Below are 1,153,433 nucleotides of genomic sequence, written 5' to 3' on the forward strand. Positions count from 1 at the left end.
CTTTAAAAAAAAAAAATGCCTGTCTTGCAAATACATATCTGACTTGAATGAAATTTTCAGGGTTTAAGTTTGAATTGTGTTTTAAAATAATAGAGACACATTAAAAACTGAGTTGGCAAGGAGGGGCCAACATGGCAGAATAGTCAGATACTTCCTGTGGTCCCTCTTACAACAAAGACCCGAAAAAACAAGTGAACCGATTGTATGTGACAATCTAGGAGCCCTAAGCATCAAAGACAAAGTTGAGGAGTCAGGCTGACCAGCAGGGGGTGGGAGAGACAGTTCAGAAGCAGTGAGAATTTGCCTGACCTGACCTGGTCAGCACTCTGCAGGCTGGATTGGCTGATGCATGTGGGCTGAGGCAAGCAGTCGTGCCCAGGGTGCATTTTCCACACTGGGAGAAACCAAGCAGCAGAATGTCTACACAAGCCTTGGAGCCAGAGGGAAACAGCACAGGATCTGCAAAAGTTAAGTGCAAGCCCACACGGGATCAACATAACCCTTTTCTCTCTGGGAAGTACCTCTCTCCCCTTTACCTGCCCCCTCCCCACTCTGCTCCAATCCCAGTCCAGCTTCACCGATTGCTGCAACCCCTGGGCTAGAAGTGAGACCCATTGCACACCCTGACCCATGCTCCTAGCTTTGGAGAGGGAACTAATTAACAAGCAAATAACAAATAGAAAAAAATAATCTGACAGCTCCTCTAAGCCAGAACCTCAGGGCAGGCAAAGCCCCTTTGCATAGGCATCGGCATAAGGGGTTCATGGACTTTGAATGCTTTTCAACCCTGCCTGGACCTGTGTGGGCCCATTTCAAAAGCAGCATAGGCTTGCATTAGCATAGTACAAGAGGCTATATACCTAAAGGCTATTTTCAGTTGCAACAGCTAAGGGGGAGTGACAGATTTGTGACATTTGACACCAACCTGCCCATTAAGCAGGGTCCTCACCTACCCACATCAGGGCCCTGAGGACCAGAGGCTCCGCCTACTCCACCTAGCTACCCATAGCAGGGGTCTGAGAATAAGTGGTGCCTCCCAGTCCTTGCAACCAACAGCACTGGGTGCCCAAAGTCTGGCTCCAAAACCCATTCACCTATGCACTCTATGGAACAGGGACTTGCCTTCCACCCAGCCACTCAGAGATAGCCATCAGCCCTCCACCTTGCTCAGCACATAACCCTCTACTGCACAGGATACCTGTGCCTGCTCCAGTCACCCCTATGTAGCCCCATCCATCTAGGGCTGAAGATGAAGCCTGCACCACATACTAGGTAAGCAATGACCTGGATGCCTGAGCTGAATCCACACAAGAAAACTAAATGGACTCCTGGGCTCACATACCTCGTAGCAGCTCTAACCCCTTGATTACTGGATGTGAGAGCTTCAAAGATGCCGATAATCAAAGTAGCTCACGTGACCAGCTTATTGGGGCACAATAAAACAGAACAAAATAAGCTAGGACAGTGACCAAACATAAAATAAATAAATATAATAAGTTATTGATGGATCAGAGACAACAGTCAATACCAAATCGCATGAAGAGGCAGACCATGATGGCTTCAGCAAATGACCAAAACAAAGAGCCAGGAAACCTTGGAATTACCAGAGGTAGAATTCAGAAGATTAACATACAGAGCTCTTAAAAAGATCAGGAAGGAGATCAGGCAAAAAGCAGACCAGACCAAGGAACGCACAGACAAAGCAAAAGAAGAAATTAAGAAGGTTATACAAAAGCAAAATGACAGATTTAACAGGCTGCAAGAATCCACAGAGAGATAGCAAATAAAAATCAAAAAGATTAACAATAAAATTTCAGAATTAGACAACTCAATAGTATGTCATAGGAGCAGAATTGAGGCGATGGAAGTCAGAATTAGTGAGACTGAAGATAAACCACTTGACACCAAATTATTTGATGAAAAATCAGATACAAGAATTTTAAAAAATGAAGCAACTCTAAGAATTATGTGGGACTATATCGAAAAGAATAACTTATCAGTGACTGCAGTAAGTGACTGCAGTACTAGAACAGGGGTGCATAACAGAAAATACAGAGAAAATTTTTGAAGATTTGTTGGCAGAAAACTTCCCTGATATTGTAAAAGACAGGAAAACATTTATCCAAGAAATTCAATGAACCCCACAAAGGGTAAATTCCAAAAGAAAGTCACAAGACACAATCAAACTTGCCAAAACCAAAGATAAAGAGAGAATTTTAAGAGCAGCTAGGGATAAAAGAAAAGCCATCTACAAAGGAGAGTCAATAAGACTAAACTCTGACTACTTAGCAGGAATCGTGCAGACAAGAAGGCAATGCGATGACATATATAAAACCTTGAAGAAAAAAAAACTGCTAGCCAAAAATTATATATCCAGCAAAACTGTCTCTCAAAAATGATGGTGAAGTTAGGGCACTTCCAGATAGACAGAAGTTAAGGGAATTTGTAAAAACCGAACCAAAATTATAAGAAATACTAAAGAGAATCCTCCAGTTAGAAAATTAATAACATCAGATAACAACTGAATACTAGAATATAGGACAGAACAACCAGATATCAACCCAGATAGAGAGGTCACAAAAATAAATCAAAGCTAAAACCCTGAACATAGGGAAAGAGAGACATCAACATGTAAAAGATGACAACATTAAAACAAGAGAGGGACTAGATAATATAGTCATGGAACTTTCACAGCGAGAGGAAGTCAAGGCAATATCAAGAAATAAAAGGTTGGTTTAAATTTAGAAAAATAGAGGTAAATATTAAGATAACCACAAAGAAAACTAACAATCCTATACATCAAAATAAAAAAAGAAGAAAAACATAAAGACTCAGCAAATACAAAATCAACAGCAATAAAAAAGATGAAAAGAAAATACATAAAGTAAAACGACTCAGCACAAAAAAATTAAGTGGAACAAAGAAACTGTCAACAACACCCAAAAAAAGTATATCAAAATGACAGCACTAAACTCATACCTATCAAAAAAAAAAAAAAAAGTTACACTAAATGTAAATGGACACACAGAGAGTGGCAAAATGGATTTAAAAAAACCAAGGTCCATCTAGATGCTGCGTACAAGAGACACACCGTAGACTCAAAGGCACAAACTAAAACTAAAAGGATGGAAAAAATATATCTAGCAAATAACAATCAAAGAGCAGGAGTGACAATATTAATCTCTGACAAAATAGACTTTAAAGCAAAATCCATCACAAAGTATAAGGAAGGACACTATATAATGATTAAAGGGTCAATACCCTAGGGAGGACATAACCATAATAAATATTTACGTACCCAAGGACAGGGCTCCGAAATACATAAGACAGAAAAATAAAGAGAAACAGGCAGCTCCACAATAACAGTAGGAGACTTTAACATACCACTTTTGGTGAAGCACAGAACATCTCAAAAGAAGCTCAATAAGACACCCAAATCAAAACCAAACCCAGTGTTGTCAAGTCAATTCCGACTCATAGTGACCCTATAGGACAGAGTAGAACTGCCCTGTAGAGTTTCCAAAGAGCACCTGGTGGATTTGAACTGCCGACCCTTGGGTTAGCAGCTGTAGCACTTAACCGCTATGCCACCAGGGTTTCCCAATAAGACACAGAAGATCTAAAGGCCACAATCAACATATGCAAAATATTCCACTCAACAGCAGCCAAGTATACTTTCTTTTCCAGCGCACATGGAACATTCTCCAGAATAGACAACATATTAAGCCACAAAGCAAGCTGTAACACAATCCAAAGCATCGAAATATTATAAAGCATCTTTTCTAATGATAAAGCCATAAAAGTAGAGATCAATAACAGAAAAAGGAAGGAAAACAAACAAACAAACAAATAGATGGAAACTGAACACCTTGCTCAAAAACTACCGGGTTATAGAAGAAACCAAGGGTGGAATAAAGAAATTCATAGACTCAAATGAGAACAAAAACACATCCTACCAGGACCTTTGAGACACAGCAAAAGCAGTGCTCAGAGGCCAATTTATAGCAGTAAATGCATACCTCCAAAAAGAAGAAAGGGCCAAAGTCAAAACATTAACCCTACAACTCAAAGAACTAGAAAGGAAGCAGCAAAAGAAGCCCTCAGGCATGAAAAGAAAGGAAATAATAAAAATTAGAGTAGAAATAAATGAAATAGAGAATAGAAAAACAACTGAAAGAGTTAACAAGACCAAAAACTGGTTCTTTGAAAAGATCAACAAAGTCAATAAACCATTTGCCAAACTGACAAAAGGAAAACAGGGGAGGAAGCAAATAACCAGAATAAGAAATGAGATGGGTGATATCGTAACAGACTCAACTGAGATTAAAAGCATCATAACAGAATACTATGGAAAACTGTACTCCAACAAATTTGAAAACCTAGAGGAAATGGATAAATTTCTAGAAACACACTACCTACCTAAATTAATACAAACAGAGGTAGAAAAACTAAATAAACCTATAACAAAGGAAGAGACTGAAGAGGTAATTCAAACCCCCCCCCCCAAAAAAAGCCCTGGCCCTGACAGCTTCACTGAAGAATTCTACCAAACTTTCAGAGAAGAGTTAACACCACCACTACTAAAGGTATTTCCCATCATAGAAAAGAAAGAAATATTCCTAAACTCATTCTATGAAGCCAGCATAACCCTGATACCAAAACCAGATAAACACACCATAAAAAAGAAAACTAGAGACCTATATCCCTCATGAACTTAGACACAAAAATCCTCAACAAAATTCTAGCCAAATAGAATTCAACAGCATACCAAAAAAATAATTCACCATGACCAGGTGGGATTCATACCAGGTATGTAGGGATGGTTCAACATTAGAAAACAATCAATGTAATCCATCACATAAATAAAACAAAAGAAAAAAACCACACAATCTTATCAATTGATGCAGAAAAAGCATTTGACAAAGTCCAACACCCATTCACGATAAAAACTCTCATTAAAATAGGAATAGAAGGAAATTCCTCAACATAATAAAGGGCATTTATACAAAGCCAACAGCCAACATCATCCTAAATGGAGAGAGTCTGAAAGCATTCACCTTGAGAATGGGAACCAGACAAGGATGCCCTTTATCACCACTCTTATTCAACATTGTGCTGGAGGTCCTAACCAGAGCAGCAAGGCAAGAAAAAGAAATAAAGTCATCCAAATTGGTAAGAAAGAAGTAAAAATATCCCTATTTGCAGATGATATGATCTTATACACAGAAAACCCCAAAGAATCCACAAGAAAACAACCAGGACTAATAGAAGATTTCAGCAAACTATCAGGATACAAGAAAAAAATACAAAAATCAGTTGGATTCCTTTACACCAACAAAGAGAACTTTGAAGAGGAAATCACCAAATCAATACTATTTACGATAGCCCCCAAGAAGCTAAAATACTTAGGAATAAATCTAACCAGAGATGTAAAAAACCTATACAAAGAAAACTATAAGACACTACTGCATAAAACTAAAAGAGACCTACATAAGTGGAAAAACACAACTTGCTCAAGAATAGGAAGACTCAACATTGCGTGAAAGTGCCTATTCTGCCCACAGGGATCTACAGATACAATACAATCCCGATCCAAGTTCCAATGACATTTTTTAACAAGATGGAGAAACAAATCACCAACTTCATATAGAAAGGGAGGAGGCTCTGGATAAGTAAAGCATTACTAAAGAACAACAAAGTGAGAGGCCTCACGCTACCTGATTTTAGAACCTATTATATTGCCACAGTAGTCAAAACAACCTGCTACAACAACACATACACAGACCAATGGAACAGAACTTAGAATCCATTTGTAAATTTACCCACCTATGAGCAGCTGATATTTGACGAAGTCCCAATGTCCATTAAATGCGGAAAGGACAGTTTTTCTAATAAATGGTGCTGGCATAACTGGATATCCATTTGCAAAAAAAATGAAACAAGACCCATACCTCACACCATGCATAAAAACTAACTCACAATGGATCAAAGGCCTAAATATAAAATCTAAAACAAAAAAGATCATAGAAGAAAAAATAGGGTCAACACTAGGAGCCCTAATACATGGCATAAACAGAATAAAATCATAACTAACAATACACAGATACACAAAGTGGAGAAGGACATCATGCTTGGTAAAGTACAAGGTCAGAGAAAAAGAGGAAGACCCTCAACAAGATGGACTGACACAGAGGGTGCAAAGATAGGCTCAAACGTAACAACAGCTGTGAGCATGACGCAGGACCAGGCAGTTTCATTCTGTAGCACATAGGGTCACTATGAGCCGGAAATGACTCGACAGCACCTAACAACAACAATCCACAAACAACAGAAGAGAAACTATACAACTGGGAACTCCTAAAAATCAAACACTTATGCTCATCAAAAGACTTCACACCAAGAGAGTAAAAAGACAACTTACAGCCTGGGAAAAAAAAAAAATTGGCTGTGACATATCTGATTAGGGTCTAATCTCTAAAATCTGCAAGACACTGCAAAACCTCAACGACAAAAAGATAAATAACCCAATTTAAAAATGGGCAAAGGATACGAACAGACACTTCGCCAAAGAAGACATTCACATGGCTAACAGATACATGAGGAAATGCTCACAATCATTAGCCCTTAAAGAAATGCAAATCAAAACTACAATGAGATTCCATTTCACTCCAGCAATGCTGGCACTAATCCAAAAAACACAAAATAATAAATGTTGGAGAGGTCATGGAGAGACTGGAACACTTCTACACTGCTGGTGGGAATGTAAAATGGTACAACCATTTTGGAAATCGATTTGGTGCTTCCTTAAAAAGCTAGAAATAGAACTACCATGCAATCCAGCAATCCCACTTCTTGGAACATATCCTAGAGAAATAAGAACTGTCACAGGAATACATATATGCACACCCATGTTCACTGAAGGACTGTTCACAATAGAAAAAGATGGAAACAACCTAGGAAACAACAGATTAATGAAAAAATAAATTATGGTATATACACACAGTGGAATACTACATAATGACAAAAAACAATGATGAATCTGCAAAACATCTCACAACATGGATGAATCTAGAAGGCATTATGCTGAGTGAAATTAGTCAGTTGCAAAGGGACAAATATTGTATGAGTCCACTGTTATAAGAAAAGATTTAAACACAGAAGAAAACATTCTTTGATGGTTACGAGGGCAGGTAGAGAGGGACAGGGGAATTCACTAATAGTACACAAGAATTATCTTAGGTGAAGGGAAGGACAACACACAATATAGGAGAAGTCAGCACAACTAGACTAAATCAAAAGCAAGAAGTTTCCTGAACACAACCAAACACTTCGAGGGCCTGAGTAGCAGAGGCAGGGGTCTGGGGCCATGGTTTCAAGGGACATCTAGGTCAACTGGCATAACAAAGTTTATTAAAAAAATGTTTTGCATCCCACTTTGGTGAGTGGCATCTGGGGGTCTTAAAAGCTAGTGAGCGTCCACCTAAGAAGCATCAATTGGTTCCAACCCACCTGGAGCAAAGGAAAATGAATAACGCCAAAGACACAAGGAAGATATTAGTCCAAGAAACAAAAAGGACCCCCAAAACCAGAGACTCCATCAGCCTGAGACCAGAAGAACAAGACGGTACCTGGCTACCACTAATGGCTGCCCTGACAGGGAACATAACAAAGTCCCTGATGGAGCGGAGAAAATCGTGGTGCAGAACTCAAACTCAAAGTAAAAAAGACTAGATTAATGGTCTGATTGAGACTGGAGGACGTGGCCCCTGGACGCTCTGTTAACCCAGAACTAAAACCATTCAAGAAGCCAACTCATCAAAGATTAGACTGGAATATAAAACATGAAATAGTACTCAAGAGAAGCGTGCTTCTTAGTTCAAGCAGATATACGAGACTAAATGAGCAGCTCCTGTCCAGAGGCAGGATGAGAAGACAGAAAGGGAAAAGAGCTGGTTGGATAAAAAGATAGGGGAAACTCAGGGTAGAAAGGGGGAGGGTGCTGTCACATTATGGGGATTGCAACTGGTGTCACATAACAATATGTGTATAAATTTTTGTATAAGAAGTTAACTTCAGCTGTAAACTTTCATCTCAACCACAAAAAAAAAGTGAGTTCGTAAAATTCATTGACTTCAATGAAGTCATTTACAAGGTCAAAGCTCTGAAAGCTAGGAAAGGGAAGTTCTGATTTAGTTGAGATGTTCACTAAGTGCCAAAATGCTTGTGTATTTGTTCCTGTTTATTTTTACGGTATCTCATTTATGAATATAATTTCATATGCATTTGTCTGCAACTTCTACCTTATTTGTGTTGTTATTGATTATGCAAACCTAATCCGTTAATGTATCTCATACAACAGTAAAGTTTGATGTTAAAATGAACATAATTTTGATGTAGTTTTTGCTATAAATTCTATTGCTTTTTAGCAAATTTTCACTTTAACCACAGGAAACTATGTAAGTGTAAATACATTTAGGCTGTGCATATGACGTAATTTAAAGGTATAATTTTAATTTTGCTAGTTGTTTATGTCACTACTATTGCCGTTACCTTCAGTGATATATGGGAATTACAATTTATGAGTAACATTAGTACAAAAAACATTACTATTCTGTATAGTCTGGTACAGGAGGAAGTCCATGGGGGAGGGGGTAATAACATCATGAGTTCCTGCACTGGGAGATACCAACCCTAGTGATGCCACCGTACAGCAGGTTTGCTTGGTTGGATATTATTTCATTTTTTTCTCTAGAGAATATGATGCAGGTTTGGGAATCACTCATCATTAAGTACAATTTCTATCCAACAATTTGTGATTCTACTACCAGTAGAGCTTCAAATCTTACTGGTCTTAGGGATAAATGCTAATTATTAAAGCTCACGCACTAAGTTAACCTGATTTAGATTGCCCTGAGTTATCTTCACCACCACCACCCAGCGCCGTCGAGTCAATTCCGACTCATAGTGGCCCTACAGGACAGAGTAGAACTGCCCCATAGAATTTCCAAGGAGCGCCTGGCAGATTCGAACTGCCAACTCTTTGGTTAGCAGCCATAGCACTTAACCACTACTCCACCTGAGTTATCTGGGTGGGCCCAATATCATCACAAGTTTCTTAAAATCCAAGAATTTTTGCCAGCTGTGGTTAGAGGGAGATACGACAAGTGAAAAGAGAACCAGAGAGATGGCAACATGAGAATGGCTACGACCACCATTGTTGTCTTTGTCTTTGCAAATGGAGGAATGGGACCGTGAGTCAAGTAATGTGGATGGCCTCTAGAAAAGAGGAAAGACAAAGAAAGGGATTCTCTTGTAGATCCCCCAATACTTTGGACATGTTATCAGGAAGGGCCAGTTCCTGGAGAAGGACATCATGCTTAGCAGAGGGTCAGCAAAAAAGAGGAAGACCCTCAACGAGATGGACTGACGGAGTGGCTGCAACAATGGGCTCAAACATAGTAATGATTATGAGGATGGCACAGGACTGGGCAGCGTTTCAATCTGTTGTACATAGGGTCACTATGAGTCAGAACCAACTCAAAGGCACTTAACAGCAACATTCATTTGCTATGGGACCCATTCACCTGAGGGCAGAAGTCTAATAAACAGAAGGTATTTAAAGATAAAAGATGAGAGAGAAAAAAAAACATTTTATGATAGCTTGTTGACGAGAAGGAGGAAATGGATTATGGATTACTTCTGTACCACATACTCTTTTTGTTGACGAGAAGGAGGAAATGGATTATGGATTACTTCTGTACCACATACTCTAGTCCCTGAGGAGAGAAGTGTGGTGGTCAGAAGACTTGCTTAAGAAATGGTAAAGGAACTAACAAGTCTTAATTGGGAATTTAATCTCTTAGAAAGCAAAAGGATCCAAGAGGATGATGGTTCTCAACTGAAGTAATTTTGCCTCCAACGGGACACACGGCAACGTCTGGAGACTTTAACACAACTGACCCAGGGCCGTCGAGTCGATTCCAACTTTAACGTAACTGAGGGGGCTGTTATTGCCATCTAGTGGATAGAAGCCATTGATGCTACTAAATATCTTCCCATGGACAGGACAGTCCCCCAATAAAACATCAATTATGCCCCATTAAAAAGTGACCTACATCAGACTAATTATAAAGAATTCCTAAGAAGGCAAACAGATGTGCTATGAAGAAAATAAGAAGACTTTGCCATTTTCAGTACTTGGTATTGGAATGAAAATACAGTATGCATGTTTGGATTCCTGTGTGATGTCAATTAACCTATGCACTGGAATAGAACTTGCCATTACTGTCAAATGAAGTCAGACCAGATGAGGGTGTTAATTTATTTGAGAGGATATTTGTCACATTGCTTTGAAAGGCAAAAACAAAAAATCATAGGACATCATCACAAAGGCAAGAGAAAACATTGGCTATGGCTTCAATGGAAATGGCTGACATTTTCATTCCAAAGCATCTCAAAGCAAAGGAAACTCAATCTGCGAAGCCAGGAGGTGTAGAAAAGAAAGCCCCTGTTAGCAGCTCACAGAACTAGGATTACAGGGAATTGAAGGTTAAAAACAAGGGTGATTACATCCCCTGACATAATTTTAAACTTTCAGTGTAACTGCCTGGATATCAAATTTGATGAAATTAATTAATTCACTCATTTATTCCTTCCTGTCCTCATTCAACAAATTTCCCTGAATGTTTACCACATGTCAGGCACAGTGACAACTGCTGGAGATAAAAAGATAAATGAAATTCAGCCCTCACATCGTGGCTTTATAGTCTGTTAGAAGACACATAAATCTCTACCAACATTTTGCAATGAAGCATAATATATGCTATAAGAATCAAATCTATTAGGAAAATGGTGATGATGGAGGGAGGGATAAACAGATTAATGGAGTAAGGAGAGGGTTTACAACGGAAAAGGCAGCACGAAATCAGCCATTAATAATCTCAGAAAGTTGGTCTGAGTATTATAGAAATCTCTGCTTGGAAAAGAAGAGCCGAGTAGACATTTGACCAGTTACTGGAATATTATGTGTTAATGTGTAAGTGAGTTTCTATTCTCTACCCCCACCCCCAATTTTCCCTAGAGAGTTATATAAATAAGAAACAATGATATAACAAATTAGAATAACAATGTATCATGATCCTCAAATCCCCCAAATCTGGCTCCAATCCTATTTAAGAGTATGACTTCTCCCATTGTACAGAAACATGGATTGCAGCTAAACATTTGAATAGATAGCACAGAAGGAAAGAGACAAGGGAATCATGGTCAGATCCACCCCTGGGGTGGATCCTCTTAGCACTCAGACCACATGGAAGGCAAAACACAGGCGATCCAGCTATATCTATGCACACTAATCACAGCCATGCAAAAATCAGACCAATTCGTAGCAACTGTTTCTTGTGCTGTCTGTGAGGCAACAAGGACAGGTGCAAAACTAGAGGATATTCCTGGAAATCCTTCCCCCAAGAACACCAACCAACAGAAGGATGACATTCTAAAGAAGTTGTCACTTGAGAATGCAACTTGAAAATAAATTCACTTTCCCTTTGTCCTCCAATATACTTGCACATTACAGTCGACAGTGGAAACACAAGGATTCTCCATTTATTTCTCTGAAATAGTAGTTCCTGGTCTTTTGCTACTCATAGACCACAATTTATTTTATTTTATTTTTATGACAACTAACATAAGTTGTCTGCTTTTGAAATTTTCTCAGGTAAGAGTGTTAGTAAGACAACAGCAATGCCAACAATATCAACCTTTACCAAATACCATCACAATATTTCATAAAAGAATAATTTTAAAACCAAAAAAGTAGAAATATTAAATATTAAAATGAATACCAGCATTATGAAGAACTAATAACATTTTCACTTTATTACAGACCATTGAAAGTGGCACCATAGACTTACACTGGTTCAAGGATGGACACGTGGGGAAAACTGCTACATAAACTTCATATCCCCTACTTCACATTCATATTCTCCAAAAGCGTCTGCTTAAAAAATTTGAAAATTGCCGTGTCCTAATCTCCTGGACATAGGAGACACTGGCATCTCATCATCTCTTTGATGGAGGGAACTGCTTATTAAAAGCCACTACTGTCATTCAAATTCTATTGGAAATATTTCTTGAACTGATAGGTTTACCTATCCTCATCTAAGTCTCCTTAATCTGTTCAAACCTTACCTCCCCAGGTAAAGGGGATTCAGACGGAGTGGTTGGCAGGCAAGGACACTGACTTAGTGTCTAAGGGAAGTTGGTGATAGTGTGCTTTCCTTCAGGGCCCTTTAGCATCATCTCAGTCATGAGGGCTTATATTGTTTCTGTCAATAATGGAATATCATCCATGAGAAGCGAATGCTGACTGTCACATTCCCCAAAATAGCTAAAAAAAAAAATAGGATTTTTCCTGAATAATAAACCTGAAAACAATTTCATTTTTTATATTATAGATGTGTGGTACAAGACTGTCAACTCATTTAAGAAAAGAAAAAAAAAAGTTGCTCTAGGAAAGATTCATAGCAAATTGCATAATTTGAAGCAATGCTCTCCAGATCCAGGGGTCCCAGAGAAGTTGTTAGCTGCAGTAGTTCTCTAGTCAGAGCTTCTGCTAGGAATTCACTTCATCTGCATGATTTTATGTATAATTAAAACAAGGCAGCTTATGAACAACCACTTAAAGAAAGAGTCTAGTGATACTTTAGGAGTTTAAGGGCCTCAACCAGGAGGGCATTGCCTCTGAGCATCTAATCGATGCTGTTGCAAGGCTGGTATTTATGCAGAATTTTATGGACAAAGCCGATGCTATTTCACAAATATTTCTCTTTTAAAAAATATAGGGGTCCCTTTAGAGAAGTCCCTGTCACACATCATTCTCTTCAAGCTAAGTTCTAAATATATTTTCTGGCTCCAAAAAGGGACTAACTAGATTTTAGCCACTCGGCACAACATTATGGCCCTAGTCACACAACGCTGACTTGGTATAAAGAGTTAACAAAGTCTCATTTGGATTTAAAACTTGAAATTACTGTCCATCACTTGAAATTAAATATGGCTTGATTGAGTTACAGATAATAGTTCCATCCTTCATGCTCAGTATGTGTGTATTAAAGAGTCTTCCTTCTTTATAATGGACCTTCTGAATTCTTTGTCCCAGTTTTTAATGGACAGGTGAATTATAGAAACAGGTAAGGTCTAAATGCCTACTGTGTATGCCTAGAAATTGCTAAGTTCTGCATTTACATGGTACCTTTTCTTTACCCTCAAAAGCAACATTTATTATGTCATTTCAACCTGTTACAATCATTAACTAGTAGTCATAAACCCCACACTTTATATTCAAAAGACTTGAACAACCTGTCCACACAGAATGTTTCTTGGGACCTCTGACTCACTGATGAAGCAGTCATGCTTCCCTTCTGGAAGTAAGGTCTTTGAAAGAATGTATAGTATCTACAAACAACACCACTCCTTTCACATTCGTCTCATACCATCTGATGGAGTGAACCATTTTTCATCATCATTCCTGTCCATCTAATCTTGGGGACATTGGCTTAGACTTCTTTGAATCCCTGATGTAGGCTACCCTACACTGGGTTTGAAGGGGTAAAGAATATCAGTTCTGCCAAGTGTTGCCTATCTAATGCTGTGAGGCTGGTAACTGCCTGACTGGGGGGAGGAGGGGGACTGCAAAATAGGATTCTATTTTTAGTTAAGATCCAAAATAGAAAGTGACTCTTCCCTTGAAAGGGACCAGAAGAAAACACTCTTCTTTTCTCCAGGGTATATACTGCCTCATCATAGACAGTCATACTGCAGCGCTGCTCTAAGATCTCTTTTACATAAATACCTAGATAGAATGGAATCTAGTTGACTGAAAGAAGAAAGACACACAAGAATAGGTACTATATGATACTTGTACACTATGTATACCAAAACCAAACCAAACCCATTGCCATCGAGTCAATTCCGACTCGTAGCAACCCTATAGGACAGAGTAGAACTGCCCCATAGAGTTTCCAAAGAGCACCTGGTGGATTCAAACTGCTGACCTTTTGGTTAGCAGCCATAGCTCTTAACTATTACGCCACCTGGGTTTCCATACTAAGTATACAAAGTTGAAAATGAGTAAACTAATCTATAGTGCCTGAAATCAGGATGGTCATTGCCTTTGGAGGGAAAGTACAGGACAGTGACTGGAAGATGACACAAAGCAAGAGTTGGGGAGGGCTCCTAGAATGCCAACAATGTTATGTCTCTTAATCTACATGGTGGCTACATGGGAGTTTTCATTTTGTGATAATTCATCAAGTTCTACACTTATAGTTTGTGACTTCTGTTTGTGCAGGTTAAAAATTTATATTAAAAATATACACAAATACCTAAGTCCATCTCCAACTAATTAAATCAGAATCTCTTCGGGGTACAGCCCAAGCAGTGGTTTTTTTTTTTTTTTTTTTCAAAACTATGAGTGCTGATTATGCTTCATTTGTTTTTTCACCCGCATTTATTCTCTGCCCTGATTTACATGATGGGAGGTGGATAACTAAAAGCTGCTTCACCCCAGATCCATTATGCTCTGCCTTCCCACTGGATTCGACCAAAGAGGAAAACCAATGGAAGAAGAAAGAGAGGGATATTGGAGTATTCGTTCCTCTCACCCTGCGTAGCTGAGGTTCTAAGAGTGGTGGTGTTTCCTCGGTGGCCACTGCCATGGCCATGACTTTCACCGGGCTCCAGTAGCACTGGTCCCTCCTTTCGCCTCTTCTGGCCTGCGGTAGTAATGGATTCTTGCTGCTAATGTTGCTGAATACTTGACCATCTTTTTTTTTTTTTTTCTTGGTGCCTCCATAACCCTACCACACTTCTTTAAATAGTAACTTTATTAAATTATCTGCCGTTATTCCTGTTGAATAGGCCATCTGTCCTGAGAAACTGAAGGATACACTACCTAAATTGTTCTAATATGCAGATGGTGTTAAACACCACTGATATTAAAAACTCATAGGCCATTGTAAGGAATAAACACTTGACCTTCTAGGGGAATGATTTCATAATGAACTTCTCTCTCTCTCTTTTTTTTTCTTTCTAGTTCATATCTCTTTGAGAAAATACTGCTCTTGCACTCTCAGTAAATGTGTTTTAGGTGATGCTGATATCACTCGTGGGTTCCAGGCTGAACAAATGACACAGATCTGATTAATCAGTATACTCCATACAATGGGCCACGGTGATTAATTCAAGGACGGGCAAGAGGCCAGTGAGAGGAATTTCCCAGTACTTTGACTGTTGCTATACAGAAAGAGACCTATGAGATCATGTTAGTGCAGAGCTGCCAGTGGCCTTCTTTATTACTACATGTAAAGGACCTGCCTAAACAGAAAACAACCGTGAGGAAAACAGACCCAAGACCTGGAGAGAAACCATGTCACAATGATACCATCAGAGCTACAGTGAGCTGTACCCTATCATTGCCAGGTATGGGAGCCAATACACAACCTCTACGCTTAAACTAATTTGTGTTCTTGATGCTTGCAAACAACATAGTCCTGATATATGCAACCAGTGTGACAAAGAGATTTAGATTTTAGAGCAGCAGTTCTCAAACAATAGCACGCATCAGAAGCACCTGGAAGGCTTAATAAAACACAGATTTCTGCCCCTCCCCCCAAAGTTTCTTATTCAGTAGATTTGGGGTGCAGCCTGAGAATTTTCATTTCTAACGAGTTCATAGGTGATGCTGAGGCTCCACACTTGGAAAACCACTGTTTTAGAGAGATGATTTAGGCACCAGTGTGGCAGATGGAGTAATTCTAGTAAGGAGAATTGGGAATTATATTACATTTGTTGTTCCTTTCAGTTCTAAAATTACAACTGATTCAATAATAATGTTATTTGGTTTCCAGCATCTGATAAGTGCTTCTCTTTTTTCAATGATGTCCAAAACTAAACCGGGTCCCAACTCTAGGGCTTCATCTACTTTCCATGTAAATGACTAGATCTGCAGGTTGTTTTCTCAGTATCAGACATCATTTGCACACCTCTTTTAGAGTAGCACTTCATTCCTAATAGACTAATGAAATTTTCCATAGCAGAATTCAAGCTGCAACAAATCCCTTGAGCCTAAAGCAATTTATTATTACATCAACAGAGAAAAAAATAAAAGTAATCATATGCTACCTATTCATGCTTGATGGATCAATTTTGACACCAGGCCCTCACCCATGACATCTCTCATGTGAAATTATTCCTACAGGGATATTCATTTGGAAGGAAACCTCCCTTGGACCTTAATAAGTTTGAAGTGCTTGGTCAGTCAGTGAATGCCTTTCTGGATTCAAGGCTTAGAGGCTGTCGGGAGTAAGAGAATGGAAATGGCTACAACTGCAGATTCTTATAGGCTTAACACTCTGTCGGTCTAAGGTCTAGGGTACATGATACTGGCCTAAGATCCAAAGACAGAGTTTCAGTCTTGGTTTTGGCATTTGTTATGAATTGAATTGTGCTCCCCCCAAAATATGTACTGAAATAATGCCCCCTACAACACCTGTGGATGTGATCCTACTTGGAAATAAGATTTTCTTTCATTACGTTAATGAGATCATAACAGAGCAGGGAAGGTTCTAAACTACTTAATTACGAAACAGAATAAAAAATCAAAAACCAAACTCACTGCCATTGAGTCGATTCCAACTCACAGCGACACTATAGGACAGAGTGGAGCTGCCTCACAGGGTTTCCAAGGAGTGGCTGGTAGATTCGACTAGCTGACCTTTCAGTTAGCAGCTGAGCTTTTAGCCATTGCGCTATGAAGGAAACTTCCTAGTTATAAAAAGAACAGAAAAGTCACAGAGAAAAACACAGGGAAAGATAACATATGAAGACAGACACACACTGCAGATACATCTACAAGCCCAGAAACTCCAAGAATTGCTGGTTACTAGAAGCTAATACAGACAAAGGAGGATCTCCCCTAGAACCACACCCTGAATTCAGACTTCTAGCTTCCTGAACTGTGAGAAATAAATTTGTGTTCTTTAACACCACCCACTTGTATTTTTGTTACAGAAGTATGAGGTAACTAAGACAGCACTACTGGGCTGAATAACCTTCTAAAATTACTTAACTTATCTGAGTTTATCTGTAAAGCAATGGATGAACTTACTTGAACTCTATTTTTTTTCAGCTCCCAGTCTTCCACCCATGTATGGTTTTGATTCTAGTTGGGGAGGTGACATTCTGACTCAGAATTCCATTAAATAGAAGGCGAGCAGGATGAGAGAGTTCAGAGAATACCAGCTTTGGATGTTGACACAACTGGATATGAATGCTGGCTCCGCCATATCATAGCTGTATAGCCCTAGATAGATTTACTAAATCACTCTGAATTACAAATATTTCATCAGTAAAATTGGAGTAAAAATACTTACCTTGAGGGTTCTTATGAGGATTAGAGATAATATATGCAAAGCACCGTGCATCAGTTCTCAATCAAGGGTATAAATCGCTTGATATCTTAAAGAATTTCTGGAAGTAGGAGCTTCTGAATGTGGAACAGATGAAAGTAACAAATATGAACAAAAGCGAGTAGCAGCAGGGCCCAGCCCTGCAGAGTTCTACCTCAGCCCTGCTTCTTGCTCTCAGTGAAACATCAGATGTTTGCTGGGCTTTGACCTCACTGGCTTTCTAGCTTCTGCTTCCGTATTTTCCTGAATTACTCTTTAATTCTGGCTTTACCTTGGTTTACCTTGGTTTGGTTCCTGCTTCCCTGCTCTGGCACCTCTCCTAGCTTCTCATTCTATTTTATGCAGTTTCACACTTCCTCAAGTAAGTACTGTGCTGGCTTATGACACGATTCATATATCCATGGATTCTATCTGTGCCTTAGTTCCTACATGTATATACAAATAAGGGATTATACAACTAGTGTTTCCAATACACCACCATCCATCTGTCAGTTTTGCCATACCATGGTGGCCTGCATGTTGTTATTATGCTGGAAGCTATGCCACTGTTATTTCAAATACCAGCAGGATCACCCACGGTGGACAGGTTCCAGTGGAGCTTCCAAACTAAGAGAGACTAAAAAAAAGCCCTGGGTATCTACTTCCAAAAATTAGCAAATGAAAACCCTATGGATCACAGCATAATATTGTTCAATATAGTACTAAAAGATGAGCCCCCTAGGTTGGAAGTTACTCTAAATACACATGGGCCACAACAATGGACTTGAGCATACCCACAATCATGAAGATGGCACAGGAGCAGGTAATGTTTTGTTATGTTGGATGTGGGACACCATGTGTCAGAGCCAACTCAACAGCAGCTAACAATAACAACAATTATAATAAAAATGAACAAAATTAAAACATTATGTTTGCAGCTTACTCATTCTTTGATAACATGATGAATATAAAAGAGCAAAAACACCAGCATGAGAGCAGAAGCAGATAATTGAAATAATTAGAAAAATCAAAGCAAAACTGAATGAAGCTTTAAAGCAAAGGCACTGGGATCAACACAGGGCAGCATTGTGGGAAATTCTCCATTTCTAAATTTAATGGTGAGAGAGAGACATAGATCTCAGGGAAAAAGATTATCTCTTGCAATAAATAACAAAGGACTGGCATTCCCACACCCTAATAACCAAGACAAGGACAGATTCTGCAAACTAACAATAAGCTGGTAAGGCTGTGAACATCTCAGTGTGGCAGGCACTCTGGAATCACCAAACCTAATGTTGCATTCCTGATGGCTATAAACAAGTTAGATTTATTCAGCAGGGCAGTCCAAATGTCTGAGCCACTCCTAAGTGGGCCTAGAGGTAGGAAGATGATCTTAATGATGTATGACAAGACTTGCATTACAAAATAATTTCAATTACTGGAGGCATTAAAAAGCCACTTTACAGCTGTTAGAAAAATTTACAAATAGACTTTAAATACATCTAATGCAAAACAGGCTTTAACCTTCCTGTTCCAATTCTCGTTTCATTCTAACCCGTGGAAACAGGCTGGGGAACATATCCAGCAATGAGGACAGGATACCACCAGGCAAAATGGGATGAAATGAAGCAAAGCAAACCTTTTTTCCAACTAGAAGATGCTTCCTCATCTGAGTGGCACCATGAACCCAAAAGAAGATCCCTCATTACTTAGGTTATTTCAAATTACATGAAAATTCTGACCCAACTTAAAAACCTCACTATATGGGCATCTAGAAGCTTGCCATAAAGATCCCTCCAGGGAATTCTCAGCAGGTTTCTCAGTCTGGTGTTCTAAGCTTGCCATAAATTAGCTTCACTTTACATGTGTGACCTTCGAAAGCACCAGCGCTGCAGTAGGACATGTGGTGGGTTTTGCTCGACACTGTATCACCGTCTTGCTGTGGAACTTGGGCAAGTTACATAACTGCACAAAACTTCAATTTCCTCAACCGTAAATGGAAATAAGACTTTCTAAAGTAGGCTCACTATGAGTTGAAATTGACTGGACGGCAACTGGCTTGGTTCTTTTTTTGTTTTGTTTTTAATGTAGGTTTATGTTAAGTTTTGGCAAAATCACATTCTTAAAATGATGTTTGTCACATTATAATAAAAATAACTCCTATTATTAAGGAATACCCTCAAATCTAATCACATTTGCTTCATTATTCTCCAAAGGCACCCAAGTTTTGCTGTTTGCCCCCTACATAAACAGTCTCTAGAATCTTCTCCACCTACACAAATCCTACCTATCCTCTGAAGTCTAATTCAAGCCTGAAATCTCCACGATTCCTTCCATAGCCACCCCAAACCACAGTCATTTATCCTATTTCTGAACTATCATAAAGGTCTCTTGCCACTCCACTGCTTCCCATAAGCAATCCTGTATAGCCAGTCAGAAAAGAAAGTTTAGGATAACAGGACCTGGTTTTTAAGCCTCTTTGTTACTCCCTTCAAAACCTAGGGTCATGATTTCCACAAAGTAGTATGCAAAGATAATTCTGAACAATGGATCATTATTTAATAAGTCTATGTTCAGTATTTTTAAAAATATAAACCGTGACACGCTCACACTATCCTAAAGACTACCATAAGACCATAAATACAACTTAGAAATTAACCTAAGCCAACATATATTGTGGTATGAAAAAGAGCAAGATAATCTGTTTTATTTGATTCTAATTTTCAAAGAAAAAAAGAGAGGATGACAACAATAATAAAAAGAAAACAGAAAAAAAAATGAACCCCTAAATTAAGTATTTCAGGAGGAAGCCATTCAGCAACAAATAACAGAAAACATGACTCAAAGTGGAAACACGTCAGGTTCCCATAACTAAAAAGACTCTGGGTGGGGCTGGCTGCATATCTTGGCCTGATTTCTCTCTGTCCTTTAGGCCTGCTCAGCTGTATTCTCATACTCAGGATTAGCGAGGGAGCAGCTCCAGGCCTACACTTTCTTATGATAAAGGAAGAAAAAACAATAAAGAAACCAGCAATTTCCCAATAAAAGGCTCATTTAATTTTACCGATTCTGGTTAGCTAAGTTGCCTCTCACCAAAGGATTTACTACAACCAGGAGCATGTAATGCTCTGATAGCCCAGGCTAAGAACCATGCCTTCTCCTGGAGCTTCAGGCTTAGCCAACTCCAAGAAAACCTAAAAACTGAAGGTAAGATGATTGAATTGTTCCCTAGAGGAAAGCTGAAATGCAATTATCAGAGGAACAGCTTCTGGGCAATAGAAAAAAACATATGTTTCTGCTATAGGTAGAAAATGACTATTTGGTTGATATTTAAATTGATAGATATGGAAATCATCCAACCCTTCTGCCTTATACACACTTTTTTTTAATTTCTGAAGGAAACATCCAGAAGTACACTGTGTAAAATTAAGAACAATTTTTTGGAGAACTTTGGTTCTCTGTCTGAGTTTCCCTGTGTGGCTTATAGACTTTCCCAGATCACTCAGTGCTGATTGAAATTCTCAGAGTCCATCCACCTAGGCTATATGTAGGGCCAGATAAGAGATAAAAGGACAAAGTATAGGCTTGGTTTCAGTCTTCCCCAAAGTAACATGCTTCAGAGCTTTGCAAATTTATAGATAAGTAAGAATAAAGATAATCTGCCTGTATACAAAGTTCTTTTTCATAAGATGTAAACCAAGATCCTATGATCTTTACAGATTCTCTTCCCATCCTCATTTTCTCAAAAGCAGATTTATCCCACTTTGGTTAATTACATTCTGCCTCCTAAAATATTCAGTTTAGGGTTCAGTTTCCTCCTGGTTTTATTTTCAATTGCACTTATGTATTGTGTCTTAATTACTATAATTCAAATCCAATTAGATGCTGCTCTTTATTCATTTAAAAAACAATGAAATAAACAAACCCACACTCTACAAAATGTCACTGACATTGTGCAAAAACAGCAATAACAAATATTTATTGAGCTCATACCAAGACAGATACTGTTTTAGTCTCAAGGGATAAGTGCTCCACAGATGATGAAAATGGGGCAGCGTGATAGAAAGGGACTGGATGATCAATCAGGGGAGACTTCTTTCAGAAGGTAACTATAAAGCTGAGATCTGAATGGCACGTAAACAAACAAACGGAAAACCAAACTCCCATTGCTGTTGGCCCTATAGGACAGAGTAGAATTGCCCCACAGGGTTTCCAAGGAGCAACTGGTGGATTCAAACTGCCACCCTTCTGTTTAGCAGCCGAGCTCTTAACCACTGCACCACCGGGGCTCCTGGCAAGAAAAGTAGGCAGGGAGAATAAAGGGGGAATGCTATTGCAGAACACCTACTACAGAGACCCTGAGGTGTGAGCAAGCGTGTGTGTTAGGGAACAGAAAGAAACGTTGTGGTGTGGGTAAGTGTTATGCTTTGTTTTTATTGATTCCAATAAACTCAGAGAAGACAGGTACAGAATGAGTTCAGAGAACTGGTCAGAGGCCTGATCATGCAGAACTTTGTAAACTAGAGTAAGGAGTTAGGTTAAAATCCAAAGTTCCACTGGAGGGTTTTATTTTCAGTGAGGGTGGTGGCTAAGTTTTCTGCCTCAAGTTTTTAAGAGATTTCACAGAAACTATATGAACAAAGAGTTATACTAAAAAAAAAAAAAAAAAGAAAGAAAGCAAAGAGTTTATTGAAGAAGTTCAGGTACAACAGGATGGAGATTTGGATGAGAACAGTAATAATAGAGAAGTGAGTGCACATTTGACATGTTTTGGAAGTAGAGTAAAAATAATTTGATAATAAATTTTATATGGAAAGAGGAAGGAAAGATAAGATTAAAGATTGGTCTTATATCCTTGACTTAAGCAGCTGAGTGGGTGGTTTTGCCATTTACTGGAGTACAGGAGAAGCAGAATAAGGATAGGTCACAATTAATAACTCTAGCTTAGATCTATTAAGTTTGAGAAGTCCACTAGAAGTCCAAGCACTATTGTAAATTTTCAGTTATATATACTGGTATAAAGTTATGGGAAGATGTCTTGTTGTGAGCAGTGCATTTGAAGGTGAAAGGCAGATAAATGGCATTTATACCCAGGAGGCTGAGTAGTTAGGAAGAGAAGGAGGTGACAGGCTGAATCATAGGACAATGCAGCGTTTAAAAGGTGATCAGAAAAGGAGTTAGAAAAGTAGGGCAAGAATGAGTGGCATTGGAGGAGAAGCAAAGCTAGAACAGTACACTGTCACTGAAACCAAGAGAAGAGAGTTTGAATTGTCACAGAATAGTCAGCCACAGAGTATGCTTTCAGGAGTTAGATAAGAACAGAGAAGGGTTCATTGGTTTAGCAGCATGGATGCTACTGATAACTTTGGGCAGGAGTGGTCTCAGTGGAGTGGCAGGCATGGAAGCATAATTTTATCAGGTTGATAAGAGAGTGAGAAATAACAAGCAAAAACAGCAACCATAAACCACACTTTTAAGAATCTGGTAGAAGAAAAAGGTAGGGTATTGGCTGGAGGAAGCTGGAATTTATTTTAAGAGAGGAAATAATAGGACATGCTTTTGTAGTGATAGGGAAGTATTCAACACAGAGGAACAAAACTGGTGATGCTGGAGAGAATGAATACTGTAGGAGTGAGCTCTTGAGCTAGAAAGAGGGTAGCTTCTGGACTCAATATTCAGGACACAGCCTTGTTTAGGTAGGAGCAAGAGCACATTCAGCCATTGGAGGGCACTCAGAGAGAGAGTATAACTGCAGGTTAGCTGGTAAATTTCATATTGTAAAAATGAAGAAGTATCTCTCAATTGTTTCTAATATCTCAATGAATTATGAGGCAAACAAGGTTTGATCAAACGAGGTTATCAGCTGAGGGTAAGAGATTTATGAAATGGAGGACACATGAGGAAAGAAAATAAGGTCTTCAACAGTCATTTGGAGAGTAGAAAAACATACATTACAAGTATAGTAGGGTTGCAGACATTTGAGATGGAGTGTAAACTTGAAGTAAACAAAATCACTATGATTATTCTGTAGCAATTCTTAACATTTGCGTGTAAGCAGAAAAAAAAAGCAATACTTTGAGGAAAGTCCATTATTTTCTTATCATACAGATATTAACCATAAACAAAGGAGCAAAAGACACAAAAGATGTAAGCACTGATCATACAGGCCCAGAAGACATTGACAAGGGAACACAGAACATTCAGAACAGAGAGAGGTAGAAGTTGGATTGTACACTTAGAGCATAGCCTTTCCCCAATTAGTAAGTAGTAATAGGCAGGACTAAAAAAAAAAAAAAAAAATTTTTATTTATTTTTTTTTTAATAGGCAGGACTACATATTAATATGCTAAAGTGGGGCAAAGCCTTCTTGCAATTCTGACAGATGACACTTGTACCAGCAGAAAACAACTTTTGAGATGTCTACCTAACCTATAAGGTCCCTCCACAAGGTCGTAATTTCCCCTCCCCTGTTCATTCCAAGGAATGGGCCTTGCACCCTGTTTGACCTAACGATCCTCACCCCATGGCCATAGCTGACTGGTGTAGAGATGAACATCTCAATGAAGTTGATCAACACACTTTGGCATCAGGATTAATTGATGATCCTCAGCCTTTGCTGGTCATTTGAACTAGACCTGTAAACTCTAGAGCTGGAGAATGGCCATCTGAATGAATTAGGAGAAATAAAGTGAAGTGACGAAATTATGTCTGGAAAGGGAGATTTTCTTTGATCCTGCTTTGATTCCTGAGAGCTTTAGAGCCAAAGGTTTCAGACCTCTCTGAGATTTGACTGTACTTCCCAAACTAGAGTACTGGCAGAATGGCCTTTATCCTTGTAATAAAGTCCATTTTGTGGTCTACACACATTCTGAGTGGTATTTTGTAATTTGTAACCAAAGAGGTTCCCAAGGCTGAAACTAAACTTTGAAAAAGTGTAAACAAAAGCAAGAATTTTCTGAAAATCATAAGATGATAACATCAAGAACTAGTATCTCGGGGCGGAGCCAAGATGGCGGACTAGGCAGACGCTACCTCGGATCCCTCTTACAACAAAGACACGGAAAAACAAGTGAATCGATCACATACATAACAATCTACGAACCCTGAACAACAAACACAGATTTAGAGACGGAGAACGAACTAATACGGGGAAGCAGCGATTGTTTCCAGAGCCTGGAGCCAGCATACCAGTCAGGTACGGCACAAGCACAGAGACCTGCTCCACCCCCCTGAACTAACCCCGGGAGGGGGACTAGCCGGTTCCACGGGCGGCGTGGGACGCAGCCGGTGGGAGAAGTCCCCGGGAGGCAGTGACTGATCTTGGAGCAGAAAGAGCAGCATCCGAGCCGGGGAACCGTCCCACAGGGATTTGGACTGCACGCAGGTACGCCATAAACACGGAGAGTTGCTCCACCCCCTGAACTAACCCCGGGAAGGTGACCATCCGGGTCGCGCGGGCGGCGTGGGACGCAGCCGGTAGGAGAAGTCCCCGGGAGGCAGCGACTGGTATTGGAGCGGGGAGAACAGCGTTCCAGCCGGGACACTCGGTCGCGGCACAAGCACGGGGAGCTACTCCACCCATCTGAACTAACCCCGGGAGGGGGCCCACCTGGTTCACGGGGGCGGCACGGCCACGCGGCTGGAGGGACGAGAAGTCCCCGGGAGGCAGCGACTGATTTTGGAGTCGAGAGTGCACCGTCCCAGTAGGGGAGCCTTGACGCTGGGCGTGGGGCTGGAAGCGGAGGATCTGACCGTGACTCCAGCGGGCCAGACCCCCCGGGGGCAATCTCCACACAGACAGCACACATAGGCGACGCGCCCGCAGGAATCTCACATATAATAGTCATTCCAAGCAAGACAAGCAACTCTGGCTATATTCTGAGGTGCTACTCTCCTATCTCTCTGTTCCCTCCCCCACCCTCCCCAGGCGGCTTCATTAACATCTGAATAGCCTGAGCCAGAGGGAGAACTCTGATAGGGATCTGACTGCAGTTTTTTTTTAGCGGATTTTCTGGAAAAACTAGTTTCCCAGTGATGGCTCGGAGACAACAATCCATATCAAACCACTTAAAGAAGCAGACCGTGACAGCTTCTCCAACTCCCCAAACAAAAGAATCAAAATCTTTCCCAAATGAAGATACAATTTTGGAATTATCAGATACAGAATATAAAAAACTAATTTACAGAATGCTTAATGATATCACAAATGAAATTAGGATATCTGCAGAAAAAGCCAAGGAACACACTGATAAAACTGTTGAAGAACTCAAAAAGATTATTCAAGAACATACTGGAAAAATTAATAAGTTGCAAGAATCCATAGAGAGACAACATGTAGAAATCCAAAAGATTAACAATAAAATAACAGAATTAGACAACACACTAGGAAGTCAGAGGAGCAGACTCGAGCAATTAGAATGCAGACTGGGACATCTGGAGGACCAGGGAATCAACACCAACATAGCTGAAAAAAAATCAGATAAAAGAATTAAAAAAAATGAAGAAACCCTAAGAATTATGTGGGACTCTATCAAGAAGGATAACCTGCGGGTGATTGGAGTCCCAGAACAGGGAGGGGGGACAGAAAACACAGAGAAAATAGTTGAAGAACTTCTGACAGAAAACTTCCCTGACATCATGAAAGACGAAAGGATATCTATCCAAGATGCTCATCGAACCCCATTTAAGATTGATCCAAAAAGAAAAACACCAAGACATATTATCATCAAACTCACCAAAACCAAAGATAAACAGAAAATTTTAAAAGCAGCCAGGGAGAAAAGAAAGGTTTCCTTCAAGGGAGAATCAATAAGAATATGTTCTGACTACTCAGCAGAAACCATGCAGGCAAGAAGGGAATGGGACGACATATACAGAACACTGAAGGAGAAAAACTGCCAGCCAAGGATCATATATCCAGCAAAACTCTCTCTGAAATATGAAGGCGAAATTAAGATATTTACAGACAAACACAAGTTTAGAGAATTTGCAAAAACCAAACCAAAGCTACAAGAAATACTAAAGGATATTGTTTGGTCAGAGAACCAATAATATCAGATATCAGCATAACACAAGGTCACAAAACAGAACGTCCCGATATCAACTCAAATAGGGAAATCACAAAAACAAACAAATTAAGATTAATTAAAAAAAAAATACACATAACAGGGAATCATGGAAGTCAATAGGCAAAAGATCACAATAATCAAAAAGAGGGACTAAATACAGGAGGCATTGAACTGCCATATGGAGAGTGATACAAGGCGATATAGAACAATACAAGTTAGGTTTTTACTTAGAAAAATAGGGGTATATAATGAGGTAACCACAAAAAGGTATAACAACTCTATAACTCAAGACAAAAACCAAGAAAAACGTAACGACTCAACTAACATAAAGTCAAACACTATGAAAGTGAGGATCTCACAATTTACTAAGAAAAACGCCTCAGCACAAAAAAGTATGTGGAAAAATGAAATTGTCAACAACACACATAAAAAGGCATCAAAATGACAGCACTAAAAACTTATTTATCTATAATTACCCTGAATGTAAATGGACTAAATGCACCAATAAAGAGACAGAGAGTCACAGACTGGATAAAGAAACACGATCCATCTATATGCTGCCTACAAGAGACACACCTTAGACTTAGAGACACAAACAAACTAAAACTCAAAGGATGGAAAAAAGTATATCAAGCAAACAATAAGCAAAAAAGAAGAGGAGTAGCAATATTAATTTCTGACAAAATAGACTTTAGACTTAAATCCACCACAAAGGATAAAGAAGGACACTATATAATGATAAAAGGGACAATTGATCAGGAAGACATAACCATATTAAATATTTACGCACCCAATGACAGGGCTGCAAGATACATAAATCAAATTTTAACAGAACTGAAAAGCGAGATAGATACCTCCACAATTATAGTAGGAGACTTCAACACACCCCTTTCGGAGAAGGACAGGACATCCAGTAAGAAGCTCAACAGAGACACGGAAGATCTAATTACAACAATCAACCAACTTGACCTCATTGACTTATACAGAACTCTCCACCCAACTGCTGCAAAATATACTTTTTTTTCTAGCGCACATGGAACATTCTCTAGAATAGACCACATATTAGGTCATAAAACAAACCTTTGCAGAGTCCAAAACATCGAAATATTACAAAGCATCTTCTCAGACCACAAGGCAATAAAACTAGAGATCAATAACAGAAGAACGAGGGAAAAGAAATCAAATACTTGGAAAATGAACAATACCCTCCTGAAAAAAGACTGGGTTATAGAAGACATCAAGGAGGGAATAAGGAAATTCATAGAAAGCAACGAGAATGAAAATACTTCCTATCAAAACCTCTGGGACACAGCAAAAGCAGTGCTCAGAGGTCAATTTATATCAATAAATGCACACATACAAAAAGAAGAAAGAGCCAAAATCAGAGAACTGTCCCTACAACTTGAACAAATAGAAAGTGAGCAACAAAAGAATCCATCAGGCACCAGAAGAAAACAAATAATAAAAATTAGAGCTGAACTAAATGAATTAGAGAACAGAAAAACAATTGAAAGAATTAACAAAGCCAAAAGCTGGTTCTTTGAAAAAATTAACAAAATTGATAAACCATTGGCTAGACTGACTAAAGAAATACAGGAAAGGAAACAAATAACCCGAATAAGAAATGAGAAGGACCACATCACAACAGAACCAAATGAAATTAAAAGAATCATTTCAGATTATTATGAAAAATTGTACTCTAACAAATTTGAAAACCTAGAAGAAATGGATGAATTCCTTGAAAAACACTACCTACCTAAACTAACACATTCAGAAGCAGAACAACTAAATAGACCCATAACAAAAAAAGAGATTGAAACGGTAATCAAAAAACTCCCAACAAAAAAAAGTCCTGGCCCGGACGGCTTCACTGCAGAGTTCTACCAAATTTTCAGAGAAGAGTTAACACCACTACTACTAAAGGTATTCCAAAGCATAGAAAATGACGGAATACTACCCAACTCATTCTATGAAGCCACCATCTCCCTGATACCAAAACCAGGTAAAGACATTACAAAAAAAGAAAATTATAGACCTATATCCCTCATGAACATTGATGCAAAAATCCTCAACAAAATTCTAGCCAATAGAATCCAACAACACATCAAAAAAATAATTCACCCTGATCAAGTGGGATTTATACCAGGTATGCAAGGCTGGTTTAATATCAGAAAAACCATTAATGTAATCCATCACATAAATAAAACAAAAGACAAAAACCACATGATCTTATCAATTGATGCAGAAAAGGCATTTGACAAAGTCCAACACCCATTTATGATAAAAACTCTTACCAAAATAGGAATTGAAGGAAAATTCCTCAACATAATAAAGGGCATCTATGCAAAGCCAACAGCCAATATCACTCTAAATGGAGAGAACCTGAAAGCATTTCCCTTGAGAACGGGAACCAGACAAGGATGCCCTTTATCACCGCTCTTATTCAACATCGTGTTGGAAGTCTTAGCCAGGGCAATCAGGCTAGACAAAGAAATAAAAGGTATCCGGATTGGCAAGGAAGAAGTAAAGTTATCACTATTTGCAGATGACATGATTATATACACAGAAAACCCTAAGGAATCCTCCAGAAAACTACTGAAACTAATCGAAGAGTTTGGCAGAGTCTCAGGTTATAAAATAAACATACAAAAATCACTTGGATTCCTCTACATCAACAAAAAGAACACCGAAGAGGAAATAACCAAATCAATACCATTCACGGTAGCCCCCAAGAAGATAAGATACTTAGGAATAAATCTTACCAAGGATGTAAAAGACCTATACAAAGAAAACTACAAAGCTCTACTACAAGAAATTCAAAAGGACATACTTAAGTGGAAAAACATACCTTGCTCATGGATAGGAAGACTTAACATAGTAAAAATGTCTATTCTACCAAAAGCCATCTATACATTTAACGCACTTCCGATCCAAATTCCAATGTCATATTTTAAGGGGATAGAGAAACAAATCACCAATTTCATATGGAAGGGAAAGAAGCCCCGGATAAGCAAAGCACTACTGAAAAAGAAGAAGAAAGTGGGAGGCCTCACCTTACCTGACTTCAGAACCTATTATACAGCCACAGTAGTCAAAACAGCCTGGTATTGGTACAACAACAGACACATAGACCAATGGAACAGAATTGAGAACCCAGACATAGATCCATCCACGTATGAGCAGCTGATATTTGACAAAGGACCAGTGTCAATTAACTGGGGAAAAGACAGCCTTTTTAACAAATGGTGCTGGCATAACTGGATATCCATTTGCAAAAAAATGAAACAGGACCCATACCTCACACCATGCACAAAAACTAACTCCAAGTGGATCAAAGACCTAAACATAAAGACTAAAACGATAAAGATCATGGAAGAAAAAATTGGGACAACCCTAGGAGCCCTAATACAAGGTATAAACACAATACAAAACATTACCAAAAATGATGAAGAGAAACCCGATAACTGGGAGCTCCTAAAAATCAAACACCTATGCTCATCTAAAGACTTCACCAAAAGAGTAAAAAGACCACCTACAGATTGGGAAAGAATTTTCAGCTATGACATCTCCGACCAGCGCCTGATCTCTAAAATCTACATGATTCTGTCAAAACTCAACCACAAAAAGACAAACAACCCAATCAAGAAGTGGGCAAAGGATATGAACACACATTTCTCTAAAGAAGATATTCAGGCAGCCAACAGATACATGAGAAAATGCTCTCGATCATTAGCCATTAGAGAAATGCAAATTAAAACTACGATGAGATTCCATCTCACACCAGCAAGGCTGGCATTAATCCAAAAAACACAAAATAATAAATGTTGGAGAGGCTGCGGAGAGATTGGAACTCTCATACACTGCTGGTGGGAATGTAAAATGGTACAACCACTTTGGAAATCTATCTGGCGTTATCTTAAACAGTTAGAAATAGAACTACCATACAACCCAGAAATCCCACTCCTCGGAATATACCCTAGAGATACAAGAGCCTTCATACAAACAGATATATGCACACCCATGTTTATTGCAGCTCTGTTTACAATAGCAAAAAGTTGGAAGCAACCAAGGTGTCCATCAACGGATGAATGGGTAAATAAATTGTGGTATATTCACACAATGGAATACTACGCATCGATAAAGAACAGTGACGAATCTGTGAAACATTTCATAACATGGAGGAACCTGGAAGGCATTATGCTGAGCGAAATGAGTCAGAGGCAAAAGGACAAATATTGTATAAGACCACTATTATAAGATCTTGAGAAATAGTAAACCTGAGAAGAACACATACTTTTGTGGTTACGAGGGGGGGAGGGAGGGAGGGTGGGAGAGGGTTTTTTTATTGATTAATCAGTAGATAAGAACTGCTTTAGGTGAAGGGAAAGACAACACTCAATACATGGAAGGTCAGCTCAATTGGACTGGACCAAAAGCAAAGAAGTTTCCGGGATAAAATGAATGCTTCAAAGCTCAGCGGAGCAAGCGCGGGGGTCTGGGGAACATGGTTTGCGGGGACTTCTAAGTCAATTGGCAAAATAATTCTATTATGAAATCATTCTGCATCCCACTTTGAAATGTGGCGTCTGGGGTCTTAAATGCTAACAAGCAGCCATCTAAGATGCAGCAATTGGTCTCAACCCACCTGGAGCAAAGGAAAATGAAGAACACCAAGCCCACATGACAACTAAGAGCCCAAGAGACAGAAAGGGCCACATGAACCAGAGACCTACATCATCCTGAGACCAGAAGAACTAGTTGGTGCCCGGCCACAATCGATGACTGCCCTGACAGGGAGCTCAGCAGAGGACCCCTGAGGGAGCAGGAGAGCAGTGGGATGCAGACCCCAAATTCTCATAAGAAGACCAAACTTAATGGTCTGACTGAGACTGGAGGAATCCCGGCGGTCATGCTCTCCAGACCTTCTGTTGACACAGGACAGGAACCATCCCTGAAGACAACTCATCAGACATGAAAGGGACTGGTCAGCGGGTGGGAGAGAGACGCTGATGAAGAGTGAGCTAATTATATCAGGTGTACACTTGAGATTGTGTTGGCAACTCTTGTCTGGAGGGGGGATGGGAGGATAGAGAGAGAGGGAAGCCGGCAAAATTGTCAAGAAAGGAGAGACTGAAAGGGCTGACTCAAGACGGGGAGAGTAAGTGGGAGTAGGGAGTGAGATGTATGTAAACTTATATGTGACAGACTGATTGGATTTGTAAACGTTCACTTGAAGCTTAATAAAAGTTATTATAAAAAGAAAAAAAAAAAAAAATACAGACAAAACCCTGAAAAAAAAAAAAAAAAAAAAAGAACTAGTATCTCAATGTGGACTGCCATGTGCTGAGAATATCATAGGATATAACGGAGAAAATAAGCAGAAATTCAGGGTCTATCAAAACAGGCTCTACACATAGTTGAACCCAGCTAAAATATTTCACCAGATCCCTTAGTTTTTTTTTTTTTTTTTTTCCGTAGGGAGAACTAAAAATGTACTTATTCCCTAGTATGGGTTTATTGTCTCGATGTTTTTTATTCTCATAAAATTCTGAACCAAAGATCCCTCCTTACTAATGTTAAACATAACTAAATTGAACTGACATACTCTACCTGAATGCTCTAGAGACAATTCTGGTGCCCAAGAACTGGTCAAACAAGGTAAGCAACACATCTGAAAAAAATGTCTCTTTAACTATACATATGGCAATTTTGGATGCATTACAAGTTTCACTGCAATTAAATATCATGATGAATCCTGGGGAGAAAAGTGAGGGAGGCAGGAGAACAAAGTCATTGTCATTGCTGCAGAGATCTACTATTAGCTGAATCTTGCTCTTCAATGTCAGGGTGTATACAAATAGCATTGCATATAGATCCACAAGTATTTCTATTAATAGAACTCAATGGCCCCATAATCCTATCTTCCCAAGAGAGAACAAAAGACGGACTCATAGAAAAACCCCAGAATATGAATCAGCAAAATAGAATATTTTATTCCAACACTGCCAATACTCTACTTTTTGGCTGTAGTCTGCTAAAACTCTGTAAGGACTCTGGGAATTCTGTTAGTTTTTCTTACTTTATTCATCTCTAACTAGACTTTTTACCACTCGTCTGTCATTTTTCACACTGTGGTAGCTTATGTGTTGCTGGTATTTCAAATACCAGCAGGGTCACCCATGGTGGGTAGGTTTCATCAGAGCTTCCAGGCTATTATTCAAATTTACATACCAATCATTAATGCCAAAGATGAAGAAATTGAAGATTTTTACCAACTTCTGCAGTCTGAAATTGATCAAACATGCAATCAAGATGCATTGATAATTACTGGTGATAGGAATGCAAAAGTTGGAAACAAAGAAGAAGGATCAGTAGTTGGAAAATATGGCCTTGGTGATAGAAATGATGCTGGAAGTTGCATAACAGAATTTTGCAAGACCAATGATCTATTCATTGGAAATACCTTTTTCTCAACAACGTAAACAGCAACTACATATGTGGACCTCACTAGATGGAACCCAGGAATCAAATTGACTACATCTGTGGAAAGAGACCATGGAGAAAGAAGCTCAATATCATCAGTGAGAAGGTAGCCAGGGGCCGGGTGTGGAACAGATCGCCAACTGCTCATATGCAAGTTCAAGTCGAAGCTGAAGAAAATTAAAACAAGTCCATGAGAATCAAAGTATAACCTTGAGTACATCACACCTTAATTTAGAGACTATCTCAAGAATAGATTTGATGCGTTGAATACTAATGATCGAAGACCAGATGGGTTGTAGGATGACATCAAGGACATCAAACACGAAGAAAGCAAAGGTCATTAAAAAGACAGGAAAGAAAGAAAAGACCAAAATTGATGTCAAAAGAGACTCCGAAACTTGGTCTCGAATGTAAACTAGCTAAAGTGAATGGAAGAAATGATAAAATAAAAGAGCTGAACATAAGATTTCAAACGGCTGCTAGACAAGACAAAGTAAAGTATTATAATGAAACATGCAAAGACCTGAATTTAGAAAACCAAAAAGGAAAGAACATGTGAGGCATTTCTCAAGCTAAGAGAACTGAAAAAAAATTTAAGCCTTGAGTTGCAATTTTGAAGGATTCTATACACAAAACATTGAATGCTGCAGGAAGCATCAAAAGAAAATGGAAGGAATACACAGAGTCATTGTACCAGAAAGAACTGGTTGATGTCTAACCATTTCAGAAGGCAGCATACGATCAATAGGATCGAGGGCTCGTGGTACTGAAGGAAGAAGTCCAACTTGTACCAAAAGCATTTGTGAAAGACAAGGAGGCAGGAATTGATGGAATACCAACTGAGACGTTTTGACAAACAGATGGAATGCTAGAAGTGCTCACTCATCTATGCTAAGAAATTTGGAAGACAGCTACCTGGCCAAATGACTGGAAGAGATCCATATGTGTGCTCAGTCCAAAGAAAAGTAATCCAACAGAATGCAGAAATTATCAAACAATATCAATGATATCATAAAAAAAATAGGCAAGTATAATTTTGCTGAAGATCATTCAAAAACGGTTACAGCAGTACATCAACAGGGAACTGCCAGAAATTCAAGCTGGATTCAGAAAAGGATGTGGAATGAGGGATATCATTGCTCATATAGGATGGATTATAAATGAAAGCAGAGAATATCAAAAAGATGTTTACCTTTGTTTTATTGGCTATGCAAAGGCATTGGACTGTGTGGATCATAACAATTATGGATAACGCTGCAAAGAATGGAAATTCCAGAACACTTAATTGTGCTTGTGCAAAACCTATACATAGACCAAGAGGCAGATGTTTGAAAAGAACAAGGAGACAATGCGTGGTTTAAAATCAGAAAAGGTGTGTGTCAAGATTGGATTCTTTCACCATACTTATTCAATCTATATGCTTAGCAAATAATCTGAGACACTGGACTATATGAAGAACAGTACATAAGGACTGGAGGAAGACTCATTAACAACCTGTGATATACAGAGGACACAAGCTTGCTTGCTGAAAGTGAATAAGACTTGAAGCACTTACTCATGAAGACCAAAGACTACAGTCTTCAGTATGAATAAAACCTTAACATAAAGAAAACAAAAATCCTCACAACTGGACGAATAAGCAAAATTTACTTGGTAAGCAAGTAAATTTTGAAGTTGTCAAGGATTTCATTTTACTTAGATCGACAATCAATGCCCACAGAAGCAGCAGTCAAAAAATCAAAGTGTATTGCATTGGGCAAATTTGCTGCAAAAGACCTCTTTAAAGTGTTGAAAAGCAAAGATATCAGTTTGAGGACTAAGGTGTGCCTGATTCAAGCCATGATGTTTTCAATTGCCTCACATGCATGCGAAAGCTGGACAATGAATAAGGAAGACTGAAGAAGAATTGATGGTTCTGAATTATGGTACCGGCGAAGAATATCAAATATACCATGGGCTGCCAGAAGAACAAATAAATCTGTCTTGGAAGAAGTACAGCCAGAATACTCTTTAGAAGCAAGGATGGCAAGACTTCATCTCATGTACATTGGACGTGTTATCAGAAGAGACCAGTTCCTGGAAAAGGACATCAGGTTTGGGAAAGTAGAAGTGAAAAAGTAGAAGTAGAAGTGAAAAAGAGGAAGAACCTCAATGAGATGGACTGACACAGTGGCTGCAACAATGGGCTCCAACAGCAACGATTGTAAGGATGGTGCAGGACTAGCAGTGTTTCGTTCTTTTGTACACGGGGTCACTAAGAGTGGTAACCAACTCGAAGGTGCCTAACAACAAGTAGACTTGGCTAGTTAATCTCTAATATTCACTTGTGTTTTTAGAGTTTACATATTAAAATCAATGTAGATTTTAAATTACCTTAACTCAAAGTTGAGAATAAAAACACATGCTCCACACCTACCTAAGGTTGCTGCTACATGTGATAGCTACCAGGGTGAACTTTAGAAGCAAGGGTGAGCATTGAACTGAAAGCAGAGAACTAGACCTATTATTTCTATTTTAACTACTTTATGGTTTTGTATATGCCAGCAAATATGGCCTGGTTAATCTTTTATTCAATTTAAAAATCTATAGAAGGGGGGCGGAGCCAAGATGGCGGACTAGGCAGACGCTACCTCGGATCCCTCTTACAACAAAGACATGGAAAAACAAGTGAATCGATCACATACATAACAATCTACGAACCCTGAAAAACAAACACAGATTTAGAGATGGAGAACGAACTAATACGGAGAAGCAGCGATTGTTTTCAGAGCCTGGAGCCAGCGTACCAGTCAGGTACAGCACAAGCACAGAGAGCTGCTCCAGCCCCCTGAACTAACCCCGGGAGGGGGCCCAGTTGGGTCGCGTGGGCGGCGTGGGACGCAGCCGGTAGGAGAAGTCCCCGGGAGGCAGCGAGTGGTATTGGAGCAGGGTGAACAGAGTCCCAACCAGGACACTCGGTCATGGCACAAGCACAGGGAGCTGCTCCACCCACCTGAACTAATCCCGGAAGGCGGCCCAACTGGTTCGCGGAGGCGGCACGGCAACGCGGCTGGAGGAACGAGAAGTCCCCGGGAGGCAGAGACTGATTTTGGAGTTGAGAGTGCACCGTCCCAGTAGGGGAGCCTTGACGCTGGGTGTGGGGCTGGAAGCGGAGGATCTGACCTTGACTCCAGCGGGCCAGACCCCCCGGGGGCAATCTCCACACAGCCAGCACACACAGGCGACGCACCCGCGGGAATCTCAGATATAATAGTCATTCCAAGCAAGACAAGCAACTCTGGCTATATTCTGAGGTGCTACTCTCCTACCTCTCTGTTCCCTCCCCCACCCTCCCCAGGCGGCTTCATTAACATCCGAATAGCCTGAGCCAGAGGGAGAACTCTGATAGGGATCTGAATGCATTTTTTTTTAGCGGATTTTCTGGAAAAACTAGTTTCCCAGTGATGGCTCGGAGACAACAATCCATATCAAACCACTTAAAGAAGCAGACCATGACAGCTTCTCCAAGCCCCCAAACAAAAGAATCAAAATCTTTCCCAAATGAAGATACAATCCTGGAATTATCAGATACAGAATATAAAAAACTAATTTACAGAATGCTTCAAGACATCACAAATGAAATAAGGCAAACTGCAGAAAAAGCCAAGGAACACACTGATAAAACTGTTGAAGAACTCAAAAAGATTATTCAAGAACATAGTGGAAAAATTAACAAGTTGCAAGAATCCATAGAGAGACAGCATGTAGAAATCCAAAAGATTAACAATAAAATTACAGAATTAGACAATGCAATAGGAAGTCAGAGGAGCAAACTCGAGCAATTAGAATGCAGACTGGGACATCTGGAGGACCAGGGAATCAACACCAACATAGCTGAAAAAAAATCAGATAAAAGAATTAAAAAAAATGAAGAAACCCTAAGAATCATGTGGGACTCTATCAAGAAGGATAACCTGCGGGTGATTGGAGTCCCAGAACAGGGAGGGGGGACAGAAAACACAGAGAAAATAGTTGAAGAACTCCTGACAGAAAACTTCCCTGACATCATGAAAGACGAAAGGATATCTATCCAAGATGCTCATCGAACCCCATTTAAGACTGATCCAAAAAGAAAAACACCAAGACATATTATCATCAAACTCACCAAAACCAAAGACAAACAGAAAATTTTAAAAGCAGCCAGGGAGAAAAGAAAGGTTTCCTTCAAGGGAGAATCAATAAGAATAAGTTCAGACTACTCAGCAGAAACCATGCAGGCAAGAAGGGAATGGGACGACATATACAGAACACTGAAGGAGAAAAACTGCCAGCCAAGGATCATGTACCCAGCAAAACTCTCTCTGAAATATGAAGGCGAAATTAAGATATTTACAGATAAACACAAGTTTAGAGAATTTGCAAAAACCAAACCAAAGCTACAAGAAATGCTAAAGGATATTGTTTGGTCAGAGAACCAATAATATCAGATATCAGCACAACACAAGGTCACAAAACAGAACGTCCTGATATCAACTCAAATAAGGAAATCACAAAAACAAACAAATTAAGATTAATTAAAAAAAAATACACATAACAGGGAATCACGGAAGTCAATAGGTAAAAGATCACAATAATCAAAAAGAGGGACTAAATACAGGAGGCATTGAACTGCCATATGGAGAGTGATACAAGGTGATATAGAACAATACAAGTTAGGTTTTTACTTAGAAAAATAGCGGTAAATAATAAGGTAACCACAAAAAGGTATAACAACTCTATAACTCAAGATAAAAGCCAAGAAAAACGTAACGACTCAACTAACATAAAGTCAAACACTATGAAAATGAGGATCTCACAATTTACTAAGAAAAACGCCTCAGCACAAAAAAGTATGCGGAAAAATGAAATTGTCAACAACACACCTAAAAAGGCATCAAAATGACAGCACTAAAAACTTATTTATCCATAATTACCCTGAATGTAAATGGACTAAATGCACCAATAAAGAGACAGAGAGTCACAGACTGGATAAAGAAACACCATCTATATGCTGCCTACAAGAGACACACCTTAGACTTAGAGACACAAACAAACTAAAACTCAAAGGATGGAAAAAAATATATCAAGCAAACAATAAGCAAAAAAGAAGAGGAGTAGCAATATTAATTTCTGACAAAATAGACTTTAGACTTAAATCCACCACAAAGGATAAAGAAGGACACTATATAATGATAAAAGGGACAATTGATCAGGAAGACATAACCATATTAAATATTTATGCACCCAATGACAGGGCTGCAAGATACATAAATCAAATTTTAACAGAATTGAAAAGTGAGATAGATACCTCCACAATTATAGTAGGAGACTTCAACACACCACTTTCGGAGAAGGACAGGACATCCAGTAAGAAGCTCAATAGAGACATGGAAGATCTAATTACGACAAGCAACCAACTTGACCTCATTGACTTATACAGAACTCTCCACCCAACTGCTGCAAAATATACTTTTTTTTCTAGCGCACATGGAACATTCTCTAGAATAGACCACATATTAGGTCATAAAACAAACCTTTGCAGAGTCCAAAACATCGAAATATTACAAAGCATCTTCTCAGACCACAAGGCAATAAAACTAGAGATCAACAACAGAAAAACTTGGGAAAAGAAATCAAATACTTGGAAAATGAACAATACCCTCCTGAAAAAAGACTGGGTTATAGAAGACATCAAGGAGGGAATAAGGAAATTCTTAGAAAGCAACGAGAATGAAAATACTTCCTATCAAAACCTCTGGGACACAGCAAAAGCAGTGCTCAGAGGCCAATTTATATCAATAAATGCACACATACAAAAGGAAGAAAGAGCCAAAATCAGAGAACTGTCCCTACAACTTGAACAAATAGAAAGTGAGCAACAAAAGAACCCATCAGGCACCAGAAGAAAACAAATAATAAAAATTAGAGCTGAACTAAATGAATTAGAGAACAGAAAAACAATTGAAAGAATTAACAAAGCCAAAAGCTGGTTCTTTGAAAAAATTAACAAAATTGATAAACCATTGGCTAGACTGACTAAAGAAATACAGGAAAGGAAACAAATAACCCAAATAAGAAACGAGAAGGACCACATCACAACAGAACCAAATGAAATTAAAAGAATCATTTCAGATTATTATGAAAAATTGTACTCTAACAAATTTGAAAACCTAGAAGAAATGGATGAATTCCTGGAAAAACACTACCTGCCTAAACTAACACATTCAGAAGTAGAACAACTAAATAGACCCATAACAAAAAAAGAGATTGAAACAGTAATCAAAAAACTCCCAATAAAAAAAAGCCCTGGCCCGGATGGCTTCACTGCAGAGTTCTACCAAACTTTCAGAGAAGAGTTAACACCACTACTTCTGAAGGTATTCCAAAGCATAGAAAATGACGGAATACTACCCAACTCATTCTATGAAGCCACCATCTCCCTGATACCAAAACCAGGTAAAGACATTACAAAAAAAGAAAATTATAGACCTATATCCCTCATGAACATAGATGCAAAAATCCTCAACAAAATTCTAGCCAATAGAATCCAACAACACATCAAAAAAATAATTCACCCTGATCAAGTGGGATTTATACCAGGTATGCAAGGCTGGTTTAATATCAGAAAAACCATTAATGTAATCCATCACATAAATAAAACAAAAGACAAAAACCACATGATCTTATCAATTGATGCAGAAAAGGCATTTGACAAAGTCCAACACCCATTTATGATAAAAACTCTTACCAAAATAGGAATTGAAGGAAAATTCCTCAACATAATAAAGGGCATCTATGCAAAGCCAACAGCCAATATCACTCTAAATGGAGAGAACCTGAAAGCATTTCCCTTGAGAACGGGAACTAGACAAGGATGCCCTTTATCACCGCTCTTATTCAACATCGTGCTGGAAGTCCTAGCCAGGGCAATTAGGCTAGACAAAGAAATAAAAGGTATCAGGATTGGCAAGGAAGAAGTAAAGTTATCACTATTTGCAGATGACATGATTACATACACAGAAAACCCTAAGGAATCCTCCAGAAAACCACTGAAACTAATAGAAGAGTTTGGCAGAGTCTCAGGTTATAAAATAAACATACAAAAATCACTTGGATTCCTCTACATCAACAAAAAGAACACCGAAGAGGAAATAACCAAATCAATACCATTCACAGTAGCCCCCAAGAAGATAAGCTACTTAGGAATAAATCTTACCAAGGATGTCAAAGACCTATACAAAGAAAACTACAAAGCTCTACTACAAGAAATTCAAAAGGACATACTTAAGTGGAAAAACATACCTTGCTCATGGATAGGAAGACTTAACATAGTAAAAATGTCTATTCTACCAAAAGCCATCTATACATTTAACACACTTCCGATCCAAATTCCAATGTCATATTTTAAGGGGATAGAGAAACAAATCACCAATTTCATATGGAAGGGAAAGAAGCCCCGGATAAGCAAAGCACTACTGAAAAAGAAGAAGAAAGTGGGAGGCCTCACTTTACCTGATTTCAGAACCTATTATACAGCCACAGTAGTCAAAACAGCCTGGTACTGGTACAACAACAGGCACATAGACCAATGGAACAGAATTGAGAACCCAGACATAGATCCATCCACGTATGAGCAGCTGATATTTGACAAAGGACCAGTGTCAATTAATTGGGGAAAAGAAAGCCTTTTTAACAAATGGTGCTGGCATAACTGGATATTCATTTGCAAAAAAATGAAACAGGACCCATACCTTACACCATGCACAAAAACTAACTCCAAGTGGATCAAAGGCCTAAACATAAAGACTAAAACGATAAAGATCATGGAAGAAAAAATTGGGACAACCCTAGGAGCCCTAGTACAAGGCATAAACAGAATACAAAACATTACCAAAAATGATGAAGAGAAACCCGATAACTGGGAGCTCCTAAAAATCAAACACCTATGCTCATCTAAAGACTTCACCAAAAGAGTAAAAAGATCACCTACAGACTGGGAAAGAATATTCAGCTATGACATTTCCGACCAGCGCCTGATCTCTAAAATCTACATGATTCTGTCAAAACTCAACCACAAAAAGACAAACAACCCAATCAAGAAGTGGGCAAAGGATATGAACACACATTTCACTAAAGAAGATATTCAGGCAGCCAACAGATACATGAGAAAATGCTCCCGATCATTAGCCATTAGAGAAATGCAAATTAAAACTACGATGAGATTCCATCTCACACCAGCAAGGCTGGCATTAATCCAAAAAACACAAAATAATAAATGTTGGAGAGGCTGTGGAGAGATTAGAACTCTTATACACTGCTGGTGGGAATGTAAAATGGTACAACCACTTTGGAAATCTATCTGGCGTTATCTTAAACAGTTAGAAATAGAACTACCATACAACCCAGAAATCCCACTCCTCGGAATATACCCTAGAGATACAAGAGCCTTCATACAAACAGATACATGCACACCCATGTTTATTGCAGCTCTGTTTACAATAGCAAAAAGTTGGAAGCAACCAAGGTGTCCATCAACGGATGAATGGGTAAATAAATTGTGGTATATTCACACAATGGAATACTACGCATCGATAAAGAACAGTGACAAATCTGTGAAACATTTCATAACATGGAGGAACCTGGAAGGCATTATGCTGAGCGAAATTAGCCAGAGGCAAAAGGACAAATATTGTATAAGACCACTATTATAAGATCTTGAGTAATAGTAAACCTGAGAAGAACACATACTTTTGTGGTTACGATGGGGGGAGGGAGGTAGGGTGGGAGAGGGTTTTTTATTGATTAATCAGTAGATAAGAAATGCTTTAGGTGAAGGGAAAGACAACACTCAATACATGGAAGATCAGCTCAATCGGACTGGACCAAAAGCAAAGAAGTTTCCGGGATAAAATGAATGCTTCAGAGGTCAGTGGAGCAAGGGCGGGGGTCTGGGGAACATGGTTTGCGGGGACTTCTAAGTCAATTGGCAAAATAATCCTATTATGAAATCATTCTGCATCCCACTTTGAAATGTGGCATCTGGGGTCTTAAATGCTAACAAGCGACCATCTAAGATGCATCAATTGGTCTCAGCCCACCTGGAGCAAAGGAAAATGAAGAACACCAAGGCCACACGACAACTAAGAGCCCAAGAGACAGAAAGGGCCACATGAACCAGAGACCTACATCATCCTGAGACCAGAAGAACTAGTTGGTGCCCGGCCACAATCGATGACTGCCCTGACAGGGAGCACAGCAGAGGACCCCTGAGGGAGCAGGAGATCAGTGGGATACAGACCCCAAATTCTCATAAAAAGACCAAACTTAATGGTCTGACTGAGACTAGAGGAATCCCGGCGGCCATGATCCCCAGACCTTCTGTTGGCACAGGACAGGAACCATCCCCGAAGACAACTCATCAGACACGAAAGGGACTGGTCAGCGGGTGGGAGAGAGACGCTGATGAAGAGTGAGCTAATTATATCAGGTGGACACTTGAGATTGTGTTGGCAACTCTTGTCTGGAGGGGGGATGGGAGGATAGAGAGAGAGAGAAGCCGGCAAAATGGTCATGAAAGGAGAGACTGAAAGGGCTGACTCAAGAGGGGGAGAGCAAGTGGGAGTAGGGAGTGAGATGTATGTAAACTTATATGTGACAGACTGATTGGATTTGTAAACGTTCACTTGAAGCTTAATAAAAGTTAATAAAAAAAAATCTATAGAAGGAAACGCATAATAAATGTGAGGGGCACTGTATTGACTCAATTCCTTTGGCAAACATTTATTAATTATTATATGCTGAGCTATGCAATAGTTACAGGCTGTGTAACATGGTCCCAGATCTCGAGGTGTTCACCACAGTGAGTAATCCAAATAAACAAACCAGTACACTAATATACGGATGGGTGTCTGTATCGTGTGCCTTTTTAGGTGATGATGAAGAATGGTAAAAAGTCATTAGATAATGGGCAGAGAGGGTAGATATTCTAGCTGAGTTAGACAGGTAGGAATTCTCTGAGGAGGCGGCATTCTAAAAAGTAGTAAATGAAGGGAGGGGGGATAAGCAATATGAAGATGTAGGGGCATAGTGCTCCAGGCAGCAGTCTAACACGCTGTGAGGGGGAAACAAGCATGGCACGCTCAGTGGACCATGAGAAGGCCAGTGTGGCTAAAGTAACATGAATGAGGAGGAGGATGAGACGAGAGGAAGTTCAGAGAGGTAACAAGTGACCAATAGGAAAAAGCCTTGTTCACTCACATGAATCCCTGGTTGGCACAAATGGTCAAACTCACCCAGGAGTGCCTTGGAAGAAAGGTCTGGCAGTCAGTACCAACTTGATGGCCACTGGTTTTGTTCAATCATGGTGAGGATTTTATTTGGAATGTGATAGAAAACCACTGGACAGTTCCGAGCAGATGAGTGACATGACCTATGTTTTTAACAGGTTACCCTGGCTTTTGCATATAAAAGTGACTTAAGGAGGGCCAGAGCTAAAACAAGGAGACTAGATCAGAGGCCAGCATATGACACTAAGTCAGAGGCGATATCAGCTTAGATTAGAGTGGTAACAGTACAAGTGATCAAATTGGCCATATGTTCTGAAAATAAAGCTTATTTAGACACGAGGTATGAAGGAGGGAGAAGAAAGATGATTTATTGTGTTTTTTGTTCTGAGCAATTCATTGAAAGGTAGTGCTTACAACTTAAGGGCATGAGGGGAATTGTAAAATAATAAATGGTGGGGTTTATTTGTAGGGATGCATCAGAAGCTCCGCTTAAGGAGTGTTACTTTTGAGATACCTATTCGGCATCCATTATGTGTCAAGCAGACAATTGGATTTTCATGTTTAGGGTTCTGGGGAGAAGTTAAGGTTAGAGATTAAACTGGGGAGCCATCAGCAAAGAGATGGTATTAAAGCCACTAGACTGAATGAAATCAGCCAGCGAGACAGTGTAGAATGAAAATAAAGAATAATGAGTAATGAAGATTCATTGACAACATATACGTAAAGCAGGGCTTGGGAGAGCTCAGGCAATGATGATTTTAGGAGTCTTGGCAAAAACAAAATTATGACCCATAAGTTTTAATAAAATTAGAAATGACAGGAGACACATACATGCACGTCAACACGCACATCAAAAACTCCCAGTAACTTCATCATTATCACAATTTGTATGGTCCTTCGCTGTCTTCTTTCACATGCCTTTATCATTTTTGCAGAATTATAATAACCCTTTATATAACTTTATATTGCTCAATGGCATGTCAGAAGTACTTGCTAGACAACAGCAAATGTGGTCTACTCTGAGTGAGGGAAGTGAGAGAAAGGATCACCTAAGAGTGATGGGAACGACCGCAGAGAAAGACTCAATGAGTATTTGCTGAATGAAGTAGTGATGAATGAATGTATTCCAGTCCAGACTCCATGTCAGAAATTATATTTAGGAATCACTAGGTTAAAGGTCAGTGGTGACCTTATGCTTATTCCAGCGCTTTAGAGAGTATTATTGGCATTTTACCTCCTCCTTCCTTGGGCAAATGATCTTCCAGTGTTACACAAGGACAAAGAAGCCTGTACGTTTTCCCACCACGTACCTCTTGACTGACCACACTTAAATAGAGCATCGCATTGCAACGGGACTTCTCCAATCTTTCACTCCTTGATACTGAATATGCAAAAATTAGTTCCAGTGTTAGCTAGTCATAGATAATAAGAATGTGCTTTCCTTGTATTTGTTGTTCTTTTTAAAAAGGATCATTCTTCAAAAGTAATAAAAAAACCTGAAGGATTTAAAAGGGAAATATTGACACTTACTCATTGGTGTTAATGGTAGTTTCCCTGCTGACAAAATTCTAATTTATCCACAAGCTGCTTCCATTCCCTTTTCTTCTTCCTGCTGGAAAACAGCTATACCGCACACAAGGATCTTCCTAACTATAACTAGCAAAGCCCAACAGAGATTCCCTTTAATGAAAACGATAGCTGCCATTTCATGAGTGCCTATGTGCTAGGAGTACAGCAGCCTCTTGATTCAGCATTCATTTAATTCTCATAGCAACCTTATAATGTAGGCAATTTATTATCTCTTTTTTAAATATATATTTTTGTGTTCACAGTCATAAAAGTCAGAAGCGGCAAAGTTAAGATTTGTTTAATGCCAAAGTCACAATCTTAAGGAAAATGCTATACAGAAGAAGCGGGAGGTTTCCTGTAGCAGCCTCTGGCATAGGCAGTGATGTGGAATAATCTGGATGGGTTTCAGAATCAAATAGTCCTTGACTCAAATACCAAATATTAAACCTCAGTGAGCCTTTCTTTGCTCATGTGTAAAAACTGAAATAATAATTTATTTCTTTTAGGACTATTCTGAGGATTATGTGAGAAAATTTATCCAAAGTCACATAGGACTGTACCTGGAACTACCAAATTCCAATCACTTTGAAAAATCTGTATTTTATTTGTGATCCAAGCCCTAGCACTGTATTTGTGGAAACAGCTAATACATTCTGTTGAATGAATGGCACACGGGAGGCACTCCTATATAATAGCTGCCTTATTTGTCTTGGAATTCAGCCAAATAGAGTTGGTGGGTTCTCTCTAAGCCTTGGAAGAAAGAAGGGAACTAAGGAAGGTAAGAGAGAGTTCACTGTTTAGACCCTGAAAGAACAAGCCTCCTATGCTGGATATGAGTTTTGCATCCAACTTTGCTTCCTAAGGAAATCATAAGTGCCCCAGAACAGTGGAGATCAGCCCAGTTTAGCTTAAAGCATTTTCTGGGCAGAAATAATATACCTGGCACAGAGCCCCACTTAACGTTGCTTATGGTAAATTGCTTTTACTAGGGCAAACTAAACAGGACTGTCCTAACTATTTTAGACAAATATTACCCTGAGCCATGGGAAAACTTAAAGAAGCCTATGGTGCTGACATTGATGTCATTCCATTTTGACAGCAGATAATTTTCTCAAAGAAGCCAGAGTAGAAGGGCTGTGTGTATGTGTATGTCTATATGTGTGTACGTAACAGCTGGTACAAACAACAAGAATGAGAGCCAAAGATGACAATGACAATACTCTGCTGGCTTCCCAATTTGGTGGAACCCCAGAGCTCATGTTAATCTCCAACAAATTAGGGGAATCATAGGGATGCCCACTGAGTATAGCTAAGTAAGCAATGAAGCAGAACACTAATGAACATAATGAGAGGACTTACTGCTCCCAATATCTATTGGGAGAGGTGCTATTCACAGACGCGATAGAAGCAAGGATGGTAAACCTTCATCTTGCTTACTTTGGACATGTCATCAGGAGGGACTACTTTCTAGAAAAGGACATCATGTGTGGTAAAGCAGAGGTTCAGTGAGAAAGGAAATCCTCAGTGAGATGGATTGGGTTGACACAGCAGCTGCAACAATGGGCTCAAACATAGCAACAATTTTGAGGATGGACAGAACCAGGCAAAGTTTGGTTCTATTTTACATATGGTGGCTATGAGTCAGAGCCAACTTGATAGCACCTGACAACAATAGCCATATATATTACATAGTACATTTGATAAATATTAAACCTTCCATGTTTTCTTTCCTTCGAGATAGTTGGACAGATTTTTATTTATACATGAAAAGTTAAACAACAAAATATGAGTTCAATGACAATTCAAGAGAATGCACACAACAGCACTACATACTGTACCCCTGCTACATGCCAGGTCTTTTGCAAAGCACTGGGGATATTGAAAACAGCCAGATAATAAATATATGATTAAGGGCCATGCTCAATGCAAAGAAGGAGAGATCACTGCGTGCTGAAGTGGTCAGGGACAGTTTCATAACACAAAATTAAACTTAAGCTAGGCACTGAAGAAAAAAATTTGAATAGGAAATAACCTAGAGAAAGAAAGGGCAGAAGCAAAATTTTGGAAGCCAAAATATCTGTAAGGCTTATCATTTGGATAAATAAACTGTTCACAGAAAACAGACAATTGATTTCCTCACCACCACCACGGAAATTCTTCTTTATAACCTTGCAATGAATCCCAGTGCATAAACCTGATATAAACAGATACTGTGGTTGAAGTTGGGGAAGGAGGTCCAGAGATCTGCCCACTCAACCCTCTTCTTGCTCCCAGGCATATACAGAGATTTCCCTAGCACTGTTTGCAGTAAAATATAAAGCAAAGCAAAATTAATTAATTAATTAAAAAGCACCCTGAAGAGAGTAGCAGGAGTTTGAAAACTCAGCTAGGAACCACCTTAGGAGAATTTCAAATACAGGGATAATTAGCAAGACTGTATACAACGAAAATGGGATGAAAAATTTGAGTAAGAAAATAATGTAATGAATATTATATGTTGAGGACAAAGAATCTGACTTACATGAACAGTCTGATTTGGAGGACTAACATATTGCTTACAACGTAATTAAATTGATATTACTACCACCTAGTTTTAATACCCCCCAAAATTCTTGCAGAGAAATCAACATGGTCTAAACTGCAATAAGAGTTTAAACACGTGTCTGTCAGTTTGTCGTACTGTGGGGGCTTGTGTGTTGCTGTGATGCTGGAAGCTATGCCACCACTATTCAGATTCCAGCAGGGTCACCCATGGAGGACAGGTTTCAGCTGAGCTTCCAGACTAAGACAGACTAGGAAGAAGGTCCTGGCAGTCTACTTCTGAAAACCATTAGCAAGTGAAAACCTTATGAATAGCAGCAGAACATTGTCTGATATAGTGCTGGAAGATGAGCCCCTCAGGTTGGAAGGGACTCAAAGGTTGACTGGGGAAGAGCTGCCTCCTCAAAGTAGAGTTGATCTTAATGACATGGATGGAGTAAAGCTTTCAGGACCTTCATTTGCTGATGTGGCGTGACTCAAAATGAGAAGAAACAGCTGCAAACATCCATTAATAATCGGAACCTGGAATGTACGAAGTATGAATCTAGGAAAATTGGAAATCTTCAAAAATGAAATGGAATGCATAAACATCGATATTCTAGGCATTAGTGAGCTAAAATGGACTGGTATTGGCCATTTTGAATTGGACAATCATATAGTCTACTATGCTGGGAATGACAACTCGAAGAGGAATGGTGTTGCATTCATCATCAAAAAGAACGTTTCAATATCTTTCCTGAAGTACAACGCTGTCAGTGATAGGATAATATCCATACGCCTGTGTTACAAGGAAGACCAGTTAATACAACTATTATTGAAATTTATGCACCAACCACCAGAGTCAAAGACAAAGAAATAGAAGATTTTTATCAGCTGCTGCAGTCTGAAATTGATCTAACATGCAATCAAGATGCATTGATAATTACTGGTGATTGTAATGCGAAAGTTGGAAACAAAGAAGGACTGGTAGTTGGAAAATATGACCTTGGTGATAGAAACAATCCCAGAGATTGAAAGATAGAATTTTGCAAGACCAACGACTTCTTCACTGAAAATACCTTCTTTCACCAACATAAACTGACTGTACACATGGATCTCGCCAGATGGAACACACAGAAATCAAATTGACTACACCTGTGGAAAGAGACGATGGAAAAGGTCAATATCATCCATCAGAACAAGGCCAGGGGCCAACTGTGGAACAGACCATCAATTGCTCATATGCAAGTTCAAGCTGAAACTGAAGAAAATCAGAGCAAGTTCATGAAAGCCAGAATATGACCTTGAGTATATCCCACCTGAATTTAGAGACCATCTGAAGAAAAGATTTGATGCATTGAACACTAGTGAACAAAGACCAGACAAGTTGTGGAATGACATCAAGGACATCATACATGAAGAAAGCAAGAGGTCATTGAAAAGACAGGAAAGAAAGAAAAGACCAAGGTGGATGTCAGAGCACACTCTGAAACTTGCTCTTGAACGTTGTGCAGCTAAATCAAAAGGAAGAATTGATGAAGTAAAAGAACTGAACAGAAGATTTTAAAGGGCGCCTTGAGAAGACAAAGTAAAGTATTATATTGACATGTGCAAAGAGCTGAGATGGAAAACCAAAAGAGAAGAACACGCTTGGTGTTTCTCAAGCTGAAAGAACTGAAGAAAAAATTCAAGCCTCGAGTTGTAATAGTGAAGGATTCCATAGGGAAAATACTAAACAACGCAGGAAACATCAAAAGAAGATGGAAGGAATACATAGAGTCATTATACCAAAAAGAATTAGTCAATGTTCAACCATTTCAAGAAGTAGCATATGATCAGGAACCAGTGGTACTAAAGGAAGAAGTCCAAGCTGCTCTGAAGTCATGGGAGAAAAGCAAGGCTCCAGGAATTGATGGAATATCAATTGAGATGTTTTAGCAAGCAGACGCATCGCCGGAGGCGCTCACTCGTCTATGCCAACAAATATGGAAGACAGCTTCCTGGCCAACTGACTGGAAGAGATCCATATTTCTGCCTATTCCCAAGAAAGGTGATCCAACTGAATGTGGAAATTATAGAACAATATCATTAATACCTCACGCAAGCAAAATTTTTCTGAAGATCATTCAAAAATGGCTGCAGCTGTATATCAACAAGGGACTGCCAGAAATTCAGGCCGGTTTCAGAAGAGGACATGGAACCAGGGATATCATTGTTGATGTCAGCTGGATCCTGGCTGTAAGCAGAAAATACCAGAAGGATGTTTACCTGTGTTTTATTGACTATGCAAAGGCATTCAACTGTGGGGATCATAACAAACTATGGACAACACTGTGAAGAATGGGGATTCCAGAACACTTAATTGTGCTCATGAGGAACCTTCACAAAGATCAAGAGGCAGTTGTTCAGACAGAACAAGGGGATACTTATTGGTTTAAAGTCAGGAAAGGTGTGCGCCAGGGTTGTATTCTTTCACCATACCTATTTAATCTGTATGCTGAACAAATAATCTGAGAAGCTGGACTATATGAAGAAGAACGGGGCATCAGGATTGGAGGAAGACTCATTAACAACCTGCGTCATGCAGATGACACAACCTTGCTTGCTGAAAGTGAAGAGGACTTGAAGCACTTGCTAATGAAGATCAAAGACCACAGCCTTCAGTATGGATTCCACCTCAACATAAAGAAAACAAAAATTCTCACAACTGGAGCAATGAACAACGTCATGATAAATGGAGAAAAGATTGAAGTTGTCAAGGTTTTCATTTTGCTTGGATCCACTATCAAGAGCCATGGAAACAGTAGTCAAGAAATCAAAAGACTCATTGCTTTGAGTAAATCTGCTGCAAAGGACCTCTTCAAAGTGTTGAAGAGCAAAAATGTCACCCTGAAGACTAAGGTGAGCCTGACCCAAGCCATGGTATTTTCAATCACATTATATGCATGTGAAAGCTGGACAATGAATTAGGAAGACCAAAGAAGAACTGACACCTTTGAATTGTGGTGTTGGCGAAGAATATTGAATGTACCATGGACTACCAAAAGAACAAACTAATCTGTCTTAGAAGAAGTACAACCAGAATGCTCCTTAGAGGCAAGGATGGTGAGACTGTGCCTTATATACTTTGGACATGTTGTCAGGAGGAATCAGTCCCTGGAGAAGGACATCGTGTGGCAGAGTACAGGGTCAGTGGAAGAGAGGAAGACCCTCAAGCAGGTGGATTGACACGGTGGCTGCAACAATGAGCTCAAGCATAACAGCGATTGTAAGGATGGCTCAGGACAGGGCGGTGTTTCATTCTGTTGTGCATAGGGTCACTATGAGTCGGAACCGACTCGATGGCACCTAACAACAACAACAACATAAGTGATCCTTTCCAAAAGAAAAGAAAATGGCTCCCTGCTGCCTTCTATCAATTCTGGAAGTGTGAACGCTTTTGTGTCCAAAGTCGAACTCATAAGTCTATTCTTGATCAGCGATTTCCCCAGCTTCATGACAAGGTGAACCTATGTCAGTAGTCTATATCTTTACCCATAATCCAGAATCCCAGACACAGACAAAGTCATATTCAGTTAAATAAACATTTGATTCAAAACATGTCTCACTGAATAACTTCAATATTATGTTGCTCTAGATTAATGGTGCTGATAAACTTACTGTATGAGGAATCATGCCCAAATAAGCCTCTAAAATGTTTTCCCAACTCATTTCCACTCTCTGTATGGACCACATGGTGGGCAGAAGAATTGTCCCCTCCAGAGATGTCCATATCCTAATCCCTGGAACCTGTGAATATGTTACCTTACATAACAAAAGGGACTTTGACCATATCATTAAGTTAAGGATCTTGCAATGGGGAGAGCATCCTGTATTATCCAGGTGGGTCCAATGTCATCACAAGGGTCTTTATAAGTGAAAGAGTAAGGCAGGGAAGTCAGAGTCAGAAAAAGAGATGTGATGATGGAAGTCAAAATCAGAGTGATATATGACAAGGACTCAACCAGCCATTGCTGCTTTTGAAGATGAAGGCGAGTCGTGAGGCAAAGAACACAGGCAACCTCTAGAAGATGGAAAAGGAAAAGAAGCAGATGCACTTTTAGAGCCCACAGAAGGAATACAACCCTGCCAACATCTTGATTTTAGCCTACTGAAACCCATTTTATTCTTCTGACTTCCAGAACTATTAGATAATAAATTTGTGTTGTCGTAATTTATTACTGCAACAATAGGAAAATAATATCAACCAGCACATGTCTTTATAACTAATTTTAAAATTCAAAAAAAATTCATTTGGTTCTAGAGGAGTCCCTGGGTAGTACAAACAGTTAACATGCTTGGTTGCTAACTGAAAGGTTGGAGGCTTGAGTCCACCCAGAGGTGCCTTCTAAGAAAGTCCTGCTAATCTGCTTCTGAATAATCAGCCGTTGAAAACCCTGTGGAGCACAGTTCTACTCTGACACACATGGCGTCCTGTGAGTTGGAACCTACTCAAGGGCAACTAGTTAGAGGCGGTATGGCCAAGCAAACACATTGGCCAAAATTCCAACAAGGATGCCCCAAAATGATGAGCAACAGTAATGACTTAGAAGACAGGGAAGTGTAGAGAGCACTGACCCATTCACAGGGTCACTTCTTGTAACATTTCTCTGCTGGTCACCCTGCTTCTCTTAAAATGCTTCAGTGTCTATCTATGCCCTCAGGGTTTCAAATCATCTTGAAAACCCTACTCTAAGACACGAATCAGTTCTGAGTCCATGGGAAGTTAATGATTATCTCTAGGTCTCAGTTTCAATTTCTGTTAAACACCTATTTCATAGTAGTTTGGAAGGGGTATAGTTTTTTTTTTTTTTTTTTATAGTTAGGCTTCAACAACTGTACACATTTTAATACATTCATTCATTCTGATTTTTTCTAGAAAAAACATACATAAAATTGCTTTTGAGAGTTATGCTACACTCTCAAAGTAAACAATACAAACATGGCCCCTGCCTTTAATGAGCGTACACACTGTAGGTGCTCAGTAAATGTTGACTCTCCTATGTTGGCACATAGTAATTGCACAGTGATGATGGCATATGGTCAGTTGTTATGGTTGTCTTACAGCAAATGTCAGTAAATAGTTACCAGTATTTCTCCCAAAGTTATGTTTAGCCAATTAAAGATATGGTGGGACACTTTAAACAAGATTAGAGATCTCGTACAGAAGGCAGAGGGGGACAGGAGCTGGCTGAATGCACATGTGGAATACAGGATAGAGAGGAGGAGTGAGCTGTCTCATTAGGGAGAGAGCAGCTAGCAGTACATAGCAAGGTGTATATAAGTTTTTATATGAGAGACTGACTTGATTTGTAAATTTTCACTTAAAGCACAAAAAAAAAAAAAAAAGATCTCCTACACATGCAAGGTTGGTATTTAAATATTTCCCAATAACTACAGATAGCTCAGTAGACTGATGACTGGAATTTTGCTACAACGTGGCCCGTGCCATATGTCAGCTGATAGATGAGTCTTGGCATGCTGGTAGTTCTGTGCCTAGATCCCTTTGGAAGAACTCCTATGTGGTCAAGGTATACTGTGAATTCACCACGTCTTTTCTGGTCCATGATGGTACAGAAAAGTCCGAACATATAATCAATCCACTAATGCTCCAGCTAATGAGCTATGGTAGCTTGCTCTCTCTCTCTGTCAATTTGACATGGGCGTTTAGCACAAGCAATGGGTTTTCCAAGCATATGGCAGACTCCTTACCTTACTTGCCTCTGATGTTTTCCAATCCTCACATCTCCCCAGCAACAGTGGCACGCATTCCTTCGAACCTGCCAAAGAAAAACAGGAATAGAAATAGAATGGTACACTGTCACTTAAGTAAATCACACGCAGCCTTGAAGCCTGGGGAAGATGGCAGGGCAAGCTGGACTTTCTTGAAGACAAGATTAAAGTGCAGTTCAGGGAAAAGTCGCTGAAACGAATACTTCATATTCGAAGGCATCATATATTTATAGAAAATGAAATCTTGGTTAAAATGTTTTTGAATCATGTCTAAGTGTTCACTATAAACTGGAAAGATTTTGCTTGATTTACCCGGTTCAATGTCTAGGGTCCCCTCCCCAACCCTGTGCTAATGGCAAGCTATCAATCGTCAAAGCTGTAATCAGATTTTGCAGAAGGCCACCAGCATCATTTTCAATCATTTAAACTTTACCAGCCTGCCTCCCTCCTTTATGAATCGCAGAGATGAATGTGAAAGGATCTTTAAATGCATTTTAGAAAAATTAGCAAATTATGATCATTTCTTCTTTAACTCACAGCTCACCAGTTTTCCAGTCTTTATGCATTGTCTCTATGGTGGCTGCTAATGGCTTTAGTGCTCTGAGGAAGAAAAATAGTGAAAGCATCCTATCCGTAACACTGGGATGGCTCTTCAGACAGATAATGCATATATTCAAAGCAGGAAGCTTTAGAGAGAGGTGTTTCGTGGATACATCTGTTTTATACCTATTTTTCCCCAGTGATTTTCCCAGAGTAGTATCTCCCAAACTAAGCTACAGCTCAGACATAAAAAATACAGATGACAAAAACTTTATTTCCAGCCTAGCTACCTTTTGAGATTCTTCTCAGCATCTTCAGGTATGAGAGTTCTGCCTCAGTTTGACCAAAAATATTTTTGGGTTTTCAAACATAAAATTTACTATCTTTTAAAATTTTTTCCACCTTGTTTAAATTAGATTTATCACTTTCCCCTGTTTATATAAATAATGCATGGTCATTTTTTTAAAAACTCAAATACCAGAACAAAGTTTAGGAAAGAAATTAAAAATTATCTATAATCCCACCAATCAGAGGCAGTAACCATTAATTTTTAAGACAATTTCCACATATATGCAGATTTGTTTTAATGCTTTCCTTCTTCATTCCTTTAATCATTTTCATTCCTTTTTTTTTTTTTCTTATGTCTTCTCCCTTTCTCTTCACACTCCAATCCCCTTAACCATCCTGTCCTTCCTCCCCAACATCAAAGTTAAAACCAAACCCATTGCCGTCGAGTGGATTTTGATCCATAGCAACCCTAAAGGACAGAGTAGAACTGCCTCATAGGGTTTCCAAAGAGCAGCTGGTGGATTTGAACTGCTGACCTTTGGTTAGCAGCCATATTACTCAACCATTGGGCCACCAGATTAGTAACTTAGTATTCCTCCATATTTTTCTTCATACTTATATAAAATATACACATGACCATATAAAACATACATATACCTATACACACACACAGAGAAAACTATGTTTGTGGGTTTTTTTTTTTTTAGCTTATTTAAGATACATTCAGCTGCAAAACAGAAAATTCTGAATGAGCTATCTAAAACAAAATAGTAAATTAATCCTTTCAGTTAACAAGAAGTAAGGAGATAATGTGGTCTCAGAGCTGATTAACCCAGAACCCACATTCTTTTGTCTGCTACCTTCAATGTGTAGACTTAATCTCATTTATGGTCATAAAATGCTTGTACAATTCAAATGGCACAGACATACATACAGCAACCTGCAGGGAAAAAAAATAATATTTTTTCTTCACATGTATATTTCTCTCTCTTTTTAATTGAGAAAACTTTTTCCAAGAAGTGTCAGGAGACTTCTCTTTATTTCCACTTCACCAATCACTGGCTAAATGGATGGAACCATCATTTAGCCTAAATCGATTATGAGGTATTCTTTGGGTTTGAGATGGAGCTATCTTCTCTAATGTTATGACCATGCAGAGATGGATGGATACCTGAACAAAACCATGGTAACTTTAGAAAGAAGAAGTGTGTGTGTGGGTTGGGTAGGAGGGGTATGAATGGTTATTTGGTGTTGTTGTTAGGTGCCATTGAGTTGGTTCTCACACACAGTAACCCCCTATGTACAACCGAATGAAACGCTGCTCAGTTCTGCACTGTCCTCACAATCCTTGCTATGTTTCAGCCCATCGTTGCAGCCACTGTGTCAATTCATCTTCTTGAGGGTCTTCTTTTTTGCTGGCCCTCTACTTTACCAAGCGTGATGTCCTTCTCCAGGGACTTGTCCCTCCTGATAACATGTCCAAAGTACATGAGATGAAGTCTCACTATCCTTGCTTCTAAGGAGCATTCTGATCGTACTTCTTCCAAGACAGATTTGTTCTTTCTTCTGCCAGTCCATGGTATATTCAATATTCTTCACCAACACCATAATTCAAAGGCATCAACTCTTCTTGGGTCTTCCTTATTCATTGTCCAGCTTTCCCATGCATATGAAGTGATTGAAAATACCATGGCTTGAGCCAGGCACACCTTAGTCCTCAAAGTGACATCCTTGCTTTTTAACACTTTAAAGAGGTCTTTTGCAGATTTGTTGTTGGCTAGATAACTAAAAATGTCTGCTCCATTTGCCATTGTTTGTTTCCAAAACTGGATAGTATTATAGTCTAAAAATAAACTCTAGTCTTTTTTTTTCCCCCACTTAAGGATACATCACCATTAGGACCACCATTAGCTACTCTGTGCATTCGAACGGTAAGCCCCTTTCTCAACACACTTCACTTCTATCATTCAGAAATTATGTAGATTCTTAAGTACTAAGTCTATACTTTTTTCCCCCTATATCTTGGCAGGAATGTAACCATCCTACCTTATGGAACACAGTCCCTCCTTGTCCAGTTAGCAAAATCTTTGCTACTCTTGGCTGCTTTCTACTCTTTCCTTTTGGAATTCTAGCAAAACTTTCTCTGGATCTTTTGCCATGCTTCAATTGACATTGGTGCTATATTTCTTTCTTTCAGTGGATCGATTTGCATGCATAAGCAAGAAAAATTATAACATAACAACTAATTTTATGCAACTTTGCCAATTGGCTTTCATTCTGAAAAAGATTTTTATCCATCTGTTATTACTTAATCTAGTAGTTTATCATCATCAAAGACCCAGGTTCTTTCCCTTTAATCCCACTCCTTGAATTGCGTGTGTATATAACATTTTTTTTTTAGTCAAAATCAGTGACTGATTGCTTAGTAACGATGGTTGTAATGAAAAAATAGCAAAGCAAGCCACTGTTCAAAAATATTAAAACGTGGTTCAGTCTCATAAAACAAAGACACAAACATTAACTGTAGCCTTGCTAAATCCCATGGATTATTTTAACACTGTGCCTTTATTCATGATACCACCCTACTCTACTTCCTCACTAGATATGTTGTCCTCCAAGCCCAGTTTACTCCCCTTCTGCTTCAAGAAGCTTTTTCTGTTTCACATTTTCTCTCCTGATGATAAGCCCAATCAGTACCACGTATTAAAGCCACCAATTACATTTCACATATTTTGACTTTATCTTCCCATCAGGTTTCCTGTTTCTGAAGAGTGGGAACCATATAACATACTTCCCACAGGAAAACCATGGTGTTGAGCACATAGCAAGAAACAGCAATGCTAACTGAATTTTCATTCATTCGTTCATTCATGAATTTATCATTGAGTATCTAATACGTAATGAACATCGTACTAAGGATATGGCTGTAAACAAGACTCCTACAGTATGACAGAAAGAGCAAATAGTAAACAAAAAGTATATCTACAATTATTGTATGTGTTAGGAAGAAGAAATGAGACCATATGGATGGCTCTAACCGGAGAAGCCATCTTAGCCTGCCTGGCTAATCTTTAAATTTGCTAGGGGCAGGAATGTGGAAGTATATATGAAGCAAATTAGGAGATTGGGAGATAAGAGTCCTCTGTCCTTAGGACTCTGATGATCAAGTCCATTTTAACTGGCTGAAGGAACTAAACTTTCTCAGAACGTAACAATAGTTCAGTGACCACAGCTCTTAGGATGTCAAAATCAGAATGGGGCTAGTGCCTATCCCTTATCGACATTCTAGAGGTTCCCTGGTATAAGTGGCCTGTTGAAGACACTGTGTAAGAGCCAGAGTTATTTGTTCAGCATTCCTAATTGAATCAAATGGTTAGGTAGTTTCTATTTTTGAATCTGTCATAACAAATTAGCATTTTTCACCTCTCGTGCAGGAACAGAGAGGTCCAGTTACTTTTAGTTCTCTTCTTATCTGGTCAAACTTTCTGCTTCTGCTGAGCAGAGTACTTACCTCTTCCCCACAGCTCTTCAAAACTTTACTCCTTTTTGTTTTTAGCTTTTTGGTGGTATGCTATGCTGTCCAGTGCCTGCCACAGAAGAACTCCCAGTCTAAATGCTCTTCACATTGAACGTGGTGAGTCCAGGCATGGATGACATTTGTAGAAACAGAAAAATCATTCCTTACTACCAGCACCCTGTTCTTCCCACTCTCTGAAGATATTCTGCCCCCCAAAGTTGCCAGGATAATGGATTTCTTTCCCCACACCACAAAAACCAAAACCAAACCAGTTGCTGTTGAGTCGATTCTGACTCATGGCAACCCCAAGTGTGTCAGAGTGGAACTACGCTTCACAGGGTTTTCAATGGTTGATTTTTTGGAAGTAGATGGCCAATCCTTCCTTCAAGGCACCTTTGGGTGGACTCAAACTTCCAACTTTTGAGTTAGCAGTCAAATGCATTAACCATTTATACCGCCCAGGGACTCCTCTTCTAAAAACAATCTCTCTTACAAGGAGGAAAATGCATAGTCCTTATTCATATTTTAGCCAGCTGGTTCCTGGCCCGTACTTGTGTTGTCATGACTTATAGCCTCCCTAGATTTGCAGAGCTGTCTCCTGAAGTACTATTCTTGAGGGCCATGACTTTAACTTGTTGGCAAAATTTCTGCAGAACAGCTAGACGAGCATTGTGTACTTGAGGGTCTTTGATTTATTATTCTTCCAGTTTCAAGGGGCTTCTCAAAAAAAAAAAATCAAAAGACCTTTTAAATTTGGTGTTAGAATGAAGTGTGCCTTTGGAAAAGTAACTTTTATACACAGATGTATCATTTGTCCTCCTTCTGAAGCAACACTGCATAAGCATAAAATAATCTTCACTGAATTCTATTAGAATATATAACATTCTGGACAACTGAAAAGAGTTTCCTGGAATTAGATATGGAACACTGCAGAACATTCCTGGCTTTCTTTTGTTGCAGGGGTACATTATGTGCTAAGGCCATGCTTTTATGGCCCAAGAAAGTCATGATTTGAATCATCAGGAGTTCAGAAAGTTGTTTAAACATTTCAGAGAAGAAATAAATTGTAGACAAAATGCAGTGTAAAGGTTAGTATGCAGGAGCTTATCTAAGACAGTGATAGTCTCCAATGCTCATTTGTTTTAAAGATAAATCTATATTACAAATAGAAATTCAATGCTTTTAACAGAGTAAATGCTGACAGTTTAAGACTAAGTAGAACGAACCACCTCCAATAAATTCATCAGTCAATGATCACTATTCTTTCATTTTATCATCATATTCCCAGAAATACAGTTGAATTTAATTCATGGAACAGCAGGAATCTGCTATTATCAGAATAAGAGCTGCAAGAACCAGTTTCTACAAGGTATACTAGTGACCATCCTAAAATGATCAGTTGTTCAATGCCCAAACTTTGAACGTGCGCTTTGAACTAGGCACTTGAGGAAATGAAAAAGAAAAAAAAGGAGGAATAGTCTCTTTGTTCAAATGTTTACTATTTTAACATAAAAAAAGAGAAAATGTTGACAAATTATTTAAAATACTGTTGTGGGGGGCAGATTTTAAAATTAGGTGTTGCATTTTGAAAAGCTGGGATCCAGATGGTTGAAGTTTTGGAGTCATGAACAATTCCCGTGTGTGCGACATCGAGTTGATTTCAACTCATAGCAACCCCCTGTGACAGAGCAGAACTGCTCCACAGGGTCTTCTTAGCTGTGATCTGTACAGAAGCAGATCGCCAGGTTTTTCTCCTGTGGAGCTGCTAGTGCTTTCGAACCACCAGCTAAGTGCATAAAACCATTGGGTTACTAGGATTCCTTTGAAAAATTCTTACCTTCTTCTTAATCTGGAAAGGCTGACCATAAAGGAGTGTATTTTAGATGGGCTTTAGAGATCATATGTGGTTGGACCAGAAGAATTTTTTTTTAGCATGTCTACTATGTTCATAAATTGCCACATTCTCTTAAAATAGTTAACTCCAAATAAGTTAATTCTTACCCTTTAAAATGTACTCCCCAAATGAAAGTGTTAGTTTATCTGAAAAGCACAATTCTTAAAAAAAAAAAAAAAATGAGTTCATTAGAGGGTCAAATCTTTGGTAATCTACCCAACCTCATTCTAATCTAGAGTCAGAAATGAGTCCTCAATGTCATTCATCTAATCCCTTCATTTTGCACGAGGAAGCTAAGACCTACATGCCCTTGCAAAGTCAGAAAGTTAGTTGATGATCTAACTGGAATGGAAAACTTGGTTACAATAGGACTCTTTCTATCCCAAAACAGTTGCTCTTTAACTAGAATAAGACCAGAAAGAGAAATTCCATGCTGAGCCTTCTATTCCAAATTGTCCAGCCTCAGGCTTGATCCGGTCTTGAAAACTACCCTGTTTGGAGAGATTTTCATAAGCAAGCCAAGGTAGAAACAGATTAAGCAACTTTGTCTTAATGCCATACTTCACATTTTTCCTAAAGCTTGATCTTTATTTTTATCACCATTGTATTCAAAAAGGGTTGACATAATTTTCAGAAATTGTTTTGAAGATCTTCTGTACCTAGTCAATATTGTCATGGCTTAGATTCTGAAAACCCAGGAGAACAGGCTGTTTTGGGTAACCTGATCTCTCATATCATCATTTTATTTACATATCTCATACCATGAATACAAAGGAAAAAAAATACTCAGAATGAATTTGTCGATATACCGAAGAAGACCTAAACCCTCTGCGTAACATATCAGTGCATGGTTGGGGGTGGTGGGGTGGGATCAGATATACCACGACATTAGAAATATTCACAGACATACTTAAATATTCTTAGGAAAAATGTGCTTTACCACTGTCTCACTCACTTTGGACATATCAGGAGGGACCAGTCCTTGGAGAAGGACATCATGCTTGGTAAAGTGGAGGGTCATCAAAAAAGAGGAAGACCCTCAACGAGATGGACTGAAACAGTGGTTGCAACTATGGGCTCAAACATAGCAATGCTTGTGAGGATGGCAGAGGACCAGGCAATGTTTAGTACTGTTGTACATAGAGTTGCTATGCATCAACCAACTTGATGGCTCATAACAACATTCTTTTTCATACAATGCTTAATTCTGTTGATTGCCTACTGAAAGAAAGTACAACATGAGAGGAAAGGGTCAGCTATAGAGTACTCTTGAGAGAATGAAACCTATAGAAAGTTTTTAATAGGAATGAGCTAACATGACATCCCTACTCTAGAAAAGCAACAGGGGTGTTTTCTCAATGATCTCTCATCTAAATTTTGCCAATAGCTTCTGAGTTTAAGTAGAATTTTATAATTTGTTCCTTCCCTGGACTTTAATAGAAGTCTACTGCCTAAATTTTGAATCCACAACCAGAATTTGGAATATACAGATGTGGTCCTTATTTTAAGTTAATATGGCGAAATTTAATTTGAATATAGCAGTATCCCAATGACTGTCCTTCATTCTTCAATATTAAAGTATAGACATATCCTTGCCACTATACAGCTGATAGTGGCTGATTAATTCATTAAAATCAACAAATGTGTATTGAGTCTCTGCCATGCCCCAGGCATTGTTCTTCCCATATTCTAGTGGGAAGAGACAAAAAATAATTAAACGTATATATCATATGTCAGGTTGTGGTACGTGAGAAGAAAAAATAAACTAGGGAAAAGGTATGAAGAGTGAGGCATCACATGGGTATATTTAATAAAAAGTGTTAGGGAAAAACCAATAAAGTGATTATTTGAGCAGAGATCTGATAGAAATAAGAGAGTGAGTCATGCATATGCGTGAAGGAAAAATAAAAAATAATCTAGGCAAGAAAATAGGAAGTGCAAAGGCCCTGAGATGGAAGCATATTTGGCATGTTAGAGAAAAAACAAAGATGTCTAGGGTAGCTAAAGAGGAATGATTCAGAGTACAAGTGGCAAGGGATGAAGTCAGAGAGACAGTAGGGGTTAGATCATGTAGGTCCTTGGCTTTTGAGTAAAATAGGAAGTCACTGAATGATTTTGAGCATAGGGTTAACAAAGACTGCCTTCTGTATAGAGAATGGACCTTAGGGGATAAAACGGAAAAAAGGGAGGCCATTTTTGAGAAATATCGCAATGGGGACCAGCTAACGAATGCATGTTCTATTCTTTCTCAGTGCTTGGGTCTGCTCAATCGGTCTTCCTTAACCTAATAGATTCAATCTGTTCAAGCTGCCTTCCTTCCACTGAATCTGGCATCAACAGCTTTTGGAGCCTACCACATTCTCTTTTTAGTCTCTTACCTAGGCTACCACCACTACCACCTCAAGCACTGTTGCAGATCTGCAGACTCTCAACTTCATATTCAAATATATAGAGGCCTAGGGAAGCTCAAGAGTGCAAGCAACTAAATCCTATTTCTTCTCACTGTGCAACATTCCTCTCCCTTTAACTTCATTTGATTCTCATATTATTAGATGGAGAAGCCATGCAGAGAGGCTTCTGCCACAGTGGTAACCTGTGGAATAAAGTACCTGTGCTGCTGGTTTTCATACGTTGTGTCTTTTTAGCTTCAGAAGGAGATAAAATACCTGTACAAGCATCACTCTTCCTACTGCTCCTCTTCCCTTCCTTTCTTGTAATCTCCTCTGGGTTAAAGAAAAAAACATTTTTTGTTTTGTTTTTCCTTAAACTCCCTTTGTGGCACCATATTTGAATATTTAGCAGCAAGATTTCACCTAGCTGTAATAAGTAACCATCACCTGCCTGTCAGTTTGTCTTACTGTGGCGACTTGTGCATTGCTAGGATGCTGGAAGCTATACCACCAGCATCTCAAATCCAATAGGGTCACCCATGGTGGACAGGTTTCAGCAGAACTTGCAGATTAAAAAAGACTAGAAAAAAGGCCTGGCAATCTACTTCTGAAAATGAGCCATTGAAAGGACCAGGCAACATTTCAGTCTGTTATACACAAGGTCATTATGAATCAGAGCCGACTCAATAGCACCTAACAACAACAGTAACAGGTAAAAGGATATATTTTCTCTAACACGGGAGAAATTCAGAAATTTGAGTTTTTATTATCATTTTTTTCCATTGAAGTGAAATTCATATAACATAAAATTAACCATTTTAAAGTATAAGATTCAGTGGCATTTTATACTTTTATGTTGTACAACCATAATGTCTAACCTAGTTCTGAAATATTTTCATTACCCCCAAGGAAACCCTATTAAGCAATCACTCCTCGTTCCATTCTTCACCTTGCCCCTAGCAACCACTAATCTATTTTCTGTTTTTATGGCTTTACCAGCAGAACTCACATTGTTATTAAGTGTACACGGTACATTCTTCAGCAAAGACAATGTGTAGGTCATTAAACGAGTCTCAATAAACTCAAAATAACTGAATCACACAAAGTATATTCTCTGGCCACTATGAAATGAAATTAGAAAAGAATGGCAGAATAAAATTTAGAAAAACCTAAAAATGTGGAAATCAAACAATACACCCCTAAATAACTAATGGATAGAAGAAGAAATCACAATGAAATTAGAAAATATTTTGTGATAAGTAAAAACAAAATAAAAACACAAATATTAAAACTTATTGGAGGCAGTGAAAGCAGTTTATAAGAGGAAACATATTGCTGTAAACGCCACATTAAAAAACAGGAAAGATCTCGAATCAATAACCTATTCATCTACTGTAACTAGAAAAAGAAGACTGGACTAAATCCAAAGCAACCAGACCAAAAAAAAAAAAAAACTAAACCCAGTGCCATCGAGTCGATTCCAACTCATAGCAACCCTATAGGAGAGAGGAGAACTGCCTTACAGAGTTTCCAGGGAAAGAAACCAGATAGTCAGAAATAATATCAATTGGCTAGGAAATAAATGAAATAGAGAATAGGAAAAATATAAAGGAAATCATTAAAACCAAAAATTGCTTCTTTGAAAAGATAAACAACAACCTTTAGGTAGATGACTGAGATAAAAAGAGAGAAGACCCAAATTACCTAAAATCAGAAAGGAAAGTGAAGACACAGTACTAATATCTTACAGAAATAAAAAGGATTAAAAAGGAATTACTATGAACAATTTTATACCAACAAAACCTACATGAAATGTAAAAATTTCAAGAAATACATAAATTACAAAAACTGAGTCAAAATCAATAGAAAATGAAAATAGGCAAATTAACGAGAGGCTGAATTAATAATCAAAAAACTTCCCACAAAGAAAAATTCAGGACCAGATGGCTTCACTGGCAAAGTCTATCATATATTTAAAGAAGAATTAAACCAATTAAAGAATTAATCTAATCTTTCATATGTCCACATCAAAACTTGTACACACATGTTCACCACAGCACTATTTATAATAGTCAAAAAGTAGAAACACCCCAAATATCAATCAATTGACAAAAGGATAAACATAATGTGGTTATATCCACACGATGAATAAAAAACCTTTTTTCAGCTGTAAAAAAGAAAGAAATACTGATTCACACTACAGTACAAATGGACCTCAAAAATATTATGCTAAGTGAAGAAACCAGATACAAAGGGCCACCCATATGATGTATGATTCCATTTATATGAAATGTTCAGAAGAGGCAACTATATAGAGGCAAAAAGTAGATTAGTGGTAGCCAGAAGCTAGGATTTTGGAGTGACTGCTAATGGGTACAGTGCTGCTTGCGGTGATAAAAATGTTCTGGAATTAGATAGAGGTGGTTTGTGAATACGCTAAAAAACACTAAATTGTACACTTTCAAAGCATACAATTTAAAAGGGTGAATTTTATGGTATGTGAATTACTCAAAAAAAGAGCTCTGTCTGAATCAACATAACCATATAGTTGAAACCACTGCTTTGGAAACTATGGTTGTGATAAGCTAGTGGGTGGTGCAATTAGTTTAGTGGATCTAACCAGCATTCTGGAGCCCTGGTGGTGCAGCGGTTCAGAAATATGGCTGCTAACCAAAAGGATGGCAGTTCAAACCCACCAGCTGCTCCTTGGAAACCCTATGGGGCAGTTCTACTTCATCCTGTAGGGTCACTGTGAGTCAGAATCGACTCGATGGCAACGGGTTAACCAGCATTTTTTACAAATAAATAGAATAGAAAACATTGGAGTGCATCATCTATAAAACTAGGTACTAATGCCTGAATAAGTGGGAACTTATTTCCAGAAATGGAAACCCTGGTGGCATAGTGGTTAAGTGCTATGGCTGCTAATCAAGAGCTCGGCAGTTCAAATCCACCAGGTGATCCTTGGAAACTCTATGGGGCAGTTCTACTCTGTCCTATAGGGTCGCTATGAGTTGGAATCGACTCGACAGCAATGGGTTTGGGTCTCATTTTGGTTTTTATTTCCAGAGATATGTTTCAATTTCTCTCACATACCTATTTACATATATGTGGTCTTAATAGGTATCGCCGTCAATTTTTTTATATTATTTTTGAAACAATGATTTAAATCATGACTGAGGAGTGACGGCCACCTGGTAGAGGTATATCAAAATTCCAAAATAAGTTATTTTATATAAAGGGAAAAAAGCCATGCCTGGGGCTCTAAGTTCCTGTAAGTACTTGATAAGATTCAACCTAGATGTGCTGGTCCAAATGGAATTATTTGTAAAATTATTTTTTTTCATATTGCTATCATCTTGCAGTTCTAAAAATGTTTTATTAATTTTTCTAAAGTTATTACCCAGACGAAGTAGGTAGAAAATAAAATTTGTAGTATCCAAATAAATATATGAAGATATTAATCAAATTACATTATTAAGTGTGGCCAAAACAACAGAAAAGTTATGATTGGCCAGAGAAAGCAATGGAATAATGGCATGCTAACAGCCTGGACCATCTGTAAGCAGTAATGCAAACCCTTCCCTTTACCAACCAATGTGCCTAATTGAATTCTGCAGGATGTGGGCTGCAACCCTCCTTCAAGCCACTGATTAGAAATATATTGTATCATTGTCCTGCTTTAAAGATCAAGCCACCTGCCTTGAGCTCTAACAAGACAAATAAATTATCAAGCCCCAGAAGCCTGACTTCTGTAATGCAGTCCTTTGTTACTTTTTTTCTAAAGGGATCCTTGGGAAGTACAGAATGGGAAACAATACTTTCACTGATGAGAAATGAAGATTACTCTCTATTTGCTATGATGAAAATTTATGAGAACAAATAGCAAAAAAGGAATAGCATAATGTCAATGTGTGATCATGAGAGTAGGTCAGAACTCAACAGAAAATTTTATCCCCCCCCACCCCCTGCCGACAAAGTTTGGTTTCTGGTTGGAACGAATCAAAGTTCTCTCTTTTCATAAATCTCACTGTCAAGTCAGAAGACTGTAACATTGCTGCAGATTTAAATTACCATTTCCTAATTGCATGATTCAGGTAAGCAAATGCCAGGTAGGATAATTTGTTAGCGTAACAGCCCCCAGGAGTTTTCTATTGCTGCATAACAAATTATTACAAACTTAGTGGTGTCAAACAAAACATATTTGTTTTCTTACAGTTTCAGTGGGTCTGAAGCCCCTGCATGGCTGAGCACCATCTTCTGCTTCTCACAAAGCTGGAACCAACACATCAGCTGGGCTGCATTTTTATCTGGAGGCTCGACTGGGAAAAATCAGCTTCCATGCTCATTTAGGTTGTTGACAGAATTCACTTCCTTGTGGTATGGCTGACAGGCCCAAGAGTTTTGCTCTCGGCTGGAGGCCACTCTCACTTCTTAGAGGCCACTTACAGTTCCTTGCTACTTGGGCTTCTTCAACATGGCCACTTCATGAAGCTTACAGTAGGAACCTCAATCTGCTAAGATAGGGTCATACATAACATACCATAAAAATGGTAGTATCAGTCCATCATTTTTGCCATATAACATAAGCTAATCAAGGGGGTGAAGTCTCTTCACTTTTGTCATAGTCTACTGGTTAGAAGAAAGTCTATACTTAAACACCGAGTGTCATAAAAGAGTGTAAACACCAGAAGGCAGGAACAACTGGAGGCCACCTTAGGGTCTGTCTACTACACTGCTCTTTGGCCATTCCCACACTCAGAAAAACTCATTCCAAAGTCCATTTTTAACCCATATTCAAAATAAGGCATTTTCTGGGACTTGTTCCGTGGTGTACCAATTAATGGGCAATGCTTCTCTTAGGAATATCACTACAATACCAACTATTTAATTGGTCCTGAAATCCTAGAACTTTGACAAATAGTTCTTCACCAACTCCACCCTGGTTATGTCTATGACTCTTACATTAAAAGGCCCTGCAACAGGAATATAAATATAACCACCAGACAAGGGCCCATTTAAAAGATAGCAACCACAAACTGCATTGCAATCTCCCACGGAAGGAGGTTATGTGCATCCTTATGCCTTTGTATTCTGGGCACAACTTGCTTTTGTTGCTAAAACTGGTAGGTTCAGCCTTCTGTGCCTTGAGGAACCAATTAATCAAAGGCCAGAATAGAACATTCCCTCTCACTTTCTTTTTTTTAAAACTGCAATTATCTGAGGCTGAAAACACATGCACCTGTGATCTCCTGGGAATGAGTGGAACAATACCTGTCACCTGTGCATATCTGTAAGGAGGCAAAAGTCCAGAAATTCCCCCAGGTGTTTGACTCACTTCAAAAATAAATATTTTGTTCTCTTTCATTCTGAGAGATAAATTATGCATCTGGTCTCCCACTAATGATAACAACTGATGATAGAATGATTCAAAAGCAAAGCATTCATTGCCGCTTTTGACCTAGCACTGAAAAAGTTCCAAAACCAACTTTCGATTCTGGCAAAAGTGATAAATTCTCAGGAAATAAATCATGAAGGTCTATGGCAGAATAAAGGCAGCCATGGACTGAGGGGAAACACAGAGTGGGTTGCCAGCAACAGGTGAAATGATCCTTAAGTACTCATTTTCCCTTTTAATCTTTGAAGCTACTTTCTGTGAGGTGCTCAGAAGACATGCTCAAAGAGATGATTCCTGCTAAAATCTAAGATCCAGAGAATCAATTGCTTTCGTAACAGGAAACATTTTTACGGGAGATTTTAAAGCTCCTTTACTAATTGAGAAGATAAATAGGACAGTAGAACCATGTTAAAAACAGCTCACAACCCACCCACCCCCATCCCAAACCCCCCCCCCCCGGCAGCTTTCAGAGGTGAACTCACTCCATTAGGCATTTTCATTAAAGACAGAATGTTTAAAAACTTAGTGAAAAAAAAAAAAATCATTCCAGCAAAAAAAAAAGCATCTTCCAGCTTGGGTGAGGGCTGGAGTGCGGTAAGGGGAGGAAATGGCTAGAATTAAGAGGCCAGAGTGATATATTTCCAATGGTGTCAATGGGTTGAATTTAAAAAGAAAGCCCATGCAATGGTTCTCAATCTGCCTGTACATTCGAATCACCTGGGGAACTCTAAAAAATGCTATCAAAAACAAATCTATTGCCATCTAGTCAATTCTGATCGGTAGGGATCCTATAGTACAGAGTAGAATTGCCCCCCACAGGGTTTCCAAGGCTGTAATCTTTATGGAGACAGACTGTCACGTCTTTCTTCCGAGGAGCAGCTAGTGGGTGCGAACTGCTGATCCTTCAGTTAGCAACCAAGGGCTTAACAATTGCACCACCAGGGTTCCACAATGCTGACACCAGAGGCCTTAGCCAGACTAATTAAATCGGCATCTCTAAAGATGAGGCCCTGGCATGGGCTTAATTTGAAAGCACCCAGGTGATTGTAATAGTCAGGGAATAGTTGGAGACTTCTGCCTAAAGCTACGAAATAGCAATTTTATATGAGCACAAATAACCCCTCGATGACAAACTTCCGGGGCTACTTATGAGAATTCTCGGACAGGACCGAAATCAGCATCAAACCCTCTGGGCTGGTGCTCTGAAATCTTTTATTTATTTAAGCTCCCAAGTGATTATGGACAGCCCTTTTGGCTGATTCATGGTCCATTGGCTTTTGCAAACCACTGTTCTAGACTGGTGACTTTGCTTCTTTTTTCTTGTTGGCCACTAACCGTTGTAGGCTCAGGCAGCTTTTTTGTATCTAGGAAAAAGTGTTCAACTTTTACTAGACTCACAAATATTTATAGCCCATCTGCCTGCTTTGGGCACACATATACAAAGGTGCATAATACCTGGTCCTTGTCCACGTATTGCTGACAGTCTGGAAAGACTCCCATTTATTAGTGTGAGTTATTGCTTGAGGAGTTCAGAAAAAGGAGGAAATCACAGAGTGCTCGTGAAGGCAGAGAAACCTTCATGGAGCTCGTAGAAATTGAGCTGGTCCATTAAGTGTTGCCAGGATTACAACTACCAGTGGAAGAAGTAAGTGTGCAGAGAGGTATTTCTAGAACTGACGTAAATATGATACGCAGGCAAAAAATCTTAGGGACTATTTAATAAATAATAGTCATGGTACATGCTGAGGAAGAGTATTAGATGATATTGAAAATGGAGGTCAAGAGAGGAATGAATGCCACTATTTACTGTTTTATCCCAGCGGCAACAGATCATGGTGTTAGAAAACAAACTGATGAACATATTTCTTAAAGCGGACAACAACAGCAACTCTAATAACAAATATGCACATTTTGTGATCAATGACTGATGGAGAAATCAGTGGGAGATGAAATGAATTATCTATAGACTCAGTGATGAATAAACTTGACATTTCGTCAGAGTTCAGGTTTTGTCCATATACCAGCATTTCCCATCTGCCGCCTGTCATGTTTTTGCAAAGCAAATACACACATAGACATATACACACCCTTGTGAACACACAAGCAAACACTCAGATACTTATTCATTTTTAGGTGAAAACAAAAATGTTCTTTCTCCATGCTACCTGTTCGCACAATACAGACATTAAGATTTAAGGGAAAGATGGCTAGGATTTTAGTTTCTTTCTACTACTAATCAGCAGTGTGACCTTGAGAAAATTGCTTCCAAGTATAGGGATAAATTGAGAAAGAGAGAGAGAAAATAAGTTCTTACTATTTTCAGAATTATATAGCATAAACCATGTTTTTATTAATTTGTAGACGTAATTGGACATTTTTCAATGAATAAACTTTACCTTCTGCCAACAATACTGGTAATAAAACATCTATTTTCAAGTGAATTACTAGGACACATTTGGGATCTCTGGCTGACAACATTATTCATAGTTTGTCTTTGCTCTCACTTTGGCCAATTTATCTCTAATAACTTTACAGAATATTTACAAGTGAAGGAAAACGAGAAAGAAAAAATAACCACCCACCAGTCATAACTGGCCTTCGCATATTCCTGTATACTGCAAGTCACACCCCCTTCTTTCCAAATTAAAAGACCAAGCTATTTTCATAATATTAGTGGCTTCTAATAGATTTACTTTGAGGTTAAGAAGCAGTTTCTATTCTCTTTCAAAAATTGTATTAAAAAAGTAGTTTAAAGATAATTGCTTAGCACAGTGAAAATTTTCAGAGAAAAGGACTTTTATCCCACATACAGAAAAATATATACAGACACACATCTAAAGCAAAGGCAAATAGAGAAAGTCAAAAGAAACCAAAAAGGATTAATGTTTGTTTTGCGGGGGAGGGGGAAAGATCATTTAAAGCTCATTTGACAAAATAAAAGCTGTTTTTGCTCCATTTCCCTGAACTATTAGATGAATTTAGGAGTTGGGCAGTAGACCAGTGCTCTGGATGACTTTGAGACAAAAATGTCTTCAATACAATGGTTCAGACCTAGTCAAATCAAACATTTTTCAGAGGTCAACCTTCTCCTACAGGAGCTTTGGTGGTGTAATGGTTAAGCTGCTAATCGAAAGGTTGACGGTTCGAACCTACCAGCCTTTCTGTGGTAGAACGATGTGGCAGTCTGCTTTTGTAAAGATTATGGCCTTGGAAACCCTATGTGGCAGTTCTACTCTGTCGTATAGGGCTGCTATGGCAACGGGTTTGGTGTTTTGGCTTGGAACCTTCTCTTTGCTCTGAGAAATCATCCTAAATGTGAGCAATACATTTCTTTCTAGACATCCAAAACAATCTAGGACACAAATTTCCTCAATATCTCATAGAGTTAAGAATCAAACTCAAGACATAGTTGCAATTACTAACACGTGCCTAATCTTGTTTCAGTAGGCCTTCCACTTCAGTGTGTGTATGTAGCTCATAGCTCATATCTTTTCATGATTGATAATGTCCCACTGCAAGGATATATCATGGTTTTCTTGTTTGGTTTTGTTTTTTAATCCATTCACCATTGATGGTCATCTTGGTTGCTTCCAGTTTTTGGCAGTTTTGAAGAAAATTGTTACAAACATTCATGTGCAGGCTTTTGTGTGCATATAAGTTTACAAAACAGTTTGCTAAATACTTGGGAGCATAATTGCTGGATCATACGAGAAGACTATGTTTATCTTTGTAAGAAAGTGCCAAAATGCCTTACAAAATATCTATAACACGCATGTGAGTTCCTGGCTTCACATCCTTGCCAGCAATTGTCCCTCTTTTTTTTTTTTTTTCGATTCGCCTTTATTCTATTGTTGTTTTTGAGAATATACACAGCAAAACATGAACCAATTCAAGTTTCCACACGTACAATTCAGTGACATTGATTACATTCTTCAAATTATTCAGCCATTCTCACCCTCCTCCTCCATTAACATATACTCACTAACCCCTTGGGTAACTAATCTTTCGAGTTCCTCTTAACTGTCCCTTAATCTATAAGTTTCTCTCCCCACTTTTTCTTTCTGTCAGTTTATCTGTTGAAGAAACTGAACTTTTGTTCTCTAGAATTTTCTACTTTGGGGATTTTTCTGGTTGTTTCCCATGTTCCTCTGTAATCTATACTGTTTGGAACTCGAAGTCAGATCCAGAGATGTGACCAGATTTAGGTTTGATTGTTTGGCAGAAACCTTCACAGGTTTGGTATATTACCTATTGCATCCAATTCCAGGGACACATAATTTGTGGTTGTCTTTCTTTTGATTATCTCTCTCTTTGTGACCTTAAGGATAATCAGTAAGACTAGGTGTGGTCAGCCTGATGTATCCTTTGTAATGGTCCCTTTATAACGGTCCCTATAAATGTGTGTTCTAATGGAATTAGCATCCATTGTCTAGACCCATAGTTAGGAGTTTTCTCCCACTTTTAACTGGTGCACATACATGAAAATTACTATCTCTTCTGTATTTCCCCACCTGTTCTTAGGATGTGTTTTTTTTCTCTTGCTGATAAGTTGATAAGTTTTTTTTTTATCTCAACCCCAATACTTCCCTGAGCTTTTTTGCCACCATAACCATTTTTAAGTGTAAAATTCAGTGACAGTATTTACATTTATCATATTGTGCTTTCATCACCATTATCCATTTCCAAAAATTCTACATCATCCAAAACAGAAACTCAGTACCCCTTCAGCAATAACTCTTCCCCTCAACCCTGTAACCGCTAATAAAGTTTTATCACTATGTGTTTGCCTATTCCAGATACTTCGTATAAGTAGGATCATACAATGTTTGTCCTTTTGTGTCTGACATTTCACTGAGCCTAATGTTTTCAAAGCTGGATTCGGAAGAGGACATAGAACGAAGGGCATCACTGCTGCTGTTAGATGGATCTTGGCTGAAAGCAGAGAATACCAGAAAGATGTTTACCTGTGTTTTACTGACTACACGAAGGCATTCAACAGTTTGGATCATAACAAATTATGGATAAAATTGTGAAGAATGGCAATTTCTGAACACTTAATTGTGTTCATGAGGAACCTATACTTAGACTAAGAAGCAGTCATTCGAGCAGAACAAGGGGATACTGCATGGTTTAATGTCAAGGAGGGTGTGCGTCAGGGTTGTATCCTTTCACGATACTTAATCAATCTGTATGCTCAGCAAATAATCCAAGAAGCTGGACTATATGAAAAAGAATGGGGCATCAGGATTGGAGGATGACTCAGTAACAACCTGTGATGTACACATGACACACTTTGCTGGCTAAAAGTGAAAAGGACTTGAAGCACTTACTGACGCAGATCAAAGACCACAGCCTTCAGTATGGATAACTTAATACAAAGAAAATGAAAATCTCACAACTGGACCAATAAGCAACATCATGATAAATGGAGAAAATTTTGAAGTTATTAAGGATTTCATTTTACTTGGATTCACAAGAAATCAAACCATGCATTGCATTCGATAAATTTGCTGCAAAAGACCATTTTCAAGTGTTAAAAAGCAAAGGTGTCATCCTGAGGACTAAGGCGTGCCTGACCCAAGTCATGGTATTTTCAATCACCTCATATGCTTTCAAAGTTGGACAATGAATAAGGAAGACCAAAGAAGAACTGATGCCTTTGAATTATGGTGTTGGTGAAGAATATTGAATATACCATGGACTTGCAGAAGAATGATCAAGTCTGTCAGGGAAGAAGTACGGCCAGAATGTTCCTTAGAAGCAAGGATGACGAAACTTCGTCTCAAGTACTTTGGACATGTTATCAGGAGGTATCAGGGCCCGGAGAATGACATTATGCTTGATAAAGTAGAGGGCCAGCACAAAAGAGAAAGATCCTTAATGAGATGGACCAACACAGTGGCTACAACAATCAGCTGAAACATAGCAAAATGAATGTGAGGATGATGCAGGATCAGGTAATGTTTCGTTCTATTGTACACATGGTCTCTATGAGTTGGAACCAACTCAACGGCACCTAACAAAAATGTTTTCAAAGTTCATCAATGTAATAGTATGTATGAGAATTTCATTTCTCATAATGGCTAAAATTATATGGGGCAGTTCCACTTTGTCCTGCAGGGTCAGTAGGAGTCGGATGGTTATATATATATTTATAAAGGACATAAAATGACAATACATATTTATTATTGACACATAAAACAACACAATCACATATATATGTATACAGATACACACACACATACATATAGAAAACGACATTTTCTTTATCTACTCACCTGTTGATAGACATTTGTTTTTTTTCTACCTTTTGTTTACTGTGAATAATGCTGCAATGAACATAGATGTTGACAAGTATTAATTTGTAAAACCAAATATTCATTTTCAAACTATAGGCACCTCATTAAATTCGGACATAACTCCCTAGGGGGATTTTTTTATGCCCCACCATCCCACAGCAATTCAGCTCCTTCCACCAATTTTACCTGTACTATACTCCTGAAGTAATTGTGTCATTTATGTCCTTACTTTATAACTTCTTGAATACGTTTTTGCCTAACACAACCCTGTATACACTCCATCTCAAATCATAAATCAGTACCCAAAGCTCTTTAATCGTACTCTTCTAATGTATCGCTGATTTATCCATTTGGCATCTTTTGGGCAATGTGTAATCCAGAACCAAAGCCATGTTGCAAAGAGACAATTAGAACTGACATCTGTCTCAAAAGGTTACTTTAAGGACACACAGGAAATAACGTACATAAAGTTCCTATCACAGATTCAACATATGGCAAACATTTAAACATTATTTGCCTTTAACTCCCCCAATTTTATGTCCTAACCCAGGGAAATTTCATTGGTATGTATTAAAACTCCTTTCTTTTCAAAAGTTTGATTAATGCTGTATTGCATTTTCATTATAGAAAATTTGGAAGAATCAGTATAAAAAACAAATCACTCATAATCCTAACACGCAATAACTATTGTTACAATCTTAACATATCAGCTTTACTTTTTTATGCATATTGTTTACTTGGTTGGGTACATGCTTATATAAAATTTTGCATTTTTGTCTTTTCATTTAATATATAATTTATAATGTCATTTAAAATTGCTAGTGAATAGCATGCTTAATGCTAGACTATCTTTCATTCAATACTTTTCACACAATTCTTTCTCAATTGCAGTTCTTTAGGTCTCTGATTCTATTTCACCTCTCCCACCCAAATCCCTGTTGTTGTTGTTGTTACCTACTGTTGAGTCGATTTCAACTCATAGTGATCACATGTGACACAGCACAACTGCCCCATAGGGGTTTCTAGGCTGTAATCGTTACAACAAAGGAGCCCTGGTAGTGCAATGGTTAAGTGCTCAGTATCTATAACCAAAAAGGTCAGTGGTTCAAACCCACCAGCTGATCTGTGGGAAAAAGATGTGGCAGTCTGCTTCTGTAAATATTACAGCCTCGGAATCCTATGGGGCAGTTCTACTCTGTCCTACAGGGTCACTATGAATTGGAAGCGACTTGATGACAACAGGAAACCCTGGTGGCGTACTGACTAAATGCTACGGCTGCTGACCGTAGGGTTGGCAGTTCAAAACCTCCAGGTGCTCCTTGGAAACTCTATGGGGCAGCTCTGCTCTGTCCTATAGGGTCACTATGGGTCAGAATCGATGTGGCAATGGGTTTTTTTTTTTTTTTGGTTTGATGGCAACGAGTGCAGGGTACAATCTTTACAAAAGCAAATCACCAGGCTTTCTCCCGCTGAGCCAGTGGGTGAGTTCAATCTTTCGATTAGCAGCTAAGTTGTATCACCAGGTCCCTAACTCAAACCCTTGACTCCCATCAATATAACTCTTATCCTTCCAAACATAAAAACCTCTTTCCCTTCTATAATCAAATATGATTAAAGCAGCCTCTCTTATGGATAAAATACACCCTAAAACACGGAAATCTTTTTTTTTTTTTTAATTTCTCTTTAAAAATACAGGGGAAAACAAAACACCCAAGAGCTTCTTGGACAAAAATACAGCATGTGGAACTAAATTAAAGTCCTGGTCCCAAATTCTTAGTGTTAGTATTAGCTACTAGATCATTTTACTTCCAAATTCTATCACCTTCCTGTTTCTCTTTGGGGGAAAAGAAAAATATATAAGGGCAAAATGGCCATTGTATGCTGGTCTCATGGCATGTGTTACTGTCTAATGTTTTTCATTCCTCTAAAGGGATAAGTTTCTAGCAACAAAACGGTCTCTCTGAGACCTCAAATGAGTTATTAAAATTCAGCTTCACTTTAAACCCAAATGAATCAGAATAGTCTACTTTCCCCCAAACTAGATGTTTTGCTGTTGATTTTTTACTATTTGAGACCACAACTAGTTTTCAACCCACAAGGTACTACTCATTTTCCAGAAAATTTGAATTGATGTAAGTTTCATTGGAGACTATCACATACAATAAAATAAAAACATTATTACAATCACTGCCTTTCCACAGTCCATTAATTTGGTAATCCTATCCAAAAGATATTAAATTCCATCTGTCACAATTTTTTTCTTTATAAACCAACTCTATCTATTGTTCATAATTTTGTTACCTTTGAGAGGTTTTCACAAATTCTTCTTTTTAATAGTTGTCCCATTATTGAAGGATTTAAGTTACATTCACTGAACCATAATTACCGTGATAGCTGTTCTTTCTATCTTGAAAAATTGATACAATGTTGGCATTCAATCCTGTCATTTCCCAGTTCTCAGTAAATTTTCATATAAACATCAGCAGTGATTCAGTAAGTTTTTCAACGAAATCCATTAACACCTTAGATGGTAGATCGTTCAGACCTTGCACGCTTATTTTGCCCAAGTGTACCCTTACCTGTTTTTAATTAACAGCTATTTGTGAAAGTATTATATTACATTGAAATCCTACAGTGAAGATAATGATTTTGTGTGAAGTAATTTCTTAGCTTGAAATATAATTCCCATACTCACACTGTACAATAAGAGTGACAATATTCTGCAGAGATACGCATATGGGTTGGTAACACAGGGTGAGGTCTGTGTTTAGAGGTTACCTCTTCCCTACCATGAGTGTTCCATCTTGCATCTTTTCCTCTTATTTGTGTGTCAGATACCATGTTCATGGTACCTGACTCCAGAGCCTATGACCATGGCCTTGTTTGGAAAAAACGATCTTTTCAGGTACAATTAAGTCACAGATTTTAAGATAAGATCATCCTGGATTAGGATGGGCCCTAAAGCCACAGATGGGTGTTCTTATAACAGAAATGAACAGGTAGATTTGAGACACAGAGACACACGGAGGTGAAGACTATGTGAACAGGGGAGCAGAGATTGGAATTATACAGCTCAAGTCAAGGAATGCCAAGGATTGCCCGCAGCCATCAGAAGCTAGGAAAAAGGCAAGGAACAAATTCTACTTCAGTGACTCCAAAAATAACTAGCCTTGCTGACACCTTGATTTCAGACTTCTGGCCTCCAAAACTATGAGACAATAAATTTCTGCTTGTTTTTAGTCACCCAGTTTGTGGTATTTTGTTACAGCAGCTCTAAGAAACTGAGGCAAACACTCTCAAAGGAAATGGTAAAACCGTGGTCAACAATATTTAATATAAAAATCCTTTACTTTTCACCCTTTTCTAAGTTATGTTCATTGCATTCAAACAAAAGGTAAATGTGAAATTCTCTCTTAGCTAGAATCTGCACAAAACTGGTATTGGTGATGATAGTTTCTAATTTCTTTCAAAGTCATACTCCTACATCTATGATCCAGTAGATTTACCAAGAGGGTGAAGTGGAAAGGTGGATATTTCTCCAGAGCTGGGTAACATTATGGATGCCCAGAGTCAATTACTTTAACCATAGGAAAGTAAGACTGGGGAGGGATTTACAACTTTAGCTATTTGTAGTCCCCTCTGGATATTGGCACAATTCCGATTCCTCGTCTGTAGACTTTAATAGGGATTGACTGCAAATGAAGGAAATACTTGTAAAACCTGAAAAGTAATTTGTTGGGGAAAAAAATGAAGGTATCAGTTAAATGTACTTGCCCTATGAAGAAACTAAAATATTCATAGGTCATGAGGTGCATGTGTTTTACTACAGAGTCATAAAGCAACTCATCCAAAGCCATTCTTCTAGGTCTTTAAAACATGGTTGATACAATCCCTTCAAAGCTGTGTCCTTGATTTATCACAGTTCATTTGGAGCACCATGACAGGTAAAGTCATCTAAAGTCAAGGCAGTTCCTCTGGGCAAAGTCTTCCTTTTCTCACTTATGGGTGAGGAATATCTAGAATACTATGTGCAAATGAATGCAGAATCCTAAACAAAACAAAAATGATAATATCCAGTGATGTCAAGGGAACAAAGAAACAAGCACTCCAGACAGTATATAAACAGGGACTCCTATTCTAGGGAAAAATTTGGTAATATAACACAAGTTTGAAAATCTTCATACTTTTAGACCCCATAATTTCACTTTTAGGAGCTTATTCGACAGAAATATTTGGGTATACTTACCAAAACATATAGACAAATGTGTAAATTTATAATACATATAGATTAGACCCATAATCTAAAAGTAACAGAATGGTTTATGAAAAACTATTGGACTAAAAGAGATAGAATATTCCAAAACTATTTTTTGCCTTAGTGTGTATCAAGCTTGTCTAGACCTATAGGTATCTGAGCTCTTAACACTCAGCTAGAGCCTTTTATGCCAAACATACACTTATGTATCAAAAACAAATTAGAAGAATCCAAATAAATCCTAATGGTGGACACCCTTTGGTGGTAAAATTTGGGAATGTAATATTCCTGTACGCTTTTACTTTAAACAACACAACACAACCTATGAGTACTTAGAATCAAATGCTCAGTGTTTTGTCTTATAGACAAACAGCTTTTGTGATTTCAGCGAGTCTGCAATTAAGCTCTAAACGGGACTAAGATTAAACTGTCTTGGTTAGTTTAGTTCTATTTGTTCTATTTGAGATTTAATAATACTGTTAATTTTTTTTTTTTTCCTACACAAAGCTCAAGTTATAGGATAAATGATCGAGCTCTTGAATTGAACTCAATACCCATATCTGCAACTGTATTTTCTCCAACTCTGATTCATGGAGAGAGTCAGGCTCTTTGGTGGACCCATGCCTAGTGGAATTTTGTCATATGTGGCAAAAAGTCGGTATGTAACATTCCATTCCTGACTTGATTTCCTAAAGCATGATGACTATCCTCTGAGAAACACTAAAGGAAGAAGAAATGATTACAAGAAAAGAGAGAGTGTAATTCTGAAGCCAATGAGAAAGAGAAAGTAAGAGATGAAAAAAAGAGTACCTCAAGGGTACAAAAACAATTGTATCTTGAAGTGGCTTGGGTGGACCTAGTGGAGTGGAGCAGGGATCTAATTGTTTGGCAGCAGGGCCCTAAGAAGGTGGCTAAATCTCAGAATGGCTGACTGCAGGGCTTTGAAAGAGAGAGACAATCTTTTCTCTGCCTTGGAAAACATTTCCAGTGGTCAAAACCCACTAGTCACTCTATGGGAGAAAGATGTGGCAGTCGACTTCCATACAATTTATAGCCTTGGAAACCCTATGGGGCAGTTCTGCTCTGTCCTATAGGGTCTCTATGAGTTGGAATAGACTTGACAGCAACGGGTGTGGTTTGGTTTTTTATGTGTGTCAGGAACGTGAGAGTTGGGTCTTCAAGAAATCACAACTTTCTTGGACATAGAAGTTTTCAGGAGTGACCAGTATGGGCAGTAGACTGGAGACCTTCCCTCCATTTTCCAAGGACCAACTAAGCCTTCTGCATTCTGATTCTGAGAGGAATAGGTAGGTACTCACTGACAACAGAGAACTGAATTTTCCCTAGCTAGGTAGGGTGGGAGTTTCAATTCAAATTTCAATTAAATAATTTTAAATAATAAAGTAATGGTTATTCTCTGCATCACACAAGAATGGAAGTCTATGACAGCAGGGTCTCTGTCTCTTTAGTTACGATTACATTTTTAATATCTGGTGCTTGTGAAAGGGGCAGCTTGAGAAAGAGATTGTAGATTGTAGGGGCCTAGTCCTGGGTATTGTAACAGTGTTCCTACATGGCTTCCATAGTTAGCTTTTGCATACCCTGGTGATTTTGAGATTTGTGGTTTGTTTCCTCCTTTCCCTCTCCCATTCGCCATGGTTCTACGAAGTTTAAAATTAACCTATGTTCCTCTTGGACAAGCGGAACAGTAATCAATAAGATCTGGGATGAGACAACTAGATAATGGGGACCCATCTTGTGACCGAAACCAGGATGGCATCAGAGGACCTCTAAGAATATCCACAGAAGATCAACATGCCCCCTCAAAGGAGAACTGACAATCTCCAGATTCTTCAATCCTAAACCCTAACCCTGTAAAACCCTCAGTTGGTCTCTGAGAGACAGACAGATTTTGGAGGAGCCCATTCCTCTCTGTCTCTTGTCCCTGTTTACAATAAAGTCCTCTTGCTGCTTACCTCACCCATGTTTCAGTATTGGCTTTCCAGCAGGTGGCTGGAATCCATGTTTTGTGGTAACACTTGCATATAGTTTCAACTAAAATATTTCTTGACTTCAAAAATGCTTAAAATACATGCCAGTTTAGTTGGTTTCCCACATACTTAACTTATTTGTTTTTAACCTCTGAACCAACTCTACTGATGTCATAGAACTAGCTTAAAAGGCTAAGTTAGAAGGAGGACCTCAAGAGGGAGTCTTCTTATGATGAACTTGATGTTTCCCCACTTTGAAACCAGGGTCAAAAAAGAATAATATGAAGAACACATGTTTATAACAGAAAGATCTAGATGTGGGTTCAGTATCTCTCCCTGCCACTTACTGGTTATGGAAATTTAACCAAGCTACTTAAACTCTCTGAACTCCGGGTTCTTCATCTCTGTAATGAGCCAAATGCCACCTGCCTTGAAGGGGTTTTTGAGGACGAAATGCAATAATATGTGCATAATACCTGGCCCGTGGGTAAAACCTGTGAGTCCCTTTTTTCCAAAGTAGTATAATGAACCTCATGAAGCAGATTAAAATTTTGTCCGTATTTGTCTCCATCTGATGTGAAAATATTCTCTTATGTTTCATAGTCTAAAACAGACTTCTGAAATTATGTTCCATGAAGAACACCAAAGGCACAAGGTAAATATAAGCCCAAGAGACAGAAAGGGCCACATAAACCAGAGACTACATCATCCTGAGACCAGAAGAACTAGATAGTGCCTGGCTACTGCCAATGACTGCCTTGACAGGGAACACAAGAGAGAATCCCTGATGGAGCAGGAGAACACTGGGACGCAGAACTCAAATTCTTGTAAAAAGACCAGACTTAATGGTCTGACTGAGACTAGAGGGACCCTGGAGGTCATGGTCCCTGGACTCTCTGTTAGCCCAAGACTGGAACCATTCCTGAAGCCAACTCTTCAAACAGGGATTGGACTGGACTGTAAGACAGAAAATGACACTGATCAGGAGTGAGCTTCTTGGCTCAAGTGAACACATGAGACTATGTGGGCAGTTTCTGTCTGAGGTGAGATGAGAAGGCAGAGGGGGACAGGAACTGGTTGAATATACATAGGGAGTAAAGGGTGGAGAGGAGGAGCGTGCTGTCTCACTAGGGGGAGAGCAGCTAGGAGTACATAGCAAGGTGTGTATAAGTTTTCATATGAGAGACTGACTTGATGTGTAAACTTTCACTTAAAGCACAATAAATAAAAAAATAATGTTCCGAAGTCTTGTATACTGAAAAGTTCCTTCATTTTTTTAATAAAAAACTTACGATTATGAACAATTCAATTTCAGTTGAGATAATACATCTACCAAGGAATAAAAGAAATCTGCCATTCACAATGAGAGATCAAATCTCTCCAAGGTGTGGTGAGAATGATACCACTGTGGGCCAGCTTAATAAATATCTCAGCCCTTTCATGTAAAAATCAATTTCTTTTTGGAATAACACGAGAGGTAAGGGACATAGATTTTGGCTTTGAAAAGCTTGCTTCCATATATTGCTTGATCTGGCACCACAAACAGTAATACCCACTTATATTTGAATATTGTTTTTATAGTTTGCAATAAGCTGTTACATTCATTGTTTAATTTGATTAAGGATTTCTTGTTAATGGCTGGAGAGCTCCTGTCTTAGAGAGAAAGTTAAAAACAAATAAGAGTAAAAATAGAAATTTCCTTTTTTTTTTTTTTCCTGGAACTAGAACACAAACCACCCTGTTTTACTGTCCAAATAGGACTGTCAATAAGTACAAAAACTGGACGTATTTTGAGGAAGAAAAGTTCTAGAGTACAGTCATATCACAAAAATGTATTCTCCAAAAATAAAACATTTTAAATACAGAGCAACCTGAGAACATTAGGGGCTGGGGATGTAACAGGCCACAGGAATATCCCTGAGTCTCTCTGCCACCGTCAAGCATCAGAGGAGATGGAAAGGAGAAAAAAAAACATAGCATCTTTGGTCAAAGTAGCTGACTTAAAGACAACAATCTCCACTGAAAGATAAACAACAACTAGAAAGTGACCAGCGCAGTACCTGAATGAAGCTATTATTAGAAAGAGGAAAGGAATATGAAAATGAAAGGCAGCCAAAAACTCTACATGGGAAAAAAAGAAAAAGCACCTTAAAAATGTGGCTAATGCTTGTTGATTTTTGTAATGGTCATCCTAAAATAAGAGCTCAAAGAAGAGATAAGAGTGCTCAAGAAAATAAGATAATGGAAGAGATGAAAAGTGAGATGGCATTGCTAAAGACAGAAAGAGAAGAAAAAAATTAAATGTTACAAAAACGAAAGTCATATTAGGGGCAGAAAAATCATCACCGATAACCATAATGAGGAAAAAACTTTTCTGAAATATAAGACCTTAACCTATTGATTTAAAGAGAACACCATGCCATGGGTAAGACACAGAGGAATAAATTACATAAGAGCAAAAATTCAAGTTTTTTAAAAGCTCACTAAATTCAGCTAGTTCCCTGAACAACTTAGTAAACTAAGATCTAGCAAGACAGTAAGAAATAAAGTTAGGAGACACAAACACAAAAGTAAACAATATGTGGAATGTAAAACCATTGCTAGAGATAAAGTAGATATTTAAGAATAGTAAAATAATATATGAATTATTTTAATCCAATAAATCAGTAAATTTAGATAAAAATGGTGTTTGTTATATAAAAAGTGGTACTAACATTATTTTAAGAAATTAAAATGAAATGTAACCTAACCAGTACGCCTAGAAGCCCTGATGGTGTAGTAGTTAAAAGCTTGTCCACTAACCAAAAGGTCAGCAGTTCAAATCCACCAGCAGCTCCTTGGAAACCCTAGGGAGCAAATCTACTCTGACCTAGAGGGTCACTATGAGTCAGAATCAACTTGATGGCAATAGGTTGGTTGTACTGGTAACCAACATGCCTTAATTTTGTTAAATCTTTGGATAAACCCCATGCCCCCAAAAAGGTAAGAAAACACATTGCCTGGGTAGTTCTATAGATAAGTTTAGTATGCCCAAGCCCAGTGCCGTCGAGTTGATTCTGACTCATAGCAACCCTATAATTAATATTTCTTTTATGAAATATTTTTAAAATATATAAAAAGAAGGAAATTGGTCCAAATCATCTTAAAAAGCTATGAAAAAAAAACAAATACAGTATAAGAAAAGAAACTTGTAACCCAGTCCAACCAATGGATACAGGGCAAAACCCTAATTTAAATACTAGTAAATTAAATCCTGCGTTACAATACCACAAAGAAAATTTCTATTACAACCAATTAGAGTTTATACCAGAAATGAAAAGAAATTCAACATAAGAAAATTTTTTGATGAATATGACACATGAGCATATTAAAAAAGAAAAACCATAGAATCATTTTAATAGATACAGGAAAATAATTCAACAAAAGTAAATACTAATTCTTAAGAGAAAGAAAAAAGAAGGAAAGGAGGGAAGGAAGGAAAAGAGGGAGGAAGGGAGAGAAAAAGGAAGGAAGAAAGATAAGTAGGAACAAAGATATAAAAGAAGGGAGGAAAAGAAGGAATATGTAATACATTAAGAAGGAAAAGTAACTTCCTTAAACTGATAAAATTTATGTATCCTAAAAATCAATAGTCAACACCATACTTATTCTCAATATTAAAATTTTAGGAGCACTTTCAGTAAAGTCAAGAATAACCAAGATGGCTTTTATCACTGCTATTGTTTCTTCTTTAAAGCATCCCTAGACAATGCGGTAGGTAAGAAAAAGAAATAAAGATATAAAGTTTATCATTACTTGGACACAACATATCTTTCTACATGGAAAATACAAGAGAATCTATACATAAAATATTAAAACAAAGTACAGCAAACGTAGTAGCTATCACCATCAGCACTATATATCAACAATAATGAATTAGAAAATGAACCAAAAAAGGAAATTCTCATTCCTAATAACAACGCAGTGCATAATACCTTGGAACAAATCTAATTAAAAATGTGTAATATGCTTTAGAGAAATTTAAAGGTATTGAAACATTTGGAGCCCTGGTGGGACACTGGTTAAGAGTTTGTCTCCTAACCAAAAGGTAGGCAGTTCGAATCCACCAGCCACTCCTTGGAAACTCTATGGGGCACTTCTACTCTGTCCTATGGGGTCACTATGAGTTGGAACTGACTCCACAGCAAAGGGTTTTTTTTTTTTTTTTGGCTTACTAAAGCATTTCCAAGATACGCTAAATAAATGGCAAGATAGTGCATGTTCAGGGTGTGAATATGATTATTTAATGATGTTAATTATATTCCATTGAAGTTGATAATACTAAATTTCATATTTAAAAAAAAGTTGCTGTCAAGTTGATTCTGACTCATAGCGACCCCATAGGACAGAGTAGAATTGCCCCCATAGGGTTTCCAAAGAGCAGCTGATGGATTTGAACGGCCAACTCTTTGGTTAGCAGCCATAGCTGTTAACCACTGCGCCCAAAATTTCGTATAGAAACATCGAAAACCAAGAATAGCCAAGTCATATTGAAAAAAAATTGACCCAGGAATGGGGTGGTTACTTGCCTTACCAGATATCAAGACTTACTATTAAAGTTATAAAAAGCCTAGCTAGTGTCAGTACTAGATGTGGCAGTAGTAATAGTATTTTCAGAAATAGTAATAATATCTAATATTTATGAAGCATTTACAGTGGGCCCAGTACTATTCTAAAAGCTTTACATGTCTTTTAAGAACTTAACTCTTAGAACAACCCTTGAAAAATTTAGTATTATCACTAATTTAATATCACTGGTAGGTCACTAACTTAAAAGTCTGAGAGACACAGGGCTTGCCAAGGTCACAAAGATTAAACGCAAGCACTGTAGTTCAAGAGTCTATATTCTTAATCATGAAATAATAGACAACAGACCAGAGGAACAGAACAGAGAGAAAAAGATCTATATATATCAAGACACTTGGTTTATGACAGAAATGACATTATAAATCATGGGGTGAGGGGAGGAATAGTCACTGAATGCTGCTGGAAATTTAGATACCAATAAGAAAAAGAAATAGGATTCTTTCCTCTCACCATGCACAAAAATAGATTTTGGATGGATTACAGATAGAAATATGAAAAGCAAAATTTTAAACATTTGGAAGAAATTTTAGGAGACTGTTCTAATGTTTTTAGAGCCGGAAAAGATTTTTTTTCTATGCCTTTTTTTTTTTAGTTTATTTGAGAATGCCAAATGTCTTTAAAATATATATATATATATATACACACACACACTTTATATTCCCTGTCCCCTGCATGCAATTTCTCCTATTATTAACATATTTTATTAGTCCATACATTTGTTACATGGATGAAACAATATTGATACATTATTATTATTAACTAAATTCTACAGTTTACATTATGGTTCATTCTTTGTGCTGTACAGTCCTATAGGTTTGACAAAAGCCTACTGTCACATATTCACCATTACAGTATCATACAGAATAGTTTCACTGTCCTTAAAATGCCTTGTGCTTCACCTATTCATTCTTCCCCATCCCCCTGAGCCCCTGGCAACCACTGACCTTTTTGTTATCTCTGTAGTTTGCTTTTTAAGAGATAAAAGTTAAAAGAAAGATCTTTTAAACAAAACTCAAAAAGAAAATATTGACAAACTTAACGGCACTAAAATTGTTTAAATCAACAAGAAAACATAAAAACAGTGCTAGACAAAATATATACTAGCAGGAATACGTTTAAGAATAAAATTAAATGGCTGGTATCCAAAATATATCAGAAACTCATACAAATCAATAAGAAAACAACACAATCCAATGGAAAATTGGGCAAAAGATATGGGTGGACATTTCAGAGAAAAGGAAATGGGAAGGGAAAACAAATGCTCGACTTTGTTATTAATCAGGGAAAATAAAAATGAAACACATTTTACATTTAGCCATTTACAAAGATTAAAGACCCTTAGTAATACTAAGAGTCAGCAACAGTGTATAAAATAAGAACACTCATACATTGCCGTGGGAAATACATAAACTAAATCACCTACTTTAGGGAATAATGTTCCAATGCCAATATCTGGCATTTCCATCTCTGTATACTAGTACAAGAATGTTTTCAACATTGTTAGTAAAGATGACATAAAAAGAATCTAAATGTCCTTCAACTAAAACCCAGGTGCACTCAAGATGCAACACTGTGCTTTATTTCAAATGAACAGGTTAACAAGTCGACATTGATAACTCTCTAGAACATGAATTTGAGTGAATACATCAAGTAGCGTAAAGATAACTACAAAATTATACAGTCTACAATGGGCCCAATACTATTTTAAAAGCTTTACATATTTTTCTCTTAAGAACTTAACTCTTAGAACAACCCATGAGAAATTTACTATTATCACTAATTTAATATCACTGATAGGTCACTAATTTAAAAGTGTGAGAGATACAGAGCTTACCAAGGTCACAAAGATTAAACACAAGCACTGAAGTTCAAGAGTCCACATTCTTAATCATGAAATAATAGACAACAGACCAGAGGAACAGAACAGAGAGGCAAAGACACTTCCTTTATGTCAGAAATGACATTATACATCATGGGGTGATTTGTTTAGAAATAAAAGTATCAGATGTGGCTCATGGTTACATAAAAAAAAAGAAAAAAAAATTTTTTTTTTTTTAAAAAAGCTATGAAAATAACTGCAAGAAGATTATACATAAAAACTTCGATAACTATTACCTCTGAAAGGAAGGGAGGGGAGTGTATTGCAGTTGTTGATAGGTGCTTTTGAGTCAATCCCACTCATAGCAAACCCACGGGACAGAGCAGAACTGCCCCACAGGATTTTCTAGCCTGCAGTCTTTACAGGAGTAGATCTACAGGTCTTCCTCTCTCAGAGCCAGTGGGTGTGTTCCAACTGCCAACCTTTGAGGTAGCAACAAAGTGCTTAACATTTTCACCACTAGGGCTCCTTAGAATAAATTGGGAGGTACTAAAATGAGGGTCTCCAAAGCATCTTTATCATTTCAAATCTTTAAAAAATAATATTTTTTAAATATTGCAATTATTAAATATTGGTGATAGGTACACATGAATGGAATAAATCATTTTTTAAGAAATTCTAGATTGGACTACAAAATAGAACAAAAAAATTCTGAGTGAAATAAATAAATTTATAACATATTGGACCCCAGAAGATCTGAAGTAAAAAAATGATCAAAGACACAAATGCAAGCAAAAAGAAAGCAGACATTATGACGTTATAACTAGACAAAACTAATTCAAGAATTACACAAAAATGTTAACTGATTAAACTGGGTCTCTTCGATGGGGTTCAGATTTACTTGTTATTGTGTGTACTTTTCAACTGTTTGCATACATTAGCACATACATCTATTTCAATACAAAATGAAACATAAAATGAAGAGGTCATTGTATTTGAAATTGGAATAAAAGCTAAAATAAGAATTACAAAATCTTGCAGATACCTACACATGACAAGTTCTACATATTTGAAACTCAGCTTTCCACAGGCCCCTCTCTGCCTGCAATCCAAACTCAGGTCCTGATAACCCAAAAAAAGCAAGAGAAAAGAAAGGATCAACCTAAGTAAAATGTTCTAAAATTGCATGTGGCCACCGACAAATGTAAAATGGTTGCCCTTGGTTGGATAAGGTCAAGGGAAGAGCCTTGGAAGCATTTGTGGAAGAAGAAAATCGATGGTTCTGTGTATTTAATGTCTCCTCTGCAAGCAAAGTCATGGAAGAAAAACAATGGCACTTTGTATGTAGTGCTCTACAGTCAGGAGATAAATCCTTTCAAATGATCTGAGTTGGAGGTGTACATTATCTGAGAATTGGCAATTTAGCACGAGCCGATATATCATTTCACTTGACCTAAAAATGTGTAGGGAAGATGTGATAAAATGGCACCCGGTGCACGCTCTCTTGACATGCATATTTTACATGGATGACGGATGCCTTTTTTTCACTCTTTCTCTGTAACATAAATTTAATGTAATATTTCAGATATGGGGATCATATGTCTTTTATTCATAATTCAACCACATTGAAAATCATAAATGTCAGCAAGCTGCTGTTGTTGCTTTTCTTTTCATCTGGTGACAGCAATGCACTTCCAACGTGGCTGTCACACATTCAGGTAATGTTCACGCACACCTACTCAATGACTTACTTTTTACCATGCAAGTGGAGATTTAAATTATTTCTGCCAAAATTCTCATTCACAAACTCATTTATAATCTCCCATCACAAAAGGACTCACATTTATGCTGAGTCACCTTTACATTCCAACTCTTGCCATCTTAGTCCAGGTCCTAGGTATTCTTGTCTTTTCATAAGAGTAGCCCTGTGAGACTCGTTTCTAGTCTATTCTCTTTCAACTCCAACTTGGATATAAATGTCAGATATTTCTTCTTGAAACACTGTTCTACTAATACCATTCCCTCTTCAATATTAATTGATGATTCTCTATTATTTTCTCACTGAATGCTCCTTAGAAGCTAGGATGGTGAGATTTTGACTCACTTAATTTGAAACACATCATCAGGAAAGAAGAATCACTAAAAAAGGACATCACGGTTGGTAATGTAGAGGGTCAGTGAAAATGAGGAAAACCCTCAAAGAGATGGACTGAGGTACTAGTCAAAAAAATGGACTGGAAGATTATGGAGATGATGCAGTACTAGGCACTTTTGTTCTGCTGTACATAAGGTCAGTATGAGTAGGAGCCAACAGGATGGCAATTACCAAAACAACAATGACTTGCTTAATCAATTCTAAACTCAAAGCATAGCATTCGAAACCCTCTACAATCTGGCCCAAGCCTGTCCCGTGCACATATTCTAAATCCACTCACACTGGTCTCCTGAACATAAATTGGTGCATTTGCATATGTGACTGTTATATCTGAAAGGTTCTCTCCTTTGTAATTACGTCCATATCTACTTCCATCCTTCTTATTCCTTAAGGTTAATTTCAAATGCATCTTCCCCCATAAAGCCTGCTTTAATCGTTTCCCAGATAAAAGTGATCTTCCAAGTCCGGAAATTTCCATAATACTGCACAGAATTTGAGTCTTCTCCTTACTAACTACAAAGGGCACAATCTCCGTCTTAGAGTCTAGAGAGTATTTCGTCTATACCTGGTACTTGGAAAGTATTCAATAAACACCTACTGAATGATGGGTTATGGAAACACGCAGGGTCCACCCCAGATTTACAATCTATACGATTCCTTCCCTAACATGTAAAATGCTTCCATTTGATACCCATATTGTTGTTTTAACCACTTTCCTCTCTCAGAAAACCCAGTTTAAAATACACATATCTCAGGTAGGGGTGGGGGCAGCTAAGGCATTAGGTTCTTGACATTTTATGTTTATAGATTCCTGTATTTTGAAAAAAATTGAGGGTACTGTAACAGAAAAGATCTTAGAGAGGTGTAGGAAGGAGACCACAGGTGAAATGGAAGGTAGACCCTGAAAACTAATGTCTCTCAGCTTCACTACTAGTAATAGTTGTGGTGAGCAAGAACACGTAGACATTATATAAGCTGAATGAGGAGATCTAGGGAAGGGTAGAATATTTATCCAGGAATTATCCTTTCAGTAATAGTAGAGGGACCATAAAGAAAGCATCATGACAATAATTACTGATGAGCCCTTAAAACACCACCTGTCTGTCAATGAAAGCTTGCACATCACTATGATACTGAACAGTTTTCAGCAGAGATTTCAGATGTACTAGGAAGAAAAGCAGTGTCACATGCAGTTGGCCTTGCCGTTGTGTGAGCCAGTGTGCATGGGGATGCCATGAGTCAGACCAACTAGAAGGCAGCCAACAGCAACAAAAAACCTAGAGCAGACATTAGTAGTTGATCACAGTGCTCTCTGAGCCCAGATTCTGCATCCTTCCCAACACAGTGATCTGGGATGCCACTACAAATCAGAGTTCTTCCTAAGCTGGAACTTATTGGACATTCCCAATACCAGTCACTTTTCTGGAAGCAATGAAATGAGCAGTGGGATCTTTCTGAGTTTCTTTTTGAGCTATATCAACAATGACAACTAGTCGACCATACAAACTTCCAAACTCATTTATTTCTAAATAGCAACTTAATCATTTCCTATATGGACATCCAGAGAAATATACTATGAAGGCAAAATTTTCTTACACACATCCTGGCTTCAAACCTGCTTGACTATCAAACTCTGTGTTGTTGCTGTTGGTATTAGGTGTCGTTGAGTCAATTCTGACTTAAGAGAAGCCATATTAGTAATCATTACACATAATACTGACCAATAGTAATCATTACCAATTATTATTTAGCACATTCTAAGCACTAAGCACTGTGTTAGACTTTTAAAATAAACCATGCTTAATTAAATTGAGTAAGTCTGTTTGCAACATTTGCCACTTTCTGATTTCCAGATCACCAGCGTTGACTTGGCACATCGTTCTAATTAAAAAGTGTTCCATTTCTCCCCGATTGATCTCTGTGTATTCTCTTTCAAATATGCTCACTTGTTTGGAAAACAGAGACTTTCAAAATGAAGAATAGTCTTTGGTCAAAGGTAAACATTACCCACTGAATTTCCATATAGGCTCCATGAGACTGATGATAACTATTACAGAACGAATGGAGACAGAGATGTGATAAGATCCAAGAATGCGGAAGAGAAGATTCAAGAGGGCAGGAGCATATCAACTTTACTAACTCTTATATAAATCCAGTACCATTTACAATGTCTAAAACCAGTACTATTCACAATGTCAAAATCTTCAGTAAATAATGTTGAATGGTGTGGAGAAATTCATAAATATTTTTATACTTATAAAACATTACAATGGGTATTTATTCTTCTTTTTCAACTAACTTTTAAATTTATTTTCCATGTACCTATGGAACCACAAGAATAATTCTGCAGTAGCTAAATACTCTGGCTTTGGTTAGGTTTTTCCTTTATTTCACTTCTTTCAACAGAACTAATATCTTCATGGACCTTGCTTGTGATTTTTCAGAGAGAGATTGTTTCTATAAATCTAAGCTGATGATTAAGGTAAAAAGGAATTGCCCTCAAAATGTCAATCAAGCAGAGGAAGCCTATTCTCCTGTTTGACTTTCCACATCCTCTTTGAGACTAACAGCTTTCTGAAATAGCACTGATAATTACTTTTGTGGTTACCGATGTTGTGAGCTGGTATAGAAGCAATTTTTAAATGTTAATGGTTCATCAGCATTTCATCTTTCTGTTGCCAAGGTTATCAAATCCCTCTAATTGAGCAGCCTTTTCAGGAGAATGAGTCCATCCAATTCATCATTAGACTACTGTCTCAGAGACATCAAAAAGAAAAGTGAAAAAGACAAGGCAGCACAGGCCCTATTGTAGGCCTTTCCCCTATTGCATTATACACATCAGAGATCAAAAATTTTAAAAATAAAAGTAGGTGTTGTCTTAAAGATTTTGAACCCAAATTGAAATTATGTTTCTGCCTGTCCTGGTCTCTGAGTTTGGCTGGACAGCTGGGGACTTTATAGCATAATCCAGATTTTTTAATAACTGCAGCAGTTCCAGTTCCTAAGTCCTAACAGCACTGAATTACTTTCACAGGCCCACGCACTTTGAAGAAAGCTCCCCATTCAGTACTGGAGACTTAAAATCCAGAAGTCTACTTCTTTCTAGGGAGCAGGAGAAATGTAGGCTCTTTTACAAAATAAAGTGTGATTATAGCTATATTCCGCAAATTTGTTCCCTTATAAACTCATAGTAGGCAGTAATATTCTACTCTTCTAAATCCCTAATGCTAGGGCACCCCCAAGAAACTTATCAAGTAAATGTATCCTCGAACCACCTATGATTCTAAATTGAGTTCTGATTTCTTAGAGAAAAAGACAGTATCCCAGTTATCATTGCAAAATAATTCAAAGTTAATCTACTGTCTATAAAGAGATCATGAGAAGTCAACTAACAAGTTGAGATTACAAAAACAAAAAACAAACCCATTGCTGTCCAGTCAATTCCAACTCAGAGCGACCCTATAGGACAGAGCAGAACTGCCCTGTAGGGTTTCCAAGGAGCAGCTGGTGGATTCGAACTGCCATCCTTTTGGTTAGCAGCCATAGCTCTTAACCATTGTGCAACCGGGGCTCTAACAAGTTGAGATAGGTGGGTACAATGATTACTTCTTATTTCAATTAGTTTATGAAATAGTTCCTTGACAAAGTTAATATGTCAGATGTCAGATGGAAGATCTGGAATGAAATATCACTTTCTGCTTCCCAGGTATCAGTATCTTGAGCCACGAATGCCTCTGAATGACTCACAATTACTGTATTTCTTCAGTCATTCTCTAATAAATATTTATCAAGCACCACACATATGCCTGAGATGGGGTGTGTGCAAGTGCTCTGTCATAAGATGTTACTAGTTCACATTCAAAGTATCTCTATCTTGTGGAACCCATCATTAGGAAAGACTGAGCAAAGGCCCCTCCCTGTGCAGAGTGAATAGAGTATCAGCTGATCTATGATATTAATCCAACCTTTAGCACCAGCTAAGGTAGGACGTTCCTGTGAGTAGGCAACCCAAGTGGAGCTGAAGGGCTCTTGATAGGGAGCAGAGTTGAAACTAGGTGTTCACACTCATATGAGTTACAGGTAAGATGAACAACTGCCAAACATTTATGTGACAGTGAACAAGGCAGAGCCCCATGAGTAGGACCCTTGTGAGCAGGGAAATCGTTTGCTGGGAGAGAAAGAAATCCAGGAACGGCCCTGTGAAGCCATTATTCATTTATACACACAAAGCCTAGATTGCATTTAGCGTAGAGGCAGGACCTTGTGCTGCATAAATTTAACTAACTGTATGACTCTTTTGCTTTATTTTCTTCATATTTCTGCTTAATATTTAAAAGAATTCTTTTTGAAAATGCTAGCTTTTCATGGATGTGCTAGTAGAAGCAGAGCAAAGAGGCTGGGTATGAGGATATAATAGCAATCAAAGGGAGGGAAACCCTGTACCTATCTGGGTGGCTTATCACAAATTCATATTTCTGGGCCTCCCCTCCAGATCCGGTAAATCCGAATTCCTGGAGTACAGAATTCAGAAATTGTTGTTTTTAACAAGCATGCCAAGCCATGCCTGAGATCACTAAGATTTGATCAGCCCGAGGGGAAGTTAAAAACTCAGAAGAGCTGCCTTTGTTAGCTTCCCTTTTTGTCCAGAATCTCATTAAGGATCCCCCTCTGCCAAACACTCTAGGCTCAATGTTTTGTGTACACAACTAGATTTTTTTCTCTTGCAAGTTTTTTCAATGGATTTTAATTTTACATTTTCCCTTACGCAGTAAAGAGGGTATTTCTAAGCCTCAAGAAAGCCACCCCAAGTAAATGTATACAACTTTTCATCTAGCCTACACCCACTTGTTTTTAAGACTCAGTTCAGGTATCAACTTTTCCTAGAATCTTTCTTTTATCTCCTCTCTCCCGATTTCCCCCTAAACTGTCTTTCACTTATGCTCCTAAACGAACCCCATTACTCACTACTAAGACACTGCAGTGAAATCATCTGTTTACTTGTCTATTTCCTAAACTTAAGCTCCTTCAAAGCAGCTTTTGTGTTACTTGTCATTCATATGTTTACCTCCAGCGCCTCAACCAGTACCTGGAACATGATAAGTGCTCAATAAATGTTGGTTGGAAACATATATGCACACATGAATAGACACATGCAAACATGGTTCCGAAAAGAACATTGAATGAAATGAGCCTGAAGGTGCAATTTTAGGACCTAGAGTTTCATTTCCTAGTTGACACTTAAGGACACTGGCAGACTTATCTGGAAAACAGTTCAGATTATCTGCATTGTAGGACCTCAAGGAAATGAAACCTAATAGTAGTTATCTTACTACAACATCTATTTCCCAGAACAACTGAAGGGAGCAGCCAAACCTATTATTTTTTGCTGTGCTTCCAAGGTGACTAATGTCTAGTGTTTTACCAACAACATCAACTGACAGATGTTTTCTCACTAAATGGGTTTTCTATTTGCCATGCAATATACAGACTGGAAAATAAAATTAACCAACTTGGAAACTATAAAGTAATGAAAGAAAAACCCAAGACACTAGGAAAAGTGAATTTCTTCTACGGGCCTCTTGTGCTCTTTGGCACAGTGTCTTGCCAAATAAGACAGAGAAGAATTTTCTCATTAAGGAGAAACAGATCTCATAACCATATACTTATCTACTGCAGCAGTACATTTAGCTTTATACAGCATAGACATTAAGGAAAACAACGTATTTGCTACAGCGATAAGGTTTTTTCTTTGTTTTTATGCGGCATGGTGTTAGATTGTGCTGTGAGAGGAAGTTTGCGATGGGAATAATTTCCTCAGCTCATTTCCAAAGGGTGGCCTCAGAGTCAACAGCTCAGCCGCTAATGAACTCTGGTCAAGTTGCCTTCCCACAAACCACCAGTTAAAGGTGGCCTCTCTTTGGTCTAGATACAGCAACAGAAAACAAAACAGATTTCCAAATAGAGGTATGGTGAAAGTAAGTGGTAAGTGAAGGCTTTCTTACAAGGATCAAGATGAGAAAAATGATCAAAGCTAGTCACTTAGCTGAAGACATGTCCTTTAGGGACTTTAATTTTCCTGCTCTTATTTAATGCTACCAAAAAATATATATATATATTAGAAGTTTATCCACAGCATAATTTAAACACCTTTAAACTCCTCATGACTGGATCCGATTTTGCTAGAAGGTGGTTTAATCAAAACAAACCAAGGATTAAGTGGATCTCCTTTTTACGGACATTCTAGTTTGGAGGACCAAAACATGTTGTTATGGATTGAATTGTGCTCCCCCTGCCCCAAAATATGTGTTGTAAATCCTAACCCTTATACCTGTGGATGTAATCCTATCTGAAAATAAGATTTTCTTTGTTATGATAATGAGATCATATTGGTATAGGATGTGTTCTAAGTTAATCAGTTTTGAGATATAAAAGAGCAGATTAGGCACAAGAGAAAGCAGACACAGGGGAAAGACCACACTATCTGAAGACTACAGTGGCAGGCTAGTCTACCAGCCCAGGAACTACAACAATGGCTGGCTAGGGAAAACTGAGACAAGGATTTTCCCCCAGAGGTGACAGAGGGAGGCATTTCCTTAGAGCTGGTGCCCTGAATTTGAACTTTAGCCTTTAAACTGTGAGAAAACAAATTTCTGTTTGTTAAAGCCACCCATTTGTGGTATTTGTTATACCAGCACTACAGACGTATAACGCATGTATTCCGTCTCTGGAATTTCCCCCTTAAACTGAATACTTTTAGTCAAACATGAAATGGAATTACAGCTCCCCATAGGAGACATCCTGCAAACCTTGGGAGGTTTAGTGGAGAACCTTGGGAGCACCTAGAGACCCATTCTCCAAACTCCTTATACCCTAATACCATGAAAATGGGTGCTCTGCCTTGACTGCAGGTCCTTGGAAGACTAGGAAGCCATGGAGAAAAGCTAAGATCTACCATTCATGTAAACCTCACCAACAAAGTACAGTTAATCTTACCCCGAATGCCAATGCCCAGGCCAGGCGTGGTAGCTAAGTGACAGACATAGCATCATGTATAATTCCAGTGCTCCAGACTTCCATAGTCACTTTTCATCCATTCAATAGTTACAATGAAAGACAAAAGAGACTTTCTCTAGTAATAATAGTCAAGATCATCATCAGTGTTTTGAACGCCTTTTTAATTATCGAGCACAATACTGACTTTTATATATTATCTCATTAACCACAGCCTATGGCACTAGTTTTATGGGACAGGGACTACAGTATTTTCACTCTTTTTTTTATTGTATTGTAAAAAAGTAATATATGCAAATGATAAAATTTCAAATAGAACAAAAGGGAACAGAGTAAAAAAGAAACCCTTTGTGATCTGTGTTCTCCCAGAACCTTTCCATAAAAGAATCATTATAATCAATTTTTTTGGTCATTCTTCCAGAAATAACCTGTTTATACATAAATATAAGGGCAAATATATCATTTTTATGCAAATAGAAGCACACTAGGCACTGTCTTCTGCAGCTTGTTTTTTTATACTTAACAGTTGACATTGAAGAGCCCACCTTATTGACAATGAAGCTCTCTACTAGATTCTTTTTAATGGCGGCATAGGTTAGACGTACCATAATATATTCAATCATTTTCTCTTGATGGATGCTGAGCACAGTGACCACATAAGAATGGAATCAACCTAAGTGTCTTGCATATTAGCAAATTTAATCTTCATAACAAGCCAATGAGACAGGTACTATTATTTACTTCAATTTATACATGAGGAAGTAGAGCCCTAAGAGAAGTAGGTAATTTGTCCAAGGTTACAGAACCTGTGAACTTAACCCTGACGTCTGCCAATCCTTCCTTTGTTGTTATTGTTCTATTTATTTTGTCTCTGTCTCTCCTCTTTCTCTTTTCATCACTTTTCCTTACTCCCCCACCTCTACCCTCCTACACACACACACATGCTCCTAGTTCTTTTTCTCTTCTGCTGATTAGGTGGGTGTGCTTGCAAAACCTAGTTACAGAGTGAATGAGTTCATAAACCCAAGCGAGAGCCCCATCTTCTCAAATGCCCCATCTCCTAGCTAAAGTCTACTCATCATTTCAGAATCACCTCTGATATTACTTCCTCCAGAATGTGTTAATAAAGTTAAGGCCTTCCTTAAGGCCTGCTATAAGCCCTTCTCACAGTGTTACTGACTCTGGTATCTCTGGGTGTCTGTGTCCTTTACTCACCCATGAGCATCTTGAGGACAAAGATCACATTGTCTTCATCACTGGATCCCAGGTGGCCTGAGCTCAGCATGAGGTCAGTGCTAAATAACTTGTCACAATACCAGACGGAATGTAAGCTGAATGTAAGCTCCAGCATTTCTGAATAATCATGAATGAATTTATCTTCAAAAGAGTAAAAGGTACAACTAGTAGTCTAATTAAGAGAATCAAGGGGCGACTTGACTCCAGTTTTAGATTTAGCCGAGGCAAATTGGACAATAGGAAAAAAAATGCAGGGATACTTTATACCAGCTAATTTCAAACTTTTCTGTGCATCAAATTTAGATTCCTCATTTAGTAGATCTGGGAATGGACCGAGAAATCTGTAGTTTTAATAAACATCGAGAATGATTCTTACGAATGCTATAAGAACCTGAGAAACATCACTAGCGGTCTTCCAATAGAATCAAAAACAACAACAAAACTCACAACTACTGGCTTCTTTTTCCCCATTTTCAAGGTGTCATGTTATAACTAACACAAGAGCAGGCTGTAACCCACCTGCATTTTTCTTTGTAAAGAACCTGCTTAAATCATTTCTCCTTCTTCTAATTCCATACAGACCCCTCCCTAAAAATCTGAATTTCATTTCCTAATTGCATGTCAGAGAACTTGGACTGAGAAATTCATCCAAGATCACTTTACTATGTCTTTTTGAAATAATCATTGCAAATGAAAGCAATGAGTTTGTGAAAAATCAGGTAATGTCAACTGATACTTCTAAATAGGTGCATAAAACTTTCTTTCTCGAAGATGATTGTAGCAAAGATTTTTTAATGTAAATTTGTTCTGCTTCAATAGGAAAAAAAAAAAAAACAGCAGACATGGAACATTTGTTCAGGTGGTATCACCTCAAAAAAGGAATCCTGACCTTGTGCTGGCCAACACTGCCTGAGTTCCTGTACCTCAAGTGTTCTACAAACTCTCTAGCTTTAAAGGGTGCTAAAATCATACAATCTATTCCCTGGATGAAAAATATTTCAATAAAGTGAAACTGCTGTGAGGAATCTCAGAATCCCAGAAGGCTACCCTGCCTCCTGTGGTTTACTAGTTATATCGTATTAACAGATCATCTAGTACTTGCTTTAGGTAAGTGACATTGTCTGAGAGGAATTTCATATCCAGAGAATTAGGAGCTATAACACCCTCTCTGGCTGTATGTCCGAAGTAAAATGAGTAATCGTTCAGGAACTAAAAAGGTCTTTAGAAATAAATATAATCCCAATGAAAGATTAAAACCTATCAAAAGAACACGTTGGCTCTCTACATAAATACTTCACAACTACTTCAAGAATTTTGGCAAACTATACTGCAGCAAGCTGGCTCTTCTCACTCTCTCGAAGTGGTATATTTCTCTCTTTATATAGAATTCTAGAGAGCTCTTCACAGTGGATTTGTGGATTTCTATCCACTTAAGGCTGAACTGTCATCAAGATTGTTAAGACTTATACCTTGATGATTTGAGTAGTTCTAAGAAGAGAATGCTACCTATAAGAAACAAAAATCAAAGAGAGAAAAATGTGAGATATCTGAGTGTAGGGAACAAAAGACTTCTCAGTAATAAACTAAATTAACAGAGGAGTTTAATGATATTTAAGAATTATTTCATTGGGCAAATCTGCTGCAAAAATCTCTTTAAAGGGTTAAAAAGCAAAGCTGTAGAAACATTAGGGGGCGGGAAGAACTTACAAGAGGATGAGAATGGTTGCACAAAACTAGAAGAATGTAATCAGTGTCACTCAATGATACATGCAGAAACTTTTGAATTGGTGTATGTTTTGCCGTGTATATTCTCAACAACAAGAACAAAATTTTAAAAAAAGCAGAGATGTCGCTTTGAGGACTGAGGTACACCTGACCCAAGCCATGGTATTTTCAATCCCCTCATATACATGTGAAAGCTGGACAATGACTAAGGAAACTGAAGAAGAATTGATGCCTTTGAATCATGGTGTTGGGGAAGAATATTGAATATACTATGGACTGCCAGAAGAATGAACAACTCTTTCGTGGAAGAAGTACAGTCAGAATGCTCCTTAGAAGTGAGGATGGTGGGACTTCATCTCATGTACTTTGGACACGTTGTCAGGAGGGGACCAGTCCCTGGAGAAAGACATCATGCTTGGTAAAGCAGAGGGTCAAAGAAAAAGAGGAAGACCCTGTACCCACCTCTGATGGGTGCCCTCTATCCTCACACATCCTTCACCATTGTCTTTGTTACCTACTGCAGGAACACCACAAGTGAGTAGCTTTAAAGAACAGAACCTTATTTTCTCACAGTTCTGGAGGATAAGAGTCCAAATTAGGGTCTCAGTGATGTTGACTTCTTCCTCGTAGGTAGTCCAAGACTTCTTTGATTCCTTCGCAGTCACTAGTACGACCTCATTAACATAACGAAGCAATCCCAATTTCCAAACAGAATTATATCCACACATATGCCTGTTGCCTTCAAGTTGATCCAATAGGACAGAGTAGAACTGGCCCATTGGGTTTCCAAGGCTATAGTGTTGTTATGAGTCTGAATCAGCCTCATGGCAATGGATTTGTTTTTGCTTTTTTATTTATTTTTTTCTTTACAGAACAAACTGCCACATCTTTCTCCTGTGAAGCAGCTGGTAGGTTCAAACTGCCAACCTTTCAGTTAGCAGCCAAGCACTTAACCACTGCACCACTGGGGTTAGGATTCTAACACATAGTTTGGGGGGGGGAGCACAATTCAATCCATAACAACCATTTAAAAAAATGGAAAACTAGGCCTGGTAATGATGATGTTTTTGATGCAAGTTGCAAAATGGGTCCACTCTGTATGCAAAGGGGCTTGAATAGGCTTGAGTTAGGAAGGCAGAGGGAGGGTGCGGGGCAGGGGGAAAGAGAGAAGAAAGTAAACTGTGCCAAAGTCAATATGAGCTGTTTGGAGGTTTAAAATAATTTTCCCTCTCTGAGCTTTCCGTTGCCTCCTATCTTCAGAGCATTATCTATAGTTCTTAGTTTTGACAGAAACCGGATGAGCCAAAATTCTGTTGGAGCAGCTGTCTTGAGGCATTTCTGGATTGACTGGAATGTGAGGCGCTGAACATGCGGTCTTCGTGAGTGGTGAGAATGCAGGCTGGTTGGTGTTTAAAACCACCAGTGATAGTTTGTCAAAATGTATCAGTTTGATACCTGCGGATGGCATATTTCTAAGATATTTAAATTTGTTTTCTTGAATTAAAATTCACCCACAGCCTGTCTCAAGTTCTAATAGTGGCTACTGACTTTTTGAAATATAGTACAAAAAATAGTAAATATTTGTTACCATCATCACGTGAGCCAAAAGAGTGCTAATACTCCCGCATTCCAGACCAATGGACGCGTTTGTTAAGCTGTAACTCTCTCCATTGGACATGTGGTGTGGGCCTATGACTGTAAAATCAAAAGGTTTTTCTGACCATTTTTGGTTAGTGGGTAAATGAAATTCAGGGCTTGCTGATATAGATCAGATTTTTTGTTTGTTTTGTTTTTTCCAAATTCTAATCTTAGCTGCAGACATTTTAGGAATCCCTGGGTGGCTGCAAACTGCTAACACACTCGGCTGCTAACCAAAAAGTTGGCAGTTCTAGTCCAGTCCACCCAGAGGTGCCTTGGAAAAAGGCTTGGCAATCTACTTCCAAAAAACCAGCCATCAAAAACACTATGGAGCACTTTTTAGTCTGATATAAATGGGGTTTCCCTGAGTCAGCATCAGTTCAGCATCAACTGGTTTTTCTTTTTTTATAGGCACCTTAAGATTCTTTTTGAGTATTTATTTTAGTTAATGATTATATTAATGAACGAATAATTGTATTTGTCCATTTCATTTTTTTGTGAATTATTTGCATTTATACTAAGGTGCAATTACATTTATGCCCATTGTCCTGTTTCTGTCAAACATGTCTTCCTTCACGCCAGAATCTCTCGAAATTAATAGCTGCAGGATTGTGACATAGGAGAGATTCCACATTTACAGGCAGACTGCCACTTCCCTTCAGTATACTTGGATAGACTAAATGATAATTTTAAGACTTAAAGATGTATCTACTTAAGAGGTTTTCAAATCACGTTCAATGAAATTCTAGTTGTTTTGTGGACCGGCCTCAAGGAAAAGCCAACTTGCTGAGAGAGGCAGAAGGAAAAGATGGAAAGAACCTGAATCCTTAACGATGTCACTGAGTCTGCCCTAGGACCACTCCATCTCTGCACTCCTTGTTCATTTTGAGTTGTGCCTTCTATGATCATGCCAAAGGCATCTTAACTGATATACCCTCTAAACATGTACTGTCCACGATGTGAATAAGGAATGTTGGCACAACTGAACACCCACTTTAACCTAAACCAAAAGAGCTCCACTCATCCCTGACATGAAGCAATGCATCCAAACACACACACACACACACACACCACACACGCCACAAGGTGGATTTCTTTGAGGGGTTAACTCAAAGTTTAAAAGGCAAGATACTAATTTTCATTTGGTTTCTGAAATTGAATATGACAATCGATTTAAAAAAATAAATAAATCTGAAGTAACATAAAGTTTTCTCCAACTACTCTTAAAAAAAAAAAAAACCCACTACGGTCGAGTTGATTCTGACTCACAGCAACCCTATAGGACAGAGTAGAACTGCCCCATAGAGTTTCCAAGGATTCAAACTGCCAGCCTTTTGGTTAGCAGCTGTAGCACTTAACCACTATACCACCAGGGCTTCCAACTACTCCTTAGGCTGAGAAAAGGATAGGCCATTAGTTCTCCTAACCTGCAACCTGAGGTCAAAATGCTACAGTGTCTTGCGTGTGAGTGTGGCGGGGTGCAGGGGGTGCCCTTTCTTTTCCCTAGATCTGTAACGCAGTCTTTTTTTGTGGAGTTTCTATTATAAATCTGGGGAAAACTGGTGCTTTTCATATGCATTTTTTGGACTTTATATCTAAGAATATAAACATGCTTGAACTCTCAGTGAAGTCACAGAAATTTATGAGGAGCCTAGTTCTTCTACGGCTATACTTTAACCAGTAATTCTATGAAATAATCTGATATATTGGTCATTAATACTGTATCAATATTGGTTCATCAACTGTAACAAATGTACCACATTAATGCAAGACGTTACTTACAGGAAAAGCTGTGTGTGAGGGGGTGGGGGACTAAAGAAGCTCTCTACTTGCTGTGCAACTTGTCTGTAAATCTAAAACTGCTCCAAAAAATAAACTCTCTTAAAATGCAAACACATATGATATCTGCACACTAAGTTGTATCAGGTTGACAGGTGAGCCTCAACCATTACCTTGTACCTACCCAACATTTTAATGTGTCCTTCCCCTAGATTTTCAATATAATAAAGTACAAAAGGAAAAATGTGGCTTTTATAAACATTATCGAACCATCAAAAGGATATTTGCTACATCAGGGTTTAGCAGGTCTTCTGCAGTATATGATTTTCATCAACATGGTATATTAAAACGAAGCACAAATATGACTATCATCTCATACAGATACCCACCACCATTATACCTACATATTAGAGGGATATGCAATACTCCGCCTGGTTTTATCAGGCTATGCCTTTGGGCTACCATCAGACAAAGCATTCCGGGAAAATAAAGGCAGTCCAAAGATACATTTTTTTCCTTAATATAGTTTTCCCTGTGTAGAAGAAAAAAAAAGTGTAGAAGAGATAAGCAATAACTTAATAATCCGTTACAAAAGAAAGCACTTTCATGGCCGTCACCTCCTTTCAATTTGTATTCTTTCTGGCTAATCAGAAACAATTTCTGAAAAGTATACGTGAGTTCACTGAGCAATTGTGGGAGCTCCACAATTCTTTTGAAATTGGGGTAGGAGAATTACGGCAGTGGTGAAGCCTAGGAGGTCTCAGTGGGTGATAATCATGAACTAGCTAAAGTTGGCAAAGCCCTCTACAGTTTATACTTAAGATCCATTTACACATGTGAGTCTAAAGTCCTATCTAAGGGACATAGTGGGACCTGGACAAAAATAATCCTTGATTTCTGCTACTTACCATTTTCAAGGCAAACCTCAGATATAACAGCACATTATTTAGTTTGAAATTTTACTACTGTCCAATGTATTACTGATTTTGTTCCTACAATTTTCTAAACCAGATTTTTTTTCTGCTTTCGCAACCAATTTTGAGGGCAAGGCACAACTCTGAGGCACTTGGTCCATTTCTCAGTTCTAGTGAAGAGTGATCCTACTCCCGTATCCTCCCTAAAAGATCAATTTTCATCTAAGTCTCTGCAGCATCAGGGCCTCCTAACTGTTACGGTCTTATTACATAGATGGAATTAGTCTCTTACATTTTAGAAACAAAGAACATCAAAATGCATTATCAAAACTCAGATAAACGCTGCCCAACTCTTTTAATTGAATCAACAGAGTGAATTAATCCTTGGGTGTCCTGTAGATCTAGCTTCACTATGTAAAATTGATCCAATAAGATATTACTTATTGTCGTTGATATACAGGGTGACTTCACACTCATTTTAAAACTGTGGAGGCCTAAGATCAGTGTTCAAACAAGAGGTCCTGAGTCACAATATAACCATTTCCTTCTCCATAACTGCTTATTTATCACTGCTACCCTCAGCAGCAGCACCTGGGGAAACCTGGACAAGTCATTTAACCTTTTGGAGTCTATTTCCTCATCCACAAAATGACTAGATCATTGGATTCACTAATTTCAAAGGCCTCTTCCACCTCTAAAATCTCATGATTGGATGATTAAATGGGCAACAGTATTTTTGGCTACCAATCAAATGAAGCAAAAATGAGTCTTACAAATGGTCCCAGACATAGTTCAAAACAGTGAGGAAAAACAAAATATCAAAATATATCCTCAGGGGCTGACTCAATAGGGGGAGAGCACGTGGGAGAAGGGAGTAAGATGTATGTAAACCTACATGTGACAGACTGATTGGAATGGTAAATGTTCACTTGAAGCTTAATAAAAATTAAAAAAAAAAACTGGAGGGTCCTTTCACCCTTGGGCAATATGTGGAGTCAACTGTCTTCTGTGAACTCTGTACAATTGAACCTGCTACTCCAGGGGAAATGTGTGGAAAAGTACATGCTTTTGCCCAAATGAGAAATGCTTTGATTTTGGAATGGAAGTGAATACTGTTTTCTTGCCACATGAGTATATGGTGACATGGGGAAAAGGTAATTACTTAGAGGACATAACTTCTTATTTCCAACTAAGAAAAGATGATTGGAGAGATCACTTTAATTTTTCTGAGCCTCAGTTTGTTCTTGTGTAAAATGATTTTTAATATGTCAAACACACAAAAATAAAAAGAACTTTGAAATGAAAAAAAAAATATATATATATATATATCCTCAGGAGAGTCTCTTTAGTTGGCATTCTGAGTCCCCAGAGACTAAAATTACTTAAAGACATACACTGAAGACAGAAAGTGCAATAACTTTTACAGACATTGTTATAGCATTATCAAGTACTTCTATGTCTTTTATCTTGATGGAGTCTCAAATAAGCTTGGAAGGTAGAGGGTTGTTATCCCCATTTTACATACGGCTCAGCAACAGTAAATAATTCTATTCGTTTGGCTCAGCCAGGATAAATAATTGACTCAGACCATGAAGCTAGTAACTTGAAACCAGTAGTCAGGATTTTTCTATTTCAGCACATTCATAACATCAAGATTTGCCCTTACCTCATCGTCATAGTGAAGACTATGCACGATTTCCTCTGTTCCAAGCTCCAATGTTTCTCTGAACCTCTCTTTTGAAGAGTATTATGATACATTACAACATAACCCCTTCATTCATTTTTTATGTGTTTATGTGATATTTCTTTAATTTCTGTCTGCAAAACTAGAATTATATAACATATACAACTGTATTTTCCTATATTTACTAACAAGATTTTGAGGGTCATTTTCCCCATACCATTTAGATGTGATTTTAATGGCTGCATATTTCAACATACGGATATATCAAAACTTAATAGCTAAAGTGGTTGAATGGTAGCCCCCAAGAGATATGTCTACATTTTAATTCCTAAAATCTGTGTACGTTACCTTATATGGGAAAATGTTCTTCGCAGATGTAATTAAGTTAAGGAACCTGGGATCAGGCAATCATTTTGGATTATCAGAGTGGACCTTAAATCCAACAGTCAGAGTCCTCATAAGACACAAATGGAGGAGACAGAAAGAGAAGTAGAAGAGGCAGTGTGACTACAAAGGCAGAGATTGGAATGATGTGGTCACAAGTCAAAAAATGCCAATAGTCACCAAAAGATAGAAGATTCAAATAACAGACTCTTCCCTAAAGCCTCCTAAGGGAGTATTGTCCTATTGACACCTTGATTTTAGACTTCAGGCTTCCATCACTGTGAAAGAATATGTAACTGTTGTTTTAAGCCACCAAGTTTGTGATTATCCTGGATTACTTGAGTGGGTTCAATGTAATTACATGAGCCCTTAAAAGCAGAACAGGAAGGCAGAAGACTCAGTCAGAGAGATGTGGTAGAAAAGAAAAGGAGAGATACAGAGCATGACAGGGACTTGAACCACCACTACTGCAGGAAGTCCACTTGGAAATCATGAGCAGGCATTCAAGCAGCCTCTAATGGCACAGATCAGGACCCAGCTGAGAGTCAGCAAGGAAAGAGTCTTACAACCCCAAGGAATGAAATCTGGCCAGAACCCAGAATATGCTTAGAAGTGAATTCATCCCCTGAGCCTTCAGAAAGAAACACTACCCTGCCAAAAACACCTAGATTTTGGCCTTACGAGAGCCTAAGCAGAGTATCTAGCTGAGCAATGCTGTGCACAGACTTCTGGCCTACAGAACTCGGAGATGAGAAATGAATGTTTTAAGCCACTGAATTTGCAGCAATTTGTTCTGGCAGTAATAGGGAACTAATACATCACACCATTTTTACACTGCTTCCTTCTCCCAGTGTATTCAACTTTCTAAAGCTGGGATACCATCTCCATCCTTCCCTTGCCTCTCCACTATCTGCTCAAATCCTATCCTTCCTTCAAGGCCCATCTCATACAGACAAGTTCATAGTCTTTATGAAACTATCAACTTCCTCCTCTGCTATGATTTCTCTCCCCAGAACACTCCATACCTCTCCCATGAAATTTATTCTATTTACTGAATAGTCAGTTGTTTGAGAACATACTACTATTTATCTTCTAGATTAAAACTTACAGAGAGCAAACTTAATTTCTAAGTCAGTTTATGTTGTGTAGCAGACAACTCCAATAAATCAGTGGCTCATAACAAAAGCGTTTATTCTCCTGCTCATGGGTTTGTTGGTTAACCACAGATTAGCTGATCTAGTCTTTTAATTCTGCTGGGCAGCCATGCTTCAGGATGCCAATCCAGCTATTCTTTGATATAGGCTAAGGACTGGGCTCAGGTTTGCATATGTTCCTTCTAGGGACCAGGAAGAAGGACAGAACTCAGGTAACCCACTTAACGTAGAACATCAAAGAGCATGAGAGGGCAAGTACAACAATGCATGCACCTTTCAAGCTTCTGCTCCCCTTACACTCACTAAACTCATTCACCAAAGGAAGTCACATAGGTAATAACAAAGTAAAGGGAAATACATCCACCTACCATTTTTTTTTTTTTTTTTACCATAGACCATGGCAAGAGTGTGGATGTAACCTTTTTACGAAGATGGTGCTAAAAGCAAAGAAGCCAGTCCATGGCTCTTCCAAAACTGAAGCCAAAGCAAAGATGCTGAAGGCCAAGAAGACAGTGCTGAAACATGTCCAGAGCCACAAAAAAAGAAGATTCGCACATCACCCACCTCCCGGTAGCCCAAGACCCTCAGGTTCCAAACACAACACAAATATCCTCAGAAAAGCGCCCTCAGGAGAACAAGCTTGACCACTACCATCATCAAGTTCTCCCTGACCAATGAGTCAGCCATTAAGAAAATAGAAGATAACAACACACTTGTGTTCATTGTGGATGTCAAGGCCAACAAGCACAACATCAAACAGACTGTGAAGAAGCTCTATGACATTGATGTGGCCAAGGTAAACACCTTGATCAGGCCTGATAGACAGAAGAAGGCATATGTTTGTCTGGCTCCTGACTATGATGCTTCGGGTGTTGCCAACAAGATTGGGATCATCTAAACTGAGCCCAGTTGGCTAATTCTAAATATAAAAATTTTCACCATGAACAAGAACGTAGATGTATAATTCTATTACAGGAAAGTGAAAAATTGGACCCTTAATTCAATTTACCTGGGAAGTCCTCATAATGATACTTTTTTCTTACTCGTCTACCACCCAATACAAATAAGATCTTTAGCACATTGCCTTCTGTATGTTCGACAGTCAGGACAGAATTGATTGAGTTTCCTCCCTTGATCATACTTTGTTCTTCTAGGACATGTTGTCTTCCTGACCATTCAAAACACCTGTTCTCTTTATCTTCCATACATGTGCACTTGCCTATATTCAGTTTAGCTCAGGGTTCATTTATTTATTTTTTTTAATTATTTCCATCATATATATTTTCCTCCTAGATATGTCATGAGTTCCTAAAGGGCAAAGCCTGCTTCATTTACTTATTCTGAGGCTCCCACAAGTGTGTAGCCAAGGGCTAAATAAAGTAGGTATTCAACAAATACCCAGCGACTGCAATTTTCCATTAAAAATTATGAGTCTTCTTCTCCAGGATTTTCAGAATGTGTTACCTGTCTTCCAGTACAGAAAACATCAGTGGTGCTCATCTCATTACAAACCTGAGTGCCAGCTTTGGCTGTATTTTATTTAAAGGTGAATAATGACACATAAAAGCTTTCAGAAAGTCTTGAGAAGCTGATGTGTGACATTCCCTGTCACTCTGGGCTTGTTTTGTCAGAGTAACTGACACTATTCTTGAAATTCCTGCTGATAGAGAGAGCACACCTGTGCTACTGAGAAATTAAAGGATTCCTTTCTTGCTAAGATTGATAAGAAGTTATTGGTGATAATATCATGCCACTATTTGGTTGTTGGACACTGGTGTTGAGTTGTTGAGGGATGGCAGGGCAGCAAGGAGGCTTTGGGGGTGGGGCAGGCTTGTTGCATTTCATCATATTCTATAGGATGAACTTGAGGTCAGGAAAATTCTAGAACACACTCTTCAAGTTGTCTCTTCGACTTCATTATTATTCCCAGATAAGTCTCTGGCATGTTAATAAAGCATTGCAAAAAGGCTTCAGGCCTATAGTTCATGTTGTTAAGAAGATACATGACACTACAAATTAGGCTGAACACATTTCTCAAGGATCTCCAGCTGGTGACCTACTCTGGCTTCATCACAAGATAATGTGACCAGAGCCATTAGCAAATAATCACGTTGGCATGTGTAGGAAAACAAGTGTCTTCCATAACCAGAGGAGCAGGATCGTATGGGGCCAATGCTCTCAGCCATATAGCAAGTGCTCATGCTCAAACTGAGTTGAGTAAACTCTAATGCAATAATAGTATTATACAGTCCTGCTGCTCAGAGAGACAGAAGATTGAGTGCTTTAATGAATGCCTGCCTGCCAACTTTGCAGCTTCAACAAAACTTGAAACTCTATAAACACCTTTATGTTTTGAGGGATTCTATAAATCATGGTAGAAAGTATATTGGACTTCAGTCACAAACACTATACTCAAGTCATGGTGATACTACTTATTATCTACATGACTTTGGGCAAGTCATTTGATCTCTCTGGGCCCCCGTTGTCTCATCCATAAAATGGAAAATAATCTTACCTGCCCTCTCTGCCTCCAAGAGTTGTTGGAAAGGTCCCGTGAAATCATATTTTAAAATGGTTCTGGAAACCAAAATTAATCAAATAAAGATTGGTGGTTAATATTTTCCATTTTATAGGAGAAGCAACTCAGGTTCAGAGAAACTGACTTTCCCAATGCAAAGACTTAATTATTGTTATTTGTGGATACTTACTGGTTACAGTTAATAATCATAGCAATAAATGTTAAGACTTAGGGGAAACTTCTTCCATGACACTCTTCTAAGTATTCTATGACATATTAATATATTGAATCCTCTTAACCAATAACAAACTATGAAGTATGTACTGCTATTAGCTTACTTTCCAAATGCTAAATCTGAGACAGAGAGTTTTAAGTATTGTGTCCAAGAGTGTACCCCTAGCAAATGGTGGAGCCAGTATTTGAATCAGGAAGTCTTCACGGTCTACCTGCAGGACAAATAATAACATTGTTTTATTTCATATGTGCAAAATGGGCATTCAATTAATTTTTAAGAGAGTCAGAATCAACTTAACAGCAATGGATTTGATTATGAATGTTAATAATTTCTACTTTCTTGAAACCTCATAAATAAATGCATCTTTTTTCTAGGTTAATTGTTCTTCCTTGTCTAGATCTCCCTTTAGAGATTTATTGTTGGTGGTGGTACTTTGTTTTGTTGCTTTCCTTTGTTTTGTTTTATTTTACTCATGGCTCTGTTAATTAGTTGGCTGGGTATCACACCTGATCCCTGGTCCTGCGCCTCATAAGCAAGGATGGCCAGACTTCGTCTCAAATACTTTAGACAAGTTATCAGGCAGGACCAGTCCCTGGAGAAGGCCATCATGCTTGGTAAAATAAAGCGTCAGCAAAACAGAGGAAGACCCTCAACAAGATAGATTAACACAGTGGCTGCAACAACGGGCTCAAACATAGCAACAATTGTGATGATGAGGCAGGTTATAACTGACTCAGTGGTACCTAACAACAACAGCAGTGTACCCCGTTCTTTGAAATAATGTGTATTATAACAACTTCATCGTAGGAGAAAAGACTGTGAAAAACTCAGCCCCACCCATTTGAACATCACTGTGATGCCCTTATTACGGAAATAGCTAACAAAGAGTTTGTTGAGGACACTCAACTAACGAAAGGTCAAAATCGTTTTTAAAGAAAATAATCATACTTGACTTAAAATACCTATAAATTCCCCCATTAAGATCTCAAAAGTACATTACGCATTCCTATTTTTCTCCTAGAACATGACTCCGTTGTTCCTAGTTTGTAATTGATCATCTCTTGTGTCTCTTTTATGGAGTCCTTTCATGAACAGCAATTCTGCCTCTCCTAATATCACTTCCTTTATGAAGCACATCATTTCCATTTACCTGCTCATGGACTGAGTGTTAAATCCAACTAAATCAATTTTAACAAGCCCTTCTTCAACTGTGAATAGCCAATTCGCACCCACTGATGTCACCAAATTCCCATAATTGTGAAGCAAATATCCTCCATCTTTCCTCACAGGTTTTAAAATTCTGACAATTTGGCATTGTTACTGATCCATTCTCAAATGGAATTTAATTTGTCTTAAAAAAAAAAAAAAGTAGTCCCATTTCCCCTAAATTATCTGAATTATATAAGAAAAGGAAATAATCCTCATGTCTGGAAATATCTACTTCTGACATTTATGACATTCATGCCTCATAGGTATTCTCTATTCAGGATAGAGGCCAATTTATAAGAGAATATAGCATCCAGGTGACCTGAATTCTCTCTCCTTCTTTCATATTCCACCCTGATCAGTCTGCCTATGAATGGAATCTTTTCAAGAGTTTCTTTTTGGTTTTCTGGTTCCTTAATTCTGGCCTCATTACATTATGCTAATCCTCATCTTGCTGAATTTGTTGCCTATTAGACCACATGCTGAAATAATCAAACCCCCTTGTGCTTCTCAGTCACTGTCTTTTCATCTTCCTCTTTACTGAATCCCTCCTGTATCGTTTCAGGCCATAAGTCTTTCCAATGACTGGAAATCACCCTTCCCATCACAGCCTCTCCTATATCAAACGCAGTAAGAATGATGGGGAGCTCTTTGAAACCTTGGTCCCTTTGATTATTTAAAAGATATCTGTCACAAAGTTCCCTCTTTTTTGGAGAAGTAACAAAGATAGTTTCAATTTGGGAATGGATTTCAGGTTGTCTCAATTCCATACCCAAGAAAAATGACCCATGATACAAGAACAGGCCCCTATGTTTATATACACTCTCACCGGAAGTTTCTCTTTTTAATCACTCGATGGCACTGTTTTTTTGTTTTCCTCACTGGAAGTTTCTCTTTTTAATCACAGATAAATAGCAATATACCTCGGCTTTTTATTTCCATTTTTAAAAGAAGGAAAACACTCTATCCTTCAAAAAACAGCAATAAAAATATTTTTAATGCTTCTTATCCTTAAAAGAGAATTGTGTCTCCCTCAAAATATGCTGTTGTCCTAACCCCAGGTAACTGTGAAGGCGACTTGTTTTGAAATAGGGTCTTTGAAGATATTATCAGTTAAGCTTACATGAGGTCATACGGAAGCAGACTGGGTTCTTATCCAATCTGAGTGGTGTCCTATAAAAGAGGAGAAGAAACACAATGAGACAGAGGAAAGACAGCCATGTGAAAATGCATCTACATGTCAAAGATTACCTGGGGCTACCAGAAGCCAGGGTAGACAAGAAAGGATCTTCTCCTAGAGGCTTCAAAAAGAGATGACCTGGCAAACGCTCTGATTTCAGACTTTTAGCTCTATAACTGTGAGACAGTAAATTTCTCTTCTTATAAGCCACCTACTTTATGGTATTTTATTACAGCAGCCCAAGGAAGCTAGATTGTTGGCTACTGAGCACTTATTGTCAGGTAAAAACTGAAAGACAGAAGGGGAGGTAAAGAAACACAAACAAGGTCACTAATAATCCATCAGGAAAAAAATATAAATTTTTAGGAATAATTGATACGAGGTAGGAAATGGTCAGAGCGTAAAAAGAATCTTAAGATATGGAGGAAGATAAGTTCACGCATATGGGGAGATGGTGAGTCTTCAAGGAGAGGGGCATTTAATTAGGGCCCTGAAAGATTGGCAGTATTTAGCTTATACAAAAGGGGTGGCAGGTGGTAGCAGAGTGCATTCTAGGAAAAAGAATAGGCAACTGTATGCTATGTTTAATCCTTTCCAATCCAATATTGGGCTTTTCTTGTATATGGTTATTGAAATATCTGAGTTTCTAAGTTATTTCTGTCAATGAGTTAACAGAATTACAGTGAGGATAAGACCATAGATGCTGGGTTCTATCTATGTTTGAATCCAGACTTCATCTATCAAAGGTACGTTAATTTGTTAAATGGGGATGATAAGGTTGGCTGTTTGAACTCATCCAGAGTCACATCAAAAGACAGGCCAGGTGACCAGCTTCCAAAAGGTCATGGCCTTGAAAACCATATGGAGCAGTTCTACTCTACACACATGGAGTTTCTATGAGTTGGAATCAACTCGAAGGCAACCAACAACAACAAAAAATATAAGATGAGGATGCCTGCAAATGGTGGTGTTGAGACAATTTACCAAAATATAGATATATGTCTAATTGTACTTTGTAAACAATTTATAATGAACAAGTTATTTCCATGCCACCTATTTAGAATATCTAAGAAGCTGTCAATAAGTTTGAGAGCAGCATTAGCTGTGATAAATAATTAAGTGAATTATCTGTCACTGGAAAATATAAAACTGAAATGAAATCAATGTCTCCAAGTTCCTAATATAGGAATCCAAACATTCTTATCTCTGCTTCACCAAGTATCAAGCATCTTCCTTAGAATTTGGAATCATCAGTGAAAAATATTTTCTATATCTGACTTGTGACCCTATGACCTTTATTTCTGTGTACGGACTATTTGCATTTTCTGCCTAGCAACAGCTTGGAGGAAACACTGATACAGAGCAGTTCTCTTGATAAACCTTATAATGTTTAGAGATGCTTTGAATGAAGTAATGAATGAATGACAAGGGCAGATAGACTGTGAACTGGATCCTGAGAAAGTTGGTCTGTATGTTTAAGGTTGGCCAAGTCTTACAATATCTTCCCTCCACAATACCTGAATTTGTTCATTTATTCTCAAACATCTGAAATCCATTAATTAAAAATAAACTCTGGATTAAATAAAATAGTCTTTGAAAAATAGAAAGGCCTCTCAGAGTGTTATCATACTATCTATAGCTGTAAATTAGTAAAAATTAGCTCGGTTCATTTTTCTTTTATAAATAGATAAGACCAGATGTACCGAGAAGAGAAAGGAGAGGGGAAAAAATTCTCTTGGAGTATGGAGTAGCTTGGGGTGGGAGATCAACAAAGGTGGGACTTTGGGGATATATAGATCACTGGGTATCACAAATAGTTTGCACTCGGCTACTACCCTAAAGGTTGGCAGCTCAAATGACCCAGTGGTGCCAAGGAAGAAAGACCTGAAGAACTGCTTCTGTAAAGATTACAGCTAAGAAAACCCTATGGGTCACCATGAGTCAGAATCAGATTGAAGGCAACAGGTTTTGGTGGTGTTGTTGTTAGGTGCCATTGAGTCAATTCCAACTCATAGCGACCCTACGTACAACCGAACAAAACACTGCTTGGTCCTGCACCATCTTCAGGATCATTGCTATGTTTGAGCCCATTGTTGCAGCCACTGTGTCAATCCATCTCATTGAGAGCCTTCCTCTTTTTCACTGACCCTCTACTTTACAAAGCATGGCGTCCTTCTCCCAGGACTAATCCCTCCTCATAACATGTCCAAAGTATGTGAGATACAGTCTCACCATCCTTGCTTCTAAGGAGCATTCTGGTTGTACTTATTCCAAGACAGATTTGTTCATTCTTCTGGCAGTCCGTGTTATATTCAATATTCTTCGCCAACACCACAATTCAAAAGCATCAATTCTCCAGTCTTCCTTATTCATCATACAGCTTTCTCATGCATAAGGCAATTGAAAACACCCTAGCTTGAGTCAGGTGCACCTTAGTCTTCAAGGTGGCATTTTTGCTTTCAAACACTTTAAAGAAAACTTTTGCACCAGATTTGCCAATGCAATGCATCTTTTGATTCCTTGACTGCTGTTTCCATGTGTGTTGATAGTGAATTCAAGTAAAATGAAATCTTTGAAAACTTCAGTATTTTCTCTATTTGTCATGATGTTGCTCACCGGTCCAGTTGTCAGGATTTTTGTTTTCTTTATGTCGAGGTGTAATCCATACTGAAGGCTGTGGTCTTTGATCTTCATCAGTAAGTGCTTCAAGGTTCTTTACTCTCAGCAAGCAAAGTTGTATTATCACATATTGCAGGTTGTTAATGAGTCTTCCTTCAGGAAGCTTTAGGGATGTATAAAAGTCTAGAGTAACAAGTAAAAGGTCAGAAAGAGGTAGAGAAAGAAACAAAGGAGGCTTCCAGAAAAATCTTATTCAAAGTTTGTTTGCCTAGGGTCAGCCCTCTGCCCTGAAATAGGGGAGGATACATTTCTTGCTTACTGTTATCTCTCTTTCTATCCTTTCTCTTTATTCTCTTCCATGTTCTTTCTCATTCACTTTTGCCTCTGTCTCTCCTCTTTCTCCTCCTCTTCTCTCTTTCTTTCCCTTTCTTGGTTCCTTGATTCAAAGATTCAACCATCAAACCAGTATGATGACTTGCATTTTAAGTTAAAACTCTCTTCGGGTCCTGATTTGATCAAGGAACTATCACTCTAAAGAAAATGTGTTATGAATTTGTAGTAACCCAGTTATAATCACTTTTTGGAAGAGCAAAAACAAACAAAAAAAGTGTGTAAATTAGATCCAGAATCCTTTGGCATACTAAGGTACACGTTATGCATTCTCTGGTTATGCAGATCCTGACTGACTGATTTTCCCACATGTACCTGACTCTGGATAGCATGAGACTGATTGGTGCCCCAGCTCCATAGCAAACGTGTTAGGACATGATAGAAATACAGACAATAAAACATACTTTTTTCCTTCCCAAAATTATCACAGCTCTGACTATGCTTCTGTCGATTATATCCATTCAGAAGTATCACTGTATCATAAATGCTTCCTTGTTTTCATTTTATTTAATTTTCTTGGAATACATCCAAAATGCTTTCTATTCTTGATCACTTCACTAAAACCACAAAAGAACACATTCAGGGTTTAAACATTCTGCGTTGAGATTTTTATGTGTGAATATTATGGCCCCACGGGCTCGCTAGAGGTGATGGAAATAGACCTGCCCCTTACAAAGAAACTAGATTAGTAGAATTTTTTTTTCCCCCCTTTCTGAACATAACATTTCCACGTGGGGTTGGTTACCTCATAGCCTTGTGGCTATTATGGAGCTTACCAATGATGTTGGTTACATCAGAACTGAATGACTACCTTAGAGCTTACCAAGGTTTGAATTCAGTACTAGAAACCAAAGGAGCCTTAGTGGTGCAATGGTTAAGTGCTTGGCTGCTAACCTGAAGGTTGAAGGTTTGAACCCGGCCAGTGGCTCCATAGGAGAAAGACCTGACAATCTGCACCTGTAAAGATTACAGCCAAGAAAGTCCTATGGGGCAGTTCTACTCTGCAACATGAGGTCACTATGAGTCAGAATTAACTCAGTGGCACCCAACATCAACACAAGACACCAAGGAATAAAATGCCAAAAATTTCTCCAGAGCTAGAGAAATGTTCTATACACTAGTGGTTTGATAGATGATAATGGGTGTGGATCCCTTCCACAGAGCTACCTTCTCTATTACAAATGCACCCATTTGGCCAAATTCTGATGCTAGTTGCTTGTTTCCTTTTGTCCTCATTCAGTCTTTCCCACTGTCATTGTGTTTCATTTATAATCACAAAGCAGAACTATGTAAATCCATGACTTCATTTGGATCATTCCATAGTTGACTCTTCAGATTCCCGTATGAGACCAGCATTATATGAAAAAGTATACAAAACAAGATGCAATTATTCTGAAAGAGGTACTGACACACCAGAGAATAATAGAATGATGTCTATGGTTTATTCAAAGCAGTAAATTTTAATGGTGACTTAAATAAGATCAAAAATAAATGAACTATCATTTAAGAAGAAAGTCAGGTCTCAAAGGAGCTAGCAGGTAATCAAGTTTGGATTTAGAGTTCTTAGCATTATCTTGTTGCTTCTTCTATGACCTATATGGTACCCTCTCACTTCCTGATTTGGGTGCACAAAATAAATCCAACCCAGAAGATACTTTTGGAAGCACTGCCTCAGGGGACAGCATGAATGCTGACAAATCTATGGGTCATCTGACTTCTGGTACAGAATCTGCTTCTAACCTTGGCTACAAAGGTCTATTTACATTTAGTCTCTCTCAGTCTGATCACTAGGATTTGCCTGTGGTAGGATCCCATAAAGCTGTACTCTGTTTCTAGCAAACTTCAATGCCGTAACAGCCCCTCTCCTTTAGGGCTGTACCTCTGGAATGTTCTTTCTGTTTCACTCCTACTCTTTCAGTTGAGTTTAAATGTCCTTTCTCAGACTATTTCAAGTCCACTCTATGATGAACTCTCGCCACATCCTCTGTTTCCCTGGTAACACCCATGCACATTGTAATTATTTGAGTTTATATAACAGTATGATGGGTTCAGAGACAAGATGCTGTTAGGCTGTCTTCTAGAATTAGACAAGTGCCCTCAGAGGTCCCCTGGGTTCCTGAGAACACCATCTGCCAGATGGCATTATCATTGAACATGCTATGGCTATTATGAAATTCCTCAAACATTCTATGACAGATTTCCAGGCATGACCTTTGATTGGCCCGTAACCATGGAAAACTGTGGGAAAATAACTTAATTCCAAATTGGATTTAAGTTTCAGGGTGGTCCAGGTATTCTAAAGAAGCTCAGCCTTGAACGAGAGAGAGAAAAAAAAATTCGATGTATAAAGTCACCATTCTGGCTGAATTGAACCAGGTCGAATAACACATCCAGAACGTGACAGCAATTCCATATTTTGTGTGAGACGGTGCCTTACCATCTCCTTACCCTGGCTCTGCTTCTATTATTTTGAGACCCCCCTCTGGAAATACACTTCTTGGTGATGTGATTTGTTCCTTCCCCAGGACTAGCCTTCATTCATAATTTATACTAAACCTTAGGGGAAGACAATAAATATATTATCAGATTTGTCAAAAAGGGCTGCCATTTTTGCTCTCTGTCATATTTGGTATCATCTCCTAGGTACCAATTCAAATATTGCTTTTGTTCCTGTTTTTTAGGAACCTACAGGCCACTAAATAATAAGGCCAACTCCAGCTAGCAGTTTAACCAGTAAGCAAGGTATGCATGGGCTTACAGTAAGCAAGGTGATGGGGTAAAACCCAAGTGAAATTGTGCACTATAAGCTAATAAGTAAGCACAATTAAGCCGGTGCACACTTTGCTTGTTGGGTAATCCATCCCTGGGTCAACCATCCTGTTGTCCTGAAGCTCATGGAATCATGGTACCAGGAGACAACAGCCCTGGATTCCTTTAGCTGGTATTCATCTTATTCTTGGTCTACCTGGCTTTCCTTTTGATTGTTAAAAAATTATTTCTAGTTCTGAGCATCTTGTTACTTCCTTTTCAACTATTATTCCAAGGAGTTAAATTCCCAGTCAGGTCTCCAAATCCCATAATTATATATGGATTAATCTTATGGTATCACTATACAGCAGTATTGCTTAAGATGGAAACCCTGGTAGCTCCTTGGAAACTCCATCAGGCAGTTCTACTCTGTCCTATAGGGTTGCTATGAGTCAGAATCGACTCAACGGCAGTGGGTTTTTACTGCTTAAGAAAAGGCGACTTGATTCCATTAAGATCATAACCAAGAATATTCTATGGAGCAGCTCTACTCTGTAATACATGGGATCACCTTAAGTTGGAATTAACTCAAAAGCAACTGACAGCAACAACATACGTCATTTTTTTTTCTTTTTTCTTTTTTAGGAATCCTTATCCTTCAAATTGGAGCCCTGGTGTTGCTGTGGTTAAGAGCTATGGCTGCTGTCCAAAAAGTCAGCAGTTTAAATCTACCAGACGCTCTTTGGAAACCCTATGGGACAGTTCTATTCTATCCTATACGGTCAGAGTGAGTTGGAATCAACTCTACAGCAAAGGATTTAGTCTTTTTTTATTTCTCTCCAAATAATAGCCAGCATACATGGGTCTTTTAGTATGGATCCAGTACCACTTTAGGCACTTTATATGTATTCACTCATTTAATCCTTATAACGACTCTACAAGGGAAGATACCCTTTGACTCACTATACTGATGAAGAAACACAGGTACAGATGAAGCTAATAAATGGCAGACTAGGTTTCAAACACCAACAGTCTAGTTTCAGAGCCCAAACTCCTAGCCACATCATTTTAATACAATTCAAGTATTATTTATGGGGTTAAGTAAATTCTAGTTCTATCAATACTTACAGCAAAATAACACTTCAAATGAAGCTAAGCTAATATAAAATTTTCTGTCAAAATCACTTAATTAGCAATTTAAACTTCTGAAACATAAATTGCATTATAAAAGATCTCAATGGGAGACCTTGGAACAATAATTGTAGTAACCAATGGATGTCGCCTAGAAGAGAAAAACCAGAAGCACAAAGTTCTATTGATGGCTGGTGTTCTGCAACACTTAATACAGCAGTCACTGGTAATTACAGTGAAACAGAAGACCTTAACACTAAGGCCTTCCATTTTATTAAAATTAAAACTGTTGTAGTTAGCAGATATCTTCCAAGGAGTAAATGACAAATATGAAGTAAATTTAGTTTTACTTTGTTTAATATTCGAGATCTAATTGTGATGTTGCAATGGGTAAATCTGCTGCAACAGACCTCTTTAAAGTGTTGTAAAGCAAAGATGTCACTTTGAGGATTCAGGTGCCCCTGACCCAACCCATGGTATTTTCAATCACCTCATATGTATGCAAAAGTTGGACAATGAATAAGGAAGACCGAAGAAGATTGATACCTTTGAATTATGGTTTTGGAGAAGAATATTAAATATACCACGGAATGCCAGAAGAACAAACAAATCTTGTTTTGGAAGAAGTACAGCTAGAATGCTCCTTAGAAGCAAGGATGGTAAAACTTCGTCTCACATACTTTGGACATGTTATCAGAAGGGACCAGTTCCTGGAGAAGGGCATCATGGTAGAGGGTCAGGAATAAAGAGGAAGACCCTCACTGGGATAGACTGACATAGTGGCTGCAACAATGGGCTCAAGCATAACAAGGATGGTACAGGACTGGGCAATATTTCGTTCTATTGTACATAGGGTTGCTGTGAGTCGGAATCAACTCAATGGCACCTAGCAACAACAAAAACTGTGATGGAACTCAGGCTAATTGACTCAGCACTATTCAGAGTTCTCAACCACAGATGTTCTATTGGAGATCTACCATACAGCCCCCCTTATACACTACCCTACTTATACAGTTACATACTACATTTGCCCACTGGTAAACTCCTATAGAAGGAACCCTGGTGGTGCCATTGTGCTTACTCACCTGCTAACAGATACATTGGTGGTTCACATCCACTCAGCAACTCCATGGGAGAAAGACCTGGTGATCTGCTTCCATAAAGATTACAGCCTAGAAAACCCTATAATGTAATTCTACTCTGTGACAAGGGGTCACTAAACCAAAAAAAAAAAAAAAGCCAAACCCGTTATGGTCAAGTCGATTCTGGCTCATAAGACACAGTACAACTGCCCCATAGTGTTTCCAAGGAATGGCTGGTGGATTTGAACTGACAAATTTCTGTTTAGCTGGCAAGCTCTTTACCACTATACCACCAGGGCTCCACAAGCGGTCACTAGGAGTCAAAAATCAACTCGACTGCACTCTACAATGAAAACAACAAATTCTTATGTATCTCTTTGACCCAGCTTAAGAGTCTATTTTCCACTGAATCTCAACATAGCCACCAGAGTCTCTTCAACACACCATCTTAATTTCACTTGAAAATCTCTACTATATCAATTTCCTCTACTATATTTTCCAGTTTCTGTTGACAGATACTGTGTACTATTCAACACCTATCCCAAGCATCCTGCTCAGGGTAAGGCAAACAACAGGCAAATGGTAAATTTTTTCATTGGTCATATAAGGCCCCTTGAGACATCCATATAGTCAAAGCAGGTAGTTGGAAGCACCTATTATTGAATTGTCATGCGTAAATGGCCTTTCTTATGTTCTAGACCTCAAAACACTGGAAGTTTCAACTGAATAGTTAGCCAGAAAAAATTTAACTCATTCTTTTGATTCTACTATTCCTTTATTTAATTATGGATTTTTTTTTTTTATGAATAGAATACAAATATCACACTACACATGTGATATTCCAAAGCATGTGAATCTCTTTAAAGGATATAGGGCACCTGAGACACTCATTAGATACATGCACCGCAACTTGACTATGCTCCTTTCCTTGCCTAACATCTGACCCAGAGCTTAGGACAATACCATCCAATTATTAGGTCTTCTGTTTCTCCACTGACTTATGATAGAATGTGTTAAGGTAACCACTATTTTATTCAAAGACTATTTCTATATCTTTTGAAGGGCTATAGGTAATGAAATTATTACATAATGAATTTTACCACCACGTATCTGTCTTTTTTTTTTATCTGTCAGTTTTTCATACTGTGGGGGCTTGTGTGTTGCTGTGGTGCTGGAAGCTATGCCACCAGTATTCAGATACCAGCAGGGTCACCCATGGCGGACAGGTTTCAACTGAGCTTCCAGACTAAGACAGACTAGGAAGAAGGACCTGGCAGTCTACTTCTGAAAAGAATTAACCAGTGAAAACCTTATGAATAGCAGCAGAACACTGTCTGATATGGTGCTAGAAGATGAGCCCCCTAGGTTGGAAAGCATTCAAAAGATGACTGGGGAAGAGCTGCCTCCTCAAAGAAGAATCAACCTTACTGACGTGGATGGAGTAAAGCTTTCGGGACCTTCATTTGCTGATGTGGCAGGACTCAAAATAAGGACTGCAAACATCCATTAATAACCGGAACCTGCAATGTATGAAGTATGAATCTAGGAAAATTGGGAATCGTCAAAAATGAACTGGAACACATAAACATTGATATCCTAGGCATTAGTGAGCTGAAATGGACTGGTATCGGCCATTCTGAATTGGACAACCATACAGTCTACTATGCCAGGCATGACAACTTGAAAAGGAATGGTGTTGCATTCATAGTCAAAAAGACCGTTTCAAGATCTATCCTGTCACTGATAGGATAATATCCATAGGCCTACAAAGAAAACCAGTTAATACGATTATTATTCAAATTTATGCACCAACCACTAAGGCCAAAGATGAAGAAACTGAAGACTTTTAACAGCTGCTACAGGCTGAAATTGATTGAACATGTAATTAGGATGTGTTGATAATTACTGGTGATTGGAATGCAAAAGTTGGAAATGAAGAAGGATCGGTAATTGGAAAATATAACCTTGGTGATAGAAACAATACCAGAGATACAAAACTGGACATCGAATGACAGAATTTTGCAAGACCAACGACTTCTTCATTGCAAATACCTTCTCTCACCAACATAAATGTCAACTATTTTTTTTTTTTTATACACATGGACCTTGCCAGATGGAACACACAGGAATCAAAACAGCTACATCTGTGGAAAGAGACAATAGAAAAGCTCAACATCTTCAGTCAGAACAAGGCCAGAGGCCAAATGTGGAAAAGACCATCAATTGCTCAGATCCAAGTTCAAGCTGAAACTGAAGAAAATCAGAGCAAGTCCATGAGAACCAGAATATGACCTTCAGTATACACCACCTGAATTCAGAGACCATCTCAAGAGTAGATTTGACATGTTGAACACTAGTGAACAAAGACCAGAGTAGTTGTGGAATGACATCAAAGACATCATACATGACGAAAGCAAGAGTCTGTTGAAAAGACAGGAGAGAAAGAAAAGACCAAGATGGATATCAGAGGAGACTCAAACTTGGTCACGAACGTCAAGCAACTAAAGTAAAAGAAAGAAATGATAAAGTAAAAGAACCGAACAGAAGATTTCAAAGAGCAGCTTGGGAAGACAAAGTATTATAATGACATGTGCAAAGAGCTGGAGATAGAAAACCAAAAGGGAAGAACACGCTCAACATTACTCAAGCTGAAAGAACTGAAGAAAAAATTCAAGCCTCGAGTTGCAATAGTGAAGGATTCTATGAGGAAAATATTAAACAATGCAGGAAGCATCAAAAAAAGATGGAAGGATTACACAGTCATTATACCAAAAAGAATTAGTCCACGTTCAACCATTTCAAGAGGTAGCATATGATCAGGAACCGATGGTGCTAAGGGAGGAAGTCCAAGCTGCACTGAAGGCAGTGGCATAGGACAAGGCTCCAGGAATTGACAGAATATCAATTGAGATGTTTCAACAAATGGATGCAGCGCTGGAGATGCTCACTTATCTATGCTGAGAAATATGGAAGACAGCTTCCTGGCCAACCAACTGGAAGAGATCCGTATTTATGCCTATTTCCAAGAAAGGTGATCCAACTGAATGTGGAAATTATAGAACAATATCATTAATATCTCACGTAAGCAAAATTTTTCTGAAGATCATTCAAAAATGGCTGCAGCTGTATATCAAGGAACTGCCAGAACAATATCATTAATGTCACACGCAAGCAAAATTTTGTTGAAGATCATTCAAAAACAGCTGCAGCAATATATCGACAGGTTAATACCAGAAATTCAGGCCAGTTTCAGAAGAGGACGTGGAACCAGGGATATCATTGCTGATGTCAGATGGATCCTGGCTGAAAGCAGAGAATACCAGAAGGATGTTTAAAAAAAAAAAAAAAAAAAGCCATCCTGTGTTTTATTAACTATTCAAAGGCATTCCACTGTGTGGATCGGAACAAATTATAGATAACATTGCGAAGTACGGGAATTCCAGAACACTTAATTGTGCTCATGAGGAACCTGTACATAGGTCAAGAGGCAGTCGTTCTAACAGAACGAGGGGATACTGAGTCGTTTAAAGTCAGGAAAATTGTGTGTCAGGGTTGTATTCTTTCACCGTGCCTATTCAATCTGTACGCTGAACAAATAACCCGAGAAGCTGGACTATATGAAGAAGAACGGGGCATCAGGATTGGAGGAAGACTCATTAAGAACCTGCATTATGCAGACGACACAACCTTGCTTGCTGAAAGTGAAGGACTTGAAGATCAAAGACCATGGCCTTCAGTATGGATTATACCTCAACAGAACTGGACACAACTGGACCAATAAGCCACATCATGACAAACGGAGAAAAGACTGAAGTTGTCAAGGATTTCATTTTACTTGGATCCACAATCAACACCCATGGAAGCAGCAGTCGAGAAATCAAAAGACCCATTGCGCTGGGCAAATCTGCTGCAAAAGACCTCTTTAAAGTGTTGAAGAGCAAAGGTGTCACCTTGAAGACTAAGGTGCACCTGACCCAAGCATAGTATCTTCAATCGCATCATATGCATGTGAAAGCTGGACAATGAATAAGGAAGACGGAAGAAGATTTGACACCTTTGAATTGTGGTCTTGGCGAAGAATGTTGAATATACTATGAACTGCCAAAAGAATGAACAAATCTGTCTTGGAAGAAGTACAACCAGAATGCTCCTTAGAAGCAAAGATGGCGAGACTGTGTCTTACATACTTTGGACATGTTATCAGAAGGGATCAGTCCCTGGAGAAGGACTTCATGCTTGGTAAAGTACAGGGTCAGTGGAAAAGAGGAAGACCCTCAACGAGATGGACTGACACAGTGGCTGCAATAATGGGCTCAAGCATAACAATGATTGTAAGGATGGTAGTGCTTCATTCTGTGGTACATAGGGTCGCTATATGTTGGAAACGACTCGATGGCACCTAACGACAACAACAAAACATTTTGAAAGCTGGTAGACTTTAGACATTATTTGTGTGTGCCTGCCATACAAAACTCATATTCCAATAACAGCACCTTGATTTTCCAGTGGGGAATGATATCACTTCTACTATCATTCTGTTTTGACAAATGACCAATGGCTGACCAATTAGATGTATTTTGTGCAATCCAATTAGAATAACTGCTTCAGAAAAGGGCCAGAGACCCAAGCCAATGAAATGAAGGTGTGAGAATTTGCAGGACGCAACAGGGAGATGCCTCTCTACTGCTTCTGCTCAGCTGATAAGATAAAAGATTGAAGGTATCCATACATCACAAGCAGGCAGCCTACCTAAGAATACAGACCAAGAGGGGGACAGAACTGATACATAGAGAAAAACAGAGTAAGCTCTAATCACATGTTTTGAGGCCTCGGATGCAGGTAAGCCAGTTCCAACACTGGGCTTTTCAGTGAGATAGAGGCCAGGAAATTATCTTATGCTTAAGCTCCTTCGAGTTGGGATGTGGACAACTATAGGGCAGAGAACACTGAGTGATATAAGGAATTAAGGATGAATTTTTAAATTTCAATAAAGGGTCAAAATATGAGGAGATAATGTTAGCCCCATGCAAAGATAGAAATATTCAAAGAGAGATTTGTATTTATACAGTACTGCTGCCACCCTGGTAGTACAATGGTTAAACGCTTAGCTGCTAAGGTCAGTGGTTCAAACTCACCAACTGCTCTGCAGGAGAAAGATGTGGCAGTCTGCTCCTGTGAAGATTAAAAAACACACACAAAAAAAACCTTGGTAATCCTATGGGGCAGTTCTACTCTGTCATATAGGGTCGCTATGAGTCATAATTGACTTGACAGTAATGGGTTTGGTTTTTTGTGGGGGCCTGCAACCAGCACCTGGCATGTGGCGGTACAGTCTGCTTTTATAACATGCCTATGAAAGACAAGAACATCTTTAGTTCTGTGAGTCATCAACACTAGACTGATACTGTTTGCACTGATAAAAACCCTCTTAGGGACCCTGGTTGCTTTGTTTTGTTTCAGGTATAGGCTTTTTCCCCTTTCCCCCTGCAATTTCTCTGATTTTCATTGACATGCCAGTGGTGTGTTAGAGATGGATTGGTGTGATTCCATTCATCGGTAACTTCTAAAATGAAAGCTGCCACATAATAATTACTGGTGAGAAGACGCCTGGTTGTGGGGTTGCTTGTTGCAACAGAATAGAGACGGTTTTTATTTAATCTCTCTCTTCAGCAGGCTATTTGTCTATTCATAGAATCTGGCAACTACTTTTTTTTTTTTTTAAGGGAATATGATAAAGACACAGTTAAGTAAGCATGTGCATACTCTGAGTGATGGTAGAATTCAAAACTGTTACTGAACTGGAGATCCAGCAGAAATTAACGATACTGGTAAAAAAAATGAGGGAAGAAGATAATGGAAGGTATTTGTAACTATCAAATAGGTTTCATTTCCTGATAATGAATCCTCTGGGGGAAGTATACAAGTACATTTAGCAACCAACACAGTCTAGTTAATTTTCAGTTAAACAATTGTTTATTTTTATAGTTACTAAAAAAAAAAAAAATTTTTTTTTTTTTTAGTTCTACAGCCACTATTAGAGATAAATTGGTGCAAGGCATGGTTGTTGTAGGTTGCAGAATAATTGTGCATTATCCATTTGAAGGATGAGCTTTCAAAGGGGCCAGAGAAGGAAGAATTAAGCATAATTGCAGAAAAAAAAAAAAGATTATACCAGCATTAGCTTCATTATTACAATTCAGAAATGTGCTCAGGGTTAATATAAAAATTCTAAATAAAAATACAAGTTGAATTTATTCCAATACTGATTACTAAATAATTGTGTAAAACTGATTGTATGTAGGAGAAATTGGAGAAAAAAGGGGATAACAGGTATAAACCAAGTTCAAAACCCAGCAGAACAATTTACATTAGCTCTGAAGTCTTGAAAATAACCCTCTGTTCTCTAACACCATCTGGGCAATGGCCCCACCCTCCACACTCTGGGTGTTGGCCACACCCTCTGGATTCTGGGTGGAGGACCCTTAGCCCTGGGCTCCAGCTCTGCCTTCCAGGCCCACTGGGAAGCCAACTCTGTTCCCTTGGCTTTGGGTGGCCCCATTCTCCCAGTCCATCTGAGTGGTGATTCCAATCCCTCAGCCCCTGCAGGCCCCATTCTTGTCTTGGGCATGGCAGCTCCACTCCCTCAGCTTTGGGCAGTAGTCAGTCCCATACCCCTGGAACTTGTGAATGCCAGCTCCACGCTCTGGAACCAAGATGGCAAAGATCTGACTCTTTAAAATCTAGGAAGCTGTGGCCCCCACCCTTTGAGGTCTATGAGACCATAGCCCCACCCTTTGAAACCAAGAAAGCCCTGCTTTCCATGCTCCTTCCAGCAGTTCTGCTGATCTCCAAGCTGCTCCAGGGATGGTCCTTTCCTTTTCTTGGAGGACAACAGGTGTAGTAGCTCCTCAGGCCTGTTTCTTGCCTATACAATGTCAAGAGGCAGACAGCATTCTTTCCTTTCTTTCTTTCTCTGTCCTCTTCAGTCTAAGCTGATGGGTTTTCTGCTGCAGCAATTGGTTAGATCCATCAGACACAAACTTAAATCTCTTTAAAAAAAAGATTCTGTAGCCATGCCCTTGGTGAACATTCTAGGACACATGTCTTTAGTTTGTACAACAGAATTTTCCAAATCTTTAAGTTTTGCTTTCATTTTGCACAGTTTATTTCTAATTCCATTTCTTTCCTCTTGCATTTTACTATAAGTGGCAAGGAGAAATCACATGGCCCCTTTAAGGTCTTGCTTAGAAATCTGCTCAGCCAGATATCCAACTTCCTCATTTACAAGTTCTACCTTCCACCGAACATTTGAACATACTTTAGACAAGTTCTTTGCCACTGCATACAAAGCATCACCCTTTCTCCATTGTCCAATCATATGTTCACCATTTTCTTTTAAAACCTCACTAGAACACACATAACATCCACAATTCTAGCAACGTTCTGTTGCTGGTGCCATAAGTATCACCTAAGATGATAGAGACTTCCTCTATAGCTCTCCTCACTTCCTTTTGAGTCCTTACCAGAATTGCCTTTGATGTCCATAATTCTACCAACAGCCTCTTCAAGGCAATCTAGACTTTTAGTGTTAGGCAGCTTAAAACTCTTTCACCCCCTACCCATTACCCAACTCCAAAACCACTTCTATATTGTAGGTACTTGTTAGAGCAGTACGCCACTCTCAGTACCAAATTACTAGTTATATAGTGCTGCTATAACAGATCAACTTGACAGCAATGGGTTTTTTATAACAGAAATACTACAAGTGGGTAGCTTTAACAAACAGAAATTTATTTTCTTACAGTTTAGGAGGCTAGAAGTCCAAATTCAGGGTGCTAGTTCTAGGGAAAGACTTTATCTCTCTGACGGATCTGGAGGAAGGTCCTTGTGTCTTCTGAGCTTCTGCCCTGGGCAATCTTCATGTAGCTTTGCATCTTTCTTCCCTCATCTCTGCCACTTTACTTGCTTGTTTAATCTCTTTTATATCTCAAAAGAGATTGACTTAAGACATACCCTACACTAATCTTGTCTCATTAACATAACACAGACAACTCATTCACAAATGGGATTATAACTATAGGCATACCTGTTGTCATTGAGTCAATTCTGATTCATAGTGACCCTTTGGACAGAATAAAACTGCCCCATAGGATTTCCAAGGAGGGGCTGGTGGATTTGAACAGCTGAGCGTTTGCCTAGCAGCTGCACTCTTAACAACTGTGCCACCAAGGCGCCAGCTACAGGTATAGAGGTTAGGATTTAAAACATGTATTTTAGGGGACACAATTCAATCCATAACAACCACCATTCTTGAAGTCGATTGGGTTTTAAAAAAAAAAGAAGTCTTTAATTCATGTTTCTCATTACCTCTTCCTTTCCTGTAATCATTTTGCTAAGCATTATCACTTCTCTTCTGCTGTGTCATTCGTATATATTTTCCATTATTTACAATCTTATGTCTCACTTCAGGAGTTTCCTAACTCATCTATACCTTTTTAGGACAATACATCATGAAGATATAACCATAATAAATATCTATGCACCCAATGACGGGGCTCCAAAATACATAAAACAAACTCTAACAGCATTGAAAAGAGAACTTGACAGTTCCACAATAGAAGCAGGAGACTTCAACACGTCACTCTTGGTAAAGGACAAAACATCTAGAAAGAAACTCAACAAAGATATAGAAGATTTAAAGGACACAAATCAGCCAACTTGAACTCATAGACATATATAGAACACTCCACCCAACAGCTGCAAAGTGCATATTCTTTTCCAACCGACATGGAACGTTCTCCAGAAGAGACCACACCTTAGGCCACAAAGCAACCCTCAACAAAATCCAAAACACTGAAATAATACAAAGTATCTTCTCTGACCACAGTGCTCTCAAAGTAGAAATTAACAATAGGAGTAACAAAGAAAAAAAAATCACCTATCCCTTTTTAGTGTCTTCTATTATAAATGGTAAACACAACACACTTAAAGGAATAGGGTTGTGCAAATAATCACCTCCAGAAACTTTCCCTGGTTTCCAATTCCCACCAAAAATTACTCCAATCTCCTCCAAACTTCTCTCATATCTACAGTGCTTCTTACAGGACCTTTGGCCCATGCTAGCATTAGACTACATCACTGATAAATCCACTATAAAAAACAAAAGCCTGTTGCCACCAAGTTGATTCAGACTCATGGTGACCCCATGTATTACACAATAGAATTGTGCCATAGGATTTTCTTGGCTGTAATCTTTAGGAAAGCAGATCACCAGGCCTTTCTTCTGTGGCACTGTTGGACAGATCTAAACTGCCAAACTTTAATTTAGTATTTGAGCACAAACCACTTGCACCATCCAGGGACCTTGAATCCACTATATTACCTAGGAAAAGGTGCAAAGAGCTGTATAGGTTTTATGTACATTTTCACATTTTAATATTTTATGATGTATTGCTTTGGCTTCTTCAAATTTTTGGTGTCCATTCTTCTGGAGTAAATAAAAAATTACATCAAATGTATCAACCATAAAATGAGAAAACAGGAAAACAATAACTAGTTTACTATGAAAAACAGATCTGCTCAAAGAAGCGTTAAGTAAAACTCTGTCCTAAATAAGGACAGCTAAGTTGAAAAAAATTTTACTCTTCCATCTAGGCGTATAGCTGGAATAGTTTGATGATTTCTAGGAATGAATCAAGCTTCATGTATAATCAAGTACATTGTTTGTTGTTAGGTGTCGTTGAGTCGTTTCCGACTCATAGTGACCCTATGCACAACAGAATGAAATGCTGCCTAGTCCTGAGCCATTCTTACAATCATTGTTATGCTTGAGCTCATCGTTGCAGCCACTGTGTCAATCCACCTTCTTGAGGGTCTTCCTCTCTTCCGCTGACCCTGTACTCTGCCAAGCATGATGTCCTTCTGCAGGGACTGATCCTTCCTGACAACATGTCCAAAGTATGTAAGACACAGTCTCGCCATCCTTGCTTCTAAGGAGCATTCTGGTTGTACTTATTCCAAGATAGATTTGTTTGTTCTTTTGGCACTCCATGGTATATTCAATATTCTTTGCCAACACCACAATTCAAAGGCGTCAATTCTTCTTCAGTCTTCCTTATTCATTGTCCGGCTTTCATATGCATATGATGCAACTGAAAATACCATGGCTTGGGTCAGGCACTCCTTAGTCTTCAAGGTGACATCTTTGCTCTTCAACGCTTTAAAGAGGTCCTTTGCAGCAGATTTACCCAATACAACGCGTCTTTTGACTTCTTGACTGTTGCTTCCACAGCTGTTGATTGTGGATCCAAGTCAAATGAAATCCTTGACAACTTCAATCTTTTCTGTTTATCATGATGTTGCTCATTGGTCCAGTTGTGAGGATTTTTGTTTTCTTTATGTTGAGTTGCAATCCATACTGAAAGCCGTGGTCTTTCATCTTCATTAGTAAGTGCTTCAAGTCCTCTTCACTTTCAGCAAGCAAGAGTGTTTCATCTGCATAACGAAGGTTGTTAATGAGTCTTCCTCCAATCCTGATGCCCCATTCTTCTTCATATAGTCCAGCTTCTTGGATTATTTGCTCAGCATACAGATTGAATAGGTATGGTGAAAGAATACAACCCCGACGCACACTTTTCCTGACTTTAAACCAATCAGCATCCCTTTGTTCTTTCCAAACAACTGCCTCTTGATCTATGTAAAGGTTCCTCATGAGCACAATTAAGTGTTCTGGAATCCCCATTCTTTGCAATGTTATCCATAATTTGTTATGATCCACACAGTCAAGTGCCTTTGCATAGTCAATAAAACACAGGTAAACATCCTTCTGGTATTCTCTGCTTTCAGCCAGGATCCATCTGACATCAGCAGTGATATCCCTGGTTCCATGTCTTCTTCTGAAACCGGCCTGAATTTCTGGCAGTTCTCTGTCAATATACTGCTGCAGCTGTTTTTGAATGATCTTCAGCAAAATTTTGCTTGCATGTGATATGAATGATATATATCCTTTGTCATTTGCCTTGTTGAGATCAAATCTTGGACCAACAGGAAAAGAAGAGGTAGTAGGATATCTCAGCACAGAAATTTGCTCATGGACTTGACGTTTAGTTAATTTCTTAAAATACAGGTTCCAGTTTGGTTGTGATTAACCCTCACATTTCCAGCTTCCATCAAGGCAGCTTTTCTCTGAATGCCTCTACTAAAAAAAAAACGTTGCCATCGATTCCAACTCATAGCAACCCTATAGGACAGAGTAGAACTGCTCCATAGGGTTTCCAAAGAATGCTTGGTAGATCTGAATTTACAAACTTTTGGTCGGCAGACGAACTCTTAACCAGTATGCCACCAGGGTTTCCGTACTTACACTAGACAAGGACAAATTGAATCTACCATGAATCAGCCACCTCTTCAACAAAGTCATCTCCTACTTGAGAATCTACTAGTCTCAAGTAATGATACCACCATTTGGAAAACCCTGGATCTAGATTTCTTCTATAGTTTCTTCCCATTCAATCATCCTATACTTCTTAATGGCTTTGAATGTATCAATTACTCTTGAATCAATGCCCTTCTTTATATTTCTGCTATCATCATGATAGTTAAGATTCTTATAACTTCTTAGCTGGAAGGCTTAACTGAGCTCAAGGTTTCCTATCTTTCCTTGAAACCATTGAACAGTCCACTGCCATGTTGCCAGGTTCATGGGCCTTGCCTTTGCTCAAAACCTACTGTAGGATCAAGAGCAAGGTGGTAGCATCAGCACTCCCACAGTCTCATTCCCCAGCAAACATACACACACACACAAAGCAAAAACAGGGAAGCCCAACTTTATCAGAACTACAGAACTCGGTAAAGGATTACAGCAACTAAGCAAAACTGAACCTAGAAAAAGGTGACACCAAAACAATAGGAAAGCTTTGGTTTTCTATGTACTGTTCCCTACCCCCTCCCAGGCTCAGTGCCATCATAAAGCTATGGTTGTCCACATTTTCAGGGAAGTAGCCTGATCTCTGCCTCAGAGTAGACTTTATTTGTAAATTATTATATATGCATGTTTTAATCCATCTGGGGGTTGCATGAAGGTCTGAAGCAAGGCACTCATCTCAGCCCATCTTAAAGCAGAGGCATGGTAGGCAAATACAAAGACCAGTTTTATTGTGTTTTTGGTCCATAATTCTACTTGTTATGTCCTACATAATTTAAAAATACAAATGCATAAAAATAATTAAAAATTTATGTTATTGAACACACAATGTACAAAGATGTAATTTGTGACAACAACAAAATAGAGAGTTGTAGAGTGGTATAGGAGCAGAGTTGTGTTATTAAAGTTAAGCTGGTACTAAAACTGAGCTGCAATAAAATTAAGTGCTAAATGTAATCTCTATCATAACTACAAAGAAAATATCTAAAAATACACATAACAGGAACAATAAGAGAATCAAAATGGTTCACTACAAAAAATCAACTAAGCACAAAAGAAAGCACTAATGGACAAAATGAGAGACAAAAAAATATAAGACATACAGAAAACAAATCCCAAATGGCAGAAGTAAGTCCTTCCTTATCAATTATTACTTTAAATATAAATGGATTAAACTTGCCAATCAAAATATAGAGATTGTCAGAATGGATAAGAAAACACAATCCAACTGTATGCTGTCTAAAAGACAGCTACTTTAGATCCAAAGACACAAATAGTTTAAATGTGAAAAAATATTCCATGCAAACAGTAACCAAAAGAGAGATGGACTAAATATGCTAATATGAGACAGACTTTAGATCAAAACTGCACAAGATAGAAATAAGGGCATTACATAAAGATAAAAGGATCAATTATAAATATATATGCACTTAACAAACCAAACCCACCGTCATCGAGTCGATTTCGACTCACAGTGACCCTATAGGACAGGATAGAACTGCCCAATTGGGTTTCCAAGGCTGTAAATCTTTACAGAAGCAGATTGCCACATCTTTCTCCTGCAGAGCAGCTGATGGGTTCACATTGCCAACCTTTTGGTTAGCACCCAAGTGCTTAACCACTGCACCACCATGTTCCTACACTCAACAACAGAGCCCCAAAATACATGAAGCAAAATGTGACAGAATTGAAGGAAAAAAAATCGACAAGTCTACAATAGAAGTTGGAGACTTCAATAAACCACTTTCAGTATGGATAAAACATCAAGATAGAAATTCAATAAGGAAATAGAAGACTTAGACAACACTATAAATCAATTAGATTTAAGAGACATATAAAGAACACCCCTCTCAACAGCAGCATAATACACATTTTTCTCCAGTGCACGTGGATCATTCTCCAGTATAGACCATATGTTAGGTCACAAAACAAACCTTCAATAAATTTTAAAAGACTGAAATCATACAAAGTATCTTCTCCAACCACAATGGACTGAAACTATAAATCAATAAGAGAAGGAAAAATGGAAAACTCACAAATATGTGCCATTTGTTACTGCCAGACGCATGTTGTTTATGTGCAAAATAGTCAGACAGATTTTTTTACTATTGTCATAAATGTGAAATGTTGGATAATGACATGGTCAAAAAGTAAGGAGTAGGTGTATTTGAATTTTCATGCGAAGTCAGAACCATGGTCTTTCGACTTAAGTATCACTATTTTTTAGGGTATTCTTATTTAGAGGCTATCTTAGTTTCTTAGTGCTGCTATAACACAAATACCACAAGTGGGTAGATGGCTTTAAAGAAACAAACAGAACTTTATTTTCTCACAGTTCTGGAGATTAAAAGTCCAAATCAGAACTCAGCCAGAATCTCTATCTCCACAGGTACAAAGGCCAGAAATCCAACATTTATTTTGGCAAGATACGATTCAATCTATAACAAAGGTGAAGAACCTGTATATCAGATAGGCTAAATGATATCCCCATATTTTTATACAGCAATGAGCAGCATGCAAGCCAGGTTTTGAAGCCAGATGTTTTCTATTCTAAAGTTAATGCTCTGTTGTTGTTGTTGTTGTTAGGTGCCATCGAGTTGGCTGCAATTCATAGCGACCCTACACACAACAGAATGAAACACTGCCCAGTCCTGGGCCATCCTTACAATCGTTGTTATGCTTGACCCCGCTGTTGCAGCCACCGTGTCAATCCACCTCGTTTCTGCTGACCCTGTGCTTTACCAAGCATGATGTTCTTCTCCAGGCACCGATCCCTCCTGACATATCCAAAGTATGTAAGACACAGTCTCGCCATCCCTGCTTCTAAGGTGCATTCTGGTTGTACTTCTTCCAAGGTAGATTTGTTCGTTCTTTTGGTACTCCGTGGTATATTCAATATTCTTTGCCAACACCACAATTCAAAGGTGTCATTTCTTCTTCAGTCTTCCTTATTCATTGTCCAGCTTTCACATGCATATGATGCAATTGAAAATACCATGGTTTGGGTTAGGCACACTTTAGTCTTCAAGGTGACATCTTTGCTTTTCAACACTTTAAAGAGGTCCTTTGCAGCAGATTTGCCCAATGCAATGTGTCTTTTGATTTCTTAACTGCTGCTTCCATGGCTGTTGATTGTGGATCCAAGTCAAACGAAATCCTTGACAACTTCAATCTTTTCTCCATTTATCATGATGTGGCTTATTGGACCAGTTGTGAGGATTTTTCTTTTCTTTTTGTGGAGGTGTAATCCATACTGAAGGCTGTGGTCTTTGATCTTCATTGGTAAGTGCTTCAAGTCCTCTTCACTTTCAGCAAGGAAGGTTGTGTCTTCTATATAATGCAGGTTGTTAATGAGTTTTCCTCCAATCCTCATGCCCCATTCTTCATATAGTCCAGCGTTTTGGATTATTTACTCTGCATACAGATTGACTAGGTATGGTGAAAGGATACTACCCTGATGCACACCTTTCCTGACTTTAAACCACTCAGTATCCCCTTGTTCTGTCCATACAACTGCTTCTTGATTTATGTATAGGTTCTGATTGGTATATTTTTCTGTCAACACACAGAAGGTGTTAGTTTATTATTTATTTATTTATTGCCAGACTCTTGAGACTAAAATCGAGGATTAATGCTAATCCACATCTTTAGTTTCAGGCCAAATCTGGCTTGCTGCTTGTTAGAAACAAAGTTTTTTGGGAACACAGCCACACCTATTTATTTAAGTATTTAATTTTACTATTTATTATTATTTTATATAAGTATTGGCTGCTTTCACAGCAGAGCTGAGTATTTGCAACAGAGACTATGGGACTCATACAGTCTAACGTATTTCCCATCTGGCCCTTTATTTAAAAAGTCTGCCAAGCTCTGATACATGTTAGTGATTGTCAACTCTGGTGCGTGTAGAATCATCTATCTTGGGGTCCCTGAGGTCCAATCCCTAGGAATTCTTATTAAATATATATGGACACTTGGGCATCAGTGTTTTTTAAAAACCTCTCAGATGATTCTAACGTGAAGTCAGGCTCAAAAATCACTGGCTAGAAAATGCCTTTACAGATTGGTGGTGATGACATTTGAAGCCACTGGATAAAAATTAGAAAATATGACCAAATCACAATTCAGAATTTTATAATATGCCTGGTTGGTAGAGACACTGGCATGATTTACTCAGCGATTGCATGAGGTTTGCAATGTATAAGTACTAATTTTCTGGCTCTGATAACAAAGCCATTGGAAAGAAGAGAGAAGCCTGATAAATGCTGGGACGATTCTAACACCGACTTCATTTCCCTAAACCAAACTACATTTTATTCCAGAAGATCAGAAAAAAGGCAGTTAATTAGAAGATCATTTGTGCCTTGATCAGAAGCCTTACTTGCTGAAAAACAGAGAATACCACTTATATTAAACACAATTGAAACAAGTGGAACACAACTTCAGTGTACTTGTGTCGTCAATTATCTACGTAATTGGCTTACAGTTGTAGCCACTGTTGTCATGTCTGTCTCATAACTAAGAATGACTTTTTAATAGCCACCCCCTCACACACACACACACACACACTCACACACCCTCTAGGCCACATTTTGTAGACAGGTTTATAAATGACACAGTCAACACAATTTTTTGGCTCTCTGTGTGTGTGTTCCTGCTTCTACGCATGAGCGAGAGAAAACTACATAAACACTACAAAGATTAACTTCTGTAGTTTATGTCCTAATTCTAGAACAATTGTGGTAGTCTCCATGAATTATGAAAAGGGGTTCAAGGAGAGATCAATCTTTGAAGAGGAATTCTCTGAAGTTCCCACACTCTCCCAGCTCACTAAAGACATTTCCACCCAATCCTTCCTGCAGGGTTTGGGGAGTTCCTAAGTAGACTTCTAGAAGGAATTTCCAGCATACTGAACAGCTAGAGTTTGGGGCGTACAGTCTGCTGTCATTAGGGATGGGCAACAAAAGTTTCCTAGTTTGCGCTTGAATACTGATCTAAAGGTTGGCAGTTCAAACCCACCCAGCAGCACTGAGGCAAAAGGGTGTGGCTGTTTTGTAAAAATCACAGCCAAGAAAACCTCACAGAGCACAGTTCTCCTCTGACACATCTGGGGTCTCCATGGGTTGAAACTGACTCAACGGCAACACAGAAACTGACGTTTTTATGTAGTCAAAAGGGAACACAGTAAAGCTCCCACCACTGCTCCACTACACACTCTGTAAACATATTGGCAGTCGTCTAGGCCACTAAGCCTCAAGACCCTCATGGAAAGCAGAGTCCTGTGTCACCCAAGAGAGATGAGGCTGCAATGATAATGGGGAAAATAACGTTAATAGAAATAGTTACAGAAGATACCTTTTTCTCTTTTTTTCCAATTCCCGCTGGCTTGTATATGAGTAATTTCTATTTTTCAGAGGTAATGGGGAGAAAGAATCTACCCTTTCTTCCCTCTCTTACTTCTCCCCATTTATCTAATTGGTGAGAATGCTAAAGTGCAGCAACCATTGGTTCTTATTTCTCTTTGGAAGATGACTAATATTTTAAACATTTTAATTTGCCACCTGCCTTCTCTGTCCTTCCTTATAATCTTGGCATTTGTACACTCGATAAGGTGTGAAGTTGGACACTATCTTCCACATGACCAGCTGAGTGTCTGTTCTGCACATCCAGTCTCTCACTTAAGCTTTAGACTTGGAGTTCATATTCTCGCTATATTCTCCAATAAAAATGGACAGAAACTACATGGCCTCATTGACCAGAATTTGGAGGACAGATGCATGTGATTAACTAGCAGCTTCAAACCACTAAAAACAGTATCTGGCTTGTATATCACACGTGAGAAGATTCAAAGTACTGGCCCTTCATAATAACCCTGCAAGGTCACTGAAACAGGTACTTGTTTCAGCTCTCTTTTGAAAGTCTGTTATCTTCGCATCTGTTAAAGAATCTATTGTAGTTTATTATTCCTCTGTGTATCCTTCTACTCCAGCTTAACCAAATTTGCCTCTTTTGGCAAAACACTGGATTACCCCCAAACTTTGGTGTTCCTACCCAACGGGCTTCACCAGGCAGCCTGGTATCACTCCTGAAAAGTTTTCAGTCCTTTACTTCAGGGCTGAAAAGCCTGTGAAGACACAGACCTATTGGTATGGTCACATCTAGATGTAGAGAGGAGAAGGGAATAGGGTTTCCACTCTCATTTTCTTCATAAAAACGACTGAGCACTGGAGATACAAAAGCAAAAAATCAGCCCACTCTACTTATTACAGTGGCTAAAGTTTAGAAGTACATTACCTTGATGAACTATGGGATCTCAATAAAGCCCCACTTTCATGCTTTTGTTTCTCAGTATTTGGTGTTGCCCCAGGGCTGTGCATTTAGCACCAGAGAAAGAAGAATATGTTCATAAAATTACAACTTCAGGGAAGAAATACAAGAGCTATGAAAAGCTATTTGGGCAACCATCACCGAAGAATCTATTTCTCATTTCTATTCTTTTTGGCTTTATTTTAAACAAGGATATGGAGGGGATTATGTGAAATTTGATCCTCTTCTTTCCCAAATCACAAAGCTGGAAAACTACCCATCACAGATGACAAAGCAGCCCATTCATCCCCATGGCAACTCATGATAAAAATGAAAGAATTTATAACTTCAGGTGGGAATAGTGTAGTAGGAGTTGATGAACTTTTAAAAGCAAAAATTATGTTTCCATTCAACTGTCTTATGGAAGTTTTTTTTTTTAATATGAAGAATATAAGTAAGACTGGATATAGTAAATAGCCAGAGATGTTTCAAAATATCATGAACACTTTTTAGAGATGGGCCTGAAGCATCAAAGGCTCTTTAAGATGCAGCAATCAAATAACATAATTTGCACAACACTCTGCATTATTATTAGTTCAGTAATGAGGAGCATTTTTCAGAGATTGGTTCTGCATTAACAAACTGGAAGGCAGATGGTCATCATAATTTTAAGAACATCATGCGTTAATCTTGGCCTCAGCTCCCTTCAGACGTTACAAATCACACATCTTTAAAATCTGCCAGTTTGAGTGTAAATTGTATCTTTTTATGTTCTTTTCCTAAAAAATAAGTCAGAAAATTTCCTCCTTGAAAGAATCCATCAATCTCTCCAAGTTGGGAGAGACAGAAGGGAATCTGGAAGAAGTCTGCTCAGTTTGGGTTTCAACATTATAATGACTATTGCTAACTTAGTCATAATCATTGATCTGATTTTTGAAATGAACACTGTAAACAAGAAGTCAATCATCAAATCACTCAGGCCAGGGTATGTTGGCATGTTAACAATACATGAGTAAAATTTTCATATTTTTGGAGGCTGTTTCCTGTATATAACTATCCCTATGATCCCCTTCTTAGCTTTTAAAAAACATCAAAATCAGCAATAACTGATATGCCTGAAAGAACACACGCACAAAAAGGAGAATCTATTTTGAAATCTTAACCATGTCATTTCTCCGCTGACTGTCCTTGGAAAAGTTACTTAACATCTCTGATGATTTCCCATATATAAAATAAGAATAATGTTACCTACCTAAAATTTTAGCCTAAAGGAATAAAGGAATTTTATAATATCGGTCCCCATCTCCGTAAACAACCCACATTGAGCCAGTAGTAGCAGTAATTTTCATATTCATCTTTTACCCAGTTACTCTTCTCTGCTACGTGTGTTAGTCCTTATATAAAGAAAGGTAACTTTTCTCAAAGGTATTGGACCCTGAAAAAATGTTAGAAACCAAATTATTCACGGTTCTCCCATGAGCTCAGACTTTAGACTTGAGATATGAGTTTTGGCACTGGTATGGGGGTGGTTAATGGCTGCCAAGAAATGCTGTTGGCCTCTAAATACATCACCATTTGCCTATGTGAATTATCTCCTCATGTTTGCTGAGAGAACAGTGCTTACCTGAAACACTGCAGTATCATAAAATCATTCTTCAATAATACATTCTGCATGAAGGGGGATATATCAGTGAGACAAGGACTCTCGGGCCTTAAGATTTAAGTCATCAAATCAAGTAATCAATGGGTTTTATAGCTTATAATGGATGAATTCATCTTTCACTTAAATAACCTGAGTAGCTAAAAGCTTTTGATAATTTTCTCATTATAAGATTCAGTTGTTTAAAGACAAACTGTTTTCTAAAATCGATCAAGGATATTCGATAAATCACAGTTCTGGCACCTTGCTCTTACAACCCCATACACATATCTGCCTTTCTGAAGCAGATTTTGGATTCATAGAGCATTCGTTTGTGTTCCTGGACACTCCATCTAACAAACAAACAAAACTAAACTTTGCATAATTAAACAGAATATACTATTCTGCCTCTCCATTTGCATAATAAAGCAGACCTATACCGTGAGTCCTTGACAACATTTAACAAGTTGGACCTTATACCTGGCTCTCAATTTCTATATTAAAATAGTTTTAAAGGCAGGCATAGTTTGCACAATTATAAAATTGCAGATAGATCTTCAAGAATATGTGTACCAGTTTAATATGAAAATCGCATATGTGATGTCAAAGCAAAAAACTCTATCAATTACAGAGTTTGGATTTTGACCCAATACGCAATAACCGATATACTACTTTTCAGACTGAACACTGTGTTAGGGCACTATAGACATAGTGTTTGTCACAGGTCAGATGCAAGTATCAGTAATAGTATGACGCTGCTTACATCACCCTGCATTTCCGGCGATGCCTGTTTTGATAAGACGATATTAACATATGCTATCCTCAATGGAGGTACAGACCAAGAGAACTAGACTCAAGTCATAAAAACATTCACCTACCATTAAATGTGCAAATAATTAAAATATTAAAACTGAAAGTAACAATGATCCAAATTTGATCCCCATTTTGTTCATAATTAACCGTTAAATGGATAATATATGAAAAAATATTATTCAGGGCATCTGTGACACTACAACTGAAATTTACATGCAGAAATTTGTCCACGATAAAGGATATATTGAATATAAAATCCATGCCCTAGTCATGATACACCTATATATTAAGGTGGGGGCTTCCAATTTGGAAGCTAAACTGCATTTCTTAAAGGTTTCAGGTTTGTTTGGTCACGTCTGAAGATAGGTGTGACGGGCCCTCCGAAAGCCCATTTTATATAGTAGATCTAGTAGCCTTCTGAGAAATAACTGATTTCAAGAGACAAGAGAGTTGACAGTCACTCGGTTGCTTCGAGAACAAAGAATAATGCTGAAAAGGAAAGGCAGTCTTGAATAGAGGCCAGTATTGGCCACTCACAGCTTTATCATCCAGCTGTCCGTGAATTTAGATCTGAAGGTTGAATAGAATGGAGCAGAAAAGAAACAAAAACAAAACCAATGAAATAGCATCCGCACATAAGACGCCACCTAGAGACTTCTATAATGATTTGGATTGAACTTTTTCCCTGATTTTGTAAGTAATACAGGAACCAAGCCTAACCCAACCAAACCTATGGCTGTGTTGACTCTGACTCATAGTAACCATATAGGACAGAGTGGAACTGCCACATAGGGTTTCCAAGGCTGTAATCTATCCAGAAGCAGACTGTCACATCTTTCTCGCACAGACTGGCTGATGGGTTAAAACAACTGACCTTTCAGTTACCAGCCAAACCTTAATACATGAACAGTGTGGGGAAAAAAGTCACAAATTCCAGCAAATATAATTCACTCGGGATCTCATCAAATCAGGAAAAATTTGAGGGAAATGGATTTTTGTAGGGGAACAAAACAAACAACAATAATAACCACAACAAAACTCTGTTACTGCAATCCCCTGTTTATTCCTGACTGGGGTAGCCCTAAAAATCTCATACATGCATATAAGCATATTATTGAAACTCTATGCCTTATGACTTCTCCTTTAAATAAGTCATTTTTCCCTAATCATTTAGATAACAGCTTTTCATGTCATTTCTGTATTTTCAAATCTAGGCAAAGACATCCCTAGAAAGACTGAGTTGTAAGATCAATAAAATATCTAGACAGCCACACATGTATTTGTTCTTCTCTCAGTTGAGTTCTGCTTATTCTTGGCTTACTTGCTTCTTTCTTACATTCCTTTTATAACTACTAAAGCAGACTCCTTCTTCCTGAGGAAATCAACACAGTGATTAATGCTGACCCTTCTGATACATTTTTATGTCATTACCAGAAACCAACGGGAGTAGCAAAATGATGCATATTTTAAGCTTCTCAGTTCAGCTCCATTTCTATGGTTTTTAATATGCTATTATAACTGAAGTCTTGTCATTTTCTTAGAAAACTGACTGTTTTGGGATGATACTGGGTCCATTTATGGTCGCCTTAACTATATCACTATATCAGACAATGTTCTGCTGCTATTCATAAGGTTTTCACTGGCCATTTTTTTAAAAGTAGATTGACAGGTCCTTCTTCCTGGTCTGTCTTAGTCTGGAAGCTCCACTGAAACCTGCCCACCATGGATGACCCTGCTGGTATTTGAAATACCAGTGGCATAGCTTCCAGCACCACAGCAAGACCCAAGCCACCACAGTACAAGAAACTGACAGACTAGTGGTGGTAACAATTACAACTGAAGTCTTGTCATCTTCTTAGGAAATTGACTATTTTGGGATGACACTGGGTCTATTTATTGTTGCTTTAAATAATACTCATGTCCACAATGTTATTAGACAGGACCAAAAAAGTTGCAGCATGACAGTATAGCACAACAGAAAACACTTGGTTGCATAGTATTAAAGGCCTACACAATCTCAAAACATTTCAAAAGGAAAGGTCCTGTGTTCCAAATTTTAGAGACAAAATTAATTAGGGATTTGGGCTGAATATTTTGAAGTGGAGTGTTTCAGTTCCAGAGCCCTAATCAGGTTCTTAGTATTTAAAAAAAAAAAAAGCCCCGTAAATTGCATATTGCCTAACACATGGCAATATGTTCAAAAAATATGTATTGAATAAATGAATGATCAATCTTTCAATTTTAAGACTACAAAATGAATAATTTCTTTTATAAAGATCAGCCCAAAGCTGGTTCCTATGAGGCAGAGGTTAAAGATGTCCCAAATGCCCGACTTTTCCAAACTGGTGTACCTCTCCCTTATCTCTAACATCAACTACTCCCTCTCCCCTCAGTACTCTCCCTCCAGTGTTTGGATTCAGTAATTCACTGCGATGTCTCACAGAACTCATGGACCATACTAACAGTTAAGTGCTTTATTAGGGAAATAACAGGGTATAACCCAGGATCAAGAATAACTCAGAAATAACAGGAACATTGTTTGTTTGTTTTTTTTAACAGGAACAACTCAGGATACAGTTCTTGATTAGGACTGTTTCTTCTCACCCTTTGCTGCTGGGCTCTGCTTGGGGCCTTTTTAAGCAAGTGTCAAGGCTTTTAGCTCCATGGGTCAGCAAGCCCCACCACAGTCATCTCATATAGGTTTCCTGGTCCCTGCCACCTCATGCCACTATTGCTTTTCTACTGCTGCACTGCTGTCTCTCACTGTCTTTCACGTTACACTTCTTCTGTCTCCTAGGTCTAGGAGCTTCTCAGCGCAGGACTCTGGGTCCCACGGACACAATCTGCTCCTGACTCTTCTTTCTTGATGGTAGTGAGGTCCCCCCTTCACTTTTCAGATTGGCTCCCTTTAAGCCTAGCAAGATGGCAATACTGACCAATTCCCTTGTTAGGGCTTCATACACCTTTTTTGCATGGTCCCATCCCCACAATCAAATGACACATTACATTGGGCAAATCTGCTGCAAAAGCTCTCTTTAAAGTGTTAAAAAGTAAATATCTCACTTTAAGGACTAAGGTATGCCTCACCCAAGCCATAGTGTTTTCAGTCACCTCATACGCATGTGAAAACTGGACAATGAATAAAAAAGACTGAAGAAAAATTGATGCCTTTGAATTATAGTGTTGGTGAAGAATATTGAATACACTATGCACTGCCAAAAGAACGAACATACCTGTCTTGGATGAAGTACAGCCAGGATACTCATTAGAAGGAAGGATAGTGAGACTTTGTCACACATACTTTGGACATGTTATCAGGAGGGACCAGTCCCTGGAGAAGCACATCATGCTTGGTAAAGTAGAGGGTCAGTGAGAAAGACGAAGACCCTCAATGAGATGGACTGATACAGTGGCTACAACAATGGGATCAGGCATGAACAATTGCAAGGTTGGTGCGGGACTGGGCAGCATTTCATTCTGTTGTACACAGTGTCATTATCAATTGGAACTGACTCAATGGCACCTGACAACAACCTCCACAAGGGTTGCACAGACCTTATCTGCATTATTAGCAAGCTGTCCAATCCCTTTGGTCACCCACAAACACCTTATTTGCATAGTAACACCCAATCATTGTGTGGGAGTCATAAAGACCATGACTAGAAAGGCCATATGAAATAATTCACTGCATTACAACTGCAATAGAGTTGCTAATATCCACTTTCATTAGACATATTAGCCTTTGTAGAATAGACCATGGATTGTGGAGTCAGATTTCTAGAAGTTATCATGTCACTGCTCAATTGATCACACCAGTGACATCAGACGAGTTGGTCTTCCTGTTCATTCTGCAACTCTCTGTCCAACTTCCATACTTAAACTTTGCTTCCACCATCTCAATCATCTGTCGAAAGTTATTCATTCTTTGATGCAACAGCTCTGGATTTCTATCCTGACTTTCAAGGTTTTCTGTGTTCAGAGATTCTGTGACCTAGTGAACCTCATTTCCCATCAAACTATTCTTTCAAGCCTTATTGATCCACCAACACAAAATAACCGTTTCTACTTCTGCGATTTATGTCATCAAGTTCTCCATGCTGCAAATATTTTTTGCCTCCTTCAACCTTTTCAAATCCCACTCACTCTTAATACCTAGTTCCTCTGCTAAGTCTTGTAGAACTATTGATCTCTCATTCCTTCACCACATATTATCTGCTGACATGCAAAGTTGACAGCTGCCAGAGAAGTAAATATTAGTATGACACAGGTCCAGGTTTTAAGGTTCCTACATTCTAGCTGGAAGAAAAACATGTACACAAATAATTACAATGTACAGAGATAAGCACAAACTTGAGTGTGTATTGCTCTGGGAGTACTTTTATAACTCTTAGTCTTTATCATTTTCTGTTTTATAATTCTTAAGTCCTTGTTGTTTTCTGTTGCTTCACATGCATTCAGCTTGGTTTTCAACTGAGAATAAACATCTTGAGGACAAGAACAATGTTTAATTGTATTGTATTTATGTGTTCTCCCCACTGTGACTAGCATTGAGAAAACATGGTTACTCGTGAATCCTTATTAGTTGATTTTTCCTTTCCCCATGGATGTCTAGATTTACAGGGAAAAAAAAAAAAGATTTATTACAGGTTTTAAGACATAATTCTTGAATGATTCTTGTTTAAAAATTCCCTGTGCAAAGGAATATGTAGGTAATTCATCCAAGGAGAATACATTTAGAAGCTACAGGTATGAAAAGACATTCAACTGAAGTGATTCCTAAAACTAGGTAAAATAAACTCCAGTTGTTATGCCATTTTATACCAATTAAATAAATACTGAATATTCTGGGTTTTATGAACTGACTAAGAAAGTTCAAAAGAACAGTAATACAACCACAAGGAATCCTCAAATTTATTTGTTGAGCTCTATCTTCAATGGGGAAAAAAAAAGGAAACATCTTTAGTATCTCACAATAATAAAATGGCTAATAAATTATGGTACACCAAGATGATATTTTGTGCAGCCAGTTATTGATAAATGCAAAGATTGTGTATAAATCTAGACATATGCTTATAATATGTTAAATATAAATTATTATAATATGATATATATGCAGTGTGACTATGTTGTTGTTAGGTGCTGTTGAGTCAGTTCCTACTCATAGTGACCTTATCTATAGCAGAACCAAACATTGTCTGGTCCTGCGCCATACTCACAATTGTTCCTATGTTTGAGCTTGTTGCAACCACTGTGTCAATCCATTTCATTGAGGGTCTTGCCATTGTTTCTGATCCTGTACTTTACCAAAATGATGCCCTTCTCCAGGGAATATGGCTATGTAAAAATTATGCATATATGTAATGAGAAAATGAAAGTGGGCTAGCCATAATGTTGATATTGGAATTTATTTATTTATTTATTTTTCTCCTTGTAGAGTTCTGATACTGTTCCATTAGTAATTATCCACTTTTGAACTGGCCTTTAAAAATGCATTGAATATAGATTCTTTGCACAGGAAGCCTCTACAGTGACTCCATTTGAGTCTATACTAAGGCATTTGGAATTGAAGGACAAGGACGTTGGATTTAATTTTGAGATTTGTTTTCTATTCATTGTTTTTGAGGTTGCAAAAGTAAGGCTCTTTAGGGAAGGTGAGTCAGAAGCAGATGGGCTACTTAACTTTCATATGCGTGTGTACAGTTAGTTTAGTTGAGAAATATCTTGCTGTGCCATCTTGTTGCTTCTTAGTCATAATGCTGATACCCGTATTCTCTATTGTCACTATTTCATATAAAATAACACAAATAGCCATTCATCCAGCCCCTCCTACTATTTGTACGACCTTTAGGAAGAGCTCACAAGTGGATAATTCCAATTCACTTGAAATAAAAAAATGATCACGTAGCTTCCATCAATGAAGCCTAAGTTTCAGAAAGCAAATTGAGTCCCTCTCCTGTATTGCTGTCTTTCTCATAGTTGAAGACACTTAACCATATTTATCTTAGGTTTGTTCTCTGACAGTTTAAACATATTCTATTACTTCAAATAGTTCTTATTAGACATTAATGTATATGACATTAATTACCTCATCTATTTCTTTGTATTTTCCAAAGTACTTTCATTTATATAAATTATATGTGCCTTTAACCAATAGAACACCAAGGTAAAGTCATTTAAATAATAATGAATAAGAGTTCATTAATATCACATTATAAGAAATGTAAAGGTAGGTATAGCAACTGAAAAATGTCATCAAAGATTCATTCATTAGTTTGTCTGTCTGGGGATTCAACAGTGAGCAGAGGAGTCACTGTTCTCTTGAACTTTTTATTCCAGTATACATTTATCGGTAGAGGTAAGAGATAAACATTTGTATATACATATATTCATATGTATATTTATATACATCATATGCATGTTAGGGCAGGTAGTGTTAACAATTTCAAAGAACAAAAGAAAGGTAAGAGAGATAGAGAGTTTGGAATTGATCTCACAGTTTTTATCTTTCTACTCTGCCATATTGATTGGCAATGTCACTCTCACGTTCGCAAGATGGCTACAGTCATATCACATGCTGAATTATCTCTATTATGGATTTAATTGTGCCCTCTCAAAATATGTATTGAAGCACTAGCCCAGTGTACCTGTGGATGTGATCACATTTGGAAACAACAGAATCTTTTGTTATGTTAATAAGGTCATACCCCAATACTGTGGGTCATAAACCTGATCACTTCTGACTTATGAAAAGAACAGAACAGACACAGAACAGACATCATGAGAGGACCTATCTATCAGCAAAGGAATGTTAAGGATTATCAGCAGACACCAGGAACTAGGAGAGAAGGCACAGAAGGAACTGATATGCCTGAGGCCCTGATTTGGACTTTTAGGTTCCAGAACTCTGAGAAAATAAATTTCTGTTCTTTAAAGCCACCCACTTGTCATATTTCTGTTAGAGCAGCACTAGATAACTAATATAATCTCTAAGAGCCTAGAGGACAAGAACAATCTATTTCTTAATATTTTATACCCTGCACACTGCCGAGTGTAAACTAAATATATGTTAAGCTAATGAATAAATACATGAACAAATACAGTGCTTTCTGTTGGCCCCTGTCAAAGAGAAAGAATACTCTGTTAATGAAAAAGGAAATTTATTCTGGGTAATACAATTCCTAAACTGGGGAAGCACAGGGCAGAGTGGAATCTACCATGTGCTCCGAAGCATGAAGGGAGAGGTGTGCTTTTATAGTAAATATGGGCAAAGGGAGAGTGTGATGGTCACATGGTCACAAGGTGAGTATGTCAATAGCAACTGTATTTTCAACTACCTTCTTCCTGGAACATCTTGAGTATACCTTTTCTCCTACAATCACATTCCTGATCCCCACTTACTTACTAAGAGTGTCTAAACCACATTCCTGATCCCTACTCTTATTTATTTAAGAATGGCTTGGGGCAATAGCCAGGCTGATTAAACAAGATGATTGATAGGGGTCCAGGGTCTCCTGGTCCCACCCAGCCAAAGGCCCAAGTCCATATGCATATGAATGAGAAGAAGCTAAGGTTACATTCTCAGGAATGCAGGGGCAAAGGCTTGTAACAAAATTGAGTTTTGATTCAGACCTCATGTGAGCCACTTTATTACGTCAAGTGCCTCAATTTTAGAGGTGTGGTAGCACATGCCCCCCCTTTTGTTCAAGCCTCTGCTAGAGGGTGCTAAACACCCACAATGGAGTCACTTTTCTTCTGCAAGGACTTCTTGGGTATGTCCCAAGTTATGTCACAGGCCTAAATATCAAGAGTTTCAGACCTCAAGGTCATTGGGTTAATTTTCTTCTTTCCTTTGCCACGTCAGTAGATCTCATCTTCAGGGTGAGTTGACTTTTGTCAGGGTCAAGGCTACAAACAGAGCTGAATTTGTAAGAATAACTTGGCAATAAAAAATGCTAACTTAAGATGTGAAATCAGTTACTCAATTTCTCCTATAAACTTGGTTTCTTCCAAATACATGATTCTTTGCTTTACGAGGGTAGTTGCAGTGGAACATTTTTCTTAATACATTTGATAAGACCTGTAATGATTACAAAAAAACAATTAAAATAATCAGTCCAGTATGTAACGCAGGATGCAGCTAAAAACCAATACCATTGGGTAACCATCTAAAAATATTTTTAAAAAAAGAAGAAGGCTACTTCCCAGATGCATTAACCTATGAGCAGCAAGACGTATTGGCAATAGCACAAACCCTTTCTTGTTGGGCTAATAAAAAGTCCAGAGCTTATTCTATTATCAAGGATACCTTAGCAAGGGACTCTCAAGATTTTTGTTGAGCTGCCATTCCATCAGCAATATTATCAGCAATCTGAGATATTGCTGCAAATACATTGCAAATAGACTTTCCAAAAAAGTATAGTATACCGTAAATAGGAAAAAATACTTGAAGAAATGACCAGCCCAACCGAGTCTATCAGAAATGGGCTATTCAGGAGGATAACTTACGTATAATTAATTTTAGTTCAGTACTCGAGTATCTCTCACATGTCTGTCAGTTTGTCAAACTGAGGGGGCTTATGTGTTGCTGTGATGCTGGAAGAAGTGCTACAGAGATTCAAATACCAGCATGCTCACCCATGGCAGACAGGTTTCAGCTGAGATTCCAAACTAAAGACAGACTAGGAAGAAGGACCCAGCAGTTTTACTTCTGAAAAGAATTAGCCAGTAAAAACCTTATAAGTAGCAGCAGAACATTGTCTGATACAGTGCCAGAAGGCGAGGTCCTCACATTGGAAGGCCATCAAAAGACAACTGGAAGAGCTGCCTCCTCAAAGTACTGTCAACCTTAATGATGTGGATGGAGTCAAGCTCTCGGGACCTTCATTTGCTGAGGTGGCATTACTCAAAAATGAGAAAAAAACAGCTATAAACATCCATTAGTAATTGGAACACGGAATGTACGAAGTTTTGGAAAGTCTCACTATAGAGTCTCTGCTGCTGCCATTTCTCTGCTGCTGCCATTTGCTGCTGTGTCTCACCATCTGTGCTGTCTCCAGAGTAACAGCTCTCCTTGCTTCCTTCTGAATCCTCACGAGAATTGTCTTTGTTGTCCATAATTCCACCAACAGCTTTTACTATTAAGCACTTTAAACACTTCCGGCCTTTACCCATTCAGAGTTTCAAAACTGCTTCCACATTTTAGGTATTTGTTAGAGCAACACCCCTCTCCTGGTCCCAAGTTCTGTCTTAGTCATCTAGTGCTGCTATAACAAAAATACCACATGGGGATGGCTTTAACAAACAGTTTTTTTCTCACACAGTCTAGTAAGTTAGAAGTCTGAATTCAGGGCACCAGCTCCAAGGGAAGGCTTTCTCTCTTTGTCAGCTCTGGGGGAAGGTCCTTGTCATCAAACTTCCCCAGTCAAAGAGCTTCTCAGTGCAGGAATCCTGGGTCCAAAGGATGCACTATTCTCCTGGCTCTTGTTTCTTGGTGGTATGAGGTTCCTATGTCTCTCTGATCACTTCTTTCTTTTATATCTCAAAAGAGGTTGATATAAAATACAATCTAATCTTGCAGGTTGAGTCTTGCCTAATTAACATAATTACTTCTAACCTTGCCTCGTTAACATCATAAAGGTAGGATTTACAACACATAGGAAAATCATATCAGATGGCAAAATGGAGGACAATCACACAATACTAGAAATCATGGGCCAGCCAAGTTGAAACATATTTTGGGGGAACACAATCCAATCCATGACAGGAATGATTTGGTTGACTTGCATAAACCAATTGTCTGTTAGGGAATTATTACAAATGGTCAATCACCCTAATCCTAATGTTTCTGGGCTTCAGCTGTTAATATAAGATATGCTTCCAAATATACCCTGGCATTTAGTTATCTTGCCTAAATGATATTTCTCCAAAACCTAGGGGGACACAGATATTAGACATACATTTCATGCCACATAAGCATCATTAATAAGAATAGCTGCTATTATGAAGCAAAATCCACAACACTCAGCAAGATTCATGGTCTTGTTCCATGATCTTGGGATCAGCTTTCTACCTCAGATATCCTCTGCTTCTGGCTACTTGGGTGTTTTAGTCTTCTCCATAAGTTTGATATAGTCTATTTTTGCTGAAATATTTTAATCAAGTGTTTTCAGTGATTCGGTAAAGAAAAACTTATCTGCAGACAGCAAAACTTGATATGGACATTGTCTCAGTTATCTAGTGCTGCTATAACAGAAAAAATGACAAGTGGATGGCTTTAACAAACAGAAATTTATTCTCTCACAATCTAGGAGGCTAGAAGTCTGAATTCAGGGTGCCAGCTCCCAGGGAAAGCTTTCTCTCTCTGTCAGTTCTGGAGAAAGTCCTTGTCATCAATCTTCTCCTGATCTAGGAGCTTCTCAGCTCAGGGAACCCAGGGCAAAGGATACACTCTGCTCCTGGCACTTCTTTCTTGGTGTATGAGGTCCCTCTCTTCTTTGTTTGATTCTCTCTTTTGCATCCTTTGAAAGTGAGGCAGCTCTGCTTCTTGTGCTCCTTGTCTCTTCAGCTTCTGCTACCTGGTTCTTTAGATTTTTGGCCTCTTGGACCTTCTTGGGCTGGCCTGGCATTTGCCCTACTCGGGCAAAAGTTTCAAAGCTTTTTAGCTCTGCCTATAAGTGCCTGGAGGCACACAACTCTGCTAGTAAATCTTGGCCAGAAGGCACTCAGCTCTCTTGCTCCATGGGTTGGCAAGCCTAGAGCCACTGATAAGTGCTTGGAGGCACCCCACTCTGCCAGGAACCCTCCTCCTCGAGGGCACTCAGCTGTCTTGTTCCATGGGTTGGCTTTCACACGGTCTTGTACCAGTCTCCTGGTTCTGCAGCTGCCTTTTTCTGCTGCTGCTTCTCGCCATCTGTGCTGTCTCCAGTGTTACAGCTTTCCTCACTTCCTTCTGAGTCTTCACCAAAATTTTCTTTCATGTCCATGATTTTACCAACAGCTCTTCAAGCAATTTAGGCTTTTACTATTAGGCACTTTAAAATTCTTCCTGCCTCTGCTTGTTGCTCAATTTCAAAACTACTTCTGAATTACAGGTATCTGTTAGAGCAGCACCCCACTGCCAGTACCAAATTGTCTCTTAATTATCCAGTGCTGTTATAACAGAAATTCTACAAGTGAATGGCTTGAATAAACAGAAATTTATTCTCACAGTCTTGAAGGCTAGCAGTCCAAATTCAGGGTGCTAGCTCCAGAGAAAGGCTTTCTCTCTCTCTTGGCTCTAAGGGAAGGTTCTTGTCATCAAACTTCCCCTGGTCTAGGTGGTTCTCAGTGCAGGGACCTCAGGTCCAAACAACCCACTCTGCTCCCATCTCTTCTTTCTTGGTGGTAGGCAATCCCTTCCCTCTCTACTTGATTCTCTTGTATATCTCAAAAGAGCCTGGCTCAAGTTACAATAAATCCTGTAGATTTAGCCCTGCCTCATCAACATAACTACTTCTAATCCTGCCTCATTAGCATCATAAAGGTTAGGATTTACAACACATAGGATAATCATATCAGATCACAAAATAGTAAACAACTACCCAATACTGGGAAGTATGGCCTAGTCAAGTTGACAAGTTGACATCTTGAAAGTTGGCAGGACTCAGGAGCCAACATGGTGCTGTAGACAGAAGTACCACATTGTCCCACCACAGCAAAGACCCAAAAAACTAAGTAAAACAGAAACAAACATCAGTCCTGGAACCCTAAGCATCAAGTGAAGAGATAAAGAACTCAGCCAAGTACTGAAAGGAATAAGAAACTAACAGAGAGCGAGGAGAGGTATGTGCAGAGGTCCCCTATCAGGTAATGCAGCACAGATTCACCATCTTGGACTCCTTTGGAGATCAGCAGGCAGGGAATACAGGAAAGCAGCTTCACAGAGCTCCCACCAGGAGACAGAACACCTGGTAACCAGTGATATACATTCCCCCCTCCCCCCCGCCCGCATCCTTCTCCCCCTGCTGCTTGGCCTCCACTGCTTCCTAGCTAGCTGCAGTCACTCAGCTAGCCAGGAAAAGCAGGGTTCATGCCCCCCCTACATCAGAGATCTGCAGAGAGGGAATATGAGAAAGCAGCTTCATGGAGCTCCCAACAGGAGATAGAGCACCTAGTAACCAGCAATATATACTTTCCCACCCCACCCCCCCCCCCCAGCTTTATTCCCCACCACTGGGTCGCTGCTGCTTCCTACCAGCTGCAGTCTCTTGGCCAGGAGGCAGCAGATCCAGCCCCATGCTGCTTGGATTTGCCCACCCACACTAGCCAGCTCCATCAATGCCATTTGTTTGTTTCTGATGTTGCTTTTTTCTGCTTCTTTTGGTTTCCTCCCTGCCTCTCATCACCTACCCCTCCTTTCTTTCAAACACCTGGCTCTGTGTGCCAGCTTTGCCTCTTCTTGAAAGGCTGTGAAGTACCACTCGGCTGGAGAACTGCTTCTCGGTCAGCACCGCCATGCTGGTGGGATCCCTGGGCCTTTTTGTTTTGTTCTGTTGGTTGGTTTGTATTCTTTTTCTTTTCGTGGCTTGGGAGCACCTTCTAGCCAGGCTGTACTGCCAAGCTTGGAAGGCACTTCCCTAGTCTTTGCAGCCACACTGGTGGGATCCCTGTGGGATTTGCTTTTCTTTTTTTCTAATTTTTATTTATTATTATTTTCTTCTTTTTGTTTTTCACCATATCTTGATTTCTCATCTCTCCACTCCAATAGCAAGCTTCCTTAGCACTTTTTTGTTTTTTGTTTCCTTTTTGTTTGTTCTTAGCTCCTGTTTCTCTCTCTTCTTTCCCATACCCATCTTAGCTTCACATATCACAACCTCCCCACTCCTTCCTGCCTACCTGCATCATGCACTGAACATCACAGCCTCGAGCAGCACAGGCACAGCCTACCAGAATCTGCCCTGCGCTGATTCCTGGTCTGCTCTCTCAGCCCTAGTACATGCCACAAATAACCCATCCATCCTAGCCCCTCCCCTTCAGCTGCACCTGCCCTGCTGCACCATAGCTGATCAACTGGCCCTGCCCATTGGAAAAGGGGGTGAAAATTATCGTGCCCACAGAAGAGCAAACAACAAAGAACGTACAGCCCACCTGCTCAGACATAACAAAATGAAACAAAAAGTTACGACGAAACAAACAAATCTACAATCAATAAATGAAAAAAATACCTACCAAATGTCCCAAAGACAGCAGACAATATCAAAACATTCAAATAAACAGGACAGGATGGATCCAGAAGGCATCAAAAATAAAATATCAGATGACTTTCCAGTAGAAGAAATGGCACTAGAACTACCTCATAGGAAATTAAAATGTAATATTTAGAGCTATCCAAGAGTTGAAACAAAAAGCAGACAAAAATGATGAAAAAATAGAAAAATTCATGGAAAAGGCAGACATATTTATGGAAAATAGAGGGGAAAAAAGAATTCAGGAAAATAATACAGGGGCAAAATGCCAAAATAAATTCACAACTAGAAATCCAAAAGATAAATAACAAAATTTCAGAAATGGACAGTGTCATAGAAAGGCTGAGGAACAGGTTAAAAAAAAAAATGAAGGGCAGTAGCAGCAAAAATGAAGACAAACACTTGGATATAACTAGATAACTGGTATCTTCTAAAAATTAAACACTTATGCTCATCAAAAGACTTCATCAAAAGAGTAAAAAGAGAACGTAAAGACTGGCAAAATTTTTTGGCTATTACAAATCAGACAAAGGTCTAATTTCTAAAATCTATAGGAAAATCCAATACCTCCACAACAAAACGACAAATAATCCAATTAAAAAATGTGCAAAGGAAATGAACAGACACTTCACCAAAGAAGGCATTCAAGCAGTCAACAGACACACGAAGAAGTGCTTGCAATCACTAGGTATTAGAGAAATGCAAATCAAAACCACAGTGAGATACCATCTACCCCAGCATCAGTGGCATGAATCAAAAAAACAGGAAATAATAAATGTTGGAGAGGCTGTGGGGAGATCAGAACTCTTGTGGACTCCTGTTGGGAATGCAAAATGATACAACCATTTTGGAAAATAATATGGTGCTTCCTTAGAAAGCTAGAAATAGAAATACTATATGATCCAGCAATTCCACTACTAGGAATATATCCTAGAAAAATAAGAGTCATCACATGAATAGACACACGCATACCCATATTCACTGCAGCATTGTTCACAATAGCAAAAATGTGGAAACAACCTAGACGCCCATCAACAGATGAATGGATAAATTAACTGTGGTACACACACACAATGGAGTATTATGCAATGAAAACAAAGATGACTCTTCGAAATATCTCATAACATGGGTGAATCTGGAGGGCATTATGCTGAGTGAAATAAGTCAATCACAAAAGGACAACTACTGTAAAAACTCATGAAAAGGTTTACACACAGAAGGAAACAATCTTTGGTGGTTACAAGGGAAGGGAGGTGTGGGGATGGAAAAACACTAAATAGACAATAGATAACTGGTACCTTTGGTGAAAGGTAAAACAGTGCACAGTACTGAGGAAGCCTGCACAACTTGTACAAGGCAAGGTCATGGAAGCTCCATAGATATATCCAAACTCCCTGAGGGGCCAAATTGCTGGGCCCAGGGCTGTGGCAACCATGGCCTCAGGGAACATCTAACTAAATTGACATAACACAATTTACAAAGAAAATTTTCTATATTCTACTTTGGTGAATAGTGTCTGGGGTCTTAAAAACCTGTGAGTGGCCATCTAAGATTCTCCCCTGGTCTCACCCCTCGGGAGCAAGGAAGATTGAAGAAAACTAAAGATTCAAGGGAAAGACCAGTCCAAAGGACGAATGGACCACATCTACCATAGCCTCCGCTAGACTGAGTTCGGTACAGCCAGATGGTGCCCAACTACCACCACTGACTGTCCTGACAGAGATCATAATAGAGGGTCCCAGACAGAGCTGGAGAAAAATGTAGAACAAAATTCTAACTCACAAAAAAAGACCAGACTTACTGGCTTGACAGAGACTGGAGAAACCCCGAGAGTATGACCCCTGGGCACCCTTTTAGCTCAGTAGTGAAGTCATTCCCGAGGTTCACACTTCAGCCAAAGATTAGATAGGCCCATCAAACAAAACTAGGCTAACGGAGCACAACAACCCAGGGGCAAGGACTAGAAGGCAGGAGGGGACAGGAAAGCTGGTAATAGGGAACCCAAGGTCGAGAAGGGAGAGTGTTGACATGTTGTGGGGTTGTTAACCAATGTCATAAAACAATATGTGTACTGCTTAATGAGACACTAGTTTATTCTGTAAATCTTCAAATAAAGTAAAATTAAAAAAATAAAAAGAAGGTAGTTGGCAGGACTCAAATGAGAAAGTACAGCAGCAATCACCCATTAATAGTAATAATAATTTAAAAAAAAAACCCAAACCAATTGGTATGGAGTCAATTATGACTCATAGAGACCCTATAGAACAGAGTGCAACTGCCCCATAGGGTTTCCAAGGAGCAGGTGGTGGATTCAACTGCCATCCTTTTGATTAGCAGCCAAGCTCTTAACCACTGTGCCACCAGAGGAACATGAAATGTACGAAGTATGAATCTAAGAAAATTGGTCCTTCTAGCCATGATCTTTGTGACTCACACACAGCAACTGAGTGGGACTACACAAATGAGGTATAAGAAACTTGTGATGTTCGGGGTTATGTGTCAACTTGGCTGGGCCATGATTCCCAATATTGTATGTTTGTCTTCCATTTTATGTATTATGGATCCTGACCTCCACACATTGATAAGGCAGGATTTGTGTAGGGTGCATCTTGGGTCACAGCCTTACAGGAGGGCATGAATCAAGTTCCACTCTTACTAAAGTTACACCCTTCCCTGGGGTGTGGCCTGCATCTAAGATATATGTGTTTCTCCTGGCAAAGTTCTCTTTCTCTGTATCTGGATCTCACATTCAGTTCATGATCAATTTACCTCTGGTTCTTGGGACTCAAGCCAGAGGCCTGCTGTCTGACCTGCCAATTCTGGGATTCGCCAGCCTCCACAGCCTCTTGGGCCAGCAGCCTATTGTGTGACTGGGTTCACCAGCTTCCACAGCCTTATTTGCCAGCAGCCTGTGGTCTGAACTGTCAGGATTCGTCAGCCCCTGCAGGCAAATGGGTCAGGAGAAGTCTATGCCTGACCCATGAATTTGGGACTTAGTAGCCTCCACATAGGTGTGAGCCATTTCCTTATATGGTTCCTGAGTTCTGTGAAACATTGCAGTGAATTAGGAAACCCAAAGACAGGAGGGGGATTACTGAGAGGAGAGGGAGTAGTTGATGTTAGAGATAACTGAGTGGTACAACATCTTGGAAAAGTTAGACATTTGGGACATTGTTAACCTCCACCTCATAGGAACCAGCTTTGTGCTGATACTTAAAAAAGAAATTATTCATTTAATTTCCCATAATTTCTCCAATCTAACTTTAGCCCCTTAAGATTTTATCAACTGGATTTGAAAATCACCAAGTCTATTCTTGGACCAACCAATTCATTGATGTGGATATAACCTTAAATCTCTGGCTAGGGGTAGAAACATTTCACCAGGCCATTTCACGTGTGTGTCATTGTGATTTCTATCTTTTGGCTTCTTAAAACTCCTCTACATCAGAGAGCACTTGTTTACAATTATTTTATGATGAGGATCTACCCAATTTCTGATAACTATACTAAGACAGCATTTTCCTCACATATTTTGACATGTTGTCAGATGGGATCAGTCCCAGAGAAGGACATCATGCTTGGTAAAGTAGATGGTCAGAGAAAAAGTGGAAGACGCTCAATGAGATGGATTGACACAGCAGCTACAACAATGGGCTTAAGCATAACAACGATGGTGAGGATTGTGCAGGACCAGGCAGTGTTTTGTTCTGTTGTACACAGGGTTGCTATGAGTTGGAACCAACTCGATGGCACCTAACAACAACAACAACAATTTAACAATACCACCAAAGGTAGGAAATTGTTACATTTTTATAACCCTATCTCTTGCATGCTTTATAGGATCCTTTAGGGAAGAAATTTAGAATAATTTTTAACTTTTTAAGGCCTTGTTATACCAAAAATAAACTATGCACCTTTTTTTTTTGTAAGTGCTCTTTCAAATAGACCAATTTATATCAAAGTTTCTCAGAATAACTACTAAATCCCAGATCATAAGACAGGTGCGAGAAGCAATTTTTCTTTAAGGGGAAAATAACTGAGATTTTAGACAGCCCTATGTAGTGGGGTGGGGTTATGAGAAACACCAGCCATGGCCTTCAACTTGATACAAGACAGAAAGTCAGACGTCATTCCCTAGACTAGAGGCAAACAAGACAGAAAACTACATAAGCTCATCTGTCTGTGAGGCCAGCTCAAAGCCCAGGCTTACACATTACCACATGACATAAACAACCCAGTTTCTTAAAATGTATACAGCAATTCCTTGGTAACATCAACCCAATGCAACAGAAAAAAACAGGCCCTGGATAAAACTTATTAACTTGTCAGAGCCTAAGATGGAGGGGTCTCAGACTCTCCAACAACCCTAAGCATCAAACAAAAGTTTCCCAAAGAGGAAGGAAAAAGACAACACAAATGGGAGCTTATTTTCCTTAAAGTGGAAAGAAACAAACAAAAGACAGCAGATGGGAACTCATTTTCCCAAAGTGATCATTGAAATGTAAATTACTTCTAGTATATTCAGCTTATAGTGTCTTTGAACATGAATCCCAAACCAGTGTTCTGGTAGAGGGAAATCTAGGCTCTTTTATCAAGGGTTTTAAGAATAGGTTGAAACTTTGGTCTCCCAGAGTCAAAATTCCTAGGAGAGTTGGGAATGGCTTTCCAGTCCAGTCTGTAATGTTTGATTAGCTCAGATAATTCTGGGTGAAGTCCATTTAGGAATATGGAGTTGAAAGCTATTTCAGTTCTACACTCTATTAGATTTACACCGAAGTGTTCAGCAAAAAGTTTGCTCAAGTGGTCCCTATAATTATAAACATTCTCATCCTTTTCTTGTTTACAAACTTAGCCTTTGACCCAACCTATTTTCCAAGGGGGGGGGGAACTTTGGGAATAGAATCTATAACATAGTTCTGTGCCAAAGGCATTGGCTTTTACAGCCAATGACCTGCCTGGGTATTTTCAGACAGGCTTTTCCATCCATCTCAAAGCATCTCCTGGTCCTACTAGCATATTTATTAACTGATAGAGGTCTGATGAAGCAGGTTCATATGTTTCCATCAGACTTCTAAATTCCTGGGCAAAATTTTGAGGGTTTTCATGAGGGCTAAGAAATTCCTTTACAATTGGGCAGAGTTCCGCTTTAGACCAAAGAGTAAATGAAACCTGTGGAGGTTTATTAGTTTCCTGTGGGTATATTATTTTAAAAGGCATTTCTGTGACTACATCAGTAACTGGTTTCTCTAGCCGTTTTTTGTTTGTTTAAGCAGGTTCCTTGGTGTAGAAACAGAGTCCAAAAATAGTAGTAGAGAGAAAGATATAGAGTCAGCTGGAGGAGAGGCAGGAGGAACAAGGGTAGGAAAAATAGGGGCAGGAGCCTGACATTGTAATTTCTTTAGTTGTTTGGTTAATTTAGAAATGTCCTGCATAGAGGCAGTTTTACTTTCCAGACATCTTTTTCAGACTTCTAAATACCAATCAAAACAGGCATCCCATTGTGGTTGCTGAATTCAGGAGCCTTGCTTTTCCAATTTACTACACAGAAATGCTAATTTATTCAGCTCAAAAGAGTTCCATGCTGGCCACTGATTCTCTATCTTTAGTAAAAGCATGCCAGCATTCCCAAAAGAGGCAAGTACAAGGTTCATACAAGCAGCAGGGGTGCCTGAGAGTGGCCCTGCCAAGTCTTTAGTACTAGCATTCCCCATTCTACTAAAAGAGTGAATTCACACATGTTACTAAAACCTAATGGTGCACTTAGACCTGAAATGAGTGCTCAAAAGAAAACAAAGAGTAAGTTCAAGCTTAATGGGCTAAGATTTTGGTCCTTACAAAGTCAAACTAGAGTCATAACAGACCTGGGAGTACCACTGTAATAGCTCTACCAGACTTAATCTAGCAATGAACGTCAAGATGTTTAGAACGTAAACTGAAAATAAAAGAGTCCAACAATAAACTTCAAAGAGCATCAACACACGTAGCAGAGCTTAGATTCAAGAGACTGTTTACCTTGGATGACTCCCAGGAATCTGGGGAAGTGGCAAGCCCAAGTGGCTCTGCTGGTGACAGAAGGCCAAGTGTTTGACATACCGGGGGCCACTGATGGCAGTGTGTCTTCTAAATCCCACTTTTGACACCAAGAAATGTCAAACAGTAAGAATGATCACTCTGTTAAAGTAAAAGCAAAGACATTTATTGAGGCTAAAACAATTTTCAAAATGGGGTAACACAAAGCAGAGGGGACTCTACCAAGTGTTCCAAAACATGAAGCAAGAGGTATGTTTACAGTAAATATGGGGAAGGGGAACACATGATGGTCACGTAGTCACAAGGTGGGTACATCATGAACACTGTTTTCAACTACCTTCTTCCTGGAACATCTTGAGTAAGCTTGTTCTCCTATAATCACATTCCTGACCCACACCCTTACTTACTAAGAGCTGCTAAACCACATTCCCTGATCTCCACCCTTATTTACTTAAGAGTGGCTTGGGCAAGAGCCAGGCCAGTTAAACAAGATGATTGATAGGGAGCCAAGGTCTACTGTTTCCACCCAGTCAGAGGCCCAAGGCCATATGCATATCAATAAGAAGAAGCCAGGGTTACATTCTGAGGAATGCAAAAGCAGGAGCTTGTAACAAAACTGAGTTTTGATTCAGACCTCATGTCAGCCATTTTATTATGCCATGTGCCTCAGTTTTAAATGTCTGCTACCAAACCCCATATAAAGGTATGATGAATAGGTAAATTAAAAATGTTATGGGCTAGTGATTCTAAAACCATGGCTTCTGACTTACTATTAATTTGACAAATTGCATAGAAAGCTCAAGGAGCCTTGGTGGTACAATGGTTAAGTGGTCAGCTGCTAACCAAAAGGTTGGCAGTTCAAACCCAATCATCAGTTTCCTGGGAGAAAGACCTGGCAATCTGCTCCCATAAACATCACAGCTTAGAAAACCCTATGGGGCAGTTCTACTCTGTTACATGTGGTCACTGTGAATTGAAATTGACTCAATGGCACCTAATAGCAGCAACAACATAAAAAGCTCTAAGAAAATAATTTTTTTTTCATTAAGACTAAAACAGAGAGAAATAAAATAGTACGAGGGATTTTTACTCAATTTGCAAAGACTAAGGGATCCTTGATACAAGATTCAAAGAAATTTTCTCCTACAATCCCTTGGGAAATTTTAGATAGGAAACTATTGGATTTATCCAGGTGTTCGACATTAGGTCCAATGTGGAAAAGAGGAAGGACACTGACCTGGTATTCGTCTCGTATGTTAACCTAGAAGAATAAAAATTATTTTCAAAAAGAGTAATGCTTTTGATGTTGGTATTAGTTAAATTGCCTTCACAAGGCAGACGTTTAGTACAGGGGCCCAGAGGGTGACATTTACCATTCAATTATCTCCAGGGAAGATATATAAGGTATATATTTGCATGGGTTTGAAATGCCAGCCTAAAGGAAATAAACTGAGAGCTTTCAGCTTGTGAACAATGGGCTTCTTTTCATGGGTTTGTTCTAGTGGACAATGGACTTTATTCACTTTTCCATTCTAGTCCCCATGGCACACTGGGTCATAAGTGAAAACAGGTCACTGGCATAAAAAAAAAAAAAATATAGAAAACATTTAATGTACGGTAGAAGGAGCCCTGGTGGCACAACATTTAAGCATTCAGCTGCCAAATGAAAGGTTGGCAGTTCAAATCCACCCAGCTGCTCCCTGGGACAAAGACCTGGCCATCTGCTTCTGTAAATACTAAACCCAAGAAAGCCCTATAGGCAGTCCTACTCTGTCACATGGGGCCACTATGAGTCAAAAAATGACCCAATGGCATTAAACAGCATCTAATCTAACCTTTTGGAGCAGTCCTATTGAAACTTGACTTAAACTATTCTCGTTTTGCAGATAATGAAATGCAGGCTCAGACATTACATAGTTTTGGCATCAAACAGACCTGGGTTTAATTACGGCTTTTCCAGTTTCTGGAACCCTGGTGGTGCAGTGGTTAAGATCTTGGCTGCTAACCAAAAGGTCAGCAGTTCGAATCCACCAGCCGCTTACCTGGAAACCCTATGGGGCAGTTCTACTCTGTCCTATAGGGTCACTATGAGTTGGAATTGACTCAACAGTAAGGGTTTTTTGTTTATTTGCTTTCCAGTTTTCACTACGAGTTGGAATCCAATCAGTGGCTATGGGCTTTTTTTAACTATATATCCTTGGGCAAAATTCATTATCTTTCTATGATACCATAGTAAGTCCACTCGTCCCTCCAACAGGCAGCTAACTTCAATAGTAGCTCAAATTTTGTGGAACTTGCACATCCATGATCTGATCTTTAAGATTGGGCACCGTACAAGCTGTACAAGCTGAACTGTCATCAGCACTGAGCTGGCAGCAGTTTACTCCAGTCACATGGGGATGCATATCCTAGCTCTCACATTGTTAGTGCCAAAGGAATTTAGAGCTGTTGTTCTGCTCATGAGAAGCTGAGTTACAAGCCAGGAAACTCTTTCAACTGTTCATAAATCATTTGTCATTTTTATGAAATTTCAGAAAAAACTGAAGGGAAGCTATCTCTACAGGGCACCTTGGGTAGATCACAGTCCAATATCACAGAAACTTTTTTTCCCCAATCTTTTCAGATAGTCAAGATAAATAATGAATCTGAAGTTTCCTGACGTCTTTCCTGCCATGAGGTTTAAATTAGACATAGTCTCCCTTGAGTACTGTTCAAACAAGTTCTAATGGCAGTGTAAAAATATTGAAAAGAAGCTAAATGAGATTCTTTTATTTAAATATACATAACTTCACTTCATTGGAATGAAAAGGAAAGAGCTAACTTCAATGTTAATATTTTCTCACTGCTTGACTTTATATATAAATGCCAATAATTCTGAGGTTTTTCAAGATGGATATTTATAATTACTGCAGATTTCATTAGCTAAAAAGCCAGCATTCAAAGGTAAAAATTAGATTTTAATGAACAATTCTTTGGAAGGATTTCATGAATTGGTATCTGGAGGATACAATCATGACTTAAAAATCAAGCTGATTAAGTGAGTCCAGGAAAGGGCTAAACAGAATAAAGATTAAAATAACCCCAAAGACAGGTCTTTCCCACTTCCCCGGGGTGGGGGTGGGGGTGGGGGTTCAAGTAGAAAGAAAAGAAATAAGAAAGAATGAGAAATGTGTGTTTTAAAATGTAATTTGTGTTTTAAAGCTTTATAGTTGATGGGGGAAATGTGGGTTGACAATTTTTACCATTGTGATCTAGCACAGCAAATTAAAGTCTTCAGCAGCAAATAAATAGATTTTTAGGGGCTGAAATCAAGGCTTCAAACCAGTTCAGTCCAGTTGGAAGCCCTGCTGACAATTTGCATTTCTAACAAGTTCCCTACTGAGAATTTACATTTCCACCCCAGATAAACTGAATCAGAACCTACATTTTAACAAGAACCGGAATGAACAGGTTCCAAGCCCTGGCTGAAATACAATGGCCTCCCATGGGTTTTTGTCCAAAGGTCTGCCTTTTCAGACTTCATGAATCCAGCACAATCTCAGGTGAGGCTGATGACCAAGATAAATAGGAAGGTATGGGTTTTCCAGTGCATCTTTGGAGGAGATCTTGTGCAGCTGATGACTGGAATAATAACTAGTATCGTTATCACAGCCAAATGCATAGACCAGTTCTCTATGGCATGCACTGTGCTAAACACTCTAAATGAAATTCTTTACTTGAATAGATGATTTAACAAGGAGATTTAAGAGCCCAAACACAGGTGAACCTCACCTTACAGTCTTTATTTTTTTAAGTAATAATAACCTCACATCAGTTGAACTTGAAATTTTTTTTATATTAAAATAATAAGGACAATAATTTTTAAAAAAAGAAGAAAAGTAAAACAACCACAACAGTCTACTTTTTAGTAATCATTAGCTCAGCTGCAAACCAAAAAGTTGGAGGTTCAAGTCCACCCAGAGGCACCTCAGAGGAATTGCCTGGTGATCTACCTCTGAAAAACCAGCCACTGTTCCACTCTGACACAGGATGGGGCCACCGTGAGTCAGAATCGACTCCTCCACAGCAACCGGCTTACTGTAAGGCCAAACCTAATCAACTCCTACCCACAGCGACCCTATTAAAAAGCTTAAACCAAACCCATTGGCATCTAGTCAAACCCATTCTGACTCACAGAAACCCTATAGGACAGAACAGAACTGCCCCACAGGGTTTCCAAGGAGCGCCTGGTGGATTCCAACTGCTGACCTTTTGGTTAGCAGCCATAGCTCTTAACCACTGCACCCCCAGAGTTTCCAGCGACCCTACAGAGACATATGCGAAGCTTGCAAGGTAGATATTACTATTTTACTTATTTTACAAGTAATGAATCAGAGGCTCAGTGAAGTACAGCTATTTGCCCAAGGTCAGGGCTGGGGTCGGGGCCAAACCCAGGGCTATCTGGCTCCAAAGCCAGTGTTTTACCCACCACTTTGACCTACCGTCTGCTGTCCTCCTTCCTGGGTTCTCCCACACAGTATTTTTCCACATCCTGAGGAAGCATGAAAGAGGTTGATTTTGGTTCTACTTTACATACGATGAATTCAAGCACAGTGATAAATGTAAAAGGCCTCTCCAAGACCTGACACCTTAACGTAATCAAAAAGAAACCTAAGGCTAATCAGTCAGAGGCCGCCAATTCACCTAACCTTCCAGAATTCTGTTTTTTTTTTTTTCCAGAATTCGCTCCCAGGTCCAAATAAAGTCCACCCTCGGTTCCAACCAATCAACTGTTAGCTTGCTTCGCTTCCACCCTTGCTGGGTAAAAGCTCGGCTGGCTTTCCTGGGCTGAGGGAGATCCTGGCCGCTTTCCTTTGGCATTGCTGCCACATTCGTGGATCTTTGCGTGTGTGCGAACAAAATCACCAACATTTTATTAAATACTCAATTTTTCTCCTAACAATAGGTAGGCCCACAGGGAAAAACACGACAGAGGTAAGGAGCATAATCCTGGAACACATGCAGACATTGCTTCGTTTTAGTAATATTATATAAAATTAATCAGGAAAACATAACAGAACACTTTTCCCCATCTTTACGAGGGGCCTCTCTCTCTGAGTCCCCTGAGTGAGACCAAAGCCTTGGAAGACACGACTTTTCAATTGCTGATGCTTAGCTCTATCGTGGAAACCTATGTTTTTAAAAATGTAACAAGCCCTTTCTCTAATGAGGCAGAGAAACCGCATTTCCGTGAATGTTTCAAAGCAGTGAGGGTATAGCAAGCAAAGGAAAACTCTATAACAATGTATGAATAGTCGATTAAGTATTCATTACGCATCCTTATTAGGATACATAACAATCATATTTTCATAATTTCACTAAGAATAATTTTGCAGTTGCTTGTTCATTTTCGTTCAGAGTTTCATTGAGCTCCTTGGAGTCAAGCTACTTCTGTTGGCTAGATCGTCTGTAATGTTAGTAGGAATGGTACTTTATGACTTCCACTGGGAAGGAAAGTTCCTTTTTTTCACGTTCTGATAATCTTTTTTCGATTTCCAGGAAGCCAAGTGTTCAGCATAATGCTTCACCTTCAGAACAAATTGGCCGCCCTGACATGCTGTCTTCTCTCTTTCTCTCTCTGGAAAATAGGAAAAACCAAAACCAATCAAACCCATTGCCATCCCGTGGATTCTGACTCAGAGGCCCTACAGGATAGAGTAGAACTGCCCCACAGGGTTTCCAAGGAGCAGCTGGTGGATTCCAACTCCTGACCTTTTGGTTAGCAGCCAAACACTTAACCCCTGGGTCACCAGGGCTCTGAAAAATAGGAAGGCAAACCACGAATTGCTATATTAATTGTCAGGTAGCTTTGATATCCAGTTATCAAATTGTCTTTGCTGGATTAATTCATGATATTTTTCATGGAACAATATTAAATGTAGATGAGTTGGGCGCTGTTTCGGGGAAAAAAAAAGAATTGGATGGAAATCTCATAGAGTCTAATTTCCCCAAGCCCCAGAATTAAATACACAGAGTTCGTGGGCTCTTCAGTGTGATGGGCATTACACTGTGGCAGTCACTAAAAAAGTTCACTAAAATCATTTTCCAACTTATGGGCTGTTGCTCAAAAAAAGGAGAAAAATGTACCTCAAACTCTTTGCATTTGTTCTAATTTCCATGCTTGCTAAGTTCCAAGTAGGCATAAAAGCTAACAAAACCCTAATAAGTAACATAAAAAAGCCCATTGCAGTGGAGTCGATTCTGACTCATAGTGACCCTGTAGGACAGAGTAGAACTGCCCCATAGGATTTCCAAGGAGCAGGTGGTGGATTCCAACTGCTGACCTTTTGGTTAGCAGCCAAGCTCTTAACCACTATGCCATCAGGGCTCTGAGTAACAGATAGAAGTAACATAGAGGATGAATTCCTAGGTGGCAATTTCAATTATAGTGAGTACTGATAGCCATATGATCCCTGGTTGCACAGTGGTTAAAGTGCTCAGCTGCTAACCGAAAGTCATCGGTTTGAATCCACCAGCTACTCCACAGGAAGAAAGATGTGGCAGTCTGCTTCTGTAAAGATTTACGGGCTTGGAAACACTCTGGGGGCAGTTCTACTCCATACTGTAGGGTCGTATGAATCAGGATTGACTGAACAGCAATGGAGTATTAACAGCCATAAAGCGAAATAAGCAAATGGCCAGGCTCTGGGCTTTATTGGAATTCACCTTACTCTTATTTAGATTTTACCAACTCATTCTATAGCAATTGAAGATGTCACACTCCCTGTAGTGTAAAATTAGCAATCCCTATAAATAAGGAATAATCAAGTTCAGCTGTTTTAATACTAAACTGTCACTATGTTGTTTTTAATCTATGTGTACAAAATAATTTATCATTTACATAGCACCCATCCTTTGAATATGTCAACACATCAATCTTTCTTTCTGCCTCTTGCAAGTTCTCAATCATCTCTACAAGAGCAAACAGTCACATTGTAAGGGAAGCAAACATCCTAATATATTCATGCCATTATTGTTCCTTGGAAAAGATCCAGAGCCTCAATAAGTCAGTGATTGGAAATGCACAAAGTATTTTAACACCCTAATTATTTTGATTTAACTTCCTCTAATAGTTTAAATTGATACTGAATTTATTTAGAACCCATTAGAGTTTTTTTTTTTTTTTCCCAACAGATCATAAACACAGAAGGAACTTCATCTCAAGACAAAATTAATTATTCATGCTCCAAATTGCCGATACACTCTTCCAAAAACCTGCCACCCCCTTCTACATTCAGGGTTTTATTTTCATTCCCATTCCATTTTAGGAAAGTAATTACCGGCAATGTATATGTCAGTCTGAAGAGCAGCGAGGCCTTTTACCCACTGATCTGAACACAAAACAGATACTCGGAGCTCCAGGGAGAGAAGTAGGTTCCTGTCATCAGTTCAATGCCACCAGCACAAGTTAAAAAAAAAAAAAAAAAATTTTTTTTTTTTTTACCATCCCCTTAAAGCTGAGTTGCCAAAGTGAAAAGGAAGAAAAAAAAAGTTACAAAAATCGTCTCTCCTGCATTAGTAACAGGAAAGTTCATCACGAAATTGTCTCTCAGACAATATAGAAAACTCAAGGCTGTGTCCTAAATGAATACAATGCAGTTCTTTGAAAGTTAAAGCTCAGCTTGTAGTGGTTCTGCTGGATTCAAGAAGTTGCTTTCAACAGGACCGGGTTTTTGATTAAATGGAAACATTACATATTCCGGCTTGTTACTATGCAAACTTGACTATGTAAGATCAGTTGACTCTTATTTTCCCAAACCTGAGTTCAATCAATCGGATGCGGACTCTTGCCACAAAGCATGCTGTTTCGCATAAACCTTTAACTCTCACAAGAATCATGTAAGATAAATTCTATTACTATTTATATTTTATAGGTTTCTTTTTTAAGACCAAGAATTAGAAAGGTTAAACAACTTGCCCGAGATCCCATAACTGATAACAGAGCCAGGTCTGCTACCTCATTACCGAATATTCTTAACCGCCATCATGCTACATCTCCTCTTCAGTGACACATGTGTATCTAGGAGGCCAACTTTGTGTGCTCCAACACTCCCCAAAAAACCCACTGCCATTGAGTTAATTCTGACTCATAATGACTCTGTAAAACTGCCTCATATGGTTGCCAAAGCTGTAATCTTTATAGAAGCAGATTGCCATATCTTTCTCCCATTGAGCAGCTGGTGGATTTGAACTGCTGACCTTTTGGTTGGCAGTCTAGCATGTAACCACTACACTACTACGGTTCCTTCTATGTGTGTTGGAGGCTGTGAAAGGCCCGAAGATGGTTAACACATGGCCTCAGCTCAAGAATCTCGCAATAGGGCAGAAATACTTAACAAGTACACACTGTGATTGTAAGGACTGACAATGGCAATTTGGGAGAAATTTTCCTTAAAATAAGAGTTATCTAGGAATGCAAATAGAAGAAAATCGATAGCAACGGCACATGCAACACCATCAAGTTTCACCCAGAAGAATCTAGACGATCTGTAGCCCAGCTTCAGTTCTGTCACTAATATCTGCATTGGCTTGACAAAATCTTTGTCTTCTTTTCTTCCAGCTCCCTTATCTGTGAAGAGGTGGATGGATTTCCAAATCAAATTTAAAAATAACGTATACCTAAAACCACTTAGAAAAAGAATAAAGTGCTACTCAAATGTAAAATGGTCCCTCTAGTTTCAGCTATACCACTGGTTCATCTCTGTCTTCTATGGTCGAGTACGAGAATTATTTTTTAAAAGCAACAAAGTCATTTTTTTTGGTTAGGGAGCCTCTTTATTGGACAAAAGCCCCCCCCCCTTTTTTTTAATTTGTCTCTTTCTTCACTCCAGTCTGTTTTCCTTAAGTGGAGAGGGCATAACCGGCGATGTTAGCCAGAGTCTAGGGCAGAAGAAATTATGGAGTAAAAACAAATAAGAGCAGGAATAAACATGCTTATCTTCTCTTGCTCTAGCTGAAATAACAGATGGAGAGTACTTCCCTAAGTCATCTGTCCTGATATGGATGTAATCTAATTCTCTGCTTCCCCATCATAGTCTTCCAACCAAGCACCCTGTTGAGCCCTGCTATAGCATACTACCAGCTGCCAATTGTATGATCTCCATAGTCTGATTTAAGCATCGATTACAAGTTTCCTAAAACATGGAGTATCTTGCCTCTTCTCTATTGTATTCCTTCCAGTGATTTGCCCTTCTTGTCCATCCTCATCTACTCCAATTACAAATCATCTTTGCTTCACTGCCACTCCTTCCATACAACCTTTCTTGGTGAAAAGTTTGGGCTGTTTAGTTAAAATCCCTGAAATTGACTTCCAGCTCCAGTACTTCATAGCTGTGTGTTTTGGTAATTTCCTTAAACTTACTAAGTTTTAGTACTCTTGTCTTTATAAGGGAGAAAATATGTTCCAGTGTTACAAAATGAGTCCCTGGGTGATGCCAATGGTTAATACACTCAGCTGCTAACCAAAAGGTTGGAGGTTCAAGTCCGCACGGGGGTGCCTCAGAAGAAAGACCTGGTCATCTGTTGTTGTTGTTAGGTGCCGTGGAGTTGGTTCCAACTCATAGCAACCCTATGCACAACAGAACGAAACACTGTCTGGTCCTGTAAAAAATCCTTAAAATCGTTGTTATGCTTGCGCTCATTGTCATAGCTACTGTGTCAATCCACCTCGTTGAGGGTCCTCCCCTTTTCTGCTGACCCTGTACTCTGCCAAGCATGATGTCCTTCTCCAGGGACTGATCCTTCCTGACAACATGTCCAAAGTGTTTAAGACACAGTCTCGCCATCCTTGCTTCTAAAGAGCATTCTGGTTGTACTTCCTCCAAGACAGATTTGTTCGTTCTTTTGGCAGTCCATGGTATATTCATTATTCTTTGACAACATCACAATTCAAAGGCATCAATTCTTCTTCGGTCTTCCTTATTCATTGTCTAGCTTTCATGTGCCTGTGATGTGATTGAAAATACCATGGCTTGGGTCAGGCACACCTTAGTCTTCAAGGTGACATCTTTGCTCTTCAACACTTTAAAGAGGTCCTTTGCAGCAAATTTACCTAATGCAATGCGTCTTTTGATTTCTTGACTGCTTCCATGCTGAAGGCTGAAGAAACCTGGTCATCTACTTCCGGAAAATCAGCCACTGAAAATCCTAGGGATCATAGTTCTACTCTGACACACACGGGGACACCATGAGTCGGAGTTGACTCAACAGGAACTTGTTTTAATGTACGTAATACCTTTAGCACCGTGCTTGGCACATAATAAGTGAATAAGAAATATCATGTATCATTGGCACTTGTAATACTCAAAGCCCCAATGAACTCCTTCTCTATGCAGAAATTATACAACAATTTTTGCTTATGCCTCTCATTTAGTTGTTAGCATAACCTTTTTTCTGACTATTTTTGAGAGCTTTTCTTCTAGATTTTTTTTCCAGGTGTGTCTTTCTAATCCAAGTACGAGGACAAGAATATAGGAGTTATAGAGAACTTACCTATCATCTAGCAGAGTGCATTCATATAATGCATGCTCAATAATATTTGTTGTGTGAATTAATGAATAAATGGGTGACATACTTGGCTCCTGGAGTGTGGTCTCTGGCAAGCTTCCTCTGAATATTTTACACATTGATTCCTCTGCCCTCATGAGAGTCTGATATTTGCATTACCTTCCAGCCTGTGGACAGCTTCTTCCCTTTTCACATCCCACTGCATGTGTGAGTGGCCAGTATTCAGCTCCATGTGCCACTGTGATTCATTACGAAAGGACCAAACTCACACTGGCTGTGTGGAAAGCAGATAGGCTCCTGGGTACGTAAGCAAATCAGAAGTCCGGACATTTGATTGACTGACAAGAAAACACATAAAAATTTCAGGAGCAGCTTCGAAGTCAAGAGTGCAAAATATACTTACCAAATATTCAAGATGTCTTTTCTAGAGAAAGCAACAGTTTTCTCTTGAATATAGTCCCTGCTGTTTCCGAGGAGCCGCTGGTGTCTGAGACAAAGGGATGTCATGGAAGACATTCTGGGCTCAGTGAAAGCGGGAAGTACCAGCATGCCTATCAGTCACTTTCTATGTGAGCTTGGGTTAGTAACATCTCTCTGGACCTGTTTCCTTTGTGCATAAGAGGGTGGACTAGATGTCCTCCCAGATTCTTTCGAAATGGGACAGTTACATAAATACACGATGTGTAATAGAGAATAATACATAGGTTAATAAACTAGACTCAACATAAAGAAGGAGGTGAATAAAAATACAGCAAAACCCATGAAAACTGCTATCTGTATAAGGCGAAAACCTGTCAGAGAAAGGAAACTCAAATATTTTCCACTAATAGTGATAGAAAAGTGGTAAGACTGCACCCTGTCAAAGACATAAAACTTGCGAGATCCGGAAAAAACAAGCAGTCCCATTGCGTTCCAGCTTTCACAAGTTTCACTGTAAGAAGCATCTTGATGTCCATATTAGGGAAAAAAAAAAAAAGTCTCATTTCAGTGCATCAAGTTCATACAATTCAGCCAAGATTTGAAATTAACAGAGTCGTTGGCGTTGAAGCCAGAGTGTGAAGACTGTGAAAGAGGGTGTGTTTCTTACAACACAACTCAGCTATTTCAGGTTAGCGCATAGCATAAAGGAAAAGCAAAAGTTAACTTTTTCTTGTTTTTAAAAGGTTTGCCTTAAACCACAGCTTGTTATTAGAGAACAAACACACGTTTTTTCCTGTCTTTCTTTTTTTAATTTCATTACTTAAGGAGTGTGAACTGGGTGACAGAATGCCTGTACAATGTTGTTCTTACAAATTCTTGGAGACAATGGGTTATGGAAACAGGCTGATTTTTTTGTAATCTTTCCCTTCCCAAGGAATATGAGTTCAACATTAGAGTCTGAATTTAAGCAGTTCCTATTGTTTCAAATCCAGCAGCTGAGAAACCTGCAAAAGAAATGCAGATTAGAAACAACCAGAAATTGTGTACAGTTACCCCAGGTGGTATCTGATCTTCTGATACCTATCAGCCTATCCCGCCACCCCTAGTTCCAGTATCAGTGTCTCTCCCAGAGGAGATGCTGGGGGGCAGGAGATGAGATAGAGGAGCAGAGGTGGAGGTGGTGGTAGAGAAAGATGTATGCCATTTGTAACTATTTCCCAACAACCTGTAAACGTTCCAAGTTGCTTGGCAGTGTACTACACATGAAATTAAATCTGAAGTGCTAATTTGGCACAATTTTTTATTCATAACATCAATTCTCAACATTAATTTTGACATGTTCTTTTTTTTTCTTAAGATCTCCAACTGGAACTGAAAAATGATTTGGTGAAAGCAGTATTTGGTGAGAAATATGACGGAGTCCCTACTTCTGGCTGTAGGTGAGCATTGTTGCCTGTCCCTTCGGGGGAGGGGAGAGCTATTTACCTGTTAGGCCCAGGAGCCAGCTCTTCCTCCAATTCTGAGCCATGGACTTAGAGGGCTAATAAATGGCACTTATTTCGTACTCATGACCTAGTCTATAAGTTCATAAATCACTGCAGACTCCTTGAAACCCATTCGCTGGAGCCGCGTCTTGTTAACCCACTGAGTTAGTTACCTGAGAGAGGTCAGGAGATTAGTTCAGAGATCAACGCTCCACTCGTGGAGCCCATTAGGTTCACAAGGAAGTCATTTCAGTCATTAATACACTGGCCAGCCAGAAGGTTTGCCATTGAAAGTGTATGTGTGTGTGTATCCATGGTTGTAGCCAAGGGGGATCCTGTTTGTGTTTGTGGAGGTGGATATATATATATGAGAGAGGAGAGACATAGATTGGTAGCTTTGTAACATAACACTGAAACCCAGAGAGCATAATTTTAAGTAATAAATCTTGCCAGCAAGCGACTTAAAGTAGCTTCCTTTACCCCACAAAATCAGGTATTCCCACACCACGTTTATGATTTTTGCCACATCCATGTGTCTCATATAATATTAAAATTTATACTTACATCTTTTTATGTTTAACTCCACAGCCACCTTAACATTTATCTTTAAAATTATTATCTATGAAATTATTAGGTTGATGTTTCGCTCATGTATTCTATAATGCATATTAAACACTGAACTATCAGTGATATCAAAGGCCAGGACAGTAGTGAAAAAAAAAAAAATTCTTGATGAGAAAGCTTTGCCTATTGCACCTCTAGAACCAATCCAAGCACCCATGGGGGATATGTTGCAGAATTCAGATTTGTAAATGGTCTCAGAAACATAGAATAAAGTCTACCTCTGAAACAATTAAGTACACATGAAACAACTGGAAATATGTTAGTTAATCCAAGAGAAAATGCTTTATGATTACAAAGGCAACGTACCAAAGCAGACAAATGTGATCAGTTAATGGTTTTAGACTGTTGAGAGGACTGAGTTTAACTGAAGTCCTTTCCACTTTGGGCAAAAGAGAGACTTAAAGTTATCATCACTACTGCCAGCAAATATCAGAACAAAACTGGATTGTGAAGGGCTTTTTAGTAAACCACACTACATTCACTTTACTTAATTAATTGCGAAAGGTATTACTTAGATTTTTAATGGTGGAAAAGGCTTGAATGACCTTCACAGACCAGAGGAGCAGGAAGGATCAGACCCGGTCTTTATGTTTTAGAGCTAGGTGTATGTATTGAGTACTGTGGCTTTTTTGGTCTCAAGAGCTCCAAAGCTCTAGGTATTCACTCTACTGTTTGTACTGGACTCAGAGGTAGACCAAAGTCCTGAGCTTGAATTCTGATGGAACCTTGACCTTGTTCCACCAGCCTAGATCATAAGCAGCCCTGTGTAGATGGGAGCTCTGCCACAGGCTGAGCAGAGTGTGCAGTGTAGATGGCTTAGTCTAATCCAGCTTTAATCCTGGGAGAAGTCAGAACTTTTGCTCTAAGGCCACAGGGGAAAAAGAAACATCTTTATTCCTGAAAGACACAGAGGCCACAAGACCATGTGACAATTTTTACTGCAATCACTTGGATGGGCTTTGGCTGCTTAGAAGCAGAACATTTCTGACCACATCTTTTTGTTCTTTAAACCAGGTTTTGTTTTGTTTTGATTTTTGTAAGTTAACTTTATTGAAATGTAAATTACATACAATACACTATTCAAGTGTATACCAGAAGAGTTCTGTCAGGGGTATATACACTTGAATAACCAACACCACAATCAAGATCAAGAACATTTTCATCACATTGACAAGTTTACTCTCTAGTCCCTTTACCAGGTCCCAGGTAATCACGGTTGTGTTTCTGTCTCTATAGATTAAATTTGTCTTTTCTAGAGTTTTATGTAAATGGGTCATACAGAATCTCTTTTATGCCTGAGGTCTGTCCATAGTATCATTAGTCCATTTGTTTATATTGCTGTGTAGACTCCCCTTGAATGAATATACTATGATTTGTTTATTCAGTCACTTTTTGATAGGCATTTATATTATTTCCAGTTGGAGGCTATTATGAATAAATCTGTTATGAACTTTCATGTATCATGAAAGTTGGACTGTCAACTTTCTGCATCTTCTATAATATAAAACACTAAATTTTGTATTTAAGTCATGCGAAGTAGCTAGTAAATCATAATCTTTACCTTTTCCAAGGACAAAGAGAAATGTCAATGTTAAAACAGAATAAAGGGGATATTGAAATTAATCCTTGCGTAATGTCTGAATGATCTCTGGATCAAAAAAACATTTGCATAGCTAGTCTTCAGCAAACCAAAGTCATGTCCTTCTATAGGTTCGAACTGCAAGTATGCTTTAATACTGCCCCAGACTGGGAAGAATATAGAACTCATTCCATTTATAGGCACTCCACCCAGTTATAGGCATGGTCTACTCTACTTACAGGTTTCCAGAGCCTCTCATATCTTGGAACATTAAAGCGATGGGGGGAGGGTTGAGGGAGATTATGTATGTTGGATAAATCAGTGGAGACTTAGCATAATTTAAATCACAGATGAAAATCACTCTTGATGGGTGGTCAGATCATGACATAACAGTTAATGTGCTCCCAAAATGCTCCTTAAAGCAGATAACGGAAGATGATCATGCATCTAGAGACATCATAGTCTGTGGTTACCAAGTCAAAACCCAGGCTGGGGTGATGTTTCAGGAGTAGAGTTAGAGCAGTTTCTGTTGACTTGTCTCAGGTCTGTCTGTGACCTCCAGGTCTGATCTCTAAACCCTGCATCCCACTGCCCTCTTCCCATTTTCTTTTCCCCTTTCTCTCTCACTGTCCCAAAACAAACAAAAAATCTAGGTTCAGAATCCTGAAGTTTTTTCTTGTAATCATCTTGTATTCTTTCCCCCCAAATCTCTCTTCTATGCTAAATTCTTCTTGTCCCTGGAGGAACCTTATTGCTTCTATTTTTCTGTGCTATCTCTTACCTTAGTTAATGATACAGAATGCATACCTAATTGAATGGGGAGAAAGGTCAAAAGGTAGAAGGGAATGTCATGCCTACAATCAAAAATATACAGGACTCGTGTAACAAAAGTAGTTGAAGTATTAAGCAACAAATGGAGATCTCTTCCAGAACTCATAAGGATGTTTTCATTCTGTTGACTCCAGTGCTATATCTTGCCATCAATAATATGTCTTATTTGAAGGCTTGGTTGAGAGCTCTGTTGAGTAGGAGACAGAGGAAAAAAAAGGAGGTGTCAGGACCATGATGGGGGCTCTAGAAATGAGGCTATGATGTAACCATCAGCCTGGGGCAGCCATGTCTTCAGAACCTAAAATATAGACTCTACGGTTGACACTACAGTGGTCAGGGTTTCAGGGAATTTTACATTTGATTAAAATCAACACCTTGAATTGAACTTGGAAGCTGACTCAGAACCAGCGTGATTTCAAAAGGTAACTCCCTTAGCTGGAAGTCTACGGACTGGCTCCAGAAGAAGCTATGTACTAAAAAAAAAAAAAAAAAAAGACTCAGGTAAAAGAAAGCTTCCAAGTCATTGACAAGTTGAGCCATCCTGTGTGAGGCTAATGTTGCTGTGAGCAGCCTGGAGATCACTGAGTAGGGCCATATGATACTACACACCAGGATCCTGTACTCATATGAGTAGACTCCATTGAGTATGACAGTACAGGTCCATTTCCCCCTCATTTGGTTAGGGCAATCTGATTTTCATTTTGGGAATTACCAATCTTAGTCTGTGTGGTTTAGATGGGGCTGAACCACCCCAAAACTAGGCTGGACAATGACCCAGGGCTTGTCAATCAGAGAATTTCTCCTACAAGCCACAGAGATGTATTTAGAAATTGCACATAACCCAAGTCAGGCTTACTCTAGACTCAAATTTTCTGGAATTATTGAGAAACATACTCCTTCAGCTTCAGTTACAAAGCTAATGGAATATAAGCCTAGATATTCTAGAAGCCATTCAGGCCACCACCCAGCAGATTCTGCCTAATAATGAAGTAGACACAGAGTAAAGGAGAACTAAGACACAGAGGTAGTTTCCATAAAAGAGTTTTGGACCCCTGGATCTTTGGCTGTGCTAATAAATTCCCCCTTTGTGCCTAAGTCAGTTTGAGCTGGTATCATGTCATTTACAACTGAAAGAGCTCTGAAAGTAATAATATACCAAACTAGATAAATCCAAAGATGTTTTCCCCTCACTCAGTATATTATCTATGTATCATGTCTCCACCTGGTTTGTAACTTCCCAGAGGGCTGGTGGAGGGACTTAATCTTCTTTGATACTTAATCACAGCACATAGCTCAATCCATGGAACATAAGAGGTGCTCAGCAAATAATCAGCGGTTAAGCCCTGTCTCCCTTGAAAATTCTGGCCAACTGCATCATTTCTAAGTTTGGGAGTCCAAGGTTCTAAATGTGGAGCACATGCTAGTAGTGGTATCTGAGTGCTTTTTGCCCAGGACCTGATTCCCCAGCTTCTGCAGCCCCATGGGCCAGCAGCCTGTTGGGCTTTGTTAGCCCCTGCAACCACATGAGTCAGGAGAAGCCTCCAGCCTGATGCCTGATGCCTAACACATGAATTTGGGACTTGCCAGCCTCCACAACTACGTGAGCCATTTCCTTGAGATACACACACAGACGCACACACACTTCACTGGTTTTGCTTCCTAGAGAACCCAGCCTAAGACACTCTGATAGCAAAGTACTGTTTCCTAAGACTCAGAGAAAGCCATAGATTCTTTTCATTTTGTTTGAGCACCAATGACCAGTGGGATAGGTTGGAAAATGAGCAGCTGATTTAAGCATGATAGTTCCTCCATCAGTGCCCACTCTGCGGCTGCCAACAAACTAGGAACGAACCTGCACCACTCTGGAACCAGACTTGCTCACTCCTGGGCACCAGTGTTAGATTATTGTGGTGGAGCTTCGCTGCTGGGACTCATCTTCTTACCAACACACTGCAAAGGAATCAATCTTTGCCTTTTCCCAGATTGATGGCACCAGTAACACTGCCTCTTCTGATGGCCCTAAAATGTTTACTTTCCTCTTCTATGTCCCTCCACGGCAAGGCCTGCATTCCCATTTCTCCACTGTTCCCTTTTCTGTTTTACTAAATAATGAAAAGAGGATTTAAGGCTTATGTGGGAGAAAGCATACTCTAGAGCACTGATGTTCAGATTTACCCTAAATTTTGGCCATTAAAAAAAAAAAAGAAAAAATAATTCCTGCAAGTCTCTTGGAATACATCTCATATCCTGATATGAGAAGCCTCCGTTGAAAGGGAAAAGTAAGGCACATTGGAGCTGTCTAGTTCAACCTAGTTCTGTTCATTATTCGGCCTGTAGCATTAGGAGAATGATTAGCTTCCTTGAGCCTCAAATTCCTGATTTGTAAAATGGGGGTAATAATGGAAACCATCCCTGGTGGCGTAGTGGTTAAGTGCTACGGCTGCTAAGCAAGAGGTCGGCAGTTCGAATCCGCCAGGCGCTCCTTGGAAACTCTATGGGGCAGTTCTACTCTGTCTTATAGGGTTGCTATGAGTTGGAATCGACTTGACAGCACTGGGTTTTTTTTTTTTTTTTTTTTTTTTTATTCCAGAGGATGGCTATGGTGACCACGTATGGCAACATGGGAAGGACCTGTGGCTTGCTAGGCAAACAACAATTGTCTTTTCCTCCCCTCCCCCTACCTATTCCTTCATTTGAACAAAAAAAAGTGGTAATTTACCTGAGAATAAATTACATTCATTTCACATTCTGCATTCCATCTTAGGATTCCCCCCAAATCCTAAATGATATTTTGAATTTGCATATGTTAAGGTCTATTCTTCATGCTGTAAAGTTTAATGGGTTTTGAAAATGCATAATGACGTGTATTCACAATTTCAGTATCTTACAGAATAGTTTCACCACCCTAAAAAAAAAAAAATCTCGTGTTTCACCTATTCAACTCTTCTTTCCACCCAAGCCCCTGGCAATCAGGGGTTGAAAGCTGCACATGGTATCAGGTAATAGGAGCTGACTTAATATGCTCTAGTGTAAGGTCTTACATTAATATGGCAAGGAGTTGGACTGTGTTTAATGTTTGCTGTAGCTGTAGATGCCAGAGGCTTAAAATTCCTCTAGTGCCCTTGGATTTGTGTCTTCTGTTGTCTTTGGGCTTCTCTAAGAACTCCGCCTTAGAGTCTGTATCTTGCAGCCCTTGAACTGTGATCCACTGTTATTATTCTGGAGCCCTATTGGTATAGAGGAGCCCTGGTGGTCCAATGGTTAAGTGCCTGGCTGCTAACCAAAAGGTTAGCAGTTCTGAGCCCACTAGCTACTCAGCAGGAGAAAAGAACTGGTGATCTGCTCCAGTAAAGATTACAGCCTAGGAAACTCTACAGGCAATTCTACTCTGTCCTATAGGGTCAATATGAGTCAGAATCAACTCAGTGGCACACAACAACAACAATTGGTATGGTGGTGAGTTGTACGAGGGGGAAGACTTCTGTAATCTTACGATTACGTCTCAATCTTAGAGTGGACCTGTGCCCCTGTGCTGTGACCTTTTCAAGTGTTTGCTAGGTTTTTGGCTTTGTGTGTGTGTGTGTGTGTGGAAACCCTGGTGGCATAGTGGTTAAGTGCTACAGCTGCTATCCAAAAGGTTGGCAGTTCGAATCCACCAGGTGCTCCTTGGAAACTCTATGGGGCAGTTCTACTCTGTCCTATGGGGTTGCTCTGAGTCAGAATCGACTTGATGGCAGTGGGTTTGGTTTTAGATGAGCAGAGTCATATGATTTAATCATTCACTTGCCCCTTTGGCAGATATTTATTGTGTTCCCAGCGTCAGACACTGTTCTAGATGCTGTGCTATAGCAGTGAGCAAAAGAGACAAAACCCCCTGCCCTCATGGGGCTCACATTCTACCAAAGGAAGAAACGTGATACATTTTACTTATCTTCTTTTGTTGTTAGGGTGGTGGTGGTTATTGTCATCTAGGTAGTTACAAGTGCTAAGAAAAAGAAAGCATGGATGGATTTTAGGAAAAAATTTTGGAAGAATTTGAAATGGGCAAAAGATTATTTGGTATTCATCCAGTGGAATGCTAGGTGTTTTCTAGTGGATCCTCCAGGGATTGGAGTCCTTGGATGGTGCAAACAGACAACATGCTCAGCTGCTAACTGAAAGGTTGGCTGTCTGAGTTCACTTAGAGGTGCCTTGGAAGAAAGGTTTGGTGATCTACTTCTGAAAAATCAGCCATTGAAAACCTATGGAGCACAGTTCTACTTGGATACACATGGGGTCACCAAGAATTGAAATTGACTTGATAGCAACTGTTTGTTGTTGTTGTTTTAGTAGGGATTTGATCCTTTGATTGACTTTGGGTGGTGTGACAGACAGAATCTAAGGTGAAACCCAATGATACCCACCTTCTGGAATTCATGCCTTTTTATAATCCCCTCCACTTGCATGTGGGTAAGATCTGTGACTTGTTTCTAAGAAACAGAATATGGCAAGGTGATGGTACATAATTTCTGTGATTATGTTATGTAAGTCTCTGTCTTGCTAGCAGACACACTCTAGAGACTCTCCTTCATGGCTTGTTGAAGTAAGTGGCCATATTGTTGAAACCCATGTTGCAAAGAACTGTGGTCACCATCCAGGAAGTGCAGCTGGCTTCTCTGAGCCAAGGATGACTTCCAGTTGACAACTAGAAAGAAATCAGGGCCCTCAGTCCTACAACCACAGGAAATGAATTCTGCCAACTATCTGAGTAAGCTTAGAAGTGGATTCTTCGCCAGTTGAGACTCCATATGGTAACCCAGTCCTGACCAATGCCTTGATTGGACACTTGTGAGACACATATCAGAGGATCCAGTTAAGCCATGTGTGATGGTTAAAGTTATATATCGATCTTGGCTAGGCCATGATTCCCAGTATTATGTAATTGTCCTCCATTTTGTGGTATTGTATAATAATCCTCCATTTTGTGTTATAAACCTCTATATGTTAATGAGGCCGAATTAATGAGGGGTGTATGTTACTAAGGGCTGTGACTCAAGATACCACCTTACTCAAGTCATAGCCTTAATCAAGTCATTGCCTTTCTCAAGCATCTGATCTAAGAGGAATTTCCTTGAGGGTGTGACATACATCTAATATATATGGACAGTCTGGTAAAGCTCAGCTATAGCTCTGGATCCTGTATCTGGCTCATCATCATCTGACCTCTGGTTATTGGGACTTGAGCCAGCAGCCTGCCGTCTGACCTGCTGATTCTGAGATTTGCAAGCCTGCACAGCTCATGGGCCGTCAGTTTGTTTTCTGACTTGCTGATTTGGGATCGTCAGCCCCTGAAACCACGTGAGTCAAGGGAGGCCTCCAGCTCAACACCTGACCCATGGATTTGGGACTTGCCAGCCTGCACAACCGTGTGAGCCATTTTCTTGAGATAAATATATATGCTTCACTGGTTTTGTTTCTACAGAGAACCCAGCTTATGACACAATGCTTGGAATCCTTACCCACAGGAACTGTAAGTTTGATTCTTATTAGAATCTGTTTTAATATCTTATTGGTCCACCCATTAATTAGGTAAATAAAATATTTGATACTTGTTTATTAGATTTTATATGAGACTTAAGATTTTTTTTTTCAAGTATGCTTTAACCACAGGGATAGGAAGTATCAGCAGTGGGGAAGTGTTGAAATTTCAAAAGGCCCCCCTGAGAAATACATGAGAGGGTGAGTTCAGTAAAAAAACTAGGGAAGGGACATTCCAGGGAGACATGTCCATGAATGCTTAGGTCCCAATGTATGTCCCAATGTATGAGTGCATTTCTCTGAGGAACAGGGACGAGGCCAGCGTGGTTGGAGCAGGGAGAGCATGAGAGAGGAGCAAAAGTCGAGGACAGAGAGGTATGGGGAGTCTGCTCATAAACCACTGAAAGGACATCAGTATTTTTTGTTGTTGTTGTTGTACTTTAGATAAAGGTTTACAGAACTAGTTTCTCATCAAACAGTTAGTACACACATTGTTCTATGACATTGGTTAACAACCCCATGACTTGTCAACACTCTTCCTTCTCAACCTGGGTTCCTATTACCACCTTTCCTGTTCCCTCCTGCCTTCCAGTCCCTGCCCCAGGGCTGATGCACACCTTTAGTCTATTTTTGTTCTGTGGGCCTGTTCAACCTCAGGAGTGACCTCATTACTGAGCTGAAACAGTATCCGGGGACCATACTCTCAGGGTTTCTCCAGTCTCTGCCAGGCCAGCAAGTCTGGTCTTTATTTTTGAGTTAGCATTTTGTGCTACATTTTTCTCCAGCTCTGTCCAGAACCCTGTATTATGATCCCTGTTACAGCAGTCAGTGGTGGTAGCCAGGCACCATCTAGTTGTGCCGGACTCAGTCTGGTGGAGGCCATGGTAGATGTGGTCTATTAGTCCTTTGGACTAATCTTTCCATTGTATCTTTAGTTTTCTTCATTCAGAGTAAAATGGCAAGCCATTTCATGGCATGCACAGAGAAATAACATGAGTTAATTTTGCAATAGGACTTCATTGATATTATTTCAATTATCCTAAAAAGTAGAAAGGCGTGCACTATTTCACACGTTACTGATATCATTTGAACTGAAGTTCAAAGCATTTCAGTGAATTGTCAAAGGTCATAAATGAAGGAACCAAATCTGATTCTCTTTCCCTCACATAATATGCTGAAGTCCAGGCCACTCTGCCCCTTCATGTGACCTGGAGGGCCTACAGGTCATTATTTGGTGATTTGTAGTCATGATTACTAGGGCCACCATTTAGAATTCCCAGTAAGAAGAGTTGGACTAGTCCAAACAGGAAAAATTCCTCCACCTGTTTTCTTTCTGTGAGCTCAGGATAGAATTTATATGCAGCGATGGAAGCCATCTCTACATCCTATTAATGTTCTTCTTGCTTAAAAATGCCAGCTTGTTCATTATCCCAGATTTCAATCTACTCAGAGATATAAAGAAACATGTTTTTTTTTTTTTTTTCCTTTCTTTCCTCCAGTCAGGAGGGTAAGAAATATTTTCCTCGTTGGTGCTATTATAATATTCAACAGCAGCTCCCTGGAGAGAAAGGATAATTCAAATTCTTAAATAAGATATTCAATTTGAGATTAGTTAAGTGGTTATTTGGCTGAAAGGGATTTGACAAACAAGAAGCACTTCTATATCTTCAGGTAAAGGAAATATTCAGTTGGATTTAATTAGCAGTGGGAATTTTCTGGCACCTCTCCATTATGAACCTTCCAGCATTCAAATGATAATTAAAATATCTGCAGGTTAATAATCGCAATAAAGTTTCATATTTAAAAAAAAAAAAAATGAGGATTCTAAGCTCAACTGCAAAATCCTGGTGTGGGATTCCCAAGAGTATTTCCACAAAGATCATAGTTAATATACAGACTGTAGTCATGCACTTTATTAACAGTCGTGACCTTGATCAATTTGCTTTAAAATCACAGAGCTTTCAAGTCTGGTGATTTTAGGCTTGGAAGAACACACATCATGAGTGAATGTTTGCACTGAGATTCTTTGAAACTTTGCAGTAAGCACGTTGTGTTCTGGCACAGAAGAAATTCTTATGGGTTACAAGAAAAGCTTATCTTTATAGGGATTTCTTCGTGGGAATGAGTGTCTCAGGCTCATCATCAGAGCTGACCAAAATCACAATCACGATGAAATGCAAATGTCCAGGTAGTGGGAGGTATGGTAGCTAGTCTTTAACTATGAAGTCCCATTTTACATATTCTAAGCATGGGAAACCTTGGTGGCATGGGAAACCTTGGTGGCATAGAGGTTAAGAGCTACGGCTGCCAACCAGAAATGTTGGCAGTTCAAACCCACCAGGTGCTCCTTGGAAACTCAAACTCTATGGGGCAGTTCTGCTCTATCCTATAGGATTACTATGAGTCAGAATGGACTTAATGCCAATGGATTTGGTTTTGGTTTGCTTTTTAAGCATGGGAATATATGATTCTCCTTCCCCCTTTGTCCCTTTCTTCCTCCCATTCTTATCCCTGGGGTGGAGGGAGGCTTTAAGCATGTTGTTGTTAGTTGCCATAGAATTGATTCTGATTCATGGTGACCCCAGGTGTTATGGAGTAGAACTGCTCATAGGTTTTTTTTTGGCTATAATCTTAATGGAAGCAGATCACCAGGCCTTTTCTTCCACAGTACCACTGGGTGTGTTTGAACTGCCAACATTTAGGTTGGCAGTCAAACACAAACCATTTGCAACACTTAGCACCTTGATTTAAGCATAACATACCAAAATACTGCTATGAAAGATGATGGATAGCAGAAAATAAGAGGTTTGCTTGTTTTGTAGGTAATCCATCTATGAAGAATGTGAACATTCATAGCCAAAGTTCCTACTAGAAAAATTTAACTGCTATAAGGTGAGGTCCCCTCAAGTTGGAAACCCTGGTGGCATAGTGTTTAAGAGCTATGGCTGCTAGCCAAAAGGTCAGCAATTCGAATCCACCAGGCACTCCTTGGAAACTCTACAGGGCAGTTCTACTCTGTCCTAGAGGGTCACTACGAGTTGGAATCAACTCGATGGCAATGGGTTTTTTTTTTTTTTTTAAGGTGAAGTCAGTGGTTAAGGGCTCCACTGCTAACCAAAAAGACGGCAGTTCGAATTCATCAGCTGCTCCTTGGAAACCCTATGGGGCCGTTCTACTCTGTCCTATAGGGTCGCTACGAGTCAGAACCGACTTGACTCGACGGCAACTGGCAACCGGTTTGATTTGTTTTTTGGTTTTAAGGTGAAGTCAGCCTTAGGAAAGAGTGATAGAAAGGGATGGAGGAAGACAGACTAAGGGAAAGGTGAATTTCCGGGGCCCATGTGGGTGACACTGACACTGACTTGGAAGGAGCCAGAGGAGAAAGCAAAGAAGATTTCCCCTGTTCTCTGAGGAGGATTATTGGAAACTTTCTGGAGAGGATATCAGGTCTTTTCCCTTTGTAGGGCATAAGAGTGAGCGTACAATAAATGCTTTCTATCCACTTCCTTTCAGTTCTTTCAGTGATGTGCTGCAGTCAGCTCATACCAGCTTGTGACAAACAATTCCTACTTTCTTGGCATCTTGCAAGGCAGTTGTGAAAATAACTGGTAGTTTGAAAATTGGCCGTTACGGACATGTTTGCACCTCGGGAATCAGTGAATACTACGTCAGGATGTGTCACCTCTACTCCCAATTCCAATAGTTAAACATTTTCCAGCACACCAATTTCTTTCCACTCACTACTCAACTCCATACCATGTGGCTGTTGCCTTACTCCTCATTCTACTGATAACCCTTCTTGAGATGTTGTTGTTGCTAGGTGCCATTCAGTCGATTTTCAACTCGTAGTGACCCCATGTGACAGAGTAGAACTGCTCCATAGGGTTATCTTGGCTGTAACCTTTTGGGAGCAGATCACCAGGTCTTTCTTCTGCTGCATGGCTGAGGGGGTTCTAACTGCCAACTTTTCAGTTAGCAGCTGAGCACATATCTGGTGTGCAACCAGGGCTCTTTCTATGAGATGTTACTGATGGCACAATTTCCCAATCCATTTATCCCCACACAGCCCACATACTTCTGACCTCTTGTAGCATTTGTAAAGACAGTGAAATCTTGAGAGTCAAACTCCGTGGGACTGCTTTGTTTATCTGGGTCTTGCTAGTTTTCCACCTTTGACAGAGTGTAGTCTTACCACTTTTCTTTCACTTGTTTTAGTGGGAAATATTTGAGTTTTCCTTCTCTGACATGTTCCCACCTTACACAGGTTCCAGTTTTCACAAGTTTTACTCCATAAACTGAGCCTGCCTTCTTAAAAATCTTTCTTTTCTTCCTGCAATACTGTTATTTCTTGGGTCCCTTGCAATTCTGAACTCTCTTCTTGGTCAGTTTCAAAAGTTCTATTTATCCCCTCCTTCCCTTTTTTTTTTTTTTTTCCTTAAACATTGCTGCTTCGCAGTCCTCTAGATTGAGCCTCCTTTACTCTTCTTCCCTTGGCCAATCTATTCATTGCCTGGTTTATAGTACTGTTTAGTGCAGATGATGACCATAGCAGCCCACATTTCCCAGACTCATGGTTCAGTTTCAGGACAGTATTTCAATAGTCTGCTTAGGTGACTGATTACACATGGTAGTCCCACTGATCTCCCAAACTCAACATTTCCAAATGCAAACACATTATCTCCCCAGCTTACCAATGACATCATCATCTGACCAGTCTGATAATCACAGCTAATTGATGACTAAGAATGTTTTAGTAATCCTCAACTTTTTCTTCCTTACTATTTACATCTAATTTAAGGCAATTTTTGCTAAAAATCTACATTAATGGTGTATCTCATATATGTCACCTCTCACATTCCTCCTACCGCCCACCATGCAGCATTAGTTAAGGTCTGATTGTTTGGTTTTCTCAAACTAGACTAGGCTAGACTGCACTAGACTTCTAATTTGTTTTGGTGTCTTGAATACCTGTTGGGATACAAGGCATCGGCTGTAAGGTAGAAAACCCCTAGAATATACCAACACCAAATCATCTATTCTGGTTGTAATTTACATCCTTAAATTTTTTGATATTTCTCCCTTCAAGAGTTGGAGCCTAATTACCACTAACAGAAAGGTTGGCTGTTCAGATCCACCCAGAGGCATCTCAAAAGAAAGGCCTGATGCTCTACTTCAGAAAGATCACAACCGTTGAAAATCCTACATAGTGCAGTTCTACTCTGAAAAACATGGAGTTGACATGATTCAGAATTGACTCAATAGAAACTTTTATTAATTTTTTTTTTTTAATGTAGGCTAGATTTAATGACACCTTTCTAATGAGTAGAATAAACCGGCAATGATAGCGTGGAACTTCAGAGACGATTCCTCCTCGCTCACTTTTTCTGGGATCATTCACTTTTGGAGAAGCCAGCTGCTATGTCAGGAAGACATTCAGGCAGCTGTGTAGAAAGGCCCCTGTGATGAGGAGCTAAAGAGTCTGGTGAACAGCCATGAGAATGATCTATCCTGGTGGATCCTTCAGCCCAGTCAAGCTCTCAGATGACTGTAGTTCTGGCCAACAGCATAATGGCAACCTCATGAGAGACTCTGGGCCAGAACCACCCAGCTAAGCCACTCCTGGATTCCCGACCCTTGAAAATGGTATAATAAATGTTTTAAGCTGCTATGTTTTAGAGTAATATCTTATACAACAATAGATAACTAATACACCACCCATTTTATACCCTGCTCCAAAGTAGACTTCGAAGTGCTTAGAGTTCTGATCATGCCACTTCAATGCTAAAAATATCCAAAGGCTTTGGAATTGAATTTTTTACTAAATAAAGTCCTTTTTAGTCTAGAATTCAAAGCCCTCTACAATATATAATCAACCTGTTTCTTCAACTTTATATCCCAGAATACTCTCTATTGCAGCAGAGGTACCAGACAATCTGAAAGATTTTGCATTCAATAATATGATTCTGTATTTCATATTCCTTGTCCTTAACAACCTATGCAGGTCCAAATATCAACCGTACTTCAAGGTCTAGCTCAAAATGCCACCCCCTCCAGAAAGCCTGCTCCCTTTTATCTCCATCAGCTCTTCCTCTCAACATTTGTAATTTGTACCTTTGTAATTTGTTTTTTCTTGAGGACCAAAATGTACCCTTTTCACTTTTTTATTCCACCACGACAGCTTGGCAAAATAACCTGAAAGTCAGTGTGATAAAGAGAGAGAACACTAGACTTAGGTTTCTCAATTGCAATGATGAATGCATGGGTTTGGCTAGACCCCTCAAACTCCCTGAATCACATCTATGAAAGGGAAAACAGAAGACCATCATCAGGGGCTACCCTACAGGTTTTGTGGGAGGGTTGTATAAGCTATAATTTGCATATACCTTCTAAAATTAAAAAAAAAAAGAAGTGCTATATAGGCTGAAATATGACTATTTTTCATAGTGGGCAGGCAGTATGTATTGAAGAAATGATGTGTGATCCATTTTAAAAGATTAATTTTCAACTTTTCAAATGAGCTATTTTATAATCAGAAGCTCACTTCTATAATAAGGGTAGCCTGAATGAGAAAGAGAAATATAGCAACTTTATCATGGTGATAACAGAGACTTTTAGCTCCACCATCCTTTCAAAGACTCTTCCTTAAGGAAATCCAGACATTAACGCTGGACAGCAAAAGGAAAGAGACTTAGGATGAAGGTGAGGATAGGAATATGCTTCAGGTTACCTGGTCTTTCTCCAGGTAAGGGCACTGGAATAACTCCATTTTGGTTGGTCCAGAGTATACCTCTGTCCTCTTTGCTCTTACCCTCTATTGTCTTTGCCTTGGGCCCCGTTCCTCTAGAGCTATGGCTGTCTGGACTACTCAGCCTGAATGTCCAACACAGAGACAAAAGCCAGCTATTCAATCTGTATTCTAAGCAAATAATCTGAGAAGCTGGACTATATGAAGAACTCAGCATCAGGGTTGGAGGAAGACTCATTAATAACCTGCAATATGCAGATGACACAACCTTGGTTGCAGAAAGTAAACAGGACTTGAAGTACTTACTGATGAAGATCAAAGATTACACTTCAACATAAAACAAAAATCCTCACAACAGAACCAATAAGCAGCATCATGATAAATGGAGAAAATATTGACCTTGTCAAGGATTTCATTTTACTTGGATCACAATCAACACCCATGAAAGTGGCAGTCAAAAAGTACAATGGCTCATTGCATTGGGTGAATCTGCTGCACAAGATTTGAATTCAAAATTTGAATTATGATGTTGGTGAAGAATATTGAATATACCATGGACTGCCAGGACAATGAACAAATCTGTCTCAGAAAAAGTACAGCCATAATTCTCCTTAGGCATGAGGATAGCGAGGCTTCATCTTGCTTACTATGGACATGTTATCAGCAGGGACAAATCCCTGGAGAAGGACATCATGTTTGATAGAGGGTCAGTGAAAAAGAGGAAGACTCTCAACAAGATAGACTGACACAGGAGCTGCAACAATGGGCTTAAACATACCTACTCTTATGAGGATAGCTAGGATCGGGCAAGTTTCATTCTGTTATACATATGAGTCAGAACTGACTTGATGGCACCTAACAACACCAACATAACTATATACCAGGCCCTTCACCAAGTAGTGTATAATAGGTTATATTTTTAAATCATACATTAACCATTTGAAGTTGCTATAGATTTTCTATTATAGAACTGGGTTTAAGGCAAAAAGGAAAAGATAAAGAGGAGAAGAAAGGAAAGGAAAGGCAAAGAAAGAAAAATGGAAAAGGAAAAGAAGAACTTGCTCAGGCCCACACAGTCCGTAAGGAAGGAAGACCCAGGACGTTAATCCGTATCTAAATCCAGAAAGTCCCATTTATACCAGTATACTAATTTTAGGTGCAGAAAATCCCATTAAAGTAACTTGTAAATAGAGGTTTCAATATTAGGGAGTCCAAGCACATTGACTGGAATTCAGTTTAGTAATCCTGTTGTTGTTAGGTGCTGTCCAGTTGGCTCTGACTCATAGCGACCCTATGTACAATAGAATGAAACACTGCCCGGTCCTGTGACATCCTCACAATCGTTGTTATGCTTGAGCCCATTGCTGCAGTCACTGTGTCAATCCATCTCAATGAGGTTCTTTTTCTTTTTCACTAACCCTCTAGTAATCCTATTAGTAACCCTATTTACTAGCATTACTAGGGCAATTTTTAAGTAGCTGGCCCCAATAAGAAAAGTCAAACCTGAACTCACTTTAAAAGGACAACTGGTTATTATCAAAATGTAGTCTACAAATCAGGCTTCCATATTTGCCTACTTCTTTAAAATAAGTGAAATATAGAAGGGTAACCCCTTTTAGTCAATTTACATGGAGTCACTGGGCATTTTTTTTTTTCTTTTTAAAATAACTGAGCCTTATCACTTTAAAAGACAAACTTTAGGAAAAAAAAAAAACATTGTCAATGGATCTTTCTAAAATACAATACACTGCTTGCCCCAAACAAAAGACACCAGCATAATTCAAATGCATCTTCCTGAAGAAGGATCACCATTATGACCATACACCTTTCTTCATAAAGATGCCTTCCAGAACTACTGATGTATTAAGAACTTGTTTTCCCCTGCAATAAAGAGCCCTAGATACTTGAGATTTTATCTTTTCATCTGCTTCTTATAATGTTCCAATTTTCTTATACTATTTTTTTTTTTAATCAGCTGATACCTCTCACCACTACTGTCAGTGGGTCCTCATTGCCTCTCATATGCAGTGTATCTAAATCTGGAATCAGTATCTTTGTCAAGATCCATTTTCTCAAAAAGCATTATTATTCTCCAGTCCTCAAATCTCACATTACTGTTTAACTCTTTTTTTCTTTTTCTCATGTTTAACATGGTGTTAAATTGTTAAATTTTATTGATTGTTAAATAGTATACTTCTTATTAATTCTTATGTAACTTATTAATACACATAATTTTCAGACAAGATTTATTAAAGTGTTCTCCTCATCCCTCTAAAAGAAGTCTTTTGGAATGCAAAATCAGGTGAATGTGTAGAGATCCAGCCAGAGACTGGATTTAAGTAGCAATCCAACTTTTAAAAAAAAAAAAATTTTTTTTTTTTTTCTAAGTTGAGTTACACACAAACCCAGGGAAGGGGGTACAGACAGGCACAAGTGAAGGACAAAAGAAAAATCCAGAGTTCGGGTTTGGATGTGACAGGCTCCCAAGCAGTTGTGAGCATGAGAAAACTGGGAAGCGTAAAGGTGCTTTTGAGAATTGTTACTGGAGTTTTGAGTCACACTCCTAATAATATTCCTTGAAAATGCAAGTTTAAGTTTCTTCTTTTTCTTCTTTTTTTATTACTAGTTGTTGTGGATTGAATTGTGTTCCTCAAAAATCTATGTTGGAATCCTAACCCCGTATACCTGTGGATGTAGCTTCATCTGGGAATAGGAATTCTTTGTTATGTTAATGAGGTCATACTCCAGTAGGCTGTGTCTTAAACCTAATCCGTTTGGAGATAATAGGGCAGACTGGACACCGAGACAAGGAAGCACAAAGAGGGAAAGATAGATGCCATGTGGAGATTGCCAAGAAGCCAAGAAAGCAGAGAAGAATGCTAGAGAAATAGAGACAAAGCTTTTCCCTCAGAGTGGACAGGGAGAGAGCCTTCCCTTAAAGTCAGTACCCTGAATTGAGACTCTAGCCTCCTAAACTGTGAGAAAATAAATTTCTGTTCATTAACACCATTCACTTGTGGTATTTCTGTTACAGCAGCACTAAGAAACTAAGATATTAGTTGATGACGAGGCTGCGTCTTTAAAAGTTACATACTCCAGAGACCATCTTGTGGTTCAGTAGTTATTCAGATGGTGTTTGTTGCACGAATGAATGAATACATAAATGAATAAACAAATGCCCTATTTTTCATGACTTGAGGGCCACCCCATGCCTTCAAAATGGGTTTTCAGGCAGCTTCTTTTCTCACTGCTCCTGGATCCTTTTCTATATAGTTCCAGAATCTTGACTGTGTTCTACAGAGGTGGGAAAAGGACAAGCATCACAGTGAAAAGGACATAGACTAGCAACATTGTAGGAAAGAGGATATAATCTCAATGCACGAGACCCTGCTCTGTTGTTAGCTCACCATGTGTCCACGAGAGAATAGCTGAACCTGGGTCATATGAGGTGATGGGCCAAGTTCACGGTCTAGCTTGATGCCTGGCACATAGTTGGCACTCAAGAAATACTTAGAGAATGATTTCTAATTTCCCTGCCAGCTGTAGAGTTCTGTGAGTCTGTGATTCTAGCAAAGCAGTTTTGGTAGACTTGATTCTTAATTGAGGTATCCCATGAGCTCTGAAAATTTGGGCTCCCGCTGAGTTGCTTTCTGCCTCTGCTTCCCACAAGGGCATGGCAGTCCCATTTATAATGTCTCTGAAATTATGCGGAGTGGGCCACTGTAACATGCTCAGTAAAGCATCCTGGCATTGCTTTTGTTTTGTTCTTAGACACTGCCGACCACACATTATACCAAAAAGAGCATATCTGCATATACACGGACCTAATGGTTCACTAAAATGTTTTGCCTGCAAAAGAGTTTAAGGTGAGTTGGTTATGTGCCCATTTACTGGATTTATTTGTTGTCACTTAATTCTATACGTAGCTAGGACCCAGGTCAGTGCGAATGCCAAAGGTAGAGGAATAGCGTGGAGAACTCAGACAAAAACCTATCTGAATCGGATAATAAGGGGGCAGTTTTTTTTTTTTTTTTTTTTATTTAGTTGGCTCTCTCTTCATGTCACTTTCTGACAGACTGTCAAACTCTAGACTTAGCAGATAATCCATTGCCAGGCGATTTGGAGGAAGGAGAATCCATAGTGTTCCTGAATCAATGCAACCAGGGCCAGAAATGTATACTGGGAGTCACCATCTCCCCTGACGGTAAGGTCTGGAAGAAGCTGGAATGCTGTGGGCTATTTGCCCGTTGAGTCTGGGGCTATCTCTGGGCACTTAGGTTTTCCCTGAATTTCAGCTAGTCTCTTGTCTCCAGCACATGGCTCAGATCTGGGCACTTGGGCTTTGCCTAAGTTTTTTGCTTAGCCTCTCACCCCTGCTCTGTCCTGACTCAGCCTGCTTCACTGGAACCCAGATGTCCTGGATTATTTCTGCCATCCCCTGTCCTGAAGGGTCAGGGCTTGCCTGCCTTCCCACCCCCATCCCTCAAACCAAAACCAAACCAAACCTAGTGCTGTCGAGTCGATTCCGACTCATAGCCACCCTATAGGACAGAGTAGAACTGCCCCGTAGAGCAAGGAGCGCCTGGCGGATTCGAACTGCCAACTCTTTGGTCAGCAGGCATAGCACTTAACCACTACGCCACCAGGGTTTGCAACCCCCATCCCTCAGTAGTGCCTTATTGATAAGAGACTGACACTGATTATTGAGGATACCCAGGGGCTACCTGGATTAGGGCCACCAGCTCAACTTCAGACATACTCATTGACTGGAATCTTGAGGTGGTCACATGCTCCACCTATGCAACTGGGCCTAAAGCAATCTAAGTTTTTATGCCTCTTTGGACACTACATTTCATTGCTGAATACCTGCTGCAAGGAGCAGCTACTCACCTGAGTCAGTCCTGCCACATTATTTTTTTTCCAGTCCTGGTTTTATCTTCCTTCCCATTTAAGTGGCCCTTGATGCCTCGTGATGCAACAGAACATCCCAAACCAGTTCTTTCCTGTTTGCGGCTTCTCAACAGTTCAAACAAAGTTGGTCAAATGTTGCTCTATTATGTATAAGTCACGAGACTTCATTCTGAGATAAAACAAGAAACTGTTCACTCCATGGATCAATAGGGAAGGTCTTGCTCCACATTGAGGCTGCTGAAGAAAAACCTCATGGAGGAATATATGAACTGCATCAAGGAATCCAAACTCTAATGGATTAATCCATGCCTATTATCTATGTGTTTTATATGGAGCACTCTTAGTGCTGTATGAGGTGCTGGGTCTTGGATTACTTAGCGTTGGTATTTGGAAAACACTCTACATCCACTTGTTTACTGAAGTTAGTAGCAAATACCAGTTCTTTCCTCTGGGAGAGCTTAGATGGACTATCTTCCTTGTGTACAATATCAAATAAGGTCAAAAGGAGGAAGTCTTTATTTGTGTAACTCAATAGTAAGGGCTAAGACAGAATTTGGTGTGTGCTTTCAGAAGAATAACTCTTTTCCTTGTGTAAGCTGTTTCCAAAAATCATATTCAGAGCTGACTACTGTCTGACCCTGTAACTGTCTTGTTTTGAATCATATTCGTGGTTTACCTGTAGCAGGACTGAAATGGAGATGGGGTGGGCAGGTGGCAGAGTAGAAAGAGGAGTGGTTATGTCTACTGAGAGTCCTGGGTTCAAATTCTGGTTTTACTGTCTATGTGACCTTGGACAAATAACTTACACTTCCCGGACTGAGGTTTCCACATTATTAGATAACCTATATATCTTAAGGAGCCCTGGTGGCGCAAAGGCTAAGCACTCAGCTGCTAACTAAAAGGTTGGCAGTTTGAACCCAGCTGGTGGCTCTGCAGGAGAAAGACCTAGTGATCTCCTTGCATAAAGATTACAGACAAGAATATCCTAGGAGGCAGTTCTACTCTGTCACATGGAGTTGCTATGAGTCAGAAATTGACCTGACAACACCAAGCAACAACATATATACCTTAATGTATTTCCATGTGCTAAGTCATTTATTCCTCACAACATATCAAACATACCATCCATAACCAGACATCATCAACTTTTTTTCTTTTCCTTCCTTATAGCTTATCATCACCTACTTATATCAAGATCCTTTGTATCTTCCTGTCCCATAGCCCCAACTCCCTTTGAATATGTTTGTGTGAATTCGGGAGGCTAAAAAGAAAACATACTATCTATGGTACTTTTGGAAATACATTGATCATTGGATTTGATGTGCTAGGCCAACCAAACAACTTTCTAATCATCTGTCTTGTTATGTTAAAAAAAAAAAATCAGCAATCACCTGTCTTTCCAGATTTTCTGGGAGCATTATTAGATCATTTCTATGGAAACAACCCCTCTCATGTTAATTATTATCCTTGTGCTTGCTAGTTAAGCAAACTAACCAAAGTTTTTAAAAAATAAGACAGACATTTTACTAACTTGTATTCACCCTCCTTCCCTGAATGCCCAGAAAATATGCTTCCATGAATCTTCAGGGACTTTTACTGAAATCCCAACCAGGAGAGAAGCTCTGCAGAGCAAGGAGGAAGAATTCAATCTTTTCTGGGCATCCTTCCAGACAGAAACTTGGCCAGGCATATCACTAAGGACAACTGTATCTGCCTTGCTTTTGAGCCATCTGAAGTACGGTACACTGAAAGGTTGGAGAACAGGCCAGATTACATGGGGCAGCTTTCTGTTGTTTAATCCAGCATAAGAAATTGACGTGGAACAGAGCAAGGGGCTCCCCAAGCCCCAGGCCCATCTTGTTTTTGTGCCTTGACCCTTTCGCTGAGTAAGCCTGACCTGTCAATTAACCATGTACCTACTAACCATAAATATGAGACTAAAACAATGCTCATCTTTAGGAATACAGCACAGCAGGAAAACAAAATGTTTTGGTGTCAAACAGAACTGCTACTTTGTGATCAGGGGCGTCACTTTGCTTCTCTGAGTCCCAGTTTTGCCGAATATAAAAACAGAAAAGAAAAAAATTGCTACTTTGGGAACTTGTGAGGATTAAATGCGGCAGTGGGCTGGCACATAAGTGATGTTCAAAAATGGCAGCTGTCCTCATTATTTTTATTATCATTAATATGCTTTCCATTCACAACTCCCTCAATGTGTACATTTGCTTCGTTCACCTCTTTTATTTCTCTGAACTTTTGGCTTAGGGATTAAAATTGTGGTACCTGTCTTTGGCCTTTTGGACTTAGCGTTCACATATGGTCTCACCAGTGTTTGGAGCTGGACTTTGCACTCGGAATTTTGGTTTGCTTATACCTTTGGTTGTCATCATTCCCTGTGTCCTAGGCTTGGGCAATGAGAACTGCATACCCCAAGTTATTCAGCTGGCACTTGGTTCTACCTACACTTATTAGCTATATCTGTCCCAGCCATTTGTCAAGTATGTATATGTTTGTGTGCGTGTGAGGTAGTCACAGCTGGGTATTCACAGCTGGTGCTACTAGTAGGTAATGTTGGCATCCTTCTTCTTGTAGGTAGGAGGAGGCAGGGAAAGTGAGCAGCTACTGGTTGAGCAATTGACAAGATTACTACACAGAGGGTTTTCTCCAGCAGCCTCTGTACCTTCTCCCCTAGAAACTACTTTTCTGTACACACCACCATGGATGCTGACCATGATTACCAATGACTAACAAAATCTTCAGACAGCACTGCTTGAGGTACTCATCATTCAGTCTGAGCAATGGTGTAGACCCATTAATAGGACATCTTTTTGTCTGTTTGTGGTCACATAACTACCCATCACTGCCTCATTATTATGTGTGACTTCTATGTGTATATGCACATTATCTAAATAATGCATAAACATGCCTATGTACACATTTATTTTACATTTACATTATACATTTTTGTTAATCGTGTGTGTATGTACACATACATGGTTAACAAAGTTACACAGTTTAAAATTTTTAAACATCTGAAACTTAATGATTTACATTCCAAGTGCCATAACAGCAATATCGTGATTTCATCTCAATATGAGTTTAAATTGATAAAAATGAAATTAAAATTACCTTTTCATCTAAAGGCTATTTTTTAATTTATTAAAGGAACTTAGGTATATATTGTCAATAATTGTAAACTTTCTTATAAATTTTATATATTAAATGTAATATTATTTATAATATTTATACAGGAAACATACTAATTTATCTCTTATGAATTTTAATTTGTAATAGCATTTTTCTGATCATATGACTGATATATGTACATTGTGGAAAAAATTCAAAAGATAAAAAAAGAATAAAAACTGTTATTTTGCCCCTTAAAAACAATGTGTTAACATTGGTTTGCCTCTCTTTCTGAACCTATATATTTTCCCTCAAATTGTTATCACAATATGTAAAGTCTTAAATACTGCTTTCTCTTAGTATCACAAGATAATGTTCTCATGCCATTAAATATTCTTTAGAAAAATGGTCTTAATGGAAGCTAGTTTTATTATATGGGTATATGTATAGTTTATAAATACAAATACTATTTACTGAATCCCATTCCTTATCTATAAGCTATTATTAATATTTTCATAGGCAGAAAGATTTTGTGAAGATATGTATGTATTGAAATATCTTAACTGATATTGTTCACAAAGTTGTTTATTACCTATACAACTTATCTTTAAATGTATCAAAGCTTTATCTGTTTGTCTTTCATATAAAACTTTATACAGTTTTTACACTAACTTCTTAAACAGAGTCTTTTGACTGTGATTTAACATACATTTTCTGGGGCAAAATCATGTTTCTGAATATTAGTTATTGGGTTGGGGTTGATGGAAACTGAATGATGCTTTAAGATGTATGGAAGTGGGTAGGGCTGCTGATGCCCACACCAAGAGGCTTCAGGCTGGAATGATGGTGACAATAATGAGGACTGGCACCTATTTTCTCTCTCTGCTGTTAAATAGGAAGTCTTTCTTCTACGAGTATACCTGAATTACTTCTAAACTACAACCTAAATTACAATTGTTTCTGCTATGACAGTGTTTTTGAAAACGTAAACGTGTCTCAACATGATTGATAAATATCAAGGAAGAATCTGAGCATAATGCAAATTTTGTGTTTCCTTATTGTGTGATTTTGTTTGTGAAAACCACCAGGTGAATGCAGAAAACTGTCTTCAACTGAACCCAGCTATGTAAAACACACACACACACACACACACACTCTACCAGCTATCTCAGTCCACCTCATCAGCCACACCATCCACACATGGCATGACAAATACGTCTGGTTTCAGATAACCCTCCTTCCACCACTTCACAATGTCTCACAAGCTGCAACCCTTCCAGTACCCACTTTCACAAGGAAACCAGGTATTTTTCAAGGTAAAGTGCCTCATTAATGTACTTCTTAACCTTTTAACATGTGTGTGTAAAACCATGTTACCATTTTTACCAGGTTCATGGCTTTTTTAAAAAAATCAGTCACTGACACTTTTCACATTATATGGACACATGACAAAGTTTTTGAATGTTGTGTCCCAGCCCCATGTTTTCCTATAAGCCCCATGGTATTATTCTATCTGCTATTTTGCATGGCAAGGGGTTTTTAGGAAGCCATAAGTCACCTAATAGTAGAACTGAATATATATATGTTTCCTTGGGAAAACGTATAAGGACAGTGCCTTACTGCTCCTAAAATGTGCATGTACTTTTAAGAGCTATCTTCCCTTAACTTCTAATTGTTGTTTAGGTCCAAGAGATTGTTTTGTGGTGGAGGTTGTTCTGTGATTGACTTTGAACAAGGTGGAGCAATTATGTATCTTTACATGACTGATTCCTTCTCAGCCTTCAGGTCTCAGAGACAGCATCTAGGTATTTTTACTTCCAGGACCAACTCTTTCTTCCATCCATCCTTGTTACTCTGTTCCTTGCCATGTTTTATTTCATTTTTACACTTTAACGTCTGAAAATTATCTTATATGTTATAGCATTATATATACTATATCAAATTATGTTATTTGCTCATTGTACCTTTTAGAACACATGCTTCATGAAGGGAGATAGCTTACCTGCTTTGTTCACAGCTGTACTGATACCACCTAAAACAATGTGTCCTGTCTATGAATTAATAAATACCTGTGTTCTGTAAACCAGAGATCCCTTCACCTGCGTTTAACATGAACACTCTATAGCAGTCGTTTCCTTTCATCTGTCTACCTGGAATTATTTTGGGATTCTTCCGCTGCGAAAGCTTCAGCCTAACATGCATTTTCAAAACACTACTAACTCCTGAGGAAATAAGTAAATAAATTACATAATGATTTGAAGGCAAACTTAGGCCTTTTTTTCTTATGATACTTTATAGCCAGCTTTTTTTTTTTTTTAACTGCAATTATTTCACTTAAAATTAATGTCTAAGAATAGCTCCCTGAATAGAGCAGTTTAAGTGGTAACAGAGAGGAAGGGCAAGGATGTGTTGATTCTTGATAAACATCAACTGAAAATGTAATTAAAGGTACTAGCTGGGTAAGGAGAATCAGACCAAGAATCCACCTCAGAAATCATTGGTAAAGAAAACGGACTTGCTCACAGCACTGAGCTGAAAATCAAGGTTTCAGTTTCAGCAAACAGTTATCTCATGCCTCCTAATTGCAATGCCCAGTGCTAGATGCTAAAGGAATGAAAGAATAAAATAAAGATCCTCCCTTAGATGAGCGTAGAATCCAGAGAGAAAGGCATGACATGCCACACATAGACATAATGACGAGCTCTAAATACGTGCAGTTAAGAGCAAAATATGTGAAAAATGACACAGGGAAAGGAGCACCTACTATGTATTTAGCACCTTAGAGTTGGGGGAGATTTGTTGGACTTGATGGGGTGACCTTTAAAGGGGTGCTGTGCCAGTCACCAGCCTGGGTTTCTCAAGTTCAATCATTATAACTTCCCTGCTCAGCTCTATATTTCAGGCAACAACTACATTTCCCAGGCTCCAGTGCCCAACAACTTGTGGTTGGGTTTGGCTAGCTGGAAGCACTGGCAGGATCAGAGAAGACCAGAGCAAGTGAAAAGCCAAGCTACCTCTTCGGCTCTCCTCTGCTTGGGCAACATCGCTGGCAGTGGCCACATCTCCTCTACGGCTCCACCTCCTGCCAGACATGTCCTCTATGACTTCAGCTTTAACCTGGTGTTCCTGGCTTCTGGGTTCTGGTAATAATTGTGTCCCTCCAGCCCATGGAATGTAGAGGCATCCTGTTGGTACTAAAATCTCAGCTCTTTACTCAACCAACCAATCAACCGGTTGTCATTGAGTTGACCCTGACTCACGGTGACCCATGTGTGTAAGAGTAGAACTGCTCTCCATAGGGTTTACAATGGCTGTTTTATTTTTTTCCAGAAGTAGATTGCTGGGCCTTACTTCCAAAGTGCCTCTGGGTAGACTTGAACTTCCAACTTTTCAGTTGGTTGCCTGCACAAACGTTTCAATCAAATATAATGACAAAATGGTACCCAGAGAGATTCCAGTTATGTAGGGCAACTGTGTAAGAGCTGGATCCCACCAAACGGATTTGGCTCCAGTCCACTTGTTTATTTTCTATCAGTTATTGGGTGCTCTGGGGAATGACTTACCCCTCAGGGAGCCAAAAGTTGTCTTCTTCTTCCAAATTATATGGATGAGGGTGCTTAAGCTTTTGTAGGATAATGTGATTTGCTCAAGGTCACACAGCTGGCAAAGCTGGAATCTGGAGAACTTCAATTTCCTGAGTCCAGGTCCAAAGCTGATTTTACTCTGCATCCGAGCCTTTAAGTTTCAGTTCACCAGGTGCAGCTTTGGTCTTTTAGTAACCACAAGGTTCTGAACAAATCTAGGTTTGTTCCCCATTAATAATTTTAAAAATTGAACTAATAATCAGCATGCCATTCATTCCAGAGTAAACATTCTGGAGTGAGCTTTAAATAAAATGAAATAATTAAATAAAGAGATTTTTATATCTAATTGAAATGCAGGTAGAATTCATATAGTCAAATATACTCTGTTAGAAAAACCTTGAGCCTGTGTTTACTGGATTTTTCATGCAACTAACTCTTATTAAATCTTACAGATAGACCACTTCTATATCCAGACTTAACACCAAAGTTTGGGATAAAATAAACACCCTGAGGCACAAGTTTTAGAGACATTATCTGTTTAATAAATATGATTGTAAAAGCAATAAACAAGAGCATTATACATTACACTACATAGTATTTAACAAAAAAATACATCAAAAAAGTCATTTGAAAATTAGAAGTAGTCCCAATACTATAAGAAAACTTTTTTTTTTTTTTTTTTGAATTGGCTTCCTATAAAAATAAGTTGGCAAATGAGGGATTTTAATGCTCAGTTGGAATCCTGGAAAACACAGAACAGATGCCAAGCACCCCAGTGCTCTCAAAGTTGCTATTTGGAACTTATGAAACAAAGCAAGGCAAATCAATGCATTTTGGACAGGGAGCCCAATTAGGAATGGGCAAGGGAGAAAATGTTGGTTGGTTAGTTCAGGGTAGAACATGCACAGTTTGCCTTTAGGAATTTGAGAAAACCTTGCCATATCAGACTTTTAGCTTGCCATGAATCTTACCTTCCACATACATCTCTCCCCACCCATCCCTCTGGCCTTAAGCCCACCAAATTCCTCACTGTGTTTGTACCTGCCGTTAGGGAGTAGGTAGGCACTGTGTCCTTCCCATTTGTAGGCTCTAATTACTGCCTTCTCTTTGAGATTGAGCTAGAATGGCCTGGTACTGTGGTTCTCAAACTTTAGCATGCACAACAGATCCATCTGGAAAGCATGTTGAAACAGATTGCAGGTCTCCACCCCTAGCATTTCAGATTCAGTAGGTCTGGGGTGGGGATCCAGAATTTACATTTCCAACATGTCAGACGTGATGCTGATACTACTGGTCTGGGTACCACACTTTCAGAATCACTGGCCTAGGTCAAAAGAACAATGAGGTACCCTCTGAGAAGTACCTTGCCTCACTAATCTCCTATAGGTGGGATGGAGCTTCGAGGAGAGGCACATGAGGAAACTGGAGATGCAGAACCTATAGCTGTCCACTTCTGGTCACTTCCCCAAACGCCAGGCATCTCCTGTTTACCTCCATCTTAAATTAGGGCTTACAAGTCAATTCTTCTCTATACCCTTTCACATAAACATTCATTTATTTCTTCAACAAATAATTTTCTTAATACCTACTCTATTAAGCAAGGCACTGTGCTAAATTGAATGTTATTCCCATTTTCATAAATTCCCAGTGAATGTTATTTGAATGGCAACTCTGAGGGTTCCCTGTGCTATTCTGAGGGAGCCCCTTTTGTCTTCCAGATTAAATTTGGGATGTTCCAACTGAAGAGGATCAAAGAGGGTGTTTTGTATAGGATAGGAAGCCTGGCAGATTGGGGATCAACTGGGTGGCTGCTCCAGGCATAATCCATTTCCCAGATTCATACTGGGTGTCCTCAACCATAAAACCTGCTTGATTAACATCTAACAGTGGCTTTGCTACTATTCCCCTGCCTGAGCTACATAAGGGCAGGGGTCATCAGGATCTTTAGGGTACCCACATTAGTACCAGGTCCTGTTATACCCTGTTTTGGCTTGGGTACAGAGCCAAGAAGGAGGCTTTGCTTTCCATGTAGTTTAGCAGAACTGTTTTCTCCCATATTTTCAAATGAGTTCTGGTCTTGCTCAATCTATTATATTTAAGGGCATTTTGCTGGACACACTTTTTTTTTTTTTTTCTAGGCCTTTTATGATCACTCTGGGAAAACTGGAATTTCTTCATGTTTTGAAGACAATATACTTTGCTGCAGTCAGCTAACTGCCTTCTTTTATAGTCATTTATCTTCCTTTCATTGATGCTATGATGCTCGGGAATCAGACCATATGCATGTGAAATAGCAGGGATCATCCTAAATAATCGAAACATTATCTCAGTGTAAGACAAGAACCTCCACATACTCTCTGAGAGTCTTTGATACTCTCAGATGTTAAATCCATTAACCCGCTTCTTTCTGTTTAAAATCAGTTTTATTTCACAAATATTTTCACTCTATTGTGAGAGAGGAAATATTGGGTAACAGCAACCATCACAGGAGGAAATTGCCCTTTCACACAGTAACAGGTTCAAAACACCTCTTGCAAGAATCTTCTGGAATCTGACTGGATGAGATTTTTGTTAAGGTGTTGAGAACACCACTATTCACTTGCATGCTTTCTTTTCCAAGGTACATGGCCGGATCTGAAGTCCTTTGCATGTATCAACTCTTTCACACATTTGATATGTTTCCAGGAGGGAAAGGCAGGGATATTTGAATGGGACAGGTTCAGGAGGAAGAAACAGGGATGCATGGAGCTGAACCTTGCTGGGCAGGTTGCAGCTTGGTCAGTGTGCGTGGAAGCTGGCATGCTTGCAAGTGTACAAAGCTGATGAAGAGATGGTGAACTTGTGAGAATGCAGGGGCAGGGTTGGTGGAGGTTAGGCCAGTATTTACGAAATTTCAGAATTAATGTCCAGAATGTAAAAACATGTTTGGGGAAGAAAAAGTGGGAGCAGTTGGGTAATTTGGGGATCGGAAGAAAGAGATTCAAAGACATCAACAGATCATGACCACACATGGATGGCAATCAAATGGAATAGCAAGACAATAAGTAACAGGATTCCATTTTCTACCTAGGTTGGGACAGGTGTAGGGAAAGCTGCAAGGGGAAGCAGCCACAGTGGGAAGAGATGAGAAGGTAGGAAAGGTCCATTTCTGACATGCTTGCCTCCCTGCCTGCCTTTGTTTCTTCCCTGTTCTACCTGCAGACATGGATTTCCACCTCACTTCTTTGTCCCTGTGGCGGCACAAAATGAAGAAAGTAGCCTGTGGCCACTCCTGAACCAACAGAGCTACCCCAGTCAACTGAGAAGGGAAATGGCAATAGGGAAATTAGACCAGAGAAACAGCTCAGGGTTTCAAACTCCTGTGCATGTCTTTGTGTCTTATGAAATGGGCTGGGGTGGCTAATCCACCCATCAGCCAGTAGTGCTAAAATAGCTGTTAAACCTAGAGCCAAGAATACTTCCAAAAATACATGCAGATCTCCTTGGCCTATATATGTTATGAATTTTCTACAAACACGACCGATCAGAAAAAAAGAGAGAAGAAGAAGAAAGGGGGAGGGGAGTGTTTTCCATTAAAATAGAGCACCTGTACACTGCCCCTCCCAACATGTTCTCAAATTATTGTCCACATGCACAGGCTTAAAGCTAAAAACCCTTGTTGTCTGTGTCTGAAGCATTAAAAAGTCCCGATGCAGTGCGTGTTTGTTTGTTTGTTTTTGGATTTTGATTGTTTTTATTTATTTATTTATTTTGTTTGTTTTTTACTGGCGTCCTCCATTCAAACATTTACATAGGTAGGGATTTCTTTTGTGCTTTGATTCTCAGCAACTATGGAAATATTTCCTGGCAAAATAGGAAACAGAACAACAAAGGAAAGAAAAAAAAAAAATAAAGTTAGTGGTCATGAAGGATGATGCACTCGACAAGAGGGAAATTCTCTCCTGATCAGCAGGTCGCCTGTAGTCTTTGGGGGCTTTCCTTAAATTGCAAAGTGTGCCCCTGTAGATCCCTGCTTTGGCGTTGAAGGCGGAGTGGCGTGTCTTGCTCTTTGCAATCGGAGAGATGAGTCACCCGGTTGAGTAGAAGGGGAGGGAGGGGAGGGTAAAGCTACTCTCCTAAGAGAAAACGTGTAACACTTACTCATTTAATGACACTGGAAATGGAAAGGTGTCAGAGACTTTGCAGTGTGCTGCGAGATCTTCCTGGTGAAGGAGGGATTGCTACATTAATAAAGTCAACAGCGGCTGTACTTTATGCCCCATGGAAATGGATTGAGAACCAGATGACCCAAAAAGATGCACTTAGAAGCTTTAGAAGTGAATAGCCAGGGTGAACGCTTCTCTGGACCCAAAGACAGAAAAGCCTTTTTCTGTTTCACCTGAAGCAATTATGCATTTGTCACCCTGTCTACCCAAATAAAAGAAAGCGTGCTGCGAAAATCGGACACCAGATGTGGCTGCAGTTGTTATTATTACCTATGATACGAGCCAGTCATTGCATTTAAATTTCCCCTTAATACAGCCACAGACCTTTCCCATATCCATTTAAAGAGAGGGTAATATTTCCATTTAGGTACTCATTTTTTCTCCCAAGTAACAGATTAAAAATCTTATGTAAGGGCCTTTTAGGTGGTTGGCATTATCACATTAGAATGAAGCATGAATGATTACATACAAATCTATCATTGTAGTCGGCAATGCAGGGTCTGAAAAAACCAAAACCAAACTCACTGCTGTCGAGTCGATTCTGACTCATAGTGACCCTACAGGACAGAGTAGAACTGCCCCATAGAGTTTCCAAGGAGCACCTGGTGGATTCGAACTGCCAACCTCTTGGTTAGCAGCCATAGCACTTAACCACTACACCACCAGGGTTTCCATGCAGGGTCTAGATGAGAATATTTACAGCTTCAACTCCTGATGCCACAGACAGGAGGAACCAAAGAGAGAAAATGATCAGCAATGGTGGCTCCATGAACTTGTCTAACTTTCTGGAAAATGTCCTTTGTAACAAAAGGTAGGACTTGGCAATTAAACCTCAGACTCTCCATACCTAGTTGTTGGATTCTCATGCTTACTTCACAGGCAGAGAGTGAGCTCTATTTTTATTTCTGATAAGGGATGGGCAAAAAAGAAGAAAACATTTGCCAATCTGCCCTGTAACAGACTGACCCTCCAATGGTCTCTCTCAGGGCGTTTTACTCCCTGGGTGTTTGGCAAACTTTGTCTCTTGTGCTCAAATTCTCAGGTTCCATGTTTCCAGGGGGACAGTTTCTAGACTACTGCTAGATTAAAAAAAGAAAATTCTGAGGGTCATCAGGCTGGCCACTCTCATAATATTACTTCTCGTCTGGGTCCTGGAGCAATGTGCCCTCTGTAGAACTGTCTCAATTTGTGGCCACCATGTCTTGTTTTGACCATTACGAACCTGTTGCTCACATCCTGCCCGACCCTCGGGTCTACCAGCTCCAGCCTTTGAGGCCTCTCCTTCTCGCATATTGTTAGAGCAAATACATTGCTCTTTGCCAACGAACATTCGAAGCTCAATGGTTTAGCAAGGGTTTTTGCCAAAGGAGGAATAAACTAATGACAAAGGAGCAAGAAGGGTTTTTTTTTGTTTGTTTGTTTTCTTTCCAGTGGAAGGAAGCAGGGAAAGAGGCATCTTAGCAGTTTCTCTCAGGGGTGTTAGAGCAGAAGAAAGTGGTTACATTAAGCCAGAAAGGGGTTAGAGAGAGATTCAGCCAGTGACTACTACTGAAGCTGAACAGCTTACAGCTACCGGGAATCATTTACCTATGTGCTGGGATTCCACCTTCTCATCTAAGAGCTGGCCAGGCCTCCTTAGTTGAGTCTGAGGGGTATTGGGCCTGCTTTCAGTGTGACTGAATGGACTGATCATCTCTTGTTCTTTCTCATTCTGCATCTGGGCATAAACATTAATGCCCGGGATCTTCCTAAAACATTAACAGAAACCGTCACTACGGTGCACAGAAGAGGCACGTCACTGTGACGTGTGCTTCTGCACCTGTCAGGGAGCAGCAGGGGAGCTGTGGGCAGGGGGGAGGGGGAGGCACGCACCTTTTGAACTTGTAGATTACGAACACTGCCAGCCCCACAAACACCACTGAGAGCAGCATCAGCATGGCTGATCCACTGTGGGTTGGAGTGAGGTCCACCAGCGGGGCTAGGGGAAAAAACAAGGCAAGGTCATGAGCAGAGACTCTGGCAGGTGAGACTCCAGGAGGGGACCACACTGCTTACACACAGGCATGGTGAATCCCAGGGACCTGTCTGGGGATGTACATGCAAGATCATGTCACATGGGGGATGTGTGCATATACCCAAGCCTGTCCCACTCCCTGGAATGCTCCATCACACTATTCAAGCAGTACAGCGGAGAAACTGAAGCACAGACCTTGGAGTCAGACTGAGTGGATTCAAGCCCTGCTCTACCACTTGCTGGCTGTGGGACCCCAGGCACGTTGCTTGACCATAACTTGTCGCCATCGAGTCAATTCTGACTCGTAGTGACCCTATATGACAGAGTAGAACTGCCCCATAGGGTTTCCAAGGCTGTAAACCTTTATGGAAGTAGACCGCCACACCTTTCTCCCATGGAGTGGCTGGTGGGTTCAAATCCCTGACCTTCTGGTTAGAAGCCAAGAGCTTAACCACTGTACTACCAGGGCTCCTTTCTTGACCATAATGTGCCTTAATGCGGTGCAATGAAAAGAATAATACCATATACCTTATTGGGTTGTTATGAGGATTAAATGAGGTAACGCATGTGAAACAATGAGAACAGTGCTCAGCTGCTAACCAGAAAGTCAGTGGTTGGAACTCACCAGTCACTTCATGGAAGAAAGATGATGTTGCAGCCTGCTTCTGTAAAGATTTTTAGCCTTGGAAATCCTGTGGGGCAGTCCTACCCTGTCCTATACGGTTGCTATGAGTCAGGATCGACTCGATGACAATGGGTTTATAAGTATTAGCTTTAATTGTTACTGCTTGTATTACTGGAGCCCTGGTGGTGCAGTAGTTAAGAGCTTGGTTATTATTAATCAACATTTACAATAATATTTATATTAATAATATGTACAATATGTATATTTATATTTGTTAATTTAATATTTATAATACCTACATTTATATTTTTATAATAATAATATAGTACTTATTATTATTATTAAACGTTCCCATACTCTGAGGGCAAACTCTTCCCACTAAGCAATGCAGATAATCAATAAAACCGCCACTGAGAATTTTTTAAAGAATTATCTTATCCATTCTCCCTCACTATTACCCCAGCAATCCTCACGTGAGAGAAAGAACTGGAGAGTGATGGAACTTGTTTGTCTTTGCACACAAGAAACCGATGGCTACGTGAATACTTTAAAAGGGAAGTCACTTCTCTGATGCTGGAGGGGTGTGTGTAACTGGAGCTGTCTCTGGGCTCCTTGTCAGTAAGCTCTGACCTCTCCGATACAGCGAGTTCTCCTCAGCAAGCTCTCATCTCCTCAGACTGAGAGACCTGGGCCGTCATAGAGTCTCCATCCCTGACTTCCCCCTCAGAATGCAGCTCTGGAGAATGTGTCTTTCCACCTCTAACCTTCCCTGATATCAGGGTCAAACCTGTTGTGCTTGTAATGATTTTTTTTGCAATTAATTTCCACCCTCTTGAAAACTGACATTTTCCAAATAGAGCATAGCTCAAGCATAAAAGACCAGCCACCTGTACCTCTAGGAAGCTTGGATGCTGACCTTTACCATCCATCAATTTAAGCAAAGCCTGATACCCAGAGATGTGGATGACCTTTGAGTACCATTTCCTGTGGCCTTTCTTTGCTGAAAGCTAAGAGGGCAACATTCTCGTCACCCGGGTACAAAAGTTCAAAAATAAGCAACTATAATACTGATGGTCTCAGACAAGACTCACAGCTGCTTCTGCTCCATCTGGCTTCTGGAGGATGACATCCCACGTGGTAACCACTACTGGGAAGCATAGTCCCTATAACCACATACATTTGGCGAAAAACAAAAATCAAGCCTTCTCTCTCAGCAAATAAGCTTAGTCATTTTAGTTGAATCAGCTTTTGGAAGGTGCTGACATTAAAGACCCCCTGCTCTTCTCTCTCTCTCTGTAAGCCAGGCAGCTCTGAAGCTGTGAAGTGCAAGCATAAGAGTCTGTGTGAGACGAATTCCACTGCAGTGGAATACCCAGGGCAAATTTGCTTCCGGTTGAAATTAGAAAATAAAGGTCGCTTTCACTTACTTAGGCAAACACAACACCATCGACCCAGGAGTCCAGAAGTACCTCACAACTCATTCATGTTGTATTTGGTAAGATGTCATTGGGGGAAAGAGAACATCTTCTGTTTGTCACAGGCTTTATTGCAATTGATTTTCACAAACGTAAGGCAGGGACTATGAACCCCAATGAACAGATACAAACAGTGAAATTCTGATTGCTTAATGACAGTCTAAAGGTCTCAGAACTAATAAACAGAAAACTAGGACTTCAGTCCAAGTCATCTTTCCCTTTCTCTCTTACACATATACACACACACACCCCACACCCACACTTTCTGCATACTTAATCCTGGGCTAATTTTGGCGGGAGATATCAATATTTCAAGAGCAATTCCTGAGGCTGGGATTAGGGCTAAGACTATAGCACAAGAAAGCAAGTGACAAGTGACACAAGTTGAACCACTAAGTTTTAAAAGGAGCAGTTAGAATCACGGCTCGCACACTCTTAAACTTGGATGATGTGTACCTATATCTATGTGTGTGTATAAATATGTATACATAGACACCATATATAAAAAAAAAAAAAAAAAAGATGTGAAAATATCTAGAGAAATGGACCCTTGGGCACCCATCACTCAGCTTCAACAACCATCAACTCATGGCCAATGTTATTTTGCCTCTACCACTACTCCATCTCTCCCGTCTCCAACTGCCACCACTGGCCTATTTTGGAGAAAATATTACATATCATTTCATCTGTAACTCTAAAAGGTTTAAAGCATCTCTTTCTTAACATTATTATAATACCATTATCACACCTAAATAAATAATAATGAAATGTATTTTGAAGGTTATCTTCTAAACCCTTAATTTCACAGGGAACAAATTGAGGCCCAGAGAGATTCGGTCAGAGACAGGAATAAAGCCAAACATCTAACTACTAACTAAATGTTTTTAGAATACCAGCGCTACAGAGAAACCAAGAATACTGAGCTTGCTTGAAAGGGCTGGCATTTGAAATAAATGCAAAAACTAAAAGAGAGGAAATTGCAGTGGCTAGGTTCTTAGTAACAGGGAAAGCAACCCCCACCCTACCACCACCACCCACAGGCCAACCTCCAATCCTCCCACCTACACAAATGGACTATCTTTCCCTTCTCTCCCCTGCTTCCTCTCCTCTCTCTCCATATCACAAGGTAAACCTACCTTTCAGTTCTACATCATTTACACTTGAATCACTATTCCTAAACAAGCACTTTAATACTGTTAAATACTTGGCATAATATTTTGGGAAAATAAGCTTCCATATTCCAAGTTCCAAATGTGTGTTATTTGTCCCCCTCCAAATGTGTGTTATTCGTCCCCCTCCCCGGCCTTTCATCTGTCAGTCACTTCTCGGAGTCCCACAAGCTGGCAGGCAGGAAGCAGCAAGCCAGCAGGGGCATGAGATTGAGCAACACTGCCCTCTGTGTCCCTTAGGTGGCTTTGGCTTACGATCTGTGCCTGAATATAAACGGATCTATTGTTGCTCCACACAACAGCAGCTGCACATCTTAGTTTGCCCAACATTTAGGTGTGTTTGTGTGTGTTTTGCTGAGGAATGGAAACTTGTGATAAATGGGCTTTCGCTTGTTGTATGGAATTAGCATAAATTAATCCCTCTCCAATTTCAGCCTAAACAAGGAAGACGTGTGGGGAAAAGTGCTGAGCAGTTTATTTGCCATTATTCATGCACAGAGGAAAACGTGAATACACGCAGTACTCCAAGTGACTCGACATATCTAATCTTGGGCGCTGGTACACATAGTTTCTAAAGTCTTATGAGAAACTCAGAAATGCATAGAATTATAATGTAATATAATTATATTATATAATTATAATATATGGTTACAGTAATAATAGCAGTCTGCTTGTAAAAAGTACCTTATATGTTATTGTTAGTTGCCAGTTATTGTTGTTAGTAGCTACTGAGTCTATATATAAACCCACTGCCATCAAGTCGATTCTGACTCATAGCGACCCTATAGGACAGAGTAGAACTGCCCATAGGGTTTCCAAGGAGTTGCTGGTGGATTCGAACTATGGACCCTTTGATTAGCAGTTGAATGCTTCACTACTGCATGCTCACAGGTTGTGTGTATGGGCCAATAAACATCATGATAAATGGAGAAAAAAATTGAATTTGTCAACAACTTCATTCTATTTGGATCAAAATCAACATCCGTAGAAGCAGCAGTCAAGAAATCAAATGACTTATTTGAGCGGGCAAATCTGTTGCAAAAGACCTCTAATGTTTTAAATAGCAAAGATGTCACTCTGACTACTAAGGTGCACCTTACCCAAACCATGGTCTTTTCAGTTGTCTCATATGCATGCAAAAGCTGATAATTAAAAAAAAAAAAAAAAGAGAGAGAGAGAAATAATTGATGCATTCGAAGTATCGTGTTGGTGAAGAATATTGAATATATTGTGGACTGCCAAAAGAATGAACAAATCAGACTTAGAAGAAATACAACGAGGACGCTCCTTAGAAGTGAGTATGGTGAGACTTCAACTTGCTTACTTTGGACACATCATCAAGAAAGACTAGTCACTAGAGAAGGACATCATATCTGGAAAAGCTGAGGGCCAACAAAACGAGAGAAACCTTCAGTGAGATGAGCTGACACAACAGTCACAACAATGAAATAAAAAAAATACTAACGATACTGAAGACGGTGCTAAACCAGGCAACATTTTGTCCTGTTATACATAAGGTTACCACGAGTCAGAGCTGACTTGATGGCAGCTAACAACAGGTTGTGTGTATGAAGACAACTTTAAAATCTATATTTGGGATTAAGTAACTGATATGGTTCCATTTTAGAATCCGATCCTGACTCTGACACTTACGGGATAAGTGACTTAAACTGAACATCAATTTCCTCATCTGCAAAATGGAGATAAAACTAGTGCTTGTCTTAGAAAGCTGTGAGAATAAAATGAGATGGAGTTTGTAAGGCCTTGGTATAGAATCTGGCATATAGTCCATGCCCAATAAATTCAGCATTGTCAGTGTTATTGCTACCATATGTCTGAAACGGTTTTCTATAGAAAATAAGTCCTGAGAGATGACAAAAGAGTTCCATGGTCAAATAATTTTGGGGAGCAGTACTCGCTGCATTTCGATCTTGAAGATTCACATGCACACTAGTACATTATAGGTTCACAGAAGTTCTGCAGGAAAGAAACACATTTAACTTTACCACAGAATTCCATAAACTTACTTGACCACAGATTCTTTGCAGAACTAGGTCCCACACAATAAGCTTTAGCAAACGGTTCACCCTGAGCAATACGTTCCTGCCACTTTGCCCCTTTGCTTGGTTTATTTCCAAGTTCTAAAGTCAATAACATGGTGACATCATCTGGTAATGCCCTGCAGAAAGCCCTTTTTGCTGTCTTATGTCTACTCTTATTCTACTGAAGGGTCTCTCTTAAAGAGCTTCTGGTTGCACTATGACACTGAAACTTGAAGTCTCCTTCCTACATTTTTCATCCACACGTTAGTGCTGTCAGGAAGTTGCAGAAGCAAGTTCGCTATACCTGGATTTTTTTTTTTCCCCTCTCCTGATTCCAAAACAGATCTATGATAGGCTCTAGTTACATGCCCTGAATATCTGAATATCCTGAAACCCATATAGTCTGAAGTCTTTTTTTGTGGAGATTAAGTAATACGGGAATAGCAGAGAGAGAGAGCTTACCTAGGGTACAGAAAGAATAAGTGGATGGAAAGACTTTCATTTATAGAGCACCTTCACTTGGCCAATGAGTCTTCCCTCCGGTTCAAATTCAGACTCAATTAGGAGAGCCCTAAGGAGCACTCTTCCTCACGGAGATAAAGCCACGATCTTAAAGGCCAGGTGGGGTGAGAATTCCCAGGGAAGGCTCTGATGACTAGCATTAAATCCTGCTGCTGGATTTAAAGTGAGGATGAGTCTTGAGGAACATCCAGCCACAGGGAGTTCAGGTTGGGCTGCCAAGTAGAGACAACAATGGATACCTCAAAGACTAAACTCTATCACAGTATTTGATAGTATTTGATAGAGAAGGATGCCTTTTGATTTACAGGGTTTAAAAGACAAGAGGGATCCTGGTTACTATGCAAAGTATTTCTCAAAACTCAGTAACAGAATACCTGCATCAGAATTACCTGGAGCACTGTGAAAATGTTGTTACCTAGGCTTCACTCCAGAAATAATACATTAGTCTCCAAGACCTGGTCCCAGAAATTTGTATATTTAACAAGCTACACAGGTGATTATTATGCACACTAGTCTGAGAATACTACATGATAGGCCCCACCTGCTCTCACTCACATGCCATCCAGTCCTTATCTTTAGGGTGTGCCTGAACTTTCTTGATTTTCTCCTGTTTACTAAAACAAAACAAAGCAGAAAAAGCAAAACTAAAAACACACTTCTTGGTCCCTTTTATGAGCCCAGGGAATCGTAAATAAAATGGTGAAGAAATAATCTGTTAGATGTTAAAGAACAACCTCATTGCTGGCCACTGGTAGATTTATAGAAGTACCACATTCTTTTAATCACATCGTGGGGCGGGATTATGTTTAGCTCTCTCTCAGCACCTGTTATTACTTATTGTTAACACCATAGTGACTTAATAACTATCAAAAGTCTGCGTATCTGTGAAATAACCTAATTACAGAGGGGAAAAAAATATTTTGGGAAAAAATAGAGGGAAGGAAAAATACCGCCAGCATGACTTTACTCACAAAAGATTTGTAAACGACGACTGTGTAGATAATAAGGCAACCAGGCACTAAAGAGACAGAAAAATGTATTGGCTGTGGAAGAATTTCACTAGTACTAATTTCATTCCTAAGTGGAAAATGTTATTGCAACAATTTATTTCACTTTACAGTTCAGAGCTCCACATTGTCTGTTTGCCATCTGCATCTATAATGCGTGGCTTAGATTATATTGTCTTTTCTAAAGCTTCTTGACTAATGCTAATTTAGCCTTCAAGTGGAAAGTGTCTTTCTTCACATAAAATTGTAGGGTAGAATTCATGATGTATTCATGACCTAGGCTGAGTTCTAAGTTCCTTATTCCTTCCCACATTCACTCAAAAAAATATTCAACTGAAGCCTGGAAATATTCACTCTCCAATAGCTCTGTGGATAATACTTGTTTTATTACACCTGCAAAAGTAATTGAACCAGTCAGCCACAACCATAGGGACCAAGATAACACAAGGTAGCAGTTTTATGAAAAACTCACCCATACCCTTGACAAAGAACAGTCTTCCTAAACTTAGCAATTTGAACAAGACAACTGCTAGACGGATGGAGAAGGTGGGAGAGGGGTGGCTGTGTTAGGTATTTACTTATTTATTTTGACTTCACTGAGATTTTATCTTCCTTTGAGAAATATTAACATTTCACATGTTTTATCATTTCTTATTGTTGTTAGTGGCCATCGAGTCGAATCAGACTCGTGGCGACCCATGTGTGCAGAGTAAAAAATGCTTCATAGGGTTTCTAAGGCTGCGACCTGTCAAAAGCAGATTGCCAGGCTTGTCTTCTAACATGCCTCTAGGTAGGTTCGAACTGCCAACGTTTCAGCTAGTAGTCTAGCATTTAACCATTAGTGACACTCAGGGACTCTGTTTTATCATATGTCTCCAAAATTCTAAAAGAACAGTGACCCAGTGGAGGAGCTAAGTAGAACAGCATCTTGATTCTGAAATATGTGCAGAAATTCAGTGAGATGTGGATGGATCATTCTCTGCTCATAGTAGCATATTAATAGCATCTACATAACAGCATTTGTTTAACTTTCAGAAAACTCATAGTTATTCAATTACATCTGCCACTAAGATTCCAGTTCACTTTAATAATTTTTCATCAGCTTCATGGCCTCAGCTCTTGGCTAGCCTTTGCCATTCATCCAGATTATGGATATAGTAGATCCCGAATTCAGAGGCATGCTTCATTTTTTCCCTTTACTCCCACTGCTGTCTACCCATTCTGTCAATTAGGTTAGCTCCAAATATGCGGAGAAATTAGATTTTAATGTTTATTACTAATTTCCTCCTACACTTAATATCACAGGCCCTTCTGATTTAATTCATGCCTCTGTTTTTGTGGATGCCTTGAGTTGTAAATCAGTTTTATTGCTGGAGATAGGCATGCACCTCTCCTTGTTATGCAGATGGGTTTCTATCTGTGGAGTGCTTCAAAACAGTGGTTGTTGAGACTGAAGGGGCTGGCTATCTAGCATTGTTCTGAGAACTTGTTAAAAATACAGATTCCCGGATATCACCCCGGAGATTCGGAACCAGGACGTATGCAGTGAAGCCTTAAAGATCTGTAGTTCAAAAAGCTTCTTAGTTAACTGCAATAAAGGGTCAGGTTTAAGAATAACTGCTTTATAGCAAGGATCTTCTACACGGAACTGGGGAGAGTTATTCAACTACAGAGTAGGGTTTCACTTATCTCCAATGGTTTGATGGAACCAATCGCCCCTAGGTCTTTTAGTCCATCTGTGCAGAAGTCCTACCGTCCAAGTTTCAGTTCATTTATCCAGTAAATAACTCTTAAGAACTGCAAATAATCCCTAAAGAGTTGTTTGTAATTTATTATGGGTTAATCTGGAGTGCCTGGGTGTTGCAAATGATTAACGTGTTCTTGGCTGCTAACTGAAACGCTGGCAGTTCTAGTTCACCCAGAGATGCCTCAAAGAAAAGATGGGTGATATACTCATGCAAAATCAGCCATCGAAAACCCTATGGAGGACAAAACAGTTCTACTACTCTGACACACATGGATCTCCACAAGTCAGAATCGACTCAACAGCAACTTGTTTTGGGATTAATCTAGTTAGGCTTTTATGCTGTCAAATAAAATGATGGTGTTGCTCCTTACTTTCTCAGTCTGTAACGTCTATTTTCATGTAGTCCCTAATCTAGTCTACCATAGTAGAATCAAATTTTTAAGCTGCTCTCCCTAATTCCCCCAAATGTAACAATTAAATTTATGATCATGGGTGTTCATATGAGCAAAGGTATGGAGTTTGATGGAGCTTGGGAGATTTGTACCAGCAAGTAGGGCTTTAATTTACCACCTGCTGGCTGGTTCCCCTCATCTCTCTTTATACTGTACCCAGTTGCTTTTCCTCTCTCTCAGCTTCTGCAATCAGCTCCATGCCTAGGATACATCATAGTTTAATATAGTCTGTTTCTGCTCTTCTCACTTGAGCTTCAATTCCTAGACAACTTCCTGATGGGATTTTCCCTTACATATTTTATGACGTCAGACTCAACACAAGCCACAAAACTGATGGTCTCTGACAACCAAGAAAGAGGCTCCCCCTCATAGGTCTCCATCTCCATCAAATAAATTGTTATCTCTTGCCACTTGTGTTGAAAACTTGTGTATAAATGCTTTGTTAAAAAATAGAAAGGATTATTGACTGTCCCCCAAACCTGTTATTTAAAAATTCCTTTGCTCAGACCCTTCTTCCCTTTCCCATGTTTATTATACTTTTAAATCCCAGACCAGCATTAATAAACATTTCCTCACTAGCATGCATGGATGGTGGACAGCAAAGATTATAATATACTGGCATGCTTTCTTTCTCTGAATTTTATCCATCTCTTTCTGTTCATAATTTTATTTTTCATTAAATATACCAAGACAGGAATATTTGAGGGCACATCTCTAGGTGAGGCATCACTTTGCACGTAGACCACACACAGTCACCTTGTTGCACCTTTGCTTGACACAGCCCCTCAATCTAGCATGCTTATTTTCTTGCTTTTTAGTGAACTCCTTTCTATTTAACATTAAGGTTCATCTTTTATTGAGCTTTCTGCATGAAATATATTTTTTTATTCTCTTCATTTAGAATTAACAAAGGGTTGTGAAGCTAGCATTTGCTCCTCCAGTCTAGCCAGAATGGAGTAAGGGTCCTAATTCATCTCCTTCCACTTGATGAACCATAGTTTTAAAGAAATAATCGCAAAGTGAGGCATACAGTTGAGTAGTAAGGAGATAAATCTGAAATGTCCTTGCTTTTCAGTAAATTCCAAGTTGCTGGGTCAATGGGAAAACTGTGGGATTTTAGGGATATTTTCTGAATGACTTACATTTGCCTTTCTACAGTTATCTATAGAGATTTAATGGTCTGCATTCTGATTCTAAGCTTTCCTGTTTGCCTGGCTGGGAAAACTCTCTCTAAAATGATGTCATAGCTATTAAAATATCTGAGACAGAAGGCCAGGGTAAAAGCGTGGTTGAGAAGGAAGGCCAGGGAAAGGAGACCCTCTGGCTGACATCACAAAAGCTATGAAGAAGGTCTGGGCAGTTTGATAAAGTGAGTGAGGATGGCACAACCTAAGGTGTGTGACCCTGAGCTCCACCAGGAGTGAGGCTGATCTCTGATACTAAAAACACTCTTGAAAGTGAGCCAAATAGTAAAATAGTACCTAATAAGTTATACTTGCTTCAGTCTATTTCAGTAACAATCATCTTTGCAGTCCTAACAGCAGTGGAGACAATATAAAAATACGATTAGCCCTGCCCTCAAGAAGTTAAATCGGAGAGATGATGATGATTCTCATCATACCAAACAGATGAAGATTTAAAAATCCTTAGAGTTCACATGAGAGCAAGATGGTATCCAGACAAGGGTCTTTGGAAAGACTTCATGCTAATGTTGGGCATAGAAAAAAAAAAAAAAAAAAATGTTGGGCATAGAGCTGAGCCTTAAAGCCCAAACAGACTCGGGAGATGGAGAGAGGTGTAAAAGGGGGGAGAAATACTCCAATCAGGAATAGCATGAGCAAAGGTACACGTCAGTCAAAACACCAGTGCTTCCAATCCAATGGCCAACTGCCTTTTCCAACTCTCTGGGTTGTTTTGCAATATCATAGCCTGTGTGTGCTACACGTGGAGGCCAGATGAGGTCCTAAGAGCCAAAGGGAGCCACCTTCAACTTTCTCGATAACATGCCTCTCAGTCTCTATTAATATGCTATTTCAAATACCTTCCTTCCACAAAGAGAATTTCAAAATGATAGCTGTCAGAAGTGTTAGGTCTACAAGTGGAATTGCACAGAAACCAAGAAGCACAGAAATGGCTGAGAACAAACCAATAACTCTGTTCAAAGTTTAGGTCAGCTTAGATACCAAAGATAATTTCCAAACAGAACATGTGGTGGGAAACACACTAAATCCAGTCTCTAGTGACTTCCAGGTATCTGGAAATGCTTACCTTAAGATCACACAAAAGCAAACAGGGAATGGAATTTGAAAACCAAAATAAGAACAGTAAATTCCTAAATGGAGACAGTAGCTTTTTCCTTGGAGACAAACCAAATTATGCATTGCCTCTCTCGCCAGCAACATACTCTGGCTCAAACATTTTTAAAAGAAGGCTGCTGAACATCTGCTGAGCAATTAATGGAATGCAGCAGTGTGCCATAATGGTCCCAGGGAAGATATTAGCAATCCTGCTTATGAGACATGAAATGTTGCAAACAGTGGTCCTTTGTTTTTTGTTTTCTTTTTTTTTTTTTCCCTCCTGCCTGCAGGGAGGATGAGAGGAAAGGAAAGGAAGTTGAGGTAGAAGCTTTGCATCAAATACTCTTCCTCACTGTTTATTCTTTTCCACAGGTGTTCTCCTCCCCACCTTCCTGGCCACCCAAATATGTATGCATTAATATTAACTTAGTAAAAGCAATTGTGGCAAGTGTTTCAAATCACCTATCCCCCACCCAAAGTGCCAAGTTTTCTATATGTGAAAGGAGAAACCCCCTCCACTGTCTTTGAAAGACATAGAATCTTCTACCCTGTTAAAAGGGTTTTTTAAAAAATCCCATATCATATAAGAAAAAAAAAAAAAAATCCATTGCCATTGAGTCGATTCTGACTCATAGCAACCCTATAGATAGGGCTAATTTAGAAGCAATCTCCAACTTAAAACTGATCCCTCATATTTTTTACTTCCTCATCAGAATCACTGGAGACCTCCAGTCTTGACATATACACCTTGTCTTTTGTATCTGAAAGTCATTCTGGCCCAGACTGGCCTTACCCTTGTGGACACTACCAGTTCTAACTCTATTATGACAAACATGACCAAGATCAATACAGCAAAGGTTCCTAAGACTCGGTTGTTGTGTTGTTAGCCCTTGATATTCTCTTCCTTCACACTTCACATTGGAGCCAATTAGTCATATATAAGTCTACATCTACTCCAGTTGCTATGCCAGTTGATCAAGTTTAGAATTGTATCAACAAAAAGCTCTACTATAAGATCTAACAGGGAAGAACCCTGAACAGACACAAAGATTTGAAGCCAAAGCATTCTCTCACTTTTTCCATATTGGCCCAGTCTAAGATCGGGTTTTTGGCTGGTCCTGCATTTTGTTGTCTTCTTGGTAACATGGCATCAAACATATCTATGTCGTGGGAACTCTCCTTCAAATCCCAGTGTGCTTATCTGGGCTCCCAGCAACATATCTCCTTTTGCTAGCCCTTCTTCCCAAGGACCTGAGTTCTGCTGCCCAAGTTTCCAACCTTGGAAGGGACTATGAGCATGAACGTTATTTTTTCAGGTCTTCCTAACTTTGCAGTATTCCTTGCCTTCTGGAGTTTACAGCTGTGGGATTAACTTCTCATGGTTATTGGGAATGGACCTTTCTGCCCACATGGGACTATGGATCCCGTGACTGCCCTTACTTTGTCAGTTCTCCTGGCTGAGCCACTGGTTAGTTTCAGCTAATTACCCACTTTGTTGGTCCTTGTCTTTCAGCTTGGAGACCTGTGGGCACAGCGGTTAAGAGCTCAGCTGCTAACCAAAAGGGTGGCATTTCTAATCCACCAGTCACTCCTTGGAAACCATATGTGGCAGTTCTACTCTATCCTATAGGGTTGCTATGAGTTGGAATTGACTCATGGATTTGGTGTTTTGGTATTTTTCAGCTTAGTCCTGGCACTAAACCAGTTGCCATTATCTCAACAATCACTCTCTTTGCTCTTACACTTCCTCATTTTCTTCATATTACTTTCGTCAACAATACAATTCAGGAAGTAGTGTCTGTTATATTGCTTCCGGCTTAGCTTTCCCACAGCGACGGAAGCTTTATAAAGTCAAGGATCCTGTCCCCGGTGCTAAGGACAGTCCTGGATCTGGGTAGGCAGGCCCTCAATAAATGTCTGTTCAATGGATGAATTAGAACAACAAGCTTCTGAATGGTACATCAGCTCTACTGAGTCCTACTTGGTCTTGAGAGTCATCTTCTCAAGTGACACTCTGAATTGATCACCCAAAATTCACTGCTGTCAAGTTGATTCTGACTCACGGTCACCCTTAGGACAGAGTAGAACTGTACCATAGGATTTCAGAGGCTGTAGTCATTACAGAAGCAGACTGCGACATCTTTCTCCCATAGAGTAGCTGGTGGGTTCAAACAGCTGACCTTTTTGTTAGCAGCCAAGTGCTTTACCACTGTGCCACCAGGGCTCCTTGAATCAGTCACAGCTCTGCTCAAATGTCTAGATGGCTTCCCAGAGACAACTAAACTCACCCTGGCATATTCCCACACTTCCCCTTCATACCCCATGCTCAGGAACAGTAACTTAAATATTTATTTAAGGCAGTGGGATCTTCGTAAATAAAATCTATGAAACTCCAATGAAGTAAAAAGATAAAGTACGAGTAGAACAGAGGCCATCAGCCAGCCTACTGGGTGTTCCTCTAGACAAAGGGACACCCCCAGGAGTCCCCAGGAATCCAGAGAGTAGAGCTAGAAACTGCTGCTCATTGTCCCCACTGAATCAGCGTTCCCAGAGCCATTGGGGCTTTCCAGTTCAGTCCTGGTGCTTTGATTCTTGGAACAATCTCCTGAGCTCATTCCTATCCACGCTTTGAGGTCCATCCCAAAGACTATCTACTCCATGAAGTCTTCCTGTATCATTTTAACTGTATACAAGTTCTTTCTGCTTTAACTTTCTTATACAACTTTATTAGTAATAAAAACAGTAAAAATATATATATAGTAGCTTACTGTGTGTCAGGCACTATTCAAAGGGCTTTACCTAAATTAACTCAATCCTCAAAAAATCCCATTGGCATAGGAGCTATTGCCATCTCTGAAAGGAGCCCTGGTGGTGCAGTGGACAAGCACTTGACTACTAACCAAAAGTCAGTGGTCTGAACTCACTAGCCGCTCCAGGGTAGAAAGATGTGACAGTCTGCTTCCATAAAGATTAAAAAACAATAAAGCCTTGGAAACCCTATGAGGTAGCTGTACTCTGTCCTGTAGGGTGCTATAAGTTAGAAGCTACTTGAGGGCAATGGGTGGATTGCCATCTATATTTTCCAGATGAGGAAATGGAGGCACACAGAAGTCAAGTCTCTTCTCTAGGTTTATAGGATGAGTAAGTGATGAAGTTAACATTGAAATCAATGGTCTGGCTGCAAAATCCAAGGGCTTAAATACTGTGTCGCCTCTCTATGCAAGCATTTATGCATCTTACTTACTGACTGAGTCACACTGTTCCCCCAACTGTTCATTCCTCTTCCCCACCCGCACACAGAGGACAATCACAACTGTGTTACTGCTAAACTTCCCTATACTGCAACCAGATTACAAACTCTTTGAGGGCAAAGGGTATTTCTCACTGGCCTCTGTACTCCATGCAACACCTAGCACCATATATGCTGCAAAAATAAGTACTTGAAAAATACTTACTGCTAAATTAATTTTTAATGTGCCATGATAATATCTACTTGTACATGTTTGGAATGACCTTCATTATCATTGAAGCCTCACCATAACCTTAGAGGATTTTTACCTGCCTTTTACAGGTGAAGAGACAGAAAAATCAGTTGAGATTAAGAAATTTGCAGGATTTTGAACAATTTGAAGATCAGCTCCTGGCTATGGCCCTGAGTAACTCCTAAATCCTTGCTATTTCCACTGCAGTACTTTATCTTAAATAATACTTGGTAACAAATTCCAAGAACATGAATGATTTGAAAACAGGGCTTTGTAGAAAGACCTGAAAAAAATATATAAGGTTAACTTTTTTCAAGATCTCTGTTGTGATGAAAGAAGCTATCACTCAGTCATTTGAACAACATATATTTAGGTGATTCACTGATGGTTTTTACCAAGGACTAAGTGAGAAAGTCACCTTATTCTGTTTCCTATGTGGGTTCTCATTAAGGGAGAGATGGCAACCAAGGGGACCTCCAAGAACTGATGCCTGATTTCCGATTAGCAATGGCACTATCTAGCCTTGCTTATCTGGAAGTAAACAGGAATTTGGATCTCCCTTTGCCAGAGACATGAGCCAGAACCCAGGCACGTGGAAACTGACCTGCTGTTAAGTGAGCTGCGTGGACAAGGACTTGGACCCCGGGCTTCAGCTCAAAGTGCACCGAGTTTTGGTTGAGTTTGTGGACCAGTAGTTCTGATATCTGAAAAAAAGAGGTGTCATATTTAGTGCCACCAATACTGTCATCCATATCTGTGAATGTGCTGAGACATATTTCTGTGATTACCAAGGTATCCCAGTATTATAGCTGTGGATGGTATAAATGAGTTTTACGTGATTTTGAAGATTTTTTATTCCAAAATATGCAGATATGATTATTTTAAAGCATGACCAGTCTTTACATCCTAACTGATACAAAATAGGATATACTGTTAGTAAATCAAATAATTTCTACTCTTTTCATAAAATTACCCTGTATATCTCAGAAAAGTCGCCTCTAGTTTTTTTGAGAAAGCATTGGTTATACATAAGGATTTAAAAGAACTAGGTATATACATTTCATATATACTGATGGAGTCACATACATTCCTTTTACTTCTCTTTTTAATTGTTGAGAATATACACAACAAAATATATACCAATTCAACAATTTCTATCTTTTACTTAATAGTAAAAGAAAAAAAAAAAAGCCAGTTGTGTTAAGTCATTTCCAACTCAAGGCAACCCCATGTGTGTCAGAGTCAATCTATGCTTCATAGGATTTTCAATGGCTGATTTTTCGGAAGTAGATTGCCAAGTCTTTCCTCCTAGGTGACTCTGGGTGGACACTCGAACTGCCAACCTTTCAGTTATCATAGGGGTGTTGAACCAATCGTGCCATTCAGGGACAGTTAATAGCAGCCTCCATCTTGTTCCTCTTTGTGCTGCCCTTCCCTCCCTTAAACTATGCCTGTGGCTTTCACAAAATAGGTATTTCATGAATATTTTTGAATGGCAAATATAGTTCTGCTAAAATTATAATTTATGATAAAATAGCTGAAGCAAAATACAACCTCAACTTAAGTAATGAATTGGCTAATTTTTGTTTTAATGCTTATGGACATTAGCTAAACTGATCTTCAGGCTGACATATGTGTGCGGGACAGACCCATAGAACTCTGGGTCACAGAATACTTAACCCCAAACATGGGGCCAAGAACCTTGTTTGGATAGTAAATGTGTAAAGTTAAGGTTTTACAGACAAGGAAAACTGTTCACTTGTTTAAAGTAGAAAACAAAGCCCAGTGTGCTCTGTTTTGTTTATATTTCTGAGGAATTTCTGAAAATCTATGAGGAAAACCACACTCCTATTATTTTTATCTTGTCTCCTTGATTTATCTTTAATAGTCTAGTCATCAATTGAATATATAAGTGTTATTTAAGTCTAATTATCTGCTTTCTGACATTATTCACCTGATTAAAATTCACAATTCTTTTCCTTTCTATTTAAGCCAAATGACATATTTGACCCCTTCATCAATGAAGCAGGGGCTGATGGCTTGTTCTGAAGCTGACAGTCTCTTGCAGAAGCCCCTGATTGGTAATGGAATGGAACTGCCCTGGAGATGAACTTCTTTGCTGAACAACAGGAACCTGGCATGACCAGCAGTGACCCATGCTCGAACACCTGGAATCCAGTGCGAGCTCAGCCTCTCAAATGCTGTCATTTGGCAAGCGATGCAGGAAAAAATGAGACTGATGAAACTCTGTTGAAAATAACTTTATTCTCTATCTTAGTCTACTCTTTTTCATAGGTACTGGGAATCTCCCAGGGGAGTTTCAAAGTGCTCTACAGAGCTCATTACCATCAAAATGGCTCCGGTTTACAAGAAGTGTGAATTTCCAACACAGACTGTGTAAAATAGTTTTCCTCTGTGTGTACTAAAGTGTCACAATGCTTTACCTTATTTTATCTTACTCTTATCATTCAGTTGGTAGGGTCTTTATAGAAATCTGAGAGTAGATTCTTTTTAGTAGAAGTCAATTGAAAAGTTTTTGGCTATGAAATAGACAGGCACACATACCATATATACATGTATACACATTAAACATGAATATATATGTAAAATATATATGTAATTATATATAATACACTGTACACGTAAAATGCATACATATATATGTATTTACTTGTGTGTATATACGTGTGTGTGTGTATGCACATATATATATAGAAAACCCACCGCCGTCGAGTCAATTCTGACTCATAGCAACCCTATAGGACAGAGTGGAACTGCCCAATAGGGTTTCCAAGGAGCGCCTGGTAGATTTGAACTGCCCAGCTTTTGGTTAGTAGCCAATCTTTTAACCACAACACCAGCAGGGTTTCCATATATATATATGTTTTCATATATATATATGGAAACCCTGGTGGCATGGTGGTTAAGTGCTACAGCTGCTAATGAAAAGGTGGGCAGTTTGAATCCACTAGCTGCTCCTTGAAAACCCTATGGGGCAGCTCTTTCCATCCTATAGGGTCCCTATGAGTCAGACCTGACTCAACAGCAATGGGTTTGGTTTTTGGGTTTTTATTTGCGAAAAATAGTTTTACTCAGAATGAAAAACCTGTCTTGCCAGAAGCAATTAAGGAATTGTCCTGTTCAGCAAAGTTCATCATGTGGACAAAATGGAAGAATGAATTTGCCAGAGAGAAATTCCCTTTTTCACCCAGTTAAAGTGATATTTATTTCTTGTCCGAGAATATTTTTTCCTCAACTGAGAGATGCAAATAACTAAACCAGAAACAGAGTTCATCAAAACCACACACTTCTAATTTATAATCTCCAGGAGAGTCCCCTGTGAAAATAATTAACTTCCCAGATTTGTTTTGGTTTATAACATTGCTTCACTGGCTTTATCTGTATCATTTACAAAATTAGGCAGGCTATGCAAAAATAATCTGGTAATATAAAATATTTTTCATGTATTTAGCTTGCATCAAAGGACATGCAATGAAGAACATGTACTTTGTGGGAAAGAAATTATATACAAGAAAGAAAACTAAATGAAATTTACATTGCAAACAAGATTAATTTCAATCAGAACCATGTACTTCCCTACGCAAATAAATGAGTATGAGATTGTGTTGACAGATTTTGACAATATTCTAATTGTTTTCCATGCCACTTGAAGGGTTTATCCAGGATTATTTTCATCAGACTATGAGTTGTTACATATATTTGTAAGAACATTATACATGCACTGAATACTTTAATTGGTAGAGTTACTTATTTCTTACTGTTTTTTCCAACAAAGCATGTCTTAGGTGTTAGTGCTGCTCTCTCCATGGAAGTGAACATGGTGCTTCAAGGCGACATACCTAAGTTTACTTAGTTTGCCAATATTTGAACAGTTGAGACTAGACTTTAGCTTTGTTTCACTCCTAATCCTAGGACATTCTCATTAAAAACACGTTCCTTTATCCAGTTCACAAAAAGAGAGAGCAAAAGATATGTGGTCTAGTTCAGTAGGGTAGAAGATGAAAAAAAAAAAAAAAGTAGCATTCATTAATTATGCCGGTATCTCTTGTTCATCTGTGAAGGACACAGATTATAATGCCAGCCACGTGTCAGCTAATCAATATAAATTACAGGAACAGGCAATTCCTAACACAATCCCCAGGATTACCAAATTTTGTTCACCAGAATTTGTAATGTTTGGGAGGGTCTTTATGTAACTAAGAGAGGTGTAGGATAAAGGGCAATCTATAGAAAAAGTGTGCTAACAGCCCACATGAGAAGAACACAGACTCGCCTGATAAAGACTCCAGTGAAATGTGTGATTACTGGGACATTTAAACTACTGAAACAAGTAGATTTTATTTATTTTTCTGTTTCATTCCAGTGAAGAGTGCGTTGTCTCGACAAATATCATTTATCCTTTGTACTCAACATCCCTCATCTGCTGCACTCCTACACAGTCCATTTTCTATTCTCCTTCAGCTAAATAAAGGAGCCCTGGTGGCACAGTAGGGCCCTGGTTGCACTGTGGTTAAAGAGCTTGGCTGCTAACTAAAAGGTTGGCAGTTCGAATCCACCAGGTGCTCCCTGGAAACCCTATGGGGCAGTTCTACTTTGTCCTATAGGGTCCCTATGAGTTGGAATCAACTCGATGGCAACGAGTTTGGTTTGTTTTGGTTTTGGTGGCACAGCGATTAAGAGCTCTGCTGCTAATTGAAAGTTCCTGCCCACTGGCTGCTCCACAGGAGAAAGATGTGGTAGTCTGCTTCTGTAAAGATTTACAGTCTTGAAAATCATACGGGGCAGTTCTACTATGTCCTATGGGGTCACTACGAGTTGAAGCAACTCAATGGTAACAGGTCAGCTAAATAATCATGACCAAAGAAACAATATACTATTCTTGGCATCTGTCTATTCAGTCAAATACACCTGTGATTTCAATGCAATCCACACTTCATTTAAAAACAGAAAGTGGGGACTCATTAAAAACATCAGAAAAACTACTATCAAAAGTACATGGTATGTGGAACCTACCATGGGGAAAACAGTAATTTTCCTCATATTCTTCTTCTGAAAGATGAAGATTAAAGGCCACAGTCAAGAAAAGACTAGGTTATGATGAGGTAACAATATTAAAAATCTCAGGGACTTAAAATAATTAAAGTCTATTTCTTATTCATACTTCACATTCACTGCAGGTAGACAGTGATATGCATCATGGCCACCTGAAGACACAGACTGGTGGGGTAGCCAGTGCCTCAAATATTTCCATTCATTACGCCACTGAAGGAGAAGGAAGCTTTTACGTTTCTTCAACTGGCATTTAAGTACTCCAGCTTGGAAGTGACACAGATTTATTCTTCTTACAACTCCCTGGCCAGAACTGCTCACCTGGCTCTGCCCCACCAGACAAAGTTCATGGGTGCAACCCTACTGTGTGCTCAGAAGGAAGCGGGTTGAAATATTTAATAGCAGTGATACACAGAGAACACACCCAACATCTAAACATTTTTTAATGGAGTCAGAAGGGGAAAACACTGTGTTTGTTAGAATGTAAGCGTCAAGCATCAAAAGATGAGGAAAAAGAAGTTTAAAGACAACAAAGCAGTTGGCAAGTTTATGATACATGTAACCCAAAGGGTGGTACAAGTAGAAAATACAGGTTGAAAATGGGTTCCAATAAATTTATCAATGACAAATTTACACTGGGCCAAAATGCTGATGCTTGTCCTTGAAGTTGGTAGGGGGGATGCAAGCCCTGCCGAACAAAGACAGCATTCTGGTGCTCTGTTTAAGAGGGAGCCCCTGCCTGGGATGATCATGGTTAATCTTGATCCTGTTGCATTATTGGGATCCCTTCAAAAAGCAGTTGTGGAATCTTTCTTTTGGTTTCAATACAGAAAGTGATTTTTGCCAATTCACATAAACCAATTTCTACATTAAATCATCAGGAAGGCCATGGAGCCAAAAACTTAAGTTCTAAGGAACACTTGCTCACTCAATCTCATTCTTTCTAAGCACCGCCCCCGCCCCCCCCCCAAAAAAACAGCTTGATTAAAATGCACAAAAGAGTCAGCAGGATGATGGGGCACAGTAAATGAAGAAAGAAATTGTCTGTAAATACTTCTCTTTCTTAGGTTCCCCATCTCCAGCTCTAATCTCCATCTCCTTGTGCCACCCACATTCCTTTGGTTGTATTCTTACCCACTGTCATGGATTGAATTGTGTCCCCCACAAAATATGTGTCGACTTGATTAGGCCATAATTCCCAGTGTTGTGCGGTTGTCCTTCATTTTGAAATTGTAATTTTATATTAAAGAGGATTAGGGTGGGATTATAACACCCTTACCCAGGTCACATCCCTGATCCAATGTAAAGGGAGTTTCCCTGGGGTGTTACCTGTGCCGCCTTTTACCTCTCAAGAAATAAAAGGGAAAGGGAAACAAGCAGAGAGGGGGACCTCATGCAACCAAGAAAGCAGTGCTAGGAGCAGAGTGTTTCTTTTGGACCCAGGGTTGCTGCACGGAGAAGCTCCTAGTCTGGGAGAAGATTGATAGAGGGAGAAAGCCTTCCCCTGGAGCTGACATCCTGAACTTGGACTTCTAGCCTTTAAGACTGTGAGTGAATAAACTTGTTCGTTGAAGACATCTACTTGTGGTATCAGCACTAGATGACTAAAAAAAAAAAAAATTTTTTTTTTTATATAAGATACCCATTATACTTTCAGCTATATATCCTGCTTTAATGACTTACTTGTGAACTTGAGTATTATTATAATTAAATGTCCCACGTTAAAAATTCTTGACTGAGAGGGCAGACAATGTAAGAGGTATACAGAAAAGTTTGAGGTTATTACATTACATAATAAATATTTTAATTTATTTAAATGCTGCCACTAGACTTCCATTGCAGAAGTGCCTTCCCTATTCCTGAATTTTGGATTCTTCATTTGCCATATACACATGGAAACATGAGCAACTGAGGAGGAAATTCTTTTTTTTTTTTCTTTTTTGTAGTTGACATTTTTTCCACAGCCTTTTTTTCCCCCTTTTAAATGTCCCATGCCCTTTAAGGATTATGAAAGATAACATGTATAAGCTTCCATCTCCCTGCCACAGCATCCAATAGCCTAGACAGAATGGTCTTTCCTCTTCTAAGTGAGCCAGGTATGGACTTACAAAGAAGGAAGAGAGTATAGCAGTGGAGGGGTGAGGTTGCTCCATACTTGAGCAGGTGGCCTCTGGGGATGCGCTATCCTTGATGAGGCCAGCTAAGGGCAAGCAAGCCCTTTCTCATTCTCCAGAGATCTGAAATGAAGACTGGGGAAACCCTTCCAGACAGAGGTCACTTGATTAACCCAAACCGTGTCATCCTGATAACAAGGTCAAGTACTTCTCACAAGAGGAATTTTCAATTTATTTCACAGACAAGAGAGCTCCAGTCAAGCCAACTTTCCTGCTCCCCTGGGAATGCTGTCAGAGGAGGAGAGCCAAGAGCTCTCTCTGCTTAAGCCTTGCGCTTGCATTCTTCAGGGCCCATTGGCTGGCATCCTACTTCTCCCTTTGCTGGGGGTTCTGTGTTTTATCTTTACAAGAAAGGGGCCAGACCATTAAGAGAAGGGATAAGGCCAGCCTTTCCCAAGGTCCATCTCAGACTCAGCATGCAACCTTCAAGGGAGGGAGTACCTTTCTGTGGTTTGGTTTTGCTTTGCATTTGTCTTCAATGTCTGTGTAATGTATTACAGCAGCAGTCAGTTGGGGCTCTTGCTGGAACTATCAGGGGATAAGCATTATCTTCTAGATGGGCTTGATAAGCTAAGTGGAAAGGGGCTTCCTGTGGCCATCCTTGCTCTCCTATGTGTTGACTTTACTCTCAGGCATGCATCCCATGTGGTAGCAAAGAAAAGAGGTGGAGAGACGAAGAGGGACAAAGAACACAGGGGAGGAATTTAGTTATACTTTTGAGTGGCTCTAAATTACTCCATGCTTGAACTGTATTCCTGGACTTCCCACTTAAATGAGCTCATAAATTTACTTTTTTTTCTTTAAACATGCATGAACTGGATATCTGTCAATTGCATCAGCAATCAAACACACACACACACACCCCCTCAAAATAAAACAAAACAAAGCAAAAACATTAATGTCATTTCTTATACAACAACCTTGGTATTTTCAGACCCACAGAAGGTAGTGTACAACTATGTTGGCAGCATGGCACAATGGAAAGGTCGCCAGGCTTTAAGTTAGTTACAGAAACAGAACCAGAGCCAGATTCTCCTAAAGAGTTGTGTTACCTCAAGCAGGACACTACTCCAGGCTAGGGCCTGAATTCTTTCACTTTACAATGAATCAGTGAAAAAGAAGGATCGAAGGATGACTCCTACATGGAACACTACAAGTTTCCCAGGACCAGTCCCTATTTCACAGGGTCTCCATTTCTGGCTCGTTTATCAGTTGATTCCATTACTCTACTTTTAAATCAGGGTGATAATATTACCTATAACTAAGATGCTAATTTCTTATGTACTTGCTTTGGCTTTTATCTGGTCACTGTGTTTACTTTGGTTTAAGTCCCGGAATAGGCTGATACATGTCAATTTCTTTAAGAGAGTTATGATCTAGTTTGGTTTTCGTTTTGCTTTAATGCCACAGACTACAGGATAACTTAGGTGGGCCCATCCTTACTCTAGTACGTAGTCATTCATATATGTCCTTTCTTTTTCTTGTTGTCCTTCTTCTCTTCTCCATTTTGAATAATTTTATGCATTAATTTTTTTCTTATCCCCAACATTCTCTCTATCAATATATGCCCTTGACTATAACATTCTTCTTCATATGGACCATCTTTTCATATTATTTGCTCTGCATACAGATTCAATAAGTATAGTGAAAGAACACAACCCTGATACACACGTTTGGTGATTTTGAGTCATGTAGTAACCCTTTGTTCTATTTGAACAACTGCCTCTTGGTCTATGTACGGGTTCCTCATAAGCACAATTAAGTGTTCTGAATTCCCATTCTTTGAAATGTTATCCATTATTTGTTATGTTCCACACAGTTGAATGTCTTTGAATAGTCAATAAAACAGAGGTAAACATCTTTCTGGTATTCTCTGCTTTCAGCCAAGATCCATCTGACATCAGCAATGATATCCCTCGTTCCAAGTTCTCTTCTGCATCTGGCTTGAATTTCTGACAGTTCCCTGTCGATGTCTTGCTACAACCCCTTTTGAATTATCTTCAGCAAAATTTTACTTGTGTGTGATAATTCTAATAGTGTTTGATTATTTCCCCATTCTGCTGGATCGCTTTTCTTTGGCATGGGCATAAATACAGACCTGTTCCAGTCAGTTGACCAAGTAGCTATCTTCCAAATTTCTTGGCATAGATGATCCATTTGTGGAAACATCTCGATTGGTATTCCATTAATTCCTGGAGCCTTGTTTTTTGCCAATGCCTTCAGTGCAGCTTGGACTTCTTCCTTCAATACTATTGGTTCTTGATCATATGCTACCTCCTGAAATGGTTGAAACTTAACCAGTTCTTTTTTGGTACAGTGACTCTTTGTATTCCTTCTATCTTCTTTTGATGCTTTCTGGATTGTTCAATATTTTTCCCATAGAATCCTTCAATGTTACAACTTGAGGCTTCCATTTTTCTTCAGTTCTTTCAGCTTGAGAAATACTTAGTGTGTTCATCCATTTTGGTTTTTTAGCTCCAGGTCTTTGCAAATTTCATTATAATATTTTACTTTGTCTTCTTGAGCCTCCCTTTGGTATCTTCTGTTTAGCTCTTTTACTTCATCATTTTTTTCCATTCGCTTTAGCTGATCTACATTCAAGAGCAAGTTTCAAGTCTCTTCTGACATAAAGTTGGTCTTTTACTTCTTTACTGTTTTTTTTTTAATGACCTCTTGCTTTCTTCACGTATGATATCCTTGATGTCATCCCATAACTCATCTGGTCTTCGGTCATTAATGCTCAATGTGACAAATCTACTCTTGAGATGGTCTCTAAATTCAGGTGGGATATACTCATGATCATATTTTGGCTCTTGTGGACTTGTTTTAATTTTTTTCAGCTTCAACTTGAACTTGCATAGGAGCAATTGATGGTGTGTTCTGCAGTCAGCCTGGGCCTTGTTCTGACTGATGATATCGAGCTTCTCCATCGTCTCTTTCCATAGATACAGTCAATCTGATTCCTGTGTTTTCCATCTGGTGAGGTCCATGTGTATAGTTGCCATTTATGTTGTTGAAAAAAGGTATTTGCAATGAATAAATTGTTGCTCTTGAAAAATTCTATCATGTGATCTCCAGTATCATTTCTATCACCATGCCCATATTTTCCAACTACCGATCATTCTTCGTTTCCAACTTCTGCATTCCCAAGAGCCACCAAACAAAATGCGTTGCCGTCAAGTGGATTCCGACTCATAGCGACCTTATAGGACAGAGTAGCACTGCTCCACAGAGTTTCCAAGGAGTGCCGGGTGGATATGAACTGCTGACCTTTTGGTTCCAAAAAAACCAGACCCACTGCTGTCAAGTCGATTCTGACTCACAGCAACCATAGAGGACAGAGTAAAACTGTCCCATAGAGTTTTCAAGCAGCACCTGGCAGATCTGAACTGCCAACTTTTTGGTTAGCAGCTGTTGCACTTAACCACTATGCCACCAGGGTTTTCGACCTTTTGGTTAGCAGTTAATAATCACCAGTAATTATCAACACATCTTGATTGCATGTTTGAGCACTTTCTTACTGCAGATGTTGGTAAAAATCTTCAATTTCTTCATCTCTGGCATTTGTGGTTTGTGTGTAAATTTGAATAATAGTCCTATTAACTGGTTTTCCTCGTAAGCGTATAGATATTATCCAATCACTGTGTTGTACTTCAGGATAGATCTTGAAATGTTTATTTTGACGATGAATGCAACGTCATTCCTCTTTAGTTTGCTATTCCCAACAGAGTAGACCATATGATTGTCTGATTTAAAATGGCCAATAGCAGTCTTTTTCAGCTCACTAATGCCTACAATATCGATCTTTATGCAATTCCATTTCATTTTTGACAACTTCCAATTTTCCTAAATTCAAACCTCGTACACTCTATGTCCCGATTATTAATGGATGTTTGCAGCTGTTTATTTTCATTTTGAGTCATTCCACATCAGCAAATGAAGATCCTGAAAGCTTGACTCCATCCCTATCATTAAGATCGACTCTACTTTGAGGAGGCAGCTCTTCCACAGTCGTATTTTGAGTGCCTTCCAACCTGAGGGGCTAATCTTCCAGTACTATATCAGACAATGTTCTGCTGCTGTTCATAAGATTTTCACTGGTCAATTTTTTCAGAAGTAGGCCACCAGTTCCCTCTTCCTAGTCTGCCTTAGTCTAGAAACTCCACTGAAACCTGTTTACCATGGGTAAACCTGCTGGTATTTGAAACACCAGTTGCATAGCTTCTAGCATCACAGCAACATGCCACCACAGTACGACAAACTGACAGATGAGTGGTGGATATCTAAAATAGAAGCAATGAATAGCAGAGGTGAATCTGGAAACCTGGTCTATATTTCCTCAAACCTGTGTTCTTTCTGTTGAAATGGCTTGAGTCATATAGCCTTCAAACAAGCCACCTACCTTCAGATCTCTGATTAAATGGTTTATCAATGACTGATACTAGGCTGGATCGAGGACAATTGCTCAGCTGTCTGAGTATGCCTTTGAAGGAGGCACCCAGAAGAGATAGAGAAGAAAGGGCAACAAGTTCAGAGAGAATGACAGTCAAAGGTAAGATACACCCCTTCACAATCAAAGTTTCATAGAGCAGACCTCTCTTCCACGTTTCGCCTCAGGGAAATATCTAGAATACATTACACTTATTGGAAAGTATGCTAAATAAGGATGCATAGACAACGTGACGCCTAGGAAAGTAGCTGGTTCCAAATCTGAACCCTCTTCCATACTTGAAAAGATTATAATGTGGATTTCATGGAAAAACTAGTAAGATTTACAGAGGAGAAATAACTGTAAATGTTCATAACCAAAGGCCTGGTATAAGGATCTACTTCTCTGGGTCCTAAGCAGTGCTGTGATAAGATACAACCAATTTTTCTCCTGCTAAATTGCAGGTGCAGATAATAATTTGTAGACAATGATAGAAAACTGAATGCCAGGGGTGAGCAAGGTGAGATGCAAATCTGGTGGGTTACCTCCTGCCTGCCCTTCAATTGCAGTTCACTAGGAAATGGGGTTCAACAGGGCTTTCCTTGACAGCTCTATTCTTCATTATTTGCACACAGAGAAAATTATAGAGGTGAATCTTCTGCCAAGTGAGAAACTGGCAGTTGAAAGAAGGGTGTATGCTAGGAGGTGGGCTATGGTATAATTTGGGGTTGCTGTTAATTCCCAAATCATCTTGGAAGGCTAAAGATCATGGGACTAGATTATAGGTTTATCCAAAGTAAACTGAAAAGCTCCCAGTACTGGAGAAGAAAAAGCCAATAATTTCTTTAGTGGCTGAGAGGAACCCTATTTTTAAACTATCTAATATGAAAGAATTCAGAAACCTGAATCATGGGGTTTCTACCAGGGCAACCAGGCCAAGACCAATCATTTTAACTGAATGAACAAAGGAGAACAAGAATAACATAATAATCCCCGTTACAGAGATGGGACAATCTTTTGAAGCTAAAAGGAGAAGAAAAAAAAACTAAAGGGGCCATGTGAGGGGAGAAACACACACACTCTAACATTCCAGAAGATGGTAGAGATGGGAGAAAGATGATCACCACATAGACAATAGAGGTACTCCGAAGTCAGTATTTACTATGAACCAAATCAGTCCATCTTAGTATGATGATGATAAAAAGATTAATAACCCAAAACCAAACCGAGTATTGTTGAGTCAATTCTGTATCATAGAGACCCTACAAGACAGAGTAGAACTGACCCATGGAGTTTCCAAGGAATGGCTGGTGGATTCAAACCACTGACCTTTTGGTTAGCAGCTATAGCTCTTAACCACTAAGCAACCAGGGTCTAAAAGGACTAATACTTTGTGCAAAATGTATACCTTTCTGAAAACAGAAAATGCATATCCTGTCATTTGATTCTCATGCACTCTTGTGACGGAAGTTCTAGTGATGCTGTGATGACACTCTTGTGCTCAGTCTCTCTGTATTGTTCAACTGTCTTGGACAGTTGTTCATGTTAGTACCTGCAGAAATATCTAACTCAGTGTAAACAATGTATGTCCATAGGGCTGACATACTGATTAATTTCATTCCCTACAATAAACTCTCTTTTATGTGTTTCTTTGTGAGGCTGCAGTTTACAAATAAGAAACTAAGGACCAAAAAGTCAAAGACCCAACAAACAGCTAGTGCCCTCCCTCTCAACCCAGATCTCACAGAAACCCCTCTGCTGCTGTCCTGGTGGTCAGGTACCAGCAGGAGATATGGCTCAGACTGCAGGAAGAAGCAGAAATGTCTCTTGGGGACTCACCTGCTCCAGGTCTTCGGCTGACCTTCTGCTTTCTCCTGTCGGGTCCTGATAGGGTAAGACAAAGAGTTCAGCAGCAGTGGGAAGACCAGGAAGCACCGCGACCAAGATGTGCTGGGCTGGGACCCCGGTGGCCTGGGAGAGAGACAGAGAGGCTCATGTAATTCCTGAAGGTATAAAAACAAAGTGGGGAGCAGGATGATGAGAAGGGACCAGGTATTTGTCAGGGCGTGAGAGGATGCAAGGAGGAGGGCTAGGAGGTGAAAGCAGGGCCCTGTGCACAGTAGCAGGAAGGTGCTGTCAAAGGTAACAATGGGGCTGGAATGTGGCTCTGGAATCAGACTCTGAAGTTTATCTTCAGCTCCATTATTGTGAGGCCTTATGCAAGTTACTTCTTTCCTCTGCGTCTATGTTCCCTCAAATAAAAAATGGGGATAAGAGTCCTTGCCTCTTAAAAGGGTGATTTTGAGAATTAAATGAGTTACATGTGAAGCATTTGTTAACAATGCCCAGTACATAGTGAGGATTTCAACGTTAGTTCTTCTTACTACAGAGCATCTGTAGACTGGAGGCCTAGAGGAGACCAGTGCTTACCTCCAAGGCTTTATCATCTGCCTCTCGTGCTGTCACTCTTTCTAATCTAGTTTTCTTTTTTCACTACACTAGAGTTACTCCACAAATCCACCTGTCACATCCTAATCCCCTAACCTAGTAAGGTTTCCACCCACTCCACAACCCTTAGGCAGCTCTTGACCACTCTGCAATATCAAATCCTGATAACCAGGCCCCGTTTCATGAAGCACTCTAAGCCCTTCAATCACCAACTTGACTCTTCCAGTTACCCTCCCACCTCTCAGGCTGCTACACCTCTGTCTCACTGTCCAGCCCTTTCACTGTTAAAATATAGATGTCATTCAAGGACATCCTCCTTGTCTTTGTTCACTTGTTCTCTATTATATCTCAAGGTTTACCCTGAGCCCTCTCTCTAAATGGTTCTAGAATCATTAGGTACCATCTCAGCTTCTTTCTTGAGCAGTTAATCAGACTTTGCCACTTGGTTGTTTCACCAGGACTTCCAATAAAGATGTCAAAAACCCAAACAAAAATTTATTTTAACACCAAAAACCTTCATTCTACATTTGGGGGAGTAGAAGCTGTCCTTTCCCAGGTACCCAAGCTTGAATCCTCCGGCCCACACTCTTCTTTTCCTTGCCATTTTTAATATCTTGATGAGTTGACATCTACATTACATAATCATTCTATTGGTTCTTTTTTAGACACCCACTGGTAATAGCCCAATACTACTACTATACCTTCATCTCTGAGGTCTAACCATAACCTTCTAATTTTCAGGAGACAGGCTCCTACTTCCAGATGTATCTTCCTACAGCTCAACTCAGTCAAAATTCTTGCAATATTTCCCTTTACTAAATGGATTAAATATATTTTCAAAGCCTTTTGCAATGTGATCCCACACTTTCTCTCTAGTCTAATTACACACAACTCACACAGGTATCCTGTGTTCCAGCCAAATGGAATAATGCACAATATCTCGGTAGTTCAACATTTCCTTCATGTGTTTTTGCACGTGCCATCTCTATCCAGAGTACCCTTCCTCTCCATTTGCTGATGGAACGCTGTTTATGCTTTATGAGCCTTCTTAAAATCTACCTATTTCAGTACACTTTTCATAATTTCCCAGCTAGGTATTTGTTTGTCTTTGAAATCCACAGCTTGTACCTTTTTAGAAGTAGTAGCAAGAAAGTCCATGTATTGGGTCTTTATCTGTGCCAGGCTTTGTGCTAAGCAACTAAGCAATACTATTTTATGGAATTACCACAACAACTCTTTGAAATACGTATTGTTATGTCTCACTTTGTAGGTGAAGACGTTTCACAGGTTGGGGTCCTCAGGAAGTAGACACTGCATTAATGTGAGGGTATTTCTTAAGGAGTGCTCTTGAGATCAACAGCTACGGGAGTGAAGGGGAAGCAGGAGTGGGTAGAGGGAGAAGGTGAGTTACCGTGTAGGCCAAAGACAGTCTCAAGAGCTACCCACGGGGAGCTCCTGAGCCCTTCAGCGTTATCTCAAGCTGTTCCTGTCCATCATTGGGCATGAGCCACCCTGGAAAGGGGCATAACCTGGGGCAAAGTATTTCACTGCAGCTGAAGCAACTCCTGAAGGGGCTGTAACTGAAGCCTCTGCCCACTCACTCCCGGCAGCTAGAACAAGTCCCTCCGTGAATGGGGATCTGGATGCATCTCTGTTCCCAACACAGGACACACAGATAGAGGAAGGTAAAACAGTTGGCCATCCAGATAGTGAGTGGTAAGGCTGAGTTTGGAACCTTGGTCTGACTATGAAGTCTGTTTTCTTAACCACCATTCTGTTGCTTCCTTCTCCAGATGCTTATCACACACCAGCTCCTATGACAACTAATCTCGTGCTAACTTATGCTCCTACTAGATTTTAAACTCAGAGACTATGTCTGAATCATCTTCATTATACTGAAAGGCCTCAAGAAACATTTACTGAATGACATTCAGTGAAGATTTGTTTGTGAAATGTCAATACAAAAGCTCCTTTGTTGAGGAAAAGGCAACCGATTTTGTACCAAATTCTGTTGCATAATATGTAGGAAGAAAACCAGAAATATGGAGACTCAAAGTTGTACCTCCTGTAGGGTTTATTAGGGTACACTTGGCAATTTGGTACCTGGGGACTTAAGGAAGTGGCAGTGCATTGAAATCCAAAAGTAATTACTGATCTCAAAGACAGGATGGGAGGCTAGGAACCAAGGGCTGGGTCAGCTGTCTCTTGGGATTTGGTAACCAGGGAGCCTTGGTAACTGGAAGGCGTTAATCTCACCACTATCCTGTGGTGGAGAAGTGGTGAGCCAATCCATTTATTCTACATTTAGCTGGTTTTGCTATGCAGCAGCTGAGAAATATTGATGAGCAGTGATTTCTAGACTACTGGAAAGCTGGTGAAAAGGTGAAGACTCAGAGAATCTGATCCCTGAATAATAAATGTGGAGGGAAATCAGCTTGGAAATCTACTTCTTGCTGAGCTAGTGCCTGTTTGATAAATCACCTGGGAGAGCTGGAATGTCAACTGGGAGATCTATAAGGACGTGAGTCTCCAGCATGCTGTGCACTGAAGGAGGCTGGCTGTGGGTTCACCAATGGCTATAAGTCATCTCAGTTGGACAAAAGAGGAGAAAAACCAGCTGTCACACTCAGGACAGACAATTTCAAGGGCAGAAGGGCTTATTCCAGTTGGAAGTGTAGTCTGACAGCTATGTCCCCTGATAGTTACAATGTTTAGCCACCAATCACATCAAGGATGCTGAGAGCGCCATGCAGACAGTGAGATGTCAGTTACCCAGATACACATGAAGACACCCTTTCTCTACCCCAGTGTTTTTCCACCCATCCCTGTTACTCCATGTAACACAACAAAGGATGGCTACAGGGTGGAGTGGTTTGGAAAACCCCGAGTCAAGGTTCGAACCTAGGAAGTCTGAGTACAGAGCCTGGTTTTTAACTGTATGACCTTGGGCATGCAATCTAATGTCTCTAAGTGCAGATGCCTCACCTGTGAAGTGGGAATAATCATAGTATCAACATCATAAGCTTATTTGGGGGATTAAATGTGTTAAAGTTGCAAAGCACTGAGCAGAATGCCTGGAATATAAGTGCTAAATCCATGCCAACGAAGGTGATGGCAACAGTTATGAAGATGGGAAAGACCAGCCCTTTGCTAAAAGGCTGGATTGGGAACATAGTTTCTGAGCAGGAGTTACCTGAACACTTTTATCTCCTCATTTCTTGTTGTCATGTTGTACCATATACTGGGTGAAAGCAGGGGAAAGAATATATGAAAAACTCTAAATTGAATTCCCTTCTGGGCTAAAAAAAATACCCTGGGGAGATGTAGCTTATCTATGATTTTTTTTTTTTTTTTTTAGTTTCGTGCAATTAATCCAAAAAGCCCCATGGGTAGCTGCCCCATTCCTTTGCTCACTCATGAAAGTGGAGTATACTGGGGGGAGATTTGCCCGAAAGAAAATGCCTTCTCAAACTCTCAGTGACATTTTCTCAGAGAGGGGCAAACCATATCTCCTTGATACTCTCCCAGAAATCTTAGGAGGCTCTGTTGCATGTATAAAAACCCAGACATTGAGCTCAGACTTCAAAGTTGTAGATTCTCCACCTATAAGCTGCAAGACTTTGAGCAACTTATTTAGGTTCCCTAGTTCTCGGTTTTCTCCTCTGTAATACAAGGATAATGGGAACTTCCTCTATGAGCTGTTGTAGGAAAGAGATGTCATTAAAAGAACTGGGACATAGAAATATGACTGACCACATGCACTGAGTGACTCTCTGTGATGCTTGCAGGTTTGTGGTGTTGGAACCCACTGTTGCTCTTACTAACAGTACTCAGCCCCGAAGACTCTTACAAGGTGTGTCCCTTCATTACTACATGCAATAGCTGATGCCACACTTACTAATGACCCGATCGTGGGCTTTGCTATGTAACTGTCATAAATGTCAATGTTCTTCTCCTTACTCTCCAAGCAGAATAAGCTTCACAGGGAGCAAGGACCATGTGCTTGTGTCATGTTTGCACGTCCACCATGGCGTCTATATGTCTGCATGTGTGGGGCTCAGCAATAAAGATATCAGACCAATTAGCTAAAACTCCATGGGTTTCAGCCCTTCCTTGTCATTTCTTTGCACAGGGGTCCCTCACTATGAAGCTCTGTGAGGACAGAAGGGAAACCTGCCTGGCCAGGAGAAGGAATTGTTTGCACTCACTTCCACCAGGGATCTTTTGATGACTCGGCTGATGTCCCGCCTCCACTCAGGGATTTCTGGGTTGTAGTCATCCAGGTTTGGAGAAAAGGACAGGCGAAGGGACCGGAATTCCTCTGGGGATACAACAGACGGGGGATTACCACGAGTTAAACAGTTCTTCCCAAAAGTCTATCCTAAAGAGGGATTCCTTTCATTCGCAGTCTCTGGAAAGACTTCTGGAGCACAAATCCATGACTTTGTCCCTGTGATCTCTCTAGCTCCTTACTTTCTAAACCACAGGACTTACTGGGCATCCCAGGCTCTGGCCCACATCTACCTCTGCAGCACTTGCCTCATCCTCAGTTCTTGCCTCTAAGTGATCTGGACTGCTCTGCGTGCATCACAGGTTTATGACTCTATGTCTTTCCGCACATTGACTCTCTGACTAGAATACCACCTTTAACCCACCGTCCATGTACAAAATTGTTCAACTCTCGCTCAAGCCTTTCCTGACTGACTACCTACCCCATGTGTTAATTTTCTCTTTTATGGCACTATTGTATTTGGCATATCCCTTTATTATTATTGTATGATTTTATAATACTTATTATGTGACTATATAATAATTATTATCACACTTGCTCTATTTTTTTGTTTGTATGGCAGTTTCCTTTAATGGACTTTGAGCTCCTTAATTTGAGGATTTTATTAGTTGACTTGGGAGTCCCTGTACTAGTCCAGGTCCTCTGAGTAGTTTCCAAGACAGGATTAAATGAGCAAGAGTGTTATGAGAGAACTGCCTCTGAGAAAATGGGGAGGAGGCCATAGGTGGTTCCACCAGACCATGATGCTGATATAACACTAAGTGAAAGTGAGGGGAAGAACGCTGGGTGAAATGTTCTTGACTACTATGCAGTCTCAGGAAAGCACAGCAAGACTGTCAGTGGGCCCTTGAGTCAAAGTCACCAGCAGCGGAGTCCCTTGTTTCCCAGCAATGTGTTGGCCTTAAAATCTCTGCCAGAATCACTCACTGGCTGGAAGGAGCCCATGAAAGCATGGCCTTGGCACTAGATTGGTGATGGGTCTCGGAGTACAGCACCTTGGCAATTACACTGTCTGTAGCTGAAGGTCTAGAACTAGCTGCTGCTGAGTTGATCCTGCGTCATGGTGGCCTCACGTTCATCAGAGTAGAACTGTGCTCTATAGGTTTGCAATGGCTGATTTTTTGGAAATAGATTACCAGACCTTTCTTTGGAGGCACTTCTGGGTAGACTTAAACCTCCAGCCTTTCGGTTAGCAGCTGAGGTGTTAACTGCACCACCCAGGGACTTGCTGGAGGGCTTCAAGGTGCACTCTCCTGGCCTCTACTCCCCCTGTCCCAGCACAGTGTTTGACACATGATACTCTGATCACTCCACTCCCCTAAAGCCTGCTAGTGGCTCCACAGCATTTAGAATAAAATCCAGATTCTTACCACTGCCTTCACAGTCCCACATGACCTCATGCCCACCTCCTCGCCTTTCTCATGTCCTCCGAGGCTTCCCTGCACTCTCTCTGCTCCAGAACGCTGTCCTTCCTCACATCGCTTAACCATGTTGTGCTCCTTCCCATCTCAGTGGACATCTACCCCCAGATCACAGCATGTGGGGCTTCTTCTCATCACTCTCTCTCCTCGGAGGGGTTCTTCCGACTACTAACATCAGGTAGCCTTTCTTCCCCTCTCCCCTACCCTGGACTCGTTCCATCATATGACCCTATTTGTTTCCTCATACTTGTCACTGTTTTTTAATTATTTTGTTTCTGCATTTACCTGACATATAACAGATGATAAGGTCCAGGACAGGAGAGATGCTGTGTTCCTGGCACTTGGGGCAGTGTGTGGCACATAGTAGGTATCCAATTAATCTGTGATTTATTTAACTAGTGCATGCATTTATTAAGTAAATAAATGCATCAACTGCACTGCAGACTCTCAGGAATTCATGCATTTACTTATTCAACAAACATGTATTTTTTGTTTTAAAACCCACAGTGGAAAGCATGCCCTTGTGTTTCAGAAGGGCTAGGTGGCAGCAGCAATGCCCATTATACATTCAGGAAGCATAAAAGGCCACTTGTGTATTTCCTAACAATACTAAAATGTTATCAGACACATGCTTTGATGATTCTTACGTTACGACATGTAGATTTGAGGCAGTTACCCTATTCCAAAGATGTATTTTTCAAAGCTTGACTATTTTATGAGTCACTGGTCACCTATGTGAATATCACCGCCTCAGCTCTGACGGAGAATAATGAAATGTATATTAATTAGTAGTGTAGTAAATGGCAACCACTGAGGAGCCAACCACTGAGCCCTAACTTTTTGCTTTGAAGATATAAGTTTATGTCATTGTCCTATTTCCTGCACTTCTTACCAAACAGCCGAAGCTCCATCTACAACTCTGGGAAGACATTTGTCTCAGTAAAAGGACACAAATGAGAAAAATGATGCCGATCTCTCTGTAATTACTTAGCACAACTAAACAGCAAGGTAAGGAGGGAGAATGTCAGAGAGATGTATACTTAAGTTTATTCAACAAATAGGGGATGCATGGGGGAAGACTGGAAAGGGTAAATACCAGTAATACAGACCTTGCAACTCCTTAAAGAAATGAATTCCACCATTTACATTTTTTTTTTTTTATATTTAAAAGCAAATCTGTGCCCTGAAGCAAATTAGGGAAAAACAAATGGTTTGAGTCCAACCAGAGGCACTTTAAAAAAAAGGCCTAGTGATCTACTTTCAAAAAAGCAGCCACTGAAAACCCTGTGGAGCACAGTTCTACTCGGACACACATGGGGTTGCCATGAATTGGGGTTGACTCAGCGGTAACTGGTTTGGTGTTTAATCACAAACGCTCGACAAACTCATCTGAAAAGACAAATTAAGGATGCTTGATGGTTGAGAAATTCGGCTAGGCTGGGGGTGGAGTGGGGTTATTTCCCCTGCTTTTAACGAAAGGAAGGATGATAGCCTGTTTGAGGAAGGGCAACCCACCCTTGGATAATCCCTTTAAAGACACTGTCTGAGGTGGAAGGCAATTAGGAACATCCCCTCTGGATCCAGAATTCTTAAGCTGTTTGTTTGATAGACTTACCTTGTATTTTCTCATCTGTAAAACAGGGATAATTATAGAATGTTTCTCATAACTCTGTTTTGAAGATTAATGAAACAGACTGCATATGTCAAGTGCTTAGAAAAGGCTGCATCAATGTTAATTACTACCACCACCACCATCGCTATTATTACTGCATCTGTCACTACAGAGCAGAATGGTTTAAGCCAGTAATTTCTCATGTCTGGACCACAGTTTCTTTTCTGTTAAATGATGGGGCTGGAGCAGATAAGCTCAAAGACCTTCCACTTTTAAAATTCTCTCTGAGGGTCTAATGAGGAGGTTGCCAATATGCTTAATGAAGAGGCGAGCTATGGGGCTAATGGGTCAGTGCACACTAGTACCACCAGTGAAGTCCAGGAGAGGAAGGAAAGAGAGCACTGGACAGAAAAGAAATGAAAGCCAATTAAGCAGGGTAATTTCAGAGCATAGACCCTGGGCCTAGGTGGGCTGGGCTGGAAGCCCTGCTCCACAACTTACTAGCTGGGGCAACCTCTTTACTTCTATGAATAACGGGGATAATACTACCATGGGCCGTATACTAGGAGTGGTTTGAGGATTAAAAGCATTTTCTAGCACACGGAAAGGAGACAGAGAGGGAAATAGCACCAAAAGCTCTCTCTTGTACACAGTCGCTGGCTGGGCTCCTGGCTGAGAGCCACCTCCCAGAAGAGAACTTGTTAGAAAAACCACAGCCCTATTTACTTCCATTCACTACTTGGGGCCAGTAAAGTCTCCACAGGAGGGAGAAAGGGAACGTTATGAAATCGAATACCCAGCCATACAAGGAACTGTGTCCTTCAGGCCTTCTGACTCTCCAACATGTCCAAATTTGCTTACCAAGCATTTTCTGAATTTGAAGGTCAAGTCGGCAAGGTGAAAAATGAAAAACAGGATGGGCTTCCCCACAGGAAAATCTAGTCCTAACTCATTTCATTGGGATCAATTAATTATGAAACTGAGGCAATGAATATAATTTGGACCATAAGCTAGTTCGTCTCTCTCTTTCACTCTCTCTCCACAGCATTTGCTTTCCCCATATATTCATTTTTAAACTCTAGTCTGATGTTTAAATTTCAGTCTTTCACAATCTATATGTACTAAAAAAAAAAAAAGTATTAATGAGAAAAGGACACATTTTTATCATCCACTAGTGACACTGAGTTCATATCCATCTGAATATTTTTTCTCTGCACAAAAATTTATCAAAATGAGATCTGTATAAACTGTTTATTAATCTTCCACTTTTCCATCAACGATTTTCATCTTTCCATTTCAGTTAACTTGCATTCCATCTAATATTCTGACCATATTCAAATTTCCCCAATTGACCACAAAATTGTTCTGTATAGCCATTTGCTCAAACCCATATCCAATCTATAACTAGGCATTGCATTTGGTTGTTATGACCCATCCATTGCTTTTAATTTAGCAGAGTTTATTTTTTAATAATATTCATTTTCATAAGAGATTTTTTAGAGTAGACATTTGTGGGCTCCTCTTAATAATCAAGAATTTTTAAGTTGAATTAGAAAAAAATCTTCAATATTAACTGTTTGCTGTCATAACAGGTTTTGGCTGTTCAAATACTACTAGAACTCCAAAGGGAGTTAGCTTGCTTTACACTTGATAAAACCTTCTCTACCCTACCAAGGTGTGTGAGAAAAAGTCGTTCTACATGCACCAGAGCCAATTAAAGGAACCAAAACAATAAATACCTTTGGGGTATTATGTCCACGGCAGAACAATGACTTTGCTGGTGAACCAGATCTTTATTAAAGGGGAAGACCAGACTTTACTCAGCTCTTTGTCAACTGTGGCCCTTTCTTCTCTAGGTAAAAGTTATAGGCTGGATGGCCTCCAGCACCCTGGTACTTGACAACCTTATCTGAGCACAAGGGTGCTGACAGCTCAGCAAGGAGGAGCACTCACCATACACTGCAATGGTCTTCGTGTCCTGCAGGATGGCATTCCCAGCTGAGACCTGCACTGTGATGGTGTTCATCCCTTCAGAAAGAAACTTAATCGATATGCTTCCCTCCAAGGTGATCAAAGGCTAAGACAAACATAGCACAGATGGAAGGAAATCTGTTTAGTTACAGATGAGACAGCTGCCACTCTGAACCACCAACAAGCTGTTTAACTCAGCAAGGGCTCTTCCTGGTGTACTCCAGTGGAAGTGACTCCATCCATGCTTCGCTCATCTGTCCAGCCCAGAAAGAGGCCACTGGGGCAATGCACCCAAGTGATTCTATTACCTGTGAATTCGACACCTCTCTTGTGGTATCATCCTGATTCAGTGCTGGGGAGATTGATAAGATTGATAGGTCTTGTTTGCTGCTCGAGTAGACGTCTCTCTTTATGGATATCCTACATATATCAGGCAGATCTCTTAATCCAAGGAGACATTCAGGCAAGACCAGAATAGAGAGCTCATATTAATCCATATTTAAGTAGCCACCATTGAAAATCTATAAACTGCCAGCTGTTCCCCTCTAGAGTGCACTATTTATATAAAATGAGAATGGAGCACGGCAGCCATGGACACCGAAACTACACTAGTTAGACAGTAGTGGCTTTGTGTGCCTTGGCTTACTCTGAAAAGCTCTATCAGCAGTTTCCCGGAAGTAGCTGCTCAGGAACAAGTACTAATTGGATAGTGGTTTAGGGACTCAAAAAAAAAAAAAAAGGCTGGGAGTAGTGCCTGTTAATATAATCAGAGGCCAGGGTCCTGGAGGAAAAGATTGTTAGCCTACTGACCTTCCTTGACTCACTCCCCACAAACAATTCTTTCCTGTCTTTTCTTAATTAATTGTAAAATCAAAATTCATTTAGCTCCCTGTTTGGCAGAGGGAAGACTAAAGCTCAGCATAAGAAATCTACTCAATAAGGTCAGCCGAGAATTTTGGTTTTAAAGGAAAATAAATAAATAAATAAAAGAAGACACAGAAGAAAGTTGTTTAGTATTTTCACCCTCTAGCTCTGGCTATCAACTAATGACGTAGATTCCTCCTTTTCCACTGTGAGCAGTGGATCCAAATGGGGCCATATTTATACGCATAGTTTAAGAAGAAATCATTTTTAAAAGGATTTCTTTTCAGCTTAGTTATATCAGCAGGAGAGGTAAGAAATTCCTTCCATCACTGGGTTGGTAGCAGGTCTAGATTCAGTAGACCTGGGTTTGTGCAAAACTACGTCTTCAGGTAAAGTCAAAATTCAGCTCTGGGGTAGAGAAGATTTTTATTAAAATACGATGCACTACATTCAAAGAGCAAAGTAACCAAGTGAAAGCAACTCTGCTGGAAGAAGATCAAGCATTCCAATTCAATCCAGGGCAGTTCATCCCTGAGCCCTTCAGGGAAGGATACTTTGGGGCCTAAGTATCACTGCCTACATTACGTTTGCAAGCATTTTAATTTCTGAGAGTGGAGCAAGTTCAAAACTGAAACAAGGGCTACAGCCTAGCGTGATGGCAAGAACAATTAATGGAGACATCAGAAGGCCTTGAATTTAGCCTCTGCGTGAAGCAGCTGAAGGAGTGGGGCAAGCCACTTCATCTGCCTCATTCTCACTTTTCTTACCTGCGCAATGAAAGTCTTAGCATAAATAAGGTTAAAAGTTTCTACTAGTTTTAAAATTGTTGCTAACTTTTGATCAATTTTGGGAAAACATAAAGAGTAAAACTGGCCTAAAGAAATGGCCATGTCTGATTTCTCATGAGGAGGCCATTTAGGGGGTAGAGGTGTACTGGAAATCTGTTTCTTTTGGTTGTCCAGAATCTGTTTGCCTCTTTTTCCCTTTGGGAACCACTTCTCACATACTCTCTGTCCATGTGGCTCCAAGGAGGCTGACTCCAACATCTCCCTCTCTGCCTGGCCAGTAAGACTTCTGTGAGAACTTTCTTTGTTGAGCTGTGAGGGTTGGGTTGCTAAGGGTCACTTCAAAAAAAAAAAAGTCTAAACTGAGAATAATGCCAACATCCCTAGAGGATGGTAGACATAAGATGGAGGGGGTGGAGAGGAGAGAGAAACAGAGAGGGAAGAAGACAGAAAGAGAGAGAGACTGAGAATGAACACGCTGATGACATAATTTGAGAACCGAATTCTTGCTGTTCCTGAAGCTACAACTACGCCTAGACTCTTGAGTTACATGAGCCAACTCATTTCTTCTTTGCTTCGGCAAGTTTGAGTTGAGCTTTTGTCACCAGACCACATGCAGAAGGCCGACCCACCTCCGTATTGTTTCCTTTCCACCACACGTATGTGAGGGTACCCACTTGGCTGGGCCACAGCACCGCGGTTGCGTTGACTTCTTTGTTCTTTGTGGTGACAAACGGAAGAGATAGGTGCACATGTTCCAGAGGACCTGAGGTACAAGAGAAAAAGGGACCGTAGAGAAGGCAGGGTTTTCTCTGCGAGAGCACATATTCATTCTGGAAGCCTCTACAACACTGCAGCTGTATCCCCTGCTCAGGTGCTTTCCCTACTTGGGAGAAAAGGACTACTGTGAACAATTGCATCTCAACATTTTTCATTTACAGACCTTTCTACCAGTCTAAACCCTGAGATTTTCATGTTTAAAAGTTAAAAAAATTATAAGTAATCTATGAAGTCCTTGACTAAACAGGCATAATTCTAGATTTCACAGGGAGATTCAAAGTCTTTCCAAGAGGTGATTTCCTTGGTGGTAGACCAGGCTGGTGAAAACCTTATAGACTCCGTGTTTGAAGAGAGAGAGAGAGAAAAAAAAAAAAATCCTCAAACCATTCTTACTCTTTACTATTTATTGTGTTTTGAAAAATCGTGTGAATGTGTGTATGCGTGTGCAAGTTTGTTTTTACATGTGAGTGTGTGTAAAGCCATCTGATTAGGTAAGCAAGAAACAAACTCTGGTGTTGAGTTAAGCTTGTCCTGAACAAAGGCATCCGTGAGTGGGTACAGAGATTTTCAAGATGTGCTAAACTAAAAAACAGAGTGCTTCCACCTATGGAAGCTCATACAAACCATAAACCTTAACCAGGTGTACAAACTCCACAAAAATATAAATGCTACCTTCATAGGGAACTACGAGGGCCTTTACTATGACACTCAATCTGCTCACTGTTTCCCAGTAAATTGCAGCTGTGTTTGAAGAGAACACGAAGCAAATACACCATCGATACCATTTTCCAGAAGTTGGAGAAGACTGGTACCTCAGGCCTTTCCATCGTGGAATTAAAACTGTCTCTTCTTCTGCTTACTCTTTAAATATGTTTCCCAGGGATCTGTCTTTAGCCTTCTTCTCTCCGTCACCTACACTTCTGTGGTGCAATATCACCCATACCCTGATCATCAACTATAAAATAACGTCAAGAACTCCAAAGTCACCTTGGTGGCTCCAGAGCCAATCAGTAGGGCTGGATCCTATTATTTTCCCCGTTCCCTATTTTCTGTATCTCAGTGAACAACACTAGTACTCATCCAAGGGCTCAATCCAGAAGTAAAAAGTCAATTAGACTTTCTTTCTTGCCACCCACATCCATTTTGGAAACCACTGATATGGTTTCATAAATATCTCTTAACTTAGAGCTACTTCTTGCCCTCCCCAATCTGGTGCCCTGGTTCATTCACTCAGAACCTCTCTCAGCTGGGCCAATACAGCTCTTACAAATTTTCCTGCCTCTAACCTTTTCCAACTCTAATTCATCCTCCAAATTGTTGCAAAAGTGATTTTTCTAGAAGGTCAAGCTGATCACATTATTCCCTTATTCAAAATTCAGTTTCCCATTACTTAATTATAACGATTGTTAACACATATCGATCTAATATTTGTGAGACAGAGGACAGAGGCTTCAAACTTCTTAATGGTAATAATGCTTCATATTTATCTTTATATACAAAGACTAGCACAGTTCCTGGCACGTAGCCGATATTCAGGTGTGAACTGGGCAAATGAACAAATGAAGTAATTTCCTCCTTCTGCCTTTGTTCATGCTACTCTGTCTATAGACAGAGGCCTGGTGATCAGCATGCAGAATAGAACTGATTTTCTGGCTTACAAACCATGTTAGAAAGTAGTTTTTTATAAGTCAGGATGGCTTGATAAAATAATAAGGGTGATAAGGATGACACCGATTGAGTGATAACTATATGCTATGTATTCTGCATTCTGCATGGACTCTTTTTTTTCCCCCCTCATTTAATCCTCACAACAACCTTATGAAGTAGACACTACTAGCATCCCCACTTCGAGGTGAAAAAATAGAGGGAGATGACTAACCCCAGGTCACACAGCTAAGAAACACCACTGACTCCTTAAATATGTCCCAGGCATTGGGGGAAGCACCTAACATGTGCTCTGATTTATTGCACAGCTCTCACTGGTCCCCCGGGACATATTTTATTCCAACAGGCCATGCCTTGTCCTGTCCTGGGGCCTTTGCTTACATACTTTTCTTATACACCTGTCAGTCTTCAAGTCTCAGTTCCAGTGTCCCCTCCTCTGAGATGCTCTCTCTGACTCCCTCATCTGAGTGAAGTCAATCAGAACGCAAGGACTAGATAAGCTTTGCTAGAAATGCTAGTCCTGTTCCAGGGGATTGATTTTCTTTTGTCTCTCCCACATACGAATACTTATATATATTTTTTTCAAGTCAGAACATCAAAGTTAGGACAATGACTATGTTTGATAACTTGACAAAAATTGAATCATGTTAGTGAAATATAGTCATGCATTCATTGAATGGTCTTTTAGTGCTATTATGTGCCAGGCATTGTTCTGGGTGCTGAAGACACCTGGCACTTAGGGAGGGAGGTAGGCAGTAAACATGTACAGAGGGCAAGTGAGAGAACGAGGGGCAGGCACCATATATGACAGAATGGTCAAGGAAGGCCTCTCTGAGGAAATGACATTTGACCTGCATGAAGTAAGGCATGTGTCAAACATCCATTTGGGATTCTCCAGAGTGAGCGTGAGCACATGCAAAGACATGGAGGGGGACACGTGCTCACCATGTGTGAGGCATATCAAGACGGTCAGAATGACTGCAGTAGAGATGAAGGGAAAGAGGTGAAACCAATGAGAGCTTAGAGGTAGTCAATATCCATGGCAGGTCAGCCCTGTAGGCCCTGAAATATGTATATGTGTGTTTGCATGAGTTCATTCTTGTATGCATACATATTATTTTTTTAAAAATATATTTCCACCAAGTTGATTCTTACTCATGGCTACCCCATGTGCTTCAGAGTAGAACACTGCTTTAGGGTAGGACTGTGCTCAGTGGTTGTAATCTTACGGAAGTGAACAGCCAGGTTTTCCTTCCACAGCACCCCTGTGTGGATTCAAGTTGTTAACCTTTCAGTTAGTACCTGAGCCCAAAATGTTTGCGCCACCCAGGGACCTTGTATACGCATTATACATGCATGTAAGTGTGTGTGAAATTTATTTTTTGAGATTTCCACAAACTCTTGTATTCATTTCATTTTCACAGGTTTAATACAGTTGATTCCTGCTTCCCAAAGCCTATCTTTTTAAGTTTCTCTGTTACGCACAGAGGGTGCAGTGTGCCCTAACAGAGCTGACTGGCTGCACTGAGAAAGCTGGCAGGTGCTGCATCATACAGGTGCCTGCGATACACAAAAGAGACAGTAGGTGGCAATGCATCACTTCATATGAATCTTCCTGGCAAGGCAGTTGAAAGAACTGGGGAAATAAACACTTGTGTGAATTGGGTTTCCCTCTGCCTTCTTGTGTAGTTCTGCTAGAGGAAAAAGCTGACTTCTTTGAGACTAAACTTCGTGTGTGTGTGTGTGTGTGTGTATGTATGTGTGAGAGAGAGAAAGACAGAGAGAGAGAGAGACCCCCTTCCAGGAATTCCAATTCAGCAAGTCTGGAATGGGGCCCAGAACACTGCATTTTTATCATGTAATTCTGGGGCAGGTGGCTAATTAACCACAACTTACAAAACATGGATGGACTTCTGCAGACCAATATATAAAGCCATGTGAGTAGTTGCAAAACAACACAGATTTCCAAGAAACTGATCACTTTACCCTAAAATGAAGGCTAGGAAGACATATGGAAATGGCTCTTTACCACCAACTGTGTGCAACAGTGTGCCCTAAGAAGAGGGCTTGGCAGGGTCTGGAATATCTATCCGCCTCATCTTTTTTCACCTCTCATTCTGCATGTTTGCCCAGGCTTCAGTGATTTTCTTCTGCAAGACTGGCTGAGACAGGGCAGCTTTGGTAGCAGAAATCTGCATGCCCTCTAAATCCTCTGCCCCCATCAGGCTGAAGGCAACACTGGCTGCACCACGTGTCTCCTTAGTTTGCAAACTAGCAGTGCCCAGTGAATACTCTCTCCAAAGGAATTCCTCACTGTTAGGCTACAAGATTACCCAGTGAGAGCCCTGCCAGAGACCTTACAGCAGGAATGCTGTCTCCGTTTGTCTCTGATGACCTTTGCAAACCCATATTAAAAAACCTGACTTGGAATCAAATCACCTTTCTGCACTGGAGAGAGAAGGGAGTGTGTGTAAGCCAGGCCATGGGCTACCTGAGATCTCAGGGAAGGGGCGGCTGGGGGTCCAGAGGGCCAGTGGGCCATCTTGGCAACCTGAGCTGAGAGTCACTGTTAATTTTGTCTAGTTCAGAACGCACTGCATCCAAAAGCATGTGCTACTTTGGGATGTTGGCAAAATCAAGTCTTAACGGTTGGCAGGGCACGGAAGACTTTGCTTCGAGCGACCTTTGGGAAGCAGATGTACATTCCACCTTCGACAGGCGAAAATCTGGGGCTCAGAGAGACGGGGTGAGTTGGCGAGGGGTGTGGGCCAGCTCCTGGACTGAACCACATTGCCCAACTAAGTCCAGTGCTTGCTTTCTTTTCTTTCTTTCTTTCTTTTTTTTTTCCCTACAAAGCCATTCCTCCCTCCCTCTATATGCTGGCACTTTGCACCAGAAGTTGGTCATGACACCCCTCAGGTTAAGACAGCTAGGAGTGTGATTCAATCAGGGTCTTGTTCTACCTCCCACTTGGTATAAAATGGTATCAAAGTCACAGTACTTCTCCAATCTTTGTTTTCTCCACTTGAAAGAAAGGGCCAATGTTGCCTACTATGGTAGAAATGTCAGGGTGAGCAAGTAGGTTTAAGTTCACAGTAAAGCACAATGTTCCTACAGAAGAAAGGTGCTAAGCAAGTATGTCAGAACCTGTGGAAATTGCTTATGAAGCGATATTTGGAGGCATGTGCCTTAGCAAACAGCTTAAACATAATCGTGATTTAATACAGTTAGTACAAAAAAGTTAAATCTTTTCTCCAAGGCCAGGCTAGAAAGGGGTCCCATTATATGAGACATGCTTACCCCAAGATGTGCCTACAAAATTAAAATTAGAACACAAAAGTAACAACTACAAAAATCACAAATAATCTTTCACTAGGGTTAAGGTCAAGGTCAAATCTTTTACCCACTCAACTATCCTAATGTAATTAAAACATTAGAATTTCTTTAAAAAATCCTGGCTTCAGTAGCCTTTAATCTTGAGCTCAGGCAAGGCCTAAATTGTTTTCCTTCTCAGGATTTAGTAAATGGGGGAGGGATCTGGGGAGATGGAACCCCTCAAGTGATATGATGACATTTAGGGGCGAGAAAGGATCCACAGGACAAGCTATAGAAGACTCAATGGGAGACCCTAAAAATTTAGATAAAAATGGCTACTGAATTTTAAGTCAGTATTTCTACATGGTTGGAGTATGGTAGGTGTTTAATAAACACATGGGCTATGGAATACAATTACTGTAATTCTTACAGAAGGTTATTCTCTAAAAATCCTGCTTATAGAGCAAGCTGGGGGCAAAGATAAACTGTTGTGCGGGCAGACATTCGCAGCAAATGTAACATCTTTTGTGTTGCAGATAATTCTTAATACTAAAAATCAAAGTTTATAACATACTTTCAACTTTTTAAGATTGTTCTTATAATATCACTCCCCTGAGTACTGATATGTAGGGTGGAATTATGTCTTCATAACAACCCTATAAGACAAAGTAGAACTGCCCCATATGGTTTCCAAGGCTGCAAATCTTCACAGAAGCAGACTGCCACACCCTTTCTCCCACGGTGCAGCTGGTGGGTTCGAAACATCAAACTTTCAGTCAGCAGCCAAGCACTTAACCATTGCACCACCAGGGATCCTTATAGGGTCGCAGTGAGTTGGAATCACTTGATGGCAGCGGGTTTTATCATGTCTTAGTAAAGGGCAACTCCAGAAAGTCTATCCAGAAAGTCTACACAGGATGGATTTAGGGGCTGCAGTCAGCTATAAAAGGGCCTCTGAAATGTCTTGAACCTATGTTGTTGTATAGCAAATACACTGCTTCTAATCTAAACGTTCATGGCCTTGTGAGATGATCAGCAAAGACGTGAAGAGGGAGTGGGGCTGATGAAGATTTAATCCTTCCAACCCCGAGACATACCTGGCACTGACACTAACCCTAGGGATCAAGAGCTAGAATTCCTGACGCTGGTAGGCCTGAGTCTAAAAACTGGCTGTGTCAGATAGCAGGAATGCACCTTCAAAGGAGCTACTCAAGCTCTCTGTACCTCAATCTTCTATAAAGTAGGGTTTCTAGTAGTATCTACTTCATAGAGTTGTTTTAAGAAGTGAGATCTTGTTTAATCTGGAATACAGTAATAGCTTCATAAACTTTAGCTGTGAGGGGGGAGGCAGAGCTGGCACACTGGAATCACGTGTAATCCTATTTCTACCTGATGGGAGTGTATGTTTCTTTGAAGCACCTCTGTCATGAGTGTCATAGGAGATAAAAAAAATCAAGAATTGCTGACATAGTAGGAATCCTTAGCAACCAGTATCTCGGGAACCCCTATGGAGTCCTGTCTTCCCATTGCCACCACAGAAGCCCTTATAAAAAAATAGTTGTTGCTTCCTCTGCTCAGTTTAACCAGATGTGCAAGGTACTGGGAGAGGCATAGAGCAACACCTGTTCTTAATACTCTGGACTTAGCCCCTGAGATCAGTTTGAACAAGGCCATTCATATAAAGGAGGTACTTTCATTTTAAAGTAACCTATTTCTCTAGAAACCCAAATAACTCCTATGACTGTTTGGGGGACACCCACATACCTAACAGAAGAGGCATTTATGACACACATTTTCATCAAACATAACTTCAGAATTATCATTATCTCATCATATTCAGTCACAACTTCAGATCCCTCAGTGGGGAAAAGCTGACGCATGTCTTGGAAATGTTGCCTAGTATAGCTTCCTTAACATTGCTGACACACTTTGCCCTACACTAACTCATAGTGGCCCTATAGGACACAGCAAAACTGCCCCACAGGGTTTCTAAGGAGCTGCTGGTGGATCCAGACTGCCAACCTTTTGGCTAGCCGCCAAGCTCTTAACCACCGTGCCACCAGGGCTCCTTGTCCTATGCTACCTCCTTCCTAATACCAAATCATCCACAAGATAGAAGCCCAGGGAACACATTAAAAAAGAAAACAAAAAACCCAGAGATGTATAAGTCTAAAAGGATTAATAATAGCAGGCGTAGCATGGGAAGAGAAAACAATTAGATGAAGAAGAACTTAATTTACTTAATGCTAATTCTTAATGTATTACATGAAGCCAGAAATGTGGATTGTTTTCAACAATTTGTGACCAATTAAAAAAAAGATAAATTCAACAAAATAACCCTGTGACTTTCTCACGTTGAGACCCCAGACAAAGGTCTTATACCTTGGAAGCCTCTGAAGGGGGTATAGTCAGTATAACAAGAACAATCTAAAGCAAATGAGAGACCAAGATTATTCAAATCCCCCTCACTGCCTTTTCTTCTTATTTTCTTCCCACTTTTCCTCTTATTCTCACATTCCCCCTTTTCCCTTTTGTTAAAGTGAGTTTCTTCTAGATAGATAGGAAATTTGGGTTTGATTTTAATAGCACACAATAGTTACGATATATCATAAACCAACAACAGTAATAACATACAAGTTACATGTAAGTACAGGACGGCGCTGTCAGACCCCAGACTGTTGTCCACCTGCACGGTCACTCGGAAAATGCCCACGTTCTGGTAGACGTGTTTGATCCCATCTTCCATGGAGCTGAGGTTGACATAAGACACTGCGATGCCATCACCAAAGTCCACTTGGATAAGCGTCCTCTGCACGTCACCCTGAAAAACATGGCCCAGCATCAGGCAGAAGGGAGGGAACATCAGAGTGTTTGGAAGCTTCTGCTCTGGATGTACAGAGGGCGGGGCTTGTCCTGGTCCCTGGCTCAGGGATAGCAGCAGCCCTGACACCGTCCTCCAGCTGGGAGCAGCTGTCTTTATTTGACAGAATTCCCGTGACATCTCCTGGCAGCCAGGACTTTGCTAAGACAGATGCACTCCAAATCTGAAGGGCACTGACTACCAAAAGTTTCAAGGTTCTGAAAATTAATGGTGTTCCATTACCAGTTCCAATGTGATACTTAGTTCTTCTGAAGGTTTTGATAATATGCATATGATAATAACTATATAATAAAAGGTGCATCCACACAGTTTTTAAAACACAACCTACCTGAAAGAGTCATGGCACCGCCAGGAACCCTGAATCCCCCTCTCCGCTTGTGGCCCTAGCTGTGTTGGACAAAGGATGGGAGACAGCTCACCTTACACCTGACATGGCTTTGAAGTCAGCCCTATTGTTATTCAAGATAATAATGGCTAATTATTTGATCTTTCTGCATTTTTTTACCTATCAAAATGTTATCAAACACCTTATCTTTGGTTCTTTACAACATCTTCATCTGGAAAGAAGAACAAGCAATGTTTTTCCATTTTATAGATGAGGAAGCTGGAATTGAGGAAGGCTTAATTGTTTGCTCAAGGTTAATATAGCTAGTTAGCATTCCTGAGATTTCCACCCATTTCTCTGGACTTACAGTTCATTCATTCTAGGTGGAACCCAGTGCTGTGGGAGAAGCTTTGAAAGCATCTCCAGGCTTGAATCCTAGTGCATCATTAAGAAAATGGGTGACTTCATGCAAGTCTTTATACCTCCCTGAGTCTCAGTTATCTAATCTGTGAAATGAACATAAGAACATCTTACCATCTTGACTCAAGGGGTTGTTATAAAAGAAACATGGGTAACTCGTAATCTATAACATGCAGACTAACATAAATAACTCTAAAAACAATGCAGCTGTAAAAGACCCACTATTTTCCTTTAAAATCTAGATTGGAATTCTAAATTTTCCCATGGTAGGCAAAAATCACAACCAAACCCGTTACAGTTGAGTCAATTCTGACTCATAGCGACCCCGTGTGTTACAGAGTAGAACTGCTCCATAGAGTTTTTGTGGCTGTAATCTCTAAGGAAGCAGATCACCAGGCCTTTCTTCCAACCACCAATCCTTAGGTTAGTAGTCGAGCACAAACCCAGGGGAAGATAAAGTTGGCTTTGAAAGATTCCCAGAGAAAGATGTGGCTTCCATGAAGATTTACAGTCTTGGACACCCTATGAGGCTGTTCTACTCCATTCTGTAGGCTTGCTACTAGTCGGAATTGACTCAATGGTGAAGCGGTTTTTGATTTGTAAAGGTTCAGACCTGGAATAATAGTTGAGATTCTCAAGGAACAAAGTTGCCTAGACCCAACTGACAAAAACAAATTAGACAGGTCAATAAAACAAACAAACAAAAATAACACACATGAGGAACGTGCTTCTTAGTTCAATCAAATACATAAGACCAAATGGGCAATTCCTATCCAAAAGCAAGACTAGAAGGCAGGAAGGGACAAGAACTGGATGAAAGGACACAGGGAACCTGGGGTGGAAAGCGGGAGAGTGCTAGCACATTGTAGGGATTACAACCAATGTCACAATATGTGTATAAATTTTTGAATGAGAAATTAACTTGAGCTGTAAATTTTCACCTAAAGCACAATAAAATTAAAACAAACAGATTTTCTTATACAGGCCCATCTTCTGGGGGAAAGGGGAGGGAGGGACCTTTGAACTAGGAGTGTATTTTTGATTAAGTAAGGTTCATATGCTATTATATTTTTTGAAAACGCCAAGTTTAAAATGGTGACATTTAAAAAGATTAATTCACAAGAGAAGGAAAAGCAGTTGAAATCCTATGAATGTATGTGACCTGCTCCTCTGATCTATGCCCGGCCAAGCATCGTGTGTGAGGCACATAGCAGCTCACTCTCAGTAAGCACGTGGGTAAAAACTCTCCCCTTGGGTGGAAACAGGAACTCTGTTCAAAACTACAAGACATGTCCGCAAGCCCAGGCATTGTGTAATTATTTGAATTCCCCTTCCACTCATAAATATAAATGTCAACCATCCCTGCTGACTTGCCCTTCATCTGGACAACCAAAGTAGACTGATCAATTTCTCATTTTGTTTCTGGCCAGTTTCCACTCCCAGGTTTACTGGCTTTTAAACAGAGATGTTGCTAAGCCAGCCCTAGGTGTGGGCATGGGGGTAGAGCCCACTTTTTAATCTACTCACAGATCAGTTAAAACAAGTGCCAGCTGGTGAAAGAGAAGTATCAGGGGTAGCTGGGACTTACAGGTTAACCACAGAATAAAACAAGCAATACAGCTTCAACCAGAGAGAAATGGATGAACAAAGGGCTGGAGGGAGAGAGGAGGGGAAAGAGAGAGAGAGAAAACCGTGGGGAAAGAGTAGACATCAGGCAAGCAGGGGTCATCACTTGTAAGAGGACAAAGGGAGATGAAACTTTTCATCCAATTCTACAGCCTCCATTGAGAGAGAGTAGCTATACACATGACAGACAAATACAGCTTTGGCTTCTATAGCTTGATTCTACTTTGCCTATCTGTTTGGCTTCATCAGCTTTATTTTATGGGCTTGGACTTAGACCTCCTATCAGTCATATCAGGACCACCTCCCACATTCTGTCTATCTGGGCTTCTATTGTTTGTCATGCTGTTCCTTTGGACTGATCACAAAATCCCAAACCCACTGCCGTTGAGTCAACTTCAACTCACAGCAATCCTATAGAACAGAGTAGAACTGCCCCATATGGTTTCCAAGGCTGTAAATCTTTTTGGAAGCAGACTGCCACATCTTTCTCCCATGGAGTGACTATGAGTTCAAACCTTCCATTTAGCAGCCTAGTGCTTTAATCACTGTGCCACTAGGGCTCTTTTGGGCTGACAGAATTCTTAATTCTTCACTGTCAATGTCCTCTATGTATTCCAGGTGAAAGAAGACAGCTACACAGTGTTTCTACTAGTGCATCAGTAAGGCCATTACAGACCAAAAAAACCAAACTCATTGTCATCAAGTTGATTCCAACTCATAGCAACCCTACAGGACAGAGTAGAACTGCCTCATAGACTTTTCAAGGAGCTGCTGGTGAATTCTAACTGCTGGCCTTTTGGTTAGCAGCCAAGCTCTTAAACACTGTGCCATCAGGGCTCCTAAGACATGCCACAAAAGCATCCTCATCTTAGCTGGATCCCATACTTTTGCCTTCAGGGGTTCTCAGGTGCCTGGTAAGCCTATTATAACTGTACCACTCTAGGGCTAGTCTCTCTTCAGCCTCTGGTTTCCTTGGACTCATCATCTGAGAAAACAGGAATGTCAATCCCTTTCAGAGAACAAGAAAACAAGCGAAGAAAGCCTCACTCCTGTATCACCATTTGATGAGGGATGCAGATGATACAACCCTGCCTGCTGAAAGTGAAGAGGACCTGAAGCACTTAGTGATGAAGATCAAAGGTTACAGTCTGCAGTATAGACTGCACCTCAACATAAAGAAAACAAAAATCCGTACAACTGGACCAATAAGTAACATCATGGTAAATGCAGAAAATATTGAAGTCATCAAGGACTTCATTTTACTTGGATCCACAATCAATGCCCATGGAAGCAGCAGTCAAGACATCAAACCATGTATTGGATTGGGCAAATCTGCTGCAAAAGACCTCTTTAAAGTGTTGGAAAGCAAAGGTATCACTTTGAGGATTAAGGTGCACCTGACCCAAGCCATGGTATTTTCAATTGCCTGATTTGCATGTGAAAGCTGGACAATGAATAAGGAAGATGGATGAAGAATTGATGCCTTTGAATTATAGTGCTGGTGAAGGGTACTGAATATACCATGGACTGTCAGAAGGACCAACAAATCTGTCTTAGAAGAAGTACAGCCAGAATGCTCCCTAGAAGGGAGGATGGCAATACTTCGTCTTTTGTACTTTGGACATGTTATCAGGAGGGAGCAATCCCTGGAGAAGGACCATCAGGCTTGGTAGAGGTTCAGAGAAAAAGAGGAAGACCCTCAATAAGATGGAATGACATAGTGGCTGCAACGATGGGCTCAAACACAGCAACGAATGTGAGAATGGCGCGGGAGTGGGCAAGTTTCATTCTGTTGTACACAGAGTTGCTATGAGTTGGAACCAACTCGACAGCACCTAACAAAGCCTCTCCTGCTTTAACTGGCTCTCTGGTCATTCATTCATTCCTCAATCAATTGTCTGATATTTATTGTGTCTATCCACGTGTTAGGCACTGATGGCACACTGGTGAGTAAGTAATAACCAGCCAAACAAAAACAGATGTGGTCCCAGCTTTCACGAGCTTACAGACTACTAGTAAGGGATATGGACTTTAATTAAAAAATCATACAAATAAATAAAAGACAGGGGGTGATATGAAGGATAGATGCAAAGCATTCTAAGATTGTATAACAGGGAGAGCTGGAGATGTGGTCTGATTGGGAACTTCGTGGAAGGCTTCCCTGAGGAAGTGGTGACTGAGCTGAGAAGACCTGAAGAAAGAACAGGAATTAACCAGACAAAGGTAATGAGTGAGTGGGGTGGTGGTAAGGAAGTCCAGGAAGTGGGAACAGAGTAAATTGGATGTACAAAGCTCCTATAACAGAAAAGAGATGGTACAGTCTAGGAAGTTAAAGGAACCTGAATAGTGATGGCAGGAACATGTTACGAAATGAGGCTAGAGAGGAGAAAAACCTTTTGGGACTTGTGGACCAAGGTCTGGATTTTTTCTTTCTCCTAAGGGCAACAGGATGCCATTCAAGTGTTTTGAACAGGTGTGTGTGTGTGCTGGGGGGCGGGGGGGCGGGGGGGGTGACGGCATGATGATACTTTGTAAAAAGATCACTCTGGTTATAATATGGAGAATGAACTGGAAGAGAAACCAATCAGTAAGCAACCAGTGGAGACGGTGGTAGATTGAGCTGCAGCGAGAATCCACGTGAGCCTTCCTGTCAAAATTAATACCCATGGATATTGCTTTTGAAAGGTCAAATTAGTGAATCTCAGTCTCTGCTATCAGCATGTCTTACAAAAATTAAAAAGAAAAAAAAAATGTGGATGTCCAACTCGAGATGTCCAACCTGAGGTCGACCTCCTAGATCTGGGCTTCTGGCGAGAGGGTGCAGAAGGTGCACAGCTGATGCTGAGCTCTGCCAAAGGTTGAGGCTCTCTGCTTCAAATGACTGAATGTTAGCTTTTCTTGTGACTGGATTCATCTAAATATGAATACAGTACAGAAAAGCCAATGCTATTCTTATTCCATTTGACCATGGCGGTAACACTTCACCAACATGTTTTAGGATTCCAAATGCTAAGGCTGCATTAACAAAGCTGGGAATGGAAGAACTCAGTTCATTGTGAGTGGACTGGAACACAATCACAAACAAGAGTTCCATGAGGTATGCACTCAAGATCAGCCCACTTCTCTAGGAAAAGGAGCTGCTGGGTGATAGTGGGGTAGTTTGTGTCAACATATGAGGGGTCCGGGTGATTCTTTTTCATTGCTACATCCTCAGTACCCAATACACAATGCCTGTGGATTATTCTTTAGCATTCAAAAAATTTTCAATATTGTACACTTGTAATGTGGTTATTTGTCAAAATATATTTCCTCATTTGCTGTTAGGAGGCCTGGGAGACGGAAAGGGCAGATGTTATCTCTATTTGATATACCAGCAGTACTGGAGCACAGAAAGGTTAAATAACATGCCTGAAGTCACACAACTAATTACAGACTTACTGCCCCCCAAAACTAAACTAAATCCATTGCCACTGAGTCAATTCTGACCTATAGGACAGAGTAGAACTGCCTCATAGGGTTTCCAAGGCTGTAAATCTTTACGGAAGCAGACTGCCATGTTAAAAAAGGGATTAATATTATCAGTGGTTTAAGTTATCTACGTAGATCAGCCCTTGTTGAGCTTCTTTAATTGAAAGTTACTTGTAATACCTTTCGGAGTGAAAGGTGGTAACAAAGATAAGGCATTTTCTTTTCCTGCTGGATTCTTTTCCTGGTTTTGACTCCATTTCCCTTTCTGACAACATTTTTCTCAGAAGTGAAAGATGGGCTGGCATGGCCTACATACTCCACTTCTCTGCCTACCCTCTGGTAAAACAGAATCATCTGTGAGGCAGAAAAAAGGTAGAAACTATGAGAAACAATAGGTATTCATAACCAGGAGTAAGGAACACCTTGTGTACAATCAAGTTGCTTCAATCTAGTAAATGAAAAGTCATCATTCTTGAAACTGAACCCAGGCTGGCACACATCTTATCAATTCTATAGATTTAATGGTCTTCAGTCACATGGCCTAATAGAGACACAGAACTGAGGATCCTAGCTCAAAAGAAGTACCTGAGAAAGACACAAATGCCACATGAAATCCACAGGGGGATTCTCAGAGGGCATCAATGACTTCTGTAATGGAAAAACAAATATATCGAATGGCCACAATGAAGTCAAGATTAACCTGAGGAATGAAAGGTGCGTGAACCTATCAGGTCCTGTAACATGGCTTTGGAGAAGAATAGGAGAATAAATGCTATAGTGGCTCAACACTGACAGCCTTAGCCCAGAAAATGAGACTCCAAGGTGTCACTAAAGGCATTAAAGACTCACTGTAGAAGGAAACCAGGCACATGTCTGAGCCTGGTCCATACAAAGCTCGACAGTGGGCCTGACTCAGGCTTCACCGGAATTTAGTCTTGGAAGGTACCTTAAAGATCATGCAGCAAAGAGTACATTGTAGAAGAATGACTATAGTATGACTCGTTTTTATTAAAACAAACAAACAAAAACTTTTAAAGAGCAAGGAAGAACATAGTATAACCCTGGTGGCAAAGTGGTTAAATGCTACAGCTGCTAACCAAAAGGTCCGCAGTTCAAATCCACTAGGTGCTCCTTGGAAACTCTATGGGGCAGTTCTACCCTGTCCTGTAGGGTCACTATGAGTTGGAACCAACTTGATGCAATGGTTTGGGTTTTTTTGGGTATGTACTATATGTTTGTATATCTTTGTATGGGTATACAGAAAGCGGCTGGAAAACATATCCCAGCCAGTTAATTCTGGGGTGGGCTGAAATGGGGGCGGAGGAACAACAGAGGCAGTAAATGACAGGAAAAAATTCACCAAATTTAAAAAGGAGATGGGTAAGGTGTAACATAACATTGGAAAATACAACACTCTATCTTTGTTATTACTGTGATATGCAAATGTTGATTAAACATATGGGAAATAATCAGAGGGTAGCAAAGATACTGGAAACCCTGGTGGCATACTGGTTAAGAGCTGTGGCTGGTAACTAAAAGGTCAGCAGTTTGAATCTACCAGGTGCTCCTTGGAAACCCTACAGGGCAGCTCTGCTCTGTCCTATAGGGTCGCTATGAGTCGGAATTGACTGCATAATGGAAGAACACAGAGTCAGTCTTCTCCCCTTTCCTGTTCAGGGATGGTTTTCTAAAGCACAGGTGTCTCTCCAAATGTGCAGAGCCCCTGGGCCTCTCTGCAAGTGATGGTACCAATGAACATGAACGCTCTGGCCTACAGCGTGAACACTCACCACTCAAAGGAGGACTGTGCACGGACTTTTACGACCCGATTTAGCCAGAGAATCAGGTCTGTCAAGTTCACTGATGCTGAGAAGACCGGACTATGGACCTACCAAAGCATGTGACCAGATATCTGGCATTTACCCCTCTTTGCAGCAAAATGCAGATGGCTGGATTTTTGGGCTTTTCTTTGAGGATTCTGATCCTTAGAACACGCCTAACTAAATATCCAAATAGTTCTGGCTCTAACGCCCAGTCCAAGGGCTTCCAATCGGAACATCACAAGATGGTTTACTCCTTCATTTACAAATGGGCTATGGTACCATGTGTTTCACTGAACAGCGTAATTCCAAAATTCCTTCTCATGTCTTCTGTAATGGATGTCTAGCTTAAAATGGAACAGAATTCTATAAGGCAGGAGGGACGCTTGGCTTGTATAAGCAGATAAGCAACTATAAACTGGATTTTCTTTACTCCATCTAGACACTGTGGTCTATAGAGGCTTGGAAACTTTGACCACTGTGCTTTGGAAACAATTTTTTTAGGTGATAAAAGATATTGTTATACTGTTACCTTTGAATGGTGGCTTCAGGAATTACTTCTGCAGGACGTGATAGGAAAATAACAGGGCTGCCAAATGACATATATCTTATAAGTGTTTTTAAATGACTTCTTTTAATCCCTCTAAAAGTAAAACATTCAGCTGTGTAATAAGAACAAAATTATATTTTTTAAAGAGCGTAAGGAAGATCTCTTAAGGAATAAACCTATGCAAGTAGTTTTCCTTAGTATTAAAGTATGTAATAAAAATGTGTTAGGAGAAAAAATATATATTTATTGGAAAAATTTAGAAAATATATGAAATGATGGAAAAGAAAATGTAAATCACCTATAGTGTTACTACCCAGAGATTACACTTTTAATAGATTGGCAGATACCATTTTAATCAATGAGCACACACGGACACCACCACCACACACACATGCAAAACAACAATCATTATAGCATTGGAATCATTATATAGTTTTGGCATTATGCTGTCAACATTTTAAAATAGCTTTCAAATCAACAGATGTATGGATAGCCAAAACGTGCTACATATATACAATGGACTATTACTCAGCCATAAAGAGAAATAAATTCATGATACATACATGTCATAACATGGATGAACCTTGAAAATATTACACTGACTGAAATAAGTCAGTCACAAAAAGACAAATTTTCGGTTATCTCGCTTACATGAGCTATCTAGAAGAGCAAGTGTATAGAGACCAAAGTTTATCAGTGGTCACCAGGGGTGGGTGGGTAGGAGTGGGAAAGGAAGACAATGCTTAGGGGACACTGAGATTCTGTTAATAGAGATAGAAAAATCTGGGAACTGATAAGGGTGATGGCTAAAGAAGATGATGAACGTAAGCTACTGTCACTCTGAACTGCACAGGTGAAGAATGTTAAAATGGCAAATGTTTTGTTACATAGATATTTAACATACACATACATACACAAAAAACAATCGGAAAAAAAATAATTACTACATCTAGCATCACTTGCAGGACTTCTAGGAAATGGAATGATTTCTTACCCTGGGCATTACTTCATCCCTTTTCCAAATGAATAGATTATTGTGAAATCTAAGTAAGTTGACCAAGATCTACCAAGGGGCTCCAGGAGGAAGAGATGCCTTATAAAAGCCAGCTGGCAACCTGGGAATTAGGAGACACAGTTAAATGCCCTTTGAAAAGTATGTTGCCCATTTGGACCTCAATTTCTTTACCTGTAAATTAAAGAGGGGTAGACCAGATAACGGTCATTTCCAGCTCAGAAAATCCGTGATTTTTCTAATGCTATTATTCTTGTTGACATATACCTTATAAATGTTTTTACTGAAGATACACGTACATTCTGACATCCCTTCAGGCCACTGAATGACCTCAGGTGAAGATATAGAACCCATTCAAGTGCTGTTGTCATATGGTGGAGACCTAACATTGCGCATTAATGGCGGATTAGGTTGAGGACTGAGGTGCTGAGGCAAAATCATGGAATAATGAGTGGTAAAATACAAATCCAGAAGCCAAGGGAAGTTACACACTCTAGCCAGAATTGTGTGATATGGTATAGCTCTGACTCTGGGGTGCTGGCCACCCATGTGGATAAAGCGGAACATCAGTGTTACAGGACCTAAGGTAGCCAGGCCAGGAGACTGAAAGTCCAAACTGAAGACTATTTTGCATGACCTCAGCCCTTGGGATGTTCACTGAACCCATACTCTCAATAATGAACCAGGTATCTCTCCTTGCATGTCAAGGCAGACAACATCTTTACAAACTTGTTTTCTCTGAGACCCTAAACAACAGCGATCCCCCAAATGTATGTGGATGTGTGTTGAGGAGAGAGAGAAACAAAGTCTTAGAAAGAGTTGCTAACCAATCCAACCTGAACTTTAGACACTAGGCCTCTGGCTAATGTCAACCTGTATTGCCCACCTCATTTCCTTCTTCCTTTCTTAACCTTAAGCAGCAAGGGAGAAGAAATGAAGTGGCTCAATTACTTGCTAGAGTCAAAGAGAATAAAGCCGAATGGAGTAAGGAATAATACATGAGAAAGCCTCTTAAATCTCCATGGCTCATTGAAAGCAGCTCTGGCTCCTTTGTGGGGAAGGAGAAAACAGCATCAGATCTGAGCTGGCTTAGGAACTGATACCTGCTGCAACTGAACACTGCCTGCTAACTCTTTGTGCCACCTCAAAAAGCCCCGAATATTCTTCTCTCTAGATGAAAAAGTAGGTCAAGTACTTTGAGGAATTCAGACACAGGAGCGTCTCACAGAAAATTCTATCAAGACCCACCTTCTCTACCAGGCGGTGGCTGGCAGCACCCTGCAATATTTATAGAGAATTATTACACTGTGGTTACTTTTGTGCTATCATCTGTATTTTGATGTATGTGAAATTAGGGATTGCTGTAACCCATCTAACGAGGACACAGCCTCACAGTTTGGAGTTAAATATCACAGAAGAAGTTATAATCATGAATTTTCCTTATTAAGTTCCAGTCTTTGTATGTAAATTGAAGTATTAAAACAATGAAATACAGATCAAAGTTTTAATTTTAGTCCCTTGCCTCAGATTGAATTTAAAAGTCTTAAATTACACAGTGAATTGCAACTCTTTATTCTTACAGCTGTTTAAACGGATTTAATTATCTTCCGTACCATGCAGACACTACTTGTGCCTAGCAGGCCTCTTAAATGAATGCCTTCCAAATCAGTTTTGTTGAGTTCTTAAGACTGATGATTAGGCCCTTCTCCATCCATCCAATGCCTTCAGGTCCTCTCCCTGGATTTCTCCAGTTAGTGGAGTTATTGTGTGGAAAGTCTATAGGCTCATTAGCTGCTCATTAGTGGGCCAGAGGACATCCATCTTGTGCGAGTCCCCAGACAGAGGGATGCCCCCTCTCATTGGATACCTGGGTCTCAGTGCAAACTACCTTCGATCGGCTTCCTAAAATGCAGGCATTAAAAAAAAAAAAATGCAGGCATAGTCGGAAAATATTCTGTTTCTTAGGCACAATTTCACAGACTCCTCCTCTTCCCTCTTAGATCAATTGTTGTCTGTCCTTATACCAAGAAATCAAACCAAACCTGTTACTATCGAGTTGATTCCGACTAATAGCGACCCTACAGGACAGAACAGAACTGCCCCCATAGAGTTTCCAAGGAGTACCTAGTGGATTTGTACATGTTCACCTTTTGGTTAGCAGCCATAGGTCTTAACCACTATACCACCAGGGTAACCCTCCTTAAGTTAACAGTAATGCACACATTAGAAAGAAAAGTCTGGCAATCTACTGCTGAAAAATCAGCCAATAATAACCCTGTGGATCACAATGGTCTGATCCAGTTGTTCACAGAGTCACTATAAGCCAAGGGCCAATTCAATGACTGAATAGCAGCAACTCACACGTGCATAATGTGTGTGTGTGTCCTTCTCAGATCTGCCACAATGAGTCTGGGATGGAGCCAAGACTGGCCCCTTGCCTTACTGTTTCTAACAAAGGTTCTTTCTTTAGAGTATACTTGGAGAGAGCTCTGAAAGCAGAAGAGATAGAATTCCTGACAACGAGATTTTTCATCCACTTCAGCAGAATTATATAGTTCCCTTAGTAACACATCAGGTGAGCCAAGCTGTGGGATTCTGGAGATGCAGTGCTATATATGTCACCTAGATTCAGAGGGTGGTCTCATATGCTATTTGCAGGAAGCCATTCCATTTCTTGCACATGTCAAATCTACAAAGTTCTGGCTCAGGTACACTACTGTACGTACGTGGAGTTACAAGCCAGTCTCAATGTGCCTAGCCTCTGAATACCTTCGATCAATAAATTCGCTCTGGTTCTAACAATGGTTTCATTGATATTTTTATGTTGCAATTAGGATGTGCACTAGTACAGGATAAAGGAAGGGATTTAGATTTCAGATGAAGACTTTAACATGTGTTAGATGTTATGCAAATTTTAAGAGTCTTTTCCTTTTACTTTTGGGCTTTATCTCTACACTCCTTGGGGAAAAGCCTACCCAAATCTATTCACATTTATTGGGCGCTTATCCATATGTTAAACGTGGTGAGCAGAGGAGCTAGAGCTGCAACCAGGAACACCCGATACCTGCTTAATGGTATTTATAACTTAACAGGGGGATGTCCAAAGAATTTTTTACAATATTTTTTTTCTTATAGTTTTGAATAACTAGAAAGCATTTAGCACTCTCTACTTCATGTAGTTAGGTTATTATTTAGAACTCGATATAGCAGAGGTCGTAGTTAATCCAAAACCTGTATTAAGACAAACTATGTCTACACCTGGATGAAAAAATGCATTACATAAAATAAGCACTTAGGAAAATGTTTGTTGAAGAATGAATACACAAACACACATGTCTAAGCACTCGGTGCAGCATGTCACACTCCTCAGGTTTCTAATGCTTTATTTGATATGATAGGAGATAGGAGCTCCATGGAGGGGCTTTGTGTGCAAGTACCTAGAGACAAAGAAAGAAGGGCTGCATTAGTCCTGAGTCCAGCCTAGTCTCACAGATGGAAGACAAAACTCTAGTAGAAAATTTAACCATGTGTAAACCAAGAGACACAGAGGCATGAGCTTCATCGGCCAAAATAACAATTGGATAGCCAGTTGGGGAGGAGAGGGTCTTCTGCCCATGTCTGCATTAATCACACTAGGGTGTAAGATCAAGGAGTAGCGGGGACCCCTGTGTCTCTTTGGCACCTGAAGGACTCACAGCTTTAGGGTCATCAGAAGTATCCCAAGGCACCAGAGAAAATCACAGTGTTTTCAAGGTGATTCAGAAGCCTCAAATTCAAACAGGAAGTGGACTCAGAGGCTTTGAGGCAAGTTGGAGACCCCATGTATCACACATATCAGGTTGTTTTGTTTGTTTCTGTTTTGGATTTAATTTAAAAATTAGTAATAGCCTAATTCATACCCAAGCCTCTGGACATTTTTGGTTTATATGGATTCCTAAGTCCTAGAGTGCTGCGTGCATTCCTATGTTTCCCGATATTCTTTAGAGTGAACAGAACAATGCCAGACACACAGCAGGCATTCAGTAAAGGCACGTGTTGCAAGGAGGGAGAAGACCCAAGGCAGTATTAGGAATCTCTCTTTGCTAAAACTATTTCCCACAAACTTATCCCAAGCTGTGGATACTCTCAGAAAAGCTCAGAGGAAAATCTGGTTGACTTATTGACTGGTGTGGAGGAAGACGCCAATAAGCAGAATACAGGGGCAAACATAGGCCAGACCTGTTTGAGCACAGGTGATTTTCTCCTCCTTGATCTCTGTTACCACCCTGCCCCCAGCCAACGGTTTCTGGTAGCCTCAGGAATTATCTGAGCTTCTTTTCCCAGAAACTGGTTCCTTCTGACACAGAGAAGCAATGGAAAGGCAAGATACCAGACAGCCTGGATTTGACTCCTGCTTTATACTACTTAGGAAACCCTGGTGGTGTAGTGGTTAAGAGCTGTGGCTGTTAACCAAAAGGTCGGCAGTTTGCATCCACCAGGTGCTCCTTTGAAACCCTAGCAGGCAGTTCTACCCTATCCTGTAGGGTCACTATGAGTTGAAATTGACTTGATGGCAACAGGTTTTTTTTTTTTTTTTTTGTATACCACTTAGGAGGAGCAGTGGTTAAGCACTCAGCTGCTAAACAAAAGGTTGGTAGTTCGAACCCACCAGCTGCTCCATGGGAGAGAGATGTGGCAGTCTGCCCCCATAAAGATTATAGCCTTGGAAACTGTATGGGGCAGTTCTACCACATCCTATAGGGTCTCTTTGAGGTGGAACTGACTCAACGGCAATGAGTTTATACTACTTAGTAGTTTTTTTTTTTAGTAGTTGTCTGATCTTAGGTAAATTACTTTGCCTTTCTGTATGTCAGCTGCATCATCTATAAAACAACAATGATAGCACCTACCCCTATAGGACTGCTGTGATATCTAAATGAGATAATCCACGTAAGGCATTCATAAACAAGAACATCGTCAGTGCTCAGTAATGTTGGAATCTGAATTGTTGTCAACATTATGTCAAATTTCAATGCTTTCCCTCTTTTTGGAGCTCAAGCAGCTTTTCTTAATTCTGCATTGCTCATCTCACCCAATATCCATTTGTATGTATCTAATCCAGAAATTAATTAATGGAGAAACTTTTTGCAAGAATATATATCATTAGCACAGAGTCCCACATTCAAAGTTGAGGTCCCTAGGGCCTCCTGATGGGAGGATAGGCCTCTGGGCTTGGTGCTCTGCACCAGGAGACAAGAGCATCCAGGGGCCAGGTCTGACAGCTGAAGGCAGCAGATTTCAGCTCTGCTGTGCTAGTTTTGCCCACTCAAGTGGAACGAACTGACTTGCTATATTTTTTCCTTCTTGTTCCCAGAAGGCATGAATTCACACATCTTAGAACTAGATTCTCCAATCTGTTCCCACATCACTCAGCTTGTTTGATGTGCCTGATGATATTTGTTACATGGAAAGCAAAGTTGAACAGATGAGAGCGTAGCCCCTGGCCCTGAAGTGTGTTCTCCATCATTGGTTCCGAGGTCAGCGCTGACCAGGAGTGAGAGTTCATGTTTCCGATCTTGGTATCTTGTTGTCCAAATTCTGAAACCTGCCCCAGCACAGATATCCCCTGCTTAAAAAGATGTTGCTCTTCTGGCCATCATAACTGGGTTTCTTATGTCTCTGGGGAAGGTACCTTTATATTCACCATGAAGGTAAGGGGCAGAAGATTTGCCAGGAAAATGAACCCTTCTCTATGAATCCCCAAAAGGTTTACTTTCTTTTTCTTACCTTTTTTCAAAGATCTAAACACAAAGTACTATATCTTACTTAAATTTCCAAAATAATCTTTATGTAAACTTGTTGATGAAGTATAACATATCTACAGAAAAACAGGCCCACCATTAAATGTACAGGTTAAGTTTCACATAGTGAATATACCCAGTAACCACCACACAGATCAGGAAAAAGAACATTTCCAGCACTTCAAAAATCCCCAATTACATTTCCCTGACTCACTACCCCACAAAGGTAACAATGACTCTCAATTCTACCACCATAAATTAGTTTTTGCTTATTTTTCAATTTAATTAAATGGAATCATAAAATATATGTTCTTTTCATTCTGACCTCTTTAGCTTATTGGATGTGACACTCATCTTTGCATGTAGCCATAGTTTTTTTTCCTTTTTCATGGCTGTGTGGTATTCCATTCTGTGACTATACTATATTTTCCTATTCTACTGTTGATAAAATTTTGAGTTGTTTTCAATTTGGAGCTCTTATGAATACTGCTGCCGTGCACATAACTTTGGTACATATTTGTAGGCATTTTTGATGAGTATATACTTAGGCATGGAAATGTTGGGCCATAGAGTATCCCAAAGAAAAACTTACAAGATGATCATGATTGCAGGTTAGGTATAAACCAAACCAAATCTGCTGCTGTTTGAGTCGTTTTCAACTCATGACGACCCTATAGGACAGGGTAGAGCTGCCCCATAGGGTTTCTAATTCTGTAAATCTTTAAGGAAGAAGACTGCCACGTATCGATCCTGCAGAGTGACTGGTGGGTTCGAACTTCTGACCCTTTGGTTAGCAGCCAAGTGCTTTAACCACTGTGCCACCAAGGCTCCTTAGGTTAAGTATAGACTTCTTAACTAGGACACAGAAATCACAAATTATGTAATTATGATAATATTTGGGTTTATATTTACCATTTTAGTCATTAGTCAGCTGTCTTATGTTCTCTTCTCTCCTTTTTCTTTCCTTATTTTGGATTAATCAAGCTTTATAAAAAGTTATTTCATTTCCCTATCAATAGTACCTTTGAGCTGATTCAGACTCATAATGACACTATACGACAGAGTAGAACTAGCTCCATAGGGTTTCCTAGGCTGTCGGTGTCTGGGAGCAGATTACCAGGTCTTTTCTCCTGGTGGGTTTGAGCCATAAACCTTTCCATTAGCAGCTAAACTTTCTGCCATTATGCCATTGGGGCTACTTAGACCAACTTTAACTCCATCTAATTCCCTCCCACATACTGTGCTATTGTTTTCATGTACTTTAGTTCCTCATAATTTTAAATTCCACAGCTGATCGTTATTTTTGCTCTGCATAGTTTTCATTCACTTCAATTTACCCATGTATGCACCCTCTCCATTGCTCCCTCATCCTTTTCATCATTTTTGTGGTTCTGTCTGTGGTCAATTTCTATCTGAAGAATTATCTTTAGTATTTTTCTTTATAGAAATCTTCTGATATGACTCATCTGTTTTAGTTAGTCTGAAAAAAATGCTTTTATTTTACCTTCATGGCTTTTTGTTTTTTCCCTAGCACATCAAAGATGTCATTCCACTTTTTTTGTTGTTGTTGGTGGCTTTTGAAATTCTCTCTTTACCTTTAGATTTCAGTAGTTTGAATCTGAAGCACCTAAGACTGTAATTACCATTCCTGGAGTTTTCTGATCCTTCTGAATCCGGGAGTTGATGCATTTCATCGGTTTTGATATCTTTCATCAGTTATCTTAAAGGTCATTTTTAATAAAGCCTGTATCTCAGACAACTGTTGATCTTGTTTCTATTACTTTCCCCCCTTCTTTACCCTGTTTCTTGATACTCCTGAATGTTTTTAATGAAATACCAAACACTGTATATTTAAAAAAAAAAAAAAAAAAGGTAAAGCCTCTAGTTTATTTTATTTTCCTCCAAAGAAGATTTATTTTCACTTCTAATAGATATTTAGAGTAGGGGAAAATCACTTTAACCCATTAAGGGACTGAGCTGACATGAGTATGGATTTCAGGTTTAGAGGGCCTCATCTAATTCTGGCTTGCCCTTATTCCTAGGGTAGGACTTTCCAGGAGTCCCAAGGACTGAGTTAAATTGTATACCAGGGCTCTCCCCCTTGATATCCCTGAACTCAATTTTTTTTTTTTTTGTTTCTCCAAGAATGTAATACTTCTAAAAAGTTTGCTTAACTTCTTATCCTCTTGGTGACTACCTTCTATTTCACTTGCATCATTTAGGAATTGGCAAATACCTCAAAGAGAAAAACAGTATGTGGTGCTATTTCTCCATGCTTCCCTTCTGAGATTTGACTTCCTGAGACCCAATTGTCTTGTGAGCCCTGAAGTCCAATGTTCATCATCCCAGGCCTTTGAGTGTAACAACAGCTACTTAGGCAGCACTTTCTACCTTGCCTTCTACTGGGAATCTGAACATCTTATCCAGTGTGGTATATGAACTGGCAGAGTTCTAAGGCGGAAATATAGCATCGAATGTTGGACTCATCACAACAAACTTCCCATCTCTCAAGGAAAGAATTCTGACCACTCAAATTGTCTTAGGAGTTCTCCCATGCTCCTTGCCCTCCTCATCTCTCTCTCTCCCACTCTTGTTCTCTCTTTCTCTCTCTCTGTTGTTTGCTCTCTGTCTCTTCCATTCTCACTCTAAATATATGCATATATATTTGGTCTGCTGGAAGCTACTCTGTCATGGCCTCAGGCAGAAGTTCCCACGATTTCATTTATGTGAAATGTGAGCAATTCCAATTGGCCTAAATCGGCCCATATCTTTCTAGTTCCAACTGAAGAATTTGGGGAAACTTAGTATTTAGAAGATTGGGTATGGCTGAAAGATACTCACCACGGAAACAAAAGAATGAAGTATTAGGTTAGAGCAGTGGTTCTCAAAGTGTGGTCCTCAGACCAGAAACATCGGCATCATCCGACCCTGAGTTTCAGACTCATTATTTCACAATTATTTTTCCTACAGACATTACAGTACTAATGGTTTTGATTAAACTTTACAAAGTAGTTCTAGTCGCTTTATCTTTTCCACTTTAAGTCATACTCCAGAGCCTCTGAGACTTCCCTAACCCCCTTGGCCTTGACTTTGTATTTTTTTCTTCTTGAAACACAATACATAACCTGTGAGCTTATTAGAAATGCATATTCTTGGGCTCCCCCGCCACAACCTACTGAATTAGAATCTTTTGGGATGGGGACTAGGACACTGCTTTAGCAGGCTCTCTAGGAGACTCCCATGCATGTTAATGACTGAGAGCCACTGGGCTGTCCCAGAGGCAGCTAGAAGCCATTGCAGTATATCATATTCCTGACATCATTATTAGCTTGTTAAATCCCTTTGTCTTCATGGGGTCTAGCACCATACCAAAAAAACAAAACAAAACAAAACAACAAACTTGTTGCAGTTGAGGGATTTCGATAAATAGCAACCCTAAAAAAAAGAGTGGAACTGCCCCAGAGAGTTTCCACGGAGCGCCTGGTGGATTAGAACTGCCGACCTTTTGGTTAGCAGCCACAGCTCTTAACCGCTACACCACCAGGCCATCTTTTAGGTACCCAGATAATGTGGCTGAAGGTAAGACTATCTGGTTTAATAACTGAGATCACTTAATGAAAGTGCTTATCCTTCAGTGCCATCCTCCTCGTTTACAAGATGACAAAACATGCCTGTGCACATTCTAAAAGGCATAGAATAAATGTTATCCTATGCAGCATCTAAATAGTCAGAAATTTCAGACAACTGTAATTTGGCAAATAATAATGGCGGCTCATAATGGTATCTACGAGGTGCTACAAAAATATGAACTCTCAATTGCCAAAGAAATTATGTTCCAATTAGCCTTAGTGCTCTGTACATGACCAGCATGACAGCTCTGAAAAAGAACATCCAAGATTTCAGGCTCAAAGAGGGAGAAAATTTAGCATCTTATTAGGTTGGTTGTGTACGTGTGTGTAACTTATTTCAGGAATATCATTAATATATTCTAAGAAATATTTTGTTAAACATGCTAATAATACAAACTTAAATCTAAACCGAAGTCCAAGAGGTGAGATACTAAGTAACAGTGAAGAACAATTTGAAACGAAAAGAAAATAATGGAAGAAATATGTCAGGGAATTTGAAATAATAACATGAACAACAACAATAAAGAGAAAATAAAAGTAGAATTTAAAAAAATGCATAGCATTTAACATTGAGAACATTAAGAATAATATGTAAATGAAACCATGATTTCTTAGGGAAAACCACAGGCCCCAAGAGGCAAGGGGAGACCAGAATCAGTCCTACCTCCTCCAGTTGCACCACGAGAGTAACATTGTGCCCTTGTTCAGCGGTCAGCTTTCCATCAGCGGTGACAATCCGGAGCCCCCGTGGGGCCTTCCCTGGACACTTTTGGGGTTTGGCAGTGTACTGTTCTCTTACTCCATCAGTGCAGTTATTGGAAACCACCTTCCTATACCTAAACGGAGAAAATCTGAAGTCACAGCCTGGTTCATTATAATTCATATCACTCCTACGTTTTTTAAGCTGGACTTACTGTCTAACCCTCAGGGTCATCAATAACCACCTTTCATGTGGCCGTGAGGATCAGAGCCAATTCATGTCAAGCACCCAACAGACAGACAAGCTTACTGTAACAAATTGTCAATATTATTAACAATTTAATTCACTTGTTCTTTGAATTGGTGAATCATTTCTTCATTTGAGGGCTGTGGAAAATACACATAGTAAATGACATGGTCCCTGCCCTCAATGAGTTTATAATTTATTTGAAGGCACATACAAAGATAATCCAGGAGATAATTCAAAGGCTATATAATTGGATATAATTAACAGCTAGAATGAGTAATACACATTAAAGGAACACTTGTAATTCAGATAATGGAGAGATTTTGGTGATATTATTCAACATTAAATTTCAAAAAAGTGCTAGTAATAGTGAAGTACAGAAAAACTTGGCTAAATCTAGTAGTTTCTACCCAATATTTCATGAGGGGTTATACTGGCTAACCTAATGGAACCTTAGGTCTAGGAGCACGCAGTCTTTGTAGATTGAATAAATCCTTCCTACTGTTTTGCTTATCTTTTCTTGTGTTTAGCTTCAATAGGAAAAAAAAAAAAAAAAAAAGGAATACCCTACAAATTTATCAGATTTATAGTTAATTAGAACCTGTGGTTTTAGGATGACCAACCTGTAAGACTTTTGAGGTTTAATGTTACTTATTCATCACATTTTGTGTGGGGTCCACAGAAACGGCTTTATTTATTCACATATTGATTTCCCAGGTCCACTCGCCTACAGTTAGTGGTAGAACTCAAATTGGAAGCAATCAAAGCCCAAGCAAGGTCTTTCCACTCTTCTAGATTAGTCAGCAAACTTCTTCTACAAAGTGCCACATAGTAAATATTTCAGGCTTTGTGGACCATTTGGTTTTTGTTACAACTCTAAACTCTCTGATTGGAGCATGAAGTGCTCATGGAAGATACACAAAAGAATAAATGCAGCTAGATTACAATTAAATGTTATTTACAATAACCAGAGGTGAGCCAGATTTTGCCTGCAGGTTCTAGTTTTCCAACCGCTTCAAGTCTAGTAAATGTACTTTCCTCTGTTGCTGAGTCTAAGCATTAAATACCTGAAAGCGTTTTTGAGAAATTCAAATGAGATGCTATCTGGAAAAGTGCTTTAAATACTATAGATCACACCAAGGTCAATTATTTATGTTTAACAACTTCCTACCTAGTCCTCTCCTCTTCCAATCCATTTTACATACAAGTACCAAGTCAGTATTCCTAAAATTCCAATTTAACATTCAACCCTTCTACCTCCCAAGCTGTGTGACCTTGTACAAGTTACTCTGAGCAGTTTCCTGATCTAAAAATGAAAATAATAATAGTACTTACCTCATAGGGTGGTTGCAAGGATTAAACGGACTAATGTACACAGAGTTTTTAAAACTACACTGGGAACTGACACATGTTCATGGAATGTTAGCAATTATTATTATATTTAATATTAATAGTTGTCTTCCCTGCTTGAAACCTTCATGGCTTCCAAATATTTTTAGGATAAGCTGCAAATCTTTTTTTTGTACATGAAGCCCCCCACAAGCTAATTTCTTTCTACTTTTCTTGACACTTTCCCCCACGAGCTCATTCTGCTCTAGTCAAACCTCTTTTTAATCCTTCTTGAAAGCACTTCCTCTTTACTCTTCCTGCTTCTATGTCCTCGTCCATGCTCCATTAGCTGCTTACCCACTATTAAAGGTACAGTTCGTGTCCTGCCTCCTCTAAGACAATTCCCTTGACTATGACAGTAACACAGTTATGAAGTTCGTGTTTAGAGAGTGCTTACTGTTTTCTTGTCATTGTATTCAGCTCTCTGCATGACTTATCTCATTTACCTTCAAAATGCCTCTAATGAGGTAGATATTGTTATTATTCCCAGCATACAGATGAAAAAATTAAGATTCATAAATGTTAAATGTTGTTGCCATTGTTGTTGGTAGGTGCCATCGAGCCATTTCCAACTCATAGCAACCCTATGCACAACAGAACAAAACATTGCCCAGTCCTGCGCCATCCTCACAACAGTTGTGCTTGAAGCCATTGTTGCAGCCACTGTGTCAATCCATCTTGTTGAGAGTCTTCCTCTTTTTAGCTGGCCCTCTACTTTACCACACACCATGTCCTTCTCCAAGGACTGATACCTCATGATAACATATCCAAAGTATGTGAGATGTAATCTCGTCACCTTTGCTTCTAAGAGCATTCTGGTTGTACTTATTCCAAGACAGATTTGTTCCTTCTTGTGGCAGTCCCTGGTATATTCGATATTCTTTGCCAAAACCACAATTCAAAGGCATCAATTCTTCTTTGGTCTTCCTCATTCACTGTTCAGCTTTCACATGCACGTGAGGCAATTGAAAACACCATGGCTTGGGTCAGGCGCACCTTAGTCCTCAAGGTGACATCTTTGCTTTTCGACATTTTAAAGAGGTCTTTTGCAGCACATTTGCCCAATGCAATGTGTCTTCCTGACTGCTGCTTCTATGAGTGTTGACTGTGGATCCAAGTAAAACGAAATCCTTGACAACTTCAGTCTTTTCTCCATTTATCATGACGTGGCTTATTTGTCCAGTTGTGAAGATTTTTGTTTTCTTTATGTTGAGGCATAATCCATGCTGAAGACTGTAGTCTTTGATCTTCATCAGTAAGTGCTTCAACTCCTCTTCACTTTCAGGAAGCAAAGTTGTGTCATCTGCATAACGCAGGTTGTTAATGAGACTTCCTCCAATCCTGATGCCCCATTCTTCTTCATATAGCCAGCTTTTTGGGTTATTTGCTCAGCATACAGATTGAATAGGTATGGTGAAAGGATACAACCCTGATGCACACCTTTCCTCACTTTAAACACGCAGTATCCCCTTGGTCTATCTGAACAACTGCCTCTTGACCTATGTACAGGTTCCTCATGAGCACAATTAAGTGTTCTGGAATTCCCATTCTTTGCAATGTCATCCATATTTGTTATGATCCACACAGTCGGATGCCTTTGCATAGTCAATAAAACACACGTAAACATCTTTCTGGTTTTCTCTGCTTTCAGCAGAATCCATCTGACATCAGCAATGATATTCCTGGTTCCACATCCTCTTCTGAATCCAGCTTGAATTTCTGGCAGTTCTGTGTCTATACACTGCTGCAGCCACTTTTGAATGATCTTCAGCAAAATTTTACTTGTGTGTGATATTAACGATACTGTTCTATAATTTCCGCATTTGGTTGGATCACCTTTCTTGAAAATAGGCATAAAGATGGATCTGTTCCAGTCAGTTGGCCAGGTAGCTTCTTCCAAATTTCTTGGCATAGACAAGTGAGCACTTCCAATGCTGCATCCATTTGCTGAAAAATCTCAGTTGGTATTCTGTCAATTCCTGGAGCCTAGATGTTAAATAGTTCTTTCAAGATTGCAGAGCCAGGACCCCAGACAATGTCTCTGGAATACATATTCTCTAACCATTATACTGCACTGCTGCTCTAAATGAATTAAATTTGTCCCTCTGTCAAATAGTGTCACTATGAGTCAGAATCTACTCCATAGCACACAACAATAACAAGTCCCTCATTTAAACTCTTAAAGAAGTCCTTATGACTTATTTGATAGGAACCTTCTATGCCTTGTATGGTTTTCTTCTTCTGTATGTTTTCCTGGACTTTAAGCTCCTTGAGGACCTCTTTCTGCCCCAGGACTGGTAATCAGGAGTTTCACACTTGTATGGCTGTACTAGTTTAAATGCTGAAATACCAGCAAAGCAGTTGGTTACTACTACTGTCTTGAGACCTCCAAGCACCTTGCCCACCAACCCAGCTTTGCTGACCCCTATTCTTGGAGCCCCTGGTCCTTATCACAATGTAGCAACTAAAGGGTTAACATCCAGCATGGCATGGGGACCTCAAAGTCCCTGCTTCTGCTCTAAGACCTCTGCCCATTCGGAGAGGTCATTGTAGTGTCTGAGTATTTTGAGCATCACCCCATCCGATTTTTTTTTTAAATCCATGGTAGGTATTTATGAGTATATGCTGATTAAAAGGAAAAATAAGGCCAGCTGAAAAAAGAAGAAAAAAAAATGCTGCAGATATTGCAGAATGGTAGCAAGAAAATAACCAGCAATGCCACACAGTCGTGATGGTATCCCAGGGAGTTTAGCTGTGCCTTGGAAGCTCCCCGCATGTTTCAGAGGCGAGGCACTATGCAAACTAAAGCCAGGTTATGGTTTTTAATCACTTAGCATCCAAGTACACCTGTGACTTTGTCTTGGCGAGCTGCTACAGAGGCCTAGGCTCAGCCAGCACCACTGGCATCATCAGCTAGGGAACGTCCCTTTTGTTTGTCGCTGTTCTGACCAATCGACACCGCAGGCTTTCCCCAATCCTGCAGCAACAGGGGTTCTGCTTAAACCCAAAGCACAAACCCATCCCCTGGGATTCTGCCACAGAGAAGACTGCTGGTAATTTTTTAAAAACTGCTCATTAAAAACCATTCTGAAACTATTTTATTTCCTGGACGAAGATGGCATCCCATTAACCTACCAGACCGGTCCCTGAAATTTAGAAGAAAATTGTGCAGATATACAGAGTTCATTTACTCAAGTAAACACACACCTGCTTTTTGCATTATGGAATGGTTCTATTTTCATCCCAGCAGCTGTCCCTGGGTCTGAGTTACATAAATGAATAATGCATTTAATATGTTATTAAATGGGGCTGCTACCTCCATAATAACAAGGCAACTTATGATTATGTTGGACCTAAGCTCTGAGTATTACTGGGATGCACTTAGCTGGGAAAGCATTCTTCAATCTGCCAAGAAGAAAAGTGCTTTGTAATGGCAAGGGAGTCTTTGTACAATTACTGAAAAGGAAACATTCTGCAAATGTGCCTTTGATATTGCCGACGGCTCATCAGTAGATAGTGTCTTATTACTTCAACAACCCCGATTTCAAGGATTCTCTTCCTTCCTATCTCAATACGCCTCTGTCACCTTTTCCTTTTTACCACTACCCTCTTTGATTTCGCTTCTCTGCTGCCTTCTGGTCTTAAAGATGAAGGCCATAGTTTGTCTTTGTGAGAGAGAATAAAACTAGAAAAAGGCAATGAAAGCCTGCATATTCTCTGATTTTATTCTGTAGGATTTTTTTCTGGTGGTATTTGGAGGGAGGATACAGAAGTTTATGACTATTCAATGTATACTGAGGTGATGGTATAGGCTAGCTCAGTGGATCTCAAGCCTGTCTGTCACTTAAGAGTCACTTGGGGCACTTTTAAAATATATGGATGACCAGACCAGGGTGCACCTGCAGGGATTCTGATTTGAGGGTTCTGGCCATCAGTATTTTTTTAAAGTTCCCCCAAGCAATTCTCATGTGCAGCCAGGATTAAAGACCACTGCCCTAGCGGTTAAAAGTAGTACTGTGGAATCAAATTGCCTGAGTTTAAATTTAAGCTCTCATTTACTGTATGAATTTAGGCAAGTTACTCAACTTCCCTCTAATCTTTAGGCTCTTTATGTGTAAAATGGGATGATTACAAATTATTTTTATAAAGTTCTTGGGAGGATTAAATGAGATGATACCTGCAAAAAGGTTAAGCACAGTATCTAGCACATTGTAAGAATTTAATAAAAATAGAAATGTTAGTAAAAAAAAAAAGTTATTTAAAGTAATTTGCTATTTGGTATAAATTTGCCTGGAAATAGGAGTCACACTCTTATTGCCAAGATCACCTTAAGTTCATACCCAGTCATGTCAATTTGTTCCTTAAATAATTCAGAGACTTCCTAAGGGCTTATTCATCAAGGGTAACATTCAGGTTTAAAGATGAGGTCCACGACTGGACTCAACCCCTTTTTGAAGCTTCCATTCTAGTTTTTTTTTTTTTTATTATTCTTTCTACTGCCCCCTACATTTCCTGAGTGCAGGCCATTCTGAACACTACATGCCATTCTTTTGTCCGAGCTGCTCCTCCTTCCTGTCAACCTTCTACTCATCTTTTAAAGACCAATTTAGAAACCATGCTTTTCTGTGAAGTTGTTTCTTCCCTTGTTTCACAGTTGATATCACATATAATGACAAAAGTAGAGCTGAAACTCAAGGTTTTCTTGTGCCCAAGGGTCACTGAGTCAGAATTGACTCGATGACAACAGGTCTGGTTTTTTTGGTTAAAAAAAAAGTTAAGGTAGGTCTTATTGCTACTGAACTATGGCGATTCTCATTTGTATTCACAATGAGAGGAGTTGAAACAGCTAAATTTCTTGGATTGCACTATGTGCCTTTGCTTTCAAGGGAAAACCTACCTTGTTACAATGACATTCCACTTCATAAAACCGGAAATGGAGTAAGCCTTGGGGATAGAGAAAGGGGCTAGTTCTGGGTATACTGTCTGGATAAGACTTAAGGTCTTCCTAGACCCACCACTTTTACAAGGCAGGTGTGCCACTCTGTACCATGGGACAAACAGCTATGTCAGTGTGCACAAATTAAAAGAGCTAAATAACTACAAATCTCTGACCCTGGGGACCCACGTCTACAGTGGCATGACTTAACAAATGGGGCAGAGACAGATACCTCCAACCCTGCACCCAGAGAAACTGCTTCTGGGAAAGCAGTGGTGATGATGGCCAGTCAGCAGAGATTGTGCCCAACTTCGAGGCTGATGCGCTCAATGGTGGCTATAAATAAATCATTGTTGACCTGTCAGCAGTAGACACATATAGTTCAAAGATGGCAGATTAAGATTTAATACGGACAAGGACTGTTGGCAACATGTCCCGTAGTCATAACATCAACATTCAGAAAGACTGGGATTCCGAGGTTCACTAAACAGGTTTTTCAAGTTTTTCTCCTCAAGGCAACAGACCTCAGGACTGATCACTTAAATTGGATAAGCAGCATTTGGGATTAGGAGGCTATCTTCAGATAGAAGGCCAGGTAGAGGGGGAAAAAGTCTTTTTTGCATTAAGCACAACGGAAACACAGTATCATTTAATTTAAATAGTAAATGGAATGTGACTTCATTTTAAACTCCAACTTGATGAAATGGGACATATGGCTATACTTAACTAAACGACTTAATATCAAGAATCACGAGAACGGCTCATGGAGTTCACTGTCTGAGCTAACTAGTTGTACAAATAAGTTATATAAAGGATTCTTCCCTTCTTTGGAGCACTTGCAGTCTAAGGAATCCTAATACTGAATCATTTAGTCATGGAATACCAGAGCTTAAAGGGATTACAAAGATCTTTCAATTCAACCCCTCTGTCTTGCACAAAACAAAATGGAGACACGGCTTAGAGTGTTTCCCAAAATCACACAGGGGACTAGTGGCCATGCTGGACGTCTGGACTGAATCTGGTTTTCTCTATTATGTCATGTCACCTGGATGTGAATCGCCAATGTCACTGCTGCTGTTGTTAGGAAATAGCTCTCATTGAATAGTGACATTGACCACTTTCTTCATTTTACAGCTCCATTGCTACTCCATGAAAAGAGAGGGAAGCCACATCTGAGAAAGTTCTTACTCTGAAGAGTCAACTTTGTACCAACAAACAATTACTGAGTGTCTTCTGTGAGTCTGCATGGTTCTTTGCTTGAAAATAGCTACACAGGCCCCTGCAGCATTGAGTTTGTAAATAACGCAAGTGACTTTTTTCCTGTGGGCTTTAAATACACGTACCACTTTTACGACCAATTAGCCTCCTTGATACACACTGACAAATCTCACTGAGTGGAGATCAGATGGAACATCAAAATCGCTATGGGGCTCCAGGAATGGGGTCACTCGAGAAGCGACCATGACCCTCAAAGATTGTGGGAATAGCAAATCCAGGGCTACAACAGGTTAGGCAACATCTAAGTATTTCTGTGACTGGTGTAGAAGGGAACAGATTTATGGAAAGGGTTTTAAAAATGTTTCCAAATGTATGTTGACAGTATGGCGATTATGATTTTGCTAAAACTTACGTCTGTTTTTTGTTTTTTTCTTAGACCCATTAAATATTCATATATAGATACTAAATTTATTTTAAACTCATTTTCAGCTTCTTGAGCAAATATCTTCATTGTGTATTGAGAAACTAGCCCGAGGAGCAGTCAGAGTTGTCTTTGCACATATTTCCATGAGGGATTAATGGTTCCTCTAAAGAAACTCTGCAGACAGAAATTTCTATACACACTTTTTTTTTTTTAAACACATCTAGAAATATCTCTAGCTTAATAGCAAGAAGAAATGTGCCCCTTGAGAAGATTATCTTGGTTACTTAGAATAAACCAGCCCAATGCCCACTTTATTTTATACTTACAGAATCTTTTATGGTTGGCATGAAACAAGATATGTCCTAGGTAATTTAACAACTTAAATTTGCAGCATGTTCCCTGGTTTCAAAACAGTATAAACAAGATTTAACCATACGTGAGTACATCTAAATGTGCTTGTGTTTGTGTGTATGCAAACTGAGATCTTCACAGACGTCAACGGAAAAAGGAAGAGAAAAAAAAGGGGAATGAATGTGGGGTTATTTCAGCACTAACATGCAATAAAATATACAAATAAATATGGATTCCATTTTATTTGAGGAAAAGGAACTTAGTAATCAGGTAAGGGAGTTGTTTGGCTTGTGTAGCTAGAGGGAGAGACGTGTGTTTTGGTGTACAGTGGTTCCATCACTTCCTAATTCTGTGACTTTATGAGCCTATGGAAGTTATTTCTGTTTTATAGATGAGAAAACACGAGTTTAGATTAAATATGTTCTAAATCTCAGTATTGCAGTGACTATTAAGCATTGAATACATGTTTGGACTATAGGTAGCAATAAAAGGAAGTTTTTAATCCCCTCATTTTAGAGAAGCCCATAAATAATGACTACCGGTGCTGGTAGCTGCACTTTGTAAAGCACCTACTATGTGCTAGGCATGTGCTACATGCTTTGCCTGCAGTATCACATTTAAGTCTTCCACAAACCCTGAAGGCCAATAGCAAGGTGTTATAGGCTAGGAAACTAAGGCTCAAAGTCACTTGCTAAGACAGCAGTGAATGCCAGAGTCAGGATTCAAATCCGCATCTGTTTCATTCTCAAATCCCTCTCTTTTTACCAATCCAGACGTCTTCCATTTTATTTCACTCTCTTTTTTTTTTTTTAGGTATAACCAGCTGAGGCCCCAGTACCAGTCTCCTTGCTTTCTATCTGGATGTGAAATGGCTTGTAAAAGTTGTGGGGGCAGAGGGTGAAAAGAGGCCGGGAGCTGACCGTGGAGAACACAGCAGGGCTCTGCTCACATGTTGTTCCACGGCTGCTTCAATAGTACATTAGAGACCCTGACACCAATGGACCGAGGAGCAAGAACTGGTGGTTACAACCACCTACAGGGACATGATAGACCCATTTCGGCTTTTATTCCAAATATCTCTTCTTAGTTCTAACCAACAAGTAATTGCACAACTGTTTACTTCTACACAGTGAAATGGATAAAAACCTGGGCATCTCCTCAAAACAGCATTCCTACTGGGCATACTAATAACCGATGCTAGACTTTCTCTGCCATGGGGAGGTGGTAGACCTAAGAACAATGCTGTATTTTCAGGGTAATTAGCTGATTGTGAAAGCAACCATTAACTATTACAAAGTGAGCATTTTTTTTTTTTAAATGTTCCAACTGCATGCTTCCAGCAAACTCTCAGAAAGGTGGTGCTGGGAGGCTTTCTCCTTAAACTTGACTGACAAGAGATGATCGTTTGGTAGACCCCATTCAACCGCATGTCTGCGTGGTGTGCTGTGCTGTAAGACATAGGGTCGGTGAGGCACAGGAGGCACCTAGAGAGCAAAATTTAAGCAAGTGCTGGCTCTGAGGCTGACCTTGCACTTGGGATTCATCTGCATTTCATTTCAATCTTGAAGCTAAGACAGAGTCTGTACTGACTGAGCACTAGGCTGCCATGGATAGGTTACAACACCTTTGGAGAGACTTAGATTCCTTGGTGGCTCCTTAATTCTAGAGGCTTCTAGACACTGATATCCAGGATTGCCCTTCAACAAAATTACTAGGGTGGCCCTTTGAACTGGGTTATCTCTTACGACTCTTTCTGCCTGAAATGTTCTTCCCCACCTTGTTAACTTGGCAAAATACTCATTATTATCTTTGCATTCAGCTTCCCCTTGTGGGATCCATTGGTATTTGCATTTTAAAGGGGGATGGCGGTTGATATAAATGAATCTCTAATTTGTGGGACTCACAGGCAGAGTGTGAGCAGGAACCTAGTGTTTTAACCACTGTAGGGAAGATATTTGTCAATGCCTGATAGTGAAGTCTAAGAAATAAATGGTTGGCTATGAGGAATTTGCTTTACCAGACTGCAGAACACCTGTGATTGCCAAAGGAGGCTCTAATTGTCTTTGTGCGGTTTTAATAATAATGTTAATGGTATGTGAATGTTAACTGCACCATTGTTTATAGTGTTTCCAGAAAATAGGAAAGAACCTCAATGTCCATGAAAGGTGATAACTAAATAATCGCAGCTGCTTCATTATTATGGAATGCCACGCCAACTTGAGAGACATGTGATGGAAGGCAGCCCTACATGTATTGACTTGGAAAGATGTCTAAGATGTATTTTTTGAGTGAAAAGCAAGTAGCAGACCAATATCTATGGTAGGAAATGACATATAAAAAACCACCCCTCAAATTAATTTTACATATTTTCCCATGGCACAATTATTTGCTTGTGAGCATGAAGAAAAGGTTTAGAAGCACATACATCAAACAGATCACAGTTGTGTGGGAAGAGGCCAGGAAGAGGGTGATGAACTAAAGTAACTTTTTAAACATATAAAACATACGTATACATTTCCTTATAATTTAAGTAGTTTTTAAATGAAAATCTAAACATTATTTATGGCAGTATTTTGGTAGCTATAAGATTAAGTACTGGATTTGTGTTTATAAAATGCCACAGAATCAACATAAGGCCAAGTGACATCTGGGGTGGGAGTCTGGAGTGGCACTAAAAAAGGTGGTATGATATTTTTTAATTCCATCGACACTTTATTTTTTGCCATCTTTTGAGTTGGCTACAGACTTGCAAAGGGGAATCCAATAGCGTGAAGCCTTCTTTGAAGATTTCAAGCCCGTGTTCCAGCTAACGGTGATCCCCGGGAGGTACAAATGGTTAAGCACTTACTGCTAACCAAAAGGTTGGTGGTTCGAACACACTCAGAGGTGCCTCGAAAGTAAGGCCTGGTGATCGCGTTCTGAAAAATCAGCTACTGAAAACCCTACGGCATACAGTTCCTCTCTGACACACTCAGTATTGCCACGTGTCAGAATCGACTCGTCAGCAATTGGTTTGACTTTCGCGTTTTTGGTTCCGGCTAGGAGTCTTCTTGTTTCAAACGTAAGATGTGTGGTTTAGACAATATGCTGATCAACAGAGCTTACCTCTGACTGCTCTGCTAGCCCATAGGCCCTAAGTGGGCACCCACTCCTCTACCTGTGAGGACCTTCCTTCTGAGGGCAGGATGTTTGTCATACCTGGTATTTATCATATGTTCTCTTGACACATGCTTACACACTGACGATTTTTCTGCAAAAGGGCTGAATGGGACAGATGAAGCCAGCAGATGTGGTAACTCGATAATATCCTTTTGGTCAGATGTTATTATGCACTACCCACTGATATGAACAAAACCGTTAAAGAGTGTTGGCCGAGCCCTAGGAGCTAATATTTGATATTTTGTATTAGGGATATGTTTAGGTTTACTAAATGTAATAACTGCATTGACACAAATTATTGATCTAATGGTGAATCACATTTTTAATTTAAATTGTAATTTTGATTCTATATGGCACAGTTGATAAATCCTTAGGAATATAAAAGCATTATTTAATCATCTTTGATATTTTATTTTATATGAGTCTGGATTTATTTGTATTTCACATATTGAGTTTGCCTAAGGAATGGGTAAAATCTATTTATGGATACCTTAAAAAATATGAGTGTAGTTAAGGTTCATCCCTTATGTTGAGTGAAATAAGTCAGTCGCAAAAGGATAAATATTGCATGATCTCACTTATATATTTAGAATAGGCAAGTGTATAGAGATCAAAGTTTATCAGTAGTTACCAGGGGTGATCAAGAGGGAGGGGAGAGGGCGACTCAATGCTAGGGGATGCTAATTTTCTGTTTAGGGTGATGGAAAAAAATTGGGAGTGGATAAGGGTCATGGCGGTTAAGTTCTCAGCTGCTAAGCAAAAGGTCAGCAGTTCAAATCCCCCAACTACTCCTTGGAAACCCTATGGCTCATTGTACTCTGTCCTATAGAATCGACTCAATGACAACAGGGTTTTTTTTTTCTTTCCTAAATTGTACATGTGAAGATTTTTGGGATGGTAAATGTTTTATTACATATATATTTATCACAAGAAAAACAATAAAAAATAAAATGACTGCATAGTGTGCATGTGTGTGTATGTGTGTATTCTCAATAAACTAAAAAGTAGGGGTCATGGGCCTCCATAGTCCATCTTCTTTCACTGATTTGAGTACCATCTCAAACACATTTTGATACAATTGAATACATTTCAGCCTCCTCTCATCACCGCGAAAGGGAGAAAAACGTAACTTCCTTGACTGACTGAGTTGGTGAAAAAAAATCGATCCCAAAATTAGCTTTAGGGGTTTCCAATGCCCTTTACAATATCTAAGCATGCTGGTACATGCCAGCAATCAACTTCCCATCTTTGGTATTTCTTCACCATTAAGTTTAGTTACTTCATCAAGCCTTTTCTACACCGCCCCCACATACTGATACACTGATACTGAAGACCTCACTGATCCATTGCTATAAAACCATTGCTATAAAAAGCTCTTTGTACTTTACTCAGATTTTGTTCTGTGGTATAAATAAATCAACTATTCCTTCATTCAAAGGGTCTATGAACCACTGACATCAAAGAAGGAATATTTGCATTCCACCTCTGCCTCTTCCCTCCTTTAAAATAATAATATATGTTATTTTGCTATTTTTATTTAATTAAAAGACTTTAAAAACTCAAATGTGGAAGTGCATAAACAGAAATGTGGATGTGCTGCCCCCTGCAGTGGAGTCTTGGAACTGCAGCCGGCAGGGAAAAGAGAAGAGGTGGGGTCAAGTAGAACCCGCCTCTTGATGAAGCCCCTACCTCCATTTTTCTTTCTTTCTTTTTTTTTTTTTACTTCTTGAAATCAGAATTTTCAAACTTCACAGAAGAGATAAATAGCATTACAACCTCCCATTCTCCAATTAACTCATCTTTGGAAATTATCAATATCTACACCCCCCTCTTTTTTTTGACACTTAAAACAAATCTCATACATCCTACATCTCTGACAGAGAAGGCTTTTTTGTATTTAGCCAATTCACAACTCCATCACCACACCTACGTATACAATTCTGTACTATCGCTGAATGCTCATTCCCTGTTCCATTTTCTCCAAACATTGAAAAAAAGTTTTTTGTAGATTATCTGCTTGAATCAGAATCCAAATGAGGTTCACAAACTAATGTCATTTTTTAAGACTATAAGTAATGAAATATTTTCCCTTCTATGTTTTTTATAAATAATATGTGGCAAGTTCCGTGACACGGAACATGAAAAACAAAATTTCAGAATCTAACTCCAAGTTTATAAAGATCAGAATGCTGGCCTTAGATGTGTCATGGCTGGACACAGGAGGAAAGTGAAGTACGTTCCTGCTAACACTAGTGTACTCTTGAGAAGTCAACCAGTGTCTTTTCTAAAATCCGGTTCCCCCATCTAAAGACAGGAAATGCACATAGGAAGTATTTGATCTTCCTCAGGAGGATGAAGTGAGGGTAAAGGGTAGTCTTGCATGTTTAAATCATTCAGAAAGAAAGCATTAAAAAACTATACATACATACATGCCTACACATATGTATGTGTACATATATGCACGTGCGTGCGCACACACACACACACACACACACACACACCCCGTCTTTATCTTCATTTTCATCCAAGGAATTCGGTCTCTTTTCTTTATTTGCAACTGGGGTCTTATTATTCTCAGACGAAACATGTACCGTTAATGCAAAGCTGTGTGGCACATATCAAGGTGTACAAAATCAACGTTTCCTGTAATGAAACAAACCTGGTTTTTGACAGATGTAATTCTCTAGGTTTAATACATGCTGAAAAGCAGGAAAAGTTAGCCTCACAAGGTCCTCGCTTAGGAACACTCACCCGGTACTATTGAGGTAACTCTGCCCCAAGCTGCAATCCTTTGACAGGGAAGACGGATTGAACCAAAATGCTGGCAGGCACTGACCATTGCTGTGTCGCTCATAACCATAGTCACTGTTGGGGAAAGAGCCAAGAGAAACCTTTCAGCAGGTGGCAAAATCATCAAGGACAACTTTGTGTTAGTTCACAGCCAACTTTTACTCTAATCAGTCAGTCAAAAAAACAGGCATTTGCCGAATGAATGCCTTCTCAAAATGGAGTCTTTTTTTTTTTTTTTTCCTTTCCTCTGCAGTATTATCAACCCATGAAAATATTCTGCAGAACCCACTTCGGGAAATGCTGACTCAGAGGCAACAGAGATGTCTGGTGTAGAGATGAAGGCTCACTGTCCAGTAATTCAAACTAAATATCTTTAAGAGGAGAAAGTAGATGATGTCCTCATCAGAAAGATACACAATACTGACTGTTGCCGGCCCAGAGAAGCTGTAGTTAGAAAACAGGAAGTGGTGAAAGCCCAACCGTCAGTGTCAAACTCCAGCACAGGGTGTTACACAGTCACATGGGGCACAATCCTCAGTACTAGTGATGCCTTTGGGTTGTTCTTCCAAGACATCTGGATCTACCGAGTGGAGCTGAGCCAGGTCCCTCTGTGCACATGCCATATGCTTCAAAGTCACCGCAGAAAAGGAAATGTCCTTCAGGAGTATCTGGAGCATCCCCCCAAGGAAAAGCTCTGTGCTAGGCAGTTAGTGCTGCCAGTTGGGACTACCTGCTTCAAACCCTCTCCCTACTTTGAAAATAGTCAAAGACTTCTGTTTCTGTCTCCTCTCATTCTTGACTCCAGGCGCTATTGAGTGGCTTGATATTCTTGGCTTCCAGAGTAGGAACTCAGGCACATAGGATGACAACAAATTGCACCCCCACGTGCACAGACAAATCACATGCAGCAATCAGCGGGCGTTAGTAAGAATTGGCCCATCTGTGGAATGGAGGTAAGATGCTGGCACTTGAGGGTTGGGAAGCAGAAACAGGATTAGCTAAGGGGCCTGCCACCAGGCAGTTGGCACTTAGAATTCTCCACATACCAGGCAGATTTGATGCCAGTTCAACACAGCAGGGGAAGGAAGACTTCAGAATTGCTGCCTACAGGACACCCAGTATTCACTTCAGGGAGTTGGTTTACAAATGTTTGAGAATGACAGGCAAAGTCATCCGGGGGACTGTCGCTGGGAAGAGCCAAGAGGGAACACGCAGCGCCAATCACCTTTTATTATGCTATAGGCAAATGGACCCACTGAAGCACCAGCTGCTGGGAGAAGCCCAACAAGGTTTGGGTGAGCCTTCCAAAATATTTTCAGATATCATGCAGTTATAAAAATCTCATTTGACCAGAAAACCATACAATCATCTGATTCATGATTCACTTCTTAGAATGCACTTTATCTAGTGGGATGAGTAGCAGATTCCAAACCCAAATGAACCCAAGTAATTGGGCCACGACTGAGAAGAGTGATGGGTAGAGGAAAAACCTAACTGCTTTCCTTACCTTGTGTTCTCTTCACTCTAGACTAGCTTACAATTGTAAAAGAAAAACAGCAACAACAAAGACCGACTTATTTTGGGACTTGGAAGAAGAGATTCCTATAGAATTGTTTCCAGGAGAAATTAGGGAATTAGAACATCTCATCTCATTTTTTCTCTTGGGTTTTCTAACAGAGAATAAATTTGCTCTCTGTAAACGAGTGGCTATTTGGTAAGGCCAAAGCTCAACCACTAATGTAAAATGTGGACTTTCTTTACAAACCCTCCTTGAATAGGGTGGATGAAAGGAAGGCAGTCAAGGCTTCAAGAAAAGGGACGTGAGGAATGACTTAGAATCCCATGGAAGTTTACCCTGTGAATATATTTCAGAGTGTTAATTGTGGAGGACAGGACTGAGATAAGATATTTTTGACATCCTAATAATGTTGTACTAGCTAAAACAGAAGTATCGGTTTGGGGAGGCCACTGCAGAATTCTTTGCAAATTCCCATACAGCTGAAGCTCTTTCACCCTTTTGCTGAGCCTAGAGAGATACAGCATTGGCTTCTTTTTGTTTTGTTTTCTCACTTGCCTTGTCTACCAACAAGAGGGAGCTGCCTTGGGTCATTGGTCTAACTACTGGCGGCCAATTTTGCCAAGCCTGTCCAGTACTATTTATTCAGGGCCAGTTTTCATGGGTCTACCGTGACAGAAGAATTACTTTTTCTAAGCTATGCAGTATGTGTTTGTATAAGCATCTCATCCCTGTCACTGATAAGTTCATGACCAGATATTTGACCTGAGCGAGCTACACTGTTAGAAATAAAGTGTCACATTGTTAAAGGAATGACTTTGGTCCTTACAGAGGTCAAGTTTCAATTGTTTTACATTTACATACGTATGTAGCAACTGCTTTTCTCTAAACTAAAAATACCCCCCACCCCAGTATATAAGTAAAATAAATAAATAAAGAAGAAAGAAGGGGGGTAAGGAAGAGGAAATTAGATGGAAACAACCAAGGGAGTTACTACCTATTTAAAAATAAAAATTAAAAAATACAAACTTGTTGCTGTTGAGTCAATTACAACTCACAGCAACCCTATAGGACAGAGCAGGACTGCCCTATTGAGTTTCCAAGTGGTGACTGGTGGATTCGAACTGCAGACCTTTTGGATAACAGCTGTAGCTCTCAACCACTATGCCTCCAGGGCTTCCTAGTACCTATTCGTCCTCAATAATTTGTTAACCTCACTGGAAGCCTAAAAACTGACCAAGAATAAGGCATGGGTATCATAAGCCCTACAAGCCAGGTTTCTGCTTAGCAAATGCTACAGGAAGAACACTATGGCACCCTTGAGTTTCAGGAAGAGCATTATGGCTCTCTTGAGCTTAGTTAAACCTCCTTAGTCCTGGTGGAGGGTGAAATCCCCTTCACCACTAGACTCGCCGTCATAGATTCACAAGGCCATTGAATCCCTCCTGGCAGTGAACTCAGAAATGTCTTCCACATGTTTCACGAACAGGAATCAGCTAATCACTGCTTAAAAACTCTCAGCAACACAAAACCTGCTGCCTTACAAGGCTACTGTGCCACTGCTGGGTGTCCTGGTTTCTAGAAAGTTTTTATCTTGAGCACAAACACGTTGGCTTCATGAAATGTCTACTTATTGTTTTCAGGGTTGCCATCTGAAACAACACAGAGTGGATGTGGCCTCTTTTTTTTTCCCTGAGACGTCAGCAAATGTGTGACGATAATTACCAGCCACAACTCCTGGTTTCCCCACATACACACGCACATAGCTGGTAAACCTGGATGTTCTCAAAAAGCAGTTTTGCAAAAACAAACAAACAAAAAAAGAGGTTTGTGTCACAGCTCTCTACATATCACTGTTATTTTCAAATCTAAGTTTTCATTAGGGCCCGTGTGGACTGGATATACTGAACAACTCAAGGGTTAATTGTGCAAACTCACCAGTCAAAATCGGCCTCTGTGCAGACGCAGGGTTCAGATTCCATAGCGCCTGCGTATTTTCCTTGCATACATTTCCGCTCTGATTTCCGCTTCTTGTATATCCTTTTTGCTCCCATGATGCATGCCTCCCCCTGTAAGGAGACAAGGATCACACACAATTGGGCAGACATTTTGGGCTTTCCCTGCTCTACATCAACCTTCAGGAAGATGTTCTTAAACCTCAGTGTCATCTAGACATTTGCAGTCTGCTTTGTGCTAACAGCATTTTCTTTTGACCTCTGGAGACTTATTATAGAAGGTGACTATATAGAAAATCCTAAACATCACCGAGTGTGTGTCCAAAAAAGTCCTAAACTCCTATGCGTTCACCCAACCTTTGTTTGCGAAGTTGTTAGGCACAGTGCTGGGAGGGACATACAGACAAGTAAGAGGTAGTCTGTAACAATGTGCACTGTCAACAAATCTATAGTAATTAAGTTAAATTCTCCTGTAGTAAAGGACTTAGACATTCAGTCATTTATGATCATATGAAAGAAGAGTGCAGCTAAGAAATATGAAGATCCATTTTGCCCTCAGTAATTATGCCTCTGCCCACACAACTTTGCAGCACTGATTTTATGCTCATCTACCAGCCATTCCAGGGAACTAAATTCAGTGTTTCTCCACAAAATGAATAAAAGCTTCAAATATCACAATGCTTGTGTGTCCCAAAGGGGGGAATATCAGCAATGTAAATGAGCAATCACTTTATCGTGGAGCCGCTGAACAGAGTGGGCGTTTCTAGCTGATGTAGCCCTACTATCAAACACAGCATCTTTTGTGTGCTGGAAGGACCAGGGCAGAGTTTGTTTTATCTACTTTAAACTGTCTGCCTTGAGCACCTCACTCTAACTGGTTCCATAACACATTTGCACGTAAATATATTACTTAGTCTAGGTTCAGGGTATGTGATATTTCACTGCCTGAATATGGTGGTGGCTTTGCAGAAAGAACCTCTGCCGTGTCCTTTGAGAGGCCTGCAGGATGACTTCTGCCTGAGGAAATCAAAGGAGAGATGCTTTCAAGGCAGGATTTTGATATGAGCTGAACAGCTGAGGGGCCAGGGGGAGGGACAGTTTCCTATGAATACTTCTGCATTCTCATACCACGAGTACCCTGGAAGGAGGCCAGGAAGCACTACCTAAGCCCAGGGACTCATGGCAGCGAGGAAGATGGGTTACTTCAGCACGGCTCACCTGGCATAATTTTGCTATTTTATGCCTCTGCACCGCTAGATAAAACTGAGGATCCTTTCCTCACCCCCGCCCCCATCCTCCAACCATATGACATGCTCCGATGAATTATGTTTGGATCTCGGTGCTGAGTTGGTATTTCATTCTGAGTTGTAAGTCTAAGCCAAGCACATTTGAATTTTCTCTCATTATATCCTAGCACAATAAAAACAGAAATGACTTCAAAACAAGCTATAAATGTTGAGCTGGTTCACTCCTACAGAACACAAAACACGTCAGGAAACACCACATGGGCATTTTGGTCTAGAAAACCCTAATTCCTGTATCTTAATAAAATTCTTCCCCTCAAACCCCCAAGCCTCGCACCCAGAGCTCAACCCCAGGTCTCCTCCTACCTGGCTGTGCAGCTGCCAGGATCTGTAGTCCTCCTCGGCACACCGTCTATCGAAAATGGACTTGTAGTCCACTTTGACCAGCTGCCATTCAGAGCGATGGCTGAAGTGTCCAAACACTCTGCAGAGCCCACGATGATAAATATAATCACAATAATAACAACCAACAGTAATAACAAGAGCTAACCCTTGCTGAGTATTTACTGTGAGCATGGCACAAGGCTAAGCACAATACATGAATCACATGATTTAATCCTTCAAACAAACTTATGAGGTAGGTACTATTATTGGCTCCACTTCACAGATGGGAAACTTGAGGCTTAAAGAGAATTTTGCTAACATGCAAAAACCAAAGTCAAGTCACTAATAACTCATGAAGTCAGATCCCACGCAGTTAAAGGCCACTACTATAAAAAAAAACAAAAACAAAAACGAATGGTTCAGAAAAAATGATAAATGCTGCGTTCTACGTGGCCCAGGATTACACTTCTAAGGTTCTATTGCTAATGGACATGGTTGCCATAGTTTCCATGATGTTTTACTTCCCACCAGTTCCGAGGGAATGCAGGCAACTCCGCTAAGTATAGTCATTTCTTACACTTTGCATTCTACTCTCCTTACAGAGAGACTTAAGTAATTCATGGGTGGTTGAAATCACTAATTGTAGGTGTGGATAAAAGCCACAAAGTAGCCCTTTTGGTTAGCTCTTTTTTTAAGCTGTGTTTTGTAAATATAAAAATTGGATAAATCCAAATTCTGGAAGAAATTACCATCTAGCTCTGGCTATGTTAACCATGAGCAAAAGTAGCTATTAAGTGTATTAATTTTTGTTGTTGTTTTCTACCATTTAAAAAATGGTAAAGGAGAAATAAAGAAAAACAATAGAAAATGCGTCAACTATCCATTTTGATTTTGAAATTTTCATTGATGACAGGATCAAGTACTTTAAAACCTTCCCTTCCTTGTTTTCCACATCCAATTTCCCAGGGGCAGGAAAATCAGAGTTTTATATTTCAAATACACGGGCCATATTCTGAAACCCAGAGGCAACAGAGTCATTAATCGAGTCTTTCACAAATTAATGATCATCACTTTCCAGACAAGAACGAGCACAAATTCAATTTTGCAAGAACAGATTGTTCTGTGGTTTTCCTAATATGCCTCACAATTGGGTTAGGTAAAGAGCCAGGGAAAAAGAAAATCTTTTGTGTGCTTTTGATCAAGCTCTGTGTCCTGCCTTAAAGTGAAATCATCCTTACATGTCTGCGATGTTACGTATATCCAGATTGTTCATTATTAAGATTTTAAATTTATAGCATTATTTTGTTTTTAAAAGATCACTTCTAATTTCCCCAAGACTATTTAGTTAAGAAATAAAAGGGTTTTACCCTTCTGCTAACAACCCTCAATTTGGGTCTCCTAATAACTAACAAGGAGTCCCTGGATGGCTCAAACAGTTAACACACTTGGCTGCTAACCAAAAGGTTGGTGGTTTGAGTCCACCCAGTGACACCTTAGGAGAAAGGCCTACTTCCAAAACCACAGCCATTGAAAACCCTCTGGAGCACAGTTCTACTTTGATACACACAAGGCCGCCATGAGATGGAGTCAACGCGATGACAATTTGTTTCCTTTTTTTTTTTTTTTTAATAACAAGCAAAGAGCCAAGAAAATGGCCATCCATACATTTCCTCTTTGCTGGAGAATCTTGCTGTCAGATGCACTGACTTTGCTAACAAATTCAAATCTAACAGCAGGAAATCAAACAGCCTTAGCTACAAGACATCTTTCTGGGTTTACTCTCATGTATAAAAAAAAAAAAAAATTTTTTTTTTTTTTTTTTAGATATCATAGCTTTCCACTTACGTCATGATTAGAGTCTCTTCCCCAGGCTCACCCAGAACCCCATCCACAAAAAGTGGAATAGATGTGAAACTGTATTTGCTCCAAGATCTCCCTTCATCAAAACTCAACCTAATGACAGAAAAAATAACAGTCACTGAATCTCAAAAGGGGGAAAAAAAACCCTTTCAAAGGACAGACACTATCACCCAGGAGAGACTACGTTTTGAAAGCACCGGGGGCATTGTTCAAAGTGAGTCTCTCATATGAGTAAGCGTTCCTCATTATATCACAAGGCGAAGTACAGTTAGCCAAGCAATGTGGGACCCCAGTGTGTTAAAGCAGCAATAAGGGGACAGCTCCGTGAAACGAAACTAACACTAAGCCTGAGATAGAATTTTTTTTTTTTTAATTTGGATATTTTCTCAGATCATAAATCCCAATGTGACCCTTTCCAAAATCTCAATCTAGCAGTAAGCCTTACAGGTGCTCCTGAAGAGCAATGTCCTTACGAGGTTTACTTAGATCTGCTGCATTCAGACTACCTCTAAGTGACCAAATCCTAAGCAGCATCCTTCTGACATTGTTACAAATCCTGGTTGGCCTCACTCAATGGGTGGGTGCAGAAGGACACACTCTTGAGAGCAAGAGGAGGGAAGTCTGCAAAGCTGATGGTCATACGGGCATCTCCCTTTGCTCTGTCTTTCTCTTTGGATGCCGTCCCCCAAGCTAAGTCTTTGTTTCTCTTACTTCTGCATTCCATTTCTTAAACTGACGTTACGACGCCCTAGCTGCAGCTTTGCAGAAATCCATCGCTGAAGTAACTAACAGTGGGAGGAACACCAGGTGTTTGACTTTGAACAAGCCAGCTCATGGAGAGGGCCCCTTTCAAAAACAGGTGTAGGTGCCTATTGGAAACCCCTCTGGAAGGTAGGCTTTGCATGACTACCTGTGAAAGACTGATAGGCAGACCTGCAGAAATGACACCCCAACAGAGATAGGATCAGGAGAAATGAGATAGGAGCAGAAGTGTCAGGAACTGCTACCTTTGGGTGGAATGCACAAAACAAATGCAAATATTAAACCCCAGGAGATGTTATTTGGAAAGGTGACTGCAAGAAGTTAAGCTGATCAGAGACTACGCCTCAAAGTACACATATTCATCCATGAGGGTGCTGGAAGAACGGGGCTTTTGGGAGGGAATTGTCATATTTGAAAACTGTAATGCAATTTCTCTCCGATGAGCAGAGGTTTTAATTCGTTTTTAATTTTATGTAGTTCTCTCTCTCTGTATTTCTCTCTCTCTCTCCTTTGTAAAACTGCAGGCAACAATCTCATTTTAACAGAGCAAAGGTGTGAATTATGTTTGGTAGACCTTGACATTTTACTACAAACAGTCACATTTTGTCTGCGGAAGCCTGACTCCTAGATTGGTCTGAGCAGTGTGGGACCTTAGGTGTATAACTGATGGGCAGCAGGTTCCATTACCAGAGATGTCGAATCGGGAGAGATGTGTGTTTCATCGCAACCAGGACTCCACCTTGATCTAGGTACAAAACGCTGTGCTCTTCTTCAAATATCTGGAACAGGAAAACACATACATGCAGACATACATCCATACCCACACACAGCCAGATTTCAGAGGATTAGTCCCATATAAGATGAAAACTCCTTCCCACGGTAGAAATAACCACCCATTGCCATCTAGTCCATTCTGACTCATAGTGACTCTATAGAACTATAGAACAGAGTTAAACTGCCCTATAGGGTGTCTGAGGCTATAAATCTTTGCAGAAGCAGACTGCCACATCTTTCTCCTGGTGGGTTTGAACCGCTGACCTTTTGGTTAGCAGCCAAGCACCACCAGGGCTCCTTACAGTAGCAACGGGTTTCCCTAAACTTTGAGAAAACACGGTTTTATGACAATGCTTCCCAAGGTACATGATTCATTGGCGTTAGGTAACATGATCCATGCGTGACATAAAGGAAATTTGAAATAAATTAGGACTTATGTATACATGTTTACATTCCTTTCTTTTCAAGTTAAGTTCTAGTAGTTACTGGCTTCTGATGATTTCAGGATATTGGATATATTTAGATGGGAAGAACCTTATAGATAATTTACTCCAATGCTCTCATCTCTACAGATGAGAAAACTAAGGTTTAGACAGATGTGGTGACTTGCCTCAGACAATGTACGTAGTAACTGAGGGAGCTGAGACTTGTACCATTAGAGTGTTCTTTCCAGGTCTAATTATTTTAAAATATTTCCAAGTGTCATCAAACTACAGTGTCCTTGTTCAATTCAGAGATGCTCTAGTTATAAGGTAGTTCTGACCAAAATGGAATCCTTATCTTTTAGCAAACGTATCCTTGGATCTTTCTCCAAATGTGGAGAAGCCACCTTGAAGTTAATTGGAGACAAGCTGGAAACAATCTTTAAATTCTCTCCAATAAGATGCACACAATTTTCTCACACTCACGCTGCTAGTACACCCTTATCTGGAGTCACACTACAGATGTAATTGTCTTCCCCTGTGTTTATTTAAGTTGTATACCAAGGGTACACCCGAGGATTACAGAAGTAGAGACTTTCAGAGTCTTTGCCTTGTTTGGGGTGCCGGGAGGAAGAAAAAGCGGTCCTGGCTCTCTAAGTATTCTCCAGAGGAAGTTTGCTTCGAATAGTCCATGTTCCTATGTACCCTCAAGATCAACTGCTCTGAGGCTTCTTAAGCCAGTTTCTTCCCTATCCTGTTACCCTTAAAACATAAGAATTTCAGTAAGAATCCAAGAAGGGCCTGAAACCAGGCAATGGCAACTGGACCATAACATGGGACATCTCTGTCTAAAATTTAAAGCAGAGTGTTCTCGTTGCTAAGTGTGATTACCTGTGCATTAGGTTTCAATTTATAGTGCTACTTATTGTATGATAATTAAACGTCAGTGGGTTATTAAAACATATTTATTGAAGTGTAACAACCATGCATCAGGTACGTATCTGTTATGATTGCTAAACCTCATCAAGTGCCTGTTTTATAAGCCATGGGTATCTAATTTTCATTCAGAAGAAAGACAAGAGGCATTTCAGCTAAACACATTGGTTTAAAGCGATTTCATTTCTATTTTCCCTAACATATGTATCCTGATGGTTATTACTCTGCCTTTTGCACATGAGATTTAAAAATCTAAGAACACCACCTGGGTAATGGCTAACTCAGTATCATTGCATTCCTCTCCATTCTGACTTTAAGGCAAGGGGAATTTATGGAGGCAACTCAGCATTAGGTATACAATCTACCCTTCAGGCTCCACGTTCCCTATATGAAAAACCTATTGGATTTCTGATTTTCCTTTATGAGAAAAATTCAGCCAGAGTTAGTTTGGTTTCCTTGTCACATATAAACTTTCTTATATATAGTTTCTAAATATGGGATATCTTTATTAAAAATAAAATGCATAAATATCTGCTCAACTCAAAGACTTAAGACTTTCGTAAAAGCGGAAACTAAACATGTTTGCAGGCTTTAGGATTTATGTGTAGTGTTGCTGAATAATTCCTCGCTATTGAACCAAGTTGGGCAATTATTCTGCCACTTAAGCTGTAGCAACTTGGCCTGGTACTTTCCTACCTGCCTCCAAGTATTTCCTGCATCTGAAGAGACGAACATGCTGATGTCGCTGTCTGACAATTCAGAGCCTATGTTACCTAAAAAAGAATACATCACCATTAGTGAGGGGAACTTTCTGCAAAAGCTGGACTATATTGAAGTCTGTGTTTCCTGAGATGGAGTTAGACTGCAAACATATCTTAGCAGGGGTTTTCAGCATATTTGCTTCTGGGTCAATAGTTTAGGTGTCTTTCAGAAATAATTTTAGCTTGCTCGTTAAGTTCTAAGCACAGATACCTAGCTTCTTAAAATAAACACCATTTACAGCAGCAAGCAAACCAGCAAGCTTCTTACCCGAAGCCACTATGATGCTTGGAGCTGTGTCTCGACTGGCAATGATCCCTGATGTGTACGGATTCTCAGAGACTTTCAGGTGAAGGTGTAGCGAGCAGTAGGGCTGAGAAGAGGAGAAATGAGTACCATAAAAAGAAAAACTCTTAACATTGAAAGCCCAGATTCAGAGCATCCATCCATTTATCCAACCATTGCATCCATCCACTCATCCACCCATCCATTCATCCTCATTCCCCAAACATCTGGTTTCCTCTAAGTGTAAGACAACTACCAAGTAGGTAAAAGAGAAAGCACCTTCATTTAAGGTCTAATCTATTGACTTAATTGTCATTTAGTCATTCAACAAACATTTAGAACCTTTTCCGTAAAACTCACATAGATAAGTTTTATGTAGCTTATGGAAAAGTTTCACTGACTAAAATGCAGTCTCTGCTATTATTGAGTTTACAATCCAAGTAGAGGACATTAGATATTTCTACTGAGCACCATAAAACAAGAATATTTTAGCAGCCATAAGACTGGTGCAGACAAAACATTATGCCATTCTAGAGGGTGAAGAGACAATGTCCAACTCTGGATCAGGGAAGACTTCAAGGAGAAAGTGGTGCCTGAGCCAAAAATTGTTAACGTATGAAACACAGATGAGCTGTTCAGGAGGCTAAAGGGTGTTTCAGACCTGGGGAATATGCAGAGCAGAGAAAAAGCAGCAGAAGGGTTGAGCAGTACAGAATATACAGGTGAGAGTGAAGAGGAGAAATGAGAGATGGGGTCAGGAAAGAAGGTTGGGTCAGGCTGAGAGGACTTTGAAGAAGTCCGCTGGTGTCTGAGTCACCCTCCATTATGAGACCTTGGTAGTGTCAGTTGTAGAGAAGAAGCTGTATGACACATGAAACTGTCCTAATGTTTACTCAACAATACACGTCGTGTCTGTACCAGGATACTGTCAATGCCAGCATTATTCAATATAAAAGTCATCCTTGTAGGCAAAATGCAGTAGTAATAATAATTTAAATGAAAATGTAAGGGACTTGTTTACTTGTGTGTAAAAACCTTGATCAAATTCTCTGATTAAGAAATCAACAGTTTTAGAAAAAAATCTTAAACAAATTTGCTTTAAAACAGTTTTTGTACTGTGCTGTCAAAAAATACGAGTTTGTGTTTGAACCCACATTTTTTTTTTTCATCTCTCAGGAAGATTACTTTCTAATCTTATCGACTTGGGTTTTTGGAATCACCAATGTATCTCTGTTATTACTTTTATTCTGCTCTGTAAGTCTCAGCCGGCAGATACAATGATTAAATTTATGTGGGATAGAGTAAATGACAAACTAAAAAATGAAACTCAGGAATAAAAGCAGCCAAAACACTGGTGAAATAAAATGGCAGATCACAATAGGGCCTTTTCCTCACTGCCAACATAGCGAGTAAGCCTTTCCTGGAACAAGAATAGTAATAAAATTTCAGGTAAAGCTTTCAGAAAAGGTATTTTCACTTAATAATATTCTGGAACAGTAAGGGAGACAGCTCCTATAATGAGAAAGAATCAGACTCAAACACTCGCCTTCCTCTTGCCCGAGAGAAAGGCTAGAATGGCTATTGTTTTATGTTGCATAGGTCCCAGGAGAGTGTTGCATAACACTTAGATGGATGTTAAGACATAATGAAGCAGAAGTGCCGAAACGTTTCTCCATGACAATTTTCTAAACAACTCCAGGATATCAGGATTGCTCTTTCTTTCTCTGCTCTATCACAAGTCGTTACACCATGTATAAGCCTATATTATCTATTTCAGGTATGCGCAGTTTTATCCCAAGTGCTTTGCTCTATAAAGAAAACACACCAAGTACCACTTTTGCATCTTCTGTGTAACCTGATACAGAATCTAAAAAAGACAATAAACATTTGCAATACCAGGTAATTTTGTTGTTGTTAGGACATGAAATGATTGCTTTACTATTCTGCTCAGAGCAATGTCAGAGTTGTTACTATTGTTGTGAGATGCTGTCCAGTCGGTTCCAACTCATAGCAACCCTGTGTACAACAGAACAAAACACTGCCGGGTCCTGTGCCATCCTCACAATCCTTGCTATGTTTGATCTCATTGCTGCAGCCACTATCTCAATTCATCTTGTTGAGTGTCTTCCTCTTTTTCAATGGCCCTCTACTTTACCAAGCATGATGCCCTTGTCTAGGGATTGGTCCCCCCTGATTACATGTCCAAAGTACCTGAAACGATGTCTCTCAGGAGCATTCTGGTTGTACTTCTTCTGAAACAGATTTCCAAGGCATCATTCTTCTGGCAGTCCATGGTCTATTCAATATTCCTCAACAACACTATCATTCAAAGCCATCAGTTTTTCTTCGGTCTTCCTTAACCATTGTCCAGTTTTTGCATGCATATGAAGCAGTTGAAAATACCATGGCTTGGTTCAGGTGCACATTAGTCCTTAAAGTGACATCTTCTCTTTTTAACACTTTAAAGAGGTCTTTTGAAGCGGATTTGCCCACTGCGATGTGTTATACGTGTATAGTCACCATTTATGTTGTTGAAAAAGGTATTTGCAAGGAATAAGTCTTATTGGTCTTGCAAAATTCTATCATGAAATCTCTGGTATCAGTTCTCTACTAAGGCCGTATTTTCCAACTACTGATCCTTCTTTGCTTCTTATATTAGCATTTCAATCACCAGTAATTATCAGTGCATCTTAACTACATGTTTGGTCAGTTTCAGACTACAGAAGTTGGTAATAATCTTATTTTCTTCATCTTAGGCATTAGTGGTTGGTAAGTAAATTTGAGTAATAGTCGTATTAACTGGTCTTCCTTGTCAGCATATGGATGTTATTCTGTCATTGACAGCATTGTACTTCAGGACAAATCTTGAAATGTTCTTTTTTACAATGAATATGACACCATTCGTCTTCAATTTGTCATTCCCGGCATAGCAGGCCATATGAATGTCCAATTCAAAACAGCCAAAAACAGTACATTTCAGCTTACTAATGCCTAGGATATCGATCTTTACGAGTTCCATTTCATTTCTGACGACTTCCAATTTTCCTAGATTCACACTTCATACATTCTACATTGCAGTTATTAACAACGCTTGCAGCTTCTCATTTTGAGTCATGTACCTCAGCAAATAAAGGTCCCAAAAGCTTGACTCCATTCACGTCATTAAAATCAACTCTACTCTGAGGAGGCAGCTCTTCCCCAGTTGTATTGAGTGTTTTCCAACCTGAGGGGCTCATCTTCCGGCACTATATCAGACAATGTTCCACTGCGATTCATAAAGTTTTCACAGGTTAATTTTTTCAGAAGTAGACCTCCAGGTCCTTCTTCCTAGTTTGTCTTAGTCTGGAAGCTCTGCTGAAACCTGTCTGCCATGGGCGACCCTGCCCGTATTTGAAACACCAGTGGTATAGCTTGTAACATCACAGCAACATGTGAGCCCCCTCAGTACGACAAACTGACAGATAAGTGGTGGAATGCCAGCGTATGCGGGCCCAATTATAAACCACATAATCAGAGTAATGCTGTGAGTGTTCCCATGACATTCCTAAGAAACACATTATCGCTTGGGGGTTAACCATTGACATACAGGCTTAATGGAGGGCCTTTGGCACCACCGGACAAAGCAGAATATCCCTGGCCAAGGGAACACCCAGCTTGTGATCATGACTGGCTACTGGCCACAGAGGCTTCATCACCCAGCAGTCTGGAAGACTGTGAGTCTCAGTTGCCACCTAACCTAAGGATTCTTTGGTATGGGGGACCTGCCATTAAAACAGAAAAAGGATGCTTTCTACTGGCCACTGCAGTTCTGCACTGTTGCCATGGCTTTCTGGGGACCAAGATAAACTAAAATTTGAGAAGAAAAGATACCAGCTCACACAGTGGCGGCAACGTTAGAAATAATCTTTCTAGTACACTTTTTTCTCTGCTTTCACATTTGTAGTACTGGATTGCCCCCAGCTGGTACAAGGAGAAAATTCTGTAGCTTTTTTTTTTTTTTCTTTCATTTCTTCAAGGAAGTTATACAGTCCACATGAATGTTTGAAGACCAAGGATGTTAACTGATTCAACTTCACTTTTTTAACTTTAAGCTTTTTTTTTTTGACCTGCAGTTTTGGAAATTCGTCAAGGCGAAATCACCAAAAATTCATAGAGAGGTTTATGGTAATGGCTCTCAAGCCACTGCAAGGGATCGTACTCTAATTTTTTTGCACAGTTTGACCAGGCAGGAAAACTTTATAAACCTCTCTTTTCCTTCCTGTCTTCTTTCCTTCTTTTAGCAAACATGTATTAAGTGCCTACCACAAGCTTGTAGTCATAGCTGTTTGCTTTTACCTTTGCAGAGTTATCTGCAGCTTAACAGAGTCAGTGAAGAGCCTCTTCTGGAGGCCGTTCTCTTTTTCCCTTCCCCTTTCCCTATTAGGAAGATACAGGACTAAATATTGAAACTATGCATGCCCTAGCAGCTGACTCACAGAGAATGGAGGAAGCAGCATTCATGTCTTAAAGCTGCCCCTTTTTTCCTTAGTTAGACACAGTCATAGGACACAGCATATGATGAACTCATCAATTATAGCAGCAACTAGATCCTTAGTCTTTAATCTTTTCAGAGTCAAGTACAAAGTTTGAGATTCTAATATAAGTTAAAGAAGACTCTTTCCCAAGAAAAAGCAGGCAAAAGCAAGTATACACAGAGTTTTCCGTTTAATTTCTGGGAGTTCACAAACCTCAAGACCTGTCAACAGACTTGGAGATCCTAAGTACCTCTCTCTTGCCTTATTCTTTCATCTAACAAAATCCGTTGGCCATTGTGAGCGTTCAAGAAATGATGGGTTTAATTGAACCATTAACTAGCAACTATGTTCCTAATACTATGGATGGCAAATAGGAATTACTAAGTGATGGTAGACATGCCCCCTTCATGCAGGAAGGAAATCTTTTTAAAATGTCAGGTTATTTGAGAGTTAACTAGTTCTAATACCACTTCCTCTTTCCTCCCAAACTTTCTATCAAGTTCCCATATCTCATCTTTATGGTACCTTATTCCCAGGGCTCTTAATCTGAGCACTGAAAAGCCAGGCCGGAGCTTTCATAAGTAACACGGCAGCAGCTAAGTTTCCAAATAGTATCCCCAACAACCCTTCATTATTGCTGTTCCTAACAGTAAATTAGAGGTAGGAATGTATTACATCTTTTAGTATAAGATTTAATGGCAAATAAGAGGAAGACCTTGGACCAATGAGCTGGTATGGAACATTTGGCCCCTCTCCGAGCCACCACACACAGCCAGTTACAGCCAGTGCAAGGGGGCAGGAAAGTAGAGCCAAGAATCTCCTGGGGCAACTAGATGTTTTGCTCTGGTAGAAAACTGCCAACTGAATTCATAAAGAAGTCGGGGCTTCTCTTCAGGCAACACTGTGCTTTCCCTAGAGACCCAGGGATTTGTCACAGACTCAGCTCAGCTCACATCTTGCCTCTTGGGAGCCAAATCCCGAGGCTTTGGTGGCAGGTAGACCCTGACCTGTAATACCCCCATCTAATTATACAATGCAGTCTTCAGAGAAAAGAAATCCCAGCTGAGCCCTGCAGGCAATCAATCTGAAAGTCCTAAAAATACAGCCCCAAATTACCCTGGATATCTTATTTCTATAGAATACATTTTACCAGGAATATTCTATTTGGGGCTGTAATTCTGAACTTGTTCCACATTTGTAACAGCCCTGCTGGAAAATCTCTTTTCTAATCACTAGTCTGTGCTTTCGATGACACTGTCACTTTCTAAGCACTCACAATCTAAAATCACTTTTTACCTCTTCTCTGCCATCAGCTTCCAACCTAAAGAAGGTTTTTAACAGTCTGGGTCTCCCGTAAGTCAAAGACTTTCTTTGCTATTTTGTGCCTTTAGCAGATATTTATGAAGTGATTTTGGTCTCTCCTCCCTACGCCTCTTTGTCATTTTCCCCTCCTCACCCTGCAGCCTGTTTTCTAAAGCTTAGATTGGAACTACACTAAGCAACAGGGTTAATGACGGAGGAAGGCCAGAAGACTCCTGGGTACCATACATCTATATTCCATTAATTCTTCTCCAATCTTAATGAGCCTAGTGACTTGGTTAACTTTGTGGCCAACCTGAGCCCATGAGCTTCACAAGGTGGATATGATGATAAATCCTTTAGTGTGACTATCAGTGGGAAGGAAAGGCTTCCACTAGAGTTCAAATGTGAAACTCAAACACCACCTGTCAATGGAGTGCCTACTCCAAACAAACATGACACCCATAACAACAACAGGTGTGTTGCACCTACCACCTGCCACATATGATTAGTGGAGCTGGCCATACAGCAGCCAAAAAGACAGCCACTGTCCATATGCTCATGGAGTTTACATTCTATCAGAGAAGATGTAGAAGAGGGTCTACAAACACACGCGATGATTTCAGAGAGTGATAAGGGTCACGAAGCAAAAAGAGTTGGGGAAAGGACAACTTCAGAGGAAGGTCAAAGAAAGCTCTTTGAGGATGAGGTAGTCAAACAAGGATCTGAATGTCAAGAAAATGCCAGAGGGGGCAAAACATCTTAAGAGGAACAGTAGCAAATTCAAAGACCTTGAGGCATTAATGTGCATGGTGAGGTCCCGATGTATAATGAGGGTTGCCCCACGTGGTTTATGCACAAGGAAGGAAGGAGAGAAGCTGGAGAGGAGGCAGAAGTAGACAGGGGTCAGATCACATGGCAACTTGCAGGCCAAGGTAAAAAGATCTGAATGTTAGTCTACCTGAGTTATAAATTCATAAGAAGATTTAAGTGAGGCACATGATCCGATTTTTTTTTTTTCAAGCCCATTTACACAAAATTTTAGCAAAGGGAAAACAAATCTACAGTGAAGGAAGGCAGACCAGTGATTGGGCAGGGCTATGAATATGGGTACGGACTGCAAACAGGCAAAAGGACATTTTTTAGGGTGATGGAAGTGTTATCTTTTGACTCTTATGGTGGTTACACTGGTATATATATTTATCAAAATTCATCAAATACTCTTAAAATGTGTACATTTTGTGCATGTTTCACCTCAATAACATTGATTTAAAAGACAGGTCCCACTGGCTGATGTGTAGAGAATGGATTGCCAGGAGGTAGGCTTTTTTTAGGCATAGAGACAGGAAGATCAGTTAAGAACCCATTGTTAAAGGGCAAGTGAGAAATGATGGTGACTTGAATCAGGATGGTCACAGTGAAGATGTGGAGGTAAGCTGATATACCATTTCTATTTTGGAGGTACAGCAATAATACTTCCTGACCCAGGGTGGGGCTAGAGCAGGAAATACCTTGCTAAGTACTTTGAGCAAGAGTCATTTCTAATGGTCTGTTTTCTACGTCAGGGTGCCCAGGCAAATCTCTTCAGGCGGCATGGTTAATCCTCTCTCCTAGGCATTTAATCTCCACAGTGCATGCTGGGAACCAAGGACCACACTAAGGCACTGATGCATCCTATGTACCTTTGGCTAACTACCACGATGCTCCAACTAGGGATAGCTAAACTAAGACGGCGGCCGTTTTTAAAATGTCACGGAATTGTGACTTGCATAGGTAGGTATTCAAGAAATAACTGCTACTCTTACTTATTCTGTCACCGGCTCCATGCGCTTACTATAATGACTGGCTTTTCCCTATGGAAGTTGCCAGTAGTCAGGATAGAAGCTGAGTGGGAGGCTGAATTTTAGACTGCTTTCCTGATGCACTATGACAATTGCGATATCCTCTGCAACTAATAAGGTCAGGCTATGGCTGCTGGCAGCTTCTCGAGTAGGCAGGTGAACTGCCTACAGCTGTGAGAGATGAACCTGCAAAATGACTGTCCAGACCTCATGGGACAGAAGGTGGCAAGCTGTGTGTGGATAACATCAAGGTCTGAATTGTATGAAGGGTGTGAACATCGATATATGTATATATACATACCAAGTCTTTTTTGCCAAAACTAGGATGTCTCCCCTTCAGGTTTACATACTTGTCTCTCCTTTCTTCGAATTTAAACATAAGTTCTCAATTGTTTTACAGTAATTTTTTTTTTTTGTAATCAATCTTATCCTCCCTTCCTTTGACATTCACTATCTCTTCCTGTGTCAGGTACTGGAGTAGGCACCAAAGCTACAGAGTAGTAAGATGTAACCCTACAATCTGACATGTATCATCAATCTAGTCTCAGTCAAGTAGACAGCAAACTCCTTGAAGGCAAGAACCACCTTTGATACCTCTCTTGGGCCTCATCATGTGGTCAAATATATAAATAAATTTCTGTTGAATCTACTTATTGCCCAAAAGACCTACTTTATAGCAGTCATCAGGAAACTTTTTTTGTAAAGGGCCAGAAAATAAATATGCTAGGCTTTGTGAATCGTATGGTCTCTGTCACGACTACTCAACTCTGCCATTGGAGCAGGAAAGCAGCCATGAGCAGTGCATGAATGAATGTGACTGTTCCAATGATACTTAGAAGAAGTAGACCTGATGTGCCCCACAGGTCATAGTTTGCTGGCCACTGGTTTGTAGGATGAGACATAAATGAAGGGGATTATTATAAACAGCACCAATAGAAGTTTAGATCAGTGGTTCTTATCCCTTTTTGAGTCATGATCTCCTCTAAAAATGTAATTAGATGTCTCCATTGGAAAACATACCTACCCAATTCTGCATTCAGTTCATCGACTCTGCAGCTAGATTTAAGTATCATTAGATCTGTAACAGGTTACTTATGGGAAAGTAAAGGTGTTTGGGGTGTAACTTTACCATACCTGGAAACTACTATATTCTCCATCGGACTACCACTTGAGGTCCTTATCAGAGCTTGGGCTGGAATTGAGGATCCTGGAAGTGAGTGAGGAGCTTACTCATGTTCTCTTATCTCTTTGACCCATTCTAAAAAGCAGAGCCAAGACTCTACATCACACTCTGCCCCTATGTCATCCCCCCGCCCCCTTCTGTTCAAGAATCTCCCGAGTAATCTTCATCTGCTTATTTAACACCCACTTTCCAGCCTTCTACTGCACTGAGGTGTTCCGTTCTATATGAAGGCTTACCAGAAAGCAGTGCACGGGGTCCCCCCTTAGGTCTGTGTCTGGCGCCTGCAGCAAACGCCAGTCTCTGCCTTTGTTATATGTGATGAAAGTCTTCACTTGGTTGTCAATCTTCTTGTTAGCCAAGAACATTCCCTTTATGCCTGCTACCTGGGAAAAATTGACATGGCTGAAAAATACATCAATTTGAGAATGGACATGTTTGTTTACCTTAAAACAAAATAAAAAACCAACAGGGTGTCAAATTCAGCTGAGAGTACTTGCCTTGGAGGAAAGAAAGGATGAGAATGGGGAAATAGAAGGTAATGCTTAGGTATAATGATTCTCTGGGCTGTGGGATAGAAAGCAAGAGATTGGTGTCCTGAGGTTATAGAGGTAGGGAGGTCATAATAGGTTTAATAGGGGCTTCCTGTTTCCCTAGGAGTCCTGGTGGCACAGAGGTTAAGAGCTACGGCTACTAACTAAAAGCTCAGCGGTTGGAATTCACCAGCTGTTCCTTGAAAAACCTATGGGGCAGTTCTCCTCTGTCCTATAGGGTTGCTATGAGTCAGAGTCAACTCAAAGGCAATGGGTTTGGTTTCCGTTTTGGTATTTTCCCTAAGGAAGTAGTCTGTAGTTGCCCCTCAATAAACTATAGTGGTTTCAGTTCTGTTGTACAACAATCTATCCAAAAAACTGATTGCCATCAAGTTGATTCTGACTCACAGTGACCCTACAGGACAGAGGAGAACTACCCTCAAAGGGTTTCCAAGGCTGTAATCTTTATAAAAGCAGACTTTCACAAAGCCGTATCTTCCTCCCAGGAGAAGCTGGTGGGTTTGAACCGCTGACCTTTTGGCTAGTACCCGAGCCCTTAACTGCTGCACCACCAGGACTCCTTAGTGTAAAGCTATGAGAAACAGTAAACATCCTGATCCAATTACTAAGGCCTTTTTTCCTGTAAAAGATAGCTCTATTCAGCCACCAAAGTACACTGAACATAAGAGAAAAGCTTTTAAACTTAAAGTGGTTTGCCTCAACTGTCAAATAACCCCCACTCCATTCTTATAGCCCCACTGTCCCCACCAAAACAGTCCTTACTAATTATTTGGCTCTGAAAATAGAGTCACCTCCTCTCTTCTGTATGTAAGGAAAGAGGTGATAACTGGCAAGTTGTCAAAATCATGCAATAACAAATCAATAGCTGTGCATTATATTTTCCAGGTGTTTCAGTGTTTATCAAACAATTCATGAATATTTGAGCCTGCTTGGAATTATTATAGCCCAGGGAAACTGGGGAGCAGAGCGGAAAGGGCCTGAGGTATGCTGAGTACTGCATTCTAGAACTCCATGTACACTATCTTGCTTAATTCTCGTGATAACCATGAGATATGGGTATCATTAGGCCATTTTGAGGATGAGGAAGTGGAAAGTTAGATTAAGCTGCTTTCTGGAACACACAGAGCAGATAAATGAAACGCCAGCAAGCATATTTAAATCTGTTTGATTTAACATAGGCCCTTTATATATCCAATAAAAAAACAAAACCAAACCCAGTGCCGTCGAGTTGATTTATGTATCAGAGCATGAAAATTGTTAAGCCGAAGAGTAGAGTAATAGCTGTGACCTTTTCAGTCCTTGCCATGGCCAAGCATTGTTTCCAGTAATTAAAAACAAGTATTATCCCCTTTACATGGATGAGGAAACTGAGGAAGAGACAAAATTTAACTCATTAAGGTCATAGAGAGTGAGAATTCATAATTAAATGTCTGGTTTCCAACATTCTTTTAACAAAAAGCTCTGAATTTGTTAATTCAAGTAAGGGGGTTTCAATTAATAGAATGAGCATATCTTGCCTTTGCTTTTGACATAGTCAGACCTCATTAGTTTGTACCTGCTGATTTGGCATCTGGGATAATTTAGAGTTGGGCCAGCTTTATACACTATTGGAACGAAAAGTTTGTTAGGCAAATAAATGGTATAAATGAATTTCCGGGAGAAATACTTTGAACTACTTAGGAAAACAAGCCACATCTGGGCAATTAACAGCAGCCAGAACAGTTTCTTGTACATTGTCAATTCTCAACAAATGTGTAAGGCATAAACTCTAGGAGCATTCTACCTCCCTACAATGGTGTGTTAATTACAAATAATATTTAGTTATTCACTATATGTGCTCTGTATAAGGGAGCATCACAGAACCCCACGTTGATTTTGCATATGTTGGAGAAGCTGTTATGTACCTCAAAACAACTAACCTGCCAGTTGTTTAAAAATTGAATTTCACATATCAGAATATTCACAAAGTCCTACCAGCCTTCCCTCCAACACATCTGAACAAATGAAGGCTTGCCATACTCAGAAAGGAGAGATGACTTGGTCTTAGCCATTCACCACTCTAGAGGGTTAGAATATGTTGAGAAGGAATCAAAGAGTTACCTATTTAGGAAGTTGCATTGCTCACTTTCCTTCCTGCCCTCTTCCTTTTTGGCAAGGGTGTCGGAGCAGGGTGATGTGTGTTTACGAGCTGGTTCATGTGATTTGCAGAAGTGGTGACTTTATTGGCCTCCGACTGCCTGGCATTATCAAATGCCACTTGAGCAGAAAGCTGCGCTTTGTAATTCATCTCTGGCAGCTTGGCCTTTGGGTTTATCTCGAGGAATAAAAACTTGGCAAAGTAGAAGGAATGTGTAACAACAGGCAACAGAGCTGGAGAGGGCCTGCTTATTCTCCTCCGGCAGCCAAGGCACTTTATCAATGTGAAAATCCCATATAAGGTGCTTTAATTTCCCCTCCTGGTCTACCAAGATGGTCACTCTGTTCTCGGGCTCTTGTGCCATTCACTGTTCCTCTTACTCTGAGCCTGAGAAACTCATCTTTGAGTCTCACTGCAATCACACGGCAGGGGGCTGTCAAGGGCTCTTGTAAGGTCTCATCATAGATTACTTGGAGCTTCCGCCCTCTCGTTGTAGGACTTCAGCTATCAAGGGGCAGCGTTAGTGCCTAAAAATAGATATGTGAGTGTATATGCATGTGCCTACGCATATGCGTACAAGTACGTGTACATTGATGATTCAGTGGTAGGATTCTCTCTTTCCACGTGGGAGAGCCAGGTTAGACTCCCAGCCAACGCATCTCACACGTAACCACCACCTGTCAGTGGAGGCTTGTGTGCTATGCTGATCAGGTTTCAGCGAAGCTTCCAGACTAAGATGGACTAACAAGAAAGGTCTGGAAAATTTACTTCTGAAAGTCAGCCAGTGTAAACCCTACGGATCACAATGGACTAATCTGAAACTGATCATGGGGTTGGCTCAGGACCAGGCAGTGTTTTGTTCTATTGTGCATGAGTCAGGACGAGACTCGACAGGAGCTATTAACAACAATACGTAAATGTATTTGTGTGTGTGTGCGTGAGCATGTGTTTGTGTAAGGTCTGGAGTTTCACTGAGGACAGGTGGGCATGTTTATGTTGCCAAACAATTTCTGTTTCTTGTATGTGCATATTTGTGGAGTGGGGTGGGTCTGGGATGGGATGGGGAAAAACAGTATTCTCTATGGAAGACACGGAAACCCTGGTGGTGTAGAGGTTACCAGCTACGGCTGGTAACCAAAGGGTCAGCAGTTCAAATCTGCCAGGCGCTCCTTGGAAACTCTATGGGGCAGTTCTACTCTGTCCTATACGGTCGCTGTGGGTCGGAATTGACTCGACGGCACTGGGTTTGGTTTTTTTTTTTTTTTTGCCTTCACACAAACACAGAGTTTCCAGGGACAGATATTCCTATGGGAATGATGCATCCCACTGTTGAGAGGTTGTCTTCCTACAGGGAAGACTATTACCATGCCTGCCTTCTGAATTCTGCAGAAAGATTGGTCAGAATGCTAAGTGTGTTGAGAAGCCACTTTTATATGAAGCACATCAGCACACATACTGTGCCCCAGCATGGTAGTTTCAAAGCACTACCTTCCCTTTCCTTATATTGCTCTCTTTGTTCATATAGGCCAGTCCTGCCCCTTAGACAACCTCCTGACTTGTCTGGGCCTATTTACCCATCAAGGCTCAGCTCAATAAACCTCTTCCAGAAACACGAATCTCTTTTCATCCTAACTTTCCCTAACACTTCTTCTCTGTCCTCCAGTTTGTCTCTCATATAGACAGCACCTACATCCTACCTATCAACAGCAGTGTAAGCTTCTTTAGGACATCAATCTTCATAGAAATGTCTCTAGTGCCCTTACACTCCTTATCACAAGTTAATTCATCACGTCTTTCTCTGTGATCTCTCTGAAATTATGGTCTATTCTAATGTAACCCTTGAGTTGTCATTCCATTCACCATATTGTTTCTTTAAAATTAATAACAGGAAATTCACTTTGCACAAGATACCCCTGCTTTGTTTTTTTATAAAATAGGTAGTAAGAGTTAGATAGCAACAGTAATAACGACAGTTTATTGAGTGCTTACAAAGCGTGAGGCATCGCACGAAGGGCTCTGAGTGCATTAATCTGGCCACACACTCTAAGTGATAAAGTCAATATTATATTCATTTAGCAGATGAGAAGGTCGAAGTTCGGATGAGGTCAACCACTTATCTAAGTCTATACCACTAAAAAACTTAGAGGGGACATCGAGTTAGCCTGCCTAACTTCAGAGCCCACTCTCAACCCTGTGACTATGCTGTTTCTTCAGGCTTCTCTCCTCTTAGAGCATCTGGCAAGAAATACCACATCTACAGAATACTGCATTTTATTCATTTTTCAGCACATCTATAAAAACCCATTCAATAAATATTCATTGAGCTTCTACTATGTATCATACACCCTTCTAAGCACTGGAGATATAGTGCCCGGAATATCTAAACAACTATACATTCATTCAACTAACGTTTTTTTGAGAATTCACTAGGGACTGGGAATTTAGATTTCTCTGGTGATTTAAGGGAAGAGCCCCAGATATCTTCCTTGTTTTCTGATGTTTACTCTCTAAGGAGGTCTCTCCAGAGCCAATCTTTTATATGTTCTATGTGGAGGCTAAGTTGAGAGCACCCTTGCCCAGGAGTTTTTGCTTATTTCTGCCTCTGTTGCTGATTGAAAAACAACTTTTCCCTCTTCCTCTCTCAGATTTAAATTACAAATCCGAAGTGCCAAGACTTGAAAATAAAAAAATATAAGACAACAAGGGTGGCAAGAAAGAGAACATTTGTGTGGCCATGATTTCTTTGGGGGTACAGTATTTTCCTTTTTAAAGAAGGGATCCCAGCCAGGAGACACATACTCAGCAGCGATCAGAGGTGCCTCTATAATCAAGGAACCCATTTGCCAAAAAATGCCTAAGTGTTCTTTTCTTTCCTGTTACGCTGATTAGGTGGCACTCTCCTTCCAGGGAGACGGCAGCCTTGAATAATTGGGTGATACTTTCTATACCCTGTAATAAATGTGTCCTAGATGGGTGAGTATTTTTCTTCTCTACCTGTACCTCCTACTCCAGGCTGTTAGGGGCAATCTTCCCCCCAGGAAACCCAGGTGTAAGCCACGTTTACATCTCTGTTTCACCTTCTCTTTTAAAGAGAGGATGCTCGGTGTGCAGAAGACACTACGTGTGTGTGATGAAGCATGCACTGGTCTCTAGTTATGAGGTACTTTTCATGATGTCCTTTGCAGCTCACTCATGTACATACACAAATTGTGCATTGTCGGCCAGGTGGCTTCACTCTCAACACAACCCTTTCTATTCAGATGGGGTGAGCTGTCATTGTCCATTATGCCAAAGTGCTCTTCGTCATCATTAATTAATATTCTCTTCCCAGAGGAGAGAAGATATTGTCCAAAGCTGTCATACCCCCTCTCATCATCCACACCACACAAATACACTAGGAATCATGCGTCTCAGACACACTCGTCACATCGCTTTTCCTTCAGCCGCCATCAGGCAGGAGGGCGGCCCACTCTTACCCATTCCTCATGGTGCCACTGGAGCATTTGCACTATTTAGAAATGCCAAGAGTTTTAGGACCTATTTCTGGGCTTCTCTTACCCAAATGCACCCACCAAATGACACTGGGAACCATACACAGACACTGTCTGAACTGGTCTTTAACTGCAGGCTTAGGACATGGTTCAGAAAGTGGTGAATAAGTCCAGAGCTATCAACTGCTGCTTCTGTCTGCAGTGAATTTCTCCCAGACCATTTTCTTCTTCCAGTGTGGTTTCTTCCACTATTAGGCAAAGGCTAACACTATTTATCCTCCATTTCAATGCCCTTCAATTTTGGTGCTATTACTTGGCTACAACAAATTCAAGTGCCAATACTGTTTTTTCTGGGGAGACGTGATATTTTGTAGTTGAGAGTTTACATACTTTAAGATTTGGATCCTAACTCTGCCACTTACTAGCTTTGTAATCTTGCAAGAGGGACGGCACTCCCTCTGCCTCCATTTACCTAGGCTTGCAATGGGAGTGATTATAGTTCCCATGCCCTGAAGTTAATATAAGGACTGAATGAGATAATCATGCAAAGGTCTTTCCACAGTGCCTAACACATAATGACACAACAAGTTCGCTATTTTTATTATGAACTTTCATCAACAAAAATAATTTTCTAGCATCTTTGTTCTGTAGCCAACTTTACTCTCTCTCATATCTCTTGACTCTTTTGAATGGGGTCCATGTTCAATGGCCAGCTTACATCAAGGGAAAATTTCAATAACTAAACCACATGAGGTCCCTGGGACTTTGCCTCCCAATACTTCCCTATTCCATTACATATACAATTTGGGTTCTAGCATTGAGAGTGCAGCACTTGTAGCCAGGTTCCAGTGTGTGTGTGAACAAAAGGACTTATTTTAATGAGAACTGTGCTTCCTTCTGCATTTCTCACAAAGATGCATCAACAATACAGATTCTTGATACACAGACCCATCCATACACACATACGTTACAGAGCTTGCTTTTGGTAAAATAGCTTAAAGAGCGCACGGTACAGGAACAGCAGGTAATTGGCATGCACAGACATACAAAGAACACCATCCTCCCATCACCCTCAAATCCGAGCAGATGTGCACTCCACATATTCTATCCCAGTCACCCCCACCCCATGTGCTCCTTATCTCTGCTTCTTATTAATTCATTTATGGATTTTCTTACTTTTCATTTATCTCTAAGCACTCATCATTCATTGCAATTCTACTGGGAAATTCACGCTGGATGGCTTTCAGCTTCCTGCTAGCCAGAACAATCAGATTTAAGGGAACATTTGTGCCAGGTTCCGTGTCAGCCAATATTCTTTCTATCTAGGTAATCAGCAGATACGGCACTGTCGGTCTGATCACATCAATTTCAATTCAAGTTGCTGTGAACTGTCAGGCTAATAAAACAAAGACTCTTCTTCCCCGGCCCTAGGATGCAAGACACCTTTACACAATGCGTCACACCACTGCTCAAAGTGATGATAATAGGAGCCAGCAGTTTCTCTACAGATGGTCAACCACAAAAGAGACACAAAGAAGAAACACAAAGATTAGCAAAAAAAAATGTTTTGCTGTGTCCAGGAGTTACCTGGTTTCCTCTTCTCATTCTGTACCAGTCACCTTCTTGGATTTAGAAACCCATTCATGAAAATGGTTACAGATAATCAAACCCCAAACCAAACCCACTGGTGTCCAGGTGATTCTGACTCATAGTGACCCTATAGCACAGAGTAGAACTGCTCCATAATGTCTCCAAGGCGGTAACTCTTTATGGAAACGGACTGCTACATTTTTCTCCCACAGAGCAGCTGGTGTGTTCAAACCGCTGACCTTTTTTTGGTTAGCAGCAGAGCACTTTCATCACTGCACCACTAGGGCTCCTTCTGTTGCAAATAATAGGATAATGCAAAGCCATGCATGTCCAAACCTGTCATCTTTTCCATCACCAAGAGACCAATTCAGATGGTCTCTGTTTCTGGCAGAAAACAAAATTTATCCAGATAAACCATTCCATACTGATTTGAAAAGAGAGAACAATATAATCAGGACAGGCAAAAATGCAACCGGAAGATAAGAAAATGGTTTAGGGGGCCCCAGTACAGAAACCAAGCCCAGGAAAGAAAACTGTATGAGTAAGCTGGGGCAGTTGCTTTGATTTCACACTAAACAGACCATGAGAGCATGATATTTCCATCGTAAGTGTGATGGATCAAGACACAAAAACGCATGGCGTTTCAACACCTGTGTAACGTTTAAATGTTTATAAGACATTTACAAATGCAGGAAAAAATGTGAAACTTTACACTTGTTTATAAGAAGAAAACTAGTTGGTGTTAGAGAATGTCATACGGCCAAGCTAAATGCAATATGGGAAAAGGTAGAAATCCAAGATGGTGGGACTGTATTGGACATTTAACAACATGAGTAGATTTTAAGACTTAAGAACAGAAAATTGTATTGGTGCTTAAGCACATCACAACATAATATTAATGATGCCATCTACAATTTGTAGAGCTTGCTGTATTTCAGGTCCTATACTCAGCACTTTACAAGGATTAGCTCATTTAATTCTCAAAGAAATCCTATCAAGTAGGCTCCATGTTTATCCTCATTTTTTAAACAAGCAAACTGAGGCTCAGAAATTAGTGGATTTTTCTCATGGATACACATAAAGTGGCATTGCTAGGCTTTGAGCCCAGGTGGTTGAATTCTAAAATCTATACTCTAAATCATAATTTTATTGAGCACAAATTTGAAACCAAATCACCCTCATATGTAAATGTTTTCTGGGACACATGTTCAGTTTGAGGCTGAGATATATTACAGATGCTATATTTATCTGAAACTTGGGTGGGAGAGGAAGCGAAGAAAACTTGTGAGTGTGTGAAAAAGTTTGCACCACAGTTTTCTAAATATGTAATATTTATGCTAGTCTGCTATGATTTCCATTACAAATACTGGGGCTCTAAATTGGGCATACAGTTTACTAACATGCTGCTATACATACAGGGATGTTTAGATACTAGGAGAAAATTCCCGAAAGCTCTTAAAGGAAAAGAAAGGTAGATACCATTAGAAGGAATTACAGTAAGAGGTTAAAATTTCTTAAGGGAACTTGGTTTCCTTCTCTGACATATACAATTACTTTGCTTCTCATTATACAAACAATCTCGACTCCCTGAACTTCTTCCCAACCAAACCATCACATCATTATGGCTGTGCCTATTTGAATCAGTTTTACATTTTTTTTTTTTCAGATGGAATATAGGTATATAATTGCACTTCTCCAAATTCTGAATATGGTTTCTAATGGCTCATGATAACCCATTATAAATTCTTCACAACACAGAATAAGGCTGACAAATGGCTAAAATCCATCCCAAAACAGCAGCTTGCTTTCTATATTAACTGTGCCCGAAACAGCAATTAAAGCGTTGGTATTTCTGATGCAATCTGACTGATCTAACATACATGACTTTATTTTGAATCTTAGTTCTTTTGAGTAACAAAGGGCCATAGTAGACTTAGGGAAGCCTGATAAGCTCTGATATTTTCCTGATTTAGGAAAGAAAGACATATTAATTTTCTCTCACTAACTGGCAGTGAGCCAGGGGGAAGTTATCTAGTTAGAAAAGTCTTCAGGTCTTAAGGGGAGTGTCTTCTGATGTAATGCAAGGATGTCCCTTTCATTCTCTCCTCAGAGGGAGATAAGGCAGTGCTGCCTACCACCCTGTTGGCCCTTCAAGACTATTGTGAAATTCCTCAGCTCAAACTCTGTAAGTGTTTGACTGACTCCCCAGATACTCTCCATATCCTCCAGGGCTTCACAGCCAAAAAATAATCCCCCCAGGAATATTCTGTGATTACAATTAACGAATACATACGCTCTGCAAATGCCTCTGTCTCACAAGTGTCATGAGGCTACATAGGAAGCACTATTAGAATAATCCAGGAATCAACCATGGCCAGATCTTCACTGGCCAGTCCAGGCATTGCTGCTGTTCAGGACCACAAATCCCTCGGTGACATACCTCATAAAGGTCTATCATGACATTGCCCTCAGGGCCTCTGCTGCTTTGGACATTTTCCAAAGCCAGGGTGAAGTAGACGCCACGGGTATCTGAGATATAGAGGTTGTACGTGTCATTCTGGTTCCATTCTTGGACAGCTGCAAACACTTGATTCTCATCTGTGCTGATGACATGCATGTCCTGAAGAAAGACACGAAAAAGGGAAGAGTGAAGAAGATTTTTATAAGTTACCCAGCAGGTGCCCAGAGTATGGAATCTAAGGAGAAATACACCAGAATAGACACTGTAACAGAAGATAGAGGTCTTCCTTTTACACATGTGCAAAATAATAATTGCTTACATGTTAATCATACATTGCCTTTGTTATTTGTGGATTTAGGCAGAATGGTAACGAGAAAATAAGACAGAGGGGTGCTTGGTGGCTCAGTTATAATTTAATTGTCTCATTAGATAATTTAAAGAACACTTTCTTGAATATACATGACTTTGGAAAATCTATCATCCTGATATATTTGCCAAACACAAACATGGCACTTGCTCAGAAGGTTTATATGGAGTAAATATGAGGAACAGATGAAAAGGGACTGAGAAAAGAAATGAGTCTTCAATCTCTCGGTGTGGTCCATGGGCCAGCAGCATGGGCATCACCTGGAAGCTTGGTAGACATGCAGAGCCTCAGGCCCCACCTACTGAATCAAAATCTACATTTTAATAAGCTCTTTGGTGATTAATATATACATTACAGTTTGAGAAGCACTGTCCTAAGGCTCAGCAGCCCCAGGTCCACGAAGACAACATTCACCTGAGAATACCAAAGCACCAAGCTCTACGTTAATGAGAGTGCAGGGACTTGGCTTTTTATCTCAACCTTTGCTCTGAGAGGTTTTGCAGGAAACCTTAAGTGGAAGAAGGAAGAAAATAGTCTGAATAATTGATGATGTTTTCAGACCCTGGTTGTCTAAGGCAAAGGCAATACGGAGGCAGTGAGCAGTAACGGGAATTCCAAAGCCTTCCTTCCCCCATTCAGTACTCTAGAGAGTTTGGATACAGTGAGGAGGCTGAGGTAGACCAAGGCTTACTGTCTCCTTCAGGAGACACCTGTTCACATGCTCTTGGCAGCCTTTCACCCTAGCCAGGGCAGTGGACATGGTACAGCTTCCAGAAAAACAAGTACCAAACAAAGAAAAAAAACAAAAGAAAGAAACAATTGCACATAAGCACAAATGTAGAAGAGCAAGAAAAGATTCTTGGCCTTTGTACAGGTCGGTACTCAAATCTTCCAAGATGGACCATACTCTATCTATGAAAAGCTCCAGGAGATCTGTCAATCTTCCTTAAGAGCAGTTTTAGTGCTGGAAAATTCTACCTAACTTCTAACTGAACTTTTCACTGTAATATATATGTCCATGCTCTCTCAATCAATCAGCAATTAAGCCCAACTCTGCACTAGACATGTAGGAACAAGACTACCCCTTCTCGAGCCTTGTAAATTCATATGAAAAAATAAGTCCTTATCCAAAGGGCTTCATATTCCTGCACCCTCCTTGGGCATCACATGACATACTCTAAGCACTGGTAATCTTTTGCAGAAAGAATCCAGTAAGAGGAAGCGAAAAAAAGAAAATAGTCCATAAATTTGAAGTGGTTAATTATGCAAAGGTTTGGCATACAAGTTAGCTATTGTTTATGTCATCCATTGTCTTTTTTTTTATATATATAATTTTTATTGAGCTTTAAGTGAACGTTTACAAATCAAGTCAGTCTGTCACATATAAGCTTATATACACCTTACTCCATACTCCCACTTACTCTCCCCCTAATGAGTCAGCCCTTCCAGTCTCTCCGTTCGTGAATATTGTGCCAGCTTCCAAAACTCTCTACCCTCCTATCTCCCCTCCAGACAGGAGATGCCAACACAGTCTCAAGTGTCCTCCTGATACAAGCAGCTCACTCTTCGCCAGCATCTGTCTCCAACCCATTGTCCAGTCCCTTCCATGTCTGATGAGTTGTCTTCGGGAATGGTTCCTGTCCTGGGCCAACAGAAGGTTTGGGGACCATGACCGCCGGGATTCCTCTAGTCTCAGTCAGACCATTAAGTCTGGTCTTTTTATGAGAATTTGTGGTCTGCATCCCACTGATTTCCTGCTCCCTCAGGAGTTCTCTGTTGTGCTCCCTGTCAGGGCAGTCATCGGTTGTGGCCGGGCACCATCTAGTTCTTCTGGTCTCAGGATGATGTAAGTCTCTGGTTCATGTGGCCCTTTCCGTCTCTTGGGCTCTTAGTTATCATGTGACCTTGGTGTTCTTCATTCTCCTTTGATCCAGGTGGGTTGAGACCAATTGATGCATCTTAGAAAGCCGCTTGTTAGCATTTAAGACCCCAGATGCCACATTTCAAAGTGGGATGCAGAATGTTTTCATAATAGAATTATTTTGCCAATTGACTTAGAAGTCCCCTTAAGCCATAGTCCCCAAACCCTGGCCCTTGCTCCGTTGACCTTTGAAGCATTTATTTTATCCCAGCAACTTCTTTGCTTTTGGTCCAGTCCAGTTGGGCTGACCTTCCCTGTATTGAGTATTGTCCTTCCCTTCACCTAAAGTAGTTCTTATCTACTAACTAATCAGTAAATAACCCTCTCCCACCCTCCCTTCCTCCCCACCTCGTAACCACAAAAGTATGTGTTCTTCTCAATTTATACTATTTCTCAAGATCTTATAATAGTGGTCTTATACAATATTTGTCCTTTTGCCTCTGAATAATTTCACTCAGCATAATGCCTTCCAGGTTCCTCCATGTTATGAAATCTTTCACAGATTCGTCACTGTTCTTTACTGATGTGTAGTATTCCATTGCGTGAATAAACCACAATTTATTTAACCATTCATCCATTGATGGACACCTTGGTTGCTTCCAGCTTTTTGCTATTGTAAACAGAGCTGCAATAAACATGGGTGTGCATATATCTGTTTGTGTGAAGGCTCCTATTTCTTTAGGGTATATTCCGAGGAATGGGATTTCTGGGGTTGTATGGCAGTTCTAACTTCTTAAGAAAACGCCAGATAGATTTCCAAGTGGTTGTACCATTTTACATTCCCACCAGCAGTGTATAAGAGTTCCAATCTCTCCGCAGCCTCTCCAACATTTATTATTTTGTGTTTTTTGGATTAATGCCAGCCTTGTTGGAGTGAGATGGAATCTCATCGTAGTTTTAATTTGCATTTCTCTAATGGCTAATGATCGAGAGCATTTTCTCATGTATCTGTTAGCTGCCTGAATATCTTCTTTAGTGAAGTGCGTGTTCATATCCTTTGCCCACTTTTTGATTGGGTTGTTTGTCTTTTTGTGGTTGAGTTTTAACAGAATCATATAGATTTTAGAGATCAGGAGCTGGTCGGAGATGTCATAGCTGAAAATTCTTTCCCAATCTGTAGGTGGTCTTTTTACTCTTTTGGTGAAGTCTTTAGATGAGCATAGGTGATTGATTTTTAGGAGCTTCCAGTTATCTGGTTTCTCTTCGTCATTTTTGGTAATGTTTTGTATTCTGTTTATGCCTTGTATTAGGGCTCCTAAGGTTGTCCCTATCTTTTTTTCCATGATCTTTATCGTTTTAGTCTTTATGTTTAGGTCTCTGATCCCTTTGGAGTTAGTTTTTGTGCATGGTGTAAGGTATGGGTCCTGTTTCATTTTTTTGCAAATGGATATCCAGTTATGCCAGCACCATTTGTTAAAAAGACTATCTTTTCCCCAATTAACTGACACTAGGCCTTTGTCAAATATCAGCTGCTAATATGTGGATGGATTTATATCTGGATTCTCAATTCTGTTCCATTGGTCTATGTGCCTGTTGTTGTACCACTACCAGGCTGTTTTGACTACTGTGGCTGTATAATAGCTTCTGAAATCAGGCAGAGTGAGGCCTCCCACTTTCTTCTTCTTTTTCAGTATTGCTTTACTTATCCGAGGCTTCTTTCCCTTCCATATGAAGTTGGTGATTTGTTTCTCCATCACATAAAAAATGTCATTGGAATTTGGATCGGAAGTGCATTGTATGTATAGACAGCTTTTGGTAGAATAGACATTTTTACTATGTTAAGTCTTCCTATCCATGAGCAAGGTATGTTTTTCCACTTAAGTAGGTCCTTTTTAGTTTCTTGTAGTAGTACTTTGTAGTTTTCTTTATATAGGCCTTTTACATCTTTGGTAAGATTTATTCCTAAGTATTTTATCTTCTTGGGGGCTACTGTGAATGGTATTGATTTGGTGATTTCCTCTTCAATGTTCTTTTTGTTGATGTAGAGGAATCCAAGTGATTTTTGTATGTTTATCTTATAACCTGAGACTCTGTCAAACTCTTCTATTAGTTTTAGTAGTTTTCTGGAGAATTCCTTAGGGTTTTCTGTGTATAAGATCATGTCATCTGCAAATAGAGATAATTTTACTTCCTCCTTGCCAATCCGGATGCCCTTTAATTCTTTGTCTAGCCTAATTGCTCTGGCTAGGACCTCTAGCACAATGTTGAATAAGCGTGGTGATAAAGGGCATCCTTGTCTGGTTCCCGTTCTCAAGGGAAATGCTTTCAGGCTCTCTCCATTTAGAGTGATGTTGGCTGTTCGCTTTGTATAGATGCCCTTTATTATGCTGAGGAATTTTCCTTCAATTCCTATTTTGCTGACAGTTTTTAATTATAAATGGGTGTTGGACTTTGTCAAATGCCTTTCCTGCATCAATTGATAAGATCATGTGGTTTTTGTCTTTTGTTTTATTTATATGGTGGATTACATCAATGGTTTTTCTAATATTAAACCAGCGTTGCATACCTGGTATAAATCCCACTTGGTCGTGGTGCATTATTTTTTTGAGATGTTGTTGAACTCTATTGGCTAGAATTTTGTCGAGGATTTTTGCATCTATGTTCATGAGGGATATAGGTCTGTAATTTTCTTTTTTTGTGATGTCTTTACCTGGTTTTGGTATCAGGGAGATGGTGGCTTCATAGAATGAGTTAGGTAGTTTTCCGTCATTTTCTATGCTCTGAAATACCTTTAGTAGTAGTGGTGTTAACTCTTCTCTGAAAGTTTGGTAGAACTCTGCAGTAAAACCATCCAGGCCAGGGCTTTTTTTTGTTGGGAGTTTTTCGATTACTGTTTCAATCTCTTTTTTTGTTATGGGTCTATTTAGTTGTTTTACTTCTGATTGTGTTAGTTTAGGTAGGTAGTGTTTTTCTAAGAATAGGTAGGTAGTGTTTTTCTAAGAATTCATCCATTTCTTCAAGGTTTGGAAATGTGTTAGAATACAATTTTTCATAATAATCTGATATGATTCTTTGAATTTCAGTTGGGTCTATTGTGATGTGGCCCATCTCGTTTCTTATTCAGGTTATTTGTTTCCTTTCCTGTGTTTCTTTAGTCAGTCTGGCCAATGGTTTATCAATTTTGTTAATTTTTTCAAAAAACCAGCTTTTGGCTTTGTTAATTCTTTCAATTGTTTTTCTGTTCTCTAATTCATTTAGTTCAGCTCTAATTTTTTTTATTTGTTTTCTTCTGGTGCCTGATAGATTCTTTTGTTGCTCACTTTCTATTTGTTCAAGTTGTAGGGACAGTTCTCTGATTTTGGCTCTTTCTTCTTTTTGTATGTGTGCATTTATCGATATAAATTGACCTCTGAGCACTGCTTTTGCTGTGTCTGGAGGTTTTGATAGGAAGTGTTTTCATTCTCATTGCATTCTATGAATTCCTTTATTCCCTCCTTAATGTCTTCTGTAACCCAGTCTTTTTTCAGCAGGGTATTGTTCAGTTTCCAAATATTTGATTTCTTTTTCCTAATTTTTCTGTTACTGATTTCCACTTTTATAGCCTTATGGTCTGAGAAGATGCTTTGTAGTATTTCGATGTTTTGGATTCTGCAAAGGTTTGTTTTATGACCTAATATGTGGTCTACTCTAGAGAACGTTCCATGTGTGCTAGAAAAAAAAGTATACTTTGCAGCAGTTGGGTGGAGAGTTCTGTATAAGTCAATGAGGTCAAGTTGGTTGATTGTAGCAATTAGGTCTTCCATGTCTCTATTGAGCTTCTTACTGGATGTCCTGTCCTTCTCTGAAAGTGGTGTGTTGAAGTCTCCTACTATAACTGTGGAGGTGTCTATCTCACTTTTCAGTTTTGTTAAAATTTGATTTATGTATCTTGCAGCCCTGTCATTGGGTGCATAAATATTTAATATGGTTATATCTTCCTGGTCAATTGTCCCTTTAATCATTATGTAGTGTCCTTCTTTATCCTTTGTGGTGGATTTAAGTTTAAAGTCTACTTTGTCAGAAATTAATATTGCTACCCCTGCTCTTTTTTGCTTGTTGTTTGCTTGATATATTTTTCTTCCATCCTTTGAGTTTTAGTTTGTTTGTGTCTCTAAGTCTAAGGTGTGTCTCTTGTAGGCAGTATATAGACGGATTGTGTTTCTTTATCCAGTCTGAGACTGTCTGTCTCTTTATTGGTGCATTTAGTCCATTTACATTCAGCGTAATTATAGAGAAGTATGTGTTTAGTGGTGTCATTTTGGTGCCTTTTTATGTGTGTTGTTGACAATTTCATTTTTCCATTTACTTTTTTGTGCTGAGACATTTTTCTTTGTAAATTGTGTGTTCCTCATTTTCATAGTATTTGACTTTATGTTTGCTGAGTCGTTATGTTTTTTTTGGTTTTTATTTTGAGTTATAGAGTTGTCATACTTCTTTGTGGTTACCTTAATATTTGCCCCTATTTTTCTAAGTAAAAACCTAACTTGTATTGTCCTATATCACCTTGTATCCCTCTCCATATGGCAGTTGTATGCCACCTGTATTTAGTCCCTCTTTTTGATTACTGTGATCTTTTACATACTGACTTCAATGATTCTCTGTTTTGAGAGATTTTTTTTTTTTTTTAAATTAATCTTAATTTGTTTTCGTGATTTCCCTATTTGAGTTGGTATCAGGATGTTCTGTTCTGTGACCTTGTGTTGTGCTGGTATCTGATATTATTGGTTTTTTGACCAATTTCCTTTAGAATTTCTTGTAGCTTTGGTTTGGTTTTTGCAAATTCTTTAAGCTTGTGTTTATCTGTAAATGTTTTAATTTTGCCTTCATATTTGAGAGAGAGTTTTGCTGGATATATGATCCTTGGCTGGCAGTTTTTCTCCTTCAGTGCTCTATATATGTCATCCCATTGCCTTCTTGACTGTATGGTTTCTGCTGAATAGTCTGAACTTATTCTTATTGATTCTTCTTTGCAGGAGAACTTTCTTTTATCCCTGGCTGCTTTTAAAATTTTCTCTTTATCTTTGGTTTTGGCAAGTTTGATGATAAATGTCTTGGTGATTTTCTTTTTGGATCAATCTTAAATGGGGTTCGATGAGCATCTTGGATAGATATCCTTTCGTCTTTCATGATGTCAGGGAAGTTTTCTGCCAACAGATCTTCAACTATTCTGTCTGTGTTTTCTGTTATCCCTCCCTGTTCTGGGACTCCAATCACATGCAAGTTACTCTTCTTGATAGAGTCCCACATGATTCTCAGGGTTTCTTCATTTTTTTTTTTTAATTCTTTTATCTGATTTTTTTTTCAGCTATATTGGTGTCAATTCCCTGGTCTTCCAGATCTCCCACCCTGCATTCGAATTGCTTGAGTCTGCTCCTCTGACTTCCTACTGCGTTGTCTATTTCTGTAATTTTATCGTCAACCTTTTGGATTTCTGAATGCTGTCTCTCTATGGATTCTTGCAACTTATTAATTTTTCCACTATGTTCTTGAATAATCTTTTTTAGTTCTTCAACTGCTTTATCAGTGTGTTCCTTGGCTTTTTCTGTAGATTGCCTTATTTCATTTCTGAGGTCATCCCTGATGTCTTGAAGCATTCTGTAAATTAGTTTTTTATATTCTGCATCTGGTAATTCCGGGATTGTATCTTCATTTGGGAAAGACTTTGATTCTTTAGTTTGGGGAGTTGTAGAAGCAATCATGGTCTGCTTCTTTACGTGGTTTCATATTGACTGCTGTTTCCAAGCCATCACTAAGATATTGTAGTGATTTATTCTATGTTTGCACACTGAGTCTTATTTTCCTTTCTTTCAATATACATAGATGGGCTACTAGATTGCGCTGTCTTGATTGTTGTAGCCCTTGAATCACTTATGTCCTATTACCAGCTGGTTTGGGCTGTTACCAGATATATAAGCCTAAGAGTCCATTTTTAGGCTTGAGTAGAATCTGATTTTGGGTCATCAAGTGTGTGGTGCAGATTGTCACCTATCTACCTAGAGAAGTAGTGGTGATAGTTGTGTGCACCAGATTCTAGTAGCAGCTGAGGTTCACACTCCAGGTGGGGCAGGATGCTGACAGGCTTCCCCCAAGTGCCAGTGAGGTAGGTGTGTCTCTATTCCTAAAGCACTTTGGTGGGTGGGCTCTGCAGCTGTACCTTAGGTCCCCAATGCCAGTACCTCTACAGATTGGTAGGTGTCACCCTCCTTAGACCCCTAAGGCAGTCAGATCCCTATCAGAAGTGCCTTTGCATTATAATAGCCACCTTGTTCCCTGTAGGGATGAAAGCCCAAGACTGTGGATCACATATGCTTGGCTGGAGCTGGTACTGTGTTTTTAATCCAATTAGGGAAGGATTTTTGGTCCCTGGGATTTTTGTAGCTGCTTCTCTCAGGCCAGGAGAATGGGTTAGGAAAAGACCAAAAAAAAAAGAAAGAAAGAAAGAAAAACCTCAGCGCAGCTCACTCTCTTGCTCAGGAAATTCGAATGTTAATGAAGCCGCCTGGGAAGGGGAGGGGATGGTTCAGATAAATAGGAGAGAGTAGCACCCCGGAATATAGACAAAGTTACTTATTTTGCTTGGGATGACTGTTTTATCTGAGATTCCCGAGGGGTGCGTCGCCTGTGTGCGCTGGCTGGGTAGAGATTGCCCCCGAGGGTCAGGCCCGCGTCCCGTGCTTGCGCTGTCTCAGAAGCTGTGGTTAGTTCGTCCTCTCCCAGTCCAAAGCCCAGCGCGCCAAGGTTTCCCGGCTGGGACGCCACACTCCCAGCTCCAAAACCAGTCGCTGCCTTCCGGTGACTTCTCTTCCTGTCAGCTGCATCACTGCACTGTCTACGTGCACTGGCTGGGCTTCCCCCGAGGTCACTTCTGGGGGGTAGGGCTGCATCCCGTGTTTGCGCCGTCTCAGGATGCCGTGCTCAGCTGCCCTGCACCCAGTCCAAAGCCCGGCGCCAAGGTTTCCTGAGCGGGACGCTGGCTCCAGGCTCTGAAAACAGTCGCTGCTTCCCCGTGGTTGTTCGTTCTCAGTCTCTGTCACTCAGGTCAACTCTTTAGATCTATGTTTGATGGTCAGGGTTCGTAGATTGTCATGTATGTAATCGATTCACTTGTTTTTCCGAGTCTTTGTTGCAAGAGGGATGCGAGGTAGCTTCTACCCAGTCAGCAATCTTGGCCCCGCCCCACCCATTGTCTTTTTACTTTTCTTCTGGTAAGTAGAGTTTGGTATTCTTTGAAAAACAATCTCACCACTACTCTCAGAACAATTTCTTCCCTCTTCTCAACTTTCTTCCATCACTAGCACTGGAGGTGGGCTTGTACCCCAGACCTAGCATTCAGAATAGTCCAATACCCTGATGAAAGTGATTGAGTCAGGGATGGGCATGTGTTCCAAGCAGTAAGATACAATTCTAGAATTTGTGTTGAGTTATTAGAAGGGAGAAAAGTTTCTTACCATTGAGTCTGCAAGTATATAAATAAAAACATTTAGATTTGCTGTAGACGTAATCTTGGAGCCAGGGACTGAAACCAATTCTGAATAAAACAGGGTCAAGATATGGAGAGAGAGAGGCCAAATTCTCCAACATTCTTTTAGCCCTTGGATGTGGACATCCTAAAAGCAGCCCCACTTCTAGACTTTTCAGTTAGAGAGGACATCTAATAAAATGGTTAAGAAATGGACTTGGGAGTAATATCCCAGTTCATATCCTGACCCTGTAATATACCTGTGTAAACTTAACACCATCCCTCACAATTTCTGCCTATAAAAAGAGATACAACAACATTATGCACACCATGGAGTTGTGAGGGTTATATTGGTTAATAAGTGTTAAGCACTTAAAAAATAATGCCTGGCACTTAGCATGTGCTCTATGCATGCTAGCTATTTTCAGTTAAGTGAGCCCCTAAATTCCATTGTTAAAGAATGTTGATTTAGCCTTTCTGCCTATTACATCTGTTGGAATCCTAGCTAACATATTCAGGAAGAAAGGGTGGTTCATTTCAGTGTTTTGTTTCTTGCTAATGGAGAATATCAGCTGTGAAATTAGACAGAGGCCATTGAACATTAAGGGACACAACCTTCCATGGCTCCCCATTTCCTACAGGACAAAGACCATGATCCTCACCCTAGCATTTAGATTTGCCAAACAACTGGTCCTAAATTATGTTTCCTTCTTGTCAGCAAGATACAGTATGCTGAGTTCAAGTTAAAATATCTCAGTACTAACCAGGCCCCCTCTGCCCATAGCAAATTCTCACCTCTGTGCCTTTGAGGTACATTTGTACACTGTTGAGCCTCTGAGTTCTCCACAATAGACATTTCATTAAATGATCCTAAACGGCTAAGGAGCCTTGTGGCACAGCAGTTAAAGAGCTATGGCTGCAGTTCAAATCTACCAGCCACTCCTTGGAAACCCTATGGGGCAGTTCTACTCTGTCCTCTAGGGTTATTCTGAGTTCAAATCAACTCGACAGCAATGGGTTTGGTGTCTTGGGGGGTTTAGGGAGCCAAGTCCATCACTTTGTACCATACCATCTCACTCAAACCTCTTTATTTTGTAGATGCAGAACTGAGGACACAGATACATCAAGTGTCTTGCTCCAGGCCACTTAGAGAGCTACTCACATAGCTGTAACAGATTAAAACACCTGCTTCCGGATACGGGCCAAGATTAAGTTCCCCTTTCTCGCAATATAATCTTATTACACTAACATGGCATTCTTTAAAATGATGTTGGTTTATAATATTTTCATGAAAGAAAGGCCTGACATATTTAAATGCCATCATTCTTTTTTCTTCTTCTAACTTTCCTCTTCTTCTATCAGGAAAATTTGCTCTTTCTCCCAAAGTGGCACCTTATGCTGAATATTTTCAGGGAATCACAGAATTTTAAACCAAGAAGGTATCTTACAAGGCTTCTGTTGAAGCGCTTCCCAAAGTCTGTTCTGGAGAGTACCAGCATTGTTGGATTTTAATAGATAAAGTAATACTTATTCGGTCAAATGTTTTGATTCATGCTGAATTAAACAGCTTTCTTGCTATCAGGACCTCCTGGTGACTTCAACATGCCAGTGAGCACTGTCACTCTCTCAGCAAGGACCATAGAATGGAATTTTATCTGTTTCTTTTTTTATTTGATCCCAGTTTTCACGAAGCATCTCGAGTGACATTTTATCGTAACACATTTGGGGAAATACTGTTGTGAATCTAAGCTTCTCATTTAAAAGATAAAAAAAAAAAAAAGGAAAAGAGAAATTGATAAACCAGCTCAAGGTTTCAAAGCAAGTTAGTGACAGATCCAGGCCTGGACTGCTGGTCTCCTGCTGTGTGTCAGCAGCCTTCTGCCACCCGCATCCCAGCCCACATCGATCTTCTACTACAGAGACAAGTAGATCCATACTAATAATAATATTACCTTGCTTTTATAGAGTATCTGTCCTCCAAAATGCTCAAAGCACTTTCATATGTATTGCCTCATTTATCTTACTTGAGTAGCTCCGAATGAGCTCCAAGTAAGTTAAGGGAAGAAAGGCTGTCACTCTGTCACCCCATCTGGACGGCCACATGTGCTTAACAGCAACAGTGACATTAAAATCTCTCCAACCCCTTCTCTGGTCGTTCCTTAACATTATTATTAAGTTTCTTTCCCTGTATTATTATTCTTTTTTGACAGAGCTCTGGGTAACCACAGCCTTTCAAGGGCTGATACAATCACAGTGGATGACTGAAGAAAATTTGAGCATAAAAGTGCTGGTTTGTCTCCCTTCCTCTGGTTGGCGTGAAGCTTTGTTCATTTCCAGTACCTGCAGCCCTAGCTTTGATAGAAGGCCATGAAACATATGCATCTTTGCTGCAGATCACTCCATCCAAGCTGGGGCTTCTTTTTGAAGGTGCAATAGGGTTGTTATGAAGCATCTCATTGCCTTCAATGATAAACATCCACTTGGACCAAATAATACATTCGTTTGCTGTACTGACTCCTATATTTCTGGGAACAAGCTAAATTAACCACTGTATTCTATCCTCAGACCTCAAATGAGGCTGAGTAATGAAATATACTCATGTGGGAGAATAGAGGGAGGGGGGAAGGAAGCTGATTCTGGTTCAAAGCAAACTTTCCTTCTAGATTGACAGGTTGTCACTGGGGGCAACTGTCAGCAGTGATCTGTGGGATGGCTATGAACAACCAATGGAAAGTATCTATTTCCTAACACTGCAGTAATGGATCCACAAATGTTCCTTTGATTTTAAACTATCATTTCTGGGTCTCCTTAGGCTAAGGGGACTTTTTCTCTTGATGCCCCTGATGGTATATCTAATCTTTTTTGGGGGTGGGTGTTATATTTTAATAATAGAAGCTGTTAATTTAGTTTCATAGAAGAAAAGTATAATACATAGGACAATATAGGTTTGCTATGAGTTGGCATCGACTTGGCAGCAATGGTACAGGACAATAGCTTGGGAGTCAGGAAAGGCTTCAGTTCTAGCCTCGATTCTTCTGCAAATAGCATGTACTTTTTGGCTAAGATTTATCCCACTAAAGAGCATATTCCCCAAGGTGAGCATGAGATAGATGGCTCTACTCTGCTGTTAACTGATTTGGTCTCAATTCCCACATGCCTATTGAACAAGATCATCTCAATGTATTAACTATAAGCCTTGTTTTTAAAGTTATACATCTTGCAAGCCAAATACTTCACTGTTGGTCAATCAAAGGAATGTCAATTTATTTCAATGAGCAAGACATAATGTTGGACATAATGAAGTCACGCCCATCTTCTTAATCGACATTCCTAAGTGATTATCAAAGGTAATTTTGACAATACGGTTTTCCTTTTACACACTGACTTTATCCAATTCTCATCTAAGACACAACTCAAATGTTGTAGGCTCTTGTCTTACCGCAGCAAACCCTAAACCACATCATGAACAAGAAGCACATAAACATACAAAAACACAGATATACAGCTCTGGACAATTGCCAAAACCAAAAAAAAAAAAAACCAAACCCATTGCTGCCAAGTCTATTCCAACTCACAGTAACCCTATAGGACAGAGTAGAACTGCCCCAGGGGGTTTCTAAGGAGCTACTGGTGGATTCAAACTGCTGACCTGTTCGTTAGCTGTTGAGTTCTTAACCACTGCACTACAGGGCTCTGGACAATTGCCACTATCATTAAATCCCTTATCAGCTGAAAATAAGACCTGCTAACATGAATTTTTTTTTAATACTGGAAAACTGTTGGCATAGTAGTTAAGAGCTACAGCTGCTAACCAAAAGGTTGGCAGTTCGAATCTACCAGACGCTCCTTGGAAACCCTATGGTGCAGTTCTACTCTGTCCTATAGGGTTGCTATGAGTTGGAATCGACTCAGTGGCAATGGGTTTTTTGTTTGTTTGTTTGAACATGATTATAGTTCTTTGGAGTTAATAATTTATATTATTTCCTCAAATGGGCTGAGGTTTAAACCACTTTCACTATGTGGGGGCTAGGGGTAGAGTGGTGGTGAAGAAATAGAATTCTACCTGGAGAACCCAAAGTGATCTGCCCTTATGTTGTGCCTGTAACATGATTACCAGTGCAGCTAGCTGGCGTTGGTCCAAGACAAAAAAAAAAATAAGCTTGTTGCTGTGGATTCGATTCAGATTCATTGTGACCTTACTGGAGAGAGTAGAACTGCCCCGTAGTGTTTCCAAGGAACAGCTGGTGGATTTGAACTGCCGACCTTTTGATTAGCAGCTGAGCTCCAAGATAAAAAAAAAAAAAAAAATTTTTTTTTTTTTTTTTGCATACTGCAAAGTCATGGATGAAAAGTACAAGAGCAAGAGATGTGCAAACTCAAACAGAGATCTCCACTTTCTTTGTTCAACCAAAAGGCCTCAAAGCAGAGCTATCAACCTGTTTAAATCTACACAGTCCTCTTTTTACAGATATACACACCTCCCCTGCTATCAGACCAAGACAATAAATTAATAGTCTCTGGCCACTTAAAATACATCACAATGGCAGCAAGACCGCAAATTGACAGTTTGAGCTCCCAAGTCAGCTTGACCTCCACTAGGTGGCGCTCCATATCAACGCAGTTCTTCAGTGTTTCTGGAAAGATAGCTAGGGGATGTCAGCAGGTGAGGGTCTCTAATCTTCCCACGTCAATATTTTGAAAGGGGTATGTCTTTGAAGAAATCTACGAAATTAAATGGATCTCAAAACTCTAAACAAAACCAGTCTCAGAAGTTCCATTGAGAGAAAAAGCAAAGGTGGGATGCCATCTAGCTGTATCACCTCCCAATAAAACAACTGATAACAATAAAATGGGACAGTCATGTACCGTACTTGTTGCACAGATTCAGGAAAAAAAAAAAAATCTGTGCTGGTAGAAAATCAAGACATACTGCTTGAGATCTTCACTATTAAAAAGCAAAAGGAACTCAATTACCTATTTATTCTGAAGTTCCTACAGCAAGAATTCCACAGAGAGATGAAGAGAAAAAGAAGGGTAAAGTACATAAGATAAAACTGATAACACAAAGCAATGCAGAGTGAACTTGACTGGGAGACGGGAGAGGAAAAGAAGCCAATGACAAGGAAAGACTGAGAAGGTCCTCTGGAAACGGGGCGGAGGCAGGAACTGTGAATCAGAAGATGCCGAAATGAAGAATGCAATTCAGGCCATACCTTGGGCAAAGCGTATTTGGGCAGCTTCATCTGGGCAAACGCATTCCTTCTGTAGGACACGTAGTAATGTGGCCGTCCTCCTGATGTCAGCTGGATCACAAACACACAGGTTATAGGAGGAGCTACTATAACACATACAGAAGACAGTGGAACAGCCACCTAAATGGAAGAGGGTGGCTGCCAACATACGGTGTGAATAACTATCGTGGACAAGCGTAAAGAATTGGCATCCAGTTCCAAAAACAAGTTATGTTATGTGTGTGAGTTGGTCAGAGGCCCAAACTGAACCTGAGCCTATTGGACAAAAACACAATTCTTCAATGGCATTGTGGCTCAGAAGCCAGGAATCATTTTCAGTTTACTATTTTTAAATAAGTTTCAGGGAATATTGGCTTAATATCCATTAGCATCCCAGCTACCTAGCTCCAAGTCTGGGGCCATACGACAGGTTCCTCACGCTGTATCAGGGGGAACGGGTCAGGTCAAACGGTGGCAGAATTAGAGCCTCACATCTCTGGGCACCGAAGTCCAGCTTGATGTTGTCTCGGTGACGACTGCGGGCATGTCCCACAGACAGGAGGGCTGACATCTTAAGACAGAAAGCTGAGCAAGGGTTGCAGTCCACAGTCAGGCTAGACCTCAGTCTCCCAGAAGGAAACCGTGAGCTACTACCCCAATTTTGTCCAGGACATACAGTCCAATGAATACCAATAGGCGGAATGAAGGGTGAGAAAAAAAAAAAAAAAACCATTTCAGTGTCACTTAATGGTGTGATTCTGAAGTTATCAGAGTGCTCATTTCCCTAGAAGAAAAATAAAACGCTGTGTGTGTTTGTGTGTGCATGTGTAGGTACTGTGTATGCGTGTATGTGTGTACATGTGTATGTAGGTATATGCGTATGTGTGTACCTATATGTGTGTATACGTGTGTATATATGTATGTATATATGTTTGCGTGTAAGTATATTTGTATGTGCTTGTGTTTGTGTGTGTATAATCTGTTGTGAATCATGTAAAAACTACACAGGCTGGTGTTGAGCATTTTGAAAATTTGCTTTCTCAAAGCATAAGATTAAATATTCTAAATCATGATTTCCTGTCCAAATAAATACCTTAGTGTCTCAATGGTAGTGAAATTATATATGTCAGCTATTTAGCAATTGCACCGTTATCATTTTTAACACGGAAAGCAATAACTGAATTTTTAAGTGCGTTGTCCAAAGAAGTCTACAATTTCCCCTTAAATGGTGAAAAGGAGCAAAGCAGACTTGCTCCCTCTCTCTTCTAACCGCGGCATGAAGCCTCAACTTCTCAAACTGTTTCCCCCTCTCTTTGGAGGTGAAAAAACTGGCTGAATACATCTCCTCTAAATTCTCTTTATCCTAACTAATCACAGTCAGGGCATGACAATAACGGCTGATTACCCTCCACCTCCGCTCTCCCTCTCACCACCTCTAGCCACCCACAGCTTCCCCTTTCCATTCCTGTTTCTCTATTTTTCAGGTGGGCAGAGTGGGGCGAGGGTCTGATTGGCTGACCCTTCTCCTGATAGGAAGAGACTGACAGATCTGCTCATTTCTGTTGATAACTTGCAGTTCCTTCACAATGCAGATGTGGGGGATTGAAGGGAACTGTGTCATCCTGGAGACAATGTTAGTGCTCCCCACAATGTCTCTGTGGCCCTGTGTGGATAAGGTCCTCCAGACACTGCCCAAAGGAACTAACTAATATTCCACTGGTACAGAACCTTCCACAGTTCTTTTTGTTGGAAAGATTTTTTTGTTTTTTCTTTCTTTCCTTTTTCCTCCTCATGCTCTTATTTATTTTTTTAAAGGATTGCAAGCAGGCAGAAGGGGCTGCAACAGGGACAGACATAGGGAACAGAAATGTCTTTAAGACAATCAATAGAAGTGGATCTTTCACACCTGAACAAACACGTAATCATCCTGGACAATCAAAGAGTCTGGGTCAATGTAGCCCGAGAAAGGTTTATTTCTGTTGGCCTCTGTGCAGTTCTGCATTCGGCAAGTTAGGTACTGGGAATCTGAAAAAAAAAAAACAAAATGGAGGTCAGGGGTGATACACACAGAACGTTAGAGTCAAAGTACACATTTTTCTATTTTCCTTGCTATCTCTGAGTTCTTACTAAGCCTTGCATTCTTTGTTAAATACATTTTTAGTGTTATCATTATTGTTAAAATTACTATCATTATTGTTGTACTCACTGGCTACCATCACCACCAGCACCTTTTCTACTTGCCTCCACCAACTCTTGCCATCTTAAAATACTAAATTCTTGTTAATTAATTTTTTCTTCCCAAACAAAAATGAAATATTAAAAACAAAAACTGCTGGCAATAGTACTTGTGATTTCTGAGTTATTTTTTCCTCTTAATAAGTCACCTCCAGCCATTGTTCTTCCACTGACAAATGAGAAAGGAAACACATAAATGCAGTCACAATCACCTCTTGTTAGTAGTGCTGCTGTTATAAATGATACGACTCTGTTGAGATAAAGGTTTTCTTCTTCCACTACTCAGAAGTGAAACAGAATAGGAGGCAGATCTTGAATCAAATACTTTGCTCTCATTTTCTAGGTAAGTAAACTGAATCTCACCTGAGACTGTACTATAGATGATAAACATGAAACCAGCAATGACCATTCTTACATAGATTTGATCCTTATTCCTGGAATTATATTACATCAGGTAGGCTGTCTCCCTGTTTCTCAGTTAGTCTGAGATTATACAGAGAGCTGTATAATCATATTGTGTCCCTCTCCTACTTAAAGCTCTTTTTGCCTCATTTCATTTAGAATAAATTCAAACCCTCCTCCCCCTTATACTTGACTGCTCAGTCCCATGCTAATCTCTTCTTCTGTCCCTATGCTTCTAATCTGGCCTATTTTATGTTCAAGAAACTGACCAACCTGTCTACCACTTTAGAGACTTTTCCTGTGTTATTCCCTCTGCTTAAAATACTTCCTCCCAGGCTTGTCCCAAAGAAGGTACCAGATTTCAGCTGTTACTTCTTAGAATCTTCCATGATTACACTGTATCACAAATCATCTGTTAATTCCCTTCCTGGAATTTGTCACAGTCTAAAATGACCTTGTTCACTGTTTATTTCTGCTCCCTCTCCCCACCATGAGAATTTAATCTCAGTGACAAGGGAGACTTCTTTGTTTTGTTCACTGTGGTAATAACCCCAGGCCCCAACGCAGTTCCTGCTACATGTCCCCATAGTAGGCGATCAATAAATATTTGTGAGAACACGCCTTTTCAATAAGACATATTTCTTTGAGTAAACAAGAAAGTTATTTTTCATTATTTTTGATGCTTAATGGATCGGTGCATTTGGTTTTCAGATATCATAGACATATGCAGAAATTTACTTTTCCAAATTTATAAAATAGGAGATGATTATTTACACAAAAGGAGGTAAGCAACTGTAAGTCCAGATGGGTATACAAATTCACTAAAGACTTCCCTTAAGGAAATTAAGCAGGCAGAACTTTCCAGGACAACATTTACTTGAAGAACTTTGGTATACTTGTATTCTCCAAGGATAGTCACTAGGGGGCGGCATGCACATTTGCTCTACCTGAATAATGAGAAAAACTAAAATTGACGTAGCTGCTGATTAGCTCTCAGGAGACTGGTGGAAGAGAACTTTACCCACAATCTTCCTTCATCCCTACACCCTCTGTGCAGATGTGGATAGCTTTCAATTACTTTAACTCATCTAGTCATGGTGAAACCACCTCCCAAAGCTAAACTCGAGCCCTGTGCTTGCCTTCCCCCCTCTCCTTTTCCAAACATTCTCATACCTACATTTGGGCACATCTCAAGATCATTCTCCTCAAAGGCAATTTCTAGGATATGTCTAGATATCATAGACATATGTGAAAATCCACTCTTCCAAATTAAAAAAATCAGGAGATGATCATTTACGTAAAAAGGGAGTGGGCAACAGTATGTCCAGATGGATACACGAACGGGTCTTTCTTGTATCCAATTCTTACAGCACACACAGTCTTTATCACCTGATTTCACACTCTAGCAGGCACTTTTACAGCTTTTAACTGACTTTGGTTTTTACAGAGGAAGCTTGGGGTCATACAAACAACATGAGATTTCCAACTATGAGGCCTGGGTTTGAATTCAGATGTTGTCACTAACTAGCTGGTTGGCTCAGAGGAAATCACGTCATTGTCCTCTGTCTTGTTTTCCTAATCTGTTAGGTGGGGATGCCAATTCTTAGAGCCACACTATTTAGTAACAATATAGATGCTGTTTTGATACTCTAAAGAGCTTGAATAAGTGTCAGTTGTTATTACCACTAATGATGAGATGATATTCCTGTTTTCTATATTGCTGCCTTTCACAGTTTGGGGCACAGAGTAGGTCCTTAAAAAGGCTGGTTGCATTGGAGTACTACAATTATATTTCTGTAACAGATGCTGCTGATGGTCTACCCAACACCTGTTCTTCTCTGCTTCTTTGCTAGAAGAGCCAACATGGGATTTGTTTGCTCATCCTTCCTCCATGTGATTCAGAAGTCCCCAGGTCCAAGGATGAATCCTGTTGAGTCTAAGACCATTCAAGATCTTCCTACTCCTCTTACCATTGCTTGGTTTAGGAGAGGACATAACAATCAAGTTCTGGCAAATGAGAAGTAAGGAAAGGTCTTTTAAGGTGCTTCAAGAAGATAAAACAGAATATCCTCTTCTGCTTCTTAACATAACTGTGTCTCAGTGTGATGCCTGGATCTGCTCTAGCCTCTTGTTGCATGAAGAATCCCATCAAGCTGATGTAACGAGTATGACAAAGAGATGGAAAGACTCTTGTTCCCTGATGACATCATTGAGCTACTGACTCTGTTGAGCCTAGAGCTGTCCTACCTCTGTGCTTCTTGTTAAGTGAGATAATGAACAAAAAGTATCAAACCAAATTGAGTCAAAAGTTCTTGATTAGGAGGCCTTGGGTTTCAAATTACAAATAAAATTTCCAATTAAAATTTTTAGGACTGACACCTAATAAAGACTTTCTGATAGATACACACAGCTTGTCTCCTAGTGAAGCCTTTTATTAGTAATAACGTCTAATGTTTTCTTTCCTAAGACCTTAACCTCCTCTTAAAGAATCACTGAACAGGCATAAGACGGAAAATATAAAGAAAGACACACTTTTCATATTTATAATTCATCTATATAGAAATTATAGATCTGAGGGATTTTGGAGGAAAATAAAAAGGAAGAAAAGAAACTAACATTTATTGGGTACCTATTTTTATGGTTATGAATCAGAATCGACTTGACTGCAACTTTTTTTTTTTTAATGTGGGAGGCACTCTAAGGTATGTTTACATATATTTTAGTATATTTAAAACTTTACAATACTATAAAGTAGAATACATTAATATATGTTAAAGTATAATATACTACTTGATTTTACAGACTTTGAAGATGAAGCTCAAAGAGAGAAGTAATCCAAAAAAACAGCAGTATGGGGTTTCAAACTTGCTTGGCGTGACTCCAGGCCTGGTTTATTTCCACTACATTATGCTGCATGAAAAACGCACAGCATGTTTTGGGATGATTTTTGTTAAATATATTTTGGCTTCATCAATAAATACATTTATATATAGAGGTAAAAGACTTGTAAATAAATATTGTTTTTTGTGGAGCAATTTGGCAATATGGATCAAGCTCCTTAAAAATGGTATCTTTGACCTCAGGTTTATTTCTGAAAATTCTACCTAAGGGAATAATTAAGGATCTATTCAAAGATTTAGCCACTTGGATATTCATCAGAATATTGTTTATAACAGAAATATTAGAAAAATCAAAATGACCCACAGAAGAGGAATAACTTGATAACTTATGGAACATTCAAAATTTGCTATTAAAATCATGCTTCTAAAGACTCTGTAAGAATTGACAGAAACAATACATTTTATGTTTTAAAAATTGGTGGTGCTGGTGGTGGTTGTTGCTAGCTGCCACTGAGGTGGCCTCCAACTCATGATGACCCCACACATGAAAGAATGAAACACTGCCTGCTCCTGTGCTATTTCCATGATAAATTGGGGGCTGGAGTGTTGTAATCCAGAGGGTTTTCACTGGCTGATGTTCATCAATTAATAATATTGGACCAATGTTAATTCTTTAGTTTTGGCAAGTGTATCATGGTTATGTAAGACGTTATTAACATCGTGACTGCCCTGACGGTGAACACAACAGAGAACCCCTGAGGGAGCAGGAGAGCAAGCCTCAAATTCTCATAAAAAGACCAGACTTAATGGTCTAACTGAGACTAGAAGGACCCCAGAGGTCATGGTCTGCAGACCTTCTGTTAGCCCAAGACAGGAACCATTCCCAAAGCCAACTCTTCAGACAGGGATTGGACTGGACTATGGGGTAGAAAATGATACTGGTGAGGAATGAGCTTCTTGGATCAAGTACGTACATGAGACTATGTGGGCAGCTCCTGTATGGAGAAGAGATGAGAGGGTAGAGGGGGTCAGAAGCTCGCCGAATGGACACGAAAAGAGAGAGTGGAGGGAAGGAGTGTGCTGTCCCATTAGAGGGAGAGCAACTAGGAGTATATAGCAAGGTATATATAAATTTCTATATGAGAGACTGATTTGATCTGTAAACCTTCACTTAAAGCACAATAAAAAAAAAAAGATGTTAACATCAGGAGTGAATGAGACACGTAAATGATAGTATCTTTGCAACTTTTCTGCATACCTAAAATTATTCTAAAATACAAGTTTTAAAAAAGTAGGTTACCAGAGTGCGTGCATTATGGACCCACTTTTGCACAAGGTATAGATACAGATACCTATATATGTATGATTAAAAAAAAAAATTTTTTTTTCATGGGAAAAAAAAGAATAAAAGACATATAGGTGATGTCAATGATGGTTAAAGGAAGTAATGTGAGAGGCGAGGCAGCCTGTATACAAATTCCTGGTCTAGCACTTCCTGACTGGGTGAGTAGGAAAGAGTCATGGAGGGCTCCTGAGTTCAACAGCCCCGAATCCCTCCGCTTGTTCTATTGTCCTCCACTCCCCATGCCACCACATCCCAAAGTTTAACTGGGCAGTCAGTCCGTTTTTGGGTTGAGGATTACAAAATGTACGCATGGGTGACACAAGAAAAGCCCCAGAAGAAGGTCGTGCAACCAATTCTTGCTCAGAGTGGCTCAAAGTGAAATTTGCAAGCTGAAGGGAAAATGTTCAATTTTGAGTTGCCCACCCTGGGTAAAGTGCTCCTGGCTTGTTCCCTTTCTCCTCCTAATGGAAGCAGAGAGAAATTGGCTGCACTTCATAATGAGGGACCAATCACTCCTATTCCCCTTGGGGCTTGCTGTAATCACATTAAGTAGGATGAACTCTTTCCATATTCAATTTTGGTGAGTGTATGATGTGATTCCATAGGAAGTGTCTTGTAATTTGGCATTAATTAACGTCAATTAATGTATGCAACTGCTAGGCTTTAGAATTAATTTCATTACTTTTCCTACACAGATGTCTTCCTTGCCATAGGTAATTAGGACACTGTGCTTCTGTTTTCAAGCATTCTCACACTCTGCAACAGCTGCTGTTTGGAATAATGTAGTCCCCATCCCCCCCAAATCTGAGCTGATCAGGAGAAGGGAAGCTGCCTTTAAAGGCCAGACACGGAGCGGAGGAAGAGGGGTATAATGCAGCCTCAAGGCCTGCCGGCTTGGTGAACCCAGGCACATCACTCAACCTCTTTAAACTCTGATCTCTAAAATAGGGATAAATGATACCTATCTTGCTAGTGGTTGTGACGATTGAAGACCTGAATCACGAAATGTGTTTAGCACAGTGCCTGCATGGAGTACAGTCAGTCAGTAAACTAGCTGAGGTGGTTGTCTAAAATCTCCCAGTTTAATCATCAGTACTGCATGCTGTCTCAAAGTATCCAATTGTAAAGTACTACTGACATTTCTGAGACTTTCTTAATATTCAAATTTGGATTTGGATTCAAGCAAAAAAAAAAAAAAAGGTAATTTTTAAAATACCAGGAAAGATCTCCTCCCCGTGTAACTAAGAGAAGAGACGTCCTGCGTAGACTGTGTGAGGTGTGGTCAGTGAGCAGATCTGCATGACAACTAGGGGGACCCTGGATGGTGCAAATGGTTAAGTGCTTGGCTACGAACAGAAAGTTTGGTGGTTTGGGGTCATCCAGAGGCACCTCAGAAGAAAGTTTTGGCAACTGACTTTTGAGAGATTACAGCCATTGCAAACCCTGTGGAGTGCGGTTCTACTCTGAAACACACGGGGTCACCATGAGTCCAAATCGACTCAACAGAAGCTGGTTTGGTTTTTGATCTAAGAGACATGGAATCACCTTCCCATCCAGTGTCCAGCATTCAGGGCCCGGCAGCCTTCAGCCACATTGTCTTATAGGTGACTTCTGTTTCTGACAGGGTGATGTTCTAGGTCCTACCTCTATCTCCAACATGCTGTGAAGGTCATTGACCAAGCTAGGCCTCAGACTTGTTACACAGTAATGGTTACTAAATTTTAAAGCTGAAAGGAGTGTTAAAAATCAGACAATTGCTTTAAAGATCCGACAGGTCTTTCTTTACCACACTTTACCCATTTCCTGTTTCCCACTGCTGTCAAAACACAAGGCTCTGCGATGTTCCCTGGCAAGTGTGCGTCCTCAGGGCATTTGCTATTTCTACACAGCATGCTCATTCAGTGGCTGACACCCTGTGTTCATTTAGATGGTTCCCCTGGTTTGAACTGCCTTTCCCTTTCTTGTTCCCCATCCAGATACTTCCAGAACCTTCCTCGGTGGAGTCTTTCCTGAGGCTCACTCAGACCTCTCCCTTCACAGAATGTCTCACTGATAACAACAGCAGCAGCATAAACCACCAAAACAACCAGAGCAACTTCTCTGCGTCAGGAACTGCGCCAGGTATATCACCTGCTTTTTCTCTTCTATACTTGGTGAAAAATCCAGGGTGAGATACTCTTTTACAAGCGAGCCTGATGGATAAGAATTGTGTAAATTCCTATGCTAGTAGATGACAGAGCAAAAAAAATCTACCACAGGTCTCTAAGAATCCATCCCTTCATCCCATTACTCCACAAATATCCATTTCACACCAAATACCTTAATATACCTTAATATTATAGAAGTTTAATTTTAAACAGAGCCATAAACAATGGAGGCAAACATAAATATTCTAAAATTCTCTCCCATCCTCCATTAATCTTCAGCTGTACAGCAGAATAGTTTTAAAGCCCATCTCTATATAATTGCTTTTTGTTCTATTATTCTAGTTACATGTTTAGATCCTTGCTGTTATGTGTTCCCAATCATTTCTCTCTTTCTTCTTTCTTTCTGTCTCTCTTTCTCTCATAAACACAGAGACAAATGTGGGTGCACATTGGCATTCATATATCCTTCATTTTTATCAGGTTTCTAGAAGCCTCTACCAATCAGCAATTCAGATCTTCAAAAGTGAGACTCTGGCACTGGCCCCTTTCTTGCATAAAAATCATGAAATTTCTGGGGAAATTAGACACCAGGATCGTAATGTTCTCCTCTGACATTATGAGCTTGCGACTTGGCATTGCTTTCTCTTATAAAACCTCTTGATTTCTTCCAGTGTAACTGAGTAAATGTCTTCCATTCTTGGTCTTTGAGCATTCAGTAGACCATGACGACTACAGGGAAAATTCTGAGATCATAACAGTTTTTTTTGCTAATCATGGGGCTATGCACTGGGGATATGAGAGAGAACGAGGCCATAGTAATTTAACAGAACTACAGAAAAACTGGTAAGCAATTACAATGCAGTGTGGTGACTGTATCCCAGGTGACATGCAGGTATTGTGGAACTAGAGATGAGGGGCCTCCAGCCCAGCCTTTGTACCCCTCCACAGATGGCCACCCCTGTGCCAGGAATTTCAAAATCTTCTCCTGAGTCAGCTTGTATTTTACTCTGCATCACAAAATTGCGGACATGTTACCCCCCCCACCCCCCCCCCCAGCCTATAGTACTCGTGAAGATAGAGGCTATTTTACTAATGCCTGTTATTTCACAGAAGGAGCAATTACCTTGCGGGGGTGGGCAGGGACACCCAGGAAAGGCTGCATGGGGGAGCTGAGAAAAGCCAGGAGAGATGACTGGTATGGTGACATGGAGAAGTCACTGCTCCAGAAAGAAGGAACACTGGGCAAGGCCACAGAGGCGAGAGAGAAGGCATGATATGCTTGGGGAAGATAAGCTGTCTATTTTGCAGGAAAGGCGCACTAGAAGCCCAGAATAGGTTGAAAAAAGACACAAAGTTATCCATAAGGTCACACCCACTCATGAAAACCGAGAAGCCCATTTGTTCACATAACTTTCCAAATAGAGTTTACAAAGAAAAGACGGGGGCCAGAAGGAAAGGAGGAGGAGAAGAGGAGTTGGAGGAAAAGAGAAAGAGAGAAGGAAAGAAGGAAGGGCATTAAGAGGGAAGGAAAGTGGGAAGGAGAGAAGAAAAGAATAAAGGAAGGAAGGGATGGAGAGAGGGAGGGAGGGAAACAATTCAGTTCCTGAAAAAGAGAATCTAAAATTTCTTCTCCAGATATTTTTTGGGGAGGGCATTACTTGTTTACATATGCACATATGTTATATGAGTAATTCCAGGAGAGAAGAACAATTCATGGAACTGCCTTTCAATCAAATGAATGCATTCATTCAACTACTTCTTAATCATTTTTATCAACCTCAATACTGAGTATCATACTTACAACATAGTAGATGCTTAATACAGATTAACAAGGCCAATCCCTGTCTTCCAGAGGGAAATAGCCCAAGACAGACGGCACATTTGCCTGTACCCTTCCAGATTCCAACCACACTCGCCTTTCTGCTATGCCTCCACCATGTCAAGCATAGCTTGTACTTCATATGTACAGTCTAGGATGCTCTTCCACCAGACAGACACACAGTTCTCTCTCTAATTTCCATTACCAAAAACACCCATTGCTGTCGAGTTGATTCCAACTCACAGAGGACTCCATTAAATATCAAATGTCACCTTATCGCAGGTTTTTCCTTAACATGCCCCCATCACCCTCTATTCTCCCTACTCTGCTTTGTTTTTCTTCCTATTGCTTAGTAATGCTTGGCATTACAAATTCATCTTCTCTTCCCCTTACTACAAGGTGAACTGCATGAGAGCAGGGCCTTTGTGACACTCCCTGCCATATCTTGTATTTAGAAGTGTACCTAGAATAACTTGGTGGCTAACAATATTTGTTGAATGAATGAGTAATAGGTCTGGAGTGAACCAGATCTGGTTTCAAATGCTAGTTCTGAAACAATGTTGAAGACACTTAATCTTTGTAAGCTTCATTTTCCTCACCTTTGAAAAGAGGAAAATCATAAAAGTATCTATCTCCAGCAATTACTGTATAAAGTACGGCTGAAAAGTACCTAGCATCACAGCACCAGGTATATCATAGGAATATAATGCGTGATACTAGTATTATTGTTGCTTGAGAACCTAGAGGAAAAAGGAAGGAAATGTACGTGCAAGTGCCAAGATTTTACTGATGCTTTTTTTTTTTTTTAAACAGGAGTCAGACACATTAGGAATTTTTCAACCACTTGGCTATTTCCACAAATGCCCATTATAGGGATGGGTGCTTCTTGCATCAGAAGAATTCTGAGGGCGCGTTAGAAACCTATACCTTTGTCCTATAGTTTGGGCCTGGGAATGACAAGTTGTTTTTTGGTGTGTTTGCGTGCGCGTGTACACGCCGGATGGGAGATAAGGGTGTGGAACTCCTCATGCGTGGGTACACACATAAGAAGCAGAGGAAGTAGCACATGATGGCTACAAAGAACCAATATGAAAGCTGCCCAGCTAAGCCTGTTGTTGCACCGTCCCTATCAGGTTTTTCACGGCTGTGTGGGGCGGTCCGTATTATATTGTTTCATGCTTTTCTGGTTGGTTTTCAGAGATGTCTTTAGGCTACTAAATCAGAGAGGCCGAGTTGAAATAACTAGTAACTGGGGTCAAGAGTCTTTTGCAATATGAGAAATGGGGTCAGAATGACATTGCTAGAAAGAAAAGCATAGTGCTAGGTACCACTATTATCTAAACTTTGGTGCTTGATTTGGGGACACGGGAACAGAGGTGAGATTGTATTTGCCCAGGGTGTTGGGAAGTGAAGCTGACACAAAATGGAAGCTTCCGACCTCTTCTAGGCTCTCCCCTAGATGCTATTAATAAACTGATTGAATGAAAGAGAAGGTGAACTAATGCTCAGAAATTTGGGGTCTAATAATGCCAATCACTGTGCTGGTGCTGGGATTTTGGCTGGAGGGGGGGTGGCAAGTTTAATTTTTTTTAGATTTATATATAAATGTTGAGTGATAATCTTTTCTAAAATATTTAAGAGATTTGATATCTTTTGCAGGTTCATGAAAGAGAAAATACAAATAGCCAAGAAAAACAGATCAATATCCTCAATCTGACTCCTAATTAAATAAATGAAAATTAAAACCGAAAAGACATGCCCTGTTTTTTGCTCATCTGATGGGTTATGTTTAAAAATCTTTGACAATGTCCTGGCCTGTTCAGGGCTTGCAAACACAGGCATTCTCACATGGAGGGAGTATGCAACTATTTTAGAAGGCAATGTGACAATGTCTATAAAAATTTAAAATGTACTCTCTGACCAAGGAATTTCTCTTTCAGGACTGCTTGCTGCTTGTGCAAGTTTGAATAATTTACTCGATGCTGCTATAGTTTCTTAGTGCAGCTGTAACAGAAATACCAGGAGTGAGTGGCTTTAACAAAAAGATTTATCTTCTCAAAGTTTCTGAGGCTAGAAGTCTGAATTCAGGGTGCCAGCTCTAGGGGAAGGTATGCGCTCTCTTGGCTCTAAGGGAAGGTCCTTGTTTCTTTTCAGCTTCTGTTCCTGAGTTCCTTGGTGATTGTCATGAATTGAACTGTGTTCCCCAAAAATATGTGTCAACTTGGTTAGGCCATGATTCCCAGTACTGTGTGGTTGTCCTCCATTTTGTGATTGTAATTTTATGTTAAAGAGGATTCGGGTGGGATTTTAACACCCTTACGAAGGTCACATCCCTGATCCAATGTAAAGGAAGTTTCCTTGGAGTGTGGCCTGCACCACCTTTTATTTTACAAGAGATGAAAGGGAAGCAAGCAGGGAGGAGGGATCTCATACTACCAAGAAAGTACTGCCAGGAGCAGAGTACATCCTTTGGACCTGGGGTTTCTGAGTGGAAAAGCTCCTAGTCCAGGGGAAGACTGATGACAAGGACCTTCCTCCAGAGCTGACAGAGAGAAAAAGCCTTCCCCTAGAGCTGATGCCCTGAATTTGGACTTCTAGCCTACTAAAAAAACTAGACTGTGAAAAAATAAATTTCTCTTTATTAAAGCCATCCGCTTGTGGTATTTCTGTTATAGCTGCACTACATAACTAAGAGGAAACCCTGGTGGTGTAGTGGTTAAGTGCTACGGCTGCTAACCAAATGGTTGGCAGTTTGAATCCGTCAGGCGCTCCTTGGAAACTCTATGGGGCAGTTCTACTCTGTCTATAGGGTCGCCATGAGTCGGAATCGACTGGACAGCACTGGGTTAGATAACTAAGATAGTGATCTTCTTGTGGTGTGTTATCTTTCCCTTCTGTGCCTATTGTTAGGTGCTGTTGAGTCAATTTTGACTTATAGTGAACCCCTCCCCCGCAATGTGATGGAGTAGAACTGCCCGATAGGGTTTTCTAGGCTGTAATCTTTATGGGATATAGGTCACCAGGTTTTGTCTCCCACAGAGCCATTGGGTGAGTTTGAACAGCCAACCTTTTCTGGCTAGTAGCTGAGCGCTTAACCATTGTACCGCCAGGGCTCCTTCTTCTGTGCCTAATCTGTTCTTTTTATATCTCAAAAGTGACTGGCTAAAGACATATTTTATACTGCTACAGGCTCATTAACATAGCAAAGAAACCCTATTTCCAAACGGGATTGCATTCACAGGTGTAAGGATTAAGATTGACAATGTTTTTTATTGGGGGACACAATTCAATCCATAACACTAATCAAATAAATATATGTATAAAGGGTCACGATAAGTCAGAATCGACTTGATGGCAATGGCTTTTCATATGCGTAGCATCAGTGCAGTTTGAAACAGCCAATCAGCTATACACCTATTAATAAAATAGCAATTAACTACATTACAGCTGACTCTACAATGGATTCTATGTAGTGATTAGCCAAGAAATGGCTAAATTTAAATGTGGTTGATTTGGAGAGATTTTTAACTTACTATTTTTCACCAACACTATATCCTGCATAACAGTATTACAGCATGATCTTTTGTTTTTATGTGTATGTATTTGTATATGCGGACATATTCAACTGTATAAGCCTAAACAATTTCTGGAAGACTGACTACAACAGAAATATTAAAAAATATATTATTTCTTAGGAATAAAATGAAAGTCAGGAAGTGAATTTTACTTCTCACTTGATACTGTTTACACTTTTTTATTGTTGTTGTTATATTTGTCAGTATAAAATAATCTATGTTCACAGTAAAAACTGAAACACCCCATGGACAAAATGTTGAGGATTTTTGAGAACTGAGGGCTCTATCACATTCCTAGAATATTTCAGCAGAGCTGGCTCTATCTAGGCATTGATACACAGCCTTTTATTCTGGAAAACGGATTGGAGGGCTGGAGGTGAGAAGTAAAAAGGAGGCTTTCAGATCTCACCAAAGACAGAATTAGTGGGATGAACACTTATATGAAGTTGTGGCAGTGTCTTTTTGTTTTGTTTTTCTACCTTGTAAAATGCTAGCATGAGGTTCATTCCACAAAGAGTTTTGGGCATTTTCACAGTTGGTTAAAGAGCCAAGGTTATATTTTACCAACGAAGGATATTAGACCTTGGGAAACTTGATGCAAGGTTGTTTACTCATGCAAATAGACACTGAGGCCAGTAATTGTCCCCTGTCCCTGTCCGTGCTGGCATGGATCGCCACCAGTACAGAACATTCAGGTCATCGGCTGGGCCATTCATTTCACAAGTAAATGGGAGAAGCAATAATGGCCAGGGTAGGCACTGCCAGTTCTCTTATGAGATACCTGTTTACAGATGAGCATAAATATATACATCCATGTGTAATTGCCAAATTAAGAATTCTAATAAAATTATGGCTGTTCATTTCTTCCAAAATTACACCCATATAGTATCTGACTCGCAATTTCTGGAATTTATTAAGATTCTTGAGCTCATCATAAGCCCTATAGAACTCACAAAGCATATGGTAAAAGACCTCTCTTTAAGAAGATATACCCATACTATGCACACACACATTTACTGGTTCAACTAACATTAAATGTGTCAGGCTCTGAGCTGTGTTTTGGACATAGAACCAAGAGTAAATAAGATACAGCTTTTCACGAAACTTCAATCCAACAGCTTGGTCAACATTTTCTCTATATATCTACTACACACACATATACATAAATGCACCTATGTTAGGTCAATCAGTAGAATGTAGGATTCCTTTTACTATGATCTGCAGCTTAAATATATTGTGTACATACAACGCACACACACACACACACACACACACACAGACAGGTGCATGCATCAGGATCTGTCAATTTGTCCTCGGTTGAATGCAGGGGCCAATAACAAGTGCCACATCCAATAAATATGTTCAGAATTTTCCAATAATACTCGCTGTGATTGATTGTAATTGAGGTTCCTCTCTTTTGCGAGCCTCCCAAGGCAGAGAAGTGTACAAGAAAGGATAACATTGCTGTCACAGTTGTAAACTACAAGACATCCACATTTCAGAGCACAGTTTTCAAGAAATGCCTGTACCAGTCATGGGTCCTCATAGAACAAAAGCTTTCCAGAGCTCCTCTTCCCCCAGATATGGGGACTTCAATTGAAACAAATTCATTGTGAAATGTATCTAGGTGCATCTGAAATGAGACTAAAACTGAATTCTGAATAACAAGCTCAAATAAGCACTTGCAACCCACCTCCTGGGCATGAGCCAACTACACAAGTCAGAGATATTTTTCTGGGTCTAATGCCTCAGTGTCTTGGCTGCAAAGTTCCTGAACACATTAAACTCAGAAAAATTTTCTTGTTCAAAGTCAAAGATTTTATTTTAACACAAACTGTATGAGGTATGGCTCAACCAACCCATTGCCATCGATCGGTTCCGACTCATAGCAACTCTATAGGACAGAGTAGAACTGCTCCACAGAGTTTCCAGGGAGCGCTTGGTGGATTCAAACTGCCGACCTTTTGGTTAGCAGCTGTAGCACTTAACTACACCCCAGGGTTTCCCTATGAGATGTATTACTTAGAATATAAGCAATCAGGTCCATGTTTTTAAATTTTCTAGTAAATAGTAAAGAAGGGATAGAGAAACAAGAGGAGGATGTCAATCAGGGAAGAGAGAGACAGAGATTTCATATAGATACTGGAATTCTTGGAGCAACTGACCAGGCTGGAGCCTGATTTTGATAAATACACTCTCAAACCTTGCCAGCTACATTTGCTGACACCTTGCTATTCTGACCTCACTGCTCTTTCTCTCCCTCCTCCTCTCTCTCTTTCTTTCACCTGGAGCCATGGTTGCTGACTTTCTGGAGAGAGAAAGAGAAAGAGGGAGAGGGAGAAAGAGATAGATACTACATCTTTTACACTCAGGTCAGGCGTTATGCTCAGCTCCTTTATTTCAACTGGTAGTTTTTTTTTTTGTTTTTTTTTTTTCTGTTTTGTTTTGGCAGGGATAACTTTTCAAATTAAATCTCTTTATTGAATTTTCATCCTTGGATACTTTCTGAAGATGCTGCCTTTGCAAAAAGTAAAATGAAATAAAAAAAATTGGAACTGATATATTTCATGCCTTGTGAAAGCCGAGCCTGAGATGACAGTTTGGCACTACCAACCTCCATGCCTTTGGGGAGCACGGGAACGATCCTATGTGTAAGAACACGTGCACATTGAGGACAGCGATGGCCTTGTGGGTTTTAGGATATGGGAATACATTCATCAGATGTCACAAGCTAGAAAGCAGCATTGTCCCCCAAAGCTGGAAAATGAAAGCAATCTAGGATGCCACCAACTCTACTCAGAGCTTTCTAAACAAGAGGTGTAGTCATGGGAGACATACCTTAAAGCTCTTTTATTAGTTTTCGCTTGTGGGACCTTGTACCCAGTGTCTTCCACTGGACAGCAGCATCGGTACCACCTGGGGCTTGTTTGGAATGCAGAATCTCAGCCTCCTATTGAATCCACATCTTAACAAGATCCCTAGGTGGCTCATAGGCACATTAAAGTTCGAGATACACTGTTCTAAAATGTTTAGGCCACCTGATAAGTGAGGTTAGGTAGCCAGCTGGTGACTCTGATGATGGTCAAAAACATCGTCATTCATTCAGTAAATATTTATTAACCTCCACCTACACGTGGACACTGTGGCATGTACTAGAGATAGAATACGGAACAAAGATAGACATGCTCCCTACTCTCATAGAACTTACAGACTGGCCTGGAGGTAAGGTTAAAAAAAAAAAAAAGGTTGCAATCAAATAATTATGCAAACTGGATGTATAATTTTAAACTGAGATGAGTGCAATAAAGTAAAATAACAGAGTTCAATAATAGCAACCAACCAAACAAAACTAATATGGATTGGGGGTTCAAGAAATTCTTCCCTAAGAAATTGATGCTTAACCTGAGGTCTGACTCATCCACAATGATTACCAAAAAAAAAAAACCAAACCCATCGCCGTCAATTCCAACTCTTAGCAACCCTATAGAACAGAGTAGAACTGCCCCATAGAGTTTCCAAAGAGCACCTGGTAGATTCAAACTGCAAACCTTTTGGTTAGCAACCGTAGTGCTTAACCACTACGCCACCAGGGTTTCCCTATAGTGATTAATTTCACTAAATCGTCCAGGGAAGGGGGAAGAAGGAAGGGTATTCCAGGCTGAGGAAACAGCAGGTATCTGAGTCTTGCAGCAGGACACAGAACTCTGCATGTTCTAAGAGGTGAAGGGAAGCCCAATGGCCTGCAGGCAAGGAGTGAGGAGAAGAGATAATGAGATTAGGCTAAAGGAACAGGCAGGCAACAGATTATGCTGGAGGTATAGGGCAAGGTGAGACTTTATGTCCTTATCATCAAAGCAATGGGAAGTACACATAAGTTTTAAACAGGTGATAGGATTACTTTTGCCTCTAGGAAAAGACTGTTCTGGCTGTTGGAATCCAGGATAACATCATCTTCTCCAGGGCCACGGAAGGGATAGTGCCAGAGAGACCCTATGGAAGACGTGGGAGAAAGGCACTAAACTGTTGAGCTTATTCTGTGTCAGCCAAGAGCTGGCAGCCAGGCCCGGGTTTACACAGGAGGAAGGTGATGGTCAGCTTGAACCCTGATCTGTCCCCACTGACTGTGCCAAAGAATATATTCATTCCCCAAAGGTGAAGTAAAATCCCTAGAGATAAAAAACCTCAAGGTGTTTGCGGTGATGGAGTATATGGGGTTTCTGGAGTATCTGGGTTACAGGCATGACCTGCTTTTTTTTGGCTTTAAGCTGGTAAGTGCAGCTATGTGCTTGCCTTTGCATTCAGGAGAGCTGAGAGCATGTGCAGAGATACAAGTTGTAGTGATGTTTTTGAATTGCAAGGGATACTGTGACAACAGGGATGTCTCAGGAATTCGGTTACACTCTCCGGCTCTGGTTCAGCACTGGGTAGCCAACAAGAGCCTCACTGCTCTATGGTGATTGTGGGCAGTCCATTCTCTTCCTTTCCGCTACACTTGAATCTCTTTCTTCTTCCTTGTCTTTTGTCCCCTTCATGCCTTCTTCCATTTGCTTTCCCCTTTTCTCATTTTCTTTTACCTCTCTCTGTAATGCCCTCTCTTAGGTCTAATTGTACCTCCTAGCTGCCTAGCCCTTTTGAGGATTCTCGCGATCAAAGAAGGAAAAGGATTGTCATTGTTTAAATATTTTACAGGTCAGGCACTGTATGCAGTGTTTAAAACGCATTAGTTTATCTAATCCCCACGTGGATGGACCTTGTGAGGTAGACATTGCCCTCTACTTATTTACCAGGTAACCTTTAAACCTGTTGCTTATATCTTCGCCTTGGTTTCCTCATCTGCATGGGAATAACAGCCTACAAAGCAGTCATGAGGAATAATGTACATAAAGTGCTGATCACAATGCTGGAACAGTAAATGTGAGCTACTATATTAATTATTATTATTTATTTATTTAATTAACAAATGAAGAAACTCAGGTGTCAAGAGTTGAAGTCGCTTTTTCAAGGTCCAAAGATCAGCAAGTGGGCTGCTGAGTCGATTAGATGTGGGTCTGAATTCTGGATCTGGGACTTACTTTCCTCTATATCATGTATCTAAAGTCACAATCTCCATGATACCTAGGCCTTCATTGTAGCCCACCTAAGACTGTCAAGAACTACCAAAGACCAAGGGTCAAGAAAGTGACTCAACTGACCTTCCCCTCCTGCTGCTTACAACAGAAGACACACAGGAGGGTACCCTTTTCTCCTGTTCTTTCAAAGTATTTTGTGAAATCCCAATCAGGACACTGAGGCAATGCCCCGATGCTATCTGATAAAGTAAGGAGACTGAAAAACCAAACTCAAACAAAACAAGAGCAATACCAACAACAATAAAACTCTTCAGGAATCAGGGATTTTGAAATTCTGTCTTTATCCGAAATGAAAAACACCTTGATTGGATGTCATCAGGATCTAAACACACATGGTCAGTTCTCACTCTTTGCGATAGTTATAGTCTATAAAACTCTCTGCAAACACTGAATTAGTGAATACTGGACCAGCCTTGCTCAAACTCACCAACTGAGTTGGGAATGTGCATACCAGGCATCTAATTTTTTGCTGCTCATGCATGCACAGGTCCACTAACGGCCGTCAAAGTGCTGTATAAGTATTGATTTTGCACTTATAAATACATTTTTTAACAAGTAACCAAATTTGCAAATACAGAAGCCATGAATGAGGACCGTTTGTATGTGTGTGCGCATGTATTTAGCTTAAATCAAACTATAGACATCATTAAGACCATTCTGAATTGTTGAGGATAGGAAAAAGTCTTCATGCCCAAACAATTTAGATTATTGCCACTGTGATTGCCCCAAACACAAACTTGGTTCACGTCAGATGGATAGACCCGATATTACCATGAAATCCTGGCACAGGTGATTTACTTACGGCCATCCACGGTTCTGGCCTCAAGGTGTACAAGGTCTGGTTCCTTGTGCGACCCCATCACAGACCTAAAAAATGGAGAAACACAAAAAGGAATGTTTATGCGCCCATGAACTATTAACATCCATGGGATTCTTTATTTTTTTTGGTCTGGAGTTATTTTTATTTTTTATTGTGCTTTAGGTGAAAGTTTACAGCTCATATTAATTTCTCATTCAAAAATTTATACACGTATCGTTTTGTGACATTGGTTGCATTTCCCACAATGTGACAGCATGTCCCCTCCTTTCCACCCTAGGTTCCCTGTGTCCATTCATTCAGTTGCTGTCCCTTCCAGTCTTCTCGTCTTGCTTTTGGACAGGAGTAACCCATTTGGTCTCATGTATATGATTGAACTAAGAAGCACGTTTCTCACGTGTGTCATTTTTTGTTTTATAGGCCTATCTAATCTTCATCTCGAAAAGTGAGCTTCGAGAATGGCTTCAGCTCTGGGTTAGCAGAGTGTCCAGGGGCCATAGCTTCAAGGGTTCCTCCAGTCTCTGTCAGACCAGTAAGCCTGGTCTTCTTTCATGAATTTGAATTCTGTTCTACGTTTTGCTCCCGTGTCCACAGAATTCTAAAACCACAACCTTGGAATATACCCACTGTATTTATTTATTTATGTAGTGTAACAATAAGATTTACACTTCAAACAAAAATGACATTGAAATCTTTTTTTGATGATGGTCAGGCATAACTCGGGCAAGACTATTGTGTGCAATTACCTCAGTCTTGCAAATAAGTCCTACCTGTCACTTTTGTGGCCTCCTGCAACAATCGCAGACACTATATTTCACTTTCAAGACTTATCAGGCAGATGCCAGGCATGTTGCTTAGCTGGGTGACCTGAGCAGTAATTTACAGAGCAGATTGATCTAATTAACTTTTCCGTTTGGTATTTGCAGAACCGCCCACTACTAACCCATAGCAAACGATGTGATACAACCAGTATATCAGTAAATACAGCACCGAGCGGCCATTCTCTGTTTCGGTGAAACAGAGAGGGGGAAAATGTAGGTATGTCTCATTTCATGATGTGTGCCTTATGTGTAAATAAAACAAAATCCCCTTTAAATTGCGTTGGAGTCACATATTATTTAGTGTAATCTTGCAGTGAGCCACAATAAACAGAAAATAATTATTCTGTTACACAAATATCATGGGCAATCAAACTCTATTTCCAGGATTTTTATACAGCAAGATTAATTGAACTCAGACCAACTGTACTTTTTTTTTTGTTTGTTTTTACTTCATCAGGATTTGCACAACTCTCATTTAATTGGATCCATTTCTATATGGAAAATAGTCATTATGCCTCCAAACTTGTCCCTTTGCCTGCCCGAGCCACTCTGCACAGCCATCAAATCTATGCTAGAATACACAGATGTTAAAAATGCTCATCACCTTCAGGACTTAGTGTGATAGCCAAGACCCTACAATGACAGGCTCCTTTGTGCTTTTCCTGCCTAATCTCCTGCCACTGCCACTAGAGCCTATGTCTCAGCCACATGGAAAAATTTGCTATTTCTCAAAAGTGCTATATGCATTTTCTCACCGGTCTGTAAGTCTCTGCAAGCTGTGTCTTCGGCTTGAAATGCTCTTCTCTAGCTTTACCTAATCCTCTTTTACGCCTATGTTAAGAAACAACTGAAAAGTCACTTCCTCTGTTAAGTATTGCCCATTTATACTAGGTAAAACGCTCTCTTCCTACCAACAAAGATGTGGGAAGGTGGAGCTCTTTCATCCCTGGACTAGCAGTTGCTAAAGTACTTAAATAAATGATGGTGGGAGTGTCACTGTCTGCCTGTATTCAAGCAGACTCCAGTGACTAAATTCATGTCCCTGTGTATTTACCAGGTGCTCCCTGGAAACCCTATGAGGCAGTTCTACTCTGTCCTATAGGGTTGCTATGAGTCGGAATCGACTCAATGACAATGGGTTTCGGTTTTGGGTTTTTTTTTTTCTATTTGGAGAAATTATAAAACCCTTTTTAGGAGATTCCTTCTTGCTTGGAGGAGAAGAAAGCAGGATTTAATGTTCTGAGGGTAGACTCTGAATTTCAGGCCATATATCAATCACGTAAAATACTTACTGACAGTGATAATAGGGCCTTAAGGAGACTTCTTATCTAAAGACAAAAAGAGACTAAGCCAGCAGGCTCCAAACTCTTAGACTTGGGAAATCAAGTTCGAATACAAAGAGCTCTAGGAATGAACGCTCCTAGGAAAATGCTTAATTTACTTATTTCAAAGAACTTCCAGGCTTTCATGCTTTGCTTCCTTTCTTACTTCCTTCTCTTTTTGCTTCTTTCTTTCAACATTTATTCTGTCTATGATATGCCAGGAACCATGATAGGAATATGAAGAGTTGAAGACAAAGCTCCTCCAGTAGTCCCCAGTTTGATGAGTCTTTGTGAAGGTGTGTGTGGGTGGGTGGGTGTGTGCATACTACACCTGGGGGAGGGGTCGCTTGCTTTCACATTGGGCAAAACACAAAAATAATTATTTATACCTTCCCACACCAAAGTGGTGCCAGACTGGATTCAGAGGTGATTCTCCTGTCAATATCACAGTTACGGGCATTAAGAAAAAAAAGTGCTGCCTGACAAGCCTCAAAATAGAACGTTCAGCAGCTAACTAATTATCTCAAAGTATTAATGGGTAGTTACATGCTGTTCAACTGCCTGTCTGGCCTGTTGCTCAGAGTGTCTTCCGGGAAATGGCTCAGACCTTTTATTCCCAGTAGAAGGCTGGCCTCCCAGAAACACAATGGTAACAACTAGCTTGTGTACTTCATCAGCATGGTTTATGGTTAATGTCAGTGGAAGGTAAAATAATGACCCTGGGTCCAGTTGCATCTTTCTGTGTGCTCATAGCCCCAAATCGACATAGCAGTTGTCTTTTAAGATCTTTGATTACTTCTAATGGCAAGAGCTCTTGTTTCAAGAGACATTTTTTTCCTTGTTGTATCCTGTCCCATCGATTCCGACTCATAGTGACCCTATACGACAGCGCAGAATGCCTCCTAAAGTTTCCTAGGCTGTAATCTTTTTTACGGAAGCAGGCTGCCACATCTTTCTCCCACAGACACTCCAGTGTGTTCGAACCACCAACCTTTCACTAAGCAGTCAAGCGCTTAATCATTGCACCACCAGGGCTCCTTAAAGAGGCAAGGGTCAAACAGTTCTTTGTTTTTACAAGATACTCTATGGCTAACCAATTTCCTGGTCCCTGTCTAAAATCATTTCCATATATTGTAAAACAAGAACAACAAAAATTAATTTTAAATATTAAATTGAAAGCCTTATATTTCCCAGAAAATTTGTTTGCTGATGTGCTCATTCTTTTTCTTGGTCTAGTAATACCTCTGGCAGTTGCAGATTGTAAAGAATTATTGCTGCTTTCACTTTGTGGCACTGGTGTATGGTTAAGAGCTGAAGCCAAACAATGTTAAATGTCTGTCTGCAGAGGTGCTGGTTTTAACGGTACTGTCATTGACCAGACACCTTGGGGAGTACATCATGGCAGCAGATCCACATGGCATCATTACTCCAGCCCATTTATATGCTTACATTTTAGTAGGAAATACAGATTTAAGTGATTTTCATGTGCATTAATACCAACTACTGTGTTAGAAGTAAAGAGAAACAGCATTTAGAATTGAATCCAAAATGTTCTCTTAATGGCCTTATTTGCAGAATGACATACCAAGACCAACTTCAAGAATCTCCATCCAAATACGGAACTAAATCTGACTTCTGGTATTAAGCACAGGAGGTTGGGTATCTTTGCTTTATGTTTCTATACTACCCTATTCACATCCCTGTCATGGTTCTTATCAAGGTCTTCTGGATCTCTATGCAAAGATGTTTCTCTCACTAGATTGGGCTCCCAGAAGGAAGGGGCTGTCTTTTATCACTGAATTCTCTGTGCTTGCCAAAGCATAAAGAAGTATGTTTCCCCAGTAAATACATAGATAACATGTTTACACTGGTCAACACTTACCATTCTACCTAATATATTGGGTTAGTCATATCTGGGTCTCGAAAGAATCTATTATTATGAGATGAGAAATTCTGGTGTGGGGTCCTTTACTTATAGGAAAGGCAATAAATAGGTGGATATATTGTTATCTTTATATCACTTTTAAGTCTAGCTGAGAAAATAAATTCCATTATTGAACTGAATTTCATAGAAGGGAAGAGGAGTCTTAATGCCTTGCAAATACTAGTGTCTCTGCCAAGAATTCCCTCTCACCTTCTCTTCTGCCTTCTTAGTATATCATCTATGGCTCAGTTGTAAAAGACTGAAGTTGAAAATAGGTTTTCCAGTAAGGATGCCACTTAACTAAGTTGGTTTTCCCTTCAGACGCTCTTCCAAAACCATACACATACTTTTGCACAGCATAAATTAGGCCATTTTGCAATTGGTGACTCACTTGTCCATCTTCTTTATGGATTGACAAGCTAGAACCTCTCTTTATCTCTGTGTAGGCACCACGAATGCTATGTGTGTATGTTCAGTAAATGTCTACTGAATTCTTTTGGATAAAGGAGAAGCACATAAGGCAGCTGCATCAGCATTTATTAATTCACCTCTATGTATGACATTTGGCAAGTCACTTAACATTCCTAAAATATATATGTTAAAGCAGCTAGCAAATTTCTGGTGTACAAGGGCCAGAAAATGCAGCTGACTTTTTTCTCCTCTTCCTCCTCCTCATTTCAGGAGATAGGTGGCAAATATTATTAATCACCCCCAAAATTAAAATTAATGTTGGTAATAAAAACTTCTTGGGATATAATGGGTATTCCACTAATACAAACGATTTATCAAAACAAATTATTATTATAAGTCAACAAACAAGAAAAAGAGTCAAGGGCCCAGAGATGAACTATCTGAATAAATAAATGTGTTATTTATTCAATTAAACATTTCAAACCCCCACCATGTGTTACGAACAAGACCATGTATGCCCTGCCCTTAAGAGCTTTAGAGCTCTAAAGAGAAAGCAATCCAATGAAACAAGGGCCCTAAAATTCAAGATGCTCTTTGAAGACATAGGAGGGATGACTTTTCACTTAAAGGAAGAGATCCTGGGGAACAGAAAGGCAGCCTGGGAAGGCTTTAGAGTAATTGGATTGAATCTTCAAGGATATGCAATAATATGACTGATGGACAGAGGAGTGGAAAATCATTCCATTTAGAGGGGATGGTAGGTAAAAAGGTTCTAGGTCAGAGAGAGGATGGCCCATATAGCATCTACTAGTAAGTCAATAGGCTGGATCTAATATTTGTAGAGTGGGGCAGTAATAGAGGAAGAGGTCCAATCATGAAGCACCTTGTGCATCATGCTAAGGCATTTGGATTTGATCTTAAGAGCTATAGGATGTCACTGAAGAAATTCAAGTGTCACAGTTTATAAACAGTTGAAAAGAAGAACTTCAGTTTCCATTGTTAAAAAAATAATCAAAACACAAAGAAATTAAAGCATAGGGTTTATTCCAGCAGTTATTCTATACGCATATAAGGAGACAATTCTATTTCTAAAAGAAAAAAATGAACAAACAAACAAAAAACCAAATGACTCAATGTAGGCTAGTTAAAATGAAGCTTTTAGAGAGAGAAGGAAGTAGAAAAGAAAATCAGCTATTGGCTAATCTTAACACAACTGAATCACTCCCTCCCTACCCTTAATGAGATCAGCTAGCATCAGGTTACTAGGTGGTCTCTGGACTGGTTGGAGACTTTAAAATGATAAAAGGTACCTCAATTATTCAGAGAATTCCAAGGGTTATCTCTCAGGCAGCAAGGAAAACTACCTAAACTACATTCTTTGCATTAGATAATTGTGGTTAACAAATGAGTTGGTCACAAAGGGGGGCTTTAAAGGGGGGGTTAATCACTGTGTCAAACTGGGTCTCATTTTCCTTATTGTTAACACCATCTATGTCTATACTCACAACTGGACCAATGAGCAACATCGTGATAAACGGAGAAAAGATTGAAGTTGTCAAGGATTTCATTTTACTTGGATCCACAATCAACAGCCATGGAAGCGGCAGTCAAGAAATCAAAAGACAATATTGCACTGGGTAAATCTGCTGCAAAGGACCTCTTCAAAGTGTGGAAAAGCAAAGATGTCACCCTGAAGACTAAGGTTCGCCTGACCCAAGCCATGGTATTTTCAACTGGATCATACGCATGTGAAAGCTGGACAGTGAATAAGGAAGACCGAAGAAGAACTGATGCCTTTGAATTGTGGTGTTGGCAAAGAATATTGAATATACCATGGACTGCCAAAAGAACGAACAAATCTGTCTTAGAAGTACAGCCAGAATGCTCCTTAGAGGCAAGAATGACGAGACTGCGTCTTACATACTTTGGACATGTTGTCAGGAGGGATCAGTCCTTGGAGAAGGACATCATGCTTGCCAGAGTACAGGGTCAGCAGAAAAGAGGGAGACCCTCAACGAGGTGGATTGACACAGTGGCTGCAACAATGAGCTCAAGCATAACAATGATTCTAAGGATGGCTCAGGACCGGGCAGTGTTTCGTTCTGCTGTGCATAGGGTCGCTATGAGTTGGAACCGACTCGACGGCACCTAACAACAACATGTCTATCTTGGAAACCCTGGTGGTGTAGTGGTTAAGAACTATGACTCCTAAGCTAACCAAAAGGTCAGCAGTTCAGATCCACCAGGTGCTCCTTGGAAACTCTATGGGGCAGTTTTACTCTGCCCTAAAGGGTCACTGTGAGTTGGAATTGACTTGACGGCAGTGAGGTTTTTTTTTTGTTTGTTTTTTATGCCTGTCTAAGGAAGGTATGAGTCAGAATCAACTTGAGGGCAGTGGGTTTGGTTTTTGGTTTTAAGGAAGGTATGAGGTCAAGGCCCACAGGCCATGCTAGATTCAACTCTGTTGATAAAAGCACAACAAAGCTCCTACAGCCTCATGCTTCTTTGCTTCCAGGATCTTAAGCTGGTGTTCACATTTAGGAGCCATTGTGGAATAAAATCTAAGGATTACCAAAGTCACGAATACAAATAAAGAAATCACACGCTGATACAGTGCACTGGTGGTGATGTTAGCCGTACAACGTCAGCCTTCTGAAATACAACCAGCCAAATGCAGCTTCTGTAGACATTTCTTAGAGAGAAACTCAGCAATGTTGGTAGTTTATCATTCTTCTGGCATTTTGTCTGCGTTTATAGCAGTTTATAAATGCTGATGTTAGATAACCACAGAGCAAGTATTCAAAAAATAAACACCGTGACAGGATAGCACCTATTTATTCACATTTAGAATTGCAAGTTAATGGCAAATGGAGGAATGAGGCAGGATCTACAGAGGAACAGGGGCTGATGGATGGAGACACTTGTCTTTCTCTTTGTTTTAGATGAAGCATTCATGTTCCCACAGACTCACAGAAGCAAGTAGTCCTGTTTGCTACCCAGAGAAAAAACAAAGTGCCTGGTAGGTGCTGGCAGCTGGGTACCTTCATTTCTTCTTTTATAGTCAAGGGCTTGCCTCTCTCCTACCACCAAAATTAGGCTCTCAAGAGAAACATTTCCAAAAAGCCCTGGTCAAAGCCACAATTTTTATTATTGAGCAAAGCAGCTTACCCTGAATTCTCATCTCCTGCCCATCCAGGAGAAATGGGCTAAACAAAATAAAAGGCAGCCAAAAGACATCATTTTTACCTCCTTCAAGCTTAAGAAACAAAGCTGCTTTGTGCTTCTGTTCTTCAGGCCCCTACACTGGCCCACTGCTTTCCCAGAACCAAAGGTTCTACTACAATTGACAAATATACAGATGATATATAGACCAACAGAAAGACAGACAGACCAAGAAAAAATGATGCTTAAGCCCCTGAAAGCACAATGGTCCAGTGAAAACTGGCATATCCAGCATCCTTAAGCCCACCAAAAAAAAAAAAAAAAACCCAAATGCACTGCTGTTGAGTCTATTTCAACTCATAGAAACCCTATAGGGCAGAGTAAAACTACCCCATAGAGTTTCCAAGGAGCTCCTGGCAGATTTGAACTGCTGACCTCTTGGTTAGCAGCTGTAGCTCTTAACCACTGCGCCACCAGGGTCTCCTAAGCCCACCAGATTCTACATTTAGTCAACCTTACACCCCCGGCCAGAAGCCCTACTGCTTACTTGGTGTGTGTGTGTGTGTCTGTGTAGCCCTACTGCTTACTTGGTGTGTGTGTGTGTGTAGGGGAGCACAGTGATGAGGGAGGTGTTTGACCCAGAATGAAAGAACACATAAAGTTCAGGAGGATGGGAGGAAGAAAGGATCTTTGTTGCACGAACTGCTTGGTAGAAATAAAGCTGACAGTAGAAATAGCAATGCTTAGAAACAAACAATGTGTCCCTTGAGACATCAAAATGACCAGCTCTAAATAGGTTAAGGCAAACCATTCTGCCACAGTTCACTCTTCCCCTCCCCACTTTCCATTTTTCTAATTTAATGAGTTTACTTTTTCCACAAATGTGCCAGTGGGATAAAGAGACACATATTTAAAATGACCAGGGAGTTTGGGGTTGAGGTAAAGTATGACCTTACAATACTTTAAAATAAGGTTTCTTTTTTTGTCTTTTTAAATATTAAAGGTATCCTAACCCCACTGCAATGGAGTTGATTCTGACTCATAGCAACCCTTTAGAACAGAGTAGAACTGCCCCACAGGGTCTCTAAGGCTGTAAATCTTCAGGGAAGCAGAGAGCCACATCTTTCTTCCACAGAGCAGCTGGTGGGTTCAAACCACCAATATTTTAGTTAGCTGCCGAGTGCTTAACCACTGAACCACCAGGGAGCCTTCTAAAGGTATCATACTGTATGTATTTTTAGAAATTTGTTCATATCACTCAATAATATATGTCCCAGGTGATTCCGTGACAGGACATAAAATTTTTAAAAAATGTTAAGGTCTGTTTTATTGCATATTAATATGGAAATACCAGATTTATTTAACCATTGTCTATTGACGGACCCAAAGCAAAAACGTATATAAATGGAGGGGGAACAAAAAAGCACATACAAGATTCAAAATAGTAGTCGCCTCTGAGAAGAGTTCTGGATTGTGGGCCCAAGAGAGCCTTACCCTTTCTTAGTAATTTTTGAATTTTTATAATTAAGATGTATTTACTTATTACTCTTGTAATTAATATTAATGAATCTGTAGTGTTAAAAATAACTTCTTCATTCTGGGAAGCAAACTATAAGAGGGGACATAGTCAATGTGTCTAGATCACAAAGAGGTAAAGAGAAAGGCTGAGTGAGTTTTGCATGGGGAGGAGACCTGGAAGCATCTCACAATCTGGAACACCAACAGCACTGCCAGCATCCCATTTTGAGTGGCAGGAAGGCTAAAGCTGTGAAAAAGTTGTGGCCAGCAAAACAATGCTAAAGACAACCATGAGGAGTGTATGCGCGTTGGTGTCAGAGTGAAAGGCCTACGGTCAGTGTGGAGATCCTGCTGGGGACTGGAGGGTCTGAGTTGGCAGTTCACGGTATATTCAATGTTCTTTGCCAACACCATAATTCAAAAGCATCAATTCTTCTTCAGTCCATCACATGCATACGAGATGACTGAAAATATCATGGCTACCATGGCTTGGGTCAGGTGCACCTTAGTCCTCAAACTGACATCTTTGCTTTTTAACACTTTAAAGAGGTCTTTTGCAGGGCCAAGCAAATATGAGTTTAAATATGAGGTTCAAAAACCTGAGCATTTTGTTGCTGGAGAAGATCTGACTCAGGGAAATCATATCCCACAAGAGAATGCTGGGAACAGTGACCCAATGTTTTCGTTTGAACACCTCAAACAAGGAAAAAAAAAAAAAAAGCACCCCGAGTAAATGATAGTCTGTTAGTTATAAGTTACAGAAATGCACTAGAGCACTTATATATTAACTTCAGAAAATATACATAAAATAGAAACTAAAATAGGAGAAAAAAAAATAGAAGTTCTAACATCATTTTCCCACACCTCAATTCACTCAAGTAACTCACCGCGGAGGCTGCTACTCCAGATTGACAATACCTGAGGTATCCTTAACACTTAGGATCAGGCACGGCAGGTGGTTGATACTCAAATTTTTTTAACTAATGAATAAATAATTTAATTCAACAGAACAGTTATCAAATGCCTACAATGTGCCCACTATATTTCTAGGCACTAGGGGTTATAAGTGAATAAAACAGAAAAAATTTCTACTCCCCACGAAGCTTATATTTCAATAGGGAAGTCAGGGAAATTGCAAATAAATACAGACATATAATCCCTCTTTGATGTGATAAAAATATCTTTCGAAAGACTTGCGGGGAAAAAAATTAAATATAAGAGGTTTAACTGCATCAACATGACTGCTGTGTTATGGTGTTGATCGCCGTCTGATGCCAGTCTAGAAAGTGTGGGATTGATGTCACCAAGGACTCTGAGGCTGTGCCCTTGTCAGTGTGCTGCTCGTCATCCTTATCAGCCACTTGGATAAGGATGCACATTGTGTGTCTAGAAAATTCACATGTGACACAAACTCTGGAAAAATAATGATGAGATAAAAGAAAGGCAGTATTAGTGCTGAGAGCAATTTACTTGTCTGAGTATACTGCTAATAAAAGGTACAATCAGATTTGAACCTAGGCTTTCTAATTTCTCTAAGGCTCCATGCCCCATCTGTAAAAGCGATGATAATCATAGTAAATCATAGTACTTCATAATGAGTCTGTTGTGAGGAGTAAAAGGAAGAATATACACAGCTACTGCTACTGTATGAATAAAGGAATCCTTTGGAGATGAAAACTCAGAGATTATCTACCAAAGCCCTCCTACCACAGTTAAGGACACTAAAGCCTCCAGAGAGCAAATGTCTTGTCCAAGTGACACCACTCAAATTGTAGCAAGGTTGGGACTTCTAACTAGGTTACCCTGCCTTGCCACAGTGATCCTTCTCATGAATGAATAAATGAATGAATACATGAGTAAACACATACATAAATAAACTTTTTTTTCTTCTTGACTCAGGAAAGACAATGTTAACTCAAAAGATAATGTGTATACCCTACACTTACAAAGCAGGAAAGAAGGATGGGAAAACATTTTGACATTCTGCAAGGGTTATGTGTGTTGGGGATTAGGGTGGGATGGGCCTAATGACAGGCTGGTTAGGATAACCGCCTTTCTAATAATTCCTCCATACTTAGTCAGCCTTGCTTTATTGCTAGGCTTTGGCACTTCCGAAAAAAATGTCCTCCTAAGAGGCCACTGCTCACAAGACCTTCCTTTGAGAAGGAAGGTGATTCAGTAATGGTCACGGGGAAGCAAGAATAGCAGAGAACCGGGTTAGATATATGAAGAAATACATGAAGAAATTAGATTCATCTTCACTGCAGAGACAAAAAATCCTGGGGTGTCAAACAGCAGCTGTTCTCTCTACTGCCTTGTTTATTTACAAAGAATTTCTGGAGTTCTGAGGAGAAGGTGTGAAGGGATTTGGAACTGGGCAAAGAGAGGAATACTATTCTGTGAAAATACTCTGAAGGCTGTGCCAGTTTGTCTTTGAACTTATATCAACAGCTTGGCCAAGGAATCCAGTGTGATGACGGAAATGAAAAACACACCTTCTAATTTATTGTTTTTAATCAGTACTCCACTACGGATGCAAGTTCTTAAAGTTATTGCTGAAAAAGTATCAGTGAGGCAGAAAAAGGGGAAGAGAGAGCCACGGGGAGGAAAGATGAGGAGAGGAGAAGAAAGAAATGTAGACTGGAAGGTAGGCAGGGAATGGGGAGAGGGGAAGAGAGGCCAGCAAGGGAGGGAAAGATGGAATGAGGGAGAATGAGAAGGGCAGACAGGGGGGTAAGAGACATAAGGAGGAGGAAAAGAGGAAGAAGAGAAGAGATTTGAGTCTCGTGACTATTGCACAGTACTCACAGTAGTACCTTTCCGCTTTGAGCCAGTCATGGTTGTGCTTTTGGTTTCCTGCTTATGTTATTCCCCCACCAATCCCCAGCCCACCCCCTGCTCCAGGAGATAAGGTTAACTGCTTTATTATTACACTTGGTGTATCAAAACCCATTGCTGTTGAGTTGATTCTGATTCGTAGTGACCCTTACAGGACAGAGGAGAACTGCCACATAGAGCTTCCAAGGTTGTAAATCTTTATGGAAGCAGGCTGCCACATCTTTCTCCCACAAAGTGGCTGGTGGGTTCAAGCCATCGACCTTCTAGTTAGTAACCAAGTGCCTAACCACTGCACCACTAGGGCTCCTTATACTCGGTATAATTTATTTAAATAATACTATTTTTTACATAACTGTAAATGTAATATAAACAAAACCAAACCAGTTGTCTTCAAGTCAATTCCGACTCATACTAGCCCTATAAGACAGAAGAGAATTGCCCCATAGGATTTCCAAGGAGCTACTGGCGGATTCGAACTGCTGACCTTTTGGTCAGTAAGCTTGTAACCACTGTGCCACCAGGGCTCCATAAATTTAATATAGATTCATTTAAAATACAGTAAAAAGTTTACCAAAGTATAAAAAGAAGAAGAAAAATTACACATAATCCTTTTATCTGGCAATAACCAATTTTAACATTTTGTCATTGATCCTTTAGTACATTTTTGGTTTTTATGGGTATTTTTTTTTCCATAATTGGGATCACACTATTATATTGCATTGTATTATACTATATTACATTATTTTCTGTTATACTATGTTACATTATTTTATGTTATGCTATACAGTATAGAAAAAAATTTTTTTTTTCTATACTGTATATCATATATTTGAGTTTTTTTTCCTAATTGTACACTATTCTAAATTTACTTAGCTGGTTTTCTGATTACAGGGTATTGGTAGTGTCTAACATCTTACTCGTATATATGATGCTGAGCTGATTATCTCTGTACATACAATTTTACATATACCTGTCATTTTTCAATTAGGTTATTAAAAGAGGGAATACTGGCTCAAAGACTAGGAACATTTGCTTAATACTCCTGATAGATATTGTCCAACTGTCCTCCAGAAAGTTTATACAAATTACACTCCCACGAACAGTGTAGAAGAGTGTCCATTTCTCAAATCTTCTCAAGGCTAAGTATTCTCTTCTCAAAAAATTCCATTCATTTTATAGGTAAAAACTGCCATCTTCTTTTAGTTTTAATTTTTATTTCCTAATGGTGAGATTAAATATTTTTATGTTAATTTCCACCTTTTTTTCTTCTATATATTTTTTGTTCATGTTCTTGGCTCTTATATCTATAGAGAAGTTTTTATTAAAGCTATTGATTTATAAGGTTGTGTTATCTGCATGTCACAAGTTATTAGTTTTCCTCCAATCATGACAGCAATGTTCTTCGTCATATAGTCTAGCTTTCTCGGATTATATGTTTGGCATACAGACTGAGTAAGTGTGGTGAAAGGTTATAAGCCTGGAGCACACCATTCCTATTTTAAACCATGCAGTATCCCCTTGTTCTGTTAGAACAACTGCCTCTTGATCTATGTACAGGTTCCGCATGAGCACAATTAAGTGCTCTAGAATCCCCATTCTTCACAATGTTACCCATAATTTGTTACGATCCACACAGTTGAATGCCTTTGCATAGTCAATAAAACACAGGTAAACATAGTGCTTGCTGAAAGTGAAGAGGATTTGAAGCACTTACTGATGAAGATCAAAGAATTCAACCTTCAGTGTAGATTACACCTCAACATAAAGAAAACAAAAATCATCACAACTGGACCAATAAATAACATCATGATAAATGGAGAAAAGACTGAAGTGGCCAAGGATTTCATTTTGCTTGGATCCACAATCAATGCCCAGGGAAACAGCAGTCAAGAAATCAAATGACATATTACATTGGGAAAATCTGCTGCAAAAGGCCTCTTTGATGTGTTAAAAAGTAAAAATGTCACTTTGAGGACTTAAGACCTGTCTGATCCCCAAGCCATGGTATTTTCAATCATCTCTTTTTCATGTACATGCAAAAGCTGTACAATGAATAAGGGACACCCAAAAAAAACTGATGCTTTTGAATTATGATATTGGCAAAGAATATTGAATATGCCACGGACTGACAGAAGAAAGAACAAATCTGTCTTGGAAGAAGCGCAGACAAAATAATCCTTTTTAGCGAGGATGGTGAGACTATGTCTTACTTACTCTGAACATGTTATCAGGAGGGGCCAGTCCCTAGAGAATGACATCATGCTTGGTAAAGTAGAGGGTGAGCAAAAATGAGGAAGACCCGCAATGAGATGGACTGACACAGTGACTGCAAAAATGTGCTGAAACGTAGCAATGATTGTGAGGATGCGCAGGACCAGGCAATGTTTTGATCTTGATCTGTTCTACACAGGGTCACTAGGAGTTGGAACCTACTCGACAACACCTAACAACAACAACGATTTATAAAAGTGCTCCATGTTTAGGTTATTGACCCACTTCCTGTACGAATTTTTTCCCATATTTTTCAGCTGGCCAATCTTGGAACTTACATTCTTGGTTTTGGTAACAAAAATTACTATTAACAACGCAGGGCAACACACTTCCTACAGTTTGTTTTGTTTTTTGGGAGCAGCAAGTCTTGCTTTTTTTCTTGGCCAGGACAGAGGAGAGGAGAAAGAGCAAATAAACTGTGTGTGTGTGTGAGTGTGAGCAAATAAACTGTGTGTGTGTGTGTGTGTTTGTGTGTGTGTAATGGGGATTACCCCCATGCCACCCTCCTTGTGGTGAGAGTTTTGTGTGGTGTCCAACTGAACAAACCAGGGGAGGCCCCAGGACTACTGGGGTAAAAACCCCATGTTTCATGGCCCAACAAGCAAATCCGTCAAAGGAAAAAGGTATTTCCCTTCTGAGGTTCTCCAGCCTAAAATGTCTCTTAAAAAAAAGCTTTATTAGCGAAAGAGTCTTGCCCTTAATTAGCAAGCGGCACTTTAAGGCCCAACCCACCCAGCAGGGATTAATTGGTGCCAGCTGAGAGACTGGGAGAGCACTATCTGAGGAAGAAACACTAGTAAAGAGAGAGTCAGAACATGATCTAGAATTGGGCTTTTTCAACCTCTTTTCTGGTCACCCCATTGGCTCAGCAACTAAATAATGGCACAAGTAAGTAAATGGTTGAGAAACATTCCAATTGATAAATGTGGAAGAAAGGATGGATAGAAAATTACCATTAGGACATTACAGTAATAATTACTGCAGGTAAAACCTACTAATAAGTGCTAAAATTGGTGGACAAAACACATAGACTGAAAGTATCTCTCCCAAAATGTTTATGGATTATTGTAGTGATTTTAATATAAATTCACAATTTTTTTTTTTTTTAAATACTCCTCCCTCCAGGAGTTGGAGCTTAATCATCCTTCTCTTTAGTGAGAGCGGAGCCCTGGTAGCTCAGTGGTTAAAAACTTGGCTACTAACGAAAAGGTCGGCATTTTGAACCCACCAGCCACTCTTTGGAAAACCTGTAGGGCAGTTCTACTCTGCCCTATAGGATCCCTATGAGTCACAACCGACTTGACCACCGCAGGTAGCTTTGGTTTAGTGAGAGCAGGATTTATGACTCACTTCTAACAAAAAGAGTGTGGAAAAGGATAAAGAGTAACTTTGCAATGGAAAAATCTGGCCAAGGGATAGGGTGATCAAGGTTAATGATCACTAATAAACCAAGTTATCATCACCATTAAAACATATTGTTATCACGTGCTTCTTGATGTGATGTAATGGGAAGGACACATAGTTTTTGTGATATTTTTCCAAAAAACTTTAACTTTGTAATCGTGGTAAAATATCAGACAAATGCAGATTGGGGGACATTCTACAAAATACCTGACCAGTACTCTTCAAAAGAGTCAAGGCCATGAGAGACAAGGAATATCTGAGGAGCTGTCACAGAGTGAAGGAGACTAAAAAAGACATGACAACTAAATATAATATAGGATTCTGGAATGGATCTTGGAAGACAAAAAAGAACAGCAGTAGAAAAACTGGGGGAATCCAGAGTATCCAGTTTAGTTGACAGTACTACACTAATTTCTTAGTTTTTATTTATTTTTTATTGAATTTTAGATGAAGGTTTACAGAACAAACTAGTTTCTCATCAAACAGTATACACATTATTGTATGACATTGGTTAACAACCTCATGACACGTCAACGCTCTCCCTTCTCAACCCTGGGTTCCCTATTACCAGCTTTCCTGTTCCCTTCTGCCTTCCAGTCCCTCCCGCAGGGCATGGGCCTGTTCAATCTCTGGCTCAGGGATGAACCTCAGGAGTGACCTCATGACTGAGCTGAAGGGGTGTCCAGGTAATCTTAGTTTTGAGCATTGTATATAAAAAAAAATCACATAAGATGTTAAAATTAGGGAAAACTGGTGAAAATTATACAGGAACTCTGTAGTACATTTGCAATTTTCTGTAATTCTAAAATCAGCTCAAAGTAAAAAGTTTTAAACTATACCCAACTCTCGTAAGTATATACTCAATTATACCAGGGTACTTATAAACTGGAAATTCAAGTCAATGTTATTAGGTGGAATAGATTGGTCATGTTGTCACTTTATCATCCAAAGCAGGTGAAAATACTGTATATTTGTCAGAATTTTATGATGTATGGTTTCCAACAATCACCAAAAAAAATAAAGTCACCTTATTTTTCCAAAAAAATGATAAGGATGGAATAGCGGTCCCTATTACTGGGATGTTCTCACTCTCTATTAGTTCAGATGTAGAAAACAATGCTGACAGCCAGAGTTCTTATTTATTCTACGGGTGCCCTGGTTATGATGGGAAGGGGTTGATTTCAGCTGACAACAGAAATATGTTGGGCCCAGGAGCTGTTGAAATGTGAGGTCAAATGTGAAGCTGCGTCTAACGTGGCTATGTGCTGTGTCTATTTTGGATTCCTCTCTTTTACGCATCTTGCTTTCCTTGGCTACTGAATCGCTCAGGAAGACTAACTGCTCATAGGAGGCACAGGGAAGAGCTAGTTTGTTCTCTCGGATGGTAATGCAGAAGCCATGCCAGGCACATAAATATTCTAACTAGTTTCATCTTGTCACAATAGAGTCATAAAGTTGCTCTGTTCAGCACATGATAATGGCTTTGTAATTCAATTATTGGTAGTATTTGTCTTCTGGGATTTATCTGCCTTAAACTTCAGCACTCATGTAAAACCCTTTACCATAAATCTCGTAAATGCTGCAGCAAGTACTGTCCCCCACCCCAGGCTGCATCTTGCCATGCCTGTGAAAACCTTGACAGCTTTCTCTAAATTATGGGACTGCTCTGTTTAGAGGTGTTGATGTTTTAAGTGCCAGAGCCAACAATAAAAAACAGTGGGCAAGGTCCATTTCCTCTGGTTATTCTCCTTAGAAAATGACAGGCCCTGATGGACAGATAAACAAAGTTCCATTCTAAATTCAAAAAGCTATTTTCAGCCTTTTATCCAGCACTTTGTAGAAGGGAATCCTGCAGGCCATAGGAGGTCAGATGGGATGACTTCTAAGATATTCAGGAATCCTGAGATTCTGATGTATAATACATGAGGGCTGGTCACAAACGTGGATTCACTAGTCTTGCAGCTGGTTTTAGAATCTCTCTCTCTCCACACTGCATTCTTACTAGTCTAATGAGCCAACCCTCAGTTTCTGGGTCTTCGCTACCCTCCTGTCTAGAATTTTCCCCTCCACATCTTCAGAGTTATCTACTAAGATAACACTATCTCACCTTTGATTTAAAAAGCAAATATTTGTGGCTACTTCATTCCCAATATTCATTCCTTCTTTTCTTCATTAATTAAATAAATATTTACTAAGCACCAATTTCATCAATTCCAAAATGTTCAATTCCCCCACCCACCCGCCCCCACCACCCCTCACTTTAGCTTCTCTTAAATCAGGATGTGATTTTAAGTCAATGAAACATCATAGTTTAATTGACAGTATTTCTTTGAGGGGTACATAAAATAATGATGCCTCTTCATATGATGAAATTCTAGATTTGCTTGTATGTCATATATGCTAGACATTGTTCTAGGCACTTCACTGTCCAAATTCTTTGTACAATTACATCTGTTTTTGGACCTAGCAACAGACAAAGCCCTCTCCCTACGAAAATTTCCTAGAATCCCCTTCCCACAATCATATTTTTTTCTCCTATATTTCCCTGCTTTTCAACATAAGATGCATAATAGTTATTTGTTACATCTCAGTATTTAGGTTATAGGACATTGAAAGGGGAAGTATGACTCAGCTAGAAGAGGAATACCACCCAAAGACAGATAACGTGACATATGGAAATACGTCTCATCATTTAGGAGAGATATTTATTATATTGTACCAGGGATATTTACTCCATGTTTGGTGGAAGCATGATTCTGTTCTTGTTTTTATTTGAGGTTATGCACAGTTTTAAAAAAGCATAATTGCCAAGTTTATAAGGGTTGAACTCTGGCGATTTTGTACTGAATCAACTTGGTGAAGTTGGAACTACATTTCCCAGACCCTGTATGTTTTCAGAGAGTCCCTGGGTGGTACAAATACTTATGCACTTAACTACTAACTGAAACGTTGGTAGTTTGAACCCACCCAGAGGCACCTTGAAAGAAAGGGCTAACAATCTGCTTCCAAAATGTCACAGCCCTGGAAGCCCATAGAGCACAGTTCTACTCTGAAACACATGGGGTTGCCATGAGTAGGAGCTGACTAGACAGCAAATGGCTTGGTTTTTGGTTTGGTATGTTTTTAAGTTGGAACTGAGCAAATGGAAATACGTGTGAGATTTGGAAGGCAGCAGAGGCAGCAGCTCTCTTACTCGGAAGGTCGTAGTGGTTAGAGCTAACGAGAAGCAGATTCAGAAGTACTGGTAGGTTCATTTATCCTTGCTCTTCCCTTCCCAATTCCATGTTCAACTTCTTTTCTAGACTACCACCAGCCTTGTGGCCTTGGGTGCACAGCCAGATGCCTGGCTGCGCACTCAGAAAGCAGGATCTATGTAGGGGCAACATCCATCCATGTACTTCTACATCAACCCCCTTTGCAGTCCCACCTCAGCAGCTGCAACCCCCTTGAAGGCAGGGACTGTGTTTCCTCTATCTTCTTGGTCAAATTTATCTCTGAAAATTATGCAATTGCTATTTGGTGAATTGGGTAACGCACTCTTCTCAAATGTTTTAGGAGCTACAAAATAAAAACAGGAAGCTGACTTTTCTGACTCAGGGATAACAAAATAAATAAATAAATAAATAAAAGGCATGCTCGTATTGAAAATATAAATTTTAAAACTGACTACCAACATGAGATTGCCACATTCACATTCAGAAACTCATTAATACCCAACATTTCTCCAATCCCTGTTCTTAAAAATCATTAGCAATATTTAATAGTTAACATCATTCATTACACATTATATGTGTTTAGAGTTTGCCTGAATTATCTCATTTTAATCCTTACAGAAGCATATGGGGAAGATACTGTTGTGATGACCATTTTGTACAAGAAGACTGCTAGGCTTAAAGAAGTTTATTAAATAGCTGAATGGCACACCCTTTGTAAGTAGAATTCTAACAAAGACAATCTCACTGTAGAAATCTCACTCTTAAACACTAAACAATACCCTTTCTTATTGACTGAGGCAACATTCAAAGGTGATCTCTGATTGAATGAGCAAGAGTAATCACAGACAGCCAACTAGACACTGTACAAATCCAGAGACACTTGAATTTGAAGGGTAAGTGAGGTCTATTCACTAAGGCATAAGCCAATTTCTTTTAATATAACTCTAAATTAGGAAGTCATAATTATAAGGATTCTCCATCTCTTTTCTCAGTCACTGTCATCTCATGCACTCTGCCATCATAAGAGATCTTAGTGGAAATCCAGAGCAGTGGCCAAGTTTCATTTGTTCAGAGATAGGAGAGCCACAGCCCGTGGGGACAGGAAATCATCAAGATAAGAACAGAAATCAGCGGTGGCCATTAGTCAATGAAGGTCAGGTGAAAATTGATGGGCTCACGATCAATTTTCAGTAGTGGAAACTGAACTTAATTTGTAGAGAAAATCTGCTAATCACAGGAAGAAATTAAGAAGTGGAGGAAGGTGCAAGAGGGTGGGAAAATAGAATCCATGTGTAAATCATTAACAGAGGAAAAACCAAAATGGATAAAACATGAGGTCTCTCAAGAAAAATGGAAATTCTCTTATCTAGCACTTCTAATACAGAGAAATGCCCCAGGTCACCTCTTGGGATACGAGCTCTCGAACAGTTTCCTGCCTCCCTGCTCCTCACCCTAACTGCACATCATTCAGAGGAGAGCCACTCAGAACCAGGTGAGACTGGGTGAATGAGGAAGAATATAAGAGGAAACAAAGCTCATACGCCAAAGAAAGTAGGGTTCTGAGTTCTTCTCCTGAATCTGATATTCTAAAAATGTAAAGTATTTGTCAATATCATCAGTCTAAGGCAGGCCTCCCTGGGACAGCAGTCTAGGATGCAGTAGTTCTGCCTTTGCTTGAATTTCTGTGCTTACGTGGATCTCATCACTCCTTGAAACAGTCTGTTGGATGAATAAATAGTCCAGTACATAGAAGAGCGTTCCTTTTAATAATCCAGAATCTTTCTCTCTTCAATGGCTTAGAATTCTAACCTTTTCATGCTGGAAGGAAGGACAGACATCATCTATTACAACTCCCTAGTTTAACAAGTGAAGTCCACTCTAGATGTGCTTCAATCTGCATATGTTTGTGGGTTTACACATGTGCACGCACATGTACGTCTGCAGTCAATGGATTTCAGTGCCATATGCGTGTATGGTTGTTACAAAGAAATCCCAGAGTCTTTAAGCCATGAAAATATATGGGCATGGGTCAAGAATCTTAGATGCCCTTATGGTGCTCACCACCAACAGAAGGCCACCCATTAAAGGATAGGCTAAGACATAAGATGGGCCAGAGCACTAGGCTGCCCACCAACCACAAGAAAACTCTCATGCAAGCAGGCACACTGTGTAACTGACCAAAACCCCACAGTAGGTTCCCTGCTAGGAATTTCATTTGACTCTGGGAAACCAAAATTTCAACTCAAAAAACAAAAAAAAAGAGAATAAAATTCTTAACATCCTTAATAAATGAGCCTGGATTTCCCCCCTACCTGGATGCTGTTTTGATATTCCTATTCAAGAAGGACATAAGCTGAATGTAGTTGAAGTAATTTAGAATTTCAGTGATCACTTCAGGAAAATGAGTTCCCATTTGCTTTTTGTTTGTTTTTGAGACTTTTGTTTAATGCTCAGTTTTAGTTAAAGGGTCTGAATAAAATACCTCCATCTGAAACTCTGAAAACTTAATGAGTTTATCTAGAACATGTTTTTCTTCTGAATTGAGTGGATCTCATCCAAGAATTTTGTATGCATTTTAATAAACTGGGTTCTTAAATATATTTGTCTTGTGTGGTGTTGAGTATAAGCCTTGGTTTTGAGTTGGCCTCACAGACCAGTGAATTTATGTGGTTTTTCTGTCTTGTTTTGTGCCTGAGTTCTGTCTTGTCTCAGGAATCCATGACTGGCAATTGCTAGGTTTTTGTTTTTTCTCATGACGCAGTATCTTAAGTCTTAGTTTTTTCTCTTCCAAGAAAAGCTGCTTCTTTTTTTTTTTTTCATTGTGCTTTAAGTGAAAGTTTACAGCTCAAGTTAATGTCTCATTCAAATATTTATACATATACTGTTTTGTGACATTAGTTGCAATCCCCACAATGTGACAGTACACTCCTCCTTTCCAACCTGGGATCCCTGTGTCCATTTGACCAGTTCCTATCCCTTCCTGCCTTCTCATCCTGCTTTTGGACAGAAACTGCCCATTTGGTCTCATATCTGATTGAACTAAGAAGCACATTCCTCAAGTGTATTATTTTTTGTTTTACAGTCCAGTCCAATCTTCGTCTGAAGAGTGGACTTAGGGAATGGTGTCAGTTCTGGGTTAACAGTGCGTATGGGGGCCATAGTTTTGGGGGTTCCTTCAGTCTGTCAGACCATTAAGTCTGGTCTTTTTACATAAATTTGAGTTCCATTCTACATTTTTCTCCTGCTCTGTCCAAGACTCTCTGTTGTGTTCCCTGTCAGGGCGGTCGTTGGTTGTAGCTGGGCACCATCTAGTTCTTCTGGTCTCAGGCTGGTGGAGCCTCTAGTTCATTTGGTCCTATAGTCCTTCGGGCTAGTATTTTCCTTGTGCCTTTGGTTTTCTTCCTTCTCCTTTGCCCCCAGTGGAATGGGACCAATTGATGTATCTCAGATGGCTGCTCACAAGATTTTTAACACCCTAGATGCCCCTCATCAAAGTGGGATGTAGAACATTTTCTTTATAAATTATATTATGCCAACTGACCTATATGTTCCCCAGAACTGTGGTTCCCAGGACCCAGCCCTGGTTACTCTGTCCCTCAGAGTGTTTGAGTGTATCCACGAAACTTCTTTGCTTTTGCTTTGGTCTAGTTGTGCTGACTTCTCTATTGTGTGGAAAAACTGCTTCTTGTACCTGTCTTATGAGTTGGGTTTTCAGTAGCTACATTGAGAAAAATTTGGTATAAACTGGTCTATTTGAAAGGTACACTGAAAAAGATAGCTTGTTTATTTTGATTGGTTAAAAAATGACAAATTATTCTAAATTGCTTCTCTAAAGGATCCAATTATGCAAAAAGATAGGGTTATGAAAATGTAATAATTTCCTACCTCCAGATTGTATTATTAAATTAGATTATAATATTCCTTCAAAGAACTTACTCTTATTGGTTTAATGATAAATAAGTGCTTAGGTCAAAGTTCTTATTTACTGTAGCTTAAAGTTTGATGGATTAATTTATGAGGATTTTTAAGAGCTTTAATACCAAATAGCACATGAAGTAAAGGATTGGGTTTCTTGCTGTTAAGATAACAAAATTTTCTTTGATTACAGGGTTGAAGAGTTAATTCTTGGTGCAATCTGCTCAAAGGCAAGGGTCCAAGAGAATCAACCCCTCAGTTGAAAACCAAGTCACATGGGTTCGGAAAAAGCCAAGGTTTTTACCTTTAAGATCTCTGGTTAAATATACAAGAATTATTTCTCGATGACCTGTGATAAACTCCTGACAACTGTGACACTTCATGGAAAGCCACAAAAGATTTGTTTCTGTTGGATAAAGAGAAAAGTGCTAAAAAAAGTAGTTTACTTAATATGTTATGAGTTAGCTGAAACATGCTGTCAAATCAAGAGAGGAACAAAAATTTCTTTGAACTAAATTTTATGTGTTAGTAAATGTTTGCCTGATATTAAACAGCAAGTATATAATATTATGTCATAATTTTATTATTTCAATTGCTAACCTGGTTGCAACTTTGCTTCCTTTGAATCTAGCATCATCAAAGGCAATGGTTTTAACTGGGGAATTCACATAGTTTACTCAGAGTTTTTATTACTATTCAGATGTTTAGAGACTTGATAATCTTGGCATATTTTTGGTATGTCCTGATTATTTAATATTATGTCTCAAGATTATTATGTGTTCTATCAGAAGCTCTTAGAAAATAAGGGTATTCATTATGTTCAGAGATATTTTTGTCAAGTTTTTTTTTATTGACTTTATTTGGCTTTGCATTACTTTTGTAATTAATTCCCATCAGATCTTCCACTTATAAGTATTATTTTAAGTTAACCATGGCCATTTTTAAGTTGTCATCTGCAGAGAAGTTTTAATTTGCTGATTCACTGAAAATGCTTGACCAAAATATTTGAACAAAAATGGCCTATATCAAACTTAAGAAGAGGGCTACAATATTTCAAACATGGATATTATTGGACTACATCAAGACTTCTAAAGCTCTGACATAGAAGCAGATGTGATTTTCAGACTGCTGTTGATCCAAGATTGCATGGAACCACAGTTAACTACATTAAAAAAACCCAGTGCCGTTGAATAAATACATAGGACTGAGTAAAGTAAAAGAATTCCTATAAAGTTTATACAAGAATATTGCTGACATTCAATGTTCTATTTTCAAGAGACAAACTTTTTTTTCCATTTTCCTCTTTTAATATAAGAATCAGCTATTTCGGTAACTAATAACACTATGCTGGCTACGGAATATCCTGTGGTAAGGGTTTTTCTCATCTCCTGATTCTTACTATTTGACCAGCTGAAACAGCACACATCCTGGTTCTGTGGCTCTAAACTTTGGCCTTGGCTCCAACCTGGATGGATTAGCAGATGTACTATAGGATTGAGCTGGACCCAAGGATGAATATTAACTGACTTACCTCTTCCAGCTGCCATCCCCCTTTTAAGAGATCATTAGTCCAGATGTGTTTTAATGGTATAATAATTTAAGTTCTATTTTTGTACATCAAATAGGATTAGAAAATATTATGGCATATGCCAAAGTTCTGACTGAATATATTCAGAGTTTTTTTTTTTTTTTTTTTTTTTAATGATTCCCCCCATAGACTCCAAGAAATGAGTACTGAAATGACTACAATGACAGAAGTAGTTCTTCAAAACTGAACGGCCCTCAGCATCCTTAGTACTGTACAAAGAGTCACCTGTGCCATTATTAAAACTGATTGTTGTGTTTATATTCCTGACAATAGTGCTAATCTTACACTCCATTTTAATCATATGCAACATGTAGTATCTCACCTTAACAATCAGGTTTCCTACTTAACAAATTATAAGTAATTGGTTTTCCTCTTGGGATTGATGGTGGGAAAAACTGCTACTTTATTTTGGACTTTTTATATTCTCCCTCATTTCTATTATTGCAATTATAAAATGCTGCTTTCCTTGAGTTCAATACACTTTATTCATGAAGCACTGCACTTCAAAACCATTTGATCATTCACATAAAATCATGCTGGTTTCACAGGATTTCACCAACGATTGTGTTCTTTAATCATCTCCCCTTTGTCTCCTTTGGGTATGCTTCATCTTGACCTCTATCATTCTGTCCTGGCTGAGAAATGTTCCTTGAATGTGGCCTTGTCTGTTAAGATGTTCCTCATAAAACCTACTCACCCTGAAGATGAGGTCTATTAGCTCAGCAAGGTGAAGAAAATAAATTTTATTAACCAAAGCTCCTCAAGAAAACAAAGTCCCTTGAAGAAGAAAGGCTATGCCATTGTGGGTGATCAGCACCCCCTAGTGGAGGCTTTATCAAAAGGGGGAAATGTAAATCGAAAAGTTTCAAACTAGAGTCACTTGTGTCAGAAGTAAGAATGAGGGTGCCAACATGCCTTCCTAGGAAACAAAAGATCAAGATGTAAATCATGTGGGAAGAATGTGTCAAGATGCAAACAATTAGTTCCCCCCAAAAATGTTTTCATGACTACAATCATGCATAACTGACTGCAATCATGAACAACTGAAACAGCTGATGCCTCTTACCTAAGTGGTAACTCACTCCTTCCTACCAAGTGGCTGATCTTTACATTTCAAAGGATTTCAATCTCAAGCTCATCTTATTAACAATCAATCGTTAACCCCCTACCTTTTCTTTGTTCTCTATGTATACAGACCCCTTTCTCTGCTTGGAGTGCTCTGTATTTCTATCTAGCACTGCTCAGCTCGAGCTGTTCCATTCCTCAATAAAACTCCTTTTCTTTCATTCCTAACAGAGTACAAGATTTTCTTCTTTGACACTATTTAAGGGCGTATTGTGCTACGAAGTATTTTATGAGATGCCGTACGTATGTAAACAAATTTTGAAAGCAATCTGAACTCCTAGGAAGAAAGTTTATATTTGCTTAAAATTTTTTGGTAGACTAACAGGACAAGCTTTTATATTCTATAGTTATTTTATAATTGTCATCAATTACTTCCATTATTATTGCCCTCCCCCTAAATACAGATATTCCTCAAATGTGCTAGGTGATGAAGAAATGATATGAATTCCTCTTCATTTCTTCCCCATGGAAATCCATGTTATCAGCCAGGGTCACTTAATACTTCAATTTAGCACTAGAGAAGTACTCCTTATTCCCCTCCATACAGCTGGGCTCCAAAGAGATCTGGTTAAAAGGGATTTCTTTTAAGTTTGCTGAATAATCCTAGATAGCCCATGGCTTCTGTGTATCTTGAAGATAATGGTTTCCAAGGGTGAGATTATTATATTGCTTTGATTGATGCCTTTTCTACAAGCCTCAGGAAGTTGCTCAGAGTCAAAAAATACAGAATCATATGGGCAGAAACCAAAAGATTTACATCAACAGCCGCGGCAACGTGCAATTCACAAGGCCTCAGGACTTTTCCAGGGAAGAAGAAAACAAAAAAGCTTAAAGGACCCCTGGGAGCCATTTGCCAAGCCCAGTTGGAGAGATACACATGTAGGCACAGTGCCCAAAGAGCTTTGGGTTTTCTCCACTCATTTGCCTCTGTGGGTTGGATTTCCAGGGCTTGCAGTCCCAGCCCAGAAAAGAATGCCAAGAGGCAGAGGCAAGAGAGTAGGCTGATTGAATAGTGCATGGATTTTAGAGTCAAACCTGCCTTCACCTGAATCCTTGCTCTGCCACTTTCCAGCTATGTGACTGTGGACAAGTTACTTAACCTTGCTGTGTTATAGGCTCTTCATCTGTTAATGACAATGATTAAAGTGCTTACCTCATAAGGTGGTTACGAGGATTAAATAGTTTAAGAGTTGACTGATGCTTATCATAGTGTTGGGACTGAAACCAGGAAGATGTCCTTCCCTGTCAACAGAGTTGAGGGTGGGGGCTATTTGTTTTACTGAACAGACAGATTAATTAGAATTCACAGAAATCACGAATAGTGTTTTCTTTATAAGAACATTTCTAACTTAGTAGGCACAGTTCCAAGGGTTTTGATAACTAGGGCTTTCAGAGAGGGCCTTCCACTCCGAAGGAATAGATAAGAATTGGTGATGAGGTCTGTTTACCTACAACGGTGCTGTGTGCAAATAAGACCTCTAGTGTGCTAGAAAACATTGTGCACTGCCTACATGGCAAATATTTCCACCTCAGCTCTTTTCTCTTGTCCATCCTTTTAGTCAATGCTTTTCTTTTTCCGGATGGTTGGAATATCCAGTCCTTTGTGAATTGCTACTTTCCACCATCTACTGCTGGCTGCCACGTGCAGATATATACAATCAGATGAAAGCAGGGCATGAAGAAAGATTTGTCCCTTTCTCATTGACAAAGCATTAACTCCATTTCCAAGATAAGCCAGCAGAACCACATTCGCTTATTTCAGTTACTCGTTTGTTATTTTCTGAGGCATTTCTATGTGCATATGTTATTGTTGTTAGCTGGCCCTGGTCGGCCCTGGACTCATGGCAACCCATGTGTTACAGTGTAAAACTGTTCCATAGAGCTTTCTTGACTGTAATCTTTGTGGAAGCAAATTTCCAGGCCTTTTCTTCTACAGAGCTGCTGGGTAGGTTCAAACCGCCTACCTTTTGGTTAGCAGCCGATCACAAACAACTTGTGCAACTCAGGCTCGCATGTGCATGAAGAACTAGAGAGAAGGTTTTTTTTAATAAAAGAAAGAGACATGGATCTGCCTTCCAAAATCTTACTTTATAATTTATAGACAAAACACAGGTGCAAGATGTCTCACGAATATGGGACAAAACAAGGAAGTCTGGAAGAGAAAAAATGCAGATCAGAGAAGGAAGGCTCATTTAAAGCCAGAGATAAATTCCTGGAGAATGGAGAAGCCAATTTTGACTCTGAAAGCAAGGCTCAAGCCAACCCTGAGAAAGAACAGCAGTGGGAAAGAGGTGACTAAACTATGCAACAAAAACCCTCCTTAGTTAAAAATGTGTATTCATGACTAAAAAAAAAGTTTAAAAAAGCATCATTCCATATAGAAGTCTGTCTGTGTTATCTTTGAGCCAGTTTGTTTGCAAATGGTTTGTCTTTCAGTTTTCCAGGCAGTTTTGCTAGCTTTTTAAGAGATTTCTCTAATGTAGTTCTCTCGCTTCCAACTCCCATTGGGGTTTTAGGCCAGTGTTTGAAAATGAGAAAGATAAAAATGCATTCCTCTTAGAAGTTCATATAAAAGTGGGAGAAGTGTGTGTATAGGAGGGGTGTGTATTAGATGCTTTGGTGATTGGTTCCATGTGTAAGTCCAGAGGGTGATGTGAGGCCATGTCATGTCAGGGGCAAGGGGAAGACATCTTTTATTGGCGCACTTGAGGGAGCTCATTGGCTTTTAAGAGGTCATGCCCCTATTATTCTGAATGATGTGAACAAGGAATATTTAAACTTTTGTCTCAGTAAATACCTTGTAGCACTCTTTATAGCAGTAAAAGTCTGGAAAACAACCTAAATGTCCTTTTCATAGGCATCTGACAAGATAAATTAGAGTAAGATAGAGTCACACCTTTCAGGAGAAGTTAAATTGTAAAATCAAAAGGGATTGGCAAGTAATGTCAAAATTATACTGGAAAGTTCTATACTTTGCTCTTATGTTGGCAGAATCTAGGCCCGTGGAAACTCAAAAGCAAAAATTAACTTCTGTAAATTCTCTTTGCTTCAACCCCATCTAGTTTAATCAAGGGGATAGGGTTAAGGTGGTTAAAAACAAAAGAATATTATTTTCTGTGTCTCTTATCTCTCCCCTCTTACCCTCTATCTTCATATTGCCCTTTCCCCAAGCACACATCTCATCAGCGTATACAGCTTATTTTTGTATGTTAAATATGCCTAAGATTCACCTCTAATCTACATCCTTAGAGTGAAATGCTATGTAGCCATTTAAAAATGATGACATATGCATTGTTAACTGTATCCCCTCCAAAAAAAAAGAGGCATAGAACACATTACAACCTGGGCCTAACAGCGTGCGTAAACTGAAATTTACTCAATGAACATACACATATATGTGTTTGGTAATTCATAGAACATTTCTGGAAGGATAAGAAGGAATATTGGACGTGTCCCATGTGATGAGGAGAGGGTCTGGAAGACATGAAATCAGAAATGAGAGAGAAACCTACCTTTAGAATAAATAAGACCTACTTATACTGAAAATCTTTTACTGAACATGTATGTGTGTATAATGATTTTAATAATAAACATCACTATTATAATTTTTTTAAATGTCTGTCTTGCAGGTCCCCTCAAATGTAACAAAGTAACACTTACAAAGCACCTGATGTTCACTAATCTCAATTATTTCTTTTGAGTTTACAAAGAAATTTGTGACACAGCTTTAGTATTCCCTTAAAATGATTGTTACTCCAACGTCACATTCTTTCCTATTGGCATGTGGCACGTCCAGTAAGAACAGACATCATGTACAAGATCAAGGTGGGAACAAGATTTCAATGCTCATCTACCAGGTGACGTGTTAACACGCTACAAAATACAGTGTGACTTACCAGTAAAACCTGTTTGGTACGACCCCTTCCTGGATAAGCTGCCACCTCCTCCCAAATTCAGCAGAGCTGTACAACTGCAGAGAACAGAAATTATTCAGCACCACGATCTATCACATATTCAATACACAAACATCAGTTCATTTAATCAACAGTAATAATGATGATAATAGCTTTCATTTATTGAGAACCTGCTATAGATTACAGATGAGAGCTCCACATATATCATCTCTACTCTTCACATAAATTCTGAAAGGTAGATACTAATACCTCCATTTTACGGTTGTGGAAACTGAGGCTCAGAAAGATTAACTGACTTGTTGGAGATCATATACCAAGTAAGTAGTGGAACTAGCACACTTAACCAGTTCCGCCTGGTGACAAAGTTAGCTCTACCACTTAACCTAGCACGTACAAAGCATTATGGGGGATGTAAACAACTGCAAAATCTAGACTTGACTCTCGAAGAGCACGTATTACAACCTGGACCTAACTAAAACAAGAAAGAATACATGAAGCAGCCAGTGAAAAAGAAATGCAGAGGAAGAAGACTCAAGCGTCAACCAAGGATGCTTCACAGATGTTGGGGAGATGCAGTTGGGACCAAGGAAGAATGACAGCACTCAAATTGACAAAAATGGGAAAGGTATTACTCCCATGGATCAAAGTGGAGAGATATCTAGGGACAGGGTATGAATAAGCCTAGCTAAAGCTAAGGGCCCATATTTGTAGAAGTGAAATAAATTTGGATGAATAGGTTGAGGGCAACTGGGGAAAGGCCATGAATGCAAATCAAATAAGGAAGCTAGAATTGATCCTGTAAACAGAAGAATATCAAAGTATAATAATGGCAGGTGACATTGAATAAGCTCCTAATATGATCAGTTGATTCATTTAATCCACACACCATCCCTGGGATACAGGACCTTTTATTATGGCCATTTACAGATGGTTACACAGCTGGTAAGATTTCAAATCTACCTGCTATACTCCTTCAGTATACTCTCCAAGGGCAATTCCAGAAAGTCACTGCTCATGAAATGGGGACTGACCTTCCACATACCCACACTTCTTTTAAATCCTGTTCTTCCTTGCTCCCTTGTTATCACTGCCGCTCTCTGATAATCTTTTCAGCACCATGGAGCCCTCTTCTGCCTCTAGACGTCTCCTCTAATGCAGCCCACAGATTCCTCCTGCTACGTGTACTCTGGCTCCCATGGGCATATGACCACTGGTTTAAAAAGTATCATTTGGAACATTTCCTTCTTCAGTGTGCCTGGTCTGTAACCCACTTGCACCCCTATCTTCCACCAACTCACTGCCAATTCCCAGAATGATTGGATGGTGAGTCACACTGCTCTGCATACCACAACTGCCCAGCCTTCTCCACTCTCCCCGAGCCCAGCACTCAGTGAGAGGTCAAATGACTCACCAAGTGACTCACTCAGGCTGCAGATGCACCAGGCGTGTCCAAGGAACAACAGAGTTCAAGTTGAGTATTTACTGACCCTTGAAAGAGACTGCTACATCATTTTGTCTCTGGGATCAAAACACATCCTGAAACCAAAAAAGGCTGAAATATACGGCTACTAAATCCAGCAGCCTGAATGATTCCAACTACACAGTATATGGGCATCCAGCCAAGGAGAATCTGTGGCTATTTCTAAGTCTCTTTTTTTTTTAAGACTTTAATTTTAGAGCAGTTTTAGGTTTATAGAAAAACTGCAGAAAGTAGAGTTCCCCACTGCACACTGTTTCTCCTATTACTAACATTTTGCATTCAGGTGGTATATGCGTTACAATTGGGGAAACAATATTGATGTACTATTATTAGATAAAGTACATAGTTACATCAGGGTGAAACACAAATGCACAATGTCATGTGTCCACAATTACAGGCTAATACAGAACAGTTTCACTGCCCTGAAGATGCCCTGTGGTCCACCTATTCACCCCTTCTCAGTCCCCTGCCCTCTGACAACCACTGATGTTTTTGCCGTCTCTATAGTTTTGCCTTTTCCAGAATGTCATATAGTTGGAATCATACTATATAGCTTCTTTGGACTGGCTTCTTCCACCTATTAGGTGCTTTCAGGTTGGTTCTGACTCATAGCGACCTTATGTACAAGAGAATGCATTTGAGATTCCTCTATGCCTTTTGAAACTTAAGAGCTTATTTCTGTTTAGCACTGAATAACATTCTTCTAAGTCTTCATTTTTTTTTTTTTTGAGGGCATTGGTGGTTCAGTGGCAGAATTATTTCCTTCCATGTGGGAGGCCGGGGTTTGATTCCCAGCCAATGTACCTCATGTGCAGCTACCACCCATCTGTCACTGGAAGCTTAAATGTTGGTATGATACTAAACAGGTTTCAGCAGAGCTTTCAGGCTAAGACAGACTAGGAAGAAATTCCTAGTGATCTACTTCTGAAAATCAGCCAATGAAAACCCTGTGGATCACAACAGTCTGATTTGCAACTGACCACGGGGATGGTGCGGGACCGGGCAGCATTTTATTCCATTGTGCGTGGGGTCACCATGAATCAGAGGCTGACTTGACAGCAGCTAACAACAACAAAGTCTTTTCTTTTTTACTATTTTTTTTTTCCCTTCCCTAGCACGCTCTGCTGCAACTGCCTAGGTACATCCTACACCTCAATTCATTTAAAGAAGAGATTGGGAAACAGCTCCTGTCAGAGAGTTACCTGGGGTGGGAAAATCACACCCTCTGAATTCGGAACCCAGGCAACCACTGTACATATGCCTTGCATGGCGCAGGGCTTCAAATTGGTTCTTCTTGGTTCAATCTTGGCTGAGGAAATGTCACTGGAACAGACCCAACTTTTCAAAATTTGGGTGAACAGGAATGATATCCGGAACAGGAAAATTACAGGCTGAAGCCCTGCTAGAAACAATCTTCCTCTAGAAAACAAGGGCAGTGTACATGTTGCATAGTAACCAAATCTCTTCCCTGTTGGGTTTTGAGCAGAATGGAAGACACGGGTGCCCTGTTCAAAGATGGCAGTCGACCGCTTTGCTTTGAATGTGTGTTGCTCTCCACAGTCCTGGAATATCACACACTGGGCTCCTGAAAGGGTTCACTGTGCCTCTTCTGAGTCTTCCATTCCAGGGCTTCAAACAGTAATTTTTCCCATTCTGGGTACTGTGCCAAATTACCCAAATTGTAAAAATTTAGGTCTCTTCTGGTTTCATTTCATGGGCCATGACAGAATCAGTTCAAACCAGTTTGAAGCCCGGCTTGCTTCTTGCTCCCCAGCATGTCCTGAACATCCCTCATTTTAATGCATAGGCTTGTGGAACAGCAGCAAGGCCCCAGTCTGGAAGTGTCTGTTTCTCTCTCTCCCCTCACTCTCTTTCTGAACTCGGAGCTTTTTTCATGGGCTTAAGGGGAACACAGTTCATGCTTTTGTGTACCTATGACAATCTATAAATGTACATTTATATCTATATTTATACATGAAGGTTATGCAAATGTAACAGAATCAAGACTGTTCAAAATCTGAACAGGTCTGTGCATGAAGGGTGGGTTTGCCTGTATCCCAGAGGAGTCCTATATGAACTCTGAGAACTCATATGGCTACACTCAGGGATTACCACCCTTGTTCCAACACAGAATTCATATCCATGAGGAACTGTTATGTGCTAATATCTTTTTTTTTTTTTTTACCTCTCTTTTCTCTATGTCCTTTTAAATTGATTCCCTAGGCTCAAGTTTGGAGCCTGTGGACCAGTCAGGTATCTCCCATGATATTTGTTTATATCCTCTTCATGGATGTTATTTGTGAGCACCCAGAGGCCCTTTAAGCAGTGGGCATACCAAAGGATCCAATAAACCAAGTGTCTCATATTATGAAGGAACGGTGGGGGCACGTACACGGTGAGAGTAGTAAAGTAAGACACCCAGCCCACCATTCCTTCATAATGAAACAGAGGTGGCTTCAAGACTTGTCCACCCCAACCCCAGTTTTCTTTTTAGGCATGGATCAAAGGCTACCTCCTCTGAGAATTTTCTTTGCCCATTGTTTTATCTCCAAAGAATTATGGTACAGCAACAAATGCTATCAAACTATAGGCCACACTTTTATATTTAACTTTCTTAGTAGTCTTTTGAGAGTGGCTTCATAATCTTTTTAATGACTTTGCTAAGTGTTTAGATATCAGGAATCCTATCCTTCTATGTCTATACAGTTGGCTTGCACATAACAGATGATCAAGAAAAAGATGTCTTGATTTTGTAGCATGTAAGTCTCCTAGTGATGAATCTGAATCTACCTAGTAAGAAACCAAACAAGGTTTCCCAATGAATGATGGACTAAGCTATTTTATCAGAGGGTTATGTTTTGCTTCCATGGATCCATAGCTAGAGGTCTGTATCTAAAAAAAAAAGTTCTATAAATATCAGTACATTTTACAGTCTCAAGGTTCGCAAGCAGTGTCTCTATACATATCCATCCTTAGACAAAGCTGCTCTGTATATGCCACCTACTCCTTCAAACTTTTTCTCTCTAAGAAATTAATTGTCCAGGCTGGTGTAATACCAAGAAATGAAGAAGACAACAACTCACAGCCATTCAAGCTAAAGTGTTACTTAAACCTATGGAATCTGACAGCAAAGTTCTCCTTGACAGAGAAGGAGACGGTATCAAAGGATTTTACCCAATGACTCTGTTTCTGTCACCAGTGGAAGGGTTTTTGTGTCAAAAGAGTCAGTGTGCTCTAATGAAATTCGTAGTGCTGGCAGCCCCTAAGTAAGATTTATTCCCCTCACTGTCTGTCTGTGGGTCCAAGGTTTCTTTTGGCCGTCAGAACAGAGAACTGAGAACTATCGTTACTATCTGTCACATCAGAGAAAGCAGCAGCGGCTTTCTTCGCCGATGTTGAGCTTGGAGAAAGCAAGAGGAAGATTAGGAAGAAGAAGAAAAGGAATATCAACTAATGTCAGGAGGGCGATGTTTACCTACTAACCGTCTATCATGCATTCAAAAATGCCATTCTTCGAGGATTTTTGTTTTTGTTTTCCTAAGATTGGTACTGGAAACCCTGGTGGCGTAGTGGTTAAGAGCTACGCCTGCTAACCAAAAAGTCAGCAGTTCGAATCCACCAGGTGCTCCTTGGGAACTCCATGGGGCAGTTCTACTCTGTCTTATAGGGTCGCTATGAGTCGGTATCGACTTGATGGCAACAGTTTTTGGTTTAAGATTGGTACCAGGTATTAGAAACAATTGGAAGGAGCACCAACTTTAATAAGGGAACAAGGGAAGGATCTCGGTTAACTAAGAATGCAGGGCAAAAATTTCTTCCTGCCTACAATCATTCTAAAATACCCGAGACCACTTTCCCAACTTTGTAAATACAACATAACGAGCACAGACCCACATCGTGTCTAGGTCAGGATCTATTAGCAGCCTTGGGGCCTAACCTTCTACACCGTCCTTATGCTGGTCTGGGGCTGTCAACACACCTTTTTGCTATGCTACTCTCCTGACCAAAGGGTCGGCAGTTTCAATTCGCTGGCACTGGGGTTTTTTACTCTCCTGAAGGTCTTTTTTTTTTTTTTTTTAAGACATCTCTCACGTTGGCTCATTGGCTTGTTTTCTTGCCATCTGCCTTTGTCTTCTGTAAGAAGACTATAGATAAAAATACACTTAATTGTGAAGGATGCCATTGCAAGGGTTAGTTTTGTTGTGAGCTTTTAACCAACTGCTTGGGCATCTCTGGTGATAACTCAAGAGTGCTAAAGAGCTGCTAGTTGAATGATAGGCACTGGACCAAGGGAGAATGAAGGGGCATACCAGAGGGAGAGAAAATGCCTTGGGGGTGGACAAGAGTGGGATCCACTGACTTTGCCCAGGATTCCTCATCTACAGAAGACTAAGATGAGGTGAAAGAAGGGGACTATGAGAACAGTGATTTCCAACTTTCATTTTCCATCTTCTTACCAGTCACATTTTAGATGAATTCTTAGAATAGCAGTATCTCCTTTTGAAGTGAAATTCAACTTCCTTATATTGGTACAAAAATTTGCAATTGTGACTGTCCCTGGCAAGCCTTGTCAATATTCCTAAATTGGATCAATGCGGCCCTTCTTTTCAAATTGTTAGACAAATACACATTAGGAATTTTCTTTAAAAGTTAGGAAATTAGCCCAAGAACACAATGCCAAAGATGTTAAGAGTCACAATAATATGCTTTAGGTCTTTGGCTGATGGGATCTGGTACTGTTCCCCACAAAGCTTCCCATGGCTATGTTCCCAGGCAGGAGAAAATTTCCTGGGTCTCCTCCACACAGGCTTTTAGAAAGGGATCCACATTGGCAGAACACTTCCTGCTGTCGGCTCTTTTCAAGGTTGCCTGCTCACTCCTCTCTGCTTCTCTGCCCTTAAAGTTTTGGAGGCAGGGGGCCTGCAAATTGCATTTCTGAAAAGGCTGACAGAAAGACTTGCCAGTTCTGTTTTATTTGCCTTGTCCTAATGCTACCCTGGGGATGGCCTGGGTACAAAGCACTCATCCACCTCATGATTCTCCAGCTCTCACAGCTGTTCTTGCATTCTTTTTAGTCAGAAAGAGACGGTACCTTGAGGACTTCAAATAAATTCCTAATGCCAGGCCTGAGGCCTTGCAAATATCAGGCTCCTTCCTCCACCAGCCTCAGCAGGAAGAAAGACAATCAGTCCAGAGAAACCCACAGTCTTCAGAAGTATGCTCTGATGTTTTTGGTTTTACAGTACAGGAGGGGGTCAGAGCTCACTCTAAGGGGAAACCACAATCAACGATACCGAAGATGATTCCACAAAGCTTCACCAAGTGCTGACAGGAGTCTATCTTGGCTGGTTGTTATAGGTGCTAGATATTGAGAGAGCCTATGATGATTCCTCTCCCTGCCAACAGATTATGAGTTCTCAAAGGAAAAAGCTAGCTTATTAGGGGGTATAAGAGACTATGTATCGTAATGTGCAATGTTTTGTTTAGAGTGCTTCGGTGGCCTATTTAGGAGAGGATGGGCTGGGAGTTTGCAAAAGCATCTGAGGTGGGCTTTGGAGTACAATGAACACTTCTTAATATGAAGACATGGAGAAAGAGCGTTTCTGAGAGAATGGGTCAATCTAAGCAAAGAAAAAGCAGCAGTAAAACTTAGAGTGGTGTCTGTGGTCTCATTTTGTCAATAACAGCAAGGGATACAGAAAGAGAAGTGAAGCGGAAGCTGAGGCTACCAACAGAGGCTGAGACCAGATTGGATGGACTCAGTCCTACTAAAACATTTGCAGAGCTAACATAGATTGGATCCAAATATCACCAAGGTCAACAGACAAGAGCACGAAGGCTGAGTGCTCAGGCTGTGCTGATGAAGAGCGGAAAGGAACAATGACATGTGGCTGGCCCATCAATCTCTCCCACGGCTGGATTTATCAAACCTGTCACTGGCCATTCCCCAACTGTCACTGAAGTCTGTCACATGCCATGCAGTTTGGCGTGGTGCTCTGAGGCATGGGGGATTAAACATATGGAATAGGGGCTGGCTGAGAAGGAAGGGTCAATACGTACTGTGGGCCGGTTTGGTTTATGGACACTCCTTGTACACCCAGGGCTGGAGGTGCACATGCAAAGGATAAGATAAAATCTTGGTCTTAAAGGTTCTCCAATACAAATGGAGAAATAAACATAAGATAAATAATTAGAAGCTCAGCTAAGGGTCTGTATCATAAATCCCTCAATATGAAGACATTGATTAAAAAAATAATAAATAGCCCTCAATAACCATCTAATCATACCATTATTTAAATGTATAGATGATGAGACCCAGCAGTAGTGACAGAAGTAAATGGAAGGAGAAAATTGTCACTTGGAACATAATTGGAGCTGTGCCTCAGAAAGATGGTCCATTAGCAGTGTGAGATGGAACAGAGCGGGGAGAGGGCAGTTAGAAGGTGACTGCCACGGTGCACAGAAGAGATAATGAGTGCCTGGATTAGTCAGGGCCGGTGGGTGTAACAAGGAAGGAAAGAAGGAAGCAGTATTTTAAGAAAGCAAAAATAAAACAGAAAAAGACTTGATCAGATGTGTGGTATAAGAAAGGATCATACCTGCAAGTCCCCGTGGTTTTGCCTGGGCAGGAAGAGGTTTTACTCACAAAAACCAGGGAATAGAGTTGGCGTGAGGGTGAAGAGAAAACAACGGAGGGGTCAAAATACCTGGTTTCTCACAGTGTCAGAAACAGATCCGATGAATTCCACGGGGCTACTAGGTAACCCCGGGTCAGCCAGGGACAGTCCCCTTTGCCCACTAGGCCCGCCCTCCCCCTTTTACTCCTGTGTGATCTTCTTCAAACAATCATCTTCTCTCTGCTGTGAACCTTGACCCCAGAAATAGGTACTGTAGCTTCTGGCAGTGGGAAGGGATCTCATGGTAGATTAGACAGGGAGGAGATAATTGATACAAATTTAAAAAATTGGCAATTTAAAAAAGAGGAAAACAAAATCAATGGATTTTCTAGGAAGGCCAGTTTTTTGATGCAATAGAGATTGAGTTTGGACATAGTCAAACTTGGGTTAGGATCCTGGGCTCTACCAATCACTTCATATGGTTCCTTGGGGGATTTTCTTAACCTGACTCTCTCAGCCTCAGTTTCTTCATATGCAAACAGACATAATGATGCATCTAATGCTTGATATAGGAATTAAGTGAGATAATAGATACAAAATGCCTATCAGTGTGCTTGCTACACGGTTGCTGTCACTGTGGTTAGTAGTTTCTGACAAGTTGACTCCAACTCATGGCAACCTTATGTATAACAGAACGAAACACTGGCCTGTCCTGTGCCACCTTCATGATCGTTGGTATGTTTGAGTCCAATGTTGTGGCTATCGTGTCTTTCCATCGCATTGAGGGTTTCCCTTGTTTTCGCTGACCCTCTACCAAACGCTATGTCTTTTTCTCGCAATTTTTCTTTTTTGATGACATGTCCAAAGTAAGTAAGACAAAGTCTTGTCACCCTGGCATCTTAGAAGCATTCTGCAGTAAATGGTCAAGAGCAATTCTCTCTCCTTCTTTCCTTTCTGCCACCAACTGTTGCCTTCAGCCTTAGCTGTCCACATATTCTAAGGAAAGGAGGACTTGCAGGGAGAAGCTGATGTCAAGTTTTATTTTTTCTCCTAGACTTTCAGAAGCAAGGAAAGATCCTAGACAGTGTGTTCATGTCCCCAGCCACAGAGCTTGAGTATGGCTTGCCTGGCCTTCCCTGGAGCAGCTGATACTGTTTGGCTTCAGATCACAAGTCTTCTTGTTCTGGGATATTTTCTCTCATGCTCATAGTTAGAGGAACCTAGCAGGCATTAGAGTTAAGCAAGTCAGGAGAGTGAGAGTATTCAGGCCTTTTTATTTCATGAAATTTTATAAACAAGCATGTAGCTTGGTAAAGGAGCCTGGCACTGTAAGGGCTGAGTTCTGGTTTCTCTTCCTCATGCCAGCTATGAGATCTGGATCTCTTGGAACACCAGATGTGCCATCTGTAATTTGGAGTTAAAAATATCATATCATACTAAAGATAGGCTGGACAAAATATTTTTAACAGTTTTTTTAAAGGGTATAAAAACCATAGCGTCATAAAATCACAAGATGTGAATATTCACAGGGTCAAGACTTTCCCTCTCCCTAAACCACTCCCCCTCTTGACAACATGCTTAATTGTAACCACTTTTGGCCAGAAAAAATGCAGAAAAATCTAGCATTACTAGAGTTCTACTCTAGTAATGGGCTTTTTTTTTTTTTTAATGGGCAAGTTATTATCTAGGCACTCCTTGAGCTCACTTAAGAAAAAGATCTATGCTCTCTTAGGAGATCAAATGTCCTTCAAAGTTACCTGCTAGTGTCTGGATTTAAGAGGCATCTAGAATCCATTCAGATGAGTGTTGGTGGCATGGAACAGATCCAACAAGCTGGCAATAAAATAGCACAAGAAAAGATAGGCCTCTATTTCAAAGCTCAAACAGCTACCAAGTATAACTGTGACTGTTCACAAACCTTGTTCTTGTTGTGTTATCGTTAGGTGCCATCGAGTCAGTTCCGACTCATACTGACCTTACGCACAACAGAACAAAATACTGCCTGGTCCTGTGCCATCCTTACAATCATTGTTATGCTTGAGTTCATTATTACAGCCACTGTGTCAATGCACCTCGTTGAGGGTCTTCCTCTTTTCTGTTGACCCTGTACTCTGCCAAGCATGATGTCCTTCTCCAGGGACTGATCCCTCCTGACAACATGTCCAGAGTATGTAAGACGCAGTCTCGCTATCCTTGCCTCTAAGGAGCATTCTGGCTGCACTTCCTCCAAGACAGATTTATTCGTTCTTTTGGCAGTCCATGGTGTATTCAATATTCTTCACCAACACCACAATTCAAAGGCGTCTACACTTCTTCGGTCTTCCTTATTCATTGTCCAGCTTTCACATGCATATGATGTGATTGAAAATACCATGGCTTGGATCAGGTGCACCTTAGTCTTCAGGGTGACACCTTTGCTCTTCAACACTTTGAAGAGGTTCTTTGCAGCAGATTTACTCAATGCAATGCGTCTTTTGATTTCTTGACTGCTGCTTCCATGGCTGTTGATTGTGGATCCAAGTAAAATGAAATCCCTGACAACTTCAATCTTTTCTCTGTTTATCACGATGTTGCTCATTGGTCCAGTTGTGAGGATTTTTGTTTTCTTTAGGTTGAGGTGTAACCCATACTGAAGGCTGTGGTCTTTGATCTTCATTAGTAAGTGCTTCAAGTCCTCTTCACTTTGAGCAAGCAAGGTTATGTCATCTGCATAACGCAGGTTGTTAATGAGTCTTCCTCCAATCCCGATGCCCCGTTCTTCTTCATATAGTTCAGCTTCTTGTATTATTTGTTCAGCATACATATTAAATAGGTATGGTGAAAAAATACAACCCTGACGCACACCTTTCCTGACTTTAAACCAATCAGTATCCCCTTGTTCTGTCCAAACAACTGCCTCTTGATCCATGTAAAGGTTCCTCATGACCACAATTAAGTGTTCTGGAATTCCCATTCTTCGCAGTGTTATCCGTAGTTATGATCCACACAGTCGAACGCCTTTGCACAGTCAATAAAACACAGGTAAACATCCTTCTGGTATTCTCTGCTTTCAGCCAGGATCCATCTGACATCAGCAATGATATCCCTGGTTCCACGTCCTCTTCTGAAACTGGCCTGAAATTCTGGCAGTTCAAGTCGATATACTGCTGCAGCCGTTTTTGAATGATCTTCAGCAAAGTTTTGCTTGTGTGTGATATTAATGATACCGTTCTATAATCTTCACATTTGGTTGGATCGCCTTTTTGGGAATAGACATAAATATGGATCTCTTCCCCATGTGTCTGGCAGTTTGTCGTACTGTGGGGGCTTGTGTGCTGCTGCGATGCTGGAAGCTATGACACCGGTATTCAGATACCAGCAGGGTCACCCATGGAGGACAGGTTTCAGCTGAGCTTCCAGACTAAGACAGACTAGGAAGAAGAACCCGGCAGTCTACTTCTGAAAAGCATTAGCCAGTGAAAACCTTATGAATACCAGTGGAACATTGTCACAAACCTTAATCCTGACCATTTGTTTCAAAATGTCCAATTCTCCTTATTCTTGCAGTCCATTTCTTAAAAATGATTTGGAACAGGTAGATCAAGCTGTTTTAGGTAGCAATCGGAAAGTAATGATGATGCAACCTGGGGTAAACATGCTATCTACAGTGAATGCAAGTATTCCTTGTTTGCACAGGATGGCATTTCAGCTTGAGAATTTGTTTTATAAACAAGCGCTGGGGCTGACATTTAGCAAGATCCCTGGTTTCCACTCTAATTTCCAGTTCTGTACTCGGATACTTAAATTATTTACATATTTATGACATTAGAAATCAGCTCTGACATTGGGAAATTTCAAGCACATGGAAATCCTCCAAACCAGCATGGTATATAAATATGCTCAACATATTTCTTATAAATAACTGAGTGCCTTTTTACTTAATGCAGTGCCTTGGGGAAGCATGAAGGCATCAGGTAGATAACAGATTCCTAAGTGTTTGTGCTTGTGCAAAATCATTTGAATATCCCCAGGGGGTTGAATTTCAAGGATCCATTTGTCTGTTACTTCAGTCTTGCCCTTCTGACACTAAGGGGTTACTAGGTCTATTCAAAAACAAATAGAGCTACTGTGAAGATACAAACTTTTTAATATTTAATGGTTTACTGTTATTATAATCAATAACATATTCTGAGCACCAATATACAGTTCTTACAGCTCCATTTATTCTGGTCCCACAACACCTTTTAGAAACTGACTAAGGTGTCACTCAACATTGACCAAAGTGGCTATAGCTCCAGGTACTGGAAAGACTAGTACTAAGCAACCTTGTGTCTAATTCCAGCTACAACACGCCAGCTCTGCTATTTCACAGGACTCTGAATATAATACCATTGGCTAGTGTGTATGCAATGCCTGCTGTATACCAGGCTCTGTGCTGTGTTTTACTGTATTATCTCAGCATCCTCAAACAGTTCTATCAGACAGGTACTAGTATTATTATTCCCACTATACAGATGGAGAAACTACAAAGCTAAGTGGCTGATTGATGATCACACAGCTAGTGGCAAAGCCTGAAAGTACAGGGCTGATGCTCTTACCCGGCTTCCCTATTATCTGCCAGTACACATGAGATTTTGAAAAAGGTTACATCTACTTTCTTATCAAATAGTCACTCTTTTCCAGGGAATACCCAGCACTCAAAGCAGCCATGATAAGCAATGCCCTTCTGTAAGGGTAAAGTGAGAAAAAGAAAAAAAAGATTTGAAAATAAGGGAAAGAAATTTTTGAAAGAATACATATGAAACTGATTAAATAAAACTGCAGGACTGGTAGAGAGAAAGAACTAGAAATAGTACTTCATTGTGTATTATTTACTTTTATACAAGTCACTAAATGTCTGTCTTTGGCTAGCAAACACAATACCAGTACATTTTACCTTTTCTATCAATATATATATTTTTTAATCAATATATGATTTTAACTCAACGTAAGCCTTCACAATTTATGCAAGGAATGTTGACTGTAAATATTTGGTTTTTTTAAATTATTTGTGAGGAGAACCTCCCTCATGGAAACCTCTTTTTTCCCCTCTAACACCCGTGTTTTGCTTTTGCCAGTATGTCACGCATATATGCCAAAATGTTGAAGGTGAGGCCAATATGCAGGCTGTAGGAATTCTTATTTATTTCATAAGCTGTAATTCTTTGGAATTTAAAGGAGATCAAGAATGAGGCAGGTTTCCCACATGGTATTACCTGAATTGCTGATTCGTGGACTTCCAGAGTAAATGCAACAATATCAACTTGTGAATGTCCCACCCTTCTAGAACTGCCATAAAGTGGAGGGTGACCCACCAAACTGTTCTCCCTCCACAGAACTGATCACTTATTTGGATTTTTCCTTAAAAGCATAACAAAGTTTAACACCCACCCCCCAAAATGGCAGGAGGTCCATGAATAGAAGGAAAACAAAGGTAATAGGAAAGAAAGAAGAGAAAAAAAAGAAAAAAAGGAGACAGAGGGATAGTAAAAGGAAGGAAAGAAAAGAGGAAGGAAGGAAGGACATGGTAAAGGTAGCTCAAGAAAGCTGACTAATTCCTAAGAGCTAAATTTTCCCGTCATCAGTGGTCAAAAAGATGTTTACTTGCACTGCACAGGTTTTTTTTCTTTTGTTCTAGTTTGCTTGCTTACTTGTTTTAATTTTTGAATTAGTTGTTAACACTTAAAAATAAGAAAATATCACATTTCCACAAAAGTAGAATTATTTCTCTCAAAAAATCTGAAGGTCTAGCAACACTGCGCCCACCATTCCCCATGCCAAGAAGAGCATGCTGGAACTTAACAACAACCCCCCCACCCCTTCTGAATGAACACCTGCTCTTCAGTTTGCACAGCCTGGACCCAGCTTGCTTATTTCAGTTATATGCCTTGCCTATCTGTATGGGTACTGAGTTCATGGCCTATGATGGACCAGACCAAACAGAAGGGTACAGAGAAAACTGCACATGGCTGGAGAAAAGAGTCCCCCACTTGCTTATGGCCATAGCAGCGCCCCTTCTCTGATGAGGAGCCCCTGTGACCATGGCCACCAGAACAAGGGGCCTCTCCTCTAGGCCTATGCAGCAGTCTGAGGCCAGAAGTTCTCATGTTGGTTTCACAATATCTCTGACTCTCCCTTTTATAAATGACTCCTCCAGAGCAACTGTTTTGGAGTCGGGCCTCCAATTCATGGTAACCTCATTACTGGCTGCAAATTAGATCACTGGGATCGACAGGGCTTTCACTGGCTAGTTTTCAGAAGCAGATCACTAGGTCTTTCTTCCTAGTCCGTCTTAGTCTAGAAGCTCCACTGAAATGTGTTCAGCATCATAGCAACACCAATACTTCCACAGACAGATGGGTAGTGGCTCCTCACGAGGTGCATTAGCTGTGAATCAAATCCGGGTCTCATGCACAGAAGGTGAGAATTTTTTCCACTGAACTACCAGTACCCCCAGTGGAAAGGCCAAAATCACAGGGCCTCAGGACAGCTGACAAAGCTGAGATATATGCATAGCGTATTTTTATGCTTTTCTCCTGATTTCTCCTTCAGTCACATCTGCTCTTTGTTTTCTCTCATTTCCAATGTTTCCTAACACATCATGTTTAGTGAGGTGTTTAAGGCAGACTGAGAGATGCCGTTGCAGGCAATGTTTTATAGCACAGTTTGTACACTAGTTTATTGCCAAATTAAAATAAAGATGTAGTCTGGCAGACTCAGCCTGCTGCTAAACCTTTCTTGGGTGGTTTCCTGTATTGAGGCAAAAAAGTAGCAGAAAACTAGCCACAAAATAAAAGACTCTATTCTCCTTTCTTCTACCTGCCCACCTTCCAAGTGCAACAAAAAGAATGCAAAGAAACACAAAGAATGAGCACGATAGTTTGCTTACTACTCAAACTACCAAAAAAAACAGCAAACCCAGTGCCATCGAGTTGATTCCCACTCATAGCAACCCTACGGGACAGAGTAGAACTGCCCCACAGAGTTTCCAAGGAGCGCCTGGTGGATTCAAACTACCAATCCTTTGCTTAGCAGCTGTAGCACTTAACCACTGCACTGCCAGGGTTTCCACTCAAACTACAGACATTAAAAAAAAAGGAAAGCAAGATATTGTTGCTTCTGTAAAAAATGCTGTGGAATTCTTCATAGCGTCCAATCCAGAAGTGATCCACTGCTGCTTTGGAAGAAGTCTAAGCAGTGTGACTTTACATGTCTACTAACCCTTTGTCAATTTGCAACAGAATTTCCACAATGGCTATAACATTTATTTTTCTAGAAATTCATGGACTTCTCCTCTCACAAGGGCATAGGGCTGCATAGACCCTTCAGAGGCCAAAGTATCTAGCTCCTATTTCTATCCTGGTTAAGTCCGGGGTCAGGACTACCTAAGTAGCTAGGCTACTTCTTCAAGAGCTTCAAACTGAAAAAAGGCTCCACACCTTTTCCCTTAGTCATGCATTCTAGTCATGTCTGGGTAGATACATGCCCATTCAAGAGAGCTTTTACCTCTTAGCAAACACACAGGTGTTGAATATCACAAATAAATTTCTCCCTCTAAGAAAAAAGACTAAAAAATCAAAACATCTTGATTTTGTGGATTCTGAGGGCATGTGGCCATAGATATTTCTTCCTATTTAAATTTTTTTTTTTTTTTAATCTGGCTTTCCATAGAACTGATGGCCGGTAAAATCCTATCCTGGGCCAGAAATGACAATCTGCTCAGCAAAACTCTCTGAGTCCTTTAAACACTCACATTAAAAAGCCTCCACTGGGTGTTTAGGTATCCAAGATAAAATGGGGTCAGGGGAGAGCACTACAGCCCACATGCGTTCTACCCAGAGTCTGTCTTCAGGGCCTTCATTCCTCGAAGGGGAAAGGGGCAATGTCATGACTCTGAGTCAAATTCCTAGGTGGTGTAATTGGTTAAGCCAAAAGGTTCGTGGTTCAAACCCACCAAGAGGCGCCTTTGGAAGACAGACCTTGAAAATAGTATGGAGCAGTTGTATTCTGCACACATGGGATCCCCGTGAGTTGGAGTCAACTCAGTGGCAACTAACAACAACAACAAGTCCAAAAAAAGGAGATTATGCCTGAAAAGACAAAGATGGCAAACAAGCAGAGAGACAAAGAGGATTCAACTTTCTTCTCAGGTGAGTTCAGAATGAGTTGCCACTTCAACAAGGTACTTTCTAACAGACAGTACCTTTTGCCTGAGGATTCTGTTCGCCAGAATTTGATGTAAAACAATACCCCCCACAGTGAATCCTAGCACTGGCGCTAGGATCTTAGCTGGGAGTTCTGCAGCAGCGGCAGCAATAGCAGCTGTCACAGAAAAATTGATGAGTAGTGCTTAGGTATATGGGAGAATAAATGTTTCCTTTCCCTGGGCAAATGCAGTCACTGCTCTGCCAGCAGCAGCAAGGGCCTCCTTGATGCCCAGAACTGCATCTCATCAGTGCTCAAGGCTCCATGATTCATGGGTGATTGCCAGCTATTATTTCCATATCACTGACCCACCTGAGTAGCCACAGCTCCTCTTAACTTCCAGCCAATGCTATCAGTGAACGGCTCATCTGATGGCTGGTACCCACTCCCTCCCTAGCTTATGCCCCACTCTTCATTCTGTTATTCAAGGTCTTATATGGAGCTCTTCTTTGACCCATACTCATATTAGCAGGTTATCCACAATTTTTCCCCCAGGGTGGTTTCTCCTTCATTCTCTCCTAGAGAAAAGAGAGGCCAGCAAAAAGGCTGGCTTCTGCCCACCTGTTAATCTCAAGATACCACCCCAAAGAGTGACAGATGTACTAAATTTCATGAAGGCTTTAGTCCATTCACAGAATTTCCACATTCAGTAGAAGTTAGTGATTTTTCTTTGGGAAAACTGAATAACCTCTCAGAGTTTTGGTTCCTTAACTACGGAAAAAAGACTGTTAAAGGTCTCTTCTAGACCTAAAATGATAGGATTTATTGGAGCTATGGTCACATAGGAGCCCTGGTGGTGCAGTGTTAAAGCACTCAGTTGCTAACCAAAACGTCACTGGTTCAAACCCACCAGCTGCTGTGGGAGAAAGATGCGACAGTCTGCTTCCATAAAGACTACAGCCTTAGAAACCATATGGGGCAGTTCTATCGTGTCCTATAGTGTCACTATTGAGTTGGAATTGGCTCCACAGCAATGGGTTTTAGTCACAAAAGATACTCTTTGGTCCAAACCCTCAGCCAGGACTACTGGAACGTCATCCTAACTGGTGTTCTTACTTTTGACCTTGTATCACTACAGTTCATCCTTATATTACCACCAGACCAACCCTTGTAATCTACAGCTCTGGGCACATCACTCCCCAGTTCAAAATTTGCAAAAGATTCCTATTTAAGAAAACAAAAATGTTCTTGCCTAGAATTTAAAGCAGCTAAGAGTAGGTTCCAAAGGCCTCACCTCCACTCTAATTAGCTTTAACAAATTTCAGGTTCAGCCAAATAGACAATTTTTTTTAACTTTATGTGATTGTTTATATGATTGCTTTTCTGTAAAATGGGTCACACCCTAACAGAAATCCTACATATTCTTTAAGGTTTGGGTGAAATCATGTCATTACATCTTCAGAGTAAATAGAGTGCTAGATCTTCATCTCCTGAACTTTGTGCTCCAACGTCACATAATTCCTCCAGCCAACTGTGATTGGGTATCCATTAGGTATCACTGCCTTCTCAGCCTCTCTTAGAATGCTGGTGAACTCAAATGCATTAATCTTCTTTCCTCAGATGGACTGAAAGCTTTTTGATAAAGTTATTTTATGCCAACAGTGTACCATGCAAAGTGTCTTACACAGAAGTGAAGTCTAATATTTGATTTTGCCCAATCTCATTGGTAGTACAGCTACAATTATCATCATTCATACAAAAGCATCTCCAAGGCAAAGGAAGACAACATTAAGTACTGTTCACTGTTATTGGCTGAGTTGGGGCTACGGCCTAGACGTCTTAATTCCTCAGGGTTGCCTTCTTTGCCACAGCGATTATGGGAGGCACTGTTTGATGTGCTGGGACGTGAAGGGTTACATTTCTGGGCATCTCCTGAACAGAACTGCAAAGATGCATAGTTACACTTCGTCTGGTAAATCTGGGCCTTATCGTGCCTCTAGCATCAGAGCGAAAAATGAACCCACTGTCGAATAAAATACAACAACCCTGTGGTTTAAATGACTAATACTCTGTGCCCTGAGCCGCTCAGCCCTTGCCTCTGCTAAGGGCACCAACCATCCTGGACCAGATGCATAGGCCTGACTCCAGGAATAAAATTATACATTCTGCTGAGAGGGTAGCCAGGCTGCTCAAGGGGAAAAAATACTAATTGTAAATCCCTTCTATTTTTAGGCTTAATGTGCATTTTATTTGGCAGTAAGGGCAGTATGAATAAAACTCTAATCCTGAGAGTTTTAATTTGCTTCTTCCAAACTGTTCATGTCAGTGGAGATTTTGGGAAGTTGCTCACACCATTCTCTCGCCCTGTGGAAGGACCCATGCATCCACACCAGCCCAGGCAGATAAAACCCCCAAGAGGGGAACTGACTACCCCAAGAAGGCAACATAGGAGCGGAGTATACCCTTTGGACCTGTGATCCCTGCACTGAGACCCTTCTAGACCCAGGATACAGACAGAGAAAGAGCTGTTACATGGAAGATGGCAAGATAGTGAGAAGTAGCAGCAGAGAAATGGTGGCAGCAGAGGCAGCAGAACCGGGGACTGGCAGAAGATGGCACATTGCTGCTGAATCAATTCCGACTCATGGTGACCCTACTTCCACACAGAATTTTCAATCTGCTGATTTTGCAGTCCCCAACTCCTGATCTAACCTAAAAGTGTGCCCTGTTCAGTTGCAGGATTTGGACTTAAATCCAAATCTTGGCCTTTTCTACTCCAGTCCTCGCCTGCCTTTGTACAAGACCTGCTGCTGAAGTCCTAAGGGACAAGGGAGTGTATGTGTGTCAAAAAGATACACATAATATGTAAGTCTGTCGTGGTTCATGCAGCCCCATTCACAAAAAGCACTCATGATGCCCTGTGTGCAAAGAATTAATTCCAGTGGACTCATGATATGTGGGTGTTCAGTGTGAATCAAAGCAAGTACAAGAACGGTCAATTCCCTGTCAGAAGTAAGGTGATTAGAGAACAATTTCCCCATGCGACTTCTAGTTTTAATACATGCTTCATGAACAAAACGTCCTATAGTCAAAAGAGTTTGGAAAACACTACCTCATCTTGCAAATTCATACCCCTCACAAACATATTCAAGTGGCAGAATACTCCTGAGACATCTGTCAGTTCCAGATAAAATGAAAGGTAATAGTGCTACAGATACAGAAAAATCACATAAATAAAAAGCATTCCTTAACTCCTAACATCTCCAATAAGTCAAGGCAAGAATTTTGTTCAAAGTTAAAAAAAAAAAAACCTCAAATAGCCTCCTCACTTATGTAAGCTCAGTATTTCTTTAAATATATGTAACGTTAAACACATGATTCCTCTGAGGAAAACTCTCAGAATGACTTGACTGAATGATACATTTCATAAAAAGCATTCTAATATTTCACATATTTCCCCTTTTGGCTTTTATGGCTAGAGCCTCTCTTCCTTTTGCCTATGTATATTTTGTCTCTCCTTAAAAAAAAAAAATTGCTAATTCTAGTTTTATATTATACTTCACAAGGTTAAAGTTTCTTAAAGGTAGGGACTATATATATGTTATAGTATAGTTCTTGTTGTTGTTAGGTGCTGTCAAGTCAGTTTTGCCTCACAGCAACTCTGTGTACGACAGAATGAAAGGCTGCCCAGTCCTACATCATCTTCACAATCTTTGCTATGTTTGAGCCCACCGTTGCAGCCACTGGGTCAATCCATCTCATTGAGGGTCTTCCTCTTTTTTGCTGACACCTTACTTTACAAAGCATGATGTCCTTCTCCAGGGACTGGTCCCTTCTGATAACATGCCCAAAATATGTGAGATGAAGTCTTACCACCTTTGCTTCTAATGAGCATTCTGGCTCTTCTTCGAAGACAGATTTATTTATTCTTCACCAACACTATAATTCAAAGTCAACAATTCTTCTTTCGTCTTCCTTATTCATTGCACAGCTTCCACATGTATATGAGGCAACTGCAAATACCATGGCTTGGGTCAGGTGCACCTTACTTCTCAAAGAGACATCTTATATTTTTATACCTAAATAGGTTTTCTGCAGCAGATTTACCCAATGTAATACATCATTTGATTTCTTAACTGCTGCTTCCATGGGCTCTGTGGGTCCAAGTAAAATGAAATCTTTGACAACTTCAATATTTTCTGTTTATCATGATGTTGGTTTATTGGCCTGGTTGTGAGGATTTTTCTTTATGTTGAGGTGTAATCCATACTGAAGGCTGTAGTCTTTGATCTCCCTCAGCAAGTGCTTCAAGTCCTCTTTGCTTTCAGCAAGCAAGGTTGTGTCATCAGCATAACACAGGTTGGTAATGAGTCTTCCACCTATCTGATGCCACATTCTTCTTCTTATAGTGCAGCTATAAGATTACTTCCTCAGCATAAAGACTGAATAAGTATGGTGGAACGATGCAATCCTGTCACACAACTTTCCTGATTTTAAGCTACACAGTATCCCCTTGTTCTGTTTGAATAACTGCCTCTTGGTCTATGTACAGGTTCCTCATGAGCACAATTAAGTGTTCTGGAATTCCCCATTCTTCACAATGTTATCTATAATTTGTTATGATCCACACAGTTGAATGCCTTTACATAGTCAATAAAACACAGGTAAATATTTTTCTGGTATTATTTGCTTTCAGCCAAAATCCACCTGCCATCAGCAATGCTATCTCTCATTACATGTCCTCTTCGAAATCCAGCTTAAATTTCTGCCAGTTCCCTGTTGATATACTGCTACATATATTTTTGAATGATTTTCAGCAAAATTTTACTTGTGTGTAATACTAATGATAAAAAAAATACTGTTTGATAATTTCCACATTCTGTCAATCATCTTTCTTTGGAATGGACACAAATACTGATCTCTCTTAGCTGATCAGGTAGCTGTCTTTCAAATTTTTTGACATAGATGAGTGAATGTTTCCAGCATTGCATCCATTTGTTGAAACATCTCAATTGGTATTCTGCCAATTACTAGAGCCTTGTTTTTGCTAATGCCTTCAGTGCAGCTTGGACTTCTTCCTTTGATACCATCAGTTCTTAATCATATGCTACCTCTGAAATGGTTGAACATCGGCCAATTCTTTTTGGTACAGTGACTCTGTGTATTCATTCCATCTTCTTTTGATGCTTCCTGCATCATTCAATATTTTGCCCATAGAATCCTTCAATGCTGCAGCTCAAGGCTTGAATTTTTTCTTCAGTTCTTTCAGCTTGAGGAATCCCAAGCGTGTTCTTACCTTTTGATTTTCTAACTCTGGGTCTTTGCACATTTCACTATAATAGTTTACTCTGTCTTCTCGTACCGCCCTTTGAAACTTGCTGTTTAGCTCTTTCACTTCATCATTTCTTCCATCCGCTTTAGCTACTTGATGTTCAACAGCAAGTTTCAGAGTCTCTTCTGACATCCTTTTTGTCTTTTCTTTCTTTCCTATATTTTTAATGACTTCTTGCTTTCTTCATGTATGTCTTTGATGTCATTATACAACTTGTCTGGTCTTCCATCATTAGTGTTCACCGTGTCAAATCTATTCTTGGTATGGTCTCTAAATTCAGATGGGATATACTCATGGTCATACTTTGGCTCTCATGGCTTTGTTTTGATTGTCTTCACCTTCAGCTTGAACTTGCATAAGAGCAATTAATGGTCTGTTGCATGGTCGGCCCCTGGCCTTATTCTGATTAATAATATTGAGCTTCTCCATTGTCTCTTTCCACAGATGCAGTCCATTTGATTTCTGTGTGTTCAAACTGGCAAGTCCCATGTGTATAGTCACCATTCTATGTTGTTAAAAAATGTATTTGCAATGAAAAAGTCATTTGTTCCTACTACCAAGGCCACATTTTTCAACTACTGAACGTTCTTTGTTTTTCACATTCCAATGACCAGTAATTACCAGTGCATCTTGATTGCACATCTGATCAATTTCAGACTGCAGAATTTGGTAAAATCTTCAATTTTTTCATCTTTGGCATTAGTGGTTGGTGAGTAAATTTAAATAATAGTTCTATGGCTATTACTCTATAATAAAATACAGCACTGTATTTTAGAGACACTGTAAACTAATGCCTAGGCTATCTACCTTCAAGCCTCCCACTTCATTTTTGACATCTTCTGATTTTCCTGGATTCACGCTTTGTGTATTTCATGCTCTGATTATTAATAGGTGTTTGCAGCTATTCCTTCTCATTTTAAATTGTGCCACATCAGCAAACGAAGGTCCCCAAATCTATACTCCATCCACAAAAATTAAGGCTGACTCTACTTTAAGGAGGCAGCCCTTCCTCAATCATATTTTGATTGTTTTCCAACCTAAGGGGCTCATATTCCAGCACTATTATCAGACAACATTGTGCTGCTATTCACAAGGTTTTCACTGGCCAATTTTTTTAGAAGTAGATCACCAGGTCCTTCTTCCTAGTCTGTCTGGAAGCTCTGCTGAAACCTGTCGACTATGGGTAACCCTGTTGGTATTTGAAATACCAGTGGCATAGCTTCCAGCATCTCAGCAACACACCAGCCACAAGAGTAGAACAAACTGACAGACAAGGGTATGCATGTAGTATATGGTATATAATAAAGTTTACAGTATGGCATTTTATAGAATACGTGTATTTCATAGCATTACCTCACTTAATGCTTCTTGAGAAGAGAGCTTTGAGAACTTCAATCCAACCATCAAGAGAAGAAAAGTTCTGAGACAACTTGTATAAATATTACATATGCTCATTATTATAGAGCCCTGGTGGCGCAGTGGTTAAAGCACTGGGCTGCTAATTGAATGGTCAGCAATCTGAACCCACCAGCCACTCCATGGGAGAAAGATATGGTAGTCTGCTTCCATAAAGCTTATAGCCCGGGAAACCCTATAAGACAGTTTACTCTGACCTATAGGGTTGCTATGAGTTAGAATCGACTCTAGGGCAGTAGCTTTGGTTTTGGTTTATGTACATTATTATTACCGTATTTTTAGGCAGATAACGCGCCCCTTCTACATTTGTTTGCCAACCACTCTCTCCTCCTGTGAGGTATTTTCGTAAGAGCCCTATGCTAATTTATTTTTACAGCAACATGTAAAAAAAACTTGGCATAGAGGCACTTATGAAAATACCTTGGTGGGGGAGGAAGCGCTGGCAAACAAATGTAGAAAGTGTATGTTATTTGCGTAAAAATACAGTATTTCTCTGGCCATTTCCTCACTGTTTAGCAAATCTCTAGTTAGTGTTGTTAACCTTTTTGGGATCATGCTTTCCTTTGAGGATTTGAGAAAAGCTATGGTCCTTTAACAGAAAAATTATCACCTGTACGCATACACAAAACTCTGTCTTGAATTCTGTGGGAGAAGAAAAGGGAGCCCTGGTTGTCTGAAGCATCTAGATTAAGAACTACTTTCTCTACAGTGTCTCCCCTTGTCTAACTTTTATTTCTTACACTGTTTCAGACATTTACATAGCTCAATCCAGCAACCCATGATCTTGTTTGGTGCTCAACATCTCTCCCCTGCACACTTGGCATAGAATTCAGGCTAATGCACAGAAAAAAAAAAAAAAATGATCACTGAGAAGAAATGTAGAGATGATTAATGAACAGTATTGGAATCAACTCGATAGCAATGGAATTGGTTTTGGTTTGGTTTTATTTCCCCCTTGAGAACCAGGGCATGCTGTCTCAAACAAGGTGAGCATGCTCACCTTCTGGTCTTGACTGTAGGCCAGAATCCAGTCCTCTTGTTTGGGGTGGAAAAGCAAGCTCTGGATGTAGAAGTTCAGCCGGTACTTTTGATAGGTTGCTCCTTCATCTGAGCTGATCAATAAGCTGCTCTCAATCTCCGGATCTGTGAGTAACATAATCTGTAGCAAAAAATTGTGGGGGGGGGGGGGGGCGGGGAGAAAAACCATGGAAAGTTAAGTTTACGAATTTACAAAACTTGAAAATGAGCTAAAATTTTGACGACAGGGTCAAAGGGCAGGCAAAGAATGCATGGTTAAACAAGGACCTGTCCCCTTTACTTTCTTACCTTGACCCAATGCCATGAAACCATTTTCACTAAGAAATGAAAGGAGAAAAGGTGGAGAGGAAAGGGGAAGAAGTAGAGGCCTGCTTTCTATTCTCTTCTGGAGGACTCCTTGTTTCATTCCAAGGTGATTTCCTTAATCTGGAACATTTTCCACTATTTCCTTAGCTCAATCCTCCTTCCTACGAGGCTTGGTCTTCTCTCCATTTTGAAAAGATAAAAGAGCAAGACTTGTCACAGTCTGTATGGGTATGGTAGAAATACAGAGAAGATGAAGTTCATTTGTTTTTCTCTTCTACCTCAAGCTCTTTTGTTCCAAGTCAACAATATCCCATGCCATCCTGCCCTGAGCCTGATTTTCTGACTCTTGAGTCAAAGGCTGGGCTCTCAAAAGGTTTCCCTGGTAACTGTCTCAAAGCTTATTCATGTTGGGAGTTATCTCTCTCCAATTCAAGAGCAATCACCCTATTCTGCTCTATTTTTTTCTCTACTGCCTATATCACCTGCTAACCTACTATACAATTTAGTTTCTTGTCTGTAATTCCCCTTCACAAGCTCCGGGAGAATAGGGATATTTCTGTTTTGTTCACAGGTGTATTTCCAGTGCTAGACTAAAGCCCAGCATGTATTATGTACTCAATAAATACTAGTGAATATCAAGTAAATGAATGTTTGAACAAATGAATGGGAAGAAAAGTCTGCGGAGTAGTCACGTGGTCTTAGAAGGATGTTGAGAACAGTCTGAGGACTTACGAATGGGCGTTACATAGAGAGAGAAGAAGTACACCCTTTTCAAATCTCTAGCCTATGGACAAGGGAACACGTGTTTATTGTTGTTGATTTCAACTCATGGCAACAACATGTGACAGAGTAGAACTATTCCATAGGGCTTTCTTTATGGAATGAGCCCTGGTGGTATAGTGGTTAAGCACAAGCCTGCTAACCGAAAGATCTGCGGTTCGAATCCACTAGCCACTTCGTGGGAGAAAGATGTGGCAGTCTGCTTCCTTAATGATTATAGCCTTGGAAACCCTATGGGCAGTTTTACTCTGTCAGAGTCACTAAGAGTCAGAATTGACTCAACAGCAGTGAGTCTGGTTTGGTTTAATCTTTACAGGGCAGATTACCAGGTCTTTCTCTTGTGGAGACATATAAAAATTCACAGCTTCAGATGCTCTCCCTACTCACTTGGATGACTAATCTTTGCCAGAGCAGTGTGAATGACCCACAATAGGCGCGAGATGGAGAAGCAACGCTGAAAACTGTTTTTATTCTCTCGCTTTATGACTCTACGAATGCGTGATAAAGTACCTCATTCCCGAGTCTCTGCAGCTCTCCTTTCTTTCTGTCAAAGTGCGCACCTAATGTCTCCAGGCAGGTGGCCTTAATGCTACCCATTGCCTTTTCCCCCATCTACTTATTAATTGGCACTCTCAGAGTTTGGTTCAGAGAAGCATGAAAGATGTGCTTAATGTGTGGGTGTATGAAGAGAAATCACTGCAGCCCGGGGTTTAAAGATTACTGGCCAAGGACATGCCAGTTCCAGGAAAAGGAGAGAGAGCGAGAGGGGAGAAGAAAAAAAAAAAGAGCCATGTCATAAAAGAGCAAAGTGCCTGGCATACACACAGAGCTGTCTCAGGCATTTGGAGGCAATCATATTAAAATCTTTGAATAGTTAGTGTCATCTTTGAAAATGGTGTCCTGTCACTGCAGATGCCACGTGAGCATCTGTACAAGACACATCTAGCCTGAACTGTGTTTACGTTACCCAGGATGAATTCAAGGTCCCTTGCCATTCTTTCACAGGGGACGCTGTGGCTGCCAATCAAAGTCTGGATAAGATGGAAAGTGCACACAAAATTGGAGACTAATTGCCTCTCATGCCAGGTCCCAATGAAGCTACTATCCACCAACTGTAAATTCTGACAAAGTTGTGGGTTTCTCTGCCTCGTTTTCACAAAGCAGATAGCGTTCTCTCATTGGATGGCTGAGGACGGAGCCATCAGGTAATCTGCCAAGTACTATAAACTCACATGGCTTCATTAAAATCTATTGTATGCAGTAAGCAAGGACATTTAGATGGCTCCTAAATTCACAGGACTATTTCTAGGTGATTTCATATTTACTTGCACATAAAAACTATTATTTTTGAATAACAAATAAGCCACAAATGATCATATTGCTTTGTGTCTCCAGCCACAATTAACAATCATGTATAACCACCTTTTTGCACTACAGCCAAAAAGTAATTTCCATGATAATGCGAAGAGACTCAATTTTATAAAGCATCTATTTTCTCAGGCAGGGTGTTCTTCTACCTCTGATTTTCTATTTCCCTGTTTCCCAGAACATGTTTTCCTCTCTTTCCATGAGTACAGATCTCACCACCTGCTTCTACTGGCAGACTGCTTCATCAAAATAAAAACATTGGGCCTACAGAATACCTGCAAACCGAGGGGATTATTATTTTTGGCATGCTCCACATATTTCTGATACTCATTTCTATTCTAGGTGATTGGATTGTACCTACGAGACATTCTGCTTCCAGGTAATATTGGAGGGGTAGGGGTGGAAGAATAATCCAAATATTTTCAACAATATAGATACTTAATATTGCATAAATAAAACTCCTGGCTTCTTTGACTCTTGCACGTACTGAGAATATGCAGACCCAAATCCCCCCTTCTTTATAAAACTCTCATCTGAAATCCTCCATTTGGGCATCTGGCATTTGGAAAATAATGAAAGATAGGAGAAAACTTCCCCTGTAAGATTTATAGGTGAGTCTGAACTATACAAACCTTCCAGTGGTTCCTCCCTCAAATCTCCTCTCAAATCCACTCAAAACGAACACGTCAGTTTGGATCCATTTTTGTTTAGCCATTTTTTATTGCACAAACAACTTTGTAAGGCCGAAAAATAAATTGCTCATGACCCCGTCGCTCCAGTGTGTTAAACTGTGTTTGCTCTTCCTTTGACTTCTGTCTCCTATCTATATATCATATCATGAATTGAGATTTGTATTACACTTCTTTCACTTAACATTATGGCCTATGTACATCTTCAACAGAACCATAAGTGCACACACGCTAACATGCACCACTGTGTACAATGCGTTCCAATTACTCAATCACAACCTTCACATTTAATTGGTTTATGACTCGTACAGTAGTTGAAATGTAATGCGCACTTAACGCTGATTAACTGAATAAGTGAAGCCTTATTATTTCAGTCTGAAAAATTCAAATTCTTTAGCAATTTTACCTCAAATGGGTTAAAGTGTGTCCTGTTATTTTGCACCTTAAAACAGGTAAAAACATTAATAAATAATTTAAGCAAGGTCTAACTAGAAAAAGTATGTATACAGTAATGAGATCTAGATCTAGGTCATTTACAAACAGATGGATGCTGTTTATAAACGAAAAAGTCCTTCGTTCTCAAGCAGTTATTCCACTGGAAAATATTTTTAAAATATTAAGTTTCAGTTAGTGAATACCCTTCAAAAATAATAGACTTGCATTCCCTAAACACGTCCAATAATCCCTACTTGCTGTTAGGTTAGACTGGCTCCCTAGCCCCTCTGACACTTCAAATGACTTTGAATAAGTGGTGTTTTGCTGTGTTTACTCCTCTGCATTCCCAGTATGATTGGAGTAACAGAATTTAAGGAGGATTTTGTAAAAGCCTGAGTCCAAGCTTTGCACAGTTCCTGAAGTAACCTCCCTAAAAAGAGAAGTCATTGTTTCCCTGGCACAAAGCTTGGTCCATAGCAGGTCCATACATCTTTGTAAATTAATAAATGAATGAATGAGTGAATGAGTGAGTCCTTTTCATCCCTCCCTTCTGCTGAAGGCAATACACAAGCCCCTGCAACATTCAGAGTCCTAGACCTCTGGAACAAATATTTGCTGTTCAACTTGGAGGCAAGGAGGGTGAAGGTGAGGGGAATTCTGCCTTTAACAGGAGAGTAATTATTCTCTGTTCAGATGAGCCCAAGAATGATTAGAACCAGTTTACTTATGCCTTGCACGGTGTGCGAACAGTGCACTGAGTGCAGTTACAGGTGAATTGTTTTCCATAGAAAGTCAATAATGGCGACAGACTCCTGCCACCCAACTCTAAGTGGTCATCTATCATCCACTTCAAGGGGAGGAAGAAACTTTATTTGCTTTCCCTAGAAGTGACAAATGAACATAAAATGCAATTTATAGATTTCAAATACGTCACTTCTCCCCTTTTGGGGAATTAGTCCTTCTGACAGCTCAGTGTCTTCAAGAATTAAATACATCTTCATTCTCTTTGACTTGTTCCAGATTTAGCATATGGCTACTGGTGTAATTCTACTAAAGGTTGGCAGACAGCTTTTTGATCCTTCCACAAGTCCACTGAGGACATTCTTCCCAGAATAAGGGTGCTATTATCTCATCTCTCAGATTCTCTTCCTTTCCCAGATTCTCCTCCTAGGTGTGTTCTTGGAATTCCACCATTGCATGTTTAGAAAAAGTGGAGTTTGTAAGGGGCAGCTTCACCACCTTTGGGCATATACTTTCTTCCAATCATTTCTTTATTCCTAACGCAAAAGTATTTCATGTGTTGTTCATTATTTGTTTGATCACATGTCTACCCTTTGGCATTCATGGGCTGGAACGAAGCAGAGGTAATGTGTTGTGGATATCTCTCCGCTTTGCTCAAGGGGTAACTCAGCTCCAGATGCTGATATCACAGGTGCATAATAAGTGGTTTTCATAATGATAATAATGACAGTGACAAAGAAAAACAGCAAAAGCAGCGATTGGGCACTCCAGTTATCTACCCATTTTATTCAAACAACAAAAGTACTTCTATGCATAAACAATATAAGAGGCTATTTGCAAACCGCTGGCCTCAAAATTAAAAATGAATTAAGCAAGATATAATCAGAGCTTGTAAGCAATTTGCTGACCAATGTGGGTGGAAAAGCTGCCTATTCCCAGAGTAGGCTGAGCATTAATTCATCCCAGATGAGTTTAGGGTGAGAGCAATAAGTGCTGACCAATTGGCAACTCTTTGGAGTGCAGAATTAGGGAAAGTTACACAGTATCCAAGAATGACCCATAAAAAGGAAATCACTTAAGTACAAATGACAGCGAGAGAAGGAGAGGGAGGTGGCTAAATAGAAAACGGAACAATCAAGTATACACTGATGGAAATGGGTCTGTGGAAAGATGGACCCGGTGCAACCACTTGTCCTAAATTCCACCCCTCCTGCAAACTCAGTGAAGCTCACCTAAGGTACCACCCATGTTCATTAACACAAAGTAGGGTCAGTCAATACTAGGAAACCGAGAGACCATTTGTTTAACAGACCACCTACATGTGACCTGAAAGGTGATTCAGTGAAAGTGCTGGGAAACGTTGACGTTGTATTTGAAAGAGTTTATGCTATGGGTGTGCTTTTAAGGAGAAAAAAAGCTTTCAAGGAGCATGTAATACAATTTCTGCCCTTCACATGGCTCTTAATAGCCTCTCAGGAGACACTGTCCATTAATTATTATTTGGAAAAATAATAATAATTCATTCAATACTATTTTTGCCCAATCCTATATAGTGCACAGGAGAAAAGTAAGGCTCACCAGGAATGACAACTTACAGATGCCCTGGGTTACGTTCCTTGGAAGACAATTCAAAAAAGAAAATTTATAGAAGATCTCATTTCTTTTAGAACTTCTGAACACAAGCCTTTCATTTGAGACAAGTTAGAGAATCTCAAACTTCAAACCATTGTGAGTGGCGTTGATCCTCCACAAAGGAAACATACGCTTTTGTATGGACAGGTTCTTCTTCAGGGCAGAGCATGAGCCTGGTGGTGTGGATGTATTTTCCATAAGAAGAGCCATGGCCAAATTCCAAACCTGACCCTAGGCAATGTCTTTATGAATGTGTGCCCTTCCATACAAAAGAGAAAGGATGAGTGTGTGTTTAACGAAGGCTATTCATGCCATGAGAAGGATAAACAAGGTCCTAGACATATGCTTCACCACACATCTGTCAGTTTGTTGCATTACGGTGGCTTACATGTTGCTATGATGCTGGAAGCTATGCTGGTATTTCAAATACCTGCTGGGTCACCCATGGTGGACAGTTTTCAGTGGAGTTTCCAGACTAAGACAGACTAGGCAGAAAGACCTGCCAATCTACTTCTGAAAATTAGCCAGTAAAAACCCTGTGATCGGTCTCAACCCACCTAGAGCAAAGGAGAATGAAGAACACCAAGGTCACACGACAACTAAGAGCCCAAGAGACAGAAAGGGCCACATGAACCAGAGACCTACATCATCCTGAGACTAGAAGAACTAGTTGGTGCCCGGCCACAATCGATGACTGCCCTGACAGGGAGCACAACAGAGAACCCCTGAGGGAGCAGGAGATCAGTGGGATGCAGACCCCAAATTCGCATAAAAAGACTATACTTAATGGTCTGACTGAGACTAGAGGAATCCCGGCGGTCATGGTCCCCATACCTTCTGTTGGCACAGGACAGGAACCATCCCCGAAGACAACTCATCAGACATGAAAGGGACTGGACAGTGGGTAGGAGAGAGATGCTGATGAAGAGTGAACTAATTATATCAGGTGGACACTTGAGACTGTGTTGGCATCTCCTGTCTGGAGGGGGGATGGGAGGATGAAGAGAGTTGGAAGGTGGCAAAATTGTCATGAAAGGAGAGACTGGAAGGGCTGACTCATTAGGGGGAGAGCAAGTGGGAGTACAGAGTAAGATGTATATAAACTTATATGTGACAGACTGACTTGATTTGTAAACGTTCACTTGAAGCTCAATACAAGTTAGTAAAAAAAAAAAAACAAAACCCTATGATCACAACAGAACACTGTTCTATATAGTGCTGGAAATGAGCCCCCTAGGTTGGAAGACACCCAAAATACACAGTTACTGTAATAATGGACTCCAGCATACCAATGATAGTGAAGATAGAGCAGGACCAGGCAATATTTCATTCTGTTGTACATGGGGTCACCATGAGTTAGTTGACTTGAATGCAACTAACAACAATGACAAACATAAGCTACACTCACAGGAAGTAGCATGGCCTGAGTCCAATGATTTGGATTTCAGTTTCTTCTCTGCCATGTATCAGTTTTGCCACTTTGAACAGCTCATAGATCATTTAATGCTTTTTTCTGAACCTTAGTTTCAATCTCAGTTTCCTCATTGAGGGTAGTGATAAAAAAAAAAAAAAAAAAAAAAAACCTTCAAGTACATATCATTATGTCTGTTTGTCAGATAAGGAAACTGAGGCTTAGAGAAGTGAGATGATTTGCTCAAGGTCACAGAGCTAGTCAGTGGTTGTTGTTATTGTTAGGAGCTATTGAGTCAATTGAGACTCATAGTGACCTCATGTGACAGAGAACTGCCATAGGGTTTTCTAGGCTGTAAACCAGACCTCCAGGTAGCAGACAGCCAGGTCTTTCTCCCACAGAGTCGCTGGATGGGTTTGAACTGCCAACCTCTGGGTTAGCAGCCAAGGAGTAAACTGTTTTGCCACCAGGGATCCTTTAGTCAGTGGTAAAGCTACTTACATCATGTACTACCTAGGTTTGTGTGATCAAATAAGGTCATCTGTGCAAAAGCAATCTGCTTAAATTTTGTACAAATATTACCGTTATTACTTGACAAAGGATGGTACATTTAGTACTGTATGTTCTGCTAAAATGTGATAGCTGAGTTCTAAAAAAACAAAAGAAATCAATCTTGCATTGCAAATCTCATGTAAATGTTGCCTGGATGGGAAAACGGGAGCAATCAGGAAGTAGGAACTGGAGAATGGAGACTTCCAGTAACAAGATGATTAGTAGGATATTCTTGAAGAAACAAAGACTATTTTTATAGCTTTAAATATAAAGCTGTGGAGTTGGTGAAGAATACTTAACACACCACAGACTGTCAAAAGAGCAAGAAAACCTGTCTTGGAAAAAATACAGCCAGAGCCAGAATGCTCCTTAGAAACGAGGGTGGTGCGACTTCATCTTGCTTACTTTGGACATGTCACCAGGAGGGACCAATCACTGGAGAAAGACATCACGCTTGGTAAGGTAGAAGGTCAGTGAAAAAGAGGAAGGCCCTCAATGAGACGGACTGACACAGTGGCTACAACAATGGGCTCAAATAGCAATGATCTTGAGGATGGTGGAGGGCTGGGCAATGTTTCGTTTTGTTTTACATAAGGTTGCTAAGAGTCAGAGCCAACTTGACGGCATCTAAGAACATAGAAAATCAAAACACCCAGCCCTGGTTCACACCCAGATTTTTCACAGTAGTCCTGGTTTCACTTTCCTTGTCCTTTCAGTATTACTCTTCCATAAGACTGGTTTCCTACAAAATGGGTAAGAAAAGGATGACAGAAATAACCAAAAGCTTTGTCCCAATGGTAGTACTGGTGGTGAAACAAACCTTTTCCTCCACGATCGCTCCTGAAGAAGTTTATACTAAAAACCAATAAGAATAATTACAATGTAACTGTGTTTCATAATAAATGCATCCTATTATATCTAATTGGCATCTACACAATAAATTCATTCTGTAAGATAAATAGCTGTTATCGTCCTTATATGTATGCAGGGACTATGGAATATCTATTAATGCTTAGCATTGACTCATCTGGTTTAAAAACCTAAAGATGTTTTTTAGAGGAGAAGAGTGATGTACAAATTCAAGTGATATTTTTATTTATTGCAGTCACTATTGATTAAATACCTTGAGAAAGTTTGACCCACCTTAAAAATCCCAGCATTATCTCACAGCTTCCCGTCAAATGCAATCAGAACTCACTTCCCCGGTCATTACAAGTCCCAGGGCAACTTCTCTCCTAAATCCCCAGAGATCTATAAATGCCAAAAGGTTACAGCATTTTAAAATGTTAGCTGTATCAGATGAAGCTGGGCTGCTGGGAGAAACGGACATTCATCTTCTTTGCTCATGGGAAACTTTACAAGAAACGATGTTCATTTAATGATAAGACATCTCTTTATTCCATCAGAAATGATAAAGGAGAGGAGGTGGGGAGGGAGAGAGAGCAAGAAAAAGAAGCTATCAGTATATTTTAACATTGATTTAGATGAGGGACATGACATTTTTGGTAAAATCTCTCAGTTGTGAATTTAGTTTTAGAGCTTGAATAAATGTCAAGTTCAAAGTCAGGAGAATGAAAGGGCCACTAGGAATGAGTCAGTTCTAAAAACTAGTGAGCAGAATGTACTCACATTCTTCCTCCCTTGCTCCACTTTTATCATCATACTGACAAGTGTATTTTAGTTTTACTTACTTATATTAATGCTTCATGGTAAACTGGCAAATATACCAGGGTGTATTGGGGAAGATTAATGAAGCCTCAGCCGCCTGAGACCTTAATAATGTATTTGGCTATTAAAGCTTCCCTGAGAAAACTATGGAGACCACCAGGGGTTTCTCTCAAACAGGATTTGCAGATTATTGGAGTGAGAACTGCCCTTGCAGCTCCACTGCAGAGCTCTCAGGAAGATGGGGCTGGGGAGGGTCATCCAGGCAGAAGTGCTTCATGTTAGCAAGGAGATCTAGCTCATGCAAAACTCTGCCTCCTTTCTTCAATTATTTAATGACAGACATTGATCATCTCAAATTGTTTTTAAGAGGCAGAAAAGGGTCAATGTGCTTAATTGAGATGCCCCAAGCATAATTACATTAACTGCTACTTTCCCTTTTTTTATTTCCTTCCCTTCCTTCAGTCAGAGTAGGCAATATAGTAGTGCAGTTTCCACGAAGATGAATTATTTTTCATGGTTGTGTTTTCTAGGCAGTTCTGTATCTTTTACTAATCCCTTCTCAAAGTAAATCCCAGAAGCAGCAGAACCGGTCGTGTACATTAAAAAGACAAGAACCTCTGTTCCATTTATTCATTGTTGTACTTTTTTTTTTTTTGTACAACAAACTACCCTCAAACAGTGGCTGAAAACAACCATTTTATTTTGCTCATGATCTTGTGGGTCACGAAATCAGGAAGAGCTCAGCAGGGTAGTTAGTCTCAGACTCACATGATTCAACAGGGTGGCTGGAGCTGCAAGTTCCACGTTAAGACGGTTTCTTCACCTATCTTTCTGGTCCCTTGGTGATTTTTGTCCTTCCTCTCTCCAGATGGTACTCCATCCTCTAGGATCTCTCCATGAACTTCGCACAGCATGGCTATCTCATGGTAGTTGGATTTCTTAAATTGTGCTTGGCTTCCTCCAGTGTGAATGTCCCAAGGGCAAGCATTCTAAGAGGCTCCAGTGGAAACTGCAAGACTTCTTATGACTTAGCCTCAGAACCCCAGGATATCTGTTCTGCTGTATTCTCTTGGTTGATTAAATCACCAATGTCAGTCCAGATTTAAAGAGAGGAGAAAGAGAGACCTCACCTCTCAATAGGGAGATGGCATATACACACAAAACACCAAACCAAACCGTTGCTGTGGAGTTGATTCCAATTCATAGTGACCTAGAACTTCCCCAAAGGGTTTCCAAGGCTGTAATCTTTATAGAAGCAGGACTGCCACATCCTTTTCCCAAGGAGTGGCTGGTGGGTAAAACACTGACCTTTCAGTTACCAGCTGAGTGCTTAACCACTGTGATACCAGGGTACTTTTTATACATACACAAGGAGGGCAAGAATTGATGGCAAGCATCTTGGACACATGCAACCATAACTTTTTCTGTACAATTTGTCACTTATAATTAAAAGATGGAGGACATGTTCAAAAGCTATTATTATGTTCAATATGAATAACAAGGTCATCTCAAAATCATAACGTATCTGGGATATAGATATCTTGAGGTTTTAAGATTTTTTCACTGGGATTCAGCTATTCCATTACCTTAAACTTTCTAAGGCTACACATTCCTAACCTGGTGTCAAATCAAGATGAATATTTACTGAATTCTACATGAATTTCATGATTAGTCCCACAGACATCAGCAGACACAAGGTCACAGAATTTCAGTGTGTGGACTTTCAGGAGGCACAAATTACCTAGATTAAATTAGAAGAGGTAGGTCTGTTAGAGGTTCATTAAAGTGACCATAACTAATTTGGTAATATAAGGCCTATTTCTAGGCATTCCAATCCTATCATTTAATAAAGGGTCTGAAGCAGCTCTCTGTTTTGATACTATAAAAAGTGGGTTTAAGAACAAAATTGTCCCTGTTACCTTGTGTTCAAACAAAAACACCAATATTAATTATAACATAACCTAGCAACTGCAAACAGGATATGTATTCTTTTCTTAGTCTGAAGAGTGGGTCTGAAAATAAACCTTCTGACTTTTGGCCCACCTTGGACCAACAAAAATAAATAAGTGAAAAGTCATTTGGATCTGAGGGTGAACGATAAATGTGTCCCAGAAACATACAGCAAGTTCAATTTTTCTCATCTCGGGCTCATGCAAAATTTTTTATTTTATGTTTTTTATTTTATTTGCATCCTGCTACATAGCTCAACTCCTACTGCTACCATGCCAACCCTATAAAACATCTGTCTGCTCCAAGTTATTACCACCAGGGAATCCATACTTTCAGAAAATAACCACAAAAATAGCTCTCTTGACTTCAGTGGTACTTCTCAGCACCTTGACCAAAATATTTGAATTAAAAAACAAAACCAAAAAGTTTGCCTCCATTGAACCTTGGCAAGGAACCAGATCTTTTACATATCTGGGTTTGGGCTAATATCTCTCATGTATCTGGTCACCACAATTGCTCAACAGTTGGGATCCTTGAAAATCAGGATGAACCCTAATCAAGGTGCTATCATGCAATCCAATAATAAAAGTGCTGATTCTATTCTGTGACTGTTCAACAGCATATTCAGACGAAAGACGACATTCATGATGGACTATTTAAGCCCATAAAGATAATTATCGTTTACAAACTTGACTAATCTTGATTCAGGAGCTGCTTTGAATATATGAAAGACACTTCGCAGACATTTTGGCTTTCTTTGAATTGGGTGAACATATGTTTTATTATTCCCTGAAGAGTTGGGTTTATTCCTGTTCCACCATCTTAAATACCATTATTGATGTTCAACTGTTTATGGTTTGGGCCATGAATTATGGTAATCGTAGTAATGGGAAGATTTCATCATCTGGTACCATCAGAGAGTTTCTACTAAAAGTGAATTTTCCAGATAACTGAGAAAATTGAAATGACAGTAATAACAATAAAAATGTTTTATGAAAGAAAAATTCCTCAAACTCATTGGCAGATCATCTTTTTTAATAGAATATACCAAATATTATTTGTTGTTAGGTACTGTCAAGCCTATGTACAACAGAATGAAACAGTGCCTGGTCCTGCGCCATCCTCAGAATCGTTGCTATGCTTGAGCCCACTGTTGCAGCCACCTTGTCCATCTATTTTGTTCACTGTCTTCTTTTTTGCTAATTTACCAAGCATGATGTCCTTTTCCAGTGACTAGTCCCTCCTAATAACATGTCCAAAGTACATGAGATGAAGTCTCACCATCCTTGCTTCCATGGAGCACTCTGGCTGTACTTCTTCCAAGACAAACTTGTTCCTTCTTCTGGTAGTCCATGATATATTTAATATTCTCTGCCAACACCATAATTCAAAGGCATCAGTTCTTCTCCAGTCTTCCTTATTCATCGTCCAGTTTTTGAACGCATATGAGATGACTGAAAATATCATGGCTTAGATCAGGCACACCTTAGTTCTCAAAGTGACATCTTTGCTTTCCAACGCTTCAAAGAGGTCTTTTTCAGCAAATTTGCCCAATGCAATATGTCATTTGATTTTTTGACTGCTGCTTCTGTGAGTTTTGATTGTGGATCCAAGTAAAACAAAATCCTTGACAACTTCAATACTTTCTATGTTTATCATGATGTTACTTATTGGTGCAGTTGTGAGGATTTTTGTTTTCTTTATATTGAGGTATAATCCATACTGAATGTTGTAGTTTTTGATCTTCATCAGTAAGCGCTTCAAGTCCTTTTCACTTTCAGCAAGCAAAGTTGTGTCATCTGCACATTTCAGGTTGTTAATGAGTCTTCCACCGATCCTGATGTTGTGTTTTTTTTCATATACTCCAGCTTCTTGGATTATTTGGTAAGCATACAGATTGAATAAATGTGATGAAAAGATACAACCCTGACACGCACCTTTCCTGATTTTAAACCATGCAGTATCCCCTTGTGCTCAAATGACTGTCTCTTGGTCAATGTACAGGTTCCTCATGAGCACAATTAAGTGTTCTGGAATTCTACTTGAATTTCTGGCAGTTTCTCATCGATGTACTGCTGCAACAGTTTCTGAATTATCTTCAGCAAAATTTTACTTGCATGTGATATTAATGATATTTATTGTTCGATAATTTTCACATTCTGTTAGATCACCTTTCTTTGGAATGGGTACAAATATGGATCTCTTCCAGTGGGTTGGCCAGGTTGCTATCTTCCAAATTTCTTGGCATAGACAAGTGAGTACCTCCAGCACTGTTTGCTCAAACATATCAGCATTCCGTCAATTCCTGGAGCCTTGTTTTTTGCCAATAACTTTGGTGCAGTTTGGACTTCTTCCTTCAATACTATCAGCTTTTGATCATATATTATCTCCTAAAATGGTTGATTGTTGACCAATTTGCTTTGGTACACTAACTCTGCTTATTTTTTACATCTTCTTTTGATGCTCTCCGCGTCGTTTAATATCTTCCCCACAAACCCATTGCCCTGTCGATTCTGATTCATAGAGACCCTATAGGACAGGGTAGAACTGCCCCTATAGGATTTCCAAGGATCGGCTGGTGGACTCTAACTGCCAACTTTTTGGTTAGGAGCCGTAACTCTTAACCACTACACCACCAGGGTTCCTATTTTCCCCATAGAATCCTTCAATATTGCAACTCGAGGCTTGAGTTTTTTCTTCAGTTCTTTCATCTTGAGAAATGCTCAGCATGTTCTTCCCTTTTGGTTTTCTAACTCCAAGTCTTTGCCCATTTTATTATAATTCTTTACTTTGTCTTCGCCAGCTACCCTTTGAAATCTTCTGTTCAGGTTTTTTACTTCATCATTTCTTCCATTTGCTTTACCTACTTGACATTCAAGAGCAAGTTGCAGGGTTTTCTTCTGACATACTTTTTGGTCTTTTCTCTCTTTTCTTTCTAATGACCATTTGCTTTCTTCACGTATGATGTCCTTGATGTCATCCCACAACTATTCTGGCCTTTGGTCATTAGTGTTTAATGTATCAAACCCATTCTTGAGATGGCCTCTAAATTCAGGTGGGATATATTCAGGGTTATACTTTGGCTACCATGGACTAGTTTGATTGCACGCTTGATAAATTTCAAACTGCAGAAGTTGGTGAAAAACTTCAATTTCCCCAGCTTTGGCATTAGTGCTTGGTGTCTAGATTTGAATTACAATCATATTAACTTGTCTTCCTTATAGGCGTATGGATATTATCCTATCAGTGTTTTACTTCAGCATAGATCTTGAGATGTTCTTTTAGTCATTCCTGGCATAGCAAACCATGTAACTGTCTGATTCAAAATGGCCAATACCTGTTTATTTCAGCTCACTAATGCCCAGGGTATCGAACTTTATGCATTTCATTTCATTTCTGGCAACTTCTGATTTTCCTAGATTCATATTTCATACATTCCACATTCCGATTATTAATGGACATTTGCAGCTGTTTCTTCTCATTTTGAGTGGTGCCACATCAGCAAATGGAGGTCCCTGCGATAGTTAAGGCTATGTGTCAACTTGGCTGGGCCATGATTCTCAGAGTTTATATGTGATCTCTCCCATGATGGAATCTGCTGTGAGTAGCCAATCAGTTGAAAGGGATTTTCCTTGGGGGTGTGGCCTGCATCTGAACATAAGCAGAGGTTTTGGCTTTTTGCTTGCTCTGGGTCCTGTGGCTGCCTCATGTTCATCTGACCTCTGGTTCTTGGGACTTGAGCTATCAGCTTATCTACTGATCTTGGGATTCACAGATCTTCACACCTTATGAGCAGGAGCCCTGCTCTCCGACCTGCCAATCTCGGGTTCACCAGCCCCTGAAGCTATGTGAATCAGGAGAAGCCTTGCAGTCTTGTCTGGCAGTCTTAGGGTTTGTCGATCTTCACAGCCTATGAGCAAGAGCCCTGGTCTCCAACCTGCTGATCGTGGGTTTGCCAGCCCCTGTGCTATGGGAATTGGGAAAAGCCTCTATCCTGGTCCACAGCCTCTACAATCACATGAGCCGTTTCCTTGAGATAAATCTCTCTCCATATATGTTTATACGCTTTACTGGTTTTGCTTCTCTAGAAAACCCAGCCTAAGACAGTCCCAACATCTTTACTCCATCCATGTCATTAAGGTTGACTCTACTTTGAAGAGGCAGCTCTTCTTCGGTCATATTTTGAGTGCCTTAGAACCGGAGGGGCTCATATTACGGCATTGTATCAGACAATGTTTGCTGCTATTCATAAGGTTTTCACTGGCAAATTTTTTCCGAAGTAGGCTGCCAGTTCCTTCTTCCCAGTCTGTCTTAGACTGGAAGCTCCACTGAAATCTGTCCACCATGGGTGACCCTGCTGATATTTGAAATGCCAGTGGCATCACTTCCAGTATCATAGCAATATGCAAACCACTACAATATGACAAAATGACAGTGGGGATAGCATTTACCTTTCCTTAAAAGCCAGGGTTATGAAAATACATCTCAACGAATTCATTTTAATACAGTTTAGTGAGGCTGTCAAGGATTATTGAAGTGTGCTGAACTCTCTCCTCCACCTAAATAATATTTTGAGTTGAAATGATTTTCTTTACCCCAGCTCCCACCATTATGACTTCCCACTGACAGACTCCTACTAACATTAATCAAAATTTCTTTTCCATCTTCAGTCTAAATAACTCTGATAACTTATTTTATGAAATAAAGAATACACTTTCAAAAACAAAACCTGTCTTAGCACCAATTTACATTTTTCTAGAAACCACACTTAAATATCTTGATAATCAAACAGAGTCTTGCCAGAAAAGAACATGTGGTGGCTGTTTCCCTGTCCCTAGACCTTCTTGATTTTCACTCGTGTGGAGAAGCCTAGACTGGCAAGTCCCTCCTTAGAGCTCCAATCAACCACGCCCTTTGTCTCTGACAACCATACTTTAACTGTGGCAGGCTGCAGCTTAGTCCTACTACTGGGGAGCCCTCAAACCCTGCCCTTCCCCAAGTCACAAATATCTGTTACTAGACCTGCTTCCCTTAATTCAGAGCACAGAGATGAAGGCAAAGAGTGCTCCTAGTGGTAAATTCTTGTCTTACAGGTTTTTAGGCTATGTGCCAGGGGTCTAAAAAAAAAAAAAAAAAGCTGTTGCCTTCCAGTTGATTCTGAATTACAGAGATCCTATAAGACAGAGTAGAAGTACCCCATAGGATTTTCAAGGAGCAGCTGGTGGACTTGAACTGCCAACCTCTTGGTTAGTAGCCTGGGCTCTTAACCACTGCACCACCAGGGCTCTGCCAGGCCCCTAGCTTTTGCTAAAAAGCTAGATGATACAATCATCTTTCTGCCTTTAATGTATCATTGTATTTGCATACAAAATTAGTAATTTTGTTCAAATATGAGCAAGAATTAACATGCATTCATTAGAGAAAACTGTGAAAACTATCCCCCAAAAGTAATAAGAATAAACAAAAGAAAAATCACTCAAACTTCATGATGTAAATATAATTATCACTAACATTTTGAAGTTTGTTTTCCCAATATTTGTTTCTATGCGTGCACATACACACATGGGTATGTAAGACAGAGAGTGAATATGCAATATGGTGCAAGGAAGTATTATATGACGCTTTTTGTTTCTTAATCTGCTTCCTGCACTTTAAAACTAAAAAAAAAATAATAAACTACACTGCTATAATTTCTCTCTCGTATAATTTTTTTATTGGCTACATAGAATTTGATTCTATGGCTACATCATTAATTATTCCCTTATTAGAAGGTTTCCAGTTCTGTAATCTTATGACCCAATGAACAACTTTGTAGACTATTACTTTTGTACATCAATTATTATTTATCTAATTTCCTAGAAGGGGGATTTCTGAATCAATGACTGTGAATTCTGTAACTGCTTTTGACACATATCACCAAATGTCTTCCAGAAAAAAGAGAATATTACATACTCCCTTCTCTGGGACCTTGGAAGTGTCTGTCACAAATATTATCTCTCATTATAAGGCTTTCTAAGCTTTCTAAGCTGACTATCCTAGGCATTAGTGAGCTGAAATGGACTGCTATTGGCTATCTTGAATCAGATAATCATATATAGTCTACTATGCTAGGAATGACAACTCGAAGAGGAATGGTGTCGCATTCATCGTCAAAAAGAACGTTTTAAGATCTATCCTGAAGTACAACGCTCTCAGTGATAGGATAATACCCATACGCCTACAAGAAAGACCAGCTAATACGACTATTATTCAAATTTACGCACCAACCACCAGGGCCAAAGATGAAGAAATAGGAGATTTTTATCAACTGCTGCAGTCTGAAATTGATCGAACATGCAATCAAGATGCATTGATAATTACTGGTGATTGGAATGCGAAAGTTGGAAACAAAGAAGCAGGATCAGTAGTTGGAAAATATGGCCTTGGTGATAAAAACAATGCTGGAGATCAAATGATAGAATTTTGCAAGACCAAGGACTTCTTCATTGCAAATACCTTCTTTCACCAACATAAATGGTGACTATACACATGGACCTCGCCAGATGGAACACACAGAAATCAAATTGACTACATCTGTGGAAAGAGACGACGGAAAAACTCAATATCATCAGTCAGAACAAGGCCAGGGGCCGACTGTGGAACAGACCATCAACTGCTCATATGCAAGTTCAAGCTGAAACTGAAGAAAATCAGAGCAAGTCCACGAAAGCCAAAATATGACCTTGAGTATATCCCACCTGAATTTAGAGACCATCTGAAGAATAGATTTGATGCACTGACCACTGGTGACCGAAGACCAAACGAGTTGTGGAATGACATCAAGGACGTTATCCATGAAGAAAGCAAGAGGCCACTGAAAAGACAGGAAAGAAAAAAAGGACCAAGATGGATGCCAGAGGAGACTCTGAAACTTGCTCTGGAGCATCGAGCAGCTAAAGCAAAAGGAAAAATTGATGAAGTAAAAGAACTGAACAGAAGATTTCAAATGGTGTCTCGAGAAGACAAAGTAAAATATTATAGTGACATGTGCAAAGAGCTGGAGACGGAAAACCAAAAGGGAAGAACACGCACGGCATTTCTCAAGCTGAAAGAACTGAAGGAAAAAAAAATCAAGCCTCAAGTTTCAATAGTGAAGGATTCCATGGGGAAGATATTAAACGACACAGGAAGCATCAAAAGAAGGTGGAAGGAATACAGAGAGTCATTATACCGAAAAGAATTAGTCGATGTTCAGCCATTTCAAGAGGTGGCATATGATCAGGAACTGATGGTACTGAAAGAAGAAGTACAAGCTGCTCTGAAGGCACTGGCGAAAAACAAAGCTTCAGGAACTGATGGAATATCAACTGAGATGTTTCAACAAACAGATGCAGCACTGGAGGTGCTCACTCGTCTATGCCAAGAAATATGGAAGACAGCTTCCTGGCCAACTGACTAGAAGAGATCCATGTTTATGCCTACTCCCAAGAAAGGTGATCCAACCGGATGTGGAAATTATAGAACAATATCATTAATATCTCACGCAAGCAAAATTTTGCTGAAGATCATTCAAAAATGGCTGCAGCAGTATACAGGGAACTGCCAGAAATTCAGGCCAGTTTCAGAAGAGGACATGGAACCAGGGATATCATTGCTGATGTCAGATGGATCCTGGCTGAAAGCAGAGAATACCAGAAGGATGCTTACCTGTGTTTTATTGACTATGCAAAAGCATTCAACTGTGTGGATCATAACAAGCTATGGATAACACTGCGAAGAATGGGAATTCCAGAACACTTAATTGTGCTCATGAGGAACCTTTACATAGACAAAGAGGTGGTTGTTCGGACAGAACAAGGGGATACTGATTGGTTTAAAGTCAGGAAAGGTGTGTGTCAGGGTTGTATTCTTCCACCATACCTATTCAACCTGTATGCTGAGCAAATAATACAAGAAGTTTGACTACATGAAGAAGAATGGGGCATCAGGATTGGAGGAAGACTCATTAACAACCTGCATTATGCAGATGACACAACCTTGGTTGCTGAAAGTGAAGAGGACTTGAAGCACTTACTAAAGAAGATCAAAGACCACAGCCTTCAGTGTGGATTGCACCTCAACATAAAGAAAAAAAAATCCTTACTACTGGGCCAATGATCAACATCATAATAAATGGAGAAAAGATTGAAGTTGTCAAGGATTTCCTTTTACTTGGATCCACAATCAACAGCCATGGAAGCAGTAGTCAAGAAATCAAAAGACACACTGCATTGGGTAAATCTGCTGCAAAGGACCTCTTTAAAGTGTTGAAGAGCAAAGATGTCATCCTGAAGACAGGTGCGCTGATCCAAGCCATGGTATTTTCAATCACATCATATGCATGTGAGAGCTGGACAATGAATCAGGAAAACTGAAGAAGAGTTGACACCTTTGAACTGTGGTGTTAGCGAAGAATATTGAATATACCATGGACTGCCAAAAGAATGAACAAATCTGTCTTGGAAGAAGTGCAGCCAGAATGCTCCTTAGAGGCAAAGATGGTGAGGAATCAGTCCCTGGAGAAGGGCATCATGCTCGGCAGAGTACAGGGTCAGCAGGAAAGAGGAAGACCCTCAACACGGTGGATTGACACAGTGGCTGCAACAATAAGCTTAAGCATAGCAACGATTGTGAGGATGGCGCAGGACCGGGCAGTGTTTCGTTCAGTTGTGCATAGCGTCGCTATGAGTTGGAGTCAACTCATGGGCACCTAACAACAACAACAAAGCAACCTGACTGGGGAAAATGGTGTATTTTGCGTCAATCTACATTGCCTTCATAACTAACGATAGTGAATTTTTCCTTCCTTCCTATCTTCCTTTTCTCATGCATGCTTAGTCATTTGAATATCTTCATTTGGTGGACTGCCAGTTCATATTCATTCTCCATTTTAAATTATGGTTGGTTTTCTTTTCTTTATGATTTTTATAAATGGCCGTTCTTACTTTATAATCTATTTATAACTGCCTATGTGCATTTTTCTACCTTCATCTAAGTTTCTGGAAAAGCCAATAAACTACCACCCTGCACATGTTATACACACATACACGTACATGACCCCAGGTCAATATTTCAGGTTTGAAGATAATTAAGAGATTAGAAACTAAGCTGCACAACATTTCATTAATTGGTTGTATTCCCGGCATACAGTAAAAAAAAAAAAAACAGTAGCTGCATGTAAACATTATTTCCCCACTTTTGACTATGTCATCAATTCACAGTCAAACTTCTCTTGTCGCCAATTTATAGTAAATTGTAAGATATTTTAAAAAAAAAATCATGCACTGTACAAAGGAAACTACAGTTTAAGAACATATACTTACACGATATTGTCATTTAAGCATTACATAGCACTTTACAAATATTAATTAAGTTATCCCAACTGGACACTGCAGCAAATCTCAAGTGAGCAAAATGAGGCATGGAGGGACACAACAATTTCTCCAAGGTAATTCCAGAGAATCTTGGGCCCTTCTATGGCACACACCCAAGAACCTGGTCACCCAGGCCTGCATTCCTAATCAATAGAACACATACTAAGCAGGGCTTCTAACCAATGAGCACAGCCTTGGGATAGGTATTAACCAGTACTTTTTGTCTAAAACACATAAGAAAAAATAAACCTAATAATTTTCATTCTTTGAAGCAATTTACCTTCAATTCATAAATGAGGCATTGAATGAAACCTTATAAATTGCTTTATCTACAAGATATTTTAATTAAAAAAAAAAAAAGAAATACTCTCAAAAACTGAAATTCCTGGAATCCCCCTACAGGCATTTCAAGAACAAATTGGAACATGGACGTTTTGGAACACAGAGGGTGCTTTGAGAGGATATTTTTCACTCCTCGTGGGATGGTCAGATGTTCACCATTTAATCACTTATTTCTTCTTTCTTTTGCTCTTTAATTTATTTAAGTAGTATTGAGCACCATGTGGCGCCTTGGTGGTGTACTGGTTAAGAGCTACGGCTGCTAACCAAGAGGTCAGCAGTTTGAATCTACCAGTTGCTCCTTGGAAACCCTTAACACAGGGGATTAAACAATTAACGAAACACTGAAAGTCCTATTAAACTGAATCCCTTTGTGCCAGTCATTGACACAAAAAATAATACATACAATAGAAATGAAGAGCTACTGATACACACAAAGTACTGTGAGAACAAAGTACTTTTTTTTTTTTTTTCCTGTTCATGGAATGAGAGAAGAAGCTATAAAACACTAAACCTGGGGTTGTTTCTTTTTTGTCTATTTTTTTTTTAGTGTGCTTTAGATGAAGGTTTACACAGCAAATTAGTTTCTCATTAAACAATTAATACACATATCATGACATTAGTTGCCAACCCCACGACATGTCAACTCTCCCCTTCTTGACCTTGGGTTCCCCATTACCAGTTTTCCGGTCCCCTTCTGCCTTCTCATCCTTGCCCCTGGGTTGGTGTGCCCATTTAGTCTCATTTTACTAAGCCAGGTTTTGAAGGATGAGTAGGTGTTTGATAGAATGGGTGCGAAGGACTTCCTGGCAGAAGATTCAACATATGGAAGGATAGAGAAGAGTGAACATGTGTTGTATGATCAGGTAATGGCAAGTTTCTCAGTATGGCAGAAGAAAAGGTAGGAAAAACAGGTTACAGTCCAGTTTAAGGAGCTTCTCAAACCATGCAAAGAGGCTTTGACTTAAAAAGCAATTTAAAAAAAAGTTGCCATCAAGTCAACGTCAGCTCATGGTGACTCCACGTGCGTCAGAGTAGAACTGTGTTCCGTAGGATTTTTCAGTGACTGATTTTTCAGAAGTAGATCACCAAGTCTTTCTTCTAAGGTACCTCTGGGTAGACTCAAGCCTCCAACCTTTCAGCTGGTCACTGAGCACAGTAACTATTTGTACCATCCAGGAAAGAAGTGCCCACAAAATCAAGATTTTAAAAAAAGGGAATAGAAAGACTATAACTCGTTTAGAATGATCACTTTAGAGGTAATGTAGAGGTCGAATTAAAGAGAAGAGAATATAGGGGCAGGGAGGTTCAATTAAGAGGTTAATGCAATGGTTTAAGTGGGAGAAGAGTTTCTGGCACACACAAGGACATTCTTAGACAAAAAAAAAAAAAGCTCAAGTAGAGCAGATGATCAGTTAAACATTACCTAAAATTATACTCTACTAGGCCTCTAACCATACTCTGTAGCTATTTCCAGCCAAATTGATAAGTTCTGGAGATGATGAGACAGATATTTCAGAACCACAACACCTGGGAGATTACAGCTGAATCTGGTAACCAGCATTCTTCAAGGATCTAACAGAAAGGGAGAATAAAGAAAACATATGTCTCCCCAATTTAACACTTGCCAACATAAATGAGCACATGTGCCTTTTCAATGTTCAACAAATTCCTTAAGCCACAGAATGTGAGCTGAGATAAAGGAAACCATCAGGCTAAAAAGAGTCGTTTCCGGGAATGACGTTTTTCCTTAGCAAGTAGAACAGTGAAATGCAGGGGTTGAAACACCGTGATCCACAGGCTGACTGACCAGCACCCAAGTTCTATTTGAGATAACGTTAACCAAATGAGTACTGCTTGGCAGTAGATCTTCCAATAACATCCAGACATTTTTTGCTGTTAGGTGCCGTCGAGTCGGTTCCAACACTCAGCAACCCAATGTACCGCAGAACAGAACACTGCCCAGTCCAGTCCTGCACCATCCTCTCAATCGTTATGCTTGGGCTCACCATTGCAACTGCTGTGTCAGTCCATCTCATCGAGCGTCTTCCTCTTTTACGCTGGCCCTCTACTTTGCCAAGCATGACATCTTTCTCTAGGGACTGGTCCCTCCTGATAACATGCCCAAAGTAAGTGAGGTGCTTCTAAGGACCATTCTGGCTGTACTTCTCCCAAGACAGATTTGTTCATTCTTCTGGAAGTCCATGGTATAGTCAATATTCTTTGACAACACCATAATTCATGGCATCAATTCTTCTCCGGTCTCCCTTATTCATTGTTTAGATTTTGCATGCATATGAAACAATTGAAAATATCATGGCTTGGGTCAGGCGCACCTTAGTCCTCAAACTGACATCTTTGCTTTTTAATGCTTGAAAGAGGTCTTTCGTAGCAGGTTTACCCAATGCAATACATGGTTTAATTTCTTGATTGCTGCTTCCCAGATATACCGGGACTCCATCCTTATGTGCCCAAAATCAACAAGAGCTCTAGAGTGCCTAACCCCTATAAAGGGGAGTGGACACTTGCTTTCCAGTTGACCAGTTCATACCATCCCCAATTACCTCCTAGCCATAAAAGCAGGTATCAACTGGCATTTGTCACAGCTATAAATCTATACTACAGTATAGTTACTATAAGAAAAGTCACTTAACCTCTCTGAGTCCGATTTGTTTTTTCATCTTAAAAGCTGGGTTGGAACAAAAAGAAGAGTCTCCAGTTCAAAGATTACATGCTATTCCTTGGGTGAAAGATACACCTTGGTGAGGTTACGGGCAAATCAAATTTTGGTGAATCAAATCTTATATACCTACAAATAATATTAACTTTTTCAATAATATTCTTCTTCATCTTTAACTGATCTCGTAGCACTGGATCCTGCCATTTGAGCCTTAAGCTTTGCCCTTTATTTAGGAGAACGCACAAGAGGCCTTTGCTATTCACTTGAAGACTGTGCTGTCGGATTTTGTAAAAGGAAAAATTTCTTAATTTACACGTTGGAAGTTCAGATTTGCTGAAATCAAGGTAAACCTATGGTAACATAAACATAGCAGACAGAAAATCTGTGCTAAAGAGATGCTATAAATTACAGAAACTTCAGCATGACTCTAAGATCACAAATCTTCAAGAAGATGCAGATCTTCTCAACGTACAGTGTTACTCACCAGTCGCTTTATCAAATTTGTTTTTTCTGTGAAGGTAAACTCCCCTAGTGCTATATTACACTCCTAAGTCCAATTCCACCAAGGCTCAAATGCCAATGATACCTCTAAGATTATATTTGCTTCTTTAAGCTAAAATGTAAAAGTCACTTTATTAAGGCTCAGCCTTGAGGCAAAATCTTTTTTTGTACTTTTCCTGGTTGGGAGACGGGGGTGGGGGTTTGGGAAATAGAAACTTTTACTGAGTAATTGTTCTGAAACTTAGTTCCCTGGATTCTAACCAAATTTAATTTGGCTCTTCCATAGTTGAACTAAAGTTTTCACTTTCAAGCAATAATAAATCTCACTTAAAGAGAAATTCCCTTTCTCTAAGAGGATGCCAATCACCTTCTCACTGATCTATCTTCTTTACTCCAAAAGACTCAGTAAGATTATTTACTGGGGAAACCGTGCCATTTTTATCTGGATTTTCTTGTCTGTATCTAGTGCTTCAAACACCTTCAAGCATTTTGGAATTCACAGCAATGGGATCCAACACAAATTTCCATTTTCCAAATATATTACTTGGCTAAAGGATGTTTTGCTCTAAGACTGACTGAAAAGTAAACTGCATGAAGCTGCTTTCAGGAATCTTGACCCGAAAAATACCCCAGCTTTTCCATTCACAGCACCTACACTTCGGTGATTTTCATGAAAACTGAACAGATTTTCTCCTGAGCACTGAATATAGCCCTTTTCCGATCTCGCCTCTTGCTGAGGAGATTTTTGGCCATGCCAGGATATGTGAAAAACAGAGGGTAGGAACAAACAACCAGGTGCATCCATGAATTTTTAAACCAGGTCTGCTAAACAACATGCAAAACAAAACCCCTCCAACCACCCTTGGAGTAAGACATCAATCTGAGTATTAGCTAGTGTCATCTCTGTTATATGACTACATGAGCCCCAGACAGACGGCCAGTCGGCTTTTACCGCCTTCATCCCCATGCAGCCAGCCACTCCCAGCTGAGCTTTTGCAGACTATGCCACAGATGGAGTGTTTTGGGCACCCAGTGAGCAGCACATCCCCAGAGTGGGACGATGATGTAGAAATTAAAAAAAAAAGGAATAGTCCACAAATGGGACCAAAAGTAAAGCTCTCTGACACCAAAAGTTTACTTGAACCTTTTCTTGAAATATGAGGTGCCATTTCTAAGGATCCTAATGGCACAATGGCATTCTGTCACTTTATTGTCCAATTCCTACAAGGAAACCTAGGATTCTTAGATTCAGCCTAGGGTCTCGATGTCTGAAATAAGAATTATTACATGTATTCCCCCAAATGTACCATTTGGCCAAAAGGTCAAGCAGGCCATATTAGAGGGAATCAACATCATGTTCCCATCCTATTTAGATGAAACAGAGATTGGGCTTCTCATTTTGATGCTCCATTGCAGCTGGATACGCTGTCTCATTTGTGATCTATCTAGAGTTGGTGATGTCTTCTGACACTTTAGCTCTAACTTATGGTTCCAATTTCTGAAGCAAGAAATTGATATTTATAAATTAATACATACTTAAATGCTCCAGTAGGACTCACACACCATTATAAACTAATTGCTCACACGATGAATGCTTTTGAAAAAAAAAAAAAAGTATTCCTTAAATGATGATTATATAAAGCCATTGAAAATAAACAGGAAGTCCTCCTTGCCCTTAGCAGACTATGTTAGGTGGCATTCCCTCGTCCTTCAAAAGTACCCTGGGTATAATGCTATCCCAGAACCAATTACTGTATATTGTTGTTGTTGCTTAATTAGTTTATCTCTTCTCTCAGACTAGAATATAGACAACAGACACTGAATCCTTTTTTTTTTTTTTTAATTTTTATTTTACTTGAGATGAAGGTTTACAGAACTAGTTCCTCATCAAACAGTGCACACATTGTTTTATGACATTGGTTAACAACCCCACAACATGTCACCACTCTCCCTTCTTGACCCTGGGTTCCCTATTATCAGCTTTCCTGTTCCCTCCTGCCTTCCAGTCCCTGCCCCAGGGCCGGTGCACCCCTTTAGTCTTTTTTTGTTCCATGGGCCTGTTCAATCTTTGGCTGAAGGGTGAACCTCAGGAGTGACCTCATTACCGAGCTGAAAGGGTGTTCAAGGGCCATACTCTCAGGCTTTCTCCAGTCTCTGTCAGGCCAGCAAGTCTGGTCTTCTTTTTGAGTTAGATTTTGTTCTATATTTTTCTCCAGCTCTGTCCAGGACCCTCTATTGTGATCCCTGTCAGAGCAGTCAGTGGTGGTAGCCAGGCACCATCTAGTTTTACTGGACTCAGTCTGGTGGAGGCCATGGGAGATGTGGTCCATTAGTAGACAATGAATCTTTTATCGTTGGTTTATCAACACCTACCTTAAGTGCCTTCTACACGGTAAATTGTTAATCAATGTTTGATGATAGAATAGATGAAAAAAGAAGCTTTTTTAGCATTTTAAAGTAATATATTCATAAATTCACTCATTAAGTGTTTATATGAATACTGTTAATATTAACGTATTAGTACATTACATAATACTATATGCCATTGTTCATAATTTTAAGGAGAACAGGAGAGGTAAAAGGAGAGAGGGAAGGAGTAAAAGGAAGAAGGAAGAAGAAAAGGGAAGAGAGGAAAGAGAAGGAGAAAGGGATAAAGTCTCCCAATATCCTATTTTTGGACCTTAAGCTATATCTCTAATATATGTCTTATATATTAGCCAAAATTACTTTTTAGAATAGTCTATAATTTTGATATTTTACTAATTCATAAAATATCATGCTAATAGCAAACACTAGTAGGTCTTGTTCTACATATGCTTTATGTATGTTAACTCACAGAAGCCTATAATTGTTTCAGGTAGTTACTACTAGCACCATCATTTTGTAGATTAATACACTGAGGCACAGAAAGGTTGAGTGACTGGCCCCAGATCATGTAAATACTAAGTGGCCAAATCAAGATTTGGATGTAAGTAGCCGAACTCAAAGGAGCCTTGGTGGTGCAATGGTTAAGCACTTGGCTGCTAAACAAAAGGCTGGCGGTTCGAATCCACCAGCAGTTCCATGGGAGAAAGATGTAGCAATCTGATTCTATAAAGATTATAGTCTTAGAAACTCTACAGGGGAGTTCTGCTCTGTCCTATAGTGTTGCTATGAGTCGAAATTGACTCAATGGCATGGGTTTGGGTTTTTTGTCTTTTTTTGTTTTTAGCCTAACTCAAGTATCTATGTTTTCAACCATTATGCTATATAGCATGGTTTTGAATCCACAGCATTTATTAAACACTTATAAAGGTCACGTCACTCCGTCAAGCATGAGTAATATACATGTCTCAGCTACTGACTTATCCTGTCTTATACTATCAGCTCCCTTAGTGACTTGCCTTAGTCATCTAGTGCTGCTAATAACAGAAATACCACAAGCGGATGGCTTTAACAAAGAGAAGTTGATTTTCTCACAGTAAAGTACACTAAAAGTCCAAACTCGGAGTGTCTGCTGAAGGATTTCTCTCTCTGTTGCCTTCTCATTCATCATTCCCCAGACTAGGAACTTCTCTGCTCAGGGACCCAGAGTCCAAAGGACATATTCTGCTCCCAGCACTGCTTTCTCAGTCACATGAGGTCCTCCTGTGTCTCTGCTTGCTTCACTCTATTATATCTCAAGAGATTGCCTCAAGACACAATCAGACCTTGTAGGTTGAGTCCTGCCTCACTAACACAACCGCCCCCCATCCTCCCTCATTAACATCATAGAGGCGGGACTTACAACATGCAGGAAAATCATATAATACTGGGAATCATGGCCCACCCAAATGATACATACATTTTTGGGGGGACATAATTCAATCCATGACATGAGTACACGTTGAATCTTCTAAAATAGAAAGTAAAACGTCTTGAAGGTAATGACAAAGTCTCAAACATGGGACAGAGACTGTAGAAATACACAGTTAGAAGAAACAATTGAAGATTACAGGAAGTATTATGAGGGGGATAAGTTTAGCTTGGCTTCAGGTAGAATTTTCCTGTGAAAAAGGGAGGAAAAGCATGCCCGATATCACGGAGGCTTAGCAAAATCTAACTTGATAGGATTAGAAAAAAAAAAAAAAAAAACTGCAGTGAAATTCTGGTTTGAATGCATGTAATGGCAGGGATAAGGGACCATCCTTCATTCAGGATGATCTTCTTCCTCCTTCTGGTTAGGGAAGACTGTGCTACTTCTCTTTTCACCTGATCATGGATCTGCAACATATGTCAGAACCAATCTACAGAACACACCTTGGGCTAAGCTTTCAAGATTTATAAGAAGATGATTAACTAACGTGGTAATAGATGGACTCAGGGTTTAAGAATAAGGGTAGAATTCTTGAAGAAACAGAATTATCACAATACAATCATTCCTCTAAATGTCCATGTCCTTAAAAAAGGAGTATATTTTATATTTAAAAGGAGTATATACTTGTTTGGAAAATATTGAATAGTGGAGAAAATATGCAATATCTGGGCACAGTCACCTATATTAGTATATTTATTTTAAGAAGTTGGTTTTGGACCAATAACCTTTGACCTATATACACAAACATACACAATCTTTTTGATGCCCAACACTGTTTTTCACTCTCACAATCCTTTGTATGCCTGAGCTGTTAACTGCTGTCCTCTTGAGAGTATGGCTGAAGGTTAGTCAGGATCCAAGCTGTTCTGGGTACAGCAACGCTCAGCATCTCCTCACCAACATCTATCAGCTCTTTAGGCCTCGTTATCTCAGTGACACATCTTGGCCTCTCTCCAGCTTGTATATTGTTTACTGACTGATGTGAAAGAGGAAGGGAGAGTAGAACATTCTCTGAAAGTTACTTAGAGCTGATAAAAAGAGGTTTTGAACGTAGTGCCTGTCTGAATCGTAACAGCCAAGGGATACAACCAGATAGATTACTGTACATCCTCTCCCTTACTCCCAAACTAGGCTTGCAGCAGAGAATTGCTTGGGCAAGTTTCCTATTACAGCTGATTTCTACAAGGACATTTTTCATATCAAAATCTCCAAACATCTACTGTATAGATGACTTGAGTGAGTGAAACTGACATGCGACCATTTAACAATCAGCCTATCTTACAAGTTAAGTTTGAGAAGGATCCGGAGTCAATTTGTGGCGGTAGCATAAAAAAAAAAGGAGGGTATTTAGGAACGTTAAGTGTTCCATTAGAAAGACGAAGTCAGTTGAGCAAGGCACAGGTAACAAAATAAATTCATGGGAGAGAGAGTGTGGATAAGGCACTCATCATAAATGTTGCATCAAAGAAAATCTCCTCTTATTCAAAAGAAGGGAGAGAGTGCCTGGGGACTAATTCGGCTAGTTGCCATATCAGCTGCAGTTGGGGAACATAATTAACAACTGTGCAGACGGAAATAATTAATCTCGTGCTCTTGGGGAAAATTTATAGTGAAATGTTTTTTAGAACAGACAATGGAAGGTTATGTTTTAGAATCTGGACATCTGGAAACATTGCCTGAGAAGGTGAAACTTCTAGGTCAGTGAAGTCAAGGGTAGTTAAGAGGGGTGATCATCTCTGGACGGCAAACATCAATGTGGGAATTCTTGAAATTTTCCAGGGTGCAGATTCCACTGACCTCTTAGCCTGTTACACCAGGAATTTACTAACATAATTGGTAAATTCATTCCTGGTTTTCCTGAACCTCAAGTCTTACAAATTTCAATATGCCTGGAATTCTACTTTTTGTTCAACATCCTCATTCCAATCACGTGACTTCCATTACAGGTACTTCTTCTTGCCTCATCTGTGGTAGATGATACAAACTTAGTGTTTCTACTAGGTAGTGGGTTACAGTTTCCAATTACCTTCTTGCAATTTTGGTTGCTTGGAAGACAGGAATAAAACCTGTGTTTCAGAGGTTGCTGTATCAGGCTCCTAAATACATGTACTGCCTCCACTTGTGCCCCTCTCTGACTCTTCAAATTGGAAGTCTGATCATGTTTATTCCATGCCGAAAATTTTCAGCATATCACCATCCTTTCAGCAAAATATTCAAACTACTCAGCATGGTATATAAACCGTCTGGTCTGCCTTCCACCTCCCTCTTTAGCCTCTCATCATCTATCTCCCCCTCCACAACTCTAAGTGGCTCTCATGAACCATCTGCAAGTCCAGGAATATACTTTCTCATTGCTGTTTGCTCAGCCAGACCCACTTGCCTCTCCCCTTCTAAAAGTAAGCTAATTTCTATTCATTTTCTTAATTCCATTTTAGACATCACTTCCTCTGAAATGGAAACCCTGGTGGCATAGTGGTCAAGTGCTACAGCTGCTAACCAAAGGGTTAGCAGTTCAAATCCACCAGGCGCTCCTTGGAAACTCTATGGGGCATTTCTACTCTGTTCTGTAGGGTTGCTATGAGTCGGAATCGACTCGACGGCACTGGGTTTGGTTTCTGGTTTTCCTCTGAAATGCCTTTCCTGATTCTCTGCCTACCTTAAAGCTTGGTTTGGTGCCCCTCTTGTGGGCTTTGGAGGAAACCCACCTCTTACCTGTCATCACTCTTAGAAATTAACCATTTATTATACAATTTAATGGAGTCCCTGGGTGGCACAACAGTTAAGCACTTGGCTACTAAGTGAAAGGCTGGTGGTTTGAATCCACCCAGAGACACCCCAAAATAAAGTCCTGGCGATCTTCTTCCCAAAGATCACAGCCACTGAGCACACTATCAAGTGCAGCTCTATCCTAAAACATATGGAGCCACTGTGAGTCAGAATCAACTCAATGGAAGCTGGCTTTTTTTTTTTTTTTTTCTGGTACATAATTTAGCATGTGTTTTTAGTAGATTGCAAACCATAGAGAAGATGTAGCCTGTCCAACATATCACATACCTAGAACATTGCCTCATATATCGTAAACACTCAACAAGTGTTGGTTGAACCAATTAAAGAACGTAGCCTTCTCGGTGGCAGAGCCAGGGCTTAGCGCAAGACCATAAACTTTTGGCAAATATACTTGAGCGGTCAGAAGGGTCAATATGGAACTTCAAATATAGACAACATCCTAGAAGTTTTAACAAATAATTGATGAGGGGTCAGGATGAGAAAAGATCACTTTAAATGAAAGTGTTATGAGGCTGGACTCAGCAGGCAGGGAAAATTTACGTCATTTAATAACAATGGGCCTCGTTGTTACAGGCTAATGTGGGAGCCATCGATTTTGGGGTCCATAGAAGTTCTTTAGTTGAATTAGAGGCCAATGCAAAATAGAACTGTCTCAAGTATTCTTAAGTTTCACTTGTTTCTCATTTCAAAGTTGAAAACTCCTTGTTAAAAGTAGCAAAATGAAAACCTTCACAGCGTAGCTATAATAAAGTATTTATCCAAAGGTAAATTCCATTCTTTTCTATATGACAAACACGATCACAGAAGCAAGAAATATAGAACACTTTAAGTGTAATCACTCAAATAAAGAAAATTTATACCATTCATATACTTAGTCAGGGCAAAAAGCAGTAAAATAAAGTTCATATAATGAAGGAAAGGCCAAATATAAAAAGTTTGCTTAATAAGGAAGGTAAGAAGACAGCAAAATTTTGACTTTTTTTTTTAAGTATAAAAGGGGGTAGCTATTGTCTTCTAAGGAAACACTGGTGGTGCAGTTCTTACATCCTATGGCGGCTAACCAAAAGGTTGGCAGTTCGAATCTACCAGGTGCTCCTTGGAAACCCTACGGAGCAGTTCTACTCTGTCCTAAAGGGTCGCTATGAGTTGGAATCGACTCCACGGCAACAGGCTTGGTTTTTTTTTTTTGTTGTTGTTGTTGGTTTTATTGTCTTCTAAAAGTAAGCTTCAGTTATCTAGAAAATTCATTTAGATAGAGCACTGAAATTCCCCAGCATTGTAAACCTACAAGCTATATTAAAATACATGGATCTTTTAATGAACATATATTACAGCAACCCTCAGCCCAGAGGTGTACTAAGAATTAAAGCTGGTGGTCTTAGAAAGACTATCACTGTCTCCAAAGACAGATTACCCATTAAATTGGATATTAAGTACACTAAAAAGGGTATTCATTTACATTTACTTTTGCAAACTAACTCCTGGTTATTCAGTATTTCCAGAATGACCTTCCACTGATGTTCTAAGATTATGCGCAAAGTATAAATATGAGAAATGAAACTTCAAAACCATTTGTACCAACCTTAGGATCCAATTGTCATAACTTTTTAAGCCTTCCGGAGCACTACAGATTCACCACTCCCTAGGTCTTCCAAAGGACTTGAAAAGGTATTTTATCTCAATATACAGCACTTAAGTTTGTTCACTATAATCACTTACCAATAGATATCATAGCTACAAATTAGACTAAAATGGTGTTTAGAGATAACAAATCAATTAGTTAGATTAGAGGATATTATGAAGCAAGTATCAGAAAGCCTGATAAGGATGATAATTAACTAACAAGGGAGATCTGAAAGGAGTAATTTACTCCTTAAAGTGGTACCTCTGGATCCTGTAAGGCTTGGAATCTACCACCTTCAGGGCTGGCCCCAAGTGGAAAGCCAGCAGCTGCAAATTATGACTTAATATTACAAAGTAAAGGTCAGGTGAAGAGAGCAGATTGCAGTAGACATCAAAAGAACCAGAATATGTTAAGTAGAAAGGACCCCATGGTATTTATGAGATCTTAAGGTTACTATTCATTTATTCATTAAAAAAAAAAAAAATCTATGATACTAAGTATTTAATTCCCACATGTCAGGAGATCAGACAAGTTGCCCAAGGCCATTCAGCCTGCTGACTGGCTTGTCTTTCAGAGTTCCCAATATTATACTCAGTGCTCATGTCATCAGAGAACTGATTTATACGCCCATGTGCCTGCCATCTGAGTATGGCATGGAATTTATCACTTTTTCTGGATATAGATATATGCATACATACATATATATAATCAACGATATAAAGGAAATAGAGAAAAGAGTGCTTCATGGAGCAATCTGTACCCTTGGGTATTCAGAGCAATGCTGAATCTACAAATTAGACAGCAACCAACGTCCTTTGGGACACGAGCCCATCTGATGGAAGAAAAAGCCTTTCATATAAAGAAGAAAACTCCACCTTCCCTATTACCCATGACAAATGCGTAACTGCTTGGCTGTTTTCAACATCCTGTCCCACTCACTTACTATCACATGATAAGTGGAGCTGAGATTCTGAGTTTTAATTTCCATCGTCCTGAACAGAATATCAATAAAGAAATGGGAGAAAAGCATCTGTTTACCATCCTACTTCTCTTGGCAACTTAGTGCAATGAGATTAGCTCAGGGGAACCCAGCTATTTTTCCCTTTCTTTCTCATCTTTCTCTTTAGATTACTGCTGTAGCTGTTTAACTTGTATTGCAATGTAGGTCAATGACACTATCACACGGCTTTCTGCTCACACGAAGATCTGCTTGGAGAAAGAAGGAAGAAAGGGAGGGAGGGAGGGAGGAATTCCATCAGTTAGGAGGATGCAGGGGCCGCGGATACAGAGCTTTCTCCTTCTAATGTTTGCGTCTGGATAGAAACCAAGTAGCAACACTGAATGAGCGGCTACCTCTCTTGAAAATATAAATTTATGTTTAAATGACACTTAAGACACCATATAACAAACTGTTTCACTGACTAAGCACTGGGGCTCTGCCTTCCAGTTCTCCTCCAAGAGCTTGAAGGCCCTATTGGACTGTCTCCCCCTTTTGAGCTCAGATGTTGTATTTGCCACCCATGTAAGAAAAGTCATTTCTCCTGGCTGGTGATTTCTGGCTGTGGTTTTTGCAGGCTTTCCAGTGAGATGTAAAAACGGATGTCCTTACCACTCAGGGTCATTAAGGCTCCCTGGAAACTTTCTGCAACATAGTGATATTAACAGCAATTACCCTGGCCAGATTCCATTCTAAGTAATGGCATTCCACCAGGCAGTTTGTAACAAAAAGCCTCTTCCCATGCTGTCCTCTTGGGCTCCTCTACCAGTAATATACCAGCTGCTGAGCTCCAACTACCTTTAGGTCAAAACAGGGTTTCTGAGGCTAAGTGATCTGGAGAATATGTACAGTGAGCCCCAATCGCTGTAGCTTTCTGTGCCATCTGCAATAATTCCCCCTACTGGCTTGCGATGGCAAAGCATTCCTGAAGTCTTCTGATTTTCCAAGGCCCGCCTCAAACCTCATCTCTTCTAAAGAACACTTCAAAAACCTATCCTTTTATGAGTGATCACTACCTCTCCCAAATTTCCTCTATGCTGTGTTAGTACAGTTTTAAAATTTTTATTTCTCGACACATATGCATACCTTTGTATTTGTCAGGTCCTGGTCCTTTCTCCCGTGCAATGAGTTAAGTGGATACAGGTTATGATGCCCATTCACAGATGAAGAAAGAGAGGTATCCACAGCTGTGTGGGCCTGCTGGTATATCCAAAGCCAAAAACCAGTAGCCACGGGGTCAACTCCAACTCATGGCAACCATGTGTGTGTCAGAGTAAAACTGTGCTCTGTAGAGTTTTCAACGGCTGATTTTTCAGGAGTAGGTCACCAGGTCTTTCTTGTAAGGTGACTCTGGGTGGACTTGAACTGCTAATTTTTGGATTATCAATGAAGCGCTTAACTGCTTGAGTCACTCGGGGAGCTCTTTGTTAGCTGATGTGGAGATTAAAATCAGAAGACTCTGCTGGCTACATCCTAGCTAAGGACTTCTGCTCTTTTTCTGAAATTCCCTCTGTTCTACAGGTGGCACTTTTCTTTCACATGTTTGGAGAAATCAAGTCAAATTAATGACTGCAAGGTGTATGAGCCTCCAGGACTCTGCTTCCTATAGCTTTCATTTTTTTTTCCCACCCACACGCTTCCCAAATCTCAACAAATGCCTCTTCCACATAAAGACACACCTATTCCCCTTGGTGTATTTTTCAAAGGGTTTTATTGAAAATAATTAGAATAACATAGATTCTGTACAGCTGAACACTGATCTGAAGATTGTTTTTCAAATCATGAAGTGGTTTTTCATGTGTGACTGCATTTTACTCTTTTAATAAACCTGATAGGTAGGCAGGAGAAGAATACTTTCTCCATTTTCCAGGTGGAATGAGGAGTTCAGGATTCTACTGCTGGTTCTAAAACGCATCAGCCTACTCTGCATCTCAGAACAAACAGGTTAAATCCCCTCTGGGGTCTGCTTTCTCTAAAACAGGCCCCATAATCCATACTCCCCTAAAACAGAACCAATTTCCCCTTTAAGCAAAAGCCCCCTGAAACTGCGGGTGTAGACCATCTTCCATGAGAGAAAAAAAGGACTGGGGGGTAGGGGGAGAAATTTCCCTCCTTTGTAATTGCACTTTGAATTTTCTCTTCAAAAGGTGCATCGGAATAAAAACATCGAAATGATTTTGAGTTCAGAAAAGGCAAACCATGTATTAGATAAAATCTCAGTGCCTAGTGCATTGTTAGTACTCAGGGATATTAACCATGCATGTTGCTCTGTGCATGTCATCTTTCACACACCCTATCCTCCATTGCAGAAAGAAGCCCATTCTCAAGATCACACATTGATAAGTGTCACTGATGGCTGGGATTTGAGTGGATACGGGCTGTCACACTCTTAACCACCCTTGTACGTGGATTGCTCAAGTGCAGGCAGGACGGAGTTACCATGTCCCCTGATTCATTCAGTTCCTTCCTTCTGCCACATGCAGTGGTCCCACTGCTTCTTCTTTTTTCCCTGCAAAATTTTAGAGATAAACCAGAAGAGTAAAAGGAAATAAAAAAGACACTGAACTTGTTCAGGGAAAGGCTGAGTGGGTCTCGAAGCAGTTGTCCATTTTACTGCCAGTTGTAAAGAAAACAAGATGTGGGAGTTGAGCCAAGTCATCAGACTCAGATTTAGTCTTTGGATGATTTTCTTTTATTCCAGAGATGGTATTCTCCCTTTTTCCTTCTTTTTTTTGGGGGGGGGGGGGGGGGGCGGGGCAGGCGGGGACTATGTAGGTATACGATTTTTCAAAAAAGAAATAGAAGAAACTCCGAAAGAGGCTCCTCCAAGTTCATGGATGTCAGGAATGAGTTTGACCTCAGGATAGGCAGTGTGTTTTTTTGTACAAAGACCGAAGGTGCTGGGGATGGAACAACTCACTTCTCTCTTGGCTGAGATGCTCTGCAGCCAGGCTGCCCCTCTGAGAAGACAGCATGATCTGATCTGCACTGGTCTCCCAGCAAGGCTGTCTTATAGTTCCAGAACCCCCCTGCTAGCCCTGTTCATTTCCACTGTCACTGCAGGAACCTGAAAGACATGAAGTCAAACTACAAACTGGAGATGACTAGCTTTGGCAACACTAGGGCAGAGGAAGGCTAAGCTGCTGCATACAGAGGAAGGAGCTAAAATGGGAGCAAATGGTGGTATCCAAACTATTTCTTCATCTGTTATTTGTACGGCCTTCATAGACCCTCCTTCAATATGAACAAAAACTCCAAAATCTCTTCAGTAGGCTCATAGGAGCACGTGGCTCCCTATTATAAAGTAGGGATATTAGCCTGTGTGCATTCATGTTTGTCTCTTCAAATACAAGTCCTTTTCTTTTGTTTTTTGTTATTTCACCTTAAGGTACAGTTAATGTTTGCTGGCAGGGAAATGGAGGCATTATGATAGTAAACTAAAAGGTATCCATGTTTAGTCAGTTTGTCATAGTGTAGTGTTTTACGTGTAGCTCTGATGCTGGAAGCCATGCCACCGATAATTCAAATACCAGAAGGATCACCCAGGGAGGAGAGGTTTCAGCAGGGCTTCTAGAATAAGACAGACCAGGAAGATGGACTTGGCAGTCTAGTTCTGAAAAAACTGGCCAGTGAAAATCTTGTGAATAGCAGGAGAACACTGTATGGTATAGTGCCAGAAGATAAGCCCCTCAGGTTGGAAGGCACTCAAAATAAGACCGGGGAAGAGCTGCCTCCTCAAAGGAGAGGCAACCTTAATGACGTGGATGAAGTCAAGCTTCTGGGACCTTCATTTGCTGACATGGCAAGACTCAAAATGAGAAGGAACAGCTACAAACATCCATTAATAATCAAAATGTGGAATGCTCAAAGTATGAATCTAGGAAAACTGGAAGTCATCAAAAACGAAATGGAATGAATAAAGATTGATATCCTAGGCATTAGTGAGCTGAAATGGACTGGTACTGACCAATTTTAATTGGACAACCATATGGTTTGCTATGCCAAGAATGAAAAATTGAAGAGGAACGGTGTTGCATTCATCGTCAAAATAAACATTTCAAGATTTATCGTGAAGTACAATGCTGTCAGTGATAGGATAATAGCCATATGCCTATAAGGAAGACCAGTTAATAGGACTATTACTCAAACTTACACACCAACCACTAAGGCCAAAGATGAAGAAATTAAAGATTTTTATCAACTTCTGCAGTCTGAAATTGATTGAACATGTAATTAAGACGCACTGATAATTACTGGTGATTTGAATGAGAAAGGTAGACACAAAGAAGAAGGATTGGTAGTTGGAAAATATGGCCTTGGTGACAGAAATGAAGCAGGAGATCACATGACGGAATTTTGCAAGACTAACAATTTCTTCACTGCAAATACGTTTTTTCAATAACAAAAATGGTGACTGTACACATGGACCTCACCAGACAGAATACACAGGAATCAAATCGACTACATCTGTGGAAAAAGACTATGGGAAAGCTCAAAAGCCAGGGGCCAACTGCGGAACAGAACATCAATTGCTCATATGCAAGTTCAAGTTGAAGCTGAAGAAGATTAGAACAAGTCCACAAGAGCCAAAATATGACCTTGAGTATACCCCACCTGAATTGAGGCCATTTCAAGAAAAGATTTGACACGTTGAACACTAATGACCAAAGACCAGACAAGCTGCAGAATGACATCAAAGACATCATATGTGAAGAAAGCAAGAAGTCATTAAAAATACAGGAAAGAGAGAAAAGACCAAAAAGGATGTCAGAAGAGACTCTGTAACTTGCTCTTGAAGGTAGAGTAGATACAGAGAAAGGAAGAAATGATGAAGTAAAAGAGATGAACAGAAGTTTCAAAGGGTAGCTCCAGAAGGCAAAGAAAAGTATTATAATGAAATGTGCAAAGACCTGGAATTAGAAAACCAAAAGGGAAGAACACGCAAGGCATTTCTCAGGCTGAAAGAAACAGAGAAAAAAAACTAAGCCTCAAGTTACATTACTGAAGGATCCTTTGAGGAAAATATTAGATGACACAGGAAGCATCAAAAGAAGATGGAAGGAATATACACAGTCACTGTACCAAAAAGAATCGGTTAATGTCCAACCATTTTAGGAGGTAGCATATGATCAAGAACCAATGGTAATGATGTAAGTTGTTGAAGGTGCACTGAAGGCCCTGGTGAAAAACAAGGCTCCAGGAATCGATGGAATACCAATTACGAATACCAACAAACAGATGCAACGCTGGAAGTACTCACTCATCTACACCAAGACCATTAGAAAACAACTGCCTGGCCAACTGACTGGAAGAGATCCATATCTGTGCCCATTCCAAAGAAAGGTGATCCAACAGAATGTGGAAATTATTGAACAATATCATTAATACCACACGCAAGTAAAATTTTGCTGAAGATCATTCCAAAGCAGTTGTAGCAGTATATTGAAAGGGAACTGCCAGAAGTTCAAGCTGAATTCGGAAGGGAATAAAGGATGCCACTGCTGATGTCAGATGGATCTTGGGTGAAAGCAGAGAATACCAGAAAGATGTTTATCTGTGTTTTCTTGACTATGCAAAGGCATCCGATTGTGTGGATCACAACAAACTATGGATAACACTGCAAAGAATGTGAATTCCAGAACAACTAATTTTGCTCACGAGGAACATGTACACATACCAAGAGGCAGTAGTTCAAACAGAACAAGGGGATACTGAGTGGTTCAAAGTCAGGAATGATGTGTGTCAGGATTGTACCCTTTCATCATACTTATTCAATTTGTATGCTGAGCAAATAATCTGAGAAGCAGGACTATATGAAGAAGAATGAAGAATCAAGACTGGAGGAAGACTTATTCACAACCTGCTATATCCAGATGACACAACTTTGCTGAAAGCAAAGAGGACTTAAAGCACTTACTGATGAAGATCAGAGACTGCAGCCTTCAGTATGGATTGCACCTCAACATAAAGAAAACAAAAATCCTCACAACTGAACCAATAAGCAACATCATGATAAAGACACAAAATATTGAAGTCGTCAAGGATTTCATTTTACCTGGTTCCACAATCAACGTACATGGAAGCAGTGGTCAAGTCAAATGATGGATTGCATTGGGTAAATCTGCTGCAAAAGATGTATTTAAAGCGTTAAAAAGCAAAGTTGTCAGTTTAAGGACTAATGTGTGCCTGATCCAAACCATGGTGTTTTCAGTAACCTCATATGCATGAGAAAGCTGGACAATGAATAAGAAAGACTGAAGAACTGATGCCTTGGAATTGTGGTGCTGGCAAAGTACATTGAATATATGATGCATTGCCAGAAAAACGAAAAATCTGTCTTGAAACAAGTACAGCCACAATGCTCCTTTGAGGCAAGAATAGTGAGACTTTGTCTCACATACTTTGGACATGTTATTAGGAGGGACCAGTGCCTAGAGAAGGACATCACGCTTGGTAAATACAGGGTCAGAGGAAAACCCTCAACACAATGGACTGACACAGTGCCTCCAGCTATGGGTTCAAGCAAAACAATGATTATGAGGATAGCGCAGGACTGGGCAGTGTCTTGTTCTGTTGTACATAGCATTGCTATGAGTCAGAAACAACTCAACGACACAAACAACAACAACATCTTTAGTACCATCTGACAACAATAACATGTTTAGTAACATCTGTCTTTTGGGAGGATTTAAATTCAGTGATAGGCTAGAGGTCATTCATTCAAGCTCCTTAAAACTACCTTTTCATTAGTCCAAACTCAAAGCAATGATACTCCCTTCCATTTTCTCATCTTGCAAACATTGACACATGGCCTTAGGATTTATTCCAAAAAATGCTTTAAAAAAAGAAAGTATTTTTTTCCCACCAAATTTACTCTAATGAACTCTTTGAGTAGCAGTCTGCATCTAATAACCCTACATGGGCTACCTGTATTTCATACCAAGACAGAGCCACTTGCTGTGCAAAGGAGTGAAGTTAGAACCCTGGAATAATGGAGTGGAACTATTTAAAAAAAAAATTCCAACAAGGCCTCCTCCTTGAGCTTAACAATGTCTTTGAAAATACCATAATAGTTGCTTCCCACAGCTCTGCAAATCAAAATTGCTAGTAAGCAGCTCAATGCCATGAAGTGACTAAGAATTATTAATTCCAGCCCCTATTACTTTGGTTATAGGTGTAAGAGCAGAGGAGCAACGGGCTGTCTATACTTGTGCTTTCTAATCCACCCCCTCAAAGGCCATGGCTACCCATTTCTTTCCATTGTACAGATGGTGCTGTAGTTTCTTAGTGATGTTATAACAGAAATAAAACAAGTAGGTGGCTTTAACAAACAGAAATTTATCTTCTCACAGTTTAGGAGGCCAGAAGTTCAGATTCCTGCACCAGCTCCAGGGGGAAAGCTTTCTCTCTATCTGTGGGCTCTGGAGAAGGTCCTTATCTCTTTTCAGCTTTTGTTCCTTGGCTCCTGGGGAGATCTTCATGCGTTGTATACCTTCCCCTCCATTTGTGCTTCCTTCTGCTTGCCTAATCTGCTCTTTTTATATCTCAAAGATGACTGGCTCAAGACACACTCTACACTGATAACGGTCTCATTAACATAACAAAGAAAGTTCTATTCCCAAATGAGATTACATCCACAGGTATATAGGGGTTTAGGATTTAAACTCATATTTTCAGGTGACACAACTCAATCCATAACAGATGCCTTAAGAGAGTTTGCGTGCTCTCTGAAAGTTATCCCATTCAGCAGTCAAATGCACAATACAGTTGTCTTTCCGAGAAAGGAGGAATAATGGACCTCTTTTTTGTCTTTCTGTCAAATGGTCAAATGGACAGAAAACGCTGAATTTCAAATAAAATCTTCTGCTGTCCAGCAGAGGGCAGCTAGTTCCAATATAAGTTAACTGTATTATAGTTGGGGAACCAACACCCAGAGCCTTACTCATTTATTTTAGTTTTATAAAGAGGAACGCAGTGTAGATGTTCAGGGTAAAACGTTATCTCGCCGTAAGTCTAGCTCACCTCTGTTCAGTAGAGTACGCAGTCCTCGGTTTACTTGCAACAGAGTTGTGGGAAGATGGGGGTTGGCATATGCTCATTAAAATGCAGATTCTGGACCTATTTTCAAAGCTACTGACCCAGACTTTCAGAGAAACAGGCCTAGGAATCTACACCCTCTAGATGATTCTTACGCTGAGGTTTAAGAGCCTCAATACTAATTTGCCCACATCATTCCACTAATTCTTAGAAGGCAGCTGGATCTATCTTTAGGATTTTTATGCATATCAAGAAAATCTAAAGATACTAAAACATTAAATCTACAGCCCTCTTCCATAAATGTCTTTAAGAAAACAGAATTACTGTTACTACTTGCTTCACTGAGCTTACAGATGCTATTATCTCCTATTCATCCTTATCAGAAACAACTGTACCCCAGGGAGATCATACTCTTTAGTTAGTATGTAAGGAAGGTTAATGTTAACCAAGAAGCCAGGAAAATCTCCATGTTGCTAATTCCTTGGGCAGTTACCAGCTACTAACCTGTGACAACACACTCTCTGGCCTTTGTTTTCTCAAGTTTAAAATGGAGTTTATAATACTCACCCTGATGAGTTCAGAGTTTTGTTGTTGATTTAGTATTAGTTTTTATCAATCTATCTTTTTTATCATCATGTATGAACCCTGGTGGCACAGTGGTTAAGAGATCGGCTGCTAAAGAAGTCCGCAGTTCGAATCTACCAGGTGCTCCTTGGAAACCCTGTGGGGCAGTTCTACTCTGTCCTATAGGGTCACTATGAGTCAGAATCGACTTGATGGCAATGGGCTTGGTTTTTTTGGTTATCTTCATGCATGAGAATGTTCTCAGTACTTTTAGATATGCATGTCTTACAGGATGGTTTTCATTATAATCACTGGTTTGAGATGCAGGAGTCACTGCTGTTGTATTTCCTCTCTGAAAAGTGTGAGTCTGGGCTACTTCAAACACTGGTTAGCTTAAGGCAAAGAGAGATTTTTAATCCCAATTTAGGTCGGGTTGTAAAGAACTTCCTTTCTGTGACTCCTCTTTATATTTCTGCCTCCCCTAGTTCTAATAGTTTCCTTTATTCATTTGATATAGAAAAAAAGAAGGGGAAAAAAGGGGGAGGGAGAAGTTTACTGACTAGGGCTCACAAGTCTAATCTTTAAATGTAATATAAATGTAGTATCTTTTTTTTTTTCCAACTTCTGCTATAGAGGAAAATTGCTTAGAAGAAGATGGTCTCTCTTGGAAGGAACTGAGAGTGAGTGATATCCGCTGCAGTTGTTAAGAGTTCCAGCTGCTAACCAAAAGGTAGGCAGTTTGAATCCACCAGCTGCTCCTTGGAAACTCAATGGGGCAGTTCTAGTCCGTCCTATATGATGGTTATGAGTCAGAATTGACTCGATGGCAATGAGTTTGGTTTTTTTTTTTTTTGGTTATAGAAAAAGCAAGTGCCTACAGATTTAGTAATAAAAATATTTCAAGATCAAAAATACTGGTGGAGTCATAAGGTCTAATTAGGGGCTCATGAATAAAGCCAAACAAGGGGAAGAACCAGTTCTGCCCAACATGCACATGGTACAATGAAAGAACCATTTCTCAGTTGTGATTTTTCCAATAAGCATGATTCAAGACAATGGATTCTACCTCTAAGCAGATCCATCAACCAAACCCTGGACCAGCTGTCTTGCTCCTCATGCCACTGACAACAGGTACGATGAGTAGCATCGTATTCCCTCTAGTGGCAAAAACAATTCAGGTTATGTGAGTATATATTGTGAGTAGACAGAGTCAGCCCACAGGAAATGTTAAACTATGATTGAACAAACAATGGACCAGAAATGCAAAGACCTGTGTTGTAATTAAAGACCACAAGTCACTAACCTGGTTCCAGGTATAAAATCGTAATGTGGAAACCTCACCTATTCACCTCACAGTGTTAGGATGAAATGATTATGCCTACATACATATGCATTTTTATAACTGCTTCAAAAATATACTGTTATAAATATATAAATTGGTCTTGTTACTCTCTCCACTGTGGCATCAGGAAAGCTCAGAGCCCAGACAAAGAATAGTGTCCAGTTATAGGAATGTCTGCTATTCATAAGGTTTTCACTGGCTAATGCTTTTCAGAAGTAGACTGCCGGGTCCTTCTTCTTAGTCTGTCTTAGTTTGGAAGCTCAGCTGAAACCTGTCCTCCATGGGCGACTCTGCTGGTATCTGAATACCGGTGGCATAGCTTCCAGCATCACAGCAACACACAAGCCCCCGCAGTACAACAAACTGAAATCAAATTGACTACATCTGTGAAAAGAGACGATGGGAAAACTCAATATCATCAGTCAGAACAAGGCCAGGGGCCGACTGTGGAACAGACCATCAACTGCTCATATGCAAGTTCAAGCTGAAACTGAAGAAAATCAGAGCAAGTCCACGAAAGCCAAAATATGACCTTGAGTATATCCCACCTGAATTTAGAGACCATCTGAAGAATAGATTTGATGCATTCAACACTAGTGACTGCAGATGAGACAAGTTGTGGAATGACATCAAGGATATCATCCATGAAGAAAGCAAGAAGTCACTGAAAAGACAGGAAAGAAAGAAAAGACCAAGATGGATGTCAGAGGAGACTCTGAAACTTGCTCTGTAGCATCGAGCAGCTAAAGCAAAAGGAAAAATTGATGAAGTAAAAGAACTGAACGGAAGATTTCAAAGGGCCTCTTGAGAAAACAAAGTAAAGTATTATAATGACATGTGCAAAGAGCTGGAGATGGACAACCAAAAGGGAAAAACACACTCTGCGTTTCTCAAGCTGAAAGAACTGAAGAAAAAATTCAAGCCTCGAGTTGCAATAGTGGAGGATTCCATGGGGAAAATATTAAATGATGCAGGAAGCATCAGAAAAAGATGGAAGGAATACACAGAGTCATTATACCAAGAAGAATGAGTCGATATTCAATCACTTCAAGAGGTGCCATATGATCAGGAACCGATGCTACTGAAGGAAGAAGTCCAAGCTGCTCTGAAGGCATTGGTGAAAAACAAGGCTCCAGGAATTGATGGAATATCAATTGAGATGTTCTAACAAACAGATGCAGTGCTGGAGGTGCCCACTTGTCTATGCCAAGAAATACGGAAGACAGCTTCCTGGCCAACTGACTGGAAGAGATCCATATTTATGCCTATTCCCAAGAAAGGTGATCCAACCGAATGTGGAAATTATAGAACAATATTATTAATACCACAAGCAAGCAAAATTTTGCTGAAGATCATTCAAAAACGGCTGCAGCAGTATACAGGGAACTGCCAGAAATTCAGGCTGGTTTCAGAAGAGGACATGGAACCAGGGATATCACTGCTGATATCAGATGGATCCTGGCTGAAAGCAGAGAATACCAGAAGGATGTTTACCTGTGTTTTATTGACTATGCAAAGACATTCAACTGTGTGGACCATAACAAGCTATGGAAAACACTGTGAAGAATGGGAATTCCAGAACACTTAATCGTGCTTGTATAAAATGTAAAAGCAAACCATATGTGCGTTTTAAGACTGCTTGTATAAAATCATTTTGCCTCCTGCTTAAGGAGGCAAAATGATTTTATACAAGCAGTCTTAAAACGCACATATGGTTTGCTTTTACATTTTCTCTGTGCTTTGCATTTTATCTGAGATTATGAGGAACCTTTACCTGGATCAAGAGGCAGTTGTTTGGACAGAACAAGGGGATACTGATTGGTTTAAAGTCAGGAAAGGTGTGCATCGGAGTTGTATTCTTTCACCATACCTATTTAATATGTATGCTGAACAAATAATCCGAGAAGCTGGACTATATGAAGAAGAATGGGGCATCAGGATTGGAGGAAGACTCATTAACAACCTGTGTTATAAAGATGACATAACCTTGCTTGCTGAAAGTGAAGAGGACTTGAAGCACTTACTAATGAAGTTCAAAGACCACAGCCTTCAGTACGGATTACATCTCAACATAAAGAAAACAAAAATCCTCACAAGTGGACCAATGAGCAACATCATGATAAACGTAGAAAAGATTGAGGTTGTCAAGGATTTCATTTTACTTGGATCCACAATCAACAGCCATGGAAGCAGCAGTCATGAAATCAAAAGACGCATTGCATTGGGCAAATCTGCTGCAAAGGACCTCTTCAAAATGTTAAAGAGCAAAGATGTCACCCTGAAGACTAAGGGGCACCTGACCCAAGCCATGGTATTTTCAATCACATCATATGCATGTGAAAGCTGGACAATGAATAAGGAAGACCGAAGAAGAGTTGACGCCTTTGAATTGTGGTGTTGGTGAAGAATATTGACTATACCATGGACTGCCAAAAGAACGAACAAATCTGTCTTGGAAGAAGTGCGGCCAGAATGCTCCTTAGAGGCAAGAATGACGAGACTGCGTCTTACATACTTTGCACATGTTGTCAGGAGGGATCAGTCCCTGGAGAAGGACATCATGCTTGGCAGAGTACAGGGTTAGCAGAAAAGAGGAAGACCCTCAACGAGGTGGATTGACACAGTGGCTGCAACAATGAGCTCAAGCATAACAATTGTAAGGATGGCACAGGACCGGGCAGTGTTTCGTTCTGTTGTGCACAGGGTCGCTATGATCCAGAACCGACTCGATGGCACCTAACAATAACAACAACATAGGAATGGCGTGACAGAGCCAGAAAGGATTATGAGGGTCATTTCCTCTATTCTCTTGCCACAGCAAATCTATCCTGATTATTGCTGGCAACACTAATGTTACAAATATTGAGGAAGAAAATACTCATGAACTTTAGAAAATTTATTTATTCATGTATCCATCCACTCATTTATTAACAAATATTTATTGCATTAAGGAACCCTGGTGGCACAATGGTTAAGTGCTTCGCTGATAAATGAAAAGTCGGCAGTTGGAACTCACCCGGCCACTCCTCGTAAGAAAGACCTGGCAATTCGCTCCAGTAAAAATTACAGCCTAGAAAACCCTATGGGACGGATGTACTCCGTCACATAGGGTGTCACTTTGAGTCAAAAATCGACTTGATGAAACCTAACAACAACAATTTATTGAGTTCTTCCTAAGCATCAGCACTGGGGCCTGGGGTTCAAGTGAGCTTTCTTTGGGACCCTCTATGCTGAGTCCTTTGCAGATTTTTAAAGCATGAGGCTTATCTTGCAAAGCTGTCAAGACTGGTATCATGAAATGATAAGCAGGAGGCAAAATGATTTTATACAAGCAGTCTTAAAACGCACATATGGTTTGCTTTTACATTTTCTCTGTGCTTTGCATTTTATCTGAGATTATATAATCCACATTTAAGGCATAAAATTTATTGAAAGTGTATAGAGGAGCTGGCACTTGGTCCCCAAGAACACTAGTAAAAAGTAACATTACAAGAAAAGAATAAAAAAACTGGAGCAATATTTGGAAAACGGTAAACTATGAACTAAAGAACAATGGACTGGTAATGCAAAGACCTGTGTTCTAGTTAAAGACCATAAGTCGCTAACTTGGCTTCAGGTATAAAACAGCAATGTGAAAACCTCCCCTACCCACCTAACAGTATTACTATAAGAATGAGATGATTATACCTACACATATATACATTTTTGTAATTGCTTTGAAAATATACTGTTACATAAGTTGGTCTTGTCACTCTATCACATAAATGACCTTTGTGAAGAAAGTAGGGAGAAGGGAAGGAAGGAAAGAAGGAAGGAGAAAGGGAGGGAGGAAGGGAGCAAGAGAGGGAAGAAGGGGAAGAGAGGGAAGAAGGGAGGGAGAAAGGGAGGCCAGAAGAAAGGAAGGAAAGAAATAAAAGAAGAAACAAACTAAGCAGTTGTAGACAGGTAATATCCAATTTAACATTGTTCTCTCCCACGTATTTATTTCAGAGTTCTTTGTAATTCCCCTGAGTTGGGTTTGTATAGGAGGAACATAATGAACCATGGGCGAGACTTTGTATTTGTAATAAATGGAGCCAAATGGTTTGGGTTTGATAATCTTCTGAGGTTTATCATATGAGCTTAGCCAGTTTCCATTGGTTTCTGGGTAACGGAATGCTGACACGGATCTCCAGGGAGCCAGGTGGCTTCGCGTTCACCTTGTTATACTCCCAGTCGGTCCCAAGGCCCACCAGGGAGGGAAAAGCGAAATGTTGTAGCCCTTGGGAAATTTTAAGCCCTCATACAAATATAACCTCCACAAGTGTATGAAATTTCAAATGGTAAAGAGGGAGGAAAATAGAGCACAATATACCTGCAGAAACCTTTTTCTCTGCAGATTAAGGAATTAATTGCCTTCTCTCAGTTTCGTTGTTAGCACCAGCAGAGCAGGGAGAAGGTGGGAGGAAGAGGCTATTTCTATAAGAAGAGGACACTGCTTTCTTTCGATTAAACCAAACAAGGAAAGGGAAACTTCAAGCTCCATTTACTTTCAGCAAATTGGGACTTCTTGTCTCAATCTGAACGTAGGCAAACTTGTTCCTGGTCGTCATGTTGACACTGTGGCCGTTTCTACCAAAATAACTGGGTAGGTAGAATTTAGCTTTAAAGTCCATTAAAATGCCAGTATCTTCATACCCCCAGCACAACAGAAGTTGTGGGAAGTAGAGGAAAAGTGTGGAAAGAGTTAGAAAGGGGATGATACAGCTTTGACCACACTGCCATGTTTGTTTCCCTAAACTAGCACATCCTAAAGCTCCTGGTCTATCAGAAACACTGATCTCCCAAAGATAAGCATCTGTGATTCTAGAAAAATCGTTTCTAGTTCTTAACGTTCCGATCCCAAGTTTGACTATAGAAATGAGCTTAAGTTTACCTAAAAGGCTGCCATCCTAGCAGAGTGCTGGGGCCTCTGACATAATGTGACAGGTAGAGGGCTCAGTGCCTGATTTCCCACCATCAGGGAATTTGGTCTCTCTGTCAGCTTGCCATAGAGTAGGCCCAGCTAAGCCTGGAGCGGAACAGCCTTGCAATTAGCAGCAAATCACCATGGTGGAGTAACTGGAGAGCTTGCTGATCTGTGAGTCTGGGATAAACCTTCAGGCAGTGTCCCAATTTTTGAATATTATTTATTTAGGCTTTTCCTTTGCATCGACATAAAAGGTGATTTAACTGACAACTATGGCTCATTCTGGTGATCTGCCACTTCTTCCTCCAAAGACAGTGTACATTTTCATTTGTAGATCACGCTTTCGTTTTGGGAAGAAAAACAAGGCGGCAAAGGAAGAAGGCATCTCACCAGTTACACTGGGCATGGAGCCAGGAATACAACAAGCACTGCAGGGGTAAGAAGTAATGGATTTTAATTGGTGCCTAGGGGTAAAGGTCAGCTCTCTTGGAACAATGGGCATTCTCTGGTGGTAACTGACTGAGTCTTCTCTGGGAGTTTGTAAATGTCAGGAATGCACTTCCAAATGGAAACACAAAGGACTTGGGTCTGAGGAACAAAGAAAGCATTAGACAGTCGAGAAAAAATGTAAATCTACTGGTGAAATAATGCATAAATAAAGTCTAAGGGTTTTGTGTCCACACACAAATATGCCACATAAAATAGATTCAAAGGAAAAGTAGACTGCTTCCATTATCAGACAAGTGCCTTCCTGAGATCCAACATCTCTTTCCCCAGCACAAGTTGGGCTCTTATCCTGGACAGCCTCTGAAATTCAAACACTGTAATTGTTTTAGTCAAGTTGAATGAATTTAGCTTCCAATAACAACTACAACGATCCCAGTGAAAAGTGAATTTGCTGAAGGTGAAAGCATTTGTTGAAAATTTCTAGCTATTCACTCTTCCAAGAGAATTTGGGCTCACTGAGAAAGCAGTGAAGAAAGAGATGGACTACCAGTCATCAGAACACCAGAGGACCATCCCGAACCCCCACAAATGCTTCTCTTACTGCCATGTTTCAGTCCATCATCGCCATGGAACAAAGACCTGGGGATCTGTTTCCACAAAGATAACAGCCAAGATAATCCTGTGGGAAGTTGTACCCTGTCACGTGGGATCACTACGAGTCAAAATCGACTCAATGGCACCCAACAACATCTACTAACCTAAAGTTTGGCAGTTTGAAACAACCCAGCAGCACTGCAAAGGAAAGGCCCAATAATCTGCTTCCATAAAGATTATTGCCAAGAAAACCCCATGGAGCAGTTCTACTCTAATACTTGGGGTCACCATTAGTCAGAATCGACTTGATGACGATGGGTTTATATTTTCTAAATCAACAATTAAGATATATCATCTGTCAAAAGAGTACTTCATAAACTTTTGAGTGCAGAAGAGCAGGATGTATAATATGGATTATCAAAAGATTAAGATTTTTGGAAAGAAAAGGTATAGTGCCTGTACCAATGTGAACTCCACGTTCATTTCTACCTACATACCTCTCCCTTCAATCTGTGAGCCCTCTGAGGACAGGGCCCTGTGCTAGACATACTTGTATCTCCACTGCCTGTCATTCCATAAATGTTGATTCAAATAAATTATCTTTTTTCTGTTGTGAATGTCATGACCCATGTCATACCAGACTGCTACATTGGACAACTTAAGCTGTCTCATGCTGCCTTCCTGACTATTCCAGGCTATGGTCTTCTCCAAACTCTCAGGGCCTTTGTCATCTGTACTTTGCAATCCATCATCTTTCTTGCAGTGTCCCTTAATTGCATCCTTGCAGGAGGATGGTAAGCGCCATAAGGACAATGCACAAGGTTCAAGCTTTTTTATATTCACCATAGTACTTACAAAGCACTGGGCACAAGCCAGGCATTCAATTAGATGGGTGTCAATTGATTTCTCCTTAAAATTGCACCTCTCAATCCTATCAATAGCCCTGACTGACCATTAGTTACTAAAGGCAAATGCTGAATATATCAAATTTATAATAAGGTAAATTTTACTTCCATTAATTCAATCTTAATAATGTCACCACCGTCCATTTATTAACTTCACAAGGAAGACAGGAAAAAAGTTTAGAATAACTGAACATAAATTGCTTTATTAGGTTAAAAATTGTAATTCAAATAGGTCACGGAGACTTTGTTTTTTTGGTCTAATTAGTTCATTAAAATCTAATGGAATTAGCATGTCTTAATAGTCAAAACAGGTATGCTTATTCATTTAATTATTTCCATATCACACAAAGCTATGCACTGTACTCTCTGAACACCTGTTTCTCACAGTACGCATGCTGAAAGACAGTTTTCATTTTCTCTTCCGACAAATATTTGCTGTTCTGTAAAGGCTTGCTTGAGTCCACAAAGATTGAGTTCTATGTACATAGCTATTATGATACATATAGCTCTGCTATAATTGATTGTTTATCCATTCATCTTCTCTAGAAGACTGCACAATCCTTAAGAGCAAGGACAATGTCTTGTATCTCTAGTCTCCTTCCTAATTCTTAAAAAAAAAAAAAGGCGCAAAATAGGCATTTGATAAATTTTGGTTGAATTGATAAATGACAGCATAAGGCATAGCCATATAATTTGAAACAGATAATAATTATAACAATGAGGCTAACATTTATTGAGCACTCTCTATGTGCCCAGGCAATGTTCTGCTTTATTTTCACTCTTCATTTGATTTGTTACAACCATTTATATTTTATTTTAGAGATGAGGAAACTGTATTTTGGAGAGGTTAATAAACAAACCAAGAGATAAAGCCCTGTCTAAGGACATACAGTGGCAAAGAGCTACAGCTACTAATTAAAAGGTCAGCCGTTTGAATTCACCAGCTGCTCCTTGGAAACTCTATGGGGTCCTATAGAGTCGCTACGAGTCGGGATCAACTTGAGGGCAATGAGTTTTTATTTTGTTTTGTTTAAGGGCACACAACTAGTATGTGGCGTACTTGGAATTTAAAGCCAGGCAATCTGACTCCAGGGTCCATCATACTAACATTACACCACAACTAATGACTCCACCAAGTAAATATTCACATGACCATCTTTCTACAGCAAAGTGTAGCTCTCTAGAGGCTGGAAATAGGTGTTCAGTTGATACAGCTGATGAGTGTTGAAGATACCAGGTACACACATAAATAAAAGAAAGAGGCCACCACACAGAGGGATGGAGGAGTAGGTAGGAGAAAAAAAAAATTATTATTATTTTTTTTTTTTTAGGTAGGAGAGGCAGCATTAAAAGGACAAAAGTCCATTAAGTTCCACCCGAGCAATAGTATTTGAATCTGTCCCTGGGGAGCTGAGGAGCCTAGCTCTAGGTCTGCCACACCCCCACACTTGAGTCATAATTGTGTTTTCCTTCCTGGCAAAACCAATTTCAGCCACAGCCATCAACATCTTTTACCCCTTTGAAACCACTCAGGAAGAACAGATGATAAGGGTAAATGGTACTCCCTCAGAAAGTCTTAATAAGTTCCTGGTAAATCAGCCCTCCTCTCTGTGAGAGATCTCAAGAGGAGCTTAAACTCCTACTGCTGAAAACATTTATGATTTTATTATATCTTTTTCTTTCACCCTTTCACTGTGCTCTTTGTGTTAGCTTTCTCTCATCACTATTCTGTTAAAGTCTATGTAGTCACCTCTACCATCTTCCCTCTTGGTTAAAATCCACGCCTTTCCTCCTATGTCTTTCCATCTCTTATCTGTGATAGGCTGTGTATTTAGGGTTCTTTTTTTTTTTCTAGTCTTTGTTTTTTTGATTCATCTATATTGTCTTTTTCTCCACTACAGACAAGCTCATTTCCTGGTGGCAGATGCTGTCAATCATGGCAACATTTGGTATAAACACATACAGCCCCAAGCATCAGTAGAACAGAGACTGTTTCTCCCCATCATCAAACTGTATATTCCATACAGCCAAGTCTTTCTACCTATAAGGATCTAAGCCAAGCTTGTTTGCCTACAAGCTGTAGTTTTTTGTTCCACAAAACTTATCATGGTACTTGACTTGAACGAAGGGTTTTGAAATGAGAAATATACCAGAGGTTAAAAAAAAAAGAGGACCAACCAAACCCATTGCTGTTGAGTCAATACTTACTCACAGCAACCCTATAGGACAGAGTAGAACTGCTTCACAGGGTTTCCGAGGTGCAGCTCGTGGATTTGAACTGCCAACCTTTTGGTTAGCAGCCGAGCTCTTAACCACTGTGCTACCAGGGCCCCATTAGAGGTTAGGGACCCAGTAAAAGATGGAGGTATATGCCTAGAGGGAAAGAAGATTAAAACCATCAAAAGACAATTTGGTCCACAAAGGTCAGGTCGGAAGAACGAATGCTTAATTGGAAATTATTTAACCCCTGAGGCTGGTGGTGATCTCTTAATTTCTCCAGGGAAGAAAAAGTGGCTTTATTAAAGATTCATTGACATTGACTTTGTTTTCCTGACAGCACCAAGAGAAAGCCTGGGGCAAGTCTGATATACTGAAGTGAAACATGCCCACCGTAGTAAATATGGCACATTTCTTGTAGCAGCCAGCATTCATCTCCATCCATCATGAGAGCAGCACGGGCTGTTCACTAGAAACAAATGTTCTAGATACAGTACGTCAAACACCGGATGATGGAAACCTCTGAGAAACCACAGGGAGTATGCTGGAAGCAAACAGACCAGAATGTTGAAAAGACCTCTGACTATTTTCCACAGCTGAGCAGAACTAGGAACCAACCTAAAAGAACGCATTTGACCTTCATAAAAGGGTAACGGATGGACACTTAACATTAGGCCAGCCAGATGTCAGGGAATACAAGCTCTAATAAAGACTGATGATGAGGGAAAAATAAATATGTAGACAGATATACACAGGTAAGTAAATAATCTGTTTCTCAAATAGGGTTAAGAAGACAGCCTCTTAGATAATCAACCACTGTGAAACAGTCAACAAGATAAGATACATGCAGTTTCCAGATCAAACTTACTTCATATCTTCCAGAGACTAATTTAGGCCACCTCTATGTCGATTAACTTCCTTTGTTGCTGCTGTTCTTAAAAAGTAACAAAGTCAAAAGATAAAGTTCTATTTTTTTTTTTTTGGTAGAGAACCACCACGTGAACTCAATTAGGAGGCCTTATCCAAACTTAGGAAAAATCAATTTATAGAGCTATCTATCACCTATCTATCTATTTTATGTAACTAGCTAGCCATCTTTGTTTTTAAAATATAACTAATAAAACTCTAAATTAAAACATCAATGTCTTTATACAGTATGAAGAGAAACATGGTCTTCATATAGATATATCTTATTGGTTTTTTTTTTCAAATCAGCAAGCCATAATTAATATTTAATGTACTAGATGCTTATTATATACGATAGGCACATCTTACAAATGAGAAATAATAAATATGTAATTTTAATTATGCAAGAAGCTTCCTTCCCACAACAACAACAACAACAAAATTTTAGCAAATTAATGCTGCATGAAATAGTATAACCTGACAGGTTCTGAGAACTCAGGCAGACTGGAATACATTGGGGATGGGGAGAGACAGATGCAAGGGAGAAGTAACTAGTTTTTGGAATCTATGCAGTGATCATAATTAATTGGCTGACTCTGCAATACCTGTTTTTTTTTTTTTTTTTTTTGGCAGCATTAGTACCAGAGATGCACAGATAAGATTTAATAAAAATCAACTGGGTACCTGCTATATAGTGGACTGTACTATGTTATGATACGTTCTCTGATTTCTACAAAGCTGTACAGGTACACAGCTGTTTCCCTGACCAAATGAAACAACCATGTTACACATGGTAGCTCAGTAACCAGAAAGGGGAATGGGCTAGACCAGGTTTTTGGCTTTCTTTTTCTTTCCCTAAGTATGGTATCAGGAGCCCAGGAGTTGCAGAGGGATTCTCGAGGGCAACCTTGGGGCAAGGAGGAGGTTGCCTAGTGGGCACTGCTCCTGGTACTGTGCCCCTGCTGCAAACAGAACACTCTGTACTTATTCTGTAGCTTGTTTGAAAACCAGGGGCTTGGATGTCTGCTGGAAAATCACCCTGAAAAAAATGTACATGTGGAGTGCTGTCTTGGATTTTTTTTTTTAATGTTCAGGAATAGAACTAAACCATACTTGATGGCCTGACACAGTATAAACATTCAGCTGTACTTAGGAAGGATCAAAGCAGAACATCTTCCCCTTTAGCCATTGTTGCCCAGGTTAAGTGTAGGGAAGCAAGCATTTGTTCACTAAAAAAGTCACTTTTATTGAACTTTGGGAAATGCCACTTCTACTATGTCTCCAAGTTCACGCATTTCACTTCTTTGTGAATAAAACACTCATTCTTTTTAAAAGATTAGAGGCAAATGGATGATCTTGTGTACAAAGGGACAGATAAAAGAGCTAGGGTGGAATGAGCAAGTGTTGAGTGTCCGCCAAGGGAAATGTCATGCACCCCCTTTGATGTATTATACAATACGCTAGTTCCCCTTGGCCCTGCCAGATAACGTGGAGTGAGTGTGATGCAAAGTCCTGGCATTTTAAATATTAATCATGTTCTTCCAGGCTAGAAAAAATAAAATTATACATTATAGCCTAGAAAGGACTGAAACCTACAGGGGTTATTTTTACTTTTTTTTTTACTATCCTTGTTTATTTACTTGAAAGAATTAATTTTTGCAATTAGAGAAAATAAATGACTCAAAGCTGGTTTCACAGGACTCCCTTTTCAAGTTCCAGCCTAGGAGTCCAACACCCTCAGCCATGTGTTAAACACTTACTGTATACTAAGACCTTGTGCTAGGCATGTTAGGGATTACAAAGCTGATCAAGGCACTTTATGCCATCTAGGAGCTTATATTCTAAAAGGAAAATAAGACTTGGTCTACCAGTTAACACTGAGTTGACTCCAACTTATGGTGACTTCATATGCATTACATTAGAACTGTGTTCCATAGGGTTTCAATGGCTGTTTTTTTGTTTTTTTTTTTTTTGGAAATAGATTACCAGGTAGGTCTTTCTTCTAAGGTGCCTCAGGATGGACTCGAACCCCCAACCTACTGGTTAGCAGCCAAGTGCTTTAACTACACCACCAAGGACTCAGATGTGGTCTAACAACTAGAATCCAAAGTGAGAAAAAAGTGCCTAAAAGAGACACAGACGCCTTGGAGATGAAAGAGAATGAGAAAATCTCATTAGCGGAACTGATGAGATTTTATGGGACAGGTGGTGTTTGAAGGGTGTTTTAAAGCCCTAATGATCGTAGCTTTTCTTTTACTAGTTGCATATACCTCAGGCAAATCACTAAACTCTCCAGGATTTAGTTTCCTTATTTTTAGATTTAACAGTAGAATCTGAATATCCCCAAAATATTTTTGGTTATGATTCAACGATTCAAAACATCTTCTTCAGAGAAGTTGGTGATCCCTATTAACCACACCTCTTCCCTTGACCCCAAAGTCACATATGTGGTCTAGACCACCCAACGAAATGACAAAGGAATTAAGCATAGCCAGGATACAAAGAGAAGTGAGGAGTCAATAATCAAACCCTTATTGAGAAAGTGCCACATACAGTACAGTAATTAAATCTAAACATCTGGAGAAAACACAAACAGTGTTTAAGGTTGGCACGTACCAAGAGACCCACAGGAATGATCAATGTGCTGTGAGGAGCTAGAGTCCTATTTATAGGATGAAAGTCTTGGAAGACTGTCTCAGCAGGAATGACATTAATTAAGTGGTGATAACACAGAAATGAGAAGGAACTGGGATGTAAAGGGGGCACAGGAAACACAGAGAACAATACTCTCTAGGTTTCTTCTTGGCTGGGAATGTGGTGCGCAGAGCACCGAGTTGTAACTACTGAATGAACTGGCTGCTCCAAGTTAAAACACAACACAGTTTTTCTTTCTTTCCCCAATGAATTGCACTTTGGTTTTATATTCTTTAATCCTTGAAAACGTTACACAACACCTAGCGAAGGGTGAAGAGCTCAGGCTGGTTGGGAGGGCGATGTGGGAAGCTATTGCTGATAGATGCACACAGAGTATAAAGTTTTCTTTGTAGGCAGAATACAAATAAATTCAGTGAGAATTTAAGGGTGAGACCAACACTTCTGCATTGATTTTTTTTTTTTTTTCTTTCCTACATTTGTATTACTTCTGCCCATCACCCTCTCCATCCCAGCTGTTTCTTTCAGGGACAGGTTAAATCGTCTTTTCTCATAGCAGACTGTATGTATGGAGCCAATAAACCACTGCTGACACCAACGAGTCTTGGGATTTATCATGAACTGGAGGTGGTGGGAATGCTCTCCCCTGGTGACATGATGACAGATAGCTACCCTGTCTTTCCTCTGGCACTGGAGCCTACTCAGCCTTGTTCTTCTGGGCCTAACTCATACATCAGATGCCGGATGTAGGGTTTGTTCCAAAAGAGAGAGTATGAATGAGTTAAGATATACCTGAGAGCAGACTTTCTATGTCTCGTAGTTATTCAAGATTCCCCAGACTGACATATGATAAGATTACAGTTTTTACCGTAACAGGCGTATCCAAGGAAAGCTGCTATAATTTACAGCAGGCTCGCAGAGAACCTGCCAATGGATGATCATCAACTTAAACTGTAAATAATGGCTTGCTTTGTTCTGGACTCTGATCTCACTAATACCCCTAACAAGCTGCCTGCAAAGCCAGGGCATGATGCCCACTCTCAGATACACGTTGACTGAAGAACTGTGCTTGTCCTCATGATGCAGTAAAAATAGCAGTAAGAAGGGGGAGGCACAGAGGGGTTTCTGGGGAATGCAGGACAGCTGCCCTCATGTTGTCAGTTTTATCCCAGTTGTTCCCAATGATGTGAGAAGCAGAGGGAAGTATTTGGTACAAAAGATGTTAACTTGCAAGAAAACACTCTAGAGTCCTGAAAGAATTAATACAATGCTTTAAAGGTGCCTGCCCTTTTCACTGGAGGATAGCAAGCAAGTCCTGGGAGAACTGGAGTGAACATGAGTGCCTTTGTCCTGCGTAATTTATACAGTTTTATTTTCTTTCTTCTTCTTCTTTTTTAGATAGTATTTTATTGATTGAGGGAAATATAGTCACACTTTAAAATGCTATGCAGGTAGTATCTCTTTGGTTCAAGTATGTCCCTTTGCGGGGGAAAGTACATACTTCACGGTGATAAACTGACCTACTATACACAAATATACTGCTATGTCAACTTTATGGATTTTTGCACCATCGTAAAGACCTTCATCGTCTTCCAATATTTCTTAAATCTATCAGCATCTCAGAAAGTGACCCTGAAGGCCTCATTTATCTGTAGAGGAAAAGATCCTTTTGCTTAGGTTCCCCCATAAACATTGTGATTTAAACAGTGTAGGACCACCTCTGCTTCTATGACAGTAACTGGCTCAGAGTCAGCTATGCTCTCATAATCATGGGTAGTGACTCCTCTTTTCCTGGAACTAGGGTCTGCCAAGCCTTAAGATCAGCTAACTGCACTTGGCTAAATGTCTTTCTTAAAGTCCTACAGATAATCATACAGCCTGATAAACGTGGTGCAAAGGGTTAAGCACTTGACTTCTAGATGAAAGGTTGGTGATTCAAATACACCCAGCTGAGCCTAGAAGACAGGCCTGGCGATCTGCCTTCCAAAAGGTCACAGCCTTGAAAACCTTATGGAGCAGTTCTACTCTACACACATAGGGTTGCCATCACTCAGAATCTACTCAACTGAACTGAGTGGATTCTCTGGCAGGGCTCTTTGCTGTATTCCATCTAATCATTGCTGCCAATCTTAGGAGCTACATCTAGACTTGAGAGCCTTATCCTTCATGTCTAGCTCCTGAAAACAACCTTCAAGTCTCCAGACCATCATCGCGCTATTCTGCAGCTACAGGAAAGCCTTCACTTACAGTCAACACCTAGCATCTTATTATTATTATTGATGTTATTTTAGCATGTAAATGCCTTTTTTTTTTTTTTTTTTTGCCTATGTCACTTTACAAATGGGGAATACTAGGTTTGGAAATCTTAAATGACTCACCCAAGGTCACCTGCTAGATAGAAGCAGAGTCAACACAGGAACTTGCATTCCTAAATCTTAGTTGAGGGATTTTCGATTACGAATAGTTATATTGCATTTCCTACAAGAATGCAGGACATTTCAGGGTGGGACATTGGCTTATTGCTCTTTGTGTCCTACAGTGCATAGCACATTGCCTAATATACGGTTTATTGTTAAATAGTTCTAAAAAATTGGTAGGGATTACAAAAATCTATCCAAACCCAGCAAATATAATGAAATTTCATTGTAAAAATAAAGAATATAAATTCAGTGCCTCAATTTGGATCATTAGAGATCATAATCGTTTAGATATAATTGTTGATGATAGACTCATAAGCAGCCAGTAAAGGGAAGACAAGAATGTTCAGGATATAGCTCTAAACTTGAGGTTGGCATTATGGAACTCTCCTGTCCAGTACTATGGCCACTAGCCCCATGTGGCTATTTAAATCCACACTAAAATTAAATAAAATTTAAGATGCAGTTTCTCAGTCACATGAGCCATATTCCAAATGCTTAATAGCCACAAGTGGTTAGTGGCTTTGGTATCATACAACTTAGAGGACCATTTTCATCATCACAGATACTGCCATTTACAGAGGATAATCACTGTTATTACTTCCAATAATTATATGAAGGAGGAGGAGAAAGACAAGAAAAGGAGATAAATGTAGAGGAGAGAAAACATTGACTGAGCCTTTTCTATTTTGTGCTAAGCACTTGAAGTGCTATATTTCATGTAATCCTTACAACTTCCCTGATGAGGTAGGTACTATAATTATCCCCATTTTAAATGTGATGACATAGTACTTGGAGAGATTAAGTAAATCACCATAGTTATACAAGTGCATGGCTGGGTTTTTCATTCTAGCCAACTGCCTCCAGAGTCCACGCCGAACTGATAAGTTATGCTGATTCTATTGGAGAACTTGAAATGTTTAGAGCCAGAGGGAACATTACATTTAACTGCAGTGGCTATTAATCTAGATGCACATATTAAAAAAAAAAAAAAATCTGGGGCATTTTCTCCAGATACAGTCACTAGAGCTTTTCTCCAGAGCAACAGGGATAGGGCCAGGGCACACGCATTTAGGGACCACCAAGTGCTGTTGATGTACAGCCAGAGTTGAGGATGACTGCTTTAGAGATGTTTAAGTCCATCTTCTGCAGTTCCAGGTGAGGAAATGAATAACCTACCCAGATCTAAGATAAGAATCTAGATACTGGTGTTACCATCAAAACAGAATACTGCAAGGGGCATACTAATGAACAGTGCTTTTCTATTTCTTGATGGATATGTTTAGTTCATGTAACCCAGGTTATACTTTGAAATAATAAGTCAGAGCTCAGAATTTGATAATTCAAGCTTATAAACAAACGGAAGGATGTAGTACCACTTTCCACCTGAAAAAAAATAGGTCTTTCTCATATAAAGCAAACGTTTTTCTTCTTGGAAAATAATTTCTCTGAAGAGTAGATAAGCTTTCCTAATAGCAGCAGTACGATCTGGTGTAAACTGTACTGGCTGCCAACAAAGACTCCTGGATTTTAGTGCCAACTGTGCCCATAACTCTGTGATGGGATGTGAGTAAACCATCTCTTTTCTCTGAACCTTAGTTTGCTTATATGGAAAATTAGGGTGTTTGTAAAGGTGACCTCCAGGGCCCCTTCCAGCTAAGATCCATTCTCAAGAGGTACCAATCATACACTCTTTCCAAGGAACCGTCATCTTCTGCCAAATGTGGTGTCTCTACCTGATATTTGTGTCCAGGCTGAACGAACACTAGAATGAAAACTCCAACTTGCCCCAGGTCACTGCATTCACTTTAACTGTAGTTAAACTATTTACTCAATGTCAGGGGAGCTTGGGGGACTCAAGGAGGAATCTGACAGAAGGTCCATCTTTTCTGCTGCCTTATCAATGTTCCTCTGATTCCTGTGACTGATTGGTCAGAGCTATTATGAAAGAGACAGCAGCATCCACTCAACAAAACTCATCGCTGTAGCTGCCTTTCAGGAATGGTAATGATCCACCTACCCCTTGCCCTCCTACATTCACAGCTGCTGATCTGAAAACTATGATGTGTCAGACTTTTTTCTCACCTTAACATCCATCAAGTCATCTTTATGTCTCTAATTCCAGCTTAACTGTAATGAATTTTAGGTAGCTTAAGAGGTTTTTTTTTTTTTTTTTTTAAAGAGGTTAGCCAACTAAGACAGAATCATGAATAAGTAGCATTCTGACTATACACTTCTTACCTTTCGCTTGTTGGTAGGACACACGTACAGATAGCTCAGAATTGTCTTCAACCCAACTTTATCATTCAGCTTCTCATAGGTTGTCCCATAATCGGTTGACCTATAATTCAAAAGGAGCATTAATGAGGACAGAAGTATACGTCATTTGGCTGCTTGTCCGGATAATGCATGTTTTACATAGCAGAATGGCTCTCTGGAGGTTTCTGAATGATTCATGTAGTATATAATGATGCTTAATTATGTACACAGTAGCATCGTTTGAGTGGTTAACATTTGCATTTAAATTGAATTGGTAAAAATTAAAACTCCATCACTTTACTGCTCCTTAATGTATGCACACTGCATAAAGAATGTAGTTAATTTTAAAAGATTAAGAGATGAGGGTGTCCCTAGGATTTGACCAAAGAAATAAAGTGTTTTTAGTTGGATTCGACATCTCCAAACTTTAGCTTTATCACAGTGAAAAAGAAGGTTCTCCTGATTTATCTACAAATTGTGTTTTCTTCCATGAGTCACAGAATATATGGTAGGTCAGTCTCTTCAAAGGTCATTCAGTCTTTTCCTATTATAGTCATGCATCACTTAACATCCACGATATGTTCTGTGAAATAGGACATTATATGATTCGGATGCTGTGCAAACATGGGATTGGATGCTGCTGCCTACGAGTCGAAGCATACACTGTTACACGGTAAACTTTTTATTTGTAAGTAGGGAAAGTTCACATTAAAATAATGATAAAAAGTACAGTACAGAACATACATAAGCCAGTAACACAGAGTTTTATTACGACTATCAAGACATACGTATTATAGGCTATATATGTTCTGTTTCATTATACACCTGGCAGTGCCATCACTTTGTGTAGAAGAGGCATGAGATACACATGTTGTGTGTCGGAAGCTGTTGCATTTGCTATGTGCGGTTATGTCTGTTACTCGTTATCCAATCGGAATTTCTGAACGCTATTATAATGTTATGGAAACATGGATGTGTATGCAATCAGACATTACCTGAACAGATGTTATTTGGTGCATGCCTGCATTTAAAATTAAGAAAATGTCTTAATAAGTGAAATTTCACAATCTTACTCATTGGCCTTTTCCACCAACCCAGAGTTGTGAGGACGTTACCTTGGAACTCCCTTTGTTGTTCCTGCAGATTCTCTCCTCTTTATCTAGCCACCAGTCAGTAACTGAATAAACAGGTTTTAATCGCCTTCTCTATGAACATCTGCTATGTATTTCAGGATCATCATCTTATTAGATCATTACAGCCATATATAGTAGGGAATAGGTGAGAGATGTTAAATGACCTGTTAAAGTCACACAGCTGATAAGTGGGCCAGTTGGAATCTGAATCCAGGTACACTGGCCTTATTAGCCATGTGCTTCTTTCAGTATTGTCTTAGTCACCTAGTGCTGCCATAAAAGAAATACCACAAGTGGATGGCTTTAACAAGGGTAAATTTATTTTCTCACAGTTGAGTAGGTTACAAGTCCAAATTCAGGACGTCAGCTCCAGGGGAAGGCTTTCTCTCTCTGTCGGCTCTGGAGAAAGGTCCTTGTCCTCAATCTTCCCATGGTCGAGGAGCTTCTCAGGCACAGCGGCCCTGGGTCCAAACGACGTGCTCTGCTCCCTGTGCTGCTTTCTTGATAGTATAAGGTCCCCAACTCTCTGCTCACTTCCTTTTCCTTTTATCTCTTGAGAGATAAAAGGTGGCGCAGGCCACACCCCAGGGAAACTCCTTTTACCTTGGATCAAGGAGGTGACCTGAGTATCGGTGGTGTTCCAATCCCACCCTAATCCTCTCAACATAAAATTACAACCACAAAACGGAGGACAACCATACAATACTGAGAATCATGGCCTAACCAAGTTGATACACATTTTTGAGACACACAATTCAATCCGTGACAAGTATACTAACAGCTTGGTTTTTTAATACTTAAAGAAGAGAGACACGAAATTTCTTTTGTCATGTAGGAGAGCCCAATTCAAGCCAGTCATTTATTCATTCAAATTTATACAGCTCCTAAAATATACTAGGTACTGTGTTAAATAATGGGATACAACATATAAGCCCTACTCACAATGATCTATCACTTTGCATAACCTCTAATCTCAAGAATCTAACAGTTTTGTTTGAGAGAGACAGAAACATCCACACAGTTACAATGTGTTAAATGCAATGATGGAGATGTGAATTATAATGCTTTGAAAAAAAAGTTGGTCTAATTAGAAAATACATGCAATAATATAATCATTTAAATTCTTTTCTGATACTGAAAAAGATACAAATACCCACAGGTCATAAAAACCAAATATAAAAAGTTTATGTTAACAACCTCACTAGCATTCATTAAGATGCTACACTGCAGCAAGAAAGATGTGCAATCTGTGGTTCTGGAATTAAGAATTTGTTATGGCTAGGGATTCAAAATATTCTTTCCTGAAATAAATACTGACGTTAAATCAGTACATGATAACTACCAGAGTCAATACTTTAAACAATGTAGACGACATTACAAATCCCAGGAGATTAGTGTATTATTTAAGGAATCCTGGAAGACGTAAGGGCTTGGAAAATGGATAGGATTTTACAAAAGGGAGGTAGGAAAAACATCTTGGACCAAAAGGTACCTGTGTAACCCAAAAAAATTATTGGCTTTCTTCAGGACCAGTCTCTGAACTACTCAAACAAGCCTCAGCTCGATAACCAGGAATATTTGAAAAGCATTCCAAAACTATTTCACAGGAAAGCGTACTCATGAACCAAAACTTCTCAAAATCCGCCTTCCATATCCATTATTGTCTCTTCCAACTCACGGCTGACATGAGGATATTTATTCCTATGCTCTAAGAAACATCTGACACCTTTCCTCAACCAGTGTCATGGACTGAATTGTGGCACCCCAAAATATGTGTCAACTTGGCTAGGCCATGATTGCCTGTACTGAGTGACTGTCCAATCCTTTTGTCATCTGACATGATTTTCCTATGCATCGTAAATCCTACCTCTACAAAGTTAACGAGGCAGGATTAGAGGCAGTTGCATTAATGAGGCAGGACTCAATCTACAAGATTAGGTTTTATTTTAAGTCAATCTCTTTTGAGGTATAAAAGAGAGAAGCCAGCAGGGGGCATGGGGACCTCATGCCACCAAGAAACAAGAGCCAGGAGAATAGCACATCCTTTGGACCTGGGGTCCCTGTGCTGAGAACCTCCTCAACCAGGGAAGATTGATGAAAAGGACAGAGAGAAAGCCTTCTCCTGGAACCAGCACCCTGATTCAAACTTCTAGCCTCCTCAACTGTGACAGAACAAATTTCTCTTTGTTAAAGCCATCCACTTGTGGTATTTGTTATAGCAGCACTAGATGACTAAGACACCTAGTCTACTTTTGGTGTTTGATATTTTCCCTACTCTTAACCTGGCCTTTCTGGGTCAACGTTCTCCTCTATCTAACAATTCTACTCTGCACACACGGAGTCACCACAAATTGGAATTGACTCAATAGCAAGTAACAACAAGAACAGTATTTGTCTCTAAAATTTCACAAGCGTGTCTGACTCCTTTTATTGTGTAGCTTATTCTATTTGTTTTTCTAGACAATAATTAAAAGGTTGAAAACCACACAAGAAGATGCAAAATTTATCTTTGGGGGATGGGAATAGGGTGAAATGTATAAATACTCCATTAATAAATTTTGCCTAGGGAAAGGTGGAAATAAGTAGGACTACATTGTCCATGAGATAATAGTTCGATTTTCCTAGTGCAATAATGGGAATGGAGGCTAGGGAAGCAGGAACCAAGCTATGGAGACTGTGATAATGAGTTTCTTTTAACTCTTATTAACTGGATCTCTGAGCTATTCAATGAATATTTTTGTATTCAAAAAACATACTCTACAAAGGCAAATGAAGATGATTCTTTAGGGATTCTATGTGGAATTATCCTTGTGTGTGTGTGTGTGTGTGTGTGTGTGTGTGTGTGTGTGTATAACTGAAATCCCAGTGTGACAAGGTGATAATGGAGTGACTAGTTCAGATTTACATTAGCAGTTTTCCTTTAGGAGAGATTATATTATGTTATTGGGCACTTTTCTCTTATTATAAAACCACCTATCCACTAATCCAGCTCCCTCAAGGTATGTGTCATTATTTTTGTGCCATCTCTGGCCCCCTGGTTTTGAAAGATCAAAAACTAAACCAAAACTTCCTGAGATAATACTCAATTACAGCAGATGTAAAGGGTTAAACATTATGGCATTGTAATATATTGGATAGAAAGAAAAAAATTGTGCACTTTTACATGTCCAAATGGTATAGACTAGTGATTCTCCAAGGGTGCCATAAGAGTAGATAAGCCCATATTGGAGTTAGAGTGTGAAGAGGTGTCATGTGCAGAACTGACAATCAACTGACATATACCGCTACAATGGTATAGCAATACTGGGCGTGAAAATACTTGTAAACCAATTGGTAAGTAATCACAGTCCCAAATTCCTTGAGTGGCTGCTCTTCCCACCCTCACCACCATGGCCTCTCCCTTGAAGACCTCCTAGATCTCTGCAACCAAAAGATGGAGGGCTGGCACAGCAGGGGTCCCCAAGAAACTTGCTCCAATGCTAAGACCAACATCTGTTCTGATTGATCAGTGCATATGCCAATCAGCCTGAGCCTCAGTGGGGAAGACAGGGACCTAGAGAGTAGCACTGCACCCTGGAAAAAAATTCCCAGTGCCCATATGCATTCTCCACTTCACAGCTAACAGATCATCCAGGTATCCTCACATGTTGAATTATGAGAATTGAAGTCGCCTAGACACCTGGGCAACAGGGGAGAGCAGACAGGGAGAGCAGTGGGCTGGCTGGTGAGCCAGTATACTGGTTGTTAAATATTTTAATTATCATCCCTGGGTATGGCGGTGGGTGTTTTCCAAGGTCAGAGCTGATTTGGTCAAATTTAATGTTCCTTTACTTAGAGCTTTTCATGGATTTTAATATTCTAAATGTGAAACTCTTAAACGTCTATTTCATGCAGTATTTTCCAAGTATATTTCCATTCTTGAGGGGAGTCTAATGAAATTACTGTTCTGAGCAACATACTTAGGGAAATACAACATAAACAACAATGACAACAAAAGATATGGATCTTGACTTTAAAAGAAACGGGAACTAATAAAGATATTTTTAAAAAATAAATTTGCAAACAGACGCGCCAGAGTATGCTAACCATAAAGTGACTGTTAAAAAAAAAAAATAAGGAAGTGATATTTTTAAAAATATGCTTCATAGATAGACATGTTTAAGATGTAATATCCAGAAACCAAACCCACTGCTGTTGAATCGATTCCAACCCATGGAGACTCTGTAGCACAGAGTAGAACTGCCTTGTGGGGTTTTTAAGGCTCTAATCTTTACGGAAGCAGACAATAACATCGTTCTCCTGAGGAGCAACTGCTGAGTTCGAACCGCCAACCTTTCAGTTAGCAGCCTAGTGCTTAACCACTGTGCCACCACAGCTCCTTGATACAACATAAAAAAAAAAAATTTTTTTAATTCTCAACATGTACCATTTTTTTTTAAACACCCCAAAGCAAGCATTATTTTTTCTTCAGACTTTGTTTACAGGTTGACTTATCACAGATGAAAAACAGGGCTTCTGTCAACACTTAACATTGTGCTAGAGGAAGCAGTCCGGGAAAATGAATATGCAAGTGTTTCCATCCAGGCTCGCCTGCTTTTGCTTTTGATCCTTAATCCTTCCCTTACCCTTTTAAGAACAGTATCTTAAATAGTGACTCTCAGAACATCTGAAAGGATCTACTCTTCTAAGCATTCGTTGAACATGCTTTCATTTAAGTGTTTATTAGATGCATAGAGATGAGATGAGTTGCTCTGAGGGGTGGGTAAACCATGTCCGAGGCATGACACCTGCTTCTAAGAACTTATGATCTCTCTGAGATGGCAAAGCTCCATCACACTTGAAGCAGGAATCAATACAGAGTATGGCGAATTTCCACTAGGAGTGGCAGAAATAAAATAAACGATTGGATTTCCTCTGCTAGAATCTTATACCATCAAATGGGATAATAAGCACGGAATCATTCATAAACTAAGTGAATTAATCCATAAAAAATGCTTAATAGCATGACTGGCACATAATAAGCAAACCATATAGCACAGCTTCTGTTATCCCCTTTATAACTCTTTTCTTGATTTTTCTTGGTGCTTTTTGCCTACAATTTACTAAAAGCCATAACATAGGCAGGCCCTTAAGGCAAATCTCAATCACTGAAAATTGCTTCAATTGAGTTTTCTCCTAAGAGAAGACACTCGGCGTTTTACCTTTTTCAAACGTGTCTGAATTTATTCTCTCATATTTTGAAAGACAGGTGATGGGAGTTTTCTGTGGGATCTGAATTAGAGAGTAAAAGAACTGGAATTTGAGAGTTAAAGAGTCTACTTTCTGCTTCTGTAACAACCGCACCCAGATTCCATTGCTGAACAGACTATTATGCTGAAGAATGCTAACAGATAAGATAATAAAAACGAAGGTTTAGTGGGTGCTTACAATGCCATCTACGCTCTTCAAGTGCAGAATCCTACCCAGCGGATATTGATATTAATCACATATTGCAGATAAGGAGGGCTTAGAAGTATAACCAACCTGCTTGAGGCCACAAACTTGGAAGGGGCCACTCCTGAGCCTGCAACCTCAATACCATGCTTCGCTGCCTCCTTCAAATGACACAAGAAGCAATTCGCAGGAGGAAAAGAAGATGTATTTACAAAATCAAATTTACATTTCCTAGTAAAAGGAATATGAAGTAAAAGTGTTTGAGGTTTTAAATGGTGTAGACCACAGTGTGGCTTGTCTTCACACACAGTGAAAGGGCAGAGGCACCAACGGGGAGAATCAATTTGAAGAAAAGTGTCAGCAGAAACCCTCACAACAATTCAAGGAAAAGCAGGTACTTCTATTACCTGGTCCATATTGGCTCCTGTCGAGGCTAGAAATATGGATAAAATAAGTGGGGTCACTCTGTTCGTGATCAGTGGCTGCCTCATAAAGCGTAGCAGAAAAGAGCAATCCCTTGAAGTCAAACAGACCTGTTCTCAGGTACTCACTAGCTGGTCTCCTCAACCAAGAAGCTTTTTTTTTTTTTTTTTTTCAGTTCTCCAGGCTTGTTATATCCACTTCACACTGCACTTTTCTATCTAATAGGTCTGCAATATAAGATGCCTAGATCTTAATTCCCCTGCTTTTTTGGCCTCCTCCCAACCCCCTACCCACTTTAGCCTTGCTATGCCCTTTACTTGGAAAGTGCTTTCACCAGATAACCTGATAAATGGTACCCTGACTTTTTTCTGGGCAATGTTCATGCTATATAAAATAGCAATCCCTGTGGTTCAGTGGTAGTATGTTTGCCTTCCATTCAGTAGACCTGGGTCCAATTACAGGCCAATGTACCTCACGCATAGCCACCACCTGTCTACTAATGGAAACACACATGTTGCTATGAAGCTGGACAGCTTTCAGGGGTGCTTACAGACTAAAACAGACAAGAAAGACAGGCCTGGTGATCTACTTCAAAAAATCAGCCAATGTAAACCCAATAGATCACAAATCTGCAACCAATCATGGGGATGGCTTAGGACCTGACAGTGTTTAGATCAGTTGTTCATGAGGTCCCCATGAGTTGGGGGCCAACTAGGCAGTAGCTAGCAACAACTCACTTCCCCACAGTATTTATTCCCATCTGATAGATTATTACTTGTTAGTGTCTGTCCTCCCCGACCAGAATATGAGCTCCCTGAGAGCTGGGACTTGTCTATTTTGTTCCATGCTGACTTCCTAGCACCCAGAACAGTACCTAGAATAGGCACTATTTATTTTTGACTAACTGACTCCTTGAATGCTTGGTCTTCTTGTCTTGTGTGGTCCACTTGACTTCTGTGATTTTAAAATTAAGCATCTCACATGGCCTGGCAAGGACTTTTGGATATTGTGGCCTCTGCTATTCACAGATACCATCAGCTGTGTGGAATGAAGCTGGACTATGGTGGTGAACATGTTCTAGATCCCTCTACTTGTTACTTAGAAGCCTCTGCCTGGTATGCATTTGGTTACCTTTCTAAGTGCTGTGAGTGCAATGAACAAATCCCTGGTACCTAGGGCAGTGCTTGGCACACAGCAGGGGTGTTCTCCATACACAGGGTGAATGAATACATGAAGCCTAACGGACACACTCTTTGAATCAGGGATGAGCCAAGCTACTCCTTCAAAAAGGCCTTAGAACATACTGAAATAACCTGACCACCCCTTCTCAACCCTAAGGCCCCAGAGAAGGTAGATGCCCTGTGCAGACATACCAGGCCATATTGCCAAGGTCAGACAGCAAAGACTCAGGCTGTAGAGAGAAGCTGGGGACAGGAAACATCGGGGCATTACTCAAATCGACACCAAGGAGATGTCCCGAAAGCAGAACAGCGTTCACCTCTAAATCAAGTAGCTGCGGCTTCTGTGTTTTCTTTCTTTCCTAAAATCATTAAGACCGGCCACCTTCATTACTCCTGGTGCATTTGGCGGCATAAAAATAGCTTCCAAAGCCAAAGGCGCATTGGCTGCACCACAGGCTCTGCTGCTTAGTAACTTAGAATGCATGAGGTTAAAGCAGTGAGAATAATTTAGGGTTTGGAAAATGTTTGCAGTGAGTCGACATTCAAATAACTTCATTATCATTCATTGACAGATTTTTCTTTTTTTTTTGTTTGACTTGTCAGTGCAATTGATATTTCTATTACCATGTTATAACAAACCCCTGCACATTTTAAATACAGTCACTGGATTCCATTCGTCTACCCACTGTCAAGAAAATATCTCCGGATCCATTTTTCATAATACCTTGAGAATAAAACAGGCAAACTACATCAAATGATGACGTGGAGCTGAAGGAAACTGTCTCCTGCTTTCTAAGGTTCTGCCCTGAAATACGTTTGTCTGTCAGCCTAAACACAGAATTTAAATGTGCTGCTTTTTTTTTTTTTTTTTTTTTTGCTGAGACCTTAGCTGGACAAGCTTCCCTGTTTCCTGGATTCCCTGAGCTTTTCAGGTTAACTTGCAGAATTAACCAAAGGGGCTAAAGAGTAGGTTTAGGGGGGAGGTGTGTCAGTGTGATATAAAATATGTCCACCCTGCCATATGTCCCAGAATTTGTGATATCATCTAAAAGAGCATTTTTCTTTAATGGAAGGGGTGGATACCCATGTATTAGTAAGTTATAAAAATCTCTCTCATCTTTCTGTGCCATTTTTCTTCTTGAATCATTAGGCTGTGTTCCTGATGTTTTGAGTCATATAAGCCAGCTGAGATAAAAAACTTGAATGCATTTGTTTACAAATGTGTGCAAACTGCTCCCAGGAAAAGGTGACAATATGGTACACAACACACTGGCACACACGTGCTATATATTTCTGCTGTAGATAAAACTGTTTTTCTATAAAACAGAGAACATTCAAGATAGGTGTTACCCTTACCTCCGACACATCTGCTACTTTATTTCTGAGGATAAAAATAACCAGTGTTGTCACTGACAGCCGATCTCTGACAAGTTTGCTTAATAAAGGGAAAGGAAATTAATTTAAGCAGAGGTCTACGTGGCTTTTTCAGAAGCAGCACAGGGAGGTGTTATCCTTACCTACCTGATATGCACAGCCTCCTCCTTACACACACAAACACACGTACACGATACCCTGTCCCCAGTGTTCCTGATTTGTACCCTCCACTCCCGTTCCAATGACATCCCCATTAGTCCCTCTCATAATGCGAACTCTCACATTCCTCTATGTCTTGCAAACGCAGAGAAGCTGGCAGTGGTGGGGAGGGCAGATGGTCTGCATTCCTTCTCATCTTTCCCATTTCACTTCATTGCCACCACCTTCCCTGGGGTGCCTGTGCTGGTGATGCCAGTCAATTGGTGGTCCTTGTTCTTTCTTCTGTGAAACCCAGGCCTCTCTACACTGTATTGTCATTGTCAATATTCACATTTGTCTGCATTAACAGCATGTGTTCTCCAAAAGCTGGGCTAGTTCATATTTATTCTTCTTTCTACCTATCAAAGTTCCTATACATATTTCAAGGCTGGATTGAAATATCCCTTCTTTCACTGAACTTAGCCCTATCCTTCCACTATATGGAATGACTCTCTCCTTTACACTCCCATGTAACTCATTAGAACCTCTCCTATATGGCTTCCTATATTATTGCCACGTATTACACTTGTATAGGTCCTAATTCCCTTACTGGGTGTCACGTACTAGAAAGCAAGGTGCATTTATCCTTACTCCTGTGTCCCTCTCTCCACCACTGTCGCTGCTTCTGACACCCACCCAGACTGCTCAAACTATGTTGTTGAATTGACTTGAACACACTGCTCTGGAAGGCTCACTTATATTATCAGGAATCTAATTTCAGAAATTTCACAAGGTATTTTGCATTTCTTTTTAAACAGTAAACAGAAGGGGCACAAAAAACCTTCAGGGCACCTTGCTAAGTTTACGCAGGCAGGGGTAATTTTGATAAATATGTGGGATATTAGAGACTTACTAAGGAAGAACTCACACAAATATACATGTACTTCATATATTAAATATGTTACGCAGTACCCCAGTGCCATCCAGTCGCTTATGTTACAATATTTTATATAATTATAGCTACGGACAACATAATATGTATTTATCAGTAACATAGGTAAAGTTGGGTTTGGAAAGGGAAGCATATACCTGCCCAGCTTTATAAAATTCTTTCTCTTTTCACATGACCCTCCCTAATCCCCAGGCATGTCTGATCTGACAGCTAAAGTGTTTATCACCTTGCCGAGGTCATACCTCCATAGGCTCCATTACCCTACACTCACAGCAGACTGGACTGAGTAGTTCATGAATAATAAGAGTGAATTCTATTGAATGCGTAAAATGCCCTGCACTCTGGGCTAAGCCCTTTGCAAGGACTACCACATTTAATTCTCATAACACCTAGTGAGTTAAGGACTAGTATGATCCACATTTAACAGATGAAGAAATTCAGGCTTAAAAAAGATGACCAACTAGCCCAATGCCACACACCAATAATGGGCAGGGCCTAGATTCAAGCCCAGTCAGTTAGTCTCCCAAGTCTGAGTGCTTAACACAGTGCCTCATCCACTCAGGTGGTCTGCTGCTTACAGAAAAATAGAATATGTTGTCTGGACAAAAAATGGTACTCCCAGTGGAGCTCCCAGTGTAACCTCAACAGAATGTAAATCACCTGCCTCCAAAAAAATGAATCACATCTGCTAATAACATCTACCAGTTATCAGCCTAAAAGCAGTTTCCCACTAGAAAGTTGACACCTAGCCCAAGCATCTAGTAAACCAAGATTTCAAAGGTAACAACGGTACCAGAATTATTATAGCCTTTGCCTCACTTGTGAAGAACACACCATTAAAAAAAAAAAAAGCTATTGCCAATCTTCTATTTACTGGCCAAGGGCTTAACCACTGTGTCACCAAGTCTCCTTAAACACACTATACCATCCATGAAATGGCATACATATATATATATATATATATATATATATATATATATATTCCTAAGGAGACTTGGTGGTACAGTGGCTTAAGAACTCGGCCGCTAACTCAAAGGTCAGCAGTTTGAACCCACCAGCTGCTCTGTGGGACAAAGATGTGGCAGTCTGCTTTCCTAAAGATTTATAGCTTTGGAAACCCTAAGGGGCAGTCCTACAGGCTCGCTTTGAGTTGGAATCAACTTGAAAGCAGTGAGTTTTGGTGGGTTTGGGCTATATATTCCTTATCTTAGAATCTTTCTCAGAAATGAATTGGAGCAGCAACTGCCCATTGTTACGAGCCGTTTCTGCCTCAGTGCCTCCCTCTCCTCTCACATGGCACTCCAGTTGGCTGAAGGCACAGTGTGATGTACCCTCCCCTGGGAATATGCAAAAAGAATATAGTTTTCAAACAAAGCCAATGTCACTCAGTCCTCTTAACCTTTCAACCAGAACATACATATGCAAATCATGAAAAATATATTCTGAAAGCATTAGCCACTACACCTTTAGCAATGATAATCGAATTTACTCGATTCCTTGATATTAAAATGATGATTCCAATGTCCTTGACTATGGAAGTTGTTCTCTGGGTGTCATGGTCTAACGTAAACTTGTTAGGCTCTTTCCATAAGTGGTAGGGGTCCCAGCTTTACATGATGGGTTCTTAACTGAGGTTTGGGTACCTGTAGTTTTCTAAAGGGTAAGTGAAGGGGCAGGTGAGTGAATTACTCTCTCATCAATAATTGAAGAAGACTGAACCAACTGATCTCTAGCCTTGAGTAACATTCCAGAATTCCCGTAGCATGGGGCATCTGGGGGAAGTCTGCATCTACAGATGAAGTATACAAAACACTTCTGAGAAATCAGGCTTACAGATAAACATCATCCCCAAATCACCAGGGATCAGAGAGTCAAGATAGAGGTACGTCCTCTTTGTCTCACCCTCTCGAAGAATGGATCTGTGTTAAGAATGAACTCAGAAAGAAGCCCTTACAAAAGATCAATTTGTATCATCACTAAAATCAGAATATTTCACCCTTATTAAGTGCTTATTCTGTTCCAGGCACTGATCTAAGCAATTCATATTTGTTAACTTATATAATGTATACAGTAAACTTACAAAGAAGGTTACTGTTATTATTATCATTTATCAGATGAAGAAATTAAGATCCAAAACTTTTAAATGTCTTGCCCAAAGTCACTAATAATTGGAGAAGCCTGGGTGTGGAACTACTTAGTACCCACATGATCTCCCATTCTTTCTTCTTAAGTCCCACTTCCCCTTGCCGAAAAACACAACAACAAACAAAATAAATATGCAAGTAAAGTCCTACAAATCCAGGTTAAATGAAGTGGCAAATGAGTGAAATACTCCCTAATCTAACTGGAAAGGCCAGATGGTCTCTAGTCTTGACTGACATTCTAGAATTCCAGTACAGGGACTATTTGGGGGAACTCGACATTCATAGTGAATCCTACAACACACTTCCGATAACCTAGGCTTACAGGTATTACCCCAAAGTCACAGGAGACAACCAAAGTTTGGAGAATCAGGATGGAGGTACATCTTTGTTATATCACATCCTTTCTGTACTTAGCTTCCTTTTTTTTTTTTTTTAATTGTGCTTTAAGTGAAAGTTTATATTTCAAGTCAGTCTCTCATACAAAAACTTATGCATACTTTGTTATATGACCCTAGTTGTTCTCCCTATGATGTGACAACACACTCCTTCTCTCCACCCTGTATTTCCCGTGTCCATTCAATCAGCTCCTGTTCCCCTCTGCCTTCTCATCTCATCTCCAGACAGGAGCTGCCCACATAGTCTCATGTGTTTATTTGAGTCAAGAAGCTCATTCTTCCCCAGTATCATTTTCTGTCTTATAGTCCAGTCCAATCCTGTTGGAAGAGTTGGCTCTGGGAATGGTTCCAGTCTTGGACTAACAGAGGGTCCGGGAGCCAGGACCTCTGGGGTCCCTCCAGTCTCAGTCAGACCATTAAGCCTGGTCTTTCTATGAGAATTTGAGTTCTGCATCCCACTGTTCTCCTGCTCTATCAGGGATTCTCCATTGTGTTCCCTGTCAGGGCAGTCATCAGTGGTAGCCAGGTACCTTCTAGCTCTTCTGGTCTCTTATAGAGTCTCTGATTTATGTGGCCCTTTCTGTCTCCTGGGCTCATATTTACCTTGTGTCTTTGGTGTTCTTCATTCTCCTTTGCTCCAGGCAGGTTGAGATCAATTGATGCATCTTAGGTGGCCACTTGCTAGCATTTAAGATCCCAGATGCCACTCACCAAAGCGGGATGCAGAATGTTGTCTTAGCACATTTTGTTATGCCAATTGACCTAGATGTCCCCTGAAATCATGGTCCCCAGACCTCTGCCCTACTACTCTGGCCTTTGAAGCTTTTGCTTGCGTTCAGGAAACTTCTTAGCTTTTGGTTTAGTCCAGTTGTGCTGACTTCTCCTGTATTGTGTGTTGTCTTTTCCCTCACCTAAAAGTTATCTTCTATCGAATTAGTGAAAAGCCTCTCCCTCCTTCCCCACCCACGTTAACTTTTCTTGAGTTTTTATAATAGTGGTCTCATAGAATATTTGTCCCTTAGCAACTAATTTCACTCAGCATAATGCCTTCCAGATTCCTCCATGTTATGAGACGTTTCACGGATTCATCTTTGTTCTTAATCATTGCGTAGTATTCCATGATGTCAATATACCATATTTATCCATTCATCTGTTGATAGGCACCTTGGTTGCTTCCATCTTTTTGCTATTGTAAACAGTGCTGCAATGAACATGGTGTGCATATATCTGTTCGGGTAAGGGCTCTTATTTCTCCAAGGAGTGGGACTGCTCGACTGTATGGTAGTTCTATTTCTAGCTTTTTAAGGAAGCGCCAAATCAATTTCTAAAGTGGTTGTATCATTTTACATTCCCACCGCAGTGTTTAAGTGTTCCGGTCTCTCCATAACCTCTCCAACATTTATTATTTTGTGTTTTTTGGATTAATGCCAGCCTTGTTGGGGTGAAATGGTATCTCATTGTAGTTTGGATTTCCATTTCTCTGATGGCTAATGATCGTGAGCATTCCTCACATATCTGTTAGCCACATGAATGTCTTCCTTGGTGAAGTGCCTGTTCAAATCCTTAACCCATTTTTTAATTGGGTTATTTGTCTTTCTGTTGTTGAGTTTTTGCAGTATCATGTAGATTTTAGAGATTAGACGCTGATCAGATTTGTCATAGCCAAAAGCTTTTTCCCATTCTGTAGGTAGTCTTTTTACTATTTTAGTGAAGTCTTTGGATGAGGATAAGTGTTTGACTTTTAGAAGCTCCGAGTTATCTAATTTCTCTTCAGATATTTGTGCACTGTTAGTAATGTTTTGTATACTGTTTATGCTATGTATTAGGGCTCCCAGCATTGTCCCTATTTTTTCTTCCATGATCTTTATCGTTTTAGATTTTATATTTAGGTCTCTGATCCACTTTGAGTTAGTTTTGTGCATGGTGTGAGGTATGGGTCTTGTTTCATTTTTTTACAGATGGATATCCAGTTGTGCCAGAACCATTTGTTAAAGAAACTGTCTTTTCCCCATTTAACAGACTTTGGACCTTTATCAAGTATCAGCTGCTCGTATGTGGATGGATTTATGTCTAGATTCTCAATTCTGTTCCATGGGTCTATGTAACTGTTGTTGTACCAGTACCAGGGTGTTTTGACTATGTGGCAGTATAATAGGTTCTAAAATCAGGTAATGTGAGGCCTCCCACTTTGTTCTTCTTTTTCAGTAATGCTTTACTTCTCCGGGGCCTCTTCCCCTTCCATATGAAGTCAGTGATTTGTTTCTCCATCTCATTAAAAAAAGTCACTGAAATTTGGATCAGGATTGCATTGTATCTATAGATCACTTTGGGTAGAACAGACATCTTCACAATGTTGATTCTTCCTATCCATGAGCAAGGTATGTTTTTCCACTTATGTAGGTCTTTTTTTTTTTTTTTTTTTTTGGTTTCCTGCAGTGGTGTCTTGCAGTTTTATTTGTATAGGTCTTTTACATCTCTGGTTATATTTATTCCTAAGTATTTTATCTTCTTGGGGAATACTGTCAATGGTACTGATCTGGTAATTTCCTCTTTGAAGTTCTCTTTGTTGATATAGAGGAATGCAATTGATTTTTGTATGTTTATCTTATATCTTGATATCTGTTGAATTCTTCTATTAGTTTTGGTAGTTTTCTTGCGGATTCTTTAGGGTTTTCTGTGTATAAGATCATGACATCTGCAAACAGAGATACTTTTACTTCTTCCTTACCAATTTGGATGCCCATTATTTCTTTATCTAGCCTAATTGCTCTGGCTAGGACCTCCAGCACAGTGTTGAATAAGAGTCGTGATAAAGGGTAGCCTTGTCTGGTTCCCATTCTCAAGTGGAATGCTTTCAGACTCTGCCCATTTAGGATGATGTTGGCTGTTGGCTTTGTATAAATGCCCTTTATTATGTTGAGGAATTTCCCTTCTATTCCTATTTTGCTGAGAGTTTTTATCATGAATCGGTGCTGGACTTTGTCAAATGGCTTTTCTGCATGAATTGATAAGATCATGTAGTTCTTGTTTTTTGCTTTTGTACTTAGCTTTTTATGTGTGAAGTGATTGAGCCTAGTTAGAAAATATAGCCTATCCACGTATTATATTTTCCATAACTTATAATATCACCATTTTGTGTCCCTATCTATTATTTTGAGGAAAGCTAAACATTCTAGAATGTTAGAGCTTCAGAAGAGTCTTAGATAGGGTTCTGTTCAAAAATTTTCAGTTTTTGCTTAGCTTTTAAATGGTGGTACAGTTTAAGCTCAAGTGTAACTCTATATTAGAAAAATACAGAGTTATCTTCATTGAAATACCTGCCTCCCCTGCCACCACACACACACACGTATACTAGTTTCCTTCTCTTTGAAAACCTGCTGCCATCAAGTTGATTCTAACTTATGATAACGTCATGTTGCAGAGTATAAATGCTCTGTAGGGTCTTCTTGGCTATAATCTTTACAGAAGCAGATCAGGTCTTTCTTCCACATTGCTGGGGCGGGTGGGTTTGAACCACCAACCTTTAGGGTAGCAGTCAAGTGTAAACCAACCAAGGACCTTTCCCTCCCTTACCAACTCTTTAATTCTTTAAAACGTTCTCTTGGAATCAATAGAGCGCAGTTTACACATAACAGAATAAGCCCAACCTTCTGATTCTAGAGATGATGAAATTGAGACCCAAGTAATGAAGAGAACCCAAGATTTCAGATTCTCATAGTAAGCCTTTTCTGAGAATCATAGACCTTAATAATAATAACAGTAAGAGGCTGAGATGTACAACTGTGTACAGTTTTACTTTGAAATTACATTAAATGTGGTTACATTTTGTAAAGGACCAAGACTGGGATAGGTAGTCAATTAATGGGGATGCTAAAATAAAAAATTACATACAGTGCTTGTTGTTATTATTGTTAGGTGCTGTTGAGTCAATTTCAGCTCGTAGCCACCCCATGTGACAAAGTAGAACTGCTTCATAGGATTTTCTAGGAATTTCTCCCAGGTGGATTTGATCCTTTAACCTTTTGGTTGATCACTTAACCGTTGTGCCACCAGAGCTCCTTATGTCATGCTTACAGGAATGTATTAAAGCATCTCTCATGTAATCCAGATGAAAGTGTTTTAAAAGCTCAGAAACACCCCAGTCACTGATCTGTACCTAGTAGTTAGTTATTTCTCATCTCAGAACCACCTACATTAATTCTCTACATACATTCCTGCTTTCCACATTGCTATTTTTCAAAAGACTTATCTTCTATTCTTCAAAACAATAATATGCCCTCTAATTCACCTATATCAAGCAGCATTTTCAATTTGAATACCTGGTTCCAGTTTCTAATTGTACCAATAACTCCTTCAACTCAAGGCCGTTACACTGCTCTCACTCCAGAACATTGAGTGTTTATATGCCTACTTTACAAGAAAAGCGATTAGGGGTCACCCTTCCAAGAGGAGTCAGTGCCAGGGCTTGTCACAGTAATGGGCTCTGAAGTCGCCAATGCAGACTTTGCCAATGACCTGCTGAGGGACCTTGGGCAGGTTGCCCAACCTCTCTGGGCTGTGCTTTAATAATCAGATTGACCTTACAAGGTTGCTGAGAGAAATCACTAATCAACTTGATTGTGAAACACTTAGTCAATATAGAGCGCTTTATAAATATTTACTAATAAACAATGAGCTCACCACATCTGAGAGCCAAGAGATTTGCATAACCACAGCAAACTGTGCCTGGGCCTCAGAGTAAGGGTAACACTGGGCCTGAAATGGTTCTTTTCTCTTGAAATTTAAGGATGCTGGCATTCTGGGATGGTTTAGGTTTCTTGTTCTATGTGAAGGGAATTAATCAGTGAAGTTTTAGAGTTGCCTAATAGACTTAAAAAAAAAAGTTCTAGCCAATAATAGTGGTAAAATCGTATGCAGAAGCAAAAATATTATTACGCCTATAACAGAGCATACGTACAACTGAGCTTATTCACTCAACAAAACCAGATGGATTGAGGACTATATATGGCAGACACTACTTAGTACTGGGGATAAAATATTAAATAAAACAAGCAAGGATCCTACTTTTAAGGAGACTGCATTTTAGGCTAAGAGACAATCAATCCCTCCAATATGACTCTCTGATATTTTCTGGTTTACATAATTATTTAGATGAAAACAGAACAGCGTTGCAGTACGAAGTGACAACATGACAGCTAATTAAGACTGGATGATCCTGGAAGACCTCCTTGAACAGATGACATAAACTGGAAAGGGATGTTGGGGTGCATTTCAAGCAGTGGGAATTCTAAGTGCAAAGGCCTTAAGGCGGATTTAGAAATGAAAAGAAGAGTTAGGGCTGGGTGCTTAAAGCTTATAAGGTGATGAATAGAGAGAGGTAGGCAAGGGATAGATCAGGTGAGGTTTTCCTGGAGTGTAGGATATGTAGTTCGGATTTTACTATGAAATGGGAAGGCATCAGATGATTAAAGGCATGCCAGGAACTCAGGCCATTTTAAAGGATCATTTTCGCTGCTGTATATAGAATAAACTAGAAAGTCGCAAAAGTGAAGCCAGAAACCAGTTTAAACCAAAAACGTTGCCATCGAGTCGATTCCAACTCATAATGACCCTATAGGACAGAGCGGAATTGCCCCATACAGTTTCCAAGGAGTGTCCGGTAGATTCGAACTGTCTACCTTTGGGTTAGCAGCCGTAGCTCTTAACCACTACAGCCACCAGGGTTTCCAGAAACCATTTAGGTGATAAGAATGGCTTGGACTAGGCACTTACACCTGGAGTCATTTCTGGGCCTGATTTTTCTGTTAGGAACCCTTGTAAGCTATCACCAAGCTGTCATTTGCAACGAAACACAGCAATTTAGCTTTTCCTCAACTTAAACTCTTCTTTAGCATAATCCTGATTCAATGCCAAATATTTTTCCTTTAAAACTAGGCAATTTCTGAGAAATTCTGGTTAAAGATACACTCTCAGGAATGGCTTCTCTGACATTCAGGGTTCAGTTTTTATAATCAACATGAATAATTCAGCAGTGTATTTGCTGTGCTTTATTATTATCATTATGATCCTTTACTTGAGAATTATGGACTTTTTTTTTTTTTTTTAATCAGCAGTAGCTCATCCATCACCCTGTAACCAGGATCTACCAGGTTATAAAGTTTTCTATTTATAGCAACAATTGTGACACAAAATGAGAGCACAATATTTTGTTTCCCTGACATCTAACCTTAGGTCATGCACAGGCTCTATGGATGAGTTTTTACAGGACGTAGCATAAAAACACATAGCTGGAGATTAATACTGGTCCAGGTGCTCAAGGGAATGTGCTGTATGGCTGCTTCCCAGGAGAAAAACGGTCAGTAACAAGCATTGTGTGACAAAGCTACACAGAGGGGTGGCAGAGGAATGACAGACAGGGTGCTCCAGTGTGCTGGCATCAGGGCACATGAGCCTAATTTTGTCAAAATGAGTTATGCTGGCATCAGGGCACATGAGCCTAATTTTGTCAAAATGAGTTATGGTCTTCCAAAGACCTGTTCAGAGACTGCCTTGGGCAAGTAGTCTCCAGGACTCATTACTTAATTCATTCCATCTTCAGCTCTCTATGGACAATCACTTGTGTCCTTGGAATTCCTGGGAGGTGTGAAGTGTTAACGCACTCGACTACTAACCAAAAGGTTGGTGGTTCGAGTCCATGAAGAGGTGCCTCAGTAGAAAGGTTTGGTGATCTACTTCTGAACAATTAACCATTGAAAACCCTACAGAGCACAGTTGTACTCTGACACACATACGGCCACCACAAGTCAGAATCGACTGGAGGGCAACTGGTTTTATGTGGTCAGCTCAGCTCTGAAGTCCTCACCCATGTTACAATGCAAACCACCACATGTACCAAAACACCAGCTAACGTCAAGTTAATTCCGACTCATGGTGAACCCATGTATTTCAGGGTAGAACTGTGCTCCACAAGGTTTTCGATGGCTATGATCTTTCAGAAGCAGACTGCCAAGGCTTTCTTCTGAGGCACCTCTGTGCAGCCTCAAACTACCAACCTTTTGGTTAGTAGCCAAGCACTTAAGTATTTGAGCCACCCAGGGACTCCAGTCTTCCCATCTTGTACTTGGACGTGTGCTATTTTCATATCCTTAAGATGCTTTTCTAGAGTGAGCTTCCTGTGGGCAAAGACTGCGCCTGTACAGTTTCCTTTCTATGGTGCCTAGGATAAGTAATTAAACATTTACTTAATGTTTCCAATAATGATAAGGCTAATGAGAACCAGTAGCCATTTTCATACCTCTGGTGGCATTTCAACTTTTGTTTGTTCTAAAATGTGTTTGAAAATCCTTAAGGAGATCTTTTCTTTAGTCACAGCTGGATCTTTATACAAATAATAAATAATAACCAATCTGCCTTAAAAACCAGTGAACAAAACCCAGGTTTCTTAATGGGCTTTATGGGAAAATTCAGGCATCATTCTACATTAGAAGAGGTAGAACTCTATTCACAAAGGAGGTATGACCCACGGTAAAAAACATAGGCAATGTCTGGTAAGCAGTGAGCAATTAAATAACTATTTGATCTCTACATCATGCTAGCCTTCCAGGACCTGTTGGGTTAGAACTCTGGAGGAGGACCCAGGAATATGCAGGTCCTGGAAGGGTACAGGCTCTCCAAGAAGCCACCTAACAGCACAGCTTCAGTGAGCACCCTCCCCTAGAGAAGAATCATCTATGACATGCATAGCCCTGCTCTGGTACTCAGGTGCAGACAGAAGAGAAGCAATGGGAGGAGGCATGCCTGAAACAGCAGGAGGCTTCTAGAATGCCTAGAAGGTATTCTTACATCTCTGTTTTGCAAGGATGAAAGTCTGGTTCAAAGAATGGAGAGGTCTTCTCTGTGCTCATACAACTGAAAGAGTCAGATTCCAAGAGTAGCTCTGTCTGACTCCAATGTCCGTACTCAGAACCTCTACCTCAGCAAAAAAAAAAGGAAGAAAGAAACCAAAACCCTTTGCCATGGAGTCAGTTCTGACTCATAGAGACCTTATAGGACTGGGTAGAACCGCCCCATAGGGTTTCCAAAGAGTGGCTAGTGGATGTGAACTGTAAACCTTTTGGTTAGCTGCTGAGCTCTTAACCACTGCGTCACCAAGGCTTTCTCCCCAAAATATTACCCCAGCTGAAACTGAACATATAGCTGGATTAATCAATAACCCACATGAGCACAGAAGTGGTTTCTTCTCCAGCGCTTCCATGTGGGAGCCCAGACTTGATTTCGGCCTTGTAAAACCCTAAGCGGCAAACCCAGCTGAGTTCACCCAGACTTCTGACCTAAAGAACTGTCAGATTATATATGTGTGTCATTTTAAGCTGCTACATTTGTAGTAACTTGTTACACAGAAATAGAAAACAAATATAGTGAGTTTTTTTGTTTTTGTTTTAATCTGTGAGTTTCGCATGGGACATTAGCTGTAATGAGGCTGAGAAGGACTGTACTAGGCACTTGCTGGTAAGGTAGCTGAAATGGAAACTACTCTCAACATTTGGGACCTGGGACAGATATTGATTAAGAGTCAATACTAGTACAAGACGAAGTCTGTTTACTAGAGTGCCATTTTACTTTAGGCTGGAAGGCTTAAAAAAAATATTGTACCTTATCTAGATATAGTTAAAAATACTAGGAAATAAAGACAAGTCTTGGGCTCAAAGGACTATAAAATAATCTTTTGTGTAAAAGAAGAAAAAATAAATCTCTACAAATAGACTTAGAAACACAACATTTCTCACTGAGAAGTTCTGAAATCTTATTTCATTGTAGGGCCTTAAAACAAAAATACAGAAAAGCTTAAAGGGTCCATTTTCTAAAGGGCAGTCTGCCTGAGAATTATGGAGGGGGTGTGGAGGGAGCCTGTTAAATATTCATATTCCTAGGTTCCTTCTTCAAAGCTACTAATCCAACTGGTCTTAAAGTGCTCCAGAAACTTTAACAAGCTTTCTAGAATTAGGACAATCTAAAAAGGGTTGTTGTTGTTGTGTTCCATTAAGTCAATTCCGACTCATAGCGACCCTATATGACATAGGATACCCCACAGGTTTTCCTAGGCTGAAATCTTTATGGAAGCACATCGTCATGTCTTTTATTCAATGGAGCTACTGGTGGGTTCAAACCTCTGACCTTTTGGTTAGCAGCTGATCACTTAATGTGTGCGCCACCTTTAAAAACGTTTCAGTAAGGGAATTACATAAAGGGTGTTTGAATCTCTATGAGATGAACTAACAGTAGGGCTAAAAAACAAAAAATAGTCAATAAAAGAATAAAAATATCCAAATTCCTCTCTGTGTGACTGTACACAATCAGCTGCTACCCTAAGTGGCCCCACTTCTAAAAGCAGAGTTAATCTTCTAAAAATATACAAGAAAAAGGATCAATTGCTTTCAAACAGAGAGGTCATATGGTCCAACGGAAAGACCTTGAGCTTTGGGGGCAGCTAGACCTTCATTCCTGTGGGTGTTGCAAACAGTTAACACACTCAGCTGCTAACCAAAAGGCTGGTGGTTCCAGTCCACTGCCACATCAGAGTAAACTCAATGGCAACTAGTTTTAGGCCTTCATTGATGTCCTGGCTTGGTCACTTACAAAGTAACTGTGGGTAATTTCTCCATCTTTTCTAAGTTTTAGTGTTTTTCTCTGCAAAAGGGGATCAAGAGAACTTAACACTTAGGGCTGCTGTAAGGATTTATAAAAGGGCTATTACGAGTTTGGAACACTACTGTTATTTAACAAATATCTCTTCATCTCACTGCTCTCTGTAAGAAAGAAAGAAAAAAAAAAGCTTTGAGGGTGATAAATATATTCTAAGTTGACTAATCCAGTCCCTGGTCTTTAACCTTTTCAAGAAGAAGAGCTTGCATCCCATTATTTTTAAAGGCCAGAAAAGGAAATTCATTAACATCTCTTAGTCATTTGTTCCAGTAACTTCATTTATATCAGAAATGTCTTCTTCAAATCCCACCTAATAAAATTTAAGCAACACATATTCATGGAGAAGAGAAGAAATTAAAATGAGTCAGCTAAGGCAGAGACCAAAGGCAGAGACCAATAAGTTTAACAGCAAGAGCTGAGAAGATTAAAATTTGCTCCCATCCTACTAACCCAAACACTCTCAGAATACATATCTTATCCGGTATCTTATCTACTCCCAGGGAATTAGTAATAATTATGGGGCCGTTATTGTACGCCACAGGTCTTATAAATACCATAGGCAGAGAAGAAAACAAATTGACCCTTTGCGCTTCATCTTTGAGGGCAAATTCATATAAAACGAACCCTAAGTTACTGCTTTTTTCAGACGTTTAATGCAGGCAATGAATACCTAAATTCTCTCTGTATTTACTGCAGTTGCTCCTGGGTTGTCAATGAAACATTTTCATCTTCATGTAGAATGGATTACAATTGACGTACTTCTACTTCTACTTGCTGACTTTGGACATACTGTTGGGAATATGGTTTAGATCAAGGTCTGGATTTTTTTTTTTCCCTGTAAAGGGCCAGACGCTAAATATGTTTGGCTTCGTGGACCAAACGGTCTCTGCTGCAATTACTCAAATCTGCTATCGTAGTCTAAAAGCAGCCATAGACCATACATAACACGTGGGTGTCGCTGTGTTCCAGTAGTTGCGTATATGAAAAGGAGTGGTGGGCAGAATTTGGCGGAAGTGTATTGACCCTGGTCTAGATCTTTAGACTAGAAATCCCAGTTGCTGACTTTTCTTTTTTCTTACCCTGGAATTTTACACACATACACACACACACAATGTGATTAAAAAAAAAAAAAAAAAAAAAAACTTGTCCTCCTAACATAGGGCTTTCCTAGAGAATTTTAATAAGACAATCAGTTCCACTGGAAGGAGGTATAGTGCATGGCTGCATTCGGGGCGCTGTACTAAATGAACTCCTGGTGACCATTGAAGTAGAAAATTGAATGACTCAATTAAAAACAAAAACAGCAAATCCTTCATAGAATGAAGATCCACTCTGAATATACTGAACAACTGTCCCGACATGTACATCAGAATTTATATCACTCTGCCCATAAAACTCAAATGATATGCAGGGATAACTGCTGAAAGAACCAGAAGAGTTTGACACAAGCTACCCCAAGCCTGCTTGGGAGGTCTTCGCCCGCCCTGCTCCCTTGCCATTTGTAGAAAGTCATTGACATTTCAGAGTTAGCAGATGTCTTCCCAATTGATTTGATTTTAGAAGAGCCATTTGCAGCCAACCTGAGTTATGTGCCCCATCTCCATAAGCATGTTTTAAGTTGTAAAAATACCTGTGAATGAGGGGAGCGGTTTAGAAGTTTAGAAAATATTATCAGTAATGTTAATAATATCTTCACATTTTATTTCCTTTACCCTTTAGAAGAGTCTTCTTGTCTCTTTCATCACGCTGCTTCTATACCATGCTCAAAGACCGAATGGGGAACACAGGAGCTAATGTGTACAATCATAAAAAATACTTAGCACAGCTATTAACCAATAACCCTGCCGTATCTGTTGCCAGCTCCTCTTACTTCTTTGATTTCAGCTTCCCTGGCTCAGCAGGCAAAGAAAACAATACTGTTTCTGATCTTGCCTGGATAAGGCGACCTTTCCTATAGTTTGGCAGCACAAAGGCTTCTTCACTCTGTGCTTATATGTTGGCATCTGTAATCAAAGCACAAAGTCTTGCTCAAACTTCATAGTATACCCAGAGCTGGGGCTCTGAGCCAATAAATTGTTATTTTCCCTGCTGAGAACATCAGTCATTTTTCTGGTAAAACACATCTCTGCAACAATACTTCTTCTCCCTAATTCTGTGAGTTACTTAACATCTAACAAAGTTGGGGAAACTTCCTGCTTCCTCCCTTCCTTCCTCTCTGTCTCCTTTTTTTCTTTTTATCATTCTAAACACATATACAGCATTCCTGCTACGCGCTATGTGATCTGGGGCTCTTGGAGTCCAGTGACACAAAAAAATAAGAATTCAAACCTTTTGTACAAGATTTTGAATAGTCTGTGGAAAAGACAATTCCCCTTCCCTTGAATAGAGTGCCCAGACAATATAAGATTATCGAAGCTATACGTGCCTTTCCCTGGGAGTATCAAAGATACTATCTTGTCTTAAATTCTGGGAAAGGTTTCCCACTCAGTGGATGAGGGAGGCACTTGAACCTTCGTACCCTTTTTTTTTTCTTTTCCCTTTTTTAAATTTATGGACACCATTTAGGAAGATTTCAATTCCCATTAATAATATATGCAATTGCTCTACATTTAAGAGAATTTAATCACGTCTTGGTGACAAAGCTAGCTTAAAGCAGAGGTTCGGTTAGGATTTCCAAGTAAATTTCTGTTGAAAAGGTCAATTTCTAACATTTGTCAGTTAATGCCCACACCAAATTCAATTTTCCTCCACTTCTCTAGAGCACAAACACTTTCAACACTGAATATCTCCAAGTGGTTGTCAGTTAGGAAATCCACCCAAAACAACAATAGAGATTCAGAACCTTTTTTTTTTTTTTAAGAAGACCTGAATATTTATTTATTCAAGAGTTAGGATTTTCTCCGTGCTGAAAAGCTATGGTAATAGAAAAACAAAACATTACCTTACCGGACAATTAAAATCAGTTCAATGCCACAAGCATTTGAACATCTATTATTAAGGAAAGAAGTGGCGGGAGGTTTAAAAACTTGCTGAAGCTTCTGAGTCTCATTGGAGATGCAAAGACAATTGGAAATTAACCTGCAATCATCATCAAGGACAAAGTTTGATAAAATCATGGTCCCCATATTATGCCGAAGGCAGTATGTGTTTTAGATAGGAGAAAAATCTATGTTACTTTGGATTTCTGGGGAAAGCTTCATGACCACAAGTCAACTGACAGACAGGTAAAACAACAGCGCTAATAGACATGGATATAAACCAAAAGGATGACAGTAGTTAAATCCGGCAGTCACATTATGGTAGTTTATTTTTCTTTTTCTCTTCTATGCTACCTCATTTTCTACAGTGTACATGAATTACTTTATTAAAAATGTAAAAGTTAAAGAGACAGTGCATGTGTGCACTTGCAAAAAAGAGAGAACTTTTTTTTTTTTTTCCCCAGTTTCCTCCAGTCAGCCTCAGATCAAACAGGAGTGGATGTCCTAGTTTCTCTGCTTTTTGGCCCTCAGTTATTAAATGGCTCATACTTCACTCTCAATAAAATGACTCACCACCAAACATCTACGAATTATTTTTGCATACAAAGTCTGCAGCAAAGGACAGAGATTGGTGGATATCACAAAAAGACAGCTTTAACTGTCCCAGCAATGGGACATGAAGCCATAAAGAGGCTATCTTAGATCACCTCTGGTGGAACGAAGTGATAAAAGAGATGGCCCTAATATAGGCAAAGCAAGGATGCCATCTGCATCTTTTACACGCATTTCTTCTCATTTAAATGAAGAAGAAGAGGTGGTGGCAGCCACGAGACTTTTTTTTTTTTTCTTTCCTTAGAAATTTCTGCAATCAAACATACACACCCTACCCCCCATCCTGGGTTGAGCTGCACACTAACTGAGCTGTCCCCAGATTATAGAGGAGGCTGTCTTTTCCAAGCACCCTCTGATTACTATCGATCTGTTCAGCTCATTGCAACTCTACCTTACCAGCCTGTTCATGAAAGAAGGATGGATGTTATTAAAGATCCTGAGTGGCTGCTCTGCAGGTATCATTCATTAAAAGTAAACTAAGTGCACTGACTTTCAAGCATAGAGAAAGATTATGTGGCAGATCCATTCTCTTTTAAGAAGCTTGCATCTCTAGTATCAGAAAGTTCAGACAGGTTTGGAAGGAAGCATCTACTCTTAACATGTAACCAGGAAGCTCAATTTCATTATTAGATGGTATAAATAACTGAGCAAAGCAAGGATGAGGAAAGTTGGGTTTAAAAGTCAGCAGTTACTTGTTAAGCTATCATGTGTCTGGGCAATGCATACTAAACAGAGAATGTTTAGGAATCGATGACCAGAGACATCAGAGAGGTCTACTACCCTGAAAACAGTGCTTCACATAGATAAGAGACTCAAAGGCATCTGCAAAGCAAGTAGAAATATCAGTTACAACTGGCTTTACAAACAGATTCATAAGTACCAATGGAGTTCTGAGCTCCACATATTGATCACAGGAGACAGCAAATCAATCTTAACAACAACAAATGTTGATTAACATGTGGCCATGACTGCAGGATTTCAATAAACTGATCAAAACCATGGAAATGTTGACAAGATAAAATAAAATCAGAAAAGTGTTAATTCACAGTATTTGGAAACAACATCACTCTTTGATCTCAGTGATAATTAACATCATCTTTATAGTAGTTTGGGTTAAAAAAAATAGTGATCAAGATGGCAAAATCACACATGACTTTCGGTAATCTTAGATAAGTTAGAAGGCTATAGAAAAATGAAAAATGTTATTACTGTGGCCCAGAGTCATAAGAACATAAATTTAAATACCACCTCCCGATAAAGAGGGAGATACAAAGCACTTAGCACACAGTAAGCTTTCAGTAAGTGGTAACTATAATTTGTAGGACAAAGAGTCAGCTTACAAAATACTCACCCCCGCAATAGTTAGAAAACCACTCTAAGGGAAAAAAAAACAGGATGTAAATGTTGAACACTTCTGAGATTTGCTTTCTTAAGTTACATTCCATAATGTTTAAATGGCTGTAATTTTCATCACAAATGTATTGTTTCCTAAAGCATCTGGGCAATTTATTGAAATGTCCTGTATTTTTGTGTTCTCTGCCCCCATATACAGGTACAATATATCCAAAGATGGAGTGGCTATATAGAAAAAGCCACAAACTACATGTTCACCAGGACAAGTTTCTACTTTCTTTCCATTACTGCCTTTCATGTGACATGAAGAAAATTCCAGACTCTCTGGGCCTTGGTTTTATCAACCATAAATGGGGACAGTGCTGGCTCCTCCCTTTCATCCATGGTGTCACAGGGATAAGTAATAACCTGTGAATATTCTTTGAATTCTTGGATGAAAACACATGGAACACAAAGTACTTTTCCATTCTTCAGAAGCTGGTCTGAAGTAGTATCTATCTTATAGAATAGATGTGAAAGAAAGAATAAAAGATGCAGTGGTCTGATATAGAGGCCAAGACTCCTCCCTTCTAACTCCATAAAAACCCATGGCCATCCAGTAGATTCGGCCTCATAGTGACCCTACAGGGGGACAGAGTAGAACTTCCCTATAGGGTTTCCAAGGCTGTTATCTTTTACGAAAGCAGACTGCCACATCTTTTTCCCAAGGAGCAGCTGGTGGGTTCAAACCACTGACCTTTGGGTTAGCAACTGAGCATTTAACCACTGCACCACCAGGGCTTCTTCTCTAACTCCACAGTCTCTTTAATAAGATCCACCAAGGTCTGCTCAACAATTAGAAGGTAGATGGGGGCTGGTGTATTTTCATTATGGCAGTAAGAGCCTTTTTGTTTGTTTCCTGGTAGAAATAGAACTAAAAATTCAGAAGATCAAGATCATACGAACGTAATGGAAGAACCAAAACTACCCTGTTTACTCTACATGTAGTGCTAGGGTTTTGCTGAGTACCTAGGAATGGTAGATAGCCAATAAATATTTGTTCAATCAAGGTTTTCAATTTTGGTTTAATTCTTGGGAAATCAATTACCCTTGGTTACATTACATAAAATGGGGGTAGTAATATGTTGCCCTGTTGGCCTCACAGGTTTTCATTCCATGACCAGCTCAAGTCTCATTGCAATGACCATCTCACATGGAACTAATCTCCTCTCACTAAACTACATACCCTATTTGTATTGAGAGAGAGAGAGAGAAAACAGCAATATAAATCACTGAATGATGCCTTATCTCCTCAAATAGATTGGCAGCTCTTGGTGAGAGAAAAACTCATGTCCTAGACATTGCTCCAAGCACTGAGCCAGGCACTGCAGGAATGGAACAGGGCTAATGTTCAATGAAGAATTAACCAAAGATGTAAGAAGATTTGGAAAATTTAGAAATATTAAAAAGTACAATGTGAACAAGAACTACTGGAGAAGGGTTATTTGCAAGACATCAAGGTTAGCTCAATACACCCTTGCTTTCAACGTGAGGTAGATTAAAAAAGAATGTCTTTGTACTATGCATTCAGAAATAAGTTATAATTCTTCTATGACTTCAGAGAAATGTGGGAAAAGTCAAGATGTTACTTTCTGAGAGACATCTAGTTGGCTGAGGCATTCTGGGACCAGTACTTGTTCTCTGGTAGGTTCCCCAGGCAGCTCAGACATTGGCAGAATGCCTGAGCTCCTCAATTTACAGTGTTTAGAAGTTCTAATGGACAGACACGCTGGCTGCCCCTCCCAGCTCTCCTTTCAGCATAGCACCAGGGAACCATGGCTAGGTTCTTTTCTTTTTTTTAATTTTTATTGTGCTTTAAGTGTAAGTTTACAAATCAAGTCAGTCTCTCACACAAAAACTTATATACACCTTGCTACATACTCCCAATTGCTCTCCCCCTAATGAGACAGCCAGCTCCCTTCCCTCCACTCTCTCTTTTTGTGTCCATTTCACCAGCTTCTAAACCCCTCTATTCTCTCATCTCCCCTCCAGGCAGGAGATGCCAACATAGTCTCAAGCGTTCACCTGATCCAAGAAGCTCACTCCTCACCAGCATCCCTCTCCATCCCATTGTCCAGTCCAATCCCTGTCTGAAGAGTTGGCTTTGGGAATGGTTCCTGTCCTGGGACAACATAAGGCCTGGGGGCCATGACCACAGGGGTCCTTCTAGTCTCAGTTAGACCATTGAGTCTGGTCTTTTTACGAGAACTTGGGGTCTGCATCCCACTGCTCTCCTACTCCCTCAGGGGTTCTCTGTTGTGTTCCCTGTCAGGGCACTCATTGATTATAACATGGCTAGGTTCTAACCACACAAACCTATGCTCTAAGGCCTTGCCATCCACAGTGAAGTCCACTGACCAGTAGCAATAGCATCACCTAAGAACATGTTAAAACCAAACCCCTTGCTGTCGAGTCCCAACTTATAGTGACCCTATAGAACACAGCAGAGCTGCCCCATAGGGTTTCCAAGACTGTAAATCTTTATGGAAGCAGACTGCCATATCTTTCTGCCAAGGAGCGGCTGGTGGGTTCAAACCACTGGCTGTTTAGTTAGCAGCCAAGTGCTTTAACCACTGTACCACCAGGGCTCCTGAGAACACATTAGGACTACAGGATCTTATTTCCACTCTATACCTACTGGAAAAGGAAAAAAATAGCTCCACATGGTTTGTATGCATCGTAAAAACATAACCAGTACTCTCCTAGTCCTTGCTTGATATTAGGACACCCAGCTCTTCCATGACTTTATATTAATGTTTTGTCAAGTGTGGTCTGTAATAGGTTGCCTTATTCAGAATCACTGGAGTGTTGGTAAAATACAGATTCCTGGGCTCCACCACACACTTATTGATGTTACTAGGGTGGGGAGCAGCAATATGCACGTTTAATAATCACTCTAGGTGATTCTGATACACACTAAATTCTGGAGACTACTACCCTATTCTTCAGTGTTGGCCATGCTCTGAAGACCCTGGGCTACATTCCCTCTCTAACTTGAAACACTGACATCTCAGATTGTCTTTTTCTCCCCTATTTATACAGATTGAACTTTTTTTCTGTCTCTAAATCATCTGGTGATTGTTTTCCTCTAATAAAATGGCTACAGTCCTGATTAAGGAATGTGATAAACCTGCTGTCAATTACCTTAATTGATCTGACAACCTGATTAGACCCAGAAAGGGGAAGATGTCCTCAGTGGAGCCTTACTAAAAAGAAGAAAACAAAACAAAGGCCCATGTAATTAAAATGTGATCACTGGTGATAAGTATGTAAAATCAGCCCTGAGAGGTATTAGTGATGGGAAAACTTCTCTAAATGACATCTTAGGAACACAAAGGAACACAAGAGAGGTGGCCATATAAAACAGGGAGGTTCTGGGGGAAATCTCGGAACAGAAACATAAGGGACTTTCTCAATTCTTACCTGACTAGCAGTCTTGAATAGCAAAATCCATTCTTATGATAGGGACAGCCCAGATAGAATGCTAGTCATGGGCCCTATCCATGGCAATATGAACTCAAGCAGAATGCCAGTTCCTGGCACCACTTGTGACTACATAAGTGATATTTTTTTTCCTCTATAACCATAGTGAAAACAAGGAGCCCTGGGGGGTACAAAGGGCTTCCCTGGTGGTGCAAAGGAGTCCTGGTGGTACAGTGGTTAAGAGTTTGGATGCTAACCAAAAAGTCGGCAGTTTGAATCTACCAGCCGCTCCTTGGAAACCCTACGGGGCAGTTCTACTCTGTCTTATAGGGTCACTACGGTTAGAATTGACTCAACAGCAACGGGTTTGATTTTGGGTTTGGTGGTGCAAAGGTTAAGTGGCTCAGCTGATAACCACAATGTTGGCAGTTCAAACCCACCTAGTGGATGCAGGGGACAAAGACCTGGTGATCTGCTTCCATAAAGATTACAGCCTAGAAAACCCTATGGGCCAGTTCTACTCTCTTACGTGGGATCACTATGAGTCAGAATCTTTGCAACAGCACCCAAGGATAACATTCTGAAAATAGAATCTTGGGTCCATATCTCAATAGGAATTGAACAAGCTGTCCTGTGGAACAGAGGTCAGAATATTGACTCATCATAATAACCATGACTGCCCCAGCAGAATGGCCAGCCCTCAGCAGGTGTGCTAGACCCAAGGATCATTCCTTTTGTATTATTTATGTTTTCTTCTCTGACTCATTCTCAGAGAAACACATCTACTGAACTTATCCCACATCTGGGTAGTCCCTAGGTTTTCAAGACTAGAAAGACAAAACAGAGATTGTTGTGTCATATAACAAAAATATGTAGGTCCCAAGGGTACTGAGAAATAGAGTATTATTAGCTAATTAGGATGAACTGTCACACTGGAGTGTCTGATTAAATTAATTAATCAAGACGATGATTGGTCTGGAGGGGGTAGGAAACTGATTTTACAGTGCACCTGGTAAATTGTGGTGCTATTAACTGGTGGCCCCTTAGAAATTAAAAAAAAAAAAAAAGGTATTTTTGGATGAGAGATAAACAAGTTAGCATAAAGCTGATGGAAAGAGTGAGCAAAAGGAAAGATGCTGCTTTGTGTATAGTTGATACCAAATAAATGAACGAGTAGAGTGATTTGAGTTTAGCATATCCTTGATCTATATCAATATACCAAAGCACTCCAGAGTTTTGACGGGATCTCCTGTACACTGAGTAGCATGATTTATCTTTCTGACAAATACACAAAACAACTAGATTTAAACAGGCCAAAAAGGAATCAACATTCCAGAGTTTGTCTTAATTTAGGGCTTCAACTAAACCAATCCATCCATTCTAAGAACATAAAAGGGAATTAAAAAGACCTCTAGCTTTATTTGACGATACACTCCTATGTCTAACTCAATAAATGTATTGTTCTTTCATCTCCTTTCAGGTAGGAGATAAACCATTCCTTTACCTACAGCCTTCTCAATTTGGTAAGCAACAGTACCATCTTAACTCTGACTGATTCACTCCAGATCTAACATTCTACGACAGACCCCCTTTGCAAGTAACCCTGAATATGCTTGACACAAAGCTTTCTCAATATCTGAAATCAAATGCTTCTGGCATTTTAATCCACGCAAATTTGCTTCTAGGCTAATCCGGAGATGTGAAATTGACTAAAATGGATCAAGATTTCCCCTGTAGTCAAACGTCAAAAAGAAAAAAAAAAGTCAACTAGGACACTTGTCAATAGGTCACCAACACTGCTTGGTGACCCTAGAGTTAAACACCACTTGAATAGGATCGCAACTGCACGTTATTTCTCTGATTTGAAAAACCGTTTTATTCGGACTTAAGAGTTTGACTTACACAGAATATGGCTATGTCTATCCACTGCCAAGAGCTCCTGGACTATGCCCTCTATCACAGAACACTAGTAACTATCAAAGTTCAGAGACTGTGTCATCCCTATGCTCTACAGAACACCTAGGACATTTTGCTACTCTGTGCAAGTGCTTACCAAGGTGATTTCAAAATGTAAAAGCCTTTAATCCTGAGTAAAAATGGCTGTAGGTATTTATGTTATCAAGGCCCAAGAGTCGGCCATTCATTTACTCATTCACTGAAACTCTCCCACAATCTAACATGGAGTCTCCCCTTTAGGCAAGACAGGTTCAGTAGGTAATCAAATAAGGATAGCCCTTGCTCATCCAGAGTTCATAGTGTGTCATATCAACATTCAAAAGGGCTCTAGATGAATTAAACTCCATTGGACAACATGGATTATCTGTGCAAATCCACATTCCAATTGAAAAAAAAAATTCACTGTCTTTTTTATAGTTTCTAAAACTCCAATAAAATCACAGAAAAAAGACGCAATTCAAAACTTTATCAGCTGCCACTCCCCTACTCTTGCCCAAGAATTTGTAATCAGATACCAAATTAGGTCAAATCAGGGGCTGTTAGTTTGTTGTACTGTGGTGGTTTGCATGTTGTTGTGATGATGGAAGCTATGCCACCAGTATTTCAAATACCAGCAGGGTTACCCATGGTAGACAGGTTTTAGTGGAGCTTCCAGACTAAGATAGACTAGAAAGAAGAACCTGGAGTCTACTTCTGGAAAAAAAAAAAAAAAAAATTGGGCCAGTGGAAACCATAGCAGCAGAGCATTGTCTGATATAGTGGCAGAAGATGAGCCCTTCAGGCTGGAAGTCACTCAAAATACAAGCTGCCTCCTCAAAGTAGAGTCGACCTTAATGACGTGGATGGAGTAAAGCTTTCAGGACCTTCATTTGCTGATGTGGCATGACTCAAAATGAGAAGTGACAGCTGTAAACATCCATTAATGATTGGAATGTAAAATGTACTAAGTATGAATCTAGGAAAATTAGAAGTTGTTGAAAATGAAATGGAACGCATAAAGATCGATATCCTAGACATAAGTGAGCTGAAATGGTCTGGTATTGGCCATTTTGAATTGGATAATCATATGATTTACTATGCTGGGAATGACAAATTGAAGAGGAATGGTGTCACATTCATCATCAAAAAGAACATTTCAAGATCTATCCTGAAGTACAATGCTGTCAGTGATAGGATAATATCCACATGCCTACATGGAAGACCAGTTAATATGACTATTATTCAAATTTACGCACAAACCACTAAAGCCAAAGTTGAAGAAATTGAAGTCCAAGATTGATCAAACATGCAATCAAGATGCATTGATAATTATTGGTGATTGGAATGTGAAAGTTGGAAACAAAGGAGGAGTAAAATGATATACAATTCCTCAATGGTCTGGATTAAATAAAAAACAAAACAAAATTAAAATGGATGACATCACAAAATGAATGAGAAGCACTTCCTTTGATCTAAAATATTTAGTTTTCTACAGACTGTGTAATGATATAGTCATTTAATGCTATTTATCTAAGTTTTCTTTTTTTTCCCTATTAGGCTAAATGCTCCATGAGGGCAGAGATTCTGCTACTTCTGACCACTAAGCTATTATCTGCAAATAGCACAATGTATGTCATATACTGCACTCAATATTCATTAAATGCATGAAATGAATGCAATGCACTAATGTAATATAATTTTACATGCCCAAAGTGATGGACATCCCTAAGCAGCCTTCAAATTGAAAGATCCTGTTGTCACATGCTGCATCCAATCTAGTGAAAAAGAAGTAGAAGATTACTGCAGATAATTGCAGAGGGACAGGGAATGTAATTGTTTTTTTTTTTTCCTTCTGGAAAATTCACAGAAAAAAAAAGGGATGAGAGGAAAAGAACAGGAGATGAAAAAGTGAAGGAAAAGTTCATCCAAATGACAAACTAAACACTGGTTCAATACTTTATAGCCTTCCAAAATGAGTCATTATCTCTCCAACTCTGAGGTTGAATACATCATCAGCTCTGATATAAAACATGAGTTTGCAAGTAAACAGGAAGTTTATCTCATAAAATGGAGCTCTCTATTTGCATAGGAAGTTCTTCATTAATAACAGAAATGGCCTTGCAGCTACTTATTACAGCTGTGGCTCTCTCTCTACATGTGGAGTTTCTTGCATTAAAAAAAAGAAAAATACAAATCGGGGGGATTTTCAGCAAATTTAATTGCTTTTATCTTCCAGAGGGTGGGGGAAGCAACAGGTGGCCAATTCATTTTTATCTAATAACATTTGATCACGTGACGTATTTTTATTTCCACAGTTGGTGTAACTTAATGAACAGCAAATTGGGATAATGTGTCAGCAGGTGGGGAGTTAGTGGGGTGTGTGTGTGTGCACGTGTATGTGTGTGCGCGCACTTGTGTGTAGGGAGAAGAGGAAGGCTTTAGTGGTGGAGATGAAGGAAGAGGAAAGTTGCTGGTATGTGTACTGTGCAGAATACAGTTTCGTTCAAGGCACTAGTTCCAATCCATGTTGACAGCAGTCTCAAGCAATTGTAAGAGCTGGGGAGACCATCTTTATTAAATGAGATGTGGTGATCGCAAGCCAGATCCTTAAAGAAGTGGACTTACAAAAATAAAGTCCAAGAGTGACAGCAGCAAGGCTGGAGCCCTCCAAGGTGGGATTAAAAAGGCTGTAAATCCATGCAGCCTCAGAAGGAAGGACAGGAAATGAGGGAGCTGTCGATCCGATGGTTTCCACCAAGAAAATTAGTTGCTCAAGAGTTTCAAAGTTACATCTAGTTTCAGATAAATATGAGCAAACCAAAACTTTCTAAATAGGTAAAATAAAAAAGGACCTTGTTGTTTCGTGAAATTACGGACATTATCCAGGATCCCAGATTCTGGAAGAAGAGCTGGGAGCTCTAGCTGGATTCAGAAACTCTCTTTGTGTAATCTTGGGCAAATTTTCCCTCATAAGCCTCAGCTTCCTCAATTGATTAAAAAATAAAAATGTTCTTCAATTTACCTCAACTCATGGGGACTCCGCATGTGTCACAGTAGAACTGTGGTACGTAGGGTTTTCAATGGCTGATATTTTTAGAAACAGACTGCCAGATCTTTCTCCCAAGGTGCCTCTGAGTGGACTTGAACCTCCAACCCTTTGCTTAGCAGTTCAGTGTGTTAATCATTTACACCACCCAGTAACTCCTCCTCAACTCATGGAAGGAGGGTAATTGGAATATGTGCTTCATATGGATGTGGGAAGGTTACAATAGTCTTTTCTATAAGAATTCCAACTTACTACCTTTTCTAATAATAGACGTAATCCAGATGCCTGCTGGGGGCATTCTCGATGGGAACACCCAGGTAACCTTGGCCTAGTCAAGCTTTTCAACTGTACTCAACATTATTTCATTTATCACTTCAATGTTACCAAAAAAAAAAAAAACACTCATTGCTGTCAAGGTCAAGTCGATTCTGACTAGGACAGAGTAGAACTGTGTCCTAGTGGATTCAAACTGGCAACCCTTTGGTTAATAGCCATAGCACTTAACCACTGTGCCACCAGGGTTTCTAGTGCAATGTTAAGGACCCAAAATTAGATGTTTTCCCGCTCACCTTCCTCAAGTCCCCCTTGTACTTTCTCTGATCCGTTTCTTTGCAGCAGGGGTTTTGAAACCTCTCAATCTCTCAGGACATAATGTGAAACCTCTGTTTTAGGGGGTTCCACCTACCCCCAAATATCCACTAATTCCTCTGCACATGGTCTCTGCTTTTTAGGTAGTGTATTATTTTTAAAGATGAAAAATAAGGTTTGCAGACATACCAGATTTACCTCCTCCAGAAAGGCTTTCCCAACTAAGCCACCCATAACAGATTCAAGTATTTTAAATATGAGAGCGGGACCTCAGTGTTCTTGTACTTAATGGAGTAAGGTGAAAGGACTCAAGATCACAGGAGCAGCTGTTCTGATACCCTACCCCCTTTATTTTCATGCTTCAGGCTCCAAAAAGTGTTCATTTGTATGCCTGAGCCTAGAAATGACAAAAGATTTTGAGAATTGTGGTTGCCTATGGTCGATCCTTTGTTGCCTTTCATGATCTTCTTTCTATCCTTGGTTTACCCTTAACCTGTGTCCTACAGAACAAAGAAATCACTCTTCCTATCCACTTCCTATTGGCCTGGAATATTAATATTTCACAACTCCATTGTAAAAAGTCAGCTTTCATCTCTGGGCTTTTCCACCATTTGGTTATAGTGCTGGAAATTTGTCTTCTTGTGAAAGTATGTGTGTATGTGTGTGTCCCCATATCTATCCAAATTTCCTCTTAGGGAAAACCTTTCTACCACTGAGAAGGGCTGTGCATTGGTAAGGTAAAATGAGGTGTCTGTTTCTCTCTGTGGAATTCAAATTGGTCAGAATTCCTTTCCCTCCATTCTGTAGCACTACAGGGTGAGCCTAGAACCAAGGCTTAGCCAATGGGACACAGTAGCCCAGGAGTTTGGACTTAAAGTGAGAAATGTAAGAATGAAATAAACAGTGGAGTTTGGACATTTGCAAGCAGAATCCTGGCCTCATGGTTATTGAGGTCCCTGCTTTCTAGTTGTCTTGTGCAGCCTTGGCCACTGGTCATTTCTAAGCTGGTACTTTACTCCTGCCAATTCTGTGAGTATTAGTTATCCTGGAAATACATTTGCTTTCAACGAAATTAGCCAAAGTTGGTTCTGGTTCCTTGCAATCAGAAAGCATCACCTGATGATGTCTATTTGCACCATTCCTTGAAAGAACAATGCTGCGGCCCCCAATTCAACAAGCTCTGAGAACAATGTAAGAGCCTCTCACATCCTTGGTTCTTCATGAAAAGGTTTTGAAAATGTCTCCGTTCTCCTACTTCCAGTCTTGTCATTTTGTTGTTCATATTTCTTTAAATGCATGCTGATTGGCTGCTGTTCTGCCCAGCGATGTCCCAAACACTATTAAAATAAACCCACCTACAGCACTGAGTCTGCTAATCATCCTCCCACCTAATTAGATGTCTGACAGCCAAGTTCTTCAGCAGGGTTTCTGTCCTTCTGTTGGCCTTTCCATGCAAGAGTATTACAGGTAGATTCGGAACTAGTTAGCCACCCACATCCATAATCTTCTTCCTCTATTTATCCCTGAAAGGGCAACCACTCCAAAATGAGCATGGCCCAGAAAGCCACCCTCCCACTGTCAAAGAAATGGCCACTGCCACTGCTCAGAAGATGAAGTTTTGCATGAAAGAGCAGGGGGTGGCTGCCAGGGTGCAGATCTAGGTTAACTGCTGAGAAGATGTAGGTGGTGTGGCTGACAGGAGATGAAGCCAGACTTGTGGGGGAGTGGAAGACACATGGGGGCTGCTAGCCTGATTACATCATTCTTCTTATTAGCTCTTTGTTTTTTCTTTCATATTATTTCCAAAGAACTAGCTCCTGATTTTATCAATTCTGACGGTTCCTTTCTCGGCTCTAAACCATCCACTGCTGTTTTCATCTTTATTATCATTTTTTCCACAAAACTCAGAAAGTCCAATTATTTATACTCTGTCCCCTGTTCATAAGTACTGCCTGGCTTTGATGTCTCTTGTCAGAGTTGGCCTGGTCTGTGACCTATCTCTTTCCCTTAGTTTTAGGTGATCGCTCTTACATTTGCATGGTCCTTAAATGTTCACCAGGGATATTCTTACTGATCATATCATTCATTTCTCATAACAATCCTTCAAAGTGGTGAAGGGTTCACTCCAAGGCCCTATTGCTAGGAAATACTGCTGATGCATCTAGAACATAAGACCAACTCATGCTTTTCTGGTAATAGCTATGAACCAAACTTATCTTAACCCTTTGGCTTTCTTTCCTATCTACACATGAGCCCATAGAGCAGTCAGGAAGTTCCCTCTAGATTCCCCCACTGGACTCTGCAGATTTCACAATATGAGGATGGCAAGAAAAGCAAAATATGCTCTATTTAGACTGAAGACCCCACTAGGCACTAAGAGGGGAGGGAAAGGAATGGTGGATACCAAAGAAATACGTGTAAGTAACATGCTGCCCTATTATATTTCACAGTCCCATCTCCCCTAAGGTGTTTCTCTCTCTCTCTAGCATTCATACTGATAAGTGGCATAGCCATCCAGACAGTTACCTTGTCTGAAATCCTAGAAGCATTCAGGACTGCTCCAACTCACTCATCTTATTTCCCAACCCTCAGAGCTCACAAAACATCCCCTTTATTCCACCCATTTCCTGTAACTTAAATCCATTCTGCCACCAGGGCTTACCACTTTTTGCCAATATTTCTACAGTAGCCTCTGAACTGGTCTTGCTACTTCCAGTTTCACATGTCTACAGAAGTGTTTTCCAAACAGCACTCAGAGAGCTCTCTGTGTAAAGTCTTTCAGTAGCTCCTCAAGGCTTTCAAGAGAGGGCCAAAACCCCTTAACTTCCTTTAAAAGATCTTCTATGACCTGGCACAAGCTTGGGTCTCATGGCTCAACAATCTCAATTTGACCAAATTAACTCTTCCTTCTTTTTTTTTTTCCAGGTATATAGAAGTACTTGTAAATCCCAGAATAAGACATCTTTTTTCACTATGCCATACTTTTGGTCATCATACATTTTCTCTCTGAGATTTCTCTCTCTTCTTTCTTTGCAAGGCTCATAAGTCAAAACGCAGCTCAAGGGATGCTTCCTCTGGGACCACTGCCCAAAGCATACACTAACTACACAGACATGGATTCTCCTCTTAGGAATTCTCATGGCTGCTCCTCCTATGAATTTTGATTACACCCTCCTTTTGGATTTTGATAGTACTTATCACACTGTTCGTTGGCTTACTGGTCCGTAATGTCTAGATTGTGAGCTGCCTGAGTTCAGAGGCCATCCCTATTAGTGTCTTTCACAGCGTGTGTCAACAATGTATACTGAACAGAACTGAAGTTATGCTGCTTGTTTTTGAGACAGAGCAGGACGAACATAGTGATGCTCAGGTTTAGGCTGTCCATGTCTTTTTAGTCTCTCTGGTATTGCATCAGTAGCAAAGCTGTCGGTGCACCGTCCAGATCTCCTTGGCCTCACCACTATAATGAATTAATAGCCCTACTTCCAACTTCCAACTGTCTGAGTCCTTTCTTTGGCTGTAGGACCTCCCCTCCCCCATGAGTGCAGCGACACACAGCACTTGCAGAGAACTAACACCCACCCACACAGCCCTCAATCAATGACAGACAAGAGTTGGTATATAAATATTCCAATTCCCTCACCTCCTGTACAGAATAATGCAGAGATGTTGTGTTCTACAGTGGCTCTCACGGTTCCCTCCAGTGAGATTAGAGCTCTACTCACCCACAGCGTAAGTGGCTTGATAACTCCCCTTTTATTGCTGACTTCCTATCTGCTCTCCAAACCTTGTTTCTGAGGATCATTTCGGAATTAAATAGCTTGCATTAGAATTCTACTCTCAATCTGTTTCTGCGAGAGCTCAACTAAGATGTTACCCAACACTATTTTTTAAACTTAAAAATTAGCTACATAACTCTATGAAGTAGGAACTTTTTTGTTCTTACTATACCCATGAGGAAACTGAGGCACAGGAAAGCTGAACTTCTGTAAGTTTAGTGATTACACTGAAGGGAAAATATACCATAAATAAGACTACATGAGTTCTCCCCACTCCCCATCTCTCATCCCCATCAGCTTAGTTCTCCCACTGAATTTTTTTTGCATTCTTAATAGAAAAACATATCAATTGCTGGTGGTGCCCTTGATTCAAACGGCAGCCCTCTGGAGAAAGTTTGTAACCTAGCACCTAAAATAGTTGATCTGGCAACCCAGTAAAGTTGCAAGCTGAACTCTCTACAAGAGAACCCAAGGCCCTAACAGAGATCACTCAAGAGAGTCTCAGGAACAGTACTGCAATGATGCGGACCACTCAGGATATGAGAGATTCATTCACCATCATTACATAACAGCACAGATAAATAAGACAAAGCAAAATACATTCTGTAGATATTTTTCATGAAAGACAGAAAGGATAGGAATACATATAAGAGACAGAAATTTATCTACAACTTGAAAGGCGGACAGAACATATTAAAGTGCTCAGTGTCACAAGCAATCAAGATATACAAAGCTTTCAAAATGACATTCTACTGTTCTATCACAAAATCATCAAAAATTAAAATACGGTAATGGACAAGGATTGTACAATTCTAGTAAAATAGGCACTCTGGTATAATTAATGGGAGAATACACTGGTAAATCCTGTTTGGCATTTTATAATAGAAGTCTTAAAACAGTTCCTAAATTTGACCCAGTTATTTTTAAAACAGAGAAGCCCTGGTGGTGTATTGGTTAGGAGCTCGGCTACTAACCAAAAGGCTGGCAGTTCAAATCCACCAGGCGTTCCTTGGAAACCCTATGGGGCGGTTCTACACTGTCCTATAGGGTCGCTATGAGTCAGAATCGGCTTGACAGCACTTAACAACAACAACTTTGATCCAATATTTTTCCCCCTATGGAGTTAAGAATATAATTCACACCCACACATAAATACACGCAAACACGTGTCCTAAAAACTATCACAGTATTATTTATAACAGCCAATTAAAAAGTGTCACCTATTACCACAAGAAGAAAAATAAACTACTATTCAACCATATGTTAGAATACTTAAAATAAACAGATTTTGAAAAGCTACAAAATAGCTTAAAAAGATGTAGGGCTTAAAACTGTATATTTTGTGTGAACTTAATTTTTTATGTTAAATCTCAAAAAAAGACAGGAAGAAAAACATATCAAGTGATTAATAATGATAATAACTGGTGGTTGAATTACATGTGACTTATTTTTTATTTATATTCATGAAATTTCCAAATGTTCTATATTAGATGTATTTTTTTATATTTATGTGAAATTATTTTAAAATATGATTGGCTATAACTGAGAAGAACATGATATTGAGTCAAGAATAAAAAGGAAATGAAATTAACAAAATTATTTATGTAGCGCTCCCTCTGCCTAACTCATCATCCAAATCTAGGTGGTCCCTTCCTCCCTTCTCCTTCTACTTTGATACTTTCAACCACAACTTCCACTTGCATTGGAGAAGTCCTGTGGTTGATAAAAAAAAAAAAAAAATTTTGTGTGGTTGATGGGCATGTGCTAATTTTAAGGGCTCATGGACTCTTACGCAGACATTTGTTTTTGCAGCTTAAATTAGGGTGGCAATTGACAAGGTTAAAAAGCAGCAAAGTCAAGGCCATACATCTGGTAATGAATTCCTTTCCTGAAATGAAAAAAATGAGGTTCATTGTGAGTGTCAGTTGCTTCCTGTCTCCTCTAAGAGTTGCAACAGAAAAAAAAAAAAAAAAAGTTATAAAATATAAAAACACAGCCCAAGACAATCCTAATGTAACTTGGCTCTGTGCTGCCTTCCCACACCATCATCTCTTAGCAATTTTGTCCAAACTTCTGTAAATCAATGAACATTGTTTGTTTTGAAAGATCAAACTGACTCAGCAGGACTTACTCAGAAAGAAGTAGAGGATATTTTGAAGGGAAAGCAACAACCCAACCAAATGTATTTTTAATTACCTTTAAGTTACATTAATAAAAACATTCTCAGTGGGACAAAGGGATCAATTCCTTCTAAATATGAGATTTCTCATTAGCATGGGAAAAGGTTTCCTATCTTTTTTTTGTTGGATTTGTTTGAGGTAGCCGACTGTGGATATTTGCAAATCTCAAAATTTATGTACATGGTTCTACACGTAGGACTAGATAGTTTTATTTGCCTCTTTACTGTGGTTGCTCTGAGACAAGCGATGGGTTGCATCATTACCACTGTTTGCCTTGTAATGATTCAGAAAAATCACCCCTCTTCTCCCAGCACTGACTCAGAGTCCAGAAATCAGAACTCTTGTGTCTAGAGAAACACAGCTTCTTTTTGCTTCTACATGAAACAGAAAAAAAGGTAACTGACTTTACTTAAATTCACATAGTTGCTATTGGAATCATGGCTATAACCCAGCCTCTTTAAATTTCTTTCCAGAATATTTTCAATAGTCAATACCAGGGAAACCCTCCATCCAGTAAAAACATGGCTCTGTATATCACCACCAGTCTTATAGGTCGCCATGGAACTCCCCAAGCCAAGCAAATGTACATCAAGCTACATTTAATATTTAAACTTGGCCTACCACATTTAGTCAACAAACATTTATCCACCACTGTCAGTTTGTCATACTGTGGTGGCTTGAACGTTGCTATGATACTTGAAGCTATGCCCCTGTTATTTTAAATACCAGCAGGTAGACAGGTTTTGGCAGAGTTTCCAGACTAACTACACTGGGAGGAAAAGACTGGTGACCTACTTCCAAAAATTAGCCAATGGAAATCCTATAGTTCACAACAGAAGATTGCTCAGTATGGTGCCGGAAGATGAGCTACTGAGGTTGGAAGGCACTCAAAATACAGAGTGGCCACAACAATGGACTCCAGTATACCAATGATTGTGAAGATGGCGCAGGACCTGGCAATGTTTCGCTCTGTCATGTATGGGGTCACCAAAAGTTGGACCCAACTTCACAGCAACCAACAACAATATTATGCACATGGTATATGCTCAACTCTATAGTGAGACATATAAGAACCCAGGATGGCCTTCTAGGAGCTCATTTTCTAATGGAGAAGATGAGACACACACATCTATGGTTCTACCCCAGGAAATGGAAAAGAACGCATCTAAGTACAACAGGAGTGTTGTAGAGAAATGAATCACATCCCTATGCTTGTGGGGAGTGAGGGACTATGAAGAGGTGGTAATTTGAGGATTAAATAGTAACTTGAACTAGATCATGAACTGCTTCCAACAAAACTTTGGGGTTTTAATGGCACCAGATCTACCTCCACTTCCTTATTCGCAGATTCCCTCCACACCATAAAATCGCAGAGAGATACACAGCCATGAGAAACAGGACAGTATGATTACAACTAAACTGTGCCACGTTTAGAAAAATCTTACCCAATTAACTCACCAATAGATACAACTGACAGGCCACTATTGGCCAACTTGTGTTTAGTTACCTGGTCTGGAGTAAGAAGAAATTTTGGGACTCGTGACTTCTGTACTAAAGCACATTATTAGCTAGTCTTAAGAAATAAAGTTAGAAAATTAAAATTTTAAGTAAAAACAAAGATTTCATTAAGAAATCAAAAACACTGTACTAAAAAAATATTGAGTCAAAGTGGAAATCAAAATTATAATTACGGACTAATTACAAAATAATGAAAATGCAAATATAACTATTAAAACAGATATACACCAGAACTCTACTGTGCAGATAAAAATACATGTTTAAATTTAAATATTTTCATAATTAGATAGGAAAAATGAAAGTAAACAAAGTATATTATTAAATTTAAAAAGTAGAAAAATGACCACAATCCTAATAAAAGCAGGAGGGAAGAAATAAAGGCAGAAAAGAAGGAAAAAAAAATTAAATTTCTTAATAAATCCAGGAGTTGTTACTCTGGGAAAATAATTAGTATATTAATTTTAAACATTAATATAGGAATATGTTAAATTTATTAATAGAAAAAGATAAAAATGTTAAAAGAAGAAAACCAGTAGAGGAAGAGATAAGTGCAGAAAGTTAAAACAATATATAAATCCCTCTATTCAATTTGATATTGACATATTTGAAAATCTAGATGAAATACAATTCTAAAAAATACATGTGTATATATATGCATACATATACATAGAATCAAAAGGTAATAAAGAAAACTCTGAAAACCTTAAGAGAATTCTATGTTAACATCATTAAAAGTTAACAAACGATCATGCTCCCTTCCTCTCTCCCTTTTTTTAAAAAGATCTAAAGTGTGAAATATTTCACTACTGCTACTACCTACTGCTGTTGAGTCGATTTTGACTCATAGCAACCCTATAGGACAGGGTGGAACTGCCCCATAGAGTTTCCAAGGCTGTAAATCTTTATGGAAGCAGGCTACCACATCTTTCTCCTGTGGAGGGAGTGGTGGGCTCTAACTGCACACCTTTTGGTTAGCAGCTGAGTGCTTAACCACTGCACCACCAGGGTTCCTTAGATATTTTACTAGTGATCTAAAAAAAAGGAAAATATTACTTTTATTTAAGTAATTTTACAATTAAAATGGTCGGTTTTCATGGAAAGGAGCATACATGCTAATGGGCAAGGAGGTTAGGGTTTTTTTGTTTTGTTTTTTTCAATAACTCATCATATGACTTCAGACAAATTATTCCACTTCTCTGAATCTCCCCTTCTTCCCCTGTAATATAACGATTGGGTGCATATGTGCATAAATATGTGTGTGTGTGCCCGAGAGAGAGAGAGAGAGCAAATGAGGGAAAGAGATAGTGGATTATATTCTATCCAATGTCTGCCAACTCTCTATTAACCATTGAAACACTGAATATTAGAGCTAAGAAGCTCTGAAACGTTTTAAAATAATCCCACAATTTATTATGAGCTTCCCTTACAATCTATTGCAAACTCTGATTTGTAGTATCTCCAAGGTTTTGCTAACTCAATTTCTGTTGTCTTATAACCTCAGTCTCCTCTACCTCATACAACACCTTTCTCTCCTTAGCAGAAACATTTAGGCTCCACAACTATGAGTCATAGTGACAGGTGAGTCTGGTTTAAAAACAAACCTGAGAGTCCAGAGCTAGAAAATTCAATGTTCTGCTTGGATTCCAAGGCATTGCTAATCAATACAGCGTGAAATGCTAAGCGACAACACTAGTGGGGTGGGGGTGGGGGGTCCTCCATGGAGGGAGAGGCCAAGTGACTAACCTGTTATAATATAAAAGAATCAGCCTCCAGGCACTGTAAAGGTCATATAGGACAATGACAAATGCTATCTCCTCATCCCTCTCTTCCAAGCTAACAGATTTACAAAGATTGAGAAACAATGAAAATATCCATTGCTACCAAGTGTGTTTTTTCACACTCTACCAAGTGTGTGAGGAAACAGGCACTCAAATACCTTGCTAGTGAGTGTATATTCACGACAACTCTTTGGAAGAGCAACTGTAACACCACTTTACATGTATCTTTGCAAGATTTCCTCATTATTTCCTAGCAATGGAATTGCTAGGTCAAAGTGTTTTATCTCAGCATTACATGTAATAATAAACATTACATATAATAGAAGATATACATGCGGTCACCATGAATTGGAATCACTGAACAGCAACTAACAACAATAATAACAACAATGCCCAAAAATGCGGGAATTGGTAAATATTTTATGACATACTCATTAAGTGAATATTGTCACATACTAAGATAATAATACAGATTGATGTTGGTTGACATGGAATTCTGGTTAGTACATACTGGTATGAGAAAAATAAAGAATACAGATAAAAAATAACTCATGATGAAACCAGCTATCTATATGTGTCTACACATACAGAAAAAAAGAAGTATATATACTCTAATGTCAACAGTTAGTACCTTAGGGTACTAGGATAAGAGTTGATTTTATATACATTAATTTTACTAAGATTTAAAAACTCTTCTAATCAGTCAAGTAATAAAGATACTTCCATCTTGATCTGTGAACAAGTTTCATGAGTATCCAAAAAGGAAGTTAAAGAAGACAATGATATGTATACAGAGAAAATCTACTGATCCTGGAAGCACAGCCCTGATCCCATATTTCCTAAGAAATTTTAATCATCGGCCACAGTCCACTGCCCTTTCTTTGAAGTGAGCCTCTGTTCATCATTAGCCTCTTAGTATATGCTGTTTGGGTTCTCGTTAAACCTTTTACTGTGGGTACTGTCTTCTGTAGAAATCAAGAATCATGATTTATCTGTATCGTATCCTTGCCCCTACCCCATCTCCAGCACCTATGTCCTAAACCCCAACAGTCTTGGAAATGTCTAAAGTATGGAGCAAGTGTTTTTACCACTGAATTGTACTAAGAAGTTTCATGAACACACAAGTATTTAAAATACAAATTTCAAACCAGAAGCTAATGCGGCTTATCAACACAGAAGGCTCCCAGGAGTCATTGAGGATCTTTTATTCCAATAGCCATGTTATGTCCTTTCCCTGGACTGGTACGGATGGCTTGGGGAGTGCTTCAGCTGCATAGCCTCCCAGTGGTCCGGAATTTCACTGCTTGAGTGAATTTGTTCTCTCCAAAGTCCAAACTGGATGCATCTTCAGTGGGATACACACTCCATTCTTTTCCAAGGGCCCACTAGCCCTTACACATAGCATACCCTGAAAACTGGAGAAACCCTGAAATAGAATTGTTCTCTTTGAGGAAATGGAAACCATTCTAGGTGAGCAGGCTCCTTTTCTCAGTCAGCTTCTAGACAGTTCCTTTATGACTTCAAGAAACATCCCAACCTGCATCTGTGGAAACCATTAAACTCTGCTCTAGGAAACTTCAGGCTCTGCCATCTAACTCTTGTGCTCCAACACTCAACTCCTGTCCTTCCAACCATCTTTAAACATTCAATTTACTCCAGTTTTTGTCTTAGTGGTACTTATATCCTCCCTGTCTTTCTTGCTCCATTGGGTGCTTTGGAAGAAACGTATGCCCCAGCTTTGAGTCAACTTTATCCTGAAATGTACATCTCAGCTACACATAAACAGCAGTCACTGGCAAGTGGTGCCTTGCCTCCCCACTCCATTCCTGGATGTAGTATCATAGCCCCCTTGGGGTTTGGAAGGGAGACTCTGACACTGCCTTTTGAAAATTTACAGAACATGGTCTTTGAAGACAGCATTCAATTTTATGCTGGCTGCCTGGCTACCTTGCTTGCCCTCAATCCAATGTTCTCACACTAAGGACCTTGCTGATTTCACTGGGGTGAAAATAATACAATTTCTTTTGTCAGAAGTCACCATCTTTTCCTTGCAAAAAGGCTGGTATAGAGTAGAAGGTGAATACAAAATGTCAGCAAGAGAGGGAGAGAGACAAGAAAGTCAGAAATAGAAACTGAAAGAGAGAAATGCAGACTCACCCACATTCATACAGGTAGAGAGAAAGAAATTCTTCAGCCCCAGAGCAGGGTATCAGATCAGCCCTGAAAGCCACGTACTCGTCTCCCTACTTTACCTCTGCCAAACAACACATGGTAGCCTCTTCTAGCTACTACTCATCACTGTATAAAGGTGGGGTGGGGTGGGGATATGGTGTGGTGTGCTTATCTATCCCAATTAACAGCTCAATTCCTTTATTCCAGATCCTTCCAAGATTTTTCCCATTTCCCAGAACATTTAATTTTCTATATTACTTCTAGCTCCAAGCTAGTTTCTCTACCTGTCCTTCATATCACGTCCAGTGGCTGTTCCCTTTGCTCTGGTCCATGAAGTTCTGCCCCCTTTCCTTGATATCTCTACATACACACCACACACACACAACAACACACACATTATCTATACACAAACCAAGTAATACCTATTCACAAAAGATATTTACAGGTATTGCTGTGCTTGTGGATTTGTGGGGAGGGTTGAGTCTCCAGAGTGTGGAGCAGTGGGGAGTAACACATGTTGTATATCACGGAAGGGAAAATGGCTGTAATAGTTCTCAGGCAATTTTAACTCACTTCTACCTACTTGTGTCTTTTGTTCCCCCCTCCACACCTTTCTGCTCTAGCCAACAAAACACCTTCTCCAAATACATTCTGGAGAACACTTCCGTTCTCTGTAGTCCCTACCTCCAAACTCAGGTCTGATTCTGCTCCTATTTATATATGCAAAGAATCCTTAAATGCCACTGAGGCAGAAGAAAGTAGTCGAGAATCTACTCTGGATTCAAGGAGCCTAATTTCACCTCTATTCCACTACTCGCTAGTGTGAAATTTTGGGTAAGCTACTTAACATCTGTGTGCCTCAACCTCCTCATATAAAACGGGACTGAAGACAGTCATGAATCATGGGATTGCATGTGGTTTAAACGAGATGACACAGGAAAGGTAGTCATTGTATGCCTGGCACAGATTAAACCCTCTTAACTATTCACTATTACATTCTTCTCTAGACAGAGGGTCACACATGAAGTCTCATCTCATTTCCCTCTCCCAATACTCTCTGTAAGAGTGTGCAATATACCTATACCTCTATATAAAATTCCCAATGATATCAATTAATATAACCATCTGAGGAAGGCAAAAGCAGCTCTAGAAAGTTGTTTTTAAACAGCACAATTTTTCTCCACTTAACATATCAAATAACTATTGTAAATTGAACATATATACACAAACAGTGATGGCATGAACCGGACCCATATTTCCCCAAAGCTGGTCATGTGTGTGCCACTGCCAACATTCTATCACATCTACAGCAATGACATGTGTTATTATTCACTTCACATGATTTTTTTTAAGTCAACTCACTATTTTTCTTAGTTCTGTCCCAAGTAACAATAGCCATGCCATCATAAATCTGATATTGCTGTTAAATGCACATAAAATGCTTAAATGTGTACAAAATGAGTTGTAATAATGACCATTCTAAGTATACCCATCCATGTTCCAACTATATAAATTACCTGGAGAAAACAGTATTCTAAGTGGAATCATAAGACTTGAATTATTGTCCAGGGCTGATGTATCAAAGGTTTGAACCCACCAGCTACTCCACAAAAAAAGGAAGTGGCAGTCTACTTCCCTAAAGATTACAGCCTTGGAAACCTTAGGGGCAGTTCTACTTTGTCCTGTAGGGTTGCTATGAGTGAGAATCGACTTGACAGCAATGGGTGGTTATAGGCCCCTGGATAAGTTACTTAAATTCTCTAAGCCCAACTTGCCTCAATTGGTCCAGCTTGCAGATCTCTTGTAAGACTCAAGGGGAAAAATGTGCAGTAAAGTGTCTTATAAACTGTAAAGCCCTGTTCAGGTGGAAGGCGTTCATTTTCAGTAGATGTCCAAAAGCTATTTATTGCTGCTGCTGCTGTCTGCAGATTAGCTTCCGTGAATGAGAAACTAGCTTTCTACAGAGAAGTTGGTTTCCCTCACTCAGAACTCCCTGGTTGAAGTGTCACCTAGCATACCACAATGGGATATGCCACTAGCCAGTGGCACACTGACAACTGCTACAGGATCACTGATTGTACTGGTAATTACATTACCCTCAGAGTCCAAAGATGAAAACAAAACCTCCAATGTCTTTTTCTTGACTTTTTTTCAGTCACACAAACCCCTCTTTCCCTCAGCCCTATACTCTCGGATTAACTTCATACCATCATTACCGGGGACCAGGATAGGAAGCCCGTGTTGGGCAGCGTGGTCCCCACAGACAGAAGGCCTGACCTCACTCAGTGCCCAACACTTGCTACTTCTCTGTCACCCTGAGGACTCCCGTACCTTTGAGCATCTTTAGGCCAAAAAGTGTTTCCTTTAAGTCAATTCTGACTCATATCAACCCTACAGGACAGAGAAGAACTGCCCGATAGGGTTTCCAAGGAATGGCTGGTGCACTTGAGCTGCCAACATTTTGGTTAGCAGTCGAGCTCTTAACCATGGCGCCAGCAGGGGCTCCAGTGTCTATCAATTTTGGTTGCACACCAGATTCACACGGGGACATTTTTTTTTAAATACCAATGTCTGTGCCCCATTTCATACCAGCTGAATGCGGATCTCTTGTTGGAGATGGGGGCTCGGGCAACAGTTTATATTAAAAGTTCCGCCAATGTAAAGCCTTGTCTGGGAATCACTGCTTCAGGTTAACAGTGGCCACATTGTAAGGCTGCACCTACTTAGCATGGGGAGAAGTAGAAACAAAATCCAAATACTGTGTTTAATGTGGCCAATTCCTGTAAGTCACAATAACCAGACAAGCAATACACAAAAGCAACAACCCCAACAGTCTGCCTGCACCACTTTTTCTCTCAAGGTGATCTTTTCCTTTGTTGCACAGGAAGACTGGTAAAAGGTAGATTTCTAGTCCTCACATCCAACCTCCAAATTTCAGGATGTCTGGGGACCAGAGAATTCTCATTTTTACAGGCTCCCCATAGCGCCTCTGCTCTCCACGTGATTACATTAATTAGAGACCTATGCAATCTCTCTTCTTTGTTTGGCAGTATGAGCCTTTTGGAGTTTTCAACCCTGGTTGCACAAGAACACCTGAATTCTTCCAGCTTTAAAATGCCATCTCTAGCCTCTAGGTGTGGCGCCTGCATTGCTGAGTGTTTCTAAAGCTTCACATATGATTCTGAAAGACAGTCAGATTGTGTGATCTCTACTATAATGGCCCTGGTGGTGCAATGGTTAAGCGCTCGGCTGCTAACCTAAAGGTTGGCAGTTCAAACTCACCAGCAGCTCCGTAGGAGAAAAGACCCTCTGATTTACTCCCATAAAGATTAAAAAAAAAAAAAAACCCAAGCCCACTGCAGTTACGTCTATTCCGATTCACAGCGACTTTATGGGATGGGGTAGAACTGCCCCATACATAGGGTTTCCAAGGCTGTAATCTTTACAGAAGCTGACTGCCACATCTTCCTTTTGCGGATCAGCTGGTGGGCTGAAACCACTGATCTTTTGGTTAGCTCTTAACCAGTGCACTACCAGGGCTCCTTCCCATAAAGATTACTGTTTAGGAAACCCTGTGGGTGGTTCTACTCTGTCATAAAGGGTCGCTATGAGTCAAAAATGATTGGATGGCACACAACAACAACTGTAACAGCTATCTTGCTAGCTGGTAAAAAAAAATGCAAGAAAGATCTTGCTAGTGTCTTTAGCCAGGTGCCCTTATCAAAACAAACTTCTTTACATTGCTTCTCTTTAGAATGACAAAAAGAAAGTCTCCTTCCTGTCAATTTGCCTTTTGCACAGAAGGGGACACAAATCTAGACAGTATTTAAAGCAGTGGGCATTCCGAATGTTCATTATTCAGTGCAGGAACCAACGGCTCCCCAGGCATTGTTACACAAATTGATGAATGCTGTGGCTAGATTTAGAAGGAGGAAAAATGGTGCTGGAAATGAAATCCTCCGATTCTTCATCTAAAGGTCTTGTAAGTAAAGACCCAGGAACTGACTTCATGGATTTTCATGTAGAGAGGATAGTATTTACATCTCAAAAGCCCACTTCTCATGCCTTCTCAGTCAAGCTGGTTGGGGATTCAGAGAATGAGCACAAGATAAAATGCAACTTAATTCTGTGGATTAAGGAGACGGGTCTCACAGCTAACCCGCTGGGTGCCGTGCATGGGGAGACAGCTATTATGGCCTGAACAAATGCAAACCCAAGCCAATTACTGCTTCAGCGCATGGTTTGCTTTTCAGTAAGTATGTGAGATGGGGTACTGGTTCTTGTCTGAGCTCGTGACTTAACACAGAAGGATAATTTTTCCTGTAAATGTTGAAGGCCGGGTGAAACCCCGGAGCAGGGCACTATTCCCACTCAGCGGGGGCTGCCAGAACTGAGAATTTACAGGACAGAAGACTAAGAAGTTTCCTTTAGTCAGAACCACACTCTTTTAGGTGCCAAAAGAGGGGAAAAACCACCTGCTGCTCACAAAGACAGGAAATGCTGGTTGAATCCTTGCTCTCCTTGCAAGTCCTCCTTAAACCAACCAACATACACATTCAGCCAGCAGGGAGACAGCAAGGAAGTCTCTCTCTCTCCCGTCTGTGATTGGCTTCAAAACGCTATCATCAATCACCCTAATAAGCACTTAGAAAGTAAATCAAAGGCTATTAAAACACTTCTGACATTGAGTTTACTTCCTCAAGCAAACCATAAAAGGCTAGAATTTACAACATTTGCTAGGGGGAGGGAGGAGATGCTGGGTTTTAAAAACAAATTTATTAGCTTGTTTCTCGTGCTATGTTTTATTTTCCCCCTTCCTCCCCTTGGGACAGTGATAAACTAAAACTGCAGGATGCTGTAACGGACTGCTAAATTCATAGTTAAGGTTCATATCATTATCTGAGCTATTCTGGATTTCAGAGAATTATTTATAAGTGTATGTTAACAAAAAGCCACAAAACCCTTTCTCCTTTAACTAAAGGGGCCTAGGGCTATTTGATCAACACCCATGCTCAAAGTGCCAGTCAGTGAAATAATATTGTATGTCACTCCCATCACATTCAAAATCCGAGGGGATGGAGTCAAGTAAGACCTTGAAATAAACTGGGATAAATGGCAGCCAAGCTCAGTCATTAATATGCTAGCTGACCTTGAATAAGTCACTAATCCTTGCTGGACCTCAGTTTCCTCAACTATAAAAGTCACAGGTTAATCTAGATAACTTTAAAGTTTCCTTTCAAAGCTATAATCCTAACATCCAATTAGTTCATTAGCCTGTACAGTATTAATTATCTCCTTCATGGCTTATGTGAATGGTTAATGCGGGACCCCAATTCTCTTCTCTCCAAATTATGTGGTGGGGACAGGGAGGAAAACTATTTTAAGCACTCTAACTCTTCACTGTCTTTCTTCCTCTAAACACATGCTCATCTTTGAGCTTGGATTTATCCTCTCTTTGGCTCTTAGCTTGATTACAGATTAGTGGTGCTGTCAGCTCAGAGGGGTAGGCTGAACCCATTCTCAAGCCTGCAGATTAACAGAGATGGGACTGTGATTAGGGGCCAGATGCCAGGCTCTGCAGAAGGAAGAGTGTCAGCTTTTAATTAAGCAGAAGCATGGTGGCTGCTCATCTTTAGCCCAGACCTCTTCTCTGAGTTTCAGACTTGTATTTGATAACTCCTCTTGGATGTCCTAACCCGTTGCCTTTGAGAAAATTTGGACTATAGAACAGAGTAGAACTGCCCCATAGGGTTTCCAAGGAGTGGCTGGAAGATTCGAATTGCCAACCTTTTGGTTAGCAGCCGTAGCTCTTAACCACTATGCCACCAGGGTTCAGGATGTCCTAAAGGTACTTCAAAGTCAACTTTTCTAAACCTAAACTTGTGTTCTTCTTCCCCAAACGGGACTTGTTCCTGAGTTTCCTATCTCAGTGAATGGTGCTCTTATCCATCCTGGTACTTAGAAGTCATCCTTGATACCCCCTGTCTTAGTTATCCAGTGCTGCTATAACAGAAATACCACAGATGGGTGGCTTTAACAAACAGAAACTTATTTTCTCACAGTTTAGGAGACTAGATATCCAAATTCAGGGTGCCGGCTCTGGGAAAAGGCTTTTTCTCTGTAGGCTCTGGAGGAAGGTCCTTGTCTCTTCTGAGCTTCTCCTCCTGGGCAATCTTCATATGCCTTGGCATCTGTTTCCCCATCTCTACTTTTTCAATGCTGGTTTAATCTCTTTTACATCTCAAGAGATGGACTCAAGACACACCCTACACTAATCCTACCTTATTAACATAGCAAAGGAAACCCAAATGAGATTATCACCACAGGCACAGAGGTCAGGAATTACAACACATATTTTGGGGGACACAATTCAATCCCTAATACCTCCCCCCTCCTTAACTGGTTTATCCCCAAGTCCAATGTTTTACCTGCCAAGTGTTTCCAAATATGAACAATATCACTGCATTCCCACCAGCGCCAGCAGTATCCCTCGCCTGAATCTCTGCAAAATCTTCCCATGTGATTTTGCAGTTATATGATGTGCACAACACTTAAAAACTTCCAACCCTTCAACCATTTCTAGTTTTATAAAAATTAAAATCCTTAACATGACCTATAAGGCCCTGCATAACACAACTCCTCCTTATGAGTCTGGCTTCCTCTCGCATTCTGCTACCCATTACCTGTCTCCACTCCAGTCATGCTGGAGCTTTTCTAGTCCCTGTTGCTTGCCATACTTCTTCCCACCAAATGCTGACACTTCTGTACCCTTCCTTCCCAACCCCTTCATTTCTACACACCTCTTGGTTATCACTTCCTCGGAAAAGTCTTCCCTGTCACTCCTGTGACAGATAGGTTCCTCTAATCATAGGCTTTTGTTAGGACAACATCCTTCCAACCAAGGACTTCAAACTGGTTCATTCCAGTTCTGCCCCCTGCTGAGAATTTGCCTTTCCACCCCAGATATACTAAATCACAATCTACATTTTAACAAGATCCCCAAGAGATTCTTATGTATAACAAGATTATACTTGTCATTAAGATGTCACTTTGCTCAGGTGCTCTTCTGACTGGCAGAAGGCCTCGCAACAAAACAAGTACAGATTCTTACCCCTTAGGAGAACAGAGCAAACAGAAAGATTAAAAAAAAAAACTTACAATGATAAAAACCTAATGGCAAATTCAGAGAACAGTAAACAAGACAAATGGTGGTGCGACTGTTAAGTGCAATGGACTGCTAACCAAAAGGTCAGCGGTTCGAACTCACCAGATACTGTGGGAGAAAGATGTGTGTGCCAGTCTGCTCCTGTAAAGATTTACAGCCTTCGAAATCCTATGGGGCTGGTCTACTAAGTCCTATAGGGTGGCTATGAGTCAGAATCAACTTGAAGGCAGTGAGTAGTGTTCCAAGGAGGTTCAAAATGAGCTGCCCCTATTGAGAAAACAATTACTAAGGAAGAAGTTAGCATAGGCTCCTAATAAGTTGTACATAAGAATCACCTGGGATACATAAGAATCACAAAGAGGGTCTTGTTAAAATGTAGATTTCATTCAGTATATCAGGATGGAAATGCAAATCCTCACCAAGGGGTCAAACTGGAATGAACTGGTGGAAGCCCTATTTCCAATCCAGTACTTAACACTGCGAATATTTTAATTGTTTTCTTTTTTAGTAGAGTGTCTCCTACTAAAATTTAAATTTCCTGGGAGCTGAGACCATGTCTGATTTTACTCACCAATATATGTCCAGGGTCTAGCACATCAAAGGCACTCAAATGTATTTACTGAGTGAATGAATTAGGAAGTTGATGACGGCAATTTTTTTTTTTTTTTTCACCCCAACACACCATCGGTTATTGCAGGATTAATTCCTTGCTTCTAATAGTATAGTTTTTTCCCTAGATGCCAGTAGTGCCCTTTCCCAGGTGTCACAACCAAAAATGTCTCCAGATATTGCCAAATGTTGTCTATGGACAACACTGTATGTGTACACACACACACACAACACACACCCCTCCAACTCAGCTGAGAACCACTAGGTTAAAAACTTAATTCAATAAATGTTGATTAATGGACTGCAACCTGGATTGACATTCAAAATCTCTGGTCTCTACAGAGTTCCTCCAGCTCTTAGAAGTGTTGTTCCATTATAGCCAAGGAAGAGAACAAATTTCAAAATATCTGACAGCTCCTATGAGTGGTACTCAGGTTAAGTGCCACAACTCCGCAGCCAAGTTGGCTGGGAGCCTATGCTAACTTCTTCCTTACTAATTGTTTTCGCAATAGTTGCAGCTCATTTTGAAATTCCTTGGAACACCAGGTGAATTTCTATCTTGTTTACAATTCTCTGAACTTGCCAATTAAGTTTTCATCATTGTAACTTTTTTTTTTTTTTAATCTTCCAGTCCGCTCCATCCTCCTGAGCAGTAAAAATCTGCACCTGTTTTATTATGGGGCCTTCTGCCAGAGAGATGAGCACCTGAGCAAAGTGGCATCTTAATAACAAGTATTGAGGCTGAACTTTGCCATCTGATATACACTTCCACATACATTATCTCATCAAACAGTTGCAGGAGAGACAAACAGGAAAAAATTGTGCATCCATTCGGCTAAGATCTGTGACCAGCAGTGAAAAACAAGCAATTATCTCCCACCAGAATGTCCAACATCTGGGCTCAGGTCGAGATTGAAAGAGGCGAGGCTGAAAAATTTTGTACTTAATTTTTGTCGTAGATGAAAACAACTAGGAAGAGCCTTCACAATGACTGCCTTTAAAATATATAGCATATAGAAGATGGCTGACTACGTAGAAGCTACCTCGGATCCCTCTTGCAACAAAGACTCGGAAAAACAAGTGAATTGATCTCATACATGACAATCTACGAACCCTGACCTGTCAAACACAGATCTAAACAGTTGACCTGAGTGACAGAGGCTCAGCCAGAGCAAGAAGGTGGCACCCTGACGTGGCTAACGAGAGAAAGAGCAACCACGGGGAAGCAGCGACTGTTTTTAGAGCCTGGAGCCAGCATCCCAGTCAGAAAACCTTGGCGCCGGACTTTGGATTGGGTGCAGGGTAGCTGAGCACGGCATCCTGAGATGGCGGAAACACAGGACACAGCCATAGCCCCCAGAAGTGACCTCGGGGGAGCCCAGCCAGTGCACGCAGGCAGTGCAGTGACGCGGCTGAAAGGAGGAGAAGTCACCAGAAGGCAGTGACTGGTTCTGGAGTCTGGAGTGCGGCATCCCAGCAGGGGAACATTGGCGCTGGGCTTTACACTGGGAGCGGAGGAACTGACCACAGCTTCTGAGACAGCACAAGCACAGGACGCGGGCCTGACCCTCGGGGGCAATCTCGACCAAGCCAACCCACACAGGCTACCTCAGATAAAACAGTCCTCATCAAGCAAGATAAGTAACTTTGTCTATATTCCTGGGTGCTTACTCTCTCCTATCTATCTGATCCCTCCCCTCCCCTTCCCAGGTGGCTTCATTAACATTGGAATTTCCTGGGCCAGAGAGTGAAGTGCTTTGCGGGTTTTTTTTGTTTTGTTTTATTGTTTTTGTCTTTTCCTAACCCATTCTCCTGGCCTGAGAGAAGCAGCTACAAAAAAACCCAGGGACCAAAAATCCCTCCCTGACTTCCCGAAATTGGACTAAAAATACAGAACCAGCTCCAGCCAAGCATATGAGATCCACAGTCTTGGGCTTTCATCTCTACAGGGAACAAGGTGGCCATTAAAATGCAAAGGCAATTCCGATAGTGATCTGACTATAATTGTAATTTACTACTGGAAAAACAAGTTTCCCAGGTCTGATATCCCTACCTATCAAACAGAGCCCTCACTGACCCATAATGGGGAACTGAGGGCTGAACCTTCACCCAAACCGCCTAGCCTCCTGCCATAGGGGTCTGAGGACAGTGACAACTAACAATCTGTAGAGGTACATGCATTGGGTGACTAAGGTACAGCTGCAGAGCCCACCCACCAAAGTGCTTTACGAATAGAGACACACCTACCTCACTGGCACTTGGGGGAAGCCTGTCAGCATCCTGCCCTCCTTAGAGTGTGACCCCCTGCTGCTACTAGAATCTGGTGCACACAACTATCACCACTACTCCTCTAAGTGAATAGGTGACAGTCTACACCACACACTTGGTGACTGAAAATCAGATTCTACTCAAGAATAGTGAATGGACCATTAGGCTTATATATCTGGTAACAGCCCAAACCAGCTGGTAATAGGACATAACTGATTCAAGGGCCACAACAATCAAGACAGCACAATCTAGTAGCCCATCTACGCACATTGAAAGAAAAAAAAAACACAAGCTAAGACTCGGTGAGCAAATATAAAATAAATCATTACAATATCTTATAGATGGCTCAGAGACAGCAGTCGATAACAAACCACATAAAGAAGCAGACCGTGATTGCTTCAACAACTCCCCAGATTAAAGATTCAAAATCTTTCCCAAATGAAGATACAATCCTGGAAGTGTCAGATGCAGAATATAAAAAACTAATTTACAGAATGCTTCAAGACATCAGGGATGACCTCAAAAATGAAATAGGGCACTCTACAGAAAAAGCCAAGGAACACATTGATAAAGCAGTTGAAGAAATCAAAAAGATTATTCAAGAACATAGTGGAAAAATTAATAAGCTGCAAGAATCCATAGAGAGACAGCATTCAGAAATCAAAAAGATTAACAGTAAAATTACAGAATTAGACAACTCAACAGGAAGTCAGAGGAACAGAATCGAGCAACTGGAATGCAGAGTGGGGGAGTCAGAGGATAAGGCAATTGACACGAATATAGTTGAAGAAAAATCAGATAAAAGAAATAAAAAAAAAATGAAGAAACCCTAAGAATCATGTGGGACTCTACCAAGAAGAATAGCTTGCATGTGATTGGAGTTCCAGAACAGGGAGGGATAATACAAAATACAGAGAGAACAGTTGAAGATCCGTTGGCAGAAAACTTCCCTGACATCATGAAAGACGAAAGGATATCTATCCAAGATCCTCATCGAACCCCATTTAAGATTGATTCAAAAAGAAAATCACCAAGACATATTATCATCAAACTTGCCAAAACCAAAGATAAAGTGAAAATGTTAAAAGCACTCAGGGATAAAAGAAAGGTCTCCTACAAAGGAGAATCAATAAGAATAAGTTCAGACTACTCAGCAGAAGCCATGCAGTCAAGAAGACAATGGGATGACATATACAGAGCACTGAAGGAGAAAAACTGCCAGCCAAAGATCATATATCCAGCAAAACTCTCTCTCAAATATGAAAGTGAAATTAAAACATTTACAGATAAACACAAGCTTAGAGAATTTGCAAAAACCAAACCAAAGCTACAAGAATTACTAAAACTGTTTGGTCAGAAAATCAATAATATCAAATACCAACACAACACAAGGTCACAGAACAGAACATCCTGATATCAACTCAAATAGGGAAATCACAAAAACAAATTAAGATTAATTTGAAAAAAAAAAAATGCCCAAAACAGGGAGTCAATGAAGTCAGTATGTAAAAGATCACAATAATCAAAAAGAGGGACTAAATGCAGGAAGCACAGATCTTTCATATGCAGAATAAAACAAGACGATATAGGATGATACAAGTTAGGTTTTTAATTAGAAAACTAGGGCTAAATATTAACGTAACCACAAAGAAGTCTAACAATTCCATAACTCAAAATAAAAACTAAGAAGAACATAACGACTCAGCAAACTTAAGTTCAACTACTATGAAAATAAGGAACACACAATTTACAAAGAAAAACTTCTCAGCACAAAAAAGTAAGTGGAAAAATGAAATTGTCAACAACACACACAAAAAGGAATCAAAGTGACAGCACTAAACACATACTTATCTACAATCACACTAAATGTAAATGGACTAAATGCACCAATAAAGAGACAGAGAATCTCAGACTAGATAAAGAAACACGATCCGTCTATATGCAGCCTACAAGAGACACACCCCAGACTTAGAGACATAAACAAACACAAAGGATGGAAAAAAAAAATAAGCAAAAAACAATCAAAAAAGAGCAGGAGTAGCAATACTAATTTCTGACAAAATAGACTTTAAAGTTAAATCCGCCACAAACGATAAAGAAGGACATTACATAATGATTAAAGGGACAATTAACCAGGAAGATATAACCATATTAAATATTTATGTACCCAATGACAGGGCTGCAAGATACATAAAACAAACTTTAACAGAACTGAAAAGTGAGATAGACACCTCCACAATTATAGTAGGAGACTTCAACACACCACTTTTGGAGAAGGATGGGACTTACAGCAAGAAGCTCAACAGAGACATGGAAGACCTAATTGCTACGATCAACCAACTTGACCTCATTGACTTATACAGAACACTCCACCCAACAGCTGCAAAGTATACTTATTTTTCTAGTGCACATGGAACATTCTCTAGAATAGACCACGTATTAGATCATAAAACAAACCTTTGCAGAATCCAAAACATCCAAATATAACAAAGCATCTTCTCAGACCATAAGGCCAGAAAAGTGGAAATAGACAACAGAAAAATCAGGGAAAAGAAATCAAATACTTGGAAACTGAACAATACTCTGCTCAAAAAAGACTGGGTTATAGAAGACATTAAGGAGGGAATAAAGGAATTCATAGAATGCAACGAGAATGAAAAGACTTCCTATCAAAACCTCTGGGGCACAGCAAAAGCAGTGCTCAGAGGTCAATTTATATCGATAAATGCACACATATAAAAAGAAGAAAGAGCCAAAATCAGAGAACTGTCCCTACAACTTGAACAAATAGAAAACGAGCAACAAAAGAATCCATCAGGCACCAGAAGAAAACAAATAATAAAAATTAGAGCTGAACTAAATGAATTAGAGAACAGAAAAACAATTGAAAGAATTAACAAAGCCAAAAGCTGGTTCTTTGAAAAAACTAACAAAATTGATAAACCATTGGCCAGACTCACTGAAGAAATACAGGAAAGGAAACAAATAACCCAAATAAGAAACGAGATGGGCCATATCACAACAGACCCAACTGAAATTAAAAGAATCATATCAGATTATTACGAAAAATCGTACTCTAACAAATTTGCAAACCTAGAAGAAATGGATGAATTCCTAGAGAAACACTACCTACCTAAACTAACACAATCAGAAGTAGAACAACTAAATAGACCCATAACAAAAAAAGAGATTGAAAAGGTAATCAAAAAACTCCCCCCCCCCCCCCCAAAAAAAAGCCCTGGCCCGGACAGCTTCACTGCAGAGTTCTACCAAACTTTCAGAGAAGAGTTAACACAACTACTACTAAAGGTATTTCAAAGCATAGAAAAGGACGGAATACTACCTAACTCATTCTATGAAGCCACCATATCCCTGATACCAAAACCACGTAAAAGACACCACAAAAAAAGAAAATTACAGACCTATATCCCTCATAAACATAGATGCAAAAATCCTCAACAAAATTCTAGCCAATAGAATTCAACAACATATTCAAAAAATAATCCACCATGATCAAGTGGGATTTATAACAGGTATGCAAAAATGCAAGGTTGGTTTAATATTAGAAAAACCATTAATGTAATCCACCATACAAATAAAAGACAAAAACCACATGATCTTATCAACTAATGCACAAAAGGCATTTAACAAAGTCCAACACCCATTCATGATAAAAACTCTCAGCAAAATAGGAATTGAAGGAAAATTCCTCAACATAATAAAGGGCATCTATACAAAGCCAACAGACAACATCATTCTAAATGGAGAGAGCCTGAAAGCATTTCCCTTGAGAACAGGAACCAGACAAGGATGCCCTTTATCACCGCTCTTATTCAACATTGTGCTAGAGGTCCTAGCCAGAGCAATTAGGCTAGACAAAGAAATAAAGGGCATTCAGATTGGCAAGGAAGAAGTAAAATTATCTCTATTTGCAGATGACATGATCTTATACACAGAAAACCCTAAGCAATCCTCCAGAAAACTACTGAAACTAATAGAAGAGTTTGACAGACTCTCAAGTTAGAAGATAAACATACAAAAATCACTTGGATTCCTCTACATCAACAAAAAGAACATTGAAGAGGAAATCACCAAATCAATACCATTCACAGTAGCGCCCAAGAAGATAAAATACTTAGGAATAAATATTATCAAAGATGTAGAAGACCTATACAAAGAAAACTACAAAGTACTAGTGCAAGAAAGTAAAAGGGACCTACATAAGTGGAAAAACACACCTGGCTCATGGATAGGAAGACTTAACATAATAAAAATGTCTCTTCTACCAAAAGCCATCTATACATACAATGCACTTCCGATCCAAATTCCGATGACATTTTTTAATGTGATGGAGAAACAAATCACCAACTTCATATGGAAGGGAAAGAAGCCCCGGATAAGTAAAGCATTACTGAAAAAGAAGAAGAAAGTGGGAGGCCTCACTCTACCTGATTTCAGAAGCTATTATACAGCCACAGTAGTCAAAACAGCCTGGTACTGGTACAACAACAGGCACATAGACCAATGGAACAGAATTGAGAACCCAGATATAAATCCATCCACATATGAGCAGCTGATATTTGACAAAGGACCAGTGTCAGTTAATTGGGGAAAAGATAGTTTTTTTAACAAACGTTGCTGGCATAACTGGATATCCATTTGCAAAAGAATGAAACAGGACCCATACCTCACACCATGCACAAAAACTAACTCCAAGTGGATCAAAGACTAAAACGATAAAGATCATGGAAGAAAAAATAGGGACAACATTAGGAGCCCTAATACAAGGCATAAACAGAATACAAAACATTACCAAAAATGACGAAGAGAAACCAGATAACTGGGAGCTCCTAAAAATCAAACACCTATGCTCATCTAAAGACTTCACCAAAACAGTAAAAAGATCACCCACAGAGTGGGAAAAAATTTTCAGCTATGACATCTCCGACCAGCACCTGATCTCTAAAATCTATATGATTCTGTTAAAATTCAACCACAAAAAGACAAACAACCCAATCAAAAAGTGGGCAAAGGATAAGAACACGCACTTCACTAAAGAAGATATTCAGGCACCTAACATACGTGAGAAAATGCTCTTGATCATTAGCCATTAGAGAAATGCAAATTAAAACTATGATGAGATTCCATCTCACTCCAACAAGGCTGGCATTAATCCAAAAAACACAAAAGAATAAATGTTGGAGAGGCTGCCGAGAGACTGGAACTCTTATACACTGCTGGTGGGAATGTCAAATGGTACAACCACTTTGGAAATCTATCTGGCGTTTTCTTAAAAAGTTAGAAATAGAACTACCATACAACCCAGAAATCCCACTCCTCGGAATATACCCTAGAGAAATAAGAGCCTTTACAGGAACAGATATATGCACACCCATGTTTATTGCAGCACTGTTTACAATAGCAAAAATCTGGAAGCAACCAAGGTGTCCATCAACGGATGAATGGGTAAATAAATTATGGTATATTTACACAATGGAATACTACGCATCAATAAAGAACAGTGACGAATCTGTGAAACATTTCATAATATGGAGGAATTTGGAAGGCATTATGCTGAGTGAAATTAGTCAGAGGCAAAAGGACAAATATTGTATAAGACCACTATTGTAAGATCTTGAGAAACAGTATAAACTGAGAAGGACACATTCTTTTGTGGTTACGAGAGGGGGGAGGGAGGGAGGGTGGGAGAGGGTTATTTACTGATTAGTTAGCAGATTAGAACTACTTTAGGTGAAGGGAAGGACAACACTCAATACAGGGAAGGTCAGCTCAACTGGACTGGACCAAAAGCAAAGAAGTTTCTGGGATAAACTGAATGCTTCGAAGGTCAGCGGAGCAAGGGTGGGGGTTTGAGGACTATGGCTTAAGGGGACTTCTAAGTCAATTGGCAAAATAAATTCTATTATGAACATTCTGCATCCCACTTTGAAGTGTGGTGTCTGGGGTCTTAAATGCTAACAAGCAGCCATCTAAGATGCATCAATCAGTCTCAACGCACCAGGATCAAAGGAGAATGAAGAACACCAAGGTCAGACGATAACTAGGAGCCCAAGAGACAGAAAGGGCCACATGAACTAGAGAGTTGCATCATCCTGTGACCAGAAGAACTAGATGGTGCCCGGCCACAACCGATGACTGCCCTGACAGGGAGCACAACAGTGAACCCCTGACGGAGCAGGAGAACAGTGGGATGCAGACCCCAAATTCTCATAAAAAAACCAGACTTAATGGTCTGACTGAGACTAGAAGAATCCCGGCAGTCGTGGTCCCCAAACCTTCTGTTGGCCCAGGATAGGAACCATTCCTGAAGACAACTCATCAGACATGGAAGGGACTGGACAATGGGTTGGAGAGAGATGCTGACGAAGAGTGAGCTACTTGTATCAGGTGGACACTTGAGACTGTGTTGGCATCTCCTGTCTGGAGGGGAGATGGGAGGGTAGAGAGGGTTAGAAACTGGCAAAACGTTTATGAAACGAGAGACTAGAAGGAGGGAGCGGACTGACTCATTAGGGGGAGAGTAAATGGGAGTATGTAGTAAGGTGTATATAAGATTATATGGGACAGACTGACTTGATTTGTAAACTTTCACTTAAAGCACAATAAAAATTATTAAAAAGAAATATATAGCATATAGTTTAATTTCCTTTATAAAAACCAAAAATCAAACCCGTTGTCATCAAGTCCATTCCAATTCACAGCAACCCTATAGGACAGGGTAGAACTTCCCCCACAGTGTTTCCAAGGAGTGGCTGATGGATTCCAGCTGCTGACCTTTTGGTTAGCAGCTGAACCTTAACCACTGCACCACCAGGGCTCCAGTTTCCTCTGTGCTACTGATTAATTAAACACCTCTTTATAAAGAGGTGATGATAATATGATAGCTATGCCCATTTCACTGGAAGAAATAGAGGCTAAAGGAAGTTAAATATTTGTGAAATCTACATAGTGAGCGGCACTGTTAGGAACTCAAATCCAGTTCTTCTGATTTTAAATCATATGTTGTTTCTATCTACTCTATACCACTAACTCTAAGAAGGAACACACGTATTACTACTGCCCTCTGCCCCCAAGTCCTATCCCACCAGAGCAGTCATTTTTTTCTCTGTTACTCTTGGACGTGGTCTGCCTGGGAATAAAATCCCCACTAGGACCTGTGTCTGGGAACATTTAAGGAGTCCTGGCTGAAATACACATTGCTTCAGATTCTGAAACCTTGGTTTAAGTGCCTTGCCTGGATTCTGATACGTGTCTGTGTAACCCACAATATCATCTAGCATGAAGTGAATAAACAGTAAATTCCCTGAGCTATTTGGTCAAGGGGATGCTTAATGTTACTACATAGTAAATGCCACGAGGCTGCACAGATGCAGGGTATGTTTTCAGCTCCTGCTCCTGGCAAAAAAACACAACTCTGTCTTCCACAGGTTTGGGGCAGCACAATATGGGTGTGGTGATCACATATATCCTGGTTTGCTCAGGAAAACCTGGTTTATTCCTGTTGTTCCAACATAGTTATTCCTAGCACCCTCGCTCCACAGAGGCCCAGTTTAGAAGATAAATTATAGAGTCACCTTCAAGTTTCACAATGTGTGTGATTTGTTTAGTGTACCATCACATTTCACATTTCATCACATTTTAAATGGTTGTGTGTTTCCTCCCTATGGGAGGAAACATGATCATAATATTAGATAAGGTTACAGGGAGTGGGTAGAGTCCCTGGGTGGTGCAAATGTTTAATGCACTTGGCTGCTAACTGAAAGGCTGGAGGTTCGAGTCCAGCTAAAAGTGCCTCGGAAGAAAATCCTGGTGACCTACTTCAGAAAAATCAGTCATTAACAACTCTACAGAGCACAGTGCTACCCTGACACACACAGGGTTGCCATGAGGCTGAATCAGCTGGGTGGCAACTGGTACTGTTCTAGGGAGCAAATGGGAAATTATTTTCTCCATTCCCAGGCTACATTGTTACTTCCCAAAGAAAGGAGTTTTACACTCCCACCATGGTTACCCTGAATAACCACTGTGTGCCAGAGAAGAGACACTACAAGAAGGAGAGCAGACATCTAGCACAAGCTGCAGAAACCGTAGCCAGTGCACCAAGACCCAGTACTGACATCTATACTTGCACCCAGGATGCTCAACGAGCATGGCTAGTGACATAGAAAACATAGTTTTGTTTCTATCTCCCTTTAAACTTTGTTCTTTGGGGCAGGCAATCTTCCCCTATTCCTGGATGAAATCTCTGGCAGGTCCCTTGACATTCTGTTTATTTTTATTTAATAGTCACAAGGTCACTTTAAATCACATCAAACCAAACCAAACCTGTTGCCATCAAGTCAATTCCAACTCATAGTGACCCTATAGGATAGCGTAGAACTGGCCCCTAGGGTTTCCAAGAAGCAGCTGGTGGATTTGAACTGCTGACTTTTTGGTTAGCAGCTGAACTCTTAACCACTGCATGGATCAGCGTTCCATTTAAATCACATACACCATCTTAATTCAGTAAATAAAATGTCAGGTTGTTGATAGTAATCGAAACCTGTTTTTGATCATACTACCCTCCCACCTCCCAATGTATGTACTCCCCCATCCCTTTCAGGCTAATACCTGCACTGTGGAAGACGCTTGGGAATGTGGCCTTTTGTTCTCTAAGCAATCTAGAAAAGCTCCTGCTCACCCTATTCCACCTCTGGGAGGGCAGGAGAGGGAAGATGGGTAAGAAGTTAAAGGAGTTAGGATCTACAACTGTTCTTATATAGCTGGTGGCTTCCTGTACTCTGTCCTTAAAATAAAAAAGCCACTGCCATCGAGTAGATTCTGACTTATAGCAATCCCACAGGGTTTCCAAGGCTGAAAATCTCTACAGATGCAGACTGCCACATCTTTTTCCCATGGAGCTGCTGGCAGTTTCAAACCACCAACCTTTCTGTTAGCGATCAATCGCTTTAACCACTGTGCCTAAAGTTATTCCTTCTTTGTTGGGCTCCTCACATTCCCCGGTGGGCCCTTCAGCTGAAGGTCTCTTGACCTGGAAGGACGCATCTCCAGTCCAAGTAACACCTGGAGACCCCCTTCCTGCTGCTGAGCACCTGACAGTATAGCGCCAGCCCTTTCTGCTGAGGTCTGCTCACCCTTCAGACAGACATACAGAACAGGACTCGTGACAACCCCAGCAACACTTTCTCTTATGTGATCCTTGGAAAACACTCTCTTCCCTCATTCACCCCAACACATTCTCTGAGTGCTGGCCTGTCCAAAAACAGGGGTGCCCTCCTTGACCCACCATCCCTGACCCACAATTTAGCAGGTGATCAGCTCTTGTTTCTCCCTCTACATTTTTCAGACAGAAGTCAAAACTTCAGTATTCTCAAAGAAAAGTCAGGAACCACTCTTTGTATCACCAAATCTAGGAGGATACAGATGAAGCTCTCTTAAAGCTTAAAGTAACGGAGAGACCGCTCCCCCCAGCCTCACATGGTGGGGATAGGCGATAGCACAGCACCCTGACAGCTCTCCTCATAGGCAAGTCCTGTGAAACCGGCCCTTGGCAGGCTTGGCTGACCTGATGGGCACCAGCCTCCAGAAGGAGGGGAGGTGGGCTTCAGAGTATCAAATTTTCTGGAGATACTCCCCTGAAAAAATGCTCTCACCTTCTCCCCTCCTGACCTGTCTTTATATCCCCTGACTGCTCTATCTGACTAAAGGGTTGCCAAGTCCTAAACATGTTCAAGAATCATCTCCTTTGTAATCAATGCATAGGAATCAGGGATGGGGGAGGCAGGAGCGTCCATCTTACACCTGCCTTGGAATCTTGACATCTATCAAATGGAAACCTCAGTAGAAATGATAAGGGGCAAACCCTCTGTGAGTATTAAGATCAATGTTAAGGGTTGGGAGCCCAGAAAAACAAGACCAGGTAGGAAGACCCCTCTTTCACCCATTATAAATTCGATCTAAATAATGCTCATTTCTTTCCTATGTTGCCTGGATTTCCAGAACAGCTCTCCCTAAGGTTCTACCCCATACAAGCCAAGCACCTTACTCCGCCCAAGGGAAATCTAAGAAATTGCTTTCCTAAGTGCTGTATCTCATACTTAGTTGAGAAATCCCCTCTGATCTGCTGAACTTTCGAAGTCCCAGAAGTGAAAAACACTAAGAAATATATAAAAAGGTCAAGAATCTAAAATGCCACTTGCAAATGGCCAGTCTTAGTGAAGAGACAGGTCTCCTTGAGTGATGAACAAAGCTTACTTTAGGGCTTAAGGAAGATGAAGGGAATCAGTTTCTCGTGGCACTTTAATTTTGAGCCAAGAACAGAGTTTTTATTTCCTCTGGCTGGTTCCATGAGCCATGTGCTACGCACACAACCTTCACTGAGCACTAACGTAGAACTTCGACAGAGTAAGAAATGACAGGGCTGCCCTTCCACGGATGTGGAGAACAAGAAGAGTCCTTCAGCTCAGCATGAGGACTACAATGGGCTCTGTCACCTGAAGAGACCCAGAGTTCTCTCTCTGAAGGGTTCACAACTGCAGACCAACAACACAGACAGACAAAGCTCGTGATCAGAAAGTCAAAACACTGGGATTATCAAATACTGGAAACTTTCAAAGACTTTTTTAAGTGATCATCTACGTTTTAATCAAAAGCAACTTGCTCTAGTGAGCGATGCATGACAATGAAAGGGTATAATGAATTGCTTGATGATTGAAAGGAATATTGTAGTCCACTGAGTATGAGAAAACTGCTCAATATCGTAAAAACACACACGTAAAAAAAAAAAAAAACTCCGACATTTACTCTATGAAAATTTCATAAATTTTTTAAACATATACATACATACATATATACATATACTAAAAAGAAAAAAAAACCCAAACCTGTTGCCGTCGAGTCCATTCCAACTCATAGCGACCCTGTAGGACACACAAACATATATACATACACACACACATCTATATACACACACACGAGGAGCTCTGGTGGGGCAGTGGTTAAAGTGCTTGGCTGCCAACCAAAAGGTCAAACCCACTCAGCGGGAGAAGGCTGCGGCAGTCTGCTTCCATAAAGATTTACCGCCTTGGAAACCCTATGGGGCAGTTCTAACTCTGTCCCAATTGACTTAACAGCAGTGAATTTGGTTTTTGTTTTTCACACACACCTATTTATATACACGGAAACTGTGGTAGTATGGTGGTTAAGAGCTACAGCTGCTAACCAAAAGGTCGGCAGTTCCAATCCACCAAGCGCTCCTTGGAAACCCTATGGGACAGTTCTACTCTGTCCTTTAGGGTCACTATGAGTTGGAATCAACTCAACAATTTTTTTCTAATATACATACACATATATATACATACAGATATATAGATATAGTGAAGAGGACTTGAAGCACTTCCTGAAGAAGATCAAAGACCACAGCCTTCAGTAAGGATTACACCTCAACATAAAGAAAACACAAATCCTCACAACTGCACCAGTAAGCAACATCATGATAAATGGAGAAAAGATTGAAGTTGTCAAGGATTTCATTTTACTCAGATCCATAGTCAATGCCCACGGAAGCAGCAGTTGAAAAATCAAGGGATATGTTGCATTAGGCAAATCTGCTATAAAAGACCTCATTCAAGTGTTAAAAAGCAAAGATATCACTTTGAGGACTAAAGGGCCCCTGACCCAAGCCATGGTATTTTCAATCACCTCATATACATGTGAAAGCTAGACAATGAATAAGGGAGACTGAAGAAGAATTGATGCAATTGTATCATGGTGTTGAGAGGAATACTGAATATATCATAGGCTGCCAAAAGAACAAACAAATCAGTCTCTAAAGAAGTAGAGCCACAATGCTCCTTAGAAGTGAGAATGGCAAGATTTCATCTCAAATACTTTGGGTATGTTATCACGAGGGATCAGTTTCTGGAGAAGGACATCATGCTTGGTAGGACAGAGGGTCAGCAAAAGAGAGTAAGACCCTTGACAAGATGGATTGACACAGTGGCTACAACAATGGGTTCAAACATAGCAATGATTGTGAGGATGGGGTAGGACTGGGCAGTGTTTTGTTCTGTTGTACACAGAGTTGCTATGAGCTGGAACAAACTTGACAGCACCTAACAATAACATATATTCTGCTACTGGGCAGAAACTATTCCATAAGATATGGGGATAAAATAAGAATTTGAAAAAAAAAAACAAGAAAACAGGCGGCACAGAAGGACTTGTGAAAAGAATTGCCCACCATGTTCTCTTCCTATTTCTGCAAATGTTAGCGCTCCTAATAGATATCCCCTGAGAAACAAATGAACAAGAATCCCCTAGTCATTAAAAAAAAAAAAACTGCATGTGTTTTGTTTTATTATTTTGCATTTTGAAGTAACATGATTATAGTATGAATTCACATTTTTCCCTGCAAGAACAGATAGCAAAATGTATTTCCTTATATAAGTTTCATAAGTATCTGGGTTTTACCATTTTTTTGGTCTGTTTTCAATAAACTTCAGATGTGATTTATGCAAAATGATGACAATTAGTACATTCTCTTGCTCACTCATGAGATGTATTTATATTAAAGATAAACACACTTTCTAAAACATATCTACTTCAAAAATTATTTTAATATTGTGCCTTTTTTTTCATTCTATATCATGTATCATATCAAAGGCACAGAAGAAATCCTTTTGCAATCATTGTCACCCTGCAAATTAAAATACCAAAACTCTGGCGGTATTGTTCATTTGGAACAGGTGAGGCCCCACAAGCCCAGGTAAATGATTGTGTTCGTTATTTTTTTGGTTCAGCACAAAGGCCCCTTCCCCTAGCCTGTCTTTCTCTGCCACCAGAGCAGCCCCTGATGTATCCCAGTGCCTGTTCCTAGCAGTCACTCACCGTTCGCGTTCTACACAGTACGCACTTCAGGCTTTTGGACTCCTAGATGGGCCACCAGGACACTTAACTGGCAGTCCCTGCGGCAGAAGCCTAACACCCAAATTACACTGGCTCCCTGCTTAGCATGAAATTGGCTTGAAATTATAAGCAGCCCCTCCCGATGGCCTCAAGCTTTTTGTTACTGATGTGTAACCGTTTTACACCCCAAGACAAGAGCCAGAGTCTCTCCAACTCTGCTAGCAATTTCCCCCTCACTAATAAAAATTTAAAAAATAAATTTTTTTTTTTTTTATTCCCTCCACGGAAGCACTGGTGGCATAGTGGTTATGTGCTATGGCTGCTAACCAAAGGGTCCGCAGTTCGAATCTGCCAGGCACTCCTGAGAAACTCTGTGGCGCGGTTCTACACTATCCTTTAGGGTCACTATGAGTCGCAATCGACTCAACGGCACTGGGTTTGGTTTGGTTTTGTGTATTCCCTCCATTTGACAATCGCTTGAAAGTGGAAGTAAGAACGAGTCAGCCCAAACAATTACTTTTTCCTTTGTGTCTAGATAACCTGAAATTTGTTCATGCAGCATTTTACATGTAATTGCTTCAAGTCTATTACTGTGTCTTTACGATGCCATCCTTCCTTTCCTACAAAATGGCACAATAGAAAACAATTGCCCTATCTCTTTGGGGGTAATACTAGAGCCCAAGGGAAGGTACATGCCATGGAGAGGTGAAGCCAGAGATTTTGTGAAGATTCTCTTGATGGAGGAAAGGAGCTGCAGTTACAGGTGTATCAGGCTGTCTCAAATCATTATGCTCCTGGAAAACTGTGCATAAACCTAATGTTTTACATAACCACATTACCAGAGCTTCTAAAATGAAACAAGGAAGGTGGAAAACAATGTTTTATTTTAAAACACAATAAGTTCCTAATTGGTAAACCTCAAGACTCATTGAGTTTTCTTAAAGTAGGACATTATCCATCTATGCAGAAAATAGGAATAGATCTAGATAGAGCAGATTCATTTAACTCCAGTTAAAGTATATAATTATATGTATACTAACAGTTATGTTCATCATAGTCTTCTTCATAGAAATGAAAAATAGATACAATCTAAACGTTAAGTGAGGGATTTAATATTTTTATTAATTTTAAGACAAAAACATTTTTAAAATAAAAATATTAAGTAGATGCACACAATGAACTATTATGCATCCATTAAGAATTTGTATTTTTAAAATAATTTATGTGCCTTGAAGAAAAAAACTCTAGAAACTTTCTACTTACCAGCCATTTAATACTGAAATAGTCACTTTACCTTTCTGGGCCTATTTTTCTTATGTGAAAGGTGGGGATTACAAAGAGTAACTACCTGAGTGAGTTGTCGTGAGAATTAAATGAGATTTCCTGTGTGAACTGCTCAGGCAGGACATGATGAAGTTACCCTTTATTGAGCACTTACTATTATTATTAGATTGAACCATATGAAATTAACTTTTTTTCCAGTTAAAAATGATTGAATACTGACAATTTCATATGGTTAAAGCAAACATAATAAAATGTTAAGAGAGAAAACTGGATTAAAAAAACAGACTGTAAAATCTCATCCAGAGGTCAAAAAAAACGTAGGCGCAAATATAACAGCTGTTAACTCTGAAGCAATAGAATTATTCATGGATTTTGGTGGTATTAAGGTTATATTAGATCAAGAGTCTCAAATGTAGATATTCTCCCCCAGAAAATTTCTAAAGGAGATGTATACCCAAGAGACAACGGCAAATACCTAGGTCAGTCATAACATCAGTTTATCCATCCAGCTATGAGGAGCGAAACATAGAAAAAAAAAAAATGGCATAAAGTTGGGGCTAGGTTCTTCCTAGCTAGGTACATAGATGGGAGAGGGAGGCAGTTTCAGGACCCTGACCTGACCAGACCATGGGCCTCTTTTGCAGTACTCCACATGGAGGCCTGAGGAAGCAGGAGCTGCATCTAGGTGTGTGACCTGGCATCCCCTAGGGAGAATAGAAAGGCTGTTCCATTCTTCTAGAAGGAAGCCAAGAGAGGCTGGGGAAAAGGAAGGCTGTCCCAGAGTGGGGCGGTAAGTTAACAGCTTCCGCCTACATTCCAATGTCTGCTTTTCTGACTTTTGCCTTTTTTCTTAGCTCATAAACTTTCTATATTTTTCAAATGTGTCTCTACAGTAAGCACATACAATTTTACAGAAAAAAAGGACAAACTGTTTTTTTTTAAATTGTAGTTACACCCGATTAAAAAATACTATTAAAGAATACTAATGGTGAGATGCATTACAGCATCCATAAGAAGTGCACCAGCTCTTACCGGCAAGAAAACAGTGGCTCCTTCTTTGTCACGTGGTCGCCTTCAATGGCTAAATATCCTTCAATGGTTAAAAGCTGCTTCATGTTCAAAGCTGGCTTAGCCTTAGGGGAAAAGGACTTAGAATGGGATTATATCCACAGATGAGGAGAGAATGAATTTTTCCAGAACAAATGATTTCTAAAATCCTTAGTAGATATGTGTGCTCATCCTTTTCCGTCTCCTTACCTCTATACATTATATGGAGGTCTCCCCGTAGCAGCTTAAAAAAAATCCAAATCATAAAAGGAAAGAAGGGGAGGAAAAAAAGCCTGGGATATTAGACTAGAAAAGGATGAGAATGGGCCCATTAGAGATAATGGAGACACACAGATTTGGCTTGTGTTTTCTCTCCCTCCCTATTAATATCATCTTTTGATAAAAAGAAATGCACTGTCTCTTTCTCCCTTTTTCCCTATCTCTAATAATGAAGCCACACCCGGCTTAGAGTCTCAATCAGCTCCTGGAAAGGCAGATCACCCAAGAAAGACCACATTGCAGGCTTTCAGGATTATTTTCCCTCCATCGTTTTATTACCCTGAATACAGAAAATCAAACTTTGTCACTTAAGCTGCTGTTCTTGGCTGAATTTTGGAGAAATCAGCAAGGTTCCTATAACAAACAAATGACCATGCACACTCACGAGTGGGCACACACACACACATACACACACACACGCAGTATAAATCAGAGCACTCAGCTGCTGAGATGTCAGCAAGGCTGCAAGAAAGATGAGGATAAACGTTGTATGGTCATTAAAATCCCAAACTAATAACTTTGAGTACTGAGCAAAATGAATGATGCTAAGGGAGAAGGGATGGGAGGGCCCTCTTTGCTTAAGAAAGTTAATTAATTAAAGGGTTAAGACTGATTGGTTAGAAAATCACCAGGAAAGGTCACTCCTAACAGAGTCATTATGCTCGGAGTAAACAGTCATCAGCTTACCCTGCAAAGTAAGTGGCAGAGCTGCTGTATATCTGAAAACAAATGATTGCAGAACACTCTGCTAGCCTCGCCTCATTTTGCCATGGGGAATATGCAGAAGCAGGCATGTATACGTTCACGTGTGCATGTGTGCATCTCATTATAAACTACTGTCTTGGTATTAAGGAAAACAACCAGTCCACAGGCATGGCACCAGTTCAGGAGAGCTCTGTCTGTAGCTTAAGTTCCTGGATCAGGTGCATTTTGTTTGGTTTTGTTTTCTCTCAATAGAATCTGGGAAGACAAGATAGTTTCTAGCAGTCTGGACTCTTTTTTTAAAATCATATGATTAGATGGATAAGGCTCCCAAGTGAAATTTCTATCAAAAGTCTAGGAAACCTATTGTCCTGATGCTTCCCTATAGCATCCTCCTGACGCTACACCTGCTCAAAAGCCTTCTAAACCAAGGACAGACATGGGGGAATTTACCAAGGTAGTTCCAGCATTTCTCAATGGAGCTTTGCAATCGAAATGCCCTAGGCTCAATCTGTGGTGGAATGGACTATGAAGTGTACCAATGCAGATATACTGTGACCTTATTACCCCACGGGAAACCCTGGTGGCGTAGTGGTTAAGAGCTATGGCTGCTAACCAAAAGGTTGGCAGTTCAAATCCACCAGGTGCTCCCTGGAAACTCTATGGGGCAGTTCTACTCTGTCCTATAGGGTTGCTATGAGTCGGAATCAACTTGAGGGAATGGGTTTGGTTTTTGGTTTTCTTACCCCAAGAAACTACAGATATGTGATTTTGGAAAAGCCATATCTTGTGGAGTGGAATCATGGGAAAATACATACTGACTGTTTAATATCTTTCCTAATTTTGAGAAGACTCAGGGAAATCTTTGTGCTGCTCTGCTCTCCTGGTAGGCTCTCAAGCTTCAATAACATTTGGGCGGAGGAGAAAGGAACTTAGACCCCACCTAGAGAACTCCAGAAATACTGTCTCAGGTCTTCATTCATTCATTTATTCAAATAATTTTAATGAGCTTACTTAATGGACTAGGTACCCTAGTAGGCAATCTGTTTACTCATCAAGGGGTTTACAGTAGCTACAAGGCAAAAGAGTAGAGAAATATAGTCAACATAATGGAGCTAAAAGCAGCTGGGTCTCAGAACTCAGTGGGGATAGCACGGAAGAGGGTAGGGAAAACACTTGGTAATAAGGGCAGAAAACTGTCCCACCATGCTGGGTTCCAGTGTAAAATTCCTTCTCTGAAAGTTGGCAGTCTCCCTAAGTATGCAAATACAGATCTGTGCTTGTTCCTAATGCCTGAACCCAAGAGCCACCAGCTCAGAGGCATCATCACAGGACAGCCTCCTACAGTTTTCATGCATGGTGCCTTACGAATAATGGAAACTTTCAAGAATAATTTTGGTTTAAGAACAGGGATAAGTCCTTCTTGTGGGGCTGTGCATGTCAGCACTCTGCCCTGCTAAATTATCTGCAGACAGCATAGTCTATCACTTCTTCCTACCTGCCATGCTGTTTATTAACTACCGCCTATTATTTGTAAAAACAATTCTAGATTCAAAGATGAGAGTGAAAGGAGAAACAAAGGGGTGACAGTTGCTAAATGCACCACAAATCCAGGTCTCATGACCCAATGAGATCAGGAAAACTTCTGGGGCGGGGGGGACTTACAGATTCTTCCCAAACAGCAGGAATAATCACAGGCTTGGGGATGTACAGAAGGCTCAGGGACATGCAGAGCTTGGGAGCACTGACTGTTATGCTCTGGGGGCGTTCTTACAGGGAAATGATGTGTCAGGCAGATCAGCTGTCCATTTGTTCCCTGTTTATGGAGCAGTGACATGTGAATTTTCACCCACCTCCATAAAAATACTCACTGCTAAAAGCACACTATGGTATAAAAATACCCCACGAGTATATTATTACCTTTGAGAATTGCATGGCGTTCTTTGAAATACCTAGAGATACTCTGAGGTTTTTAAAAAAGAATAGAAATCACTGCCTTGAGTCAAATAACTTCACATTTGGTTGCTGATAGCTCCCCTGACACTATTCATTTGGCATCTAATCATCCTTCCCCGAAGCCCCTCACAGCACTCCTGTCACCCCGTGTTATTACTGGAATCCTGAGTTGTTATTTAATTTCGTCACTGGGTACCAAAGCAAAGGTATGTATTGTTGCCATAGCGTGACAGCGACTTCCATCCCCAGCCCCCACCATATGTGTACATGCCTGTTGAAGGCATGACTGACATTTACTTCTTGACGTAAAAGGACACCTTTGTGGTACTCAGGAACCAAAGACAAATGAAAATGTTAACCGTCTAAAAAATCAAAGCAATATAATTCCAAAGAATCCAGAAAGGTTTTGCTCTAAGGATGCCCTTGACAAACACAGAATATAAGCCTGTCTACTCTGTTCTTCACAGAATCAGAAGTGCCTTCAAGGAGAGCACCACCTCATTGGCAACGGCAATTTCTAGGAGATTTGCGCAAACGCGGTTGCAAGCCAAACACTAAAATAGAAAGTAGCCTCTGATTGCAACCACCTTCCAGGCACTGCCTCCTCACAAAAGCACGTTACAGAGCGATTACCAATAGCTGTGCTTCTGAAGCCAGTGTGAGACCCAGGCCTCTGCTATTTAGAGCACGCCAGTCATCTGCGTCAACATTAATTTTCCCCATCCTGGCTTACGTGTTTTCTTTCACGCTATAAAAGGATCTAAATTTATGACTTACATGGACAGCACGACTGTTTCAGGACTAGATGCAAAAGAGATCACATTCTTAACGTGAATGATAAATTTGCATCCTTGTTAACGGCAGAATATTTTGGCCATGACAAATGGGAAGATGGGAAAACATGTTCACTGCAACTCAGAAGCCCAGAAGTAAGTAACTGCCAACATTAGTGAGCAGCCCAGTCAAGCAAAACCCAGGAAAATGATGGGCCCAGAGTTCAGTGATTCATCTACGGCAGTGCCTCTTCACACGTCAGAAATATCTGGGAGCTTTGTAACTATGTATGTCCAGGACCCATTTTATCTTCGCGTGGAACCAAAACTATAAAATGTTTAAAAGCTCCCCAGGAGATGTGCCCAGTATTGACAGTCAGTGAGTTTGAAATGTGCTTAGCATAATTCCAGGCACATAATATATAATCAATACAACAATACCTACAAAACAGGTGACTTATTAATTCACTGATTCAGTAAAGATATGCTGAGTACTCATCTAGTGACAGGTACTGTTCTCAGCTATGGTGAAGAAGTTGCAAACCCAACACTTACTCTCAAGAGATCCAATATCTCGTGAACTACAATAATACTCAGACAGTTATATTGGGGGTGCTCCATGCTTATGTTGGAGGGAAGCACAGGTATGGGAGTCAGTTTTTACCTGTTCCAGTTCTCCACTAAGGATAATTAGTGTCTGCAAAGTACTTTACAAACTTACAGAGAATACAGATAAGCATTAACTTATTGTTTACAGCTACCCTCACTAAGGAAAGTATTTCTGGAACACCCATTATACAAACGAGGAAACTGGGGGTCACAGAGGCTTTGCAGTAAGTGGTATTTAGCTCTCTTCCTGCTTTTCCTTTTTTTCAATCAGAAGACCTGAGTTTCAATTACATTTCTACCTCTTGATAATTTACAATGTGCCAGGCAAGTTTTTTAAAATTTTATTTATTCACCATAATAACCTGATTGATGGAATTATTATTATCCCCAATACATGATATACAAATCAAGGTTCAAAGACATAAGGTAACTTCGTTTAGTCACACTCAACCATTTTAACTTGGAATATGGATTGTCTAATTTAGTGGGCATGAAATACCAGTCTTTCTACCTGTAAAACTATAATGAATTTACCTGCCTCTATCTCCCTCCATAGTTGCTAATCGAAAGGTCAGTGGTTCAAACTCATCACCCACTCTGCAGGAGAAAGATGTGACAGTCTGCTTCCATAAAGATTCATAGCCTTGGAAACCCTATGGGGCAGTTCTACTCTGTCCTTTAGGCTCGCTGTGAGTCAGAATCAACTTGACAGCAGTGGGTTTGGTTTGTTTTTAATCTCCTTACAATCAGCTATTAATTATCATCAATGTAAATATCGTTCTTGAACTTAACGTAAGCCCCAACTCTTAAGCATTGCGGTAACCAAAGTAGTCGACATCTCAGTTAAGACAGTGCACTGTTCTTCAGAGACAGAAGCACTAACAGTTCTATTGTTAGTTCTCATAAGTTTCTGTTGTTGTTGTTAGGTGCAGTCGAGTCAGTTCTGACTCACAGTGACCCTATGTAAACAGAACAAAACACTGTCCAGTCCTGCACCATCCTCACAATCATTGCTATGCTTGAGCCCATCGTTGCAACCACTGTACCAGTAAGTTCCTATCCCGGAATAATACAACAACAATTTAGTCTGATATTAAATTAGGTATTATGTGTGTTCTCATCAATCTGAAATGCTAGTTATCAGCAGACCCATTTATCAGGTGAGGAAAATAAGGCCCGGAGAGAGTAAAATTAATCAAGGATTGGATAGATTAACCATCTCAATTCTATCCTCCATAAAGACAGAAAACCCACAAGGAAAGAAATGTCAACATTATTTCCAACAGGGTTAGGGATTGGATGGACGTAAATCCAAAAGATACAGTTTCTTTCTCTTCTAGCGCACAAGGCGTTTCAGAAGCTTAATGCACACACCCATCAGCTTGAAGTTTGTCACTATAAACTAGCTTGGTACCTGTACTTTGCCCTTTGCCCTAGGACAACAGCCCTTGGAATAAGAGAAATGGCCTTAATTTTCAGTCCCAAGATGTCCTGCAGAGTTAACTGGAAAGGACGAGGAACACAGATGAATTAGTCTCCAAGAGCAGAGCTGGCAAACTGATGAACCTTAGGCCACCAAGAAAGCAAGAATGGTGAGACTCCGGACATATTATCAGGAGGGACGAGTCCCTGGAGAAGGACATCATGCTTGGTAAAGTAGAGGGTCAGAAAAAAAGAGGAAGACCCTACACGAGATGGATTGACACAGTAGCTGCAACAAAGGGCTCAAATACAGCAACAATTATAAAGATGGTACAGGACTGGGCGATATTTTGTTCTGTTATACACAGGGTCACTATGGGTCAGAACTGACTCAACAGCACCTAACAACTAACAACAACAGGTTGCCATGTCAGCTAGTAAAGCTAAACTAATCAGAGCTGTCATGGAAGCTGCCATCCTCAGTTGCCCCCTCTTATCTCCATCCAGATAGTAGCTAACTTCCTCACTGTCCTCCTCCAACCCTCATGCTTTCTGGTGATTGGAGGGGTGATTATATCATGTGCTTGGACTGCCCAGTGAATAAGTAACCAGGGGACACTTTGAGTAAAAGTCTTCAAGTTTTACAGATCCTATAAAACCAACCCAAACATAGGTAGAGGTATAGGCAGAGACTAGAGACTCATATATCTTCTCAGCACCACCTCAGAGTACCAGCCTATGACCCCTGGAGAGCTGCCAAGAAGAGGAGCTCAGAGGCCAGACCCCTAACAACAGTGGAGCATTAACAGAAGCATTTGATGTCACCGGAACTCTGAGACATTACCAAGGCTACTACTACAGGTTAGGACCCACTGCTGCCTGGAAAAAGCATAGCCTCCACGTTGAAACATTCATTTGTTAAGTTTTGAAGAGCCAGGTGGCTGGGATTGCTTTCTATAACCCATAAAGAGAAAATGTCCCATGTATTCTAGAGGGAAGTGGATAGTTTAAATTCTGACACTCCTCTAGGTTGACATGATAGATTCTCAACTAGAAGAAGGGCAGTAACAAATCGAGAAAGGATAATACAGGAAGTTGGGGAAGGGTTGCAAAATAAGCGAGGAAACTGATATATTAATTACCAAGTTATGACACCAATCAAATTCCAGGGGTTTCCAGACAAAAACTTTCCTTGCCCCACCGAAGAGAACTAATTCATCGAGCTGTATCCATAGCTAATTCAAGCCCCCAATTATTTCAAAGGGTATGTGTTTCACAGACTGCAATGAGTATAAATTTCCCAATTAATTTGTTTTCAGGTTGGGGTGGGAAAAGTGGACTTATGAAATCAATTTATGTCTTTCAAACTCAAAGAGTTAAAGCTAAGTTCACATTGGCCAAGACTCAATGCCCTCATTTAAAAGGGTGGATGAAGCAAGACATTCAAAGATAAATTCCTTTCAAAAAGCTCTTTTAAGTCTTGATGCCCAGAAATGCTGGCAGAAATAAATATACATTTTTTAAAAGAAAAAAAAAGCCCTATGCCTTTCATGAATTGCTTGCATCTCCTGCTTCTGCAAGCTAAGAAGTCATAATCCTCTGCGATCACAGATTGTTTGAAGCCAGTAAACCAAAGGTGATGACCTTGCTAATACATCCCAGCAGGGGAGAGAAATAGGGCCGTGCTGAGGAATAACTCTTCCGCACACCATTTCCCTTTGGGAAGAGAACAGGCGCTGAAAAGTGCTCTGGCTTGATTTATGGATGAACAGTATTTCAGAAACTTCACCGGAAATAAGAAGTTTCTCTAAAGTCCTGCAGTAACACTGCATTCACGTCCCTTGTCTTTTGTTACACACGGCAAAGCACCCTGTGCCTGGATGCCAGCTTCACTGCCACACTCCCTCCCCTGGGCTTTGCTCGAAGCTGAGTCAAGTGGATACTGGTGTTCCACACTCCCCTCCTTAAATTCTTGGGTGACAGCACAGTGTGCAAGGCTTGGGATTAGGGATTCAAACAGTGCCGATATTACATTTGTAGTTAAGCAACCCTATAAAGCTAATAGAAGGAAAGTGGGGGACACTGAAAGGAACAAACCTACATCCACTTTACCATCATGCCTGCTTCCAGTATTCATGGCAACATCATCGTAAACATGCAACCTAACAGTGTCAATCTACCTGCTGAGATTACATTAGTATTTGTTACCTCCTTCATGTGCAATGACAACCAATTAGAGCAAGACCTGACATTTGAGTAACCTACATTCTGTTAACCTTTGATCACCTGTGATACACAGCACGGGACAGGCTTAACCTCAGTTAATTAATCCAATGCTAACTTTTTTTATTTAAATTCTTTCCCCAAGAAATTACTCTGCTGCTCCTTTTTTACCCAGCATTTATTATTAGCCCAGAGCTATGCTTGGTGCTGGGGGTACAAAAGTGAAAAACCTAACACCCAATCTTCAAACTATTCTCAGTTGGGGATAAATGCACATGAAGTACTTATAATTCAAATTATTATATTCAAAAAGAAAAAATACCTACAACCGAAAGAGTTAGCACTGAGCAGTAATTTACTCTGTCTGCAGACTACAATAATACTCAGCGGGAGAAGGGTCACACAAGAGAGGGTCGCTGCGGGGTTAAAAGCATGGTCTCTGGGGCCAGACACCCTGAATTCAAATCTCTCCTCTACTGCTTAATATCCTTGTGAAAGCGTGTCTGTTACCGTTCTCTGACTCATTTTCCTCATCTATAAAATGGGTGTAATATAGTACACTAACTCATAGGGTTATTGTGAGGATTCATTTAGTTAATCCATATAAAGCATTCAGAGGGGTGTCCAGTAAACGATAAATGATCGGTATCATTGGCTATATTATTATTTACTAGGCAAATCAAATCAACAAAAGGGGAAAGGTATTTTGGGCAAAGAAGACTACAGGCATACAAGATTCAGAGTTTGTGTTTGTTTTGTAATATTTACAGTGTGTTTAGGTGATATACATGTAACGTAACGTGTCATCATAAACCTAGTAGATAAATACTATTATAGCCCATTTTCCAGAAGAGGAAATGAAGCCGAGAGACCTCCCTGCAGTCTCAGAGCTGGTAACTGGACAGAGTCTGGATTCACGCCCAGGCAGTCCAATGCCAGAGCCCCAGTGCCGACCTGTTGTACAGAATGGCCTTCCAAGAACACATGCTGTTTTGGCAAAACTGATTAGTAGTTCACCACAGTTGGAACATGTTAATGCCCTTCCTTTATTGAGAATTCTAATAAGTGGAGTGATCAAAGTCAAGGAATAAGGGCACCCATTAAGAGGGAGACAGGAGAAGTCAAAGGCAAGGTCAGTTGGGACTCCAGAAGACTGAACTCCAAAAACTCAATTTTTTTAAATAGAAAAATAACCCTCCCCCTCCATGGGCTGTACAGTAAGTTGAGAAAATAAAATGGTGACCAGAAAGGAAATAGAAAAATCATCCAAGTCACTTCAACATGCTATTTCAGCTTATCTCTCTCTTTTGACCAAGGCAACAAACGACTACCAACTGTGATTAACATATAAGTCTTAGGCCTTGGAGTAAAGAGCTACCTGGAAAAAATCTACCAGACCCAGAAGAGAAAAGGCTTCTTGGTGTGCCCCAAAGATGCGGAGGTGGGCTGGCTGTCACTCACTAATGCCTCAAGAGCGTGTGGCCTAACAGCATATCCCACTGTTCCACGTACATGCAGAGAAACAGCAGCACCTTCTCCTACACAGCCAAGTGGACTTCTTAATAGCAGCTTTCATTAAAGGACTTTCTGATTAACTTTACCTACTCTGACCAGTTCCCTTTCAGAGAGTCGCCCAGGGGTTAGATATGTTCTAAGTTTAATACTATAAAAAGTCACACTCCTCTGGATATTATTTCTGAAGTGTTCTTCAGGCTTTTAAACATGCTTGGATTTGGGGGCCTACTGTTTCACTGTTAGTCTTCCCTCTACCCCCAGCTTCTCTTTCTTCTCTATTTAGCCTGAACTCTGAACCCCTACATCTACCACTTCAGCCCTCACAACCCCCTCACCCTCTTGTCCTGCCTCAACACCTCCCTGGAAGTACAAAATCACCTGCATTCTCTCATATTATATACACATGGATCTCTGGAAAAGAGCACAGAGATGTTAACCCCAGTCTGTAACCTCAACTGGATCTAGGGCATTACCAAGTGAAGCTTCTGCATATCCCTGAGCAATCCTTCCCCATGTCTCCTAAAACCAAAACCAAACACAAATCTGTTGCAGTTGAGTCAATTCCAACTCACAGTGACCCTACAGGACAGACTAGAACTGCCCCATAGGGTTTCCAAGAAGCAGCTCGTGGATTCGAACTGCCAATCATTATTAATAATTAATTAATCCTCAACACAACACCAATATATTTTTTCCCCTAAGACCCATATTTCATCAACTCTTTCCCTTGCCTCCAAAACTTTCAAAGGCTCAATACTTCCCCCAGGATAAATTCCAGATTACTTAGCACAAAATTATCTCCAAATACTCTGCTTCCACACAGACTGTAGTCTAGTGCCATTTCCTCAATTCACCTTGTTACAAGCACATAAGTGAGCCTGGAGTACAATACACAGTTAGTAAATAAACACTAGTCTTCTTTTGTAGTCTAATTCCTACTCATTCTTCGAGGTTCAGCTCAGGAACCCTCTCCTCCAGGAAATCTTCCCATACCCATTCCAGAGCACCTTACAGTACCCCTATTAGGTAGGGAACCAGACATACTATTAAAACCTCTCACTAATTTATCTGTCTCCTCCACCAGACTTTCAACTCCTTAAGGGCAATGATCAGATATTATTCATATCTGGTTCACAGCATTTATTGTGATTCCAGGCATGTATTTCCTTATGCATTCACGTAACTTGGCAAATCTCACTTGAACACCTACGTGCCAGGCATTGCCCTGGGCACCTGAGATACAATGGAAATAAGACAAAGTCTCTGCTCTCAGAGAGTTTATATATTTTTTTTTATTAACTTTTATTGAGCTTCAAGTGAACGTTTACAAATCAAGTCAGTCTGTCACATATAAGTTAATATACATCTTACTCCTTACTCCCACTTGCTCTCCCCCTAATGAGTCAGCCCTTCCAGTCTCTCCTTTCGTGAAAACTTTGGCAGCCTCCAACTCTCTCTATCCTCCCATCCCTCCTCCAGACAGGAGATGCCAACATAGTCTCAAGTGTCCACCTGATATAATTAGCTCACTCTTCATCAGCATCTCTCTCCCACCCACTGTCCAGTCCCTTTCACGTCTGATGAATCGTCTTCAGGGATGGTTCCCGTCCTGTGCCAACAGAAGGTTTGGGGACCATGACCGCCGGGATTCCTCTAGTCACATCCAGACCATTAAGTATGGTCTTTTTATGAGAATTTGGGGTCTGCATCCCACTGATCTCCTGCTCCCTCAGGGGTTCTCTATTGTGCTTCCTGTGAGGGCAGTCATCAATTGTGGCCGGGCACCAGCTAGTTCTTCTGGTCTCAGGATAATGTAGGTCTCTGGTTCATGTGGCCCTCTCTGTCTCTTGGGCTCTTAGTTGTCGTGTGACTCAGAGAGTTTATATTCTAATGGTAGTCAGACAAGTAACAAAATCATTACAGATTATGACATGAGCTGTGAGTAAAATAAGGTGCTATGACAAAAAGAACCAAGGTACTATTTTTCATGGGGTGAATAGAAAAGGACTTTTTAATAAGGTGATATTTAGGCTGAAACCTGAAGAATGAGGAGTTAGTCATTCTGAATGCATGAATGAGATTGTATGTTCCTAGAGGGTGAGTTCCGTGTTCTGGGTATCTTCTGGCCTTCTTCTTTGTGCCCAGGACAGAGCTCTCTACTCAAAGAGCATTTAATTCCCACTGTTTGCTTACTTATTAATAATAAGCCCAGGTTTTGATATGAAAGTGCAGACCAGAGCATCAAAGTGGGTAGGAAAACCCTCTGAGGGTTTATGAAGATACAGAAACACTTGGCTCCTATCAAGAAATAGGATGTTGGTGATATACATCTCAAGGGTCTTTGCAGATATAAGATTCTACCACATAGAGTTCAAAGACAATGTAGTAAAATAGGAAGTAATATTCTAAGTATTTCCTGAAATCTATTACCAGGCTCGACCTTGGAATACTGGTTGCTCTACTTTCTCTGGTAAAATTTTCTGCACTTGATTCCTCAGCTATATTGTTAAGCTATTAGGACATCAGGACAATGTTTGCTTTTATGTGCAACTAATTAATTACTCATTAAAAGGAGAACAAGGAAACTCAGCAAAGTGCCAATCACTGAGGCAAATGATGAGTGTTCTCAATCTGAGAAAAGATGCACAGAGATTTCAAGAAGACCTGTAACTTATTCAGGCAGAGAGGAGCTAGGTCTTGTATAAACAGCCTTCATGTGAGTGTATAAGAAGACCCTTTTGTCAACATGGGGAACCTGGCAAGCATGTCTAGGGCTGTATGAACATCACCAGATTCTCTGACTTGAAGCTCTGGGCTCTTCATGCCTCACTGAGGACCCCATGGTGACATTTCACAAGCTCATGTACCACATGATTTAAAACATCATCTCCTACATATAAAGCATTATGTTAAAATTGAGGCTTAAACAAGCATAAGACATAGATCTGGCTTTCAAGGACCCTAAGCCATTTCTTAATACAGTGCTTCTAAGCAAAAAACATTTAATGAATCTTAATATGCGTCAAGCTCTATCTTAGGTGCTGAGCAAATAAAAATAACTAAGACATGGTCATAGTCTTTGAGTTTCCAGGCTGGTATGCAAACAGACAAACATGTACAACTGGGGCTTTAACCTTAACACTGCACGTGCCACATCCTATAGGAATTATCCACTGAGTGTCTGCCCTTCACTTGATTTGAATTTCTGGAGGGAAGGAGCAATTTTTCTTATTTGCATCTGAATCCCTAGTACCTGCCTAGTGCAATGCTTGTTCTCCATAAAGACTATAGCCTAGAAAACCCTATGGAGCAGTACTATTCTGTCGTATGGGGCCGCTATGAGTAGAAACCAACTTGAAGGTACCTATCAACAACAACAACAGTAGATGTCTTTTGAGCTGAAGTAAATAAATATACATCTGGTAAGTGTCATAAGGCAGAGATACATAACATACTACAGAAATACTAAAGAAGCAGCAATTTGCTTTGTTGTTGTTGTGTGTCTTTAAGTTGATTCCAACTCACAGAGATCCCATGTTACAGAGAAGAATTGTCCCATAGGGTTTCCTAGGCTGTAATCTTTACAGGAACAGATTGCCAAGTCTTTTATCCTGCCAAGCCACCAGTGGGTTCAAACACCTGACCTTTTAGTTAACAGCTAAGCACTTAACCATTGAGCTACCAGGGCTCCTTTATATTTGCTTGTGGGGGCAATAGGCCAATAAACATGAAAAGATGTTCAATATCATTAATTACAGAAACACCCACTAAAACAAGCCAAGATCAAGACACCATTTTCACCAAAATAGTGGCAAAAATGAAAGTACTGAAAATATCAGGCTGGTGAAAGGCTGGGGACATGCACAATCTATCCAATAACAGATCGTGGGTGGAAGAATTGTTGCAATCTGCTTGGAATGTAATCTCAGGTCTCTATTAACATTATAAACATGTATGTTTTAGATACAGCTACACCACCCTTTATGACTCTACAGTACTTTACAGAGATAAAATTTTCAAAATGTAAGGACACGTTTACAAAAATGTTTACTGAAGTGCTGTTTGTAATAGAAAATATAGTGAAAACTGACTAAAGACCCATCAGAAAGGTAATGGAAAGGCACTGCAGCTTAGACATTGAGAGAACTGACTGGCGAGTCACGTCACCACTTACTGGTTGCATGACCATGGGGCAAGCTATTTAATTTTTCTAAATCTCAGTTTTCTCATCTGTAAACTGGAGAATATTAGTAGTGCCTACTTAATAGGGTTGTTATGAGAATAAAAAAACATCGAGAACACTTCCTGGCATTAGATAAGTGTTAATTAAGCATGCATTAATTTAATAAAGTATACAACATCCATACTATGCGATGTTCAAAAATCTGACCCATTCTTTTCATGTATTCACTTGGTATTCCTGCTGTGATTCATTGTTAAGTGAAATAAAGCTGGTTGTCAGAGTTCTGTAAATAGTTTACTCCTATTTTCTTTACCACCACTCATCTGTCAGTTTGGATAACACTGCAAAGAATGGGAGTTCCAGAACACTTAATTGTGCTCATGCGGAACCTGTACGTAGATCAACACGCTGTCATTCCAAAACAACAAGGGGATACTGTGAGGTTTAAAATCAGGAAAGGTGTGTGCAAAGGTTGTATCCTTTCACCATCCTTATTCACTGTGTTTGCTGAGCAAATCATCTGAGAAGCTGGACTACATGAAGAACACCATGGCATTAGGACTGGAGCAAGACTCATTAGCAACCTGCAATATGTGGATGACACAACCCTACTTATTGGAATCAAAGGGAACTTGAAGCACTTACTGATGAAGATCAAAGACCATAGCCTTTAGCATGGATTACACCTCAACATAAAGAAAATAAAAATCCTCACAACTCGACCAATAAGCAACACCATGATAAACAGAGAAAAGATTGAAGTTGTCAAGGGTTTCATTTTACTTGAATCCACAATCAATACCCATGGAAGTAGCAGTCAAGAAATCAAACAATGCGTTACATTGGGTAAATCTGCTGCAAAAGGCCTCTTTAAAGTATTGAAAAGCAAAGATGTCACCTTGAGGACTAAGGTGTACCTGACCCAAGTCATGGTATTTCAATAGCTTCATATGCATGCAAAAGCTGGACAATGAATAAGGACAACCAAAGAAGAACTGATGCCTTTGAATTATGGTGTTGGTGAAGAATACCAAACATACCATGGACTGCCAGGAGGACAAACAAATCTGTCTTGGAAGAAATACAGCCAGAGTGCTCCTTAGAAGACAGGATGGTGAAACTTCATCATAGGTACTTTGGACATGTCATCAGGAGGGCCTGTCCCTGGAGAAGGACATCATGCTTGGTAAAGTACCCCCGACCCCGCTGCCATCGAGTCGAGTCCAACCCATAGCGACCCTATATAACAGAGGAGAACTGCCCCATAGTGTTTCCAAGGAGCACCTGGCAGATTTGAACTGCTGACCTCTTGGTTAGCAGCCATAGCACTTAACCACTATGTGCAGAGTCAGCAAAAAAAGAGGAAGACACTCAACAAGATGGACGGACACAGTGGCTGCAACAATGGGCTCTGACGCAGCAACAACTGTGAGGATGGTACAGGACCAGACAGTGTTTTATACTGTCGAACATGGGGTCAATATTAGTCAGAACCAACTTAACGGCACCTAACAACATTTTCTCAAACAAACATATAACCCTGGCATGTGTTTATCTGTTGGTATTTTTTAGTTGCTCATAAAGATACAGATGGAATCACCCTAAACTCAGAACATCACTGACCTCAGGCAAGTAGGATCTATGTGGGAAGGAAGAAGCTATTTATATTTTGTCTGCTCAGTGTTTGGCTCATTATAATCGACTCGATGGCACTGGGTTTTTTTTTTTAATGTACACACATTATTCTTGTGATTTTTCAAATATAACAATAAAAACAAATAACATTAATTTATATGTTCAGGAAACCACAGGAAGTTTCATATGACCCAAATATGGGGATGGGATCATGAACTATAAAGACTGAAAGAGGAAGACTGGTACAAGAATCCAAAGCACGTCCTGATTCTGCTGGGGAACTTGGCCATCCCCTGTGTGCCACTGGGGAGGTGTTAAAGAGTTGTAAGCAGAGGTATTAATACCATCATGGGGTTTGTGTAACACAAGGGATTTCTTGCAAGGATAAGTATCACAGTCAGCTTTGTTCTTTATAATTTTTTTAGGGTTGTGTTTTTTTTTTTTTTTTTTACTTTTTATACCCATTCAATTATTTCGTTGGATTTTGTAGCAAAGTATCCTTCCAAACAGGGACTAACAATTTGACCCAAGTCCTCCTTGCTCTTCCCCGGATGCAGAGTGGGAAGGAAAGAAGCTTCCACCTAATGGGAGTCCCCCACAAGGCTGGCAGAGGGCTCACATTCAGGTCAACTTCCATAAGCCTGAACAGCAGGCGGGTGCCCTTCAGTGGGCACAGGCCACAGCCAAACCCACACAGTCACTGCCTCAAGGCGCGCTATGATCACTCCCAGCAACAAAAGACTCTGTGGGAAATTTCTCTTGACAATCACTATGTGTAACTCCCAAGAAGAAGCAAAGTGTCTCCCAGGAGAATGGCAAATAGGGCTGGCTTCCCGCGCAGAATCAAATAAAAAAAAAACCCAACCCATTCTCTCTACTTTAAACATAAGCTCCTTTCTCCCACCAAGGTAGGTGCTGCTATTTGAGAAGTGTATTATTTTGGAGATGTGGTTGGAGGATTTCTTGTGTCTTTTATATGGATCTGAAAGTGGGATAATGAATTTGAGGAGAAGCCAGCCATGTCACTCAAGATCTAAGACAGGGAGGCCAGCAGGTTGTATGCCCCTTCAAGAGAGTGCACTTTCAGTTCCCTCAAGAACTGCCCAGGGGTTCTCACCAGCTAAGCCTTTCTCAGCAGAGTTCTGATTACCCTCACACAAGGGGAAAAAAAAAATGAATATTTCTTCTCAGAGATACTGTATCTAGATTTTGATGTTTTTGTGTATCTCAGCCTCTAAGCTTATCTTGCTTCAATATGGTAAAGCCACCCCACTCTGCCAAATCGCACAGGTTAATCCACTATAAATTGGAAAAGATTCTGAGGAGTGATTAAGTGTTCTGGGTCAGATCATGCCCTTTCCTCTCGGTTTGCCTCCCTGAGTGAACTACAACACAAAACAAAATCAACAGCTTGCTCCACGATTAAGGTGTAATCAATGACAAGACCAACTGGGAGTGAAAGCTCATTAATTTGGTTCAGTGGCAACCCTCTGTCATCCAGGGCTTGTTGATCCAGCAAGGTTGAAAGCCCTGGAACACTGTGACAGGGTCAGCTGCCTCTCAGCCTCTCTCCTCCTCTAACGCCCCAAAGTCATTTGATGCTATAGTCATTTTGACTATACAGCTGGTAAAAGTTATAAAGAATAAGGGCTCAACTGAAAAGTGCATGTATCTATTTGCTGGCGAAGGAGCCATTTTCCTGGTGCCCGGTATTGTCCTGGAGTAGGTCGGATGCTGGTCAGAATGGTGCTGAGATTTGGAAACTGTGTGTGTGTCTGTGTGTGTACAGGTAATTTCCCATTTAGGACAGGGTTCCATTCCAACAACTCCATCATAAGTTGGTTCTGATGTAAGTCGAGTATCTTTTTTTTTGTTTCCGTTATTATTACCTTTATTATCTTTATAAATACAATCTTTATTTGACTTTGGGGTTTGGAAACATTACATATAAGCTTACAGATATATTTCAGTACATACATACATATTACTAATGATAAGATGTATAAAAAACAGATGGTTGTAAGTGTAGCTCATCATAGCCTGAACATGTCATAAGTTGGAGATTACACACACACACGCACACACATATACAATCTCAGACATACACACATATATGAACCGTTTTTTGTTTGTTTGCTTAGTTATAGAAAACTTCACCAGAAGGCAGAAGGGTCTCTGGTAGATAAATAAGAAATGTACGCATGGAGTTTATCTATTTATTAACGTCTGTAAGTCTGTGTGTTCCTACCTGCTAGATGTGGGTCTCTAGATACGCTGTAAAAACGAATTGAGAGGAGGATACTGTGAGATAATGCATGTCTAGCACTTAGCGTAATACCTGGCACATAGTGAGTGCTCAGTAAAAATGAGCATATATTTTTGCTGTCATGATTATCACCACTATCAACAGCATCATCACCATTATTTTTAAACAGCAAGTGCTGGGTTTAAGGATTTAAAGTCTAGTTGAGAAAATAAAATAAACACATGAGCAAAGTAAAGATCCAACACTTACCCCATATCTTTACTACAACACTTATGGTTGTATGGCAGTTTGTCTCGTTGCATTAGATTTATCTTCTTCTGGGATCTGACAGTTCTGGGTGGCTGCTAAAATACCTTATTCAATATAATGGCATAAGGCAGGTTACATGCCTGTACGTTTCTCTCTCATCTTAACTGTCCACAGATCTTTGTTCCCCTGGAGACAATGAACACATTGGAGGACAGAGCCTATGTGCTACCAATCTATGTAACCACTCACCTTCCCCTCCCTGGACCAGCAGACTCTAGAGCATAAAGGAGTTAATCAATACATCTTCGTTAAATAAAGAGAAAGAAAATTATATATTGATGGCCATATAATAGAGATAAAACTGTAGGACTCACTGGTCTGTTCAATAACAGATATTTACTGAGCATCACCTAAGTGTTAAGTACTATGTTCAGTGCTATGGGTACCACACAGCCTGGGCCCCAAATGAGCCCCCAGCTTTTGGAGTAGGCAGGCATTCTGAGAAGAAAATACAAACTGGGGCAGAAGAAAATGAGCCCACTCTTGGCTGTTCTCATCTCCCGCAAACAGGGCTGTTCTAAATGACCCAGAACGGAGAGGTATTCGCGTTCTACTTCTCACCCTCCACCCTCCCAACCTGCCTCCCTTGTCCTCCATAACAGGACCCACAAGGAGGTTCCCTCAGCAGGGATTAAGGGCATCCGGAAGTGCTGAAAATGTAGTCCTACCAAAGCAGGTGTGAAGTATTCTAAATATTGTTCCTTCTCAATCTGTCTTTTCTTTTCTAAATGCCATTTTCACTAAGGTGCATGCTCTTCCTTTTTAAAAAAAATGATCAGTTTCTAATATTATAGTCCTACAGTCATTTGCCATACATGACATATGATGCATATGGCAAATGACAACTGTGAGTGCTTTAGAAAAGTATATAAGTATTTTTGGGCATTGTGTGTGTGTGTGTAAGCATGTGTGCGTGTAGACACATATGAAAGAGAGAGGGAGAGAGAGTATATAAACATTATATGTTATATATATTGTCACTGCAGGATAAGTCAGCTCAGCTCATCTTCTGCCTGAGGACTCCCAGGGAGACCTTCTGTCTGAGGGTCCCCCTGCCTGGACCAAGTACTCCTTCCAGCACTCCCACAGCTCCCTACACACACCTCCATCATGACACTTACAAACTGTAGCCTAAGCATCGGCTTACTTGTCTGATGCCTTCAAAGGGACTGATTCATCTCCGATTCTTGAGTATTGAGTACAGTGTCCAGCACATAATGGGCATTAAATATATGTATGGAAAATGGTAAATAAATGCATGAATAACCAAACTCATTAGACAGATAAAGCTTTTTGTCCCAGTGAAACTGATCTGGAGATTGAAAGGTCAGCTGATAATTCTTGCCAGACCTTCCCAAGCTTCAGCCCATGGAGGCTATACCTTCAGAAGGGAGGCCAGATACTAATGAAAGGTGAAGTCACTTTTTATTTCATTAACCAGCCCCCAAGATCAGAAAGCAACATTCTCCTCTCCGCCCCCCCCGCCCACCCCCCACCACCCCCAGGAGAATCCGTAATGATGCCCATCAGAGAAAAAGGAGCATGGTAAGCCTGGGGTTCAACAGTCTGGGATGACTTGCTCTACACATTCCACCATGCCCTTCCCACCGCTCAAGTGGAGATTGATGGCTGCTAAAGGCCTCTATTCCACTGGGACAAAACCACAGGGCTTTTATTTTGCTAACAGGCAGGCTATACTTTATACAGTGAATGCACTGTAAAAATAAAATTTTTTAAGAAATTTATTTTATTTTCATATGTACATAAATTAGAGAAATCTACCAAGGAAGCATAAGCTTAGAGTCAACAGAAATTCTGATCAAGGGTTTCTTCATTTAAATAATACAGGAAGGGTCAGACCATTAATGTACTAAGTAACTGCACTATTTTAAGGCTCCTCCATGAACCCCTATACTTTAATTCAGTTACAGTTTCCTTGGGACAGAAAGTCTGCATAATGGGCCTCCTAGTTGAGGAAGGAGATAAGCAATCTAAATGCCTGACAGCAAATAAAAGAATAGGGTCTGTCCTTTCTTCAGTCAACCACAAGTCACCTAAAACACAAGACAGTTTATTCAAGTGTTCACGTACATAGTGTCGAGCGCAGTGGAAAACAGACATCAGGTTAAAAAGAAATTTTATGAAGAATTCCCTTATGGGGTATGGTAGCTTCCACTCGAGTGTCTAACCAACCCATGATCTTCCTCTTCTGTGACAACCGCTTTCCCCAAGAGGGGCAGGCACTGCTAACAAATTGCTACCAGGCAAGTCTACTCCCCATCCAACTCCTCCAGAAGACAGCTGCAGCCATTGTTAAGTGTAACCAGAGGTGAACACCTGGCACAAACATTGGAGTCTTTCTCACTAGACCTCAGCCCTGAGACTGACAGCTAGTGGTCCTGTAAACTATCATGTGATGAAAACTCCCACTGATCTTACATGCGGACACCACTGGCTTCTGTCTGCCCAGACAGCACCCACCTTTATCTGTTACTCAGTATGTAAATTTTCCTTAGGGAACCACTTCCACTCAGTGTGAGTGTGTATGTGTCGGGGGGATGGTAAAGAGAAGCAATATTCAACCTACTCTGTCCTATAGGGTCACTATGAGTCAGAATCTACTCGAGGGAAACAGGTTTGGTTTTTGGTTTTATTACAAGGACACTGACCAATCAGAAGAGACTCTGGACTTGCCAACTTGCCAATGATCATTGAACATTATCCCTGGGTTTGTCCCCACGCTCTCCCACCTCAGGGATTTGTGCATGATCTAGTCCTAAACCACACTGCCAGTGTTTTCCTGGGCTTTAGTGATTGGTCTGGGTGTAGTAATGAACACAACCAAAACTTGCAGAGAAGAGCCAATCAGCAGTGAGGTAAATAAAGCAGATTTTCAGAGAATAGGTGGAAACAATAGGATATATAGGCCCCAAGAAGAGGAGGAAAGCAAACAGATGCCTAGATTTCTGAGGACGTTGCCACCCCTAGATTAAGGCCCTTACGGAACCCAACTGCATATTTTGCCCCAATATTGAGTTGCTTTGCTCCTAAAGGATATGTATCCATTCCCTTGAATGAGTATTTATTAAGTGCTCTATCTGTATGTGGCAAAACAGTGTGAGTCCCGGATATGAGTGTGAGGGTACACCTGCGTGCTGCTACTGAAATGCAGGACCATAGAAGGGAAGTGAGTGAAGGATGATGGCACTGGTAGCCTGCCTGGGTTCTGCAGACCCAGAGTGGGTGCTGATTCCCTCTGCAGAGACCTCCCCTCTTTTCTGCTCCAGTAATCTCACAGATCAGCAGGAGCTGTGGGGGCCAGAACGCAGGAACACAACCTCATGTACAGTTACCAAAATAAATGGACTGTGACACAGACAAGAGGTCCATAAAGAAGGGAAGGATCTCACTGCCTGGAGATAAACCCTAAGCCATTGCTAAGGGAAATGTAAAGCAAACTAAAGCAGAAAGAGGTGCAAATAACCAGGAACTTTAAAGGGAGGTGTGCCTTACGCAAGAGCAGGCATCTCACTTAAGTCAGTGATTATTAGCTCAATTTATCTACCTACCTCCAAAGCGAGCTCTCAGTGATGCTCCCCAGGTTATAGTCGTAGAGCTTTGTCAGAATGAGAATCACCTGAAGGCAAAAATAAAAACCATGGTTAGTCTCAAACAATTACAGTCTCTTAGAACTGAAATAGCTCAAGGGAGGGTTTAGGGTTCCTTTAATGGGTGCTTAACATAATTGAATGAATTGTTACAACATTGCTCCGCTGAAGGAAATGGGTTTGCCAATGCCTTCCCTTAAGCCACTTAGGCCTTATCCTCTCCCCGCTTCTCATTCTCTCACCCTACACCAAGAGCTACTGGACCACCCAGGCATTTCTTACCCGGTAGCCTTAACACTTTCAGGGAAGGCTGTCAAAGTTGTCAAATTTGCACCACACAGGGCAACCACTAAGGAGCCCTGGTGGCGGAGCAGTTAAGAGCTGGGCTGCTAACCCAAAGGTCAGTGACTGGAACTCACCAGCTGTTCCAAGGGAGAAAGACAAGGCAATTTTCATCTGTAAAGATTACAGCCTTGGGAACCCTATGGGGCAGTGCTACTCTATCCTACAGGGTTGCTCTGAGTTGCAATCACCTCGATGGCAATGAGTAGGGTAGCCACTGAGCAGAAAATAGGGAAAGCTTAGTGACACAGTTGCCAGCCTCACCACTTACAGCTGGACCACGTTGGGCAGATTACTTAACTTCAGTAATAAAAAAAAATTACCTATCAGTTAGCAAGAGATTCTTAAATGTTAGTTCCTTCCCTTTCTCCTCTATGGGCTTGGCTTTACCTATTTCTTCTGATCTCCCAATTTCTAGGAAAGCCATGGGACAGAAGCCACAAAGGCTAGGTAACAGCATTTTAACAGCAGCCAAGCTAGGTTTCATAGAGTTCTCAAGCTTTTAGAATTTGGAGGTGTTCCATAAGAAAAAGAAAATAAAATTTTGAATAAACAATTAAAACCCGATCCTGGGAAGAGGCCCGTGCAATTAGGTGGCCCTGAAGCTTACACTTCATTAGCTTCATGGCAATTCCTCCTCATATTTTCATTTATCACTGTTTCAGCCTCACTCAGAGAAACCCAAATGATTTAGCTCATTCTTTCAGAATCCAACAAACATTAAGCATTTACTAGAAGCCCAAAATTTTGCCTAATGCCAGACACAAATACAGATGAGGCCTAGGGGCGTATGATGCCATTACAACAGAACTCACTCATCAAAGAAAAAGGAAGTTGATGGAGAGCTGATTTACCCATTCTCAGTCCCACTGAAACTCAATACCCATCATGGTAGCATTGAGAAGGTCACTTCTCTTGGTGCCTGCAGTGACCACCAGATCCGCCTGGTTAGTTGAGGTACATGTGCCCCAAAACGTTTGAGAAGATTCAGCAAAGCACTATGTTCCTCACGTCTGATGTTTCCACCCCTTACCCTCTCCTCTTATATAAGAACCTAATGGGTCTGCTCCACTTTCTAGTGTGGTTTATATTTTTCTCCTGATACTCATAACCTGGAACATTTGGCCCTGTTGCTTCCGATTCAGCAGAAAAATGTTGACATCAGTTTCCTGGTCTTTTCTCTGAAGGCCCAGGGATCAGTTCTAGCCCCAGTGAGCACAGAACAGCCTAATCTCCAACTCCAAGGCAGAGCTGCTGAACCCTTCCAAGCACCGCTCTGCTACCACAGGGTTTCATTTACTGAAGCTGCAAGCAGCAGTGAGCGGACTCTTAACACTGCCTTCACAGCAAGCAAACTGAAACTCCATGACCTCAGATTTGTTCCAAGTTTAAGGAAATGGAGAACTATGATGGCAGAAAGACAAAGACTGAGATCCCCAGGTCCTGTCTTCAAAGGCCACCCCTCTCCTGAACCACAGCACAAGCTTCCTCAAAGGATCTGCTCAAAACTTGATTCTATAACAAAACGTAAGCATGTGTGAGGTGTGTGGCACCCTACGGACACATCAGATGGCACGCCTGTGGTGGGGGCATATGCTTAGCAGACCCTCGTGCCAATTAAGGTCGCTCTAAGTGCTAAATTTCAATCACCGCCATCCCAGGAACGCTGATCAGTGGCAGCGGGTGGCAGTTTGTTTGAAGGTACAGAACGATGTCGCTGCTCCACCTTGGTACAGTTTCGCCGAATAGACCTATAAATCCCCCACCAAGAAAACGGAGGTGTGGCCATAAAGCATTTCTAGGTAGTTGCTCTCCTGATACAATACAGCAGTAAACTAAATGATGAAGTTCAGCTGGTCACAGGCCACCTCCCCCATTCATCTGATGAGGGAATTCAGAGCAACAGGGGAGAAGGAACCCTTTAACCCAGTTTCCAACGGTGTGGAGCCGCATGCCCATGCATGCAGAAATCGTTTAAGCAATTCCTAGGGCAGGCAGAAAAGGAGGTACAAATCTGCTCCTTGCTTCTTGCTGGGCTGGTAAAACTAAAATGCCAGTGATACACTCAGGCAGTTTATCAATACTGCAGCAGAGGAGGCGTCCTTTTGGCATTTCAAAGCATATCTGCTTGAATCAATCTAATCTCTCTGTTTTCAGAATGGGAGCAAGAAAGAAAGGAAGACCACTAACCTTTAGTTAGGTTTTCAATCGATTATTTGAGAAAGCTCCCTCTTTTTTTTTCCCCCACCTTTACTGTCTAAGCGCATTATTTACCACCTACTCCTGGGCAGTGGCGAGTCATTAGTTAGGTCTGTTGTGTTGGTTGGTTTTCTGTCCTGGTTAAATTAGCAATCCTATTCATCAGAATTAGCACCTTGGTAAAGGGGCGGCTACAACCAAACACAGCTGCAGCACTCAGGGTGCAGCTACTGGTAAATGGGACAGAGGGGAAAATGCAATGGCTGACCAGTCTGCTCTTATCATTTATTACTTTCATGTCATTTCCAAACTTTGGAAAAATCAGTGGAACTTTTTTTATGAAGTGCAATTGTATCTGCACTTAGGTAATGTTTTAGTTTCATTTGTTCAGTAAACAATTTTCACATACAGATTTAACTCAAGTTTATAGCGTTTAAGTATAAAGGCCATCAATGAGAACAAGGCTGTTTTGACGAACACATACGCATGTGCATACACACACAGAGAGGGGATGGGATATCCATCAGTATCTCAATTTATTTCTGTATTTAATTTCATTATATAGTATCAAAATATCCCTAAGTCACAAAAATAAGCAATGGCCATATAGTAATAACTTAGGTTCTTCTCTAAATCTTAGGGTGCTATCTTCAAATAGCTATAACACAAACATTTATGGCTCAGCAACTCCGATCTACATTGTAACAGACCTCAGCATCCCATTATTTACAGCACTTTCCAGAGTGACACGTCCCAGGTACTCCCCAAGCCAGTCTGGTAGCTGGTGTCACCACATGACATCAGCCCTATTCTTTTTCTGTGGCTCTTTCTGGTCACATCCGTTGCTTACAAAGCTTCTGGAAGGAACTCTATTGTCCATTCTTATAAACAGAATACTGATACCTGCTCACCAAGTTGCTGTTCTCAACTTACTCCTTGGACAGAAGGAGGGTTCTTGAAACAGTATCAGGGTCTCTGAGGGAGTGAGGAAGGGTTTCCTCCCCAGATCTAAGCCAAATTTTCATCACTTGGGCTCCCAAATGAACATTCCTTTGCCCAAAGATTTTCAAAGCTCCTATTGAATAATACTACCAGCTTTAGCCTCTTGTACTCCTCTGTGCCTAAGGGGTGTGAAGCCATCACAGAAGTGGAAAAAAAAAAAAAAAAGATGCTAATTACTCTACCCTTTGCCTAACCCCAAATCCTCTTTTTGCACTCAGTTACAAAACAAAAACATTCACGCAGATAATAGGCACACTATATGTGGATAATAGACACACTATGTGGTTTTATATGTGGATGGAAACCCTGGTGGTGTAGTGGTTAAGTGCTACGGCTGCTAACCAAGAGGTCAGCAGTTTGAATACACCAGGCGCTCCTTGGAAACTCTATCGGGCAGTTCTACTCTGTCCTATAGGGTCGCTATGAGTCGGAATCCACTTGATGACAGTGGGTTTGGTTTTGGTTTATATATGATAACTAATAAACAATGTTGTACCAGAAATTAGCAAAGCCAGTCAAAAATGTTCTATCATATCAAAATGACAGGATAAGCCTTATTTCAGGGTATGTGTTAAAATGAATTAACCTGGCAGCAGCATAAATTAATACACTGACAGTCTCCATTATGCCAATTATTAGTCAAGTAATATCTTTTAGTGTGACATAGAAACATAATTTAGAAATGAAACTGTCTTAGTTACCTAGTGCTGCTATAACCGAAATACCACAAGTAGATGGCTTTAACAAAGACAGATTTATTTCCTCACAGTAATGTAGGCTAAAAGGCCAAATTCAAGGCATCAGCTCCAGGGGAATGCTTTCTCTCTCTGTTGGCTCTGGAGGAAGGTCCTTGTCCTCAATCTTCCCATGGTTGAGGAGCTTCTCAGGCACAGGGACTCTGGGTCCAAAGGACGTGCTCTGCTCCTAGTGCTGCTTTCTTGGTGGTATGAGGTCCCCAATTCTCTGCTTGCTTCCCTTTTATCTCTGGAGACATAAAAGGTGATGCAGGCCACCCCCCAGGGCAACTCCATTTACACTGGATCAGGGATAAGACCTGAGTAAGGGTGGTGTTACAATCCCACCCTAATCCTTTTTAAAACTACAATCACAAAATGGAGGACAACCACAAAATACTGGGAATCATGGCCTAATCAAGTTGATACACACAGTTTTTTGGGGGGAGGGGACATAATTCAATCCATGACATAAACTTACACCAAACATTTAAGGAATCCCTATAACAGTTTCGGGTAACCTGGTTCGACAGGGCATACTTTTGACAACTTCTGTATTAATTCCTACAATGCCTAGAACCAAAATTTGTTCCACACTCTCTAAGCAGCAACATAGGACCTCTCCATGTCTTTTCTCAAGAAAAAACATAGTGTCTCCCCCCTTTCTTGTGTGCATTAAAGGATTCACCCCTAAGGAAGTGAATGGAAGGATGATGGTTCCACACAGTTGCCCCTCTTCTCATTCCCAAGAAGGAATGCACATTCCCCTATGAGTGGCTCCTCTAGTTTTTATTGCTTAGAGACAGCAACCTGGTTTGAAGCAAAGGACTAACAAGAATCTTCCCTGGAGGCTAAGTTTGCCTTGCAAGCTTATCATTTCGCTTAAATTATGAATTTGGGAAACTAACAGAAACTTAAGAAGATCCAAGTTCTAGAAGGATACTTGGTCTGGCCTGTTATTTCATCTCACCTTCACCTCAGGGATATCTCAGAAAACTGGGACATGTCTCCTGACTTTTCAATTATTAATGATTTGCATTCTTTTTTCTCCCTCCGTGGCTAACTGTGAAAGTGGAATCGAATCTCAAAGGAATCAAAAATGTGGTCTTGGCCTCCATGACTGTGAAGTGAGGTGTTTGGGCTACAAGTTCCCTGATGGCCAAATCCTGAAAAATGTAGTTGGTGACAGGGTTCCTACTCTATAAAACAAAATGTTTTCTTTTGCATTCCTCTCAGTAGTGATTAGTGATTCAGGGCTGACTTGAGCAGGTGTTTCTGTAATTGTAACACGTGGGGAGACTCCACAGAGTTCAACAATGCCAGTGTTCATTATTCCTTTCGCCTGGGGTGGGTCACAGTCACAGTCTGGCTCAGATGAGCAATGGGATGGCCACACTGAAGACGCCAGCAGGCTGCCAGTTATGGATCTGGCTACCTCTGTCCCTCCCCCTCCAGAGTCCAGTAGGTTCCTGGGGTTTCTTCATTGCCCAAGCTCAGATGGCCACCTCTCTGCTTACTTGGGCAGCTTGTCAGACACCATTCAGTGATTTTACAAATATGGGTGAAGGATAATGTGGTGGGCACAGCGACTTGTAAGAGTCCTGAAGAGATGTCGAACAATCACAGAGATTGAAGAGTTGCATAAAATATAAGGGAGGGTGTTCAAAAAGGATTTATTTTGTTTTTGGTTGTTTCCTCTGCATTCCATTTTCAGGAAAAAGCAGCAAGCCCACAACAGTGGTTTTCCTAATGTCTGTTCCACACTGTCTTTGGCTCAGTAAGCATTTATTCAACTTTCCAACTTGAACATGGATTTTCATTCTTTTGGGGAGCCATGAATCTTTGAGAAATATGATCTGCTAAAAGTTATGAGCATCAAACAATGACTACAACTTTAAAGATATCACTGATCTCCTAATCCTAGCGGGGAGGTTCCTGAATCCAGGAAAAAGAACCTGCTACGGTTCCCTGAAAATGAGAACTTTGTTCAGAAGAAAGAACTTTCGGTTCTAAAATTCTACACATTTCAATAAACATTAAGCCTTTGTTAAGAGGCAGAAATAAAAATATGTGCTGTGTGGTGCATAAGGAGAATCAGACATGGTCCCAGGGCATGAAGTTCACAGTCTAGTGGAAAGGCAGACTTGTATGCTCGCACAGTTACAAAACAAGGAATACAAATGTATGATGAAAGAGAAAAGTGCTTTTGTCTTGCAGGGAGCAAGAAAGGCATGATCAGGCATGGACTCATGCAAGAGAAGGTATTCAGGACCGATCCCAGAGGCTATATGGGACTCAGATGGAGATGGGCAGGCCTATAACCAACCAGTTGCTATCAAGCTGATTCTGACTTTTGGCAACCTCATGTGATTTTGAGAAGAACCACATTCCATAGGGTTTTCGATGGCTGATTTTTCAGAAGCAGATTGCCAGGCCTTTCTCCCAAGGTGCCTCTGGGTAGACTCACCCCTCCAACCTTTCAGTTGGCAGCCAAGCGCTTTAACTGTTTGCATCACCCTCCACCCGCAAGTATTCCAAGGGAAGGGTGTATGAAGATAGAGGCCCAGAAGTGTGAAAGCTCACAAAGTATTAAACAAAATGAGCAAGCCCTCAGGTTTAGCTAAAGCACAGGTTATGGATAGAAAAACCAAAAAAACAAACCCGTCGCGTCGATTCCAACTCATAGCAACCCTATAGGACAGAGTAGAACTGCCCCATAAAGTTTCCAAGGAGCGCCTGGTGGATTCAAACTGCCAACCTTTTGGTTAGCAGCCATAGCACTTAACCACTACACCAGGGTTTCCTGTTATGGGCAGGGACCTAGCAAAATATCAGGATACAGGTTTTTTTCTCTATGGCAGAGATTCATAAAAATTATGTGGCAGTGTGCACTGCTAGAAATAGCAAAAGATTTAAAACCAGAAGACCATGTTTTGAGTCCTGGGTTAGCCACCGTTTCTGTTACAATGCTTTAAGCTGCAAGAAACACAACACTAAAAGTGATTCAAACAACAAGGGTGCATTACCTCCTGATGGCACAAATGGTTTTAAGCACTTAGCTGCTAACTGAAAAGCTGGCAGTTAGAACTCACCCAGCAACTCAAGGGGAGAAGGATCTGGCAATCTAATTCTGTAAAGATTACAGCCAAGAAAACCCTCTGTGGCAGTTGTACTCTGTCACATGGGGTCACTATGAGTTGGAATCAACTCGAAGGCACCTAACAACAACATGTCACGTGACAGAAAGTCCAGAGGTCATGTAATTCCAGGGCTAATTCAGCCTAACAATGTCACCAAGGACCCAGACAATGTTCGTATTTCCTCTCTGAAGTACTGATATTTGGATGCTATTTACCCGCATTCTTGCAAGGTGGCCATAACCATTTCTTGTATCAAGTGCAGATATAGCTACATCCAGCAAAGAAAAGAAGGGTTGTTTCCTCGTGTGTGTATCTGTGGGATTTGTTTGTTTGCATGTTTTTGTTTTGTAATTAGGGAGAAAACTCTTTCCCAAAAGCCCTCCTAGGCTTTTGCCTCAGTGTCACTGGCCAGGACTCAGCCACATACCCACACCTTGGCTTTGAAAAGAGTGCAAAAGGTGAAGCTGATGTTTTCAGTTGTGGTTTTCTACGGTGAGAGGTGGGCTTTCCCAGCAAGGAGAGTGACTGCTGAATAACAACCAGTACTGTCTGCCAGGATCACTTACTATGTGGCCTTGGAGAAATTACTTAAATACTGATTCTGTAAGGGGCGGGGGGGGGCGGAGCTTGCACTCGGGAAGAGGAAGAGACAGGGTGTGGTGACATTCCTCAGTAAGATGGTCCCTACACAGTTAAACTTTAAGCCAAGGAAAGATCTTTACAGGGGTCTTTGATTTGATAAAGTCCTTAACTTGATAAAGATTCCTAACTTGGTAATTAAACCTTAAGCCAAGGAAATGGTCTTTACAGGGACTCCTGTCCTGGCTTTTAAATGTTAACAGAGACAGATAAGAGAAAAGAAGGACATAAAATCCTAAGAAAAGGACTATGGGGCGCTCAGATTCTTTCTCTACCTGAGTAGCCCGCTGGAGGCTTCCTAGTCAAGTGTACTTTTACTACTAACCCTCTGCTTGCTAATAAACCTCTGCTCGCTTGGCACTGATTGTCTCACTGTTTGAATTCTTTCCTGCACTGGAGACAAGAACCGAGGCCATTCTCCTGTAACAATTCTACTTCTCTTAATTAAAAAAAAAAAAAAGGTAATATCATCTCTCTTCTTTATCTCGGAATTGTAAGAGGCAAAAACTGTACCAAATTTTTTTTTGTAAATGCTAGGTACTATTTTTTTAAGGTACTATGCAAACGTAAGCTGTTGCTGTTACTAACAACATCTAGCATTTATTTAATGGACATCTTTTCTGTGTGTCAGACAACTTACCATATTAAGGGCATTTCATGTAGTTTCTCTCTTTTTTTTCTGGTGAGAAAATTGAGGCACAGGGAAGCTAAGTAACATAACCAACTCAGCTAGTAAATGGTGGACAAAACAATTCAACTGAGGCAGGTCTATCTAACTCATAGCACAAACAGACCTTACTCATTGTGTTAAACTGCTCTCTATGTTACATTGCCTAACATGAGTATTCTTGTTATTAAGAGAAAGGAAGAACCACTGAATTTGATTAATTAAAAAGGATTTATTGAGGACTGGTATACATAGGGCAGACATGGTATGCATCACAATCCCCTTTCTCTCACACCAGCCAGCTTTCAAATTCCCCTGGAATACTTTTTCCTGTCATAGACAGTCTTGAGTTTTCACACTTCACCCACCTTATTTCAACAGCATGTCTATTTGTCTTTTTTCATTTTTGATTCTATAGTAAAGTCTTCATTATGAGCTGATCCTTCCATTTAACTCATTACAGAACTTGGCTGTCCCCAGGATCAAGAGTTTCTAACAACGAACGGTGCAAACATCTACTGGAACACTTTATCAGAGTGGTTTATAGTATCATTATCTTAGGAAGATTTAAGTGTATATGCAGTCGGGCTCCTTTTGAGTCATCAAAGGCAAGAGAAATCAATAATTGCTAAACTGGCTTAACATACCCCAGAGGGGAGCTGAAGGTTGGTATGTTCAACATACACAAACTGTGTGCGTATACGCACAGTCACATGCACAGACACACACCACACACACGCATACACACGCACTTGAACCTGAAGTCATCAGACAGGTAATCTAGCTCATAGAAACATAATTGGAGAAATGAGCAACCTGTAGAAATAGATTAACTTGAGGTGTGGGGCCTGCCAGAAAACAGTAGCTTTTGTCCTCTGTCAAGTCCTTTATCACCAAATGACCTTCACATTCTGTAGCAGCCTACATACCATTTAATGCAGCATTTATTTATGTAATGACCTTTGCAAGTCACAGAATGTGAATGATTTAAACAGCCACTACCCCTCCCAACAGCCAACAGTGATGCAGACAGAGATAGGCACATACAGGTAACTGAATCAATGCTAGGCACCAAGGGAACTGGAGTATATGGGAGAGCTCTTGTGGAAGGTGGAAAAGTTCTTAGTAAAATCTGTTATGCTGGTACTCACTTCAGGAGCACATATACTAAAACTGGAACAATACAGAGAAGATTAACATTGCCCTTGCATAGGGATGACACGCAAGTTCGCAAAGCGTTCCATTTGAAGATTGGCTGCCACATGTGTCACAGCCTGTACCTGAAGGTGAAGGGAAATGTGCTCAAGAACAAGCGGATTCTCATGGAACATATCAACAAGCTGAGGGCCAACATGGCCTGCAAGAAGCTCCTGGCAAACTAGGTTGAGGTCCATAGGTCTAAGACCAAGGAAGCATGCAAGCACCATGAGGAATGGCTTCGGTAAAAAAATAGGAGGTCACCAAAACTCTGTCCAACGAGGAAGAGAACAAGAAATAAAGCTCCCCTTCTCTTGTCTATACATAGTGGCCTCAGCAGTTGTATAGATCAATCATTCAATAAAACTTTATCTGCCTGCCCCTCCCCGCAAAAAAACCTGCTATATCCTCCCTCTGAATCTGTCTCCCCCTAGAGCCAGAGGTCATTTGCAGCTGAGACCATGCCCAGCACAGCAGCTGTGGCACCCTGTCCTCAAAGCTTCCATGTGAGCAAGACTACAACTTTCACTCAGGAAACCTATGTTTCTTGCCCACTTGTGTGCTGAAAGCCAAGTTCTTTTCTGTTGCTATCATGCAAAGAAATGCTTATAATAATAGATAATTAGACTACAGTCATACGGCTAGGTCATACACACATTGTGAACAAATCCAAGCTTGTCAGCTTGTCAAATCTGCTAGACCTAAGTTAGCTTTTAAAACAAATCTTGAAAATACAACCTCTGAACTTCGACTTGCCCTTCTCTTCAAGTTCAGGTACGCTATAAGCTCAAAAAATGCATTCCTTCCAAAACCTATTCATCTCAAGTTGTCAAACTAGACAGGCTGATGATGCTTCACTCTCACAGTTCCTTCTTTCTTTCGAATAATAAAAATAGAGAATAATTTCCAAAAGATTCATTAATATTTCTTGGTTAATTTTGGTCATACTCTTCATCCTCTAGGTAAATCACTCTGACCCAAATGGTACTCTAATTTAATCCACTGTATTAAATCAGGGAAAGATGGGAGATACTAAACTAAAAGTGATATAATTTTTCTAGAAAAGGGCCAGGTATTTGTACCAATACTCCCAAAAGGATATCAGGATGAAATAATTGTACAAAATATGAGGAAAGTACATATTCAAATCAAGATGTCTCTATAAATGGGCAATGAAATAGAGAAACTAAACAGATTTGGTCAGACAAAGCCAAAGCTTCAAGACATGAACATGGTTGGGGCTGGGGCAGAGAAATAGGCACCTCAATGGGCTATTGGGAGGATACAGTTCATGGAAACCATGTGGAACATCCGGTCCAGATCCCTTGTTTTATAGTTAATGAAACAAACTATAAATCATGTTCTCATGCCCTCTCTACCCACCACAGTGCTCACAGGGGAAAAGGAGATTATATCCAAACCATCCTCCTTTAAGTTGGTTCCTATTCGAATCAGGTCACCTGTGGAATAAACACAGATCATGCAGAGAATTCTCAATGTGGAGTTGTAAAACAATAGGAAAATATCTCTTGCATTATCTTCTCTATAAAAAGATAGAAGATAAAGAAAGGAGACAGGCCATTTGGTTGAGTAAGAGATGTATAACCTGAGCTTGGTAGGAGGAGGGTGGAAGGGATGTGAGGAATATAGAAATTCCCTTTCAACTCCCTAATGCAATGATCTGAGAAAGATAGATCTCCAAACTCTCCAATCACTATCTGTCTGAATTACAGACACTATCTAAATATTAAGACTCTTCCTATGCAAGAACCCACACACAAAGTGAACACACCATTGAGCAGCAAACTGCTTGTTAATGATGAGGGGCCCCATCTGTTCATATGCTTCCTTATATTTAGCTTCACTACAAAAAAATGAAGAAAGTCTTTCCCTTTCCACTTTCCCATCTTGGTTTTTATGCTATTATTCATGGGTCTGAAGAGGTCAACTCAATTTTAAAAAGTATTATTTTTCAAGGTTAACACAAGATACTTACAGGAAGCTAATAAATAAAGATATGCATATTATGGTGATCCAAATGTCAGAACATGAACCTAAGTAACATACTGGAATTTCTTAAGAACAGTAAGATAATATCTTCACTGTTGCCATTCTTAGTATGTGCTATTGTCATTGAAAATAATGTAAGCTTTTTTTTTTTTTTCATTTTCTCCACTTACATTCATAGAGTAGCACTAATAAGTGACAAAAATAAAACACTAGAGATAGCCAGCAAGCTAAGATCAAATATTTCTCCTTTACTCTGGGGAAATCTTAAAGTGGGCCAAGGAGAAAGAAAAACATTTTATTCTCTTAAAGACAAGCAAACAAAAACAAAACAATAACAGCAGACTTCTCTAGCAGATCTTTCATTTGCCTTGTCTGAGTGCTACAGTCACCAAGCCAAACCAAACTCATGGCCATTGAGTCAATTCCGATTCACAGCAACCCTACTGGACAGAGTAGAACTGCCCCATAGGGTTTCTAAGGAGCGGCCGGTGGATTCGAACTGCTGACCTTTATGCTCAGCAGCTGAGCTATGATTTGCCTAAAATGAATTTCAAAGCTTAAAAATGCTGCTTGGAAATTCAAATTAAAATAACATCTTGAAATCACAAAATGTATTAATAAAGGATTCTGTTGAAGAAAAACTCCATAAAGGTTAAGTGATTCATATAAATTCTTTTTCATTTAGTCACAGAATCAAAATACCTCTGTGTGATTCTAGTTCTAATTCTTTATAATGGCACCTAGATGGTAGGTGCGTGGGTATTTAAAAAAAAAATTAATGTTTTTCATTAAAGAAAAAATAACTGAAGTCAAAATTAGAAGAGAATGGAAAGATCATCTAATTCCAACCACATCATCTGACAAATGGTGTAAGTTACACTTTTAAAAGAATCAGTTCTTGCATAAAGAGTTTTTGAGGGTAAAGAATAACCTCATACCGTGTGTCGAGTTGGTACATTAAGTAGTTTTCTATGTACAGAAGGAAGGACTGGATTGAGCCAGTTCTGAGATGGGAGAGTTGGAAGAAGTAGACTGAAGACTGTGTATTATTGAAAGGACGAAAGAGAGAGAAAGAGGAAGGAAGGAGGAGAAAGGAAGGAAGGAAGGAAGTGAAGAAGGAAGTATGGAAGGGAAGAATGGAGGGAGGGAGAAAGGAGGGAAGGAAGGAAGAACAAGGAGTCACAGCTTCACTATAAATCCACTTTGGGTGAGATTATACATTAGATGTTCATTAAACTTCACCAGTGGAGTTACCCATTCCCGCAGCTTTGGGCTATGAATCACGAGCTACGGACTTGAGCCTGGGTTCTGCTACTAACACATTATGACACTGAGAAAGTCAATGTACCTCTTTGAGCTTCCATTTCTGCCAAGGTTTTCACACGTTTGCTATTTCTCTTCTCATTATAACACCATTTAACACTCAAGACCTCAACCTACTCTATCTTCAGTGTTGCCAGTCTTAGTAAATGCTATTGCTGCTATCCAAGCCAAAGCTCTGAGTCATCCTTGACTTTATCCTGCCCCACTTCCTCCCAAAGCTAAAAAATTACTAAATCGATGAACCTCTCCCATCTAATCTTGCCCCCAGCAACTTGGTCCAGGCTCCCTCATCTCTCACCTAGATGACTGCAATGCCTCTGACGAGTCTGCTACCCACTGTTCTTGCTTTCTTCAAGTCATCCTCAAGACTGCTACTACTGTAATTTTTTTTGGCAAACACATCATCTTTCCCCACTCCTCAGGACATTTCTCTCTAGCCTCTCCTTTATCTTAAAATGAAGTTTAAGTTCCATAACATGACCTACAATGCCAAGTATAATCTGGCTCCTGCCCTCATGTTCAAAACAGTATCTCCTAACACTTATACACTGCTGGTGGGAATGTAAAATGGTACAACCACTTTGGAAATCGATTTGGTGCTTCCTTAAAAAGCTAGAAACAGAACTACCATACGATCCAGCAATCCCATTCCTTGGAATATATCCTAGAGAAATAAGAGCCTTCACACGAACAGATGTGTGCACACCCATGTTCATTGCAGCAATGTTTACAATAGCAAAAAGACAGAAGCAACCAAGGTGCCCATCAATGGATGAAAAGATAAATAAATTATGTTATAGTCACACAATGGAATACTATGCATCAATAAGAACAATGATGAATCTGTACATTTCATAACATGGAGGAATCTGGAAGGCATTACGCTGAGTGAAATTAGTTGCAAAAGGACAAATATTGTATGAAACCACTATTATAAGAACTCGAAAAAATCGTTTAAACAGAGAAGAAAATATTCTTTGATGGTTTGGTTACCACGGTGGAGAGGGAGGCATAGAGAGGGGTAGTCACTAATTAGATAGTAGACAAGAACTATTTTAGGTGAAGGGAAAGACAACACACAATACAGGAGAGGTCAGCACAACTGGACTAAACCAAAAGCAAAGAAGTTTCCTGAATAAACTGAATGTCTCGAAGGCCAGCGTAGCAGGGACAGGGGTTTGGGGACCATGGTTTCAGGAGACATCTAGGTCAGCTGGCATAAGAAAATCTATTAAGAAAACATTCTGCATCCCACTTTGGAAAGTGGCGTCTGGGGTCTTAAACGCTAGCAAGCAGCCATCTAAGAGGCATCAATTGGTCTCAACCCACCTGGAGTAAAGGAGAATGAAGAATACCAAAGACACAAGGTAATTATGAGCCCAGGAGACAGAAAGGGCCACATAAACCAGAGACTACATCAGCCTGAGACCAGAAGAACTAGATGGTGCCTGAGTACAACCAATGACTGTCCTGACAGGGAACACAACCAAAAACCCCTGTGGGAGCAGTAGAGCAGTGGGATGCAGACCTTAAATTCTCGTAAAAAGACCAAACTTAATGGTCTGACTGAGACTAGAAGGACCCTGAAGGTCATAGTCCCCAGACCTTCTATTAGCCCAAGACAGGAACCATTCCCAAAGCCAACTCTTCAGACAGGGACTGGACTAGACTATGGGATAGAAAATGATACTGGTGAGGAGTGAGCTTCTTGGATCAAGTAGACACATGAGACTACGTGGGAGCTCCTGTCTGGATGGGAGATGAGAGGGCAAAGGGGGTCAGAATCTGGCTGAATGGACACGAAAACAGACAGTGGAAAGAAGGAGTATGCTGTCTCATTAGGGGGAGAGCAACTAGGAGTATACAGTAAAGTGTATACAAATTTTTGTGCGAGAGACTGACTTGATCTGTAAAGTTTCACTTAAAGCACAATAAAAATTAAAGGAAAAAAACAGTATCTCCTTCATTCTCACAATCCCAGGTGAACTTAGACATAATAGTCTCAATGTTGATCCCAGGAACGTCAATATCTGTTGATTAGCTTACAAACTGACTGTGGTTGTATTGACGATGGGACCGTCCAAGCATAAACAACATGTTCCAGTTACATGAACAATTATTTCCAAGCATAAAGAATATATACTAATTGCATGAGCCCCTAGACTAGAATGGGATCACAAAACCCTGAACAACTGCAACACAAGAGCATCACCATTTCATCACATTCAAATTTTAGGAATGCTATTCCAAATACCTTGGATTTTCTCTTCAAAGTTTAGGCTGATTAAAGGATGAAATGCTACAGATACTTCAATCTACTGTATCTCTTTTGTGAGGTTTATTGACTTTTCTGTTCTTTCATTCAAAAGTGTTAGCTTTTCATGCACAGATCTGTGAAAGACTTGAAGGTTGGCCAGGACACTGCAGAGCTTCACTTCCATTCTGTAAGTTTCTTCTATCCAGGAATGGGCAGCCCTAGACTTCAGGGTACAGATGTAGCAGAAACAGATTTGTTCAGAATTTGATGTCATGTTCTGAGTTTCAGATCTTTGGCCTGTATTTTACAAGACCCTCAAAATCTGCTTCTCTTGACAATATCAGCAAAGCCAAAAAAGAGTGTGTATGGGGATCAGGACAGAGGCCCTAAAGCTAGAAGTTGAGAGGGCTGGATTCTAGTTATGAAGCCAGTTTTAATTACTTATATGTCTGTAGCCAATTCATTTAATCTCTTTTCCTTCTCTTCCTTTTACTATTAAATGGATTTGATAAAATTAGCTTTCCCTTTTCTAACTGTATTATTATAATCAACTTCCTTTATTGGGTGCTTTTTATTTTTGTCTCTCAGCTAAGCATTTTGAATAAAATAATCTATATCAAATGGCAAATTAGGGAGTCAAGTGACTTGCTCAAGATCAACTAGCACAGAAGTGGGTGAGCTGGGATTTGAACCTGACAGTCTAGAGCCTAGGTGTGTAATCACTATGTAGCATGGCCTCTTTGGAGCAGTAAGGACAAAAGCTTTAAAGAGTTTCAAGATTATACTTGTTCCTTTTAATCAGCCTAATGTTGGGCTCTGTCTGTCTATATGCCTGCCTATCTGTCTACCATCTGTTGTTGTCCTTAGTCCCTGTCTAGTCGGTACCAACTCATTGTGATCTTATATACAACATAACACAGCATTGCCCAGTCCTGTGCCATCTTCACGATCCAAGTGTTTTTCTAAGCACTGACCACAGAGTGTAGGTATTCTGCTCAGTGTTACTGGGGATGCAGACAAGAGGAAACAGATACCATCATTGCATAGTACAGCCCAGACGGACTCCTAGACCTGACAGGCTTGAAGTGAATGCCTAGAAATTAAATACTAAAGAGAAGGAAGCAATCCCAGCAGGAGGTAGACAGGGGCCTCTTCAAATTCTTGCAATAAGAACTTTACGCACATCATCTCATTTAACCCATTTATAACCCTGGGGTACATGGTTAAGCCTGGTTCTTCTTGGCTTCAGTCTTGAGCTGGGCCTTGAAGGATAAATGAGTAGCTTCCCATCCTCCTGGGTGGAGGTCCTTTTGTGTCACACTTGATGAGACCTCCTTGGATTACACAAGCCAGACAGCACAGACCCCTCCTGGCCTACCAATAGGTATAACACATGGAGGGGTCATGTTCCAGAGAAAGGAGAGACATTTCCCAAGAACCAACAGCAATACCACCCATCTGCTCCTCTGCTAGTTGAGGACTTCATAAATTAAACATGGATTGCCTGTCCCTAACCCAAACACAGGAAATCAGGGTCCCAGTAAAGGATAAGAAAGGCTAGAAATGAATGATATCTCTATTCCACATGGGAAATCAGGTTTGCAAAAAAAAAAAAAAAAAAGGCGGGGGGGGGGGATAAGAATGCCAGGGATGCTTTCTCACTTGAAAATCCTTTAATCCTAAATCAAGACATGGTGAAAGTCTAAAATTCGACACCCTCACCTGCCCTAGGAAATGCAAATCTCTCAGGAAAATAATCCATTTTTTGGCCTTGTGACAAGGATTGGCAACTGTGAATCACTCTCTGCAGAGAAAAGGAGCTACGCGACTCACAGTGCTGACCAGGAGCTTGTGGCCTGGCTGGGCCCAGCCAGTGAGCTATACTAAGTGACTGGGAGCGGGGCGGTGGCAGGGGCGGTGGCAGGGGTGGGGGGGGGGTAGATCTGTCAAAACCCTCTGCCTCGCCACTGCAGGAGGCTGCAGGAAAAAAGAAATCTATTTTCTTAAAGATGGAACCTCTTCTTTAGATATTCTCCCATTTTTTTTTTTTTTCTTTAAACTGTCCAAGATTAATGTGGCAAAAATAAAATGCCCCACAGGCTGGTTATTTTGACGCTTACTACAGCACATAAAAGTGAAGAATTAGCATGGAATGAATAATTTATTTAGTGCTTTACTGTTGTTTTAAACAAATCACTTCCGCGAAAGCAATGTGTATTCAAGCAATAAATCACTGTTTAGCACTCTGTCCTGAGGAAAAGATACCACTTGGCAGAATTATTGAATGGCAGTGCCTGGCAGGGAGGCAGGCACAATAAAGATAAAGGTGATGTCCTTGCATAATGGGATTTTGTTTGGATGTGAGGGAGGCTGCGTTTCAGTGAGAGTCAGTAATAAGACCCTTTCCTTGATCCGCAAGGGCTAAATGAGCACCTACTTGTGCTAATGTACCTAACCGATATTATGGCTGACACAGAGTAACTTATATCATAACTAAAAAACAAAACCTGTTGCCACGAACTTGATCCTGACTCATGGCAGCTCTATGTGTATGACAATGAAACTGCGCTCCGTAGCGTTTTCAATGGCTGAGTTTTCAGAAGTAGATCTCCAGGCCTTTCTTCTGAGGTACCTCTGTGTGGGTTTGAACATTCAGTTAGTAGCCCAGCACTTATATTCTAATTTATACTATTATTGCAATTACTGTGGACCAAGCTTAAGTGCAGGGGGTACACAGAGCATAAAGTGTAAGGGATAAAAAAACAACGCTAAACCCGTTACCATAGTGTTGATACTGACTCCTGAAGACCTCACGGACTACAGAGCAGAACTGCTCCATAGGGTTTTCTTGGCTCTAATCTTTATGGAAGCGGACTGTCAGGCCTTTCTTCCATGGCACTTCTAGGTATGTTCAAATCTGCAATCTTTAGGCTAGTAGACAAGACCAAACCATTGACATGGTTGAAATTCTAAAAATGAGTTCTACTTCACTAATAGTTGTCCACCATCATCAGGGCTTTAGATAATTTAATAAACTGGGATAAGTGTCACGATAGAGGTGCATAAAAAATGCTATGAGGACTTGCCTAGTAGGAAGATAGGAGTCTGGAAAGATTTCACTGGGGTAGTGTCAACGGTCCAGGCCTTGGTTTAGCCGAGAGGCCAGGAAAAGGAAAGAACATTCACTACAGAAATCCATGGGGAAGTAAAGGAATCCAAGTGTGAAGTCCACGTGATGTTTGGCTGGAAAGTGAGTATGCTGATGTGGTATAACACTGTGAGGGCAGAGAAGGAAGGGAGAGAAGGCAGCAGGAGATGAGGCTGAAAAGGATGCCAGCTGGACTGTAGGGTGACTTCCATGAGTGCTGGGGAAGGCAGCCCTAGAGAGCCTGCACTGAAAATAGTTTCAGACTTCAAGGCAGGGGGTTGGGTCTGTTCATTATCGGACTTGCTAATTACCAAACTAGCTGCAATGAGGATCACGATGGGGGCAACTGGTTTGGGACAAAACAAAGATCATTCTTCATTTTGGCCTCTCCTTTCAATTAAATCAGGGTAGAGCTGCTCTATTGCCCCAGCTCTGCAAAACTCTCAGGATGAAAATACAGTCCTAGTTCTTGTTCGGGAAGGAAACAAAGCAGCTCCCACAGGGCTAAACTATCTCAGATTACCAATGTCACAACAATGTCTTTTCTACTTTTTTAAGGGACAATGCCATGCACATTACCAAAGATCTAACACCGAAAGCAGCAGTCCCCGTAGCCCTCCATTACTTCTGGCAACTCCTGACAACTCGTGCAGGCTGATCATCCCTGTCCCTTACAGCAGACGGTGTGGGGCTTGCTTTTTATACATCTGGAAGAAAACTGAAACAACTCCATTCTATCAACTGCATCAAAAGATTTCAGAAGGATCTCATTTCTCTCTGGTTAAAAATAAATAAGTCACCCTGAAGGAGTTAAGAGAACCACTACCTCCCAGCCCTATTTTAAATGAGTTAAGTGAGAATGAACTTTCAGCCTCTTTCAGATAGTTTCGACTTAGCCAAAAATTTGCTGAAAGTTAAAAACAACACTTCTGGCTACTGGAGTGAAGGTGACAAGCACTGACAATGTCATAAATTTGACACTTCCCATCACCTTAATGATATTTGCTTTTTTTTTTTTAATATCTTAGTGTCAGCATTTTATCAGGCTCAGATAAAACTCAAAATGTTGTTGGCTACCAGCCAACCAGAAATGGTTCCCCCTTAGGGAGAAATTAATCAATGAACAACTATCTATTGAATGTTTACCATGTTCAAAGCAGAGCTGGCAGACCCTGTGAGAGATAAAGAGATGCGTAAAATATAATTTCTTCCACCCAGGGATTTACAATCTAGATGGAATCTGATTGTTCAGAAGCACTCAAAGTTCCCTTCCATCTATAGGATTAATTCCCTATTCTTCAACAAGATATCAAAGGCCCTTTCTATATATCACTTATCGCCTTTCTAGTTTTATGTTGCCATTTCTGCTTGCGATCTCACAATCCTGCAATACTGACCTCCTTGCTATTCCTTGAACCATCATCAGTTTTGAGGCCTCTGGGGCTTTCTCAGTTTTTAATACCCAGCTCAAATGTCCTCCCCTTCATGACGCCATCCCAATCTCCCTGGACAGAGTTTGTTGTTTTATCTGTGCTTCTTTAGTATGGTACGCTTCTATTTTGGCCTAAATATATCATATCTATTACTTTTTCTATCTGTCTCTTTTATTGTCAACTAGGTACTGAATTAATTTTTTTAAATAATTTATTGTGCTAACCCAGAGTTTGGCATAAAGGAATCCTCAGTATATTGTCATTGAAAAATTACACAATGTACAGACATGCATGTTTAAAAATGTGAGTCAATACGGGACAAATGAAACAATGTGTGCAAGTCTACTGCCATCCTTGACACATCATAGGCTTTCAATAACAATTAGCATGATCAGAATCATAAATGCCCACTGACTGTCATAGTACAAAGAATCACAGGCTACAAATGATACTGCTGAATGGCAGTACATTCTTAAAAGGTCAGATTTAGGGTGAACATTGTATGTTTGGGATTCATCACTTAAACCAACCTGGTCAGAGATCACAATCATACTGAAAAAACATATGGCTTTAGAGAAGAACAAGGATCATAGTCTTTAATACCAGACTGAGAAGTCTTTAGAAATCTGTTCTTTTTGTGTGGTAAAGTAGACAGCAAGTAAAGATTTTTGAGTGAGCTGATACACACATTACCAGGGACACAAAGTTTAATCTGAAGGCATGTAAGGGAGGGATTAGCAGGTACAGACAGACTTTTTTCTTAAAGGATAAGGCGGCAAATATTTTGTGCATTTGGGCCACAAAGTATCTACAGTGACTATCCAATTCTCCCACTGTAACACTGAAGCAGCCATACACAATATGTAAATAAGCACTGTCATATTCCAATAAAACTTTACAAAAACAGGTGATCGGCTAGATTTAGCCTTCAGGCCTTTAGTTTGCCATTTCCTAGATGAGAGCAATAAAAGGCTAAAGGTAAAGACGGCATTTCAGAGGCTCTTCAAATGTACTGTCTTAGAATTATGAAGGGCTGTATCACGAGAAAAAGGAACCCTGGTGGCGCAGTGGTTAAGTGCTCAGCTACTATCTCAAAGGTCAACAGTTTGAACCCATTAGCTGTCTGTGGGAGAAAGATGTTGCAGTCTGCTTCCATAAAGATTTACAGCCTTGGAAATCCTTTGGGGCAGTTGTACTCTGTTCTTTAGGGTCACTATGAGTAGGAATCGACTTGATGACAATGGGTTTGGGTTTTTCTTTTTTTTTTTTGGTACCAGGAAGGGAAGGGTAGAAATGCAAAGGCAAGAGCAAAAGGAAGCGAGATTAGAGGGAAGAAAAAAAGGGTAGCTAATTGGATACTGTAAGGAAAATCAACAAAGAAAGAATCAGATAACTTTTTAAGGTTTTAAACAAAGAGGACAGTGAGAACGGTGGCATCTTCAGTCCCAGCTTGTTTCAATGCAGCACAGGGCCTTCTTTGTTACTTAACGCCAAAAAACCAAACCCGTTGCCATTGAGTTGATTCTGACTCCCGGCAATGCTATACGACAGAATAGAACTGCTGACCTTTTGGTTAGCAGCCATAGCACTTAACCACTATACCACCAAGGTTTCTGAATTAAGGGAAGAAAGCAAAAGATGAATTAGAAAAGATAATGGGTTAATGGAAAATGAAAGTTGGAAACAAAGAAGAAGGATCACTAGTTAGAAAATACAGCCTTGGTGATAGAAACAATGCCGGAGATCAGATGATAGAATTTTGCAAGACCAACGACTTCTTTGTTGCAAATACCTTTTTTCACCAACATAAAAGGCGACCATACCCATGGACCTTGACAGATAGAACACACAGGAATCAAATCGATTACATCTGTGGACAGAGACGATGGAAAAGCACAATATCATCGATTAGAACAAGGCCAGGGGCTGACTGTGGAATAGACCATAATTGTTCATATGCAAGTTCAAGCTGAAACTGAAGAAAATAAGAGGAACTCCACGAGAGCCAAAATACGACCTTGAGTATATCCCACCTGAATTTAGAGACCATCTCAACAATAGATTTGATGCGCTGAACACTAATGACTGAAGACCAGACAAGTTGTAGAATGGCATCAAGGACACTATACATGAAGAATGTAAGACAGGAAAGAAAGGACAAGAAATGACAGGAAATAAAGAAAAGACCAAGATGGGTGTCAGAGGAGAGTCTGAAACTTGCTCTCAAACATTAAACAGCTAAAGCAAAAGAAAGAAATGATGAAGTAAAAGAAATGATTGGAAGATTTCAAAGGGCAGCTCGAGAAGACAAAGTATTACAAAAACATGTGCAAAGAGCTGGAGGTAGAAAACCAAAAGGGAAGAACACGCTCAGCATTTGTCAAGCTGAAAGAACTGAAGAAAAATTCAAGCCTCGAGTTGCAATAGTGAAGGACTCTACAGGGAAAATATTAAACGACGCAGGAATTTCCACATCCAAAGAAGACGGAAGGAATGCACGCAGTCATTATACCAAAAAGAATCAGTTGATGTTCAACCATTTCAAGAGGTAGCACATGACCACGAACCAATGGTACTGAAGGAAGAAGTCCAAGCTGCTCTGAAGGCATTGGCGAAAAACAAGGCTCCAGGAATTGACGCATTATCAATTGAGATGTTTCAACAGACAGATACAGCCGCTGGAAGTGATCACTCATCTATGCCAAGAAATATGGAAGACAGCTTCCTGGCCAACTGACTGGAAGAGATCCATATTTATGCCTATTCCCAAGAAAGGTGATCCAACTGAATGGGGAAATTGTAGAACAATATCATTAATATCACACACAACCAAATTCTGCTGAAGATCATTCAACAGTGGCTGCAGCAGTATATCAACAGGGAACTGCCAGAGACCCAGGCCGGATTCAGAAGAGGACGTGGAACCAGGGAGCTCATTGCTGATGTCAGATGGATCCTGGCTGAAAGCAGAGAATACCAGAAGGATGTTTACCCGTGTTTTATTGACTATGCAAAGGCATTCGACTGTGTGGGTCATAACAAGTTATGGATAACACTGTGAAGAATGGAATTCCAGAACACTTAATTGTGCTCATGAGGAACCTGTATATAGTTAAAGAGGCAGTTGTTCGGACAGAACAAGAGAACACTTTAAACTTTAAAGTCAGGAAAGGTATAAGTCAGGGTTGTATCCTTTCACCATACCTATTCAATCTGTATGCTGAGCAAATAATACGAGAAGCTGGACTATATGAAAAAGAATGAAGCATCAGGATTGGAAGTAGACTTATTAACAACCTGAGTTATGCAGATGACACAACCTTGCTTGCTGAACGTGAAGAGGACTTGAAGTACTTACTAATGAAGATCAAAGACCACAGCCTTCAGTATGGATTGCAGCTCAACATAAAACAAAAATCCTCACAACTGGACCAATGGCAACATCATGATAAAGGGAGAAAAGATTGAAGTTGTCAAGGATTTCATTTTACTTGGATCCACAATCAACACCCATGGAAGCAACAGTCAAGAAATCAAAAAACACATTGCATTGGGTAAATCTGCTGCAAAGGACCTCTTTAAAGTGTTGAAAAGCAAAGATATCACCTTGAAGACTAAGGTGCACCTGACCCAAGCCATGGTATTTTCAATCACATCATATGCATGTGAAAGCAGTACAACGAATAAAGAAGGCCAAAGAAGAATTGATGCCTTTAAAATTGTGGTGTTGGCAAAGAATATTGAATACACCATGGACTGCCAAAAGAACGAACAAATCTGCCTTGGAAAAAGTGAAACCAGAATGCTCCTTAGAAGCAAGGATGGCGAGACTGCGTCTTACATACTTTGGACATGCTGTTGGGGGGTGGGGGGGTCAGTCCCTGGAGAAGGACATCATGCTTGGTAAAGTACAGGGTCAGCGGAAAAGAGGAAGACTCTCAACAAGGTAGATTGACACAGTGGCTGCAACAATGGGCTCAAGCATAAAAACGATTGTAAGGATGGCACAGGACCAGGCAGTGTTTTATTCTGCTGTGCGTAGGGTCGCTATAAGTCGGAGCCAACTCAGTGGCACCTAACAACAACAACAACATGTTGAACCATTTCCACAATTGAACCCAACTGTATATAGCACATTGGAACAAGCATATAAGAATTCTGGGTTTGTGACCTATGTTTTTCCAAAACAATTCTAAACATTTACACTACCAATTGTGACAGTAAAAACCAAGCCGAATCTCAAATCAAAACACCAAACTTTAATGACTAAATGCAGTTTTTGTTTTTTTGTTTCCTGTTTTGTCTTTCGGCAGCATTTAGCCTGGAGAACAACAATAGGTAGAAAGACCAGCAGAAAATAACCTGGAGCTCCTCTCTCCTGTTTATGAATGCTCAGTCCCTGCTTGTTGCAAAAGTAGAGGAGAAAAAGTGCTAAGTCAACCAACTTGGGCTAATTAGTTCCTTCTATCTGGGGACTGTAGATCAATGACAAGCAAACCCTGGCTGAGAAGTTCCCTGCCACTCACCATCCATCACTTCTGCCTCTAAGTGGCCTTGCTGAATTCTGTCTAAATAGCATCCAGCTCTCTGGCTACCTGCATTCTCTCACTCCTGCAGCCTCTAAGAAAATATGCTGGTGGCAGCTGTTTGTAATAAGCTGAAGGTTTCGTGAGGCCAATTGTAATACAAAGGTCATATTTTCTAAGCCGTTTATAGATTGCAGTTTGTAAGGTTATAATGTCACATGCTGTCAATAATTCAAGGTGGGGAATTACAACTGTTAGTAGGTCATCAATTCTTCATGTTTCTCCTTTAACACTCATTCCCCAAAGAGCTTTAATTTGTTTCATTTAAGCATGATTCCTTGAACTTTGAACTAAAGGTTCTATTTGTTTACAAGGAACAAAAAAGTTGGAGTGATACAACATAAGTAATTCCTTAAAAAATTTCAAGGGATCTAAATATATCAAAGACCACAATTCAGATAGGAAGAAGTCATAAATTCTCTTCTCTGGTAGTCCAGTGTTCCAGAAAATGTTTCTATGCTGTCAGTTAGTATACAAGGAACATAACTCTTACCTCTTCTCTCCCCTGCAAAAAATTAAATTGGATGTAAATGTTACTAAAACGTACTCAATACCGGAAGCTAAAGGAGTTTCCACCTGCTTGCTAATAAGATTGCATTTGCTATAACTGTTTGTTGGCAGGAGTCGGTCCAAATGCTTTCTTTGGAAGAATAATGAAAAGTGTGAATCCTAGTGAGATTGTGAGTGCTGAACTTGTTGCACCTGGGTCAAGGGTTATGAACCTCTTTGACTATCTGATGACAGTTACGGACAATGCACACTCTACTTCCAATGAACAGCAGCTACAAACAAAATTTCCAGAATTACTGACCTTGTGAAGCTCATTTATTTAACACTCAGGAAACCACTTCAGTTATGGAGATGAGATGATCCTTTCTCACACAACCAATGTGCCTGCAAAATAGACCGAGGATAGAAGCAGACAACGTAGCCACTTCCCTCGGGTACTTACAATCTCAGAGGATTCTAAAGAATAACTGTTATTTCATTTTTGAGAATTCTTTCCCTTTTTCTAACTTTAGACGGAGGCATGTAAGAAATGTAGTCCTCAGGAAAATAACTGGGTATCCAAAGAGAACACTGGCAGAACAGGGCTCCTCCTCACAATACCAGTGGGCATATGGCTGCCTACCCGAACTGTTGTTTTTCTTTGTTTGTTCTTCCTGCCACCTGCTTCCTGGTAAATGCTCTTCAAACTAGTTGATTCTTTTAGTGTCCATTAGAGTTTGAAACTCTCAGGAATCTCCAGTGAGAAGCTCAGCAAATCCTAGGTCCACTAAATTCTCACTGAGAAGTCTTGAGTTTCTGGCCCCAGCACTCTTACAAATCTAATGGCTTCTGTCCAGGGCTTCGAACCAGTTCTTCCCAGTTCAGTCATGGCTGAGGAAGCAGAACTGGAGCAGATCCAAATTTTTAAATGTGGGTGAACCAGGACGATAACCAGAAGGGGAAAAATTATGGGTTGAAACCTTGCTAGAAACCTAATTTGCCTTCTAGAAAGCAAGGGTAGCATATGTGTTGCATAGCAACCAAATCTCTTGCCCATGGGATTCTGAGCAGAGTCAGAAACAGCGGTGCCCCACTCAAAGATGGCCAAACATGCCACTTTGAATGTATGTTATTCTCCACAGTCCTGCCAATAATCCAATCTCATACATCAGGCTCCTGAAAGGGCTCACTACATCTCTTCTGAGTCTCCTTTTCCAGGGATTCAACTCATAGTTTTTCCCATTCCAGTTATTGTTCTGGATCACCCAAATTATAAAAATTTGGGTCTGTTCCTGTTTTGCTTCGTCAGCCATTACTGAACCAGTGTGAAGCCCTGTTCTAACATTTTTGTATAGTTTCAAGGCCTAGGTCACTAAGAATGGAGCATCAATATACTAGCAAAGTATAGCAATTATTTCCATAAGGACTCAGGTACCTGGTAGCGGTCAGGTATAACTAAAGAGTTAGAACATAGACTTGGAGTAGATTGTGTATAAGAGTTTGAATGGGGTGCCACAAAACACTCCATTACTCAGATCTAGCCAAGGAAAGTATTAATCTCTTGAGACAACCAGGACTTAATGCCTACAATTTTCACTGTACTGACTTACATGAATAATAATGATTTGCATTTTTTATAGCTAAATTTTTTTTTATAGCTAAATATTGATACAGAGGAACTGCTAATAAAATTGGACTTCTGCCTTCCAAGGTAAGGATCATGCCTTTTCAACATACTATATATTTATTAGTCAAGACAGCTAAACTTGCGATTTTACAGTATGCTAGTCCGTGGAATGTGGAAATGTAAACAGAGAACTGCTTCACGGATGAGCAAACTAATTTAGATTCTAAAGGGGAGAGGGAGCCTTTCTCCTTCATCTAACTATCACCATTTCCAGAATCTACCTGCATTCAATGGTTACAAAAAAAATCTTTTCAAGGCACTCTGTTAAGACATGTTCTCCATTACCTTCTCTTTCTTACGGGTTTTCATTGTGAGTCCCTTAGTGGAATCAGTATGATAGGTAGAAATACTGCAGGTTCATTAAATATTCTGGAAAAGACAAAGCTCAGGCTGGCTGGCTGCAGCCTTCTAGAACAGCATTTCAGAATTATCAGAATATTACCAAAGGTTGGACTCTAAACCTCCTTAAAATTCACTCGCTAATATGTTGTTCCCCCTAGATTAATTTCTAAAGATAGAAAATAACCAAATAAAGAAGAAATGATTAAATCTTAGGGAAGACTGTTGGGAGTTCTTTGATTAACAAAGGCCTTACTATATTCTCTTTGTATCACAAGAGCGTAGCTTCCTGGCATTGTGGTATAATATCTCTTTGTCAAATGAATGAAATACCAAAGGTGCCAAAATAGAATATTCAAGCTAGCACTGATTTTTAAATATTTATTTTGTCAGCAATATACAGTTCATTACATCATTAACTCCATATAATTATATATATACAGGTGTATTCTGGTATCATTTTCTTATACAGACCATCTTATAGACAGTGGGCAACCTGATGTATAACCACCCAGTTGTCATCAAATTGACTCTTACTCGTGGTGACCCCATGTGTTTCAGAGAAGAACTGTGCTCCGTAGGGTTTTCAATGGTTGATTTTTCAGAAGTAAATCACCAGACCTTTGTTTTAAGGCGTCTCTGGGTGGACTTGAACCTCTACCATTTTGGATAGCAGCCAAGCATTTTAAAAGTTTGCAACACTCAGAGACTCTAACCCAATAAACAGAATTCTGAAAATTAGAAACGCTGGTTCTTCAGTTTCCATAAGACAATGGGCAAACCCCCCAAAAACAGCATTGCCTTATCCCTGTGACACAAAAAATATATGCATTCGGCCATCCAAGTAAGAAGTGCCTCCCAACTGCCAGGGATTCATTTGCCTTCTTATCATTAGAGTTTCCATAAGCAACACTGCCCAGGGTCTTTGACACCAGATTGTGCCACATCAGTAGCCATCGTTATGAATAATAGCCTCTGTAAACATTTATTTAAGTTCATACAGAGCAGTGCCATCTTTGACTTTGACATTACCACAAAACACTGAATTAAAGAAGTCAACCCCAAAACAGCAGCAATAACAAAACAGAGCTTAGATCACCTCAACAGCAGCAACTCTGAGGAATTTTCTAGCAAGGAGATCAAATGGCATAATTCCTATTTCCTCTAAGTTGTACAGGGCCCTAATGGCAACCTGAAAATGGTCATATCTAATTTGGTATTCATAGGTAGGATGACAAACAACGAGAAAGCTGGTGAAAATTTTAAAAGGGATAGTTATTAAGGAATTGTAAATGTAAGAACTAATGACTTTTACCCAATTCCTGGGTTAACGGGAATTAGCAATGTGTTTTATGTGACAGAGTGACTGGAACGCAAGCAACCACGTATATAAACAGGCTGATGTATTTTAATCAATTATAAATGAGAACCATGAAGACAAGGAAGTCCCACTGAAACATTATTCCAATAATCAAAAATGAAATGCGAGAGGGTAGAATGACAATTCATAGGTGACAATATTTAGTTTATTTTTTATAAACAAATTAAAAAATATTTCTGGAGACATGGCTCATTTACTAATCAAAATGTAAACCTAAACTATGGCACAGATTTCTCAGGTTCCCCAGCAAAGCTTTAGCCAGAGCCAAACCATTTCATTTCTCAGACACGGAATGCTGGTCATCATCCCTACTCATCAGAGTTAGATTTCTCACTGCCATTCACACTGCACTACTGAAAGACATGGCAGGGAATTTTCTCTCTATAGATACATATTTATGAACTTATTTCAAAGATGCTTTCAATGTAGAGGGAAACCCTGGCAATGTACTGGTTAAGTGCTATGGCTGCCAACCAAAGGGTCGGCAGTTCGAATCCACCAGGCGCTCCTTGGAAACTCTATGGGGCAGTTCTGCTCTGCCCTATAGGGTTGCTATGAGTCAGAATCGACTCGATGGCACTGGGTTTTTTGGTTCAATGTAGAAACCTCATCAGACACATGAATATGATGAAAAAGTAAACATGAACTACCTTTCCTTTAAGTTGGTTAAAAATATGGACAAGCAAACATGTATTTTTAGAGTTCTATGTTCTCCCTGGGGCCCTGGTGGCAAAGTGGTTAAGCATTTTGCAGCTAACCAAAACGTCAGCAGTTTGAATCCACCAGCCACTCCTTGGAAACCCTATGGGGCAGTTCTACTCTGTCCTACAGGGTCACTATGAGTCGGAATTGACACAACAACAGCAAAGGGTTTGGGTTTTCTTTGAATGTTTCTCATGTCCCTGGAGAAGAACACCATGCCCCAGAAGAAGGGCATCATGCTTGGTAAAGTAGAGGGTCAGTGAAAAAGAGCAAGACCCTCAATGAGATGGACTGATGCGGTGGCTTCAACAACGCACTCCAGCATAATAACCATTTTAAGGATGGGACAGGACTGGGCAGTGTTTTGTTCTGTTGTGCACAGGGTCCCTGATTTGGAAACGAGTCAATAGCACCTAACAACAACATGTTCCCCATGCATGATCCCAAAGCCTTATAGGTGGTCACATTACATGATTTTTTTTTTTAATCAAGTTGAAATTATCAGAGACCTTTTAAGTAAAAGAACTATAAAATGGATTTTTCTCTATGATAAAATATAGCTTCTCATATCGCATAGAGTAACCAGAATCGTTCACAGTCAAAGACACTCTAAATGCCTGGGACAGAATAAAGGAAAGAAGGATGGAACTGAACATTTACAGAGTGCCTCCAATGTGCTAAACACTATGTTAAGTGTGCTCACATACTACAATCTCATTTAAGCTTTACAACAACCCTATGGGGTACCTATGGTTACTGCCAATTTTACAGATACTGAAAATATGACTTAGAGTGCTCCTTTTTCCAAAGGTTCACAGTCGTTAAAGCCTAAGAGCCGGAATTTTAGCTCTCGTCTATTTGTTTATCTGACTCATAGGGCCGCTATGATGTGGAATCAACTCGACAGCAGTGGGTTTGGTTTTTTTGGTCTATTTGTTCACAGGACCTATGTTCCCTCTGTATCTTTGTGTTTCTAGTGGTGCTCATAACTTAACAAGATTTTCTTAATAATCTACTCCATGTCATCAAGTCGATTCCAACTCATAACAACCCTACAGGACACAGTAAGACTGCCCACAGGGTTTCCAAGAGCGGCTGGTGAATTCGAACTGCTGACCTTTTGGTTAGCAGCTAAGCTCTAACCATTGTGCCACCAGGGCTCCCTGTGTAAAATAAATTTTAAAACACTGACACTGTTTTTTAGCAGCTTGACTATGATATGGTTAAGTATGGTTTCCTTTGTATTTATCCCACTTGGGTCTTCTCTAAGTCAGAATTGACTTGATGGCAAAAGGTGTTTTTTTGTTTGTTTTTTTGGAAGAGGGGTTTGCCAAGTTTCTTGTATTTGTAAGATTTTTTAAACCAAATTTGGAGACTTTTTAGCAATATGTTTTTTCTCCCCATCCCATATCTCTGTATCCCCTTTTTGCAAGTCTAAGCACATAGATGTTAAATTGTTTGATATTGTTCCACAGATTACCAAGACTCAGCTTATTGATTTTTTGGAGATCTTTTTTTTTTTTTCTCTTTATTCTTCAGGTTGGATCATTTCTATTGATCTATCTTTAAGTTTACTGGTCCTTCCTTCCAATATATCCAATCTGTCCAGCCAATAAATATTTTTATTTCAAATAGAATTTTTTTCAGTTCTAGAATTTCCATTTGGTTCTTTTTTTTTGACAGTTGCCATTTCTCTTCTGAGGTCGCCCACATATGCACTCAGTATCACCATCTTCTCCTTCAAGTTCTTGAACACAATAGTTGCTCTAAAGTCTCTGCTGCTAGCTCTAACATTTGAACCACTTTGGGTGTGGTTTCCCTTGTCCACTTTTTTCCTTGACCGTGGGTCACATTTTTCACTTTCTTTGCATGACAAATAATTTTTATTGTTTATTGAATATTGCAGATAACATGTTGTAGGGAATATGGATTTTGCTATCTTCTAAAGAGTTTGTGTGTGTGTGTGTGTGTGTGTGTGTGTGTTTAATAATATTTTGTTTTGGTGAAAGTTTATACAGGAAATTAGGTTCCCATTTGACAATTTCTACACTTGTTCAGTGATATTAGTTACATTTTTTACAGTGTGTCAAATTCTCATTAATTGCACATTCTGGTTTGTAATACTCTAGTTTACCTGCCCTCAGCCCTTGTCTTCTCATCTTTGTTTCAGAGTAACTGTTGACCTTTTGGTCTTATATAGATGGTTTTTTAATGGAGCCCCATACTCACGGGTAATAGCCTTTATTTTGTGTGTCAATCTGTTATTTTGCTAAAAGGTCACCTCGGGATAGTTTTAGTTCAAGGTTCAAAGTGTACCTCAGGACAATAGTCTTGGGGAGTCCTCCTTTTTCTAGTAGTTAAATAATTGCCTGACTACAGGGAACTTGTAAAGGCTTAGCTTTATACTTTTTTAGGATGAGTCTCTTTGGGTTTTCCCTCAGTCTGTAGAAAAAAATTCTTAGTTCTGGTACACAGACATTATTCCTAAAGTGTTCCTTCTGCGGTTTTAATGGAAGCCTCAAGGTATTACCAAGCTCTTCTTAGTTGGCACAACTCAAACTCTAAACTCAGTTTCCCCTCAGAAGCAGCAGCTGTAAACTCTGCTCAGCCCTTTCAGCCTTAAAGCTATTTCTTTCTGTTGGTTCTTTAGAATTCAGGGGTCAGGCAAATATTTGTCACAGACTTTGAGTCTCCCCTCTCTTTGACTCCTTTACTTCTGAGACCTCCCTATAATGTCTAGCCACTCTAGCAGCCCCAAATCCCACCCACAGACACTTCATATACTGCAGTTTTCTGCTTGAGTTCTAACCACTCCTATACCATACAGAGGACTGCTCTCAGCGGAAAAACTGCCTAAACATGGATCTCAGCCAGTGTGGTTCCCTCCCTTCTTGGGTTAAGTTCCCTCCAGTTTGTGTGTGTGTGTGTTTTCCCTCTGAGTGTACAATCATTATCTGCATAAGGGCTAGTACAGTACAAACTATTCCTCCATCACCCTAGGGCTACTTCCTAAGCAAAATGCTGTCTTTTACAAAGGTTGTATCCTGTTTTCACTCTATTTTAAATAATCTTTGGGAAATTATTATTATTATATTACAAATTGACTTCCTCACTTATACTTTAGAAAGGTTTTTTTTTTTTTTTTCCTGATTTTGTTCAAGGTGAATTCTTTCAGGGCCCAGCATTTCACTAAAAGTGATAAAAGAGAAATATACCAATACTGTTAAAGGCCATTTCACCAGCCTCATCCTCCTTTCTTCTCACTGTATTACAGAAGAAAATGGGAAGCTATCAATCTGCCATTTCTTTCCATGGCTGGTGAACTTCCTGTGTTGTGTCCAATTAAGCCATCAAAAGAAGTAATGGCAAAAGCTGAAGCAGACCTCTATCTCACATATCAAAGGTGGAGAGCACCTTTATTCTCTGAAATGAGAGTAACACCAGACCCACATTAGCCCAGGGCAAAGGGATCTAGCCATCTGCTCCCAAGCTCTGAAATGGCTCCAGGTTTAAAACTATCGCTTTATCAAGAGAGGTACAAAAGAAGGGTGGCACACATACCTCTGCTGATAAAAAAAAAAACTAAAGGGGGGTAAAAAAAAAAAAACGGGGGGTAGCGGATGAAAAACACATTAACTCTGCCTACAACCGGCTACGGTAAGGCTGCTTACTACAATTTGGAGCTAGAGGGTTGAGAAATATGCCAGCCCCCTCAACTTGACTTCTCAGTGTCCAGGAAAATCTGTCTACTCTGGACAGAGACCTATTTCTAAGGGGACACTGAGTTGAAGAGTAGACAGATAATCACTTTGGTTTTTTATAATTATCTGCAAGAAGATAGGATTTTAGGTGTTAAGTAGGGGAGCTCCTAGGAAGCATTTAATTTCCTTTCCAGAATTATACGCTTGCATGATGCTTGGGTATCAGTAGAGGAGGAAAAATGCATTAATATTTAACACTGTAAATGCTTGCTATGCTCTACAATAAATAAAATCAGGTCCCAAAATGTGCCTTTTTAACACAACTGCAACAGAGAAATATCTTTAGACTTTGTAATAACCTCCCAGGGGAAACAGAGGTCCCAGCACTTAAAACGATAGTACACTGAGCAAAGGGGTAGAGAATATTCTATAAAATACAATCTAGTACTGGCGAGGTCAGGATCAAATGTCCCTAGGAGGGGCTTTATCCTTCTAATTTAAATGATGTTAGAATATTGCAAGCATCATCCCTTAAACGCCCCTTCAGGCTATCTATCTCCCTTGGCAGTATCCTCATTCTGTCAAGTTCACTAATAGTAAGCAGTAACCTTGATGTATGAGGAGTTAACTCTCCCCCTCACTCTTTCCCTCCATCTTCAAGCATTGTCTATTCCTTGTTTCCATTCACAGGGCCTTTCTGACTCTTTAAGGCTCACCTATAATATAATTTCCCCAACAGAACCTATTTCCATCACTTGCATCCCCAATCTCTCCTGCTTATGACATAGGACTTCCATGTCGGTACTGAGTATATATTCCTTTATCTGTATAATCCAAGATAAAACAAAACTTCCCTTTATATGCCCATATTTTCTTAATTTAGCCTCATCATGTTGCTGTTAACATCAAAGATCATTTATTGAACAGGTAGAAAAAAGGGCCACCTTGTAAAAATTTCTCTTGGCAAGGAGGACAGCTCTGAAAGAACATTTGGCTTCCTCCTTTAGATCACCTTCTTAAGTGCAAGTAGCTGGAAAGGGTTGTCTTTTTAGGTTCCTTCCAGTGTACATAATCTTATCCCATGAAGCCCTGACTGATGCAAACTTTCACCCTACTCTGAAAAATCAAACTCTTCTCACAGTCTACTCAGCTTTAAAGTCTACTGCATGTTTCAAATTGCTTTTTTTTGAGGACTGAATGCTGCTGCTTCTATCATGATGTATGATGGTGCAAACTGCCAGGGCAAAAGGGGACCAAAAGTTTGCAGTGAAGAAAAACCATATTTAAGAAGGATGAAGCCTTCATCTGCCACTTTCCTACTCTGCCTTTCTCCTATTCATTTACATGCATACCAGTTTACATGCAGTAGATCTACTTTGAAAAGCTGTGAGCAAATTAATCTCTAAAATTAAAGAAATAAAAATAACCAATTAAAAATATCATTTGCAATTCTATTAAAAGAGTGTACAATTTAAAGGGATTTGTCAGGAGCAGGGGTCTGGGGGCCATGGTTTCAGGGGGTATCTAGGTCAATTGCATAACAAAGTTTATTAAGAAAATGTTCTGTATCCCACTTTGGTGAGTGGTGTCTGGGGTTTTAAAAGCTAGCAAGCGGCCATCTAAGATGCATCAATTGGTTTCAACCCACCTGGAGCAAAGGAGAATGAAGAACAACAAAGATACAAGGTAATTATGAGCCCAAGATACAGAAAGGGCCACGTAAACCAGAGGCTACATCAGCCTGAGACCAGAAGAACTAGATGGTGCTACAACTGATGACTGCCCTGACTAGGAACACAACAGAGGACTTTTGAAGGAGCAGGAGAAAAATGGGGTGCAGAACTCAAATTCTAGTAAAAAGACCAGACTTAATGGTCTGACCGAGACTGGAGGGAACCCAGAAAACACAGCCACCTAACTCCCTATTAGCCCAAAACTAAAACCATTCCCAAAGGCAACTCTCCAGATAAAGATTAAAAAAAAAAAAGATTAGACTGGACTATAAGATGTAAAATGATGCTGGTGAGGAATGTGCTTCTTGGCTCAAGTAGACACATGAAACTATGTGGGCAGCTCCTGTCTGGAGGTGAGATGAGAAGGCAGAGGGGGACAGGAGCTGGTTGAATAAAAAAAAAAAAAATTATTTATTTATTTTTGTTGTTGAATGGACACAGGAAATGCAGGGTGGAGAGGAGTGTGCTGTCACATTATAGGGAGAGCAACTAGGGTCACTTAACAATGTGTGTATAAGTTTTTGTATGAAGGACTGACTTGAATTGTAAACTTTCACTTAAAGCACAATTAAAAAAAAAAAAGAGTTATACAGTTTTTTTAAAAACCTAAATAAAATAAAGGGACATGCAGACACAGTTTTTAGTTAAGGCAAATCATGCTTTTGCAAAATGAATAACAACCTTTACATTTGTGCTTTTCACAGTTATTTTTGTTCATAAAATAGACTGGCTTAAAGAAGTTTCATCCATAGCCACTGACTACTGGAGCTGAGTCCTTTTGTATCATGTTGAGAAGAAACTGTCACTTTTTCACCTGCTCAATTCTATGAGCCTAACTAATCTGACTTATGCTTATGCTCAATCATTTGTCAAGTACCAGGTATGGCACAGAACTTTATGTCCCACTGCCTTTGACTTACGTTTTATATTTGACAGGTATGCCTCTGGGAATACAAGAGAGCTTTTCACCCAAGCCAATGACTATTCAGCACATGTTCCAGAAGAAAAGGTGTTATTTCAGCTTTCAAGTCTCCTGGTTGGGAAAGTCAAATGGCTCAATATTTCTTCCCACAGTCACATGTTTGGCAAGCTGGATAGGGAGATGATGTCCTCATCCTGGCCTTCCCAGTCCTCAAAAATATATGAAACTGAAGCCTGAAATAATGAGAATGCACTGTTGCCTGGACTTAACAAGTGATACGAGCTGAGGTGTATGAAATTGCACAGATATTAATTGTAGTGGGCAATTCTAACCTGAAAATTGATTTTCTCTGAACAGATCTTCTCTGCTTGAGTCCTCAATATATGCCTGCCAGCTTCACTGACAAAAGTAGTTAGGCCTTTTGGAACAGAGTCAACAGAACAAGGGAAGGGCAAATCCATGATTCTCAGCCTTGATTATTACTAAATAATCTGTCTTTTGATTAAAAAATCATTACCCCTGGAGCAGAGCAGGATTTTAACTCCCAGGTATGTTATATGGAAAACACTAGAAGAAAGGGAGAGAGAGAAAGGGGAAAGGAGAGAAAGAAGGAAAAGAGAGATAAGAAGAGTAAGAGCGAGTGTGAAGTTGAGGCTGGATAAAGTCATTTGTGCATTTTCGTTTTGTAGCTTCATTTTAGAACTATGCAAACGTCTCATTAATTTCTACATTCAGAATCTGACTCTCATGGTAAAAGTAAATTACTCTCTTGGGACTTTTTATCTCCACTTCTACCGGTGACAGATCTGAGAGAGATGACATATTTTATGCAATTAAACATTGTATGTTATAACGTGCCTCAGTGTGCACACTGTCTCAATGACCAGAGCACAGACAGACACGGGAAATAAACAGGCAAGGACTGAGCGATCAACACAGGATCACAACGGACAGGCTGTTGGATGCTTGTTTGTGCTCTGCTTCTTGGTACTTCTCTCAAGAACCTGAGTCTGCATGGGCTTAAAAGCACAGACCTTGACAAAGGAGCCCCCGGCTTCTCTGTGTGCTTTCAGGACTTCCTCTCCTGGTATGATAATGAAGAATGCAGTAGGTTTCTGTATAGGCTCCAACTAGGAAAATAGGACCTGATTTTGGACCAAATAACAATGGATTATAACAGACTAAAAAAGATAACATATATCTCCCACAGCTTTTGCCAAGATGGGACAACTACAGAGTAGTTCACAACAGTCTATATTCTGGGTCCCTTTACTGGCTTTTCTTGTCAACTCAAAAATCCAGCTAATGGTGTGTCCTCAACAACATCCTTTCTCGAGCTTTCATGTCAGGTCTAGATACTGTTTCCTAGGCCAAAGCTCTAAGAGCCTCTTCAGAACCCCAACAGGGGCTGGAAACCTTCACATACGTGTCTTTGCAGGAGGTCTTCATGTATTAGCTCTGAGAGCAGACCCCTATTTTACTTCAGGTTTGGACACCACCAGCTTCACAAGAAGCTCTACTGTTGTTTTGATTATATTTCAGTGTAAGCTACACTCATGCTTTAGTAGGACCCTCAAAGCAGCCCTGTTACTATTCATTATTCGCATTTTACAGATAAAAAATATTCTGGCTCAAAGAGACAAACAATTTAACTATCAAGGACATAGGGGAGGAAAAAAGAAAAACAACGATGAAGGCTAAACTTGGAATTAGAATTGCTGACTTCGAGAGAAGTCTTCTTTTGGACATTAAAAACCAACCAAGTAACTTTCATTTTTCTAAGAATGTGAAATAAACAAGGAAAAAGCTAGTAACTTGTAGTTCTGGTTAAAAAATAATAATAATAAATCTGCTTTGCTACTATTATAGGCTCTTTAAAACTCTAATTACATCTGGTCCCAAGGAGTTTCAGAAAACCTGTATGATGTTGAAACTTTCCTATCTACAAAACTGATTTCTTTTTTTGAGGTCAGCTCTTTATATAAAATGACCACAGTATGACAAATATCCTTAGGGAATATGGTGAATGTGTTAAAAAACAGAAGTCAGAGAAAAAATATAACGAAGTATCTATTTCTCTACCAGTATATGTTCCTTTTCAGTATGTAATTCAGGTCTAAGTAATCAGGGAAGAAGGGGAAAAAAAAAGGATTATGCCACATATATAGCAAATAAAGACTACAGAGGTACAATTACAGCAATTGACCCATATTTAAGCCAGCGGACAGTTTGGGAAGATTCTGAAACCATTTTTCTTGAAAATGCTATCAATTTAAATGGTGATTTTGATTTTTAGCAGCTGATTAAAACTATTTCAGACGGAAGTATATGCTGGTGAGTTGTTTTTGCCCTGAAGTAACAGTTCAGATCCAATTTAAATTTTGCTGGCAAACGTGCTATTTAGCATTACTTGAATGTGAAAATACCAGGGAAGGTTTAACAACTCTGAATATAACATTCTGAAACGATGTTGAATATTTTTGAGTAGAAGGGGAAGATGAAGAGGCAATAACTCACCGATAGCAATCTGGCTAACGGCTGACAGATACCCTAGAAGCAGGCACTGATATGTGCCTTCTCTCCACCCTTTGTATACAGAGAACAAAGTGAACCTACCAGTCTATCTTGTAAAAATTAAACGGAAACTTTGCCAGTTGAATGACTATTAGTAATAACTGAAAGGAGGAACGAGCGTGTGTCTGAAGGGTGGATATAAGGGCCACAGAGAACAGAAAAGCAACTTTAAGAGTGAACACAGAATTTAAATCAAAAGATCTTACATCATGGAGCTATGTATCTATCTGGATACGCAGGAAACTAATGGGATCCATTCCATAAATTCTGTTGCTTTTTTCTAGGGTTCTAGAGCGGATCGCTACAGACGCAGCTAACACGAGGTTATCCTGTAAGTTGGGAAGGGGTAGGGAAATGAAGCCTGGGTAGACATGGAATTTCACCTTCCTTTTCATTTTTTTCATTAGGTTAGGTCTGGTAATAAACGTTACCTGAAGTGTTGTTTTGAAGTATTAGATTGCTCTTTTCCTCTTAAATTAGGACTACATGGGAATTTGGACCCTAACATCATCCAAAATATATCAGCAGTGGTAGTAGTTGCTGTACGAGTAGCAGTAAAAACAGTAACAGCAATGACAATAGTGTTAAAAAATAACTTTCTCCAAAAAAAAAATTAATAAAATCAAGACACTCATACAGAAATGCAATGGCCACAAGTTATCTGAATTTTTATTTTACTCATAATGAAGAAACCAAGCAGATGTTATAAGCACTCAATGGAGACATTAAAAAAAAAAAAAAAAATGCGTTTATATAGATGAGACGAATGTTGAATGTACAATTGGAGACAGAACTAGCTTCTTACGGTGAGGTGAGGTAATTAAACCTCTATAGGTCAACGCAGAACTGCTTGTCTATAGATAGGAATTACTTTAAATTGCTATAATTTATCCGCAAAGAATTATGAAATTGCTGTCATAAAAATAAGAATCAGGTAACCACCAGAAGGGTGTGCTACAGACAACGCAAATTTCCGCTGAGGCACAATTTTTTTTTTTTTTTCCCCTTAAAACAGTGGATTACTTGAGCTCAAACTGGAAACTCAGGATCCCTGGAAATGAGAATTCCACCTTAAGGTCACAAGCATAGCACCCCTCAGATGTTATCTGAATCACCATCTGCCTCTCCTTGCACCAAGAAATCAGAAACATATTATTTTCAGATCTACAATTTCTCCATTTGCAAAGGAGCCATCCCAGTGATATCACTGCAGAGAGTGATCACTCTGGATGACTGTCCGGAGCATGTCACCTACATAATGTGACTAGTGCCGAGGCTCTTCGGGGAAATGATAAAGTCCGATCTGTAAGGGATTTAAATGCAGTGTCTCTAACACTCAGGGAAACTTGCCCAGTGCCTACATGGAACTTACAAAGGAATATCCTTGATGTTTTCTATAAATGAAAGGAAATATGTTTAAAATCACGAAGCATATGGGACTTCACTTCCATTGCTATTTTTTTCCACAATTTTTCCCCCCATTTAGGAGAAAGGAAGAGGTAGGAGGAATGCATAAAAATTCTTTTTACATCCTTTTTTCAATAAAGTTGCAAAGTAATTTTTTTAAAATAAAACTTCACTAGAATAGCCTGGTGCCTTGTAGCTGTTGGTTACAGCTCTGTAACAGTAAAGCTAAACCCAAAAAACCAAACCAGTAGCCACTGAGTTGATTCTGACTCATGGCAATCCCACGTGTTGCAGAGTAGAACTGTGCTCCGTAAGGTTCTCAAGTCTGTGAGAAGCAGATCGCCAGGCCTTTCTTCTGAAGTGCCTATGGTTGGTTTGAACCATGAACCTTTAGGCTAGTAGTCAAGTGTGTAACCACTTGTGCCACCCAGAGACTCCTACCATAAAGCTAGCACCATGCTAACTAGTCATCTGATATTCTTTCCCCCAGTAGTTTTAATCCACTGAGGACAAGAATTATGCATTGTTTTTCTTTATCTTCAGCACAGTGCCTGGCACATGCTAGGCATGTTATAAATGGTCGGTGAACTAACCTTTACCCTGTTCTCAGTCTTCATCCTGGACAGCTCCCTACGTCCATCCTCGCATCTGTTTCCCTGTTCTGCTCTTGACTGTTATGGCTTCTGAATAGATGAATCATTTTCCTATGCTTGCAGCTTTGCCATACTTCTAGATCTTACTCTGCTGGCCAAGTTCTCAGATTTTGACCTGTTGCTCTTCTCTTTGACTATACAGGCATACCTCAGAGACAATACAGATTCAGTTCTAGACCACGGCAATGAAGTGAGTATTGCAGTAAAGCAAGTCACAGGAACTTTCTGGTTTCCTAGTGCATAAGAAGAAACCCTGGCGGTACAGTGGTTAAGTACTATGGCTGCTAACCAAAACGTTGGCAGTTTGAATCCACCAGTTGCTCCTTGGAAACCCTATGGGGCAGCTCTACTCTGTCCTATAGGGTCACTATGAGTCGGAATTGACTCGACAGCAACGGGTTTGGGTTTTATGGGTTTAATGCATATAAAAATTATGTTTATACTATTCTGTAGTCTATTAAGTGTGCAATAGCATTACGTCTAAAAAAAACAATGTACATACCTTAATTTAAAAATACTTTACTGCTAAAAAATGCTAATCCTCATCTGTACTTTCAGCGAGTTGTAATCTTTTTGCTGCTGGAAGGTCTTACCTCGAGGTTGATGGCTGCTGACTGATCAGGGTGGTGGCTGCTGGAAGGTTGGGGTGGCTGTGGCAATTTCTTGAAATAAGATAACAAACGAAGTTTGCGGCATCGATTGACTCTTCCTTTCACAAAAGACTTCTCTGTAGCATGTGATGCTGTTTGATAGCATTTTACACACAGTAGAACTTCTTTCAAAATTGGACTCCATTTTCTAAATCCTTTGTTGTCATTTCAACAGAGTTCACAGCATCTTCACCAGGAGTAGATTCCATCTCAGGAAATCACTTTCTTCGCTCATCCATAAAACTGCTAAAGTTTCATCATGAAGATTGCAGAAATTCAGTCACATCTTCAGGCTTTACATCTAATTCTAGTTCTCTTGCTATTTCCAGATGTGCACTTAATTCCTCCACTGAAGTCTTGAACTCCTCAAAGTCATTCATGAGGGTTGGAATCAACTTCTACAAAACTCCTGATAATGTTTTTCATGGATTGAATTACGTCCCCCCAAAAACGTGTACAATTTGGCTGGGCCATGATTCCCAGTATTGTGTGGTTGTTCTCCATTTTGTGATTGTAATTTTATGTTAAAGAGGATTAGGGTGGGATCGTAACACCCTTACTGAGGTCACATCCCTAATCCAACGTAAAGGGAGTTTCACTGGTATGTGGACTGCACCACCTTTTATTTTACAAGAGATACAAGGAAAGGGAAGCAAGCAGGGAGTTGGGGACCTCCTACCACCAAGAAAGCAGTGCTAGGAGCAAATCAAGTCCTTTGGATCCGGGGTCCCTTCAAGGAGAAGCTCCTACTGTGGGGGAAGATTGATGAGAAAGCCGACAGAGTGGGAAAGCCTTCCCCTGGAGCTGATACCCTGAATTTGGACTTTTTAGCCTACTTCACAATGGGGAAATAAACTTCTCTTTGTTAAAGTCAACCACTTATGGTATTTCTGTTATATTAGCACTAGATAACTAAGAAAATTTTCATATTTTTAATTCCTGCCATGAATCATGGATGTTCTTAATGGCATCATCCCAAATGGTGAATCCTTTCCAGGTTTTCAATTTACTTTGTCCAGATCCATCAGAGGAATCACTATCTATGGCAGCTATAGCCTTATGAAACACATTTCTTAAATAATAATATTTAAAAGTCAAAATTACTCCTTGATCTATGGGCTGCTGAATGGATATTATGAATGGATATTATATTAGCAGGCATGAAAACAACATTGATCTCATTGTATATTTCCATCAGAGCTTCTCAGTGACGAGGTGCATTGTCAATGAGCAGTAATATTTTAAAAGGAATCTTTTTTTTCTAAGCAGTAGGTCTTAACCAAAACAAACAAACCTCTTGCCATCGAGTCAATTCTGACTCATAGCGACCCTACAGGACAAAGCAGAACCACCCCACAGGATTCTCAGGGGGTGGCTGATGGATTCGAACTACTGACCATTTGGTTAACAGCCAAGGTCTTCACCACTCCATATTCAGTAAACCATGTTATAAACAGATGTGCTGTCATCAGGCTTTGTTGTTCCATTTATAGAACAGAGGCAGAGTAGATTTAGCATAATTCTTAAGGGCCCTAGGATTTTCAGAATGGTAAATGAGCATTGCCTTCGAGTTAAAATCACCAGCTGCATTAGCCTCTAACAAGAGAGTCAGCCTGTCTTTTGAAGGTTTAAAGCCAGGCATTGACTTCTCTCTAGCTGTAAAATTCCTAGATGGCATCGTATTCCAATTTAAGGCTGTTTTGTCTACATTGAAAATCTGTTGTTTAATATAGCCACCTTCATCAATTATCTTAGCTAGACATTATGGATAACTTGTTGCAGCTCCTACATCAACACTTACTACTTTACCTTGCACTTTTATGTTATGGAGATGCCTTCCTTCCTTAAACCTCATAAGCAAACCTCTGCTAGCGTCAAAATTTTCTTCTGTGGCTTCTGTACCTCTCTCAGCCTTCATAGAACCAAAGAGAGTTAGGGCCTTGATCTGAGTTAGGCTTTGCCTATTCTTGGCTTTCTACACGCCTTCCTCACTGAGCTTAATCATTTCTGGCTTTTGATATAAAGTGAGAGGTGTGTGACTTTTCCTTTCACCTCGAACACCTAGAGGCCATTGTAGGGTTACTGATGGGTCTAATTTCAATATTGTTGAGTCTCAGGGAATAGGCAGGTCCGAGGAGAGAGAGAGATGGTGGGGCGGGGGACAGCCAGTCAGTGCAGTAGTCAGAGCACACACAACATTTATCAATTAAGTCCATCGTCTTATATGGTAGTGGTTCGTGGCACCCCAAAACAATTACAATAGTAACTTCAAAGACCACTGATCTCAGACCACTGTAAAGCTATAATAATAATGAAAAAATTTGAAATATTCTGAGAACTGCCAAAATGTGACACAGAGACATGAAGTGAATACATGCTGTTGGAAAAATGGTGCCGACAGGCTTGCTCAACCCAGGGTTGCCACAAACCTTTGATTTGTAAAAAAAACAATTATCTGCGAAGCGCAATAAAACAAGGTATGCTGCATCTGAACTCTGCTGTCCTAGACATCCTGCCCCAGACAAATCCCTCCACCTAGCTACCTAGTAAAATCACTCTCCCAGTTCATCTCAGCTCCAGGTACTTTACACTCACTCATAATAGTGGACACATTGCAAGTCAGCCTGAAGAAAAATAATAACCCAGACAAAGAGGTTTCCCTTACTCAAGAAGCCTTCCAAGGGAGCACCAAAACTCAGAGAAATATCTGGTAGTTGACTCAAGGTCTTCTTTAAATGTTTACCTATACACCGTAGTTTGAAGTATGAGAAGACGATCTGGCTATTTTAGTAGAAAACAAGTGTATGTAAATTCAAAATTGTGTATCTGCTTGGTCAGCCACCTCCCTGCACCATTCTAAACAGCACTCCTTCTTCACTCCATCCCCAAAGACCCTTGCTAAGCTACCACTTCCTCTGTTCACAGCTGCATGGGTTAAGGGAAGACAGGGAAAGGGCTTTGCATTGCCGAATATTTTTTCTGGTTGCCTTGCAGAGATTTAGCAGGTACTTTCACAGTCTACTTTCAATTAAGAAGATTTCAATGGCATTCCACAGATGAGCAGCCTCACAAATGGATGCAAAAATGGAAGCCTAATATACAAAACCTCCTTGTACAGATGTCAGGTCTCACAATTTCATAAGCACATTCCAACACAAATATTCATCTATGCACATATCCACTGCCTGTACGTGATTGCTAGTCTTTTATTAAAATGTTCCTGAGCCAAGGATAGTGTAGAGCTATCTGAGCAAAGCAACAACTACAATAATAAGCTCAGCTCCTGTAAGCCCCTCACTCCATGGTGTCACTGTAACAGCTCTAACAAGGTTGGCTTGGTTACCTGAACCACTGGGGTCAGTCATTTCAGCTCTTCTTGTCATCGGGATTCCCAACCCCTGGCTGCTTTCATGCCTTTAATGTTCAACTAAGAAACACATTTTGTTTTTGCAGGAAGACCTGGTAGAGGTGGGGTAAAGAAGCAAATGAGCACAATTTCATTTCAGATTTTTATTTTTAAAAGTGCACTTTAATATGCCAGCCAGTCTTAAACTACATTTAAAGGCTGATGACTTGACCTGGAATAAAAATAAGCTGTATTAGATACTTTCAGATACACCATTAAAGTGAAATGGCCATTATCTTTTCTACATTAAGGGAAGGGCAGGATGCCATCCCCTTTCATTTCTCCAGTAAATCAAATCGAATTATTCATTAGCATTAAATGTTTTCAAATCCCCTTACCCCCATGTATACCATTACCTCATTTTAAACAAGGAGCAGTTCTATCTCTTTGTAAATAACCTCTCTGATACACTGAGCTCCTAAAATTTTGGACTTTGCAAATTTAATTTCTGTGGTTAGTAAAGCTAATAGTCTCAAGGGTAGAATCTGACAGTAAAGCCAATAAAGCTACAATTAAAAAGCATCTCCTATTGTTTTGTAGTTCCCGCATTAGTCACTGACTCTAGAACTTTGATATTGAATAATTCTTGGGAACTGAGCTTGGCAAGGGATAATTCTAAGTAAGACCTGCAGAAGTAACCAGTAACAAAACTTGTCAAGTGTTTCATTTGGAAAAATGAATGTAGGTCCTAAAATGTCTTCCCAAGGGTCTGCATCGAAGTGTACAGCTTGATATTTACACCATTCAGGTTTAATGGAAACACACGTGTAATGCTCACCATGTCCAGCCCACCACACACACACACACGTACCACCGAATATACACACACTAACACACACTCTCACAAAGAGGCAAACATCATTTCTCTAAGATCAGATTTCCAGGCACTCTGTATTTCATATGGAATCCCATCTTGTGTCTTCTGCTCTGACCATTTTGCATCTGCTCTGTCCTGTTTCATTAACACAAGCTCATCAGAGCCACATCAAAAAGTGAAGATGTATCGTTTCTATTACCATTTATAGCACCATTTGTTTCATTCAAGGAAATGTGCTTAGTCCCTGGCCTTAAATTACGTGGCAGAAATGGGATTCTGGAGTCTGAACTACATATTTATTTTCCCATCCCTTCACTCCGCAGAAGAGAAATCACTTTGAGTTGACTTAAAAGACAAACTGTTTCCATTTTCACCAGTGGAAGCCTAGCCCTTCCAAACAGTAACTTAGCTTCAGGGACCTTGGAGCCACTCCTGTTTCCAAATCAGGCAATAGCTTCAAAATTACAAAATCAGTTGCCGTTGAGTCGATTCTGACTCATAGTGACCCAGCAGGACAGAGGACAACTGCCCCATAGGGTTTCCAAGGCTACAAATCTTTAGGGGAGCAGGCTGCCACAACTTTCTGCTGTGAGGCAGCTGGGTGGGTTCAAATCACCAACTTTTCTATTAGTAGCCAAGCATTTAACCACAGTGCCACCAGGGCTCTGCTTCAAGATTCCAAAAATAAAACCAAACTCACTGCCATCGAGTCGATTCTGACTCATAGCGACCCTATAGGACAGAGCAGGACTGCCCCATAGAGCTTCCAAGGAGCGCCTGGTGAATTTGAACTGCTGACCTCTTGGTTAGCAGCTGTAGTGCTTAACAACTACGCCACCAGGGTTTCCCGCTTCAAGATTACACTTCCTTAATTCAGGTCTTAACAAATTCAGTCAAAGGCTGAGCTCAAATTTACTTCTGCCTGATGAAAATGGGATTTCTCAAATGTAATGAGATAGGGAAAACTGTATTACAGTGGTCCCTAGGTGTGCGAAGGAGACTGGCTCCAGGACCCTCACTGATATGAAAATCCTCAGTTGCTCAAGTCCTTTATGTAAAAAAAACGGTGTAGTATTTGCATATAACCTATGCACAGCCTCCCATACAATTTAAATCATCTCTGGATTACTTATAATACCTAATACAATGTAAATGCTCTGTAAATAGTTTTTATACAGTATTGTTTAGAGAAAAAAGACAAGAAGAAAAGTCTGTACATGTTCAATGCTCAAACAATGAGTGCTAGAGAGAGACCGAGGATCTGTGAAACGGTGGGAGGCTACAGCAGGGTATGCTTACGCATCGTTTCATTCGTGTGGTCGTTTCATTCGTGTGGATTCAGTGTATTGCTCAGTGCGCGGCAAGTTCAAGTTCTGAATCTGCAGATGCAGAACCCACAGATACAGGGGGCTGACTATATCTTAACAATTAACACCATTATTCCTCTTAAGAGGAAACCTATCCTCTTTGTTTGAAAATACATCTAGATTATATGTGTTTTTTTTTTTCTTTGTTTTGGGGGGTAATAGCTCAGCAGGCTCAGTATCAGCTGGATCAGACATAACAGAATGGAAAATTTGGAGTTTCTGGGGCAATCTAGGCAGAAGGAGGTGAAAGGGGTGTGGGAAGTGGGAGAAGGAAGAGAGAAACTGGAAAAACGGCAGAAACCTGTGTTCCCCATGACAACACTTCCTCCCCTAACCCACTGCGGTCCAGTCAATTCTGACTCCTAGCAACCCTATAGGACAGAGTAGAACTGCCCCATAGAGTTTCTAAGAACCCCCTGCCAAATCTTCAGTTAAGTCCACACAACTAACAGAAATTTGAAGTAAGTGATTTTTTGTTAAATATGCCACTGTAGAAATCAGAGAAAGGTTGTATTTTACTGGCGTGTGTCACAGACCTGGAACTCTATATGCCAGAGTGGTCCTAAGAATTTACTCCCACCCTCCCCCAAAGAATTCACAGAAACCTCGGGAAAGGCTTTAACTAACTACAACAGCCTATTTCACCACAAATTTGAATTTCAACAAAACCTAAAAACTGGCTTATTCAAAGTAAAAGTTTAAATCAGATTCTACAGACAACATTAAACAGATAAATACAAACTAATGAATGATACTTATATTTTTAAGGCACTGTTCTCAGTACTGCGCTCTAGGGGACACATGGGATGAATGAACCAGTCCCTGTCCTCAAGTTTAAGATCTAGGAGAAAAGATATGACTCAGGGTAGACTCGATGGCATTGGGTTTAGTGAAGATATGGATGCAAATAATTATAACCGGAGGCAGAATATGAAGTGTGAGGGCATGGATTGATGAAGGACCAACCGGGGAGAGGGCAGAAAAGGAAGTGTCAGTGGGTATTCTGAAAGAACACTGGAAGATGAATTATTATTGCTATGGGCAAAGACAGTAGGAGATGAGATTATTTTATTAGAGCTCCGTGTTTAATTATCTAGACTTCCCCACATCAGATGGAAGGATAGTAGGAATATTTTACTAATCTCTACAGTGCCTGGAGAGACAAGTCCAGTGTTTTCAAGGTAAAAGTTCTTTTAAATTAATGTTCAATTGAATCCCAGGATGAGGTTCAGCATAAACATAAGCAGAGAGGCAGGAAGGGACAGGGTGTAGACAAGGAATTTCAAAAAGTCTGGTTTGCCTGGAACGTAAGATGTGTGAGGGGTGGAAACTGCAAAGTAAATTTAGTTATGTTGGGCTGAGGCCAGGTGTAGAAATGGCTAAAGTGGATTTCTTTGTTTTCTTTAGGCAAAACGAAGTGCAGAGGGAGGGTCCCTGGCTAGGGAAGTATAGGAAGAGGAAAAGACTGGGGAGTATTTGGTGGCAGGGAAGCCCTGTACAAGTCATTGTAATAGTCTAGTTATCAGCAAACCAAGGAGGCTCAACCTGGGGTAGGACTAAGAGAAATTAAGAGGTAGGACATTGCAAGAGACAAAAACAAAAAACAAAAAAAAAACCACTATTTATAAACAGGGCTGGAATCCTTGGGTGGTGTAAACAAGGGGCTCAGCTGATAACTAAAAGACTGGAAGTCAGAGTCCACCCTGAGGCACCTAGAAAGAAAGGCCCGGTGATCTATTTCCGAAAAATCAACCATTGAAAACTCTATGGAGCACAGTTCTATTCCGACACGCGTGGGGTCGCCATGAGTCAGAACCCACTCGATGGCAACTGGTAGTTGCTTCAAGTCAGTTCCACGGCTTTTTATTGAGGAACTGTTGTCTGCTAAAGTCGTTAAACGTGGCTCTGGAGGGATTCGTGCCAAACTGTTATTACTGGTTATATTTGAGATCTGAGTGGGAAGAAAGATAATTTATTAACTTTTTTCTTCATATACTTCCCCCCCCTCCTTTGGCTTCTTATACTGAGGATGAGTCACTTTTATGATTTGAAGGAAAAAAAGCCAAGACTATATAAATTTTAAAAAACGTGTTACATAGCAAATGAACACAGTGAAGCCTACTGGATCTGTCTGCTAAGGAAAAGAATGGCCCTGAGCAAATTAAAAACCATCCTTATCTCATCATTAAAGCAAGCCCAGGAGCATCGCCACAAAAGGTGTTAAGCTATTAGTTTGTGGTTTTGAATATAGCCCTAAGTAATAAAGCCATGTTTCAATTTAAAATGTTATATTTTTCATGCTTCCCATTAAGCCAAACTAATATCTTTCTCAATAATTCTGAATTAGTGAGGTCAGACTATATTGGAGCTAAAAATAATTATGGAGTCACTGAATCTTTCCAGTCTCCTTTGATTACTCCGTCAGACCTAAGCCCTGGGAAAGCTCCTAAAAAAAAAAAAAAAAAAAAACCCATTGCTGTCAAGTCAATTAAGACCCATAAAGGCCCTATAGAACAGAGCAGAATTGCCCCACAGGGTTTCCAAGGAGCAGCTAAAGATTCAAACACCCAACCTTTTGGTTAGCAGCTGAGCTCTTAACCACTGCACCACCAAGGCTCCTGGGAAAGCTCCTACCTGAAATAAATTTAGGAAGCTTTGAGAAACAGACACGTTCTCTCTCTTGCTGTGTGCACCTCCTTCCAGCCCACACAGCACACAGTGAAGTAAAAACCATAGCAAATGAGTCCTCATTTCTATCGCTACAAAAACCTGGGAGAGTTTAAGAGAACCCAGCCTAACTTTCCTGAATATGCTATACTACATGAATTGTATGTATGCTGGAAATTGCCCATTCACGTACTAACATAATTATGTCTAGCTAATCCAGGCCACATTCTATGCAGAGAAATGCGTCTGTAGCTATCAAGAGCTCGTACAGTAGGTTCCACTGTTGTCTCGTCGTAACGTTAACACATCTGATTTTAAATCCTAGAGGAAACAACTTGGGTTATTTTTAAACAAAAATGTAAAGGCAACACATCCCTTTTTTTCTCACTATTATTGACAGGCATCATTCAGCGTGGGGCGGGGGGGGTTTACTGAGATTCTACCAGGAGAATGACATTCTGACAAAAATCGGCTTTGGGTTGTATTACTTGGCCCACTCATTACTACAAAAAGTTGCTCGACAAAAGGTACATAGCTGCATAAATAAAATATTTGCACTTGCATTCTTCCAATGGAGTAACGATAGAGTGCTATGTTTATGTATAGCCAAAGTAATGTATAACCTGGGGACTCCTCCTGCTGCAGTGATCTCTTAAAATAGGGATATGAATGATTAAAATAAATGCCTAAGGTAGATTATTAGATCCAATGTTTTCTTGGGGTCCCCTCCAGATTTAAAAACCTAGCCATAAAAATGCACAATCACATTGTACTGCAATCCTCAGGGTAATGACATTATCTTCAGGGTGTGTTTAATTCCAGAGAAGGTCCCAGCCTGGCTGTGAGGAAGGCTGCCTGGGATGGGGGAACATCTCACAGAGGAGATCCTACCCTGGCTCAGGAAATGTTACCTTATCATTGTACCTCTCATTATATAACTGATATGGCCCTGAATACCTGAGAGGAAGAAAGGAGGTAGGGAGGAAGGGAAGGAAGAAAGGAAGAGAGAAAAGGAAGGAAGAAAAAGGAAAATATTATGACTATAGGCACTCACAAATAAAACACCAAGAAACCAAACCCATTGCCATCAAGTAAATTCTGACTCATAGTGCCCTTATAGGACCAAGTAGAACTGCCCCATAAGGTTTCCAAGGCTGTAATCTTAATTAAATCAGACTGCCACATCTTTCTCCTGCTGATCAAAGAGATGGGTTCAAACCTCTGGCCCTTCTGTTACCAGCTGAGTGCTTAACCACTGCACCACCAGGGCTTCTAATTAAAAAACATTCCATGACAAATCCCTTTCTAAAGTAGAGAATTCTGTTGACATTGTACATAATAACTCTCCACATATGAGTATATATTTTTAAACAGATCTCTGAATCATACTTCAGCGCTCTGTTTTGGAAAATTTCTGATTCTAATTCTCGATTAGTTCTAGCGCTCCCTTATCTGGGAAGCCCCCCTTACTCTCCTCTTCTTCAGGCTCTTGCTTTAGTTTGTGGTCAGGATATCTGTAAAAATGTGAAGCATGTCATTGTCACTACAAAACATTTACGAAACAAAGAGTAGATAAATTCCTGTAAGTATGCCAGTGTGCCACCACATGTCTGTCAGTTTGTCATACTGTGGTGGCTTGCATGTTGCTGTGAAATTGAAAGCTATGCCACTGGTATTTCAAATACCAGCAAGGTTACCCATGGTGGACAGGTTACAGTGCAGCTTCCAGACTAAGACAGACTAGGAAGAAGAACCTGGCAGTCCACTTCTGAAAAAATTGGCCAGTGAAAACCTTATGAAGAGCAGCAGAACACCATCTGATATAGTGCCAGAAGATGAGCCCCTCAGGTTGGAAGACACTCAAAAGATGACTGGGGAAGAGCTGCCTCTTCAAAGGAGAGTCAGCCTTAATGATGTAGATGGAGTCAAGCTTTCAGGACCATCATTTGCTGATGTGGCATGACCTCAAAAGGAGCATCCATTACTAACCAGAACGTGGAATGTATGAAGTATGAATCAACGAAAATTGGAAGTCATCGAAAATGAAATGGAACACATAAAGATCAATATTCTAGGCATTAGTGAGCTGAAACGGACTGGCATTGGCCATTTTTAATTGCACAATCATATGGTAATGTATGCCAGGAATGACAACTTGAAGAGGAATTATGTTACATTCATCGTCTGAAAGAACATTTCGACATCTATCCTGAAGTACAACGCTGTCATTGATAGGATAATATCCATACACGTACAAGGAAGACCAGTTAATATGACTATTATTCAAATTTGGATGCCAATCACTAATGCCAAAGATGATTTTTGCCAATTTCTTCAGTCTGAAATTGATCAAATATGCCATCAAGATGCATTGATGATTACTGGTGACTGGAACGCAAAAGTTGGAAACAAAGAGGGATCGGTAGTTGAAAAATGTGGCCTCAGTGATAGAAGTGATGCCAGAAATGGCACGTTAGAATTTTGCAAGACCAAAGACCTGTTCAATTGGAAATACCTTTTTCAACAACATAAACAGTGACTATACATATGGACCTTGCCAGTTAGAACACACAGGAATCAAATCAAATATATCTGTGGAAAGACACAATGGAGAAGCTCAATATCATCCATCAGAACATGGCCAGGGGCCAACCGCAGAACAAACCACCAATTGCTCATATGCAAGTTCAAGTTGAAACTGAAGAAAATTAGAACAAGTCCAAGAGAGCCAAAGTACTACCTTGAGTACATCCCACCTGAATTTAGAGACCATCTCAAGAATAGATTTAAGGCATTATAACACTAAAGACTTAAGACCAGATGAGTCATAGGAAGACATCAAGGACATCACAGATGAAGAAAGCAAAAGGTCATTAAAAAGTCAGGAAAAAAAGAAAAGACCAAAATGTTGGTTAAATTACAGAATATGATGGAATAATACAGATAAGCAAAAAGAGGATTGTGGTCCTCAGATATCTTCTGACTCCAAAATTAAATGAAGTTACAGGTCCCCTTTTTATCTAAGTTTATTGATAAAAAAAAAAAAAAAGTTTATTGATACCTAATGTTATCTATCTGAATGAAGGTCTGGAGTTAGCTAAAATTAATAAATATTCTATCAATTCACAAATGTGACTGAAAATTTATTAATTCTCCATTCTCAACTTTGTAGTAATTTGCTTTTAGCTAAGGTATATATTCCAAGGGTGAATTAGGAGGCTTCAACTTTATACTGCCACACACCCTGCATATCTATTATAATGCATATCACAGTGAGTTTTAGCAGTTGATTTACTTCTGTCTCTTCTATTTTGAGTTAATTTTTTTCTTTTTTTGTTGTACTTTAGATGAAAGTTCAGAGAACAAATTAGCTTCTCATTAAACAACTAGTATACATATTGTTCTGTGACATTGGTTGCCAACCCCACAACAAGTCAACACTCTCCCCTTCTCGGCCTTGGGCTCCCTATTACCGACTTTCCTGTCCCATCCTGCCTTCTAGTCCTTGACCCTGGGCTGGTGTGTCCCTTTAGTCTCATTTTGTTTTATGGGCTTGTCTAATCTGTGGCTGAAGGGTAGACCTCAGGAGCCACTTCATTACTGAGCTAAAGAGGTGTCTGGGGGCCATACTCTCAGGGTTTCTCTAGTCTCTGTCAGACCAGTAAGTCTGGTCTTTTTTTTGTGAGTCAGAATTTTGTTCTATAATTTTCTCCAGCTCTGTTTGGGACCCTCTATTGTGATCCTTGTCAGAGCATCCTAGTGGTATCCAGGTACCATCTAGTTGTGCTGGGCTCGGTCTGGTGAAGGCTGTAGTACTTGTGGCCCATCAGTCATTTGGACTAATCTTTCCCTTGTGTCTTTGGTTTTCTTCATTCTCCCTTGTTCCAGATGGGATAAGACCAGCGGAGTATCTTAAGTGGCCACTTACAAGCTTTTAAAACCCCAGACACTACTCCAAAGTAGAATGTAGAACATTTTCTTTATAAGCTGTTATGCCAACTGGGCTAGATACTCCCTGAGACCATGCTCCCCACAGCCCTCGGCCCAGTAAGTTGGTCCCTCAGGGGATTTGAAGTATCTATGGAGCTTCCGTAACCTTGCCTTGGACAAGCTGTGCTGGTTTCCCCAGTATTTTGTACTGTCTTACCCTTTACCGAAGTATACTTTGAGTTTCTTGAAGACACCATTCATTCATGCACTCATCAAATATTGACTGTCAACTATTTATGTCACAGCTATTGTTCTAGTCCTGGTGGCAGAACAGTAGGGATGAAGGAGAAAAATATATCTTATGACCTTGTGTCTCTGTATCCCCAGCCTCGCCCTGTGCTTAGTACCTGGTAGGTACTCAATAAATTTTTTTTTTTTTAATTAACAAGTATATATCAAGGGCACAAAAGAGTACATGACACAGGAATACACTATGAAATGTACACAATAAAAAGGAATGAAAGAAACACAAGAGGGTGACAAACAGGAACTCAAGAGTACATCTTTGTGGAAAAAAAAGAACTGGGTTTTGAATGAAGAGCAGACGAAAACAGTAACTTTCATATAATGTTCCACAGAACGCTCTATTTTTCTATCATTCTCATTTATTTTAAAATATATTTTAATTATGTTTATAATTATGATTATAATTTTTAAAAATGTGTTCTATAGCAAATATTGACACTTCAGAGACAAAGTGATAGTTTTTCTACCACGTTAAATAATTTCTTCGTGTGAACGTCAGTCTAAAGTTTCTCCTGTCACCTCTGTGTAATTAACATGGAATTTTGATAAAGGTTCATTGACTAGAAAGGTGGTAGCACTCTGTGGTGATTAAAGATAATCACAAATTCTATGGCACCCACCCAAAGAGGGGAGGTCTTTGTTTCTACCTCTTGAACCTTAGCAGGTTTTGTGACTGCTACGACAATACAATAAAGCTTAAGTGACCATACACCATGTTCCAGACTGAGTCTTTAGAGACTGGCAGCCTCCATTACTTCTTGTACAATACTGTCTTGAAACCCAACTGCCATGCTGTGACGAAGCCAAAGATACCCTGCAGAGGGGCTCCAACTGAAAAGAAGAAAGGCCCCTGAATGCCAGCCCTGGCTGACCTCCCATCCAATAGTGGGCATCAACTTTCCAGTCATGTGAGTGAGCCATCTTGGAAAGAGATCCTCCAGCCCTAGTTAAGCCTCCCCAGCTTACACTGGATGACACTGCCACTGCCAAGTTCTGCCCAAATTTCAACTTCATTACCAAAAGTAAATAGGTGGCACAAACAGTGAAGTACTTGACTACCAGCTGAAAAGTTGGCAATTCCAACCCACCCAAAGGTATCTCAGAAGACAGGCCTGGAAATCTGCTTCCAAAAGGTCACAGCCTTGAAAACCCTATAGAGCAGTTCAACTCTGCACACATGAGGTCACCATGAGTCAGAACTGACTTGATAACAACTAACAACAACACATATTTCAGGTCACTAAGCCTTAGGGTGGTCGGTTACCCAGCAATAGATAAGCAGACCATTCTTCAAGTCTTTTTTCTTTTTTTAATCAAACCTGTTGATTAGTAAGCACATTACTTCAACACACCTGTGCCACATCCGATTGACTGCAATGAAAGGCTCAAGCCCTTGTCATGGTATCTCATAGCTATACAATAAGAAATAAATGCATAATATATTCTCAGAGGATTCTTACGGTATTTTGGTGCTTATTTTAAGTTTTAGGTCCTTTGATGATAATTATTATAAAGTGTATGGTGTCTAAATTTCAACACTCATTTATTTATTACAGATTAAGTCATTATTCAAATTAGAAATGGATCACTGGTTTTATGGGGAATTTAAAAAATAATAATAATGGCTGTGACGGAATTGTTCAGCTTCCAAATGAAACAGCAACATACAGTATACTAACACCTTGAGATTCTTCAAGTAGTGTCAATGACATTTTCAGCAGCACATGAAAAAGCAGTGTCCCCTATGTTTTCTCATAAAGTCCCTCAAAAATAAGACAGCATAATAAGTATTTATCATTAGTTTCACTTTTTTAGCCTGATACAAATCCAAGCTCTCAAAATTATATGAGTACAAATTTGCAAAATAGTGTTATCTAAAGTTCCAGCCAAGTCAAAAGGTCATTTTGACACACAATACCAGAGGCATAGAATTAAACATCCTAGATTATTTTGGGGACAATTAAACATGTAAATATTATTGAAGAAATGCATGCAAGAAAATTGGGACGTGTTGGTCAAAAATGCAGTTGTGGCATTGTTCAAGTTAAAGGAGTTCATCACATGTAAGGAAGAAATACCCCACAATAGACAAAAACTTTATCGATGCTTCTGAATAATGACATTGCAATACAGAGACTGATTAATACATTGCATTGAAAAATACAACTGGAAAAACTATTTGATAACACAGTCCAGAGATGAAGCTAAGAAAGTGAATTCGACATACTGGAGAAATTTTCTTCAAGTCTGAGTTATATGGAATCATCAGAATCCAACTTCCCAGGAAAATGGTTTTTCTGGGTCTTTCTCTGTTTTGCTTGTTTTGGTAAGTGGTGATCACCCAAAGAGATACCAGGAGTATCCGGTATTTGGTTAAAATACTCCACATCTATACAATGGAAATTCTTAAGACACTGGCTTTTTAAACACAAGATCAAGTGCAGCAAAAATGCAGTTATATCTGTATAGATGACAGAAAGCAGCAATAGGAAAAACTGTAAAACACGGCAGCCCTTGTAAAAGCTATTCTCCAAATACATTCAGACAAACGCCACTTCTTAAGACGCAATCTTCTATCAGAACTGTGCTGGATAATGCCATACATACTGTTCGCTAAACTGCAGATATTTTAGAACAATTTTTGCAATGTTTTTAACTGAAGTTCTTCAGCTTTCCGGATCAATGCCAGGTAAAACGTGTGTTTCAAACAAGACAAGAAATCACTACTTTTTTTGTTTCTCTTTAAAATACAGTTCTAGAAAGATTCTTGTGAATCTTGTTGAAGTACTTAGAAGCAGAGCAAGCTCAATTTGGCAACGCAGGGCACACTGTTATTGAGCTTGCGACTATAGGTTAAGTGACCGGGATGAAATGGAAATACAGTTTGTACTCAACATGCAAAGGAAAATAAGCTTGCCTGTTTGAAATGTTAGGTAAGTACCTGAGAGGCAGGCAACAAAATAGAGAAGGTTTTAAAAATCTGACTGAAAATATTACAATCTCATAATGTACACAAAAATGTTTTCTAACAAACCGTAAGATTTTAAACTTGGTGAGGAACCTACTCTTTGACTGCCTCTAAATTGGAATTTCACCTATTAAGATAAGCAACCAATTATTAAATGACGGCAGTGATTCAACTTGGAATGAAGAACCGTAGAAAAACTGAAGCATATTTCGAGATTGAGGCTTCAGCTGAAAAAGTGTTATGACGTGTCATGGATTGAATTATGTCCCCCCAAAAATGTGTGTATCAACTTGGTTAGGTCATGATTCCCAGTATTGTGTGGTTGTCCTCGATTTTGTGGCTGTAATTTTATGTTAAGATGATTAGGGTGGGATTGTAACACCACCCTTACTCAGGTCACCTCCCTGACCCAATGTAAAGGGAGTTTCCCTGAGGTGTGGCCTGCATCATCTTTTATCTCTAAGAAATAAAAGGAAAGAGAAGCAAACAGGGAGTTGGGGACCTCAAACCACCAAGAAAGCAGTGCCAGGAGCAGAGCGCATCCTTTGGACTTGGGGTTCCTGTGCAAAGAAGTTCCTGGTCCGGGATGAAGATTGATGAGAAGGCTGACAGACAAAGCCCTCCCCTGGAGCTGACACCCTGAATTTGGACTTTTAGCCTACTTTACTGTGAAGAAATAAATTTCTCTTTGTTAAAGCCATCCACTTGTGGTATTTCTGTTATAGCAGCACTAGATGACTAATACAACATGTAACTACTAAATTATGTGAGCCAGTATCTTCTCAGTTCTAAAAATCAACATACAAAACAAAAAACTAAAGAATCAAACATCTTTCTAAAATCATTAACAGGCATCTGTAATAACTGTTTTCAAATTTCTGTTCATCAAACTAACCTCAATATTTGAAGCTGTGGATTTAAAAAAAAATTATACTTACAAATTCAGTTAAATGAAATGCTGTTTTAATCTTTTTTTTTTTTTTTTTGAGGGTGGGAGCGGGGAGACTTCACAAAGGTTTCATTTATAAAATGGATTCCCCACTAAGTAAGTTCGAAAATTCACTGGGCCAGAAAAATTTTCAAACAGTTGCTCTGCTGGGCAGAATCTGAAAAAAAATATCCCCCGCTGCCCTGGATCATGCTCTAATGATCTCAGGCCTATTTCCTCGCTCACAAGGCAGAGAGTTTTCCCCCCAGCTTTGTCTGAATGACTCTTAAAAAGAGAATCCCATTCAGGTAAACATCCTACACTGGTAAACACTAATAATGCAGCTCCCTTCTTCTGCAGATGTGTTTATGCACAGCTCGGTGATGTCAACCACTGTGGTGTCAGCTTCTATCAAGCTCTTACTTTATCCAAGAAACCCAAAATTTGGAAAATCAGCCATGCTTAAGGAAGTTGAGTAGAAACTGATGAAATAACTGTATTAGCCTTAGGGCTATGGTCATTTAAGAAGGGCTCACGTGCCTCACTCGAGGCGACCCCATGTGTTATAGAATACAACTTCTCCATAGAGTTTCTCAGCTGCAACTTTTACAGAAGCAGATCCCTAGGCCATTCTTCCGTGGTACTGCTGGGTAGGTTCAAACCACCGACCTTTAGATGAGTAGTGAAGTACAAACCGATCACCATGAGTCAGAATCGAGTCAAACATTTTTTGCTTGTTTTTCACATCCCGGAATAAGTTGGCTGTCCAGTCTCTTTCTTAAGGCAGAGCAGTCTCCGATGGGGATAGCAGGCAAAGGCAGAGCTGTCCTGCCTGTTTTTGTTTCCACTGTTTTGAACACATATGTAATTTTAGCTTCTCTCACACTGGAGCTTTCAAATTAGATATCACCAACAACCAACAGAGGCAAGAGCACAATGATTGTTCACACGCCCTATCGGGAAATGTATAAGTCAACTGAACCATATGGAGCTGTGCCGTGTTATTCTGCAAAACACTGTATGATCTGCCTAGACTGAAGAGGGCAATTCCCACTAGCTGGGCTGAGGAGAGGAACCTCAGGAGGAAAAAAAGAAAGAATTCTGTCTTAATCACGAAGTAATGGCAACAGGTGTCTGGTGAGTTCCTTTTAATGACTTCTCAACTTTTTTGGCCACAGACAAAATGAAGTTCTCTTTTGGGTAAGGATCAGTCCCACTCTCACTATCACAGATCATCACCCACAGTGGGGAAAACTTGCAGCTCATAGTTCTCCAACTTTTTTTCACTCATTCATATGCCATCTCCTGTAGGAAGAATGAGCTAATTGGAAGTCTGAGAATGAATGAAGAGATCAAACTCACCAGAGCAGATTCTGCCTCCAGAATCTCTGTGCTCTACTGCTACATTATACGCAGAACTTGGTACGCTATGACGGTTAACTCACTGTCGCCCTTTCTCCTCCATTGCCTTCTTAATATTATAGTTCCCCACAGATACTGTGTGATTCATCATCTTTATGTTTTTACTTATAACAGCTTATCTGCGCTTGGCATTCTCCTCTCTCCCATTTTCCAGACTAACTCCTACTAAATATTTAGGATGCATCTCAAATTATCACTTCCACTGAGAAGCCTACACCTTCCCTTTTCAGTCGGCTTGCTTGTTCCTCTTCTCTAATCCCTTAATACCCTGCTCATGTCTCTGTCATTGCCATCATCTGTCACAGAGTCTCACTTTCTCTCTTGTGTGAGCTCCTTTAAGGGTAGGAAAATAGCCTTCAGTTCCATATACCCAGGGCTTGAAGAGTACCTGGTACACAGTCGGTAGCTAACAAATGCTGAATGGATGAACAAATAGAAGTCTAGGCACTGCCATCTAGTACCTGGCAGGCTCCCTTCATGGAACTAAAGTGCATCTGCTTTTAAGAGGTTTGGAAGAGGTCAAGAAATTAACCCAGTAGGAAAAGTTGGAAAACTTGGGTGGCATTTAACCCAGAGCCCAGGCCTCACTGAAATTCCACAAGAAGCCTTGCAGGAGCTAATGTACAGTGCATGGAAAGGTTTCAGACCCAGGGAGGAACTCCGCAGAGGACTGGGATGGAACCTGCCACCAAGGGGACGGTAATTAGTTCTGAGGTAACTGAGACTCACATGCAGCCAGCAGGAGAGTTGCTTTTACTTTGGATAGGCTAATAAGAGGTCATTACCCATCCATATTTTATTTCATTGCTATTACCTCCCTTCCTGCATCAGCAGTAGGATTAGCATCAATAATGGGACTGTCTGTGTATTTACATACTGTAATTAAGACTGGGTGAAAACTAAAGAGTACTTTAGGGATTTACTGGAATGCACAACTACCTCAGCTTGTAGGCTACCTTTGGCCAGCAGTTGGAAGAGAAAAATAAAGCATCTACTCTGCAAGGACACAATAAATTCCTCCCATGCCCCTTTCTGCCAATGCTCCTAGTGCTACAAGAAAAAGGTCCAGGTTGCAGAAGATTGTGTTTCTAACAAGCTTCTCAGGTGAAAAGGGCTGTAAAAATGTATAACCCTCATAACTCTTGACTCTAACTCTACCTCCTGCTAATTCAGAATCTCCAGATTCCCACATAAAAGTCCCATCAAGTTATTTCCAGTTGTCCTTGGGGATGGCTCAAATGTGCTCAGGAAAAAAAAAAAAAAAAATTCCATTATGTAACATCAAGTATTTTTTTTCACCCTTTTGCTTAGTGCTGCAGCATACCCCTTTCTGATGGGTGTCTGTGTCCATTTCTGTGGATCCATTGAGTTGTTATAATGTTTTGGAGTGTCAATGTGTAGAAAGTTTTTTTTGTGGTAAAATGGGAAGCTGGGAAATACCAAAATATTTTTTCCTCCTTAAGGACGCACCCAAAGTGGCACTACAGGTGACCTGCCTTGCTTCTTGTTACTTTATATCAGTGGTTCTCAAAGTGTGGTCCCCAAGGCAGCAACAGCAGCAGCAGCTGGAAACTAGTGAGAAATGCAAATTCTCCAGCCTAGTGCAAAAATAAAAAAATACTGGAGGTGGGGCCCAGCAATCTGTGTTTCAACAAGCCTTCCAGGTGATTCTGGCACACTTTCAAGTTTAAGAACCACTATCTTGCAGAATTTCTAAAGAAAAAAAAAAGTTTCATTTTATTTTTAACCTTTACTCTTCCTCACTCTAGGATGTAGATAGAAATTTCTAAAGGAAGGAATAGTCAATGTTAGGTTGTTTCATAATCACTCTTCTCCTATAGCCGCTAAGACAATACATCATGTGAGTAAGAAGTCATGCTTGATAGGGATCAGGATGAGTTCTTTCCAGGGGGTCCCTCAGAGCCCCTAGCTTCTCTTCAACAGCCACACTTTCACCAGACTTTCCCATATATGTCCAGGTAGCAGTGGATTAGGTTTAAGAAGGTAAGCTTTCATTCACTCATTTCATTCTATAAATATTTGTTGAGAACTTACTATGTACCAGGAACTGTTCTATGTCCTTGGGATATTACAGATAACAAAGGCTTCTGCTTTTATCAAGAGACAGATAATAAACAATGGAATCTAGTCAGCAAGTACATTATATGGGATTTTAGAAAGGGACAAGTATAGTGAGAATGGCTGTACAACTCGAAGAAGGTAATCAATGTAACTGAATTATATATGTAGACATTGTTGAGTTGGTGTATGTTCTGCTGTGTATATTCTCAAAAACAACAAAAAATAAATCATAAAAAAAGAAAGTGGAACGTATTATGGTGAATAGAAAAAAACAGGGCAGGAAATAAGAGTTGGAGATTACACTTTTACCTAGAATTAGGCGTCACTGAGAAGGTGGCCTTTGAGTAAGGATTTGAAAAAGATGAGTTAGCCATGCCAGTGACTGGGGAAAATGTTTTAAGGCATAGGGCACAGCCAGTGCAAAGGTTCAAACGTGGACGTCCCCCGTCTTGGCTAGGGACAGTTCTCCTGGAATCAAAATACTGAGAACTGACATGCTATAATTGGAAAAATAGAGAGAAAGAGAGACTAAGAATGAATTTTAAAATGATAAGTAAAATAATATAGTAACATGTTAACACACAGTTTCCTGGTTTCCTGAATGAACTATGGTCTTAAACAATGCTGGCAGATGTTTTGCATGGAATCCTCCCCATTACCTCCCTGAGAGAATTTACATGAATTAGCAGTAAGAGTTTTGTTTCTACCATTTCTGACTGAAGTTGACAAATGTGTGAAGGTCTCAAAGAAGCAACTTTGGACTGGAGAAGGCCTAAGTCAAAAACAGACTATTTGTAGCTGACTATAAATGAATATTGAACCACGATTGGCCAAGAATAGTCAAGAGTACCACAAATAAGAAAAATTTGGAGTGGCTTGCACTACCAGGTATTAAGAATCTCTATAAATCTACAATAATGAAAATAGTATGAAAGGATAGACAAATAGAGCAATGGGAAAAGCTCAATAATTCAGAAACAGACATTTGATTTATGACAAAGGTTGCACTGCAGAGTAGGAGTTAAAAGCTGGTCTTTTCAATAATAGGTTTCGGGACAACAGGCTCTCCATATGGAAAAATGAATCCTAACCCTTAACTTGCACCACAACAAAAATCAATTCTAGACAGACTGTAGATCTAAATGAGAAAGAAAACAGTGAAATTTTGGGAAGATAATTGTCATGGACTGAATTATGTTCCCCCCAAAATGTGTATATTAACTTGGTTAGGCCATGATTTCCAGCATTGTGTGGTTGCTCTCCATTCTGTGATTGTAATTTTATGTTGAGAGGATTAAGGTGGGACTGTAACACCACCCTTACTCAGGTTACCTCCCTAATCCATGGTAAAGGGACTTTTCCTGGGGTGTGGCCTGCATCACCTTTTATCTCTTAAGAGATAAAAGGAGAAAGAAGCAAGAAGAGTTGGGGACCTCATATACCAAGAAAGCAGCACCAGGAGCAGAGTGTGTCCTTTGGACATGAGGTCCCTGCTCCTGAGAAGCTCTTCAACCAGGTGAAGACTGAGGACAAGGACCTTCCTCCAGAGCCAACAGAGAGAGAAAGCCTTCTCCTGGAGCTGACACCCTGAATTTACACTTGTAACCTACTAGGCTGTGAGAAAATAAATTTCACTTCATTAAAGCCATCCACTTGTGGTATTTCTGTTATGGCAGCACTAGATGACTAAGACAATAATATAAGAGAACTTCTTTGTGACCTGGAAACCCTGGTGGCATAGTAGTTAAGAGTTACATCTGTTAACCAAAAGGCTGGCAGTTCAAATCCACCAGGCACTCCTTGGAAACCCTATGGGGCAGTTCTACTCTATCCTGTAAGTTCACTATGAGTTGGAATCGACTCAACGGCAACGGGTTTTTTTTTCTTTGTGACCTTGGGGTAGGAAAGATTTTCTTGAACAGGGCATATTAAGCACTACCCATAAAGGCAAAAAGTGGTAAATCGACAATTGCTAAATCAGAAGCCTCTGCTCATCCAAACAAACCATCAACAGATTGAAAAGGGAAAGCAAAAAGTGGGAAAAGATATTTGCAATACATATAACTGGTAAAGGACTCATACCTAGAATATATAAAGAACTTCTCTCAATTAAAAAAAAATGTCTAACAGAAAAAAAAGGAAAAAAAAAAAACCCAAGAGTGGGGATATAAACAAAGAGTTCACAAAAAAGGGGTGCCAAATGTCTAATAATCATTTGAAAAATGCTTCATCTCATTCATTAGGGAAATGTAAATTAAATTGCAATTATATAACTAATATAATTAAATCGATAATTATATATAACTATCCACGCATCCACTAGAATCATTAAAATTAAAAAGATTTGAAAATATTGTGTTGGTAAAATGTGAAGCCACTGGAACTCTTCTACACGGCTGGAGGAAGCATGAATTGGTTTAACTACTTCGGAAAATGGTTTCCATTAAAAGAAAACAGTGTTTATCCCATGACCTAGAAAACATACTTCTAGATATATCTAACAAAAATGCATATGTTTGGGCATAAAAAAAAACATATTTAAGAAAGCTCTTATCAGCATGAGCTGTAGTAACCAAAGGCTAGAAACAATTCGTATGTCCATAAACAGTGAAACTGAAAATACGTTGTTATATATACACAACAGAATGCTATAAAGCCATTACGTTGGTAAACTAGTGCTACATGCCACAACCAACATGACTAAACATCAGAATCACAATTCTGAGCAAAAGAAACCAGGTACAAAATAATATAGTGTTTCATTCTATTTACGTAAAGAATAAAACCAATCTACTGGAAGTCAGGAGAGTCATTAGCTTTGAGAAGGTTGGAATACAAGGAGGTTCCTGGTATGCCAGGAATGCTGTCCACCTTGACAGAGGTGTTGGTTTTATAGGCCCATGCACTTTCATGATAATTTATTGAGCAGTGAATTTATGGTTTGTGCATTTTTCTGCATATATGTTATACTTTAATAAAAAAATATGTTTTAAAAATTTAAACAAACATATGTAGGTTTGTGGCAATGCAGTTTGGTGGGGGGAGAAGGAAAAAAAAAAAAAACCTGAACCAAAAACTGGGAAGTTCTCAGTTCTAGCCATAGTTCTGCTATTTTATTTTTTACATTGTATTCTCGTAAAATATGTATGACATAAAATTTGCCATTTTAACCACTGTAAGTGTGAAATTCAGCGATGATAATTATATTCACAATGTTGTGCAACCATCATTACTATTTCCAAAATTTTTCATCACCTCAAACAGAAATCCAGTATTCCTTAAGCAATACTCCCCGTTCATCCCAACTGCCGCCCCCTGGTGACTACCAATCTATCTTTGTCCCTCGGCATTTTCTAATTCTAAATTTTTTCATATAAGTGGAATCATACAATGTCTGTCTTTTGCATCTGATTTACTTTGCTTAGCATAATATTTTCAAGGTTCATCCATGTGTAGCACGTATCAGAACTTCATTTTGCTTTATGTTTGAATACAATTCAACCACATTTGTTTATCCATTCATCTGTTGATGGGCACTCGAGTTGTTTCCCATACACCTAGAAGTGGAATTGCTGGGTCATACAGTAATTCTATGTTTAACTCTAGCTCTCTTATTTAATAAAATCCAAAAAAGCCCACTGCCTTGGAGTCGATTCCAACTCATAGCAATCCCATAGGACAGAGCAGAACTGCCCCATGGGGTTTCCAAGGCTGTAAATCTTTACGAAAGCAGACTATCACATCTTTCTCCTGAGAAACAGCTGGTGGGTTTAAACCATTGACCTTTTGGTTAGCAGCCCAGCATTTAACCACTGCCCACCAGGGCTCCTTCTGTTATTTAATAGCTGTATAATTTTGGTAAGTCATTTCATCAATCTGAGCCTCAGTTTCTGCATTTGTGAAGAAGATTCCTCTCCATCTTACAGGGTAGTTAAAAATACAAAATGAGATAACAATTGTGAATTGCTTTGTAAACTCTTAAGTATCATAGAAATGCAGAAAACCAAACCCAAATCAAACCCAGTGCCGTCGAGTCAATTCCGACTCATAAATGCAGACTGGTGGGTAAACTGTAGATTTAGATTGCAGATAAACATTGTAGACTCATTACATTTGGCTGGAACTTAAAAAAAAAAATTAAAAACCTAGAGAATTATCGCAATAAATATGGGGTTTTTTTTTAACATTTGAAAACTTTGCAATATTCAGCTCAAATTACTGATGGCAACAACTGAGGGAGATGAGTAATAGCTGCCTCATTTCAACAGTATATCATTTATGTTACCAGTTGGATTCTTACAGGAATATGATCTTGGTATCTGCGAACGCTGGTATTATGAAGATATTTAAAAACTTGTCTAAATCAGAAAAGCCAAATGGCAGAGTTCCAGAGTGAATAGGAAGGTCAGAGTCTGCCAGAGTGTGTGCACATTCACCCTGCCATTCCCTTCCCTGGGCTGCATACTCTGCTCTCTAGTCCAGGTGTTCATTTTAAAGTCCTACCTGCCCAAGCCAGGAGGCTGCCATTCAATCTGTATGTATCACTGAAACTCAGCAAATGCCAAAGGCAAGTATAGATGGGCTGTGCTGCCCATTGCAGCAGTAGGTATCTGCCAGATGTGCACCATGTGTGGTATGCTGTGCCAAGCCCACTGGGACATGACTGGCTCTGCCGTTTTGCAACATGCAGTCTACTTAGGCAGCAGATCCAGCTCAACAATCTGTTGGACCAGCAAGCAAAGCAAATGCCAGAACAAGAGCTACCAACAGGGTGAGTGCTCCGGTGTTCCAGGAAAGGAGCAATCACTATGAACTACAGAAATCCGAGAAGGCTTTTAGCAATGAAGTCATTGAGGATGCTTATCTCAAATTCAATGAGCCATGGTCATCCTGCTCCCTTGTTCTAGGGAACGTTACCTCATGTCCCCCCAGTAATATCCACTGAGCTGATGTGAATTTGGGATGAGTGCTTTTACCTCAAATTATCCGAGTCACTTTTGCCCAGACAGGAATGTCTAAAACGAGATACGAACAGAACAAATGTCTTTACTTCTTATACTAACTAAATACATAGCCTGTCATCTCAGGATTTCACTGATGGGCTTTTTAAAATGTCCCTTTTGTTAGATTTTCATGTAGTGAATGCTCTGCAGTATGGAATCAGAACAATCCTGTTAGGGAATTGAATTGTGTTCTCCGAAAGGGATGACGTCCTAACCCCCAGTGCCTATGAATGTGACCTTGTTTGGAAGTAGGGTCTTGGGAGATATTGTCAGATATTAGGTTAACATGAAGTCGTACTACAGTAGGGTGAGTCCTCCTCCAATAGGAGTAGCATCCTTATAAAAGAGAAGAAGACACCCAGAGAGAGAAAGAGAGGGAAGAAGGTCATGTGAACTTAGGGGCAGAGATTCGGAATGATGCATCTCTAAGGCAAGGAATAGCAAGCTATCACCAGAAGATAGAAGAGAGGCATGGAACATATTCTCCCTCAGGGATCTAAGGAGGGATCAACATGGCCGATACCCTGATTTCAGACTCCTCGTCTCCAAAACTGTGAGACAACAAATTTCTGTTCTTATAAGACACCCAATTTGTTACAGCAACCCTATGAAACTAATACAAACACCAAAAAAGACTCCACCTGTAGGATTTTGTTGAAAAGCAATATTCCAAATGTGTTTCCTGGTTATCTGTCTCCTGCAATGCTTTAAGGAAAAACATTTCTGGTCTCCTATGTCTGGGAAAGTTAACTTTTGGTCCGAAAGATGTTATCTATCATGTTAAAGTCTCAGAACGGTCCTTCGGTGAGGAAACCTCTTTAAAGGGTTATTCTTAAGTATCTTTTAGTCTCTGAACCCCCTTTTTGTGATTAACATGCATTATTAATACTGATTGGATCATTGTTCTCAACATCAGGAATTCTATTCTAGACTATTGCTTTTTTTTAACCTAAGAAAGCCAGAAGCAGTATGAAAAACAAAACAAAACAAGAACACCACTGATTTGTGTGCCGTGGTTGTCTTTCTATTACAGCTTCTCCATACATCTAGAAACAGACCTTTCTAATGGGTTTTGGAGGCAATACAAAATTTCACACTTTTGGTTGAGTGGATAATTTAGAGAAAGCCATTTTAAAAAATTTTGGACAATACAGAGCAGTGATCCCCAAACTTTCTAAGCAAAAGATTCCCCTAACACGGGAACTGAACTCACAATATATCTACCTCACCTATTCCTACTTAATTCCCTCTGCATATGTAATACACACACATTTATAAGATATACAGAACTTCTGTGTGGGTAATCAAGCTTTCTCCCTTCTTCATTTTAAAAAGTGTTTGCATTGTTTTGAAGTACATACTAAAGTATAATAGTTTTTTTTAAAAGGAGGAAGTCCTAACGGTCACTGAGTGCCTGCTGTGTGCCAGATATTCTGTACGTCTCAGTAAAGCCTCACAAGTAAGGAGAGACAGGAAAACAGCCCCAGAGGGTGTGTCTAACATCATTAAAGTTTCCGCATCCAGATTAAAGCCAAGGGTTCTTTTTAGTGAAAACTCACAGGGTTTGGGTGCACACATACACCTCATAAACGAACAGCTTTGCATTCTGGAGCATGGTACGAAGGCAAACTTCGTATATGTTCCTCTAGTGGCTACACCTTGGAAACACTTGCTATGTGGGAAAGCTCTTTGACTGTGGATATTAAGGTTCCGCGTATTTCCCCAATTCCCTCTCCCAACTGGTGTGCAGTTCCAAATACTTCACTTTCTTGGTGATCTTCTCCCAGATGTGCAATTTAATTAATTAATTAAGAACATAGGTCAGGTAGGTCTAAAACCCTAAATCTACCCCTTCTATCGGTGTGATAGGTAATCGATAAAAACACCTTACCTAAGAGTTAAAATGTCCAGAAATTAAATTTCATAAACTTTCATTAACCTGATCAATTATTTACATGGCTTCGTGAAGTTTGATTTTAACTCTTCTGCTTTTGTTTAAGCAAATACCTTCTAGACTACGCTACATGAGTGGGTAGAACTAGTTCTTAAAATCCACATTAAGATGTTTCATGAAATGTACTGCTTGAACCACCATAAAAGTATGACCTTTCCATGAACATGGAGGCAAAACAGCTTTGCCAACTCCCACTTGTGGAAACTGTCCTATCTCCAATATTTACGGTGTTAGCATTTGAATTCTCCTTCACTAAGAAAACCGTTGAAGGGATGTTGATAGATTTCTTCCTCAGTTTTATGATGGATGAGGGATACAGAGGTGGAGAGGAAGGAATACAGAGGTTTCAGAATCACAGGCAGCTGATTCTTGGAATTCCCTCTACCATATGCAAACTTTGGGCTTCTCTTCTCCTTTCTATGTGGCGTGCTTACTTCTTCCAAAGAACTTCGGGAAAGGCAGGGTTGACTAATTTGGGTTCTTATGATTACAATACAAATAATGAGTACAGATCAGAGATTCATCAAACTGGGAAGCTGGACTATGTTCACTGTCAAGCAGTAACTGTATAGGACAACTGAGAGTTGATTTAGCTGCATTACTGAAAGGTAGAACTCTGGAAAGAACGAGAACCAACATTCATTGAGGCCCCTTATGTATTAGGCCCTAGATGCTAGGCCTATGTTGTTGTTGTACTTGTTAGGTACCGTCAAGTCATTTTCAACTCATAGCAACCCTATGTATAACAGAACGAAACACTGCCCAGTCCTGCACCATCCTCACAATTGTTGCTATGTTTGAACCCATTGTTGCAGCCAGTGTATCAATCTTGTTGAGGGTCTTCTTCTTTTTCACTGACCCTCCAGCTTACCAAGCATGATGTCCTTTCTCCAGGGCCTCCTGATAACACATCTAAAGTACATGTCCAAAGTACTTGAGATGAAGTCTCGCCATCCTAACTTCCAAGGGGACACCTGCATGTGCTTCTTCCAAGACAGACTTGTTTGCTATTCTAACAGTCCATTCGATATTCTTCATCGACACTAGAATTCAAGGGCATCAATTCTTCTTCAGTCTTCCTTATTCATTGTCCAGCTTTTGCACACACACGAGGCAATTGAAAATACCATGGCTTGGGTCAGGCACATCTTAGTCTTCAAGGTGACATCTTTGCTTTTTAACACTTTAAAGAGGTCTTTTGCAAAGGACTTGCCCAATCCAATATGTCATTTGATTTCCTGACTGCTGCTTCCATGGGCTAAGACTGGCTCCTTGCACTCAAAATGCTTACAGCCTAGTGAGCTCACAGAACTCTGTGTCTAACAACGCCAGAGCCGCACCAGAGCATGAACACAGGTGACATGGAAGTGCTTAAGAAAGCACTTCCTTTTATCTGCCTGAAGTGATCAAGGTCAGACCACAGAGATTAGATAGTTTAACCCCAGCTTCATTTTTTCCTATTGGGTAACTGAAGCCTAGAGAAATGTATACTCAGTCAGCTAGTCAGAACATCACAGACTTTAGTGTGCAAAACTCCACCTTAGTAACTTGGTAAAGTGCAGGTCCCTGGCTCCCCCAAGATTCTGATTCAGGGTGCGGGGAGGAAGAAATTGGAACTCCTCAGGCTGTCCTAAGGGGTACTCAGCAGACCACAACAAGACACTAGTACCGACTGAAGGGCTTGGGCTCCAGAGTCAAAGTTCTACATTTGAATCCTGATGTGACACATGTTTAAAAAGGTTAAGTGGCCTGTCCAAGTTCACAGTGAAGTTCACAACCATCAGTAAAATGCGGGTAATAATAACTTACCTGCATCAGATAATGCATGTAAATTACTGAGCCCAACGCCTGGCAAATAATTTTAGCTACCTTACACTGGGCTTCATCATTAGCTGCAGGCCACACAGCTCACTATGAGCAGAGTAGTAACCAAATCCCCAGTCTCCTGATTCTCAGGGCTCTTCCCACCAAAACTGGTTTCCAGAGAACCTTGACCTTTGCAAATCAATAAGAAATGATCAAAAGAACCTCCCTCTGGGGCTAACAAGAACTTTTCTTTCATTTTCTGCTACTCTTTGTCTTCAAACTGCCTCTCTGAGTTTTAAATTATTGGAATTCATTTTAGAATTTCACAATTTAGACAATTTCTTTTTCTTTTTTTTAATGATTCAAATCAGCCCCCATAAACATGCTAGGGGCTATGTGTACACAAAAAATACAAGGTATGGCTTGTGAGATGAGAATTTTGTAGTCTCAGAAAAATAATAACGTGCAAATTTTACCTAACATTTAAGGTAGTATATGATTATATGCCAAAATATACAGTAGAGGCCAGAATCCCTTATGAAGCTTAAAAGAGGGACAAATCAATTTGTTCTGAAGGGATGGCGGGGGGGGCAGAGATGCTAGATCTCAAGGAAGCCATGGATCCTGAGTTAAGCATGGGAGAACGGACGGAATTTGTTCTTAATGTTGTTTTTGTTGTTATGGACAATTCCAAACATACACAAACACAGAATAGTATACCTTGCTTCTTAAAGCTCTCAAAAGTCTGTTTACAGGATCCACTATATCAGTGTCACCTAGGAGTTTGGTGGCAATCCAGATTTTCATGCCCAACACCAGATCTCCCTAATCAGAACCTGTAGCTTAACAAGATCTTCAAGTGATTTATCTGCACGTTGAAGTCTGAGAGGTTCTAGTATAGCAAGCACGCAAGTATCTATCATCCTGTTTAACAATTACTAAGACACAGTCAATCTTGTTTTATTTGCACCCCTGCCCACTTTCTCCTGTTTTCTTTGGATTATTGTAAAAGAAATATCTCATGTTCTATCATTTTGTTTGTAATTGCTTCACAAAGTACATCTTTAAAAGAAATGGTTTCTTAAAAAAAATAATAACCACCAGATATTTACAACATCTAAACATGTAACAATTCCTGAGTATCATTAACTCTTCAGGAAGGATGTGAATAGGTAGGCAAGAAGAGTATCCTATCTTGGAAGAATGAGTTGAGATTTAAACAGCCTGTTTGGAGATGAGGGTTACTTTGATCAACACTGGAGAGGTGTGAAGCTCAATAAAGCTCACAAAATCACTTAATGCGAAGGACGTTACAGTAATATTAAGTATAGCAAATAATCTTTGCCAGGTGTTACATAAGGGGGTCAAAAAACCAAAATCTAAAAAGCAAGGGGGTGTATTCTCACAAATGGTTTGCCAAAAGAGTAAAAGATACTGAAAAAAAAAAAATTTTAAGCATGCCCATGAATATTAGACAATAAAGAAAAATTTATAACACCCCAGCCGGAAATTCTAAGATGCAGATTTAGAACTATCAGCATGGCAAACAACCCCTGTCTGAAAGAAGGGATCAAACCCAATAAATGCCAGCTTGGGTATAAATAGTCCTTGAAGGCTCAAGCCGGCCCCAGGCAAGAAGACAATAACCTGTAGCCTCAGAAGGCCTTCAACCATAATCCCTCTTTTGAATCAGGTGACTGGAATTACACTGGAAGCCTAACCATGAAATAAACTATTGGAAGCTATTTGGGGGTTTACATGAGAAAGAGGTGTCATGGTATTAAGTTTTATAACATTTAGCATATTAGAAAATAGAGGAGATGAAGAAAATCAGCTACATTGGACACACGACCAAAGCTAAATCAATTGATTATAGAATATAACAAGACAGTTTCTGAGTCTCAAGGGTATTCCAAGGGGAATCTAAAAACGGTGACAAATCTCACGAAGATGATTTCAGATTAGTCAAAAGAAGGGTAATTTCTGAAGGACTTTAGATATCAGATGGAGTAGCTGGAACTTAATTCCAGAAGCTGGGGGAAGCCAGAAGAGTCTTTGATGGGATAAAAACAGCTCTTCAGGAAGGTGCATCTGACAACAGCAGTAAGCAAGAGTGAGAGCCTGAAGCGGGAGGGCTGGTGAAGGGATTGTTGAAATAATCCTGGCATGAAGAGATAAGACCCTGGAATGTCTGAAGAAGGTCAAGTGAATGTCAGCCTTGAGAGTTACATCAGCCTCCCTTCACATAACTTAAAAGCTCTGCCCTCTCCCACCCAGGACTTCATGATTACCAAGCTCAAAAGCCACCATCTACCACAGGAATGAGACCACTCACATTAAGGGGAAATCTTGGGCATTTTGGTAGGGAATAAATGACTCCAAATCTCCACAAACCTAAAATGAGTTTGAGTCAACCTTCCTTTACACATTTCGGCGTTCCTGAAAATTTGAGTATAACAAGATGGAGAAAAAATGTTATTCACCTGATTTTGTGGGGGGAAGAGCAATAGATTTGGAAGGGCTGTCTTAATTAAAGGTTGAGGTAGAGACTACCCCTCAAAGATTTTTTTTTCCCCCTGAGAGAGGGAGAGAGAGAAAGAGAGAAGAAAGATGGGCCAGGAAAAAAAGAGAAAAGAGGAGAGCAAGCATGATGATGGGAGGCAGTGCTGTGGGCAACACGACATCTCACTACGACCCTTCACATTGGCAGTGAAGTTGCCAAACTCACAGGATAATTGATGGGGTGGACTTATATGTCTGTATATAAACCAATTAAGGAGCTGAAATCTAAATTATACGTCCAATTAAATTTCTGTAAGTTAAATGTGAGAACATTTCTTAAAGGAACTCTCTAATGAGCCCTTTAACAATATGAGTAACTCATGCCCCAATTTATCTAGTTGGTAATTAAGGTGCCTGACTCTCAGGTTTTCTTATGCTGGGGCAGTCCTATAACTCCTCCCCGAAGGCATAGCAAGCAAGAGAAAGCCTGGTTACATGGTTTGTAAAATACTCACTGTTTAAAATAAGACCCGGGGTGGGGAGTAGGGGGAGGGGGGAAGATTTGGAAGCCTTCCAGAATCTGGCTGAGTGATGTACCTCTTCTCACCTGGATAATGATGTTGTCAGGGGGTGACTGAGGGATGAGCGGGCTGATGGTGCCTCTCCATCCCTCACTAAAGTCCCCATCTGAGCATCCATTTTCTCATTTATGATCTCCTTGACACCAGCTCTATTTACATGGCATCAGGATTAATCAGCCAGGAGTTTTTTAGCTGCAGGAATCAGGCAACCCGTGTAACTCAGCATGGCAGCGTGACATTATCACCAGCTAAGCAGTATTCATTCTGTATGATCACCATCTCCAGGGAACTTGCTGTGTGATAGGACTTCAGGTGCTGGAGTCATAAACCATTACACTCATCCCCAAGCAGCTGTATGACACCTTTCCTCAAGGACAGCCTCAGAAAGCCACCGGGTGGATCTAGCCTGATTTATTAGCAGGATCAGCAAGGGCACCACAGAAGTTTCAATCACCCACTGCTGCAGGGAAAGGTATGTGTGCTCGACCTTTCTGGCAGGTCCTTATATACTGAATTACTTGAGGCCCCAAACACAACCCACCAACCCCGTGGCAAAAGAATTTCTGTCAGGGTACCCATATCACAGTGTCACAATTATTTGTTTACCTGCTTGTCATCCCCCAGTAAGACTGTGAACACTTGGATGGAAAGAACAGCAGCCTATTTGTTTGTTTCCTCAGTTCTACACCTGGTTTCTAGCTTAAAGAAGTCTTCAAAATATGTTTGATGAGTGAATAAAAGAATGAGTTGATGGTTATTTTACCAAAGAAAACAAGCAGTTGGCATTGAATTCTGTTCTCTAATTGTCTTGTTATTTTATCTATCATGAACTGAACTTATTAACCAATCATTGATGGGGAGAGAGGTGCTATCTAGATAAGCTGACTCCTGCCTGGTACGTGAGCGGCCACTGTATCTTTATCTAGTGAAACTACTCAGACGGTTCAAAAGAAATCCCTGAGATTAGGCTAAAATATATCAGAAGACAGCACTAAATATTTTTGCATCTGGCTGTTTCCCATATTCCCCTTGTGTGACTTAGCAGACAGAGGAAGAGAGGGAGGTCTAGGTACAGACAGACCTGGGTTACACTCCCATTCGCACCACTTGCTATTTCTGTAACCTTGGCAAGATGTTGGTCTCCTTGGAGTTGCAGTGTCCTCATTTGCAAAATCAGAATAATCATCTAGACCACATGCAATTGTGCTGGATACCACGCTTTATGTGCAAAAGGTCTAACATATTGGCTGGGACATAGTAGGTGCTCATTAAATGAAAAGCACCACTGTTGACCAATCCATTCTCTTGAAAGAGATTGTCAACACTTGATTTGCTTGAGTGGTTGGCTATATGGGCTACAGCCTCAGCAATCTCTTTACATCTCACGCAAACACTGTTATAAAAACAAACAAGGAAGCCAACAAACCAACCATGGGAAATAGGACTGTGATGTAGACTAATACATGTTACATCTGTTGATGTAACCCAGAGCTCGCTCTCTAAGCAATTCATTCTCTCTCTCTCCTCTTCTTTCAACTGTAGGGCAGGACAGATTACATATGCTTTCTTCTAAATCAAGGGAGCCAACGTGTAACCTTTGTCAAGTCACTTAACCTCTCTTGGCTTCTCTTTGCTCGTCATTAAAATGAATCAGTTGGACTAGACAAAATCTAAAGACTTTCCAGCTCAGTGGTCTATGATTCTAGGAAATGAACACTCAGAGTTCCTAGATACCAAATAAAGTCATCATTTCAGTTTAAGATATTAAGCTAAACGAAGCCCTATAATTTTCTTAACTTTGCTTTAATGGGAAGAAGATTAATACATATTAAGCCCATAGGATTTACAGATACTGTGCTATATGCCTCATATGTAGTTTCAATTAACAGTGATACCCCATTACAGCAAATTCCTTAAAGCAAGCCTGACTTTATGTTTGCTTTTATAAAAGGGTGTTTTGGTCATTCACTGGCAAATGAGCATCTGTCTGTACTACTGGAAGAGTACCATAAAAGGCTTTGGCATTATGGCCAATATTACCTTCCACTTCTCTGGAGGATAGAGTTACCAGTTTGGGAGCATATTATAAAAAGTCCCACACAATCAACCCACAGAAGAGCCTCCTTATTCAGACTTCAAAAATCAGTTTTGGTGATCCTTTCTCTTCAAGTCCCCAAAACCACAGTGTCTGGCATATAGCACACATGCGGTAAATGTGAGCTGCTCACTTCCAGCAAATCCCCAAGAGTGAAAGTAGAGTTTCTTCATTTAAAACCTACTGCCCACATTCTCACTGGGGCATTGAATTAATTCAATAAATATGTATTGAATCTCTATTACGTATCAGGCTAGTATGGGGTTGGGATCAGACTAGTACCAGGTAGTAGGGCTATGGGAGGAAGTAAACCAATTAGGTCCTTGATTTTATGAACATTACAATTAAGGGTGGGAACAGACATTAAACAAACACACACTCATAATTTTAAGTATAATTACTACGTACAAACTCATTTTGCCTCTATCTCACCCTTATCCAAGTTCTAGGTTGGTAGGTAGCCTCTTTATCTTTCCTTGTATCAGGGACATGTTCTTGTTGCTGGGTGCCATTGAGTCAATTCCAACTCATAGCAATCCCATGTGACAGGCTACTATGGGGTCGTCATGAGTCAGAATCGACTCAACAACACACAACAACAGTCTCCTCTTGAAGAGATATCCAGGTCTTTGTCCCACAGAGCCACTGGGTAGGTTCGAACCACCAATCTTTTGGTTAGCAGCAGCTGAGCGCTTAACTATTGTGCCATCAGGGCTCCTTATCGGTGTCTTACTAGTGTTGAAGGAGCCCTAGTGGCACAGTAGTTAAGAGCTCAGTTGCTAACCAAAAGGTCATCAGTTTGAATCCACCAGTCACTCCCTGGGAACTCTATGGGGCAGTTCTTTTCTGTCCTATAGGGTTGCTATGAGTATCGGAACCAACTTAAAGGCACCTAACAACAACTAGTATTGAAAACATAAGCTGTGCTCTAGGCATAGAGTACAGCTTATGTGATGTCTCTGAGACAGAAAGGAACATAACAATGGAAGGGAGGCATATTTGGAGTGTAGCAAGTGGAAAGTAGAGGAAGCTGGGGTGAGTTTGCAGAGGTGTGCTGGTCCAGACAGAAGCATCACATCATACAAGAACTCACACTTTCTAAAATTATTTAAACTATCTTGCCATATGAAAAAATTAAAGCCATCAAGAGTGGTCTACACTATGTTGCTTCTTTTAGTCATAAGAACATCTCAAGTGCCAGTTCCCCCATTCAACACTTAAACTTGTCTGGGTGATCTCAGACAAGTCTAGTAATAGCACTATAAATAATAACAACCATCAATGATTGAGAACACCTGAAGTCCTGAGTAAAGTGCCCTACATATATCATATAGTACATCATCATCCTATCTACACCACGAGGTAGGCATTGTTTTATTCATAAGTGCCTATATGAAAATGGGGTTAAATATCTTGCTTGAGGTCATACAGCTCTTACCAGGTAATTAAAAAACTGCGTGTAAACTCAAAGTTTATATAATCAAAAGTCTTTTATGCTTTTATCTATGTCCCAGTCTTTCTCCATTCTCAGAGCTCTGCTATGTGGACAAAGTAAAATCACATATATAACAGATGTAGACAGGTATTGGGAGTTTAATTTCAGGGAAGCAAAAGGCATTTTTTGTTTGTTTATTGCTTATTTTTCTCTGGAGGAGGCAGTGAAAGTTTGAGACACAGAATATTAGTGGCAAAACTCAATTCTGAATAAAACTGTGCTCAATTAATACAATTGTTTTAAAGGCAGACCTCGTGTTTACATTATATTGAGTTTAAGCTGAAAAGGTTAAAAAATATAGCACAAGAGAAATGGAGATAAGGGGAAAAGACAATGAAAGGCAGAAGAAAGGCTGGCTGGTAAAGAACTGAGGGCAAAGACACAAAATCATGCACACGCAAAGGGAACAGGGGAAATGCCAGGGGAATGAGTGAAAAGTGTGACAATATGGAGATATACAGGAGGCGCTGAGTCTTCTGTAACACATCTGCTGTTTGCCTGAATCTCAGAGTCTCGTCCCTGTCTTCAATGTCTTTAGAGAAACAATCAGAGGGATAACTATGCTTCCCAGTTTCCAAACTATTCTTTTCCAGTAACTTCAGAGATTTGTTTCCCAATGGGATAGCTTAGCTTACCTGGGGGCATTAGCACCTAGGTTGTAGCAGTGGCCTATAGAGATGGAATCATGCCAAAAGTCAGAAGTTTCCCATCTCTGTTTGAAAAATTGATATAGCAAACTCTCCTCTCGCTAACCCTTGAAATAACTGGAGACCATAAGAACTATCAGGAGTGTCAATAGTTTCTTCTTTCATTTAGTGCTAAGATACCTCATTTGGTGTCATTAAAAAGTAAGTTTCCCATGATCCTTTCCAACCCCTGCCAGATTTTTTTTCACATTTCTAATGCACTTTTTTTCTAGCCATGGCCCATAATATTCATCAAACTAGCAATCCTAAAGCAACTGATCATGTCCATAGTCATCTGAGGAATCAATGCCTAGGGCTTGGAGGCACAGAGTAACATCATTTGGCAAACTGCCTTGAATGACTTTATTTCCATTCTTATTGAAAATGACTGACTCTTCTGGAAGGATTCTGTGTTGATGTTGGTAGGAAAGACGGACTTTTCATTAACATTCTCAAATATGAATGACACTTAATCTACGTCTCTAGCTCTGGCTTCCATGTCATTATTCTTAACTGTGTAGAGGCCATTCTCTTTGGGCTTCCCTCTGATATTTCATACCATATTTGTGTTCCACACTAAACATAGCATCTCCTTTGCTTACCTTCGGCTCCCCTACCCAATGCTCCACTTTTCATCACTAGGACCCTGTGATTCTGCTTTCCAAAGCCAGAAATCTGGACTAATTCTGATAGGTTATTCTTCCCCTACATGTTATTCTATCATGTTCAGAATCTAGGACCTGGTAGACTCACAATTCAATGTTATCAATGGAGAGAAAGGAGTGCTCACCAAAGCAGAAGTACCATTTGCAAGCTTTTGATGGTCAGACCCAAGAGCAAAGCTTCACTACTTCTCTGTGGGACCAAAATTCTGAGAGATCACACTTTGAATTGGACCTGTTGAGTCAAAATGCACGCCAGATACATAAATGTACGTAAGAGACACAGACACATAAGTCTGTTAGAACACTTGTGCTTGCAATAATTAAGCAAGAAAGGGGAAATAAAGGAATGTTATCACATTCATAGAGGGCCGTGGCACGAATCCAACGCCTTAGGGGGCTGAAATCAGGATGTGAAAACCATCAGAGTCCCAAGAGTGCTCCTTTTCAATGTCTTTTCTTGGTTTCTTGCTGCTTATTTGAATTGTTTTTTCCTTCTTAATCCTCAGTCCATGTACTGAGTAGAAAATGGCCACCCCAGAACTCCCCAAGTTTCTGCTCATTTTATAAACTCCCATTGCCCTTTAGTCCCAATTCCAGTTATTTGGGTTGGAAAATCTGATTAATTTCAGTCAGCTATAAGTTGAGAGGTGGGTCTCCTACTATAAACAAGAACAGTGGGAAACTCTCCTCATTACCCCGACAGATACATGGAGAAGTATTCAGAAAAGAGGAGTCTTGTGAGTCGAGATGATCTTGTAGGCTGGGTCTAAGGTCAAAGGGAAATGGCAATGAAATGGTAATTACCTGAAATCATTCACTGATACAGGTAATCAGACAAGGTACACACTTAAGGCACAGCCTTCACCTTCTTCTCACTCAACACTCCTTAGATGACAACACCCCACACCTTCTGCTGCAGGCACAATTCTAGAAACTAAAATTGCCTGCTAGAAAGATTTTTGCCACAGTCATCACCAAACTTGTCTACCCACAAACCTGCCACCAGAACAAACTCAATATCTTCCTTTCTAAAGGGAGTTATGGCTCCAAGAATCAATATAATGTGCTACACGCTTTTCAGTTCTTACTTCCCATTGAGCCTCAGTCTCACAGCTACAAAAAGGCAATGGTACAATTCTTATCTCGGATATGGTACAAGCTGTCTATTAAACACCTATGCAAAGTGCCTGATCTCTACAATAACCAGGTGACAATGGACTCCTTGAACAAAAACACCTACTTACCTAAAAGAAAACCACAATTTCTATATGCCAAGAACTATGCTAAGCTCTTACTTCACTTAAATTAGTAAATTATCATATAACATCTGAATAAAGTAGGGATTCCTTCATTTTGACAGACAGAAAAACTATAAGTCATAGAGATTAAATATTGCAATTAACAGTAGAAAAAAAGCTTCAGGAGCTCAGCAGGCTGGTTATTTTTTCCCTCCTTGAGGTTCATGAAGTTGTTGCCACTTTTCTGTAATCCTCATCCCATCCTCATGTTTTCAGAGTATTGTTCTCTATAGTACAAGTGAGTTTCTTCTTCCAGGAGAACCTCCCAGCCATATGGAGCAAAGGAGCCTGGAGCTGGAGAGCTTCTTAGATAATGCGGCGCAGAGTTAGGTAAGCCAGCTGCATGGGACATGTTAATCACTCCTGATGCCCTGGGAGAAGTGAGATAATTAATCCCCCAGCTCACTGGTAGTGGGGTGGGAGAAACTCTTAATCAGCATCAGAGACGTACTTGGAAAGAGATTTCCAAAAGACAGCTTGGAGAGAACGGAGGTAGGCAGACCAATTCAACAGAAAAATCTCTCATTTGTCACATCTGCACAAACTACGGTGAAGTCCTAATTAGAAAGTGTAGTAAAGAAGATCTCATAAACAGGAGTGGAATATAATGATCGGGGGGAGTTGTTGTGTCAAGGAGCTTGGCCATGCTGCAAGTATCAAAGAAGAGCCTAGAGTGAGGAACAGAGAGGTGGCTTGAGGAAGTGCAGCTAAGAGACGTTTGTGAGCTTGTCCTATTTCCTGCCTTCATGTCACCTCAAAACAACCTATAATTCTATCAGAGAAGAAAAAAACACAAACCAAGCCTATCGCTGGCTCTATCCAAACCTGAAGGAAGGAAGAAGTAACTCTCTCTCAAGAGAGACACAGGCTACCAGGACACTGACTCCTAGACTTCTTTCCATCAGAACTCCTTTCTGGATTTTTTCCTATAAGCACTATACTTTCACTTATTTTTTCTATCAAACATGTAATACTGATCTATCTACCCATTTTCATTAATTTAATATATAAATATGCTAACCTGAACTCTGAATAATTTTTACATTATCAGTGTAAGCAACACCAAGAACACAAATATATGTACTATTTCAATTAGACATTTCTAATATCAAAAAAAGCACAGGATACTTATTACTATGTTTGTGATATCAACCAACATCCAGATTGGATGGAAGCCACTGCCCTAGATGATTTCCAGAGACCACATTCTGTTCCAGGTTTATTCTAAGGCATCTTAGAATATCTTGCTTCAGTGAATTCTTCGAGAAAAACAAAACTTTATATGTAACATTATCCTCTGTTACTCTTTGGGGAAATGCACAGTGAAGTGGGAGCTTTGTTTTTCACCAAGAGTGTTTCTGCCCACTGACTAAAAGAAGTACCATTAACTAAACACAGCAGCTTAGAGCCCTGCCATTCAGCCAACACCATTCCAGCAGAGCCCTGCTTTGGTAGACGAATGGAGGGAAAACTTCTTGTTTATCATTAATAATAGATTAAAACTTAATCAGGACACTATGTACGGCCTCTGAAATACGGTGTTTAATCATACAGAGCTCCACTGCCAATGATATTTTCTACAAATGAGGCAAAAGGGTTGTTGATTGATTGCAAGAATCACCTACAATTTAGGCTTTTCTTTCTCAAACTTGTTTTTGCCCATCAGTAGTAAAGCTCATGTCTCACTTAAAAGCTATTCCATATTTGAGTATCATTAAACCTCTAATGTGTTTTAAGGTAGACTAATAGGAAAACGGATAACATTTCTAGGATGCTGACACTCTAAATGCCTTACCTGGACAGTCTTATTGAATTCTCACAAATTTCCTAAGAACTCAATATTATGATTACTGTCCCCACTTTTTTTTTTTTAGTCTCAGAATCATATTTACTGTGTACTAGAATCAGGAAATGAACCCAGACAGTGTAATTTCTGAGCCTACGTGCTTATACTATACAGCACTGTTATACCTAAGGATCCAAAAAAAAAAAAAAAATCCATTGCCATCGAGTCAATTCCAACTCATAGCGACCCTATAGGACAGAGTAGAACTGCCTCGTGAAATTTCCAAGGAACGGCTGATGGATTTGAACAGCTGACCTTTTAGTTAGCAGCCAAACTCTTAACCACTGGGCCACAGGGTTTCAGTCAGAGTGACATTAAAAGCCTACCCTGCATGCATAGATTTCTTCAGGTCATCTAAAGGAAAAAGTATTTAAGAAGTTGATAATGAGAAATTTTGGACTAATATATTCTTTCATTTTTGATACCAGTTTGAGGGGGTGGTGTTTGTGAGGTAGAAATGAGGAATCATGAACCAATGCCAGTATTCTTCAAGTATGTATATACTTAAATATATATGTAAATGTGTTTGAAGCTCTGGTGGCACAGTGGTTAAGAGCTTGGCTGCTAACCAAAAGGCTGGCAGTTTGAATCCACCGGCCATTCCTTGGAAACCCTATGGGGCAGTTCTACTCTGTCCTATAGGGTTGCTATGAGTAGGAATCGACTTGACAGCAATGGGTTCAACTGGTATGTGTTTATATGTATGTATGTATGTTTATAAATAAGTATGTAAGCTTATATATGTATGTTTATACTTATGTATGTATATGTATATATGTATGTTGTATACTACATAAACACATATATATGTGTGTGTATGTATGTTTATACATATATATACATATATGCAATATGCTGAGGAGGGACTTATTGATACTGATTATAAGTATCAGTGACCTCATCAAACTATGTGGGCTGCTTGGTCCAGAGATTCTCTGTTTCTCCCTGAGCAGGTCCCACCTCACCATTCCTAATAGTGGCTTCAACACAGGTGAGAAGTAGAGCTTCTAGAATCATCAGTTGCTTCAGATCCAAGGCCTTTGGGACTCCCTTAGACTACACTTCCTCCCCTGTCAGCAACATCTGAATATCCCCTGTTAAAATAACTACACTCGGACCACCCAACTCTCATTTGAGTGGAGGAAATTTCTTCGTTAAAAAAATTCAAGTTCTAAAACATTTAATTTGGTGTTCTAACCACCCCTCCCCTTATCATTCAGGGTTCCATTCCTAATGGTCATTTTGTTTTAAATTAGGAATCAAAGCTATGAAGCTAGGCTTCGAAAAGACTAAAAGGTTATGATATGTTTCCATGGTGACGCACATCATGTAACCAACTGTGCAATGCACGCGGGCACCCTGGTCTGCAAGTTGCTACAGAGAAAAGAGAGGTCTGAGTTCTATGTCAATGCTGTGGCCAGCACTGGTGGCTGCTCAATAAGATTTAAACAATCATAATATGTTTGCATGTCTAGCTGGCTCCCAGGTCCAAAGAAGCTGGAATAAATATTGGCATATTCTATGAAGGAGACGTAGAAATAGGGAAACCCAGTGTCTCTCTCAGATAAAATCCATTCCAGGAAAAATTGTGGGGAAACTTGGTGCATTTTCTCAAAATATCAAATATTACATACATCGTTTTTCCTGCAAACAACTTATCCCATTCTTATAATATCCGTTTGAGGTAAATGCCAGCAAAGGCTCATTAGTCCCAATTGCTTCAGCTAGAGAGGCTGGTAGGAGAAATATGTTCATCAAGTCCCAACCAAAATTAATAAAAGAAGAAGAAACTTTCTGTTTCAAATAAAACAGTTTGTTTATTTGCTCTCGCCTCCCTTTAGTTACTTCGGTATCATCAAATCAAGCTACAAAGGAAAAAAAGGAGATTTGTCAAAGAGCACAAAATTGAGACTTCATAAACCTCTCTAGATGGAAAAACTGAACAGGAAAAAAAATTTTTTTTTTCCTCCTGAAATTACAGAAAATTTGCAGGAAGTTAAACAACCAAAAAAAAAAAAAAGGAAGGAGAAGTCAGCATGTGGCAATGTCGTGTGCTCAGGTCCTGGAATCAGATACAGGTGATTCTAGCTCCTGTCTACTCAGAAACTATATGGTACCAGGCAAGCTCCTTAACTTCTTGCCTTTTTTTTTTTAAACTGGTAAAACTGGAATAATGATGAAAGTAGAACTTCCTTGGGGGTGGGGGGTGAAAACTAAACGTGATAATGCACACTTAACATTGCCTGGTACATAATACATATTTGGTGGGCAACAATGGCTATTAATATTTGTACTTCCACTAGAAACAGGACATAAACTTACATGCCAGACATTGACAAATATGCTCCAACTAAAAGATTCACCATCTACAGAAGGGGAGTTGGCCTTCCACTGGCTGAGGCAACTCAGAGATTTATAATATTCGGCATTATGCTCTTCCTTCTAACCCCTGCCAGCAGGCCAGCAGTAATTGGTTCTTCTTTTGAGGACAGCAGAAAAGGTACCAAAGTTAAAAGCACATTAGGCTTTAAGGTCCAGAATGCTAAAAATACTAAGGTAATGCCATCGGAGTTTATGCCAAAAAAGAGAATAGTCATTCTGAAAAGCAAAACATATACTACCAAACAGAATTAAGCTAAGCAATATGAAGATTACCTAAAAAGTGTGAAATTAAAAAGTATGCCAAACTTCTTTATAAATCGACTCTGAAAATTCTGGCCTGGTTTAATGTTGCTTCCTCATTGGTTCTACAGAAACTTCAAAAATGTAAATGCATTAAAAAATAGTTTAATATTCTCCAGCAAGAGACAAAGTATCTTAAATTTATCTGGTCTGATTATTTTCTGGTTTTGAGAATCACTGAGTTCAGCCCGTTGTTTCCGGAATAGCTGGAAACAACCTTCTTTCCTCTCTGGCTTTCCTCTGGGTTCAGTGGGGAGTCATGGGGTACCATTCCTTCTCAGCAGCTAGCAATTAGCCACCTCCTAAGAGCCCAGCAGCTGATCTATTTTTTTAAAGAGACTAGATAATCTTCAACCACTGCTATCAACGTTAAACACAGGTGAACATCTGACCACAATAACTGAAGGATAACTAAACACACTTCCTCACAGGATTAAGTAAAATAAGGCTACTTAACACCAACCAAATCCAGGAAGGCAGCAACAAAGTGATAACGTTTACATCCTTCAGTGAGTCCCAAGTCACCGCCATTATCCATTAACCATGTTACACAACAGCCCTACCCTATGAAATGTGTATATTGTTTAAATTAATGGCCCAGTTTTTTTTCTGGCCTTCTTACCATGTTAATTTTCTCTGGATCCTTAAATGTAATAACCTCAGTAAAAACCTCAGTAGCAATTTCCTTTTATTGGATTTGTGTTTCACTCCACATTTAATTATGCCAGATAATAACTGCAGAAATACTGTATGGAATCCTAATCACGTATCTGGAACACAGAGACAGAAGATTTGTGCACTCACCCCTTGAAGTCCTTGGCCCGGGACTCAGGGAATTTTCTTCCTTGAGAAGCTGTGACTGTTCCAAGTAACATATACTGTCAACTTTAGTGTACAAAGCTTATCATTAGTTTACAAAGAGAAGACAAATACTTTTCCAACTTTAGGAAAATGACTAGAACTCTAAATCTCAATTTCCTCTTTTGTAAAATGAGGCTGATAATATTAGCGTGAACCTCATTAAAAAAAAAAAAAAAAACCCATTGCTACTGAGTTGATTCCAACTTTTGGCAACCCCAAAGGATGGAGTAGAACTGCCCCTAGATTTTCCAAGGAGCACTTGGTAGACTCAAACTGCTGACCTTTTGCTTAACAGCCATAGCACTTAACCACTATGCCACCAGGGTTTCCAGTGAATCTCACAGGGTAACTCCATTAGGGCTGCTGCAAGGATTAAATTAAATGATGTATATAGAACCCTTAGTATAGTGCCTAGCAGAGTAAGTACTCAATAAGTATTTGCTGTCATCATCATCATCAACATCAACAAACATCATTATCATAGCCTGAAAAACTAATGAGACTGATAAATTCTTCAGAGGTGAAAAAAAAGTAGTACTTAAAAGTTGGAAACACTTATAGCCTTTGACCCTACTCCTTAATTTCTATCCTAAAGAAATAATCTCATATGTATCCCAAAGGCACGTAAAAGACTGTTAATATTATGTATTATTAGCTATAACAGAAACAACTAAAAACTTTAAATACTCATTATTTCTAAAATTGTTTAAAATCAATATTATGTTTTTACAATGTAACATTACACAAGAGTTAAAAAGACTAAGATAGATCTACATATACTGACAACACAAAAACATCTATAGCTGTATTGCTAGGCAGGAGGAAGAAATGCACATTGCAGAACAATGCGTGGTAAGATATAATTTGTATTTAGAACCAAAAGAACCCACAAAAACAAATATATACAAATCAATACCCTTTACCATATACTCCTTCATAGTGATTCATCCAGGACAGCACACGGCCCTGTCTAATGCCATAAGAGGTGGCCACAAGTCTTTAGTTAATGCCATTGGGAAAAAGGGTCTCTTGTTCTGCCAGGGGTTAAGCTTTTCAAGACTGTTGGCCATCTTTACCACCTCTGGGAAAATCCTGGCCAAGAACGCAATGTATTTAGAGAAATGTCCAGACGAAAGTTGGGAAGAGAGGTTTCTGATGGCCTGAGCACCAGGATCAAAAGGGTCTGAAGTCAGGTCTATCTCTGGACATTTTTGTTATGTGAGCAATAATTAGCCTCTATCCTAAGGTCAGTTTGAGTCCCATGGGTGTCTTTCACTTGCAAATGAAATATACTCAAACTCTAAGCTCATTCCTCCTTTCAATACACCAATGGTTTTTAAGCATTTTTAGCCTTAATTTGAATAGAATTTTACATAAAAGCCCAGTATGTAAATCCAGCTACACAGTGAAAAGTGGGCTATGGGGGAGTTAAAAGTGGAGAGGGATGAAATCACAGAACTCTGAACTCTCAGTCACCTGGGCTAGGCATTGCATTTCAAACAGGGCTTGCACAGAATGATCTGTGTTTCCACAGACAAACCAATTAACCTTTCAGTGTTCTGTTGCTTTGTCACTTCACAAGTGGGAATAACGGTATGTTCCCTATCTACCTTTTAGGTTTTGGTAAAGAAAACAGAAAAGATACTAAAGCATGTTGTAAAAAGGTAAAACTGTCTTAAATTAAAATCTTGTTGCAGTTTCAAACCTAAGTCCATAATATTTTATTAACCTTCAAATTCACTATCTCAAGTAAAGAGATGGTAGACTTCAAAACTTCACAGTGCTATCAACTCTAAAGAACAGCAGACTCTTTAGCACATTTGTAATTATATTTGGAACAACCACAGTAAATATAAGGTACTGACAAACTAGGTAGCCACAGACCTCCTGTTGTGGTTTAGAACTCGTACATATAAATTTCAGTCTGTCGTTGATCAGTCTGTCGTTGAGTCTGGTATAATCATTTCTGGCATTATAATGGAAGAAATTATCTAGGAACTCAACAAAACCAAGAACCATGAACAATAATAATAATGAATAGCTCTAGCCCAGCAGGAAGGGGTCTGGAATTTACCAAATTCTAAAGCAGAGGTCTCAAGAAGACTTACAGAATCTAGAGTTATAAAGCACCTTAGAGATTACCTAGAACCAGGCTGGCAAATACGTGTTCTCTCTTATGCTAACTCAGATTTATTGGTAGTAAATATTTTTTGAGGCTGTCCTAGCTCAGTGGGAATGTGCTGTGACAGATCAATATTATTAACATTGGCTTCGGTAAGCTAAAATTGCAGCTCTCATGTTCCTTATGGGAAATTGCTGATTTTAGCTCAGACTTCCATTTTTACTAGTGAAGTACACATGGGGAAGTGATGATTGACTCTTAAACAGTGACATGCCTGTGGTAGGCAAGAACTCCATGACGGAGATGCTGTGGCTATCCCAAGGTAAAATCAATTTGTTAAGGCATTTAAACTAGATTTCCCAATCTACATTCATACCCTAAAGACCTCAGGATTCTAATTCATTCTTCTCTATCTTTTCTCACCCTTCAAATATAGAATTAAATTAAGCAAATACACCTTTGACAGGAGGTAAAGTAAATCCTGTAAGACAAGCCCATTTGGTAGCAAGAAAATATTTCCAGAGAAATACTGAGACCTCTGGATTCTCAGTCATTAAAATCTAGGTCAGGTAAATAACTGGAAAGCAGCTAAGGAGGAAGGAAAATCCCATGTTTCTGTCCTTAGGGAAGACTTATGAATGGGTGGTTTAATATGTCTTTCCTCTCACAAGTTTCCATCCAACCTATGAGTTCTTATTGGAAAAGAAGTCTTACAACGTTAATTTTGACATTCGAATGGTTCATCTCCTCCCTTGCCAGATAAAATGATGTCCTTTTCATAAAGACATAAGGGAAGGAAATAACTTTTAGGAAGAACTGGTATTCCAACACAGAATGAAATAAAGTGTTTCTGACTTCCTTCTTAAAATTCTTCAACAAGTTGATGAGCCTTTCTTGGTATACACTGCGATGGCTTCTTTCCTTCCTTCCACGGCCCCAAAATTTGCTAAGTGTCTATTTTCTCCATTGCTTCAAATGTTCTAAGTCAATCACGACCCTCAAGCCACCTTCCTCACCGCCAAAACCTGGCCCTATCTTATCTTTTCAGCCTCATCTTTCAGCACCACCAGCCCCCTTAAGCTCATTCCTTCCACAGGAAACCAACTATAACACTTACCAGAATTTGCAGTTATCTTTTTATTTGTGGAATTCTATGTTTAATATCTGTCCACCCTACGAGAGTTAAAAAGCTCAATGAAGAAAGATACGTGTCTTCGTTTGGTCCAATAAATATTTAATGGATTGAGCTAAACAGTCCCTCCAAAAGCCCTGCTCATTTCTCTTTCTGGGTCTTTGATAACATGGTCTGCATTGGACTATAAGTCCCATATAAGTAGGAGTTCCATAGCTTGTTCATTCGTGTCTTCTCCCAACTAGGCAGTCACATCTTTCCCACATCAGTCTCTCCCCATGCTTGTTCACACCAACAACAAATCTCCTACAACAGTCAATCTTTGCTCTTTTCTAATTTGTGTCTTCTCCCTATTTCTGAAAAAATGAAAGACCTGTGGTGGAGAACTGCTCAGAATGAGAACAGGGAAGCTTTCTTTTTTAACCATTTGTTTTCAATATTTTTCTGGTAGTTTTCACCTTGCTCAATCTCAATCTTATCTAACCCAATACATGCCTGGTCATCTCTTTGCTAAAAAAACAACAACAAAAATCAAAATACACTGCATGTCAATCATTTATCAGATTCTGTGCATAGCTTTAAGGATTAATACACACACACACACAAATACACAAACATATAAATAAGAAATGGACCTTCCTTTTGAGAGACAAGCTTTCTATTTTATAAAATAAATAAGAATTAGTCCTACGTTAAAGAAATGAACATCCTAATTTGTAAGGGAAATGTGACAACTAAGCAAATACAATAATGTGTCATAGGTGTTATGTCAGATATATGGGCAGGGCACAAAGAAAAGGGGGACAATTTTATACCAAGGAGTCCAGACAAGCTTCATAGAGGGTGTCATGGATTAAATTGTGTTTCCCCAAAATACATGTCAACTTGGATAGGCCATGATTCCCAGTGTTCTGTGGCTGTCCACAATTTTGTGATTTGATGTAATTTACCTAAGTATTGGAAATCCTAATCTCTGCCGGTGGTTAATGAAGCAAGATTAGGTTATGTTAAAGAGGGTTAGGATTGGATGCAACACCCTTAATCAGGCCACATCCCTGATACAATGTTAGGGGAGCTTCCCTGGGATGTGTCTGTATTACTTTTTATCTTACAAGAGATAAAAGGAGAGAGAAGCAAGCAGAGAGAGAAGGACTTCATCACCACCAAGAAGAAGGGCTGTGAGCACACATGCCCTTTGGACCCGGGGCCCCTGCAGTGAGAAACTCCTAGACCAGGGGAAGACTGATGACAAAGATCTTCCCCCAGGGACGACAGAGAAAGAAAGCCTTCCCCTGAAGCTAGCACCCTGAATTTAGAGTTCTAGCCTCCTGAAGGAGCCCTGGAAACCCCGGTGGCATAGTGGTTAAGTGCCAAGGCTGCTAATCAAAAGGTCAGCACTTAGAATCCACCAGGCGTTCCTTGGAAACTTTATGGGGCAGTTTTACTCTGTCCTATAGGGTTGTTGTGAGTCGGAATCAACTCGACGGCAACAGGTTTGGTTTTAGTTTTTGTTTAAAGGAGTCCTAGTGGCACAGTGGTTAAAAGCTAGGACTAGTTACGGCTGCTAACCAAAAGGTAAGCAATTTGAATTCACCAGGGGCTCCTTGGAAACCTTATGGGGCAGTTCTACTCTGTCCTATAGGGTCGCTATGAGTTGGAATTGACTCAACTGCAATGGGTTTGATTTTTTGGTTTTAGCCTCCTAAAATGTAAGAGAATAAATTTCTTTTTGTGAAAGCAATCCACTTGTGATATTTCTGTTACAGCAGCGCTAGATAACTAAGACAGAAGGGATGGCATTTAAAATAGTTTTTAGGAATGTGTATGAAACTGATAGGCTCATGAAAGAAGGGGACTTGAGAATGAAAGGGAAGGATAAACATGGGTAACTTTAGGTACTTCGGCATGGTTGGAGAATGGAATGCTAGACTTGGAGATGCTCAGCGTCTACCTTATGAAAGGCATTCAAGGTCAGATTAAAGCAGTGAACTTTATCCAGCCATGGAGAGTTTTAGGGTAACCTAAAGTTTTTGCTGTTGTTTTTTAGGACAACAGCTGTCAAGCTTAAGTATGCAAAAGATTCACATTCCTCAAACTCAGAGTCTGATCCAAAAAATCCAATTCCATTCGAAGGGGCCTAGGAAACTGAATTCCAAGTGCTCCTGGTGATTCTTATGTAAGTACACTGAGGTCCATACCTTTTCTAACTTCACTACAAATAGGAGACTGCAGCTGCCACTACTAACCAGAGTGAAAAGGTCAGCGAAATGAATCTGACCTTTCTCCATGCTCCTATTATAAAACTGGGAGGTATTTTCAAAGTTTGTAATATCTGATTTGATGCCCATATTTGGAAAGCCTTATGGGGCATGAATATACCACAGGGCCCAGTCATGCCTCCCCGTTTTCAGTTCCACGTAACATCAGTTCACCCCAGAAAGGGAGAAGGAGGTTGCTGACCTATCCATTAGGCATAGTAGGCAGAGTGCAAAAGCTCTGCCATACTTTAAGTGGCTCCCAGCAAAATTTTATTTTTAAATTAGAAAAAAAAAAAACTTTTAAAATGAAGAAATACTTAAGTAAATAATATTAATTTATTTGCCTTTATACCAATGCAGTCATAGTATACACATACTAATATTTTTTATGGAGAAAGGGGGGTCCGTGAAAGCAAAAGTGCCAAGGACCCATGAAAGTCACCATGTACACTGGAAAGGAGGGTGAGAATATGTAGAGGATTAAAGCCTCCGTTTTTACACTGGGCACTGACATGTGCCTTATGCTCATACATGTATGTCAGAGAGTGTGAAAACAAACATAGTTATTATATCACCAGGAAGCAAGGCATATGAAAAGAGGAAGGGCAATGGTTCCAGGGAAGAGACCATTTGGCTTTCTAAACTCCTATATTAATTGGAGGGATTTAAAAGGTTTTCAAAAAATGCAATCTGCCCAACAAGGCTGCCATTAATCCAAAAAATACAAAATAATAAATGTTAGAGAGGATCTGGAGTCTGGAACACTTATACACTGCTGGTGGGAATGTAAAACGGTACAACCACTTTGGAAATCGATTTGGCACATTCTTAAAAAGCTAGAAATAGAACTACCATACTATCCAGCAATCCCATTCCTTGGAATATATCCTAGAGAAATAAGAGTCTTTACACAAACAGATATATGCACACCCATGTTCACTGCAGCACTGTTTACAAAAGCAAAAAGATGGAAGCAACCAAGGTGCTCAACAATGGATGAATGGATAAATAAATTACGGTATATTCACACAATGATACACTATGCATCAATAAAGAGCAACAATGAAACCATGAATCATTTCATAACCTGGAGGAATCTGGAAGGCATTATGCTGAGTGAAATTAATCAGTTGCAAAAGGGCAAATATTGTATAAGACCACTATTATAAAAACTCAAGAAACAGTGTAAACAGAGAAGAAAATATTCTTTGATGGTTACGAGAGGGGGAGGGAGGAAGAGAGGGAGAGGAGTTTTCACTAATTAGATAGTAGATAAGAACTATTTCAGGTGAAGGGAAAGACAACACACAATGCAGGAGAGGTCAACACAACTGGACTAAACCAAAAGCAAAGAAGTCTCCTAAATAAACTGAACGCTTCAAAGTCCAGCACGGCAGGGGCAAGGGTTTGAGGACCATGGTTTCAGGGGACATCTAAGTCAATTGGCATAATAAAATCTATTAAGAAAACATTCTGCATCCCACTTTGGAAAGTGGCGTCTGGGGTCTTAAACACTAGCAAGCAGCCATCTAAGATGCATCAATTGGTCTCAACCCACCTGGAGCAAAGGAGAATGAAGAACACCAAAGACACAAGGTAATTATGAGCCCAAGAGACAGAAAGGGTCACATAAACCAGAGACTACATCAGCCTGAGACCAGAAGAACTAGATGGTGCCCGGCTACAACCAATGACTGCCCTAACAGGGAACACAACAGAGAACCCCTGAGGGAACAGGACAGCAGTGGGATGCAGACCCCAAATTCTCATAAAAAGACCAGACTTCATGGTCTGACTGAGACTAGAAGGACCCTGGTGGTCATGGTCCCCAGACCTTCTGTTATCCCAAGACAGGAACCATTCCCAAAGCCAACTCTCCAGACAGGGATTGGACTGGACAATGGGATAGAAAATGATACTGGTAAAGAATGAGCTTCTTGGATCAAGTAGACACATGAGACTATGTTGGCATCTCCTGTCTGGAGGGGAGATGAGAGGGCAGAGGGGGTTAGAAGCTGACAGAATGGACACAAAAAGAGAGAGTGGAGGGAAGGAGTGTGCTGTCTCATTAGGGGGAAAGCAATTAGGAGTATATAGCAAGGTGCATATAAATTTGTATGAGACTGACTTGATTTGTAAACTTTCACTTAAAGCACAATAAAAAATTTTTAAAAATGCAACCTTTAATCAGGACTAGGCATCCTTCAGGACTCATACCACTCTGAGCAACCATTTACAGTAGAAGGTCCAAGAAAGAGCATAAGGCAAAGAAGGTGGAGCATCTCTCCAACTGTCTCTAAATCATGGTGGTAGCTACATACTTGGGTTTCATAAAGTTTCCAGAAAAGGCTCATTTAGTGTTAAATTTTGTCTTAGAGAGAACTCAGATGTCAACAAAACAAATAGTTAAAAAATAAAACAGAACAACTGAGTTGATGTCAATAAACTTACAAGTTATTGAGTAATTCTTTCTTCCCACTCTAAACTTGGCTATCCAGTACTGATTGGTTATTTTGTTACTGTAACTCTGATTAATGTATTATTTTGATAATCAGGAAGAATGTTTAAAATATTAAAAAAAAGAAAAACTTGCTCTTTTAATCTAGTATCTCACGTTGGTATTAGCAACCCTTCAAAACTAGGCTCCAAGCCAACTTTACACCATGTTCTCTCGGCCATATCCCAGGCTTTCACTACACTTTAGCCAAAATGGACCATTTGTTACTTGAGTGCATCGCCAACATTTTCTCACCACCATGTCCTTGCTCAGGGTGTTTCCTGTAAATGGAGCCCTACCCCCACCTGGGCGCCTCTCCCACACTCCTGTTCTGGGAAGCCCTTACTACCCTGCTACCAGATGAGAGCTTTCCCTCTCCCAAAGCCCTTTGGAACTATTCTGTACCTCTTATTGGCTCAATTATTTACAACATTGTGTTTTTGCTATTATTATACATTCCCTGTCTCCATTACCAGACTGAAAGTGCCTCACAGGGAATGGACTTCAGCACAAAGCACTGCATATAATTGGTGCTTACTAATACCCATTAAGTTCCCCAGTAACAACACAATCTCATCATGTCCTCTCACTTTTCTCACTCTGCCTTATTTTTCTCCTCACAGCACTTAATACCACTTGAAATGGTACAGCCGGTTCCACTTGCTGTCAAGTGGATTCTAACTCATGGTGACCCCATGTGTGTCAGCAGAATTGTGCTCCACAGGGTTTTCAATGGCTGATTTTTTGGAAGTAGGTCACCAGGCCTTTCTTTGGAGGCACCTCTGGGTAGACTTGAACCTCCAACCTATGGGTTAGCAGCTGAGCATATTCACCATTTGTACCACCCAGAGACTGAAATAGTATACCCTACACTTATTCAGTTTTTGCCTTTTAATAATCTTTCCCCATTAGGGTGTAAGCTCCAGGAAACCAAGAGCTTGGTTTAAGCCGTATCCTAGTGCCTACCTAGCACCATGCCTGGGATGGACTGAGGCATATGACGACAGACAAATGTCTTATGATCTCCAGGGCTGAGATATTTTTTCTGCGTCAGCTTAGTTAAGTGCAACTTTTCACCCCTACTCAGTTTGTAGGTGAGAAATGCTTTTGGGTGAAGCAGAACGTAATCTGTATCAGGCCCAAAAGGCAAAGCCATAGAAGTGACATAGCAAGGAAACAGAAGTCGGGGTTTATGGAGGAGGTATTTTGACAAAACCACAAGATAAGAATGCCAGGAGGTCATGTTTAAGACTTTGTACTTGAGAATCCTGATTAAGGAGTCTAAATAACAAGGAGAAACAATACAAATCATAAACAGGTTATTGTCTTACTTAATCCGATAAAGATCACACCCTTCTGACACTTTCGAAGCCTGTGGATGTAAACCCTGCAGGTCACAGAGCCTCTTGGTGCACATTCACACAGAGGAAAATAGATGGAATTATAAATTACACCAACTTCTAGCCATTGATAACAAGAGGACACTGATAATTTCGGAACCTGTGAAGTCGGGAGCTGGCACAGCAAAGGGATATTCGTTCATAAATTGAGCAAATAGCTATTGAGTGTCTACTGGTGTCAGAGACCATGCCGGGTACCGGGTGCAAAATAGAGAAAGAACATGAAGTTCATACAGAATTTACAATCTAGACTCTCTGTGAACTGCTCTCTACTTGAGTCCGTGGCACATAGAGTAAGTGACAACAGCAAGAAGAAGGCATGAGACAAAGGCATTGAGGGCAAGAGGGGGTGGCTGGAAGAGGAGCAGAGGGAAGCCCTCCAGAGCAAGCAGTAAACTGCTGGATGAACCCAAATCTACAGCCATGTAAGAAAAAGTGCAACGCCTACTGCCAGTCTGGCTTTGGACCTGTATGCTGAGGCGAGTCAGTACTGAAACATATGCATTCTTACATTTCTATTAATAGGAAATTCCATCTCCTATAGCATAAGAAAATGTGTCGTCCCCTCCTCCTTTTTCTTAACTAAGCATTGAAGTTTATCTTTAATGTATTATTAAGGTTGGGGCAATGATTAATTAATCAGAACCCTTTTGTACTGGGAGAAGAGAACTAGGCTCTCGGCTAAATAACACCAGATGCTCCAAGTTAGATTCTGTCAAGAGGCTGACAGTGTCAAACATTATTGTTAATTATGCAGTAAAAATTACAAGAGTCTAGAGATGAATCTAGATTTTTAGGAGTAGGGTTTTTCCAGTGCTTTTGGCATCTCTGTGATGCTGCTAAAATTCCAGCTCTGGCTAAGGTCTACTGCGAAGAGAGAACAACCGGTAAACAAATGCAATATGCCTCAGTTTAGGACTTTGGCTTTAAGCCCATTTAATAAGGGATATTAGTGTATAAAATTGAGTTGGTTGTTCCACAAGCACAAATGCACATCCCAAGAGTTCAAGGAACCTGGCCCACTAAACACATGATCCTGTGGGAAGAGGCTGAATCATCCAGAAACCTTAACTTTAAAAACTAGCCTAAGGGAAGAAAGACTCAGCCAAAACAAATACATTATTTTAAGTAATCTTTCTGAATCCTAGATTTTGGAGGCTTTGGCTGTATCATTGATGCTTACATAGCGGGGCCAGATATTTTCTTTTATTCTGTAACTTACTATCCAGGGCTGACATGCTTTCAAATAAAATGTTCACTTTTGAACACCTGACAGAAAAAATCCGAAGCGAGGGACAAATCAATCAAAGAAGAATAGGAGTACAGGCTTCAGCTATGAGGAAAATTTCTTTTCCACAATCAAAAAAGGTTGGCTGTAGTGAGGAGAGGAATCTATGACATAGCTTTCTGATTTCGAAGGGTGTATTTTGATTGTAAAACAGTTCAATAGAAAACCCAATGATAAAAACGCAACTTCATTTAGGCTTTGATTCTGGAACCTTTGAGTCCTGCTGAAAGTAGACACAAAATTGCCTTTAGTGGTACTTTAAATGGAGAGGAAAGAGGGCCCAGATAAGTAAAGCACTACTGAAGAAGAAGAAGCAAGCAGGAGGACTTACACTACCTGACCTCAGAACCTACTGTACAGCTACTGCAGTCAAAACAGCCTGGTGCTGGTACAACGATAGATACATTGACCAACGAAACAGAATTGAGAACCAGATCCATCCACCTACTGTCACCTGATCTTTGACAAGGGCCTGAAGTCCATCAGATGGGGAAAAGACAGTCTTTTTAGCAAATGGTACTGACAAAACTGGATGTCCATCCGCAAATAAATGAAACAGGACCATACCTCATGCCATACACAAACACTAATTCAAAATGGATCAAAGACCTAAATATAAAACCAAAACCTATAAAAATCATAGTAGAAAAACTGGGATCAATGCTAAAGGCCCTAATACGGGGCATTAACAGGATACAAACCATAACTAACAACACAAATTCCAGAAGATAAGCTAGATAACTGGGATCTTCTAAAAATTAAACACTTAGGCTCAATAAAAGACTTCACTAAAAGAGTAAAAAGAGAACCTACAGATTGGGAAAAAAAATTGGCTATTACAAACCCGACAAAGGTCTAATCTCCAAGATCTACAGGAAAATCCAACACCTCTCCAACAAAAAAAACAAATAATCCAATTAAAAAATGGGCAAAGGAAATAAGCAGACACTTCACCGAAGAAGACATTCAAGCAACTAACAGACACATGAGGAAATGCTTGCATTCACTAGCCATTAAAGAAATGCAAATCCAAACTGCAATGAGATAGCATCTTACCCTGGCATTAACGGCATGAGTCAAAAAAACAGAAAATAACAAATGTTGGAGAGACTCCGGGATGGGAACTCTTATACACTGCTGGTGGGAATGCCAAATGGTACAATCATTTTGGAAAACACTATGGCACTTCCTTAGAAAGACAGAAATAGAAACACCATATGATCCAGCAATCCCACTCCTACAAATATATCCTAAAGAAATAAGAGCTGTCACACAAATAGACATATGTACACCCATGTTCACTGAAGCATTGTTTACAATAGCAAAAAGACAGAAACAACCTAGATGCCCATAAACAGATGAATGGATAAACACCCTACGGCACATACACACAATGGAGTACTACACAATGATAAAGAACAATGATGAAAGCTGCGAAGCATCTCACAACATGGATGAATCTGAAGGGCATTATGCTGAGTAAAATAAGTCAATCACAAAAAGACAAATATTGTATGAGACCACTACTATAAAAACTCATGAAAAGGTTTACACACAAAAAGAAATGATCCTTGATGGTTACGAGGGAGGGCAGGGTTGGGGATGGAAAAACACTAAATAGACAATAGATAAATGGTAACTTTGGTGAAGGGTAAGACAGTACACAATACTGGGGAAGCCAGCACAACCTGTACAAGGCAAGGTCCTGGAAGCTCCATATAATACATCCAAACTCCCTGAGGGATCAAATTACTGGGCTGAGGGCTGTGGGGACAGTGGTCTCAAGAAACATATACCTCAACTGGTATAACATAGTTGAAAAGAAAATGTCTTACATTCTACTTTAGTGAGTAGCGTCTGGAGTCTTAAAAGCTTGTGAGCAGACATCTAAGATACTCCACGGGTCTCACCCCTTTAGGAGCAAGGGAGAGTGAAGAAAACAAAAGACACAAAGGAAAGATTAGTCCAAAGGACTAATGGACCACATCTACCCTGGCCTCCACCAGACTGAGTCCAGTACGACTAGATGGTGCCCAGACACACCACTGACTGCTCTGACAGGGATCACAATAGAGGGTCCTAGACAGAGCTGGAGAAAAATGTAGAACAAAATTCTAACTCACAAAAAAAGACCAGACTTTCTGGCCTGACAGAGACTGGAGAAACCCGAGAGTATGGCCCCCGGACACCCTTTTAGCTCAGTAACGAAGTCACTCCTGAGGTTCACCCTTCATCTAAAGATTCATCTAAAGATTCATCTAAAGATTAGACAGGCCCATTAAAACAAAGAGAGACTACAGGGTCACACCAGCCCGGGGCAAGGACCAGAAGGCATGATGGGACAGGAAAGCTGGGAATAGAGAACCCACAGTTGAGAAGGAAGAGTGTTGACATGTTGTGGGATTGTCAACCAGTGTCATAAAACAATATGTGTACTGTTTAATGAGAAGGTAGTTTGTTCTGTAAACCTTTATCTAAAATACAACAACAAAAAAAATTGCCTTCAGTGGAACCTCTCCTCAAAACTGAATTCTGGATAGAATTTAATATGCTGTGAGTTCACCTTCTCAGCAGTTGAACCAAAGCACCTGTGTGTATCTAAGAAATGGATCAATGAACAGCTCAGTCTATTCTTACAATACGGAGAAAATATGGGCTTGGTATTTTTAAAACTAAAAATACCACCCAGAATTAAAGGAATACACAATGTCAAAGGTTTTGCAGGCTAGAGAGAGAAAATTGTATTGTGCTAAAGAAGAGTAGAGTCAATGTTTCCATTGGTTTAAGCATTCACTTTCTCTCCCCATCTTGAATCCTACTTATTCATTCATACATCCTTCCTTTCAGTTTTTCATTCATTAGATCATATAATATTTATTGTGTGTCAGGTTCTGTATGAAATAAAGTTTTTCTTTGCCTCTCTCCTTCCCTTCCCTTCCTTCCTTTCTTCCTTCTGCAAATAATAACCGAGCGTCTCCTATGGACCAGGCACTGTTTTAGGAGTTAGGCACATATGGCAGTGGACAAGAAAGGCAAGGACACTCTTCTCAAGCAGCTTATTGTTTAATGGAGGCAGCATATAAATAAACAGAAAAAAATAAACAAGAAAATCTCAAATTTCAGATACTCATATGTTATGAGGATAACAAAATGAGTCATTATGACAGAGAATCCCTGAAGGTGGGGTAATATTTTAGATCTTTCCAAGGAGCTGGAATTTTATCAGTCATGAAAATATCTGGGAGATGGCAGAGGCTACAGCAATTGCCCGAGTCCTGAGGTAAGAACCATTTTGGCATAATGAATGTACAGGCAGCTCAGAGTATTGTCACTGGCGTACTGAATGGGAACGCTCAAGGAGCCCACAGTCCAGTGCAGGGGTTCTTAACATCTGTCTAGTTGTCACTGTTATCAGACACCTGATGAAAACTACAGATGCTTTCCTCAGAAAAACACTCAGCCATGCTCACAAGCATACACCAGACACTTACAGTATTATTAGGGGTTCATTACAGGGGGTTCATGGATTCCTTGAAGTCCATCCATATATTCACTAAAGATCCATGGACTCTTGGTATACTAGAAGATAGAATGATTTTTAAAATCGGATTTAAACAACTTGTGTTGAGTTGCATGTTTGCATCAAGCATTTCCAGATACATTACCTACTTAACATTTACAAAAGGGAAACAAGAATCCTAGAGGTACAGAGTTGCTCAAAACATGCTAACTAAAAACATGGAAGCAACCAAGGTGCCCATCAATGGATGAATGGATAAATAAATTATGGTATATTCACACAATGGAACACAATGGAATACTACCCATCAATAAAGAACAGTGAGGAATCTGTGAAACATTTCATAATATGGAGGAATCTGGAAGGCATTATGCTGAGTGAAATCAGTCCGTTGCAAAAGGACAAATATTGTATAAGACCACTATTATAAGAACTTGAGAAACAGTTTAAACTGAGAAGAAAACATTCTTTTGTGGTTACCAGAGGGGGGTGGGAGGGAGGGTGGGAGAGGGGTATTCACTAATTAGATAGTAGATAAGAACTACTTTAGGTGAAGGGAAAGACAGCACACAATACACGGAAGGTCAGCACAATCAGACTAAACCAAAAGCAAAGAAGTTTCCTAAATAAACTGAATGCTTCAAAGGCCAGCGTAGCAGGGGCAGGGGTCTGGGGACCGTGGTTTCAGGGGACATCTAAGTCAGTTGGCATAATAAAATCTATTAAGAAATCATTTTTCATCCCACTTTGAAGAGTGGCGTCTGAGGTCTTAAACGCTAGCAAGCAGCCATCTAAGATGCATCACTTGGTCTCAACCCACCTAGAGCAAAGGAGAATGAAGAACACCAAGGACACAAGGTGATTACAAACCCAAGAGGCAGAAAGGGCCACATGAACCAGAGACTACATTAGCCTGAGACCAGAAGAACTAGATGGTGCCCGGCTACAACCAATGACTGCCCTGACAGCGAACACAACAGAGAACCCCTGAGGGAGCAGGAGAGCAGTGGGATGCAGACCCCAAATTCTGATAAGACCAGACTTAATGGTCTGACTGAGACTAGAAGGACCCCGGTGGTCATGGCCCCCAGACCTTCTGTTGGCCCAGGACAGAAACCATTCCCAAAGCCAACTCTTCAGACATGGATTGGACTGGACAATGGGTTGGAGAGGGATGCTGGTGAGAAGTGAGCTTCTTGGATCAGGTGGACACTTGAGACTATGTTGGCATGTCCTGCCTGGAGGGGAGATGAGAGGGCGGAGGGGATTAGAAGCTGGCGAAACGGACACGAAAAGAGAGAATGGAGGGAGAGAACAGGCTGTTTCATCAGGGGGAGAGTCATTGGGAGTGTGTAGCAAGGTGTATATGGGTTTTTGTGTGAGAGACTGACTTGATTTGTAAACTTTCACTTAAAGCACAATAAAAATTATTTAAATAAATAGCCAAAAAAAAAAAAAAACAACCACACTAATCTATTAAAGGGCTGGAACTTGAACTCAAGTCTTTAAATGCTGATGGCATAGGGGTTAAGTGCTATAGCTGCTAACCAAAAGGTTGGCGGTTTGCATCTACAAAGTGCTCCTTGGAAACTCTATGGGGCAGTTCTACTCTGTCCTATAGGGTCGCTATGAGTCAGATTCGACTTGATGGCAATGGTTTTCGTTTTTTATGTCTTGCTACTCCCCTCTCTCTGGCTCAGAGACTAAGGGGTTTTTCAGTGGTATAAATCATCTTTGCTCCATCCCACCTTAGTCTTATGGACTAACGATGTTACACAGAACTGCTTTACAAAAATCACTCAAAATGGACTTTTTATTTCCTAGCCCTTGCTTGAACTTGGATCCTTTTTTATTCACGCTTCTATTGTTGCTTCCAACACCTACAGATTTAGTGTCATCAGCAGATTTCATTAGCAAGCTGCTTATCCCAGCTCTTCCAGGTCATTAATGGAGCTGTTAAATAAGTCTAGTTCTGGCCCAGCCCTATGGAGGCCTGCTGGTTTCTTAGGACAAGCTCATTTATCACTTCTCAGCAGTCGGGCATCTGTGGACAGCCGCAGACATGGGCTGGTGCTCTTGTGCAAATCAAGGATCATTTTCAGATTTTGAGAGTTGTCCAATCACTTACATCTCAGTTAATCAAGCTCCAAAGAGGCAGGACTCATTGCCTCTAGGGAGAGTGATCATATATATTACCAACCTAACCAGGATGTTTCTGAAAGTGAAAGGTGCACTATGAATAATTACCAGGGATGACAGATGTGAAATGAAATCTTCCAGGACAAACCAGGATATATGGTTATCTTCATTCTTTGCATCCTCAGACTCAAGTCACATTTCCTGAGCACCCACTATGGGGCAGGCACATTTATATATGCCCGCTCCTTAAATAAGAATGCGAAGACTTAGGTTAAATCAAAGCCATCATGACCACAGAAGCACTTTCGTGTAATACAGGAGAATCACCGAAAACCTAAACCTGCTCCTAAACCTGCAGTGGATGTCTTTCCATCTTCTTCTCACCTGTCCTCATGAATTCTCATTCTTCTTACTTATCAGCTTCTATCCTAAAATGGAAACTTTTTTCATCGAATCTTACGTATTAGAGTCCAGTAGAATGGGCCCTTTATAGAATGTTAGTGATACAAAAAAAAAAAGAACCTGAAATCAAGAGTTGTAGAAAATGATCTTCTTTTCCCACTGAATTCTACAGAAAACTCATAGGAAACAAAGCCATTCCTCTCCCTTTCCCCCTCAGCATTTTTGCTAAAAGCCATGTGGCTCACTAATAGTTGAAGAACATACTCAGTTTATGAGTACAGAGCTGGGATCAACTGCTTCCCGGGTGTGGCAAAGCCATGAGGCCATGACACATTTAGCTTGGGAGAACATTTTTCTACGTGTAAATTAAAAGCCTACAGGCAAAAACCATTGCTTTACCTTCCTCTAAACCACTCAGTCATTCACTCAACCTCTTAAGAAACCCTGTTCTGAGCCAAATACCCCTATTTCAACTCTTCAGTTTTGATTTCCACTAGCAGAGTACTAATGCATTATCCTCTTCAAAGACATGGTCCCCCTTCATAGTAAAATGTATACTTCCAGAGAAATACACTTTCCACGTTTATGATTTATTATGCTGAAATAAGAACAGCTTTTAGCAAGCTTTTTGACATTACTGGAAGCCTTTAAAATTTTTATTTCTAAAAAAAAAAAAAAGGCAAGTCACCTTTTGCCACAGGTAAATGAATTTGGACAGGCAAAGGCTAAGTAGGTAGTGCATATGAAAATGTAATTCAAGGTGAACTGCGAAGTGAGCCAAATACAAAAAAAAAATTATTCTTTACCACTTGCGTATTTTTTATTCAATCAGAAAACCATCTTTTAGTCCACTGGAAAAAGGACTTCAACTTGAAAAGAAGGTTGACTTACAACTTTGAAAACAACAGTGTTGGAAACTCATACATGCAAAGCACTACAAAGTCCTACTCTCAAGTTCACTGAGAATTCTGCAAAAATCTGCCTGGGTCAAAACGAGAGGCAAATCAAATGACTCAGAAGTCGAACAGGTTTCATCAATAATACAAATAAGCAGAAACCCTGGTGTCTTATAAAGACTTGTTTTTTTACACTCCCTGCTAGGGGTCTGCAAAAATTCCTTCAATCACACAACTTCACCTCCTGCTGCACAGAACTTGTCTACATTACTAACACGCACACACCTTATGACAAAGATCATTTCTACACAGAGTCCCCATGGTGTGCAATCACCATTTAAATCATTCATTCTCAATCCTTGTTGTACTCGAGAATCCCTTAAGGAAATAAAAAAACGCTTATACTTGGGGCCCACTCAAAACAGGTTCTGATTTACTTGACTAGGAGTGGACCCAGTTACCAGAATTTTTGAAAGGCCCCGAGGTGAATCTAATAGGCATCATGTGTTGAGGGCCACTGATTTAGATGTTTATTTTGAAATGTCTGAACAGCAAATGGTTGCAGAAGAGTATATTATATAGTGCAGAAAGGGGGAAAAGTTGTTGGAAACCTTCAAAACAGGTAAGATACAAGAGAAAACAGCGAGCAATGATGACTTCAATCTTTTTAAGTTTAATATTTTCACTGTGCCAGGTGGTGGGGAAGGGGCCTCGGTGGGTCAGTGGCGGAACTCTCACCTTCCATGCAGAAGACCTAGGTCTGATTCCTGGCCAATGTACCTCACGCTCAGACACCATCCATTCGTCAGTGAAGGCGTGTGTGTTGCCATGATGCTAAATAGGTTTCAGTGGGGCTTCCAGACTAAGACAAACTAGGAAGAAAGGCCTGGCCAACTACTTCTGAAAATCAGTCAGTGAATATTCAATGGATCACAACAGACTGATTCACAGCCAGTCATGGGGATGGTGCAGAACCTAGGCAATGTTTCATTCTGTTGTCCACAGTGTCACCATGAGTCAGGAGCTGGCTCTACGCACTAACAACAACGATAGCAGATGGCAGGGATACAGTGGTGAACAAAACCAGCCACAGACCAAAAAAATTCTAACTGTAATAACTTTTGATAAAGAAAAGGTGCATGGTGCTGTGAAAGCATATAGTTGGGGGATATTGTTGGAGGAAGTTTCAGCTGCAATCTCAAGGATCAGAAGAAGTGAACTAGGTGAAGATGGAAGGATTCCAGGCAGAGTGATCAGCATGTACAAATTACCTGTGCCACAGAAAAGGGCTGAGCACGTTCAGTGGGCAGAAAGAAGAAAAGGTTGGCTGGAACTGAGTGCAAAGAGAGAGACTTTAACCGGGAGTCAAGAGTAACCAGGGAAATGTCACAATCAGAGCCTTGCTGAAAGACTAACCTGACAGCTCAGGGCAGGGAGTGAAATGGGCCAGCTAAACGGGGAGAACTCTACCCCCTAGGACATTTATTAATCAATAACCTAGCAACAAATGCAGGGCCTGAGCTATGCCGGGCACTGACCAGAGTGGGTCTGGGGTGTGAAATTCAGCCCCATCACTATTTCCTTTCTGATTTGAGCAAATTATTTACCATCTCTTCACTTTATCTGTAAAATGCCATGAACAGTAGACTCTCTTCCTAGGGTTACTGTAAAGATTATGTTCATTGAGCCCATCAATGCTACATACCTAATAAGTGTTAGTTACTCTTATTAGAACTCACAAGAGTCTGCCGTGTAGTCAGAGACATAGACGTGAACACAGCTACCTCTGATTCAACAGAGAATGCACTGAAGACCATGGGGGAGTGGAAATAAAATGTGGAACAAAGTGAAAGGGAATTAATTTTGAATCACGGGGCCAGAGAAGACATCATGGAGAGAGATGACATCTGAGTGATGCCTTCAAGACTCAACAGCATCATCTTCCTGTTCTCTTTTGGTTTATTTGTCCGTATTACCAGTTCTTCTCCCTGTTGCTTTGCAATAGCAAAGCACTCTAATATCCTATCACGAGAAGCCAGAATTTAGAAAAAAGGCCGATATCTGATACAGGGGAAAGAGACATTGATAGAAACTAGTGGATGGTGAGTTCAAATTATACTGGAAGGATTTAAAGAAGAGTACTTAATACGTCTCCAAAGGTTTCCTAGGTTAATTGCAATGAAGATGACTTTGATTAGTACATCTTTATAACATATAACACAAATAATTAAAAAAAAAAACACTTTTAAAAAGCTGAGTCAGTCTTACATTTTCCCATTTCACCAGTGGGTAATGAATACTGCTCTCTACATACATTAGTGCAATTGTGCAGGATCTGAGTCAGCAATGGAACTCTTCCACTGACACACCAGGCAGCAGTGCAGGCAGTTTGATTCAAAGGGAAGAGTGGCCCATCAAGGTGACAGGAGATGGGGAAATAATAGAGCTGGACATTTCTAATTAATACCTGGGGTTGCCTTGCAGTTGTTTCAGAAATAGGGAAAATATCAGGATGTGCCAGCAACCGAGCTGCTGAGAGCCAGCCTGGTTCAGCACGGGCCACTACAGGACAGAAACGCTGAGAAATATTCTGTCCAATGGAGTTGCTATCAGAGCCAATCCGTAACTACCTTTCTCTTCTGAAGGGTGAAGTCACTGGTGAGGGATCACTTTGAGAGATTACCCTTCTTTACATACCCACTTGGACAATCTGAGCTCCTGCCATGGAGAAACAAAGTTATTTCACTTCAGAACCCAGTAGTTTCTTTGTGACATTTGGCAGAAAAGAATGTGAGAAGTTGTAGAACTAGCTCCTTCCAGGCATTGATTGTTACAGAGTATAGATTCCTGGGGGGCTTTAATCGCGATGAACATTCCATCAACCATTAGAAAAAATGTGCTCAGGAATGGGAAAGCACCTCATAAAGAAGCTTAGAGGCAGTGATGCATTTGCACAGTTCAGTGAGCTGAGCAATGGGGCAGGACTCCAGAGACTCCAACCCATTACCCTGTTGAGGGAGAACAAGTCACTTACCTGCACTCTGCTTATTTGCCTCACTGGGAGAGCACAGGGCGTGACCACCACCCCACCTTGCAGGTGGCACAGAAGGAGAGCTAAGGGCCATTCATCTGCAAGACACTGAACTTTCTTTTGCTGCTGAGCTTTTCTTTTAATTTTAATTGTTCTCTGTCAGTTACTAGGAAAGACAAAGATGTGCCCTGTATTCTAGTGGCACCGAAACTTTAGTCTGCAGAAAGAAACAGTTTATGAGCACATGGAAACTGTCTCTAATTAGACAATCAACACCTAACCATTGATTGTTAACTCAAAGACTTACGGAAGGAAAAATAATGTTTCTCTTTTTCATTCAAATAATTTATACGTGACAAAGGGCATGAGGGCAAGAAAAGACGGAAATCAGTTGATCGGATTTGCTAAAATTTACTCTCTGCTCACCCAAACTTCTTCCAGGGAAGTGAGAGAAAATTGGGAGTTTGGTTTCTAATTTTACTTGAGTTTTATCGTGAACACCCTCTACCCAAGAATGTGAGGGAGGTTTATGTCACTAAGTAGCCATAGTTAATTGATAACCCCACAAAGAAGATGTTTTAAGTTGTCCATTCTATCTCTCCTTTGCCACACCATGAGTGGCTTTCTTGTAACCATGTGTTCGGTAATTTTTCTTATACACACACAAGCACATATAACTCAAAAGCAGGTTTAATTAAAAAATAATAATAATAAATTAAGATAACTAAAAAACCAAACCTATTGCTGTCGAGTCAGTTCCAACTCATAGCGACCCTATACGACAGAGTAGAACTGCCCCACAGAGTTTCCAAGGAGCAGCTAGTGGCTTCAAACTGCCGATCTTTCAGTTAGCAGACAAGCTCTTAACCACTGCGCCACCAGGGCTCCAAGTTAAGATTAAAAAGAAAATTAAGATAGTGGCCTGCAATTTATATGCCTGGCATTTTAAAACATTACGAGGCTTTGCCTTTAGGGAGTCATAGCCCCAAATCGTGGGCTCACCTGTCCCAACGCAAACCTTCTCCAATACGGGCCCAGCTATACTCAAACTTCTGGACCGGAACAAAGAAATGCTTTCCCATGTTAAACTAGAGTCAGGAAAAGAGTTTCTACACGTGAGTGATCTCTCCTCTCCTCTATCTAAATTTTGGTTCTTAAAATATCTAATAAAACTGACCTGCAGTATCCTATTTTGCCAGTAGACACCACCATTTCACATAGGGGCAACGATAGAAAAAAAGATTAAGCTTCAGACAAGACTTGTTTTCAATCTGGAAATTCTAAATTCTATATAGTCAATTCAATTTAAAATTATACACTTCAATTATCCATGAAAATAAAAGTATATTGCAATCAGCAAATTCGTACTAATTCTTCTCTCTAAATCAGAATATGCAATATGAAATGAGGAATGCTACACCCAGGGAGATGGCAGTTCAACAGGTTACACAGGTTGATCCCTTACTTCTTCTGGAGCACTCATTTCCTAAATGGATCAACCTCAGGGATCTTCCAAGACTCAGAGCCTTGGAGGCCAGATTTCACTACACCATTCACTGTACTTCACAGGAACTGAAATCCATTTGATTTGCAGAACATACATTCATTGCTGATTATAAAACAGTACATAGATATTCTTTATAACACAGCTGCTGAAGGGAAGAGATAGCACACTTCCTAGGGTAGAAAAGATGTTTTTAAGTACTGTTTTTAAGGAACCCTGATGGTGCAGTGGTTAAGCATTCAGCTGCTAACCGGAAGGTCCTACCAGCTGCTCCAAAGGAGAAAGATATGATATGACAGTCTGCTTCCGTAAAGACTGCAGCCTTAGAAACCCTAGGAGGCAGTTATACTCTGTCTTGGAGAGCCATACTGTGGGGGCTTGCGTGTTGCTGTGATGCCGGAAGCTATGCCACTGGTATTCAGATACCAGCAGGGTCACCCATGGAGGACAGGTTTCAGCTGAGCTTCCAGGCTAACACTAGGAAGAAGGACCTGGCAGTCTACTTCTGAAAAGCATTAGCCAGTGAAAACCTTATGAATAGCAGTGGAACATTGTCTGATATAGTGCTGGAAGGTGAGCCCCCCAGGTTGGAAGGCACTCAAAAGATGACTGGGGAAGAGCTACCTCCTCAAAGTAGAGTCGACCTTAATGATATGGATGGAATAAAGCTTTCCGGACCTTCATTTGCTGATATGGCATGACTAAAAATGGGAAGAAACAGCTGCAAACATCCATTCATAATCGGAACCTGGAATGTATGAAGTATAAATCTAGGAAAATTGGAAATCATCAGAAATGAAATGGAACACATAAACATTGATATCCTAGGCATTAGTGAGCTGAAATGGACTGGTATTGGCCATTTTGATTCGGACAATCATAGAGTCTACTTTGCTGGGAATGCAAATTGCAGAGGAATGGTATTGCATTCATCATCAAAAAGAATGTTTCAAGATCTATCCTGAAGTACAACGCTGTCAGTGATAGGATAATATCCATACGCCTACAAGGAAGACCAGTTAATACAACTATTATTCAAATTTGCACACCAATCACTAGGGCCAAAGATGAAGAAACAGAAGATTTTTATCAGCTGCTCAAGTCTGAAATTGATTGAACACGCAATCAAGATGCATTGATAATTACTGGCGATTGGAATGCAAAAGTTGGAAACAAAGAAGAAGGATCAGTAGTTGGAAAATATGGCCTTGGTGATAGAAACAATGCCGGAGATCGAATGATAGAATTCTGCAAGACCAATGACTTCGTCATTGCAAATACCTTCTTTCACCAACATAAACGGCGACTATACACATGGAACTCGCCAGATGGAACCCATAGAAATCAAACTGACTACATCTGTGGAAAGAGACGATGGAAACGGTCAATATCATCAGTTAGAACAAGGCCAGGGGCCAACTGTGGAACAGACCATCAATTGCTCCTATGCAAGTTCAAGCTGAAACTGAAAAAAATCAGAGCAAGTCCATGAGAGCCAAAATATGACCTTGAGTATATCCCACCTGAATTTAGAGACCATCTCAAGAATAGATTTGACGCACTGAACACTAGTGATCGAAGGCCAGATGAGTTGTAGAAGGACATCATACATGAAGAAAGCAAGAGGTCATTGAAAAGACAGGAAAGAAAGAAAAGACCAAGATGGATGTCAGAGGAGACTCTGAAACTTGTTTTCGAACGTCGAGCAGCTAAAGCAAAAGGAAGAACTGATGAAGTAAAAGACCTGAAGATTTCAAAGGGCATCTCGAGAAGACAAAGCAAAGTATTATAATGACACGTGCAAAGAGCTGGAGATGGAAAACCAAAAGGGAAGAACACGCTCAGTGTTTCTCAAGCTGAAAGAGCTGAAGAAAAAATTCAAGCCTCGAGTTGCAATAGTGAAGGATTCTATGCGGAAAATATTAAACAATGCAAGAAGCATCAAAAGCAGATGGAAGGAATACACAGAGTCATTATACCAAAAAGAATTAGTCGATGTTCAACCATTTCAAGATGTGGCATATGAACAGGAACCAATGGTACTGAAGGAAGAAGACCAAGCCGCTCTGAAGGCACTGGTGAAAACAAGGCTCCGGGAATTGATGGAATATCAATTGAGATGTTTCAACAAACAGATGCAGCACTGGAGGTGCTCACTCGTCTATGCCAAGAAATATGGAATACAGCTTCCTGGCCAACAGACTGGAAGAGATGCATATTTATGCCTATTCCCAAGAAAGGTGATCCAACCGAATGTGGAAATTACAGAACAATATCATTAATATCACAAACAAGCAAAATTTTACTGAAGATCATTCAAAAACGGCTGCAGCAGTACATTGACAGGGAGCTGCCAGAAACTCAGGCTGGATTCAGAAGAGGACATGGAACCAGGGATATCATTGCTTATGTTGGATCCTGGCTGAAAGCAGAGAATACCAGAAGGATGTTTACCTGTGTTTCATTGACTATGCAAAGGCATTCGACTGTGTGGATCATAACAAATTATGGATAACACTGTGAAGAATGGGAATTCCAGAACACTTAATTGTGCTCATGAGGAACCTTTACATAGATGAAGAGGCAGTTGTTCAGACAGAACAAGGGGATAGCGATTAGTTTAAAGTCAGGAAAGGTGTGCATCAGGGTTGTATCCTTTCACCATACCTATTCAATCTGTATGCCGAACAAATAATATGAGAAGCTGGACTATATGAAGAAGAACGGGGCATCAGGATTGGAGGAAGACTCATTAACAACCTGTGTTATGCAGATGACATAACCTTGCTTGCTGAAAGTGAAGAGGACTTGAAGCACTTACTAATGAAGATCAAAGACCACAGCCTTCAGTATGGATTCCACCTCAACATAAAGAAAATAAAAATCCTCACAACTGGACCAATGAGCGACATCATGATAAACGGAGAAAAGATTGAAGTTGTCGAGGATTTCATTTTACATGGATTCACAATCAACAGCCATGGAAGCAGCAGTCAAGAAATCAAAAGACACATTGCATTGGGTAAATCTGCTGCAAAGGACCTCTTTAAAGCATTGAAGAGCAAAGATGTCACGTTGAAGACTAAGACGCACCTGACCCAAGCCATGGTATTTTCAATTGCATCCTATGCATGTGAAAGCTGGACAATGAATAAGGAAGACCGAAGAAGAACTGACGCCTTTGAATTGTGGTGTTGGTGAAGAATATTGAATATACCATGGACTGCCAAAACAGCGAACAAATCTGTCTTAGAAAAAGTACAGCTAGAATGCTCCTTGGAGGCAAGGATGGCAAGGCTGCGTCTTACATACTTTGGACATGTTGTCAGGAGGGATCAGTCCCTGGAGAAGGACATCATAATTGGCAGAGTACAGGGTCAGCGGGAAAGAGGAAGACCCTCAACGAGGTGGATTGATACAGTGGCTGCAACAATGAGCTCAAGCATAACAACGACTGTAAGGATGGCTCAGGACCGGGCAGTGTTTTGTTCTGTTGTGCACAGGGTCGCTATGAGTCGGAACCGACTCGACGGCACCTAACAACAACGAGGGGGTCGCTATGAGGCAGAATCAACTCAACAGCCATAGGTTTAATAGTGTTTCAAAGATGTCTCAGACATTTAAAGTCAAATTTATTCAAAATGGCAAAGAAATAGGGATTTTTAGTTAAAAATTGGGGGGCTAACAGGGATTTTTTATTTAAATAACTAATATGGGTTTTCATTTAAAAAACAGAATGCATTAGAACATTATTAACAATAAAATTATTTTGACTGCAATTTTACTTGATGATTCAGAAGGCACTTCAGCGTGTTGCACTATCTCAGGGAGCAAAGGCTCCCAAGTCAGGATACCTAGGTTTGAATCACAGCCCTGTCACTTATCTGCTGTGTGGTCTCAAGGAAGTTGCTCAACATCTCTGTGCTTCAGTTTCCTTATCAGTTAGTTGGGGATGTGGTAATATATAACTGTGTCTGGTAAATGGGAACCAAACAATAAACTTTAGCAGTCATCAATACAGCAAATACTAAATAGCATTACACTAAAGTACTGGTTGACCCAGAATTTTGGTTATAATTCCAATTGCCTAAGGTTTTATTTTCAAGGATAATTTAAAGCATCACAAATCTGAATTCATTTCCTATCAAATGGAATTAAAGACAATTTTGCAACTTTTCAGAGCAAACTATGAAAATCACCAAGCATAGAAGCACATTGCTAATAAGGCTGCCCTGGGTTTTTATCGTGTGCTAAACTCTTCCCTGTAATGCCTCTTGTGATAGGAAACTAATAAGCCATCTTTACATTTCATTGATCTGAATTCACTTCCTATGACTAGTGTCTGTATAAAAATTACTAAGCATAATCTAAATCATCTCTAACACAGAACATAAAACCTTTGTTGTTTTCTCGCTGGAGCCCAGGGTTACCAGCAGGCCAGCCAATAAGCGCCAAACAAGGGACTTCACTCCGCAGAGCTAGCTCCTACAAGGAGGCCAAAAGCAAATCCCACGCACACATTATAAAGACACTCTTTCAGCAAAATGACAAATGCAAACAAGTCTAGATTTGCTGAAACTGTAACGTTGCATGCCTATAGTTTCCCACACGATCTTACTTTTCAATGTTGTCTATTCCACGATAAGGACCTTAAAACAAAAACGATTACTCCGCTATGTTTTACAGTGTTTAAGGGCATTATCTCTGGTAGAGGCGAAGGCTCTGAGCCGCCTGCCAACTGCTCAGATTGCAGAAAAGATGTTCAAAATCCCAGTAAAACAGGAAGTTCGGATTTCCAGACAAAGAAAGAAAAAGTCCCTGAAACGCCATGGATGTCAGATTCAAGGACCTGCAGGCCTGCTGTTGTGAAGAATTCAGGGGACTCTGTATAAAGGATGGGCCTGTTTAGTGCTTTGACTGTAAGCTTTACTATGAAAGGACCTTTGGAGAAAGAGTGAGACAATAATGAATCCTATAAAATGAAAGAGAGACCTCAGAGGTCCATCTGGCCTACCCTCCCACCATCATGTAGGCTTATGCTCCATGAGCCCAGACAGTTTCTGGATGTCCAGAAAAATAGATTAAAAAAAAAATGCTAATAAAATAAATAAATCTCAGTAATCTACTCAGACTCGAGAGTAGACGTTCTACTAAATGAAATAAAATCCAATTATGAAGTACATAAGAACGCCAGAGATGTGATTATCATGAGGGTCAAAGACTGTTTCTGATAGACACGGGAATCTAATTTATCATTTGGCCTCCTAAACAGTCTTTATCGTGATATCACACAGCTCTGCTGTAGCTCATCAATCCCTGCCAGACTTTGTCACTAACACACACACACACACACACACACACATACTCAGTCATACATGTCCATGGTAATTTAAGAATTTTTACTCTAGATTTATGTTCAAACCAATCTAGACTAAAATATAAAGAGAATAGTGAGAATGGTGCTAAATAAGGATTTAGAAAGTTCTAGGTTCTACTCCAAGGAGTCCTGGTGGCACAGTGGTGAAAACACTCAACTGCTAACCAAAACTGGTGGTTTGGACCCACTGGCTACTCTGTGGGAGAAAGATGTGGCAGTCTGCTTCCATAAAGATTATGGCCTTGGAAACACTATGGGGCATCTCTACCCTGTCCTATAGGATCACTATGAATCAGAATCGACTTAACGGAAACTGGTTTAGGTTTTACCCAGAGTCCCAGGGTGGGGCAAACAGTTAAGTGCTTGACTACTAACTGAAGGTTGGCATTTTGAACCCACTCAGAGATACCTCAGAAGAAAAGCCCTGGCCATCTTCTTCCAAAAGGTTACGGCCATTGAAAACCATATGGAGCACAGCTCTACTCTGAAACACACGGGGTCACCATGAGTTGGAATCCATTCGATGGCAACTGGTAGGTTCTACTGCCGCCTGCAGCACTTTTTTTTTTTAATCTATCTGACACTTGGTACTTTTATAAACTGTCCAACCCCTTTCTTCTTCATCTGTAGAACTGTGATAATAGTATTTATGAAGATTGTTATAAGGTTAAAATTAATTATAGATGTGAAAAGCCTTTGAAGATAATAACAGGTTAAAAACCAAACTCGTTGCTGTCATTTCCAACTCAATAACGTATACACTGAGGTAAAATGCTTTGCCACATCATTTATTGTCCTGTACTTATTGAGGTCTCAGATGTCCCAAACCTACAAATGGAGGCTTCAAGAACTTCTCTGCCCTCTGATCACACAGGCTTGTTCAGTCCTCATGTTCTCCAACACGCCAGTCAGCCTTAGAGCACCCTCTTTTGATCAAGAAAGGGAGCTGCCCAATTCAGTATCTTTGCCAACAACGTTTTCCTTCACTTTGTGATAACTGTGAACACAAGCCCTGAGCTCACAAGCCAGTTTCTCCTTTCTCTTTTAAAATTAGCAATTATCTTTTCTCTGTCTTAGACAATGTCTTTTTTTTTTACATGAAAACATCACTTTACGTAACTCATTTGAGCACTTCCTTTCTTGCCCAGTGTGACATTCAGTCGTCCAACTTTTCCACTAGATTTTTAAGGAGCTTTAAGAAGGAATCACGTTTTAGTTAATCATATATAATCACTGGCATTTATAACAATGCCTTAATTTTTTTTCGATAAATGTATACTGAATAAGCCCTCACTTTTTCAAGCATCCTTTCTCTTGCTCTTTCCAAGTTAACTCAAGAAAATGTATCTTCTGTCACTCCACCCAGACATATCCATGAGTAAAAAATAATAGTTATCTTGTCTGACAAGTATAAGAGCCATGTTAGTGATGTATCCCATCCAGAAAAAGGAAAGACAGCTTCAAAGAACATTAGACATAAAAATGAACCAGTTTGAACTCTTTATAATCTGATGATGTTTAACAAGAATTTTACCACTTTTCATAATCTTTACCAGGGAAGAATGCATACAAATAAATAACCAAAGGATAAAAGAAAAAAAATTGTTAAAAATCATTCATAACGGATGCTTACAACATGAAAAATAAAATTAACACGTAAATTCCCAAGCAAATATCAGGATGGCATCGTAACACAATATGGCACATCTAATTAAAATGCTTATTTCCAGTTTATGAAAGGCAAGGAAAAGAACATGACCTTAAAGACTATCTATGTTGTTTTGTTTTTTAGTAAAACTGCTAATAAAGACACCATATATTAGCTTTTTCAACATCCCTTACATAAAGGCCAAAGCAACACATTCCATTTAGACTGCAGCATAAGGAAAAAAAAAAAGAGAAGTTGGAAAAGCCAACCTGCTTCCCTTTATGAGGTAGTAAAAGCTCTGTAACTCATTATGTATTCCCTTTCGCCTTTTTTGTAGGCAGTTCCGGGTAAAATCCAGGGCTCCAACATAACAGCTTTCCTTAATCCGGGTTCTGGTATAATTATTCTTTCACCCCTTTAACTATTTGGCTGTTTTATTTTACTCATATAACTTATGGTTTCATTTTATCTGTATCAATTAATGTAAAATATCTTTAAATTAATTTAGAAGCAAATAGGGCATAATAAATACATGAATGAATCATTAAAAATTACAAATATGCAGACTACATTGCAATAGAGAAATACATTAACAGAATAAGGTTAAATCAATAATACATGTGAAACGAATATTAGAAGCTAATCAGAATGGATAATAATATAAGGTTACTTTTATTGAGTTTCTCCTCCGTACCAGACAATGTTAAATGTACTTCACATATAGCAATGAATCCTAGCAACAACCCTCTGAGGTAGGTATCAGTAGCCTCCAATTCCTCATCTATAGATGAGGAAACAGGTACTGAGAAGTCATCCGTCCAAATTCATAAGTTGGCAAGCTACATGTATATAACTTTCATCTGCAGGTGATTTTCTTAAAAGAGCTTATGTCCATAGCAATAATATTTATTTAGAGTAGGAATGTACACTAAATTCGATTTCTTCAAATGGACACAAAAACATAAAAAAAAAAATCATCCCTTTAAATCTTCACCTTTTTATTAATATTAACATTTTAAAATATATTAATACTTCAATAGTATCATTTGCTATTATTCCAACCACAATATTGCAGAGGAGTGGGGAAAGGGGGTTGAAATTCATTTTGGGGGGTACATTTAGGTTATTTTACAGCTAACTTAAGACACTTTTTTTTCTATAAACTACTCATGGAAACAGAAGGAGGTGCAATGTTAAAATATCACAGGAAGCCAGAGCTACTGATAACCTATTGGCCACGGCTCAGGGGCAATTTCTATTAATATAGCCTAGCTGAGACATGAGGTCAGAATTTCAGGGTCTAGAAAAATGAAGTTAGTTGTTCAAATACCCTGCAGAAACTGTATCCCAAAGGACAACGTGGCCACTGCACAGCTGCACGGGAACTGATCTGCAAAGCGCCCAGACTTACCACAGGCTTCCATCACTTCCTGCACTCTTATGTTAATATCTCTTCTCTCCCCAGTTCCCATAATCTAACGAGACCAGGGATACTGCATCCTGAAATGTCAAGTCAGCAGTGAGGGTGTATGAAGACACAGAGTCTTACAGGTGTTTTCCTTTTTTAAAAAATTAATTAATTGTGCTTTAAGCGAAAGTTTACAAATCAAGTCAGTCTCTCATAAAAAAGTTATACACACCTTGCTGTGTACTCCTAGCTGCTCTTCCTCTAATGAGACAGCACATTCCTCCTCTCCACCCGTGTCCATTCAACCAGCTCCTGTCCCCTTCTTCTTTCTCATCTCGCCTCCAGACAGGAGCTGTCCACATAGGCTCATGCGTCTACTTGAGCTAAGAAGCTCATTCCTCACTAGTATCATTTTCCTTCTTATAGTCCAGTCCAATCCCTGTCTGAAGAGTTGGCTTCGGGAATGGTTCCAATCGTGGGCTAACAACGGGTCCAGGGACCGTGACCTTCAGGGGTCCTCCAGTCTCAGTCAGACCATCAAACCTGGTCTTTTTACGAGAATTTGAGATCTGCATCCCACTGTTCAGGGTGTTTTCATTTTTTTATTTCTCAAATAATTCTTTATGCCAAGAGAAAAACAACTCCATACCTCCTATTGCAAACTAACCAGGAATAAGTATGTTTCCATGAAGTGAGACAACCAGCCAGTCGAAGCAGATGACCATTTCTTGGCCGATGAGAAACTCACTAGAAAAAAACCTTCTAGATCCTAGAAAATGGGTTAGGAGAGGTATGTGCGTGTGTATATATATATATATATATATGTTATGTGCATATTACATGTATATACATACATACATATATATATAAGCAAAACCCAAACCCGTTGCCATCGAGTCAATTCTGACTCATAGCAACCCTATAGGACAGAGTAGAACTACCCCAGAGGATTTCCAAGGCTGTAAATCTTTACAGAAGCAGACTGGCACATCTTTCTCCTGTGGAGCGGCTGGTGGGTTTGAACTGCCAACTTCTCAGTTAGCAGCCGAGCACTTTAACCACTGCATCACCAGGACTTTCTCTATATATATACCTACATATAGCGTGTGTGTGTGTGTGCATGTGTGTGTGTATAAACATGTGCAGGTATGTAAGAAAATGCGCCAACATTTTAGGTGTTATTTCTGACTTGTGAAAATACAGGAGGTTTTGTTTTCTCCTTTATACGGTTCCCTAATTTCATGTGTCCAAAAATGATTAAGTTAAGGAGTTTTATAACAAACCTTTGTTTAAAAAAAATTTTTTTTAGGGAAGTCTGAATACTTCAGTATATTTGAATTATTATTTCTATGAGAACGCTCCAACATTACAATCAGCTGACAACGTTCTACAGAACAAACCATTTAAAAACATTCAAAAGCTGGTGGCTTTTTTGATTGTGGTTAATAAAAGATAACCATGTATATCATAACCAGAAAATCAATTCTCAAACATTAGGGTGTGTGACACTAACAGATATTTAATATGATTTAATATCCTTTTGATAATTTCAAAGGCAATTCAAAGTCCCATGGTGCCTTGTGGTCATAATAATAAATTCTCATTGACTATGAGTCTAAAGTAAACCTGATTACTTCAGCTTTCATTTTGGTATTCTCAATGAAAGGGAGTTAGCTTTTCATGTTTATCAGTTCAGATATTATAAACGTGCGGATACTGATATAAGATTAGCTTTCTTGCACCAAAGTTAAAATAGCTGAATAAATCTTCAACTTCTTCCTCATTACTCAATATTCACAATTAAAATTGGAAACTCACTGCATTCATACAAATTTATGATAGTAACTCTTTAGTTCCAATGCGATTTGAGTGAATTTTAAAATACTTGAATGAAGAGTGGAGAGACTAGTAAAGGCATAAGGTTTTAAATGTTCAGGTGTTCAGTACTTGCTAAACCTCATTGACTTGATCTTTAGTTACTTATACCCCTCCATCCCAGCCCCCCACCACTAAAGTTTTTGTTCACATATGCTTAAATTCCTTTTAGGCAGCTACCTAAAATGTTAAATTTCCCTTTCTGAATCAGTTCCAGCCATTCCTATTTTAACATTTAAACCGATTATCTTGGCTAAGATAGAAAAGATTGAATACGGTACCAGCAACAGGCCCATGATCTCAGAATCCTGGACTCTGAACTGGAAGGGACATTAGAAATTATTTTGTCTTAATTGTCCAGCCCCTGGGAGGAGTGCTGGTAGTGCAGTGGGTAATGTCATCCACTGCTAACCGTAAGGCAGTTTGAAACCACCAGCGGCTCCGCAGGAGAAAGACGTGGCAGTCTGCTTCCATAAGGATTTACAGCCTTGGAAACCCTATGGGGTCACTATGAGAAGAACTGACTCAACAGCAGTGGGTTTTGGGTGTATCCCACCCCTGACTCTCCCCGCAACTTTGTTTTTTTTTTTTAAATAATTTTTATTGTGCTTTAAGTGAAAATTTACAAATCGTCAGTCTGTCACATATAAGCTTATATACATCTTACTGCATACTCCCATTTACTCTCCCCCTAATGAGTCAGCCTGCTCCCTCCTTCCAGTCTCTCCTTTCATGACGGTTTTGCCAGTTTCTAACCCTCTCTATCCTCCCTTCTCCCTCCAGACAGGAGATGCCAACACAGTCTCAAGTGTCCACCTGATACAAGTAGCTCACTCTTCGTCAGCATCTCTCTCCAACCCATTGTCCAGTCCCTTCCATGTCTGATGAGTTGTCTTTGGGAATGGTTCTTCTCCTCGGCCAACAGAAGGTTTGGGGACCATGACCGCCGGGATTCTTCTAGTCTCAGTCAGACCCCTAAGTCTGGTCTTTTTATGAGAATTTGGGGTTTGCATCCCACTGTTCTCCTGCTCCCTCAGGGGTTCTCTGTTGAGCTCCCTGTCAGGGCAGTCATCGGTTGTGGCCAGGCGCCATCTAGTTCTTCTAGTCTCAAGATGATGTAAGTCTCCAGTTCATGAGGCCCTTTCTGTCTCGGGCTCACAGTTATTGTGTGACCTTGGTGTTCTTCATTCTCCTTTGACCCAGGTGGGTTGAGACCAATTAATGCATCTTAGATGGCCGCTTGTTAGCATTTAAAACCCCGGACTCCACACTTCAAAGTTCTCCGTGCAACTTTGAATCAATTGATACGTTTTGGCCTGACTAATGCTAGGTCTTCAACAGCCTGTTGCTAAAAGCTGTATTTTTTCTACCTGAGGGAGAGAGAAATAGTGAGGAGAAGCAGACCCACTCTGGTTCACAGTTACCAGCTGTTCCCAAGGAAACAGTGCTTTGAGCAAGAGGCGATAAACAGAAAAATGACTCCTCTAGGAAGGCTTTCCTCCACCCTGCCTCCCATAAAGCTCCAGCTTAAGTAAACATCCTCCTGTGTATCTACCTGTACTTCATACGGTGGAACTTTATTCACATAAAACTCTTTGAAGGTGTGTTTACTGGAAATCTATCCAAAGGAGTCTACCTTCCCAATCCCATCTATGTCCCAGCAGACATGAATGAAGTCTTTCTTTTTCTTCTCTTGAGGACAGCAAGCTCTTCTGGTGTTGATGCACTGTGTCAGATATTTCTCATATTAAACCATCTCTATAAGCTCTGTATGTATTATCAAATCCCCTCAATGGTCTAGGTACAGATTAAAAGAAGTAGTATTTTTACAGTGATTTTTTTTACAAACAACTTCCACATCAATGATCTCCATTCATCTTCAAGAAAACCATGACAGGTCAGTTACCATGGTCCTCATTACAAGGAGGTGAGGATTCATGATTCTCAGGGTCCTTCCCTAAAGACATCACCTAAATAGTATCAAAACTCAGTACAGAACTCAAATGAAGGCAGCAACACTCTCTTTTGAAATCTTAGAATTATCTGTAATTTGAACGAGCACGTTCTTCTCTTAAACCTCCACAGATTCTAAGAGGTTTGTTACATTCAGCATTTCTAGGCAGTATGTTTTGATAATGAGACAAAGATATTTAAAAATAAAAACAAGCAATGGTAAACATTTAGTGAGTGCTTCAAAGCTTCCAAAACAACCCTGAACTTTTTCATGTATAATCTTATTTAACTCTGCCTGAAACTGTAAGGATGGATACTATTATTTTCCTCATTTTACAGATGCAAAAACAGATCTCAAGCTTCCAAGCTCAGTAGGTAATAGAGCCAAGGTTCAAATCCAGACTGTTTGATTCTAGGACCCATAATCTTAACTACTACCTCCTCATGCTAATGAAAACAGATTTCTCAACCCTGATAAAGGGAGTTCTCGTTCCCTAGAGAGGCTGTATCATTGAAGAGAAGTAGAAATGTTAAATGTTTAGTAATATTTTTATGACATTTTTTTTTTTTTCAGGTCTTAAAGTTTCATCGAATCAATCTAGATGGCTCCCTTTCTCATTTTGCCTGAAACTGAGAGGGCATTTGCAGCTCTGAGTCCACCCCTGGGGTTCTAACCATTGTGGGCACTTTTTAGTGCCATTTAGCCATGAAATAGCTCCTATATTTCACTCTAGAGTTATCCCTGTACCCTGTATTCCGAAAGTCTCAAAATCCCTTCAGGCAGAAAACTACTCTGAGAGTTGCTACCATGTTCATTATCCTTCAATAGCTTTACCAAATAAAAATGTTTTTGAGTGAAATGAGAATGTGTTATGCAAACCATAAGAAATCTGGAAATATTATTTAGTATCTTTAGCCTTCCTTTTCAAAGATAATAGCAATCTGAAGTGAAAAGCCAGCCATCTGCTATAAGGCTCCACAAATGTATCTGCTGCGCTAGATACTGAAGACTCAAGGCTAGACAGGAACGAAGCGCAGTGAGCAAAAGCCATTTAGTTAGGTTAGGCAGGGCAAGCCAAGTGGCTTGGATGCCTCAACTGCCAACCGTGGGCGAGCTCTCTGTACACGGGTAGCCTGGTGCAGCACTCTGCTGTAGCCATGTCAATGTTATTACACTGTCTTGTACCAACCCAGCTACTGGGATCCCCAATAAAACCAAACAAAACTAAACTCGTTGCTGTTGAGTCAATTTCAACTCATAGCGATCCTGTAGGTCAGAGCTGAACTACCCCATAGGGTTTCCAAAGAGCGGCTGATAGATTCAAATTGCTGACCTTTTAGTTAGAAGCTGAGTTCTTAACCACTGCGCCACCAGGGGATCCCCCATAGTAAAATGAAATACTCAGTTTCTCCTATGATGACACTCCAGACTTTGATGATTAGCACCCACCTCATGTCAGAGGGGAAACCCTGGTGGTGTAGTGGTTAAGCGCTATGGCTGTTAACCAAAGGGTCGGCAGTTCGAATCTGCCACGTGCCCCTTGGAAACTCTATGGGGCAGTTCTACTCTGTCCTATAGGGTCGCTATGAGTTGGAATCGACTGCACTGGGTTTGGTTTTCTGGTTTCATGTCAGAGGAGAAGAGTCATAGACGGGACTGAGCCGAGTTTAAGGCACTGGGCAGAAACTATAGCTAAGGGCTAAGGAATTCTGTAGTTTGCAGATGTTTACTAAAAAATGGCCAGATTTTATGGGTCTGTCTCAAAGATATTAAGTGATCTTACAAGTAACTAATTAGGATACGCTTTATTTTTTATCTCCTGGCCCTGGCAAAAACTTCTGACAAGTGTTTCCACATGAATCTGTATAATGGCAGAATAGTGATGTTAATTACATGGGGAAACAGGGAAATATTCTGCACTGGAAAGTGTTGCTGCCACCACCCTTTTTATTTGAACATTTCTTTTAAATAGTCTTCATTATCAATTTGCTATTGTGGCAAATGGAAAAATGTAGTATGTCTTTTAAAAACTATTTATTTGATACTGATGAAGCCTTGACTCTGACATCCTAAGACTCAAAAGACGTATTTGTTGTAATAATGTAATCATTTCTATTATTATTTTCTGGACACTGTTCAAATTTCTCTAAGAAAGGAACACAAAATGGGGCTGGGTCCTCTAAAAATTTTAGGGGACATGAAAGCAGGGAGAATAAATAGTGCCTTCCCAGATACACAGATAGGAAGAAAGGGAATTGACAGATGTTGATTTGTCGCTATTAGAATCCAGAAAATCTTCTTTCTGGCTGTAGTTGGGGCCTCTGCAACATAATCTCTTGTATCTAATTAGGGGCCAGCGGTGATTCAGTAATAGAATCCTTACCTTCCATGCAGGAGACCTGGGTTCAATTCCTGGCCGATACACCTCATGTGCAGCCAGCACCCATCTGTCATTGGAGGCTTGTGTGTTGCTATGATGCTGAACGGGTTTCAGCAAAGCTTCCAGTTTAAGGCAAATTAGGAGGAAAGGTCTGGCAACCTAGCTCCAAAAATCAGCCAGTGAAAATCCTATGATCACAATGGTCTGATCTTCAGCCAATCATGGGGAAGGCACAGGACCAGGCAGCATTTGATTCCACTGTGCATGGGGTGCCATGAGCTGGGAGCCAACTCAAAGGCTGCTAACAACAGCAATACTATGGGCAAGGGCTGACACAGAGAAGTTCTAACACCTACTCTTTGCTAGCTGAGAAACAAACAACCCGAAGAGGCAAAAATGGGGAATGTGGGTGAGGTATGGTAAAATCACAATGAGTTGATAGGGAAATATGCCTTTATGGGAGCTGGAACTCAAAATCACTCTGGAGATAAGGCAGCTCTAAGAATTTCAGCTGTGGGAACTGGAGGTCACTCCTTTTGGGTCCTAGCACTCTAAATGTGTCGTGATCTGTCCTGCTACCAGTTGACTGAATTTCCTGGGATCTAAACTCAAATGCTGGGAAGAAAGATGGCTAGTTTGCTCCACTTTATTGCCGAGGCAACAGATTGCTGGATGCCCATCTAAATGGCCACCTCTTATCCTTGTGGTCCAGGAAAAGGTCAAATGGCATAGGCATGGCCTCCTAGACTCATCCCTTCAGCAAGGCCTGAAATATGAACAGTTCCTTTGGAATAGGGTAAGAGTTATTCTAGCACTCCAAAACATCTTTAGTATATTTTTTCTATGTGTATAACTATGTGGAAAAGATTCATTAAATGCTGTGTGCTTTTCAGGCAGACCAGGTATGAAATTCAGTCCTTAAATACAGCTTTTTAGGAACTTTTTTTTTTTTTAATTTCCTTATTTTACATAAATAGACTTAATTTATCATTAAGAGAGGTATATTGCACAACGCCGAAGAACAACTGGAACTAGGCTGTCTGGGTTCAAATTCCTGATCTCTCAATTATTATCTGTGTGGACCTGGACAACTCACTCTCTTTGATGTTCGCTCAGTGTCCTCATCTATAAAATGGGGATAACAGCAGTGCCTATTTCCTGTAGCTGTTGTGAAGACTAACTAAAGCAATCTATGTAAAGTGCTTAGAAAATGCCTGGCACATTGAAAGCCTTCTCTTAAGTGTCACCTATAATGATGATAATGACAGTGATGATGTTGCTGACTGATGGTAATTCTAAGCTTCTATCCCACGAAGCTGTCAAGATGGAGGGAAAAAAAGGAAACAAACACTCCTACCTCAACATTATCCATCTAAAAAGGATATATCCACCACCCCCCACCCCTTACAGTGATGCTACTGTTCCATGTCGTAGGTAGGTAAATCAAGGTATTGGGAAAAAAGGCATCTGGTTTGAGTCCTTAGTCCACACAGGTTGCTGCTGAGAGAGCCACCCAGTCAGGCTGCAGGGCCTCTGAAGGGCCCCTTCATGCACACTGGTTTTCTCTCTGTTGCTTCTACAACAAGCTTCAGCACAGAATTCCTTTGCTAGCCCTCTTAAGATCCCATCCCCATTCCCTCTCCAAGTCTTGGCCATCACTATAACAGGATCACCTTGATTTTGGTAGCCATAATCCTCCCTTCCCTGCTCTCCTATCTCTCCTCTCTTGGAGCTCGAAGGGCTCTCTTTCTATTCCACTTTGGGGCACCTGTTACTACAAATCCTGAGCCCACTCTTGCCTGGGCTTTTGGGAAGAAAGGCCTGGAAGATCTGTAAACAACATCTACTGTCCTTCCAACCAATTTCCTCACTTGAAGCAGTGGATATATGCTGGAATTTGGGGTAGCCAAATTGGGGTAACAAGGTGGTGGTGGTGGTGGTATGCCACTGAGATGATTCCAACTTGTTACAACCCCATGTGACAGAGCAGAACTGCCCCTCAGGGTTTCCTAGCCTGTAATCTTTAGCGGAGCAGACTGCCAGGTGTTTTCTCCCTTGGAACAGCTGGTGGGTTTGAACCATCAACGTTTCAGTTAGCAGCCATGCACTTAAGCCCTGTATCACCAGGACAATAACTAATTCCTCAAGATCTTATCAAGGCACACATGCATTGTACCAGTTAAATCTATGCCAAACCAACGGGATCCTGGTACCAAAGTAGTTCGTACTTTCCTGAATATTACATGACCAGTAAATATTTGAACAAGCTTTCCTACAGATGCAAGTCTGCCTGACACTAAAGCTTGAGGGTATTTCTCCCCCTTAGAAAGCTCACCATGATTTTTGGAGAGAAAAGGCATCATCCAAGTACAGTGAATAATTATACATAAAATCCAGCTTGTGGGAGAGTGTTATGGAGAATGCTGCTGACAGGTTCCCAATAGTCTCTGTTGTTTACTCCATCTGTCTTTCTGACTTTAGACTGACTCCTCAATCTAAAAAGTGTCTTGAATTCAGTCGGGCACTGTAGGTATAGCTATCGATTGAGGAGGCACCTCAGCATTCTCTAGCTAAGGCAATCCTTGGGTATGTGCCAGGAGGGACCTGTGACACAGGGAAGGGGACGTGGCCATAAAACTGCAAGATAGGCCCATGCCGATCCAGTCTGCATCATTATCATTTTCATGTTGCTGAAATTCTACTTCAGAAAAATTTTTAAAACCCATGTGCCTAAAAATCATTTCTGAATAAAATAATCAGTCTTTGAAAAGGGATAGAGCTCTCTTTTCAAACAAGTTTGGATGGAGAACCTAAACAATCCAAGCAATCTCACATGCAATAATTCTCTCCTTTGATCCAAAAGGACTAATTTGTAATCAATTGCCTGTTTTTTAGTTTTATTTTTCATGACACGTAACTCACGTATCCTAAAAATTCATCATTTTACAGTGTGTGATTAAGTGGTTTTTAGCAAATTAACAGTTTTGCAACTATATCACTATCTAATCGCAGAATATTTCATAATTCCCCCCCAAAAGTCCCTATCCATTAGCATCATTCCCCACTCCCCAATCCTAGACAACCACTAATCTACTTTTGCTCTCCACGGACTTGCCTATTCTGAGTGTATGTCAATGGAACCATAGACAATGCAGCCTTTTTTTTTTTTTGTCTATTGCTTAGCATAACGTTTTCAAGGTTCATTCACGTGTAGCATGTATCCATATTTCATTCCTTTTTCTGAATGACATTCCATTGTATGCATATGCCACATTCTGTTTTTCTCATTTATCAGCTGACGAACATTTGGGTAGTTTCCACTTTTTGTGATTATTACGGATACTGACGCTATGAACATTCATGGACAATTTGCTGGTGTGAACATACATTTTAAATGCTCTCAGGTATACACTTAGGAGTGGAATTTCTGGGCCATTAGTAACTCTATGTTTAATTTTTTAAGGAACTGCTATTTTACATTTTCACTCGACTGTCTCTTTCCTCATCCAGAGAGTAAGAGTTAATGAAAAATAACAGCAGAATTACAGGATTTCAAGACTCGGTTTCAAGCACTTATCCTCCATTTAAAGCATCTTTTCCTAGGTCTCCTACTGTGTTCAGATGTGTTGCCTGTGAAATCAGAGTTGCAAAAAGGACAAACAATTTACTTTCATTTTACATTTATTAAAATGTATTCCTTTTTTATGAATTCTCTACACCGACTGCCATGAAGCATTAGTAGTACAGAAAAATTCTACGTGGCCTGTAATGATTTTATGAGCCACTGCAAAATTCTCAAGACAAAAACGATAAATATCACTTAATGATTCCATTCTTTGATATTCTGGAGACTCTAATTCTGGATGGATGGATGGATGGACAGATGGATGGCTAGATGCTAGATAGCTAGTTAGACAGCTGGCTAGATAGGAGATACACACAGAGTCATCTTGTGAATATATATTTCTACCAATGATTATTTTAAGGAAGAAAAAAAGTCCCATAAATAAGGTTTGCTGCTGACCTGAGTCAAGTAACTAGGAAGTTTTCATTTGGCATCTACTCAGTGCTTATCACTGAATAATGCAAAGATGCAAAATGCAAACTCTTGTTTTGGCTATATTCAGTCTGAGGCCAGGCACACTAGAATGACCAGCACAAGTCAGAATCACAGCCCATCTGGCTCGGGATCATGTTGCCAGAAGAAGGAGCATGAGGCTTGGCAGAGAATAGTGGCTATCCTCCTCAACATCAGTCCCAAGGGCAAGAAACATCCTGTTTGGTCGGTGTTTAAGTGGTTATTTTTATTTATATCAATTCCCCAAATATTTCTCAGGCTTTTTTTTTTAATTGAGCTATACTTCCTTTCCAAATAACCCCACTGCCAACAGTGCTTCTTGAATTTTTATGGATCAGGGATTCACTGAAAATCTACCAAAAGGAAACACCTCTCCTCAGAAAAGTATCTATACATTCTACTTTTGCACACAATTGCAAGAAATTATGTGAACCTCCTGAAATCAACTTATGAACCCCCTTAAGGGCACCTGCCTTATGGTGAGTCATGTTACCCCCCGTAGCACTTACTATATGAAAAACAATGTCCTACAATCGTCAAGGTTTAGACAATAAATGTCACAGTTTATTTAAGTGGCAATGAGGGCATCATATCCCTAGAAAACCATCCCTCCGGATTAATCTACTTCCTTGGATCTAAGAACAGTATTTAGCAAACCTCCACCCAGTTAGCATTTTGCCAACTGGCACTCACTCTTGCACTATTAAAAAAGACTGATCCTAAGACACACATCAGTCCGGCTCCCATCAGCAGACAGAAACCACATCACTTATTTGAACAGGGAAAATCTGAAAGAAAGAATTGTTAACTAGGTATGAAGATATTAACTAGGTAACTGAAAGTATAAAAAGAGAACTTAAAGGTATCATGGAGGTAGCAAAGCAGACAAAGGCAGGGACCCCAGGGCTGATGGAACAATGGTAAGAGGTTGGAATAACCAAAATTTAGAAACTTAGAGGAAGGACCCATGGAGCTGAAGCGCAGACCTCTGAAGAGGGGATGCTGCTTGGCTCTTCTGGGGTCTCTGAGGGAACTGTATGAAGTTGGAAGAACCCCTAACTGGATTCAGTTACAGCTACAGGAAAGAACTGCTGTCACCTGCAGGGTGAAGAAACGCTGCTGGGGAATGCTCATGGTAACAGAAGGAAGGGAGCCCACAAGAAGGAAAGTTCCTCTCCAACCTTGCAGTCTTTTTCTAGCGCCCTCTCTTGGCAGAGCCTAACATAGAGCCACCAGGCAAAGCAGAAATACGGTTTGTGGGAAGCCCAGCTCCAGCTTCCCAAAGCTGAGTACAGAACAGTGAGGTTACAGCTCAGAGGAAATACATTAATGACTGGCATACCAAATTCTCATCATTAGCGTTCCCAGGTTTGTTTTTATTTTCTAATTCTGAAAACAGCAATTCAAAGAGTTGCCATCTACATAACCCATACAGATGCCTTGGAATGCCTAATAACACTAACAACATGCACTGAGCACTTAATAGATACTCTATAAGATACAGCAAGACAGTGAGACCACCTCTTTGTGGGTGAAATCTAGAGACATAGCATAACACTCTTGTCTACAAAAAAAAAAAAAAAAGGAGCTACCAAGACTGGGCAAGTCTGAATAATTGCCCAGAATCCGCATGTATTTCTGACCTCAACCTTGTGCTCTTAACTATTCTATCTATACTACTACTATCCAAAGCCAAGAAGGATACACCAGATCTCTGTCTAAAAGGCCAATTCCCCAGTGGGGAGCTCAGTGGTATTTGTTAACACTGATACACGGGCCCATTATAACTCAACTCTACGGGGTTATTACAGTTCACTGGGTTAGGAAAGCACTGGGACGCTGTGGACTTGATCCCTGCTGCGCTCTTACTCAGACCCATTCACTGTATGCTCTCAATTACATTTAATTACAATGAACTACTGCTTCAATTACATATAGCAAGGGTATTCTTACATAATTCTTCCCCTAAGGATACCACTTTAAGCAGAGAAAAAGATTTGGAGAGATGCGATCAGCCAAGGTGGAAAGGGCATGAATAAAAGGGTAAAGAGATACAACTAATTTTCTACAGAGCATTTACCTGATTTTTACAGTTCTTTAAAAATTCATGAATATAACAAGACTATGCAAGAAAATTTGCCATAGTCATTCATTCAACACATTCATTCAATAAAAATATTTTTCAAGCGCCCGTAATGTACAAGAGAGACATCACATATGGCCACTGTCCTCAAGTTTACAGTCCAATTGAGAGTAGACATTAGAATTCAATAACAGCTACCATTAGTTGAATACTAATACTTGCTAGTCTTTGCTTCAACTTCCTTATATGTACTAATGCACCAGCTACAACAACCCTGTAAGATAGGTATTCTTTGTATTCCCACTTTACGTAGAAGGAAACAGAGGCACAGAGAAGTTAACTTATTTTGCTGAAGATAGTGCAGCTGATAAATGGTGGAGCCAGTATTTAATTACAAGTGTTCTGGCTCCAAATCCTCTGTTCACCCTACAAGGCCACACTGCGTCTCATAATAACAACAAAGAAATGCTAAATGCCAGGTAGCACTATGGACCCTTAGGGGCCAGCGAGATATATTCTAAACTTGGGGGACAAGAGAAGCCTTCATGGAGAAGATATCATTTAATCTGGGCTTGAATGTCATTTAAATAAGATGCATTCTATGACTTTCATTAATAATAGAACTCACATTTACTGAGTGTTCGCTGTTTGTTAAGCAGTAAATATTCAAGAAGTAACTATCCAAAAGTGGGATGTCTACATCTATAAAAATCAGCCTCGGTGATTTGTAACCTCATTAAGTACATTCACCTGGAAGACTTTCAAAATAATCATTGGAAATTTTCTAAACAGGGCAGCTCAGTTTTACAACTAATTGGATTATATTGAATTTTATACGTTAAAATATAGGAGTCAAATTTCTTACACCACAAACCAGAAAGGGTGACTCCTCAATTAACTCCAACTTGAGAAGCCATTTACTTATTAGATGCATCACGCTGCAGGGGAGGCAGCTCAGGATCAGGCAGGCTTTGGTGTAGATCCTCAGCCTTGTATGATGCAGTGTGTTAAAGTCTCTGACCTTCAGTTTCCCCATCTGGAAAGTGGGAGTCAATGCCTCCTTTAAAATAAACATTCTTGGTCAGAACATGGCACAGAGTACTCGGTTAACTTTAATTATCATCCCATGGAAGGTGAGATTACGAAAATATCAGAAATCCTCAAATTCACAAAAAAGAAAGCCTTCTTCAGGCTCCTAGATTTCTCCGTCCATATATCTCTAAAGATACATGCTTCTTTTACACAGCTTTACACGCAAATTAGCTACCTTTTTACCTTTTAGTAAGGTTCTTTTTGTTATATGGAGAGCAACTTTTCAATTAGCTAGAGAACTTAGTAAAATTTCTTCAATCATTCTTTCTTGTTTCCTCCCAAATTACATGGTTGTCATGGATTGACTTGTGTACCCTCAAAATTCTGTCAACTTGGCTAGGTCATGATTCCCTTGTATGACTGTATGATTGTCTACCATTTTATCTTCTGATGTGATTTCCCTGTATGTTGTAAATCCTATCACTATGACGTAATAAGATGGATTAGTGGCAATTATACTGATGAGGTCTACAAGATTAGGCAATGTCTTAAGCCAATCTTTTTTGAGATATAAAAGAGAGAGAGAAGCAAGCAGAGAGACATAGGGACCTCATACCACCAAAAAAGCAGCGCTGGGAGAAGACTGCATCCTTTGGACCTGAGGTTCCCGTGCTGAGACACTCCCAGATCAAGAGAAGACTGACAAGAGAGAGAAAGCCTTCCCCTGGAGCTGACACCCTGAATTTGGACTTGTAGCCTACTCGACTGTAAGAAAATAAACTTCTCTTTGTTAACGCCATCCACTTGTATTTCTGTTATAGCAGCCCTAGATAACTTAAGACAACGGTGGATGTGTTACCACTAAGAAAAGCCACAGTTGAATTTAATTTTCCACTCCTTACTATCTCTAAAATTTCCAAATTCTGGCTAAGATTGTTTAAGGGGCTTCACACATTCTCTTTAGTGTTGTCCACCAGCCATATCAGCTTTTCTCTGGTGCCCTTTTTTCTTAAAGAAACAAAGCGTTATCACTTCAAAAACAGTGACACCACCAGAAGAAAAACTGAGGATGTGGGGAACAGCTGGACTCCTTAACTAAGGGACTTTCTGTACAGTGTCCAAAATTTATCTTGGACAAAACTGCAAATTACCCTAGATCATGGGCTTCTGAGGGCTACTCAGTTAGTGAAATTGCAAATACCAAATCTGTTGGTAGGTTTTTTGCACTGTGTTTATTAGAACACCAGGTCTATGAGATACTCGCTGACGATCTTGTGCCATAGTGAAATAAGCTTGGCAAGAAAGCCTTCTTGGTAACTCACAATGCACACTAGCACATTAAAGTCTACTTCATGTTGGGTAAGTCAGCATATCCCAAACACATTTGACTTTTGGGGATCTTCCTTAACATTTTTGTTAAAACCTATCAATATTCTATAGCACTGGTATTCTTCCTAGCAATCTCTTCTAAACCAAAAATACAGTACTACAACAAGTGCAAATATTAGCTACACCCAGCATATCGTGAAATTTTGAACAGATTTTCATTCATTTGTCCAACAAATATTTACTAAACATTAATAATAAAGGCAAGTTGCTGATTCACATACTTCAGCCTAAGCATAATTCACTCTCTTGTTCTCAGAGTCAACACTTACTGAGCCCAATGACTATTTCTGGTAGAGAAAGATGTTACTATTTGTGAGTAAATAAAGTTAAATATTTTATTTTGACTCCCATGCTAGGTTTGACTCTCCTAGGAGTTCCCTGGGTTTTGTTTTTCTGATTGTTCTGGCTATTAGTCCACTCAAATCTCTGAAACTATTTCTGACAATACTATGTAGGTATCTGAGACATCGGAATGCATGAGACATTTTCATCAGGAGAATAGTTAGTGTATGTATTCATTATATTTATATCCTTTATGAAAAATCTTAGATTGCAGGGCTCACATCCGACATACACGCTTTATCTGTTACACCTTTTCAAGATGCAAACAACTTACTGATTATTTGCATTTGTTATTTCCAAGGACTCAGCCTCAGAGGGGTTTGCCCTATTGTTTCATCATCAACTATTCTTCTCTTTCTTCATATTCTCTACTGTCTCCATTGACCTAGAGTTTCATGTGTTTCTGTTTCATTTTTCTCTAACGTTTTATTAGTTTTTCTTCTACGGTGCCCCTGAAGTCTTGTATGTAGTTTAGCCATTTGTTAAACATTTAATTTTTAAATGTTTTTAAAACATTTAATTTGGTAATCAAATTCTCAGAAATAAATCTATTTTTGTAATGATTTTCAATTCCAATTAGGTGACATATTTAATGTTACCTGTTGTATGGATTCTAAACTAAGTCTCAAAATGTTTTTAAAAATGCATGCTATAAAATTATACCATTATTATAAACTGTTACTACTTACCTACCAGTTTCTGTCAAATTTATAAATTAGCAGGTATGATTTTATTGTGTTATTCTCTGGATACTTATGTAAAAACAAGTGCAGGATGAACTTAGGAAAACATATACAGATCTTTACTGTATAAACTTAGTAATAGTTGCTGATCTTTCAGGAGCCCCGGGGGTGCAATGATTAAGAGCTTGGCTGCTAACCAAAAGGTCAGCAGTTCAAATCCACCAGCCACTCCCTGAAAACCCTATGGGGCAGTTCTACTGTGTCCTATAGGGTTGCTATGAGTCAGAATTGACTCAATGGCAATGGGTTATTTAATATTTATTATATATCAAGCGTAAAAACAAAAACCCTGCTGTTGAGTCACTTCTGACTCACAGTGACCTTATAGGTCAGACTAGAACCGCCCCACTGAGTTTCCAAGGAGCATTTAGCAGGTTCGAACCGCCAACCTCTTGGTTAGGAGCTATAGCAGTTAACCACTATGCCACCTGGATTTTTCACATAATATAACTCATTTAATCCTCACAAAAATTTACTTATGTGGGTAACATTATTATATCCATTTAACAGTTGGGAAAACTGAAACACAGAAGAGTTGAATAACTGGACCACAGCCACACTACTTTGAGACACACAGACAGGTCTCAAACTCAGATCCCTCTGACTCCAGAGCGGTTCCTCTTAACCACAATGCATCACCGTCTCTAGCAATAGCAATCACTGTATATAGGCTACATATATTAAGGAGAAAACAAGAGGTGTAGATGAAAATATGGTAATTGGGGGACCAAAGGCATTTAGGAAGAGAATTAGGGTGAGAATTTAGGAAATCAGGAATGTTCTTTTGACTGACTTTGCAATTCCAAACTATCATTTAATGTCTTGGTAACTCATGGTTCCCATCTGTTAAATGGAACTGCTGTTCCTTACTCACTTACTACCAATATAAAGTACTATGTGAGTAAAAAGTGCCCCGGTGGCACAATTGTTAAGCACTTGGCTAAAAAAAAAAAAAAATTTTTTTTTTTTTCACTTGGCTTACCAACTGAAAAGGTCAGTGGTTTGAACTCACCAGTGGCTCCACAGGATAAAAGACCTGGCCATCTGCTCCTGTAAAGATTACAGCCTAGGGAACCCTATGGGGAAGTCCTACTCTGTCATATAGAGTCACTATGAGCCAGAATCGACTTGACAGCATCCAACAAATGAGTAAAGGAACTAGAACATTTTAGAGGGAGCTCAATATTAATTTCAAAGTGTTTCCTATGTGGTATAAAACACTAAATGCTATTGTAAAATGCTTTGAGAGAATGGCTCTACTCTCATCAAATCACCAACAAAATCTTTCACTACTAACAATTTTAATGTTTGAAGAGGAAGCCACAGGGTTAAATAACTTACAGACAGAAAAGGAGGTTCCACCTTGGGGTAGTAGAAGTGTTTGGAATGAAAAAAATAATACTTATTCAATTCCACCTAGTTCTAGTTCAGCTTGCATAGAATTCAAAATAAGATTAGAAACGAGAAGGCAATTTGTCACCCAAGGGAGGGAAGCCTGTCTTTGACACTGAATTATGGGGTAGGGACTTTGCATGTGAACTCTTTACATATAGCAGTCTTGCCCAAATCTCAGACTGAAGTATTCCCTGGCGATGAAAACAATTTCAAAAATAATGAATGCCTGCAGTCTGGACACATGTCTCCCATTCAACCCAGTTCCCTAATACTCCATCAGCACCAATTCTCTACGCACAAGCTGCTTTCTGTATTTTTCCTCACCATATGTGGGGATCATCTGTTAAGGAATGCTTTGCATTTTCAATTATCTAAACCTTTGCAGTTGATCATTCTTCTAGGACCATCGCTGAGTTTCACTAACCTAGCTCTCACCAACATCCCTCTTCTCTGAGCTTCCAAAGCAACTATATCCTATATTTCATAATTTAGCACTTAACATTTGCAAGCCCACTTATTTTGCACAGTGGTTTTACTTGTGTAATATTCTCTGCAATTTGCTTTAAATTCATTGAGGCCAGCTCCCACACTTTACCCTACTTTATCCCTCACAAAATACATAAAAGGTACTCAAGAAGTTTATTGATTAAAAGCCATGGTGAGATCTAAGGGAAGACTCTGAAGGTAACATTCCTTTCACTGAGTGTAGAATTTCCACCATTTCAGCCATGTACTAAGATTTTTTTTCTTTTCTTTTCTTTGCTACACCTTCCCAGTGTAAAACAAAGAGCCAGGGCAGAGAAAAGCTTCTAACTATTGACATGGCAGTTAATTAGCCCTCCTAAAGAAATTTTGCTCTCAATTCTGGAAAATGGATAATAACAATTTGAGGCAAGGGATTCTCCTGCAACAAACCAGGAAGACCCCTTGTTGGAAACTCATTCCATCTGACTAGAATTCTTGGTGGGCTGACAACTCACTAGGAGTCATTTACAGATGCTACACAATCACCAAAGGGAGATCTCAAAGCTGACACAGAAAGCTGGATTTACTGGCCAGTAATTTTTTTTTTTTAATGAAGGTATCTTGGATGGACCCCAGCTCCTGCCTTTGGCTGGCTAACAGCTTTTCCTCATGAGCTGCTCCCACCTAAAAGATTAATAAAATCAAATGCATGATAAAAACAAAGAGAGATTTAACTCTCAAATTGTAACATAATTACGCTCGTGCAATCCAAATAATTCTTACCAGTCTGAAATTCCTCAGAAACCCAGCTGCATATATTAAAGCCCACGCTTCCTGGCAATAAAGTTGCTGCAATAAACATTTGGGCTTTTTTCCATTTTTAGAACCATTTTGAGCAACCTGCTTCTAATATATTTTATTAGCCTCCTCAAAGTCTTCCAATGAGTGACAAAAACCCCAGCGCTTAGTCTGAGTAGATGGCATTAAAACATAATGTTGTTTTTCAGTGTGTAGTATTCCCACTGCCAAGTAAGAGCTTTCTAGTGGGTTCTCCAACACTAAATCTCTCCCTGAGATGCCTTCTGCAATCTATAGGCAACTAGAAAGATTAGATTATCCCCCTTGAACTCAAGTCATTCCAATATTAGCCAAAGGGGGCTTTCAACATTGCCTTAAATTCAAAGACAACGTATTTCCTTAGATCAGAAAGATAACGTACTCTCTGAGCAACCACCCACGAACCCTTCTCCAAGTTCCTATGTGACCTGGTAGCAACAGACCTGTTGACAAGTTGTCTGCTTGGTAATCAAATGGCACATCATTTTATGAGAAGTTTTACACAGAAAGTGTCTTCGGCATTCTGTAATCAAACATTAAGAAGGGATTGTGCTTTTATCAGACGCTTGGTAGGCAGGAGCTAAAAGCTGCCCCACTGCTGTGACATTTGTTGCTGATGTTGTGTGCCGTTGAGTTGATTCTGATTCATAGCAACCCCGTGTGACAGAGTAGAACTGCCGTTTAGGGTGTTCTAGTCTGTAATCTTTACAAACACTGATCAGCAGAGTCTTTCTCCCATGGGGTCACTGGGTGGGTTTGAACCACCAACCACTGTGCCATTAGGGCTCCTTGCTATGACACTTAGAAAGGCAAATTTTATTAAGTTCTTCTGTTTATTCATCCTTACAATCTGATTATTAAGATAAAAAATAATGTACAATCCCGAAAACTAATTGTAACAAAGATACTGACTGATAACAACGGCTTAAAAATATATTTCAAATAAAATCATATAGGATATTCAAAAGGTACTTACAGTCCCCGGGGAGCCAATCCTCACCTGGAACCTTCCCTTTCTTCCCCTTTATGTATTTCATGAGCATAGCTGATTTACTCCTTAAGAGATACTATGTTAAGTGCATTACATACATCCTCTCATTTAAGTTGTACAACTATATGAAGTAGGCACTATTGGTATCTCCATTTTATAGATGAAGAAACAGATGTTCAGAGAAGTCAGTCAACTTGGTCACAAAGCTAGTAAGTACCATAGCCATAAATCAGATTCTAGAACCTGCACTCCTAAGCACTCTCCTAAGCCACTTCATTTATCTTTCTCTCTACAGGGGTCTAATCTAATCATAGTGAATCATGCAAAAGTAAGACATCTTCTGGAAAACATTCCTGAAACATGTCTCAGGTCAACAAGTCACAGGATGACCCGAAATAAAATTTATCTAAGAGGAATTCATCATGCATTTCTTCACTGGACATTTTCTATAGTTTTTGAAAGAGAGAAAGAGCTGACTTGACTGTGTATTATATATGAAGTGAACAGAGTATGGAATATGGGACATACCTACCACCATATAAAGCCGCTGTAACATCAACCCACAAGCCTTGCCATCTGAGAACCATTCTCAACAATCCCAAACCCAAGTGTGCCCTCTTTTGGTGAAAAACTTGAGAAACTAGCCCCTTCCATGTTGCCTTTTCTCTTTGCACTTTATAACTGAGTCCTGGCTTATTTCGAAAAAGTTAATCACCTTTCATGTTTCCCCTGCTCACAGCAACCACGTAGTCTATTTCTAAAGGCAGTAGATCCTTAGAGCCAGTAAATATGTAAACACACAAAAGGGGAGAACAAACAATGTATAAAGGAAAAAAAGAATAAGAAGGAAAAACACAAACAACATCAACTACCAAAAATACAAGAGCTGCTAAAAGATCAGTGGCCCTTTTGGTGGCCATCCAGATCATGGGTTATTAATATGAGCCAGGAAGCCATAGGGAAGAATTCACAAAATAAAACATCGCTCTGAGCTACCTGGAACAGCAGGAAAGCGCTAGAAAAGGCCTCTTGTTGTCTTTCCACTCACAACAAAGACAACATGCATAATGTTGCATTTCCACGTCTATGGAGCAAGAAAATTTGTATAAAACTAATAAAAGAGATCCTACAAATAGAAGGTGGCACTTTCCCATTTGGCATCTTGAAGCAAGAGTGCAATTTCAAACGGTCCAATTTGTTGTGGAATTGCACAGTTTTCCTTCATTTTAATTTCAGGGTTTGTTTGCTTTTTAATCACACCTGCTCTTCCAGAATCTCTCAGAGCAAAGATTTTCCTGTTGTCAAAGCCCTGTTTCCCAGCTGTCACAACAGGGCCTTCTCTGCCCTTGGGGGCTCTGAGGTGGAAATGAAATGGCCTCAGATGTTTGGAACTTTACCTTTCACTACTCTCTAAAGCAGCTTTTCTTTCTTTCTTTTTTTTTTTTTTAACTTTTTAAACATTTTTAGGTTTACCTTTTTATTAATATTTAAAGTTTAGAACACTCTTTTCAAAGCTGAAGACTTCTTGCTACCTAGAGAAGTAGCTTTCTACAAATGTTGTTATTGTTACCTGCTACTGAATCAGCCCCAACTCATGGTGACACCATGCACAACAGAATGAAATGCCGTCTGGTTGTATGCCATCCCCATGATCAGTTGGGGACTGGATTGCTATGATCCACAGGATTTTCACTGGCAGATTTTTAGAAAGTTTATAGCCAGGCCTTTCTTCCTAGTTCAATTTAGTCTGGAAGCATCTCTGAAACCTGTTTCACATCATAGCAACACATGTCTCCACTGACAGACATGTAGCAGCTGCGACTGGGGTGCATTGGCCAGGAATCGAACCTGAGTCTCTGGCATGGAAGGTGAGAATTCTACCACTGAACCACCAGCCTCTTTACAAATAAGGTCCCTCAAGTTTGGAAAGATACCAGCAGAGAAGTGGTAGTGGCTTTCTCTTCTGGATCATTCCCACCATTGCTGCGGGGAACCAGGAATTCCAGTGAGTGGATTTGAACAGGAGAACAGTTAACCTTAAAGCGACATCCTATGAGGTAAAAATATTGGAGGACTGTCAATCATAAGCCAACTTGTTATATTTCAAATTAAACTTCTGAGTTTGTTTCATTTTTCCATTAAACTTTCAAATGATTTTATTTTCATTGTCATTTTGTATTTTTTTTTTCTTATATTATTACTCTGATTCCATTTCACTAAATAAGCTTTTTAATTAACACCCTTCACAACTAAGAGAAACCTAGGCAGTGTAGTGGTTAAGAGCACAGCTGCCAACCAAAAGCTCAGCAGTTCAAATCCACCAGGTGCTCCTTGGAACCCCTATTGGGCAATTCTACTCTGACCTATAGGGTCACTATGAGCCGGAATTGACTCAATGGCAAGTGGTTTGTTTTTTGTTTTGTTTTGTTCTTCTCACGACTAAGACACAACCACTCAAAACACAAGAATGTCATGGGTCATACATTTTTTTCTTATCCTTATCCTGAGAAGGCTCAGCAGTGCCGAAAACTGTTTGCAAATGCAAGTAATCCTTCAAACAATTACACCCCTCCCAAACCTAGGAAGTTGGACACATCTTCAGAAGATACTCAACCTTCCTAGCCTTAAAAAGGAGTCAGAAGTATTCTAACTTAAGGTGTTTCTTCTTCACAAGGAACCTACATCTTTAAAAAAAAGAACCTGGGTAGAGTAGGGATGAATATGGGTACACTACCAGGAAACATTCATCGGGAGTAGGGTGACTCATAAAAGCCTTGGTGATGCAGTAGTTAAAGTGCTCCACCGCTAACCAAAAGGTCAGTGGGTTGAACCCACCAGCCGTTCCATGGGAGAAATAACGTGGCAGTCTGCTTCATAAAGATTTATAGCCTTGGAAATCCTATGGGGCAGTTCTACTCTGTCCTATAGTGTCACTATGAGTAGGAATTGACTCTATGGCGGTGGGTTTGGTTTTGGTTTAGGGTAACTCACGCCATTCTATTTAAATTCTAACTGGAAAGGGATCTTTTTACTGGACAAGATACTAGGGCTCTAGCATGTGGCCTCTTGCCTTACTATTAACGGCATCATGTGAGGAAAGGTGCTTTCAGGATTGAATATAGTGTCCTCCCATATTCTAGCTAGAAGAAATTTCTAAAGTGTATACATCTAAAATTATATGGAATCATACCTAAGGCTAATATGAATGTCCTCAGAAGGAAAATGAAAAGTTATAATGAACAAAAATTACATTGTTTCTGACAGTCAAGAAAACAAAAACTTTAATTAAGACAGAGTTTGTATAATGCCCACAGATGTCTGTGTGTGTGTGTGTGTCTGTGTCTGTGTGTGTTGTTATGTGTACATATGTGAGGAAAAAGGAAGACAGGAGAGAGAGAATACATTAGATTTTCTGGTATAAAAATAGATCCTAGAGAACTGAAATATAATTTCATTCATTAATGGGCAATAATAGTCTGTAACAGAGTCACAAATGCTAGCTAAACACACTCTTTGCTCTTTATCTGAAAGGTAAGTAGAATGACAGTAATGCATTTTTCTTTGGTGTATTTCTTACCTAACTTCCTGCCCCATAATGAGACTAAGCAAATGCTACAAAACCACAAATATAAATTATTCAAAAGATACTGTGAATACATCTAAAATAATACACCTTCCAAAATTATTTGGGGCTCTAATCTATTCCGTTTCCTAAAAACAAATACTGGGTTCCTGAGACCTTAATTACAAGCTTGTAAAGATAACTAGGATCTACCTAACATAAATTCCAGGGCATGCCAAGCTTCGAAAGAACAGTTCTTGAAACCGTGTGCTCATCTCCCAACACCAAAACTGGGTCTTGATGAGAGTTAAGAGCAGCAGCAAGCCTTCAGAGCCTCTTTTATACTGAAGAGACCCTACGTTTCCAGGTACATGAAATTTTACCAACACAAGAGGCCAGTCCCTTAACCTGGTTACATTTGAAGACAGAGAGAAAAAGAGAGAAAGAGAGACAGAAGTCACTCAAGGTCTCTCCTGCCTTTAAGCTTCTCTATTGTTGTTGCAGAAACCCTGGTGGCGTAGTGGTTAAGTTCCATGGCTGCTAATCAAGAGGTTGGCAGTTCGAATCCACCAGGCGCTCCTTGGAAACTCTATGGGGCAGTTCTACTCTGTCCTATAGGGTCACTATGAGTCGGAATCAACTCGACTGCACTGGGTTGGGTTTTATTGTTGTTGTGTGCCTCTTTTAAGTCGATTGTGACTCACAGCGACCCTACCGACAGAGTAGAATTGCCCCATAGGGTTTCCTAGGCTGTAATCTTTATGGGGACAGATAGCTAACTCTGTTTCCTACAGAGTCTCTGGCGGGTTCAAACTGACAGTTGAGGACTTAACTGTTGTGCAACAGGGCTCCTTTAAACCAACAAACCCACTGCCATCGAGTCGATTCCAACTCATAGCGACCCTATAGGACAGACTAGAACTGCCCCACAGAGTTTCCAAGGAGTGCCTGGTGGATTTGAACTGCCGACATTTGGGTCAGCAGTTGTAGCTCTTAACCACTACGCCACCAGGGTTTCCAGGGCTCCTTTAAGCTTCTCTAAATCACCGTATCTCAAAGAACTCTGAAAACTACACCACTTGATTTTTAAGTAAGTTTAATTTGTCCTCAGATACTCCCATTCAAACAATAACAAAAACTGGCTAGAGCATCAACATATAATAATATCTAAACTGACTCAACATGGGTCTCCTCAAATTGGGGTTACATATTATATGGACTACTTGAAGCACTTACTAACGAAGATCAAAGACCACAGCCTTCAGTATGGATTGCAGCTCAACATAAAGAAAACAAAAATTCTCACAACTGGACGAATGAGCAACATCATGTTAAGTGGAGAAAAGACTGAAATTGTCAAGGATTTCATTTTACATGGATCCACAATCAACAGCCATGGAAGCAGCAGTCAAGAAATCAAAATACACATTGCATTGGGTAACTCTGCTGCAAAGGACCTCTTTAAAGTGTTGAAGAGCAAAGATGTCACCTTGAAGACTAAGGTGCGCCTGACCCAAGCCATGGTATTTTCAATCGCATCATACGCATGTGAAAGCTGGACAATGAATAAAGAAGACCAGAGAAGAACTGACGCCTTTGAATTTTGGTGTTGGCAAAGAATATTGAATATACCATGGACTGCCAAAACAACAAACAAATCTGTCTTGAAAGAAGTACAACCAGAATGCTCCTTAGAAGCAAGGATGGCAAGACTGAGTCTTACATATTCCAGACATGTTGTCAGGAGGGATCAGTCCCTGGAGAAGGACATCATGCTTGGCAAAGTACAGGGTCAGGAGAAAAGAGGAAGACCCTCAACGAGGTGGACTGACACAGTGGCTGCAACAATGAGCTCAAGCATAGCAACTACTGTGAGGATGGCACAGTTACCAGGCAGTGTTTTGTTCTGTTGTGCATAGGGTCGCTTTGAGTCAGAACTGACTCAACAGCACCTAACAACAACAATTATATGGACTGTAATGGTTAGTCTTTCGGAAACCCTCATGGCGTAGTAACTAAGTGCTTTGGGCTGCTAACCAAAAGGTCAGCAGTTCAAATCTGCCAGGCTCTCCTTGGAAACTCTATGGGACAGTTCTACTGTGTCTTATAGGGTTGCTATGAGTTAGAATTGACTCGACAGCAATGGGTTTCAGGTTAGTCTTTTGCAGATAAAAGTGCAAATTACTTCCCAAACCCATGGACGTGATTAAAGCTCATCTTACAATTTGTCCTTTATGAACAACTCATGCCATGCTTTATTTTATTAAATCCTTAAATAATTTATCAGGTATCAAATAGCATCCTCAGTACAGAGTACAACAAGGAAGATGCGATGTGACCACGGGGAAATTTGGTGACAGAAATGTCAGAGGCTCTTGTGAAGAGGCGTAGGAGAAGAAAAACAAGCTCCCAGGTCGTTTACTCCATTTCCAGCTCAGAAAATACAGAAGTTTGGTGACACTCAAACGTATGTCACAAGTTGAAGATGGATCTTTACAGGTCCTACTTGGCTGAACATTGTAGGGGCATAAGCAGCATCCTTTTCAACAGCTCTACAGTTTTTTTTTTTTCCTCAGAGGAGTCCACAATGAGCATTTTGTATTATGCCGAGGCAACTGCATTACAGACACTAGCTCTACGTTTCATTCACAAGGCAATTGGAATTTGACAATAAAACAAACCAAGGTCTTTTCCCCATTACCAAACAAATTTCTAAGCCGTATTGTTCCAAGGAATGTGGCTGAATAAAGAAGTCCAAAGCCTGGAAGTGACTTGGGTTTAAAGCACTCCCACAGATGCTGTCAAAGTAAGAACATTCAAAGCCTGTTTTCACAGTGAAGAGAATCCAGACTAGGCAGAAGCATCTGAGTAAATTCGTATAAGCACAGTACCTAGGGGGCTCATTGCTTTCCAGAGGCACGTAATCATTTAATAGTTTCATAATTCACCCATATTTCCTAATTCATTCTATAGTAGAGTAAATCCCAGCCAAGACCACAAAGAAGCCTAAGACATGAATATACACATGCAAATTAATCCACTCTCAAAACTCCAATGCAAGTAGATGATGTACTTGATAACACAGGCTGGCTCTTTTTTGGGAGTGAGTGGGGATGCCTAAAGTCATTAAGAGACTATAGTTTTTAATAACTGAGAAAAGCTAATATAAAGCAGCATAACATGGTACAATATCTGGTATTTTTTTCTAAATTGTTTATCTCTGTAAATATTAAATTGATCAAAATATCAAAAATACGTCAGGGAGGGAAGACCATGTACTAGGAGCCAGATAGATATGGATTCAACATTTTGACTCTGCCACTTACAGACCTGTAACTTTAGGCAAACTAATCGATCTCTTGAGTTTGTTGTTTCTCATTGCAAAAAAACAAAGCTATTGAAATAACGCTTACCTGATAATCATTGGGTGGACTTGATGGCCTATTAACACTCTGTGAGTCGTACTATTTAACACTACTGGGAAAATATTACTATATATACAACAAACACTTGACTGAGAGTCACAAAATTTGGATTTTATTTTCAATCTTCTGTGACTTCCACTGTTTTACTTTAACCTGGGCTTGTCCCCTACAAAATGGAAGCAGCCCAATGCATTTAACCTGCCATCATGTGGCTGACTGGCTTCTCAAAATATGGAGCCTTATCAGGGGCTAGGGATAGTTCATTTTTCTGGAAAATACGGCACTCCATTGTGGCACTAGCCAACCTGGTCTTATCAAGTAGCTTCATCCTTGATTCATACTTCCAGTTTTCATGCCGTAAAATGTTTTCATCCCATGAGTAAAAGACAAAGTAGCATAATGGAAAAAAGATCCTGAAAACCTATGTAGATTGGTGTCTTAGTCATCTAGGGCTGCTGTAAGAGAAATACCACAAGTGGATGGCTTTAACAAAGAAAAGTTTATTCTCTCACACTCAACCAGTCTACAAGTCCAAATTCAGGGCGTCAGCTCGAGGCGAAGGCTTTCTCTCTCTGTTGGCTCTGGAGGAAGGTCCTTATGATGCAATGGTCTTCCCTTGGTCTGAGAGCATCTCAGCACAGGAACCTCAGATCCAAAGGACATGCTCTGCTCCCGGCACTGCTTTCTTGGTGGTATGAGGTCCCCAACTCTCTGCTTGCTTCCCTTTCCTTTTTAATCTCTTGAGAGATAAAAGGTGGTGCAGGTCACACCCCAGGGAAACTCCCTTTACATTGGATCAGGGGTGTGAGCTGGGTAAGGGTGGTGTTACAATCCTACCCTAATCCTTTTAACACAAAATTACATCACAAAATGGAGGACAACCACAATGCTTGAAATCATGGCCCAGCCCAACAGATACACATATTTTTGGGGGGACATAATTCAATCCATGACAATTGTTTCTACTATTTCCTGGCTGTAATATTAGGCAAATTAGTAACCTAGCACATTAACTCTTCTCTAAATAGTACCCACCTTCTGAGTTGTGGTAAAGACTGACTAAGGAAATGTACATAGTGCACGAAGCCCAATTCCTAGCACCTGGTAGACGCTCAATAAATAGTAGTGGTGATCGTGAAGAATATGACAACAAGGGTTAAGGGGAAAATTACTAGAACCTTATATAGACAGGGGCCACCAAGGATTCAGGCATTTGATGAATGAATATTTGATTTACCATAAAGACTTAGAGAAGACAGAATGAGTAACTGTGGAGGGAAATGACAAATATTAGCTAAGGCCTCCTAATATTCTTTAGGAACCTTCCCTATAGCATGTTCCCCCCCCCCTTTTTTTTTATAATTAATTTTTATTAAGCTTCAAGTGAACATTTACAATTCCAATCAGTCTGTCACATGTAGGTTTACATACATCTTACTCCCTTCTCCCACTTGCTCTCCCCCTATTGAGTCAGCCCTTACAGTCTCTCGTTTCGTGCCAATTTTGCCATCTTCCCTCTCTATCTTCCCATCCCCCCTCCAGTCAAGAGTTGCCAACACACTCTCCAGTGTCCACCTGATTTAATTAGCTCACTCTTCATCAGCATCTCTCTCCCCCCCACTGACCAGTCCTTTTCATGCCTGATGATTTGTCTTCGGGGATGGTTAAAGTTGTGTGAAAGGCATTTCCTCAATGCCTCACCAACCACATTATTTTATTTTTTTAATTTTGCTTTTACCCCCACCATTCTTCCCAAATACCAGATACAGGTTAGACTGATGGTACTTAAATTCACTATTTCATCCGCAGACCTCCGAATTGTGAGACAAGATACAGATAAACATCAGGGAGACAAGCACATCACCTAGGAAACCCAGTGACTAACAAGTAGCTTTGACAATGGCTAATTACAGAGCATCTGAAGGCAGCATCTGGAAGGAACTGGATGGGTAGGGGATGACTGGCAACTCTGGCTGTTTGTACGATAGCTGTATCGTGGCACGCAGCAGGGTATCTCTGGCAGGGAAGGGAAGAAGTGTGAATGGCCGTGCCAGGCACCAAGGTGTACTGAAGCACATATACTGGTCAACTGCCTGACTCACTCTTTCTCAGAGTTTGTTCCTATAGCCATTGCTGAGTGAACAGCAGCAGATTTCTCTCTTCTGCTCTGTGCAAAGTTGACTAGAACAGGTATGGACAGTTGAACCAAACTGAGATAATCGGAGTCTCTCCTGGTCATCTGGAATTTGGACGCAGAGTTTAAGTTACATCAGTGGTAGAGCCTTGGAATCGGAGTCCATGAACAACTTCTCCTGTAGTCCCTACCTGTAACTGCCATGGTTTCTAGAACCTTCCTGTTCAACTTTCTTCAGAATCTAGGAGGCGTATATCCTTTCTAAGTAGTTCCCCCTTTAAGTTAATCTGAGCAATTTATGATTAACTTAATTGAACTCAAATTTCAATTTTATTCTGACTTAGAATCTCATGACATGCAAAAGTCACTTTTGTAAAATAGGCTGTACCAACCAAGGGATACTTCTCTAAAATCGGCATATGCAGCCAAAATCAAATTCTTATGTTTTTCATCTAAGTATATGGCAAACCTTGTCACCTTTTTTTTTTTTTTCCTTTTTTTTAGAATTTTACGTCTTAATTTTGTTTTGTTGGAATTTTCACTAAAGCAAAATAAAAGTTAAGGCTAATGTTTTCAGAGAAAAAACTAACAAAGAGTAGAGCCGACACTCCTTGACATGGACTAAGAATATTTATTGGAATACACAAAAGGTCATAAAAATTTTCTACTTTACGTGTGATTTTCACCCAAACCATACTAGTAATACACATAGTCTATATCTCTGACAAGGAACCCTCATAGCACAATGGTTAAGCGCCGGGCTGCTAACCAAAATGTCGGCAGTTCGAACCCACCCAGTGGCTCTGCAGTATATAAGACCTGGTGATCTGCTCAGATAAGGATGACAGCCTAGAAAACTCTACAGGGCAGCTCTACTCTGTCATATAGGAACACTATGTTTGGGAATCAACTCAACAGCACACAACAATGGCATACCTCTGACCACAGGAAAGGCTAAATTATACCAGGCACAAGAAAATCTACCTTGTCTTCAGAAATCTGCAGAAACTAAAACATACGTTCTATGTACTTTTCATAACATGTTGCATTAGGCAAATCTGCTGCAAAAGACCTCTTTAAAGTGTTTAAAAAGCAAAGATATCACTTTGAGGACTAAGGTGCGCCTGATCCAAGTCATGGTGTTTTCAATCACCTCATATGCATGCAAATGCTGACAATAAATAAGACCGACGAAGAACTGATACCTTTGAATTATGGTGCTGGCGAAGAATATTCAACGTATCATGGACTGCCAGAAGAATGAACAAATCTGTCTCGGAAGAAGGACAGCCAGAATGCTCATTAGAAGCCAGAATGATGAGACTTCATCTCACATACTTTGAACATGTTATTAGGAAGGGCCAGTCCTTGGAGAAGGACATCATGCACGGTAAAGTAGAGGGTTAGTGAAAAAGAGGGAGGCCCTCAAAGAGATGGACTGACACAGTGGCTGCAACAATGGGCTCAAACGCAGTAACAACTGTGGGGATGGCGGAGAACTCAGCAGTGTTTCATCCTGTTGTACATAGGGTCATTATGAGTCAGAAGGAATCAGATGGCACCTAATAATGACAATGACACATATCACATGTCTGTCTCTGGGAATTCTGAATTCTGTCCTTCTTGTCACTATGTCCCCATCACTTAGTACAAGAGACTACCCTTCAGCAGGGAATCAACATAGTTATTGTGTAGGTAAATTAATGAAAAAGGGAGATAAGATAATCCAACCAAAAGACAACAGAATTTTAGGTCTGAAGCTATAGGGCAAAAGGCAAAGCAGTTTTTCTAAGTGCAAAATGACTACAATGATATCTGTTACCTCAATGCCTTTCCAACCTCCATCTCTATCCATACAAAGCTATGAACTTAGAAAAATGGCACAAAACTAGATTCAAGTTACCGTAAGTTTTATAGTCTTAAAACAAACCCACCAAAATCTAGCAATATTTATTCCATCCATCTTTGCAATTTTTAAAAGGTCTCTAAGATTGCTGGAGCTCTTTTCAGACTTAAAATCCTCAACAGAAACCTAGGAAAAATGAATTATCCATAGACTCTCCAAATCCTTTAAGTCTGTGTTTATTTCACTTTATAACTCAACCAGCATTACAGAGTAAAAGGAGGTGGAGAGGCTGGATGACTTCCAGGTTCAAAGGGCCTCAGGACTCTCTCCAGAATGAGTAAACCTTCTTGATCTCCTTCTCACTCACTCACGATTCCCTGCAGGACAGGAGGAACACCGAGGGTACTTTTCCCACCCAGTGGTCCATCAGAGTCCACCCATACCAGAGAACCCCGGGAAGCATTAGCCTGATTGAGCACTGTGAGGGGGAAAAGAGAGGGGAGGGAGAAAGGTATTGGGAGGTGTCATCATCAAGTTACCATACACGTTTGGGAGAAATAAAACATTTCACTGGCAAGACTAACCTTTTTTAGCATCATCCTGGTAGGAAAAGAGCAGAGAGGGATTTGGATTTGAACTGGGTCCCTGCACTCCCAGCCTTCCCCATTCTCATACATAAAATGATGGCAGTAGTGACGATGACGACGGTGATGACAATTTTAACAATTCCTATCCTCCTGTACTTTTGAAGGTACTAAATGAGAGGAAGTTATTTTACAAAATGTAAAGCTGCATGCAGGTGTTAGTTATTTTTCAACTATGCGCAACCTTCAAACACTAAGCCTGGATATCTGAGTGGGGTTAGGAGATTCTGGGCAGTGGGGGAGGATAAATAATAATAACCTTATCTGCTGAGCACTACTTTGGACCAAAACCTTTACTTAGAGGAAGCAGGGTTCAGAAACGTTAGTCAGTAAGAGGCGCAGCAGGGATGCAGAACCTAGGTCTGTCTGACTCTTGAGTCCGGGATTTCAAGTCTGTCCTCTTCTGCCTATTATTACATCAAGATCTCTCAGGTGAGATGCTATAGAGAAGCACTGTCAGAAGAAACCGGATCTAGCACTGATGTGCCAAAACAACACGGTCAGAAGGCTATTCTGATTTAGGAAAATCTCAGAGACAATTCTAATTTGCCAAATATCTGCCCTTCCGATTTCCTCACTGACAGGTACTAGCAATCTGAAACACACACAGGCACATACGCATGCACACACACACTAATCTAGTGAATGAAAGGAAAAGACAGACAGCAATGTCCTAAAAGAGAACTATCACAGGAGAGAAAACTTCTCTCCTCAACAGAGTTTCTGGAAGGGAAAGCAAGGCTCCAGACCTCTGGCTTAGTGCATCATGGGAAAACAGCAACACAAGTGGTTTAACGCAGCTGTCCTTTGCCATATTTTGTCGCACACCTTGTCTGCGGCTGATAGTGACATAACTCCTCTACTAGTCCCCTCCTGCCTCTGCAATGGAGCTGGTGAGTAGCCCATTTGAGCCTTCCCTGATAAATCCCATAATCCTCACCACCTGCTCATGAGTCCTTAGCATGAGTGATGACAAATGTCTTAGGAATCAAAGTAAATGCTGCTCTCTCATATTTATGGAATCAGCTTTCCAATGATGACAATCCATTGTTTCATCATTTAACGGGAGCCATATAAACAGGAGGAGGATGGCTAACGTTATGATGGGACATTAATTTCCATTTTCTGGAGGATAACTCTTCTGATGTTTCTACACCTGTGCCTCGGGCCTCTGATAGTCCCCTAAACTCAGGAAGATGAATGGACTATCTGCTGGGAAGTCATCTTTAACAGTTTATGCATGGCCATGGGCTTGAAATTCCAGAGACTGACTGAGTGCATCTGTTGCAACATTAAGGTGACAGGTGGTGAATAAGTCACTGAGACTCCGTCACCTTCTGCAATAATGCTTACTTTGGAGCCTCTTGCCTAAAAGATTTTTGAATGCTGAAGATACAGTAACCACTGAAGAACCCCACCTGCCTCCAACAGCTGGACTGGGCTCCCTCAAAGCCTAAGTGGTCCATATGGTTACATTTTATTTTATTCAACTCATTTCACTCTCTGGCTGGTGGTAATAGGAAAAGTGGGAAAACTGTAACCCTCAATAGCCAACTAGCTGTCATACCAAATGGTTTAATGACTCATCACTCACTTTTTGATTATCCTGTCACTGTGTGCCCCTAAGGACCACCATCAAAGGGCACAACACTTTATATCATTTAGGAACACGTGCAGGACCAAAAAATACCAGTAATTCCACAAGAATTCCAAGAAGAGATACAAACATGATTTAAGAGTATACGAAAGCTGATATATGAAAAGAGCTTAAGCCAATTCTGAAAACGAGGAAAAAGGACACATGCATACATCTGAAGTTTGGATATGCTCCTATGTAATGGGAATGGCAACAATACCAGAGGCAATTGAGAAACATGGGTTCAGAAAAAAGACTGACTGTGGCACATTTTCTGATCTGTTAGACTGCAAGGTACCTGAAGAGCTGAAGTTGCCCAAGAATGACGTGAGCTACTTCTGCCATGAAAAGCCAGGATGAAAGATAGCTGGTTATGTCTATGGGCGCTGAATGCTGTTGAGCTTTACTTATCTGGAATGTAGGGATAATCTCACCTGTCTCACAAGATGACAGGTATAATATGCATAGCACAGGGCTAAGCACTAAATGCATGATAACTACTTCTTTCTACTCTCAACGGTATAGTTGCCCCTGCACTGGACATGACAAGGTTGCTGACCAACGTACCTGCCAGCAAAATGGCTCTTAAAATCCTTCATTCTTTGTCTTGAGCCCCCATCCAGGAACCAAACATATAATATATATCAACAAAGAACTGGTTTGAGAGCTAAGAAACTTGATGTGAGAGAGCTATCACACTTTATTTTTACATCTTCTTTCCTCAATAACCATTAAAAGCCAATGCATCGCACTTTATTTTTACATCTTCTTTTCTCAATAACCATTTGATAGCAATGCATCTTTTTGTGGCTTTCAATGTGAGAACCAAGTGCAGGCAGGGCTCAAGAAACAGAAGGCTCTATATTTTACTTCTAAGCACCTATGGCAAACAAATCCTATAAGCACTTCTGGCTTTTTGGAAAATATTACAAGATTCATGGGCTGAAAGCAGACCATGAAACAAAACAACCTAAATGCTTCGTGCTTCCAACTTAAGCTTTTCTCAAGTTCAGTGATAAAAGAAAGCATGACGATAACAACGCCAGGTAACAGTTCAAGCTTTATGAGCTAGGCACTATCTTTGGTGCTTCTCCTGTAATTTCTGAGTTAATCTTTACAATAACTGCATGAGGCTCAGGCTTTAATGGACTTCTCCAAGGTTCCACGGCTTGTAAGTGCTTGAACTACAAATTGAACCCCAGCAGCCTGATGGCAGAGCCCATGATTTTAACAAGGATGCCAATACTGCCTTCCACAAGGTATGGATCATTTCCACGTATGTATCCAACATTGAGTACTTTCTTTGAACCACAGGGTTGCATCCCCGATTTGCACCAACTCTGTCAATTTCTGAAATAGCCTCCTGAATGGCATCCCTGCATTGTACCCTTCCCTGCTGCAGTCTAAACCAGGGCAATGCTATGAAAATGTGAGTTTTTCATGTCTCTCCCTGTTTAAAACCTGCTATCAAATCCTCATCTCTCTCAGAATCAAGGCTTCATTCCATGTGATGATCCACAAGGGCCGACCCAATCTGCCTGTAGCCCCCTCTTGCCCCGTTTGGTGACCTCTCTCACCTCATCGATTTCCACTCTCTCCCGCCCTCATTCTGTTCCAGCTACAGTGGCTCTCTGCTCTTCTGTGAACACTTCAGTGTCTTTCTAGCCTCAGAAACTTTGCATCCTCTATTCCCTCCACCTGCTACATTCTTCTTCCAGGTATATATGTGGTTCACTCCCTCGCTGCAAGATTTTTCAGCTCTCACCATTCTATTTAAAATTCCAAAACATAAGAGAAAAAAATAAAATTACAAAAGCCCTACTTCCCCCATACTCCCTTCCATTCTCCCTTATTTTCTCCACAACACTGATTGTCATAGAGTGTTCTTCGTGTTTTACTTATGCATTTTATCTATTTTCTGCTTCTTTTCTAGAACAGAAGCTCTATGAGGACAGGGTTTTTTTTTTTTTTTTTGCTTCTTTTATTCTCTGCTTCATTCACAGCACCTCAAACAGAAGCAGATGGTAAGTACTTCTTGTATGGATGCATGAATATATAACCTTAATATCCTAAGGAACTCCTGTTACCCATATAGAGAATCTCAGATCCTCACAACTGGACCAATGAGCAACATCATGATAAACGAAGAAAAGACTCAAGTTGTCAAAGATTTCATTTTACTTGGATCTACAATCAACAGCCATGGAAGCAGCAGTCAAGAAATCAAAAGACGCATTGCATTGGGTAAATCTGCTGCAAAGGACCTCTTTAAAATGTTGAAAAGCAAAGATGTCACCTTGAAGACTAAGGTACGCCTGCCCCAAGCCATGGTATTTTCAATTGCATCATACGCATGTGAAAGCTGGACAGTGAGTAAGGAAGACTGAAGAAGAGTTGATGCCTTTGAATTGTGGTGTTGGTGAAGAATATTGAATCTATCATGGACTGCCAGAAGAACGAACAAATCTGTCTTGGAAGGAGTACAACCAGTATGCTCCTCAGAAGCAAGGATGGCAAGACCGCGTCTTACATATTCCAGACATGTTGTCAGGAGGTATCAGTCCCTGGAGAAGGGCATCATGCTTGACAAAGTATAGGGCCAGCAGAAAAGAGGAAGGCCCTCACCAAGGTAGACGGACACAGTGGCTGCAACAATGGGCTCAAGCATAACAAAGATTTTAAGGATGGGACAGAATCTGGCAGTGATTCATTATGTTGTGCATAGGGTCGCTATGAGTCTGCACAGGCTCGATGGCACCTAACAACAATAACAGATCACTGGGAAATCCTTTCTATTAATATTAAATGTTCTTCCAAATTGACATTAACCAACTCCAGTATATCAGTGCAGTGGGACAATATTTCGAAATATTACACAAATCACAGTAATTTCTTTTCCAGTAAGCAGATCTTTCTCATTAAGTTCAGGCTATAAGGGTGAGGCATATATCTCAAAGAAGGGACAACAGAAAAAGACTAAAGAAACAAAATCATCACTCAGCTATGACTTCCAAAATGGAGTATTTTTAGTTTGTTTGTTTAGGGCTATACATTATATAAAAGTTTTCAAGTCTAAGACCTTTCATTGGCTGGTAATAATTAGATCATTTTTCCAGAGGTAGAGACATGAGTTTTATTTTAATTAATAATAATAATGACTCCATATATCAGAGGCTGGTGGAATTAGAGAGTTGGCTAAGTATTGAGTAGGGAAGGGGATGTGAGCAATTTTACAGCCAAAAAGGAAAAAAAGGAGAGAGAGTATCAGTTGATCTCATTGAAGGAAGCTGAGAACTCCGGGTGCAACATGGTTAGACAGAAGTATGGTCCCTGAGATGGCCAGTCCTGCACACTTTGGGGTGAATATCTTTGATTAGAGGAGCAATAAAAAGCCTTGTAGATAGGTTTGGGCAGAAGGGACTCATCATCTAATTTCCCTCTAGAACATGGGAGAAAGCAGTCTCATAGTAACATGGAGAGATGATCTGGAAATTTCCCCTGCCTACTGGAGTTTTTTTTTTTTTTTAGTGGAGTTGTTACCTTAGGGTGCTGGCTGATGCCTGATCTAGGACAGGTGACTAATATAAGAGGGAGGTGATTGTAGAGGAGGAGGCGTTAGGGTAGATGGTCCTAGCTAAGGACTAAAAGGAAGCCACAGTCAGTCTGTAGAGAAAATGTAGTGCAAACAAGTCCTAAGGTGGGGGCCTAGTCTACCAGGAAAGCAATCCCCAGATATAACCCATAACAAGGAAAGAGAAGGCAATTCAACTCATCTGAAATTGCATCAGAAACAGTCAACATGGAAAATCAAGGGTGGCATCCTTCAGGGGAAACCTCCAAAAACCAGAGGCCACATGGCCTGGCTCCACCTTCCTAGGTGATTGCTTTACCTGTAATCCCTTGAACTCAAAGTCCCCCCAATCCAGACAACAGAGAAAGAGGTGGATGAGGAAGAAACTCTGAGAGACTAAGGGTTTGCCTTAGAAAGCTGGATTTAACCTAAAAGCGATGGAGTTAAACTGAAAGTTGAGCGAGATAAATTCAAGTGGCATATGAGTATTCCTTCCTTAAGTAGAAATGGGTGCTTGTGAGCAAGCAGTATTCAGTTATGGAGAAATAAAGTTATATTTCTGCCCAACCGAGTCACAGGGTATAAATTTTAAATCCACTCTATATATCTAAGAGCCAGTGATTTATCAGTGCGGAGTTCTACAGTAAAATAAAAATTTTTAAACTTACCAAATGGCTAAGTATAGGGCAGAAATTACCAGGAGTTAAAAAAAAAAAATTATCTCTTATCTAAAAAGGGGCATGATAAAAGTAATGAAGTTAAAATACTATAAAGCCAAATATGAAAAATTGTATATGCCCCACTTAAAATAAACCATGCAACCCCAACACAGTTATTTTCAAATTGTCTACGGAATTCATTTTACATAAGGACACCAAGAAAAAAGAAGCACTTCAAATCTAGCCCAGGAGTTTATGAGATCCTCGTGACCTCCTCCTCATCTCCATCCATATAGACACCACCATCTCCAATATAAAATGCACTAAAGTGATAGTTACACATGGTGTGCTAATAGGAAAATCATATCTTACCCAGTGTTTACAGTCATTTTAAATACAGATAACATGAATATGTGGTGAAACTGTGGTTGTACTACAATTCAATGGAATGATGACATTATTTAAGAAATGAGATAAAAGATCTTGTAGGCTTTGTGCTTTAATAAGCATTACAGGTCAGAAGGGGTTGGCTATGACATAAGGCAAATGACTAGGTTCAAGACCCTGTTTTATCACATATGTTGCTATGATTTACAACTTCTTAAGGCCTCTATTTTCTCACCTATAAATGGGGCTAAGTATCTAACTACAGAGAACATAAGTATCATGTACATACTTAGTATCAACGCACTGCTTGACATAGCATATGTACTCAGTAAAGGTTTGCTATAATTACCGTGATTATTTTAGGCCAATTTCCTAACATAACTAACCAGAAACTCATTCTTAACCCAAGATTATCTCCGTGAACTTTTCCCCCTACATCTCAGTCGATCACCCATCTCATTTTCCCCGTTCACATGTCTATACACTCCCAACACTCCATGTTGTATTAAATAACAACATTCTTTACGGAGGATATCCTCACTCAGTATTGAGATCTTTGTATTAATATACATAAATACATACTTGTTCTCACCAATGCCCATTAGTGATGAATTTAAAAGCACTGGGGAATGACTGGCCAGTGTTAGGATAGTCTTCAGTTAAGGAACTGAGTAAAATGTTCTGTGCTCAGAAGATGGAATCCAGGAATGTGGTCCAATTTGTACTCTGCTTTTTTTTTTTAAATAAGTGAACTAGACATGGAGAACCAAAAAACAGTAAATTTCTGGAATTAAAAGCCATTGGTATGGTTCCTCTGCCACATGCCTTTAAGCAAATCTTTAATTATTCTGGGCCTCAATTTCCCCATGTGAAAATAAAGGCAAGGAACAGGCTGGATAATTTCCACCAATCCCTCCAGATCCATTCCTACCCTCCTTCCCCTTGCTATGCGCCATAGCATACAGCATAACCTTCTGAGATGTAACAACTGGGCCCCCTAGCCCTTCGGCTTCTGCTTGGGCCAATCGGTTTTCTGTCTCCTGCGAGCACAGAGGCTGGAAAGAAAAGGAGACCAAGGTTTTTATCCCTCCACCTCCCTCACTACCAGGGCACTGATTAGGAGTGGCCTCATTACTCTACCTATACCCAAACTCTCCTCTCCTCTCACTACTCTGTCTCTTGATTCTGATCACCCCACTCTCACCTTGTCTCTTAAGGATACAGGTGATAAGAGTTCCACCCTGTTGCTAGTGCTTGGGTACTTCCCCTTCTCTTACTGGTTTCTTTTAATAGACAATACCTTTCCGAACAATCCTTCCTTAAACTTTCCTTCATTCCTGTATGAGTTGGCCACCTCTTTGCTGCCAGGATCCAAAAGTCTACATCGTTGAGACAGTGTAAAAATAATATGAGATAATATAAGTGAAAATGCCCCATTCTGTGTCTATTATGCAATAAATGTGATCAAATCTTGTTGTTAAATCTTACATATTAAACTTAGCATTTTCTCCAAAGCACTATTTTCATAGGCTGCCTCCTTGCATAGGCCTTGTCTTAGTTGTATGCAGACATCGGGTAAGCTGAAGAGCTTCAGATTTTAAATCTTTTTTTTTTTCCTGACATATTATCCAGATTGTTCTTTATTATTATGTTAGACCACTATTGGCAGGCAGTTATGATATTTCTCATTAGGCCTTTCTTTGCCAAATTATCTATATTTAGTTTTTTATCTGTCCTCCCAAGTCAATCCATCCTAGACCCTTAATCCTGCAGCTCTTTCCTGAACAAACAGAGTGTCACTCAGCAGATAATGAGGGGCCCAGAAACAACCACTGTTTTCCAAGAGCTGATGGCCATGTTAAAGAACTAGGCAGTTTTCCTAATGCAGCCTGGTGAGCTGTCCTGTGGTCTAAACCAAAAACACCAAACCCAGTGCCGCCGAGTCGATTCCGACCCATAGCGACTCTATAAGACAAAGTAGAACTGCCCCGCAGAGTTTCCAAGGAGTACCTGGTGGATTCAAACTGCCGACCCTTTGGTTAGCAGCCGTAGCACTTAACCACTGCGCCACCAGGGTTTCTGTCCTGTGGTCTAGATCAATAAATATATGTTGTTGATGGTGTTGCTGTTTTCTTTCTTCCATTAAGATTTAGGCTATCTTCGTCTGCTGTAAAAACAAAGGACATGGTGTATGGGTACATCTCATGAGACAGGGAAGTAAGTCAAAGTAGGGAAATTAATGTCCTCTGGCTGGATTCATCCAACATCTTGTTCTTAGAGATGACATCATTCTATAGGAAAAGGGGGGATTTAATGATGTCTTTGTGGTATAACTCTGAGTCAGAACTGACTCCATGTGAGTCAGAGAAGAACTGTGCTCTACACAGGTTTTCAAAGGCTGATTTTTTTTTTTTTTTTAGGGTTCGGGGGGAGGAAGTAGATTGCCAAGCCTTTCACCTAAGGCACCTGTAGGTAGACTCAAACCGCCAACTTTTTTGGTTAGCAGCTAAACGTGTTAACAATTTGTACCACCCAATACCCAGGGACAAGTCACATAAAGCCCCCTACCCCTGGGCCCCATTAACTAAAAGAAAGTATTTCTTTCAGAAATTTCTATTTTAGAGGTATGAATTTATTAATGAGAATTTAAGTGTTTCTACCTCACATAGATTCAAATATGATTTTTAATAGAGTCAAAGCTCTCTTGAGTCAAGGGACACAAGAGAAAATAGCTTTAGTAAGAATCTCATAGAAAGAGATTGAAAATCATCCTTTGGTTGGATTGGTAGAAAAGTCATTCTAGCTGGTGGAGGAACAGTTCTTATCTTTAGCTATTGAAGGTGAACATTTCTCAGAGAAGCATGCACCACTTCGAGCTCAGGACTTTGGTGTTTAGTGGGCTGGATCTTGATTACTCTCTCCTGACATTATTATAAGATCTAACTCCTACAGAGTACTCAGGAGAAAGAACAAAGGAATAACCATATAAGATCAAAAGTGTATCTGTAGAGATTATTAAGTTACTTAGAAATTCTCTCTCTTTAAGAAAATATTCTTTCTGAGAAATAATGGATACATAAATTCTTGAATGAAAAGCAATTAACCTCAAATTTTAAGATGTTAAACGCTTCCAGAAAGATGTCTCCAATGGGCTAAATGTGCCTACATGTCTATGTGTTTATATTTGAGGAGAGCTGACTAAATGTTCTTCCAAATAAAAAGAATTTGAACGTCTTTAAGCAAGGCATACATTCTCCAGTTAACTAAAAGTTTCATCATCCCCTATCACCTCTTAGCCGATCCAACCTGTGCATCTCTGTAACCTGTCTGGGCCCTTTAGTCTTTTGTTTGCAATCCTGGATCTACAACGACTATGCCTATTACGTTTGCTCATTGTTATGGAATATTCATTGTGTGTTTTCAACAAAGATTGGGCAGATTTTTTTTTTCCCCTAGACCTTATATCTACCTTGTTCATGGTTTTCCTCTAAGAACTAGTATAATACATCACATAATAAGTATTTGTTACATTAATAAGTGACGAATGAATGAATGGCTAATAATAGCTACTGCATTTAGGTACTTACCATTATTGAGCCTTCATTGCTTTATTACTCATTCAGACACTATGCAGCTGGTTTTGATATGAGAGCATTTAAAGTACAGAAAGGAAACCTTGTGGTTCTTTTTACAAAAACTAAGCTACCAGCCTCACCTTCTGGAGCTGGATTTGAAGGGACTCCTGACTTCAGGGAAGTCAAGAGAAACGGTAGGATGTTTGAGATATGGGCCAGGAGAGTAGGGAGAGGAAAGTCATACCAGGTGAAGACTGGTTTCTAGCTGGGCTGCAGTGGTTCACCGGCAGTTAATACTTTTAATGGTAACACCTCTTTTGAGTTACACGTAAGAAGAAAATCTAACTGGGATTCCTTAAAGGTGTTTTATTTAGCTTCTTATATCATAGCAGGCATTTCATTACGGTTTTACTTCAGCACTAAAAAGAAAGAGAAAAAGCCTTGCAAAACCACAGGAGTCTGAGCTTCTTCTACCTATTAGACGCAAAGGTATGAATTGTGGTTCATCTTAACTCGGCCTTTTCTATTCTGAAAACTGAGTAGGCTAAAAATGCACACACAATTAGAAGGGCAAGTGTTACAAAGGGTAAAGTAAAATCTTTACATTTTGTGAGCAGAACAATGTCCTGTGATCACTGTCCACAATATTTTATTAGCATTATGCCTACCCTACAGAGTTACAAAAACCACTATAATATTGCTTCCCAACGCTTGCTATCTTCTTTCCTCAGTGATATTGCACCAAAATAGTGCAGAGGCATTTTCTGCCTATCTTATTCTTTGTATCCCCATACCTTTCTCCTTTCCAGGCTCCTGCCTGGGCAGTTATCCAAAGTCACAATGAGCCCAGGAGAGTGTGATTGGAAAGTACTGTATAATTTTTAAAATTCTTTAATCACTACACCTTGACACAGTTTCATAATTTAAGCTTGGGCATTTGATTTAAGCTGATCACAAGCAGAAAGACAACCAGGTCTGCCTGGCAATTAATCACCTCTGCATTACAGTTTGCAGAACAATATAAGAAACAAAGGAACAGGAGCCATCCTAAGCTGGCCCTTGATGAGCAAGTAACTGGCCTGGCTTGGTTTTTGTCACTGTGGCGAACAGGGGCTCTGACTATGGTTTATTAATATATGCTCTCTGGGCCTCCATGAAAGTCCTGCTCATTACAAGCCCTGTGACATTCATAGAACATGCCTCCAAATTGCTTGCTCATTCCTTTTCTCCACAGCTTCCCCCACATATGCACCTTGTCCAAAAATACTGATTTTGATCTTCCTACTTTTAAATATCATGGAGTGCCTAAGGCTTGAAAACTACATGTTTCTTTGCTCTTGGTTCAATATGCTCAGTGGGAGAAATTTGTCATCGGAGTTGTTGCTGTTGGAGAAATATAGAGATCTCCTTTCCCCTCCGTCTTCGAAGCATCTGTTGCCCGGTCTTCTGTTTGTATTAATAAAATATGCCATCTGCATTGTACAGGCTTTTACATTTCAGTAGGAATCAGAGAAGGGAATTCCAAAGAGGAATCCATTAGCCATTATAATGTTCCTCTGTGGTCCTTCATGCATGACATCAAGACAAAATCCTCTAACCACCTGTGGCCACTGCTTTGGGTCCCATTTAAGATCTTCCAGGGTTTGGTGTTTTGCAAAGATACTTAGCCTCATCTGATCCTAGTATGAAAGAGCCCCTTCCTTTACTCAGCCCTCCTTCCTCCAAATTCTCTGAGGCATGCAGGGAAGTTCCATCTGGATCCACAGGTATCACTTACCATTTTAAGAGTCACATCAGGGTCCAGCTGGAGAAAGGGTGGCTCAGGAGTAAGTGGCCAGGACTAAGAAATAGGGAGCTGGCAAATGAGATAAGACCTTAGTTGAGTGGAAGATAGGATGTGAAACAACAGAGCTAGAAAAGCCAAGGATGACTTGAATGTCAGTGGTATATCCAGAAGAATCAGAAAGGCAAAGAAATGCTGGCCAGTGAGATTAATTTTATTTCTCAATAATTAACATATATTTTGAAAGTGTAAATAACAACAATACCATAAAACCAAACCCCTTGCTATGGAGTTGATTCCAACTCATAGCGACCCTATCAGACACTGTAGAACAGACCCATGGGGTTTCCAAGGAGCAACTGGTAGATTCAAACTGCTGATTTTCTGTTTAGCAGCACAGCTGCTCCAACAACAATAGTAATAATAAGTTAGTTAAACATTTTTGAGCACTTACTATGGGTCAATCACTACGTTTAATACTTAACATATAATGTCTCATTTATTTTCCTATAATCTCTGTATCTCAGGTAAGCGGAGATTGAAAACAATACCCAGTTTTATTACCCCCCATTAATTGAAAGGATATTGTTGGATAAAGAAAGTAAAAAAAAAATGAACTAAAAAATAAAGAACAAAGACTCTAGCCTAGACAAGGAGTAGAGTTCTGTAGGTGAACACAGGAGTGGCCCCAAGTATTGATTGGAAGGGTCAGGAAAGCACTGGGACAGGAGGTGATATCTCAGTAAGAGCAGAAAGACAGGTAAAAGTCAAAGTGTAGAGGAAGGCTGTTCAAGAAGTGACAACAGGTTATACAAAGGCCTTACAGTGAGTCCGAGAATAGAGTGATCAGGGAAGAAAGAGTACTTCTTGGTAGCTGAAGCGCAGCATGAGAAGGGTGGAAAACGGGAGAGGAGAGTAGAAAAAGTCAAGAAAGTCAGGGGGCAGAAAAAGCAGCACTAACAAACTGTGCTGGATCTGGACTTCCTTGGAGCCCCAGAGTTAATCAAATCCTTTTCTGTCGAATACCGTTAATAAGAAGTTAAGATTAGGATCCCCTCACCAAATACTCTCTCCTATTACTGAACAGATAGGTCTCACTTATTCAGATATGTGACTCACCCTTAAATAATTTTACGCTGTAAGAACTTGACCATCATTCCACATCTGACAGGATTAAGATGCTTTATCCAGTCATCCCAAGCATGCAATAGGTCAATCAAGCCAGCTACACAGTAAGCACATAATCTTCCTATTTCCTAAATCAAACACAAAACCAGGTGCCATTGAGTCAACTCCAACTCCTGGTGACCCCATGTGCTACAGAATAGGGCTGCTCCATAGGGTTTTCTTGGCTATATCTTTATAGAAGCAGATCTCCAGGCCTTTCTCCCGTGGCATTGCTGGGTAAGTTTGAACTGCCAACCTTTAGGTTAGTAGCCAAGAACAAATCACTTGTGCCATCCAAGGACCTTAAACTTAGCATAAACAAACAAAAAACCCAAACCTGTCACCATCAAGTCGACTCTAACTCACAGGAGCCCTGGTGGGGCAGCGGTTAAGAGCTCAGGATGCTAACCAAAAGGTCAGCAGTTTGAATTCACCAGCTTCTCCTTGGAAACCTATGGAGAAGTTCTACTCTGTCCTATAGGGTTGTTCTGAGTCAGAAACCTAGTGTGCTGCCTGGCATATCACGAGCTCAATAAATGTTCACTGAATGGGTGGTATGTATTTTATTTTTGATCAAACCAGCCCTAAGAACTGCCTCCTTATTCTACATGTACTGAGCCTCCCAAAAAAGTACCTTTCTTCCATAAGTCATCCATCTAAACATGGCATTATAAGAAAAAGCTATTATATCTCCACAAAGTCCATAAGAGAAATGACACTCAGTTGGGGACATCTACAACATTTGCCACATTTTCCTCTTCTCAAAATAACCATGTGGTGAGTATAGCAGTACTCTGGTTTTTCATCTCCTTCTGGGCACCATAAAGGATTGGTGACTAGATCTGGGCAATGGGCAATGACAAGAAGTAACATGTGCAACTTCCAGGTCAGGACCTTTCATTATAATGTAAGATCCTCTCGAGCTCCCCTCCCCAGCTTCAAAATCCATGCCCCTGTGGGATAACTATGCAGAGAAGACCCCACAAATGGTCCCTACTCTTCGTATTGCATAACTGTGATAGAAAAGTTTGTTTTAAGCCACTCGTTTGGGGTTGTTTGTTATGCAGCACCAGCTAGTCTCACTGATATATACCATAATGAAAGATAGCACAAAGACAGTAAAGTGAACACAGCAGCCAAGCTTCCAAAGGAGCTGAATCTGGTAGGACAGGGAGTGGAAAGGGAATGCAAAATATCAAAATTGCATTAAAGATTTTGAGGCACACTTTCCAAATTGTGTACAAGAATTGGAAGGGATTTAGAGATGAGTGACAAAAATGATGAGGGAGGACAGTAGATACAGCCAAGAAATATTAGAGGTGCTGCTCACATTTACCTAAAGAACCTAGAGGTTTGGCACATTTCATGCACTGAGCTAGATCTGCCATTTGTTTTGAAGAAAGAAAATGGTTTATCTGTGGTTTGAATTCCGAGGGTTCCTAGCAGCAATCTAATTTAACCCTTCTGGCAAATAGAAGCATGAGATTTATAATCAAAAAAAAAAAAAAAAAATCTTAATACCGTTTGAGGCCTGAAAAAGTTATTATGTCTTACTCAGTCTCAATTTTTATTATTATTTTTAGTAGTAAGATGGACAGTATTACGTCTGACTTACAGTATTGTTGAAAGAATTGAATTAAATAATCCAAGTAAAATCCCTGGCCAAGAAAAAAACTCAAAAATTGATAGAAACCTCTTTAAACCTTTATTTTACGTACGAAAAGTCTAATCTACAGAGAGGTTAACCTATGAGTCTATGTCCCAAGTAGGTCAGTAGAGCTAGGGAACAGAAAAAAAAAACAAACTGATTCTGACTCATGGAGACTCATGTGTATCAGCATGGAATTTTGCTCCATTGAGTTTTCAATGGCTATGATCTTTTAGAAGTAGATTACCAAGACTTTCTTCCATGGTGCCACTGCGGGGTTTGAACCACCAATCTTTAGGCTAGTAGTCAAGTGCAAACTGTGCCATCCAGGGACCTTCTGATTCCCTATAGGCGACGGGTATTTTTCATATACCTTGAAGACCAAGCAAAAAGATCAGAAATAAGGTCAAAATAATTTTCAGATAAATTAGAAAAGCAAAAACTTTGTATTGATCATCAAGAAAACACAGTGGTGGAAAATGAAGGCAGCCGGAGAGTCCCCTATATGGAGCTGTGTGTGCACTTAGAGCCAAGGCTGATCGCAGTTAACTGAAACCTAGCACTCCCGTAGCAAAGCCTTTCATGGCCTCTTCAAGTTCATTCTGACATCTACCTTTTCAGAGCATAAAGCACGTACTATCTAGGATGATTACGAGGTTTTCTATAATGGCCCGCTTTGAATATACCACATAAGCTATTGTTCCAACCCGCATTGTGAACTATTACTAATTCCACTGCAAATTGTTATTACCTTTGCAAGTAAATATATTTAGTGTCAGAAATAATTAGAAGCCAAGCTCTTCCAGGATGAGTAAACCAAACTAAACTCACTGCCGTCAAGTAGATTCCAACTTATAGCAATCCCATAAGATTTTAAGACTGTAAATTTCTGTGCAAGCATACTGCCTCATCTTTCTCCCACAGAGCCGCTGGAGGTTTGGAACTGCTGACCTTTCAATCAGTAGTCAATCGCTTTAACCGTTGCGCCGCCAGGGCTCTTTTTTCATAGTCACCCTATACGACAGAGCAGAACTACCCATAGGGTTTCCGAGGAGCGGCTGGCAGGTTCGAACTGTCAACCTTTTGATTGGTTAGCAGCCAAGCTGTTTTAATCACTGAGCCATATTAGATGTTAATCATCTTGCAGTCCATCACAAAATATCTCTTACAGTGCAAAGGCACTTAATTTGTATTTGTTAAATAAATGCATGAGTAAAGAAACAATACAAAAATCACCTGCCTACAACCAATGCCTGGAAGAGATGACTGCACAGGATTACATTATTCTGTTCTCTGATGGCCAGAGTCTGATTTAGACCGGCATTGACACTAAGCAATTCACAACAGTAACATGTATTAGTTTATAGAAAGACCAAAGACTTATAACATGGGTCACCTGGAATAGGGATTAAAGCAAAGACCCAGAAAATTCACAGCAGTAAGCAATCTCATAACGCACAGGGTAACCTATAGGTCTTTCCTACCTGTTATTTCTCTAATGGAGGATTCTTTCCATGAAACCAGAGATGACTAACTTGAGAGGCAAAGCACGATTGTTTAAACCAGCCATGCATCATGGGCACCAAATTACTACAACTCAAAATGTGGAAAGCAGGCCAGTCACATTCAAGCAAACCCATTTAGTTCCCATAGCACATTCCCTCTTGCGACATGCTCCTAATAGGACAGAACGTAGTGAGGAAATCCCTCACTTCCATATTTCAGGTCTTAAATGCCAAAAGGAGGAGGAAGCGATCGATGCAGAGGACCAGAGGGAGGTGGGGATATGATGCCTTCATCCAAAGTCTGTATGGAGAAAGAGGATAAAGAGCAAAATAACCAGCACTTTCAAAATGAAGTTTAAACTATGCAGTGTGTGTGTGTGTGTGTGTGTGTGTGTGTATAAGCAAACAAACAAAAAAAAAAAAAACCCTGTTGCCGTCGAGTCGATTCCGACACATAGCGACCCTATAGGACACAGTAGAACTGCCTGATATGATTTCCAAGTAGCACCTGGTAGACCTGAACTGCCGACTTTTTGGTTAGCAGCCATAGGTCTTAACCACTACACCACCAGGGTTTCCATATATATACATATACACACACACATATGTACATATATATGTATATATGTGTGTACATATATGTTTATACATACATACACATATGTTGTTGCTGTTGTTAGGTACCGTTGAGTTGGTTCCGACTCATGGTGACCCTATGGACAACAGAACAAAACACTGCCTGGTCCTACACCATCCTCACAATACTTTTTATGCTCGAGCCTATTGTTGCAGCCACTATGTGTGTGTGTATGCATGTATATATATGTATATATATATATAACTGTATGTGTGTATATATATATATTGCATTGTTTAAAATCAGAAAAGGTATATGTCAGCATTGTATCCTTTCACCATATTTATTCAATCTGTATGCTGAGCATATAATCTGAGAAGCTGCACTGTTTGAAGAAGAATGCAGCATCATGATTGGAGGAAAACTCATTAACAACCCGCAATATGCAGATGACACAACCTTGCTTGCTGAAAGTGAAGACGACTTGAAGCACTTACTAATGAAGATCAAAGATTACAGCCTTCAGCAGGGATTACACCTCAACATAAAGAAAACAAAAATCCTCACAACTGGACCAATAAGCAACATCACAACAAACAGAAAATATTGAAGTTGTCAAGGATTTCATTTTACTTGAATCCACAATCAATGCCCAAGGAAGCAGCAGTCAAGAAATCAAACAACGCACTGCATTTGGGCAAATCTGCTGCAAAAGACCTCTCTCAAGTGTTAAAAAGCAAAGATGTCACCTTGAGGACTAAAGTGTACCTGACTCAAGCCATGGTATTTTCAGTTTCTTCATATGCACGTGAGAGCTGAACAATGAATAGGGAAGATGGAAGAACTGGTGCATCTGAATTATGATGTGGGCGAAGAATATTGAATATATCATGGATCGCTAGAAGAACAAACATCCCTGTCTTGGAAAAAGTTCAGCCACTATGCTCCCTAGAAGCAAGGATGGTGAGACTTCATCTCACATACTTTGGACATGTTATCAGGAGGGATTAGTCCCTGGAGAACATCATGCTTGCTAGGGGGTCAGTAAAAAAGAGGAAGGCCCTCAATGAGATGGACTGACACACTGGCTGCAACAATGGTCTTAAACATAGCAATAATCGCAAGGATGGTACAGCACCAGGCAACGCTTTGTGCTATTGTACATAGGGTTGCTGTGAGTTGGAACCGGCTCAACACAAGTTTAACAACAACAACATAAATGTTAAAAAGTAACATGAGCAGTGAAAATCACAAATGTCTTCAGAGCCAGAGAGTATTTAAATGTATATGCTACCATTTATTAAGTGGTGTAATCTGAGACATTACTTAATTTCTCTGAGCTTCAATTTCCCTTATATATACTGTGGATAGCATCCCGTTTCTCAGAATAGCCATAGGATCACATAAGATCATTCATAAGAACATATAGCATATAGTTTGAACTCAATAAAATATAATTCCTTTCTGTATATCCTGAGTGCCGTTTTACAAGTAACACAAAATGTGTGCAATGTCAGGAAATGCAGATTTAGGCAAAGCAGGAGCCCAGAGCTAAGCTGACCATAGGAACTTCAGCATCCTCCCTAGAGGACCTGAGCTTTCACAGGGCAAAACGGATACAAAAGTGGGGGTGAGACCATTCCACCTAGCTTTTAAGTTGTTCAAAGAACAGAAAAACAGAGAAGACTGGATGGTTCCTGTTATCATTTTACACTGTTCATATATATTTATATCTACTTAACCAAACAAAAAAACCAAACCCAGTGCCGTCGAGTCGATTCCAACTCACAGCGACCTTATAGGACAGAGTAGAACTGCCCCACAGAGTTTCCAAGGAGTGCCTGGCAGATTTGAACTGCCGATCCTTTGGTTAGCAGCCGTAACACTTAACCACTGCGCCACCAGGGTTTCCATATACTAAAAATTTATAATATTAAGACTATGGTGGGGGCGGGGGGAGTTAAGGGCAAAATGGCCAACCGTGGTATTAGGAAAAAAAACAGTTGCCATTGAGTTGATTCCGACTCATGATGACCCCAAGTGTGTCAGGGTAAAACTGCTCCATAGAGTTTTCAGTGGCTGATTTTTCGGAAGTAGATCACCAGGTTTTTCTTTCAAAGTGCCTCTGGGTAGACTTGAACCTTCAACTGTTTGGCTAGCAGCTGAGTGTTGACAGTTTGCAACTGTGGTATGTCCATGTCATAAAACACAAGATGCTCTTTACGTAATGAAGAGTAAAAATCACAAGATATTCTTGAAGTAATATCATGGCAATTCCCCAAGAAACATCATTAAAAGAGGAGACAAATCTTGCATAGCTCTATATACAGAATGAATCTAGTTACGGAAAAGAGCAGAAAAAAAAAATTTTATTTCCTTGTATATATATCTCCACATATACCCAATAGAAAAGATCTAACAAAGATACACATGGTTCCCTTTGAGAAAAGGACTATGGTTTGGGCACTGGGAGAGGGGAGGTCAGAGAAAATCAATACTTTTATCTATTGTTTTATCTTTTACACGAAAAATGTGTCCATGTACTATCTGTATCATTAAAAAGGAAATGAAGGCAAGCACATTTATATCTGGAAACTGTTGGTGGAATGGGCATTCCCCAGGGTGCGGGGGCAGCAACTGGACGGCTCTATAAATGTAGATGTGCCCGTCTGTATTCAGTGCCAGGCTTGAGAAGTGCCATGGAGCCTGGTTCTGGCCTTGTCTATTCCAGAGGGCACAAGGGGTCACCTCAGAAGGAAAAATATCATTCCAACTGATATTTGTATTTCCATCTCTTTGTATTCCACCCATATGCCCGATACAACCAAGTGCCTGCTTTTCCTGACCTTGGTCAACCCTGATATTTCTCCCTTGTGTGTGTATATATATATATATATATATATATATGTTTTAATTTTCTTCCTTCCTGTTTCCTTCCCATTCAGAAAAAGAACCACTGAGCAGTTACTTTGCAGGAGTTCTCCATAATGTCAGGGTTCTGCTTCTCTGATCACTAAACCAGGACAGGTGGAGAAGACGCGACTCTAATTATAAATGAAAATACAGCATTGGTCTGTGTGTGTGTCTGTGCGTGTACAGACATATTGATCTAGACATAGAGATGATGAAAGAACATAAGACCGTATTCTTAAATGAAGCATAAATGAATAGCTGTAGTATTTTGTTTTTAACCAAATAAACATGCTTTCTTAGTTCATTTTCTTCCGCTTTGGTGTTGCTAGGGCACTAGCATGATGGCAGCTTCAGGAAAACCTAGTCTCATTACGTAATGTCTATCATCTCTTTGTGGACAAAAGCAAAACATGGGGGAAAAAATCTTGTTTCACGGTCCAAAATGAGGCGTCAATTTAGCGATTGTCTTACAGCCTGAATTTGCAGCTGGAGATAAGCTATAAATTGGGCATGAGGAGGAACAGGAAGAAAACTCATCTCAGAACAATGATAGGCAAATGCTCAGTGTTGCTGAAGCCATTCTAGACATTGTTCAAGATACACAGACGAGGTCAGTCATTGCGACAAGCCCCTTCTGTTCACTGTTACCGTTGTCCCAGTGATGGTTTCGCTCATATTCAAGACCAGGAAAAGGTATTCCTCCTCACCCACAATTCCCCCTCTCTTCCTTTCACTTTCTTCTAGCTTTTAAAAATCAGGAGGCAGAGACAAATTGGCAAAAAAAAGTTTAAAAAAATAAATAAAATACAACAAATTAAACTGAAAAGAGGCCTGTGTTTAATTAAAAAGTCCAAGAAGTCCCCAACTTACAAGTCACTGTAGGGTAAAGGATTCTAGAGGAAGGTGCATCTTGCCATTAAAATAATGGAAGAATTGGTCCTGGCATTCCCAGTATTGCCCACAAATAATGTTGGATGCATAAAACAATGAAACAACATGTATGTGTAATGAAGCAATGTAGCAGAAAACCGTACTGTTCAATACATAGTAAAACAGATGCTAAAATGAATGGGAACTAGTTGAATGTTAATTCTTGAAAGCAAGTTCAACTAGAGGACCTTGAAGTAAATAGATGGAAAGTCAAAGGCAGAATACTCTCAGGGCAGTGAGTATGTCTAAACCCATTTTATACCCCCAGTAATTAGTCCAGAGCCTAGCACAGGATATACATTCAGTAAATATAAAGTATCAGAAATTAATGTCAAGATTATAAACAAGAATCTGAGGTCTGCTAAGAACTGAAGATGATATTACCACTGGATAATTTTAGAGTGTCTAATTCAACTCAAAATGTGAGTTTCCGCTACCTATAGGTTTTAGCTTAGTGTTTAAATAAGGGTTTAAAAGCGTGTTTTCTCCTTTACTAGCTAGGTAACTTGAGCATATAATTCTCTCTAAGCCTCAGTTTCCTCATCTGTAAAATAGAGACAATATTAACTGCACCTATAACTGTTAGGAGGAGTCCCTGGGTGGTACAATCAGTTAAGCACTCAGCTATTAACCAAAAGTTTGGCAGTTCGAATCCACCCAGTGGTACCTCAGAAGAAAGGCCTGGCAATCTATTTCCAAAGATCAAAAGCCACTGAAAATCCTACAGAGTACAGTTCTACCTTAAAACACATGAGTCTCCATGAGTCGGAATCGACTTGATGCCAACTGGTTATGAAGGTTAGGGTGAGGATTTAATGATCCATAAAAACCTCTTTTCACAGAAGCTAAATGTTAACGTGCTCACGGAGTATTTGTTGTTACTCCTCTTGCTGAGCACAGAAGCCTCAGAAGAGAGGCAACGTGTGCAGCTGGCCTCAATGCACATGGCGTGTTCCAACTCCAGACCCATTGCTGTCAAGTTGATTCCAACTCATAGCAACCCTGCAGGACAGAGCAGACTTGCCCCATAGGGTTTTTTTCTTTCTTTCTTTTACTGTGCTTTAGGTGAAAGTTCACAGCACAAGTTAATGTCTCATACAAAAATTTATACACATATTGTTAGGTGACACTAGTTGCAATCCCTATTACGTGACAACACAGTCCCCCTTTCCACCCTGGGTTTCCCATGTCAATCGAAACAGCTTCTGTCCCTTTCAAGGCTGCAAATCTTTATGGAAGCAGACTGCCACCTCTTTCTCCTGCAGAGCTGCTGGTGGGTTCAAACTGCTGATCTTTTGGTTAGCAGCAGAGGACTTAACCACTGTGCCACCAGGGCTCCTTTTTCCAATTCTAAAAAAAAAAAACTCACTGTCATGGAGTTGATTCCGATTCATAGTGACCCTATAGGACAAAGTAGAACTGCCCTATAGGGTTTCCAAGGCTGTAAATCTTTACAGAAGCGGACTGCCTCATCTTTCTCAGAAGAACGGCTGGTGGGTTCGCAACACCAACCTTTCAGTTAGCAGCTCAGCAGCCAAGCTCTTTAACCGCTGAGTCACCGGGGTTCTGTTCCAACTCTAGAGTCCAGTTTTGAGATTCATGCTTTTCTCCCAATCTGGTGATAACTTAAGCTGATCCAAGATGACCACAGCTGAGCACAGAAAACCAAAAAGTGAGGCAAATACATCAGTTAACACTGTCAACTCTTCCCTGTCTACTTTTTTCCTGGGAACCACTGATCTCCATGAACCAAGAACTGGCACAGTCACTAGTGGTGGGCAGCACAAAGAATAGGTAATTTGGTCTATGAGGCAGTGATTAATTCACTTGAGGAATCACATTAAAGCAAACACCAAAAGCACAACACAAAACAAAAAACAGCCAAGCCTGGTACACAGCTAGGTACAGGCCCGTGTCTGAAACGTGTAATTTTCTCTTTACAAAACGCACACAGCAGCCAGCGTTTCTCCAACCTCATCAAAGGAAATGTCAGCCTTCTGGTCAAAAAAATGCTTTCTCAAAACAAAACTGTCCATTTTCTTTATTTCTTGAAAGGCCTGGAAGCTTTCCCAATTCTCTAAGCCTGAAATTTGCAAGGATTATAGGGATACTGACCATTTCAATGTAAAAAAATGCTTTCGCTTTACCATCCGAAGAAGAGACCAAGTTAAAGCATTCAGCCTGCTTGATCTAGCAGGAAGGCATCCTTAGAAATGTCTCTCTGCCTCTCTGGATCTCCTTTTTATTAATTACACAGACAACTGACAAGGGGCTTCATCCAAGCTTACTAAATCACCCTGATTTTATTTTACCAATGTAAGATTAATCGGTTATAAACTAATGGCTAACCAGAAAAACCCTTTCACCTCAAATCCCTGAGTATTCCAGCAATATTAAATTCAGTCTAGACTTCGTCCAAAATGAATGGTTAAAGAACGAACAGACATATATACAATGGCATAAAAGGTTCCATATAAAATCCACTGATATCACAGGAGAGGTCAGCACAACTGGACCAAACCAAAAGCAAAGAGGTTTCGTGAATAAACTGAATGCTTCGAAGGCCAGCATAGCAGGGGTGGGTATTTGGGGACCAGGGTTTCAGGGGACATTTAAGTCAATTGGCATAATAAAATCTATTAAGAAAACATTCTGCATCCCACTCTGGAGAGTGGCATCTGGGGTCTTAAACGCTAGCAAGCAGCCATCTAAGATGCATCAATTGGTCTCAACCCACCTAGACCAAAGGTGAATGAAGAACACCAAAGACACAAGGTAATTATGAGCCCAAGAGACAGAAAGGGCCACGTAAATCAGAGACTACATCGGCCTGAGACCAGAAGAACTAGACGGTGCCCAGCTACAACCAATGACTGCCTTGACAGGGAACACAACAAAGAACCCCTGAGGGAGCAGGAGAGCAGTGGGATGCAGTCCTCAAATTCTCGTAAAAAGACCACACTTAGTGGTCTGACTGAGACTAGAAGGACCCCGGAGGTCATGATCCCCAGACCTTCTATTAGCTCAAGACAGTAACCATCCCCAAAACCGACTCTTCAGGCAGGGATTGGACTGGACAATGCGATAGAAAATGATCCTGGTGAAAAGTGAGTTTCCTGGATCAAGTAGACACATGAGACTATGCGGGCAGCTCCTGTCTGGAGAGGAAATGAGAAGGCAGAGGGGTCAGAAGCTGGCCAAATGGACACAAAAATACAGTGTGGAGGGAAGGAGTGTGCTGTCTCATTAGAGGGAGAGCAACTGGGGTATATAAATTTTTACACGAGAGATTGACTTGATTTGTAAACTTTCACTTAAAGCACAATAAAAAAATTTTTTTTAAATCTACTGATATCTGATACGCAGACTCTAAGTTTTCATTTATTTTGTTCTTTTGGTCTTTCCTAGTGTTTGCCGACTCATAAAATTATGTAATACAGTTTCTAAAAGGATCCTTAAGAATCATCTAGAACATTCTCTTCAATTTATAGAAGAAAAAAAAGTGCTCTCAAGGATTAAGCACCTTGCCCACCACTGAATGTTAATACAGCTGGTCTGAAAACTCCGCATTCTTTACTGGCTATTTTCTCCTCCCCCCCACAAGTACTGCAGATTGTGGCTTATTTTGCCGAAACACTGAGAATAAACATTATCTGTTGGTTTCTTGGACATTGCTAGTGAACAAGGACAAATGTGCCCTACCCATAAGTCAGAGAGTTGCATTCAGCTCCCTAGTCCCAGATGGCAGAAAATTCCTGACAATATCTCTCTCCACCTCCACTCCAGAAACAAAGCAAGGTGAGGGCGGATACTCAGCCTTAGATACTGCTGCTCGCTTGGCTTCTTTCTGTCTTCCTGGTGGTGGCTCCGTTATCTTTGTATGCAGAAGAAATTGATAAATGTGTCTGAATGTGGGCTACCTCTCTGAAAATCTGGCTATCAGGGCTACATCAGAAAGCTGGGAAGCTAATAATAATGGTGAATGAGGGAGAACGTTGGCTTCTAGCCAACTTAAAAATCAGTATTTCTTGGTCATAACAGGAAAACTAATTCAGTGCCACAGACATCTGGTTGCTTGTGTCTTAATTGAATCACTCGGGTAATTTTTTTCCTCTGCTACTAATAACTGAAGTTTAATGGGATTTTAACATTTCCAGCAAGGTGGCACACATCCCCAGCTCTCACAGAAGAGGTAATTGACAAAGATTGTATTAAACCATCATTATGCGAAATGCTTCAGGTCCCAGAAGAAATGCTACCAATGCTTCCAAACTGGAATGTTCTTCCTTCCTTCGTCCCTAAGGTGATTTGCCAATAAGCTAACATGTTGAGAAAATGTCTGTAACACATGATTAAACATGATTCAATCTGATTAAATACTTATTTAAGGTCACATTTACCTCTGCCTGACTTTATTATCTCCTTTTTGACCTAGCTGGCCCTTTGATTTTCTTCCTGTACATGTCTTGGCTTTGGATGGGTTCCTTAAGACACAATGTTCCTCTTCACTATCATCTCACTTTAAGCCTCACCTCCTCTAAGGAGACCAACAATCACTTCACCCTGTTTAAAAAGAAAAGAAGAAAAAGAAAGACCCTGCTATGCCCGCTCGTAATTTAAAAATACATAAGTAAATAAAGCAATTAGGTCACCAGCCAACAAGAAGCAGACTTCCTAGGACTTCTAGGACACAGCGTTAACATCTTTGAAAATTCCTCTGTAGCACTCAGAATATCATGGCTCATAAACAAGGAAAATCTTAAGCAGGTATCTACTTCATTAAATTCTTGGATTTTACATTGTAATTAAATTTCAATGAAGACACAAAAATAATCTGACTTACTGTTGACCTTTAAAAGAGAAGACCCCTGTGATCTTTCCAATCCCAGTCATTTGATCGAAACCATTTTCAGCCTCTGGGATGAAGTCAGAAATCCTCCTTGGGAACCTTTGCGCACATGTCTGTGGGAAGTCTGTCTCAATGTCTCTGGCCTCATTATGAAACGCCAAGGAGAGGGGACACACGCGTTCTGCTCACTGCCAGCGTACTTCTTTTGATGGATGTAGATTTTATCTCCTCTAATTTTTTGTGGGCATTTCCCTGTGTTCCAGCTTTGAGGGAGGATCTGTGACCTCAACATAATTGTATTAATGAATCAATTCCAGGCAGAAGGGACACAGTCTGTCCACGACAAAAAGGAGAGGCTAAAAGACTTGTTAGGAACTAATGAGCAAACTGGGAGAATACTTGTAACTGCTATGCGTGCCATAAATAGCAACAGCAAGGGAACAGTGCACAACTTCGCACCATGGGCAAGTAGCCTTCCTCCCCCAACCCCCTCATTTGAGCCCAGCAGTAGTTAACATGATTTACAGATCTTTGGTGGCTTCAGCAGCAAATAAGATGCCAGTCTCAAATCCTTTTCCTGACAGGCTGATTATTCAGAGGAGACGTGTCATTGTAAAAAAGGCCCATGGAACATGGAGGCTTGCTGATAATGACCCAGATTTTGCCAGGTGAGAGATTCTGGAGTGAAATTAACAGACCTAAGATTCCATGTTGCCATTTAGGACATTTCTTATTCTTCACTGGTTTGGACCAACGAACGCTGTTTCATGTGAACACTGCTCCTTTGCAGTGATATACTTCAAATTCTCCTTCTCCAGGAAATCTCGCTTACCACCACATAGGCTTTGAGCCCACCATTACGTTGCTTTCCTTGGAAGGTATGTTGTTTCTATGCAATCAACACGTCTTTCAGTCCATTTCCTTAAATGTCCTTGTGTCTTTTTGTGTGTCTTTCCTACGTTGCATGGCCTTGTCTACTGTGGGCTTAATCTTCAAGACAGTAGGAAGCTATGGTCACGTTCATGAAGAAGGCAGAGTGGGGTTAAATAACAGAACTAGCTCTAATCCTATGCTCCGGCTGTGCCCCTTGCCTTTCTGATTCTGTGTCTCCTCGCTTATGCTTCCTTCCTGCACAGACTACACCTGTCTTCTATCCTCAGGCTCAAATTCTGCCTTTTCTTATGACTCTTTTCAAAGCCATACAGCTTCCCCTGACCCCTTCCACCTGGTAGGTAGCAACCACTTCCACTTCTGAATTTGATGGCGCAACCTGAGAGAGAGTTGGGTGAATAGGACAATCAAAGACTGGGTTTGCAATCAGGCAAACCTGGATCTAAATCTTGCTTCTCTCATTTAACCTTGGGCAAATAACATATTATCTTGGAACGTCAGATCCGTCCTTGTAAAATGGGGACGCTAATAGTGACCTCAACTGTTTCAAGGATTAAATAAAATTAGTGCTGCGAAATAGCTACGCAAGTGCCTGGAACTCAGGAGTTTCTCAACACGTTACTCTCCTTTTCTTCCATTATTTCCACTAGACTGTTAAGTTCTTCAAGGTAAGTATAACATCTTATAAATCTTTATAGGCACGAAACAAATTCCAAAACACTTAGATTTCTGCTTAGAGGTATTAATTCTTAAATCATACTCTACATGAGACAGAATTTGCCCAAAAGAAACAAGAAATTAAAGTGTCCCTTGGAACAACAGGACATAGTGCTTGACAGTATTTAACATTCTCCTTCACAGTCAGGGCTGCTTGTGAAAAGCAAGGGTGACCTTTGACAGACATGGACATGGAGGGAGGGCGAAGTTGGCATAGTAGTTCAGACTTTGGAATCATTAAGCCTGTAAGCGTTCGACTCTACCTCTGCCGTCTACCTGTTTGTTTAACTTTGGACAAGTTTCAGAAACCTCATTGGACCTCAGTTTTCTCATCTATAAAGTCGAAATAACAAGCATAGCCTGTGAGGATTAAATCTGAGAAAGACACTATCATATAATGTGCTCAGCAAAAACAAGTATCACCAAAACAAACAAACAAAAGCCCACAAGAAACCCTAACAGCAACATAGGGAACTGCCAAATAATTGCCAACATTTCCCCAGGCCACAGCTTCCTAGCTGGAACTTCATTAATTCTAAGACCCCTTTTAATCTGGAGATGAGCATTTCCCCCAGTCTTTTCCTCCATACTGCAGATGTATGCTATCAATTAACACCAGTCCCCTGGCATTTCTCCTCACTGCCCTTTAACAATTATCCCAGGCTGGTCTGAGGGTCTGGTAAATTTCCTGGGACTCCAGGTAGTACCACATTTCTAATTAAACGGTTTGGAGGAAGAACAAATTCCCGTTCTGAAAATGTGTTATTAAGGTGGTTGCCTGTAAATATATAATATACATTTAAAGCCCCTTTTAAACCAATAAACTGTTTTCAAATAAGAATGCTCTTCCCAAACACAGTTTTCAACCATGAATTCATACAGACATCAAGACAATATCAAAAGTTTTGGCAGACTCAAGATGCCAAGCACAAGTCCTGCTAAAGCAGGCTTCCTCAGCTGGTTGCTACTGACAGCAGACTGGGTGGAATTGTTCTGAAGTACCACATGCGTGATAATAGCTGTCTGGATACAGCAAATAGATATAAGCAAATGAATGGCCCTGGAACTGTCTGCTGTCATTCATTTAAAAGAGAATCTCTCAAAAGCTGACTACCTTTGTTCCAAAATGGGTTTAAGTAGAATTTAGTTGCCGTGGGACGAAAGAACATGGAATAAATCAATCAGGCTCAAGCAAGATCTGCCAGTTCCTTCAACGTTAAGAGAAATACAATGACTGGGCTCAATTGCTCACTGGCATAAAAAGGAGGGGAGAAAAAGAACAACATACAAATAACTGTTGTCTAACGCAATTGCCTTTGTTCATTCGGGAGAAACCAGGTGGAGATGACTGAACTTATTAATTAGGAAAATCTTTCACAGGAGCACAACTGAAGTTCATATATTTTATCTACTTTTCCCAACTCACCCTTTACTTTGAAAAATGGGAGGGTATATTTGTCATCTTACATTCAAGAGTCTTCTCTGAACAAATGCCTTCAAAGGAAGATCTTTAAGACCTTTCCAACAACTCTTCTAATTCTCCCTTCTCACTGCCCCTAATAACCTCTTTGATGCCTAGGATGAAATCTCTTTTTCTTTATTGACTTCAGGTTCCCCAACACTCGCAGGATTACTATTGTTGGGTTCTACATGACAGACCATTGATCATTTTCTCGAGTTCACAAAAGCTTTGCCCAGCTCAGGTGGGAGTTGCAGTGGGTGTCGATGTAGGTGTATTTATTGTAGATGGATTTATGTTGTTCTGCATTACAAAAGGTCCCATCCTCTATAAGTAAAGACGACTTAATGATGTCTTCAGGTATGTCCAAGTTTTCTATATATTCTAGAGAAAAAGGGCAAACTATCAGGGAGGAAGGGATAAACTTCCCATGGAGTAAAGGAATGTTGACGGGAAAGAATCATTGTTTTATGCTCCTGTGTGTGAGATTTCGTTGTGATTCAAAGAGTTCACATTTTCTCAGTGGAACTGCCTGTGATGTCAAAATTTTGTGAGAAAATCTGGGAAACCTAGCCACTCAAGAGCCCTCCAGGGCAAAGTACATTTTTCAAAAAAACTAAGGTTCTTGGACTTATGGCTGCTGTTATGCACAGAAGGAACCAGTTGACACTGGGCTAGAGATACAAACTACATGGCAGTAAAAATCAGCCATTCCTGGAAACCACGCTTCATGTTTCTAGCATTTAAAAAATAAAAATGCAATCTACACTTAAAGAAGTGACAGCACCCAAATAATTTGGAGAGGTAAATCACCTATAGAATGGTTAATCCAAACCCTTCCCAATTTACCCGAGGAGCAAAGGCTGGGAGCGATTTAGGGTTACAAGAGGAATTCAAGGCCATAACAGTGGCCTCACATGGCTGAGCAGAGCTTCTGTATAGCACACAGGCAATGACAGGGGCCTCTCTAATACTGCTTTATGCCCTCTGCTCCTAAGGCCTTCTGTACCTTACTCCAATTGAAGGTGAACCAATTTCTCTAAGGACTATGAGCCCCCCAAGTTTCCCTCCTAAAAGGAAATCATTTTAACAATCCTGAAAGGGCTAGAATCTACAGTTTTCAATGCCTCCTTGTTGCAAACACCATAGGTAGGTTGCTGGTCTCTGTTTACTCTCTCCTGCTCCCCCTACACCACCTGTCTTTAGTCCTAAATTATCTTGCATTTAGGCTCTTTATTTTACGTTTGTTTGCTGTTGTTTATGTCTAGTCCACCCTGTTATTACTGGTATGCCCTCCTTGTCCAAGTCTCTAACCAAGACTTTCTGTATCACATTTCTGCCTTATTCTGTGACTCAATTCCAGCTCCTCCAAGTGTGACCTCCCTCTCCCACAACTAATCTACCAACTGCAGGGCCTCCCTCAAGAACAGCTGCTCTTCACCAGCTGGCTTCAGTCCCTCTCTCGGATCTTAAGATACCTTGGAAGAAAAGTCTCATTTGATTTTGTTATTTAGAATAATTTTAGGCAGAGTCCTTCTCTTTCTCTCACTCTCTATCTCTCTTTCTCTCTCTCTCTCATCATTCCCACCCCTCACCCATACCTCCTAACCATGGAGTCAAGCTTCTACGAACTCCCAAAAATCCCACTATGTACTTATTCCTACATCCAAGCCTTTCCCCACTATTGGAAAACTTCACATGTTTCCTATCCAAACCTACTTATCCTTAATCATTCAGTGTAAACCCCATTGTGTTCTACAAAACACTATGCCATCCTCCTTGCTCTTAATTCCTACACCTTGTGTTCATTTACACAATGCAGCATTTAACTTTTAAACTATTTAACATGGTCTCCGCAGTTGTCTCAAGCTCCTTGAAAACTGGAGTTATTCTCCAAGTTATTTATATTTTGTGCCTACCATGGTGCCTAACCATCTTTAGCCCACAGACAGTAGACAACAAATACTTGTTGCTTGATTGATAATTCAGTCACAGCTGGGCTAAAGCTTATCTCCTTACTGTCAATGAAATAAAAGGCTTGCTAAGCAAATTAATACTGTAAACATAAGAGCGTTTGGCCTACTTTAAAGTGAAAATCAACACACTATTTTAAGCAGCACTTCCGTGGCTGCCTCCATTCAAAGAATCAATGTGCTGATTGTGATTATTGTCTGTTTGTTAAAGCATTAACAAGATTCACTGTTGAAGATTACCCTCTTCAACAGCCCCGCTGTTACTCTACATGTGTGACCACGCTCTGCCATTATTTCCCCTCTCCCATAGATTTTAAGAATAAAATCAAGAAAAATGAGTCCTCGCACAGCTTACCTCAGCATACGCACAGACTGGTTCTTTGCTTGGTAACAGTGTTCACACTCTTGGAAGAGTCTCCCCCACTTGTCAGGAATAATAAGGAGTTAGCAATCTAAGCTCTGTGAAGGACTTTGTAGGCAGAACCCTTCGACTTAGCCCCTGGTGCCTTTCTTACATCCTTCTCTTCATCTCTTTCCACTTTCCCAGGGTGCATGTATGTCATTTTTGACATCTGAATACAACCACAACGTATGGAAATCTCTAAGAACAAGACTAGGAAAACAGCAATTGTGCAAACGCAAAAAGGGCTTAGCTATACCCTCCCCAAAGGAATGGGAGTCCTAAATGAATCTCCCACTTTCCAGTTCCATGAAGTAAGTTTCTTCTCCTGCCTTTCTCTACCTCTCTGACAAACAGCAAACCTTCCTCAGTATGGAAGAGCTGCTAAAAGAAGGAGAAGTATTCAGAACTACAGATTTGCTATAGCTGCTAAAATTGTGTATCACTGAGATTCTTCTCCCTACGTCCTACTAGTAGTGAAAATAATAAAAGAGTCAGAGGGTCTTACTGGACCTGAGCACAGTAACCAACACACTTTCACTCTCATGGGGGAGGGAGGGAAGTTGGTAGATGTAAGGAGGAAAAGAAATAGTATGGGTAAAAATGATTCCGTAAAGAAACGATCATTTCCTTGAAAATATTTTATAACCAGACTTTTAATCAAGTTGTATGACCGGGTTTCCCTTCCCCCACCTCCAACTAGAGTGGACTGTTTACAATTTACGTTCAGTCATTCCACAATGGTTCAACATGGCTAGGCTACAATGTGAGGGGCGGGAAAGGGTAGAAGATGGAAAGGTAGGCAGAGGTTAGGTCGCTTTTGCTCCCTGACACAACAGGCAGCCCTGTAGGATTTTAAGGAGAATGACAAAATCAGAATTGCTCAGGTGTACGCCTTGGACCATTAGCTGAATGACTCTGGCATTGCCTAAGGTAAGGAACACATAGCAAGTGGCAAATCTGAAAGGAGGCAGAGCTGCTTTGGAAATCACACTCATGCTATTCCATGTGTGAATATATACAAATATATCTTTCCTCTAAGATCCACATCGGCAAGGGCCATGTCCTGTTGACCACTGTAAACCAGTGCTGAGCACAGTGCCTAACACACAGCAGGGGCTCCCTGGATAGCTGCTGAGTGAATTTCAATGGCCAAAAAGAGTTATGAGAAAGAACTATTCTACAATGACAGGCAAGTTTGGGACACATACCTTTTATTTTGGAAAAAGCAGTTAAGTTCATCAGCTTTCTGTAACCACTGTTACCCTTGTTCTAGAACTCGTCACAATTGGAAGATTAGAAGATTAGTTACATTATTCATGTATGTGCCTCTCTCCCTTGTGGAAATATGGATTCCAGAAGGCTGCAGATTATAGCTACTCATCCCCCGTGGCACCTAGGACAGTGCTTTGTACATACCGCCACCCGTTGTCATTGAGTCAACTCTGACCCATGGTGCGTCAGAGTAGATCTGGGCTCCACAGGGTTTTCAGTGGCTGATTTTTTGTAATTAGATCACTAGGGCTTTCGTCTGAGGCACCTCTGAGTGGGCTCCAACCTCCAACCTTTTGGTCGGCAGCCTTGCACATTAACTGTTCGTGCCACCCAGGGATTCTACTTTGCACATACTCGTTGCCTTCGAGTCAATTCCGACTCATAATGCACTAAAGTGTAACAATAGTCTATATGCCTTCAAGAGGTAACAGTCTCATATACACATATCTGGATTCCCTTCAACAAAGGAAAAGATACCCAGACAATAACGTGATCCAACACAAGTTATACGAAATGAAAGTAAGTCACTGGACAATTCATGAAAGGGCAATGATCCAACTACCCTCTGCACCCATCACCTGCCAATCCAGAAGGGTGTTCATTATAGAAGCCATGGCGTGGAACATGCATTAGGAGTTTCCTGATGGCTCCAGGCATATTGGATTAACCCTACTATTACCCACAAAACAATTATGTCCAGGCACTAGTCTCTAGAGTTTTCTAGAAGAAAGAGAAAATGACAGTGAAATGACATATATTAAGCAGCTGGGAAGTGCCTAGCAGGTAGTAGACCCACAATAAGTGATACCCATTGTGGCATTTGTTTCAAGTATTGTTAAAATCACATATCCCTTCGTAAAAAAAAAAAAAAGATCCCAGGTAATCTTTAGAACCAGAAAACAGCAGATAGATTAGGTAAGATTCTGACAGAAAAGAGGGAAGAAAATACAGATATTACATAGGGTTGTTATAGCAACTAAAAGAATGCCCTGATCTCCTTCTCATTCCTTCTTATCCCTCGCCATAGTCCTGTTTTCAAATAAATAACCTCTGGTTCCTCTTTTAATTTGTTCATCAAGATGAAACCAAACTATGGCCTTTGTTTAGGAGTAAAGACTCTGCAGTCCTAGGGGAAAATGATAAAAGAAACAAAACAGATGAAATGAAAAGATGGCTTAAAATCAAGGAGGCAGCATCCAACAATCTGTTTATGTAAAACTTGTGGGGGCATTTTTCATCAAAGACTCCTCACAGGAGTGGTTTGTGAGCCCATATGCAAGGAGAGTGCAAAGAATCCTGGCTTTTCTTCTTGTGAGTGATCTGCTGAAATCTTAAAATACAAAGGGAATGAGGGAATAAGACACAAACAATAAATCTTTACTCTTCTGAGATCAACTAGGGTTATACACATCCTGCCATGAAAACAAAATGCATCAAGTTCAGATTGTGTGCCATCAAATTTTGAAAGAGGTGGGTTTTGCTAGACAAATTTGGGGCAATAATTGTCAACACTGGGAGCATACAAAATCTACTTCAGCACCAGCCTCTGAGATCATACCAGAGAATCTCTGGAGAATCATCAATTTTACAATCAGAAGGAGCCTTGAAGACCTCTGAGGCGGAGTGCAGATGAGGAAATTGACAGAGAGAAAAAGTGACTTGTCCAAAGTCACAGGTGGTAAGTGAAACAGTCTAGTTAATAATAACATCCAACATTACAAGATGCTTAGCCCAGCTGCTGTCGAGTCAATTCTGACTCATGGCAACCTGCGTCACATAGGGTTTTCAGTGGCTTATTTTTCAGTAGTAGATTGCCAGGCCTTTCATCAAGATGCCTGTGGGTGGACTTGAGCTTGCAACCTTTCGATTAGCAAGTGAGTGTGTTAACTGTTTACGTCATCCAGGGACTCACAATATACTTAGATCTGTTCTAAATGCCTTGCACATTATCATTTAAGCCAAACAGCCACTTTTATTACTGTCTTCATGTTGAATATAAGCAAACAGAGGCACAGAAAGGTTATGCATCATGCCCAAGATTACCCATCAGGTACCCAGGATGTCAAGATTCAAGCCCAGGCCATCTGACCTCAGGGTCCACATTCTTAGCCTCTTGGTGACACAGCCTCTTTTAGTATCTACTGACTCAGCCACTTTGTTCTCTCCCCCAACACACCCAACTAGAAAAAGATGCCTGGTCAAGTTTCTAGTAAAGTACTATTATCCTCTTGGCCTCTCCATTCCTTCACTAACCCAGTCCACACAGCCTGCTTCCATGCACTCCACCAAGCCTTCCCTCCTCCCCCTCTCACATTTGCAACATCAATTTGGGAGGCCCAATCTGCTCCACCTAATGCTATTTGGGAACAAATATTCTTCAAATTATCTGGCCAGGTAGGTCTAAGACCACAGTCCAGGTACAGGAGGAGAAGGCTGAGAGGTGGGAATGACAGGAAGAATGGAGTAGCCCTGGGTGTTGCATGGGCAGTAGGTGACAGGTACTGGGGGCATTTTGAGGCTCACCCCACTCTTGGACTCAGCCATTCTTGCTCTAGAGGGGCTCTTCAATCCACTCTTCTTCCTGTCCTGGACCTCAGCATATATGATTCTTTCTACTGGAACACATCTTCCCACTTCAAATTTACTTCCTCAAAAGTTTATTTCTGCCCCACCAGATTAGGTTAAACCCCTTGATATGTACGTATCACAGTTGTTGCAATACTACTCTTTACCAGAATGTTCACAGCAACAGTATTTGTCTCCAAGCTGGAAACTCCTCAAACATACATCACTGGGAGAATTGATAAACTGTGGTATGTTCATAGGATGGAATACATACAACAATGAGAATGAACAAACCACTACTACACGAAGCAACATGGATGAATGTCACAAAGGAACCAGATTACAAAAGAGTGCATACTGTATGGTTCCATTACATAAAGTTCAAAAAGAGGTAAAAATTACTTTTTCTTTCCTTTAGAAGCATGGCAACGGTTACTCCTAATGGGTAAGGTCCTGGAAAGTGGGTAGAGGGGGTCTGGGGTGCTAATAACATACAGCACCCATCTGTCAAACTGTCATACTGTGGCAGTTTGCATGTTGTTAGGATGCTGGACGCTATGCCACCAGTATTTCAAATACCACCACGGTTAACCATCATGGACAGGTTTCAGCTGGAGCTTTCAGATTAAGACAGACTAGAAAGAAAGGCCTGGTGATCTGCATCCAAAAATTTGCCAATGAAAACTCTATGGATCACAATAGAATGTTGCCTGGTACAATGCCAGAAGATGAGTTCTCTAGGTTGGAAGGCACTCAAAATACACAGTGATAACAACAATGGACTCAAGCATACCAACGATACTGAAGATGGCACAGAACCGGGGTTGTGATGAGTCAGGGCAGGCTCGATGGGAACTAATAACAACTTGTTTCTTGATATGGATGCTGGTAACACATCCATACTTACTTACGACTTGTGTGAGTTTCCATATATACGTTCTATGCTATGTATCTTCCCCTACCCAGTAATCTCTGAACTCCATGAGGGCAGGGGCCATGTCTATCTTGTTCATTACAGGACCTCTGGCACCTACTATTAAGTTCCTGGAATATAAAAGGCTCTCAAAATGTGTTTGTGGAATGAGCTATTGGATGGATGGATGATATTTCCTTTCTCTCTCCATTAACACCACAATAACCAAACTTAGGATCACCTCTCTCACATTACAATGTCTGCAAATGCAAGCTCTTTACGGGCAAAATTTGTATTTACTTTGTTACTACTGAATCTAATGTGGTGCTTGGCACATAGCAAATGTTCCAGTAATATTTTTTTTTTTAAAGTAAAAGAATGAATGCTTTACCTCCTAAATGATCTCCCCACCCCTCCAATCCTTTCTGAACTTCACGCCTTTTTTTTTTTTTAACCCTCTGTTTGAAATTTTATGAGTAGTGACTTTAACGTGACTTTCCTTAGGTCATTCTTTCCGTAGAATATTTACCGGCTTCCTAATGCCCTTACCCTTAAGAGAAACACAACCCTTGGTGTCCTGGATCCAAATCATCCTTGCAGGTTTACTGCTCGTTATTTTCCACCAGAATCCAACTGTCCGAAGGGAATGTATTGGCCTACACTGCCCTTTTTACATGATGCGTCCCTCTTCCTACCTTCTCCTACCTGCCCCAACCCTCAATAAGCATACCTGCTTGTAAACCCCTCCCACAGCCGATGGTCTAGACCACTGACTAGGCTTTTACCAGCCCTTCCTTTCAAGACAGGCAGGTGGAGACCTCAGTTCATATTTACATTTTATTTCTTATGCAGACTATGTACACCTTGACAACAACCTATCTTCGTTCAATCTTAGAAATTATTTTTAAGAGAAAAGATCCCCAAGACCTTTTGATCGATTACTCATGGATGCACTTCAACATATGCACAGCACATCTTAAAATTTTAGGAGACTTTTATTTTAAGCCAAAGAACATATTTCAAGCACCAAGTATGTATCTGGCTCTTGGTATGTGAAAACCCTCGGGCCTCTAATTGCTTCATGATCTCTGCTGTCCTTTGCTCTAGACTGACCCTCATAAAGATGCTGAAACAAGAGCGCATTGCTGCTACATTTTGTACTAGGGGAAAACGTGTTCCTTTCCTAGCCTTTCCGCTCTTTTCCCCTTCTCTAGCCACACAAGATGGAGCTTTGTCTGAGAGAGAAATTCCTCCGGTGCCAAGCACATGAGGATAAACAAAATCCATCTCCCCTGGCAAAGTTTCTCCAATCTAATTTGTGTAATTACCTATCTCCCTAATGATGTGCTTGTTTACAGATTAAAGCTATGAATCTAAGCACGGAAATAAGATTAAATCTGATGAATTAAATTCCCATTTGCTTAAATCATCTAGATATTCTTTCTTTCTTTAAAAAGAAATTCTAGGTAGCAAGGAGGACAGTGAAGTCACTGATTTTGGAAAGACACACACAAACACAAGTTTTAAAATTAGAAACCAAGCTGGTGAGAGGCACAGGTATGTACTTATTTTTACCCTTGCTGAAGGAAGACCAGCTTATTTGGAAACAAAATAAAACAAGCCACACCAAAACACAAATTCCATTCTTGTTTATCCTTCTAAAAATCTATCCAAATGAAATATGGACACTGTCACCTAGGCCCTGTGGTCTGGCCCTGAAATTGACTGGTGACTTAACAGTGAGCTTCTAGCAAATCCTAGGAGACACCAAGAGGTACAAAGAAGCTGGGCGGGTGGAGGGGAATGAGAAAAGGAAAGATAGAAATAAAAATAGAAAGGAGATTCTTAAAAGCAGAGCCAGGCCCTCACACACAGAAACAAGGATTAGATAGTGAAGCCCTGCATACACGAAGCGGTTTCATCACTCAATACGCTCTGTAATGCTCTCCATACTCCAGAAAACAAAATACAATCTATCCATCCTGACTGGTATTCACAGGTTCTTTCTTCAACTATTTCTAGTGATTGCATAACCCTTCCTGAGAAACACAGAGTCACCAAAACATATGGTTATTAATAACAACCAAGACATAAGCCAGTTGTCCTTGAGTAGACGCCAACGCACGGTGACCCCACGTGTGTCAGAGTAGAACTGTGTTCCACAGAGTTTTCAACGGCTGATTTTTTTTACGTAGGTCACCAGGTCTTTCTTCTGAGGCACCACTGGACGGACTCAAATCTCCAACTTTTCAGTTAGTAGCCAATGTGTTAACCATTTGCACCACCAAGTGATACCATGAGACAGTACTGACTTGACGGCAACTGGTTAACCAAGATGACAGTTAATAATAATAGTTGACAGGTACTCAGAAACACCACCCACCAGACCAAACACTAAATGCTTCACATACATTCATTCTTTCACAACACCCCTATGGAGGAGTCATTGCCAGTCTCATTTTACAAGTGACAAAATTGAGGTCTAGCGCATTTAAATAATTTGTTCAAGGTCACACGGTCAGTAAGAAGTGGAGCTAAGGCTCAAACTCAGATGGTAGAATTCTCTCCTTCTGTATGAGAGACCCAGATTCAATTCCGGGCCAACACACTTCATGCCCAGCCTCCACCTGCTATCAGTGGAGGCTTGCATGCTGCTGTGATGCTGAACAGGTTTCATCAGAGCTGCCTGCCTAAAGCAGACTAGGAAGAAAAGCCTGGTAACCTACTTCCAAAACTCAGCCAGTGAAAACCGTCAGATCCTGTTGTGCCCGGGGTTGCCATGAGTCAGGGGCCAACTGGATGGCAGCTAACAACAGAGATTCTCTTAGCCATTACATTCCACCCTTCCATATGAACAAAGATAACATTCAAGCAACACTCAAATGAAATGCAGTAACAAAACACCCTGAAATAATTCTGATTGCACTTCCATTCATATTCTTCATTTGTCTAACATTAAAAAAAATAACTGTATACCTATATTTATCTGAACATACATTGAATACCTCAAGGTTGAGACCAAAATTTCCTAGCAAAATCTGTGTAGTTAGGTTTACTGCAAACATCACAATTATTTCAAACGTATCGATTCCAGCAATACAGGGTTTCAAAGAAGCCTTTAAAAAGCATTCTTTGTTAAAAGCTGCTAAAATTCAAACTTCTAATTTCATGACATATGCAGTTTGACTGTCAGCAATAATTTCACACTATCATTTGTGCGGTTTGCTTTTTTGTGGTTTGACTTGTAAGTGTTGTGTTTTCAAATAAATGAACAAACATTTGTTCTTATTGGACCATGTTGTCACACACGGAGCTAAAAAATAAAGCTCAGAATGTTCTCAGTGAATGCCTATAATGCTGCTTTTTAAGTGAAATACATTTTCCAACCTGTTTTTAATAGAAAATCCTGAGGTCTGGATTACCATACAGGAACACAAATACAAACCTGATGAAGGCCAGCTGTTTTACCAACGCTTGTGGTAAGAAACATACATACATCCTTGTAACTGTTTTCAAGACATCTACAGCTGTTTCCTTCCCAAAAGTCTTTCACTGTCTCAACATCTAGAACACATACTACTTCATCTGAGCCTGGCATTGTGCGAAATATTTTACATACACGCTTTCATGCAACACTCAGGTTAAACCTGTTGTTAGTTGCCATTGAGTCTATTCCAGCTCATGGAGACCCCATGTGTATCAGAGTAGAACTTCGGGTTTTCAAGGCTGTGACCTCTTGGAAGCAGGTTGCCAGGCCTTACTCTTGAGGTGCCTGCAGTATTAGTTTCATTTTGCCACTGTGGCTTAACTGGCAGAACCAAGGATTCAAATCCAGTTTTTACAACCGTATTATGCTGCCTGGGTTAACCCTTTATAAAAATCAAGGCCATCTGCACTCTGAAGTCCTTGACAGCATATTTAGTTTAGTCTCTGTGGTTCTCAGGTTTCTCACCCGTAAAGTGAGGGCATTAGGGAGAATGACCTCAGAGATCTTTCTGCTTTGTAAGGGATCCAACAGTTAACAACACTCAATTACCAAAACCGGACTGGTAGAAAAGCTAAGAATGAAAGTATCTGCAAAATCTCATGTGTACTCAAATTGGGTTCATTAGGCTCTGTACCAAGCATCCCCTTAGGCAAAGTTTTATCTTGGCCACTTTTCCAGAGATGGCCATCGTGGGCAGGGGAGGCGGGCGGCACACACACATGATTTAACATACAAACACATTAAACTATTACTGTCTTCTTCAGGTAAAAACATAAACTACAAGGATTCCTCCCAGGACCAATTGTTAACACTGTTACTATTCTCCAAACTGGAACAAATTGAGAAAGTATGCAGTGTGCCCAACAAGGATTACTGGATTATTTTTCAAGAAGGTAGTAGTTAATGTAATACAGACTTGCTTTGGGGGCAGTGCTCAGATCATTGACTCAAAACTGCTCCTAGCCCTTTATCATGCAAGAAGTTATTATTATGGTTTCTTGTCTGTATTGAAAGCAGAAGTTCCAGGTAGTGCATGGAGTGGTGTGGGCATGGGTCAGAGGAATCCCTTGGGTTCCCAGTTGAGGGCCTAATTGGGTCTATTTTAAAGGCTGGCTGCAGCCAAGGGGAGATTTCGCCTTTGATCATGACTCCCAGATGCCTGGCTTCACGCTGAACACAGGAGCCTGCCCCACGCGGTCCTAGCGGTGTTTCTGCACTGAGGGAACTCTGCTGAGGCAGCAGGGTCGTTTTCTGTCCTCCGTGTAAACCCTCAACTTCCCTGAATACAACGCAATCAGAAACACCAGTGCTCATCTCCCTTTCAGTAGCCCCATTCTTTCTTCCCTGACTTGCAGCACTTTGGGGAAACAGTTCCTGACAACATAAAACACAGCACCTCACTCTAAGGAGTGGGAAAGGACGGAGGAGGAGGAAAAGAGATTGTGGCACCTCATATTACCCCCCCTTCCCAATCAATTCAACTGCTTCTAGTCTTCCGAAGTTTTTCTCTTCCGTTCTGGAAATATGGATCCTGGGTTAGTCCTCTCACTTCCAGCCTCCCGGGGCCCATTCCATATTTTCTTGTGGTTTCCATGCACAGCCTTGCGCAGAAGTTTGAGAAGATAAAGGTATTAAAACGTGGGCCCGTGAGACAGAGATTCTAGGAGAGGTCCAACTGGGGACTGATTTCATGAATACAGGGCTGTGGTGGGAGCTTGGATTTTGTGGCACGGAGAACCAGCACTGCGAGATCCGCCGAAACCACAAGTGCATTTCACGCATAAATGTTCAGCTCCGCTCAGAGGATGACACTGTAAATCATCTTCATCAACTGACATTTCTCCAGCACTAGTGTGCGAAGGGCACCATGTTAGGCATCATGAGTAGAGGAAGACAGATGTGGTTTGCTCTTTAACATTGTTTAAAATTCAATTTGAATATTTATTAAATTTATTGAATTTGAATATTTATTAAACACCAACTGTATGTTCAGGTAGATCTACCCACAGCCTACCTGCACATGTGACCTGTGTACGGGCCAACATTAAAATTACTTAGCATGCTGCAAATCTATATGCTGTACCCCGCTGAGTTCTTGCAATATTAGTACTTCAGGCTAACAACCGGGTTCAACTGTGGCTCTTCTTCCAGCTCCTCTTAAACGCCATTTCAAATGCTTCTCTTAACCTGGGTCAATGGCAGGATCACATTTACAGGCAGTCCCCAGGTTACGAACGTCCAAGTTACAGGCCACTTGTACTTGCCCTTCAATGTTACATAAGTTTAACCTCATTCTAAAACAAGTGAACCAACCCCTTACTCACAACAAATTCTTCATCACAATCATCTTCCCTTGCTGCACGTGCAGCTTTTAAATCAGTGAAAAGGCTTCAAGCCTTTTCTTGCACTAAAGTAATGCTAACAAAGAACTGTATGTACTTGTTCTGACTTACCTACAAATTTAACATAAAGACGTGCTTAGCAATGGATCTCGCTCATAGCCCGGGGACAGCCTGTACAGGTTTATATAACGGAAGAGACCTCAGCCATTTTCCAGTCTGCCATTTTCATTCTGGAATGGAAGAAATAGGCCCAGGAAATTAAAATGACTCTCCTTAAGTACACAGGAAATTTGTGATGCAACTGGGACACCATCCAGGCATCCTGACTCCTAGCACAGGCTCACTCCTGGCATTACTGAGGCAATGTGTGTTATGCTTACAAACACAAAGGATGAAGTCTATCACAGACAAAAGCCACCACAGTTGCTTCTACGTATTTTGTTATCGGTTTTCTGCTTTGGCCCTGCCCTCTGTAGTGTTATCTTGCATGAGTATATGTGAAAACCAAAAGGCACTGTCAGTATCCACTGTCAGGCACTCAGCTGTTCACACAATGCCTCACACATGAGATCAATGGATGAATGAATTCTACAAGTAGCTTTCTGACGAGTGTCTCCTCCTCCAATATTTTGCCCATCCAATTCACTGTTGCCTTATATTTTTTTTCCAAAGGGCAATGTGATTTAGTCACTCCCTAATACCTTCAGAACAATGTCCAAATTCTTCAGCTGGGTTTACAAGATCCTTCATGATATGGCACCAGTTCGCCTCTCGGGCCACATCTCCCTCTCCACCCCTCACCCTGCGCTTTCCCTTTCTTTCAGGAGCTGCTGCCTTTCTTGCCTCAGATGCTACACATGCTGATCCTCTGCCTGGAACAGGATTTCCCCACGACTTCCCTTGAAAGATCTTACTTATTCTTTATATTTCAATGGAGACATCATGTTACCTCTTCTTGGAAGTCCTGGACGTCTGCATTGGCACCATACTTCACACCACCCCTGTCTGGCTAGATTCTCTTCCTCTGTGAACACCTGTGTATTGCACTTACCAAACTGCATTTTTAACTATTAATTGTTCCCCTTTAGACTGTGAACTCCTAAAGAGATAGACTATTTCTGTATTCTCACCCCTACCAGAAAACTAAGCACACAATAGGATTCATAATGCTGTACCAAAGAGTACACACATAGAACTCAAAATGTAAGGCATTACAGTCTATATTTTTAACTGCTACCCTCTCCTTCCTCCTAATAGCTATTTGTTGACCAAAAATGATGTTCCTAATTTCAGAATGGGAACATCATCTTTGGTCAGCAGAACTAGGCCCACGAGTACCTCATTTCTTCGTACAGAAGATGTACCCATATGGAATGCTGCTGGGGTGGGTGTGAAGGTAGAGCATGAACCTACAGCTAGCTGGTCTTGGCCAAACAAACAAAAGCCCTTGGCTTTGTCCTAGTCGTCACTCAGTGGTGAGCAGCTGAGCCCCAAGGCAGAGCCAGGTTCAGCACCATTTCATCGGGAACAGCTCCACCTGCTGAATTCCTTGACATCCCTCTCCCTCTCCAGCACAGTTTTCTTCTAACCTGTATGGAAGCAATCACAATTTGTGAGAAATGACAGCCTCACAGCTGGGACAGAAGAGGCATTTTGCATTCAGTTACTTGCCTGCATTTTACACGAGATTATAAGGATATATATGTGACAAATATCCACACCACCTCTTGAAAGGGAAAAAAGAAATGGTTATGTCAATATGCCAAGGCTTTCTGCAGTGCCTCTTTTAAGGAATTAAGCCATCAGGATGCACAGTGCTATTGAGTCTATATCCCTCTTCTACAAGGTGGCGATAATCTCTATCTTCCAGTGGATGAAGGCGGAGGTGTGAAAGCCTTCAGATTTCACTGCTCATATGTATCAGTCAACAGTGTGGTAAACACCAATGTAGGTGGGAGGCAGTGTTGAAACAGGGGCAAGTGATGAATTAAGCAGATTGTTTGGTAGGGAAGTCCAGGGCAAACATATTGGCCGTTTCCTGATGGTACAAGTTACCTGAACTACCAGGAAGAACTGGAGAAGTAAAGGTCGCTGAATTGAATCACCCAAAGAGGAAAACGAGGAGAGACTGGAGAAAGGCCAGAGACCAGCAACTTCTGGGAAGGGAACATTTTGCCAGCGGTCCCAGATAGGCAGAAGACAGAAACAGTCTTGTCTACAAGACCCAAAAGCTATTTCTTATTCTGGTTTTCTGTCTCAATCGTGGTCAAATTGCTGCACTTTGAGAAACCCTGTCCTATACGAAATCATTTTGCAGGAAAATGAACCAGCATGCACCAAATATTTTAATGAAGAAAGAGAATAGAACTTAATTATAAACCTATGACTCCACAGCTATAGATTCTGTAAACAAGTTAGCATAAATAAAATTTAAGCAGGCCTAAAAATAAAAAAAAAAAAAAAGCCTATTTAAAATACAAACAAGTTGGCTACAGGGTAGTTTAATAATAAATCAAGGTCAGACAATTCAAAGTCTTTCTGACTGAATTAAAGCAACTTAGCTGCTAGGGAGAAGTCCAAGCAGCGGACCCTGGGTTATGAACGAGACCCATTCCTAACTCAAACTTGTAGTTAAGTTGGAACAGGCACATACAGTTCTTATTTAGCATTACTTCAGCGCAAGGAAGGGTCTGAAGCCTTTTTGATGATTTAAAAGCTACACATGCAGCAAATGAAGGTGACTGTGACAGAGAAATTGTTTCCAGTCGGGGTTGGTTCAATCGTTTCAAAGTGAGGGCAAATCTACCTAACATTCAAGGGCAAGTACAAGTTGTCTGTAAATCAAACGTTCATAACCTGGGGACTGCCTGTACAGCAGGATGCCACCCAACTCAATCCAGCTCAGAAAGTCTGTGGGTTGGAAAAAGAAACCAAGGACTCCTTCTTAAACAGAGGAGCATTTTCCAAGTGAGAGAAGAACTACTGAAAGAAGGAAGGCTCCCAAGCTCCTTTGCTAAATAACCGCCTTTTAGTTCTAAATTTAATTTGGTGCTATAGTCACTACTGAATTTTAAATAGCTTTATCAATTTTTCATCTGAACATAAAGTCTTTACTTAATCATACAACTGAGGCAAGCATTTTGGATTCATAAAAAAGCAGCTGCGCAGTTTTATTATGTACTTACAGAACAGAATTTGCAACAAAATTTGAAGACAACGCAGAGACATTGAATGAGATTATCTGGCTATAGGTACAGGTATAGCAGATGATATGCAGAAGTAGGAGCAGAGACGTGTGTCTATCACGCATAAATGTCTATTACTCAAACCCATACCTACAAACTAATTTGCTAATGTCCATTATAAGGAGAGCCCTAAGTATTTGTTTCTTTATGCATAGATGTCTAGGAATGCATTTTATATTATTTTAACTATAACAACCAGCACTCTACCTGTTGCCTAACAATGCTCATTTCATTTAAAAAAAAAAAAAATGGTTCCAGCAGTTTTTTTAAATTATCTAACTCCTAAGGAATGAGTAAGCTTTTAGGATTCCGAAAGTGTACCTCTCAAAAGGAACCTTGGATCAGGACCTTTTAAATCCATGCAGAAATGCAATGGATAGACCACCATGCTCTAAGCCCATGGACATTCAGGACTATCAGTGGTTTTGAGCATGAATAAACCCCCTAGGTCCTGGCATATGCCTGACATGTGTTAGGCACTCAGTGAAAAATGGTTGACTAAATGAACTACTTGAACCTACCTCAAGAGACAAAATGTCATAATATGTCCTAAATGCAGTAGAACGTAGTGGTTCAAAGTTGAGCCATTTAGACCCCCAAATGCCTGGATTTAAACCACCTGCTATCCACTTGACCTTGGGTGAGTTACTTAACCTCCCATTCTTCAGGCACTCATTTCTAAATGGGAATAATAACTGTACCTACACTTCCTTTTGTTGCAAATACATGTATCACCTAGAAAAGTGCCTGACATATAATTAAAAAAAAAAAATTTTTTTTGTTTTTTTATTTTATTACTGGTTACATATAATAAGTAACCAGTAATTGTTATTATGTTAGTCAACTCATTGCTGTTGACTCTAACTCATAGTGACTCTGTAGTACAAAGCAGAACTGCCCCACAGGGTTTCCAAGGAATGGCTGGTGGATTCAGCTGCTGACCTTTTGGTTAGCAGCCTAGCTCTTAAGCACTGTGCCACTAAGATCCCCGGTGACAAAGTGGGTAACAGGTACTGCTCCAATGGGTTTGGTTTTTGTTTGGTATTATTAATTATTTCTCTAGCCCCCATTAAGTGGTAGGCTTTTCCCACCTTTAACTGAAATCCTATCATGTCCAAACTTAACTTGGAGAACCTAGCAATTCTCAAGTGACTTTTCAGTTAAATATGCCAGAAAGAATATGTAGGTTTAACCCATAATACTTTTCTCATTTTTATGGTGCTCTCTGTTTAGTCCATTACCACAAATGCAATTTTATTTCTCACAATGTAATATGTTTCGTCACTTCTCAAATGTTCTGGCTCTGCTGAGACTTCTGCATCATGGGGGATGGTTCTCAATTCAGCTCCTTAAGTGAGGAACATGAAGTTATTTTTTCCCCTTAGGCCCGAGGCTATGCTAGCCCCTACCAGCCATCAGCTCTTTCTGGCAGCTGGAACATCAGGCTTTCTCAAGACATATCCCCACCAGCTACTAATATGATTAAGCTGTGGCCTCCAGCATAGCTTGATTATTTGGTCTGAATCTATGCTTCTCTCTTTCCACCTACCTTTAATTTTGGGACATTTTTCCAGAACAATTGGGATGAGGCAACCAAGATAGTTTACGCTTTATGAATCAGTACAGTGAACCTACCTCAAGATAAAATGTTGTAATATGTCCTAAATGCAATAGAACATAGTGGTTCAAAGTTGAGCCATTTAGACCCCCAATTGCCTGGATTTAAACCACCTGCTATCCACTTGACCTTGGGTGAGTTCAGGCAGCTCACTTTTTTGGAGTGCCAATGCTGACCATTAATTTCCTAACCAAAAGAGGTTAATAAAAATAATCGAATACTGTTTTAGTGTTCTGATATTTTAAAACATGCTTATAAAGCACCTCCTATACCTCATATGCCAAACAAAGGAGTCTTGGTGGTGCAGTGATTAAGCACTTGGCTGCTAACTGAAAGGTTGTCAGTTCAAACCCACCAGCCACTCTGTGGGAGAAAGATGTGGCAGTCTGCTCCTGTAAAGATTTACAGCCTCAGAAACTCTCTGGGACAGTTCTACTCTGTCCTATAGGGTCACTATGAGTCAGAATCGACTCAAGAGCAACAGGTATGTGCCAAACACAGGTCTCTGGGTGGTGGAAACAGTTTGTGCTCAGCTACTAATCTAAAGGTTGGCGGTTCAAACCCACCTGGCAGTGCCACAGAAGAAAGTCCAGGTAAACTGCTTCCATAAAGATTACAGTCAAGAAAACCCAATGGAGCAGTTACGCTCTGTGCCATGGGATCACCATGCGTCAGCACTGACTTGAAGGCAACAGGTTTGGTTTTTTGGTTTATGTGCTGAACACAGGGCACATAGAAATTAAAAGAATGGAGCTGTGCCTTTTACAGTTCACCATTAACTGGAACACAAACCAGATGATGCCTCGGGCTTCTTGGAAGGAAGCACAGAGAGAGTGACTTGGCACATAAGATCTCTTCTCACAAGATTCAGGTATTTCTTCTTGAAAATTGGAGAAGTCCTCAGAAAGGATGTGATATCCAAGTTATATCTTAAGAGTGCAAAGGATTTCATTGGAGTAGATATGATGGACTAACTTGCTTGGCAGTGGAAGCAGCATGAGAAAAGGCACAGGCACATGGGTGGACAGGTCTACTTCATGACTGGGAATCTGCAATGGCTAGGAGCATGTATGCCTTTGAGGCAAGAAAACCAAGGTCAAAGAGCCACAGAGATATTTTAAAGTTGGCATGTAAGTGACAATTGTGAGGTCCTCACTGCTTACATTCTCTCCAACGCTGTAATTACAAACCCACTGCCATCAAGTTGATAATGACTCAGAGTGACCCTACAGGACAGAGTAGAACTGCCCCTTAGCATCTCCAAGAGGCAGCCGGTGGATTCAAACTTCTGACTTTTTGGTTAGCAGCCGAACTCTTAACCACTATGCCACCAGGGCTCCCTTCCCTAATCAGGGGTTGGCAAACATTTTATCTAAAGGGCCAGATAGTAAATACTTGGCTACAAGGTCTCTGTTGCAACTATTGAGCTCTTGTCACTGTAGCACAAAAGCATCAACAATACACAAACAAGTACACTTAAGTACCCATAAAACTTTATATCATACAATTTTCATGTGTCACAAAATATTCTTTTGATTTTTTTTTCCAGCCATTTAAAAATATAAAAACCATTTCTTTTAGCTTGTGGGCCACACAGAAACAGGTGGTGGCCAGAGTTGGCCTGCAGGCTATAATCTGCTGCCCCCACCCCCCCAAATAAACTACCTCAAATCCCATCTGCAACAGAAAAATAAATTAATGTCTTTCCTTAAAACGAAAAATGCTATGTTGCTCCTTGACAGATATTTTCAAGACCCACACAGAGGAGGTTCTAGGATACCTCTAAAGTTGGTAATCTTTTAAAGCAATACATTTTTTCCTTTCCCCAAGATCTTAATGGAAGTTAAATGAATGTCACGGGGAGACCCAAGTAGAAAATTAAACCAGGGCTTCTTAGGTGACTAGAAGGGAGCTCTTTGAAGACAGTAACTGACATGAGTCTCAGGGCATATTTAGCATTAGCTGGGAAGCTCATTCCCAAATCATTTGTCTCTAATTGGCAAAGCGCCTGAGTTGTTCCCTCTGCTACAGCTGCACAAAACACTAGAGAAAAATTCCTAAGTCACCATACCCTAAAGTCAGATGGGGACCTTGGAACACTAAATTCTACTGTGAAAAGAGGAGATAGCAATACTTTAAAAATATTTTGTGTGTGTGTGTGTATGAAGATTTAGGCGGACAATTTCTCTCTTTGGAAAACTCAGATTCATTTGGCCAGTTGAGGCCTAGTACTTAATAGAACATTCCAAGATGCAGAATCTAATCTGCTATTTTAAAACACTGTCAGCCTTAGTTCCAGGTATATTGGGCACTGAGATGATGAAGAGACAGATAGCACCCTGGTCACAGCTTGTTGACTGTGCCAGCAACCTAAGATGAACCCGAGATCTGCACTATAGGGAGTTACAAACAGGAATGAATAGCCTTTCCTCCTACCCAAACCTAATTTATCTGGAAAAGTCCTAATCTTGTATAAAGGCCTAGCTGAAATGTCAGTTTGCTTTAAAGCTTTGCCTCCCATTCTCAGGCAACATCAGTTGTCTCCCACTCGTCTTTGCTCCCATAGCGCTTTGCACAAAACCCTGTTACATCTATTATGCACTTAATACACTAAATTGCAGTTTATCTGTTTATGTGTCTGTTCCCACCAGAACATGCACCCTCAAGGGTAAAGATCAGGTCTTATTTATCTTTGTATTTCCAGCACTTAGCACAGTGCTGACACAACAGGCACTTAAAACACGTTTTAGTATTTTTATTATTAAAGAAATGCATACCCATGGTAAAAATTCAAAAGAAGGCAGATGAACGTAACGGAAAGTTTAAAAGTTGCTTTTTTCCACTATTGAGACCATCGGTCCCACTTTCCAATGGAAACCACTCTTAAGGAATTCTGAAAAATGTAAAAATGCTCCACGCACCCCTTCTATCCAACATCCAACCCATCACACGAGCAGGAATGCCTGCCGCTGCTAGCGACATACCCAGGTGCAAAATCTCCAAAGCAAAAGGCCAGAGAAGCCCAGCAGTATAGTCGGAAGGTACATCAGCCTAGGACCAGGTCTACCCTGGGCTTTTTATGATTTGATATGCTGCACGCTCTCCCCTCTCAATGACCCTTTCCTCTCTTATTTTCATCTCCCACGTTCTTTCTGTGACTCTCACTCTGTCTCCATGCCTCTATCACCACTCTTTCTGTCTCTCAATCGGCCTTTCTCTTTCTATGGTTTCCCTTTTTTCTCCTCTTTCTCAATCAGCCTTTGTTGTCTCTTCCTCGCTTTCTGTGTCTGCCTCTATCATTCTTTTCATGCACTCACTCTCTCTCCATCTCTCTGCTTCTCGTGTGTCTCTCTTTCTGCTTCTGTCTCTCTCTTTCTCATTCTTGCGGAGATGGTCTTCCACTCAATTCCCATACCCAATAAACATACTTACCCTAGCCTTACAAGCCTATCTAAGGGCTCACTTTTAATAGTGGAGACTTTCATTTTGTACATCTGGTCTTAAGTTACTGTGACATGAATGCATATAGCTGTACAAGGGCACATATATGTATTTTGTGTGCATTCACATGTAAAAACATGATGTAGAAATAGGGTCAACATTGAGAAAGAGACTGAGATGTAAACTGAAATATATGCTCCTTTATTGGGGACTGGAATCACTAGAATTTCAAGAAGATACAGTCAGAGTGGTGAAATTACTTATAGTTCTTCCTCTCTCTGAAATCAACAAAGTGGATACTAAACAAAAGGTTGGGTAGCACCTGCTGCTGTCCACCCAGAAGAGAGACAAAGAGTGGTCTTCTTGCTGCTTTGCAAAAACCCTAGACACCAACTCTCTCTCCCAACAATAGTGATTGGAAAAAAAACAGGCAACTTGAACATGGGCTCTTTATCTAGTTTATTCACTGCTGTGGTGTCGATTCCAACTCATAGTGACCCTATAGGACAGAGCAGAACTGCCTCATAGGGTTTCCAAGGCTGTAAATCTTTACAGAAGCAGACTGCCACATCTTTCTCCAGCAGAGCTAGCCGGTGGGTTCAAATCACCGACCTTTTGATTCAAAGCTGAGCCCTTTAACCACTGCACCACCAGGGCTCTTTGTTTAATTTAGTTGCCTGGAATTCAGTTCAAATGAAGCCAAGGTCACAAGCTCTCCGCATTGTAATGAGTTGCTTAATATGGCCTTTCTAGCCATGGTCTTTGTAATGATTATTATACAATGACTGAGTGGGACTATGCAAATAAGGTATATGGAACCTGTGATGTTTGGGATTAAGCATCAATTTGGCTAGGCCATGATTCCCAGTATTGTATGGTTGTCCTCCATTTTATGTGTTGTGGATCCTGACTTCTACATGTTCATGAGGTAGGATTGGTGTACGGTGTGTCCAGGGTCGAACCCTTGCAGGAGAGCATGACTCAAGTTCCATCTTTACTAAAGTTACACCCTTCCCGGGGGTGTGGCCTGAATCTAAGATATATGTGTGTGTCCTAATGAGGCTCCCTCTCTCTCTGCATCTGGATCCTGCTTCCGGTTCATGATCAACTGACCTCCCCAGAGGTCTGCTCTCTGACCTGCAGAAGAATCACAGGCCTCCACAACCCCCTGGGCCAGTGTCTTATCATGTGGCCTGATTCACCAGCTTCTGCAGCTTTGTGAGACAGTGGCCTGTGGTCTGAATTGCTGATTTGGGTTTGTCAGCCCCTGCAGCCATGTGGGTCAGAGGAAACCTAGGCCTGATCCACAAATTTGGGATGTGCCAGCCTCCACAACTGTGTGAGCCGTTTCCTTTATATGGTTTGTGAGTTCTGTGAGACGTTGCAGTGAATTAGGGAACCCAACAACAGGTGGGAGTGTACAGGGGCTGGGGAGAGGGAATAGCTGATGTTAGAGATGATGGAGTGGTACGGCAGCTTGGAAAGTTGGATGTTTGGGACATCTTTAACCTCCACCTCACCTAGGAACCAGCTTTGTCATGATCCTTATGAAATAAATTATTTGTTCACTCTTGCTCTCTTTTTATTTTCATTTTTTCAAATAAGTTTTAAAAATAACTCAAGTAATGTATGTTCACGGAGAAACAATGAAAAACGTGAGTCAACAAAAAGAAAAGGAAAGGAGAAAATAAAAACAACAACAAAAAATCACCTAAAAGACCTGGCAAACATTTTGAGTGATACCTTCCCTTGGTTTTCATAATTATGTACTTTCTTTTTTACAAAAGTAGAATTTCATAGTAAACAATAATTCAAAAATATATAGATATTTATATTATGACCCAGGTACATTGCTAGGGACTTGGGATACATCAGGGAACAACAAAGGGAAAAACCTCTGCCCTCAGGGTCTTATGTTTGTACTAGTTTGCAATCTGTTTTGTTTTTCCTCTAGTATTTTGTGGAAAGTTACACAAGAAATATACAATCTGTCTTTTGTAGCATACATGTACAAGGTCACCAGTTGCTTATGTCACGTGAAAATCCAGTTTCCCCCAAGGAAACTGCAAATAAAACAGCCAATATTTAATAAGTGACCACGATGTGCAATTAGCTGGAGATGCTGAAAGGGATGCCAAAAAGCCTGAGCCAGGGCCTCACCTTCATATATAAGAAAATTGAAAATGGAGCAAAAGAATAAAAATACAGAAACAGAAGCAAAATCATGAGTAACATACTACAAACGTCTTTTTAACAGGCCATATTTGAGCATTACTAGTATTCATATGAACAAATTAATGATGGCAATAACAATAACAACAACTAACCCTAATTGATTGCTTACTATATGCCAGATGCTACTTTAAGCACCTTGATATCAATTATCTCCTTTCACCCTCAAGCAAACCTATGGAAATCATTATCCCCCTTGTATAAACGAGGAAATTAAGGCATAGAGTTACAAAGTTAATTGCTCAAGTTTATACCCAAATACAGTAGATGGTAAATGCAGGGATTCAAACCAACCACCAAAACACTGTGCTCTTAAAAGTCATATACCCTTTCAGCCAGTTAAGATGCATCTTGCTTGCGGTTGTGTGAACAACCAGAAAGGATCAACTCCTAGAATACATCCAATGATAGAAATGTTCCCACTTGACAGAAAGGCACACCTGCCTCTGCCTGGAGGGCTAGGTGTTGACCCATGTAATCATCACTCTGCTCTCATACAGAGCTTTTCAAAGGGTTTTCTCCATTGGGCTTACAGCTTCCATAGAGGAGATGACAGAAGCTGTGGACTTCAGCTCTTCATAGGGGAAAAATAAATCATATTGACACAAAATTGTATATTCAAAGGGATCCACAGATCCCAAAACTCATACGTAAATCTTAGGGAAATGATTTTTTCTGGAGTCCGTGGTAGTACGAATGGTTATTGTGCTAGGCTGCTAACAAAAAGGTTGGAAGTTCGAGTCCACTCAGAAGCACTTCAGAAGACAGGTCTGGCAATCTACTTCCAAAATATCAGCCACTGCAAACCCAGTAATACTCTGACACTCATGGGGTCTACATGCGTTAGAACTAACTCAACAGCAAGTGATTAAGAATCTCCTAGGGAGCTTGTAAAACATAAAAGGTTCCTGGGCTCTGCCTCTCCATCAGGTGAATCAAAACAGGTACCCTAAGGACTCTTCTTTGAGAAACACTGCCCTAGGCACCTATGAGACAACCCATGGTTGCCCAGTTAAGAATCCCTCCATCAGTTCAGAAAAATACAAGGTAGGGCAAGTGAGGCTGCAGGTGGGTTTTTAAGCCAGGGTAAAAAATGTACCCAAAATAGCCCTTTTCTCTTTAATGATTCTAATCAAGAGAGTGTAGTGGGAAGTGCTGAGATAAGGAAAGATCTTTTACTTTTAATCCCTGAATAGGCCCTGGAGCAGAAGGATTGATTCTGAGTCCCAACACCCCTTCCTACTCTGGTTAGTGGAAGATGACTAGAGGCCTCAAGCCCTTGGCTCCAGGGCATGAGGTGACTAGCTGGTAGTTTGATAACATGATTCTTATTAGTACTTTCTTCACAAAGTACACAAGTTGTCCACATTGTAATTCTAGGGTCATCAGCCAGCAGGGAGAAACCAAACAGCACATCTCACATGTCCTCCCAGGATAACAAGACACCACCCATTAATAACCCCAGACAAGCCACTCATGGGTATGGACGGAGGTTAGGGCTTTGACCAAGCTGCACCACAGAGCAACTTATTATCAAGTCAAGTACAGCAGGTCAGTGACCTGAGAGCAGGGTGACGTGGAAGTAAAAGCCTTGAGATGTGTCACTCAGGCCAACAGCTCCCCTACCAGCCTCTGTACCAACTTGTGAAGTACCCTCTACAGGAACTCAAAAACACCCATACAATGGGATGGCATGATCTAACAAAAGAGCCTTGGAGCCAGAGAGGAATAGTCAAATCTCAGCTCCTCCACCTTCCAGCTTGGTGACCTTGGGCAAGTTCTTGAACACCTTAGAGCCTCATTTTCATGGTGTTAAAATGAAGCTAATGATATCGAGTTATTGTGAAGATTAAGTAAAATAATGTGGTGAAATTCTAGAATACTTCCACGAAGCCGCTCACTAAATCGGTGGTTATTTATATTGATATTGTTAAGATGGGCTTCTTTTATAATCAATATGTCTTATCTGGCTACAGAGAGTTGTCCCTAGTGTTTAGCAAAGCCCCAGCCCAAAAGTTAGAAAAGGTGACTCAACTACAATCCTTCAGCATATAAAAATCCATTAGCGTCAACAGGCATTCCGTGTGAGTCCTCCAGGTTGACTATTGCTGTTCCCAAATGCTGACACTCAAGGTTCCCTTGACTGAGACCACCTTTAATATTTTTAAAACTAGATCTAATCAGCACAAGATAAAAAGGAGGAAAGGTGGCTCTAGTCCTTTTCCTTCCCCAACCCCCTGCAGCAATAACCCCAGTAGTAAGTAATCTCATCTCCAAAATGCATTAGAAGCAGAATACAAAGGTAGATAGGTTATTGTTGGGAACTCACTTCCAAAAAGTCCCATCACCTCTCTTCAAGGTCACTTTTTAATGGGTTTAAACAATCCACGAGCATGGCTTCTGATGAGGCAACTTGCTCTGAAGCCCACAGCCAATAACTTGAACAGCTGAGCCTAGAACTCAGGAGCACCATGCCCAATATACAAACTTTTTCCTGCAATGGCAAACAGAGTGGACACAAGTACACAGACATCAGGCAAACCTAAAGCTATGATGCAGCTGTGTTCTATCTCTGGCCTGTGGTAAGGCAACAGTGGACAAAACCAAGAATCAGTCATATAACATGACAAACCGTTTTGACCCTCTTCTTCCACTAACCAACTTGCTTAATAGCCATGTCTTACTTTCCCCATCCAAGAAATGTATATAATATTTGCCTTCCTATCTCATAGGACTGTGGCAAGAATACAGCTGAAGTGATAGAAGTAGTTTTCAAATCTTTGAAAACTGAAGCAGTTTGAAAAGCGAAAAGGGCTATAGCAGGTCTAAGGGGGCATAGCAACATTCAGGAGTGCTACAGAAACAGACACAATATCGTTTATGCACATGTGAAATTTCATGCAGGGTTACCTACAGAACATTCACATCCTTTTCTTCCCACCTACGTTTTAGAATAGGCTCTGTTCTTTCCTTATAAACCTTGCACAGTAAGAATCCACTTTTGTTTGTCGCCAACCATTTGCTATTGCATCCATTTGATCTGAGCAGAGCCCACACTCTTCCGGAGTGACCCTTCCACACTTGCGCATAGCCTGGCTCCTCCTCATGCTGACCCCACCTCTTCTCTGCCCTCGCCTTCGGCCACTGCAGGGACTGTTTGGCCAGTACCTCCTCCAGCAGACACAGGTGCATTCTCCATACTTTCTAGCCAGAGATGTGAGACAGTAATTGAGACAAACACGAAGCAGGACAAATATTTTCCGTATGTGTAGTGGCTTAACACAAGCTGGCAGGGAGTCAAATGAATTTATCCTCTGGGCAGCCCAGCCGGTGATATTTTTTTTACCAAGATCTTAAAAAAAAAAAAAAAGTCCTCTTGTGAAAACTGTGACCGTGGGAAATGTCAAGGTAAAAATGAAACAATGATGATTCCAGCTGGGATTTAATGTGCAAATAAGGGCGGTCATGGCTTTAAGTGACCGTACAGATTTTTGTTTTCTTATTGGGCTTGGAGTATACTCAAACTCACTACAAGATTAATGTATATATATTTCTTGTTTAAATCATATTTTTGAAATGATTTCCAAGATGACAAAGTTAGTTACACATATTTTTCATTTAAGGTGGGCTAACTTCCTAGATACAGATTAAGAACTTTAATTTCTCTGCTCTCAATTTTTACTCATGCCATAGTTTTAGCTCAAAATATTCTTGTAATATTTTCATATCTTTCTTAAAATCCACACCACATTTCAAGATTTAGCTGATGTACTAGCTCTGCAAGAAAGCCAGAAGATGCCCAGCCCTCCTCTGAGCTCCTGTATCAACTTGTGCTCTACTGAGAATACTTGGCTTCCGCTGTCTCAAAGGTGGATTCCTTGGGCTCAGGGCTGAACACTCTTTGAGAGCAAGCATTATCTCTTTTCATCTTTGTGCACCACCCCACATACATCCCTATACCAGTACCTGATATATGTTAGAAGCTCAATAAATACCTGTAGAATTAAAAGCAAATACGATACCTTATGTAAAGCTCTTAGCATAGTGCTATCACATGGCAGCCACTTCTTAAAGGTGAGCAATAATCATTCTTATAAATAAATTTTATTATTCTTATTTTGTACCCAAGCCTCTGGAGTTTCTGGGGTCCCTGAATCAATAGTCATATTGATTGTCTTAGTTATCCAGTGCTGTTATACCAGAAATACTACGAGTGGATGGAAGTACATTTAACATCCACATTTCTAGCAACATGCTTTTGCTGGTGACATATGTATTCTCCAAGAAGAGAGAGGCTTTCTCTATAGGTCTCCTCAATTCCTTCTGAGGCCTCACCAGAGCTGCCTTTGATGTCCATAATTCCACCAATGGTCTCTTAGAGGCAATCTAGGGTTTTACTATTAAAACCAAACACAAACCAGTTGCTATCAAGTCGATTTTGACTCATAGTCGCCCTGTAGGACAGAGTAGAACTTCCCCATAGAGTTTTCAAGGAGTGTCTTGTGGATTCAAACTGTTGACCTTTCGGTTAGCAGCCATAGCACTTAACCACTACGAGAGTCTCTACCCATTACCCAATTCCAAAACCGCTTCCACATTTTAGGTGTCTGTTAGAGTAACACCCCATTCCCTGTACCAAATTCTGTCTTCATTATCTAGTGCTGCTATAAAATAAGTACCACAAGAGGATGGTTTTAACAAACAGAGATTTATTTCCTCACAGTTTAGGATGCTAGAAGTCCAAACTGAGAGCACTGGCTCTAGGGAAAGGCTTTTTTCTCTCTGTCAGCTCTGGAGGAAGCTCCTTGCCTCTTCAGCGTCTGCTTCTTGCTTCTTTAGAGATCTCCAGGTTTCTTGCTTCTTAGCTTGCTTGTTTAAACTCTTTTATATCCCAAGAGATTGACTCAAGATACACCCTACACTAATCCTGACTCATTAACATAACAAAGACAACCCATTCCCAAATGGGAGTATAACCACAGGCATAAAAACAAAACAAAACCCACTGCCATCAAGTCCACTCATAGCAACCCTATAGGACAGAGTAGAACTGTTCCACAGGGTTTCTAAGGCTATTAATCTTTACGGGATCAGATTATCACATCTTTCTCCCATGGAGTGGCTGGTAGGTTTGAACAGCTGACATTTTGGTTAGCAGCCAAGGGCTTAACCACTGCGCAACCAGGGTTTTTCACCACAGGCAGAGAGATTAGGGTTAACAACACATATTTTGGGAGACACAATTCAATCTATAACATCAATTTATTCTAGAAAATCTCATTAAAAATCTAAGGTATGTTTATGTTTCAATCTTAGATTAGGTTTTTTTTGTTGTTGTTCAAAGATAGCAAGATTAACATGAAAATGAGAGAAGAGATACTTAATAAACTATGTTTTACTGCAAATCCATGTCCCCAGATTGAAATGAAAGCCCGCTTGGATCTAAATTTCTGGACTTCCTATAAATGAGTATGCATATGAGTTATGGGAATAGAATGGTCATGTGAAACACAAAGCTTGCTCACTTACAGGTCAAGGGTACTGGCCACTGTGCCATGTTTCTATCCCCAGCGCTATCAGTGCATTTAAACATAGTAGGTACACAATATCTCCAGGATGAGCACACTCTTCAATTAATTTCAACCTGTAAAGGATTCCAGTAGTGCTCCAGTCTATCAGTGTTATTTTAGGGAGGATGAAATTGAGGCTACAAAACTTCAACATGCCATGACTACATATCAAATTTTCATATACTTCCCTCACTAGAAGCTAGGATTCTTGACTCCCAGTAGGGAATTCTTCCTTCAAACAAAAACAAGAACTCTCATGCGCTGAGCACTTAGTACGTACCAGGCACTTGGCATAACCCAGTGCCATCAAGTCGATTCCGACTCATAGCGACCCTATAGGAAAGAGAAGAACTGCCCCATAGAGTTTTCAAGGAGTGCCTGGTGGATTTGAACTGCTGACCCTTTGGTTAGCAGCTGTAGCACTTAACCACTACGCCACCAGGGTTTCCCTGGCACTTAGCATACATGATGTCAAATCTCCAGGAAAAAACCCACAAGAGGAGTAAAACCAAAAAACAAACACATTGCTGTCAAGTCGATTCCAACTCATAGTGACCCTATAGTGTTACCCCCATATTTTAGATGAGGAAACTGGGACTCCAAGAATTTAAGTATCTTGATCAAGCCCCCCCCTGCCACCCCCCCCACCACCCCCCCGCCCCGCCACCCCAGTGCTGGTCAGCAGGAGAGCTATGATTCAAATTCAGATCTGTCTGCTTCCAAAGCCCACCTTCTTCCTCCTGCCATAGCACATTTATATACCTTCTTCCTCCTGCCATAGCACATTTACATACCTTCTTCCTCCTGCCATAGCACATTTACATTCGTTAATAGCATGAAACATTGATCAGAAAAGTAATTATGTGGGCTTGCTAGAGAAAGCTGAAATCCTTTAACATTTTACTTTAAAAAAAAAAAAGATATCAAAATATATCACCAAGTCATGTTCATATACAATTTCTCTATACAATCATATTTTGCTGTTAGCTCAGAAAAATAATTCATTACTGACGAACAACAGATCTGAAAGCTGAATGATTGCAGGTTGCCTCATGCTCAATGAATCACCAGGTACAGATTCCATGTCTCCAGAAAGATGAAGAGGTGGGTGGGTGAGAATAACTAAATCACTTCTTAAGATAAGGAGCACGATGTGACAGGCACTTGTTAAAGTCCTTTCTTTTCTACAGGGAGATGGAGCTTCCAGCTAAGAGTATCCACTCCTCCCATCATCTTCTGAAATCCACCCAAGATAGGATTATTTGAAATACAGACTCCAAAAGGTTTGAGTTTTTCTGTTCTACCTGAAAGTCAATAACACAAGCCATTCTGTGGGTTTTTGGGGTCAGATCACTCTGGGTTCCACCCCTCCTTTGCCAATGACCTCCTGCATCCTCTTGGTGAGTCATTTAGCCTTTCGGGGTCTCAGTTTCCTCCTCTGTGTAATGGGGGTAATAACACTAGTCACAACAAAATTAAGAGAGATGATGAATGCAAGGCATTTACTAGAAAACCTTGCCCAGAGTGGGACTCAGTCTATTCACTAAGGTTGGATGCCAAATGTCAAGTACCAGAACACCCAAAGGCAAAGAGGTACATGGAAATCCATCAGACCATCATGCTCTTTATTTAAGAAATGCAGCATTAAAAGTAAAATAGTGGAAAAGTATAAGTGAAAGCTTCTGTTAACAATTTTTATGACAAAGGGACAACATAGTGAATTATCCTAATTAATTCCAGCATAAAAGTATAAAAAATAAGGATTAACACCTGCCGCCTACCTAACAAGTATTTTAAAAGGATTAATGAGGGTAGCACTTAGAAATTCCTTGGAAATAAGGAATAAGCATACACACACATACATAGACAAATATATATTTTAACACACTAGGATTACTATACAAATTTAGATCAGGGCACAGCATGTCTCAGATGAGTAGGGTAGGAACAATATGTTCTTGCTTACGACACCAATCTCATGACAAATGATTCATACCCAGCACCTTTCATGCCAAAAAGATCCCCCCAGGTGTTCCACCAACTCAAGCAACGGTTTCCATCAAGCAGGCTGCGGTATAGAGGAATCGCGTCACACCCACGGATGAAGCAGGCAGTCATGTCTTTACACAACTGCATAAGTCCAACAGTGGAGGGGGCAGGAGAGAGATGGGAAAGAGGTGAGAGAACCATCCAGAATCCCTCAGAAGCTTGACAGACAGCCTATAATTACCATACATTTGCACCTTTAATGCAGGTGTTATTGTAACCAGAGGCCCTTCTTAGCAAAGGCTTTTTAGCTGAAGGTGGGGCAGGCTCAGATAACGGAAATTGCCTGTGGCGCTGAAGAGGCTGGGGGCGGCTTTATGAGGGAGGATGTCTACCTGTGACAAGGTGAGAGCCCCAGATCCTGTCCTCAGGGGAAGGTGACTGGATTTCCAGCTCTGGAGGAAAATGCAGTGCTGTGGAATGAGAGTTCCAAACAGGTGTACAAAACTTTACAGTCAAACTTTACCTTTTATGGCTATCCTGGCATGAAATTCTCTGTAATTAATCTGACACGCGTGGCCCCACTTTGGAGGTAAAGAAATTCACACCACAAATAAGCAGACCTAGTACTCAGGTCTCCACTCTATTTTTTGTGTCACAGAGTTACTAAAACAGTTTCTGTCTTCTCACCCTTTAAAAATATTTTCAATTTTGTGTCTCCTATGCAGCTGGGCCACATAAGTAGGGTCAGCTTTGTTTCGGAGGACCAGGACAAAGCTGATTTCTCTTCCTCCACGCTCTGTATGTATACACTGAAGAAACAATTTGTATGTGAGCAGGGGCAGGGGCAGCGGTGTCCTTATAGGATGTGGGATGTCAGACAGTAGAAATCTCATTGACATGATTTGGGTGCTCATACCTTTAACAGTCACCTACTTGTTTATTCTCTACAGTAGTTCAGATTTCCCTGCACTTTACCCACTTGAGTCCTGATCCCAGTAAGCCCCACTAGGCTTGTAAGCACCATTTTAAAAAAAGAAAAACAAAAGGCCTGGCAGCACTTGGCGCCATTTCTTAAATGGAGTTTCAAATTTGCCAAAGATGTACTCTCCTTTCAAGAGATGAACTCATGTAGAGGTCTAATGGGTGAGTAATATTTTACAGCTTGAATTACATTAAAAGCCAGAAATATTTTGAATCCAAAGTCCTTTCTTCTTGATCCAACAAGATCTAACATGTTTGATCTGTTTAAAATCTCCCCTTAAAGCGAGAAGCTTTGAGTTAATCACTTAAAGCAGAGAAAAGTTATTCAATCAATTTAAGAAGATTCATGTTCAAATTGGAGGCTTAATGTTAGTGGTTATGATATGAAAGATACAATAGCTTAAGGTAGGGGATGAGGGCAAAGGTCTCTAGAACTTGAATGGAAAGACTTTCTGCTTCAATTATTTGATTAAACCACTAGAGAACCATATAAAGACACAGCCTCGGTCGTGAATGCTGAGTTGTAGAGAAAACCCTGTTAATACTCTCAGGACAGAGACACCAATACAAAATACTATCACCATGATTTTCCTTAACACAATTTCTGTCTATGTTCTCAAGGAATCCATTAACGACAGACTATTATTTTAAAAGGTTCACGACTTTCATTTAAAAAAAAAAAAAAACTGACAATGAGCACAACACATTAAAGTGGCACTTCACAACTGAAAACACCGTGAAAAGTACTAGGCTGAAAAGACTGCATATCACACACACACACACAAAAAAAAATGCAACCTCAATTTCCTGATGGAAGCCCCAACTTTTATTTCTTTTGTCTTAATTTTACCCATCCTTGGTTTTAATGTTCTCCTTGTCTGCCTTTGGTAGCCTGGAGAACTTTCCACACTTCTACATTGTCTTCAGCTGTTACCAACAGAGCTGGTTCCTTACTACTTCAGCTCATTGATGTTTCTAGGCTCAGTTTAAAGTGGAATGGCTCCCTCAGACTCCAGACATGCAGGCTTTTGCACAAATCTAGGACCTTCCCTGACATGGCCAAAGCGTACAGACTTTCACCCTCACTGTACCATCGACCTCCTGTACTCCAGGGATCACTTTCCTCCCTCCATAAAGGGAGGGCCAAGTCTTTATATGTGCACACTATTCACGAGAGGAGGTCAGGCAACGGGGGAAAACAGGGGTTTGCTGTCACTGGGTTATATCTGATCTTCCTGGGACCGATCATGCTAGAGAACAACCGCTTATTCACAGGCTAGAAAGACCCGGCTCTGAAAACACACTCGCTGGTGCTGTTAGAAGATGCTGGAGAGTTCCCGCCCTGAAACTTGAAGCCACTTGGTCCCCTGAAACAGGGAATCCACTGAGGGCACCTATTGTCCACTTCAGTTCTCCTCCCCCCTGTGGAAGGAGGAGGCAGGAGCTCTGCATACAATATAAAATGGAAAGCCTACAAATAGGTCTTCTTGATCCCACTTGAGCTCCTCAGTAAGTCTAGCAAGTAAAGGGAAAGTCACTTGAGGGAATGTCAGCCTGTCTGGAAATTTAACCCTTTTACCTCCATGTCCAGAATACTTTAACCCCCATCTGCCTACTCTTCAGCTCCACACATGCATGCGACCAAAGAAAGAGGAAACAGAGATTTCAGCGCTCAGTTTGAAGCTCTGTTCAGGGTCTAGAGAGGACTAGGATGGTGTTAGTGGGGGTCTGGGGTGAAGGTAGGTCTCCTGGTAGCCAATAATAACTCCTGGGGAATGTGGGCAGCCAAGACTTTAGTTTGGAGCATCCCCTAGGTTCAGAAGCCCCATTCTCCTTTCTTCTCCATCAGATCAAACAGCCGGCTTTAACCCTTTCCACCCTTCACCCCTTGGCCCGCAGTCCCATTTTACTCACGCTGCTGTTGTGGCCAGACCAGTGGACCATAGCTTGGTTGTGTGCTGAGTCGCCCGTCAGAGCAAACGTGGTGCTGGTCAGTCTCAGCTCCTCCATCCGGAAGCGGGTGGCTTTGTCCGGATCTCGCTCCTGAGTCCCAGGCTCCTGCTGCCCCCCGTCCCTTAGCACTCCTCGGGGACTCCCGTTCACGCCTTCGCCTTCAGCCTTTTCCGGGTCCTCTCCGCTCCGTCTCCTCCGGACCGAGCGCGTAGCACCCGCCATGGACAAGCCGGTGCCCCGGGCTCGCTCCAGGGCAAGCGCTCTGTTCCCGGGGGCCACCGTGAACAGGGGGCGCCCAAGGAAGGGTAGGGGCGTGGCAGGCGCCCTGCCTCGTGGCCCCTGGTTAGGGGAGCCCCCTGGGGTCGAGGTCCAGTGCGGATACGAGCCGGGGTGCGGCTGGGGACAGCAGGAGCCGCCGTTGCAGGCGCCCGGGGCGCAGAGGACCAAGAGCCCCGCGCCGGCGAGGAGCGCGCCCAGCCCGGCTGAGGAGCCGCCGCCGGCGCCAACTTTTCCCATCGCGGAGCCGAGAGGAGCGCAGAAGGGTCCCGGCCCGGAGGGGGCGGCGCGGGCTCTCCACGGGCCGGCTTGAGGCAGGCGCTCAGGACCCCAGCTCCATGCAAGTTGGGCCGCGGCGGGGCAGGCGGCGGCGGGCAGGTGGCGGCCGCTGGCCGGGCTGGGCTTGTGCCGAGCGCGGTTCGGACGGAGAAGCCGCCGCCGCCGCCGCCGCGCGGGGGTGGAGCCGAACTGAAGTCACGGGCGGAGGGGCGCGGGCGCGGGCGCGGGCGACGCGGGCAGGAGGCGGGCGCTGCCGGACTCCGGGCGCTGCGTCCCGCTCCCGAGCTGCGCTGCTCGCTGGGGCTGCGGGACTGAAGGCGCCGCCGCCGCCGCTCGCTCTGCGCCCCCGCGGCCGCCGGTCCTCGCGCCGAACCCGCGCGCCCCTCCCACGGGGGCGGCCGGCCGCGGGCTCCGGGACCTGTCGCAGTGTCGGCAGATTTTTGTCCCTCCTTTATGATTTCACTCAGTCTCTGTTGCTCTCTTTCTCTCTTGCTGGCCTTTTCCAGGGCAGGAGGTTGGGATGGGTAGCCTGCCTCTCATTCTGTGTCTTAGTCTTTGTGAGTTGGCATCTCGACCTTACCAGAGCACAGCCTGTGTGTCTGGCCGGTGGAGATCCCGGAAAGGCGGCAGCTGAAAGTGATGTAATTAAATGAGCTGGTGAATGCGTGGGTGGGGGTGGGGGTGGAGGGGGGAAGGGTCTCTCAATTACCACACTTGGGTTCCTTTCCTGACCTCCTAAAACACTCTGTTTGAACCCAATCTCCCTACATTTAATCCTGTTTAAGAGATCACTTTCCTCAACTTAATTTTCCCGTGAGTGTTTTCAGAGCGTGTATCTGGGCTTTCCTAAGAAATTTCAAACTCGATGAGGGGAGGAAGACCAAATCGTGAGAAACTTGGAAGAAGTGTCCCTGTTTACTTTGTCATTTTATCCCCAGTGCTTGGCACTGCGCCGTATACGGTAGGAAACTCGGCAGTCGTTAATTGAATAAATAATTATTGTGTATCTTTTACATATCTGCCTGTCAAATAAATACAGATAGGAAGCATGCAGTTGTATTTTTCTTGAGCCATTTGGTGTCTAGTCCAGAGCTACTAGCATGTGCCTTGAGATCTCTATCAACAAAGTTCAAGGCAGTTGGTGTGCCAACACTAGTTTGCTGTGGGACCTCGGACAAGTCACAATCTCTCACCTTCCTAATGGTTGCATTACCAAATAACCCAACCCAGTGCTGTCGCGTCGATTCCGACTCATAGTGACCCTATAGGACAGAGTAGAACTGCCCCATAGAGTTTCCAAGGAGGGCCTGGCAGATTTGAACTGCCGACCCTTTGGTTAGCAGCCATAGCACTTAACCACTACACCACCAGGGTTTCCTGGTTGCATTAAATGACCTTTAAAATTCCTCCCACTCCTAAAATTCTGTAGAGTAATTGTATGATTATAATTCCTGCCCAGCCCAGCTCCCCTGCTACTGTTTAAAAGTACAGTAGGTGAATGGGCTTTGAAAATTACAAAGAATTTCTCAAAACCCAAGCCTTTTTTAAATAGACCATTTGCTTCTAAGGTTTGAAATATCCTGAAGTTCCTTTGCAATCCTCACATATAGATAATTTCTCCTAAATTGATGAAACCCCTCCTGCTGTTGCCCAAGAGAAACCCTACTTACACCAAATCCAATGCAGAGTGGGGCTATAAAAAGACTACCCCTGGTGGTGTAGTGGTTAAGAGCTCAGCTGCTAACCAAAAGGTTGGCAGTTCAAATCCACCAGCCACTCCTTAGAAACCCTATGGGGCAGTTCTACTCTGCCCTACAGGGTCACTATGAGTTGGAATCAATTAGACAGCAACAGGTAGTGGTGGTTTATTATTCTACAAAGCCTAAGAAAATTGCAAATGCTACATAGGCGGGCAGGCTTTTTGGCCAATATGCTTGAGTACCTAAAAGGACAAAAGAGTATCCTGTTTGTTCTGAAAGGAGACAGACTGTTCTCCCCAAAGCACCTTCACTACCCAGGCCTGCACCCTCCTAAGAAGGGAACACTGTCTGGCAAGCTGTGATCTAGACAGAGGAGAGGAGAGCCAGAGGTCCTGCCTCCTTCCCAAATGGTAAATGCTGTTTGTCCAAGCCCAGGCAGCTGTTTTCCTCTTCAGAAAGGTGAGAGCTTTGCAGCATCGTTTGCTTAATGCCTTCTTTCTCTGCCCTGCTAACCTCCTTTCCATTCTAGATAAGTATGTGGGAATTCCTCCAAGAGAGGAGAACCAGATTAAATTGTCAGAACCCAAATAATTTCCTATTGAGGCCTGGAAAAAGCAAAGTGGAAAAGAAAAGAAGAAATTAGTGAATGAAGAAAATTGGTACAAGTATTTTTCCTCTCTGCCGAGTTTACAACTCTCATCTTTCCAAAAACACCTATCCCAGTAAGCCCTATAATGTGGAGGCATTTGTAGCCCCTTTGCTGGTAATTCATAGAAGCTGGTTGTTTTTCAGGGCCTGATTTTAGTTATTTATTTGAGAAAAGGGTTAAACAGATGTGGATGCAATTGGCTCCAATTTTTTTTTTAATCAATTTATTTTAATTCTTATGGCTCTCTTCTGCAATGGCTTTTGTCAACATTGAAGGCAAAGTACCAGTAATTCCCCAAACCATCCCTCTTTTCCAGAAGACTTAAAGAAGTAGGCTAATCATAGAGGAATGTGGTCTAGTCTATTTGAAGGTATCTTCAATTCAACAATCCACAAAGGAAGCCAACAACTTTTATTAATATAATGTAATAAGACCTGTAGTTCCTATAAAGATTCTTTTCATTGTGCAAATGAAAACTCTATCTTAAATGCAGCCATTCCTCACAATCTCCACTGCTACCACCCTAGTCTAAGCTACCACGATTCCTCACCTGTATCAGTCCAACAACCTCATTACCACTTTTGCTAAGTCACAACTGCTGTGCTCCATCCTTTCTCTACAATAGTAATTTCCAAAGTGGGGTACAAGTACCTGCAAAATAATCCATTCGTGCAGAAATTAAAATAATAGAACTTTTTAATATATTTAATTTTAATATAGGTCTCTGGGTGGCGCAAGTGGTTAAGTGATGGGCTACTAACCAAAAGGTTGGCAGTTCTAACCACCCAGAGGAACCTAGTAAGTAAGGTCCAGTCATTTACTTCCAAAAGGTCGCAGCCTTGAAAGTCCTGTGTAGTGCAGTTCTACTCTGTACACATGGGGTTGCCATGAGTAGTAGTTGACTCAACGGCAACCAACAACAACGATTTTAATATAAAAGATTAAAATTCAGCCTTGCTAATCTGCTTACAGATTACAGGCAAGAAAACGCTATAAGGAAGTTCTACTCTGTCACATGGGGCTGCCATGAGTCACAATCGACTGGACAGCACCCAACAACAACAACGTAACTATATTGGGATAGCCATGAGTCGGAGCTGACTTGATGGCAACTAACGATGACAATATAGATTCATAGATAGATAGATAATACGAACTTTCCGGAGCCGCATGCTGATCAGTATACATGATTTTAAAATTTCGGGTGCCTTGCCCTACAAAGCAGCAAATGTGGCTTTTTGAAAGTATAAAACGAATCATCCCTGGTCACTTCTTAAGATTCTGTAATGACTTACTCTTGCAAACAATATGAGCATCAAAATCCTTCCCACAGCCTGTGTACGAGGCTCAGGTGTGCCAGGCCCTATATGTTGCTCAATCACATTTGTCAGGACTCTATAGGTTCACTACGAGAGGGAGTCAAATCGAGGGCAATGGGCTTGGTGTTTTTGGTCCCCATCCTTACACACAGGCCACAGCCACTCCGGGCTGTACCACTTCCTCCTACGTAACGTATTTTTTCCAACGCAGGACATTTGGACATGCTGTTTCACCTGCCTGAGTGTCCACTCCACTCCAGTCACAGAGTTGATCCCTCTTCTTGGAGGCCTCTACTTTAAAAATCCTTCCTAAGAGAGACTTTCCCTAACTCCCCACCTAAAGAGAATTCTTTTCACATTTTCTGTGTCAGTCTCTTATTAGTTTATTTTTAGCATATATGACAGCCTTCAATTATTTTGTTTGACCCCCACTTTTTTATAACCCCCAACAAAGCGATGTGTGTGTAGGGACCGTGTCCGCCTTGTCTGTTCTTTCCCAGTACCTCCCTCAGTTCCTGGCTCATTGTAAAACCCACCCAGTGCCCTCGATTCATAAGTGCTCAGTAAATACTGTTGGCTGACTTTGACATGCATGTGTAGCAGCTCTACCTACAAAACTCCTAGTAGTTAACACTTTGTAATTCAGATATTTATTATGTGTTGGGAACAATATTAGGGATTTTACATGAGCCCTCGTGGCTCAGTGGTTAAGCATTTGGTGGCTAACCAAAAAGTCAGAGGTTCAAACCCACCAGCCCCTCTGTGACAAAAAGATGTCACGGTCTGGTTCTGCAAAGATTACAGCCTTGGAAACCCTGTGGGGCAGTTCTACTCTGTCCTATGGGGTCGCTATGGGTCGGAATTGGCTCAAAGTCAAGTTTGGTTTTTTGGTGGCTCATATGGATTTTTTAAAAAGTTTTTTTGGTGGCTCTTTTTTTTTTTTTTTTTACGAAGTCTATCTCAGCTAAGTACTGTTTTACAGATGAGGTGAAGCAACTACCCAGGGTTACACTGCAATTTAGTGCAAAAGACAACACTTGAACCCAGGCATCTGATTCCTACTATGTTCCTGACTTTATGCAATACTGTTTCTATCCAAATCCAGGTAATAACACAGAACATTCACTGAGGTTTTACTATGTGCCAGACATTCTAATTAGCACTCTGAATCATTTTAATAAATTTGTAAAAGCCATGCTGGAAACAAGTGACCAAGTTAGTTTCAGCTGAGGGGAAAATTAGTATTCTCTATTTTTATCTGCTTTTAATGTTTTTTTAGTGGGGGGGCAGCAATGTTAAAGGGAGTGGTATATTCACTCTCACATAACCTTACTGCATTAGGTACAGGTAACTGTCAAGCGATGGTTTTTCCTTTTTCCCCCTTTTCCAGATCTTTCCTTTCCTGACGATACCTTGGCTTCAGCTTGCACTAAATCACATTGTATGCCTCATCATGAGAACAATATCTTTTAATAGCTCTCAAAATACTTGGCTCCCCTTGGATACCATTGAGACAAGGTGTCTTGCATTTCAGATCAATTTCATGAAGAACCAGAGAAAAGAACTGGGGAGCAGAATGTTCAGGTTCTTCTCATTGCCTGCCAAGGGAATGATGGGATTTTTAAAACAGCCTTTTAAAATACTGTTGGGCACCCACAAATACTGGCCTAGTTCTGAACCCAGTAATTGTATCTCTTCTTATATACCCAATCTAAGTGGCTTTAGCAGAACAACTTAAGCGCTCCTATCTGTAAAAACAGGGCTAAGATTATCTACCTGACTCACAAGGACGTTGTGAAAGTTAATTCAACTTTGTAAACCTCTTGGAGATAACAATGCTGCCTTGTATTTATGTAACTATTATCCCATCAGACCTTTAAACTGTTTTGGGATCTTTTTTTCGAGTTTAATAAATCTTGCAGCAGCTCCAAAAAATAGGTAGGGGGCAGTTTTTGCCTGCATCTTACAGAACAAAAAGAGACATATCTAAGGTCATGGAGTTAGAGGCAAAACTTGGAACACAACATTGTTATCCTTTTTCTCCCCTCATCTGATGCAATCCCTCCCCCAATTTGTATATATGTAAACTAAGATTTTACATCTTTTTTGTTTAGCCATTCTGTATTACTTACACAATCATTGCAGGTTTCAAGGAGGGCTTATGTAATTAAATTGGAAAAGAGAAGCATGAAATAATACCACTGTCATTGTGTGAGCTGGTATGTGTGTATTTTCCCGCACAGAGAGTCACGCTTAATGTGAAATAGACAAAATGGGCACTATGACTATGTTTATTTAGAGACAGTATTATTAGACTTTTAAGCATATTCCTTTACCAAAAAACCTATGCATTAACATCATTTCAATCTCATCTTAAAATTATCTAAAATCCCAAAAAAGCAACTTCTACCATCTTTCTCTCCTGTCCTGCTCTATGCTGTCAGTCCAACATAAAAAGCCTTTGATAGGGTATATGACAAAATGAACTTTGAAATGCTTCCTTCTCTTCCAACCCCTCTGAAACTACAAATAGGAAGAAATGAACTCAGAGACTTGGAGCTACATTTCACTTCTGTTCCTTTAGGAGTACTGACCGAAAGAGATGAGACAAGAAACACAGACAACTCCCCAAAACCTTCCTTAAAGGCTATTCATAGGACAAACAAAAGCTCCCATATTACAAGAAGCCTTAGGTTACCAGACTTTTTTTTTTCCCAAAGAACTGATCCAAAGATGAAAGAAGTTAACACCAATTTTTTTTTTTTTTTAATAGTCCAACAGACTACAACTCTACTAAAATGTATAGTAGTCATTTGAAAATGACTACAAAATGAAAAATAATCTCTCTGGGACTTGTCGCACTGAGTAGAGGAGTAACTTGCAAAAGAGGAAACAAATCAAAGGATACATAGCACAGCTGGGCAGACGTTAACTACTTTGTGCTGATTCCCATTTCTGTGTTTGATCTGGATAAAGAGCAGATACACTCCAGCCCTCAGGAGCCTAGCCATCTCCTACAGCGTGTGACTCTCTGGGAGTGGCACAGAGGCACACTGAAGCGGAAGGTAAGAGACGCAGTCAAAGGTGGAAGCTTATTGTGTCTGTCACTGGTGCTGGGAGGCAGTGCAACGTGAGGCTTAAAATCCTGAACTTTGAAGTCAAAGCCCTGGTTTTCAACCCTGTCTGCCGCTTACTAGCTGTGCAGCACCAATGACTTTCTCGGTCTCTGGTACCTAACCTGCAAAATGGAAGTTACATCACCTTCTGGTTCTCTCAGTGTTCCTTACCAACCTTACTAGAAGTTTATCAGTTTTATTAATCTTTAAAAGCAACTTTTGGCAGTGCTCGTTTTGTCTATTTTACTTTTATTTCTGCTTTTTTCTTGTCACATCCCTCCTTTTTCACCTTTGGGCTTTATTTGCTGTTCTTTTTCTCTTCTCTTGATATAGAAGCTTATATCATTGTTTTTTCCCATATATATGTGTATATACACGTGTGTGTGTGTGTGTAGCCCTAGTGGCTTAGACTCTTACGCATTCAGCTGCTGTAGCTCCACGGAAGAAAGTCCTGGCAATCTGTTTCAGTAAAGATTACAGCCAAGAAAACCCTAGGGGGCAATTCCACTCACTCGCATGGGTTGCTATGAGTCGAAATTGACTTGACAGCACCTAACAACAATATATATGCACAGACCCAAGCACACACACGTATACACATATATAAAACAAAAACAAAAGTTGCTGTCCTTGAGTTGATTCTGACTCCTGTCAACCCTATAAGACAGAGTAGAGCTGCTCCACAAGGTGTCCAAGGCCGTTATCTTTATGGAAGCAGACTGCCACATCTTTCTCCCACAGAGTGGCTGGTGGGTTCAAATTGCGGACCATTTGGTTAGCAGCTGAGTGCTTAACCACAGCACCGTTCATTTAAAACTTTGTATTTCTCCTCTTATCACTGTTTTATCTGCATCTCCCAAGTTTTGATAGGACCCATGGCATTATCATTTGGTTTAAAATAAATTCTAATTTCCATTGTAATTTTTTCTTTGATTCATAAGCTATTAAAAAGTATTACCTTAATTTCCAAGGATTTGAGCTTTTCTAATTACTTTTTTGTTATTAATTTCTACTTTGCTGCCACTGTGACCAGAAAAAAAAAATACTGTGTATGATTTAAAATCTTTGAAATTTGTTGAAAATTGGTTTATAGCACATCCTATGATCAATGATGGTAAATGTCCCATGTTCAATCGAAAGGGACGTGTATTCTGCAATATTTGCATTTACTATTCTAATATACATGGAAACCCTGGTGGTGTAGTGGTTAAGTGCTACAACTGCTAACCAAAAGGTCGGAGGTTTGAATCCACCAGGTGCTCCTTGGAAACTCTATGGCACAGTTCTACGCTGTCCTATAGGGTCGCTGTGAGTCGGAATCGACTCGATGGCAGTGGGGTGGGGAATTCTAAATGTGTTGACTAGATCAAGTTGGTTAATCGTTCATTCAAATATCCACATCATTTATTTTTTTTTCGGCTTCTTTTTTAGTTACTAAGGGAGCTATAATAAAATTTCCAATTATTTTTGTGCTTTCTTCTAGATTTTTTTCAGTTTTGTTTTATATATTTTGAAGATGTGTTATTAGGTTTAAACGCACTTAGGAATTTCATTATCTTCCTTTAAAATTCTTTCTTTTGTAGTTTTGAAATGTTCTGCACATTATCTAATAGGATTTCTTGACTTAATTAAAATTGACTTTGTATGATATTAATATAGTTAAGAGTTAGGCCTGCTTTTTAAAATAATGAGGCTCTATTTATATTTTTCCGTACTTTCACTTTCAATCTTCTTATAAAGTCTGTCTTATAAAACAACATACAGTTTTTCTGCTTGCCACATTTGCCTTAAAATTAAACTTTTTATTGTGAGATAATTGTGGATTCACCATAGTTGTAAGAAATAACACAGAGAGATCCCATGTACTCTTTGGCCAAAAACCCATACCAAATTCATTACCACTGAGTCGACTCCAACTCATAGTGACCCTATAGGACAGAGTAGAATGGCCCCGTAGAGTTTCCAGGAGTGCCTGGTGGATTCGAACTGCTGACCTTTTAGTTAGCAGCTGTAGCACTGAACCACTACACCACCAGGGTTTCCGCTCTTTGGCCAGTTTCCTTCAATGGCTGCAGTGCTTAAGAGCTATGGCTACTATCCAAAAGGTTGGCGGTTTGAATCCACCAGCTGCTCCTTGGAAACTCTATGTATGGGCTAGTTCTGTTCTGTCCTATAGGGTGGGAATTGACGTGATGGCAACGGGTTTGGGTTTTTGGTAGAGAATTATATCACAAGCATCGATACAGTCAAGACACAGAACATCTGCATGACCGCAAAGAGCCTTAACCCCTGGCAACCACTAATTTCTTCTCCATTTCTCCAGGAATGTTATATAAATGGAATTAGACAGTATGTAACCTTTTGGGATGGGCTTTTTTTCACTCAGCGTAATTAAGAAGTCATTCTTTTTTTATTGCTTAGTAGTGGATATACCATAATTGTTTAATCTAGACGTCCATTGAAGGACATCCAGGTTGTTTCCAATTTTGGCTATTACAAATAAAGCTTCTATGACATTCATATACAGTATTGGTTAGTTGTTATTGTTTGGTTATAGAATCTAGAGGCTAATCTAGAGGATATTCTAGATATTATAACCTGAATTATTGACTTATTACAGTCGGCTTGAAATTAGAATTTTTATTACTTCTAAAACAATTCAATAATTTTACATTTTAATTTAATCCTTCAAATACCTTTTATGCTATCATGGTTATATATTTTACCACTTTAGGTATTTAAAACCACACAAGGCATTTTTCTTATTGTTTGAACTTTAAATATTAATTTACATTTACCTGCGTTATTTACAATTTACAGTGCTCTTCCTTCTTCCTGATTTTCTGTTGCTTATCTGGGCTTATTTTACTTTTGCCTAAAAAAACTCTCTCATGTTTTCTTTAATGCATATTTGTTTGTGACTCTAAGCTTTTAAAATCTTATTTATTTCACATACTTTTTGGAGGATATTTTTGCTAGATGTAGTATAAAAAAATGAAAAAAAAACAAAAACAAAAACAAACCCACTGTGGTCAAGTCAATTCCAACTTATAGCAACTCTACAGGACAGAGTAGAGCTGCCACCATTGGGTCTCCAGGGAGCAGCTGGTGGATTCAAACCGTTGACCTTTCAATTAGCAGCCACCACTGCTCCTTAGAATATAAAGTTGGTGTTATTTTATTTCACCGTGTTAAATATGTCCTTCCATTGCCTTTTGCCCCTGCTGTTTCTGTTGAAAAAAATTTTATCATTCTTATTACTGTTGTGAATGCAATGAATCTGACTGCTTTTGAGATTTTTAAGGTAGTGAGTCTTTGGCAGCTTTTAATGTATTTTTTATGTTACTTTATCAGTGGTTTGACTCATATGTATGTACATATGTGTATATGTGTGCTCGTATGGGTGTGTTTTCTTATCGAAATTGGAATTTGTTCTTGATACTGTGTTTTATTGTTTTTCCAGTTTGGGGAAATCTTTGATCATCTTCAAAATATTACTTCTGAATATTTCTCACCTCTCCTTTCTGGACTGCAATTACAAGTGCATTAAAACTTCTGCAATATTTTACTTATCTATTATGTGCTTTTCTGCATTTTTGATCCTTTTTCTCTTGGAGGATCAATCTATTTACAATTTTATCATAATACCTTGAGCTCTGCTGGTGCAGTGGTTAAGAGCTATGGTTGCTTACAAAAAGTCGGCAATTCAAATTAACCAGCTGCTCCTTGGAAACTCTATGAGGCAGTTCTACTCTCTGCTATAGGATCAACATGGGCCAGAGTTGACTGGACAGCAATGGGAACATAATAACAAGTTAAATGATACTTTGTTCTTCTATTAAACTCCTTTATGATATTCTTAGGTTCAAAATTGCATTTTTTTGTGGTTTCCAGAATTGTGCTAGCATTATTAATCTTTCCGTTTATTCTCATGAACATATTAATTATAACTATTTTAAAGTACCTCTCTACGTTAATTATCTTTAAGTTTGTTTCTATTACCTGTCTCTCTCTGTTTCTCTCTACCCTTCTCTTTCTCTCTCTTTCTTTTGGACCTACTCTTTTGCAGACCTTGTACTTTCGTTCGGACCCTGTAATGGTTACGATTGTGTGTCGGCTTGGTTGAACCATGGTTCTCAGTGGTTTGGCAGTTAGGTAATAATTTAGCTTGATAGTTATGTAATGATGTAGTTTGGCAGTTATGTAATGATGTTGTTATCTTCCATTTTGTGATATAATGCAATCACCTCCATGATATGATCAGCCAATCAGTTATAAGGGGAGTTTCCTTGGGGATGTGACCTCCATCCAATATATATGAACATTCTGGCAAAGCTTGCTGGCTTTTGCACACTCTGGATCCTGCATCTGGCTTATCACCATCTGACCTCTGGTTCTTGGGACTTGAGCAAGTGGACTGCCATACTGCCTACCAATTGTAGGATTTGTTGGCCTCTGCAACCTGTGAGCCAGTAGCCCCATACAATGGGGCTGACTGGACCCCCCAATGTGTACAGGCCAAGTGACAGCACTCCATCAACAAAGATAAGGTGGGAGTAGTTACTGTAACGAAAAGAAAATGAAATAATCACAATAGTCTGAATTGCAAGGACGTATAGCGTTGGCTACTTAGTCATGGTGTCCCCAGGACAGAAATAGATGGGAAATCAACTAAATATTTACTTGATCTAGGTCAACTGAACAGTAGTGTAATTCAAATTGGCAGAATAGAGAGTCACAGTCCCTCAATCAATTCCCAGACTTGAGCCAGTTTACAGACCCACAACTCCTTGCCTGAAGCGAAGGACAGGTGCCCTTGAGGAAAAAACACTACACTGCCAAAAATTTATACCGAAAATCTTTCTCCCAGCCTTTTCCAGAGGGATCTATGGCCTTTTACGAGAATGACTGTTCACTGGGGAAAAGGAAACAATCAGACTTTGGGGGGATTACTGGATATTGGCTCTGATCTGACACAAATTCCAGGAGACCCAAAACGTCACTGTGGCCTACCAGAGTGGAGGCATATAGAGGTCAGGTTAATAACCTAGCCTCAGCTCAGATTCATCTCACAGTGGGTCCAGTGGTTCCCTGAACCCATTCTGTAGCAATTCCCCAGTTCCAGAAAGCATAATTGGAATAGAGATACTCAGCAATCGACAGAACCCCCACATGGGATCCCTGACAAGTGGAGTAAAGCCAACAAGGGCTATTATGGTAGGAAAAGCCAAGTGGAAGCCATTAGAACTGTTCCTATTTAGGAAAATAGTTAGCCAAAAGTAATCTCACATTCCTGAAGGGATTGCAGAGATTACTGCCATCATCCAAGGACGCAAAGGATGCAGGGGTGATGATTCCCACCATATCTCCATTTGGCCTGTGCAAAAAACTGATGGATTTTGGAGAATGACAGTGGATTATTGTGAACTTAACCAGGTAGTAACTCCAATTGCAGCTGCTGTTCCAGATGTAGTTTCATTGCTTGAGCAAATTAGTACATCTCCTGGTATTGAGTATGCAGCTATTGATATGCCAATACCTTTTTCTTGATGATGGCACTGAAGGAACACCAGAAGCAGTTTTCCTTCAGCTGTCAAGACCAGAAACACACATTCACTGTCCTACCTGATGGGTATATCAACTCTCCAGCCATATGTCGTAATTTAGTTTGCAGGGACTTTGATCGCCATATCCTTCCCAAGACATCACAATGTCCATTACAATAATGACAGTATACTGATTGTACCTAGTAAGGAAAAGGAGTCATTAGCTCTTGACTTGTTGGTAAGACATTTGGGTGCTAGAGGGTGGGAAATTAATCCGACAAAAATTCAGGAGCCTTCTACCTCAGTGAAATTTCTAGAGGTCCAGTGGTATGGGATATGTCAAGATATTTCTTCTAGGTTGTTACATCTGGGCCTTCCCACAACTAAAATAGAGGCACAATGCCTGGTGCACTTCTTTGGATTTTGGAGGCAACATATCTCTCATTTGGGTGTCCTACTCGGGCCTATTTATCAAGTGACTGGAAAAGCTGCTTGTTTTGAGTGGGACTCAGAACAAGAGAAGGCTCTGCAACCGATTCAGACTCCGTGCGCACTGCTGTGCCTCTTAGTCCGCATGGCCCAACCTATTCAATGGTGCTTGAAGTGTCAGTGGCAGATAGAGATGCTGTTAGAGTCTTTGGCAGGCCCCTGTTGGTGAATCACAGTGCAGACCCTTATGATTTTGGAGCAAAGCCCTGCCATCCTCTGCAGATAGCTGTTCTCCTTTTGAAAAACAGCTCTTGGCTTGTTATTGGGCCATAATAGAGACTGAACGTTTAACCATGGGCCACCAAATCACCATGTGGCCTGAGTTGCCCATCATGAACAGTGTATTTTCTGACCCATAGAGCCCTAAAGTTGGGCATGAACAGCAGCACTCCATCATTAAATGCAAGTGGTATATACAAGATTGGGCCCAAGTAGGACCTGAAGGCACAAATAAATTGTATGAAGAAGTGGCCCAAATGCCCATGGTTTCCACTCTTGTCACATTACCTGCCCTCTCCCAGTGTGCACCTATGCCCTCAAAGGGAGTTCCTTATGATCAATTGACTGAGGAAGAGAAAACTCGTCCCTCGTTTACAGATGGTTCTGCACAATATGCAGACACTACTCAAAAGTGGACAACGACAGGACTGTAGACCCTTTCTGGGACCTCCCTAAAGGAGAGTGGTGAGGGGAAGTCCTCCCAGTGGCCAAAACTTAGAGTGGTGCAGCTGGTTGTTCATTTGGGTTGGAGTGAGAAATGGCCAGATGTGTGATTGAATACTAATTCGTGGGCTGTGGCCAATGGTTTGGCTGGATGATCAGGGACTTGAAAGTAACATGACTGGAAAACTGGAGACAAGGAGGTACGAGGAAGAGGTATGTAGCTAGAACTCTCTGAAGGGGCTAAAGAAATAAAGATACTTGCATCTCATATGAATGCTCACTGAAGGGTGACCTCAGCAGAGGAGGATTTTAACAATCAAGTGGATAGAATGACGTGTTCTGTGGAAATAGGCATCCTCTCTCCCCAGCCACTCTCGTTGTTGCCTAATGGCTCATGAACAAAGTGGCCATGGTGGCAGCGTTGGAAGTTATGTGTGGGCTCAGCAACATGGACTTCCACTCACTACGAATGACTTGGCTATAGCCACTGCTGAGTGTTCAATCTGTCAGCAGCAAAAACAAAAACTGAGTCCCTGATAATGGCACCATTTCTTGAGGTGATCAGCCAGCAACCTGGTGGTAGGTTGACTACATTGGACTGCTTCCATCATGAAAAAGGCAGCATTTTGTTCTTACTGGGATAGACAGTTACTCTGTATACCCATTTCCCTTCCCTGCATGCAATGATTTTGGCAAAACTACCATCGTGGACTTGTCATTAGGTGCTGTAGAGTTGGTTCTGACTCATAGTGACCCTACATACAACAGAATGAAACACTGCCTGGTTCTGTGCCATTCTCATGTTTGTGGTTATGGTTGAACCCATTGTTGTAGCCACTTTGTCAGTCGATCTCATTGAGGGGCTTTCTCTTTTTTGCTGACCCTCTACTTAACCAAGCACAATATCCTTCTCCAGGGACTGATCCCTCCTGATAACATGTCCAAAGAATGTGAGATGAAGTCTCGCCATTCTCACTTCTAAGGAGCATTCTGGCTGTACTTCTTCCAATCAGATGTGTTAATTCCTCTGGCAGTCCATGGTATATTCAGTATTCTTTGCCGACACCACAATTCAAAGGCGACAATTCTTCTTCAACCTTCCTTATTCATTGTCCAGGTTTTACATGCATATGAGGTGATGGAAAACATCATGGCTTGGGTCAGGCACACCTTAGTCCTTAAAGTGACGTCTCTTCTTTTTAACACTTTAAAGAGGTCTTTTGCAACTGATTCGTCCAATGCAATATGCTGTTTGATTTCTTGACTGCTGCTTCCATGGGTGTTGATTGTGTTGTTGTTGTTGTTGTTAGGTGCCGTCGAGTCAGTTCCGGCTCATAGTGACCCTATGCACCACAGAACGAAACACCCCCCAGTCCTGCACCATCCTCACAATCATTGTTATACTTGAGCCCATTGTTGCAGCCACTGTGTCAATCCATCTTATTGAGGGTCTTCCTCTTTTCCACTTACCCTGTAATTTACCAAGCATGATGTCCTTCTCCAGGGACTGATCTCTCCTGACAACATCTCCAAAATATGTAAGACGCAGTCTCATCATCCTGGCTTCTAAGGAGCATTATGGTTGTACTTCGTCCAAGACAGATTTGTTCATTCTTTTGGCAGTCCACGGTGTATTCATTATTCTTCACCAATGCCACAATTCAAAGGCTGCAATTCTTCTTCGATCTTCCTTATTTATCGTCCAGGTTTCACATGCATATGATGCGACTGAAAATATCATGGCTTGGGTCAGGCACACCTTAGTCTTCAAGGTGACATCTTTGCTCTTCAACACTTTAAAGAGGTCCTTTGCAGCAGATTTGCCCAATGCAATGTGTCTTTTCATTTCTTGACTGCTGCTTCCATGGCTGTTGATTGTGGATCCAAGTAAAATGAAATCCTTGACAACTTCAGTATTTTCTCCAGTTATCGTGGTGTTGCTTATTGGTCAAGTTGTGAGGATTTTTGTTTTCTTTACGTTGAGGTGTAATCCATACTGAAGGCTGTAGTCTTTGATTTTCATTAGTAAGTGCTTCAAGGCCTCTTCTCTTTTAGCAAATAGCATTGTTTAATCTACATATAGCAGGTTGTTAATGAGTCTTCCTCCAATTTTGATGTCATACTATTCTTCAAATGCTCCAGTTTCTTGGATTATTTGCTCAGCATACAAATTGAGTAAAAAAAAAGACATGGTAAAAGGCTAAAGCCCCGACACACACCTTTCTTGATTTTAAATCACTCAGTATTCCTTTGTTGTGTTTGAAAAACTGCCTCCTGGTATATGTACAGGTTCTTCTTGAGCACGATTAAGCGTTCTGGAATTCCCATTCTTTGCACTGTTGTCTGGAAACCCTGGTGGCATAGTAGTTAAGAGCTACAGCTGCTAACAAAAAGATTGGCAGTTCGAATCCACCAGGTGCTCCTTGGAAACTCTATGGGGCAGTTCTACTCTGTCCCACAGGGTCGCTATGAGTCAGAATCGACTCTACGGCAATGGGTTTTCGGGTGGCACTGTTGTCCATAATTTTTTATGTTCCACACAGTCTCATGCCTTTGCGTAGTCAATAAAACACAGGTAAACATCTTTCTGGTATTCTCTGCTTTCAGCCAAGATCCATCTTACATCAGCAATGAGATCCCCCCTTCCACATCCTCTTCTGAATCTGGCTTGAATTTCTGTCAGTTCTCTATCAATGTACTGCCGCAACCACTTTTGAATGATCTTCAGCAAAATTTTACCTGCGTGTGATATTAATGATACTGTTTATAAATTCTGCATTCTGTTGGATCACCTTTCTTTTGAATAGGCACAAATATGGATCTCCTTCAGTCAGTTGTCCAGGTAGCTGCCTTCCAAATTTCCTGACATAGATGAGTAAGAGCTTCCAGCATTGCATCTGTTTGTTGAAACATCTCCATTGGTATTCCGTCAATTCCTGAAGCCTTGTTTTTTGCCAATGCCTTCAGTACAGCTTGGACTTCTTCCTTCAGTACCATTGTTCTTGATCGTATGCTATCTTCTTAAATGTTTGAACATTGGTCAATTCTTTTTGGTGTAGTGACTCTATGTATTCCTTCCCTATTCTGTTGTTTCTTCCTGCATTGTTCAATATTTTACCCATAGAATCCTTTAATATTGCAACATGAGGCTTGGATTTTTTTTTCCCAGCTCTTTCAGCTTGAGAAATGCTGAGCATTTTCTTCCCTTTTGGCTTTCTAAATCCAGGTTTTTGCACATTTTATTATAATACTTTACTTTGTTTTCCTGAACTGGCCTTTGAAATTTTCTTTTTCAACTCTTTTACTTTATCATTTCTTCCCTTCACTTTAGCTACTATACATTCAAGAGGAAGTCTCTTTTGACATCCATTTTGGTCTTTTCTTTCTTTCTTGTCTTTTTAATGACCTTTTGCTTTCTTTCATGTATGATGTCATACATGAAGAACTCATCTGATTTTTCATCATTAGTGTTCAATGCATCAAATCTGTTCTTGAGATGGTTTCTAAATTCAGGTGGGGTATACTCAAGATCATATTTTGATTCTCATGGACTTGTTTTAATTTTCTTCAGCTTCTACTTGAACTTGCGTAGAGCAATTTCTGCCTTTGGCCCCTTACCTTGTTCTGACTGATGATTTTGAGTTTTTCCATCATCTCTTTCCACAGATATAGTCGGTTTGATTCCTGTGTATTCCATCCGGTGAGGTTCATGTGTATAGACATAGTTTATGTTGTTGGGAAAAAGTATTTGCAATGAAGAAGTTATTGATCTTGTGATCTTCGGCATTTTTTCTATCGCCAAGGCCATGTTTTCTAACTACTGATCTTTCTTCATTTCCAATTTTCACATTCAAATCACCAGTAATTATCAATGCCTCTCAATTGCATGTGTGATCAATTTCAGGCTGCAATAGTTGGTAAAAATCCTCAATTCTTTTATCTTTGGCATTAGTGATTGGTGTGTAAATTTGAATAATAATCGTATTAACTAGTCTTCGTTGCAGGCATATGGATATTATCCTATCACTAACGGTATTGTACTTCCGGATAGATCTTGAAATGTTCTTTTTGATGATGAATGTGATGCCATTCCTCTTCAATTTGTCACTCCCAGCATAGCAGACTATATGATTGTTTGATTCGAAATGGCTTATACCAGTGCATTTCAGCTCACTAATGCCTAGGATATTGACCTTTATGTGCTTTATGTCATTTTTGATGATTTCCAGTTTTCCTAGTTTTATACTTCATATATTCCATGTTCTGATAACTAATGGATGTTTGCAGCTCTTTCTTCTAATTCTGAGTCATACAACATCAGCAAATGAAGGTCCCTAAGGCTTGACTCCATCCACTTCATTAAGGTTGACTCTACTTTGGGGCGGTGACTCTTCCCCAGTTGTCTTTTGAGTGCTTTCCAACCTGAGGAGCTTATCTTCTGGTACCATATCAGATAGTGTTCTTCTGCCATTCATAAGGTTTTCACTGGCCAAGTTTTTCAGAAGAAGACTGCCATGTCCTTCTTCCTAGTCTGTCTTAGTGTAGAAACTCCACTGAAACCTGTCCACCATGGGTGACCTTTCTGGTATTTGAAATACCAATGGCATAGCTTCCAGCATCACAGAAACACGGAAGCTACCATAGTGCAACAACCTGACAGTCGAGTGGTGGCTACACACACACACACACACACACACACATACACACACACTCTGCACTGAATTTGCTTCTCTAGAGAACCCAGCTTAAGACAGACCCCAAGCAAAATATAAATATAGCATAGGCTCTGGAAGATGTTATCTTTATCATAAATGTATAAACATTTCTTCTGTGTGGTGAATAGTTTTCGTAGACTTTATCTGGGTTAAGTCTGGTTTTAGGGTTTTATAAAGATATTCTGTGTCAACTTTGCCCTTACTACTAAGGTTTCAACCAAAACTGTGAATAAACTGCTCTACCTTGATGAATCTTGAACTCCAACTTCTGTTTCCCTGTAACTGCATGGTGACTAAAATCAGTGTACAATTCAGCCCTTAAATTGTCCAGAAGCTACTATTTCCTTCTGTTCTTGTTGTTTTATCCTGGAATGTGCAAGTAATGAATTGCAAACAATTGTAACCTCAAGGGGAGGTTACATTCAGATTTTTTACTCACTTTCCGTGTTTCCATTCTCTACAAGTGTTAGCTCTTTTGGTCACTCTAAACTCCAGATTCTGCCTTCTTGGACTGGTATGATGGTTACTTTTTGTTAGGAAAATATTTCCCCAAGCAGGAATTGACAAATGGACTCAGAAAAAATTCTAGGAGTATACTTTGTGTGATTTGTAGCCCCTTGTGTCCTATATTAATACTTTATTTCCAAGGACTTTTAGACAGTTATTTTATGTTATTGTCTAAGTTTTCTTGTTCTTTTTAGCAGGATTAGACTGATTCAAGGCATTACATCTTGGCTATGATCAAAAGTCCAAAATATCACATTGCTCTTTTGTTCTGCTATACCTAACAGTCCCTTTTGAGATATATCACTGGATTTTAGTCATTGTCAACACGAGTTTGACATTTTTCTGCTTGGGATTTATTTTTATTGACAAGATGATAAAAATTCTTATTCATCACTGTCACCTATTGCTCTTAACTTGACTCTGAAAGAACTAATTGGAGGAAGAGAATAATGAGGAAAAGAAGGCTGCAAATATATAATGATCTGTGAACTATACTTGTAGTTTTTCATTATTAATGATAGTATGTTCTGTGCCACTAAAAACATCACCATTTATTCTTCAGTTGGCAAATAATTTCAAATATGTTTTAGATGGAGACTTTCAATTTTAAGGAAAAATATTGCTTTTCCTTATGTTTGAAAATAGGAAATAACAACAGCAACAACAACAAAAAAAAACCTTAACATGCAAGGTGGTTTAAGTGCCCATCTGCATTCTATAAAGGTACATGTTCAGGAGGCAGAGTCAAGATGATGGAATAGTCATATGCTTCCTGTGGTCCCTCTTACAACAAAGACTCGAAAAAACAAGTGAATCAGTTATATATGACAATCTAGGAGCCCTGGACATCAAAGACAAAACTAAGGAGCCAGGCTGAGTGCCAGAGGGAGGGAGAGATAATTCAGAAGAAGTGAAGAAGTGCCAGGTCTGTGCAGCTGGCACTCTGCAGGCTGGATCTTTTGGCACATGTGGGTTGAGGCAAACAGTATAGCTTGGGATCCCTTTACCACGTTGGGAAAAATTGAGTGGAGGAGGTTCTGCACAAGCCTCCAGAGACAGGTGGAGCAGAGCTGGATCTGCGAAAGTTAAGTGCAAGTGTCTAACCTACCCCTCAGGATCAAAATAACTCTTTCTCCACTGGGACCTCCATAACAGAGAAGTGCCACTCTTCCCCTCGCCTGCTCCCTCCCCGCTCTACACCAGTGCCAGTTCAGCAGAGTTCAGTGGTTGCTGTACCCACTAGGCGAAAAGTGGAACCCATCACCCCTGAGTCTGTCTCCCAGCTTTGGGCTGGGGGAGGGGGTCAGTGGGACGAATAAATGAATGAACAAACAAAAAAGAAGCCACCAGCTCCCCTAAGCTGGGAGCTCAGGATTAACTGTGCCCAAACTATTTTTGCAGTTTTAAAAAATCACCATGCCCCCTAAGCTGGAAATTCAGGTCAGGCACTGTACCTTTGCCTAGGCAGAGACATAAGTGGTCCATGAACTTCAAATGGCTTTCACCCCTGCATAGACCTGTGTGGGCCCACTCAACCTTGTAGGCTCTCATTAGCATAGTACAACAGGGTGTATACCTATTTTCAAGTGCAACAGCTAAGGGGGAGTGGCAGATTTATGAAATTTGACATCATCCTGCCCATTAAGCAGGGTATTCACCCACCCACATAAGGGGCCTGTGGACTGGCAGCTTCACACATACTACCTAGCCACCCACACAGGGGTCCAAGAATAAGTGGTGCCTCTCAGTCCTTACAGCCAATGGCATTGGGTGCCCGAAGTCTGGCTGAAAGAACCACCTACCTATGCACTTTAGGGAACAAAGACACACCTTCTACCCAGCACTCAGGGGCAGCTGTCAGCCCCCTACCTTGCTTAACACATAACCCCGTACTGCAGCTAGATACCTGTGCCTGTTTCAATCACCCCTACATAGCCCTGCCCATCTAGGACTGTAGGTGAGAACCTGCACCACACACTCAGTGACTGATGACTTGGACACCTGAGCTGAATCTACACAAGAAAAGTAAACGGACTCCTGGGTTCACACCTAGTAGCAGCTCAAACCACGTGGTGACAGCATGTGAGAGCTTCAAAGATGCCAATAATCAAAGTAGCTTACATGCCTAATCTATTTGGGCAAATGAAAACAAAACAAAACAAGAAGGCAGGACATGGTAAGCAAACATACAAAAATAAATATAATAAGTTATTGATGGCTCAGAGACAACAGTCAATATCAAATCACATAAAAAGGTAGACCTAGATGGCTCCAGCAAGTGACCAAAATAAAGAACCAGGAAACCTCCTGGAGGAAGATAAGTTCGTAGAATTACTGGAGGTAGAATTCAAAAGATCAATGTACAGTGCTCTTCAAGAGATCAGGAAGAAGATCAGGCAAAACTCAGACCAAGCCAAGGAACACTCAGACAAAGCAATAGAGGAATTTAGGAAAGCTAAAAAACAGAATTATAAATTTAACAGACTGCTGGAATCCACAGAGAGACAGCAAATAGAAATTCAAAAGATTAACAATAAATTTTCAGAATAAGACAACTCAATAGAAAGCCATAAGAGCAGAACTGAGGCAATGGAAGTCAGAATTAGTGAGATTGAAGATAAAGCACTTGACACCAATTTAAAAAAAAAAAATCTGAGGACAAATCAGATAAAAGAATTAAAAAAATGAAGAAATCTTAAGAATTATGTGGGACTCAATCAAAAGGAATAACCTATGAGTGACTGGAGTACCAGAACAGGGGAGGATAAAGGAAAATACAGAGAAAATTGTTGAAGATTTGCTGGTTGAAAACTTCCCTAATATTGTGAAAGATGAGAAGATACCTACCCAAGAATCTTATCAAACCCCACACAGGTTGGATCCCAAAAGAAAGTCACTAAGACATAGTATAATCAAAACTGCCAAACACAAAGAGTTTTAAAAGTGGCTAGGGATAAATGAAAAATCATCTACAGAGGAGAATCAATAAGACTAAGGTCTGACTACTCAATAGGAACAATGCAGGGAAGAAGACAATGGGATGACATACATAAAGCCTTGAAGGAAAAAAAAAAAAATGCCAGCCAAGAATTATATATTTAGCAAAACTGTCTCTCAAATATGAAGGTGAAATCAGGATGTTTTCAGATAAACAGAAGTTTAGGGGATTTGTAAAAACCAAACCAAAATTACAAGAAATACTAAAGAAAGTCCTCCAGGTAGAGAATTAATAATATCAGATAATACCCCAAGACTAGAACACAGGACAGAACAACCAGATATCAACCCAGGTAGCGGAGTCACAAAAATAAGTCAAAGCTAAAACACTGAAAATAGGGAAACAGAGATGTCAATATGTAAAGATGACAAAATTAAAAAAAAAAGAGGGACTAAATAGTGTAGTCATAGAACTTTCATATGGTGAGAAAGTTAAGGTGATATCAAGAAATAAAAGATTGGTTTAAACTTAGAAAAATAGAGGTAAATTTTAAGGTAACCACAAAGGAAACTAACAAATCTGCACATAAAATAAAAAAGAAGAAAAACATAAAGTCTCAGCAAATACAAAATCAACAATAATGAAAAAGATGAAAAGAAAATACCTAGAGAAAAATGACTTGGCACAGAAAATTAAGTGGAACAAAGAAACTGTCAACACCACAAAAAAAAGAAAGAAAAAATACACCAAAATGACAGCACTAAACTCATGCCTACTACGCTGAATATAAATGGACTAAATGCACCAATAAAGAGACAGAGAGTGGAAGAATGGATAAAAAACACAACCTGTCTATATGCTGCCTACAAAAGACACACCTTACACTCAAAGATACAAACAAACTAAAACTCAAAGGATGGAAAAAAAATATATCAAGCAAACGACAATCAAAAAAGAGCAGGAGCAGCAATATTAATCTCTGACAAGATAGACTTTAAAGCAAAATCCACCATAAAAAACAAGGAAGGACACTATATAATGATTAAAGGGTCAATACATGAGGAGGACATAACCATAATAAATATATACATACCCAATGACAGGGTTCCAAAATACATAAAACAAACTGCAACAGCATTGAAAAGAGAAATACAGATCCACGATAGTAGTAGGAGACTTCAACACACCACTTTTGGTGAAGGACAGAACATCCAGAAAGAAGCTCAATAAAGACACAGAAGATCTAACTGCCACAATCAACCTCACAGAAACATACAGAACATTCCATCCAACAGCAGCCAAGAATACTTTCTTTTTCAAAGCAGATGGAACATTCTCCAGAAGAGACCACATGTTAGGCCACAAAGAAAGTGTTAACAGAATCCAAAACACCGCAATATTATAAAGCATCTTTTCTGACCATAAAGCCATAAAAGTAGAAAGCAATAACAGAAAAAGCAAGGAAAAAAAAATCAAAGTCATGGAAAGTAAACAATATGTTGCTCAAAAACTACTGGGTTACAGAAGGAATCAGGATGGAATAAAGAAATTCATCGAATCAAATGAGAATGAAAACACATCCTACCAGAACCTTTGGGGGTGCAGCAAAAGCAGCACTCAGAGGCTAATTTATAGGAATAAATGCACACATTCAAAAAGAAGAAAGGGCCAAAATAAAAATATTAACCCTACAACTAGAAAAAATAGAAAGAGCAACAAGAGAAGCCTTCAGGCACCAGAAGAAAGGAAATAATAATTATTAGAGCAGAAATGGAAACCCTGGTGTCATAGTGGTTAAGTGCTACTGCTGCTAACTAAAAGGTTGACAGTTCAAAGAGGAAATCACCAAATCAATACCATCTATAATAGCCCCCAGGAAGATAAAATACTTGGGAATAAATTTAACTAGAGATGTAAAAGACCTATACAAAGAAAACTATAAGACACTACTGCAAGAAACCAAAGAAACCCACATAAGTGAAAAAACATATCTTGCTCATGATAGGAAGATGCAACATTATGAAAATGTCAATTCTACCCATTGATCTACAGATACAATGCAATCCCGATCCAAATTCCAATGACATTTTCTAATGAGATGGAGAAACAAATCGCCAAATTCATATGGAAAGGGAATAGGCCCCAGATAAGTAAAGCACTATTGAAGAAGGACAAACTGCGAGATCTCACACTACCTGATTTTAGAACCTATTATACTGCCACAGTAGTCAAAACAGCCTGATACCAGTACAACAACTGATTCATAGACCAGTGGAACAGAATTGAGTACCCAGACATAAATTCATCTACCTATGAACAGCTGATATTTGACAAAGGGCCAAATTCTGTTAAATAGGAAAAAGAAGTCTTTTCAACAAATGGTGCTGGCATAACTGGATATCCATCTGCAAAAATATGAAATAAGACCCATACCTCACACCTTGTACAAAAACTAACTCAAAATGGATCAAAGGCCTAAATATAAAATCTAAAACAATAAAGATCGTTGAAGAAAAAATAGTGGCAGTGCTAGGAACCCTAATACATGGCATAAAGCGAATAAAAACTATAACTAACAATGCACAAACACCAGAGAGAAACTAGATAACTGGGAGCTCCTAAAAATCAAACACTATGCTCATCAAAAGACTTAACTGAAAGAGTAAAAAGGTAACCTACGACTGGGAAAAAAAAATTTGGCTACAGCATATCCGATAACGGTCTAATCTCTAACATCTACAACATACTGCAAAACCTCAACAACAAAAAGACAAATAACCCAATTAAAACATAGGCAAAGGATATGAACAGACATTTTGCCAAAGAAGACATTCAGGTGGCTAACAGATAGATGAGGAAATACTCATGATCATTAGCCATTAGAGAAATGCAAATCAAAACTACGATGAGATTCCATCTCAACCCAACAAGTCTGGCACTAACCCAAAAACACAAAATAATAAATGTTGGAGAGGATGTGGAGAGACTGGAACACTTATGCGTTGCTGGTGGGAATGTAAAATGGTACAACCACTTTGGAAATCGATTTGGCGCTTCCTTAAAAAGCTAGAAATAGAAGCACCATACTATCTAGCAATCCCACTCCTTGGAATATATCCTAGAGAAATAAGAGCTGTCACATGAATAGATATATGTGCACCATGTTTATTGCAGCACCGTTCACAATAGCAAAAGCATGGCAACAACGGAGGTGCCCCTCAAGAAACGAAAGGTTAAACAAATTATGGTACCTACACACAATGGAATACTATGCAACATGAAAGAACAATAATGAATCCGTGAAATATCTCACAACATGTATGAATCTGGAGGGCATTATTCTAAGTGAAATTAGTCAGTCGCAAAAGGATGAATATTGCATGAGGCCACTATAATGAAACTCCAAGAAAAAGTTTAAACACAGGAGGAAACATTCTTTGGTGGTTACAAGGGCAGGGAGGGAGGGTATCTAGGTATCTATACAGTAGACAAGAATTATATTAGGTGAAGTGAAGGACAATACACAACACAGGGGATTCAGTACAACTGGAATGAATTAAAAACTAAGAAGTTTCCTGTACACAACCAAATACTTTGAGGGATAGAGAAGTGGGGGCTGAGACCTGAGGACCACAATTTTAGGGAACATCCAGGTCAATTGGCATAACACATTTTATTAATGAAATGTTCTGCATCCCACTTTGGTGAGTGGTGTCTGGGGTCTCAACAGCTTGCAAGCGGCCATCTAAGATGCATCAATTGGTCCCAATTTACTTGGAGCAAAGGAGAATGAAGAACATCAAAGACACAAGTAAAATATTAGCCTAAGAGACAAAAGGGCCACATAAACCAGAGACTCCATCAGCCTGAGACCAGAAGAACTAGATGGTGCCTGGCTACCACCAATGACTGCCCTGACAGAGAGGGAGAAAAGTGTGGAGCAGAACTCAAATTCTAGTAAAAAGACCAGACATGAGGGTCTGACTGAGACTGGAGGAACCCCCGAAGCCATGGCCCCCGGTCACTCTGTTAACCCAGAACAAAAATCATTCTTGATGCCCACTCTTCGGACAAAGATTAGACTGGACTATAAAACATGAAATGATACTTGTGAGGAGTGTGCTTCTTAGTCTAAGCAGATATGCGAGATCAAATGGGTGCCTCCTGTCCAGAGGCAGAATGAGAAGGCAAGAAGGGAGAGGAGCTGGTTGGATGGACATGGGAAAACTGGGGTGGAAAGCGGGAGGATGCTGTCACAATTGTGGGGATTGCAATTAGTGTCATACAACAATATGTGTATAAATTTTTGTTTGAGGAATTAACTTGAGCTGTAAACTTTCACCTGAAGGACAATTAAAAAAAAGTATGTGTCCAGCAACAATTGGAAACTTGTTAGAGATGTAAATTCTCATGCCCCAACCCACCTGTACTAGGTCAGAAACTCTGGGGATGGAACCCAACCAAGTTTGTTTAACAAGCCCTCCACGTGAGTCTGTATATGCAAAAGATTGAGAACCACTGCTGATGCTGGTGGTCCAGAGATCACAATTTGAGAAATGATGTCCCACAAAAACAATGGCTACTATATAATAATAATAATAATAAAAACCCAGTATAGCACAGAGTAGAACTGCCCCATAGAGTTTCCAAGGAGCGCCTGGTGGGTTTGAACTGCCAACCCTTCGGTTAGCAGCCGTAGCACTTAACCACTACGCCACCAGGTTTTCCTTACTATATAATAGGTGCTTAATAAATGTTTATTAAATAATTGAAAAGACAATTGATAACACTGAATCATGCTGCTAGGTAGAATCACTTGCAATTTGGATGCAAAGTCCCATCTCTAAACATAGCAGTAGGATCAGAGATAATGGGAGGAGGGGCTATATACGTTAAGTCTTATATAATAATTTCATACTTGTGAATTTTCCATATCTCCCAAATGTTAAACAGCTCCAAAGTGGTGCAGGAGAAGAGCTACTTTTGAATTCTGTGGTCTAACAGCAGTGGTTCTCAAAGCATGGTCCCTGGACCAGCAGCATCAATGCTAACTGAGAATTAGTTAAAAAAGAAAATTACGAATGTTTACCTCAGACTCAGTGAATCAGAAACTCTGTAGATTTCAAGACTTTTAGGGAATTCTGATGCACACAAAATTTGAGAACCACCGCTCTAGAATACGTATTTTAATAAGTTGGCAATGAATCACATGAAAAGGTTAAGTAAAGGTGATATTTCTACTAGTCACCAAGACACACAAGAGATGGGAAATTCCAAAGTAAATTTCCAAATTATTATATACAAATGTTCCAAGGAAATCCTTTAAACTAGCTCTACAGCTCTTGGAATATTCAGCTGTGTGTGTGTGTGTGTGTTGTAAAAAAGATCTTTGGAGAGATTTATTAGACAGCTATTGTCTTGCTATGATTCTTCTCTGCCAACTCCTGAAGAGTTACGTTCTAATTCCTTCACCCCAATCTTGTTAGGTAGGCCTTTCTGAGATAAGGCAGAAATCTTAACATATTAAGATCATGTGATTGAAGGTCGGGGACTGACTCCCATTATTGAAATCTAGATGGTGTGGGAAGGGCTGCTTTGGTGATGAATTCAGGAGAGTGGTGGTATCTTGCGATAAACCTGCACTCCAGGTGTTGGTCAGGACTAAGGATGGTAGGTCTTTCTCTTGGACCAGAAACAGGCCAGGTGGAAAAAGAGTTCCCAGGAACAGGAGATTCCAGCAGCAAAAAACTAAACTCAGGGGTAACACTAAATATCTAGGTGTTGCTGAAGTGCAAGCTACCACCTATAAAGCATTTCCTCATCCAGGGTAGGGGGACTATCTACAGAGGGACTCAACAAAGAAACACGAAACAATCTCTGACAGCACCCAAAGAGAAAAGACAGGCTCCAAAGAGTCACCAAGGCAGAGAGCATAAAACCAGCTTATGAAAATACCATTTAAGTAAATGATTTCACTTTTCCTTTCCACTCCACGCTCACCCTGTTCCAACTGTGTAGGAGTCAGAAACTATCTAGCAAGGTGGGATGGAGAAGTAAAAGAACAAAGTAAGGAAATAGAAAAGGAGCCAACCATGTCTCTCTTTCCACGGCAGCCTTCCAAGAGATGCTGTCTTCTGCAGACTGGGGAGATCAGGGCATGTTAATGCTAAATTGGATCCAGGGTTGTTATTAATATCTTAAGCTGGACATTCTAATTTATGAATTGGGTCCAGTTTGTTCCTTCCTACGTAAAGTGAGCAAAAATACCATGGACTTGGAGTTTTCATCCAGGGCCAGGAAAACATTATCAGACCTGAACACATTTTAGAAAGATGGTAAGAGACAAAAATAAAGTTGTATTTTGATTATGTCAGAAGTCGTGCTTGCTCAACATACTGGTTACACACATATTGAGCTTTAAACAATTTGGTTTAAGTCCAAAACTTCTAAAAATTGGGAACTGAGCCAGCTCTGTGCATGGAAAGCCTGTCTCACAGCAAGTCCACAGGAGGACATACGCCGAGATGCAGAAAGAAACGTTGGCTGTGAATTTCGTGTTTAAATCATTTGTAAAGATATGGAGCAATTTTGTTGGGGCAAAAGTATATAACAAAGACTTTCTGCTTTTGGTTGCAGTCCTTTCTTGGAGTACTAGGTCTGCCTGTCACTAGCATAAGAGGCACACATTTCTTAGGCCTCAGTTTCTTCTTTTGTGTAATAAAGGACTGGATTAAACAATGGGGAATGTTGGCAGTCTATGATTCTATGACATCATTATCAAAACAAATTAATGTGTGAACTGTGCATTTAGTTCAGACTTTTGCAATTAACTTGAAGGACCTTGTCCATAAGATGCCTACCTTCATTCCTAAAAGGTGTCTGTGCAGCTCAATAAGATAATAGCGTTGTGGTGGTCAGAATAATGGCACCCAAAGAGAATATGAATCCTTACAATGGAAAAAGGACTTTGCATATGTGATTAAGTTAAGGACTTTGAGTTGAGAAGAGGAGCCAGGTGGGCCCAATCTAATCAGATAGGTTCTTAAGATCAGAGAACCATTCCTGGCTGCGGTCAGCGGGAGACTTGATGATAGAAGACTGGGCAGAGAGATGCAAAGCCACAAGACAAGGAATTTGGATAGCCTGTTATTGCTGTTGGGTACTGTTGAGTTGATTTTTGACTCACTGTGACCCCAGGTGACAGCATAGAGCTGCCCCATAGGGTCTTCTAGGCTGTAATCTTTACAGGAGGGGACTGTCAGGTCTTCCTCCTGCAGAGCCACTGGGCAGGTTAGAACAGCCAACCTTTCAGTTAGCAGCCAAGTGCTTAACCATTGTGCCTCCAGAGCTCCTCAGATAGCCACTAGAAGGTGGAAAAAGCACAGAAATGTATTCTCCCTTAGAATCTCCAGAAAGGAACACAGCTCTGCCAATGCTTTAATTTTAGATCAGTGAAACATATTTAGGCTCCTGAATTCCAAAAATAAATTTGTATTGCCTAACCTCCTAACTATGTGGTAATACATTATGGCTGCCACTGAAAACCAATACAAGCATGAAGTTTTAGAAAAGTTCAAAATACCATGCAAATACAAGCTATGGTGGTGATAAAGATAGATATTCTAAAATGATGTGAAATGAACATTGATATACATATATTTTTAAAACAGCAGAATGCCACCAAGAGGGGGGAAGGAATTCTAAAGGTTATCCAGAGAACCTGTTTCTTCCCCCACAGCTCATTCTTCTTCTTATCCAGATGGTTTATTCTTTTCTTAAATATCTCATGCACAGAAATTCAGCGAATACTCTTAGTCACCAATTCTGGAATCTCACAATTTTTAATACAGCAAAATTCATTTCATTTTAATGAGGACGGATATTTTTTAAGGCACATAATTATTTTATTCTTAGTTTCTACCATAAAGTAAAAAAAAAAAAAAAAATTAAAGCTTTTTTTTCTACCCATTAATATAGGAAACTTTCCAACATTAAATAAGTCTTGAGCTAAAGCCAAAGTATATTTTTTATTCTTGGTTTTAGGTAACCTGCAATTTGAATGTTGGAATTATTTGAATTATTGAATTTGTGCTGATTATCAAGGTAGTGGTTCTCCTTTTAAGGTCCACCATGGTGTACTGTGCTCTGTGGTGCTGGACCTTGGGGAGTGCAAATTACATTTCACAAGGAACCCTGGTGGTGCACTGCTTAAAGAGCTCAGCTGCTAAACAAAAGGTAGGCGGTTCAAACCCACCAGCCGTTCCGCCTGAGCAAGGTGTGGCAGTTTGCTTCCATAAAGATTTACAGCCTTGGAAACCTTATGGGGCAGTTCTACTCTGTCCTATAGGGCTGCTATGAGTCAGGATACACAGCTATGTTTTTTTGTTTTTGCCTGCTGGCTTCCTGTCACGCTTGACCAATATGGGGAGCTAAATGGCACCTATGAGACTGGAGACTGAAAACAGACTTGCTAGTTACTACTGTTTGTCTCACCACAGAAATTGCTCTTCAGCCTGGCTGTTTTGACTGGTCCCTGTATCAGCAGTTGGTTTGTTCTTTTTCTACAAACAGGACTAGCCCCATAGTGCCCCCTCAAAGACACCTTCCTTGGAGGTTTGAGTTCTGTCTTGACGGGAGTGTTTCAGAGAGTGTTTGAGACACCAGTGTCCTTCCTCTGAGGTCTGAGTCTCACCTCAGTGGGGTTCTTTTCTCCCTTGTTCTTCCCTTTTTTCCCCCCAGCCTTAGGCATGGTAGTTGCTTCTTGGAAAACCTATGGGGCAGTTCTACTTTGTCCTATAGGGTAGCTATGAGTCCGAATCAATTTGATGGCAACAGGTTTGTGTTTTTTTTTTTTTTTTTGTATACCACAAGAAGTCTGGGGAATATATGTTGGGATGGATTCTAGCGGCTTCTATGGTAGCCCCTTAAAGACAAAGCAGGATAGAATATAACCTTTGATTGGGCCAAATGCGGATGCATGTACAGCTATTATGAACTCAGCATTAACTAATCTAGAAGATAGGCATCCTGGTGGTATTGTGGTTAAGCGCTCACCTGCTAACCAAAAGGTTCATGGTCTATATCCACCAGCCACTCTGCAGGAGAAAGATTTGGCAGTCTGCTTGCACAAAGATTGCTGCCTTGGAAACCCTATGGGGCAGTTCTACTCTGTCCTGTAGAGTTGCTATGAGTCGAAATCCACATGATGGCATACAACAACAACAATCTAAAAGAATTTAAAATAGTTTTGTTGATTGACTAAGCTCAAACTTAATGGTTGTCCCCATTTAATGTGATTGAAATGCAGAACTTCCCTGGCATAACGTAAAGGAAGGAATCCAAAGGCTCAAGGAATAGAAATGTGAAATGGAATTAGCATTCAAAGCTTGTATATTCATCATGCCATTTTCCCCACTGCATCCCCCAAGAAGAACAGAGACACTATCTTCGCTAAGGCATTGAGAAATACATTATTGATCAGAGCATCAGTATCCTTGGAAAAGTCTATGATAGCTTTACTATCTAGGCCGGGTATGAGGATGGGAGATAATTCCCTGACTTCAAAGGGGATGATAGGATCTCAGAGGAACAAAAACCAATTAAAAGCATATAACCACCATGGACGAGATGGGTGTATTTACCATAATGTGTAGCATTCCTTGAAATGGAAATCAGAATGTTTGGCCCTATAGGGAAATTTTGAGGTGGCTGATTTATCATGATGCCTCTAGGAATAAAATAGATGAGCAACCTAAAGATTATTACTTGATTCATATAAAAAGAAAAACATCTCCAGTTCTAGTGATCTTTAATTGCCATCATGGAGAATCATGGTTACGTACCTAGTTTTTAAATCTTAGCCAGTTTACAGACCTGGAGCCATTTGATTAATAGGGAGGTCTTCTTAAAGGAAAGGCCCAGCCACACTGCCACATGTGTATATTTTAAATATCCCTCCAAGTTTTCCCCAAAGATATATGAGACCCTTTACTAAAGGGAAAAGGAAATAGCGCTTGTTGGGATCAATAGACATTGTCTTTGATCTAACAATAATACTGTGGAACCCCAGATGTGATAAATGTTTATAAATTAATTAGGGACCAATGGAGTTTAGGCAATTAGCAGAGTTTTAACCTGAGTTTGAATTGCAGTAGGCTCAGCATTTTTATCGTTATACTCTTGTGTATATTTTCCCAGTTCCTGAATGAATAATTGTAATAGACAGACTTAGCAAATGCCAGAATCCATATGTCATCTTTCTGACATATGATGAGGGCTATTTTGATTGGAAGAGCCAAGTAGTAGCCCCTGGAATTCTTCCTCCCTCACTGGAATAATAAAGGAAAAATCATACCATATTTCTAGTGAAAATTGCAAATGTTAATGCCACTATTAAAAAGTTAAAATATTTGTAAGTGTTGACATCTGTCATACCCCATTTAATTTTCCTATTCAGCCTATGATAAAGACAAATGCGTCTTCAAGAACGACTGGGATTTTCATAAACTCAATTACATGGCAATTCCAATTGCAACTGCTGTTCTAGATATGGTCGGTAACTTTACAGGAGCACATCAACACAACCGCTGGCAGCTAGGATGCAGCTATTGACCAAGCAAATGCTTTTTTTTCTCTGTACCAGTTTGCATCAACCCATCAGAAGCAGCTAAATCATATACATTTTTATTTGACCTTATATTTTGCTATAAAGTCCTCTGAAATCTATCCTAAATTTGGAAATCTAAACATTTGTTCTCCAGAATTTTAACACAGCTGGGTCTCCTCTCTCCCTTGTATCTGTGACTTCAAATTTTTTGAGCCAGTAAACAGTATTTTCATCATCTGAGTTATCGTCTGTAGCTCCCAGTAAAGAAAAATAAAATGTGATAATGAGATGCATTCATTTTTATGGCTTAGACCATCTCTCAGGAGGTTTTAGGTTTTATCCAATGCCAGCATATTTCTGTTTTGGGGGGTGGGATGGTGATTGGTAGTTGGTTAAAAAAAAATTATTTTTTTATATTATATTTTGGCATATCTGTATTTTACAATAGGAGCCCTGGTGGCACAGTGGTTAAGCACTTTCCTGCTAACCGAAAGGTCGGCAGCTTGAAACCACCAGCCACTCTGAGGGAGAAAGATGTGGTAGTCTGCTTCCCTGTGAAGATTTATAGCCTCAGAAACCCTATGGGGGCAGTTCTATTCAGTCCTATAGGGTCACTGTGAGTTGGAATTGACTAGACAGCAATGGGTTTGGCTTTTGGATATTGTATAATATTACAAGAATTGTTGAGTGCTCGCATTGCTATGATCTATAAAATATGAGGAAATACCTGGGTTCCTAGTTTTCAACTTTACTAGTTTTTCTCAATGCTTTCTTGCCTGGTTCTGACTGAAGGGAGATGTTGCTGCCCACTGAAAGGCATAAAGTTGGCAGAAATGTAGCATTACCCAAGGCCCTTCTTGCAGGCCTGAAGCTCCAGGCTGAGACAATTGCGCTAACTCTCTCTTTCCTTCAAGCATTAAAGGTTCTGGCTGCATTCCTTGAGAGTGCACCCAGAGTATCCACAAGTCGGGGAATGTAATGACCACACTGGGGACCACCTGCTTTGTGCAGTTACCATTAAAAAGTTGTGAAATGAAATACACAGCTTCTTTAAAAGAACTTCAGATACTCAGAAATGCCCCCAGATTTATCTTTAAGAAAGAAACAAAATGATTTTGTAAAGTGTGAAAATGCTGTCTTTAAAAAAAACAAATGGGGGAAGCATTACAGAGGAATCCAGATGGAGACAAATAACTAAGTAGTCTAGAAGAATCTTTTTATATATTTTCACATACAGTTTATTGTTTCATTCACTTTGTTGGAAGTGTGTCAGTGATGAGAAGCTTTGACTACTCTAGCACAATAAAGACAGGAAAAGGGAGTTTAGTTTGAAGCTAAATTGACTTTAGTGAACCTGTGGGAGCTTGCACCTTCACTAATACTGGAGAGAATGCGCTTAGTGAGCAAGTATAGAAAATGTTTTCAACAGCATGTTAGGATAATAGGGCTTGGTGGCTAAAATCTTGAGCTTTAGAATCAGTTAGTCCAAGGTCTGAATTTCAGCACAAATTCTCCAACTGTATCAAAATGATCCATTGCCATTGAGTTGATTCCAACTCGTAACAACCCTATAGGATAGAGTAGAACTGCCCCATAGGGTTTCCAAGGTTGTAAATCTTTACAGGAGCAAATTGCCACATCTTTCTTCCATGGAGCAGCTGGTGGGTTCAAACTGCTGACCTTTTGCACTTAACCACTGTGCCACCAGGGCTCCTGTGATATATGTGTGATATATTGGTTCAGTATACATACATATACCTTTTCCCATTCCCTTGCCTCGAGGGTCTTCTATACCCTCTGCCTCCGGATAGAGCAGTTTCTTCACTTTTCACTAGATTTGGTCCCACCAAGTTTCTAATCTCCTCTTTTCCTTTTCTTCTACCTGAAATAATTTTCTCCCTACTTTCTAATGATTTACACCCTTCCTTTCTTTCAAAGCCTAATTCAAGTTCAAATTATTGACATCAGTTAAAGGGACTTCCCAATACTCCAATTTAGATTGCATTGATCTGTCCTCCCGAAATTTTATTACATTCCCTACTCTAGGTCTTGGAGCAATAGTTCTCTAAAATTTTTAAAGTGCTTTTATCTCCCTTATTTTGAAAAGTCTCATGCTTTAAAATATAATGTAGCATAATTCTTAGGTCTGTTTGATGTCATATCACAGCTCCACCATTTATTAGCTGTGTGATCTGTGGAAGTTTGCCTAACCCCTTTATATCTCAGTTCAGTCAATAAAACCAGAGTAATAACAGAACCATATTCACAATGCATTCACTTAGAAGAGTGCCCTTACTTATTAAGATGGAAGTAGTTCACATTTTTAAAAAATTTTTATTGTGCTTTAAGAGAAAGTTTACGAATCAAGTCAGTTTTTCATAGAAAAATTTATATACACCTTGCAAACCCTGGTGGCGTAGTGGTTAAGTGCTATGGCTGCTAACCAAAGGGTCAGCAGTTCGAACCCACCAGGCGCTCCTTGGAAACTCTATGGGGCTGTTCTACTCTGCCCTATAGGGTTGCTATTAGTCAGAATTGACTCGACGGCGCTGGTTTTTTTTTTTTTTTTTTTTTTATATATACTACTAGTTGCTCTCCCCCTAATGAGACAGCACACTCCTTTCTTCCACTCTCCATTTTCGTGTCCATTTGGCCAGCTTCTGACCCCCTCTGCCCTCTCATCTCCCATCCAGATCAGAGCTGCCCACATAGTCTCATGTGTCTACTTGAGCCAAGAAGCTCAGTCCTCACCAGTATCATTTTTTATCCCATAGTCCAGTCCAATCCCTGCCTGAAGAGTTGGCTTTGGGAATTGTTCTTGTCTTGGGCTAACAGAAGGTCTGGGGACCATGACCACCGGGGTCATTCTAGACTCAGTCAGACCATAAAGTCTGGTCTTTTTACAAGAATTTGAGGTCTGCATCCCACTGCTCTCCTGCTCCCTCAGGGGTTCTCTGTTGTGTTCCCTGTCAGGAGAGTCATCGGTTGTAGCCAGGCACCACCTCGTTCTTCTGGTCTCAGGCTGATGTAGTCTCTGGTTTATGTGGCCCTTTCTGTCTCGTGGGCTTATAATTACTTTGTGTCTTTGGTGTTCTTCATGCTCCTTTGGTCCAGGTGGGTTGGGGCCAATTGATGCATTGTAGATGGCCACGTGCTAACGTTTAAGACCCCAGACGCCACTTTTCAAAGTGGGCTGCAGAATGTTTCTTAATAGATTTTATTATGCCAATTGTCCTAGACGTCCCCTGAAACCATGGTCTCCAAACCCCCGCCCCTGCTACACTGGCCTTCGAAGCATTAGGTTTATTCAGGAAACTTCTTTGCTTTTGGTTTAGTCCAGCTGTGCTGACCTCTCCTGTACTGTGTGTTGTTTCTCACTTCACCTAAGATAGTTCTTGTCTAATATCTAATTAGTGAATACCCCTCTCCCTTCCTCCCGCCCCACTCTCGTAGCCATCAAAGAATGTTTCTTTCTCTGTTTAAACTATTTCTTGAGTTCTAACAGTAGTGGTCTCATGCATCATTTGTCCTTTTGCAATTGACTAATTTCACTTAGCATAATGCCTTCCAGATTCCTCCATGTTATAAAATGTTTCACAGATTCATCACTGTTCTTTATCGATGCGTAGTATTCCATTGTGTGAATGTACCATAATTTATCCATTCATCTGTTGATGGGCACCTTGGTTGCTTCCATATTTTCTCTATTAAAAATAGTGCTGCAATGAACGTGGGTGTGCGTATATCTGTTTGTGTAAAGGCTCTTATTTCTCTAGGATATATTCCAAGAAGTGGGATTGCTGGGTCATATGGTGGTTGTATTTCTAGCTTTTTAAGGAAGCACCAAATCGATTTCCAAAGTGGTTGTACCATTTTACATTTATTATTTTGTGTTTTTTGGATTAATGCCAGCCTTGTTGGCGTGAGATGGAATCTCATTGTAGTTTTGATTTGCATTTCTCTAAAGGCTAATGACTGTGAGTATTCCTCATGTATCTGTTAGCCACATGAATGTCTTCTTTGATGAAGTGCCTGTTCTAATCCTTTGCCCATTTTTTAACTGGGTTATTTGTCTTTTTGTAGTTGAGTTTTTGCAGTATCATGTAGATTTTAGAGAGCACATGCTGATCAAAAATGTCCTAGCTAAAAACTTTTACCCAGTCTCTCGGTTGTCTTTTTACTCTTTTGGTGAAGTCTTTGGATGAGTATAGGTGTTTCATTTTTAGAAGATCCCAGTTATCTAGTTTCTCTTCTGGTGTCTGTGCATTGTTAGTAACATTTCGTATACTGTTTATGCCATGTATTAGGGCTCCTAGCATTGTCCCTATTTTTTCTTCCAAAATCTTTATCGTTTTAGATTTTATATTTAGGTCTTTGATCTATTTTGAGTTTGTTTTTGTGCATGGTGTGAGGTGTGGGTCTTGTTTCATTTTTTTGCGGATGGATATCCAGCTACGCCAATACCATTTGTTAAAGCGACTGTCTTTTCCCCATTTAACTGACTTTGGGCTTTTGTCAAATATCAGCTGCTCATATGTGGATAGATTTATGTCTGGATTCTCAATTCTGTTGCATTGATCTAAATATCTGTTTTTGTGCCAGTACCAGGCTGTTTTGACTACTGTGGCAGTATAATAGGTTCTAAAATCAGGTACAATGAGGCCTCCCACTTTGTTCTTCTTTTTTAGTGATGGTTTACTTATCCAGGGACTCTTTCCCTTCCATATGAAGTTGGTGATTTGTTTTTCCATCTCATTAAAAAATGTCATTGGAATTTGGACAGGAATTGCATTGTATGTATAGATCACTTTTGGTGGAATAGACATTTTTACAATGTTAAGTCTTCCTATCCATGAGCAAGGCATGTTTTTCCACTTATGTAGGTCTCTTTTGGTTTCTTGCAGTACTGTCTAGTAGTTTTCTTTGTGTAGGTCTTTTACGTGTCTGGTAGGGTTTATTCCTAAGTATTTTATCTTCTTGGGGGCTACTGTAAATAGTATTGATTTGGTGATTTCCTCTTCAATGTTCTTTTTGTTGGTGTAGAGGAATCCAACTGATTTTTGTATGTTTATCTTGCATCCTGATACTCTGCTGAACTCTTCTATTAGTTTCAGTAGTTTTCTTGAGGATTCCTTAGGGTTTTCTGTGTATAAGATCATGTCATCTGCAAATAGAGATACTTTTACTTCTTCCTTACCAATCTAGATGCCCTTTGTTTCTTTATCTAGCCCAATTGCTCTGGCTAGGACCTCCAGCACAATGTTGAATAATAGTGGTGATAAAGGGCAGCCATGTCTGGTTCCTGATCTCAGGCAGAATGCTTTCAGACTCTCTCCATTTAGGATGATGTTGGCTTTGTATAAAGCCCTTTATTATGTTGGGGAATTTTCCTTCTATTCCTGTTTTGCTGAGAGTTTTGTCATGAATGGTGTTGAACTTTGTCAAATGCCTTTCTTGCATCAATTGATAAGATCACGTGGTTCTTATCTTTTGTTTTATTTATATGATGGATTAACATTATTTGTTTTTCTAATGTTGAACGATTCCTGCATACCTGGTATGAATCCCACTTGGTGGGATTCATGGTGAATTACTTTTTGATATGTTGTTGTATTCTATTTGCTTGAATTTTGTTGAGGATTTTTGCATCTAAGTTCATGAGGGATAGAGGTCTGTAATTTTCTTTTTTCGGTGTCTTTGCCTGGTTTTGGTATCAGGGATATGCAGATTTCATAGAATGAGTTTGGGAGTATTCCATCCTTTTCTAAGCTCTGAAATACCTTTAGTAGTAGTGGTGTTATGTCTTCTGTGAAAGTTTGGTAGAACTCTGGAGTGAAGCCGTCAGGGCCAGGGCTTTTTTTGGGAGGCGGGGGGACAGGGAGTTTTTGAATTACCTTTTCAATCTCTTCTTTTGTTATGGGTTTATTTAGTTGTTCTACCTCTGTTTGTGTTAGTTTAGGTAGGTAGTGTGTTTCTAGAAATTCATCCATTTCTTCTAGGTTTTCAAATTTGTTCGAGTACAATTTTTCATAGTAATCTGATATGATTCTTTTAATTTCAGTTGGGTCTGTTGTGAAATCGCCCATCTCATTTCTTATTCGGGTTATGCTTCCTCTCCTGTTTTTCTTTTGTCAGTTTGGACAATGGTTTTATCAATTTTGTTAATTTTTTCAAAGAACCAGCTTTTGGTCTTGTTAATTCTTTCAATTGTTTTTCTGTTCTCTATTTCGTTTAGTTCTGCTCTAATTTTTATTATTTGCCTCCCTCTGGTGCCTGAGTGTTTCTTTTGTTGTTCTCTTTCCACATGTTCAAACTGTAGGGATAATTCTTTGATTTTGGCCCTTTCTTTGTTTTGTATGTGTGCATTAATTAATATAAATTGACCTCTGAGCACTGCTTTCGCTGTGTCCTAAACGTTCTGATAGGAAGTGTTTTCATTGTCACTGGATTCTATGAATTTCCTAATTCAATCCTTAATGTCTTCTATAATCTAGTCTTTTCTGAGCAGGATATTGTTCAGTTTCCAAGTGTTTGATTTTTTTTCCTGCTTTTCCTGTTATTGATTTCTACTTTTATGGCCTTATGGTCAGAGAAGATACTTGTAATATTTCGATGTTTTGGATTCTGTTCAGGCTTGATTTATGACCTAATATGTGGTCTATTCTAGAGAATGTTCCATGTGCACTAGAAAAGAAAATATACTTGTTTTTTTGGTGTGTGTGCTGTTGGGCGGAGTGTTCTGTACATGTCTATGAGGTCAAGTTGGTTGATTGTGACATTTAGATCTTCCATGTCTTTATTGAGCTTCTTTCTGGATGTTCTGTCCTTCACCAAAAGTGGTATGTTGAAGTCTCCTACTATAATTGTGGAGCTGTCTATCTCACTTTTCAGTGCTGTTAAAGTTTGTTTTATGTATCTTGCAGCCCTGTCATTGAGTGCATAAATATTTAACATGGTTATATTCTCCTGGTATATTGTCCCTTTAATCATTATGTAGTGTCCTTCCTTATCCTTTGTGATGGATTTAACTTTAAAGACTATTTTGTGAGAAATTAGTATTGCCACTTCTGCTTTTTTTTGATTTTTGTTTGTTTATTTTTTTCCAACCTTTGAGTTTTAGTTTGTTTGTGTCTCTAAGCCTAAGGTGTGTCTCTTGTAGGCAGCATATAGACGGATTGTGTTTTTTTAATCCATTCTGCCACTCTGTCTCTTTATGGGTACATTTAGCCCATTTACATTCAACATAATTATGGATAGGTATGAGTTTAGTGCTGTCATTTTGATGTCTTTTTTTTGTGTTGTTGACAGTTTCTTGTTCCTACTTAATTTTTTGTGCTGAGTAGTTTATCTTTATATATTGTCTTTTCCTCTTATTTGTTGTTGTTGATTTTGTTTCTGCTGAGTCTCTATTTTTTTCCTGTATTTTATTTTGTCGAGTAGGATAGTTAGCCTCCTTTGTGGTTACCTTAGTATTTACCCCTATTTTTCTAAGTTTAAACCTAACTTTTATTTCTCTATATTGCTTTGTCTTCCTCTCCATATGAAAGATCTATGACTACATTTCTTAAAAAAAAGTCCCTCTTTATTGGTTTAATGTTGTCTTTTACATAATGACATCGCTGTTTTCCTGTTTTAAGCATTTTTTTATCTTGATTTATTTTTGTGATTTCCCTATCTGAGTTGACATCTGGTTGCTCTGTCCTGTGTTCTAGCCTTGGATCGATATCTGGTATTATTGATTTTTTAACTAGAGAACTCTCTTTAGTGTTTCTTGTCATTTTGGTTTGATTTTTACAAATACCCTAAACTTCTGTTTATCTGGATATATCCTAATTTCACCTTCATATTTGAGAGACAGTTTTGCTGCACATATGATTCTTGGCTGGCAAATTTTCTCCTTCAATTTTTTATATAAGTCATCCCGTTGCCTTCTTGCCTGCATGGTTTCTGCTGAGTAGTTTGAGCTTATTCGTATTCAGTCTTCTTTGTAGGTGACTTCTCATTTATCCCTAGCTTCTCTTAAAATTCTCTCTTTATTTTTGGTTTTGGTAAGTTTGATTGTAATATGTCTTGGTGAGTTTCTTTTAAGATCTATCTTATGTGGAGTCCGATGAACATCTTGGATAGATATTGTCTCATCTTTCATGATATCAGGGAAGTTTTTTGCCAACAAATCTCCAACAATGCTCTCTGTATTTTCTGTTATCCCTCCCCTTTCTCGTTCTCCAGTCACTTATAGGTTATTTCTCTTGATAGAGTCTCATATGATTGTTAGGCTTTCTTCATTTTTTAAAATTCTTGTATCTGATTTTTCTTCAAATATATTGGTGCCAAGTGCTTTATCTTCAAGTTCATCAATTCTGCCTTCCACTTGCTCAATTCTGCTCCTCTGACTTTCTATTGCGTTGTCTAATTCTGTAATTTTATTGTTAATGTTCTGAATTTCTGATTGCTGTCTCTCTATGGATTCTTGCACTTATTAAACTTTTCATTATGTTCTCGAATAAACTTTTTTTATTTCTTCAACTGCTTTATCTATGTGTTCCTTGGCTTGTTTTGCGTATTGCCTAATCCCCTTCCTGATCTCATTCTTGATGTCTTAAAGAGTTCTGTATGTTAATCTTTTGTATTCTGCATCTGGTAATTCCAGGAATGCACTTTCATCCAGAAGATCCCTTGATTCTTTGTTTTGAGAGCTTGTTGAAGTGATCATAGTCTGCTTCTTTATGTGATTCGATATTGACTGTTGTCTCCAAGACATCTATAAGTTATTGTATTAGTTTATTTTATGTTTGCTTACTCTATCTTAGCTTCTTGCTTTGTTTTGTTTTGGTATGCCTAAATAGGCTGCTTGAGTGAGCTAGCTTGATTATTTTTGCCTTTGAAGCTCTAACGCCCTGTCACTAGATGGCTAGAGCTGTTATCAGGTATATCAACCTAGGAGTCCATTTTTTTTTTGTATGGATTCAGCTCAGGTGCCCAGGTAGTTGGTCATCAAGTGTGTGGTACAGGGTCTGTCCTACAGTCTTAGAAGGGTGGGGGTGATTGGTGTAGGTACAGGTATCAGGTTGCAGCAGGGGGTCACACTCTCAACAAGGAGGTGGGCTGACAACTGTCTACCAAGTGTCTTTGAGGAAAGTCCCTGTTCTTTAGAGTAAAAAGGTGGGTGGGCAGTGCAGATGGACCATGGACACCCAGTGATTTTGGTTGTGAGGAGTGGGAGGTACCAGTTATCTTTGGACATCTGTTGCAAGTGGCTGGGTGACCTGAGTGGAGCCACTGGTCCTTTGGGCTCTGATGTGCATAGGTGAGGACCCTGTTTAATAGACAAAGTGGTGTCATACATCAAACACCCACCTCCCCACTGCACAGCTGAAACAGTTGTAGTCTGCCAACAAGAGCCTATTCTCCTGAAATAGGCCCTTACAGGTCCAGGCAAGGGGGAGAGGGATTCAAAGTCCATGGACTGGAGCCACTTCTGTCCTGAGCTCCACACGTTAGTGGAGTTGGGAGAATATCTTTTACCCCAGTCGTGAATTTATTCCTTCTCCAAGGCTGGGAGAATGGCTCAGAGCACTCAGCATGGCCTATTGGTTTGGTTTGGTTTTTACGATTACTCTAAACTTCTGTTTATCTGGAAATGTCCTAATTTCATCTTCATATTTGAGAGACAGTTTTGCTGGATATGTGATTCTTGGCTGGCAACTTTTTTCCTTCAATTTTTCATATAAGTCATCCCATTGCCTTCTTTCCTGCATGGCAAGAAGCCACTGAAGCCAGCTTGGGGGCTGCGGGTGCATTAAAATAAACGCAAGTACTTAGCTTTTGTGGGGAGTGCGTTTCTTCTCTGTTTCTGGAAGTGTGAGTAGGCTGTGGGGCTGACTGTTTCTCCCTGAGGAAACTGCAGGGAATGCTACCACTAGCCCACTACAGTTGCTTCCAGAAATGGTGCCTGAGGATTACCAGTTATTCAGGTCTGGCACCTCCTCTCTGCTTCTGAACCGTCTCTCTCACCCTCGTCTCTCAGTCTGTTTTCTAATTTTGCCTTTGATGTTCAGGACTCCTAGCTTGTCATAAATATAATCATTTTGCTTGTTTTTTGGGGGTCTTTGTTGTAAGAGGGATTACCAGAAGCATCTGACTACTCCATTATCTTGGCCACGCCTCAGTATTTCACATTTGTTAAAGAGCATTCACTGGGAAAGAGAAGTTCATTACATCCTTGTTAATAAAATGAAAAAAAAAATTTTTTTTACATTGATTAATTCTGATAATTTTTGCTTTTCTGCTATGAACTTTCAAAATTCATATCACAACCCCTTTATATCAACTCTTCATAGTACCTGTTACACTAGAGATTAAAAGATTTTCTTATGAAGGTAATGAAACAAACAAAAGTAAGCCTTGTTTTTCTCAATGTGTCTTTCTGCAAGAAGAATGAACAACTGCTAAAAAAAATCCCTTATATACAGAAATCAACATTCATTGCTATTTTTGGCTATTTTCATGCTTGGGATTGAAATCACCTTAGCAGAAAAGCTACTCTCAGTTGAGAAGCTTGGATTCATGTTTATTATTAGCTAGGCAGTAAGGAGACCTGTCCCAGCTTTCACATGAAAAGCATATTTTCTCACAGAGTTAAAGCAAATGTGGGAAGACATATTCTGAAGTTTAGAGATCTCAGAAACTCTCCTGAGATGTTAAGCAAAATCTATTGAGCATCTACAACTGTGCCATGTACTTCTGAGGGCAAAATCTCTGCCTTTAAGGAACTTGACATCTAATAAGTGTGGGCAGTTCTTATAAAAGGCAGCATGTCACATGATTTATAAGTGAGATACAGAAGGATTTGAAGATTCAGAGAAGACAACCATCGTAGCCACCTGTGGCGGTAGCATTCAGGAAAAATTCAATGGATGAGGTATTGTTAGAGTCACGACCTTGACGTTTGAATGAGATTTCAGCTGAAAAAGAGAAGAAGGCAAAGATAGTAATAAGTTGTGTTTGGATTCAGAAGCACAGTAGAGCTGGCAAACAATGAAATCCCTTCCTCAAGAGATAGTCTATCCAATTTAATTAGGAAGACAGAAATTAAGAGTAATAGACTCAAATATTTAATTTGAATGCCTTTGGTACTTAGAGAGCACTCATAACTAAATTATAATACAAGCATCAGTCTCATAAACCATGAAATGGTGATTAAACTCACAAGTAGGTAAAATCCTTATTTGTCAAGTTATATAACATATCATCAGATCATTCTGTAGCATGAACTAGGAGTTCAGAGTTCTATTATTACTGACACCAACACTCTAGATGTTAAGCAAATGGGCTATTATTCTTTCTTTACAAAAATAGTGCAGTTGACCTATGCTCAATAAGCCATATGCTCTGAGATTCTGCAGAGGTGGTATCATTCTACCAGTTGATCCTCTTGTGACATAAAATGTCATATGTGTCAGCTTGTCTCATAATTGTCATCGTACTAGGGAGTCTGGAGCTAGACAATAAGTGAAACTGGTCAGCCCGTGGGGTCATTGAACTGCCTACCAGATAGCCTCTGAAGTCTAGTCTCCAGCTGAAGCAGTATGAAATAATGACCATTGATATGGGCATCATACTTTTAAATGTCTGGTCCCATCATTATGATCTAATCCCTGTTATTTTCACTGCAGAGATAATACATTTGAAGGCCAAAAGGTCTTTACAAGAGGTCGGACTGCTATGGATAAGCTTGGAATTGATTTGAAACAGACTCTTTCTTTAGGATTAGAAAATTTAGCATGATGGCTGGCTCATGGTAAGAGATAAATAAATGAAGCTGTATTCATATTATTATGATCCTTTAGTTAATATTTCCATCTTTTGACCATGTAGTTCTTCTGCCTTCTTTCCTTTGTAGCATGGTCTTCAAAAATGTCTATGTTGGTTTTGAAACCCAAAACATAGGCTTTGAAATCTAAACTAATCATGTCACCCCCTGCATAGAATCCTTTAATAACTTCCTATATAGCTCTTAGAATAAAATACTGCATGACCTGATGCTGCCCTTCCTCTCCAGATTTATCATTTTTCTCCCATCACACCCTAAGTCTCTTTGTTCAGGTTCCACAATGCTTCTTTCAGCAGCTGATAGCTTCTTACCCATGCTACTTCTCTACCTGGAATGTTTCGTTCCTCTCTTCTTCTCATGGCTCCCTCCCTCTCTCCCTCTCTCCCTTTCTTCCCTCTCCCCCCCTCCACCTATCTATGTGTCTGTCTGTCTATCTGAGCACACATTTAAAAGTGTCGAATTTAATTATATCATGGTATGACTGTATTCAGTAAACAATAGCTAGAATATCTTATCCAAAAGACCAAAAGACTGAATATTAATTGAAGAAGAATTTTACAGGCTAAACTTATTTTCGTTACTTTATAAGCATCTAGAAAACAGCATGTTTCAGATTGAAAAGTTAGAATTTCCAAATAAAAAACTAACTTTTAAGGAAAGGTTTGTTTTTATCAATTTGAGTGTTTGTGCCCATAATTTATGAACTGTGGAATGAATATACTGTATGACATCTGCTTTAGGCATTGGATTGTAAATATTTCATAGCTTTATAAATGTACCACGATTAAATGTGTTTTAGTAGTCAACTGAATAATTTTTTACAGCAGCAAAATGAAAAAGTTTCTTTTTTTTTAATCTTTATCTGGAGACTTTGAAAATACATCACAAAACTCATTTTATTTCTTATGTATATAACTAACCTAAAGTCCTTCCAGCGGTACCAAAGATGTAAGAAAAAAGTCCCTAAGACTTCCACAATTCTTCTTTTATCGAGGAGGAAATTCTGTAAAAATGCTGATTAAAAATATTCATCCAGGCCACACAGTTGGTTTGTTATCTGTGGTAGACAGAATAGTGGTCTCCAGAGATGCCCACATCTTAATCCCCAGGATGTGTGAATATGTTATCTTGGCAGATGTGATTCAGTTAAGGATCTTGTGATGAGACAATTAACCTAAACTATCCAGGTGGCCCCAATGTAATCATAGGGTCCTTATGTGAAGAAGGCAGGAGGGTCAGAGTCAGAGAGAAGATGTGCTGATGAAGCAGGGCTCATAGTTAGGGAGAGATTTGAAGGTGCTATGCTGTTGGCTTGAAAATGAAGTAAAAGACCACAAACTAAGGAATTCTGGTAGCCCCTAGAAGCTTGAAAAGCAAGGAAACACTTCTCCCCTAGAGCCCCCAGAAAAAAACCCAAGCCTGACAACACCTTGGTTTTAATTCACTGAAGCTCATTTCACACTTCTAATCTCCAGAACTGTAAGTTAATAGATTTGCTTTGTTTTAAACCACAAGGTTTGTGACAACAGCAGTAGGAAACTAATATAGTATCAAATAGCATATATCTAGCACTCAGAGTTTTAATTAAATACATTACAGAGTGAAGGAGTTTTAATGTTAGAGTGGCCTCAAATAATCATTTAATCAGTCGTTCAAATAAAACTCAATAAATGTTTCTGAGCACTTGTTGTTACAGGTTCTTTAGTAGTCAATCATATCTGTTTAATCACTGTGTCATTTCGGTCTCCTGGGACCTCAAGGCATAGATAAAATTATTCTGAACACCCAATATCAGGTCCTGTAAAAGTTCAAATCCTTCTGGTCCTGAAGGAATATAGTATTTAATATGAATGATAAGGCAAGTTCAGGAATGATTATAATATGGGAGAGAAGTAATATTGACCAAAATTATTGTGAGTAAAAACATGATGTCAGGAAATCATCGGACAGAAACAGAGAGAGAGGGTAAGGCTGAAAAGGCCAGACAATTGGAGGCCCTGAAAGCCAAGTTAAGAATTTTGTTTTTTGTTTTGTGGTCAGTGGAGAAATTGCCCCAAGGCCTGTGACATAAAGTCCTTTCCTTATTCCCTGACACAAATGTTAAAACAAGCACTTCTGAGTTCCTTGAGAGAGCTGTAAAGGAGACAAAACCCACTGCTTTCCAAGTGTTCCTCCCAACTTCTCGCAATCTGGAAGAACCTCCTGAAGCAGAGCAGAACCATCAGCTCTGTGTTACATGCGTGCTTGGGCTATGAGAAAGTAACTGTGTTCTTTGTAAAAATGAAGACTTTAGGAGACAGGGATAATCCTGTAGTGCTTTGCACCTTTACTCCATTCTTGATAGGAAGTAGAAGAACATGATGATTGAGTGTAGGAGAAAGTGTGAGACTCAACTTTCTTAGCCAATGGTATAGCCAAGGACTGAGTTCTAGTTAAAGAATATGAATAAAGTGATACGAGCCATTTCCAGAACTGGCCCATATAAAAAACTCTCATGCCTACTCCAACATGCTCTCCTCACTCCCCTCTGGCTGGAAAAAAAAGTCTCACTTATTTGGACAGGCTATCAGGAAGGATTAGTCCCTGGAGAAGGACATCTGCTTGTTAAACCCTTAATGAGACAGACTGATACAGTGGCTGTAACAATGGGCTCAAACATAGCAATGACTGTGAGGATGGTGCATGACCTGGCAATGTTTCCTTCTATTGTACATATGGTCCCTGTGATTCGGAGCCAACTTGATGGCACCTAACAACAACAACTGACTGGATGGAATTGACACAACCAAAGGATGACTGGAAAGCTAAATGCTGAAGATGGCAGAGCCTCCATCTGGCTTGTGTTCAGGAAGGATATGTGAACTTTGTATTTGGTAGTCCCTGACATAGGAAATAAGGTAACGGTTGCCCTTTCCAACTAGCGCTTCTTCCTTCTCTGTGAGAGCCAAGGGCTCCGAGGTCAGAGGAACCTGGGATTAAATCACTTTCCAGTGGGTTCCCTAAAACAATTATCTTCATTTATCTGAACTGATGATTTCCTCATGTATCAATTAGGGATGCTATTATGTCAAATGAAATATGTAAAGCGCCCAGCATGGTGTTTCATATACTGTAGATATTCACTCCAACTTCAAGAAAGAATTCCCTCTGTTAGAGAACCTCTGATAGTTACATATCTATCTGTTCCCTGCATTTTATAACTAACTACCTTTTTAAGACTAACACATTATAATTGAAATCAGTTAACCAGTTGTATGGCTACCTCTAAGGTTGTCGTGTTTTATAAAGGAAAAATCCAAACTACTTGTTCCTGAAGATGGTGCTAAACGAGGATTTTTAATCCAAATTTTTATAGAAGTTCCTTTTAGATAAATCAACAACTGTGGATCAAGATCTACTTGTCTAATCTTGCCCATCCTTCAAGACCTGACTCCAGTCATACCTCCTCCAGGTTGCCTTCAGTGACAGGCCATGTTCGTACAGATCTCTCTGCTTCCTGATGGCCCAAAGCATGTACTGCATGAATTAAATATTTTAATTTGATGATATCTAATTTTTATATAGTTATTTCTGGATTCAATTTTTTTTTTTTTTGAAGAATGTGAAATTTACATAATTAGTAATATGTTTTAAATGTTTTTTATAGCTGTTGATCTATCTATCCAAAAAAAAAAAAAAAAATTCTATCCATCTCAGTTTAATTACCAGTATATTACTCTTTGCTTAGCCTTTGGTGGCTTTCTGTGGCTAATTTTTTGTTAACACCTAATTATCCATTTTTCTCTTGTTATGTAGAAATAGAGCTTTAGCCCAACATGGGCCATCCCACCAAAGACTACATTTCCCATCCTCCCTTGTATTTGAGTATCATCATGTGACTAAGTAGACAATTTCCCAGTTTTACTTGAAGTTTCACTTAAAATAGGACTAGTGTTTTTTCTTGTTGAAAGGCAGTGTGGGGTGAGTAGAAAGTATGCATGATTAGAAGTCAGGAGACCAAGAGTCTAGAACAAAAATCTTCAACTTTTAGCCAGTTATAAGTTCTTAGCTTAGTTTAGCTTCTGTTTACTCAATAGTAAAATTGAGATAACATCTACCATTCACTTCTCTCAAGGCTGTGAATGGCCAATTCGTGTGCTCAAGTATTTCACAAATATAAAAAATTACAAATCTCTGTTGCCATTGAGTTAATTCCGACTCATAGTGAACCCATAGGACAGAGTAGAACTGCCCCATAGGGTTTCCAAGGCTGTAATCTTTCTGGAAGCAGACTGCCACATCTTTCTCTGGCTGGTGGATTTGAACTGCTGACCTTTTGGTTAGCAGCTGAGGACTTAACCACTGAGCCATAGGCCCATAAAAACTTTAAGCCAGAAAGGGTTTTAGAAATTATTCAGTACTGTCATTTCATAGATCAGAAAAAAAAAAAAAAAAACTGAATGGAACTAAAACATACTAAGCCAAACCAAACCAAACCAAAATAACTTTGAGGCCCAGGGCATTGAATGACTTGCCCAAGATCACATGACTATTAGACCCACCCAGTGCCGTCGAGTCGATTTGGACTATTAGAAGCAAGTCAGAATTAAATAACAGACTTTTCTTCTGGATACTTTTAACTGCACCACCCCCAATTTACTTCCTGAGGCTCAATCGAAGCCTTTGTCCTTTCTCCTCTTCCTGGGAAACAAATAGCAAAAAGTGTACCTCTGAGTCATTCATTGAGTCAGTTGAGCTTAATTTTATCTCCAAAGTCTGCCCCATTTTTGACCTTTCCTGCATTTCATTCTCCAGGGGTAGGAAGGATGTCAATCCTTCCCCAGCCCCACTGGTTAGTAATCATTAGAAACTCTCTCATTTGTATTCCTGTCAATGTCACTTTTAATGCACCAAAGCCTGTGTTTGAAGTAATAACCAGTCTGGAGTTTATGAAACAAAAGATTGATATCAGCTTCATAAAACTCAGGCAATAGTCATATCTTTTCTAAATCTTGCTATGCTTTTCATTCTAGAAAACTGTATACTTGCTGATTATCATAAAATGTTGTAATTAAAATAATAATAAGGACGATAATAAAAAAATGGGAAATATCTTCTACAAGCCACCATTCTTAATAATGTCCTTAATTTCTTTATTGATTTAATGACAAAGAAGGATATGTTTACTACTTTCACTAGGTTACAAGCAATTTTTGTTTTTTAAAGAAAGTGAAAGCTTTTGATTATGTGAATTAAATGTCAAACTATTGTTTAAAAATTACTCAACTTGTTTATGTGTTGTAGGTGCGGACAGCTAAAATGCATGGCCATACCTGACCCATTCCTCATGGGAGAGGTCAAAATCAGGAATTGTGAGAAAGACATAATTTTCTAAAGTATGAAGTTCTGGAAGGTAAGTTGGCTTCACAACTATATTTCTAGAAGTTCATTCCACTTCATATCTTGGGCTATTTTTATCTGTTCATAAAGATGCTGAGATCTGTACCAAATGTAGGAATTTGGTATCTAGGCCTTCCTTCTTTCTCCTACCACATGATTTGGTACCACTCATACATAGCCTTTTCTCTCATTTCTCTAAGTCACAAACATGATAAATTGGTCAAATTAAACACGTTGTCATTTTCCATTCATTTACTTTCACTTTTCTTAGGAAGTATTGAGAGCCTATGATGTGGCAAGTCCATTTTAGAGTTTTGAGCTGGGAAATAACACCATCCAACTTGTCTTTCTTAAATTTTAGTCTAGATTAACACACATTTATTGATGGCATGTTGTGATCCAAGCCATGTGATAGGCATTGGAAACAAGGCAATGAAGGAATATACAATTCATGATCCTTGATATTGAAGAGTTCCCAGGTTAGTTGAAGGTTTGACATGGTAAACATTATAATGGAGCAAGTAGTGAATGCTTGTGAGACAGACTAAAAGAAATGGTTACCAGGAAGAAGTAACCCTTAAATGACTCTTAAAGAATGACAGGAGTCATCAAGCAAACATCAGGTGAGGCCAAACCAGATTAATGGTGTAGAGAATTGAAACAGAATGAGATAAATAGATAAGCAATTAGACTTTAGTGTTGCTGGGAGGAATGCAAAGCTTTGCTTACAGTTTCTCTTGTCTCAAATGTTCTTCACCCCTCAAGCCTGAGTTCTCCATGTGCGTACTATTTACTTACCATTCTTTGAGACTCAATTATAATGCCACCTACTCCAAGATGCATTTTCTGGTGCCTACAGGAAAAACTTATTAGTGTGTCTATTATGTATCTAATTGCCATTATTTAGACTGAAAGAACTTTGCGAGTAGGAAACATAACCTATTTATATCTGTTTTTATTACAGACCGTAACTTATACTAGACTTCCCTCTCTGCCCATGCTTGCTTTCTCCCTATCCTTTCCACAAGTGTTGATCCAAAAGGGCACTGCCTATAAACATTCTGAACACTAAACTCCCTCAGAGCTCTCTGCCTGGAGAACCCAAATGGTGATAGACTATATTCCAGTTAAGAATATCTGTTCATAAACAGACACCATTAAGAGAGTGAAAAGGCAAGCAACTGGCTAGAAGAAGATATTTGCAAGACGTATATGCGACATGTGTGTTGCATCTAGAATATTTAAGGAACTCCAACAAATCCATAAGAAGAAGACAACCATGTTAAAAATAGAGAAAAAACTTGAGTCACTTCAGGAGTAGAATATCTTTGACTTATAAGCCTAGACAAAGATGCTCAACTTCTCTGCTCATTAGAGAGATGCAAAAACAAAGTAAACAAATAAACAATTTAATACCACTACACATTCACCTAGGGTTGCTATGGGTCGGAATCCACTCAACTGCAACAGGTTTGGTTTTTGGTTTGACACATTCACCAGAAGGCATAAAAGATGATAGTACTAAGACTTGACGAGGTGTGGAGACTGGATAACTCATATATTATTGGTGAGAGTGAAATTAGTTCAACTACTTTGAAAAATGTTCTGAGTATATCTGTTAAAGGTAAATATACACCTACCCTATGATCCAGCAAGCCACGCAACAGAAAAGAGTGTGTTTCTCTTCCAAACAATTGGTGCAAGAATGTTTATAGCAGCACTATTTATAGTAGCTAAAGATTTGGAAACAACTGAAATATCCATCAACCATAACATCAAAAAAATTATAGTATATTCATATAATGGAATATTGCACAGCACTAATAAACAAACTACATAAAACATTATGGAGAAGTTGTACATGCTTAACACTGAGGAAAAGAAATCAGATGTAAAGAACACAAACTATTTGATTCCAGTTACATAAAGTGCAAAAACAAACAAAATGAATCCATACTGCTAGAAATCAGCATGGTGGTTACCTTTGGTGGGAGTATTGCCTGGAAGGAAAGCCAACAAAGTCATTTGGAATGCTGGAACTGTTCTACTACATGTTGACCCCAGGAGTTACGTAGGTGTATACACAGAAAGAAAAATGCATTGTACTGTATACCTAAGATTTGTTCACTTTATTGAATGTATGCTATACCTCAACGACAAAAATCCCTATGGGCCACTTTACAAGATATATGTCAATCCCACCCTTGAGAATGATTTAATTGGCCTGGCTGGGCCTTGAAATCCCCCTGGCGATTCTAAACTATAGCCTGTCTTAAGAACTACAGATCTGTAGTTCTTTCTCACATTATCAATTATGAGTGAAGAAATTCAGCCCTGACTATTGAGTGACTTCCCCAAGGGGGCGTATCACAAATCTGATTACTGGCTCTGGATCACACATCTCATGGTTTATATTGTGTTTTGACCATCCTATATGGCTTTTTTCCTCATGTTACCAAATAACCAGATCCTCAGCCCAAGCTTTCCATACGGCCCCCCCACACCCGTCTTCACATGAGAACGAAGTCCATCCTCCTGAGCCTGTTGCCTTGGCCACAGTCAGTACCCCTTGATGTGCTTGGTTTGAGGACAGAATTTGTTTTCAAGCAGAACCAAACTAGATTTTACAACAGGTATGCTTTCACTTGTCCAGATTCAATAATCAGCTGGCTGTAATCTCAGAGGGTCCACACTGGAAAATCTTTACAAAGACAAACCTCTGTTGGATTGTCTTCCTCTCAGAGTTTTTGAGAGGGTTTAAGGAGATAATACACATAAAGCTTTCAGCACAGCTTGTGTTCAATAAAAAGGATGATGCTGCTGATTCTTTTACCTAACTACAATACAGTTCCCGACTTCAGGAAATTTAACATTAGTGTAATATTTTTGCTTGATACTGTTTGTAGTCCAGTTTCATCAGTTGACCCAATGTGTCCTTCAGACAATTATTTGTCTTCTAATACAGGATCCAGGCTACAGTCAGGTATTGCATTTACTTGTCATGTCTTTTTAGCCTTTTTAAAAATCTAGAACATTTTCATAGCCTGTATTTTGGTCTCTTCAATTAGCATTTTGAAATAAAATAGTCCCTCTCTCTTTTTAATAATACACTGCAGCCATTTTGTGCTTATCTGATGTTCGCTAATAATTAGTTTAGGATGTACATTCTATGCCAAAATACTACACAGGAGAGGTTGCAGTCTTCTCAGGGCACAGTATATGGAGACACATGATGCCCAACTCTTTGTCACTGAGGATGTCAATTTTGATTACTCAGGCATGGTGTCTGATTTGTGCGCTGTATGATTATCTTTTTCTATTTTTCAAGTAATAAACATCCTGTGGAAGATCACTGTGAGTTGGAATTGACTTGACAGCAGCTAGTTTTGTTTGTTTTGTTTTGTTTTTATGGGGAGACCCTTCAGGATGATGCATATATACTGGCCCTTATTACAACTTCTCTCTAGGTTTTAGCATCTACTGACAATTCGTGGCTTATCCAACCTTTACTATGATGGCTGCAAAATGTTGGCTTTCCAAATCTAATGTTCTTTCCACGTTTTCCTCTGATGGTCCTTGGTATTCTACTGTAAGCAAGAGCTTTCTCATCTCCCCATTTATTTATTTATAAGCCATAATAACACAAATTCCTATTTTTCCAGTGGTTTGTAATTCAGTAGTATGCCTACTTTGGTGTTCAAATTGTCAATCCAAGCTGGCTCCTTGGTCAGTGATGCATGCTCTTATAATTTTGTTTTTAGTGCTTCCTTAATTTCTGTACCCCGATAGTATTCCAGGCTCATTTTTTATATACCTTGCCCAAGCACTGGAATCAGTCATTTCTTTGGGGAGCTCTGTGTTCTTTTAGAAGTGTCACTGACCCTTTGAGGTGTACACCACAAGGGGCAACTATCACGGTCACCCACAAAAATGGGTATTTCTGATATACCTCCTAAATGTGCCACAGCTTCAACACGTTAACAATACTGGTCCATTGGTGTCCCATAAATATCATATTCAACCCTGCCTCTTTGCCTTTGTTCATGCTGTTTTAATCATCCTTGAGCTTTATTTCTTTTCTGTCCTTTGCAACAGATACTAAAAAAAAAAAATCTAAGGTTGACCCAATCAACTGACTGGGTCAAGAAACCTGGAAAAGGTTAATTTAGAGACACTCTTGTGTCTCATAGGTGAAAGGATATATATCCAGGTGTGCTAACTTTGCCATCAAGGGGGCACTGTCAAGGTGAAGCGCCCTGCACAAGGAACAAGAGAGCCTCTGGAAGGATCAGAATAAAATGGGATCCAGTAAGCAGGAGCTAGACTAATCTGCTCACCTTGTACGAGGAAAACAAATTCACAAAATTGTCATAGGGAATGTAGATCATGTTACCTCCAGGGTCAAGTAGTAAAAGTATGATAGTAAAGGTGTCCAAATGATGCCGAGATCAGGGTGAACCAGCTGGTGGGAGCATGCCCTGGTCTCAGTACCTCCAAAAATCTTCACCACAGGGGACTGGGTCATGTGGAATGATGCTCCAGTTGTAAGCTCTTCTTTCCAGCTGAATTTTTGTTTGCCCAAATGAAGTCCCACTCCTGTCACAGGAAAAGATACCTCAGGCATATCAAACCCACTCTGGAAAAGGGCTGAGAGCATCAGTTAACAACCTTAGTATGAACAACGGCCTCTGGAATGCTGGAACCAGGAGTATTTACATTTTAAAATTTACGTATGGATTAGGGAAACTTATTTCACACAGGTTTGTATTCCTCATGGCTCCTCTGCAATTTGTTGATGCTGATTTTTTTCCAATAATTTTCTTCTTTGTCCTACTAACTCAACTTGTTTTAGGTATCTACTTCTTGTCCAGCAAACTGTACATTAGAGTTGGAATCAAGAGGACCAGGGTGGTCAAAGCCAAAATAACACATAAAATGAAACTTTTACTTCTCTATGAATGGAATTTCAAGATTCAGTGGTAAAGCTGAATTTGATCAACAATCAGATCTGTCTGTGTAGTCACCTTCACTGTCTTTGGGTAAGTTTGGCCTGCATCCTCTCTCTGTGCCTATGTGGTAAAAAATTTGATTTATGCTGATAGAAAAATCTGTCTTGGAAGAAGTACAACTGGAATGCTCCTTAGAAGCAAGGATGGCGAGACTACATCTCACATACTTTGGACATGTTATCAGGAGGGATCAGTTCCTGGAGAAGGACATCATGCTTGGTAGAGTAGAGGGTCAGCAAAAAAGAGGAAGACCCTCAATGAAATGGACTGACACGGTGGCTGCAACAGTGTGCTCAGGCATAATGACGATTGTGAGGATGGAGCAGGACCAGGCAGTATTTCATTCTGCTGTACATAGGGTCGCTATGAGTCAGAATTGACTCGACGGCACCTAAAAGCAACAATAACAATAGTGAGATAGCTTCTTAAAACATGGGAAAAAAATATAAAACATTACGAACAATTTATACATTTGTCCATCTTTTAACAAACTATACAAAACTGTTGGGAGGTGCAGATATATTCCCTGTCATATATCTGTATATAATATACAGACAAAACTCATCAAAAAGTAAATAATACATTCAGTCAGTCATTTAAAATCCAGTTATGGAGCACCCACTGCATGCCAAATGCTATACTATGTGATGGAGAGTTTCAGTAAAATAAAGCATGTCACCCCATTAGTAACTGTGTACAGGTATTCAATGTTTCTTCCAACATTACCGTAACTTCTCAGAAGGTAGTTAATTGCTGTTTATTTTCAGGGTGAAACAAAAAATGATTGAGGCTTTTAAACAAGTGAGGCTGATTGGAATATTTGCCTAGACTTTGAGCGAAGTGTTTTTATCAAAGATTGAAAGCATTTCCTTCATCTTATACCTCTTCGCTTCATCTTAAACCTCTTTTGCTGTCTGTCCCAGTACCCCAGTTTTCTCAACTCCAGTTTAAGCTAGAGCAAAGAAAAAAAGCTTTATGCTCTAACAAAGACATTTGTAGGAAAAAAAAAAAAATTCAAATTCTAGAGAACTCTGGAATTTTTCTTTTCACTGACTCCTATCCCAGTTACCCACACATCTAATTAGTTACAGAGACTTTTGGGGATTCTCAAATTTCAGCTACACCAAGCTTGGCAAAACAGCAAGTGACAAGCTGTTGTATTCCCAGGTGCCGTCGTCGAGTTGGCCCCCAACTTAGGGCGATCCCATGTGTTACAGGGTAGAATTATTCCACAGAATTTTCTTGGATGTAATCTTTATGGAAGTTTACCAGACTTTTCTTCCACAGAGCTGCTGGGTAGGTTCAAACCACCAAAGTTTAGTGGCAAATCACTTGTGCCACCCAGGCTCCTTATTATACTAGTACAGTATGAAAAGGATTGATTAAATTGTTTTAAAGTATCTTTCTACAGCCATGGAGGCTATTCTCAATGCACAATCCGTATCCCTCAGATCCGTTTTATGCTTTGTGTGTCCTTATTCTCCAGTTTCTGTGTGTTTTGTTTCTTTTCCCCTCGACACCAGGCTGAGGGTGGAACTTAATGTAAAATTGCAGGCTTGTTGGTTCTTTTTCTCCTTTGTCTGATTCTCCTAACTGTCTTACTAGTCTTTCTGGGAGAATTGTCTTAATAAATCACTTGTATGTCAATCCTCATCACAGGCCCCAGTCCAGAGGAACTGAACATAAGTCAGGTGGTACCAGAAGGGGTCCCAGGAAGCAGATTCTATGATGGAATTCTGGAGTTTGATCATTCACAGGTAAAATGGCAATAAGGGTCCCATTACTGGGGACTCTTAACAGTCCCTGGCATCCTGCAGCAGTGTGGTGAATTGAGGATGCAATAGCGTGTGCAATGTATCTGACACTGGGAAGGAGATGTGGGGAAACAGCAATTATAAGGATGGTGAAATTGTTTGCTTGTTGCTGAGTGTGACTGGTGCATTGAAGAGAAAAAATGACAAGCCCAAGTTGGTTATTTATTAAATGAAGGTATGGATTGAATATCTTTGGTGGCATTAAATAGGCCTCCATCTCCTGCAGCTTAAAGACTGATTGTGCTAAAGATCAGAAACAGGGCTTAATTTTAAGGTAATTTCAAAGAAGGTGAATTTTCAGCCTCAGCAATCTGCCATGTCAAAGCCAAGACCTTGATAAAGAAGGGATGGGGCCAAGTGACTTGAGATGGGGATATCTGGACAAATGGACTTGAAAATCTTGAACTGCCAGTTTTCCCTGGATGCTTCAGATCTGCAGAATGGACCACCTCTCTCTTGGCAGAAGATAGCTGCCTCTCATTGTTTGATAAAGATGCTTTGAAAGACAATACTTGTGCTCTTCATTATCTACTCCTCATTTCCCCCACATCAGTAGACCAATAGCCAAGTTTGATTGCTAATATCACTGTCTTAGTCATCTAGTACTGCTAAAACAGAAATACCACAAGTAGATGGCTTTAACAAACGGAAGTTTATTCTCTCACACTTCAGAAGGCTAGAACTCCAAATTCACGGTGCCAGCTCCAGGAGAAAACTTTGTCTCTCTGTCAGCTTTGGGGGAAGGTCCTTGTCATCAATCTTCCCCTGTCCTAGGAGCCTCTCAGCTCAGGGACCTCACGTTCAAAGGAAATGCTCCCCTCCTGGTTCTGCATTCTTGGTGGTAGGAGGTCTCTCCTTTCTCTCTACTTGGTTCTCTCTTTTATATCTCAAAAGAGATTGACTCAAGACACAGCCTAATCACGCAGATTGAGTCTTGCCTCATTAACATAACTGCCTCTAATCCTGCCTCATTAACATCATAGAGGTAGAATTTACAACACATAGGAAAATCGCATCACACAATACTGGGAATCATGGCCTAGCCAAATTGACACACATTTTTGGGGGACACGATTTAATCCATAACAATCACCCAAATAGGAAAATGTTGTCCCTGCATGGGGAGAATAGGAATTATTCACTAGTGGAGTTTCAGGACCTAGTTTACATGTACCAGCAGGTAAAGGAGAGGCATACTTGGGGGTAGGTCAAGAAGGTGTTAGACTATGGGGTGTGGGTGTGGGTGTATCTGTGTGTGTGTATATATGTATATATATGTATATATATATATATATATATATATAGCTAGTTTTTTTTTTTTAGATAAGGGAGGGTCTATCAGTATGAATGCAGTCTCTTGTGACCCAGGATTCAACTTCCTGGCAATGGTTGCTGGAGCTAGTCCTGAAACATGGCTAGGATAGTTTTGGAATCTTGAAATAAATGATGGTCCATAGTAAACAAAGTAGAGATGTCAGAACTCCCCTGAAAGGGTGTTGCTGATTTATTTATTGCATAAGACCTGAGAATATACCTGCTGACTATGTTTCTTTGTTGATTCTGGAGGTAGTGCCATTTACCAAGCTGAAATGAAAAACTCATTGGATGATAAACAGCAAATTAGATACTGGAGAAGAAAATATCGGTGAACTTGAAGTCATACCTTCATATTTAAACGGAACATAGAGAAAAAAGATTGAAAATTAATACAGAATGTCAGTAACCTGTGGGAAATTATCAGGTGGTCCAATCTACATATAACAGAGTCTAAGAAATTGGAGATAGGGCAAAAATATGTCATTCAGATGATCCCTTGTGCAGGAGGGTGGAGGGGGGTGGCTCTATTGATGGTTCCTTGCCCAAGTTTTCCTGTGCAGGCAATTATAGTAAACATGGGTGGAAAGGTGGGTGGTAACCTGAGGTTTAGATCCTTCAGTAATTAAGTTCTGCATGATGTCAACTAGCAAGTCAACTAGACTAATAACACAAGTACAAGGAGTAGGTAAGTAGAATCTAGAATGCATGGGTGGGTGGAAGAGATTATCAGATACATCCTAGAGATTAACTGCAGCAATAGGGGCTATAGCTCATCTTGATAAACTTCCTCTTGAAATTTTCTCCCAGAAATTGTGACAAACCATATCTTGAGGAAGCCATGAACAGGGTGAGTAAATTTAATGTGAGAAGCGAGTGGATTTCAGTGGTACAAGTGGGTGCAGAGTGGGTGCAGGTGGTGCCTTGCTCCCACTTCCTTGGATCCCTTTTAGTGTCTCTGTACTCCCACTCTTTCTTTGCTTCTCTGTGCTTTGCTTCTAATGGCTCATGCCAGCACGTTTCTCAGAGAACTGACCTTGGACTATTGGAGTCACTTCACTTGCAGGCTCAGAAATCCAAAAGTTCTTGAAAGCTTCTACCTCACTAGCACCCTTTAGCCACTGACTGATAAAAAAAAAAAATGACTGATAGGAATGTGAAATTTCTACTCCTTTTTCTAGGGGTGGGGTAAACTCCGAGTTGTAAATTTATGTTCCAGAGTGCCCTATGAGATCAGGCTGATGCTGGGTCTCTGCCAATAATCACACCTTTTCTTGACTTTTCCTGTTCTCTGTCTTGCTATTGTCCCCCACTCTCTTCTTGATTTCTCCTGGGAGCATGTCCTTAATAAATCACTTGAACACAAATCTTCATCTGAGGGATAGCTTCTGGGGAACACAAGTTAAGACACATACACACGCATGCACACATGCACGCACATATGTGTATATACACACACAATCTCTAATTTTTCACACCTCTTTAATTAACAGCGCCAGTGAGATGTATGTATTACGTGTTTTAAAAATCAATTTTAGGTTGAAAAAAACTTAAAAGCAGTTCTTCTTTTGGAGGTTTCTTTTTCTGACTCTTAGTAGACCACAAATGCAGAGCTAGGGCAGGATAAAAGTAGGGAGCAGTTAAGTTTTCTCTGAAGAGATCACAGGTCAAAATTATGTGTGTCTACATATAACAAGAGAGAGAAACAGAGAGAGACAGAGAGGGAAAGACAGAACAGAGACAGTTAGAGACAGAAGGACAGACAGTAGTCAGAGAGGAATATGCACACTCAATGTATGTATTATGTCAATGAATTTCGACATATTCTCATTGACTTTCTAACGTATATGTGGGACAAAGATAAATGAGTCATTCTCTTCCTTCTGAGAATTCACAATCTAATAGAGAAAAGATACATGACCTTAGGTAATTCTAGTCTTGCATAGTCTGTGAAAAGTGCTCTGGTGAAGGTAACCATGAAGATGAAGAGATGGATTTTACCTAGTCAATGTGGAATGCCTGGAGGATCCTTGGGAATATAGAGTATAATACAGACCTTGACTCTCAAACCATTTTCTTTCCCCAAGAGCAAGTCTAGCAAAGGCCTCGAGAGCTGTTAGTATACTCATCATATGTCAAGTAAAAACTTTTATTATTATTTGCACCTGATATTTTATAGTAGCTGGTACGAAGTTTCATCAAGGTTTTGAGTAGTTTCTTGAGTTTGCAGTGTGACTGTAAAACTATGACATTGATTTATTTTAAAACATGACTTTAGGCCATGACTTACATAAAAAATGAATATTTCCTGTGCATAAAATTTTTTAATCTCATGGATTGTCCCTGTTTCCTCTGTAAAATAGAAATAATAACACCTATCTTGCAAATATTAGAGCTTGTGTTTTAGTGAAGCCCTTAGTTCAATCCCTTGTATAATAGACCCTCAGTAAATTTTTGCTTTGATTTCAGTATGATACACACTGTTCCCAGGGTTAATGAATAGTTCTTTATATTTTAAGGGTTCTTTTTTTAACCAACAAATAAAACAATACCAAACATAACATTAGTGTTGTATCAAGCCATAATAAAGGTTGAAGCAAAAGGCAAAAACCAGTAATACTGATCTCTCTTTATTTAAAAATTTGATATTTTCTTCATCATAGATTTTTTTGCAATGATTTTGATTATTTAAAATATTACGTTAAAATATTATCTTCGTCATCGACTTTTTTAGTGCCGTCTTAAACTTTGCTCCTCAGGCAAGTACCTTACTAGCTTCACCCTAGCCTAGCCCTAGTACATTCTTATTACTTTATAGACATTTATAGTCTTATACTGTATGTTGTGGTATGTTGCTTAGATTCCTTTAAAAAAGAATTGGAGCACCCATCCCCTCCAAGGCTGAGAGCTACTGTAAGCTCTTATCTGAGTGCCCTCCAGAGGTTGCCCTTGGCTGATTGTCGCTGACTTATCTAGTTCACATTATATGCTCCCACTTATAATGATGAGTGATGTGAGGTATAAAGGTCCAGTTCCTTTGCCTCACTTTTAGACAATTCTGAAGGGCCACCTCAGGCCCTGAGTTTGTTGAAGGCTTGTCTGAATCATTTGTTTTCACTGCATCACAGCCCCAATTCTCCCTCTACCCAAATTTACTTCCTTCACTTTCCCCACAGGAGTTGATTCCAAGACCACCCCAGTAAATGTCCTGCACACTAGTCTCCAACTCAGATTCTTACCTCCAGGAACAGAACCTGTGACAGCTGTGGCCAGGAGTGGTTTTAAAGTGCAAGTTCTAAGATGGGATTTGAACTGAGCCATCAACTAGCAGGCCGACAATGAGGACTCCATCACTGGTGTTATGTGGGACATACATAGGCCCTGGAACAACTTTTAAGATGTTTACCTGTGGTGAATTGAGATGGTATACCTGTGAAAGAAAATGTACTGGCAGGTAAAATGTATCAGGCTTTTGAGACACACTGGGAATAGGAGTTAGAAGGACACTTTTTCTAGAAGCAATAGATGCTTTGAAGAAAAATAAGGAAAGGGTGAGAGCTAATTAATCAGCAATTAAAAGCTAAGTATGAAAGTCAGAGGGCCTCCTTGTCAGCATTTAAAAAGATATTCACATTTCCTGCAGCTGGGGGCAGAAAAAGATGAGCACAATCTCTAGGATTTACTTATAAGACTAACAGAGCTTTAGAGAGGGCTGAGTCCTCAGACCTGGTAGGTCTGCTAAGCCTAGGTCAGGAAGGAATAGGACACTGGGTCCTATTGAATTGATAAACTAATAAATGGGGATTCCTTCGATTCCCCTGAAGTGTCTGGACCTACAGAAGCGTACCACATCTCTCTGTTAAAAGCTAGCACTCTCCCCCTTTGAAGATCATGCAGATGCATCTGACTTAGTAGACAGCACCTCTTCTCTGGGCCACTAGATCAATAACTCAGGCTAATGCACAACATAAGCCAGCCCTTTGGGCATACTAAGGAGGGAAAACAGGAATACTCTAAAAGACCTGCAAGACCTAGATTCCATAGGCAGAAATTGGGAAAGATGTTATGAAACTAGATTCTGAGATTGCTGCAAAAAGAACAAGAAGTGAGATAAGGGAGAGTTTGTTGATATGGGACTAGGCTCTTAGCAGTTGGAAAAAGCAATGGCCTCTGACTGAGTGAAGAATTTTTGTGGTGGAAGGTGGATATTAGAATGAAAAAACTCAGAGAATTGGACAGGTTAGACCATATAAGGCTGGAAATTCCACCACAGGAATATTTTTTCATGGGAAAACATCAAAGACTATTCATTTACCAGAGCAATAAGAAATGTACTGGTAACTGGGGAACCATTCCCATGGAGAAGCTCAGAGGTCATTACCTTCTCTTGTTCTGTGTTTATTATAGTCTGAAGATGCTTGAACCATCTCAACATTCCATAAAGCATCACAGTGGTCAACTTATTGATGGTATCATGCTAATCAGATCATATAAGAAAGAAGTGACAAGTACACAGGAGGACTTGATAAAATCCATGCACTTCAGAGAGTAGAAGACAAAGCCGTGAATATTCATGAACTTGCTACATCAGTGCATTCTTTAGGCATCCTGTGAAGCATGTCAAGACATAATTCCAAAATAAAGGACAAACTATTGAATCTTATAATGGCTACCATGAAGAGGAAAACATAATGCCTGGTAGGCCTCTTTAACTTTTGGAGGTAGCTTATTTCAGGCCAACCTCAGTCAGCACAAGTCTACGAAATCTTACTAAGTATATGATCTACCAAGATGGGATCCCATATAACAAAACTTCATACCGTTGCCGTCAAGTTGATTCTGACGCATAGTGACCCTATAAGACAGTAGTACTGCCCCATATAGTTTCCAAGGAGCACCTGGTGGATTCAATCTGCTGACACTTTGGTTAGCAGCCATAGCTCTTAACCACTAGCCACCAGAGTTTCCTATCATCCATCGGTTCTATTATACTACTCAGAAGCTGCTGGTCTGTCAAAGGAATGAAAGAGTTGTTGAAGGTGCAACTGAGGCCCTAGCTTGATACTTTGTTGAGTATGGGGATCATCTTCCAAGATGACATCCTTTCATGTAATTCCCCTTATCTTGTGTGAAGTCTTAAATAGGTAGACTACATGATTCTGGGAAGCAAGTGGTGGAAATAGCGGTAGCCTACCATAACATCACTCCCAGTGGCCCACCTCAGAATAATTTGCTATCCATCTCCACAATTCTGGGCTTTGCAGATTTAAAAGCATGGCTCTCAGAGGGAGAATACATCAACAAGGGGACACACTAGAAATCTCATTTAATTGTGTGCTATGGCTGCTGCCTAGTCATTTTGGGCTCTTTGAACTCTGAGATAATAGCAGGTAAGGAAAGTAGTCACCAATACGATAGGGTCATGGATTTTGATCATTGAGAGAAGTAAAGATGATTTTCTACAATCAGATTGGGGAGAAATATGTTTTTCACCCTATTGATTCACTTAGATGTCTCCAAACCAATTTTGGAAGTTAACAGACAAGCACAACAGTCATAGCCTGAAAAGGTTCTCAGGCTCTCAGTGATGAGGATCTGGGTCACCCCCACTACATAAGCCACCTGGGCCAACAAAGGAGAATCTGGAATAGATAGTAGAGGAGGGAGGTGATGAGTATAATTGTGGCCTCAGGGCAAGCTCTCATGGCAAGGATTGTTCATCCTACTATCTTTCCTCTCATAAGTTTACTTTAGAGATAGAGCCCACTAGAATCCTGAAGGAGAGACTTCCAGAACTTATATGAAGCAAGTGGATCTCGGTGACTCAGATGCTCCCATGTCAGGACTGACACTCTCATTGTTCTTATTTCTCCAACTGTACAGGGTTTTGGGAACTAACGTTTTGTGGCTGAAAACCTCCCTCCCTCCGCCCTGGTATTACCATTGGCGGAATAGAATCACCAGGTCTAACATCATATCTGCTTCCCTGAAGGTAAATGTGGAGTATAAATGCCCAGCTCTCTTACCTCAATTTAGGACAACTCTGTGGGATCATCCCAGTCTCCGAGTTCTCCAGAGTATCAGCTGAGTCCTTTGTTGGGACTGCATCTTCATAACCAAGTTTCTCCCTGCCAATTCTCCTTCCTCATTCAGAAATGTCCTGCAGACTACACCATCTGCACCTTGGAGCTCAACTTCCTCAAACTACACCATCTGTACCCTGGAACTCACTTCTCACACTATTCTCTAACTTACTTGGATACAGGTTAAAACACGGTGAATTTCCTAATTTTATCTCCATCTCTCCACCTTGCGGAGTCTCGTTTTTTGTCTGCAGTACTGGCCTGATTTCAAACTGAGTAAACTTGCTCTCTGTAATTATTCCCAAAGTTGCAGTCCCTGCCGCCAAACGAAACTAAGAACATGCTATGTAATTATTTACCTGTTTCTGTAATGTCGAACCTCTTGCACCTGATGTGTCTGATGGATTCTAAATTGAGAAGCACCTGGATGGAGAAGACCTGAACCTTGTAAATGTACTTGTCACTTCTGAGGCATCATCTTCAAAGACTATGGCTGATGTTGCACAGAGGGCACACCACCTGAGCAAGGGACCACTCGGATGAACACCAAGAGGCATTTTGGAATTTTATTTTATGCATCAGTAAATAATAAGTCCAATTCAGCCTACATGGAAAGAACTGAAATCAGAGAAAATATACACTGACATCAGGGCAAAATATATCCTGAAGTCCTCACCCAGGGGAGTCACTCCAAGGTTTTCCATCTAAATTCTTGAAAATATATTTTTAAAAATAATTATTAATTTTCTCCAGCTTAATCTATTACTGTCCCCCAGGGCAGGCTCACCAGCCGTTGTGGCTGACATCCTTCGTCTTGCAGTATTTAGCGAAATTAAACTGTCAGTCTTCATTTTTCATGATGGCTTCAGTACTGTACCCATTTCTGCCTAAGAGGCTTTTTTTTTCCCTTCCATTAATTTTAAAGAAGGTCCTGGTGGCTTTGGAGCCTTTATTTTCAGATTGGCATCTTCAGATGAGGCTTAGGACACTGGAAGCAAAGACATCAGGACAAATGAAAGCTGGCAGCATAAAAGCAGAGGAGCCCCCCTTATTGATTTGAAATTCTCTAATTAGGAAGCTTGGGAGAATCCCAGGCCAAAGATGGCCTCATTGTTGCTGAGAAGGGGGGTGGGGAGGATAATCCTGTGAACTGTGCTCCAAGATAATATTGGACAGACTGGAGATGAGCAGGAAGCTCCCTACCTGGAAGGCAAGTACTCACTCATGGGGTGCTCACTTCCCAAAACTAAGGGCATCTCTGGAGGTGGCTTTTGGTTACCCTGATTAGTGTTTCAGCCATGTGAGCTATATCACAGAGGGGGATTTGTAGATTCAGGACCTGACATAGCCCCCTAAACAGCAGGGGTCTCCAAATACAGCCATATAGGGTGGAAATACTTGAAATTGTCCTTTGTGCCCACTTACCTTCCCACCTCAGTTCAATTCTAATTAAACCACCTAGGAGACAGGTTTGCTGTTGAGGGCCTCCCAGTTCAATATCTGCATCTTCTCTTACCTCTCATTATCTCATTTACATAGTCTCCCACAAGCCCAGACCCACATTCTACTTTTCCTCTAATACTGTGATGTCCTTCAACTCAAAACCATATCCCTCCACCCTCTTAACAGCCAAATTTACATTCTGTAAGAACACTCAGAAAGTGCTGTAGGTATCGGTCATTTCCACCTCCATACAAACCACTTTAATCAGCTAAGGGATAGAGGAAAGCACACTAATTAAAGGGATTCAGCTGGAGGTAAGAACGATTTAACGCTTTTCAAGTATTTACTTTTTAGAGGAGAGCACAAAGTAGCCCAACATGGAGCTCCCTAAGGATATAGTTGTGTCTTACTCATGGTCCTGAATCCCTCAGTATTTACCAGAGTGCCTTCAGTAAGTAGGGAGTTCAAATAAATGTTAAGATGACTATAATCAAATAAATCTCAAGTTACTGGATTGAATTTTATGGAACGTACTTCATGTGGCTGTTTAGTTTTATGGTTAAAATCATAACTTTTGGGTCAGGATGGCTCAGACCCTAGCTCTGGCTATCATTTCTTGGAGGAGTGTGTTTCTTGGGTAAGTTATGCAACGTTGCTGAATTTGATTTCCTCATCTATAAAATTGGCGTAAAGCAGTACCTGTCTCACAGGGTTGATGGGAGGATTATAAAAGGCATCTGTAAGATGCTTTGCATAGTGATATTTCATTCACATAGGTAATATATGCTACAATATATTACCTATGGATTGTATCCTTTCACCACACCTATTCAATCTGTATGCTGAGCAAATAATACAAGAAGCTTGACTATATGAAGAAGAATGGGGCATCAGGATTGGAGGAAGACCCATTAACAACCTGCGTTATGCAGATGACACAACCTTGCTTGCTGAAAGTGAAGAGGACTTGAAGCACTTACTAATGAAGATCAAAGACCACAGCCTTCAGTATGGATTACACTTCAACATAAAGAAAACAAAAATTCTCACACTGGACCAATCAGCAACATCACAATAAACGGAGAAAAGATTGAACTTGTCAAGGGTTTCATCTTATTTGGATCCACAATCAACACCCATGGAAGCAGCAGTCGAGACATCAAAAGACGCATTGCATTGGGTGAATCTGCTGCAAAATCTTTAAGGTGTTAAAAAGCAAAGATGTCACCTTGAGGACTAAAGTGCCCCTGACCCAAGCCATGGTGTCTTCAATAGCATGCAAAAGATGCACAATGAATAAGGAAGACTGAAGGAGAATCGACACCTTTGAATTGTGGTGTTGGCGAAGAATATTTGAATATACCATGGACTGCCAAAAGAACAAACAAACCTGTCCTGGATGAAGCACAATCAGAATGCTCCTTGGAAGCAAGGATGGCAAGACTGCATCTCACATACTTTGGACATGTTGTCAGGAGGGATCAGTCCCTGGAGAAGGACATCATGCATGGTAAAGTAGAGGGTCAGTGAAAAAGAGCAAGATCCTCAATGAGATGGCTTGACGCAGTGACTGCAACAATGGACTCAAGAATAGCAACAATTGCGAGGATGGTGCAGGACCAGGCAGTGTTTCATTCTATTGTGCATAGGGTTGCTATTTTTATGGAACTGACTCGATGGCACCTAAGACAGTAACAATATATGTTAACAATAAGAAAATTAACAATAATAATGATAATACAAAAAGTTGGTTTACATTTCTCATGAGAAAACACCTAGGTTAATTTAATGGATTAATCCTCAACTCTTTCTCTGAGTTCTTGAACTGCAAGAAAAACAAAACTCCTCATATTTAAACACCAATTATTATTTTACTATATAAATAATAGACTGGGAATGAGTTATTGTGTCCAAAGCTTATTAGAATAGAAGAGAGGTTGACAAGCTTTTCTGTAAATATTTTTAGGCTTTGCACACCACATATGGCCTCCATTACAACTATTCAATTCTGTCTTGAGCTGTAAATGAATGGGTGTACCTGTGTTCCAATAAAATTTTATTTACAAAAACAAGCAGTGACCTGGAAGTTGTGGAACTAGGGCAAAGCACTGAGTCAGTGAGATTCATCATTGAATGATGCCTCCTTTGGATGCCTTTCAAAGACATGGATTCCATCTAGGATCTGTGAGATACCAGTGTATCCTTAAAATAAACTCAAAGTCCTCAAACTATATTTGTGCTTAAAATACAAACAACAACAACATACATGCACACATCAATACAGGTGCTTGGCTGGATTTGGACTCTGGACCATAACTTGCTGACAACTGGAATAGAGCATCTGAAGTCATAGCTGAGGTCAGATAAGAATAGGTCAATCAGGGTGAATTCACTATCATTCCCATCAGGAACTGACAGTTGGAACTCTACAGAAAGCTGTCCTCTCTCCACACAGAAGGGGCCTAGATATATCAGGGAAATACATGCTTGGCACATATGAACTACTCCAGTTTGTCAACCTAGTGCTCTCAGGTGTGTTTCTCTGTTGGAGAAAATGGTTGGTTAGGAAATTAGTGACTGAGCAGGCATCGAGGTTTAGACATTGGATCTTAAATGGAGAAGAGAGTAGAGGGTTCTGCTATTTTTCTACACAGGCAAATGAAGAGTGAGAAACCAAGGAGGAAGATTTAAGTCTTGGTTTGTCATTGTGAGTTGCCCTCAGGCCCAGTGTGTCTTCTTTCATTTGGTTATTTACAGGATGTGTCCATAGCCCACTTAATTACAAAGCCATTGGGAGAAAAATCTATTTACAACAGAAGACAGGGAAACCAGAATTCAAACCAGTGGTGACTTCTGGTAGCCCTGGTGGCACAGAGGTTAAGAGCTCAGGTGCTAACCAAAAGGTTGGCAGTTAGAATCCACCAGCCACTCCTTGGAAACCCTACGGGGTAGTTCTACTCTGTCCTATAGGTTTGCTAGGAGTCAGAATCTACTCTAAGGTGGAGGGTTCAGGTTGGTGACTCAGGTTACCTGGAACAGCTCTAACAGGGTCTCCGAAACTCCCTCATCTTTCTCTTTCAACCTAAGTAAAATCGATGCAGCTTCAAAATAAATCCTGTAGTTACTTCAACCACATGTTGTTGTATGCCCACAAGTTGATTATGATTCATAAGGACCCTAGAGGACAGCATACAACTACCCCATAACCTTTCCTAGGCAGCAGTCAAGAAATCAAAAGATACATTGCACTGGGCAAATCTGCTGCAGAGGACCTCTTTAAAGTGTTGAAAAGCAAAGATGTTGACTTGAAGACTAAGGTGCGCCTGACCCAAGCCATGGTGTTTTCAATCCCATCATATGCATGCAAAAGCTGGCCAATGAATAAGGAAGAACAAAGAAGAATTGTGGTGCTGGCGAAGAATATTGAATATACCACAGACTGCCAAAAGAACGAACAAATCTGTCTTGGAAGAAGTACCACCAGAGTGCTCCTTAGAAGCAAGGATGGTGAGACTACGTCTCACATACTTTGGACATGTTATCAGGAGGGATCAGTCCCTGGAGAAGCACATCATGCTTGGTAAAGTAGAGGGTCAGTGAAAAAGAGGAAGACCCTCAATGAAATGGACTGACACAGTGCCTGCAACAATGGGCTCAAGCATAACGATTGTGAGCATGGTGCAGGACGGGGCAGTGTTTCATTCTGTGGTACATAGGGTCACTATGAGTTGGAACCGACTTAATGGTACCTAACAACAACAACAATTTTTATAGGAGCAGGTCGCCAGGTCTTTTCTCCTGCAGAGCAGCTGGTGGTTCGAACCTACAACTTTTTGGCTAGCAGCCAAGTGCTTAACCTTTGCCCCACTACAGCTCCTTTTCAACCACACATCACCCCTTTTTATAGAACAGCAGTGACAAAAACCATGACTAACCAAGAATATAAAAATGGCCAAGCAGCCAGAATGGGACCATCGACACTAGGAAAGATTCTATACTTTCTGACCATCCTCAGGAAAGTAATCAAAAGACCCAGTTGTTAAGCAAATTGCTGTGTGTACATGAACTTACATAGTTCAGTCTGAGCCAGATGATTATAATACAGTGAACATAATTATAAATTGCCAAAACTTCACTACCTAGCCCTAGCTTAGCTTGTATATGATCAGATGACACTATGTAGGTTGCTTTTTCTCTTTCTCAAATTTGGGGATGAGGTTAGAGGCACAAATTTCCAAACAAAACCCAATTGCAGAGGCCAGTCTATAACAGTTTCCAAGAAATCATAAAGAACATGAAACTTGAATGAACATTGCAAGAGCTGTAGCCCAGCTTGAATTGATGCATTTTCATTTCAATTGCACTTGATTATTCTTGTTATGTTATTACTATGATCATAGCTGTTGCAATTTACCAGTACATGGTGATTACTTCCCAAAAGTAATATGGCTTGAAATCAAGAATGCCAATGATGGTTTGCTCTGAGCACCCATTTTAGATGCAATTGGTCAGGTAGCATTTCATTTAGGAAATTCAAAGCAGTGTGTTGGTTAGAGCCTAGATTCTTATAACTGGGGAGAAATATCACGGGGAAAGAGTGTGAATTCGAACCTAAGCTTTGTCTAAGTTGTTGCATGACCCTGGGCAAGTCACCCTTCTCTTGCACGAAGGTGCAAGAATGATGTTGCAAACTACATAATGTCTCCAGGTCTTTTCACAAGCTCTATTGAAGCTTATTGAAAATACCTCCCTTCCTTCTTCCTCCCCCTTCCCAAGGTCTTCCTGGTAAATTCTCCTTTTTTCTTCAGGCCTCACCTCTAATATACATTCCGTTTGATTTCTCTGCATAAAGTTGATGGTAACAATCCATATATAATAATAATGATAACTTATACAATTTATTATTATCGTGCATACAAAATGGTATGGTGTTATTGGTGTTTGTATTTAACACTTTGCGTTTTAAGTCTTTGTCACATGCCCATTCAGTAACAGACTATTAATTTCTTGAAAGGAGAAAATGTGCTTTGCTCAACTTTACGTCTGGATCCTTCGGTACAATGATGACACATAACAGACACTTAGTAAATATAAATTGAGTATATTTCCACCTCTGTAAGAAGACGATCATGGTATCTCTGTTTTCTCTCTTACAGAGTTGTTGCAAGAATAAAATGATGTGTATGAAAGTTCTGCATCAACTAAAATGTCTTCTACACACAAGAAAAGTTATGATGATCTCCCAAGTTAGACAAGCACAATCTACATGAGCAGCTGCAAACTGCTCATTAATATAACTGGGACCTACGCATATTAGAACACAAGCGCCTTACCTCGGCTGTTCAACAAGAACAGGATAATCTATGTTAAAGAAGGGAAGCAGTAGCTGTACATGGTTTTTACAAGGAAGATGGAGAGTATGAAGAGACACAGAGTGTGGCATGGTAATGAGAGTCTTTGAAAAAAAATTCACCATTAAATACTTATTCAGAGATATTTATTAGATAATTATTCTGCAGCTTACATTTTGTTGAACAGGTTTGCCCATAAAATATAGGACCTTTCCCTTCCCCTGAAGGACACAGTGGAGAAAGATTACATAATTCTCACCATGGCTACATTCTCACTATGATACATGAGAACATGTGTCAGCTTAAATATCTTATCAATGGAAGAATGAATAAATGAATTGTGATGACTATAGTATATGAAATACTATATATGTATATGAATACAGTAAATAAAAACTATGTTGTTGTTGTTAGGTGCAATCGAGTAAATTTCAACTCATAGCAACCCCATACGACAGAGCAGAACTGCCCCACAGGGTTCTCTTGGCTGTCATCTTTAAGGAGCCGATTGCCAGGTTTTTCTCCTGTGGAACCACTGGGTGGGTTCCAACCACCAACATTTTGATTAGCAGCTGAGTGCTTAATCGTTGCACCACGAGGGTTCCTTATGCAATACTGTACAGCAAGTTAAAAGGAACTAATACTAATGCAATAACTTGAGTGACTCACGCAGATAAAATGTTACGCAAAGAAGCCAGTCCATTGAAAACAACAAAACAAAACACACACACACACAAAAGAAGATAAAGAATAGGCAAAGCTTACCTGTGATGATGAGTCAGAATCGACTCGACAGCAAGAGTTTTTTTTTTTTTTTTAATTTTTATTGTGCTTTAAGTGAAAGTTTACAAATCAAGTTGGTCTTTCACACAGAAAGTTATATACACCTTGCTACGTACTCCCAGTTGCTCTCCCCCTAATGAGACAACCCTATCCCTCCCTCCACTGTCTCCTTTCATGTCCATTCCGCCAGCTTCTAACCCCCTCTTCCTTCTCATCTCCCCTTCAGACAGGAGATGACAACATAGTCTCAAGCGTCCACCTGATCCAAGAAGCTCACTCCTCACCAGCACCCCTCTCCAACCCATTGTCCAGTCCAGTCCCTGTCTGAAGAGTTAGCTTTGGGAATGGATCCTGTCCTGGGCTAACAGAAGGTCCTTCTAGTCTCAGTCAGACCATGAAGTCTGGTCTTTTTATGAGCATTTGGGGTCTGCATCCCACTGCTCTCCCGCTCCCTCAGGGGTTCTCTGTTGTGTTCCGTGTCAGGGCAGTCATTGGTTGTAGCCAGGCATCATCTAGTTCTTCTGGTCTCAGGTTGATATAGTCTCTGGTTTATGTGGCCCTTTCTGTCTCTTGGGCTCGTAATTACGTTGTGTCCTTGGTGTTCTTCATTCTCCTTTGGTCCAGGTGGGTTGAGACCAATTGATGTATCTTAGATGGCTGCTTGCTAGAGTTTAAGACCCCACTCTCCAAAGTGGGGTGCAGAATATTTTCTTAATAGATTTTATTATGCCAATTGACTTAGATGTCCAGCAAGGGGTTTTTAATGGGTATCTGTGACGATGGAAGTCAAAGCAGTGCTTTTGAGTGGGAAAGGGATACTAGAAATGCTCTATAAGATACGTAAAAAATATTCAGCTATACATTTAAGATTTGTTCACCTTATTGTAATTCCTCAATAAAAAAAAGCGTAATAAACCAAAAGAAACTACAAGTCCTATTGGGGAATGAGGTTCATGAAAGATGTATGAAGCAAACATATGTGGATTCACTCCACTTTCCTGCTACCTTAGACTGTAAGCACCCAGAATGAAGAGATGACGGCTGGTTTTAGCTGTGCATCTCCATCAACAAGCATGTTCTTTTGTTGATAGACATTTAACTGCACTGAATTTTGGGCTGCTATGATAAAGCTGCTATAAACATTTTTACATGTCTCTTAGTGGTCTTATGTATCAACTTCTCTTGCGTATATATTTAAGAATGGAATGGCACACGGCATATAATAATTTATCATTAAATATTCATTAAATAAACATGAATGAAAGAAGGGATGAATGAATGAGTTCTCTTTAAAATTTTCTGTTCAGAGAAAAGGGGACCTCAGTTCTATTTTAGGGTAGAGCATCACAGGAGCGTGGGGACAGAGGGAGGGAAGGGATGAGATCTGGTTTTTGGAGGATGACTAGGCACCATTAACCCAGGGGTGGATTTCTCCCCAAAAGCCAGGCTGGAGGAAGTGGGGCCAGGCATGGTCTGTTACCCTGGATCTGTTCAATAACCCCTGGTACAAGCCCTCCACCCTGGTGTGAGTCAGGCGATGGGTCCTGGAAAATGAGAAGGAGGACTCAGCTCTAGCTTTGCCCATAGACACTGTATGGTCTGGACAAGTCCCTTTGGTTTTCTTGCCCATTTATTCACTATCTCAAAATTGGTGAGGATGACAACTAAGAACCCAAGAGACAGAAAGGGCCACATGAACCAGAGACCTACATTATCCTGAGACCAGAAGAACTAGTTGGTGCCCAGCCACAATTGATGTCTGTCCTGTCAGGGAGCACAACAGACAACTCCTGAGGGAGCAGGAGACCAATGGGATACAGACCCCAAATTCTCATTAAAAGACCACACCTAATGGTATGATTGCGACTAGAGGAATCCCAGAGACAATGCTCCCCAGAACTTCTGATGGCACAGGACAGGAACCATCCCCGAAGACAAATCATCAGGCATGAAAAGGACTGGTCAGTGGTGGGGAGAGAGATGCTGATGAAGAGTGAGCTAATTAAATCAGGTGGACACGGGAGAATGTGTTGGCAACTCTTGACTGGAGGGGGGATGGGAAGATAGAGAGAGAGGGAAGATGGCAAAATTGGCACGAAACGAGAGACTGAAAGGGTTGACTCAATAGGGGGAGAGCAAGTGGGAGAAGGGAGTAAGATGTATGGAAACCTACATGTGACAGACTGATTGGAATGGTAAATGTTCACTTGAAGCTTAATAAAAATTAAAAAAAAAAAAAAAATGGTGAGGAGGCAGCTCACCCTGTGCTTCTCTGACATCTTCTGAAGGCAGAGGGAATGAAGGCAAACACCTGTGGGTTTGGGGCACAGCCTAAGCAAACTACAATCAATAACTTTCCTTGCAACCTTGACTTTTATTTTTCAAATTCATGAAAATTACTTATTTGAATTTATAACACATCTATGTGTTTTAATATAAAATAATATTTATTTACAAAGGCTTCTACCAAACCAAACCAGTGGCTATCAAGTTGATTCTGACTCATAGTGACCCTAAGAGAATATAAATCACCCTGGAAGCTGCGCTGTGTTTAGTCTTTAATTTCTGGTGCCCCCTGGCATTATCATTGAATACCCTCAACTCCAAACCAGAAGATCTCTACTTGAAGCAGACAACTGCTCCCACTAACACCCTGCCTAAAAAAATAAAAGATAGACCAGCAATTAAATTCATCCTTGAATTGAATAAGCATTCTTCATTGGGAGATGAAATTTATTCTTTTCTGACATCCTGTATATCAAAATTTATGATCAAGTTAGGCCAACATCGTTCAGTGAAAAGTTTCTCCTGTTTCTAAAAAACCCTGTCATAATCAGTTCTTGGTGTTCATGACAGCTAGTCCACTTGCTTGCTGACAATAAGCTGTTGCAAAACTTCATTTGGAATTTTTATTCATTATTTTCTTTTTTTTTCTCTTAGTAATTTCATTTATAATTGCAGGACTTGCTTCAGCAGCAGTAAACAACTGTGTTTTCCATTTAGGGAAAAAATGTCTGTGTTTCTGAGGATTAATAGACATTGACAAGTGCTAGGATTAGGCCACAAAATGATCATTCTACTCTAGGGTTGCTGGGAATTCTTTGTGAACTTTCCTTCTGCTCTTTCACATTCAGCAAGAGCCTACTAAGGTCAAAGAGAAATTCTCTCTAGGCTGTGGCCCCTGGCAGTACTCAACCATAACGAGAACAAAGAAATCACAGAGGTTTAAAATCAGAAGGTCATCTCTACCCCATGGGACAAGGAGGGAGGCACTCCAGTTCCAGGGGCAGGTGAATTTTCTTACCAAAACATTAACAGTAAGGATGCAACCTCAGTTTGAAGAACCATTTCAATGATGTGTCTCTGAGATATCACGGGTGACAACTGCATACCACAGAAAATAATTTTTTTTAGTAACAGAGCACCCAATCGTCAGTAGGTTGTCTTATGGGAGAAACAGTTTCACATGAAAAATGGGGACAAATCTGAAGGGGAATAAATGTATTGTTGCCCTTGCAGCTGACTCTTCATTTATGTTTGACAATGCTTACCGTAATTACAGATACTGAAACAGGCCCTCAAAGCCAACTTGTTTCCCATGTAACAGTAATCCGTATTTAGGGATCATTGCTGACTTAGTGCTTCCAATTACATGGATACAATCGCCCTTGCTCCCTTCTTGGAATCAATATAACATATTGTGTGCTCAAGCCAACTGAAAGCAAGTTTTTCTGGACTTTTAAAAATCTAGAACACTATGCCTAAAAATAATCTGAGGGAGGGTGGTGACAACATGATCAATTACCTTTTTAAAATAGAAATTTTAATTTTATTAATGGTTTTGAGTCAGAAATGATTTGATAATAAAGAAATTTGAAGGTTATGATCAAGGCAGAACATTATGTACTTCCAACTGAAGTCCTGAAGTCCAGGATCTTCTTTAAAATAGCTCTTATTATACATATATATTTTAGTGACTTCTCAATTAAATGTTATCTGTGAACAAATAAAGTAAAAAAAAAAAATAAAGAAGGAGCAATATTCAGTATTACCTAGTAAAGGTGGTGATGGTGACAGAGGAGAGAGGGTAGGAAGAAGAGGAGCAAGAGAGAGGAAATTAATAAATTATTCACGTATTTTTGAGCAGAGTTTTAAAAACAGTGTCTCCATCATCTCCAGATGAATGTTCTCAAAGGCTCTGATATAATTCATACACTGGTATCAGTCAATGCCAAGTCAATTTTGACTCTTGGCGACCCCATGTGTTTCAGAGTAAAACTGTATTCTACAAGGTTTTCAACGGCTGTGGCCTTTTGGAAGTAGATTGCCAGACCTTTCTTCTGAGGGGCCTCTGAGTGGGTTCAGTGGGTTAATAGTGCTTAACTGTTTGTACCAGCCCAACCCAGTGCTGTCAAGTCGATTTCGATTCATATCAACCCTATAGGACAGACCAGCCAGGGACTCTATAATTGGTATATTTGATATATACATATGTATATATATATTTATACACACATATGGAAACCCTGGTGGCGTAGTGGTTAAGAGCTACAGCTGCTAACCAAAAGGTCAGCAGTTCAGATCTACCAGGTGCTCCTTGGAAACCCCCTGGGACAATTCTACTCTGTTCAATAGGGTCAATATTAATCAGAAGCAACTCGACAGCAACGGGTTTATTTTTTAGTGTGGCGATGTATATACATACATATATATATCTACATATACATATCGATATATATATATATGTTTCCTTTAGGAAAGCTTGCATATATCACAATGGTAGAGCTCAGCACCCCAGATCAAGATACAGATTATTACCACCATGCTAGAATCACTCACCATGTTCTCTCCCAGTGCTTACCACCCCCAAAGCAACCCCCAAAGCCTCTTTTTGGAATTTACATGAATGAAATAACTGAGTATCTACTAAAATATTATCTGATAACATCATCTATTTGATTTCTTTTTTGTTGTCTTTATTCTATTCTGTACTTTCCAACTTTTCTACTATATGTTATTGATGTCTTAATCAGTCTCACTATAAACTATTGGCATATACTAATATTTGAAATATTAGTAACTTACCAAGTAAAGCCAATGGTACAAAGAAAAACCATCCTTCTTTGAGTAATGTTTCCCAGTGGGGAGAGAGAAAAATGAGGTCAAAGACGAAGGATTTATGTATGTGTGTGTGTAATTGTGTATGTGTGTGTGCTTTCGTAAAACCCGTTTAACATATAATGAAACTAATGAGTTTTGATAAGTGTTGTTTAGGGTTCCCAAACTACAGGGCCAGGGCAGTCATTGCAGATGGGTAAAGGAGACCAGGTCGAGACTGCGTCAAATGGGAAAGTGAATATTCATAAAAAATGGGCCGCCACTGCTCTGCTTCGGCTTACTGCTGCAGTGTAGAAATTTAGACATAGTATTTTCAGGTCTTTTGCTTTTCCTAGAGAAGATAAAAATCCACATATTTATGTTATACCTTATGTTTAGATATTGCCAAATAATTTGAATGTTTGAAAAACACTGTTTAGGCCAAATAAAACAACCTGCTGTCCAGATTCAACCCACAAGATGCCAATTTACAGCCTCTGAATAGCTCACATCTGTCACTGTGTGATATCTTTTACATATCCCAATGTGGTGTTGATATTTAAATCATGCATTTTATTATACAACTTTTCTTGTGCATAGTGATAAGTGAGGCTATTGAACCTCACTTATCACTGTGTTGAGCTCTCAAACCTGTAATATTTCATTTAACCTTTACCTTAGGAAGATATGTATTGCTATTTCCAATTTTCAGATAAGAAAATGGAAGCTTTAAAAGAGGTTAAGCAGTGTGTACAAGGTCAAATAATTAGTAGGTGGAAGAAAAAAAATTTTTTTTTTTTTTTTTTTTGGTGGAAGAGGCAGGGTTAAATCTGTGTGTTGTGCTCGACAATCAAGTCTGCGTGATTGACGATTAATGCCACGGTATGTAGCAAAATTCCTCCCTTCTTTATAAATCAAGGAATACATAATGCATGTCCAATAAATGTCTCTTTAATCTATGAGATTGAATATTAATTTACTGGAGATGAGAACTTTGCCTCATATATTTTTTCCATATTTAAAATTTTTTTTTGCACATAGATTTTTTACAAAGTGTTGGTTCAATGAATTGATAGTCAAATATAGACCCATTTATTGATTCTTCCTGTACTACAGGAAAGAAACCATAGAGTTTACCACAATAAATAAATAAATAAATCCACTATATTTTAAAGTAATGTTAAGGGTGGTAGACAATGCACTGGTTTTCCAGTTAAGAACCATGAATTTGAAATATAGTTTTTCACTAACTGGTCACTGTTAGACCTTAGCCTTCTCATCTCTAAATGAAGTACACTGGATTAAACACACACACACACACACACACAAACAGTGCTTAATTTCAATAATTTTGTGATTGATCTTTGTTGTCAGGAGATCAAGCTTGGGAAATTAATTTTTGGTCTTTTTTTCCATGTCATTGTATCATTCATAACACTTTATGTTGCAAGTATTAGAAAACCCAAACCAATCTATTTTATGCCAAAAAGGAATGTGCTGGCTCACAGAACTCTGAAGTCCAGCGGTAGGGCTCACATCAGGCGGCTTGAACAATAGCACCAGTAAGTACCTCCTTCTCTCTATCTCTCAGCTGAATGCTGCTCTCCTCCATGTTTTGGAATGCTGCTCTCGATGTTTTGGCTTACTGTGGTGGCTTGTGTGTTGGTGTGATGCTGGAATCTATGGCACTGGTGTTTCTGCCATATGTAGGTCGCTATGAGTTGCAACTGACTTGACAACAATTCTTCCCTGTGGGTAAAAGTGTGAGATATTTGCATGGTGTGGCATTTCAAATAGCCTGAGGGCTTGGGAATTAAAACTCGGTGTGTTTCTCCTTCCAGAAGTTAAAAGTTTCTATGCTAGTCATTAGAGGATGTAGTGGGGTGTTCCATTACAGGGTCCTTTAAAACATTGTTCTCTCTTGCAGATTTACCTGTCTGTGACTTCCACCCACAGGATTCATATCATTCTCATGTTCTCTTGAGATATAATTCTCCTTACAATTAGCTGACATGTTCTCCTGACGAAAAATATATCCCCAGCTTCATGAAAACGTAAATTAAGATTTTGACTTCCAGCTTCATAGACTGGACTCATTCATGGGCAATAAAGCATGTCAGAGCAACATGAAACATCTATAAAAAAATTCTAAGCCTTAAAATAACTCTTTCTGCTGACTGCATCTTCCAGGAAATAAGGACTCTAGCCAAGACTCAGGCTTAAGGGTCTCAGAAATTCTGAAATTGTTCTTAGTTCTAAGGAGCTACTCGGTCAGCTCAAAGTTGCAGCACATATCTCATATGCAAAATAAATTCCATCAGAGTCTGAAGAGCTAAATGCTTTGTACTTGAAACCCCATGTGGGTCTTCCTAGGATTTTCACGTCTGTATTTTTTTTATTGATGTTGGTCTGTGATTTTCTTTCTTTGTGGTGTCTTTGTCTCACCTTGGTATTAAAGTAATGCTAGCCTCATATATAAGTTAGAAAGTATTCTCTCGTATATTTTGGGAAAAGTAAGAACAATCGGGGTCATTTTTTCTATAAATGTTTGGCAAAATTCCCTAGTAAAGCCATCTGCTTTAGGACTTTCCTTTGTTGGCAAGTTTTTGATTACTGATTCAATTTTTTTATTTTTTTTACTTGTAATGGGTCTGTTGAGGCCTGCTTCTTCTTGTCAGTGCAGGGTTTATATGTTTCTAGGAATTTGTCCATTTCATCTAGATTATCTAGTTTGTTGGCACACAGTGTTCATAGTATTCTCTTATGATCCTTTTTATTTCTGTAGGGTCAGTTGTAATATCCCCACTTTTGTTTCTGATTTTAGATATTTGCATCTTCTCTTTTTTTTCTTTTCATTCTACCTAAATAAAGATTTGTCAAGTTTATTGATCTTTTAAAAAAATCAAACTTTGTTTTCATTGATCCTTTCTTTTGTCTTCCTTCTGGTTGCTTTGGGTTTGGTTTGCTTTTCTTTTTCTAATTCCTGAAATTGTAAAGTTAGGTTATTAACTGGTAATTCTTTTTCTTTCTTTCTTTTTTTAAATTATTCTTTCTTTTTTAATGTAGGCTTTTACAGCTGTAACTTTCCCTCTGAGCACTGCTGTCACTGCCATCAAGGCAATTCATTTTCATGGCCCTGTTTATGAGGCCGATTAGTCAAAAGGAGATGATGACCATTCTCTTAAGCTTTGTCAACATGGATTTTACTTGATATTTATAATTACTAACCATGGTTATCTTCAAAACCTGCGGACAGGGGCAAGGTGTGATAAACACCTAATGTCCTTTAGACACTGTACTATGTGATTTACACATATGATTGTGAGGTAGGTAATATCCCTAATTTATAGATGAGGAAGCTGAGGTTTAACTAAGGCCACTCAGCTGGTACATGACTGATCCTACGTTTGGTTCCGTGTTGCTCTCACTTAATACTATTTCATTATACCATGATGCTTGAAATCAGCTGACTAAACAAACTTAAGTCCATTTGGGAATCAGTATTCCAAACCTAATCAAACAGAGACGTCCTGTGGCAGAAGTAGTAGCAATGAACCTGGCCCACCTCATCCTTAGAAAGTTTCAAGATTATATAAAATATATAAAACACCTAGTTCTCTTTGGCAAACTTTGGCAAATTAAAATCCTTGAAATATCTTTGATAATAGAATGACAAATTTTTTTACCTTAGAGGAAAATTGAAAATATTTTAAGCCAACTTCTTTCCTTTAAAGCTGAGGGCCCTGATGTCTTGAAATGTAAAATACTTTGCCCAATGTCACACAAAAAATTGGAAGATTAGAGCTTTAGGTTATCTAATTCCTAATTCCGTCTTCTTGCCATTACACCAACTGTCTTCAATAACGTGCCAGATACAAAATCTAGAGAGAATGAGAATACACAGTGAATTAGAGGAAAACAAGCAATCCTGGTGGCATTCCGGACTTTCCTTACCACAGTACCAAGAAAGAAGAGTGGTGATGTAATAGGAACCAGCAGCAAGGCAGCAGGACCCCTGCAGTGTGGAGGAGGTGGGTGAACCAGAAGACAAATATCATTAGCATCAGATGTTGGATGGACAGCTTATTGATTTTCTTTTCACTTTAGTCAGGAAGCATATGGGTAAATAGCAGATCATGTCATGGGAGCCAAGCTGGGACCTGGAAACATCAGGAAAAAGCAAAGCCTTGAAGGGAAAGCCAGCTGTTGTGGCAAACACCTCACGTTCATAGTGCCCTGATGTGCAGCGCTTTAGGTCAGAGGTGGTAATGTATTCTGCCAACTACTGCAAAACACCTCAGCTTCCTGTCTGTACTTCTACATTTCTTTCTCATGTTCACAGTCAGATGGAAGAAATGAAAAATCTTCGTGCTCTCCTTCCTTGGAGGAGGCTGGAGCAGTTAATTTCATCACTATGTGGTAGAGGGGTATTATGGACAGATTTCTTGAGCATCTATAAAGCCTCAGCTCCCTGCCATCACGTCAGCCTCACAAGACCCAATACTGCTGAGAGAAATAATCCTTGTTCCCACATTCCTGGCACTCTGCAATTTCAAAGGTCTTGACTTCCAGGGAGCAAAAGTGCCACTAAATTGCAAACTAAGATTGCCACTCAAGGATTCTGAGCCCCTTTAACCATTAGTTAAGGAAAGGAGTCACCATCAGGGCTCTGATCATAAGGAAGATCCAAGGTTACTGGTAAAACATGGGGACAGGAAAGCATAGGTTTGGCAGCTAAATGATCCACTTGGGAAATTATTCGTAATCCCTTGGCTCGCTTTGGTGACAAATGAACAAAAGGAGCAGCAAAGTCAGGGAAGAGCATGGTGACTTAACCAGGAATGAGTCTGTCATCCCACTAGGCGATTCATCTAGATCGTGGAGGCCTCAGGATGAGAAGAATCTAGAATCCCTGGTAGGTAAAGAAGATGATTATGTTTTAGCGTCAGAAACCACAAAACTGTTCCTTGTACATTTCATCGAGAAAAAAAAAAAAAATCCATTATAAAACTGAAGTGGCTGCTCCCAGAATTTATATGATACAAGTAGACCCAAGTGCCCACTAGGTGGAATGTAGTAGAAATAGTGTTGCAGTGCTCAAGTCCAACTCTTTTAAGAGTGAAACACTCATTCTCCCAGATACTGGTGGTACTAACAGATGACACCTCAAAGCTTGGTTTTCCTTCACAGTGTTTGCCCTTGGCTGAAGAGAGCCATCTTACTCATTTCCTGGGGCAGCCCTCAGCCAGTGAATGGAAAATGTTAGGGTAGGGAAACCCGAAAGATCAGCTGAGGCCTTTCTTGTTACTGTAGGACAGCCAAATTTCTTCCTATACTCAATCCTGCTTCTTTCATTCCCAGAGATGTTAATCCTGAGAACTGTATGCAGTGAACTTCCTGCAAGTTTCCTGGAAAACCTAGCCTGTGACATTCTCAAATTTTCCCTTCCCTGTACTGTTCTCGGAATCGACTCGACGGCAGTGGGTTTTGGCGTTTGCTGCACTCTTCATTCTTTGCTGCAGTTCCATCTGGGATGCTGACTTGTCAGCCTTTAGCATATTTTATGGGCAAGTATGTGGTTGACAAATTTTTCCAGATTAGTTAATATAAAGATGTTTATAATTCATCATCAATTGTGGAGCATATTCCCTCTGTGGTAAAATTATAGGATGACAAAATATATATTGTTTCCTTTCTGCATTGTACATGTATCATTCAATATTCTCTTGTTTTCTATCATTCACATTGAAAAGTTAGCCAACAATTTACTGTGGTTTTCCTCAAGGTAATGAACCTCCCCGCTCCTGGGTTGCTCCTAAGTTTTTATTGTCGTCCTTGGTATTTGTTTGTCTATGGTTTGTCTAGATATAGTTTTCTTTGTATTTTTTCCTGCTTGGGGTTCTTAGAGTATCTTGAATCTTGTCAGTTAAAAAAATGACTAGGATTTCTCCAAATGTTTCTTATGCTGAGACTCTGATTCCATGTTTTTTATATATATATATATATTTTAATATCCCATACATTTTTTATGGTTTTCTTTTTTAAATCATTTTTGGTCTCTGCTTTTTAATCTGGATATTTTCTTCAGATCTGCTGTTTCTAATCTGGTATTATACCCAATGTATCTAATACTTAATTTAAATGACTAAATGTTTCAATTCTACAATGTTTGGTTTGACATATTTATGTGGACTTTTGAGTCTTTGCTGAAATTTCCCCACCTTTCCTCTATTTTCTGAATATATTAATTATAATTATTTTCAAGTTCCTGTATGAGAATTCCAATTTACTTGGTTCTATTTTTCTTTATTTTTCTATTGATTCGAAGTCACTTATTCTTCATTTTTACCATGCGTCATAATTAATTGATTAGATACTGGACTTGGAAATGAAAAAAAAAAAAAAAAAAACAGGCTCTTGATCTTTTCTTCTGCAAAGTTGCTTACATTTTCTTGTCAGGCAGGTAGTTTTTTGACAAGTAAGCTTTATACTCTCAGGAATGGTTTCAGGCTTTATTGATCTATTTCAGTTTTGTCTTTAATCCTAAGGAATGGTCCTTACCCTTAAAGCCAAGCCCTTGAAGGGTCTCAACAGAAATACCAGGATGTTTACCAAGGCTCCTCTTGGCATTATCTGGACTCTAACTTCCATTTCTCCAGCATTGAGTGACTGTTGAAATTTCTGCTAACATTTTTTTCCCATTCCCAGGTTATGTTTTGTGCTTTCACTAAGTTTTTCTGGTGCATAAAAAGTTTAAGGTTCATTCCATGATTTGAGGTTATTTGTATGCAGATTTTGGGACTCATTTGTATGTGGATCCTCCTCCAAGAATTTGCTCCTCAGATTTCTGCTCTTCTGTTGGTCCTAGAGTTTGGTCTCTGACTCTTCAGACCAGTAAAAATGGCACTGCCTGATTGAGGACCAACTGTACTGCAAACTGGAAAATTCCCTCAGAAAAAATTTGAGAAAAATGTGCAACTCACCTTGTATATCATATATGGTCCTTATCTCAAGTTGTGGCCCCACTGGTACTGAGTTAGTTGCTCTTCCACGTAACAATATAAGCATACATGGTTATGTATGTATGTGTATGTTTGTATGCTATGTGTGTATATATACATATATATGTGTTTTTACAATTGTTCTCTGTGGGAAGGTTAATATAAACCACAATGTCAGTAATTTGGATTCCTGTCTCTTTTGGTAACTTAACATCCTTTAATTTCTACTTCAGTGTAGCCTGTATGTCAGTATATTTGAATATTTGCAACTCTCTGAACACCGTCCTTTCTTAATCCTTTGCTTTTCTGTATGCCATTCCTCTTTTCTTGATGTTTTCCCCTGCCTCATCTACTTTGTAAGGTCTACTGTCCTTCAAGTTAGTACTTAACTATCTTCACCTGTCTCTTTTTCTCCACTAGGATGGATTGGTTAGCTTTCTCATATGATGCCTCAAAACTCTGTCCTTAACTGTCCCATACAACTTCCATTGTATATTACAATCAGATGTTTATTTTTCTGTAAAGTTTGTGGTTTTTTTTTTTTTTTTAATTGTGAGGTTTTTTTTTTTTTAATCAGGAGGGACTCCTAATTTTTCTCTCTTGATTGTGAGTTTTTTTTTTTTTTTTTTAATTGGGAGGAACTCTGTTTTGTATATTTCAATATTCTCAAGGAGTAGCAGTGTAATGCCTTGCCTATAGCATATGTTAGGTCATGGTGGATTTATAAATGAATATTTTTGCCTCTGTCACTGTAGACATCATCTTAGGTTGACTATTTAGAAGAGGTGAGTTTTGAGTTCTATTACTCATAAAGAAAAGGGCTTGGTGAGATGGGAAGTCTCTTTGTCACCATCATTCAGGAGACTCTCTCAGTAGACAATTGGCAATAATCATAGAATTTATGTTGGTTGTATTATTTGGACACATTAATTTTTGTTAGGTTACTTGGTCCTGATACCAGTTGAGCTCTTTCATGCCCACTTTCTCTCCATCTCCCCGTCCATTTCCATAAAAATGCAACATACTCATTCCACCTTGACTAATGCTGTTTAACCTTCTATATTGCTCCCTTCTCCTATCCTTTTCCCTTAACCTAGTCATTGCTTATGTTGGTGGTGACTGTGGGATAGTAGGGAATCAGACACATATGGCTCAAAAAAGTTACCAACTGTAAAAGCCAGTTCACGTGCTCTGCTCTAAACCTGCCCACTAGTGGTACAAGGAGTATTTACTTCTGAATCGCACCCAAGTCTGTGTGCTCTTCAGAAACACACTTAACTTTTTTTTTTTACTTAGCTTCTTTAAAGCTCATTTTTCTCATCTGAAAAACAAATAAGAATATTAATAAATATCTGACGAGTTTTATGTGACTACTGAGTGAGAATATGAGTTACTGTTCCCATTATAACACCTAGAGTAGGAAATACTCAATAAAAAAAAGTACGCCATTTCTATTATTTTATTGTTATTATTATGCTTGTTACTATCCCACTACCACTATTTACAATGGGCCTGAGTAACTGGACAAACTCCAAATACTCCATTTCTTGGCGCCTTCTAGAGAATCCAAAGAGTGTTGCCTGCTGACTTACTCTGACATGGCATCTGGGATTCCCAGCTCTGTTGGCTGTGCCTGTGGAGGCAGCTGTTTTCTACAAAGGCAAGCCTTTTCTCAGGGAAACAAGAGAAGAGAACCACAACACAAAAATTCAAAGTAGTAGTTCTTTTACTTATTTTTTTTCTGAAACGAATCTTTGTTAAAAATCAGAAGGCAGGGCCCAACAATACAGGAATTGTTAAATCGAAAAGAGTTTTACAGTAGATTAGAGACTCAAAAGTGACTTAGGCAAGTGACAATAACAGAGTCCATCATATCAGGGATATATGAGGAATGAACATAGAATAGTTCATCCTTGAAGAGCAATTGAGCGGAAGTCTGATTAACTTCTTCATTGAGGGACCCTATTCTCTTGAATGGAGCCCTGGTGGTGCAGTGGTTAAGAGCTTGGCTGTTAACCAAAATGTTGGTAGTTCGAATCCACCAGTCGCTTCTTGGAAACCCTATGGAGCAGTTCTGCTCTGTCCTATAGAGTCACTATGAGTCAGAATTGACTTGACAGCCATAGGTTTGGGTTTTTTGGTATTCTCCTGAGAATAGTGCCCACAGTATTCATTCCAAATGTACCAGTTTACATGTTTTGCACTTGATATCCTTTAGGCCAGGATTTTGAGGTTTTTGATCGTTACCTGTGACTGGAAAAAGGAACCAATCAGCTGCACGAGATAGCAGGCTCCAGCTCATGACAGTGCAATGGCATATATTTACTGTCGCTTCTGGTCACTCTTATCAATAATTGATTGTTGCAACCCCCATGAGCTGCTTTTCCCGAACTCATGGAAAAGTCTTTAGTACCCTGGCCTGGTCAGGGTTGGGTAGGGTTTTTAATAACGGAGCCAAAAAACAGAGAGTCCTGCAAAGTGATCACCAGAATGATCCAGTCAAGGATTAACTTCTTCATCCCAGCAATATGAAGTCCAAGAGAGTTTGCACGAGAATTTCCATACGCATGAAAATTGGCTGCAAACAGACAAGCAGCAAATGCTTCTGGGCTTCTGATTAAAACATCGTTATTTCAGTGTGTAGTTATTTGGTCATCTCAAAATTAATCACATTACATAGTCTGTTTGCCATGTAAGGTAATATATTCATAGGTTCCAGGGATTAGGATGTGTATATCTTTTAGGGGAGGCATTTTTCTGCCAACCACAGAGACATATAGACCAGAAGAGCTATGCATGTTGCACTATTGGCTTATCAGAACGTAGTGGATTTTCTTTGAAGGTCTGGGGAAGAATGAGGGCTATATTCTCTCCTTCACTGTTGTCATAAAAAGCCACATCACCTTTGTTTAAGTTTAGAGTGTTAAGTGATAGGGTCATTGATCTATCTCAATACCATGAAACTTACATAGCATGTATTTTCGGTTAGAAAAGTTTTCTGTGATGTCTACAAAGCTGGTATATATTTTTAAAAAAGAAACACAGAAACAAGTTGACCTCAGAGCAATTGATATAATACCTTGTAATCGAAGATGAGTGCTTTTTGTGGGAGGTTGCTTTGCTCTTTTTGGATAAAAATGATACTCAGAAATTGCAGGAAGTGATATCTAAGTAGGCAAACTTGTCATGAAATGCTAGGAACACATACTGACCTTTTCCCATAGAATTGCTCTAGAATCAGGAGCAGGCCTGGAATTAGAACTCAGGTCGCAAGTTCCAAGTACAGAATTCACTCGTGAGTCTAAGCTACTTCTTGATAACTGAAGAAGGGATTCTTTAATATCCTCCTTTGTTTGTTTATTTGTTTACCTGTGTGTTTGTTTTATTTCGTTAGGCATGTTGTAGCAGAGAAACAGGGTATCTGTTTATCCATGGATACAGTGGGTTTTAGCAGGAGCTACAAAAAAAAAAAAAAATTTTTTTTTACAGAGTTCAGCCTAGAGAAAAACTGAGCCAAAGAGAGACAATAAATCCTTTGTGTTCATTTTCCTTATTCTCGTTTGGCTAAAGCTGAAGCATTCCTTGCAGCATATCTTCCATGACTTTGTCCAGTTGAGTTTCAAACGACATAGATGATTGGTCTCATACTATTTCTCCAGGGAACTCACTCCCCATTATGATGGAGCTGACTGTTAGGGGGTTCTTTTTGATATGATATTCCTGTGTTCAATTCTGCAGATATTTTCCTTTACTCAACTTTACCTCCATAAAACAATCAGTAAGAATTAAAAAAAAAATTTTTTTTTTTTTTTTTAAATGTGAGAAAAGTGGTAGTAAGAGGTACTGGGAAAAGGGAGTGTATTTTGTTTGTTGTGTTTTGTGCTGTTGTCTGGGCAAAGAAAGCAAAGGAAGCAAGTTAGTGCCAGAACACATGAAAAGCAAGGATAAGTTGGAGAGAGAAAAAAATTAAACAAGTCCCTCAGAATAGATGAGAGGAGGCAGTAGCAGCCAAAAATCAACAGCAAATCTCTTGTCTAATTCTGTACATTCTCTGTGTGAAATGAACCTCAGGGTGTTGATTTTGGTAATTTCTATGGATTTGGTCAAGTCTCATGTTGTTAACTTCGAATTGATATTTAATCCATTTAAAAATCCAGTTCTATCCAGGTTAACCTGCATAACAAAAGTGTGAACATTCGCGCTGGAAGTATTGGGGAATCTGGGTGAGGGGGATAGCTTAACTGTCCTCCAAATTGTAACACGGCTATTGCTTTTCCCAAAGACAATCACTCCACCCCCAGCTCCCTAGATGATGTCCCCATGCCCAACAGTTTTGGTCCTCTAAGTTCTCAAAGTGCTGAATTTCTGCAACTAACAAGAGAAAGCCAGGTAGCACTCCAGAAGCCTCTATCTTCCTCACAGAAAAATTTTTCTCCACCCTGCCTGTCAGGGTAGTCAAGAGCAGAAGTTCTGGATGGCTTCTGCAAGGACAAAAGAATGCAATGAAATTCTTTGTTATTTATCCTTTGTGGAAAAAAAAAAAAAAAAAGACACTCATAAATAGTGATGCTCAAAGAAGTATTTTCTGTATCACTCAAAAGCAGGATGTTCTCACTAAAACCAAGCCCTGCTCCAGCTTAAATACATTTAGTGTCATAGTTTCCAGGATACCACTAATAATATCGCTCTCCTGTTAATTCCTCCTCCACTTTCACCTGGATGACTACCCTTGTACTTGAAATAAAATTCAAAATCCTCAACACAATGCACAAGACCCAGCCTGCTGATCTGGTCCTTGTTTGTGTCACCTGCCTCAATTCCGGCTAGCCTTCCCCACATCCTGTGCACATGGGCCTTTGCCACCTGTCTGAGCTGTGGCCCATTCCTCCGTGCTTGGGGGTGTCCACATGCTGCAGTTCCTTTAGCTTTTAAGCACCCTCTGACACCCTCTTCTTTCCCTAATCATCCTCACTTTTCATATTATTGCTTAACTGCTACATCTCCAAGGAAAAGTTCTCTGACCATTCCTGCCCCTACACCAGATCAATTTTCCTCTCATGAGTTCTCATAATACCCTGCACACTCCCTTCAAAGCACCTATAATTAACCACAGAATTGCACAGGGAAATGGGTATAGGTATCTTTCTTCCAACTGGATGGCAAATTCCGTGAGGACAGGGACCCTGCCGATTCCACCCTCTGTTTTACCACCCGTCCTCAGCACCGTGCCTGGTACAGAGTATAGTCTACACCTTTGTGTCGGATAAATAATTGTGCATGTTACAGCACAAGCTCAGAAATATATGTCCTCTCTGGGAGTGGACAGAGAGTAACTGCCCCAGTTCAGAGATCTGTGGGTCCCACCAAAACCCACTGCCGTCGAGTCGATTCTGACTCATAGCAACCCAGTAGGACAGAGTAGAACTGCCCCATTGGGTTTCCAAGGAGCGCCTGGTGGATTTGAACTGCCGACCTTTTCGTTAGCAGTTGTAGCACTTAACCACTACGCCACCAAGGTTTCCCATCTGTGGGTAGCTGGTCAAAATGATTAAACTGAATAAACAAAGATTTTTCTCCACCTGGAAACTTGTTTGTTCCCTTTTTAAGTATCAAAGCAATGTTCCAAGCTTGCCTAAGTACCTTGTAATAAATTCCTGGTTTGTTATACAACCTGATAACATACACATCACTCCCCCTGCACTTAAAATATTCCTACTGAATAGTTCTCTTTACTATGGATCCTGAAAATTTTTCTCTTATGCTTCTGTATCTTCTTAGTATGTGTGTGTGCACATATATACACCTATATACATATACATAATACATGCATGTACCAAACCTAAAACTTGTTGCTGTCAAGTCAATTCTGACTCATAGCGATCCTATAGGACAGAGTAGAACTGCCCCATAGAGTTTCCAAGGAGTGCCTGATGGATTCAAACTGTCGACCTTTTGGTTAGCAGCTGTAGCACTTAACCACTATGCCACCAGTAGGCAAAATTACCTGATCATTCAGAAGCTGAATCAGTCAAAAACACGAATAAAGGGAACTAGTAAATTTAAGTCAGTGTTTGCATATGGTATAGTAAGAAAAAATGAGCAATGCCAGGAATTTTGGGAAGAAGGAATCTATTCCAGAGTCATTGATGGAGGAAAAAGACACAGATGTTTGGAGAAATGGGAGTGAATAAAAACTCTTTGAAGAGCTCTGTGAGGAAGACTCAGGAGCTTGGGAATTATGGAAGCAGAAACATAAAAGTCATCACCATACCGAGGCTGGGTTGGTGAAGAGAATCATACGTAGACAGGTACAGACAGTGGAAAACACAATGAGGCAATATAAGAAATAGCATCTTATGGTCTCAATTTTTAGAGAAGTCATGAGTTGGAATTGGGATGTTAGTAATGGATGATACCACAACAGCCCCAAATAAACTGCCCAGATAAAGACCCTAAAGCCAAATAAAAGAAAACTAGAAAAGGGGACAGTGTTCAGCCTGGGTCTGGGGCTTTGGGTGAACTGAACGCAGTCTCACGTCCTATGTGAAGTCCTTTTGCTGCCCTGAATGCCAGTAGTCTCTTTTCACCCAGACTCTACTCCACTCATTGCCTGTTTTGCTCACAGTGCATTGAAGTTTTGATGTTCTGTAGTGCTCATTACCTCCAAAATGTAGCATCTTTAGCCATTCTCTATGTCACATCTGTATACAGTACAAAATACGGCACTTAAAGCTGTCTCAAGTTTGAAAACAGCCATTCTCTGCGTCTAAGTCATGTGTATCATGTGCCCCTGTAGTTCTAGTCATCACCAGGCTCTTCCTACCAGCCCTTCTTTATATGTTCTGGCCCTCATTCTGAACTCTCAGTTGCACAGCTGTAAATTTGCAGATCTGGCTACTTCACGTAGATACCCTCTCGTGGAACATTATAACAACCACAACCTATTACTCTTGGAACTAACTAAAGCAATGGATTTTCTTTTTCTTTCTCTCTCTTTCATTCTGTTTTGAACAAATACCAGGTCTTGACAATGCAGGTGGTCCAACTTTGTTCACTGCTGTGTGCTTAAGCATATTTCTGAATCATGCCATCAGTTCCCTGCTGAGTGTTCCTGGATCCTTAGCTTTGTGGGGGCTCTAGGAGGGCTCATGTCCTCTCTTTTTGGGTCCTGGGGAGCACCCTTCAAAGATTATTGGTTTTCAGAGGTATGTGGACTCTATGAACTTGTTTACTTCACACTGATTCTATAATATTTGTGTTTCTGCCTCCTACTTGTGAATTCTCATGTATAATACAAAAGCAGATAATCTGGAGCGAAGAAAAAGTAGGAAAAAAACAGTGCTTTCCTCATTTTGTTCTTCTTATTTTTATTATTGTTCTTTTCTCTAGAAAATTAGGAGGAAGCTGCCCAGAGAAACGCGTGACTTCACTTTTCAGACATTAGGTTGGATGGCAAAATGGAATGAGGACTACAATAGATTCTAAGCTCAGCAATGATATTACCTAGCTGAATGACCTTGAGCAAGCCACCTCATCTTTTGAGGTCTGTTTCTTCGTCTGTAAAATGAATAACTCTAAGGCTCTTTGTGACACTAATATTCTATGGAGACACAGCATAGTATCCAGAAAACCCTGGAAAGTTATGGAACTGCTTTAGTCCAGAAAATACCTGGATAAAACTGAGATAAAGATCAATGGAGACTAAAATGTCAAGAGATAGGCCCTTTATTTTCTCCTAAAAATGCTGTCTCATCTACAGTGCACCCATGTAATAATGTTAGTGCAACAAGGCAAAATAAGAGAAAATAGTAGGGGGGAACAAAAGCAAATTTTACCATTTTCCAGACACTGCGCTGAGCACTGTGTATACCTCATTTTCTTATTAGGCACAATAACTCTATGAAGTAGGCATTATTTTCTCGACCTTACAGGTGAGGCTTAATGAAGTTGAGTAATTTGTTAATGTAAGAAAACTAGCAAGATGTACACATCATATTCAAGTCCAAATCTTTCCAAAATAAGTATGCTGCCAACCCAAGAGGAAGGAGACTTTAGGAACCACTCTGTTTTGTTTTGTTTTGTTTTTTTTTGACCAAGTGGCCGGGTTTAACACCTGGGTACACAGTGGGAACTCCATAGTCCAACCTACATGAGAAAGACTGCAGCAGGTTTGTCCTGCTGCATGTGAAGACATCTGGGACTCATGTTTCTATCCATGGTGTAGCTCTTACTAAGTAAGAAAAACCATCTTGCACATGACAGGTAGATGCGAGATGGGTCATTGCTGCTGCCTGTTCTTTCCCAGGAGACAGCACCTCTGCTGTGTTCACCAGCAATATACCCAAAGCATGAGCTTTCAACTTGTCATCCAGTTTTCCAAGGAAGTGGAGAGTGGGTTAAGTTGATTGGTTGAAAGCTCCTTGCCCAGAAAAAAGCAATTTTATCCCCCAAGCAGTATTGGGCACACAGGTCATTGCTATCTGCAAAGTCAACTTTTGTCTATAAAGTTAACTCTTTCTGCTCCTTTGGCTTATTGTTCTTTCTTTACACACATTCAAAACCTGTAATACGAAATGCTGAATCTGGACTCAGAAAGAAGGTAATCAATTATGCTCTACCATGAAAGTACAAACTTTGAGTTTTTTCCTCTAACAACACGTTAATGTGAAGATGATATAGATTCTCCACAATAGTGGGGTCTCACAGGGCCCTTTTTCTAGGGCTTCTAACCTAGAAGGAAACTGAGAGATGGCCTAGTCTAGCTTCACACTGGCCAGGTCTGGGATGCTAGGCTCATTGGGAATCTAATATATGATTTTGCCCTGAGTAATATCCTTCTGTATCTACTGGTAACACTTGGCTTCCAATTACAGGGACACCTCTTGAGCTAGTTTAAGAATAAAATAGAAATATAACAGAAGGGTAAGGGAAAGTCTCAAAGAAGGAAAAGAAAGCTGTCTCAGGAAGGAGCTAGAAATAGGGAAGGGAAAGCTCTCAGGAATCCACGGAGCCTTCTCTGCCTCTCATGTATCTTTTTTACATTGTCGTTCTGCTTCCTTGTTCTCTTTCTCTGTAGAGTAAACTTTATCCCACCTTACCTCTCAATTAGAAACCCTGGTGGTGTAATGGTTAAGAGCTATGGCTGCTAACCAGAACGTCGGCAGTTCGAATCCACCAGATACTCCTTGGAAAATGTATGGGGGAATTCTATGCTGTCCTATGTGGTCATTATGAATTGGAATCAACTGGATGGCAATGGGTTTGTTTTTTTGGTTTGTATCTCTCAACTGGAGACCCTGGAGGCATAGTGGTTAAGAGCTAAGGCTGCTGACCAAAAGATCAACAGTTCGAATCTACCAGGTGCTCCTTGGAAACCCTGTGGGGCAGTTCTACTCTGTGCTAGAGGGTTGCTATGAGTCAGAATTACCTGAACAGCAGTGGGTTATCTCACAATTGGAGCCTTGGTGACGCAGGGAATAAGAGCTTGGCTGTTAACCAAAAAGTCTGCAGTTGGAATTCACCAGTCACCCCTCAGAAACCCTATGAGGCAGTTCCGCTCTATCCTTTAGGGTCCCTATGAGTCAGGATTCACTTGGTAGCAAGGGGTCTGGCTGGTTTTGGTATCTCTCAATTGGAAATCCTATGGGGCAGTTCTACTCTGTCCTACAAGGTTGCTGAGTCGGAATTGACTCAGTGGCAATGAGTTTTGGGTTTTATCTCTCAACTTGAGCCCTGGTGGTGCACTGATTAAAAGCTCAGCTGCTAACCAAAAGGTCAGCAGTTCAAATCCACCAGCTACTCCTTGGAAACAATATGGGACAATTCTACTCTGTCCTATAGGGTTGCTATGAGTCCAAGTCGACTGGATGGCAAATGCAAACCCACCAGCCTCTCTGCAGAAGAAATATGTGGCAGTCTGCTTTTGTAAAGATTATAGCTTTGGAAACCCTATGGGGCATATCAGCTATGTCCTATAAGGTCGCTTTGAGTTGGAATCAATGCCACTGCAACTGGTTTAGTTTTTTTTTTTTTTTGGTTTATCTCTCAATTAAGGACTTCTGGTCATACAACAGTTAAGTGCTTGGTTGCTGACTGAAAGGTTGGTGGTTCAAAGCTACCAGGTGGCTCCACAGGAGAAAGACCTGGTGATCTGCTCCTGTAAAGACTGCAGCCAAGAAAACTGTATGGGCAGTTCTACTTTACCACATGGGATTGCTATGGGTCAGAAATCGACTTGATGGCATTTAATAATAACAACGTCTATGCCTTGGCTGACTAGATCAGGGGTAGCTGTTGATGTCAGTCAGTATCAATGAAAAAAAATTTTTTTTGATCCAGCTTGTGGTGGATTCTGTGGTAGTTGACATTATTCATGCCAATTTGTTATTGCCCTGTAAACGAATAGTAACATTCACATCCTAGTCACAGATACATGATAAGCAAAGAAAACTCTCCCACCCCCATGCCCTGCCACTCTTACTTTGGGCTTTGCCATGTGACTTGCTTTGCCCAGCGAACTGTAAGTGGATGTGATAGAAGCAAAGGCTTAAACCGTGCTCACGAGGTTATCCTCTTAACCTCCAGGCCGGCAAAACTTGGATTCACCTCTGTCCTAACCTTCCCTAGAATGACTGACAGGAAGCCAGAAAATACAGTTAGCAAGGTTGCCTCCCTGCCTTGCTCTCTCTACTGCCAGGCCACCCACACTTTCCCCAATGTAAGTCGGCAGGATCACAGAAAAGAAAACTAGATGACTATGGTCAAAACCCCAGAGTCTCACAGATTGAACTGTGGCTCTGCCTGTGGGATAGGGGAGACAGAGACACAGAAAATAGAATTCCGGGCAAAGAGGATTATCTTGGCATGGACAAGAAATAAAGTAGGGCCATTAGATCTAAACATGTGGTGGGAATTAGTAATAAAATTAGCTGATGGAGAAATGCTAAAATCCATAAAAGAGAAGGCTGATCATTTACTATTTATGGAGACTGGAGACATTTTAAATGGCCAGTAGAGCAGAACACACTATCCAAATTATTGGCCTTGTCACTCCTAGCAGTTGTTACAAACTAAAACAGGAGATTTTCAATTTCAAAGAAAAAATGCATTTTATAGAAAACAGCTAACAAAATGCTTAAAACCACCAAGTACTCCGAGAGAGAAACCTACTGGCAAAAACTATCAATTTTCAGTGAAGGGATAAAGCAAGAAAAGAATGGCTTTCTGATGCCCAGTGAAATGCTATGATTACTAATGATAGGAGCAGAATATTTTCAAAATGCTCCAGCAAGCCAAACATGGTTGTTTTATGACACAAATAAATTCCAAGCAAAAACCTGTTGCATACCGGCTATTTCCCTTTGTATATCGCTGTCTGTTGCACAACCCCTATGTTATGGATCGAACTGTGTCCACCAAAAAATATGTGTTGTGAATCTTAACTTCTATGCCTATGGTTAGAATCCCATTTGGGAATGGTTTGTCTGTGTTATGGTAATGAGGCAGGATTAGTGTAGGGGGTGTTTTGAGTCAATCTCTTAGGAAATGTGAAAGGAACAGATTAAGCAAGCAGAGATGGGGGAAGATAGTTGTCAAGCCACATGGAGATTTCCCAGGAACTGGGAAACAGAAGCTGAAGAGACAAGGACTTTCCCTCAGAGCCAACAGAGAGAGAAAGCCTTCTCCTAGAGCTGGTGTCCTGAATTTGGACTTCTAGCCACCTAAATTGTGAAAAAATAAATTTCTGTTCTTTAAAGCTATCTACTTGTGGTATTTCTGTTATAGCAGCACTAGATAACTAAGATACCCTGCCTCACCTTATCCCCTTATTAACTATTAGGCAGTGTGCTTGATTCCCAAAGAATAAATTAAACTGTTGCTGAATGCATGAATACATAGCAGTCTGTACCCATAGCCATTTCTACAAATGGTCTTTGCATTCCCATGCGTTTGTATGTTTCTTTATAAATATTCTAGAATATTTTGATTCTAGAGTGCTTGCTTTTTGCTAATTTCCCCCAAAATTGCAAGATCCATAAGAAAAGGAAATAGAGATTCTCATCTAATACTATCTTCAGAAATGAAATACAAGTAAATAAATATTTGTGATCATTTCTGATCTGTCATATTGAATATTTAATATATCTTATTAACATTTTTAAACTTTTCCAGGTTGTTTGGCTTTGTCTTCCCAATAAGGTGATTGTTTTAACAACAACAACAAAAATATGTTTCATTCTAGGCACTTTGAGTGATGCATTATGACCCAGTCAATGCCCTCACAGAGGTTTTAGGTACAGGAAAATAACAGAAGAGAAAAATATTTATAATATACATCACATTATTTGTTTCATCTAAAGTTGCTTACAAAATGCCCAAAGAGAATATGTATGTTCACTAAGAGCAAGTATAACATCTTCATTGTCTTGATAGTCTCTAAAATCAAGAATGGGGCTTTGTACCAAGTAGATGTCCAATTATGCCCATGTTTTTGAGGACTGTCATAGAGCCACTTCTGTATCTTTATGGAATGTAGTTGGGCATCTAAAGATGCATAAGACACAGTCAATCATCTCATGGAGGTGGTGAGATGACTCATGAGTCGGAATAATACAAAGCTTTGTAACAAGAGGTCCTCGAAACTATTGCTGGCTAACCGCCTGTTTGAAGTTCATAACATCTGTCTGTGATCTGTGTCACATTATGCAGTGGCTTTTACACAGGTATTTCCTAATAATACCAAAGAAAAAGAAGCCAGAGTTTAAATGGAAACATCAAACTTCTATTGGCGCTAAAAAGTCAATGGAGGATGAAACTGACTTTAGTTGCACATGCTTTTAATTTCTATTTTAATGATGCTGCATATTAAGTCCCATATAAACAGAGATACCTATACTTAGACATCCTTATACCTTTGAATTCATATAAAAATAATATTCGAGTCAGAGGTATCTTTCTTTCCACTTGTTTTTCCTAATATATATACTTCATTGAATGAGAACGGGAAAAGTACCAAATGTTACAATGTTCTAAGAGACATCACAGAACCCACTAACAAAGGCTCAGTGACTGTAATAAAAGACAAGTTGGAACTGACTCCATGACAGCTAACAACAAAAACAACAATATGAAATGCAAGGGCAGTGGAGTCATTACTGTCCATAGCATCTTCATATGTTTAGAGTTTATATCATGGACCTTTGGACCAGGATCCTGAAAACTATAAAAGACAGTGTGGCCTTATTTAAAAAAAAAAACAAAACTGCTTTCTTATTTCAAAGGACAGCAGCAGTTTTTAGTTTCTGTATGCCACATGGCTCTATGGGTCCAAGGTTGACTCTTCTCCCAACAGCAATTGATGTGATGGGAAAGTCATTGTTCCCACAATCTCTTGAGCAAGGAGTGACTTTTCTTTGTCTTCAATATTTAGCTTCATTTCCTCTGATTCTTCCTCACACCAGGTATCACTTTAATTCCAGCCTTGCTATCTGTAAAGTCAACTTCTGTCTATAAAATACATTCTTTGTTTCTTTGGCTAATTAATTAACATCCCACTGATCCATGAATGCCCTATACATGTCCAAGACGCCATGCCCAACAATATAATCAACAAATGACTCCAAGTCCAAGATACCTAATTTAGACCTGTAAGTAGAGTTAATACATACTTTTTCTGAGCTCCCATGTCATTTTTCCACATTCCTCAACACACTTAGGTGGCCTCTCATAAAATCCAAAGTCTTGGCTATGTTCTACAATGTTTTGCATCATCTATCCCTGTTTACCCCTCATCTGTCAGTTCATGGCTTTCTCCTGGTTCATGAGGTTCTGGCCATACTGGCCTGCTATCAATTTCTCAAATGCTAAGTATCAGGGCCTTTGTCCATTCCATTCTCTTAACATGGAACAAGCACAAACTTCCCCCTATTCTTCCCTTGTCCATTTCCTACTTATCACTCTGATATCAAGCTTCAATTGTACTTGGTGGCAGCCAATCAGGATGGTTAATAGTATGTGCTCTACAGAAAAAAAAAAAAAAAAGGCAAATTTCATATCTGAAATCTTTCTCTTACTAGAGGCTTAACTTGAAAATTTATCTAACCACTAAAGCTTTAGTCTCCTCCATAAAATGAGATTAAGAATTATAACAGCTCAAAGGATTGTTAGAATATTAAATAGAATAATCCAAGAAAAATTTTGTTCATGGGCATGATGGTATAACTTCTGAATTTCCCCAAATGCCTCATAAAAATTAGTCAGAGGATCTATACAGCAACAAAGAAACAAACAACATAACCAAAATTAAAAATTTTTCAATATAACCTAAAAAATACAACAATGTGGAGACAAACTACCATCAATCATAATAATGCCTGGCATTAAAAATGTACAGAATGAAGCAAAAGGAAAAAACTGGGCTTCTAGTAGACTTGATAATTCCAAAAGAGAAACATACCAACAGATGTTTACCAGAAACCTCAGAGAGCTAACTTGAAAACAGCTGCTTAAATTGGAAGGACCTTTATGAGCACCAATAGTGAGTGAATGCAGGGGGTAGTTTAAGATCAAAAGGGGCGGGTAGTCTGAGTCACATGAACTCTTAAAATTCTCTAAAATCTCCCCTGCAGGGAAATTTCCACACTGCGGAGAGGTACAATAAAGAAAAAGGAAAGAGAAAGTCCAGATAAAAGTGGAGGAGACAAACAGGGTTAGGGTCATTAGAAAGTAAGAAAATACCTTCTGAACACCATGAGACAGAAAAGAGTACTCTACAGCCAAGGAGGGAGGAAAAAATAAATTTTATGTAAAATAAATAGCAAAAGAATTGACACAAATTTTATACAATGTTCTTATAAGAAAAAGAGAATAGCAGAATAATATTCCCAGATCAATGAAGACTTGCCAGAAAGACACGAATACAAAAAAGATGAGAATTGTGACATACCTCAAAGAAAGCTAAACTACATAAGGACAATGATACAAGATACGAAATATAAATCTTAATTCGGGAAAAAAATGGAAATGTGTTAGACCTTAAGAAGGAATTATAGATAAAATAAATTCAGAAATTAAGATTAAATATAAAGGAAAAGAAAAATGAATAAAAAAGCAGAAATAAGAATACAAAAATTATTTGAGAGAAAATTTAAATCTTAAATCTAAACTTAAGATGTACAAGCATTTTCAGTATGACATATTGAGTGTTTCAAAGAAAAACAACAAATAATAGAAACAAAATGAATAGTAAAAGCTATAATTCTAAGTAACTTTTTTTTTTTTTTTTAAGGAGGTTTAAAAGTACACATTAAAAGGGCTCATTGCATGCTTAAGAAAATCAAGGCAAAATTACCAACACTGAGGTACATTCCAGCAAATTTCCTGGACTTTAAAGTAAAAAATGAACAAAGAAACAAACAAAAACCTTTGGGTACTCCAGCAAAAATATATATCACTTACAAGGGAAAGAAAATTAGTATGCCGTCAGTCTTTTCTACAGCAACATTTAATTCCAGAAGAAAATATATTAACCTTTTTAATATTCCCAAGAAAAGAAAATGAGATACACATATTTTACATTCAACTAAACTGACTTTCAAATATAAGGGCAGAAGATAAGCTGTTATGAACAACCCATAACTCAAATATTGCTTCCATGAGCTCTTCCTGAGACTTCTATTAGAAAACAAACTTCAAACCGTTAAGAAAAATCTAAAGAGCCACCAACATAAGAACATGGATATGGAAGAGAAAATAACTGTGGTCATTTTCTAATCAATTACAATTTCTTTTTGTGTAACTATGCTTGATTCTCAACTGGGAAGTGGGTAGGCCTCATGAAGAGTCAAATTAGTGTGGGAGAATAAGGGATGAAAATGGGTGACAGGAACCAGAGACTAGAGAACACAGGGCCTGTGAATAACAGGGATGGTTTTAAGATTTGAAGGGAACAAAACAGACATGTAGAATAACCAGAGTAGATATAAGGGAGTATATTCCCAAGTGGTAGGAAAAGACAGTGTGGAAATGAGATCACTAGGAGAAGACTTCCTGTAGCGAGGCTCCAGAGACAGTCTCTTTAACCAGCTGGAGTGTCCTCTCCAGATAGTTCTGAAGTGGAGGTTCCTGGCTCTTGAATTAAATCTTCTGACTACTGCCTCCTGTCCTTCGAGATCACTTACCTGGTACTTCCATTTTTTTCCAATCAGACAACTAATAATCTTCAGTCCTTTCATCTTATTATTTTTTAACTGTCCTCATGCTTCTCAGTTCCTTCGGACCTCTCTTACCCTGGACTATTACCCTGATCCATTACATTCAGTCCTATAAACACCATGCATTGTGTAACCCCTCTACTTCCACCACACTCAAATGGAAAAATGCACATTTGGCTAAACCTTTCTATATACATGTCAATAATTGCCAAATCTCTATTTCCAGTTTTAACCTTTTCTAAAAATTTTACCTGCTTCCTTAGCATTTACACTTGGCTAAAAGCTATTTGAAATTCAGTATAGCAAAAATATAACAATCGATCTTTACTATAAATTGCTCTTCTCCCATTTCCACCATGTCAGTAAACTAAACCGCCATTTACTACCCAATTGTTTAAGCAAAAAAAAAAAAAATTAATTCCTTGCTTCTTCTCTTCCCTTCATAGAATGAACACATTACCAGATTCACTGGATTTTTTTTTTCAACAAATATATTTATCTATTCCTTTGCACCTACACTATAACCACTATCGTACACATTATCACTGTCTCTCACCTGGAGTATTATGATAGCCTCCTGACTACTGGAGCCCTGGTGGTGCAGTGGTTAAGAGCTCGGCTGATAACCAAGTTGTTGGCAGCCACTCGTTGGAAATTGTATGGGGCAGTTGTACTCTGTCCTAGAGGGTCTCTATGAGTCAGAATCGACTTGATGGCAATGGTTTTTTTTTTTTTCCTTAACTAGTTACCCTGATTCAAGTATGCCCGTAATTATTCCTTATCTAGTCTCTGTAGCTAGAGTGATCATTTAAAACAATAAATCAGTTCTTGTCACTTCCATGTTTAAACTTCTCCAATGCAATCTCTGATACATTGCTAGTGGGAATGTGAAATGATATAGGCACTTTGGAAAACAGCTGGGCAGTTTTTTTCTAAAATTAAACATACATTTAGCATACGATACCAAAATCATACTCCTGAGTGTTTTATTTTAGAGAAATTAAAACTTATATCCACAAAAAATCTGTATATCAATGAATTTGTAATGGTCAAAAGCTGGAAACAACACAAATGCTTGTCAATGGGCAAATGTATAAACAAACTGGTATATCCATACAACAGAAAACCACACAGCAATAAAAAGAGCAAACTATTAATACATGCAATGACTTGGATGGGTCTGAAGGTATAAAAACAAGCCTGAATCCATTTTTGATGTCTGATTCCCACCACTTTCTCTTCCCCTCTTGCACCACATATGGGAAGACCAATAAGAAACCCTGGCTTCTCCTTCCTTTGTCAGCAGTGGGAAGTTCAAACCATTAAACTCTGTCTTATGTGTGGGAACTCTCACTCCAGCCCCACTCCCTAAACACAATTAAAGCCATAGACAGTTGTTCCTTCTTGCTCTAACAAGTGATTTTTGGACCTGCTTGAGAGCCTGCTCCACTCTTCCCAGAAACCAGCATCATGAAAGTAATAAATATCATCACACCCTCTTGGTGCATGTGTGGTGTCATCAGTCTCAACATCTGAACCAAATCTGGGGGGAGGCCCATTAGTCTTCATAAAGTTAGTACAATACAAGGAGCACGATGCTGAGTGAAACAGCCAGTTTAAAAATCTTACATGTTGTATGATTCTGTTTATATAAAACTCTCCAAACGACGACATTATAGTGATGGATAACCGGTCAGTAGTCGTAGCTATAAAGGGGTAGCATAAAGGAGTTTCTTTATCATGATGGAATAGTTCTATATCCTGTTTGTGGTGGTGATTAAATGAATCTCTACACATGATATGATTTCATAATACTACACACACACACACATGCATGTAAAAACCGGTGAAATCCAAATAAGGTCTGGAGTTTCAGTAATAGTATTGTACCAGTGTCGATTTCTTGGTTTTTTTGGTTATGTAAGATGTTATCATTGGGAATACCAGGTGAATAGTATGCAGAAACTCTCTATACTGTTTTTGTGACTTAATTGTGAGTCAAAGTATTTCAAAATAAAAAATAAAACAAGCACTCAAAAACAACAACAAAAAAACTTTTCAATCTTTCCTGATCTTCTTAGAATAAAACCCTGAACAGGCCTTGAACTTCCTACATGATCTGTCTCTGTCTTCCTCTCTGATCTCATCTCCGGCTATTCCTCTCTCTTGCTCACCAAACAGCCACATTGGCCCTCCTCTGTTAGCTGGACTCTGTCAAACTTGATCTTCCCTTACAGCTTTTAGGATATCTTTTCTCTCTGTCTGAAATATTCTCCCCATGGATTTTCACTTATTACTAAGAGAAAAGTAGTCAACAAAAATCACACAAACTTCCAGCTTCATGTCATTTATAGTGTGGGGAAAAGCTGGCCACTGATCAAATACCAAAAAGGAGTGAATGATAAGTGCTATTGAGGAGTGGCACATGCTACTGGCAGAACACCTAGTAGGGAGGCCTAGCATAGCCAGGGGGTCAAGGAGGATTTCCCTGAGTGAACGGCATTTGCACCGAGATGAGAAGACTAAGCTGGGCTTAACTATGTGAAGAGTAGGAGAGTTCCAGGTAGAAAGAAAGCATGTGCAAAGGCCCTATGGCTAATAAGATGGTGACATGTTTGAGGGTGGACAGGACTATCACAGATAGTAGGATATAAGTCAGAGATCTTGGCAGAGGCCAGACCTTTCTGGACTCATAGGCCATATCAATGGAGATTTCACTGAAGTCCCAGATGATTAAAGCCTACTCATGAGGCTGGCTATTAACCAAAATCCCACTCTTAGCAATTCATTCTTTTAGACTTGGTGCTTGATATCAACTAAAACGTGACAACACTGGGGAGGACGTTGCACTACATTTCAGTGTAACTACAGTCTCTGAGAGCAAGTTCTACTGGAGGAGGGGTGGATGCTTTCTCCTATGAGGACTCTGAGTGAAAGAAGCAGACAGGAATACTGGGGGGCTACTTCACACTTCGGTCCAGAGAGTCCCTTGTAGCAATGCCTCTGTGGGAACAGGAGAGGGGATTATTCACGAGTTGCTCCTATTGGCTGAAGACTTCGCCCCTATGGAGGGCCAGGAAGTAGCAGCCCAAAGCTGTTTCTGTGCCATCTGAAGACCCAGTGAGAGCCTGGGCCAGTGTGACACAGACTCTCTGCGGAGCTGCCTCGTGTCTGGGTTGTTCCATTTTCACAATTACAGGAGATAGGAAACAGGAATGTCTGAGAGTTCCCGAACACTTGAAAATAGAAATAACATTAGATTTGGGCCAAGTTAGGTGGAACACTGAGCCACTGTAGACACAATATGATCCTAAACTTCAGTTTCTCCTATTTCCCTTTGAATTTCTGGGTTTGAAGCTTCACACTTTTCTATTCCTCTGTTCTTCTCACTCTCCTGTTTCCTCCAATCTTCCTCCTGCCTTTCTACTTATTCCAAAAAGGCATTGGTGTGTGATAATCCAATGCTCATTATATATCTCACAATCCCTAGTTTGACTATCAGCTTCAAATTTCCAAATCTTACAGATGATCATTGGCTATAAGTATACCAACCCACTGCTGTTGAGTCGATTTCGACTCATAGTGACCCTATAGGACAGAGTACAGCTATCCCATAGGGTTTCCAAGACTGTAATCTTTACAGAAGCAGACTGGCACATCTTTCTCCCACAGAGTGGCTGGTAGTTTAAACCACTGACCTTTTGGTTAGCAGCTGAGCCCTTAACCACTGCACCTCCAAGGCTCCTCATTTATACGTTTAAGTTCCTACATGATTTGCATACCCTTCAGGCATAGCCAGAAGTTTTTTCCATTCAGTCAAATGCATTGAAACATAGACATCCTCTCCCTTCATATCTCACTTTACACACCTTTTCTGAAACTCCAACTCCTTTATAGGTCTTAGGGCCTCTAAGGCAATGACAAAACTTATGATTGTGCCCTGAAAACCAATGGAAGAGAGAAGCCATCCCAGGCACCCTTGTCCCAGACCCTCCAGTTCAGTGGGCTAGGCTGGGCTGCAGGCCAACAGCACACTTAATGGGCAGGAGGTATTTCCTAGTGATTGATCACGTCTATAAATTAAGGAAAAGCACCTTTGCTGAAGCCAATGACTTACTAAAAAGTCTTTCAAGCAGTAAATCCCTTCTTTCCACATTCTCTAGGCAGTAATAGCACTGCTCAAGTCACAGAGAGATACAGGGCTGCCCTTTGCTGAATTGACACCTTCCTAAAAGGCAGATTTTACTTGTTAAAGCCATAATGGTGAAGGCTTTTGAAGAGGGTCAACAACTTCAGTCTAGTAGCTATGTCTCCTTCAATTCTTATTTAGCCGGGAATCTTGTTTAGGTGACCTGGAAGTGATCCAGCGGTGGGCTCTTTGGAAAACCAACCTAATTGTATAAATTGAAATGTATAAGTTTTGTATTGTTATATTTTGATTTGGAAGGAAGATATTTGATTGCTGATTGATATAAAATGGTTGAAAAAATGAAGCAGCAGAGGAAAATGAATAATGCATACCTCTGCCCAGTTGCTTTGTCCAGCTTTAGTTGCTGAGGAGAGTGTTTATGGGAGACAGTGAGGAAGCTGTGTTAGTGGTGGCTCCATGAGACTGTGGTACAAGTAGTGTCAAATTTGGGGCCCAGAAGACAAAATGCTGTCTGGAGATGGAAAAGGACCATTTTCCCCAGTAGTGTAGGGTAACCCTCTGGCCCTTTCAGAGCATGGGAGATTGGCTTTTTAGACAAGGATACTGGTGTTCTCACAAGCATCATAAGTCGTCTAGAATGAGATGGAGCTGAAGAGAAAGATTAGAACAGACAAGCTAGCTGATAGACTGGGGACATCTATGGAGACTCTTACAGATTCCTGGGACGACTCTGAGGAGGTATTTTTTCTACTTTATTTTCTTATAATTAAGCAGTATTGAGGACTTGAGTGGGATTAAGCAGAGTTTAGGTCTCTAGTATGGAAAGAACACAGGCTAAGAGAAAAAAGTCGAGCTCAGGTCCTACTTCTACTATTAACAAAACCGTAGATTTTGAATAAATTATTTCTTTTTGCTGGGTCTAAATTTTATCAACTTTAAAAAGTGAAATTTGGGGCTAAAGATTTATTAGCCCTTCCCAGCTTCAGAAATCTAGATCTTTCTCTACTTCTCAGCCAAAGAGATTAATTGAAAATGTTAGAATAATTTAGACCAACTTATTCCTCTGCTAAAACTTTTCAGTAGCTTCCCAATTGCACGGGGAATAAAACCTAAATCTGACTCAGGGTCTCAAGGCCTCCAGATTTGGCTCTTGCCTCCCTCACCAGCCTCCTCTCCTATCACTCCTCCTAAAGGTCACTGAGTTTAACAGCTGCACTGACCATCTTTGTATTCTTTTAATATTCTAAGATCATTCTCACCTCAAGGCCCTTAAACTTGCTCTCCCTTTTGCCTGGAAGGCTCTTTCTGGAGACTGTCACAAAGCTATATTCTTTTTATCATTTAGAAATAGTTCAAGTATTTATCAGAGAGACCCATAAGTAAAATTGCATCCTCCACCCAGCCTTTATCTCTAATTATCTTGCTTGTTGTTTATTCATTCTGACTCTCCATTAGTAGAATGTAAGCCCTGTGAAAGCAGGAACTTTGATTGTCTTACTCAGCACTTAGAACAATGCTTAACCCATAAAAACAAACAGTTGCCATCGAGTCAATTCTGAGTCATGGTGACCCCACATGTGTCAGAGTAGAACTGTACTCCACAGGGTTTTCAATGGCTGGTTTTCAGAAGGTCATTAAGTCTTTCTTTCAAGATGCTTCTGGGTGGTGTAGAACCTCCAACCTTTCAGTTACCAGCCAAGTACGTGGAGTTCAAGTGTTTGCACCACCCAGGGACTCCATCTGACCCTGGTGTTCATAATCTTTTTTTTTTTTTTTTAAATAAATCAAATAAATGAATAATTACTCAGCATCCCAATCACTGGGCATAAAAGTGTCTCAAGCAATAGAAAAGACTTGAAAGGTGAGGCTTTTGAACAACTGCTCAGATTTAGAGATACTGTTTGCTCTTTCTATGATTGAGTACTGATATAAAACCAAACCCAAAACCCACTGCCGCTACTCGATTCCGACTCACAGTGATCCCATTGAGTATCCGGGGCTGTAAATCTCTATGGAAGCAGACTGTCACATCTTTCTCCGGTGGAGCTGCTGGTGGTCTCAAACTGCCAACCTTTCGGTTAGCAGTCAATCACTTTAACTGATGTAAAATCGAAAACCAAACCCGCTGCTGTCGAATCAATTGTAAATTATACCGACCCTATGGGACGGAGTAGAACTGCCTTATAGGGTTTCCAAGGAGTGGCTGGTAGATTTGAACTGCCAATCTTTTGGTTAGCAGCTGTAGCTCTTAACCACTGTGCCATCAGGGCTCCTTGATATAAGAAAGAGGTGACTTATTCACCAAGATTCCAACCAAAGTGAAATCTGAAAACAAGAAGAGGCATTTCTAAACTCAGGTGAATACAAGTAGCAATTACCGATTGCTCTGAGCCCGGCTGAGCAAGGCACATTAGTAATGTTGCCTCCTTTGATCCTCACAGCAACACTGCCATGTAGCTGTTTTTATTCCCATTCTGAGTCTCAGTTTCCTCATCTGAAAAATGGGAATGATAACACCTGTCCAGGCTGAATAGCTAGTAATCACCAAAAAACTAAACCAGCTGTCATCGAATAGAACTGCTAGTAATTAGCAGGCAGAGGCTTCAAAGTCAGAAATACCCAGACTTTGAGCCTCTACCACCTGGCCTCCCACATACTTTATAAAGTTCCTTCTACCCCTGAAAAGAATTTGTTTTGTGACTTTTTAAATCCAAGTAATCTCAGTCATACAGCCTGAATTTACCTTCTCCTACTCTGGCAGACAATTGAGAGAAGAAAGGTGGTGTCATTTAGAGGACACATAAAATCAAGGTCCTTGCCACTTATAATCAATAAAATCTTCACGATGCATTTTCCATGGCTGTTCTGGATAAATTCCAGTTGGAACAATTAGCTTTAATGCCTTCAAATGTCCCTAACACTTTAAGTTGCTTAGTGTATTCCAAGTGTCCAGCTAATTTGAAGTACATTACTGACCATGAACTGTGAATGTGAACTTCCTCCAAACCCCAGAAGAGAGCACATTCCAAGGAGAAAGAAATGCAGTCCATATAATGTAGTAAGCATGAAAGATAGAAACTCATGAGGGCAGAAAGGAGGGAGCAGGACAGTGAGGTACATGGGAGAGAGGTAAAGAAGGAATAAAATATAATAATAATAATAATATTAACAATGACAACAAACATTTATTGAGTTTGAATGCTTATTATAGTCTTTGTACTGCTCTACAAATTTCCAAGTTATTAATTAATTCATTCCTCAAAACCATCCTATGAAGTAGGTAATACTACCTTCATTTGGCAGACATGTAAGCAGAGGAAACAGAGTGAAGGTTAGCCATATGGAGGGTGGGAAATATTCTTTGAACGCCCTTTTCTCATTCCTAGAAACAAAACGGCAGGTCAACCAGCCCTCCCCAGGAAATCCACTAGTGCTTTTCAACCGAGGCTCATCTAAGAGAAGACAGCAGTAAATGGACACAAAACTGAAAGTTAGAATGAGTCAGTGTGGAGGAACCAGAGATGTTCTACGTGTGAGCACAAACTGGACAGGCCTGGTGTATGTGTATGTGTGTGCTTGTTTATGTGTGTACATGTGTGTGCAGTCCCTGAGTGGTGCAAACAGTTAAGAGCTCAGCCACCAGCCATAAGGTTGAAGGTTCAAGTTCACTTGGAGGTAACTCACAAGAAAGACCTGGTGATCTACTTCTGAAAAATCAGTCATTAAAAACCTTGTGGAGCACACTTACACTCAAACACACCATGGGGTCGCCATGAGTCAGAATTGACTTGATGGTGACTTTTTTTTTCTTTCATTGTTCTGTGTGTGGACTCAGGTTGGGTGTCCAGAGCATAGCACGGAAGTATGGATCTGACTGTATTATACCTGAATGTGATACCACATGTAGGGTGGAGGACTTTGAAAGGGCACCTGGGGAAATGCTGAAGACCTTTCCTGCTTCTTAATTTTACTGCCAATAGCCAACTCCAGAGTAAACAGTAGACTGAAAATATATATTTTGGGGGATAACAGCTTCATCTGTCAGTGTTTTATATATTTTTCTGAGCAGCAACCAACATTTAGTTACTCCTGCATATGAAGACTAAATACTTCTGTCATAACAATGTGATAAAGCAGCTAGTCTAATCGTTAATAATTCTCAAGCTATCCATCATAATATTGTTAATATGTTGACTACTTTTGGTGACAGCATACTCAGGATGTAGCACATCACTCCCAAGTATTCTATTGCCAGTTTACAAATAATTAATGGCAACTTTGGACAAAGTTTAAAAAGAAACATTATTCCAAGGTTTTTTTTTTTTTTTAAATAATAATGTCAATGGAAACAAACTAGAGTTGGAATTGTAGATATCATTAAATATTGTCCAGATAGGAAAAGAACGCGTTGTTGTTGTTTTGTTGGAGCCATCCAGTTGGCTCCAAGTCACAGAGACCCTATGCACAACAGAAGAAAACACTGGTTCTGAGCCATCCTCATAATCTTTGCTATGTTTGAGCCCATTGTTGCAGCCACTGTGTCAATTCATCTTGTTGAGGGTCTTCCTCTTTTTTCTCTGACAATCTACTTTATCATGCATGATGGCTTTCTCCGGGGAATGGTCCCTCCTGATAACATGTCCAAAGTACATAGGACTAAGTCCCGCCATCCTACCTTTTAAGGAGCATTCTGACTGTACTTCTTCCAAGATACATTTGTTCATTCTACTGGCAGTCCATGGTATATTTAATATTCTTCCCCAACAACATAATTCAAAGACATCAATTCTTCTTCAGTCTTCCTTATTCACTGTTCAGCTTTCACATGCATATGAGGTGATTGAAACACCCTGGTTTGGGTCAGATACACCTTAGACTTCAAAGTGACATCTTCCCTTTTAAGAGGTCTTTTGCAGCAGATTTGCTTAATGCAATACATTATTTGATTTCTTGCCTGCTGCCTCCTCGGGCATTTATTGTGGATACAAGTAAGATGAAATCCTTTGCAACTTCAATATTTTCTCTCTTTAATGTAATGTTAAAAACAAAAACAAACAAAAAAATTAAACGACGGAGGAAGCATCAAAAGAAGATGGAAGGAATACACAGAGTCATTATACCAAAAAGAATTAGTCAATATTCAACCATTTTAAGAGGTGGCATATGATCAGGAACCAATGGTACTGAGGGAACAAGTCCAAGCTGCTTTGAAGGCATTGGTGAAAAATAAGGCTCCAGGAATTGATGGAATATCAATTGAGATGTTTCAACAAACAGAGGCAGCACTGGAGGTGCTCACTCATCTATGCCAAGAATTATGGAAGACAGCTTCCTGGCCAACTGACTAGAAGAGATTGGTATTTATGCCTATTCCCAAGAAAGGTGATCCAACCAAATGTGGAAATCATAGAACAATATCATTAATATCACACGCAACCAAAATTTTGCTGAGGATCATTCAAAAACAGCTGCAGCAGTATATCGACAGGGAACTGCCAGAAATTCAGGCCGGTTTCAGAAGAGGACGTGGAACCAGGGATATCATTGCTGATGTCAGATGGATCCTGGCTGAAAGCAGAGAATACCAGAAGGATGTTTACCTGTGTTTTATTGACTATGCAAAGGCATTCGACTGTGTGGATCATAACAAATTATGGATAACACTGCGAAGAATGGGAATTCCAGAACACTTAATTGTGCTCATGAGGAAAATTTACATAGATCAAGAGGCAGTTGTTCGGACAGAACAAGGGGATACTGATTGGTTTAAAGTCAGGAAAGGTGTGCATCAGGGTTGTATTCTTTCGCCATACCTATTTAATCTGTGTGCTGAATAAATAATCTGAGAAGCTGGACTGTATGAAGAAGAACGGGGCATCAGGATTGGAGGAAGACTCATTAACAACCTGCGTTATGCAGATGACACAACCTTGCTTGCTGAAAGTGAAGAGGACCTGAAGCACTTACTAATGAAGATCAAAGACCACAGCCTTCAGTATGGATTCCACCTCAACATAAAGAAAACAAAAATCCTCACAACTGGACCAATGAACAACATCATGATAAAGGGAGAAAAGATTGAAGTTGTCAAGGGTTTCATTTTACTTGGATCCACAATCAACAGCCATGGAAGCAGCAGTCAAGAAATCAAAAGACACACTGCACTTGGCAAATCTGCTGCAAAGGACCTCTTCAAAGTGTTGAAGAGCAAAGATGTCACCCTGAAGACTGAGGTGTGCCTGACCCAAGCCATGGTATTTTCAATCACATCATATGCATGTGAAAGCTGGACAATGAATAAGGAAGATCGAAGAAGAGTTGACGCCTTTAAATTGTGGTGTTGGCGAGGAATATTGAATATACCATGGACTGCCAAAAGAACGAACAAATCTGTTCTGGAAGAAGTGTGGCCGGAATGCTCCTTGGAGGCAAGGATGGTGAGACTGCGTCTTACATACTTTGGACATGTTGTCAGGAGGAATCAGTCCCTGGACAAGGACATCATGCTTGGGAGAGTACAGGGTCAGCAGAAAAGAGCAAGATCCTCAACGAGGTAGATTGACACAGTGGCTGCAACAATGAGCTCAAGCATAACAACGATTGTAAAGATGGCGCAGGACCGGGCAGTGTTTCATTCTGTTGTGCATAGGGTAGCTATGAGTCGGAACCAACTCGACGGCACCTAACAGCAATAACAACAACAATGTAATGTTGCTTATTGGTTCAGTTGTAAGGATATTTGTTTTCTTTATGTTGAGATGTAATCCATACTGAAGGCTGTATGTAATCTTTGATCTTCATCAGTAAGTGCTTCAAGTACTCCTTGCATTCAGCAAGCAAGGTTGTGTCATCCGCATATCACAGGTTGTTAATGAATCTTCTTCCAATCCTGACACTACGTTCCTCTTCATACCATCCAAGTTCTCTTAATATTTGCACAGCCTACAGATTGAATAAATACAGTGAAAGGATACAACCCTGACACACACCATTCCTGATTGTAAACCATGCAGTATTCCCTTGTTCTGTCTGAAAAACTGCCTCTTGGTCTCTGTGCAGTTTCCTTATGAGCACAATTAAGTGTTCCCCTATCCCCACTCTTCTCAACATTACCCATAATTTATTATGGTCCGCAGAGTCGAGTGCCTTTGTACAGTCAACAAAACACAAGTAAATATTTTTCTGGTATTCTTTGCTTTCATCCAAGACCCATCCGACATGAGCGATGATATCACTCATTCCATGTCCTCTTCTGAATCTGGCTTGAATTTCTGGCAGTTTAATGTCAATGTACCACTGTTACAGTTTTTGAATTATCTTCAGCAAAATTTTACTTGCATGTGATATTACTGACACTGTTTGATAACTTCCACATTCTGTTGGATCACCTTTCTTTGGAATAGGCACAAATATGGATCTCTCCAGCCAAACGGCCTAGTAGCTGTCTTCCAAATTTCTTGGCAGAGACGAGTGAGTGTTTTCATCATTGCATCCATTTGTTGAAACATCTCAATTGGTATTCCATCAATTCCTGGAGCCTTGTTTTTCTCCAATGCCTTCAGTGCAGCTTGGACTTCTTCTTTCAATACCATTGGTTCTTCATCACATGCTATCTCCTGAAATGGCTGAACATTGACCAATTCTTTTTGGTATAGTGACTCTGTGTATTCCTTCCATCTTCTTTTGATGCTTCCTGCATGGCTCAAAATTTTGCCCATAGAATCCTTCAATATTACAACTCAAGAATTGAGTTTTTTCTTCAGTTCTTTCAGCTTGAGAAATGCCAAGTGTGTTCTTCCCTTCTGGTTTTCTAACTCCAGGTTTTTCACACATTTCATTATAATACTTTATCTTCTCAAGTTGCCCTTTGAAATCTTTTATCTATTTCACTTCATTATTTCTTCCTTTTGCTTTTGCTACTTGATGTTCAAGAGCAAGTTTCAGTCTCTTCTAAAATCTATTTTGATCTTTTCTTTCTTTCCTGTTTTTTAATGATCTTTTGTTTTCTTCATGTATGATTCTCTTGATGTCATTCCACAATTTGTCTAGTCTTTGGTCATTAGTGTTCAATGAGTCAAATCTATTCTTGAGATGGTCTCTAAATTCAGGTCGGATATACTCAGGTTGTACTTTGGCTCTCCTGAACTTGTTTTAGCTTTCTTCAGCTTCAGCTCGAACTTGGATATATGCAATTGATGGTCTGTTCCACAGTTGGCCCCTAGTCTTGTTCTGACTGATTATATTGAGCTTCTCCATTGTCTCTTTCCACACGTTGTCGATTTAATTCCTGTGTATTCCATTCAGCAAGGTTCACTGTATAGCCACCATTTATGTTGTTGATAAAAAGGTATTTTCAATGAATAAGCCCCCCCCCCAAAAAAAACCAAACCCAGTGCCGTCGAGTTGATTCCAACTCATAGCGACTGTATAGGACAGAGTAGAACTGCCTCATGTAGTTTCCAAGAAGCACCTGGCGGATTTGAACTGCTGACCCTTTGGCTAACAGCCGTAGCACTTAACCACTATGCCACCTGGGTTTCCTTTTTCAATGAAAAGTCTTGAAAAATTCTGTCATGCAATCTCTGGCATCATTTCTATCAACAACGCCCTATTTTCCAACTACAGACCCTTCCTGTTTGTTTCCATTTTCTGCATTCCAATCACCAGAAATTATCAGTGCATCTTAATTGCATGTTTGATCAATTTTAGGCTGCAGAAGTTGGTAAAAATCCTCAGTGTCTTCATTTTTTACCTTAGTGGTTAGTGCATACATTCGAATAACAGTTGTATTAACTAGTCTTCCTTGTAGGTGTATGGATATTATCCTATCACTGACGGCATTGTACGTCAGGATATATCATCTTGAAATGTTCTTTTTGACTGTTAATACTATGCCATTCCTCTTTGATTTGTCATTCTTGGCATAGTGGACCATATGATTGTCCAATTCAAAATGACTTATTCCAGTCCATTTCACCTCAGTAATGCCTAGGATATGGATCTGCAAGTGTTACTTTTCATTTTTGATGACTTCCAATTTTCCTTGATTCATACTTTGTACACTCCACATTCTGATTACTAATAGTGCTTGCAGCTGTTTCTTCTCATTTTGAGTTGTGCCACATAAGCAAATGAAGGTCCTGAAAGCTTGATTCCATCCACATCATTAATTCAACTCTCCTTTGAAGAGGCATTTCTTCCCCAGTCATATTTTGAGTGCCTTCCATCTTGAAGGGCTCATCTTCTGGCACTATATCGGACAATGTTCTGCTGCTCTTCATAAGGTTTTCATTGGTCAATTTTTTTTGGAAGTAGATAGATTGCTAGGTCCTTCTTCCCAGTCTGTCTTAGTCTGGAATCTCTACTGAAACCTGTCCACCATGGGAGACCTTGCTGGGATTTGAAATACTGGTGGCATACCTTTCAGCATCACTGCAACACACAAGTCACCACAGTATGACAAATGGACAGATGAGCAATGGAAAAAAGAACGTAGAAGGTCCAACTTGCCATGTTGAAAAGGTAGTGGGCTTATATTTTCATGGAAAATTTTACCATCTCAAGTGGTTTGCAATCTCAAATGGTGAATCACTTCACAAAGATTTTTGATTATCAGGTGTTGCTCATAGTTTTTTTTTTTTTTAGGAATTTATATCCATTTATCATTTCAGATTATATATGCAAATAAGGCAAATTTGCATCCTTTTTTAAGATTAATATTGTTACAGATTTCCTCAACGATATTTGTGTCCCTACCTTAATGAACTCAATTTGGCAGGAATAATAATTTCACATGACAATGTAAGAGTGGATTAATGGGCCTCCTCCACAAAAATTTAATATCTTCCATATTTGACCACATGAAGGTCATACTTTTGTAATAAAATGACACTGGTTATGACCATTTCATTTTTACAGGTGCTGCTTATTACTGACTTTGGGCTCTTTTTTAAAATTGCCCACTCATTTTCTCTTTTTGTTCACATATAAGCTCTGATGCAGACTAATAAGTGAGTTCACAAACATACAGAACCACAGAATGTCCAATTTTTTCGAACTCTGGAGAGCGGCTGGTTCCTCAGGTTGCAAGACTTCCAAAGTTGTCCAAAGTCACATAGTAAGTTAGAGGCCCTGCCATCTAGTCAGTTACTCCCACAATCACACACACACACACATCCCACATACACACGCACCAGATATACATCAAATACACAGGAGAACTCCTACCCTCTTTCCTGTATTTCTCCTCTGCTTCTCCTATGCTCCCCCGTATTACACTTTTCTACCACTGGCTAGGGATGTTCTTGGTCCTCTATGCCAAGGAAGTCTTATTCCAAAGGACATTAAAGTGCCCATAAGCAAAATAATCATTCTCACTCACCAGTCTACAGAAGACCCCAGGAATTTCCTCACTTGCTTCTTTAACTAAAAATAGGAATAAATTATAAAGATTAAGTGTAATTCAGAAGAAATAAGAATAAAATATAGAAAATGTTTGCATCTATAGTTTTAACTAAGTCCATTGTTTCTTAGGTATACTAAGTTGATTCCCTCCTGCGAGTCTTTGAAATTTGTGTTTACTTCGATTGGAATACTCTCTCCCTGAAGTTTAGTATGGCTTCCTCCCTTGTGGCTTAGGTCTCTGCTCAAATGTCACCACTTCAGAGGGGCTGTTTCTTTTACATTAAAGCATACTCCCTTGATAATCCGTGTCCCATCAATTCTTCTTTATCAGACTTCCCAATTAGAATATAGCTTAGATGAGGGCAACGGTCTTGTCTATTTGCCATCATATTCCCAGCACTTGGAACAGTTCCTGACACATAAGAACATTTAAAAGCATTTTTTGAAGGAATCTAAAAAATGTACAAGAAAAACTGAACCTTTCAGAAACAATGTAAAGAAGAAAATAGGGATTAAATCCTGAGTATACAGCAGAATCATCTGATGTTCAGAGAAGTTTTGTGACAGACCCAATGACATCACACCACTGATACATAATAGACTCAGACCTGTCTTAGGGTGGGTACTCTAGAGACGCAAAACCAGTAAGGAGTATAAATGTATATACAGAGAGAGAGATTTATATCAAGGAAACAGCTCATGCAACTGTAGATGATGGAACATCCCAAGTCCGTGGATCAGGATAGAGCCTTCTCCTGATTCACGTAGCCGCAGGGGCTGGTGAACCCGCGATTGGGAGATTGGAGAGCAGGGCTCTTGCTCACAGACTGAGAAGATCAACGAATCCCAAAATCAGCAGTTAAGCAACTAGCTCAAGTCCCAAGACCCAGAGGTCAGACGGCCAGGAGGCAGCTATAGGGTCCAGAGAGGGTAAAAGTCAGAATGTCCACTTATATTCAGAGGCAGGCTATACACCCAAGGAAACTCCCTTTCAACTGACTGGCTACTCACAACAGATCCCATCATGGGGTGATCACATATAAACACCGAGAATCATGGCCCAGCCAAGTTGACACACAATCTTAACCATCACAAGGCCCAAAAGAGATGAGAATAGCTAGAGATTATGCACTGCTTTTTCTTTTATGCAGCACATATTGCAAACATGAGTTTGATGAAGAATTACAAAATCCTACAGGAAGCCTGTAGATGATATTGGATTGCTACATGGGCTTTAGAGTGATAGAAACTTGGATTCCAGTTCTAACCTCCCCATTAGGAGCATGACCATACAATAGTAACTACCTTTTCTGTGTGTCCTCTCCTGACATGGGTGTGATAATGTCCAAGTAGATGAATGGATGTAAAGTGATTAGTCCAGAAAGTAAGTCTTTCACAAGATTTCAAATAGGTTAACTATTACTATTATCCTAGGGAATGGATGAGTGAACCCAAGCTCTGTTTTCTCACGTGAAATCTAATTATGCATTAGGTATCTGATTAACACATGAAACCTACATAGGAAACCTTGGCAAGGAAATGCCCCTTATAAAATGGGAGAGGATGGTAAATATTACTTCCAACCTGCCATGACCAGAAAACAAAATGCTACAGCACCTGTAATGCTGTCTCAAAGGCAGGAATTAGTTCTGATCAGGTGTCAGCCAAAAACAGCTCCAAATTATTATGGTTTACAGCCAGTCTACGTGGTGTCTTTGTATAAATTAGCACTTTCTTGAGGGGAGCAATTAGAAAAACTTGCCCCTATAAGTGTGAAGGAAATCCCATGGAGGTCCACCTAAGGGAGCAGGAAGCAAAAGCTCACAGCTTGGTGAAAAGAGCAAGTACCATCCTGGTTTCAACCCTCATTCTCTCTCTGCCTAGAATGCCTTGTGCAATGTCTCAATCCTGGAGCTGGTGCTCGGGGCCGGGGCCCACCAGTGGTCCCAGCCTACAAGCCACAGGACCGCACTCCAAGGAACCATCCACCTAGTTCTGAAACATCTGTGGATGGCAGGGATGAACAAGACAAAAATTGCAAGGTTATTCCGCTGTAGACTGCAACTTAACCAGTTTCCTCATAGACGGAAGCTCTCGGAAATATTGTCAGGGAGACAAATCCACTGTTGCTTTGTTTCAAGAGACAGTTGTGCTGCAAATTCCTGCATAGAAAAAAAGCCATTTTTCTCTCCCAAATTACATGAACACTAATTTATCTTATTTCATTTTTTCCACAAAAGGCAGAGGATTCTGTTGAGATATGGCTTTTTAATTTCTAGATGCTTTTTCTGTTTTTTGTAAACGTTTCCACCTCTTTCATTTTGTACTTGAAGGTCAAGGAAATGATTTGGGAGCACAGAAAATGGAGAGTTACATATGGCCTATCCTGCCAGGAAATTGTGAATAATTTGGGACAGGGAGCGCTATGCCTCCTGCATATATACTGCTGTGTCTTGTATCTTTGGGGAATCTGGCAATGATCTCGTCTGATTTTCCACACTTTAATTCAGGCTGGCATGATATATAATGTTTCCGCCCCTGCTCAAGAAACTTCGTGGCTGTTGTTGCCAATTATATTCACTTCAAGTTTCTCTGCCTGGATGGCTAAGTTCTTTTTTTGGTTTATATCACCTAATCCACCAGTATTTTTCTTTCTCCTTTAGAGCCAAACCAAACCAAACCCACTGCTTTTGAGTCAATTTTGACTTATAGCGAGCAACCCCATAGGACAGATAGAACTTCCTCTATAGGGTTTCCAAGGCTGCCACGTTTCTCCTGCGAAGAGGCTGGTGGGTTCAAACTGCCAACCTTTCGGTTAGCAGCTGAAAGTTTTAACCACTGTGCCACCAGGGCTCCTTAAAACTAGATTTATTTATAGCAAGTAGCACATGGATATTTGCCATGGAAAAATACTAAAACATTAGAAAGCCTACAGGGCAGAGACTAGCTGGTTGCCCACCAAACCTATTTCCTCTTCTTAGTCTACTGTACTGATCCACACAGAGTGTCTTTCAGGCAGTGGCAGTATGGAGTCAGTGTGCTTCCTCCACTCCCTATCTCTTTCTCCATCTGCCAGCTGGATGATGCCAGGCTATTCTTCAAACCATGTGCTGAATGTGGTAGAACCATGCCTGGTTAGAACCTCACTCCCTGAGCCACCACTTTAAGAAGAGCCACTCAGAAGAGCTCCATGATCAGGAATATCTGCATTGAACTTTCCATGGAAAATGGCAGAGACATAAACTTTACTGTCATATAACTCTGAGATTTGTAGATTATTTGGTTACCTACTGCTGCTGTAACAAACAAATACCGCAAGTGGATAGCTTAAAAGAACAGCAATTTATTTTCTCACAATTCAGAAGGCAGAAGTCTGAATTCAGCGTGTGACTCTAGGGGGAGGTACTTCCCGGTCAATGTCAAATTCTAGTAGCCAGCAATCCTTGGAGCTCAGGGGCTTGTAGATGCATCTGCCACGCATGTGTCTGTCTTCATATGTTGTCCTGTGTCTGTCTCTGTGTCTATTCTACTCTTTTTATAAATCATGAGTGATCAGGTTTAGGACACAATCTTCTCTGGTACGGCCTCATTAACATAACAAAACAAAAACCTATTTCCAAACAGGATCACAGATACAGGGGCCAGGACTTAAATACATATCTTTTTGAGGGACACGATTCAATCCACAATACTGCATAATGCAGACTATTTCAAGGATGAAAGAGTTAACTGATACTGTGTCTCAGACTCTCGTCCTTCATTAACTGAGAAAAATTTAATCCAACCACCAACAAAGTAATTATTAAGAGCAATCAAACAAGGAGAGAGCCGTAGACTAATGCAATGGTTCTCAAACTTGCCTACGTATCAGAATTTCCAGCGTAACTTCAAAAAAAAAAAAAAATAAGGACGTCTAGATCCCAGCCCAGATCTATTAAGTCATATTTTCCTGGGGATAGAACCTGGGTATTGGTATTATAAACAAAACAAAACAAACAAACCACAACAAAAAAAACCTCAAATGAGTTTTAATATGTATCCAGGATTGAGAAATTATTTTGATACTCTTCAAAAACAGGTGTATATGAAAGAAACAGAAGACTTCGGAGTGAAGCGGAGTCACGGTAAATTTGCTTCTCCCTGGATCCCCAGCACTCCAAACAGTCTTTGTGAATCAACACAATTCTGAGAATTCTCACTAATACACTCAACTGGGAGACTGCACAATGAATATTTAAAAGTCTTATCTATTTTTATTTTTAACTTACTAGAATTGCAAGCTGACGTAAAAGGGAACAGACAGGCTGACTTTGCAAGGGTTCAGACTTGAGGGTGACTCACCGAAATGAGAGATTGATATAAATTCCAAGTGCCCCACCATCAAGATAACCTAAATGATAAGAAGAAAAAAAGAAACAAACACAAAAGAATCAAACTTAGAAGAAAAATATATGTCAAGGAAAAGAGAGAAATTCCTCACAGCTTCTTCACTCCATGTTACTACATAAAGATAATTTGAATTCAATAAAACAAAAACTGAAAGACAAGAGAAAAGAATAACAGGTAGAGATAGAAGGGAAGACTGCAGATATAATGTAACAAATTGAGAACAATATCAAAAATAATAAATGAAAATAACAAGGGGCAAAATCGACATTTTGAATTAAATTACTAATAGCAAAGAAAGATTTAAGCTGATTACAATGAAAGCAGATAAAAAAAGATTGATAAATACATTCCAAAATAAGGATAACTGGGGTCTTTGAAGTAAATATAAAATGGCAAATTCATTCAAATACAATATACAATGCAAAAATATCCTGGATTAAAAAAAAAAAACTTCATCCAAATATTGAAAGATTATTAAAAATTCTGGGCTAATGTGATACAAAACATTCAAGCTACTATGCATCAAGGATAAAGACAGACAATTTCAGGACTCAAACAAACAAAAAATCATCTACAAGGTAAAAAAAAAAATTAGATTGATGTCAGATTTCTATAGTAACATTTGAGAAAGAAAACAAAATAGAAGTATCCACTATGTTCTGAAGACAAGATAATATGATCCAAGAATATTATAACCATTCAAAATATTCAAGTATAAAAGTAACAGGAAGACAGTCTCAAATATGAAATAACTCAGCAAATTAAGCAAAATAAAACTAAAAGTCAGTTGCCATCAAGTTGATTCCAACTCATGGCCACCTCATATGTCAGAATAGAACCACAGGGTTTCCACTGGCTGCTTTCTTTGAAAGTAAATTACCAGGCCTTTGCTCAGACGCATCTCTGGATGAACTCAACAAAGCACCTATGAATCCTTCCTTAAAAAAAAAAAAAGAAGTCATCCTGTTATTGAAGAAAAATTAAAAAAAAAAATCTAACTATCAAGTCCTGTGGTTTATGATATTTTTAAAAATTCCCCAGGAATGGATCAACTGTGAAAAAGAGACTGATAGTGAACAGCTAATCAATTTATATATAAAATTAGATCACACCAGGGTGTTAAAAGAAAGTTGTCAGTGTAAATTACAGTGACAAAAAAAAAAAAAAGTCAGGTGGTAAGGGGAAAAGGAGAAGGAGAAAGTGTGAGAAGTCTATTGCCCTCATCCTTCATAACACTAGTGAAATGATATTACATAAAACTGAAAGGTAATGTTAAAGAAACACGTCTTTATCCTCACAGTAATTTTTTTTCTGTAATTTTTCCTTAACTTTTAAGCTATCATATAGGAAACATTATCTGTGTGGTAACAGAGGAGATATTTTAGAGTCAGCAATGCCTATACTTTATTTCCTTCTGTTAATTCTAATAAAATTTAACTTAACATTTTTATTAAAAAATAGCATCTATCTATAGTATGACATAATACTTAAAAAAGAATCCCTGTATAACTATCTACTCCTCTCTTTGTTTATACTCTTATAAACACTTTCTTGGATTATGAAAACCCTGTGGATAACAACAATCTGATTTGCAACTGATCATGGGGCTGGTGCAGGACTGGGCAGCATTTTCTTCCACTGTTCAAGGGTCCATGAGTCTGGGGCTGACTCACGCCACCTAACCAGAGCAACAACAATATAAGAGACAGTTATTTACTGGATAGTACAATATGGGCTGATAATTTTACTTATGTGTACTATGGCACATTGTTGGAAATCTTTTCAATAAACATGCATCATTTTTACAAGTAATAAAGTCAAAGCAAAAAGCAATAGCTAATAGCATTTACCCCCACGTGTCTGTCAGTTTGTCTTACTGTAGGGACTTGAGTGTTGCTGTGATGCTGGAAGCTATGCCCCCGTATTCAAATATCTGCAGGGTAGCCCATGGTGGACAGGTTTCAGCAGAGCTTCCAGACCAAGACAGATGGGGAAGAAGCACCCGGTGGTCTACTTCTAAAAAGAATTAGCCAGTGAGAATCTTATGAATAGCAGCGGAACATTGTCTGATATAATGCCGGAAGATGAACCCCTCAAGTTGGAAGGCACTAAAAATAAGACTGGGGAAGAGTTGCCTCCTGAGAGTCAACCTTAATGAAGTTGATGGAGTCACCTTTTCGGGACCTTCATTTGCTTATTGGTGTGACTCAAAATGAGAAGAGCTATAAACATCCATTAATAATCAGAACTTGGAGGGTACAAGGTATGAAACTGGGAAAATTGGAAGTCATCAAAAATGAAACGGAATGCATAAACATCAATATCCTAGGCATTAGTGAACTGAAATGGACTGGTATTGGCCATTTTGAATCTGACAATTTTACGGTCTACTATGCTGGGAATGACAACTTGAAGAGGAATGGCATTGCATTCATCATCAAAAAGAATATTTCAAGATCTATCCTGAAGTATAGTGCTGTCAGTGATAAGATAATAACCATATGCCCACAAGGAAGACGAGTTAATATGACTACTATTCAAACTTATGCATCAACCACTAAGGCCAAAGATGAAGAAACTGAAGATTTTTACCACCTTCTGCAGTCTGAAATTGATCAAATATGCTATTAGGATGCATTGATAATTACTAGTGATAGGAATGCAGAAGTTGGAAACAAAGAAGAAGGATAGGTCGTTGGAAAGTATGGCCTTGGTGAGAGAAATGACGCCAGAGATCACATGATATGGTTTTGCAACACTACTGACTTCTTCATTGCAAATATCTTTTTCTACCGACACAAATGGGAACTATATACGTGAGCCTCACTAGAGGGAATACACAGGAATCAAACCGACTACATCTGTGGAAAGAGACAATGGAAAAGCTCAATCTCATCAGTCAGAACAAGGTCAGGGCGACTATGGAACACACCATTAGTAACTTATATGCAAGTTCAATTTGAAACTGAAGAAACTTAGAACAAGTCCATGAGAGCCAAAGTACGACCTTGGGTATATCCCACTGAAATTTAGAGACCATCTCAAGAATAGATTTGACATGTTGAACAGTAATGACTGAAGACAAGTTGTGGAATGACATCAAGGACATCATACATGATGAAAGCAAGAGGTCATTAAAAAGAGAAGAGAGAAAGGAAAGACCAAAATGGATGTCAGAAGAGACTCTGTAACTTGCTCTTGGATGTCCAGTAGCTAAAGAGAAAGGAAAAAAATGATGAAGTCAAAGAGCTGAACAGAACATTTCAAAGCGTGGCTTGAGAAGACAAAGCAAAGTATTATGACATGCGCAAAGACCAGGAGATAGAAAACCAAAAGGGAAGAAGAACACGATTGGCATTTCTCAACCTGAATGAACTGAAGAAAAATCTCAAGCCTCAAGTTGCAATATTGAAGGGTTCTATGGGGAAAATATTAAATCACATACGAAGCATGGAAGGAATACACAGTCACTATACCAAAAGGAATTAGTTGACATTCAACCATTTCAGGAAGTAGCACAGAATCAGGAAACAATGGTACAGAAGGAAGAAGTCCAAGCTGCACTGAAGGCACTGGTGAAAAACAAGCCTCCAGGAATTGACAGAATATCAACTGAGATGTTTGAATAAAACAGATGCAGCGCTGGAAGTGCTCACTCATCTATGCCAAGAAATTTGGAAGATAGCTACCTGGCCAACTGACTGGAAGAGATCCATATTTATGCCTATTCCATAGAAAGGTGATTCAACTGAATGTGGAAATTATTGAACAATATCATTAATATGACACCCAAGTAAAATTTTGCTAAAGATCATTCAAAAACGGCTGCAACAGTATATTGGCAGGGAACTGCCAGAAATTCAACCCGGATTTAGAAGAGTACGTGGAACCAAAGATATCACTGCTGATGTCAGATGGATCTTGGCTGAAAGCAGAGAATACCAGAAGGATGCTTAAGAGGATGCTTATTTGTGTTTTATTGACTATGCAAAGGCATTTGACTGTGTGGATCATAAAAATTACGGACAACACAGTGAAGAATGAGAATTCCAGAACGCTTAATTGTGCTCATGAGGAACCTGTACGTAGATCAAGAGGCAGTTGTTGGAACAGAACAAAGGGATACCACATGGTTTAAAGTCAGGAAAGGTATGTGCCAAGGTTGAATCCTTTCACCATACCAATTCAATCTGTATGCTGAACAAATAATCCGAGAAACTGGATTATATGAAGAATGGGGCATCAAGACTGGTGGAAGACTCATTAACAACCAGCAGTATGCAGATGACACAACCTTGCTTGCTGAAAGTAAAGAGGACTTGAAACACTGATGAAGATCAAAGACCACAGCCTTCAGTATGGATTACACCCCAACATAAAGAAAACACAAATGCTCTCAACTGGACCGATAAACAACATCATGATAAATGAGAAAAGATTGAAGTTGTCAAGGATTTCATTTCACTTGGATCCACAATCAACACCCATGGAAGCAGCGTCAAGAAATTAAAAGATTTGCATTGGGCAAATCTGCTGCGAAAGACCTCTTTAAAGTGTTGAAAAGCAAAGATGTCACCTTGAAGACTAAGGTGGGCTTGACCCAAGCTATGGTGTTTTCAATCACCTCCTATGCATGTGAAAGCTGGATGAGGAGTAAAGAAGACCAAAGAAGAATTGATGCCTTTGAATTGTGGTGTTGGAGAAGAAATATTGAATATGCCACAGACGGACAAAAGAATGAACAAATCTATCTTGGAAGAAGTACAACCAGAATGCTCCTTAGAAGCAAGGATGGCAAGACTATGTCTCACACACTTTGGACATGCTATCCGGAAGGATAAGTCCCTGGAGAAGGGCATCATGCTTGAGTGTTAGAGTGTTAGTGAAAAAGAGGAAAACCCTAAACGAGATCGTTTGACACAGTAGCTGCAGCAATGGGCTTAAGCATAACAATGACTATGAGGATGGTGCAGGACCGGGCAGTGTTTTGTTCTGTTGTACACAAGATAGCTATGAGTTAGAATTGACTCCATGGCACCGAATAACAACAGCAATAGCAGTTAATTATCAGTGATAGAAATTGCTTATTTTTTTCTCCTTTTAAATTTTTATATATTTTGTTTTTTTGTATTCTTTTTTTTTTTATTGTACTTTAGCTGAAGGTTTACTAAACAAACAATTTTCTCATTGAAGAGTTAGTACACGTACTGTTTTATGACATTGGTTAACAACCCCGTGACATGTTAACACTGTCCCTTCTCAACCTTGGGTTCCTTATTTCCAGCTTTCCTGTTCCCTCCTCCCTTCTAGTCCTTGCCCCAGAGCTGGTGTGTACCTTTAGTCTCCTTTTGTTTTATGGGCCTGTCCAATCTTTGGCTGAAGGATGAACCTCAGGAGTGACTACATTACTGAGCTGAAAGGGTGTCCGGGGCCCATACTCTCATAGTTTCTCCAGTTTCTGTCAGGTGAGCAAGTCTGGTCTTTCTTTTTGAGTGAGAATTTTGTTCTACGTTTTTCTCCAGCTCTGTCTGGGAACCTCTATTGTGATCCCTGTCAGAGCAGTCAGTGGTGGTAGCCGGATACCATCTAGTTGTACTGGACTCAGTCTGGTGGAGGCCGTGGTAGATGTGATCCATTAGTCCTTTGGACTAATCTTTTCCTGGTATCTTTAGTTTTCTGCATTCTTCTTTGCTCCCGAAAGGGTGAGACCAGTGGAGTATCCTAGATGGCCACTCACAGGCTTCTAAGACCCCAGGCTGTACTCACCAGAGTAGAATGTAGAACATTTTCTTTATATGCTATGTTATGCCAATTGAGCTAGATGTTCCCTGAGATCATGGTTCCTACAGCCCTCAGCCCAGCAATTCGGTCCCTCACAGAGTTTGGATGTGTCTGTGAAGCTTCCATGAAGCTTGCCTTGAACAAGTTGTGCTGGCTTCCCCAGTATCGTGTTGTCTTACCCTTCACCAAAGTTACCACTTATCTATTGTCTATTTAGTGTTTTTCCATTCCCACACCCCCCTCCATCTTAACCATCAAAGATTGTTTCTTTTTGTGTGTAAACCTTTTCAGTACAGTAGTGGTCTCATACAATATTTGTCCTTTTGTGATTGACTTATTTCACTCAGGATAAAACCCTCCAGATTCATCCATCTTATGAGGTGCTTCACAGATTCATTGTTTTTCTTTATTGTTGCGTAATACTCCACTGTGTATGTACCACAGTTTGTTTATCCATTCATCTGTTGGTGGGCATCCAGGTTTTTTCCGTCTTTTTGCTATTGTGAACAATGCTACAGTGAACATGGGTGTGTATATGTCTATTCGCATGACCACTCTCACTTCTCTAGGATATATTCCTCGGAGTGGGGTTGCTGCATTATACAGTATTTCTATTTCTAGCTTTCTAAGGAGGTGCCATATCATTTTTCAGAATGGTTGTACCATTTTGCATGCCCACCAGCAGTGCATAAGAGTATTGATCTCCCTGCAGCCTCCCCAACATTTGTTATTTTGATTCGTGCCAGTAATGCCTGGGTGAGATGATATCTCATCGTGGTTTTGATTTGGCATTTCTCTAATGGCTAGTGATTGCAAGCATTTCCTCATGTGTCTGTTGGCCGCTTGAATGTCTTCTTTGGTGAAGGGACTGTTCATTTCCTTTGCCCATTTTTTAATTAGATTATTTGTCTTTCTGATGTAGACGTGTTGGATTTGCTTGTAGATTTTAGAGATTAGATTTTTCTCTAATTTGTAATAGCCAAAATTTTTTTTCCCAGTCTGTAGGTTCTTTAGTTTTTCTGTGTTTTAATTCTCCCATCAAAAAAAAGATACTTAGCTAGTCTCTTGTGATGGCATTTGCAAACTTGTTCCCATCTCCAGAACTACCCATTGTCACCAGTTTGGTGTCTTTTTCCAGACTGTTTTCTATGTATACACAAACACACCTACATATCTAGTCTTATTTTTATTTGTGACTATGCAGTATTTTCATACCACATATTTTGTTCCACTATCATTTTTTTTATTTGCTCTTCTGAATTGCTATTAAGTTATCAAGAGCTTTACAAAGACTATATTTACGTTATCCTTTTAATGTAGTATAGATACACCAGGATTTACTTAGCTATTTCTCCATGTTTGTCCTTTAGTTTGCATACAAATCTTTACTATTTCAATAAATACTAAAAAGAGCACCTCTGGGTATGCCTTGCGGACTGCAAATGTGTTTCTCTAAGGTGTATACCAGGAAATGAAAACGGTCAATCATTAGGAATGCACACTTTCTTTTTTCTTCTTCCAACTGCTCTCCAAAGTGTCTATTCCTATTTACATTTCCATCAGGAGGATTTTACTTTCCTAAGTAAACTGTTTGCATTCTCCAACATTTAGTCCGAGCGCTCACTCCCTACTTCACCTCATATTTTTCAGTTCTTACTGTATTTAGAGTGAACTGATGATTTATTGAATGTTTATTGAGAACCTTTTGTGTACTAAACACTCTCTCTGTCTGTTTCTTTTTCTCATGGTATCCTGGGGAAAGAGAAATGTTAAGAAATAATTGTGGTGCAATTATCGCCATTTTCCATTTCCAAATTTTCCCATCATCCTTAGCAGAAAGAAGCTCACTGCACAACATGGTGAGCACAGTTAATGCTACTAAAGTGTACGTATGGAGAATGTTGAAATGGCAAATGTTTTGTTGCTTATATATTTAACACACACACACAAGATATTACTAGGGAAGAAAAAAAAGAAATAACTAAATCGCTCTGTGATAAATGTTCTATGGTAACACAGTGAGGAAAAAGTAGGAAACAACACAAGTTGTAGAGTGTGTCAAAGCACGTTTAAACTGTTTTAAAGGTAAGAATGTATTCTCTGAGTGTAGCTGGGAAACTAGCTTTTCTGGTGTGTGTATGTGTATACATGCACACACAGAGTAAAACCTGCAAAAGTTGAAACCTATGTAAGGCAGAAGCCTGTTAGAGAAGGAGAACTCAAATATTTTCCATTAAAACAGCAACAGAAAAGTGGTAAGACTGCACCCTGTCAAAGGCAGAAAGCTTGTGAGACCTGGAAAAACAAGGCACTCCTGTGGAGTTCTGGCTATCACAGGTTTCACTGTATATAAACAGAGCTCAATGCCACAATGCCTAAGCTCTCGGCTGTTAACCAAATGTTGGTGGTTCAAATCCACCTAGCTGCTCTGAAGAAGAAAGACCTAGTGATCTGCTCCCGCAAAGATTATAGCCTAGAAAACCCTCTGGGGCAGTTCTAGTCCATCACACACGGTTGCTAAGAGTCAAAATCGACTCAACAGTTAACAACACACACATACACACACATATATATTTAAAAAACAGGAGTTGGATCTCAAAAGCTGCTAGGTACCAGGCAGGTAATACAAACAGGTGAAGCTGGCTAAGGATAAGAAACCTAGCATAAGAAAGAAGATAATGCTTTGACTTCCTTGACAGAAGACAGTAGTGAGAGGTGGAAATAATGGCAGACTGGACCTCTCAGGCCCATCTACAAAGTGATCAACAGCAACTACTCAAACACTCACTGCCACAGAGCACTGAAGACCTGATGCTGTCAGTTCTGGTTTTGCAAGAAAAGCTAAAATTCTGAATACCTGAGTGAAATTTCTTTCTTCTTCTTCTTTTTTTAAAATAAGGAATGTTTTAATTTAAAGTGCTTGGTCAAAGTAATGTTGAATGGGAGGCCTTGAACTGGCAATATTCATCTGCTATAATTCTTTACATAAGAAATGTTAGAAAATACTAGAAAAACCTTACAGAAGATGAGATGTTTATGACATCCAAGTGCATTTACTTATTTTGTATTAAGAACTAGCTTCTATTTTCAGTAATTTACTCATAGCTTAACCGAAGATATCTAAAAATGACCAAATGTCTCAAATACTTAAAAAAAAATTTTTTTTTCGTGTTTAGGTGAAAGTTTACAGCTCAAATTAATTTCTCATTCAAAAATTTATATACATATTGTTCTGTGACATTGGTTGCAATTCCAAAATTTCTTGATTTTTATACGGGGGGTATTGATTTAAAAAAAATTTTTTAAGTACTGTGTTGTTCAAACAAAATGTTCTAAATTCACCAGTTCATCCTGGTTTGCCTGGGACTGTCCAAGTTTCAAAACTGAGAGTCCTGCATCCTAGGCAAACTGGGACAGGTGGTTACCCTAATTACTAAACTCACGTGGCCCAAGGGCTGCCATTCTGTGACCTCAGAAGAATAAAGCCCTTCCTTTAAGGAAGTGTAAGGGGTTCCACTAGGCAGTGTTAGAGGAAGCATTGCAGCCTGAGGTTGAAGAGATTGGGAGGGATGAGATCATATGTGTCTATCATTTGGCACTAAAAGAGACAAAAGTATGGCTATGAAATAACCAGCTAGACAGGCATCTCACTGCATGTTCAAATGTCTTTATCTTCCAGAAGCCAAAATCCACCACCCACTTAATCAATGCATTGATGAAATTAGGCCAGGAGGGGATTTCCCCCAGAGTCACAGGGAAGCACTCATTCTTACGTACAACATTATTTCCCAGCAAAGAAGCTACGCTGCTATCTTGGACTCTTTCTCCTGTGCCTTCACTTCCCCTACCACAGAGGATCTCAGCAGGTGTTCAGATTCTCAGCAGACACCAGCTCTCAGGTTTCTCCATTTTCCCACAAGATTCAGCGGGAACAATAAGTATTATTATTTTTGAGAACAAAATTCAGCACTTCTCTGTAAGGATCTGAGTTTCACTGATCACCATAGTAACTAGACAAAAATATAATTTGTATAATACATTTGAAAATGATGTGGTGCAGAGGCCATGCCTGAAGAACAGAGGGAAGAGGGAAGAAGCATAAAATCTTAGTCCTTTGTAGAATAATGGAAAGAATTTAATTACAGAATGCCAGTGTAACATCACTGAGTTTATATTATAGTGGAGGAAAATGAGGTCCAGAGAGGTTTACTGCAGTGACTTTTCCAAGGTCACTCAGTAACAAGGGGGTATAGTTGTTGGGCTTTTAGCTTCTGTCTCCTAAACTCAATGTCTTTCTTAGATTCTCAAAAATATATTGAGAAATGTTGCCTATAAGCACTCTATTTAGTGTTCCTTTAGAAGCCAACTTTGACAGAGGAATTTGGGAGTTATTCTAAGATGTACTGATAGGGCAGTGTGGGGAGGAAATAGAAAACGGGAGGCAGTCAGTGGAGGGTGCATTGTCAATCAAGGTACCATTGTATATCCAAGGCTTAATCCTTCTGGAAAACTCTTGAATGCATGTAATATTGTGTCTCAGTTATTCTATCCAAAGAATGAGGAAGCATGGGCATTTGTTTATTACCACCCATCAGTCATTTTTTGAAGGTTCCTTCCAGGGGGTATTAATTCTCTGGAATTTCCAGCCTACTGGACAAGTAACCAGTGAATGCCCTCAGGCAAAGAGATACATATGATCTTAGTTGGAAGACAGTGTGGTCAGAGAGCATACATGCTGAACATAACAGTATCTACTACAGCCTGTCTCCTGTACCGTGCATCCCCATTCAGCACCATGTTAAATTATACGATAGTTCAACATATGTCCTATCACATTTGAGAGATAGAGTATGAGAGTGAAAGCAAAAGCCAGAGAAATGTTATAGTTTCTGCTGCTGCAGCTGCTGCTGAACCTTCCAATGCTATTCAAGATTTCCCTCCTCTACCACCATTTTAAAATTCCCTTCAAATTTGTCCAGTACTTTAGCTAGTCTACGTTGATTATCCTGTGCCATGAACCAGACCTTTATCCCTAAGAAGTTTATCTCATATGTCCCTTTCAAGCTGAGGTTGTTACAAATGCTCATTCATGGTTATTACTGGGGATGGAACTACCAAATGTATACCACTGAATACCCCGAAGTACTGAAATAACTATTCCTTCCCCATTATGTAGCAGCAACTAGATCTCATAATGATAATCGGAATCAATTACCACTACCAGAATAGTAACTCCTTTTTTTGCCTGGTGGCATAGTGGTTGAGAGCTATGGCTGCTAACCCAAGGGTCGGCAGTTTGAATCCACCAGATGCTCCTTAGAAACTCTATGGGGCAGTTCTACTCTGTACTATAGGGTCTCTATGAGTTGGAATCAACTTGACAGCAACGGGTTTGGTTTTTGGTTCTTTGCTTAGATAACTGCAGGAAGAGACCAAACAACCAATAGCATCTATATTCCTAGGTTTAATAGAACTTTTATGGTACCCCTTAGCAGAGGCATTGTCACCTTAGAAAACAGGACTTTTAATATACCAGAGAACAAACTTCTCAAATACGTTGCTAGGAGTAATGGTGGGTGGATCCATTCCTAATTCCACCTCCTGATTCTTGAACTCACAGTTTTACCTATTAGGAAAATTACCCATACAATGGCCATCGTTTCAAAGTAATCTTAGAGGGTCATCCACAACTAGTGACTTAGATATGTTTTTAAGAGGTCATTTCAATATTTTATTGGTTGGTAGTTGTCTAAAAGGTGCGGTATATAGTAGAGCAAGTGGATTTCATTGTAGCACCTGCTGCATTTGCTTGACAGGAAGATATATGTCATGATATTCAACACATGAGGGACAGCTCCAATCATGTATTCCCTTCACTTCCCACAGTCAGGTGCTCAACATATACAAGATAAGGTAATATAGCAGATGCTGCTTAATCGATCAATCAATTACCCATTAATCCATTCCTAATTTTTATTAATTTATTTAATTAAGTATAACATGCATAGTAAACTTATATGTTCAGCTCAATAAAACTTTCTTACGTACACAACTGTGTAAACATCAACAAAATCAAGAAATAGAATATTTCCAAACGCCCAGAAAATCCACTTTAAGTCAATATCTCATAAAGGTAATCTTGAATTAAAACTTCTAACACCATAGGTTATTTTAACCTGTTCTCGAGTATCCTATAAACAGAATTATATGTCATGTACCATTTTTGTGTCTGAATTCTTTTGCTGAATACAAAGTTTGTGAGCTTCATCTATGTTGTTGTGTGTATCAGTAATTTGTTCTTTTTATGAATATACAAAAATGTATTCACTGTGCTGTTGATGGACATTTGTAATATTTCTAGTTTTGGGCCATTATGAGTGAATTTACAAACATATTATGCTGGATTTATGTACACATTTTTCTTGGGTACATTCCTAGGAGTGAAAATGCTGGGCTATGGTATAGGCATATATTTAGCTTTAGTAAATACTCCCAAAAAGCTTTCCCAAGTGGTTGAACTATTTATATTCCCACCAGCAATGTATGCAGGTTTCAGTTGCTCCAATTCCTGACAGAATTGGTATTATATGTCTTTTTATTTTATTCACCTAATGGGTTTGCAGTGGTATCATCTTATGCTAGATTTTGCATTTCCATGACTAGTAATAATGTTGAGTGACTTTAGATAAACTTACTAGACTTTTTGTTATTCTCTTTTGTGACCAGCCTGTTTAAAATTTTCTTATGTTATATTTGGGTTGCTTGTTTTTTTCTTACTGATATTTGGAATTTGCATATTCTATATACAGGTTGTTGTAAGATATATTCTGTTGTCATATATATTCTCTAAGTCCACTACTGGCCTTTTCACTTAGTAATTTGATAAACAAATGTTCTTATTTCTTTGTATTTAATTCATATTTAAACATATTCATTTGTTAATAAGTTAGCATTTTTGAATTTATGTTCATGTAGAATATAACCCTGTGATTTTCTTTTATTCTGATGATCTTGTCAAGTATTAACACCAAACTAAAAAAAAAAAGAAAAGCATTTTCTCTTTTTCTTTCCTCTAAAAGTATGTATAAGACTAGAATATTTCATTCTCTAAATATTTGAAAGAATTCAACAATAAAGCCAGGTTGTGGTTGTTATTAGGTGCTGTCCAATCCATTCTGACTCACGGTGACCCTATGCACAACAGAACTGCCCAGTTTTGTGCCATCCTCACAATTGTTGCTGTGTTTCAGCCCATTGTTACAGCCACTGTGTCAATCCATCTCATTGAGGGTCTTCCTCTTTTTCACTGACCCTGTACTTTACCAAGCATGATGTCCTTCTCCAGGGACTGATCCCTCCAGACAGCATGTCCAAATTATGAGAGACGTAGTCTTGCCATCCCATCCTTGCCTCCACAGAGCATTCTGGTTGTACCTCTTCCAAGACAGATTTGTTTGTTCTTTTGGCAGTCCATGGTATGTTCAATATTCTTTGTCAACACCACAATTCAAAGGCGTCAATTCTTCTTCAGTCTTCTTATTCATTGACCAGCTTTCACATGCATAAGAGGCGATTTGAAAACACCATGGCTTTGGTCAGGCACATCTTAATCCTCAAGGTGAATTCTTCGCCTTTCAACACTTTAAAGAGGTCCTTTGCAACAGATTTGCCCAATGCAATGTGTCTTTTGATCCCTTGACGCTGCTTCCTTGAGTGTTGATTATGGATCCAAGTAAAATGAAATCTTTGACAACTTCAATCTTTTGCCCATTTATCTTGATGTTGCTTATTGGTCCAGTTGTGAGGATTTTTGTTTTCTTTATGTTGAGGTACAATCCGTACTGAAGGCTGTAGTCTTTGATCTTCATTAGTAAGTGCTTCAAGTCCTCTTCACTTTCAGTAAGAAAGGTTGTGTCATCTGCATAACGTAGGTTGTTAATGAGTCTGTCTCCAATTTTGATGTCCCATTCTTCATATAGTCCAGGTTCTCGAATTATTTGCTCAACACACTGATTGAATAGGTACGGTGAAAGGGTACAACCTTGGAGCACACCTTTCCTAACTTTAAACCAATCAGTATCCCCTTGTTCTGTTTGAACAACTGCCTCTTCATCTATGTACAGATTTCTCATGAGCACAATTAAGTCTTCCAGAATTCCCGTCCTCTGCAATGTTATCCACAATTTGTTGAATGCCTTAGCATAGCCAATAAAACACAAGTAAACATCTTTCTGATATTCTCTGCTTTCAGCCAGGATCCATCTGACATCAGCAATGATATCCCTAGTTTCACGTCCTCTTCTAAATCTGTCTTGAATTTCTGGCAGTTCCCTGTTGATACACTGTTGCAGCTACTTTTGAATGATCTTCAGCAAAATTTTGCTTGAGTGTGATATTGATGATATTGTTCAATAATTTCCACATTAGATTGAATCACCTTTCTTTGGAAGAGGCATAAATATGGATCTCTTCCAGTCGGTTGACCATGTAGCTATCTTCCAAATTCCTTGGCATAGATGAGTGAGCACTTCCAGCGCTGCATCTGTTTGTTGAAACATCTCAATTGATATTCTGTGAATTCCTGGAGCCTTGTTTTTCGCCAATGCCTTCAGGGCAGATTGGACTTCTTCCTTCAGTACCATTGGTTCCTGATCCTATGTTACCTTCTGAAATGGTTGAATGTCGACCAATTCTTTTTGGTATACTAACTCTGTGTATTCCTTCCATCTGCTTTTGATGCTTCCTGCATCGTTTAATATTTTCCTCATGGAATCGTTTGCTATTGCAACTCAAGGCTTGAGTTTTTTCTTCAGTTCTTTCAGCTTGAGAAATGCTGAGCGTGTTCTTCCCTTTTGATTTTTTATCTCCAGGTCTTTGCACATGTCATCATACACTTTACTTTGTCTTCTTGAGTCACCCTTTGAAATGTTCTGTTCAGCTCTTTTGCTTCATCATTTTATCCTTTTGCTTTAGCTACTCAGTGTTCAAGAGCAAGTTTCAGAGTCTCTTCTGACATCCATTTAGGTCTTTTCTTTTTCTCCTGTCTTTTTAATGACCTCTTGCTTTCATCATGTATGATGTCCTTGATGTTATTACACAACTTGTCTGGTCTTTGGTTGTTAGCATTCAATGCATCAAATCTATTCTTGAGATGGTCTCTAAATTCAGGTGGAATATACTCGTGGTTGTACTTTGGCTCTCACGGACTTGTTTGAATTTTCTTCAGTTTCAACTTGAAATTGCATATGAGTAATTGATGGTCTGTTCTGCAGCCAGCCCCTGGCCTTGTTCTGACTGATATTGAGCTTTTCCATTGTCTCTTTCCACAGATGTAGTCGATTTGATTCCTGTGTATTCTATCTGGTGAGGTCCATGCATATAGTCACACTTTATGCTGGTGAAAAAGGTATTTGCAATGAAGTCATTGGTCTCGCAAAACTCAATTATGCAATCTCTGGCATTGTTTCTATCACCAAGGCCATATTTTCCAACTACCAATCCTTCTTCTTTGTTTCCAACTTTTGCATTCCTATCACCAGTAATTATTAGTGCATCCTCATTGCATGTTTGATCAATTTCAGACTGCAGAAGTTGGCAAAAATTTTCAATTTCTTCATCTTTGACCTTAGTGTTTGGTGCATAAATTTGTATAATAGTTGTATTAACCGGTCTTCCTTGTAGGCGTATGGATAATATCCTATCACTGACAGCGTTGTACTTAAGGATAGATCTTGAAATGTTCTTTTTGATGATGAATGCAATGCCATCCCTCTTCAAGTTTTCATTCCCAGCATAGTAGACCATATGATTTTCCATTTCAAAATGACCAATACCAGTCCATTTCAGTTCACTAATGCCTAGGATATTGATGTTTATGCGTTCCATTTCATTTCTGACAATTTACAATTAATATTTTCCCCATAGAGTCCTTCACTGTTGCAACTCAAGACTTGAATTTTTTCTTCAGTTCTTTCAGCTTGAGAAACGTCGAGCGTGTTCTTCCCTTTTGGTTGTCCATCTCCAGCTCTTTGCACATGTCATTATAATACTTTATGTTGTCTTTTCGAGACACCCTTTGAAATCTTCTGTTCAGTTCTTTTACTTCATCAATTCTTCCTTTTGCTTTAGCTCCTAGATGTTCGAGAGCAAGTTTCAGAGTCTCCTCTGGCATCCACCTTGGTCTTCTCTTTCTTTCCTGTCTTCTCAATGACCTCTTGCTTTCTTCATGGATGATGTCCTTGATGTGATTCTACAACTCATCTGGTCTTTGGTCACTAGTGTTCAATGCATCAAATCTATTCTTCAGATGGTCTCTAAATTCAGGTGGGATATATTCAAGGTCATATTTTGGCTCTCGTGGACTTGCTCTGATTTTCTTCAGTTTTAGCTTGAACTTGCATATGAGCAATTGATGGTCTGTTCCACAGTCGTTCCCTGGCCTTGTTCTGACTCATGATATTGAGCTTTTCCATTGTCTCTTTCCACAGATGTAGTCAATTTTATTTCTGTGTGTTCCATCTGGCGAGGTCCATGTGTATAGTTGCTGTTTATGTTGGTGAAAGAAGGTATTTTCAATGAAGAAGTCGTTGGTCTTGCAAAATTCTATCATTCAATCTCCAGCATTGTTTCTATCACCAAGGCCATATTTTCCAACTACTGATCCTTCTTCTTTGTTTCCAACTTTTGCATTCCAATCGCCAGTAATTATCAATGCATCTTGATTGCGTGTTTGATCAATTTCAGACTGCCACAGTTGATAAAAATCTTCTATTTCTTCATCTTTGGCCCTAGTGGTTGGTGAGTAAATTTGAATAATAGTTGTATTAACTGGTCTTCCTTGTAAGCATATGGATATTATCCTATCACTGACAGCGTTGTACTTCAGAATACATCTTGAAACATTCTTTTTGATGATGAATGCAACACCATACCTCTCTGAGTTGCCATTCCCAGCATAGTAGACTATATGATTGTCCAATTCAAAATGGCCAATACCAGTCCATTTCAGCTCACTAATACCTAGGATATCAATGTTTATGTGTTGCATTTCATTTTTGATGAGTTCCAGTTTTCCTAGATTCATACTTCGTACATTCTAGGTTCCGATTATTAATGGATGTTTTCAGCTGTTTCTTCTCATTTTGAGTCATGCCACAGCAGCAAATGAAGGTCTCAAAAGCTTTACTCCATCCACATCATTAAGGTTGATTCTACTTTGAGGAGGCAGCTCTTCCCCAGTCATCTTTTGAGTGTCTTCAAACCAGGGGCGCTCACCTTCTGGCACTATATCAGACAAAGTTCTGCTGCTATTCATAAGGTTTTCACCGGCTAATGCTTTTCAGAAGCAGACTGCCGGATCCTTCTTCCTAGGCTGTCTTAGTCTGGAAGCTCCGCTGAAACCTGTCCTCCATGAGTGACTCTGCTGGTATCTGAATACTGGTGGCATAGCTTCCAGCATCACACCAACATGCAAGCCCCCACAGTATGACCAACTGACAGACACGTGGGAGTTATAGACACCCCTTATTTCCAACTTAGATCAACACCTTTTACACCACCTCTTCAGTAGTTTATTTTATACATTTGTAATACATAGTTATATTGTTTTTCTCATTCTTCATTTCATCTTGGGCTCCCTGACCATCTACACCATTTTTTAAAATACGTGTACATTCAGGTTCACTCCCTGTGTGTTGCAAAATTCTATGGATGTAACAAATGAGCAGTGTCATATCCACCATTACTGAATCATAAAAAATAGTTTTGCCATCAAAAAAAATTCCCCTGTGCTTCTCCTATGTAACGCTTTCCCCTGGCCTCCCCAAACCCCTGGTTACCATTGATGTTTTTATCATTGCTAAAGATTTGCCTTATTCAGGATGCCATACAATACGTAGCATTTTCTAAATTCTTCCACCTAGCAATATGCACTTGAGATTCGTCCATATCTTTTATGGTGGACAGCTCATGGATTTTTGTTTATTTTTTAAATCGCTAAACAATATTTCATTGGATAGAAATACCATAGTTTGTTCATTCACCTATTGAAGGACATATTGCTTGTGTCCAGTCTTAACTTAATTATAGTATTAAAAATTAAATCACCTGGGAATAACTCTATTAAAAAGTATACAAGATCTGTACCTTTAAAATAGAAAACATTACTGAGATAAGTTAAAGAAGACCTAAATAAAATGACGGAAACCCTGGTGGCGCAGTGGTTAAGAACTACTACGGCTGCTAACCAAAAGACTGGCCATTCAAATCCATCAGGTGCTCCTTGAAAACTCTGTAGGGCAATTCTACTCTGTCGTATAGGGTTGCGATGAGCTGGGATTGACTCGACAGCAGCGGGTTTGATTTTGTTTTAAATAAAATGAGATATATGTAATATTCATAGATTGGAAGACTAATACTAGAAAGGCATCCACTCTTCTAAAATTTATACATAAATTCAATACAATCTCAATCAAAATTCTAGTAATTTTTTCAGAATATATCAGCTCTTTTTAAAATTTATATGCAAATGGCAAGCTCTAAGTATAGCTAAGACAATCTTTGGGAAAAACAAAACTGATGAACTTACACAAATATCAAGACTTTGAAAACTATAGAAAATAATAAAGCATGATCTTGACATAAGGATATAGATACAATAAAAAGTAAAAAAAGACTAAGGATTCTGGAAATTGACCCACACTTACTTGCTAAACTGATTTATGACAAAATCTACCTTAATGGTAAAGGCTGGTCTTTTTAATGATGGGGCTGTGTGAAATAGATATCCATATTAGAAAAAATGAATCTGGATTGCTACCTCATATCATAAACAAAAATAATTGCCAGGTTGATTGTGGATCCAAACAAGGAAGGAAAAATAAAAGCTTTATAGGAAAGTACAGGAGAAAATCTTTATGACCTTGGGGGCTACGATTTCTTAGACAGAACAAACAAAGCTCTAACTCAAAAAGAAGGATGTAATAAATTGTGCTATATTAAATTAAGAACTTCAGTTAATTAAAAGACCCCATTAAAAGACAGAAAACTGCAGCCTGCAGGGACTAAGATATTTGTGGTATATTGGACAGAATAATCATGTTCCTCATTAACTCCTAAAACTCAGTAAGAAAAATAGAGATAGTTCAGTAGAAAATTGAGCCATAGAGATGATTAGACACGTCACAAAAATAAGATATCCAAATGGCCAATAAAACTATGAAAAAGTACTCAAGTTCATTCATCATCAAAGAAATACAAATTAAAAGTATAATACCGTGCCACTACAAAATCATTAGAAGTGCTAAAATGTAAAAGATGGGAAATACCAAGCTTTTGTTAGAATATTCAATCAAAATTTTTATACATGAATGGTAGGAGGGTAAAGTGGTACAACTCTGAATACTAGCAGTGTCTACTAAAACCAGACATATCTATACCCTCTGCACCAATAATAACACTCAGGTATATAGATAAATGTATGCAAAAGTTTACAAAATACATGAACCAGAAGGCTTATAGTAGAACTATTTGTAATAGGGAAAACGGGAAACTATAAATTATAATCAAAAGTAGAATAGATAAAAATGGTATGTTTTATGCACATGATGGAAGACCATGCTGCAACAGAAGAAAAGATCTGTAAATGATAAAACAATAGGGATGAATTGTATCTTAGAAATATAATGTTGGGTGAAAAAAGCCAGACATGAGAGAAAACATATTCCATGATTCCACTGATATAAATTATGACGCAGGCAGTACTTAGCTCAACTGTTAGAAGGCAGGCAAGTGGTGACCACTGGTGGAGAGTGACAGGCAGGCAGCATGAGTGGGCTGCTGGGTACTATTAATGCTCTGTATCTTGATCTGGATGGATTTAGTGTTGAATATTCACTTTTTTTTTTTTATTCACTGAGGTGTACGCTTATGTCATGTGTACTCCATTTCAATTGTATTACATGTCAAAAAGTAAAAATTTAAACAAAAAAACCGAAATGTTTGGTTGAGATGACTTCAGAGTTATGCACTCCTCTCTACAAAACTGAAAGTCAACACCAACGTACAGTGACACTCCGTATTTCAGCTACATTAAGCCCATCAGCTTCCACCCTGTCCATTCCTACCATCTCTTTTCTGAGGGGTTGGTGCCTCTTTTTCCACAGTTAGTGGCCATTCGAGTCTTTTCTCCTGCCTCTCCTGGGCTGTACAAATCTCAAAAGAAAATGTATCCTCTTTGTCCCTGTTATTTTGTTTCCTATCCACATGTCACCTCATTCTTATGTTCTCTGTGTTGTTCCCCTCAACATGGGGAAACAAGATTTTGCACATATCAGGTATTGAGACATAACCGTAAATGAAACCATGATGTTATGTGGAAACCTAAAGGCATAAGGATTGCTGTAGGGACAGAGAACTAATTCATCACTGCAGGAATTTTGTGACCGTGACACCTTCTGAGGAGTAGGAGGGAAGTGGAGGCTGAAGGCACCTGGTTCTACTCCCCTGAGGCCTCTTCCCTTCAGCAACTTCTGTTTGAATTTGGGGACCTGTCTTCACAGCTCCTGAGATACATTCCCAACACCTCTCTTCCATCAGCTCCCATGGGCTCCTGGGGTGACAGCTGAGGGCTGTCCCACACCCTTCCCCAAGACACCATTCTTTTCACACTATACAATGCATATCTAACTTGCAGTGTCTGTGCTAACACAATTCATCTTACTCAAACCGTTTATTAATAATACAATGAGTAGTCTTCGGATGCCTTGGATGACACTGCTCCGACAGAATCTTATTTAAAAGCTTGCTTCAGAAAAAAAATGCTATAAATTATGCCTCCCTGGTTATTTTAATTTTCTTTTATTGCAACTTGGCAATGCACTAAAAGCATACATTGAATAAAATGAGACATTATACAGAATGGATTAATTACCACAACATTAAAAGATCCTGTGGCTGGGCCTTTAGAGCTGAACAAGGCAAACGGGGGCAAAATTTGAAAAAAAGAATAAAATATTGTTTGGTATCTTTCTCCTAACCAGACTATGAATTATAAATGGGTTGCAAAGATTGGTTTTATCTTTCATTTTTATGAATTTTCTTCAGTTCTTCTAAAGAAAGATATGAGACCATTCTAGACAAGAGAAAAGACAGGAACTGATGACCTTCTGCTGGTGGATCAGATGATTCTAGGATAGAGACACTATTCAAAGGGCTCCTACACAACGGACACTTACAAATTCGATTTATTTCTTGGCTGATAAGCTTTTTTTTTTTTGGCAGCAAAAGAAGGAAGTACTGAATGTCTTTTTCAGTTCACCATTGACCCTTTTTTTGTCTGCATAGTCCTTCTCCAAATGTCATCTCTGCTTATTATGCATTCTGTCCTAAAATTTGGGCTCCTCGATCTAGCCAGAAGTACTTAGTACTTAGAGACTGAAATAGCCCAGCATAGTGATTAGTTGCTTACACTCTGGAATCAAGCTTCATTATTCTAAATCTCAATTCTGCTATTCACTAGCTGTGTGACTTTAGGCAAGTTACTCTGTCTCTCTGAATATCAATTTCCTAATCTATAAAATTAATAGTCATAGTTGTTGATAGCTGCCTTTGAGTTGGCCCTGGACTCATGGTGTCCCCATTCAAAGGGGAGCAAAATGCTTCACCATCCCCGTGATCGGTTGTGGATGTGACCATTGTGTTTTTATTGGTTTATTTTCAGAAAGAGATCTCCATCTAGGTCTTTCTCCCTAGTCCATCTTAGTCCGGAAGCTCCGCTGACACCTGTTCAGCATTATAACAACATGCAAGCCTCCAATGACAGATGGGTGGTTGTTGTGCATGACATTCTTTGCCACAGAATTGAAACCAGTTCTCCTGCATGAAAGGTGAGAATTCTACCACTGAACCACCATTGCTCAGTTCAAATGGTTAACACACTCAGCTGCTAACCCTATGATTGGAGGCTTGAATCCACTCACAGGCACCTTGGAAGACAGGCCTGGCAATCTACTTCTGAAAAATCAACCGTTGAAAACCCTATGGAGCATAGTTCTGTTCTGCCACACATGGGGTATTTTGGAATCGACTCAATGACAACTGGTTTTATAGTCATACAAAACAAGAAGACAAAACAAAACCAATCCACTGCCATCAAGGAGGTTCTGACTCATGGTGAACCCATGTGTTACAGTGTAGAACTGCTTCATATGGTTTTCTTGGCTGTAATATTTACGGAAGCAGTTCTCCAGGCCATTCTTCTGCAGAGCTGCTGGGTGGGTTTGAACCACCCACCTTTAAGTTAGCAACCAATTGCAGACCACTTGTGCCACCAGGGCTCCTTAGTGTCATAGAAGCTATTCCAAAAGGTTAATGTGGTTAATATATATATATATATATATATATATATATATATATAATCTCCAAAAACTATTAGCTATTATTATATTATTGCCAATTATGGTATTCCAAAGTTGGCCTTCCTTAATTTAGAGCAAATTTCCCCTCATTCCCACTTATTTTCATGCACAATACCCTAAGATAATCACACTTCCTGGATGATAGGGTGATACCTCCCTGGAGCCCATTTTTAAAATAGTGTATAAAGTTTACTTTTATATGGAGCTGTGTCTCTCTTGCTTACTGTTGTAATCCAGATGTTACCTGAAGGCCTCTCTCTTCCTAAATATCTCGGTTAAACTAATTAAAATCTCTACCCGTTGGAGATCTGAGGCCTTTTTGAAGGTTATTACAAAGCACCATGGGTATTCTATCAGTAGAGCATTATGAATCTCTAGATTTCTTCCTCTCTTTGTGCACCCTCTCTCCCTACCAACTATCAACTCGACATGAAATTCAGCCTCTTCTTGTGACTATGGTAGATGTTTCCGAGGATTTTTAGAGTGCCAGAGCAGGCCTGAAGAAGAGGTGGTTGACATTATATATTGCACATCCCTCTACAACCTTGCTAGTTCTTCTCTATCAATTCCATCTTTCTCTCTACTTTAATCTGGATTATTCCCCAAAACTCAAAATTCTTCTCTGTCTGTAATGCAGAACAATTTATCCTCTTTCTGATATTCTGACAGTTTGGCACCCACTACTTCTTTCTATCCAAAGCAATTACCAAGCATTCCTTTCCAAATAAAACACAGTTCTTGTCTCAAGAGAATTTCAAGTATCAGCTGTTATGATAACTCCATTTTTCTTGTTCAATATTCATATATGTGTGTGTGTATATAAAATATGTCACATATAGACAGAAAAAGGCAATGGAAATATACTGTTTTTATTTCCGTGTGCACATCTCAAAATCATCAATAGGTTAGTTCTCCCTAAGCAAATTATAAGTTTAATGTGATTCAAAAGGGATACTGTTATAACAACAATTTTTTTTTTATGGAACTAGAAAGTTGATTCTTGAAATCTATAGAAAAATAAACATGCAAGTGTAGTATGAAAAATACTGAAAAGTAAGAGCTCTGAAAGAGAATGAGGTTTATCATATATTATAACATGTTACAAAGCTATGAAAACACTGTGGCACTTGCAAATGACTAGGTAGGCCAATGGAATGGAGGAGGAAGTCAAGAAATAGATCCAACAATATATGGGAAGCTAGTGTGTGATAAAATTTTTTTTTTTTTTGTAGTGTGTGATAAAGGTAGTATCTCACATTACTGAGTCAAAGATGAGCTTTAAAATAAATAGTGATGGGACAACTGGGTAGCCATTTTAAAATACACAAAATTAGATCTATTTTTTCATAACATACATGAGTAAAAACATGAAACTATACAATGCTAGAAGACAATCTAATTCCTCTATAAGCCAATTATAGGGAAAAAATTTCTAACTATGTTGCAAAATTTAGAGTCAGTAAAAGTAAACATTAATTTTGACTAACATTAAAAAAGAAAAGGACAATTTTTCCATGGTAAAACTCTATAAGCAAGAATAAAAGAGAAATTAAAAATTGTGAGAAAATCTTTACAACATATAGCACATATTAAAGGTAAATATCCCTAATATAAAAATAACTTTCAAAAACGGAGAAAAAATACTAGAAATCCTTTAGCTGAGTAGGCAATAGATGTTAAAAAATTACTAAGAAGATATTAAAATGGGCTAGTGATTTATGAAAATTTGTTGATCTTTTATTAAGAGACATGCAAATTAAAATTCAAGTAAGATACCATTTCTTACCCTTGACTTTGGCAAAACTTTGCAAGTTGGTACAGCTTGGGAAAACAAGGCCTCCCCTACATTGCTAGTAGAAATGAAAAATAGTATAACTCCTAAGGGAGGGAAATTTATCAATATCTAACAAAACTACCTACACCTTTACATTCTGTACCAACAATGCCTCTTCTAAGAATTTACCCTGAAGATACTCTAAACAATTCAAAAATTCATACGCAAAATTTAATTAATTTCAGCATTATTTGTAACTGCCAAATATTGGATACTTAGATGTCCAGGAGGAGAAAACTGGTTAAGTAAACTATGGTATATTCACAAAATGAAGTACTATAAAGCTGTAATAAAGAATTATGTATATATATTATAGACTAACATGGTGTGATTTACACTTTGAAGAAAGCCCAGCACAAAACAGTATATATAGTGCATAAGAAATAAGTGGAAATAAGAAAATGCACACGTATATATTTACCTTTCAAAAAAGAAATAGAAGGAGGATAAAGCAGAAACAATTCCTATTTTGCTGGGAGTTTTTATCATGAGTGGGTGTTGGACTTTGTCAAATGGCTTTTCTGCATCAAATGATAAGTCATGTGGTTCTTGTCTTTTGTTTTATTTATATGATGGATTACATTAATTGTTTTTCTAATGTTGAACCATCCCTGCATACCTGACATAAATCTCACTTGGTCATGGTGAATTATTTTTCTGGTATGTTGTTGAATTCTACTGGCTTGAATTTTGTTCAGAATTTTTGCATCTAAGCTCATGAGGGATATAGGTCTGTAATTTTCTTCTTTTGTGGTGGCTTTTTTTTTTTTTTTACCTGGTTTTGGTATCAGGGATATGCTGGCTTCATAGAATGAGTTTGGTAGTATTCCATCCTTTTCTATGCTTGGAAATACCTTATTAGTAGTGGTGTTAATTCTTCTCTGAAAGTTTGGTAGAACTCTCAGTGGTGCCATCCGGACCTTTTCAATCTCTTCTTTTGTTATGGGTTTATTTAGTTGTTCTACCTCTGTGTTAGCTTAGGTAGGTAGTGTGTTTCTAGAAATTCATCCATTTCTTCTAGATTTTGAAATTTGTTTGAGTATAATTTTTTGTAGTAATCTGATATGATTCTTTTAATTTCAGCTGGGTCTATTGTGATATTGCCCATCTCATTTCTTATTTGGGTTATTTGCTTCCTTTTCTGTTTTTCTTTTGTCAGTTTGGACAATGGTTTATCAATTTTGTTAATTTTTTCAAAGAGCCAGCTTTTGGTCCTGTTAACCCTTTCAGTTGTTTTTCTGTTCTGTATTTCCTTTAATTCTGCTCTAGTTTTTATCATTTGCTTTCTTCTGGTGTCTGAGGGTTTCTTTTGTTGCTCTCTTTCTATTTGGCCAAGTTGTAGTGATAATTCTTTGATTTTGGCCCTTTCTATTTTTTGTGTGTGTGCATTTATTAACATAAATTTACCTCTGAGCACTGCTTTTGCTGTGTCTCAAAGGTTCTGATAGGAAATGTTTTCATTCTCATTGGATTCTATGAATTTCTTATTCCATCCTTGATGTCCTCTATAACCTAGTCATTTTTGAGCAGGGTATTGTTCAGTTTCCAAGTGCTTGATTTCTTTTCCCTGCTTTTTCTGTTATTGATTTCTAGTTTTATGGCCTTATGGTCACAGAAGATGCTTTGTAATATTTTGATATTTTGGATTCTGTTAAGGGTTGCTTAATGACCTAATATGTTGTCTATTCTAGAGAACATTCCATTGCACTAGAAAAGAAAGTACACTTGGCTACTGTTGGGTGGAGTGTTGTGTATATGTCTGTGACGTCAAGTTTGGTTGACTGTGGCATTTAGATCTTCCTTGTCTTTATTGAGCTTCTTTTTGGATGTTCTGTCCTTCACCAAAAGTGGTGTATTGAAGTCTCCTACAATTATTGTGGAGCTATCTCACTTTTCAAAGCTGTTAGAGTGTGTTTTATGTATCTTGAAGCCCTGTCACGGGGTGCATAAATATTTAATATGGTTATATCGTCCTGGTGTATTGTCAATTTATTAATTATATAGTGTCCTTCCTTATCCTTTGTGGTAGAATTAACTTTAAAGCCTATTTTTTCAGAAATTAATATTACCACTCCTGCTCTTTTTTGATTGTTGTTTGCTTAATGTATTTTTTTTTTCCATCCTTTGAACTTTAGCTTGTTTGTGTCCCTAAGTCTAAGGTGTGTCTCTTATAGGCAGTATACAGACGGATTGTGTTTTTTTAACTAGTTCGCCACTTTCTCTCTCTTCGTTGGTGCTTTTAGTCCATTTACATTTAGTGTAATTATGGATCTTTTTTTTTTTAATGAGTTTAGTGCTGTCATTTTGATGTCTTTTTGTGTGTGTCATTGAGTTTCTTTTTTCCACTTAATTTTTTGTGCTGAGTAGTTAATCTTTATATACTGTCTTTTCCTCTTATTCGATATTGTTGATTTTGTTTTTGCTGAGTCTTTCTTTTTTTCTTGTATTTTATTTTGATGAGTAGGATTGTTAGTATCCTTTGTGGTTACCTTAATATTTACCCCTATTTTTCTAAGTTTAAACCTAACCTTTATTCCTTTATATTGCCATGACTGCCTCTCCATATGGAAGATCTATGACTACATTTTTTAGTCCCTCTTTATTGTTTTAATGTTGTCTTGTTTTATATAATGACATCACTGTTTCCTTGTTTTGAGCATTTTTTTTATCTTGATTTATTTTCGTGATTTCCTATTGGATTGACATCTGGTTGCTCTGTCCTGTATTCTAGTCTTTGGTTGATATCTGATAATATTGATTTTCTAATCAGAGAACTCCCTTTAGTATATCTTGTAGTTTTGGTTTGGTTTTTACAAATTCCTTAAACTTCTGTTTATCTGGAAATGTCCTAATTTCGCCTTCATATTTGAGAGACAGTTTTGCTGCATATATGATTGTTGGCTGGCAATTTTTTTCCTTCTGTGCTTTATATAAGTCATCCTATTGCCTTCTTGCCTGCATGGTTTCTGCTGAGGAGTCCGAGCTCATTCGTATTGACTCTCCTTTGTAGGTGACTTTTTACTTATCCCTCACTGCTCTTAAAATTCTCTCTTCATCTTTGGTTTTGGCAAGTTTGATTATAATATGTCTTGGCAACTTTCTTTTGAGATCTACCTTATGTGGAGTTTGATGAGCATCTTGGGTAGATATCTTCTCATCTTTCACAATATCAGGGACATTTTCTACCAACAAATCGTCAACAATTCTCTCTGTATTTTCTGTTATCCCTCCCTGTTCTGGTACTCCATTCACTTGTAGGTTATTTCTCTTGATAGAGTCCTACATGATTCTTAGGGTTTCTTCATTTTTTTTAATTCCTTTTTCTGATTTTTCTTTGACTATATTGGTGCCAAGTGTTTTATCTTCAATTTCACTAATTCTGCCTTCTACTTGCTCAATTCTACTCCCCTGACTTTCTATTGAGTTGTCTAATTCTGTAATTTTATTGTTAGTCTTCTGCATTTCTAATTGCTGTCTCTTTATGGATTCTTTCAGCTTATTAGATTTTTTCATTATGTCCTTGAACAACTTTTTTAATTTCTTCATCTGCTTTATCTGCGTGTTCCTTGGCTTGTTCTGCATTTTGCCTGATCTCCTTCCTGATGTCTTAAAGAGTTCTGTATATTTATCTTTCGTATTCTGCATCTGGTAATTCCAGGAAGCGCCTTCATCTGGAAGATTCCTTTTTGTTTTGAAAGCTTGTTGAGGTGATCATAGTCTGCTTCTTCATGTGATTTGATATTGACTGTTGTGTCTGAGCCATCTACAAGTTATTGTATTAGTTTATTTTCTGTTTGCTTACTATATCCTAGCTTCTTGCTTTCTTTTGTTTTGATATGCCCAAATAGGCGCTTGAATGAGCTAGCTTGATTATTAGTGCCTTTGAAGCACTAATGTCCTGTTACCAGAAGGCTAGCACTATAACCAGGTATATGAACTGAGGAGTCCATTCACTTTTCTTGTCTGGATTTAGCTCAGGTGTCCAGGGAGTTGGTCATCAACTGTGTGGTATGGTCTTTGTCCTACAGTCTTAGAGGTACAGGGGTGATTAGTGTAGGTACTGGTATCTGATTGCAGCAGGAGGTCACACTCTGAACAAGGCAGGGGCTGACAACCATCCCCTGAGTGTCTGTGAGGAAAGCACGTTCCTGTTCCCTACAGCACACAGGCGAGTGGGTTCTGCAGATGGACCATGGGTGCCCAATGATTTTGGTTGTAAGGACTGGGAGGTACAACTTATCCTTGGACCCTTGTCATGAGTGGCTAGGTCTTGTGGGTGGAGTCACCAGTCCTTAGGCCCCTGATGTAGGTAGGTGAGGACCCTGTTTAATAGGCAAAGCAGTGTCAAACATCAAACACCCTCTTCTCCACTGCACACCTGAAATAGTTGCAGTCTGCCAACAAGGGCCTATTCTTCTGAAATGAGCCCACATAGGTCCATACGGGGTGAAAGGTGTTCAAAGTCCATGGACCATTTGTGCCTGGACAGGGGCCACTTCTGTCCTGAGCTTAGTGGAGCTGGCAGATTATCTTTTCCCCTAACTGTGAATTTATTCTTTCTCATAGGCCAGGAGAATGGCTCAAGGCATACAGCAGAATGTATCTCAGTCCCAGAGAAATTGACAGCCACTGAAGCCAGTTTGGGGGGGTGGTAAAATAAATGCAAGTACTTAGCTTTTTCCAAAAGCACCATTCTTCTCTGGTTCCAGAGGTGTGAGTATGCTGTGAGGCTCGCTGTCTCTCCCTGAGGAAACTGCATCTGGAATGCTTCTGCCTGCTCTGCCACGGTTGCTACAGGGAATGGTGTCTGAGAGTTCCCCGTGATTCAGGTCTGGCTACTCCTCACCACTTCGGAACCATCTCTCCCTCCCCCCTGGAGCTCAGCCCATTTTATAACTTTGCCGTTGATGTTCAGGTCTCCTAGCTTGTCATATATACAATCATTTCACTTGAAAAAATCATCTCTGAAGAGGAGGGAGGCTGAAAAAATTACCGTTGAGAATAGGAACAAGACAAGAATGCCCTTTATCACCACTCCTATTAACATTGTGCTGAAAGTCCTAGCCAGCACAATAAGGCAAGAAAAAGAAATAAAGGGCATCCAAACTGGTAATGAAGAAGTTAAACTGTTCCTATTTGAGGATGATATGATATCGTACATCAAAAAAAAAAAAAAAAAAAGAACCAAACCCAGTGCCGTCGAGTAGATTCCAACTTGATATTACACATAGAGAACCCAAAAGACTCCATGAGAAAACTACTGGAACTAATAGGATTCAGCAGAGTGGCATGATACAATATAAACATACAAAAATCAGTCGGATTCCATACACCAATGAAGAGAATGATGAGAAGGAAATCAGGAAAACAATTCCATTTATAATATCCTCTAAAAAATAAAATACTTAGGAATAAATCTAACCAGGGCCATAAAAGAGCTATACAAAGAAAACCACAAAACACTACTCCAAGAAACCAAAAGATATGTACATAAATGGAAAAAAAATGCCATGCTCATAGAAAAGTAGACTCAACATTGTGAAAAAGACAATTTTACCCAATCCAATTTATAAATACAATGCAATCCCATGTCCAAATACCAACAGCATTCTTTAAAGAGATGGAAAAACTAATTATTAACTTTATATGGAAATGGAAGAAGCCTCAGATAAGTAAAGCACTATTGAAGAAGAAGAATAAAGTAGAACTCCCACTACCTGACCTCAGAACCTACTATACAGCTACAGTAGTCAAAACAGCTTTGTAGTGGTACAATGACAGATACATTAACCGATGGAACAGAATTGAGAACCCATATGTAAATCCATCCACCTACGGTCATCCATCCACCTGATCTTTGACAAAGGCCCAAAGTCCATCAAATGGGGGAAGAGACAGCTTTTTAACAAACGATGCTGGCAAAGCTGGATGTCCATCTGCAAGAAAATAAAACAGGGCCCATATCACACATCAGACACAAAAACTAATTCAATGCATCAAACACCTAAATATAAAGCCAAAAAAGTATAAAGTTCATAGAAGAAAAAATAGGATCAATGCTAGAGGCCTTAATAATGGCGTTAACAGGATACACACCATAACCAACAACATGCAAACTCTAGAATATAAGCTAGATAACTGAGATTTTCTAAAAATTAAACACTTATGCTGATCAAAAGACTTCACCAAAAAAGTAAAAAGAGAACCTACAGACTGGGAAAAAATTTTGGCTATTACAAATCAAAGGTCTAATCTCTAAAATCTATAGGAAAATCTACCACCTGTACAACAAAAAGACAAGTAATCCAATTAAAAAATGGGCAAAGGACATGAACAGACACTTCATCAAAGAAGACATTCAAAAGGCTAACAGACACATGAGGAAATACTTGCGATCGCTAGCCATCAGAGAGATGCAAATCAAAACCACAATGAGATATCATCTAACTCTACTATTACTGGCATAATAAAAAAATAGGAAACAACAAATGTTGGAGCAGCTTAGTGGAGACTGGAACTCTTAGGCACTACTGGTGGGAATAGAAATTGATTCAGTCATTTTGGAAAATGATATGGCGCTTCCTGAAAAAGTTAGAAATAGAAATACCATATGATTCAGGAATCCTCACTGCTAGGAATATATCCTAGAGAAATAAGAGTCGTCACACAAGTAGACATATGCACATCCATGTTCACTGCATCATTGTTCACAATAGCAAAAGGATGGAAACAACCTAGATGCCCATCAACAGATGAATGGAGTAATACACAACAATAAAGAACAATGAAGAATCTATGAAGCATCTCATAACATGGATGAATCTGGAGCTCATTATGCTGAGTGAAATAAGTCAACCACAAAAGGGACAAATGTTGTATAAGACCACTGCTGTAAAAAGTCATGAAAAGGTTTATACACAAAAAGGAACAATCTTTGATGGTTAAGAGGGAAGGGAAGGGTGGGGATGGAAAAACACTAAGTAGACAATAGATAGGTGGTAACTTTGGTGAAGGGTAAGACAGTACACAATACTTGGGAAGCCAGCACAACTTGTACAAGGCAAGGTCATGGAGCCTCCATAGACACATCCAAACTCCCTGAGTGACCAAATTGCTGGGCTCAAGGCTGTGGGGACCATGGTCTTGGGGAACATCTAGCTCAACTGGCATAACAGAACTTATACAAAAAATGTTCTACATTCTACTTTGGTGAGTAGCACCTGGCGTCTTAAAAGCCTGTGAGTGTCCATCTAAGATATTCCCCTGGTCTTACCCCTTTGGGAGCAAGGGAGAATGAAGAAAATTAAAGATAGAAGAGGAAGATTAGTCCAAAGGACTAATGGACCACAGCTACCACAGCCCTTACCAGACTGAGTCCAGTACAACTAGATGGTGCCCAGCTACCACCACTGACTGCTCTGACAGGGATCACAATAGAGGTCCCCAGAGCTGGAGAAAAATGTAGAAGAAAATTCTAACTCACAAAAAAAGACCAGACTTACCAGCCTGACAGAGACTGGAGAAATCCTGAGAGCATGGCTCTCGGACACCGTTTTATCTCAATAATGAAGTCGCTTGAGGGGTTTGCCCTTCAGCCAAAGATTAGACAGGCCTATAAACAAAACGAGACTAAAGTGCACACCAGCCCAGGGCCAAGGACTCAAAGGCAGGAGGGGACAGGAAAGCTGGTAATAGGGATCCCAAGGTCAAGAAGGGAAAGTGTTGACATGTTGTGGAGTTGTTAACCAATGACATAAAACACTATGTGTACTAACTGCTTAATGAGAAGCTAGTTTGTTCTGTAAACCTTCACCTAAAGTACAATTTAAAAAAAGAAAGAAAAAAGAACTTCCAGCTTAGAAATAGACACAGTGAAAATATATTTTAAATGCTAAGATAAAAAAGGTCATTTCCTTCAAAAATTTTAAAGGGAATTTTAACTAGCTGTCATGTAATAAAATAAAATAATACGCAGTTTTTAAATTATGGAATCTTTTTTTGGAAGATGAACAGCAAACACAGAAACACAGAATCATGGGAGGGATTAAAGAACGTAGCCAGAGTAAATAAGAATTTAACTCAAATTAAGACTGAGTGTACAAAACAGTAAGTCTAATGTTGTGTGAAGTTAAAATTATACGTAAAATTAAAATGCATCACACTAAAAGTACAAACACAAGGAGGAGGTGCACACTGTTTAAAAATTCTAAGATTTTAAAAGGAAAAGCAAATGGTAAAAGTCAAGGACATAATGATTGTAAAATGTCAAGGATATTTCTAATAGCCAATGAAATGGATAAAACAATATGTAACCAAGAAGTTGATAGAATAAAAACTGACTAATTAAAAATTACTAATTGAAATGAAAAGGAAGAGTGAAAAAAAAAAAGAAAAGGAATCGAAAACATATACGACAGATACCAAACCAAACCAAACCCAGCACAGTCGAGTCCATTCCGACTCATAGCGACCCTATAGGACAGAGTAGAACTGCCCCACAGAGTTTCCAAGGAGCGCCTGGTGGATTTGAACTCCCATTCCTTTAGTTAGCAGCCTTAGCACTTAACCACTATGCCACCAGGGTTTCCATATGACAGATACAAAGTAAAAATGGGAGATATAAACCTACTATATTGTTACTAGTATGAATTATACCTGAGTAAATAATTTCTCATGGTGTAGCGGCTAAAAGCTATGGCTGCTAACCAAAAGGTTGGCAGTTGGAAATCCACCAGCTGCTCCTTGGAAACCCTATGGGGCAGTTCTGCTCTGTCCTATAGGCTCACTATGAGTTGGAATCAACAGGCAAATAATTCCAGGTGAAAATCTAAGACTTTCAGACTATTTTATACTGCTTACTAAAAAGACACACTTTAAATGTTCATGCCCATTGATGCTGAAGATACAATGACAGAGAAGGATATACCATGCAAACAGTACTAAGACATAGGTATATACACGCTGAAAATAGATAAAGTAGCTTTTATGTCAAGAAACATAACTAGAGCAAAAGAGAACAATTCATAATGATAATGGTCTCAAAACAACGGGAAGATGTTAAATAATAAATATATATGTACCCAATAACATAGCTCTGCTTCTCTCTCTCTTTCTCCATATAGATAGATGTACATAGGTAGGGAGGTTCGTAGGTGGGTGGGTAGGTAGGTGGGTGGGTGAGTGGGTAGGTTGGTGAGTAGTTGGGTAGGTGAGTGGGTAGATAGGTAGACAGATAGATGATAGACAGACAGATAGATGATAGATAGATGATAGATAGATAGATACGTAGGTAGGTAGGTAGGTAGGTAGGTAGATAGGTAGGTAGATAGGTAGGTAGATAGATGGGTAGATGGGTAGACAGACAGATAAAACCGATGTAATGAAAATCAAAAACAGACAAATTTGCAATCATCATGGATGACTAACGCTAATAACTAGCTAATAAGAGAAAGAAGAGAAAAAGAATCAGTTAAGATACAAATAATCTGAAAAGCAAAATTATAATTAAAAAATTTGACTTAAATATCATTTATAGAAAATTTATCACAAAATTAAGAATACATAATCTTTTCAGGTGCACGTAAACCATTTACCAAAATCAACCATATACTGGGCCATAAGGAAACCTTGAACAATTCAAAATTCTTTAGAGTATTTTCACTGACTATAAAAGAATTAACCTAGAAAATTTTCAACTTATGGGAGACATAATACTTCTAAAGACTATTACCTTATAACAATAGCCTAGGAAAGCAAAATGTCTATATTCTCCCCATAAAACCAAATAGACTTACCTTAAAGAAAAAGCAAAAGAAAACAAATAGAATAAAAACTTTTGTTTATCTAAAGGTTAAGGAGAACTTTCCCTCGATACTGCTGGTTACATAATACGGTCTGATTAATTTTCTTTCTGGGCTCCTTTATTTATTCATTTGCTTCGTTCAGGCGTTTATTTATTCCATTACTTGCTTCTTTTAGGTTTTTAAAATTTCCTCATCAAGAAAACCCAGATGATATGTTATGTATGTGTAGTTCCCCAATCTTATTTCTCCAGTAGTTTTGCTTTCTTCATGGATATGCTTTTCTATTCTTGTCTAGGAAGAATTTCATAATTTGAATAATTTGAATTTCTCATGGAATTTGGAGTAGTAGCTCAAGTTCCGTATGGAACTCATAAACCTATCTGATACATCCAAGTGACCAACTACAGAGCATCTTTCAAGAAAGAAACTTTGTACCTTTTTGTTTCTCATTACACTTGTTTTGGGGGGAATTACAGCTTGTGAATTTGTAGTAGAGGGCTGACTCTTCTCAGTTTCATCCATGCAACTAGTTACAAATGGAAAAAGAAAAAAAAAAAATTCCCTGAAATCCCAATTTGGGCAATATGGAAAGAGTTAGATGACTTTTCAAATATATTTTTTCCAAGTAACGCTTGAACATGTTTTAAAATTATAATGACAGAAAAACAATTGCAGCAGCTTTTAAACTAAGGATGCAATCCCATGGATAATTTCCTCTAAAAAGCTCAGAGATGTGAGTGAATGAATTATATATCATTGCAGGAAGTGATTTCTTTCAATGAGTTCTACCTGCTATCATCTCAATTCATTACAGATTGAATAGAAGCTTTTATTTGAAATACAACTCTGAAACTGGCTCTGGAGCAAAACCTAAACCCTGTATATTTAGAACTTTCTATTTTCCTGGAGTGCTGTGTTCCAAAGGTCTCTCTTCTGTGCACATCAACATGGTGAAGCTTTCCAGTGACGTAACTGGCTTCTAACAATTCTGTATAGGTTTCCATATTTCCTTAATGTGGTGTGTCATCACGCAAGTGTCTTAAGGATATACTCCTCTTGTTTTACCTCTGTGTTCTCTTCAGTATGGCATAGGGATATGAATGTTTCCCAATTAAACAAAGGGCCTTAATAAACCAAGTATCCATTCCTGCAAATGCATAATGGGAAGTTAAATGTAGTCTAGCTTCAGAGAGTATTTTGTTTCCTTAGATGGTTTTGAAATATTTCTAAAGAAATAATATAGAGAATCCTACTTTTTTACCCTTATTAAAAAAAAGAAATGGACATCTTTCCCCTCAAATTAAAACAGAAACTGAGCAAGTAAGAGTGTTCACCTCTCTTTGCCTAGCTATTCTCTTTTCTTGACTTGATTCTGGGTCTTATGAATGAACAAAAGTTTCTATCAGGAACCCAAAATTCAGGGATGACTAATGATTTATTCAAAGTTAAAATTTAGTCCTGGTGCAGTGAAGATTCTAAAAGAAGTCATCTAATGCTCTTTTTTAAAACTGGGTCTGAATTTATAATCAGCCTTTTCCTGAGTCTTGTCATGAGTTATTCATGTCTGCCCACATAGACCACAAGCCCTTAACAGGCAAAGAAACTGCTCTCATCCTCTTCAGAGTCAGCTGTGTCTCCTAGCATAATATTGAGCACACCAATAGTTGATATTTGGAACTGTACAGAATACTGAGTTTGTTGAATATTGACTTCTAATAGGTAAAACGACTCACAGCTAAGAAAACCCCTTTAGACAACTGAATAGGTTTAGGGAGTGCTCGGGTGTATTATAAGACCAAGCCATTAGTAGGAGAATCAGAACATTGGGCAACGAGTCAGGCAATCTGGACTTTGATCCCATCTTTGGCACATAACTGGTTTGATAAACTTGTAACAATGTTTCTTCATCATTTACAAGAGGTAATGTCTCTTCTGCCTGTCCCACTTAGATATTCCAAGTACGCAAGAGATAATGTATGTGAAACACGTGTAATGCCACACAAATTCCCGGGTATCGGCAGTGACATGATCCCACAGTGTTCCCTGGAGGCCTATAACAACTATGGAGGTGTAGCAGATACAGTAGATGCTTTTCTAAGATTCACTTGAATCTCCTTTACTGATACTCGGCAAAAATCTTTAGCTTCTATGAGCTTTACTTTTAAGGGCTTCCTTCCACCCATGATTTTCTTCAGAGTATGCTCTTGGACTATTAAAGATGTGATACTTTCACGGAAACCTGGAAATACCTTCTACCTCTCCATCCCAGGTCAGTCCACAGCCAATAAATAATTGGTACTTCATTACAATAATCACAAACTAGATGCCGTTGAGATGGCTCTGACACATGGTGACTCCACGTGGGTCCGAGCAGAACTGTACTCCTTAGGATTTTCAATGGTTGACTTTTAGATAACAGATCACCAAGGCTTTCTTCTGAGGCACCTCTGTCTGGGTAGACTCAAAACCTCCAAAGTTTTGGTTAGCAGCTGAGCATGTGCGCATGTTTGCACTGCCCAGGGACTCCATGAAATACTTTATAGCAAAGAAAATGAACATTCTCCAACTACACAGAACAACATTGATGAGTTGTATCAATACAATGTGGAACAAAAGAAGCCAAACTTAAAAGGGTACATACTGCAGGATTCCATTCAAATTAAGTTCAAAAGTAGCCAAAACTAATCAACACAGTCAGAAGTAAGGGTACTATTTATCTAATAGGGCACAGTAACAGTAAAAGAACACAAGGGAGAGCATTTTGGTGCTACTGATGGTCTGTTTCTTAATCTGGGAGCTGAATGTATTGTGTGTCCAGTTCGTGAAAACTCCATGAGTTTTGCATTTGTATATGTATGCAGTTTTCTAACTGTATTATATGTCTAATTTGTATGTCATTCAGCATGCATACTTAAAAAGAGTTAACTAGCTAACTAAGCCCTAACCCATTGAAAAAACCCATTGCCATCGAGTCAATTCCGACTTAAAGCGAACCTATAGGACAGAGTAGAACTGCCCCTTAGGGTTTACAAGGAATGCCTGGTGGATTCAAACTGCCAACTCTTTGGTTAGCAGCCATAGCTCTTAACTACTGCACCACGAGGATTTCTAGCTAAGCCCCAAGATGCAGAATTAACTTGTAAGGTAAAGCTACTGCTTGCTTTTCTTGGCTTTTCTTGAAAGCAAAAGGGAAGTCTGATAAGGCAATAGTAGTCAGTTACTCTGATGCTGATGGAGCTTAAGTGGTTCTTCCTCGTAATAGCCTTTCCACACCAAGTCTGTCCAGAGACAAATGCTCCAGTGGCTGCAGAGCAACACTCTTAGATCTTCGTTTCCCCTATAGTCAAAAATCAGAGTAGCAAAAGGCACCTCACTACTTCCTTCCACCCTGTATTACAAGGAGAAGCTAAATCTGCTATCTGCTGTTCTTTTGTTCTGAGCTAGATCATCTTCGTATGTCTTGTGTTTACTGCTCTTATTTATGCTTTGCAGCACAGATGACATTTATAGATGAGAAAGAAGGGCTATGGTTCCCCTGGAAATGGGGTAAGCAATAGGTACACAGAATTATTTCTTAAAACAGGAATCCATGGCTGATGAATCCTGCATGCAGTAAGCAACTACGCCCCACCTCTCACCCTATCCAGAAGGGAAAGCAACAGTTCTCACTTTCTGGCTTCACTGAACAAGAGCCCTGGCTGTAGGGAATGACAAGTCATCTTATTTTAGAATCATTACCTATCACGAAAAACCTAATGGAAGTTTAAATCAGAAGAAAATGTGGTACACTATGAGCCATCTCTAGTAATTTGGCATTGTTATACACACGTATAAAAGACTGGAAGCACTTTGCTGTGAAAATATGGAGACCCAGGTTATTATCCCAGTACTGCCACAAATCAGTTGCTTGACCTTGATTTTTACCTAAACTAGATCCAGTTTTCTTATCTGAATAATAAGGAACACTAAAGCCTGGTAGCATAGTGGTTAAGAGCCATGGCTGCTAACCAAAAAGATGACAGTTCGAATCCACCAGGTGCTTCTTGGAAACTCTATAAGGGAGTTCTACTCTGTCCTATAGGGTTGCTATGAGTCGGAACTGACTCAAAGGCAATGGGTTTTATATCTACACTTGGAGCTCTGGTGGTACAGTGGTTAAGAGCTTGGCTACTAACCGAAAGGTTAGCTGTTCGAATCCACCAGCTGCTCCCTGGAAACCCTATGGGGCAGTTCTACTCTGTCCTGTAGGGTTTTTCTGAGTCAGAATTGACTCGATGGTAATGGGTTTGGTTTGGTTTGTTTATACCTACACCTAGAGAGCAACTGTTAACATTCTAAATGGTCTGAAAAGTCCTGTAGAACAAAAACTTACTTTATTTCACCGAGTTTATCCCAGGTTCAGTGATTCAGGGAATCCTGAACCATTAATAATTGTCCCACAGAAGAAATGATCTTCTGGGATTTCTTTGGGATACCTCAAACTAGATGATCTCCCAGGTCAAATTTAATACTAAATGATTGTTCTTTAGGTTTATTAAAAACCTGATAAAGTTGTAGTAAGGAGCCCTGGTAGCGCATTGGTTAAATGCTTGGCTGCTAACTGAAAGTTCAGTTGTTCAAACCCACCAGCCACTCTTCGGGAAACAGATGTGGCAGTCTGCTTCTATAAAGATCCTAAAAGCCAAACGCATTGCCGTCGAGTTGATTCTGACTCACAGTGCCTTAGAAACCCTGTGGGACAGGTCTACTCTGTCCTACAGGGTCGCTAGGAGTCAGAATCAACTCCAACAGGTTCGATTTTTGGTTTATCACCGATACTTAGATAAAGCACACAACACTGAATGGAAATCACTCTTTGTGCAGGATTTCAGGGGGTTGTAAGAAATATTTGAAATAACAGGCTTAAATGAGAGCAGTTGTCAAGTTAATGGATTCTTCTGTATCCTGGAAAAAAAAAAAAAATCAAGGACTCACTCAGGGTTTTCCTTCCTGCGCTCTTGCTTCACATCCATGATCTTTCTCATTTTTTGCCAGGTCCCTGAGAAACAGCCTATGTGGGTGCTACTTTCTCAAGTTGCATCTTCATTTTACACACATGTTCCTCTTCATTAATCTTACATTATTGTGTAAATTTCCTGCATTTCTCATCTTCCCATCTTCAACCATAGTCCTGTAAGAGCCAGGGCCGTATCGTATACTTCTCTTGTTTCTTAGCACTGAGAAATCACTTTAATTCGCTTGGAATCCAGGTTTCTAGAGTCCATGGATTTGGGGTGGCCCACTCAGGGCACCTGCAGTTAGCTATCCTTTGAATGAGCCCTGGTGGCATGGTGGTCAAGAGCTCAGCTGCTAACCAAAAGGCTGGCAGTTCGAATCCACCAGCCGCTCCTTGGAAACCCTATAGTGGCAGTTCTACTCTGTTCTGTAGGGTCACTATGAGTTAGAATCAACTGGATAACAACAGGTAGGGGTCCTGTGAACCTCGAGCCTTGAAGAAACCAGTTTCCTAAAATCATCTTTAAATCAAACAATAGTGTAGTAATAAGCAGCCTAGTGGGTACCATTTTGCCTTAGGCACTGGGCTTTCCTGAAGAATTATCTATGTGCAGTCTGTTTCAAGAAACAGGAACTCTAGGGTTGGACTGGGAGCTGTGTTTTAGAGTAAACTTTTCCTGTGGAACCCTGGTGGCACCAGTGATTAAGTGTTCAGCTGCTAATAAAAAGGTCAGTAGTTCAAATCCACAGGCTGTTCCTTGGAAACCATATGGGACAGTTCCACTCTGTCCTATAGGGTCGCTATGAGTCGAGATTAACTCAACAGCAGTGGGTTTGCTATATATATATATATATATTTGGTTGTTATGTAAACACTTTTCTCTGGCCTTTTTCCATGCCAATGGAGATAAGATAGAGTATAAGTGTCTTTAGAAGATCTTCCATCTTTGGAACATTTTCGACTCCCTGGTTGAGATGTTACCTCAATTTGCAAACCGTATACTCAATAAACTTAAATATTTCTCTTATTGGCTTAGGATGATTTTTGCCTTAATAGCATCTAGAAGAGAGTTCAGCTCAAAGTTGGAGCTCAGTCAAAAATTAATGGGTAAATGGATGGATAATGGTTATGTGAAAAATCCTAATTTTAATTTTTCAGATTAAAAATTAAAGATTTTCTTCTGAAATATGTCAGACATATAAACATTTAGAAAGACTAGAATACTGAATTAGTAAACACGCCACTCAGACACTTAGTGAACATCTATGTATGTCTCCCAAACCAAAAACCAAACCAGAACAAAACAACAAACCCATTGCTGTCATTGACTTGATTCTGACTCATAGCGACCTTGTAGGACAGAGTAGAACAGCCCCCATAGTGTTTCCAAGGAACAGCTGGTGGATTCGAACTGCTAACCTTTTGGTTAGCAGCTGAGTTCTTAACCACTGAGCCACCAGGACTCCAGAAGTCACTATTATACTGAAGTTGACATTTTTAATTCACATACATATTTTTATGTTTACTACTTGCTTATGGATGCCTAACAACACGGCTGACGTAAACAGTTAATATGCTTGACTGCTAACAAAAAGGTTGGAGGTTCATATTCACCCGGAGGTGCTTCCGAAGAATGGCCTGGTGATCTACTTCAGAAAAATCAGCCACTGAAAATCCTATGGAGCACAGTTCTACTCTGACACACATGGGGTCACCGTGAGTTGGAATAGAGTGAATGGCAACTGGTTTTAATAACAGTAGTTTTGCATGTCTTTTTTTTTTTTTTAATAACTTTTATTAAGCTTCAAGTGAACGTTTACAAATCCAATCAGTCTGTCACATATAAGTTTACATACATCTCACTCCCTACTCCCACTTGCTCTCCCCCTCTTGAGTCAGCCCTTTCAGTCTCTCTTGACAATTTTGCCGGCTTCCCTCTCTCTCTATCCTCCCATCCCCCCTCCAGACAAGAGTTGCCAACACAATCTCAAGTGTCCACCTGATATAATTAGCTCACTCTTCATCAGCGTCTCTCTCCCACCCGCTGACCAGTCCCTTTCATGTCTGATGAGTTGTCTTTGGGGATGGTTCCTGTCCTGTGCCAACAGAAGGTCTGGGGAGCATGGCCACCGGGATTCCTCTAGTCTCAGTCAGACCATTAAGTTTGGTCTTTTTATGAGAATTTGGGGTCTGTATCCCACTGATCTCCTGCTCCCTCAGGGGTCCTCTGCTGTGCTCCCTGTCAGGGCAGTCATCGATTGTGGCCGGGCACCAACTAGTTCTTCTGGTCTCAGGATGATGTAGGTCTCTGGTTCATGTGGCCCTTTCTGTCTCTTGGGTTCTTAATTGTCGTGTGGCCTTGGTGTTCTTCATTTTCCTTTGCACCAGGTGGGTTGAGACCAATTGATGCATCTTAGATGGCTGCTTGTTAGCATTTAAGACCCCAGACGCCACATTTCAAAGTGGGATGCAGAATGATTTCATAATAGAATTATTTTGCCAATTGACTTAGAAGTCCCCGCAAAGCATGTTCACCAGACCCCCGCCCTTGCTCCGCTGACCTTTGAAGCATTCATTTTATCCCGGAAACTTCTTTGCTTTTGGTCCAGTCCAATTGAGCTGACCTTCCATGTATTGAGTGTTGTCTTTCCCTTCACCTAAAGCAGTTCTTATCTACTGATTAATCAATAAAAAACCCTCTCCCACCCTCCCTCCCTCCCCGCCTCATAACCACAAAAGTATGTGTTCTTCTCAGGTTTACTATTTCTCAAGATCTTATAATAGTGGTCTTATACAATATTTGTCCTTTTGCCTCTGACTAATTTCGCTCAGCATAATGCCTTCCAGGTTCCTCCATGTTATGAAATGTTTCAGAGATTCGTCACTGTTCTTTATCGATGCGTAGTATTCCATTGTGTGAATATACCACAATTTATTTACCCATTCGTCCGTTGATGGACACCTTGGTTGCTTCCAACTTTTTGCTATTGTAAACAGAGCTGCAATAAACATGGGTGTGCATATATCTGTTTGTATGAAGGCTCTTTTATCTCTAGGGTATATTCCCAGGAGTGGGATTTCTGGGTTGTATGGTAGTTCTATTTCTAACTGTTTAAGATAACGCCAGATAGATTTCCAAAGTGGTTGTACCATTTTACATTCCCACCAGCAGTGTATGAGACTTCCAATCTCTCCGCAGCCTCTCCAACATTTATTATTTTGTGTTTTTTGGATTAATGCCAGCCTTGCTGGTGTGAGATGGAATCTCATCGTAGTTTTAATTTGCATTTCTCTAATGGCTAATGATCGAGAGCATTTTCTCATGTATCTGTTGGCTGCCTGAATATCTTCTTTAGTGAAATGTGTGTTCATATCCTTTGCTCACTTCTTGATTGGGTTGTTTGTCTTTTTGTGGTTGAGTTTTGACAGAATCAAATAGATTTTAGAGATCAGGCACTGGTCGGAGATGTCATAGCTGAAAATTCTTTCCCAATCTGTAGGTGGTCTTTTTACTCTTTTGGTGAAGTCTTTAGATGAGCATAGGTGTTTGATTTTTAGGAGCTCCCAGTTATCGGGTTTCTCTTCATCATTTTTGGTAATGTTTTGTATTCTGTTTATACCTTGTATTAGGGCTCCTAGGGTTGTCCCAATTTTTTCTTCCATGATCTTTATCGTTTTAGTCTTTATGTTTAGGTCTTTGATCCACTTGGAGTTAGTTTTTGTGCATGGTGTGAGGTATGGGTCCTGTTTCATTTTTTTGCAAATGGATATCCAGTTATGCCAGCACCATTTGTTAAAAAGGCTGTCTTTTACCCAATTAATTGACACTGGGCCTTTGTCAAATATCAGCTGCTCATACGTGGATGGATCTATGTCTGGGTTCTCAATTCTGTTCCATTGGTCTATGTGCCTGTTGTTGTACCAGTACCAGGCTGTTTTGACGACTGTGGCTGTATAATAGGTTCTGAAGTCAGGTAAAGTGAGGCCTCCCACTTTCTTCTTCTTTTTCAGTAGTGCTTTGCTTATCCGGGGCTTCTTTCCCTTCCATATGAAATTGGTGATTTGTTTCTCTATCCCCTTAAAATATGACATTGGAATTTGGATCGGAAGTGCATTGTATGTATAGATGGCTTTTGGTAGAATAGACATTTTTACTATGTTAAGTCTTCCGATCCATGAGCAAGGTATGTTTTTCCACTTAAGTATGTCCTTTTGAATTTCTTGTAGTAGAGCTTTGTAGTTTTCTTTGTATAGGTCTTTTACATCCTTGGTAAGATTTATTCCTAAGTATCTTATCTTCTTGGGGGCTACTGTGAATGGTATTGATTTGGTTATTTCCTCTTCAGTGTTCTTTTTGTTGATGTAGAGGAATCCAAGTGATTTTTGTATGTTTATTTTATAACCTGAGACTCTGCCAAACTCTTCTATTAGTTTCAGTAGTTTTCTGGAGGATTCCTTAGGGTTTTCTGTGTATAAGATCATGTCATCTGCAAATAGTGATAACTTTACTTCTTCCTTGCCAATCCAGATACCTTTTATTTCTTTGTCTAGCCTAATTGCCCTGGCTAGGACTTCTAGCACGATGTTGAATAAGAGCGGTGATAAAGGGCATCCTTGTCTGGTTCCCGTTCTCAAGGGAAATGCTTTCAGGTTCTCTCCATTTAGAGTGATATTGGCTGTTGGCTTAGATGCCCTTTATTATGTTGAGGAATTTTCCTTCAATTCCTATTTTGGTAAGAGTTTTTATCATAAATGGGTGTTGGACTTTGTCAAATGCCTTTTCTGCATCAATTGATAAGATCACGTGGTTTTTGTCTTTTGTTTTATTTATGTGATGGATTACATTAATGGTTTTTCTGATATTAAACCAGCCTTGCATACCTGGTATAAATCCCACTTGATCAGGGTGAATTATTTTTTTGATGTGTTGTTGGATTCTATTGGCTAGAATTTTGTTGAGGATTTTTGCATCAATTTCATGAGGGATATAGGTCTATAATTTTCTTTTTTTGTAATATCTTTACCTGGTTTCGGTATCAGGGAAATGGTGGCTTCATAGAATGAGTTGGGTAGTATTCCATCATTTTCTATGCTTTGGAATACCTTCAGAAGTAGTGGTGTTAACTCTTCTCTGAAAGTTTGGTAGAACTCTGCAGTGAAGCCGTCCGGGCCAGGGCTTTTTTTTGTTGGGAGTTTTTTGATTACCGTTTCAATCTCTTTTTTTGTTATGGGTCTATTTAGTTGTTCTACTTCTGAATGTGTTAGTTTAGGTAGGTAGTGTTTTTCCAGGAATTCATCCATTTCTTCTAGGTTTTGAAATTTGTTAGAGTACAATTTTTCATAATAATCTGAAATGATTCTTTTAATTTCATTTGGTTCTGTTGTGATATGGTCCTTCTTGTTTCTTATTCGGGTTATTTGTTTCCTTTCCTGTATTTCTTTAGTCAGTCTAGCCAATGGTTTATCAATTTTGTTAATTTTTTCAAAGAACCAGCTTTTGGCTTTGTTAATTCTTTCAATTGTTTTTCTGTTCTCTAATTCATTTAGTTCAGCTGTAATTTTTATTATTTGTTTTCTTCTGGTGCCTGATGGATTCTTTTCTTGCTCACTTTCTATTTGTTCAAGTTGTAGGGACAGTTCTCTGATTTTGGCTCTTTCTTCTTTTTGTATGTGTGTATTTATCGATATAAATTGGCCTCTGAGCACTGCTTTTGCTGTTTCCCAGAGGTTTTGATAGGAAGTATTTTCATTCTCGTTGCTTTCTATGAATTTCCTTATTCCCTCCTTGATGTCTTCTATAACCCAGTCGTTTTTCAGGAGGGTATTGTTCAGTTTCCAAGTATTTGATTTCTTTTCCCTGGTTTTTCTATTGTTGATCTCTAGTTTTATTGCCTTGTGGTCTGAGAAGATGCTTTGTAATATTTCGATGTTTTGGACTCTGCAAAGGTTTGTTTTATGACCTAATATGTGGTCTATTCTAGAGAATGTTCCATGTGCGCTAGAAAAAAAAGTATATTTTGCAGCAGTTGGGTGGAGAGTTCTGTGTAAGTCAATGAGGTCAAGTTGGTTGATTGTTGTAATTAGATCTTCCGTGTCTCTATTGAGCTTCTTATTGGATGTCCTGTCCTTCTCCAAAAGTGGTGTGTTGAAGTCTCCTACTATAATTGTGGAGGTATCTATCTCACTTTTCAATTCTGTTAAAATTTGATTTATGTATCTTGCAGCCCTGTCATTGCGTGCATAAATATTTAATATGGTTATGTCTTCCTGATCAATTGTCCCTTTTATCATTATATAGTGTCCTTCTTTATCCTTTGTGGTGGATTTAAGTCTAAAGTCTATTTTGTCAGAAATTAATATTGCTACTCCTCTTCTTTTTTGCTTATTGTTTGCTTGATATACTTTTTTCCATCCTTTGAGTTTTAGTTTGTTTGTGTCTCTAAGTCTAAGGTGTGTCTCTGGTAGGCAGCATATAGATGGATCGTGTTTCTTTATCCATTCTGTGACTCTCTGTCTCCTTATTGGTGCATTTAGTCCATTTACATTCAGGGTAATTATAGATAAGTATGTTTTTAGTGGTGTCATTTTGATGCCTTTTTATGTGTGTTGTTGACTATTTCATTTTTCGCATACTTTTTTGTGCTGAGGCGTTTTTGCTTAGTAAATTGTGAGATCCTCATTTTCATAGTGTTTGACCTTATGTTAGTTGAGTCGTTACGTTTTTCTTGGCTTTTATCTTGAGTTATAGAGTTGTTATACCTTTTTGTGGTTACCTTATTATTTATCCCTATTTTTCTAAGTAAAAACCTAACTTGTGTTGTTCTATATCACCTTGTATCACTCTCCATATGGCAGTTCAATGCCTCCTGTATTTAGTCCCTCTTTTTGATTATTGTGATCTTTTACCTATTGACTTCCATGATTCCCTGTTGTGTGTATTTTTTTTTTTTAATTAATCTTAATTTGTTTGTTTTTGTGATTTCCCTATTTGAGTTGATATCAGGACGTTCTGTTTTGTGACCTTGTGTTGTGCTGGTATCTGATATTATTGGTTCTCTGACCAAACAATATCCTTTAGTATTTCTTGTAGCTTTGGTTTGGTTTTTGCAAATTCTCTAAACTTGTGTTTGTCTGTAAATATCTTAATTTCGCCTTCATATTTCAGAGAGAGTTTTGCTGGATATATGATCCTTGGCTGGCAGTTTTTCTCCTTCAGTGTTCTGTATATGTCGTCCCATTCCCTTCTTGCCTGCATGGTTTCTGCTGAGTAGTCTGAACTTATTCTTATTGATTCTCCCTTGAAGGAAACCTTTCTTTTCTCCCTGGCTGCTTTTAAATTTTTCTGTTTATCTTTGGTTTTGGTGAGTTTGATGATAATATGTCTTGGTGTTTTTCTTTTTGGATCAATCTTAAATGGGGTTCAATGAGCATCTTGGATAGATATCCTTTCGTCTTTCATGATGCCAGGGAAGTTTTGTGTCAGGAGTTCTTCAACTATTTTCTCTGTGTTTTCTGTCCCCCCTCCCTGTTCTGGGACTCCAATCACCCGCAGGTTATCCTTCTTGATAGAGTCCCACATAATTCTTAGGGTTTCTTCATTTTTTTAAATTCTTTTATCTGATTTTTTTTCAGCTATGTTGGTGTTGATTCCCTGGTCCTCCAGATGTCCCAGTCTGCATTCTAATTGCTCGATTCTGCTCCTCTGACTTCCTATTGCGTTGTCTAATTCTGTAATTTTATTGTTAATCTTTTGGATTTCTACATGTTGTCTCTCTATGGATTCTTGCAACTTATTAATTTTTCCACTATGTTCTTGAATAATCTTTTTGAGTTCTTCAACAGTTTTATCAGTGTGTTCCTTGGTTTTTCTGCAGTTATCCTAATTTCATTTGTGATATCTTTAAGCATTCTGTAAATTAGTTTTTTATATTCTGTATCTGATAATTCCAAGATTGTATCTTCATTTGGGAAAGATTTTGATTCTTTTGTTTGGGGGGTTGGAGAAGCTGTCATGGTCTGCTTCTTTAAGTGGTTTGATATGGATTGTTGTCTCCGAGCCATCACTGGGAAACTAGTTTTTCCAGAAAATCCGCTGGAAAAAAAATGCAGTTAGACCCCTATCAGAGTTCTCCCTCTGGCTCAGGCTATTCGGATGTTAATGAAGCCGCCTGGGGAGGGTGGGGGAGGAAACAGAGAGATAGGAGAGTAGCACCTCAGAATATAGCCAGAGTTGCTTGTCTTGCTTGGAATGACTATTATATCTGAGATTCCCGTGGGCGCGTCACCTATGTGTGCTGGCTGTGTGGAGATTGCCCCCGGGGGGTCTGGCCCGCTGGAGTCACGGTCAGATGCTCCACTTCCAGCCCCACGCCCAGCGTCAAGGCTCCCCTACTGGGATGGTGCACTCTCGCCTCCAAAATCAGTCGCTGCCTCCCAGGGACTTCTCGTCCCTCCAGCCGCGTGGCCGTGCCGCCTCCGTGAACCAGGTGGGCCCTCTCCTGGGGTTAGTTCAGATGGGTGGAGCAGCTCCCCGTGCTTGTCCCGTGACCGAGTGTCCTAGCTGGGACGCTGTTCTCCCCGCTCCAATACCAGTCGCTGCCTCCCGGGGACTTCTCCTATCTGCTGTGTCCCACGCCGCCCACACGACCCGGCTGGGCCCCTTCCCGGGGTTAGTTTAGGGGGGTGGAGCAGCTCTCCGTGTTTATGCCGTACCTGCGTCCAGTCCAAATCCTGGCGAGATGGTTCCCCGGCTGGGACGCTGCTCTTCCTGTTCCAAGACCAGTCACTGCCTCCCGGGGACTTCTCCTACAGGCTGCGTCCCACGCCGCCCGTGGAACCAGCTGGTCCCCCTCCGGGGGTTAGTTCAGGGGGGTGGAGCAGCTCTCTGTGCTTGTGCCGTACCTGACTGGTATGCTGGCTCCAGGCTCTGGAAACAATCGCTGCTTCCCCATATTAGTTCGTTCTCCGTCTCTAAATCTGTGTTTGTTGTTCAGGGTTCGTAGATTGTTATGTATGTGATCGATTCACTTGTTTTTCCGTGTCTTTGTTGTAAGAGGGATCTGAGGTAGCGTCTGCCTAGTCCGCCATCTTGGCTCCGCCCCCTTTGCATGTCTTTTAAGGTTACACAATTATTACACTGAATTTCTTTTTTTTTTTTTTGGTTTGGTTCTGCAACATGCTTTTTTCAATCAACATTGTGTTAGGAAATAAATTCATGTTGATACATGACTATTCTAGGTGCTCTGATATGCTGCTCAGGTTTTCTTCTCAGAACTCTCAGAACTGTGACACTCATTCTCTCAGCTGGGAGTGTTGAATGCCAACTGCTCTCAGCTGAGACCCTCTGCAGCAATTACTGTCTCCAGGGATTGTCCTCAGTCATTGGATCTGCCTTGTCCCAGGTTACCTCAATTTCAGATGACTCTGAAAACCACCCTTGCTTGTAAGCTCCACATAGGATTAGTGGGATTAGCTGAGGCCTTTGCCATGAATGCCTGACTGCGGAACATCCCCCTCTGCCCTGTCCTCCTTCACTCATGCCCTCACAGGAACTGTTCTGAAGAGCACTCTCCATGTTCAATCCATGACTCAGGCTCTGCCCAGTCCTCTTTCACTCATGCCCTCACAGGTGCTGCTCTGAAGAGCACTCTCCATGTTCAATCCATGACTCAGGCTCTGTTTTCTGGGAACCTGACCTTAGACAATGCTGTTCTACTTCAGTTGTTTTCACTGCTGAGTAGTACTCCATTATGTGACTATACCACAATTTATTTTTCCATTTTACTGTTGAGGAGCACTCTGATAGGTGTTTCTGTGTGTACATATGAGCAGGTTGCTGTAGGCATATCCCAAGTAATGTGATTGCCAGGTCATAGATCCTCCACTTTATAAGGAACTGCCAAATAACTCTCCAAACTTGCTGTATCGTTTATACTTCTCGAATCCTCATTTTACAAACTTCAGTTTTCCAACACTACCTCTTGGTTCTTTGGTGCTGACTTCTGTAAGAAGTTACTTTTTGCTTCCAAGGTCACCCGAGTGCTATGCCTCAGTGCCCTTAAGAAAACCTTGATGCCTGTTCACAGGCAGGCTCTCTGGCTCACCTTAGCCCTAATTCTCCACTACAGATGCATGGCCAAAGCCACTGTGGTTGCTCAGTATTCTGGGTGTATGGATAATTTTCTTCTAATCCTCAACTGTTTGCTGTCGTTGTGTGCTATTGAGTCGATTTCGACTGGTAGAGACTCTATAGGACAGAGTAGAACTGCCCCATATGGTTTCCTAGGCTGTAATCTTTCCCGGAGCAGATGATCAGGTCTTTTCTCTTGCAAAACTGCTGGTGGGTTTGAACTGCTCACCCTTCAGTTAGCAACTGAACATTAGCCATTGAGCCACCAGGGCTTCTCCTCAACTGTTTCAAGCCTTTATACAGAGATTCTAACATAATTGAATTTTGCCTTTAAGACCAGAGAAATTATTGTATTTATCTAAATGTGATCTGTATTAACAGGGCTGTTTGGGGTACAATTCATAGGCTCCTGGTCTTCGCGTTTCCTGACAACCTTAATATCCTGTTACATTGTGTTGTAGGATGACAGCACCCCAAGGGATAACGTTGCTGTTGTGATTCTGTGGTCTGTGTAACTAACTGGGTTTCAACTTAATGCCTCCTATCTTTGGTTTATTAATATTCTAGTGTTCAGAATACAGTTTATTAAAACAGTTTGAACTCTGCAGTAGTCAGACTATATTTCAAAGAGAAGCCAATGTTAAGTGATCATTAAGAATTTAGTGCCCAGAATAGTCCATTCTTTTTGGGGGTTAAGGTTATTACTGATATATATATATTTTTTTACTAACATTTAATTTTGTCCTCACAATTCCTTTATCAACTGGTAACTCCTACAAATGAGATGTGAATTCATAAAAAATACAGGGTTTGAATTCATTCAGGGTTTGAATATATTTGTTTTACATTTATATTCATATGCATTTATACTTGGCCTTTTTCAAATAAGAATTTACGTTTGCTGGCAGTTTTGTCTGAATTTTAAATAGATGTAAATATCAATTAAACTAACTATTCCTTTTGGTTGAGACTCAACTGAGGCCCAGAGAGAAGAAACCTCCCTCACAAGGCCGCTTAAGGTAGTAGTGGAAGATTTAGGGCTAGATCCTGAGGCTCCCAATGCCCTGTTTATTTCCAATTTGTCATGCCTTATAGCCAGTCTCTAGACCGTTTCTTCCATGCAAGTGTAGCAGTAAATGCAGTGACTCTTAGGAGACACTATTTCCCCTCTACATTATGGAGGCAAAGACTATCCAGTTTGCAGGTTTATGCTCACGTGGGTACCTTCTTGCAGATCTTTCTGCTCCTTGAACTTTGTGCATCTTACATATGAGAAAGGAACTGGATACAGATAAAGTTTCTAGGACTTTATAGATAAAAAGTAAAATATGAAAAAGAAAAGCTGCTTACACTTTTTATTAACTAGTTTTTTTTTTTATATGACAGAGGTAATTATATAACATTTTTGTTATATATGCCTTTTTTTCCGAAATTAATCAGACATATCAACTATGAAAACAAAACAAGGCAAAAACACAAAAACCTCAGCAACCCATGATCTGGAATCAGGATACTTAAAACACATTCAGTTTTCCTGACTCCAAGCAAAATCTTCTGTGACACCAGCCTTTGAATATTTTGGTTAATCGAGATTTTAGTGTAGATTGGTACAGTAGATAGAGTTAAAATTTCAGAGGCAGGTAAACTGGGATCATGATTCCAAGTTGACTACGTATGAGCTGTGTGATCTTAGACAAGTCAACTCAGCTCTCTAATTCTTGAATTCTTTTACTGAAAGACGAGAAAACTTAACATTTACTTAAAAGTGCATGGTTAGAATTAATGGTAATATATAAAAATAATGTAGTCCAGTGAATGGATAATAATAAAACATTAAAAAATGAGAAAAATATCTAAAACTAATCACGTGGATAGAATTGTTTCCATTGTTTCTCTGAATATCTTAATTCTTGCCTTGAAACTGAACTAGGAGACAACATTCTCCATTCCTAGCATCTATGTCATATCAGGCAGCGTTGGTGTCAAGGACCATTTTCATCCTTAAGGTAGAACTCAGCTGACACAAAGACAGGTATATTCCATGCAAAGAAGAAATGATGAATGTGCTGTTTCTCTGGGAACACTGAAGGGAAGAACCTCATGAGACTGTAACAGAAACTGGCTTGGCTGGCAAGCTTCTAGAGAAAACTTCCAGCTTGTGCTCTGAGTGGTTTCCACCTTCCCTGCATGGAAATGGCAGCCTGACCTGCTGGGGCCTCTAACACTCTCGTGTTAATCACACTGATATGTGTGTCCACTCAGGGCCCCCCCACACACCTGACTCCCAAAGATGGAGTGTCTGCTGTGTGTCCATATAACCACCTTGATCACATCACTGGCCACAGTTAGAGACTTTTCCCGATACCCTTCTTCCTCCCTTTCCACTTCCCTTCCCTCACCGAGCCCTGCTTGCCTTCACAATTTCACTCTGAGGTCTTCAGGTTAGTTAGAGGCCCAGCAGGAAACCAACAAACCCAAAAGTGGGCATAGATTCAGCCTAGAAAGTTGTTAGGCACAGACTGGAGTGACAAGGCTGCATTTGGTTACAGACTCAGGGACTGAATACACATTTCCCACCTTGGCTGCCCCTGCTGGGATTTCTCTGGAACACAATTCACAACCGAGAGGAGGGAGATGCTGCCAGAGATCCAAAGGACCCTGAAGGCCGCACGTGCCACAGACACCTTGGCTGCCTCCACAGGCTTAGTGAGTCTAGCTTAGACTTAGATCTGGACATTTCTATGTGTATTCTATGTGGAGCCTTCACCTACGGAGAGTTTCTCCCACCCTTCAAAAAACAGAGGGCCACCTTAGGACTTACTACTTTCCGAACACTCTGCAACCTCACATTCTACTGCCTAATCCATCTCCCTTTCCTGGACACCGACCTTTGAGATCTGGCCTGAATCCCAGCTGTCACTCACTTGCTACATCAACTTGGGAAAGTTACTCAGCTTCTCTGAGCCTCATTTATGTTTCAAATGCAGATAACCTCCCATCTACAAGGTAGTTGTTGTTGGGTGCCTTTGAGTAGGTTCTGACTTATAGCAACCCTATGTACAACAGAACGAAACGCTGCCAAGCCCTGCACCATCCTCACAATCATGGCTGTGTTTGAGCCCATTGTTGCAGCCACTGCGTCAATCCATTTTGTTGAGGGTCCTTTTTTTCTTTGCTGACCTACTTTGCCAAGCATGATGTCCTTCTCTAGAGTTGGTTCCTCCTGATAACACATCCAAAGTAAGCGAGATGAAGTCTCATCATCCTCACTTCTAAGGAGCATTCTGGCTGTACTTCTTCCAAGACAGATTTGCTCATTCTGGGGTTCCATGGTATAGTCAATATTCTTCATCAACACCATAATTCAAATGCATCAATTCTTCTTCATTTTTCCAAAGGTACTTCAAAACAAACAAACAAAAAAACCATTGCCATCAAGCCGACATAGCGATCCTAGAAGACAGAGTAGAACTGCCCCATAGGGTTTCCAAGACTGCAATTCTTTAGAGAAGCAGACTTCTACTTCTTTCTCCCATGGCAGCTGGTAGGTTTGAACCAACGACCTTTTGGTTAGCAGCCAAACACTTTAACCACTGCGCCACCAGGGCTCCTAGTCCAAAGGTAGTTATCTAACACTTATGCATTTGAACTATGGTGTTGACAAAGAATATTGAATATAATGTGGACTGCCAGAAGAACAAACAAGTCAGTCTTAAAAGAAATACAATCAGAATTTCACTTAGAAGCAAGGGTAGTGAGACTTCTGTTTGCTTACTTTGGACACATTATCAAGAAAGACCAATTGCTAGAAAAAGACATCATAGTTGGTAAAGAGGGTCAGCAAAAATAAGGGAAACCCTCAACAAGATGGATCGACGCAATACCCGAAACAATGAACTCAAGCACACCAATGATCATGAAGACGGTGTAGGACTGGACAACATTTTGTTCTGTTGTACATAATGTTGCCATGAGTTGGAGTTATGGCCGCTAAAAAAACAACCTATAGAATGAGCTTCATAAGAATTAACCAAAGTCAATATTGTGCCACTTTTCTGCTCAAAAGCCTATACAAGAACAACATCCTATTGCTGTCTAGTTGATCCCAACTCAAAGCAACTCTATACGACTGAGTAGAATGCCCCATAGGGTCTCTAAGACTATAAAATATTCATGGAAGCAGACTGCCACATCTTTCTCCCACAGAGCAGATAGTGGGTTCGAACCACTGACCACTTAACCACTGTGCCACCGGGGTTCACTTCGAAAGCCTATACCTGTTGCCGGTGAGTTGATTCCTACTCATAGCAGATCTACTGGGTGGAGTAGAACTGTTCCTTAGGGTTTCCAAGGGATGGATGGTGGATTCACACTGCTGATCCTTTGGTTAGCAGCTAAGCCTGTAAAAAAAATTACTTATCTGTAAGGATCCAAATTTGTTTGCCTTCTGCCTTCTTCCACAGGAATCTACAAGCTCAGCCTATTTATCTGATCTTAGATCTCGCTTTTCCGCAATACATATACCAATCTACTCTAGTTGATACCATTCCTTGTCTTGTGTGCATCCCATGCTCCCCTCCTGGATCTCATTACCTTTGCTGACCTTGTCTTTAAGGGATTGACCATCCCATGAGTTTATTGACTAAGATATTGACGAGACTGAGACTCCAGTCTCTTCCACAGGTGGAATGATGTATTCTTTATTTAATTACGAATGTTGCATTTTTTTCATCTATTTGTTCAATAAATTATTCTTGAAACTATGTGCCAGACACACTTCTGGGAATACAGCAGTAAGTAAGGCAGGCAAGTCTCTGCTTCCATGTGACATATAATCTAGTGGAGGAGATAGGAAAGTAGAATGAGGTAAAGAAAATTGCATTACCTTGGCAGCAAGCACCAGATATCCTCTTGGCAGAAGACTGGTTTGTTGGGTCATATTTGTTAAGGTCTAGGTATAGAGGGCGAGACTCTGATTGCCTGATGGCAAGTGAGATTAATTCTCTTGGAGGGAGGGGATGAGCAGAAATGGAGTGGTACAGAGCATCTGGGGATGGTATAAGGCTCTGTTCCATGCATGTGCTCTCATTCCTTGATTTTCCCCAACTATTATAAAAAAAAAAAAAAATTTTTTTTTTTTTTTAATTCAGCAAAGTATATTTTATATATAGAATGTGTATGGTGGTTGTTGTTTTCTCTTAATGCTGATGCTGTTAACCTGGGGACCATCCTTTGAGAATCACTGTCCTGAAGGATCATATACCTCTCTTGAAAGGATGAGTAATGATAAATTTTACAACGACTGTCAAGATAGGAGATGGAGTTGGTCCTGACAAAGTTTTGAAATCTGCCAAGTTTGTTTTTAGTTACCTGTTAGTGCAATCACTACCCATCAACAAATGCCCAGGACCCTATATTTGTCTACTGTAGTTCTCAGAGGTACTCTGGGCCCAAAGCTTATGATTTCAACAAAGTGTCTATCAAAGCTTCCAAGGACCCTTTGATTTTTTCCCCACCATTGGCAAATACAAAGCATCTGTTCCCATCCACCATTAAAAAGCTGATCAAAGTTTTCTCAGACATGTCTCTAAGACTATTTCTATGTAACACAAAGACATTTCAGGTACTGAGATAGAGATTGGAAATGGAAATTTTGGAATGTGGAGTCAGGCTGGGAAGAGATTCATGCCATATATACAGCCACTTATTTCAATGCCTAGCCACTGAGGTGCACATGTGTAATTACTTAACATGAGGCTACCTGTCAATGAAACACACTTCTACTTCATGGCAAGCCACATTCTATATGTGCACACACACCCCCCAACATACATACTCACACCACATGCACACAGATTAACATGTACACACATGCTCACACACATTCATACTCCACAGGAAACAAGGTAGATAATCAATCCCGCCTCATTTCTTGGTGACAGATCAACTCTGCCTCATGGGTTCCAGGGGAGATCAGGGCTAATAATAAACACCAGATTTAATTTTCTCAGCCCAAGTAAATTTTCTCCTCCACTTCTTAAATAATTTGAGAGGAGATTACTATATTTATTATATAAAATATATTATTTGCCAGCCACATCTTAGATGTATTTCTAAGCTTATAATATTTAAGTCATTGTCTCCAGTAAATAACTATTTTATTTACAACATGTAAAAGATGGGATTTTAAAAAGAGAAATAAAAAGATGTTATTAAGAATTTTACTGGAGTAAGTGAAAGTTCCAAGTTTTATTAGAGAGGAATAAAGAAATGTTAACTTAATTTTGTTTCATATGCCAAAAGTTCATTTTAAATGGCAGCAGATAATGAATTTGGGGAAAAGCCTGGTCTGACTGGATTCTTACTAATCCCTCTTATGCAGCAATTAAATAAACATGGTGTCTGTCCTTCCTGAGTGCTCTCTCCTCTCATATCACCTCAGCTTCAGCTTGGGATGGATATGCTTTTATCTCCATTTTCATTGCCACCACCCTAGACAATGCTGCCATTATCTCTTATCTGGACTAGACCAACGGCTTCTTAGCTGATTTCCCACATTCACTCTTGCACATTGCAATCCATTCTCCTCACTATGACTATTATTTTTCCAAATACAAATATGATTATAAGAGAGGAAAAGCTCTTCTCTTCAAAATCTCTCATATTCTAAAAGTCAATATTGCTTCATTCCTGTCTCCTTTTGATCCTAAAATTGCACAAAACCCTCTGGATCCCACAATACTAGTAGTTTCTCAGTGTCTCAGAGGTACTTCCTCCTGCCTCCTCATGACCTTTGCAAATGTTTTCTTCTGCTGTGAATGCTTTTCATTTACCATCCCTATCTCCCCCTCTATGTAGTTATTTTCTTTTTATCCCTCAGATCTTTGGTCAGTCATTCGTTCTCCAGAGAAGGTTTCTCTAACTCCCTGGCCCAGGTCATATCCCCCCTTACAGACTCTCATAACACTTACAAGACTTATACATTTGTATTTATTGCTGTTTTATTTATTTATTTATTTTTAAAATTAACATCCATCTCCTCCCTTGGATATAAACTTCATCAAGTGATGCACATGCCAGTTTGTCATCACCATTGAATCCTATGTGCTTAAAACAGTGTTTGCATTAATAATAATGATAACAACATATTGTTGGATTTGTACCATATATAGAGGTAATGTGTATAATAACAACCATAGCACTAAAAGAGGGAAGACAGCTATAGAGGACTAAGGCTTCTGTGTCTCACTGGAGTCAAGTTAGTACAAACCTGAAGTAGATTTTGACAAGTTTTAAGATGCCCTAGAGAAATCACTAAAAATATAATTCAAAATACACAGTAAAACAAAACAAACAAAAAAATCAAAGGAACATGAAAGAATAGCCACTTAACGAAAAAGAAAGCAGTAACGGGGGAATGTTGTTCTCAGGTACTGTCTAGTCATTTTCAACTCAAAGCGACCCCATGTGCAAGAGCAGAACTGCCCCATAGGGTTTTCTTCTCTGCAATCTTTTATGGAAGCAGATCACTAAATCTTTCCCTCATGGAGCCACTGGGTGGGTTCAAACCACCAACCCTTGGTTAGCAGCCAAGTGCTTAACCACTTGCAAACACCAGGGGTCCTTACAAGAGGAATAAACCAAAAACCAAACCCACTGAGGAACAAAAATTACTCAGGAACTATAGAAAGCAAAAACAGAAACAGCAGGTATAAATTCAACTATATGAGTGATAACACTAACTATAAATAGATTAAATTATCCAATCAAAAGGCAGAGAATGTCAGACTAGATAAAAAATAACACAAGAAAAAACAAGATTTACCTATATGTTGTCTACAGGAGAAACATTTTAGATTCATATACAAATGGGTTGAAAGTAAATGAAAGAAGATATGTAAACAGCAACCGTAGAAAGTTGGAGTGAAGATACAAATATCAAACAAAATCAACTTTAAAACAAAAATATTATTAGAGATAATGAAAAACATTTTCTAAAGGTAATGTTTACAGTTCAAAATGATATCCTAATGACAGAAGGATTGATCCATTGGAAAGACAACAACCAACAGCTACAAAATAAATGAAGCAAACACTGACAGAATAGAAGGAAGAAACACACAATTCAAAAAAGTTGGAGTCTTAAAGGCTTCGCTTTCAATAAAGGATAAAACAACTAGGCTGAAAACCAACACAGGAATAGAATATTCAAACAACACTATAAACCAATTAGACCTAACACACAGCAATGCAACACTTCATAGCAGCAGACACACATTCTTCTCAAGTAAACATGGAACATCCTACAGGATAGGCCACGTGTTATGCCATAAAACAAGCCTCAGTAAATGTAAAAGGATTAAAACCATTTGAAGTGTGTCCTTGAGTCATAGTGAAATTAAATCAGAAATTAATAAAATAAAGATATTTGGTAAATTCACAATATGTGCAAATTAAACAACACATTCCTATATAACAAATGTGTTATCAGAAGAAAAATTAGACAATACTTTGAGATGAATGAAAATTAAGAAACAACATACTTTGTGGGCTGCAGCTAAAGCAGTGTTTAGAGGGAAATTTATAGCTAGAACCACCTATATTTAAAGATAAAACTTCAAAATGTTAACTTTGTTCATTAAGACACCTGAAAAAGAAATGCAAACCAAACTCAAAGAAAGCAGGAGAAAGGAAATAATAATGATTAGAACAGAAAATAATAAAAAAGAAAATAAAGAAAAATCAGTGAAACAAAAAATTGGTTCTTTAAAAGCACCAACAAAATTGACAAACATTTGGCTAGACTGTTCAAGAAAAAATGAAAAGAGACTCTAATTTCTATAATTAGGAATAAAAGAAGGGACATTACTAATGATGGTATAGAAATTAAAATTATTGCATGGTAACACAATGAACTATTGTATGCCAAAATATCTGATAACCTAAATGAAATGGACAATTTCCCAGCAAGACACGAACTACCAAAACTGACTTATGAAAAAAATTGAAAATTTGAATACACCTAAAGTAATAAATAGATTGAGTTAGTAAACAAAACAACAAAAACAAAAATCCTGTTTAGAAAAATCCATACACAGATTGCTTCACTGGTGGATTACACCATTTAAATACTTAATATCATTATGCACAAATTCTTCAAAAAATAAAAACAAAAAAGCAGAAGGGCCACCCCCAACTTATTCTATGAGACCATATTATCCTGATACCAAAACTAGACAAAGACATCATAAGAAAGGAAAACTAAAGCAGCCAGCCACAACTAGCAAAAAAAATCACATATTGTATGATTCTATTTACATACAATGTTCAGAATAGTAAAGTCTATGGAGACCGAGAATAGATTAATGGTTCCCTAGGTTTTTAGGCTGTAGTCCGGAGCTGTGAGGAAATGAGAAGTGACTGCTAATGGGGTGATGAAAATGTTTTAAAATTGATTCTGGGGATGGTTGCACAATTCTGTGAATGAACAGTTTAAATGGATGATTTGTAGGGTATATAAATAATATCTCAAAGTTGTTATAAAAAGGACCACACACACAGCATGGCAAGTCTGGTACCAGTTACACCATGATGGCTTAAGTAGAAACAACTCATAAACTTTTAGAGAGAATTACTTGCCAAGCTGCCACCAACTTGCACTATAAGTCACAGAAATTAATCAAAGTGCAAAAAAACAAGTTCCTATGGACAGGAAGTAGGCTTAGTTAGTTATTCAGCTATTAGTCCCATCAGAGGGAGTTTATTATGGTAAGGGCAGATGTCTCAGAGGATGAAGCCAAAAGCCTTTAAAGCATAGCCAAGGAAAAAAGAGGCTACAGAGTCACCCCCAGGCAGCAGTTGAGAACAATGAAATGATGTGTGACTTGTGACTTTCAGAGAATAGAATTGGGTCCTAACCTTGAAACATTTCTTGTCTTCTGAATAGCCTGATTATATGTCTTCCTTTACAGGTATCCCATTTTTGTGTCACCATTGAATGTTGAGTGTGTGATGGGCAGACAAGTATCTTCTTAATTTATAGGTCTCAGTCAAGAGGGTCTGTATCCTAGGGGCTATATCTGAACCTGAGTTTGATTAAAAAAAAAAAAAAGGTTTTGGATGTAAGACTTATGCTGTAGTAGAATTCAACTCCAGAAAGCTTCTGAGGTAGGGATAAGCATATTTTTCATGTGGAAGGAGTATGGACATTGGTGGTAGAATTCAAAATGGCCACAGTTCTCAATACCTTCCTGCACGCAAGCATGGTCTTTTGCAATATTTCCTATTAAGAGGTGGATTCTACTTCACACCCTGCAGGCTGAACTTTCTTAGCGACATTATTTGATCAAGAGAATGTTTGGAAGCGGAGTTTTCCAGGTGGAAAATCTAGGCCTCAAGAAGCCTTACATGCTTGAGCTTTAGTATGGGGAGTAGGAACCCTTCTACTTCCATGTGAACAAGCCAAGGCTAGCATGTTGGATTAAGAGAGATTTGTGACCCAATCACCCTCTCATCCCTGCTGAGCCTGCCAAGCACCAAATATGTAAGCAAGGCCATTCTAGACTAATCAATATGTCAGGTGATCTCAGATCCACCAGAGAGCTACCATGATTGACCAACTCTGTTCCACACTAACAGAAACATTTCGCTAACTCATAGACATTGAGCAATAATGCATGCTTTTGTTTTAAGCAACTAAGTTTTGGATGGTTTATTTTGCAACAAAATATTTTATAAATGAGAGTAGGGTTGAGAGATCGAATGAATTGACATTTATAAAGCATTTATCACAGTGTATAGCACAGGCCAAACCAAAAAACCAAATCTGCTATCGTCGAGTTGATTATGTGGGAATTAATGTCAGTTGCTCCCCTGAATCCCTGAAATAAGACAGATTTACTCCTAGATATTAAAACTCTTATCTCTGCATCTATGCTGAATGCTCAACTGGATTCCAGAGAAGAAAAGAAGAAAAAAGTTTGGAGCTCACATTCAAATCAGGGTGACAGAAAGTGAAGTTTAATATAAAATGTTAGTTATTGTGGCAGAAATAAGTATTGAAATAAATGGAAATACAGAGAAGAATGAATTTGGCCTGGTCATGGGTGAGCTGCAGGGAGGACATAAGTGAGGAAATTTCATTTGGACCTTGAGTTGTGCAGGGGTTGCTGCCAGACAGAGTTGAACATAATTCTTTCTTTCATTCTTGATCCTCCAAGAAGAATATCCAGATGATTATTCAGAGAGTCAAGAGCAAGCAGAAACCACTAACACGAAGAAACAGTGATATAAAATTAGAAGCTGCATCTTCATTCTCATACTCTTTTTTTTTTTTTTTTGGCTACTAGTCATTTCTCAGGAGACCAGAACATTTGAAGTGGGCCTCTCCAACAGAAAAAGCCACCCACTCACACACTTCTTTCCAGGAATCAGCCTCTTTAAGGTCAAACCCTCTTTACATCCACATAGTATTAATTCTAGCTTCCATTGTTGTTTTTCACCACTGCTCATCTTCCAACAATTAGAAGAGAAAACGGAAAGGGAAAAATGAGATTGTCAAACATAGCTCCTGTATTTGCTAATATACATAGAGAAAATGGCCCGAAAGCTGCTATTAGTCTGCCAGTTGCCAGATGCTCAGCTTCTGACTGCAGTGCCCTACGCCATCTACTGTCTTCCTCTAGGGGGCCTGTGAAGGACTTGGAATTGTTTTTTCATGCTGCGTGAGAAATATAACAATGAGTCGAGCAATACCATCAATAACTGACTGCCAGAACTGTGGTAGGCTCATTAACTATGTTGTTATTGCTAGGCGATGTTGAGTCGGTTCCGACTTATATCAACCCTACAGAACACAGTAGAGCTGTCCCATAGGGTTTCCAAGGAGTGGCTGCGGGATTCAAACTGCAGACCTTTTGGTTAGTAGCCATAGCTCTTAACCACTGTGTCACCAGGGTTCCTTCATTAACTATAACCAAAATACCAAACCCATTGCCGTCTAGTTGATTCTGAACCATAGCGATCCTATAGCACTGACTATACAATTTTTTTTTTTTTTAACTCCCCGCTAATTCAAACTTTAGCTATTATATCTGAGTAATTAAGTGCCCATCTTAGTCTGGTTCCCCCAGAAGCCAAACTTTGTGACAAGAACTTCAGATCAAGGAGTCTATTTGGTCTAATTAGTAACAGAATGAAAACACTTGGAACCTGGAATACCATGTGATATTCAATTCATAAACTTTTTAGTTATAAAATTTTGAACAATTTTCTAGCTAGTTCTTAGAATTGAATGAGGCCTTGCATTACATCTGTCAAATCTCTCATTGGATGCAAGAATATTCTCTTCTTAAATTTACTGCCTTCAAAGCAAGTTAGTCCATTCTGGAAAGCTCCAATTACCTGAAAAAAATTCCTCCTTATATTGAGCAAAGTCTGCGAACCCTTGAGGTCTGTTACTAGTCTGAAGACCCAGGAACAATGTTGTAATCCTACCCTACCTCCTTTTTAAGACGGATCCTATTGTAGCCCCACCTCAATACACATGTTTGTCCCATAGGATAACTCCTATGACAACTGAAAAGTATCTCGGACTCAAAAAACAAAGGTGCCCAAATATTTAACCAGAATTTGTTTAAGAATTGACTGGAATAATTAGAATTTTCCAATAAAAAGGCATTGCCTCTATATTTCACATATCCCTATGCTATTCCAGACTCACATCCAATGAATCCAGGAAGGAGGATAAGAAAGAATTTTCAGGGTGTGTTTCTTATACAGAGACTTAGTGAGAAATCAATAATTCTAAAGACTACTTGTGATGCGCAAGGTTGAATTGTTGCTGACAGTGTCAGGCCAGAGAGTTTTCTGGGTATTGCTTTCTATTCTTTGTTTTCACAGATCTGCCTCTACCGTGAAACATTATTATTTACCAACAAGCTATGACTTCAACCTTATGACCTCAAATTTGCTTTACACGTTCTGTACCTCAATAAGATTAATATAATATGTACATCCTGAGTATCCCAAAACCAAACCCATAGCTGTCGAGTTGATTCAGACTCATAGGGACCCTATAAGCAGGGTAGAACTACCCCATAGGATTCCCGAAGACTGCATGGTGGATTCAAACTGCCGGCCTTTCGATTAGCAGCCAATCTCCTAACCACTGAACCACCAGGGCTCCATCCTGAGTACAGTAAGGAATAATTAAAATATGTAAGGTATTTCAAGGCCTTTTTCTAAAAAAGATGTGAGCTGAGTACAATATTATTACTATAAATACAATTGAAAATAAAACCACATCCTCCCTTTAGACATTTCTACTGGAGACAGTTACTTCCAGTTCTACAGTGCTCATGATAAGGTGATAACAGAAGCAACCTAGCATTAAAATTTATTTTTATCTTCATTCTGGGACAAAGATTTAACCTCTTGAGGAACAACCCAAAGTTAAAATGAATATAATTTTTTTTTTCACATGTCAACTCCATGCAATTTTATTCAGGACAGTAGATTTATTTTCATCCCTTCAATTTCCTACAGGCAGGGATAAATCAAGATAGAGATGAGGTCTTTTTTGTATCAAATATATTTTATTATCTAATCTTAAAACCTAGAAGATGATTTGTCCCAATGCCCAACAGGTTATTCCAGCTGCAAAAGGCTCTGTGCACGCTGAGATGAATTGGAAATGCAGTGTCATAGAAGGGAACAAGAAAAAATGAAATTCAGTAACTGATCAAAATGAAATAAGTTTAAAGGCACTGAGACCCTGGTTTCACAAATTGGTTGAAAATTAGGTTAATATTATCAGGGTAATTATGGGCAAGTTGCACAATCTCTGTATGTTGCATTTTCCTCAACCTACCTTTTTGGTTGTAAAAATGCATTGAACAAATCCCACAGAGCTCCAGGGTAAATGCTCAGTAACTGTTACCTATTACTGGGAAGTGGTGGATAGGCTCCGAAGTCAGACTGCCCAAATTCCAATACAGGCTGTGATACAATTTGTATGATCCTAAGAAGGTTATTTCATATATCCTTGTCTCATTTTTCTCTTCTATAAAATGGGATAATGGTATTGCCTATCTCACATGATAAAGAAATTATATAACACAGTATGTATACAGCAAAGTCTCTGGGTAGTACAAAAAGGTTGGCAGTTCCAGTCTACCCAGAGGCACCTCAGGAAAAAATCCTGGCAATCTACTTCCAAAAAATCGTCCATTCAAAGCCTTATCTAGCATAGTTCTATTCTGACACATATGGGGTCCCATGAGTTGGAATCAGCTAGACAACAGTTAGTATTTTTTCACGTGTACAACAGCTGAACCCATGCCTGACACACGGTAAACATTCACACACTGTCAGCTGTCATTATTATTGTTGCCATTATAGCATCACAAACGCATTGTTTTCAGTATAAGCAAGCTGTGGTACAGCAATATGATGGATTACTACTCGGCAACAAAAAAGGAAATGAACTATTGATACATACAACAATAATGATGAATCACAAATACATTATGCAAAGTGAAAGAATCCAGACCCAAAAAGCTGCAGAGTGTAATAGTCCATTTATGCGGTAGTGTGGAAAGCAAACTGTAGTTACAGAAAACAGGTCCGTGGTTACCAGGGGCTGGGGATAGAAAGAAGGGCTGACTATAAAGGGGCAGCATAAGAGATTTTGGTGGGGAAATGATGGCATTGTTCTGTACTTTGTGGTAGTGGTTACAAGGCTGAATGTGTTTGTCAAGACTACACACGAATAAGAGTGAATTTTAATGAATGTACATGAATTTTAAAAGTCAACTAAAAGAAGTAAAACTTGCCTTCTTCATTGTCAGTGAACTTCAACACAAAGCAAGACTTCACAAGACAAGGTATTAGATTTAAGTTTCAAAAATTAGCGTATAAGTCTCTTGCCAGAGAGGAAGATTCTATTATAAAAATAGTTGCAGCCCTTCCCTAAGTCTTTTCTAATTGAGCTGCTGACTATCTGGCCTCCAAATCCCAGGCAGTTTCCCCCTAATGCAGCCCACTTCCTCCCTCAGCTACCCTACATTGGGATTGAGGTAGTCAAAGAAAACTTTCAAGATGGGAGCACTCTCGGGTTATAGCATCTCATGTGCTTGGTGAATTAGCCATTTTTAATATAGAAGTTTCTAAATTATTAATGCTTCCCAAAGTGATATTTGATGGCAAAAGTAATTATCTGTGTGAAGTATTAAGTGATTTTTATGAAAAAGTCGAATAAGCTGACAGAGCGTAATAATTACACTGTCAAAGAAGAGAAGATTCCATTTTCTCAGAGCCATCTATATCGCCTGGCTTCGGTTGCATAGGCTGTCAACAAGATGGTAAGATTTATCTCCCCTCTAATTGGACCATGGCAGCTGACTGTACGCAAAACACACCTACCGTGCCCACTGTTCAAAGGGTGCAGAATCCATGGCGCTGCTTATGCAGAGGTCACGCACACGATTACAGGAATAGCTTGCGTGCCAATGGAACTAGAGAATAAAGCCTTCATGGAGCCCTGGGGTACTGTTCAGATGTTTTAAAATATGAACCAACCAGTGATTTATTTATTAACAGGAAAATTAAAACCATTCTCCTTCCACAATAGTTTGTTCCAGACTCTAAGCTCAAAAGAACGGCCCACCAGGGAATGTGAGTTTGACCTCTTTTGTGCAATCTTCTGTAGATTGCCTTCTCATGCACTAAGTATGGGGTATACATTATCAACCCCTTATGATTATATTCAGGAGTGTGTAAAAAAAAAAAAAAATTTTTTTTATGGTCTATTCTCACAACCTTTGAAATTTCATCTATAAATCATTAAAGAAGTATAATGATCTGCTTAGAAGCAGGGCGCATAGTTAATTCATTTTTACTTCAATCTGCTACTTGTGTCTTTGGAAGACAAACAGGCTGGTCTGCGTTTACTCTCACACCCCAAGTGTTCACTCCTCTTTGATATCATTCATGGAATGGAATTTAGAGGACACTTACTGGTACATTGTTTTGGGCTAAATACTTAGGGCAACACACAGAGGTACATGATATCACTCAGCCCTCAGGAGGCTTTAGAATAGCCCTGGGGAATTACTGTTTGGTTTATGAAAAAATCAGAGGACAAAGCAAGATTCTAAACTGTCAAGTCCTGAAGTGGAAATAATTGGATGTGTCAGCGGGTGGCACAGTAGAGCTTAGTTACTCAGAGTGCAGTTTTTAGCATTAGCTTTCTTTCCTAGGTCTGAATCTGTGAGTCACTGCTAACTAGTAGTGTGATGATGAGTTTGTTAAGCTACTGTTTCTTCATCTGTAAAATTAGCTTCATTGGCTGTCGTGTAAATTAAATGGAATTATCTGTGTAAAGCCAAGTGTCTGATATTGCTCTCATTAAGGCTACTGGTGGCTTCCTAACTGCAAATGCTATCCTTTATGGGGGCTTTGTTACTTGATCCCCTCAGTTGCAACTAGTAGTGCTGAATGCCTTGTCTTTCCTGAAACTTTGTCATAAAAACCTAAAAAACAAACCCCTTGTCATCAAGGCAATTCCAACTCATGGTGACCCCATGTGTTGTAGAGTAGAACTGCTCTGCAGGGCTTTTTTTGGCTATAATCTTTATGGAAGCAGATCACCAGGACTTTCTTTCACAGTCGTGCTGGGTGAGTTTGACTCACCAACCTTTTACTTAGTAGTCAAGCACAAACCATTTATACCACGTAGGGACTCTAATTGTCTCCACAAACCAAAAAACAAAACAGACAAACAAACAAACCAGTTGCTGTTGAGTTGATTTCAACTCAGTAGAACTTCCCCCTAGGGTTTCCAAGACTGTAAATCTTTACAGAAGCAGACTGTCCCATCTTTCTCCTGTGGAGCAGCTGGTGGATTCAAACTGCCTACCTTTTCAGTTAGCGGCCAGGCACTTAACCACTGAGCCACTAGGGCTCCAATTGTCTCCATACCAAAAAAAAAAAAAAAAAAAACCCAGTGCCATCGAGTGGATTGTCTCCATAAAAAAATATATATATATATATATAAAAAAAATAAAAATATATAGGCTCTCCTAAATCATTCTTCCCTATTAGCCCTCCTACCTATCTGATCATGACTTCTAAATTTGTTTCCTTCTCATGTTCCTCTTTTTCCATCTTAAATGTTGGGTTCCCTGAGTCCACTCTGAATTCTCTTCTCATATAATTAGTCTCCTTGGACAGTATCATTTACAATGATTATACAAGAGAAGGGCTGGAGATATGACCTTTAGAACCACTCTTTGCTCATATGCTATTCAATATGATATCCATGTCCAGTTCAGAACTTTCTCCCTGTAGGGCAATGTACTCATCCTCCAGCCACTCCTTCTGTTACCATGCAACTAATTTAGTGAAGGTACTCATCATTTTTGCCCATGCTACTGTAACAAACTTCTAACTGAACTTCTGTTTCCTAATATTGCTTCTCTGTGTTTCCCTCTGCACAGGATAGTTGATCCAAAGATCTTTCTAAGAATCCTACTTAAAATACCTCGAAGGCTTCTGTAGTATTTAGGGTGATGAGAACAATTTTTTTTTTCATATTGTGGGCCCTGGAAAATCATAAGCTTTCTGAAAGAGCAACTGTGTCTCCTTTATATTTACTGTGCTTGACACAGGCTAGGTACAAAATAAAAATTGTGACTGTATTAGAGAGTGAATGGCAACCTTTTCAATTCGTTCCCTGCCCCCCATAATATCACAGTGGGCATCCTTTATTCCAGCTATGGGAAATTACTTGAAAATCCCCTAAAACCCCTCCTGTTTTATTTGTCCATGACTTTGTATATGCTATATTCTCATTAATACAGTTTATTGAATATGCCCTGAGGACTAAAGTTGAAACTATTGAACAGGATAAACATAGCTTTTGTCCTCAAACATAGAGAAATAATTAACACGATTAATATAAATATATTCCATGAACTACTATAAACCCCCCAAAATGGCATAGATCTTTACTAATTGAAAGAGAAAGATGTCAATGAAATACAAGTTCATAAAAAGATGGGGTTATTAAACACCCTTCACTCCCCCTGCTTCACCTGATTTACCCTGCTCATTTTTTAACCTTTCACCTTACATATCAACACCTCTCATACACCCTCCCTGATCACACCAGGAATCCTCTGCTCCCCCATAGCACACTTAAGCCAGAGAATTTACCATACATTTTAAAAACTGTGTTTTAGGTGAAGATTTACAGAGCAAATTATTTTCCCATTCAATGGTTTATACTCAAATTGATCCATGACCTTGGTTGCGCCTCCCTCAATGTATCACCCCTCCCCCTATTACCACCCTGAGTTCCCTATTTCCATTCATGTGGTTTCCCTGTCCTTTCCTGCCTTCACATCTTTGCATTTGGGCATATGTTGTCCTTTTGGTCTCATGTAGATCATTGTTCTAAGGAGCATTTTCCTCATGTGTGTTATTTTTTATTTATAATCCTGTCTATTATTTGGCTGAAAGGTGATCTCTGGGAATGACCTCAGTTCCAAGTTAGAAGTATGTCTAAAGGCTATAGTCTTGGGGCTCCTCCAGTTTCTCTCAGACCAGTAAATCTCATCTTTTTTATGAATTTGAATTTTTTTTTTCCCCTACTCTGAGACCTTCTACTGTGTCCCCAATCGGAGTGGTCAATAGTGGTATCAGGCACCATCTAGTTCTTCTGGTCTCAGGCTGGTGGAGGCTGTGATTTCTGTGGTCCATTAGTTCTTATCATACATTTAAAAAAAATTTTTTTAGTTTGGAATAATTTTAGATTTAAAGAAGAGTTGCTAAAATAATACAGATACTACACCATATACTCCTCCACCAGTTATCCTGTTACATTACCCACCAGTGCCGTCGAGTCTATTCCGACTAATAGTTACATTACCATGTAAAAATCATTACATTTGTAAAAACCGTGCTCCATACTGGATAATAGACATTGTTGTTAAAAATAAACAAATAAGTAAATAAGAGTCCTTGGGATTATTTTTGTAGCACAGACCCCACCTAGTGCAAAGTCACCTAAAGTTTCTCCCCTGTTGAGAATTTTAAATGCTCCCCATTCATCTGGATCAAGTTAGTAGGAAGCATTATTTTATTTTATTTTAATTTTTTGGTCTCAGTTAAATATGTTTCTATGATACATAGTTTTGTGTCTAGTTTCCAGGTCTCTGCCTCTTTTGACCACATTCTATGAGGGAGAAGGCCAGGGCTTTTTCAGTAAGTGGAACTTAAGAGATAATCACAGAAAGTGTTCAAATCATTCTTGCCCAGTCAAGGACCTGGGCATTTACTTCTTTTATCCAATCCTCTAATCACAGTATTGATCACCAGTCCTTTTCGCGCATCCCTTAAAAATAACAAAAGCAAGTAAATTAAAGTCATTTGAGGATATGTGCGGAGCCATGGTGGTGCAGAGGTTAAACGTTTGGCTGCTAACTGCAAGGCCAGTGGTTTGAACCCACCGGCCACCCTGCAGGAGGAAGATATGGCTGTGTACTCCTGTAAAGATTACAGCCTTGGAAACCCTATGGGGCAGTTCTACTCTGTCCTATAGGGTCTCTTTGAGTTGGAATTGATTCGATGGGTATTTTGGGTTTCGAGGATATGTGAGGGGTCAGTGTATGCACAAGGCCTTGTGATTTTAACCAAAGTTTTCATGAAGTTCATGAAGTATAATTAATTAGTCTTTTGCTTTATTTGTGCATAAATGTTTGAAGCAAATTATTCTTATTTTTGACTTTAATATGGATTGTTATCCTTGGCTTAGACTCAGTTGGTCCTCTGAATCAGTGTTTTCCTATGGCCCCTATAAATTATCTACATAAATATTTAACAATGTTGACCAAGCACTTGTTTGAGCAGCCCAGTACTAGGTTTTAGGAGGAATACGCTTATATATAAATGTACCCTCCCTTTGGTCACAGAGCTAAATGTTTGCAATCGCTAGACTTTTGTGAGATTTGGTGTCTCAATTTGTTCAATGGGAGTTTAAACACTGGTCTTCCTATCTCACAGTGTATCGTTGGAAGAATCAAATGAACTAAAAAACAATAATGATAACAACATTGATACTAATAACGTTGTTGTTGATAGTTGCCATCAAGTTGGCTCTGACTCTTGGAGACCTCATGCATAAAAGAAGGAAACATTGCCCAGTCTTATGCCATTTTCATACTAACAATAAAAAAAAAAAAAAAATTTTTTTTTGTAATAGCTGACACTTAATAGCACTAATTGTGTGCCAGACTTTCACTCAATCATATCCTGTATATTAACTGATTTAATAAGAAAAAATATTTCTGAACTACCAAATATTATAAAATTCAAAGTGTAGTTGTTACTCCTCAGTATGGGGATACAACAAGCAGAAGTTAACTCTTCAAGAGGGATGAGCTTCTGAGATGAGCTACAGATTTTAGGTGCTGGAGGAGGTGAAATAAAATAAAACAGAAGCCAAAGAGGCCTGGAGAGGCTAACTGGTCTTGGTTCATTGCTATATTTAAAACTTCAAGCTGGAGGGCCTGTTTCTGCATCTTGACTTTGGTCAGGCTGCATCATTACCCCTTGTCGTTGTCGTCATCATCACTGCCATCATCACTGCCATCATCACCACTCTTATTTTATGATCACCTCCTTCATGCCAGGCACTTAACATACATTATTCTATTTTAATCTTCACAGCAATTCTCAGTAAATAGATATTATCATCCTCCTTTTATGGATGAGACAAGCAAAGCTCAGAGAAAATACGTGATTTATACAAAATGATGAAGCTATTCAGTGATAAAACAAAGATTTGAACCTATACCTGGCTGACTTAAAATCAAAGTTCTTTACAGTGCTTTACATGATCTTTCTAGAAAAAGCGTGGCAGTAATCTCACCACATAATTGGAGCTCTGATAATAAAGTCATCAGCCATTTTACCTTTCTCAAGAAAACTAACGAAATCCAGAAATAGCCAGACCTAATGGACATATAGAGGGCTGGCGGTGCAGTGGTTAAGACCTACAGCTGCTAACTAAAAGGCCGGCAGTTCAAATCCACCAGCTGCTGCTTGGAAGCTCTATGAGGCAGTTCTACATGTTCTATAGGGTTGCTATGAGTTGGAGTCAACTCAAAGGCAACAGGTTTTTGGTTTAATGGGCATAAAGAAGCCCTGGTGGCACAGTGAATAACTGCTCAGCTGCTTACTGATAGGTTGGCAGTTTGAACTCACCAGCAGCTCTGAAGGAAAAAAATGTGGCAGCCTGTTTCCATAAAGGTTTACAGCCTTGGAAATGCTATGGAGAAGTTCTACTTTGTCCTATAGGATTGCTATGAGTCAGAATTGACTTGAAGGCAGTAGGTTTGATTTTTGGTGAATGGAATAAGGTGCTCTATTTTTCTGAAAAAAGAATGAGATTTGTTTAAATTAGGAACAATTGACTCTCCATGAGAGACTACACAGCCTATGCATACACACTACCATCATCACAGTCTTAACATCTTTTCTCTAATTGGCTTTCCCCCAAACTATCAAGGGTCTAGAATAGGGTCTAGTTCTTAGTGTTTTCCCTAATTACTTCTTATTTCTGTCATACTCACACACAGTTTATGAGTTCCTTGAGGGCAGGGAGAATACCTTCTTTTTATGTACTTATTTTCACAGTATCTGGCACAAGGCTAGGTGTATGTCAGATACTCCCATCAATTCATGTAATTCCACAAACATTCAAACAGGACAATATAAACATCATACCTATATACCAACTCCCACTAGTAGGTAGGTGTTGTATGAAGCTCTGTATTGAGAAGGTTTCTGAAGTTTGTTTGGGCTCATTGGGGAAAAAGTATCATGACTGATTATTAAGGAATCCTGGTGGTGTAGCAGTTGAGAGCTTATCTTCTAACCAAAAGATCAGCAGTTTGAATCCACCTCGGAAACCCTAAGGGGTAGTTCTACTCTGTCGTATAGGGTTGCTATGAGTTGGAATTGACTTGACAGCAATGGGTTTGTTTTTTTGGTTTAGTTTGAGGGTAGCCTGCGTTTATGCAAAATATATGGGCTTTAGAGTTGGAGAACATGATGCTAACGCTGTCTTTGCCATTTACTGTGTCTTTATACAAGAAATTAATTTAACAATTTCATTTTTCTCATTTGAAAAACTGGGATTATGTTCTACATGCAATGGTTGTGAGTAAAATAATACACATAATATTCCTAACACAGTGCCTTACACATAGCAGGTGCACAGAAAATTATAATCCAGCCATGCCTTCAAATCTCATGTAGGAAATACAAAAACGTATCTGTTGCTCTCTTGTTCAAAGTAGACTTTAATAATCAATCACGGTACTTTTTCCCCCAGTGAACCCAGACAAACTTCAGAAATCTTCTGAACGCAGAGCTTCATACAACTTCTACCTACTAACTGGAGTTAGTATATAGGTATGATGTTTATATTGTCCCTGTCTAAATGTAAAACCTGTAAGCAAACACATAATTCTCATACTGTAAATATAAGGATATAAGGAAGGAAGGATTTAAGAGCATACTTATTACATACTAGAAAAAGAACAAAGAGATCTGGAATGACTTTCTAAGGAGTTGACATATTAGATTCAAGATCAGCACAAGTTCAATGAAATTAAGATGATCCTACATGAAGACAAGATCCTATATGAAGACAGGATCCTACATGAATACAAGAGGAAAGAGGACAGGAATGGCTTTCCAAAGAGCTGACATATACATACAAGATCAAGTCTGTAAAAGGACAGTAGGAGTTGTAACAGTAGTATCAGAGCTTGTTTAACTTGAGGGGGGGATAATGCAAATCAAGATCAGCCTAAGGCTAATTCCTAAGAGGTGGAGGTCAGACATCCTCCACTTTCCAAGCTTTGTATCAGCTCTTACACCAGCCATCCCTCCTAGGCGCTTTCTACTTCTCTTCTGGGTTTGATAATCTGTTGCAGTGGCCACACAGAACTCACAAACCATACTTACTGTTAAGTGATTTATTAAGAAACAGAGTACAACTCAAGATAATCAGGATCAACAGGCTACAAGTCAGGATTAGATTCAGGTAGCGTGTAGGCAAAGTCTCCCTTCTTCACTGAGGGACAGCTCTCTCAGCTCCTCTTGACCACACGGGCCTCTTCTCAGTCCCCTGAGGACAGGCTCCTTTAAACCCTGCTGTCTGTCACCACCAGCTCTGCTGGTGGGCCCCTTCCAGGCCTGTCACTGCCTTCAGTGTTATAGCCCTGGGCCCGTGTTACTGCTCTTTTAGGAGGTTCCTTGCCTCCTCTCTCTCTCTGCTTCTTTCTTCCTTCTGCTTCTCTCCCTGCTTCTTTTGGTCTCTAAAATTCTTTGTGATGTTGGTTGCTTATAGCTACTAAGTTCTTGTCAATTTCAAGGCATGGCCTTCCCAACAAGGCCATGAACTGGTCAATCCCCTCTCATGGGCCACAGATACTTCATTTGCATGGTCTATCACTTCATTTGCATAATCTATTGACCAATCCCTGCAAGGTACATACCAATCAGAGGGCAGGCCACAGCCCAGGACCAGGTAAAAAGTATCAAACCACAGGTTGTTTCTAGCTTACTCAGGAAATGTCAATCAACCCGGACAAAAGTAACAAACACTCTGAGATAGAAAACTAGGGCAAAGGTAATTCCTCAGGGCTTAGGAGAAAAATCTTGCAAGCTGTTTTTCCAAAAACCGAGACAAAAGGCCACATAAAGGAACTAATTTCAGCACAAAGTCAAATCCAAAGAAATGAATATAATAATATATAATACAGAAGCAGAGAGCACAAAGGAATATATAGGAAGAAAGCCATAAACTCAATCACAAACCAGACAACAAAAGGACATATAAATCAAGCCAATGTATGTGTGGAAATAGTGAAAAGTTAGAAAGACTTAAGAAATGCTAAGCAGGAAGACCAGACTAGATCTGGCGAATTACTGGCTATGAAGGATAAATGAGAGGGTAAAGCCAAGATTGTTGTCCAGGTTTAATGGTTTTAACTCCAAGAGAGGTGACAGGTACTAATGGGCAAAGGGCAAGTTTGGGGAAAGACAATAGGGTCTGTTGTGATCACTTTGAGGTGGAGACGCCTATTTGACCATCGGTTAAAGATGTCCAGTGGTCAAGTAGAGTGACTGGCCTAGAATAAAGAGAGTGGAAGTGGAACCATCACCACATAGACTACAGTTAAAGAAAAGGGGGTAGAGAAAATTGCCTAGATGAAGGCACAGAGAAAGAAGGAAAGGAGCTGAAGACTGAGCTCCGAAAATACCAGTATTTAAGGAGATGCATTGGGAAAGCCTTACTTGAAGGATTCTGAAAAAGAAGAGTAATTATGAAAACATGGAAGTCAACCATACAAAGAGCTTACCAAGACAGGATAAGAAAAACTAATTTTTAAGTGAAACTTAAAGAGGGCTAATAAAGAGGTTAGCCAGCAAGCTAGGCAGTGAAAAGTAAGTAATGCTTTGACAGGTAGGAATTGGGTACAAGAGGGAGAGAATCCAGGCAATTGAAACAGCTAGAGCAAAAGTGAAGAATAAGGAGAAAAAGTCTTCGCGGTTTCTCAATCAACTAGCAACAACAGAGTTCTGCTAAGTGAATGACTTTTTTTAATGAGTTAATTGCTTGAAAGCTAAAAGTGTAAATATTATGTTCACAATCTACTATCATATGTAAGGCTGTCTTTTAATCCAAATTTGGCTCAATTCACTACTGTTAAAAAATTCCCAAATCCACATGAACCAGAGACTTACATCATCCTGAGACCAGAAGAACTAGATGGTGCCCGGCCACAACCGATGACTGCCCTGACAGGGAGCACAACAGAGAACCCCTGAGGGAGCAGGAGATCAGTGGGATGCAGACCCCAAATTCTCATAAAAAGACCAGACTTAATGGTCTGACTGAGACTAGAGGAATCCTGGCGATCATGGTCCCCAAACCTTCTGTTGGCCCAGGACTGGAACCATTCCCGAAGAAAACTCATCAGACATGAAAGGGACTGGACAATGGGTAGGGGAGAGATGCTGAAGAGTGAGCTACTTGTATCAGGTGGACACTTGAGACTGTGTTGGCATCTCCTTTCTGGAGGAGAGATAGGAGAGTAGAGAGGGTTAGAAACTGGCACAATTGTCACAAAAGGAGAGACTGGAAGGGCTGACTCATTAGGGGGAGAGTAAGTGGAAGTATGGAGTAAGGTGTATATAAGCTTATACGTGACAGACTGGATTTGTAAACGTTCACTTAAAGCTTAATAAAAATTATTAAAAAAAAAAATTACGGCCTAGGAAACCCTATAGTTCTACTCTGTCCTATAAGGTCACTGTGAATCAGAATCAACTCGATGTCACCCAACAACAGTCCTTTCTTTAGGGAATTATTATGTCAAAGGGTATAAAACATTTTAAGACTCTTTGATACACACTGACAAATTGCCTTCCAGTAATGTTTAACCAATGAAAGCTTGGTTTGAAAATGCTAATTTTGCTGCAAACCCATCAACATTGGGGCATTTGTAAGTTTAAAATATTTTCCATTTTAATAGCAAAAATCCTATTTGGGCTTCATTTTAATCTCCATTCCTTTGATAAGTGAGAGTGCAGTTTTATATATGTAAACTCATAATCCTATAAATTAATTTGTGCTGGTTAATTACATATTACATACTCCAAATACTTTGAGGCAGACAGTATAAAAATTACCGCTACCGAGAAAAGATGACCTGCCATCAGCATCTACCAAAACTTGTCAGAGGTCCCCCGCTGAACAGCAGTGACTTTGTATTTTACAACTCCTACACCATTCTAGGTCTGGAACTTGCTGTTACTGTTCTGAGGTTTATATTTGGAAGGATGTGCCAATTATACTCAAGTGATTTTAAAATAGTAATTTAGCAGGTTCTCTTTCCAATCCTGCTTCTATTCCTTAAAATCTTTCAACAGCAACTTTTTCCTAAATAGTTTCCACGATAGGGAGCTCTTACTACTTAATAGATCTTTCTGAAATTGTGATTCTGTGGTCAATTGCTTCTACTAATAACTAGGTTTTCTTCTTGGTTGTAGAGGGTTTGCTCTCCTTCTGCTGTAACTTGATTATCCCTGATTATGAGGATATGCATGGAAACCAGGCTGATGGAAACAGGGTTTGGATGCTGTAAAGCAAAGTTACCCACTACTGGGCCACATGTGACCCACTGATGAATTTTGTTTGGTCTGCAAAATGTTAGCTGGCACAATATTTTATATTTTTATCCAGTTAGTTAGCAACATCTAAATTCACAGTACAAAAATGTGAATTTTTTTTTTTTTTTTGAAAAAATTTGGGCACTGGCAAAACTGGGTTCACCTGCCTCCCTTGTAACAATCAGGTACAATTGAGTCAGGCTCCCTCTTTAGTGTTTATTCTCCAGTTTTTTATTTTTCCCACCACTCCATTTTCCTCAGTACCAGGGCTAGTAAGGACTGTCTTTTTTCATTGAAATTGTACTTAAATTTTGGCAGTTAGGATGTAGTTTGCAGTTATGTAATGATGTAATCACCTCCCTAATGAGATCTAATATAATGTAATCACCTCCATGATGAGATCTGCTATGAGCAGCCAATCAGCTGAAAGGGAGATTCCTTGGGGGGTGGGGACTGCATCCAATATATGTGGCCTTTATGGCAAAGCTCACTGGCTTTGCTATCTCTGGATCCTGCAGCTGTCTCCACATCCAAACTCCAGTTCTTGGGACTTGAACTAGCCTCCTAATCTTGGGATTTATCAACGTCTGCAGGCTGTGAGCCAAAACCCTGCTGTCCAACCTGCCTATCTTGGGTTCGTCAGCCCTTGTAGTTATGTGAGTCAGGAGGAGCCTCCAGCCTGACTCACTGACTTGGAACTTTCCAACCATGTGAGCCATTTCCTTGATATAAAACTCTCTCTCTCATGTGTATATATATATATATATGAGCCATATATATGCTTTGTATATAAACGCTTCACTGATTTTGCTTCTCTAGAGAACCGAGCTTAAGATTGCGACCTTTTGTATAACAAAATGAAACACTGACCAGTCCTGCACCAATCCCGCAATATTTATGTAGGGAAAAATATACCAAGACTGCTTCACTAATTTATATTTCTGTATCGGTCAGTGAAAAGATAAAAACTGCATTAGTTATTTTAACAGAAAGAATTTAATACGAAGAATTGTTAACTGGATATTGAAGAACGGAAGATATATAAAAAGGAACACTAAGGTGAGATGGAGGTAAAAGCTGTTGCCTTTTGGGGCTGGGAGAAAGGTCATACTTGTAAAAATTTGAAGGTGTGGGAGGGCCCCTGCAAAGCAGAAATCAACCTCTGAGGAGGGGACCTGAGAGGCTACAACCCAGACCTTTATGGAAAGGGGTGCCGGCTGGTGCAGATGTCTTTGAGCAGTCATGATGAGTCTTACTCTGCAAAAGTTGGGCAAACTGATAACAGAAATCAACTGCTGGTTCTGGAATGTACTGCTGTTACTGGGATGAAGGAATGTTGCTATGGGAACACTGATAGGAACAGAAAGCCAAAAATAGGAACAGAAGGGAAACAGAAACTGAAGCAGAACAGGAATAGGAAGCAACGGAAAGGAGGGATGTCTTTAATCCTCCTCCAGCCTTCTAGGATCTCTCTAGCGCCCCCTATGGCAGAGCCTAATAGAGAGAAGTTGACTAAGCAGAAACGCTGTTTTCAGAGTTCAAGCTCCAACATCACACAAAAAAGGTAGGTTTGAAGCTGAGAGTCAATAGCTTAATAACTGCCACAGCTACCTAACAGGTCCTTTAAAAAGCAGAGTTTGTGAGCGCTGCCTTAAAGATAAAATTGAAATGATATTTAAGAAAGTATATTTTTAATAATATGTTATGGACTGTAACATTATTTCACATTGTTTTTTTTTTCTGGTCAAATCAGTGCATTTGAACTCCATGATCATGAAAGGCAGTGATGGTAGATAAGATTATCTCCATTTACTATATGAGGAAACTAAGGTAGAGAGAAGGCTATTGATGTGCCCACATCACATGGCCCACAGAGTCAGAGCGAGAGCCAACAGATCCTGTCCACCAGCCCATTGTCTAATCAATGCATCAGGCTACTTCTATAAATCCATAGGTAACTGGACTCTTCAGACTAATAAAGTCCATGAATCCCACTGCCTTGGGGAAAATAACTGTGGTTGTTTGGCATGGCTCATTGTCCCAGGTCAGGGACAAAACCTATTTGTTTGCTGACTGGTTTTATTAAGTTCCGAAGAAGGGGGGAAGAAAACAAATAAAAGTGTGTCTCCAGTTGAAGATAAAGGGGGTATCTGAGGGCAATTGAATTTAACGTTTCTTGGAACACCAATTTGACGTCCTGTAAAAACCCTGAAGGAATGCAATTCAGCTTATTACCTTACAAGAACCATGTCAGGGTTTGCAGAATTTCCCCCAGTGCCGGTGAAGAGCATGGATTCTGAAATGCATGGTGCTATTTCCCTAGCAAATGCAAAGGGTGAGTGTGTTAAAGGAAAAAAAAAAGAAAATGACATCCCTTCTTCAAGAAACTGTATTGCCATCTGCCAGGGAACTGGAATAAACGCTACACAAATCTATGAGAGCTACAAGGACAAAGGTACCTCTGGAGTTGTGGGGTGTACAACTTGAACAACGTTAAGTGGTAGCCTGTGTTTTCTCAGACACTAGTTCCATAGAATTTTAGTAAGTTTCATGTGGGGAAATGGGTTATTGATAGTTGTGTTTAAACAATGTTTGCTTTGTGGCAAATGTTAGACTTGCTATATCCTTTGATATGCTAATGGATTTTACAGATTTCCAAACAAGAGGATAACTGCATTCCCCAGTTTTCTCCTTCCAAAGAGAAAAAAAGTAAAGCCTTTTCTTCAGGGACCAACCATAGGAACTAATGTTCTGTGAAACAGATATGAAACAACACTTATCTAAGGAAATAACCTCTTTTCCCTGCACCCCCAATGCCTTAACCTGTACCTTTATTGCCCTTTACCTCAGCTTGGCTATGTAAGAGGGTCCCATTCCTTCCCAAGTGAGGATGTGTAAGGATGTGTTGGGGTGGGAACCCAGTCAGCCATTTATTTCTTATGCTTCATATTTTGGAGAGGATTTTTTTTAACATAACTGCCTCTAATCCTGCCTCATTAACACCATAGAGGTAGGATTTACAATACATCATATCACAAAATGGAGGACAACTATACAATACCGGCAATTATGGCCTAGCCAAGTTGATGCACTTTTTGGGGGGATGAAATTCAAACCATAACAAACACGATCCCATTCTGGCTTTCACTAATATATTTGTTTTGAATTTTTAGACTCAATGTACATCCCACACTAATACTGCCTCAGTATCTTAACAAAGAAAATCCATTTCCAAATGGGATTGTAACCACAGGTATAGGAGTTAGGATTTACAACACATATTTTGGGGTGAGAGAATTCGATCCATAACATTTTATTTAGTACATACTTTTTTTTTTTTTTATGTTGCAGTTGAGGATGATGCAGGACCAGGCAGCATTTTATTCTGTTGTACATACAGTTGCTATGAGTCAGAATCAATTCAACAGCATCGAACAACAACATGTTGCTGTCAGTGGGCTGGGAACTAGAGACCAATTGGTGAACAAAGTGAGCTTGGTCCCTGCCATGCTGTATTATGTCTCACAGTTCAAGTGATAGTAAATGAGGAGATGATATATAAGCACATATCTATCTATCCATCTATGCATCCATCTACTCTTTCATCCATCCCTCCACCCATCCATCCACAAAATGGATGGTTGTAGGGTATTTGGTTTCCCTACATATAGGACTCATCCATCCATCCATCCATCCATCCATCCATCCATCCATCCATCCATCCATCCATCCATCCATCCATCCATCCATCCATCCATCCATCCATCCATCCATCCATCCATCCATCCATCCATCCATGTCTCTAGCAAAAATGGGAACAACCCTTTATAATGTGATTTTGTAGCTTCTCTCATCAAGAAGTTGAGTCTCTTCTTCTACCCTTTTTATCTAGGCTTGTCCCTGTTACTTGATTTGGCCAATGTATATTAGAAAAATATGTCTTACACAGAGGCATGCATACTCCTTGTCAATGTGGCATCTCTTGCTGCTATCAGGAACCCTGAGGTATATGTTTACATTAGTTAATATAGCTTTTACTTCTTTGGACCACAATGTACTGACTGGAAAGAGACATGGGGGAGCCTTCTGGAAATGTTCTATATCTTTATCTGAGTGGCAGTTACACGGGAGTATGTTTATGTAAAAATTCATTGAGCTGAAAAATTAAGTTTGTATACTTACACGTTATCCCTCTCTGTATATACTCATATGTTTGTGTGCAGCCATACACATAACTGAGGCGGAATGGTCTATGAGAGGTAAGAAAAGTTGGGAGACTATAGTATCACAGCAGCTAGTGATAATAATGGCCAATTATGTTGAATGAAGTTAAAAAAAAAATGGTGTAAGATGAAAACCGTAACTGTGTACTCATCGAAAAGCATGGAGCTCGTATATTTACTTGATAAGGGAACTTTTCGCCAAATTTATAGCACAGAAATTCCATTTAGGAGTATATTTAACAGTGAATGGGAAGTGAGCAAGTTGAGGCAACTTCATGTTTAAATGACTCTCTCAAAAACGTTGACTTCTAAGAATAACAGAGAAATGGAGTGTGATGAAAGTAATTCAAAAGAGGTTTTTTTTTTTTTTTAAAGATTACATATATTAACATATTTTTGTATACTGATAAAGAATCTGAGATGGCAGAAGAGGAGGGTAAATGCAGGACAAGCATTTTCAGAGAACTGAAAATTTTTAGAGAACTTGTCTTTATATTATATTATGAGTGGGAATCTGCTCCATTAATAAAGACTATCAGGCGTTGTTATAATTTTTATTAATCCTAATCTATCCCTTTGTGGCTGGGGGATCTTGGCCCAGTCAACTTCTCTGTAAACCCTAAATGTAAAGGAAAAGTCTTCGCATTCAGATCTCTTATATATACGAAAGCATTACAAACCCTAGTTTCTTATTTCATCTTAGTTCTGTTCTATAACCTGCAGTCACAGTTTTCTCATAAGGACCATAAAAGTTTACAGACTGAAAATAGGCTAAAGAGCTCCCCCTGGAAATTCAAGACTTATCAGTAAAATTATCTTGGGGTAGACTTGTCATTAAAATTCCCCAAAAGGCTCTGGTGGATCTTCAAGTTTTAATCTTTCATTCCCACAAAAAAAAAAAAAAGGTACATTTTCTCCTTCCACTGTAAAATTGTCTTGTCACCTGTGACATTAATGTAGAGAGAAAATCTGTTAAAAACAGCCTTTGCTTCTCTTGATCTTGAAGCATTCCTTAGCTCAGGCACTTCTCAAGTGTAGACGGAGGTAGAGGGGGAGAGAATAGGCTTTGCTTTCTGGAATTTAAGGCATGTGGAAGGAGGGAGTGGGGAAGGGAATTGACCAAGATGCCTATATGTTTTCATTTTGTACTGCTTTCTCCTGCCTAGATCAAAGATAACAGGGCTGGGAGGGATATTGGGGATTATCTAATTCATTTCACCATCCTTTTACAAATGACGAAATAGTGGTGAGGTGATGTGCCTATGACCTCAGTTATTGACAGAGCCAGGAGCAAAACTGGTTCTCCAACCACCCCTCCTGTGCATTGCTGCTTGGAAAGGCTGCTACATGGGGCTAGGCTGTGATGACCTGTAAGCGGCTTAGATCATTGGTTCCCAAATCTAGGTGGTCATCAAACTCACCTGTAAATCTTTTAAGAGCGTACATATCGCTAAGTTCCACCGCATACCTATGACATCTGAACCCGTGCCAGTGTCTTAGAATCTGTAACTGGGCAGGAAACATAGCAGATCTGCTCTTTAGAAAGGTTTATTTGCAGAGCTGGCTGACTGGTGTCTGGGAACTTGGATTTGAAAAATTCTCTAAGTAATAAAATTACTTTGCCCTCCTAGGGCACGAAGCATCTTTTTTCCTTCTGGGAGTCTAGGGTTTGAATCATTATGGCTGGTCATTGTCCCTATGTGACTAGTCCCCAATAAAAACCCTGGACACTGAGTCTCAAATGGACTTCCATGGGCAGAATAACAGACCATGTGTTACTGCACTTCACTGCTGGATGGAGAATGTGCTCTGTGTGCCCCCTTTGGGGAGAGTGTAGGAAGCCTATACATGGGTTCCTCCAGGCTCTGGTGATGTATCTTTTTTACTTACTTATTTGGCTGTGTATCATTACTGCATCACTCTGATAAATCTTGGCCATAAGTACAACTCTATACTGAATTTATTAGTCCTTCTAGTGAAGCACCAAATGGGTGGGTGGGCATGGGGCTGTTGAAACGAGTGGTGTCAGAATTGTTAACACAGTAATATAAAAATGTCTTCTGATATAAACAGCCAGGTTTGGAAATTTCTGGAGAAAACCATGTAGTTTAGAGATCATGGGGAGATTATCATTTGCTCCAAACTTGTCTTTGTTCAATAAACGTATTTAATAGTGGAATTTTAATAGTATGAGCAGCTAATGGGGATGTTCTACACTTAGCTAATAGGCATCACAAACTTTATAGTTTCAAATTTGAAATTGTGGTTTTTCACTCCAAACCATCTCCACTGATACTCTTTCCCACCTCAATAAATAGCAATTTTAGTTTTTCATATTTAATTTACTCAAGTCATAAACATTAAATCACTCTTATTTCTCCCTCTTTGCTTATATAACATGTAGATGATGATTATTGCAGAAATTAACTTCAAAATATATTACAAAATATGATCATTTCATAATAACTCCACCTCTACCACCCTGGATTATTTTAACTGCATCTCTCACCTGTGTTATTCCAATAGTGTCACACTGATTTCCTTGCACCTCTGCACTCCGCGGTCCATTTGTTTGCCTCATAAAAAAAAAAAAAAGCCTCATAGTATCCCATTAATCCACAGGTCACAACATACCACATCTCTCCTCATAAACTGCAGTTACTTTCCATTTCAGTCAGAATAACATGCAAAGTTCTTATCATAGTCCTTAAGTCTCTTTATAATCTGGCCACAATTATTGCTCTAACTTACCTGATGCCTCCCCCCATTACCCCCTTCCTTCCAGCCACACTGTCCTCCTCGCAGTTCTCAAACCCACCAAATATGCTCTTGCCCCAAGGTCTTTATAATTGCTGCTCCCTTTGCCTAGAACGCTTTACTTCCAAGTATATCAGCCTGGCTCCTGTTCTCATTTTCTTAAGGACTCAGCTCTAATCTCACTTTATCGGACAAACCTTCCCTTAGCAACCCAATAGCTGCCTTCTATCCTGCCCTACATTTTTTGCCTTACCTTACTTCGTTTTTCTTGAACTTCTCAACCCCGGAAATAGTATATTTGTTTATCTGATTACCAACTTTCTTTACCCTACAATGTAATATAAGCTCCATGAAGTCACACATTTAGTTCTGTTTCATGCTGTATCCATAGGTATCCAGGACAGTGTCTGACACAGAGGAGTAGATGAAAAATATCCTGAAGGAATGAATGGATGGATAAAGCAATGGCTGAGATGAGATCTGAAGGATGAGTAGAAATTATTCAGATATTTCTGAAGTTCAGTGAAATAAATTTTAGAGAGAATAGAGACCCAAAAGAAGGAGACACAGGCTGCTTGGTTCAGAGCAAGGGGACAGTACAGTTAAGGCACTGGCACATTCCATAGTAACTTCAGAGAAATCCAGCTTTCTTTAGTCCTTCCTTTCTCTCACCTTGTCATTCTTTAGAATCATAATGATTTCCTCAGGTATCAATTTCAAGGCTGTAATTGATCATTTATTTCCAGTGGATTGACACAAAACACATGGGAACAGCTCTTCCAAGTTTGTCCTTGCTCTGCGGCTTTGGTAAATTCGTGAACCTGTCCTTGCCAGTGCCACTTCCAATGAGGGAGCTGGATTACAACACTGCTCCTCTGGGGTCCTCAGAGCTACATTAATTAACAGAAGGAGCAGCCTTTGACCTTCCATAGCAAACCATGCCAAAAGTGTATTTCTTCCCCCTTCTTTCTTTTTTAAACATAGAATTTTGAATTCAGAATAAGCCAAGACTAGAGAAAATTTTTTTTTGTTTTAGAGAAAAATTTGCAAGTGTTTAAAAAAAAAAAAAAATTCATGGGCTCAGAACCCAAAACCTCCTCAGAGTTTGACACATTTGTTTGGAGGGGGAAAAAGTGCCACGCATTCTAAAAGCTAAATTCACTCTAAATAGAAGAATTTCTCTCACTTACTCCCCCCCACAAGCCCCAGGAAGCATGAACTAGACTTAAAGTAGGACTGCGCATTCTCTCTTCCGCTGCTTAAAGGGATTATAGGACAAGTGGCATTTCTATTACAGATAGAAATATATGTTTTAAGTGTGCTCTGGAGAAATTTGCCAGTTGGCCTATCATGGCGAGAAGGAAACTGGCATGGGAAATGAAATCCCACTAATGTTATTTGAGTATCTGCATATTTTGCAAGGAAGAAGTGTGCATAATTAGGGAAAGGGGATTTTGGGCTGAACTGGTGGGAGCGGGTATAACAGTAGATGTGTTTTGAAATCATTTGTTCTTTCTTTGTAAATATGACTGCATCTAAATGGAGTTAGAAACCCTCTATTCAGTTATAGTCACATCCCAGCAATCTGAGGTGAGAAAAGCTTTCCTCCATGGCATTTTGAAGGAGTCCCTGGGTGGTGCAAACAGTTAAGCATTTGACTACTATCCGAAGGTTGGCATTTTGAACCCACCCAGAAGTGCCTTGGAAGACAGGTCTGGTAATCTGCTTTCCAAAGGTCACAGCCTTGAAAACCCAACAGAGCAGTTCTTCGCTGCACACATGGGGTTGCCATGAGTTGGAATCAACTCAACAGCAACTAACAACAACTACAATGCATTTTATCAGTCAGCATTACTACCAACAACAAAACCCTCTTACTGAATACCAATTTTGTGTAAGGAAACACAGGATCAACCAAGTACTGAAGAGCAATATAAGGTAGTAGTTAAAAACATGTGCTCTGACGTCGGACTGCCTGAGATCAAAGTTCAGTTCCACCATCTTGCTAGATGTGTATTTTTGGACAACTGACTTAACTTCTCTCTTCCTTCATTTTGTCATATATTGAATTATTGCAACTATAATATCAGATAACCCATGCAGAAAACATAGATCAGTGCTTGTCAAACAATGAAGGCCCAATCAATGGCCACACTGTCATTATTAAGTATGTTATCGTTGTTGTGTGGTACCTTTGAGTTGGTTCCTACTCATAGTGACCCTATGTACAAGAGAACAAAACAGGGCCTGGTCCTGTGCCATTCTCAAAATCCTCGCTATGCTTGAGCCCATTGTTGCAGCCACTGTGTCAATCCACCTCATTGAGGGTCTTCTTCTCTTTTGCTGACCCTCTGTCTACTTTACCATGATGTCCTTCTCCAGAAGGATATACGATAGCATGTCCAAAGTACACGAGACAAAATCATGCCACCCATGCTTCTAAGGAGCATCCTGGCTATGCTTCTTCCAAGACAGAACTATTCCTTATTCTGGCAGTCCGTGGTATAGTCAATATTCTTTACCAACAGCGTAATTCAAAGGCATCAATTCTTCCGTATTCCTTAATCGCTGTCCAGCTTTCACATGCATATGAGGTGACTGAAAATACCATGGATTGAGTCAGGTGCACCTTAGTCCTCAAAGTGACGTCTTTGCTTTTGAACATTTTAAAGAGGTCTTTTGCAGCAGATTTGCCCAATACAAGACATCATTTGATTCCTTGACTGTTGTTTCCACGAATGTTGACTGTGGATCCAAGTAAAATGAAATCCTTAACAACCTCGATTTTTTCTCCATTTATCATGATGTTGCTTATTGGTTCATTTGTGAGAATTTTCGTTTTCTTTATGTTGAGGTGTAATCCGTATGGAAGGCTGTGGTCTTTGATCTCCATCAGTAAGCTCTTAAAATCCTCTTCACTTTCTGCAAGCAGTGTTGTGTCATCTGCATGTTGGAGGTTGTTAATTATTTTTTCTCCAATCCTGATGCCACGTTCTTCTTCATATAATCTACCTTCTCTGATATTTGCTCAGCATACAGATTGAATAAGTGTGGTGAAAACATACAAACTGGACACACACCTTTCCAGATTTTAAACCATGGAATAGCCTCTTGTTCTGTTTGAATGACTGCCTCTTGGTCTATGGACAGTTTCTGCAAGAGCACATTTAAGCACTCTTGAATTCTCATTCCTCACAATTTTATCCATAATTTGTTATGATCCATACAGTCAAATGCCTTTTGCATAGTCAATAAAACACAGGTAAACATCTTGCTGGTAATTCCTGCTTTCAGCCAAGATCTATCTGACGTCTGCAATCATATCATTTCAAGTCCTCTTCTGAATCTGGCTTGAATTTCTGGCAATTCCCCGTTGATGTACTGCTGCAACTGCATTTAAATTATCTTCAGCAAAATCTTACTTGCAGGTAATATTAATGATATTGTTCAAAAATTTCTGCATCCTGTTGGATAACCTTTCTTTGGAATGAGCAGTTGGTTGGACAGATAGCTGTCTTCCAAATTTCTTGGCAGAGAAGAGTGAGCACCTCCAGTGCTCCATCCATTTGTTGAAACTTCTCAATTGGCAGTCTGTCAATTCCTGGAGCCTTGTTTTTCGCCAATGTCTCAGTGCAGCTTGGGTTTCTTCCTTCAATACCATTGGTTCTTGATCATATGTTGCCTCCTGAAATGGTTGAATGGCGACCAGTTCTTTTTAGTACAGTGACTCTGTATTCCTTCTATCTTCTTTTGATGCTTTCTGTGTCATTTAATACTTTGCCCATAGAATCCTTCAATATTGCAACTCGAGGCTTGAATTTTTTCTTCAGTTCTCTCTGGGCTAAATCAAGCACATGAGATGAGAGATATTATTCTCTTTTTTAATTTAAGTGTACTGTCCAAAATATTTATTGAATTCTTAATATGTGCTAGGCACTGGTCTAAACAATGTTGGTGAAAAAAATAACTCTTCTGTCCTGCAAAGAGCAGACAGCATGGGTAGGGCATGAGGCATGAATACATGTTACTAATGCCAGAAGATTGTTAAATGATCAGTTGTTAGAAAAAGTGTATAAACAATACATGCTTAAAGTTCAAAGGAGAGAGATATTGGTGTGAGTTATGGGAGTGTAGGGAGAGTCATTTACAGGGAAACGCTTAAGTTAGATTTTACAGGATGAATACACTTGCCCTGAAGAAGAGGAAAGGAAAGGGCATTCCAAATTCAGGAACAAACTGAGCAAAGATACAACATTTGAAAAGGGTCGGCTCATCTAAGTGGCAGTGAGTAAATCCTCTTGGCCACAGCAGATTCCTCTTATTTCCATGAATAGAGAAGTGAATAAGGCTAGAATTATGATTGAATGGTGGAATTTGGGCCTGAAGACAAGTCTGAGCACGGCTGAGAAAGAATTTTTTAGCAAAAAAATGGGCCTAAGATTTCAGGGAGATCCCCAATGCCAAAACCATCACAGTGAAGCCTTGACTAGGGTGGAAGATAGGTGGATGACTTCTGACATTTTTATAAAGCTTGGATTCTGACAATATGGGGTGAACAGGCTGAAAAGGATGATTTCTGGGTTGTGTCCTCCCACTCATTCACCAGATAACCATGGGGATGTGCCTTGCTCTGTCTAGTGGGGTATACATGGAGCATACAACATGACTAGGGGAGTAAGGCTGCTGTGTTCCCTCTCCAGCCTCTCTCTCACTTGACTAGCTATGAAGATTCAACGAACTAATTTCTATGAAAACAAAAACCAAACCCACTGCCGTTGAGTTGACTCCAACTCATAGTGACCTATAGGACAGAGTAGAACTGTCCCATAGGGTTTCCAAGGCTATAAATCTTTACAGAAGCAGACTGCTACATCTTTTTCCTGCAGAGTAGCTGGTGGGTTTGAACAGCCGAACTTTTGGTTAGCAGCTGAGTGCTTAAACCACTGCACCACCAGAGCTCCTTATTTCTATGAAAGTGCCTGATGAATTGTCATGGGTTATTTCAATGGAAGAGTAAGAAAAGTAGACTAAATCTGATATCTTCAACTCACAATCAGCTTTGGGAACAACGGAGTAGACAAAGCTAGACTTCCAACTCCCCTACAGTTCCTTTTCATACCAGCCTTCACACCCATCCCCACGTGCATTTGTACATGGGCCCCATTTCATTTCCTTCTCTTTAGTGGCAGACAGTACGCATGGGACTGACATGCATTATGTCATCTAGTCCTCTTTGCCCAACATCTACATGAAGTAGGCATTATTGTTTCCCCATTTTCTAGATGAAGGTAGTGATGCTGAACATAAGGCAGATAAACAGCCAAGGTAATACATCTTTAATGGGCAGAGCCAGGATTTGAACCTAATCCAACTCTACCAAATGCCAAAGGCTACCCTTTAACCATTTTGCTGCAGGGCTTCTATGACTACACCCCAGAGGCTGTACAGTCAAGGCCTGCCCCTTGCACACATCCCCTTGAGACCTGAGCTTCATGGTACCCAGAGATGCCCACTACCGCCATCTCCCTGGTTTACCCCTGTGTCCCCTAAGCACCTTCTCCCCTCCCTTCTCAGTCAGCCATGTGTTCCTTTAAAAAGTCACACAAGCATGTCTTATTTCCATTGCCAGAAAAGAAGCACTTACAATACAGAACTTTTGGGAATGTGTGGCTGCATTATGATATACTGGAAAGAGGAATGATAGAACTTCCCCTAGAGCAGTTCCAGCTCTGACTCAGATAGGAAATACATGGAGACTGAGGAGGAAATAGGACTGATACCAAACCACTGCCTTCGAGTCGATTCCGACTCATAGTGACCCTATAGGACAGAGTAGAACTGCCCCATAGAGTTTCCAAGGAGCGCCTGGGGGATTCAAACCACCAACCTTTTGGTTAACAGCCGTAGCACTTAACCACTACGCCACTGATATATTCATGTATTTAATTGGGCAAAGAGACAAAACAAATATCAAATTTTTCCTTACCTGTGGCATTAACTACTGGTAAGTCCTATCTGTCTGTCTGTACTCCTAACTTCTCTCATTGGCTGTGGGGGAGTATCTCTTTCTTTATGTACTAATTAAAAAAAAAAAAAAAAATTTTTTTTTTTTTTTTTAATAATATATTGGAAACCCTGGTGGCATAGTGGTTAAGAGCTATGGCTGCTAACCAAAAAGTTGGCAGCTTGAATCCACCTGGAACTCCTTGGAAACCCTATGGGGCAGTTCTGCCCTGTCCTATAGGGTCACTACAAATCAGAATCGACTTGGAGGCAACGGGTTTGATTTTTTGGTTTAATAATATGTCAAAGTTAACACACTCTTACACCTATTTAGAGTATTACTTTTCCTCAAAAAGTGGACACTATCTATAGTTCCTACCTTGACAAAGGTCATCACTTTCTGTTGGGAGAGGCTATCTTTCATGGCCTTCAATGTCCCTGTATTTTTTTGCTGGGCATATCATACCTCAAGGCCAATCTCTTCTCTGGCCCTGAGACTTCTGTTAGTCATGCAGCCAATCAAGCAGGTCAGGATGACTGCAGTGTGATTACAATATGACTACTCACTCTCCAGGGACTAAGGACTGGCCTGCTTGCTATAGAAGATACTAAGCCCTTAACTTTAGGTTCTTCAGCTGCAGCACAACCCACTGAGTATGTAGTTGCCAGTTGGGCTCATCTCATCAACTCTGTGAGCCCTGAAGACAGGAGAACTGGTGCTACCACACTGATATGTCTGCTGTTCTCATCCATTGTGTCTCATTGTCTGTTTTTTGTACCTATGAAGTTGTTACAGGCCAACCAGCTTGTTTGCTTAATCATCTCCTTAGAATCTTGCTATTCCTTGCTCTATGAGATTGGGGTTGTTCTCTGACACCATCCATCAAATATCCCAAGACTTAAACCTTAAAATCATTCCTAACTCTTTCATCTTCTTGGGTTTGCAACTACTTTGTAGTGTGATGAGAAAATCAAAACCCTGCCACTCTAGAGTTAGGTTCTAAATCTGTTTCTCTGCATATTTCCTAAGGTTATTCCTTTTATCTGAGGCCTGATTCATTTAATGAATCTTAAAGTTTAGTGGTACAGGTCAAGAAAATGAGCCTGGATTTGAATCCCACCAACACTACTTGCTATTTCTATGACCTTGAATAGTTTCTTAATATCTTAGTGTCTTCTTTTCATAGGATGTAAATTGGGGTTACTAATAAGAACTAACTTATGGGAACTATGTGAGGATTATGTGAATTAAAACATGTACCATACCTGAAATAGCACTCAGCTAACAGTAAGAGTCCAGGAAATGCTAACTATCATTATCAGTATTTTCATCATGAACTGTAACCTTGTGGTATCCCAATCCCATAGTCTTCAAAACCATGTTACTCACATACTTGAAGCCTTCCCAACTGGCTACAGATACAAAGGCAACATCCCAAATCTTTAGCCTTTCAAGATCTGAACTTAACCTATTCCTGTACTCTAAATACCCCCTCACCATTTGAGTCATAATGCACATTCCTCTTCTTCAAACATGTCACGTCCTTTAAATCCCGTTAATTGAATCCCTTCATTTTCTCAGTTTTTTTTCTTTTTCTTCCAAGTTTCTGACTTCATCTCTGTTATTGCCCATATTTGCCTATGATTAATTTTTGTCTCAGCTCAATGACTGCAACTTTACATGTTCAAAAAACATGTCCTTAATGAATAAAAGCATGAATGAATGAAATCTGCCAGCTTTAAGAGTTTGTGCATTGAGCAATATTTTTTTCCTAGAAGACCACCGTGGCTGAATATTTCCTCATATCCATATTTATCATGAAGATTCAAAGTTTTATATACACTCACAAATGATTTTTCATGTCATGAGGAAAAGAATCAGTGGATAATATTTATTTCTATTATATTTTTATGTTTATACTTCCCTGTATTTTTATTTTATAGAGAGAAGAACTTAGAATTAGCTACCCTTTCTATGACTTAAATAAATTTAGACATGTTTATCAAAAATTCTTACTTATATATAGGAAAAATATATATCCAGCTTTGTGCAAGAAAGTCCTACTTTATATGCCTGTTATTCTAGCTTGATTATTCATAGCTCCCTTTTTCACTCTCAGAAGTATACCAGTATGGATGAGAAATCATATTGTCATCCAAGCTGTAAGGAAGTTTTATGTTTAAGGTTGTGTAAGTAATCAAAGAATCACAATATAATATTATTTACATGGTGTGATGGTTAACGTTATGTGTCAACCTGGTTAGGCTATGATTTTAGTGGCTTGGCAGGTATCATGTAATCATCCGCAATCATCCACCATTTTGTGATCTGATGTGAACAGCCAATCATATGGGAGGGAGTTTCTTTGGAGTGTGGCCTGCATCTGGTATATGTGTTTTGGCAAAGCTGGCACTCTCTCTCTCTATCCTGCATTTGCGTTTTCATCCTCCGACCTCTGGTTCTTGGGACATAAAAAGCCTCAGCTTGCTGCCTAACCTGTAGATTTGGATTCACTGGCTGCTGCAAACCTGTGAGCCAGTAGCCTGATGCCCGACTTGCCAATTTCGGGTTTGTCAGCTTTTGCAACCCAGTGAGTCAGGAGAAGCCTCCAGCCTGCTGCCTGACTCAGATTTGGGCCTTGCTAACCTCCACAACTGCATGAGCTGTTTCCTTGAAATAAATCTCTCTCTATATGTTTATATATAGGCTTCACTAGTTTTGCTCCTCTAGAGAATCTAGCCTAAGACATATGGTATAGAGTATGTAGTTTAGTGATCAAATACATTTATTGTGTGTCATCTGTTGCTAGGCTTTGGATATATACTTCTGCATAATGATCTGATTATCTTCTTGCCCCATGCACTTTCTCTTCCCACTTCTTCCTTCATCTGGGGCCACTTTATCCAACCTGTAGATCCAGTGTCATAGGAGCTCAGATTAAAGAGCTCCAAATAATTATTTTGGCTCTAACTCTCAGGAATTGAACTTCTTAATGCAAAGTGGGTGCCTTAGCTAGGCTCTCTAGAGAAGCAAAACCAGTGAACTGTATATACATATTAATATATACACATACATATGGCAAACCAAAACCAAATCTGTTGCCATGAAGTAGATTCCAACTCATAGCAATCCACAGGGCATAGTAGAACTGTCCTATACAGTTTCCAAGGAACAGCTGGTGGATTCTAACTACTAACTTTTTGGTTAGTAGTTGAGTTCTTAACTACTGCACCACGAGGGCTCCATATAGATAGATTTATCTAAAAAAAAAAAAATGGCTCACAAAGTTGTAGAGGCTGGAAAGTTCCAAGTCTGTGGGTCAGGCATCAGGCTGGAGGCATTTTCTGATTCACACAGCTGCAGGGGCTGATGATCCCAAAATCAGCAGATCAGATGGCAGCCTGCTGGCTCACAGGCTGTGAGATTGATGAATCCAAGATTGGCAGATAAGATAGCAGGTTGCTGGCTCACAGGCTGCAGAGGCTGATGAATCCCAAGATCAGCAGGCAATAAGGCAAGCCATTGTCTCAGGTCCCAAGAACCGGAAGTCTGATGATGATGAGTCGGATGCAGGATCCAGAGCAAGGAAAAGCAAGAGCTTTGCTAGAACGTCTGTGTATATTGGATGCAGGCCACATCCCCAAGGACACTCCCCTTACACTTGGTTGGCTGATTACATCAGATCTTATCAGGGAGGTGATTACATTATATCACAAAATGGAAGGTAACTACATCATTACATAACTGCTGAATTATATCATTATATAACTGCCAAACTATATTATTACATAACTGCCAACCACTGAGAATCATGGCCCAGCCAAGTTAACACATAACCTTAACCATCACAGTGGGATTTGCTGCCTATACAAATCAAAAGTTCAAAGCCACCTCACTTCAGAAATAGCTAGATTGAGGTGTCCAATTAATGTCACCAAGAAACTGTTTCTACCTCTCAATTCTCCTTTCTACCATGTTGACTTCATTTTCAAGAGGTCTTCACCTCATGGAAGACCCAGAAGCTCTTGGAACTACAAGCTCATTAGAAAAAGAAGCTTCTTTTTGTGGACTCCATCTCGAGATTTGTTTTGATTGGACAATTTTGGATTGTGAATCCAGATATAACTGTGAAGCTGGGATACTGAATATTCTGATTATCTAGACCTGACTAGTGTGGGCCAACTAACCCAAACTAGGAGATTGGGATTTGTTTTCTAGAACTATCTAGGGGGTTTTATCAGAAAAATGGATAATAGTAAGACTGGGAGGTCAAAATCAACTCAAGTGCATCCTGGTCAACCTTTCTGCCAACTTCTCTATGATCTTATATTTGTTGTGGTAGACAAAGTGCTGTAACAAGTAACCCATTGTTTAGTGTGTTTGTAAAATGAGAGTTTCTTTCTTAATCTACAGCCTGACAGGTTTTCCTGGTGCTCGTGATTAGGTTTGTGTGTGTGCTTGCAATTGTTAGGGTTTTTTTTCTTCCTTGAATGACTTTCCTTCAAGGAGTAACTTTCTTCTATTTTGAAAGTCCCCATCTCAAAGTTTAATCCCAATAACCACAGATAGGAGAGTGTATGGAGGATGGAATATGCAAGGGTGAGTTTTGTGGGACTGGCCTGGTTGTGCATATATGACTTCTACTTACATTCATTGGTCAGAACACAGGTGGATGGCTGAACCTAACTGCAAAGGAGACTGGAAAATATAGTTGATCTCTAGAATCAGAATGAACTTGTGCATCATTCATTGAATCTAGTAACTGACTTCATCTTCATTTCCAGGAAAAAAAAAAATCTATACTCCAATCCAAGAAATGAGTTTCTTTCCTTGTTCTTTGTGTCTGAGTCCAAGTCTTTATTATGGTACATCAAGACAGGAAATTCTTATAGCTTCAGAAAAATCCCCTAGTCACCACCTGTCTAGGGATCGGCTCTCAGACCACCATGCTGCTGTCAGTTTGGACTCCTACCCAGTCCTAGTCCATCATGGTGGTCATATCTTTAGGTCAGGTGAAAGTCTGTTCTAACAGACTCCATCCCCAAACTGACCAGAGTAACTCTTACTGTGTTGATCATTGTTTACCAACTTATTTTTACTGCAGGAGCAATTAAGCATTTACTTTCCCATGTTTAGCCACTTTTATGGCAATAGTTCCAGCCCTGTTTTAGTTAACAGCCTGTCAACCCCTTGATAACAATACCATTTTATCACTCAGCTGTAAATATTGCCTCCAGGCAAAGTTTGGCCTACATGGTCTGAGCCTTGAAGCAATTTTATTTTTACTCCTTCTAAACAAAACTTTAGTTACTTAGAGGGTGGGTGAGCAAGAAAAGGAAAAACAGAGACAGAGAAAGGAAAACAAAACACAACAAAAGCAGAAAAAGGGAAGAGTAGCTATCTACAAAGCCTTAGAGATTTTTCAAAGAAGGAATCAGGAAAAAAAAAGTGAGACCACCTATGAGTTAATGATCATCCAACTACTTTATTTGGATGATTTAAGTTAGAGTCTGTTTATGTTTATTTTATTTTTTGTGCCATTCACAAAAGTTTCTCAACTAAAACTAAGAGAATAAGATAGAGTGCTGATACCCTACTTCATCTTCACAACAGCCTCTAAAGCAAAAGTGGATGGTATGCCATTTGTCTACTTACTATACAGATAAAGTACAAAGAAACTAAGCACCTTGGCAAGGTCAGGAGACACTCTCCCCATGGATCAGAGCTTGCGGCCCATGGTTTTGAGTAGTCTTCTGGAGTAGCAGCCTCTATGCTGCTAGAAGCAAAACTGTACATCTAGCTACTTCTCAAAAATGATGAAACTTATAGCTAGCCCAAGCCTACGGTTCTCCAATGCCACCTTGCTCTATCTCACTATTTTACTGAGTTCTTCCTAGTTATTTTGAATTCTATAGTTTGAGTTTCACTGTCAGGTGCTAGGAACTTCAAGAACTTTATGAGTTAGGACAAAAACCTGGATTTTTGGTTACACATTAATCTGATTACCATGGTACGGTGCATTGAGCTTTACAATGTGCTAGATAATTTACATACATGATTTTACTGAATACTCATAATAATAGTAGCTTGGACTCCTTTTCATTTTCACCCTTTTACAGGTGGCCACACTGAGGTGCAAATATGTATTTGGTTATCGCACATTTATACAGTGTCCTGGGCCTTTACAGCATACAGTTCAACCATGAATCCAAGGTAAGTATGTATCTGTTAAAAACATCTTTATATGGAAAATAAAACCAAACTGAAGGACTAACCTCAATCCTTCCATTATCTCCTTAAAATGTATGAACATTCTCGGGGGCCAAGATGGCTGAGTAGGCAGAAGCTACCTTGGATCCCTCTTGCAACAAAGACTTGGAAAAACAAGTGAATCAGTTACATACATGACAATCTACGAACCCTGACCATAAAACACAGATCTAAAGAGTTGACCTGAGTGACAGAGACTGAGAATGAGAAACTACGGGGAAGCAACGACTGTTTTCAGAGCCTGGAGCCAGTGTCCCAGTCAGAAAACCTTGGCGCCGGGCTTTGGACTGGGTTCAGGGGAGCTGAGCATGGCACAAACATGAGACGCAACTCTAGCCCCCAGAAGTGACCTTGGGAGAAGCCTAGCCAGTGCACACAGGCAGTGCAGTGATGTGGCTGACAGGAGGAGAAGTCACCGGGAGGCAGCGACTGGTTTTGAAGCCTGGAGTGTGGCATCCCAGTGGAGGAACCTTGGCACTGGGCTTTGGACTGGGAGCGGAGGAACTGACCACAGCTTCTGAGACAGCACAAGCACACAACGTGGGCCTGACCCTTGGGGGCAATCTTGACCCAGCCAATGCACACAGGCTACACACCCCTCGGGAGTCTCAGATAAAACAGTCATCTCCAAGCAAGATAAGTAACTTTGTCTATATTCTGGGGTGCTACTTTGCTCTCTCCTAGCTATCTGAACCCACCCCTCCCCTTCCCAGGCGGCTTCATTAACATTGGAATTTCCTGAGCCAGAGAGTGAAGTGCTCTGCGATTTTTGTTTTTTTGGGGGGTCTTTTCCTAACCCATTCTCCTGGCCAGAGAAAAGCAGCTACAAAAAACTCAGGGACCAAAAATCCTTCCCTGACTTCCCGAAATTGGAATAAAAATACAGAACCAGCTCCAGCCAAGCCTATGAGATCTACTGTCTTGGGCTTTCATCCCTACATGGAACAAGGTGGCTATTATAATGCAAAGGCAATTCTGATAGTGATCTGACTATAATTGTTTTAGCAGATTACTGGAAAGAAAAGATTCCCAGGTCTGATATCTCTGCTTATCCAACAGAGCCCTCACTGACCCACAAAGGTGAACTGAGGGCTGAAGCTCCCCCTGACCACCTAGCCTCCTGCCTTAGGGGTCTGAGGATGGTTACACCTACCAATCTGTAGAGCTATATGCATTGGGTGCCTAAGGTACAGCTGCAGAGCCCACCCACCAATGTGCTTTAGGAATAGAGGCACACCTACCTCACTGGCACTTGGGGGAAGCCTGTCAGCATCCTGCCCCCCTGGAGTGTGATCCCCTGCTGCTACTAGAATCTGGTGCACGCAGCTATCACCACTACTCCGCTAGGTGGATGGGTGACAGTCTGCACCACACACTTGGTGACCCAAAATCAGATTCTACTCAAGAATAGTGAATGGACTCTTAGGCTTATAAATCTGATAACAGCCCAAACCAGCTGGTAATAGGACATAAGTGATTCAAGGGCTACAATAATCAAGACAGCACAATCTAGTAGCCCATCTGCATATATTGAAAGAAAACAAAACAAGATAACACTCAGTAAGCAAATATAAAATCAATCATTACAATATCTTATAGATGGCTCGGAGACAGCAGTCGATATCAAACCACATAAAGAAGCAGACCATGATTGCTTCTACAACTCCCCAAATTAAAGAATCAAAATCTTTCCCAAATGAAGATACAATCCTGGAATTGCCAGATGCAGAATATAAAAAACTAATACACAGAATGCTTCAAGATATCAGGGATGACCTCAGAAATGAAATAAGGCAATCTGCAGAAAAAGCCAGGGAACACAGTCATAAAACAGTTGAAGAACTCAAAAAGATTATTCAAGAACATAGTGGAAAAATTAATAAGTTGCAAGAATCCATAGAGAGACAGCATTCAGAAATCCAAAAGATTAAAAATAAAATTACAGAATTAGACAACGCAATAGGAAGTCAGAGGAGCAGAATCGAGCAATTGGAATACAGAGTGGGGGACCTGGAGGATAAGGGAATTGACACCAATATAACTGAAAAAAAATCAGATAAAAGAATTTAAAAAAATGAAGAATCCCTAAGAATCACGTGAGACTCTATCAAGAAGAATATCTTGCGTGTGATTGGAGTTCCAGAACAGGGAGGGATAACAGAAAATACAGAGAGAATATTTGAAGATCTGTTGGCAGAAAACTTCCCTGACATCATGAAAGATGAAAGGATATCTATCCAAGATCCTCATCAAACCCCATTTAAGATTGATCCAAAAAGAAAAACACCAAGACATATTATCATCAAACATGCCAAAACCAAAGATAAAGAGAAAATTTTAAAAGCAGCCAGGGATAAAAGAAAGGTCTCCTACAAGGGAGAATCGATAAGAATAAGTTCAGACTACTCAGCAGAAACCATGCAGTCAAGAAGGCAATGGGATGACATATACAGAGCAATGAAGGAGAAAAAATGCCAGCCAAGGATCATATATCCAGCAAAACTCTCTCTCAAATATGAAGGTTAAATTAAAACATTTACAGATAAACATAAGCTTAGAGAATTTGCAAAAACCAAACCAAAGCTACAAGAAATACTAAAGGAAATTGGTCAGAAAATCAATAATATCAGATACCAGCACAACACAAGGTCACAGAACAGAACATTCTGATACCAACTCAAATAGGGAAATCACAAAAACAAAATAAGATTAATTTTAAAGAGAAAAAAACCACGTAAAACAGGGAATCATTGAAGTCAATGTGTAAAAGATCACAAGAATCAAAAAGAGGGACTAAATACAGGTGGCATAGAACTGCCATATGGAGAGGAAAACAAGGCAATATAGGACAATACAACTTAGGTTTGTACTTAGAAAAATAGGGGTAAATATCAAGGTAACCACAAAGAGGTCTAACAATTGCGTAACTCAAAATAAAAACCAAGAAAAACATAATGACTCAGCAAACATAAAGTCAACTACTATGAAAATGAGGAACACACAATTTACAAAGAAAAACGTCTCAGCACAAAAAAGTAAATGGAAAAATGAAATTGTCAACAACACATGAAAAAGGCATCAAAATGACACCACTAAACACATACTTATCTATAATTACCCTGAATGTAAATGCATTCATTGGTACTAAATGCACCAATAAAGAGACAGAGAGTCATGGACTGGATAAAGAAACACGATCCGTCTATATGCTACCTACAAGAGACACACCTTAGACTTAGAGACACAAACAAACTAAAACTCAAAGGATGGGAAAAAATTTATCAAGCAAACAACAAGCGAAAAAGAAGAGGAGTAGCTATATTAATTTCTGACAAAATAGACTTTAAAGTTAAATCCACCACAAAGGATAAAGAAGGACACTACGTAATGATTAAAGGGACAACAGACCAGGAAGATATAACCATATTAAATATTTGTGCACCCAATGACAGGGCTGCAAGATGCATAAAACAAACTTTAACAGAACTGAAAAGTGAGATAGACACCTCCACAATTATGGTAGGAGACTTCAACATACCACTTTCAGAGAAGGACAGGACTTCCAGTAAGAAGCTCAATAGAGACACGGAAGACCTAATTGCTACAGTCAACCAACTTGACCTCATAGGCTTATACAGAACACTCCACCCAAGAGCTGGAAAGTATACTTTTTTTTTCTAGCTCACATGGAACATTCTCTAGAATAGACCACATATTAGGTCATAAAACAAACCTTTGCAGAATCCAAAACATCGGAATATTACAAAGCATCTTCTCAGACCACAAGGCCATAAAAGTGGAAATCAATAACAGAAAAATTAGGGAAAAGAAATCAAATACTTGGAAACTGAAAATATCCTGCTCAAAAAAGACTGGGTTATAGAAGATGTTAAGGAGGGAATAAAGAAATTCATAGAATGCAACGAGAATGAAAATACTTCCTATCCAAACCTCTGGGACACAGCAAAAGCAGTGCTGAGGTCCATTTATATCGACAAATGCACACATACAAAAAGAAGAAAGAGCCAAAATCAGAGAACTGTCCCTACAACTTGAACAAATAGAAAGTGAGCAAAAAAAGAATCCATCAGGCACCAGAAGAAGACAAATAATAAAAATTAGAGCTGAATTAAATGAAATAGAGAACAGAAAAACAATTGAAAGAATTAACAAAGCCAAAAGCTGGTTCTTTGAAAAAATTAACAAAATTGATAAACCATTGGCGAGACTGACTAAAGAAATACAGGAAAGGAAACAAATAACCCGAATAAGAAATGAGATGGGCCACATCACAATAGACCCAACTGAAATTAAAAGAATCAAATCAGATTATTATGAAAAATTGTACTCTAACAAACTTGCAAACCTGGAAGAAATGGATGAATTCCTAGAAAAACACTACCTACTTAAACTAACACAATCAGAAGCAGAACAACTAAATAGACCCATAACAAAAAAAGAGATTGAAAAGGTAATCAAAAAACTACCAACAAAAAAAAGCCCTGGCCTGGACAGATTCACTGCAGAGTTCTACCAAACTTTCAGAGAAGAGTTAACACCACTACTACTAAAGGTATTTCAAAGCATAGAAAATGACGAAATACTACCTAACTCATTGTATGAAGCCAACATACCCCTGATACCAAAACCAGGTAAAGACACCAGAAAAAAAGAAAATTATAGACCTATATCCCTCATGAACATAGATGCAAAAATCCTCAACAAAATTCAACAACACATCAAAAAAATAATCCACCACGACCAAGTGGGATTTATACCAGGTATGCAAGGCTGGTTGAATATTAGAAAAACCAGTAATGTAATCCACCATATAAATAAAACAAAAGTCAAAAACCACATGATCTTATCAATTGATGCAGAAAAGGCATTTGAGAATGCCCAACACCTATTCATGATAAAAACTCTCAGCAAAATAGGAATTGAAGGAAAATTCCTCAACATAATAAAGGGCATCTATACAAAGCCAACAGCCAACATCACTCTAAATGGAGAGAACCTGAAAGCATTTCCCTTAAGAACGGGAACCAGACAAGGACGCCCTTTATCACCGCTCTTATTCAACATTGTGCTAGAGGTCCTAGCCAGAGCAATGAAGCTAGAGAAAGAAATAAAGGGCATCCGGATCGGCAAGGAAGAAGTAAAATTATCTCTATTTGCTGATGACATGATCTTATACACAGAAAACCCTAAGGAATCCTCCAGAAAACTACTGAAACTAATAGAAGAGTTTGACAGAGTCTCAGGTTATAAGATAAAAACACAAAAATCACTTGGATTCCTCTATATCAACAAAAAGAACATCGAAGAGGAAATCACCAAATCACTACCATTCACAGTAGCCCCCAAGAAGATAAAACACTTAGGAATAAATCTTACCAAGGATGTAAAAGACCTATACAAAGAAAACTACAAAGCACTAGTGCAAGAATCTAAAAAGGACCTACTTAAGTGGAAAAACATACCTTGCTCATGGATAGGAAGACTTAACATAGTAAAAATGTCTATTCTACCAAAAGCCATCTATACATACAATGCACTTCCGATCCAAATTCCAATGTCATTTTTTAATGTGATGGAGAAACAAATCACCAGCTTCATATGGAAGGGAAAGAAGCCCCGGATAAGTAAAGCATTGCTGAAAAAGAAGAAGAAAGTGGGAGGCCTCACTCTACCTGATTTTAGAACCTATTATACAGCCACAGTAGTCAAAACAGCCTGGTACTGGTACAACAACAGGCACATAGACCAGTGGAACAGAATTGAGAACCCAGATATAAATCCATCCACATATGAGCAGCTGATATTTGACAAAGGCCCAGTGTCAGTTAATTGGGGAAAAGATAGTCTTTTTAACAAATGGTGCTGGCATAACTGGATATCCATTTGCAAAAAAATGAAACAGGACCCATACCTCACACCATGCACAAAAACTAACTCCAAGTGGATCAAAGACATAAACATAAAGACTAAAATGATAAAAATCATGGTAGAAAAAATAGGGACAACGTTAGGAGCCCTAATACAAGGCATAAACAGAATACAAAACATTACCAAAAATGACGAAGAGAAACCAGATAGCTGGGAGCTCCTAAAAATCAAACACCTATGCTCATCTAAAGACTTCACCTACAGATTGGAAAAAAAATTTTCTGCTATGACATCTCTGACCAGCGCCTGATCTCTAAAATCTATATGATTCTGTTAAAACTCAACCACAAAAAGACAAACAACCCAATCAAAAAGTGGGCAAAAGATATGAACACACACTTCACTAAAGAAGATATTCAGGCAGCTAACAGATACATGAGAAAATGCTCTTGATCGTTAGCCATTAGAGAAATGCAAATTAAAACTACGATGAGATTCTATCTCACTCCAACAAGGCTGGCATTAATCCAAAAAACACAAAATAATAAATGTTGGAGAGGCTGCGGAAAGATTGGAACTCTTATACACTGCTGGTGGGAATGTAAAATGGCACAACCACTTTGGAAATCTATCTGGCATTATCTTAAGAAGTTAGAAATAGAACTACCATACAACCCAGAAATCCCACTACTCGGAATATACCCTAGAGAAATAAGAGCCTTTACAGGAACAGATATATGCACCCCCATGTTTATTGCAGCACCGTTTACAATAGCAAAAAGCTGGAAGCAACCAAGGTGTCCATCAACGGATGAATGTTTAAATAAATTATGGTATATTCACACAATGGAATACTGCGCATCGATAAAGAACAGTGACGAATCTGTGAAACATTTCATAACATGGAGGAACCTGGAAGGCATTATGCTGAGTGAAATTAGTCAGAGGCAAAAGGACAAATATTATATAAGACCACTATTGTAAGATCTTGAGAAATAGTATAAACTGAGAACATACTCTTTTGTGGTTACGAGGAGGGGGAGGGAGGGAGGGTGGACGAGGGTTATTTACTGAATAGTTAGTAGATAAGAACTACTTTAGGTGAAGGAAGGACAATACTCAATACAGGGAAGGTCAGCTCAACTGGACTAGACCAAAAGCAAAGAAGTTTCCGGGATAAACTGAATACTTCAAAGATCAGCGGAGCAAGGGTGGGGGTTTGGGGACTATAGCTTAAGGGGACTTCTAAGTCAATTGGCAAAATAATTCTATTATGAAAACATTCTGCATCCCACTTTGAAGTGTGGCATCTGGGGTCCTAAATGCTAACAAGCAGCCATCTAAGATGCATCAACTGGTCTCAACCCACCTGGATCAAAACAGAATGAAGAACACCAAGGTCACACGATAACTATGAGCCCAGGAGACAGAAAGGGCCACATGAACCAGAGTTACATCATTCTGAGACCAGAAGAACTAGATAGTGCCCGGCCACAACTGATAACTGCCCTGACAGGGAGCACAACAGAGAACCCCTGAGGGAGCAGGAGAACAGTGGGATGCAGACCCCAAATTCTTATAAAAAAAAAAAACAGACTTAATTGTCTGACTGAGACTAGAAGAATCCCGGCGGTCATGGTCCCCAAACCTTCTGTTGGTGCAGGATAGGAACCATTCCCAAAGACAACTCATCAGACATGGATGGGACTGGACAATGGGTTGGAGAGAGTTGCTGACGAAGAGTGAGCTACTTGTATCAGGTGGACACTTGAGACTGTGTTGGCGTCTTCTGTGTGGAGGGGAGATAGGAGGGTAGAGAGGGTTAGAAACTGGCAAAACGTCATGAAAGGAGAGACTGGAAGGAGGGAGCGGGCTGACTCATTAGGGGGAGAGTAAGTGGGAGTATGGATTAAGGTATATATAAGCTTATATGTGACAGACTGACTTGACTTGTAAACTTTCACTTAAAGCACAATAAAAATTATTAAAAAAAAAATGTATGAACATTCTGAAATTAGTGACACTTAGGTTGTGAAAAGCCCAGGCAATCACGAGTTTATGTATGTGTATTGAAAGGGTTGCCTTCCATGGAAAAATGCAAAATGAATCCTACAAAGGATGTAGAAAATGGATTGGATGACTTTTCCTTGACATTATAGTCAAGTGGCTACAACATGATTACAAGTTTACAAGTTTCAGTTCTTTTTCTGGTAGTAACTGTTCAAGTCATCTCCTTCTGCTCGCCTCACCCAACAGGTCCTGGAAAATTCATCTCTAGGACACCTGGATCCACAAATATATGTCAGATTCATTGACTCATCACACCTTAGAATTAGTTGTCTTAATGTAAAAGCAGTCTCTGAACATTTCAGAAGTGGGGTTCTCCCCACACACACATATACGTATACAACCAATAAACACTTCAAGGTGAGGACATATTCTTTTGTAAGAAAGCAGAAAATGGATTACTGTAGCACAAACTCTTCCAGGACCTTGTTACAATAGAGATATACATACCTACTGTAGAAAAAAAGAATTTTTTTAGAACACATTTTCAGTTATCACTGACTTCATTGTCCTTTGTGCTTATCTGGAAATTAACCCAACACAGATCTAAGGCCCTGTCTTTGTCTGTCTCAAATACCACATCTTCTTCCTATGTCTTAAAAATTCACTTTTTCTGTCTTCCTTCCTATCACTTCAGGCTGCCAGCATCTACCTTCTAACTTACTTCCAATCTTCCCAGCAGTTAATTTCACTTGAGGTCTGCCTGTCTAGCCCAGCATAACAATGACACCCTGTGTCTCACATCACTCCCATAGGACACTACTGTCTCTGCCAGGGCACATGCCAAACTATAGGGAAAAACAAGTGAATAAGGCAGATACTAGTCTTGCTGCCCTCACAAGGATTACAGTCTAGTAAAGAAGATAGACATTAAAAATCTAATTACAGGCCATAGAGAGCATGATTTCATCTCTGTAACACATTTAGTTTTTGTTTTTTTCCCATTCTGAGGCACTGCAAGAGATTGAGAGACATCATCACAGCGACAGAAAGATTTTTTTTTTAGTTTTTATTGTGCTTTAAGTGAAAGATTACAAATCAAGTCAGTCTCTCATACAAAAATTTATATACACCTTGCTATATACTCCTAATTGCTTCCCCCCAGTGAGACAGCACACTCCTTCCCTCCACTCCCTCTTTTCGTGTCTATTCTGCCAGCTTCTGACCCCCTCTACCCTCTCATCTTCCCTCCAGATAGGAGATCCCAACATAGTCTCAATTGTCTTCTTGATGCAAGAAGCTCACTCTTCACCAATATAATTTTCTATCCCATTGTCCAGTCCAATCCCTGTCTGAAGAGTTGGCTTTGGGAATAGTTCCTGTCCTGGGCCAACAGAAGTTCTGGGGGCCATGACTACCAGGGTTCTTCTAGTCTCATTCAGACCATTAAGTCTAGTTTTTTATGAGAATTTGGGGTCTGCTTCCCCTTGCTTTCCTGCTCCCTCAGGGGTTCTCTGCTATGTTCCCTGTCAGGGCAGTCATTGGTTGTAGCCAGGCACCAACTAGTTCTTCTGGTCTCAGACTGATGTAGTCTCTGGTTTATGTGGCCCTTTCTGTCTCCTGGGCTCCTAATTACCTTGTGTCTTTGGTGTTCTTCATTCTCCTTTGATCCAGGTGGGTTGAGACCAGTTGATGCAACTTAGATGGCCACTTGCTAGCGTTTAAGACCCCACATGTCACTCTTCAAAGTGGGATGCAGAATGTGTTCTTAATAGATTTTATTATGCCAATTGACTTAGATATCCCCTGGAACCATGGTCCCCAAACCCCCGTCCCTGCTATGCTGGCCTTCAAAGCATTCAGTTTATTCAGGAAACTTCTTTGCTTTTGGTTTAGTCCAGTTGTGCTGACCTCTCCTGTATTGTGACTGACAGTCAAATTAGTTTAAGGCCAAGCAGCTGCTCCCTTTTGACCTAGCACACCTGAGAAAGAGGAGCTATTTTTGTGGCACATAGACCCTGTTCACCATAGTCTCTTAAGAACTTCTCAGAAGGGGTGGAACCTGCTGGTCTGTATTACTAAGGAGTCTTTTCAGAAGTCTTTCATCTCCTCACTGTTCTGGTATCATTTATGAAAGAAGTACAGAGAAGGGAAGGTCAGGCTTACGGCATGAGACTTTTGTAAGGTGAGGGTGATTGTTATGGCAGATGTGTCTGGCAAACTCTGCCTGGCTGTGGCATTCGGACTCCTCCCTCAACACCATCTGCAAAGTTAGCCTGTCTCCCTCTTGGGGACCAACCTCCGACAGAAAGGATTTTAGCAGCTCTAGCCCACAATCGGGAAACCCTGGTGGCATAGTGGTTAAGTGCTATGGCTGCTAACCAAGAGGTTGACAGTTCAAATCCGCCAGTCACTCCATGGAAACTCTATGGGGCAGTTCTACTCTGTCCTATAGAATCGCTATGAGTCGGAATCGACTCGACGGCACTGGGTTTGGTTTTTTTTTTTTTTTTTTTTTGGTTTTAGCCCATAATCGGAGACCTGGTGGTGAAGTGGTTAAGAACTTGGCTGCTAACCAAAAGTTCGGCAGTTCAAATCCACCAAACCGCTCTTTGGAAACCCAATGGGGCAGTTCTAGTCTGTCCTCTAGGATCGCTATCAGTCGGAATTGACTTGACAGCAACAGGATTAGCCCACAATCAGGGACTCAATATATTTGCTGATGAGCCAGCTTGAACCTGAGGCCCTGTTCTCTCGACAGGACATAATCTATGTCCCCAGTGCTTGAAATCCTTTCTGCTAATTTGTCCACTACTTATTAACTATAAAATTGAGGACTTGAGTTTTACTTGCTGTTTTTTTCAAGGATCCTTCCCAGGGCCTGGAATCCTACCCTGAGGCTAGCCCCAGGCCATGGCCTAGTAACATATTTCCATGATGCCAAGACTTTACTTCTTGAGTGGTGCCATTTCCAGATTTCTCTTTGCTACCAGAATCTTCCAAGTAGACAGCTTGCCTAGACCATAACCTTCTAGTTCTCTAGCTTTTCCAGACCTCGAGGCCGAATTCTCAATCCTTTCATCTAGGTGTGTGTTAAGAACCCAAAGTCTGGGTTTGGTTTAAAGCATCCCAGCCTATCTTGCAGGAATCCCAGGTTCTAGCCACATTCTCTTCATATGTTCAATCAGCAGCAGTTGCACAGCAGGAAGGCAGACTGCGAGCTCTTTTCTTCCTTAAATACGAACACAACATCCACCTACTCTCATCCTCTCCGAATAATGAGAATCTCTATGAGTACATACACACATACACATTGAGCAGGGCTGTGCTGAGTGCTTGGGATACACAACACAGAGAATAAGGTAGTATCTGGCACAGAGGGGATGACTCAACAAGAGTGAAGGAGAGAATAAATGAATGACTGGAAGAATGTGCAAGAGTCTTTTTATGCCAATATTTATTTTTTTTTCAACAAATAAACAATGAGTGGATGCTGCTAGCTCCACAGCTTTAGAAAAAAGTGTGAAAAGGCAACACATGTATAAATACACAGAAGATACACTTTCTTCAGTTGATTTATTGTTCAAGACAAGGGAAAAGACTGACAAATAGTGCATAGCATCATTGGAGCATTGCCACATGAGTAGTGTAAAACATGCATCCCGGCAATAGGTTTATTCAGTAACTTATAAAATCTTGCATTTAATCAATTTGCATTGAATTCCTAATCTATGAAAAGAACTTGCCATCTGCTGTTAGAGAAAGAAGCAAAGTACAGAGATATCAAGGACACAGTCCCTGGCCTCAAATGAATTAGCATCAAGTAAGAAAGAAAATGTGTACCTCAAATAAACAATAAGACATGGAAAGCATATGAGTTATATGCTAGAATTTAACCATTGTTTCATTGATTCAACCAGTATCAATTAGGTCCCACCTTACACTGGATGGAGCCCTGGTGGAGCAGTGGTTAAGAGCTCAGCTGCTAACCAAAAGGTGGACAGTTCTTTGGACAAGTCGCTGTTTGGAAAAACCTGTGGGGCAGTTCTAATCTTTCCTATAGGGTTGCTATGAGTTGGAATCAACTCAGCAGCAACTGTTTTTGGTTTTTTTTACATTGGGTATAAGTGAGACAGGCACTAAGACATGCTCATTTGAAGAAAAACCATTCTTGCTGACATGTCGGAGGCAAGATAATCAAGCAATGTTTTTAGTAGGGTTTTGAACGGTTTCTTTACAGTTCAAACCCCTGCTGATAATTTGCATTTCCACCCCAAACCCCGACTCAACCCATTGCTGTCCAGTTGACTCTGACTCATAGTGACCCTATTGGACAGAGTAGAACTGCCCCATAGTTTCCAAGGAGCACCTGGTGGACTGGAACTGCCAACCTTTTGGTTAGCAGCTGTAGCACTTAACCACTACACCACTAGAGTTTCCATTTCCACCCCAGATAGACTAAATCAGAAACTACATTTTAATAAGATCCCTGAGTCATTCTTTTGTATAACTTCCTGGGAACTCGTTAGAAATGCAAATTCTTAGCAGGGGTTCGAATCATAACAAATCCAGTTCAAAGCCCTGGTTTTTAGGAGGCAATGTTTGAACTAGAATGAGGTATAAGTAATCAATATGGAAAGGGAAGACAATCCAAGTAGAATAAATTGCATAAGTAAAAGCTCAAGGATAGAAGAAATAAATGCCATGAGACATGTAGTGTCTGATTGGGATGGGGAATTATGAGATAGAAGGTAAAAAAGGAAGATTGGGGTGAGGGGTAAGAGTGCCTTAAGGTCCCAGCCTTCTCACCATTATTGAATGAATCACTTTGAGTTAACCCATTGCCTTATTCATGGCATTTAGCATGCCTTAGATCACTGTAAGTGGGGTTATGGCTCTTAGTCAAGTCTTCACTCACAGTGATGCTAAGAGTGAAACAGAGTTATTCACAGAGCTCTGAGGCCACATAGTCTCCATTTTGGCAAGGAGATTTTCTCTGAGAGATAAGTTGCTTACAGGGCCATATTTCCTACTCCATTTGACCAGGTCATACTTGATAGAGGAGCAGACACAAAGGAGAATACTTTTTGCAATCAGATCCTCACAGCAGGAGCAATTTAGTGTTTGCTTGTGGCTGGAGAGAGTCTTGAGTGGGTGCAGAATGACTCATGATGAGAATGAAGATGACAGTCCAGCTCAGATCCAAGAGAACACACTGTTTTCTCTCCAATTTTGGTCAGCCCATGGGTGGGTACATGACCCTAGCAGGGAAACACAAAAAATAGATTTATGAATTATTCAGATGATCACATTTTAATTCCAAAAGCTGGATATTACCTTGACTAATTGGCTCTCAGTTGGAAAAAAGAATTGCTAAATCCTGAATTTTATATTCATTAGTCGATTATCAACAATTGCAGTAAAACCTAAGAAAAATATTTTACATGTTCAAAATCTTTATTAATATGTACTTATATCTTTTTAAATTATTTTCTTATATAAAATTATGTATTCATTAAGGGAAAATCAAGTGTTTAAGGTAAGCATGAAGAAGAAAATAAAAATTATTCATCAATATTACCTAAAAATAACCTCTGAGAAATTTGATATGTATCCCTCTACATATCTTTCTATCTCTAAATTTTTTTTCAAAAATGAACTTGCATAATAATATTTTAAACTTTCTACAGCAATTTACTATAAACATATTTCTACACGTGAAATGCATACCATGTTAGTAGCTGTATGGTATTCCATTGTATACATACATTACAATTTTTTAAAACAATTATTTATTGTTGGACGCTGATGTTGCAAATTTTCCCATATGATAAACAATGTGATGAGCGTTCCTCTATTTATATATTTGCACAACTCTCCAATTATATCCTTAGAGTAAGTTACTAGGGTGGCATTTTTTGATGAAAAGGTATAAAACATATATTTAAATTAAAATTTCAGTTCGGTAAGTAAAGAATTAACAGAAGATAACTATTTTTATTTTCATCCTTTACCATATGTAAGTGTGTGCTACTACTTATGCCATGAGTTCCACAGTACAGATATGTAAAAACAATGAAACAACTAAAGCCAATATATACAACACTTAAATTCTCTTATTAGATAATAAATAACAACAACAAAAAATGGATGTCAAGCCGACTCTGACTCATGGCAACCTTATAGGACAGAGTAGAACTGCCCTATAGGATTTTCAAGGAGCAGCTAATAGATGTGAACTGCTGACCTTTTAGTTAGCAACCAAGCTTTTAACCACTGTACCCCCAGGGCTCCAGATTATGAAATAAAATTAAAAAAAAAAAAAACTCAGTTAATTTAAAGCCCACTGCCATCAAGTTGATTCCAACTCATAATGTCGCTATGTACAACAGAAAGAAACACTGCCCAGTCCTGTGCTATCATCACAATTTTTGTATGTTTGAGCCTATTGTAGCAGCCACAGTGTGAATCCATCTCATAGAGGGTCTTTAGAATTCTTCACCCAAATATACTATCAATCAATAATGAAAGCAAACCAAAGACTGTTTCTTCAGACAGACTGTGTGACTTTATTATTCCATAACCCACAGAAAAATCTAATGAAGGAAATACTTCAAAAGTAGAATTGGACCCAGAAGGTAAGAGTTGAAAAAGTAATGACAAATACGTAATAATTTAGTTAAATGTAAATAAGCGTTGACACATACAAAAGACTAATTTAAGGAGCATTAGAAACAAGACAAAAATGGTGGGCAACAATAAGAAATTGAATAGGAATGACTAGATTTACATATTTGAAAGATCTTTGATTATTATTAGCCATGTGTGGAAATATCATTATTGCCAGTTCAATAATGGATAGCTACACTGATCATCTTTAGATTTGTTGTCAAGAAACTATGTAAAAACTAAAGGATAAATATTGATAACAAGAAAGTGAAATATATGCCTCTAGAAAAAAGTTCAGGAAAAACGTTTTAAAACCAGAATACAGAAGTAAGGAAGGAAGGGGAAAAAAGGAGAAAAATGATATAGCAAAATAATAAAGTAGAAATATAAATGTAAAAGTAAATTAATAAATGTTACATGTTAAACTGCATATTTAAAAAATGTGTCTAGGCTTTTTTTTGTTTTGTTTTTAACTTTTATTGAGCTTCAAGTGAACGTTTACAAATCAGGTCAGACTGTCACATATAAGTTTATATACACCTTACTACATACTCCCACTTGCTCTCCCCCTAATGAGTCAGCCCTTCCAGTCTCTCCTTTCATGACAATTTTGCCAGCTTCCAACTCTCCCTAGCCTCCCATCCCCCCTCCAGACAGGAGATGCCAACACAGTCTCAAGTGTTCACCTGATACAAATAGCTCACTCTTCATCAGCATCTCTCTCCTACCCACTGTCCAGTCCCTTCCATGTCTGATGAGTTGTCTTCGGGACTGGTTCCTGTCCTGGGCCAACAGAAGGTTTGGGGACCATGACCGCTGGGATTCCTCTAGTCTCAGTCAGACCATTAAGTATGGTCTTTTTGTGAGAATTTGGGGTCTGCATCCCACTGATCTCCTGCTCCCTCGGGGGTTCTCTGTTTTGCTCCCTGTCAGGACAGTCATCAGTTGTGGCCGGGCACCAACTAGTTCTTCTGGTCTCAGGCTGATGTAGTCTCTGGTTCATGTGGCCCTTTCTGTCTCTTGGGGTCATAGTTATCATGTGACCTTGGTGTTCTTCATTCTCCTTTGATCCAGGTGGGTTGAAAGCAATTGTTGCATCTTAGATGGCCACTTGTTAGCATTTAAGACCCCAGACGCCACATTTCAGAGTGGGATGCAGAATGTTTTCATAATAGAATTATTTTGCCAATTGACTTAGAAGTCCCCTTAAACCATGGCCCCCAAACCCCCACTCTTGCTCCGCTGACCTTTGAAGCATTCATTTTATCCCGGAAACTTCTTTGCTTTTAGTCCAGTCCAGTTGAGCTGACCTTCCATGTATTGAGTATTGTCCTTCCCTTCACCTAAAGCAGTTCTTATCTACTAAATAATCACTAAAAAACCCTCTCCCACCGCCCCCCCTTAACCACAAAAGTATGTGTTCTTCTCAGTTTTTACTATTTCTCAAGATCTTATAATAGTGGTCTTATACAATATTTGTCCTTTTGCCTCTGACTAATTTCGCTCAGCATAATGCCTTCCAGGTTCCTCCATGTTATGAAATGTTTCACAGATTCGTCACTGTTCTTTATCGATGCGTAGTATTCCATTGTGTGAATATACAACAATTTATTTATCCATTCACCCATTGATGGACACCTTGGTTGCTTCCAGCTTTTTGCTATTGTAAACAGAGCTGCAATAAACATGGGCGTGCATATATCTGTTTGTGTGAAGGCTCTTATTTCTTTAGGGTATTTTCCAAGGAGTGGGATTTCTGGGTTGTATGGTAGTTCTATTTCTAACTTTTTAAGATAATGCCAGATAGATTTCTACAGTGGTTGTACCATTTGACATTCCCACCAGCAGTGTATAAGAGTTCCAATCTCTCCGCAGCCTCTCCAACATTTATTATTTTGTGTTTTTTGGATTAATGCCAGCCTTGTTGGAGTGAGATAGAATCTCATCGTAGTTTTAATTTGCATTTCTCTAATGGCTAATGATCAAGAGCATTTTCTCATGTATCTGTTAGCTGCCTGAATATCTTCTTTAGTGAAGTGTGTGTTCATATCTTTTGACCACTTTTTGATTGGGTTGTTTGTCTTTTTGTGGTTGAGTTTTAACAGAATCATATAGATTTTAGAGATCAGGCGCTGGTCGGAGATGTCACAGCTGAAAATTCTTTCCCAGTCTGTAGGTGGTCTTTTTATTCTTTTGGTGAAGTCTTTAGATGAGCATAGGTGTTTGATTTTTAGGAGCTCCCAGTTACCTGGTTTCTCTTCGTCATTTTTGGTAGTTTTGTATTCTGTTTATGCCTTGTATTAGGGCTCCTATTTTTTTTTTTTTTTTAATGTTGTCCCTATTTTTTCTTCCATGATCTTTATTGTTTTAGTCTTTATGTTTAGGTCTTTGATCCACTTGGAGTTAGTTTTTATGCATGGTGTGAGGTATGGGTCCTGTTTCATTTTTTTGCAAATGGATATCCAGTTATGCCAGCACCATTTGTTAAAAAGACTATCTTTTCCCCAATTAACTGACACTGGGCCTTTGTCAAATATCAGCTACTCATATGTGGATAGATTTATATCTGGGTTCTCAATTCTGTTTCATTGGTCTATGTGCCTGTTGTTGTACCAGTACCAGGCTGTTTTGACTACTGTGGCTGTATAATAGGTTCTGAAATCAGGTAGAGTGAGGCCTCCCACTTTCTTCTTCTTTTTCAGTAATGCTTTACTTATCCGGGGCTTCTTTCCCTTCCATATGAAGCTGGTGATTTGTTTCTCCATCACATTAAAAAATGTCATTGGACTTTGGATCAGAAGTGCATTGTATGTATAGATGGCTTTTGGTAGAATAGACATTTTTACTATGTCAAGTCTTCCTATCCATGAGCAAGGTATGTTTTTTCCACTTAAGTAGGTCCTTTTTAGTTTCTTGTAGTAGTACTTTGTAGTTTTCTTTGTATAGGTCTTTTACATCTTTGGTAAGATTTATTCCTAAGTATTTTATCTTCTTGGTGGCTACTGTGAATGGTATTGATTTGGTTATTTCCTCTTTGATGTTCTTTTTGTTGATGTAGAGGAATCCAAGTGATTTTTGTATGTTTATCTCATAACCTGAGACTCTGCCAAACTCTTCTATTAGTTTCAGTGCTTTTCTGGAGGATTCCTTCGGATTTTCTGTGTATAAGATCATGTCATCGGCAAATAGAGATAATTTTACTTCTTCCTTGCCAATCCGGATTCGTTTTATTTCTTTGTCTAGCCTAATTGTTCTGGCTAGGACCTCTAGCACAATGTTGAATAAGAGCGGTGATAAAGGGCATCCTTGTCTGGTTCCCGTTCTTAAGGGAAATGCTTTCAGTTTCTCTCCATTTAGAGTGATGTTGGCTGTTGGCTTTGCATAGATGCCCTTTATTATGCTGAGGAATTTTCCTTCAATTCCTATTTTGGTGAGAGTTTTTATCATAAATGGGTGTTGGACTTTGTCAAATACCTTTTCTGCATATTGATAAGATCATGTGGTTTTTGACTTTTGTTTTATTTATTATGGTGGATTACATTGCTGGTTTTTCTAATATTAAACCAGCCTTGCATAAAAAAAAGAATTTTTTTTTTTTTTTTTAAATCCCACTTGGTCATGATGGATTATTTTTTTGATATGTTGTTGAATTCTATTGGCTAGAATTTTGTTGAGGATTTTTGCATCCATGTTCATGAGGGATATAGGTCTGTAATTGTCTTTTTTTGTGATGTCTTTACCTGGTTTTGGTATCAGGGAAATGGTGGCTTCATAGAATGAGTTAGGTAGTATTCCGTCATTTTCTATGCTTTGAAATACCTTTAGTAGCAGTGGTGTTAACTCTTCTCTGAAAGTTTGGTAGAACTCTGCAGTGAAGCCGTCCGGGCCAGGGCTTTTTTTGTTGGGAGTTTTTTGATTACCATTTGAATCTCTTTTTTTGTTATGGGTCTATTTAGTTGTTCTGCTTCTGATTGTGTTAGTTTAGGTAGGTAGTGTTTTTCTAGGAATTCATCCGTTTCTTCTAGGTTTGCAAATTTGTTAGAGTACCATTTTTCGTAATAATCTGATTTGATTCTTTTAATTTCAGTTGGGTCTGTTGTGATGTGGCCCATCTCGTTTCTTATTCGGGTTATTTGTTTCCTTTCCTGTATTTCTTTAGTCAGTCTGGCCAATGGTTCATCAATTTTGTTAATTTTTTCAAAGAACCAGCTTTTGGCTTTGTTAATTCTTTCAATTGTTTCTCTGTTCTCTAATTCATTTAGTTCAGCTCTAATTTTTATTATTTTTTTCTTCTTGTGCTTAATGGGTTCTTTTGTTGCTCACTTTCTATTTGTTCAAGTTGTAGGGACAGTTCTGTGATTTTGGCTCTTTCTTCTTTTTATATGTGTGCATTTATCGATATAAATTGGCCTCTGAGCACTGCTTTTGCTGTGTCCCAGAGGTTTTGATAGGAAGTATTTTCATTCTCGTTGCAGTCTATGAATTTCCTTATTCCCTCCTTAATGTCTTCTATAACCTAGTCTTTTTTCAGGAGGGTATTGTTCGGTTTCCAAGTATTTGATTTCTTTTACCTAATTTTTCTGTTATTGATTTCCACTTTTACAGCCTTGTGGCTGAGAAGATGCTTTGTAATATTTCGATGTTTTGGATTCTGCAAAGGTTTGTTTTATGACCTAATATGTGGTCTATTCTAGAGAACGTTCCATGTGTGCTAGAAAAAAAAGTACACTTTGCAGCAGTTGGGTGGAGAGTTCTGTATAAGTCAATGTGGTCAAGTTGGTTGATTGTTGTAATTAGGTCTTCTGTGTCTCTATTGAGCTTCTTACTGGAAGTCCTGTCCTTCTCCGAAAGTGGTGTGTTGAAGTCTCCTACCATAATTGTGGAGGTGTCTATCTCACTTTTCAGTTCTGTTAAAATTTGATTTATGTGTCTTGCAGCCCTGTCATTGGGTGCATAAATATTTAATATGGTTAGATCTTCCTGGTCAATTGTCCCTTTTATCGTTATGTAGTGTCCTTCTTTATCCTTTGTGGTGGATTTAAGTTTAAAGTCTATTTTGTCAGAAATTAATATTGCTACTCCTCTTCTTTTTTGCTTATTGTTTGCTTGATATAATTTTTTCCATCCTTTGAGTTTTAGTTTGTTTGTGTCTCTAAGTCTAAGGTGTGTCTCTTGTAGGCAGCATATAGACAGATCGTGTTTCTTTATCCAGTCTGAGACTCTCTGTCTCTTTATTGGTGCATTTAGTCCATTTACATTCAGCGTAATTATAGATAAGTATGTGTTTAGTGTTGTCATTTTGATGCCTTTTTATGTGTGTTGTTGACAATTTCAATTTTCCACTTACTTTTTTGTGCTGAGACGTTTTTCTTTGTAAATTGTGTGTTCCTCATTTTCATAGTATTTGCTTTATGTTTGCTGAGTTGTTATGTTGTTCTTGGTTTTTATTTTGAGTTATGGAGTTGTTATACCTCTTTGTGGTTAACTTAATATTTATGCCTATTTTTCTAAGTAAAAACCTAAGTTGTATTGTCCTATATCGCCTTGTATCCCTCTCCATATGGCAGTTTTATGCCACCTGTATTTAGTCCCTCTTTTTGATTATTGTAATCTTTTGCATATTGACTTCAATGATTCCCTGTTTTGAGCATTTTTTTTTAATTAATCTTAATTTGTTTTTGGATTTCCCTATTTGAGTTGATATCAGGATGTTCTGTTTTGTGACCTTGTGTTGTGCTGGTATCTGATATTATTGGTTTTCTGACCAATTTCCTTTAGTATTTCTTGTAGCTTTGGTTTGGTTTTTGCAAATTCTCTAAGCTTGTGTTTATCTGTAAATACCTTAATTTCACCTTCATATTTGAGAGAGAGTTTTGCTGGATATATGATCCTTGGCTGGCAGTTTTTCTCCTTCCGTGCTCTGTATATGTCATCCTATTGCCTTCTTGCCTGCATGGTTTCTGCTGAGTGGTCTGAACTTATCGATTCTCCCTTGTAGGAGACCTTTCTTTTCTCCCTGGCTGTTTTTAAAATTTTCTCTTTATCTTTGGTTTTGGCATGTTTGATGATAATATGTTTTGGTGTTTTTCTTTTTGGATCAATCTTAAATGGGGTTCGATGAGGATCTTGGATAGATATGCTTTCATCTTTCATGATGTCAGGGAAGTTTTCTGTCAGCAGATCTTCAGCTATTCTCTCTGTATTTTCTGTTATCCCTCCCTGTTCTGGGACTCCAATTACACTCAAGTTATCCTTCTTGTTAGAGTCCCACATGATTCTTAGGGTTTCTTCATTTTTTTTAATTCTTGCATCTGATCTTTTTTCAGCTATGTTGGTGTTAATTCCCTGGTCCTCCAGATTTCCCAGTCTGCATTCTAATTGCTCGAGTCTGCTCCTCTGACTTCCTATTGCGTTGTCTAATTCTGTAATTTCATTGTTAATCTTTTGGATTTCTACATGCTGTCTCTCTATGGATTCTTGCAACTTATTAATTTTTCCACTATGTTCTTGAATAATCTTTTTGAGTTCTTCAACTGTTTTATGACTGTGTTCCCTGGCTTTTTCTGCAGATTGCCTTATTTCATTTCTGAGGTCATCCCTGATGTCTTGAAGCATTCTGTAAATTAGTTTTTTATATTCTGTATCTGATAATTTCAGGATTGTATCTTCATTTGGGAAAGATTTTGATTCTTTTGTTTGGGGGGTTGTAGAAGCAGTCATGGTCTGCTTCTTTATGTGGTTTGATATCGACTGCAGTCTCCAAGCCATCACTAAGATATTGTAGTGATTTATTCTATATTTGCTCACTGAGTGTTATCTTGTTTTGTTTTCTTTCAATATACGTGGATAGGCTACTTGATTGTGCTGTCTTGATTGTTGTAGCCCTTGACTTACTTATGACCTATTACCAGCTGGTTTGGGCTGTTACCAGATATATAAGCCTAAGTCCATTCACTATTCTTGAGTAGAATCTGATTTTGGGTCATCAAGTGTGTGATGCATCCTTTCACCTATCCTCCTTGAGAAGTAGTGGTGATAGTTGTGTGCACAAGTTTCTAGTAGCAGCAGGGGTTTACACTCCAGGGGGGGCAGGATGTTGTCAGTGAGGTAGGTGTGCCTCTATTCCGAAAGCACCTTGGTGGGTAGGCTCTGCAGCTGTACCTTAGGCACCCAGTGCAAGTAGCTCTACAGATTGTTTGGTGTCACCCTCCTTAGACCCCTAAGGCAGAGGCTAGGTGGTCTGGGGGGAGCTTCAGCCCTCGGTTCCCTGTCGTGGGTCAGTGAGGGCTCTGTTGAATACGCAGAGATATTAGACCTGGGAAACTTGTCTTTCCAGTAAATCTGCTAAAAAAAAAAAATGCAGTCAGATCCCTATCAGAAATACATTTGCATTATAATAGCCACCTTATTCCCTGTAGGGATGAAAGCCCAAGGCTGTGGATCACATATGCTTGGCTGGAGCTGGTTCTGTGTTTTTAGTTCAATTAGGGAAGGATTTTTGGTCCCTGGGTTTTTTGTGGTTGCTTCTCTCAGGCCAGAAGAATGGGTTAGGGAAAGACCAAAAAAAAAAAAAAAAAGGAAAAGAAAAACGGCGGAGCAGTTCTCCCTCTGGTTCAGGAAATTCCAATGTTAATGAAGCCGCCTGGGAACAGGAGGGGAGGGTTCAGAAAAACAGGAGAGAGTAGCACCTAAGAATATAGACAAAGTTACTTATCTTGCTTGGGATGACTGTTTTATCTGAGATTCCCAAGGGGCGCGTCACCTATGTGCGCTGGCTGGGTAGAGATTGCCCCCGAGGGTCAGGCCCATTTCCCGTGCTTGCGCTGTCTCAGAAGCCGCGGTCAGTTCCTCCGCTGCCAATCCAAAGCCCAGCGTCAAGGTTCCCCGTCACTGCCTCCCGGTGACTTCTCCTCTCACCAGCCACGTGGCCGCGCCGCCCATGCGGACTGGCTGGGCCCCCCCAGTTCAGTTGAGGGGGCTGGCGCTGCACCCCATGTTTGCACCATCACAGGATGTGGTGCACAGCTCCCCTACACCCAGTCAAAAGCCCGGGGTCAAGGTTCCCCGCCTGGGATGCTGCACTCCCGTCTCCAAAACCAGTTGCTGCCTCCTGGGGACTTCTCCTCCAGCCAGCTGCATCTCAGCGCTGCCCATGCTGACCAGCTGGGTCCCCTCCTGAGGTCAGTTCAGGGGGGTAGGGCTGTGCCCCGTGTTTGCACCGTCACAGATGTCGTGCTTAGCTCCCCTGCACCCAGTCCAAAGCCCGGTGCCAAGGTTACCTGAGTGGGACACTGGCTCCAGGCTCCGAAAACAGTTGCTGCTTCCCCGTAGTTGTACGTTCTTGGTCTCTGTCACTCAGGTCAACTCTTTAAATCTGTGTTTGTTGGTCAGGGTTCGTAGATTGTCATGTATGTGATCGATTCACTTGTTTTTCCGAGTCTTTGTTGCAAGAGGGATCCGAGGTAGCGTCTACCTAGTCCGCCATCGTGGCCCCGCCTCAGTCAATCTCTAGGCTTTTTATATAAGCCTTTTTATACAGTCATAACAAAAGACATACCTAATAAGAATGGAGTGAGGAAAAGTAAAGCAAATAAATATTAGGCAAAAATCCAGTATACTAACCTTAATATCAGAGAAAATCAATTTGAATCTTACTTTTTCCAGTACATAAGACATTATGTATAAAAAATTGCATATTTGATGCCTAACATGCTCTTTAAGTCCCAGAGATCCTGATATTAAAATAAATGTGGACCTATGAACATGCTTACATTTATGAATATATTCATGAAAATGACACCCATATTTACTCTCTAAAGTACATTGTGGACTCAAGGGATATTACATATTGGAAAACCAAATTGAAAAACTAAGAAGGTGTTAGTTGCATCAAAAATGTTAGGCACAGATTTTTTTTTGATGACATTTTGAGTATCATATCAGCCTAAGAGTTCTTACATAAGAAAACACCCCCAGGCCAGCGATATCAGAGAGGGGTGGTGCTCACTCGGAGCCTCACATCTCACCATATCTCCACAGCACCTACAACACTGTCATACACATAGTCCGTGGATCATTCATTCATTCACCTGTTTAATACTTCATTTATGCAGCCTTGACTTCAGCTGTGAGGCAGTGTTTTTGTTTTTCATAGTGACAGTAGTAGAAATTTAAGAAACAGCCTCTCCAGAGAAGCTTCTAGCAACATGAAGTGTAAATTATTAATTCTGGATAGGACTAGATAATTTATCTAGTTCAATCTCCTTATTTGACAAATGTTGAAATTTGGAGGGCACTATTTAATCTTTTACCAAGTCACATGGTTGATTTGTAGCCATGTATGGAAGGAACCTCATTACTAGTTCAATGATGGGCATGATGGGTAAGAGCTTGATCAATGAACCCAAGTTTAAAATTTATCTCTATGACTTGAAGCTTGCTTTGTGATTTCAATCAGTATTTTTATTTCAATTTATAAACGGAAGTCCTGAGAAGTTAAGATATTGCACAATTCATTAGGCAATGATGAAATGAGCTAGGCTTGCAAAGTCCTAAGTGCAGTGTATAACACCACAGCTTATGGGACTTGATAAATGAAGGCTATTATCAATATTATAATTATTTTATTAACATTACTACCATGACATCAACTGTCCCTCTTTAGTTTGTTTAACATCTTTTAGTAATCTGACTTCAGTGTTCCCTTTTTATTCCTTCTCACGTGCACCCTGGTGATTGTTTTCTCATACACTCCCTTTTACAAACAACCTCATTTGCACCCCCTGCATCAACTCCTAAGTCACCGCACTTATCCACGTCTATGAGTTTTGCTTATTAAATGCTGAATTACTGCCACCAGAAAGTGACAAGTCTCGTCTGCAACCTTTTTACCATCATAAAAGTCACTCAATAAAAACAAAAGAAGCCATAGAGAGGCAGAGATTGGGAGATCATAAAGGATATATATTGGTTTCAGGCAGTTTGTCTTTATCCAAGTGGCAGGATCAAGTGTGTGATGCTGAGGAAGTAGACAGCTTCAGTTAATGGACCGATTATTTTGGAAAACAGAACTGTCGTGTTGCTTGCCATGTAAAGCAGTGGATTTGTTACTTTTGAATGCTCGCTGCATTAGCAGAAACATCATTTATTCATATCGAGATGTTCCTCAGAGCTGCACTTTGGTTAATCAAGATAAAACCCTTAGGTTGGTTATCAAATGTTACCTTTTCATCCTGGGAGCCCCTCCAACAACAACCTGGGGACTTATTCCTTGGGATGATTTGCTTAGCGTGGGAATCTTCTTATGCATTTCAGAACTGGGGTGATTTTCCTGACTGATCTCTGGGAGTACCCTTATGTCAACCTGATCTGCACCTGTGTGGTTTTCTGAAGCATGCACTCTAGAGGGAAAACTTAGAATCTCAGAAAGTTTCATGTTTCTGTTGAAGAATTATCCATTTTCCAATCTCGCTCTTTCGTCTTGACAGTCAGCCTTTCCCAGAGTCTCCTCCACTTCCTCATCTGTCCATCACTCCTCAGCCCTCTCCATTTTAGCTATGGCCTTATCACTCCACCTGACAAGGTCTCACCAACTTCAAGAATGGGCTGCATGTCACTAACCCAAATGGATAATTTTAGTCCTCTTCTTACTTGATCTATCAGAAGTATTTCACCCTATTGACATATCCCTGCTTCTTTAAAAACTATAGCCAAGTAGTATCTATTATTTCATACTATCCTAAACCCACCATTGCTATGGAGTCGATTCCAACTCATAGTGACCCTGTAGGACAGAGTAGAACTGCCTTCTACGGTGTCTAAGGAGCCACTGGTAGATTCAAACTGCCAACCTTTTGGTTAGCAGCCGAGTTCTTCACCACTACACCACCAAGGCTCCATACTATCCTAGTTTCCGTTTTATCTCTCTTGCCAGGTTTATTCTTCTTGACCCAAAGGCATTAAATGGTCAGTAATAGAGTATGTTCTTTCCTCTTTCTATCTACTATCCCTAAATGATATCACCCACACCAAGATCCTTCAATTGTCATTTATTTGCAAGTGACTCACAAATTGTCTTACTTCTCTGACTTAGACATCTTCTTGGAGCTCTGGACTCACTCGACAAGCTAAAAACCTTTTATATTTTCCAACAAGTGTCTCAAAGGCTTCACACATTTTTAGTGCCCATTCCGAACGCACAAGTTTCCCTCCCCAAAACAGATTTCATTCCAAACCACTGAAATCACTATACATTCTGTTTTCCATAAGCCAGAAATTTGGTCTTATCCTTAGCATACCCCACTTATATTTTATATCCAATCTATCAACTTGTGTTGTCTATTTTATATCTTAAATATTGTTCATATCAAACCACTTCTTTCTATTTTCAGCTTCTAACACAGGGCCTAGCATATAATAGAAAATTTGTAATTAACTTTTGAATGAAAGAATCTCTATCATCTGCATCTGGTAAAAGCCTCGACTGCTGCAAGAGCTTCTGAACTACTCTCCTCAATCAAATTTACTCCATTATACCAATTTTCCTTTTTATTGATAAATTAGATGTTTTACAAAATCAAGTATTATCATGTAACGTCCCCTTTCCCAGCTTAAATAATTTAAAATTGTGACCTTCAAGAACCTCATCAATTAGCCATTATCTATCTCTACAGTCCCATCTCACCCCACACTCTGCCCTTTCTCTCTTTACTACAGCCACACCAAGAGTGCTGCTTTGCAGTATGTCCTTCACAGTCACCAGACTTTCCTCTGACACTGTGCTTTCATTCTGATACACTCTTCTACTCCACCACAATCACCTCCTAATTATTACCCTTCATATCCCAGCTCATTTCTCATTCCTTTATAAATGTCCAGAATAAACTTCCTGATAAGATCAATCATTTCTGTTACATCCTGTAACAATACATATCTTACAGTTATAATATGTATTTTTTCTTGATTTGATTAATATTTGTAACCCCCCTACCCCTACAGAATACAAATTCATGACAGCAGGGATATATGGTTATCCTCACCAATGTTCCCAGAAACAAGTATGTATACACACATTTTATATATAAACATATGTGTGAAAGATGTATGTGTGAGTGTGTGTTAGTTACATACACACACACATATTATTTTTTTAAACCTTGGCAGTTCAGTCTTTGGGAGTTAATTTTATCATCTATTAAATGGGGCCATACTCATAATCTTTGAAATCTTTTCTATTTCAAACTGCAATAGAATAAAATATTAATACATTTGACTACATAAAAATAATTGCATGATAAAAAACCCTATACACAAATTCAAAAGAAAGCTGAAAAATGGAAATTTGCAATATATAACAGAGAAAAAATCAATATCCCTATTAAAAATAACTCTTAAAATATGAGTGAAAAAATATTAAAAACCTGATAGAAAAATGGGCAAAAGACACTGACAGATTATTTACAAAAAGTACAAACATAGAAGAAGGCAATCAACCTCCTATATAAAGAGAAAAAAAGAAAATGAAACTACCTGGAGATATCATATCTCACTAACTGGCAAAAATTAAAAAGGATGATAACATACTATGTTGGTGATAATAGGGAGAAATGGTCACTCTCATATATTACTGGCCGCTATGAGTTAGAACTGACCCGACAGCAATGGCTTTGTTTTTTTTTTTTGGTTTTATATATTATTGTGCAGTGCACATTGGAAAGACCCTTACAGAGAATAATTTGTCAATATTTAACAAAACTTTATCTTTGTTTGGAGCCCTGGTGGTTTAAAGGTTAAGAGGTCGGCTGCTAACCAAAAGGTTGGCAGTTCGAAGCTGGCAATTGGCAGCTTCTCCTTGGAAACAATATGGGGCAGTTCTACTCTGTCCTATAGGGTTACTATGAGCCAGAATCAATTCAAGAACAACAGGTTTTGCTTTGGTATATCTATGTTCCCATTTTAACTCAGAAATTTCACTTCTAGAAATGTACCCTGAAGATAAACCTTCAGTAAAAGAAAAATGCATATGTCTGGGGTATTCATTGTAGCATGCTAATGTTTGTTGTTTATGGTAGGTGCCATTGATTTGGTTCCAACTCATAGTAACACTATGTACAACAGAAAGAAACACTGCTGTTCCTGGGCCATCCTCACAATCATTGTTATGCTTAAGCCCATTCATACAGCCAATGTGTCAATTTCATCTCACTGAGGGTCATCCTCTTTTTCCCTGATCCTCCACTTTACCGAGCACGATGTCCTTCTCCAGTGATTGATCCCTCCTGATAACATGTCTAAAGTATGTGAGACATAGTCTTGTCATCTTTGCTTCCAAGGAGTATTCTGGTTGTACTTCCTCTAAGACAGATTTGTTCATTCTTTGGCAGTCCGTGGTACATTCAATATCCTTTTCCAACACCATCATTCAAAGGCATCAATTCTTCTTTGGTCTTCCTTGTTCATCGTCCAGCTTTCCCATGTGTATGAGGCAACTGAGACTGAAGGGGTTATCATGATGTTGCTTATTTGTCCAGTTGTGAGGACTTTTGCTTTATGTTGAGGTGTAATCCATACTGAAGGCTGTGGTCTTTGATCTTCAGCAGTAAGTACTCCAAGTCCTTTTCACTTTCAGTAAGCAAGGTTGTGTGATCTGCATAACATAGGTTGTTAATGAGTCTTCCTTCAATAGTCCATTCTTCTTCATATAGTCCAGCGTTTCGCATTATTTTGTTCAGCATACAGATTGAATAGGTATGGCGAAATGATACAACTCTGATGAGCACCTTTACTGACTTTAATACACACAGTATCCTCTTGATTTATGTGTACAGGTTCCTCATGAACACAATGAAGTGTTCTGGAATTCCCATTTTTCACCATATTGTCCATAATTTGTTATGACCCACACAGTCGAAAGCCTTTGCAAGTCAATAAAACACAGGTAAACATTCTTCTGGTATTCTCTGCTTTCAACCAGGATCCATCTGATGTCAGCAATAATATCCCTGGTTCCACATCCTCTTCCGAATCCAGCTTGAATTTCTGGCAGTCCCCTGTCGATATACTGCTGCAGCCAATTTTGAATGATCTTCAGCAAAATTTTACTTACCTGTGATATTAATGATATTGTCCAGTAATTTCTGAATTCAGCTGGATCACCTTTCTTTGGAATAGACATAAAGATGGATCTCTTCCAGTCAGTTGGCCACATAGCTGTCTCCCAAATTTCTTGGCACAGACAAGTGAGCACTTCTAGCCCTGCATCTGTTTGTTATAACATCTCAATCAGTATTCCATCAATTCCTGGAGCCTTGTTTTTTACCAATGCTTCAGTGCAGCTTTGACTTCTTCCTTCAGTACTGTCAGTTCCTGATCCTATGCCACCTCCTCAAATAGTTGAATATTAACCAATTCTTTTTGGTATAGTGGCTCTGTATTCCTTTCATCTTCTTTTGATGCTTCCTGCATCATTTAACATTTTCCCTGTAGAATCCTTCACTATTGCAATGCGAGGCTTGAATTTTTTCTTCGTTTCTTTCAGCTTGAGAAATGCCTAGCGTGTTCCTCCCTTTTGGTTTTCTATCTCCAGGTTTTCGAACATGTCATTATAATACTTTGTTTTCTCGAGTCACCCTTTGAAATCTTCTGTTCAGCTCTTTTACTTCAACATTTCTTCCTTTTGTTTTATCTATTCTACATTCTACAGCAAGTTTCAGAGTCTCCTCTGACATCCATTTTGGTGTTTTCTTTCTTTCCTGTCTTTTTAGTGACCTCTTGTTTTCCTCATGTATGATGTCCTTGATGCCATTCCACAACTTGTCTGGTCTTTGATCAGTAGTGTTCAATGTGTCAAATCAATTCTTGAAATGGTCTCTAAATTCAGGTGGGGCATACTCATGGTCATACTTTGGCTCTCATGGGCTTGTCTGAATTTTCTTCAGTTTCAACTTGAACTTGCATATGAGCAATTGATGGTCAGTTCTCCAGTCGGCCCCTGGCTTTGTTCTGACTGATGATATTGAGCTTCTCCATCATCTCTTTTCACAGATGTAGTCAATTTGATTCCTGTGTGTCCCATCTGGTCAGGTACGCATGCATAGTTGCTTGTTTATGTTGGTAAAAAAAGGTATTTACAATGAAGAAGTCATTGATCTTGTAAAATTCTGTCATGTGTTCTCCAGAATTGTTTCTATCACCAAGCCCATATTTTCCAACTACCAATCCTTCTACTCTTTGCTTCCAACTTTTGCATTCCAATCATCGGTAATTATCAATGCATCCTGACTGCATGTCCAATCAATTTCAGACTACAGAAGCTGGTAAAAATCTTCAATTTCTTCATCTTTGGCCTTAGTGCTTGGTGCATGAATTTGAATAATGGTCGTATTAACTGGTCTTCCTTGTAGGTGTATGGACATTATCCTATCATTGACAACACTGTACTTCAGGATAGATCTTGAAATATTCTTTTTGATGATGAATGCAATGTCATTCCTCTTCAAGTTGTCATTCTGACATAGTAAATCATATGACTGTCTGATTCAAAATGGCCAATAGCAGTCCATTTCAGCTCACCAATGCCTAGGATATCAATGTTTATACGTTCCATTTCATTTTTGATGATTTCCAATTTTCCTAGATTCATATTTCATACTTTCCACGTTCTGATTATTAATGGATGTTTGCAGCTGTTTCTTCTCATTTTGATTCATGCCATATCAGCAGATGAAGGTCTCGAAAGCTTGACTCCATCCATGTCATTAAGGTTGACTGTACTTTGAGAAAGCAGCTCTTCCCCAGTCATCTTTTAAGTGCCTTTCAACTTGAGGGCCTCATCTTCCAGCACTATATCAGACAATGTTCCGCTGCTATTCATAAGGTTTTCACTGCTTAATTCTTTCAGAAGTAGACCACCAGGTCCTTTTTCCTAGTCTGTCTTAGTCTGGAAGCTCAGCTGAAACCTGTCTGCCATGGGTGACCCTGCTGGCATTTGAATACTGGTGGCATAGCTTCCAGCATCACAGCAACGTGCAAACCCCCACAGAATGACAAACTGACAAATGCGTGGGGGAATAGCACTGCTAATAAATACAAAATATTGCCCATGCATTGGAAAGGAGTTCAATAAACTATGGTAATAAGTCCATAGAATGGAGTACAATGCATTCAGAATAGAAGAATAGGGATGAGAAAGATCTTTATGCTACAAAGTGATTTGGAAGATTTCCAAAAATAAAAAATGCAAGAGTACCAAAACTATGCTATTCTTTGTGTAAGAAAGATGAGAAAATATGCATTGTGTCTTTTCATTATGTGACAAGAAACATAGGAAGGATAAAGTAGAAACTAAGTGCACCGAGTGGATGAAAGCAGATGGAAAGCGCAATAGGACTAGGTGGAGCCGAGTGGGGACTGATGTATCTCTAAGGTTAGCATTTTGAACAGCCTCACTTTAGGAGCCATGTTAATGTTTCAAATTCTCAAAAAAGAATGATAAATAAACAAAAATGTATAAGGAGAAGTCTAAAATAGAATACCAACAAAAACACATCCTCTAAACTATACTTTGAAGAAATAGCCACAGTGGCAGGACAGAAAAAAAGAACTAAATCAGGTAAATTTTCAAAAGTATTTAGATGATATGCCTCAGGCTAAAGAAAAAATAACTAAAGATATGTTGGGCTCTGGTCAGTAGGTCTCCTTTTCACAAAGGAATGTGTTAATAATTGAGAAACTACTTTCTGTAAATTTTAGGACTAATAAGTAAATACATTGTGGTTAATGGGAGCCAGGTTTCTCCTTGTCAGAGAAGTGAGTCCTGGAAAGAGGGAAGGATAGTATAAACCCTCTGGTATTTGATTGGAATTGTAGGCATCAATGGGAAAATATGATTTTCAATGTAGATAAAAAATAGATATAGATACTTGTGGTTGTATATTTATACCCTGGACTGCCAGAAGAACAAACAAAACTGTCTTGGAAGAAACAGCCAGAATTCTTCTTAGAAGCAAAGATAGCAAGACTTCATCTCACATACTTTGGACATGTTATCAGGAGGGACCAGTACCTGGAAAGGACATTATGCTTGCTAAAGCAGAGGGTCAATGAAAAAATGGAAGAACCCCAACGAGATGTGCTGACATAGTGGCTACAACAATGGGCTCAAACATAGCAACAATTGTGAGGATGGTGCAGGACTGGGCTGCATTTTGTTCTGTTGTACATAGGGTCGCTGTGAGTCAGAACGAACTTGACAGCACCTAACAATAACAAAGTATGTGTACATAGGTATATGTATGCATATTAATATACATATAAAGAGAAATACATAGAAGTGTATGAGTGTGTATGTATGTATAAATATGTCTGGCCAGTGACAAGGCCTAGAATCAATGAGCATTGAGCAAACCTAGTAATCATACTTTGGTTTCTAATGACATGTCCCACTTAAAGAAACTCAGACTCTTTGGAGAAATAGCTGATTTGGGGGATAGGGTAGAAACAGTATAAAATAAGCTGGGATGTTATTTTTGTGTCAGAAAGTAAAGAAGTATTCAAACAATACCAGCTTCACAGGGCACCACTGGCTTAATCTGAACCATTTGCACATAATGATAAAGAATTCTAACCCATACAATAAAATAACAATTTATGAGTCTGCATGGAAGTAAACAAATAAGAATTTATCTTCCTTGGATATTCCTTAGATATTTATATATCTCCATTACAATAGAAATCCAAGGAATAAATGTAGAAGGCATAATGGAAATAGAAAATCACCAATGAGCAATCATCACTATAGAAATTGTTTCAGGCAAAAATCAACAATAGATGTTGGGAAACTGGTGGGTGAAATATTGAGAAGTTATAGAATACTTAGTCTAGCAATATCTCCTTACAGGATGCTTACTAATTACAAAGGGGAAGAATTCAAAAGTGAAGTAGACAAAGCTGGTAGATACCACCTTAACCAAATGATCAAAGTTAATATCACCAGTAAGGCAATAAATCAGTACCATGTCCTTCCTCATGTGATACACTAAGGCGGCCAATAATGTATAATCTGAGTTTCACGATGAAATATTAGACAAACCCAAATTTAGGAACATTCTATAATATACCTGCTCTGTACTCTTCAAAAATGTCAATGTCACGAAACACAAAGAATTAAAAATGCTTCCAGATTAGAATAGGCTGAAGAACAATGACAGTGATTATAAATTGGCACTCGACTCATAATAAAACTCATAATGCTTTCGTAGTGATCCACCTTCTTAATCAAGCCTCTCTAAAGGACAAATGGCTTATGCCAGATCCTTTTTGGGGGATATTTCAATTATGGTGGGAGAGAGGTCAATAGAAGTGAGACTTACGGTGGGAAAAGAAAAGCAACAGGAGAAAACCAACATCTGCTTGATGGGACATCACTGGTGGTCAGTGAGAATACATCTGAGAAGTGTGCCTGCAGACCTCAAAGGCATCATCTGCTGATATTATATCAGGGTGTCTGTGGTAGAAAGTTGTATTTGCATCTTAAGGTTGGGTTCAGGTATAGCTGTCCTGAACTAGGGCACATCTTTGCATAATATCCTAGCCTTGGGCAAAACGTAGAGAAACATTGCTCAAGTAGGCAAACCTTGAAGGGATGTCTAATAGATTCCTCTCTCTGCTTGGTTAGCAGGTGTCACTGATTGAGTTGTGACCCACAAAAATATCTGTCAACTTGACTAGGTCATGATTCTCTCGTACGACTGTATGATTGTCTACCATTTTATCTTCTGATGTGATTTCCCTATGTGTTGTAAATCCTATCACTATGATGTCATAAAATGGATTAGTGGCAGTTATATTGATGAAGTCTACAAGATTAAGTAGTGTCTTAAGCCAATCTCTTTTGAGATATAAAAGAGAGAAGTGAGCAGAGAAACATGGGAACCTCATACCACCAAGAAGGCAGTGCCGGGAGCAGAGTGCATCCTTCAAACCTGAGGTTCCTGAGCTGAGATGCTCCCAGATCAAAAGAAGACTGATGATAAGGACCTTCCTCCAGAGCTGACACAGAGAGCCTTCCCCTGGACCCAGCACCCTGAATTCAGACTTCTAGCCTACTGGACCTTGAGAGATTAAACTTCTCTTTGTTAAAGCCATTGACTTGTGGTATTTTTGTTATAGCGGCACTAGATGACTAAGACAGTAGGAAAAAACCCCCAAGAACCAAACCTATTGTCATCGAGTTGACTCTGACTCATAGTGACCCTATAGGACAGAGTAGAACTGCCCCATAGGATTTCCAAGGAGTGGCCAGTGGATTCAAATTGCCAACCATTTGGTTAGCAGCTGAACTCTTAACCACTGTGCCTCCAGGGCTCCTTGAATGAGGGTCATATTTTGGCATGGCTGCTTCAGTGAGAAAGGGTTGTTTATGCATTAAGTTCAATGGAATGCCAGTTGCATTGAAGAAACTGATCCTTAGTTTTTGAAATTTAATAACAGAAATCTTGCAGAGAAACCAACACATTAACCTGTTAATCCTTTAAGTAGTGGTCTTAAGTCTCTAGAAGCTTGGAAAATGGAAATTGGCAGCACTTAACTACTTCAATCCAATTTCCCAATCTAATTTCCAAAATTCCCTTCATTGGCAGTTGTAAGTGCCCCAGGGCACATATTTCACATAACTGAGCTTTGTAGCAGGAGCCTGTCTGGAGAAGGTCAGCTGCAGAGTCCCACTGAAAATATAGAGAGAACAGAATGTGCATGGGTGATTCACACTTTGCAATGCTCAGAGCTTGTCCTGGTTGCTCTATGGTTTGAAACAGCTGGAAGGGAGACTTTCACTCTATACAGAAAAACAGTCAGAAAGATAGTACAGCATATCTATGAAGAAGGAAATAAACCTCTGGTTAGGAACCCACACAAAATTAAAGGCTACTATCTCCTTCTTTTGAATCATTCACAGAACATACTGCCTAAACAGGTGGAAAAAAAAAAAGTTATTAGTATCAAAGATTGCCCTATTGCAATTTCATATATCTTATCACATTTTTTCTTCAGGACAAGGCTGTAATTGGTACATATTTTGTTCTCATTTTTCAGATTAGGAAAATGAGAATTAGAGAATGGCTTATTCTGTATCATCCCTCTAATAAACTGATTTTAAGGTCAGCTTTTCCGACTCTAAAGTCAGTGAGTTTTCTAATACACTTCTTAACAACTTTATTTTCCTATTTGCCCTAACTCCTTCATGTATTTCACTCACTCACACACACACACACACACACACACACACACCCTTTCTCCTCACAGACAGTAACCTTAAGTGCAGGAAGGGTATCCAATGATCCTATGTCAGGTCAGGCTGCAGCTCGAGGCAGGTGGTCTTATCCTAGTGTGAAAGACAGGAATACATCTGGGGACAAGTACCTGGTATCAGAAAAGTGTCACCTCTAGATAGTGGCTCTATTGATTAAAGAATACTAAGTTAGCTCGGATTCTTGGGCAGAGATGCTTACTCACAGGGCTTCCTGGAACACCAAGGGTCCTTATGTTCCATATTCCCTAATGCAGCAGCACGTGACAGCCCTAAATAAATACTCCTATTGAAGTCAATAGGAGGGATTTCAAATAAAGCACCAAAAACAAGATTTGCTATTTAAAACCCAGTATTAACTGAAGCCAGACTTTCCTTGGGAACACCAAAGATCTGTTAACTCTTCTCCTGCTTGATTAGGAATAAAACAATGGGCTGTCAGACACACAGGTTTAACCCTCTCTGAGCAGTCTGGATTGTGACAGCTCCCTCATCCTCCCACTGCCTTCTTTACTCGGGTTCCCAACAGGGGCACACACTGTGTTTTCTGAGGGGTTATGGCTTAATCTTAAGACTGCACACTTTGTGATGAGCAAGAATCACTTTCTTTTAGGAAAAAGCAACTATTCATTAAAAAGAAGAAGCACTAAAAACCTCAGGCAACACATTCTTGCAGGTGGGAGCAGGGCCTTCTGTGACCCCAGGGTCACCCTTGATTATATTTGCTGTGTTTACTAATTTCACCTCTGTCAAGAGCCGTTATGGGTGGATGAGCTGCTACAAAAGGCTGACTTCCAGGGAGGTAATTGTCAGAAATGATTCTGAGGCTACATATCAGAATAAACAATGGGGGGAAAATAAGGCCTACGGGTTTATGGGATTTTCCTTTTAGAGCAGAGACACCACTGAGCTGCAGGTAGTACTACTTTCCATCCAGTTCTCGTACTGTGGGGTCTTGCTTTACACCAGAGTAATAGTTTTTATAAATTGATAGCCATTATGGTCATTCACAACAGCAATTCAATACATGAGGAAATTCTGCAATGAATAGTCTGACAAGTTAGACTCCTTTTATCATATTTGAAAAACAGCTTCATTGAGATATAATTAGAATACCATATACAAGCATACCTCAGAGACATTGCAGGTTTGGTTCCACAGCAACACAATAAAGCGAATATCACAACAAAGTGAGTTCTACATGAATTTTTTCATTTTCAAGTATATATAAGAGTTATGTTTACATTATACTGTACTCTATTAGGAGACCTGATGATGCAGTGGTTAAGAGCTTAGGCTGCTAACCAAAAGGTCAGCAGTTTGAATCCACAAGCTGCTCCTTGGAAACCCTATGGGGCAGTTCTACTCTATCCCATAGGGTCGCTCTGAGTCAGAATCAACTCAACAGCACTGGGTTTGGTTTGGCGTTTTTTTAGTAAATGTGCAATAGCATTATGTCTTAAAAAAAGTACATATGTTAATTTAAAAATACGTAATTGCTGAAAAATGCTAACTGTCATCTGAGCCTTCAACAAGTCATAATCTTTTTGCTGGTGAAGAGTCTTGCCTCAGTGTTAATGGGTGCTGCTGATCAGGGCGGTGGTTGCTGAAAACTGGAGTGATTGTGACAATTTCTTAAAATAAAACAACAATGAAGTTTACCGCATCAAATAACTCTTCCTTTCATGAAAGATTTTTTTGTAGCATGCAACGCTTTTTGATAGCATTTTACCCACAGTAGAACATCTTTGAAAATTAGAGTCAAACCTCTCAAATTCTGCTTTATCAACTAAGTTTATGTAATATTCTAAATCTTTTGTTGTCATTTCAACAGGGTTCACAGTATCTTCACCAGGAGTAGATTCCATCTCAAGAAACCACTTTCTTTGCTCATCCATAAGAAGCAACTCCTCAGCTGTTAAAGTTTTATCATGAAATTGCAGCAATTCAGTCACATCTTCAGGCTCCACTTCTAATTCTACTTCTCTTGCTATTTCCACCACATCTGCACTTAATTCCTCCACCAAAATCTTGAACCCCTCAAAGTCATCCATGGGGGTTGGAAGCAGCTTCTTCCAAACTCTTGTTAATGTTGATATTTTGACCTCCTCCCACCAATCAGGAATGTTCTTACTTGCATCTAGAATGGTGAGTCCCTTCCAGAAAGTTTTCAATTTATTTTGCCCAAACCCATCAGAGGAATCACTATCTATGGAAGCTATAGCCTTACAAAATGTATTTCTTAAATAATAAGACTTGAAAGTTGAAATTACTCCTTGATCCATGAGCTGCAGAATGGATGTTGTGTTAGCAGGCACGAAAACAACATTAATTTCTTTGTACATCTCCATCAGAGCTCTTGGGTGCATTGTCAATGAGCAGTGATATTTTGAAAGGAATCTTTTTTTTTTTGAGCAGTAGGTCTCAACAGTGGGCTTAAGATATTCAGTAAACCACTTTGTTAATAGATGACCTGTCATCCAGGCTTTGTTGTTCCATTTATAAAGCACAGGCAGAATAAATTTAACATAATTCTTAAAGGCCTTGGGGTTTTTAGAATGATAAGTGATCATTGGCTTCAACTTAAAGTCACCAGCTACATTAGCCCCTAATAAAAGAGTCAGCCTGTCCTTTGAAGCCAGGCATTGACTTCTCTTCTCTAGCTATGAAAATCCTAGATGGCGTCTTCTTCCAGTATAAGGCTGTTTTGTCTACACTGAAAATCTGTTGTTTCATGTAATGACCTTCATCAATTATTTTAGCTAGATCTTCTGGATAACTTGGTGCAGCTTCTACATCAGCAGTTGCCGCTTGTTATACTTTTATGTTATATAGATGGCTTCTTTCCTTAAACCTCATTAACCAACATCTGCTAGCTTCAAAAGTTTCTTCTGCAGCTTTTTTTACCTCTCTTAGCCTTAATAGAATTGCAGAGAGTTAGGGCTTTGCCCTGGGTTAAGTTTAGGCTTAAGTGAATGTTATGTCTGAATTTGATCTTCTATCTAGACTGCTAAAACTTTCTCCATATCAGCAATTAGGCTGTTTTGCTTTCTTATCATTCGTGTATTCATTGGAGTAGCACTTTTAATTTCCTTTAAGAACTTTTTATTTACATTCAGAACTTGGCTGTTTGGTGAAAGATGCCTAGCTTTTGCCATTTCTCAGCTTTCAACATGCCTTCCTCACTAAGCTTAATAATTTCTAGCTTTTGACTTAAAGTGAGAGATGTGTGACTCTTCCTTTCACTAGAAGACATACAGGCCATTGCAGTGTATTAATTGGCCTAATGTCAATATCGTTGTATCTCAGGGAATAGGGAGGCCTGAGGAGAGGAGAGAGAAGGGGGAACGGCTGGTCGGGGGAGCAGCCAGAACACGCGACAGTTATCAATTAAGTTCACTGTCTTATATGGGCATGGTTTGTGGTGCCCCAAAACAATTACAAAAGAAACATCAAGTCACTGATCACGGATCACCATAACAGATATAATAATAATGAAAAAGTTTGGAATATTGTGAGAATTACCAAAATGTGACACACGGACATGAAGTGAACACATGCCATTGGTAAAATGGCGCCAACAGACTTGCTCAAAGCAGGGTTGCCACAAATCTCCAATTTGTAAAAAACGCCATTTATCTTCAAAGTTCAATAAAGTGAAGCGCAATTAAATGAGGTATGCCTATTATTTATCCTGTTAAAATGTACAATTCAATGGTTTTTAGTATACTTACAGAGTTGTGCACGTATCACCACAATCAATTCTAGAACATTTTCATTGCCCCCAAAAGAAACCCTACACTTCTTAGCTATCGCTCCATCCCTTCTCTCCACATCTAGGCAATCACTAATCTACTTTCCGTCTTTATAGGTTTTTCTATTTTGGACATTCCATATAAATGGAATAACACAAATTGTACTCCTTTGTGACTGGTTTCTTTCACTTAGCATAATGTTTTCAAGGCTCATGCATGTTGTAGCCCTTATCAGCATTTCATATGTTTTTGTTATTATTGAATAATATTCTATTGTATGGATATACCACATTGTATTTATCCATTCATCAGTTGATTGGCATTTGGGTTGTTTACACCTTGGCTATTATGAGTAATGCTGCTATGAACATTAACATAAATTTTTTATGGGCATTCATTTTCATTTTTCTTGGGCATGTACCTAGGAGTAGAATTATTGGGTCATACAACTCTATGTTTAACCATCTGAGGAACTGCCAAACTGTTTTCCAAAGTGACTGTGTCATTTTATATTCCCACCAGCAGCCTATGTATGATGTTTCAATTTCTCTACACCTTTCCAACACTTATGTCTTTTTGATCATTCTATCTCCTGAATAGTAATGACATCCAAAAATATTTTGGTTTGGTTATGCAAGTTCAGATTTTTATTTTGGAGGGGGAGGTACCTATCTTTTTTTTTTTTTTTTCTCAAATCAGTTATACTAATTCTTATTTATGGATGGGGTGGTTAAAAGATAAGTGGTAGTTTCAATCTGTTGTCATGTTTGCTTCCTGAAATGTAGTTATTTAGGATGATGTCTGTCAGAGGCTTCCATACCCTGTAGGATGCAGAAAGTCAACAGTGAAAGCTGAGCCAACTTTAACAAGTACAAGTTCCATGAGTGCTTAGACCATGAAAAGTGTTGTTCATTTTGTGAGTTCTGTCAGCTAGCTGTAGAATGTGAAGGTAGAGCTTGGCCTGAAAATCCTTGACTAACCCATCTAAGTCAGCCACATGGGTCGAAATCATTCTGAAACAAAGGTGTGCAAGCTGTGCAGGGATTGCAATTCACAGTTCTACTGGGCTCCTTGTCAGAGAAGTCTCTGGGTGTTAGTTACATCTAACATCTTTTTGAGGATTCCCTTTTTTTCCTTTGTAAGGAATGTTGAAGGGGCCAAGGATTAATGAGGCAGAGTAGAATTCATCCTTCTGTGTCTATTTTTATGAAAATTTATCCATATTACGGAAATATATTTGTTCTTCTTTAAGGAGTAAGTTGCCCACTAATATAAAAAAGAAAAAAAGATCATGCCATGAGCTTATTAAAAAAAAAAAAGGAGGAAAAGCAGAGAAAAAAATCAAGAGCAAAGGGGCTCTTGCTCTGGACCATGATAATAATGAGTGTGTGGAGTGGGATTTAGCCTTCGTTCTGCTTCTTCCAATGATCTGCATGGTTATCATTCTCTCTAAGTGGCAACTGACTCAGATTACAGAAAACAGCTCTTATTAGGATGGGAGTTTTACTCTGTCTCAAACTACAAGATATATAAATATGCCATACGTAAATATATATTTAATAATACACAAAAGCCAAATTTTCATACAATTGAACATTTATTGACTATTACTGACAACTTTCCAGAGCTGATTTTATTTTTTTCTTTGAATTGTCATAGCAAACTATTAAAATAATTTTCAACTGAAAAAGGATTTTATTGATCAGTTATTGATGCATTAACAAACCACTGCAAAAATCAGCACTCTACTCCTGGTGCTGCTCTCTTGGTGGTATGAGGTCCCCAACTCTCTGCTTGCTTCCCTTTCCTTTTAGCTCTTGAAAGAGAAGGTGGTGAAGGCCACACCCCAGGGAAACTCCCTTTACATTGGATCAGAAATGTGACCTGAGTAAGGGTGGTGTTACAATCCCACCCTAATCCTCTTAGCATAAGACCACAATTACAAAATGGAGGACAATCACACATGGCCTAACCAAGTTAATACACACATTTTGGGGGGACATAGTTCAATCTATGACATTGGTCCACTGTAGATGTTCAGAGAATATGAGTGCCTCTTGTAAAGTTATGGAATGCTAGGATCCAGCTTTAGCAGGCATGAGTATGTGTAGCCATAGATTTGGAAGTTGCTAAGGAATTGAAATTTCTTGGCTTAGTGGTGGTTATTTACTCAACCAGCTTCCAGGACATATCCTGCCAGCTGAAAACTGACCAGCATAAAAGCTGGTAACTAAGGCATCCCACAAGGACCTTGGATCCAAACAAGTGTGGTCCAGCCAAGCCTTGGCTCAAACCAAAGACAGCTGACTTAGGTTCTAAGCCATTCAGCAGATTCTAAACCCAGTGTCACTCAAGTAATCCTGCATAGGTTCATTTATTATGGAAAATCTTGACATTGAGAAACCAAAATTTTTGGAGAGTATAAAAAGTTACCGTCATCAACATCTGATGAAAACATGATGGCCATACTTTTGTTGAACCTGCCAACTTTTCTAAATTTCCAAAGCAACAAACATGGAAATGAGACTCATTTCCTGCCTTAACCATGTGGGATTTCAAAGCAATTCTTTATTAGTTTGACCACATTGCTTTTTCTAGAAAGATCATGATTTCTCACATTAAGAATATGCTCCTTAACCTTGAGGCAGTATCTGCAACTTGTAGAGAAGATTGTTTTTCCCTATCTTTTATTTCTCATTCTAATCCCCTGAACTTGCTCATCAATCAGGGAATGTACTTGAGGGGTTGAATTTTAACAATAAATTCAACCTCCAAACTACCTGATAGGATTTTTCAGTAAAACATGACTCATTTTCATAAATCTCTGCTTTTTGAACCCAAATTATTTCAGCGGCGATTTTTCTTGATTGCTTTGGGCTATCTGGCAATTGATGGTGCAATTATTTATATATACAGCAGCTTGAAAGAAGTCCAGAACGTCTGCCTGCTAATGTACAGTTTGTCTTTCAAAATAAAGCTCTTTGCTTTCCTTCTTATTTACCTTTCTTAAAAATCTTTCCAGTACAACCCACTTTTTGTCTTTATTCCAGAGAACATGGTTTATATATAATACTTAAAAAATATATATAATACTTACCTACTGCAAAAACACTTCTGATTCCTTTCACTTCCTGTAGAGGGAGTAATATTTCACCATATTCAGGCTATTTTTGTGGCCCTATACACAAAAAGCAATGAGACTTGGAGTGAGAAATTTTGAAAGGCTTTACTCTTTTATTACTGAACACAGAAATGACTTTGGGTTCCCACACACTTTCATTATGAAAGACGACCCATTTCAAAGAGGAAAACCTCTTATAAGGTAATTTCAATAAGCCCTTATTGCCTCTTATATTTAGGTTTTATATTTGTCTGATATATTTTCCCATAATGATTTTTTATTATGCTCTGACTTACACTTAATAAGATAATTTTGTTACAGAATGAATAGGAATTAAATTGATTTGGGATAAATATGAAGGAGCATTGATGGCACAGTAGTTAAAGTACTCAGCTGCTGTCATGGATTGAATTACATCCCCCCAAAAATGTGTGTATTAACTTGGTTATGCCAGGATTCCCGATATTCTGTGGTTGTCCTCCATTTTGTGATTGTAATTTTATGTTAAAGAGGATTAGAGTGGGACTGTAACACCCTTACCAGGCTGATCCAATATACGGGGAGTTTCCCTGGAGTGTGGCCTGCACCACCTTTTACCTCTGAAGAGATAAAAGGAAAGGGAAGTAAGCAAAGAGTTGGGGACTTCATGCCACTTCATGACACCACAAAATGTTCTATGCTTATCCTGTATTATCCTTGGATATTCTCCAAGTTCCTTGACACACTGGTTGATTCCAAGGTTAATATAGGAGCAGAGCACGTCCACTGGACCTGAGATTCCTGCGCTGAGATGCTCCCAGACCAAGGGAAGACTGATGCATCACAAGGCCCTTCCTCCAGAGCTGACAGAGAAGGCCTTCCCCTGGAGCTGATGCCCTGAATTTGGACTTGTAGCCTACTCGACTGTGAGAGAATAAACTTCTCTTTGTTAAAGCAATCCACTTGTTGTATTTCTATTATAGCAGCACTAGATGACTAAGACAGCTGCTAAACAAAAGATTAGTGGTTCAAACCCACCAACCACTCCTTGAAAGATGTGGCAATTTGCTTCCATAAAGATTTATAGCCTTGGAAACCCTATGGGGCAGTTCTACTCTGTTTTACAGGGTCACTATGAGTTGGAAGCAACTTGACAGCAGTGGGTTTGTTTTCTTGGTTTTGGGATAAATATGCATAGAAGTTAAACTCACTGTTTAAGCTCAAATACTACGGGAGGGGTAAGAATACAAAAACACACATGCATGTGTATACCTGACCCCTACACACACACACACACCCCCAGGTATAAAACCATTCTGATAAGTATATTCTGCCTGTATCCCATATATAAATAGAATATATGACTATATTATGTGTATTCTCTCTCTTCTCCCACAAACAACTATGCCCCATTGAGTCCCTCCTCTTCTTTGAACTTGAACTGACTTATTTATTAAAAATTTTATAAAAAATAGGGTCAAATGTGACATTAAGTTTTTTTTTTTTTTAAAGAGTATGTACAGTCATCCCTTGGTGTCTGTGGTGGATTTGTTCCAGGACTCCCCACAGATACCAAAATCTGTAGATGCTCAAGTCCCTTATATAATATTTGCACATAACCTATGCACATCCCCTCGTGTGCATTAGATCATCTCTAGGTTACTTATAATACTCAATACAATGTGAAAGTTATGGAAATAGTTGTTTTACTTTATTGTTTAGGGAATAATGACAAGATGGGAGGCAAAAAATACTCAAAAAATGAGCGCTGGACAGGGACTGAGGATATGTGAAACGGTGGGAGGCTACAGCATGTATCCCTACACATCATTTCATTTGCGTGGATTCAACATAGTGCTTGGCACACAGCAAATTCAAGTTTTGCCTTTTGGACTTTTTTTCCCCCGAATTTTAGATCTGCAGTTGGTTGAATCTGTGTATGTGGAACCTATGGATATGGAAGGCTGGCGGTATATTGTACAAGTTATTATCTCTATTAATTGGCTATCCATCTTTCTCTGTATTATGACATTTGGGATGAATTAGGCAAAACGTATGTCTCTTTTGTGTATGGCTTCCTTTTAGGTTCTACCAAGAAAAGGCAGACTCCAGAGGGAAAAGGAAAAAGGACTTGGTTCATCTTTTGTCTTTTATCCCTGTGGGGATCAGCTCAACAAAGGACCTTCAACCCAGTAGCAGCACTTGTTTCCTTCCTCTTACTTCTTTCATCACTCTTAGAACCAGGCTCATTGTGCCCCCTTACATGTACTAGCACCAGTTAGGCTGGACATCACCCTCTCCTTGCAAGTCTGATACACAGTGACTCTCTTGTAACATCCTGAGCATGAGCAATAGTTGAACAACACTTACTCTAGAGAAGTCTCATCCCCAGTTCTGAGAGGTCCCTTCTCCAAGCTCCTTGACACACTGGTTGATTCCAAGGATAATACAGGATAAGCATGGAACATTTTGTGGTGTCATAAAGTAAGCAAATGCCATGAAAAAAATGATGAGTATACTGGATGGGCACAGATATGACCTAAAAAAGCTCCCAATAGTTTAATTTGGAATAACATCTGCAACAAATTAAAAAACTACAGTATTAGATTGTAACTCAATAAATAAAATAAATATCCTTGAGTCAATATTGATATAAATTAATAACTCCACAGAAAAATACAGTGGCAAGGGAGATAGCTCTTCCTTACAAAAAAACTTTAATTAATAGTTGTAGATGGAATGGAGAAAATGGATAGTCACTGTTAGAACATCACAGTGATAATTGCTTCAGGCAAGGTACATCAACTGGTGCTCAAATTGGTGGGCAAAGATTTAAAGAAAAGTAAAATATGAACACAGTTTCAAAGTATCTACACCAAAATAAAGATTTATTAATTAAAAAGATAAAAACAGTAACTTTACAACAGATAAATCTGGCAGGCACCAGATTTACCCAAGTGATCAAGGTTAACATGACCAGTAATAAGGCACATGAAAATTATGGAACTCCTTGTGTGATGCACTGAGAAAAGCACATCACCTCTATGATATTCTTTCCAATTATGTTCAATCTAACCATCTCTAAGTAGTAATTTTCCCAATAATGCTCAAGCTAACCATGAAAAAGTATGACACAAACACAAATTGAGAGGTATTCTACAAAATACTCACCAGATAAAAACCCACTCTTCAAAATAGCCAGGTGATAAAAGACATGAAAAGGCTGAAGAAAATTAAGGAGACATGACTACTAAATGCAGGAAACTCTCCCACACTCATGACTGGCTACAGATACAGAGATATACAGAGTCTGGCTGCCATGGCACATAAAAAGCAATAATCCATTATCAAGAGATAAAATAATCAATAGAAGCAGATCCAGATGTTGGAACTATCAGACATTTTAAAACTACAATAATTAATTTGTTTAAGTAGCTAATGGAAAAGGTGAATAATATACATGAACATTTGAGGAACCTCTAGAAGGGATGGTATATTAAATTTCTATTGCTATTATAAAGAATTACCACATACTTAAAACCTACCTAGTGCCGTCAAGTCGAACCACATACTTAGTGAATTAAAACAACACCTATTTATTATCTCACAGTCCAAGAACTCAATCAAGGTGAGTTCACCTGGTTCCTCTGTTTCAGGTCTCAAAAGACCAAGATTGAGGTGTTGGCTGGCTTAGATTCTTATGTGGGGGCTTTGGGAGAGAATCCACTTAAAGGCTCATTAAGATTGTTGACAGAATTTATTTACTTGCTGTTATGGGATTTAGGTCTGTTTTCTTGCTGACTGTCAGCAAGGAAACTCATTTCCTTGAGGGAACATAAATCCCTTATCACATTGCCCCCACTATTCAAAAAAAGCAGGGAAGTGTCAAGGCTTGCTCATGCTTCAAATCTCTCTGATTTCTTCTGCAGCCAGTCAGAGGAAGTCTCTCTTTTAAGAACACAAGTGATTAGGTTAGGTAATCCAGGATAATTTTCCTGTTTTAAGATCCATAACTTTAATCATATCTGCAAAATCGTTTTTGCCATGTAATGTGACATTTTTATCAGTTCTGAGGATTAGGATTGTGTATATATTCGGCGACTATTATTTTGCTTACTAAAAATGTAATCAATAAAAAGAGTCAAATAGAAATGCTGTGAATGAAACACATGCGTATGGGCAGGTACACACACACACACAATTATCATATACAAAGAGTGCTTTCAAAGGACTTTTCAATAGACTGGTTACAGCAGAGGAAGAATCAGCAAATTTGATTATGGGCCAACATAAGATTTTTAAAAAGAAAAAAAAGTGAAGAACTACCAAACATAATATTTAAGACTTGTGGGACAGTATCTTACATCAAATACATATATAAATGCAGTCCTAAGAAAGAAGATGAGAGCACTGCTCAAGAAATATTTGAAGAGATAATGGCCAAGAAATTTTCAAAGTTTAAAAAAAAAAAAAAAAGACTATAAATCACAGATCCACAAAGCCCAGAAAATCCCATCCAGATTTTAAAAACCAAAATAAACAAAACTAGAAACTAAGGCAAACCAAACCAAAAACCAGGCCAAACCAAACCAAAGATGCTCACACAGGCAAATCATATTCAACTCCTGAACCATACAGATAAAGGAAATACAGCAAAACCTGTGAGAGCTGGAATTCAACGGGACTTCCTTGTTTTTTCAGGTCTCACAAGTTTTCTGCCTTTGACAGGGTGCAGTTTCACCACTTTTCTATTCCTTGTTTTAGTGGAAAATATTTTAGTTTTCCTTCTCTGACAGCTTCTAACCTTACACAGGTTCCAGCCTTCGCAGGTTTTACTGTACTTTGAAGGTATGCAGAGAAGAAAAAAGAAACATTAAATACAGAGAAACAAAAGTAAGAATTACCACAGATCTCTTTTCAGTAATTGGGCAAACTAGAAAACAAAGCAACATCTTTTGAGTTTTAAGGCACTGAAAGAAAAAAATACATATATATGGAACAGAAAACTATCTGGTCAGAAAAACATATCCTTCAAAAACAAATCAAAAGAAAGGCTTTTTAAACAAACAAATCTGAAAGAACTGTCAGCAAAACTGAATGGCAAAAAATATTGAAAGAATTTTTTCAACCATATGATCATTTCAATACTTGCAAAATAAATCTGAAAAATTTGACTTTTATTCCTTATAAAATTCTCAGCAGCAATGAAAAAGAGGGGCTTTCCTTAATAAAGAACGTTCTATGAAAAACACACTGCTAACTTCATAGTGAATGGTAGAACGTTAATGACTTCTCAAGACTGAGAACAAAGCGTGATGTCCCTTGTGTCCTCTCCTATTCAAAATTACACTGGAAGTTCCAATCATTGAAATAAATCAAGAAAAATAAAATGAATAAATATTGTTTTCATAGATAATCTTACAAAATCTACAAAACACTTGCTAGAACTATTAAATGCATTTAGCAAGACCACAGGCTCTATTATTAATATTCAAAACTTGATAATATTTTAGTTTTTCAGTAAACAATTGAGAAAATGAAATATTTATACAGGTTTGAGTCAAAACTCAGTGAACGTACACTCTAGATTATATATTTATTGTACATAAATATTACCTAAAAAGGAAAAAAAAGAACTGTAGTTAGTGAATATTTTGAGTGAAATGTAAAATGATATACGGAGTTTATTTTAAATACATCAAAAATTACAGATAGTTATGAATTTATCAATAGACACTTAAATATATGTAGTAAAATGTTAGTGGCAGAATCTTAGTGGGTATACTGATGTTCAGTGCAGCCTTTAATGTGATCACGTGCCTACCAGAACAGGAGCGCTGAAGGACCAAGTAAGGGCTGCACTTGGCCTTTATAGTAATAATAACTATAAGGACTGTGGGAACAGCATGGCTATTCGTGACCTCACTGGAGAGCTTACAAAATAAAATGACTACCTTTGGGCTTTACATTCCTGACCTGATTTTTTTCTTTTTTTTCCCAAAGAATCAGAGTCTATGATGTTCCTAAAAGATTATCTTATTCCTTTATACCCACAAGGATGACTTTACTAATAAGTAAACTGAAAATATAATGTTCAGGCTGCAGAATACAATGTAAGTCAAATTCACAGACTTGCTCTGTCTGTTATGTGATCATCAAGGCACTGCTAGAGATGGAGTGGGGTCATGACAGTTGGTGGGAATTGTTGGATGGTCTCTGAGTAAGAGCAAGTAAACTGAGGCATTTGACTAAAGTAAAATGGATGCTTTAGAGTTTGGGGCCAGCTGTATCTTGCCTGTTTTTTAATATATGCAGACTGCTGACTTAAGACTTTAAAGCCTGTGCCTAAATGTAAACTAAAGAAAGTTTTCTCCTTTTCTTTGCAGTTAAACTGAGAGAATAACAATAAGTTTTCACAGGAGCTATGAAGACCTTTCCTGAAACAGCATCTCAGGAAAAAGACCTTGATGCTGACTCTTATCTAGGTCTCCTAGGCAACTACTGATAAGAAAAATTTCACTTAAGCAAGCTATTTCTAAGAGAGAAATGTCCTGTAATTTTCACTCTTCCCAGCCACTACTTCCTGTAACCTGCCTTACGTTAATCTAAATTTGTAAGGTCCAGTCAAAATAGTACAGCTAAAGTCCTTTGTTCTCATCCTTTAAAAGGCCTGTGCAGCTTTGCTGTTTAAGAAGCGTTTGTTCACTCTGTAAAATCAGACATTTTCCCCAGTCTGAATTGTTATGGAACCTACGACAAATCCCCTTGCTTTAAAGCAAGCGTTTATTACTCAATGGCATTTTGAATGAGGCCAAGAATCTTGAAACTCTGAGGGTCTCTGAGACTCTGTTGACTTCAGAAATACCCTGTCTTCCTATTTCAAAGAAGACTAACCTAAAGGTTCTGTGATAAATTCACTCTGTTGAAATAGCGAGTGGGGTTTAAATTTCCTGACTGCACTCTAGCTAATTCACCGTTCTAATACATCTTTTTTTTTTTCTTACTTTTCATACAAAAGTGTCATGATCTGGAAAAAGTGAAAATCGTAATTATCCATTCTCCTTCATAACTTCCAGGCATTATGTATTCCTTACCTCCAGAACACATTGCAGGATTTTTGGATCATGCATTACTAAAGAGCCTGCTATGTTAAAACAAAACAAAACAAAACTTCCATATTCTTAAATACAGGCTATCTTTTGATATAATATTGGGAACATATGATTCATTATATCTTTTTTTTTTTTTTTACAGCAATAGCAGCCATTAACAAAGTCAACTGGGCAAATCAAAATGAATCATGCACTTGGTGGCCTGGGTTTACCTATCTCCAAACCTATACCTCCTACTGTTTCTTACCATTAGCATTAAAATCCTGTATAACCAGGGCCAGCAAACATTTCGTAAAAGCTCAGAGAGTAAATATTTTAACCTTGAAGGCTTGTAGGCCATATACGATTTGTCATGACTACTCATCCCTCCTATTATAGCACAAAAGCAGCCACAGACATTATGTAAACAAATGAACATAAGTGTATTTCAATAAAACTTTACTTACAAACATAGGCAGCTGGTCCCCAAGGAACAGTCAACCTACCTCTGATGAAGGAGTTATACTGGATAATCATCTCTAATTTGTATGTTCAATCAAATTCCAAATTCAAATAAATTCAACAAATGTTTACTGGGTACATGCTATTTATCTGACATGGTGAAAGGCACAAGTCTTGCTTCTGAAGCTAGTTTTAAGTGTATCTATCTGTCCTGTTATAAAGAACCTACTACTTGATCTACTTTCCCTCTTCACCAACCAGACCATAATTTCATTTATAATAAATATAATCCAGGACAACATTTATTGACAAGGTTTGAAGGCAGTCTCTCTTGATAGCCGACAGATATTTTGTGCCATGGAGTAAGTCACTATGGTCCAATTCCTGGTTGGAGAAAACTACCACAGTATGTCACTGAGACCATCCTAATTCCTTTGTTGTTAATAGTCTTAGAGCTAAAGAATACAAAACTTTTGAATAAGCAGAATTGCACAGTCTCATTGCTATTTCCAGAAAGGTCATTATATCTAGTGTAAAAAGTACAGTTTAAAACAGGGAAATATATTTATACCGTTATTAAGTGAAAAAAAAAATATTTTGAACTAAGTAATAATTGACTCTTGTTTCTGCTATTTATGATTCTGGTAAAGTAATGTAAGCCTCACTAGCCCCTGCTGATGGCATCTGCAAGCGTCTCTGATAAAAGAAACTGGAAGCAACAATGTTGGATGCTGATTTGTTGTTAATGAAGAAAAAGATCCAAGGCTGGACTGACCTTTACTTATTCAGAGATCATTTTAATTTAGCAAAATTTTGTCTGCTTTGAATTGAAACGAATTGAATTTCTTACTTTTTTTTTTTTTTTATTGTTCTATCCTGGAGGAAAAAAAAAAAAAAAAAAACAGCTAAAGAGCCTGCGTGGCTGTAGCTCCTGAGGCATGCGAGATTGAAATTTACCACACCACAGTCACTGGCCCTCCTCAAAACAGGTCACCCTGATTGCATTTATGTTATTGGGTTTGCTTTACATATTCACCACATTCCTGCTCAACCAGCTTATTTCACAAAAGTCTGTGGGGCTCTAAGTTCAGATGTGCATTAAATATGGGCAGAAAGCCAAGGCGTTAATCACATAAATATCATTCCATTTGAAAAATATTTTTCCGAGTTTGTCTTTTGCCTCCTCCTTCCCCATTTTTCCCCATTATTCCTGTCCCTTAAAATAATTTAATTCATATACTTACTGAAGATGTTTCGTGCTCAGGGGTGGGCTGGGAGACTTGCAAGCACAAATGTCCTGTTTGAGAAAGAAGACTTTATGATATAGTCATTGCTCCTAACACCGGCACAGGTGTTAACTATCTTCCCGGAGGCACTTCCTTCCTGCCTTACAGATCATCTAAATTCAGGGGAAACTCTATTCTTAAGAAGAACACGGTTTGGGCAGGATGTGTAGTAGTTTTTCTATTCCATTACTATATAACCTTGCAAAACATCAATTTCCTCATTTATAAAATAGTAGCAGCCCCATGGGATGGGTCAAGCATTAGAAAAGATAATGAAACGCAAACAGCACAGTCTATTGCACAGTATGTGTGCTCAATACAGGTAAGTATGTGTGTGTGTGTGTTGTATATATTATATATATATGTAAACCCACTGCCGTGGAGTCAGTTCTGACTCATATATATATATGTATATATATATACAACCCATTGCTATCGAGTCAATTCTGACAGTAAAACTGCCCCATAGGGTTGCCAAGGAGTGCCTGGTGGATTCAAACTGCTGAACTTTTCATTAGCAGCCAAGCTCTTAACCGCTGCACCACCAGGGCTCAAGGCTCAAGATATATGTATATCTCCAACCACTATATACCCAACCACTGCTGTCGAGTCGATTCCGACTCATGGTGACCCTATAGGACAGGGTAGAACTTGCCCATAGAATTTTCAAGGAGCGCCTGGTGGATTTGAACTGCCGACCTCATGGTTAGCAGCTGTAGCACTTAACTACTACGCCACCGGGGTTTCCATCTGTATCTGTATCATCTGTATCTGTATCTATATATCTATATCTATGAGTCGGAATTGACTCGACGGCACTGGGATTGGGAAATCGATATCTACATCTCTTTCCCCCGCACCCCCGCGCCCCCCCCTCCAAGCCCCAAAGATGAAAAAGGCCTTTAGAACAATTTAGTCATCTGGTCCACTGGCAGGTAGCTGTAATAAGATAATCCAGGAGTTGCTTGCGTCAAATAAATTCTCAGGCACAAAAGTTAAACTCTGCTAGCAAAAAGGTTGGTGGTTTGAACCCACAGAAAGGTGCCTCAAAAGACAGGCCCAGCAATCTGCTTCTGAAATGTCACAACCCTGAAAACCCCAAGGAGCAGTTCTACTCTGCACATGGGATTGCCAAGAGTTGGCAAATACTTGAAGGCAACTAACAACAAGTGAATCAAACTCTCATATTTACATGTGTAAAAACTTTCCAGATGATTCTAATGAGCAGGTAGGTTTGAGAACAGGCACCTTTCCCACCCTACCTTCTAATGCTCAAATCCCTCTTTCAGCAGCCCCAGGATTTGTTCCTCTAGCTTCTCTTCAAGTGTCTTCAGTGACGGCGAACTCACTATCTCTTGAAACAGACCTGTCTATACGTAACAGATTTGAGGAGCACTTCCCTTCAACCCAAATAAAAGTTATTCTCAATATCTCCCATTTATTGATGCTAATTCTACCCCTTGAGGCCATGCAGAACAAATTTAACCTATTTTCTCATTTGAAATCCCTACAGTTATTTGAAAAGATTTATCATATCTTCCTGAGTCTCCCCTCCTCTAGGGATAATGCATCTTGACAGAAACCCTGGTCCCATAATCCCAGTCCCTTGTTTACTAAATTTTGCAAATGCGTTCTCACTGCTAGGGTTCAGTTACCTTGTATTTACAGTTCCCTGGTAACAGCCCCCTACTTTGAAATTTCTAATGACTTATTCCAATTACTTCTTCCTCTAACAAGTAGGGCATATGTTTTTGTCTGTAAGCTTTGCAACAGGAATCTTGGTCTTTTTCATGTATGTAATTCTCATATCCTCGATCATAATCTAAAATGCTCAACATCAAGAATATGGCGTTTCATATGAAAACTCAAAGATTTAGAATTGGGGCAGAGTTGAGAAAACATAGTGCAGCTTCCTCAGATGCATTTTAGAGAAAAGACATTAGAGATCCTCTAGATTAAGTGATTTCCTTCTGTTTTCCAGTACAAAGGCTACTTTTATTAACCAAATTACATGTGTATGATGCACATGACTCAAGCAACAAAACTGTAGACATATTTTGCTATTTACCATTGACGTTTTTTTTTAGCCGATTTTTAAAAGTCACATACTACTGTGGGGTTGGGAGGTGGGGACTGAGAGATGTTGTAATTCTACATTAGCATTTCCAAACGACAATGGGCTAAAGGAGTCCTGGTGGTGCAAAGATTAAGCACTGGGCTGCTAAAGGAAAGGTTGTCTCTTTGAACCTACCCAGCAGCTTCTTGGGAGGGAGGAAAGACCTGGTGATCTGCTCCCATAAAGATTACAACCTAGAAAGCCCTATGGGGCAGTTCTACTCTGTCTTATAGGGTCACTATGAATCAGAATTGATTCAATGGCATCCAGTAACAACAGTGGGCTAGAGCTAAACGCTGTTTGCCCATTTCAACAGGGATTATACTTCCACATAAACTGTGTGGAGTATGTAGGCACTGATATGTACATTATAGATACATACATTTATGTGTATATACGTGTATGTATATACATACATATATGAAAACGTGAACTGTAGGTTAATCCTATTCAATACCCAAGGTTAGCATATACATACACATATGTGGTGTAGTGGTTAAGTGCTACGGCTGTGAACCAAAGGGTTGGCAGTTTAAATCTGCCAGGCGCTCCTTGGAAACTCTATGGGGCAGTTCTACTCTGTCTTATGGGGTCGCTATGAGTCGGGATCGACTCAACGGCACTGGCTTTCTTATAGGTTAAGTTCTTAGGGTCTCTAATATATTAAGTGGCACAGTATTTTAGTAGCTTGGAATACTGGAATAGTCTCTAAAGTCAGCCTGCTGGCTTCAAATCCCCATTTTACCATTTACAATCTCTGCAACATTAGGTAAATCATTTAATCTTTCTGAAACACGGTTTCTTCATCTGCAAAATGGTTAATATTACTGGGCAGCTAAAATGAGAAAATGAATGGAAAATTGTAGCAGAGTGTTTAATAAAGTTAGCTCTCATTATTTTGTACAGACTGGGCACAGGAATCCATGTGTCCTGGAACTAATGTGGGGCTCTTTCTACTGTGCCATCCTGACATACGCCTGTGTCTCGTGTGATTCCCTAGCCCTCAGTTTCTGGAACTTCACAAGTGAAAGTCTCATGCCTCATGGGGCTGCTGAAGAGCACTAGGCATGTCAATACCTGCCCCGCTCCAACCCAATGCAGAATTTCTTACATGGTAAATACAAAGAAGGCTCTGTTGATGAGATGACCCCTAAGTCATGCACTCAGGTTGGATTGTGAGTAGGAACAGATGCTTTTATGACCAATTAGTACCACCTGATAAGAATTTAAGAATGAGAGAATCAAATTACATGATTTGTTAGGTAAATTGGTAGCCTGGCATTCCAGCTGATGCCCTTTGCAAATCCTGCTAAAAGCATTGCACAGCTGATTGGCCATCTAAGTGCTTGGCTTTCCTCTGTTGCACCATCAATCTGTAAAGATCACTTGTGAGAGAAACTGGGGCTACTCACTTGTCTCCAGGCCGGGAAATAGCCGGGTGTCTTCAAACTTCACATTCTCTACAGCAATCTCTCCTCTTTCCGGTTTTAACATTTTTTAATGTTCAGAATTTTGTGAACTGTGTGGTTGTGTGGTGAGCAGAGATGTTCTCATCTTTCAAAACAGCCATCTACTAATGCCTTGGGAACATATTTGCAAAGAATTAACTGAAGCTTCCTTGTAAATATTTCTTGGAGTTTTGTCTTGCCTCATCTGCCTCAGGTTAATGTGGGTTAGTTTTATGAAAATAAAAGCAAAATGCCTGAGCCTCTCCAAGACCTTCTATCATAACCTTAAGGGTGGGTACCAGGAATGTGTCAATATGTCAGTGTGCCTTTATGCTTTCCTTCCTTCCTTCCTTCTTTCCTTCCTTCCTTCCTGCCTTCCTGCCTCCCTGCCTCCCTGCCTCCCTGCCTCCCTGCCTCCCTGCCTCCCTGCCTCCCTGCCTCCCTGCCTCCCTGCCTCCCTGCCTCCCTGCCTCCTTCCCTGCCTCCTTCCCTGCCTCCTTCCCTGCCTCCCTGCCTCCTTCCCTGCCTCCCTGCCTCCCTCACTTTCCTTCCTTCCTTCCACTTCTTTTTTCTGCAAACACCCTAGATAATACTGAAGTATACTGAAGTTTAAGAATTAAGAAATGAGTGACTGGAGAAATAAAATAGCTTATGTATTGGTTGTTGAGATGGAGAAAGAAATGAAGTCCCTCCCAGCAACAAGTGTTACTATAAACTAGGTATACAACAAATACTAAGTTGTAGGCCTAGCAGCTTAGGAGCATACAGGTTGTTTTGGCTCTAAAAGTTTTAAAAAACCTGAGAAACGTATATGAAAATAAGAACTACCAAGATTGAGTATTAGAATGAATTATGCTAATGATATGTGCTGTAGGGCTTCAGGGATGGGCCAATTAATGTAGCTGGGAATGGTCTGGGAAGGAGATGATATGATATGAGGGTAGGCCTTCAAATGTGGTCAGGTTTTAAAACAATGGTTGAGAGAGAAAAGGGATATTTTTGTGGAAAATAAGGGGACAATATGAATAGATGTGAGGAGTGAAAAAAATACAGAGTTTAGGTTACTGGAGAATTAAGTGAGTGAGGAGAAAGAGTATACACATTTGTCTGGGTGCTTCCCAGAGTAGCAGCAACAAAGCCTGAGATCCTGAATTTCAAGGCACATTGTTGTTTTCATGAGAAGGGAAGCTCTTGATCTAGCACAGAGAGCATACAGGTCTTAGTAGTGAAATCTGACTAAGAATTTGACCAACAGAGTACAGTCTCTCCAACAAAGACTCTGGTCTCCATATGTTTGGACCAGCTTCACTTCAGGGTAAAGATGGTAAACACATCCAAGGCAGAATGAATCATTTGTGACAGCAATGCAACCCTATTCAAAGAGCAGGGAGAAGTATAAAAAGGGGTAAAAAAAAAAAAAAAAAAAAAAAGTTGAAAGCCTGAGATTTACCTGTCTCTGGTCATCTCGTTAGCTGTGTCCCGAGGGGCTACTCCTCTGCTCTGGAAACCGGAGCAACACCTCTCTGGTAATCCGTTTGTGCAGGAGGATCAACCCACAAAGTGTAGCTATATAAAATATTGTTGCTGAAATGGGAACTGGCAGCCTCATTCATTTTAAATAAGGCTAAAATATAGAATCACATTCTTTCTCAAGGTTTCAGATTGCATATAGTATTTCTTATGCTAAATCCCCGATCACTTGAAAAACCTACAGAAGATTAAACTCATGCTTTTATTTTTAATAGTCTTGTAACCTTAGAAAAATACAGTTTTTGCCTTTTTTTCCATCCTTTAATCAGGTCACTATCATTCATTCATACTGCTCTGGGATTGTGCTAGATGGAACAGAGAGCATATAAGGCACCATATGGATAAGATTTGGTTGCTAAGAAATTTGCTTGAGATCCTAGTCAAATAGTTTAGTGTGTTTATTACGTGAGAGAGGCTTCCAGTAGGCATAGAAGACCGATATGGTATAGCAAGGCCCAAGTCTGCACAATCATGGAAAGCTATTATCAGCCTTATGCCACTTACTGGTGTAAGAATCATAGCATGAGTCTTATTTTATACCCTCACTTTACCAAGCATGATGTCCTTCTCCAGGAACTGGTCTCCTGATAACACGTCCAAAGTACATGACATGAACTCTAGCCATCCTTGCTTCCGAGGAGCATACTGGCTATACTTCTTCCAAGACAGATTTGTTCGTTCTTCTGGAAGTCCATGGTATACCCAACAATTTTCACCGACATCATAATTCAAAGGTATCAATGCTTCTTTGGCCTTCCTTATTCGTTACCCAGCTTTTGCACACAGATGAGGCAATTGAAAACACCATGGATTGGGTCAGGTGCACCTTAGTCCTCAAGGTGACATCTTTTTTTTTTTTTTTTTAAACACTTTAAAGAGGTTTTTTGCAGCAGATTTGCCCAGTGCAATACGTCCTTTGATTTCTTGACTACTGCTTCCATGGGTGTTGACTGGGGATCCAAGTAAAATGGAATCCCTAACAACTTCAGCGTTTTCTGCATTTATCATGATGTTGCTTACTCGTCAAGTTGTGGATGTTGCTTATTGCTCCAGTTGTGAGAATTTTTGTTTTCTTTATGTTGAGATATTTTGTTTATGTTGACAGACTTATCATCTATGTAGACCTTTCTGTCACTGTGGGAACCTAGACAAGCTGGTTAAAATCTGAGTCAATAAGGACAAGAAAAGGTACGCAACATTATTAGTCATCAGGGAAATAGAAATTAAAATTTCAGTGGTCTACCTTTCTCCCACCACTAAAAACCAAAATCAGTGTTTTTACTTTTTTTTTTCCCATTTCAATTTTTTTTTTTATTAACTTTTATTAAGCTTCAAGTGAACGTTTACAAATCCAATCAGTCTGTCACATATAAGTTTACATGCATCTCACTCCCTACTCCCACTTGCTCTCCCCTTCTGGAGTCAGCCCTTTCAGTCTCTCCTTTCGTGACAATTTTGCCGGCTTCTCTCTCTCTCTATCCTCCCATCCCCCCTCCAGACAAGAGTTGCCAACACAATCTCAACTGTCCACCTGATATAATTAGCTCACTCTCCATCAGCGTCTCTCTCCCACCCGCTGACGAGTCCCTTTCATGTCTGATGAGTTGTCTTCCGGGATGGTTCCTGTCCTGTGCCAAGAGAAGGTCTGGGGACCATGGGCGCCGGGATTCCTCTAGTCTCAGTCAGACCATTAAGTTTGGTCTTTTTATGAGAATTTGGGGTCTGCATCCCACTGATCTCTTGCTCCCTCAGGGGTCCTCTGCTGTGCTCCCTGTCAGGGCAGTCATCAATTGTGGCCGGGCACAAACTAGTTCTTCTGGTCTCAGGTTGATGTAGGTCTCTGGTTCATGTGGCCCTTTCTGTCTCTTGGGTTCTTAGTTGTCGTGTGGCCTTGGTGTTCTTCATTTTCCTTTGCTCCAGGTGGGTTGAGACCAATTGATGCATCTTACATGGCCGCTTGTTAGCATTTAAGACCCCAGACGCCACATTTCAAAGTGGGATGCAGAATGATTTCAAAATAGAATTATTTTGCCAATTGACTTAGAAGTACCCGCAAACCATGTTCCCCAGACCCCCACCCTTAGTCCGCTGACCTTTGAAGCATTCATTTTATCCCGGAAACTTCTTTGCTTTTCGTCCAGTCCAATTGAGCTGACCTTCCATGTATTGAGTGTTGTCTTTCCCTTCACCTAAAGCATTTCTTATCTACTGATTAATCAATAAAAAACCCTCTCCCCCTCTCCCTCCCTCCCCCCCTCGTAACCACAAAAGTATGTGTTCTTCTCAGGTTTACTATTACTCAAGATCTTATAATAGTGGTCTTATACAATATTTGTCCTTTTGCCTCTGACTAATTTCGCTTAGCATAATGCCTTCCAGGTTCCTCCATGTTATGAAATGTTTCACAGATTCATCACTGTTCTTTATCGATGTGTAGTATTCCATTGTGTGAATATACCACAATTTATTTACCCATTCGTCCGTTGATGGACACCTTGGTTGCTTCCAGCTTTTTGCTATTGTAAACAGAGCTGCAATAAACATGGGTGTGCATATATCTGTTTGTATGAAGGCTCTTTTATCTCTAGGGTATATTCCCAGGAGTGGGATTTCTGGGTTGTATGGTAGTTCTATTTCTAACTGTTTAAGATAACGCCAGATAGATTTCCAAAGTGGTTGTACCATTTGACATTCCCACCAGCAGTGTATGAGAGTTCCAATCTCTCCGCAGCCTCTCCAACATTTATTATTTTGTGTTTTTTGGATTAATGCCAGCCTTGCTGGTGTGAGATGGAATCTCATTGTAGTTTTAATGTGCATTTCTCTAATGGCTAATGATCAAGAGCATTTTCTCATGTATCTGTTGGCTGCCTGAATATCTTCTTTAGTGAAATGTGTGTTCATATCCTTTGCCCACTTCTTGATTGGGTTGTTTGTCTTTTTGTGGTTGAGTTTTAACAGAATCACGTAGATTTTAGAGATCAGGCGCTGGTCGGAGATGTCATAGCTGAAAATTCTTTCCCAGTCTGTAGGTGGTCTTTTTACTCTTTTGGTGAAGTCTTTAGATGAGCATAGGTATTTGATTTTTAGGAGCTCCCAGTTATCGGGTTTCTCTTCATCATTTTTGGTAATGTTTTGTATTCTGTTTATGCCTTGTATTAGGGCTCCTAGGGTTGTCCCAATTTTTTCTTCCATGATCTTTATCGTTTTAGTCTTTATGTTTATGTCTTTGATCCACTTGGAGTTAGTTTTTGTGCATGGTGTAAGGTATGGGTCCTGTTTCATTTTTTTGCAAATGGATATCCAGTTATGCCAGCACCATTTGTTAAAAAGGCTTTCTTTTCCCCAATTAATTGACACTGGTCCTTTGTCAAATATCAGCTGCTTATACGTGGATGGATCTATGTCTGGGTTCTCAATTCTGTTCCATTGGTCTATGTGCCTGTTGTTGTACCAGTACCAGGTTGTTTTGACTACTGTAGCTGTATAATAGGTTCTGAAATCAGGTAGAGTGAGGCCTCCCACGTTCTTCTTTTTCAGTACTGCTTTGCTTATCCGGGGCTTCTTTCCCTTCCGTATGAAATTGGTGATTTGTTTCTCTATCCCCTTAAAATATGACATTGGAATTTGGATCGGAAGTGCGTTAAATGTATAGATGGCTTTTGGTAGAATAGACATTTTTACTATGTTAAGTCTTCCTATCCATGAGCAAGGTATGTTTTTCCACTTAAGTATGTCCTTTTGAATTTCTTGTAGTAGAGCTTTGTAGTTTTCTTTGTATAGGTCTTTTACATCCTTGGTAAGATTTATTCCTAAGTTTCTTATCTTCTTGGGGGCTACTGTGAATGGTATTGATTTGGTTATTTCCTCTTCGGTGTTCTTTTTGTTCATGTAGAGGAATCCAAGTGATTTTTGTATGTTTATTTTATAACCTGAGACTCTGCCAAACTCTTCTATTAGTTTCAGTAGTTTTCTGGAGGATTCCTTAGGGTTTTCTGTGTATATAATCATGTCATCTGCAAATAGTGATAACTTTACTTCTTCCTTGCCAATCCGGATACCTTTTATTTCTTTGTCTAGCCTAATTGCCCTGGCTAGGACTTCCAGCACCATGTTGAATAGGAGCGGTGATAAAGGGCATCCTTGTCTGGTTCCCGTTCTCAAGGGAAATGCTTTCAGGTTCTCTCCATTTAGAGTAATATTGGTTGTTGGCTTTGCATAGATGCCCTTTATTATGTTGAGGAATTTTCCTTCAATTCCTATTTTGGTAAGAGTTTTTATCATAAATGGGTGTTGGACTTTGTCAAATGCCTTTTCTGCATCAATTGATAAGATCATGTGGTTTTTGTCTTTTGTTTTATTTATGTGATGGATTACATTAATGGTTTTTTTGATATTAAACCAGCCTTGCATACCTGGTATAAATCCCACTTGATCACGGTGAATAATTTTTTTGATGTGTTGTTGGATTCTGTTGGCTAGAATTTTGTTGAGGATTTTTGCATCAATGTTCATGAGGGATATAGGTCTATAATTTTCTTTTTTTGTAATGTCTTTACCTGGTTTTGGTATCAGGGAGATGGTAGCTTCATAGAATGAGTTGGGTAGTATTCTGTCATTTTCTATGCTTTGGAATACCTTCAGAAGTAGTGGTGTTAACTCTTCTCTGAAAGTTTGGTAGAACTCTGCAGTGAAGCCGTCCGGGCCAGGGCTTTTTTTTATTGGGAGTTTTTTGATTACCATTTCAATCTCTTTTTTTGTTATGGGTCTATTTAGTTGTTCTACTTCTGAATGTGTTAGTTTAGGTAGGTAGTGTTTTTCCAGGAATTCATCCATTTCTTCCAGGTTTGCAAATTTGTTAGAGTACAATTTTTCATAATAATCTGAAATGATTCTTTTAATTTCGTTTGGTTCTGTTGTGATGTGGTCCTTCTCGTTTCTTATTCGGGTTATTTGTTTCCTTTCCTGTATTTCTTTAGTCAGTCTGGCCAATGGTTTATCAATTTGGTTAATTTTTTCAAAGAACCAGCTTTTGGCTTTGTTAATTCTTTCGATTGTTTTTCTGTTCTCTAATTCATTTAGTTCAGCTCTAATTTTTATTATTTGTTTTCTTCTGGTGCCTGATGGATTCTTTTGTTGCTCACTTTCTATTTGTTCAAGTTGTAGGGACAGTTCTCTGATTTTGGCTCTTTCTTCTTTTTATACATGTGCATTTATCGATATAAATTGGCCTCTGAGCACTGCTTTTGCTGTGTCCCAGAGGTTTTGATAGGAAGTATTTTCATTCTCATTGCTTTCTAAGAATTTCCTTATTCCCTCCTTGATGTCTTCTATAACCCAGTCTTTTTTCAGGAGGGTATTGTTCATTTTTCAAGTATTTGATTTCTTTTCCCTAGTTTTTCTGTTATTGATCTCTAGTTTTATTGCCTTGTGGTCTGAGAAGATGCTTTGTAATATTTCGATGTTTTGGACTCTGCAAAGGTTTGTTTTGTGACCTAATATGTGGTCTATTCTAGAGAATGTTCCATGTGCGCTAGAAAAAAAAGTATATTTTGCAGCAGTTGGGTGGAGAGTTCTGTATAAGTCAATGAGGTCAAGTTGGTTGCTTGTTGTAATTAGATCTTCCGTGTCTCTATTGAGCTTCTTACTGGATGTCCTGTCCTTCTTCGAAAGTGGTGTGTTGAAGTCTCCTACTATAATTGTGGAGGTATCTATCTCACTTTTCAATTCTGTTAAAATTTGATTTATGTATCTTGCAGCCCTGTCATTGCGTGCATAAATATTTAATATGGTTATGTCTTCCTGATCAATTGTCCCTTTTATCATTATATAGTGTCCTTCTTTATCCTTTGTGGTGGATTTAAGTCTAAAGTCTGTTTTGTCAGAAATTAATATTGCTACTCCTCTTCTTTTTTGCTTATTGTTTGCTTGATATACTTTTTTCCATCCTTTGAGTTTTAGTTTGTGTCTCTAAGTCTAAGGTGTGTCTCTTGTAGGCAGCATATAGATGCATCGTGTTTCTTTATCCCGTCTGTGACTCTCTGACTCTTTATTGGTGCATTTAGTCCACTTATATTCAGCGTAATTATAGATAAATAAGTTTTTAGTGCTGTCATTTTGATGCCTTTTTATGTGTGTTGTTGACAATTTCATTTTTCTACATACTTTTTTGTGCTGAGGCGTTTTTCTTAGTAAATTGTGAGATCCTCATTTTCATAGTGTTTGACTTTATGTTAGTTGAGTCGTTACGTTTTTCTTGGCTTTTATCTTGAGTTATAGAGTTGTTATACCTTTTTGTGGTTACCTTATTATTTACCCCTATTTTTCTAAGTAAAAACCTAACTTATATTGTTCTCTATCGCCTTGTATCACTCTCCATACGGCAGTTCAATGCCTCCTGTATTTAGTCCCTCTTTTTGATTATTGTGATCTTTTACCTATTGATTTCCATGATTCCCTGTTATGTGTATTTTTTTTAATTAATTTGTTTTTTTTTTGTGATTTCCCTATTTGAGTTGATATCAGGACGTTCTGTTTTGTGACTTTGTGTTGTGCTGATATCTGATATTATTGGTTCTCTGACCAAACAATATCCTTTAGTATTTCTTGTAGCTTTGGTTTGGTTTTTGCAAATTCTCTAAACTTGTGTCTATCTGTAAATATCTTAATTTCGCCTTCATATTTCAGAGAGAGTTTTTCTGGATATATGATCCTTGGCTGGCAGTTTTTCTCCTTCAGTGTTCTGTATATGTCGTCCCATTCCCTTCTTGCCTGCGTGGTGTCTGCTGAGTAGTCTGAACTTATTCTTATTGATTCTCCCTTGAAGATCACCTTTCTTTTCTCCCTGGCTGCTTTTAAAATTTTCTGTTTGTCTTTGGTTTTGGTGAGTTTGATGATAATATGTCTTGGTGTTTTTCTTTTTGGATCAATCTTAAATGGGGTTCGATGAGCATCTTGGATAGATATCCTTTCGTCTTTCATGATGTCAGGGAAGTTTTGTGTCAGGAGTTCTTCAACTATTTTCTCTGTGTTTTCTGTCCCCCCTCCCCATTCTGGAACTCCAATCACCTGCAGATTATCCTTCTTGATAGAGTCCCACATGATTCTTAGGGTTTCTTCATTTTTTTAAATTCTTTTATCTGATTTTTTTTCAGCTATGTTGGTGTTGATTCCCTGGTCCTCCAGATGTCCCAGTCTGCATTCTAATTCCTCGAGTCTGCTCCTCTGACTTCCTATTACGTTGTCTAATTCTGTAATTTTATTGTTAATCTTTTGGATTTCTCCATGCTGTCTCTCTATGGATTCTTGCAACTTATTAATTTTTCCACTATGTTCTTGAATAATCTTTTTGAGTTCTTCAACAGTTTTATCAGTGTGTTCCTTGGCTTTTTCTGCAGTTTGCCTTATTTCATTTGTGATGCCTTGAAGCATTCTGTAAATTAGTTTTTTATATTCTTTATCTGATAATTCCAAGATTGTATCTTCATTTGGGAAAGATTTTGATTCTTTTGTTTGGGGGGTTGGAGAAGCTGTCATGGTCTGCTTCTTTAAGTGGTTTGATATGGATTGTTGTCTCCGAGCCATCACTGGGAAACTAGTTTTTCCAGAAAATCCGCTGCATCCAGTCCAAATCCCGGCAGGATGGTTCCCTGGCTGGGACGCTGCTCTCCCCATTTCAAGACCAGTCACTGCCTCCCGGGGACTTCTTCTACCGGCTGCGTCCCACGCCGCCTGCAGAACCAGCTGCTCCCCCTCCTGGGGTTAGTTCAGTGGGGTGGAGCAGCTCTCTGTGCTTGTGCCGTACCTGACTGGTATGCTGGCTCCAGGCTCTGAAAACAATCGCTGCTTCCCCGTATTAGTTCGTTCTCCGTCTCTAAATCTGTGTCTGTTGTTCAGGGTTCGTAGATTGTTATGTATGTGATCGATTCACTTGTTTTTCCGTGTCTTTGTTGTAAGAGGGATCCGAGGTAGCATCTGCCTAGTCCACCATCTTGGCTCCGCCCCCTATATCCTACATTTTTTTAAATTAACTTTTATTGAGCTTCAAGTGAACGTTTACAGATCAAGTCAAACTGTCATATATAAGTTTATATACACCTTACTCCGTACTCCCACTTGCTCTCCCCCTAATGAGTCAACCCTTCCAGTCTCTCCTTTCGTGACAATTTTGGCAGCTTCCAACTCTCCCTAGCCTCCCATCCCCCCTCCAGACGGGAGATGCCAACACAGTCTCAAGTGTCCACCTGATACAAATAGCTCACTCTTCATCAGCATCTCTCTCTTACCCACTGTCCAGTCCCTTCCATGTCTGATGAGTTGTCTTCGGGAATGGTTCCTGTCCTGGGCCAACAGAAGGTTTGGGGACCATGACCGCCGGGATTCCTCTAGTCTCAGTCAGACCATTAAGTATGGTCTTTTTGTGAGAATTTGGGGTCTGCATCCCACTGATCTCCTGCTTCCTCAGGGATTCTCTGTTGTGCTCCCTGTCAGGGAGGTCATCGGTTGTGGCCGGGCACCATCTAGTTCTTCTGGTCTCAGGATGATGTAGGTCTCTGGTTCATGTGGGCCTTTCTGTCTCTTGGGCTCTTAGTTGTCGTGTGACCTTGGTGTTCTTCATTCTCCTTTGCTCCAGGTGGGTTGAGACCAATTGATGCATCTTACATGGCCGCTTGTTAGCATTTAAGACCCCAGACGCCACATTTCAGAGTGGGATGCAGAATGTTTTCATAATAGAATTATTTTGCCAATTGACTTAGAAGTCCCCTTAAACCATGGTCCCAAAACCCCCGCCCTTGCTCCGCTGACCTTTGAGGCATTCAGTTTATCCCGGAAACTTCTTTGGTTTTGGTTCAGTCCAGTTGAGCTGACCTTCCATGTATTGAGTATTCTCCTTCCCTTCACCTAAAGAATTCTTATCTACCAACTAATCAGTAAAAAACCCTCTGCCACCCTCCCTCCCTCCCCGCCTCGTAACCACGAAAGTATGTGTTCTTCTCAGTTTATACCATTTCTCAAGATCTTTTTTTTTTATAATAGTGATCTTATACAATATTTGTTCTTTTGCCTCTGACTAATTTTGCTCAGCCTAATCCCTTCCAGGTTCCTCCATGTTATGAAATGTTTCACAGATTCTTCACCGTTCTTTATCCATGCGTAGTATTTCATTGTGTCAATATACCACAATTTATTTATCCATTCATCCGTTGATGGACACCTTGGTTGCTTCCAGCTTTTTGCTATTGTAAACAGAGCTGCAATAAACATGGGTGTGCATATATCTGTTTGTGTGAAGGCTCTTATTTCTCTAGGGTATATTCTGAGGAGTGGGATTTCTGGGTTGTATGGTAGTTCTATTTCTAACTGTTTAAGATGATGCCAGATAGATTTCCAAAGTGGTTGTACCATTTGACATTCCCACCAGCAGTGTATAAGAGTTCCAATCTCTCCGCAGCCTCTCCAACATTTATTATTTTGTGTTTTTTGGATTAATGCCAGCCTTGTTGGAGTGAGATGGAATCTCATTGTAGTTTTAATGTGCATTTCTCTAATGGCTAATGATCGGGAGCATTTTCTCATGTATCTGTTAGCTGTCTGAATGTCTTCTTTAGTGAAGTGTGTGTTCATATCCTTTGCCCACTTCTTGATTGGGTTGTTTGTCTTTTTGTGGTTGAGTTTTGACTGAATCATATAGATTTTAGAGATCAGGTGCTGGTTGGAGATGTCATAGCTGAAAATTCTTTCCCAGTCTGTAGGTGGTCTTTTTACTCTTTTGGTGAAGTCTTTCGATGAGCATAGGTATTTGATTTTTAGGAGCTTCCAGTGATCTGGTTCTCTTCGTCATTTTTGGTAATGTTTTGTATTCTGTTTATGCCTTGTATTAGGGCTCCTAATGTTGTCCCAATTTTTTCTTCCATGATCTTTATCGTTTTAGTCTTTATGTTTAGGTCTTTGATCCACTTGGAGTTAGTTTTTGTGCATGGTGTGAGGTATGGGTCCTGTTTCATTTTTTTGCAAATGGATATCCAGTTACGCCAGCACCATTTGTTAAAAAGACTATCCTTTCCCCAATTAACTGACACTGGGCCTTTGTCAAATATCACCTGTTCATATGTGGGTGGATTTATATCTGGGTTCTCAATTCTGTTCCATTGGTCTATGTGCCTGTTGTTGTACCAGTACCAGGCTGTTTTGACTACTGTGGCTGTATAATAGGTTCTAAAATCAGGTAGAGTGAGGCCTCCCACTTTCTTCTTCTTTTTCAGTAATGCTTTCCTTATCCGAGGCTTCTTTCCCTTCCATATGAAGTTGGTGATTTGTTTCTCCAACACATTAAAAAATGACATTGGAATTTGGATCGGAAGTGCATTGTATGTATAGATGGCTTTTGGTAGGATAGACATTTTTACTATGTTAAGTCTTCCTATCCATGAGCAGGGTATGTTTTTCCACTTAAGTATGTCCTTTTCAATTTCTTGTAGTAGAGTTTTGTAGTTTTCTTTGTATAGGTCTTTTACATCTTTGGTAAGATTTATTCCTAAGTATTTTATCTTCTTGGTGGCTACTGTGAATGGTATTGATTTGGTTATTTCCTCTTCGATGTTCTTTTTGTTGATGTAGAGGAATCCAAGTGATTTTTGTATGTTTATCTTATAACCTGAGACTCTGCCAAACTCTTCTATTAGTTTCAGTGCTTTTCTGGAGGATTCCTTAGGGTTTTCTGTGTATAAGATCATGTCATCTGCAAATAGAGATAATTTTACTTCTTCCTTGCCAATCCGGATGCCCCTTATTTCTTTGTCTAGCCTCATTGCTCTGGCTAGGACCTCTAGCACAATGTTGAATAAGAGCGGTGATAAAGGGCATCCTTGTCTGGTTCCCGTTCTCAAGGGAAGTGCTCTCAAGCTCTCTCCATTTAGAGTGATGTTGGCTGTTGGCTTTGTATAAAATAGATGCCCTTTATTATGTTGAGGAATTTTTCTTCAATTCCTATTTCGGTGAGAGTTTTTATCATAAATGGGTGTTGGACTTTGTCAAATGCCTTTTCTGCATCAATTGATAAGATGATGTGGTTTTTGTTTTTTTTTTATTTGTATGGTGGATTACATTAATGGTTTTTCTAATATTCAACCAGCCTTGCATACCTGGTATAAATCCCACTTGGTCATGGTGGATTAATTTTTGATATGTTGTTGAATTCTATTGGGTAGAATTTTGTTGAGGATTTTTGCATCTATGTTCATGAGGGATATAGGTTTGTAATTTTCTTTTTTGTGTGATGTCTTTACCTAGTATGGGTATCAGGGAGATGGTGGCTTCATAGAATGTGTTAGGTTGTATTCCGTCCTTTTCTATGCTTTGAAATACCTTTAGTAGTAGTGGCGTTAACTCTTCTCTGAAAGTTTGGTAGAACTCTGCAGTAAAGCCATCTGGGCCAGGGCTTTTTTTTGTTGGGAGTTTTTTGATTACCATTTCAACCTCTTTTTTTGTTATGGGTGTATTTAGTTGTTTTACTTCTGATTGTGTTAGTTTAGGTAGGTAGTGTTTTTCTAGGAATTCATCCATTTCTTCTAGGTTTGCAAATTTGTTAGAGTACAATTTTTCATAATAATCTGATATGATTCTTTTAATTTCAGTTGGGTCTGTTGTGATGTGGCCCATCTCTTTTCTTATTCGGGTTATTTGTTTCCTGTATTTCTTTAGTCAGTCTGGCCAATGGTTTATCAATTTTGTTAATTTTTTTAAAGAACCAGCTTTGGCTTTGTTAATTCTTTCAATTGTTTTTCTGTTCTCTAATTCATTTAGTTCAGCTCTAATTTTTATTATTTGTTTTCTTCTGGTGCCTGATGGATTCTTTTGTTGCTCACTTTCTATTTGTTCAAGTTGTAGGGACAGTTCTCTGATTTTGGCTCCTTCTTCTTTTTGTATGTGTGCATTTATCAATATAAATTGGCCTCTGAGCACTGCTTTTGCTGTGTCCCAGAGGTTTTGATAGGAAGTATTTTCATTCTCATTGCATTCTATGAATTTCCTTATTCCCTCCTTGATGTCTTCTATAACCCAGTCTTTTTTCAGGAGGGTATTGTTCACCTTCCAAGTTTTTGATTTCTTTTCCCTATTTTTTCTGTTATTGATTTCCACTTTTATGGCCTTGTGGTCTGAGAAGATGCTTTGCAATATTTTGATGTTTTGGATTCTGCAAAGATTTGTTTTATGACCTAATATGTGATCTATTCTGGAGAATGTTCCATGTGCGCTAGAAAAAAAAGTATACTTTGCAGCAGTTGGGTGGAGGGTTCTGTATAAGTCAATGAGGTCAAGTTGGTTGATTGTTGTAAGTAGGTCTTCCGTGTCTCTATTGAGCTTCTTACTGGATGCCCTATCCTTCTCCGAAAGTGGTGTGTTGAAGTCTCCTACCATAATTGTGGAGGTGTCTATCTCACTTTTCAATTCTGTTAAAATTTGATTTATGTATCTTGCAGCCCTGTCATTGGGTGCATAAATATTTAATATGGCTATATCTTCCTGGTCAATTGTCCCTTTTATCATTATGTAGTGTCCTTCTTTACCCTTTGTGGTGGACTTAAGTTTAAAGTCTATTTTGTCAGAAATTAATATTGCTACTCCTCTTCTTTTTTGCTTATTGTTTGCTTGATATATTTTTTTCCATCCTTTGAGTTTTAGTTTGTTTGTGTCTCTAAGTCTAAGGTGTGTCTCTTGTAGGCAGTATATAGACGGATCGTGTTTCTTTATCCAGTCTGGGACTCTCTCCCTCTTTATGTGTGCATTTAGTCCATCTACATTCAGCGTAATTATAGATAAGTAAGTGTTTAGTGTTGTCATTTTGATGCCTTTTTATGTGTGTTGTTGACAATTTCATTTTTCCACTTACTTTTTTGTGCTGAGATGTTTTTCATTGTAAATTGTGTGTTCCTCATTTTCGTAGTAAATGACTTTATGTTTGCTGAGTCGTTACGTTTTTCTTGGTTTTTATTTTGAGTTATGGAGTTGTTATACCTCGTTGTGGTTACCTTAATATTTACCCCTATTTTTCTAAGTAAAAACCTAAGTTGTATTGTCCTATATTGCCTTGTATCCCTCTCCATATGGCAGTTCTATGCCACGTGTATTTAGTCCCTCTTTTTGATTATTGTGACCTTTTACATATTGACTTCCGTGATTCCCTGTTTTGAGCATTTTTTTTTTAATTAATCTTAATTTTTTTTTGTGATTTCCCTATTTGAGCTGATATCAGGATGTTCTGTTCTGTGACCTTGTGTTGTGCTGGTATTTGATATTATTGGTTTTCTGACCAAACAATTTCCTTTAGTATTTCTTGTAGCTTTGGTTTGGTTTTTGCAAATTCTCTAAGCTTGTGTTTATCTGTAAATATCTTAATTTCACCTTCATATTTGAGAGAGAGTTTTGCTGGATATATGATCCTTGGCTGGCAGTTTTTCTCCTTCCGTGCTCTGTATATGTCATCCCATTGCCTTCTTGCTTGCATGGTTTCTGCTGAGTAGTCTGAACTTATTCTTACCAATTCTCCCTTGTAGGAGACCTTTCTTTTCTCCCTGCCTGCTTTTAAAATTTTCTCTTTATCTTTGGTTTTGGCAAGTTTGATGATAATATGTCTTGGTGTTTTTCTTTTTGGATCTATCTTAAATGGGGTTCAATGAGGATCTTGGATAGATATCCTTTTGTCTTTCATGATGTCAGGGAAGTTTTCTGTCAGCAGATCTTCAACTATTTTCTCTGTGTTTTCTGTTATCCCTCCCTGTTCTGGGACTCCAATCACATGCAAGTTATCCTTCTTGATAGAGTCCCACATGATTCTTAGGGTTTCTTCATTTTTTTTAATTCTTTTATCTGATTTTTTTTCAGCTATATTGGTGTTAATTCCCTGGTCCTCCAGATTTCCCACTCTGCATTGTAATTGCTCGAGTCTGCTCCTCTGACTTCCTATTGCATTGTCTAATTCTGTAATTTTATTGTTAATCTTTTGGATTTCTACATGCTGTCTCTCTATGGATTCTTGCAACTTATTAATTTTTCCACTATGTTCTTGAATAATCTTTTTGAGTTCTTCAACTGTTTTATCAGTGTGTTCCTTGGCTTTTTCTGCAGATTGCCTTATTTCATTTCTGAGGTCATCCCTGATGTCTTGAAGCATTCTGTAAATTAGTTTTTTATATTCTGTATCTCATAATTCCAGGATTGTATCTTCATTTGGGAAAGATTTTGATTCTTTTGTTTGGGGGGTTCTAGAAGCTGTCATGGTCTGCTTCTTCATGTGGTTTGATATCGACTGCTGTCTCCGAGCCATCACTAAGATATCGTAGTGATTTATTCTATATTTGCTCACTGATTCTTATCTTGTTTTGTTTTCTTTCAATATACATGGATGGGCTACTAGATTGTGCTGTCTTGATTTTTGTAGCCCTTGACTTACTTATGACCTATTACCAGCTGGCTTGGGCTGTTACCAGATATATAAGCCTAAGTCCATTCACTATTCTTGAGTAGAATCTGATTTTGGGTCATCAAGTGTGTGATGCACCCTAACACCTATCCACCTTGAGAAGTAGTGGCGATAGTTGTGTGTGCCAGAATCTATTAGCAGCTGGGGTTCACACTCCAGGGGGCAGGATGCTGTCAGGCTTCCCCCAAGTGTCAGTGAGGTAGGTGTGTCTCTATTCCTAAAGCCCCGTGGTGGGAGGGTTCTGCAGCTGTACCTTAGGCCCCCAATGCAAGTACCTCTACAGATTGGTAGGTGTCACCCTCCTTCGACCCCTAAGTCAGGAGGCTAGGTGGTCTGGAGGGAGCTTCAGCCCTCAGTTCCCTGTTGTGGGCCAGTGAGGGCTCTGTTGAATATGCAGAGATATCAGACCTGGGAAACTTGTGTTTCCAGTAAATCCGCTAAAAAAAAAAATCCAGTCAGATCCCTATCAGAAATGCCTTTGCATTGTAATAGTCACCTTGTTCCCTGTAGGGAGGAAAACCCGAGATATGGATCACATATACTGGCTGGAGCTGGTTCTGTGTTTTTAGTCCAATTAGGGAAGGATTTTTCATCCCTGGGTTTTTTGTGGTTGCTTCTCTCAGGCCGGAAGAATGGGTTAGGAAAAGACGAAAAAAAAAGGGAGAAGAAAAGCCACGGAGCAGTTCTCCCTCTGGCTCAGGAAATTCCAATGTTAATGAAGCCACTTGGGAAGGGGAGGGGAGGGTTCAGAAAAACAGGAGAGAGTAGCACCCCGGAATATAGACAAAGTTACTCATCTTGCTTGGGATGACTATTTTATCTGAGATTCCCGAGGGGCGTGTCGCCTATGTGTGCTGGCTGTGTAGAGATTGTCCCCAGGGGTCAGGCCCGCAGAAGCCGTGGTCAGTTCCTCTGCTGCCAGTCCAAAGCCCAGCGTCAAGGTTCCTGGGCTGGGACGCTGCAGTCCCGGGTCCAAAACCAGTTGCTGCCTCCCGGCGACTTCTCCTCCCGCCAGCCGCATCTCCGCGCCGCCCGCGTGGACCGGCTGGGCCCCCCAGGTCAGTTCAGGGGAGTAGGGCTGCGCCCCATGTTTGCACTGTCACAGGATGTGGTGCTGAGCTTCCCTGTGCCCAGTCCAAAGCCGGGCGCCAAGGTTCCCCGGCTGGGACACTGCACTCCCGGCTCCAAAACCAGTCGCTGCCTCCCAGGGACTTCTCCTCCCGCCAGCTGCGTCATCGTGCTGCCCGAGTGGATGGCTGGGCCCCCTCCTGGGGTCAGTTCAGGGGGCTAGGGCTGCGCCCCGTGTTTGCACCTTCACAGGATGTCCTGCTGAGCTCCCCTGCGCCCAGTCCAAAGCCCCGCGCCAAGGTTCCCCGGCTGGGACGCTGCACTCCTGGCTCCAAAACCAGTTGCTGCCTCCCCGCGACTTGTCCTCCCACCAGCCGCATCAGTGCACCGCCCGAGCTGACCGGCTGGGCCCCCTCCCGAGGTCAGTTCAGGGGGGTAGGGCTGCACCCTGTGTTTGCACCATCACAGATGTTGTGTTCAGCTCCCCTGAGCCCAGTCCTAAGCCCGGCGCCAAGGTTACCTGACGGGGATGCTGGCTCCAGGCTCCGAAAACAGTCTGTGCTTCCCTGTAGTTGTTCGTTCTTCATCTCTGTCACTCAGGTCAACTCTTTAAATCTGTGTTTGTTGTTCGGGGTTCATAGATTGTCATGTATGTGATGGATTCACTTGTTTTTCCGAGTCTTTGTTGCAAGAGGGATCCAAGGTAGCATCTACCTAGTCAGCCATCTTGGCCCCCCTCTTCTGTTTTTACATTTTTATCAGAGATTATGGTATTTATCTACGAAGGGTTTAGTTTAATACAAGGTATGCTGGTATTCCCACTCCCTCGGCCGTTGAGTCGATTCCGACTCATAGCGACCCTATACGACAGAGTAGAACTGTCCCATAGAGTTTCCAAGGAGCGCCTGGTGGATTTGAACTGCTGACTTCTTGGTTAGCAGCCATAGCACTTAACCACTACGCCACCAGTGTTTCCATGCTGGTATTCCTGGAACCAAAATTAACCCTTCTCTTTGAATTTCTGCCTTTTTAGGATATTTTTCTTTTTCTCATCCACTGAAGTTCTTTCTTCTTGTATTCAAAAATTTTTTATGCTTTTAAAAGTATTATTTCTAACATTTTTACTGATTTGAAGTAGGAAAGACAAACTTATCAAAGATAATCTTCAGATGGTTCTCTTTGGCAAGCATTTGTCCCTAATTGCGCTTAACTATTTTCTGGTAATGAGTTTAATTAATATTATCAGCATCTGGTTGTCTTTCTACTAGAAAAATTTTTGTATCTTTTTATTATGATCTAGTGTCCTCTTGAGGGTCCCTGGTGGCAGAGTGGTTAAAGCACTTAGCTGCTAACTGAAAGGTTGGTAGTTTGAACTATTAGTTGGAATCCACTTGATAGCAATGGGTTTGGTTTGGGTTTTGGTAGTGTTCTCTTTAACCAGCTCCTACAGGGTTTCTTAAGGGTTTTGAGAGGAGCAGATGTGGCTGACATTACAGTGACTTGGTTTATTTCTCAGGATTGAGGGTCAGCTGAACCTACACATAGATAATAAAAAGAAAAACAAGGCAGAGGCAGGTTTGAGCTTGCAGAAAACAGGTGGCACTTTTGGTAGTCTCAAGCTGGCTTCCTTTTGTGGAGACTGGAGTTTGGTTTATGCTTTTGTATTAGCCTAAGCTACTTCTGCTACCTTCAGTAAACCTGAGCTCTCCCCCAGCAATCTCCAACCTGGTCAAATGTAAATGAGCTCAAAAAACTAAAAAACCAAACCCGTTGCTGTCCAGTCGATTCCGACTCACGGCGACCCTAAAGGACAGAGTAGAACTGGCCCATATAGTTTCTAAGAGGGACTTGGTAGATTCAAACTGCTGACCTTTTGGCTAGCAGCCGTAGCTCTTAACCTTTACACCACCAGCGTTTCCAGATGAGCTCAGGCTGCTAAAAAAATTAATTAGTGGCCACTTTTTTTTTAAGGTGAAGAACAGAAGGAACACTTCAAAACTCTCCATCCCACTGACTGATGAGACAACCTCTAGAAGGAAGAACTACAGTCTCTTCCTCTTCCTTGTTATTTAAAAGAAGGTATCAAGTCCACTCTGAGTGGAAGTTCAATTATGCAGACTAGGAGGGATGTTCATGTCTCAGCTGTTATCTTAATTGAGATTGATTTGAAATCTAGCAAAGAGTTCCACTTGATAAAAGATATCAGAGTGACCGAAGTCCAAAGGTGAAAAGAGAACTTTGTGTGGCCCACAATCTCTTTCCAAGGTCTTCAAGGCATCATCGTCAGGGGAAAATAATAATAACTTAACTGCCTTATGCTTTATTTAGGATACATACATGCTTTGGTGCTAAATGATGGACTAAACCGTGTCATGTTTTATTTCAAACTGAAGTCAAAATTGGTATTCTTCAGAATCCTGTGTGGTAACTATGATTTGAGTTCTCATTCTATAAGTCCAGGAAACCCAGAGAGCTGTGTCTTAGTCATCTAGTGCTGCCATAGCAGCAATACCACAGGTGGATAGCTTTAACAAAGAGAAATTTATTTTCTCATAGTCTAGTATGTTACAAGTCCAAATTCAGCATGTCAGCACCAGGGGAAGAATTTTCTTTGTCGGCTCTGGAGGAAGGCTTTCCCTGGTTGAGGAGCTTCTCAGGCACAGGGACCCCATGTCCAAAGGATGCACTCTGCTTCTGGTGCTGCTTTCTTGGTGGTATGAGGTCCCCTGCTCTCTGCTTGCTTCTCTTCTTTTATCTCTTGAGAGACAAAAGGTGGTGCAGGCCACACCCCAGGGAAACTGCCTTTACACTGGATCAGGGAGGTGACCTGAGTAAGGGCAGTGTTACAATCCCACCCCAATCCTTTCAACATAAAATTACAATCACAAAATGGAGGACAAGCACACAATGCTGGGAATCATGGTCTAACCAAGTTGGCACATATTTTGGGGGGACACAATTCAATCCATGACATTCCAACCTTTGGCCTTCAAAAAATAACATCCTTGTAACATGCAAAACATATTTACCCTGTTGTATCATCGAAAAAGTCTTAACTTTAAGTCCCAAATCCAAAAATTCCTCTTCATCTGTAAAATCTAGAATATGAGTTATTTGCTTCTAACGGTACAATGGCAGAACAGGCACAAGCTAGATATTTCCATTACAAATGGGAGAAATTGGAAGGAAAGAAGGCAAAACAGGCACCAAGCAAGTCAGCAGAACACTTTACATTAGCTCTCAAAGCTTTGAAAATAATCCTCTGTTCTCTGAGACAGTTTACGCAATAACCTGCCCTCCAGCCTTTAGGTATTGGCCATACTCTCTGGATTCTAAGTAGTGGCCTCTTGGCCCTGGGCTTCAGCTCTGCCTTCTAGGCCCACTGGGACAGCAACTCTGCTCTCTCGGCTTTAGGTGCACAATCCTCCTAGTCCCTCTGTGTGGCAATTCCATCCTTAGAAACACCAGATGCCATGGCTCCACGCTTTGTAATCCCTGAGGTCATGGCCATACCTTTTTAGACTGATGCAGCTTGGCTTCTTGTGTTGTTTCTTCAGCTTCTGTTTCCTGGTTCCTTGGCCTCTCAGTTCTTCAGGCCTCATGCCCGCGTCTGCCCTGCTGGGGCAAGTGTTCCAAAGCTCTGTAGCTCCACTGATAAGTGCCCGGAGGCACCCCACTCAGCCAAGAAGCCTCCTGCACACAGGCACTTAGCTCTCTCACTCCGTGGGTCGGCTCCAGTGCCGTCTCACGCTGGTCTCCTGATTCTGCTGCTGTTGGTTCTCTGTTGCTGCCGTTTCTCTGCCACTGCAGGATCTCTGCTGTGCTGGTCTTCTGCCACTGTCGCAACTCTATCCATTCACAGTTTCAAAACTGATTCCACATTTTAGGTGTCTGTTAGAGGAGCACCCCACTCTCTCAGTACCAAATTCTGTCTTAGCCATCTAGTGTTGCCATAATAGAAATACCATAAATGGATGGCTTTAACAAAGAGAAATTTGTTTTTTCACAGTCTAGTAGGTGACAAGTCCAAGTTCAGTGTGTCAGCTACAGTGGGAGGCTTTTTCTCTCTGTCAGCTCTGGAGGAAGGTCCTTGTCCTCAATCTTCCCCTGGTCGAGGAGCTTCTCAGGCACAGGGACCCCATGTCCAAAGCACATGCTCTGCTCCTGGTGCTGCTTTCTTGGTGGTATGAAGCCCCCTACTCTCTGCTTGTTTCCCTTTCTTTTTACCTCTTGAGAGATAAAAGGTGGTGCAGGCCACACTCCAGGGAAACTCCCTTTACCTTGGATCAGGGAGGTGACCTGAGTAAGGGCGGTGTTACAATTCCACCCTAATCCTTTCAACATAAAGTTACAATCACAAAATGGAGGACAAGCACACAATGCTGGGAATCATGGCCTAAACAAGCTGACATGTATTTTTGGGGGGACACAATTCAATCCAGGACAAGCTGTGACATTTTAGATGTTTTGTGTTTTCTAAAGAAAAAGAATTAAAAGATGGTTTAGAACAGTTAGAAATAGAACTACCATACAACCCAGAAATCCCACTCCTCGGAATATACCCTAGAGAAACAAGAGCCTTCACACAAACAGATATATGCACACCCATGTTTATTGCAGCTCTGTTTACAATAGCAAAAACCTGGAAGCAACCAAGGTGTCCATCAACGGATGAATGGGTAAATAAATTGTGGTATATTTACACAATGGAATACTACGCATCGATAAAGAACAGTGACGAATCTGTGAAACATTTCATAACATGGAGGAACCTGGAAGGCATTATGCTGAGCGAAATGAGTCAGAGGCAAAAGGACAAATACTGTATAAGACCACTATTATAAGATCTTGAGAAATAGTATAAACTGAGAAGAACACATACTTTTGTGGTTACGGGGCGGGGGGAGGGAGGGGGGAGGGAGAGGGTTTTTTACTGATTAATTAGCAGATAAGAACTGCTTTAGGTGAAGGGAAGGACAACACTCAATACATGGAAGGTCAGCTCAACTGGACTGGACCAAAAGCAAAAAAGTTCCCGGGATAAACTGAATACTTCAAAGATCAGTGGAGCAAGGGCGGGGGTTTGGGAACCATGGTTTAAGGGGACTTCTAAGTCAATTGGCAAAATAATTCTATTATGAAAACATTCTGCATCCCACTTTGAAATGTGGTGTCTGGGGTCTTAAATGCTAACAAGCGGCCATCTAAGATGCATCAATTTGTCTCAACCCACCTGGAGCAAAGGAGAATGAAGAACACCAAGGTCACACGACAACTAAGAGCCCAAGAGACAGAAAGGGCCACATGAACCAGAGACCTACATCATCCTGAGACCAGAAGAACTAGTTGGTGCCCAGCCATAATCGATGACTGCCCTGACAGGGAGCACAGCAGAGGACCCCTGAGGGAGCAGGAGATCAGTGGGATGCAGACCCCAAACTCTCATAAAAAGACCATACTTAATAGTCTGGCTGTGACTAGAGGAATCCCGGCGGTCATGGTCCCCAAACCTTCTGTTGGAACAGGATGGGAACCATCCCCGAAGACAATTCAGCAGACATGAAAGGGACTGGACAGTGGGTGGGAGAGAGATGCTGATGAAGAGTGAGCTAATTATATCAGGTGGACACTTGAGACTGTGTTGGCATCTCCTGTCTGGAGGGGGGATGGGAGGATAGAGAGAGTTGGAGGCTGGCAAAGTTTTCACGAAAGGAGAGACTGGAAGGGCTGACTCATTAGGGGGAGAGCAAGTGAGAGTAAGGAGTAAGATGTATATTAACGTATATGTGACAGACTGACTTGATTTGTAAACGTTCACTTGAAGCTCAATAAAAGTTAATAATAATAAAAAAAGATGGTTTAGAGAAAATAGAAAATGCATTTGTAGCCATCAACACTTACCTAGACAATATTTAGTATCATGTGGCAACCGTGTTATACATTTTATTTTACTTTTCGTTGTATTTAGAAGCAACTGTTTTAGCTACAGATGTTCTAAAGCGTGAATGTACATATGCCTTTTAGATCCCTGAGTTGTGTGTGCAACCCTGCACATTAGACTTTTCATTTATTATTTAATTCATTCGTACTTATTAAGTACTTAGTAAGTATAGTTACGCAAATTTGGTTAGAAAAGATAAGTGGTTATGATGGTGGGAAATGTAAGTGGTGCCAGATAGTTTCCCAAGTGAAAAATTTACTTCCTAATAGTCATTCATTGGGACCAGATTTCATCACTAAAGTTTACTTCCTTTGATTAAGTCATGGCTGCTCTGAAAGAGCATTTTGAAAACTGCTTATAATGATGGGCAATTTGAAACAGTCAGGTGGCCAATTTCATCTTTTGACAAGTTGGTCCTGAGTTGTCTGTGGGCATCCAGATGGAGATGTCACGTCTAGATTTGGTGGACAGATCAGGGCTAGAGACACATGTTTCGAAGTGTCTGCATTTATAATATAGCAGAAAACATGGGTATTGATATAATTGCTTAAGGAGAAGTTTAAAAAGAAGATGAGATGCTTGCAATAAGCCTATTAGATAACATATTATTGTAACATCAATAAAGGAAAATTACCCCATGGAAGTTACTTAATTTTTATACTTTTGGTAAGTTGTGAAGCCAAGAAAATAGAACCAAATTCTTCTCTTAGTCTCGTAATCTTAGTAAACCACACTTTCTTTCTTGCCCAAAAATATCTGCTGAGTGACTACCATGTGCCCAACCTGTGTAATGCACTATGTAGGTGAGGAAAACAAGAATAAGGCAGGTGCCCTTGATGTGTCAGGAGTCAAACTGGGCCTGTTCTTTGTCATGAGTCTAGCATTGGTCTCTCAATCTCCATTTCCATCACTCGCTTCTTTTGGGGCTTTTATTGTGCTATTTATCACTGGAACGTCCCAATAATTTTCTTACCCAGCCTTGGCTACCTCGTCTCAAGTCATGATCTGCAGAGCCTTGCCAGAATAACCTTCTGAAGATGCCCAATATCTTCCTTTAGCCAGTGACATAAAATTGGCTAAAAAATAAATTTGTGGACATGTTTTAAAACCGTTATACCACCGAAGGAATCTCTTGAGCATTCCAGATTCTGTATTAATAGATATACCATTTCCCAGAATCACCCCATTTCTCTATTCAGCTAAGTCCTACTGATTTTAACATCGCAGTTAACTGTCACTTTCTCTGGGGAGTATTCATTTATCATGGCAACCACATATGATATCAGAACTACTTTCTTCAATATTTTATACAGCATGTAATGGTGGGTATCATTTTGTATGTTCATGTCTTACCAACTCAGCTAGAAAGAAATAGTGAGGCCCTCAGAGATAAGAACATCTAACCCACTAATTCATTGATTAATTCATAATAATAGATCCTTTATTACATCAATAATTAATTGTTGTTAGTTGCTGAGGAGTCAATTCCCACCGCGCCAACCCCACGTAGGCTTCATAGGGTTTTCAAGGCTATAATCCTTCAGGAGCAGATCACCAGTCCTGTCTTCCGAGGCACCTCTGGATGGGTTCTAACTGCCAACCTTTTGGCTAGTAGTTGAGTGTTTAATTGTTTGCACCACCCAGGGACTCTATACATAAATAATTTGTTGTTGTTGTTAAGTGCCATGGAGTGGGTTCTGACTCACAGTCACCCTACATACAATAGAAAAAAATGCTGCCTGGTCCTGCACCATCCTCACAATCGTTGCTGTTTGAGCCCATGGTTACAACCACTGTGTCCATCCATCTCACTGAGGGTCTTCCTCCTTTACACTTGCCCTCTACTTTACTAAGCATGCTCATTTTGAGTGGTGCCACATCAGCAAATGAAGGTCCTGAAAGCTTTACTCCATCCATGTCATAAGGTCAGTTCTGCTTTAAGGATGCAGCTCTTTCCCAGTTGTGTTTTGAATTCCTTCCAACCTGAGGGGCTCATCGTCCAGCACTATATCAGTGTTCTGAAGCTATCCTTAAGGTCTTCACTGGCCAGTTTTTTTGGAAGTAGGTTGCCAGATCCTTCTTCCTTGTCTGCTGTAGTCTGGAAGTTCCACTGAAGCCTGTCCACCATGGGTGATGCTGCTGATATTTGAAATACTGGTAGCATAGCTTCCAACATCATGGCAACATACAAGCCACTCTAGTACAACAAACGGGCAGAGAAATGTTGGATATATCAATAACAGAAATAGGAATTATTCCATAATTGAAAAAAATGTAGAAATTTCTTAATTACCTGCCTGGGTAGGCCTACAGGAAAAGGCTCAAAGTTAGGGGTCAGGAAGCTTGAGTTGTAATCCAGGAGTTTTTTTCATTTTTATAATTTTTATTTTTTTTTTAAGTGAAAGTTTACAAATCAAGTCAGTCTCTCATACAAAAACTTATATATACCCTGCTACATACTCCCAATTACCTCCCCCTAATGAGACAGCCCACTCTCTCTTTTTGGTCCATTTCACCAGCTTCTAGCCCTTTCTACCCTCTCATCTCCCCTCCAGGCAGGAGATGCCAACATAGTCTCAAGTGTCCCCCTAATCCAAGAAGCTCACTCCTCACCAGCATTCCTCTCCAACCCATTGTCCTGTCCAATCCATGTCTGAAGCTTTGGGAATGGTTCCTTTCCTGGACCAACAGAAGGTCTGGGGGCCGTGACCACTGGGGTCCTTCTAGGCTCAGTCAGACCATTAAGTCTGGTCTTTTTATGAGAATCTGGGGTCTGCATCCCACTGCTCTCCTGCTCCCTCAGGGGTTCTCTGTTGTATTCCTTGACAGGGCGGTCATCGGTTGTAGCCAGGCTTCATCTAGTTCTTCTGGTTTCAGGCTGATGTAGTCTCTGGTTCATGTGGCCCTTTCTGTCTCTTGGGCTTGTAATTACCTTGTGTCTTTGGTGTTCTTCATTCTCCTTTGCTCCAGGTGGGTTGAGACCAACTGATGCATCTTAGATGGCTGCTTGCTAGCGTTTAAGACCCCAGATGCCACTCTTCAAAGTGGGATGCAGAATGTTTTCTTAATAGATTTTATTATGCCAGTTGACTTAGATGTCCCCTGAGCCATGGTCCCCAAACCCCTGGCCCTGCTACACTGGCCTTCGAAGCATTCAGTTTATTGAGGAAACTCCTTTGCTTTTGGTTTAGTCCAGTTGTGGTGACCTCCCCTGTATTGTGTGCTGTCTTTCCCTTCACCTAAAGTAGTTCTTATCTACTGCCTAATTAGTGAATACCCCTCTCCTGCCCTCCCACCCTCCCCCCTCTCATAACCGCAAAAGAATGTTTTCTTCTCAGTTTAAACTATTTCTCAAGTTCTTATAATAGTGGTCTTATACAATATTTGTCCTTTTGGAACTAGTTTCACTCAGCATAATGCCTTCCAGGTTCCTCCATGTTATGAAATGTTTCACAGATTCCTCACTGTTCTTTATTGATAAGTAGTATTCCATTGTGTGAATATACCATAATTTATTTACTCATTCATCCATTGATGGGCACCTTGGTTGCTTCCATCTTTTTGCTATTGTAAACAGTGCTGCAATAAACATAGGTGTACATATATTTGTTCATGTAAAGGCTCTTATTTCTCTAGGGTATATTCTGAGGAGTGGGATTGCTGGATCATATGGTAGTTCTATTTCTAACTTTTTAAGAAAGCACCAAAATCAATTTCCAAAGTGGTTGTACCATTTGACATTCCCACCAGCAGTGTATAAGTGTTCCAATCTCTCCACGGCCTCTCCGACATTTATTATTTTGTGTTTTTTGGATTAATGCCAGCCTTGTTGGCGTGAGATGAAATCTCATTGTAATTTTGATCTGCATTTCTCTAATGTCTAATGATCGTTAACATTTCCTCATGTATCTGTTAGCTACCTGAATGTCTTCTTTAGCGAAGTGTTTATTTGTATCTTTTGCCCGTTTTTTAATTGGGTTATTTGTCTTTGCAGTTGAGTTTTTGCACTATCATGTAGATTTTAGAGATCAGGCACTGATCAGAAATGTCATAGCTAAAAACTTTTTCCCAGTCTGTAGGTGGTCTTTTTGCTCTTTTGGTGAAGTCTTTGGATGAGCATAGGTGTTTGATGTTTAGGACCTCCCAGTTATCTAGTTTTTCTCTGTTTTCTTAATAATGTTTTGTATACTGTTTATGCCATGTATTAGGGCTCCTAACATTGTCCCTATTTTTTCTTCCATGATTATCATTTCAGATTTTATATTTAGGTCTCTGACCCCTTTTGAGCTCATTTTTGTGCATGGAGTGAGGTGTGGATCTTGTTTCATTTTTTTGCAGATGGATACCCAGTTATGCCAACACCATTTATTAAAAAGACTGTCTTTTCCCCATTTAACTGTTTTGGGGCCTTTGTCAAATATCAACTGCTCATATGTGGTTGGATTTATGTCTGAATTCTCAATTTTTTTCATTAGTCTATGTAGCTGTTGTTGTACCACTACCAGGCTGTTCTGACTACTGTGGTGGTTTAACAGGTTCTAATATCAGGTAAAGTAAGACCTTCCACTTTGTTGTTCTTTTTCAGTAATGCCTTATTTATCTGGGGCCTCTTTCCCTTCCATATGAAGTTGGTGATTTGTTTATCTCATTAAAGACTGTCTTTGGGATTTGGACCAGAATTGCATTAAATGTACAGATTGCTTTCGGTAGAATAGACTTTTTTATAATGTTAAGTCTTCCTATCCATGAGCAAGGTACGTTTTTCCACTTATGTAAGTCTCTTTGGAAACCCTGGTGGTGTAGTGGTTAAGTGCTATGGCTGCTAACCATAGGGTCAGCAGTTCAAGTCTGCCAGGTGCTCCTTGGAAACTCTGTGGGGCAGTTCTACTCTGTGCTATAGGGTCACTATGAGTCAGAACCGAGTCAACAGCACTGGGTTTGATTTTTTTTGGTTTTTGGTAAGTCTCTTTTGGTTCCTTGCAGAAGTGTACTGTAGTTTCTTTGTATAAGTCTTTTACGTCTCTGGTAAGATTTATTCCCAAGTATTTTATCTTCTTGGGGGCTACTGTAAATGGCATTGATTTGGTGATTTCCTCTTCAATGTTCTTTTTGTTGGTGTAGAGGAATTCAACTGATTTTTGTATGTTTATCTTGTATCCCGATACTCTGCTGAACTCTTCTATTAGTGTCAGCAGTTTTCTTGAGAATTCCTTAGGGTTTTCTGTGTATAACACCATGTCACCTGCAAATAGGGATACTTTTACTTCTTCCTTGCCAATCTGGATGCACTTTATTTCTTTATCTAGCCTAAATCCAGGAGTTTTGACACAGCAAATCCCATCCACTGTGAATTTCGACTCTACGCTATTCCTGAAATGTGAATAAAGTCCCTTGGGTGGATACACTGAGGGGGCCAAACTAATTTACCCCAAACCACACTGTGATTTTTGCTGATACCTCATTTTAATTCAGCAAAACTTGGAGACTGTTCCAGAGTTTATACTCTTTCAGATTTTCTTCCTACTGTCAGTATGGCTGTAGCTTAGAGAAACCTCTAATCTTGGCAAATAGTCATTAAAATAAAAGGTCTTCCAGAGCCCCTGGAGGAAAATGTATCAGGAAACCAATTAGTTTAGGTCCAGCCTTTGACTCTCTCTGTTCAGAACTTTAAACTACTACCTTATTTCCTTTTTATTTTCTTAACCTATAATTGGTTACTGCCCATTATGAATTCCCAGACCACAGGAAGCATTTATTTGCAACATCAGGTCACCTGGAAGAAAAATTAAATATGTGTGGAAAGGATGTTGAGAGATTAAAAGACCTCAGGACAGAACATTCCAAATCTCAGAGACAGAGCCCTGACTTAAGGACCAATCTAAGGTTTCCCAACATCCACCCATACAGGAGCCTTCTGTGATGACTGTGAAATCCAGGTGAGAATACCAGGTGCTCCTGAAACAAGTGTCACTGCTAAGACTGGATTCTGGATGGACAGTGGTCAGGTCTTGGCCTTGATTCTAAAATGAGGACAATACTCTCCCTGCCAGCAAAGAACCAAAGAAAGGTAGACATAGTCACATCAAGGATTATGACACATAGGATAGATCTTTGTTAAACAGCGAACTTAATTCAAATTTGATTCCTGAATCTCATCCCTTATACTCATTCCCCACTTTACACACAGGCTAGATTATTGACATACATTATTTAATACCCACTTTTTTTTTTTTTTTTATGAAGTGAGTATCATTATCCCCCATGTTAACAGGAAAGAACTGAGGTTCTTTTTTTTTTTTTTAATGTAAGATCACAGATTATCAGGGAGGAAAGTCTGCTTTGAGTGTAAAATCTGCTGTTTCCAAAATATATGTTCATTTCACTACAGCCTATGTTTACACATACATAAAATCAGTTGCCGCTGAGTTGAATCCAACTCATGGTGACCCCATGTATATTGGAGAATTGTGCTCCACAAGGTTTTCAGCAGCTAGTTTTTCGGAACTAGATCATCAGGCCTTTCTTTTGAGGTACCTCTGAGTGGACTCAAATTGCCAGCGTTTTGGTTAGCAGCCAGATTAATTATTTGTACCACCCATGGACTATATATGTGTGTGTAAATATAAAACAAGAGTAATACAATGAGAAAGCAGAATATCAGGGGAGAAATTACACAGGCTTGTTTTGTTGTTATTCAAATTTGTACCTCCAGTGGCTAAGATGGTGGCTGGCATAGAAGGGAGAATTAACAGGTATTTGTTCAGTGGTGAATATTTCTGTGAGCTGTGGCAGGAGACAGGATACAAAGAAATGTTAGTGAAGAAAAAAAAGTGAAAGTTAAGCTCCACCTTAAGGAATAGGAAATGATGGATCACAGGCCTATCAGAAATTGAATGTTGGAAAAGGATTTCCTAGTAGATGGGCCAGCACAAGTAAAGGCATTGAGGTGAGAAATTTCAGAGTGTTTTTGAACAATAGCAGAGAGTTAAGACTTAGTAAATTAAAGGGTGAACAAAAGGTTCAACAGGAAATAAAACTCTCAAAAGTGGAATATCAGACATTAACTACTTGTACATATGTAAAGGTCAATTTTATGTGTCAACTTGGCTAGGCTATTGTGGTGCCTGGTTGTTTGATCAAACACTAGTGTATATGTTGTTATGAAGTATCTGTGTGTGATCAAATCAACTGGCTTTAAGTAAAGCAGATTACCTTCTACCCTCATTCTATCAGCTGAAGGCCTTAAGAGCAAAAAGGGAGGTTTCCCAAGGAAGTATTCTGCCCCCAGACTATAAATAACATCTTGCCAGAACTCTCAATCTATTGCCTGCCCTAGTACTACCTGACCTGCCAAACCTGAGGGCACAAGACTGCCAGAATCTCCAGCCTGTTGCCTGACCTACGCAGATTTTGGACTTGCTAGCCCTCACAATCATGTGAGCCAGTTACTCAAAAATAAACCTTTCTCTCTGTAAATGTAAATCTTACTGTTTCTGTTTCTCCAGAGAACCCTCACTAAGACATACTAGTTAGGGAGAGAAATGTTTTACAGTCAAGATAAATTTTACTCCAGCTAAAATCACTCCAAACATGGGGCCACAGATAAGGCTGGCTTTGGGGAGTTCTGCAGACATCTTGGACTGGTGCAAGACTTTATTCAAAACCTTTTGCCTTATCTTAAAATGCAAAGGTTCTCATTTCACTCCATCATATATTTATGTTTAATGTTTGTTCCAAGAAAGATGGGCTACCACGTACCCGTGAGTGCAGTCTTAGAGGGAGTTCTCTTGCCTCAGGAAGAAAGGTGTGGGGTATGATATTTTTCAACTTGAGAAGAATTTTAATGTATTTTAGAAAAAAAAAAAGAAAATAATAGGCACCAAAATTGGGCCTAGAGCTGCTAGACTTAGAAAAATATGTTTGTTAGGATACCCTGCATCAGAGGATTTACTTTTATGTATCAAATATCAGTGCAGCTGTGTATAAACTGTAAAGCAAGCATGTGTTACAGAGCAGACTACAGACTGGGGCACTGTGGGGAAGTCCTTTCCCAGACATCAAGGACAACTGGTGACATTTGCTGGCAGAAACCTGATACTCAGGGAAATGAGCTGGGAAAAGTACACATGACTTTCAAACCAATCCTTTTCTTCCAATTTTGTTCTCTCTTTCCCTAGCTTATTCAGGAGACAAGAAGGTGCACCTCAATGCTTTAGGTCTCGAGGATCTTTATAGTAAGGAGAGTAGACACAATACCCACAGGCTGCTGCCCCAGAAGAAGAACACAAAGGAGATCACTTGGTAATATAAAATAAAGAGGGCTGAAGTTGAGATCACATTGTTTTATTGATTGTAAATCATAAAAAATACCTGATACTTATGTGGCACTTTTTTCCTGCATGTATTTCTTGAATGAATGGGTAAAGGAATAAATATAGTATTTTACCTCCTTCTCTCCTTCCCCATCCAAGCACATTAATTGAGCACCTACTGTGTGTTATGACTATAAAGAATAAGACCACATCCTTGTCCTCAATGACTGTGCAATCTATTATGAAAATGCAACATGGAGAACTGTGCCTTAGGACTCACCATATATGGGAAAGAACGTTTCAAAGGGCGGCTCAGCACAGGAACTGATCACCACATAGAGTGCTCACAAGTTCCTAAATAAACTATCAGTTCGATAGGCCAGGAGTATTATTCCCATTTTCTAGAAAAGGTGGTTGAGGTACAGAGAAACTAAATAGAGTCATGCATCACTTATCCATGATGCATTCTGTGAAATAGGATGTTATATGCTTTGGACGTCATGCGAACATGCCTAAATCGCAAGAAATAGCATTCACTGATTTTCCACCTTGGTATTGCTTAATAGTCTTTTGTTTCACTTCCAAATCAATACTCCCCCTTTGCTTCTTGCTGCTGCTATCAGCACTGGTTTTGCTGTGTTGGGGAGCCATGACCCACTTCACAGTAATATTAAAGAAAATTAAACAGAGAATGCTCCAGCATTCAAGAGACATGAGATTCATGAGATTGGATACTGCTGCCTATTAAGAAAACAAAAACCCTCACAACTGGACCAATAGGCAACATCACGATAAACAGAGAAAAGATTGAAGTTGTGAAGGATTTCATTTTACTTGGATCCAGAATCATCACCCACAGAAGGTGCAGTCAAGAAATCAAAAGATGCATTGCATTGAGTAACTCTGCTGTAAAAGACCTCTTTAAAGTGTTGAAAAGCAAAGATGTCACCTTGAAGACTAAGGTGCACCTGATCCAGGCCATGGTGTTTTCAATCGCCTCATATATAAAGAATAAAGAAGGCTGAAGAAGAATTGACGCCTTGGAATGGTGGTGTTGGGGAAGAATATTGAATATACCATGGACTGCCAAAAGAATGAACAAATCTGTCTTGGATGAAGTATGACCAGAATGCTCCCTGGAAGCAAGGATGGTGAGATTACATCTCACATACTTTAGACATGTTATTAGAGGGAATCAGTCCTTGGAAAAGGATATCATGCTCAGTAAAGTAGAAGATCAGTGAAAAAGAGGAAGACCCTCAACGAGATGGAGTGATAGGACACAGTGGCTATAACAATGAGCTCAAGTGTAACAACAATTGTGAGGATAGCGCAGTTGTGAGGATTTTCGTTTTCTTTATGTTGTGGTGTAATCCATATTGGAGGCTATAATCTTTGATCTTTATCAGTAAGTGCTTCGAGGCCTATTCACTTTCAGCAAGCAAGGTTGTCTCATCCGCATAGTACAGGTTGTTAATGAGTCTTTCTCTAATCCTGATGCCTCGTTCTTCTTCATGTAGTCTGACTTCTTGGATTATTTTCTCAGCCTACAGAATGAGTAAGTATGGTGAAGGGATACAACCATGAAGCACATCTTTCCTGATTTTCAACCACATAGTATCTCTTTGTTCTATTTGAATGATTGCCTCTTGGTCTATGTACAGGTTCCCCATGAGAACAATTAAGTATTCTAGAATTCTCGTTCTTTATTAATATTTTACTTTGCTTTCTTGAGCTGCCTTTTAATTCACCATTTCATCCATTTGCTTTACCTAATCTATATTCCAGAGCAAGTTTCAGAGTCTTTTCTGACACCCATTTTGGTCTTTTCTTTCTTTTCTGTCTTTTTAGTGACCTCTTGCTTTCTTCATGTTTGATGTCCTTGACATCATTTCACAACTCATCTGGTCTCCAGTCATTAGTGTTTAATGCATCTCTAGATCCAGCTATTGAGACCCTGTATCCAGCTATTCCTGAAGAGTGAACTTTTAGAGGTTAGCACAGAGAGAACATTTGAATGTTTTATAAAGGATAGCCAGGAAAGTAATGCAGGTAATGTGAGTCTTGAAAAGGAGGCACAGATATGATACTGTGCAGCATAAATGAGGTTTTGTTGATGGGCAGAAATAAAGATAATCTGAAGCTAAGGCTTGTGATGAGGACAGGTATATAGTGAAGAATTTTTTTTTATGGTGGCGGAAATTTCATAGTATTATTTTAACCCCTCACCCCTTAATTGCAAAACTGACTGATGGAAAAAACTGCAAATAATTAGTGCAGGTAATAGGGCTTCTATTTCTAAGAAGGGAGAGGTAGATTATCTGGATAATAAACCATTTCAAAGAAAAATATTGTGTTATGTATGTTTTTACAACAACAAAATTTTTTTTAAGGCAAAAAGAAAGTGGCACAAAATTTTAATGGAGGAAACAAGTGAAAAAAGTGTCTACTACCAACAGAATGATCACAAATTTCTTCTAGTTTCAGAGAGGCATATTTTCTTTCATAAAAGATTGTGCTTCAGCTGACTTCTCATGAATTATGTAAATTATCCCCTCCTTTCATAAAAAATTTTTTTTCATATATGTTTCTTCCTTTAACCTGTTCCTTATTACTGCCTCCAGAAAACTCAAAACCCAACCAAATCCAGTGCCATCGAGTCTATTCCGACTCATAGAGACCCTATAGGACAGAGTAGAACTGCCCGATAGAGTTTCCAAAGAGCACCTGGCGGATTCGAACTGCCAACCTCTTGGTTAGCAGCCGTAGCACTTAACCACTACGCCACCAGGGTTTCTCAAAAAAACTCAGGTAAAGATAAATTCTTCCCATCTAAGCCCAGCCCAACAACTTAATCCTTGTCTTTTGCCATTATGATTTTGCAGTTATCTTTACCAAACACAGCTCAATTAATATTTGTTGAATGGATGAATAAATTAACATTAATTGAACATGCATTGAATCGTTTGCTCATTTATTCAATAAGTAATTATTAAGACCAGACTATTGGACACTGGGGCTATAGAAATAAAGCATTCAGCCTTTGGCCTCAAGGAGCTCACACATGATTCCTTACTAGTGGAGAGTTTCCTGCAGAGCTTTGAACTGGTTTGTTTTGGCTCGAACTCCTGCTGAGAATTTGCATTTCCACGCCAAATATACTGAATCAGAATCTACAGTTTAACAAGATCCCCAGGTGATTCTTATGTATAATAAATTTTGAGAACCACAGCTCTACTAGTGCTTCTGAGAGCTGGTCCCTAAACTCCAGCATTAGCATCACCTATGAACTTGTAAGAATTGCAAATTCTCAGCAGAGATTTAGACAGAACGTACAGGTTCCAAGCCCTGGTTTCCTGAAAGCAGGATTTATTTCTTTGTGGCTGTGTGCTCTGTCTGGTGTCTAGAGCAGGAGATGAAATATCTAAAACACGAATAAATAATAGTTGACATACTTTGTCCATTTTGTGCCCTATGAAATAGAGAACAAATGATTTTTATTGCAGAAGAGGCTCTAGAGATGGAGTCAGACTATATATTTACTAGATTTCTCATGATGTCTGTCATAAAAATGAATCATAAGTATTGTAGGGCCTTAAATACCCTGGTTTATTCAAAGCAAAGAGTGCAGCCTGTGCCCACTAGATCTGGACTCATAGGGTGGGGCTATTGTTAACATACAAAGGAAGCACCAAGGATTGACTCACATCCATAGTATGGGCCAATATTTATATGTTATGGAATGGTTAATTATTTCTTCTGGCTGCAATGTGGGATGATGTAAAATTGGGGGAAGAAGGAAGGAGTTTTGCTTTCAGGGAAATTAATCTTTAATGGTAAAGCTTAAATTATCCCCACATGACTAGATTTGCCTGAGTCATAATTCATAAATCAAACTTGATCAGCTTTGAATATTTTTACTGGATCTGAGCTAACATTATATGTTCATTGCTATATTATCAGATATTTGAATACTATAGTTTTTCTGTTTACAGTAGATTTTTTAAAATTATATTTTCTATTTTTTTGAGAAAGCATTTATAGTAATGAAATATGAAGCTGGTGATGTGTTCTTTACCAGCTAGTAAACTTTTGATTAAGTAGAGATACAACCATGTATCACATAATGTCCACTCAGGCAACATCTGAATGAATATACATCCGTGGTCCCTTAAAGTTATAATATAGTTCAGAAATCCCCACTGGAGAATAGGACATAGCGTGTGTAAGGAGACTTAGCAAAGACAACAGCTTCCCAAGCGTAAGACCTATATCTCATATCTCTTGTATACAGAGGACTGTGCCACAAGGCATATAATGGTACAGTACATCCAAAGAATAGATTTGACACATTGAACATTAATGACTGAAGGCCAGATGAATTGTGGGATAACATCAAGAACATCGTACTTGAAGATTGCAAGAGGTCATTAAAAAAACAGGAAAGAAAGAAAACACCAAAATGAATGTCAGAAGAGACTCTAAAACTTGTTCTTGAACAAAGAGCAGCTAAAGTGGATGGAAGAAATGAAGTAAAAGAACTGAACCAAAGATTTCAAAGGGTGACTTGAGAAGACAAAGTGAATTAGTATGATGAAAATGTGCAAAGACCTGGAGTTAGGGACAGGAAACTGTCAGATATTCAGGCCAATTCAGAAGAAGACGTGGAATGAGAGGTATCATTGCTGATGTCACATGGATCTTGGCAGAAAGCAGAGAAGACCAGAAAGATGTTTACCTGTGTTTTATTGACTATGCAAAGGCATTTGACCGTGTTGATCATAACAAATTACAGGTAGCACTGCAAAGAATGGGAATTGCAGAACACTTAATTGTGCTCATGTGGCACCTGTACACAGACCAAAAGGCAATCATTAGAACAGGACAACGGGATACTGCATGGTTTAAAGTCAGGAAAGGTGTGCTTCAGGATTGTATCCTTTCACTATACATAATCAGTGTGCTGAGCATATAACGTGAGAAGAACGGGGCATCAGGATTGGAGGAAAACTAATTAACAACCTTCCATGTGCAGATGACATACCTTGTTGCTGAATGTGAAGAGGACTCAAAGCACTCACTGATAAAGATCAAAGACTTCAGTATGGATTACACCTCAACATAAAGAAAACAAAAATCCTCACGACTAAATCGATAAGCAGCATTATGATACACAGAGAAAATACTGAAGGTGTCAAGGATTTCATTTTACTTAGATCCACAATCAACACCCATGGAAGCAGCAGTCAAGAAATCAAATGGGGCATTGCATTGGGCAACTCTGCTGCAAAAGACCTCTTTAAAGTGTTAAAAAAAAAAAAAAAGGATGTCACTTTAAGGACTAAACCGTGCCTGACTCAAGTCATGGTATTTTTAATTGCCTCATATGCATGTGGAAACCCTGGTGGTACAGTGGTTAGGAGCTACAGCTGCTAACCAAAAGTTTGGCTATTTGAATTCACCGGGTGCTTCTTGGAAACTCTACAGGGCAGTTCTACTCATGCAAAAGCTTGACAATGAATAACAAAGACTGAAGAAGAATTGGTGCCTTTGATTTATTGTGTTGGCGAAGAATATTTTTTATACCATGGACTGTCAGAAGAATGAACAAATCTGTCTTGGAAGAAGTACAGCCAGATTGTTCCTTAGAAGAAGGGATGGTGAGGCTTTGTCTCACAAACTTTGGACATGTTATCAGGAAGGACCAGTCCCCAAAGAAGGTCAGCATGCTTGGTAGAGGGTCAGTGAAAAACAGGAAGGCCATCAATGAGATGGACTGACACAGTGGTCGCGACAATGGGCACAAGCATAACAATGAGCATGGCGCAGCACCAGACAGTGTTTCGTTCTGTTGTACATAGAGTTGCTAAGATTTGGAACTGGCTCAAGGGCACCTTAAATTTGTCGTTACCGACATAGTAGATCATATGATTGTCCAATTCAAACTGACAAATATCAGTCCATTTCAGCTCTCTAATGCCTAGGATATCGATCTTTATTCTTTCCATTTCACTTTTGATGATTTCCACTTTTCCTTGGTTCATACGTTGTATATTCCAGGCTCCAGTTATTAATGGATATTTGCAGCTGTTTCTTCTCAGCTTGGTGATAGGAATGACAAACTGAAGAGGAATGGCATTGCATTCATTGTCAAAAAGAACATTTCAAGATCTATCCTGAAGTACAGCATTGTCAGTGATAGGATAATATCCACACCCCTACAAGGAAAACCAGTTAATATGACTATTATTCAAAGTTACACACCAATTGCTAAGGCCAAAGATGAAGAATGTGAAGATTTTTTACCAACTTCTGCAGTCTGAAATTGATTGAACACACAATCAGGATGCACTGATAATTACTGGTGACTGGAATTTGAAAGTTGAAGACAAAGAGGAAGGATTGGTAGTTTGAAAATATGGCATTGGTGATAGAAACCATGCTGGAGATTGCATGATTGAATTTTGCAAGACCAATGACCACTTCATTGGAAATATCTTTTTTACCATCATAAACGGCAACTACACACATGGGCCTCGTCAGACAGAATACACAGAAATCAAATTGACTAGATCTTTGTAAATATCATCAGTCAGAACAAGGCCAGGGGCTGACTGTGGATCAGACCATCAATTACTCATATGCAAGTTCATGATGAACCAGAAGAAAACTAGAACAAGTCCGCAGGAGCCAAAGTATGAACTTGAGCATATTCCACCTGAGTTTAAAGACCATCTCAAGAATAGATTTGACGCGTTGAACACTAATGACCAAAAACCAGACGAACTGTGGAATGACATCAACAACATGAGACATGAAGAAAGCAAGAGGTCATTAAAAAGGCAAGAGAGAAAGAAAAGACCTAAAAGAATGTCAGAAGACACTCTGAAACTTGCTTTTGAACATCAAGGAAAAAAAAAATGATGAAGTAAAAGAGCTGAACAGAAGATTTTAAAGGGTGGCTGAAAGAACTGAAGAAAAAATTCAAGCCTTGAGTTGCAATACTGAAGGGTCCTATGGGGAAAATATTAAATGATGTAGGAAGAATCAAAAGAAGATGGAGGGAATACACAGAGTTACTATACCAAAACGAATTGGTCAACATTCAACCATTTCAGGAGGTAACATATGATCAGGAGCCAATGGAACCAAAGGAAGAAGTCCAAGCTGCACTAAAGGCATTGGTGGAAAACAAGGCTCTGGGAATTTACAGAATACCAACTGAGATTTTTCAACAAATGGATGCAGCACAGGAAGTGCTCACTTTTCTATGCCAACAAATTTGGAAGGCAGATACCTGGCCAACCGACTGGAGGAGATCTATAAATATATATATATATATTTATGCTTATTTCCAAGAAAGGTGATCCAACCAAAAGTGGAAATTATCGAAAAATATCATTAATATCCCATGCAAGCAAAATTTTGCTGAAGACCATTCAAAAGCAGCTACACCAGTATATTGACAGGGAACTGCCAGAAATTGAAGCCAGATTTAGATGCGGACTTGGAACCAGGGATATCATTGCTGATGTTAGACGGATCCTGGCTGAAAGCAGGGAATACCGGAAAGATGTTTACCTGTGTTTTATTGACTATGTCAAGGCATTCAACTATGTGGATCATAACAAATCAAGGATAACATTGTGGAGAATGAGAATTCTGGAACACTTAATTGTGCTCATGAAGAATCTGTACATGGATCAAGAGGCAGTCTTTTAAACAGAATAAGGGGATACTGCGTGGTTTAAAGTCAGGAAAGGTGTGCATCAGGGTTATATCCTTTCATCATACCTATTCAATCTGTATGCCGAGAAAATAATCTAGAAGATGGACAATATGAAGAAGAATGGGGCATCAGGATTGGGGAAGATTGATTAACAACCTCAGTAATGCAGATGACACAACCTTGCTTGCTGAAAGTGAAGAGAACTTGAAGAGTTTACTGATGAAGTTCAGACCACAGCCTTCAGTATGGATTACACCTCAACATAAAGAAAACAAAAATCCTCATAACTGGACCAATGAGCAACATCATGATAAGCGTAGAAAAGATTGAGATTGTCAAGGATTTCATTTTACTTGGATCCACAATCAACAGCCATGGAAGGAGAAGTTAAGAAATCAAATGATGCATTGCATTGGAGAAATCTGCAAAAGACCTCTTCGAAGTGTTGAAAAGCAAAGATGTCACCCTGAGGACTAAGGTGTGCCTGACCCAAGCCATGGTGTTTTCAATCACCTTATATTCGTGAGAAAGCTGGATGACAAATAAGGAAAATCCAGGAAGAATTGACACCTTCAAATTGTGGTGTTGGCGAAGAACATTGAATATACCATGGACAGCCAGAAGAAATAAAAAATCTGTCTTGGAAGAAGTACAACCACAATACTCTACGTCTCCCATAAACCAAAAAAAACCAAACCCAGTGCGGTCGAGTCGATTCCGACTCATAGCGACCCTATAGGACAGAGTAAAACTGCCCCATAGAGTTTCCAAGGAGCGCCTGGTGGATTCAAACTGCTGACCCTTTGGTTTGCAGCCGTAGCACTTAACCACTACACCACCAGGGTTTTTTGGTCTCACATACTTTGGACATATTATCAGGAGAGATCAGTCCCTGGAGAAGGACATCATGCTTGGTAAAATAGAGGGTCAGTGAAAAAGAGGAAGACCCTCAATGAGATGGATTAACACAGTGGCTGCAACAATGGGATCAAGCATAGCAACAATTGTCAGGGTGGTGCAGGACCGGGCAGTGTTTCATTCTTTTGTGCATAGGGTTGCCATGAGTCCGAACCAACTCAATGGCACCTAACAACAACAACGAGCATGCCTAACAACAATAACAGTGTCTCAAATGGTGCCCCCCCCCCAAAATCTTTTCTTTGTTCGTATGTTAGATTCATTCTTGACACTCTACAAATGTTGACCCCCGGCCCACCACCTCTGAAGGAAAAGTAATCTCCTTTGAAGCTTGTTTCAATAAAAACTGCAGTGAAAGCTTTCACTGACCAGTACCTGGGTCACATTCTTTCTCCTAGAACCAGAATGGTACACGATCTACCCACTCAGCCTGAACTGCATGGACAGAGAGGAAAAGGAATTATTTCTCGAAAGCAAATTGGTAAACAGTTAAAGGGAGCTAGATGGTTTGAAGGCCTTAAACCAAGTACCAATCCTGTTGCTGTCGAGTCGATTCTGACTTACATAGACCCTATAAGACAGAGCAGAACTGCTTCATAGGGTTTCCAAAGAACAGCTGGTGATTCGAACTGCTGAATTTTGGTTAGCAGCCAAACTCTTAATCAGTGGGCCGTCGGGCTTCCTTTGAAAGTACAGTGGCCTTGAAATAGACAACCCTATTCAACACACACACCAAAAAACAAGAGAAATGCTAGCCCTAATACCATTAGTCTTCGACAAAAGAGGTGTTGTCTTTCCCCTATACAGCTACTCATGTGGCACTTAACAAAAAGGTCTTTGCTGAAACGATGCATTTGGGATCCACACTAAACCTTAGATTCTGTTTGGAGGTGCTGGACAGTACCAGCAAGAGAACTGGCTTTTTCTGAACAACTGCTTTGATGCAGGCATTTTGCCAGAATTTTGTGCTCATTATCTCAGTTAATTAGCATTTTTATATTATCACTATCTCTGCTTCAGATACAAAGAAATATTCTCTGCAAAAGTAAGTCACCTGCCCAGGGCCTCACAGATGGGAAATGGTCCAAAGAGGGTCTGATCCTGGGTCTGTATTTGTCAAAAGCCCTTGCTTCTTCCGCTGCATCATGAGGGGCTGCTTTCCTTATCCTTTGTTTGGTTCCTAGGTACAGTTTCAGTATTCCCTTTGGCACCCTGCCATTTACTTTTTTCTGTCACTTCTTATACAGAAAACCTTTCTGACTCAAGAAAATTGGTGCAGGAAGTGAATCCCTTTTCTGAGAACTAGGCTTCTTCTTTGGATGCTCTGTGATTCTCAGCTGAAGCAGCCACCCAATTATAGGCTGAAATTTAGAGATGTACACATGTAGCCAGCTCTTATGCAGAATTTTAGCTTTATTACCAAGATATGCCAGGAATAATTTGAAGGCTTGGTTACATGGTCTGTTAGCTATTTGTGTGAATTCTTGACCGTCTGTGTGTGAGTTGCCTAGGCAATGGATTGGGGATGAACAGACCAAAATTTATCTACACTAGTCATAAGAAGAAAAGGGACTTTTCAAAGCAAAGGTTTCATAAACATAAATCAACCTGAAACAGGTTCTGTAGATACAAATTACTTAGGGGAGGGGGAAGTGGCTGATGGAAGGTTTTGCTAATATTGTAATTTTCATGTATTTTTTGCCCTTTAATATAAACCATAAATAACTGACAGAAGGGAAATGAGATATACAATGAATTATAAATACAAATGAGTTCATAAAATATTTACATGCCATGAAGTAGGTCTGATACTATTTGACAATAAATATACACAAATATAGCACTCCACTGCAACCAAGATTCTTTTTAGCTTGCTCCTTTTAAAAATTTTTGTTGAAATATGCCATTATCAAGGCTTAATAGAGGTTTACAAATGTGTTTGCCTCTATGTTTCTACTTCTCTTCTCCAAATCCTAGAAACCCTGGTGGTGTAGTGGTTAAGTACTATGGCTGCTAACCAAAGGGTCAGCAGTTCAAATCTGCCAGGCACTCCTTGGAAACTCTGTGGGGCAGTTCTACTCTGTCCTATAGGGTAGCTACGAGTAGGAATTGACTCGATGGCACTAGGTTTGGTTTTGGTTTTGGTTCTCCAAATCCTAATATCTTAACTATAGGGTAGGATATACTGAGATCTTTACAGACTTGGAAACTCTATGGGACAGATCTACTCTGTCCTACGGAGTCATTATGAGTTGAAATTCACTTGATAGTAGTGGGTTTGCTTTTTATTTTTTAATCTTGTGGATACAATAATAATAATTATGACTATTTGCCAGCAAACTTGAAGATTCATATTTCAAAATAATCATAGCTATCCTATTTGAACGGTTTGAACCTCCCCAGCTGTCTGTAGAAGAAAGGCCTGGCAATCTACTGCCATAAGATTACAGCCATTGAAAACCCTACAGAGTGCAGCTCTACTCTGAAATATGAGGGGTCACTCTGAGTTGGAATCTACTCAAAGGCAATGAGTTTTTTTGTTTTGTCTTGTCTTATAGCTATTCCACAGGGTTGTTGTAGAAAGAAAAGGGATAGTGAAGAACATAAATCAAGCTAGCCTTGAGGCTGGTATGAAGTAGCATGTTATTCGGCTAATGAGTATTCCCATCTGACTGTCCTACAACCATGTCTCAGTGACTGTCACTTTCGTATACTCCGAAGTATGATATAGCACAGAAGTTAAGAGCACTGGACTCAGAATGCCTGGCCTATGTTTCTAGCTCCACCACTTCCTGTTTAACCATGGGCATGTTGCTTAATTTCTCTAAATATCAGATTTCTAACCTGTAAAAATGGACTATAATGTTGTCGTTGTTGTTAGGTGCCATTGAGTTGGATCCAACTCATAGCAAACCTATGTACAACAGGATGAAACACTATCCTTACAATTGTTATGCTTGATCCCATTGTTGCAGCCACTGTGTCACTCCAACTCGTTGAGGGTCTTTCTCTTTTTCACTGATCCTCTACTTTACCAAGCATGATGTCCTTCTCCAGGGATCGATCCCTCCTGATAAGATTTCCAAAGTATGTGATATGTAGCCTCCTTGCTTCTAAGGAACATTCTGGTTGTGTTTCTTCCAAAACAGATTTGTTCGTTCTTTTAGTAGTCCAATATTTTTCCCCAACACCACAATTCAAAACTGTCAATTCTTCCTGAGTCTTCCTTATTCATCATCCAGCTTTTGCATGCATATGAGGTGATTGAAAACACCCTGGCTTGGGTGAGATGCACTCCAGTCTTCAAGGTGACATTTTTGCTTTTAAACATTTTAAAGAGGTCTTTTGCAGCAGATTTGCCCAATGAATGCATCTTTTGGTTTCATGACTGCTGCTTCCATGAGTGTTGATTGCAGTTCGAGGTAAAATGAAATCCTTGACAACTTCAATCTTTTCTCCATTTATAATGATGTTGCTTATTGGTCCAGTTGTGAAGCTTTCCATTTTCTTTATGTTGAGGTGTAATCCATACTGAAGGCTGTAGTCTTTGATCTTCATCACTAAGTGCTTCAAGTCCTCTTTACTTTCAGCAAGCAAGGTTATGTCATCAGTATAACACAGGTTGTTAGTACATAAAGAAAGCAAGAGGTCATTAAAAAGACAGGAAAGGAAGGAAAGACCAAAATAGACGTCAGAAAAGACTCCGAAACTTGCTCGTGAACATCTAGTAGCAAAAGTAAAAGGAAGAAATGATGATGTAAAAGGGCCGAACAGAAGATTTCAAAGGGTGGTTTGGGGAGACAAAGTAAAATATTATAATGGCACGTGCAAAGAGCTGGGGATAGAAAATCAAAAGGGAAGAACATGCTCAGCATTTCTCAAGCTGAAAGAACTGAAGAAAAAAACTCAAGCCTCGAGTTGAAATAGTGAAGGATTCTACAGGGAAAATATTAAAAGATGCAGGAAGCATCAAAAGAAGATGGAAGGAATACACAGTCACTACACGAAAAAGAATTGTTCAACCATTTCAGGAGGTAGCAAATGACCAGGAACCAATGACACCAAAGGAAGTCCAAGCTGCACTGAAGGCATTGGTGAAAAACAAGGCTCCAGGAATTGATGGAATATCACTTGAGATGTTTCAACAAACGGATGCAGGACTGGAAGTGCTCACTTGTCTACGCCAAGAAATATGGAAGACAGCTATCTGGCCAACCAACCTGAAGAGATCCACATTTATGCCTATTCCAAAGAAAGGTGATCCACCCAAATGCGGAAATTATGGAACAATATGATTAACAACACAAGTAAGTAAAACTTTCCTGAAGGGTAATAACAGAATCTAATTAATTCATGGGATGTTTAGTGACAGAGAGAGACAGAGAGAAAGGGAGACACTAGAGAATGCAGTGTGCTTAGAATTGTACCTGGTGCATAAAAAATGCATAGTAAGTGTTTAATAACTATTGGCAAAGTTCTCCCTCAAGGATGCTGAGTGGCAACCATATTCCATATGATATAATTCCAGTATGGGAATCATAGCACTCCCCAAGGCTCTGGGCTCCATGATATCTGATCTTTAGTATGGATTTTAAAAATCTTGTTTTGTCCCTCGGTCTCTTTTGAAAGAGGCAGACTGTGTAATGAATGGCACACATGTTAGCATTCTTCTCTTCTACCCCGTGAGAATCAATTACATCTACCCCTGCACTCTTTCCAAACTGAGTCTACACACAGCCTCAGAATCCTTTCAACACATATTCTGAGTAGCCACTATTATCCCATTCTAGTACCTGATACATAACCAATTTGCCAGCCCTGTGCTGATATAATACTAACCTTCAGCTCAGATAGGAAATTAAACTGGAGCAAAGGTGGTCTTTAAAAGGGCAAAGACTGATGATTCAGTAGCATCTGCTAAGACCATTCCCTGTCACGAACACTCATTCTTCATCATCCCAGTGTGGTGATTTACAAGACCTTAAAATCAGCTCATTTTGGAAATTTATCAATGCAAACACTAAAATAATAAAAATTTCATATTTGTATGGATGCTGCCATAAAAATGACAGCAGAATTTATCTATGCGACTTGGGCATTGGGGGAGAGGAATGTCAGTCGGCAGTTATCTTAATGAGTGGTGACATATTACTGCATTTATTCTTTTACTTACGGGAAGGTTGATTAACGCTCAATGCTAATAATCACTGGATTAATTTAGGGTTTACTACTAAGTGACTGGAATTTGGTGCATAAACTGTGGCTACTGTCCTTGATTTGAACAGAGTATAATGGGAAACATTCTCTCACTCTGACTCTCCCACAAAATTCTTAGCTCCAAATGAGACAAATAAAGGTTTTCTGAAGGAAAATAGAAATACGGAAAGAGCGGTGGAAGGGTGTCTATTACCTTGTCCTCCTAAATGACAGTGGAAAAGAGTCTATGCTGTTTCTTCACCTCTAACTGTATCCAGTTGATCATTTCTTCTCTCTAGCAGGTCCACCTCCCTTCACTTCACGAGAACAAACCAATGAGAAAAGTTGCCAGATACTAAGTAGTGTCTTTTGAAAAGTGGGAAATTGTGGACGTGTTGCAACTTGTGTCCCTGTAGGCAACTATTTCTTATTTACATTTTATAGTATCCAGCAACTCATAATGGCTTCCTCACCCACAGGAAGGACATTGACCCCCTGGCCTTAGTTAACTGGATCATCCGTTGGCATTTAACACTATTGAGTCAGTACTATCTTCTGTCTCCTGGGTGTTTTGAATACTTTATTTCATTCCTCATTACAGTCTTAAGAGTAATGAATTTATTCATATTTTAAAGACGAAGAAAGTGAGTCTCAGAAAAGATAAGATATTTGCCAAGGCCACTGACTTTACAGATGGCAAAGCAGGACATCTGTCTGACTGCTCTACCACTCTGCATCACTTGCTATAGTTCCTTAAAAAAAATTTTTTACTCCCTTTTTATTTTCCAGCCATAATCAGCGTGCAATAAACCACGATAGTTGGGCCAGCCCTTTGCTCCTGTCATGACCAGATGATTTGATGCACTAATTTGGAGAAAGAGAAGGGAGGATGGAGAGAAAGAAAGAGAAAGAGAATGGTGAAACTTCCAATAGATGACAAAAGGGACCAAAGTAACACCCCCACACACACACAAAAAAAAACTGGACCAAGCTAATGTTTTGCATCCTGCATTGTAAGACAGTAAACTTTTTGTTTTTAAAGATTCTGAATGTAAACTAGTATGTTTAGGACGTACTTTTTAGTAAACTAGTACGTAAACTACTCCCCTCCGCTTAAAACAATGATTACCTTAAACCTTAATGTATTTATTAAACGTTATGAAAACTTAAAAAAATAAGAAGCCCCCAACTCTCATTCAGCCCCCAACACTGAGAATAATCTAGGACAGTTAACTTTGTAGTAACCTCCCCTCACCTAGCTGCCATATGCTCACTCCCATGCTGAACAGTGCCTTGGCTTCCTGTTCTTGTTCCTTCTATACTACGGAACTGATTATACCTCTCCTGCAGGCTGTTGGATGACTCACGCATTGACTGCAAACCTTCCTCCTGCTCTCCCTGTTCCTTTTTGTCATACCTCTTCCTTGCTTGTTGGGCATTTACTCATTTATTCATTCATTCACTCATTCTCTCCTCCCCTCTTTCTCATTTTCTTCTTCTTTGTTTCTTTCTCCTTTATGCCATGGAGTATAACCACTTTTTTTTTTTTTATAGGCAGACAGGAGGAGGAAATAATCTATGCCTTCTTAGACCTTTGTCTCAAACACATGCGTTAACCTCTGATTTCTGTAATGAGAAGTAATCACAGGACTTTTTACCACAAGAGAAAATTTGTCCTGTCCAGAACTGGGGCTATGGAGCTTCAAGTACTACTTTTCAGCATACATTCTGAAGCCTTTAGATAAGAAGCCTGGTCAGAAGAGTTTACTCCTGGCTAACCTAACTTCTTCCAGGTGCATGGCCAGTTCATTCCCTCTTGCTTAGGCATCAGCATTTATTAAGGTTAGTGTCTTAGTTATTTAATGCTCCTACAACAGAAATATCATCAGTGGATGGCTTTAACAAACAGCAATTTATTTTCTCACAGTTTGGGAGGCTGGAAGTCTGAATTTAGAGCGCCAGCTCTAGGGGAAGGCTTTCTCTCTCTGTTGGCTCTGGAGGAAATTCCTAGTCTCTTCAGCTTCTGCTTCCTGGTTCCTTGGAGTTCTCCATGTGTCTTGGCATCTATCTTACCCCATCTCTCCTCTGTTCGCTTGTTTAATTTCTTTTATATCTCAAAAGAGATTGACTGAAGATACACCCTACACTAATCCTTCCTCATTAACATAACAAAGACAACCCATTCCCATCTGGGAATATAACCCCAGGTACAGAGGTTAGGATTTACAAGGACACAATTCAATCCATAACAGTTAGTGACCGAAAGTTTTATTCTACGTAAAAGCCCTTCACATTGAGTCTGAAGCCTTTCAGAGATCCACTTGCCCTTCTTTAATAGCTGTGATAGCTCCCTCCAGACCACTCCACATTTCTGGGACACTTGAGAACAGAGATGACCATCAACAGGGACCTCAACACACTTCACCCAGTCTCCTCTACACCTGAGTGATTTCTGAAACAGCTTCTTGATGGAAAAGCCTATGTAATTATTCTGGGCTCAGCCTCTGCCTAGTTTCAATAAAGATCTGCTACTAGGATGCTTATTTATGTTTTTATGAGTCCTGAGAGCCTTATCTAATTATTGCCTACATGGAGCACAAGGTCTGTCAGGAATGATAAAAGATCACCCTCATTATAAACTCAAATTTACTTCTTTTCCACCCATTCCATCAACATTTATGAGTATAAGTTATGACCATGAGAAACTGGAGTTAACGAATAAAGGTTACTTCCACTTAAGGTGAGAAAGCAGGCAAGTCACTGCTTTTTGTTTTGGTGTGAGGTGAGGAATAGAAAATGTCATTCAGTGGAGATATAAAAATCATTCAGTCTCTTTAAGAAGATAATTTTCTAGGTCACCTATCACTTACCAAGTTCAGAGTTAAAATGTTCTCTCTCTGAGATGGAAAATGATGAGGAAGTAAAGGGAAAAGAGCAACAATCAGACTGACTGGTGAAAGGACAGAAAAGATGAGGGAAGCAAAGACAGGGGAGGCAGCAGCTCACTTGAAAGCAGCAGAATGTGAAATTACTTCTATAAAAGAAATCATAAACCAGCAGTGCAAGTTAAATAAATGATGTTTGGTTATTGAAAAATGCATCTCTTCCTAGCTTCTATCACACTTCAATATTTCTACATAAGACAAAGTAGAACAACACTTATTTTGGATGTTTTGTAGTAAATATTAGCCGTCTTCTGATTTACCTTTTGTTTAGAGATCCCAAGGTGCTTTGTTCAAGGTAATTGAAACTATCAAATTCTCCTTCACAGAGCGGGAAAAAAAAGTTCAGTGTGTATCTTTGGGAGAGGCAGATTCCATTGGTTCTGCTACATCGTCAGAATTCTAGCTCTAACGTTTGGCTCTGTGGCCTCTATTTAGATTCTCTCTCAGCCAGACTCTGTCCACCAGTGGTAGCGAGCTGGAGCTGACCTCCAGAACCTGTAGTTCTAAATGATCCTTAAAGTTCATAAGCACGGAGATAGAGAATCCATAGCAATCTTTAGAAAGGGCTGTGATTGGCTGACCTGGGGCACACACTCACTCCCAGGGAAGGAAATGTGGGACGCCCACTGATTGACAGGCATAGCAGAATCACAGGGAGGGAACATGAAAGTTCACAGTAGGCAAGGACAACAATAGGGCAACAGAATCCATGAAACACTGGTTTCTGGAGAATTCTTCCAAAATTAACCCCAGTTAAGTCCATTCTCTCAAGTGTTTGTCACTTACCAACATTAGCATATGACACAGAATGCAAATCATAATACTCAGTGTTGTTATCCCATTTTTCTACCCAAATGCTTTTGGTTGTTGTCTTTTCTGGAAAAGCTCTTTCCTTATCCCATTTCCCTAAGACCTCCCTTAAGGAAACACTCTTTGTTAAGAATCTCCCCAGTAGCCAGGAGCACCCAAATTTGTGCTTTAAATAGATATTTTGGGTTATTTACTGATATTTTTTGGAGCCCTAGAGCTCGGCTGCTAACCAAAAGGTCTGCAGTTCGAATCCACCAGCTGCTCCCTGGAAACCCTATGGGACAGTTCTACTCTGTCCTATAGGGTTGCTGTGAGTTGGAATTGACTTGTTGGCAACAGATTTTTTACTAATATTTTGTGTCTGCCATAGTTGTTTTTCCAGTGATACCACAAACTCTCTCTATTCTCCACTACACCTAACAGTGCACACCATGATTGTATGCTTAACGCTGTATTTTTTTTTTTTAATCAAGTGTTTAGTAATCTGTCCAATGGGGTTAATAATACTAGTCTCATAGGGTTGTGGTGAGAATGTCTCTAAAGCATTTGTCATTTGGTAAATGTACAGTTAGATATCTCTCTCTTTCTCTCTCTCACACACACTCTCACATATACACATTTACACATATACACATAATTTGCGTGGCAAATTACTCAAAAACAGGACTTTTAAAGCCGTTAGTGACACTAGATGTTCAGTATATGCATATAGCTGTCTGCTTCCGACTCAGGTTTTGCTCCTTTTGCCACACCTCTCATGGTGACAACATATAAAATTGCCACAACCAAAAATATAACTTTTCAGAATTTCTTACCTCAAAATGAGTAGAAGTCTCCAAATATTATTTGATTTTTTAATATCTAACTCAAGGTTCTAGGCAAACGTGTGGCAGCCCAATAAATAAACACAGGCAAGCAATATATGCTTCTGACTCTGATATGAGAACAAGCATGGGGTAACGTACTGGAGGATGAGGGACTACATGGAGCAGAGCAGAGCAAAGCTGTCTCATCAAAACTATCCCAGACCAGTCATTCCCAGCTAGCATACCAGCTGACCACAGACCATGGATAAGCCAGTTCAGATGAGATCAGATGAGTCTGTCAGAACTGCCTAATTGACCTGTAGACTCATAAGCAAAAATATGTGGTTGTTGTTTAAAGCCACTAAATTTTAGGGTGGTTTGTTATGTATTACTAACTGATAAAGAAATTGATAAGCAGAAGTGAGGGTCTGCCATAACAAAAACTGTCTTTGAGGCCAAACAGCACATATAGGCTGGAAAAGTGGCAGGAAATTGTTATATATATATGTAGCTGGGAAAAATAGCAACTTATGTTATGTAGTACTGAAACTACTGGTAAACCAAACATCTGCAGTAACTTGGCAGATGGAAAATGTTTCTAGTGATTTTATGGATGTGAGTAATGAGGCTTCCAGGGAAAAAAATCTTTGTGAGTGTGACAGTGACAAAATTAAGGAAGGAAGATAGGAAAAATGGAGGAAGGGAAGGCAGAAAAGAAGAATTAAAAGAAAAATAAGTCAATGTAATAGAAATAGGAGCACTAAAAATAAACTTAAAAATATAATCCATTTATTGATTTATTCATTCATACATTAAATAAACAAATTAAGCTTTATTAAAAAGCCATTTATGTGAAATGCAGTGATAAAAGCTAGGTCAGTTAGCAAATACAATGATAACAACAACAACAACAATAAGAATAAATTAAAACTTTGTTCCTTTTTTGAGAATCACAGAAGGGGAAAGGAAGGGATTAACACTCAGGAATTTGGAAAGGCTTCCCAAAGATAACGTTTTTATTGAATTCAAAAAAGAAATCTACAGGGTATTATCAGATTAAAAAAAAAAATTTAGATAGAGAAGGTCATTTCAGACTGAACTAATACATTTACAAAATTAGAATGGTGTCAATGAATATAGCAAATCTGTGAAATGGCCAGAGTGTGACATAGTGATGGTTGGAATACAGATTGGGGCAAAACTGAAATTTTTGACATGACAGGCCAAGAATTCTGATGTAATCTATAGCCTATAAAAATGCAAGAGAAATGCTTAATCATGGTGGGTGTAAGAATGCAATCCTACTTAAATTTGATGTCAGTGTGTAACATAATCCAGTTTGGGAGAAATAAGTATTCCAACATACAGAGAAATTCTTTGGAACTCTACAAAAAGGTAATATAACCTTCTTGATAATGAAAAACAAAAAAACAAACCAGTCATTGTCAAGTTGATTCCAACTCATGGTGGCCCCCATGTCTTACGGAGTAGAACTGCCCCATAGGGTTTTCAAGGCTGTTTCTTTTCTGAAGCTGATTGCCAGGCCTGTCTTCTTAGATGACCGTGGGTTGGTTTGAACTGCCAATCATTTGGTTACTAGGTGAGTACTTAAACATTTGTACCACCCAGGGAATCCTAATCATCTTTATAGCGCCATTTAATGAAGGTCTTGAAAGGAGCTAGAAAGGAAACCAAGATAAACTCCTTTAATTCTTTTAGGATGGGGGATTCTGACCAAGCCTCTAGAGCAGTGTTGTCCACCTGCCCATGTATGAATTATGTTCTAATAGCTAGGTCTTCTATACCGTAAAAACAATACTCCTGAACTTATCAGGAATAGATTATGCATCCTGAGTCCCCTTTGCAGCAGGGTAAGTTCTTAAACACTGAAGTAAATAAGCTTTCTCCCTTCGGCCACATTGTAACAAAGTAATGCTACTTTATGCAATGACTGCTAAGGACTTGCCAGGAAACAAAGTTAGTGGGCAATACAGGAACTGAACCCTTTACTGTAAACTCTGTACTGGGCACCAAGCATGGCAACTTAATAGCATCTTTCAGCCAATAGTTTCAGTCTCTTTGATATGCAAAGGAGCCCTGGTGGTACCAGGGTTAAGCACTCAGCTGCTAACCGAAAGGTTGGCAGTTCAAACCCAGGAGCCGCTCCAAGGGAGAAAGATATGGCAGTCTGCTTCTGTAAAGATCTACAGCCTTAGAAACCCTACAGGGCAGCTCTACTGTGTCCTACAGGGTCTCTATGAGTCAGAATCCACTTGACAGCAACAGGTTTGTTTGTTTGTTTTGACATGCAGATGTAGAGAAGTACCTGAGGCAGTAAGAGAGATCTGAGTTTTTCCCATTTCACAGTTGGCAAGCAGCAAAGTGGAGAGAGATTGCATCTCCCCTTAAGACCCCAGTCACAATTGTTGCATGAGCCCCTGAAAAACTAATCACCTTTCAAGCCTCAATTTTGTGCAGTAGTTACACAAATCAAGAACTCTCTAGACATTTTTAGCAATTATCTTCCCTCACCCGTTAGTATTTCCTCTATCACACCACTTGCTGTGTCCTGTTAGTTCCATGATGAATTGGGTAGTTGAAATGCCTCAGTCTGCTTTTCTGTTTACACAGGGACTCCCTGGTACTTGACAAAATGCATCAGTGAGGTTCTGATGACCTTGGAAGGCCTCCCTTGCTGCTTGAATGCTCTCACACACACAAAAACCCCATGTTGTTAAAGTATATTGATGAAGTGAGTGGCTTTCCCTGAATGATGGCCTTGTAAAGAAACAGGGAAAGTCCACAGAGAACACTGAAGACGTGTCAGCAGACCTTGGAGACCAGTTTAGTACATCAGAGCACAGAGGCAAATATAAGAACTAATGGAGGGTTTACCAAGGGATGTGTGATTACCAAGAAGAGCAGGGGAAGAGAAGTGCGGGCTCTAACAACAGAAAAGCTGTGAGGTTTTTTTTGTTTTGTTTTGTTTTAGGAATAGGGCTTAGGGCAAGGGGTAAACACAAGCTTACACATTTTATACATGAAAAAGGGCTGAAATATAAGATTGTCAGGAATGACGTATACAGTGGACACTTGTTTTTGCCTGGCCAACATCTATTCCCCCTTTAACAGTAATTACTTTCTAATTTTCCTTGGAGAACCACTCCTTCCCTAACCTCAAAAAGCAATGTCGAAGTGGAGATGTGGCATCCTCTCCTGAGCTCCAGGGATTGAAAAGTAGCTCAGGAACAGTAGCTGGAGCATCAGATTCTCCCGGGGCATGATGTTATTCTTTCTGGCATGGATACAACACAGGCTTACCAAAGACAATGAGCCAATGAAATCCAACTCCAAGTCCTTTGTTGGGAAAGAAAATATCTCTTTCCAATAAACTTGAAACTATTTTGCTATAAGTCTGTAGCCTCTTAAGTCTACCATGAGTGGGAAGTGGCTACAAAATAAAGCCACTACAGAAAAACAGCAGAACAGAGAGAAGCCAGGGAGCTAAATACTAATAAAACTGTCTGAGCCCCTAGGTCCAGACTTGCCTTGGCTTATCAGCTAATTTGGCCAATAAATCACATGTGTGTTTAAGCCATTTTGAGTTAGATTCTGTCACTTGCAAGCAAGAGCTCTGACATACACAAAGTGTGAAGGCATTGGTCTTGAGGTAGACCACCCCCAGTCCCCAATAAAGCATCACTTGAAACAAGGTTTGTAAACAAATAGTTTATATTCTGGGACTTAATCCCAAGGAATACGAGTGGGGGGACTGGAAAAAGTGAAACAGGAAATGGGGAAGGCTAATCTAGTAGCGTGTTGCCAAACTTACCACCACTATAAACAATTGGGGCTGAATCCTGTAAGAGGCTTTGTGAAAAGCCATTTAGAATGAGCCTCAGTATGTATGTGCCAAGAACAGGAAAGGAGAATATTTATCCACTGGCTCCTGTCTCCATGTGTCAAGGATCACTCCATAGGGTTTTAATTCCTTCCCATTTTTAGGTGCACAGATATTTACATGGCTGGGTGGGTTCATGCAGGGATTCTATTAACCAGGGAACAGAAAGTGCCTGTTAGAGTCCACTCCTTATACTGCTCAGATCCACTTGTGCCCCACTTTAAGTCCAATCCATAAAAGGCCTTTAAGTTGGTGACAAACTAGGAATCTCTTGAAAAAACATAATACACAGTACAATACACAGTGTTAGTTGAACAAGATGCTGTAACCACTGACTGTTGAAGACACAGCTGAGGCACCAGCTTGAGCTGACATTCTGTGGGGGTCATGCAATATTTTGAAACTTAAACCAACAGTCATTATATGTGTTGTGGTCCCAATAGGTAGAATAATACATGGGTCTGGGATCTAAGGGGTAAAGAAAGAAGTGGCTCTGCTTTCTCATCATTCCTAGTGATCCATTTGGGCATTTGTACTTTGTGGCCCTGTGGATCTAGATGTCCTTCCTCCCAATTAAGGAGAACCTTTACCTGTGGCAGGGTGACCAACTTATTCTGGTTTGCTTAAAGCTATCCCAGTTTTAAAACTAAAACCCCCATTTCCTGAGAACTCTCTCAGTCTCAGGCAAACTGGGATGGTTGGGTAGCCCTAAGCAGTGGATATAATATGAATTCCACTAAACTTCAAAGTTTCAGCTGCAAAAGGTGGGGCCAAAATGGCAGAATAGACAGACACTTCTGGCAAGCTCTCTTAGAACAAAGACCCCCCCCCAAAAAAAAAAACAAGTGAAATGAGTATATTTCTGACAAGCTAGGAGCCCTGAACATCAAAGGTAAGGTTAGAAAACAAACTGAGGGACAGGGGGAGGAAGAGGCAGTTCAGAAACGGAGAAGATTTACCAGACCTGAATTGCTGGGAGCCCTCCGAACCATTCCTAGGAGCTGCTGCAGAGGGCTGGTACTATTGTTCAGCCGCAGTTTCTTCAAGGAGAAGCAGCCAGCCACACAGCCTACTCACACCTCCAGACTAGAGAAGAACAGTGCTCTCGGCAAAAGCTAAGTACTTGCGTATACTTTACCGTGCACCACCCCCCGCAAGGCAGCTTCAGTGGCTGATTTCCCTGGGCCTGAGATAGGCCCTCTTGAGCACCTAGAGCCAACCTCCCAGCCTTGAAGAAGGAACTCCAAATGGGGGAAAAGATAATTTGCCAGCTCCACTAACTGAGGGAGCTCAGGACAGAAGCAACTCCTGTCCATCATAAATGGTCCTTGGACTTTCAGTACCTTTCCCCTCTGCATGGACCTGTGTGGGCCTATTTCAGGAGAATAGACCCTTGTTGGCAGACTACAACTGTTTCAGGTGTGTGGTGGAGAGGTGGGTGTTTGATGTTTGACATTGCTTTGCCTATTAAACAGGGTCCTCACATACCCACACCATGGGCCTAAGGATTGGTGGCTCCACTCAGGTCAGCCAGCCACCCCCGACAGGGGTCCAAGGATAACTGGTACCTCCCAGTCCTTACAACCAAAAACACTGGGTGCCCATGGTCTGTCTATAGAACCCACCCACCTGTATGCTCTAGGAAACAGGGACCTGCTTTCCTCTGAGACACTTGGGGGACAATTCTCAGCCCCCTGCCTTGCTCAGAGTGTGGCACCATGCTGCAAGGAAATGCCAGTGCCTACACCAATCACCGCTGCCCCTCTAAGACTGTAGGACAGAGCCTGTACCACACATTTGAGGATCAGCTACCTGGACACCTGAGCTGAATTCATACAAGAAAAGTGAATGGACTCCTAGACCGATATATCTGATAAGAGCTCTAACCATCTGGGGACAGGACATCAGAGCTTCAAAGGTGAAAATAATTGAGCTAGCTCACTCAAGCAACCCATTTGGGCATATCCAAACAAACAAACAAAAAAAGCAAGAAGCTACAACACAGTAAGCAAACATAAAATAAAATAATATAATAACTTATAGATGGCTCGGAGACAACAGTCAGTATCAAGTCACATAAAGAAACGGACTATGATCTCCTCAACAACCTCTCAAAACAAAGAATCAAGGGATCTTCTAGATGAAAATGCCTTCCTGGAATTACCAGTGGAAGAATACAAATACAAAAGATTAATATACAGAACCCTTCTAGACATCAGGAAGGAAATCAGGCAATATGCAGAACAAGCCAAGAAACACAGAAAAGCAGTTGAAGAAATTTAAAAGATTATTCAGGAACATAATGAAAAATTTAATAAGCTGGAAAAATCCATAGACAGCAATCAGAAATTCAGAAGATTAACAATAAAATTACTGCAGTGGACAACTCAATAGTAAGTCAGAGGAGCACAAGTGAGCAAGTAGAAGTCAGAATTTCTGAATTTGAAGACAAAGCACTTACACCAATATATTTCAAGAAAAATCAGATAAAAGAATTAAAAAAAATGAAGAAACTTTAAGAATCATGTGACACTCTATCAAGAGAAATAACCCACTAGAGATTGGAGTACCAGAACAGGGAGGGATAACAGAAAATACAGAGAGAATTGTTGAAGATTTGTTGGCAGAAAACTTCCCTGATATCATGAAAGATGAGAAGATATCTATCGAAAATGCTCATCGAACTTCGCGTTAGATATATTTTAAAAGAAAGTCACCAAGACATATTATAATCAAACTTGCCACAATCAAAGATAAAGAGAGAAATTTAAGAACAGCTAGGGATAAATGAAAAGTCACCTACAAAGGAGAGTCAATAAGAATGAGCTCGGACTCCTCAGCAGAAACCATGCAGGCAAGAAGGCAATAGGATGACTTATATAAAGCACTGAAGGAAAAAATTGCCAGCCAAGACTCATATATACAGCAGAACTGTCTCTCAAATATGAAGGTGAAGTTAGGACATTTCCAGATAAACAGAAGTTTAGGGAATTCATAAAAACCAAACCAAAAGTACAAGAAATAATAAAGGGAGGTCTTCGGTTAGAAAATCAATAATATCAGGCATTAACCCAAGACTAGAACACTGGGCAGAGCAATCAGAAGTAAACCCAGATAGAGAAATCACAAAAATAAATCAAGATAAAAAAAAAAAAAACACTCAAAACAGGGAAACAGTGATGTTATTCTGTAAAAGAAGACAACATTAAAGCAAGAAAGAGGGAATAAAAAATGTAGTCATAGATCTTTCATATGGAGAGGAAGATAAGGTGATACAAGGAAATAAAAGTTAGGTTTAAATTTAGAAAAACAGGTGTAAATAATAAGCTAACCACAAAGGAGAAAAACTATCCTACACATCAAAATAAAATACAAGAAAAAAATAGAGACTCAGCAGAAACAAAATCAACAACAATGAATATCAGGAAGAGACAATATATAATCTACTCAGCACATAAAATTAAGTGGGACAAAAGGGGGGCCAAGATGGCGGACTAGGTAGACGCTACCTCAGATCCCTCTTGCAACAAAGACTCGGAAAAACAAGTGAACCGATCACATACATAACAATCTATGAACCCTGAACAACAAACACAGATTTAGAGACGGAGAACAAACAAATACGGGGAAGCAGTGACTGTTTTCGGAGCCTGGAGCCAGCGTCCCAGTCAGGTAACCTTGGCGCCGGACTTAGGTGTGGGCCCAGGGGAGCTGAACTCAAATTCTTGTGATGGCGCAAACAAGGGACGTAGCCCTACCCCCAGAACTCACTCCGGGAGGGGGCCCAGCTGGTCCACGCGGGTGGCATGGCGACGCGGCTGGTGGGAGAAGTCCCTGGGAGGCAGCAACTGATTTGGAGCCAGGAGAGCAGTGTCCCAGCCGGGGAACCTTGGCGCCGGGCATTGGACTGGGTGCTGTCACGGTGCAAGCACGGGGCGCAGCCCTATTCCCCTGAACTAACCTCGGGAGGGGGCCCAGCCGGTCCGCGAGGCGGAGCGGCGATGTGGCTGGCAGGACGAGAACTCCCCGGGAGGCAGTGACTGATTTTGGCACCGGGAGTGCAGCTTCCCAGCAGGGGAACCTTGACGCTGGGCTTTGGACTGGCAGCAGAGGATCTGACGGCGGCTTCAGCGGGCCAAACCCTTGGGGGCAATCTCCACACAGCCAGCAAACATAGGCGACACTCCCCTCGGGAATCTCAGATAAAATAGTCATTCCAAGCAAGATAAGCAACTTTGGCTATACTCCGAGGTGCTACTCTCCTATTTCTCTGAACCCTCCCCCACCCCTCCCAGGCGGCTTCATTAACATTGGAATTTCCTAAGCCAGAGGGAGAACGGCTCCGGCTCTGCGGCGGCTTTGCTTCCCCCCCCTCCTTTTTTTTTTTTGGTCTTTTCCTAACCCACTCTTCCGGCCTGAGAGAAGGAACCACAATAAACCCAGGGACCAAAAATCCATCCCTAATTGGACTAAAAACACAGAACCAGCTACAGCCAAGCATATATGATCCAAATCTCGAACTTTCATCCTTACAGGGAACAAGGTGGCGGTTATAATCCAAAGGCAGTTCTGATAGGGATCTGACTGGATTTTTTTTTTAGCAGACTTTCCGGAAAAACAAGTTTCCCAGGTCTGAAATCTCTGCTTATTCAACAGAGCCCTCGCTGACCCACAACAGGGAACTGAGGGCTGAAGCTCCCCCCAGACTACCTAGCCTCTTGCCTTAGGGATCTAAGGAGGGTGACATCTACCAATCAGTAGAGGTACTGGCATTGGGGGCCTAAGGTACAGCTGCAGTGCCCTCGCACCAAGGTGCTATAGGAATAGAGACACACCTACCTCAATGACACTTGGGGGAACCCTGTCAGCATCCTGCCCCCCCGGAGGGTGAACCCCAGCTGCTAATAGAATCTGGTGCACACAACTATCACCACTGCTTCCAGAGGTGGATAGGTGTTAGGGTGCAGCACACACTTGATGACCCAAAATCAGATTCTACTCAAGAATAGTGAATAGACTCAGGCATATATATCTGGCAACAGCCCAAACCAGCTGGTAATAGGTCATAAGTAAGTCAAGGGCTACAACAAACAAGACAGCACAATCTAGTAGCCCATTCACGTATATTGAAAGAAAACAAGACAAGACTCAGTGAGCAATTACAGAATAAAACACTACTATATATATTTTTTATATCTTAGTGATGGCTCGGAGACAGCAGTCGATATCAAACCACATAAAGAAGGAGACCATGGCAGCTTCTACAACCCCCCAAACAAAAGAATCAAAATCTTTCCCAAATGAAGATACAATCCTGGGATTATCAGATACAGAATATAAAAAACTAATTTACAGAATGCTTCAAGACATCAAGGATGACCTCAGAAATGAAAAAAGGCAATCTGCAGAAAAAGCCAAGGAACACACTGATAAAACAGTTGAAGAACTCAAAAAGATTATTCAAGAACATAGTGGAAAAATTAATAAGTTGCAAGAATCTATAGAGAGACAGCATGTAGAAATCCAAAAGATTAACAATAAAATTACAGAATTAGACAATGCAATAGGAAGTCAGAGGAGCAGACTCAAACAATTAGAATGCAGACTGGGAAATCTGGAGGACCAGGGAATTAACACCAACATAGCTGAAAAAAAAATCAGATAAAAGAATTAAAAAAAATGAAGAAACCCTAAGAATCATGTGGGACTCTATCAAGAAGGATAACTTGCGTATGATTGGAGTCCCAGAACAGGGAGGGAGCACAGAAAACACAGAGAAAATAGTTGAAGATCTGCTGACAGAAAACTTCCCTGACTCATGAAAGACTAAAGGAAGTCTATGCAAGGTGCTCAACGAACCTCATTTAAGATTGATCCAAAAAGAAAAACACCAAGACATATTATCATCAAACTTGCCAAAACCAAAGATAAAGAGAAAATTTTAAAAGCAGCCAGGAATAAAAGAAAGGTCTCCTTCAAGGGAGAATCAATAAGAATAAGTTCAGACTACTCAGCAGAAACCACACAGGCAAGAAGGCAATGGGATGACATATACAGAGCAATGAAGGAGAAAAAATGCCAGCCAAGGATCATATATCCAGCAAAACTCTCTCTGAAATATGAAGGTGAAATTAAGATATTTACAGATAAACACAAACTTAGAGAATTTGCAAAAACCAAACCAAAGCTACAAGAAACACTAAATGATATTGTTTGGTCAGAAAACCAATAATATCAGATACCAGCACAACACAAGGTCACAAAACAGAATATCCTGATATCAACTCAAATAGGGAAATCACAAAAACAAATTAAGATTAATTAAAAAAAAATGCTCATAACAGGGAATCATTGAAGTCAATAGGTAAAAGATCACAATAATCAAAAAGAAGGACTAAATACAGGTGGCACAGAACTGCCATATGGAGAGTGGTACAAGGCGATATAGAACAATACAAGTTAGGTTTTTACTTAGAAAAATAGGGGTAAGTATTAAGGTAACCACAAAGAGGTATAACAACTCCATAACTCAAGATAAAAGCCAAGAAAAACGTAACGACTCAGCAAACATAAAGTCAAACACTACGAAAATGAGGATCTCACAATTTACTAAGAAAAAAGTCTCAGAACAAAAAAGTAAGTGGAAAATTGAAATTGTCAACAACACACATAAAAAGGCATCAAAATGACAACACTAAACACTTATTTATGTATAATTACGCTGAATGTAAATGGACTAAATGTACCAATAAAGAGACAGACAGTCTCGGACTGGATAAAGAAACACGATCCGTCTATATGCTACCTACAAGAGACACACCTTAGACTTAGAGACACAAACAAACTAAAACTCAAAGGATGGAAAAAAACATATCAAGCAAACAATAAACAAAAAAGAAGAGGAGTAGCAATATTAATTTCTGACAAAATAGACTTTAAACTTAAATCCACCACAAAGGATAAAGAAGGACACTACATAATGATAAAAGGGACAATTGACCAGGACGACATAACCATATTAAATATTTATGCACCCAATGACAGGGCTGCAAGATACATAAATCAAATTTTAACAGAACTGAAAAGTGAGATAGACACCCCCACAATTATGGTAGGAGACTTCAAGACACCACTTTCGGAGAAGGACAGGAAATCCAGCAAGAAGCTCAATAGAGACACGGAAGACCTAATTACAACAATCAACCAACTTGACCTCATCGACTTATCCAGAACTCTCCACCCAACTGCTGCAAAGTATACTTTTTTTTCTAGCGCACATGGAACATTCCCTAGAATAGACCACATATTAGATTATAAAACAAACCTTTGCAGAATTCAAAACATCGAAATATTACAAAGCATCTTCTCAGACCACAAGGCCATAAAAGTGGAAATCAATAACAGAAAAATTAGGGAAAAGAAATCAAATACTTGGAAACTGAACAATAGCCTCCTGAAAAAAGACTGGGTTATAGAAGACATCAAGGAGGGAATAAGGAAATTCATAGAATGCAACGAGAATGAAAATACTTCCTATCAAAACCTCTGGGACACAGCAAAAGCAGTGCTCAGAGGCCAATTTATATCAATAAATGCACACATACAAAAAGAAGAAAGAGCCAAAATCAGAGAACTGTCCCTACAACTTGAACAAATAGAAAGTGAGCAACAAAAGAATCCATCAGGCACCAGAAGAAAACAAATAATAAAAATTAGAGCAAAATTAAATGAATTAGAGAACAGAAAAACAATTGAAAGAATTAACAAAGCCAAAAGCTGGTTCTTTAAAAAAATTAACAAAATTGATAAACCATTGGCCAGACTGACCAAAGAAATACAGGAAAGGAAACAAATAACCCGAATAAGAAAAGAGATGGGCCACATCACAACAGACCCAACTGAAATTAAAAGAATCATATCAGATTATTACGAAAAATGGTACTCTAACAAATTTGTAAACCTAGAAGAAATGGATGAATTCCTAGAAAAACACTGCCTACCTAAACTAACACAATCAGAAGTAGAACAACTAAGTAGACCCATAACAAAAAAAGAGATTGAAACGGTAATCAAAAAACTCCCAACAAAAAAAAGCCCTGGCCCGGACGGCTTCACTGCAGAGTTCTACCAAACTTTCAGAGAAGAGTTAACACCACTACTACTAAAGGTATTTCAAAGCATAGAAAATGACAGAATACTACCCAACTCATTCTATGAAGCCACCATCTCCCTGATACCAAAACCAGGTAAAGACATTACAAAAAAAGAAAATTTTAGACCTATATCCCTCATGAACATAGATGCAAAAATCCTCAACAAAATTCTAGCCAATAGAATTCAACAACATATCAAAAAAATAATTCACCACGACCAAGTGGGATTTATACCAGGTATGCAAGACTGGTTTAATATTAGAAAAACCATTAATGTAATCCACCACATAAATAAAACAAAAGACAAAAACCACACGATCTTATCAATTGATGCAGAAAAGACATTTGACAAAGTCCAACACCCATTCATGATAAAAACTCTCACCAAAATAGGAATTGAAGGAAAATTCCTCAACGTAATAAAGGGCATCTATGCAAAGCCAACAGCCAACATCACTCTAAATGGAGAGAACCTGAAAGCATTTCCTTTGAGAACGGGAACCAGACAAGGATGCCCTTTATCACCACTCTTATTCACCATTGTGCTAGAGGTCCTAGACAGAGCAATTAGGCTAGACAAAGAAATAAAGGGCATCTGGATTGGCAAGGAGGAAGTAAAATTATCTCTATTTGCAGATGACATGATCTTATACACAGAAAACCCTAAGGAATCCTCCAGAAAACTACTGAAACTAAGAGAAGAGCTTGGCAGAGTCTCAGGTTATAAGATAAACATACAAAAATCACTTGGATTCCTCTACATCAACAAAAAGAACATCGAAGAGGAAATAACCAAATCAATACCATTCACAGTAGCCCCCAAGAAGATAAAATGCTTAGGAATAAATCTTACCAAGGATGTAAAAGACCTATACAAAGAAAACTACAAAGCTCTACTACAAGAAATTCAAAAGGACATACTTAAGTGGAAAAACATACCTGGCTCATGGATAGGAAGACTTAACATAGTAAAAATGTCTATCCTACCAAAAGCCATCTATACATACAATGCACTTCTCATCCAAATTCCAATGTCATTTTTTAAGTTGATAGAGAAACAAATCACCAACTTCGTATGGAAGGGGAAGAAGCCTTGGATAAGCAAAGCATTACTGAAAAAGAAGAAGAAAGTGGGAGGCCTCACTCTACCTGATTTCAGAACCTATTATACAGCCACAGTAGTCAAAACAGCCTGGTATTGGTAAAACAGGCACATAGACCAGTGGAACAGAATTGAGAACCCAGATAAAAATCCATCCACATACGAGCAGCTGATATTTGACAAAGGCCCAGTGTCAGTTAATTGGGGAAAAGATAGTCTTTAAACAAATGGTGCTGGCATAACTGGATATCCATTTGCAAAAAAATGAAACAGGACCCATACCTCACACCAAGCACAAAAACTAACTCCAAGTGGATCAAAGACCTAAACATAAAGACTAAAACAATAAAGATCATGGAAGAAAAAATAGGGACAACCTTAGGAGTCCTAATACAAGGCATAAACAGAATACAAAACATTACCAAAAATGACGAAGAGAAAGCAGATGACTGGGAGCTCCTAAAAATCAAACACCTATGCTCATCAAAAGACTTCACCAAAAGAGTAAAAAGACCACCTACAGACTGGGAAAGAATTTTCAGCTATGACATCTCCGACCAGCGCCTGATCTCTAAAATCTATATGATTCTGTCAAAACTCAACCAAAAAAAGACAAAACCCAGTCAAGAAGTGGGCAAAGGATATGAACACACACTTCACTAAAGAAGATATTCAGGCAGCTAACAGATACATGAGAAAATGCTCCCGATCATTAGCCATTAGAGAAGTGCAAATTAAAACTACGATGAGATTCCATCTCACTCCGACAAGGCTGGCATCAATCCAAAAAACACAAAATAATAAATGTTGGAGAGACTGCGGAGAGATTGGAACTCTTATACACTGCTGGTGGGAATGTAAAATGGTACAACCACTTTGGAAATCTATCTGGTGTTATCTTAAGCAGTTAGAAATAGAACTACCATACAACCCAGAAATCCCACTCCTCGGAATATACCCTAGAGAAACAAGAGCCTTCACACAAACAGATGTATGCATACCCATGTTTATTGCAGCTCTGTTTACAATAGCAAAAACCTGGAAGCAACCAAGGTGTCCATCAACGGATGAATGGATAAATAAATTGTGGTATATTCACACAATGGAATACTACACATCGATAAAGAACAGTGAGGAATCTGTGAAACATTTCATAACATGGAGGAACCTGGAAGGCATTATGCTGAGCGAAATTAGTCAGAGGCAAAAGGACAAATACTGTATAAGACCACTATTATAAGATCTTGAGAAATAGTATAAACTGAGAAGAACACATACTTTTGTGGTTACGAGGCGGGGAGGGAGGGAGAGGGTTTTTTACTGATTAATTAGTAGATAAGAACTGCTTTAGGTGAAGGGAAGGACAACACTCAATACATGGACTGGATCAAAAGCAAAGAAGTTTCCGGGATAAAATGAATGCTTCAAAGATCAGCGGAGCAAGGGCGGGGGTTTTGGGACCATGGTTTAAGGGGACTTCTAAGTCAATTGGCAAAATAATTCTATTATGAAAACATTCTGCATCCCACTCTGAAATGTGGTGTCTGGGGTCTTAAATGCTAACAAGCAGCCATCTAAGATGCATCAATTGGTCTCAACCCACCTGGAGCAAAGGAGAATGAAGAACACCAAGGTCACACGACAGCTAAGAACCCAAGAGACAGAAAGGGCCACATGAACCAGAGACCTACATCATCCTGAGACCAGAAGAACTAGTTGGTGCCCGGCCACAACTGATGACTGCCCTGACAGGGAGCACAACAGAGAACCCCTGAGGGAGCAGGAGATCAGTGGGATGCAGACCCCAAATTCTCATAAAAAGACCATACTTAATGGTCTGACTGAGACTAGAGGAATCCCGGCGGTCATGGTCCCCAAACCTTCTGTTGGTGCAGGACAGGAACCATCCCCGAGGACAACTCATCAGACATGAAATGGACTGGACAGTGGGTGGGAGAGAGATGCTGATGAAGAGTGAGCTAATTATATCAGGTGGACACTTGAGACTGTGTTGGCATCTCCTGTCTGGAGGGGGGATGGGAGGATAGAGACAGTTGGAAGCTGGCAAAATTGTCATGAAAGGAGAGACTGGAAGGGCTGACTCATTAGGGGGAGAGCAAGTGGGAGTACGGAGTAAGATGTATACAAACTTCTACGTGATAGTCTGACTTGATTTGTAAATGTTCACTTGAAGCTCAAAAAAAGTTAATTAAAAAAAAAACAAAGAAAAAAAATTAAGTGGGACAAAGAAACTGTCAACAACACACACAAAAAAAGACATCAAAATGATAGCATTAAATTCATACCATTTACAGTAGCCCCCAAGAAGATAAAATACTTAGGAATAAATCTTACCAGAGATGTGAAAGACTTATACAAAGAAAACTACAACATACTTCCGCAAGAAACAAAAAGAGACCTACATAAGTGCAAAAACATACCTTGCTCATGGATAGGAAGGCTTAACATTGTAAAAACATATATTCTACCAAAAGTGATCTATAGATACAATGCAATTCCGATCTAAAACCCAAGGACATTTTTTAATGAGATGGAGAAACAAATCACCAACCTCGTATGGAAGGGAAAGAGGCCCCGGATAAGTAAAGCATTACTGAAAAAGAAGAACAATGTGGAAGGCCTTACTTTACCTGATTTTAGAACCTATTATACCACCATAGTACTCCAAACAGCCTGGCACTGGTATAACAGATACATAGACCAACAGAACAGAACTGAGAATCCAGACATAAATCCATCCACATATGAGCAGTTGATATTTCAGAAAGCCCCGAAAGCAGATAAATGAGGAAAACATAGTCTTTTTAACAAATGGTGCTGGTATAACTGGATATCAATCTGGAAAAATATGAAACAAGACCCAGACCTCACTCCATGCACAAAAACTAACTCAAAATGGATCAAAGACCTAAATATAAAATCCAAAACAATAAAGATCATGGAAGAAAAAATAGGGACAACGTTAAGAGCCCTAATACATGGCATAAACATTATATAACACATTATCAACAATGCAAAAGAAAAAGTAGATAACTGGGAGCTCCTAAAAATCAAACACCTATGCTCATCCAAAGACTTCACCAAAAGAGTAAAAAGACTACCTACAGACTGGGAAAAAGTTTTTAGCTATGACATTTCTGATCAGTGCCTGATCTCTAAAATCTACATGATACTGCAAAAACTCAACAACAAAAAGACAAATAACCCAATCAAAAAATGGGCAAAAGATACGAATAGACACTTCACTAAAGAAGACATTCAGGTAGCTAACAGATACATGACAAAATGCTCACAATCATTAGCAATGCAAATAAAAACTACAATGAGATTCCATCTCACTCCAACAAGGCTGGCATTAATCAAGAAACACAAAATAATAAATGTTGGAGAGGTTTTGGAGAGATTGGAACACTTATACACTGCTGGTAGGAATATAAAACGGTACAACCACTTTGGACATCGATTTGGCGCTTTCTGAAAAAGCTAGAAATAGAACTACCATACAATCCAGCAATTCCACTCTTTGGAATATATCCTAGAGAAATAACAGCCTTTATATGACCAGATATATCCATACCCATGTTCACTGCAGCACTGTTTACAATAACAAAAAGATGGAAGCAACCAAGGTGCCCATCAATGGATGAATGGCTAAAAAAATTATGGTATATTCACACAATGGAATACTACACATCGATAAAGAACAGTGAAGAATCTGCGAAACATTTCATAACATGGAGGAATCTGGAAGGCATTATGCTGAGTAAAATTAGTCAGTTCCAAAAGGACAAATATTGTATAAGACCACTATTATAAGAACTGGAGAAATAGTTTAAACAGGGAAGAAAATATTCTTTGATGGTTATGACAGGGGGGAGGGTGGGAGAAGGGTATTCACTAATTGTTGTTGTTGTTAAGTGCCCTCAAGTCAGTTCTGACTCATAGCGACCCTATGCACAACAGAAGGAAACACTGCCCAGTCCTGCGCCATCTTTACAATCCTTGTTATGCTTGAGCTCATTGTTGCAGCCACTGTGTCAATCTACCTCATTGAGGGTCTTCCTCTTTTCTGCTGACCCTGTACTCTGCCAAGCATGATGTCCTTCTCCAGGGACTGATCCCTCCTGACAACATGTCCAAAGTATGTAAGACGCAGTCTCGCCATCCTTGCCTCTAAGGAGCATTCTGGCCGCACTTCTTCCATGACAGATTTGTTCGTTCTTTTGGCAGTCCATGGTATATTCAATATTCTTAGCCAACACCACAATTCAAAAGTGTCAACTCTTCTTCTGTCTTGCTTAGTCATTGTCCAGCTTTCACATGCATATGATGTGATTGAAAATACCATGGCTTGGGTCAGGCGCACCTCAGTCTTCAGGGTGACGTCTTTGCTCTTCAACACTTTGAAGAGGTCCTTTGCAGCAGATTTGCCCAATGCAATGCGTCTTTTGATTTCTTGACTGCTGCTTCCATGGCTGTTGATTGTGGATTCAAGTTAGATGAAATCCTTGACAACTTCAATCTTTTCTGTGTTCATCATGATATTGATCATTGGTCCAGTTGTGAGGATTTTTGTTTTCTTTATGTTGAGGTGGAATCCATACTAAAGGCTGTGGTCTTAGATCTTCATTTGTAAGTGCTTCAAGTCCTTTTCACTTTCAGCAACCAAGATTGTGTCATCTGCATAACTCAGGTTGTTAATGAGTCTTCCTCCAATCCTGATGCCCTGTTCTTCTTCCTATAGCCCAGCTTCTCAGATTATTTGTTCAGCATACAGATGAAATAGGTATGGTGAAAGAATACAACCCTGACGCACACCTTTCCTGACTTTAAACCAATCAGTATCCCCTTGTTCTGTCCAAACAACTGCCTCTTGATCTATGTAAGGATTCCTCATGAACACAATTAAGTGTTCTGGAATTCCCATTCTTCACAGTGTTATCCATAATTTGTTATGATCCACAGAGTCGAATACCTTTGCATAGTCAATAAAACACAGGTAAACATCCTTCTGGTATTCACTAATTAGTTTGTAGTTAAGAACTACTTTAGATGAAGGGAAAGACAGTATGCAATCCAGGCAAGGTCAGCACAACTGGGTTAAACCAAAAGCAAAGGAGTTTCCTCAATAAACTGACTGCTTCGAAGGCCAGCATAGCAGGGGCGGGGGTTTGGGGACCATGTTTTCAGGGGACATCTAAGTTAATTGGCATAATAAAATCAATTAAGAAAACATTCTGCATCTCACTTTGGTGAGTGACACCTGGGGTCTTAAATGCTAGCAAGCAGCCATCTAAGATGCATCAATTGGTGTCAACTCACCTGGAGTAAAGGAGAATGAATAACACCAAAGACACAAGGCAATTAAGAGCCCAAGAGACAGAAAGGGCCACATAAACCTGAGACTACATCAGCCTGAGACCAGAAGAACTAGATGGTGCCCTGCTACAACCGATGACTGCCCTGACAGGGAACACAACAGAGAATCCCCGAGGGAGCAGGAGAACAGTGGGATGCAGACCCCAAATTCTCGCAAAAAGGCCAGACTTAACGGTCTGACTGTGACTAGAAGGACCCTGGTGATCATGGCCCCCAGATCTTCTGTTGGCCCACGACAGGAACCATTCCCAAAGCCAACTCTTCAGATATGGATTGTGCTGGACAACGGGTTGGAGAGGGATGCTGGTGAGGAGTGAGCTTCTTGGATCAGGTGGACACTTGAGACTATGTTGGCATCTCCTGTCTGGAAGGGAGATGGGAGGGTAGAGGGGGGTAGAAGCTGGCGGAAGGGACATGAAAAGAGAGAGTAGAGAGAGGGAGTGGGCTGTCTCTTTAGGGGGAGAGCAAAAGGGAGTATGTAGCAAGGTGTATATAAGTTTTTATGTGAGAGACTGACTTGATTTTGAAACTTTTACTTGAAGCACGATAAAAATTAAAAAAAAATTTCAACTGCATTTGGTCACACTGATCTCATGCTAGTAGATCAGCAAGAAAAGAAAGAAGTAGCCTCTGGAACAGCAGAAGCACAAAGGGTAGACCTTATTCTAGGTCCGAGGACAATTGTTTTTCGGTAATTTTTTAAATGTTAGAATTGTCAGAACTGATACTTGAAGTTTCCACTATTATCATTGGCTCTGAGAGTCCATTAGTAACTGGTAACATCATGAGAAGGAAATCTGAATCCTATGTGCTACTGGAAACCCTGGTGGTGTAGTGGCTAAGAGCTACTGCTGCTAACCAAAAGATCAGCAGTTTGAATCCACCAGGTGCTCTTTGGAAACCCTATGGGGCAGTTCTGCTCTGTCCTGTAGGGTTGTTATGAGTTGGAACTGACTCAACAGCAATGGGCTTTGTGTTTTTTAAGTGTCATTAATGGCATGTAAGAGAAAGTACTGAGTTAATGAACAGCCTAGCCTGCTGCTCAGTATCCACACTGAAACAAATGATTGCATGGAGAACATGGGTGGTCTTGGATCTTCATGCATTTATAGAAAGAAACTGATTCTAGAATGGGAGGCTGAGGGGTTGGAGCCCTAAGGCAAATCAAAACAAGTGATAAATGTACCTGGAGCCTCATAATGAGAGGGTTTTTGAGGCCATACCTTGACTGAATGCAGAAGAATTCCAGATAGTGCTTGATTGGTAAAAACGATTAAAGCACTCAGCCTCTAACTGAAAGTTTAGATGGTCGAATCCACACAGAGGTGCCTTGGAAGAAAGGCCTAGGGACCTACTTCTGAAAAAAAACAGCCACTGAAAACCCTATAGAACACAGTTCTACTCTGACCTACATGGGGTCTCTATGAGTTGGAGTCAACTCAATGACGACTATTTTAGGTAGGAAAGAGAATTAGTACATGGCTTATAATTAACATCCCTGAGGAAGGGTAGGGGAAATACTGTCTTAGTGTGGATTCCCTTAAAAACCAAGTGTGAGAAAAAGACTTGTAAAGGTAGTTTATTTGCAAATGTGGTCTCATACAGCAGGTTTGAGGGATGAGGGAAATGAAAAATGGAGGAAGGGAAGCCAATACAGGGATGGGTTACTGATCTGCTTACTGCTAAAGGTAACTGGTCCCAGGACCCTTTCTGAAGAGTTTATGAAATGAATCAAAAAATTTTCTCTCAGGGAATGAAAAGTGAAAGCATGTATTTCTCAGCCCCTAGCTCTGTTGGTCAAAGGTAGCTCCATGGTTTGACTTCACTGAGCTTCAGGATTGTGCATGTATGAATGCCAAGTATGTTTCTGTCAGTATCCCAGACCATAGCCTCAGAAAGCCAGGGGTACATGGTCCAGGGACTGAGGAACTTGTGACTGAAATCAGACCTAGGGCTGAGAAAATAAAAAGTGGTATGCAGGAGTCCCTGATATAGACAACATGACATCATCCTTCAGCTTCTTATTTTCTGCAAAAAGCTTATGCTGATTCTGTGAACAAAGCTCAACCGAACCTCACGAATTCAAGGGAGTATGCACTCAAGCTGTGACCTTCTCATGAATAATATTGCCTGGATTTTGTCCAAGTCCAGATTTAATCTTTGAGAAGTAAATCATGTCATTCAATCTTAGGGCACAGCTGCTACAAAGGTAACAGTGTCAATGAAATAAAATTAACAGTGCAACATGCTAATAAAATGGGGGGAAATCCCAGTATTCCCCATTAAAAGAAGATACTTAGTTTTTATTATTTATTATTCTGACCCATATTTATTATTCTTTTTTGCAAAAATTAGTTCTCCCAGAAGCTTTTGAGAGGCACACCAACAGTAATGAAGCAGAAAAATGATGGATGTTAAGAAATTAAGGTGTTCCAGAATGGGTTATAAACTCGTACCTCTTTGTTGCTCACGCACTTTTGATGAGCTTGCAAAGTTTTAAACCTCTTTAATTTAAGATGGAGCAGTTTTATTTCTTTCGGCTACAGTGGAAATAATTTCCTTATCTATCATTAGAATGGTTTAATACTTTCATTAATCCACACATCGTAAAGCAGAAAGTGATTTTTATACCTACTCTAATCAGTCATTGCACTTGCCTCAGAATAGAAAACGGTTGTTTTCTGCTGATTCCAAAGATAGACTTAAGGCCAGTATCTTCATGAGCCATCACAATTATAGGGGCAAGACCGAGACATAGAAATGCTGTTGTCACCACCTATCCCTTGGCATCATTTGGATTATTGCTATGAGCAACAGAATGTTTGCAAATATATGAGAGACCCTTGATTTTGTGGCAGGACATAGACGTGGGATGTCAGAAGGCACCAGGGTTGCTTCTGGGGTGCAGGGAATCTGTTGCCTCACCACATTCATAGGAAGCCTGTGAGGTCGTGCATCTCACTGCCCCTCATCCCTGCTCCATCACTCAGTGACATTTCCTGTTATTTTTCAAGAATGTGACTTTACTTTGAAATCAGATGACCAAGGCCCAGCACAAGAAGTTTTAATCACAGTTCCCAGATAAAACCAAACCCAAACCTATCGCTGTCAAGTCGATTCTAACTCATAGCCCACTTGGACAGAGTAAAACTGCCCTATAGGACTTCAAGAAGCAGCTGGTAGATTTGAATTACAGGCCTTTTGGTCAGCAGCCAAGCTCTTAACCACTGCATCACTAGGGCTCCAACTCCCAGATAAGCCCCATGTATAATCTTATCTAGGAGTCCCTGGTGGTGTGGTATAGTGGTTAAGAGTTCGGCTGCTAACCAAAAATTCTGCAGTTTGAATTCAACAGGTGCTCCTTGGAAACCCTATGGGGCAGCTCTACTCTGTCCTGTAGGGTTACTATGAGTCAGAAAGACTATGGCAATGGGTTTGGTCTCGTTTTGATGGTGCAAATGGTTTATGTAATCACTTGGCTGCTAACCAAAAGGCTGGAAGTTGAGTCTACCCAGAGGCACCTTGAAAGAAAGGTCTGGCCATCTACTTCCAAAAATAATCAGCCATCGAAAACCCTGTGGAGCACAGTTCTACTCTGACACATATGGAGAGTTGCCACGACTCTGAGTTGGCCCAATGACAACTTTTTTTTTCCCTATTGGGTTTATGTTATTATTTTAGTATAAACCTTAGTATAGTATACTCAATATTAATTCAGGATACTCTCCCCTTCCCTACAGAAAGCACTTGGTTTTCTATTCAAAATGTGCTAGCGAGAGAGATAAGGAATTTAAAATGTTATACAGTGAAACCTGTGAGAGCCGGAACTTGATGGGACTGCCTTGTTTTTCCAGGACTTGCAAGTTTTTCACCTTTGACAGGGTGTAGTCTTAGCACCCTTCTATCTCTCACTTTAGTGGAAAATGTTTGAGCTTTCCTTCTCCGACAGGTTTCCACTTTACACAGTTTCCAGCTTTCACAGGTTTTACTGTATTAGCAAATCCATCAGTCCCAGTGACATGGAACTCAATGGAATTTTATCACTTAAGATGATTATTTAGTACTGGTGTAATTTAAAGGAGAGAGGGTACTGTGGGAAAAAGAACTCTGAAACGCTGGCAGAATGGTTAGAATTCACAATAGTAAGGCTCTGGAGAGTGAGACACAGGTTGTACTAATGACAGCCTGAGTGTGTGTCCCCAACCTTACCCAACAACTGTGAGAGACGGACCCTAGGTGTCCTGAGAAATGGGATGGGTGCTAACACCAAGGGGAGAGAAACAGAAAACTTGAAAAAGAGGAGATGGAAGAAAGAATCAAAGGAAAGAAGAAAATCTGTAATAGGGATGGCAAATACACAGCGCTCCCCTGTCCTATATGTGGCCAAGAGCTTGTCCTCCCATCCCCAACCCATATATAGGCTAAATACTAATCCTCTGGGAAATAAAGAACATTCAGAAAGGAGTCATTACGCAAACTACTAACACTATTTCCTTCTCTCCAACTGTACGATACTTCTCTTTTAAAACTCTATTTATTTAAAAATATGTTAACTTGAGTGCTTGCCATTTTCATACCCTATTAGATTCATATGGTATTTTTAATTTTCAAGGTATTGTCACATAAATGACTTACAACCACTTTATGAAGTAAGGCAGGTATTATTATTCCCATTCAAAGATTAAAAATAAGTGAGGCTCAGAGAAGTTAAGTGACTTTTCAATTTTACATCTTTAGAAACTGGAGAAGCTAAGATGAAAATTTCGATCTTCAATTAGAGTGCTGGATTCTATTTATTATCTGGATTGAAGTAATAGTCCAAGATTAATTTAAAGAGAAATAAAATTATCAGGAATTAAGAGAAAGTTAAAAATTATGAAAATAAACAATTTCTAGGATGTTTCCAGAGAAGAAACAGAGATAAGAGAGATACTTCGAGGTTTCCTGAAGTCTTAGATGAGACCTGTTTGGATCTGAGAACTGCCTTGCATAATTTAGCAATTCCCAGCTTGAACAATACCTCAGAAAATTATATAATAATGTGCCATGGGAGAGGAGAATGCTTTCTGATCCTCCAAGGCAATAGTTTTAGTCACTGAAACTTGATCACTCTTTCAGCTAACTTAGAGAGAACAGCTACAAATAGTAGTAGGCACCAGGATGATGCCTGGCCTTGTTAAAACTACAGAACAATGATCCGTGTAATTATGTCCTGAAGGCATGCGTTTTGTACCACTGAATGTGTCAAGTCATTGATAGTCATTCTGTCCTATGGTGGTCCCAGGAAGGGCATGGCATCAAATTTCGAGTACTCCTTCATTTTTAGAGTTACAGTTGACTTTCAAAATTGTGTACTCAAATCTCTTGGTAGAATGAAATTATACTATGTATTTACCTTACAGGAAGAAAAATATTCCAGAAGAAAAAAATCTAACAGAGGGACACTGAAGCCTTCCTCTGATGAAGAACTTAGATTCCCTTAGCTTGTTACAACAGTCATGCTGAGACAGACCTGAGCTTGGTCTAGCCTTAATCATTAAAAATCTATTTATTCAACACCTGTTGAATGTCTGGTACTATGCTAGGTTCTCTGTTTACCTTACCGCCAAAGCTCATCAGAACAACTTGTGATGCAGTGACTTTGAGGGGCTCAGATGGCTACTTCTGCAAGAGGAGGGTTTTGGGATATTATAATATTTTGGTTTATTTAATGACTTAATTATGGACAGGTTAGCTTGTCCTAAAATTATAACATGAATTTGGAATATGTAGAGTATTACCAAAAAAAGCCCTGGAATTATAATAGACTTGGATTAGGGGCATAGAATTAGGAAGAACTGAGACATGAACCTAAAAAAATAAAAACTGTTGAATTTGTGGCATTAAGACATAAAATAGCTTGTTGTGGCATCTCATGGCTATAGCTGTCTGTAAAGTTACAGACAAACTCCAAATAGATAATTCATTTGGCATTCAAGAACTAATGCCAGGTTAAGGATCAGCCTGGCTCTGGTTGTGTACATCCACATACACACAAATGCACACACACTGATCTGGTATTTTTTCCTCTCAATTTAGACCAAGTGTTGTAACTTGACGTGCAAGGTCATTCACCGTCAGTCTCATTTCCTTCCACTTCGTCCATTTTTCTCCCTATATTTCAGGCCAAAGGGATCTGCTGGGAAACCAGCTGTCCAGAACACTAATCTATACAGAGCACTAAGATATTGTTCAAACTGTTACGATAAGGAATACATTTTACTAACCACAAATCCTTTGGGGACAATTCTGCATGGTTACAAGTAATATTTTGAGACTTCTAAAAGGCAAGCTTGTATTTCATTATGTGGTTATGATAATTCCTCCTCCAGCACGTGCAACTATGGAACATAAGGTTCGCCAGAGTTGAAGTTGGATTAGTGGCTGATCAAGGTCCATGCTGGAGCAGAACATGCCACTGGAAAAGCTCAAGGTTAATTACAGATCCTGTCCCCTGACCTAAGCAAATGTGAAACTGTAAATACTACATTTGGAACCCTGAATCTTCCAAAGACATCTCCAAAGGGTGGCACTCATTGTCAGAGAGTGCATGATGCTCAAAGGACCTAGAAATACATTATTCGCCCTATACACAACAGTATGCAAGGGTGAAACAGACACAGAGGATCCATGATAGATATTCCAATTCAAAAGCCAGGAAAGTGGGAGGCAGCCAGCAGTGACAGGTGCCTATCAAGCCTGACACAAGTTGACAGTTTCTTGATTAGGGCTCACTCCCACTCCTTAAGAGTTGTTCTCTGTGACTTTTGACTCCACCCTCTGAATCATCTTTCTTTTCAATAAGAAATGGCCTGTGGTTGTAACTGAGCAGCCATATAAGCCTGAATTTTGTCCATAAAAAGTTGAAAAATTAAAAATCTTTTTTTCATTTTGCACAGAAACCCTCTTAGTAAAAACTGATATAATTTCTTTAGAAACCATGTGGGCTTCCTGTGTATCAATTTATAATCCACTCTGTTAGGCAAAAATAGGTACCTGGGTGGCACAACTGGTTTGTGCTTTACTACTAAGTTAAAGGCTGGTGGTTCATACCCACCCAGCAGTGCTGTGGAAGAAAGGCCTGGTGATCTGCTTCCATAAAGATAACAGTCAAGAAAACCCTATGGAGCAGTTCTGCCCTCTTACACATGGGGTCATCATTAGTTGGGACTGACTCTGCAACAATGACTTTAGTTTGGTTTGTTGTTGTTGTTAGGTGCCATCAAGTTGGTTCCAACTCACAGCAACAGCAGAATGAAACACTGCCTGGTCTTGTGCCATCCTTACAATCATTGCTATATTTGAACCCATTGTTGCAGCCACTGTGTCAATTCATCCTGTTGAAGGTCTTCCTCTTTATTGCTGACCTTCTATCTCAGCAAGTATGATGCCCTTCTTCAGGTACTGATCCCTGCAGATAACATGCCCAAAGTGCATGAGACAAACTCTAACGTATATTCAGGCTGTACTTCTTCCAAGACAGATTTGTTCGTTTTTCTGGCAGTCCACAGTATATTCAATATTCTTCACCAACACCGTAGTTCAACGCCATTAATTCTACTTCGGTCTTCCTTATTCACTGTCCAACTTTCATAAGCATATGAGGTGACTGAAAGCACCATGGCATGGTTCAGACCCACTTCAGTCCTCAAACTGACATCTTTGCTTTTCAATACCTGAAAGAGATGTTCTGCAGCACATTTGCCCAAAGCAATACATTGTTTGATTTCTTGACTACTGCTTCCATGGGCATTGATTATGGATCCAAGTAAAATGAAATCCTAGACAACTTCAATATTTTCTCTGTTTATCAGGATGTTGCTTATTGATCCAGTTGTGAGGATTTTGTTTTCTTTATGTTGAGGTGTAATCCATACTGAAGGCTGTGGTCTTGGATCTAAATCAGTAAGTGTTTCAAGTTCTCTTCACTTTCAGCAAGCAAGGTTTTGTTATCTGTATATCGAAGGTTGTTAATGAGTCTTCCTCCAATCCTGATGCTGCGATCTTCTCCGTGTAGTCCGGCTTCTCGAATTTTTTGCTCAGCATATAGCCTGATTAAGTATGGTGAAAGGATACAACCGTAACACATTCCTTTCCTGATTTTAAGCCACACAGTGTCCCTTGTTTTATTTGAATGACTGCCTCTTGGTCTATGTACAGGTTTCACATGAGCACAATTAAGTGTTCTGGAACTCCCATTCTTCACAATGTTATCCATAATTTGTTGCCATCCACGCAGTCAAATGCCCCTGCGCAGTCAATGAAACACAGGTAAACACCTTTCTGGTATTCTCTGCTTTCAGCCAAGATCCATCTGACTTCAGCAATGGTATTCCTTATTCCACGTCCCTTTCTGAATTTGGCTTGAATTTCCCTGTCCATGTACGGCTGCAATCACTTTTGAATTTTTTCAGCAAAATTTTGCTTGTGTGTAGTATTAATGATATTGTTCAATAATTTCTACATTCTGTTGGATCACCTTTCTTTGGAATGGGCACAAATATAGATCCCTTCCAGTCAGTTGGTCAGATAGCTGTCTTCCAAATTCCTTGGCATAGATGAATGAGCACTACCAACATTGCATTCAGTTGTTGAAACATCTTAATTGGTATTCTGTTAATTCCTGGAGCCTTGTTTTTCACCAATGCCTCCAGTGCAGTTTGGACTTCTTCCTTCAATACCATCAGTTCTTGATCATATGCTACTTCCTGAAATGACAATAAACTGAAATGAAGTAAAATGATTGAGAAGACTCTTCTGGGCACTTGACATTCCCTCCAGCAAACTGATTAGTCCATTCTTTAGTCCATCTCTCTCTTCTGACTTTATTATTGGCAGCTAGAAGACAAAAGGTGGTACCTTCAAAGATCTCTTTCTCTAGACCGCTGAATATATTTTCTGTTTTCCATGTTATGGAAGGTGATAATCATGCTAATTTCCCACCATAACATAGTAAGGGTTTCCTTTCCTTCAACTTCAAATAACTGTTTCCTCTTTACCCTCCAAGACTTCACCAATAATCTTCTCACGGTCCCTCCAGCTTCCATCTGCCATCTAGTCCCAATTCAAATGTTGCATTTTTAATTACTATTTTTGGGGGGCACTATGAAATTTCCTGACCCCACTACCACAGGATTTAAGCCAGGCAAACGCAGCCTTACCCAGGCCAGGGCTACTGCTTATGGCTTTGTAAAATTGTCTGCATTGTTGCGGGGATGAGATGTAGAAGTCCTCGGCTTAGCTTTCCTGGAGGCCATTTTGTCAGCACTTTGACCCTGCTTGAGAACTTAATTTATTTTGAGAAAAGCAGACGAAAGTTGGAGAGAGAGATTTATCACTGAGACCTTATTTTCGTTCTGCCTGAAGGGAGAAAAACTACCCAGATTTTTCACAGACATGAGCCAATAAATCCTTGTGTTGGTTTAATTCAGTTTAGATTTTCAAATAATATAACTGAAGAAACCGTATTCGGTCCTCCATCCACAGCTGTGCTCATATTGCTCCATCGACATGGAATGAAGCTTGTTTCCTTTCTGCATAAATTCATATTATCTGTTTCTCAAACTCTCATTGAGGCCCAGATCCTCTGAGAAATGCCTTCTCTCAGCCAACAGAGATGGACTTTTTCCCTGACCATTCAGCAGTCTGGGACTCAGGTGTACTAACTGTGTTACCTGATGTTTCAAACTTTTCTGTTATAGCCCAGATGTGAGCAGAAGGTTCCCCTGTTTTCGTGAAACAGTGGTAAACTTGGTATTAAATCACAATTACACCACTCTTGAAAGTCCACACCCTGCAATGATCTCCGCCAGCCAGGGTGCTTACTTTCTTATGGGTCTCTTTTTCTCCACTACTGAGTCTGCACCTAATGTTTACATTTATCCCCACTTTTGATCTAGTTGTGACATTTATACTCCTGAGGTCAAACAAGACAAATCTTCCTGTTTCATCTCTAATATTGTAAACAAGTGTCCTTTTTGTGTTTTATTTAGTGCCACATTTTTCGCATCTTCCTGGCGATTTCACTGTTTAAAATGGGCTCCAAACATAATGCTGAAGTGCTATCTAATGTTGCTAAGTGCAAGAAAGTAGTGACATGTCTTATAGAAAAAATGCCGAGGTTTGGAAAGCTTTGTATAGGCATGAGTTATAGTGCTGTTGGCCATGAGTTCAATGTTAATGAATCTACAATATATATTAAATAAGGTGTCTTTAATCAAAAGATTGCCAGTGCGAATCTACCAGGCAACCCTGGAAACCCTACGAACCAGTCCTACTCTGTCCTATGGGGAAACTAAGAGTCAGAATCGACTTGACAGCAACAGGTAGGTTTTTTAAATAGGAATGCAAAATAACAAGATTATGTATCGATCTGTTGACAAAATGTTGTGACCAGAGTCTTACAGGAGCCTCATCTTGTATTTCCCCTAGGAGAAGTGTTTCGGTATGCTCTAATTGAGTGTTAGTGGTGACTTTTTAGAACACACTTACCCTGAGAATGAGAATTGATTGTATTTGTGTAGTACTTAACCCCTTCTCTCTTGCCCTAACCAGGACTTGAGACTTATTCTAGGTCACTGACCATCAGTTACCACCTCTTTCCTAGAATTATTTTCCCAATTCCTTTTCTGGGGGGAATGTGGACATTTTTCTCAAAAGGCATATGAGACAGAGGGGACTTACTTCACTCAAGAGATGCCCCAATGGGAGATGTGTTACCCCTGGAGTGCTGGTTTCCTCCTTGCTCAGCTCACTCTTTTGGGGAATCAATCAGTTTTGTCTTTACAATGGTATACTTCCAGAAATCTGACACTTCATTTTATCACTCATATGGCCAAAATAACCCCTCTCCTTTTTCCCTGGCAGACACCCCAGTCCTTTAAAATGAAGGCATTGAAAGTGAGGATTTACCATGAACACGAAAATCAGGAAGCTGGTGTTTTATTTCAGCAGATCATTTATGCTCCAACATACTGTTTGTACATTAGAATTTCCTTCATTCTCCATCTCACAACCCTACTTTCTTATATTTGATTAAATACACCTTTCTATTCCTTAACCTCCAAAAGATTGCATCTCCTTACTCTTCATCAGTTTGCTTTCTGAAGGTCTCTGTTTTTAGTAAACTCTCTGTTATTTCATAGATTCTTCTGATGATGTGCCTGGAAATGGGCCTTGAAAATTTGCAGTCACATCATGTGTTCCACTATTATAAACTCTGTATAATTACAATGCAATTAAATAAGTTCAAAAAAAAATTCAAGTAGAATATTTAAAGGCCTTAACTAAGAACATTTTGGATGAATTTTTAAAATATGCCATTACCTTAAAAGTTAATTCACTTTGGTTAGTTTTTGAGATTTTTTTTTAACTATGATTAAGAATAAATTTAAATTAAAATGCAGTTATAAGGCAGAACAGAGGAACATGCAGTGTCTCATCCAACTGAAAGCATCCAATGGAAGTAATTTCTTCTGCCTACTTAAAAAAAAAAAAAAGCTTACTTAAACAGGGTTTATGGCATCAATATTGTGCTAGAGGGAAAATAACAAAGTTTGCAGCTGAAGGAGAATACCAAAATTGATTTAAGTTTCTTTTTCTTTAGTTCAGTCACTATGAGCAGCAAAGGCTTAATTTCTATATTTGATTTTTTCAAACATTCAGAAAAGTTTTTGCCTTCTTCTCCAAGAAAACTTTCCTATAATTTGCAATGATACAGCATTTTCCCTTGGGAAAGTCTGAAGGAACTAGTATAACTTATTATTGATATAAATGGGGAAGGAATATTTCAAGTGAAATTGGAATAATATTAAGTTCTCTACAAAACTAAGGTTTTGACCTATTATGATTATCAACCTCTTTATCACTATCAGTTATTACGCTATTTAAAGTGTGTTGAAAACAAGGTGAGGGAGAGACAGAGAGAAGGTACTTAAACAGAAAAGATAACGAACAGCTAAGGACTTTACAGTTCCTCATGCCTGTGGTTATGTATATAATTTGGTGTTAAAGTCTGAGGTACTGACAACAGTTCTTTCTCCTTTTATCCTCAAAACAAGGTCCCTATGTGGCAGAAGTGGTTTGCTCTCAGCTACTAACCTAAAAGCAACTGAAGATTAACTCCTTTGCTGTAGATTCGATTCAATTCCGACTCATAGCCACCCTATGGGATAGAACTGCCTCATAGGGTTTTCAAAGCTGTAATCTTTATAGAAGCATACTGCCACATCTTTCTACAGCAGAGTGGCTGGTAGGTTCGAACTGCTGACCTCTTGGTTAGCAGCTGAGCACTTAACCACTGCACCACCAGGACTCCTGAACATAAAGATTACAGCCGAGAAAACTATGGAGCAGTTCTACTTTGTAATGCATGGAATTGTCATGAGTCAGAACAGACTCAATGACAATGAATTTTTTTTTTTTTTGGTTTATATAATGTGTATGTATTTTAATGAAGCCATCACATACAGTTGTTTAGATTATACTATACACCTCTAGGGTTTCTTATCTATATCCAAAATTAGTATGTTGTTGTTAGTCAACTCCAGCTCAGAGCAAACCTAGGTATAACAGAAGAAGACTTTGCCCAGTCGTACGCCATCCTCACAATCGTTCTATGTTTGAGCTCACTGCTGCAGCCACCGTTCAGTCCAAAATTAACTTTTCGTTTGATATATATATGATAGGATTTTTTTTACCTTATAAGCATATAAGTAATTAGGAGATTAAAAAAGAAAGAAACCTGAACCTGTTGCTTTGGGGTCAATTCTAACTCATAGTGACCCTACAGGACAGAGTAGAACTGCTCCATAGGGTTTCCAAGGAATGCCTAGTAGATTCAAACTGCCAACCTTTTGGTTTGCAGCTATAGCTCTTAACTACTATGCCACCAGGGTTTCTAATTTGGAAATAATTATATTTAAATTGAACTGAATTAAATAGGAAAAAAATAGAGTAACAATGGATTTTGACCACCATCCTGTCCAATTTCTACATTTTACAGGTGAGAAAACTAAGACCCAAAGGTAGTAGAAAAACTTACTGAGGATCTCACATAAATTTGACCTTGAAATAAAACAGAAATCTTGAAGAGAGCCCTAGTATTTTTGTTTTAAATAGTGTTCTTCTAACGGGGTTCTGATCCAGAACACACAAAGACATCCAGACTCAGAGAGTAAAGCTACAATAATAGCAGAATGACAAGCATGGGATTGACATTCGGTTACAAGAGGTTAGTCCTATGGGAGGTCACAAAACAGCACTGTGGTTCTGAAACTGTCACTGCCTTTTTGATGTTCTTCGGCTGGAAAGAAAAATAATGAGTTCAAGCTGGTAGGAGGAGAGAGGAACACATTAACCATCTGCAGAGGGAGAGATAGCTATGTCTGAGAAAGGTGTGGTTTATTACTAACAGGGTAGGATTTAAGACCATCTGTTATATCAAAGGCAACCCTGGTGGCGTAGTGGTTAAGAGCTATGTCTGCTAAACAAAAGGTCAGCAGTTTGAATCCACCAGGTGCTCCTTGGAAACTCTATGGGGCAGTTCTACTCTATCCTATAAGGTCACTATGAATCTGAATCAACTCAACAGCAATGGATTCTATTTTTTTAGAAATAATATCAAAAGCCTTTCAAATCTGTTAGGGAGGAAAAAAAAAAAGCAAATGAGCCCAAGAATAGAGATTGGCTACTATAGGTACACCATGGGTTATCATTGAGGCTTGATAAGTTTTATACAAAATAGTATTGTTAATGACTCAATGTGACATCAGTTAATGCTATAATACAGTAGTTAAGGTGATTATAATTAAATCCCAGCAATGAACTTTATGGGCAAAATGGAAATGAAGAAAATAAGATGTGCAATTCAGCAAAGAAAATGTTTACAGAATAATCAAAAACATCACAAATGATAGGATTCTTAGAAAACTGCTACACTACTACCTTTCATCACAGGAAGAAGGATGAGCTTTCAGCATGCAGCTACAAAACAAGTGCTTCCATTCTCAGCACAAAGAATTATTTATGCAAAACACAATTAAAATCACACCTACTCTGATCCCGGCATTATGCAATACTCCAGAATCCTAGCTTCCATTTGGCACAGTTTGGGTTGTTTATAACAATTATTATAATTTACTGAACATTACCATGTGTTTTTTAATACACATTATTTTATTCCATTTGATCCTTACAAGAATTCTGCATGGTAGGTGTTATTTTCCTCACTGTATAGATGAGAAAACCGAGACACACTCAGTTTTAATAACTGTCTCACAGAAGGCAGTGGTGGAGTCAGGATTTGAGTCTTGCCCACCCTAATGCTAAACCCTTTATCCTTCCCATCACCTTCCGCTGCCTCTCATTTGGCCACTGATTCTCTGTTATTCACAAAAGCTTTTCCTTCTCAGCTTCTAGATTCTCTGAGACACAGATGGTAGGCTGTCTATGGCACCCTCAAACACGTCCTCCTTATGCACATGGTATCTTTGTAGACAGAGGACAGCTGCCTCATAGGGTTTCCAAGGAGCGGCTGGTGGATTCAAACTACTGACCTTTTGGTTACAGCTGAGCTCTTAACCACTGCACCACCAGGGCTCCATTTTGTAGCTAGAGCTTTGGAAAATATAGTGATGGGATGAGAGTAAGGAGCTGGAGATGTGATGAGTGAAGAGTCTCCAGGGACAGCTGACTTTAGCTGAACCTTGATTAACCTGATTTGTCTCTTCCACAGGTCTGAAATGCACAAACTTGTATGGCTGTTTCCTGCCCGAACTCAACTTCTGACACTGTTCTTTAACAAGAAAAGGCACTTTCACTGAAGTTGATTTGCTCACACTTTAAACTGTTTAAAATCACACAAAGTCCCCTCTTTGGCCCTTCATAAATTTTTCCAATTAGAAAATAAGAAGCAAAATGCCTCACATTTGTTTCTTTGACACAAGAGGAGTGTAAAACACCAAAGGGTCAATCCAATGAATGAGACTGCACTTTCTTGGTACCCTCAGATGCCATTGATACTCATTTTCATGACAGAGGAGAGAAGGGGGGATCCACTTTTAATCAAAGCCCACACAAACAAGCCATAACACAGAAAGAGAAGATGGAGGTGGGGCAAGGCATCAGATTGGAAAATGTCAAGGACTGGCTTCAATCTTTGAAACTACACCAAATGAAGGGTTTGAGTGGCAACTACAAATATCCTCTAAGTTCAATATTGAGATAGAGCCATGCCAAGAAGATGATTTGGCGAATAAGGGAGCATTCTCTTCCTTGAGTGATACAAATAATAGAGGCAGCCCCATGTCAATAGATTTTTTTCTTTTTTTCACCCAGAGCAGACACAGGAAACTTAGGAATGTCCAAACAAAAATTATAAAGAAAACCAGGTATCAGAGAACTGTATAAAAGTCATGACATTTCAAACGCTTAATTGTAAAGATATTCACTAAATTGACTGAATTAACCTTCAGAACCAGAAAAATGAAGTAAACCATTTTGAGAGCAAACAAGGACATGATCAAGGTCTTTTGAATTCCTTTACTTGGAAGATGCCATAAACAGTGAGTGTGTGCAGATGCTTTGACAACTGGGCATAATTTTCAGAAGATATGGGTTTCTTAGTGAAATATTTTTCCTACAGATTGGAAGGAAACACATTAGACATTAAGGGTGAGAAGATCCTCAAGTTGTAAAGAACTTCCCAGAGCTTTTAGCACTAACTCTTACTAACACTCAAATAAATTGTGGGAGTATTTACACATTCTCACTACTACCAGGGACTGTACATTGGTGACATTCTCTCCATTTCTCACCCACTTTTTCCTTACTTCCTCTTATTGTAGATGCCGTAAAAGATAAAGCCCCAAATTCCTAGGTTCTCTTGAAGTTAGGGATAGGCCATAAGACACAGTGCTGGGCAAAAAGACATACAGGAAGTTGCTTTTACCACATCTTCCTCACTCTCCTCCCACCTGCCAGGAGGAAGATGTGCAGCATGCAGCACAAAAAACTTTGGAAGATCAAGAGGTGACACTTATGCATAAAAATGTACCAAAGAAGGCAGGAGGAAATATAGAAGGAGCCTGTATACCAGATGTCATCACTTATAAGTTGTACCAATTCTGGACCCCTGTATTTGGGCTCTTTTAATGTGCGTAAAAATGGGGCATACCCTACCATGGGATATGTGATAGCACGGGGCATTCACTAGAAGCACTAAAAAAGACGTGCACTGACATGGGTATGTACTGACATGGGATATGTGCTCATTTGGGACATGCACTGATACAGGATATGTACTGACACGGGACATGTGCTCATATGGGCCGTACACTGACATGGGACGTGCTCTAATATGGGACACATAATAAACAGGTGACATACCTTAACATGAATGTGCACTAATACTGCGTGTGGGCTAACACGGAACATGCATTAACATGGGAGGTATGAAAACATGGGACAGGCCTCACCATAGGATGTGCACTACTAATGAGTGAGTGCTAACATGGAGTGCACACTAACATGGTAATGTGAACATGGTGCATGAGCTATCATAATGCACATGAGATGTGCACCAACATAGTGCATACATTATGATGGGACATGTGCTAATATGGGGCGTGCATTAATATGGTACATGTGCTAATGTGGGATATACACTATCATGAGGTATATGCTCCAATGGGGATGGGCACTAACATGGGACATAGACTAACATGATACATGCACTATCATGCAATGTGTGCTTACAAAGATGTGTGCTAGTGTGAGTTGTGTGTTAATATGGGGCCTTCACTAACATGGAATGTGCACTATCATGAGAAGTATGCTAATATGGAACTTTGCCCAAATATGAGGCATGAATTAATGCAGGTCATGCATTAACATGTGATGTAGGCTATCACGGTTGTGCACTAAGATGGGCTGTAACATGGGTGTCTGCTAATATAGCTCGCACTGAAATTAAAGAATGTGCTTTAAACATGCCTTAAGGATAGGCATACCTCGGAGATATTGTGGGTTCGGTTCCAGACCACTGCAATAAGGTCAATATTGCAATATAAAGTGAGTCACATGAATTTTTTGGCTTCCCAGTGCATATAAAATTTACATTTACACTTTACAGTAGTCTATTAAGTGTGCAATAGCATTATGTCTAAAAAACAATGCACATATCTTAATTAAAAAATACTTTCTGGCTAAAAATTGCTAACCTCATCTGAGCCTCCAGCTGGTGGAGGGTCTCGCCTCGATGCTGATGGCTGCCGACTGATCAGGGTGGTGGTTGCTGAAGGATGGGGTGGCAGTGCCAATTTTTTAAAATAAGACAATGAAGTTTGCCGCATCAACTGACTCTTCCTTTCGTAAAAGATTTCTCTGTAGCATGAGATGCTGTTTGATAGCAGTTATCCATAGTAGAACTTCTTTCAAAATTGTAGTCAATCCTTTCAAACCCTGCTGATGCTTTATCAACCAAGTTTCTGTAATATTCTAAATCGTTTGTTGTCATTTCAACAATGTTCACAGCATCTTCACCAGGAGTGGGTCCCATCTCAAGAAACCACTTTCTTTGCTCACCCATAAGAGGCAACTCCTCATCCATTCAATTTTTATCATGAGATTGCAGCAATTCAGTCACATTTTCAGGCTCCACTTCTAATTCTAGTTCTCTTGCTATTTCTACCACATCTGCAATTACTTCTTCCACTAAAGTCTTGAACCTCTCAAAGTCATCCAAACCCAAACCAAACCCATTGCTGTCAAGTTGATTCAAACTCAAAGCGACCCTATATGACAGAGTAGAACTTCCCCAGAGAGTTTCCAAGGAGCACCTGGTGGATTTGAACTGTCGACCTTTTGGTTAGTAAATGTAGTTCTTAACCACTGCGCCACCAGGGTTTCCCTCTCAAAGTCATCTGTGAAGGTTGGAACCAACTTCTTCCAAACTTCTGTTAATACTGACATTTTGAGCTCTTCCCGTGAATCCCAGACCTTTTGTCCTAATATGTTGTAGTCTGGAAGATCTGCTGAAACCTGTTTGGTGTACACACAGGCCACTGCTGACAGATGAGTGGTGGCTGCACACAAGGTACACTGGCCAGAATCGAACCCAGGTCTCCTACATGGAAGGAGAGAATTCTTCCACTGAACTACCAGCACTAGACATGGACAATGATTGCGTTTCACATTTGACTCTTTCATTAGCTAGGTCAGAAATCCTGGAAGCCAGAGTTTCTACATGGATCGAGTTCCTAGTGCACATGGTGCCTACATGTAATCACTAATCCATCAGTGTCCTTGGTTGATGTTAATACAGATGGCATAGACTCCAGATTCCTTAGTTTGTGACTTGTTTAGAAAGAAACCTGGAGATTTGAAAATAGTACAAAAAGAAGCAAAAAGTTAATTAAATTTTTGTTACATATTTCGTACAAAAATTTATTCTTAATAATGAGAAATAAAACTTTTATTTGAGTACAATGAGCCCAATGCAAATATAATGTCTTTGGAGGAAATGCAGTTTCATTCTTCAACCAGGCTGCTGACTAGAGAAGCCAAGCTTTGACGCCTCCCTTTTCTGCCACAAACATTAATAATTTTGTAAAAGAGAACTACATTAATGATTTAACAAAGATGAGCTGAACATTTTCTTCTGTTATTTTGCTATCTAGGCAGTTACGCTGCCTTACTTTAAAATCAGTCTTAACTTTATTCTCTATTATGTACTTCCTGTTGTTCCAAAACAAGACTCATTTTATTCTGGGCAAGTAACTAAGCAGTTGCCACTAAAATAAGATTTATTTTGAATCTCTATCAAGCAACCACTCCTTGTTTTTTGTTTTAGCTTTTTTTTTTTTTAATCAGTGTTAAAACCACCAAAACCCATTGCTGTCAAGTCGATTCTGACCCATAGCGACCCTAAAGGACAGAGTGGAAATGCCCCATAGGATTTCCCAGCCTGTCATCTTTACAGAAACCGACCATCGCATCTTTTTACCTCGGAGCAGCCGGTGGGTTTGAACCGCCGACTTTTTAGTTAGCATCCAAGCGCTTTAACCACTGTTAAAGCCACCAGAGCTCCTTAACAAAACTACACAGTCCTGTAAAATCCAACTTAAAATTATTTTTCACCTGAAGAAATTTTGACACTTAGAAAAAAATCATTCATTCATGGAACATAAAAGTTGGAGAGATCTTCTTTTTTCTAAAATAAATTTTATAAAACAAAAAGTCTAAAAAGCATTTTGAAAAAAATCCAAGAAAACCAAACCCCTTGCCATCGAGTTGAGTCTGACTCATAGCAACCCTATAGGACAAAACAGAACTGCCCCATGGAGTTTCCAAGGAGTGCCTGGTGCATTGAAACTGCCAACCTTTGGTTAGCAGCTGTAGCACTTAACCACTATGCCACCAGGGTTTCTTCATTTTGAAAAGAGGGTAGCATTTCTCTCTCCTATATATCCTCCTTAAGAAATATGCAGTGATGGTTATTACTTGAAGGGTTTCCTAGCAGTTATTTGTTCACAGTTTTTTTTTTTTAGCTTTTTTTTTTTAATTGATCTTCAAGTGAACGTTTACAAATCAAGTCAGTCTGTCACATATAAGTTTACATACCTCTTACTCCGTACTCCCACTTGCTCTCCCCCAATGAGTCAGCCCTTCCAGTCTCTCCTTTCGTGACAATTTTGCCAGCTTCCCACTCTCTCTAGCCTCCCATCCCCCCTCCAGACAAGAGATGCCAACACAGTCTCAAGTGTCCACCTGATATAATCAGCTCACTCTTCATCAGCATTTCTCTCCCACCCACTATCCAGTTCCTTTCATGTCTGATGAGTTGTCTTCGGGGATGGTTCCTGTCCTCTGCCAACAGAAGGTCTGGGGACCATGGCCGCCAGGATTTCTCTAGTCTCAGTCAGACCATTAAGTATGGTCTTTTTGTGAGAATTTGGGGTCTGCATCCCACTGATCTCCTGCTCCCTCAGGGGTTCTCTGTTGTGCTCCCCGTCAGGGCAGTCATCGATTGTGGCCAGGCACCAACTAGTTCTTCTGGTCTCAGGATGATGTAGGTCTCTGGTTCATGTGGCCCTTTCTGTCTCTTGGGCTCTTAGTTGTTGTGTGACCTGGGTGTTCTTCATTCTCCTTTGCTCCAGGTGGGTTGAGACCAATTGATGCATCTTAGGTGGCCGCTTGTTAGCATTTAAGACCCCAGACGCCACATTTCAAAGTGGGATGCAGAATGTTTTCATAATAGAATTATTTTGCCAATTGACTTAGAAGTCCCCTTAAACCATGGTCCCCAAACCCCCGCCCTTGCTCCACTGACCTTTGAAGCATTCATTTTATCCCGGAAACTTCTTTGCTTTTGCTCCAGTCCAATTGAGCTGACCTTCCATGTATTGAGTGTGGTCTTTCCCTTAACCTAAAGGAGTTCTTATTTAATAATTAATCAATAAAAAACCCTCTCCCTCCCTCCCACCCTCGTAACCACAAAAGTATGTGTTCTTCTCAGTTTTTACTATTTCTCAAGATCTTATAATAGTGGTCTTATACAATATTTGTCCTTTTGCCTCTGACTAATTTCACTCAGCATAATGCCTTCCAGGTTCCTCCATGTTATGAAATGTTTCACAGACTCGTCACTGTTCTTTACCAATGCGTAGTATTCCATTGTGTGAATATACCACAATCTGTTTACCCATTCATCCTTGATGGACACCTTGGTTGCTTCCAGCTTTTTGCTATTGTAAACAGAGCTGCAATAAACATGGGTGTGCATATATCTGTTTGTGTGAAGGCTCTTGTATCTCTAGGGTATATTCCGAGGAGTTGGATTTCTGGGTTGTATGGTAGTTCTATTTCTAACTGCTTAAGATAAAACCAGATAGATTTCCAAAGTGGTTGTACCATTTTACATTCCCACCAGCAGTGTATAAGAGTTCCAATCTCTCCGCAGCCTCTCCAACTTTTATTATTTTGTGTTTTTTGGATTGATGCCAGCCTTGTTGGAGTGAGATGGAATCTCATCGTAGTTTTAATTTGCACTTCTCTAATGGCTAATGATCGGGAGCATTTTCTCATGTATCTGTTAGCTGCCTGAATATCTTCTTTAGTGAAGTGTGTGTTCATATCCTTTGCCCACTTCTTGATTGGGTTGTTTGTCTTTTTGTGGTTGAGTTTTGACAGAATCATATAGATCTTAGAGATCAGGCGCTGGTCGGAGATGTCATAGCTGAAAATTCTTTCCCAGTCTGTAGGTGGTCTTTTTACTCTTTTGGTGAAGTCTTTAGATGAGCATAGGTGTTTGATTTTTAGGAGCTCCCAGTTATCTGGTTTCTCTTCGTCATTTTTGGTAATGTTTTGTATTCTGTTTATGCCTTGTATTAGGGCTCCTAGAGTTGTCCCTATTTTTTCTTCCATGATCTTTATCGTTTTAGTCTTTATGTTTAGATCTTTGATCCACTCGGAGTTAGTTTTTGTGCATGGTGTGAGGTATGGGTCCTGTTTCATTTTTTTGCAAATGGATATCCAGTTATGCCAGCACCATTTGTTAAAAAGACTATCTTTTCCCCAATTAACTGATACTGGTCCTTTGTCAAATATCACCTGTTCATATGTGGATGGATTTATATCTGGGTTCTCAATTCTGTTCCATTGGTCTATGTGCCCGTTGTTGTACCAGTACCAGGCTGTTTTGACTACTGTGGCTGTATAACAGGTTCTGAAATCAGGTAGAGTGAGGCCTCCCACTTTCTTCTTCTTTTTCAGTAATGCTTTGCTTATCCGGGGGTTCTTTCCTTTCTATATGAAACTGGTGATTTGTTTCTCTACCACCTTAAAAAATGACATTGGAATTTGGATCGGAAGTGCATTGTATGTATAGATGGCTTTTGGTAGAATAGACATTTTTACTATGTTAAGTCTTCCTATCCATGAGCAAGGTATGTTTTTCCACTTAAGTATGTCCTTTTGAATTTCTTGTAGTAGAGCTTTGTAGTTTTCTTTGTATAGGTCTTTTACATCCTTGGTAAGATTTATTCCTAAGTATTTTATCTTCTTGGTGGCTACTGTGAATGGTATTAATTTGGTGATTTTCTCTTTGGTGTTTTTTTTGTTGATGTAGAGGAATCCAAGTGATTTTTGTATATTTATTTTATAACCTGAGACTCTGCCAAACTCTTCTATTAGTTTCAGTAGTTTTCTGGAGGATTCCTTAGGGTTTTCTGTGTATAAGATCATGTCATCTGCAAATAGAGATAATTTTACTTCCTCCTTGCCAATCCAGATGCCTTTTATTTCTTTGTCTAGCCTAATTGCCCTGGCTAGGACTTCTAGCACGATGTTGAATAAGAGCGGTGATAAAGGGCATCCTTGTCTGGTTCCCGTTCTCAAGGGAAATGCTTTCAGGTTCTCTCCATTTAGAGTGATATTGGCTGTTGGCTTTGCATAGATGCCCTTTATTATGTTGAGGAATTTTCCTTCAATTCCTATTTTGGTAAGAGTTTTTATCATAAATGGGTGTTGGACTTTGTCAAATGCCTTTTCTGCATCAATTGATAAGATCATGTGGTTTTTGTCTTCTGTTTTATTTTTGTGGTGGATTACATTAATGGTTTTTCTAATATTAAACCAGCCTTGCATACCTGGTATAAATCCCACTTGATCGTGGTGAATTGTTTTTTTGATATGTTGTTGTATTCTATTGGCTAGAATTTTGTTGAGGATTTTTGCATCAATGTTCATGAGGGATATAGGTCTGTAATTTTCTTTTTCTGTAATGTCTGTACCTCGTGTTGGTATCAGGGAGATGGTGGCTTCATAGAATGAGTTGAGTAGTATTCCATCATTTTCTATGCTTTGAAATACCTTTAGTAGTAGTGGTGTTAACTCTTCTCTGAAAGTTTGGTAGAACTCTGCAGTGAAGCCATCCGAGCTAGGGCTTTTTTTGTTGGGAGTTTTTTGATTACCGTTTCAATCTCTTTTTTTGTTATGGGTCTATTTAGTTGTCCTACTTCTGATTGTGTTAGTTTAGGTAGGTAGTGTTTTTCCAGGAATTCATCCATTTCTTCTAGGTTTGCAAATTTGTTAAAGTACAATTTTTCGTAATAATCTGATATGATTCTTTTAATTTCAGTTGGGTCTGTTGTGATGTGGCCCATCTCGTTTCTTATTCGGGTTATTTGTTTCCTTTTCTGTATTTCTTTAGTCAGTCTAGCCAATGGTTTATCAATTTTGTTAATTTTTTCAAAGAACCAGCTTTTGGCTTTGTTAATTCTTTCAATTGTTTTTCTGTTCTCTAATTCATTTAGTTCAGCTCTAATTTTTATTATTTGTTTTCTTTTGGTGCCTGATGGATTCTTTTGTTGCTCACTTTCAATTTGTTCAAGTTGTCGGGACAGTTCTCTGCTTTTGGCTCTTTCTTCTTTTTGTATGTGTGCATTTATCGATATAAATTGACCTCTGAGCACTGCTTTTGCTGGGTCCCAGAGGTTTTGATAGGAAGTATTTTCATTCTCGTTGTGTTCTATGAATTTCCTTATTCCCTCCTTGATGTCTTCTATAACCCAGTCTTTTTTCAGGAGGGTATTGTTCATTTTCCAAGTATTTGATTTCTTTTCCCTAGTTTTTCTGTTATTGATTTCTAGTTTTATTGCCTTGTGGTCTGAGAAGATGCTTTGTAATATTTCGATGTTTTGGACTCTGCAAAGGTTTGTTTTATGACCTAATATGTGGTCTATTCTAGAGAATGTTCCATGTGTGCTAGAAAAAAAGTATACTTTGCAGCAGTTGGGTGGAGAGTTCTGTATAAGTCAATCAGGTCAAGTTGGTTGATTGTTGTAATTAGGTCTTCCGTGTCTCTATTGAGCTTCTTACTGGATGTCCTGTCCTTCTCCGAAAGTGGTGTCTTGAAGTCTCCTACCATAATTGTGGAGGTGTCTATCTCACTTTTCAATTCTGTTAAAATTTGATTTATGTATCTTGCAGCCCTGTCATTGGGTGCATAAATATTTAATAAGGTTATGTCTTCCTGGTCAATTGTCCCTTTTATCATTATGTAGTGTCCTTCTTTATGCTTTGTGGTGGATTTAAGTCTAAAGTCTATTTTGTCAGAAATTAATATTGCTACTCCTCTTCTTTTTTGCTTATTGTTTGCTTGATATATTTTTTTCCATCCTTTGAGTTTTAGTTTGTTTGTGTCTCTAAGTCTAAGGTGTGTCTCTTGTAGGTAGCATATAGACGGATCGTGTTTCTTTATTCAGTCCGAGACTGTCTGTCTCTTAATTGGTGCATTTAGTCCATTTACATTCAGTGTAATTATAGATAAATAAGTGTTTAGTTTTGTCATTTTGATGCCTTTTTATGTGTGTTGTTGACAATTTCATTTTTCCACATACTTTTTTGTGCTGAGACTTTTTTCTTAGTAAATTGTGAGATCCTCATTTTCGTAGTGTTTGACTTTATTTTTGTTGAGTCGTTACTTTTTCTTGGCTTTTATCTTGAGTTATGGAGTTGTTATACCTCTTTGTGGTTATCTTATTATTTACCCCTATTTTTCTAAGTAAAAACCTAACTTGTATCATTCTATATCGCCTTGTATCACTCTCCATATGGCAGTTCTATGCCTCCTGTATTTAGTCCCTCTTTTTGATTATTGTTATTTTTTACGTATTGACTTCCGTGATTCCCTGTTATGAGTATTTTTTTTTTTAATTAATCTTAAGTTGTTTTTGTGATTTCCCTATTTGAGTTGATATCAGGATGCTCTGTTTTGTGACCTTGTGTTGTGCTGGTATCTGATATTATTGGTTCTCTGACCAAACAATATCCTTTAGTATTTCTTGTAGCTTTGGTTTGGTTTTTGCAAATTCTCTAAACTTGTGTTTGTCTGTAAATATCTTAATTTCGCCTTCATATTTCAGAGAGAGTTTTGCTGGATATATGATCCTTGGCTGGCAGTTTTTCTCCTTCAGTGTTCTGTATATGTCGTCCCATTCCCTTCTTGCCTGCATAGTTTCTGCTGAGTAGTCTGAACTTATTCTTATTGATTCTCCCTTGAAGGAAACCTTTCTTTTCTCCCTGGCTGCTTTTAAAATTTTCTGTTTATCTTTGGTTTTGGTGAGTTGGATGATAATATGTCTTGGTGTTTTTCTTTTTGGATCAATCTTAAATGGGGTTCGATGAGCATCTTGGATAGATATCCTTTCGTCTTTCATGATGTCAAGAAAGTTTTCTGTCAGGAGTTCTTCAACTATTTTCTCTGTGTTTTCTGTCCTCCCTCCCTGTTCTGGGACTCTAATCACACGCAAGTTATCCTTCTTGATAGAGTCCCACATGATTCTTAGGGTTTCTTCATTTTTTTAAATTCTTTTATCTGATTTTTTTTCAGCTATGTTGGTGTTGATTCCCTGGTCCTCCAGATGTCCCAGTCTGCATTCTAATTGTTCGAGTCTGCTCCTCTGACTTCCTATTGCATTGTCTAATTCTGTAATTTTATTGTTAATCTTTTGGATTTCTACATGCTGTCTCTCTATGGTTTCTTGCAACTTATTAATTTTTCCACTATGCTCTTGAATAATCTTTTTGAGTTCTTCAACAGTTTTATCGGTGTGTTCCTTGGCTTTTTCTGCAGTTTGCCTTATTTTGTTTGTGATGTCTTGAAGCATTCTGTAAATTAGTTTTTTATATTCTGTATCTGATAATCCCAGGATTGTATCTTCATTTGGGAAAGATTTTGATTCTTTTGTTTGGGGGGTTCTAGAAGCTGTCATGGTCTGCTTCTTTATGTGGTTTGATATGGACTGCTGTCTCCGAGGCATCACTGGGAAACTAGTTTTTCCAGAAAATCTGCTGACTGAACGCTGGCTCCAGGCTCCGAAAACAATCACTGCTTCCCCATATTTGTTCGTTTTCCATCTCTAAATCTGTGCTTGTTGTTCAGAGTTCGTAGATTGTTATGTACTTGATCAATTCACTTGTTTTTCCGAGTCTTTGTTGCAAGAGGGATCCGAGGGAGCGTCTCCCTAGTCCGCCATCTTGGCCCTGCCTCCACAGTTTTAATCTAAAAATGAAATCATGAGAAGTATTTTTGGTGCTATTTGTGAAAATTAACATTTTATTATATGACTCAAATGCAGGATTTTTTTTTTTTTTTTTTCCTCCATGTTCTCCAGAGTGAAATATCTTTTCAGGTCTTACATTTTAAACAAAAACTTAAGATAGTGACATTTTGTTAGTGCTTAATGAGATTTTATAGCATAATAAAAGTTCATATGCTACAAAAACAATTATTTAATATATTACCTTTGTCATCTATTTAATCATCTATTAAATATTAGCACTTACTAAGTGCTAAGCACTCTTCTAGGTGTTGTTTATTTCTAATGTAGTGTTTACTTTTACATTTGTCTTTTCAAACCTAGCGTAATTACTTCACTCTGAAACCAGCTTGATATAACCCAAAAAAATCAAACCCACTGCCATCGAGTCGATTCCGACTCATAGAGACCCTATAGGACAGAGTAGAACTGCCCCATAGAGTTTCCAAGGAGCGCCTGGCGGATTGAAACTGCTGACCTTTTGGTTAGCAGCCGTAGCACTAAAGCACTACACCACCAGGGTTATATATCTTTAAATAATACTCGAAGAATAAATATAAGATTATATTTTTCTGAATATTTGAGTTTCAAAAATATTTAAGTTGGGCATGGGATAGTTCCTCTTTTAATGATATTGATTCTAAAAATCAAATGAAAAATAAGACCCCTATACACTAGAACGTATGCAGCTAACTTTACTTATTACAGTTATTAAGTAACCATTTTTAAATAAATATTAACAGGATCACGCTCTGGTCCTGAACTTCTTCAGTGTGTTTCTAGATACATTTTTATTTGGCCACAAGAAGTATATCATAACTTTGGCTGCATGTTTTTGATTAAGAGCCGGTCTAGTCTCATAATTGCCTTTTTTGTTTATATTTTTATTTACTTTTCATTGCTCTATACATATATATATGTCTGTGTCTGTGTATATATAATAATTTGTGATAGTCAACAAACACATTTTAGGATTTCACAGGTTAAGGAAACCATTAGCTTTGACTTTCATTAATTTCTCCAATTAGAATGCACTTCTCCTTTCTCCATTTCTCCACCATAGTTACTATCAGCATTACAGCAATCTTCTTGCACTGCAAGTGTGCATGACTCTGTGTGTGTGTGTGTGTGTGTGTGTGTGTTGACTGTCATAGAGAGGTTAAGAGATTAGTTGAGGAATAATAAACTTTCATCTGAATCCTGGTTCAATCACTTCCAGGGGGTGTTTATAATCTCTTGGGTCCTCATTTTCCATCACTGTAAAATGAGTATTGTTTTACTCCTTACAAGATTGTTGTAAACAGTACGGACTTTAAGCATTGCATACGAGGCCCTCAATAAATGGCAGATGCTTTTATAATTGAGTAGGAAACTTTCTGTAATATCAGTTTTGTAGGTGGTTGGTTGGGTGTGTATGGGGGCAGAGGCAGTGATTCCCATAAATACAATGAATGTCTAATAAATATTTGTTGAATTGAGTGCCTCTGTACGAGGAACCCTCAGTACTCCTAATATCAGAAATAACTCCACTGATCGCCCATTTACTGATGAATGTATAAAATATGCTCCCATCCAACAATGACAGTCATCCTTCATAACTCTTCCTGGGAGAAGACACTACAGCCATTTGAATAACTGCCAAACGATTTTAGTATCTAGACCTCATTTTACATAGTTCGTTAGTGATAATATAAGGATATGTCAGTTTTAAAAAATTAATATTTATGATAGCTAGTTGGGCAAAATTATGAAACTTGGTTGGACATCTGATTTTAAAAATTTCACAAGAACAATGCTTTCATTCCATGGCTTTCTAAGCTTGTCCTTAACATTTTCAGAAAAATACTGTCAAGTTCTGGGTGGCTTCAGACTGCAGCAAATTAATCTTTCATAATTAATTAAAAGAGAAGATGCTTTGAAACACAGTTTTTAAACCTTAGTCTGACATGCTGATGAAAACAATTAAGCAATGAAGGCTTCCACCAAGATCAGCAGGCCAGCGCATGGGACAGAGTGCATTTGTGGGAAAGGAGTCACTAACTCCAGTCTCCTAATTTCCATTTAACAGGCCATATTCTTAGGAATAAACACGCTTTTACATGATTTCAATAATGGAATTGTTTCTGATTTTTTAAGTATCAAACTAATAATCTAGAACAATACATGAAACATGGTGAGCCTTAACTGATGAGAGGATCACAAAGAGGTTCCTAGAGGTCAGCAAACCTGAGGCAAATACTGCATTTAAAAAATTAAATTAAAAATGTTCTGTGAACCTTTGTGAGCATAATGTGAGCCGAACATTAAAAAGTGATAATCGATATGCCATTTTTAAATTCGCAAGTATCCCAAATATTACTGCTACTGTGTACGAACCTACTGCATATGACATCTGTTTATCACAGGATACAAGTATAAGCAACTACCATCTTCTAGCTAATTACAATGCTATATACGAGAGATGATTTGGGGCAAACAGGAAGCTAAACTGAGACAAAGACTGCAGTTCAGAAATGTGGTTATTGGAGGCCAAGATGGTGGAGTAGGCAGACAATTCCTGTGGTCCCTTTTATGAAAAAGGCCTGAAAAAATAAGTGAATTGATTATATGTGACAATCTAGGGCCCCTGAACATCAAAGGAAAAGTTGAGGAATTGGATTGAGTGGCAGGGGGAGGGAGAGATGGTTCAGAAGCAGCAAGGAGTTGCCAGACCTGACCCAGAGGGAACTGGAAGCCTACAGGCTGAATCAGCTGGCATGTATAGTGAGGCAAGCAGTAGTGCTTGGGACATGTTTTCCACATTGGGAGAGATCAAGCAGTGGAGGGCTTACTCAAGCCTCCAGAACCAGTGAAAAGTGGCACTCAATTGGCAAAGATCCATGCATCTAACCTCTTTTCCATTTACCTGCCCCTTCCCCACTCTGCACCATGCCCTGGGCCAGCTTAGCAATTGTCGTGTCCCCTGGGCTGAGAGTAGGACCCAATATGCACCCTGAGCTGTTCTCCCAGCTTTGGAAAGGGAACAAGTTAACAAACAGTAAAAAAATAATCTGCCAGCTCACCTAAGCTGGGAATTGAGGGCAGGCATAACTCCTTTGCCTAGGCACAGGCATAAGGGGACCATGGACTTTGAATGCTTTCACCCGTACATAAATCTGTGTGGGCCCATTTCAACAGTGTAGGCCGTAATTAGGACAGTACAACAGGGTATATACCTGAAGCCTATTTTCAACTATATCAGCTATAAGGTGAAGTGGCAGATTTGTGACATTTGACACTGCTCTGCCCATTAAACAGGGTCCTCACCTACCCACATCAGCAGCCTGAGAACCAGTGGCTCCACCCATGACCTCTAGCCACCTGCAACAGGAGTGCAAGAATAAGTGCTGCCTCCCAGTCCTTAAAGCCAACAGCACTGGGTTTCAATGAAGGACAGAACATCCAGAAAGAAGCTCAATAAAGACATGGAAGATCTAAATGCCACAGTCAACCAACTTGATCTCATAGACATATACAGAACACTCCACCCAACAGCAGCCATGTATACGTTTTTTCCCAAAACACACGGAACATTCTCCAGAATAGACCATATATATTAGGCCATAAAGCAAGCCTTAACAGAATCCAAATCGTTGAAATATTACAAAGCATCTTTCTGGCCATAAAGCCATAAAAGTAGAAATCAATAACAGAAAAAGTAAGGGAAAAAAATTGAACACATGGAAACTGAACAACACCTTGCTCAAAAACCATTAAGTTATAGAAGAACTGAAGGATATAATAATAACTAAAGGAATTCACAGAATCAAATGAGAATGAAAACACCCTCTACCAGAACCTTTGGGACACAACAAAAGCAGTGCTCAGAGGTTGATTTATATCAATAAATGGACACAACCAAAAAGAAGAATGGGCCAAAATCAAAGAATTAACCCTACAACTTGAACAAATAGAAAGAGAGCAGCAAAAGAAGGCCTTGAGCACTAGAAAAAGCAAATAATAAAAATTAGAGCAGAATTAAATGAAATAGACAATAGAAAAACAATTGAAAGAGTTAACAAGATCAAAAGCTACTTCTTTGAAAAGATAAAAAAAATCGATAAACCACTGGCCAAACTGACAAAAGAAAAACAGAAAAGGAAACAAATAACCCAAATAAGAAATGAGATGGGCAACATCACAACAGACCCAACTGAAATTAAAAGAATCATAAAAGAATACTATAAAACATTGTACTCTAACAAAGTTGAAAATCTCGAGGAAATGTACAAATTTCCAGAAACACACTACCTGCCTAAACTAACACAAACAGAGGTAAAACAACTAAATAAACTTATAACAAAAGAAGATATTGAAAAGCTAATTTAAAAAAACCTCCCAACAACAACAACAAAAAGCCCTGGTCCTGACAGCTTCACTGGAGAATTCTGCCAAACTTTCAGAGAAGAGTTACTACTAAAGATATTTCAGAGCATAGAAAAGGATGGAATACTCCCAATCTCATTCTATGAAGCCAGCATTTCCCTGATACCAAAACCAAGTATAGATACCACACACAAAAAAAGGAAAATTATAGATCAATATCCCTCATGAACATAGATACGAAAATCCTGAACAAAATTCTAGTCAATATAATTGAACCACATATTAAAAAAATAATTTCCTGTGACCAAGTGGGATTCATACCAGGTATGCACGGATGGTTCAGCATTAGAAAACAATCAATATAATCCATCACATAAATAAAACAAAAGACAAGAACCACATGATCTTATCAACTGATGCCAAAAAGGCATTTGACAAAGTTCAACACTCATGCATGATAAAAACTCTCAGAAAAATAGGAATAGAAGGGAAATTCTTCTACGTAATAAAGGGAATTTATACAAAACCAAAAACCAACATCCTCTAAATGTAGAGAGTCTGAAATCATTCCCCTTCAGAATGGGAACAAGACAATGATGCCCTTTATCACCACTCTTATTCAACATTGTGCTGGAGGGCCTCAACAAGGCAATTAGGCTAGAAAAAGAAAGGGCACACAGATTGATAAGAAAGAAGTAAAAGTATCTCTATTTTCAGATGATATGATCTTATACACAGAAAACCCAAAAGAACTCACAAGATAACTACTGGAACTAATAAAAGATTTCAGCAAATTATGAGGATACAAGATAAACATACAAAAAACAGTTGGATTTCTCTACACCTACAAAGAAAACTTTAAAGAGGAAATCACCAAATCAATACCATTTATAATAGCCCCCAGGAAGATAAAATACTTAGGAATAAATCTAACCAGAGACGTAAAAGACCTACACAAAGAAAACTATAAGACACTACTGCAAGAAACCAAAAGAGACCTAAATAAGTGGAGAAACATACCTTGCTCAAGGATAGGAAGACTCAACATTGAGAAAATGTCTATTCTACCCAAAGTGATCTACAGATACAATGCAATCCTGAACCAAGTTCCAATGGCATTTTTTAATGAGATAGAGAAATAAATCACCAACTTTATACGAGAAGGGAAGAGGCGCTGGATAAGTAAAGCATTACTGAAGAAGAAGAACACAGTGAAAGGCCTCACACTGCCTGATTTTAGAACCTATTATACCATTACAGTAGTCAAAACAAACTGGTACTGGTACAGCAACAGATACATAAATCAATGGAACAGAATTGAGAATCCAGATGTAAATTCACCCAACTATGAGCAGATGATATTTAACAAGGGCCCAAAGTCAGTTAAATGGGGAAAAGACAGTCTCTTTAACAAATGGTGCTAGCATAACTGGATATCCATCTGCAAAAAAAAAAAAAAAAGAAACAAGACCCATACCTCACACCATGCACAAAAACTAACTCAAAATGGATTAATGCCCTAAATATAAAATCCAAAATGATAAAGATCGTGGAAAGGAAAATAGGGCAATGCTATGAGCCCTAATACATGGCATAAAGAGAATACAAACCATAATTAGCAATGCACAAACACCAGAAGAGAAACTAGATAACTGGGAGCTCCTAAAAATCGAACACTTATGTTCATCCAAAGACTTCACCAAAAGAGTAAAAAGACAACCTACAGACTGGGAAAGAATGTTTGGCTATGACATATCCGATCAGCGTCCAATCTCTATAATCTGCATGATACTGCAAAACCTCAAAAACAAAAAGATGAATAACCTAATTAAAAAATGGCCAGGATATGAACAGGCACTTCACCAAAGAAGATATTCATTCAGGTGGCTAACAGATACATTAGTAAATGCTCAGGATCATTAGCCATTAAGGAAATGTAAATCAAAGCTACAATGAGATACTATCTCACCTCAACAAGGCTAGCATTGATCAAGAAAACACAAAGTAATAAATGTTGGAAAGGTTGTAGAGAGACTAGAACACTTACACACTGCTGGTGGGAATGTAAAATGGTTCAATCACTTAGGAAATCAATTTGTCACTTCCTTAAAAAACTAGAAATAGAAGTACCATAGGATCCAGCAATCCCACTCCTAGGAGCATATCCTAGAGAAATAAGAGCTGTCACACGTATAGATATATGCACAGCCATGTTCACTGCAGCACTGTTTACAATAGCAAAAACATGGAAACAACTTAGGTGCCCATCAAGAGATGAATGGATAAACAAATTACGGTATATTCACACAATGGAATACTATGCAAAGATAAAGAAGAACATCGAATCCGAGAAACATCTCATGACATGGATGAATCTGGAAGGCTTTATGCTGAGTGAAATTAGTCAGTTGCAAAAGGACAAATATTGTGTGAGAAAAATATTATAAGAACTCAAGAAAAGGTTTAAACACACAAATAAACATTCTTTCATGTTTACGATGGTGGGGAGGGAGGGAGATGGGTATTCAATAGATAGTAGACAAGACTTATCTTAGACGAAGGGAAGGATAACACACAATACAGGGGAAGGCAGCACAATTGGACTAAATTAAAAGCTATGAAATTTCCTGAATAGAACCAAACACTTCGAGGGACAGATTAGCAGGGGTAGAGGTCTCGGGACCATAGTTTCAGGGAACATCTAGGTCAACCTGCATAACTAAGTTTATTAAGAAAATGTTCTGCATCCCACTTTGGTGAGCTGTGTCTGGGATCTCAAAAGCTAGAGACTGGCCACCTAAGATGTATCAATTGGTCCAAACGCACCTGGAGCAAAGGAGAATGAAGAACACCAAAGACACAGGAAAATATTAGCGCAAGAGACAGAAAGGGCCACATAAACCAGAGACTCCATCAGCCTGAGACCAGAAGAATGAGATGGTGCTGGCTACCACCAATGACCGCCCTGACAGGGAACACAACAGAGAGTCCCTGACGGAACAGGAGAAAAGTGGGGTGCAGAACTCAAATTCACGTAAAAAGACCAGACTTAATGGTCTGACTGAGACTGGAGGAAGCCCAGAAGACATGGCCCCTGGACTCTCTGTTAACCCAGAGCTAAATCCATCCCCAAAGGGAAATCTTTAGGAAAAGATTAGGCTGGACTATAAGACATTGAATACTTGTGAAGAGTGTGCTTCTTAGTTCAAGTAGTTACATGAGACTAAATGGGCAGCTCCTGTCCGGAGGTGAGATGAGAAGGCAGAAATGGACAGGAGCTGGCTGAATGGACACGGGAAATCAGGGGTGGAAAGAAGGAGTGTGCTGTCACATTATAGAGAGAGCAACTAGGGTCACATAACAATGTGTGTATAAGTTTTTGTATGAGAAAGTAACTTGAGCTGTAAACTTTCACTTAAAGCACCAAAAAAAAAAAAAAAAAAACATAAAAAAAGTGGTTATGATTGCTTTTGTGATGTTTCCTATGTCCCCGACCAGCATAAACAGTTTGTACTTGACTACTAAACTATTGGTTGGTGATGTGAATCCACCCAGTGGCACCACAAAGAAAGGCCTAATGATCTGCTTCCATAAGAAATACAGCAAAGAAAAACCTATAGGGCAGTTCTATTCTGTAACACGTGGGGTCCTTATGAGTCGTTATCAACTAGATGGCAACCGGTTTGGTTTTGGTTTACATTACTGTACATTAGCCCACATGGAGGATCAACTGCTGGCTTTGTAAACTGCCTGAATCAAATGTCAGGATTAAATGAGCCTTGGATGTCACTAGCCTTGGTTCTAAAACATTATTTTGTAATACACTGTGTTTAGGCCCCTTAAACTGGGACAAGAAATTTCCTGTCCAGCCTTCCCAAGTTCTCAAATTTTCCTTGATTTTATGTCTACCTTTATCAAAATTGTGTGTTTTTTTACACAATTGCAGAATAAATAAGTTCTAGCTTATGTTCCAAAATTTAGTTATCCCATGTACTTTTGACAGCTCAGTTTGATTTACTACATCTATAATATTCTCTTCCTGTTAGAAATTAAGGGAAATGTAATGCTACCCTTCTAGCATGGTAGGCCCCCACGTGTCCGTCAGTTTATCGTACTGTGGGGGCTTGCGTGTTGCTGTGATGCTGGAAGCTATGCCACCAGTATTCAGATACCAGCAGGGTCACCTCTGGAGGACAGGTTTCAGCTGAGCTTCCAGACTAAGACAGGCTGGGAAGAAGGACCCAGCAGTCTACTTCTGAAAAGCATTAGCCAGTGAAAACCTTATGAATAGCAGCAGATCATTGTCTGATATAGTGCTGGAAGATGAGCCCCCCAGGTTGGAAGGCACTCAAAAGATGACTGGGGAAGAGCTACCTCCTCAAAGTAGAGTTGACCTTAATGACGTGGATGGAGTAAAGCTTTCCGGACCTTTGTTTCCTGATGTGGCACGACTCAAAATGAGAAGACACAGCTGCAAACATCCATTAATAATCAGAACCTGGAATGTACAAAGTATGAATCTAGGAAAATTGGAAATTGTCAAAAACAAAATGGAATGCACAAACATCGATATCCTAGGCATTAGTGAGCTAAAATGGACGGGTATTGGCCATTTTGAATCAGACAGTCATATAGTCTACTATGCTGGGAATGACAACTCGAAAAGGAATGGTGTTGCATTCATCGTCAAAAAGAATGTTTCAAGATCTATCCTGAAGTATAATGCTGTCAGTGACAGGATAATATCCATATGCCTACAAGGAAGACCAGTTAATACGACTATTATTCAAATTTACACACCAACCCCTAGGGCCAAAGATGAAGAAATAGAAGATTTTTTATCAGCTGCTGCAGTCTGAAATTGATTGAACATGCAATCAAGATGCATTGATAATTACTGGCCATTGGAATGCAAAAATTGGAAACAAAGAAGAAGGATCAGTAGTTGGAAAATATGGCCTTGGTGACAGAAACAATGCCGAAGATCAAATGATAGAATTCTGCAAGACCAATGACTTCTTCATTGAAAATACCTCTTTCACCAACATAAACAGTGACTATACACATGGACCTCGCCAGATGGAACACACAGAAATCAATTTGACTACATCTGTGGAAAGAGACGATGGAAAAGGTCAATATCATCAGTCAGAACAAGTCCAGAGGCCGACTGTGGAATGGACCATCAATTGCTCATATGCAAGTTCAAGCTGAAACTGAAGAAAGTCAGAGCAAGTCCACGAGAGCCAAAATATGACCTTGAATATATCCCACCTGAATTTAGAGACCATCTGAAAAATAGATTTGATGCATTGAACACTAGCGACTGAAGACCAGACGAATTGTGGAATGACATCAAGGACCTCATATATGAAGAAAGCAAGAGGTCACTGAAAAGACAGGAAAGAAAGAAAAGACCAAGATGGGTGTCAGAGGAGACCCTGAAACTTGCTCTTGAGCGTCAAGCAGCTAAAGCAAAAGGAAGAATTGATGTAGTAAAAGAACTGAACAGATGATTTCAAAGGGCGTCTCAAGAAGACAAAGTATTATAATGACATGTGCAAATTGCTGGAGATGGAAAACCAAAAGGAAAGAACATGCTCGGCGTTTCTCAAGCTGACAGAACCGAAGAAAAAATTCAAGCCTCGAGTTGCAATAGTGAAGGATTCCATGGGGAAAATATTAAATGATGCAGGAAGCATCAAAAGAAGATGGAAGGAATACACAGAGTCATTATACCAAAAAGAATTAGTTGATGTCCAACCATTTCAAAAGGTGGCATATGATCATGAACCAATGGTACTAAAGGAAGAAGTCCAAGCTGCTCTGAAGGCATTGGGGAAAAACAAGGCTCCAGGAATTGATGGAATATCAATTGACATGTTCCAACAAACAGATGCAGTGCTGGAGGTGCCCACTTGTCTATGCCAAGAAATATGGAGGACAGCTTCCTGGCCAACTGACTGGAAGAGATTGATATTTATCCCTATTTCCAAGAAAGGTGATCTAACCGAATACGGAAATTATAGAACAATATCACACGCAAGCAAAATTGTGCTGAGGATCATTCAAAAACGGCTGCAGCAGTATATCGACAGGGAACTGCCAGAAATTGAGGCCAGTTTCAGAAGAGGATGTGGAACCAGGGATATCACTGCTGATGTCAGACGGATCCTGGCTGAAAGCAGAGAATACCGGAAGGATGTTTACCTGTGTTTTATTGACTATGCAAAGACATTTGACTCTGTCGATCATAACAAACTATGGAAAACATTGCAAAGAATGGGAATTCCAGAACACTTAATTGTGCTCATGAAGCACATTTACATAGATCAAGAGGTGGTTTTTCAGACAGAACAAGGGGATACTGAGTCGTTTAAAGTCAGGAAAGTTGTGTGTCAGGGTTCTATTCTTTCACCATACCTATTTAACCTGTATGCTGAGCAAATAATCCAAGAAGCTGGACTATATGAAGAAGAACGGGGCATCAGGATTGGAGGAAGACTCATTAACAACCTGCATTATGCAGATGACATAACCTTGCTTGCTGAAAGTGAAGAGGACTTGAAGCACTTACTAATGAAGATCAAAGACCACAGCCTTCAGTATGGATTCCACCTCAACATAAAGAAAACAAAAATCCTCACAACTGAACCAATGAGCAACATCATGATAAATAGAGAAAAGATTGAAGTTGTCAAGGGTTTCATTTTACTTGGATCCACAATTAACAGCCATGGAAGCAGCAGTCAAGAAATCAAAAGACGCATTGCATTAGCTAGATCTGCTGCAAAGGACCTCTTCAAAGTGTTGAAGAGCAAAGATGTCACCCTGAAGACTAAGGTGCACCTGACTCAAGCCATGGTATTTTCAATCACATCATATGCATGTGAAAGCTGGACAAAGAATAAGGAAGACCGAAAAAGAGTTGACACCTATGAATTGTGGTGTTGGCAAAGAATATTGAATATACCATGGACTGCCAAAAGAACGAACAAATCTATCTTGGAAGAAGTGCAGCCAGAGTGTTCCTTAGAGGCAAGGATGGCGAGACTGCGTCTTAACATACTTTGGATATGTTGTCAGGAGGGATCAGTCCCTGGAGAAGGACATCATGCTTGGCAGAATACAGGGTCAGCGGAAAAGAGGAAGGCCCTCAAAGAGGTGGATTGACACAGTGGCTGCAACAATGAGCTCAAGCATAACAACAATTGTAAGGATTGCACAGGACTGGGCAGTGTTTCGTTCTGCTGTGCGTAGGGCCACTATGAGTCAGAACCGACTCAGTGGCACCTAACGACAACAACAACAGCATGGTCGTAAACTAAAACATGGTACAAAAGGCAGACAGATGTGAAAACCCCCTCAAAGTATGTATTGAATTTGAATCAGAAATATTTTAGCAGCAATTATGGAATACCTCAATTAAAAATGGCTTAAAATAAGTGCAATTCTTATGCCACTAAGCAAGATATATAAGGTTCCAGCAATTATTCATTAAGCGGCACAGTAGCATCATCCTTAAGTATTTCCATCTTTGCCCTTAGCCCTCTCCTTCACCCTGCTTGATCCTCAGCTGTATATCCTCCAGATCACTAAATGGCTGCCCCTGCTTCAGGCATTATCGTTATTGTTATTGTTAGGTGCCTTGGAGCTGGTTCTGACTCGTAGTGACCCTACGTACAACAGAATGAAACATTGCCTGGTCCTGAACCATTCTTAACAATCATTATGCTTGAGCTCATTGTTGCAGCCACTGTGTTAATCCATCTTGCTGTGAGTCTTCCTTTTTTTTGTTAATCCTTCACTTAACCAAGCATGATGTCTTTCTCCAGGGATTGCTATCTGCTGATAACATGTCCAAAGTATGTGAGAGGATGTCTTGCCATCCTTGCTTCTAAGGAGCATTCTGGCTGTACTTCTTCCAAGACAGACTTGTTTCTTCTTTTGGCAGTCCATGGTATATTCATATTTTTTGCCAATACCATAACTTAAAGGTATCAATTCATCCTTGGTCTTCCTCATTCATTGTCCAGTTTTCACATTCGTACGAGGCAAATGAAAACACCATGGCTTGGGTCAGGTGCACCTTCGTCCTTAAAGTGACATCTTTGCTTTGAGCCCTTTAAAGAGAAGTTTTGCAGCAGATTTGCTCAATGTATGGCATTGTTTGATTTCTTGAGGGCTGCTTCCATGGACGATGATTGTGGATACAAGGAAAATGAAACCCTTGACAACTTTAATCTTATTCCCATACAGCCATGCTCAAAGGATGGAAAGGAATATCTTCTTATGTATCTCTTTCCATAACTGCTCCTTCTAAGATCTTATTGGAGCCCTGGTGGCATAATGGTTAAGAGCTTGACTGCTAACCAAAAGGTCAGCAGTTCAAACTCACCGGTTACTCCTTGGAAACCCTATGGGGAAGTTCTACTCTGTCCTATAGGGTGGCTCTGAGTTGGAAGCAACTCGACAGCGCCTAACAACAACAACATCTTATTATTAGAATCTTAAGGATACCACCCCAGCATGCCCCTCTCTTTCCTCCATTCAGGCTCGAAATTACTTCTACAGAGAAGAAAGTTTCGATCTTTCAAAGAAAGTGCCAGTGATATGATTGATGTGAGTTTATTAAAGGCAACTTAGCTAAAAGCTCAGGGCTTTGTTCACAGGTGATCATGGATATAACACTGTATTTGAACTAAACCTCAATTTTCTTATATGAAAAATAGAGATAATAATAATATAAAATATATTTATCATATAAAATTATATATTATCTATCTTTACATAATAAAAGTATATATGTACAATACAATTTTTGCTTTGTTAATAAAGGGTGAATCTTGGTTCTTACTTTTTCTTGCTTCACCTCAGAATTGACCCAGGGTGACTCACAGACATGGTAGACAACACATTTGTCCCTCTAAAACAGAAATGCCCCCAACAGAATACTTGCAAATTCTACTGAAAATGAAATTTTAAAGGCTTCTCTAATCGATATTTTGGATGTAAAACCTTTCATTATCAGGCAGGCTTAGGAGATCGTGGTGCCCTCCAGATAATGAGTTGTTTGCAAGGAGCTTCAGGAAGAGCAATCAGAAGATGTACTTAATAGGATTTGTATTTGGTCTTCCCTGGAGGGAAAGGTAAAATATTTGTACCTGTAAGGCTTTTTGCTCCTTTGTCAGTCCAGGCGAGCTGTAAAAGTTAAGTTTTAATCAACTCGGTGGCATTTTCACATGTAGCTTACAAAAATGGAGATTGTGAAAGTCAACTTCCACAAACCCCACAGGCCTTTCTTTCAGTCAAGCACAATACTGAAGTGGACGAGAGCATCTGAAGGGAAATAGCAGGAAATATTCTTTCATGTGGGGAGCAAAGGGAGATTTAAAAGCAAACAACTGACCTTCTCCAATACACTTTATGATTTAATATGTTCTGTATTTTGCTGTTACTTCTTTGTAAATTTCTGCCTGATGGGTGAAGATGACATTAATGGAATCAAACGTCCATCCCTGGGTGAGAGAAGGCCGAGTTGTTCCACAGAAACACAAGAAGTGTGAACAGATGGGATTCCGAGTCAGATGTCCTGGCTGAGGAACTCCAGTCTTGTCACTTTCTGGTTGTTAGGGTGTTAAAAAGCCACATACCTTTTCTGAACCTCAGTGCCTCTTACCTGTGAAATGAAGATAGCAATAGAATCTGGATTCAGGCTTTCATTCAATCAATATTTATTTGGTGGTGTGAATTAATTCACTTATTATTAGCCCATTTGATCATCGAATCAGTTCTATGGTTTTGGTAAAAACAGCAGAGGGGAAGTAGGCTCCGAGAGGTTAAACAATTTTCCAAGTTCACATCATTAATAAGTGGCATATCTGCTTTTAATTTTTCTACCTATCTTTTAGTTAGCACGACATAAAAGGATATTCTCTTGAAATTTAGCGTGTAACTTTTCTTTAGCAAACACCTCATCTAGAACATCTTCCATTACTTCCTTCCTGGGATGAGGAGGTAGCTGTCCTCTCCGCACTCCCATAATGACACCCAAGCTCCCTTCTCACGGTATAAACCTCATGTGTCTGTTTCCTCTCACTGGATCATACAATGCTTGAAGGAAGGAATTGCACCTTACCTTGGCTTCCTCAACACCACTATTACAACTCAGCATTTGCTCAACAAATAAATGAGTATATGAATGGGTGAATATTATTTGCTCCATGGATTATGTCCCTCTGTAGTAGCAGCTTTCTGCATGAGATCATCATAGGTGTTGCAGACACGGCTGGTTGCCTTCTCAATCTTACATTTACTTTACTTACCTACTAATAGAAGCCTTATTTTGTTTCAGGCAACAATATGCCCAACTAAGATATTAAATTTCCTAGTTTTTTTTTTTTTTTTCTTGCAGGTAAGAGATGCCAAGTGGCATAGTGCTTGCCCATGAAATACAAGCAAGTATCTACTAGGGATTTCCAGAACAGTTTTGCTTTTCTGGTGGAAGTATTACCACTTCTTTTTCTTTTTTTTTCTGCCAGGAATGCTGACATAAGGGATGGGGAAGGGAAGCCCTCTTGCAAGTTGAGAATGAAAGCCACATGCTACGCTACAGGAAGATAGAAGAAGCTTGGTTTTGAGGAGCTGCACCAGCCCGGAATTACCCAGCCCTGGACTCTTGTTACATGGTAAACATCATCCCCCATTTGGCTAAGCCATTACAATAGTGTTTCTGTTACGTGTAGTGCAATAAAACCCATTACTGACAGCATCTAAAATACTGTTTGGACTAATTGCTTTGGAGAGAACAGATGACTAAGTATATAACTATGGTAGCAAACAGGAAATTTTCTGCTCTGGTCCCAAACTAAATTCCTGTAGGAATCAAAATCTATTTCTATGAATAAATTATAATTTTATCCTGTACTTTGCTGGGATTAAGTGGTCATTTGCGTTAAATTCTGTAAAGTAAGAATGCCCATAGACTGCTATGCCAGGTAATTCTAATACCCTTTTCTCATCAAGACTGTATCTTTTAAACACGCACAAATTTATACCCAATTCCAACTCTGACTTGAGTTTCAGATGTTATGTGTGGAAGAAGGCAACAATGGACTAAAAACTAGATGCTGTGTGTTTCAGCTTTAGTTTTATGCTGCTTGACAGCCCAGTTACATACATTTTAAAAATGAGTTCAATGAGTTTAAAACCACTATAGGGAAGCACTAACTGCCTATCACCCATTTTCTACTGCAGTTGTGACCTAAGTCTGGAATTAAAATTCCTCTGTTTCTCTATTTATCTTTCCAACTGCTACCTACTGAGACTTGCAGACTTGGCATCTTAGAGGAAACCCACACAGCCCTTCCCACTCCTGGATACCACTGCCAGCCACTCCTGCTTTCTTCTACTTGCTCTTCAGGACTGCCTTCCTGCTGCTGCCACCATTGTTCATGCAATGCCCCCACTGAGCGGGGATCAAGAGGGTGATTGCTTGAGCCTGCTCACAAGTAAGTTGAGGTGTAAGCTCAGGAAAATTGAGCTTTACAAAGGGTAAAGGAGCCCTGGCGGTGCAGTGGTTGAAGTGTTCAGCTGCTAACTGAAAGGTTGGCAGTTCGAAGGTACCAAGCACCAGTTGTTCCATGAGAGAAAGATGTGGCAGTCTGCATCCAAAAAGATTACAGCCTTAGAAACCCTATGGGGCAGTTCTACTCTGTCCTTTTGGGCGGCTATGAGTCAGAATCGACGTAAAGGCAATTGGTGTGGGGTGAAAGGGATGAGAATCCAGAGCTTTTACAGGCAGGCTGTGATTCTGAGAAGATCTGGGATGAACTGCCTTTTCTCTCACAGGGCAAAAGGCAAAAACATTCTTTGTGAAGGTGCCTCCGCAGAAGCAACAGCTGCTGTGCTCATCATTTCTTGAAGGTCCTTAAAAGAAACAGTGCCTCCTCCCCATCACTGTGTGGCAAGCCCATGATATTAATCACATGGCATATCTAGGCTAAAACCCCTCAACTGTAAATGTCTTGAAAACTGTAACCACAAACCAGATGTCTGCTGGAGCTTCCGACCTTTAAGATCTAGGCAAAACTGCCTTAAATGTAAGGCAATTCTCAATGCCGTGACCTGTACTTTTCTGGGATTAAGTTGTCACTTGTATTAAGTTCTATAATGCGGGAATGCCCATGGACTACTATGCCAGGTAATTCTAATACTCTCCTCTCACCAAGACTGTATCTTTTAAACATGCACAAATTCATGCCCAGTCCCAACTCTGACGTGACATCGAGATTGAGCCCACAGTTCTCCACGAGATTTCTGTGAATTCCCATGGGGACTTTAGCTCGCTTGGCTGCCTTTGCCTCTTAGATTCTTTTATCCTTATTTACTTCTTAGGCATTGATGCCAACTTAAAACTTAGTCCTTCAATTTGTTCCCCTTCGACACCCCAACAGCATACTCAATCCACTCATGTAAAATGTTTTTACTTCACTGAAGGCTTAGGGGTCAAAAAGAAAGCAACAATCACATGACAAGATGTATAGCAATCAATTTATTGGACTGCATTCTGTATCTTTCCTCTCCAAGGCTTTTTAGCCACCCTATAACTCAGGATCCAGACTCGGTCCTCTCTCACATGCTAACTTCTTTCTTTTTTCAAGTCAGCCTTTCTCTTTATTTTGAACTCACTACTAGATATTATAAGGAGCCAGGGTGGTACAATCATTAAGCGTTCAGCTGCTAACTGAAAGGTCAGCGATTAGAACCCTCCAGCCACTCTGTGGGAGAAAGATGTGGCAATCTGCTTCCATAAAGATCTACAGCCTTGGAAACCCTATGAGGCAGTTCTACTCTGTCCTACAGGGTCACTTTGAGTCAAAATTAACTTGAAGCCAACAGGCAAATCAGGTAATAGACTGGGAGTATACTGAGACAAGAATATTGCAAGCACATATCACAAAATCTCCAAAACTGCAACACATATTAAATTGGATTGATAAGGGTCTCTTTATACACAACAGTACAATATGTCAGTTTTAGAAATTATGACCATATATGGTACCAGACATTCTAACACTCTGACAACTAAACCACCTTCCCTAGATCGACTTTTACCTCTTCAATGGCATCCACATCTATCATTAGACCAAAGTCCTGACACTAGTTCAGCCTCTTCTAACCCTTGATTGTTTGTATAGCACACCGACCTCAGCATAAAATAGAGATATACAGAGTAACTGGAGTCACACCTTACTGGAGTAGCATGCATTAGTAGAACAGAGTTATTTTCCCATATCTAAATCATTTATACAAATAGCCATCTTTAAGAAAACCCCCATCGCAAGTCCCCAAGTTTATAACATTGAAGAAACTAATACATAATGCCTGTAATATATGTCTTTTCTTCACAAAAGTATTTTTAAAGATTACAATAATATGTAATATGAATAATAATAAAATAATCATATAACTTCTAATATAAAACATAATAATTTTTAGCATCTACTCTGTGCCGTGCCATTTTCTGAAAAATTTGCAGGAATTGTACAATTTAATCCAATAATCCAATGCAGTATAGACTCTTATCACCTCTGTCTGAGATGAGGAAACTAAGGCCCAGAGAGATTAGGTAAATAAGGTCAGAGGCCTAAAATGTGCAAAACTGGAATCTGATTGTAGATATATATGAATCCTCTGGTAGCGCAGTGGTTAAGAGCTCAGCTGCTTACCAAAAGGTGAGCAGTTCCAATTCACCAATTGCTCCTTGGTAACCCTATGAGGCAGTTCTACTCTGTCCTATAGGGCTGCTATGAGTCAGAATTTACTTGACGGCAATGAGAATATATGAATCCAGAATCTAAAAGTTGGCTTGTGTGAATTTTCCATGAATACAGCTATTTCACAAAGGTGGTCCACATGGACAGTAGACAGTAGGCAAAGGAATTAATGAATAGGGTCAACGTATGTGTTATAGGGTTACACAAAATCAAAGAGTATGTTTCCAATGGGACAACCATTTCTATAAATCCCTGCCGACAATGGATACTCATAGACCAGGTAAGTTCCTAATGCAAAGCAAAGAAGTAGTAGGTGATCAATGTTTATATGCTTCTTGATTGTTAGAGCCAATCTTTAGCACCCTTCCACTCCTTGCCGACCCCCTCCCCCCAGATGCACTATTCTAATTGGGAAGCTGTTAGACTATAACAGAACAGCTGTTCACTTGAGAATACAGACCACTCTGCTCCTAATCTACCGAGTAATGCTTTTACAACTTTAAATACAGCACCAGAGGTTGGCTCCGGTATTTCTCCCAGTCTCTCTGGCACTGAAGAGCCTAAAATGGAGTATAACAAACTTGATTATCCATCTGCATCCCAACTGCAATACACATTAGTTAGGAAATGCACAGGGATTTCCAGGCGTGACTCTGACAGTGTGACTCTCTATGAAGGAAACTGTTCCAATCATTAAAAGGCCATAACCAGAATGTCACAGGTTACGTTCTGCTGTGACCACTCTGGTTTTCTGAAGCCTCCACCCCAAGCAGGCCTACCCCTCCACTGCACTCAGTTGGGTAAATGTTATGCCCTTTGGAATATACACATCATATTGAGGGTGTTTTTTGTAATAAAAATTATTTGGTACAGACCATAAAGAAATAGATGACTCGAAGATTTCTGTGGCCAAAGTGTCATCTGTAATTGGGAAATGAATTAAATGATCCATCTGCTTCCCGTCACCTACTCCTTTATTTTTGTCAGTATACATGGCTTTTTAAGCCAGTCAGAATTATTTATACTAATTACTCACTAAAAAATATTCCACATAGAAACTGAATGACTTTGTAATGCAATTTTGCCAAACCCTAACATACTGTGCTTTTTTCCAATATGCTCAAATCTAATAACTATGATGAACTCTTTCTTCTTATTAATGGTTTTCACTTTATCATGCCAACACTATTGAATTTTCTCTTTATTAGCGTCTTACACGCGCTGCTAAAATAATATATCATACAATAGACAAAACAGTAATCTAATTACCCTGGCAGTGATTATCAAGGAGTGGGATAAAACAAACAAGGAATAAAATATAAACCAGTGAATGAAGATTCACTCTTCCTGCTATTAACTTCAGGGGTGAAGGTTAAAATAGCCAAAAGCTACTAGAACTAATTAAATACAATTGTACACATTTCTTCTTTTTCTACCGCATTGTTATATTATCCCAACGAGAAACCCCATGTCAGTACAGGGGAAAGCAGAAATAATATCTTTGCTTTCTCAAGCATTTTCACATTCATGTCTCTCTGCTCTGGAGCCTTCATTTGTTTTCTTGAAGCCCCAGGGACATCCCTGAGACAGTTCTGTAAAACATTTTTAGCATCTTGGGGGAAAGGGATGGGAAGCTCTATTTGAAAAGGTATTTATTGTCATCACTTTTTTTTTTTTTAATTACAAATGAAATCCATGTTCACTGCAAGGGAAAAAAAAGTAGAAAGTATAAAAAATCAAAAAGAAAGAGAAATCACACACACTATCATCAAGTAAACATAACCACTAACATCCTGTTATTTATTCTGCCAGCATTTTTCTATGTATTTATACAGACATTTTTAAACAAAATTGAGATGCCGTAAGACTGCTTCGTGACCTTTTTTTTTTTTTTTTTTTTCAGTTAACAAGATACTGCACCTTTCCCTGCCTTGAAGTATGGGTCCACATCTTCATTTTAATGGTTGCAGAGCCACAAGTGAGGCAGCCAACTTCCCACTGCTGTATACTTAAGCTATGCTGGTATTATGTGGATTTGTTTCTATTTCTTTCTGAAAATTCCTCTGAAGTCTAGTGAGAAGACAAGTATGAGACTTCTCTCTAAAACAAGGATGCTTTTTTTTTTGACCCATATGTTAGAGGCTCTGTGATTCAGTGGTAGGGATTCTTCTACTCTTAGAAGTCATTTGGTTTAAAGCTGGAAAATAAAAGCTAGATGTTACTAAGAGTTTGGAGGTCAATTATTATTATTATTTGCAGCTGAAATTAAGTTAGGGCATTTGCAGACAGAGGAGCATAGATGAAAAGTAAGTAAATTTGGGAGATATCCTCTATTATCCAGTTAGGCTCTCTATAATCACAATGCCCCTTATAATCGGGAGATAGCATACCTGAGTGAGTAGCATGGAAATGATGACAGAAGCAAGAGACTGAAGGGATGAAGCCATAAGCCAAGCAATGTTGGAAACCTCCAGAAGTTGGGAAAGGCAAGAAATGGATTCTCCAGTGGAGGTTCCAGAAGGCAACAACCCTGCTGACACACCTGGATGTTAGTCTTTTACTACCCATTTTGGACCTCTGACCTACAGAATTGCAAGAGAATAAATTTGTGTTGTTTTAAGCCACTAAATTTTTTGTTACAGCAGCCATAGGAAATTAATACAAGTCCAACAGAATGCTTAGTACACAGTATAGGTATTCAAGAAATATTTAACAAATAATTTCATTACGAGCACCACACAAACAGTAAAAAAAAAAAAAAAAGATGCAGCCCATTAGATCAAGTCGATTGAAAGTCAATCAATTCACAAGGAAAAAAATCTCGATTTCAGAGCTAACTTTTTTTTTTCTCACAGGAAATAAAACACATGTTAAACTGTAGATGTTATAGTTCAGTCTTATCTGCTCATCTCAATTTGAAGTCAGGATGGGTTCTACTGTTTTGCTTCGTTTATAAAGCAGGAAAAATAAATGATGACGAATGAGAGGACACAGTCCAGTCAGGCGTTTTTTTTTTTTTTTTTTCTCTTTATGGCATTACAAATCCTTCTGTAAATGTGTCAGATGAATTTTGTGCTATGTTTACAAAACAGACGTTAGCTTTAAGGAACCACAAGTAGTACAAAGAAGCGTTATTGTTATCCAGCACATGTCTCTCCCCACTCCCTTCTTTGCTTAACAATTTAAAACTCTGTTCAGGCATGCACACCCAAAATAATTACCATGTTAAGATGGTCATTGGGAAAGAGCTGCATGGAATAGTGCCTGCATTATAATTGAAGAGATGTCCCTTCTGTCTTGAAATTATTAGTAAGTTTTCAACCAAGGAGGCCAAATTTTTCTTTTTCACCCACAAGTTACACTACCAGTTCTGCTGGCACACTGCCTGTCACATAAAACATAGTAGGTACTTAATAAATATTAGCCTAAATGCAGGGCTGGGTTATTAGGACGTCTAATTATCCTTTGGCAATACACACATGACTCTAGTTATTCATCCCCTCTCTCCTTTTTATAGAATTTAAGATCCTTTAAAAAGCTTTTGTGAGTTATTACAAAGTTAGTGATTTTTAATGATTCAATTGTCCCTGTAATTAGTTAGAGTGATTAGAGAAAGCTTTCCTGTTACTGTGAGGTTTGATTTTTTAACAACTCACTAAATCTATGGGGGCAAGTTGAGAAGACCATCAGGCCCTCCATTAACACAAGACCATCTTTCTGTGCAATAGCAGAGCACTTTTCCTGGGCACGTAGAAGATCTATGGACTGCTGAGAGAGAGGGTGGCTGGAATT

At 39.7% G+C, this 1,153,433-nt stretch overlaps 2 protein-coding genes and 1 non-coding gene across 8 annotated transcripts; 2 read left to right on the plus strand and 1 right to left on the minus strand.

Annotated features, from left to right (window-relative positions):
- Positions 1-106,291: 106,291 nt before the first annotated feature.
- On the plus strand, positions 106,292-106,758 carry LOC126059392 (60S ribosomal protein L23a-like). Its single transcript, XM_049855098.1, has 2 exons — positions 106,292-106,372; positions 106,477-106,758. The coding sequence occupies exons 1-2, from the start codon at positions 106,292-106,294 to the stop codon at positions 106,756-106,758; spliced, it is 363 nt and encodes a 120-aa protein (XP_049711055.1).
- A 91,588-nt stretch (positions 106,759-198,346) lies between these two features.
- Positions 198,347-770,029, minus strand: SORCS1 (sortilin related VPS10 domain containing receptor 1). 6 transcript variants are annotated; one of them, XM_049855016.1, is made up of 28 exons: positions 769,381-770,029; positions 561,051-561,118; positions 466,016-466,115; positions 405,021-405,179; positions 380,995-381,068; positions 351,570-351,634; positions 333,182-333,300; positions 331,258-331,347; positions 316,298-316,477; positions 306,325-306,471; positions 297,237-297,339; positions 296,904-296,980; positions 294,763-294,854; positions 293,299-293,406; positions 291,436-291,553; positions 289,809-289,939; positions 286,316-286,429; positions 271,806-271,977; positions 252,265-252,451; positions 244,503-244,636; positions 242,204-242,327; positions 237,135-237,247; positions 232,318-232,449; positions 219,410-219,509; positions 203,846-203,951; positions 203,561-203,721; positions 199,118-199,120; positions 198,347-198,568 (listed from the first exon to the last, which is right to left on the minus strand). In XM_049855016.1, the coding sequence occupies exons 1-28, from the start codon at positions 769,933-769,935 to the stop codon at positions 198,492-198,494; spliced, it is 3,609 nt and encodes a 1,202-aa protein (XP_049710973.1). In that variant the 5' UTR covers positions 769,936-770,029; the 3' UTR covers positions 198,347-198,491. The 6 variants fall into 6 exon arrangements, with proteins under 6 accessions (XP_049710973.1, XP_049710969.1, XP_049710971.1 ...); XM_049855012.1 differs by having other exon boundaries at positions 198,347-201,611; XM_049855013.1 differs by lacking the exons at positions 198,347-198,568; positions 199,118-199,120 and adding an exon at positions 201,531-201,883.
- Positions 570,956-571,062, plus strand: LOC126060064 (U6 spliceosomal RNA). Its single transcript, XR_007513529.1, has one exon. It is a non-coding gene; the product is annotated as a U6 spliceosomal RNA (small nuclear RNA).
- Positions 770,030-1,153,433: the final 383,404 nt, after the last annotated feature.

The sequence above is a fragment of the Elephas maximus genome, chromosome 16 (genome assembly GCF_024166365.1).
Source record: "Elephas maximus indicus isolate mEleMax1 chromosome 16, mEleMax1 primary haplotype, whole genome shotgun sequence".
Lineage (NCBI taxonomy): Eukaryota > Metazoa > Chordata > Mammalia > Proboscidea > Elephantidae > Elephas > Elephas maximus.

Excerpts from the sequence above, each read along its gene's own strand:
- SORCS1 (XM_049855016.1), bottom strand. The coding sequence starts at position 769,935 with ATGGGAAAAGTTGGCGCCGGCGGCGGCTCCTCAGCCGGGCTGGGCGCG. Across the intron at positions 316,478-331,257 it reads CCAAATACGCTTTGCCCAAG|GACATGCATGTCATCAGCAC; the intron begins GTATGGCCTGAA and ends GTCTTTCTTCAG. Across the intron at positions 219,510-232,317 it reads CAGCCGAAGACCTGGAGCAG|ATATCAGAACTACTGGTCCA; the intron begins GTGAGTCCCCAA and ends TCTTTTTTTCAG.
- LOC126059392 (XM_049855098.1), top strand. The coding sequence starts at position 106,292 with ATGGTGCTAAAAGCAAAGAAGCCAGTCCATGGCTCTTCCAAAACTGAA. Across the intron at positions 106,373-106,476 it reads TGCTGAAGGCCAAGAAGACA|AAAAGCGCCCTCAGGAGAAC; the intron begins GTGCTGAAACAT and ends AAATATCCTCAG.